The 1,153,433-nt window shown below is 42.2% G+C and overlaps 13 protein-coding genes, 5 long non-coding RNA genes, 1 other non-coding gene and 5 pseudogenes across 46 annotated transcripts; 10 read left to right on the top strand and 14 right to left on the bottom strand.

Annotated features, from left to right (window-relative positions):
* The first annotated feature begins 5,279 nt into the window (after nucleotides 1-5,279).
* Nucleotides 5,280-35,628, top strand: LOC133253972 (uncharacterized). 2 transcript variants are annotated; one of them, XR_009738519.1, is made up of 4 exons: nucleotides 5,281-9,186; nucleotides 28,706-29,183; nucleotides 31,677-31,774; nucleotides 32,081-35,628. It is a non-coding gene; the product is annotated as an uncharacterized LOC133253972 (long non-coding RNA). The 2 variants fall into 2 exon arrangements; XR_009738518.1 differs by having other exon boundaries at nucleotides 5,280-9,186; nucleotides 28,706-31,774.
* A 5,064-nt stretch (nucleotides 35,629-40,692) lies between these two features.
* On the bottom strand, nucleotides 40,693-49,591 carry LOC133253971 (uncharacterized). Its single transcript, XR_009738517.1, has 4 exons — nucleotides 49,328-49,591; nucleotides 47,294-47,505; nucleotides 45,696-45,819; nucleotides 40,693-41,572 (listed from the first exon to the last, which is right to left on the bottom strand). It is a non-coding gene; the product is annotated as an uncharacterized LOC133253971 (long non-coding RNA).
* A 6,584-nt stretch (nucleotides 49,592-56,175) lies between these two features.
* On the top strand, nucleotides 56,176-60,867 carry PNRC1 (proline rich nuclear receptor coactivator 1). Its single transcript, XM_061427835.1, has 2 exons — nucleotides 56,176-57,519; nucleotides 59,787-60,867. Exons 1-2 carry the CDS (start codon nucleotides 56,974-56,976, stop codon nucleotides 60,228-60,230), a joined length of 990 nt encoding a protein of 329 aa, XP_061283819.1. The 5' UTR covers nucleotides 56,176-56,973; the 3' UTR covers nucleotides 60,231-60,867.
* Nucleotides 60,868-69,631: 8,764 nt separating this feature from the next.
* On the bottom strand, nucleotides 69,632-92,195 carry SRSF12 (serine and arginine rich splicing factor 12). 6 transcript variants are annotated; one of them, XM_061427841.1, is made up of 6 exons: nucleotides 92,041-92,121; nucleotides 88,826-88,877; nucleotides 83,886-84,232; nucleotides 82,941-83,064; nucleotides 82,622-82,763; nucleotides 69,632-75,691 (listed from the first exon to the last, which is right to left on the bottom strand). In XM_061427841.1, the coding sequence occupies exons 5-6, from the start codon at nucleotides 82,750-82,752 to the stop codon at nucleotides 75,322-75,324; spliced, it is 501 nt and encodes a 166-aa protein (XP_061283825.1). In that variant the 5' UTR covers nucleotides 82,753-82,763; nucleotides 82,941-83,064; nucleotides 83,886-84,232; nucleotides 88,826-88,877; nucleotides 92,041-92,121; the 3' UTR covers nucleotides 69,632-75,321. The 6 variants fall into 6 exon arrangements, with proteins under 6 accessions (XP_061283825.1, XP_061283823.1, XP_061283827.1 ...); XM_061427839.1 differs by lacking the exon at nucleotides 92,041-92,121 and adding an exon at nucleotides 91,588-91,676; XM_061427843.1 differs by lacking the exon at nucleotides 92,041-92,121 and adding an exon at nucleotides 91,588-91,672 and having other exon boundaries at nucleotides 82,941-83,052.
* Nucleotides 92,196-120,103: 27,908 nt separating this feature from the next.
* Nucleotides 120,104-134,352, top strand: PM20D2 (peptidase M20 domain containing 2). Its single transcript, XM_061427834.1, has 7 exons — nucleotides 120,104-120,710; nucleotides 123,097-123,245; nucleotides 127,405-127,547; nucleotides 128,887-129,041; nucleotides 131,646-131,781; nucleotides 132,821-132,928; nucleotides 133,150-134,352. The coding sequence occupies exons 1-7, from the start codon at nucleotides 120,255-120,257 to the stop codon at nucleotides 133,287-133,289; spliced, it is 1,287 nt and encodes a 428-aa protein (XP_061283818.1). The 5' UTR covers nucleotides 120,104-120,254; the 3' UTR covers nucleotides 133,290-134,352.
* Nucleotides 134,353-135,399: 1,047 nt separating this feature from the next.
* On the top strand, nucleotides 135,400-149,677 carry LOC133253966 (uncharacterized). The gene is made up of 3 exons (XR_009738516.1): nucleotides 135,400-143,481; nucleotides 147,444-147,675; nucleotides 149,591-149,677. It is a non-coding gene; the product is annotated as an uncharacterized LOC133253966 (long non-coding RNA).
* Nucleotides 145,262-178,361, bottom strand: GABRR1 (gamma-aminobutyric acid type A receptor subunit rho1). Its single transcript, XM_061427833.1, has 9 exons — nucleotides 178,186-178,361; nucleotides 162,742-162,848; nucleotides 161,038-161,105; nucleotides 159,236-159,459; nucleotides 154,797-154,879; nucleotides 152,091-152,231; nucleotides 149,624-149,776; nucleotides 147,571-147,767; nucleotides 145,262-145,555 (listed from the first exon to the last, which is right to left on the bottom strand). Exons 1-9 carry the CDS (start codon nucleotides 178,287-178,289, stop codon nucleotides 145,262-145,264), a joined length of 1,371 nt encoding a protein of 456 aa, XP_061283817.1. The 5' UTR covers nucleotides 178,290-178,361.
* Nucleotides 178,362-199,122: 20,761 nt separating this feature from the next.
* On the top strand, nucleotides 199,123-199,215 carry LOC133254557 (U6 spliceosomal RNA; annotated as a pseudogene).
* Nucleotides 199,216-205,034: 5,819 nt separating this feature from the next.
* On the bottom strand, nucleotides 205,035-249,052 carry GABRR2 (gamma-aminobutyric acid type A receptor subunit rho2). The gene is made up of 9 exons (XM_061427832.1): nucleotides 246,884-249,052; nucleotides 237,786-237,892; nucleotides 218,387-218,454; nucleotides 216,508-216,731; nucleotides 215,361-215,443; nucleotides 215,042-215,182; nucleotides 212,781-212,933; nucleotides 211,513-211,709; nucleotides 205,035-207,825 (listed from the first exon to the last, which is right to left on the bottom strand). The coding sequence occupies exons 1-9, from the start codon at nucleotides 247,069-247,071 to the stop codon at nucleotides 207,514-207,516; spliced, it is 1,473 nt and encodes a 490-aa protein (XP_061283816.1). The 5' UTR covers nucleotides 247,072-249,052; the 3' UTR covers nucleotides 205,035-207,513.
* A 4,322-nt stretch (nucleotides 249,053-253,374) lies between these two features.
* UBE2J1 (ubiquitin conjugating enzyme E2 J1) lies at nucleotides 253,375-279,973 on the bottom strand. Its single transcript, XM_061427829.1, has 8 exons — nucleotides 279,722-279,973; nucleotides 270,723-270,796; nucleotides 268,704-268,835; nucleotides 266,422-266,506; nucleotides 266,040-266,145; nucleotides 263,596-263,725; nucleotides 262,240-262,359; nucleotides 253,375-256,258 (listed from the first exon to the last, which is right to left on the bottom strand). The coding sequence occupies exons 1-8, from the start codon at nucleotides 279,750-279,752 to the stop codon at nucleotides 255,980-255,982; spliced, it is 957 nt and encodes a 318-aa protein (XP_061283813.1). The 5' UTR covers nucleotides 279,753-279,973; the 3' UTR covers nucleotides 253,375-255,979.
* A 12,070-nt stretch (nucleotides 279,974-292,043) lies between these two features.
* Nucleotides 292,044-348,829, bottom strand: RRAGD (Ras related GTP binding D). Of its 2 annotated transcripts, XM_061427828.1 has the most exons (8): nucleotides 348,808-348,829; nucleotides 348,576-348,623; nucleotides 315,776-316,071; nucleotides 308,356-308,555; nucleotides 307,323-307,437; nucleotides 306,482-306,624; nucleotides 302,569-302,717; nucleotides 292,044-295,033 (listed from the first exon to the last, which is right to left on the bottom strand). In XM_061427828.1, the coding sequence occupies exons 1-8, from the start codon at nucleotides 348,812-348,814 to the stop codon at nucleotides 294,882-294,884; spliced, it is 1,110 nt and encodes a 369-aa protein (XP_061283812.1). In that variant the 5' UTR covers nucleotides 348,815-348,829; the 3' UTR covers nucleotides 292,044-294,881. The 2 variants fall into 2 exon arrangements, with proteins under 2 accessions (XP_061283812.1, XP_061283811.1); XM_061427827.1 differs by lacking the exons at nucleotides 348,576-348,623; nucleotides 348,808-348,829 and adding an exon at nucleotides 329,634-330,002.
* On the top strand, nucleotides 344,474-345,749 carry LOC133253960 (large ribosomal subunit protein eL21-like; annotated as a pseudogene).
* Nucleotides 348,830-349,589: 760 nt separating the features above from the next.
* On the top strand, nucleotides 349,590-532,090 carry ANKRD6 (ankyrin repeat domain 6). 9 transcript variants are annotated; one of them, XM_061427820.1, is made up of 16 exons: nucleotides 349,590-349,679; nucleotides 469,973-470,236; nucleotides 494,477-494,575; nucleotides 501,867-501,965; nucleotides 503,113-503,211; nucleotides 507,111-507,209; nucleotides 508,942-509,040; nucleotides 511,395-511,493; nucleotides 511,881-511,958; nucleotides 517,599-517,703; nucleotides 519,018-519,152; nucleotides 519,459-519,644; nucleotides 520,589-520,741; nucleotides 527,381-527,494; nucleotides 528,366-528,492; nucleotides 530,014-532,090. In XM_061427820.1, exons 2-16 carry the CDS (start codon nucleotides 470,117-470,119, stop codon nucleotides 530,589-530,591), a joined length of 2,190 nt encoding a protein of 729 aa, XP_061283804.1. In that variant the 5' UTR covers nucleotides 349,590-349,679; nucleotides 469,973-470,116; the 3' UTR covers nucleotides 530,592-532,090. The 9 variants fall into 9 exon arrangements, with proteins under 9 accessions (XP_061283804.1, XP_061283807.1, XP_061283803.1 ...); XM_061427819.1 differs by lacking the exon at nucleotides 349,590-349,679 and adding an exon at nucleotides 426,632-429,053; XM_061427823.1 differs by lacking the exons at nucleotides 349,590-349,679; nucleotides 517,599-517,703 and adding an exon at nucleotides 426,629-429,053.
* On the bottom strand, nucleotides 365,009-370,610 carry LOC133253964 (uncharacterized). Its single transcript, XR_009738515.1, has 3 exons — nucleotides 370,198-370,610; nucleotides 368,321-368,578; nucleotides 365,009-366,057 (listed from the first exon to the last, which is right to left on the bottom strand). It is a non-coding gene; the product is annotated as an uncharacterized LOC133253964 (long non-coding RNA).
* LOC133254504 (U6 spliceosomal RNA) lies at nucleotides 383,463-383,562 on the bottom strand (annotated as a pseudogene).
* LOC133254346 (calponin-3-like) lies at nucleotides 452,549-454,257 on the bottom strand (annotated as a pseudogene).
* Nucleotides 532,091-536,253: 4,163 nt separating the features above from the next.
* Nucleotides 536,254-538,555, bottom strand: LYRM2 (LYR motif containing 2). The gene is made up of 3 exons (XM_061427831.1): nucleotides 538,448-538,555; nucleotides 537,821-537,961; nucleotides 536,254-537,138 (listed from the first exon to the last, which is right to left on the bottom strand). The coding sequence occupies exons 1-3, from the start codon at nucleotides 538,490-538,492 to the stop codon at nucleotides 537,058-537,060; spliced, it is 267 nt and encodes an 88-aa protein (XP_061283815.1). The 5' UTR covers nucleotides 538,493-538,555; the 3' UTR covers nucleotides 536,254-537,057.
* Nucleotides 538,556-541,872: 3,317 nt separating this feature from the next.
* MDN1 (midasin AAA ATPase 1) lies at nucleotides 541,873-682,108 on the bottom strand. Its single transcript, XM_061427816.1, has 102 exons — nucleotides 681,783-682,108; nucleotides 673,890-674,116; nucleotides 665,521-665,745; nucleotides 665,054-665,161; nucleotides 664,782-664,974; nucleotides 661,433-661,675; nucleotides 661,068-661,199; nucleotides 658,181-658,284; nucleotides 656,595-656,709; nucleotides 653,519-653,712; nucleotides 652,240-652,321; nucleotides 649,136-649,231; nucleotides 647,344-647,456; nucleotides 645,756-645,904; nucleotides 645,051-645,111; nucleotides 638,729-638,940; nucleotides 638,084-638,187; nucleotides 636,309-636,453; nucleotides 635,707-635,803; nucleotides 634,366-634,479; nucleotides 632,372-632,519; nucleotides 631,976-632,086; nucleotides 629,553-629,704; nucleotides 628,815-628,993; nucleotides 628,154-628,362; nucleotides 627,828-627,974; nucleotides 626,991-627,132; nucleotides 625,546-625,680; nucleotides 625,325-625,463; nucleotides 624,934-625,072; nucleotides 624,506-624,636; nucleotides 621,757-621,901; nucleotides 619,870-619,999; nucleotides 618,623-618,841; nucleotides 617,795-617,992; nucleotides 616,085-616,293; nucleotides 615,311-615,433; nucleotides 613,316-613,513; nucleotides 612,224-612,331; nucleotides 611,659-611,847; nucleotides 609,173-609,262; nucleotides 608,814-609,077; nucleotides 608,431-608,692; nucleotides 605,073-605,232; nucleotides 604,267-604,383; nucleotides 603,254-603,462; nucleotides 602,148-602,296; nucleotides 601,580-601,791; nucleotides 600,986-601,206; nucleotides 600,046-600,159; nucleotides 598,381-598,513; nucleotides 597,004-597,119; nucleotides 596,115-596,248; nucleotides 593,230-593,387; nucleotides 592,899-593,019; nucleotides 592,333-592,543; nucleotides 591,749-591,980; nucleotides 591,352-591,478; nucleotides 590,239-590,409; nucleotides 588,440-588,654; nucleotides 587,668-588,055; nucleotides 586,561-586,670; nucleotides 585,248-585,953; nucleotides 583,913-584,074; nucleotides 583,193-583,463; nucleotides 582,181-582,416; nucleotides 581,525-581,620; nucleotides 580,773-580,867; nucleotides 580,391-580,512; nucleotides 579,673-579,819; nucleotides 578,721-578,830; nucleotides 578,057-578,130; nucleotides 577,385-577,583; nucleotides 575,892-576,051; nucleotides 573,675-573,821; nucleotides 573,041-573,167; nucleotides 572,259-572,364; nucleotides 571,603-571,718; nucleotides 570,245-570,700; nucleotides 569,783-570,009; nucleotides 568,669-568,824; nucleotides 568,339-568,508; nucleotides 567,484-567,645; nucleotides 564,314-564,451; nucleotides 561,669-561,810; nucleotides 560,188-560,360; nucleotides 559,502-559,654; nucleotides 558,624-558,771; nucleotides 555,864-556,189; nucleotides 555,466-555,633; nucleotides 554,199-554,300; nucleotides 553,109-553,310; nucleotides 551,846-552,016; nucleotides 550,635-550,798; nucleotides 549,848-549,937; nucleotides 548,640-548,755; nucleotides 547,668-547,842; nucleotides 546,470-546,543; nucleotides 546,266-546,380; nucleotides 545,174-545,237; nucleotides 544,088-544,230; nucleotides 541,873-543,311 (listed from the first exon to the last, which is right to left on the bottom strand). Exons 1-102 carry the CDS (start codon nucleotides 681,882-681,884, stop codon nucleotides 543,123-543,125), a joined length of 16,779 nt encoding a protein of 5,592 aa, XP_061283800.1. The 5' UTR covers nucleotides 681,885-682,108; the 3' UTR covers nucleotides 541,873-543,122.
* On the bottom strand, nucleotides 621,911-624,483 carry LOC133253961 (mitochondrial import inner membrane translocase subunit Tim9-like; annotated as a pseudogene).
* A 6,542-nt stretch (nucleotides 682,109-688,650) lies between the features above and the next one.
* CASP8AP2 (caspase 8 associated protein 2) lies at nucleotides 688,651-723,576 on the top strand. 5 transcript variants are annotated; one of them, XM_061427810.1, is made up of 11 exons: nucleotides 688,651-688,739; nucleotides 703,167-703,249; nucleotides 707,621-707,689; nucleotides 709,749-709,849; nucleotides 710,406-710,480; nucleotides 711,340-711,455; nucleotides 713,200-715,418; nucleotides 715,956-719,085; nucleotides 720,142-720,241; nucleotides 720,910-720,996; nucleotides 722,949-723,576. In XM_061427810.1, exons 2-10 carry the CDS (start codon nucleotides 703,195-703,197, stop codon nucleotides 720,964-720,966), a joined length of 5,922 nt encoding a protein of 1,973 aa, XP_061283794.1. In that variant the 5' UTR covers nucleotides 688,651-688,739; nucleotides 703,167-703,194; the 3' UTR covers nucleotides 720,967-720,996; nucleotides 722,949-723,576. The 5 variants fall into 5 exon arrangements, with proteins under 5 accessions (XP_061283794.1, XP_061283795.1, XP_061283798.1 ...); XM_061427811.1 differs by having other exon boundaries at nucleotides 688,652-688,739; nucleotides 720,910-720,962; XM_061427812.1 differs by lacking the exon at nucleotides 688,651-688,739 and adding an exon at nucleotides 688,746-689,003.
* On the bottom strand, nucleotides 709,430-709,493 carry LOC133254506 (U7 small nuclear RNA). The gene has a single exon (XR_009738687.1). It is a non-coding gene; the product is annotated as a U7 small nuclear RNA (small nuclear RNA).
* Nucleotides 723,577-723,659: 83 nt separating the features above from the next.
* On the top strand, nucleotides 723,660-733,703 carry GJA10 (gap junction protein alpha 10). The gene has a single exon (XM_061427815.1). The coding sequence runs from the start codon at nucleotides 732,160-732,162 to the stop codon at nucleotides 733,630-733,632; it is 1,473 nt and encodes a 490-aa protein (XP_061283799.1). The 5' UTR covers nucleotides 723,660-732,159; the 3' UTR covers nucleotides 733,633-733,703.
* A 6,115-nt stretch (nucleotides 733,704-739,818) lies between these two features.
* Nucleotides 739,819-1,138,459, bottom strand: BACH2 (BTB domain and CNC homolog 2). Of its 7 annotated transcripts, XM_061427805.1 has the most exons (8): nucleotides 1,138,369-1,138,459; nucleotides 1,042,931-1,043,043; nucleotides 910,232-910,380; nucleotides 900,886-901,046; nucleotides 836,360-836,614; nucleotides 771,367-772,965; nucleotides 758,987-759,193; nucleotides 739,819-751,409 (listed from the first exon to the last, which is right to left on the bottom strand). In XM_061427805.1, the coding sequence occupies exons 5-8, from the start codon at nucleotides 836,600-836,602 to the stop codon at nucleotides 750,924-750,926; spliced, it is 2,535 nt and encodes an 844-aa protein (XP_061283789.1). In that variant the 5' UTR covers nucleotides 836,603-836,614; nucleotides 900,886-901,046; nucleotides 910,232-910,380; nucleotides 1,042,931-1,043,043; nucleotides 1,138,369-1,138,459; the 3' UTR covers nucleotides 739,819-750,923. The 7 variants fall into 7 exon arrangements, with proteins under 7 accessions (XP_061283789.1, XP_061283788.1, XP_061283786.1 ...); XM_061427804.1 differs by lacking the exon at nucleotides 900,886-901,046; XM_061427802.1 differs by lacking the exons at nucleotides 900,886-901,046; nucleotides 910,232-910,380.
* LOC133253951 (uncharacterized) lies at nucleotides 962,352-992,070 on the top strand. Of its 3 annotated transcripts, none has more exons than XR_009738513.1 (5): nucleotides 962,352-962,423; nucleotides 974,328-985,506; nucleotides 986,124-987,350; nucleotides 989,522-989,671; nucleotides 991,161-992,000. It is a non-coding gene; the product is annotated as an uncharacterized LOC133253951 (long non-coding RNA). The 3 variants fall into 3 exon arrangements; XR_009738514.1 differs by lacking the exon at nucleotides 962,352-962,423 and having other exon boundaries at nucleotides 973,366-985,506; nucleotides 986,124-986,179; nucleotides 987,027-987,350; nucleotides 991,161-992,070; XR_009738512.1 differs by lacking the exon at nucleotides 962,352-962,423 and having other exon boundaries at nucleotides 973,366-985,506; nucleotides 991,161-992,070.
* Nucleotides 1,138,460-1,153,433: the final 14,974 nt, after the last annotated feature.

The raw sequence follows: 1,153,433 nt of genomic DNA, 5'->3' as shown, positions 1-1,153,433 counted from the left end.
TTTTTGGAACTATTTTATGTTTACAGAAAATTGAGCTGAAAATACAGAGTTCTCTCCCTCCCAACAGTTTCCTTATTATCGCCTTGCATTAGTATGGAAGAGTTATAAGAATCCTAAGCCTATTATTATGCCAGCAAATTTGGAAAACTCAGCAGTGGCCACAGGACTGGAAAAGGTCAGTTTTCATTCCAATCCCAAAGAAAGGCAACGCCCAAGAATGCTCAGACTACCACACAATTGCACTCATCTCACACGCTAGCAAAGTAATGCTTAAAATTCTCCAAGCCAGGTTTCAGCAACCGTTAAATTTCATGTGAACCGTGAAATTCCAGATGTTCAAGCTGGTTTTAGAAAAGGCACCTCTTTAGAAAAAGAGGAACCAGAGATCAAATTGCCAACATCCGCTGGATCATCAAAAAAGCAAGAGAGCTCCAGAAAAACATCTAGTTCTGCTTTTTTGACTATGCCTAAGACTTTGACTGTGTGGATCAGAACAAACTGTGGAAAATTCTTAAAGAGATGGGAATACCAGACCACCTGACCTGCCTCTTGAGAAATCTGTATGTAGGTTAGGAAGCAACAGTTAGAACTGGACATGGAACAACAGACTGGTTCCAAATCGGGAAAGGAGTACATCAGGCTGTATATTGTCACCCTGCTTATTTAACTTATATGGAGAGTACATCATGAGAAACACTGGGCTGGAAGAAGCACAAGCTGGAATCAAGATTGCCAGGAGAAATATCAATAACTTCAGATAGGCAGATGACACCACCCTTATGGCAGAAAGCGAAGAAGAACTAAAGAGCCTCTTGATGAAAGTTAAAGAGGAGAGTGAAAAAGTGGGCTTAAAGCTCAACATTCAGAAAACTAAGATCATGGCATCTGGTCCCATCACTTCATGGCAAATAGATGGGGAAACAGTGGAAACGGTGATAGACTTTTTTGGGGGGCTCCAGAATCACTGCAGACGGTGACTGCAGCCATGAAATTAAAAGATGTTTGCTCCTTGGAAGAAAAGTTATGGCCAACCTAGACAGCATATTAAAAAGCAGACACATTACTTTACCAAAAAAGGTCCATCTAGTCAAAGGTATGATTTTTCCATAGTCATGTATGGATGTGAGAGCTGGACCATAAAGAAAGCTGACCACCAAAGAATTGATGCTTTTGAACTGTGGTGTTGGAGAAGACTTTTGGGAGTCCCTTGGACTGCAAGGGGATCCAACCAGTCCATCCTAAATATTCATTGGAAGGACTGATGCTGAAGCTGAAACTCCAATATTTTGGCCACCTGATGTGAAAAACTGACTCAAATGAAAAGACCCTGATGCTGGGAAAGATTGAAGGCAGGAGGAGAAGGGGATGACAGAGGATGAGATGGTTGGATGGCATCACCGACTCGATGGACATGAGTTTGAGTAAACTCCAGGAGTTGGTGATGTACAGGGAGGCCTGGCATGCTCCAGTTTATGGGGTCGCAAAGAGCTGGACACGACTGAGTGACTGAACTGAACTGAACTGAGGCCTATTATTTCATATATAACAAACAGTATTAAAGATGTATATATTAGATCATTTCTCCTCATTAGTGAGAATTTGGATGTGTTTATGTTCCCCTGGTGGCTCAGAGGGTAAAGCATCTGCCTGCAATGTGGGAGACCTGGGTTCAATTCCTAGGTTGGGAAGATCCCCTGGAGAAGGAAATAGCAACCCACTCCAGTACCCTTGCCTGGAGAATCTCAAGGACAGAGGAGCCTGGTGGGGCTACAGTCCATGGGGTCGCACAGAGTCGGACACGACTGAGTGACTTCACTTTCACTTTCACTTTTCATGTTAAAACTACTGTAGAATTCCTGATAATTTCCCGGTGTCTGAAAATTGATGCCTATACCATATTTGGCCACTAGATGGAGCCGAACACTGGGAAATGCAGCCTCACCGTGTTTTGGTGGCCAAGAAAGTAGGTCAGTGAGTCAGGTTCTTTAATTCCACATGTAGGTGCCCTTTTCAAAGGGTGAATTTGGCCCCGGTTCACCAAACTCATATTAACACATATTAGCCTAACCATCGAGATGATTAATTAAGAGTAACTAGCAGAGCACCTGTGCCGGGCAGCTTATATAAGTATTTTTACTAGAAAATATGAAAAATTAAAAGGGAAAAAAATAACTGTCTTCTAAACATTACTGTCAAAGCATGAAGATTTTTAGAGATATAAATAACGATCTGCTTCTGTGTGCAGTAAAAAACTTACCTCTACTGTTTAATTATGCAGAACATTGTCTGCCTTTCCATCAGAGAATAATAAGCTTTCTCATGTGAACGGTGCCTTGCGCAAAATGTTTGGAGATTTTCTGATTTGAGTTAAACCTCAGGGTTCTGTGAGGCAGACATTTCATAGATGAGCAGACAAGCTCAGAGAGGTTCACTAACTTGTCCTAAATCTCACAGCCAAAAGCTAGAGAACCAGGCTGTGAAGTGGTGAGTGATGCTGGAACCACCAGCAGAGACAGAAACCTTTTTGTTCTTATCCATTCTCTGCCTCCCATGCCTATTAGAGCTGGAGGGAGAAAATCACCCTTAAAATCCTGATTTCTGTTTTTCCATTTGAAAAACGATGAGATGGTCCCTAAGTCAGTGTACCTTAAATTTAAATGTATTCAGTCTCTGGAGATCTTGTTAAAATGCAGATTCTGATACCATAGATATGAACTGGACCTGAGAGTGTTTCTAGCCAGCTCCCCCAGTGATAATCACACTGCTGACTGGAGGACCACGTTGTCCAATTTCGGGCAGCTAATAACTAATGTGTTGGCTTCCCAGGTGGCTCTAGTGGTAAAGAGCCTCCTTGCCAACACAGATATAAGATATAAGTAGATATAAGAGAAATGGGTTCGATCCATGGATTGGGAAGATCCCCTGGAGAAGGGAATGGCAGCCCACTTCAATATTCTAGCCTGGAGAATCCCATGGACAGAGGAGCCTGACGGGCTACAGTCCATAGGGTGGCAAAGAGTTGGACACAACTCTTTGTGTTGTGTTTGAAGTGACTTAGCAATGACTAACATCTGCAAGGGATGTGCCAACAGTAAGAAATGAGCAAGACATATATCTGCAATTTGGTAGCTATTTGAAAGGAACTCTATTGCCTGGTATTGATCTATATTTTATGTGTCTAGATTAGTTGGAGCCTAGCAGATCCTACTGAAGAAAGCAACTGTTATTCCAGTTATCAGCCAGAATTTCCTTATCATTTTTGGTTTTTATTGCTGATTGATAGCATACCTGGCATCTCAGATGGAGTCACCCCAGATTCCCTGCATGACATCTGATCTGAAGCCTGTGTTTTATATCTTTGCAATGCAAAACCGTAATCTCTACCTAATTACATGCTGGGACACAGGTAAACATCCTATTTCCTAAATAAATAACCTCAAGATTTTATACTCTCTCCATCCTGGAACATGCTTTAATCTCCACGTGCTAGGGGGTTAGTAAACCATAGCATGTACTTGAGACCCATTTGTCTAAGAGATTTTGCGTTTGTTCTATGCAGTGCTTTACGATTTATAAAAGCATTTTCACCTAACTCATTTGATCCTACAAAAATGTGGTGAATTAGATAGGGAAGTTACCATTTTCCCTATTGTGGAAGAAGAGACAAAGTCTCCAGAAAGATTGTGAGAGGCAGGAACACAGCCAGGGTCTCCTGACTAAACCCCAAGCGCCTTCCACTGCACGACATGGCTCTTCTACTCTACCTCATGTTCAATGTACGTGTGAATCTGTGACCAAGGAGTGAGTTGATGCTGTAGGTGAAAGAAAAGGAAATAAGACGGTGGGGTAAACTTGGCATCACTGTGTTAGAAGAAACTAGGATATAAGAGTAGAACGTTGAGGCAGGTAGATGGCTAGGAAAAAGCTGAAGCTTCTGGTGACCTATTTAAAAACTCCAGGCTTGATTTCTACAGACCCACAACTTTAAAGGTCAATGACTCTTTCTAGAATGAATATCTGAAATCAGACCCAGCAAAAGTCCACTCAAGCCTAATTCATTCATCCTATTCCAATGTCTACTGAATGCTGACTGCATGTGAGAAAATTTAGGAGATGCAAAGATGAAGACACATTCTTGGGCCATAAAAAGTTTCTTATTTAATGTGTCTGTTAGTCGCTCAGTCGTGTCCAACTCTACGTGACCCCATGGACTATAGCCAACCAGGCTCCTCTGTCCATGGAACTCACCAGGCAAGAACACTGGAGTTGGTTGCCATCTCCTTCTCCAGAGGATCTTCCTAACCCAGGGACTGAACCCAAGTCTCTCGCACTGCAGGTGGGTTCTTTACCATCTGAGCCATCAGGGAAGCTCAATAGAGGGGATTAATTATTTCAATTATTCATGGACTGACTCATTTCAAAATATGATGCTGCACCTTGCTACATGCCAAACACTATCCAAGGTGGAGAACAATGGCAATGAATAAGACAAACCCCTTGATGTTTTATTTTTCCATCTGAAAATGATGAGATGGTCCTTAAGGCAGTGCACCTTCAATTTAAATGCACTCAATTCCTGGAGATCTTGTTAAAAGGCAGTTTCTGATTTAATTGGTCTGGGGTGGGCCTGAGAGTCTGCATTTCTAACCAGTTCCCCTGGTGATGATCATGCTGCTGATTGGAGAACCACACTATTAAGTCTTCCCTGACCTCAAAGACTTCACTTGGCCAGTATTGTTGTTGTTGCTGTTGCTGTTGCTGTTCAGTCGCTCTGTCGTGGCCGACTCTTTGTGACCCCATGGACTGCAGCACGCCAGGCCTCCCTCTCCTTCACTATCTCCTGGAGTTTCCTCAGACCCATGTCCATCGAGTCGGTGATGCTATCCAACCATCTCATCCTCTGTCGTCCCCTTCTCCTCCTGCCCCCAATCTTTCCCAGCATCAGGGTCTTTTCCAGTGAGTCAGCTCTTTGCATCAGGTGGCCAAAGTTTTGGAGCTTCAGCTTCAGCATCAGTCCTTCCAATGAATATTCAGGGTTGATTTCCTGTAGGATAGACTGGTTGGATCTCTTTGCTGTTCAAGGGACTCTCAAGAGTCTTCTCCAACACCACAGTTAGACACATCAATTCTTGGGCACTCTGCCTTCTTTATGGTCCAACTCTCACATCCATATAGGATACCGAAAAAATCAGTATGATAAATGCCACAATGCAGGGTGACAGGGTCCCAAGTTTCCATAGAATCATAGAGAAGGGCATCTATTCCAATCTTGAAGAGTCAGGAGACGCTTTCAAAAGAGACATTTAAGCTGAGCCAAGCTGGAGTAGAGGGGAAAACATATGTACACAGTCCTAGAAGCAATGCTATATGATAGATACTTAATAGCCATCTCTCTAGGAGTAGGTGAGAAGGCCCGAATTTGTGGATTTTGCCAATTTCCTTGATATAAATACTCCCATGGCTGACTCGCAAACCAACAGGACATCACTGAACACATGATTGGGAGAAGATGCACACCAAACTCACAAGTGACCAAAAATCCCCTTCAGAGCATCACTGCCTAGAGGTTTTACCATGCTTCTAGGGAATTCCAAGCAGTCCTGTGGGGCAGGAACTCACTGTGGTGGGTGGGGAGAGCAGGCAGGGGAGAGGAGTGCAGGCAAAAAAGGGAGAGAAGCCTGGAAAGGACCACATGCCATTTTAAACAGTTTGAACTTCATCCGAAGGTAAATATGGAGCCACTGAACAGTTTTAAAAGGGAGTGACCTTGGTGAGAATAATACCTGTAGAGTGATGGAGCCTGACCACAGTGTTCTGGATGCAAATAAGAAGAGATGGAGCAGTCCTGGGAAGCGGAGGCATGGAGTCCAGACAGTATCTATACTTTCCTGCTAAGCAAACCAACCAAGGATGAAAGCAGAACTGTTGGGTAACTTGCAGCCCCAAATCCCTGATTCAGAGATTTTTTTTAACTTGAAAGAAAAAGTGATTGCCTTTAAAAGAATATGACAGGGAATTCCCTGGCAGTACAGTAGTTAGAACTCCATGCTTTCACCACTGAGTTAAATCCCTGGTTGGGGAACTAGGATTCCACAAGCCATTTGCTTGCTGAACTAAGATTCAACAAACAAATGAATACGGTAAAGAGCCAATAAAGAGAAGAGGGGACCGCTGATGGAGGAAGGTCTCTGAGAACAGGTAATAATGGGACCCCAAGTTCAGATGACCTAGTACAGGGTAGAGGAGTATAAGGACCATGAGATTAAGGACATGTGATTAATGCTAAAAAACAATCCAAAGTAGTGCTCGGAGGACTAGCCTCTCGTTCATTCTTCTCAATGCTGCCTCGCCAGCGCCTGGAACATGGTGAATGCTAGTTGCTCAGTCATGCCTGATTCTTTGCAGCTACATGGACTGTAGCCTGCCAGGCTCCTCTGTCCATGGAATTCTCCAGGCAAGATTACTGGAGTGGGTTGCCATTTCCTTCTCCAGGGGGAACATGGTAGATGCTCGGCAATTATTTGCCAAGTGAATTAATGCATGAACAGCTAAGAGGTACTACTGATGAGACCCACGCTTTGCGCCAGGTCTGTGAAAATGATGGTAATGTATATGCTCTTGAATTCTTACAACTGCTCTGAGAGGTGGATGATTCTCTCCACTTTACAGATGAGGAAAGAAAGGTGTAGAGAGATACAGACATGAAGGCGTTCAGGATACGCCACCCCAAAATATATTGCTTTGGTATGATGGTCATTTTGAGCTGAAGGAATTTGAGAAACAGTTCCTCTCTGAAAGGTTCTCTGACCTTCCCTTTTCTACCTAAAAAAAGAACAAAGTTTCCCAGGAGGAAGTTGCCCTCACTGTACCAGGAAGAGAACATCCTTGTCCCCAGAGATGGGGAGTCGATACTGAAATGTACAATCACTCTGTACAAACATACTGAAATAGCCCTTCTCTTCCACGAATTCCCCTCATGGGTCTCCTGGTCACTTCCCCACGACGCTCTGTTATCATTTTTGATAACAGAGCCCCAGCCCCTTTGTTATCATTTCTTTTCTAAAAGCTACAAAAGCTTCTTGCTGTGATCTCTTCTTTGGGTTGTCCTTCGCTTGTAAAATTTGATTAAAACGTGTACACTTTTCCCTCTATTACTATGTCTTATGTCAGTTTAATTCTTAGGCCCAGTTGTGGCCCCTAAGAGAATGGAGAATTTTTTCCTCCCCTACAGAAACTTGCCTGTAATCACACAGCTAATGAGTGGCAGATGTGTGATCTAATCCAGGTCAATCTGTTTAAAATTCCTGCTTTTCAACAATGATGATGATTTTAAATGTCTGGCTTTTACACATTCTCTCACGTTGCCATTTTACCGTATTCGCAAAGTACTGATGGCTGAACTCACCCCAGACCAACTGAACCAGAATCGCTGGATGTGAGACCCAGGTATCAGTATATTCTAAAAATATCTTCAGGTAATTCCAATGTGCAGAGAAAGTTGGAACCTACCTCATTAACTCATTTCCTAGTTTGAGGCTACAGATCTTTTCTAGATCTGCCATTTTATTTTGAAGGAAAATTTTTGCAAATACACCAAACAAAACATTTCACTTTATTTTCATCGAGTCAGTAAAGTACCAGGCCTACAGTAAGCATCCTGTCATTGGACAGTGTTCTCTAAAGCACTAATTTAATACCTTTATAGAGAAGTAGTAAATATTTGAAGTAAAAATTGAAAACACTTCAGAAAGAAAGAGGAAAACTTGTGCTACCTTACATCAGTAGAATAAGTATAAATAAGCTAATTACAGAGAGACAGAAGCTAGCACTTAAGCACGGAGCATGTGGCACCATAAATCCCAGCTCAACGCTCACTAATTTGTGAACTTCAGCAAGTTAACCTCTCTGTGCACCATTTCCCTCTCCTATACAGTGGAATTGCTGATAGTACCTACTTCCCGGGATTGTTAAGAGAAATGAAATGAGTTAATATGTGTAACCATGTGGAGCACGGGAGCATTTTGTGTCAGTCAGCGTTGTAATTGCCTATCTTTTCCTCCCAGAGTAAGAAAATTTTTGTCTGTTTTCTTCCCAGCCTGCTACATGCGGCCTTCCATCCATGCTTATTATTGTTATTTTAAAAATAAGATAATTATGTAAAATAACTGTCCAGCCTGTGTGTGAATGCCACTCAAAAATATTCACTGAATCTAAAACTAAAACTACAAAATTTACTCATAAAGCATGTTATGACATCATACTTTTGAGGAACTTGGTAAACCACTCTAAAATAAAGAAACTGATAGCTTCATTTAAAAAAATATGATTAGATAGTCAGGCCTTAAATTTTACATGTTATCATTCAAATAATATTGACCTTAGGTTAGAATAAAAATATGCAAAAATAAAAATGATTCAATATTAAAACTATAGAAGCACAGAGACTTTACCCTTTTTCTTAGCTTTGTTATTACATCATCATTTTATAGGCTACCTGTTTTTCCCTACCGATATTAACTTCTCAACAACAATTGAGAAGGAGAAAGAAAAGATAGGAAATATTCCAAATACTGAACTGCACTGAATAGTTTAATGTTGCCCTTTTAATAGCTGAAAATTTTTCGTGAAACAGCTCTGGCCACTCCACGACTTGTGAAACAAGTAATTTAGGAAGCTAGTGCTTTGTGAGCAATTCATAGCCCTTAAGGAAGTTGGAGCAATGAAATGTACACTGTGCCTATGAGTCATCCCTCAGATACTGGCATTTTTTTCAACAAGCCTCTGTAATGAGAAAAAAAATTATCATTTCACCCAAGCTTCTGAGGCCTGTTATCACTTTGTAGATTGAGTAACCCTTGGAGACAAGGCAATCTACTGGCCTGACAGCGTGGAAACAGCTTCCAGACCAATCAACTCCCTGGAAACTGTTATTGGACCAATCAACCACCTAGAAACAGTACCTGGACCAATCAGTGTTTTCTAAGGACTACTTCACCTAAAACCTGCCACTGCTGCCTTGCAAACCAAAGAAATAAAACTGTACCTAAATTATTTCTCTGCTGACCTCATGTGTCCTGGCCCCTTTGACAGCCTTTTTAACAGGCACCTGGAACTCTGCGCCCTTCAGTGGGATTTGTTCTGTACCGAATAATTTGTTTAGCCATGTCATATCCTTTGTGGAATAAGGTAAGGAATAAATACATTTAAGAATATATCATGTTGTACATTGTAGTGGTTTTGATGTTATTTTATGGGTGGTTTTTTTTGTTGTTGTTGTTCAAACTAGGTGGTTGTCAACCTTGGCTGCACCTTCCAATCACCTAAGGAGTTTTTAGAATCCTGATGCTCAGACCTCCCCCTACATCAGTTAAATCAGAATTTCTGTATCAGTATCTGTTAAAGTTTTGCAGATGATTCTCATGTGCATCTTAAATGGAAAACAACTGCTTAACTGGAGCTCAGCTAGATTAGAAGTTCTCCAAAGGCAAGACGATTTCTTATGTTTTGCTTTATTTCACCCCATGCAGCCTAGTGCAGTTTTTCTACCCAAACTAGGAAACTGGTTGATAGTAAAAACACAGGGAGTTATGGACAGGTATCTGGGATTTGAGGTAAGATCAGAATTATGTGATCCTCTGAGCACTGGAAGAAGTTTATAAGAGCTTGTTCTTCTGGGCTCAGATCTGTGTTTGAGGTCCAATTCTGTCACCACCCAACTCTCTGTCCTAAAGTAAGTTAATCATAAATAATAATAATAATAAAGTAAGTTAATCATAAAATTAGGAAATAAAAGTATCTATTTGAAAAGGTGTCATAAGGGTTATACTAGATAATGTAAGGAAAGCACTTAGCCTGACCTTTGGTACATGCTCCAGAAATATCAAACTAAGAATAAAAACAAAATGATTGCTATGACCCACTTGCAAGAGTAATCCTTCCTAAAAGATGATGCATGCCATTCATGGGTAAGTTGAGAAAATAACTGCAGGAACAGTGTTCTAAATGTATCTGCAGGCCTGTTATTTAACTAAACAGAAATGTAATCTGATCACCCCTCCTGTCACCTGAACATTTCAGGTGACATTATAGTAATGGAAGTGCCATTGCCTGCACAGACTATAAAAAGAGAAAACACTATAGAGATAGAAGAAAAGAAAGAAAAAAAGAGGGAGAGTTTATGGTGCGTGTCTAGCACTGTATGGGAGAAAGAACATACCTTCCATAGTGAAAGCAATTTTGACCCCAGCTCTGGGAGACTTTCCTGGATTATTAAAATAAAGTTAAGTGTGCAGTTACTCCAGCTACAGCTTGATTCTCTAGAATCAATGGGCCCTTTTGGAGGAATTCCCTGAAGAGTATCAGGCCTTATTTAATTACACAGCCTGATGAATGTGAGTGTGATAATCATAGAGAAGCCCCATCTTTTGTCCTCAAGAAACCCCTCTTAAAGTGTAGGAAAAGAAAAAATTTTCAAAACTTAATCACATTTACATGCTTCCCAGGTGGCGCTAGTGGTAAAGAATGCGCCTACCAATGCAGCAGATTTGAAACGTTAGTTCCATCCCTGGGTTGAGAAGATTCCTGGAGGAGGGCATGACAACCCACTCCAGTATTCTTGCCTGGAGAATCTCATGGACAGAGGAGCCTGGTGGGCTACAGTCCGTAGGGTAGCAGAGAGTCAAACACAACTGAAGCGACTTAGCACCCACAATCACATTTACATTCCAGCTTGTTAGGGCAGGAACTTCTCCTTTTGATTAACCTCTGTTAGTCACAATAATAATGCCACCTCCCATGTACATGAAGGATGTGATTCTTCCAGTATCTAAAAGAAGTCTTCAGCTATTGGCTTATGAGATTTCATTTTTGCAGAGATATAGCCTTTGCCCCTCCATCCAGCTAGGAGTTTCACAAATATATATCATTGGTCATGAGTGAAAGTGGAAATTTCTCCTGCTACTACGAATATACAGGGAGGGATTAAATTTGCTGTAAAAACAGAAGGCCATTTTTATGATATCATCCAGGAAGTAAAGCATTATTTAATGAATTAGAAACTATTTTCTAAACTATGCCCTTGTGTCTTCAATGTTATTGCAGCCCCTTAACAAGTTTTTCATAATAAATAATACTCATGTGGCTTGAGAAAGCTAATATAGCAGTACAGATGCATAATTTATTTCCCAAGACATGGATAACACAGGCTCAAAATTGTAATTTGTCACACATACATACTACGAATGTGATTATATACAATGACAGTTTTTTTCATACATTATCTAGTTCTTCCAGTCACATGTGTTATTAACATGATCGTCATTTTTCCCACTGGATTCCTTTGACACCTTTTTTGAAAACCAATCAACTGTAAAAATGTCAGTCTACTTCTGGATTCTATTCTGTTCCATTGATCTATTTACACCAACATCAATCTGTCTTGATGACTGTAACTTTTTAGTAATTCTTGAAATCAGGAAATTCTGACAATTTGACAAGTTTGACAAAGTTCTCATACTTTATCCTCTTTAAAGCTCATTTTCTCTGTCCTTTGAAATTTCACAAAAAATTTACAAATCAGCTTGTAAATTTCTTTTTAAATGACCCTGCCATGATTCTGATTTGGATGGTTTTTACTCTAGATTAGTTTATGAATGATTGACATCATGATAATATGAAGGCTTCTAATCATGAGCAGTTCCCAATTTCTACTCTATTTAGATTTTAATTTCTCTTATAATACTTGTATTTTTCAGTATAGATGTTTGCACATTTTTTTGTTAAATTTGTTCATTCTTAAGTATTTTGTTGTGCTGCTTTCATAAATAGTATTTCTTTTTAAATTTCACATATGGCCCGGTAGCATAAAAAGTATCTTGGTGAATATCTGATATGCACTTGTAAAGAATGTGTACTCTGCAATTTTTGGATCATCTAAATATGTCAGTTAGGTCAAGTTGGTAAGAATGCTGTTCAAATTTCGTATATCCTCACTGATATTTTTGTCTATTAATTCTATCACATACTGAAAGAGAAGTATTAAAACCTCCAAGTATGACGGCAGATCAATTTCTGTCTTGTCAATTTTTGCTTTTGTATACTTTGATGCTCTGCTGGTAAGTGATCACACAGTTTGATCTGTTATGTTTTCTTGATTGATTGACCTTTTATTGTTACAGTATCATTCTTGGTTCCTGAAAATACTCTTTGTCTTTAAATTTACTTCGCCTGATATGTGGAAATACAGAAATACTAGCTTTCTGATGCTTAGTGTTTGCATGCTATAGAGAAACAGCTTAAAAATTAAAGAGGTTAGAAATTAAAGAAGGTTAAAAATACAAATCTATGTATGTCTCTGTATTTAAGTGTATCTCCTATAAACAGAATATAGTTGGGCCCTGCTTTTTATCCAGGCTGACAATCTTTATCTTTTAATTGGAAAGTTCAGTCCTTCAAAGTTGATGTATTTATGTTATAGGTGGGGCTTCCCAGGTGGCAGTACTGGTAAAGAACCCGTCTTCCAATGCATGAGACATAAGAGACATGGATTTGATCCCTGGGTTGGGAAGATCCTCTGGAGGAGGGCATGGCAACCCACTCCAGTATTCTTGCCTGGAGAATGCCATGGACAGAGGAGCCTGGTGGGCTACAGTCCATAGGGTCACACAGAGCCAGACATGACTGAAGCATCTTAGCACATATGCATGCACACGTTATAGGCAGATTTCAGTCTCCTGTTTTGCTATTTGTTTTGAATTTGGTCTTCTTTTGGGTTGAGGTTTTTTGGTTTGGGTTTTGTATGTATGTGTGTGTGTGTTATTGTTGTTTATTTTTGTGTACTAGCTTATCCCCTCTATTGGCTTTTTAGCTTTTTGTTTTTTTGGCCGCATAGCTTGCATGATCTTAGCTCCCCAACCAGGGATCAAACCTGTACCCTTCACAGTGAAAGTACCAAGTCCTAACTACTGGACTGCCCAGGAATTCCCCTTTAGGTAATATTTTTAAAGTGATGACTAGAGATTACAATATACATCCTTAATTTATCAAAATCTATCTTGAATTGATACTATGCCACTTCATATATACTATAAAAGCCTTGAACAGTATATGATAATTTTTGGTAAAAGTTGTACCTTTTTTGAAACTTCAAATTTTCATATACATGTTTATCAACACCCATCAAATGGAATACTTAAGATGTTTGTATATAAAGAACCATGAACAAATATTAAACTCTAGAAAATGGTATGCATACTGAAGTGTCCAGGGATGAACTTGACTGATGTCTCTAACTGCTTTAATATGCATCAAAAAATTAGGTGGATTGATGGATGGTGAGAGGAATGGCTAGATGGATAGATATGTGACAAAGTAAAGCTAAGAAATATAGGCAGTTCTTTCCATTTTTCTCCTTGTTTGAAAACTTTTATAATGAAATGTTGGATTAAAAAGCCAATCTTCTAATATGGCATAAAAATTAAATTTTAATCTATTTTGCAACAACAATTAATTACATAATGAAACCTTAAAGGCAAAAGAATTATACATATAAAGTCTTCTGGTGATAGCCTTCCACACTAGCCCAGTGATTCCTTGACTTTAGTTTTATTTTTTAATTAAAAAATTTTAAATTGTATTTATTATTATTATAATTATTATTATTATTTGACCACACCATGTGGCTTGCAGAATCTTAGTTCCCTGACCAGGAATAGAAACCAGGCCCACGGCAGTGAAACCACTGAGTCCTAACCACTGGACAGCCAGGGAAGTCCCTCCTTGACCTATTAATTTCTGACCTAGCCTGAGTCCTAAATTCACCACACTGTTGCAAGGCTACAGAAGATCTCACACTTGCCTACCCTGCAGTCTCACATACAGCCCTCTTTTCACTCTGCACACCAAACACAGGAAACTTTCAGCTCCCAGAATGCCCTGGGGTTGATCTTGCCGAGGCCCCAAAGCCTCCATTCTGTTTCCTTGCCTGGATGCTGCCCACCCCTCCAACCCTCTCCTTGTTTTGGAAACGTCATGCTCACCGTTTGGATTTCAACACAAATGTCATTTCTGTTGAAATGAAGCAGAAGTAATCCCTCCTCTCCCAAAGTAGGTGGGGTTCCTGTTCTGGAGGAACTGAGGGAAAGCACCTCCCAGGGCCGGAATTTCTCTGAAGCCCTCAAGAATCACTGAATTTCCTTCTCAAAGAAGGCAGGCTGTGACCTTCGTAAGTTGTCCTTAGGCAAGGCATTCCCCTTCCTCATTATGTAGGAGTGTGTGTAACACCTAACAATTCCCGATTAAAAGCCTGTTTGGGTTTAAAAACCATGCTTGCTTGCTTTTCAGCCAGAGATCTGAAGCAGTGCCTTTATAACAGCAGTGACAAACCGGAGTGACCAGGAACAGAGAACCCGTGAAAACCGTGGCTTGCTTTCTACTGTGGGAGGCCCTGAGTTGCCTGTCTTGTTAGACAGAGCCAGACTTGATTCTGAAAAGAGAAGGGAAGCAGCTCCAAATTTAACAAAGCCCAGAGCAGCCTTCAGCTCCATAGCTCCCTGAGGTTCTCTTTGTAAAACCAACCCCATCCTTCCCTCCATGTTTTTGCATCAGCATCTAAGCTCCATGAAGGCAGAACCATCATCTGTCTTGCTCCCTGTGGTATACCTCAGCAGGTAGCGCAGAATAAGACTTTCTTAAATGCTAGGTGAAAAAAAAAAAAAACAAAAAAACAAGGAATCCCTGTCTCTCTTCTTCATTATAAAACCATTCTGTATCTTAATCATGGGCTTCCCGGATAGCTCAGCTGGTAAAGAATCTGCCTGCAGTGCAGGCGATCCCAGTTCAATTCCTGGGTTGGGAAGATCCCCTGAAGAAGCAATAGGCCACCCACTCCAGCATTCTCGGGCTTCCCTGGTGACTCAGATGGTCAAGAATCTGCCTACAATGCAGGAGACCTGAGTTCCAGCCCTGGGTTGAGAAAATCCCCTGGAGGAGGGCATGGCAAACCACTCCAGTAATCTTGCCTGGAGAATGCCATGGACAGAAGAGCCTAGTGGATGGACTACAGTGGCAAAGTAATGCTCAAAATTCTCCAAGCCAGGCTTCAATGGTATGTGAACTGAGACATTCCAGATGTTCAAGCTGGATTTAGAAAAGGCAAAGGAACCAGAGATCAAATTGCCAACATCTGCTAGATCATAGAAAAAGCAAGAGAGTTCCAGAAAAACATCTATTTCTGCTTTATTGACTATGCCAAAGCCTTTGACTGTGTGGATCACAACAAACTGTGTAAAATTCTTCAAGAGATGGGAATACTAGACCATCTTACCTGCCTCCTGAGAAACCTGTATGCAGGTCAAGAAGCAACAGTTAGAACCGGACATGGAACAATGGACTGGTTCCAAATTGGGAAAGGAGTATGTCAAGGCTGTATATTGTCACCCTGCTTATTATATGCAGAGCACATCATGTGAAATGCAAGGCTAGATGAAACGCAAGCTGGAATCAAGATTGCCAGGAGAAATATCAGTAACCTCAGATATACAGATGACACCACACTTATGGCAGAAAGTGAAGAGGAACTAAAAAGGCTCTTGATGAAAAAAAAGGAGAGTGAAAAGACTGGCTTAAAACTCAACATTCGAAAAACGAAGATCATGGCATCTGGCCCCATTACTTTATGGCAAATAGATGGGGAAACAATGGAAACAGTGAGAGACTATTTTCTTAGGCTCCAAAATCACCGCACGTGGTGACCGCAGCCGTGAAATTAAAAGATACTCTCTCCTTGGAAGAGAAGTTATGACCAACCAAGACAGCATATTAAAAGCAGAAATATTACTTTGCTGGCAAAGGTCTGTCTAGTCAAAGCTATGGTTTTTCCAATAATTATGTATAGATGTGAGAGTTGGACCATAAAGAAAGCTGAGTGCAGAATTGATGCTTTTGAACTGTGGTATTGGAGAAGACTCTTGAGAGTCCCCTGGACTGCAAGAAGATCAAACCAGTCAATCCTAAAGGAAAGTCCTTAATATTCACTGGAAGGACTGATACTGAAGCTGAAACTCCAATACTTTGGCCACCTGATGCGAAGAACTGACTCATTTGAAAAGACCCTGATGCTGGGAAAGACTGAAGGCAGGAGAAGGGGACAACAGAGGATGAGATGGTTGGATGGCATCACTGACTTGATGGACATGAGTTTGAGCAGGCTTTGGGAGTTGGTGATGGCCAGGGAAGTCTGGTGTACTGCAGTCCATGGGGTCACAAAGAGTCAGACACGACTGAGCGACTGTCATTACGTTATCTTAAGCCTGACTGCCACAGTATGCATTCTGTGCTGCATTCATTCATTCATTCTTTCCTTTAATCATTTATTCAACTGACATTTATACATCTGCTAAATATTGAGTGAGCAAGTATTACTATTACAGATTCCTTACCCTTAAGAAGCTCATACTCCATAAGAAGTCCAGAGACTAGCAAGGAAACCACCACCATCTCATGTGGCAGTGCCACATGCGGGCATGAAGGGGATAGACGACAGACAGGAGGGTAAAACAGCAATGAGGAACTCTCCCCTATCAAATTAGCAAACATAAAAATAAAAGAGTAATAGTCCGTCCCTCCTTGTTCCTTTCTAACAGAAGCCCCAGTTTTTCTTTGGGTGTTCCTGCCTCATACATGCAGTCAGGTGACTCAAGAGAAGCTGACTTTATCCCAGAATCCGAAGGCAGATTCCTAATAAACACAGTGGCCGTCCATTCAGTGGGTGGCCAGTAATTGGCTCAAGAACCCAGGCTTAAGGTTAGAGTTAGATTCCCCCAGCAACTATTCTATGTCCAGGGAAAAGCACATGATCTACAAGTGCTTTGAAGTTTGACCCAGTCAGACCTAAAAGTGGAATTTATTCCATCATCAGGGTAGCATTTCACCCCTTCACAAGCCAGGAAGAGGCTATCTCAGCTTTGATGTGAGGGGGCCCTGAGGACAATGTCAGCCCATGGCGGGAGTGTGGAGCAACTGCAGATAGGAGAGAACTACAGAAAAATAGAGTAGAAACTCAAATTATAGCCTGCCTGAAGCCTGCCCTACTTCTGTGGCTCTTGTTACAGCAGTGATTAGGATGCATTCCTTATTGTTCAGGACATTCTGAGATAGTTGTTAACTTGGATCCAAAAGTATTCTAACTGAAAAAGCAAAGGTATTGTGAAACTGTGTAATAATACAGGGAAGCGTTTACACTAATACTACCAGCGCCCCCACCAAAAGTAGACTACCCAGTGATGCACACATAGTGATTATGTATGCATCACATAATCGCTAATCATAAACTATCATATCACATAATCATAAAATAAGCAATATTTTAAAATCTACAAGTATAGTTATGAAAGTACTTAAAATAGGATAAAAATAGTTTTTTAAAAAATAACCATGATTGTATTTGGATAGGTGTTAGTCACTCAGTCGTGTCCGACTCTTTGAGACCCTATGGATTGTACCCCACCAGGCTCCTCTGTCCATGGGATTCTCCAGGCAAGAATACTGGCGTGGGTTGCCATGCCCTTCTCCAGAGGATCTTCCCAACCCAGGGATGGAACCCAGGTCTCCCGCATTGCAGGCGGATTCTTTACCATCTGAGCCACCAGGGATAGATGTACTATTGAGGAATAATTTTTAGCTCTCACAACTTTGTATAATAAATATATGTTACTGTTATGGTGAAAAATGTTTGAAGATTTAGTGGAAACATAAAGGAATGGATGCCTAATATCTGGAGTAGTCAGAGCAGGCTTTACAAGGAAGTAAGGCAAACTGATGCTGTCAGGAAAAGTAATTCACCAGAGGCAATTCTAGGTCACACTCACTTTTTTTGTTAGATTTGGGCAAAGAAATGAACTCTTACCAGCCTCATTTTATTTTTTTGGCGTCACAGCATGCAGGCTCTTAGTTCTCCATGCGTGCTAGGTTGATTCAATTGTGTTGGATTCTGTCACCCTATGGACTGTAGCCCACCAGGCTCCTCTGTCCATGGGAATTCTCCAGGCAAGAATACTGGAGTTGGCTGCCATGCCCTCCTCCAGGGGATGTTCCCAACCCAGGGATCGAACCCGCATCTCAAGTCTCCTGCATTGGCAGATGGATTCTTTACCACTATGGCCACCTGGAAAGCCCCCTTAGTTCTCTGACCAGGGATCAAACCTGCATTCCCTGCATTTGAAGCACAGAGTCTTAACCAATGGACTGCCAGGAAGTCCCTCAGGGTCCTCATTTTAAACTACGGATAATATGACCTACCTCACAGAGTTTTAGTTGGAGATGATGTTGATAATGACTAATGTTATGTCAGAGGCAGAGTCATGAATGTGCACAGCTGGTTCAGAAAGATTCGAATATTTTAGTATGTTTGGAACACAGGGACCGTGTCAGACCTGGAGCAGTAGCCAGTTTAAGAAGGGCCTTGTGTGTCCTTTGGGAGATAAAGCTTCCAGTAACCTGAAGCCCTATCCCATTTGGGAAAGTCAGATTCAGATGTCACTGGAAATTGTTCTAGGATTCCACCTGGGCCCACTGTGGTTGCTTAGGAATGTACTGAGCCTGCTACACACCATCTATATTACAACCTGAGAAAAGGCAGAAGTGCATATCCTCCCCAGGGCAGGGTGCTTCCTACCATGAGAAAGTTAATTCATAGTTTGCAGAAGGAGGCTGGCAGGAACACAGAAGAGCTATCAGCTTCTGAGACCAGCTGGCCATCCTGAAAGGGACTGGGATGGTCTCTCCTCAAAAAGGATGCTGGCCCAGTGGCCTCATCAGTATGCAAACGTGCTAAGTCACTTCAGTCATGCCAGACTCTTTGCAATCCCATGGACTGCAGCCCTCCAGGCTCCTCTATCCAGAGGATTCTCTAGGTTGGTTGCCATGCCCTCCTGCAGAGGATCTTATGTGTCCTGCATTGGCAGGCAGGTTCTTTACCACCAGTGCCACCTGGGAAGACCATGGCAGCATCATTTTAGGGTGTGTTTATGGGAACTTGAGGACAAGGAAAGCTTTGGCTTTCCTTTGGGGAGGATGCTGCCAAGTCTTGCTTTTTTTGTTGTTGTTGTTTTTATTTTTTTAATTGAAGTATAGTTGATTTACAATGTCATATTAGTTTCAGGCATATAGCACAGTGATTCATATAAATATATTCTTTTTCAGATTCTTTTCCCTTATATACTATTACAAAATATTGAGTAGAGTTCCCTTTACTATACAGTAGGTCCTTGTTGGTTATCTATTTTATATATGGCAGTGTGTATATGTTAATCCCAAACTCCTGCTTTATCTCTCCTCCCACCCAAGTTTTGTTAAGCACAACATTTACCAGATTGGAAATCATACCTTTTGCCTGTGGTATTTAGAGCATCTTTTCATCACCTCCATCACCCTTCCAGCAATCACGTTACTTGTCAAGGAATTTGCTTGTCTCCTGTAGGCCAGTGGTTCTTCCCTCTTGTGGAGTCACAGACCTTTTCAAGACTGTTACGAGGGCTATATATGCTCTCCCAAGGAACGGACATAGTCATGTCAGTTATCTGCACATCTTCCAAGGGTTCCTGGCCCCTTATCTGCTTAATATCTGTGGACCATGAGTTAAGGACCTTAGCAGCAGAGAATGGTGAGTCCTTGAAGGGTGTTATGAAAGGGAGTGGCCAATCACCCCAGCAGTGGGGTGAATCCAGAAATGGATTCAGAGGTGGAGGGAGTGAAGGCGGTGCTAGTGGTAAAGAACTCACCTGCCAGTGTAGGAGACATAAGAGATGTGGGTTCAGTCCCTAGTTGGGAAGATCCCCTGGAGGAGGACATGGCAACCCACTCCAGTATTCTTGCCCGGAGAATCCCATGGACAGAAGAGTCTGGCAGGCTACAGTCCACAGGGTCACAAAGAGTCTGACATGATTGAACTGACTTAGCCCTCACTCACAGAGTGAAGAGACCGAAGGCAGGAAAACCACTTATGAGGCCACCACAAAATTCCACAGGCCTGAACTAGAGCAAAGTCAACAGCAAAAGAGAGAAGATGGCAGCACGGTCTTTGTCATGAGATCTGTGGAGGCTGATGGAGCACTTGAGCGAGAGGATGGGTTAGGGGAATCCTGGACATGACAGGAGCGACTTAGCAGCAGCAGCAGCAGCAGCAGCATATACCTTCAGTCACCATGGCTGAAACTTTGTAATTCCAGGAGAGTCAGTTCTAAGCTGCTTAACGTTTAGGCCTTCTTATGCCCTTTCCCCACAAACACAGCAACCCAGATGTCCAATCTGGCAGAGGTTTATGATCTATAACACTTTTTTAAATATGAAAATAACAGAGTAAATTTACTGAAAGTTCTGGTCCTTTGGAAGTATACTCCATGATAAATCTCCTGTCTCAACTTTCTTTTCTTTTTTTCTATTTTAGAAGCTCAGTCGAGTCCTACTCTTTATAACCATGGACTATACAGTCCATGGAATTTTCCAGGCCAGAACACTGGAGCAGGTAGCCTTTGCCTTCTCCAGGGGATCTTCCCAACCCAGGGATCGAACCCAGGTCTCAACTTTAAACAATAAAAATACAAACAACTTCTCAGAAAGCATTATTCTATATTCTAACAGAACTCTATCTTTTGGATAATGTTAGTTGAAGTAGCCACCTAGAAACAATCAATTTTCAAAAGAACATAGAGTACTTCTCCAGAGATTTATTACTGATATGAATTTCCTTTTTTAACTTAATGACTCACCAGCAAAATCCTTTAGAATTGGAAGGCTCTGTACTTGGTGAGTGTGCCGATGTTAGTCCCTGATTTATACCCCTGAGTATAATTTGGAAGAAACTGCTGTGTAAATCTGAATACTGTAAACCTGTAAACCATGAGTCTTTTTTAATCTAGTTTCCCAATTAATAGTGGGTAACGCTTGAGAGTAGAATCATGAATGGAGTGGAAGAGAGGAATATGGAATCTTTGCTGTGCTAAACTTATATGTAAAAACTTCTACTGAACCTACATTCAGAGGATCAGTGGCAGATTCAGCACAAATAAAAGCAGAGAACCAGGCCCTGGGATGGGGCAGACTGAGGTGGTTGACCATGATTACAAGGACTGATGTCTTGAAGTTGGATAAATAATCCTTTGTTGTTGGTTAGTCACTCAGTCATGTCCAACTCTTTGAGACCCCATGGACTGTAGCCCACCAGGCTCCTCTGTCCATGGAATTTCCAAGGCAAGAAAACTGCAGCAGATTGCTTGTTCCTTCCCCAGGGTGGGGGATGGGGTGGTCAATAATCCTGAAATTATCAAAGGGAAGGAACACCAAAAAAAAAGTCATTCTTGTAAATGCATCACTACAAAATATGCTGAGTATCATGAAAGCCATGTGCATGGTACTCTGATAATGTCTAACTGGGGATTGACTTGGTCTAGGAAAGTTGGAGAAATTTTCTTTTCCTTTTTTGGAGGCATTTTCTCCAGATGACTCAGTTATCCGTTGCTACACAACTAGCTACCCCAAAATGTAATGACTAAAAGCAACCATCTTGAAGAAGAGGAGCCTTTTATTCTACTTGCTCATAACTTCCTGATTTGGGTGGAGCTAGTTCGTTGCCCTGCTGGTCTTTTCAGGGGTCACTCATGCAGCTGCATGCAGCTGGCACGTAGGCTGGGACACAGCTAGGGTTCTCAGGAGAAGCCTCTCCATTTGGTCTCTCCAGCAGGGGAATCAGACCTTTGTTATAATTGCCCAAGTCTTCCAAGAGCACAAAAGTAGAAGTTTCCAGCTTTTCTTAAGAGTTAGCCTCGGGACTGGCACAGCCCCATTTGGTGCTGAATTCTGTTGTTTACAGCAGTCACAGCACCAAGCCAGAGTCAAGGGGGAAGAGCCTACAAAAGGACATGAATATCAGAAGGTATAATTCATCAGGACCCACGTTGAAGCAAACTACCAGAATGACACCAGTCAGGGATCTGAAAGATGAGTAGGAGCTAAATGGGCAAAGAGGGTGGAAGACTGTTCCAGGCAGGGGCAATGGTACCTGCAAAGCAATTGCAGCAGAAGAGCAAAGGGGCTTCTAAGTGACTGAAAGAAAACCAGTGAAGCTGGAGTACAGAAAGCCAGGGGAGGAGGCTTACAGGCAGCAAAGGCCAAACCACACCGTGCTATTGTATATTTCTTAGCTATCTTCCATGTGCAAGTGGTAAAATTCCAAGAGAAACTGGCTTAAGCAAAAATAAAGAAATCAATAGAAAAAGAGAGGGGGAGAGAGAGAGAACTTATGAGTTCATGGTCCTGAAAATTTACTAGTTCATGGTCCTGAAAAGGCCAGGGCACAGTTCACTTCAAGTGTGGCTGTATCGGGACTTTCCTGGTGGTCCAGGGGCTGAGACTCCCCCTTCCCAATGCAGGGGGCCTGGATTAGATCCCTGGTCATGGAACTAGATCCCATATTCCACAACTAAGTCATGGTGCAGTCAAATAAATAAATTAGTTTTAATAAGTATGGCCATTATCTGTTGAGGCAATCTGAGAATGAGTTGGAAAAGAATTTCCAGACACAGAGCATTTCAGAAGGGAGCGAATTTATTAAGAACAAAGAGCAGAGATAAAGTGGGCACTGCAAGCACAGGCAGGCTGACCTCCTGACAGGCCAGGAAAAGTTGACACTTTTCATGGGTTAGTAGCCAATTTTTAGAACTTCAAGATGAAGGAAATTCCTGCTAGAAGGTTGGCGTTAGGTGGTTGGTTAGGGCACTATAGGATGACTACGGAGGTGGACATATTTGCCTAATATGGGTCAGGAAGCCTGCTTGTGATGACCAGGGGTCCTTTTGGCAAGGTTACAAAGGGGCTGTGTCAGCTTTTGAGGTGACCTTGGTTCTGGGTTCTGCTTTTGTGGGCTTGGTAAAGGCCTCACACAGCAGAATCCAGGGCTGAGATGATATGGCCGGGATTTGTCTACCTCCGTCTCTTAGCTCTGCCTTCCTCTTGGTTGCCTTTGCTCTCAGCTTCTGAAGCTCTAGTTTGACATCCTCCCAGATTAAATTCTATAGAAAAGAGAGCTCTTTTCTCTCTGATTAAATATTCAATGGTCCAGGATGGTATTGGAATCAGTTTGGGGCCCAATAGGAATCAGATGGCACACTCTAATTAGGATAATTTAGAAAGAATTCATTTATAAGAGGACCATCTCAGTGAGTACTGTGCTGGAGCTGGCTCATAACAGTTTATAAAAGCCACCTCTTAGCATTGCCTCCCAACTCTGTGTTCAGTGAGTTCACACTGGTAGCTTGAGATGGGCCATGACAGGAATATTTACACCAGAGCAAGTGGCAGGTGCTACAAGTTAAGTCTCTCCCACACCCCTCAGCCCCAGCTATCTACCAGCATATCACCAGCCTATTTTGAAAATGTGGGAGAGATATAGGGATCCTGCAAGGACCCAGGGCTAACAGCAGTAAAGTTCCAAAAGAGCAGGAGGAGAGGGAGGTTACCAGAATCCAAGAGAGAGGAGCTGTGACACCAGCAGTCTGAAGGGGTATCACAGGAAGGGAGCTGGAGAATAAATAGCCTAACCTTATTTTCTGCACCAAAGACTTAGTAATATTGTTTTATAGATTTTAGAAAGAAAAAACTTGAAATGGACTAATCAGTGTTCAATCAATTCATACTAATAGAATGTAGAGTATTTAGCTGCCAATTTATTTGCCTGATATAAAAAAGTACAGTGCATCCTTGCCTTGCTGGAAACTCCTGTGGCCTGACGGTTTAGGAGCCAATCCTGTTCTTGTCATGGACTTCCTCCTCCCATTGGTTTCAAATTCACTTCTACAGAGAACCTGAAGAACTGCCAATGATATGGGAATTTAGTATACAACAAAATGGTGTTTAAAACATTAGAGAGAAGATAAAGTGAAAGTGTCAGTCGCTCAGTCATGTCCGACTCTCTGTGACCCCATGAACTGTAGCCCGCCAGGCTCCTGTATCCATGGGATTCTCCAGGCAAGAATACTGCAGTGGGTTGCCGTTCCCTTCTCCAGGGAATCTTCCTGACCTGATCGAATGGGTCTCCGGCATTGCAGGCAAATTCTTTACCATCTGAGCCACCAGGGAAGAGAAAAGATAAAGTATTTAATAAATAGTATTGAGACAATTGTCTAGTCATTTGGAAAATAAAATCAGATCCCTACCTTATACTAAAATCATATGTTAAATGACCTCACAACAATCTGTACAATGATTCTCCCTTTTCTGTGGTCCTTATTCTCTCTATAGTTTCCTTTTGTGACTTTTTGCACCAGATAACTTTGTGTAAGTTATATTAAAAAGATTAAAATGTGTATGAGAATATAAATCATTCCCTTACGGTAAATAGCACTAAGGCCATTCATTCTATTCAATCCAAAAGTTTAGTTGATGAGGCTACTTATATGTGTAATTCAAAAGCATTTCAAAAGACATGAATCCAAATGGTAAGATTTTTCTTGTTTTACTTTTTAAATTCCACTCAAGGGCATTGTTTATTTTAACAGAGACAGGCGATTTACAAGTGTAAAATTGTAAAAAGCTGTATTTGGAAAACCTGAATTAACACAGACACCACAATCTAATGTATTCAGCAATGATTTGTGCCTCTTAGAGGTAGTTCAGGCCACTGCTGCCTGGCTTGACCCCTAATTCAGCTCTGTCTGCAGTATTTACATTTCTGGTAGGCACAGCCTTTCGGAGTAATGAATTCTATATTTTCATGTGTGTTATATAGAGAGGTATTTCCCTTTTATTTTTAGTGGAAGGATTTTCAAGCTTATGAAATGTTTCCTATTTCTTTTTTTTTTTTTCAGATTTGAGAAAGTAATCTGATTATTCTTTGTGAATTTAAGACTTTTAATTTTTTTTTCAAATAGAATCTTTTTTATTTTTACTACTATACCTACCTAATTCCTTCTACTTTGATCATCTTTAACATCCTTCTCTGGCTTTTTTCCTAGCTCTATCTTATACTAGAGAGACCAAAATCTTATGAAATATTTATCGTGTAAAATATTCCAGGACCAGGCACTCCTTTGATTATAGTCACCTCTCTTTTTCTACAACAATCCCCAGACCTGTTTTCAGTCATTTTTCTGACATATCTCACAGACCTGTGCTTGCCAGAGATAGAACCTTATTGGAGAGTTCACAACTTGTGCCTCCATTCTGGCGTGAACTGAATCCAGTCAAAACAAAAACACACTTGATACCATAACCTTTCCTTCATCAGATATTTATATGAGTTTAAGAATGTGCCAAGCACAGTGCTAGGCATGCAGACATGGTACTAGGGGGTGTTTTTAAAATATTAATAAGAAGCAAGAGCACCTTGACTTTTCCTTGGCAGACAAGCCCTTATTGAACTGGGTTTTGTCTCTGTCTATTCTTCATTTGGTACCTTCATTTGAATCCTGACTCCTCTGCTTGCCAGCTGAGATGATGGGCAAATTATTTTAAAATACTTTGTATTATTTTATATAGTAAAGGGACTTCACAGATGTTAAGTTAAGGATCTTGAGCTGGGTAAGTACCAAACTGTAGAGTTTGGTACCCAAGGCTTCACCCTCCTGAAATAAACACAATTTGAAGTAAGGATTTGTTCACATTCATCACAAAGAAGAAAAAAAAAATCATCAGACCCTAATAAACACACCTAATCAGCCTAATGGGGAAACATATGAATTTAAAATTATATATAGCTATAGATATGTAAATGTTATGGAATTCACTCCATCTCCTGTTAATGCTGTAGCAATTTAACACAGTCTTAGTGGCTTAATTCAACACCACTGTATTCTCTTACAGTTCTGGAGATCAGAAATCAGAAATGAGTCCTAAAGGTTAAAAATCAATGTGTGTGACAGGGCTGGTTCTTTCTGGAGGCTCTGGAGGAAAATCTGTTCCTCATTTCTCCCAGCTTTTCAAGGCTGCCAGCAACCTTTGGCTTACGGCTGCCTCACTGCAGTCTCTGCTCCCATCATCACACTGCCTTCTCATCTCTCTGACCATCCTGTCTTCCTCTTATAAGGCCCCTTGTGATTACTTCAGACCCATCTGGATAAACCAGGTTACTTACCCAGCTCAAGATCCTTAACATCTGTGAAGTCCCTTTACTATATAAAATAATATAAAGTATTTTAAAATAACTTGCCCAACATCTCAGCTGGCAAGCAGAGGAGTCAGGATCAAATGAAGGTGTCTGCCCAGAGCCTCTGCTCCAAAGCATGATGCTGTCAAAGAAATGAAAGAGAGGGCATTCCAGGACAAGAAAACATTAAAGGCCAAGAAGCCTGAAAGAGCACAGCACCTGCAAGTTGTAACTGGGGTGAGGATGTGAAGGGAAGAATGATGGAGAATAAAGATTATAAGGGAGACAGAGAGTCAAGGTGATGGGAGAGCGAGTGTGGAATATTTTCTCTGTCAATAGTGGCAAATCCTTAAAAGATTTTACAAAGGAAGATAACCTGATTTGATGCCTGTTTGAGAAAGATCACTGGTGGCAGCATTTTGGAAGAAAATTACAGAGGGGTGAATTTAGTAACAAAGTTATTCTAAAGATCCAGGTAAGAGCTGATGGGAGCCTACACTGAAGCCTGGGAGGATAGGAAGACTGATCAGAAGAGTCATGGAAGAGGTAGAATCAACTGGATTTTGCTGACAATATCCGTATGGGTGTGAGGGAGGTAAAGAGGGCAGATTTAAGCATGTCTCAAGATTCTGGCATGGCTACTGGTTGTCATTAAATTAAGAAGGAGCTTCCCAGGTGGTGCAGTGGTAAAGAATCCACCTGCCAGTTCAGGAGACACAAGAGACTGGGGTTCCATCCCTGGGTTGGGAAGATCCATTGGAGGAGGAAGTGGCAACCCTCCCCAGTATTCTTGCCTGGAGAATCCCATGGACAGAGGAGCCTGGCGGGCTATAGTCCTTGGGGTCACAAAGAGTTGGACAGGACTGAGCAACTGAGCACAAACTGAGAACAGTAGAAGTTTCACATATCAGATGGTATGAAAAGCCTTCTATTTTGATTAGTAAAAGTCATTGAGAGCTTTCTACTTTCTGAGAAACTGTACTCCTATGCTGCCAAGAGATTACCCTCCTCGGTGGTCTGCCAGTGACTCATGTCCAACAGCCCAATCACAGGGTCCCTACATCCTAGCCACCTGGTCTGATCTTACTACCACCACCTAACTAAACTGAAAACAGTGACGTCACCAAAGTAAACTGCCCACCAACCACAGCCTAGTCCAAACCTGCATGTTCTTGCTCTGTGACTAAGTAGACATTCCAAGAGGACTTCAGAAAAGAGTAAAAGGTTTTCTATCTCCCTGGGAGGGTTGAGGCTTACTGTGGGTATAAGATATATAGTGTCCATGAAATAGTGAGCAAAAGTACAAGGGAGCTTAAAATAAAGCACTGACTTGTGAAGTACATTCCATTCAGAGGAATGTGATATAATTTTTACTCTCCTAAAACAGTCAGGAAAGGTATTAATTTTTATTGAGCATCTAGTGCCAAACCACTACCTTGCGAAATATTGTCCCATTTTCCGAAGAAGGTAAAAGAACTTCCCTAAATCATACAGATGCTTAAAGGGGAAGAACCTGGGTGAGAACTTAGGAAAGACTGTCTTCGAGCTGGCACTCCAGGAAGGCTTGGGGAACAAGTGTGGGCAGATGAACGGGGCAGCAGATCAGGGAGAATCACGAGAGGAAAAGCAAAGAGGCAGGACTCGGCTCATTTTAATTATTCCCAAAAGGAGCCCTCCTGACTGGAGACTTTCAGTTCGCCTACCACTGCTTGGTGTTCTAAGCATTTCACCGTGGCGGTAAACATCAAATGTTGTTTCGTAACACAGGCATACGCCTGGAATATTCAGTGACAGCTCACTGCCATGAATAATTATTTCAAAATAACAGCTGTGAAGAGATCATGAGGCAGCGGCCCCTCCTCTGTACACTTGGGTATGAGCTACGGGCTTTCCAAGTCCACGGGAACCAGGCCAGACACTCATTCCAGTTATGGAGTTTTCATTGGTCACGTTCCAGATACGTTGTTTTATTGGTGAGAATGATGACTAGCTAGCAGGCTGATTTACATGCAAGTTCCTACTTGGCCTTTTTCCTGTCAGCAAAATCTACTAGTGTCTTCTAGTTAACTACGAGCTTCAGTATAAAAAATAATTATAGTCCAGGCAGCAAAATACATCCAAGGGACAAGCAAAGAAAGGTTAAGGAGAAGTCCAGCCCAGGGACAGCATGGTCTGGACGTTACCAGGAAGAGCAAGAGCAAGCTAGCCAAGAAGTGTTGCAAGGAAGGAATTTTCTGGAGCCTCACACAAACTTTGGTTATTATCCTGGGCGATGTTACAGTTTCACTGCTGGTTTGTATTAACTAGTACTAGAAACACATAGTAAGTGACCTAATTCTTTTCCAGTGGATTTTCCTTTTTTTAGGGCTATACCCTGGTTGGCTGCTTTATTTAACAATAAATCAACAGTCAGTATGACTTTGAGCTCAACCCTGAATTAAATTTTCAAATATGTTGTTATAATATTTAATAAATATGAATTCAGATTTTTAAGGTTTTTTAGGTGTAATTTTATATTTCATGAAATTTACCCATTTTAAGTATACAATTCAATAACTTTTAATATTTTTACAGAGTTGTGTGATCATCACCACATTAAGAATTCTTTGGGTTTTTTGGCCACCAGATGGCTTGTGGGTAAGATCCCTGACCAGGGCAGTGGAAACGCTATGTCCTAACCACTGGACCTCCCAGGTAACGCCCAAGAATTCGTTTTTGAGCTTATTTTTATTTGAATCTTTCAATAGATGATAATTTTCAAGAGTAAATGATAAGCCACAGAAAGGTCTGCCACCTAAGTTACTGACTAAACTTTTATCGAGTTTTCTTTGAGTGGCCAGAGGTCTCCTGCCCATCCTCTCAGATGCCTGTGTTTGAAGACAGCGTGTCCAGATAACGTGGTTTATTGTTCCGACTCGTCCTGTGGTTTCACTGTTACTTGATCTTCCCTGAAGTAAATGACCACTGAGAAGGGAGGGGACTAATGAGGCCTTCCAGTTGGCCTCATTATCACGCATGGCAACCAGTGACCAAACAGCTCTTGACGTCATCAGTAAGTGCTTTGAAATCAAGCATCTCAACAATTCTTGACAACAACTGTGCGAAGTGCCCTCGTGGATCAACAGTGTCACATATTTCTATTTTTGCTTTAACATTGATTTCAATTCCCTTCACCTGCCTACATCAATCACTATGACCTTGAAGTGTGGGACAAATCTCTTTCCAGTTTTCCCCTTTCCCACATGGACCTCTGTGACCTTGATTCTGGCTTTATTTCCTTTATGCTTAAAATGATAATCCATTTCCTTCTGTCAAAGGCATCTTCATTACTGTCTCCTTTTCCCCTCTCTTCACAAACTATTCCTACAGCACATACCAAAATTTTAGTTATGAACACCTTGTACTCTGAAATTGAACACTTGGTCTGTGGAGCTTCTGAATTCTAAGGTTCTATAGTCAGCTCTTCCAGGAGCTGCCTTCAAAATCATCTTAAGCAAACCACTCTCTGACCACTGCCTCCAGTCTTTGCAGCTCTGACTTCAGTAATTCTTTTTTTGTCTGGGATCCATAATCCATTAATCCTCAAACTATTCCACTGTCCATAACACTATCATGTCTGTTCTGAACTATCTTCCATCCATGATTCATTACTCCCTACACCTCTCCCTTCAGCAAACTTGCCTGGTAAAAGTCTAACCCATGGCAAAACCAACTGTCCATCAGCTCCACCTTTGCACCAATGCAGCTGAATGTGGCTGGAGGAGAACAACCAACCGTGTGGAGTGGTTCACGTTAAATTATGACCACTAACCTCAGGTGTCCCCTTAGTGCTACCTGGCAGCCCTATCCCATTGTCCCCCATCGTTCACTCTTCCACTCTCCAAGGCAGCTGTTTCACACCTTCCTTTCTCTCCTAAACCTCACATGGATGACCTTACCTCCCATTTCCTTAAGAAAAGAGAAGCAACCAGAAAAAAGCCTTCTAGGAGCTCCCATTATCACATCTGCCTTATCCTCTACTCTATCACATGTAGTCATAGATAAACTATCCAAGCTCCCTGTTCAATATCATTGCCTCCACTTGGGTGCTAGACCCACTATTCTCTAACCTACTCAAAGATATGGCTTCAGAAATTATTCCTCTCTCCCTTGCATACTCAAATTTTCCTCTCTACTAGATCATTCTCCTCAGTCTATGAATATGTCTTAAAATATCCTCATCTTAGCACACAACAGTATTTACCTCTCAGTTTCACTTTAATCCCCCTTCTGGTTGCTCAGATGGTAAAGAATCCACCTGCAGTGCAGGAGACCAGGGTTTGATCCCTGAATCGGGAAGATTCCCTGGAGAAGGGAATAGCAACCCACTCCAGTATTCTTGCCTGGAGAATTCCATGGACAGAGGAGCTTGACAGGCTATGGTCCATGGGGTCGCAAAGGGTCAGACACAACTGAGCAACTAACACTTTCACTTTACTGGCTGCTACCCTATCTATCTGCTTCCCTTTTAACAAAACTTGAAAATGTACATTGTCAGTGCATGCTGTCTCCAATCTGTCTCTTCCCATTCTCTTTGGAATCTCCTCTAATCATCTTTTCATTGTTTTTGTCATGATCGCCTGTGAGGTCCATGTTGTTAATTTCGACAGTCAAACCAGTGTTTCCACAGCTGATCTTCCTCTGCTCCCCAAAACACTTTCTTCCCTTGGCTTCGAAGATAGCACTCGCTCTTACTGCCACTCTGTCTCACTGGCTGGCCTGTCTTCTCTGCTAATTCCTCCTCTGTGGATGTAGTGTCTCAGGGCTGAGTACTCAGACACTCCTGTTCTCTTTCTGTACCCCCAGATGATCTTAAGCAGCTTGTAACTTTAAATACTATTAGTATGCTGCTGCTGCTGCTGTTAAATTGCTTCAGTCGTGTCCGACTCTGTGTGACCCCATAGACGGCAGCCCACTAGGCTCCTCTGTCCCTGGGATTCTCCAGGCAAGAACACTCGGGTGGGTTGCCATTTCCTTCTCCAATGCATGAAAGTGAAAAGTGAAAGGGAAGTCACTCAGTCATGCCCGACTCTTAGTGACCCCACAGACTGTAGCCTACCAGGCTCCTCTGTCCATGGGATTTTCCAGGCAAGAGTACTGGAGTGGGGTGCCATTGCATGCTGGTGACTCCTAAATATACATCTCCAGCCAGATCTCTCCTTTGACCTCCAGATTCATATTCAATTGCCTGCTTGAAAATTGCCAGTGTATGTTTCTCAGGCCTATTAAATGTATATATCCAAAACAGAATACCCAATTCCCAACCCCCCAGATGTGTGCCTCTTGTAGTTTTCTCCATCGCAGTGATTGGCTTATCAGTTGCTCAGTCCAAACATTTGGATTCACCTTGACCTCTCCCTTTCTCTCATGCTAAGACTGCACACTTAAGATTGGGACTTGAACTCACAACTTCTGGCTTAGGAGGAGACTTGAGCCCACAATCTCCCAGCAGAAATTGCACACCTGGTCTCAGGACTTAATGAAACTAATGTTCTTTATGTTTCAGTGCAGAAGGAATTCAGCAAAAGGCAAAGTGATAGGCGAGAAATTGATGTATTGAGAGAGAGTCACACTCCATAAACAGAGTGTGAGCCATCTTGGAAGGTGAGAGATCCCAAAATATGGCATGGTTAGTTTTTATGGGCTGTGTAATTTCATAGGCTAATGAGTGGGAGGATTATTCCAGTTATCTGGGGAAGGGGAGAGGATTTCCAGGAATTGGGCCACCGCCCCCTTTTTGGCCTTTTATGATTGGCTTCAAAACTGTCATGGCCCTTGTTGCTGAGTCATTTAGCTGATGTACTGCAATGAGCATATAATAAGAAGGCCCAAGTTCCACTGGAAATAAATCTTTCACCATCTTGGGTCTAGTAGGTTCTAACTAGTTTATGTCACATCTTTCACCCACAGCACAATGAAAGATCTGCATGATGCAGCAAAGATCCTGAATGCCACAACTAAGACTCAACACAGCCAAATAAATAAAGAAATTTTAAGTTAATAAATAAATAGATACAGAAGGTTTACTGGAAGACAAACACTTTGCATGCTCTTAGTTAATTTTGACTATCTAAATATAAACACACTACTAAAGTGTTGTGGCCTTTTCTTTAAAAAGACTGAATAGAAATCACAGAGGAAATGTCTCGTTTAATTTTCTGTACACGATCCTGAATATTTCACTTTTATTCATATTGAAATAATCAGTGCTGAAAATCTTTCTAGAAGGATTTATGCCTGATGGAAATCTAGACCTTCAATATTCACTTTAGAGGAAGAAGCACCTACTTAATAAGATTTTCAAATACGATGACCTTGTACGTTTTCTTCCTAAAAATTAAAAAAAATAAAATAAAACTAGAGTTTCCTTCAAAGATGCATTACCCAATCTAGCTTTGAACACGCCACCCAGTTTCAACGTGTGTACTGCTCTCTGTGGTTCTGTGGGTTTTACCCTGTTACTTAGTAACGCTGTGTTTTCTAGCAAATGTCCTGCCTCAGCCTCAGGGCCTCTTCCTGCCTTTTCTGAGAAGGAGGGCCCACCAGCCTCTATCAGATCTCTCCTCCCAAGCTCTCTTCTTCCGGGTTCAGAGATTGCGCATTATTTTTTAAAAACAGCTTCTCCCACACAGACCTGGTGGTTTCAGTCGTGGGAAACCACCCACAATGAGGGCAGACTTCCTGAGTCCAGCTTTGCACAGCTGCACTGTGTGGGGGGAGGGAGGGCATATCAGGTGCTCCAGCTTCTGATTCCAGCCCCACCAAGGCCCTCCAGCATGTCACATGTTCATCCAGGGCTTTAGTGTCCCCAAGTTAAACACAGGGGCCAGGAGCCCTGTCAAGCTCTCACTGTCCCTATTCCTCAGATGACATGGAGATGGGAAAATACAATGATGGATTCCTCTGAGCCTGTCAGAGGGAAACTGAGTGGATATTGAGGATCATGCGTTGATTTCTTTTGGCAAAGAAAGCTGTAAATGGTGAATAAAAGTTCATCTACTAGTGTACCGAGTTGTACTGAGGCAGTCTAGGGAAGAGAGATAGTACCTTAGAAAGGAGATTTTTCTTTCCGTAAAACCAAAGAATGGAAGTTTCGAACACTTCTCAGAAATGCTAGTAATAGATTTCTTGAGGGTCATTTTCAAAGCAGTTATATCTTTTAGGTTTGGGATTAGTGGGTAATTTCTATTTCCTCTTTTTTATCTTTTTATATATCCTCTGAATCTTTTACTAATATATATTAATTCTATAATCAAGATAGGTATTTTTTAAAAGAAAGAAGTAAATGGCTTTAACTGTGCAAATGGAGGACAGAAGAGAGAAAGAAACTGAAAAACTAATAATGATGAAACTGACGTCTACTGAATATCATTTGTTATCTACTGGATAGTAACGAGCTCACTTACTTCTCAATTCTGAATATGTAAAATTCCCACTTTACATATAAGAAAAACAAGGCAGAGAGGAGTCAAATAACTCTTCTAAAGTCACGGAGCTGGTAAATGCAGTCACTGGGGCTTCACCAAGATGGTCTAACATAAGGACCTCTGCTGTTTTATCACCATGCTCTGCAGCCTTCTAAATGGTCTAAAAATTAGGCATAACATTGTTTAACTTTAAAGGACAGGGTTTTTTGTTGCTGTTTTTTTCTTTTTTTTTTAGGACAGGTTTTTTGCTTCTTTTTATACAAACTACATTTTATTTAGGTTAATATTTCCTGAACACACATTAACAAAAGTTAAATGGTTTAAAATGGTCTGGGATTTAAAGTTTATCATGGATGGGGGAAGGAGGGATTGAGAGTTTGGGGCTAGCAGATACAAACTTACATAGAGAAGATAAACAACATGGTCTTACTGTGTAGCACAGGAACTGTATTAAATATCCTCTAATAAACCATAGTGGAAAAGAATATATATATATATATATATCTGAATCAGCAGAAATTAACACAGCACTGTATGTCAACTACATGCATGTATGCTTCAGTCGTGTCCAGCTCTTTGTGACCCTGTGGACTGTAGCCCACCAGGCTCCTCTGTCCATGCGGATTCTCCAGGCAAGAATACTGGAGTGGGGAACCATGCCCTCCTCCAGGGCATCTTCCCGACCGAGGAATTGAACCCGTGTCTCCTATGTCTCCTGCATTTCAGGCAGATCCTTTACCCACTGAGCCACCTGGGAAGCCCCAAGTCAATTATACTTCAATAAGATAAATTTTTAAAAAGAATGATAAATAAATAAGGGACTTCACTGGTGGTCAAGTAGCTGAGACTCCACCCTCCCAATGCAGAGCCAGGGTTTGATCCCTGGTCAGGGAACTAGATGCCACAGTTAAGAGTTCACAGGCTACAAACTAAATATGCCACAAGGAAGAAAGACAACCCCGTGTGCTGCAGCTAAGACCTGGTGCGGCCAAATGCCTTAGTGATATGCTGTGCTCAGTCGTGTCTGACACTTTTCCACCCCATGGACTGTAGCCCACCAGGCTCCTCTGTCCATGGAATTCTCCACACAAGAATACTGGAGTGGGTTGTCATTTCCTACTCCAGGGGATCTCCCCGACTCAGGGATCTAACCTGCGTCTCTTGTGTCTCCTACGTTAGCAGGCCAATTCTTTACCACTGGGCCACCAGCCTTAGAGGCCTAAGCAAACCCAAACTGGAACCTATAAATACCTCAAGGTTAAGAAAGCCAAACCTCAGGACTACCAGTCACAAACAGCCAAGCAAGCTTTCCCATATAAGGCAGGAGTGTAAGCTGTAGCCAATCAAATAATTTCCTTGCTTTGAATCTACCTTTTCTCTATAAGTCTTTCCCCTAGCTCTTATTGGTGGAAAGCACTACTAAATACTTCTATTTTGGTGCTGCCTGATTCCAATTGATTTCTGCTCCAATAAACTCTTAAAATCTTTAACACGTCTCAGTTTGTCTTTTAACAGCTGGTATCTGGATCATTTTGTGTAGGTACCTCAAAGAGATTTGGAAGATGACTCGAATGGTTTGGACGTTTGGGAAACATTAGGAGCTGCCAATCAGCTTTCAAAAAATTTTTGTACAGGGACTTCCCTGGTGGTCCAGTGGCTAAGACTCCACACTCCCAATGCAAGGGACCCAGGTTCGGTCCCTTGTCAGGGAAGTAGACCCCACATGCCACAGCTAAGAGTTCATATGCAGTACCTAAAGATGCCACACACTGGGCTTCCCTGGTAGTTCAATGGTAAAGAATCTGCCTACCAATGCCAATGCCGGAGACACCGGTTTGATCCCTGATCTGGGAAGACCCCACATGCCAAGGAGTATGTTGAGCCTGTGCTGTAGAACCCAAGAGCTGCAACAAGAGAAACCACTGAATGAGAAGCCCACACACTGCAGCTACAGAAAAGCCCAAGGAGCAACAAAGACCCAGCACAGCCAAAAATAAATAAAATTATATGAAATTTTTTTTTAAAAAAAGATCCCACATACCACAAATTATTAAAAAAATAACAAATTATTTTATGTGTGTGTGTGTATTTTTTGGCCCTGCCAGGCAGAGTTTCCCTACCAGTGACTGAACCCAGGCCATGGCAGGGAAAGCCCCAAATCTTAACCACTAGGCCATCGGGGAACTCCCCCCAAATAAAATTTTTTTTAAAGTACAATCTATCCATAGGTCAGAGGATGAGATGGTTGGATGGAATCACCGACTCAATGTACATGAGTCTGAGCAAGCTCCAGGAGTTGGTGATGGACAGGGAGGCCTAGTGTGCTGCAGTCCATGGGGTCACAAAGAGTCGGACACGACTGAGCAACTGAACTGATCCATAGGTCGAGATTCTATCTGCATAGCAAATGGTCAAGGAGAAACCACACAGCAAAGGGGGCCCTCATCACCATGATCTCATTTCATGTCCACAGTGTGGTCCCTGTTCTGCTCACAGCCAGGACTGGCTACTCCTTAGGGCTGCTAACTGTCAGTCTTCTTTCTCCTCTCATCCTCCACTTCCTGATTTTTCAATCTGCTCTGTTCCTATGGCTGGATTCATTCCACTTTGTGTGTGTGTGTATGTGTGTGTGTGCACACACTCATGTGAGTGCTCAGTTGTATCTGACTCTTTGCCAGTCCATGGACTGTGGCCCACCAGGCTCCTCTGTCCATGGAATTTTCCAGGCAGTAATACTGGAGTGGGCACCCATTTCCTACTCCAGGGTATCTACTCAATCCAGGGATTAAAGCCTTGTCTCTTGCATCTCCTGCATTGGCAGGCAGATTCCTTACCACTAATCACCTGGGAAGCTTCATACCACATTTCAGGACACCAGATCACAGAAGCAATTTCAGGGCTCAGAACTGAAGAAAGCCTCAGTCTCAGTAAACATTAGCCGGATGAATGAGTAATGACTATAGGTCTGGTCATTTCACCTAATATCCCAGGGTGGGGAAGGACACAGGACTGCAAGATATAATAAAGACTACCTATGCTAACCAATTAGGTTCTAATTGTAGGGGATGGGGGAGCTTAGAAGGGCAGCAGCATGGTTCACTGGAACCTGCAAGTCAAGTTCAGACTCTGACTTTACTCCGTCCATAGCTTGCAACTTTGATTTTTGTCCTTGAGCCTCAGTCAATAGGCCTATTTAAAATGCCTAGCTCAGGACCCAGGTAGCACAGTGGTAAAGAACCCACCTGCCAATTCAGGAGATGCAGGAGCCATGGGTTTTATCCCTGGGTCAGCAAGATCCCCTAGAGAAGGAAATGGCAACTCACTCCAGTATTCTTGCCTGGGAAATCCCATAGACAGAGGAGCCTGGCAGGCTGTAGTCCAAGGGATCGCAAAAGAGTTGGGCAGGACTGAGCAAACACACACAACTCAGGACTTCCTTGGAGGTCCAGTGGTTAAGACTGTGCTCTCAGCGCAGGGAGAACAGGTTTGATTCCTAGTCTGGGAACTAAGATCCCACATGCCACACAGCTCAGCCTTAAAAAAGGAAAATGCCTAAGTTTCAGGGATGCTATATTTGGGGCATGAGAAGTGTCTACTCAGGCTCTTCCTTGGGCCTTGCTTTTATTCTGACTCCATAGAGGAGACCCCAAGTTGATGGGTTATGAATTGGGCCACAAGTGAATGGGGCTCTCTTTCTTTCTTCTTTATCTTTTCTGAGGGTCAGCATAGAAGGAGACACCCTTCCCCCCTACCCCCCTCCACCCCCAACACACACACTCCTTGTTTTTCTCTTAACCCTCTCTTCTCTTTCTGGGTGTATGTTTCAGTAGTAGGAGGTCAGATCGATCTCAGCTGTTTCTTTCCAGGTGGCCGAAGTGGCAGAGAAGACGGAAAGCATTTCCTTCTGAAGAAAAGACCTATCCATCCTGTTGTCTTTTCTTCTGGCATCTCTTCGCTTCAATCTCCTGTCTCCCATGTGACCAACTGGTCATAACACTTGGGTTTAGGATTAAAAAAAGGAAGGGTCTGATTGAGTCATTATCACTGGAGTACCCTGCCCCAGGGTTTCACATACAAGCCCAGCAACAATAAATGGTTAATGCATTCAGATTGAAATTTGATGACAGGTCATCTCAGACATGCAAAGAAAATGTTGAAGATGGGGCTTCAAATTGCCAATGAAAGTATCTCAGTTTTCTAATGTGAGACAGTGTTATCCCAAGGTGACAACTCTCTGCCAAAGCTGTTTCTCTCACTTTTTTTCTGTTCCTCCTGGAGACAGTGTCTAGAGGGTGGTGCTTAGGTGACCTCATGGTGACGCTTCTCTGGATTGTTACCGTGTGTTGCAAGAATGCTTGTCTGGCCTTGTCCTTGAGCTGTCAATCCTAAAGTCTCCTCTTTTCGCTCTCCTCCTTCCCCCCCATTCCTGTGACTGTCAGGAACTTCTCTTGCGTCACATCTGCCTCCTTACCAAGGTGAAATCTGTAAACACCTACTTCCCAGAACCATAGTAGCAGAATGGCTCCTGGGGAAACATAATTTATGGAATAAAAAAAAACATACACATACACCCCACACACGCAATCTTTGTCATTTATCACTGTCTGTTGTCTGAATATCACCTTTGGAAATCATATAGAGAAAGAAACCTGGAATTTGGGATTATTCCCAAAATTCATAAGGTCAAGCTCTTACAAATAATTTCTAGTATTATCGTTATGTATACCAGGGGTTTCCCTGGTGGCTCAGAGGTTAAAGCGTCTGCCTCCAATGCGGGAGACCTGTTCGATCCCTGGGTCAGGAAGATCCCTTGGAGAAGGAAATGGCAACCCACTCCAGTATTCTTGCCTGGAGAATCCCATGAACGGAGGAGCTTGGTAGGCTACAGTCCACAGGGTCGCAAAGAGTTGGCCACGACTGAGTGACTTCACTTTCATCACTACGTATCACTTCATTTCCCATTATATTCTTTCATGTTCTCCCTATTACAGAACATTCAGGGATTTTCCGTTTTGCTTGCTACTGTAACTGCAACATCTGAAATAGCACATGGCCCCGGGTAGGTGCTCAATAAGTATTTGTTGAATGATTGAGTGGTCAGTCACATCCTCTGTGTTTGGATTTATCCATTTCCACTCTCGGGGCAATCCTCCTTCCCTTCTCTCCAGGTCCTTGCAGAGTGGTACACAGCCGCTTGCATGCTGGCCAGAGCAGTCACCAGCTTGGAGGTGGTAGTTGATAGTGGTCGGTCTTAGTGAGGTCCCTCAGGAAGAGCAAGAAGGAGCGCACGTGGGGGCCAAGAGTGGTCCTAGAGCAGCAGTTCTCAAACTTTTGAATCTCAGAACCTGTTTACACTTCAAAAAATTGTTGAGGACTCTAAGGAACTCTCTTTACATGGGCTATATCAATATTTCTTCTATTAAAATTAAAACAAAAATTTTAATATTTATTAGTTTATTGAAAATGAACAAAATATTACGTTAGCATAAATATTTTTAAAACAACGATATTTTCTTTTTTTAATTGAAGCATAATTGATTTACAATATCATGTTAGTATCAGGTATACAGGACAAGTGATTTATTTATATATTAATATATATATTCTTTTTCAGATTCTTTTCTCTTATAAATTACTACAAAATATTGACTATGTTTCCTTGTCCTATTCAATAGGTCCTTGTTGGTTATCTATTTTGTATATAGTAATGTGTATAAAGCATAGCTGTATTTTCCAAAACAAAAGTTACCAAGAGGAGTGACATTTACTTTTTTCCAAGTCTCTTGTGTCTGGTTTGATAAAGGCAGCTGAATTCTTATATCTGCTCCTCTGTTCAGTCAGTTCTTGGGGACTCTGGTGGTTTCTGACCTCATTCTGAAAACTGCTGTCCTAAAGAGACACTTGTGGGACATTCTTGGTGGTTCAGTGGTTAAGACTCAACTTCCACTGCATGGCACATGGGTTCAGTCCCAGGACAGAGAACTAAGATCCTGCATGCCTCGGGGCATGGGCAAAATAATAATAATAGTGATAGTAAAGTAGCTATTTAAACTTAATAAATAGACAGTTGCTGCAGCAATAATGACCCTCTCTGTCACAAAGCTCCTTGTTGTTGGTGGTCAGTCGCTAAGTCGTGTACGACTCTTTGTGACCCTGTGGACTATAGCTCACCAGACAGATCTGTCCATGGGATTCTCCTGGCAAGAATACTGGAGTGGGTTGCCATTTCCTTCTCCAGGGGATCTTCCCAGACCTGAGATCGAATCTGCGTCTCCTGTATGGACAGGCGGATTCTTTACCACTGAGCCACCTGGGAAGCCCCACAGAGTTCCAGCCCTCCAGAAACTCCAGATCCTGCTAGAAGAACAGAACTCCCATTTCTCACCTTCGCTGCCTCCCATTTCTCCACTTAACGATTGCCCAGTTCTTTAATCATATATGACAGCTGGCAGTCTGGAACAGGAAAGATAGATAAAACATACGTTTCTGAGGGAAGGTGCTGAGGGAAGAGGGGAGTGGACTAGCCATCCTAGGAAGTGGGTGAGGGAAAGAAAACACACTACCCATCTTAGCGAGACGAGGTTAGGAAGTGCAAGCACATTTATGAACAAAGATGACTCAGTGCCTGGGCTGAAAGAAGGAAACAAACAATAAAGCCCAACCTGCTGGGTGTGTGTGGAAAGAACTGGTTCTCAGAGGGGGAGGAGTTGGTGTTATAAATTAACAATAACGTAATTACATTTTTACAGCCTGGTTCCTATTTATTGGGGGAACTGATGGAAAGATAGCTGACAACCAAGTTGAGCTCTGAGATCAGTGAATTCTCAGCACATTGGCGTGGCCTTGCTACCACGGGTGGGAAGGCTTTAGGTAACGACGGTTTATAAACCATCCGCCTTGGGCCAGCACCACCACCTACACCTTCACTGTGTATCTTGCTTGTCTGCTTTACAGAGGGCAGGCACAGGCAGCAGCTGCCAGTGGTCCTAGCCAGCTCCCTGGGACCACCTGCCGCATGTGGTCCAGCTCTGCTTGGAAGGCTGTCTCCTTATGTGTGTATGCACATGCGCACGTGTGTGAGTGGTTGTGTGAGGATGCAACTAGAGGCAAGAGCCACACCCACATGGAAATAGAAGATGTTTGTGTCTAAGAACTTCTTAACCTATTAGCTCAGTGAATAAGTATAAGCAAGGATTGGGTTTTTTGTTTTTTAATATAACAACTTTACTGAGATAAATTTGAATGCCATAAAATTTACAGTTTTAAAGTTTACAATTCAGTGAATTTTAGAATATTTACAGAATTATGCAACCATCATCAATATCTAATTTTAAAACATTTTTATAAAAATAAAAACTGTTTCTTTTCCAAAAAGAAACCCCATACTCATTAGCAGTCACTCCCCATTCCTCATCCCCTCCAGCTCTTGTCAGCTACTAACCTTACTTCTGTTTTCTATACATTTTCTTTTACTGGACATTTCATATAAATGGAATCAAATCATACAGTTCTTGTGTCTGGCTTCCTTCACTGAACATGTTTTCAAGGTTCATCCATGCTACAGCATGTACCAGTATTTCTTTCCTTTTTATGGCCAAATAATACTCTATGGTTTGAATATACCACATCTTAGTGATCTGTTTATTATTCAACAGATACCCATTAATCGGCAAGCATTTGGGTTGTTGTGACTATTATAAATAAGGCTACTATGCATATTTATGCCACAGCTACTGAGCCACGAGACCCTAGAGAGCCTGTGCGCCGCAGTGAAAGATCCCGCTCGACACAATGAAGACCCCAAGAGCCGCAACTTAGACTGGACGCAGCCAAACATAAATAAATATTTTTTTTTTAAAGTCAATCTCATCCAAAAATATCCTCATGGAAACATCCAGAACAGTGTTTGACCACATACTGGAGAACTGTGGTCCAGCCACGTTAACACATACAGTTAATCATCGCATTTGGAAATCTAAAAATAAAAAATTAAAAATAAATTAAAAGTAGTGTTGCAGTGAAACATGAAAAAGTTTTCTTTTTCTCTTTGCCTTTTGTTCCTTCTTTGATTTAACTGTTCCTGATCTACAGTCTGCATTGATAACTAAAACTACATCACAGACCTATTGCCCTCTAACTCTGCATGAACCACATTATGTATCCATTATCTTTTAATTTTATGCTAGTCACATCCTGATGCTTAACTTTACAGCACTTTCTCTACAAACCACCCATTATAGTTTGTTTTTCCCTTGTTCTACAAATCGCAGTGCAATCCACAAAAAACAATGGGCCCTACTATTGAGACCAACTGTTAGACCCAAATGACTGGGCTACCTGATGCCAGCCTATTGAGTGTTTTGAAACAATGCAAAAAGAAAGAAGAATACAGTATCCTTACATCTTTCCTCTTTATTTCCAACCCCTGACTGCAAGCAAGCCCCAACTATAGGATCCCCTTGATTCCCCATGGAGGGGAGACACAATTCTTGAGGCATGAGCCTACTTTTCTCCTCTGCTGGCTTGAGGATTAAAGCCAACTTTAGATTTTCTCCAAACTCTGTCTCCATATTTTCTTTCCGGTGGGCAGAGGAAGCCAAGATTTTGGCAGCAACGATAGCTTCTAATTAGCCTCCTTGCCTTTCAACTTTGGATGTCTTGGCATTCTCTGACTCTGCCAAAATACACTCCCCAGCACATGACATAAATACTTTCCCACATTCTTGAGGTACCCACAACACCAGAGCTCTTCAGCAGGGCCCTGAGTGCCCCTCTCAGTATGACCTCCATCGAAATTCCCAGTTTCTCTGGATTATTTTCTTCCCCACCCATGCTTGCCCTGTGTACTATCATCTCTCTGCCTTTGCTTTAAGGTTGAAGTCCTGTTCAGTTCAAATCAGTCACTCAGTCGTGTCTGATTCTTTGCAACCCCATGGACTGCACCACACCAAGCTTCCCTGTTCATCAACAACTCCCGGAGCTTGCTCAAACTAATGTCCATCGAGTCGGTGATGCCATCCAACCATCTCACTCTCTGTCCCTTCTACTCCTGCCTTCAATCTTTCCCAGCATCTGGGTCTTTTCCAATGAGTCAGTTCTTAGCATCAGGTAGCCAAAGTATTGGAGCTTCAGCTTTAGCATCAGTCCATCCAATGAATACTCAGGGTTGATATCCTTTAGGATTGACCAGTTTGATCTCCTTGCAGTCCAAGGGATTCTCAGGAGTCTTCTCCAACACCACAGTTCAAAAGCATCAATTCTTCGGCACTCAGCTTTCTTTATAGTACAACTCTCTTATCCATAGATGATTACTGGGAAAACCATAGCTTTGACTAGACAGATCTTTGCCGGCAAAGTAATGTCTCTGCTTTTTAATATGCTCTCTAGGTTAGTCATAGCTTTTCTTCCAAGGAATAAGCGTCTTTTAATTTCATGGCTGCAGGCACATCTGCAGTGATTTTGGAGCCCAAGAAAATAAAGTCCATCATGGTTTCCATTTTTTCCCCATCTATTTGCCATGAAGTGATGGGGACCAGATGCCGTGATCTTCACTTTTTGAATGTTGAGTTTTAAGCTAGCTTTTTCACTCTCCTCTTTCACTTTCATTAAGAGGCTTTTTAGTTCCTCTTCACTTTCTGCCATAAGGGTGTGTCATCTGCATATCTGAAGTTATTGATATTTCTCCTGGCAATCTTGATTCTAGCTTATGCTTCATCCAGCCTGGCATTTCACATGATGTACTCTGCATATAATAAGCAGGGTGACAATATACAGCCTTGATGTACTCCTTTCCCGATTTGGAACCAGTCTGTTGTTCCATGTCCAGTTCTAACTGTTGCTTCTTGACCTGCATACAAATTTCTCAGGAGGCAGGTAAGGTGGTCTGGTATTCCCATCTCTTGAAGAAATTTTCACAGTTTGTTGTGATCTAGACAGTCAAAGGCTTTGGCGTAATAAATAAAGCAGAAGTAGATGTTTTTCTGGGATTCTGTTGCTTTTTCTATGATCCAACGGATGTTGGCAATTTGATCTCTGGTTCCTCTGCCTTTTCTAAATCTAGCTTGAACATCTGGAACCCCATGAACAGTATGAAAAGGCAAAAAGATATGACACAGAAAGATGAAGTCCTGTAGGTCTACTTTAAAAAAAAATCATGCTCTTTCTTTAAAAAGAAAAATAAGTGTGGTGTCATAAATCAAACTCCCTCTACCCACCCTTGCTTCCTGTCCACGCCTTCTCCTTTCTGGCAAACTTCTAATCTTCTTATGGTTCTTTTAGTGTCAACCTTCATATTTTAAAGTAAAACGCCAATAATGATATATTTGGGGGGCTTTTCTGGTGGCTCAGTTGCAAAAAATCTGCCTGCCAATGCAGGACACTCGAGTTTGATCCCTAGGTCAGGGAGATCCCCTAGAGAAGGAAATGGCAATCCTTTCCAGTATTTTTGCCGAGGAAATCTCATGGACAGAGGAACCTGGCAGGCTACAGTTCATGGGGTCACAAAAGAGTTGGACATAACTTAGTGACTAAACAACAACAATAATATATTTATTTTTTGGCTGAATATAAACTGATGACTTTCTACTATGATGAGGTTTTCACTCTGTTATCACCTAGATCCCATCAATACACATATACTTACACTTATGCGTTAAAAAAGAAAAAGAAAAAAACCCTGAATATTCATTGGAAGGAATGATGCTGAAGCTGAAGCTCCAATACTTTGGCCACCTGCTGAAAAGAGTCAACTCATTGGAAAAGATCCTGATGCTGGGAAAAATTGAAGGCAAATGGAGAAGAGGGTGGCAGAGCATGAGATAGATAGCATCACGGACTCAATGGACATGAATTTGAGCAAACTCTGGGAGATAGTGAAGGACAGGGAAGCCTAGTGTGTGAAGAGTCGGACGTGACCTGTCGAATGAACAACAACAAATACATGTGTACATATACTCTCCTTCCCCATCTTAATATGGTTAAATCTTAAGTTTGAATTCTATTAATATTTGTCATGTTATAAAACAAAAGTAGATTGAGTAAATCTAAAGTTCTAATTGGCTTTATTATTATTTTTAAAAGATTTTTTGATGATGCTAATTTTTAAAGTCTCGATTGAATTTGTTATAGTGTTGCTTCTGTTTTACGTTTTGGTGTTTTAGCCTGGAGGCATGTGGAATCTTAGCTCCCCAACCAGGGATGGAATCTGCAACCCCTGCATTGGAAGGGAGTTTCAGCTGGACTGCCAGCGAAGTCCCTGACTGGCTTTATTAAATGACTCCTGAGGTGCTCCAGAGGAGTTTGTGTAAAATGGAAAGTTTCTATAGCAGAAAGAGGGTGGGACAAGAAAATTACAAGAGTGGATTATTTCAAGAACATCACCCTCCCTGAGAGGAAGGCGGGGACAGGGTGGGGGTGGTGGAGATCTTAGGCGGATTACCTCACTAGTCCTACCAGGAAATTTCACACTCAATGGTTTTTAAACCTTCTGGGAGAGGTTAAAACTGCATTAGGTTAGGTATTAAGTCTTGGTGTGATTTACCACAGTGACTTCAGGGCTTGTTGTTTCTTTTTAACAGGTATTTGTATGTAACCAGTTTTACTATGAATATAGTCTCTTGCTTGGGCTTTTTCTCTTAATCATTGCCTTGCTCCTCCCTTGACTTTATTTTCCTTGTTTCATTTTCCATTTGTTGTTGCTGTTTGGGCACTAAGTCATGTCCAACTCTTTCTGGGACCCCATGGACTGTAGCCCACCAGGCTCCTCTGTCTATGGAATTCTCCAGGCAAGAATACTGGAGTGCATTGCCATTTGCTTCTCCAGGGGATCTTCCCAACCTGGGGATCGAACCTGAGTCTCCTGCACTGGCGGCGGATTCTTTACCACTGACCCACCAGGGAAGCCCATTTACCTAGCATTTATTAGTCCCCAAGCTCTCTGCCAAAAGTGTACCTCTCTTCTCAATTCCTTCAAACATACTGAGGACTCTATCAATTGCACCTTTTTCTTAGAACTCCTCCCCTCCCCCCAGCGCCATCCACCTTCCTGCTGCAGGCTGAGTGTCTTGCCTTCCAGGCCACAGTATTTGCCCTGAGCTCACCTCTCACCCTGATCCTGAAAATTCCTTCTACTCCTCTCTGGTGTGGGCTCTCATGTTTCCTAGTTTCCATGACTTCCTCTTTGTTGGTTTATTCTCTTCAATGAGCACCTCTTCTAGTAGCTTCCTGAAGAAAAAAATGCATGGGAGAAATTTCACAAGTCGTTCTGTATTTGAAGATCTTTTATTGTGCCTTTATGCTTGAATGATAGTTTGGGAGGTATCTTAGTTCAGGCTGCGGTAACAAAGTACTGTAGACAAGGACTTCCCTGTAGCTCAAATGGTAAAAAATCTGCCTGCAATGCAGGAAGCCTGGGTTCGATCCCTGGGTTAGGAAGATCCTCTGGAGAAAGGAATGGCAATCCGCTCCAGTATTCTTGTCTGGAGAATCCCACGGACAGAGGAGCCTGGTAAGCTACAGTCCATGGGGTTGTGAAAAGCTGGACAGGACTGACTAACAGGTGGTTATAAATAACAGAAGTTTCTTTCTAACAGTTCTGGAGGCAGGAAGTTTCATATCAGGGTGCCGGCCTCCATGGGTTCTAGGGAAAGCCCTCTTCTGAGTTATGAAAGTGAAGTGGCTCAGTCGTGTCCGACTCTTTGCGACCTCATGGACTGTAGCATCCGTCCATGGCTCCTCCATCCATGGGATTTTCAAGGCAAGAGTACTGTAGTGGGTTGCCATTTCGTATCCTTACCTGGTAGAGAGCAGAGAGAAGGAAGCAAACTGTTACAAGGGCACTAATCCCATTCATGAGAGCTCCAAGTACATGACTGTATCACCCCCCACCCCCAAAAGTCCCACCTCTTAATATCATCAGGCAGGGAAAAACAGGTCCTATACAAAATATTGAGATCAGAATAGTATCTGAAATATCACCTTGAAGCCAGAAGACAATGGAATGATGACTTCCATCCCTGGTCCTGGCAGATTCCGCATGCCAAGGAGCAGCCACACTACCGAAGCCCACGCTCTAGAATCCATGCTCTGCAACAAGAGGTGCCACCATGATGAGAAGCCTGCACAAAGCAACTGAATATCTCAACTAGAGAAAGCCCATGCACAATAACACAGACCCAGCACAACCAAAAATAATTTTTAAAATTTCTTCTAAGTTTTCTATGTCCTGCAAGTTCCTTTTATTCCCGCTTGTTTGTTTCTCTGGTGATCCTTGCCTGACTGCTTGCACTTTCGGATCAGGTCATGTCAGTCGCTCAGTCGTGTCCGACTCTTTGCGACCCCATGAATCGCAGCACGCCAGGCCTCCCTGTCCATCACCAACTCCCGGAGTTCACTCAGACTCATGTCCATCGAGTCAGTGATGCCATCCAGCCATCTCATCCTCTGTCATCCCCTTCTCCTCCTGCCCCCAATCCCTCCCAGCATCAGAGTCTTTTCCAATGAGTCAACTCTTCGCATAGGGTATAGCAAAAGAAGCGGACGGTAAACTCAGTGTACATGGCATGAATTACTGGCTAGTGAACATCTTTATGAGATGATCTGGCTGGGATATCTCTTAAAGAATCTTTGCTGTCAGTATTTAAGCTAATCACATATGCACTTGTATACATGCAGAATAACTGTAATATGCTTAACTTACCAATTTTGCCGAAAGATCACTCTCATCTCTCTCCTGAAATTCAAAAGGCTGATGACATCATTTTAGATTATAGCAATGAGTCATACTTGGCTGCAAGTCATAATCAATATCTCAGAGAAAACTTGGTAAAATATCAATATCACAGCTTCATTCTGAGTTTCTCTGTGCTTTTCTTTGGCTCTGCAATTCAAACATTGTTTTGGTCTTCCTCTCTGTGTTCATCAATGTAAACAGAAAAAAAAAAAGATATAACTCAGGGATGGTCAGTTTCATTTTCTTATACAAATCTTAAATTTCCAAGGATGGAATAAGGACACAGTAAAGATAACTCAGGCAATTCTGGTTTGGTTGCTTTGGACAAATCTTAAATCTTTTTGGATATGGTAAGGACATGGAAAATCTTCTTTCTTAGGAAAAATTAATAGAAAAATAATTGGCCAAACTTCATTTTTCTTTTCTGTGCTCTAGGGTTACAAACTACAAAAAAAAAAAAAAAAAAAAAACCTCTACACGATCCAACTTAGACCTGAAAATCAAGAGCATTTCTCTAAAACAAAGATTCATTTTGGAACCTTTTACCATCACATAGTTGAAAGAGGCTTTGAGTCTGAAATTCTATTTTATTATCTCACCCTAAGGGAATCAAGATTGCTGGGAGAAATATCAATAACCTCAGATATGCAGATGACACCACCCTTATGGCAGAAAGTGAAGAAGAACTAAAGAGCCTCTTGATGAAAGTGAAAGAGGAGAGTGAAAAAGTTGGCTTAAAGCTCAACATTCAGAAAACTAAGATCATGGCATCCGGTCCCATCACTTCATGGCAAATAGATGGGGAAACAGTGGAAACAGTGTCAGACTTTATTTTTCTGGGCTCCAAAATCACTGCAGATGGTGATTGCAGCCATAAAATTAAAAGACGCTTACTCCTTGGAAGGAAAGTTATGACCAACCTAGACAGCATATTCAAAAGCAGAGACATTACTTTGCCAACAAGGTCTGTCTAGTCAAGGCTATGGTTTTTCCAGTGGTCATGTATGGATGTGAGAGTTGGACTATAAAGAAAGCTGAGCACCAAAGAATTGATGCTTTTGAACTGTGGTGTTGGAGAAGACTCTTGAGAGTCCCTTGGCCTGCAAGGAGATCCAACCAGTCCATCCTAAAGGAGATCAGTCCTGGGTGTTCATTGGTAGGACTGATTTTGAAGCTGAAACTCCAATACTTTGGCCACCTGACGCGAAGAACTCACTCATTGGAAAAGACCCTGATACTAGGAAAGATTGAGGGCAGGAGGAGAAGGGGACGACAGAGGATGAGATGGTTGGATGGCATCACCAACTCAATGGACATGAGTTTGGGTGGACTCTGGGAGTTGGTGATGGACAGAGAGGCCTGGCGTGCTGTGGTTCACGGGGTCACAAAGAGTCGGACACGACTGAGTGGCTGAACTAACTGAACTGATCTCACCCTAAGTTCAAATACAGTAAAAATTGAGGCATTGCACTATTTCATAGAAATGAGATATGCAATTTTTTTCATGGAATTTTAGCTGACTAGGATAAGATTGAATTGACTGTTCAGGGACCTGAAAAATAAAGGCAATTTGACAGGGTGTATTTCTATTCATTTTCCTTAATTTATTTTAAGTTTTCTGGAAGTAGCTTAAGTATTTTCTGGAAATGTCAAATGAAATAAACAAAGATCACCAGCTTGATTTAAAAAGTGGATTTTCATGTTTTTACGAACAAAAGTAAGAACACTTTTTCTATAAGGGGTTCATAGGCAAATTAAAAAAAAAAAAACACCTTAATTATTTTGGGTTCTTTTGTTTATGAGAAACAAAACAAAAATTTTATTTCATTTGGCTTTAAAAGGAAGAACATAAAAAATAAAACCTTACTAAACCCAAACGATCATATTTTCTCCTCAAATTGCTCCTCTGGATTTTCACAGTCCTGTCAAGCTACTATTTCTCTCCAAATCAACCAGATTAGAAAGTCAGGGAGCATCCTGTCCACTCTCCCTTCTCCTTACCTCTCCTCTTCCTCATCCTCTCCACCATGTCTGGTCTCCGCACTCAGTCACCAGGTCTCAGGCTTTGATTTCCATGTCTACCTTTCCATTTCCTTTGAACTGTCTTAGTCCAAGTCCTCAGGTGCCTCACAGGTAAGTTATTGCCATTTGCCTCACTGCCTCCAATCTGTTTTTAGAGGAACGTCAAGCTTTTTTGCCTAAAGAGTCAGGGAAGTAAAGGAGTGAAATGCTCAGGATGAGAACAAGCAGGCCTTTATTTTTTTAATTTAATTTTTTTTAATTTTTTAATTCATCAACATGAATCAGACATAGGAGTACGTATGTCCCCTCCCTCTTGAGCCTTCCTCTCATCTCCCTCCCTAACCCACCCCTCTAGGTTGTTATAGAGCCCCTGTTTTGTTTTTTGTTTTTTTTTTGCTAAATTTATTTGTTTTAATTGGAGGATAATTACTTTACAATATTGTGATGGCTTCTGCCATACATTGACATGAATCAGCCATGAGTGCACACGTGTCCCCCGATCCTGAACTCCCCCCAACCTCCCTCCACACCTTATCCCCCTGGGCTGTCCCAGAGCATTGGCTTTGAGTGCCCTGCTTCATGCATCGAACTTGTACTGGTCATCTACTTTACATATGGTAATATACATGTTTCAATGCTATTCTCTCAAATCCTCCCACCCTCGCCTTCTCTCACATAGTCCAAAAGTCTGTTCTTTACATCTGTGTCTCTTTTGCTGCCTTGCATATAGGATTGTTGTTAATGTCTTTCTAAATTCCATATATGTGCATTAATATACTGTAATGGTGTTTCTCTTTCTGACTTACTTCACTCTGTATAATAGGCTCCAGTTTAATCTGCCTCATTAGAATGGAGTCAAACTCATTCCTTTTTATAGCTGAGTAATATTCCATTGTGTATATGTACCACACTTTCTTATCTGCCAATGGACATCTAAGTTGCTTCCATGTCCTAGCTATCGTAAACAATGCTGCAATAAACATTGGGGTACATGTGTCTCTTTCAATTCTGGTTTCCTTCGGTGTGTATGCCCAGCAGTGGGATTGCTGGGTCATATGGCAGTTCTATTTGCAGTTTTTTAAGGAATCCCCACACTGTTCTCCATAGTGGCTGTATCGATTTGTATTCCCATCAACAGTGTAAGAGGGTTCCCTTTTCTCCACATCCTCTCTAGCATTTATTGTTCGTAGACTTTTTGATGGTGGCCATTCTGACCAGCATGAGATGATACCACATTATGGTTTTGATTTGCATTTCTCTAATAATGATTGATGTTGAGCATCTTTTCATGTGTTTATTAGCCATATGTATGTCTTCTTTGAAGAAATGTCTGTTTAGTTCTTTGGCCCACTTTTTGATTGGGTAGTTTGTTTTTCTGGTATTGAGCTGCATGAGCTGCTTGTATAATTTGGAGATTAATTCTTAGTCAGTTGTTTCATTGCTATTATTTTCTCCCAGTATCAAAGTCAGGCAGCCTTTTTAAAGGGCAGCCTCTATTCGGCTCTAGCCAACTGTCGCTTCAGCAAGCATGATGGGACAATGTTGCTAGAAATCCAACTTTCTCAGAAAAATCAGAGATTTCCAGAGTTTCCATAAGTTCTCTCACTTTCCTTGAATTTCTGGAAATTATACATCCAAACAGAGGGATGTGTAGTGCCTGGAAAATAGGTTATGCAATATACTGGGTTGGCCGAGCCTATCAATTCTTGTCATGCCCATAGTTCCTAAACTGGTCCTAAATTGTTCCTTAGAAAGTGCCTCGCCATCCTGGCTCATCATTCTTGGCAGGAGTGGCCCAGAGGAGATCTGATCTAGTAAGAAAGTTCTGTTGAACCAGGATGATGGTGATGAATCATCCAATAGTCCAGTAAGAACCAATCCAAACTGGACCAATCAGCTTCCCTCTGGAATTTGAACTTCAGATAAATGGTGTGTTAACTGGCAGTGATAGTAGAGGAAGAAATATACAAAAGCACAGAGTAGTTAAATCATGGAGATGACAGAACATTAGACCAAGCAAACATCTTCTGTTTAGGAGTCACAAAATAAACCCAGTTATCTAGGGTTGCACTGGATGCTGAAGAAATTTTGAGTTTCTTCATTCCAGATCTTTTAGGCACTATACCGTAATTCCTCTTCTTCCCATGAGTTCTGGGTATAAAGGTTTCCTAGGATCCTATGAGGCCTGATATGTGGTCAGTCAGGAAGATCCCCTGGAGAAGGAAATGGCAACTCACTCCAGTACTCTTGCCTGGAAAATTCCATGGATGGAGGAGCCTGGTGGGCTACAGTCCATGGGGCCTCAGAGTTGGACCACGACTGAGTGACTTCACACTTTCTTATCTCTCTTATGACTGTGTTCATATCATTACAACAGATAATTCATTACTTTAGGTAATCTGAGTGAATTCTTGCAATGAAGAAACACAACAATGTATTCAGTGTTCTTTTTTTTTAAGAGGTAATTTTCTCAAACCTTGAAAAACTACAAAATGCTTGTCCTAACTGCTGCTTTTCGGTGATCCTCTACCTTTCTCTTCAAATTGTTTTGATGTTTAAAACTGTTCTGTAATACTCAAGAACACTGTTTACTAACAGAAAAATACATCAGTAAGTCTAATTAATGTAGAAAGTAAGAAAAACCACTAGACCATTCAGGTATGACCTAAATCAAATCCCTTATGATTATACAGTGGAAGTGAGAAATAGATTTAACGGACTAGATCTGATAGATAGAGTGCCTGATGAACTATGGACGGAGGTTCGTGACATTGTACAGGAGACAGGGATCAAGACCATCCCCAAGGAAAAGAAATGCAAACAAGCAAAATGGCTGTCTGGGGAGGCCTTACAAATAGCTGTGAAAAGAAGAGAAGCGAAAAGCAAAGGAGAAAAGGAAAAATATAAGCATCTGAATGCAGAGTTCCAAAGAATAGCAAGGAGAGATAAGAACGCCTTCCTCAGAGATCAATGCAAAGAAATATAGGAAAACAACAGAATGGGAAAGACTAGAGATCTCTTCAAGAAAATTAGAGATACCAAGGGAACATTTCATGCAAAGATGGGCTTGATAAAGGACCAAAATGGTATGGACCTAACAGAAGCAGAAGATATTAAGAAGAGGTGGCAAGAATACACAGAAGAACTGTACAAAAAAGATCTTCACAACCCAGATAATCACGATGGTGTGATCACTCACCTAGAGCCAGACATCCTAGAATATGAAGTCAAGTGGGCCTTAGAAAGCATCACTATGAACAAAGCTAGTGGAGGTGATGGAATTCCAGTTGAGCTCTTTCAAATCCTGGAAGATGATGCTGTGAAAGTGTTGCACTCAATATGCCAGCAAATTTGGAAAACTCAGCAATGGCCACAGGACTGGAAAAGGTCAGTTTTCATTCCAATCCCAAAGAAAAGCAATGCCAAAGAATGCTCAAACTACCACACAATTGCACTCATCTCACATGCTAGTAAAGTAGTGCTCAAAATTCTCCAAGCCAGGCTTTAGCAATACGTGAACTGTGAACTTCCAGATGTTCAAGCTGGTTTTAGAAAAGGCACAGGAACCAGAGATCAAATTGCCAACATCTGCTGGATCATCAAAAAAGCAAGAGAGTTCCAGAAAAACATCTATTTCTGCTTTATTGACTATGCCAAAGCCTTTGACTGTGTGGATCACAAAAAACTGTGGAAAATTCTTCAAGAGATGGGAATACCAGACCACCTGACCTGCCTCTTGAGAAACCTATATGCAGATCAGGAAGCAACAGTTAGAACTGGACATGGAACAACAGACTGGTTCCAAATAGGAAAAGGAGTATGTCAAGGCTGTATATTGTCACCCCGCTTATTTAACTTATATGCAGAGTACATCATGAGAAACGCTGGGCTGGAAGAAGCACAAGCTGGAATCAAGATTGCCAGGAGAAATATCAATAACCTCAGATATGCAGATGACACCCCCCTTATGGCAGATAGTGAAGAGGAACTAAAAAGCCCCTTGATGAAAGTGAAAGTGGAGAGTGAAAAAATTGGCTTAAAGCTCAACATTCAGAAAACAAAGATCATGACATCACTTCATGGGAAATAGATGGGGAAACAGTGGAAACAGTGTCAGACTTTATTTTTGGGGGCTCCAAAATCACTGCAAATGGTGACTGCAGCCATGAAATTAAAAGACGCTTACTCCTTGGAAGGAAAGTTATGACCAACCTAGATAGCATATTCAAAAGCAGAGACATTACTTTGCCAACAAAGGTCCATCTAGTCAAGGCTATGGTTTTTCCAGTGGTCATGTATGGATGCGAGAGTTGGACTATGAAGAGGGCTGAGCGCCGAAGGGTTTATGCTTTTGAACTGTGGTATTGGAGAAGACTCTTGAGAGTCCCTTGGACTGCAAGGAGATCCAACCAGTCCATTCTGAAGGAGATGAGCCCTGGGATTTCTTTGGAAGGAATGATGCTAAAGCTGAAACTCCAGTACTTTGGCCATCTCATGCGAAGAGTTGACTCATTGGAAAAGACTCTGATGCTGGTAGGGATTGGGGGCAGGAGGAGAAGGGGACGACGTAGGATGAGATGGCTGGATGGCACCACTGACTCAACGGACGTGAGTCTGAGTGAACTCCGGGAGTTGGTGATGGACAGGGAGGCCTGGCGTGCTGCGATTCATGGGGTCGCAAAGAGTCGGACACGACTGAGCGACTGAATTGAACTGAACTGAATTAATGTGCGAGTCTAAAAGTGTAAAAAATGTGCCAATATTCTAGAGTGCACAGGAAGGCTTGGGTGCTGCAGTCCATTGTGTCGAAAAGAGTCAGACAAGACAGAACAACAACACACCTCAGGACATGTGGCCCTGAGGCAAGTTACTTTATCTTTCAGTTCAGTTGCTCAGTCTTGTTCGACTCTTTTCAGCCCCATGAACTGCAGCATGCCAGGCTTCCCTGTTCATCAACAACTCCTGGAGCTTGCTCACACTCGTGTCCATCGAGTCCTTGATGCCCTCCAACTATCTCATCCTCTGTCGTCATCTCCTTTTCCTCCTGCCTTCAATCTTTCCCAGCATCAGGGTCTCTTTCAATGAGTCAGCATCTTTGCATCAGGTGGCCAAACTACTGGAGCTTCAGCTTCAGCATCAGTCCTTGCAATGAATATTCTGGACTGATTTCCTTTAGTATTGACTGGTTTGATCTCCTTGCAGTTCAAGGCACTCTCAAGAGTCTTCTCCAAAACCACAGTTCAAAAGCATCAACTCTTCAGCACTCACTTCATCTTTAGAGACTTTATGTATCACTTACATCTACATTACAAGTAGAATATCTTCTTTAAAGGAGTGAAGAAATAAATGATAATAGATGAAAAAGTGCTTTGAAAAAGTAGAAACTCTTACAAAAACAAAAGAACAATTAGCTCATTCTACAATCTTTGCCGGCTCTTTTCCACCAGCTCTTGCTAGGCTGTATTTTTTACTTGGATCTTAAACCCAACTTCAGTTTAGAGACCTGAGAACTTCAATTAAAGGCTCTCTAAGATCTTTGACAACAAAATCTTTTACAGGGATTCCCAGATGGCTCAGTGGTAAAGAATCCGCCTGCCAATGCAAGAGACATGGGTTCCACCCATGGATGGAAAAGATCCTTGGAGAAGGAAGTGGCAACCCACTCCAGTATTCTTGCCTAGAAAATCCCATGGACAGAGAAGCCTGATAGGCTACAGTCCATGAGGTCGCTGAAAGAGTTGGACACAATTTAGTGACTAAACAACAACAAGATCTTTTACAGGACTGGAAGTATATGATTCCTATTCATCCCATGATCATGAACACTTACTACGTAGTAAGTGTTGGAAGCACAAAAATGAGTAAAATCCAGCAAAAAAAAAAAAACAAAAAAACCCGTGAAATCCAGCAATGAAAAATGATGAAATGTAGCATTCACTAAGTTTATATAAAGTTTTTGGGAAGCAGCATTCTGGCTATTGCCTCTGTTCAACTCTGCTATCAATCACAAAATACTTCTCAAGCACACAAAGCTGAAGAATACTGGTTAAAGGGTGGTAAGATACAAAGAAGTTAAAAGATTATTGCGGTATTCTAATAACCTATAATCTAGTGTTGCAAGCAGTACGATGGTGTTAAAATTTTAGTCTTGCCTGACCTGGAGTTCAAATTCTGTTAACTTGCTTATTGTATGGCATTTGACAAGTACTTTTTGTCTTTCTAAGCCTGTTTTCAGGATTCCCTGATGGCTCAGAGGGTAAAGAGTCTGCCTGCAAGGCAAGAGACCTGAGTTCGATCCCTGGGTCGGGAAGATCCCTTGGCGAAAAAAAGGGAAACGCTTTCTAGTATTCTTCCCTGGATGGAGAAGACTGGTGGGCTACAGTCCCTAGGGTCGCAAACAGTCGGACACTGAGCGACTTCACTTTCACTTTCAAGCCTATGTTCTCTCCTGTAAACTAGCGATAAAATATAGTACCTATTCCTTAGAGTTCTTTCGAGGTTCAAACGAGATAATTTATGTAAAAAACAGGTCATGGTACAAAAGTACTAGATAAATAGCCACAATTCTTTGTGTGTGTGAGCGCAGTACGGGGAGATGACGAATTTCTATCAACACAGAGCAAGTAAAATGCAGTGTGTTGCAGAAATGTTTCACTTTCTCCCTTTGAGACACAGCTCTCCTCCTCTGCTTCCTTCTCAGTACCAAGCACTGTTTAGCGATCCAAAGTCCCACCGTATGGAAAGCGGTAACATTTCCATTGCGCAATTACGGATTATGGAGAACTTTTTATATATTAAGAAGTCAGTTTCATGGAGTCAACTCTCTTAATTTTTATTCCGATTACCATGGCTAATGAGCAGCGTTTCTCACTCAGGTTAATGAAAAAACGTGAGCCACACTTCATCAAATGTAATATAAATGTGGGCTGGTTTTCCGACTGTGAAGAATGAAACTCTTACAACGTACTCTGAAATCTTAAAATAATTTAAAAAAAAAACCACACAATAATAATGCTATTATGTTGGGCTTGAAATAAATACTTCCCCAAGGTCAGTGGCTGGGGAGTAGGCGTCAGTGGTCTTGAAGCTTTCCGATTCTTTCCCCTGGCTCCCGCCCCTAACCCCAACACCCAAATCAGCCTAGATCTGGCTATCTGATCAATGCCTTCAGGGCAAAGTGCAAGGATAAGTAAGGAGGAGTCAGGATGGGGGGGTGGGGCAGGTGGGGCTGAAACGGAACTTCATTGTTCGCGGGACCGACTCTTCCCGAAAGAACCCGTTGGCAGCGCCTGCGCAGTGCGCGCTCTTTGTGCCTGGCTGCAGCAGCGGGTTGTTTGTGTGTGTCTCTTCCAGGCGGTGGAGGCGGAGCCTGATGGGCGTGACCTGCTCTGTCGCATTCTTATTGGGCTTTCTCAGGAAGGTGGGCGGGCACAGGGCGGAGCTTCGGATAACAACACTCAGAGCGGAGGCTGAGGATATTTGTTGCTGCGCCGCCACCGCCCGAGCCATGGTCCGCGGTTCACTCCGGCTCTCTTAGCAGCAGCAGCCGCCACCGCCGCCGCCCTGTGATCTGTGGCCTCACTAGCTCCTTCTACTCCTGCAGAGCCACTTTTCCGCTTAGCGCTATGACCGTCGTTTCTGTCCCACAGCGGGAGCCGCTTGTTCTAGGCGGCCGCCTTGCGTCCATGGGCTTTTCCACCCGCGGTTACTTCGGCGCCCTCCCGATGGTTACCACTGCTCCGCCGCCTTTACCCCGGATCCCGGACCCCCGGGCGCTACCTCCCACTCTCTTCCTCCCTCACTTCTTAGGGGGAGACGGTCCCTGTCTGACCCCCCAGCCTCGCGCCCCGGCACCTCTTCCCAACTGCAGCCTCGCCGCGGCGGGGGGCACCCCTCGGGCGGCACCAAAGAAGCGACGAAAGAAGAAGGTGCGGACCAGCCCGTCGGGGCAGCTCCCCAGCCGCTTCCACCAGTACCAGCAGCACCGGCCGAGCCTGGAGGGCGGGCGGAGTCCCGCGACGGGCCTTGGCGGAGCGCAGCAAGTCCCGGACCAGGCCCAGGCCGCCGCCTGGGTCCCAGCTCCTACGACCGCCACCCGAACTGAGGAAGCGAGCCCTTTACTTGGCCCGCTGCCGCCTGCGGCGCCCGGCCAACCCTCGTTCAGAAGAGAGGTAAGGGCCGCGAGGGGGATGGAGGGGGAACCGTTGGCGTTCCAGCCTCTATACGGCCACAGCCGGGCCCCGAGGTTTGGGGCCCTGCGCCGAGGGGTCGGGGAGGGGGGCGGGGGCCGGGGCGAGGGGCGGCTGTTTACTCGGGAGGGAAGTTTCCGTGACGCCGGCTCCCTTCTTGCTGGGGGGAGGGGGGAAGGCCTGCGCTGGCACCGCTGATTGGCTCCGGGGAGCCGGCCAATGAGAGAAGCCGCTGCGCCCCAGCAACAGCCCGGATTTAGAAGGCTGGCGGCGTTCCAGGGGGTTTCGGCGTTCCGGGCGCGCGGGGGGCGGGGGAGGGAAGCAGCCCGCGGGAAGCTGACGTCAGCGCGCGCTACGTGCGGAGCGCTCCGGCGCCCATGAAGGAGGCGAGCGGCCGCCGATGGAGGGCCGGGTTGCGGGCCAGCCGGCGGCTTCCTTACCGCTGGTAGCGCCAAAACCGGTCGGGACGCGCTTACGGCCTCTCGCCTCCCTATGTGGGGTTCTCAGTGGGCTGCCAGCCGCTCGCTTACGTTGGCTTTTTGTTGAGTTGTGAGGTGCCTGGTGTGGGGCGCCGGTCCAACTGGGGCGCAGCTCCTTGCCGGGCCGACCTACTTAGCTGTACTTTTAAACTTCGGAAGTTGGCAGGAGCGACGGTAGAGTTGGGTTGTCTCTTTGAAGCGATAATTTTGTTTATCAGGTGAACGGAATTTACGGTTTAACCATCCCCACTATGTATCCTGTGCCAGGCTTCCTTAATGGAACGTGGTGTTGTGCCCAGAAGGATGAAATTTTCGAAAGAAAAGTTATCAGTTGACGTTATGATGCCCAGTTGCTGTTAAAGGACTAGGATAAAACTGATTAAAACTTAGATGGTATTAAGTCGCTAAGGTAACGTTTACATCGCAATAAGACATTTTCCCTTTAATTTCAAAGATTTTCGTAATAATGAAAATAAGCTACTGCCATTTGTTGAAAGAATGTTTAAGAGACTTGCAGCTTATCTAGCTGTGCCCTTGCAAAAATTAAATTTGTCCGCCATGAGTCCTAAAAATTTTGTATAGGTTCTTGTTTCAATTCCATGGGCTTCCCTGGTGGCTCAGACGGTAAAGAATCTGCCTGTAGTGCAAGAGACTCCGGTTCAGTCCTTGGGTCGGGAAGATCCCCCTGGAGAAGGGACTGGCAACTCACTCCAGTATTCTTGCCTGGGAAATCTCATGGACAGAGGAGCCTGTCCGGCTACAGGCCGTGGGGTCACAAAGAGTGGGACACGACTGAGCGTTTTACATTTCCATGGCTCTTCTGAAGCATTAGTGATAATGTAAAAACGAGTTTTTATACTTGTTTCTTAGTAAGATTACCTTTTCTAGAACTATATTCAAACCTGGGCGCTCTCTGTTGCAGTTACCACGTTTGACTTGGTTATGTTACCTTGTGCTCTGGCTTTCTATTTGTGTCCTTCACTACGGCATTACAAGGGTTGAAAGGACAGTGATCTAATAGATTATCTTGTCCTTTCCATCCTCTCATCGCTTCCAGTAAGGATCACTTGAGTTAGTAAAGTGATTAGAATTAAGGCAATAAAGTTCTTGAAGCAATTGTTAAAACAGAAAGTAGGGGGCAGGCAGAAATCGCCTTTACCATTATGTATAAAAGTGGAAAGGATGATAGAGTTTTTTTAGTATTTAAATTTCTGAAATTTTATTTTCAGAAGCTGGGAGATCATTTTTAATGTATATACTTAGTAACCACTGTCAAAACATTTCCTCACTCCTCACATTTTTATTCTTAAATATTTTATAAAGTACCGGTCTTAGGAGGTGTAGATAGTGTATCTGTTAACATAGTTTTTCTTTCTAATCTGCCAAAGCATTTGAAAATTTCTCTTGGAAAACTCCTACTGTAAAAACACTGACTTTTGTTAGGAAGAGGTTGGCATACTTGTTTGGAAGAGAGCTCATTATCTTCTTCCCGGAAAGATGAACTTGGTTACCTTGGGCCTTTTACCTTACGTTTTAGAATCAGGTCATACACTGCACTGATAACAGTGACTTAACTATTTTCCTGGTAAAATTAGATGTGTGCATATTTGGACATCAGTGCTTAAGTGCAGCAAGCACATTTAATCAAGGCAGTGAATGAAAGTCCAGAACTTTTTAAAAAAATAAATATTAGATATATGGTGAGGTTCATGACTGCTTTTTTTTATCATGAGACTGTATTCACTTTTATTATGTTCCTTGTCTTTGTAGGTTTTAAAATCAAAGATGGGAAAATCGGAGAAAATTGCCATTCCCCACGGCCAGCTTGTTCATGGTATACCCTTGTGTGAACAACCAAAGATAAACAGACAGAAAAACAAATATAACTTACCACTAACCAAGATCACCTCTGCAAAACGAAATGAAAATAACTTTTGGCAGGATTCTGTTTCATCTGATATAATTCAGAAGCAGGAAAAAAAGCCTTTTAAAAATACTGAGAATATTAAAAATAAGCATTTGAAGAAATCATCATTTCTAACTGAAGTGAGCCAAAAGGAGAATTATGCTGGGGCAAAGTTTAGTGATCCACCATCTCCTAGTGTTCTTCCAAAGCCTCCTAGTCACTGGATGGGAACCACCATCGAGAATTCCAACCAAAATAGGGAGTTGATGGCAGTACACTTAAAAACTCTCCTAAAAGTTCAGACTTAGATCTCAGTATGTATGTAAAACATAGTTTTTCCAAAATCCCTGGACTCCTTGAAAAGAAGTGGTACAGAAACGGAAAATTGCCTTGTAACATACAAGGGCAGAAGATGAGTTTAAAAAATTACAAACAGCTTGTATTATATTTTATATTTTGTAAATACTGTATACCATGTATTATGTGTATATTGTTCATATTTGAGAGGTACATTATAGTTTTGTTATGAAAGTATGTATTTTGCCCTGCCCAAATGGTAGGTGTTTTGTATATATACAGTGGAGAAATTTTAAGTGTGCTAAGGCACATATAAGACCGATTTATTTGCACAAGGTACTGAGATTTTTTTTCAAGAAACAGCTGTTGAATCTCAAGGTGAAGATCTCAATGTGAACAGTTTACTAATGCACTACTGAAGTTAAATCTGTGGCACAATCATTGTAAACATAGGGTTTGTCTATGTTTCTCTAAATTGATTTCTGCCTTCTAATCTGTAATTACTGGAAAACTTCTATCCCCATTTTTACCAAACTTAATTTCTGGTTTTTTGGTTTATATCCATTCAAATTTAAATTTTTAATGCCAACAAAATCGGTTGTAATCAAATTTTAAAACAATAATAATAATTTGGCCCCCCCCTTTTAAGTCTTGACTCTTTGTGTGTGATTGTTTTTCATGTTTGAATGTGTAACTAGGAGATGGATTTTAACTTTCCATTTCACTGGCTAAATGTTTATACTAATTGTATGTCCTCTTGAAATTTGCAGAGTCTAAAACACTACTACCTCTAAGGGGAGGAATTCCCCATCTTATGAATGGAAATGGTTGTGGGCAAAAGTGTAGCTGATTTAGTTTATAGCTTAGAATGTTTTTATTTCCCAACTGTTTTTGTAAAGTACCATTTGACTTACCACATTTACAATGAAGGAAAATGGCACTTGTTTGGTTTTCAAATTTTCAGTATACTGGTTTTCAAAATCAGTATATTGATACTAAATGGGATACTTGAATCAAAGCAAATATAACGTTAAAATAATAGATGGAGATTTTGGAATCTGAAGCTTGCTTGAAGTTATTGTAGCATATGTGTTTTTTACTTTAAAATTCAAACTTCTACTCAATAGTGTATAAGGTCTATTCCAATAAGAAATTCTAGAACATGATTTTCCCTTTTCATTATACAAAGCCAAGGTTATCTCATACAGTACAAAGGAAAAAGTGGTAATGAGTAACTGGTCAGTATTTAGACGTGTGAAAATGTAAAGTTGTTAAAAGGTTATATATGATTTTACAAAACAGTATAGATGAGAAAGGTGCTACCATCCTAAGGGGAGAAAATGAGACATGTTCTCAATTTCTTGGATCCTTTGGTTCACACAAGGGAGGACCTAACTTTAGAATCCTATTGACTCAATAAGCAGTGGCATGATGACTTCTTACTGCCACCACAAAATCTCTTAAGAATGTACAACTTGTAAACAACCCGTCCAGCCATTTTTCTTTGGCACTGATGCCTTGTTCTTATGAATTTAGAGAAAGTTACACTTAATTTACATACAGGTATATATAGCTAGATTTTTAAAAAGCATTTAGAGAAACTAAGATACAGGTGCACTTTCAACTTGTGAAGACTTTTTTTCTTTTAGCCAAGAGGAGTGTTAATACACTGGTAAAGAAGATGGCTAAATTTTTTAAGGGGTGATATAAGGAAATTATAAATAAATTTTATAGTTTGAAAAGTGGTTGAAACAGACTACAGATATATTTAGTGAGAAGGTGTTAACAAATTTAAGTCGAATAGTTTTGGTTTTGCAGTAAAAGTTATTTAGCAGTCTTAGCCCCTTCAGACTACTATAACAAAATACTAGAGATTGGGTAGCTTATAAACAAAATTTCTCAGTTCTGTAGGCTGGGAGGTCTTAAGATCAAGGCGTCAGCAGATTTGGTGTCTAGGGCTTCCCAGGGGACGGTAGTGGTAAAGAGTGTGCCTGCCAATGCAGGAGATGGAGATTCTAATCCCAGGGTCAGGAAGATCCCCTAGAGGAGGGCATGGCAACCCACTCCAGTATTCTTCCCTGGATAATCACATGGATAGAGGAGCCTGGTGAGCTACAGTCCATAGGGTTGCAAAGAATTGGGACAGGACTGGAGTGAGCACGTTAAGCATGCCCAAGAGCCCTCATAAAGTTTGTAGCAGGCGACCTTTAGCTGTGTACGCACATGGCACAGGGGTGGGGGTGCTTTCTGGGCTCCCTTTTATAAGGACATGAATCCTATTCATGAGGGTTCCTGCCCTCCTATCCTAATCACTTGCCAAGTCTCTACCTCCTAGTACTATGTTTCCCCTATTGGAGCTTGAAACATTTCCTCCCAATGTTCCTGTAATTTGTTTTGTGGGGGTATAAAGTAAACTACTAATTTTAACTAATGGCCTAGTTTAAAATTGCAAAGGGGTAAAATGTGTATGTGAGTGGAAAAAAATTGTTCTATTCAGTGGCACTTCCCCTATAAAACATATATGCAGTTTAGAATCTCATACTGAAATGTCTTTAGGTAAATTTGTACAATTTGATACTGAGTTTATTCAGCTCATACCACTGATGTGGTGACAACATAGAAAGCTGCTTTTATTTGCATTAATCTTGGTGCTAAGTAATTTGTGTCCCTGCAGAATGAGAAAGGGAAAAACAATAAAAGACCAAATTACAATATTAAAAGATTGATGGGAGCCATTCTTTTCAAACTTAAAGGTGGTTTTTAAGTTAAAATACAAACTTTAGTGTAGTTTACAAATTTGAAGATCTGAATGTATTATCAAGTAGTTTACATTTTACTCTTAACCAGCTTTCAGGTTTCTATACCCCGTTCCTTCACAAATTATAAAACTAGTACAATTGTGGGAAATGAATGGGATCCAGTTATGCTGTACTTAAAACCACTTGTATTTCTTTTGCCTAGTACGTGGTTTTTAAACTAGCTAAAAACCCATAGTATTTGTTCTGTCTTCACCTGCCTTCATTAAAAGCCCTGACTCAATTTTGGTGTTGAGAAGGAACAAAACCCAGGCCCGTCCCAGTGCTTCTGCCCCTCAGCACCAGGGCCCAGCATGGACCTGGTAAGGAGGGCACAGTGGATATCCACCCAAGACAGGGAAATGAGGATTATGAGGAACTATGAATGTAGTGGATAAACTAGACCCCTCTGATGCCTCAGCTCCCAGCATGTTCTCAAAAGCAGTTCAATGTCTGGGGAGGAACAGGGCTGTCATAGCTCAAAACCACCAACCTCTACCCTATTTATTCCTGGTTCCTCCAGAAGCAGTGCTGGGGAGAAACATGAATATTCATTGGTTTGAGATTACCAAAAAAATGCAAGGCAAGTGTTTTGTGGGGGAAGCTGGTTTTGTGATTGAGGCGGTGGGTTAATTTTGAGTTGAGTCCACAGGGTTGGAACTGGATACGACTGAGCGACTAACCCTTTCACTGAGCTCCTGTGGTAGCTCAGATGGTAAAGAATCTGCCTGCAGTGCAAGAGACCAGGGTTCAATCCCTGAGTTGGGAGGATCCCCTGGAGAAGATAATGGCAACCTATCCAGTATTCTTGCCTGGGAAATCCCATGGAGCTGTAGTCTGATGGGCTACAGTCCACGGGGTTGCAAAGAGTCGAATACGACAGCAACAGACACTTTCTCCATTAAGCAATCAGTTCTAGAAAGGAAGCTGCAAAGGAACTTCTACTTGATACTGGCATTTTTGTATGAGTCTTCATTGCTGCTTACACAAATGCAGATGTCTTCCTTACAGATGGGAAATTGATTTTAAGAGTTAAGCCCATAGTTAAAAATTCCCTCAATTGTTAAGTCACCAAGTTTAGCTTTTAAAAATAGTATGTTGTAAATATTGCCACTAATTGGCCTACATGAGTTCTGAAGTCTCCCAAATCTTGTCTATGATTCCATCAAATGGCTCATTTATGTGCATATGCACATTTCTTCATATAATAAAATTCCTAACAAACTAATATAGAGTCCTTGTCTTGGATAAAAACTTCAACCACTACTCTCCTTTGTTTGAAATAACCTGTTCTTTTGTGTCATTTTGAGCAGCATGTCTACAGAATGTGGGAGATTAAGTGTGAAGTTATGTTCAGGAGATAGCTAACCCTTGGACATCACAGGTTCAAACTGAGCAGGTCCACTTTATACACACGTATTTTTAAAATATTAACTACTACATGATCTGCAGTTGGCTGAATCCCAGGATGTGGAACCTTGGATATGGAGGAGTCACAGATAACAAGAGTCAGACTATAATTTATATGCATGCTTCTTTCAACTGCAAGGTGCACCTAACCTATGAATTGCTCAGGGGTCAACTGTACAAGGATAACTGGCAAAACGAAAAGAACATAGGTGGGTGAGAAAGAAATGGCCACCGTAACTAAAATACAAGCTGCCTTCCCTTCACCCTACACCCTACCGAATGTCTTTAGGAGGTAAAAACAAGTCAATGTTTTCCAACAGGTGGTTACTAACTCTAGTGAAAGAGTAGGGATCATCTCCTTGGTAACCAGACCCTCCGGGAAGGAGTATTGCATGGGGCCTTAAAATAGTATGACATGCAAAGAAAAGCTAAATAACTGTCAGAGGTAAAAGTTTTAGCAGTGTTACATGAAAAGATGTGGACTAGAGTCAGAAGATTCAGTCTTGAATGGTGTACTGGGGTAATAACATGAAGGGCTTTAAAGTCCATGTTTAATAAGAGTTTCAACTTTATAAGCAGGATAGTCATCAGAGGTTTATGAACAAGGTAGTAAGATTCTAAAACAAAACGTGAAAAGATGGAGTATAGTTTGGAAACGGAGATCTTGAGACACAAAAGCCGCCTGAGGATTCAGTACTTTTAAAAAAAAGCCTAAAGGACATTATTGGAGGTTATACAGAAGCATGGACTTATTTGGGAGATGTTCTGGACGTAGAATTCAGAATTGAGAAACTGAATGAAGCATAAGAAAAAGATTTAATTTAAAATTGAGCCATTAGGAAGATAAAGCCAGCAATTAAGGAACTCTGGAAGGGGCTGGAATTGTAAAGGAAGGTAATTTTGATTTGCATGTTCAACTTTGAGATGTGTGTAGGTTATCCAGGTGGAAATATACAGCAAGTAAGGTCAGGTCAGGCCAAGAGGCACAGCCGTGGTAACTGCACAAAAACCCTAATTACAACATGAATATGAAACAAGTATTGTCTTCCTGTATTTTCTTTTCCCCTCCTTAGGTTAGCACCTTTACCAGTACTCCTGACCTCATCCTTTCTGCCTCCTATAGACTCTAGACTTCATCTATGATAGTAAATGGTTTAAAGTATTTCCTCTGAAACAGTATTAAATGATGGTTACTACTGACCTGTAAAAGTCTGTTAGTAATGGTTCTAATACTAAATTCTCGATTAGAAACAGACAGCAGGGAGCCGGTTGCTGGAAAGGAGGAACAAAGTTTCTTTCCCTTTTCTGAATTTCAAACTGGGTAAAATTCATCTTTTATCATACTATAATTTTTTGTAAATCTTATCCGTTCTAATGACCGTCCAATTTTATTGCTGAATACGTTTTTCTTTATTGGAGGGTGGACACCCCGGACTCCCACGCCCTCTATGCAGCTGATACTTGCTTCAGGTTGAGCGGAGTCAAGCAAATGTACTTACACGTGGGTATGAAAGGCTGACAGTCTCATCATCTTCCTCTATTTAACATTTTGAAGGACGCTGCTGAATGAAAACATTACAAAATCACAAGCCCGCTCTTCTAGCCCTGAGCTAACGCCTCCAAGTTGGGTTTTTTTGTACTTTATTCCTCTCCTGAATCCATAAATCTTTCAAAAGTTTCCAAATGGGTAAACAGTATGTCTGTTACGAAATGAATTGTAAGCAAACACCATGTGTAATTCAGGAGCTCACTTGTTTTTGTATCTGAAAAGCAATTTGAGAGTACATTTTATAGATTGCTTTTTATAAACACTCATAAAAAATTAACCTTTGAAAGAAACTTTCTTGAAAATTTTAGGATTCTCTGAAGGTATGGATGGATGAAATTTTAAGAGTTAGGGATAATTTATTTTATGCTTGGATTAAACTTTTTCTTTAAATCTCTTGGATTAGATTGTTTTACTCTGACAGTTTTCAGATTACTTTTCATATCCTTTGCAATTTTCTTGGGAGTTCTAAATTGAATATGCTAAGAAGTATGAGTAATATTCCCAACACCCAAGAATTGTATTTGCCAAAACTAAGCTTGTGAATTACAATTTAAGATTTATAGGTGTTACATTTACTGAGGGTTCATTATCAAGGTCTTAGAATTCATTTTCTAAAGTAGATGTTGTTTTTTAGTCATTAAGTTGTGTTGGGACTCTGCGACCCCATGGACTGTAGCCCACCAGGTTTCTCTATCCATGGGATTTCTCAGGCAAGAATACTAGAGTGGATTGCCATTTCCTTCCCCAGGGGATCTTCCCAACCCAGGAATTGAATCCACATCTCCTGCTTGGCAAGCAGACTCTTTACCACTGAGCCACCAGATAAAGTGAAAGTGAAAGCAGGTCAGTCCGTGGAATTCTCTAGGCCAGAGTACTGGAGTGGGTAGACTTTCCCTTCTCCAGGGCATGTTCCCAACCCAGGGATCAAACCCAGGTCTCCCGCATTGCAGGCAGATTCTTTATCAGCTGAGCCACAAGGGAAGCCCCGTATCTACATGTGCTTTGTACTGACTTGTGTCTAAGTCTTTGTGACCCTTTGAACTGTAGCCTGCCAGGCTCCTCTGCCCACAGGATCCTTCAAGCTACTCCTAAATTATTACAGATAGTTCCTTTGTTCTAAGATTAGAAATTAACTTGATTAGTTGTCAAAGCCGAATTACAAACCAGTCTAGAATCTTGAGAAGATGGCAGGATGAACACATTCTGGTGACTTTTTGATTATTTCTGACATGGAAATGTTTGATTTAATTGAACTCAAATTGCCTTCTAACAGTAAGGTCTTTAAACAGGAAGATCTTTATTTCACTCTGCTTGGCCACATGGAACCAGAGGCCTTTGGCTCTTCCTATCAAAATCTTGGAAAGATATACAATTTGGGAGATCTTGCTATAAAATAATGGCTGTTAACAGTCCCTTTCAAAGTTGAAATTACCCTTAAAGTGACCAGACATTAAGGGCTCTCACATTAATAGAACAAAAGGATTATCAAAGGTTAGAGTTCCCTTTTCAGTCAGTGTTCCCAGGGTCCTAATCACTGTGCACTCGTCCAATCTCTTTAAATGTTTCTTCAGTTCAGTTCAGTCGCTCAGTCGTGTCCGACTCTTTGTGACCCCATGAATCACAGCACGCCAGGCCTCCCTGTCCATCACTGAGTTCACTCAGACTCATGTCCATCAAGTCAGTGATGCCATCCAGCCATCTCATCCTCTGTCATCCCCTTCTCCTCCTGCCCCCAATCCCTCCCAGCATCAGAGTCTTTTCCAATGAGTCAACTCTTTGCATGAGGTGGCCAAAGTACTGGAGTTTCAGCTTTAGCATCACTCCTTCCAAAGAAATCCCAGGGCTGATCTCCTTTAGAATGGACTGGTTGGATCTTCTTGCAGTCCAAGGGACTCTCAAGAGTCTTCTCCAACACCACACTTCAAAAGCATCAATTCTTCGGCGCTCAGCCTTCTTCACAGTCCAGCTCTCACATCCATACATGACCACAGGAAAAACCATAGCCTTGACTAGACGGACCTTTGTTGGCAAAGTAATGTCTCTGCTTTTCAATATGCTATCTAGGTTGGTCATAACTTTCCTTCCAAGGAGTGTCTTTTAACTTCATGGCTGCAGTCACCATGTGCAGTGATTTTGGAGCCCAAAAAAATAAAGTTGGGACCGGATGCCATTATCTTTGTTTTCTGAATGTTGAACTTTAAGCCAACTTTTTCACTCTCCACTTTACTTTCATCAAGAGGCTTTTTAAGTTAGGTTACTGTAAATCATGTGATCTTTGAAACCACACCCTGAATTTTAAAACTAAGAAAACAGGATTATGTTTATGAAAGATAATCAAGATTTTTTGATCACTCTTTTGCTAACTGGAAAAGCCTACTTAAGAACATTCCAATTTTCAAAAATTTACTAAATGTTAAAAATCAAAATAACTGAGGAAAAGATGTGATAAATCAAGCATAATTTACTGTTCAATTGTAGACTCTATGTAATTAATGAGTATATGGGTATTCATTGTAAGATTACCTCACTAAAGATTTCTACAACAAAATATTAACAGAATTAGGGAAAATGAAGGCTGCTTATACACATTAAAAATTATAATGAATATCCTAGTAGCTTCCCTCGTGGCTCAGTCAGGGAAGAATCTGCCTGCAACGCAGGAGACCTGGGTTTGATATCTGGTTGGAGAATATCCCCTGGAGAACAAAATGGCAATGCACTCCAGTATTCTTGCCTGGGAAATCCCATGGACAGAGGAGCCTGGCAGGCAGTTCATGGGTCCATTTAGCGATTAAACCACATTACTCCTGTATTATACACAAATTGAGTATTTGCCAACAATTCCAAAAATTCATTTACATTAAATATAAAGCACAAATAAGTCAATCTTTTGAGGCTGTAAACTGAATATTTTTTCTTTGCACTTTCAACTAGGCTGCTTATTTGGTCCTAACTTCTAAAATAACAGAACTCTAGTCAGTGACTGAAATACCAAAATCATTGTAAATTAAGAACTGAAAAATTAGAGAAATGATAATGTATTTAAGCACTGGCTTATTTGGGAAATGTGACAATTGTTATTTAATGTTAATGTTGAAATAAATGTTAAAGCTTGAAACTAAATTTAGAGGAGTAGGAGGAAGTAGGTGGAGACTATTGAGATTCTGAAGGGCATTTATCATAACTTCCCACGGTTTGAGAGGAAAGTTAAAGAATGATCCACAAGCAGTGTAAGGAAATACCTGTTTGTATGAGATGCCAAAAGGAGAAGAAAGGGGATGGCTAGAGGACTGGTTGAAGAAGGCAATGGCAACCCAGTCCGGTACTCTTGCCTGGAAAATCCCATGGATGGAGGAGCCTGGTGGGCTGCAGTTCATGGGGTCGCTAAGAGTCAGACACAACTGAATGACTTCACTTTCACTCTTCACTTTCATGCACTGGAGAAGGAAATGGAATCCCAGGGACGGGGGAGCCTGGTGGGCTGCTGTCTATGGGGTCGCACAGAGTTGGACATGACTGAAACGACTTAGCAGCAGCAGCAGCAAAGGGCTGGTTAGCACTGAGGTGACCAGGAAGTAGATGGACAAAGCAGCATGCAACTCTCTGGCTCCCACTCTTTAAAACCTCTGATGCTGAATTAACATCCGTGGAGCTAATGAAAAGTTAAAAGCATTTACATTTATTCTTCAAGTGTAGTTCCACTTTCCATGATAGATATTCATGTAAAACCACATTTTAGTCAAAAGTAGATAACAGGTGATGGACAGAAGTGTGGTCACCGAAACCTCTTTGAGTATTAGTTATACTTGACTACTGACAACCAGCTAAGAGCACCTTATACAAGTGCTTTTCATGAGATACCATGGAATAAAATTTTATTATCCATGTTTTTAAGTGGCATTAAAAAAAAACTCCACATAGATTATATGACAAAACTAGGGAATAAATTATAAAGTATAAAACAATAAATGGTTAGACTTAATATGCACATTAAAAATTATAATGAATATCTTAACAAAACTAGAGCCTGAGTATTTCTAATTCAGCTACATTGAACATTTTAAGGTTTACTGACAATGATGAATGTAAATGCTTTTCCTTAAGGTTCTTATGAAATTATGTTTCAGTGTTAAAATAAATTTAAGTAACACTCCTTCTCATTTTTAAAATGTAAAAATGCCCTGAAACATTCAATCAATTATACAGCTTACATCAGAGTACTTTTTCCTCAAGGTGTAAAGTATTACAACAAAGTGGATACTGCCTCACAAATTTAATAGGAATGGTTTTCAGTTTCACCTCACAAAAAAAGCATTAATTTTTTTTCTTACTACTGAAACAGGGTATCACTTGAGCCTGGAAGACTATTTTATATTGTGATTTCTGTTGAAATAAGTCAATTTAACAGCATTTTAAGACTACTTATCAGGAGTAAGCTAAGAAAACTACAATGTAGTTATTTCTTTAGGAAACAGCTGCTCATAGCAAAGAATCCTGGGTTTCCTCAATCTACATCTACATCCATTTCCAAAAAGCATATAGTTCTTAGGTATTTAGTTCATATAATATACTCCTGAATTCGGGAAGCTGTAACTTTGCTTCTTGTTTCAGTTATACTTTTCCTGAGAAACTACTCATCCTACACAAGCTGCAATACGTAAGATCAAACAGTAATAAATGTGTGGTCAAGTTATTCTCTCATTTGGAGACTGACCCTTTAAATTTTCTATCCACATTCTGAAAGAACCTGAAACCTGACACACCAGTAAGATATTCCTGATTTTAATTTATAACCTATTTAAATACTAGTTTATAAACTAAGTAGGCTTTAAGAGGTAGGTTTAATATGGTGTTTTAAATTGCATAATACATTTAAAAATGGTAACCATCAATCCCCTTGAGCATCTACTTCCACAAGTTGATACTTTTTCATATATTCAAAATTGTTGTATATTCCTAAAACAAAAAGCTTCAAGAAGAGTAATCATATAACCCTTTCCCCCAATATAATTAAAACATTATACCATGTTTTGTGGGGGGACTATTACTGGGGTATAGTAGCCTAGGTTTATTTTTAACTTCCCAATTTCTTCACGACTCCTTTATAGTCCATCCACCTTCTTTGTGGACTGTCCCAGCTCTACTGTGTTCCTGGGATGGGATCAGTGCATCAGGAACATTCTCTAAGTGTGGGGTGGGCCCCGGAGGCATTCAGGGAAGCCCAGTCAAGAATGAAGTGCTTAATCCCCTGAGGCTGTTTATGTGAGGCAATGGGGCCTGGTCTGGTATGCACAAGCTTGGTTAATTTGCTTGATTTAAGAGCATCTTGAACAAGATATAAATTTTGCAGAGGGCCTAAACTGACCTGGAAGACCAAAGCTGGAGCTAATGCTATGATCCTAAATATCCTATTTTCATCAAGGGAGTGATTCAGATGCTAAGTTCATAATCTTCACTTAATGCTTAAATGTTCTCTAATTGAATATATGAGTTTTGAGACTGGTATCTGGATGTATCACTGAACCACTGGTTTTTAAACTACTAGGAGTGACAGACTTGTTTTAAAATCTACAGGTGCTAGATCTGAAGCTTTGGTTTCATGATGCTGGATTAAGATCCTCTGCATAAGCAGCAATGCTATACAAGTACTCCAGATACTCTGCCACCCTGTTTGGAAAACAAATTTAATTTTTAACTCCAAGTAGGAAATTACAATTTTAATGTAGTTTAGAATCATGCTGCTACTGCTAAGTCGCTTCAGTCATGTCCGACTCTGTGCGACCCCATAGACAGCAGCCCACCAGGCTCCACTGTCCCTGGGATTCTCCAGGCAAGAACACTGGAGTGGGCTGCCATTTCCTTCTCCAATGCATGAAAGTGAAAAGTGAAGTCGCTCAGTTGTGTCCAACTCTTAGCGACCCCATGGACTGCAGCCTACCAGGCTCCTCCGTCCATGGGATTTTCCAGGCAAGAGTACTGGAGTGGGGTGCCATTGCCTTCTCCATAGAATTATGGGCTTCCCTGAAAAGCTCAGTTGGTAAAGAATGCACCTGCAGTGCAGGAGACCCTGGTTCCATTCCTGGGTTGGGAAGATTTCTGGAGAAGGGATAGGCTACCCACTCCAGTATTCTTGGGTTTCCCTTGTGGCTCAGCTGGTAAAGAATCCACCTGCAATGCAGGAGACCTGGATTTGATCCCTAGGTTGGGAAGATCCTCTGGAGAAGGGAAAGGCCACCCACTCCAGCATTCTGGCCTGGAGAATTCTAGGGTTGCAAATAGTTGGACATGACTAAGCAACTTTCACTTTTCTTTAGAAGAATTGTAAAAGTATTTCTAAATGTTTCTTCTTTTAAACTCTGATTTTGCCTCATGCAATGGGACTGGAATAAAGAGAGATACTTGTATTTATTTATAATAGAAGAGCATGTCTTAGAATAGTAGTATCTCAAGTTAATATATATGTATCTCAGATAACACATCAAGTCCTGAAATTAGTTAATATTGTACATTTAGAGATAACTAACCCAGTGGCACAAGATTAAATCCTATCCTGATAAAAAATTTTAGCATGTTCCCCCATTATCTGTCTGCAGCTATACAGCAATTAGGAGAAGGCAATGGCACCCCACTACAGTACTCTTGCCTAGAAAATCCCATGGATGGAGGAGCTTGGTAAGCTGCAGTCCATGGGTTCGCTAAGAGTTGGACACGACTGAGCTACTTCACTTCACTTTTCACTTTCCTGCATTGGAGAAGAAAATGGCAACCCACTCCCAGTGTTCTTGCCTGGAAAATCCCAGGGACGGCAGAGCCTGATGGGCTGCGGTCTATGGGGTCGCACAGAGTCGGACACGACTGAAGTGACTTAGCAGCAGCATACAGCAATTATGTGTATTATTTACAAGAGAAAGAAAACAAGCAATCAAAGTGGCCATCTTTACCTTCTCTGACATATCTGATCCTCTATGAATCCTGAAAAAATGGAGGTAGGAAGTGCCCCTATATTTAAACTGGGGAAGTACCTGAATAAATATACTATCTTTAAAGGAAATGATCACAGATAGGTGATACATTTGCTTTATTTAACAATCTTACCCTAAGTACCCTCTCTTATTTTTGGCCCAAGAAACAATTCTATAGCAGAACTGAATCCTAGAACAGATGAACCCAGAATACAATTTTCCAGGGTATCAGCATAATTGTTAATCAACTTCTACTCACAGAACCCAGTTTCACTGAAGCCTATAATTGTTTTTTTTTTTTTCCTAATTCTATTATCTCCTTTTCCTCTAAATATTATCTTAGTTTAGCATATATCTGTCAAAGACGTTCGTCTTCCAAAAAGACAAGCAAGCTGATCAGGGAGGGCAGTATGGAGCCCAGCCACCACCCAGCTACAAAGTCTGTTGTGTGACCTTGTTTGTGCATGTCATTTAACCTCTCTTCATCTCACTTACCTTATCTGCAGTGGTACTGCCCTCATAAAGTTTTTGTGATGAGTGAGTAATGTTAAACTTTACAGAGCATTGCCAAGCACATATTAAATAATCATAAAGTTTAAACTATTATCATTCCAGTTTTTCCATCAAACCAAACAGCATCCTCATAAGCAGTCTAGCAATTACAGTGGACAAACCAAATCAGAGTAAATCGAAGGATTAAGCATGTTCAGAAACACTGCCTTATTAACTTTTTACTGAAATGTGATTAAATGTAGACACTATAATCAATTCATAGTTAGTATCCACAATAACTACATATATGTGTACATAAACCAAAACATTTATTTAGAAAATACAAAAAATTACTGTTTGTCTTGCTCTTTCTTCAGACTATCCTTTCAATTTTCAATAGTGCCACATAATTTTATAACTAATTTTTATTACATCTGAACACCTCAAAGAGCTGTAGTTTTGAAATAAATTTTGCTATGATTAAAGAGAGAAAATCTATTCAGAAAGTACAGAATACACGAATTTACGGTACTTATCCAATTACCACCAGCATATAAATTATTTTGTAAAGTTATTTCTTACACACAGGATGTAAAATGCAAAAAAAAAAAAAAAAATGGAATTTGTATTCAAAACAAACAGAAGCAACACTGGCTCCTATATGCTAAAAATATAAAACAGATTTTTTTTTTAAGCATTCTAGATACAAATATTAACTGTATGGGCTGAGAACTTTTAATTTCAATATAATTCAACAAGGTACACAAGTAGAGCTCTATAAATATATCCCCTATAATAACCATATGCAAAATCATTTTATCACAAATACTACCAAACCCTCTGAAAAACATAAACTACAAACACATTTTTAAAGAAATTCTGTTTTAACAACTACAAAAGAATATCAATAAAGCTATTTGGCTTTAAAAAACGAAGGGCAGTGTAATGTAAATCCCGTACTGAGAAGATGTTTTCTGAAAATGCAGTCTTGAGTTTAATACAAGGTACTAAACATTTTCAAAAATAAACAAGACTTATTCTAATACCATTTAAAGTCTTGAACAAAAGCTCTAAAAAGAAACCACTAAGTAACAGATGAAAAGTAGGTATGCAGAATTAATGGTATAAAATGTGATTTTATATAAAATGTACCAATCTTCATATGTATAAGGCTTGATATGAATATTTTTGGACTATGAGTGTTGCACATCATTTTTATAGCAGTCTCAAACCATTCAAAATTCAGTATTTTTCAAATGTTTTGATATTTCTGACATGAATGAACATGATACAGGATACAACTTAGTATCAATTTATCTATACTGTTCCACTCAGGAACCTTTTTTAAGCCTAGGAAAGAGTATCTTTTGAATGCTTGATCTCTACATAAACTCTACTTTTAGAAATGTCAGTATTTTGTGATACAGAACTAATACCATCAGGAATTGCCCCAAGTTTAAAGAGAAAACACAAAGGAGACGTACAGTGTCAAACAGTCTTAAGTTTGCCTTATGCAATTATATAGTCATCATTACTTTTACATGAAAGTGCTTTAAAGTAAAAAATATTTTTTTTAATTACTGTTAATACTTAATATCCAAATCAAAGTTTCTAATTTAGTTCCACTTTATACATTTCCTCTAAAAAGTACTCTTCTGCCACAATGTAAGCAAAAAACGGTCCATAAAATGGGACATCACTCACATCATATTTGTGGTGTGGGTCCTTAGACCAAATCTTCATTAACCCAAGTGAGAGAGCCTTTATTTCTTATACATGCCCAAAGTAACTAATATCAACTCACATTTTCTGTAAGCCTTCAAGAATTTTTATTCAACATAATGAGAAGTTTAATAACCTATATTAACACTACAGAGCATTCTTCTGTTGCTGTTCACCAACTGTTTTTATGACGGTAACTCCTCGATCTGGAATGTGATCGAAAATGAGAGTGTTTCGCTGTTTGTGCTTTTGTTTCAGAATTGGTATACGCTTTGGGAGATTTACATGGGGATCTGGCTATGGAGTCAGAATGTCTTCCATGTGATCTTGATTTTGTTCCTGAGCTAGTCTGCTTCTGAGGTGAGCTTGACTGTGATTTTCCTATTGACTTGGACCTTTTCTGCAAGGACTTGGACCTTGACCGCTCTCTAGAACCAGAATTCCTTCTTGGAGTTCTTGACTGCCTTGCTGAGGTAGACCGCCTGGGTAGTGATTTGGAGCGAGATTTAGATTGGCTGTAAGAAAATCGCCTGTGTCGAGACCTGCAAACATCCATAACGTCAGAGTATATATTTCGTACAAAAATAGTTAATAGGTTAGGAAACAACACTTTCAGGAACTTATATACTTTACATAACATTAGTTGCGCTTTTGTTGGAGAAAAAAATTCTAATTTTATTATGAGTGCTTTTGGTTCAAAAATATGTACAAGTTTGTAATATTTGACCAAAAGATTTTGACTTTGCTGGGTATCTTTTATGAGTCAGTTCTGAAAAATATATTTTGCATATTTAGTCTGGGTTACATAATTCCTAAGAGGTAAGAAAATCTGAAAGGGGAAAAAAGATAAAAAGAAACTATCTAAGAATATTAAATAATGTTAATAAAAACAAAAACCTAGATGGAGGACTTCTGAATCTTGACATGACAGAGCAACTTGTTCTAGAACAATCTTCCCATTAAAAAAAAGCTATATTAAAAGGCTAGATTATATTCTTTGCAGCCAAAGACGGAGAAGCTCTATACAGTCAGCAAAAACAAGACTGGGAGCTGACTGTGGCTCAGATCATGAACTCCTTACTGTGAAATTCAGACTTAAATTGAAGAAAGTAGGGAAAACCACTAGACCATTCAGGTATGACCTAAATCAAATCTCTTATGATTATACAGTGGAAGTGAGAAATAGATTTAACGGACTAGATCTGATAGATAGAGTGCCTGATGAACCATGGACGGAGGCTCATGACATTGTACAGGAGACAGGGATCAAGACCATCCCCAAGGAAAAGAAATGCAAACAAGCAAAATGGCTGTCTGGGGAGGCCTTACAAATAGCTGTGAAAAGAAGAGAAGCGAAAAGCAAAGGAGAAAAGGAAAAATATAAGCATCTGAATGCAGAGTTCCAAAGAATAGCAAGGAGAGATAAGAACGCCTTCCTCAGAGATCAATGCAAAGAAATATAGGAAAACAACAGAATGGGAAAGTCTAGAGATCTCTTCAAGAAAATTAGAGATACCAAGGGAACATTTCATGCAAAGATAGACTCGGTAAAGGACAGAAACGGTATGGACCTAACAGAAGCAGAAGCTATTAAGAAGAGGTGGCAAGAATACACAGAAGAACTGTACAAAAAAGATCTTCACAACCCAGATAATCATGATGGTGTGATCACTGACCTAGAGCCAGACATCCTGGAATGTGAAGTCAAGTGGGCCTTAGAAAGCATCACTACGAATAAAGCTAGTGGAGGTGATGGAATTCCAGTTGAGCTCTTTCAAATCCTGGAAGATGATGCTGTGAAAGTGCTGCACCCAATACGCCAGCAAATTTGGAAAACTCAGCAGCGGCCACAGGACTGGAAAAGGTCAGTTTTCATTCCAATCCCAAAGAAAGGCAATGCCAAAGAATGCTCAAACTACCGCAAAATTGCACTCATCTCACATGCTAGTAAAGTAACGCTCAAAAGTCTCCAAGCCAGGCTTCAGAAGTACGTGAACCATGAACTTCCAGATGGTCAAACTGGTTTTAGAAAAGGCAGAGGAACCAGAGATCAAATTGCCAACATCTGCTGGATCATCGAAAAAGCAAGAGAGTTCCAGAAAAACATCTATTACTGCTTTATTGACTATGCGAAAGCCTTTGCCTGTGTGGATCACAATAAATTGTGGAAAATTCTTTTAAGAGATGGGAATACCAGACCACCTGATCTGCCTCTTGAGAAATCTATATGCAGGTCAGGAAGCAACAGTTAGAACTGGACATGGAACAACAAACTGGTTCCAAATAGGAAAAGGAGTACGTCAAGGCTGTATATTGTCACCCTGCTTATTTAACTTATAGGCAGAGTACATCATGAGAAACACTGGGCTGGAGGAAGCACAAACTGGAATCAAGATTGCCGGGAGAAATATCAATAACCTCAGATATGCAGATGACACCACCCTTATGGCAGAAAGTACAGAGGAACTCAAAAGCCTCTTAATGAAAGTGAAAGTGGAGAGTGAAAAAACTGGCTTAAAGCTCAACATTCAGAAAACTAAGATCATGGCATCTGGTCCCATCACTTCATGGAAATAGATGTGAAACAGTGTCAGACTTTATTTTTTTGGGCTCCAAAATCACTGCACATGGTGACTGCAGCCATGAAATTAAAAGATACTTACTCCTTGGAAGGAAAGTTATGACCAACCTAGATAGCATATTGAAAAGCAGAGACATTACTTTGCCAACAAAGGTCCGTCTAGTCAAGGCTATGGTTTTTCCTGTGGTCATGTATGGATGTGAGAGTTGGACTGTGAAGAAAGCTGAGCACCAAAGAATTGATGCTTTTGAACTGTGGTGTTGGAGAAGACTCTTGAGAGTCCCTTGGACTGCAAGGAGTTCCAACCAGTCTATTCTAGAGGAGATCAGCCCTGGGTGTTCTTTGGAAGGAATGATGCTAAAGCTGAAACTCCAGTACTTTGGCCACGTCATGCGAAGAGCTGACTCATTGGAAAAGACTCTGATGCTGGGAAGGATTGGGGGCAGGAGGAGAAGGGGATGACAGAGGATGAGATGGCCGGATGGCATCACCGACTCGATGGATGTGAGTCTGAGTGAACTCAGGGAGTTGGTAATGGACAGGGAGGCCTGGCGTGCTGAAATTCATGGGATTGCAAAGAGTCGGACACGACTGAGCGACTGAACTGAACTGAGACAACACTTATAAAACAACTGTTAAAAGGCATTGGAGAATAACCAACAAAAGCAGAACTTGAAGGGTTATAAGCCATAGCTCTTTTCCTGAGACCGTTTTCCAAAAGCCAGAATGGGAGAATTAAGCTCAACTAGAAAATAGCTACTGGACTAAGCTGAAGAGACAGAGCTTGGAATTCAGGGCCATCAAAATAGCTAAGACTTAACAGACAAAAATCCTAGAGATGAGGAAAATGCAGATAAACCACCTCACCCCACCCTAAACTCTGCCTATAAATTTTCCTTAAGTCATTGGCCACTATCTACTTTGCACATGTAAGACTCTAAGAGGTTAGCCAAAAACAGCAGCCGAAAGATTAAAGAACTGAGTGAACAATGCAAAGAAACAGAGGAAAACAACAAAATGGAAAAGACTAGAGATCTCTTCAAGAAAATCAGAGATACTAAGGGAACATTTCATGCAAAGATGGGTACAATAAAGGACAGAAATGGTATGGACCTAACAGAAGTAGAAGATATTAGGGAGAGGTGGCAAGAATACACAGAAAAACCATACAATAAAAGGTCTTAATGACCCGGATAACCACTATGGTGTGATCACTCACCTAGAGCCAGACATCCTAGAGTGTGAAGTCAAGTGTTCTTAGGAAGCATCGCTACAAATAAAGCTAATGGAGGTGATGGAATTCCAGCTGAGCTGGTTCAAATCCTAAAAGATGATGCTCTTAAAGTGCTGCACTCAGTAGGCCAGCAAATTTGGAAAACTCAGCAATGGCCACAGGACTGGAAAAGGTCAGTTTTCATCCCAATTCCAAAGAAGTGCAATGCCAAAGAATCTTCAAACTACCAAACAACTGAGCTCATTGCCCATGCTAGCAAGGTAATGCTCAAAATCCTTTAAGCCAGGGGTCTACAGTGCAACTTCCAGATGTACAGGCTGAATTTAGAAAAGGCAGAGGAACCAGAGATCGAATTGCCGACATCCACTGGATCATAGGAAAAGCAAGGGAATTTCAAAAAACATCTACTTCTGCTTCACTGACTATGCTAAAGCCTTTGACTGTGTAGATCACACAAATTGTGGAAAATTCAAGAGATGGGAATACCAAATCACCTTACCTGCCTCCTGAGAAAACCATATGCAGGTCAAGAAGCAACAATTAGAACAGGACATGGAACAATGGACTGGTTAAAAACTGGGAAAAGAGTACATCAAGGCTGTATATTGTCACTCTACTTATTTAATTCATATGCAGAGTACCTCATGCGAAATGCCAGGCTGGCTGAAGCACAAGCTAGAATCAAGATTGCCAGGAGAAATATCAATAACCTCAGATACGCAGATGACACCACCATAATGGCAGAAAGTGAACAGGAAAGAGCCTCTTGATGAAGATGAAAGAGGAGAGTAAAAAAGCTGGCTTAAAACTCAACAGTCAAAAAATGAAGATCATGGCATCCAGTCCCATCACTTCATGGCCAATAGTGGGGAAACAATGGCAACAGTGACAGACTTTATCTTCTTGGGCTCCAAAATCACCGCAGATGGTGACCACAGCCATGAAAATTAAAAGATACTTGCTCCTTGGAAGAAAAGCTATGACAAACCTAAACAACATATTAAAAAGCAGAGACATCACTTTGCTAACAAAGGTCTGTATACTCAAAGCTGTATGGTTTTCCAGTAGTCATGTAAAGATGTGAGAACTGGACCATAAAGAAGGCTGAGCCCCAAAGAATTGATGCTTTCCAACTGTGGTGCTGGAAAAGACTCCTGAAAGTCCCTTCGACGGCAAGGAGATCCAACCAGTCCATCCTAAAGGAAAACATTCTGAATATTCACTGGAAGGACTGATGCTGAAGCTCTGATACTCTGGCCACCTGATGCAAAGAGCTGGCTCACTGGAAAAGACCCTGATGCTGGCAAGGAGTGTGGGCAGGAAAAGGGTGTGACGGAGGATGAAATGCTTGGACGGCATCAACTCAACGGACATGAGTTTGAGCAAACTCCAGGAGACAGTGAAGGACAGGGAACCCTCTGTGTGCTGCAGTCCATGGGGTCTTGAAGAGTCTGACAGGACTGAGTGGCTGAACAACAAACAATGTAACTGCAAACAAAAACCACTGAGGTCACAGAGTTTAAGCAACAGTCTTAATCCTCTAGAACTATAACTAGAACAAAGTAGAACTATACTGTCTTATAAGAAAATGTGGTTCTTTCTATTCCTGATACTCCACAGTGACTGGGAACTGAGTCTTTTTTTGTTTATTTTTCTCCAGACAAGTAGTATACTTTACTGCCACTAGAAGGCAGAAAATGCTGTGAATATTCACTTCTCTAGATCAATCAGGAGAAAAGTTGGTTGATTAAGGCTCTAATGCATTTGGAAACAGCTTATATTTTTAATGAATCAGATGGACAATTTTCTCCTTTTCTTTTACTCTTTTTCACCAAGACCACTGGTTATCATTTAGTAAGTTAGGAAAGTACTGCTTTAGGTACAATATTATATCTAGTTTGATTTTTTGTATATAAACCATTAACTTATAGTAATGTGAAATGCTGAATATCATTCATACTACTCAAGTCCTTTGTGAAGTCAGAAGCAATACCAGTGGTATTGGTGTGACTTTGCTACACACATGGCATATAAAATTTCTTAATTTGTTCTCACCACATTTTAGGTTCTATAAATGTAACTTGTATTTGAGTATATTGGTGTCAAAATCTCAAATAATCAGTAGTAAAATGGCTTTCCTTTAGCCATGGAACAAAATGGATTATTCTCCACAGATTCATGGGAGGTTTATATTCTTACACTATCAGACCAAGTATGATAAAAAGAATCAAATTCCAGACCAAAACATAACTGTTCCTAAATATTTCTTCACCCACCTTGGTGATGGCTCAATCCTGACCTGGGTTCTCCTGGCTTATAAAAGGAACTCAAGGCTTCCTCTTACTTGCATGCCTCCCTAAGAATGTGCCAAAATCAAAACATTTGGTTCAAACCCAAGGAGAGGGACTGATCTGACATGTTAAGATTCTAGGGCTCTGAATCGGCCACATTTTCTAGTAATCAGGATTCTCAGATATTTCTCTCTTCCTGTCTTTTCTTTCCACTTGGTTGGAGGGACTGGAGCCAGGCCACTTTACAGTCTTGTTTTTAGAACTAGGTACTTGGGGTAAAGACTGTCTAGCTCAGGTACACACACCCTATGTTGGTGTGTCTTCCTTGTATAGGCTCCTGGGAGTTGAGGAACGGAGAGAGTGGAGTGAAAGTGAGCTGCTCTACAGATCAGCTCTGATTTGAGGTTATGTTGTCATTGGACAGCTTAGATATATGGCCCGGAGAGCCAACTCTTTCTTTTCTTATCACTAACTGCGCCATGTGGCATGTGGGAGCTTAGTTCCCTAACCAGGGATCAAACCCAAGATAAGTCCCCTGCAGTGGAAGCCCGAAGACTTAACCACTGGATTGTGAAGGAAGTCCCAGGAGAGTCAACTCCTTTTACTCATAGAAAGAGTGTAAATGCTGATCAATCTATACGAACAGAATTCACCTTAAAATTCCATATGCCTATAAAAAAACTACAGCATTAAAACTCAAGAGAAAAACAGTAAGTGGTAGAATTTAGGTATGCTAATACAATTTCAGTTATGACTAAAACAGCATCAAGTAATTTCCACTGCAATTTCCTATTATTCTAATAGAAACTAACTCCTAGCAGGAAAAATAGATAACTTGTAAATATCTTTTTCTTAAAAATCTAGTGCTTTTATATTTTCTTCCTACAATACTACCATACTTGGAATTTATTTTTGAAATAATTTGCTTTTTATAAATACATTGATTCACATTTTGGTCAACTTTCTTTCACAAATGATTATATTTTATTTCACATGAGTTTTTAATTATCAGGCCTCATATTCTTAATTTGGGGGTTCATTTAAAAATTTTTTATTTAAAATCCTCATTTTATTGTCTAGTATACAACTTTAAATTTTTGCTTTTTTCCTCAGTATATATTATCTTTCTATTAGAAAGGTTGAACTTAAGTCTGTCATAAAATGAACACACTGGAAGGTATCTAACAAACCCAAGTTAAAATAACAATACATTATAAATTGAGAGGAGCATATCCTTCTAAAAAAGTTGCTTCTTTATTTATATTAAATAAAATGATTCTGGTGTCCTATTTTTGAAAACTCTTTAAAATGTTTTCTGCAAACAGCAGAAAATTAAGTTTTCAATCCCCTTTTATTTTGTACTCACTCTTTAAGGCTATCCGACCGCCGCCTATTTCTTCCCCATGAGGAACTTCTACTTCGGGTTCTCCTTTGGCTAGGGCTTCTTGATCTCCTATGATCACTTGGAGAACAAGGGTGACGTTCTTTTGATTTCATCTGGCCTGGTGCTAGAATATGAAGTTCAAGATTTATAATTCATTACCTGAAAACCTCAATAAACAATCATTCAATAAATAAGCCACTCAAATAGTATTATATTCTGAAATAATTTTAAATTAAAAAATTTGTCATTGCTGAAACTCATCCTGCTAAAAAAGCAAGATCTGCTATTAAGTCACACTTACTTTTGCGATCACCTTGTGCAAACTGTATTTCAATCTGACGGCCACATACCCACTTTCTATTGAGGTTATAAAGCGCGTCTTCAGCATCACGAACATCTTCAAATATGACTAGCTGTTAAGGACACTTTGAACATCAGATATCAAAAATATTATTTTTTTTTAATAATTTACAGGTGGCATGAAATTATTAGGAAAAACAAGCTCAAGTTTTTAAGGTCATATCTCTAACATAATTGAAAAATCAGAAAAAATATCACTATCAAAACAAATGCCCCATTATGATTCTGAAGAGTGAGTCTGAAAATAAAAAGAACAGAAACAAATCTTTAACTGTATTTTTAATGTATATATTAAAAGTTGTAGAATGCATGTAATCTGAAACATGAGAATAAGTCCAACACTGGCTAGTATTATCAAATAAAACATTTAGGCAGGACTCACTCCCTTCTCTTAGGTAAAAGATTTACCAGGTTTTTCAGTATTTCAGGTAAAAATCAGTACACAGAAGCTTTCATTCTGAAATTAAAATTACTTTCATTAAAAGGCTTTTTAAATTAATTTAGGAGAAATTTACTTATAAACAAACGTGCACACATATAAGTGAGCTAAAACATATATTCAAAACCGATTTGGTCCTTTAAAAGTGATCATATTTGACTCTGAACCTACTGCTTTAAAATACCTTTATGTTTTTATTACTTTGGATATTATTATAAAAGAAATATATAAACAATCTGTTAACATCTATGAACAATCTGTTAACATCTGGAATTATATATCCCACGGAACTCCCTTATCTATGTAAATTATATAATAAACCTAACTAAAATGGAAACAAACTATATAAACCAACTAGCTGTATTTCAGGAGGTTGTCACTGGTTTAACTTTTTAAAAACAGAAAAAGCTCAAGTAATGCAATACAAAATGAGACTTAGGCAATTACCTCAGTGTCACTTGATCTTGAACCTTGACCTTTATTCTTTAGGGCTTGCAAGATGGACTTTATAAGAGACGCAGAACCAACAAAATCAGACTTGGCTTTGATCCTGGAACTCTGAGTAAATGTAGGAAAGCCGAAGTCTCAACCTGGTGTTGGCTTTGTCTTTTGCTTGGTAAAGACTTCCCCTCTTCCAGGTCTTTATATTTGTGTCCACCCTCCCTCTTTACTCCTTGATGCTTGAACTTTAGGTGCCTTTTGTCTCGCCTGCTCGGTTTATGCTTGGATTCTAGCTAACAGGTTGGTTCAAACTGAGGGGCGCTTGCCAGCTACTGTGGACTGCTTTAGATTTTCTGAGATAAAGAAATAAACACATTTAATTAGGCAATATTATTTCATAAAATATGCTCCTGAGTATGTGTGTGTATACATATATGTATATGCACATGTATGTAGTCTATGCACATGCACACAGTAAAATAAAGGATATTGAACATAAGCAAATCCTCTTGGGCGGCGGGTGTAGAAGTCAAGTGGAATGTAAACGTCTACTATAGGGCCATATCGACCAAACTCACGGCGCAAGTCCTCAGGCCTGAAGTATTTTAGAAATAAGGTAAAGAAATATGAATAGCTAGATTCAAATATTTTGCCTACAGAAATTCAGTTGAAACCTTCAGAAGAAAGTATATTTTCCAGACTAGAATTATCTAAAATTGTCTCTCATAGGAATCACCCAGGGTTTAGAAAAGAAAGAAAAAATAAAACGACAAATTCTCAGTTCTAAGTTTTGGAGATTCTGATTCAAGAGGTCTGGAAATTTGTATTTTTATAAGCACTCTAGGTGGCTTTTATGTTTATTCAGGCTGGGGATACTGATCCAGCACATTCACTATTTTTTTTTGCTTTTTTAAAACTGAAGTATAACTGATTTACAATACTGTGTTAGTTTCAAGTGTACAGCATGGTGATTTAGTTTTTATATTTTTTTTCACATTCCTTTTCAAATTCTTTTCTATTACAAAATATTGAGTACAGTTCCCTGTGCTATACAGTAGATCCTTGTTGGTTATTTATTTTATATAGAGCATATGCACTTTTGAAAGTTACTTCTATTACCAGACTTTTCAACTGTCAAAATACAGAGTACTATTAACTATTCATTAAGAACACATTTATTTGTCTCACTATAATTTCATATTTATGTTAAATGTTGTCAGATAGCAATAAGATTCTAAAGAAGTCCTAAAGTTATTTCTCAGCCTTTAAAAGAAAAATTGATGCTTTATTAGTAAACATAAAGCAAAAATAACTACCAGAGCCTCAAATCTGGCAAGTATTTTTGAGTCACTTACATGCTTTCTACTGTCATAGATATTAAAGAGGGGACACCAAGGAAACACATAGCATAGTATTTCTCTTCAGGATTTACAATTTAACTGAAGAGACAAAACACTTAGCATTAAAATCTGACATTTATAATGCATTTACATACCAGCCACTGTTCACCTTAAGAACACTTAATTCCCATAACATCTTTACAAATGTTGTTTACAGATGAGGGTAGAGACAGATAAAGTCACCTAACATCACTGAGTCAGCAAGAGACAGAGCTGGAAGCAAACTCCCACAATCTGACACTAGTCTGGCTTCCTAATGACTATATCCTACTGCCTCATGGAGCTCTTAGAGATTCAAAACCAGCTATGAGCATAAAACACAGCTTAGAGGAATTAAAGAGTATTTCAAAACATACTCCATAGAAAAAAGGGCCCAAAGATGAGTACAAAGCTTCTAACTTGGGCAACTGGAAGAAAGATGGTGTCCAAGATAAAAATTAGATAGCTGGAAAAGAGAGTTAGATTGAAGATTGAGGAGAGGCAAAAGAAGAAACTTTCACATTTAGAAATGCCAAATTTGAGGTGATGGTGGAACAGCCATAAAAGTTCTATTCTATGAGCAACTGAAAACTGGTTATACAAATTCAATTTTATTTTTTCTCAAGACTAGAAGTCAGTGATTAAAGCTAGAGATATTAATTTAAGAATTACATAAAGTTTCAACTAACACTGACCAAGTAGCCAATATTATGTTGATATCATGACAACTTCATTTTATTTTTATTCTTTTATTCACTATACCATGCTTAACTGCCTGCCTTTCCTGAGTGACTGTTAACTTTAGATTTAGAGGACAGTGACAATGTCTTTTTCTTTCACTTATTCATTCAACAAATACTTATTGAGTATGTACTATGGGCCAGGCTCTAGGAATATGATGGAGAACAAGAAAGACACAATTCCTGCTCCCATAAAACACAGACTAACAGAGCAAAAATTCTCAACCATTCCTGAATATTGGAATCATCTATAAAGGAGATGTCATAGAAGCAGGCATTCCAGCCTGATCCTTTAATCCCTGACCTAATTTGTGCTTCCCATGATGAGCCCCAGTTATGTTTAATTTTTTTAAGGGTTTCATAGGCAATTCTGAGGCTCAGGGTTGAGAATCACTTCTAAAGCAGATGTCTTCACTAATATATCTCAGTACCTAGCATAGTTGCTTGGCATATAGGAGGCCTCAGAATATACCTGCTGTATTAATGAGTGAAGGACACATTACTGTTACCATTTACCAGTCAAGGAGACTGAAAGTGAGAGCAGTTACCTTGCCCAAAGCTGCACACAGCCAGCGGCAAAGCTAGAATTCAAATGAGTACCTTCATAGGCAACCAATTCCATCAACCAAATGTGAGTGGCTGACAGAAAAGGATACTAGATATATAAAGGAGGCTAGAGCAATGTGTCATAGAGACTTAGAATCCCAGAAGTCTGAGGGAATGAACCTTCTCAAAAGAACTGGCTCTCATTCAGTCTCCACTCCATCTGTTAGCTGTTTTTTTTTTTCATTTATTTTCGTATTTCTGGTGTAATCTATCTTGATATTAAACACCCATGTATCCATCAACAAGATTTATTATGCCTTAATACTTACTATACTTGTAATTTTTAGTATTTTTTAAGAAGTAAGATATTGTTTCCTTCTCCCTTAGAGATAATCACTGGTGTTCATCATTCCTCTACATAACTTTGTATTTCTACTGCAAATCTACATAAATGGCATCAGATTACCTGTAAAATTTTGAACCTTGCCTTTTCCACCCTTGAGATTTCTCCATGGTGTTCTAGTTCACTCACTTTAACTCTGTATTGCTATTGTTATGGATAACCACAATTTTACACACACTTCTATGGGTGAGCATTTAATATGCTTCCTTTTTTTAACTGCAAATTGTACTGTAGCATAGTTTTCTGGGATATACCACTAGCCATGCAATTGATGGGTTGGAGAGTATACGTATCTTCAGCTTTACTACATGTTCTCAAAACAGCCAAATCAACTTTTACTCCTCAAGACATGCATCAGAATTCCTAAGAATCCAACTCCTCACTCCCTGCCTTCTGAAGGATATAAAGTGAATGGGTACCTCATTATTTGAATTTTAATTTCTGTAAACACCAGTTAGGTTCAACATCTTTACATGCTTATGGGTCATTTACTCTAGGGTCAGAATTTCTGGGCTAAAGAGGATATATATATTTAATTTCTATGAAACAGCCAAACAGTTCTGCAAAATGGTTAACATTTTATACTCCTACCAACAACATGTACGATTCAGTTCTGCCCATCTCTGTCAGCACTTTGTATTGTCAGTCTTTTGAATTTTAGCCATTCAAGAGGGTATTAAGTGGAATCTTGCTGCGGTTTCAATTTGCATTGCAATTTGCATTACAATTTTTGCATTTCAATTTGTACATTTGTGTTGTACAAATGATGCTGAGCACTTTTTCACATGCTAATTGGACATTCATATGTATTTCTCTTGAACATTTAGGAGTTTTTGTCCATTTTAAATAATAACATGTCTTTTCATTGTTGACTTATAAAAAAAGTTCATTACTATTCTTAGAAAAAGTCCTTTGTGAGATATATGCTTTCTGAATACTTTCTCCCAGTCCCTGGCTCACCTATTTACTTTCTTAATGAACAGAAATTTTAATTTTGGAGAAATCTGATTTTTCAGTATTCCCTTTTAAGGTAATGACTTTGTCTTATAAAAAATCTGCCTATCCCTAAATCATACAGATATTTTCCTTTGCTTTCTTCTAAAAGCTTTACCATTTTATCTTTTATATATCAATTAATGATCCAGTTCAAATTATGTAGGACAGAGGTCAAAGTACATTTTTTCCCTACATATATATCCAGTTGTTACAGCATCATCTGGTGTAAAGATTTTTTTCTAAAGGCTTTAGTTTAGTGCCTTTGTCAAAAATCAATTGACTCTATATGTGTGGATTATTTACGGACCTTCTTTCTGTTCTATTGATCTATTCGTCTATCCTTAGGCCAATAACAAACTATTTTGATTATTGTAACTTTTTAGTAAATCTTTAAGCCAGGGAATATAAGCCTTCCAGCTTCAGTGACCTTTTTAAAAATTATTTTGGCTATTCAGATCCTTTGCATATTAATATACTTTAGAATTAATTTGTTCCTATTTTTAAAAAGCATTTGATCAGGAATACCTTGAATCCATAATATAATCAATTGGGATGGAACTGATAACATAACAGTTCACCTTCCAATCTAAGAGCACACAGTATATTTATTAATTTATGTTGGTCTTTGATTGCTCTTGGCCATGTGTTGTTATCTTCAATGCAAAGGTTTTTACGTGGTTTTGCAAAACTTATTCCTAAGTACGTTTTTTGATACTAAGATAAAAGGAATTTTAAAAGTTTTTGTTGTTTGCTGTTAGTATATACAAATAGAATATTCACTAAATTTACTTCATATTCTGGTAACTTAAGGAAACTATCAGTTACTGTAGCTTTATGTAAACAAACATGTCACCTAAGAACAGGGACAGGTTTTACTTTTACCTTTATAATTTTTATGTCTTTATTTTTCTTGCCTTGTTGCATTGGTTAGGACCTGCAATAAAATGTTGAATAGTGGTTGTAAGAGTTGACATCCTTGTCTTGTTCTGATCTTAAGGAGAAAGCATTCAGTTTCATCATTAAGTATGTTGTTAGCTAAAGGTTTTTCATAGATGTCCATAACCTGAGGAAGTTCCCTTCTATTACTAGGTTGCTGAGCCTTCCTATCATGAATTCAGCTGGATTTTGTTTAATGCTTTTTTCTACATCACCACTTACACCAATATTAATGTAAGCCTCATACACACTATAACCAAAGAATGCTACTAAGTATGTCCAAGAGAAGTACTTGATCGGTGCTCCCCAACCTAACATGATGTTAAGCATCAAAACAGGAATGTTTTATTTGAGATTTGGGCATTGCTTTGTTTCACTAGAAAACTGTATCTGCCATTAAAAAAATTATACAAAAAGATTTAAAGTTAATATTCTTCCCAATCCACATCTTATTTCACCAGTGAAGAGAAACATAACACAAATTATAAAATTACAAAATGTATTTTTAAACCTTTCCTTAGTTCTTTTGCTGAATTTCATTTCTAACAAATTTTTTGCTAACCTGCATGTTATAATGGCTTGTGCTTTATTATATATATTAAACAGCTACTTTAAAGAAAATTTTTAAATAAAATTTGACTTTGTTATAAAACTAACAGAATTTGAAAACAGGATAAAGAAAACCACTCAAAGAGATTTCTTTCTAAGCTTATTTTCTATATGCGTGGATTATGTGTTTATATAGTTTTTCCCTTCATTTTATATAACTGAAAACATATTGTATATAATTTTATACCCCATTTAACATTTATCCCAATGATTTTCTTTATAAGCATAGCAAATGTTAAAAAATTAAAATGTGTCTAGGTATCATATTGCTAGTTAAACTCTATGCCACCTTGTACAAAAAAAACTATTAAGGTTACATGTGATGATTCTACTTTCGTAACACTAGTCAACAGCTGAGCAGTTTTAGTCAAGATTCTTAATCTCTCTAAAATCTCACATTTTCATCTGTTATATAAGGTTATTGAAAACTTGATAAAATAATATATGTAAAGTTTTTAGTACAGTGCCTGGTACACAATGAGTACTCAACAAATGTTAGGATTACTGTAATTTCACTACTTCAAACCTCCTAGATTTTGATTGCCCTCCCCACCCTTCACTGCCCAGTGGCAATGTTAAAAAGTTGTGGAAAAGATGGAAAAAGAAATAAATAGATCTCAATTATCATTCTTGATTATCTAGATCAGAGATCATGCATCACACATACATGTGTGTCTGTGTGTGTTATCTGGCCTGCACAATGTTTAAACATTTAACAAAAAGTGCTGAAACATGGAAATGCCAATATTTTATAGCTTTTCAAACTACAAAAATGGCAATTTCGTATAATTCAACTTAGATACTGCCAACAGTTTGAAACTGACAGTTTACACACACAAAATACAGGCTTTTGACTTCTTTTGAAAATTAAAACGATGTGGCCACAAGTCCAAATGCCTATACAGCCGTTATCAGCTAAAGCTTGGCAGCAGCCGCTGTCCCCTTGAGATGGCCCATGTTCTTTTCCATTTGCAACAGCCCACACCATTCTATGGGCTTTAACCTGACACCTTCACTCATTCATTCATATTACCTTGGTTGGCTTCTATGGTCATTAGAATTGGAAACCTTACATTTTTTTGTTGGCACTGCTGCTAAGTCACTTCAGTCGTGTCCTACTCTATGCGACCCCATAGACGGCAGCCCACCAGGCTCCCCTGTCCTGGGATTCTCCAGGCAAGAATACTGGAGTGGGTTGCCATTTCCTTCTGCAATGTGTGAAAGTGAAGTCGCTCAGTAGTGTCCAACGCTTAGCGACCCCATGGACTGCAGCCTACCAGGCTCCTCCGCCCATGGGATTTTCCAGGCAAGAGTACTGGAGTGGGGTGCACTGCAATCTTATTCAGTATACAAGTGGTTTGTTTAACCTTACCCAAATTATAAATTTCGCTTTCTATGTAATACACTGATAAACAAGTTGAGCGAAGACATGTAAACACAGGCATAAAGTATGTTAACTCACAGTCTATAGTTGTGACATACATATATATATATTATTAACAGAAATCAAGTTTCTAAAAGAGACTTAAAATTTACTTCTCAAAAGTAAATTATAATGATTACTCCTGATAGCGCTGGAGTCAAAGGCTCCAATATATTTCCAGCCGTGAAGCCCCAGGTAAGTCACTGACACTCTGAATTTCAGCTTTCCCTTATGGACCACAAGATAATCTTGCATAACTATAAAGACTGGGATGGGGAGGAGGGTTGTGGAGAAAATTAAGCAAGCCCAGTGAAACGAAAATGTCTACTAATCCCCCCCCCATCCCCTCTGGCTCCTATTGAGGGAGAAAGACACAGCTATAAGCAGTCAATGTTAGAAACTATGCAGACAGGATTCTCCAAAGGGGGGCGGGTGGGCTGAATGCAACAGAATCGAACAGGGAGTCTCTCCAAACCATTGAGTGTTTACATTGCACTCAAAACTTTAAAGAAAAACACATAAATCTCATTCACTGAAGTTATCCTTTGTATACAGTATAAAATTGTGCAACAAATAAAATTTAACCAGCGCCACCTGTAAGTAAACCAGACTACTGACTACAGGGAAAGGGAGTCGTAAGGCCCAAGGTACGCACTATTCCCTAACGCGTTCTCACCATCCCCAATTCCTTCCCATCTAGGTAGTGAGATGCGCGGCTTTATCCCTGCACAACGACAAAGGAGCGAGACGCTGGCATTAGCCCGAGGAACTCTCAGGGGCGGAGGCGGGGAGTGACCGTGGCTCCCAAACAGGGGCAGCAGGCGCTCCTCCTGTTCTCTCCGCGAGGAACAGGCACCGGCCAGCCGCCCAGGTGCGAGGGGCGGTCAAGGGCGGCGGGGCCCGGAGACGGGGCCGCGCCGGGGCGGAAGGCCGGGCGGGAGGGCGGAGGCGCGAGTCCCGCCCAGGCCCCGAGCAGCCCGAGGACTCCCGCCGGCCTCTGGAGATGCTCCTCCACGGCGAGCCCCGGGCCGGCTGGCGGGGAGGTGCGGGTTAGCCCCGCCGGGCTCTGCGTCGCGGCCGTTACCCGCCCCTCCCCCGCGCCCCAACCTGCGGACCCGCCGCCGCTCACCTGGTGGCGTCCGCGACGTTCCTGACGAACAGGGAGGTGTTGGGGGGCCTCGTGTAGCGAGACATGACCGCTTCCTCCGTTCCCTCGGGGGTTTGCCCGGCCGCCGGGCTCGCTCTGTCTCCCGCAGCCGCCGCCGCCGCCACAGCAGCTCCGCCGGCCCGCGGCGCGACCCCCTCGCCTCGGCCTCGGCCCCGCCAGCGCGCAGCCGCAGAGGCGGGCGCGGGGGGAGCGATGTGCAGCGCGAGTCTGTCCGTGCGGACCACGCGGGGGCGGGGCGGGGGGCGGGTTCGAGCGGCGTGTGGGGAGGGGGCGGCGCGGGGGTCCCGGGATTCGAGGGCCTCTTCGAAGGGGGCGGCGCAGGAGCCCCGGAGTGGAGGGCATCGGGAAAGAGGCAGCGCGGGAGTCCCGGGGGTTCGAAAGGGACTCTCAGAGGGGGCGCCTGGGGTCAGAGTGTAATAGGAGGGCGTGGACTAGAGCGGTCCTAGGGGCTGAAGCAGGTGAACCGGAGGTTAGAGAGCGTCCGGAGAAAAGATGTCGCAAGTCGGAGGTGGGCGGGGTGAAGGATGCCTTCAACCGCGCCACAGCCGGATGGTCACTGGGGCCTTCTTTATTGCATCCTCAGCCCCAGACCTTGGCAATGGTTCTGCCTCCTGCTCTTTGAATGCTGAGGCTGTTTAGACTTTCAAACTGTGAGGATTTTTTTTTTCTGTGTGTTTTGATTCTTCATCCATTATTCGTTTAGAGTACACCATTCAGCTGTGAGTACATTCATTCAGATGTTTATTGAGCACCTGCTATGCACCGAGAACTATTCTTGGTGTGGGACCCAGCAACAAACAAAAGAAGCCACATCCCTGCCCTCATAGAGCTTACATTCTTGAGCGAAGACCAGACAATAAAAAAATGAACAAGTGAATACGTGCTGTAGAAGAAAGCGATGAAAATGCAGAGGCAATTAAGCAAATTTAAATTATCCTCTCCCTGCCTCTCCAAAATGTCATAGCCACCCTTTCTTAGTAATACTCGTGCCTTCACATTTGCTACTGTGGTCAGAAAAACTTGTTACCAGGACTGAAACCAGGTGGCTTGTAATTATAGTAGCACCCCTTTTCATTCTCAGAAGTGGCTAATTTGGGAGGGTAAATAATATGGTCACCCTACCTAGCCCATGGCTGTCTCAAAGGCTGTGAGAGTTTCCCAAGGTCAGCAAATACTTCTGGAATAGTGGCCATTCGTTCAAAATGTGATTCCTTAGGGCACAGCAAGCTCAGGGCTAGCCTGGGAATCTAAGGGGTGGTAGTGGGATCACATTCTTTGAAGCTTACAACTTGGTAGAGGCGGCAGAATCTAATTATCACACTAATAAAGACAAGCCTATGCTAAGGGTAGGAAAACAGCTATATGCAGGACTTCCCTCGTGATCCAGTGGTTAAAAATCCATCTTGCAATGCAGGTGATAATGGTTCAATGCCTGGTGGGGGAACTAAGATCCCACATACTTTGGAGCAACTGAGCCTGAGGACCACAACCAGACAGTCCATGCACCACCACGAAAGATCCCACATGATGCAAGAAAGATTCTGTGTGCTGCAAGACCTGATGCTGTCAAATGAATAATTTTTTTTTTTTTCTTGAAAAGGAGCTACATGCTGCTGGAAGGGTACTTTACAGGGTTGGCAAACAAGGCTAGAGGATCACTGACCTTTACCCTGAAGAAGCCTTACAGGAATATTTGAAGAATGAAGAGGAGCAATCCATGCACTGGAACAGCATGTGCAAAGGCTTTGAGGCAATACAGGGAAATGAAAGGCAGCAAACAGGACCAGCCAGCTGGAGAAGAACAAGAAAATGAGGCTGGAGAGCAGGTTGAGTGTATGGTAGGAAAGTTGGATTTTCTCAGTTCAGTTCAGTTGCTCAGTCGTGTCCAACTCTTTGTGACTCATGGACTGCAGCACGCCAGACTTCCCTGTCCATCACCACTCCCGAAAGTTGCTCAAATGCGTGTCCATTGAGTTGGTGATGCCATCCAACCATCTCGTCCTCTGTCGTCCCCTTCTCCTCCCACCTTCAATCTTTCCCAGCATCAGGGTCTTTTCCAATGAGTCGGTTCTTTGCATCAGGTGGCCAAAGTATTGGAGTTTCAGCTTCAGCATCAGTCCTTCCAATATTCAGGACTGATTTCCTTTAGGATGGACTGGTTGGATCTCCTTGCAGTCCAAGGGACTCTCAAGAGTCTTCTCCAACACCACAGTTCAAAAGCATCAATTCTTCGGCACTCAAACTTTCTTTATAGTCCAACTCTCACATCCATACATGACTACTGGAAAACCCATACCTTTGATTAGATGGATCTTTGTTGGCAAAGTAACATCTCTGCTTTTTAATATGCTGTCTATAACTTTTTTTTGAAACAAATTACCACAAATTCAGTGGTTTAAAGGAACAGAATTGTATTCTCTCACGGTTTAGGAGGCCAGAAATCTGAAATCAAGGTGTTGGCAAGGCCACACTCTCTCCTAAGGCACTGGAGGAGCATCCTTCCCTGCTTCTTCTGGTTCCTAGTGCCTCCAATCTCTGCTTCCATCTTCATACAGCTTTCTCCTCTTTGTCTTATGAGCACACTTGTCATTGGATTTAGGGCCCACCCAGGTAATCCAGGATGATCTCATCTCAACATCCTTAACTTAATTGCAAAGACTCTTTTTCTAAATAAGATTAGGTTTTGAGCCTGTCTTTTCTGGGGCCACCATTCAACCCACTACACTGACCTTGCCGAGGAAAGAGATTTAGTAGGAAGTGAGAGTTATTAATAAACCTCTTCCTAGGGCTTCCCAGATGGTGCTAGTGGTTAAAGAACCTGCCTGCCAAGGCAGGAGATGTAAGAGATGTGGATTCGATCGGGAGGATCCCCTGAAGGAGGGCATGGCAACCTACTCCAGTATTCTTGCCTGGATAATCCCACAGACGAGGGAGCCTGCTAGGCCACAGTCCATATGGTCACAAAGAGTTGGACACAACTGAAGTGACCTAGCACACACACATGCACACTGACACATTGTGGGGTAAAAATTCACTAGACTATGTAAACCATGAACCTATTAGTTAAAAATATATGCATTGGTATGCTCATTTATAAACAGAGCTGTTTCTAGGTGGAGGCGTTACACTCTGATTTTCACTTTCTTTTCCTTACATTTGGTATTGTCGGGTTATTTTTAAAATGCTTTTTATAATTGGAAAAACCCTACAAATCTCTTTACAGTTTGAAAAAAGCTTTTATTGGCATATCTGAAAAGACCCAATGGATAGGTAATGGGTTTTTTCCTGTTCCTATTGATAGAAGCATTTGAGGAAAGGGACTTAAACTATGGAAGTTCAGTTACAAACTTGAACTTTAAAGCTAGCTGGAATTGATTTAAACTAAGTTATGGAAATGATAACTATGTCAGAGATGGATACGATAAGTAGCTTGACTGTAGTAATCATTTCACTATGCGTGTGTATATACCCATTTATCATGTTGTATGCTTTAAATGTGTACAGTTTTAATTTAAAATAATAAATAAGTTATGGAACCCTAATTGTTTATATGACATAAAAATGTATGTTCCTCCTATTTCCAAATTTGATTTGAGGCAATGAAGTGTAAAGAAGTGTGGGGAAACTGCTCTCTAGTTGGAAGTCTGGAAGAGGGCTGTTGTCAGGAAGGGACAACCAAAGAGCGTTACACAGAGGGTTAGGCTCCCCCAGCCTCTAACCAGGTCCTTAAACCAGTTCAGATGGTAATTGCTGCTCTGTGCTTTACCCTTCCCTTGGCATTTTTGGGTACTTACCAAAGCGAAAGTGAGAGTCACTCAGTCGTGTCCGACTCTTTTCGACCCCATGGACTATACAGTTCATGGAATTCTCCAGGCCAGAATACTGGAGTGGGTAACCTTTCCCTTCCCCAGGGGATCTTCCCAACCTGGGGATTGAACCCAGGTCTCCCGCACTGCAGGCAGATTCTTTACCAGCTGAGCCACAAGGGCAGATACTCTTACTTAAGGAAGCGAAGAAAAGGCTTAGGTCAAGACTAAATACTCTGCCTGTCACCAGGCTCACGGACATATTCATATTTACCCTAAGACTAGACTTTAGCTAGATGCATTTAGTGAAAGTATCGCTTTAATGAATCATTGCCTTATGGCATTAAATGGTACCCCTCAAGGCTTGGGAGAGTTAATGTTCTCTCTGAATTGCCAGAGAATTCCCAAGGGGTATACCACTGGCAAAATCTGATGACTGTTTAATAACTATAGCCCCTGTTGTATAGCAGAGTTATATGTATCATTCTTTGCAGCAATTACTACTTCCTTTCCATTTAATACAGTTTTAATGGGAATTCCCTGGCTGTCCAGTGGCTACCACTCTGTGCTTTCACTACCAGGGGTGCAGGTTCAGTCCCTGGTCAGAGAACTAAAATCCTGCAAGCCGAGGAGCGTGGCCAGTACATAATAATAATAATAATAATGCAGTTTCAAAATTACACTTTATATTCACCTAAAAGAGGTATTAATTATGCCATGTGATAGAAGTGTTAGCAAATGTTAATCATGTTGCCATACATAAATGTATCCAAAAAATGTTATACACCTTAAATGTAGGCAGTGTTATGTCAGTTCTAGCTCCGTAAAATAAATAAGTAATTAATAAATGCTGCCAACAAAGGTCTGTCTAGTCAAGGCTATGGTTTTTCCAGTGGTCATGTATGGACGTGAGAGTTGGACTGTGAAGAAAGCTGAGCGATGAAGAATTGATGCTTTTGAACTGTGGTGTTGGAGAAGACTCTTGACAGTCCCTTGGACTACAAGGAGATCCAACCAGTCCATTCTGAAGGAGATCAGCCCTGGGATTTCTTTGGAAGGAATGATGCTAAAGCTGAAACTCCAGTACTTTGGCCACCTCATGCAAAGAGTTGACTCATTGGAAAAGACTCTGATGCTGGGAAGGGTTGGGGGCAGGAGGAGAAGGGGACACCAGAGGATGAGATGGCTGGATGGCATCACTGACTTGATGGATGTGAGTCTAAGTGAACTCTGGGAGTTGGTGATGGACAGGGAGGCCTGGCGTGCTGCGATTCATGGAGTCGCAAAGAGTCGGACACAACTGAGCGACTGAACTGACTGACTGACAATCTAATGCTTCTTGTTTTTCCCTGTAAGAGAGACTTTGATTGGAAAATACTTTAGGAAAATTAGGTTATTTCTCATTTAAATAATATCATTACTTTACCTAGCTCACTTTTCAAAAGTAAATAAATGTTAAACTTTTTCATTGAAATCACAGTTCCATAGAGAATATAGCATGAAAAATTCAGAATCCTTTTTTAATTTGCTAAAACTTGTCGTAGTGGACAAATCTTTCAAATCGGCCATCTGTAAGTTATGTTTAAAATAAAAGCACTTACGATTTTATTTCTAATGTTTGAAACTTTACTCCTAAGCCCTGTCTCTGGGAAAATTGCTGATAACTCACTTGTCATTTAGCATTTAGGTGAAAGTGAAAGTTTAGTTGCCCTGTGACATGTGAGATCTTAGTTCCCTGATGAGGGGTGGAACCCACATCCCCTGCATTGGAAGGTGGATTCTTAACCACTGGACCACCAGGGAAGTCCTAAGGATAGCCCTATTTCTAATTACCATGGATAATCAAGAGATACCAAGGCTGGTTTATAAAAGCAAACAATGTATTTTTGTTTTTCACTCTGAACACACACACACACACACACACACACACACATATATATAAAATTGAAATAGAGCTGATGTACAATAGTATATTAGTTTCAGGAGTACCACATAGCAATTTGACATTTACATATATTATGAAGTGATCACCACAGTAAGTCTGGTGATCATCCATCCCCATACAAAGCTGTTACAGTATTATTAACCATATCCTTATACTGTATATTACACCCCTGTGGCTTATTTTATAACCGGAGGTTTATACCTCTTAACGTCCCTGTTTCATCCACCTTTCCACCACTTTCTCCTCTGGCAACTACCCATCCAGTTGTTCTCTGTATCTATGAGTCTGTTTTGTGCAATATGTATTTGTTATTCTACAGCAAACCTACAATGCCTGAGGCTGTATAATATCACTAACTTTTTTTCCAGTTCTTAAATGGGTCAAAATAGTCTCATTATCAAATCTGTAATTAAAGAGTCAAATCATGAAAAATTAGTATATTTTAATCAGTTTAATTAACTAGTTTTGTTTTTGACTATCATAGTGGAGAATTAGACGTAAATGAAAATTAAATTGTACTTGGATATGCATGAATGTGTTGAAATTTGGATGATGAAAAGTACTTTGGAGAAATAAATTCCACAGTAATGAAGTCAGTTGGTCTCATCTTATGCTGTGAACTAATTCTCCAACAGATGGTGCTAGCTTGCCTCTAGTGACAGCTATTCTGGTCTATCCTCCCTTAAAATGTACCATGACCTTGATGGTGTTGATGGTAGAAAGTGATGTGGTGATTTGAATAGAATGTCTTGTAAACATTCTTCTATTGCCCCTGAACTTTGGTTAATAAGACATCATTTCACACAATCCAATTGGAGAACATATCCTCTTATGAGGATTATGAACATTTCTTCCATGATAGTTCAGCTGGTAAAGAATCTGCCTGCAATGCAGGAGACCCTGGTTCAATTGCTGGGTTGGGAAGATCGCCTGGAGAAGGGATAGGCTACCCACTCCAGTATTCTTGGGCTTCCCTGGTGGCTCAGATGGTAAAAAATCCGCCTGCAATGCGGAACACCTGGATTCGATCCCTGGGTTGGGAGATCCCCTAGAGGAGGGCATGGCAACCCACTCCAGTATTCTTCCTTGGAGAAACTCCATGGACAGAGGAGCCTGGAGGGCTATAGTCCATGGGGTCGCAAAGAGTCGGACACGACTGAGTGACTAAGCACAGCATAGCTATAGGAAACCATTTTAAAGGTAGTTTATATGATAACAATGAGTATTATTTAACTTTTTCAGAAAAGTCAAATTAGAGAAGGCTTGTCTCTTTAACTATATATCCCCCCAAATTACACCAAATCTCAAAAATGTTGGAGGTGGGTGTTTCTTCCTAACTTAATTTGACAAATATCTAGTGATCTACTAAACATAGTACTAGGATGAAAATAGATGTTTCCTAATTCTGAAGGACTTAGTGCAATTTCTTGGCGTTAAGTCATTTTCACATATCCTATAAGAGTTTTGCCATAGTGATGCACTTTGTTACTATTATAAGCTATGTTTCTTTAAATTATCTTTTATTTTAAAAGAAAAATCTATTGTTGATATTAATTTTTTAAATTTCACAGACAAAAAGCAATCATCAGAAAATATCATGAAGTGGACTTATCTAGTGGTCCAGTGGTTAAGGCTCTGTGCTTCCAATGTAGGGGGCGCGGGTTCAATCCCTGGACAAGGAACAAAGAGCCCACATGCTGTGAGGTGAGGTCAGAAAGTAAAAAAAAAAAAAGAAAAGAAAATATTTTGAAGAAATATATAAACTTCAGCCAATTTAAGTAGGTATCTACATAATTTCAAGCCTGACACCTGCTCTCTCTTTTAAAAGGGAAATTAATCACTCAATAATAGATGTTAAAGCCATGCATGTGTGTGTGCCTGCTTAGTCACTCAGTCATGTCCGACTCTTTTTGACCCCATGGACTATAGCCTGCCACGCTCCTCAGTCCATGGGATTCTCCTGACAAGAATATTGGAGTGGGTTGCCATTCCCTTCTCTAGAGGATCTTCCCAACCCTGGGATCAAACCCAGGTCTCCAACCCAGGTCTCCTGCACTGCAGGCGGATTCTTTACCATCTGAGCCACCAGGGAAGCTAGTAACTAGCACAAAACTAAAACTTCATCCCTAAAGTATTAAAAGGGGAATAACTCTCACACTATGCAATTCAACATTTAATGTCATATCGGTGGAACACATAAAACAATTTACAGTACCACTGGTGGTAAGTGTTTTACCTTTGGGGGAACATTCTAGCTAGAGAAAGAGAGAGAGAGAGTGATGCATGTAAACAAATCATTATTATACAATTTCATTAGCACTACATACAGATATTTCAAAGTACTATGAAGGACACGATAGAAACAGATTAGTTTTCTATGGGGACCACAATTTATTTTAGATAAAACTGACGTTTGAGCTATTTATTGAAGGATAAATACAATTTTACTGAGGAATAGAGAAATCAGGGCATTTCAGGGAGATAAGCAAAGGGACAATGTGGTGGGAACAGTATGGTGTGCTGAACTACGGGGGAGGAAAGAATGAATGGTAAAGAGGTTGGAATGGAGATCAGGAGCCAAATTTTGAGAGGATCTGCACGTATATCATGCCAAGGAGCTTTGGCTTAATCCTTTGGGCAATGGAACTCCAGCACAAGTTTTTAAGCCGGGGATTAAGATCAGATCTGTGTTTTACAAGGCTGATTCTGACAGAAATGCGGAGGATGAATTGGAAGGAATAGTGAAGTAGAAACTGGCACAAACAGATCAGTTAAAAGGCTCTTACATGTGGTATGTTTTCTGTTAAAAAAAATATTTAAGTCAGACAGAGAAAGACAAATACTACAGGATCTCACTTACCTATGAAATCTAAAATAATGGAGCTCATAGATACAGAGAACAGACTGATGGCTGCCAAAGCCAGGGGGAAGGGGCTGAAGAAAATGAATGAAGGTGGTCAAAAGGTACAAATCTCCAATAGTGAGAAAATAAGTCCTGGGGGTAAAATGTGTGGCATGGTGACTAGAGTTCACAATACTGTATTATACATTTCAAAGTTGCTTAAAGTAAATTTTAAAAGTTGTCATCACAAGTAAAGAAAATTTTTTATCTGTGTGTGGTAATGCATGTTGATGACACTTTCTGTGGTAGTCATTTCACAATATCTACATACATCAAATCATTATGTTGTACACCTAAAACTAATACAATGTTACAAGTCAATTATACACAAATATGATAAGTCGCTTCAGTCATGTCTGACTCTTTGTGATCCCATGGACTGTGACCTGCCAGGCTCCTCTCCAGGAAAGAATTCTGGAGTGGGTTGCCATTTCCTTTCCCAATGTCAATTATACCTCAATTTAAATACTATTTCTTAGCTTTGTTCACTGAAAAGTCTTAGCACCCTGAAAGCATGGACTATAGTCTTTAAATATAATTTTTTTTCTCAAAGGAACCATGACTGTGAAAGAGTGGCTAATGTCAGGTCTGGGGAAAGAAATGTAGAAAATAAGTCTAGAATATTTTGTAAAATCAGAAGTAAAGAAGCTATCAAAGTCCTCTGGTGTCCTGTCAAAAGGATTCAAAAGGCAGTAAGAACTAAAGAGGGGACAATTTGAGTATCAATAAGTGCGATAAATTAAAGCATCATTTATTTGTAAGTGTGCAAGGTCCCACTCATACTAAAAAATAAGTCTGATTGATCACCTTTTGAACCTAACTTCTCTGTGTAAACTTATACCTCAAGGAAACCCAAATGGTTGATGAGAGAAGTTTTCTTTCAAAAAGTATTTCAGTCAGTAAAATAAAGAAGGAATGATAGAATTAAAGAAGGAACAATAGAATTAAAGTGAAATTTCTCAGTGTCCGACTCTGTGACCATGGACACAAAGCCCATGGAACCCACCCGGCTCCTCCATCCATGGGATTTTCCAGGCAAGAATACTAGAATGGGTTGCCATTTCCTTCTCCAGGGATAGAATTAAAATATCACAATTTTGCAACTTCTAGAGAAATAATGGATCTAGGCAATGACCATGAATGGCTGTTCAATTAACACAAAGAAACAACCAGTTATATGCCCTCTTGAAGGAAGTTCATATCAGTATACTCTTGCAAAAACATTGACGGATCCAGCCTATAGCTCAGCACTGCCTAACAGAACTTTATTTGATATTGGAAGTATTCTGTATCTGTACTGTCCAATACCAGAAGAAAGCAGTTAACAAGTTTCACTATGTGGGAATCTATAGGAGTAACTACCCAGTTTCTTTAACAAATAAATTGCAAACATTTTTTAAAAGGATGGAAGCTAATGTGAACTAGAGGATGTGGTGGCCTCTTATTTTGTGGTTGAGGACCCCTGGCACTCAATGAGGGGTTCTTGCTGTAGAGCTAGGGGGCTGCCTTGTTGATGTGAGGTCAGAGGCGGTGGAGTGAATGGGGAGCTAGAGGGGTGGGCTGATGATGTCCAATCATGTGTGTTTGTACAATGGCATTCAACTCAGAATGAAAGACATGGACCAACATGGATGAACCCCAAACACATGATGCTGAACAACAGAAGCCAGATACAAAACAATACGTTCTCGTGATGCCATTTATGCCAAGAGTTCAAATTAACATCTGTTGATAAAAATCAGAGACGACTGCCTTCAGGAAGCAGGGATTCCTGGAAGGGGGAATGAGGGAACTTTCTGAAGGTGATGAAACTGTCCTACATCCAGACTGGCATGTTGGTTATACAGGTGTATATATTTGTCAAAAGTCATCAAATTATATACATTTAAGATATGTATTCACAGAACATATATTTTACCTTAATAAAAAATAATGTTTCAGGACTTTTCCTGACTCTGAGTTCTACTGCTGGGGGCACAGGCTCAATCCCTAGTAGGGGGACTAAGATCCCACATGCCACATAGCATGGCTTGAAAAAAGAAAGGTAATGTTTTTTCTTTTTTTAATTAAGAAGAGAGGAGGGGGTCAGTGGACAGTAACTGTAAGAAACTAAAAACTTGATCCATCCATTCTTTGGGGCTTCCTTGGTGACTCGGTAGTAAAGACTCCTGCAATGCAGGAGACACAGGAGACGCAGGAGACGTAGGTTTGATCCCTGGGTCAAGAAGATTCCCTGGAAAAGGAAATGGCAACCCACTCCAGGATTCTTGCCTGGAGATTCCCATGGACAGCAAGCAAGGCAGGCTTCAGTCCATAGGGCTGCAAAGAGTCATATAAGACTGAAGTGACTTAGCACGCATCCATTCTCTGAACCAGCTCCACTGGTGGCTTGCTTGGGTTGCTAGTGCGGGATGTTGCCAGTGTAACTAGAGGGATCTCAGAAGTTTTCATGAGCTGGGTAGGGGTGTGGTTATTCTACAGGACTCTGTGGTGGGCTTCAGTCTCATGGGAGGGATTTAAGTCACTCTAGAGTTTGGCTTCAGGCATCCTTGGGAAGCTACAAGCAGTGGTGGTGGAGCCCTGGCTGGGTGAGGGGCACCCAGGCCCTGCCCTCTGCAGCCTCCAGCTGGAGTCTGAGATATGTGCACCAGTCATCAGCCTTTTGGTAGGTCTCATATGTGGCGCTAGTGGTAAAGAGCCTGACTGTCAATGCAGGAGACCTAAGAGATGCTGGCTCAGTCCTTGGGTTGGAAAGATCCGCTAGAGGAGGAAATGACAACCCACTTCAGTAGGCTTGCCTGGAAAATCCCATGGACAGAGGATCCTGGCAGGCTCTGGTCCATAGGGTTGCAAAGAGTTGGACACGACTGAAGCAACCTAGAATATTTGTTCAGACTTGTTGTCTAAAAGCTGACTTTATGTGAAACAGGAAATGCTGCTTTTACAAATGCTGGCTGAAAAATCACAAACTGGTAGCACTAATTTAAGAGACGTATCAACTCCTTGGCAAGGATGGCACTGTGCAAAGGGGGGATACAGCGACTGGGTCATCTCTGGAGGATAGAAGCCTAGAGAAAGAGTTATCAAAGATTCAAAGCCTAGCAGAATCAGAGGGAGTACAGACGAATACTAACTGTATCCTAAAGGAGGAAATAATAAAATAATACTTACCTAGTAAAAGTGAGAGATGAAGAGAGATCCAGATACTCAGGAAAAAAGGAGATGATGACTAAAGTTACAAGACTGATCCAGTCACTGAAACAGGAGCGAACACATCTCAGTAAACTTCAAACAACAGCTTCCTTGCTGTCCCTCCAAACTGTGGGCCTTGGTCTGAAAGCAGAGGCCTCCCGTGCTGCCAGGCCACATATACCCACCTCCCCTCCAGTATGACCTTGTCATTGCCCATGATGAAAGCAAACAGTTCCTGCAGAGACCTCCCATTCTTTCTCTTCTTCCTCTGGGAGGTGCTCATGGACAACCCCCCACCCCCACCTTCTTGGATTGGAGTTTCTTCTCAACCCTCAAGCCCTAAAAACAGAAGTGAATTCCTTTGAAGTTAATCCAAATTTCAAATGAACCAACGACTGGAACCAACATCAAGAAACTAGAGACTTTTACAAATTATGTCTCTTCAAAAGGAATTTTAATCTCATTCGTCAGCATTTTAAAAACTGATGCTACTTCCAGAACCATACTTGTGCTCTAATTAACAATAAATAGGGATTTCCTTGGTGGTCCAGTGACTAAGACTCAAGCTCCCAATGCAGACGGCCCAGGTTCAATCCCTGGTCAGGGAACTAGATCCTGCATGCCACAACTGAGACCCAGTACAAACAAATAAATAAATAAAATAAATATTTTAAAAAATCAATAGACCTTTAGTTCTCTGAATAGGGTTTTGTGAAATTATTTTTATATAAATTTTATAATTTTTTTACTTTTCACTATATATTATGTTTTCCTTAATTGTACGTGCAGTTTATCAATAGCATACAATTCCAAGAGGATTCTATAGTTCTTTAGAGAGTCCCAAGCAGGACTGAGGGCTTCCTTCATGGCTCACATGGTAAAGAATCCGCCTGCAATGCTGGAGACCAGGGTTCAATCCCTGGGTTGGGAAGATCCCCTGGAGGAGGGCATAGCAACCCACTCCAGGATTCTTCCCTGGAGAATCCCCATGGACAGAGGAGCCTGGGGTCCATGGGGTCACAAACAGTCAGACACGACTGAGCGACTAAGCACAGCACAAGTAGGATCAAGCCTGAGCTCTATAGGGTAGTAACCATTCAATAACATACATTTTATTGGCTCTCTCTCCTTGCCTGTATCACTCTGCTTTTTCCGGGATTAGCTTCCAAATAAGTTACATGCCCCTGAGAGTATGTCTCTGGTTCTGCTTTCAGACAAAACTAAGCTAAGACATTGGAATGTACAGCCAGCCACACCATATGTAACTAGGCCCTTCAGGCTGACTTTCCCTTGCCTTCTCCTACCAGAGTTGTGGACACCGCCATCAACAAATGAAGCTCAGTCACATCCTTCTGAACTTCGACTTCCCTGGTGGCTCAGGTGGTAAAGCGTCTGCCTATAATGCAGGAGACCTGGGTTCAATCCCTGGGTCGGGAAGATCTCCTGGAGAAGGAAATGGCAACTCACTCCAGTATTATTGCCTGGAAAATCCCATGGACAGAGAAGCCTGGTAGGCTACAGTCCATGGGGTCACAATGAGTCAGACACGATCGAGTGACTTTACTTCGCTTCATCTGAACTGCAGTCTCCACTGTCAGAGAGACAGCACGTAATGGGGACAATGTCATCCCCAGGCACTGGATGCCTCTGCTCTATGAATTCTCTAGACTCCTCCCATCCTGCCCCTTTTCAAATGTTCCTGAATGTATCAGTCACATTAAATCAATGAGATAGATGTAACTGCTCCTTCCTTAATCCATTGCTTCTCTGACACCACCCAGGAAATTATGGGAACCTTTGGTCTTGAGTGTCCCTAAGTTGTGCTGCCATGTCAACGGGTTGTCTGGTAGCAGTCTAGTAATTCATTTTCAGTAGAGAAGTCGCAAGCAGCTATGTCGGGTAATTTTAGGAGCTGAGAGCCTGGATTTCTGCACTTAAGCCAATCCTGATCTATGTCAGAGGCCATCTCATTAGAGCTGGGAGCACCCTATCAATCTTGTTGTGCACAATAAACAAGACAGAGCACACGATAGCACAGAATACCAGACATGAGCACTGTCTTTTTTTTAATCACCTGCAGTCTTTCAGGCTAACATATGCTTCCTTGAACTGAGAGCTTCAGAAATAGCATAAATCCCAGTTGCAGGCATCTCTGGGATTTACTGGAGAAGGAAATGGCAACCCACTCCAGTATTCTTGCCTGGAGAACTCCATGGACAGAGGAGCCTGGTGGGCTACAGTCTGTGGGGTTGCAAAGAGTTGGACACGACTGAGCGACTAACACATACACTGGGATTTTGATCCCAGGCCTTTAGAGTGCCAATAAGGTGATCTTGCAGAGACATCCTTAAACATCTAGTGTTTTTTTTTTTGCTCTCTGTTCTTATTTAAGAGAGAAACATCAGAATGGCTCAAAAGCTTGGCTAGGAGCTGTTAACTGATGGCTTCACTGTACAGTTTACTGTAGGCCTATACTCAGGCCTTACTTTGTAGATGTGCAAATATTAGCATCTGTAGGGTTTTTTCCCTTTGGGTTGTTTTTATGTTTGTTTGTATTGTTGTTGTATGTTTCAGAAGAGGGTGTAAACATGGCTGCTATTATTCTAGGAGTTGAGTAAGGGCAAGGGAATTAAGTTCTCACAATGCAGGATATAAAATTTAACTTTATCTCCTTGTTTTACTTTTTTGTCTTACTTTCCTAAAATATTCCTGAGGCTAGAGTTCTGGTTCAACTTTTCCAGTGAGAATACCTGTCTTCTGTTGGGGTGGGAAAGTTTTAGGTGCCCAGCTGTGCAATGTTAGGGCTGGCATATAGAGATCTAACTGCTTTGTATACAGACTTTCAACTAATCTTGTTTTTAATCCATGCCCCATTCAAAGTGACAGATACTCCAATTCTGCAGCCATTTTTGTCTTGCTTTTTGGCTTTTCTGATGCAGATGCTTTTTGTTGCTGTTGTTGCAGCATGTGGGATCTAGCTCCCTGACCAGGAATGGAACCTGGGCCCCCTGCATTGGCAGTATGGAGTCTTAACCACTGGACCACCAAGGAGGTCCCTGACTGCAGATGCTTAAATGTCAGCTTTCTCTGCTTTGTTAGGTCTCCATTTGTCCACCTGCTTGCCATTTTCCAAGTTGTATTCTAGCAGCAAATCGCCTATCTGAAAAGACGACACATCTCAACCTCCTTAGTATCTAGTTATGGTCACATTACTAAATTCTGACCAAAAGGGAAATGCTATGAAAAATATCTGGAATAGCCCCTTAATGGGATTTGATTTGGCTGTAGGGCACATCCTTTTATCTTTCTCTTCTTCCTGGAAGGTAAACATGATAGCTGAAACACCAGTAATTATTCTGAATTCACGAGAGAATCTTCAGGAAGGAAGCCACATGCTGAGGATGACAAAGCAGAAATATAGGAGCCTTGGTCCCTGGTGGCTGTAGAGTTACCCCAGACTAAAACCAGACTATGATACATTGATAATTGTGTACATGGCATTACTGAGCATGTTGCTGACAGGACAGAACTTCCTTTTTGACTGCTGCTGCTGCTGCTAAGTCGCTTCAGTCGTGTCCGACTCTGTGTGACCCCATAGACGGCAGCCCACCAGGCTCCCCCATCCCTGGGATTCTCCAGGCGAGAAGACTGGAGTGGGTTGCCATTTCCTTCTCCATCCTAGGAGAATATACATAGACTTCTCTCTCCTTAACAATTTACTATCTAGTGACTGGAAGAATTTCCAATAGACTGACTTTTACCTCCTTTCCTTTTAGTCTTTGTTTCTTCTCCACTAACCCACATATTAATACTTACTGGGCCATCAATTGTAGGAAAAAGTCACATTGCAACGTATCCTCTGGTTCTGTAACTTTACATGACAGGATCCCAGGTAAGCTGGCACAGAGGGCAGTAGGAATATTCCTGAAAGCCATTTCTATACCTGGATGGCTAGTAATACTTACCTCTACACAGAAAATACTGCATCACACATAATCATATTCCATGAAACTCAAACCAATGTGTGTGCAGTTCAACTTCCCATTAACTGGATCCCAAAATGCTTATGACCATTCCAACGTGACATGACTAAGGGGAAGTCTATCAGAGGGAACATAAGAATGGAAAGAAATAGTGGTCCTAACTGATTGTGATTGAAATATCTTTGGCAAATTCTACTCAAATATATGACCATATGAGGTCATTTTTAGGCCCTTAATGTGCTTGGAAGCAGTCTGTGTGAGTGAGGGACTCTGAAGCTTAAGCTCCATTAGCTTCATCGTATATTTGCGTCCCGATTGGACAGGTGGAATAACATTTATCAAACAGGAACACTTAGTTTACTTATGTTGTTGCAATCACAGTACCAGGAGAAACAACAGCCACTATGCCCAACATGTTCAGTTAAATGAGACGCAAGAACATCCTTTTATTCACAAACCAATCACTTCTCGTGATCTTAAACACTGGCTTCTGCATAAATTCCTCCCAAACTTCACTTCTGTTTCTCCCTCGTTTTGTGATGCAGGAATTTCACACTGTGAGGTCTCATCCTCTTTGTTGTATCTATTTCCAAATATCTTGCTGACTGAGACCCATTCTTAGCAAATGAGTCATGTTCACTTAAATCTGCTAATTCAGTACAATTTACTTCTAACTTATTAGTACACAAAGTAGTTTTCAAACACACATATCCACATGATGCTTTAATCCTTCATATAATCCTAACCAGATATATCATGCATACTGTTATACTGTACTCAGAAAAGTTTCAGGTTTTATACACATTAATTTTATACATTTCCTCAGAATATATTTTTCTTTTGACTGCAAGGAGATCCAACCAGTCCTTTCTAAAGGAGATCAGTCCTGGGTGTTCTTTGGAAGGAATGATGCTAAAGCTGAAACTCCAGTACTTTGGCCACCTCATGTGAAGAGCTGACTCATTGGAAAAGACTCTGATGCTGGGAGGGATTGGGGGCAGGAGGAGAAGGGGACGCCAGAGGATGAGATGGCTGGATGGCATCACCAACTCGATGGACATGAATTTGAGTGAACTCTGGGTGTTGGTGATGGACAGGGAGGCCTGGCGTGCTGCGATTCATGGGGTCGCAAAGAGTTGGACACGACTGAGCAACTGAACCGAACTGAACTGAACACTTCATTATGGGGGCTTCCCAGGTGACGCTAGTGGTAAAGAACCCGCTTGCCAATGCAGAAGACTAAGAGACGTGGGTTCAATCTTTGTGTCCGGAAGATCCCCTGGAGAAAAGCATGGCAACCCACTTCAGTATTCTTGCCTGGAGAATCCCATGGACAGAGGAGCCTGGTGGGCTATGGTCCATGGGGTCGCAAAGAGTCAGACGTGACTTGGTGACCGAACAACAACGACAACCACACTTCCTTATAAGTTAAAGAAAATGGCAGTGTAGCAATGGGGGTGGGCAGTTTCTCTGATATGAGCAGCAGAAGCTAAAAGTAGAATCCATTGTTACGGAACTTTTACCATGATAGTTTTCATAAGATGTTTCCCCGGGATTGTTCTGTAAAATTTAAGCTTTTTCAGCTTCCACAGGCTTGCTGTCTTATCAGAATCATAGGCTGCTTAAGCAGATACTCTGGATAGCAGTGTAATTTCCTTGCACACGAGGGTTTCAATTCTACCGAAAGTTTACTAATAACTGCTGTTTCAGATACCACATCAATCAAAGTTAACTAACAAACACTTGCTGAGATTCTATATTGATGTCAGTTCAGTTCAGTCACTCAGTCCTGTCCGACTCTTTGCAACCCCATGAATCGCAGCACGCCAGCCCTCCCTGTCCCTCACCAACTCCCAGAGTTCACTCAGACTCACGTGTAAAAATATACAATAAAGGTAATGGAAATACAGGTACTCCGATGTCAAAAAGGGACATAAGAGGCACTTTTCAGAAAGAATTTGGGAATTTGAAACCAGATTGTTGGTTATGATTTGCAGAGTTTATTTCACAGCATTAGCATCTGAAGATCAAATTATCTTGGATTAGCAGCTATGGTGGATCATCCTATTGTGCAACGCAGAAACTTGGGTTGAATTTGATCTTGTGTAAAATTCATGTAGCCATCAACTGAAAGAAGACAAATAGGCTGGTCATGGATTGGCAATTTTGGCCTTTTTACTCATTTAATTTAGCCTAGTTTGTTTTCTTCATCTTCACCTTCATTGTGTATTCCCTGGGCTAAAAATGGCATATTTATGTGTGTTTAATTGTACATATTGCAGACTTAATTTTAAAAATAAAACCATTTAGACGAGACTACAGCAGTGTAAACATTTCACAGCTGCAAAATGTTTCCTTACTACCCCTCTTTTTGTCGCTCTCTCCTTTATATACATTGCATTTTTCAATTTCCTTTCATAGTTTCTCTAGTATTGTAAAATTATATGGTATAGGGTCTTGTGTGTTAATGACAAGTATAAACCTTGAATATTTCTGTGTAATAACTTTGACTTTAGACCTTTTATTACCATTTCAAATATTAATTTTGGTTCACTTCTATTCAGTAGTATACACTGTTCTACAGTTAACTTTGCTCTGTGTTGAACTCTGGTATTGAATGTTATGGTCAAATCTGGGTTTTGAAGCTTTCAAACCAAGGTGATAGGTACATTATTACATGTCCTTATGATTGCAGATCACTAGTCAAGTGTTCCTGGAGAAAGAAACTGACTTCTTGGCAACAACAACACTTAGGTAAAATTATAAACTAATTTTAGACAAGAAAAAGAAAAACACAGAAGAGCATCAATTGCTGCTTTTTTTTTTTCCATACGGTCCAAGGATACAGAACTTTTATTAAACAGCGGATAGTGGGAGTGGGCCAACCTCGAGGGACAGACCAATTGCTGCCATTTGATATGAATTAGACAATGAATAAAATGTGTTTTTCTGAAATGATAAGTGACATTCTAGATTTTTAAAAACTGGCCAGCTATCATATTTCCCTGAAAAAAATTAAAATATTGAATGAAATCTCTCTTCTCTCATAAGTGAGCTTGAATGAACTTTTCTCCTAAGCCATATCAATTTATAACAAAGGAAGCTAGTTTCAGTGAAGTTAAATAGCTTATAATAACAATAATTAAATATGTGTTAACTGACATAAAATGCATTAGAGCAAATAGAGAGGTGAAAAGCACCTTTTGAAGAACATTTTAATCTGATTCATACTTATTACTTTAAAAAAACATGTAATTTCAAGGAATGATCTCTAGAAAGGAAATGAACATTTTCAATTCTAATGTTATCATAAAATACATTAACAGTTTTTAATTTTTCAAGGCCAATACACAGGAGGCCTTTATTAAAAATGTATCTAGTTTTGTTATGTGTTTACCATACATGTCTCTTTTTAGAAATACTTTTTATCATAGCCTATAATGAGAGATTACTCAAAACAAATCATCTGCTTTGCTGATATGTAGTTATCTAGAGCTGCTGATGTTTGGTAGCTGTTATGGACTGAATTGCACTTCCCCAAATTCATAGGTTGAAGTTCTGACTCCCAATGCGACTGTCTTTGAAGATAGGGCCTTTAGGGCATTAAGGTTAAATGAGGTCATAAGGATGGACTCCTAATCTAATAGGATCCGTGTCCTTAGAAGAGGCAAAGACACCAGATAGCTCTCTCTCTTTCTCATCTCCGCTCCCCACTCATCCTCCCCAGCATAGAAGGAAGGTCATTTGAGGACAAAATGAGCAAGTGGTTGTCTGCAACCCCAGGAAGAAAGTTCTCACCAAACACCAATCCTGACAGCAACCTGATCTTGGACTTCCAGCCTCCAGACAGTGAGTAAATAAACTTCTGTTGTTCAAGCTACCTAGGCTCTGGTATTTTGCTATGGCAGCCTGGGCAGACTAAGATAGTAGATAAAGGCACAATACAGATTTAAAAGGACTGTACATTAAATAAAATTCTGAGTCTGCATATTGGCAACATCTGATGTGATGCACAGGGTAGAGATAGCACCAGATTCGCCTTGGGGAGCATCAAAATACCACTTTTGAACAGAGGAGATGTTTCCAGTTAAAGCATTACAACATAAGTAATTTGACGGTGATGACGCATCTACTTCACTCAGCTGGTCACTAAATTACAGATTTTAACAGTATTTCAAGAATTGCATAAGAGATTGAGAATTTGCAGTTTCTATTGTTGATATTTCTATTGTAGAAATTTTATTATTTTCTCTAAAGCAATTCAGATGTTTGGACTTAGTAAATGGAGGAATTCAAAGCAAAGGCTTGATAGTCTTTTTTTTTTTTAATTGGCTTATTTGGCTGTGTTGGGTCTTAGTTGCAGCACACAGGATCTTTGTTGCATCATGCAGGATCTTTCATTGCGGCACTTGGGCTTAGTTGTTTTCTTTCTATTTTATTTATTCACTTATTTATTTATTTTGGCTATGCCACACAGCTTATGGGATCTTAGTTTCCTGATCAGGGATGAAACCCTGGCCCTCAGCACCAAAATCTTGGAGTCCTAACCACTGGACTACTAGAGAATTCCCATGATATATTACATTTAAAAATCATAAATAAGGAAAAGGACACTCAAAAAGAAGAGAGCAAAAGGGAGAGTGCAGATGAGAGGGAACTACAGAAGGTACTGGTAGATTGTGCTAGGTCTTTTTTTCCTCACCACCACGATCAACTCACAATAAAAAGCATGCTTACTAGTAAATTTGTGCTTTAAAAATGAAAATATTTTATTGAAGCAGGTAGGCAGAATGATTAAAGAATGAGGTCATAGGGGAGTATATTTACCCCAAAATGGGTTTTACCCAAAACTGAGTCTAATCTCCTCGTTTTACAGGTGAGAACCTGAATGACCCAAGCAGACACTGGTCAAGTGTCAAGGACTGAGATGAGATCCCTGTCTCTGGTTACATAAATATAGGCCACACAATTTAGACACGTGTTTTAAAAATGTGAACTCAATTATAATTTGTTACCATAACCACTAATATTTAAACGTTCTCAGCCATTAATTAACCTAAACTAGGACTTACCCCTAGAGTTGAGCAGACTCCCCTAAAACCTTTTAACTTGGAAATCATCATGCTATGTGAGGGGGGGAGGGCTATGAATATAATATTCAGGAAGGCTTTGTGGTTCTTACAGGCACCTCTTTCTCAACAGACCACTTGATTGAGGCATGAATGACATATCAAGAGCTATACATATTTAATGTATGCACCTTGATGATCTTGGATGTAAGTATATATCAGTGAAACCATCACCACAATCTATGCCGTAAACATATCCATCACCTCCAAAAGCTTCCTCCTGCCTTCATTATTATTAGTTTTTGTGATAAGGACACTTAATATAACATCTACTCTCTTAACCAATTCTTAAAACTTTTTTTTGGCTGCGAGGGGTCTTTGTTGTGGTTCGCAAGCTCTCTAGTTGTGATGTGTCAGCTTAGTTTCCCTGGCATGTGGGCTCTCAGTTCCCTGACCAGGGATCAAACCCGTGTCACCTGCATTGGAAGGCAGGTTCTTAATCACTGAAACACCAGGGAAATAAATTCTTAATTGTCAACACAGGCACTACACTGTCCAGTAGAGCTCTAGGAATTTTTCATCTTGTATAACTGAAACTCTGTACCCTTTGACCACTTCTCTTCAGGCATTGAGCCTTCTAGCTTGGCTCCAGTTTCAATTTAACCAAGTACCAGACGCTTATTTGTTTCATATTAACAAACAAAATATTTCAAATGTTAACTAGTAAAAAGACTTAACTTGGCTTTTCTGTCTTTTTAGGTCAGCCAGAAGTTTCACCAGTGTCTCTTCTTCCTTTACTTTGGTCTTACACTTTGTAGCAAAACAGAATACTGCTGCTGCTGCTAAGTCACTTCAGTCCTATCCAACTCTGTGCGACCCCATAGACGGCAGCCAACCAGGTTCCCCCATCCCTGGGATTGTCCAGGCAAGAACACTGGAGTGGGTTGCCATTTGCTTCTCCAATGCATGAAAGTTAAAAGTGAAGGTGAAGTCGCTCAGTTGTGTCTGGCTCTTAGCGATCCCATGGACTGCAGCCCAGCAGGCTCCTCCGTCCATGGGATTTTCCAGGCAAGAGTACTGGAGTGGGGTGCCATTGCCTTCTCTGAAAGCAAAACAGAATAGGGAGCACTTTATGCAGAAGACCTTAGAGAACATTGTAACTGCATTTTTCCTAATCAGTTTTATTGGATATTTCTCATTTGCTTCCTGTTTCATGTTCCATTTAATTCCTAGATGTTTATTTATTAAGTTTTAGACCACACATTTTAAAAGTCACTAATGGCTCTTCAGGAGATCCAACCAGTCCATTCTAAAGGAGATCAGCCCTGGGTGTTCTTTGGAAGGAATGATGCTAAAGCTGAAACTCCAGTACTTTGGCCACCTAATGCGAAGAGCTGACTCACTGGAAGAGACTCTGATGCTGGGAGGGATTGGGGGCAGTAGGAGAAGGGGACGACAGAGGATGAGATGGCTGGATGGCATCACTGACTCGATGGACGTGAGTCTCAGTGAACTCCGGGAGTTGGTGATGGACAGGGAAGCCTGGCGTGCTGCAATTCATTGGGTCACAAAGAGTCGGACATGACTGAGCGACTGAACTGAACTGAACTGAATGGCTCTTCATGATCACATCCTTTATAAATCTTCTTGAGTATTTTAAGCATCCCATGACCATTCATGTAATCCAGTCCTGCTAGCAACTCAAAATAAGTAGCACCAGGACTTTCCTGGTGGTCCAGAGGTTATGAATCTGCACTTCCTTAGCCAGGGAACTAAGATCCCACATGCTTCATGCTGCGGCCAAAAATAAACAAACAAGTAACACCAAAATGACTGAGAAGTTTGAGAGGTGAATCCTTAGTAAAGGTAATTATTAACGTGATATGTACATGATCAAGTTGTACACATTGCTTGAGAGAAGACCTTGAAGAGATGTCCTCTCTTGAAGGACCTTCTAGTACTGCATTGGGTCCAAGTTCTAAATGTTGTATCAACAAGGGTAGGGGAGCCATAAAATTTGTCTCCATTTACCTGAACCATAACCTTAGGGGAGAAATGCTCTCACAGCACAAGCTGGGCTGTGTCCACACAGTGTTGTAGTCCCCTAGCCCTAGGGAATCAGGCAGTAAAGACACCTTTCCTCTGAGAGAAGCTCACTATCCTCATTTCCAGGAATGGTTATGGTCAGCAAAGCAGCTAATCTCACTGCCAAGAGGGAGGGAAGTCAAAGGGAGCCTCAAGTAACTTAGTACCAGGACATTCCAGGCTTTAAAATAGCTGCCTTTACCTCATGGGTCATTTGAAGAAATCTATACAGAACTTGAAAACAAGTTGTACTAGAACCTTACCCAACAGAAGCAAGATCCTGCCAGACATCTTTGCTCATTCCATTTGTTTTTGTCTTCCAGAGTTTCTTCCTCAGTTTAACATTTTTCCTGCTTACTCACTCACTCCCTGGACGGTTTAATTCTCCTCTGGGTATAACCCAATATGCATAGTAGATACATGGATATGCAGTTTCCTTAGCTCCTCCTCTTTCCTTCCAGCCACTGCTAGGCTCTAGTATGGCGGCATCCATCTCCTTTGACACACATCCATCCACTGGCCCCTCACGTTCTCACTGTCCCTATCTGTTGAATGACTTTACCATCCACCTAGCCATTCCCACTAGAAACCTCAGTCATCTCGCCTCCTTTGCTCACTTCTCTTCCCCCAAAAGAATGCCTTTCAAACAGGCATCAAATCTGGCCACTACTGTCTGAAGAATGTTTTTAGAGTCCGGGGACTTTGCAGGAAGTTTTTAGCTTGTCTCAGCCCAAAGTCTCTGTTTCCATTTATCCTCCACATCATCATCAATTATTCTTCCAGAACAAAAATCTGATTTTATTTCTCTCCTGTTGAGTAACATCTGATAGTTACCCACTGTCTCCTTAACAGTACAGGACTTCTCTGGTGGTCCAGTGACTGAGACTCCATGCTCTCAGTATAGGGGGGCCGGGTTTCATCCCTGGTCAGGGAACTAGATCCCACATGCCATAACCAAGACCCAGTGCAGCCAAATAATATATAAAATAGATAAATGTTTTTTAAAAAAAAAAGTGTATACAACTCTGCTATGTCCCTTCACCCTCAATCAAAACTCATCTTTCTGCTAACCCGCTCTCTTGGTTCACTTATTATTGTTGTTGTTGTTCAGTTGTTCAGTCGTGTCTGATTCTTTGAGACCCCATGGACTGCAGCACGCCAGGCTTCCCTGCACATCACCAACTCCCGGAACTTGCTCAAACTTATGTCCATTGAGTCAGTGATGCCATCCAACCATATCATTCTCTGTTGCCCTCTTCTCCTTCTGCCCTCAAACTTTCCCAGCATCAGGGTATTTTCCAATGAGTCGACTCTTTGCATCAGGTGGCCAAAGGATTGGAGCTTCAGCTTCCACACCAGTCCTTCCAATGAATATTCAGGATTGATTTATTTTAGTATTGACTGGTTTGATCTCCTTGCGATCCAAGGGACTCTAAAGAGTCTTCTCTAGCACTACAGTTTGAAAGCATCAATTCTCTGGTTACTCAGCCTTATAGCCAGCTTTCCCAATATCTTAGCCCAGAAGTGGTTTCTTAATGTGCTATCTAATTTTTCACTCTATTTCTTTTTCTGGGTTCTCAACATATTTTTTTTCTTCTCATTTAGGTCATGCTTTGCAAGTCTATGTTGAGGGTTTTATTTTACTATTTTATTTTATTATAATCATAAGAATATAAACTTTATCCAAGTCTGATGTCTTGCCAGAAAGAGTTCTAAATCTGAAGTCCAGACTTGTACAATTTGGCTAGTGTTTCAGTCATGGACAATGTTGCTTTCCCAGAGTAAAGGAAATACTTGATCTATTCTTCCCACAAAAGCACTCATTTGTCATGAATTTTCTCTTCTAAAAGATATGGAATCTGGTGTCATGGAGGCTCATTTCCTGAGCAGAGAGAGAAGTACCTTGGACTTCAAAACCAATCCTTTAATGAGAACACTTTCTACCCAGCCATTCCCCAAAACAAAGGTCAAAATTAACAGTTTAATACTAAATTCTGGGTATTGTATTATTTTTGCACATATAGCACCTGGTAAAGGAAGGGAAGTACTCTATATTAAAAAAAAATATTTCTGGGAAAAAGAATTACAGGCTTCTTAGTGGCAGCACATAGACAGTTGTATGAACATTATGTGTATAAATGACTGTGATAGTGAGAACTACTGAGCTGACCTGATTCAAGAAGGCATATGTCCAACTCCATCAGCTTCCAGAAGCCATTCTTCCTGCCTCTCAACCCCCACAGGCAAAGGACTGAGAAGTCTGGGGAGAAGAATCGCACTGACACACACAGTATCTGTAGGTATTTATCATAGCTGAGTGGTTAATTGCTACCATTACTCCATTAGCCTACTAGATTCAAGAAGAAAAATCAACCAACAAACATTTATTGACAAGGAAAGGTTGTATCACCACCGTATCATGTTAGAAACACAGTGGGAAGGCAAAAGAAGTTTAAAGACTGGAGGGGAAGATACATATTCAACAAATTATTACAATTTATTAAATAAATTAATTTAAGAATACAATAAGTAAGAAATACAGGCTGCCAACAATAGAAACCCAACACATGAATGCATGCATGTGCATACACACAAAACAAAGCTTGAAATGAATCTACTTTTCTCTACCTCAAGTGACAGCTTTGTTAATTCACAAGTCATATAAATAGCAGCTTCTATATAGAATTTCTATGTACCCCTTTTCTGTTGTTGTTTATAGCTGCCTATAAAAGCAAGCAAACATGAGTGCTACTGATGTCAGCAGGCAGGGTTGCTGCAATAAATTTATTCAAAATGAGTAACTGTTATGGGTTCTGGTGACAATTGACAAGCTATAGATGAATTTAAGAATTTGGATAAGCAATAGAGCACAGAGGCTGAAAGTAGGCCCCTTGGAGCCAGACTGGCTTCTGTTCTATACTTATCTATACATATCTAGAAGATCCACTACTTACCAGCAGTGAAATCTCATACAGTGCATCTGTAAAGTGAAGATAAACAATCTCATTAGCAACCTCGGTTGTTATGAGAATTACATGAGTTAATACTTTGTAAAGCACTTAGCTCCTGTTACAGAGGAAGTGCTCTACAAATGTCACCTATTGCTTTTACTCAAACAAGGCCAGTTTTTCAGCCAGCTGAGCACAGTAATGCAGAATCACATAGACTCAAAGGAGATTACTGCAGGAGTGTATCTTGGTAACTTTATTAAGCATAGACAAGAGGGTCCAGGAATTTAATTCCACCTTTGTTGTCTCTAGAGCTGAGTTTTGGTTAGACTGAGAATGACAGTATTTTCTGATCTAGAATGTGACATTACTCTAGTATTTTAACATACTCTAGTATGTCAATACGTGTAGTAGGTAAAAGCAGCAGTTGATAGTCTTCATGTATATTAGCTTTCTTTAGATCAGAAATGCATTTTCAAAAAAAAAACACATTTGGGGGACTTCCCTGGTGGTCCAGTGGTTGAGACTTCCCCTTCCAATGAAGGGGGTGTGGGTTCAATCCCTGGTTGGGAAGCTAACATCCCACATAAAACAGATGCAATACTGTAGCAATTCAATGAAGGCTTTAAAAAAGATTCATACCAAAAATATTTTTAAAAATATATTTGTCTTATTACATGAATCTATTCTGTCTGATTTAACCTAATTGTGACAAATTAAGAATAGAGGTGATAGGGTATGAGATGCTGATGGAAGCTTTTACTATGTGGAACACCTTAGATTATAAATCTCTACCATGCTATTAATAGTTATATCATCAACAACAGTTTTTCAGACTTTGTGCTTCACTCTGGAGAATCTTGAATTTCTTCATTGGGTAATCTAAAACCGAGTTATAACGTGGACAGCAACCGCACACCCTATGTTACTTGAGTTCAGCCTCAAAATTGTAAATGAAAACAGAAAATATGTTCTCTGTCAAAGCTGTTACTATTAAAAAAAACATAGTCAAATCAACAAAGTAGAATGAGTATCAGATCAGATCAGTCGCTCAGTCGTGTCCGACTCTTTGCGACCCCATGAATCGCAGCATGCCAGGCCTCCCTGTCCATCACCAACTCCCGGAGTTCACTGAGACTCAAGTCCATCGAGTCAGTGATGCCATCCAGCCATCTCATCCTCTGTCATCTTTTAATTAACTTTGTTTTGCGCTTTAAAAAAAAAAACAAACACCTCATTTTAAATTCTTAATTCTAATTCTATTCCACTCAAATAGACTATAAAGGGAATACATAGATAGTGCTTACTGCGTTCCAGACGCTGTTCCAGTCATTAGTGAGTACTGATTCTAATGAGAAAGCCATATACAGTAGTTTCAGCTTTTCTATTACACAGTAATAACCTCAAGGAGAAGAAAGTGAGGGCAAACCGCAAAGTGAAGTTCGTAGTCTATAGACCGGTGTTCTTTGCAAACCATTTACATTGGCACCCAATTTTATGAACTAAAAACCTTGTATAAATTTGTATTACTATTCTAGAAACAGAGTGGCTTATTCCTATTTTAGAGAGAGCTGGTTTTTCAGGGAGACTATGTTCCACTTGACTCCCCTGGTTGGTTCAGCGATAAAGAATCCACCTGCACTGCAGCACGTGCTGGGGCTGAGGTGGGGGGAGGGGGGTTGTGTTTTAATCCCTGGGTTGGGAAGATCCCCTGGAGAAGGAAATGGCAACCCATTCCAGTATTCTTGCCCGAAAATCTCATGGACAGAGGAGCCTGGCGGGCTACAGTCGACGGGGTCGCAGTGTCGGACACGACTTATCGACTCTGAATATCAACAAACGTTCACTTGGTCTGCCTCTGATACCTATTAGCCAATGAAACCGTCCCCATTCTGCTACTGTGGGACAGAAGCAACGACGGGCAAGGAATAATATCCTTAGAGCATAGATCAATTGTCAGGACAGCCACGAGACCTGAGAAGAGCGGAGGAGGCGCCAGAACCGGGTTTTTCCCAGCGACCCCCGCCCGGACTGGGGGGCGGAGCACCTGCGGGCTGCAGGAGGGGCGGAGCACGTTTCGGGCGAGGCTCTGGAGGCGGGGCCGGGGGGACTCGGGGGCGGGTCTCCCGGGAGCTGTGGCGACGACCTCCGCGGACGCCCGGTGTGTACGCAGGCTCGGTGGGCCGCCGGGAGCGGCCAGCGTTCCACGGCGAGAACTGCTGACCGGTCACAGGCTGTAGGCACGATGAGACCCGGAGAGGAGCGGCCGGTGGAAGGGGGTGCCTGCGCCAGCGTCTCCGATCTGGAGCTGCTGAAGCTGCGCGCGGCGGAGTGCATCGACGCGGCGGCCGAGCGCCTGGGGGCCCTGAGCCGCGCCATCTGGAGCGAGCCCGAGCTGGCCTACGAGGAGCATCACGCCCACGGAGTGCTGACGCGCTTCTTCCAGAGCGAGACCCCGGCCGGGTCGTGGGCCGTGCAGCCGCACTACCAGCTGGCCACGGCCTTCCGCGCGGAGTGGGGGTCGCCGGGGGGCTGGGCGGCACCGCGCCCGCTGCACCTGGGCTTTCTATGCGAGTACGACGCGCTGCCCGGCATCGGGCACGCCTGCGGCCACAACCTGATCGCCGAGGTCGGGGCGGCGGCCGCCCTGGGCGTGAAGGGGGCCCTGGAGAGCCTCGCCGGACTGCCTCTGCCGGTGAAGGTGAGGTGGGACCCGGGAGTGGGGCTCTCTTTGCCTGCCCAGTCCGGGACCGACCGGAGAAGGGCGGCAGCTGGCGCTTCCCTTGCGCATCAGTCCCTTCCCACCCCGGGGCAGGTGTAAGAGACAGCGCTCGATGTCCTGGCCTTTGCTATAGTGGGCAGAATCCCTGGATCAAAATCAGTAGTTCATGAGTTGCAGACCTAGCGACATTTTACAGATTTTTGCTTTTTCTCTCCTGTATGTGAAGTGAAGTCAGTCAGTCGTGTTCGACTCTTTGTGACCCCACGGACTGTAGCCTACCAGGCTTCTCCGTCCATGGGATTTTCCAGGCAAGAGTACTGGAGTGGATTGCCATTTCATTCTCCAGGGGATCTTCCCTACCCAGGGATCGAACCCGGATCCCCCACATTGTGGGCAGATGCTTTTACCGTCTGAGCCAGGGAAGTTTCTCCTGTATAGTTGTAAACAATTGAGTTGACTTTCTCCCTTAGGAAAGAACCTTAGAACCAAGCCTGGTTTTCGTGATGGCTTATTTTTGGTAATGGGGCAATCGCAATTGGCTGACAAGCTTGTGCAAGCTCTAGAAGGAAGTAGTTATTGTAGGGAGACCTGCACACCCTCCTTGTTAGACTCCAAAAAAATTTTTTTTGTTTGTGGCAGTTCTAGAAGCTGTTGTGATTAGAATCATTGGAGTTTGGATAGGAAATGTTCAGCCAGTAGAACTACAAAACTTCTAGAAGTATACAGAAAATGGGAAGAGAGTGACCATTAAGAACATAGATGAGTTGATCCTTAAGTCTTAAAGTTTATTTCGTGATTTTAAGAAATTAACTCGAAATTAAACAGGGAAATGTTGTTTATGTTAGCCGTGCTGCTGCTGCTGCTGCTGCTGCTAAGTCGCTTCAGTCGTGTCCGACTCTGTGCGACCCCATAGACGGCAGCCCACCAGGTGGGCAAGTTTAATCTTGTGTTACTCTGTTTTTCCAAATTGTATATTCTTCATTCTGTGAGCTAAGATTCAGTCAGCACCATTCCGGTTAAGGGGAAGACTAGTGTTATATTTCATATTCTTTAGCCCATTTTTTTCCAGCGTCAGTAACCTTTCTCTTTTATTCCAACAGTTCCATCTTTTGTGGCTTTTTCTGTTTAGCTGCCTTCTCTTTTCTGCCTCTGATTGGGCCATTGTTTTTCATCTGGCTAGGATTTTGTTTTGTTTGGGGGAGGAGGTGTCCTTTGCTGTTGCATGAAACACTGGAGAGGTTTAGCTTTAACCAGGTTTATGAAAGGTTCAGAGAAGTCAGCAAGATTTAACCTGAAAAGTCATCAGATTTCTTGAGTCAAAAATTAAGAGTAAAAAGCAGCTTAATATAAGAGTTTGGATGCCTGGAAGTATACACACTTCTGATTTTGAATCTTAATACTCAGATTTAGAAGGTTATCTGTCTTACCTGAAAATGGAGTTTTATGTTGATTCTCTTTGCAAGCCAAGACTTTTTCCAGCTTGTTTCATTGTGTTCTTGTACGTGACCTTGAAAGTGTATTAGTTGTTTATAGATAATTTGTCTTTACTTTTAAAAATTGTTTGAAGAAGTTAAAGTTTAAATATCAAAGTAAAATGTTTATTCTGTAAAGTTCTCTTTTGTTTAATTAGGTGTTTGGTGACCAATAAATCTGCCTGGTTGAGCTGGTGGAATCGAATTAGTAAGTTTGTGTAACAGTTGGCCGTTTCTAACTGTGGTATTAAGATTTATTTAATATTTTTCATAAAGGATTAATGTGTTAAGACCTTTTAAAGAGGTAGTTTAGTAAAGAAACAAAGTTCAGGCCTGAAGGATATCTATCCCAGCTCTGCCTTAAGACTTGCTCTGTGACCTGGGGCAAGACACTTGACTCCGTGCCTCAAAACCACCTTTCTTAAAATGATGACAAGAATCTCTTACCTACCTCACAGGGTTGTTGTGAGGATAACTAGTAACTAAAAAGTTCCTTACAGTAAAGTGATTATGAATCATTATATACATATACTAAAAGATAATCAAATAAAAGCTTTAAGAAATAAGTCCTAAATAATTTTGAGGGACTTAGTATATAGTACTTATCTTTTTTCATCTTTGACATTAGTTATATAAAATTGTGTTAGAAGATTGGGAAAAATTTCCTGTAGAGGTTTTAGTACATACTCTGCAATAAATTGGTATAATAATGTCAACTGCAAGTTTGTGATTAATTTAGCACCATATATTTATGCCCAGTGCATAATTTAAGAGTCAGAGAACAAAATCTCTTTTCATAGTTTGATGTAGATTGTGAATATATATGCAAGGAAATCTGACTGACATTTCCTACTAGGAATTTTTGTCCCTCTGACACAGTTATTTCTTTCTAGGTAATTGTCCTGGGAACCCCTGCAGAGGAAGATGGTGGTGGCAAAATTGATTTAATTGAAGCCGGGGCTTTCAAAAATCTTGATGTTGTTTTTATGGCCCATCCATCTCAAGAGAATGCTGCTTATCTACCTGATGTTGCTGAACATGAGTGAGTAATCAAGTTGAAAGAAACTTCTTATTTATTTTGGTACCTGGGTGCATCATTGAAGTGGTTTAAATTTTTACATCAGAAGTTTCACCATAATAGTTAATGGTCCAGTTAGTAGTCTGGTTCCAAGGAGCCACTGCTCAGGTGCTTCAGGAAAACCCTACATTCTCTGCAGTATCTAGAGAGTAATAGAGGAACCAACCCAGCAGGGCTAGTGATAGTTCAGTGCTAAGGATAGTTCAGTTAACCTACCTCTCTGCATCCCCTGTTTTCAGAGGGTGAGTATTTTAACTGTCCTGGTGTCTTCGGCCTTATCACCAGAAATTGGTATTGTGACAGGAGGAAGAATCTTTCGTCTTTGGTTTCAAGGGTGATGTATAGTAGTACACCTCTGGAAAACTTTAGAGATTAGAAATCTCTGCCAATGCCTCTGGCTAGAAGGGGCCAGTGGCTGCAGGCAGGCTTCCCAGTCCATTAGCCTTCTAGGATTTAGGGTTAGGTAGGTTTATTGGCCTTGATCCTGAAGTCAGCCCTTTTGGCCTCAGGCCTTTTCTTAGTATCTGACTTCTTAGATTTTCATTGGCCATCTTCTAAGGTGGAAAGAGAACAAGAACAAAAATTTAAAAAAATTACTCATCTATTTATGCTAAAAATCTGTAACAATAAATAAAGCACTGTGTCCCTATTACTCACCTTCCCCACATCCTGTCCTTTTCTAGAGATGTATATTCTTCCAGAACTTTTAGGGTGTATTAATAGCCATAAAATAGGTACATGTATAAATTAAATTTTAAAGGAGGATTTCCCCAAAAAATATTCTTCTAAATATATTGTTGATCTTGCTCTTGCTTTTTAAATTAAACAATATGTCTTGAATATCATTCCACATCACTTTTAAAATACGTTTTTAAGCCTAAAATACTAACGCTAATACAAAACAAGCATTAGCATTTCTTTTCCTGTAGTTTATTGTACTTTAATTGTACATAGATTTGAATCCTAGAAAAAATAGTGCTAGAATCCTTTTCATAAAGGACATCCTTTTCTATTTTATAATATTTATCACCAGTTTTGTTAAAATTCCAGTTTCTGAGTGATGGTGATAAGATATATATTGAGGAAATAACAAGTATCCTAAAATTTTTAAAATGTATTTTACTTGAATGCTTTTACTTGTTTTGTTTTGTTAATTGAATGTTTGGAATCAGTAAGAATTGTCATGAGCCTTCTGAATCTACTCATTTAAAAAAAAAATCTAAGTGACTTTTTATTAATTTACACATGGGTACTATTATTCAGGCTTAAAAAGTATTATCAAAGCAAGTCATCTTTGTAAATAACTATTTAATATGTAATCCTTTCTATAAACCTTCAGTTCAGTTCAGTCACTCAGTCATGTCCAACTCTTTGCAACCCCATGGACTGCAGCACTCCAGGCCTTCCTGTCCATCACCAACTTCTGGAGTTTACTCAAACTCATGTCCATTGAGTCAACGATGCCATCCAGCCATCTCATCCTCTGTCGTCCCCTTCTCCTCCCGCCTTCAGTCTTTCCCAGCATCAGGGTCTTTTCAAATGAGTCAGTTCTTCGCATCAGGTGGCCAAAGTATTGGAGTTTCAGCTTCAGCATCAGTCCTTCCAATGAATATTCAGGACTGATCTCCTTTAGAATGGACTGGTTGGATCTCCTTGCAGTCCAAGGGACTCTTCAAGAGTCTTCTCTAACACCACAGTTCAAAAGCATCAATTCTTTGGTGCTCAGCTTTCTTTATAGTCCCAACTCTCACATCCACAAATGACTACTGGAAAAACCATAGCTTTGACTAGACGGACCTTTGTTGGCAAAGCAATGTCTCTTCTTTTTAATATGATGTCTAGGTTGGTCATAACTTTCCTTCTGAGGAGTAAGCATCTTTTAATTTCATGGCTGCAGTCACCATCTGCAGTGATTTTGGAGTCCAAAAAAATAAAGTCTGACACTGTTTCCCCGTCTATTTGCCATGAAGTGATGGGACCAGATGCCATGATCTTCGTTTTCTGAATGTTGAGCTTTAAGCCAACTTTTTCACTCTCCTCTTTCACTTTCATCAAGAGGCTCTTTAGTTTTTCGCTTTCTGCCAGAAGGGTGGTATCATCTGCATGTCTGAGGCTACTGATATTTCTTCCGGCAATCTTGATTCCAGCTTGTGCTTCATTCAGCCCAGCGTTTCTCATGATGTACTCTGCATATAAGTTAAAGAAGAGGGTGACAATATATAGCCTTGATATACTCCTTTCCCAATTTGGAACCAGCCTGTTGTTCCATGCCCAGTTGTGACTGTTGCTTCCTGACCTGCATACAGGTTTCTCAAGAGGCAGGTGAGGTGGTCTGGTATTCCCATCTCTTTCAGAATTTTCCACAGTTTATTGTGATCCACATAGTCAAAGGCTTTGGCATAGTCAATAAAGCAGAAGTAGATGTTTTTCTGAAACTCTCTTGCTTTTTCGATGATCCAGTGGATGTTGGCAATTTGATCTCTGGTTCCTCTGCCTTTTCTAAAACCAGCTTGAACATTTGGAAGTTCATGGTTCACGTATTGCTGAAGCCTGGGTTGGAGAATTTTGAGCATTACTTTACTAGCGTGTGAGATGAGTGCAATTGTGCAGTAGTTTGAGCATTCTTTGGCATTGCCTTTCTTTGGGATTGGAATGAAAACTGACCTTTTCCAGTCCTGTGGCCACTGCTGAGTTTTCCAAATTTGCTGGCATATTGAGTGCAGCATTTTCACAGCATCATCTTTTAGGATTTGAAATAGTTCAACTGGAATTCCATCACCTCCACTAGCTTTGTTCATAGTGATGCTTTCTAAGGCCCACTTGACTTCACATTCCAGAATATCTGGCTCTAGGTTGGTGATCACACCATTGTGATTATCTGGGTCATAAAGGTCTTTTTTGTATAGTTCTTCTGTGTATTCTTGCCACCTCTTCTTAATATCTTCTGCCTCTGTTAGGTCCATACCTTTTCTGTCCTTTATTATACCCATCTTTGCATGAAATGTTCCCTTGGTATCTCTAATTTTCTTGAAGAAATCTCTAGACTTTCCCATTCTGTTGTTTTCTTCTAGTTCTTTGCATTGATCACTGAGAAAGGCTTTCTTATCTCTCCTTGCTATTCTTTGGAATTCTGCATTCAAATGGATATATCTTTCCTTTTCCCCTTTGCCTTTTGCTTCTCTTCTATTCACAGCTATTTGTAAGGTCTCCTCAGACAACCGTTTTGCCTTTTTGCATTTCTTTTCCTTGGGAATGGTCTTGATCCCTGCCTCCTGTACAGTGTCACAAACCTCCGTCCATAGTTCTTCAGGCCCTCTGTCTGTCAGATCTAATCCCTTGAAATTTGTTTTTTATTGTATCTGAGTAGTTAGACTAGCATGAGAACTATTTGAAAGTGAGAAAACAGTGTATAAAATTTTAAGGCTTTAGTGCTACGGGTATTCTGGAGCATTAATAAAGTATTGATCAGGAACAGCTGACTTAAAGCAATAGTATTTATAAAATTGTGAGTTTAATCTGATTTTTAGAGGTTTTCTTAACCCATTTCAAATATTACATTCTGGGAAATCTCTGGTAGTCCACTGGTTAGAACTCTGTGCACTCACTGCTGAGGGCACAGAATTTGATCCCTCCTCAGAGAGCTAAAAATCCATAAGTGGGGTAGCTCTGAAAAAAAAAAAAAAGTAAAAATAAAAACCCACACACACAAAAAAGTGACCTCCTTTTTGTCTTTCCTTGACCTTTCCCCACCCCTAAGACAGAATTATCTGAGTTTCTGCAGACCTTTGATAGAGAACTGTCACAATACAGTATAGAAGACAGGAGCCATCTTTTTTGTAATACCAGCACTTAATACAGTATTGGATTATTTATTTAAGTTTAATGGTGTACAGATTTAATTTGAAGAGGAGTTTGAGCAAAATTCTTTTTTGGACTGCCTTCTTTGTGTTAGTTCCTGTTTTACATGTAAATTAGAACTAAAATATGTAAATTGATACATTATTGCTACAAATAATTTGCAAATAAAAATTCCAGCAGTGTGAATTAATTTTGAATAATGATTGGATTTTCTTTGTTTAGTGATATTGAAAAAAGTAATCCCTAATGATGTTTTATTTCCTAGTGTGACTGTGAAGTACTATGGTAAAGCGTCTCATGCTGCTGCTTATCCCTGGGAAGGGCTGAATGCATTAGATGCTGCTGTCCTCGCTTACAACAATCTGTCTGTGTTAAGACAGCAACTGAAACCAACCTGGAGAGTTCATGGTACAAATGTCAGATACTTTGGGTAATAGATGGTGCTTAATATATTTGAGTGCAATACAATTCTTTAATAGACTATTTGATGAAAAAAATTGGGGTTTAAAACAAATACATAAATTTTTTTAAATGTAAAAAATATTGGGGACATTTTATGTACTGTATGAATATTCAAAAATTTTTTTAACATTTTCAGAAATTCTTGGGGCAGGATAGTAGATGTTTGTTTACATGTGGTTAAGATTATTTGTACATAAATAGTATGGTCATTTTGAGTATTAGAACTGATGTTTTTATGTAAAGGATATATGTTCTTTCTGTTGGTATTTGAAAGTTAGAACTTGATTTCCCAGTTATCCTGTTTCTTGATAACAAAATTTCATTGTTTTCTCATTTTAAAAAAATTGATGGTTACTGGTTTTATATATTCAAGTGCTGTTAATCCTAAGTAAACGTATTACGCATAATTTAAAATTATGTGTAGCACTTTAATGTAAATACAGTAATAAAGTACTGTCTTGAAGTTGCAGATTTATTTTTTAGTTTCTTTCCTTATGCTTTGGGAAAGTATTCTACTTCAAATCTCTTCTTTACCCGATTTTGCTGTACTCTAAAATTAGTTCGTAACTGCACTTTTACCAATTTTCTACTTTAGTGTCTTTAAAAGGACCAAACATGAATATGTAAAAATACTTTTTAAAAAAAGCAGGTCATAAAATATTAGGCTTTGCTTATTTATTTTAGTTATTATTTTGAATGGATACATCTTCCTTCTCAGTGTAGTTCCAAATAAATGCATTTGTTTTGACAGCTGAGAGTATACTTTGTGATCTTTGATTTGTATTGGTTTCTTATTGACATAAAAATATTCTCAAATATTTCCCCAGAGCCAAACGCCATTTAAAGTGGGATTCCTAAGATATGAGGGTAATTATAGAACCTCATACCATTGGGGTTTTTCCTTATGTCAAAAGTTTAGCAAAATATACAACTGTGAGAAAGCCCACTGAAATAAAACTCCCTTTCAGAAGGCTAACAATACTTGTAAAAATTTCTGACAGTTTCTTTTTAGTCAAGAATCATAATTTATTAACATCATGTAAATTCCTCAGGCGAAAGTACATACAGACAGTTATTTTATTTTTCCTGTTAGCCAGTAAGTATCCCACAATGCATAGAAACTTGAATAACATCAAAATCTTGATTGGTGTATATGTGAAGGTAATAAGTTTAAACTATTTTTCTGTATATTTGTTTTGGCTGAAAAACTTTATGGTTGTATTTAAACTAAAGGAATGGTCTCCAAGCTCCAAGTTCAATTCCAGTAATTTGGTTCTTTTTATAGGTATAATAAAAAATGGTGGTGTAAAACCCAATATCATTCCCTCTTATTCTGAGTTAATCTATTACTTCCGTGCACCCTCAATGAAAGAACTTCCAGTTTTGACCAAAAAGGCAGAAGATTGCTTCAGAGCTGCAGCTTTGGCTACTGGGTGCACAGTAAGAACTTTTAAGAGTTAATCTAAGTTATAATCAGAAGTATATATGTGGGCTGGGACTGTCTATATTAAGTTACATTAGAACCTAATTTTGCCTTGCTTTCATTTGGCAGTGTCTTGAATACGCAAAAATCAGTTGATTTGAAAGTCTTTCATTCTTATTTATTTTACTCGGTGTTCGCACAGGGAAGACCACAGTTGTCTTATCACACAGGACTTAGAATAACTGGTATTGCTGAGCTAGAATCCCTGCCTTTCTGCAAGTTATATTTTTCCTTATTGGCAGTTATGCTTTTAGAATTGCTCTATATAGTTGCTATGAAGGCAACTTTATGGCAAAATCAGCCAAACCTATCTTTTGTTTTTATTCCTCCTGTCACAGTTACCACTTTTGATACCGTATTTTACACCTTTTTCTTTTGTGTGTCCCTTAACTCATTACTATAGTTACACATGATTTTGCTACTTTTGTCTTTTAACCTTCCTACTAGCTTTAAAGTGGTTGATCTACTACTTTTACCATGTATTTACCTTTGGCAATGAGATTTTTCCTTTTGTAATTTTCATATTTTCAATCATGGCCTTTTTTTTTTTTTTTTGCTTAAACAGTCCTTCAGACATTTCTTAGAAAGTTGGGGCTTTGTGATACTGAACTCTTAGCTTTTGCTTGTCTGTGAAACTTTTGATCTCTGCTTCAAATCTGAATGAAAGCTTTGTCAGGAGGGTATTCTTGGTTGTAGGTTTTCCCTTCCATCACTTTAAGTATATTGCGCTACTCCCTCTGGCCTGCAGAGTTTCTGCTGAAAAGTCAGCTGATAGTCTTATGGGAATTCCCTTGTAGGTAACTTGTTGCTCTTCTCTTTTGCTTTTTAATATTCTGTCTTCATCTTTAATTTTTGCTGTTTAATGACAGCATGGTCCTTTTCAGGTTGATCCTGTTTGGTATTCTCTGTGTTTCCTGGACTAGATGTCTGTTTACCAGATTAGAGAAGTTTTTAGCTATTGTGTCTTCAAGTATGTTCTCTGCTCCTCTCTCTCTCTTCTCCTTTTGGGATCCCTATAATACAAATGTTAATACTCTCGATGTTGTCCCAAAGGGTTCTTAAACTGTCTTCATTTTTAAAAATTCATTTTTCTTTTTTCTTTTCAGCTTGAGTGATTATCACTACTTTGTCTTCCACTTTGCTCATCTGTTACTCTGTATCATTTAATCTACTGTTGATTTCTTCTAGTGTATTTCTTATTTCAGTTACTGTATTGTTTAGCTCTGTGTAGTTCTTTTTTATATTTTCCAACTCTTTGTTTAAAACTTCTCTTTCTGTTCATCCATTCTTCTCCTGAGTTCTTTGAGCATATTTATGATTATTACTTTAAATATCTTATCAGATAGATTGCTCATCTCCTCTTATACTTAAATAGTCATTTAATAATTTTTATGTTTTGGCTGACTTATAGTATCTGTTGGGCTTCCCTGGTAGCTCAGCTCATAAAGAATCCACCTGCAATGTGGGAGACCTGGGTTCAATCCCTGGGTTGGGAAGATCCTCTGGAGAAGGGAACAGCTACCAACTCCAGTATTCTGGCCTGGAGAATTCCTTGGAGTCACAAAGAGTCAGACACAACTGTGTGACTTTGTTTAGATTTTCATTGTTTCTAACTTAGATGTTGCTAAGAGTAAAATAATTATTATCTCTGCCATTTTATAATTGGTTTTTGCTAATGTTATTGGAATTATCTTTAGTTTGTGGGAATATTGCCCATTTTTTATTTAATAAAATCTAAATCTGTAAATCCTCTTAACTGGGCACATGTAAACTGCTTCTGTATCTTAATGCACTGAAATTAATAAATGAGGACCATAGTCAACCCCTCCACACTGTGGATCTTCTGTCTTTCTCTTAAAGTACTTCATACCTTTCAGACCAGGTAGTGGTGTCAGTGTCAGTTTGTATACTACTGCTGCTGCTAAGTCGCTTCAGTCGTGCCCAACTCTGTGTGACCCCATAGACAGCAGCCCACCAGGCTCCGTCGTCCCTGGGATTCTCCAGGCAAGAACACTGGAGTGGGGTGCCATTGCCTTCTCCAATGCAGGAAAGTGAAAAGTGAAAGTGAAGTCGCTCAGTTGTGTCCAACTCTTAGCGATCCCATGGACTGCAGCCTACCAGGCTCCTCTGTCCATGGGGTTTTCCAGGCTGAAAATTAGTAAATCTTGATTTGTCTTTTAGGGGCTGTAGCCTAGAGCAGTGTTTCTTATGTGGCTTTGGGACCACCTGCATCAAAATTACTTGGGGGTGCTGGTTAAAGTGGAGATTCCTGGCTGCCCCCACTCCTGGTTTAGGTGACTGAAACTGAGACTACTGGTTGGTAGAACTAGGTGAGCTTGTGTGCTTTGGTGCGTGTAAAGCATAAAGGAGATAGGGTCCTAGGAACTCCCATTATAGAAAAATGTGTTTTTTTTTAAAGTAAAGATTTGAGAGAGTTTATATCCTGAAGGGGAGGCGCCTCCTTTTAAAACCTCTTTCTGTTAGAGAACCAGTGCTGATTTGAAAATTAGATCGTGAATTCAAATTTCTTAATTTTAAATTTGTGTTATAATTTTTATTAGGTGGAAATTAACGGTGGAGCACATGATTATTACAATGTTCTTCCCAATAAGAGTCTGTGGAAAGCTTATGTTGAAAATGGAAAAAAGCTGGGAATAGACTTCATTTCAGAAGATGCTATGTTCAGTGGCCCTTCAGGTAATTAAGTTCTTTCAGACATACCATGCTGTTTGAGGAAGGGAACTACCATCCAAGGTTAAATGGTTTTGCTTAACAACTTTGGAGGTTGGGGGAAGTATTGCTTATGCTTTTTAATGACACTTTTTTACAAACTTAGTGGTTAGGAGAAAGACATTAAAGAACTCTTCAGTGAATGTAGAATGTCATGTGAACAGATTTGCTTTTAGAAACAGCCAACCTACTCTTGGCTTTATATTCTAAGTGTTTCTAGTGTTTAAATTTGCTTAGTTCTAATTTTTAAGTAAGCTACTTAAAGGGGAAATCGAATTTTAATTCATTCTCAGTTATCAGTAAACAGGTTACTAAGGACTTGGCTATATGGGGACATTTTCAGTTTCTGAGAAATAACAAACAACTATTAGAATTTAAACATGCATAAGTATATCAGGTTATTTTAGGGTTTTTTTTGTGTGTGCTTTAAAGAGCATTATTGTTAACATGTTTACATGTTAGAAATGTATCTCCTAAAATATGGTAGATATTGATGATGTAGACTCAGGGGGACTTGGAGATAAAAACAGGGTGTTGATGTCATTCAACGAGATAAGAGTTCAAGGGAAAGAGCAGGCTGAAGTAGGGTGGGTTGGTATAAATTATTCATTTGTTAAATTTGAGGTCTTCATAGGACTTCTCAGGAAAGCTGTTCAATAGCCTATTCCAAAAGTTGTCTAGGTCGAGACTAGGTTGTTAATACATGAGAGGTGATTGAAGACATAGGTTTCAATGTTGAGGAGGTTGCCTGAGGACACAGAGGAAGGAGTAACCCAGAGATGAAGCCCTAGGGATCACCAGTGCTCAGGAAACAGGCGACAGAAGTGACTAGAGAGGGAGTCATAGAGAAAGCCAGTCAGTAGAGAGTGGAGTCATGGAAACCAAAAGGGTAGAGAATTTCTGGAAGGGAAGGAGTTATAAATCATGTCAGATGTATAGAGATTAAGGTACATGTGCTCTGTTGGACTAGCAATTAAAAATTCATGATTCGTCTTACCTTTCCAAGGATCTACCGATTTTGGAAATGTTTCTTTTGTGGTTCCCGGGATTCATCCATATTTTTACATTGGGTCTAATGCCTTGAATCATACAGAACAATATACTGAAGCTGCAGGTAAGTGTTGATGTTTTGACATGAGCTCTTTTTGTAGTAGTAGCTGCCCTTCTAACTGCTCAGTTTAGCCCGTTATCACTTCTTTACCGAACACCTCAGGAAATACTGTATTGTGGTGGTCAGTTGGAGAGGCCATTTAGATATTGAGAGCTAACCTGAAAACGAATAAATTAGGTGTAATACATATGAAATTACCTTTATTTAACTTCTCTCCTCTTTAGGATCACAAGAAGCTCAGTTCTACACTTTGAGAACAGCCAAAGCTCTGGCAATGACTGCATTGGATGTTATTTTTAAACCAGAGTTGCTGGAAAGAATCAGAGAGGACTTCAGATTGAAACTAGAAGAAGAAAAGTTTTAAATACAGTAGAATAAAGGAGGGTTTAGGAGCTACTTACAGATCATTCAGAAGAAGTGATAATTTTTTTCCTGTAATCTTTTTTAATGAGCGAGGAGGGCATGGCTTGTTTTTCAGTCTTAAAGGAGTCAAATTCCTCTTACCTGAAAAGTGAGGACATGATGTGGAAAAAACATATTACCTCATATCTACAGTGAAAATTTCGCAAATCTGTGTCTGATGAAATTGTGACCTTTCAGAGCTGGCATTTCATAAACAACCTGGATGACACATGGTTTATTGGTGATAATATTTTATAAAGCCATATGTTGTGTGAGTGTATTTTAAAAGATCCAAGAGATTTCAGGCTTTACATTCATAATGGGCACATGAAGAGATATTTTTGGTATTGGTTGGTAACACGTGTTCTATAAAGTTGTTTAAGAATTCCTGTTCTAAATTTAGGGAAGATTCATTTGGAATATCTGACTGTATCTGTTTCAGTCTAGAGACTCTTTTTCATTGATAATAAAGGTAGGCTTTTAATCAGAAATGCTGTGGGAAACAATTAGAAACTCAGCTACAAAGAATGAGCTTAAGTTACCATTTGAAAGAAAATGAAAATGTTCTTTTTTGTATATAACCTACTCTGAGAAGTGGCAATGAAGTGCTGTTTCTCATTCCGTATTATTGTAATAGGGAAAATGGTAGATGGATAGGATTAGACTCTTCCTGTAAGGTTTTTGCTTGGTGGCCCCATGTGTCCTAGAGGAATATGGTGAGAGGAGTGATGTCTGCTTATCTTGAATGTTAATATCATGGAACTGGTCCCCTTTACCTAGCAGCCCTATTCAGGCTTCTCCTCAGAAGCTAGCCTGTCCAGCCTGAGCAAACTCGGTAGTTTATTAAATTTAGGGAACAGAATTCTAAGCCCCCTTAAACCCCATGCTAACCCAGTATAAACTAAAAAGTATTATATTAGTTTTTCCTGGTGTGACTTTCTTTGTCATGATAAAAAAATGTGAAAAGTTTCCAGTAAAACAAATATATTAAGCTGTGAGTATAGTAAAGGTCCAGGAGTCTTTATTTTAAAGAGAGTCCTCAAATTTGAGTCATAAGCATTCCAAAAATGGAAGGGGGGAAGAGAGCAAAGTGAGCATTTGGTCTCAGCTGTAAGCAGGTCAATTTGTATGCTCTAACACTTTGGCTTCTCATTTGGAAAGTTAGATTTGATCCCTTATCCTTATAGTCTTTTAAACCTCTATTTCCTCTTCTATCTGAAGCTATTTAAAGATAAAAGAAAGGGGAATTTGAGAGGAGAGTTAGTATTTGAGAATTGCTTTCCTTCTGTATCTGCTGTCTGCAGACTGGCCTGATTTGGCAAGCAGCCTGATTGTTTATGGCTAGCATGCTGAAAATGAGCTGTTCTTTTTTTAAAGGGAGCAGGAAGAAACAGCATCAGAGAGCAAATTGTGTGACCTGCAACACCTAAAATATTTACTGTCTGCCCCAGTCCATCCTGTATAACATAAAAACTGGTTCTCTTTGACTTACATCATATAATCAGATCTTCTCCTAGAAGAAGACTTCAAGCCTCTGGATCGAAAACACTGAGAAAGGGATTTAGACAGCAGTGCCCATAATGTGTCAGTGGTTTGTCCTCACTGGGGGTTGTGGCTCTTTCGAAGTTTGCTTTCTTGAAGTATCCAGCCTTAAGGCCGTCTCCTGTGCAAGCCACTCTTCTTAACTCTTTGTATCGGCTTTTAGAACTTGATCCTCCTTGACATTCTTTGTCTGATTTTTAAAAATCAGAGTAGATCCCTGGATCCGGAAGATCCCCTGGAGAAGGGAATGGCTACCCACTTCAGTATTCTTGCCTGGAGGATTCCATTTCCCCCTAGATCTCACCTTCACATTTTATGTTAAGTTATTTAGTATAATTCAGACTTTATTCTTTATAATTAAGACTTTTAAAATCCCTCTTCATTTTTATTTACTAGTGAGTTAATAGCCATGTTACATTAAAGCATGTAAATAAATACGTAAATAGGAGGCCAACTTGGAGACTGGGGGAGAAGGGTCAACTCGGAGAGTACGGGAGTCCTTCACACTTACCCCAAGAAATAAATAAATAAATACGTAAATAAATGCTGAGTCAAAATCTCCCATCCAGAGGAATAAGTGTAGCTAATATTCGCTATGTAATTAGAATTTGGGAGACTACTTCCTTTGTGAAAGTATTAGTTGCTCAGTCGTGACAGACTCTTTGTGACACATGGACTATAGCCCACCAGGCTCCTCTGTCCATGGGATTTCCCAGGCAAGAATACTGGAGTGGGTTGCATTCCCTTCTCCAGAGGATCTTCCCAACCCAGGGATTAAAGCCAGGTCTCCCGCATTGCAGGCAGATTCGTTACCGTTTGAGTCACCAGGGAAACACTTCTTTGTAACGGTAGTTTTTCCTTTTGGAACTAAGGTCTTTCTTTATCCTCATACTTCAGTGGCGTGTTTGTAATGTGCTAAATTTTCATAAATGTTTATACTTAGCTTAAATTATCATTGTGTTGATTGGGCCTCACATTTTAGATTAAATCTCCAAAGATTATTTGGAGGATAAATGGAGAACCACTCAATTTCAGGAGAACAGTGTCACTTCTAGATAAAAAGGGTTATATATATATGTATATACATATACTCTGTATATGTAAATGATGAATAATTTTAGGAGGTTGACACATGAATAAGACTTTTTCAAAATTTGGTGTCTTGTTTTTCAGAAAGGGGGCAACTAACTTTTTCTCCCAGAATTAGTTTGAATAATGACACTTGACCATCTCTTAGATTCAGTGATTGTATGTTATTCCTCTGCTCAATTATGTATTCTTTGAAGCCATTGTCTTTTCAGTATGCTTAATTTCCTTTAGGTACATTAAAACCTGACTCATTTGAAAGATAAAACAGGCCAAGCTAAGTCAGTATAAAGTTTAAAAGAATTTGACTTTTAAAATATTGAATCAACTTCTGACCTAAACTAGAGACATAGGTGGACCTGCTTGAGTATCTTGGTTTATATAGAAAATTGTTTTTTTACATGCTTTTTTTTTTTAACTTTCACTATTCATAGGCTAAACTAAAAGCCTTTTCCTCAAATACCAACTTTTGGCTATTTTTGTTAAATTAATAGACCTAAAATGTATAATCCAGATTAATGGTTTACATTTAATAACAGATTGAACATGTGTTTTCTTTTGTGATTTAATTTTAAAAGCAGGCCTGACTGAATATGGGACCTGTATAAAACAATTATGTGGTACTACTCACTACTAGAGGGCTTCCCTGGTGGCTCAGACAGGAAAGCGTCTGCCTGCAATGCGGGAGACCCGTGTTCGATTCCTGGGTCGGGAAGATCCCCTGGAGAAGGAAATGGCAATCCACTCCAGTACTCTTGCCAGGAAAATCCCATGGATGGAGGAGCCTGATAGGCTACAGTCCATGGGGTCGCAAAGAGTCGGACATGACTGAGCGACTTCACTTTGACTCACTACCAAGTTGCTATATACTATAATAATGATTGAATGTAGCTAATATTTAGCTTGCCTCTTAAAATTCTCAGGTTCTATTAGTTTTTAAAACTACTCATATTTTATTAATTATTCAGGAATTTTTCCCTTTTAATTGCTTCTTCTGTAGCACTCATAAGGGCTGGGCCATTTAGGTTAAACTAGAACACTCTTGCCTGGAAAATCCCATGGACGGAGGAGCCTGGTGGGCTGCAGTCCATGGGGCCGCTAAGAGTTGGACATGACTGAGCAACTTCACTTTCACTGTTCACTTTCATGCATTGGAGAAGGAAATGGCAACCCACTCCAGTGTTCTTACCTGGAGAATCCCAGGGACGGGAGCCTGATGGGCTGCCGTCTATGAGGTCGCACAGAGTCGGACACGACTGAAGTGACTTAGCAGCAGCAGCAGCAGAACATTTTCATGGGTTTGTGAATACTTATATAAACTGGAACTGTTTTGGTTTCCCACAATCCTCCAAAGGACTGTTTATTTATTAGTGAGTTGTAGTGATCTTTTCAACAGTTGAGTTTGGTAAACATTTGTCCAGGAGAGCCTACTTCTAAGCACTGGGGGTAAGGTAAAGAGTGAAATATAGTTCATGCTCCCAAACACTTGTGGTTGGTGGTAACTTCTCGTAAGATTGGCTTCATTTAAGCAACACTGGGTTTGAGGGAACACCTGAAGGCTGCTGTCTTGGAAATTTTTGAGAAAGTGTTTCTGAAATATTTTAAAATACCTGAGTTATCTCAGTCTGTTTGAATAGAAGAAATTGATATGAAAAGTCTTCTTAAAGAATGATTATCTACAAACCTGTATAATATGTTCTTTTTAGAAAACCTTTCAGATAGTTTTTATTTTATACATTTCTTACTTTTTATCTGAAGTATCTCTGGTCTTCTGGAAAATGTCCTACATAGTACTAGCCTTCAAAAGATCAAAGTAAATTTTCATTGTAAAATAAGTCAATTGTCTTCCTGCTAGCCAGCAACTCTTTATAAGTGTGTAAAGTATGAAAAACTGCTTCTTTATTTTTGTTTATACTTCAGCAAGCCTTTTGCAAACAAATTATATAGTTAAGGATGATGCATTTGATATGTATGAAGTTAATATTTTCAAGTAAAATCAATCTCTACTACCATCAGATCATAGTCATTTAAAAAATATTTTAATGCATACATATATTAAAGTATGTATGAAAAAATGTATGATATTAATAAATGTATTTATCAAATAGCAGTTGTGGTTTTTTTCAACCTATATAGGGAGTTTTGAAAATGCATGACTATAAAGCACAATTACCCAAATACAGTGTGACATAATCTTTTTTAAAAATTTATTTTTTGGAGAGGATAATCTCTTTACAATGTTGTGTTGGTTTCTGCTGTATATATTATAGTCTCTTATTCAGTATTACAGATGTTGCTTTTATACTATAATGTCATGTTATGTATATGAGAATTTAAAAAGAACAATTATTTTTGTTTAAAAACGAGTGTTTTACTAGTCTCAGATGCTGAGAAATGCCAGGACAAGTTTTACATGATAAGACATAGGTACATAATTACAGTATTGAATTTTCTTAAAAAATGTTTTTCAACTTCAGTACAAAGTCATACTGTGTAATAAATGCAACAGAGCAGATTTTTAGATTCTTAATCAATGGCTAGAGAATAAGTGCCTCATATGAAAAAAATTACAAGTGTCCATGTTTTTTTTGGTTTGAACTGGCTTTCAAAATAGAGTCCAAATCTGTTCTTTTTTTCCCAATGATTAAAATGTAAAATGAGCTTTGATGAGTATAATGGCTCACAGCATCCAGTCGCTTTAAAAAATAAACCTCAGATATACGAAATAGAAAAGAATATCAAGTCAGGTTCTTCAATAGACAAAATTCTTGTTTAGCTCAAAAGACTAAGTAGCCATTGCCCCACTGAGCAAACAATGAATTGCCTTTGAGAGTTTGGACTTTTATCTATTAGTTGTGTTGCTAATGCCTGACACCTTTTTATTTGACCTGAGAGAATGGAAAGCAGTTCCAAAATTTCATGTTTTCCCACTTGAGCTTAATTTATTTAAGGAATAACCAAATCTAGATCCAAGCACTGTTACTGCCTGTGAATGATATAGATTCAGGATTAACCATCACTTCAAGCCTTGTCATCAGACCTGACTCCTTCCTCACAGGAGGATCATGTGTTGTGTATGAGAAGCTTAAAAGAGTTTGATACGAATCTAAGTACCCCTGAACTATAAGAATTCAAGTTTGCTTTTAGCTTGATAGGGGAGTAAGAGGCCACCTGTGAAAAAGTAGACTTGGGTGCAGTTGAAATCTTAGCAAAACTTTAAGCTGTTGTCTGTCCATTAATCTCTGAAAGTGGTGAGGGGCTACTCAGTTATTGTTCAGCCTAATGTTTCCTCAGAGATGGAGCGGTTACCCGCAGCAACTATTTGGTATACCTCCCATTGGCTTAGCTTTTAGCTTCTGCCCATCCATCCAAAGTCACAAAACCCACTCAGGTGGGTTGTGTGTTTTTAAGACAAGCTCTTTTGTAAAAAATATGTATGTAAGAAGAGCTTATAACAGAAAATCCCAGCCAGAAAGAGATTGCAGCCACAGCTGTTTCAGATGTTTATGATGGTGATCAGTCATGTCCGACTCCTTGTGATCCTATGGACTGTAGCCCACCATGCTCCTCTGTCCATGGGATTTCCCAGGCAAGAATACTGGAGTGGGTTCCCATGCCCTCCTCCAGGGGATCTTTCCAACCTGGAGACTGAACCCACATCTCATGTTTCCTGTAGTGGCAGGCAGGTTCTCTACTACTGGGTCCACCTGGGAAGCCCCTTATCTCTAGGAGTCTCTCCAATCAGATTTTAGCCCATGTTTCCCAGCTTCTGATGTTGCTATTACCCCACCTACCCTCTGCCATTTTCTAAGTTCTGGCGGCCTAAATACTACTTGTTTCATTGATCCAAGGTTGGAACAAAAGAATTTAGAAAATCAAGTGGAAATAATAACAAAATTTAGAAATTAACTCACAAAGCATAGATTTCTTATTCTAAGATAAGAACAATTTGACTAATCAAACTTGTCTTCTCTCCTCACCCCAATATGTCATAACTGTATTTATTATTACCTATTAATATATGGCTTTGATTTATCCATTCCCATTGCCAAAGAAATACATTTTTCTGCCTGTACAGAAGCATGTTCTTCATGTTCAATCAGTTTCTGATGTTTTGGTAATTTGCGGGGGTAGGTTGTTTAACACTGTGAAGTGTCCTTGTTCTGACCTCATTTGCAGACAGCTATTATTGAGTGCAGGGTAGGCTGAGTAGGAAAAAGCTTATTCTGACTCTTGTTTCTAATTCCTTTCACATCTCCTGAAGGGCCAGCTCACCCTCTTTTAGCTCAGTAGAAGGCCTATACAGACTGAAATGGGATTTTGATAAGGGTGGAGAGACACTTGAATTAGCTGTCCTGGGAATTAAGAATTGAGGTCATTTAGAGGATGATGACCTCTGGGATTTTAAGGTCAATGAATTTGGAGGTGACTGTCATGTGTGAGCAGAGAAGGACAATCTTCATAGTGAATAAAGCAAATCACACTAAAAAAAAGGAAAGGTAACTGCCGAGAAAGAGAAGCCGTCTGCAATCGTTACAGTACTCATCAGGCACAGCCATTTATTCACTTCATGTCTTTGTGATTCCTGTGGTCTTAAGCTAGTTTGAGTGGGTTCTGTTCCGTTGAATCACTAAGGTATAGTTTTGAACTTCCCTGGTTGGCTCAGATGGTAAAGAATCTGCCTGCAATACAAGAGACCTGGGTTTGATCCCCGAATTGGGAAGATCCCCATGAGAAGGGAATGGCTACCCCCACTCCAGTATTCTTGCCTGGAGAATTTCATGGACAGAGGACCCTGGCGGGCTATGGTGTCACATAGAGTCACAAAGAGTCGGACATAACTGAGTGACTAACATTAGCAAGGTATAGTTTAGTTCCATTTGTGATTTTTAAAGTCTTAAAAAGCTGAGAACTTGGAATTACACTACACACTATTTACTCAATATAATAATACTACTGATCTCAAATCAGCATCCATTCTATACATTCATTGTTAATATGAGGAAATTAAGTCTAGAGTGTGACAAGAATATTTCCCTAAGAGTATTCATCACAGTATTATTTTTTTATCCAGTGTTAAGGAAAAGATGCACACTCATAGTATGGAATGGTTTTAATGGCTGCAAACTATAGGGAGTTTTTAGTAGGAAAATGGTCATACTATGTCATGGAAAAAAGCCTGTATCAATTTGTATATAACATATGGTGGCAACTTTACAAAACTATGTAGAAAAAAAAGTAACACTAGTTGCCCCTGGCTAATAGGATTATGAATGGTTTTTTTTCTGCTTTTTACAACTTTACAAATTACCATCCCCTCCAAAACAAAAAAGGTAGAAAGAAAGGAAATATTCCTCCCACATAGAGTAAGCATGCAATACTGAGTTGCTTCATGTATAAATGCAGCTCTTACATAACTTTTTGTGAATGATACTAAAGGTATATGGTCACACAAACCTAGTTCAGTGCTTTGCTCACTTGAATGTAGGTAAGAATCACCTGGGGAACTTGTTAACATACAGATTCTAATTGGATGTGGGGTGAGGCTTGATGTTCTGCTTTCCTAACATGTTCCTAGGTAATGCCAGGGCTCTTCTGGGAATTACAAGTATTTGTCCCAATTATATATAGATAAAAATTAAACAATATTAAATTGAAAAGTTAAAGCATCCAATTATTTTGAGAGTGGTGATAATACTTAAGTGAATTAAATGGTTTTATTCTAACATTAATGTGTTTGTTGGATAATGTGCTTTCTTATTACTGCAAATACTGGAATTTCCCATACAAAGAAACTCAGTTGTAACACAGTTTTTTTAATAATCAGAATGAAATGTTCTTTTTCTGTATGCTTTATTTTGATTATTATGACTTACATTCACACACAGTTTTGGGCTCCATGGTCAAACCCACAAGTCCATTCCTACAGGGTGGAATGCAGGCTTAGACCTAGGTTTGTGAAGTTCTTCAGTGAATTGGAAATATAAAATAATTAAACAAACTGGTCCTTCACCACAGACGGTTTGAGGAGCACTGCTCTTGAACGTTGCATGCTACATACTAGGTGCTTAGAATTACTTGCTGAATGAATGAATGGATACAGAAAGTGCCACTATTAAAAAGGAATAAATAGAAAAGTGCAACTAATAAAAATTTTTTCCTCATATTAATGTTTATGTATTGTGAGTGCCAATTTATTTGTTCAGTATTCAGGTGATAACTGCCTTTTTTTTTTTTTCTTTAGCTGCACTGCATGGCATGCAGGATCTTAGTCTCCTCACCAGGGATTGAATCCATGCCCCTGCAGTGAGACGCAGTCTTAACCACTGGACCGGCGGGGAAGTCCTCATACCTGCCTGTTAACTAGACAATATTATTAACCAAATCTCTCTACTCTCCAGTCAAGCCAACAAGTTTATTAAGTACTATAGATGTCCACGTATAAAGGGTGGTTTTCTCCAAAATTATCAGAAAAGAGAGTTGCTTTGAATTTGGGTTTTTATGAAGTCAAATTACAGAGTTCTGTCTCAGTGTCATAGCTTTGAAAGCAAAGTACTGCCACCTCAATCAATGCTGTTAGATGCTTTGTAGAGGTCACCTGAGAATTGCTAGAAAAGGTAGCAAAGACATTGAGCATGAATTCAATAACTTATTCTTCATACCACTAGTATAGATATCAATGTGAACAAGCCTTTTAAAGATCACTCTAAAAAACAATACTGTATGTGATTATGTTGTAAAGATCAAGAGTAAATACTTATAATATGCACTGTTGTTGTTCAGCTGCTCAGTTGTGTCCGACTCTTTGTGCCCCCATGGACTGCAGCATGCCAGACTTCCCTGTCCTTCACTATCTCCTGGAGTTTGCTCAAACTCATGTCCACTGAGTCAGTGATGCCATCCAACCATCTCATCCTGTCGCCCCTGTCTCCTCCTGCCCTCAGATGCACTATCTATACTGTTATGAAGCTGAATAATTCCCTAATTGTGTCTTCCCAAAATTTGTATTTTGAAGTTCTCACCCCTGTGATTTCTTTGAAGATAGGGCCCTCAAAGAGGTAATTAAGGTTAAATGAGATCGCAAGGGCAGGGCTGAAATCCAATATGACTTGTGTCACGTAAAAGAAGAGACACCAAAGACGCATGTGCTCAAAGAGGCCAGACGAGGGCAGCAAGGAGGCGGCATCTGCCAGCCCAGGAGACAGGCCTCAGGAGAAAACAAACCTGCCAACCCCTTGACCTTGGACTTCCAGCCTCCAGAACTGAAAGAAAATGAATCTCTATTGTTTAAGCTGCCCAGTTTATGGTACTCCACTCTGGCAGCCTGAGCAGACTAATACAATACAGCATCCTATATGCTGGTTCAAATGGCAAAGCTCCCCAAACGCTGTGGATGGAAGTGCACATTATGTGTCCTGGAAACCTGCCCAGATAGTTCAAAGTGGTCCTGCTCCGAGGAAGAAGCAAGTGGCAAAGATGTTTGTGAAATTTGATTGGAATTGTTTCCTAAAATAAGCATGAAAAAGGTAATGTTCTAAAAATATTTTTAGTATTAAAAGTTTACATTTAACTATTTCATCTATATTGCTTTACATTTTTCTACTAGTTGCTATTAAAAAAAAAACAACAAAACTTTTTTTTATTTCAAGAAAATGGGAGATTGCCCTGTAATTAGACTTTCTGAAATTTTGGTTGTTTTTTTTTTTTTTTAAAGACCAAAGTATAGCCCTCATGAAGAAATAACGTGATATAGGGATCAAATTAGCTTTGGAGTGAAAATGACAAAATAAGGTATAGAGTTTATTTGAATTTCAAACAAATGCTTTATGCATAAATTTGATGGGAGTTGATCCTGTGGCTATATAGTATGAATAGCTATATGTTGTTTAAATAATACACCAAATTAGAACCCTCTCCTTTATCCCCTGCCCTGATATCAGTGGCCATTATTTTCTGGTTCACAGAAGATGCTGGTATTCACTGAGTATAAATGGAGATGTCCAGTGATGTGTAACCATTTCTTTTTCATTTTGGCATTCTCTTCTACATTCAGTAACCACGTATTTCTCATCCTAACAAGTTATAGGTAGTCCCAAATGATGCATTTCCTTGTCATGGTTATGCAGAAAAAGTCAGTCTAATCCCAGGCTCATCAGTGAAGATATCACATTACTAACTTCACTTTGAATTTGGACATGCTGCAAGGTAGAGATTCATGAAGCAGTGATTATTAAACAGGCAATGCTGCTGCTGCTGCTGCTAAGTCACTTCAATCGTGTCCAACTCTGTGCGATCCCAGAGAGAGCAGCCCACCAGTCTCCCCTGTTCATGGGATTTTCCAGGCAAGAGTACTGGAGTGGGGTGCCATTGCCTTCTCCAAACAGGGAATACTCACACACAGATTTTCTAGGCTAGTTACCTCTATGACAAAACTGACAAAATGCCTGCAAATAGTTTCTTCTTCAAAGTTTCCCTACCAGGGAAATACCTACCAAAATCAGAAACCACTGTACCACTCTAAAGAGCTTTTGTTGTGAAGAGGTGAATCCTTAGGAACCACAAGATGTAAATAAAGTAGGAATATTATTATTGCCTTGTAATGAAACCAACACAAAGAAATGCATATAAAATAGGTAAGAGGCTACAGACTGAAGCATAAGTTTTGGTCAAAGTGGGGATTTAGGTGCATGTAAATGAGTGGCTCAGCAGTAAAGAATCCGCCTGCCAATACAGGAGATGTGGGTTTGATACCTGGGTCAGGAAGATCCCCTGGAGACGGAAACAGCAACTCTTTCCAGTATTTTTGCCTGGTAAATCCCATGGACAGAGGAGCCTGCTGGGCTACACGGTCCATAGGATCGCAAAGAGTCGGACACGACTTAATGACTAAACAACAGCAACGAAAGAACTTCAGGTGCTTCCCAGATCCACCTGGTCCAGAGACTAGAGTGACGCTCACATAAAGGATATGGTTCGTATGAATAAGTATCTAGAGTCTAAAAGAGGTTGAACTACATGTGCCTACCCCATCCCAGTGTGCCTTTTCTCTTAGAAAAGCAGTTTGCTTTTCTAAGAGATCCCAGTAACAACTATCATCAGTTGCTATGGGTATCTCTATACCTGCAGTACCAAATATAATGCTGTGTATACAATAAGCGGTTAATACGTGTAAATTAAACCAGTAAGTGCTGGAAAAGGGTGGGTACTGGGAACTTTCTTTTCATCATAACCTTAAAGTATGTCTCATCATTCAATTATTTCTGTAGTACATACAGAAGAATGTGAAATGTATAGAATTACAGGCATTTATGAGAAAATCGACCAGTATATTAAATTGAATAAGATGTATGCAGCTGGAAAAATGATCCTTGAGTATTTATCGATGGCGTGGGTGTCAATCCTCATGCTCACATAGCTGCTCCTCTGGCTTTTCCTCTGCGGGGAGCTCCTCTCCGAGGCCAGCGTCAGCTGCACCATCATCCTGTCGGGCTTGTCTCCGTTCTCGGGGGTATAGTTGCCCAGGTCATTCACCTCCCCATCACTGTAGCTGCCGTCCAGGAGGACTGCGCGTGGCTGAGGCAACCCGCAGGTGCAGGGAAGCTGTGGACACAGCATACGCACGCTGGAATTCAAGCTCAGCCAACAAAGTTGCACAGAGGAGGGGATCGCCTTTTCCTACTTTCTTTCAAGGTGTGTGTGTTAGTTGCTCAGTCGTGTCCCATTCTTTGTGACCCCCCCTGGACTGTAGCCCACCAGGCCCCTCTGTCCATGGGATTCTGCAGATAAGAATACTGGAGTGGATTGCCATTCCCTTCTCCAGAGGATCTTTCTGACCCAGGGATCAAACCCTACTCTCCTGCACTGCAAGCAGATTCTTTATCATTTGAGCTACAGGGAAGTTCTTTCTTTTAAGGGGTTGTGGAAATAATGATGGTGGCACTGTAAACATTTTATCAATGAAAGAGCAGATAACCCATCAACTGTTAGGAAATACCAAGTCATATCGGAGGCCCACAAGAAGGGTCACGATCAGATCATTGCCATGTTCTCTGATATGACCCCTGAATGTCACCCCACTCCAGTACTCTTGCCTGGGAAATCCCATGGATGGAGGAGCCTGGTAGGCTACAGTCCATGGGGGTCGCAGAGAGTCGGACACGACTGAGCGACTTCACTTTCATTTTTTGTTTTCATGCATTGGAGAAGGAAGCGGCAACCCACTCCGGTATTCTTGCCTGGAGAGTCCCAGGGATGGTGGAGCCTGGTGGGCTGCCGTCTATGGGGTCGTGCAAGTCGGACACGACTGACGTGACTTAGCAGCAGCAGTAGCAGAAATGTTTGCAGTTATTATGTGTGTATGTGTGTGTGTGTGTATGAGAGGGGGAGAGAGAGAAAGAGAGAGAGATGGGATGGGAATTTGAAAAGTGTGGCATTGTGGGGATAGTTTCCTCTACAGAACCTGAGTTTTCTGGAGGAGATAATCATTGAACTGCAGACAGGAGAATGAAGGGGAAACCAGGTGGGAGGGAAGGTGATCTGGGAAGTGATGGAAGTTGTATGAGCTCACATATGAAGGAAATTTTCCTAGAATGGAGGATGTGCTTCCTTGGAAGCTTATATATATATAAGCTTTCAAGAGACAGACATATCTATCCATCTATCTATGTATAATACATATATATAATGTTTATTGCAGCATTTATTATAATGGCAAAAAATGGAAAAAAAACACTGCCCATCAATAGGGGAATAAATCATGTTATACTACATCCAAGACATTCTTTATTATGCAACTATTAAAAAGATTGTCTTGGAAAGAGACATTTCTGGAAGCTTCTTTTATGATTCCTCTAAATCATTTGTCCCACCATGTTGAATTGCCATTTACTTTTATCACTGAACTAGGAACACCACCAAGATTGAAGCAACCTGGCCTTAGTTAACTTGACTTAGCAGATCCTGGTCTATGTGTGGGTGCTCAGTTGTTCAGTCCTGCCTGACTCTTTGAGATCCCATGGACAGCAGCCCACTAGGCTCCTCTGTCCATGTAATTTTCCAGGTAAGAATACTAGAGTTGGTTGCCATTTCCAGGAAGCTAGTTTATGCTGCTGCTGCTGCTGCTAAGTCGCTTCAGTCGTGTCCCACTCTGTGCGACCCCATAGACAGCAGCCTACCAGGCTCCTCGGTCCCTGGGATTCTCCAGGTAAGAACACTGGAGTGGGTTGCCACCTCCTTCTCCAACGCATGAAAGTGAAAAGTGAAAGTGAAGTCACTCAGTCGTGTCCGACTTTACGGGACCCCAGGGACTGCAGCCTTCCAGGATCCTCCGTCCATGGGAGTTTCCAGTCAAGAGTACTGGAGTGGGTTGCCATTGCCTTCTCCGAGGCTAGTTTATGGTAGGTGCTAAATAAATGTTTGAATGAGTAAAAGAGGTAGCTCAGAGTAAATTTCACACCATTTAACTTATTCTCTTGTTTGCTCTTCACAGCTAACTGGTGAAATAGTGGAGGAGGGAGTGCCATTACCCTATTTTACAGAGGAAGTCGGACCTGCCCAAGGTCCATTGCTAGACCAGATCCTACCCTTGCAGACACTCCTGCTCATGGTAAAGTCACCTTCTCCTGTGGCTTCCGCTCCTTCCGCTCCTGCACGGTGGTCAGGTAGTTGACGGCTGCGTACTCCAGCACCGAGAGGAACACGAACACGAAGCTGACCCAGAGGTAGATGTCCACGGCCTTGATGTAGGACACGCGGGGCATGGAGGCGTTCACGCCCGTGATGATGGTGGACATGGTCAGCACCGTGGTGATCCCTGCAGACACAGAGAGAAAGGAGCAGGGGTTTGTCTTCCACCGAACCCACTGGATGTCTCCGTGCCTCTTCTTTCTCCCAGCTGCTCCTCTGGCCTAGAACGTCTCCCTCCCTGGCCCTCCAGCTGCTCAAGTTTCCAGTTTTAGCTTTTATAAAGTTTCTCCTATTCCTCTGCTCCCAGCTGTATCCCTGAATCTTTTTTTTTTTTTGCTCTGCTCAGTGTCATATCTTAGTTCCCAGACTAGGGATTGAACCTGAGCGCCCTGCAGTGAAAGCACGGAGCCTTAATGCAGTCAAAGTATGGCGTCTTAAGCGCCGACGGCCAGGGAGCCCCCTCCTTGTGTCTTCATCCTGGTTCCTTTATCACTTTGTTTTTCCGCAGAGAGCCCCTGACAGGTTAGCAGTAAGACAATTCTTTACATTCAGTTGCTTAAAACAAAGATTGCAGAGGAGTTCCCTGGTAGTCTAGTGGTTAGGATTCAATCCCTGGTGGGGAAATTGAGATTTCACAAGCCTTGCAAAATAGTCAAAAAATAAATGAATTAACTTTATTCATAAAATAAATATTTATAAACAAAATAAGAAGAAGACTGTATATACGAGCAGGTATGTATGTTTCTTGGAACTCCTTCTCCAAAAGAGGGGGGGAAAGTACACAAGTTGCATTTTAATCTATGTGTCCTTGTTGCTGGGGTAAAATCCTGTAGTCCTTGGCCTGTGTTGTCAGCTGCCAGGGCCTGCTGGGTCCTGGACCTGGCTGCCCACACTGCAATGTTGACTTAAGGACCCTGTCAATTTTACCAAGAATGATGTTAACCTCATTTATGGGAGACAGATTCTGAAACTAGAATATTTATTTATTCAGCACAGTAACTGTTCAAGCTACAGAACAACCGTTAAAGGCCAGGGCATCTGTCAGTGGGAATGTCCCTGAGATTTCAAATTAAGCTCAGAACATTTGCTTGGCAAACACCAAATCACAGCGGATTGGGGTCATCTTAAGAGCCAGCACCAATCCAGTTTCACTAAAACCTGGTGAGTCATTCTCTCCCTTGAAGCCCCAGGACCTCTGAGCCATGGTGGTTCGTGTGGAATGGGTGCAATATTTAAATCAGGGAAGAGAGTGGATGGCAAACAGCCATTGATAGTACAGTAGGGATTCTCAGACTTGAGTATGTATAAGAATTACTAGGGGAGGGACTTCTCTGGAAGTCCAGTGGTTGAGACTTCACCTTCCAATGCAGGGGTGTAGGTTCGAGTTCTGGTCAAGGAACTAGGATCCCACATGCCTCTCAGCCAAAAAAACCAAAACATAAAACAGAAGCAGTGTTATAACAAACTAAATAAAGACTTTAAAAATGATCCACATCGAAGGAAAAAAAAAAAAAAGGTTTACTGGGGGAGCTTGTTCAAAATGCAAATTCCTGGAACTCTCTCAGAGATTCTGATCCTATACATGTAGATAGACCCCAGGATTCTTCATTTTAAACAATTTCCCCCACAGAATCTATCACAAAGATCCCTTGGGCCACCTTTTGAAAAGCCCTGTTACAGAATGTGACTTTCTTATCCAGGTGAGCAGAGAAAGCACCGCAGACCAGGACAACCCACTCCAGGACTCAGCTCTAATAAGATTAAAGATGAACTGTTTGTGTGGACTCCCAGGAGGACCTATAAACAGCTTTGCTGCACAGATTCTTAATAGTGGCATTATACCTGTGAATAAATAACTTGATGTTTTTCTGAGTTATAATGCCCACCGGGATTCAGGACCCATTTGGAAAGAAGGGTTTTTAATCTGGAAGGAATTCCTTGTATTTTCAGATGTCTGGAATGTGCACTTGAGATGTTGCTTACCTAAAGGGACTCTGGCGGGCACGGCTCTGCGGTCGATCCAGAAGGACACCCAGGACAGCATGACCATCAGGGTGGCGGGAAAGTAGGTTTGGAGCAAGAAGAAGAAGATGTGGCGACGCAACGTGAAGTTGATGTACAGACGGTTGTACCAGCCTGCGGGACACAGGAAGAAGAAAGAATACACACCATAGCCACTCAGCTTCCCCATAGGACTGATTTGATTCAGAGAATCATAAATGCCTTAGACGCTTGCCTGTAAACTTACCCTACCTTTATAAAATGGAAGACAGAAAAACCATGGAACAGAATAATTATATGATAACCCACATCATACGGGTTAGTACATTTCAAGGAATCTTTGGCCCCCATCCTATACACAAAGGGAACCCCTCAGGAAGGCCATGTAAGACTTTTGTTACTCAAATATGGCACATGGCCCAGCAGCATCACCATCACTTGGGTGCTTGTTAGAAGCGCAGATTCTCAGACCCCGCCCTAGATCTACTGAATCATAACTTCCTTTTGGGAATTTCCTGATTGTCCAGTGGTTAGAACTTGGTGCTTTCACTGTGGTGGCCCAGGTTCAACCCCTGGTCAGGGAAATAAGATCCCACAAGCCCCGCACTGTGGTCAAAAAAAATAAAAAGAAACTTCTTTTAACACTCCTCTCCACATGATTCCTACATATGTTAAAGCTTTAGATGTGTGGATTTAACAACTCCCTCTGGATTTCTTTATGGGGGAAAAATATGTTTAAAGTAAAAATACCTTGCTCACTACAACAGTGCATTTAGGCTATGCTTTAGCTTCACCCTGGTGCTCTTTACAAGGAAAACTTGTATGGAGGAATTGAAGGGAACAGAGAATGGTAGAAGGAGAGGAAAAGGCAGGATAAACTTGACATGACAAGAACTGAAAATAAAATGGGGACTTGGCAGCATTAACTGGAAAACTGGCATCCCAGGACAATTTTAGTGCAACAGTTATATTTATAACAGCTCCAGAAAGTGATTGTGGAGGTGCTAGAGATTGAATATGTCCTTCTCAAATTCATGGGTTGAAACCTAATCCTCTAAGTGATGGTATTTGCAGGTGGGGCCTTTGGAAGGTGATTTCATTGTGAGTGGGATTGGTGCCCTTACACAATAGGCCTCAGAAAGTTCTCTTGCACCTTCTTTCATGTGAGGACACAGTGAGTCCTAGGAAGCAGGCTTTCATCAGACACTGAATATTTTAGACTCCAGGAAAGATGAGCCTGTCTGTGAGGCTCTGTGGGGGTTGTAAGTAGGGTGAGTTTCCTTGATCTTGACTTCCCAGCCTCCAGAACTGTGCAAAACAAGTTCCTGTTGTTTAGAAGCCACCCAGTCTGTGGCTTCCTGGTGGCTCAGTGGTAAAGAATCTGCCTGCCAATGTAGGAGATGCAGAAGACGCCGGTTCGCTACCTGCATTGGCAAGATCCCCTGGAGGAGGAAATGGTGATCCACTCTAGTATTCTTGATCCCATGGACAGAGGAGCCTGGTAGGCTACAAGTTTATGGGGTTGCAAAGACTCAGACACAACTGAGCACACACACACACACACACACACACACAGAATTATGGTAGTTTTTTATAGCAGCCTAAGCACACTCAGACAAGAGGGAATGTCAAAATGCTAAGAGTCAAAGGAATGAGGGTTCCCCGAAGGACCAAGACTGGTGGGTGAGGTATGCAAAAAATAAGAGACGTGATATCACCATATGTTGGAAATGAACAATGCCTTCTGTTACAGATCAAAGAGTGTAGTCAACCATGCAGTGTTTTGGCAACAGAAATTGCGGAAAGATAAGAGCAAAGTCATCTTGAAAGGCGATTAGTTGCAAGGGTTGGAGAGAGTGAAGCTCAGCTGTAACCTCAGCTGCCAGGAGGAAGGCCACAGCGCCTGTCCACAGGCAATGTGGTGGTGGAGGCGGGGGGCAGCGGTGGCAAGCTTGCCCAGACTTGGTCCAAAAAACAACAACGACATTGCCCGTGGGGTGTGTAGTTCCTGCACTGTGGCTCACAAGAGGGTCATGAGAGGAGCTGTGCAAACAGTATGGCAGCAGGGGATTGGTTAAGAGAGAAGCATTCAAAGGTGCTAAAGTCAAGAGAACATGAACGGAAAATAATAAACCTGAAATTGGACTATTTTTGCCTATTGGACAGGGGTCTCTGGGAGTCATATCAGGGTGAAATTTCTGCTGTTAAACTGTCAATGCAATTGTCTCAAATAGACCTACCTACTGTTGTAGTTCTTATTAAGATTTTCTAGATTATCACTTCTGATGCTGTGGTGGTATCAAAAAACCTCCCTCACCCCGTGCTCACCACCCTCTAGACCCGATCTGGAAATCTCATCTTTGGTTTCAAATCCTAGAGGCACAGGCTCTGCTCACTTGATAACCAATCCACACGCCTCCTGAGATCCAAGTAGCCCCCTCGCCTTCACCTGTGCTGCTGTAGAAGGCCAGCTTCGTGGTGGTGTGGAATTCCTGGATGAGGAACTGGGAGAGGGAGATCCGCTCATCTGTCTTTAAGGAGTCATTGCCTTTCTTCCAGTAGAGCATGAGGTCATCTTCCGTGTAGGCATCTGAAAAGACAAGATGGCATCAGACGCCAGGAAAGATGAGCCTGTCTGTGAGGCTCTGTGGGGGTTGTAACAAGATCAGCTGAATAAACAAACTGCAGTCCAACAAAGCAAAACAAAATCCAAAAAGACAAATCTAATTCTCCTCAGTCTTCCAGAATCATCAGGGCAAAGCTCTCAGGCCTAAATACTCATCCTGACTGCAAAAGTGTTCACCCTTCAAGTCAGCCTAAAAGCAGATGAAATTGCTATTTTTGTAGACCAGAAACTACAATTTGCTCTTAAAAAAAATTTTTTTTTTTTTCAGGTTAAATAGTGGCAACATTGCATATAGTTCAACTTTCTTAACCACAGGTAATCTAGCCCTTTCTTCTTTCAAAGGGTGATGATGCATCACTGATGGCAAATACCTTTACACACTCTCAGGTAATAGGGGCTGAATTCTAGCAAGAAAAGACCCACAAGGAGATTTGCAGCCAAACAAGGTCTTTCTGTGCAGGCCTCTCATTGCTCTGCGCAGGGTAGAATCAAGGGGATTTCCCTGAGGATCCCTCCCTCCGGTCCCATACTTTCCCACCCCACTTATTGTAGGTGAGCACACTGCTTACCCCAACCCAGCAGACCTACCTGCTGTTTGAGCAGAACTAGGAGTAAAACCTGAAGGGGCTGCTCCTGTGTCAACAGTTCTTTCTGGGGCTCCCCGAGGGTCTGTTTTATTCCTCTTTTATTCTACCTTTAACCTTAACGTGTCGACTTGGCCAGGCTATAGTAAGTACCCAGTGATTCAATCTGGCACTAATCTGGGTGCTGCTGTGGAGATGCTTGTTGCTGTGTTATCTACACCTAGCTCACTTGAAATAAAGATGACCCAGGATAACCTGGGTGGGTCTGATCCCATCAGTTGAAAGGCCTTAAGAGCGGACCTGAGGTTTCCTGGAGGAAGATAAAATTCCACATGTGGACAGCAGGGTGGGCTCCTGCCCACCAGGCCACAGTCACATAAGCCCGTCCTCTGCACTAGCCCGCTCCCTGTGTATGTCCTATGGCAGCAGTCCCCAACATTTTTGGCACCAGGGGCCAGTTTTGTGGAAGACGGTTTTCTCCCTGGACCAGGGTAGGGGGCATAGTTTAAAGCACATTTCATTTATTGTGCACTTTATTTCGATTATTGTTCCATCAGCTCCACCTCAGATCATTAGGCGTTAGATCCTGAAGGCTGGGGACCCCCGTCCTATGTTTCTGCTTCTCTGGTGAAAGCCTGACAGGTACCACTGCCTGGGTATCATAGGGAAAGCAAAATTCTGGAGCCAACGATTAGTCCCTCGCTGTTAAGCTCCATAAAGGAGATAACAGTAACCTTCTCACAGGGAGCTTGGGAGGATTAAAGGACAGAGCAGGCCGAAAGCTACGGTGCACGAGGCAGTCACTCCTTGGTCCTGGGATTTATTCTCCCTGACCCCACGTTGAGCGGCCCACAGAGCTGTCCCTCCTATGTGTGGAGTCCATGTCCCTGCGCTCCTCAGCCCTGGGTGATTGGAGCCAGGAGACTCCTGATCCACCACCACGGCCCTGGCAGGCTTACCAAGATGCCCCAGGTCAACGAAAGTCCTCACTGAGACTCTGACATGGGCTGGGACGTGTCAGTGGGTGTGTGCTGGTTTGAGACGAGTGTAGAAGGAGTCATGGTGGGGGTGGACCAGACTGTGACAGTCAGAGGAAACGTTTTGGCAGAGATTGGAGCACGGGGCAGGTGCATAGAGAGCTAGGGATGGCAGTCCTGGACACGGCCGCAGCCTTGGTCCTCCTATGGCTATTTAATTTTCCAGGGTTTCTGCATGTGTGTAAGTTTCCCAAGGCCCCTAGGTTATGCCTGAGTGTCTCAGCCACCACCTGCACTCACAGTGGCTGTGCCCTGGCGCAGTTGCTGCCCAACTTGTTTTCACCAGGAAATTCTTCAATGGAAACCTCACTCAGAAGAGCAATAAAAGAGATCCACAGGAGCTCTCTGGTGGACTGTGTGATGAATGCCATGCTGGGGGCTTGGAAGGAGACCCACGTTTGCTGAGCCCTCAGCTCCCCTTACCCAGGCACTTGCCCTGGGGAACTGGGAAACCTTCAGTTTCCACAGGACCGAGTTTATAACCACTGCCATGAGTATTAAAAGGGTCAATTATGGGAATAAAAGGTTTTCAGTGCCAAATTTGTTCCTGATTTTCAAACTTACCTGAGACATTGCTTCTATCTGAAAAGTCATCTCAAAATCATAGTCACCTGTGATGATCTAGAGGGGTGGTGGGATGGGGTGGGAGGTGGGAGGAAGGTTCAAGAGGGAGGGAACACACATATACCTATGGCTAATTCATGTTGATATATGGCATAAACCAACACGATATTGTAAAGCAATTATCCTCCAATTAAAAATAAATAAATTAATTAAAATTTATTAAGAGATTAAATTTCATGTAAAAAAAAAAAGAGAAACAAGATATTCTGCTCCTACTCCTGAGAGTCAGAGGCTCTAGGGTAACTTAAGGTCTGCGGGGGCTGTCTGAGCATAGGCTTACTCACAGCTCTCAATTTCAAGCGAGCACGTTTGTGTGTCCAGGGGAAACCGGCTGAAGTCCATGTTGCACATGGCGGTCACTGTAACCCTAGACACAAACAGATAAAATCCAATGTACAGAGGCTGCAAAATATAAGCGCAAAATGATAAAACAAAAAGAAAAGGCCTCTGCTTCCTCCCAATATAGAAGAATCTTGTAGTTCATAAGCAGTGTGCCAGGACCTAGAGAACCAAGTAGCTTATGTGTGATTTCCACAATGGAGAACTCTTGGGTGTTTATGTTTAACCCCAGGCTCACCATGGGGCCAACAATGACTCCACTAACCCCCATCGCATGCAAGCATTTTAGAGCAATGGTCTCCATAGATAAAACAATGTGGGGACTTCTTTTGTAGTCCAATGATTAAGATTTCGCCTTCCAGGGGAGGGGGTGTGCAGGTTCAATCTCTGGTCAGGGAGCGAAGATCCCACATGCCTTGTGGCCAGAAAACCAAAACATAAAACAGAAGCAGTAATGTAACAAATTCAATAAATGTTTTTTTTTAAAGAACCACTTCTGAAATTAAAAATAAATAAAAAATAAAACAATGTGAAACCACAACTCCTATGGCTTCTTAAAAGAAATCGTAAGAGTATATTGCTCTCCTGTTTCAGATTCATTCAAATTCTTCTTTTCTTGATTTTACTGACATTCACTATTTGTGTACAATGTTTTTACAATAATATTTATGAAGTATTTATGCCAGTTGCCAAATTAGGCATTCTATTTTTTTTTTTACAATGTTGATATTTCTATATTGATAATAACATCTACTAGTGGGCACAGGTGTTCTTAGTGGATAATTCCATAGAGATCATAAAAATGGAAAAACACTGGAAGATCTTATGCATCAACATGCAAGCACTTGCTAGCATCTAATGATTTTGCTTCGGAGTTTACACAGGAAAATTGGCTTTTGCGTCAAAGAATAAGCAAAGACAGATTGTTAGTCGTAGAAGATCTCCCACCCGGTGTGGAATTCCATGGCAGGGTATGATTAACAGTCATTAGCTTTGAACATTCTATGTTTCCTTCAGCCACAGAAAATTGGCTATGTATAAGTTATGAAAATTATCTGGATAATTCATGGCCAAAAAGAAAAAATCACTTTTAAATGGAAATTTCAAGGAAAAGAGCTTTTTTGAAACTCAGTTATCCAGATATTTGCCTTATTTTCCTCATTCCATTTGAGTGTTGTAGGGAGGGATCTTGTTTTGTTAGCAGCTGGATCATCTTATCTCCCCTGGGAATACTGATACACAGGATGTATTTTTGGGGGGGTGGTCAGGCCAGCCTCTGACTTGGACACCTAATGGGTGGGCTCCCATTTCTATGGGTGCATCACCAGCACAACCATACCTGATGGCATCACCAGCAAGAAAGAAACTAGGGGCTAAGCTTGGAGACACTTGTGGCAAACTTTGGGGACATCAGATGTCAAATGCAGGTAGGTTTTGCTATGAACGAAAGTATTAAATAGCTCTTCTCTCTGTTGTCAGTTGATACAGGAACAGGTTTTTTAGAATCACAGACATTATCAGACTTGTTCTGGCACCCTGACTTGATGCTTTTCTGCTTGTTTCCCACGCATTGAACAAGCCCAGCATGTGGTATAATCTCACCCATGTTCACTGTTGTTTCCCTCAAGTCCTTTTGAATTATTTCATCTAGAGCATCTTCCCTTGGAAGCTTGACCGGTCCTGAGATTTTCCTGCTTACCCCTCTCATGTAACAGGCAGTCAAAATCCTCAGAAGTAACCAAATATATCTCAGTTCAGAAACAAAGAATTTTGGTCCAAGGTATCGACACTTCAAACTTCATTCACATTGAGACTTCTGCTCCCCCTTCCCAGCTAAGGCACAGAGTTGGCATTTGAGTGGTCAGTGTCTGCCCATCTCTAATCACCTCCTACATGGGTAGAAGTGAGATAAGAGAGGGATGGTTCTCTGGTGAGGTGGTTTCAAGCTCTCTGGGACCACTATGTGGTTGAAGCTGAGACTTTTTCCCCAGGTCCTTCATTCCCTCTACTGGGCACCTCCATCCTCCAGCAGCATCTTCCACTCCATCTCTTGGCTCACCACTCTCCATGCCACACATGCTGAACTATTCCCAACAAGCCTGGGAGTGCGTACTGGCCCCATAAGAGCCAAAACTCCTCCTAGCTCTGCCCCTCAGTGGTGAGACAGCTCTTCTCTCACCCTCTAACTGCAGTGTCCCCCAACCATAAGCACACACGTGTCCTGTGCAGTCCAGCAAATGGCATGCCCACACCTCTCTCCCAAGAAAAATCTCTTCCTCCCAACAATCATTGACTCTCAAATCTTGAAACTGACTGGGAATTCAAGAACCATGGAATTGATTTTTCAATCTACCTAGTGTGATGGAGCATCTCATTTGTGAATTTCACTTGTTATTGTCTCTTGCTGCCTAGGAAACTTAACCATCCTGTTACCTGTCGCTCCCTGCCCACACCTCCTTGGTGTCCGTGCCTCTCTCTGCATCTAATCCTTTGGTTCCTGCAGGTCTCCCCCACTAGGCTGCAATCATGCTAAGCTCAGTGTTATTCATCTTTATGTACCCAGAGCTTAAGACAAGGCCTGACAGGGTTTTTATCTGTACAACTCTGGCAGCCAATCTTAATATAAACACATTCTGTTGAATGGCTCAAAGAGTATGGATGAGGTGGAGGGCAACGTATTAGTCCTGGTTTGTGTTAACCTGCTGTTGACAGAGGTGACAGTACCCAGCTCCTCCATGTTTTCCCCCAAATAAATCTCAGAGTGATAGCCCTCACTAACTTGGACCTCTTTATTTCTCTCTTAAACAAACCCATGATTTCATTTGCAATGAAAAATCAAATTATAGGTTTTTAGGCACCTGGAGGCTCACTGACAACTTTGACACTGAATAAACAGAGGTTTTCCACTTCCTCTTTTCTCTCTTCTGCCTCTGGTGTCACATCCAATCGTGCCAGACTCGACCTCCACCAGTTCATGAGACCTGCCTGCTAGACTATCAGAAATTTAAAAGCCACTTGTTAAACATAATTTTTTTTTTCTTTTGGCTTTGCTGCTCAGCATGTGGGATCAGGGATAGATTCCCCCTTGCATTGGAAACTCAGAGTCTTAATCATTGGACCACCAAGAAAGTCCCAAACATAGCCATTACTTAAAATTAATGTTATGTTAAGAACAGAAGTAAAACTCTGAGTCTGGTACCTAGCTGCTTAGATTCTAAGTCAGGATAAAGTAATAAAAGATTACTATAAATATTCTTTTGGGGCAAAAATTCAGCTTCAACATTCCCATCTCTGACTCTAAAGACACACTGCATCGGTATAGGCATTCCCTTCTTAGACACTGCTGTGTGGATTCAGCTTTACCAAAATAAAGTCTGTAAAACTGAAATGCACTCTCAGCACAGCACAGAAGGAGTAAATCTCAGCCAGTAGCTGAGGTGCTGCTCTGTAAAGGCCTGCAGCTCATCTCTACATGTCCTCCTGGGGGAGGCGGGCACCAGGATTTTCTCAAGGGGGCATACAGGGAAAGCCCCACTGCGATGTCTGTGCCTAAGGGAAGGTTATCCAGGTCACTGCTTAATGAGTAGTTAAAGATTTCTAAGGCTACTGCTCAGCACAGGGAATATAGCCAATATTTTATACTTAATGGAGTATAGTCTATACACATATTGAATCACTATGTCATACATCTGAAACTAATGTATATTATAAATCAACTGTACAGACAGAATAAATGAATGAAAGAAAGGAAGGAAGGAATAAAGAAAAAGAAGAAAAAAAACATTTCTAAGTCAGGTGAGCTCAATTATTTTATTCTTTATATTTTTGAAGTGATGCTCAAAATACCATTTAAAATCCTCAAGTGGCCCGGGGTCCCCATAGTCTCTCAAGGAGGACACTCTGGTGAGAAGGGATTAAAAAAAAAAAAGCCTAAACCGACCAGGTGAGGTAAACAACTTTTTTTAAAGCAAAATTCCAAAATGGGAATCAGAGAGGTCAAAGGAGGCAGGTCTTTGAGAAGAATTACATTATCTACTTTTCTGACTCCTACTAGAGAAATAAAACCTTCATTAAACATTGAAATTGAACTTGAACAGGGCCTAAATCATAAGCATCAGTAAGAGAAATTTCCCCGAATGTATTTTCAAGGAGAAATAATTCTTTAAAATGTTTACTCATGTGTAGAGTTAAGTTTTCCTGATGTTGAAAAGTCAGAGCCCCTGGAAAGTTAGAAGTTCACTGTTCAAAGCCAAAAGAAAAGCGCTGTGGTGGGAGCAATGATACTCATACTCTTGGTAGACAAATGAGTTGCACTTCCTCCCAGCTTCGGGGATAAGAGGACGCTGAGGGGAAGAGGCCCAGAAGGAGGTCGGGAAGGGCTCACCTGAGGCTGTACAGCACTTTGCCGTCGGGCTGGACCCGGAGCATCACGTTGTCTGTGGTGGTGTCGTGGATGAAGGAGCGCTTGGAGTGCACAAAAAACATGTCGGGGACCCAGATCTTCTTCACCAGCCGGCCGTCAAATGTCATGCTCAGGTTGTTGGTGCTCGGGAAGGACAGCCTCTCGTCCTTCCAGTAGTGCCTCAGGTAGAGGGTCATCGTGAAGTCCTGGGACCAAGGGTAGAGAGGAGGAGCCCACACACTGAACGGCCGGGTGATAGCAGGGCATCCTGCACCCCCGCCACCAGGCTGAGGAGTGAACTGAGCCCAAGGAGGCCTTGCTTCTAGTCTCTGCTGCTTCAGGAGGGAGGGAACCCTGCATGGGGGACTCAGCAGGAGGTTGTACAGAGGGGGCCTTGAATCCCATCCCACCCCACCCCTGGGCACTTGCCTCCACTTGCAGAAGGCTGCTCCTGCCGGTGCTGGGACCCCAGCCTGAGGGCAGCCTGCCCACACACAGGGCCAACTGCCAGCCTGAGTTCATGCCTCTGGAAGCAGCCCTCAGCCAGGGAGTGGGGCTGGGGATGGGTAAGGGGGATGGATAACCCGGCTCTCTGGCCCCTCAGTGGGGACAACCCTGAGGTGAGCTCTTTGCTGACTCCCAGAGAAGCCCAGAGGGACTGATTCTCACATAGATCTGATCTGATGACATGACCGTTTTTGCTTCCTTCCTTTTCCCTGTCTCACCTCTCCACCCTTTTCTTATATAGATACAGATAATCTTTTTTGACACCACCATCCCAGGTGGTGCTAGTGGTAAAGAACCTGCCTGCCAATACAGGTAAACCTAGGAGATGCAGGTTCGATTCCTAGGGTCAGGAAGATCCCCTGAAGGAGGGCAGGGCAACCCACTCCAGTTTTCTTGCCTGGAGAATCCCATAGACAGAAGAGCCTGACAGGTTGCAGTCCATAGGGTCACACAGAGCTGGACATGACTGAAATGACCTAGTGTGCACGCGCGCGCGCACACACACACACACACACACACACATATAGGCTGTGCCATGCAGCTTGCAGGATCTTCATTCCCCGACCAGGAATTGAACTCAGGCCCTCAATAGTTAAAAGTGTGGAGTCCTAAGCCCTGGACCATCAGAGAATTCCCCCCACTCTTTTCTTGTATTTCCTTGGTGTCTGTGTGTGTGCTCAGTCGCGTTTGACTCTTTGCAACCCCATTAACCAGAGCCCATCAGGCTCCTCTGTCCATGGAATTTTCTAGACGAGAATACTGGAGTGGGCTGCCATTAAACTACTTGTGCCAGAATGCTAGTCTCAGATCTGCTTCTCACCAGCTAAGACAAGTTTCTAAAAAGTCGTGTAAGTCAAAGAGTTGCAGAATGTTCTATTTGTTAATCAAAGCCCATTTAAAAAAGAAAAACAGAGGAAACTTGAGCTTTTTCTGCATTTTCACAGCCAGACACAGAGTCCACAGGAGCAGCTTGTGTCTGGCTCCTTGGATCCCGCTGTTTATGCTGGACAGCATTTGCCCAGAGAACACATCCTGGTGGCAAGAGCCTGGACACTGGGGTGGGGTCAGTCATGTCTGCCATGCGGCTCTGTCTCCTGCCAATGGGGCAGCTTTGAGTAAGTGTCTTGACCTCGCTGAGCCACCTGTAACATGAGTGTGGGAATTCCCAGTACCCAGGGCTTGTGAGCCAGGGGAATTGTGATGTGTGGCGTTCCTGGCCCAGCACAGGGCCCGGGGGGATCCCCCCCGCCCACAGCCTTGGCCGGAGAAGCGCTTACCATATCCACCTCTGAGATGCTGTCCAAGCTCTCCACCTGCACATCCACGCCGACAGGAATGGCTGGCCCTGGGGACGGGGCATGGCAAGAGCATTTACTCTTTTTATTTGAACTTTGACTACAAATGAGACAGGCATAAGGATTTCTCCTAGCACATTCAGATTTGAAGGTTTGGTGTCCTACATGCCAGGCTAAAGTCAAACCAGAGATAAAAGGCTGGCATCATGTCCTCGCTCCCTAGAATATTCCAGCTAAGGTTAAAAAAAAAAAATTCTTTTTTGGTCTGAATCGGTCAGGTGATTCTGAAATGAGGAAGTTAATGCAAAGCATTTGTCTTTGGTTACATATGCTCATCTAAAGGAAAGATGAGACCTGGGTCAAAGTTGGGTCCCATATAAAGAGTTACTCCTTAACATGAAGCCACACATTTAAAAATTTTTGTATTTACCTCCTGATTTTGCACCCTCTTTCATCTTGGAAGCCAGTGTCTCTGGCCAGGAGAAAGGCCCTGCTTGGTGAATTAGAACCAAGGTGATATTCAAAACATTTGCCAAGGTACTGATCTGCATCTTTGCTAGATGATGGAGTCGCCTCCATGGGGGATGTGGTACACTGGGTGGATATGAAAATACTATATTTGGGGGGCATTTCTAGGCCATAAAAACTTAATATTTATAAAAAGAAAGAATTATCAGGGAAGTAGATTGCTGCCTCTTTTCCTCCCTGCTTTCAGGTGTATAGGACAGGCATGGAACATCATCACAGAATATCATCATGGAACATCATCACGGAGTGAAAAGGTGAATTTGGGTCCAACAGCAACAGATTAGAGACTGAATAAAGACTCCCTTCTAGAACCTGTTTATCCTTTAGGCAAAAGTGACTGGAAGAAATAAAAGGCATGAGAATGATTTCTGAAATAAATATTTCTTCCCCAGGGGGAAAAAAAAACAAAACTCATAAGAGTGAAAACCCTACTTGACACTAATAAACCTGAAATCTGCCAGCTTCAAAGGGCTCTGGTACTAAATCATTATTTTCTAAACAATTTTAATTTAATTAAACTCACCAGACCACACTCTACCCTAGGATATGAGCCCAGAGTTCTGTCTGCCAGCTCCAGGATAAGAATAAATTTAGTCCAAGATTGGTATTTCACATTAAATTGATAATGCAGTCATGATTTTAGGGGTATGATTATTGTGCATTTTTAAACATATATTACAGTCATAACTTTCACATTTTATTTTAAAAATTATGTATTTCTAGGAGCTATGAAAGTGAGCATTTAAGAAAATTTCAAAAACTGCTTCCACAAATCAAGAAATAAATTTAAAAGACCCAATTAAAAAAAATTATTTCAGAGCATTTTTCAGGAGGCAACTTTGGACTGCAACTGTCCCTACAGCCAGCTACTAGCCTCCCTAATACTGAGACATCCTTGTTGGGAGCCGTGGCCTGAGGACAGCTGGGCTGGTCTGGTCACAAACCAGCAGCTGCCTCCCAAGAATGCGTTCAGCACAGCCCAAGGCAGGCTGGCCAGGGCAGGTGCTCAGATGATGTTGGGGGCTCAGGCCTTGTTCACAACCTAGGCAGACCTGACGGGTAGGGAGCAATGCTGAATGGTTCCCTGGTCTGATGCTGCCCACAGATAGACAGAAGGACCTGGAAAGAAGACAAGCCCCAAGAGTGCATGCCTCATACCTCCAAAGCCAGGCCTCATGCTGAAATCGTGGTCATCTATCCTCAGAAGCTGCTCTGATTTTGTTAGTGGCGATTTCGTAATATCAGGGCTTCGTTTAAGAACTGGGCTGCAGAGCGGGAGAAAACAGGTTGATCACATACCCTAATTAAGTCGGATGAAAACTATTTGCATTCAGACTTGATCTTGACAAGTTTGATGGGCTGTGGTATTTCTTCTTTAAAGCTACTGGAAATCCTCTCTTCCATTCCCGGGCTTTCTGGATCAATGAACCAACCCAGAAGGTCCAAGACAGGAGTTTAGGAATGTGAATGAGGAGCTTGCAAAATACCAATATCTAGGGGACTTCCCTGGTGGTTCACTGGTTAAGACTTCACCTTCCAGTGTAGGGGGTGCGGGTTCGCTCCCTGTTCAGGGAGCTAAGATCTTACATGCCTGTTGGCCAAAACCCATAAAACAGAAGCAATATTGTAACAAATTCAACAAAGACTTTAAAATAAATAAAATATTTTAAAACCCAATAACCAGGCCCCATCTCAGAGGTGCTGATCTGGGCAGAATGGAACCTGGACATTAATGTTTTTAAAAGCCTCCCAGATGATTTTAATGTGAAACCAAGAGCGAAAACTGCTGGTCCTGGGCTTACTAGTAAGTCTAAATTCACCCAAAGCTCCTCAGCTATTTGGGGCAGGTTGCAGCTGGAGGGGAGAGGCAGTGGGTGTGGGCTGAGCCTGTCTCCCTTGGACCCCTCTGGCCCATCCTACAGAGAGAGCGTGGACTTGCCCTTGGGTCAAATGCCAACCATTCTGGCTCCTTGGAGGCAGCTTCTTGTACTTCTGGTTCTGAATCGCATCTAGGGCCATTTTAATTCATATTCACTTTTTCTAAGTAGGTAATATATTTGCAGGGTTTGACAATTAGAAAGGAAATGCAGTGAAAAGTTGGCTTTCTACCTGTGCCTCCATTCATCCCATTCCCCCAACCACTGTTACTGCTCTCTCTCTGTTCTTCATTTGGCCATGGGGCTTGTAGGATCTTAGTTCCCTGACCAGGGTTCAACCCAGAGCCCCTGCTTTGCAAGCATGAGTCTTAACCACTGGACCACCAGGGAAGTCCCCCTTCTCCCTGGTACCTCTCTTATTGGTTTCTAGTCTATCTGTTCAGAGTATCTTGTAGGTACAAGTAAATACAAACATACATTCTTATATCCCATATTTTTCCAGTTTCATTGAGATATACTCAATACTTAACATTGTATTAGTTTTAGGTGTACAACATGATGATGTGATACATGTATATTTTGTGATAAAATTATTACCACAATGCATCTAGTTAACATCCCTCACCTCACATAGTTACACATTTTTTTTTTCTTGTGATGAGAAACTTTAGGAGCTACTCTTACAGTTTTCAAATATACAATATAGTAGTGTTAACTATAGTCACCACGCTGTACATTACCATCCTCAGCACTTATTTATGATATAACTGGAGGCTTGTACCTCTTGATCCCTTTCATCCATTTCGCCCACCCCACACCCCACACCTAGGGCGACCACCTATCTGTTCTCCATACCTACTAGTTTGTTTTTTTTTTTTAATTCCACGTAGAAGTGAAATGATACAGTATTTGTCATGTATGCTGTGGCAAATGGTCTCTTATTTTTACACATCAAGTAACATATAAACTTACACTTTTTCTTTCTTCCCTTATATATATATATATATAACTTGGATTTTTTTCCATATCAAAGTATTCCAAGCCTCATATTCTTTTTCACACTACATAGTGTTGCATTGCACAGATGTACCATCACTCACACGCTCAGTCCTCTATCGGTGGACACGTGAGTCGCTTCTAGTCTTTTGCTGTTACAATCAGTGCCACAAGGGCCTTTTACAGTCTTCACTTACCCCTCAGCAGCATCTCTGGAACTCACAGAAACAATCAACTGCCCTCCTAGCTCCTCCTCGTCCCAACAGCAGTGTGTGTGTGTGTCCTCCCGTGTACCATGCACACTCAAACACACACTCACACTTCTTTCAATGCACATGTCCCAAACTTTGGCCTACATCAGCATCTCTTGGAGGCCTGTTTCAAACCTAGGTTCCTGAACCTTGCCTTGCCCCAAAGTTTCTGATTTAGCAGGTCTGGGCTAAGGTCTAAGAATCTGTATTTGTTACAAGTTTCCAGATGCTGCTGCTGGTGGTGGTGGTCAGGAGATGGCACTTTATTTTAATGTTTTGGCCACGCCACCCAGCACGTGAGATATTAGATCCCTGACCAAGGATGGGACCCTGGTCCATGCATTGGAAGTGTGGAGTCTTAACCACTGGGTCGCCAGAGAAGTCCCTGGAGATGGCACTTGGAGAACCAGAGCTCTGGTGCATTCATCCTCAACACACAATTTCCTCCCTTGTAACTGGCTCAGTCCATCGTTAAGTGCTTGGCTATCTTCTTTCCTAAAGAAACTATCATTCTGGGCAGGGGTTGTGGGGTGTGGAGAATGTGTCTGGGAGACAGGAAAACAGAGCTCCAGCCTCCAGTGACCTGCCTGCTCCGTGCCTTTGGGCACCTTTCCCTGGGACTCGGTTTCCTCATCTTATTGCAGGTGAAGCTCTGTGACAGGACCAGGGCTGTGTGGAGCCAATAGGATCATGTGTGTGTGTGTACTTGCCTTTGGAACTTGAAGGGGGACCGCACATGGAAGGAGTCATTGTTGTTTCTCAGCCAGCAGGAAGTTTCCTCCTAAAGGAAGGAAATCCCTGGCAACAAAGGCTTCGCCCCAGGGAAGAATCTTAACTAATGGATCAGGGAGGAAGTACGCTGCTGCTGGAAGGGAGGGAGGAAGCCATTGCTGCCCACCTCCTCTCTCTCTCCTAATGGAGCCAGGAGCCCTCCTTCTGCTCCATGCCCCTCAGCCAGGAGTAGAGGCGTTGCTGCAAATCACTGTAGCTTAGGTGTGGAGAAGAGGTCCCTTACACTGGTGTGCGTGCACCTCTGGTCATTGAATGCCTTACTTGAGGACATCTTTGTGCACTCCGTCTTTGAGGCTTACTATGAAATTAAAACTAAAGGTATTCTAGAGAGTCCAGGTACTCAAATCAACAAAGTATCCTTCACCCTGTAGATTTGCTTCAAATCTAACTGGAATAAAATGTGAAAAAAAAAAAAAAACTACAAAACTGCAATGCATTATTTTAGCTTTTCAACGAGCAATTCCCATGACCCACAGAAGCAGGAATTGGAGGATTAATTATTCAGAAGGCCTGATTTCAAGAGGTCTGACCTAAACTATCTCCCCAACTGAAATTGATGGCATTTTTAACCTGGAACTGCCATGAAGCTGTCAGTATGGACAGCGACACATTGCCAGGTGAACCATTTCTCTTGGGCATCCTTGCACTTCAGCTTAGGGATTCAGCCAAAAGTGCACTGGCAGGAGATGAGAGAGCAGAGGGTAAGTCCTCCTTCTCTCTCAGCTTCAATGCCAGGGACTAGCCATGTCTGTGTTGCTCTGTAACCGCAGATAATCACAGTACTTCAATAAGCTCCAGTTACACAATTTACCTTTCAGGTCTGCAGGTAGGCATGGCTTCCTGTATTTCTTGTGCTTGGGGGTGGGGCATTCACTTGCCTGGTTGCTGCCCTGAACCCTGTGCACCGCTCTGCGAGCGGTCTCTTTATTCAATTATTGGTTAAGCCCTTTTGAGTGCAGTGCTGTTTTCTGCCAAGACCCGACTGATACCCAGGGATATCAGGGCTGATGCACAGGGATTATGTCATTCGAGACAAAGTGGAGCAGGGGCAGGTGTGCGCTCTGCAGGAGGTGGTCCCAGGGCTGCTTCTGCTGCTGCTGCTGCTGCTGCTGCTAAGTCGCTTCAGTCGTGTCCGACTTTGTGCGACCCCATAGACGGCAGCCCACCAGGCTCCTCCGTCCCTGGGATTCTCCAGGCAAGAACACTGGAGTGTTCTTCTCCAATGCATGAAAGCGAAAAGTGAGAGTGAAGTCTCTTAGTCGTGTCCTACTCTTAGCAACCCCATGGACTGCAGCCCACCAGGCTCCTCCGTCCATGGGATTTTCCAGGCAAGAGTACTGGAGTGGGGTGCCATTGCCTTCTCCAGGTTCCATGGCTGGGGAAGGGCAAAGACTGGAGGGAGAGCTACAGGTCATCACAGTGGATGGTCAGCAGGGGCAGGATGAGGCCACAGGCCACTGAGGGCAGAGTCCTCTTCATCTTTGGCATTTTGCACAGTGCCGAGTTCCTGTGGACTCTCAGTACATGTTAGTGAGTGAAGAATGGTATTAGTTCTTTGGATGGGTGCCAGAGAGAGCAATACAAGAGATGCAGGAAGAAAGAGGGGGTAGGAATAAAAATCAAGTTGGGCCCTAATCTTACTGTGGCTTTTGTTGTTTAGTCACTATGTCGTAAACCACCAGTCTCATCTGTCCATGGAATTCTCCAAGCAAGAATACTGGAGTAGGTTGCCATGCTCTCCTCCAAAGGATCTTCCCCACCCAGGGATCGAACCTGAGTCTCCTGAATTGGCAGGTGAATTCTTTACCACTGAGCCACCAGGGAAGCCCTACTGTGGCTTTGGGCCAGTCTAAAACAGAACTGGGCACCGACTAAAGGAAGGGCTGCCAAATTCTGAAATGTCACTATCTCTGCCATCATGAGGCTGAGATTCTAGCTTAGCAAAAAACTGATAATTAGGACATGTAAAATCTTACTCTTTTTCTGCCACACCATGCAACTTGTGGGATCTTAGTCCCTGCCCAGGGATTGAATCCCAGCCACGGCAGTGAAAGCACTGAGTCCCAACCACTGGACCACCAGGGAACTCCCCTAAAATCTTTTTTAAATTGTTGCTATTTAATATTTTAAAATAACTATTTTCTGTTCACATTCCTATGTTAACATTTTTTGGAAAATAGATTGAAGCCTAAAGGAAAGGATGAAAACCACTAAGAAATAACCTGTACCATCCTGAGTATATCCTTACAACCCTGAGAGAGGGGAAACACTGTAACTTGCTTTTAACTCAAGTTACATATATCTTCAAATACTTTTCATGTCACCAGCATCATTGTACCAGCCGAGGTATGAGTATTGACCTTGAAATGAAGTGTAACACGTAGCAAATAAAAGGATAACTAACACTGCCTGAGTACTTACTCTCTGCCAGTTACCAGGCTAACAATATCACATGTATTAACTGGGTTAGTCTTTATAACAACCCTGTGAGGTAGGCCTTGCCACTGTGCCCATTTCATATATGAGGAAGCTAAGACACAGATGGTTTGAATAACTTGTGAAAGTGAAGGAGCCAGGAGTCACACTCAGAGGCTCTGGCTCTAAGGATGGGAGGCAAGTTTGGCCACTGTATCTCACTGGGAGATCTGGCTCCCATTGCCTGGAATTTGGGTTCAATGTGGAAGGTCCAAGCTTACCTTTCCCCTCACAGAAGAGCCAGCATGGACCTTGCACAAAACTGGTGCCCACTCATTGATTAAACAAGGGCATTTATTGGGACTTCCCTGGCAGTCCAGTGGTTTAAATTCCATGCTTCCAATGCAGGGGAAGTGGGTTCAATCCTGGTTGGGGAAAAAAATGAGCGCATTTACTGATTAAGTCCCTAGGAACTTAAGAAGAAGGAATTGACATGTTCCAAGTTGGATACCTGGCTGTCTGAGGAGGCCTTACAAATAGCTGTGAAAAGAAGGGAAGTGAAAAGCAAAGGAGAAAAGGAAAGATATACCCATTTGAATACGGAGTTCCAAAGAATAGCAAGGAGAGATAAGAAAGCCTTCCTCAGTGATCAATGCAAAGAAATAGAGGAAAACAATAGAATGGGAAAGACTAGAGATCTCTTCAAGAAAATTAGAGATACCAAGGGAACATTTCATGCAAAGATGGGCTCAATAAAGGACAGAAATGGTATGGACCTAACAGAAGCAGAAGATATTAAGAAGAGGTGGCAAAAATACACAGAAGAACTGTACAAAAAAGATCTTCATGACTCAGATAATCACGATGGTGTGATCACTCACCTAGAGCCAGACATCCTGGAATCTGAAGAAAGTGGGCCTTAGGAAGCATCACTACGAACAAAGCTAGTGGGGGTGATGGAATTCCAGTTGAACTATTTCAAATCCTGAAAGATGATGCTGTGAAAGTGCTGCACTCAATATGCCAGCAAATTTGGAAAACTCAGCAGTGGCCACAGGACTGGAAAAGGTCAGTTTTCATTCCAATCCCAAAGAAAGACAATGCCAAAGAATGTTCAAACTACTGCACAATTGCACTCATCTTACACACTAGTAAAGTAACGCTCAAAATTCTCCAAGCCAGGCTTCAGCAATATGTGAACCGTGAACTTCCAGATGTTCAAGCTGGATTTAGAAAAGGCAAAGGAACAAGAGATCAAATTGCCAACATCTGCTGGATCATGGAAAAAGCAAGAGAGTTCCAGAAAAACATCTATTTCTTCTATATTGACTATGCCAAAGCCTTTGACTGTGTGGATCACAATAAAATGTGGAAAATTCTTCAAGAGATGGGAATACCAGACCACCTGACCTGCCTCTTGAGAAACCTGTATGCAGGTCAGGAAGCAACAGTTACAACTGGACATGGAACAACGACTGATTCCAAATAGGAAAAGGAGTACGTCAAGGCTGTATATTGTCACCTTGCTTATTTAACTTATATGCAGCGTACATCATGAGAAATGGTGGGCTAGAAGAAGCACAAGCTGGAATCAAGATTGCCAGGAGAAATATCAATAACCTCAGATCTGCAGATGACACCACCCTTATGGCAGAAAGTGAAGAAGAACTAAAGAGCCTTTTGATGAAAGTGAAAGAGGAGAGTGAAAAAGTTGGCTTAAAGCTCAACATTCAGAAAACGAAGATCATGGCATCTGGTCCCATCACTTCATGGCAAATAGATGGGGAAACAGTGACAGAGTTTATTTTTTGGGCTCCAAAATCACTGCAGATGGTGACTGCAGCCATGAAATTAAAAGAAGCTTACTCCTTGGAAGGAAAGTTATGACCAATGTAGATAGCATATTAAAAAGCAGAGACATCACTTTGTCAGCAAAGGTCCATCTAGTCAAGGCTATGGTTTTTCTAGTGATCATGTATGGACATGAGAGTTGGACTATAAAGAAAGCTGAGCGTGGAAGAATTGATGCTTTTAAACTGTGGTGTTGGAGAAGACTCTTGAGAGTCCCTTGGACTGCAAGGAGATCCAACCAGTCCATTCTAAAGGAGATCAGTCCTGGGTGTAAATTGGAAGGACTGATGTTGAAGTTGAAACTCCGGTACTTTGGCCACCTGATGCAAAGAGCTGACTCAGTTGAAAAGACCCTGATGCTGGGAAAGATTGAGGGCAGGAGGAGAAGGGGACGACAGAGGATGAGATGATTGGATGGCATCACTGACTCAATGGACATGAGTTTGAGGAAATTCCAGGAGTTGGTGATGGACAGGGAGGCCTGGCGTGCTGCGGTTCATGGGGTCACAAAGAGTCGGACACGACTGAGCGACTGAACTGAAGTGAACTGAATTTATGATAATACAGGATGACGTTTGAGACAGCTTCTTGAACTGAATGGAGGGTGTATGTTTCTTGAACATACATTTTTATTCTATCTTCTTGCTGCTGCTACTGCTGCTGCTAAGTCAGATTATGAAAACTTCTGGTCCGTGGTCTTTCTTCTTCATATTTCCTTGCCATAGTTCCCAGTCTGTTTGTCTAAAGATGATGTTTTCTCAAAACATTTCCCAGAGGTTAGATCAGGTCTGGGGGCCCATTAGGAGCAGGGTGCTGCCAGAAGGCTCATTTAACTAATAGCAGAGCATTCGATAAGTTATACTTCACTTTGTTCATTACTTCATCTTCAAGCCTGGCATGCTGAAGTCCATAGGGTCGGAAAGAGTTGGACACAACTGAGCGACTGAATAACAGCAACATTATAGCTCTGGTCCTAGAGGCAGACGGCAATGTGGAAATGGCCAGTTTACTGCCAGAGCCCCACAGAGGTGGTTTTGTGTTCCCCACAGACTCGTTGGCCTGGGGGTTGTGTGAATATGTGTGTGTGCATTTAATTTTTCTTTATTTTATTTATTTCTGCCATCATGTTATTTACACTGTCTTGAACAGCATTTCTTGAACTGCTAGGGAGACTGTGCATTTTTCCACATAATGAGTAAGGACTGTGTATTTTCCCTCAAGTATAACTTTCCTTGGATTCCTCACTAAATGGATTTTTGGGTAACTGATGATCTCTTTTTCAAACCACTGCCTCTAAGAATGTGTGATAGGTAAGTTAGGTGTCAACTTGGCTAGACTCTGGTACCAGTTTTTGGTTTAAATACCAGCCTAGACGTTGCTGTGAAGGTGTTCTTAAGATGTGACTAACATTTAAATCAGTAGCCTTTAAATAAAGCAGATTACCCTTCATAATGTGGGTAGGTCCCATCCAATCAGTTTAAGACCTTAGAAAAAAAGACTGAGGTCCTCTGAGGAAGAGGGAATTTGGTCTGCAGACTGCCTTCAGCTGAAACATCAGCTCCTGCTGGAATTTCCCCCTGCCTGCCTGACTGCCATGTAACTTTCAGACTTGGTTACCCACACAATCACATGAGCCAATTCTTTAAATAAATCCTCCTCCCACCCCAGCTCCCCTCATATGTGTGTGTGTGTGTGTGTGTACACGTATGTGCTTAGTCCCTCAGTTGTATCCAACTCTTTGTGACTCCATGGACTACAGCATGCCAGGCTCTTCTGTTCATGGGGATTCTCTAGGCAAGAATACTGGAGTGGGTTGCCATGCCCTCCTCCAGGGGATTTTTCCAACCCAGGGATTGAATCTAGGTCTCCTGTATTGCAGGCAGATTTTTTACCTTCTGAGCCACCAGGGAAGCCCCGTATATATACATATATAGGTATATATATATATATATATATATATATATATAAAATAAATATTGTACCATATATATGTATGTGTGTAATACCATAGAGAGACAGATAGGGAGATAGATATACAAACATACATTGTTGTTGTTGTTTAGTATCTAAGTTGTGTCTGACTCTTCCGGGACCACATGGACTCCCACCAGGCTCCTCTGTCCATGGGACTTCCCAGGCAAGAATACTGGAGTGGGTTGCCATTTCCTTCTGCAGAAGATCTTCCTGACCCAGGGATTGAATCTGCATCTGTTGCACTGGCAGGCAGATTCTTTATCACTGAGCCACCAGGGAAGCCCAGATATATACATGTTATGCACATGCTATTGGTTCTGTTTCTTGGGAGAACCCTGACTAATCGAGACAGTGAATATTCCATGATGCCTGAAGTCTGCACACCTGTGGGAGACCTGAGTTGCCTAGAACCGGAAGGCTGTGTCTGGCATAGGTGGGGTGTTTGTGCTGTCTCAGAGTCTTCTGATCCAGCCTTCTTGCCACCACGATGGACCCAGGTTCGATGGATCAGACTTGGCCTGCTGTGGCCCTTCCAGGGGGACAAGAGGACGCAGCAAGGGCATGTTTGTCCACCTGCTTCTCTGGTAAAATCTCAACCTTGAACATCCCCTTTTCTTGATCTTTCTGTTTCAGTTTCCTATAAAATGAGGGAATAACCCTAACCTTAGAGGATCACTATAAGGATTAAATAAGAAAATGTTAACATGAACATTGCTCTGGTTTTGACATATGAAAACATTTTCATATGGTTCAACCTGAATTTTACATCCATGAGTATAACTTCCCATTCTCCTCTTACGGTGGTCAGAGTTGGGCACAGGAAGTAGAGAAACGGGAGATGCAGAACTCTGAGGGTACATTGTGTGACCTGGCATGACTTCTGTACTTTTCTGCGCCTTTCTCTTCTCATCTTTAAAAGGGGGGCATTTCCAAGGTCTTTGAAATTCTGTAGAGGCAGGGGTGAGGTCCAATTTGCTCACTGTTTCTTCCAGTGCCTGGAGCAGAGTGTCATCAATACATATTTGTTGAATGAATGAATGAATGAGTGAAGTACAAGAAAAGGAAGGGTTAAGAGTCTCTCATTTATTCATGCCCAACATTTCTTGAATATCTGCTATTTATCAGATATTGTACTTGAACCTGGGGAGACAAGGATAAAGGTGTTAGCTGAGCCCTTGTTATAACTAAACTGTGCCCCGCCCATTCATATCGTCCCCTAATGCTCCATGTGACTGTATCTGGAGGCAGGGCCTTTAGGCAGGTATATAAGGTTAATTGAAACTGGTGTCCACTTAGGAAGAGGAAGAGACACCAAAGAGCCTCCCCATCACATTCCGTCTCCCCAGCGGTGAGCCCAGAGGAAAGATGCTGTGAGGACACAGCAGAAAGGCGGCATCTACAAGCCTGGAAGAGATCCCTTCCCAGAAACCAAAGTTGCTACCATCTTGATCATGGCCTTCTAGCCTCCAGGACTTGAGAAAACGAATGTCTGTTGTTTAAGCCACCCAACCTGTGGTGTTTTGTTATGGCAGCCTGGGCAGACAGCTCTCAGGGGGCTCATAGGCTGATAATACTGAATGATCAATTGTCTGAGATAGGATAGATGGGGGCCATGGAAGCTCGGAAAAAAGTCATCTGAGGCTTCAGATGCAGGGGTTGGGGAGGGCCAAGGAAGGTCCTCGAAAAAAGGTGACATCTATGCTAAATGTTGGAGGAGCAAAAAACAATGAGCCAGAGGAAGAGGGAAGAGATGGGTGTGGTGAGCCCTGGAGCAGCCCAGTGAAGGCTCAGGAAACTATCAGGATGAGCGGCGCTTTGTAACCAGACGAGAGTGAGAAGCACAAAGACTCAAAGTTCTAGCAAGCTCTCTGGAGAATGAAGGGATGCAATGAAGAGAGAACACTGCTAACTTAAAAGAAAAAATCACAGGATTTCCCTGGTGGTGCAGTAGTTAAGACTCCATACTCCCAGTGCAGGGGGCCCAGGTTCAATTACTGATCAGGGTATTAGGTCCTGAATGCCTCAACTAAGACCCAGCAAAGCCAAATTAAGAAAAAATATTTTTAAATAAAAATCTAATAAAAGAGGTGTAGGGCGATCAGAGAGACCCCGCCCATAACCCAGAGGTTTGTGCTTTGTCAGGACAGGTTCTGACAGCCAACAACCTCCTCCCTCCTGGCCTCTGCCCTTCATCACCTGAATCCGCTGCAAGCTCCCATCACTGTCTATCACTCTCAGCTTCTTCTAGTCTCAGTGGTCCAGTTGACAGCCAGGCTTCTTGTAAAAGTGAACCACATTCATTCCATTTTCTCCTCTCCTCAACACACCGCTGCCCATCTCCTCTCGCTGACATTGTTAACGGCTCTTCACCACTTAAGTGGAGCTTGCATCTTGGCCCTCTACCTGACTGATTTTGACCCTGGTGGGATCTGACCCACCAGGTTTTGCAATCCACATGGATTGCTCCCTTCTTCTGGAAACCTTTGACACCTCAACTGAACGCCTCTCTGGTCCGCAAGCCTCTTGTGGGGAGAGTGTGTACCTGACTTGGTCACTGATGAGGCACCCACTGCCCAGGGCGGTGTCTGCTCTGTGACACGCATCTGATAACTGTCCAGTAGATGCTCCCTTAGCCTCTTTGGCACCTCTCCATTCCAGTTCTACACCTGTTTCTCTGATCACCCATTTCCAGCTTCCTTCCCTGAATCCTCTAGTTGTGTCATGCGGGATCTTTTCTCGTGGTGAGCGAGCTCAGTTGCCCTGCAGCATGTGGGATCTTAGTTCCTCGACCAGAGATCGAACCCGTGTCCCCTGCATTGCAAGGCGAATTCCTGACCACTGGACCACCAGGGAGGTCCCCACGGAGTCCTCTTCATCTTCGTCTTGAATGTTGCTCATCACAGCTCTCTCTTTGTCCTGCTCTTATCTCATGCTGTCTTTGGGTCACTTCATCCATCACCACCGAAAAACTCTCTTTACAGCTACATCTCCAGACCCTAATTCTCTTTTGAGCCACAGACCTAGAGCCCTTCCTGTCAACTGGACAACCATCTTCTAGTAGCTTGTAAGCACACGCAGGTCCACATGCTTATACTGATCTCATCCTCTTTGCCCCCAAACCTGCTTCTCCTCCTGCTCTCCCTTCCCAGGCACTCCCCCATACCCAGTTACACCTTCAAGATACCTGCTAGACTCCCACCCAGTCTAATCCTGACAATTCTGCCTCCTGAAAGTTCTCATCCATCTTCCCCCATCCCTGTTCACTTCATCCCACTAGTACCATCCTAGCTCCGGCTCTCACCGTCTCTCATCTGGTCTGAAGCAGGGACTCTGGATGACTTTTTCTGTCTGCCTTGCAACTCCTTCTGCATCCTCCTGCCACCCTGCCACCAGTGTCATCTCCCCAAAATGGAAATCAGCTGAAACTCTTAGAACCTCTCTTTCCTGCAGTTTAAATTTGAGTTCTATAGCATTACAGACAAGAATGCTAATGGTACTTGCTTCTGATGGGATCAGTTTGTGCTTCCAGAGCTTGAGTAGGAATTTGTCCAGGTGCCTGTGGTGTAGATAGGCTAGATTTTCATTCTTCCAAGGAGGAGGGAGAGACCATAAGTATTCTAAAAACACTGCTCAATGCCCTGGCACTCTGATCTTTATCCAGCACGTTTCATGAAGGTGGATCCCATCTGGATATATCTCCCAAGAAGATGCTGAGAAAAACACATAAATTATTTGCCAGGGCAGAGACTAGAGTAAGCCCCAAGTGAGGCACAAAATGTAAGAAGGCCCTTACTCTTGGGTCGTGCAAGGCCCTATTCATTCATTCAGTCAGCTATTTATTTTTCAGTCGTGCTTTGCAGCTTGTGGGATCTTAGTTCCCTGACCAGGGATCAAACCCGAGCCCTTGGCAGTGGAAAGAGTAGTAACCATTGGACGCCAGGGAATTCCCAAGGGTCACTTTAGATTTTGCATCATTGGCACCTCACTAGCCTCACTCTCACCACATGCATGTGTTCACCTTGCTTCTTATGTTATTAGTATGAACTGTGAAAAGCAGCCTGGCTACAAATTACCAGCAGTTTACGAGTTCAGAGTCTGGCTAAAATTAAGTGAGCCCTTTAAAAACTTAGGCTGCATAAAAACAAAACATCTGGCTGGGTTCACCATTTTGGAAAGCAGTTCTGCCAGTTATACTGGAACTTTAAATGTTCTTTTGCCATTTGGTCTAATATACTTCCAGGAGTCTACCCTAATTAAATAATCATGCACATAAACAATGACCTTATATACAAAGATATCCAGACAGAATATTTATAATAACAAAGAGAAAGCAGTTAAATATTGTAAGCAGAGGAAGATACTTAAGCAGTTATAATTATTATGATGCTTTATAGTGTGTTCATTCCAATGATAACACTATATACTTCAAATAAGAAAATATGCAGATAAAATCACATTAAATACAATAAGGTTACAAAACCATATGCATAGAAAAACCCCAGTCTAGTTAATACTCAATAAATGCTTATTAAAAAAAAAACAGAAGAAAATACACAAAAATGTTAACAATGTTATTTCTAGGTTTTGGGGATTATGGGTGATTTTTGTGCATTCAAAAACATTTTTTTTCCTGTGGTTTTTAAAATAATGTGTCTTTCATAATAAAAATAAAAGTTCCTTTAAGTAATTTTTAAAAGAAAATTTATTTTGCTTTCAGGACTCACTTTGTCATTTTGTGTGTGTGTGTGTGTGCGTGTTCAGTCATGTCTCACTCTTTGTGACCCCATGGACTGTAGCCCACCAGACTCCTCTGTTCATGGGATTTTCCAGGCAAGAATACAGGAGTGGATTGCCATTTCCTTCTCCAGAGGATCTTCCTGACCCAGGGATCCACCCTGAGTCTTTGGATCTCCTGCATTGGCAGGCAGACTCTTTACCACTAGTGACTCACTGGTATTCCTAATAAGTCACCCCTCTAACTCTGGCTTGGGAGAGAGGCTGAAAAGTTTTTGGTGACAACCAATAGGATTTGTTGCTGCCATCTGTAATCCTCGAGAGCACATTTGGTTCAGATCATCTCTATGGTGGCACCGCTCCACAAATTCCACTGTTTGTCCCGCAGCCCCTGACTCTGACAGTGATGGGACACGTGTCGTGTGCACAGCAGTCCCTGTCTGTGTCCTGGGCTCACCACGACCAATGCATATTTCAACTCCTTAACTTTGATATGTTGCTAAAACTGCTTGAAACAAGGGTTGTGAGCCATAGCTGGCTGTTCAGAAGCCCAAGTGTGAAGGGCTCTCTCAAACCCAGAGTGGGTCACTCAGAAGTCAGACACCCAGCCCTCCCACTAGCCCCAGGCTCCAAGAAGCCGGATTTCCTTTCATATTCATCAATTTTGCTTTTTTAAAAAAAGTTTTTGGCCACACCTTGTGGCATGTTGGATCTTAGTGCTCTGACTGGGGATTGAACCTACACCCCCTGCACAGGAAGGAAGAAGGTTTAACCACTGGACCACCAAGAAAGTCCCATAGTAATTGATACTTATGACCTCTGCTCATCTTACAATCAGAGATGAAGAAAGCTAAAGCTCAATTTGAATTCAGGATAATAAAGAACCAAGAATCAAGAATGCCCTTCCTGCCTCCATCTCTCCATCAGTTAAGAGAGAGCTGGTTTTAGGGGTGGGGAGTGGGGTCTCCAAATATCCTATTTTATTGATGCGTATCAGGCAAACAGGTGTGCAGACATGCATTTCCATTACCAGCACTGTCACAGAGCCATCCTGGTGAAGCTGATGCTGAAGGATCAGTCTGTTTCTGTCTGAGCTCCTTCCGCAGACTGGCACAGCCAGGGCGGCACGTACCTTGCTGGCAACCATCAGCAGCTGGTCCTCAGGCTGGTCCACCCCGTACCCTCCCAGTTTACAGATGGGGACAATCTAACGATCCTCCGGGCCATATAGCTTGAAGAAAGCTGTTTTGTTCTCTTTTAAAAGATTGTAAAAGGGACCTACACATCTAGCAGAAATAATTAGAACTCACATAATCATTCTCACTAATTAGAGGTCCCATCAGTCATTTGAGAATTCCCAGATTTTCTCCAACCTAGGATGCAAACATCAAATAATTGCCCTTGTTATTTTTAACGTGCATATATGCTTTTTTTTTCCCCAGAATCTTTTCACCCACGACAATTCCTAAGAGACTGGAGAATATGCAATGATAGCACTGTACCAAATCTAAGCATCATTTAAAAAGAAAACATAATTCTAACATCGTAAAAAGAAGAGGGGAAGGAAGCAGGAGAACAAAGGGAAAAGGAGCAAGAAGGCAAAGGGCATCCCCAGGAAACACCACATACTGGAAACGATTCCACAATGAAACCAGAAGCTCGCTGCACACACCGTCTCCCCCTAAATCCTCTGTGCTGAAATGTCCACTCACCTGCCTTTCTTCGACATCTCCTGTATGTCTCTTTTTCGCCAGTGCACTCTGCTTTCAGTAGGCAAAACCCACACCCACCACAAAAAGAAAACGCCAACTTTCATATTCTGGACGGCCAACGTGGGTTTCCAAATCCAAATAGTTCTCTGAAGAAACAGCAAAAAAAAAAAAAAAAAAAAGGAAAAGGATGTTCTTTTTCTCTCTTAAGACATTATCGGTCTGTTCATTATTAGAAAGATGTTTATTCACGGAAAAAAAAAAATTCAACCCACAGTCTGTAATCTGGAGAGCAGGAGAAAGCAATTTCCACTAAACCTATAAATCCTCCTACGTCAGATGTCAGGGATTTTCTGCAGGGAGGTTGAAGTCCTGTGTCCCTGGCTGACAATTATTTTGGCTGGTCTAAATAAGTTCATCATCAGACCTGGTGAATTAGTTCAGAAAGGTCTGTATGAATTTCTGGTCCAACGAATAGAAGGAAGTAAGGAGGAACCAAGACAATTTCCAAATCCAGAACTGCCTGAGGTGCTGAACTGCTTCTTATGTCCCGAAATTGAGCTCCTCCCTGGATCTATTTTAAGCTTTTAGCCATTATTATTTGCTTCAGCTGAGGGCTGGATTTGGACAGTTCCCTGCCCCCACTCCTTTTTGTGGATGAATCTGTGGAAACTCAGGGCTCTGTAACTGGGTGGGTTGTCTATTTGGCTAACACTTCAGTAGGGCTTCCCTTGTGGTTCAGCAGGTAAAGAATCCACCTGCAATGCAGGAGACCTGGGTTCAATCCCTGGGTTGGGAAGATCCCCTGGAGAAGGGAACGGCTAACCACTCCAGTATTCTGGCCTGGAGAATTCCATGAACGGTACAGCCCATGGGGTCACAAAGAGTCAAACACGACTGAGTAACTTTCATTTCATTTCAGTAGAAGGCTAATCCTTGTCTGGTGGACCCTCCAGGAATCTTCTCATCCTCTACGGATGTGGTTTTTATTGTCTTTGTTTTGTTTGTTTGTTTTGCTTTGATGTGGAGGATAGTAAATGCTTTCTTTTTCTGAATTTTTTTCTGTATACTGGAGTCTGTTTGATCTACAGTGTTGTATTAGTTTCAGGTGTACAGCAAAGTCATTTAGTCATACATACACAATATCTGGGGAGAAGGCAATGGCACCCCACTCCAGTACTCTTGCCTAGCAAATCCCGTGAATGGAGGAGCCTGGTAGGCTGCAGTCGATGGGGTTGCTAAGAGTCGGACATGACTGAGCATCTTCACTTTCACTTTCATGCATTGGAGAAGGAAATGGCAACCCACTCCAGTGTTCTTGCCTGGAGAATCCCAGGGACGGGGGAGCCTGGTGGGCTGCAGTCTATGGGGTCTCACAGAGTCAGACACAACTGAAGCGACTTAGCAGCAGCAGCAGCAGCATACAATATCTGAACTTCCAAGGTGGCACAGTGGTAAAGAATCTGCCTGCCAATGCAGGAGGTGCAAGAGATGCCGGTTCCATCCCTCGGTCAGGAAGATGCCCTAGATCAGGAAACGGCAACCCCCTCCAGTATTCTTGGATGGAAAATTCCGTGGACAGAGGAGCCTGGCAGGTTACAATCCATGGGGTTGCAAAGAGTCAGACAAAACTGAGCACACACACATACATCTATCTATTCTTTTTCATATTCTTTTCCCATATAGATTATTATAGACTATTGAGTAGCGGTCCCTATCCTATACACTAAGGTCCTTATTGATTATCTATTTTATATGTAGTAGTGTGTATATGTTAATCCCAAACTCCTAATTTATCTCTCCCCACCTCACTACAAACAAAGCTAGTGGAGGTGATGGAATTCCAGTTGAACTATTTCAAATCCTAAAAGATGTTGCTGTGTAAGTGCTGCACTCTATATGCTGGCAAATTTGGAAAACTCAGCAGTGGCCACAGGACTGGAAAAGATCAGTTTTCATTCCAATCCCTAAGAAAGGCAATGCCGAAGAATGCTCAAACTACCACACAAATTGCATTCATCTCACACACTAGTAAAGTAATGCTCAAAATCCTCCAAGCCAGGCTTTAGCAATACGTAAACCGTGAACTTCCAAATGTTCAAGCTGGTTTTAGAAAGGGCAGAGGAACAAGAGATCAAATTGCCAACATCCACTGGATCATCGAAAAAGCAAGAGAGTCCCAGAAAAATATCTATTTCTGCTTTATTGATTATGCCAAAGCCTTTGACTGTGTGGATCACAATAAAATGTGGAAAATTCTGAAAGAGATGGGAATACCAGACCACCTCACCTGCCTCTTGAGAAACCTGTATGCAGGTCAGGAAGCAACAGTCACAACTGGGCATGGAACAACAGGCTGGTTCCAAATAGGAAAAGGAGTATGTCAAGGCTGTATATTATCACCCTGTTTATTTAACTTATATGCAGAGTACATCATGAGAAATACTGGGCTGGAGGAAGCACAAGCTGGAATCAAGATTGCCAGGAAAAATATCAATAACCTCAGATCTGCAGATGACACCACCCTTATGGCAGAAAGTGAAGAAGAACTAAAGAGCCTCTTGATGAAAGTGAAAGAGGAGAGTGAAAAAGTTGGCTTAAAGCTCAACATTCAGAAAACGAAGATCATGGCATCTGGTCCCATCACTTCATGGCAAATAGATGGGGAAACAGTGAAAACAGCAGCTGACTTTATTTTTTTGGACTCCAAAATCACTGTAGATGGTGACTGCAGCCATGAAATTAAAAGAAGCTTACTCCTTGGAAGAGAAGTTATGACCAACATAGACAGCATGTTAAAAAGCAGAGACATTACTTTGCCAACAAAGGTCCATCTAGTCAAGGCTATGTTTTTTCCAGTAGTCATGTATGGATGTGAGAGTTGGATTATAAAGAAAGCTGAGTGCCGAAGAATTGATGCTTTTGAACTGTGGTGTTGGAGAAGACTCTTGAGAGTCCCTTGGACTGAAAGGAGATCCAACCAGTCCATCCTAAAGGAAATCAGTCCTGAGCATTCATTGGAAAGCACTGATATTGAAGCTGAAACTCCAATACTTTGGCCACCTGATGCGGAGAGCTGACTCAGTTGAAAAGACCCTGATGCTGGGAAAGATTGAAGGCAGGAAGAGAAGGGGACGACAGAGAAAGAGATGGTTGGTTGGCATCACCAACTCAATGGACATGAGTTTGAGTAAACTCCTGGAGTTGGTGATGAACAGGGAAGCCTGGAGTGCTGCAGTCCATGGGGTCACAAAGAGTCAGACACGACTGAACTGAACCATGTCTTTCACTTTTGGTAACTAAGTTTGTTTGCTAAGTCTTTTAGTCAGTTTTTGCTTTGTAAATAAGTTCATTTGGATCATTTTTTTAGATATCACATGATATTTATCTTTCTCTGTCTGACTTCATGTAGTATGATAATGTCTAGGTCCATTTGTGTTGCTGCAAATGGCATCATTTCTTTCTTTTTTATGGCTGTGTGGTATTCCATTGTATGTATGTGCCACATCTTCACCCATTCACCCATCGATGAACATCTAATTGCTTCTATGTCTTGGCTGTTGTAAATGCTGCAATGAACATTTGGATGCACGTATCTTTTTGAAGTATGGTTTGCTCCAGATACATACCTAGGAATGGGATTGCTGGATTATATGGTAGCTCTATTTTCAGTTTTTTAAGGAACCTCCAAACTGTTCTCTATAGTAGCTGTAACAATTTACATTCCCACCAACAGTGGAAGAGTGTTGATTTTCTTTACGCTATTTTACAACCCTGTGAAAGGTAGATATTAACATGTAGAAAACTAATAGTAATACATATCTCTCCTGTCCATAGCTATGCAAATTATTCCTCTTGTCCACTAGAGAATATAAATCTCTGAAAAGCAAATCCTCATTTGAACCAGTTATAGCATGTTCCCTCACTAATTAATGAATTAAGCAAATTCTTTCACATGTGTTCATTTTATGGTTATGTGAGTCATAATTAAATCCTCTTGTGTAAATCAGAATAAAGCACTTTCAATAAATACATGTTGGAAACAGTTCAACACACAGAAAGAAAGGCAGAATATTTGATATCTCCAGAAGTCAATATAAGCCAAGCATCATTGGATACTTAGTTGATATGTGTGTGTGTGTGTGTGTGTGTGTGTGTGTGCATGTGCACACGTGCGCATCTGTGCTCAGTCATTCCGGACTCTTTGTGACCCCATGGACTTTAGCCCGCCAGGCTCCTCTGTCCATGGGATTTCCCAGGCAAGAATACTGAAGTGGGTTGCATTTCCTGATCCAGGGGATCTTCTCGACTCAGGGATTGAACCCAAGTTTCCTGTCTCTGGCATTGGCAGGTGGATTCTTTACCACTGAGCCACCTAGGAAGCCAATAGTGACTTGTTGAAGAACCAAAGTAGCAAAGAGGGATGATTCTGGGGTTGAGTATATTAAAAAGGTCTCCAGGCCAAGAAGGCATTGAGAAGGACATTAAATGGCTTTTTGATGCCCAGATTAGAAAATCTCTTTCTTTCTTGTTTGGAGAACCCTGGACTAGCTCCAGCAGCCAGAAGCCTGGACATAACCACAGAGAACAAATCTGGATGGCCTCACAAGGGCATTTCCTACCTTTTCTCAGTAGCTTTGTAGAGAGCTGGCTCAGCAGATCTGAGTTAGCGCAGTGGAAGCACAGGCTGATACCATGTGCTGAGCTTTCCCAACAGAGCCACTTCTTCCTTCACCAGGAAGCTCCCATGGCAGAGCTGGATGGCAGGAGCCCACCCTGGAGCCATTTAGCCCCAGTCAACCATGCCCAACACAACTCAGGGGGATCAGGAGAGCTCAGAAAACTGTGTGATCTTTGCTACTTTCCTGCTTGTAAGTACTCTTGATGGATGTTGTTTTGTCTTTTTCCATTAACACCACATGACTCCATTGCAGAGTATCTGTGCCCGTCTGCAGGACGTGGACATGGGAAGGAGTTGACAAGACATCTGAAGATAAATAAGACAGAAAAGTAAAAATTCAGAGGCAAATAACCTAGGCTGCTGGGGGTGTCTGCTGCATATGATGGCCTTTTTTGTCTTGCTGCCCTTTCTTGGTGTGTGGTCCTCAGATGCACAAAGTTGGGTGGCCGCTAATACTGTGGTCCTGGCCACTGAGAAAGGCAAGGAGAAGAAATGAAAGGCAAGCAATTTCACAAATGACACAAGAGCTGTAGTCATCACTTTTATTCACATTCCATTGGCAAAAACTTGGCCACATAGCCACTCCTAGCTGTGAGGAGTCAGAAATGTAGTCTCTAGCTGAGTCATCTTATGTTCAGCTAAAATTCCATCACTATGGGAAAAAAGGAGAGTAAATTTGGAATAACACTCAGCCATCTGCCAAACTCTCCAACTTTGCTTTCCATCTTAGGAATCAGGTAGCAGTGACTAGAATTGCAGCTTCTATTCCAATAAACCCCTTTTGTTAGGGTTTACTGGGTCCCTTTCCTCCTGGCCTGCTTTATAATATAGAGCTAAACTTTCAGGTCAGTCAGAGCATCCAGACTAAAGAGAAAGGGGACAAAAGTCAGTCAGACCATTCATCTGAGGCTTTTTGAAAGGCTGGTATTTATGATGAGCAGCTCAGTTACCACCCCAGTTCTGCATTGCTATTCTAATTCAGGTCAGAGTCCTTGATCCCTAGGTCCTTTAAAGCCCATCTGTAATGTGCGCTCTCTTTCTCATTTCCCTGTTGCCCCTTCCCTGTTGAACCACCAGTCCCACTAAAAACACTTAAATTACTTAATTCAAGTTATTTAATATGGCAACGACAATAGGCTGTCTGGAGACTGTACGTGCTAAGTTGCTTCAGTCGTGTCCAACTCTTTGCAACCCTATGGATTACAGTCTACCAGGCTCCTCTGTCCCTGGTATTCTCCAGGCAAGAATACTGGAGTGGGTTACCATTCCTTCCTCCAGGGGATCTTCCTGAGCAATGGATCAAACCTGCATCTCCCACATTGGCAGACAGGTTCTTTACCAGTAGTGATACCTGGGAAGCGCATTCAGAGACTACCCACCATCCATACAGAAATTTTCATCTCTAATGGGAAATCTAAATTAATAAGAAGCTTCAGGTACTTGAGTTAACTTTTTTTTTTTACAGTATAAGTCTTGTGATCTGAACAGATCTTATTGATATCCCTAAGATTTTAATCATCAGTGAGGCATATTAGTTTTGCTCATCACTTGGAACCTTAGCTGGTTCACCGTGGGTGTTCCATAAATATTTAGTATATGAATAAATGAACCTATTAAATGCCCAATGCTTTTATTTCTTAAGGAAGATAATGTATAAGTATATTTACATTTTTTATAAGTTTAATTTTGAAATATTCTAAAATACTGTTAACTATTTCAATGCTCATGTATTAATACATTTGGGAGAAATTTTTCAACAACAGTGTTTGACACAAAAATTATTCCTGACTAATATTGATACCATTTTTTAAACCCAATACTGTAACTGCCCCAATTCTCTCCCTTTGCAAGTTCACTCAAATCCAAACCACCCTATTTAGCGCTTCTCTTTAAAAAACCTCCCCTGATCATAGTAGCTCACTCTAAGCCCTTTTCTTCCGTATACTGATAGCACTTCTATATCTCTTAACTTTGGCATTTAATTGTTGTTGTTGTTCAGTCACCAAGTCATGTCCTGCTCTTCGTGACCCCATGGACTGCAGCATGCCAGGCCTTCCTGTCCCTCACCAGCTCCTAAAGTCTGCCCAAGTTCATGTCCATTGCATTGGTGATGCCATCCAACCATTTGGCCCTCTGTTGCCCTCTTCTCCTTCTGCCTTCTGTCTTTCCCAGCAGGCATTTAATTGTCTGCTGCCTAAAATGGTTGACTACTTGTTTTCCCATATACCGTATTAGTCTTCTTTCTCTAAGGAAGACTATATAAATGTCAGTACTGTATTTTAGTCATCTTTTAATCACATCAGCACTGAGCACAAGATTTTGTATACTGTTAGCTAAAAAATTACATCCCTTTTTTATTTTATCTTTTGGCTGTCCTGCACAGCCCACAGGATCTTAGTTCCCCAACCAGGGACTGAACCCAGGCCATGGCAGTGAAAGCACTAAGTCCTAAACACTGGACCACGAGGGAACTCCCCTCCTTTTTGGTTCTTTATTTCTCATGCCTGCGTGCATGCTAAGTTGCTTCAGTCATGTCCAACTCTGTGCAAAGCTATGGACTACAGCCTGCCAGTCTCCTCTGTTCATGGGATTCTCCAGGCAAGAATACTGGAGTGGGTTGCCATGCCCTTCTCTTATTTCTCATTATTATAGCCGAATAATAACTGTTTCATGAATGCTTAGATCATTTATCTGGTGCTTCTCTGAACAAGCCGTCAAACACTTGGCCAAAGTCCTTTGGATGCTGAGTCTAGGTCTCCTTCCTGTGAGGCAATCACTACTACTACTACTACTACTACTACCACTACTACTACTACTACTAGTACTACTACTACTACTACTACGTCACTTCAGTCGTGTCCGACTCCATGCAACCCCATAGACGGCAGTCCACCAGGCTCCCCCATCCCTGGGATTCTCCAGGCAAGAACACTGGAGTGGGTTGCCATTTCCTCCTCCAATGCAGGAAAATGAAAAGTGAAAGTGAAGTCCCTCAGTCCTCCTGCTTTGGCAAGTTCTTTCTACCACAAGCCATGAAAGACTTTTATAATCCTGTTTTTAGAAGCTATAAAGATTAACTAGCAATGAAAAATCGATAAGTAAAAACACATATATCATCTCCCACCCTTTGAAAAAGAGAACAAAGGAGGCAGCAGTAAAGATTTCTATTTTTTTAAATTACCATAGGACTTCCCTGGTGGTCCAGTGGTTAAGAATCTGTCTGCCGATGCAGGGGACTCGGGTTCAATCTTCAGTCCAGGAAGATTTCACATACTGTGGGGCAACTCAGCCCATGAGCCACAACTACTGAGCCCATGTGATGCAACTACTGTAGAGCACATGCCCTAGAGTCCATGTTCTGCAACAAGAGAAGCCATCGCAATGAGAAGCCCACACACCCCAATTAGAGAGTAGCCCCGTTCACCACAAGAGAAAGCCTGAGCATAGCAACGAAGACCCAGTGCAACCAAAAATAAATGAATAAAATTTTAAAAAATGACCATAATTTGCTATGTTAGTTAACTTTAATTTTTCCCGCCATCAGGGTAGAACTAGAAATGAATGGAGCACTTATGAAGTACGTGGTATTTTCAGCACAGTCGTGGACATCTTGGGTGACTTTGGACATGTTTTGACTTGCTGTGCTGCAATCTCTCACTTGGAGCGATAACCCTTCTAAGTTACAGATCCATCTAGGACTAAGAATAAATAACAAGTATCTTTAAAGTACTGGGTCAATTAAAAGAATAATACTTAACAACATTCTCAACAAGTGACCCAGGGAAAACCAATAGATAGTTTAAAATGAAGAGTAGTCCAAAGTAGTTACTCTTGGCCCCTATGTCAGCCCAGCTAGTGGGTGGCCTTGGGGAAACTGAAGGGAGTTCATTAATCCATATAAGCATGATATCTGCAAAAAATAAAAGATTGACACAAGCAGGTTTAAACAGAAATGTATCACCTCTCAAGACAAGAAGTCCAGGTGACAGGGTTGTTGGATTTAGTGATGCTACCAAAAACCTGGTTCTTTCCTTCCCTCCTCCTTTTTCCTTTGGCCATCGTACTCATGGTTACAATATGACTGCCAAAACAACAAGCTTCCACTTTCATTCCACATTCGTATCCAGTGGGAAAGAAGGAGGAAAAGCTTTCTTCCAGATCATAATAGATAAGCCCTGTACTTCAGTCTGACTGGACCAAGAAAGGTTCTAAGTCCACTCCTGGACCAGTTGCTTTTACCAGGTTAAAACATGCTCTGATTAGCTCAGACTAGACAGGAGCTCTTCTGGACTAGGAATGGGGAGATACTTGAGCAAAACCAAAGTTCTGATTCAGGAAGAAGGAAAACAGGATGACTGCTAGCTCAGCCACCAGTGGTGCCCATTGCTCACCAAAGGTGAAAGCATTCAGTTTGCAAAAGCCCAAGTGGCTCCTGCAATTAAAAAAAGTTCAAACCCATTTTGGAAGTGTTTGGAAGTGCAACTGAAAGCATAATGGCCTTCAGTAATGTCTTTTCTCCACAAAAATATTAAAACTGCGACTGCTGTTCAGTTGCTAAGTCAAGTCTGACTCTTTGCGACCCCAAGGACTATAGCCCACCAGACTCCTCTGTCCGTGGGATTTCCCAGGTAAGAATATTGGAGTAGGTTGCCATTTCCTCCTCCAGGTGACCTTCCTGATCCAATAATCGAACCTCATCTCCTGCAAGAAGACAGGCTCTTTGTGGTGTTAACCTTTGAATTACATTGCAGTTCCCAGGTGGCTCAGATGATAAAAAATCCGCCTGCAATGTGAAAGACCCAGGTTCGATCCCTGGGTGGGGAAGATCCTCTGGAGAAGGGAACGGCTACCCACTCCAGTATTCTGGCCTGGAGAGTTCCCTGGAGAAGTCCATGCGATCGAGCCGGACACGACTGCGCAACTTTCACTTCACTTGACTTCGCTCCAATAGGAGAGTCAGTGCAGCCCTGTCGCCCTCTACTGGAATCATAGCAAAATTGTTGAAGGCAACTTAATTCCTTCCCAAATCTGTTTTTAAAAACCACATTCTTCTAGGTTCGAGTATGCAAAAAATTTTATTATCTCACTTAACACGTTTCTAGGTTCAAGTATATAAAAAAGTCCCCTTGTTTTCTGTTGATGGACTTTGATATTCTTGTTCTGGCTCCAGGGGAGTCACTGTGGAGAAGAAAGGAAATACTGTGAGATCAATCTAGGTCTAAAGCTGCCTTAATCATATGGAGCCCCTCAGGGAGTCTGTTAGGATGGAAGAGTGGGTGAGGATATGGGGTCCCCTCAGCAGCCTTTGAAGGCAAAAGGACAAGGGGGCGGCAGAGGATGAGATGGTTGCATGGCATCACCAACTCAATGGACATGAACTTGAGCAGACTCGGGGAGACAGTGAAGGACAGGGAAGCCTGGTGTGCTACAGTCCATGGGGTCACAGACAGTCGGACACGACTAACCAACAGCAGCAGCAGCAGCCTTACGTGGTCTGAAAGCTGGATGTAAAGCACAAGGACTTTGTTGTCTCCAAAGCAGCTGGACTACTAAATAATTGTAGTTTGCAGTCAAATGGCCCTTTGGCATTTATAAAACATTTTTACAAGATTCACTGGGCCCCAAGAATGAACTTGGAGGCAGACTTAGGTTACTACTTTTGCTTCATCAGTGAGGAACCCAAGGCCTTAAGACATCATTTTCCCCAGGATATGTAGCTAATAAATAGGAAAATTTGTGCTTTCAGTCCCAGGGCCCATGCTTTTCTATTGACTCTATATCCTGCTTTCCCTTCCTGGCTGGTCTGTAAAATGATTTTGTTATCTTACTCAGTATGTTTCCCAAGGCAGTTTGATGACAACTCAGATCTTTTAGTTAATTAGTTCCAGATTTTTCCCTGCTAATTTGAGAAACTGATTCATTAGCATGAAATAAAGGGTTTTTCTGGCAATGGTTTAAAATGATTCTTTGAGTCAGAAACCACATTTGGACCTATTCAACTCTTGAAGAAAAGAAAGAATGTAATTTAATTGTATGACTAAATAAACAACAGGCTTAAACTGAGCTCATGAGTCAACGTCCAGCAGAAAAGGACAGTTGTGCAATTTAATATGTGACAATGCAATTTAATGTTCTAGGGGTAGACAATTTTTCCCTTCTTCCATTCTAGCTTCTTTGGCTGGTCTAATAATTAAATTGACATAAGACAGATTAATAAGAGAACAACCAAATTTAATTTTGTATATATAGGATTCCCATAAAAATTTGAGACCCAGAGTTAAATTGGGCAACTGAGACTTATATGCCATCCTCAGTCAAGCATTGGGTAGGGGTACTTCCCTGGCAGTACAGTGGATAAGACCCTGCATTTTCAAGGCAGGGGGCAGGGGTTTGATCCCTGGTCGGGGAACTAGGATCCCATATGCAGTGCAGCCAAAATAAAGAATTGGACCACTGGCCTGAGTCTTCCAAAGGGAGGAGGGTAATTCACAAGAAGATAAGAGGAGCTGGTATTTGATGGTTAAATGTTCATCCTTCCATGTAGATAGGTCCTTCAAATAAAATGTTGTCTCTACTAGGATCTCTTTTCCTGGACCAGGCCCCCTATCTAAGTTCTTTTAGGCAGTTAAGGGAAAGTAAAAGTCTTCCCTGAGTCTGCTGGGTCTTGATTGCCTTCAGTTCAAAACAATCCACATGCCAAAGTGGCCTATTTGGGGGCGACTTATTCGCCTTCCCTTCACTATTTAACTTTTTTCAGCATGTCACTTTCTTGGCTCATAAATTAATTTTGTTTGCATATAATTTAGTAAGATAAGCTAACAAATTCCATTTTTTCTCTGAATCTGTTAAAAAATCTTTTTAAACAGCAAGCCTCAGACTGTATTCGTCTCCATGTTTTCAGATGACATGGTTCTTTGCTTTAAGGAGAGAGAAGGTGCTGGAGATTGAGTCAGTGACATGGGATGTTTGTAGCCTGTGTCCACCTTCTGCCCTCTGAGAGTTGGGGTTAGGATTTCCTTGGGGGCCTCTGCAATCTCTCTCCTCCATGTCCTGCCTCCCCACCGAGAAAACACCCAGGACAGCTCAAATGTGAACATTACAGGTACATGGAAGGTTGTAGCCCTTCACTGGTGGTGGCTCAAATGTACAGAATCATGATTATTCCAGCTGGGAATATGTGTTGGGGCTCCCTGGGTTAACTTACCTCATTTAGCAACAGAACACAGCTCCAGATGGGTTATTTGGTTTTAGCTGCTTTTTCCAAGTGGCTATAAAGTCATAGGAGGTTCTGGTTTTATTAGTTGAATTTAGGTACAACTGGTAATTTCCTGTTTTTAGTCAATGCTGGAGAGAGAGCCAGCTAATCCCTGGTGATGTGGTCTTTGGATCCATGACTCCTGCTTTTAATTACTTTATGGGTTGCATGCTAAGTCACTCCTCTGTCCATGGGATTCTCCAGGCATTAACTCTGGAGTGGGTTGCCATTTCCTCCTCCAGGGGATCCTCCCAACCCAGGGATCGAACTTGCATCTCTTATGTCTCCTGCATTGGCAGGCAGGTTCTTTACCACTAGCGCCACCTGGGAAGCCAATCAATTGTTCTATAGCAAATGCTAAAGAGAGCAGCTGCAGGTGGTTTTCTCAGTTGTGTGTTCAGTTGTTTCAGAAGTTGCTGAGTGAAGTTTCATCCACCTTTAGGATGTCCACAGCTCACACTCTGAAACCTCAGTGTTAGGGAAGTGTAATTTTTAGACATAACTTTTTTGCTTAAAAACCATGTTTTACTTTCAGGTCAATTTATAGGCATTAGTCTGTTGATCCCTAGTAATTTTTTTTTAATTGAAGTATAGTTGATGTACAATGTCTCAAGTGTACAGCAAAGCAGTTCAAACAGACTGGTTCCAAATAGGAAAAGGAGTTCGTCAAGGCTGTATATTGTCACCCTGTTTATTTAACTTATATGCAGAGTACAACATGAGAAACGCTGGACTGGAAGAAACGCAAACTGGAATCAAGATTGCCGGGAGAAATATCAATAACCTCAGATATGCAGATGACACCACCCTTATGGCAGAAAGTGAAGAGGAACTCAAAAGCCTCTTGATGAAAGTGAAAGTGGAGAGTGAAAAAGTGGGCTTAAAGCTCAACATTCAGAAAACGAAGATCATGGCATCCGGTCCCACCACTCCATGGGAAATAGATGGGGAAACAGTGTCAGACTTTATTTTTCTGGGCTCCAAAATCACTACAGATGGTGACTGCAGCCATGAAATTAAAAGAGGCTTACTCCTTGGAAGGAAAGTTATGACCAACCTAGATAGCATATTAAAAAGCAGAAACATTACTTTGCCAACAAAGGTTCATCTAGTCAAGGCTATGGTTTTTCCTGTGGTCATGTATGAATGTGAGAGTTGGACTGTGAAGAAAGCTGAGCACCGAAGAATTGGTGCTTTTGAACTGTGGTGTTGGAGAAGACTCTTGAGAGTCCCTTGGACTGCAAGGAGATCCAACCAGTCCATTCTGAAGGAGATCAGCCCTGGGATTTCTTTGGAAGGAATGATGCTAAAGCTGAAACTCCAGTACTTTGGCCACGTCATGCGAAGAGTTGACTCATTGGAAAAGACTCTGATGCTGGGAGGGATTGGGGGCAGGAGGAGAAGGGGACGACAGAGGATGAGATGGCTGGATGGCATCACTGACTCGATGGACGTGAGTCTGAGTGAACTCCGGGAGTTGGTGATGGACAGGGAGGCCTGGCGTGCTGCGATTCATGGGGTCGCAAAGAGTTGGACACGACTGAGCGACTGATCTGATCTGATATGTATAACTTTTTCAGATTCTCCTCCATTATAGGTTATTACAAGATATTGAATATAGTTCCCTGTGCTAAACAAGTAGGTTCTTGCTGTTTATTTATCTTATATGTAGTAGTGTTTGTCTGTTAATTCCAAATTCCTCATTTATCCCTTCCCTCCAACTAGTAATTTTTAAATGCAAGTGAAAAGCTGGTCTGTCCAGCCCCACCCGTCCACACCCAGTCTTGCAAGCTTCTTCCCCAGCTCAGTTATTCACGGCCTCTCAGACAGAAGGAGGTGGCCACTGAGGTGCTGAAGGAGTCTGTTAAGAAGCAAGTCCAACTGCGCAGGCACTGAGGACAGAGACATTTAGTAAATGACCAAACGGCCTTGGGTGTAGGGATGCTCACTTCTTAGCATTCAGTGCCATGGGCATTTCCCACATCAGTTGGACACCATGCTGTGTCCTGGGAAAGGTGGGAGCTCCTGGGATCTGTTCCAGCAGGTTGGTGGTTTGGATTATTGTGAAATACAAAGTTTACACCAAGAATATGGCTGGCTCAGCTATGTCACAGCAAGCCTCTGGGACGACCATTAGCTTTTAGGCAAGCTTTCAGTTTCTGTTACATCTGTTAGATAACATGCCAAAGAATTTGAATATAGCAACCCTCCCACGAGGAAATAAAGGCTGAAGAGAGTTCCTGTAACGTGGGTGGCTAGGAGGAGGTATAATGACAACTTCTTAGAAAGACAGATGGCACAATAGTAACAGCTCAGATTAGAGCCAATTCTACCTGGGTTCAAATCCTAGAGATGCTATTTATAGCTGTGTGGCTTCTGGGTGGTAAACCTGCCCAGGCTTCAAGTTCTTCATCTGTAAAATGGAAATGATAGCAACGTGCTTATTTCTTGGGGAGGTAAATGATTTAACAAACAAAAAGTACATGACGTGTAAAATGTTCCACTCTAGTCTCTCAAGGGAAAACTGTGAATTTGTTACAGACACCACCCACCTTGCAATTAGAGCTTTAAGCTAACAATCTCCCATTTGCTTCTCACAACAGCCCTAGGAGGTTGGCTAGGTAGGAATTAATGCCTCTATTTTACACCTAAGGAAGCTAAGAGCCCAAGAAAGTTTTCTGCTGTAAAATGGAACGATGACTAGCCCATCAGGAGTGGCTCATCTCTAAATTGTAGACATGCATTTTCCAACCAAGCCTATTTCATTTGGTTGCAATAGATAAAAATCTTTTAAAACTACTTTTATTTGTTTATTTTTATTTTTGGCTTTGCTGGATCTTCATTGCTGTGCAGGCTTTGTCTAGTTAGAGCAAGCAGGGGCTACTCCCTGGTCGTGGTGTTCGGGCTTCTCATCGGGGCGGCTTCTCTTGTTGAGGAGCACGGGCTCTAGAACACAGGCTCAATAGTTGTGGCGAATGAGCTTAGTTGCTCCGCGGCACGTGGGATCTTCACCACTGAACCACCAGGGACGCCTGATAACAACTTGTTTAAACTGCACGAATTCTGCTTCATCCTACCAACGTCTACAAAGTCCTCACTCACCCCCTGTGTCCAACCAAAGCAAACTTCAAGTGTATGTTCGCCACCTCTGAGCTTTAGCCCAGGAACTTCTTTTTTTTTTTTTTTAAGACTTTTTGATGTGGACAGCCCCCTTTTTTTTGTCTTTATTGAATTCATTACAATGTTTGTTTTATGTTTTTTTTTGGCTGAGAGGCATGTGGAATCTTAGCTCCCCAAACAGGGATAGAACCTTCACACCCTGCATTCGAAGGTGAAGTGTTGCTGGCCAAAATCTTGGCTATCTCTGTCACTGAAGCGGAATTTAAAAACATGGAAATACAGTCTGGAGGAAATAGAAAAGTGGCTTTAGTTCTCAGCTGGTGGAGAGGGGAACACATGCCTCAGGAACTGTGCTCCCCTCCATGAGGAGTCTAGGGGCTTCTATTAGAAGAGGACTCACAGTCAGGAGTCTGTGATGAGGAACAAAGGTGTTAAGAACTTGATTTCTTCCTCTCGCATTGTTTCAAAGACAGTCATAGGCTGGTGTCAGTAACCCAGTAATTGATTCTGGCCGTTTGGTGGCTCTTCAGCCTTCTTTCTGATATGTAATTATAAGGGGAAGGGTGCTGTAAGGATAAGTACCAGACACAGGATGTATTTAGCATATGGTCAAAGGAAAATAGATGTGAAGTGTAGCTCCTACAGAGTTATGGGACAGAAAAGCAAACTTAGTTACAGACATGCAGAGTTAGAAGCAGTTAAAGTGAAAAAAACTAGGAATGTTCAGGCTTGCTCACTGTTCTATTTATCTTCTTTGTTCTCAGTAAAGGGAAAGGAAAAAAAAACACAACTCATTCCTCTTTTCTTCTTTCCTTTTCACTGCAACAGAAGTCGTAACCACTGAACTGCCAGGGAAGTCCCTAATCCAGGAACTTCTCAATGAACATGTTTCTGTGCGATGTCAGGCACACACTCTCACACACACCTAGTAGTTTCTTGTTTATGAGTTACAACGTCACTATTTATTTACCATCATTATTATAAGAAGCTTTATTTTTCCAAACCAGGAATAATCTAAATGTCTACCACATGAGAATGGAAGAAGAAATCATGGTTTATTCAAACAACAGGCTACTTCTCAGCAACAAATAGGAATGAACTACAGATACATGTAACGACATGAATTCATCTCAAAAATGCTATATTAAGTGAGAAAAGCCAGACACAGAAGGGAACCTACCTTATAATCCCATTTATATGAAGCTTTAGAAATGACAGAACAAATGTAATGGTGATAGAACTCAGAATATTGGATGTCAGGTCAGGGGAAGGTGAACACAAGGAATGATTAGAAATGTGGCAGGTAGGGGCTTTATAAGGTGTCAGAAATGTTCTGTCTCTTAATAGGAAGACAGGTTAAGCAGAATATACTTTAAAACTCATTGAACTGTATACTTAAAGTCTGTGCATTTTACTGCAAGTAAATCATATCTCAATAAAAGCTGTCAGCTGTAGGTGGTTATACAGTTATGATTAAAAGGGAAGTGACTTTCCTGGAGGTCCAGTGGTTAAGACTTCACCTTCCATTGCAAGAGGCGCAGGTTTGATCCCTGGCTGGGGAGCTAAGATCCCACATGCCTCCTGGCCAAAAAAACCAAAACAGAAAACAAAAGCAATATTATAACAAATTCAATAAAAGACTTTAAAAATGGTCAACATCATAAAAAATCTTTATGGTAAAAAAGGCAACTTTCCCAGAAATATAGATATGACTAGGCATATAATTGGGAAGGGTTAATTTTGAATTTATGCTGGATCTGCTTCTGTAACTTTAACCCTCATCTTGCCACTTTTGTTATTGTGGTGGTGGTTCAGTCGCTCAGTCGTGTCCGACTCTTTGTGACCCCATGGACTGTTAGGAGCCCGTTAGCTCCTCTGTCCATGGGATTTTCCAGGCAAGAATACTGGAGTGGGTTGCCATTTCCTTCTCCAGGGAGCTTCCCTACCCAGGGATCGAACCCTGGTCTCCTATATTGCAGGAAGTCTCCTGCACTGCAGGAGGATTCTTTACTGACTGAGCCACCAAGGCTTTGTTATTGCAGGTAAACTTAATGGCCTGCCTCAGGGAGATATAGCCTGAGCTGCCCACTTTTGAAGGATGGTAAGGAAGTGAAACTAACACATCCCCCTGCCCGAGGCTTGCCGTTCTAGGGTACCTTTGCAAGGATTAAATAGTCCTTTTACTTTGATTCCTCACCTCCCCACCCCCCATCTCTGATCCATAAAACAACCTGGCAACCAAGTCCCAACAAGATGATTATTTTGAGGCGCTACCCTGCCATCTTCTTGGTCAGCCGACTCCTGAATAAAGTCCCTTCCTCGTCCCAACACTTTGTCTTGGATTCTTTGGCCCATCTTGAGGCAAGCAGAGCGAGCCTGGACTCAGTAAAAAGCATGCCAACTATTTAGATGCCCATGTTCATGCAGACAAGATGGTTGAGTGGCATCACTGACTCAATGGACATGAGTTTGAGCAAACTCTGGGAGATGGTGAAGGACAGGGAAGCCTGGAGTGCTGCAGTCCATGGGGTTGCAAAGAGTCAGACACAACTGAGCAACTGAACAACAACACTTCATACAGACTATTGACTAACATTCGGTAGACAAGAGCAGCATAATGTGGTAGAAAATAAAAGATTCTTTTGTTCTTGGACGCTACAACATTAAGGTGAGCAGTATCTTGAATCAAGCAGTCCAGATTACTAACTCATTTAGGGACCCATTGTTAATTTACAACATTGTTTTTAAATGCAGTCTTTATTCTTTAGTGAAGAAAGCCACTCCAGAACAGTAAACTCCACCTATCCGATCTCACTCTGATATTCTTCTTGTTTTCCATACACATATATATCATATTTGCCTACTGACTTAATTTTTAAAAAATATTCAAACTGAGGAGAACCTCTCTTCTCCCCTGTGGTCACATTTACATCCCCTCAGCCAGCAAGATATCTCAAAACGAGGCACTATCGTTGTGGTGAGAATGGGGGTGACTGGTGCAAATCCTGCATGCGCCTGGGAAAACAAGTAAGGTGATGACTCACTACGGAGACCATGTCCTGCCCTCTTGAATGTGGTAATCAAACTTCCTCTCGAGGGTGGCGATTACAGGCCAGCTTGTCCTCTGGAGAGAGCAGCTCAGGGAGCAATCACCAAACAAGTGGGGCAGCTGGTGGGAGCGGAATCTTTGGGACTCCACAGTCTACCCCAAGGAGAATTGCCCTAGATTTCCTGACCCCACTACTTTCTCTCCTAATTGGCAGAGTTGGCGGGAAAGGGAGAACTCCTCTCTCCCCCAAAATAAACAACAATGGGCACTCACTGCTCGGGTCCTATTTCCAGGCTCAGAAACATTCCACGTCTCCCTGAGCTTAGTTGTAGCTGAAGCTCTAGACATCACCATAGTACATTAGAAAGACTCATTTCTCTCTAACCGTCTGCTTCACATTTGAGATATAACGGGAAGGAGTATGCGTGAGAGGCAGGGAGAGCGGATGCATCAGCCATACACGTGCTTAGAGAGGAGCTTCCCTATAGTTCTTCACTGGTGCTTCAGGAAGATCCCCGGAGGAGGGCATGGCAACCCACTCCAGTGTTCTTGCCTGAAGAATCCCATGGACAGAGGAGCCTGGCAGGCTACAGTCCATAGCGTCAGAGAGTCAGACACGGCTGAAGCCACTTAGCACAGCACAGCACATGGGAACAAGGGAGTGCGCTATTCGGTGGTATGGCAGGAACTGCTCTATCCTATACTCTGTGTTTTCCCTTTCTTTCAGCATTTCCTCTTCGTGGGTTAGGTATATGCCTATTCAGAATAAATATATTTCCCAGCATTCTTTGCAGGTAGATGTGGCCAAGGGACCAAGTTCTGTCCAGTGGGAAATGTGTGACAACCTCCTGGAACTTTCCTTGAAAGATTACAGGCACACTCCCTTTCCCCTTCATCCCCTTAAGCATCCTGCTTCTCCAGTGGCAGAAATGATGGCTGGTGGTCCAGCGGTTAAGATGCCATGCTTCCACTGCAGGGGGCATGGGTTTGATCCCTGGTCGGGAAACTAGGATCCCACATGTCATGTGGCAGGACTAGAAAAAATAATTTTAAAAAATTTGAAAAAACAATGATGGCTCAAGCTCCTGTCACTGTCTTGAACCATGAGGTCAAGGGCCACACTCTAGGGCTGTATGTGGTGAGCTAGAAAGTTTCCTGTCCCTGAGGTCTATATGGAGAGAGCTGATGTACTGTCTGGACTGCCTCTTCCAGACTGCTTTCTTCTGAAGCCCTTGTTCTTTCAGTGGTAACTGAGTCTAATGGAAACAGCAAGTCACTGAGAACAAATGCAACTGGGAAGGTATTCCATGACATGAAGAGAATTTTTTCAAAGGAGTTTTCCTGAGGCCAGAAACATACTCCATGATGCTCAACGAATAGCAAGATTCAGCGAAGAATCCTGAGAGCTGGGCCATCTCATTCCAGCTTCAGAGAGAACCCATGTAGTACCAGGATCGGGGTGTTCACAGGTATCCCAGGGCATCAGAGGGCTGAGAGGATGAATTCTGGAGCCAAAAGGACAAGCCTCAACCCAGGTCACATGTTGCCACCAGTTTTGCATAGTCTGATGGATACTAACTAATTTAGGGTATCTGGACAAGATACTTTTGTCCATATTAGGGTATTACTTTTTATTTAATAACTAGCCATCTGACATAAAGCCTGTTACTCAGGCTCTCTGGGTCTGTCTTTTTATCTGCAAAATGAAGGGTGGGACAGTTCCCTGGAAAGTTGGCCTCCCAACACTCCAGCTGGTCCATGACAGTTTTCATCTGTTCTTTTGATGAAAATGTCAGGGTAAAGAGCAGACTAGAAGGATTTTATATTCTGAGATCATGTCTTCCTACATTTTCAGTGTGAAAATTTTTGTTCTTGATTTAGAAATGATTGTGGGCTTTCTAGGTGGTAAAGAATCCACCTGCCAATGTAGGAGACACAGGTTCAATCCCTGGGTTGGGAAAATCCCTTGCAGGAGGAAATGGCAATTCATTCCAGTATTCTTGCCCGGAGAATCCCATGAACAGAAGAGCCTGGCAGGCTACGGTCCACAGAGTCGAAAAGAGTCAGACACAGCTGAACAACAGCACTAGAAATGATTGCAGTTATAGATGCAATTATAGATTGGTTTGTGGGTGTGGTTTCAAATATTTTCACTTGGCAAAATTAAAAGTTGGCTCGTCCTCTCCTTCTCCCCTCTCTTTTCCTTCTTCTTCCTCCTCATCCCCTTCCTTCTCCCCTTTGTCTATTTTTAAATTTTCTGAACTGAATACTTCAGACCCTCTAACTCATTCCTCCCATCCACACTAAGAGGCCAGAATTATCCTCTTTTTTTTTTTCAGGTACAGAGATTAAAACTCAGAGAGATTAATTAAATTACTCAAGGTCACATGACTGGCAAAATGCATTCACTTCATATCTAGCTTCCTGCCTCCATACTGAACATGAATAAGTGAAAGATAAAAAGAAAAGAAATTAGATAAAAAGATAAGGCATCTTTTTTTCTAATTACAAAACTATAATGCAGTACCTTTGAAGCAGTTTCTCTACAAACAGCAAAGTGTAAAAAAACATTTTGGCAAAAATCATACATGGGTCCTTACATGTAAAAGGTGCAACTATGAGGAAAATATCTTAGTTTGGGGACATCTTTACAATAATAGATGAAGTACAACTATCTCCTTCTTCTCCAACATTTCAATATAAAAGACGGTAGTCAAGGGTAACTGAAATTAAAATAAAAAATACAAAGCCTGAGATTTTGGAGAGAAGAAATTTCTGTATCTATACATAGCACAGTGTCTAGTGCGTAGTGAGCACTTATGAACGGTAGCTTTAGTGCTCACTTTGGCGCATATATACTAAAATCAGAACAATACAGAGGTTAGCATGGCCCCTGCTCAAGGACAACAAGAAAATTCATATTTTTTATGTATAGCTGAATTACTTTGCTGTACACTGCTGCTGCTGCTAAGTCGCTTCAGTTGTGTCCGACTCTGTGCAACTAATAAAACATTGTAAATCAATTATGCTTCAGTTTAAAAACTAGCTTTCATTCCTTCTTTCCATCAAAATTACTGAGCAAATAGCATGTGCCAACACTGTTATGTACCCTGGAATACAGCAGCTGAGAAGCTAGACAAAAGCCCTGCCCCTCGGAGCTGACACTGTAAGGCTTGTTACACCTGTGATTACATCCGCTGCTGCAGATTTCACTCACATACACTTTCTCTGCTCTCAAGAGGAAGGAGAGAGGTTCATGGCCACGCTCTGCAGCCTTCAAGGCCACGGCAGCCTGGACGTGGTGGGTAATTGGAAATACGGGGCCGCAGCTGCCAGCTTCCTACTGGGTGCAGAGGAGGGGTGCCCTCTGGGGAAAGGAAAGGTGACAGGAAGGAGGAACTAGGTAAAGGCAGGAGGTCAGAAGAGGTTGGCAACCAGAGGACCAGGACCTGGGTCTAAAATCTTCCTTCAAGCAGTTTGGGCAAATCCAATGTTGGAGCAGAAAACCAAAGCTCTACCTGGTAGTACCTGCCTGCCTGTTACTCTCACCTCTGGCCTCCATTCCACCCATGCCAGGAGGCCAGGTACCTTTTGGATTAAGGAATGTTGATAGGAGAAGATGTAAAATTCCCTTGGGCCCTTTGTGTCTCAGACCACACAGCTTTCTTGTGGGAAACCATAAAAGTGAAAAGGTTTGGGGGCCAGAAGTTCCAGTTCTGTTTCTGGCCTGTATCTTGCCATTTTCACCTCTTACCTCCTCTAAACCCTACTGCAGCATCTCACTCCCAGAGCAGACCCTGAAGCACACCCCACCCCTCCCCGAGAGAACCTCTTGGGTTCCAGGGAACACAGTTTGAAAACCATGCAAAACTCTCCCCCCAAAATCTATTTCAGACTTGGTACTAGCCTTTTAAAAAGAGTTCCTGTTATTAATAACAACCCACCAAAAAAAGTTGGGATTATAAGAAAATCATGAACTCTGGGGGTGGGGCTTGGGTACTGAGAGTTTCTCAACAGCTTGCCAGGTGACTAACCCAGGCCTGGGAAGCATGGATTAAGGAGAATAATCACAACATCAAGGAAATGCCTCAGTGTACAAATATATAACATGCTTTGGAAATATAGAAGAGTTAAAGATAAGTTATGCTTTGGAAAGGGAGAGGATGTAAGGGAAAGTCACAAAGGGGAGGCAATATCTGAGCTTGACTTTAAGTTATGAGGGAGGGGTCCCTAGGGCCTCCCTACTTAAGATGTGGTCTGCAGGCCAGCAGCACTGACATCTCCAGGCCACATGTTAGAAACACATAATCCTGGAACTTTCCTGGCAGTCCAGTGGCTAACAGTCTGCACTCCCAATGCAGGGGACCTGGTTCAGTTCCTAATTAGGGAACTAAGATCCCACCTGCCACAGCTAAGATGCAGCTCAGCCAAATAAATATTTCTTAAAAAGGATGAAAGAAACACATAAGCCAAGGTCCCCTCCCAAACCTACCAAATGAGAATCTGCATTTTAACAGGGTCTGCAGGTTATTAATAGGCACATTTAATGTGAGACACCTTGGGCTAAGGGGACTACACGGCACTCGCCATCATAAACCTGGTCAGTTTAGATTCAACATGGTGTACTACACCTGAAGTTGGTTTTTCAATTTATCTTTTAAAATAAATCCCAAACCTAATAGTCTCAGCGTTGACCCAAATGCCATTTCATGATGACATCTGCAGATCTGAAAGTGAGGACTGAATATTTTAATGAATCCACTGATGGAGAGTATGTTTATACTACAGGTGTGGACTGCCCTCAGATAGCTCTGGAGGTTGGACAGGCTGGGACATAGGTCCCTTCTGGCATGGGATTTAGCTGTCAGTGCAAATAGGCCAGTGTTCTCTCATGCTGGTGCACAGCCTTCCCCGTGGGTACCATTTTAACTTGCGTCACATTGCTTAGTGATCGGTGTGGGGTTAGGGGTAGAGGGTAGGGGATGTGTAGACTGCTCTGAATGGCTGCTGGTCCCACAGCTCAGCTTCTGGTCTCAAGGAGCTAAGCCCATGTCCTAGTTTAACTCTCAATTCCAACTGGCTGTTAGGATAACTCCAGGCAGACATGTTTCAGCACAACCCAGGCCAGTTTGGGTTTTGTTTTTCAGCCGCTTCTCTAAGCAAAGAAATAAATCACTTTTTGCCTGAAAATACTATGAGCAGTGCTGGGCTGGAAGAAGCACAAGCTGGAATCAAGATTGCCGGGAAAAGTATCAATAACCTCAGATATGCAGATAACACCACCCTTATGGCAGAAAGTGAAGAGGAACTAAAAAGCCTCTTGATGAAAGTGAAAGAGGAGAGGGAAAAAGTTGGCTTAAAGCTCAATATTCAGAAACAAAGATCATGGCATCTGGTCCCATCGTTTCATGGGAAATAGACGGGGAAACAGTGGAAACAGTGTCAGACTTTATCTTTTTGGGCTCCAAAATCACTGCAGATGGCGACTGCAGCCATGAAATTAAAAGACACTTACTCCTTGGAAGGAAAGTTATGACCAACCTAGATAGCATATTCAAAAGCAGAGACATTACTTTGCCAACAAAGTTTCGTCCAGTCAAGGCTATGGTTTTTCCTGTGGTCATGTATGGATGTGAGAGTTGGACTGTGAAGAAGGCTGAGCACCAAAGAATTGATGCTTTTGAACTGTGGTGTTGGAGAAGACTCTTGAGAGTCCCTTGGACTGCAAGGAGATCCAACCAGTCCATTCTGAAGGAGATCAGCCCTGGGATTTCTTTGGAAGGCATGATGCTAAAGCTGAAACTCCAGTACTTTGGCCACGTCATGTGAAGAGTTGACTCATTGGAAAAGACTCTGATGCTGGGAGGGATTGGGGGCAGGAGAAGAAGGGGATGACAGAGGATGAGATGTGTGGATGGCATCACCAACTCGATGGACATGAGTTTGAGTGAACTCCGGGAGTTGGTGATGGACAGGGAGGCCTGGCATGCTGCGATTCATGGGGTTGCAAAGAGTCGGACATGACTGAGCAACTGAACTGAACTGAACTTGAGCAATGAATTGTTTCATGCAAATCCACCTACCTGATGGGTTGAACACAATTATGGAAGATAGCACATTTCATTCGGTGTATAGAATGAAAATCCTTGAGACCCCCGTGAAGTTTTGTGAGAAATGAGTTAGGAGCCACACATCCAGCTCTCACTGCGGTGCTCTCGGAGCAGAGTGCACTCTGCACTCCTCCCTTTACACAGTGCAGTTGCCCTGCACAGAGGCATATGGGGTCCTAGTTTCCCTACCAGGGATCGAACCTACACTCGCCTGCAGTGGAAGTGCAGAGTCTTAAGCACTCAAGACTGCTGCTTCCCAAGCTGGGTCCACAGATCCAGTAACCAGGTTATACTTGGACCATTTCCACCAACTCCAGTAGAAGAGTTTGAAGACCCCAACTTTAAAACCACAACCTCATCCAGGCCAGTTATGCCATAGTATTCTTTTGAAGTCCTCCAAGAAAACAAGAGTCTAAAACCATCTCCTATTGTAAATAGCAGTTCTCTGAACATTTTTCCTTCTACCCACATAAACCTTTTGTACTTGAGAGACTGGTTCCTCTTCTTTGCCAAGGAAGGCCATCATCTATCTGCATGATTTTTAAAAAATATTTATTTATTTGCCTGTGCCAGGTCTTCACTGAGGCACATGGGATCTTTAGTTGTGGCATGTGGATCTTAGTTCCCTGACCAGGGAATGAACCCGTGCACCCTGCACTGGGAGTTCAGAGTCTTAACCACTGGAAACCGGGGAAGTCCCCTACGTGCATGATTGATCCCATCTAACCTCTGGCCTCCATCTCGCTTTGTTTGTTCACAGCCCTTACCCTTCTCAATTTTTATGTTATTATTTGCCCCCAGCCCTCCTCTCCCTAACTTGAGAGTATTCCTTCTTGCTGTATCTGTGACAGTGTTCAGTTTATTCATTTCTCTGATCAGCATTCCTCTTCCCACCTAAATAAGTACTCCCAAGCTTTTATCTCCAGACCTCTCTTCTGCTTTTCTTCTGAGGCGTTTTGTTCCCCTTGATAGAGCTTCCTTGAGCACATCTGGGAAGATAGTCCCAAATCTTTATTCCCTTCAGCCCTAGGCCAGCCTTGTTAAGTTTCTACTTCTCTGCTTGCTGCCAGACCAGACTCCTCACCTTCCACTGAACTAGCTTCTTCCTCTGGCTGCCTTGTCTAAGTCAATGTCAGCACACAGGCTGCACTTCTACACATCACGGAGCTTAACATGAACTTTCTCCACTATCATCACCATTATTTTCCTACTTCATTGGTTCCCTGAAACTCAGCAGCTTTCCATTTTTTTACTTCATGGTCTCCCTTCTGCAGAGGGAAGAACAAAATCAAAGTGGTTTTGAAGAGTCCTAACTTTCTAAACTTGCTTACAACCCAGAGCTCTGGTTTTCTTTGACATTCGTGGGCCCAGACAAGACCCATCCAATTTCTTCCCCAGGTTTATTTCAAGTGGAATGAACCTAGAAGGACCCTTGACACCAGGGTCCTGGAACTGCTAGGATGTGACCCCAAGACTTTTGTACATTTGGTGGAGTGTACTTGAGAGACTGGTTCCTCTTCTTTGCCAAGGAAGGCCATCATCTATCTGCACGATTTTTAAAAAATATTTGTTTATTTGCCTGTGCTAGATCTTCACTGAGGCACATGGGATCTTTAGTTGTGGCATGTGGATCTTAGTTCCCTGACCAGGGATTGAACCCGTGCACCCTGCATTGGGAGTTCAGAGTCTTAACCACTGGAAACCGGGGAAGTCCCCTACGTTCAGGGAAGTTCCCTGAACACACCCAAGCTTTCCTTCTGCCATGGTAATATTCCCTTCCCTCCTTTCCTGTTAGTTGAAATTATATCTAGCCATTGCTCAAAATTTACCATAAACAGCAAAATCTGTAATCTCTCCCTCCTTTGAACCATTTTGAACCATGCCTACTATGAGTGTGAACTTTTTTTATCTTTTGTCTTTCTTTTTTTTTGTCACTCTGCACAGCCCTGTGGGATCTTAGTTCCCTCACCAGGGATTGAACCTGGGCCTCAGCAGTGAAAGCATCAAGTACTAACCCCTGGACCTTCAGGGAATTCCCCAGTGTAAGTTTCTTAGTGGCTAAATGGAGTTTCCCATTCATTTCTTTATCTGCTACCACCCCAGGCACCACCCCATCTCCCACCTGGGCATAAGGCCTTGAAGACAAGTGTATGATAAATGTTGTCTCCTTGGTGTCCAAGAAGTATGTCTGATCATCATTTTTCGTATAATACCTGTTTCTTTTATTCCAGCATACACATGTTTTACAATTTAACATTGATGAAGTCGGGATTCATCCTATAATCATTGACTGCTATAATTTAATTAGCAGCATTTTTTCCTCTCAGTGGTACATAAGCTATGGGGACATCTTAGATTCAGTGAAATCAAGCATCATTCAAGCATCTCTGATAACAGCTGTGTTTACTCATCTGTCCTCTCTCTATGGTGAATCATTCTCTTCTCAACATTTCTTTAATTCCTGTTCTCCACTCCTATGGTTGTCTCCTCTTTACCTCATTTAAATTTCCACCTTTCTCACGTAGAGTCACATTATTACAATAAGACTGTGCTAAATCCGCAGGTGTCATTGGCTCATGACAAAATTCTGTTTACAATTCTGTTTGCTATAGAATGAATGCCAGTTCACCACATAAGCTAGTTAAAATACATCTTTATTTTTGTTAAGTGTGAACAGCCCACCATGGTATAGGAGCTTCCATTTATGAAGACAACGTGGTCAGAAGTCAAGCACTATTGAAATTAAATATGACAACTAGAGCAACAGGATGTATTTTTAATGACAATGTAATTATTATTCTTTGAGCAGCAGTGTGGCCTAGAGAGTCTCCAGAGAGTATAGGTTTCTAAACATTTCCAGATGCCCTGTACCATGCAATTTCCTTCTTTATGGACCTTCATTCTTCATTTGTTTACGAGGCTGGGAAAGCCACTGGTCTTGGGCCAGGCAACTACATGGAGGGGACGCTGTCCCCATCAGCATGGGTGTGTGAGGAGAGGTTGGGGGGGCCTGCCATGACTCCTAGTGTTGCAAAAATGGCGCATCTCTCACCTCTTCCGCAAACTGCTGCTGCTGCTGCTGCTAAGTCCCTTCAGTCGTGTCCGACTCTGTGCGACCCCAGAGATGGCAGCCCACGAGGCTCCTCCATCCATGGGATTCTCCAGGCAAGAGTACTGGAGTGGGGTGCCATTGCCTTCTCCGGCCCATAAACTAGGATCCAGCAAAAAAAGATGACTTGCCCCACAAACTCTACACTCTGCAATCCCAAACTATCCTGCCTCTCTCAAGCTTTTTGCTCAGGCCAATCCTTCCATCCACAGCAGCGCTAATAAGACTTTCTGTGACTGTGGAAATGTTTTATAACTCTGTACTATCCAATACAACAGCCACTGGCCACATATGGCTATTGAGTAGAGCACTTGAAATGTGGCTAGAGCCATGTGGCAAGAACTCAGGTTTTTTAACTTTAATTAACTTAAATTTAAATTCATGGCCAGTGGCTACCATACTGAAAACCCCATATCTAGCATGTACTTTCTACATGTGCGCTTGGCATGAACATTTCTTCTCCAGATCCCCAACCTTCAGGGAACAGCTCAGAAGCTGTTATCTCCACAAGATTCAGTCTTCCACTGGAAATTATTCCTTCCTCAGAGTTTCCATTACACATTGAACCATTTTTGTTGCGTGTAACATTTTTAATGATACATAATCATATATCACATCCTTGACCAGTCCTTTCTCTGAGGGCTGTGTGAAAATATAATTATGTCTTATTCTTCCTTTGGATCCCACTATGTCTAGTGTAGTGAAAAAAAATGAAAGTGTTAGACACTCTGTTGTGTCCAATTCTTTGAGACCCCATAGACTATAGCCCATCAGGCTCCTCTGTCCATGGAATTCTCCAGGCAAGAATACTAGAGTGGGTTGCCATTCCCTTCTCCAGGGGATCTTTCCAACCCAGGGATAAAACCCAGGTCTCCTGCATTGCAGGCAGATTCTTTACTATCTGAGCCACCAAGAAATCCCAATATCTAGGGATGTTTTTAAATGTCTGTTACATGAATCTTCTAATGACTGGAAGCAGAGTTATTCACATTAACAATGAGGAATTGACAAGGATTATTGTGTAGTACAGGATTACCTCGACAAAAGACAGATTTGGGCCTTGGCCTCCAGCTCTTGGGAGGTAACTTCTAGACCCCTGAACTGTCCTGCCTGATAGGAGGGTCTTTGTTCACCTGGGGGCCTACAGCCATGCCAGATGGTCTAGGCTAACAGTTTGATTTATGATGGGGTCTTGGGCTGAGGGTTATCAACTCAGCCTCTGGAGGAATGGGAGACTAAAAGGTCAACCTTTTAGTGGAGTCAACTGTATCCAGATGGCCATCCCCCCAAAAAAACTCTGTATCTTGATGAGTTTGGGCAGTGTATCCCTGGTAGGCAATATTCAGTACATATTGTCACATATTGCTGAGAAAAATAAGCGCTGGCACAGGGTGGGTATTTAATGAGTGGCTGAATGGATGGATGAAAGAATGATGTTCCTTAATACTGCAAAATCATAGGAGTTGCCAGACTCACTCAGGTCAAATCATTTCCTGTCTGGGATCTGAGTTTTCCTTTTTCTTCTTTCCTAGATAGGCACTTAATCCAGGTGTAGAGTTTACAGATTTTTTCGTTTTCATTTTGAATCCTCATTTCCTGTCTCCTATCAAGAAAGCCCCTAAGCTTGCCTTTCATTTTCCTCTTTCCTCTATAACAGAATCCTAGGCCTTATAAGGGTCTCAGAATATTTATCTGGAAGGCATTTGAGCCTTCATTCACACACAAGAACAGAAGAAGACAGTCCCAAAGAGGCAAGAAGTGGGACACAACACAGAAGGAATGATGAGCAAGCCCACGAGGTCTGGGGAAGGGCAGCTGGAGGGCTCCTGGGGTCCTCCAGGGGCCAGGATGCTGCTCAAGGTGGTCCAGGAGCTGCTCTCTGTCTGTGAGGAGACATGGTCAGCAGGTCCACGTGTGGGCAGCTGGCCAGACCCCATAGATGTCCATATCAGGCAGGACAGTCCAAGGGTCTAGAAGTTACCTTCACCAGGCACGGCCTCGGAGTCCCTAGGCAAACACTGACCAATAAATCAAGTTGAAAAATATGTAGGAAGCTGGGAATATCAACCGGGAGTATTTGTCGATGGCGTGGGTGTTCTGGAAGATGCGAAGACCCACCTGGCCCTTCAGAAGCCCCTTCTTCCTGGAGGAGCTGGATTCGTTGCTCAGGGCCAGGTGGACCACTGTTTTGTCTTGTCTTTCTTCTTCTGGCAGAATATGGCTTCTCGGGTACCCAGCTAGGCTGTTGGCCTCGGACTCACTGTAGCTTCCATCTAGCATCATGGTTCTCGAGTGAAGCATCCCACACATGCATGGGAACTGCAGGCAACAAACACAAGGGGAGATGTCAGGCACGTTTAGACCTGGAAGTGGTCCAGATGAAGGGGCCTGGCTGAGAGTATAGCCCACGGCTATTTGGAACCACAGAAAGCAGAACTAGCAACATCTCCAGAGATCACTTTGTCCAATGACTCTCTACCCTAGCTGCATATTAGAATCACCTTGGGAGTGCTTTAAACTGGGCACACCCAGGCTCCACTCTAGACTAATTGATTTAAGGCTCTCAGGTTATTCTACTAAGCAGAATCACTGATCTAGTCCAAAAGCCCTCAGTTGCAGAAGCAAAAACTAAGAACAAGAGAAGCTTTACAGCTCTCCTGGGATCAGACAGCTGGTGTCAGAATCAGGACTTTAAATCCATATAGTCTAGTTCCAACCTGGGGCCCCCACCTCTGTGTATAAATACAAAGATGATTAGGTAGGAGAATGTCCTTATTTTAAAGGGTTACATTTAAGGTTCAAGAATCATGGTGCCTGCCTGTTATGTATATTTATTGTTTTATTTTATTTTTTCTTGGATAATCCTCCAAGTATAATTGATTTACAAGGTATAGTTTCAGGTATAGAACAAAGTGATTCAGTTATATATATATAAGTATGCATATGCAGATAGATATATATGAGACCTTTTTCCGAGTCTTTTCCATTATAGGTTATAACAAGCTATTGAATACAGTTCCCTGTGCTATACAGTAGGTCTTTGTTTATCTGTTTTATATACAGTAGTATATATCTGTTCATCCCAAACTCTTAATTTATCCCATCCCCCACCAGCCCTTTGCCCTGTACTTTTAAATGGTTCAACTGTACTGACAAAAAAATATGTTTATATGAGAAAAAGCTCACACAAAAATGACAAAATGTCAGCAATGTTGGATGGAGGGACAGGGTGTATGGATGCACATTATCCTATTTTTTCAACCACTTCTGCAAGTATGAAAATGTTCATGAGAAATTATAAGGTGGAGGGAGGGAAATGGTTTTACTTAACTCCTCCTCACAATTTGAGTCAGCAAAGTTGGCATCCGTTAATGTTTGGCTCATGAGCCCATATTTGTTGAATGAAGGCTTTGCCATATTTTAAATGACTCTATACAGGAAAGTTTTCCTGTATAAAGTCCAAAAGTATTTAAATATAATCCAAAGGTATTTGATAATAATCTATGTACAGATTATTAAAAATGTAAACAAGGATTCACATACCGAAGTAAAAAGGATTTGTGTTTGATTGATGCTGGACAAAGATATGATGCTAGCCAACTGACCATGGGTTTATTCTCAGTCTGTTGGTTGTAATATGTTTCAAACTCTGCTCTCAGCCCTGGTGTGCCTTTTCCATCTGGCAAAGTAAAATAATAATATTCCACACCCTATCTCCTATTGTCATAGATCTTGAAATATACAGATGGATACCAAGAGGCATTAGGATACAAAAATAGATGAAAAAAATCAAAATTACTTGAAGTATTTTTACACTTGAAGAAATCTATAGTTTGGAGAGCTGTTTTTTTTAAAATCAGGCATGATTGTTTCATTATAATTTCTATGTCTTTTCCCATCAGCAACAATAATTAAGTAGCACACTAATACATTCCTAGAATAACATAAATTTTAAGGATAAGGGTTAATAAGAGGTCATCTATTCAATTCTTTGCATTTAGATATAATCACACCCAAACTTGGTAAAATTATGAGATATTTTTATATCACTGGGGACTTCTTTTTTTAAGACACAGGTCTTTACTCCTTTTCCTTGTTCTAAGCTGAAATTCTGTCTGCTAAAATAAACACAGACTTTTAAGATTTTGAGTTAGAATCAGGTGATGCTCAAGATAATGGAAAATCTCTATTTCCCACATCAGCTCATTTCTAAGAAAAATTAAGTGGCTCTTGGCACACTGGGCAGGTCTGGATAATCAGCCAAAGAATCTGATCATGTACAGTGGAGCAGACCCCGTGCCTCCATGCTTTGCCTTCCAGCTTCAACCCAAAGCAGCATAGAGCCCCCTCTTGAACCTGGGTGAATCTAGCAGGCTCTGGTTAGACTTGCCGTCTGCAGAGCAGAAGCCAGACTTCAGTGGGCATCAGAATTGCTCAGGAACTTGTCCGCAATGCCAATTCCAGGGTGCCAGCTCCAGAGAATCTGAATCCATAGCTATGGGGTATGCCTGGAATCTTCATCTTTAGTAGGCTGAGAAGGTGAATCCAGGCCCCTTTGGGAACCTCTGCTCCACTGGGGGCCATGTTAACAGTCGTGAATAGTGATTTCTCTGTGGAGCAGTGAGAGAGAGATTTCATGTCTCCCCACCTCTCCTCCAGCAACTATACCTTCTCAGCCTTTCAATCACATGTTAGACAACAGTGGAGAGCAAGCCCTTACTGCCCGGGTTTCTGTTCCCATAGACAGGGAACTAGACTTGGGGCCAATGGTCTGTCCACTGATGACTTCCTCTTTGCTCCTTAGATAGCATCGTATCATCACGGCCCAAGACCAGGCTCATCATATGGTAATGGGTTGATGATCTGCCTGAGAACATGTTATATGAGGTTAATAGATCGTAAGTCCATATTTGTTAGAGGAAGGCTTTGCTACTTTTTGAAAAGCTCTCCACAAGGAAAGCCTAACAGAGTATAAATCAAGTGCTTAAGTAGAATCAAAGCCATTTGATAATGATCAATGTACAGATTATTGAAAATGTGAACAAATACCCAAAATGCTGAAGCAGAAAAGTTATGAAGAGAACTTGAAATGTGTATCTTAAACATTCTAGCATATTTGAAGACACCCTGGAAATACTTAGCAGATATATTGTGGAATTGAAAGACTATTTTTGAAAATGCAACACATCCTCTTTGCCTAAAATTTAAAGCTTTCTTATGCAAAGGAGCTCCCAGACACCTAGACATGCATCAATGTAGGATTTTTCAGTCCCCTAATCTCTACATCTTTCAGATGAACATCGTTTTTTATTAGTGCAATGATTAGTAAGGATTTGGTAACAAGTTGGCATTTTATTTCTTAACATGATTAATAAGAGTCTGTGTGTGAACAGAAGAGACTTTCCCTCTCTGCCCACGTGCATTGCCCTGAATTCCCCATTTGCACTCCATCTCATGGTATACTTTAGTGTGGTGCAGTGCTGTGTAGATAGCACAGTATTTCCAATGAGCCTAAAGGCTAAAGTCTCAGGATCAATGGGCCAGAGAACTGATAAATATGAGTTTTTTATTCTAGAACTTTCCTCTTGTCTGCTCAAAGGCCATGGAGACATTTTCCCTAGACATGTTCAGGAATGATAGTGAGACTTTATGTGCATCTAGAACCATACAATTTCAAAGTAACTTTCCCATACATTATTGCAAGGGTGTTGTAACCCTTAACAGTAACCCTGGGAGGTAGGTGGGGGGATTCTGTTATACTTTTTTAAAACAGATGAGGAAACTGAGGCCCAAAAGAAGTGGCAGAGCTGAGATCAAGAACCCAAGTCTTTCTAGTTTTTGTCCAAAGACTAGCTACTTTCTGGGATCCGTTGTGATAGAAGCTAGAATATTCTGAAATGGATCCTCCTCCTTTTGCACAAACATCTCCCTTTTCTCCCCTCCCCGCTATTCTCATCCAACCAGCAGCATGGACTCCAACAAGGAAATGAATGAAACTTCTCTCGCCTTCTCCTGCAGCTTCCGCTCCTTCCGCTCCTGCACGGTGGTCAGGTAGTTGACAGCCGCATACTCCAGCACCGAGAGGAACACGAACACGAAGCTGACCCAGAGGTAGATGTCCACGGCCTTGATGTAGGACACGCGGGGCATGGAGGCATTCACGCCCGTGATGATGGTGGACATGGTCAGCACCGTGGTGATCCCTGCAATGTCCAGCTTTAGTTCAGCCTCTGTCAAGCGTGCATGGCTGCCCCATTTTACATTCTCTCTCTCTCATATCCAACCAGAAGTGCCCTTGGCAGGTTTCCACCTCATAGAGGTGTGAGGGTCTGCTCCAAAGCAGCCACCCCGTTCTCCTCCTGGGCCACTCCCTGCGTGTCCCCTTTTACTCTGAGCCCCTTGGAGCTGGGCGTCTCTGTGATGTGACTGCCAAGATCCAAGGTGCATCCCAGAGGATCTGCTCAGATGTACGATTTAAAACAGTCACTGTGAAAATCGACTATACTTCAATAAAAAATAATTTTTTTAATTTAATAAAAATTAACTAATTGAATTTAAATTTAAAACTAATTAATTTAATTTAATAAAAATTTAAAAGCAGGAGCTAAAGAACCCCTCTCAAGGAACCTTCCCAAACCTCAAGAAAAGAACACATCCGCCCTCCTCTGAGTCCAGAAAGCCTGTCACACCGGTTTCTTCCTCATTGTGCCTTGCTGGTCAAACCCTCTTGTGTCTCAGGGCCCAACCTGGTTTTGTCCAAATTGACAATGATGAGGTGCAAGTGCTGACTCTGACACTTAGGGGCTTCCAAGGCTAAGCCACAACTCCAGGGAATGCAGCCCCCCTCTCCTTCCAAGAAATCATGAAACATGGGTCCTGCTCCCAAACTCTGTCTAAACAAAGCCAACAAGCTAAGTTTTTGTATTTACATAGTAAGTTTGGGCATTTGTCGAATTGCCTCATTTATCAAAGTACTGAGCTCTGGCACTACCAGTGGTGGAAGTCCACATCCCAGAAAAGTGCTCTCTTTCTGAAATGATTTGAGCAGAGGTGGTGTGGTTTGAGCTTCCTGAGGTTTTCACCATGTGGTCTGGGAAACTGAGGGCAGTGTGGAATTGGAAAGCAAGAAGTAAGAGGAAAGTTCGCTCCTCTGACTTGGACAGACCATCACTTAAGAACTCTGAATGGTGGCTTTTACTTCTCTACATGGTGACTGGTTGAAAAAGAAAACAAAAACAAAAACCACCCTGCCACACCTTATCAAGTGCTTTTACCCAGTGAGACTCTGGCGGGCACAGCTCTGCGGTCGATCCAGAAGGACACCCAGGACAGCATGACCATCAGGGTGGCGGGAAAGTAGGTTTGGAGCAAGAAGAAGAAGATGTGGCGACGCAACGTGAAGTTGATGTACAGACGGTTGTACCAGCCTGTGGGACACAGGAAGAAGCCAGTGAGAGCCCATCACAGTGGCAAAAACAAACTCCTTTCCTGGGAGCCCTTCTTTCCCATCATCATATTCATCTTCAGCAGAAAGGTAAAAGTTCATGATTGGTTGCCTTAGTACAATAAGCTTCCTTTCTAAAATCTAATCCCTCTGAGCCTCAGTTTTCTGGTCTATAAACTGGGGAGAATATCAATATTATCTACACCATAGATTTGTTAGGTAGACAGTAGTTAATTCATATAGAACACTCAAAACAGCAGCACATAATGAAAAAGAAATTCTTTAAAATGGTTTTAGGGGCTTCCCTGGTTGCCCAGAGGTTAAGACTCCACACTTCCATTGCAGGGGGCACAAGTTCTATCCCTGGTTGATCCCACATGCTGCTTGGTGCAGCCAAAAAATAAATAATTTGTTTCAAAAAAAGGTTTTAGAAAAGAGTTTATTTAAACTTGCCAAGAAGAGATGAGAAAAGAAGATTGTGTGCCAAATACACATCAGAGCAGAAGAGAAGAGAGGGATGAAGGTGAGCACCACGGACATGAAAGGCTGTCCTGACACCCTTGGCTGGGGCTCACTCTTCTCCACTGTTGGATGTTGTGGACAGAAGGGTGGGGCTGGAGGCAGGCGAATGGGGAGATAGTGGCCACGCAGGAGCAGACAGTAGCACAAAATCTTCCCACACCTGGGCCTGAGCTTCTCAGCACTGGGACAGGAAACGTAAGGAAGTGAGAAGTCTTCTATGGTCCTGTGGCTACTGCAGAGCTGTATATTGTATAAAGGTACATTGAAGTCCTAACTTCCACCACCTGTGAATGTGACCTTACTGAGAAATCAGGTCTTTGTACATGTAATCAAAGTAAGGTGAGGTCCCTTTGAGTTAGGGTGGCCCATAACCCAATGACAGGGGTCCTTAGAGAAGAGGGAAGTTTAAACATAGATACACAAAAACACGGGATTCCCTGGTGGCTCAGATGGTAATGCTCTGCCTGCAATGCAGGAGACCTGGGTTCAGTCCCCAGGTTGGGAAGATCCCCCAGAGAAGGGAATGGCTACTCACGCCAGTATTCTTGCCTGGAGAATTCCATGGATAGAGGAGCCTGGTGGGCTACAGTCCACGGGGTTGCAAAGAGTCAGACATACCATGGACACACCAGAGACACAGGGAGCCACATAAAGATAAAGGCTGAGGTTGAAGTAATGCTATAACCACCAGGAGCTGATAGGAGGCAGGGAAGGATTCCTTCCCAGAGCCTTCAGGAGGAGCAGAGTGCTCAGGCTTCCAGCCTCAGCACTGGGAGTGAACACATTGTTTCAAGCATCCAGTTTGTGGTACTTTGTTAGGGTGCCCCTAGGCAATTATTTACAAGGGCTGATTGTGAGGTCAGAGAAGAGCTCACAAATGGACGCTCTCAAAACTTCAAATATGGACCCAGGGTCCAAGAAGAAGTCACACTATACATGAGAAATGAATCTATATCTCTGAATATAGGTTGTAAATACATTTCCTTGGAAAGCTATCCATCTATATCGTTAAGTCAGATGAATCAGTTTATAGAATTGTGTGTAAAACCTGACTTTTGTAATATTACACTTTTGTAATTTTTCTAAGGGCTTTCCAGGTAGCTCAGTGGTAGAGAATCCACCTGCCAAGATTAGAGACACCAGTTCTATCCCTGGGTTGGAACAATTGTCTGGAGAAGGAAATGTCAACCCATTCCAGTAGCCTTGCCTGGGAAATCCCATGGGCAGAGAAGGCAGGCAGGCTACAGTCCATGGGGTCTCAAAAGAGTCAGATATTACTTAGTGACTAAACAACAACAATTTTGTAAAATTACATAATTTTGTAAAATGACATAATTAATCAGGATGTCTGCAAGGATATTTGCTGAATTGTTCAGAGTGAGTGCCTCCAGCCATGGGATTTCAGAGGGCAGCAACTTTTAAATCCTCTGCATTTAAGTGCTATTTTTGTTTTGTTGCACTATGCATTATTAAAATAATAAAAAGAATTCTTCTCATCGGAAGGGGGCCAAAGAAGCATTCTAGTGTTTTCTTCCACATGTGAACCCAACTGCGGCAGAAGTTAGCTACCCGTGCTGCTGTAGAAGGCCAGTCTGGAAGTGGTGTGGAATTTCTGAATCAGAAACTGAGATAGGGAGATCTTTTCGTCCGTTTTCAGGGATTCGTCCCCATTCTTCCAATATAGCATCAGATCTTCATCTGTATATGCATCTTTGGGGAGAGGAAAAGAAGTTAATTTGACTCCTTGTCTTCTGAGGCAAGGTGGAGCAACAGGGCCTGGGAGTAAATAGGTCTTATCTCTGGCAGGCGGTACTCAGCCTCAGAGTTACTAAAATGGCACAGGGAGGGAAGAAGGCAAAGATCTGTCATTACGAATACAGATACTTACAGCTTTCCAGCTCCAAAGAACAGGTCTGAGAATCCAGGGGAAAGTGGCTGAAATCCATGTTGCACATGGCAGTGACCGTAATCCTAGAACCCAAATAAACGTGTTGGCTCATGCAGTGACCTACTGACTCGCTTGTCTACCCATAGTAAGGAGGACACAGACATGGCCAGGAGCAGCTGCCTCCTTCCAGAAGCTTGGGAAACCCAGGTCTCTAAGTTAACTTTTTGTTTTTTTGGAGCACCATGTGGCACACTGGACCTTATTTCCCCAACCAGGATCGAACCTGTGTCCCCTGCATTGGAGGCATTGAGTCTCAACCACTGAGTCCCTCTAAGTTAACTTTTAGAGTTTTATCTTCTGTAGATGGTGGTATTTGCTCTGCCCAGATGCCAGCTCCTGAGGGTGTTGGTTGTGAATGACCCACACTGGCACCTCCCCCGGGCAGTGTTCTTATCCAGAGAGCCACCTTCCCCAGAGATGCCCGGAGGTTATGCCTCCACAGCCCCCACTCAAGGTTATTAGCATCAAATTCTGGCAAACTGCACAGGCAGGCCAGGAAGGTGGGAGATAAGACTGTAATCACTCAAGTCAGCCCAGAAGGCATTCTATGGTAGCACCTATTGAGCAGTAGCTATTGCTGTTTTTCTAATGTTTATTATTAATAAACATTGATAATATATTTGATAGAATCATAGAATCATAGGCTGTCAGAGGTGGAGGGTGTAAAGAAGGTCATTGTCTCCTTCAATTCATTCAGGCTCAATTAGTTTCCTAACCCAAGCTTAAGATCCCCAGTGATGGGGAAGTTACCACCTACTATGGTGGCCATTTCATCTTTAGAGAGTTCTGTTATCAGAAGGTTCAGACCTTCCCATGTATTCCACAGACCCAACCACAGTGGCAAACTCTCCAGGGCCAAATGGACAGACCACACATTTTGTTAACAGAGGGTTGTTTTTTCTTTGTGGTGGTTTTTTAACCCGAAATTGAATAGCTAATTCATTCCACAAATACTGTTTCCTCACCTCCCATGAAAAGCACAGTGTAGCTCTGACGATACAGTGGTAAATCAGCCAAACTTTCCCTGGCGCTGTCCACACATATTAGAATAACGTTAGACAGAGACCATGACCCCGGGGACAGTTACCTCATGCTATACAGCACCTGCCCATCTGGGAACACTCTCAGCATGATGTTGTCTGTGGTGGTGTCATGGATGAACGACCTTTTGGAGTGAACAAAGAACACATCGGGGACCCAGATCTTCTTCACCAGCCGGCCGTCGAAGGTCATACTCTTGTTGCTGGCACTGGGGAAAGCCAGCCGCTCATCCTTCCAGTAATGCCGCAGGTACAAGGTCATGGTGAAGTCCTGTGGAGCAGGGGTAAGACCAGACAGAGATGCCTTACAAAACTCCCTTCCTGACCATCCCTTCCACCGCCATGATGGATGCCTCAGGCTCAGCCTCCAGGGTCTGGGTGACAGTCCACTGTCCTGCCGGACGACAGCCACTGCTGCCACAGGAAAGAGAAGGACTCATTCTCGTGCCTTGTGAGATTGGAGCCCAGGAGACTGCACAGCTCCTCCTTCAGGCTTTGCAAAGGGAAAATAGCAGCTGTGATGCCCTCTGGCTGGTGTGGAGCCAGCAGGCCAGGATTTCCCCAAAGCCCTGCATGCTCACCAATACCTGTGCACACACGGCTCCTTACCTATTGGCTAACCATTCAACTCAACTCAGTAGACACTTCCAGAAACCTGGACAGTCAAGTGTCCCATTTAGGAGGATTTCTTAGATTTGTAAGATCTTTGAAGGCAGAATTGTGTCCTGCACACCACTGAATCTCCAGACCCTAGTTTAGTGCCTGGAAGAGCAGAGAAGTGGATGCTCAATAAATATTTTCAGGATGGAAAAAATGAAGGGAATGAATGGATGAAGAGATAGGCAGCAGTGTAATTTCAGCCTGGAAACTTATTCTGTTAACAAGTGTTTCCATGGTTGTGTCTTAAACTAAGAGTGAAGCCCTTACACCGCAGCCAGAGCTAAGACACAAATGCAGATGAGCCTTCTGGGAGCAGGTGGAGGAAGGCTGGAAAGATGCCTGTGATGTTGGGCTCAGAGTGGATGCCCATTTCTGCTCTACCAGCTACACCCAGACCCCTCCTGCCTGTCCTGCAGGCCGGTCCCCTAGAGGTGAGCACCAACCAGCCCATCTCTTCAATCCTTCACTTCCCTCTTTTGTCTTTCTATTTGCAAACTCCCTATTTCTTCTGCCTCAGAGACCTCGGACAAGCTCTTGCTGTGCCCTCTCCACAGCTATCAGGTCTCAGCTGAAATGAGACTTCTTCAAAGGCTCTGGTGACCACCCAATCCTGCTGGACACCACCATAGAGTGAGAGGCGGGCACTGGTGATCAGAGACCTGCAGGACTTCCAGGTAAACACATACACCTTCTGTGCTCCTCCGAGTGTGGCTCATCTGACCACTCACATTAGGGGTGTGTTCAGAACAAGAAGTGCTGGCTGTCACTCCCAGAGACTGAATCTGCAAGTCTGGCGTGGGGCCTAGGATCTGCATTTAATCAACATCTCCTCCCAGGCTGGGGCTTCCCAGACAGCGCAAGTTGGGCAAGAACCTGCCTGCCAGTGTAGGAGAGGCAAGAGTCTGGGGTTCAATCCCTGGGTCGGGAAGATCCCCAGGAGAAGGAAATGGCAACCCACTCCAGTATTCCTGCCTAGAGAATTCCATGAGGAGTCTGATGGGCTACAGTCCAGAGGGCCATAAAGAATCAGACATGACTGAGCGACAGAGCACCCTACCAAGTTATTTTGACCCATGAAGCTAGAGAACCCCAGCTCTAGATTTCACTTCACCTGGGTCAACCTCCAAGTGCCAGTTTTATCCCCTCCAGCTGTGGCCCCGCCCCCAGGCACAGCCAGTACCAGTGTGGCCCCACCCACCGCAGGCTGCCGCAGGACAGCAGCCCTGGCATCCTGCACCAGAGCTGCCCACCAAGGGCCCCACGTACCATGTCCACCTCGGAGATGCTGTCCAGGCTCTCCACCTGCACGTCCACGCCCACGGGGATGGCAGGGCCTGCAGAGGGGCAAAGACAGCTGGTTAAGTTGCCTTCCACTGGGTGGGTATACAGCTCCAACTGCCTTCCATGGGGACCCTGAGTAGAGCAGCAATGAGGTTTTGAGCAGCAATGAATTCCATGAGGGTTTTCTTACCACTTCCTGATGTGTTGGGTGCCTAAGCTTTCTCCATGAAGGCTGGGACTGTGTCTACCTTAAGTGTCTTTCTTGGGTCACATGTGTGTGTGCTAAGTCTCTTCAGTCCTGCCCGACTCTTTGTGACTCCATGGACTGTAGCTGGCCAGGCTTCTCTGTCCATGGGATTCTTCAGGTGAGAATACTGGAGTGGGTTGCCATGCTCTGCTCCAGGCTATCTTCCTGATCCACGGATCAAAACCACATCTCTTAGGTCTCCTGCATTGGCACGCAGATTCCTCACCACTAGCACCACCTGGGAAGGCCAGGGTGGGTGTTAATCTATGCATGTATGAAGTGAGGTGGATTATGTATGTTATGCTTCTGTGAAACGATTTTTTTTTAGATTTTAATATCTGTTTAAATTTAATCTTAATATTTTAAACTATTTAGTATTTTAAAAACCTCTTAAATGAGAAAAACCAAAAACCTGTATCTGTCAGGCATATTAATGAATGCTGTTCCACTCACAGGTAAAAGATGTCTTTGAGAGCATCAGGTAGCATCTGGACAGGGCCTTCTGAGAGGAAGGCATTGTCTGGAGGCCAGCCTGCTGCATCTGGGGCCACTGGGCCCTGGCCAGTGGTTGCAGGACTGGGGCATGCTGACCCACAGTGGTCTGAGCTGGGAGAAACTTAGGGTGGCGGTGGGAGTCTGGGTCTCAGGGAATGGAGACTGGGAGGGCCAGGGACTTTAGCTGAGGGCAAGGAAGGAGGATCAGAGATCCTAACAGGATCTAGTGGGTCAGGACATTGGATGGACTCACTGATTTCCCCAAACCTCTCCCAGTAGGTTTGCTAATACTTGCAATCTTACCATAAGAGATTTGGGGTTTTTTGACTGAGCATGATAGAATGAGAGCATTTTAGTTATTACTGGTGGGATTTCATGGCTATTTTCTGTGTTCTTAAGCATGAACACAAACGAACACATACACACTGCTTTTTTTTGTCTGTCATACCACATGGCTTGTGGAATCCTAGTTCCCTAGCCAGGAATTGAACCCCGGCCCACAGCAGTGAAAGCATTGAGTCCTAACCACTGGACTGCCAGGAAATTCCCACTTTTTATTTTTGCTTTTCCCCTCCCAGATTAATTGGGTCATAAGCTGATCTTTTTATTTTCCTATGCTTTCAACTGATGGCTCAGGTCAGGGCCCATGAAAGATCACTGCTCTGACAGACAGTCTTTTCTTATTCCAGGCTCCAGGTAGAGTGGAATGGCCAGTGTGAGGCAGAGGCCCCCTCCTCAAGGCTAACTGCTGGTCTTTCTCTCCTGAGGGGACTGCAACATGAGGAAGGGTCTGCCGGCAGCCTGGCCGGGGTCCCCCCTCCCAGCACCTAGGCCCCTGTACCGGACCGTGTGCTCCCAGTATCACCGTGGGAAGCAGGGCTGTTTAATTCCTTGTCCTCTGGATCTCCTTTACCCCTGAGACATTAAAACAGCCCAGGGCCAGAGCTCTTCACCCTCCCTTGAGCCCTTATCCGCTTTCCCGTGCCCCCTTTCTATAGAGCACCACATAGCCTGTAATGCCCGGTTGTCCCAAAAGCCAAAGGGCAGAAATAGTAGAGCCAGCACCCTCTTGGGACCCACTTCCCTGTGCCCTGGTTTTCAGATAATGAGTACAGTGTTTGACCAGTGGCTGGACAATTTCCAGATAAAAAACGTCAGCTTGCTTGGTGCCTGCTACTGTGTCTCTCTGTCCCCAGGGCCTGCCTTGCCCTCTGTAGCTCCAGTCGTTCTTTGGAGAGAAAGTTGATAAAGCCTGGGAGGGTGAATTCAAGGCTATGAGGTGTTGCCCATCTGGGAGGGCAGGGCAGGTGTCAAGGATCCTGGGCTATTGGAAACCATCTGTGTTTTCAGGAGGCTCCAAAGCTACATTCAGGGCCTCGCACCCCCAAGCTTGAGTGGGACCAACAACTTGCCTTCCTTGGGCCCAGGGCAGTGAAGGTCACGTGGCCACTGACTGGCCCAGCAGCCCAAGGCTAACACTCCATCCCCGAGTTCTCCTGAGTGCTCCATTTTGTCACCCTTCCCAACCTGATTTTTGAGAAATTCTTCCAAATTACTGGCTTTTCTCCTTCTTCCGTGAACAATTTTATGTTTTTAGTAAGACTAAGCCCTATAAGAGTTAGAAAGAAAATAGTCTAGTGAAGTCAACTAGGCATTCATGTCTTGGCTCCAGAACACTGATGTGGGTTTTTCAGGTTTAAGAAGATTGAAGATCCGGCATTGGGCAACTAAAATCTGGCACAGCCAAATAAATAAATTTTTTTTTTTTAAACTAGGAATACGTATATAGAAATAAATTTAACAAAACATCTGAATGTCTTCTATAAAGAAAGCTATGAAGTACTGAGAGAAATGAAAGACCCAAGTAAAGGAAAAATAATTTTCCTGAGTTGGAAGAGTCAATATTATAAAGATATTAATTGTGTGTTTGTGTGTTTACTTTGCCAACAAAGGTCCATCTAGTCAAGGCTATGGTTTTTCCAGTGGTCATGTATGGATATGAGAGTTGGACTATAAAGAAAGGTGAATGCCTAAGAGTTGATGCTTTTGAACTGTGGTGTTGGAGAAGACTCTTGAGAATCCCTTGGATTGCAAGGAGATCCAACCAATCCATCCTAAAGGAGATCAGTCCTTCGTGTTCACTGGAAGGACTGATGTTGAAGCTGAAACTCCAATACTTTGGCCACCTGATGCAAAGAGCTGACTCATTTGAAATGAGTCCCTGATGGTGGGAAAGATTGAGGGCAGGAGGAGAAGGGGACAGCAGAGCATGAGATGGCTGGATGGCATCACCGAGTCAATGGACATGAGTTTGAGTGAACTCTGGGAGTTGGTGATGGACAGTGAGGCCTGGCGTGCTGCGGTTCATGGGGTCGCAAAGAGTCAGACACGACTGAGCAACTGAACTGAACTGTGTGTTAGTTGCTCAGCTATGTCTGACTCTGAGATCCCATGGACAGCAGCCCAGCAGGCTCCTCTGTCCATGGAATTTTCTAGGCAAGAATACTGGACTGGGTTGCCATTCCCTTCTCCAGGGAATCTTCCCAACTCAGGGATAAAACCTGGATCTCCCACACTGCAGGCAGATTCTTTACTGTCTGAGCCACCAGGGAAGCCCAAAGATATTAATTACTCCATATTAAACTATAGACTCAATGCAATTATAATAAAAATCCCATTTGGTTTTCTTGTGGAACTTGACGAAGAGATTATTAGGAAATTCAAAGTTCCAATAACAGTTCTTCTTGAAGGAAAAAAGGGTGGGAGGATTTGTTCTACCAGATATCAGGATTTGCTATAGAAATACAGTAATTCAGAAGTGAAGAACTAGGACCCCAGTGGTTAGAATTCTGGTCTTGCAATGCAGGGGCTTCAGGTTTGATCCCTGACGGGGGAACTAAGATCCCATGTGCCATGTGGTGCTGTCAAAAAATTTAAAAAAGAAAAAGTGAAGTACCGGTATAAAAATGGACAAATGAATAAATGGAACAGAGTGGAGACTCCAGAAACACACACACACTTACAGACACCTGACTTTAGATACCACTGCAGATCATTGGCAGAGAAGGCAATGGCACCCCACTCCAGTACTCTTGCCTGGAAAATCCCATGGATGGAGGAGCCTGGCAGGCTGCAGTCCATGGGGTCGCTAAGAGTTGGCCACGACTGAGTGACTTCACTTTCACTTTTCACTTTCATGTACTGGAGAAGGAAATGGTAATCCACTTCAGTGTTCTTGCCTGGAGAATCCCAGGGACGGGGCAGCCTGGTGGGCTGCCATCTATGGGGTCGCACAGAGTCGGACACGACTGAAGTGACTTAGCAGCAGCAGCAGATCATTGGAGAGGGAATAGTGTCTTCAATAACTAATGCTGCTGCTGCTGCTAAGTCACTTCAGTTGTGTCCGACTCTGTGCAACCCCATAGACAGCAGCCCACCAGGCTCCCCCATCCCTGGGATTCTCCAGGCAAGAACACTGGAGAGGGCAACTAATGCTGAGACAATGTATATGTGAAAATCATGCAACATGCAGAATAACTCCAAGTGGACTGTGGATTCAAAGGCAAGAGGCAAAACAACAAATGGCAGGATAGCAATGGTCTTCTTCATCCAGACACAAAAAGCACTACCCTTAAGAAAACTCATGGCAAAATGAATCCTTTGGTGTTAGAAGCCAGGACAGTGGTTGGCTACAGTGGAGAGAAAGAGACTTCTGGAGTTCTGGAAATTCTGTTTCTTGGTCAAGGTGCTGGTTTCAAGAATGTGTTCACTTTTTGATAATTTACTAAGCTGAACAGTTATGATTTGTCTACTTTTCTGTATACATGTTGTAGGTCAATGAAAAATTCTGATCAAAAAAATCAAGGACTCTTATTTATCAAAGACACCATGGAGAAAGTAAAAATAAGCTACTGAGTGGAAGATATTCACAGTACATGTGACTGGCAAAGGGCTCATACACAGAATATAAAAATAACTCCTAAGAGTTCCATTAAGAAAAAATCATATAATCCAGTACAAAAAGGGGCAAGAGATTTGAATAGGCATTTAACAAAAGAACAACCAATAGACATGAGAAAGTACACAGTTGCATTAATATTTCCCTTAGAACCACAATGAAATATTAATACTATCACCCAACAAATCAGGCTCATATGAAAGAGCAACTACACTAAGTGTTGATAAGGATACAGAGCAACAGGAGGAGGCTCATACATTGCCAGTGGTGGGTGCAAATTGGAATAATCACCTTAGAAGACATTATCCAGCAAAATGGAAACTATATAAACCTCATGACCTATCTACAGAATAGGAAAAATACATTATGGTATATTCTTAGAATGGAATGTCACATTTACATTCAACAACATGGATGAATACACTTTATGAAAATTTCAATGCGGGTTGCATGGCTTGCCTTTCCTCCATGGCCCTTCCTGTTCCTTGAGAGCTTCTTAGAAAGTCTGAGTTAATTTGAAGACTGAATTAAGTTGAGACTCTTTCTCATGTTGGTGGATATAATCAAGCATTTGGTTTGAAAACAGACCTGGCTTTTTTCATGGCGAGCACTGCCTCCTGTGCAGCAGTGAGTGCCATATGGCAGGCATTAACCATCCACCTGGGGTAGGGTAGTGCAGGCTGGACTAGATCAGGGCTCTCACTTCCACAAACCAGCATCAGCATCACCAGGCACTTGGAGATGCAATCCTTGGGTCCCATCCTGAGCCTCCTGCCCCAGAGACATCACAAGTCCTGGAATGATGCTGATCCATTGTCACTTTTGAGGACACTGGACAACTGACCTTTAATGAAACTCTAGGAGTGAGATTTTATAGTGTCCCATGTCCTGGTTACCATTTTCCTCTTGTTTTCAACTCTTCAACTGTGCTATCTCCACCAGCTGTCTCCACTTCCTGCTCATCCATGCCTTCCTTCCCCCACTGCACTTGCTGAGCTGAGGAGTCTTTTTCCCTAAGCCTTGCTTGGCTCCCTGACCTCTCTCCTATGATCACTCTCCTTAGTAGAAACCCCCTTCCTTTTCCATCTCTGTGACACAGCTCTTGCCTGGCCCCTTCTCTTCTCTGCAGACACTCAGCCCCTCCCACAGCCAACTCGCCTCTTAAAGCTGATGACTCTTGGTACTTCCCTGGCATCCAGTGGTTAAGAATCCATCTTCCAATGCAGAGGATATAGGTTCCATCCCTGGTTAGGGAACTAAGATCCCATATGCCACAGTGCAATTAAACCCACAACCTCTGGAGCCCGAGCACTACAATCAGAGAGCCCAAGTCCCACAGTAATGACCCAGCATAGCCAAGATTAAAAAAAATAAACACTGATGACTCTTTGTCCATCCTGATTCCCATCTCTGACCCAAACTCTGACACTGTTGTTGTTAAAGTCTGGAAGGAGTCTCCACTGGATATCAAACCAAGTTCTTAAATTTAACACCCTTCAGGTGCATAGTGACTTCATTGGTCACCAGGCACAGGTGAGGTCAGGGAGCAGAGGAGTGAGAGTGCCCAGAGGGGATTGTAGAAAAAAGGCTGTCTAAGGAAGAGGCTAGGAAAAGAAGGTTAATTTTAGGGGAAGGATGAAACAGTCCCCCTGCTGAATTTATGATTACCCTCTCTATCCAAAACGTTGTTCCCTTTCTTGTCCCACCCTTGTTCCCTTCAGGACAGAAGAATGTGAAAGAGAAGTAAAAACTGAAACTGAACAGGATCTTCTTGGGTATAATAGCCCCACTATGTGCCCAGTTTCCATTTTTGTAGAAAAAGACTTTATTCTCCTAGGCCTCCTTAGAGTTCTAAAGAGCAGACTCAAGAAGTTACTAATTAGGGAAGTGAAAGAATGAAGAAATGAAGGAAAAGAAGTCAAGCAAGAAAGGTAATGATAAACAATAGTTCATCAATAAAATAGAGCCCTGGGACTTCCCTGGTGGTCCAGTGGTTAGGCCCTGGGGCTTTAATTGCTAGGACCTGGGTTTGACCCCTGGTCAGGAAACTGGACGTCCTTGAGCTGTGCAGCATGGCCAAAATAAAGATAAATATCTTTATTTATACCTTTATTTATATATTTAAATATCTTAAATATCTTTGTGGATCACAACAAACTGTGGACAATTCTTAAAGAGATGGGAACACCAGACCACCTTACCTGGATACTGAGAAATCTATATGCAGGTCAAGAAGCAACACTTAGAACCTGACATGGAACAACAGACTGGTTCCAAACCAGGAAAGGAGTACATCAAGGCTGTATATTGCCACCCTGCTTATTTAACTTATATGCAGAATACATCATGCAAAATGCTGGGCTGGATGAAGCACAAGCTGGAATCAAGATTGCCGGGAGAAATATCAATAACCTCAGATATGCAGATGACACCGCCCTTACGGCAGAAAGCGAAGAACTAAAGAGCCTCTTGAGAGAGTGAAAGAGGAGAGTGAAAAAGTTGGCTTAAAGCTCAACATTCAGAAAACTAAGATCATGGCATCTGGTCCCATCACTTCATGGCAAATAGATGGGGAAACAGTGACAGAGTTTATTTTTTGGGCTCCAAAATCACTGCAGATGGTGACTTCAGCCGTGAAATTAAAAGATGCTTGCTCCTTGGAAGAAAAGCTATGACCAACATTGACAGCATTTTAAAAAGCAGAGACATTACTTTGCCAACAGAGGTCCATCTAGTCAAGGCTATGGTTTTTCCAGTAGTCATGTATGGATATAAGAGCTGGACCATAAAGAAAGCTGAGTGCCGAAGAATTGATGCTTTTGAATTGTGGTGTTGGAGAAGACTCTTGAGAATCCCTTGGACTGCAAAGAGATCCAACCTATCCATCCTAAAGGAAATCAGTCCTGACTATTCATTGGAAGGACTGATGCTGAAGCTGAAACTCCAATACTTTGGTCACCTGATGTGAAGAACTGACTCATTTGAAAAGACCCTGGTGCTGGGAAAGATTGAGGGCAGGAGGAGAAGGAGATGGTTGGATGGCATCACCGACTCAATGGACTTGACTTTGAGCAATCTCCGAGAGTTGGTGATGGACAGGGAAAACTGGTGTGCTGCTGTCCATGGATCACAAAGAGTCGGACAGGACTGAGCAATTGAACTGAACTGATCTTTTTAAAAAAGAGAGTCCTAGTTCCTCCTCACAGGATATATATAATTATCTGACCCATACGTTTGAGTTGTTCTACAGAAACTAAGGCCTCCACCCAAGTGGAGGATGGTGACTACATGCAGACTGGTTGGAACCTGAAGGCTGACTTTAAGATTCCCAAAGCATTTTCATGTTACCTCACTAAATACCAATCAGAAGAAAGTTCCACAAGCTGCAACCCTTACTCCAAATGGCTGCCTTTGAACACCCTTCCCTGAAAGCGAGCGGGGAAGGCAGGTCTTGGGAGCACAGGCTGCCTTTCACAACAGCCAGCATCAGTAAACTAGCTCCACTGTGAGTGGACTCAAGTTCAGTTTGGTAACAGCAGCAGTGTAAGCTAGGGTCTGTGCTCCAGAAGGTGAGGGCCAAGGACACTGCAGAGGAGTCAGAGGGGTCTCCGCTGAGGGAAGAAGGCTGCTGGAGCCCCAGAAGGCCGACTTCCTGCCCAGCTTTGGCTCGCCAACCTGTTCACCCTAACAGTGAAGCACAGACCACACCACCCTGTGGAGAACTGGCCAGGGAGGTCCAAGAAGTGTTCAGGGGAAGAGGCCACAGCTCCAAAAAGAGGCAGACCCTTGCTTTGAGCTGGCTCCATGGGCCTCAGCTCGACCAGCTGAGTGACATTTGGGGGCCTTGGTGGCCAGACTCCTGTGCCTTGGAAATCCAGGGCTTGAAACCCTCCTAGGAAGAAGGCCACAGAGTAAAGCAATCAGGAGGGTCTCCATTCACAGTCTGGGTGCCCCACACAGACGGCTCCTTAAATAGGGGCCAGGTGAAGATCATGTGTCTGAATTACTCTGGAAAGTCCCTAGGAAGGCATCACATTGGAAACACTCCACCTGGAGATGTGACTAGGAAGTAACCTTGTGAAGTGACACAGCAGTTGGGATATTATGATATTTAAGAAATATTTATTTGGTTTTCAGCCCCAGTTCCTGGCACAGAGCTCCTGAAACTCTTGTAGCTTCCTAAGTGATAGGAGTAAAAGGAGTATTCTTTTGTTGTTCATAACAAACCACACCTGAGTTTAAGCTAGAGTGGTGACTCTCGGTTAGCTCTCAGTTTCAGGATGGGGGCTGGTTATTAAGGAAACGACCAGGTGACTAGATGGTTGGAACTTTCAGCCCAACCCCCCAGCTTCTGGGGAAGGGAGGGCCTGGAGGTTGAGTTAACCAGCAGTGGGCAATGAGGTCATCAATCATGTCTATGCAATGGAACCTCCATAAAACCCCTAAACAGCCAGGTTCGGTGAGATTCCTGGTGAACACTTCAGGGAAGATGGTGTGCCCCAACTGCATGGGACAGAGGCCCCTGAGCTCAGGACCCTTCCAGTTCTCACCCTATGCCCTGCCTCATCCTCTGTCCCTCTGTATCTTTTATAATGATCTTTATAATAAAGTGGAGACTGTAAATAATGTGTTCCCTGACTCTACAAGCCATTCTAGCAAATTAGCAGGGGGTTGTGGGAACTCCAGTTTTGCAGCCAAGTCGGAGAGAGGTATAGATAACTGGAGACCCAATTCTTCTCATTGATGTCTGAAGTGGGTCTGATGATTGATGTCTCTGGGACTGAGCCCTTAACCTGTGGAGTCTGTGCTAACGCTTGTTGTTGTCATTGTTGTTTAGTCATCCAGTCGTATCCGACTCTTTTGCAACCCCATGGACTGCAGCCCACCAGGCTCCACTGTCCATGAAATTTCCAAGCAAGAATACTGGATGGGTTGCCATGCCCTTCTCCAGGGGATCTTCCCAACCTAGGGAGTGAACTTGCTTCTCCTGCAAGTCTCCTTCATGGCAGGGAGCTTCTTTACCTCTTGAGCCACTAGGGAAGCCCTAGGTAGTGTTAGAACCAAATTAAATTGTAGGACATGCAGCTGGTATCTACAGACAACAGAAGAATTGTTTGGAGCAGAAAACCCACACATTAGACTCAGAAGTTTCGTGAGTAGAACAGATCATAGTAGCAGTAATAGTAATAGTATGAGCCCTTGTTCTGGGAGAGGCCCTAAGGAATTGTGTGCTGTGTGCCTAGGAGGCTGGGCTGCACACTCCCCGGGGCAGGAGCCGCGTCTTTATCACATGTCAGCATCCAGTGCCTGATGCGTTGCCCACGCCACACTGTCCCCATGTCCCCATGCACAAGCTCTCTGCTGCATCAGTCCTTGTTCGGTGCTTCCTGTAGGACACCTGGGTTTCAACCTCACGACAACCTGCTGAGGCAGTTACTGGAATTACCTCCATCCTATAGGCAAGAACCTGAGGACTAGAGATGGAAGTCTGGGAATGGAAGTCCCAGCCAGTGGAGGCACAACCAGAAAGAAGCTGTACCAGAACCCCCTCTTTAATGAATGCATCTCGCTGACTGGAGCATTCTCAATCAAAAAAAACAGTTAATGTTTCTTGAGCACTTCTTATGTATCATTCACTTTGCTGAAAACTCCACACATAATCTTCACTGAGGTTGCTCTAAGGATTCAATAATTTGCCTTAGCCACACAGCTGTTAAAAGGCAGAGCTGGGGTCTGGACTAAGCAAGGCAGGGTGGCCCCAGTATAATGGTTTTACAAGATGTCTGTAAATCCTTCAACACTCCTCCTAACAAAAGTCTAATTCCTCTCCCCTTTGAATCTGATTGGACCTCTGTGATCAATTCAAAGACTAGAATGCCCCAGGACTAATAACGTTGTGAAACTTCCAGTTTCTGCTGGTTTCTCTTCAGCTGTCAGGTGGCCAAATTAGAGACCAGAGAGAGAGGGAATGATGAGAATGATGCCTTGATGCCCGAGGAGCCCAAGCTGTCCCCAGCCTAGCTTTGACATCTTTCCACCCTGGGCACCAGACATGAGAAGGAAGACACTTTTGAGATGACCCTGCAGAGGAGCAAAACTTGCCAGCCCACAATGTCTCTTTGCCATATGCCTTATTTTGAGCTGAAAACAATCAAAGCTGGAAAGACTCAGGAAGAAATTTTGACTTTCCACCTAACTGCCTTGGCTTTCCTGGTGGCTCAGATGGTAAAGAATCCACCTGTAATGCAGGAGACTCAGATTTGATCCCTGGGTCAGGAAGATCCCCTGGAGAAGGGACTGATTACCCACTTCAGTATTCTTGCCTGGAGAATTCGATGGACAAAGGAGCCTGGGAGGTTACAGTCTATGGGGCTGCAAAGAGCTGGACCGACTGAGTGACTAACACACACACACACACACACACACACATACAAACTGCCTTATATAATTTACACAGAGGGCCTGTTCCCACAATAGATCTTACTAAACTTGTTTGACTTTCTCTGGTGAATCAATCTCACGTCAACTTAATTCTTAGACCAGCCAGAAGAACCTAGAAGAGTAGAGGAGACTTTCCTCCTGGACAAGGCCACCCGCTGCCATCATCTGACTGCATTCCCTTGAGAACTGACCTGCTGAACACAACCTGATTTGTGAGCAGAAATAGCCTATGACCTAAAGGTCACAGCCAGGGTAGCTGGTTACATAGGAGTGAATAGCCAGATACCAGAATTCTACAGCCCATGTTCTTAACCACAATACTGTGAGCAAATTAATTAATTAATAAGTGAGTGAAAGAATGAGTCTGTGTGATGATATCAAAGAAGAAAAAGGTCTTATTGAAACAGGAGGGAAGCGGGCAGGGCACAGTCTTTAAAAGAATGACATAGCTGTTGAAGACCCGACAAAAATTGGTTAGAACCAACTAGGTCCAACAAGGCAGAAGATTCGACTTTCAGTGGGCCTGGAACCACACCATATGCTCACTGTAACACATTAGATAAATGACCCTCCCACCAGCGCCATGATAGTTCCAAGGCTGACCATAAAAGGCCAAAAAGTGGGTGGTGGCCCATTTCCTGGAAATGTCCACACCTTCTCCAAAACAGTTGGAATAATCCTGTCCTCTCACTCATTAGCCTATGAAATTACCCTGCCCATAAAATCTACCCACCCCATATTTCTGGGACTCTCACCTTCTGAGATGGCCTATGCTCTGTGAACTGTGTTCCTGCCATTACCACTCTCTCCTTTCGCGATGGATCATATTCTGTCTATGGCATGTGTCTCTAAATAAATCCACTTCTTACCCATCACTTTGTCTCTCACCGAATTCTTTCTGCAATGAGATATTGAGGACCTGAGATTCAGTCAGCCTTGAGAACAGGGCTGTGATTTCAATTTAAAGACAGTAGGTTCAGGTCCCAATCTGAGTTGGGCAGTTTCAATACAGTTCCAAATAGCCAAGAGATGTTTCATGTTAGAGGGAAGGCATCAACCTGGGGCTCTGGGCAGGGACGGGCCGTTGGATGAAGCAGGACGGCACAGGGGGCCACCGTGGAGTGATGCTCGTAGCAGACTCTGCAGGGATGTGAGGAACAGAGAGCCTTCTAAGACAGGAGAGGTGAGAGGTGAGGTAGTTCATGAGCTAGCTCACTTCCACCAGTGGAGCTGAGCTGGGGAGGCAGTTGGCCAGACCATGGAAGTTCTTGGGACTCAGAGGGGAGAGGCGGGGGCTGTACTTCATGCCATAGAAGATGGGATTCCCTGAAGTTTCTGAGGGAGCTGCGCCAGTAAGGGATGTTTCCAGGAGGTGAATTTGGTGACAAGGGGTAGTGTGAGGGCCATGGTGTGGGTATCAGCAGGGCATCCAGCCTTCTTATCATTATCATCCACTAAAGAGAAAATTTAATTGATTTCAGTTTATGAATTCATTTACACTTAAATGCCAAAGAATAAGATTTTGTCGGGGGGTGGAGCTTTGGAGGGCCACAACCATTGTAACGCCTAAGATTTTTCCATCCTGCAACAAGGGGCTGAGAAACGTGTGGTGTGAGAGAGTGGGGTGGGGAGGGAGGGGCAGATCTGAGAGACACTGTAATGCATGATTCAACTTGGTTGATCAGGACGGGGAAAAAGGGCAGGAGGGAGGGGGACAAAATCAGCAAGGACTCCAGAGCCCATTGCCTGAAGAGCCAGAGAAAGAGCTACAGAACATTGGCAGGTTCACTAAACGAAGGCCAGAAGCATGAGATTTGCAATTATCTCAAGGAAGCATGGGAGCCAATGTTTGCTGCCCTGTCTGCTACATTCAGCCCTTCATTGTTGGATATAGCACAAGAAGAGTTCTCCTGTGCTCTAGAAATGATATGGGGGAAGCGGGTTGTATTACAGGCCCAGCCCCTACCCCGACCTGCCCCTGATCACAGGCTGGGCCCCCCAACCCCTTCTTTCCAGGCTCACTCAATCTCAGCCCGTCCAGACATGGCCCCTCCAGATCAAGTCTTCACCCTACTCTGTGTGGGCAGCTGACCACTAAGGGCAGCGTCCACATGTACAAACCCGCCCCCCAGGCAGGAGCATAATCAGAGATCCAGATGCCACATGCTTGAATACCTGAAGGTTACAAGTTAAGCTAAGAAACTGGTAAATGGTATATATCCTGTCCTACTGCTTTGACCAATACACTTTCATGTCAACCCAGAAGGCCAACCCCAACCTTGGACTCAGGCTTCTGGGAGCTCTGGCTGGCCCAAGACGGGGCAGAGAGAATGGCCCAGCTCCAAGCGGCCCTATTTCCACCCACAGCAGTACCTGGCACGTGCCTATGGACACCGAGGTGCACCGCCTACACACACACACACACACACACACACACGCACGCTGCTTGCATTCCACTGCCATGCTCCTGTTATTCGTGAGCACCCTTCACCTTGGCCCCCTCTTCCTTTCTCCACCCACTGGGCTCAGCCCCCGTGCATCTTTCCTCATTGCGAGCATTGCCTCTTGAATGAAGGCATCTCTGATTCTCTCTCTGGACAGAACTGACCACGTAACTCCCCCTCCATCAGCAGAGATGCCCTCCATTGCTTCTGTAATACGTGACTGCACTGAGTCATTTCTGTTTCACCTGTAGACAGCTTCTTGGGATGTCACTTCTTTGGATGACACTCTGGCATGCCAGGATTGCCAAGCGAAGTGACTGAACCCATGTCTTGTCCAGGAAGGGTAGCTCCTTGGCCTTCCTCCTCCCGAACTCCTCGAGGCAGCCCTCCCCTGGTGCCCACAACCAGCCCTGTTGCACCCTCCCTACAGTTCCTCTGTCCTTCCAGGAGTTCTCCATAATTTGATGTCTTGATGTGAAGACTTCATTAACACTGGTCTCCTCAACCAGAGCATTAACATTCCAAGGACTGTGGCTGTACTGCTCACTGCTGGGTCCCCAAGTGCCACCGACCCTGCTTCATACAAATCAGCTCCAAAAAACACCATATTTGTCTTAAGAATGAAAATGAAAGTATTTTGGTTGGAGGACCTAACCTACTTTGTGTCCACTTGCCCACCATCCTGACAAACTCCTTGGGTTTAATTCAAAAGAATCCACGATGACATTACATCCCTCCTTTACCTCCCACTTTTACATACATGTGTGCATGCCAAGTCGCTTCAGTCGTGTCTGACTCTTTACAACCCTATGAACTGTAGCCCACCAGGCTTCCCTGTCCATGGGATTCTCCAGGCAAGAATACTGGAGTGGGTTGCCATGCCCTTCTCCCAGTGATCTTACCAACCCAGGGATTAAACCCATGTCTCTAGTCTCCTGCATTGGCAGGCAGATTCTTTACCACTGGCACCACCTGGGAAGTCCCCCACTTCTACAGTTTGGATTAAAAACCAGCACCATGTGGGACTTCTCTGGTGCATAACTGGGGTTAAGACCACACATCCACTGCAAGGCGTGTGTGTTCAATCCCTCATTGGAGAACTAAGTTCTCACATGCCACTTGGCAAAAAAAAATTTTTTTAAAGAATCAGCATTGTGCTGATGAAAAGGTGAAATGATGTAGTTGCTGTGTGAGAATGTGTGATGTGTGAGAAGCTGCTGATGTGAAAAAAGTATGAGAGTTCCTCCAAAAATTAAACACAGAACTACCATGCTGCTGCTACTGCTAAGTCGCTTCAGTCGTGTCCGACTCTGTGCGACCCCATAGACAGCAGCCCACCAGGCTCTCCCGTCCCTGGGATTCTCCAGGCAAGAACACTGGAGTGGGGTGCCATTTCCTTCTCCAATGCACAAAGTGAAAAGTGAAAGTGAAAGTGAAGTCGTGCCCGACTCTCAGCAACCCCATGGACTGCAGCCCACCAGGCTCCTCCGTCCATGGGATTTTCCAGGCAAGAGTACTGGAGTGGGGTGCCATTGCCTTCTCCGTCGCATGAGTATATTAACCCCCAAATTGAAAACAGGGTCTTGAACAGATGTTGTACACACATGTTCATGGAAGCTTTTTCCCCAATACCCAAAAGGAAGGAATAATCCAAATGTCCAATGACAGATACATGGGTAAACAAGATGTGATATATTCATACAATGGACTATTGTTTGGCCTTAAAAAAGAAAGGAATCCTGTCACATACTACCAAATGAATGAACCTTGAAGACAAGGCTGAGTGAATCAGCCAGTCACAAAAAGACAAGTACTATATAATTCCACTGACACGAGATGCCTAGAGCAGTCAAATTCAGAGACTGAAAGTAGAATGGTGGTCCTCAGGGACAGGGGGAAGCAGGGAGTAGAGAGTTACTGTTTAATGGAGCTTCGGTTTTGGAAGATGAAAAGCTCTAGACATGGATGCTGGTGATAGTTGGACAACAACATGAATGTGCTTTGGCCCCTGAACTATATGCTTCAAATGGTTGAGATGGTAAGTTACATGTTCTGTATGTTTTACACTCAATTTTTTAAAAATTAAAATTTAATTAAAAAAAATAAGCACATCACTTTTTCTAACAAATGGAAGGGAAACCCCAGGCAGGCCCCTGCAGGTTCTCCTAACCAGGACACACTACCGAACCAGGCAGCTGGGAGCTTAGACAAGATATTTTTGTTTCAACTGATCCCTGGGATTATTAGGAAGCTGCTAGATTTTTAATCTTTTCTTTTTCCAGACTGAAAAGGTCATCCAAGGGGTATCTAGTCTTAGGCAAATTCCTCTCTATCAGTTATTTTTAAATATCTGTCCACAAGGAAGCCCCTATTCGAGACACAAGTTAGAAAGAGAAGACAGGGATGGGAATATACAACCCATAATTGTTGAAGGACACCCTGTGGGTGTGGCCTGCTGAGTAAGTGGGGCTAAGTGCTAAGTGGGGGGTGTGTTAGGCTGGACCTGCATTAGGGCAATTTGGGCCCAGGCTTTGCTTTGGACTGGGGGCCTGGCACAGGGCTGCCCCCAAAGAAGGCAGGCTTACTATTACTTGCACAGAGTCACCTACGTGCTGTCTGTCAGCCTCCTTCCTCAGAGTAATATCCACCACCAGCCACACTCCTGCCCAGGAGTGAGGGGCTGGGTGGAGTCCCTCAGGAGCACCGGCAGAGACAGCTTCTGAGCTCTAAACCATCCACAGAGGCTCCAGGGACCATGGATTGTGACAGTCATTGGAACCCTGGGCAGTGGGAAGCCCCCTCCTGTGACAGCCCCACCCAGCCTGCTTGGTCAGGACCCGTCCAGCTGCAAAGCTATTTCTGAATTCATGTATGTGTGTCTCACTGTGAGTTCCCCTAGTCCTACTTCATCCAAGTAGGACCATCTAGACATCCAGGATAGCCCTGCAGGGAAGAAAAGGTGGCCCAAGGACCAGCTGCCCTGGGGGAGGGGGTTGGGAGCAAGGAGGAGCAGCTCCCACCCTTTGCCTTGGTGAGATTATGACAGCTGATGTGTAAGGGTCTTATCGCACCTGCTGGAGGTGACAACTCCTTCTCCAGCAGCTTTCCGTGAAATCAGGGCCTTTACCAGCTTCAGAGGCCTACTCAGGCAGAGGCAGGGGACTGTCCTGATCCTTCATACTCCAGGGGAGTCCAGCTGATGGGCCCAGCACTTGCAGGGATCAGAATACAGGAAGTCCAGTTTACTCCCCGAACATGGCTTGAGGAAGGAGCACCCTGACTGGGGCTGCAGCCTGTTGGATGATTCTCCTCAGAGCTGGGTTTTCTGAGAATGTGGCAGGACTTCTCTCGCTGGTCCTGAGAGCTAGCTCCTGGCTTTCTCCCAGAGGAGGAGGGTGGTTTTATGAGGCTTTCACTTTTGCATCTGACATCACAGAAGAAACCCAAGTTTTGCCCCCAGTTGTTCTGTGCTCATCACTTAACCCTCTGGAGCCCAGGCTTTTCTGCAAACTGAAGGTCCTGACCAGGTGACGGCTCAGGCTCCTGCCAGCAATGACAGCCTCCATGAGAAAGTTACAAGGTGTGATTCGGAAGGTCACTCACACCCAGACACACGCAGCTGCTCCACAGAACTGTGCTCTGCCGAAGGGCTATACTGTGACTTTTGAGGACCCTGGACCCCTGCCTTCATGGACCCTTCCACCAGATAAAACATTTTAAAAAGTATTGGTATAAAGATGAATATATTACTATTATATATTAATATTTTATTCTACCTAAAATTTTATTTTTTTCTTCTGATTTTAAAATAAAATCTTTGTAGAGGCCCCTAGCAGTATTGTTTGTGAGCTCTAAACCCTATACCTACTCTGCCTAACTGCCTAGCACTGGAGGACACGCAGGTCAAAGGAGGCAAGAAAGAGACCCACTCAGGAGGGTGGGTCAGCAGCTGTGTGACGTGGGCCAGGCACCTCACCTCTCCACACCTCACGTTCCTCACCTGGGCATAACAATATCTACTTCATAATTATGGTCTACTTCATGGAGTTGTGAGGACCGAAGTAAGATGATGTCTGTAAGTGCCCCGATTAGAATGGTGCCTGGCACAGAAGTCACCAGGAATTGTTCGTTGGCATTAATGCTATTGTTTGGCAACCTTGTCCCAGTCATCTGACCCTCTGCTTCTTAGCTCATCCTCTAGAATAGCGGTCCCCGGCCACCTTGGCACCAGATACTGCTTTCATAGGAGATAATTTTTCCACGGACAGGGGAGGTTTCTGGATGATTCAAACACATTACACTTATTGTGCACTTCATTTCTATTATTATGCCATCAGCTCCACCTCAGATCATCAGGCATTAGACCCTAGAGGTTGGGGACCCCTGCTCTAGAAGAGAAACAAAGAGGAGCTTTCTGCTTATAGGATACCATCTCGCTTGGACCTCCTGGAGCACATCCAGCTAATTTTAGAGCTGCTTACTCAGGAAAATGTTACTGAAGTTCATTAAATTCTCTGGTGGCATTACCCCTCAAGGGCAGCTGGATGCCTGGCTGAGCAGCTTTCTGTCCCAGCAGGAAGAGGCAGGGACTGTCATCGGTCGCCTGCTTTCTCCTTCTGCTTGGCAAGTGTCAGGGAACTGAGCGAGAGGCTTTGAAAATGCAAAGGCCCCTGGGATAGATTAACATGCTAATCCCCTAACAGTCACACAAGAGGGAGGCCTGACAGCTGGCTTTTTCTAAGGGGCTGTGAACCCATAGGTGCTGGGGGCTTTACATACATCATCTCGTTTAATCCTGACAGCCCCCACAGATGGAGGGATTACTTTCCCCACTTCACAAACCACAAGCAGAGGGTCGGTGGCTTGCTCACAAGTCACTCCTGCTCCTTCCTGCTGCCCCAAGAGGACGCTGGCACCTGAGAGAACTTCAAGAGCAAGATAAAGGGGAATAGAGACCAGCCTGCCAGGGTCTCTCTGGCCAGGGTGCATCAGCTGCCATGCTCTGGGCCTCAGTTTCCCCACCTGCACTAGGGGTGCCTGGGCCTGTGTCTCATGCATCCTGTGAGTCCCATCCTTCCCCCCTGCCTTGTCGGTGCAGATGGCTGGCCCCGTCTGGGCTCCTCTCTCCCCGTGGCCTTTTTCTCCAGTTCCTGAGAGGGGCAGCCACCATCCATGCCACCCCTGCTGGACCCCCCAGAGCAGGGAAACTCTTTTGGGGTCAAGTCTGCAAGGCGGCTTTGCAGGGGGTTAAATTGTTTTTTGGGTTTTCTTTTTTTAAGATCTTTTTTTTTTTTTTTTTGGCCACACTGTGCAGCATACGGGATCTTAGCTTCCCAACCAGGGACTGAGCCCACTCCCTCTGCACTGGGAGTGTGGAGTCTTAACCACTGGACCACCAGGGAAGTTCCTGCAAGGAGTTAAATGGTTGCAAGCAGGTGGCCCCCTCAGAAACCCAAATTCCCAGCCAGGCAAGGGGCAGCAGAGAACAGAGTCATTTTTCTGTGCAAAACTTCCTGCCTGCTCTTAATCTTTTAAGAAAGGCAAGTTGGCAGCAGCAGGGCTAGGCCTTTGAGAATGTAAACAGCTCCATCGTCTCCAACCCCTCTTCTCAACACTCACTTCCTTCCATCGCTTTGCTCCAGGGGATAATTAGTGAGTTGGGCTATGCTGACCGTGACTGGGAAACTCAAGGCCCCCCGGGAAGGAGGGCTGTGCCTGAGGGAACCCGATGGAACCGCAGCAGAAGGCAGTCCTGGAATCAGGCCCCAAAGGGCTGAAGGTGGGGGGGACACATCTTACCTCCAAAAGCGGGCCTCATGGTGAAATCATGATCATCCACTCTGAGAAGTGGCTGAGGTTTTCCATGTCGGATTTTGGTCATATCAGGGTTCTTCTTATACAGGTGACTGCAAAGACAGGCAAGAAATGTTTTCCATCCTCCCACCGAGGCATTGTGCGAGATGATTTGGGGAGATTACTTTCTGCAGGATCTACCTGTTAGACACTTTTCCCCCATCTTACTGTCTCTTTCTCCCCTGAAGGGAGGTTGAGAGATAAAGGATCCTTGCTCCCCCATCCCCGCTTGCCACCAGCACCCCAGGCCCTCACCAACAGGCTGACCTGACGACCTGGCCCTTCCAGAGGCTTCTAAAACAGATCCCTCCCAGACAGGACCCCATTCTACCTTGGCAAGCTCCTAATTTGTCTTGCCAAAAGTCATGATTGGATGACCAATGCTTGGGTTGAATGGTTTATGATGGTTTTTTTTTTTTTCTTTTGAATTATTTCTTTAGGAATTTCCCTGGTGGTCCAGTGGTTGACCTGGAGAGCAACTAAGCCCATGCACCACAACTATTAAAGCCCGTGTCCCAGAGGCAGTGCTCAACAACAAGAGAAACCACCCCAGCGAGGCTCAAGGGAGAGTACCACCTGCTTGCTGCAACTAGAGAAAGCATGCTTGCAGCGGCCAAGACCCAGTGCAGCCAAGAATTAATTAAATAAATTAATTAACTTACAGAAATTTCTTCGATGTTGTTATAATATTGGTTTTGTGATAAGTAAAATTCTGAGACAAATATGGTTAAAGTTTTAACAGGCTGGTTTGATCCTAGCCAGACCTGATGTTCCTCACATCAGTCCAGTTGGCAGCTGTCTACAGAAGCCACCCTGGCGCAGAGAGCTTCAACCCTTGGGAGAACAGACCGTTCACAGCCAGCGGGCATCGAGGCCACAGCTGGGCACAGAATTGCTCGAACCGTCCAGCCAGGTGGTGAGGGAGGCGGGTTGGAGTCCAGGACGGCAGACCCCGCTTCCCTGTCCTTCCTCTAACCCAGAGGACAAAGGAGTGATTCTCTCCTCACTCACACTCGTTCTTTCCATATCTTTTTCCCCACCACAACCACACATAATCCTAAAGCAGTCAAGTTCCAAATATTCCAAAGCAGTATTCTACTTACAGGATGATCACTAAACAGGAGACATAATAAGAGGAGAGGGAGAATAAAATGGAGAGGAAGGAAGGAAGGCAAGCAAGCAGGTTATTTGAATGTTCGGGTCTGATGGAATGTGAGTTTTAATTCTTTTTTTTTTTTTTTTAATGGCCATACTGTGAGGCTTACAGGGTTTCAAAGTTCCCCAATAGGGATGGAAAGTGGGCCCCAGCAGTGAAAACCCAGAATCCTCACCACTAGGCCACCAGGAAACTCCCTGAGATTTAATTATTGATGGAAGGAAATAACCTTATAAGAAATCAGTGTTACTATAATACTATCTGTAATGTATTAGTGAAGGGTTTTAGAAATCAAGGAAGAGACTCTGTTTTTCAATGTCTGTTGTTCATTTATATACACCCCTATTTACTCTCCGTGTTCTTATCACACTTCATTGACTTTTTAGAGAAACAAGCATATTTCCTGTTTAAATTCTGTAAGAGAAGAGTGACATATTCCCTGTCTCGGGGTCCTGTTCTTTGAGACATCTTCCTATGAAATCCTTAAATTTCATTCTCTCAGCTCTGCCCAGATGGTATTATTTGATGGGAGGTCAAGGGAATGGCAACCCCCTCCAGTATTCTTGTCTAGAATATCCCATGGACAGAAGAGCCTGGTGGGCTGCAGTTGATGGGGTCGCCAAGAGTCAGACACAATTGAAGCGACTTAGCATGCAGCACGCTTAAAAGAATTTGCACAGAGGGTCTGTTCCTGGAATAGAGCTGTCACCAGAGATGTCTGCAAAGAATAGAGAGTAGGGGTGGTGGAGAAACTCTGCAGGGCCTGGAGATCAGCATCCACCATGTCCCATTGCCTGCACAGCCTGGCACACCATTGCTTTACCAAACATTTCTTTTTCCGTCTTCATGAGAATTGCCTTCCTCCTGACTGAAGTCCTAAACCACTACCTCCAACATCCTCCTTCGTCTTTAGCTGAAGATGGTATTTAATGTGAGGGCTTGGCCATTTGGGAGAATTCCTCATTTTTCCTGTGTCTCTCCCATGGATACAGATTATTGAACTTTTGTTTGATCTTCTCCTGTTAAGTTCTCTCACATCAATTTGATTCCTACACTAGCCAGAAGAACCTAGCAGGTAGAGGAAAATGTCTTTGTCTGGACAATATGGACAGCCATCCTGCTCTCTTGTTGCACGATTCTTTGATTCCTGGACTAAAATTTATTTTCTCAGCACATTCCTATGGAGCATTTACTCTGTCCAAAGACTCCTCACTCCAGTCATGGGAGGACAGACACTCATTCCCCTCACAGAGTTGATAAATAGACAGTAAACAAATGGAGAGAGAAATAATATGACTTCAGAAATTAAGTGCCATAAAAATATAATAAAGCAGAGTAAGGAAGAAGAGAGAGATGGGTTGGGGTAGAGGGTGGTCAAGGAAGCCTTGTGAGCCCTGGAGAGAAGGTGAGCTGTGAGAGGAGCTGAAGAAAGTGCATCCTGAGAGAGGGACCAGCAAGTGCAAACATCCTGAGGTGAGTCTTGTGGGTGGAACAGTAAGAAGACCAGTGGGTGGAGAACGAGGAGGAGGAGAGCAGTACGAAAGGAGGTGGGAGACAAGGCCAGGGGCTAGGTCTGAGGCCCTCAGATATACGACACTGAGAGGGGAAACCCATGGCAGTTCTGAGCAGGGGAGTCACAAGGTCTGGATTAATACCTGAGAAGATCACTCAGGTAGAAGAGATGGTGGAAGGGCAGAGAAGCAGAAGGCTTTTGCTGAGACAACATGGTACCTGGGTTAGGGTGGTGAACAGTGAGGGTGTAGAGAACTGATCAGATTTGAGGGAGGCAGAAAGACCTTGCTGAGGGCTTGGGGATGGGGATGGGGGAAACAGAGAGGCAAGGATGGCCCAGGTTTATGACGAGCACCTGGGTGAATGGTGGAAACATTCGCTAAGATGATAAAAACTGGGGGAGTGGCATGTTTGTGGAGATGATGGAGCATCAGATTCTTAGGAGCCATCTTGATTTCCAGACGCCTGCGAGACACCAGGTAGAAAGTGCAACTAGGGCGGCGGCAACTCAGAAAGCAGGAGCAGTAGCAGTGTTTTCACTTCCTTTGGCCTTGTAGGTTCTGGAGGTCCCTGGGGGCTCAGCAGAGGTGCCTGGCCCTCCTTCTCCCTGAGCCCTTTGAACTCTGCCCTCAAACACCCTGGCCCAACTTCCTCCCCTTCTCCCCTTCTCACTGCTAATTCTCATTAGCATTCAAACTGAACCCTCCTTCTCCCTGAGCCCTTTGAACTCTGCCCTCAAACACCCTTGCCCAACTTCCTCCCCTTCTCCCCTTCTCACTGCTAATTCTCATCAGCATTCAAACTGAATTCTAGTCTCTCTCACCTTGAACCAAAACAAAGAAGATCTGTCCAGACCCCATAACCTCCTCATGCAAAATTCACTGGAAAGGGAAGGTGGCACTATGGTGGTAGTTATACTCTCCTTTGAATGTTTCTTTTTTTAAAAAATCATCTCTCCCTCCTCCTAATAAGTAAATAATTTTCCCAAAGAGCTGCAGCCACTTCCTCAGTCCCAGGTGCTTCTTCCCCACTTGGGTCTGAGCCGAGGCCCTACAGGTGCCCTTGCCGAAGGTCAGGGAGGACCAGCCTCTGCTGGAAACCTTGTCTTCCAGGACAGAGCGCTTGGCCCTCCTCCCACCTCCACTGCAGTTTTTTCCCCTCCTCAGCCCCTTCTTTTCATGCCAGTTTCCTCAGGGCCCTGTCTCAGCCACCTTCTCTCCCTTTCAACACTCTCTGTGTGTGAAGCAATGGCTTCAGCTGGCATTCACTTACTGATGATTCCGAGACCCATGTCCCTTGCCCCGGACCTTTGTATCCTACTAACTAGTTATTCCCAGCTGGGTATCCTATAGGCTTTTCAACTCAACATGTCCACAGTTTGAGAACTTCTAAGTACAAGGTGACCCAGCTGAAGTAAGGGTGGGCCATTATATGAAACTGGAGAAAGGGTAGGAGGGGTGAGGATGAAACGGACAGACTGAGGTTGCAGAGCTCAGCCAGGGAGAGCCTTGAAGATGCTGTGAAGAATTTTATCTCTAACCAAAGGCTGAAGGAAAACATGGAAGGGTGCTGGAGGAAGAAGCCTTGTCAAATTTGCTTTTGGACAAGGCGGCTGCAGCTGCACGCTCTGAGGAGAGGCCAGTGGTCTCTTCCTGTCCTTTAGCTGGAAGGTGGGACCTCAGTCAGTTCCCTAGCAGCTTGTGTGGTCACAGAGAGGTCATTTCAAGGACCTGCCGCCCTCCTGGGTCTCTTCCCCAAGAAGCTGAGCGGGACCAGGCATGGTTCCCTGCGCGGCAGCCCCTGGGAAGCTGTTCAGAAGCCTAAGCAAAGACATCCCAGGATGGTGGGAGGCAGAGCTCAGCCTGAGGGCTTAGCCCATCACGGACATTAAATTGTGAGGGCAGCCAGCTCGCTGCCCCCCCTGCCTCGCAGGGAGCAAATCCCTCCGGGTCAGCACAGTTTCTCTGGAGGGGCGGATTAGGGCAGCGGAAGTCCTCATATGCCAGCATGCTGGGGAGAGGGAGATTGACATCCCAGTGCAGTTCAGAGGAGCTGGAATATTTTTCTTAAAGGTCCAGTCATTTGAAAACTCAGGCTGCTGATACCCCAAGGCTTGGGCTGTTTGTGTGAGCTGGACGCCCTGCATCCATCCTTCACAATGGGTGCCCACCCTAGTTCAAATGCCCAAGCCCTCCCATTCCAGACTCCAGGGGCAGTATGTTGGGCCTCAGCTGCGAGGCTGGGAATCTTCACAGAACCTCAAATCCAGTGAAAGGGGGAGAGAAGAAAAATGTGTTCACTCCACCTTGAGAAGCAGGGCAAGTGCCATCGTTTTGAGGGTTATTTGCTGCAATCATAACAGCAGTCATAATGACCACACCCCCTTGAGTTACCCCTCCTTTCACAGGCCCCAAGCTGCGGTCACCCCCTCATTCTATTTGGAGAAATGAGGTTCAGAAAGATCAGGAAACATGGCCACACAACCAGCAAGCAGCAGAAGCAGGTCCCCAACCTGGTTTTCCCTGACTTCCCAACCCCACAGACCCCTGGGAAGGGGCAGGGTCACTGGGGAGAGAGAGAGAGAAGGGTCCAGCCTTGGAGCCATGATGCAAACAGAGAGGAGGGTGGTCAAGTGCAGGCGAAGCAAGGGGGCAGCAAATGGGAAGGAAAAATGAAAGGGGACCCCAGGCTTTGGGACCAGGAGAGGCCAGACAGTGTGATCAGGACAGAGCCCAAACTCCCAGGTCTTGTTGTATTTTCAGATCTCAAGAGAGAAGGGCCTCTCTTGGCAGGGAAGCAGTCATGTGCTCAGGGGGCCACCTTAGGCAGCAGGATGGGAAGAAGTTGGAATAAAGCTGGGAGGCTGAGAGGCCGGAAGAACAGAACAAAACAGAGAGCCAAGAGCAAACAGGCTCCCTTGGCAGTGAGTCAGTAAAAAGGGACACAAAGGGTCAGAAAACTGGAAGCAGTTTTGAAAAAGCTGCTGCTGGACAGAATAATTGTTTTGTGAGGGTGTGTTGGCTGGAGTGACACAGGGAAGGTTGACAGGTTGGAAGAGGTCCGTGTGTGTGACAGTATGTGTGAGTGTGACCATATGTGTTACATGTGAATGTATGACTGTATGTGAGACCAAGTGTGTGGGGTGTGTGTGTATGTGTGTCTGTGTGAATGGGACATCTAAGAGAAAGAGCTATTCCACAGAGATGAAATGCTCTACGACAGTAAGGAGAAAGGGTCAGGTCATTTTATTCCTATTTATCAGTATAGCTTAACTCTTGTGTCAATAATGAAAGTACTTTTTCGTCAAATATTTGGCTGAAATTTTTCACACACAGACGTAACTCTGTGATTGTCTGAGTGTGCACATGGCCTGGTGGATTGCAGAAAGGCCTGGAACCATATTTCCTGATACGACTTTTCTCTATTGTTTCTCCCGGTTTCTGCTCAATAATGATTTTATATTCTTTGAATGATGTATGTTCATCTTTTCACCCACATTACCACCTTATGGGATAGATTTCAAGAAGTTCTCATTCCTAAGGGTCAGATTTAATTCATCAATAAACAGTATGGAGTTTCCTCAAAAAATTAAAACTAGAATTACCATATGATCCAGCAGTTTCACTCTGGGTGGAAGAAACCAAAAACACTAATTTGAAAAGATACATGCACCCCAGTGTTCATAGCAGCATTGTTTACAACGGTCAAGATGTGGAAGCAACCTCAGTGTCCATAACAAATGAATAAAGAAGATGTGGTATATATTACAATGGAACAGTACTCAGTCATAAAAAGAAGAATGAAATTTTGCCATTGGCAACAACATGCATGGCAAAACGGCAGGGAGAAGTTGGAATAAAGGAGGATATTATGCTAAGTGAAATATTAATAAGAGAAAGACAAATACAAAATATAAAAAATAAAACAAACTAGTGAATATAACAAAAAAAATAGACTCACAGATATAGAGAATAAACTAGTGATTAGGAGTGGGGAGAGGGAAGGGGAAGGGATAAGAGAGGGGTAGGGGCATACGAGGTACAAACTACTATGTATAAAGTAAATAAGCTACAAGGGTATATTGTACAGCACAGAGAATATAGCCAATATTTTATAATAACTATAAATGGAGTATAACCTATAAAATTTTTGAATCTGTATGCTCTATACCTAAAACTAATATAATACTGAAAATCAACTATACTACAGTTTAAAAAAATTTTTTTAAATAAATTCAGTCTGTCCACAAGCTCAAGCAGGTGTCTGGGAATGAGACTGTGGGTCTTCTGAGGAGGGACAGAGATACTGTAATTGCCCAGGTTGCAGAGTGGAATCCCTGAGGGTCCCAGAGGGGCTCGTGCTGAACCCAGCACCACTGAAGAGAATAGACAGGTTCAGACGAAGCTTTCCTTCCAATCTGAATAAGTCAGGGTCCTAGGACCTGGTCCCGACAAGCCACTAGCAACTGCATGAGTTACTCAGGCTGACGTCTTGGCCTCTGTAAAATGAGGCAGTGTTTCCCCATGTGTTCTCTGCGGAATATGAAACCCACAAGATAGTCCAAAAAAAAGTGGTGTGTTTTTTTTTTGGATAACCTCTGTGTAATTTATCCCCCTCTTCAAATACACAGTGTCTATTTACATAGTAAAAGTACCTGTTTAAAATGGTCTAAACCAGGATTTCCCAAGCTTCTCTGACCCTGGAGCCTCTTTTTCATACACCTATTCACATTTACAGAATTAGAACTCAGGGGAATTGCTGGATCCAGTGACCTCTGAGGTTCCTGCAGTTCAACAGCCTTGGATCCTGAGGTTATGTGTTACCAGAATGAGCCCTCAAGAGTGCTGCTTCTTTTCCATCATCCTGGTCAATTTGTATCTGGTTGCTTTCTGACTGAGTGGTATTAGACTCCACAGAGTCTTCACGTCTCCCAGAGCAGCAGTCTCTAAAGTAGGGGCACACGTGGTGGGCTCAAGATAGTCCACTGGGTTGCAGGAAATAGAGACTGTAACTATTATTTACAATTAGTTTTTATCTGAAAACAAAGCTATCAAGCTTTAATATACATATTTATAATAGTACATGTATGCAATTTGTGCATACACACACACACACACACACATACATACTGGAAGTACAGTTTCAAAAAATTGTCACTGATAGTGGTATATGATTAGAAAGGGAAACTAGGGAATGCCCTAGTAGTCCAGTGTTTAGGACTCTGTGATCTCACTGCCAAGGGCCCAGGTTCAGTCCCTGGTTGGGAAACTAAAATCTGAAAGCTGATGTGATGAAAAACATTTTTTAAAAAGGAGACCACTGGCCTAGAAAATGTACCTCAAGATATTAGCTTATATTCATAATCACTAGTTCACACAGTGCCTAGTAGGGTGGAAAACAGGTGTGTAACACCTCACACATGATGTGGACATCTTAGCTGTTTGATCTTTCCTTTGTGCTGAACAGACCTAGAGTATCGTGCTTGGTGTATCAGTTCAAAACGCATATCAAGGAACTTGATATGTGCACATTCTGGGCCTAACCAGTTTTTCTTGGAATGTTTCCCTTACATCACAAAATTGCCTTCTCTGTTGTCCACACAAATATTTCTGTTAAGCTAGGAAAATCCCATGGACGGAGGAGCCTGGTAGGCTGCAGTCCACAGGGTCTCGAAGATTCCGGCACGACAGAGCGACTTCACTTTCACTTTTCACTTTCATGCATTGGAGAAGGAAATGGCAACCCACTCCAGTGTTCTTGCCTGGAGAATCCCAGGGACGGGGGAGCCTGTTGGGCTGCCCTCTATGCAGTCACACAGAGTCGGACACGACTGAAGCAACTTAGCAGCAGCAGCAGCAGCAAATTTCAAACACCTTTTCTAAGATTCAAAACAGTGAAATGATACCCGAAACCATTATAAAACTGTTACCAATCAAATAATTTAAGGAAAACAACTCTCAGTTACATGTTTTCTTCATAATTCAAACTAAATTCCTATATACCGTTCCCCTCAAAAAAAATTGTTGAGGTAATTACTTAGCAAGCCATTTATGGTCCCTACAGGATGTAATCCCGAGAATCAAAGCAGCACAGTCTGAGAAGTACAAAGATGCTTTACCCACTAAGTCTTCAGCTACCTGCCTTAAATCGGAATGCTTTGAAGGAACACAAACATCAGAATGAAAGGCCCAGCCTGGTCACTCACGCCTGGTGACACGATAGTGTATTTGAGCCCAGTGAGAGGCCCATCTCCCTCCGACTGGAAAGGAGATTCCAGGAGGACGGACGGCCTGACCCCCAGCCCTCCCGGAAGCTGTCCCACCGAGTGCAGCTGCCACCTGCAGTGACCTCCCTCCCATCCTGCCCGTGGCTTTACCTTGGCTTGGACGTTTCCAGCTGCCCTGTCCATCTCCTCTTCTTGGGCTTTCTGCTCTCCACAAGAACCACCAAGCAAAACAAAAACAAAATGAGTCTTGAAAAATAAGGCATCCTGTGAATGTCTGCTATGCTGCAAGCTGCCTTCCAGGGACCTGCAGCAGGGCAGATACCCCCAGGCTTAACCATTGAGTTGGTCTGCTGCTTCGAGCCGGTGCTGTGAGGAGGGCATGGCTGGCCTGGCTGAGTTTCCCGACCTAATATTGATACCGAGGCTTGTGCCAACCCACTTCCCACCCCTTTGGGCTGTCGTGACACCAACAGCAAGGCTTTGCCCTCCCTGCTACTTAGTGATTGGCTATTAGTAAGTTGGTTCTCCTGTGAAACTCAGCTTCCGCTGTGTCCTAGTAGAGCTTTGGTTAAAACTGTTACATAAAAAAAAAAAATTAAATCTCTTGAACATGCCAGCTTTTTGCTGAAATCATTAATCCATCTCGCTGGTGACATAAAACCAGTCTGTCACATGCACCAGGGAGCAGGTTGGATTCTGAGTGGATTTGCAGGAAGGACTTGTGGACACAGAGATGAGCGCCTGACTGCGCCCAGGAAATGCTGAGCAAACACGAGACTGACCTGTTTCCATAGACTTGCTTTATTCCTTGAGCTAAGAGCCTGGGCTTTGCCTGTGGACAAGGGTGCTTGTTTTTTTCCCCAAATACACATCCTTTTTTTTTTTTTTTCAATCTTATCAAAGCATAAAATGCATTTTGATTTTGAAAGAAAGCATAAACCCAAGGAGAACTGGTGATTATGTAAGTTCATCTTCCTAGCAGGAACACTAGACTAATGCTGATCTTTCATCCTAAAAGGTATAATGTCGCCATCAGTGAGGCTTGATCCCTATCCTGGAATATGGAATTACGAACATTAGAAGTGAAAAGATACACATGGTTGTTTCATCTACTCAACCAAAGAAAATGTTTAAAAACTACTTACTGGGGACTTTCCAGGTGATCTGGTGATTAAGACTCCAAGCTTTCTATTGTAGCAGAGCAAGTTTGATCCCTGATCAGGGAACTAAGATTCCACATGGAGCAAAAAAAACACCAAAAACTACTTATTGCTTGCTTGCTGCATCCTGGGAATGGACACGACAAGTGTGGCAGAGACATCCTTATAGGTGGGGATGGAGGCCAGAAGGAACAGTAGCTAAAAGTGAAACAGCATTAGGGTTTTCTTAGGAAAGAATCAAAAGCAGTTCTTTTGATCTCTTTAAGCAAAGTGGTAGGACATGATCCACTTTATTTTTTCAGGAACTTCTCACTGGTATCAGTTAGGTCAGAAAAATTGTCATAATAAAAGAGGATGAGGTCCTGCCCTAAGGGAGGGGAACAGGGAAGAACAGGGAAGAATGAGATAGTCAAGTTATCACCAAAGGGCAATGGTGACTGTTCAGAGTAGGAGGTGAAAGAATTCAATGAAAGCTAGGACTCTAGATTGGAGGCAGGTCTGGTGGGTCATAAGGCTTCCCCAGTGGCACTAGAATCCCAGGTGGTAAAGAATCTGCCTACCAATGCAGGAGATGCAAGAGGCACAGGTTCAATCCCTGGGTCAGGAAGATCCCCTGGAGGAGGGCATGGCAACCCACTCCAGTATTCTTTCCTGGAGAATCCCAGGGACAGAGGAGCCTGGCAGGCTATAGTCAGTGAGGTCGCAGATTCGGACACATCTGAGCACTGGTGAGTTCAGTTCAGTCGCTCAGTCATGTCCAACTCTTTGCGACCCCATGGACTGCAGCACGCCAGGCTTCACTGTCCATCACCAACTCCTGGAGCTCACTCAAACTCATGTCCATTGAGTCAGTGATGCCATCCAACCATCTCATCCTCTGTCATCTCCTTCTCCTCCTGTCTTCAATCTTTCCAAGCATCAGGGTCTTTTTCTAGTGAGTCAGTTCTTCACATCAGGTGGCCAAAGTATTGGAGTTTCAGGTTCAGCATCAGTCCTTCCAATGAATATTCAAGACTGATTTCCTTTAGGATGGACTGGTTGGATCTCAAGGGACTCTCAAGAGTCTTCTTCAACACCACAGTTCAAAAACATCAATTCTTTGGCGCTCAGCTTTCTTTATAGTCCAACTCTCACATCCATACATGACTATTGGAAAAATCATAGCTTTGACATTATCTGATGTTCCTGAGAGGTGGACAAGTTTGGAGGGGGGAGATAAATTTTAACTTGTGGAATATGAGGTGTCATGGGACCTCTGGATGCCCAGTAGGCAGCTGGAGTATGAGCCTGGCACTCAGGAAAAGGGTCTGGATTGAAGAAATAGATGTGGCACCATCAGTGTGATGGTGGTACTTTAACCATAGGAAAGGTGAGATTTTGTCAGGGAACAGAAGAGGTCGGAGCTCAAGCACAGAATCCTACAGCATCTACACTCTTAAAGGCTGGGTGGGCAGCCAGAACACAGGTAAAGAAGAACTAGCAGAGAGGTTGACTACGAAAACCAAAGGAATTTCAGGAGTGGGCCAGTTACCAGTCAGTGCTGGGAAGGAGTAAGAGCACAAAATAGGCTCCTGGATCTGGCAGCCCGAGCATTGTAGTTTCAGCTGTGAGATGGGGCAAGAAGCGAAATTGCAATGAATTAACTCAAAACCTGGGTGTGGGAGTAATTTAGTATAGGAACTGAAGCTTCAGCTTCAGCACCAGTCCTTCCAATGAATATTTAGGGTTGATTTCCTTTAGATTGACTGGTATGATCTCCTTACAGTTGGAGGGACTCTCAAGAGTCTTCTCCAACACCACAGTTCAAAAGCATCAATTCTTTGGCACTCAGCCTTCTTTATGGTCCAACTCTCACATCCATACATTGACTACTGGGAAAACCGTAGCTTTGACTATATGGACCTTTGTCAGCAAAGTGATGAATCTGTTTAAAAGTCCCATTCCTGCTAAAGATTTAGTGAGGAAGAGATGTGACCTACGAAAAGTTCTTTTCCATAAATTTTGTTCCAAAGATCTCTTTTCATTTCTGTCATTTGGAACAGGCCAATTAGGGGCTGACTGGCTGGGAGCCTAGAATCATGCATGGATGTTATTGGTCTTGAAGTATTTGTTTTGTTGCATTTCAGATGCAACTTATGTCTTACCAATTTTTTTTCTTTAAATTTTACTTTTAGTAGTTCAATTCCTGTGATTACAATAATAAAAATCAGTTAGAGATGTGTAACATTTTTTATAATTTTTTTTTTGAAATATCATTCACATACCATAAATTTACCCCTTTAAAATGGGGTTTTTAGTTTTGTGCAACTGTCACCAGCATCTAATTTTAGAACAGTTTCATCTCCTCGTCCAAAAGAAACTTCATGCACAGTAGCAGTCTCTCTTCATTCTCCATTAGAACAGTTTCATCTCCTCGTCCAAAAGAAACTTCATGCACAGTAGCAGTCTCTCTTCATTCTCCATTCCCTCCAGCCCCTGGCAATCACCAATCTACTTTTTGTATCCATGGATTTGCCTGTTTTGGGGTATTTCATATAAATGGAATCATGCAATATGTAGTCTTTTGCATCTGGCTTCACTCAGATGTTTTCATCATTCAGCCATATTAAAGCAGGTATCGATAGTATAACTTCATTCCCTTTTATTGTCAAATAACATTCCATTGTATAGCTACAACATGTCTTGCTTATTCATTCGTCAGTTGATGGACATTTGAGTTTCCAGTCTGGGGCTATTAACGATAATACTATGAGGACTTCCCCGTCAGTTGGGTGGTTAAGACTTCACCTTTTAATGCAGGGGATGAGCGTTTGATCCCTCAAGGAGTTAAGATCCCACATGCCTCTTCACCAAAAAACCAAAACATAAAGCAGGAGCAACATTGTAACAAATTCAAAAAAGACTTTAAAAATGGTCTACCAAAAAAAAAAATTAAAAAACATTTTTTGAACATTCAAAAGCTATGAACATTCATGTACAAATTGTGTGTATGCATTTTGTCTCGGACATATACCTGGGTGTATCGCTGGGTCATATAACTCCATGTTTAAATTTTGAGGAACTGGTCAGTGGTTTTTCAAAGTGGCTGCACCATTTTACATTCCCACCAGCAGTGCACCCTCTAGCCATCATAGTGGGTGTGAAGTGGCGTCTCACTGTAGTTTTGACGTGCATGTCCCTAATGTCTAATTAATGATTCAAGGATCTTCTTTGTGCAAATGGCTATTTAAATCCTTTGCCACTTTTTAACCAGGTGCTTATTTTTGAGTTATGAGTTCTTTAGATATTCTTGATACAAGTCTCTTACCAGACATACGATCTACATTTATTTTCTCCCATTTTGTGTTTTCACTTTATTAATGTTCTTTCAAACACAAAAGGTTTTGTATTTTGATCAAATATAACTTATCTTTTTCTTTGGTTGCTTATGCTTTTATCTTCTAGCTAGGAAACTGCACTCATGTAGACAGTGCATTTCCAAATGTGTTGAGCGCTCAAAGTGCAGTCAACCATTAAGTTCTTTTAATGATACCAGTTTTAATTTATAGACTGCCACGGCCTCAAAAATATTCTGTACAAAATATTGCACCATATTGCACAGACACTACTTGCTTTCCTCCACTCACATTTTTATAAGCAGAACCTCAGCTTTTAAAATTGTTCTTACTCTTTGATGCATGTTGCATACTTCCCTGATGGGATGGATGGTTCTGTAAATAAACGGACATGTAAACTTGCTACTGTATATCAACACCATTAATGGCCACTGTGAACCATTACAAAGAATGTGGCAACTTGCTTGTGCCTAAAAGGAGGAACCCGAACTAGAATGTGTGACTTTGCGGGGACCGCATAGGTTCGTTTAATTGACCTACAGCTAAACTGTGATGTGTTTGTGTCTATTCATTGCTTCCAGCATTTCAAGACACCCAGACACTACTACCAACATTTTCCTGTGCATTAACTTTTGCATGTGAAACCTAACAGTTACCGAACTTTGTAAATACGTGAATTTTTTAAATTTAGGTGGATGCATTTTTTTGTCTGTTTACTGCTCTTCTCAGCTTTATTCAATAAACTTGCATTTTGAAAAAAAAAACAAACCCATGGTCATGAAGATTTACATTATCTTCTAAGTTTTTGCTCTTACTTTAAGGTCTTAAGATTCATTTTGAATTAATTTTGCATGTGGTATGAGGCAGTGGATGTATAACTTTAACATTTTTTTATTTCTCAGGACCAAGGATTGTCCCCAGTGGCTCAAGATGAGGGGTGTGGAAAGTCCCCAGTAAGTTATATGCTGCCAAATTAGGCCAGAGTTAGGTAGGACTCTGGTCACACAGTCTTGTGTCCTACATTAACGGTTCAGGCCTATTTTAAGGACAATGTAACACGGGCCCTGAGCTTTTCTATTAAAATGGTACAAGAAATATTTCAGTATTATGCATATTCCTGAAATAATCAAATTTATAGTGATTATAAAGCTAGGCACATTAATACAACTCAAAAGACATACAAGTCCAAGTAGAGCATTAGAGAAGTTTCCAGCTGCAGTGTGCAGCAAGAATGGAGACTTGTACTACTGTTAATATATATAAAATAGATATCAAGAACCTAGTGTATTGCACAGGGGAACTCTACACAATACTCTGTAATAACTTACATGGGAAACGAATCTAAAAGAGTGGATATATGTATATGTACAACTGATTCACTTTGCTGTACGGTAGAAAGTGGTACACATTGTAAATCAACTATATTCCAATAAAAATTAATCAAAAAGAACAGAAACTTAAGAGATTACTGTGCTAGTTTAGAGATGATATGGCTCATTAGGGTAGTGGCAGTGAGCACAAAAAGTGGAAAAAGGCAAGAGAACATTTAAGGAGGTAGAGTGGACAGAACACCAAATGACACAAAGAATTCAAAATCAGGTACAAATAGTCACTGGTTTTATTCAGCAGCTCAAACTAGTTCTGAGGCATTTAAAGAGGCGTTTCAAACAGCTCTGGAGCAATTATAGCCTCCCACAAAGGCTGTAAGAATACACTTCTTTTTTTCAGTGAGCCGCATAGCTTCTGGGATGAGTTCCTCGACCAAGGATTGAACCGGGGCCCTCAGCAGTGAAAGCACACAGTCCTAACCACTGGACCGCCAGAAGATTCCCAAAGTACACATTTATGTACACATTATTTGTTTAAAGTTAGGTTCACTAAACATGTTCCCCTTTCATATACTTCTGTGTAAGTAATAAAACAATATAGTGCTTCAGTAGTACTGAATACTTCAGCCTATATTTCTGCACAGCTAAGCCCAATTGTGTGAGGTTTGCTTGTTTCTTGATTCTGCTCTATAAAAATGGGAGGACTCAAGGTACCAGGAAGTTTATTCATAGCCAGAAAATAACAAAAAGATTTCTTATTCTCCTGAAATAGGAAACTTTGTGTTTTCATAGTCAAAATAATACACAATTTGAAAGGATTTTGTTTTTTAAAAAGTAGTTGAGAATTTTGATGAAATTCATTTATTTCAGTAGAATTAAACTATAAGCAGCATGAAAATGTAAAGTGCTACATAAAAGTCCACAATACATAAAATTTAAAAGGTTTCATTGGTTTAAACAGTTACAGGCAAAACAGACATGTTTTTTTCAAGCATGCAAGCTATTTTAACTATCCCTGTATGTGCTGTGTTGGTCAAAAAAAAAAGTCATGAGTTACCTAAACCTTAGGATTTGGGAAAGGAGTCCTAAGCATTTATCTACCAGATCACATGTTTTTTCCTGGCCTTATGCTATAAATAAGGGATTGCAGCGGGGCTTTAAAAATAATGGTTTTCTGAAGAGGCCCTTTATCAGAGTGTTAAGAATGGCTCCAAAGACCAATTTTGTTCATTAACTCCACGATGGGGGTCAGATCGACAACTTAAGAATTTTTAAGTAGCAATGTGAGCTGAAAGGGAAGAAGCAAAAGATATGCCACTTTCAGATATGTGTATCAGGTGCTAAAAAAGGAAAAAAAAAAAAAGGGAGAAGCTGGCCTGGCAGTTGATGAGTCAGGGATGAGAGGCCAACTCAGGTAGAGGAGGAACTGTATGATGTGCCTTCTTCTTAATCAGTTTTAAGTGTACATGCACCCCATGGAAACATGCAACAATATCACACAGATTGAGGCTGGCTCAGAGGGAAAGCAGGGGAGATTGTTCCTAGCACACGATTTATCTCAGCATAGGCTGAGACATGGGGATGTTCTTCTTAGGTGATAACGTGACCTGGTGCTGCCCAGGTGAGTCAGTGTCCTCTTGCTAGGAGACCACTGAACCAATATCCCTAATATCTTACACTCCAGATCAAGACTTCAGAACATATTTTCTCAGGGCAATAAAGTTGTAAGATACTAACCTATAATTTTTCTGACATAGGAGGTCTTCATAAAGTCCTTAGGCTTTTAGAAAAACTTTACCAACTTCCGCTGTAGACAGAACAGTAACAATCTGTAAAGACCTTAAAAATGCTAATTTATTAAAATTTAAGAAAACTGTGCATTATATCATGGTATACAATATGTTCTTATTTTAGATACAAACATAAACTGGGCTATCAAATGAAAACAAATTGTCTAACAGTTCATAGAACCAAAGCTTTATGAGAGCAGGAATAAAAATGAAATTGGCCTTTAAAATCATTTTATAAATTGTTTCTATATTGCCCATAATAAACCACATAAGGACTTTATAAATATCACTCTCCAAAGTACTCAAGATACATTATGGACTAACTTTTGTCATCTTGCCTAAAACCTAAACACAATTTACAGCACTGAGTTGTAAAAAAAAACAACAATAACTTACAAATGCATTTTTAGAGCATAACCTATTTGAAAGTTGGGGACTGCCTGTATTTAAAAATTAAATCTTCATTAGCAGTACTCTCGAGAGTGCCCTCAATGCTGCTACTGAACATGCTGAAGGCAATGTTTTCCTGTGATTATGTTCTCACCAGGCATTATTTACGACGATAGTTTCAATTATCTACCAGAGTTTGTGGAGCTAGCTAGCACTAAGTTATATATTGATTTTTGCACTGAAAATGATCTCTTGGGCTTTGATTAGATGGGCAATTCTAAGTAGAGGTTTTTCTAATTTCTCTCACTGTTACATGGGCCCTGAGCTTTTCTATTAAAATGGTACATGAAATAGTTCAATATTATGCATATTCCTAAAATAATTAAATTTATAGTGATTATAAAGCTAGACATACAATACAACTCAAAAGACATACAAGTCCAAGTAGAGCAAACACTCAAATCTTAAGACCCTCCCATTTAACTTTTGGAAGAAAATCAAGCAACTTCCTGGCTTGGACCCTTCCTTCCTTAAATCAAAGATCTATGGAGGATTGTTTTCCTTCTTTTTTAAAAAAAATCTTGTGTGTGAACTGGAGAGAAGGGGATAACAGCATATCAAAGTGGTTACAGAGCATTATTTCCTCTTCAAATAACATCCAGTAATAAAGATGTAATCTCATTTCCTCAGAAATGTTTGACCAAAATAGCTACTTTCACCAAAGAATGTTTAGGACATAAAGTCCGTCATAGAATGGGCAATCCCAGTATCTCTCACATGAATATGTTTTAAGCAAGCTATTTGAGGGGTTTTATTTTTCCTTTTCAACTCTTATCCCTGTATCATTCTACATAAGTAGAAACAGAGTACTCAATAAATGGTATTGAGTAACTAGTAATACTCACTGGAACTTAAAATCCCATCTTTTATCCAAAAATTTCGAAGGGCTATACAGAAAGTATCACAAATTTACATAAAGAAAAGCTTGAGGCATGAAAAACAACAAATAAGTTATTTCCCTGTAGAGCAGATTGGATAGAGAGACAAGGGACTTTGACTTCCAGTCCCTTAAACTAAGCAGGACACTGAATGTCTAGAAATATTTATACTGAATTTATAAGGATCAAAAAAGGAATGAAGGGTAAATATAAAATAATTATTTTGTAAACAATTCTTAGATTATACCCAATGCAGAATGTTTAATGAAGCAGCTGGGTCACAGCTCTTAAGACACAAAACAATATTATAACTCAAAGTCAAATATGTACTCATTGGCCAGATATATTCGTCGGAATATAAGAGCTGCCAATGCCAAAGTCAAGATGACAATCAAGACAGCAGATCCGCCATGATCGGTGTGGTTGTCTCTTGGCTGCTGGCCCTGGGTGACATCCGGTGAAGTAGACGACCTTCTCTGACTCTGCTGCTGGGCCCGGCGCTGTCGAGGGCTCATGGAGGTACTCTTAGCTACGGGTTGGGCAGGCTGTTGAAGGGATGCTGCTGAGGGGTTCTGGGTTCCATACTACGAAATTTTAAGAAATTCAGTTTGCAACTGGCAAAGAAAACTTGTATACATACAGGCTATTCAACAGTACATGACATCACAGAGCAGTAAGGCAAAACTACCAGAATTCTCTGAATGCTGAGATGAGTAACTCCCGCTTCTGAATAAGCCAGCAACACAACTTATTCTGAGTGCTCGCAGGTGGAGGAGGAATTTACCAGCAACAAATAAGACAAGGACAGAGATTATCCACTTTCTCCACAGATGGCTTTGTACTCTCCTCCGGCTGCAACTCCAATAGTATCTGCTAGCATCTGAGTACTTCCCTTCTTTCAGGAGTCAAGGAGGAGAAGCAACCCGATTCCCACTTTCTACATAAAGATTTACCATATTCTAAATGGCAAAAAAGGACAACCCTCAATAGTGTTCTTCCTCCAATGTTATCTTACTACATCAATAATCATAGAACAGAGGAAATAATTTCAAACCATATGTTCTACATAGTAATATTGTTATAAAAGTTAGATGTGGTTTTCAAAACAGGTTTATCCTTTCTCACAATCCCCGTCAACTGAATTGAACACAAGTCCAGAACTCTTTACTGTGTGTTTGAACTGTGTTACTTTATGAGTGTAAAGCATGAACTATTGTCAAGAGTACCCTGGGTATGTGCTGAGAAAAATGTGGAGGTAGGTATGGGAGACTCAAGTGTATCCTCTACTTTGGCACAGGAGGTGCCCCCTAAAAAGCCCTGGGTGTCAACTGCTTTCTATCCTTTCAATGAATGCTTGGTCAAAGCAAAAACACCATGTGGTAACAAGTGATTCAAAGCCATAAATGTGGTTTATAGACAAGAATGGAGAACGAAATGGTAACCCACTCCAGTACTCTTGCCTGGAAAATTCCATGGATGGAGGAGCCTGGTAGGCTACAGTCCATGGGGTTGCAAAGAGTCAAACACGACTGAGCGACTTCATTTTCTTTCTTTCTTTTTTTTTTTTTTCATTTTCTTTCTTTCTATAGTTCCTTTTGGAGAAGGAAATGGCAACCCACTCCAGTGTTCTTGCCTAGAAAATCCCATGGATGGAGGGGCCTGGTGGGCTACAGCCTATGGGGTTGCAAAAAGTTGGACATGACTAAGCAACTAACACACACACACATACACAGACAAGAAAGCTCTACAAAATATGAATTTCATTTTGCTTATATAGATAACTTAACTCTACCTCTAATAACCAAAGTCTCTGTTGTATTGAAAACTTTATACTGATTATAATAGAGCCAACACACATTCTTTCAAATAAGTAAGAATGCATGTTTTATTCAGAATAACTTTTTAGACTGAGTAAATACAAAAGATTTTAAATACTTTTCATTATAGAAAATTGCATTATTTAGAAGAAAAAACAATCTAAAATATAATTCAAATACTTAAAAAAAAAAAATAGGTGAGAGAATAAGCTTTGTCCTGATAACAGCTATAAACAGTAGGGGAAAAAAGAAGACATTACACTTTAAGTCCGACATCACCCCAACATTAAAAGATGTAAATAATCTGAGTTTCTTAAAACTATCCTTTGGAAGCACTCAAACGTGGTGACCCATAACACAGAGGCAGAACATGGACTTCCCTACTCCAGGCTCAGGAGAAAGGTGCTCACGGAAGAGCAGGCACACGAAGACCGCGTTTTATGACGTCTTACACTGTCACACTGTGTCATGTAGCAGTTTAATACTAATGGAGTTGAACTGAGTTACAGTAACCAAGACAATAGCACCATTGCACTTGAAATCTCCCATTCTTCCCACTGTTCAGCCAAGAGGACAAAAGTGTCTGATGAGCAAAAGTACTCAAGGCTTATAGGGAAATGGGTTCTTAAAAATAAAAAGGAAGTTGGTAGAATCAATCCAGAAACTAGCATTAGACATTGACTCATCTTAAAGCTTTTATTTACAGGTGTTGTTTTTTTCCAGTAGTTTGAGTGGTGAACACAAGCCTGACCAGGACTAAAACAGGTAGTCTTATCATCACTAGGCTGCCTTCAGCACTTCACGGATGTGTGACCCTAAGCAAGTTATTTAACCGAAGACTCAGCTCCCTCTCTTTTTTTTTTTTTTTCAGCTCCCTCTCTTGTACAAGGGTAATATCCAGTTCAGTAGTTGTAAAGATTCAACAGGATAACAATATAAAGTGAGCAGGATACACAATTGCTTATTAAATGTTAGGCATTACTAATATTACTATCGATACATCCCTTTGAAGACTCCAGATTGAGGTTAACAAAAGAAAAGTCATGACTTTGTTTAGGACTAATTCTCACAATTTTATTAGTATGATTAACATATTTAGAACAAATCCCTCAAACAATGACTTTAGATGATATTTTAGTATGTGTACTTCATGGAAATATTTATGTAGATACACTGCTTTAAACAGGTTCCTAAATATCAGATTCCTTTTGGATGATACATTACTGACTAAAACTTAGTACTGTGATATTATGAAATTCTCCCTATTTTAAACAATCACATCTTGGTAAAACTGTATGACTTCAATGTTGTAGACCCAGAGGACTCTAGATTGGAGCTGAAGGACTAACTTCAGCTGGACTCAGTTTTGGTGGTTCTTACTGAACCGCAGATGCAGAATCAACTTGGACTTGGCCATTTTCAAAACACCATGGGTTTGGTGGCACAACATTTAAATCATTGCTGTTTGCCTAAACTTGTTCAAACACATATCACAGAATGTATACTTAAGTGATAATCGTTTCTATTTCCTTCATTAAGATGAAGTGATCATTTCTGGGAACATAAAAATATGTGATGTTTGTATCCAATTAAATTACATTTAAATATATATGTCACAATCACACATAAGTTTCTTGTAATACATATAAAATTTTCTATAGTTTAGCATCTATAAGGGAGTTTTGTGTTTGCTTCTTAATACAAAGTGGAATGGCTTATTCAGAACCTTAATCTGGTGAAGAAGGAAAAAACCTGATAGACGGGAAGAACGTAAGTCGACCATCAGTATTGTTCCCATTTCTACAGAGCTAAAAAATCTGCATCAAAAAGCAACAGATGGCCTGATGTTATCTGCTGTATTTAGACTGTGGGCAATCTCTCGCCCCTTCAAAGATAAAAAAACGTAGTTTATCTGGGATTTGATGTATAACATCTCAGTGAATTCATATTACACTGGCATGTAAAGCAGCTGCTGCTGCTGCTGCTGCTAAGTCACTTCAGTCGTGTCCGACTCTGTGCGACCCCATAGACGGCAGCCCACCAGGCTCCCCTGTCCCTGGGATTCTCCAGGCAAGAGTACTGGAGTGGGGTGCCATCGCCTTCTCTGATGTAAAGCAGCTACCCCCAGCCAAAATCAGGTTTCAATTACCTCCCTAGTGATCAAATTATATAATCACACTCTGAGATAATCTGTATGTAAATATAATTAAGAGATAAACTTGTAACTAAATGCAATTTATTGTTTTAACCAGAATTGGTATCAATTACCTACCTATACCTGTGAAGAAGAGTTCTGTGTTAGGTACTTTAAAATCAAAATGGGTGGTGATCACTTTGTAATGTATAGAAATACCAAATCACTACGTTGTGCACAGAACTAACATAGTCTTATAGGTAGATTAAACTTCAAAAACAAACTCAGAGAAAAAGAGATCAGATTTGTGGTTACCAGAGGGGTGGGCAAAACAGATGAAGGTAGTCAAAAGGTACAAACTTCCAGTTACATGATAAATAAGTCCTAAGGATGCAATGTATAATATGATTAATGCAATTAACATTGCTGTTACATATGAAAGTTGTTGAGAGTAAATCCTAAGAGTTTTCATCACAACAGAAAAAATTTTTTTTTCCATTCATTTTGTATCTATGAGCTACTAGATATTTGCTAAATTTATTGTGGTAATCATTTCATGATATATGCAAGTCAGATCATTATGCTGTACACCTGTAAATTTATACAGTGCTGTATGTCAATTACATTGCAATAAAACCAGAAGAAAAAATAAGGAAGAAATCAAAATAGAAAAGACTACTGTAATAACAAAAGTATTGTTTGTGCGATCTAATTTACTAAACTTTGTCATTTCTTTACCTGTATTCCTAGTATATTTTTAAAGTGCCAATCCTCAGATTCATTTATTCAACCAACAAATACGACCTACTATATACAAGGCACTATGCCAGGCACTAGGGATACAGTGCAGTGGAGAGGCTGATCCTCAAGGAACGTACATTCTGGGGAGTGAAATAGACAACAAATAATTGTAAAATAAATTACAACTGCAATAAGGATAACTGGAATATGCAACAGGGGACTTGACACAGATTTAAAACAGACTAAAGACATATTTAAATACATCACAAAGTATTAGCAGACTGTCTTTATAGGTGACTACTCTCCTCTCTGCAGTAGGATGGTTCTATTGTTTAAAAAAACTATTTATGACACAGAAAACAATTAGAATTCTAAAGGTGAAAAGTAATCTGAATATTTTTTTAAATATTTCAAGCTAAAATATATATTGACTAAAACTAATTCACTATATCCCTCTATAACATATAATTACATGGGCAACACATAAAAACAATTAATCTCTTAGCAACACACTTTCTTCTTATACCTCCTTTTCCAGTCCCCTCCAAGAATTTACTTTACAGCACCCTCTCTCCTGCTTTCTCCAACCTACGTTTTTCTACCCATCTCAGTCTCTTGAATGGGAGAGGACCACTCAGTCCCACTTTGTATTTGCCTAGGCAAATGTGTATTTGCCCAGCTTCTATTTCAATTTCCCTGACCCTTTAACATCCTCTCTAAACTGGGGAAGGGGGGAAAGATGTGTCTACTCAACCAAACAACCTGTTACCAAAAAGACAGTTCATCTCATATATAGAAAGGAAAGACAATGTTTTTCCCCTATAATCCCAATTACGTAGCAACAATCCAGTCACATTTTCTTAATTGGTCTCTCCAATGACCAAGACCCACTAATGTTTAGACAATAGGTCAGGGCACAACTAATAAGATGCACAGCACCCATGGAATCTTTCCTTCAGTGATTATTTATTAGACACTTACTATGTGCAAGGCAGCACTGTCCAACAGAACATTTTTTGAGATGACAATAATGTTCTGTATCTATGCTGTCCAAAACGGTAGCCACTGGCCACTTGGGGCTTTTGAATGCTTGAATTGTGGCCAGTGTGACTAAGGAACTGAATTTTTAATGTAGCTTAATTCTGAATAAGAGCAAGAAGTTTATTTGGGAAGTGATCCCAAGAAAGCGTGCGCATGAATGCTTAGTTGCTCAGTTGTGTCTGGCTCTTTGCAACTCTTTGGACTGTAGCCTGCCAAGCTCCTCTGTCCATGGATTTCTCCAGGCAAGAATACTGGAGTGGGTTGCCATTTCCTCCTTCAGGGGATCTCCTCAACCCAGGGATCAAACCAGAGTCTCTTGAGTCTCCTACACTGCAGGCAGACTCTTTACCCTCTGAGTTTTAATAAGGTAACTATAAATTCAGAGAGCCACATGCGGCTAGTGGCTATTCTACTGGACAGAGACAGTCTAAGGCAAATCTCTGACTCCAGGCCTTTGCGTCAGTGCCTTAAGACAGCTTAAGAAACCTGCCAAAGACAGAGCACCTATTGAGAAAGTGGCCAATGTATGTGTATCTAATTTTATTCAGAGTCTAGCACTATAGTGAAACTAACTTTTCAGAAAAGTCATATCAATAGAAGAAAGGTCCTATTTACAAACCTAAAATTGTTTTAGTCCAGCTCCATTTAACAAAAAAGATGAGTCAGAAAACATGAATAACTTGTTTAAGATACTATAATTCATTAGAGGGACAGCTTGTCTTGAATCTGTTAGGAGGACCAAAATATTCAGATAGTTCATCTAGAGATCTTCTCTTCCTACTGCAAATAATTATGATGGTACAGATATAGATGTAAAAGATAAGAGCCATACCGATGTACTTGCTGTAGCACCCTGGAATGTTGCAGGTATATCATCCTGTAAATCATTTAGTGAAAAAGAGTGGTTTAAGTCCGACTCAGCAATAGTCTTTCCAGATGAATTAACCTCTGCCTATAAAAAAAAAAAGATACACCCAAGAGCAGTGTCACAAGAGGAGATGTACAGAATAACCCACAACCTACTAAATTCTCTCTTGGATTTATTTTTAATTATTTATTTTAATTACTACTTTAATATCAACTATTTAGCAGGTAACCTCTGAACATGCATGGTGTCCAACACTGTGCTGGTAATTTAGGAGGAGGAATAGACAGCACCTGTTCTCAAGGAGCTGTTACTTGGTGAGGGACAAAACTAATACTCATGGTTCACGGTCCACTTCTAAAAGCTCTAAAAACTAAAGTTTTTTGTAATTTTTAGGCATAATCTGACATGTGAGGTTGTTAACAGTGTATGTATTTTCACATTAGTGTAAATATTCCCAGGTTTGCTGATGAGATATTAAATAGACTTGATTATCAGGAGCTACCCCAGATCCCACTGTGCATGTTAGTACAAGTTTAGTATTTTCTAAAATCTGAAATTCTGATGTACAAGAGACATTTGGCCCTAAGATTTTCAGAGAAGTAATGTTAAGTACAACGAGAATCCTCAGAAGGAAGAAAAAAACCAACATTTATTAAGCACCTCCTCTCTCAGGCACCACAATAGAACAGAAGGAAAAGTTTCTCCCAAGACCTGGACATGGAAGGGTGTAAGAATGTAGAAAGGTGAGACAAGGGAGGAGGCAGCGCTGCTTAATGCAGGCTGACGTTTTTGATGGAGCTAATTAAATTCCAGAAGTAATTAAATGTTTGCGCAAAACATACGCAGAGCAAAAGGATATGAGAGATACGTCAGAATATTAATAGCAGCTATTGCGTGGGGATGGGATTATGCATGATTGTTATTTTCCCCTTATTGCTTATCTATAGTTTCTATAATAATAGTTAAAATTTATTATGCACCAGACAGTTCTAAAGTGAGAATCAACTCAATCCTTATAAAAATCAAACAAGTACCATTATTTATTTACAGATGAGAAAAAGGTACAATATGAGCAATATGTCTCATGTCCTACTACTAATAAGCAGCAAAGCTGAGATTTGACCCCTGGTAGAGTATACCAGAGTCCAAGCTTTTAACTATTACTATGCTATAATACTGCTTCTGAAAATATATTAGTTTTACAATAAGGAAAATAATTTGTAAAGATCTCAGTACAATGGAACTGTACTGCTTTATCCAAAATTTGGCTAGGCAACAAAAGGGTTTCATAGTTAGAATTTATTTACAAATTTAGAATACCTTAAAACTGATTTGTCTAGCCAGTTCCTTGGCTTCTTGGTCAGCCTGGCTTGAATCGCTTCCAGATTTTAAAGGCAACAGGATATCCTTCATGGCAAAGCCACATCCCTCACAACAGAAATCTTGTGATCTGGTAGGAAGTAATTTTTTGATGGATATAAATCAGATACTCAAAAGTTGATCTATCTAAGATACTCAAATACTGAGTGATTAAATTTAAAAGAACATTGGACAACTCCATATCACATTCCTACAGGTAAATTAGATAATTTGGGCAATAATTATAGTTCAAACAAATACACAAGTTAGATTGGTTTTTTTAAAAAAAAAATCCATGTCAATTATTCCTCAACTTTAACTATCTGAAATTTTTAAAAAAAAATCAGGGTTTAGATTTCATTTTTTCCCAATATACTACCTCTTTAAAAGAAAAGTTTTAGATCTATAAGACAGCATACAAATTGCTTAACTACACTGTTCTTAAGTTCACACACAACAAGCCTATATTAAGTCTGTGTAAAAAGTCCATTATAAAGCTCAAATTGGGAATTCTCTGGCAGTCCAATGGTTAAGACAGTGTTTTCACTGCCATAGGTGTGGGTTTGATCTCTGGTCGGGGAATTAAGATCCCATATTCTTTTGGTGTGGCCAATAAAAAATTTAAAAAATTGAATACTATTTACAGATATTTCCAGGGGAAAAACCCAACAACTCTACTCATCTAAATAGCGGTACAATTTGAAAGATAAAAAACAATTCATGGAAAATCCAGACAATGAAATTCATCATTCATTATAACAAATAGAAACTCAAAATAAGTCTGTTAACTAGACTATTTCCTAATATTAATTTGATTTTCTATGCTTCCATTTTCTTTTTTTGTATGACTAGAAGTAAATCTGTATAATATACAGTTACATCACTAAACTTTTACAAAAACTATTTTGTCATACTTCTAGTTCAACATAATAAAACTCTTACATCTTGAGGAACATACTATTACATTATAAAGAACATACTATTTATAATTTCATGTAAACAAAACACATGTAAAAGCTGTACTAATTTAGTACTTACTGAGGAATATTTTTTGTTTCAGCAAAAGTAGCCTTGCTGTCCATATCCTTTTGAGAATCAGTTGTAGCCAAATTATTTATCTTAAAGTGTGTGCACTTTTTTTCCCCCTCTATTTTTTGGTCGTGCTGAGCAGCATGTGGGATCTTAGTTCCCTGACCAGGCAAAGAACCCTCGCCTCCTGCAGTGGAAGTGTGGCATCTTAACCAGGGGACTGCCAGCGATGACCCAAAATGTGTTCATTTTTTAACTGAGAAGTCAGATGAAGTTTAAGGGAGAAAATTTATTTTTAATACATTAGTTTATCCATAAGGACAGTATGCTACCATGGTTGAATGCAAAATCATGTTTTAGAAAGCCTATTATCACAGACTAAGAACCTAGACTATATACAGTGAGAAGTCTAAACAAAAAAAGCCTAACTTTTTTAAACTTTGTTGTACATGAAATGAGCTGGATACAAGAATCAATTTAGAAAGTCAACAAAGGAGATCAAAACAAATGCTATGTATTCAAAGTACATACTATAGTCTGTGAATAGTAGCTACAAGGTATATTCCGAACTTGGGAATAACGCTTAAAAGAAAAGTTGCTGATAAAACAGGGAGTCTATCAAATCTTCCTGAGGGATAGAACCCAGGGATCAAACCAGTGTCTCCTGCACTGCTGGCGGATTCTTTACCGCTGAGCCACCAGGGAAGCCATGCTAGGGTAAGATATACTATCATTTAATTAAACATAATAGATCTGAAGGGTGGTAGGCAGCAAAGTTCAGAACAGGACAATGGTCAAACTCAAGAATTGGTCTCCACACTACTCCAAGGAGAGGCTACTTTGAATCTACTGGGTTATACAGACAGAATGTACCTGAAAAAACCTAGAAGGCAAAACTGCTGGGAAACTACAATTTGATAAAGAAAATATTCTTTGCTTTATTCCAGATCACTTGTTGAGCACTCGCTATAAGACAGATGCTACAGATAAAAAGATGATAAAGTGGGTTTCCTCCCTGCCTTCAAAAAGGTTTTTAAAATTTTCATGGAAAGCAACATACGTATCATTACTCCGGCTCTTTTCTACCTGTAACACTGCTCACGTGGAGATAAATGACCAGTACTGTCTTCTAGAAGATACCATGCCCTGTAGGCTGGTATTACCAACTACTTTTTAAAGCTAGATAGCATGAAATAAATTCTTTAGAGTCTGATCACTCCTGGGGAAATTAATACAACTAAATTTCTAAGACAGCAAAACTAAGACTAGATCTGTAGCGCCAAGGTAGGTCACACAAAGAGAAAGAGCTTATCTGCTAACGGCCATTATCTAGAATGGTATTCACATTTTAACAAACAAGGAAAGGCAAAACTTACTTTTTGGCAAGGGCTCTTCTTTCCTCAGGTGTATAATCTAGAGAACCTATGGCTCCCTCTCCTTTTGTTGGCATAAACCCAATGATGGCTAATAAAGCTGTTCTTACTGAAATAAAAAGTAAACATCAATCTAAGTTGCTTTGCAAAAGGAACTCAGACTACTCTGAAAGAAAAAAAAGACTCAGAGTTTTACTAAAGAGACACAAGTAGGGGACTGTATTAAAATGATACAAAAATCCCAATAGCAAAAAGCATTTTTATTATTTATTCAATAATATAAAATTATTTATCCAAAACAGCTTCAATCTCGAGAGAGTATAATATCTTATTATTATGAATTGACTCAAGTTCTGCAAGACTTGTGTTCACTGTAAATACTCACTGCTCCATGAAGGCTGCCAAGTTTCAGGATGATGTCCTGAGATGCTCAAACAGATCTTCTTGCCTACTTCAAATCGTCCATTAGCCTAGGAATAAATAAGGAATTTAAAAAATTATGTATGTGTGTGTGTAATGTTTTATACTTTATAAGCATAAATATATTTTACATATAAATAACTTTTTAAAGATAATTTTTAGAGAATTTTTAAAGGATGGGATCTGTAAGGGGATACAGACTTTTGTCTTCTTATAGATACCCCACAAATATTTGTTAGATTCTGAATGAATAATAAAAGCTGTTTTTAGAAGCCGTCATAGCACATTTTGAAACTGAGTTCCACAACTGACATCTCAGTAACTGACATATAATGACGTCCTAGTATGGTGCTAGGCTCTGGGAAGGAGCTAAAAGAGAAGACATACAAAGGCTAGGGTAAAATCTAAGGACTGGCTGTCACCTAACTAGATCCTGGGGAGGAAGGCTCTGAGGCGGGAGTGCCTCTCAGAAGGACGATGCAATTCCATACAGGAACACAGAAGTGAAAGATGAGAATGATTTCAGTTTTGTCTTGGTGGAAGAGCTACTGATGTGTCCAGCAGGCAGGCAGAAATACAGACGTGCTGATGGCAGAAGAAGATAATGCATTTCTGACACTTGACTTTCACAGAGGTAATCAATGAAACCATTTCATAGAAATTAGAGAAAACAGTTATAGTCTGAACTTATAGAATATCCATACTTGGGAGAAGGAGAGGAAGAAGAGGCATGAAGTTAGAATACAAGTTCCAAGTAGGTAGAGTTTTGACTTACTCTCTGCTACACACACAGGGTATATGACACGAGTTTAATAAATATTTGTCAAATGAAAGCTGGAGAAGATTTTTCAAAAGAGAGGAAGTGAATCAGAAAGAGCAAATACTGAACATCAGCATACATGATGATATCATCGATGAATAGCTGTGGCGTCAAATACCCTCCACCAGTTTCACCACGTACCAGCTCTTCCTTCAGACCAGCTGGCTCTCCCTACCATCTAGCAACCGAAAGAAGAGACTCCTAACACAGTAGGGCCCCTCCAGGCCTCTTGCTCCAGACCTATTGCCAACATGACTAATTCTCAATATCACCTAATATTTATTAAGCAGCTTCCATATATCAGGAACCTGACAGTATGATTATATTCTTCATATACATTCCTTTTGACAACCGAGAAAAATGAATTTCAAAGAGATTATGTAACCTGCCCATGACATGACAGACACGGCACTGGCCAGAATTCAGGTCTATTGGCTCTAAAATGAATGCTCTTTCCACTATAAACAAACACCATAGGGAAAAACATTAATTTGGTAATGATGACAATTTTTTCTTTCACCATTTGCTACTCCATGTGTATCAGAAGTTTAACTTAGATGGAAAAGGATGAAGACCGAGAAGAGATGGTGTGATTTCTCAAGCTGCTCTCTTGAGACTGGCGTAGTAAGCATGTTTCAACAGAGTGCTATGTGTGGGAACCAGAATACAAGAGATGACATTATAGAGTTAGCATGTTTTGAAGGTTACAAAGAGAAAAAAAGGCTACAGCTTAAAGTCCTAGCAGAGACATGGGAAGGTTTTTGTTTCATTTTTGATTCTTTCAAGTTAGAGGATAATCAAACACACATAAATGAAAGGAAATGAAGGAAGGAAAGCTTTAACAATTAAGAGAGGAATTTACTGATGGAACAAGGTCCCAGGAAAGATAAGAGAAACCTGGATGTATAGCTTTCCTTTACATGGATATAAAATATGTGACGATGGAGAGAAATTCTAAGATATAAACAGTAATAACATAGCTAACATTTATTGAGGACTCTACATCAGTTCTTATTCTAAGAGCTGCATGTGAAGACGAGGAAACTGTTAAAAAAAAAAAAAAAGATGAGGAAAATGAAGGACAAAGCATAAAGTGAAAAGCTGAAGGAGATAATGGGATTAAGAAGTACAACAACAGTAACTACCCTCTACTGAGTACTTATCACGTGCCAGACACTGAGCACAGCACTTTGTGTCCATTAATTCACTGAACCCTAACAACCACACTATGGCAATGAGCTTCACAAGTACTTCTCAGATGCTTCAACTTCCTAGGAATTTTTTTCCAGAAAAAATATAGTCCAAGGTCTGGTCTCCAAAAGCAAAGTTATAATAATAACGATCTACTTTATTTCTTAATGAAAAGGAATATGCACACTACACTTTACAGCCGCCAGGAAGCATTCCAAAAAGCCGAGAATTCTTACCGTTAGGAGAATAATGCTTGGTGGTTTCATGGGATACTCTGGTGGCAGTACTATTCGTCCATGATAAACTCCTCCATCAAAATCAGAATCTGGGGGCCCTCTAACTGTGAAGTGCCATTCAAAAAGATTATCCTGAACAAAAACAATAAGCACCAAGCGATCAAGAACATCGAAAAGTTGGATTGTTTCTACCAGTGAGTATTAGAAACATTACTGGGTGAGAAAAATTAACATTTTATACTATTCTAACGCACAATGTCTCAAGTATAAAAGTTATAAGTAAAAGCTATTTAATCTAGCTTTCATGTCACATAAGAGCTAAAATATTTTTTTAATGCATTTTAAAACACAAGAGCACCGTTTTCGTTGCTGTTGTTTAGTCGCTAAGTCTTGTCCAACTCTTTTGCGACCCCATGGACTGTCCATGGGATTCTCCAGGCAAGAATACTGGAGTGGGGTGCCATTTCCTTCTCCAGGGGATCTTCCTGACTCAGGGATCAAACCCATGTCTTCTGTATTGGCAGGCGGATTCCTTGCCACTGAGCCACCAGGGAAGCCCCCCGAGCACCATTACATGTTCATAAATAAGATTATAGATTTACATAGTTCTTATTACATTAGCTCCATTTATTTTTTCTGAAAAATATCTTCTGGACCCTGAAGTTTTAATATGGACTAACTGCTTGACACATTCCAAAATTCTTCACTTGAATGTCTCCCGGGTTTACTGGAATTTCAATCTTCCTTTGTATGTTTCATTCAGTTTTTGCATTATTTTGGTGTGGTTTATTGTCAACTAAATTTCTCTGAAAGGAATATAAGGAAGAAAATCTCTGCTCTTGTATGTCTAAAAATATATTTATTTTGAGTTCATGCTTTATCATTTTTTGGATGTAGATTTACTTAATTAATTAAATTATTTTTATTAAAAATTTACTTTTATTAAATTATTATTTGATCTAAAAATATTATACACTTAATTAAACTGATAAATAACCCCTGAATCCCAATTAGTGAAAATTATTATTTATATAATCAAATAATTTACTATAAATTTGGATTATTTTAGCAAACTTTCCAAATTTATCCCTCATAGATGCTGAAAAGCTTATTAGTAAGTGGTCAGTTAACTCAGTCCATGGGGTCTCGAAGAGTCAGACACCAGACATGACTGAGCGACTTCACTTTCACTTTTCACTTTCATGCATTGGAAAAGGAAATGGCAACCCACTCCAGTGTTCTTGCCTGGAGAATCCCAGGGACGGGGAGCCTGGTGGGCTGCTGTCCGTGGGGTCGCACAGAGTTGGACACGACTGAAGTGACTTAGCAGCAGCAGCAGCAGTTAACTCATAGGCTGTTAACATTATATGTTAATATCATCGGTTACCAAGTACTTCATAGTTTGCAAAATACTTGCACGAACATTATTACATTTTAGTCTCACCATTACCATGAAAATGATACTGGGCACATTTAAATGCCCTCCTTTCACAGACTGGAAGACTGAGGAAGAGGTAGAGATGTTTGTACAAAAAGCCCAAACTAGCTGCAGAGACCCCTCAAGGGGCTACGTCTCCCAAATATAGAGTCTGGAGTTCTTTCCACTTTTCCTCCCTCATATCTAAACTAATTTAGTATCTGAGGCCCTCCCCATTTTCTTAGCTGAGCTGTGCATGGGGGATCTTAGCTCCCCAATCAGGGACTGAACTCCTGCCGTGGAAGATTGGAGTCTTAACCACTGGACCAACAGGAAAGTCCCTGAGACCCATTTTATAGAGACCGGAAATCTGCTTCTTCTAAAACATTTGATTCTGAATGGCTAACAGAAATACTCAGTGTATACCTTAAACTAACACAACATTGTAAATAACTGTACTTCAATTTTTAATGGTTTAAAAAAATACTCAGAAAATATAGGGAATAAAATATATCAATAAAGCATACCAAACACATTTATAATGATTCAATGCAGTGAAAAAATAATTTTAAGAAACTCAGAAGACAGAGATAGAAACTAACCTCTAAAGGCTGTGCATGGTAATGATCTGTGGGATCTTTCAATTCTGCTGCTTCTTTCATCAAACGTTTAACAGCTAAAACAAAATTCACAAGATAGAGACATTTCAAATAAACTTTTTCCATGTGATTAGCAGATTTACAGACCTAATGAATAAGTTCCTACTTCAACAAAAAACGTGCAGAGGACTTATTCAATACAGCATATGATTTAATTATGCGATAATAGTAATAATGGGGGAAGAAAAGGCAGCTAGGCACTAGAAGAGTTACATATTAAATTAAATATATAGGGAAGTTTCAAAGAGACACTATTTTTCTCTAGTAAGTACTTATATACACTCCTTATTAGGTAGCACTCAAATATTAACTCGTGTAATCCTCAAAACAGCTGAGATAGGTGCTGTTTTTATCCCCATTTTCCAGATGAAGAAACTGAGACATGGAGAGATTACACATGTCCAAGGTTACACAGCTGGTAGATGACAGAACTAGGATTTCAACACAGGCAGTCCAACTGTACCTCGTTAAAAGATCTCCATTGACAAGAAACATGGCCTCTGGCACTCATGCTCATGAACAGTAAACCCCCTAAAATCCTCAACCTCAGGACTTTCCACTCAGTATCTTCTTTGACTTAATGGCACTGTCCTGACGTCACCGAATCTCCATAGCCCTAAATGAATTCCTGTTTGAAATGATTTCTTTGCTAAATTAAAACCTCCAATCCACTGACCCCACAACTTTCTTAACGCCACCTACACCTATACTCACTTCTCTCTCTATCCATGCTCTTGGCTCTTAGACGTTCCCCTTTCATACTCCCCTAATAAATTCAATTCTAACTGAGCCAACCCAACCATCTTCTAATTTGGAGTCTATACCCAAACAGCTAAGCATTACTGAACAGGGTTTAAAAAGTCACAGAGACAGGCCCACTGATGCTATTATAGAGGTATTATTAACAACCTCGGCTGGGACATGGAGTGCCTCATCCAATGCCACACAATGTTCTATTTCTCCAGTAAACCCCACCCAACACCTTCCAACTAGTGCCCCAAGACTATTTCACACCTATTCACTCTCTTCTCTTCCACCTCTTTCAGTTAATGGCACAGACTTTATCCCCATGATAAACAACGTGAGCAGCCTACGACAGTTTAGAGTCCTATGTGTATCTGTACCCTCTTTCCTATCCTATTGATTCATAAAGGTCAATCCTTTGATCACAGCCCCCTCACCTCAAGCTTTAGATGCTAAAAAAGAAAGTCAGGATACTGGTGTAGGATACAGGATAGCAAAGCCAGAGAAACACCAGATAGCTGAAGGCTCTCTGAAACTCTGCTTGAGAACAAACTAACACAGTTTAACACGTGCTATGAGAGAGGTATGCACCAGGTGGGCACCTAACCTGAGAGCAGACAGAAGAGAAAAGGGGTCAGGTGCTGAGATCCGAAAGAAAGACAGTAGGAATTACCCAGCTAGGTATAATAAGCAAAGGAAACAAAAAAAGTAAATGTGCAGTGGCACAGATAGGCACGCTATGGGGAGAGGTTACCTGAGAAGCAACTCACACATAAACAACCAAACAGTTCCTTATGTATCAGGACTTTTGCATAAAATTTCATTTTAATCAAGGGTTCCTAAGCTGGAAAAAATATTCTTAAGTCACTATCCTATTCCGTAACTATTAATATTCTTTTCCATCTCCTACTCTGAACTAAGCCCTATAGGCAGAGAATTTGTTCATCTGATCAGTAAATATTCACTAAGCTCATACTAGATGCTATGTGTGCTAAGTTGCTTCAGTGGTGTCTGACTCTGCAGAGCAGATGCTATAGCTACAAGTAAACTACAGTTTCTGTTAACAAGGAGCTTATAGTCTGGGGGGGAGGAGTCAATGCAAATAATACAATAAATGTTTTATTAGAAACATGCACATATTGAGACCCAATTTCTCCCCACCCTCCACCCCCGAGTTCTAGTCACTCAGCTTTGTTCAGTTCTTTGCACATACTCTACCTTCTACTTCAGACCTTCCTTCCGCACCAGTTCCTCAGCCTGCAGCGCTGCTCCTCCTCCCATCCCCCACTTCATCGAGTCTGGCTCTCACTAAGGCAATGGCACCCCACTCCAGTACTCTTGCCTGGAAAATCCCATGGACGGAGGAGCCTGGTAGGCTGCAGTCCATGGGGTCGCTAAGAGTCGGATACGACTGGGTGACTTCACTTTCACTTTTCACTTTCATGCACTGGAGAAGGAAATGGCAACCCACTCCAGTGTTCTTGCCTGGAGAATCCCAGGGACAGCGGAGCCTGGTGGGCTGCCGTCTGTGGGGTCACACAGAGTGGGACACGACTGAAGTGACTTAGCAGCTTAGCAGCAGACCTTTAAGAAATTTACTCAGAAGGGTCTCCTTGATACCTTCCTTTGTCCACTCTCAGAGGAGTGACTAGAGATTCCTATCGGGACACATAAAAGTCCCTGAGGAGTCCTGGGAGGAGAGTGGACAATGCTCTCCGAGTTATTTCTAGTGGTCAATCAGGTTTGGAAACCACCGCTCTGGAGACGTTGAATCCCCTTGCGTTAAGTCCTAACAACACTCTATAATTTCTCTTTTATAAAGTTCACCTCTCACTGGTGATTAACACCTGTCTTTCGTGCTCAATAACAACATCTACTTCACTGAAGTCTCCTCAGGACTTAGCACACAGTAAACACTCATATATTAGCTGAAATGAATGTATCTTCCCCCAACAAAACTCTCTCCAAGGATCTGATTAAAAGCAGTGGTTTTCAGATTTATTTGATGAGATAAAATCCTTTGTTCAAAGAAAGGTTTAAGGAGAACCTCAATATGTAAAACAGATAACAGCAGGCTAGCATGGAAGGACCTCTAAGCTATCTACCCTCTTCCACCTATTTCTAAGAGGCCCAGAGAAAAAGAATTGAAAACCCTTGGTTTAGAGCCACGTAAAAATATAATTAAGTTAATATTATCAGATATAAATAAAGTCATGAAAGTTGTTTAACATGATTGGTTTAACATGATTGCTGTCAGCAATCAAAGATGCCAAGGAAACTGTTTTTTCTTTATTTCTCATCAGCTGGCTGCATAAACTGACGAGGTCAGATTTTATTCATTCCATAACCTTATCACATTTTTCTCTGCCTCTTCCTCACTCAGTTTATTAGGAGAGAAGAAAATAAACATCCAATGGATAGTATGAGAGATGTGTGGAAGGGTCGAAACTGCTGCAAGAAAGAATTTAAAGGAACAATCAATCATTGGCTCAACTGAAACAAGAGGGAAAGGGGCGGGGCACAACCTCTGGAAGAATGACATGGCCCAAGGCCCATCAGCAACTGAAACTGATTAGAACCAAATGGGTCCAAGATGGCAGACAAGTGGACTTCCACTAGACCTTGAGCCTCAGCGTATGTTTATGCTCTTCCTAACACTTCAGCAAGCTAAAGGACACACCAACAGGCACCGTGACAGTTCCAAGGCAGTTCCTCCACCAAAAAGTGGGCAGTGGCCCAATTCCAAAAAATCCCCGCCCCCTTCCCCCAAACAGCTATTACAGTCCTCCCACTCATTAGCCTATGGAATTACCCAGCCCATCAAAGCTAACCACATCATATTTCCAGGCACTTCTCACCTTCTGTGATGGCCTACACTCTGTCTGTAGTGTGCTTCTCTCTAAATCCACTTCTTACCTATCACTTTGTCTCTTACGGAATTCTTTCTGCGATGAGACATCAAGAACCTGAGCTTCATTACATGCGGAAACCAGATGTGTGATCCCAGTTGGAGGACTGTGGGTTCTGGCTGAGTTCAAATCCTGGCCAAGTGAGTTCAATTCTTAATATGAGGTGCATGGTTTCACTAAACAAGTTGATTTTATTAGTTCATGGGCCAACATGAGGACATACCATGTGAGAGCCAAAGCACATAGTCAAACAGAAGGTAAAACTATTCTAGTGTACTTATAATCTATTTTTCCGGAAACAACATATACTATGAACACTTTTGTGAAAAAGAACATGGACTCTGGAATTAGAGCTGCATTAAAATTGGCTCTGACATTTTGTAGCTCTAAATACTTGAAAAGTCTCCCAATCTCATTCTGCTGCAATGTTTATATCTGTCAAATGAAAGTCAGTAATTTCTTCACATAATTCTCCTTTCCTTTACACCCCTCCCTCTTCCCCAGGTCAGAAATGGACTGGGATTTAAGGTCCTTTGATGATTCTCTCTGGTTCAAATGCAGGCCTTAAGCATATGAAGTTGGCAACAATGGCATGGCTCCCTGCCCGCAAAAGACATGTCACTGCTATGGAATAGTCAAGATTCAAAGTACTGCCTGGAAACTAGGGCTGGAGCATAGTATGCTCCTGACACTCCATCTCTTGCTACCACATGGCTAGTGAGGAAACTTCCCATTCCAGCTCCTCTCTTAACTCTTTGCAAGGTTATAAATGGAACTCTCCAACCATGGTAAGATAAGATGTGATAGCAAAGGAAAGGAAGGTGGGGAGCACATGCATTCCTGCTTTCTTCTTTTCATGGAGGCCACATGACCACTCTGGATCCAATCTCTAGGTTCCAAGGGCCTCCCATTAGCATTCTTCACATGCTCAGCTGACTCACTGGACTTTGGAAACAAAGCTCCAGGAAAAGGGGATCATTTACTGGTCACTCACATGCATCTATATTCTCTTGGAAAATAAATATCTTGATATCATCAGTCTCCAAAGCATGGGTAAAATGCAGGAGACAGGCTTATCAAGGATGTGAAGCCAATGTTATGCTCCCCAAGAGCCTCTTCCTGCTCCCATAGTGAAGACACTTCAGCAAATATTTAAGGACTGATATTTCTGCCCACGAAGATCTTGCAAAGGTATATATTCGACAAACATTTAAAGAATATCTGAGTTATGGAGATAGAAGAATGACTAAAACTGTTTCTTGTCCTCAAAAAGCTCGTAGAGAAAGACATGAAAACAATTAAAACAGAAATACTGACCAAGGATGCACAATTATACGGACTACTTAGTATGCCTATGGAAGCTGGACAAGGCGGAACCTTAAAGAAGATTGAAGAATTAATAGGAATTTCACATGAATAAAAGGGAAGGCATTCCAAGCAGAGGTTCCAACAGGGACCAAGGCATATAGGTAAGAGCTGCTCCATCTGGAGAATCACTCAGGCAAAATGGGTAGATGGTGAAAATGCAAAGGAGCATAAGAGTGGTAGGGGATGAGGCTGGTGAGGAAGGCACGGATCAAATCACATTCAGCCCTCTGTGTTTAGTTGCTCAGTTGTGTCTGACTCTTTGTGACCCCATGGACTGTAGCGTCCTAGGCTCCTCTGTCCATGGGATTCCCCAGACAAGAATACTAGAGTGGGTTGCCTATCCCTTCTCCAGGGAAACTTCCTGACTCAGGAATAGAACAGGGGTCTCCTGCATTGCAGGCAGATTCTTTACCAGCTGAGCTACCAGGGAAGTCCATCTAGACCGAGCTAAACAGTCTACTTTGAACTTTATCCATAGCTACCAGGAAGCTATTAAAATTTTGTTAATTTGAGGGGGCTTCCCTAGTGGCTCAGCTGGTAAAGAATTCGCCTGTAATGCAGGAGCCCTGGGTTCAATCCCTGAGTTGGGAAGATCCCCCGAAGGGAACGGCTACCCACCCCAGTATTCTGCCCTGGAGGATTCCATGGACTCTACAACTGAGCAACTTTCACTTTCACCAGGAAGCTATTAAAATTTTGCCAATTTGAGGACTGACCTAATTTTTTATTTTGTTTCAACTGATCTGGTGATGATGGACAGTAATTGATTAGATACATGTGACTTTGTTCATTAGTGCCCACATGGAAATGCATGTATTTGTATGTGTTTCAGGGTAGGGAGTGGAGTAAAAAAGTAGACCAAGAAATCAAAGATGACTCCCATGGGTTCCTAGGTGGCGGTCAATTCCTGGGATAAGGAAAGAGGGGGAGGAAAGAAAACTAACTGGTTTTTGGTTTTTACACCTTGTAGAGATTTTTTTTTTTTTTGGTTTGTGGGAAATCTGGGTAAAGATGTTAAATCACCAGTAAGTTCTGTGTATCTATAGCCTAGGAGAAGGGTTTAAATCGGACATTAAAACTTGAGAATGATTAGCGTGAAGGGGCAGAAGGTATCCTGGGTATGGACAGAGTACGTGTGTGCTCGGTCACTTCAGTCATATCCAACTCTTTGTGACCCCATGGACTGTAACCCGCCAGGCTCCTCTGTCCACGAGATTCTCCAGGCAAGAATATTGGAGTGGGTTGCCACGCCCTCCTCCAGGGGAACTTCCTGACCTAGGGATGGAACCCGTGTCTCCTGTAGCTCCTGCACTGCAGGCAGATTCTTTACCACTGAGTTACCAGGGAAGCCCACAGATAGAGTAACTCCTATATTTCTGATGGAGGTAATCGGTGCCTTTGCACCAATTTCTTACATGCCAACCATCTGCTAACGAGCAGATTGGGCCCTTCTGAAGAAATCTGGCCACAGGAAGTTCTTTACACATTATGTCCCCTTACTTTGTACTCTGAGACCCTGATACTTAGACCAGAACAGACCCAAAAGAGAGAGCAGGGTGCCTGATCCAGAAGCACCTACTGACAGGGTAGTCAGAGGCTCAAGAGGTGTCCTCACATAGAGTTCTGCCCATTATCACAGGTCCATTCTAGAAAAATCATTAAAAATACATTGTTTCATCTATAAAATGAACAAATTTACTATCCATATGCTAACAAACTGGCCTTTAACCAGTTATTTGTATTGTCTTAATTGTTCCATCCATACCTCTAAGACAATTACACGTCAGATAGAAAAAGGGTTATAGCTCTTACATTGTGCAGCGTTTTTAACCACTTCCTTTCATGCATGCGTTACCTTAAAAAGTATTACAAGACAGAAAAAAACAAAGAAAACATTTTCACTATGCTTCCCGCACTTTCAGTAAGTTCCATATTTCGGCTAATTCACTTTTTCTATGAATACCAAATGATCTGTAGAATTAAAAAAAAAAAAGTTTAAAAAAAAAACCTCCTTTTTAGAACAACAGCACTACCTCTGAGGAAATGAAACTGAAAAGACGAAGCAATTTATTATACGGCTAGAAGCATGTCTACCAAAGAAAGCTCAACCAGTACCTTCCTTACAGTAGGTCATACAGTGTAGAAACAGAATAAAAATTCTGAAGAATTTTAAAAGCTTATCACAGTCTCGGGTACAATAACCTATCAAAATTCAGCAAAGTCCTCTGACAACAATCTCTTGGGACCCACCAACACTCCATTCCAAATTGCACTATTACTCATTTTCATTATTCTCTGGACATTCCACTAAATACCTCAGCTGTCTCAAGGAACTTGGTATCATGGGACCAGTCACCCTACGTTTTACCCACATATTGTTATTAAAATCTAGCACAATTTTCACATTCTAAACATTCCACCATCTAATCTTAAAATTAAGCTTTTCTTTCCTTCTTTCTCTTTCATCTCCCTTTATTCCCCCTGGCGTAGGAGATGGGTTGAGCATAGCAGGGGTGGTGAATCCACTGAAATTGAATCCTATAAACATATTTCTTCTAGAGTCCAAACCCTTCCGCGGATTTTTTTTTTTTAAGTCTATGGCTCCCCCAAACGTTATGACTGATTCTTGGTTACTGGAGAACGTTTCTTAGCCTGACAGAACTCAAGTTAACAAAGCTCTGTTCAATCAGTATCCTCAGGTTTTTCTTCAGTCTTTGTTACGTTTTTAAGTCATTAAAAAAATCCAAGATTCACAGTACTCTCTCCAACACCATGCTAATCTTGGTGATTCTTACTGAGAAGTTGCTTCTTCGGTAGAAAAAAAAAACCAATAAAGGTTGGCCAAACCATCACTAAACTAAAATCCTTTATTAGGATTATTTAGACCTAAAGTGTGGAGTTTCTCCCTCTGAACAAATTTATCAAGGTACAAATCCAATACCACTTATAGAATCCAAAGGTTTCAAGCCTATCTTAATCTGAGAGCTGCTTACTTGTCGTGCTTCTTTATTTTGTTGTTAAGTCGCTAAGTCGTTTCTGACTCTTTCGCGACCCCATGGACTGTAGCCCGCCAGGCTCCTCTGTCCACGGGATTCTCCAGGCAAGAATACTGGAGTGGGTTGCCATTTCCTCCTCCAGGGGATCTTCCGGACCAGAATCCCACCCGCGTCTCCTGCACTGGCAGGCAGATTCTTTATCGCTGAGCCATCAGGGAAGCCCGCTTCTTTATTATACACCAGAAAAGTATTTGAGGCTAGTGTTTGGCTGCTTCTGTGAATGAAGCAGGGGTATTAAAGACAGGAAGAGAAGTTTCTATGCCTGAACAGAGACATACATACATCATACCATACCAGTATGGCTAAAATCATGGTTAGTTCTAAAGTGCATGGCTCAACTAGTTTTCTTAGCTTTTTGGTTAACCGCTTTAGTCTAGAACATTTCCTTTATGTCTGTAATTCTATTTGCCCCCAAAGGCTGCAAACAGGACGTTTAAACGAAATCCTCAAATGAGAGTGAGTCAAACAGCCTATATATAAAAAGTCCGGTGGCGGCGACGGAAAAGAGCTAACGACCGTGTTCAAGGCGCAGGTAGGGCAAGGGGTTGATCTCTATTACTCACGGCTATCACCATTACACCTGTTCTCGGGGATAAGCTGATAACCCAGTTCTACGTGGCGAAAATGAGGGAAGGGCAGTCGGGGTGCGGAGGGGAGACCCCAGGTTTTGTGCCTGCCGGGCCGCCCGGCTCCGCGGCCTGCACCAGCCCGGCAGGCAGCGGGCTGGCGTAGAGCGCGGAACCGGGAGCGGAGCGGCGAGTGGCGGCCGACGCGAGGGGACCGTGGAGCGGGTCCCCGGGGTCCGGGGTCACTCCCCCATCGCGCTCACCGTGCGGCACCGCCCCCCGCCCACAGCCCCGCTCACCCGGACTCTTCAGGTTGTAGCGGGTCTCCATGGCGGGTGGCTGGCCCGGCTCCAGCCTCCCGGCCCGCCGCCGCCGTCACCGCCTCTCCGCGCCGCCGCCTCCCGCGACTCAACTCGGTTCGGGCCGACCGGGTCTGGCCGAGGAGCCGCCCCGCCCAGGCCTGGACTGCGGGCGGGGTGGGAGGGCGCGCGCTCCGCGGTGGCGCCGCCTCCTCCGCTGCTCCCCCGCCTCCCAGAGGGCCGGGCAGGCGCCGGCGCCGGCCGGGGTGTCGCTGAAGCCGGGGCTGGGCTGGAGGTCAGCCTCCTCGTCTGGCCGCGGGCCCAAAGCCGCCGCGGCCGCCCGGCCTGCGTCACCCTCCCTCGCCCAGGTTTTGTGAAGTTGTCCTGACGTGGCAGTCGCTTCGTGGCGGGGGCGCGGCTCGGCCACTGGTCACTTCCCCGGTCCCGCGAAGCGTACTCCCGGATCTGCAGGAGTGGGCGGCGCTCCGGTCTTATCCTTGCCCGGACCCACCCAGGCTCCCCAGGCGCTTGCGGGATTCCCCGCGGAAAGGCGCTGCCCGAAGCGCCCCGATCGTCCTCGCCGCGGGCGTATCTGGGCCCAGGTCCTTGAGACCGGTTCAGAGCCACCCCGGCCCGGCGCCCGTGTGGCCCGGCTACTGCCAAGTGCTTTGTTTTCAGATCGGTAGCTGTTTGGGGTGGAAACAGTTAAGCAGGAAAGGAGAAATCCAGAGATAAGAGAATGTGAAGGGTTTTTATAACATTTTTTACCCCCAGACAAACGTGCCTGGGTGCAAGGCATTTAGTTAAGCATTCGGGGAGATTTTTTAAAAAAATAATTGGGTTCGGAAGTATACATATATGAAAGGTATCCCCTCAAAGAACACATTTCAGGGTTCATTGTATAAGCTGACGTCACGAAAAAGACTTAAAAAGGGACAAGGATTTAGGAAAAGGGGGTGGATTGGGACGATGGAAAGGATGAAGAGGGAAGGAGAGAATTCCATGTGGAATGAAGAGGATTAAATCAGGTTGGGCAACTTTTATTTTGTTATATAAAAATAGAAAACTTTCTTTTTGAAAGGTAACAATATGCCACCCCAAAATATGTCTCTTTGGCATAAGGATTATCTTGAACTGGATATTTTTGAGAAAGAGCAGGCACAAGAGAATCTCTGAAAACAGAGTAGAATTTACCGTTTCCTGCTGCTGCTGCTGCTAAGTCACTTCAGTCGTGTCCGACTCTGTGTGACCCCATAGACGGCAGCCCACCAGGCTCCCCCGTCCCTGGGGGTCGCATAGAGTCGGACACGACTGAGCGACTGAATTGAACTGAAGGGAAATTCACGTATTTTAAAACACATTTTTTTTTGCTGTGCTGTGCTTAGTCGCTTAGTTGTGTCTTCTTGCGACCCCATGGACTCTTTGCAACCCCGTGGACTGTAGCCCCCCAGGCTCCTCTGTCCATAGGGATTTGCCAGGCAAGAATACCAGAGAGAGTTGCCATACCCTCCTCCAGGGGATCTTCCCAACCCAGGGATCTAATCCAGGTCTTCTGCATTGCAGGTGGATTCTTTATGGCCTGAGCCACTAGTGTCTGAGAAAGTTGATGGAGGGGGTACTAACAAATCTTCAAAACAACCTTTACCCGTTTCCCTGTGCCCTTTCATTACTGGCCTCCTTCAATCCCCCTACAGCTTTCTTCTGTCTTTAGCTGAAGATACTATTAATCTTTGGTAGTGACTCAGGGAGTTACTCAGCTTGTTTCTTCTTTTGTTCATTTGTTGCAAGGGGTTTCAGCCAAGAACTCATAAGGGAAAAGTTGTGCCTTTTCACTGGTGGTGACATGGGTTATTTATACCCATTTTACAGATGAAGACAATTGAGGTCTCAGAGAACTCAAGCTTAAATTCTTCGTGTTTTCAACTACATTAAAAGTTCTTATCTGTGGCCCCCCAAAATATTGCCTGCCATTTCAGTAAACAAAGGATATCTGCCTACCATCAGCTGTGGCAGTTGCCCGTTGAAGGTACACGCTGAAGGGAATTCAGGATAAAGTAAAACAGGATACTGGCCCTAGAGAGTGGACAGAATAATTTCAGAGTCCAGACTCTTGCATCTTCTCATAGGTAGAAAAGCACTAAAATCATTAACTTGAGATACCTATATTTTTGTGATTAACAGTAATCTTTTGATGTTCAACTACATGTTTTTTTATGTTTTCTGTTTGGTTGGTTTTTTCCCAGTAAGAACTCCTGTATATCCTGGCTCCTCTCTTACCAATTTGGAATGACTCCTCAGAGATACCTGAGAGGCAGCATCCTAGGCTAAAGTCCTCAGGCCACCAAATAAAACAGAATTCTCAACATTTAGAATGTGCATTTTTTTCCAGTTGACATATCTTTCTGACGTATTTTTTATCATATTGATAAAAAGAAGTTTTTTAGATTTTTATTAATTTCTTGATTTGAATACCTTGAAATCCAATTTACAGAGGTTCTTCAAGTTTCACTGACTTACATTCAAGGCTACTTATCTAGAAAGTGGAAGGACCCTGATTCAAGTCCAGGTCTTCTGACTCTGAAACTGGGATTGTTTTCACTGCAATAAAAAGGAATCAAGCTGTCTTTCTTGTCTTATATTCATGTAAAGCCTTTCTTCCCTGTCATCTGAAAAGAGGAACATGCTTCTTAGAACCTCAGAGGTATTCTTGAACTGCTGTCGACTGCAAGTTCATGTGCCTGACACAGTGAGGCCAAACAAACCAAAACGTCAGAGTTTGGAGCAGAGAACAGTTCATTGCAAGGGCCAAGCTAAGACAGTGAGTGGCTCCTGCTCAAAACATGAACTCCCAGATGATTTTCTGGTGAGTTTTAGGGCTCCCAAGCGTGTGACTTTCTTCTGATTGGTTGGTGATGAGGTAACAAGGTGGTGCACCAGGAATCTTGTGCTCAGCCTGAAGTTACCCTGCTTATTTGACTTATATGCAGAGTACATCATGAGAAACGCTGGGCTGGATGAAGCACAAGCTGGAATCAAGATTGCTGGGAGAAATATCAATAACCTCAGATATGTAGATGACACCACCCTTATGGCAGAAAGTGAAGAGGAACTAAAAAGCCTCTTGATGAAAGTGAAAGAGGAGAGTGAAAAAGTTGGCTTAGAACTCAACATTCAGAAAACTAAGATCATAGCATGTGTGGTTCCATCACTTCATGGCAAACAGATGGGGAAACAATGGAAAGAGTGAGAGACTGTATTTTGGGGGGCTCCAAAATCACTGCAGATGGTGACTGTAGCCATGAAATCAAAAGACGCTTCTTGGAAGAAAAGTTATGACCAACTTAGACAGCATATTAAAAAGCAGAGACGTTACTTTGCCAACAAAGATCCGTCTAGTCAAAGCTATGGTTTTTCCAGTAGTCATGTGTGGGTGTGAGAGTTGGACTATAAAGAAAGCTGAGCACCAAAGAATTGATGCTTTTGAACTGCGGTGTTGGAGAAGACTCTTGAGAGTCCCTTGGACAGCAAGGAGATCCAACCAGTCCATGCTAAAGGAAATCAGTCCTGAATATTCATTGGAAGGACTGATGCTGAAGCTGAAACTCCAATACTTTGGCCACCTGATGCAAAGAACTGACTCATTGGAAAAAGCCCCTGATGCTGGGAAAGATTGAGGGAGGGAGGAGAAGGGGACTACAGAAGATGAGATGGTTGGATGCCATCACTGACTCAGTGGACATGAATTTGAGGAAACTTCAGGAGTTGGTGATGGACAGGGAGGCCTGGCATGCTGCAGTCCATGGGGTAGTGAAGAATTGGACATGGCTGATGGATTGAACTAACTGACTGAAGTTACCATCCTCCACCTGAGTGGGGCGCCTTAGTTCCTATAGAAAGACTTAAAGATATATTGTTTTATATATCTCCTTTGAGGAGGAACTAGAACTCTGATTTCTGGCTGCACTATTATTTCTTGAGTGTTTTTCCTTTGTTTCTTCATTCCATCACTTCCCATATTAGTAACTGTTTGAATCTGCCCTTAGAATTTTTTTTCTTTTGACCACGCTGCTGGGCATGCGGGATCTTATTTCCCAGACCAGGGATGGAACCTGAGCCCCCTGCAGTGGAAGCACAGGGGTCCTAACCACTAGACCACCAGGGAATTCCTGAAATGTTTTTTTCCTGGTCATAAAAGTAATAACATGATTGTTGTTCAATATTGGAATATGAATAAAATATAACTCTCCTATAGTTCTCCTGTTCAGAAATGACCATGATTAACACTGTAGTTAACTTTAGCCTTTGTTTAGGAAGCATAGGTATAATACAGTTGAAATTCTATTATTTAATTTTTTATGCTAAAATTATCTGTCATCAGCTAACTGGATTACTTGTTTTGGAAACAGCAGTGCTATTATAACTTGTATAGTTAAAAAAGAAATGGCAGGCCCAAAATGAAGTCACTTGTGTTAAGCCCCCCATCAGCAAACCAATATTCAACACCCAACCTAATTGCAGTTACAACCTCCTCCAAGAATGCATTCTTAACTGGTCAGCCTGGAATTTTCTGGGCAGCACCAACGAGGTAACCTTCCACATAGTCCCCTGCCATACCAATAGGTAGGTTATCTAAAACTGAAACGATGCACTCGTTCCCCAGTTCTGCCTATTAAGGCTTTCCATTTTGTACAGCTCCTTGGAACTCCTTTCTGCTTCCTACTGCCCAATTCATGAATCATTCAATAAAGCCAATTAGATCTTTAAAATTTAACTTAGTTGAATTAAGAGTTTGAACTGACAAATTTTATGTCCGTGTCTTCCTAGTATATAATGCAAATTGAAAAAAATCTCAAAAAGCCATATATGGACTTTATTATAAACATTTTATTAATTACTTTGAATAGTTTGTGAGGTTTTCATTTCTCATTAAAAAAAAAAAGAACCTGCCATAGATTTTCCAAGTTTCTTCCCCCCAGGATTTCCCCTTTGTAGTGGTTAATATGGTACTAATTTGCTGGCTGGTATTAATGTTAGGAGATGTTGGTCGTTATCAGGGGCACTCGTTTAAACTCTGGTTACCTAAAAAAAAAGTCAGCCAGAAAGGAGTTCTTTGTTGCTTTCATGCCTCACCTTACTGCACTGCAGGCATAATAGTTTTGTTTTTGTCTACCATCTGGTGGCCATTTGAGGGATCCAGGAGAAAACGGCTTCTTTGTTTTTTCTTTCTTAATTTCTGCTATAGTCAAAATATGTCTTCCCTGCTCATTCTATGTGAACACTTTTCTAATATTATATCCCAGAAGAAAATATTCTGGAGAAGTATCTAGTGAATATACCTGAAGCCAGGGGAGTGCTTACAATACTAGTGCAGGAGATTCCATCCACCAGATGACTTGTACCACATTTCAAAAAGTTTTCCCTGGGACTTTCCTGAGGGTCCAGTGGCCAACACTCTGCATTCCCAGTGCAGGGGGCCTGGAACTAGATTTCGGATACCGCAACTAAATTTCCTGCATGTTGCATCTGAACATCCTGTGTCTTGCAACTAAGACCCGGTGCAGCCAAGTAAATATATAAAAAAAGTTTTCCCCATTATTAAGCAAAGAAACATTTTCTAATAGTTGTTTGCAACATTATTAAAATCATTTTTACTATGACTTTCTTAAAAATCATGTCTTTTCTTGAAAACCTAATTTGCTACTGTATCTTTGAATTTATCTGACATCCCCCCGCCCCGAACTACAGCTCCTGATATTAGGGATGAGGAAAAGCAAACCTGCTTAGTATTGTGCTTTTGCTTTATTTGCATGATTGCATTTCTTTTTTAAAAATAAAGGTGCTTTTAGAAATAGCAACAAAAATGACAATACTTTATTTTTTACGCCTTAGTTTTGATGAACTGATGAGTTTGACACAAGATCTTTCATTTGCTAAACTTGGCTCTACAGGAAACACCTGCAACTAAGATAAAACTGGTGTTCATGGGTGAGAGGTACTTCATGACGGCAGCTGGAGAGCCAGGCACAGCCGTGTTTCCTCCCTCGCACCTTGAGTCCTTTCCTAATAGCTCTTTGGGCCCTGTCCCTCTGCCACTCAGTCTATGCCTTTTTATCTTGTGTCCCCATATCCTGTTGCCCCCAATTTGGCATTCTCTGGACTCCTTTTAGCCACTTGCTGAGGGATAACACTTGGTCAGCTACAGATCAGTCAGAACAGCTGAGAACTCTGCTCTCTACATTCACAGAATTTTCAGTTCCTATTCATTAGGAAAATGCAAAATGACCAAAAAACCACCCCACTATCAAAACTTCAATACTTTTAAATAAAATTGTGTTTTACTTACCACTATAGCATCCACAAACTTTACAAAAAAATCATAGTCCATAGACGTGTGAAACATTCTATTGATGATGCTCAAGGCATACAGGAATTATGGAATTCACAGTAATTCTACAGCCACAGAACATTAGACAATATTAACGCCTTTAGAACAACCTTACCTGCTTCCAGGTAAAATTCTCTTCACAATTATAGGCAAATTTTGAATAATAACCAAGTCATCCACCTCTTTAAAAAAAAAAAAAGTGGTCCTGGACTTCCCTACAATGTATTCTTTCATCATAAAATAACCAAAAGGTATGGGTATCCCATACTTTGTCTGCCTTATCACATCTTGTGACAAAACATCTGGGCCAGTCTGACTTCCCCAGAAGCTGAAGTGGGCTTTAGGTGCAAATGTTCTTAAATGGAAATATACACCATATATGCCAGGATAGAAAGCAAACTTTCCCCAAAAATACCATTCTTCAGAAGAGAGTTGCCTTATATTTTGTCTTTGTCCTTTTTAAAAAAATATTCCAAGAAGACACTATCTCTTGAAAGGACCTCAAGCGATGAGACAAATTTCTTATATATTTTTATCAAATTTCTTATAAAGGCCACCTAGCGGAATCAGGGGAAAATGGTGAAGACATATTTATTAATTATTCCTGAGGTTATGACCTCAGAGAACAAGCACTGGAAATCATTAGTAGTAAGCTTCTTACAAAGGTATTAGAAATATAAGAATATCTATTTGTGGAGATTGTGAATATGCGAGGGAACAAAACACCTGTCCTTTGTTTAACAAATGGCTCCTGAGATGCAGTAAAATCTCCACTGACAGCAAAAGTGAAATCTTTCTGATCGACACAGCTGAAAGCCTGGATCAGATGAAAGGAAAATTAAAAAACTTCCTCAGAATTTCCCTACATTTGTTAAGATCTTAAAATTAAGAGAGAAGGAAAATATTTTAGGTTAGAAAGAAAATCCTCAGGTATCTTTGATCTTCTCAGTGGGTTTCTTCTAGCAGTGCTTACAAATGGCAGGCCATGACCCAAGAGTGGATTGTGAGATCTTTTTTTGTATAAAGGAAAGAGAAAAACACTAGAATGCCTTGGAAGTAGACAGGATAGTACTTAATGAGAAGTTTTTAAAAAGTAATATTTGCAAGTATGAGGGCATGATAGTTTGCAATGTGAAATTGTATTTATTGTGTCTCACAGTAAAAAGTTAAAAATGGATTTCATAAAAGGTTAACTCCTACAGTTCTGTCCTATGGCAGTTTTAAGCATCCCATTCAAACACTTCTTTGGGTATGAATTCACAAGGTCATTCTGCTTTTTAAAATACTTTCTTTTCAAGATTGAACACTGAGGACCAAACTCCATCTCAGCTTTAACTGTAAATCATTTATTGAAACTAAAAAGCATAATATTCTATAAAGACTGCTGAGGGTGCAGGTTCAATCCCTGGTTGGGGAGCTAAGATCTCACAAGCCACACAGTGCGGCCAAATAAATGAATAAAAAGCTCTGTATTAGCCTTATTTCCTACATCAGCGTTGCCTCACATCTTCCACTGTAACTCATATCAACATATTAGGAGGATATAAACATCACCTTGGCCAGCACTCACAGTTCCTGGTACAACAGATTGAAAAGCTCTGTATTATAAATGTTTTATTAAAATAAAAGTTTTAATAAATAAAAAAAATTTTATTAAAGTAAAAAATTAAAGTTTATCTGTAAGATAAACTCTTTATTAAATCTAATTTGGAAATCATATTGACTTTGCATGTGGATTAAGTTAGAAAAGTGTGAACATTGAAGTAACACAACACAGTTTTAAGATAATGTACCTCTTTTTTCAATTACAAGGAAAGGCACTACTTCAGTAAACATTTTTACTTTCACACTCTCTTTCTTATATTTACTGGGTTGGCTAAAGTTTGTTCAGGAACCTGAACAAAGTTTTTGGCCAACAGAATAGTTACAGTAGATTAATGATGTATTATGTTAATAATATATTAAGTATCACTATTGGTCTGATCTTAGAACAACTCAACTTCTCAGATGCTGATTATGGCCCTCCATGGTCTTTGCTGGAGAATGTAAGATTCGATACAACTGAGGTTGCAAATACTGATATCTGAAGGGCCTAAAACTGGTTTATTTTCTATTATTTTCAGATATCAAAATCCTTGCATCGTCAGTGTCTGTCTCTGAGCTATTTTACTAAGCACAAGGTCTGGCATGTAATAGATATCATATCAATTATTGTTGAATGAAAGAAAATTATATCTCAGAAAGTGACTGATAAAGGAATGAGCCACCAGAGCAGCTCTGTTGAGGGAGAAGGAACCAAGGCTGGAGAAGGGGTCTGGACTGGGCAGACAGGGTCTTGCAAATGTCATTGAGGAGTCTGACTGCTATTTGTAGTAGAAACCCACACAGGGTGTTAATGAGCAAGCGGTGAGGTGGTCTGAAGTGTGGTTAGGTGTCAGTCCAGGTCTGGTGTGGAGAATGGAGTGGATGGATGGCTGAGGCGGAGGGACACTGGGAGAGGATACTGAGATTCAAACATGAGGAGAAGGTGGTCTTGGCCAGGATAGTGGAGGGAGGTGGAGAGGAGAGATCCGGGAGACCTTTGTAAGACTGAGCTGAAGGGACTCGGGGATTGCCTGGACTGAGCCGGAGGCAAGAGTCAAGGCTGAGGTTCAAGCAGTGTGCTCGGTGGTCCCTCAAATCTCTCTTCAATAATTGGACAGAACAGACCCAGGGATGCCCTTTGCTCCAGCCTCCAACCTCTTCCAGTCGCAACCTTCGGAATTAGCCATTCAGTTACCCTGAGCCTCCAGGGCCTGCCAACACCATTTTCTGAGCTTAGTTCTTCATTACCAATTAGCTGTGAGCTCCCAGATTCATCAGAGTTGTTATACCAAGATGGAGGCCACCATCAGCCTCCTGGTCAACATGCCTTTGCAGGCCTCCCACACCTCCCTCTCTCTGGGCTATTTTGAATGGTGACGATGTGGCTCTGTGGGCGAGGGTCATTTTTCCACAAACTGTTCAAGAAGAGGTACCAAGTACCTCTTAAAAGGCAAAACAGGTACAATGGCTGGACCCTCTTCCGGGAGGTGCAAAAGCCTCCCCAGGATGAGGTCGGGTAAAACCCAGGAGCCTAGATAGCTACCATTCTCATGGAAAAGGAACTGCCTCAAGCCCTTTTGGGTCTGCATGCCCTGGGTTCTGCCCCCATTTCCGGATATGCAGGTGAAACTCATCAAGAAGATGGCAACCACGTGACTGACCTCCCCAGACTGGCTGGTCCCCAGGCTGGGCTGGTGAGCATCTCTTGGAAAGACTCACCCTCCAAGCAGAACTAGGAGCCTCGAGTCCATCTGACTTTGAGGAGGCCCTCTGGTGTTAGGGGTTCTTCCTGCAGCTATTTGACAGCTTTCTAACCACCCTGGAGCAATCTCCCAAGCCTCAGACCAAATGAAACAATAAAGCTTTTTGTGGGAAAAAAAAAAGAGACCCAAGTTTCTGGCAGGCAAGGGAGGAAGATGGTCACATCATCACAGGGAATCAAGATTTAGTAAAGAAAGAAGCCAGTTCATTTTGGACATGTTAGATTTGAGGTTCCTCTTATAGAAGAGTCCCACAAGGTTACGTTAGTGGCAATTTTAAATATAGGTCTGAAGGATTAGGGTTGAAATATATCTTTTAGAATTTTCATCCAGATCAGTGTTTTAAGTTGTTATACTACAAAATCAAGGTAAAGATTGAATACAGCTAAGATCAAAGGCTTATTCTCTCTTGATTTTCTTAGAGCTTGATATACTATTGCTTCTTAAAAAATCAACAGGCTTGTGGATTCCCTGGTGGTCCAGTGGTTAGACTTAGTGCTTTTATTAATGGGCCCAGGTTCAATCCCTGGTCAGGGATCCCACAAGCCTTGCACACAGCTCCCCCCACCGCAAAAAAAAGAAAAAAAAATCGAATGGCTATAAAAAGTATCTACATTTTCTGATATTTAAACGCTGTTAATATTATTTTTGGCATTAGAATTATTTAATGGATTAGGAAGAAAAAAAGCATCTTTGTTGAGCTTCTCCTTCAGGTGAAGCACACTAGAAGACTGTACCTATTGATTCTTGTATATATAAACGCCTCAGCATGTCAGTCTTCATAAGCCCATGCAGCAGAAACCTGAACTTCAAGTCCCTCTTTCTGTTCATGAAAGCAGGGAATTTTTTTTTTGGCCTCTTGGCATGTAAGTTTAATTAGTTGCTCAGTCATGCCCGACTCTTTGCGACCCCATGGACTGCAGCCCACTAGGCTCCTCGGTCCATGAGACTTTCCAGGAAAGGATACTGGAGTGGGTTGCCATTTCCTTCTCCAGAGGATCTTCCCAACCCAGGGATCGAACCCGGGTTTCCTGCACTGCAGGCAGATTCCTTACCGACTGAGCTACAAGGGAAGCCCTTAATTCCCCGACAAGGGATGGAAACTCTGCCCACTGCACCGGAAGCACAGAGTCCTAACCACTGGACCGTCAGGGAATTCCCCAAATGAGGGCATTTTAAGGGACATTTGGTGAGGTACTTAGAGCAGCAGTTGACAGAGTGGATTCCTAGGTCAGACTCCAGGCCTCGTGCCTTACTAGCAGTATCTTAACCAAGTCATTTCATCTCTTTGGCCCCAGTTGCCTCAACTGTAAAATAGAGTAACAGTACCCACTTCTTGGCTTTATGAGGGTAATTATGTAAAAGCACTTAAGAGCACTGCACGCCTATCGTGTGCACTCATTATCTACTCCTATTTCATAATGTTGTTAAGGACATTTTCTTTCCCCTATACTCAATATCACCACTGATTAAAAATCTTGGAAGTAGTTATTTCAGATTAGATTTTCCAATCAGAAACAGAATTTCATATATAACATCTTATGCTAGCCTATTCAGAGAACTCTGAGTGGACCTGTAAAGCGGAATCTTACTAAGAATCAAAACGTGGACTATTAGGTAAAGAATTTTTAGATGGCTGGGGATTAGGGCCAGAGCAGCAAGAATCAAAATCTTTAAGTTTACTGAATTAAGTTCTATGGCCAAAACAAGCACATCCCCATCAAAAGTATGGACAGATGAAAGTGAAGTCACTCAGTCATGTCTGGCTCTTTGCGACCCCAGGGACTGGAGCCTACCAGGCTCCTCCATCCATGGACTTTTCCAGGCAAGAGTACTGGAGTGGGTTGCCATTTCCTACTCCAGGCTATCTTCCCAACCCAGGGATGGAACCTATACCTAAATCTCCTGCATTGCAGGCAGACACTTTACCATCTGAGCCACCTGGGCAGCCCCATGGAGAGAGGAGTTTAAAAAAAAAAAAAAGTAAATCCAACTTAAATAGCGAAATGTATCCTCATTTCCCTAATACGAGAGCTGGTTAATTAGGACAAAGACATTTATCTAAAGAAACCAACAGGTCTGATGAAGCAGTGATATGCATGCACAGTATATACAACCTCACAAACGTGAAAGACCATGCTTCCTTTTCAGGAAAGAGACCATTCTGATCCCAGAAAGATTAGTTATGAATATGCCTGAAATACAATGAGATCCTTACCAAATCATGAGCACATCACACATGCTTTTAAACTGGCAGCTAATATTCTTGAAAGCAATGGTTTAACAATGGTTATAAATAACATACTGCTCAAATAAAACATAATACTGAGTATTATTGTTGTTGTTTAGTCACTAAGTCATGTCTGACTCTTTTGTAATGCTATGGACTGTAGCCAGCCAGGCTCTTCTGTCCATGGGATTTCCCAGGAAAGAATACTGGAGTGGATTGCCATTTCCTTCTCCAGGGGATCTTCCCGACCCAAGGATCAAACCCAAGTCTCCTGTGTTGGCAAGCGGATTCTTTACCACTGAGCCACCAGGGAAGCCCAATGAATATTATACTTGATTACAAATTACATCCAGTCTGCATGAATTGAATGTATACCATACTTTAATAATCAAGACAATTCAGCTGTTTTTCTTGAATATATTTCAAACAGAGTTCGCATATAACCCGTACATAACAATATTGCTGTGTTTTTATTTATTTTATATTTAAGGGTCCAAAATATATTATATTCACAAAATAGTACTGTCTGTGAATGTCAACCAGTTTTTAATGTCTAAACCATCAGAAATACGCCACTCTGAAAAAAAAAAAAAAAAGAAATATGCCACTCTGGCTATATATGCTAATCTATATTACTGAAACTAAACAAAGATGATAATTCAGAGTCTCACCCCCACATGTAATTTCTAATTGCCCTGAAAACCTCTAGGTCAAGTTCTCAACCTTTGAAAATGAGCAGAAATATTCCAGAGCAGTCACCGTAGCCATGTATTTGAGCTTCATATTTACACATTATTTTGTATACTTATATGTATTTATAGCCGTGGATTTGAGACGTGAAAGTGATCACACACAAGAAAGCTAAGTCCCATATCAAAAACAAGTGAAAAAGGAATTGAAGAGATTTTGTGATTCCAATAGCACAGAGTTCAGAAACTGAATGCTTAGACGTAACTCCTACATTTTCTTTAACTAAGAGGTCATCGCCATGCTGACGGCTTTGAGGCAGTAGTCTATATATCAGTGTCATTAATCAAAGAGTACTACCATGAACTTGGGTCTGATGCCATAGCATTAACTTTGCCTTTCCCTCAAAGAATCATTTGCTCTTGAAGTAGTAGGCATTTAAGGCACATTTTAACAAAACCCATCATATACCCAGCTTAAATGGAAGCTCCACCTAGTTACAATAATATATATACCTAAGTAACGTGTGATTTACCAGTTAGGCAAATGTCTCTATCTTGAGGATAAAGTTGTTTTAGAAAAGTGATTCTGTATTTGCGTATTTAGAAAGAAACACTGTGTAAAAAGTATTAAAGAATTAGATTTGTAAGAATAGCCTCCAGGTACCATGCTGGCAAAGGCCCAACAGGTTATAGGTTTGGAAATTAGGAAAAAAGACTTCCCTGGAGCCCTGGGATCCGACACAGTGCTTCTGAGCAGGAATCATGAGGAAGGGAGTTAGGGCACCTTCATGATTTTTACAAATTTCCTTCCAAAATGCACAGATCCTTGGGAGGGCTCAAGCCTTAAATCAGCTACCACCTTAAATTGCAGTTTCCAGCCTCAAAGGAATAGGACTTGGGAAGAATGGACGAGGAGAGGATAGAAAGAAGCCACGGACAGTCTCACGGAAAAGTTGCTTTAGGAACTATCCATTTTTGCTAGGATCAGCATTGCTATCCCTACGAGGCTCTGCTAAAAATATATACATATGAATATTTTCTAATACTCGCCAACATGCTTTAGGCACTGAGCCTTGGGATGGACCTAGAATTATCTACTTGGAATGGTTTGGGATGGGGGTAGATTTAGAATCTCTTCACTTGCTGTTGGTCTAATGTAAACATAAGAGGAAGAATTTCATAGAAACAGACACATAGCTAACTATAATGCCTCCTCTGGTCACCCTCGCCCACTGCCCTTCAGCAGTTTTCAGGACGGCTTTTTTAGCCATGCAGAGCATGCTGCTGGCGAGCTGAGCCCTAGTTCAGTCGTAAGGTGGGGATAAGCAGAGTCCATGAGGCACACTGTCACAGCTGAGGAGACTCAGAGGTGACAAAGATGCCCACCAGGATTCAGTTCTGTGGCAGAGAACTGAAATATTGCCTGTGGTTGTGGAGCAGTGTAAAAAAAAAGAAAGAAAGAAACTGGTCCTAAATAAACATTTGGATTCTTGCATGGCAAGAGGCCCATTCCACAGAGGCGAAAAATTGTATAGGATGTATTTTTAAATCTGCAATTGCCAGTCACCTCCATTTGGGAAACCACGTAGCTTCTGATATTACTTTAGCCTGGGTGGCAGGTACAGAAAAGCCTTCAGAAACCCTGCAATTCAGCGACATTTCAATTTCTCTCCAGTGATGGGCACCATTTTGGAAAGATGGTCCCAAAGGACAACAATAACACAACAGAAAGAAAGAACCTCTCTGTATAAAATGATTTTAGAGATGTCTGTTGAGGTAAAGAGTTTTATAAAAACTGTCAGGTAGGGAAGCACTCTCAGAGCTATAGAAATGTTTAGATAAGTTTGGTGCTAATATTATTCTATAAAACTTCTATTTATATCCATTATAAACAGGGGACAGGTCTTATTGCTCCTGGAGCTTGCCGCCCCAAGCTGTTCCTCCATGGAAAAATGATTTTTCTCAACAATTGGTAGCAAAGATTCTCATGCTTAAAAAAGTCATTGCTTATCCATCACTTTTTGATTAATTTCCATTTGCCCCATAGATACAGACTCAGTATGCATGTCCTAGACACCAAGGACAGAACAAAGCTTAGAAAAGTTGTTTTATCAAAGTTTAGTTTCATGAGAAAAAGAAAACATGAAAAAGTGCAAAATATATACAGTTCCTGGCAGTACGCACACAGGATTTTTTCTGACTACAGACCATAAAAGTTTACATTTGTGTAATGAAGTTACAGTAGATTTCACTTCATTGTTAATATACAAGTTTTTGCTTCAAAGTGCTTACTTTATTTAAAAAAGAGAAGATTAAAAGAAAGGGTGGCAGGATTTTTTTTTTTTTTACAACAAACGTATGTCATATGTCCCAATCTCCTTCTTCTTCTTGAGTTTTTTACAACAAATGTATGTCTTGTGTCCCAATCTCCTTCCTCCTCTTCCTTTAGTGCAACACATAGCAGCAGCTTCAATGAAACGTCTGATTTCAAAAGATGCTCCTGAAACCTCACCTACAGCAGCACCCTAGGCGTCCCGTTGGGGGTGGCTCCTTTTTTCTTCTGCAGCCGATTCTGAACCTTTCGCGATTTCACTACTTTCATTCTCACCTCAAAAACTTCATGGATGGCCTTCCGGAAGCAATGAAAATTATAGTCAATCAGCCCTGGAGAAGAAAACAAAAAAATATTTCTAAGTGCCACCTAGAAGCCTTTTCAAGTCAGCCATAGTGAGGAAATGCCAGTAGGGGGCGGTAGAGGAGAAAAACATAAGGTCCATAGACTTCCCAAGAAGGTCTGCAGCTGAGCTTCAGGAATTGCAGGTAAAGTCTTGTGAATATATATTTTTACAAAGGAAAGGTTCCAGAGTATATACCACATTTTCAAAAGTGTCTATGACCCCAAAGTTTTGAAGAAACAACTGAACTGCCCTTGTAAAAAATCTTTCAGAATTAAAAATTGTAAGAACAATTAAGATATACCTTCAGTGAAATATTTATTAGTATCTTTTCCCCAAAAGGCATTATTAAATTGACTCTGAATGGAGGCAGACCTTGACTTGGAGGTTAGCTTACATCTCCAGGTCACAGTACCCATCAATCAATATTTACTGAAAAGATATTCAGGAAATATTTAAGCTACTGTCATAAGCCCCAGGGAAAACAAAGTCCCTGATTTCAGAGGGGTTATCATCGGCTCAGGTCAACTCTGAGCTAAGAAATTCAACAATCAACGACACTCTCAGTGTTTCAATGTTAAGTAAATTTTAAACGGCGAATAGTAAGGGAGAATTTTCTTGCGTTTTCAGAAATTAATGATACAAAAATAGAATAAAATATAATCCAAGTCCTGAGCACATTTCAGATCATCAGCATTAATATGTAAAAGTATTGAGAGCAGTATTATTATATACCAGTTAGGATAAGGCAGTGGGTTCCCTTTACTACCTCTGAAAGTGGAAGTGATAGTCGCTCAGTTGTGTCTAACTCTTTGCAACCCGTGGACTGTAGCCCGCTAGGCTCCTCTGACCATGGGATTCTCCAGGCAAGAATACTGGAGTGGGTTGCCATTCCCCTTTTCCAGGGGTCTTCTTGACCCAGGGATCAGGAAGTTCAAAGTCTACTACCTTTAAACTTATTAAAATAACTAGCCCCCAGAATATTTCCATCCACTCAGGTGATGTTTCCAGAGCCCCCCCACCCCCACCCCACACACACAAAAATAAATAAATACATAAAAATGGGATTGGGATTCCAGCCAAGGCAAGGAATGCTTCAAAGCAGCCAGATAACTAACCACAAGTGCACTTAAGAAACACCATCTCAACTTCCAGGAGCAGGAAACCCTGAGTGGCGCCCTCTGCTGCTTCTGCAGTGACAGTGACCACAGTGCAACAAAACGAAGAGACCATTTCCTCAGGCAAAGACCGGTGAGAAAGAGCGGGAAAGAAATAAGTAAGCCCAGGTGTGGGCATTTCTTTTCTGCTGGAGGCTTTCTTTGGCACACAGACAGGTACTAGGGCTATGGGAATAAAAGCCTCTGAGGGTACCCCTCGTGACGGGGTATGCGAGCTGGTGGACAAAGTTGCCATCTTGCATATCCAATGGGGGTGATTCTCAGTTTTTTGCACACATAGCTTCTCCAAGATTCTCTCAGCAGAAGTGAGCATAAGGGAACTCCCTGGTGCACCAGCGGTTATGATCCTGCATGCCTCACGGTGTAGCCAAAGAAATAAAAGAAAAAAAATTAAAATAATAAAAAGCATTTTAAAAGTATTTTTTAAAAAAAGTGAGGATAAAGCTGCCACTGAAGATAGCGGTCAGGGGCAGCGGCCAAGAGGAGTTACCCCACGTCCAAGGTAAGGAGCAGCAGTTGTGCTTTGCTGGAGCGGCCATGAAGAGATACCCCACGTCCAAGGTAAGAGAAACCCAAGTAAGACGGTAGGTGCTGAGAGAGGGCATCAGAGGTCAGACAGACTGAAACCACAATCACAGACAACTAGCCAATCTGATCACATGGACCACAGCCTTGTCTAACTCAATGAAATTAACCCATGCCGTGTGGGGCCTCCCAAGACGGACAGGTCACGGTGGAGAGGTCTGACAGAATGTGGTCCACTGGAGAAGGGAATGGCAAATCACTTCAGTATTCTTGCCTTGAGAACCGCATGAACAGTATGAAAAGGCAAAAAGATAGGATACTGAAAGATGAACTCCCCAGGCCAGTAGGTGCCCAATATGCTACTGGAGATCAGTGGAGAAATAACTCCAGGAAGATGGAGTCAAAGCAAAAACAACACCCAGTTACGGATGGGACTGTTGATAGAAGCAAGATTCGATGCTGTAAAGAGCAATATTGCACAGGAACCTGGAATGTTAGGCCCATGAATCAAGGCAAATTGGAAATGGTTAAACAGGAGATGGCAAGAGTGAACATCGACATTCCAGGAATCAGTGAACTAAGATGGACTGGAATGGGTGCATTTAACTCAGATGACCATTATATCTACTATTGTGGGCAGGAATCCCTTAGAAGAAATGGAATAGTGATCACAGTCAACAAGAGTCCAAAATGGAGAACTTGGATGCAATCTCAAAAACGACAGAATGATCTCTGTTCGTTTCCAAGGCAAACCATTCCATATCACGGTAGTCCAAGTCTATGCCTCAACCAGTAATGCTGAAGAAGCTGAAGTTGAACGGTTCTATGAAGACCCACAAGACCTGCTAGAACTAACACCCCAAAAAGATGTCCTTTTCATTACAGGGGACTGGAATGCAAAAGTAGGAAGCCAAGAAATACCTGGTTGCTGCTGCTGCTAAGTGGCTTCAGTCGTGTCTGACTCTGTGCGACCCCATCGATGGCAGCCGACCAGGCTCCGCTGTCCCTGGGATTCTCCAGGCAAGAACACTGGAGTGGGTTGCCATTTCCTTCTCCAATGCATGAAAGTGAAAAGTGAAAGTGAAGTCGCTCAGTCATGTCTAACTCTTAACGACCACATGGACTGCAGCTCACCAGACTCCTCCGTCCATGGCATTTTCCAGGCAAGAGTACTGGAATGGGGTGCTATTGCCTTCTCCAAAGAAACACCTGGAGTAACAGGCAAATTTGGCCTTGGCATACAGAATGAAGCAAGGCAAAGGCTAACAGAGTTCTGCCAAGAGAACGAACTGGTCATAGCAAACACCCTCTTCCAACAACACAGGAGAAGACTCTACACATGGACATCACCAGATGGTCAACACTGAAATCAGATTGATTATATGCCTTGCAGGCAAAGATGGAGAAGCTCTATGTAGTCAGCAAAAACAAGACTGGAAGCGGACTGTGGCTCAGATCATGAACTCCTTATTGCCAAATTCAGACTTAAATTGAAGAAAGTGGGGAAAACCACTAAACCATTCACACATGACCTAAATCAAATCCCTTATGACTATACAATGGAAGTGAGAAATAGATTTAGATCTATAGACAGATCTTTAGATCTGATAGAGTGCCTGATGAACTATGGATGGAGGCTCATTACACTGTACAGGAGACACAGGGAGCAAGACCATCCCCAAGAAAAAGAAATACAAAACAGCAAAATGGATGTCTGGGGAGGCCTTATAAATAGCTGTGAAAAGAAGAGAAGTGCAAAGCAAAGGAGAAAAGGGTAGATATACCCATTTAAATGCAGCATTCCAAAGAATAGCATGGAGAGATAAGAAAGCCTTCTTCAGTGATCAATGCAAAGAAATAGAGGAAAACAGTAGAATGGGAAAGGCTAGAAATCTCTTCAAGAAAATTAGAGATACCAAGGGAACATTTCATGCAAAGATGGGCTCAATAAAGGACAGAAATGGTATGGACCTAACAGAAGTAGAAGATATTAAGAAGAGGTGGCAAGAATACACAGAAGAACTATACAAAAAAGATCTTCACAACTCAAATAATCACGAAGGTGTAATCACTCACACTCACCTAGAGCCGGACATCCTGGAATGTGAAGTCAGGTGGGCCTTAGGAAGCATCACTACGAACAAAGCTAGTGGAGGTGATGGAATTCCAGTTGAGCTATTTCAAATTCTAAAAGATGATGCTGTGAAAGTGCTGCACTCAATACGTCAGCAAATTTGGAAAACTCAGCAGTGGCCACAGGACTGGAAAAGGTCAGTTTTCATTCCAATCCCAAAGAAAGGCAATGCCAAAGAATGCTCAAACTACCGCACAATTGCACTCATCTCACACACTAGTAAAGTAATACTCAAAATTCTCCAAGCCAGGCTTCAGCAATACGTGAACCACGAACTTCCAGATGTTCAAGCTGGTTTTAGAAAAGGCACAGGAACCAGAGATCAAATTGCCAACATCCGCTGGATCATGGAAAAAGCAAGAGAATTCCAGAAAAACATCTATTTCTGCTTTACTGACTATACCAAAACCTTTGACTGTGTGTATCACAAAAACCTGTGGAAAATTCTGAAAGAGATGGGAATACCAGACCACCTCATCTGACTCTTGAGAAACCTATATACAGGTCAGGAAGCAACAGTTAGAACTGGACATGGAAAAACAGACTGGTTCCAAATAGGAAAAGGAGTACGTCAAGACTATATTGTCACCCTGCTTATTTAACTTGTATGTAGAGTACATCATGAGAAACGCTGAGCTGGATGAAGCACAAGCTGGAATCAAGACTGAAGGGAGAAATATCAATAACCTCAGATTTGCAGATGACACCACCCTTATAGCAGAAAGTGAAGAAGAACTAAAGAGCCTCTTGATGAAGGTGAAAGAGGAGAGTGAAAAAGTTGGCTTAAAGCTCAACATTCAGAAAACGAAGATATGGCATCTGGTCCCATCACTTTATGGCAAATAGATGGGGAAACAGTGGAAACAGTGTCAGATTTTATTTTTCTGGGCTCCAAAATCACTGCGGAAGGTGACTGCAGCCATGAAATTAAAAGATGCTTACTCCTTGGAAGGAAAGTTATGACCAACCTAGATAGTATATTAAAAAGCAGAAATATTACTTTGCCAACAAAGGTCCGTCTAGGCTATGGTTTTTCCTGTGGTCATATATGGATGTGAGAGTTGGACTATAAAGAAGCTGAGCACCAAAGAATTGATGCTTTTGAACTGTGGTGTTGGAGAAGACTCCTGAGAGTCCCTTGGACTGCAAGGAGATCCAACCAGTCCATCCTAAAGGAGATCAGTCCTGGGTGTTCATTGGAGGGACTGATGTTGAAGCTGAAACTCCAATACTTCGGCCACCTGATGCGGAGAGCTGACTCATTTGAAAAGACCTTGATGCTGGGAAAGATTGAGGGCAGGAGAAGGGGACAACAGAGGATGAGATGGTTGGATGGCATCACTGACACAATGGACATGGGTTTGGGTGGACTCCGGGAGTTGGTGATGGACAGGGAGGCCTGGCGTGCTGCGGTTCATGGGGTTGCAAAGAGTCAGACACGACTGAACGACTGAACTGAAACTGAGGATAGTTTTCCTCCCTCCCTTCTCTATTTCCCCACTTCCTCACTTTTATTTCTTGGAACCATTTTCCAAATAAAACATGAACTTCCAAAAAAGAAAGAAACATGGACCAAAGACATGATTTTATTTAGGAGAGTTTGAGTAAGATATGTGAGAGCCACCTCAAAACTCTACCTATGTGTGCAACTAACTGCCTTAGGCAGAAAGCTTAGCTAAAGGGCTTTGGCTCAGTGAGAACTCAACTCTAGGAAATTTCAGAGAGAGACTACTGATGATGCCTGACACCTGTCATCTGTGCACATTTAAAACATAACAGTAATCTTGCTGCATTTGGAGTTTTAAACGTGAAAAATTCACAACTGAGGTTTTTAAAGGAACTGTATACAACGAGTGCTGTTTATTTCACTCTTTCATAAAAGGCAGTTGAAAAATACAGGAACAGAGACATGAACAGAATAAGCACTATCTTCAGCACCATACAAAGTTAAGGGATGGTCCCATATCCTTCTATAGGTTCAGCGATTCTGCACATTAAAAGCATCCTGGAAATTTTTATAAAATGAACAAACTCCAGGCTCTTCTCCCAGGAACTTCATTCTAGTTGTTCGGTGGTGGGCCCAGATGGCTGTATTTTTTAACCACCTTCCTTTCCAAGAACCCCACTTCTGCTTTCCATCCTCCCCTTTCTGCCAGAGCAGTAAAAGATGATCCGAGAAAATGCAGATAGAAACCAACATAAGGACAGATCAATCAGTAAGTGTCGACTGTCAGCAACACTAACAGGACTCACTACTGAGATTAAGGCAGCAAAAACCGAGCGAACCACTTTCTGCATATGTAAAGCATCAAGCCTTTATAAAGCTAGGGTGATTGATTCATCGCATTTGCCTGGGACTTTTCAAGTTTCAGCCCTGAAGGTCCCTTTTCTCAGGAACCCCCCTCCCTGTCCCAGGCAAATGGAGATGGTTAGTCACCCTAAAAAGCAAACAAGTTTAATATGATGACAGTGAGAAACTTACCAATGATTATTTCCTTTTTGCTCATTATTTCTAAATTTTCTAAACAAAGCTACTACTTTTTAACAGAAAAGTAATATAAACCTTAATTATGCTTTTATGGTCTAAAGAATTAAGAAAATCTTCAGGGTACAAATAAGTGAAAACAAAAGGATAAAAAACTATATAGACAAAATGGCACCAGTTTTGTTGGAAGAAAGGAAGGAAAGGGGATAACAGAAGAAACGGTGACAGGAAGGGAGAAAAGGAGTAAGAAAACCAGAAATTTAACACGGGGTTCAGCTCTAAGATGGTGAAATTCAGTGATTTTATTTTGCTCTGTATACTTTAAGTTTTCAAAGCATTTTAAAATAATGAACATGTATTGCTTATAAGAAAAAAAGGCTATTGGGAATTTAGGGTAATGGTTTAGTCACCAAGTTGTGTCTGACTCTTGAAAGCCCATGGACTGCAGCCTGCCAGGCTCCTCTGTCCATGGGATTCTCCAGGCAAGAATACTGGAGTGGGTTGCCATTTCCTTTTCCATTTAGGGTAAATCATCTCCTGATTACTAGCAAAAATCCTTAACTACATCAGTAAGCTGATATTTCCCAGTGTAGATGGGGGGCAGGGAATATGAGTATCTTTAAAAGGTTAATTGCTTTTATTTCAAAATAAAACTCAATTTGGTCCTAAAAAATATTCGGTGACGTTATTAAGCATACTCGTATCTTCCCTTTTTTAGAATCACAATGCCACCCCTGTGTTTTAGGACTAAAGAATGGACAAGGGCTGAACAGAAGTTTAAAAAAGTCTAGCTTTAAGACTGTATGAGTTTCATCCTTTACATAGGGAGGACAAGTGGTCACAGTGTCTCTAAAACCTTCTAGAGGTGTGGACCAAGAGGGAGGCCTTGGCCCTCCCTGGGGTAAGGGACTCTGCAGCCAGGCAATAATACCCCAGCTAGCTTCGCTCCCAGAAAACCTACAGCCCCTCCCTGGGAGGGGGGTCTGGTTCCACTATCACCTCACGGCAGGGGCATCACTAGAGGGCAGGCTGATTCACGGATCCCAAAACCCCACTGATGGGGGCAGGAGCCAGGGGAGCCTGTGACTGAAGTCTGGAAGCCTCCAGAGGCGTGGCTACTGTCCACCCACATCAACAAGCAGGAAAGGCAGTATCCATCTGAACGGAAATGCTTCATTTAAATCACACACACACAAAATTACCTTTTCTTTCAAAGCTTTCCTCTCTGACAAAGCACACAAGAGCCAGGAACTTTGTCACCTCTTTTAAATAAAGAACTGTTGTATTATTCAGCTTTATAATGGCTGTTGATTCCTTGTCATAGGGGGTTCCTGCTCCATCTTCTTTGAGGCTAAATGGGAACAGAAACGAAAACATATTTGACCATTAAGAACTACAATTTGTAACCCAGCAACAAGACCAGATTATCACAAAGAATGATAATGGTACCGATAGGGAGTCTACACTTACAGTGCTTTTCAGCTAAATATCTCAGAAACACCCAATCACAAGAATGTACACAGTGTATGATGGTCAGTTTCCTACTGACACACCAAGTGGCTGACCTCTCCATGCACCTGAAGGACACAAGTGACAGATGGAGGTTAGTTCTCCTCTCTGTGGCCCATGAGGGCTTCCTGCTTTTCGTGACAGAATAACCTGGCTGTCCAAAGCACGGCCTGATGAAAGACCAAGAAGGGGTGAAGAACTTTTCCAAAATAAAGCAGCATGAAGAGGCAGCCAAGTGCTAGGCTAGATCCCTCATCTGGGGGAAAAAACGGCAATTAAAGAGAGAATTGGGACCACTGATAAAATTTAACAAAGGATTCTACAATAGAGTCATAAAGCCATGTTAAATAGGCTTAATTTGATATTAAACTATGGTCCTGTAAGAAAACGTCCTTGTTATTAAGAGACAGATGCTCAAGTATTAACAGCTATGGTCAAAGGATCATGATCTGTAACTTACTCCCAAACGATTCAGCAAAAACAAATGTGTATGTACAGTCATTCCTATGGAGCAGGCTTAGGGCCTGGGGTTGGCTCTAAGACTCCCCTCAGCAGATACCAAAATCCAAAGATGCTCAAGTTCCTTATGTATCTGCATATAACTTACACACGGGCATGCTAAGTTGCATCATTATGTATCTGCATATCACCTACACCTACATGCACTGCATGCATGCTAAATTGAGTCATTCATGTCCAACTTTCTGCAACCCTATGGACTGTAGCCTACCAGGCTCCTCTGTCCAAGGGAGTCTCCAGGCAAGAATACTGGAGTGGGTTGCCATGCCCTCTTCCAGAGAATCTTCCCGACCCAGGGATCAAACCTGTGTCTCTTGTGTCTAACTGCCCCGGTAGGTGGGTTCTTTACCTGTAGTGCCACCTGGAGAGCCCAAACCTACACACACTCTCCCATTTTTTACTTTCCTTTTGGCATGCGGGATCTTAGCTTCTTGACAAGGAATCGAACCGATGCCCTGTGCAGTGAAAGCCCAGAGTCTTAACTGCTGGACCATCAGGGAAGTCCCACTCCTCCTCCCCACCATATACTTTTAATTATCTCTAGATGACATAAAATGCCTAATACAATGTAAATATTATGGAAATAGTTGTCAGCGTGCGGCCAATTCAAGTTTTGCTTTTGGGAACTTTCTGGAATATTTTTCTGAATATTTTCAACCCACTGGTTGGTTGAATCTGTCAATGTGGAACTCACATGCAGGGCCAACTGTATTAGAAAAAGAGTGAGCAAATATGGCTGATAAAACTGGTGAATCCCAGAGAAGGGTATATCAGAGTTCACTGTACTATTCTTGCATATTTTCTATAGATTTGCAATTTTTTCAAAATAAAAAGATAAATAAATATTTAAGAAAAGGTGTGGCCTGCAAACACAAATTACTTAGGTTTGAATCCTAGCTCTCTTATTTTACTGTATAAATTTGGGCAAATTGAGTCACTTCTTTGAGCCTCGATTTCTTCGTTGTATATTAGCAGTGATTACTATAGTTTCCTAATGCAATGGAATAACATATACATAACACTAAGCATAGTGCTAAGAGCATATAAAATGTACGATGAATGTTAACTGCTATTATCATTATTGATATGACCTTTGTGATAAAAACTGGGCCCTTTGAAGACACTGATACATCCAGTCATGTATCTTTTGTTTATAGACAAAGGAGGATGTCATATACCTTTTCCTTATCTGAAACTGTGTTTTCAGAATCCCAGCTGAGATTCCTGAGCAGACCAGGTCACCTGCTTCTAGGGTCTCCAATTACAAGGCTGACCGCTTCCTGGGCTGCGGCATGCACCCTCAGCCACCCTCTACAGGTCACCTGGGCTGGCTCGTGGCCACTCTAGCAAACAGTCTCAAGAACCCCAGAACATATGCCCCATTTGTGACCCAGACCCATACTGGTTCTTACTGAACAGGGCAGGTTCCCAGGCACACTGCATTCCACCACAGGAAAACAATCTGCCAATAAAGCCCTGCTCCCTCCTCCGCCCAGCCCCTTCCTGGGGCTGTGTGTGTGTTTGAGCTGGATAAAAGTAACTCTGATTAACATTGTTTCCATGAACAACTTACCATTTATGTCTAATTACCATATGGCAAAATAATGATTATGCATATCATTAAGTATGTGCCAGATTAATTGTGCTACTCATTGTTATTTGATTATGACAGTCATCTAAACTATAATCAGGATACTTTCATCCTCTATGACTATTTCAAGGTCATCCACTTAACAGTTTAAAAACAAGAGAATATTGCAAGGCAGCAGTCTTGGGAAATAAGGTCTATTTCTAAAGCCAGATGGCAGTGTTTAATAACAATAATAATAATAATAATAAGGAGTTCCCTGGTGGTTCAGGGGTTAGGACTCCATGCTTCCACTGCAAGGGGCCCGGGTTCAATTCCTGGTCAGGCAACTGAGATCCTGCAATTCATGTGGCTCAGCCGAATAAATAAACTTAAAAAAAAAGTTTTAAATAAATTAATTAAAAAAATTGTAACAGCAGATACATTTGGGGTCCACCAGGGGAGACCTAATGATATTTCATCCTCACTACAGTCCTGAGAGGTATGGATCAGTTTCTCTGTTTCATAAGGGAAGGGACTGTGGGTGGGCATGTATGTATAACAGTTAACAGAAAGAGCCTGAACTGAATGGAAGGAAAAAGTGGTGAGACCAAGGCTCCCTAGAAGCTGGCAGAGAAAGCTGCATAAAGCAGGCCACAGCCAGTGAGTAAAGAGAAAGATGATGGGGTAAAATGCTTTACCCCATCAATGACTGTGAGATGATATTGTGAGATCCGATATAAAGAGGCAGCAACAACCTAATACCTTAATAAGACAGTTCACACCCACTCACTCTGTACAAAATCCTGAATTCAACAAATTTACTATTATGGGGAATTATTTCTGTGTCCAGTAACAAAATCAATTTTCCTCATTCCTTATTTTGTATTCTTTTATATGTACAAGTAGTTCAGTTTTCTAAGAAGGTTAAGACTGTAATACTAAGCAGGTAATGTTGTTTGCTTATAGTTCTCTGCTACCCACAGCAAAAGACAATCAAAAGTATATTGGAAAAAAAAAAATCCAGCCATTATTTCCTATTATAAAGAAGGTAACAGAACTATGGTTAATGTGAGATATTTATGTAGAAACCCAAGGATCCTAAAACTTTCCCCTCAAGTACACATGACATTATGATACGTGACAGATTTTTCAATAGAGGAAGTAGGAATCAGACGAGTTAAATACTAATTTCATTCCTTAATGATAGTGTGAGCTGGGGTTAGAAACTTCACCACTCTGAACCTCAGTTTTCCTATCTGTAAAATGGGAACAGTAATTCCCACCTCATGGAATAGTGAAGAATTCAATGGTATAGTATAGGAAATGAAATTATCAGCATAATGCCCAGGCATTTACTTAACAATTTTTTGTTATTATTATCACATACTAAACGGTGTATTTATAGATCTCAATCATTTCAAACAAAAGTATTAAGATCAAATAAGTAAATTCAAAATATCTCAAGGGTTACAAAAGAGAATTTGCTTGATGGTAGCCTTTTAGAATGTTCTACTTACCCATAAATACATGAAATATCAATGACCACATCGATCATGTCACAGCAGAGCTCGTACGTTTGCATATCCACAGGGGTACTATCTGTTGCAATATAAATCTTACTGACCACATCAAAGAGAAACGCCTTTTCAATTCCAGAATTCTGAAACAAAAAGGAGATGCTGCCTTAAAGGGATAGCTGGTTTTAGAGCATGACATGGTTACATAAAATGATATGACATCCTCAGTCTCAAATACAAACGAGCAAAAATTTCAGTTATTCCATTTTATTACAATTTAAACCTCACTATCATGAACATCTTTATAAAGGACTTACTTAAGAAATGAAAACTGGAATTATCACACACATTTTTACTAATTTTAAATTAAAAAGTAGATTTTAAAAGTCTAAACAAACAAACTCAAAATTGTGCAGTGAGAATCAATGTGAATACAACTAAAGGTCTGTGGTAATTCTACTTTGAGCTGGTAGTTTTTAGGACTCAGCCAGCCACCATATCATTTATTCACAGTGTTAAACAGATTTTTAAAAATTCAACATCATGTATCTTACAGCCAAAATCAACTTTTATGCCCTCTACCTCTGACAAGACTCTGTTAACAGTGAATGATTGCCTACAACTTCAATAAACATTCCGACTATACCAGTGAAGTATAGGAACTGTTTTGGGAGTTAAATTTTAACGGACCTAAAACAGTATGTAGGCACAATCTTCAAATGTAATATTTCAGAGACCTTGAAGTACTGTCAGACCAAGTAGAAATTAGATCGTTTTCACTCTTGCAGTGTTATTCTTAAATTCTGCGAATGACTCTAATGGGATAATATTATTTACTTACTGAGATAAAGATGTTTAGCAAATTCTCCAGGGTGGGAAGTTGTGGAATCAGTTTCTGAACCACTTTGCTAAAAGCTTCAAATATTGAATGGTCATATATGCTTGTCAGATAAAAGCTGAAAGGCGAAACAGTATTTTATCACTTTTTACCTTTGACTGAGGAATAGGCTGTTTATACTATGTCATAACACTAGTACCATGCCTTCTGGATTTACTACAGCTCTTATACACACATTCCAGCCCCTTCAGAAGTCAAAACCACCTAGGTAAAAAGTGAACAGAGAACTCCCTGGCGGTCCAGGGGTTAGGACTCTGTACTTTCGCTGCCAAGAGCCAGGGTTCAGTCCCTGCGTGGGGAGCTAAGTTCCCAGAAGCCATGCAGTGCGGCCAAAAAAAGAACATGTCTTAACAGGACATTTCTGTCCAACTCCCCCAAAGCAAGAACTGTGCCTAGTCTCTGCTGACTGCCTGGACCAGAAGGCTTAAAAATGCAGATGCATGTGCCTGTATCAGCTTCCTTACATTCTCCAAGAGAATGTGCACTAATTATCTTTATACACATCTCTCACGTTATAGCAGTTACATTATTGATACTCAAGTAGCTAATCTTTTCATTTTTCTAATTTGCCAAATGAATGATGCATACATACTACCCCACAAAAATTATAGAGAAGTGGCTTTCCTCTGTGAATATGTATTTCTATTCATTTTTTTAGAGGATTCCTTATGATTATAGATACTACCTATAATAGTAAACCTCAGCATCGATTAACTTCCTGGATGCAGTGTATGGGTTTTCTCTTCTGTGTTTTTCGTATGAGGAAGGCTTAGCTTTGATCTTTGGTCGAAAATAATTTTTATAACCCCAACACTTTTCTGAAAGATTGGAGTTAGCACACATGAAACTCACTTTTCCCAAATACTATCCTGATGTCTACAGCACCAAACAGGGTACACAGGTCAATGACTGTCGGTGCCAACTACTCATGATGACTTTGGGGCCCCAATGATCCCTGAGGCATTTCTGTTCTCACCTGAGATGAATTTTTTCTAGCCCAGCATCTGCAAGGTCATCATTTGCCCTCTGGTGAATGTCTCTCTGGGTTTCAATTTTGTGGTCATCTGACAGACCATCCACTTTGTGAATAAACACCTCAAAGTTGATGTCGGTGTTGACTTTGTAGGCCCTGGTCACTGTGAGGTGGAGCCTGGCCAAGGCCTCCATGTAATCGTCCTGGGAACAAAGCACACGCATGTCAGGGAGGCCTCTCTGGGCTTCTTGCCGAAGCCTTCTGGGCTGCCTTCCACGGTCTCCCACCTCGCCCCACCCCCAGCTTTACTGAGGTTTGATTGACAAACACTGCATGTATTTAAGGGCCACGACATGTTTTGATATACACACGGTCAATGGCTACTTTGGGGGCACACAGGCAGAGTTGAGTGGTTTTCCTCTGTAGAAACTCCTCAGAGATAGAACAGCCTACAAAGCCTAAAATAATGACCATCTGACCCTTTTTAAAAAGTCTGCTGACCCCTGGTCTACAGTAATGGCCCCAAATAACACAATGCTGTTTTTTTCTCCTTCTACAGATGATACCCAAAAAAACACAATGAAGGCCTGTGTGTATGCATCTCTCTGTTTAAGAAATCAAACAGGAGACATCAAAGCCCCGTGTTTCTACCCATCCTGCCAGCCGAGCCCATCACTCTACCCCACATTTTCCAGAGGTAACCAGTATCCTAACTTCTGCCTTTAGCATCACTCACCTCTTTATACATTACTATTAAGACATACCTATGTATCCTTAAACATACAAAGTTAATTTACATTATTTAAAAATTTACAACAATATCAACTTGCCTGTGGATTACAGTTCGCCTTCTTCGTGCCCATTATGTCAGTGAGATTCACCTTTGTTGAAGCACATAACTAATGCGTGATTCCTATGAACAGTTCTATAAAATTCCATTGTGGATGGTCACTTACTTGCCTGCTGATAGACATTCAGAATGTTTCCAGTTATGTGTTAGATCAGAAGATGACAATGTGGCCAGTCTCACACACAAATCTCTGTGCCTGTTTGTGAGTTTCTTAGGGCTTACCCTGAAGTCAGGCTTGTTGGGTCAGAGGATTGAGCACCTTGAACTTGACTAGATAACATGTAAGAACCCCTGCTCCTCCAGACTCTCACCAGCACCTAGGGTTATCAGATCTCTTCATTACTGCCAACCTGAGGGGTATGAATATGTCTCGGTTTTTTTTTTTCTTCCTGGTTTCATGGCTTACAGGATCAAGTTCCCCAATCAGGGATTAAACCTGTGACCCTGGCAATGGAAGCTCAGAGTCCTAACCACTGGACAACCAGGGAATTCCCCAATAGGTCTTGTTTTTACAGCAAAAAGGAAAGGGATCTTCAGAACAAAATTTAAAGGACTTTTCACCCCCTCATTCTGACTCCAAAACTGGACAAATGAAGAAAAGCCAATAAACAGGGGATGTTTTGGGGCATTCTTGTATTACCAAAACTAATTAATAAAAATATACCCCTCACTTCATGGGAAATAGATGGGGAAACAGTGGAAACAGTGTCAGACTTTATTTTGGGGGGCTCCAAAATCACTGCAGATGGTGATTGCAGCCATGAAATTAAAAGACGCTTACTCCTTGGAAGGAAAGTTATGACCAACCTAGATAGCATATTGAAAAGCAGAGACATTACTTTGCCAACAAAGGTCCATCTAGTCAAGGCTATGGTTTTTCCAGTAGTCATGTATGGATATGAGAGTTGGACTGTGAAGAAAGCTGAGCACGGAAGAATTGATGCTTTTGAACTGTGGTGTTGGAGAAGACTCTTGAGAGTCCCTTGGACTGCAAGGAGATCCAACCAGTCCATTCTAAAGGAGATCAGCCCTGGGTGTTCTTTGGAAGGACTGTTGCTAAAGCTGAAACTCCAATACTCTGGCCACCTCATGTGAAGAGTTGACTCATTGGAAAAGACTCTGACACTGGGAGGGATTGGGGGCAGGAGGAGAAGGGGACGACAGAGGATGAGATGGCTGGATGGCATCACTGACTCAACGGACGTGAGTTTGAGTGAACTATGGGAGTTGGTGATGGACAGGGAGGCCTGGCGTGCTGTGATTCATGAGGTAGCAAGGAGTTGGACACAACTGAGCGACTGAACTGAACTGAAGTGAACTGATGTATGTATATGTATGGCTGAGTCCCTTTGCTGTCCACCTGGAACTATCACAACATTGTTAATCGGCTATAATATAAAATAAAAAGTTAAAAAAAATAAAGTAGCTGTCCCATTCTGCATTCCTACCAGCAGTGTAGAAGTTTCTCCGTGTTTCCTTACATTTGGTATTACCAATTGGTTGGTTTGTTTTTGTCTTTTTCAATTTTGGCCATTCTGATTGGCATGGGATGGTATGTCATTGTAGTTTTGATTTGCATTTTCCTAATAACTAGTGATTTTGAGCATCTTTACACGTGCTCACCTGCTAACTGTATGTCTGGTTTGATATTTTGTCCATTAAAAAAAAAATGTATCCCCAGTCTTTAGATAAATCAAAATACTAAGATACTAACAGGAAACTATGAAGGGAGAAAAAGACCAGACAGTCATTTTCATCCTTCACACTCTAAAGAGTTGTTTAAAATGTAAAACAAACATTGGACGCTGTGGCATGGTTTAGTCACGTCTGACACTTGCGACCCCATGGACTGTAGCCCACCAGGCTCCTCTGTCCATGGGATTCTCCAGGCAAGAATACTGGAGTGGATTGCCATTTCCTCCTCCAGGGATTAGATGCTGGGCTAAGCATTTTGGAGAAATTCTAGTTTAATAATTTGGGGCACTTTCTTAATACAGTATCTCAAATAAAAAACAAAGTCATGATTGTACAATTCCACGTATAGAAATTCTAGATAAGGCAAACTATTCTATAGAGACAGAAAGCACATCATATCAGCCGAGGCTGGGACCTGGGCAGGGGGTACATCTGAGAAAGGATACAAAGGAAGCTTTGAGCGTGGTGGAAACATTCTTAAAGTTAGAAGGTGATTAGAAGGTGTATAGTGGTTGAACTGTGCACTTAAAATGAATGTAATTTGGGACTTTCCTGGTGGTCCAGTGGTTAAGAATCTGCCTTGCAGTGTAGGGAACGTGGGTTCAATCCCTGGTCAGGGAACTAAGATCCCACATGTGTTGGAGCAACTAAACCTGTGTGCTGCACCTACTGAGCGGCACGCTACAATTAGAGAGCCTGAGCGCTGCACACAATGCAAGATCCAATGTGCTGCAACTAAGACCTGATGCAGCCAAATAAATATTTGGTTAAAAAATGAGTGCAATTCACTGTATGGAAGTTACACTTCAACAAGTGTTATTGATTATGTCTTAACTGAAGAGATGAGTTAAGGGCATGTGTCTGTAAGCAGAAGCAGCCAAGGTCAAGAGTGTATCATGATCTCAAAAGATTAGAAATCATTCCTCTAACGTCTCTGCCAAGCACATGAAACGGTCTGATTACCAGCAAACTGATGAAGTGGTACAGATCTACAAGAGCTAAAAAATGACATGGCAAAGAAGGAAATATTTGATTACTAGAGCAGAGAGACAGTGAGTGATTTTTTCTCCTATTGTGCTTATTATCTTCAACAAAATTTAAAAAAGGAAAAACACATTGCCTGGCTTCTATTCTAAAATTAGATCTAGGAATTACAGGCAGGTCACAATCACAATCACCAACATGAGTTAAGCCAACACTCTAGTTTGGATCCTAAGCACCTGTGAAATTGCTCCCGGGGCAGGGTGGGGGTGCTTCCCGGTGGCTCAATGGTAAAGAATCCACCTGCCAGTGTGGGAGACAGAGGTTCAATCCCTGGTCTGGGAAGATCCCGCAGGCCACAGAGCAACTAAGCCAGTGCACCACAACTACTGAGGCTGCGCTCTAGAGCCCGCGTTCCACAACGAAAGAAGCCACTGAAATGAGGAGCCATCACACCGCAGCTAGAGAGTACCCCCACCCCAATCCCTGCAACTAGAGAAAAGCCCAAGCAGCAGTGAAGACACAACACAGCCAAATAATAAAATTATTAAAAAAAAAAAAAAAAAGAAATGGCTCCTGGTGTTGGGGGAGCGAGGGTGGCCCTGGAGACGTGCTACATTCTGTGGGCTGCCCGGGGCGGGCAGTGTCACTTGGGTAGTTCATGGGAAATCACTCTTGATGCCTTCATTCTCTTTTATTTTACAACATTATGTGAGGGACACATTTTTCTCCTTGGTGATATATTTATCTGGCAATCCTGTGATTGTGAGGAATTCACAAGCGAAAAATAAAACTAGGAGGTGTCAGACAAACAGAGTACTGCTTAGACTACTGCGGTGACCTTCAAGAGTTGCTGACACTGTCCTCAAGTTCGGTTCTGTTTAGTGTTTGCAATCACATCAAGTAGAGATTCCCATAAATGTGATTTTTTACAGTCTGCTTCCAACAGAAAAGTCTATTAGGCAGACTTGGAAACTGCTTCGTTAAAGAAGTTAAATACTCCTTAATTTTAGTAAATGACAACTTTTAACAATGCTTTTCCCTACCTTTTAAAAAGTGTAACTTAAAAAGATGTAAAAAGTGTAACTTAAAAAGTATTTCTTACTCTTATGCATTTCGTTGCCCTGTGGCCGGAACGAAACCCAATGGCCCAAACAAAACCCAACAAGCCAAGGAACAAAACAAAGAACACATTTACCAACCCCTATTGAAAGTCCACTTTTTATGCTCAGGTTAAATTAAAACCAAATTACAGCTGCAATTTAAAAAATAGACAAAAAAAAAATTAAAAATAGAAAATAAAAACTACCAAGTGTGGGAGGGAGAGGCATAAATTTGGAATTTGGGATTAACATATACACACTAGTGTGTCTAGCGTGTGTGCTCAGTCCTGTCCGATTCTTTGTGACTCCATGGACTGGGGCCCACCAGGCTCCTCCGTCCATGGGATTTCCCAGGCAAGAATACTGGAATGGGTTGCCATTTTCTACTCCAATCTTCCCAACTCAGGGATCGAACTGATGCCTCTTGCATCTCCAGCGCTGGCAGGCGCCATCTGGGAAGCCCAACATATACACACTACTGTATATAAAATAGATAACCAACGAGAACCTACTGTATAGCACAAGGAACTATACTCAAGATTTTATAACAACCTATAAGGAAAAGAATCTGAAAAAGAATATATACATATATACTCTTTAATATATATCACCAGAAACTAATATTGTAAATCAACTATACTTCAATCAAACAAACCAAAAAAAGGGAGATTACTGAGGCAATAAAAACACCCTAAACAATGAAAAAAACTGGCAAGTGTACCTATTTTATCACATTAAAGTTGTATTATCGACACCTGAGACAGAGTTGCACTGGCAATTCAAATTCCATAAATGTAAACTGTATGTATACAGAATCTGATATTGATGTTAAGCGCTTCCTGAGCCACAGTCCTGAAGTGACGAGTCAGGGCTGGAATCTACTTACTCTCAGGCAGGGCCACCAGTGCTGCCACCCAGCGCAGCAGCTGCAAGACCCAGGGAGAAAAGGGAGTTTAGAAGAGACAGAGGAGCCTGACAGCCCTGGAGCCTCCCCTCCCAATGAGTGGCTTGTTCACCGCCTGGCTGCTCCTCTTGGGCTTTAAGCTTCCTGACTTATGGTGCTGGCCAACCTGAGACAGGAAAGGGATACTGCCAAAACCACAGATGGGCCAGGAAACAGGTCAGGAAGAGCAGGACAGCCAGCAAAGTGTGGCTCCCAGCAGCACCTGGACCCAAAGCAGGTGCTAGAGGCGTGTATCTCTGGATGGGCCCACAGGAAGAGAGGCATGGCTGTCCATGGATCAGATACTGGAATGGACAGCTCCCTAGCCCACTACCCCACACACAAAGGAGAAAAAGAACTTCAAACCGTCTGGCCATGCGCCCGCAGCTCCACAAGTTCACCGTGCAGTCACTTGGAACTAAAAGGCTGAGTTGCAAATTTCATTATTATATTAAACAGGCACCTCGATCCATGAGTGAGTTTATGATGCTCTCAGGCATGAGTAGTCTTGTCTGTGAATAGTTCTGCAAGCATGGCCTCAGAACCATTATTACCGATGGTCATCATAGCCTTTCTTCCCCAACACGACTGGGCTCACAAGAGGCTCAGCCCCACCTGTCCATTTGCAGGTCTACAATTTCAGGCAAACATGAGACCTGAGCTTAGAGTTGGCTTAGGGCATTCCTGTAGGACTTGTTACCTTTTAATCCCCTATAGCTGCAAAAGAGAGCCCTCAGGAGGGCCTTCGGGCTGGCCCTCCGTTGGGGACACTTTCTAAGAGCAACCGCACGTGGAATAGTTTGAAAAACATCAATGTCGATGTCCAGTCTGCTACCTGTGCTCCTTCCTAAGACTGACCTGCCTGAGATGCATTTTCAGTCCTGCTGTCTCCCTCTCCTCCTGCCCTTATACCACCAGCCCCGTCCCCCACTTCACAAGAAAAAGGTCCAGGGTACCAAAGAGACCATTCAGAAGGCTGGTCTGAATACCAATAACATGAGTGACTTTCAAGCCTGGGTGATAAGGTTCTTCTCCAGCCAAGTGGCTCCCAATTCTTTGCTTTCAGCCACGTTAAAATGAAAATACAATCAGGATTGTCTACTGATAAACCACAAAAAATATTTTTTTGTGTGACAGAAAATCAGGTAACCTAGGGGATACAACTTGGAAGGAATTTAAATAACTGAGTGAATGCTAGAGCAAAAATCACCCCCTATCCACCTTATGTGAACAAGATTTTCAGTACAAACAGAAACCAAAAACAGAATTGATGCTAAACCCTTAGTCAAGCACAGATACACAGATGGAGTAAAAAAAAATACATGTATCTCAAATTTCACATTTTGTATTTAGTTACCTCTAAAATACACACTATCATGCTGCCTTAATGGTGTACTAGTATGAACTGCAATAGTTTGATTCAGAAGAAAAATGTTCACACTCAGAGAACTTATCTTCACAGGAAATAGTAAACACTTTGAAATGTAGATAATCATGTATTTTTGTTGCAGAGAACCTGTGATCTTTTAGAGATACCTGCCAAGAGTACCAGAGAGGGGACACGCAGCTGCTTTCATTGGCTACCACGGTGGTCCCCTCCCTCTGGGAGGTCCTCTTCAGGCTTGCTGAGAGCACACAGTTCCCAAACACTGCTTGTTGCTCAGGGTTGCGTGAAGGGAGACTGTTTTCCCCCTTTCCAAAGCCAGACAGCCACAATTGAGAAATGCTAGTCTGGCAGAAATGCCTATTCCTGATCCTAAAACCCAAACCCAAACAATCACAAAGGAACTTGTGTCAATTTAGGGGAAGAGGGGCATTGCAGTCCCACCAGACACGGAGATGGTGCCTTACCTGGGAGTCTATGACAAATATCAGTGCTCCTGTTCCTCGGAAGATCATCTCATAGTCAAAGGTAGGGTCGAAAAAGTCAATCTGTCCTGGGAAGTCCCAAATCTGAAAATTAACAAAGGAGCTGTTGGAAACGTCCTCCCGGCAGATCTTGTTCGTGCTCTCCAAGAACAGAGTTTCGTTGGGAGACATTTTATGAAAGACGACTTTCTGGATGGATGACTTGCCGCTCCTTCTTAGGCCCATGAGCAGGATCCTCGGCTTTACCTCCGTGCTGAAGGGGTCGCTAAAGTCCAGAACTGGGAAAACCACAAAAGAAGAAGGAAGGTGAGAGGCTGTCACAGTGGTTAGTGAGAGGAGTTTCACTTCCGCCTTACACATGATTTATGATCCACAGACAATGCTACCTTTTCAAATAAAGAAAGCGCAAACTCCATCACCCCCTCATCACCGGGCCAGCGTTTAGTAAGTGAAGAGCCCTGAAAAATGCTGCCTCACCATCTCTCACACCATCTCAGAGGGCCAGAAAACCTGGGCAATTCCCCATCACAAGCAGGAACTCTCGAGTGTGAAGACTAGAGGTTTCCTGGAACAGACTATACAGGGAAAGAATCCACCTTAGCATTCCAGAGTGAAGTCCTTCTTTGTCCAGATCATCAGTGTTCGCTAAAGAGATGCTTGTTTATTTGAATTATGCCTCAAAGAAACAATTTTGGACTTCATCAAAATTTAAAACCTTGTTGCTTCAGAGGACACATCAAAAAAATGAAGACAATCCACAGAGTGGGAGAAAACATTTGCAAATCATATATGTGATAAGGGTCTAGTATCCAGAATACATAAAGAACTCTTACAATTCAACAATAAAAAGATAATCCAATTTAAAAATGTGTAAAGGCAATTGCACCCCACTCCAGTACTCTTGCCTGGAAAATCCCATGGACGAAGGAGCCTGGTAGGCTGCAGTCCATGGAGTTGCTAAGAGTCGGACACGACTGAGCGACTTCACTTTCACTCTTCACTTTCATGCATTAGAGAAGGAAATGGCAACCCACTCCAGTGTTCTTGCCTGGAGAATCCCAGGGACGGGGGAGCCTGGTGGGCTGCCGTCTATGGGGTCTCACAGAGTTGGACACAACTGAAGCGACTTAGCAGCAGCAAAGGATTTAAATAGACATTTCTCCAAAGACACACATATGGCTAATGAAAAGATGCTCAATATCATTAGTCATAAAGGCAATGCATATGGAAAAAATGAGATGCCACATCACACCCCACTAGGATGGGTTAAAAAGCACTGACAATAACAAGTGTTAGTGAGAATGTCAAGAAATGGGAACTCTCATACACTGCTGGTGATAACATAAATGGTGTGCTTTGAAAAAATAGTTTGGTAGGTCCTCAAAAGCTTAAACATTGAGTCACCATATGACCCAGCAATTCTACTCCTAGAAGTAAAGAACTTACATATGTCCAAGCAAAAATCTGTACAGGAGTGTTCACAGAAGCACTAATCATAACAGCCAAAAAGTAGAAACAATCCAATGGCCATCAGCTGAAATATGAATTAACAAAATGTGGTATACCCATATAATGGAATATTATTCAGCCATTAAAAAGGAATGGAGTATTGATTTGTGCCACAACATGATGAATGTTGAAAACATTATGCTAAATGAAAGAAGATACAAAAGATCACAAATTGTTTGATTCTGTTTATATGAAAAGTCCACGACAGACAAATTCATAAAGACAGAAGGTACTTCGTGGTTGCCAGGGGCTGGAGGGCGGGGGAAACGGGAAGTGACCATTAATGGTTATGTGTTTTCTTTGGGGTGATGAAAACATTCTGGGATTAAATAGCAGTGATGTTTGCAGCCCTTTGTGAATATACTAAAACCATTGATCTATATACTTGAAAAGACAAATGTTATGGTATGTGAAGTATATTCCAACTTTAAAAAACAAAAAACAGCTCATGACTGACAAAAATAAAAAACCAAGTATGAAACCCAGTGAAACATCAAGAAAATAAACCAACATTTTAAGAAAAATGCAGAATATAGACAAAGATAGAAATGTGGCATTCATGAAACAAGGACAGTTCAGAAAAAGAGCAGTTATGGAAAAGGGTCTTAATGAATCTCAGAAATAGAAACATAATTGGCAGGAGGGGAGGATATATGAATTGAAAAGCAGAATAAGCAGATGAACACGGCATTAGTGACTGGAAAGTCAGCCTCTCAGAATACAGGACAAAGGGACAGAACAATGGAAAGTATGAAGTAAAGGTAAAAGCAACACCAAGAATAAAATTCCAAAGTCCCATTATTCTTCAAACAAGTTCCAACAAGAAAAATTACAGAATATGGGGGAAAGCAATACTGAACTAAATAGATAATCCTTTTCCAATTAAAATGAACATGCCCACAAAGTAAAAAGGAGAAATTTAAACAAAAACAACCCCACACCAAGAATAAGTATAGTAAAACTTCAAAACATCAAGAATAATAAAACTTAAAACTACGAAAAGAGGAAAACTATTACCTACAAAGGAATCATAAAGACATCAGACTTCTTAACAACATGAATGAAAGAAGAGAACAGGAGAGTATCCTATGTCAAGGATGGAAGGAAAATATCTTTCACCCCAGATTTATATACCCAGTCATAGTATGTCTCAAGTGTAGGAGAGCAACAAGTGTAGCAAGATGTTTTCCAGGAATTCCCTGGCAGTCCAGTAGTAAAGACCGTAAATTTCCACTGCTGGGAGGCCGAGGGTTCAATCCCTGATTTGGGAATTAAGATCCTGCAAGGCTCCTGGTACAGCCAAAAAAAAAAAAAAAAGACATTTTCAGACATTGAAGGACTCTGAAAGCTTACTGCCTACTTAATCTCTTTGAAAGAATTACTCAAGGATACACTCCTGAAAGAAAATACACTCAAATATGGTGAAATGCAATAAGCAATGGAAGACAAATTTTATTGAAACCTATTAATTTAAGATTAAGTATTGATTTTAAATTTTGGAATAAAAAATTGGAAACTAAAATTCCAGACAAGGCAGACATGGGAGATTGGTGAGAGAGAGGTAGACAAAAAACAGAATAGTATGGTTCTTGTTAGAAAAGCACAGTTGCGTATCAATTTTTTAAAACAGAAGAATAAGTTTCTCAAAATATAAAACAGGTGCATCACATTAAATTACATACAACCACAAAAATATTTCAGTGCTTATAAATGTCTTCATCTCTTCTCAGTTTATACTGCTGCATGTGGGTGCAGATTTTAACTTCTCTTCAGCAGGGTCTGCAAGACTCTATGTGGAATGATCACTGACAGCGCTGCCCTGCAGGTTGGCTCTCTTCCACCTGGGAGAACGTGGAGGGGATAGAGACCATTGTGGAAAGGGGAGGGAATGTGTATGAGTGTTTACAACATACACAGAGTGGCTGGGAAGTTAAATATACATATGGTTATAATATACACACACAGCTGGAAGTATTTCCTTTTCCCGGCCAAATTCAAGCATGGGCTGCCAACTATAAACAGCTGGGAAATGGTGAGTCAGATCAGCAAGAACACCATCAACTCTGTAGAGACCCCTCCACTGACCCCCATTCAGATGTATTTTATCATATTTAACTATTGTTGTTTAGTTGCTAAGTCGTGTCCAGCTCTTTGTGACCCTGAGGACTATAGCCCACCAGGCTCCTCTGTCCATGGGATTTCCCAGGCAAGAATACTGGAGTGGGTTGCCATTTCCTACTCCAGGGTAGGCTTCCGATGTGGCGCTAGTGGTAAAGAATCCACCCTGCCAATGCAGGAGACACATGAGACGGGTTCAATTCCTGGGTCAGGAAGACCCCCTGGAGGAGGAAATGGCAACCCACTCCAAGTATTCTTGCCTGGAAAATGCCATGGTCAAAGGAGCCAGGTGGGCTACAGTCCCTGGGGTCACAAAGAGCTGGACACGACTGAGCACACACACGCTGCAGAGGATCTTCCCCGCCCAGGGATCGAACCCAAGTCTCTGGCATTGGCAGGTGGATTCTTTCTCACTGAGCCACCCTGGAAGCCCATATTTAATTGGCATGTACAGTAATACACTGTGTGCCAGGGACCTTGCCAGACATGTCTACAAACTTTACCCACCCAATGAGGAAGAACAAGTCTGTTCTACCCCTGAGGAACTTGGGGCAATGAACCGGCCCAAGGTCACAGGACTGGTATGTACTAGCGCCCTCATCCAGGGCCTTAGCCGTCAATCAGCTGGCTTTCAACTAAAACTGCAATGAAGACACAAGACTAGAAAATACCAGAGTGTGTTATGCATGACAAGAGTAAATGCTGCTAGGGAAACTCTTAAATTTACTTATACGTAGGTGGGTGCTATTTCACAATATAAATGCATTTTTTTATTGTGAACCCATGATCAAAAAGTTTTGTATGCCACTGCTGTTGATCAGGGGAGGTTTCTTACATCAGAAAAGCCTGCTGACGAGACTACTCTGGTGGAGTAGTTAAGACTCCACATTTTCACTGTAGGGGGAACAAGTTTGATCCCTGCTCAGGGAACTAAGATCCTGCATGCTTCATGGCTCGGCCAAAAAAAGAAAAGCCTGCTGGCAAAAATTTTCCTTCTAATCCTCCCCCACTCTCTCAAATATCCCTGCTTCTGAAATCCTATGGGGTTTCTCAGAGGCTCTTGTTCTACTCTGGGACTGGTAGTCAGGAGCTCCCATCAGAAAAGGAAACACCCGTGGGTCTCCTGCAGAGGGCTGCCCTCCACCCATCACATTTCCCTGAGCTTCACCCACTTGCTCAAGTTTGATAAGAATCACCTGAGGAAAGTGATCCGTTAAAGAGAATGAAGGAGAGCTGCTTTGAAAAGAGCAATGAGAGGGTCATTAAGAATTTCTTTATGTATTTTAAGGAAAATCAGAAAGGAACTACAGAAAAAAATCTGGGACTAGAGCTGGGACCCCAGAAAGGGCTCTTTAAAAGTGTAGGTGGGGGTTTGCAGGAAGTTGCCAGAGTGAGGTGAAATTTACAAGAGGGCAGTTTGTTCCCCTTTCATAAAGGTTCCCTGAATGTCTGCCAAGTCTGACAGGGCTGAGCCAGGGCTGCAGACACAAAGAAAAACTTCATTTCTTAGTGATTAGAGAGGAAAATAGACAAGAAAAACTGACAGCTTTACAATGCACTGCTATCTAGGTGTTACGGGTTCAGAGAGAAGGCTCCCTGGAGAAATCACCTCTGAGTCTTCTAGGCGAGTTATAAAAGAGATGAATGAGGGAAAGGTCATGCCAGGAAGAAATCTGGCCTTCCTGGAGTTTAAGGAACAGAGTTTAAAGACAAGCCTGCCCACTCTCCAGAGGCCTCCCATAGAACTTAGAATAAAATCCAAATACCTTCTTTCCCTAAAAGGCCCTACCTAGGTGGGCTGCCCTCTCATCCCATTCCTGGTTCATCCTCCCTACCAGCTCCTCGTCCTGCAGGCACACTGGCCTTCTGCTTCACCTTTGGCCTCCACTCGATTGGCTTTCCCCAGGCCTCCCCTGGCTCTTCCTCCCACCCAGCCCAGGGGCAATTTCACCTTCTCTTGCCTCAATGGGCCCCATCACTTGCTAATATCCCTGTGTCTTCTTCATAGTACTTCACTATACAAAATTATCTTTTTCCTTTATGTTTGTCTTGATTTGTTTATCGTTTGTCTTACATATACACAGGCAAAAAACTTGGTAGCACGTGGTGTGAGCCCAATAAATACCGTTAAATAAGTTAGTTGATAGATTAACAGGCTAAGTTTTGAATGAAATGCAGGGAACTTTGGATTTTACTCTGAAAGCGATGAGGAAAATCACTAAGGATTTTTAAGTAGAGACCAACAGGATCAGGGGCTTCCCTGGTGACTCAGTCAGTAATAAGTCTGCCTGTAACACAGGAGACCCGGGTTCGTTCCTTGGGTCGGGAAGAGCCCCTGGAGAAGGAAATGGCAACCCACTCCAGCATCCTCGTCTGGAGAATCCCATGGACAGAGGAGCCTGGAAGACTACAGTCCACGCAGTCGAAGAATCAGACACAACTGAGCGGCAAACACACAAACCAACATGATCAGAAAGCGTGTTCCAGAGACTCACTCCACTTAAGGGGGTCAGTGTGGGGACTGTGAAGAATTCTAGAATAAGCCACTATGGCTTGAAAAAAAGATTATTTTGAGCTAAAGGCACCAGAGTTCTTGAAATCCCTTTTTTGTGTAAAGCAGATCCTCCTCCAAAGAACTCAATTGTCAAAAATCTCCTCCCCAGGAGCAACTCTCATCTTTTTTCGGAGACTGAGACAAAAAGAAGTTGGCTACACCCAAACAATGTCACCAAACCCCCTTCCCCCATCCCCTTTGAAGTCATTTTTCTCTCAGAAGTGTCCCTCTACGCCCTCCTCCTCCTCTCTTAAGATGGTATATAAGTCCCAAATTCTAACTGCCTCCTTGAGTTGAATTTTTTGTGAACTCGCATGCATCAGTATTTAACTAAACCTATTTTTCTCTTGTTCATATCTTTTAATTTGCAGGACTCCAATTCAGAACCTAAGAGTTTTTCCTCCCTGACAATAAGGAGGTTGTTCTAGAAACACAAATGAGATGAATTTGGAAATGGGCAGAAAGAATGGATCCACGAGAAGCTTAAATTCACTCAATAATACTCAGTGATCCTCTGAACACAGGGGACAAGGGAGAAAGAAATCCCTGGTTCCCAATCTGGAAGATCAAGTGAACAAGGGCCCACTTACCAACTTGTAAAGGCAAAGAGGCTGAACAGGGATCTGAAGTCGTTGAGTCCAGGGTGTCTCTTGGCCTATGGCTCAGATGAGGAAAAGACTGGGGCCTCAGAAGGCAATGCAACTATGAAGATGCAGGAAGGTTTGAAGTGGTAATGCAGGTTGCTGAGATGGTCTATGCTTTGTTGGCCCATTTTTCCCCTGATCTTGTTAGCTGAGGATGAGGGCACATTGGAGAGGTTTGAGCCTTGTTCACAGTGAAATGGCTCAAACCAACCTGTTCCAAACTCTTATCACTAAGGGTTACCATTTACGGACCACCTACAAAGCACACAGTGTCATCTCTAATCCTCAAATTGATAACACTCATCCTTTGTCAGATGTGAAAACTAAGCCCTCAGTGTTTACCATAATAAACACTCAATAGACATTCACTGGTTGGGATGATAAAAGTGATTGATGGGACTTCCCTGGTGGTCCAGTGCTTAAGACTCCATGCGTCCACTGGGGTCTTGTTGCAGAACTAAGATCTTGCATGCTGTGCAGTGCAGCCAAAGATATTTTTTTGAAAAGAAAAGAAAGTGAGCAGAATAACTGAAACTTTAAGAAGAAACTCCACATCTGACTTTGGCACAGCCAGTACTTAGGTATCAAGAGGGTGAATTTTATGACCAAGTAAAGCTTATCCACTGTGGTCAGGGGCACTGAACATACCTATCTTCCGCTGGGTCCTGATATGCAATTTCACAAACAGCAGATGGAGCTTTGTAACTAGACCACTGGGGATCCCAAGGAAACTCAGTCACCCAAGGGGTAGCATTATGAGGAGGAGTTATCTAACTGGGCCATTGTTAGCCTTTAATACCTTCAAGTTAATGACTTAACCCTGAAGTGGCAGAGCCCTGTCAAAAACTACAGAAGGGAGAAAGACAGATCAGGGACTTGGGGGCTGGGCTGCGTGGGAGGCCACATCTGACTGATCCTGTGGGCTGGGGATGTTCACAACAAAGAAGGGACCAGAAATCAGGAAAATGGGAACTGAGGTTCTGACAGGGTTGACCCTGACTTCCTGGGGAGGACAAAGCATTGTATGAAACGCATTTCCTAAATTCTGATGTCTCTGACAACTGCGAGCTATTATTATTAAGCAAAGTTCTCCAAGAGGTGACACCTTTAAACAGACCCAAAACTGGAAAATAAAACAAAGATTTAACAAAAGGATTAGGATAATGTGGTAGCAAATGGAATGGTTGAAAAAGTACTGTGTTAGTGCCAGAGTGGAGTGGAGTCAGTCGCTCAGTCGTGTCTGACTCCTTGTGACCCCATGGACTACAGCCGACCAGGCTCTTCTGTGCAAGGGATTCTCCGGAAAGAATACTGGAATAGGTTGTCATTCCTTTCTCCAGGGTATCTTCCCAAGCCAGAGATCGAACCTGGGTCTCCTGCATTGCAGGCAGATTCTTTACCCCTGAGCCATCAGGGAAGCCTGTTAGTGCCAGCTGCTGCTGCTGCTGCTGCTAAGTTGCTTCAGTCATGTCCGACTCTGTGCGACCTCATAGACGGCAGCCCACCAGGCTCCCCTGTCCCTGGGATTCTCCAGGCAAGAACACTGGAGTGGGTTGCCTTCTCCAATGCATGAAAGTGAAAACTCAAAGTGAAGTCGCTCAGTCGTGTCCTACTCTTAGCGACCTCATGGACTGCAGCCCACCAGGCTCCTCTGTCCATGGGATTTTCCAGGCAAGAGTACTGGAGTGGAATGCCATTGCCTTCTCCAGTTAGTGCCAGACTGGGGTTCAAGCTTGCCCACTTACTAGCTGTGTAAATGCCCATACATGTATCAGAGCCCATGAGCCTTTATCTCCTCTATCAGTTTCTGTTACAGTGTACACACGTACACACACACACACACACACACACACACCCCCATTGTTCTTTCTTTCTTTCTCCCCCAGCCCAAGCCTAGGTAAGGAGAGGGTCTTTTGTGGAATGTGACCAAGTGAGAGGCTCATTCACCCTTGAGGAAGTTAGAATGTCTTTGCTATTAGTATTCTGTGGGGTCCACAGGGGCTTAAGGTTCTACTGATATACACTTATGGTTTTATGAAGAGGCCTCGGGATTGTTTATATTTTGCATCTCGGGATTGTTTCTATTTTCATCATTATCTGTAGTCCTTTACATTTCTGATCAATGGAACTATTTACAATTCAAGACCCAGAAGTCCAGTAAGAAATTCCAACCCAAGTAGGAATTAAATATACCAATGGTATTATTAATAAGAGAATATTCAAAAAATGATGAAGATTTACTCTCTGATTAACTGACTACTTCTTAAGGAAAACTAAATGCAATCAGAATACATATTTTCAAAGGCAGAAAGGGTTTTGAAGGTGATTTTTATTTATATGTGAAGATCAAATCTTTCTCAAATCCTCTCACATCACACTGGCAGGTAACTAAAAAACATGATTCCATATACGAATATTTCCTTTACATATGTATTCAATAACATTTCTGGGAATTCCCTGGCGCTTCAGTGGTTAGGACTCTGTGCTTTCACTGCTGGGGCCCAGGTTCAATCCCTGGAGGGGGAACTAAGATCCCGAAAGCCATATGACATAGCCAAAAATAAGAAAACAAACAAAATATCTCTAATGTGTTCTGACCTACCCATGCTTCTGCAAGAAAGGAAAAGTATTCTTGTGAGCTTTTCTTTTTTCCCCCAAACTATCACTCTGAGAGTGATCAAGTTTATTTCACACACGGAGAAACAGCTGGAGTCTTCCCCAGAGGTCCTCAAGAGGAGAAAGGCCACCCGCAATCTGGGCGCTTTAGGCCAGAAGTGAAAAACCCCTATTTGTCTTGCATGTCACAGCAGAACCAGGGAAAGCCACTGTCACAGGAGAGCTTTAAAGCCTTCTTTGAGAATTTAAAAGTTGCCTTTTTTAAAATTTCTTAAAAAAAAAAAAAAAAAAATTTTTTTTGTAGCACCTTGTGGCATGTCGAATCTTAGTTCCCCAACCAGGGATCAAACCCATATCCCCAGCGCTGGAAGCATGGAGTCTTAACTTCTGGACTGTCAGCAAGTCCCAAGAGTTGCCTTTAAAAAAAAAAAAAAAAGGTAAGGAATACATGAATAAAAGAGGTAGAGAAGAAGAAAGAAAAATGAGCAGGGCAGAAGTGACTGTGGAAGTGAAATTATGGGATGGGAGCTGTGAGACTGAATAAAGCTGAGTGAACTCCGAGAACCCGCACCCCAGACAGAAAAAGATAATCCTTCAAACTCTGAGCCACATCCCTTATCCAGAACTCGCTGTTACTGCATCTTTTTCCCCTAGACTACCCCATATCTGTTTTAATATTAAAATGGGAGAGATTTCTGGTAAAAGTAGAGGATCAAGATTCTATGACACCAGGAATCACTGAGACATGTTCACAACTATCTGATATAAAAATACACTATGTGTATTTGAATAAGCTCTGGGCCTAAGGTGTGACCTTGGTCACATCATTTTCAATTATTTGAGGCTTTCATCTCTTCCAACACTTATATATCTCTGTATTTTCAGAACCAGAAGAGATTAGCTATAGCCAGGATTGTAGTCAACCCAAGTCAATACGGACAAGAGAAGCGACTTACATTTCCATGAACCTGACCCTCTCCTAAATCTCGCTCAGTTCTAGCCTTGTGGCTGCAAAAAAGTCCCGTGGCATCTCTGAGCCATGGATTCAGGATCAGAAGAACAATTCTACTTACTCTCAAGAAACAATGAGAAGAGATAACTCACTAATAATTTTAAATATTATTTTAAGGAAAAAAAAGCTGACTAATGATTAGTAGAATTGCCAGATTCACCACTTTTATACCCATCAGGGAAGTATCACCTGCTGACCCTGGATTTTTGTGTCTCCTGTAAGCACCTAAACGGTCACTTCCTCAGACCCTGAGAGAGTACATGGGCTGCTATGGAAACAAGACCACACTTAGCTGCACTGTGGGTGAGCAGTCGTCTTAGCCAAATTTTCCTTAAAAATTGGGAGAGACTTCAAGAAAGAATAACTTCACTTTTGGATTAAAAACGATCACTTAATTGCTTTCCTTATTATTATAGTTTTTAAAGCACTGTAATTTCCTTAAGACTTAAAAGTCCATTTGTGTCTAAAAATAAATAAAAAAAATAACCATTATTTTTGGTGCAATTGTTTTTAATGGTTTAATTATTGCTTCCTCTCTAGAGTTTTTTTTATCTGGAGCATGGGGGTTGAAGGTGAGACTCATCTTATCTCTAATTAACGACCCTGAAAGGCCGGAGTTGGGGGGGGGGCGTGCGGGGAGGGTTCAGAAGCGGCCAAATCAATCCTAAACAGAACTAAAGTACCTCAGAACACTCCTGCTATTCATGAATAAAATGTGGAGTGTAAGCCAAAGCAGTTTAGTTTAAGGCTCACCTTAGCCGCACTAACATTTTTAAACTTAGCATAATGTAGTAAAATGTATGAGGCAACTCGGTTTAAAAATAAGATGGAGGGTTTCTTGTAAGACCACGGGCAAATAAAAATCACACGACCCACCTTCAATCACATTCTTTTGCATAGCAAAGCTGGTCAGACCTGCATCCCACACACCAGGGCAGAGTTCTGAACCTCACGGAAAAATCCCACGTCACTGTGAAGCTCAGGCACCGAACCAAGCCCATTAGGAAGGTTTGGAATTCATTAGAGAAATGCTTTGTTCATGGTTCAAAGTGCACCATATTCATCTTTTCTCAGAGAAAATAAGTCCTCCTCTCCAACCCCCACTTTCCACTACTGGAGTTTGTAAATGTAAAATCTACCCCAAATACCAAATAACACAGGGTTATAAGGCAACACAGGGCCCAGGGCTCATTAGAAATCGGAATGACCATCTGGTGGCACCTTGATGCCTCAAGAAAGGAAGACCACAGGAGCAGAAGTCAGGACTCCCAGCCTCCACCCCCATCCTGACTCCCAGGGACCGTATCAGCTGGCATGACAGTTGTCAGGGACAGTCCTTGCTAGAACTGCTGACTGAAAAAGCAAATGTTCTGATAGAGATTCTGCATTCAGGCCTAAACTCTCAAATCAAGCCAGCAACACTTGGAAAGAACAGGAGCCCAAGATAATGGAGGAAATCTTCAGAGAACAAACCATGGCCACAGCAGAATCAGGTGGAGAGAGGCCAGGCTTCATTCAAGAATGTGTGCTCCTCTCACCACACAAATATACTCTGTGCTTTTATAGCAAGATTCCAGTTTGATCCCAAGAACTCACAAGGGAAGATTCTGATACAGAAGCATCAGTTACAGGTGGGTTTACCTTGGGTTAGGAGCAGTGGGGCGCATCCTTCATCTGGCTCTGGGGTAGCCCTTCCTTCAGGAAATTCCTTCCCCTCAGCTAAAGTGTTAATTTCACTTCAAGTCCCCAAATCAAAAATGCAAAGTGCCTCTTTAAAGAACTGCAAGAAAAACAAACAGGCCCCAAGCATTTCCTGGATCCCAGTCTCTGGCCCCCAGGACAATATCAAATTACACGGTTTTTCTTCCCCAATATAGTCTCTTTTCTTTTCCTTTTTTTCAGAGGATCACAATTGCACCCTATTGTGTGTCCACCCTTTCAAAAACCTTGCAAATACATTCCCATTCCGAATCTCTCAGGAGCCTCCTAAGAATCTAGGGGAGGAGCTGACAAATGCAATTTGAATAATAATGAAGCGACTGAACAATTTAATTACCAAAAGTAGCCCTAGAGACTCCAACAAAAGGGTGAAAAGCCTTTATCTACAAAAATGTGGCCACCTGCTAGACTGTGCGACCAATTATGGGGAATGCAGAAGAGAGAGGTGCACAGGTGTGCACACGAGTTTAAGCAATTGAAGAATTAGCACAAAACCTCTCTAGGGACTGGCACCCTGAAAGAGTGGCTTGGAAAGCTCCTTTATCATCAGGCTCAAGACTTAACTTTCTCCCCCTTTCTGATTCATTGAAAGTAGCACCTACAGTTAAGTAAAATACTGAAAACTGCCCTCCCACCCCCAAGAGAAAGGCTTTGTTTATGGAGAATTTTAAAAAGTTCAATGAATTTTCAAAAAAGGTTCTTCAAAATCAAGTCAAGAAAGTACTGTTTAATCCCTCCTACAATTTCTTTAAAGTGAACATTCTAAGTTCTTTCTTTAGGAAGCTGACAATTTCACCTAGATGTTGCGTTTACCAGCTTTATTCTACTGACCTTTCCAAATGACCTTACAATAAAGGACTTTTTCCTCGCTTTGGAGGGAAACAAAAAAGATGAATCTTTCTGGAATCCTAAAAGGCTCTCAACTTCCTTAGGCTTTAAGAATTAAATGCAGGAAGCCCCCACAGGCTGGCCAATTGCTAAATCCCGCTTTTTGAAAAGGAAACAAGAGTTTGCTTCTAAGTGGCCCTGTATTCCCCCGCCCCGCGCTCACTCCAGGGCAGGCGCTGCCATGCCCAGGTGGTGACACCTAGCAGAGATAAGGTGTCCTAACAACCGTATTTGCCTGGATCTCCAGATACCTGCGGCCACTCGGTGACCCCCTTATCACCTGGGCGCATCCCCTAGCTGCTCCACCGGTGCCGCAACGCCGGCCCCTGGACCCCTCCCGCGGCGACACGGGGCAAGACTGACACCCGCAGCTGCCGACGACCTGCCAGTCACGCTGCCGCCGACTGCCTTTTTTAGCCATGACATCTGACCCAGGCTTCGATAGCAGCATTCAGGGAGAGGTCCCAGGCGCGCCGGTCGGTCCCTCCCCTCCCCAACCCCCAGACCCTACGGAGAGCTCGGAACTGCCCGAGAGCGCGCGTTCAGTCCAAACGCCTCCTCTTTGCCTTCTCCACCGATCCCGGTCCCCCCGCCGCTGCCTGCACCCGGGCTCCCCCATTTTGCAGCTCGCGACAGCTCCTCCGGCGCCCCTCCCGACCCCAACCCCGAAACTCCGCTCTCCTGGATCCCCTCCAAGTCCGCGGCCCGCGCGCCCGGCTCGGCGGGGGTGCCGGCCGAGGTCCTCCCGGCGGGGGGCCGAGCCGGGGACCCGACGCTCACCTCCCTCCTCCGCCCCGCTGTCCGGCTCGGCGTCCGAGGAGTCGGGCCCGTCTCCGTAGTCCGCTAGCCCCACCAGCTCATCCTCCTCTTCGTCGTCTTCCTCCTCCTCCGGCTGCGGCTTCCCCAGCACCTGGCTCATCGCGCCCACGGCCGGCCGTCCCGGGGACAACGGGGGTCCCTGGTGGTGGGGGTTCGGCCAAACCTCCTGGCCTGCGGTTCGCAACCTATTTCTAAATTGAGGTTTTGTCCCGAGGTCCGTGGGCGGGGGCGGGGACCGCGCTTCCCCCCGCGGCGGTCGGCGTCCAGGTCTGGGTCCCGCGGTTCCCAGCGCGCCCGGAGCCCCCTGCCCCGCCCCGCCTCGCCCCGCCCGCTCTCCCGCCCGCCGGCGGAGGAGTCAGCCGGAGCGCGGCAGTTCCTCCCCCGAGGAGGGAGAGAGAGACTGCGTGACCCAAGTCACCTGACACACAGTCACACACTCACACACACACACACACACTCACACACATACATACCCCGCACAGGCGCGAGCGCGCTTTCCCGGGTGCAGGCACCGATCGTTGGGGCGCTGGGCCGAGGCCGCGCGCATACACTCAAGGGGGAGCAAGGCGGCGCGGGGCCCTCCACCCGCCCAGAAGCGCGCGCGCACACACACACACGCCGGGTACTCGGGGCCCCGGGACCCGGCGCAGTCACCCACCGCGGCTGCGCGCCCGGGGCCCCCAAGCGCCCCTCCTGCACGTGGTCCACGCACAGGCAGGGGAGCCGGCGGCCCGCACAGCCGGAGGACCTCTCCCCGCCCACCTCGACACACACACACCCCACCTTGGGCGGCCTTCTCCAGTTTCCACTCCTGGGCGAGGGTTCCAGTCCCAAGCGGGCTCCCCCCGCCCAACGCTGCTGCGCCCGAGACACCTCTCAGAGCCGCATGCCTAGAACACCCCGCGGATGCTGAAGCGCCCCAAGAAGAAAACTCGGGAGAAATGCACCGCAGAGGAGGCGCTGTCTCCATGGCAATTGCCTTTTAGTGCGCATTTGCGGTTCAAAGTGCTTCCCGCTGAGAAAACGTACCTACTGTAGTCACTAAGCAGGCCTAGCCAGCTATAAACATTTCTGAAAAAATAACATGCCTCGTGGCTGACTAGCCTGAATAATTCCTCTGCAGCGTTTGGGGGAAGGTCTCAGGTGTATGATACATTAAGAGGCTATTCATAGCCACCTCCTCCTATTTCATTGTTGCATAGGGTGTAATCCCAAATCCCAAAATAAAATGTTTCAAGGTTTTTTTTTGACGGGGGAGAGAGAAGGGGTTAAGTGGCGAGGGGAGACAATTCTCGCATAGCAGCAGTGTGGGGGTAAGACTAAAACCTGCATTCCTCCGCAAGCTTTTCACCACAGGACAAACTGTACCCCCCCCCCCCCCCCCCCCCGCTTTCTGGATACTGCAAAAAATCACGTGGATGAACTTCCTTCTGTCAAGCACAACGAGAAGGAAACCAGCTGGCCAGCAGGGTGACCCAGATCCCACAGGTGCCAGCAGTTCAGCAGGTGGTGTGAGAGAGAAGAGGAGGAAGAGAAGCTGAGGCTGGAGGCTCTGAGGGCCTCAGGGTGCTGCCTCTGTAGGGAATTGGATGGAGAACCTACTCTGTGCTAGGGACCCGGGCTCAGGGGTGAGGGTGGGGGCCTCCATACAGGCTCAGCACAGTGTTCCTGCCCTGGAAGAAATCCCAGTCTAGCAATTCAAGGCTCCTGTCCTGGATTTTGTAGTAACTATAGGTGGATGTGGTTACACCTTCTAGGAGGTGGCTGCTTCTAACTGGGAAAGGTCCTGGGATTTTCCAGGTGGAGGCAGTGTAACATGTACGGCTGTTTCAGTCAAAGTCCTTCCCAGGGGAAAAATAGATGGCACAGGCAAATATTTTAATTTAAAAAGCTTTTTAAATTAAAAGGGACAATTTACTGGGATGTGGACAGAGTTTAGGAATCCACACAGGGATTAGTAACAGTGAGAAGAGATTATCACCCCTAAACTAGTAGATGTAAAAGAAGAGTCCTGGACAAGGGACACCAAACAGGAGCTATAGCTGATGAGGAAGCAGCCCCTGCCGGAGCCACATCAAGTTAAGGGGACAGCAATGGGAAGGAGTCAGAGAAGGCAATGACAGCCCACTCCAGTATTCTTGCCTAGAGAATCCCTTGGACAGAGGAGCCTGGTGGGCTGCTGTCCATGGGGTCACACAGAGTCGGACACGACTGAAGCGACTCAGCATGCCTGAATGCATTGGAGAAGGAAATGGCAACCCACTCCAGTATTCTTGCCTAGAGAATCCCAGGGACAGAGGAGGCTGGTGGGCTGCCGTCTATGGGATTGCACAGAGTCGGACACGACAGAAGCGACTTAGCAGCAATGGGAAGGAGTACCCTGACCTCTCTCCTGTCCCATTACTCCAGTCTCCTCCAAGAGCTTTCCATTGGCCAAAGCCAACTGGATATCAGAGGGCTGGAGAGCCTGGAACCTAGTCCGGGACACAGAGATAGGGTAGGGAGGGCATAGAGTAGGTTCCAGTGGTGGGGTGAGGGCAAGAAGTACACCCAGCACAAGCAGGTTCTATTTGGTCTTATCAGAGAAAATTATTTAGGGCCAATTTTCCTAGTCTATTTTCATCCACTCTGTTTAATTCACATCTTCCTCTGTATCTGGGAGGAAGGCTCTTACAGACTGGGTTTAAGACTTCCAGTTATCCCAGAACAAATCACCAGCCAGAGGAACTCTTGAGCTGGCCTGATTCAAACTGCAGAAGGCTCTACAAGTCCAGAAGCCAGCCCAAGGTCAGTCCAGACAGGTAGGACATCCTTTGGGCTGGTTGCTGAGTGTGTGTGCCCTGGGGACCCAGGGGTTCAGGGGGGACAATTCCTAAGCCAAAAGCCCTTCTTTGCCTGAGACCAAGAAAAAGCCAGATACCTGAGGGTCCTCTCCCTTCCCTCAAGGGAGAGATCCTGCAAGGGGGTTTACAGAACACCATCAGTAGATTGGAGCACTATTCTCAACAGAACATTTGAGAATTAGAACTTTCTTGAGAAAACAAAAAAATCTATCAAAAAAATCAAAAGTCAAATTCTCAGTTATGCTCCACCCAAAGGTAGATAAGAGTCATATAAAGGTTTCAGTTCAGTTCAGTTCAGTCTCTCAGTCGTGTCCGACTCTTTGCAACCCCATGAATCGCAGCACGCCAGGCCTCCCTGTCCATCACCAACTCCCGGGGTTTATGCAAACTCATGTCCATATATAAAGGTTTAAGAGATTCAAATTCACTGTCCTGGAATTTCCCTGGTGGTCCAGTGGTTAAGAATCTGCCTGCCAATGTGGGGGGTGCAGGTTCAATCCCTGGTCCGGGAAGATCCCACATGCCTCGGAGCAACTAAACCCGTTTGCCACAACTACTGAGCCCTCATGCCTATTGGCAGAGTAGCCCCTGCTCCCTGAAACTAGAGAAAGCCTGCATGCAGCAACAAAGACCCGGCACAGCCAAAAATAAATAAACAAACAAATTCACTGTTGCTTCAGAAATGTACTATTGACAAAGTTTGAGCAAACAGAACAGGAAAAATCCTTATTGCTTTTCTTATTTCAATACTGTCAGCTTTCAAATAAGAAACAGGTTGAGGAAAGAGTAACATGGAAACTCATATTACCATATGTAAAATAGCTAGCAAATGGGAATTTGCTGTATGACTCAGGAAACTCAAACAAGGGCTCTGTATCAACCTAGAGGGGTGGGATGGGGAAGGAGATGGGAGGGAGGTTCAAAAGGGAGGTGATAGTGTATACCTATGGCTGATTCATGTTGAGGTTTGACAGAAAACAGCAAAATTCTGAAAAGCAATTATTCTTCAATAAAAAAATTAATTAAAAAAAGAAATAGGTTGAAAAATATCTTAGAAGTTTTTAAATTGTAAAAGTGTGTATGGTTTCTTTCAGAATTTAAATAAAAATGGAAGGATATTGGGACTTCCCTGGCAGTCAAGTTGAGCTTCCGAACTTCCAATGCAGAGAGGGGTGCAGGTTTGATCACTGGTCAGGGAATAAGATCCCACATGCTGCACAGCACCACCAAAACATTTTTTTTTCTTTTAATGAAAGACACTAAACACTGAAAGCCTTTGAGACACTCTGTGTGGGATCTCCTCAGTGAATAGGCTACTGCCTTCATCACTCTGGCCTGAAGCTCAGGCTCTGTGCTGTCTTCCCAGGAGAGCGTTCTCAGGAATGTGTGGATTTGTCTCTGAAGGTACTCATAGTTTTTGCTGCTGTATGTAACCATGGCAGGTTGCCATATACTTGATACGTACTTAATAAATGTTTATGAAATGAATAGAAGAAAAGAAGGGAGGAAGTTACACAATAGTCTCTGCACAGACCTGGTGTGTTTTTGAGAGAAGTTTCAGGAAGAAGCAGAAGTCACATTTTTCTACTTAATCTGAGCTCTGGGAAATGCCACAGTGAGGTAAAATATGAACTATGCGCTACAAGGGTGCAATTAGGCTGAGCGCGAGTGCATCATGCAAGAGATGATGCCCTCAGGTCTTCATCCCTTCAGGACTGCCTGAAGATGTGAAGGAATTATAGTATAATGATTATTAAATGCTTATTCTATTTTTTCTAGGGCTTTCCAGGTGGCACCAGTGGTAAAGAACGCGCCTGCCAATGCAGGAGACCCAAGAGACGTGGGTTTGATCCCTGGGATGGGAAGATCCCCTGGAAGAGGAAACGGCAGCCCACTCCAGTGTTCTTGGCTGGAGAATCCCATGGACAGAGGAGCCTGGTGGGCTACAGTCCATAGGGTTGCAGAGAGTAGGACATGACTGAAGCAACTTAGCACACATTTTTGCTAATCTTTTCTAAAAAACTCTTTAACTTTATAGCATCATGAAAGAGGAGCTTTGTCTTTTGCCAAAATTTTCCAACTAATATTTATTATTTTCCATGAATAAGAGGCACTCTTCCAAAATAATATGACCTTCAAAATATTCCCATTAAGTAATATTATTGTTCTTAACTTACAGATAAGAAAAATTTTCCCAAGGTACCACATGAAGTAGATGGTGATACTATTTTGGAATGCAGCAGGCCACTAGATCTTATTCCTATTTAACAACCTAAAGCTAAAGTCAGTTACATTATGGCCCGAAACTGAAAAGTAGAAAGGGGAAGAGCTGGCTCCCAGTCTTCTAGGTAAAGAAGCAACACACACAGACACTCAAGAATAAGTCTGTCGTTTCAGGCCATTAATTTACAGGATTCACTGAAAGGAAGGGAAAAAAGAAAAATTGAAAAGCTTCATTAGTAAATTACTTGTCATAATAAAATTGTTGACCATCATCAGACCTTTTACTAGGAACACCAATAGCAAATGATTTTGTTCCCTATCTGGTTTATATGCTGAGTTAAAGCATAACATCTAAATGTTATTTTTGTTTAAAATTTGAATTTTAAAGGCCAGAAGTTTGTGCCCTTATTTTAGTGAATTATTTTGCTGTTACCAGTTAGATGCCTTGTGACAAGGAATATAAGAGCTATTTAAAAGAGACCTGTACAATTTAGGCAGAATAATTGCAGTCCTGCATGCAGCCTGCATCTTAGGGTATTCTGAGGCATCTGATGGCATTGCGCCTGGTTCCTGAGGTTTGCATGTTGAAAGCCTTTCAGGCTTTCTTTTAAAATAGGTATTTAAAGGCATTAATTCTCTCTTGAAGCAAACAAAGGAAAGACCCATCTCCAGAATCTTGCTGGACTTCTGCTTATCTATGAAAGCCAAAATTTTCAAGAGGGCACCTCAGAGTCTCTGGTTCTCCAAAGACAGCTGATTCTCTGATGCAATTGTTATAAATCATTAAATCATTTCCACTGAGGCAAACCATTATTTTTTATTATATTTTATAAAGTATATTATAAAATTATATTTTATTAAAGTAATGTTTTGAAATTATATGAACATGCACATGGTAAACAGTCAAAGAGCATAAAAGAATATCCAGGGAAATGTTAGTCTCTCCTTCCACCCCACCCAGTCTCTTGGCTTCCCTCCACAGAGAGAAACACACTGCTTTAATGTGCAAACATATTTGTAGCCATTATAGAGATTTCTACATGATAACTTCATCTCTTTTAATAGTCTACAAATATTTTTTTAATGAACATAAAGACAATTATACTTTTAGGGCTGTACTTTGAAGGAGGTAAACAGAGAGAGGCAAGAGAGGATCTGGGGATGAAAGAAGCAGCCTGATTTAGATGGGATCACCAGAGAAGACTTTTCAAAGATGGTGACTTCCCTGGTGGTCCAGCGGCTAAGACTCTGAGTTCCCAATGCAGGGAGTCCAGGTTTGATCTTTGGTCAGGGAACTAGATCCCATGTACCACACTAAGAATTTCCTACATGCAACATCAAAGATACCATGTGTGGCTAATAAGACCAGGCAGAGCCAAATAAATAAAAATAAACTAAAAAAAAAGAAGCTGACATTTGAGTTATCATGAAAAAGAGACAGAGAGCAAAGTGAAAGTCAGAGTGGAGCGTGTTCCCCTGGAAGGTATCTCCACGGTTGGAAAAACCAAGAAGTGAAAGTGTTTGGTATTGGAGGGACAAAATGTCAATGTGATGAGAGAGGAGGAGGGTGGTAGGCTGAGAAACAGGTAGTCTTTTCCACCAGGATAAAGAGTTTAGATTTTATTCCAAATGCCACGGAAGCACTGAAGAGTTTTCAGAAGGGAGGTGAAATGCCTGGTTTACATTTCCAAACGTTCACGCTGGTAGATTGTTTCCAAAGATGGCCACATCATCGTTTTGTCCCACATACCCTCTGCAAATGTGACTTTGCCATTCCTCCCGCCTGTTTTCCCTCCTTTGAAATGTTGGCAGGCTCTGTGGCTTGCTTTAACCAATAGAATGCAGCAAAAGTGTCAGTGACACTGTGTGACATCTGAGATTGGGTCATAAAGGACCACGTTACTTCTTTTTTTCACTTGCTTGGTGCCTTGAGCCACTTTGAAAAGAAGCCCAGGCTAGCTTCCTGGAGAGGCCCATGACAGACAGGCCCTGAAAGATGCCAGAGCACAGGAGTAAAGAGACCCAGCATTCCAGCCATCCGTCTGAGGGGCCAGGCATGTGGGTGACACCCTCTTAGATCCTCTAGCCCCAGTTGCAGCCACATGAGCAAGTTCAGCTCACTCTGCATGAAACACAGAGTTGTTACTCTGGCTGAACCATGCCAGGCAACCCACATAATCATGAGCAAATATTGATAAAAATAGTTGGTTTTTTAAAGCTATTAATACATGGGTTGGTTTGTTACACAGCAGCCAATAACTGATGTACATATTCTGGCTGATGTGGGAAAAATGGATTGTAGATTTCAGGATGGAAACATAAATAACAGATCACTTTAGCAGTTCATAAATGAAGTGAATAGAGAAGTGGAAAATGAGAGAAGTGGATAAATTTTATATAAATTTTGGAGGTAAAATAGATCAGAATTTATTGAAAGCTTAATTAACATGAATGTTCAGTGAAATGATTACCACCAGATATTTGATTTGAGTAACTAGATGTATGGTAATGCCATTTATTAAAAAATTAAGACCCAGATAGGAGCAGGATTGAGGGATGGGAGGTGAATGAAGTCCCTTGATTTCTAACATTCTAGTTACCATATATTGCCACAGGGAAAGCTACCTTAATCTTGTAATTAATTTTGGCCATTTTTTAGATGTTTATAATGTTGTCTTTGGTATAAATCATGAATTTTTCCAACTACAAGCCATGAATGAACTAAAGATGACATTTGTAAAAGTTCCAAACTAGTGAGACAGAATGGCTACGTATCAACTTCCATAAAAAGTTAACTTTCTATTCATTTGGACTTTTAAGGACAAGCTTCTAACATCAGTGGTGCCACAACATGAGAGCAGAAAGCTCTGGACAGTAGAGTCAGCCAAACAGAGGTTCTAACAGCTCTGTGTTTGTAGATCAGTTTGGATTTGACAACCCCTGCCTTGGCTGGGACAGTTACCCTAACTGCAATGGTACACACAGTCAAATTCTCCAAGACAAATTAGAAAATTTGTTTAAAATTTTATTTTAAACAAAAATTAAAATTTATTTATTTAAATTAATTACATTTTAATTAAATTAAATTAATTTATTAAAATTAATTTGTTTAAATTTTAAAATTTATTTAAAATCCTCAAGAATGAAGGAGTCTCCAGGATGGTAGAGTAGGAAGACCCTGAGCTCACCTCCTCTCAGTTCATTCACTCAGTTGTGTCCAACCCTTTGCGACCCCATGAACCGCAGCACACCAGGCCTCCCTATCCATCACCAACTGCCGGAGTCTACCCAAATCCATGTCCATTGAGTTGGTGATGCCTTCTAACCATCTCATCCTCTGTCGTCTCCTTCTCCTCCTGCCCTCAATCTTTCCCAGCATCAGGGTCTTTTCAAATGAGTCAGCTCTTCACATCAGGTGGCCAAAGTATTGGAGTTTCAGCTTCAACATCAGTCCTTCCAATGAACACCCAGGACTCATCTCCTTTAGGATGGACTGGTTGGATCTCCTTGCAGTCCAAGGGACTCTCAGGAGTCTTCTCCAACACCACAGTTCAAAAGCATCAATTTTTCCACACTCAGCTTTCTTTATAGTCCAACTCTCACATCCATACATGACCACTGGAAAAACCATAGATGGACCTTTGTAAACAAAGTAATGTCTCTGCTTTTTAATATGCTGTCTAGGTTGGTCATAACTTTTCTTCCAAGGAGTAAGCATCTTTTCATTTAATGGCTGCAATCACCCTATGCAGTGATTTTGGGGCCCCAAAAAATAAAGTCAGCCACTGTTTCCCCATCTATTTGCCATGAAGTGATGGGACCAGATGCCATGATCTTCGTTTTCTGAATGTTGAGCTTTAAGCCAACTTTTTCACTCTCCTCTTTCACTTTCATCAAGAGGCTCTTTAGTTCTTCTTCACTTTCTACCATAAGGGTGGTGTCATCTGCATATCTGAGGTTATTGATATTTTTCCCAGCAATCTTGATTCCAGCTTGTGCTTCCTCCAGCCCAGCATTTCTCATGATGTACTCTGCATCTAAGTTAAATAAGCAGGGTGACAATATACAGCCTTGATATACTCCTTTTCCTATTTGGAACCAGTCTATTGTTCCATGTCCAGTTCTAACTGTTGCTTCCTGACCTGCATACAGGTTTCTCAAGACGCAGGTCAGGTGGTCTGGTATTCCCATCTCTTTCTGAATTTTCCACAGTTTATTGTGATCCACACAGTCAAAGGCTTTGGCATAGTCAATAAAGCAGAAATAGATGTTTTTCTGGAACTCTCTTGCTTTTTCGATGATCCAATGGATGTTGGCAATTTGATCTCTGGTTCCTCTGTCTTTTCTAAAACCAGCTTGAACATCTGGAAGTTCATGGTTCACGTATTGCTGAAGCCTGGCTTGGAGAATTTTGAGCATTACTTTACTAGCGTGTGAGATGAGTGCAATTGTGCGGTAGTTTGAGCATTCTTTGGCATTACCTTTCTTTGGGATTGGAATGAAAACTGACCTTTCCACTCACTGCTGAGTTTTCCAAATTTGCTGGCATATTGAGTGCAGCACTTTCACAGCATCATCTTTCAGGATTTGAAATAGCTCAATTGGAATTCCATCACCTCCACTAGCTTTGTTTACAGTGATGCTTCCTGAGGCCCATTTGACTTCATATTCCAGAATGTCCGGCTCTAGGTGAGTGTGAGTGATCACACCATTGTGTTTATTTGGGTTGTGATCTTTTTTGTACAGTTCTGTGTATTCTTGCCACCTCTTCTTAATATCTTTTGCTTCTGTTAGGTCCACACCATTTCGGTCCTTTATCAAGCCCATCTTTGCATGAAATGTTCCCTTGGTATCTCTCATTTTCTTGAAGAGATCTCTAGACTTTCCCATTCTGTTTTCCTCTATTTCTTTGCATTGATCGCTGAGGAAGGCTTTCTTGTCTCTCCTTGCTGTTCTTTGGAACTCTGCATTCAAATGGGTATAGCTTTCCTTTTCTCCTTTGCTTTGTGCTTCTCTTCTTTTTACAGCTATTTGTAAGGCCTCCTCCTCTGAAGGACACACCAAAATTACAACTATTCACAGAGACAATGTTGATGAGAAAGACCAGAACCTGCCAGAAAAGACCTTCCATAAGACAGAAAGAAGGAATCACAAGACAGGTAGGAGGGGTAGAGTTGCAGTACAGTGGAGACCCATGCTCTTGGGTGAGCAACCCATAAACGGGAGAGCAATTACAACTGCAAAGGTTCTCTTCAAGGGAAGAGGGAACTGAGCCCCACATCAGTCTCCCCAGCCTGAGAGTCCTGCACGGGAAAGATGAGGCCCCAGAAAATGTGGCTTTGAAGGCCAGTGGTGTTTACTTTTGGAAGACCCAGAGGGCTCTGGAAAATACAGACTCCACTCTTATAGGGCACACATAAAGTTTCACCTGCTCTGGGACCCAGTGCAGAAGCAGTAATCTGAAAGGAGCCCGGGTCAGACCCACTTGCCAGTCTTGGAGAGTCTCCCAGAGAGGCAGGAGGAAACTAGAACTCATTCTGGGAACACAGACACTGGTCGCAGCCATTTTGGGGTGCTCATTCTACCATGTGGATGTTAGTGCTGGCAAGAAATTTTGGACTCCTCCCTCTAGTTTATTAGCCTCAGAACTCTACCCGTCCCCCCTCATTAGCCTGAGGCACCAGTACTGGGATGTTACGCCCAGCAACTGCCTGGGGCTGTGTCCCTGCCCACCAGCAGTCAGGCTGCCTTAAGAGCCCCTGAACCCACAGCTTCCCAGGACATGGTCCTGTCCAACAGAGGACCCAGGTCCTGGCCCCATACACCAGTCACAGGAGCTCAACCTGGACTCTCAGGGCCCTGCAGCCAGAGACTCCCAGACCTGGCTCCACTCACTGGTAGGCGGACAAAGACCCAGGAACACCAGAGTCCTGCAGCCTGCCATGGCAGGACCTGGTCAACCCACCAGCAGTCCAATACTAGCTCTGGGACCCCTGAGCCCTGTAGCTAGAGACCCCAGGACCTGGATTGGCTTGCTGTAGTGAGAACCAGTCCTGGGATTTCCTAGACCCCAACCCCATCCACCAGAGTGTGGACATAAGGCCTAGGACCACAGTCCCACGGCCTGCCTCCTCAGGACATGGCCAACACACCAGCCCTAGGACACCTGGACTCCAGACTCTAGCCTTGCCCACCAGCAGGCCAACTCCAGCTCTGGGACACCTTGGGTCCCAATCCAGGGTCCTGGGATCCAGGGCCATCTCCTGTGGGCTGACAGAAGCTTTGGGACCTCCCAGGGCTCCACAGCCAGAGCATCTGGGAGCTAGTGCTACCCACCCAGGAGCTGGCACTAGCCCTGGGCCCTGGGCCCACTCACCATCAGGTTAGTATCAGCTCTGAGATACCCGACTCCTTAGCCAGCCACTCCAGGATTCAGCCCTACTTAACCAGTGGCCAGCACCAGCTTTGGGACGTGTTAGCACCCGTGTCAGGAACTGGCCCCTCCCACCAGCACTAAATTTGGGGATACTAGCCCCACAACCACCCATCCCAGAATCCAACTTTGCCATCTGTGTGCCTGCGTTAGCTCCAAGACTTACTGGGGTTCTCCAGCCAGTTCACGAGCCAGACCCTATATAAGGCAGGGCCTGACCATCAAGCAGACTGGAAGCCAGCCATGCCTACCAGGCCGCCCCTAGTAATCAGCCCACCACAAAAGGGGGAATCCCTAGACCATGTAGCCTGGTGGCCAGAGGGGAGTGCACTACTTGGACACATAAGAAATCCCCTAAAAAGGCCAATTCTCCAAGGTCAGGAAACAAAACCAACCTAGAAGGTACGTATAAGTAAACCCAGCAAATTAGGCAGAATGAGGCAATAGAAAACATGTTCTAAATGAAGGAACAAGTTAAAACCCCAGAAGGAGAACATAAGTGAAGTGGAGATAGGCGATCTACCTGAGAAAGAGTTCAAGGTAATGGTGTTAAAGATTATCAAAGAACTCGAGAGGAGAACGGATGGACAGAGTGAGAAGTCAGATTTTAACAAAGAGTTAGAAAATAAAAGAGAAGCACCAGAGATGAAAAATATAATAACTGAAATGAAAAATACATTAGAAGGGAGACTTCCCTGGCAGTCTAGTGGTTAAGATACCCAGCTTCCACTGCAGGGGGGCTGGGTTCAGTCCCTGATCGGGGAACTAAGATCCCACATGCTATGAGGAGAGGCCAGAAAAAAAAAAAAAATTAGAAGGAATCAGTAGTAGTATAGATAACACAGAGGAACATGTCACTGAGCTGGAAGATAGAGTAATAGAAATCATTGAAGCTGAGCAAAAAAAAAAAAAAAAAAAGGATAAAAAGAAATGAAGACAGTTCAAGAGACTTCTGGGACAACTTCTGGGACAACATCAATGTTACTACTCCCATTATAGGGGTCCCAGAAGGAGGAGAGAGAAAGATAAAAGGGAGAGAGCATATTTGAATAAAAAGAGCAAAAAACTTCCCTAACCTGGGACAGGAAATAGATATTCAAGTCTGGGAATTAGAGAGTCCCAAACAGAATCAATCCAAAGACAAATATTGTATAACATCACTTATATGTGGAATCCAAAAAATAAAACAAATGAATGAATATAACAAACCAGAAACAGACTCACAGATACAGAGAACAAACTAGTGGTTACTGGGGCGAGGAATGGGGGAGGGGCAAGATGGAGTACGGGATTAAGAGGTACAAACTATTAATACTACATATAAAATAAATAAATTACAAGGATATATTATACAGCACAGGGAACAGAGCGAATGAATATTTTGTAATAACTTTACATGGTGTATAAACTATAAAAATTTTGAATCACTATGTTGTACACCTATTGGTGAATTCAGAAGTTATGTCAAATTCAGAGGATCCCAGGAAAGGTGTCTCAGGATATTTCAAGAGATAAAGCTTCATTCGAAAGGGAACTTGGGTTTTACTTCTCTCTGTCCTCACCTTTCTTTCTGCATGAAAACTGGCTTTCTGTGCTTCTCCCACCAGATGGCAGGAGATGGCTGCCTCACCTTGGAGGCCCAGTGACAGTGGGCTCAGGTTCTGGATCTAGACTATCCAGGTTCAAATCCTGGCTCCAACACTAATCAGCTGTGTGACTTGGATCAAGAAATTTAACCTCTCTGTGCCTTGATTTCCTCATCTCTCAACTGTTGTTAATGTTATATACCTCAATAGGATTGTGCTTAGTCGCTCAATCATGTCCGACTTTTTGCGACCCCATGGACTGTAGCCCCCCAGGCTCCTCTGTCCATGGGGATTCTCCAAGCAAAAATACTAGAGTGGGCTGCCATGCCCTCCTCCAGAGGATCTTTCCAACCCAGGGATCGAACCTAGGTCTCCCGCATTGCAGGCGGATTCTTTACTGTCTGAGCTACCAGGGAAGCCTTGCCTTTAAAAGTGAGCACTATATAAGTTTTAACTATTATCTTTGATTCCTAGGCAAGAAAATCTGGTTGGGGGACTTCCTGGCAGTCTAGTGGGTAAGACTCTGCCTTCCAATGCAGGGGTATGGGTTTGATCCCTGGTCAGGGAACTAAGGTCCTATATGCAGTGAGGTGTGCCCAGAATTCAATGGGAATTTGCTGTATGGGTCAGGAAACTCAAACAGGGGCTCTGTATCAACCTAGAGGGGTGGGATGGGGAAGGAGATGGGAGGGAGGTTCAAAAGGAAGGGGATATATGTATATCTATGGCTGATTCATGTTGAGGTTTGACAGAAAACAGCAAAATTCTGTAAAGCAATTATCCTTCAATAAAAAATAAATTAATTAAGACAAACAAAAAAAAGAGGCACTTGACTGTCAAAGTTTTATAAGTTGGGAAATTGATTACATGATTTACCCATGGTCACACACTCATTTTTCTACTGCGTAGTTGATCTTTATGATAATGATTAACAGAATCTCCTTATACATATATATAAAAAAATCTTACTGAGTTTGGGCCAGTGGTCCACTCCTAATGACCCAATCCTACTTCACACAGTCCTATATACTGCTACTCCTTCAGGGCACATATCTCAGCTCTAATTGAGCATTTGATTGAGGACTGTATTTACCACTAGACCTCAGGACCACTGCTTGTGCTCACTGTTTTGTTCTCAGCGCCTAACACAGCAGTCAGAATCTCTACGTACACCATTTACGTTGTATTTTCTGTGCACTATGGTAGCCCGATGGTGGTCCAGTTTCAACAAATATGCTGAGTGAACGGTCCAAGCCATTAGGGTGGAGGGTGTAGCTAGTGGCTGCAAAGGCTACCTTCATGAGTGGGGAGGCAGTTCTGAGCAAAAGGAGATAAGCTCAACAGAAACTTCCAAATAGACCTACTATTTGCTTCACGTGGCCAGGCACAGGGAATACAAAGTCAAACAAATGTCAGGCAGAGATTGTGGGTGGCATCATCCCCTGTCACTCTGTCCTTTAGTTTGATATCCCTAAGTGTTCTTTTTTTTTTAATTTTATTTTATTTTTAAACTTTACAATATTGTATTAGTTTTGCCAAATCCTAAGTGTTCTTGAGGATCAACACAGCCACTGAAGGAAGCCCAGGTACAGAGGCTGAATCATGATTGTTTACCCTGGGTATGATAATCACCCCCTCATTTCTGGGATCCAGTTGTGATCAATGACATGTAAGGAGAAATAAATTTAAGGGGCAGCTAAGAAGAGTTTGTTCCCAAATTAAAACACAATGGGAAGCGCTGTCCCTTTTTCCTGGTTAGATGTCAAGCCAAAAACAAAAGCCAGTAATGAGGTGGTACAGTAGCATAATAAAGAATCTAGGCCCAGATATTTTATTATGTAAGTTTTTACATGTTTAAACTGCTCTAGATAAGCATGCTCTTTCTTGCAGCCAAACACTTTTTAACTGATAAACACAGTCCCTTTACCTTCATAACTGAAAGTGAGCGAGAGAGACAAATCAGATAATCAGTAGCTTAAGATCAGAAACTCAGAAGGATGCCCACTACCAACACTCTTCTTCCACAGGGTACTGTAAGTGTTTAATTGCCTCATAAGATAGGAAAAAAGACAACAGGATTGTGACACTAAAAGCATGTACTATCCATAAAAGAAAAAATACAAAATTAAAAACTTTTTCTCAGCAAAGAGTCTGTTAAGAGAACGAGTGGAGTAAAATATTCATAAACCACATATCTGACATGGGACTTAATGTCTAGAATATGTAAAGAATTTTCAAAACTCAACAGTAAAAAAAAAATTCCAATTAGGAAATAGGCAAAAGACATGAAGACATGTTTCACCAAAGGTGTGGCAGATAAGCACATGAAAAGATGTGCAGACTTTCAGCTTCCAGTATTGACCAAAATGAGCAATCCAAAGGGAAAGAGACAAGGCATCTTTTTGTATACCTTTTAGAAGACGGAAGTCATTCCTCTGGCCACATCCATGTGAATCTACAAGAAAGGTGATGTTGTAGACATCAAGGGAATGAACCTTGTTCAAAAAGGGAATGCCCCACAAAGGTTCCCAATGGCAAGACTGGAACAGTCATGCTGAGTGTTACCCAGCATGCTGTTGGCATTATTGTAAATAAACAGGTTAATGGCAAGATTCTTGCCGACAGAATTAATGTATGTATTGAACATATTATGCAACCCATGAGTTGAGATAGCTTCTTGAAGTATGTGAAGGAAAATGATCAGAAAAAGAAGGAAGCCAAAGAAAAGGGTATTTAGGTTCCACTGAAGTTTCAGCCTGCTCCACCCAGAGAGGCATACTTTGTGGGAAGCAATGGAAAGGAACCTGAGCTGCTGGAACCCATTTGCTATGAATTCAAAACTCAGGGTCTATTTGCAAACATAAGATGAATAAAGAAGATGTGGTACATAGATACAACAGAATATTACTCAGCCACAGAAAGGAATGAAATTGGGTCATTTGTAGAGATATGGATAGACCTAGAGTCTGTCATTAGCAGAGTGAAGTAAGTCACAAAAACAGATATCGTATATTAACACATATATATGAAATCTAGAAAAATGGTTCACATGAACCTACTTGCAGAGCATGAATAGAAACACAGACATAGCAACACAGGTGGGGAAGGGGAGGGTGGGACGAGCTAGGAGAGTGGCACTGACATATACTCACTACCCTGCATAAAACAGATGGATAGTGGGGAGCTGCTGCATAACACAAGACGCTCAGCTCAGGGCTCTGTGATGACCTAGAGGGGTGGGAGGGAGGCTCGAGAGGGAGGGCATATATGTGTACACAGAGCTGATTCACTTCGTTGTACAGCAGAAAGTAACACAACACTGTAAAGCAATTATATTCCAATTCAAAAAAAACATAGGTTTTTCAGGGTGGATGTGACCAGCATAGGGATAGGAAAATGTAACAAAACAGAGCACCTAAAACTGACCCATAGATATTTGGAAACCATTATAAGATAGCTCTGGCACTGCGAATGAGAGGAGAAATTGAATTTCAGATGGAATGTGAAAAGCAAAACTTTATAACTTTCAGAAGAAAATATGGGAAAATGTTTTTATATCCTTGGAGCCAAGAAGGATTTCTCAAAACCCATAAATTAGGGCAAAAGACATGAGAAATTAACAAAAGAGAAAACAAGAAGAGTTAGCAAACATTAAAGATGAACAATTATACCTATAATTGGAGAAATGCAAATCACAGTATTTGATACAAATTTGTATTTGAAATACAAATCACAATAAGAAATCATTTCACACCCACAGGAAAAACAAGCACTGGCAGAGATGTAGAGCCAGGGGACTTTCATACATCACTGCAGGAATTAAAATTGGTACAACTGATTCAGAAAACCATTGGCATTACCTAGTCTGTAAATTTGAACATACTCGTACCTTAAGACCCAACCATTCCACTTCCAAATATGTATCTTAAAAACTCTTGCACACATACCTCAGAAGAAATATTTAGGAATGTTCATAGCAACACTGTGCAAAAGCAAAAACTGGGACAATGTCCAACACACTGTCTGAAAGTAACCTGGGCAAAGAAACTATGATATCTTCTCTCAATGAAATACCACATAACAGAGGAACTGAATAGTTGAATCTCAGAAACAGAATGCTAAGTGAAAAAAAGCAAGCTGAACCAGAATGGTGAAGAATGATTCCACTTAGAAAAAAGTTCAAAAACAGGCAAAACTGAACAGTGTAGTATTTAGGGCTACATATATTTGTGGTAAGAGAATTATTAACACAGAATTATGGATGGCCGTTTCCTTTGGAAGACAAAGAGGGTATGATTGTAGAGGGGGCATGTATGAATTTTCTTGAGTGGGAAGCCTTAGCAAGGGCAGTTTCAGGAATGGAAGGCAGAATGGTGGTCTGAAGGACCAATTGCAGCTAGTGATACAAAAGAAATCTAGTGTGGTCAGCTCGTTAAAGAAATGTTGCTGGTAATAGGAGCCAATTAGTTGGTTAGACGGCAATGGCACCCTACTCCAGTACTCTTGCCTGGAAAATCCCATGGGCGGAGGAGCCTGGTAGGCTGCAGTCCATGGGGTCGCCAAGAGTCAGACACGACTGAGTGACTTCACTTTCACTTTTCACTTTCATGCACTGGAGAAGGAAATGGCAACCCACTCCAGTGTTCTTGCCTGGAGAATCCCAGGGACGGGGGAGCCTGGGGGGCTGCCGTCTCTGGGGTCGCACAGAGTCAGACACGACTGAAGCGACTTAGCAGCAGCAGCAGCAGTTGGTTAGATGGCATCACTGACTCAATAGATTTGAACTACAGCAAACTCCAGGAGATGGTGGAGAACAGGGAAGCCTGGCGTGCAGCAGTCCATGAGTTTGCAAAGAGTGGTACATGACTTAGCAACTGAACAAGAACAATACTCTAACAAAGTAGTGAAAGCTATCATTGGTAGAGCCAGATTTTTCCTCAGGAAGCAGGAGAAGGTAGTGAGGTGGATGTGTGAGGTTGGCTGTGATGGAACTGGACAGAGGGGCAGAACAAAGTTGTAGGCTGCCAGCCTTCCTCACACACAGGGAGCTTTAGGATTCTCCTTTCATGAGATGCCCAAAGACCGTGTGTCCACTTGGAAATAAGCAAGCATGATCTCCAAACAGCTCACCCACTGTCTGCTTTGGCTCTCATGAGGCCCCTCTGCCAGGAATTCCCATTAATTAGGTGAACTCCAGGAGTTGGTGATGGACAGGGAGGCCTGGCGTGCTGCGATTCATGGGATCGAAAAGAGTCAGACACGACTGAGCGACTGAACTGAACTGAACTGAAGGTCTGGGAAGAACTGCAGACCAGTCAGCTCCCAGGAGCATTCGAATGTCTTACAGACTGGATTCTGTTCCTTTCAGCAAGATTAATGTGTGATTGCTCTGACTGCCCACGAATGCAACTTCAAACTCCATCTCATCTCCACTCTGTGGTGATCTCATAAAAGCCTCCTGGAGGAATGGAGCACTCTGTATCTCTGGATGTTTATTCAATGGACTAGCTTGGAAAAGCCTTTAATCTGGAAAAGTGTAAGAAAGAAACAGTCACACTGAAAGGTAACGGGTACTTTGACCTTGGGGGATCACCTAGCCCTCACTGGTGACCTACCTGGAGAGAAATTCAGAGCTGATGGGCAAGGAAAAGAAATGTATTCTTCTAATAGCTCGTGATGGGGAATGACAGGGATGGGGACAAATCTGAAGAAGGCCAAAGGACTTCAGAAGAGAGATTTCACATCCTGCCGAGTAAAATTCTAGTTATGACTTTGGGATTGGGGAAGTTCAGAAGTTGGAAGAAAATCAGTCACTTACTCTTCCCTGGTGTGCAGTACTGCTTAGATTCATTCTGATTGATGTTTCCTGAAGGACAGAGGGAGACACATATCTTAAGAAAACATAGGAGATCATCACGTTTCTTTTCCCCAGGTCTATTTCAGAGGGAATACGAAAAAAATTCCGGTTAAAATTAAGCTCAGGTAAGCCGGAAACTCCATTCTGGGGTTTCACCTCCCTCTCCATCTCCCTGTGTTCAGAGAGTAGATACCTGTCATGCTTCTTCAAAAGGTTGAATGAGATCCTTCCTACTCATTCATAGATTCATTCAACAATAATTTATTGAGCGCTCGCTGTGTTCAGGGAACTCTTCTAGACACGGAAGAAGTAACTGAAAAATAGACAAAAAACAGACCGAGTTAGTGTGTAAAGCGTGATTTGAATATAGGAGGCTGGACCGTTCAATGCTTCCTATTTCATTAAAAGATGCTTCCGAGAAGCTACTAACCGACAAGCTGTTTGGAATAAAGGCTTCCTTTCTTCTCTTCAGCTTTCTAATGAATCTGGATCTTTCATCATTGTTGTCTAGCTTCCGTTGAGACATCTCAGCTAAGTGAACTACGAATACATTGAAATACACACTTGGCCACAGGTTGAAGGATGGTTTCTCCTCCCGAATTCCCTCTCCCTCCTAACAAACCTGGCAACCTGTGCTCCGAAAACCTCACCCAATTGCATGCCCTGGCTCCTCTCCCTTTTGATAAGGAGGCCTCTCGGCAGGCGCCGAAGGCGCGGCGGCCGGGCAGGGAGCTGGCTGCAGAGCGAGGCCAGCGGGAGGGCTGGGGGGCCCCACCTCGCCCCGGGCCGCCGCCGCGCCCGAACCGGCCGCTGCGGGGCGCTGCGGCCCCAGCCTCCGAGCGCGGGCGGGCGGGGCGGAGGGCCGAGCGGGCGGCGGGCGAGGCGGTTCGGCCACAGGTAACCTGCGGAGCGGCGAGCGCAGCCCGGCGAGCGTCGGCAGGAGGCGGCGGCGCTGGGCGGCGCCGAGGCCCAGGGGCCGCCGGAGCCAGCGAAAACCCGTGCCCACCGAATCCCCTCGCCTCCCACCCTGTCGTCAGCATCGGACCCTGCGGCGCGGAGAGAAAGGTACTGTGTGACCTCGCCGGGTCCTTTCCAGACCTCTCTTTCTCCAGGGGCTGGCGCCCCCTCCTCCCGGTGTGTGTGTGGGGGGCTCTGATCCGGGGAGGACGATGTCGCGGATGGGGGCTCCCCCAGATTGCTGTCTGTTTGGGGGAGAGTCCCAGACCCAGCGCGATGCCGCCTTTCTTGCGGCCTCCCGGGAAGCCGTCGCCTGAGGTTGGGAGGGGGGAGTCCTCCCCTGGGCACCTCCCTTGTCGCTTTCCTTCATTTGCTTCCCTAGAATATAGAACTTGGGGGAGGGGGCAGAGAACTTTCTTGCCTTTGCACGTCCCCTTCCTCTTGCTCCAGTGAGCTGAAAGAGTTTGTAGAAAGTGGTGGTGGTGGTCGGGGTGTGTGTTTGAGGGGAACAGGGGTCCCCAGGTATTCCGGACGCGGAGACCCGGCAGTCTTGGGGCGTAAAAGGAGGGTCTCCTCTGGTCGCCAGCGGCCCCCGCCGTCCCCGGGCCTGCGGTCGGCTTCGGAGTGACTGGACTTGGCTGGGACGTGCCTGCAGCCTGGTCCCTTCCCTCACCCCTTCGAGGACCGCAAAGGGGCGCAGGCGCCGGACCGTGGGGACTATTCTGCCCGGGGGAGCTCCGTTCTGGCATTAAGCTCTGTAAAGAGTTAGCAAGTGGCATGTCCCAGAGCTCGAGGAAGCGAGCACGTTGTTTGGTCTGAATTGAGACATCAGTTCACCGACACTTGTCTTGGAAATTTCGGTGTGGTGCTTCCGGTAGATTTGAGGAGGGGGAGGGGAAGTGGCGTCTATTGCTTGTTACCAGAGAGGAGCTTCAATTTCCTAAAGCGGGTCAAGCATGTTTTCCCTAAAGCGTGGTGAGATGGTGCAAGCGGTCGTGGAAGAAGTTCCCTTTGGGGTTATGAGACTAAGTCTTGATGCGTCTTGTTAGGTTGTGTGACTTTGGAAAATTCACTTTTTTAAGCCTCGGGTAAACTGGGTGTATTTGTACATAACCTGGTAGTACTGTTATAGAAATTAAATGTAAGTGAAAAGCTTGGCATAGAGCTCTTGAACGTTGGGCATCCTTTCTGTGAGCCTGTGGATGAAGATAGTCATTTCACGTTTAGGTAACATCTACTAGGCCAGTGTTAGTGGGAAGAACTTGGGCAATGAATACAAACACACCTGGGTCCATGGTGGTCCCACAGTGTACTGCTGGTCTCTGGGGGAAGGGGGTCCCATCCTTAAAATAGCAATAGCAGCCTTGGTTCTCCTGGTGTCCTACCTTCTGACTACACTTGTTTATCTTCCATCATCCTTAGCAGCTGCTTAATATATTGTAAATGTAGAATTTTTAAAAAAATTAAAGATCCTAATTAGAATTTTCTGCACTCTAGGTCATAAATGAGGAGGGGAGAGAGGAAGAAGGTGGAAAGGAATAAGAGCCCAGGAAAACAACTGATGGCACATTGGGAGATATAAACCAAAGGTGATAACAAAATGCCAGTTTGTTAACTCCTGGTTCAGTGGTGGCACCAAAAATTAACCTTCGCTTCTCACTCAGACCCATGAGCCTCTCCAGAGCCCCTCCAGATAAGTACATAATCCAAGTAAAAGCAGACAGTTTGCTTAGAGACAACTCTGCTTAGAGACAAGGCACACATCCAGCTCCCAGGGCACGCACATGCTGAAATTCTGGGGCTGCCACTCTGAACTATAGCGTGCATTCAGAAAGCAACAAACGGAGAAGTACAAATTAAAAAATAAGAACAGAAGACACACCCAGATAGCTGAAGAACCAGAGCATCCTTAGAAACTTGCAGCCCTAAGCACTCCTCCCCATGGCATTCCACTTCTCTTTTATCTCCCAGAGGAACCACTAGTCTGGCTTTTGTGTTTATTTCCCCATTGCTTTTCACACTGAGTATCTGATATGAGAAACTCTGTGGAAGGCAAGTTTCTAAATAACCATTTTCACGGGAACCTGGAGCCTGTAGAACTTAAAAGCAGGATATTGAGAGTAAGATGCAAACCACAAAAAAGCTGAAAGTATCAAAGTGCTGGGGTGAGCAGTCTCTCTGTCACGCTTTGCCCCCGGTTTTGTTGGCAAGGCCTCGCGGGTGTGTTCTGTCTGTATAGGGGAGGCCCAGTCTCTTCAAACATAGCTTGGAGGCTATAATTTTGAAAGCTTTGCTTGAGTCTCTAAGAATTGGAAAAACAGTAATTTGCATGCATGTGTTTTAGAAGTCTTTAAAAAAAATACCAATTAACCAGAGGACATTGTATTGGGATTTGAAGGATTAAGCCAACTGAGAGTGACCTTTAAAAACGGTTTTAACCTAAATTCTTCTTTTTCTGGTTGTGATGTTTGTGTTCGGGACTTTTAAGTTATTTCTTTGGGTTGACTCACAGCTCTCCTCCGTGAATCGTACACATTCAGTCACTTCTTGGGTAATCAGAGATTCCTAAACTTGGTTTATGGTGCCTTTTGTATCTGAGTAATTTTTTCACAGTGCCCCTAGTTTTCGGTAGCTAGTAAGTAGTTAGGTTGAAATAACGTAATACGTATTTATATCCTAACAACATAGAAGCTGTTTGAAGGAAAATGACACACATAAACTAAGAGAAAAAAATTCGTATCATTCTTAAATAACCAGTTTCAAATGGGATGTGTGTGTGTGTGCGCGCGTGGGATCTGATTGGATCCCACTCTCATTTCCTGTCCCACATTAATTTTTCTGCAGCACTCGCTTTTTATCACAGCAACCACTGAAAACCCACGCTTTGCAGAGATACAATGTCATTGGTGGGAATGTGATAGGATCTGATTTGGAAACTGTGAACTCCACCAGCCTGTAGGTGCAACGTCCAGCGTGTTGAGTACGCTGTTTCCCTTGAAATTTTCAGAAATCCTGAGTTGTCCCTGTGAATTTGCTACAGCACTCCCAGTGCCTTGGTGAACAGTTGAGGAATTGTTGGGCTAAGATAAAACCTGCTTCCCAGGAGAGACCAGTTAACTAAGGAAGGTGTCTGCCTGAAAAAGCCCCAGGTTAAGCTTCTGTGTGGGTTTCCCAGGTGGCTCAGTGGGTAAAGAATCTGCCTGCACTGTAGGAGATGCCGACAGACTTGGGTTCGATCCCTGGGTCAGGAAGGTCCCCTAGAGGAGGGCATGGTGACCTAATCCAGTATTCTTGGCTGGAGAATCAGAAGAGCGACCTAGCACACATGATAGCTTCTGTGTGCAGTGGGCTGCATCTTGGTTTTCTCCTATATGAAATAGAGTTGGCTCATAATACTCTTTGAGAGAATTAAACTAGATAATATACATAAAACCACCTTTTAAAGACCTGGAATACAATGGAGTCTCAAGAAATAATAGCTGTTTTAATGGTTGTTATTATGTATGTGAGTGCTAAGTTGCTTCAGGGGTGTCTGACTCTTGCGACCCTATGGATTGTAGACCACGAGGCTCCTCTGTCCATGTGATTCTCCAGGCAAGAATACTGGAGTGGGTTACCATGTCCTCCCCCAGGGGATCTTTCCGACCCAGGGAACCCACGTCTCTTATGTCTCCTGCATTGGAAGGCGAGTTCTTTATCACTAGTGCCACCTGGGAAGCCTGGTTGTTGTTATAAATAGTACCAAATCAGTGTCCAGTGATGGGTATAAGTCATTGCTCATATTTAAGAACAGTGGGTGCTCGAAATCTCTGTTAGCAAATAAACTATGAAGTAACTAGTTTACATTATAGGATGATTTATTGTTTTTTCAAACAGAAAATTCTGGTTTACTATTGTGATGATCTTTGATTTTATTTAGACCATCTTTGGAATACTCATTTTCAGTGACCACCATGAGCCCTGGTTTGGACTGAGCCTGTATTAGTGCACTGATGGAGGAGCCTGGTAGGCTGCAGTCCATGGGGTCGCTAAGAGTCAGACGTGACTGAGCGGCTTCACTTTCACTTTTCACTTTCATGCATTGGAGCAGGAAATGGCAACCCACTCCAGTGTTCTTGCCTGGAGAATCCCAGGGACGGGGAGCATGGTGGGCTTCCGTCTATGGGGTTGCACAGTCGGACACGACTGAAGCGACTTAGCAGCAAAGGGGGTGTGATTGTCTTATGTCTTGGGAAGTTTGAACATAGGTGATAGGCTGGGAAATGTTTCAATTAGGATTTAATTTCTGTGTATACTTTTAGCACAGAGAGGCAGATAATCTTTTCAGATGATGTACATATATATATTTTCATTGTGTTTGTTTATTTTTGGCTGTGCTGGGTCTTCCTTGCTGCTCACAGGGCTTTTCTTGTGGCAAGCTGGGCTACTCTCTAGTTGCGGTGCACAGCTTCCTTACTGCAGTGGCTTTTCTTGTTTCTGAGCACGGGCTCTAGGGCTCTTGGCTTCAGTAGTTAGTTACAGCATTTGGGCTCCATATTGCGGCTCTCGGGCTCTAGAGCACAGGTTCAATAGTTCTGGCACACCGGATTAGTTGCAGGTGGGATCTTGCAGGTGGGATTAGGCAGGTGGGATCTTCCTGGATTACGGATTCGAACCCGTGTCTCCTTCATTAGCAGGCTGATTCTTTACCACTGAGCCACCAGGGAAGCCCAGATGATATGGTTTTTATTAAATTGCAGAGCATCCCATGATAATGCCTATCAAAAAGAGATACTCTTCCAAGGAAAGGCTGACTTGGATAATGATATCACAGATGGCTGTCATAGTTCCTTTTAAGAAACAGAACTTTCTTCCCTTGTCCTTTCCTTGTCCAGATCCCAAGTCTAAGCTACTGCTGCTAAGTCACTTCAGTCGTGTCGGACTCTGTGCGACCCCATAGACGGTGGTCCACCATGCTCCCCCGTCCCTGGGATTCTCCAGGCAAGAATACTGGAGTGGGTTGCCATTTCCTCCTCCAATGCTTGAAAGTGAAAAGTGAAAGTGAAGTCGCTCAGTCGTGTCCGACCCGTAGCGACCCCATGGACTGCACCCTACCAGGCTCCTCCGTCCATGGGATTTTCCAGGCAAGAGTACTGGAGTGGGGTGCCATTGCCTTCTCCCAGTCTAAGCTAGGACCGGGTGATATTTTAACAACTTTGAAGAATACGCTCAAAAATACATTCATCATAGTGATGTTTCCTTAGCGTAGTTGTAGATTATTATTGTTGCGTTCTTCAGTCATTTATCATTGGGAAGCCTGTACAGAAGCATAGGTGATACTTCCAAATTGACCTTAAATTTTTTTTTTCTGTTTGTTTTGGTTTATCATGTTGAGGGTTTTTTCCCCCTCTATAAAATTTGGGTATATTTGTGTGTGTGGGAAACTATTTGATTCTTCTGAACTGATTGTTCTGTTTTTCCATTTCATGCCTATCTATAGATTATCAGCATTATTTTTCTTTAACATATTGCTCCCTTTTTAAAAAAATAACAATTTCATGTCTTACCTTGGTTAGGCGGATTATATTTAATACTGAACATCTTTTTAAAAAAATGTTTATGGCTGACTTAACAATGTTATATTAGTTTCAGGTATACAACATAGTGATTCATGATTTTTATAGACAATACTCAGTGTCTTATGGCTTTAGGGTGTAAAGTAGAAAACTACATTGTAGATATTGAAATGTGGATTCGAATGAATTGCTTTCTTCCTTTTGTCTGCAACTCTTATTTAAAAGAAAATTGAGCCAAGGAGCAACTAAGCTCGTGTGCCACAACTAGGGAAAGCAACAGGCAGCAACGAAGATCTTCACAAACAAAAATAAATAAAATTATTAAAAAAAAAAAAAAAGAAAATTGAGAGTCAGAAAGTTTGAGCATCAGTTTAACTGTTAGAATCTGATATTCACCACAAAGTACTTTATGAAATGCTTTACTTTTTTTAAAAGGTTGTTATCCATTCATGGTGATGGTGATTTAGTTGCTAAGTCATGTCCAACTCTTGCAACCCCATGGACTGTAGCCCACCAGGCTCCTCTGTCCATGGGATTTTCCAAGCAACAATACTGGAGTGGGTTGCCATTTCCTTCTCCAGGGGCTCTCCCCGACTCAGCAATCAATCCGGGTCTCCTGCACTGCAGGCAGATTCTTTACTGACTGAGCTACCAGGGAAGCTCAATCCATTACAGTTATTTTAATTATTATATAGTTATTATGTTGGCCGTATTTCCCCTGTTATATAATACATTCTCGGAGCTTATGTTTTACCTCATAGTTTGTACCTCTGTCCCCTACCTCTGTACTGCCCCTCCCTTCCCCACTTGCCTGTCCCCACTGGTAGCCACTAGTTTGTTCTCTGTATCTGTGAGTCTGCTTCCTTTTTGTTTGTTTCAGTCACTAGTTTGTTGTATTTTTTAGATTCCACATCTAAGAGATTATCATTCAGTATTTGTCTTTCTCTACCTGACTTATTTCACTTAGCATAACGTCCTCCATGTTCATCCATGTTGCTGCAAATGGCAAAATTCCATCTTTCTTATGACCAAATAATATGCCATTGTGTAATGTGTGTATGTGTGTTGCACATCTTCTTTGTCCATTCATCTGTTTATGGACACTTAGGTTGCTTCTGTATCTTGACAGCAGTTGTAAATAAGGCTGCTATGAGCATTGGGGTACATGTGTCTTTTTGAATTAGTTTTTTGTGTCTTTCAGATAAATACCCAGGAGTAGAATTGCCGAGTCACATCATAGTTCTATTGTTAGCTTTTTGGGAAACCTCCATACTGTTTTCCATACTGACTGTACCAATTTATATTCCTGTACCAATTTATAACCCAGTGTACAAGGGTTCCCTTTCCTCTACATCCTTGCCAACGTTTGTTATTTGTGTTCTTTTTGATGATCGCCATTCTGACAGGCATGAGATGATATCTCATTGTGGTTTGGATTTGCATTTCCCTGATGATTACAATGTTCAGCATCTTTTCATGTGTCTGTTGACCATCTGGGAAATCTTAATATCTTCATATACAATTAGGAATGCATATGTAAGGATGAAAAGATTTAATTTAAATTTGGGAGTTTATTGATAGCTAAATGGACTTAATTTCAGTGATTTGTTGTTTTCAGTTCAGGAATGGAGATTATGGGAAATATTTCTGTCCATGATAGTAAAAAACATTAAAATACATAAATTTATATTAAAAAATTGAATTTAATGGAGATACCAGCAAATAGCAACCAAAAATGGAAAAGTAGTCCAAAGTAAACTAGTATTAATAACTAAACAAGAATCAGCAAGGTTTTTTTGTTGTTGATTTTTGGTAAAGGACATATGCTTTGAGTAATGTTTATAAAAGGAATAAATACAAAAGAATAAGGTCAATTTTCCTTACAGATATTAGGTAGATAAGAGGTGAAAATAGAACTTAGTTCTCTCTTGGTTTTCCACATCAACTCTAGGAATCCTGCTCTCTATCATCTTGTTGAGTTGGGTGGAGGGGCATGTCCGGGGCCTTGGGGAGGATGGAAGGACATCAGGGAACATGGTGTGGTCCAGGCTGCCAGCTCACTCTGGAGCTCTAGACAGTTTCTGAGAGCCTCAGTTTTCTCTTCCCTGAGGGGACTAGACCAAAATATTGCTTTAAAAAATGTATGGTTCTGTGAAATTATCCATATTCACAGGGTAAAATCAACATTCTTTTTCTTCCACACTTCTGAAGGTAGATGCCGTGGAGTCAACCTGATGATCTGTGGACCAGAGAGAACTAATGAGATTGTTAACTTGACGTAACCTGAGGACTCCCTTTTATTATGAGCTCCAGTCGCTTACTGTGTTAAGTCCTTTCAGACTGTTCATGCCTGTATGAACACTCGGGAATATAAATCCAAAATACCATTCTATGTTAAAACCTGATTCCAAGGTCAGAAAATTTATACTCTTATTACTGTAAATTAGAGTTTTCAGTTTTTAAAAATGTCAGCGTTTTATTCTAACTCTGGGCAAGTCCCACAGAAATCTGATATACAGGGAAATTGCCTCCAGGTGACAAGTTTGGTAAGTATTGGGTTTTTCCCCCCTTTGCATCTTTACAGGAATTTTAGACTTCTTAAAATGAACATATATTCAGTTTATGATCATAAAAATAAATATATCAGGTATTCATAAAAAGCTGTAAAATCATACAAGAAAATTCAGTGTTAATCATATGTATTAAAAAAAAAACTCTGTTCCCATAGTGGAACTATTAGATATTTTAGTAACTAAAATATTTGTTTAATAGGAGGTAAAAATGTAATAACATGAGATGGGCCTATTTTATCATGGTTAAATGGTAGTGATTTGAATTTATTATTGAGGATAAAAATAAACCAAATCATGAACAATTTGACTTGGAAAATTTCAGTTCAGATTTTTCACAAAGCTAAATTTTTTCTCTTTCTTTGTCAGGATAACATGTCTCATGCCAGTCTTTAAAGTTACTTTTTAGCTAGAAAATACCAAGTGAACAGTGAGTCCCAGCATGAAATTCAGGATTTGACCCAGTTTAGGTACAATGCTGAAATGCATTGTGTACTATTTTGTATTATGCCATAGATAGTCTAAAATATTCAAGTACCACAGAGCAGACTGCTTGAACCCACATATCTGGATGCATTTGACTATCCTAGTTATGCCCTATGTTTGCAGTTTTGGTTAACCTTTGATTAAGAGGCATGCACTTCAGAGCTGATCTTACTGGGTAAGATGCCTGGTTCTGGCACCTATTGGTTGTAAAATTTTTGACAGTTTACTTAACTGTCCAACTGCCTCGGTTTCCTAATCTGTAAAGTGGAGGTTTGATACAGTTTTGTACTCTGACTATGGTGATAGTTACATGAATCTGTGAATGTGATAACATTCACAGAACCACACACACACATGCACACACACACACATACCCTGAGCTCGTGGGAAAAGTGAAATCCAAGTAAGTTCTGTAGTTAATGGTGTTATACCAATGCCCATTTCCTTGTTTTGATAATTGTACTCTGGTTATGTAAGACCGTTGGAGAAGGAAATGGCAACCCACTCTAGTATTCTTGCCTGGAAAATCCCATGGACGGAGTGTGGCGGGCTTACAGTCCACAGAGTTGCGAAGAGTCAGACACGACTGAGCGACTTCACTATGTAAGACATTACTGTTGGGAGATAGGGTACATGGGCACTCTCTGTACTATTTTTTATGGTGATGTACATGACATGAAACTCACCATTTCAGTAGTATTTTAAATACGCAGTTCAGTGGCATCAGTTTCAATCTCAGTGTTGTGTAACCATCACCACCATCGGTCTGTAGAGACTTTCATCATCCTGAACTGAAACCGGGTACCCACTTAACAATAACTCCCCAATCTCATCTCCCCCAGACACCTGGTAACCACTGTTCTACTTTCTTTCTCTGTCAATTTGACTACTCTAGATGCATTATATAAGTAGAATCATACAGTGTTTTTTCTTTTGTGTGTGGCTTATTTTACTTACTGTCATGTCTTTGAGGTTCATGTACTATTTTTTTTTTGCAACTTATGTGAGAAAGTAATATTGTTTCAAAATAAGGTTTTTTCTTCTATTTTCTTTTTTGTGGCTATGCCACCCAGCATGCAGGATCTTAGTTCCCTGACCAGGGATGGAACCGGTGCCTGTTGCTGTGGAAACACAGAGTCCTAACCTTGGACCACCAGAGAATTCTCTCAAAATAAAGTTTAAAAAAGAAAATAAGAAACAAATATCCCATTGATGGTGCCCCACTGCTGTACCACACCAAAGCATAGAGGTTAGGGACAGTGCAGGATGGCCAGGAAACCCAGAGAGTGACATTACCTCTCTTTCTTTCCTCCTCCTTATCCCCAGTCATAGGAGAAGAGATGAAGTAATAGCTGTGTTCTCTCTTGCATAGCGAAGAGTCTGCATTATTTATTAGTAGATTGCTGTATCAACCTGAGGAGAAGCTTTTAAATCTCCCACTATAATAGGGATTCCTGGGCTTCCCTGATGGCTCAGCAGTAACGTATCTACTTGCCAATACAGGAGACCAGGGTTCAATCCCTGGGTCGGGAAGATTCCCTGGAGAAGGAAATGGCAACTCATTCCAGTTGCCTGGAGAATTCCATGGAGAGAGGGGCCTGGCAGGTAAGAGTCCAGAGGCTACAAAGAGTTGAACATGACTTAGAGACTAAACAACAACAACAAACTAGGGATTCTTAACCTGAGGTTCAGGACCGATGGACTGCAAAGGCTCTGACAGCTTCTAGAATTTAGGTGTGAGTACTTAATGCTCATTTGTATATATGAAAGGGGAAACATTCCATAACTTTCGTTATATTCTCAAATGATTCCCTAACCCCAAAATAGTAAGCACTACAAGAAAATATAATTTAAATAGAATTTATAGAGCTCTTCCCACCCTATAACAAGCTTTTTCACTTGGGTGTCTTAGCCCCTTTCAGTTTTCTGGTGTTATCTTTCCCCTTACCAGGCTCCAGAGGCTTTCTTTCTGTTCAAACCTGGGAGAAGCCTAAATAGTTCTTTTCCCTGAGTCTCCAGCCATTCTCTCCTGTGTCCTACAAACTCCAGGATCCTCAAGTGGCCCCAGAGTAAACCATCTTCAAGTCTCCAGTGGGCAGAAGTGGAACTGAGTGGGACTGAGTGGGATTCAGACTCTCTGGAGAAATTGTCATTGTTCAGTTGCTAAGTCATGTCTGACTCTTTGCGACCTCATGAATGACAGCACACCAGAGGAGCCTGGTGGGCTGCCGTCTATGGGGTCGCACAGAGTCGGACACAACTGAAGTGACTTAGCAGCAGCAGCAGGCTTCGCTGTCCTTCACTGTCTCCCAGAATTTGCTCAAACTCATGTCCATTGAGTCAGTGATGCTGGAAAAATAGGAAGAAAATAATACTTGAGGTACACAGCTATGGAAAACTCAGGAAGTGGTTCTGAATGACTGATGTTCAGTAGATTCTGCCCTGGGGCATGCAAATTTAATTTTCAGATTGTTTTCTGGTTTACACTACACTTTGTGTTACAAATGTATTATAAACGTATCATACAATACATTCTACCTTGTGGAGTATCCAGTGGTTTAGGTGAACTGTTGCAATCCTGGCGTGCTGCGATTCATGGGGTCGCAACACGACTGAGCGACTGAACTGAACTGAACTGAATTGTTATAAAAGATGTTAGGTATCAGAATTTATTTAATAAAGAGAACTCCCCAGTCATTCAGACTGGTTTTTAACTCATATAAATGGATTGCACAAATGGGAAAAACTGTAACTTGCAAGTTTTTCTTATACATGTGATTCTCTAATCTTTGCATTCATCTTAGAAATCCTTCAATAAATCGTGACTTGACTCATTTATTCAACTCAAGTATATTCTGTTAGAGTAGGCTAACTCCTGTAACAAATGTTTCCAAATCTCAGTGGCTTAAGCCAGTAAAAGTTTACTTCCATCTAACCTGAAGTCCAAATAGGTTATTCCTGGTTCGGCAGCTCTCCTGGTTAGCTCTTCTTCAAGTGATTCGCAGATAAAGGGTCCTTCCATCTTGTTATACCGTCATGAACAAGGTGATTTCCAGTTCACTACAGGGGTGAAGAGAGGGTGGGAAAGTCATACCAGAATAACTCCCTCCACCAGCAAGTAAAAACATTACTTCTACTCACATTCCATTGGCCAGAACCAGCTCAAATCCCCACCTCAATTTATGGAGGCTGGGAAATATATGTGCCTTGGTGGACAGCTGCTTCTGAGCAATAGTGATATACTTTAAAAGGGGAACAGAGCTCGTTGATGGCTAAGTAGCCATCTTTTATATTAACATGCTAGTCTTTAACTGGTCAGTTCAGTGTAACTGCTTCATATGATTTATTTCTCACTTTCCAAACAGCTATATATAAAGTGTTATGTTTTTGTAGTGTAAGGTGTGGGTAAGACCTTCCTACAGGAAACAATTTTGTCATAATTCTTGAGTAAATAGAAATAGGATTAAACCATTTAGTTTCATACATTTATTAGGGAATGAAGTGTATTTTGTTTATTCAGAGTCATCCAACTCCCTAGAGAATTGCACATTTGAGAAAGATGGAACAGAGGAAGATTAGCCAAGAACAAGAATATGCATGTCTCATTGGGTTCACGAATTTTCTTGTAATAATTTACTTCCAGCTGCTGGCAATAGGCAAGTATGAAAATTTTCCTCTTCAAAAAAAAGCAGTCTTCACCATGTGATATATTACACAGTCATAAATTAAGTGCAGCTTTTACTTATTTGCTATTTGTTGTTGTTGTTTAGTCACTAAGTCATGTCTGATTCTTTGGAACCCCCTGGACTGCACACCAGGCTTCTCTGTCCTCCACTATACCCTGGAGTTTGCTCAAATTCATCTCCACTGAGTTGGTTGAGTTCATCTCATCCTCTTGCCTTCAGTCTTTCCTAGCATCAGGGTCTTTTCCAGTGAGTCAGCTCTTCGCATCAGGTAGCCAAAGGATCAGTCCTTCCAATGAATATTCAGGGTTGATTTTCTTTAGGATTAATTGGTTTGATCTTCCAGTCTAAGGGACTCTCAAGAGTCTTCTCCAGCACCACAGTTTGAAAACATCAATTCTTCAGCACTCAGCTTTGTTTATGGCCCAACTCTCACATCCATACATGACTAGTAGTAAGTGGAAAAAACATAGTTTTGATTATACAGACCTTTGTCAGCAAAGTGATGTCTTTGCTTTTTAATATGCTAAGTTTGTCATAGCTTTCCTTCCAAGGAGCAAGTGTCTTTTAATTTCATGACTGTAGTTACTGTCCGCAGTGATTTTGAAGCCCAAGAAAATAAAATCTGTCCCTGCTTCCACGTTTCCCCCTTCTATTTGCCATGAAGTGATGGGACCAGATGCCATGATCTTAGTTTTTTGAATGTTGAGTTTTAAGCAGCTTTTTCATTCTCCTCTTTCACCCTCATTAAGAGTCTCTTTAGTTCCTCTTCACTTTCTGCCATGAGAGTGGTATCATTTGCATATCTGAGGTTGTTGATATTTCTCCCAGCAGTCTTGATTCCAGCCTGTGATTCATCCAGCCTGGCATTTGGCTTGATGTAAATAAGCAGCGTGACAATATAATGGAAACTAAAGTTGTAAGATTTGGCCGTATTTATTTACTTGAAACTATTTTGTGCCTTGGAGGGTGCCATTTGACTATATCCAGCATCTGAAAGCTAGAAATGGAGCATATTGAGGGATTAATAAAATATCATGTGAAAGACCCCAGTACCTACTTGGAGTCATAGAGAAAGTGGTCCACAACTTAGTAGTTACACCAACTATACGGGCATATGGGCATATCTTGTTTCATTGCTCTTTGCTTTATTGTGCTTCACATATACTGCATTTTTTTTTACAAATTGAAGGTGTGTGGCAACCCTGTATTGAGCAAGTTCATTGACACCATTTTTCCAGTGGCATTTGCTCACTTTGTGTCTCTATGTCACATGTTGGTAATTCTTACAATATTTCAAATTTTTTCATTATTATGATGATGTGTGGTCAGTGGTCTTTGATGTTACTATTGCAAAAAGATCATGACTCATTGAAGACTCAGATGATGATAAGCATTTTTTGGCAATAAAATATTTTAAACTTTTTAAATAAATAGTTAAAATTAACATATGTATATTTTTAAGTCATAATGCTGCTGCTGCTGCTGCTAAGTTGCTTCAGTCGTGTCCGACTCTGTGTGACCCCATAGACGGCAGCCCACTAGGCTCCTCTGTCCCTGGGATTCTCCAGGCAAGAGTACTGGAGTGGGTTGCCATTGCCTAATGCTATAGCACACTAAATAGACTACAGAGTAGTATAAACATAACTTTTATGTATACTAAGAAGCCAAAAGACTGTTGTGACTTGCTTTATTGCATATTTAGTTTATTGAGTGGTCTGGAACCAAATCCACAGTGTCTTTGAGGTCTGCCTGTAGTAACGTTTCATTTATCTGTTTGTAGTTGGGATTGGGCTGTTTTACTTAAGGAAGCGGTGCCAATAAGTAATATTTACCACCTTTTAGGTCCTAATTTTTTTGCATAATTTTCTTTTTTAAATTATGAAAGTATGGGACTTCCTTGGTGGTCCAGAGACTCAGACTCCACTCTCCCAATGCAGGGGGCTGGGATTCGATGCCTGCTCAGGGAACTAGATCCCACATGACAAAACTAAGACCCAGTGCAGTTAAATACATAAATAAAACTAAAAGAATTAAATTATGATAGTATGATAATACATTTACGGGCGACTTGGAAAATACAGAACAAAGTAACATATAGTTCCACTATATATTACAATTATTTTTTAAGTAGATAAAGATTTTTAGTTGGAGTTTCAATATCAAACTCTCAAAAATTAGTAGGATGAATAGACAGAAAAGTAGAAGGATATAGTAGACCTAGAAGCACCACAAACCAATTCAACATAATTAAGATTTATATAATTTTTACACAACAGTAGGATACAAATTCTATTCAAGTTCCCATAGACTATAAACCAGGAGACACTGGAACATATCCAGGGCATAAAACAAGGTGCAAAAATTTCATGATCTAAAGGTATTGAAATCATACAGAGTCTGTTCTCTTAGCACTGTGAAATTTTGTTAGAAATCAGTATCAAGAGATATTTGAAAATAACCCACATATTTTCAAATATAATGTGGCATTTACCCAAAGAGATTTTTGACTTAGCCATTGAAAGCCTCAATAAAGTTAAAAGACTGAAAAAATAGAGGGTGATTGCAGAGAAGAAAGCATTTAAATGAGGAATTAATATCAACCTAATTTTAAAAAAATTATATTTTATGGTGCCATGTTGGAATTAAAGATGTACTAAACCAAAGGACGGAGAAAGCAATGGCACCCCACTCCAGTACTCTTGCTTGGAAAATCCCATGGACGGAGGAGCCTGTTAGGCTGCAATCCATGGGGTCGCTAAGAGTCGGACACGACTGAGCGACTTCACTTTCACTTTTCACTTTCATGCATTGGAGAAGGAAATGGCAGCCCACTCCAGTGTTCTTACCTGGAGAATCCCAGGGATGGAGGAGCCTGGTGGGCTGCCGTCTATGGGGTCACACAGAGTCGGACATGACTGAAGCGACTTAGCAGTAGCAGCAGCAGACCAAAGGTCAGCAAACTATAGCCATGGGCCAAGTCTAGCCTACTCCCTGTTTTGTAAAATTTTTTAGAACATAGCCATATCCCTTGATTTCCATCCCGTCTGTGGCTGCTTCACACTATACTGGCAGAGTTGAGTAATTGTCGTAGAGACCGCATGACCCACAACATGTAATGTATTTATTTACTATCCCTTTACAATAAGTTTGCTAACCCTTTCACTAGACTTAAATTAGTATAATTTGGGGGACTTCCTTGGTGGTCCACTGGCTAAGACCTTGAACTCCCAATGCGTGGGGACTTGGTTCCATCCCTGGTCGGGGAAATAGATCCCACATGCTTCTATTAAGATTTCCTATGTCACCACTAAAGATAGCTAGAAGATCGTGCATGCCACAACTAAGACCCAAGCAGCCAAATAAATAAATAAGTAAAAATAAAATACTTTAAAAATCAGTATAACTTGGTTTGAGGTGACTCTGCTTCTATGGGCTTTCCTGGTGGCTCAGACTGTGAAGAATCTTCCTGCAATGCAGGAGACCTGGGTTCAATCCCTGGGTTGGGAAGATCCCCTGGAGAAGGGAATCCTAGTTAGGATTTACTTAATCTCTGGCCCACAGTTTACCATCATAGTGGGGATAATAAAACCTACCTATCTGGAATCTCAAGTAGATTTTAAGTGATCTCACGTAAGTGACTCAATTGATCTTCTAGTTACCAATCTGCTAGTCTGTCTTCCAGTCTTTAGATCAGTCCGTTTTCAGCTCACCATGCGTAAGAATCATCTGGGAACTCTATTACAGTTCAATGATGTCCACCCTGATTCTTCGGGGTCCTGATTCAGCAGATCCAGGGAGATGCATGCGTAACAAGCACCCCAGATTTTGATGGAGGACCTTAAGTAACTCAGACCCTTGTGGCAACTTGTCTTTGGGTCCCTAAAAATAGTTTCTCTGGTAGCTCCAAATATGCTTCTTGACTTACCCCAGAACTGAAGCCTTGCCTGCTAGATAGGAGAGCTTGGAACCGAGAGGGGAATGCCCAGTGGCATTAGTCATCAGCATTCTGAACACGTGCAGAGAGACCCGGCCGTGGGCTTATCATAGAAATCAAATCATTCACTGCCTGACCGCACCTATACAGCCATCTGGTGCCTTGCTTCCAAATAGAAATAATGATAGGGACGTTGGCACTGGGGCTTCAGAAAAAGTGACTGGTTTACATTGGAGCTCCGTATGCCTCTTGATGCTAAAAGGGAACAAATTAAGGCTAAAATTAGCATTAAATCCCTGGGTTAGCTCTTTTTAAAATCAAAATAAAAGTAGCAGAAGAAGTTAGCATGAGAGGAAGAACCTAAGTGCAGGTGTTTTATAGGTGCTTTAGGAACGGATGCTTATTTAATTATTTATAATTTCCTTAATCTCCAGAATGTATTGTCCTAGGTTACCTGATACTTAATGAACGGCTTGCTCACTGAAGCCTTTGTTTTCCTCCATTTGCTGTTCAAAAACTTAGTACAGTAAAGAGCTGTAAAGCCAGTCATGAATAATAGCAAAATCCCCTGGTACCTGTTGGGTTTTTATACCATATGGGAAAAAGTGAGGACCCCCCCCCTCAAAAAAACCTCCAAAAACAAAAACCAGAAAAATAAAAACTTGAGGACTCAAAGAACCTCGCACTATCAATATTTAATATGAGTAGAGCTGTGTTGCTATTCAAAAGCAGTTTTAAAACTGAGGGTCAGGTGCCTTGAAACATTTTTCATCTTTGCTCCCTGCTGAAATAAATCCTGGATGGTTGATTGGATGTAAGCCAGGGTATTTTGTACTTTGAAATATAAGAAAAGTAAACACTTTATCATCCAATGAGGGACTTGCAGCTAATTAGATACCTTCCTGTTGGGAGAAATCTTGGGAAACTTCGCTCAAAAACATATGCTAATAAGGATTTAAAGAATCCTGTGTAAGATTATCAAAGGTTCCTTTCAATAATGAGTTCCCTTAGACTTGGGATATTTACTATATGATCAGAATTACTAATCATTCAAAATATACCCTCTTTAAGGGAGCCTAGAACGTAGGAATACCATAGAGGAATAAGATTCTCAAAAGGTTGCTAAGTAAATAGCCACCTTCTATTTTTATTAAAATGATAATGTTAGATCATTCCTTTTCTTCCCTACAAAATATGCAACAGGTTTAATTTCTCTCTCCATACCAGAATTTCTTTCCTTCCTATTACTAAGCTCTTGAGAAAAGGCCATTTTGAAAAAAAAAATAAGGCTTCCGTCTTTAAAAATTGATTATTCTGATATACCAAAAGCTAACTGTCTTGATGCTTAGTGCATTTCTGTCTTTTTAAATCCAGAATTCACAAATTTAAATTCTTCCCTTGGTATTTAATGACTCATAAACACTAACACTGTGGTTATAACTGACTGGCTGTGTTAAAAGTGACCATGCTTTTGTGCATCTAAAAATAGAACATGAAATACTCTACCAGATTTTGCCCCAGGATGTCTGTGCACTTTCTTATTACGCCTCTCTCTCCCCCTGCCTTTGGAATTCCCTTAATGTCAGAGACATTAACTTTGAGGGTAAGCAGGTAAATCTTAAGAGACTTGGAGTATTTGCTCTGAATTTACTAGCCAGCTAAACTGGATGGAGGTTGATATCTCAGTTATATAAGGCATACTTTTTGTTATGCACAAATAAAAGTTGTGCATACAGTGGAGAGAAAACATATTCCCCAAATCAGTAAGCTGATAAAAGCCATGATGGATTTTGCATGAAAAAAGAAATGTCAGGGGCTGTTAGGGTATTTAAATGAGGGGAAAAATTCTGTGTTATAGTAATCAATCTAAAAGGAAAGATGAAAAAGAATGGATGCTTGTACAGGTATAACTGAATGTGCTCTACACCTGTAACTAACACATCATTGTTAATCAACTATACTCCAATATAAAATAAAAATTTTTGTTTAATTAAAAAAAAATGAAAGGAATGGCCAAGTATTGATTATAACCTAACCAGATACCATGGCCTTCCCTGGTGGCTTATTGGTAAAGAACCTGCCTGCCAATGCAGGAGACACAGGTTCAATCCTTGGGTTGGGAAGATCCCCTAGAGAAGGAAATGGTAACCCACTCCAGTATTCTTGCCTGAGAAGTCCTATGGATACAGGAGCCTGGTGGGCTATGGTTCATGGGGTTGCAAAAGAGTCGGATACGACTTAGTGACTAAGCAACAACCAGACACCATAAATCCACAGCAGCACTGTCTCAGCCCCACAGAATAAATGGCACTCATTAAGTTTGAGTGTATTGTTGCCCTAGGTTTAGGGAGGCCAAACTGTTTTACTGATCTCTGCAAAGCCTAATCTCCACCTAAACAATAATTCAGGAAGAAAAATTTTAAAGTCAATGACTTTCCGCCTTCTTACGTATTTGTCTTTTTCTTTCTGATTAGCATTAGGTAATGTATCTTAAAGCCCCAGGCCTCCACATTCATACCTGGCTGAATGACCTCTCCTGGGAATGGACAGTACAGATGCACTTCAGGAGAAGTCTGCTTCGTGGGAGACTGGCAGGCTTTAAAGAGAAGAGTGCGACCTGGCTGCCAGGACGCTTAGGTTCCAGTTTCACGTCTGACCAAAGCCTTTGTGCCTTCTGCCAAGTCACCTTCTTACTTCTGTGGCTTTTCTTTTCTTTTAGAAAGGTGACCAATGGCCCAGTGCTTCAGATGGGTCCTCATTCACTAGTCCCCTGCCCCTATGGGTTTGAGTCACAAAAACATTTTTCACCTTAATAAATTATTATCAGCCAAATACCTTTATAACAGCCACTCTAGTCAGGAAATCAAACTTTGCCAGTCACTCCAGAAGCCCCTCCTTGGGCTGCATCTCAATCATAACTCCCTCTCTCCCTCCAAATTAACTACAGGACACCCTTGCCTGAGCTGTGGTGCTATAAAGGAAATAGAGCATGCTGAAACCCTGATCCCTAGTGTTATTTGTTCAGTCGTGTCTGACTCTTTGCAATCCCATGGACTATAGCCCTCCACGCTCCTCTGTCCATGGGATTCTCCAGGCAAGAATACTGGAGTGGGTTGCCATTTCCTTCTCCAGGGGATCTTCCTAACCCAGGGATCAAAGCTGGGTTTCCTCCATTGTAGGCAGATTCTTTACCATCTGAGCCACCAAGGAAACCCTGATAGGCTATCTTAATAATCAGTGGGGAAAATTTCTATTTTAGTAGGACCTTTAAATGTTTGGCCAAAACATTAAAAACTATTTTACTGTCTGTTACAATTGTATAGGGAAATTTAAAAATACCAAAATTTGGTACACTGTAATTTAAAACATTAGCAACATTGAATATTAGACTTTTATTTTCTTTGTAAAATCTTATCAAAAGTAGTTTGGTTTGCCTTTTCCCATACTATAACTTATGGTACAGAACAGGCAACTTTTCAGAATTTTTTTTATTGATGTATAGTTTATTTACAATGTTGTGTTAATTTCTCTGACAGCAAAGGAACTCAGTTATACATGCAAACATATACAGACTCCTCTGTCCATGGGATTCTCCAGGCAAGAATACTGGAGTGGGTAGCCATTCCCTTCTCCAGGGGATCTTTCCAACCCAGGGATCAAACCCAGGCCTCCTGCGTTGCAGGCAGATTCTTTACTGTCTGAGCTACCGGGAAGTCCAATGCTGCCGCTGCTGCTGCTAAGTCACTTCAGTCGTGTCTGACTCTGTGCGACCCCATAGACGGCAGCCCACTAGGCTCCGTCTTCCCTGGGATTCTCCAGGCAAGAGCACTGGAGTGGGTTGCCATTTCCTTCTTCAATGCATGAAAGTGAAAAGTGAAAGTGAAGTCGCTCAGTCGTGTCTGACTCTTAGCAACCCCATGGACTGCAGCCTACCAGGCTCCTCAGTCCATGGGATTTTCCAGGCAAGAGTGCTGGAGTGGGGTGCCATTGCCTTTTCCGGGGAAGCCCTATATACACATGTATATATGTGTATACATTCTTTGTCATACTCTTTCCCATTATGGCTTATCACAGGATATTGAACATAGTTCCCTGTGCTCTGCAGTAGGATCTTGTTTATCCATCCTCTGTATATTAGTTTGCATCTACAACAAGCATCTTTTCTATGCCTTGATTAACTTTCATGCTCCTGTCGAAGTTTGGATCAGTTTCTAATATTTTATCGTTTGCGCTTTCAGTGTCGTGAAGTGTTTGCAGGAGTTCCGTTCATGCGAAGTTTTTGCACCGTCATTTCTTCATCCTTTCATCTCCACACTTGCTTAATTTATGGTGATCAGAAGCCAGTTCCTCTGGCTTCACACCTGGAGTCTTCAGGTGGTAGCTGTGTCAACTTACCCTGGTCAGCCATTTATTTTGTGACTCTGTCCTATTCCATTCAAATTTCACTTCCGATGTTACCACTTTTCATTTCTTGGCTTCACTTTCTTCTTTGTTGGCTGATTCCCTCTTTTAATAGTTCATTTTGGTAAGCTATTAGGTGGAGTTTTCACTGGGAGACAAGGAGACAACACTGTTACATGGTTTGTTGTCTGTGTGAACTGAGTAACAAATGACCAGTGACCAATCAGGCAGACTTGGAAAGATGTGATGCGGTTGGTCACTAATTGTGATGCACTTCTGTTAATTACATAGTGATTTGTAGACCGGAGAGCTGTTAGTGAAATTGGTACCTCATGCAGTTTCTCAAAGTTAATATATGGTGGTAAGTGAGATTGGAACTGTGTTGTTAGAGGACTGGTATAATTTAATCTGTGGGGCCTGAAATAGTGAATGTTAGAATGTATAGGCAGCCTACACGTGTAAAGTGTAGGCTGCCTGGATTATTTGTTATAGTAATCACTTCCTTGTGTTTTTTTGTACCTCTGTTATCCAAGTGTACATCTTTAGGTACTGTGATTTAGTATTGTTCCTTAAAATGCTTTTGTTATGTTCTCTAAGTCTTTTTTTCTTTTTAATCCATGGGTTTCTCCTCTGGGGGCCTTCCCTGTTGGTTCAGACGGTAAAGACTGCCCACAATGTGGGAGACCTAGGTTCGATCCCTGGGTCTGGAAGATCCCTGGAGAAGGGAATGGCAACCCACTCAGTATTCTTGCCTGGAGAATTCCATGGACAGAGGAACCTGGTGGGCTATAGTCCAGGGGGTTGCAAAAGAGTCAGACGTGGCTGAGCGACGAACACTTTCAGTTTCCCCTCTGTATTAGTTTGTCAGGGCTGCCATAACAACCAAAGGCTGAGTAGCTTAAACAACAGAAATTTCTTTTCTCACAGTTCTAGAGGCTGGATGTCTCAGATCAAGGTGTTTGCAGATCTGGTGTCCCCTGAGGCCTCTCTCCTTGGCTTGCAGATGGCTGCCTTCTTGCTGTGTCTTCACATATTTTTTTTTTCTGTCCATGTGAACTCCTGGTGTTTCTTTGTCTTCTTATAAGGACACCAGTCCTGTTGGTGTCCTACCTAATGGTGTCCTATTAGGGCCTGCCTCCATGGCCTTGTTTTAAGTTAATTACCTTGTTAAAGGCCGTGTCTCCAATTGCAGCCACCTCCTTAGTATGGGGAGTTAGAGCTTCATGTGAATTTTGTGGGGAACACAATTCAGCCCATCACATATGCTACTCCTTTCTTTTCTTTACTGCTATCTATCAGAATCTTTACTACTTATCTTATGGGCTTCTTGACTGCTGGTTACATAAATCATGAACCATAATCACATACATTTTTCATCAAGAGTCAAGATCACTCATGAAGGACAGCACTGAAGATTAGGCCTAGGTTACATTCTAGTTACTAAGGCTCTATAACAAATCACCCTAAAACCTGGCAGATTAAAACAGCAATAATTATTGATTGTCTCTCAAAGTCTGTCAGTCAGGAATTAGAGAGTGACTCAGCCGAGAAGTTCTGACTCTGGTCTCTCAGTAAGACTGCAGACAGATGTAGCTGGGGCTATCGTCATCTGAGAATTTGGGGCAAGGAGGATCTACTTTAAGATGCTCGCTCACTTGGCTGGCATGTTGGGGATGGCGTGTTGGTGGGAGCCCTCAGTTCTTGCTGTGTGGCTGCTTGAATGTCCTCACAGCGTGGAAGCTGATGTCCCCCTGAGTGAGTAATCCAAGGGATCTAGACAGAAGCTGCAGTGGATTGTCATCTTCACCATGTTCTATGGGTCGCATGGATCCAGTCTTGATTCATTGTTGAAGAGGATTCCACAAGGGCATGGATATAGGAGCTATGGATCTTGGGGACTGGCTGCCATAAGTTGGATAAATGTCATCTTTTTGGGAAACCTGTTTGCAAATCAGTACCTTTCAAATGCTTGCATATCTTACAAGGCATGTCATCAAAGTTAAACATTACTAAATGTCTACTTTGTGCTTAATGAGTTAATATTTTTAAGAGTTTTCAAGATAACATTTTATTCTCAGTTTTTATGTTTGTCTAAAACCATTATCCAAATACATCTATTAGTAGATTTTTCTTCAACTTGAGATACTGGTTTTTAAAAAAAATTTTTTTTAAACTTTTTAATATTTTGGCCACCATGTGTGGCCTGTGGGATCTTAGATCTCTGACTAGGGGGAGCCCTGGCCCCCTATATTGGCAGCATGGACCACTTGGAAAGTCCCCTGAGATACTTATCTTAATTGATGAATCCTAAACTCTAAAATGTGGGAGTTTCAAATATCACATAAGCCTTTATGTGAAGTAGGATATTTTACTAGAAATGACAGAAGAGCATGTGCTAAGAAGCAGGAAGACTATAAAGAAGAAGCAGCAAGTTGAACATGGGTGAAGATGAGTAGTGTGGAGAGTGTATCAGTTGATAGGAGAGAATAAAATTGGTGTGAGATGAAATGACTTATAAAAGGTTATAAATTTGTGCTACAGTTTTTATTATGTGCTGTTTGTAGAACAATATATAGTTATATATATATACTAAGTGATTTTGTGGTATGAAGTATGAGATTCATGCCTTTATTAAATCAACTTATGTCCAGATATAAAGCAAATGCTAATGCTTTAAAATTTACAAATGGCTGAGGAAAGAAGAGAAGTGAAAGGCAAAGGAGAAAGGGAAAGATATGCTCAACTGAATGCAGAGTTCCAGAGAAGAGCAAGGAGAGATAAGAAAGCCTTCTTAAGTGAACAATGCAAAGAAATAGAGGAAAACAACAGAATGGTAAAGACTAGAGATCTCTTCAAGAAAATTAGAGATACCAAGGGAACATTTCATGCAAGGATGGGCACAATAAAGGACAGAAACGCTAAGGACCTAAAAGAAGCAGAAGAAATTAAGAAGAGGTGGCAAGAATACATAGGAGAACGATACAGAAAAGGTCTTAATGACCAGATAACCATGATGGTGTGGTCACTCACCCATAGACGGACATCCTGGAGTGTGAAGTCAAGTGGGCTTTAGGAAGCATCACAACAAACGAAGCAAGTGGAAGTGATGGAATTGCAGCTGAGCTATTTAAAATCTTAAAAGATAATACTGTTAAAGTGCTTACTCAAGAAAACTCAGCATTGGCCACAGGACTGGAAAAGATCAGTTTTCATTCCAGTCCCAAAGGAAAAAGGGCAGTGCCAAAGAATGTTTAAACTACCATACAGTTGCACTTATTTTGCATGCTAGTAAGGTTATGCTCAAAATCCTTCAAGCTAGGCTTCAGCAGTACATGAACCAAGATCCAACATTTGTTGGATCATAGAGAAAGTAAGGGAATTCCAGAAAACATCTGCTTCATTGGCTACTCGAAAGCCTTTGACTGTGTGGATCACAACAAACTGTGGAAAATTCTTAAAGAGACAGGTGTACCAGACCACCTTACCTGTCTCCTGAGAAACCTGTATGCAGGTCAAGAAGCAACAGTTACAACCATACATTCTTTTATTGTTGAGTAATATTCCATTGTATAAATACCACATAGGATTAAAATTTTTTTAATAACCCATATTCACTCGTAATTCAGTATGTGTTAAATAAAGATGTTTTGGGTTCATTCATAAAGAAAAATTAAGAACATTGTTAAAATATGATAATAGTCTAAGCACCTTAAGGTGTTATAGTTTGACTCTCTTACAGGACTTCACACAGCTGCAGAAATGAGAGCAGTATCCAGTATAGACTCTTGTGAGTACAGTATTAGAAATGATGTTATTGAATCTTTATACCCCTGGAAGTTTGTCTGATAAATTGAGTAGTTGTCACACTGAGTTCCATACAATTAATATCATAAAAATAAAACTAAGAACTAATATATGTGTATTCCACCTCACTCTACAGGCTCATTAGAAGTGATTGGTTGCTAGTTTCAAAAATACAGTGAAAGAAGTTTGCAGTGTTTGTGTTCATTTGGGATCAGGCTGTTTTGCAGAATCAAGGTTATTGAAATTTATCTGTGGCAGAGATGGGTGAATAATGAACAGTTCTTTCTAGACATGTAATACAAGCTCCCTGTTGGCTTATGTCTGTCTGCCTTAGTAACAAAGATGTCTCTGTGCTACGAGGTAAAGACCTGGAGTGAACTGACTGCCCGGTAAAGGCTAAAAGCACTTGTAGGCTATAGAACCACAGAGACTCATTATGATGACTAAACTGCTTATGAAATACCAGTACTCTGAAGTCCTGATTGGAGTGGGCTCCACACGTCTGTCTTTCCTATTTCATATGCAGCATTTTGATTTAGAGATAGAATAAGGTCTGTGGAATCGAACAAAAAAAGGTAGTCTTTGGGCAATTCCTACAACAGACTCTTCCGTTTGCTCTTTTGTTATTTGAACCTTTTAATTATTTGTAGAGATATTTTAAAACACAGAAAAGTACACAGGCACTCAATGTATTGACCACCAAGATGAGTTTTTAGTTTTCAGTATCTTGCTTCACAAAATATAAACATAAGGTCTTTCAACTTTGGGGAAACAGGACTAGAAAAGTGAAGAACATCGATCCCTTCCAAGACTAGCTTTTATTTATAGCTGTAGCTTCTAACTTTATTTTAGTGCTTTATAAACTCACCAAATCCCACTACTTAACATTAGCAATAAATTGCACCTTGTTTACTTCTAACCTTTACTTGAAGCTTTTAGTGTAATTGATTGGACACCTGCTTTTGCACATCTTCAAATGGTTATAAGTTATATATCAAATCCATTCCAGAGGGGTGTGGAAGAAGAGAAAAGGAAATGGATCTTATTGTCTTTTTAAAATGATCTTTTCTTCTCTATCTGGGCTTGCCTGGTGGTTCAGCTGGTAAAGAATCTGCCTGCAATGCAGGAAACCTGGGTTTGATCCCTGGGTTGGGAAGATCCCCTGGAGAAGGGAATGGCTACCCACTCCAGTAGTCTGGTCTGGAGAATCCCATGGACTACAGTCCATGGGGTTGCAAAGAATCAGACACAACTGAGAGACTTTCACTTCACTTTCTTCTCCAGCTAATGAATCTGGATAATTTTGAAACGTCAACCACTTGATGTAATTGGTTTTTCCTATTCGTTGTGCAGAGTGCTTGTCCCATTCAATACAGAGACTCATGCCCTTCACTTCTGGGAAATTTTCTTCCATCATTTCTTTGATAATTCACCTTTCTTCTTAATCTGTTTTCTTTTTTTAAAACTTCTGATATGGAAAAGACCTATTGAATTGAGACTCTTTTTGCTAAATTCTTCTGTCTCTATTTCTGTCTCTGTCTTTTGGTTGTATTTCTTGGTAGATTTTTAAACCTTACTTTCATTCCTTCTATTGAATTAAAAAAATTTTTTTGTCAATAATAGTTTTATTTCCAAGAAATCTCTTACGTTCTTTAATTATTTTTTCATTTTAGCTTCTTCTATAATTCTTTAATCTCTGAGGATACTAATTCAGGTTGTTTTTTTTTTATATACATTTAGTGGCAATTTGGAGAAGGCAATGGCACCCCGCTCCATTACTCTTGCCTGGAAACTCCCATGGATGGAGGAGCCTGGTAGGCTGCAGTCCATGGAGTCGCTAAGAGTCAGACACGACTGAGTGACTTCACTTTCAGTTTTCACTTTCATGCATTGGAGAAGGAAATGGCAACCCACTCCAGTGTTCCTGCCTGGAGAATCCCAGGGACGGGGGAGCCTGGTGGGCTGCCGTCTCTGGGGTCGCACAGAGTTGGACACGACTGAAGTGACTTAGCAGCAGCAGCAGCAGCAGTGGCAATTTGTATACATTATGTGGCAAAACCATCATAAAGGCAAAAGAAACAAAACACAATGTTTAAATAGTGCTTACACTTTAGGGATATGCTTGGAGTGGAACATAAAGAATATTGTCATTGGTTGTGTCCTGTTTTTAAAATTAGGAAATGAGTTTTATTATGATCTTTATTCCTTATATATATTAAATATATTACATAATCTTTTATATGTGTCAAATATTTCATAAAAAATGAGAAAATTTGAAGGAAACTCCTTGTATCCCATCTTGTGAGAGTAGATGTTTGACAGTGTTCTGTACCTGGAGTTGGGGCATTGACTCTTTGTAATCATGACCCACCCTTTAAGCTCAACATGCAATTGAGAAATGACAGGGCTAAATGAATCAGCATAAACAGGATAAAGTAAAGTGTAAAGTGAAGTGGCTCAGTTGTGTCCGACTCTTTGCGACCCCATGGACTGTAGCCCACCAGGCTCCTCCGCCCATGGGATTTTCCAGGCACGAATTCTGGAGTGGGTTGCCATTTCCTTCTCCAGGGGATCTTCCCAACCCAGGGATTGACCCTGGGTCTCCCACTACAGGTAGACTCCTTACCATCTGAGCCACCAGTGAAACAAAGTGGTTACGCATAATTCCTTTGGATACGTTCTTGGCAGGATACTCCCTGAAGTCACAAATTCTTGCAGACACCATCTAGTCTTCCCTGTGGTGTGTAAAAGATACCTCCACCAGCTCCTGACTACGTGCTGGTCTTAAATTTCATTCTTTGTCTTCTCCACGGTGCCTCAGGCACTTTTGCAGCACCTTTACTGTCATCACTTCTATATCTCTGTAAGCCATTTTGGGTCAAAACCGTTTAACTGGACATGAAATAAAGGCAGAAAGAAACCTTAGCGGAGTAAAAGCGGCTGGTAGAGAAAGCCGAGTAGTGCGCTCACTGCCCATTGATGAGAGCTTGTGGGCGGGGCCTGGCCAGGACCTGTGCGTCTTCCCTCTGCCCTCACCTCAGTCCCGGAAAGATTCCCCTGAGTGCTTCTGTGGATGTGCTTAGGTTTTAGTACTAAAATCGTTGAGACAGAGGTCATCATGAATCAGAGCGAATGCGGCACCGCTAACCACATACAACTGTATGTAGTCTTTCAGTTTCTCCCCAATTTGGGTTTGTGTCCACTCCAGTACCAAGTGGTTCTAAGTCCCAAACCTCAACAAGTGTCCCCCTCTGTAAACACCGAGCTGAGGCTTCTTCCCCTCCCCCTATACAGCGGTCACTGCTTTTCCCCTGGCTTTCCGACTTCCATACCTGTGGAAATCTCTCCTTTGCTTTTGGCCACTCCGTGTTCTATTCCTGGCCTTCCAGTTGGTGCTCCTGGTAGAGAACCCACCTGTGATGCAGGAGATGTAAGAGAGGCGAGTTCAATCCCAGGGTCAGAAAGATCCCCTGGAGGAGGGCGTGGCAACCCACTCCAGTATTCTTGCCCGGAGACTCCCTTGGACAGAGGAGCCTGGTGGACTACAGTCCATAGGGTCGCAGAGAGTTGGACTCAACTGAAGTGACTCAGCACACACCCATGATCTGTTCTTTAATGTGTCTTATCTTTATTCTCTTTCTCTCCTGTTAGTGGGGTCTTTGTTGGGAGAGGAGATAGGGGAGGTGTTTCATAAGCTTTCTTTTTTTCTGCCAAGAAATGTAAAAAATGATTATGTTTTTCTTTTCTTTTTTTAATTGAAGTATAGTTGTTTTACAATATTACATTAGCTTTAGGTGTATGATATTGTGATTCAGTAAGCTTTCTTCAATCAGAAACCAGTATTAACATTATAAGGCATTTTGTCTACCTCCACCTCTTTTTTCTTTTTTTCTTTTTTTTCTTTAGCTTCGTTGTGGTATTGTACTTTATTTTTTTGGTAAGATGTTTAAAGTGTACACCATGATGATTTGATATACATAGACACTGTGAAAGGATTACCATATCCATCACCTTACATGCTAACTTTTTTGTGTGTGAGAATGTTTAAGTCCTATTACTCAGTGAATATACATGTTATCAACCATAGTCACCATGTACATTATTTGATCCACAGACTTTATTCACCTTATAACTGAAAGTTTGTACCGTTTTACTGACCTCTCCTTATTGCTTTCACTCTCTACCTCCTGGCAACCTCTTCTTCTAGGAGTTTGGCTATTTATCTATTTATTTATAATTTAAAAAGTTTTAAGATTCCATGCATAAGTGAGATCACACAGTATTTGTGTTTCTCTTTCTGACTCATTTCACTTAGCATAATGCCCTCCAGGTTCATTAATGCTGCAAATAACAAGATTTCCTCCTTTTTCAAGGCTGAAATTTATTCCACTGTGTGTTGTGTGTATTTTCTTTAACGATTTATCCATTAATGGACACTTAGGTTGCTCGCATACTTTGGCTATGGTGAAAATGCTGCAGTGAGTATGGGAGTACAAATATCTTTTGGAGATACTGATTTCGTTTCTTTCAGATATATACACAGAAGTGGTATTGCTGGATCGTATGATAGTTCTATTTTTATTTTTTTGAGGCACCTCTGTACAGTTTTGCATAGTGACTGTTGCTGTTTACATTCCCACCAATAATGTGCAGGGGTTCCTTTTTCTCTGCATCCTTGCCAACACTTTTTATCTCTTGCCCTTTTAAAAAAATATTCTTTTCTTTCATTTATGATTTATTTTTGGCTTTGCTGGGTCTTCATCGCTGTCCATGGGTTTTTTCCAGTTGCAGTGCGCAGGGGTTTCTCTTGTTGCAGAGCGTGGGTTCTAGGCAGGAGGGCTCAGTAGTGTTGGCGCCCGGGCTTAGTTGCCCCGAGGCATGTCACATCTTCTGCTACCGGGGATCAGACTGGTGTCCCTTGCATTGCAAGGCAGATTTTTAACCACTGGACCACCAGGGAAGCCTCTAGCTTTGTTCTTTTTGCTCAAGATTGCTTTTGTTATTTGAGGTCTTTGGGGTTTCATAGAAATTGTTTTTGGATAAATCTTTATAATTGAAGGAGCTCATATTAACTAGTCTCATTCCTTGGTAAGGCAATCTTTTTTAGGTTCCCTTTGGCAAAACAAATGTTTGATAATATGTATCTACATACTGGAGATATGCTGCTGCTGCTAAGTCTCTTCAGTCGCGTCCGACTCTGTGCAACCCCATAGATGGCAGCCCACCAGGCTCCCCCGTCCCTGGGATTCTCCAGGCAAGAACACTGGAGTGGGTTGCCATTTCCTTCTCCAATGCATGAAAGTGGAAAGTGAAAATGAAGTCGCTTAGCAACCCCATGGACTGCAGCCTACCAGGCTTCTCCATCCATGGGATTTTCCAGGCAAGAGTACTGGAGATATGGGTCAATCTAATTTATATTAGGTGTCAAATCATAGTCCTCTAGTAATAGTGGCTTATCTTTAATAAGCTTTGGGATAGCAGAATAAAATACTCCTTTATGAACTGTAACTGAGGAGAACCATTATTGATCCCTGAAGTTGAAAAGCTGTCATTGTTCTTTAGTAAGATAATTTCATCACTAGTGGTGATATTTTATCTAGTAGTCCAAATTCCTACTTTCATTGGCAGAACTTCACTTCTTTGTAACCTGACCGAGTGTCTAATTTAGAACAACAGATGGCTGGAGCTTGCTTTATATTGATCAGTGATATTTTTTCTTCTGACCCACAGAAAACTTTTCTTTAGTTCTTTGCAACTTGATCATCCGTGCACTCTTACAGAAATCTCAGTGTGTCCTAAATGGCTCAGAATATTATCTACAAGCACTTACATCTGTCAGGCTTTTGTTTGGAGGCCAGAGCAGGAATGTCACATAATACACAGGAAATAGTCCTCTAATCTTGCCTATTCACACGTAATGCACCATAGTTTGTCATGTGTCTTTTGTGTTTTAATTAAAAAAATTTTTTTTCCTATGTTTTGACCGTGGAATGCAGCCCTTGGATCTTAGTTCCCTGATGAGGGATCAAACCTGTGCCCTCTGCAGTGGAAATATAGTGTCTTACCACTGGCCCACCAGGGACGTCTGAGTCTTGCATTTTAACAACACCTTTCTGAGAACTGACATTGCTTCAATCTAAATGACTTTGTAACTTCCTTAGGGGAAAATTAGTATACATTTTTGTTTATGAGGGAAATGAAAAATACTTTATTTTATGCTGGATTGTGAGTTAATACATCTAGGGTAGACTGTTACTAGCCAGAGCCAGGACCAAACTCTGGTTCAGCTTGCTTGTTACTCTGGAGTCAATGTTGGAGAGACAAAGGTGGTGAAAAAAGAGGCTTTCTTTAGGAAGCCAGCACCTGGGGAGATGATGGACTTGCATTCCCCCTAATCACCTCCCAGTTGTCAGTTAGGGGTCAAAAGGTTTTAAAGCAGAATTTTGGGGGGCTCACTGACAGTGAGGGTGCCAAATACGTGCAGAACAGCGTAGTCAACAACGACGATCATCTCTAAACTGGTCATGCGTAGTCGAATCAGCGTCACTGTGATTATTTTAAGCACAGTTAATCTTCATCCCTAGGGTTGATGTGTTCCTGTTTCCTTGAGGCCTATTCTTGGAATTGTGCAAGCCACAGACTCAGTACTGCTCAAGACAGAGCAACATATGTCATGGCTACAGTCTGGTCATCCCATGGTTAGTGTTTTCCCTCTGGTGGCAGTTATAGTATCTGCAAAGCAACTGAGGAATGTGCCTCAGACACTGTTATCTATGTCCTTCAGGGAGGAACTGAAGATTCTGTGACTCTCTTATCTTAATTATTAACTTCTTAATCCTGCTCTTTCGCGACTCAGGGAGGCCTAGGAGACTACAGCTTTTCTATAAATGAGAGACAGGGGATTCAGAAGGGCTTTTGTATATGGGAAGGCCTCCCTGCCCCCACTGCAAAGTCCTACTCTGTTATAAGACCTCTAGGAGTTATTTTTGGGGGACCCAGGAGACCTGGGGGACTCCCAAGTGGTTCAGTGGAAAAGAATCTGCCTGCCAGTGCAGGAGATGCAAGAGATGCATGTTTGATCCCTGGGTTGGGAAGAAGATCCCCTGGAGAAGGAAATGGCAACCCACTCCAGTATTCTTGCCTGGAGAATCCCAGGGACAGAAGAGCCTGGTGGGCTACACACACACACACACACACACACACACACACACGTGTGCGCACATACACAGCATTCTCAAAATCTCAAACTTTGGTACCACTTTTCTGTTCCCTTCCCAGACCATGACAGTTCCTTGAAAATTTCTTTCCTATTCCTAAAAGCCAAGGTGTTTGTGTGTGTGTGTGTGTGTTAAGGGTAGGGAGAATGGTGATAGAGGAGTAAATACTGTAGATGACTTTTCAGATAATCTTGAGTGAAAACCTGAAGGAAAAAGGGACAACCTGGTGAGACAGGACAGAACATCTAGCCTCACCACCTGTCTCCCAATATGCTCTGAAAATTCTGGCCCACAAAGATATCCTCTTTCCTTAAGAATTGGTAGTGCATGTAATTATAGATTATCTGACATTTTACTTGAATTTACTTTTTAAAGGTGTGTCATTGCAAAGTGGTTAAGAGATCCTAGTCTGGAGCTAGGGCAATTTAGGACAAATCCTGGTTTTATGAGGTACTAGCTGTGTGACCTTAGACAAGTGATGTAACCTCTGTGTGCCTCAGTTTCCTCATATGCAAATTGAGGATAATAATAATATCTACTTTACTGTTTTGTTATGGGTAAATTACTTAGCCAGCAACACTAATACCTATTCATTGGAAAAGTAGATAGTGGGACTTCCCTGGTGGTCCAGTGGTTAGGACTCCACGCTTTCGCTGCCAAGGGCCCAGGTTTAATCCCTGATCGGGGAACTAAGGTCCAACAAACCAGGCTGCACAGACAAAAAAAGAAAAAAGAAAAGTAGATAGGGTAAAAATTAGCAGAAAAAGAGATAAACGTCTCCAATGCTTCCACCTATAGGTAGCCACTATTACTGTGTTGGTACATACCCTCATATTTTTTTTGTAGACAACATTAAGATCATACTTTCAATGTTATTTGTAACTTTTCCCCTAAATAATGTATCATGAGCATTTGCCCACACTTTTTAACATCATTATATCTAGAAGAGAACTACGCTGAAGCTTTAGGTGGCTTCCAGATTGTCACTTTTACATGAAATGCTTTGGTAAATATTTTTGTACGTTAATCTCACTCTTTTTTAATTTGGCTGTGCCGTGCAGCTTTCGGGATCTCAGTTCTCTGACCAGAGAGTGAATCTGGGCTCATGGCAATGAAAGCCTGGAATACCAACTGTTAGGCTAACCAGGGAACTCCCTCATCTCACTATTTTCCTTGAAGAGAAATGAAATTGCTGATTCAAAAGGCATTTGTTTTTATTTTTAAGGCTTTGACACATATTGCCAGATTGCCCTCCAGAAACGTTCGCTAGGGATGTGTGAGAGTTTGTTTTCTTGTCCCCTTGTCATTAGGGACTATTCTAAATTTGCTTTTTGGCTGCACTGTGGCATGTGAGATCTTAGTTCCTTGACCAGGGATCAAATACATGCTCCAGGCAGTGGAAACTTGAAGTCCTAACCACTGGACCACCAGAATTAATTCCCTCTTAATTTTTTATTTTAGATTCAATTTTATAGGTAAGAATTATATCTTCATTGTTTGATTATGAAGAAAACTGAACATTTGTATATGTTTTTAGCTCTTGTTTTATTTTTCTTCTCTGTGTATGTGAAATGCCTTTGTATTCCTTGTCCATTCTTTTTTTGGGGAAAGTATTCACTTTCTTGTAAAGTTTCAATTTGTAAGAGATCTTTATGTTAAAAAGCTATTGATTGCCTTTATTAAAATATTTTTCTCCCAAGAGGTAAAGTTTCAACAACTTTATTAATCAATTTGATACTCTAAGGTTAGTCAATTAAGCTTCATCCATGAGGTCTCTAAAAGAAAAACTATAATCACTTGATATTTATATTATCATATACAAGGTATATTATTTATAAACACAGTTGGGAAGTCTTTTTATTTTTCCCTTCTGAATATACCAGACACTTGCTGGTGAGTTGATTTGGAGTTTGCTTTGTGAGTGAAATTACTTCATTCATTCTTATTAGGTATTGTGAATCCTGTTTTGTGCTTTATCTGTGATATCTTTTTTTTTTTTTTAATTGAAGTATGTACTTGATTTACAATGTTATGTGTTAGTTTCTGGTGTACAGCCCAATGATTCAGATATATATATATACACACACACACATATACACATACATATATATTCTTTTTCACATTTATTTCCATTATGATTTATTACAGGATATTCAATATACTTCCATTTGTTATATAGTAAGACCTTGTTGTTTATCTCTTTTATATCTATAGTAGCTTGTATTTGCTAATCCCCCCCAAAATATGCACTGCTTAAGAATTTGCTTATCATCCTTGCGTGGGAGTCATGCTAATCTCTGTTTCATTCCAATTTTAGTTATATGTGCTGTGGAAGCAAGCATTATACTTGTGATACCTTAATGGATTCCCCAACTATGACCAGATGCTGTCTTGGTATTTTAAACTCTTAGAGTCAGCCACAGTGCTTATGCCCTGTGTTTATCAAAGAACTTGATGTGTGGATAAATCAAAAGCTGAGATGGAAGGCCCACAGATTTTTGTGATTCTAGAGCTGAGGTTGTAATGCTTAGTGTACAAATAACCAAGTAACTTGAAAGGTGGATTCTTAGATTGGAACAGTTGCCAAAGATGAATGGGTAAGCAAGAGCTCTCTCTATGTAGGGCAGATCATTGCTGCTCAGGCCTCCTGTAGGTATAACTTCTGAAAGCTCATTGAAGGACTCATCCCTGTAGAGCTTTCTGAGGCTTGAGCGGGAAGTATATATTTTTGCGAAACCTGGAAATTCCCTTAGAGTACAGTTTGAAACTTTACTCATACCTTCAAACATGTTTTGGAGTTTAAAATAGCTGTAAAAATTCCTGTTGCCCCGATAGAGTTCCCAAGGCAGTGTGTCTCCTTCCATATTCTTTACTTCCTAAGCTCTCCCCTTACCACCACCAGCCCCCCACCCCGCCCCAACCAGCCATCTGAGGAGACATCGCTGATGGCAGAAAAGCCTTCTGAAAACCCCTAGGTGACTCATGCCATGTGTGTATGGCTTTAGGATTGACAGATGATTTTTTTAAATAGTTTACCCTTTCACTCTCGGGAGATTTTTGAAGTTCTGATCAGGGAGTCTAAAAATTCACATTTTACCTAACTGATGGTGAGGAGAGTGCCTATCTTACCTGTCTGGATTTTTTTTTTTTCAGTCAAAGTTTAATGAAATATTCTGTATTACCTATAATCTTTTATTTAAAAATGAGAATAGACTATGAGGAAATGTATAAAATCTGTTTAAATCAGCAGAGCAAAAATCATGTTTGTACCAATGTTATTTATAAATATTGAGATGTTATTTATTTAAGCGTGATAAATATATTCTATTTTGATGGTTGAATGTGAAGCTTGCTTAGAATTAAATTTTTTATTTTATTTTTTTCTGAGTGGCTATGACTTTTTCTGAAAGAGATGGGAATACCAGACCACCTGATCTGCCTCTTGAGAAATTTGTATGCAGGTCAGGAAGCAACAGTTAGAACTGGACATGGAACAACAGACTGGTTCCAAATAGGAAAAGGAGTTCGTCAAGACTGTATATTGTCACCCTGTTTATTTAACTTATATGCAGAGTACATCATGAGAAACGCTGGACTGGAAGAAACACAAGCTGGAATCAAGATTGCCGGGAGAAATATCAATAACCTCAGATATGCAGATGACACCACCCTTATGGCAGAAAGTGAAGAGGAACTCAAAAGCCTCTTGATGAAAGTGAAAGTGGAGAGTACAAAAGTTGGCTTAAAGCTCAACATTCAGAAAACGAAGATTATGGCATCCGGTCCCATCACTTCATGGGAAATAGATGGGGAAACAGTGGAAACAGTGTCAGACTTTATTTTTTGGGCTCCAAAATCACTGCAGATGGTGATTGCAGCCATGAAATTAAAAGACGCTTACTCCTTGGAAGGAAAGTTATGACCAACCTAGATAGCATATTCAAAAGCAGAGACATTACTTTGCCAACAAAGGTTCGTCCAGTCAAGGCTATGGTTTTTCCTATGGTCATGTATGGATGTGAGAGTTGGACTGTGAAGCAGGCTGAGCACCGAAGAATTGATGCTTTTGAAGTGTGGTGTTGGAGAAGACTCTTGAGAGTCCCTGGGACTGCAAGGAGATCCAACCAGTCCATTCTGAAGGAGATCAGCCCTGGGATTTCTTTGGAAGGAATGATGCTAAAGCTGAAACTCCAGTACTCTGGCCACCTCATGCGAAGAGTTGACTCATTGGAAAAGACTCTGATGCTGGGAGGGATTGGGGGCAAGAGGAGAAGGGGACGATAGAGGATGAGATGGCTGGATGGCATCACTGACTCGATGGACGTGAGTCTGAGTGAACTCCAGGAGTTGGTGATGGACAGGGAGGCCTGGCGTGTTGCGATTCATGGGGTCGCAAAGAGTCGGACATAACTGAGCGACTGATCTGATCTGATGACTTTTTACAGCCAACCTAAGGGGTTTTATAATGTTTCTCTGGTCACTTAAGCTGTATTTAGAATTTTTAGTAGTACTTTCTGAAAATTTCCAAGGCATAGCATAAAAATTTGTGTTACAGACGTGTTTCTTCTTGATTCTTCCTCCCTTGGTCTCACCGTTCCCCACCTCCATCCCTTCAATTCCTCCACACACATACCCCCGACACCTCCCAGTTCTGGGTCAGTTTATTTTTCCCCTCACGTGTAGTGATTATTGTAAATTCAGCTCTAAGGCCATCTCTCAGGTTTCAGATTTCCTTTAGGAGAACTGTGCCCTATTCCTGCCTCACTTTCTTATATCCAGCACAAAAGTAAGTTACAGAAATAGAGGAAACATCTGTTTATAAAATGTGATATTTGAGTAAAATTCTAAATGCAAAATGGTTAACGGCAGAGCTTCATAGAATCAGGTCAGCCTTGTCTTGATTGGGTTTCCCGTGGTTTTTAATGCTACATGGGTCATACTGTGTGTAGACGCCTTCTGCCATGCTTTTCATGTCACTCTCTACTTCTGTTGCCACCATTTTAATTCACAACATTAGCTCACATCTCTGGCCCGTTAACTTTTTCACTGGGTTTTCCCTGCCTCTGTGGTCAAGTTCCTTCAATCTGCAAATCCCACCAGCAGTGGCTGGATTTATATGTCTGGACATTGTTAGGAGTGGGGTCACTGTGCTGTCTAGAATACCCCCAGCATTATGGTCCCGACTCTCAGCCTCTGCAAGCCTCTTTACTGTGAGTGCCACATTAATTTTCTAGTCTTATTACCTGCTGCTCCTTGACCCCCAGATTCTACCCTGTTGATCTGACAAGCCTGACAGTCCCTGAGCGGGTATTGCTTTTCCTCCCACCTGTCTCTGTGCTGAGAAATCTGACCCACCTTGGAAGTGGCACCATCTTCTCCTGCATTACTTTCCAGATCCCTGCCGTTGGCAGCGTTCCTCTGCTTTAGTCAGCTCTGGTGTCACTCATTGGGAATTATTTTTACGTTTGTAGGCTCTTAGCTGCCTTGCCGGAGGGTAGGAACCAGCTCATCCCCTGGACACACTCAACCTGCTTGGTCTGCGGCGCTCAGTCTTTCATCCCCTTCTGGTTATTTCCCCGTCACCATTCTCATTTCTCCTGCTGTAAAATAACAACTGCTGCAAATTCTCCTTTTACCCAAATTTTCTCCCAGTACAGCCATCTCTTTCTCTAATTGCCATCATGATTTTATTTTAATGGAAGAGACTGGCTTTGTTGATTTTTCTGATAAAGTTTATTGGAGAAAAATACAAATAATACAGAATTTGAAGAGGGTAAAAATCATCCAAAATGCCATCACCCAGAGATAAATTGCTTTTTACTAAACATCCTGTCCCATTTCACACATAAACACACACACTCTTGTGTGTGATACACAATTTTATATCAGTGAAATCACAGTGGACATACTGTCCAGTGAGCTCCTTAAAAAAATTCAGTATTTTGGGGACATCTTTCCATGTCAGTTCATGTTAATCCTCATCATTTCTATAAGCAGTTCACACGTAGTCCATTGGATAAAAAATTATTTACCACCTTTTGATGAGGATACCCATTCTTTCCTCATTTCTCATTCGTATTGCTAATACTGTAGTTATATTGGTTAGGGGTCTCCAGAAAACCAATCAATCCTAAGGGAAATAAACCCTGAATATTCACTGGAAGGACTGATGTTGAAGCTGAAGCTACAGTACTTTGGGCATTTGATGCGAAGAATCGACTCATTGGAAAAGACCCTGATGCTGAGAAAGATTGAAGGCAGGAGAGGGATAACAGAAGATGAAATGGTTGGATGACATCATCAACTCAATGGACATGAATTTGAGCAAACTCTGGGAGATGATGAAGTACAGGGAAACCTGGCGTGCTGCGGTTTTCGCAAAGAGTTGCGAAGAGTCACACGTGACTGAGTGACTGAACAACTCCAGAGAAACAGAACCAGGGGATACACGTGTGGAAACATTTTTATAAAGAATTGGCTCATGTGATTATAGAGGCTGAGAAATCCCAAGAAATCTCCTGGAAAGCCTGAGAACCAGCAGGCAGGCAGGCAGGCCTCAGGCAGAGAGAGTAGGTTTTCTCTTGCTCATCCTTTTATTCTATCAGAACTCATAAGGATTGGATGAAACATTAGGGAGGACCATCTACTTTACCCAGTCTACTGATTCAAATGGCAGTCATATTCAGAAACATCCTTATGACACCCAGAAATATGTTTAACCAAATAGCTGGGTACCCAGTGGCCCAGTTAAGCTGGGACAGAAAATTAACCATTCTAGTAGTTAATATCTTTATATAGCTATTCTTAAACTCACCCCTCTCTTCCCAGTATCCCTTTAAAAAATATATTGTTTATTTATTTGACGGCACCAGGCCTTAGTCGTGGCATGCAGGGTCTTTTAGTTGCAGTACGTGGGATCTAGTTCCCTGACCAGAGGTTGAATTTGGGCCCCTGAGTTGGGACTGCAGAGTCTTAGCCACTGGACCACCAGCGAAGTCCCCCCATTATCTCTTTAGGATAAATTCCTGCATGTGAAATTCATGGGTCAAATGTGTGTGTATTCTAGATGATTTTATTGCCCATCAGAAAGGTAAAGTTTTCAGTGGCTTTTCCACTGCCTTCACCAACGTGAATATTGCCAAATCATCCTAATCTTTGTCAACTTTATGCTTTAAAAATCTCTCTCTTTTTTTTTTTTTTTGCATTTCTTTCAAGAGTAAGATTGAATATTATTTTGTAAGTTAATGTTTGCATGTGTTTGTGTTTTCTTTCAATTAGACTGACTGCTGTATACTGGACTCTTTTAGGGTCCTAAATCCAAATAATTCCAGTCTTTAATGGAGCTTTTGATTTTGTGTGTGTGTGGAACTGCCTAATCAGATCCTCTGTCCATTTTACTATTTGAGTGTTTTGTCTTTATTCATTGATAAGAACTTTTCAAAAATTATGATGCTACCACATTTTAAACTGTGGTGCTGGAGAAGGCTCTTGGAGAGTCCCCTGGACAGCCAGGACATCAAACCAGTCAATCCTAAAGGAAATCAACTCTGAATATTCATTGGAAGGACTGATGCTGAAGGTAGTTCAATAGTTTGGACACCTGAGGTGAAGAGCCTACTCATTGGAAAAGGCCTTGATGCTGAGAAAGATTGAGGGCAGGAAGAGAAGCAGGCAGAAGAGAATGAGATGGTTAGGTAGCACCACTGACTCAGTAAACATGACTCTGAGCAAACTCCAGGAGATAGTGAAGGACAGGGAAGCCTGGTGTGCCGCACGCAGTCCATGGGGTCTCAAAGAGTCTGATTCAACTTAGTGACTAAACAACATTAGTATATATTATCACAGTTTTAAATTTTTGGCTTTTCAGTTTTAATAAAGAAGAATGGAGCTGGAGGAATGAAGCTTCCTGACTTCAGGTTATACTACAAAGCTACAGTCATCAAGACAGTATAGTACTGGCATAAAAACAGAAATATAGACCAATGGAACAAGATAGAAAGCCCAGAAATAAACCCATGCACCTATGGGTACTTTATTTTTTGCAAAGGAGGCAAGAATATACAATGGGGCAAAGACAGCCTCTTCAATAAATGGTGCTGGGAAAACTGGACAGCTACATGTAAAAGAATGAAATCAGAACACTTCCTAACACCATACACAAAGATAAACTCAAAATGGATTAAAGACCTAAATGTAAGACCAGAAACTATAAAACTCTTAGAGGAAAACACAGGGAGAACGCTCGATGACATAAACCAAAGCAAGATCCTCTATGACCCACCTCCTAGAGTAACGGAAATAGAACAAAAGGAAACGAGTGGGACCCGATTGAACTTAAAAGCTTTTGCACAGCAAAGGAAACTATAAGCCAAGTGAAAAGACAGCCCTCAGAATGGGAGAAAATAATAGCAAATGAAACAACTGACAAAGGATTAATTTCCAAAATATGTAAGCAGCTCATACAGCTCAATACCAGAAAAACAAACAACCCAATCAAAAAGTGAGGAAAAAGCCTGGATGGACATTTCTCCAAAGAAGACATACAGATGGCTAGCGGACACATGAAAAGATGCTCAACATTGCTCATTATTAGAGAAATGCAAGTCAAAGCTACAATGAGCTGTCACCTCACACTGGTCAGAATGGCCCTCATCAAAAAGTCTACAAACAATAAATGCTGGAGAGGGTGTGGAGAAAGGGAACACTCTTGCACTGTTGGTGGGAATGTAAATTGATACAGCCGCTATGGAAGACGGTATGGAGTGTCCTTAAAAAACTAGGAATAGAACCACTGTATGGCCCAGCAATCCCACTCCTAGGCATATACCCTGAGGAATCCAAAATTGAAAGAGACACATGTATCCCATTGTTCATTGCAGCACTATTTGCAATAGCTAGAACATTGAAGCAACAGAGATTTCCATTGACAGATGAATGGATGAAGAAGTTGTGGTATATATCCACAATGGAATATTCAGTTCAGTTCAGTTCAGTTGCTCAGTCGTGTCTGACTCTTTGCAACCCCATGAATCGCAGCACGCCAGGCCTCCCTGTCCATCACCAACTCCTGGAGTTTACCCAAACTCATGTCCATTGAGTCGGTGATGCCATCCAGCCATCTCATCCTCTGTCATCCCCTTCTCCTCCTGACCCCAATCCTTCCCAGCATCAGGGTGTTTTCCCATGACTCAGCTCTTCGCATGAGGTGGCCAAAGTACTGGAGTTTCAGCTCCAGCATCAGTCCTTCCAGTGAATACCCAGGACTGATCTTTAGGATGGACTGGTTGGATCTCCTTGCAATCCAAGGGACTCTCAAGAGTCTTCTCCAACACCACAGTCTATAGGCATCAATTCTTCGGCACTCAGCTTTCTTCACAGTCCAACTCTCACATCCATACCTGACCACTGGAAAAACCATTTACTTGGCCATAAAAAGAACAGGTGGATGAATCTAGATCCTATTATACAGAGTGAAGTGAGTCAGAAAGAGAAAGAGAAATACCATATTTTAACACATATATACGGAATCTAGAAAAATGGTACTGAAGAATTTATTTAGAGGGCAACAGTGGAGAAACAGACATAGAGAATAGACTTATGGACATGGGGAGAGGGTGAGATGTATGGAAAGAGTAACATGGAAAACTTACATTACTGTATGTAAAATAGGTAGCCAACAGGAAATTGCTGTATGGGTCAGGAAACTCAAATAGGGGCTCTGTATCAACCTAGAGGGTTGGGGTTGGGAGGGAGATAGGAAGAAGTTTCAAAAGGGAGGGGATATATGTATACCTATGGCTGATTCATGTTGAGGTTTGACAGAAAACAGCCAGATTCTGTAAAGCAATTATCTTTCAATAAAAAATAAATTAATTAAAAAAAATTGAGGGGCTTTTATGATTAATATGAAAAGGCCTTTGTACTCCTAAAATTGTAAAAATATTAATCCATAGTTTCTTCTGGTATTTTTATGGTTTTCTTTTTTTAATTATCATTTATTTTTTATACTTAAAATGGACATGAGTTTGGGTAGGCTCCGGGAGTTGGTGTTGGACAGGGAGGCCTGGCATGCTGTGGTTTGTGGGGTCTCAAAGAGTAGGACACGACTGAACTACTGAACTGAACTGATATTATAGATATTGTAACATCTATAATTTTGCTTTCATTTTTGTAATTTCTTTCCTCTTTTTCTTTGGCTGCACTGCACTGGCATGTGGGATCTTAGTTCCCCAAACAGGAATTGAACCCATGCCCCCTGCAGTGAAAGCATGGTGCCCTAACTAACAGATTGCCAGATAATTCCCTATTTTTATACCTTCTAATAGGTAGTGACCTCTTTGTTTTCAGTGGCTGTTTAATTCATTGGGTACTGCTAAACACATATATGGATTGCATTATTTCTTCTTTATTAGCTGAACTGTAAAGAGAAACTTTATCTCATTTACTATTCGGTTCACTATTTTGATTACTCGTTTACTATTTGGTACAGTTCAAAATAGGACAGGTAGAATAAATCTTAATTCTTTATCAGTTAGATTTTATAGGAGCTTTCTCATGATAAAACTAGTGTAATCTTAGTCTACTGCACAGAACACAGTGCCTATTGGAATAGCTTCTTGAAATACCTTTCTTTTAAGTAACGGTGTAGAGATTTGTACAAGATCCTACAGATAGTGGATTAGGTTAAGAGGTTGTGTAGTTCCATCTCCTGTGTTTTCCTAAACGAGAAGTAACCATTTCTGCTTGCAGTCCATCCTTCCTCCCTCCCTTCCATCTCCAAACACATAAATATAAATGCCTGTATGTATTATATATGGACATGCTTATCACTTCAAGTTCCAGTCCCATAAGGTCAAACTCTAGGTGACTGTGATTGGCCCAGAGTTAGTGAATCTACGGTACATGCCTGCTGGGTGAAGGAGCCCCTTGGAGGAGCAGGAACAGCTAGTTATTGGAGGTCGCTGTGCTTCTTGGATATTCGCTTGTCTCTGGCAATAGTCCTGCTTCACGGTGGACCTGCCAAAAATTTGTTGGGTGCTTTCCTATCAGTCCCTCTCTGGATAGCCTGTGCCAGGAGTGTGAATACAGCACCTGGGGATTCAGGTGGAAAACCTCAGGGTGACAGGTGCTGACACGCCTGGCTCCAGATTAGAAGGGGACGATCTTGCTGCCACCATCTCAGCATCTCACCAAATCTCCCCATCTCTCAGCATCTGGGCTATGACTGGCTTCCTCTACAAGGCAGGACAAATCACACTGTTTCTTGCTGCTAGCACACTGCCCCCCAACACCCCATCTCCCGAAACAACCAAAGTCATTCACTCTCCTGCTCCCATGACTGCTGATTGCTCAGGGCAACGTGTAATGTCTGTGTAATGGCTCTGTGAGGAGGATTCAGGTTCCCGGGTACCTGGGCTCACACCTGGCCAGGAAAAGCCCCAGAGGCAGAGAGGCCACTGCCTGCTTCCTGACCTCTCACCTGCCCCCATGGTCACTGGCCTGTCGTCATGCCTTGCTTCTACTTCCTTTGTGGTTAATAGAGATTCTTTAAATCAGACATTGTTGATTTTTATATTCCTGATCAGGCATCTCACGTTTTGAATTCAGGCACACTGTAAGTTTTTGCTCCCTTGCCTTTGGTTTTTGTTTTTATGTAATCACTGCTGTAGGTCTAGAGAATTGACTAAAACTTGTTTTTCTTCAAAGGTGTCATTTCTTGGTTTTTCTTTTCTTATAAAATCTTGTCTTTATTCTTATCCTTCTAGGGTTGCCTAATCGTAAGTCTCACCAGAGAATGTCTGTGTCCCTGATGCATAGTGTTGATTTTAAGAGAAGTAACATTATTTTGTAAAGTAACATCTCACATTACTAGTGCGAATGGTTTTTTAAAAAATTTGTTTTCTAAGCAACTGTCAATCCAGTTAATGGTGGGACTTGAGGCTTAAAAACTGACATCTTATAGGGAATTCCCCGGAGGTCCAGTGGTTAAGACTTGGGCTTTCACTGCTGTGGACCCGGGTTTAATCCTTGGTTGGGGAACTAATATCGCACAAGTCACAGCAGTGCGGCCAAAAAAAACAACAAAAAAAATTGACAACGGGTAATGCTGTGTATGAAGGGGATACAGGAGGTAATGCTTATCTGCCAGACTTCCCCAGATGGCCCCATGAAATACTATACAACTCACCCAGCTTCCTTTTATCTTTTGCTTCTCACCTCTAAAGCTGTCATTAGCTTGAGGTAGAGAAAAAAATGTTCAGAATGTGCAGTGATCCACAAATAGATATGATCAGTGTTCATAAAGATGCTTTCATTGACAAACTATAAGTATCAATAACTTGTAAAATTTTTTCTCTTCTCTTTTAATCTGAAAATTGCCCACTACATTGTTAATTGAATATAGTCTAGAAACAAGCCTAATTCATTAATTTCATTTTGGCTTGAAATTATTTGTATTTTTACTCTGCCTCCTTTATAGCCTACACTGAAGAGATATAATTTAACTTACATTCTTGATCTGATCAGAATATTTGTACTTTATACAAATATCAGATCAAATATTTCTTGATCTGATCAGAGTATTTGTACTCCCTACCACTGAGGGAGTCAATGTAAAATGAGAAATTTGTCTTACTTATAAATTGTCAGAAGGCAACAATCTCAAGACTCATGATGTAAATATGAACAGATGGATGGAAACACACTTATTTAGGAGACAAACTCTAGGAGCCCAAACCTAAGATCTGGACATTTCCTGTTTAAGCAAAAATAAGAAAAAATGAGAGCATATATGGCTCCCATTCTATGACTGTTTTCAAATAAGAGTTGCTGTACTTTAAATTCTGTTTGTGAAGCTGGGAGCTAAGAAGAAAACAATCTAAAACGTGCATGTTTCAACTAAATCTGTATCTTAGCATCTGTACTGGCATGCATATGATTGGAACATGTAGAGTTGAATCAACACCCTTGTTTCTGGTTGGTTGCCAGAAATAAAGACATCAAAGGAAATAGTAAACCAGGCAGTGAATCAAAGCTGCATGAGCTTTCCATTTAGTAGTTATTGTAAGTCTCTCAACTGCTTTCTGATTGAAACTGTACTTCCTATAGCCCCCTGTGAGAAAGGGCCACCCTAGGTAGACCAGTTGTTCATTCTTATTAACCTTTACTTTGTACATATGTAGAGTTGTTTCCCAGATATATGGAAATTCACAAAGGGAGTGAAACGTTAATGGGTTTAACAAATACTGCCAAATTGTCCTTTGGAAAGGGTGTATCCATGTGCACTTCCACCAAGTGAAGGTGAAACCAAGCACTGAGTTGTAACAAATACTGTGGGTTGTTTGTTGGGAGCCAGACTAGACTGAAGTTTACCAGTCATCTTCTAGTCAAGAAGTTGATTCTTGGAATGGCTGGAAGCTATTTCAGACAGTGTAAAAAGATTTACAGATATTCTTAGAAAAAACATTTTCTAAGAATACTTAGAATACATTTTCATAAATACTTTAAAATGAAAATATATAACTATATCGAATCTTTAAAAATAACACATAATCCTACTTTCAGTAGATACTCATTTTTGCAAATTACTGTCGGCATATGGATGTATTTTACTGGTTATAATTTGTATAATTTACTGTTACAATTTTTTTTCCCACAGAACTGTCTCATAAGCTGTTTCCTGTTTCTGTATGTTCATAATGGTCATTTAAAAGCTAAATTTTGTCATTGTACCATAATGTGCTAATTCAGCTCTTAATATTGAATATTTAATATACAACCGAATACTTAAACTGCATGTTCTTAATTTAGATGTATTGACTTGTTCTGATTATGAGAGTAATATAATTCATTATTTAAAAATTTGGAAAACACACAAAAATTAGGAAGAAATACCCAAAACTCTTTCTATAACTTCTGTTAATGAACACTGTGAGCATTATATATTTTTACTCTTTTCTTCCCTAATATTTTATTTTGCAGTTTGAGAATATACTATTTGTATAAAACATGTTCATTTTTACATATTTCTAAACTCAGGTTTTTTTGGCTGTACCATGTAGTATCTGGAATCTTAGTTCCCTGACCAGGAATCGGCCCCATGCCCTCTGCAGTGGAAGCGCAGATTCTTAACCACTGGACTGCCAGGGAAGTCCTTAAATCTTTAAAAATACCATTTTTCTGTTTTAAAAAAAGTGGAAGGTGCTTTTTTTCCCTGACTATAACAGTAATTTGAAACTACTACAGAAAATTGAGAAACAATTCCAGGCATCCATAATATCACCCTGAGGCATATACCATTAATATTTTGGTTTATTACCGTCACATTTTATTTCTTTAAAGAAAATTTGAGAACTTCTACCATTAGTGGTTAATGTGGGGATGATCATGGACTCTAAAATAAAACCCAAGTTAAGAACTCTTACTCTATACATGAATATACCCCTTTTAAAATTAAACATTATAAAACAGGCATTTAAAAATTGTTCTGAACTCTCATAAATCTACACATTTGCTGATTGTTATGGGTTGAATTGTGTCCCCCTAAAATGCACTGTGAAAGTCCTAACTCCCTTTATCTCAGGTTGTCAGTTTATTTGTAGATAAGGTCTCTATTAAGGAAGTCATTGGTGTGGGTCCTAGTCCAGCCCGACTGGTATCTTTATGAAAAGAGGAAATTCGGAGACAGACTGAGATGGAGATGTTATCCATTCACAGGACAAGAAGAGAGACCTGGAGTGGATCCTTCCCTCACAGCTCTCAAAAGGCATCAACTCTGCTGACACTTTTATTTCAGACTTGTGACCTCCAGAATCGGGAGACAATAAATTGTGACTTGTTTAGGTCACCAGGTTTGTGGTATTTGGTTATGGCAGCCCTCAAAGGCAAATGCCCTGATTACATATGTAATCTTACATAATATAGACGTTTGGATGCTGGTTTACTGTGCTGGGTTGGGAGTACTAAACCAACAAAGTCAAGCTCCCTGACTTTGAGGTGCTTAGACTGGCACATAGGAATTGAACCCTGGGGTCATGCTGTGGTGGGCAGTGCTCAGGGCATCATGGGAGCCCAGAGCTGGCCCAGGGGTGAGGGCAGATTTCCCAGGAGAAGTACCACTTGAGCTGAGTTTGGAAGAACCACTGGGAGCTTACTTAATGTTTCTATTGTTGAACATTAGGGTGTTTTTACTTTCCTGTGTTTTTCAATTATTTCTTTAGGATAGATTCACAGCAATGCATTATTGAATTGCATAACATCCCAATGTGAAACTTGAAACGTCATTTTCAGGGCAGTATAATATTCTAGTAAGTGGACGTTTCCATGTTTATTGAATCATCCTCTTTTGTTGGATAAGACTCTCCCTGATGCTGTTTCCAGTTTTGCTATTATAAATAATGCTGTCAGGAACATCTTTCTGCAGAAAGCTTTCCCCACAATTAGAAGTATTTCCTTAGTGATAGAATCCTAGAAATAGAATTACAGTATCAAAAAAGTCAAATTATTTTTCAGAAATACTGATTTACATTCCCATTAGTAATCAAGTAAAAATTTATGAGCATATCCATTTTAATTTATTATCATCTTTTATACCCTTTGGGGGCTTCCCTCATAGCTCAGTTGGTAAAGAATCTGCCTGCAATGCGGAAACCTGGGTTCGATCCCTGGGTTGGGAAGATCCCCTGGAAAAGGGAAAGGCTACCTGTTCCAGTATTCTGGCCTGGAAAATTCCATGGACTATATAGGCCAGAGTGTGTTAAAACAATTCAGTACTTACCTCTTTTGAAGACTGAACCTTTCCTAGGAAGCAAAGTGAGATTTGTGTTATTTGGGATGGAAGACCCCCTCCTCTTCAGATTCTTTCCTCCCCCTGAGAAAAACCTGCTTAAAGGGCATTGCACCATCACAAACCTGCCCACAGAATTTCTGTGCTGGTTTCTCACCAGCAGATGTGTGCATTGGCCTCTGCTTATCCTCTCTTAGGTCAGTGCTTACCTGAAATCTAATTGTCCCAAAAGATCAGCCTTCCAAGTGGGCTATTTCTGTTCTATTCTGAGGTTTTTTCAAAAAGACTCTTGTCCTCTGCATTCTCTTAGACCCTAAATGTTGGCAGAGTATCTACTGTCATAGAGTAAACAAAAACCTCACCATCGTGGTGACATGCTAGACCTATGTGGGCGTGAAGGAACCATAGAGGAGTGACGGGGTTCTCAGTGAGAGAAGAGTTTGCTGACAAGCTTTGTATTGTTGCTTCATTTTAAAAGTGAGGTGAGAGACCTCCCTGGTGGTCCAGTGGCTAAGACTCCCTGCTTCTAATGCAAGGGGCCCCGGTTCAATCCCTGGTCAGGGAACTAGACTCCACATGCCCCAACTAAGAGTTTGAATGTCACACACAACTAAAACGTGGTGCAGCCAAATAAATAAAGAAGTTTTTTCTTTTTTTTTAAAAAGAGAGCATTGAAGGTAAAATTTGCTCTTTAAAAAAAAGTGAGTGTGAGTATATTTTATTCACTCAACTAGATAGTGAATATCAAGGAGCGAGGACTCACCTTAATTAGTTTTGTGTTCTCTGCCCCAAAGATTGCCCTGCATAATTAATTGATGCTGAATAATCATTGATATAATTTTAAAAAATGTTCCACTAGTTACTTAAAAAACTTTACTCTTGAAGTCAGGGGAAAAAAAAACAAAGTCATGCATAGTTTAAACACTACAGAAGCACATATGTGGAAAGTATAAATCTCTTATATTCCTATCCCATGAAGATGAACAACCATGGTCTGCAATTTAGGATGTTTCTCCGAATTTTTTTCCTAGCATTTAAAAAAAATATAATGATACTTAACCTAAGTAACAATAAATGAAATACAGAGTGAACAAAAACAAGATTCCCCCCATCCTGTTCTCAATGACAAAGCAAAACATAAAAATACGGATTGATCGCGTCCATGTTGGTGGTCAGGTAGGAAAATGGCACACCCGTAGGGCAGGGGAGGGAGAGTAAATCTATTTGGAGGGTAATTTGTCAGTAATTACCAAAATTTTATCCATGCATATCTTGTGCATTTTCTCTGTTGACTTTGGAAAAGGGAGAATGTTGAGAGCTGTTTTATAATAGTGTTCTTAGGTGATGTACCAGTGTATTGGTGGTGGTGGTGGTGGTGGTGGTGTGTGCGTGCTCAGCCACGTCTGACTCTTGGTAAGCCCACGGACTGTAGCCCGCCAGGCTCCTCTGTCCACGGAATTTTCCAGGCAAGAGCACTGGAGCGGGTTGCCATTTCCTACTCCAGGGGTTCTTCCCTATCCAGGGATCCAGCCCACATCTCTCGCGTCTCCTGCATTGGCAGGTATGTTCTTTACCACTGTGTCACCTGGGAAGCCCGATGGTTGTGGTGGTGGTGGTTAGGTGTCTACTGGGTGAGGAGGCTTGAAGTCTCTTCTGAGTCTGCTTGGTACCCAGAACAGTGCTGGGGGCAGTGTGGGTCACAGCAGTTCTCTTATTCTTTCCCAATGTAGATGGAGAGAGAAGCTTTCCTGGGGAGGAGATTTTTAAGGGGGAAACAGTCCCCCTTAAGAAGGTCCCCTCAGTCCCTGCGGACACTTTCTGAAGGCGTTCCCTAGAACTCCCTCCTTTCCTTTGCTTCTCAGTCCTAAATTAGCAGAGAGATCCTGCCCTATGAAATATTCATAAGATTCAACTGACCGTAAAACACTTTGTAAATTTAAGTGCTGTAAGTGACCCAGATTATATCAGCAACTTTTTGAGAAATGGGAAGAGGAAGGAGAAGGAAGGTAAGGGAATGGATCCAGGGAGCCAACCTTGCCATTCACAGACCGTGATAAATGGGTCACGGATCTGCACTTTTGTAATTTCAGAAATGACTAAGGCTTGGACTGTTTTTGAGCATCACAAGAGTGGCTTCGTCTCAAGATAAATCAGTCTTGATACATTACACAGATTATGCCACTTTTTAAATCCATATATATTGTTTTCATAGTCATCCTGTTTCCAGCTCGAAAGATCCTGAGAACCCATAGGTAGTCAGGGTGATCTTTTCACGTCAGAGGCTAAGTAAGGAAGTCCCTGAAGGCAGCTGGCCTGGAAGGAGTTTCTGCCATCACCTCTCTTGGGGAGAGGGGGCATGGGGTAGGTCTAGGAGTCTTGCAGGACAGCAGCCTTGGGTCTGACTCTTGGTGGGGTGGCGGGGCAGAGGCAGTGTTTTTCACTGTTAGACAGCTCTCCTCAGCATATGCAGATGCTGGCTCCGTCCAGCCGTCCACCCTTTGTTCTGCTGGCTGGAGCCCCCGGAACAAATCTGCTCTCTGTGTGCTTCCTGCCCCGTGATGGCCGCTCCCCGCCCCCACCCTGTCTAAATCACATCTTCCTCGCAGGACAGGATTCCTAGGATTTCTGCCCTCCTGGTTACCCACTCTTCTCTGTCTTATACTACGTGGACCTGCTAGTCTTCCCCACCACCTCCTCGTCCTTAGGGCTGTGTTTTTATAACAAATCCTGACACTGTTAAGTTTGTTCAGTTTCTTGTTTCTCCATATCACTCCATTGTCTCATATTGACTTATAAGTAAACTAAAACCCCAGAGCAGTTGCTTTTTGAGTCTGAGTGAAAGACGAAAACTTCTATTTCTCTGAACTTTTTTTTTTTCCTTTCAGCTCATTTTTTTTTTCCCTAAGCCAGACAGACTTCTTTTGGAATTCTGATTCTGTCGGTCTTATCTAAAGCATTCATCTCTCCCAGCGTGGTGTCCGCGGATAATTTGAAAAGCCTGTGATGTATTTACCTAGGCTCAGGACTCTGAAGAGGGTGACAAATCCTTCATGACGAGTTTGCCAGATGCCTGCTGGCAGCCAGCAGCTTCCAGGCTCCGTGGAGAGAGAGAAGGACCAAACCCACGGCCTGAGTGCCGAGGGGCCGGGTCGGGGGAGCTTTGGTTTGACTATTGACATGTAAATGGTCTGAGGGGCCCGAGGCGATCATTCCAGACTCTCGAGCCATCCTTCCAACCACACAAAGCCCAGCCCTGGATGGCTGCAGGCTGTGCCCTGTGAGGCACCCGGCATCCTGGCTGCAGAGGTAAGTCCCAAATCAGCTCTGCTGTAAAACTTCTGTGTGGGACGGTGACTGTGGACTGGAAATTTCCCCAGGTACATGCAGTGAGAGTGGTCTCTTTGGATGTCGGTCGACAGAGGCTCAATGAAGGTTTTTGAAATAAAAAAGAATACTACTAAGTGATGATTAATTGGATTTGGTTTAAGAAAAAAAATCACATTTGCCCACATGCATGTGCATATACAAAATCTGATGGTAGATGCTAGTTTCAAAGTACTTTTTGAATTTTACCTGAGATTTCTGTAGCATTGTTTCTGGCATCATGTTTCTATAGTCCCTCGGACACAGCCCTCTTCTTTCTCTCTCTTGTCTTAAAGTCCTTTCCAGCTCAACCTCCCTTCTTGTTCTTAAAGTAATGGTAAATTGTGTGATTCATACAAGGAATGTCATTATGTGCTTTACAAGTTAGAGAAGTGAAAGAAAAGTTATACACTAAATTTATGAATAACCTCTACTAAAGAATGGAGGTGCTGAAGTTTGTGCTTTTTCCCCCCTCTCTCTCTAAAACTAAAGTGGAAGAATTTATGTAGCTATAGTGTCCTAAATTTAACATGTGAATTATAAAAGTTATATATGCCAAAACTAGCTCTATGGGGATTAAGTCATCAGCCACAACAGGCGCTGACCTTTAACACCCCCTGAAAGGAGTTCAGGACAGAGATCAGGAGTGAGGCACTCTGTGCTCTGGGGAAAGCTAGCAGCACAGGACTTCATATAGTTAGATATTTTCAGGAGAAAATGTTATGAACCCAACTTGGTGCATCTTCTCATACCTGGAAAAGCACTAAAATTGTTAACGGAGACAAGTGCTGCTTGTGACGTAATAGCGACCTTCTACGGAGATGTGTGCTGGATTGTGTGACCCCCCTCTGTCTCATCGTATATGCTGTGACCCGCCCCTACGCCTCTTCAGAGCAGTTCCTCACAGCTGCCTGAGAGACTGTCTCCTGGGCTATCCTCCTCAGAAAGTCCCCAAATACAACTGCACTCAGAGCTCTTATGTTGTCCATTTTTTCAGTTAACATTGTCATGCTTTGGACTGATTTTGTTACAAGTCCTTTAAGAACTAGCAAGAAATTATTTAAAATATAAGTTGAGATGTCATATTCAGAATGAGTGCTAGTTTGAGTTAGAGTATCTTGATTTTTAAAAAAAATCTCAAGGGAATTCCCTAGAGGTGCCTTGGTTAGGACTCTGGGCTTCCACTGCAGGGAGCACGGGTTCCATCCATCCTTCGTCAGGGAACTAAGACCCTGAGTGCCCTGGGGCCCCCTCCAAAAAAAATCTCCAACTAAAAGGTATTATTTGGTAAAAGCTATCCCATGTAGAACTCAGTTCCCTGACTGATTGAAGAGATGGTGCTTTAAGAAAAACATTTTGTTAACAAAATGCAAATGTTTCCAGACCTCTCTCTCTTCCTCTGGTACAGATATTCTTGGCAATATGAGTTCTGCGTACAGTGCATCCCATAGCCTTGAATATTGGTTGTTAGTTCAGACACTTCTTGGTCCTATCAGAGTAATTATGATGATAGAATTATGCTCCCATACCAGAATACCCATAATGAGACTGAAAAAACAGCTCAGGCAGTCAAGCTTAGATCCAGAAGCCATAAATCCTATCAGTGAAGTGTGAAGTTTGTTCTTAATTTTGAAGGATCTCATGCTCTAAGGAGCAGAATTAGGTACAATGGAAAGAACGCAAAACTGTTATGAGACGTCTAGCTACTCAGGTGGCCTGGGCAAATGACGGACTTCCCTGCCTCAGGGATGGACCAGGTCAGTGGTTCTGGACCAAGGTTGGCACGTCCTTACAGGGGCCCTCGGGAATGTTGAGGGGGAACATTTCAAGTTGTCGCAGTGTATGGAGGCAGTAATGATTGAGGACCCCGGATACTAAAATCCTGAAATGCCACCTGGTCCAGGGAAGAATTGGTCCACTCCAGATGCCAGTGGCGTCCATGTTGACGGACACTGAACCCAGCGGTCGTCTCTGAGGTTCTTTCATGTCTGTTTCTCTCAAGTTCACAGGCAGAGCATCGAAAGCATCTAGAATGATGCCCTATTATTACACTTAGCGTCTGTATCCCATGTGTGTGTACGTGCATGCTAAGTCACTTCAGTTGTGTCCGACTCTTTGCAACCCCATGGACTGTAGCTCTCCAGGCTCCTCTGTCCGTGGTATTCTCCAGGCAAGAATACTGGAATGGGTTGCCATTCCCTTCACCAAGGGGTCTTCCCAATCCAGGGATCGAACCTGTGTCTCCCATGTCTCCTGTATTGCAGGCGGATTCTTTACCGCTGAGCCACCAGGGAAGCCCCTGTATCTCACATTTGGTGTCAAATGCTGTGTTGTTGGGAGTGAGGACAGATCCAGTCGTGCTGGGTCAGGATGCTCAAAACATGGCAGCTTGGATTCAGAGCTTCGTTGCTGGGGCTTTCCCTGCTCTTAGCTCTACCAAGACTGTTCAAATGCAGGTACAGATCTGGCCTGGGTGCTGTGGTTGGCTTTGGATCGTCTTTCATGCCCTCCTGTCCTCAAAGGGAAGAAGACTGTTCATTGTGACCACAGGCCTGGCCTCCAGGGCCTGGGCAGCTGTTTCAGCCCACTGCCCTGCTTCTGGGCACTATCCCCTCTGTTGGGAAGGGGGTTATCGTGGGGACACGTGGGGACCTGCGGGCGCGCAGGTCCACCCGCCTGTTGTCACAGGCCAGACTGGAGGCCCTGATGACGCAGAACAGGATTCGGGCTGGAGTAAAGATTCCTAGGGAGTATGAATTCTTAGATAGTTTAGTGTGATTAAATTTTTATTTGACAGTCAAGTGCTATTAAATCAAAGTCCCACAAGAAAGCTCTCAGGCTTATCTTTGTGTAGAAAGCAATAGAAGGGTGAGTGACTAATCCTCACCAGAAGTTGGCTGTGATGTTGTATATATATGCCATCTTACGAACTAACTTGTAAGATTACCTGGAACGTGTTTTTTAAGTGATGTGTTGTTAAAAAAATTCAAGTATATAAAAATACCAGTAGTTAACTTTGATATATATCCTGCTTGTCTTTACAGTTTTACAAAGTTAGGGTTACAGTATGTGATATTTTGTAACTTTCCTTGTTCATGTCACACTATCTCATGAAAATGAGATATTTCTATGCTTCTATTGCAGTTATATTACATCATTTTACATGACTTCTAATGATCCATTGAGAGGACAGGGCAGAGACCCTAGAGTCAGACTCTGGGTGCATACCTCAACCTTGCCTCTTATCAGCTGGGCAAGTTATTTAACTGCTGTGTGTCTCCCCCTAGTCTGCTGTAAAATGGGGAGAACAATCATACCCGCTCGACTGGTCTGCTTTGAGAATTAAATGAGGAGACAGATGTTGAGTGCTTAGAATAGACCCTTGCATAAAGTAAACACTTACTATAAGGCATCATCTCCTCATTCCATGACTGAACCATCTCTACTGACCCCTTTCCTGATATTCTTGCAATTAAATCCTTTCTGACCTCTAGAGGTACTACTTTTGGGTCAGTTTCTGAAAGTGGGATTTCTGGGTCAGAGAGCAAACCACAGTTAGAGGCTTTGGATATGTATTGCTGAATTTTCATCCTTTCTCAGAATTCACACCTACCAGCTTTTTTCAGCTAAATTTAAAAAAACATTCAGCTTGGCTTCCTTCTCATATCCTGTGTGTTCTGGGACCTTCCCCTTCCAATATTGGGGAATATAAACTCATGTAATATTGCTCTAGGGCAAGTATAATTAAGGAAATGAATTAGCCACAAAATGACTTCCATAAAGCATGCCATAATCAAATAAAAAACAAGGCAGTTCACCTCCATTTGGTATTTCCTGTGCTCTGACTTCTCCATTGATCAAGAATTGTTTATGTGTGGGAGAAAGTAATATGAAATGCGTAAGTGTAGTCCTCGAGCTGTTTTCCCCTCCAGCCAAATTTAACTTCTAGACATACTGGAAGGAAAAAAAAAATTAACCTTCAGCAACATGATAGGAGACGTACATGAAATTAGCCATATAACTTGTAAAACATTAGATTGGTCCCTTTGTTCTGTGTTAATATGAAAATTACTCACGTTATTGCATTCACTTTTACATTTACCGTGACAAAACTGTTGTAAGTTGGTGTATACAGAGATGGGATCCATAGTGTTTGCTCCCGGACCTGGAAGTGAGAGCTGTGGCCCGGGTTCCTTGTTCAGCAGGCCTGTCTTTACCAGTCGCTCCATGATAGCTTAGTTCTCCTACCCATTGTCTTGGTCAGGTGGTTGAGACCCCACTGCCCAGCATGACCTGGCCTGGCCTTTGCACGTATCATTGCTAGATAAAGCCTGCTTTTGTGTTCTCAGCAGTCCAGCCACCTGCATTAGATGATAAACACGAATGCAAACATGAACGTTTAAACCATATGACCCAACACAATTATGAGGAAGATGTTTGGTTGATTCCGAATATATTCAGTTTGGAATCTCATTAATGTTACCAAATGCAAGTTTGTGTGCCTGATGCACAGTGAGGCCAAACAAATTGAAGCGGACTTTGGAGCAGAGTGAGTTTTATTGCAGGGCCAAGCAAGGGAGCTGGGTGTGTGTGAGGCTGGAAAGGCCTCGTGCTCAGAATACCCTGAGCTCCCCGAAAAGCTTCAGCAAAGCAATTTTAAAACCCAGGTGAGGGACGAGGGGATCTCAGGGCATGCGGCCCACTCTTGCACAGTTCTCTGACTGAATGACGCTGGGGTAACTGGGTGGTTTATGTTATCCTTAGGCTTCCATGGGTCTGGGGTCTCATTGTCATCAGGTAGTTAATTTCTTCCATTTGGTGGGGGTTTTAGCATCTGTAAAACAACTCTGGAAGTGTGTGCATCAGATACCATTACCTGGGCACTTCAGAGATGAGCTATAGCAGAGGATATGGGGGAAGGGTCTGTCCCAGGAAGACCCCACAGAGTCCTGTACAGTTATATTAGGAACACAAAATGTGAAAATTCTCATCAAGAATTCCAGATCTCTGAAAATATATCTTAGGACCCCAGAACTATGCTCAAGAAAGGTTGACTCGGTTTGCAGACACTGTCCAAGGTATTTTTGATAATTATTGGCATTCCCAAAAGAAATGTGGGTTATATTTTTATTATTTCTTTGAACAGAACACTTGATTTACCTTTGTGCAAAGATAGTGGCTTTCAGACTTTTTGACTGTGACCCGTTAGAAGAAATACATTTTGCATAGTGACGTACTGTGTACATATCCATTTAAACACAGGCAAGGAAACAGTTGTTTCCCAAAATACATGCACCGCACTCTGATATTTCTAGTTCTGTTTTATTCTTTAAAATGGTGTTTATGATGGTACTGATGAACGTATTTCCAGATCTGCAGTGGAGATGCAGACATAGAGAACAGATTTGTGGACGCAGTGTGGGAAGGACAGGGTGGGACGGATGGAGAGCATAGCCTGGAAACATATATATTACCATGTGTATAGCAGATAGCCAGTGGGGGTTTGCAGTATAACACAGGGAGCTCAACCCTGTGCTCTGTGACAACCTAGCGGGGTGGGATGGAGTGGGGCTTGGGAGGGAGGTTCAAGAGGGAGTGGACATATGTGTACCTCTGACTGATTCATGTTGATGTATGCAGAAACCAACACAATATTGTACAGCAATTCTCCTCCGACCAAAATTTTTTTAAAAAGTGGTGCTTATGACGCGCTAACTTACTTGCATGACCCACAAATGAGTCTGCAGGGCCTCTAGTTTGGAAGTCCTGTTCCAGGACTTTATCACGGGCCTTTATCACAGGAAGCCTGTTGCCTTCCTCTAGGTGCTGAGCCCCGGGCATCAGCCCTGGTCATATCTCAGGGCCACAGGGCTGACCCGGCAGTGGAGATGGAGCCCCATGTGCTGGCCGCCTGGGCACTTGACCAGCTTCGCTCCTGAAGGCATTCATCCTTCCCTGGACTGACTGCGGCAGCTGACAGCTCCATCTGAGTGGGAAGGTTTAAACAAAGACAATAATTCAATTTGAGTGCCCCTGAATCACATCTTTGTCTCTGCTCTTGACAGAACAGAAGGAAGTTGTTCATTATTAAGGATGCCAGCTGCCCGTGGGTTGATGTATCTGTAGCCAGGCTGGCTCACTGTCAAGTCGAGAAGGTAAAGAGCTAGTTCCCCAGTAGGTGTGTTTCAAAGGAGTACAGAAAGGATTTCCCTAAACATGTCTCCTCATTCCCTTGTGCCTAAAATTTTACATTTAGAAGTTCATCCTTTTTGATTTTCCAGCTCAACATAAAAATATCCTCAAGGAAAGAGAATACCTTAAGATTGCATCAGATAACATTTGGTGAGGATTTGGACAGCCACTGAGAGTTGGGGGACGAGGGCGCTACAGCAGGAGGCAGGGAGCCTAGAGGACTGTGGTCAGAATGGAGGGGCTTCAGGCTTTTGGAAGTTTCTGTATCTAATGATAATTTGAAAGCTGGAAGCATGGTGCTCTTTAAAAATGTTTTTATGAGAATTTTATGAAGACCTCATGGCTTGGAGCAGCTTCAGCAGGGCTTAGAGATGAGGGAACTGATCCAGATGATGACGGATGTGGGATGAGGGCACCCTGCAAAAGTGACCAGAGCTCTTAGGACCACTTGCCACTCAAGCATTATGTGGCCCAAATAACACGATAACCCACTGAACTCAATGGGTTTGTATTTTTGTTTAACAGATTGTCTGCAGACGACGTGACTTAAGTATGCCATCCGAGGTTCCCATTTTATTTTGTCCAATGCCTTCCAAACACCTTGCACACATTTAGCCCTTTTTCCTTAATTGTAGCTTTCTGCTTGGTCAGATTACCACAATTTGATTGCATGCCAGTTTGCTTTTCCAGTTGTTGGTTATGATGGAATTTAGAGATAGAAAAAGACTCTAGTGATCACCTGGGTCGATGTTTTTCAGGCTGTGGTTATCAACCCATTCCCTGGTCATTAAATCGGTCTCATGGGAGTTACTGACAGACCCTGTGGGTTGAATGGGTGAGACTGCTGTAAATATTTATCTTTCCCACCAGGCATTGTGCAACACATGGGTACCCCGCTGATGAGTAGCAATATACACAACCCATTTCTTGGGATACAGATACATGCTTTGTCTTGTTTGACAAATACGTTTATCAAATTAAGCACCTGTTGTTTTTAGGTATGTTGGGGAGGGGCCGGGGGTACAAAGGTGAGGAAGATGTGGACCCTGCCTTCGAGATGCTCAGGTGGGAAGACAGGCATAAAAGGTTACCGTGACACAGTGTGGTGGCTGCCCTGGTGGGAACGTGAAACTCCCTCCTCCTTCCCTCAGGGAGCACCTGCCCCGGGGAGGCTGCACTGTGGAAAAGCAGCAGTGAACACAGTGAGAAGAAGCTGCAGGTACGCCTGTGAGAAGGACAGGCGAACCACCCTCAGCTTTAGAAAACGAGACCAGGAAAGGCTCCTAGTGAGCAGTGACAGCTCAGCTTGGTCAGCGCAGTGGGTTGAATGCTGGCCCCCGAATCTCCATCCGTGGCCTAATCTCTGGAGGAGGTGAAGAAGGGATCCTTCCCGGAGCTTCCCGAGGAGGGACTGGCCTGCCCACACCTGGGGTTTGGAGTCTGGCCTCCAGACCCTTGAGGGAATAAATGACTGCTGTTTTAAGTCACCAAGTTTGTTGCAGTCTGATATGGCAGCCCTAGTAAACATAGGCAGGAACCACAGAAGTGGGGGGGTGTACTGGAGGGAGAACAGGGGCGGGAGAGAAGGGGTCCATCTGGCCAGAGCAGAAATTTTGTGAAAAGGAGTAACAGGAGATAGGGCTGCAGAGCTGGTGTTGGACTCCTGGCCTTTGTGGTGGTCTGAATACTGCTTTGTTTATAAAGGCTCATCTGATGATTCATTGTGTTGCCACTCAGGTAATGGCTCCTAACATTGAATGGCCCGGCAAAAAAACACAGGGTGAGGTTTGTTTATTCCTCTGGCGGCTACACTCTTGTGTGAACACGTGGAAAATGCCAGCAGTCACTGCACACTGGGGAGGGTGACACCCCGCCCCCCTCAGGGCCGCTTTTAGTCACTTGTCCCGTCTTATTCTTTCCTTTTTTCCCCCTCCCCTCATCGTATTCTTGAACTTGTATTTCTCACTGCCTTTTCCTAAAAAGTGATATTTTTATGGCATTTTATTTCCTGGAAATTGTCAGTTAATGCTGAGCTCATTCCTGTGATGTGTAGTGAAAGTGAAGTTGCTCAGTTGTGTCCGACTCCTTTGCGACCTCATGGACTGTAGCACCCCAGGCTCCTCAGTCCATGGGATCCTCCAGGCAAGAATACTGGAGTGGGTTGCCATTTCCTTCTCCAAGGGGATCTTCCCCACCCTGGGATCGAACTCAGGTCTCCCACGTTGCAGGCAGACTCTTTACCGTCTGAGCCACCTGGGAATCCCTGATATGTAGTGAGCATCTTTAAACCAGATAGATGAAGAAAATCATGTTCCTTATTGTGAAACTAGTCTATGCTCATTTCAGGGATGCTGAAGTTCAGGCTGTAGTACAGACCTCCTGCCTCATGCTCCTTCTTCTGGAACTGGGCCATTTGATGCCTTTTTGTTTTCTTTAGTGAGATAGAACTTAGGTGTGAGAACATTTTGGGGTCAGTTTAAATTTTATTTCTTGAGTTGAGAATAGCAGCTAAAGGTCTGGTGTCTCAGCTGTCTGTCTGACCCGCATGATATCTTCTTCTATCTTCGCTCCCCCATCAGCCAAATTTTACATACTCTTATGTTTTATGGCTTTAATGATGAATTTTTAATCACAAAAATAATTCAAGTTTATTATAAAAGTGTCCAATGTTAGGTTTGAATGTATTGCATGCATGCATGCGAGCTCAGTCACTCAGTCAAGTCTGTCTCTTTGTGACCCCATGGACTGTATAGCCTGACAGGATCCTCTTTCCATGGGATTCTCCAAGCAAGAATACTGGAGTGGGTTGCCATTTCCTCCTCCAGGGGATCTTCCTGACCCAGGGATTGAACCCGTGTCTCCAGCATCTCCTGCATTGCAGGTGGATTCTCTACCTCTGAGGCACCTGGGAAAGCCCTTGAATATATTGCTCCTCAGTATTTTAGCTGGCTGCAAAGCCCACTCCCCACTTGGCTATGGTTTGTACCCCCCGCCCTAAAACTCATGTGATGAAACCAAATGCCCAAATGTCTTTGGAGGTGGGGCCTTTGGGAGGTGATTAGGGTTTGAGATGGAGCCCTCGTGAATGGAGTTAGTTCCCTTATAAAAGAGGCCCAGAGAGCTCCCTAGTCCCTTCCATGTGAGGACACAATGAAGAGGCACCATCTGTGAAACAGAAAGCCAACTCTCAGCAAACACCAAATTGGCTGGCACCTGATCCTGGACTTCCCAGCCTCCAGAATTGAGAGAAATTGCTGTTCCTTAAAAGCTGCCCAGCCTGTGGTATTTTGTTAGAGCAGCCCACATGGACTAAGACATACTTCTCTCCCGGTATTAGTTTCCTGTGGCTTGTTGCAACAAATTCTCACAAACCGGGAGTAGAACAATAGAAATGTGTTTCCTCACAGCCCTGGAAGCCAGGGCTCCAGAATCCAGGTGTGGGAGGGGCAAGCCCCCTCCAGAGGCTCTCGCAGGTTCTGTTTTTGACTCTCCCAGCTAGCTGGGGTGCAGATATTTTTTGGCTTGAGGCCACATCACACCAGTCTTTGCTTCTGTCTTCACAAAACTGTTTCCTCTTGTGGTTGTCTGTGTCCCCAGATACCCTCTGCCTCTCACTTATAAGGATACATATGATTGCATTCAGGGCCCAAAAGGTAAATTCACTCTTTGGCCATGTGAGGTCATACTCGCAGGTCCCAGTCTTAGGGTGTGGATGTTATTTTTTGGGGGGTACCGTTCAACCCACTAACCGTTGTTAAAGGAAAGATTATTATGACACAGGTTAAAATAGTAAGAAAGACTTTATTCAGGAATGTTGTGATAGGTGTCGACTATTGCTGTAGGGGAGAGAGATTGAGCTCCACTGTGAATGTGACAAGAACAGATGGGGTTTTATAGCCAAGGAGGGGGTGGAGGGGAAGTTACTAAGAAGAGACATCAAGGGTAGGAGGAATTCTTGTTAACTAACAGAATTCTTACTGAAGGCCAGCCAGAGTGATCAACTATCACCCAAGGAATGATGGGGGAGGGGATAAAGAATTTGATCAGGTATTGAGGGTGATCGAATATTAAAGTGGGAAGTATTAAGGGTCCTAAACTGACTTGGCAGGATTCTTGCTAAAACTGGGCTATGCAGGCCGGACAAGGATGGGGACCACTGGGAGCTTGATTAGGAGAGAGGCTTTGTCACAGTTCTCTTAAGCAGTATTTTCCAGACTCAGAAAGACCATAAAAGGCAACCCAGATTCTCAACAACTGAGCTCGTGACCCTGGGGGAGCTTCACGCTGCAGCTGCCTAATTGGAAAAGTGGCTCCATGCAGGGTTCTCCTCTCTTGTTGTCTGCAATCAATCTCTCTTGCCTCTCCAGACCCCTTGGCATGTGGACCTGCTGCCTTCTGTAGCAGGATCAGTCTACAGGACCCTCTGCTCCCCCCCGCCCCATGCCAACCCTGCCCCACCCGGCCCCTCTGCCCACCCTGCACATTAGAAAGCAGCACCTGCCTCTCCCTGAATGTTATTGTTTGGATTCAACCCATGAGGGCTGATGTTAGGGAACTCATTGTGACATCAGAGAGAATTTTAGATAAATCACTGTGGGAAGAGGAAACTGATTGCTGCTTTAGGGCCCAGCGTGGAAACATTTGGCAGCTGATAAGAAGCCCCGCGGTCATTCTAAGGCCCTGCTTTGGCAGGAACCCCGTCTGTGGCTTGGGGGTGGGGCAGAGCGGGTCTGACTTCAAGCCTGGTATCCGTGGGGAGGAGGCTGTCTGGGGAGCTCTTCTATAGCAGGAGAGGAGGGCTCTGTCTTCAAAATGACCTCATCCCTCTGGGTAGGACCAGGGTGGAACCGCGTCCAGATCTGTTGTTGGACTCACATCTGGGCAGGTAGTTGCCGGCCTGTGTCCTGCCCTGGAGACAGGTAATAAATCATTAAAGGTATTTACAGGTAGTAAATAAATGTTGGCTCAATGACTCCCTAAATAGCTCCGCTTGTGCTCCGGGGACCAGGAGGCCCTGCTTCACCGTTATTTTCCAGGATTTCCACAGGCGCCTTTTTCTACTACAGGATGAGACAATAGTGGTGTTTTCTTGTCAAACTGAAACTCTCTTCTTGGGTTTTTCAGGAATTCAGTACCCTAATTATACTGCATTCGGCTCACGTTTATTGAACCCCAGCCCTGTCCTGCGGTTTGTCTAGGACACTTCTTTTCTTTTAATCTCATTTAACCTTTTATTGCCTTCGAGTTACAGGTGTTAGGTCCTTTTTTTTTTTGAATGAAGAAACAGGCTCAGGAAGGTTTTGACCTGCACAGGTTCTTAAGTCTAATGACAGTAGAGTCAGGACTGGAACCTGGGACTGGCGACTCCAACCAGTGTGCATGCTCAGGGTCCCCCCACTGCTAAGTCGCTTCAGTCGTGTCTGACTCTGTGCAACCCCATAGACGGAAGCCCACCAGGCTCCCCTGTCCCTGGGATTCTCCAGGCAAGAACACTGGAGTAGGTTGCCATTTCCTTCTCCAATGCATGAAAGTGAAAAGTGAAAGTGAAGTCGCTCAGTCATGTCCGACCCTCAGCAACCCCATGGATGGCAGCCTTCCAGGCTCCTCCGTCCATGGGATTTTCCAGGCAAGAGTCCTAGAGTGGGGTGCCATTGCCTTCTCCACAGGGCCCCCCCAAGGACCACCCCAAGGACCCCCATTAAAGATGGGACAGAGCCTGGAGCTGACTGGGGGCTGCCTTAGGTCTTCAGTATGTCATACTGAGCCTATTGAAAATGAAAATTCTGAAATTGTCCTTCTCCAGAGCTTCTCCAGTGGCTCAGTGGGTAAAGAATCCACCTGCCAATGCAGGAGACACAGGAGGCCCAGGTTCAATCCCTGGGTCAGGAAGATCCCCTGGAGGTAGAAATGGCAACCCACTCTGGTATTCTTTCCTGGAAAATCCTCATAGAGAGAGGAGCCTGGTGGGCTGCAGTCCACGAGGTTGCATAGAGTTGGACATGACTGAGCGACTAAGCACGCAAGGATGGTGAGATGCAGCGAGATAGGCATTCTTGTATGTTGCCGTTGATGGTATTGGAAGGTCTCAAGAACACTGAAGAGAGGGATTGTTAGCAAGTAGGTTTTTGTTATTGTTGTTTTTGGGTTTGTTTGTTTTTTCTAAGAACTTAGGAGTTTCGTTTCGGAAGACAATAGTTGAATGAATAACAGAAAGAATTGTGTGTAGGAAGGGGTGTGGGGTCATCTAGAGTCCTTGCTGCTGCTAAGTCGCTTCAGTCCTGTCCGACGCTGTGTGACCCCATAGACGGCAGCTCCCCCATCCTTGGGATTCTCCAGGCAAGAACAGGAGTGGGTTGCCATTTCCTTCTCCAGTACATGAAAGTGAAAAGTGAAAGTGAAGTCACTCAGTCGTGTCCGACTCTTAGCGACCCCATGGACTGCAGGCTCCCGGGCTCCTCCGCCCATGGGATTCTCCTGGCAAGAGTACTGGAGTGGGTTGCCATTGTCTTCTCCGTCACTTACTCTGTTTTGGTGTAAATTCTAATTTGTCAGAAGTGCTTTCTTTTACCAAAGAAAATGAAATTAATTTTCCTTACTAGGTGGGTTTAATCTGATGTAATTTTGAATGGATTAAATTCTCCTGAACGTTAAAACAAATAAAAAATTCCAAAAAACAAACAAAAATTGTTGCTGGCACAAGCTGATAATTTAGGATATTTAAAATTGAATTACAACCTTAAACCACATTTATTTTTTGCTTGTCTTTTATTCGGCATACTTTACTTTTTCTCGTTTCCTACTTTGTGACTTTCTAAACAGAGGATTTGAATCACCTCCTCCTTGTCTGATAAGTTCCTGCTCTGCAGAAACGCTGAACTCGATCATTCAGCTGCACCAAGCCAAGACTTTGTTTGCTATTTTTCTTTTTCTGTTTCTCATTTTTAGATTTGTACTAAGGCTACAAGAAATGGTATGTGTCACTAGATGCTGCTTTTCTATGACGTTAGTTCAGAACCACTGAAATCCTTGGAAAGTGTCCTTTTGTCAAAGTTGTCTTTTTTTTTTTTTTTTTTACCACTTCTGTAAGCCTTGTCTTCCTTAGTACTGACATGTAACAGTGGTCGCATGTCCCTTTCTCGCTCTTCCTATCTTTGGAGTTGTTTTTAAGATGCGTTTATTGGGTGTAACTTACATACCATAATGTATCCGTGTGCTGTGCAGCCGTCACTGCAGTGCGGCATTAGGACATTTTCCTCACTGCTCATAGTTCGTTTGTGTCCATATGCAGTCAGTCCTCACCCCCACCCCTAGCTACGGGCAATCATTGGTCTTCTTTCTGTCTCTCTGTATTTGCCATTTCTAAAAATTCCGTATAAAATCGTATAGTATGCATTTTTGTGTTTGGCTACTTTCATTCAGCTTTTCTTTTTTTGGCCATGCCCCATGGCATGTGGGATCTTAATTCTCTGACCAGGGATGGACCTGGATTGGAAGTGCAGAGTCTTAACCACTAGACTGCCGGGGTAGTCCCCCTTATTTCAGCTTTTTTTTTTTTTTTTAAGGTTCGTCCCTGAAGTACGTATTAGTATTTGTTCTAGAGCTATTGAAAAAAAAAAAAACCAATTTTCTATTGTTTTTAAAAAATCTATTTTCTAATGTGGCAATTTCAAAGTTAGACTGGTGTAGGTTACCCACGTGTGCCTAACTCCCATATTCAATAATTAGGGATTTAAGAGTCAGTCTTGTTTCATCTACTGCCCCCCTTCTTTGCCTTTCTCTCCCACACTCTTGGATTGTTTTGAAGCCATCCTAAATGTGCTGTTACTTTGTAAATAGTTTAATATATGCATTTGTATTTACCTCTTGCTTTTCTATAGTTAAGGAACTAATTATCTTTAGAAAAATGTGGGCACTTGGGTAAAGGAGAAGATGAAAGACCTAAATTTGTAGTTTAGCTAAAATATAACACTTCTGCTATGTTCACGGTGCTACATGTGGCAATCTACAGCGTGATGTATAAATCCTGTGTGCCTACCAGATCTGTAGTATATAATTACTTAATTCAGACATCAGTCTATAAGGATAACAGATTTCCCTTCCAACATTTTTAAGTGTGGGATTAACACATGCACACTACTATAAATAAAACAGATAATCACAGGGACCTACTATATATTGAACTATATTCAGTATCTTGCAAAGGAAATAAAACTGAAAAAGAATATGCATATATATGTATAACTGAATCACTTTGCTGTACACCTGAAACTAACACAACATTGTAAACCAACTATAGTTCAGTTTTTTAAAAAAGAAGTAATATAGGGGAACCCCAAGCACACGTTACCCAAGTTTGCCAGGGGTAACACCTGGTACAGAACCATTCCACAGTACAACAAGAATATTGACTCTGATACAAAGTACAAGACATCACCCTCTCCTTAAAATCTAGCAACCACTGATCTGTTCTCTGTGTCTGTAATTTTGTCATTTCAAGTATGCTGTACACATGGAATCATACAGTAGATGACATTTTGGTTACATTGGCATTTTTCACTCAGCATAATTCTCTGGGGATTTATCCAGGGTGAAAAAAAAGAGAAAGAGAAATGTATTACGGAGAATAATAAGTCTGTTGAAACCTGTTATGCAGAAAGGTAAAAGCAGATAATTTCAAATTTGCTAGTCAGAAATGGTGACCAAGGTGAAAATACTCTTTGGCCATAATTTCTGTTGATGAGGGGCCCAGTTGGCCGTGGATGAGATGGAGTTTTATTTAAACTGAAATAGTCAAGGAGAAGTAGACTCCTACAGAGCTTTGGTCCTGCATAGACATTCGTTGTTTACAGAATTACTGAGTATAAAATAAAGGCTAGCCTCTTTGTGGAATGTGCACACAATTAGATAAAGATTCCTGTGGCTGCCACTTGAGGCAGGCCATCCTGAAGCACATTCCCAGCCACCTTCTCCCTTGCCTTCCTCTGTGATGGAGACTGGAAATTTGAATGTTTAACCTTCCTAACCACTTTCTAGCTAGGGGTGGCCATGTGATGCCGATGAGATAGGGCCAATTTTGCTGAATAAAAATATATATGTAAAGTATAAAAAGCCTTTGATACTTTTGCCTTCTTTCTACCTGACACCTAGATGTGACACCCGGAGGCAGAGCAGCCATTTTGGCATCATGAGCTGATGTGAGGATTAAAGCCATCACACTGAGCTTGGCAAAGTATAAAAACAAAGGGAGCTTGGGTCCCTGAGTATATTATTGAACTGTTGCCCATCTTAGACTGCCTTCTTCAGGGCTGCTTCATATGGGGTGAAAATAAGCCCCTATGTCACAAAGCCTGGTTAGTCAGGTTATTACTATTACTGTTTTGTTGTTGTTGTTATTTGCAGCTAAATGCATTCTTCTTCAGTGATATTGGTGTATTTGTAGCTTTTTTGCCACCTCAGTGCACTCTCACACCTAAGGCCACTCTGGACCTGGGAAATTTTAAGCCAGGAAAGTCCTAGATAATATCTAGGCCAGCAGTTCTCAACCAGGGGGTGGAGGTCTCAGTATCTGTGGATGCCACTGGTATTTAGCAGCTAGAGGCCAGGGTACCAACAGCCTGGGTGGCGTGGAGCAGTCCCACAGCACAAATGTGCCTGTTCAAAATGCCAGAAATGCCTGGTGAGAAACACTGATGTCATCAACTTCCCTGACTAGCCTTAGTCAGGACTGATTAGAGCCAGCCCAGGACTCTGGAGACCCTGCTGCACTGATTTGAGCAACCTGGAGACGGCCCCTTCCCACCCATACCTCTCTTAAGTGTAGCCTGGCTTCCCTCTCACCTCTGTTACAGTGCCCTCCTTGATGCCTCAAGCCTCCAGCATCAAGGCTGCTTTCCAAGTCGGGGATTGATAGCCCTGCAAGCTAGGGAGTGAGGGGAAAAGCATGAAGTGCCCACTGAAACCCCTAACGACCCTGCAGAACCACACTCTGAAAAGTCTCTGAGGCATCTGGGCCTGGAGTTTGTTAGTTTCAGTGCATTTGTCTTCCAGGCAGTCCTACTATTAATAGTATCATGTGATACTTTTTGAAATAAGTAAAAAGAAAAAAAGTGCATTAAAGATGAATAGTAGCTGGAAGTGGAAGAGTCTTGGCTCTGGCACCAGGTGCATCTTCTTCCAAATGTTCTCACAGGTAATAGGGGTGATGGCGGAGCAGCCGTCTCCCAGGTCCTGGGTGGAGATGAAAGGGGATGTGGCCTGGGAAAGCACTTTGGGAATGGTAAACGGCTTTATATTCTCATTAGAACAATAATGCTTTTAATGGTTTTGGGCATTAATCATAGACAAGGTCATGTAACAGGACCGTGGGTCGCAGTTTAAGTTTCTGATTCTTGTTTTATTTTGATTTATTAGGTCCAAGGGAATTGATTTCAGGCCAGGGCAATGGGTTGAGTAAGTAATAAAGATAATAGGGACGCACTTAGCAAAGTCAGGACTGTGCCCAGCTTACTCATATTTTTTCCAGCACAGAAATGCACAGCTTTTACTGTATCTAAAAGACTTTGCTGGGAATGTGCTTCAAGATGAGGCTTGCACATGGGGCCATTTCTTAGGAGTTGATTTTTCCACATCCTAATTGCAGAACGCATTGTGATTAGAGTGCGTCTCCTATTTTTTTTTTTGGCCGCACCATGCAGCATGTAAAACTTCCCCAACCAGGCACTGAAGTCACACTCCCTGCATTGGAAACGCAGTCTTAACCACTGGGCCACAGGGGAAGTCCCAGAATGCTTTTTGCATAGTACAAAAATGCTGCTGCTGCTGCTGCTGCTGCTAAGTCGCTTCAGTCGTGTCTGACTCTGCGCGACCCCATAGACGGCAGCCCACCAGGCTCCCCCGACCCTGGGATTCTCCAGGCAAGAACACTGGAGTGGGTTGCCATTTTCTTCTCCAACATAAATGCTACCTGCAACATCAAGTTGTAGACTTGTCTAATCGAGATCTCTTAGAGAAGCACCAGTATGATTCCTATTTTCAGGGTTTCACCTTTGAAGAAGGGGCTTCCCTGGTGGCTCAGTAGGAAAGAATCCACCTGCAATTCAGGAGATGTGGGTTGATCCCTGGGTTGGGAAGATACCCTGGAGGATGGTACAGCAACCCACTCTAGTATTCTTGCCTGGAAAACTCCATGGACAGAGGAGCTTGGCAGGATCAGTCCAAAGGGTCGCAAAGAGTCTGAGATGACTGAAGCAACTTAGCTAGCACACATGCGCGCACACACACCCTTTAAGGAACACGTGCTTATAAAAACAGATGAAAACTTTCAGCAAAGCATCTCTCGGATCTGCTCTTCTTGGAGTCCTTGAGGCTTGATTAATATTTGCATTCAAAAGGGAAGGGCCTTCTTGGCAAATAGAGCACGAGCACCAATCCTTGTAGGGTCGATTGCTTAGAACTCCTTCAGCTTAAACATTCTCTGGAAACATTTCTTCGACTCCCAGCCTTGGGAACGCCCATCTTATTCAGAGCTTGGCCTGACACCCTTGTCTCTAACCTTCTGTCAACTGTGTATCCTGCAGCATCCTTGCATCAGAGCGAACTATTTCAGTGCCTTGAGGAGGGGTTTCAGTGGTGACATTGTCTGGGAAATCCTTGAAAAAGATGTTTCTCACACTGGAGTGAATGGGCGTTTGTGTGTTGCCTAATACTGAGTGCTATAGCGCAGGTTCTTCTTTTTCATTCTTTTTCATTGAAAGGGCATCATGGTGCTGAGTCTTTACTTTGAGACAGCTCTTCAAAGTAAAGAAAACAGAAAACAACAAAATTCTGTAAAGCAATTATCCTTCAATTAAAAAAAAAAAAGCAAATGGAGCATAGACTTGAACTATGTGCTGCGGGTAACCTTATGCCCCAGCCCACCCTGACCTGCCCCATTTCTCTCCTTCTTGAATTTAATGGGTCTGGTTTGCAGAATAGATTCTCAGGTGTTCACCTTCATTGGTTTTCGGCTGAAAGTTCTAGTTGGCTGCTGCTGTACATACGCAGTTAGCACCATTACTTAGTCCCTGCATTCTCATTAACGTTAAATTACGCTTGCCTTAAATTTTTAAAAATTCTGTTTCCTCACTGGTTATTGGATGTTAGTAATGTTTTCTCATGAGGTCTACCACATTTCCTCACAGCAATAATTAGAATCATTACGATAGCAGTCATAGCTGGGATTTACACTGCCTATTTACTTAAATTTTTATTTTTGTTTTCGTGTATATAGTCATTTTAAATAAAATAATATTCCAATAATTAACATAACCATAATAAGAATAATCTAACTGTAATTATCTCAGGCAGAATAACCATTTCAGCATCTCAATAGAGATATGAAAGGATATAAGCCCATATCCCTGTCTACCAGGCTGACAGCCTAGTCTTGTTTTTTGGAACTGTCTGGGCAATAAATAAATATTTTGAAAAAACAGCTATTAAAGCATATGCAGATCTGATCCTCGTGTTCCTTACCTGACAGGACCCTTTCGGAGCTTTTGGCTCTTGTCGAGAAAATATAGCAATTAAATCCCATTATGATAATAACTACAGAAATGTAGGCCTTACAATGTGGCAGGACTCTTCTAATCCTGTTATTTATTTTAATTCACTTAATTAAAAACACAGAGATCTCAATATGTGGTATGACTAGAAAGTCTGCCAATCTCTAGCTAACGGTCTGCCTCCTCAAAGAATTATTCCATTCAACACAGAGAGGGGTGCAACTGGGGTGGTTCTCACAGGACCGTGCCCATCCTTTGCTGCTGCTGCTCCAAGTTCACTCTACCCCAGACGGTAGCCCCTCCATTGCCCCCTCCCCAGCCTCCTGCTGATGCTGCAGGAACCCCTCCACTGGCTGCACCCTGCAGGCACCAGAGGGCTTGGCTTGGACCCATGCAGTCCTTGCAGCTAGAATCTGAAGTCATCTGCAGGAGCTCTCTTGCCGAGGTTAGGGACCAGACTATAACTACCATGCCTGTTGGGCCTCCCTGGTGACTCAGTGGTAAAGAATCTTCCTGCCAGTGCAGGAGACGTGCATTTGATCCCTGGGTCGGGAAGATCCCCTGGAGAAGGAAATGGCACCCCACTCCAGTATTCCCGCCTGGGAAATCCCATGGACAGAGGAGCCTGGTGGGCTATAGTCATTGGGGTTGCAAAGAGTCAGACACGACTGAGCGATTAAAGAACAACAATAATGGCGCCTGCCCAGCTGTTTGCATTAAATGAACATTGGTTGGTCTGATGCTTTTTAGCTGCTGGGGCTCTTAAGGCAGGACTGGAAGGAGGACAGGGAAAGGGGGTCCCACTGCCTCTAAGTCATGCTCTCTGCCTGCTTAGCAAGCAGTGTGGACAGGCCCAGGGTAGAGGAGAAGACAGAAAGTCAGTAGACTCACATCGGTGCAAGTGTTCATCTTAAGCCTGCTGCATCTCTAACAGCCCTGTGGAATTGTGGAAGCAGGGTTCTGGGTGCCCTGCATGGAATGTGGACTCCTGAGTCAGATGGAACCTGAATTTGGCCCCTAGCACTGCTCATCGCTACCTCTGCGGACAGGGACAAGCTAACCAGTCCCTTAGAGTGGTCATCTATTTGTTCAATTCAAAACAGTTCTTGCCCTTGTGGAGCTAGAGGAGGGTGAAACATGGTAAACAAATAATGCTAGGTGCTAAGGCTGCAGTCTTAAATAAGGTTGTCAGAGAAGGCATCACCGATAAGGTAACATTTGTGCCAACCCCTGTAGGGGTCGAGTGGGAGGGCCATGTACATTCTGTGTAGAGGGACAGCCATGCAGAGGTCCTATGGCAGGGGTACCTGGTGTTTTGAAAGAGTAGCAGCGAGGCCAGTGTGGCTGGAGTAGAATGAGCCAGGGGACTAATGGTTGTGATCAGAGAGGAAAGAGGAGGCCTTTGATACTGGAGGGCTCTGTAGACATGGTGCAGACCTGGGCTTCTGGGCCATATGGGAAGCCATGTTCGGGGATAGGGGTAGGGGGCTTGAACATGTAGGAGAGTAACACAATCTGGCCTAAGGTCTCCTTAGCTTGGCAGTTGTGATGAGCGATAGTCGGGGGGAGGGGAAGGGCTCGAACAGGAAGACCAGGCAAGAGGCTGTGCAGCCCACAGGTGAGACAGGATGGAGGCCTGGACCAGGATGTGGTAGGGGAATGAGGGGAAGTGGTCAGATTGTGGGTGTACTGAGTAATATCTGCCTGATGGAGCGGTTGTAGGGTTAAATGAGGTGCATACAGCTGCTGCTGGCATGCAGTGGGTCCTTGGTAAAGGCCAGCTGCTACTGTTGCTTGTTGTCTTGCTGGGCAGTCCTGACACACACACAGCAGTCAGGTCAGAGACTTGTCCATCTGGTCAGCTGTAGCAGTTGCTGGGACTGGCACTCACAATTGCTGGCTTTAGACCAAATAGAATGCCCCCTGCCTTTCCCTGCAGATCTAAATCACTGAAACCAGGGGAAGCACTCGATTAAACCACACAGGAAAGAATGCTGCTCTCATACCTGACGTGGTGTGAGCTTTGACGGTGAAGCTCCTGGTTTCCGCATCGTGTGTGTTCACAGGCAGTGTGATGGTTGATCGGCATGTCATGTCTACTTGAGTTTGGCCTTTTCGTTGGGTTTTCCCGGGCATCCTCCACCTCCTGCAGGCAGTGGGCCTGACCCTCCTCCAGGACTCTGGTTCTCAGGTTGCCCTTCACCCGAGCGCCTAACGTGCTGTTTCAGCACTTGTCACCCATCCTGAAGTTGAAAGACTGAGCTTTGGAAAGTAAACGGAAGAGGGATAACTGCCTTCCCATTTTTTAATCATGGCAAAAGATACAGGATTTCCGTTATGAATAAGTAAGCATTTAGTGCAGGAAATGGAAACCACTCTCAGGACTTCACTCAGGAAGAGATGGGAATTAAGTGGTCACAGACTTACTGGAAGGGGCAGAGCCCGGAGGAGCCCTAGGCTGCACCCAGAGTGATTCCCAAAAGTTTGAATAATGGGCCGACCAGCGGACTCCCAGCTCAGAAGATGTTAACTGGGACTGTGGGTTCAGGAACCCACTCCCGGCCTGGGTTTCAGGGAGCAGGCAGCCCGAATGGGGAAGGGCTGGCCATCACCACAGAGAATGGTTCTGGAATGCGGCTGCAGAAAACCTCCCATCTCCCCACCTTGCTTGCCAGCCACTGCTGTACAGGGCAGGCCTCTACTTGGCTTCCTATTTTGCGCAGGTGCCTCCAGTTGGATCGCAGCCCAAACTCTAACTGCAGGTGTGGGGTCTGCAAAGTGTAGTTTTTGTTTTCTGCCCTCCAGCCAGGAGGAGGATGAGGTGAGGTCAAACACGCCGCCTCCCCGTCTCCGGTGACATCCCGCTTGCCTGCAGTGGGTATGGTGGGGCCCCTCCTTCCGGTTCTGTTAGGTTGGCCCGTGTTGAGAAGATACCACCCGCAGCATAAAACTCTACATTAAACACCAAATCCAACTGTCAATATTTTCCCAGCTTATCTTTGGTACAGTGCTGTGTACTTTATAATGGAGGAGCTCATATAATCAGTTACACTGTGGTGACCCTCTGATGTCTGTAAAATAAACAAAGTAGACCTGACAATCAGATTTTGGTTTATTTAAATTTGGAGAAAGTATGGAGCCTGAATTTGTTTATCACAAAATGCTTTTATGGTTCATGTCATTGCTTAAAAAGACTAGGCTAGTCACACCGTTTATCTAAAATGACGTGATCAACATTTGGTATGAACAGCACTTTTAGCAGACTGTTTTCATTATAAAAATATGCAGGAGTGAGTGTCCGGTCCAAGTAAAGGTTAACAAAAACACGAACTGACATCGACACTGCTCTGACCAGTCTGAGTGCTCTGGAGCCCTGAAATAGCCATTTCTTGCAGCTTTGTGTCGAGTCTGTTTTGTAAAAGTTAATCAAATTTCTCTAACCATTACCTGACAAAGTGGCAGAGAATTAAGCTGGCCTATTAGTTTGGGAGCTAAATCAGCCAGAATGAACATAAACCAGAGCCCAGATAGGATCGATGGCTGCTGGTGACCTCATCTGAAGGACAGGTTACTTTTGCTATAATAGTAAGTCCGAGCAGTCATGGGGCTTCCTCAGCAGTAAAGAATCCGCCTGCAATGCAGGAGATGCAGGAGACATGGGTTCGATCTCTGGGTTGGGAAGATCCCCCTGGAGTAGGGCATGGCAACCCTCTCCAGTATTCTTGCCAGAAAAATCTCGCGGACAGAGGAGCCTGGCGGGGCACAGTCCGTGCGCTCGCAAAAGAGTCAGACATGACTGAAGTGACTGAGCATGCATGCATCAGTTATGGGGTTCCTGAAGAGTGCCCTGGATGATACAACAGAAATTGGCAGATCAATGTCTCTCTGAAAATTGGAGGTTGGGGTAAAAAAAATCAGTAAAGTGCCACATATATATCTAATACTACTTTATGTACTAAATAGTTAGTTAAGTGTATAGGGGACTTCCCTGGTGGCCCAGTGGTTAAGACTCTGCTTCCAGTGCAGGGGAGCGGGTTCAGTCCCTTGCTGTGAAAGTGGGATCCCACATGCCACGAGGTCAAAAAGTAAAACAAAGTCAATAATAGTAAAAATATAAAATTAATAACATTTTAAAGATATCCGTTTCCAAAGTACACTGTATTCCTTGGTAACCCTTTTAAATCATTCTCTTCTGTCGTTCGGGAAACATTACTGCAGTTGTGTCATGGACTGATCAGCCGCCGTTTTTTTCCTGTGCAGCCTGCACTTTCCCCTCCAACATTTGATTATGAAAATTGTCCTGTGTACAACAAAGCTGAAAGAATTTTACAATGAACATCTGTATAGCCACCACCTAAATTCCACCATCAATATTTTATTAAAATTGCTTTATTCCCTACAGTTATAGATGCTTTACCATCTATAGTCAGGTAGTTATTGCTGCATAGCAAATTACTGCAAACTAAGGGCTCTTTTTGGCCAGTCCCCATGGCTTGTGGGAGAAGGCAATGGCACCCCACTCTAGGACTCTTGCCTGGAAAATCCCATGGACAGAGGAGCCTGGAAGGCTGTAGTCCATGGGGTCGCTGAGGGTCGGACATGACTGAGTGACTTCGCTTTGACTTTTCACTTTCATGCATTGGAGAAGGAAATGGCAACCCACTCCAGTGTTCTTGCCTGGAGAATCCCAGGGCCAGGGGAGCCTGGTGGGCTGCCATCTATGGGGTCGCACAGAGTCGGACACGACTGAAGCGACTTAGCAGCAGCAGCGTGGCTTGTGGGATTTAGTTCCCTGACCAGGGATTGAACCTATGCACCCTGAAGTGGAAGCACAGTCTTAACCACTGGATCACCAGAGAATTCCTGGAACTTATTTAAAACAATAAGCACTTAATATCTCACTTGGTCCTTATGAGTCAGAAATTGGGGAATGGCTTCTCTGAGTTGTTCTGGCTTGAGGTTCCCTGAGAAGCTGCAGTCTGGACATTGGCCAGGGGTTACAGTCATCTGCAACGTGACTGGTGCTCGACAGCTCACTTCCAAGAGGGCTCACTCACATAGCTGATGGCTTGAACCTTCAAAGATGGCACAAGGCAGTTTCAAATGGGTGCTGTTCAGACTGGTGGTTGCCAAGGGGCAGGGGATTAGGGGAGGGATCAAGTGAGAGATGGGGATTAGCAGACGTAAGCTTTTATATAGAGAATGGGTAAACAATAAGGTCCTACTGTATAGCACAAGGAACTATATTCAATATCCTGTAATAAACCCTAGTGGAAAAGAATATAAAAAGAATATATATATGTATGTATAATTGAATTACTTTGCTATCCAGCAGTAATTAATACAACATTGTAAATCAACTATGCTTCAATTAAAAAAAAACAATTATATGTAACAATCACAACTATATAACCTAATATAAAAAGTTACAATCGCAGGGAATTCCCTGATGGTCCAATGGTTAGGACTCCACACTTTCACTGCTGAAGATGCAAGTTCAATCCCTGGTCAGGGAACTAAGATCCCACAAGCCACACAGTGCAGCAAAAAAAAAAAAAAAAAAGTTATAGACACAAATGTACACCTAAGCTTGTCATTAAAAATGTGAAAACATTTTATATGGAAGTTTTATGCAAATTAAATATTTAGTATCTTTCCTTATTTTAAAGAATGGGTGCTGTTGACAGTAAGTAACTCAGAAATGATGGAGTGGGGCTGGAGGATTCAGGGAAAGCTTTGCCCTAAAGGTGAGACTTGCCTGATGTGGCATTCCAGCCAGGGCTGATGCTAACACCAGTGCAGAGCGAGAACTTCAGGTGGAGTGGGAAGCAGAACGAGACTCTGCTCCCAGACAGCGGAGCAGGAAGGGTTCCGAGGACTGGATTGCATCGGGGAAGGCAGCTTTAATGGCTCCTAACAGGAGGGGCCTCAGCTCCCCAGACTGAGATCTTTAGACGTGGTCATTAATGTTTGAAATATAGCAGCATCCCAAAACTACTTTTCCTAGGTACACAGACATTTTAATTCACACACTCAGTGTATTCCTTTGAGGTTGAAATATTGTAGATGGTTCTCTGCTCTTTAAAGCTTCTTTCTATTGAAAGTTTTTTTCCCCCCTCGAAGCACATCTTTCTAAATTTTTTAAAAAATTATTTCTTTGGCTGTGCTACTTCTTAGCTGCAGCATGGGATTGAGTTCCTTGACCAGGGATGGAACCTGGGCCCCCTGCATTGGGAGCACAGAGTCGTAACCACTGGACCACCAGGGAAGTCCCCCCTAATTTTTAAATGTGTATCCCTATTCCTGACCCCAGAACAGGGCCAGACTGGATAACAGGGAAGGATTCTCTGGGAATGCTTGGCTCCCTTAAACCAGGAGGATGATAGCTACTGCTCCTCTATCGCAGGTGAAGCCCCCACCCAGGACACTGGTGGGGAGGCAAAGACGAGGGGGGTGCCTCCTGAGTGCTGTGGGGAGTGGTTTGTGGAGGGTTTTGGGGCCCTCACCCAGAGGTGGAAGGAGAGCTCATCCTGCCCTGGGGGAGGTCAGCTGCCCTCTGAGTGACTGCCAACCCCCCTCTGCTTTCCTGGGAGGTGAGCCTCTTTCTTGAACATGCACCCAGGACCTGCCCCTCTCCTGGCAGCTTCCTGGTGGTCGGTGGGCGCAGTGGGAGCTCTTCCAGAGCAGTTGGAGTGGAGATATTGGCCTTCCTGAACCATGTAGAGAACATATCAGTGTCCTCTTGATTCAAATGGGAGGATCCTCCTTTATGGTTAAAGAATAAAGAGTACAGACAATGAAAAATACCTTATCAGATCAAGTCAGTGACCCATGAATCAAAGAATTCCAAGTCTTTAGTGCTGGAGAATGTTGACAATCACCCTGTACTGTACAGCCCCTCTTGTAAAGATAAGAAAGAAACCTGGAAGCCAAGGAATGGGAAAGCTGATTTGAAGCCTAGCCAAGTAGGTCCTGGGGCTCCTGGTTCTCCGCTCATAAAGGCCAGTGTTCATTTTGTACCCACTTTTGTGTGTGGCTTCTGTGCTGGTACTTCACACACTGTGTATTCATGAAGTATATTACCCCCAAAATAAAAGCATTGCCTTAAGAATTATTTTCCCAAAATAATAGTTACAAGTTGTGTAGTGTTTATGTAGTGCTTATGTGTAGTACTTACTTGCCAGGTTCTAAATTCCTTCCAGATAGGAATTCTTATTTAATCTTCTAACCATGCTGCTGCTGCTGCTAAGTCGCTTCAGTCATGTCTGACTGTGCAACCCCAAAGACGGCAGCCCACCAGGCTCCCCTTCCCTGGGATTCTCCAGGCAAGAACACTGGAGTGGGTTGCCATTTCCTTCTCCAATGCATGAAAGTGAAAAGTGAAAGTGAAGTCGCTCAGTCGTGTCCAACTCTTCGCAACTCTATGGACTGCAGCCTTCCAGGCTCCTCTGTCCATGGGATTTTCCAGGCAAGAGGACTGGAGTTGGGTGCCATTGCCTTCTCTGCTTCTAACCATCCTAGGAGGTAAATATGATTGTTGTTGCTGTTGTTGAGTCAGTAAGTTGTGTCCAACTCTTGCGACCCCATGAACTGTAGCCCGCCAGGCTCCTCTGTCCATGGGATTTCCCAGGCAAGAATACTGGAATGGGTTTTCATTTCCTTCTCTAGGGAACTGAGGAATCGAACCCACGTCTCCTGCATTGCCAGCTGATTCTCTACCACTGAGCCACCAGGGAAGCTGGTAAATACGGTTACTATCCCCATTTTCTGGATGAGAAAACTGAGGCACGAAGAGATCACGGTGACCTCTCCAAGATGAGGTGGCTATACAACCCATGCTGTTAACCCCACGTGGCCCCGATTCCCTATGCAAACATCAGTGCTGTTCACTGAATCTTCAAAGCTTTCTGTCTTACAGGCATGTGATAGGCTTGAGCGTCTCACCTCCTTGTGTCTTTGGGGCCATGTGACTGCTTGTGGCCACTGAGTTGTGAAAAGTATGTTGTGTCACTTCTGAGCTAGATCGTGTTATCACTATTGTATGATCCTCCAGATCTGTTTTTCTCTATGCCCTGGGGACTGATGGTTTCTCTGTGAGCCTGGGCAAGTCAGAGAGGAAACAGAGCCCCAGCCAACCCTGAGTGGACAGAGCTGGGGTGTGAAAGAAACTGAGATGCGGGGGCTGTTTGTCACTGAGTCCATCCTGACTGATGTAATCTCTGATGTGCCTAGTATTTCAAGGAGTACCTTAGTAATAGGCTTTCCTGGTGGCTCAGACAGTAAAGAATCTGCCTGCAATGTGGGAGACCTGGGTTCCACCCCTGGGTTGGAAAGATCACCTGGAGAAGGGCATGGCAACCCATTCTAGTATTCTTGCCTGGAGAATTCTCCAACCAAACAGAAATGATTCTTTGGATCATTTGATACTTTGTGTGTGGGTCACTGACTTTCTTAGAACGTTGGAGAAGAGGTTGGGCAAATGAACTCAAGCTGTGAGAATAAGAAAATGTGGTACCACTTCTCATTTTCCTGAAAGTCCTTCAGCTTCCCCCTGTCTAATCGGTTGCATAGCCCACCTGTCCAGTCTGTTGCGTAGCCACGTAAACATCAGGCAGTTACCTGCACAGATGCGTGAAGAGTGTGCTGTGTATGTTTGGCTGCAAATCTATCAGCATTACAACAAATAGCGAAGACTCAAAAAAATATCACAGCAGTTATCACAGCTATGAAAGATGAGACAGGTAGGGGTCCAAGGTCATATGAGAATGATCTTCTGTTGACAGTTCACTGATTCCTGGATTATTAGTGGTTTTTCTGAGCCACATGGGACCAGCTAAGAAGTATTGCCTTGGGATAATCCCTCGCAGTTTGGTGGTTAGGACTCAGTGCTTGAGAGCCTGGGTTCAATCCCTGGTTGGAGAACTAAGATACCACACGCCTCGAGGTGCAGCCAAAAAGTATTCCTCTAGACTTCAAATCCTAGGCTGCAGAGTGGAAGGGGTGAGCAAACCCAGCTCTTCTTGTTTCATGTGAATGAGACTGGGGCATGTTTTTAAAAGGTGGCCAGTTATATTAGCTTTGATTATGATAGTGTTGCTGTTTGTTTTGACCTAGGAGAGAACAGTAGGTATGTAGCTACAAGAAAAATTTGCAAAAAATAAGAGTTTGTCCTCCCACATTCTCTTCTTTAAGATGCGATTTCTTAAGTATCACAGTTACAGCATGCTGAGAAATACAGAGATTTTATTTAACGTTGCTCTGGTTTTCAGAACTTCATTTCTGAAAAAGTAAAGTATTCAAATTCAGTGTTTTTGGTGGGGGGCTGCATCGTGCAGCATGAGGGATCTTAGTTCCCTGACTAGGAATGAAACCGAGGCCCTTGGCAGTGAGAGCACAGCGTCCTAGCCACTGGACTGCCGTCGAATCCCCAGATTGAGTACTTTTTGAGCATCTACTATGTGCTTAGATGGGGCTCTAGTGGTCCTTGCCACCCTGGGGCTCACAATCCATCCCAGGAGACAGAAGTTAAACAAGTAATGACAAGTCTCCTCAGCGTCACAAAGAGAAACCCACAGCGGATTTCCCTGGACCTGCGGGTCAGGGAGGGTCTCCCTGGGAAAGTGACACCCAGAATCAGGCTTCAGAGATGAGTGACGATTAAACCAACGAAGGAGGGAGGGAGAGTTCCAGATGAGGGACGCGCCTGTTGCCAAGGCAGGACTTGAGAGTGTGGCAAGCCCCAAGAGGTGAGGCTGGGGTCAAGGGGCCAGTGCCTCCTGTTAAGAGTTGTAAGTTGATTCCTAAGGGCAGCCACCATGCTGTGAAAGGCCTTAAGAATAGAAATGACAGAATCAGATTTCTTGTTTTTAAAAGAGCACTCCGGCCTCAGTGAGAAGCAACCAGAGAAGGTGAAACAAGCCTGGTTGACAGGCTCTGGTACCAATCCAGGTGAGTGGCAAGAGACGGCGGGGGCCTGGGCCTGGGTAGTTGCTGTGGGGCTGGAGAGAATTGGATGGATCAAATCTAGGTACCTTTGTAAAAATAATGTGTTTTTTCCCTCATTACTTAAATATTTTTCTGATTACTTTTTGGCTGTGCTGGTTCTTCTTTGGTGTGTGGCCTTTTCTCTGGGTGAGGTCAGTGGGAGCTCCTCTGTAGTTGTGCACAGGCTTCTCGTGTGGTGGCCTCTCTTATTGCAGAGCAGGGGCTCTAGGGTGCTCAGGCTGAGTAGTTGAGTCTCCTGGGCTCTAGAGCACAGGCTCAGTAGTTGCGGTGCATGGGCTTGGTTGCTTCTCGGCATGAGGGATCTTCCCAGACCTGGGCTTTGAACCCGTGTCTCCTGCATTGACAGATTCTTTACCACTGAGCCACTGGAGAAGGAAGCCCTTAAATGTTTTTCTTACAAAAAGTCTTAAGAAAATGTATAAGCACAAAAAAGAAAATCACCTAATCCCATCTCCCAAGGAGCAGCGTTATTTCTTCAGTATAAACCCTTCCAACCTCTCTTCCAGGCATTTACAATACACATTAATTGTAAAAGCAAAATTTGTATATTAGGTATACATTGTTTTATAACCTATACTTAAAAAAAAAACAATGTAGTTATTTTTTAGGCATGCCCCCCTACTTGTGGAGTCTTAGTTCCCAGACCAGGGATTGAACTCAGGCCCTTGGCAGTGAGAGCACAGAGTTCTAACCACCGGACCTCCAGGGAATGCCCTAATCTATACTTTTAAAGTTCTTTGGACTGTGTTGGCAGTCGAAATGCCTTGGTGTGAGTTTGTACATTTCTCCAGAAAGAATCCTCTATCGGTGTATATAGATAAACTGAGTGCCTTTTTTTTTTCCCTTTTGAGCCTGGTATATAGTCCTTGTTTTGTTCAGTCGCTCAGTCATGTCTGACTGTTTGCGACCCCATGGACTGTAGCACGTCGGTGTTCCCTGTACTTCACTATCTCCCGGAGTTTGCTCAGACTCATATTCATCAAGTCGGTGATGCCATCCAAATGTCATCTTCTGTCACCCGCTTCTCCTCCTGCCCTCAGTCTTTCCCAGCATCAGGGTCTTTTCCAGTGAGTCAGCTTTTCATAGCAGGTGGCCAAAGTATTGGCGCTTGAGCTTCAACATTAGTGCTTCCAGTGAATATTCAGGGTTGATTTCCTTGGTCCTGAATCTTGTTAATTCCTGGCCTGAAAGAATCTGTACGCAACCATGGGAGAAGGGTCCCTGGGAGATGCTTTGTAGAAGCTGCAGTTCCCGGAACTCTGGTGTAGGGCAGGCAGCCACCATTCAGGTTTTCCCTAGGCTGTCGCTGGGGCAAGGGAGGTGCTGATGGCACTCAGCTGCATCTCTGAATGGTCAGAGGGAAACGGCGTCAGATACTGAGAACGAGCTGCCAAACAGCTTCCTGCAGAGTGAGCTGAGGCCAGCACCTCTGCTGAAGGGGAAAGTAAGAAATGAAATACTGAAAATAGCACAGTGTTATCTATCAAATCTGTCTCAATTAAAAAGAGAAATGAGATAATTTGGGGGTGTCTCCTTGAAGCAGTATGTGAGATGACCCTTCTTAATAGGTCATTAAATAAGCTGATATCCTTCCAAATCAGGAATTGTTTGTCATCCCTGTTCGGTTTGTCACTTTTACTTTGTCAGATACGTTTTTTGTCTCTGCCAAATCTGTAGAAGGAATTCTAGCTTCCTGGGTCAGCAGTATCCACCAGTGGTCTGGGAGATTTTTATAGGGCAGCCCCTGAAGATTGAGGGACTAACGTCTCTTGGTTCTAGGAGGATTTCTCCCTCCTTCTCTTCCAGGAGAGATTAGGAGGGAGAGTCTCATGACCTTGAGCTGCACTTATTTAGACTGCACCCTCCTGGTCTCAGTATCTGGCCCCAGCACTGCATAAGGAGGAAGGGGGTCACTTCTGGTGCCCCAAAGCCTGGTCCTGACCCTCCTGAGATGCAGCCTTCAGCACATCAGGGGGATCAAAGATGCAGGGATTGCTCCAGGTCACCAGAATCCCTAGGCAGCGAAGCTGGGATGACCTTCTGTGTCCAGGGTCTATCTTGGTCATATGGAGATGGCGGGTTTCCCCTTGAGAGCTGGAGCAGCCTCTTCAGCCTGTTGTTTTATTCTCCCACAATTAACCATGGTAATCTGTGCCCGGGCGCTGGAGGGTAGGCCTCAGGAGAGGATGATATTTAAGGAGCTGCAGCATCTTGGGCAGTCAGTCTTGCATTGGACAAGATTAACATCTTCCTTCCTTTTTGAAGCAAAATAGATAACGTGTAAGAAATGGACAGGAGTTTGAGCAAACTCTGGGAGATAGTGGACAGGGAAACCTGGCGTACGCGTGGGGTTGCAAAGAGTGGGACATGAACTTAGCGACTGAACAACAAATTATAAGAAATGATGAAATTCACATGTGGTGGTGATTATCACATTACCGAAAAGAGTTTTTTAACTTTTAGGTACACATGTGTCCCAGGTGACCTCTGTTTCTCTTTCCACACTCCCTGGGAATTCAGGCAGGAGGGAACGTGGTGGCAGCTTTGAGAGGCAGTTTGGTTTTTTGCATTCGTGAGCGGGTGTCTTCGTGGGATCAGCTGGGGAGGGTTGGCTCTTGGTAAATATAAAGAGGGAATTTGCCTTCAAAGATTGTCCTTCAGAGGATCTAAGGAGATGTTTCAAGAATGCTTTTTCTTTATTTTTTATTGAAATATAGTTGATTTACAGTGTTGTGTTAATTTCTGCTGTATGGCAAAGTGACTCAGTTACACACCGAGTCTCATATATATACATATGAGTGAAGTCGTTCAGTCGTGTCTGACTCTTTGCGACCCCATGGACTATAGCCCACTAGATTCCTCTGTCCATGGGATTTTCCAGGAAGGAATACTGGAGTAGGTTGCCATTTCCTTCTCCAGGAGATCTTCCTGACCCAAGGATTGAGCCTGGGTCTCCTGCATTGTAGGCAGACGCTTTACTGTCTGAACCACCAGGCAAGTCCTTATATATATATGTTCTTTTTTATATTCTTATCCTGGGTGGTTTCTCCCAGGATAATATTGAACACAGTTCCCTGGGCTATATAGTAGGACCTTGTTGTTTAAAGAAAGTTTTTTAAAAAATTATTTTATTTTTAAATTGGAGGATAATTGCTTTACAATATTTTGTTAGTTTCTGCCATATATCAACATGAATCAGCCGTAAGTATACATATGTCCCCTCCCTTATGATCCTCCCTCCCACCTTCCACCCCATCCCACCCTCTAGTTTGTCACAGAGCACTGGATTTGAGTTCCCTGCATCATACAGCAAATTTCCGCTGGCTATCTAATTTTACATATGGTTTTGTGCATGTTTCAGTGACAGCCTCTCAATCAGTCCCACCTTCTCTTCCCTCCCCTGTGTCCACAAGTCTCTTCTCTGTCTCTGCATCTCCATTACTGCCCTGCCAATAGGTTCATCAGCACCATCTTTCTAGATTCCATATATATGTGTTAGTATATGATATTTATCTTTCTCTTTCTGACTTACTTCACTCTGTGTAGTAGGCTCTAGGTCCAGCCATCTCATGAGAACTGAGTCAAATGCATTCCTTTTTGTGGCTGAGTAATATTCCATTGTGTATATGTACCATAGCTTCTTGATCAATTCCTCTGTTGATGGACATATAGGTTGCTTCCATGTCCTGGCTATTGTAAATAGTGCTGCTATGTATGTTGGGGTACCTGTGTCTTTTTCAACTACGGTTTTCTCAGGGTATATACTCAGTAGTGGGATTGCTGGGTCATAGGATAGTTTTATTCCCCTTTTTTTTTTTTTAAGGACTCTCCATATGTTCTCCATAGTGGTTGTGTCAGTTTGCATTCCCACCAACAGTGCAAGAACATTCCCTTTTCTCCACACCCTCTCTCTGCATTCTTTGTTTATAGATTTTTTTGTTGATGGCCATTCTGACCAGTATGAGGTGATATCTCCTTGTTTTGATTTGCATTTCTCTAATAATAAGTGATTTTGAACATCTTTTCATGTGCTTATTAGTCATCTGTGTGTCTTCTTTGGAGAAGTGTCTGTTTAGGTCTTCTCCTCTTTGATTATGTCGTTTGTTTTTCTGGTATTGAGCTGAATGAGCTGCTTGTATATTTTGGTGATTAATCCTTTGTCAGTAGTTTCATTTGCTGGAAGACTTTTTTTCTATTACTGGACCAACTTATGGTTGGAGGACTTCAGGGTCTTTCAGGGTATGGACTTACCACTTCCCACTTGGTGCTAGTGGTAAAGAATCTGCCTGCCACTGCAGGAGACGTAAGAGATACAGGCTTGATCCCTGTGTTGGGAAGATCCCCTGGAGGAGGGCTTGGCAATCCACTCCAGGATTCTTGCCTATAAAATTCCATGGACAGAGGTGCCTGGTGAGCTACAGACCATAGGATTGTAGAGAGTTGGACGTGACTGAGCGACTGAACACACATACACACACACATACTTAGGTATTTCATAAAAAGTGACAAAGGCAAGCACTGAACTTTTCAAAAGAGCTGAGACGTAGTGCTCTATGGCCACAAGGGGACTGTTCTTTTTTTATATTTATCATCCTGATAACTCATTCCTATCCTGCCCAGAGAAGAGTTTCCACTCCTTTCTGGATCTAGAATTCTCCCTTTTTACCGTAAGAGAAGCTGTGGAAAGTTTGATGTCACAGGGTCTGTGATATGCCAAAGTTGCCAGATCCACACCTCTCTCTGCGCAGGTTTCTCAGTGGCTGGAGCAGCTAGTATCATTTATTCATTCGACAACCACTTAGGACACTACCGTGTTTGGTGCTGAGCTTGTTGAAATAAATACATGAAAGTCACTACTCTTGAGGAGTTTACTGCGTGAATCAGTCTCTTGGGCTGGGTTGGTGTCTAATGTCAGATACTGGTTCTAATGCTACATGCTCTTACCTCTAGTGTCTGATAATGGTGCAGTCTGTTCGGCTATACAACACGTTTCTGTAATGAAATGAGCTCATATGCAATTTAAAAGAGAATAACATCAGTTCATATGCTTCTCACCCTATGGAAGAAGAGCCAGAGTAGCAGGTTAGAATTATAACCTTTATAATTCTCCAACCAGCAGGAAAGGGAAATGCCTTCAGCTGAACTTCTCATCCGTAGGAAGGAGCTCTTTCTGCTCTGCTTTAAGAAAATTAAAAATGGGTCCCTGTGCCCAGAGCTCCATTCCTAGAGACGTGGACCCCTAGCCTTGAGGGCTCCCAGCTGGCAGCAGGCTGTACGTCCTGCTATCTGGTCTGGCCTGGAAAACTAGCATCTCCATCCTGTCGGGTCTTTTTGTACCTTTAATATTTTCTGCAGTCACCTCTTGCTGCCACAGGCTGCTGGTTTGCTTCTGAGGTGCTAATTGTGTGTGTGTATGTGTGCATGCACACATGTGTGTGAGTGGTCTTGTTACCATTGATATTTTTAAAATTTAAGTATAGTTTACAGTGTTGTATTAGTCTCTGGTATACAGCAAAGTGATTCAGATATATATATATATATATGTGTGTGTGTTTGTGTGTGTGTGTATTCTCTTTCAGATTACTTTCCATTGTAGGTTATTACAAGATATTGAATACAGTTCCCTGTGCTATACAGTAGGTCCTTATTGTTTATCTATTTTATATACAGGAGTGTGTATCTGCTAATGCCAAACTCCTGATTGGTTACCGTAGGTTTTGTTAGTATATGTGCTGCTGAAGCAAGCCTGGTTACCATTGGTTTTGAATGATCTTTGAGTGGTCCGATCCATCCTGTGTTTCCCCAGTGCCCTGGTGCTGACTTCTGGAAGGCCTAGAGGGGTAAACATTCTTACACTGAAGTGGGGGTTCTGAGCCTCCTGTTCCCTCTGCTCAGCCTGGCCCAGCACCCTTCCATCTGTGAACCCTCAAGGAATAGAGCCCTGGAAGTCCTGTGCCTGGCTCTGTAGTGTGGCCGCAGCTGGAGACAGGGACTGGGGGGGGCCTGACCAGTTCTCAGTGTTTGAAGTCGGCAGGGGATTTTACAGTCCGTTTACCGTTTCCTGAATTGGGCACAGAGTGAGGCATGTAAACTATCTTAATACTGTTTGGAATCCCTTTTTGTGTGACCTGATTCTGAGGTGACCTTAAGTGAGTAATAAAACCCTTCAGTGGCAGCAGGGAGTTAAGGAGCCTAGTTCCTACTCAAAGAGACAGAGCATCAGTGGTCCTCACTTGGCACAGTGCCCAGACTGCATCAGGCCTTCCACTTACAGCATTCCAGCTTGGGGCCAGGCCAGCCCAGCAGGAAGGGCCCAGGTTGGAGTAATAAATAAAGGATGCAGGAAACTCGGTCAGGAGGACTTGCTTTGAAAATGTTCCCAAGATACATGTATAACCTGATGCTGAAAGTCAGACCTTATGCTGGGTGGAGAGGTTCCACCAGCAGCCGCACGAAGCTCTCCTGGTCCCTTCACTCCTCATGCTGTGCAATGGAAGACCATTTAGAAAGCAGAAAGGGTGCTTTGAGGAGCAAATCTATTTGTTCATCTTCTGCATTGGAACGTTAGGGGTTAAAAAGATGGTTGAGATTATTTGCCCCACACAGATCTAAAAATGCTGTCATGGGCATTCATAGGAAGCTTTGTTAACCTCAGTCAGTTTTAGGAGTCGTAAGCACGGGAGGCCTAATCTCTGTTGCTCTGTGACCCAGAGAGCTTGTCTGTGGAGACAAGAGGTGGCTCAGTGTGCCTGTGGCCATGCACCCCCTTGCCCCGACCAGTGGATGGAGAGGTGTGCTCCTGTCTGGGAATTCAGCCAACACTGTGATCTGTTCTTTCTCTTGGCTTCTGTTTTCACAGTTATGTCACTGTTAGATAGAGGAATCAATAGAATGGAAGACATGGGCAAATAAATATGTTCCAACTAGAAGAAGCAGTGAATCCATTGTACTAGCAAGTACTTTCCTTGAAGGAGAACCATAGGATGCTTTATCTCACTTTTCTAAGAGAAAAGACATTATTACCCAATCACATGGATGAAGACTGGTTGATATTTCTCAGATCCTTCTATTTCAGCATCTCCGAATCCTTATCCCAGTCCAAGCCTCTGCATCTGTGATGCTGCAGCAACTGTAGTCCCGTTGATAACCCTGGGCCCTACCGTTGCCCCATCCCTCTGCTCTTCATGCCGCACCATGCAGACCATTTCAATATTGCTGATTTGGCCGCGGGACTTCCTCTTAAATGCCTTCTCAGGGCTCACCATCGCCCCATACACCTTCCTTGCCTTTTCTTCCCGTCACTGGATCACTGGACCTTTGAGTGGCCTCCACCCGCAACACAACGTCATCCCTCCTTATTCCCTGTATTAGTCAGGTTCTCCAGAGAGACAGACCAATGGGATGTGTGTGTGTTAAGAGATTTATTATAAGGATTTTGCTGTTGTGATTATGGAGGCTCGCAAATTCAAAATTTGTAGACTGGGCCAGCAGGCTGGAGACCCAAGAGAGCTGATGTTTCAATTCCAGTCTGAAAGCAATCTGCTGGAGGATTCTCTTTTTGTTCTAGCCAGACCTTCAACTAGATGAAGTCCACCCACATTATGGAGGGGAATCTACTATACTCAAATCCCCTGACTAAATGCTAATCTCATCCCCAATCAGCCTTACAGAAACATCCTGAGTGTTTGACTAAATATCTGCGCACCCTGTGGTGCAGCAAGTTGACACATAAAATTCACTATCACACTTCTCTCTGCTTTTTGTCATCTGTCCACAGCTTATCTAATGTGCTACACTAATTCTAGACTCAGGGGCTTTGTGCAAGCTGCTTATTCCACCTGGAGTGCATCTGGAATTCCACTTCCTTAAGGGGGCCTTCCCTGATCTCCCAGGCTAGGTTCATTCCCTCAGCTATATATTGCTAGAGTACACTAAGTTTCCCTTTAATATCACACTTAGAATCACTTGCTCAGTGCCAACCTTTCCCACTAGACTTTAAGTTCCATGGAGGCAGGAAGCATTTCTGATTTGCTGTTACATGCCTTTTCAAAGGTCATCCAATGAATGAATGAATTAAAGTACTAATAGTTTACACTGTATTAAGCGTTTACAAGTTATGAGACTCTAACATACCCACATGCAACCCTGTGAAGTACATATGATTATCTTTACTTTTACAGAGGCCCATGGAATTTAGGGACTTGCCCAAAGTCATGTCACTAGTCATATAGAATCTGGGCTTCAAATAGAATAATAATAAATGTACTTGCTAGTGCTTACAGCACTTAATAAGGGTCAGGTAATGTGCTATGTATTTGACAACTTGGAGAAGGCAATGGCACCCCACTCCAGTACTCTTGCCTGCAAAATCCCATGGATGGAGGAGCCTGGCAGGCTGCAGTCCATGGGGTCTCGAAGAGTCAGACACGACTGAGCAACTTCACTCTCACTTTCCACTTTCCTGCATTGGAGAAGGAAATGGCAACACACTCCAGTGTTCTTGCTTGGAGAATCCCAGGGACAGCGGAGCCTGGTGGGCTGCCATCCCTGGGGTCCCACAGAGTCAGACACGACTGAAGCGACTTAGCAGCAGCAGCAGCAGCCCGATGTGGTAAGGAGCCCATACATGCTCCACAGTGTTCCCTCCTCTTGGATTCACTCTCGAGGACCTGCTTCCATATATCCTAGGAACCCAGAATCTGGAATTTGTGGGGAGGCTGGTCCCTCTTAACCCTAGAGTCTTCTCTAGATCATCTTCAGTTGTCTTTTCCTCTGCCCCAGTAAACAGGGGCAAGTTAGCAAGTCTGCTGGCCAAGCTGACATCCAGTTGAGGAACAGTTCTGCTCTGCCCTTCTTGAAGGTATTTCTAGTCTGTCCAAGAACCCCCTCGCCAGCAACCACCGTGAATGCATGTGGGTGGAGAAAAGCTTCTCTTCATGATCACCATACTCTCCCCAAAGCAGCTCTCTCCCTGTCTGCCACTTCTGTACACCTAGTGGGATTGTGGGGTAAGCCAGATACTCTGAGTGACCTGGGCAAGGTGAGTCTAGGGATGTCACATAGTACCTGGTGCCAATAAGTAGTAAGGTTTGGTTTTCTGAAATCCAATATATATTAACGCATGTATTTTTTGAGTCTGTGTGTCTCCTCAAGATGACTTGAAAATACATTTACACCCCCAGGATATGGGGGGATTGTTAGCTAGATGTCTATTTCGTTATGTTAAATTACAGACTGATGTCCTAGGAGTCTGAATCCCTTGGAGGATGGGGCAGGTCTTTTTTTTTTTCCTGTGTCAAGTTGCAGTATTAATAATGCAACCACGTATGGCTCGGCTATAGAAGAGTTTAATTTTCAAAGACAATTAGATACTTTTATGGCTGACTTGAAGCATTTGTCCCCAACCACTGAATTGGTATCGTGTTGCCTCCCTAACGGGTTCTTGCTGACAGTCAAAGGAGAGATAAGTCGGGGGAGGTACAAAGCTTTTCAACTAATTTATGACCCTCTTAGGTGTCAAGCCTGTAATTACTCTGTGACTGTTGCCTTTGCCGAAAGGAAAAAACAGTTCATTGAAAACCTGTTTTATGGAGAAGTCATTTTCTGAACTTGAAAGATTTGTCCCTCCAGAGCAGTGAGTGAGGAGGAATGAAGATTTTGGCCTAATCTTTTTCCTAACCAGTGAGTTTGTAAAGCACTTTTTGATGAATAGGAATTTGTTTAACAGAATCTTTAGATCCTTTTTTTTTGATCATACCAAGTGACAGGCAAGATCTTAGTTCCCCCACCAGGGATCGAACCTATGCCCCCTGCAGTGGAAGCATGGAGTCTTAACCACTGGACTGCCAGGTTAGTCCCTTATTTTTACATTCTTGACTAGACATATCACAGACAACTCATTCATTCATTCATTCAGCAAATATCTGTAAGTGTTACTGTGCTCAGCGACTGTGGCAGGCTTGGGGATAAAGTGATGAACATGGGAGAGACCCGGAGGATGGGAGAAGCCCCAGCCCTCTTGGAGCTCCCATGGGATGGGGGTGACTGGAGACAGACAATATGCAAGTAAGTAAATTAATGAAAATGATCTTGCATGGTGTTGACTGTTGTAGAAAATAGAACTCGGTCATGTGATACAGTGTGTGCACTTGGGGGAGGGGGTAGCTAGTCCATTCTGAATCACCCAAAACATTGTAGACTTAGGGACCTGCTGCCTGAGGAAGGTTCGTCATTCCCGTCCCTGCTATCAGCATGATTGCAAAGTGGGGCTGCCTACCTGGCAGGTGGAAAAGGATACCTTTGTGAGAGCCTGGCAGACTTTTAGTGGGACTCTCTTTGGATTCCTCTTTCAGCTAAATAGAGCACAGAGCTTCTTTAGGGAAAAGAGAAGAAGGTATTGCAAGTTTTAAACAAGAGTAAGGTTCCCCAATCGCTGCCTCAATCAAGTTCATTAAAACTGAATGTATATTTAAAACTTCCTTATGATTAACTGTGTTATAATGTAAGTAGTAATACTTGAATGTCTCCACTATGTTGAAAGGCATCTTGATTTAGGAGAAAGGGAGTCATGTACCCTCTAAACCTTTGGCTTTCATTAAGTGTAAGTAGTAAATCTCAAATGCCTGTGGTATAAATAAGGTAACATTTCTAAGAATTAGCCACTCTAGGAAATAAATATTTGGCTTGAAAAGCTCTACTACTGTATACTGTTTGCATGTTTCCCCAGCTGCTGTGTTTTGATAGCTGGGGCAATAAGATTAAAACAGACACGAGTTAAAAACACACACATACACACATGGAAAGATCAGTGCGAAGATCTGAGTTTGTGCTTTTGGTTTCACTGATAAATACAGAACGTGATGTGCATATGGTGTCTGGCTGCATTCCTCCCCTGTGCCAGGTCCTAGCGTACCCAGGACCCTTCAGCAGGATGCTGTACAGAGAACCCCTGGCAGTAGTGACCAGTATGATTTAGGACCTTGTTCTGTGTGGAGAGCAAATTTAAGTAAAAAAATGCATGTATTCTGAAGGAATGCCATATATTTGGCCTAATGTGAAAAGATGATGCCTTCTTTTTTAAAATATTTATCTATTTATTTGGCTGCATTGGGTCTTAGTGGCAGGATTCTTCATTGTGGCACTCAGGCTCAGCTGCTCTGCAGCATGGGGGAGATTACTTCCCCGACCAGGGATCGAACCTGAGTCCCCTGCATTGCAAGGTGGATTCTTAACCACTGGACCACCAGGAAAGTCTCAGTGGATACCATCATGAAGCTAGTTAGGCAGCACCCAGCAGTTGAGAACAGTTGCCCTAGAATTTGGCAAGCAGGTCACATCCTGACCCGACCTCTGGCTAGCTGTGCAATCTGGTTAAGTGGCCTGACCTCTTTTTGGTTTATTTCCTCACCTATGGAAGGTGGGTATTCACAGGGCCAACCCCCGTGCTGTCCAGAGGTCTTAAGTGAAGACCTTATCATGATGCGTGGTCCAGGGTTAAAAGGTTCGGCACTGTTACCTCTCTTATCATTCCTACCATCATATTTACTGGATTCCACCTGGTATCCAGATGGGGCTGCTTTTGCCCTTTGGTGTTTGCTCCGCTGCTGTGTCTCTGTAAAGCAGCTTAAAAGCTACATCTCCAGAAATGGAGGTGTTCCTTGGAGGAGGGTTATGTACTGCTGTGAACTTGGCCTCTAAGTGATTCTGCTCCCAAGTCTCAGAGCAGTAGAATGCACTCTTGGTGAAATGCTGCCCGACAGTCCTCTCTGTGGCCCTGATGTGCAGAGAAAGACACGTCTGGGAATTTTTAAAGGAATGTTGCTGATCCAGTAGGAGTTGTTGCAAAGGCTAACTAGAATGTATGTGCATTTATATACACACACACACACACACACACACACACACACATAATTGTATTGTAGGGCTTCCCTGTGGCTCAAACAGTAAAGAATCTGCCTGCAGTACAGAAGACCTGGATTCAATACCTGGGTTGGGAAGATCCCATGGAGGAAGAAATGGTTACCCACTCCAATGCTCTTGCCTGGAGAATCCCATGGACAGAGGCGCCTGGTGGGCTACGGTCCTTGGGGTCACAAAGAGTTAGACATGACTGAACAACTAACACTTCCACTTTCATAACTGTATTATATTTATAAAGTTAAAAAATATATTTTAGTATATATATATATATATATTTAATGGCATCAGAATTGATTAAGTAAAATTAATGACCTTATGTTATGTAGGGAGAACCTTGGAAAGTAAGCCAGTAGGCCGGTGAGCTTTCTCTGTTTTTCTCTAGTCCATACTGCAAAGCTGGGTAAGATGGGCACGTTTTTTCCGTTTGTTCCATCTGAAAATGTGTGTGATGGATGCAAAGAGATATTTGTTCATTGCCACATTATTTGTGACAAAAATAAAAAAAGAATTGTAAACAGCCTAAATGATTATCAATAAAGGAAAGTCTAAATAAACTAGTATTCCACAGAATCCTATTACAGCAGTTTTTAAAAAAAAAAAAATCAAGTTGCAAAGAATTAATATAATAATTATTAAAATGCACACACACACAGCTGTATACTATTGAGAGAATATGTGTTTGTGCTTGTGTGTTTGTGTGTGTATACATGCCCACAGAAATAATTTGAAAGGGATGACATCAAACTGGGAATATAGTTTCCTACAGGAAGGAAATTGGGATGAAGAGAAGGTGAAATTCAAGGGGAATTTTTCTTTCACTGTCATATTTGAATTTTAATGTACAATGAGAAATTACATATGTATTACTTGTATGGTTAAATTTAAAATAATTTCTAAAATAGATGTGAGGACAACTATCTTAGTTCAGGCTGCTATAATGAAAACCATAGACTGAGTGGCTTAAGTAGCAAACATTTCTTTCTCACAGTTCTGGAGGCCAGGAGGTCCAAGGTCAAAATGCTGGGTGATTCTGGTTTTGGCAAGGACTCTCTTCCTAGCTTGTGGACAGCCACCCCTTTGCTGTATCCTCAGATGGCAGGGAGAGAGGGGACTCTGGTCTCCTCTTCTTAGAAGAGTACTAATCCCATTATGGGGCCCCACCCTCATGACCTCATCTAAACCTAACTACCTCCCTAAGCAGCTTCCCAATTCCATCCCACTGGGGATTAGGCTTCAATACACGAATTTGGGGAGATACAAGTACAGTGAATAACACCAATCTGCAAAGCTTTTGAAAGCTCCATTGCAGAATGTAAAGCCAGGTACTTGTGAAGATACCACTTTGTATTCTCACTCCAGGACCCTGGTATTTTTCAGATATAACAGCCAGTGATATTTCTTCAACCAAAATTCATGTTCCATTTAGATTCTAAGTGTTAGGATGACTAAACAAAATGAACAGTGTACCCATAGTTAGACTTTGGTCTGCAAAGGACTGCTTTTCTAGTGGTCTTTTGTCATAGACAAATGGCTCTCACTAACTACATAAAGAGTATCTACTTTTTGCAAAGCACTGTGAAGGCAAATAAGGGAAGAATAAGAGTAGAATATTACTCCTTAGCTGTAGAATTTTTCTGTGTCACTGTTTGGATGAACAGTGACACCTGAAATTATTTAAGATAATCAGTATAAGTAATTCAGTGTTAAATCACTTCGCAACATATTCTTCTTAAGGCAGAAATTAGCTGAAGGTACTCCTAATTATAGCCCGTTAATTTCAATTTCAGAAACTGGTGTCATTTTTTTTTTCCCCCTTTCTATTTGTCTAACAAAGTTCTATTTCCAGTCATTAAGAAGAAGGTAACTCTGTGGGAAGAGTAGGGATTTCATTTGCCCAAATGAGTAACTTTTAACTACTCAATTTCAAGTTGCCAAATGTCTATTTGTTCTTGGGTTTTTGTGGTATTTTATATTCAGCTTGCCTGATGTTGGGCAGAATTTAGGTCACTAAATACCATGGAAATGCAAGGAATGTCAGACATGACAAAAAGCTGTTGTAGTTCCTTAATGTGCATGCTTGCTAAGTTGCTCAGTCGTGTCCAACTCTTTGCGACCTCATGGACTTCAGCCAGGCTCCTCTGTCCCTGGGATTCTGCAGGCAAGAATACTGGAGTGGGTTGCCATGCCTTCCTCAGGGGATCTTCCCACCCAAGGATCAAACCTTCATTTCTTGCATCTCCTGCACTGACAGGCAGATTCTTATACCATACCACCACCTGGGAAGCCCATAAATGTTCCTTCATACCGTCTTCTAAGGCAAATATTCTACTTTTTATTTCACCTTTTTAGACTGCCAACTATTATGTCAGGGACAGAGTACTATTTTGTTTTACAGATGTAAGAAAAATAGCATCTGTAGATCTTCCTGTTCTAGAGATGGTGTCCTGAGTCTTCCTAGGGAGCCATTGTGAGGGTTCTGTTAGTGTCTAAGTTTATCTCTATGTACTTTACAGCTGGAGGCTGGGGAAATACCCACAGATGCTTGTGTGGACCTGCTCGACTCCCTGTGAAACAGATGTGGTCACAACTCCATTTGTCACTGGGACTCTGTAAGCCTCCACTCCAACTGGAGAACTACCGTTTAGGTCCCACAGGTTCAGGGTCAACTCAGACCCAGTACAACACAAAAGATTTGGCATCCACTTTGCCCAGTGCCAAAGATCCTTGTAAGCAGTTACAGATCTTTGTAGCAGGACCGGTGAATTCTTTATCATATGAACTCTCTGGCCGGTTCCTCTCCAAGGAGACCTAGCCTCTTCTCTTCCAGTGGCCTGTGAACCTGTGGATTATAGCAGCTGATGTCAGTCTTCTGTTCTCCAGCTCACTCTCTCTCAGTTTTTAATTTTGATGTCATTTGTTTTTGTTTACTTTTTCTTTTTAAATTTTATTTATTTGTCTGTGCCAGATCATGGTTGTGGCATGTAGGATCTTTAGTGGGATCCAGTTCTCTGCTCGGGGATTGAACCTAGGCCCCCTGCATTGGGAGCATGGTGTCTTAGCTACTGGGCCACCAGGGAAGTCCCTCCAGCTCACTGTTGATTTTTTTTTATACAAGTCAAATAACGCCCCTAGTCAGTCCACCCATCTTGCCTGCAGCTGATCTGTCATGGCCACAGGTTCCTAATGATCAAAGCACTCCGTTTGTTACTCTGGCCTTGCTTTGGATTATGGTGTTTACATTCATCTAGCCTCTGATGCTTAGTTGTCACCACTTGGCCTCTGGTCTTTTGGAATCCTGTCATCCTCCAAAAGAGCCCAATACCAGGGAGCATCTCCCATGTCCACTCCAGCCAATGGAGACCAGAACCATTGGACATCTCACCAGTGCTCTTACCCTTTAGAGAAGGGAGCAACCTCTTGGTTTTTCTAGAATCATGGTCAGCTGTGTGTGCTGTGTGCTAAGTCACTTTCAGATCAGATCAGATCAGATCAGTCGCTCAGTTATGTCCGACTCTTTGCAACCCCATGAATCGCAGCACGCCAGGCCTCCCTGTCCATCACCAACTCCCGGAGTTCACTCAGACTCACGTCCATCGAGTCAGTGATGCCATCCAGCCATCTCATCCTCTGTTGTCCCCTTCTCCTCCTGCCCCCAATCCCTCCCAGCATCAGAGTCTTTTCCAATGAGTCAACTCTTCGCATGAGGTGGCCGAAGTACTGGAGTTTCAGCTTTAGCATCATTCCTTCCAAAGAAATCCCAGGGCTGATCTCCTTCAGAATGGACTGGTTGGATCTCCTTGCAGTCCCAGGGACTCTCAAGAGTCTTCTCCAACACCACAGTTCAAAAGCATCAATTCTTCGGCGCTCAGCCTTCTTCACAGTCCAACTCTCACATCCATACGTGACCACAGGAAAAACCATAGCCTTGACTAGACGAACCTTTGTTGGCAAAGTAATGTCTCTGCTTTTGAATATGCAATCTAGGTTGGTCATAACTTTCCTTCCAAGGAGTAAGTGTCTTTTAATTTCATGGCTGCAGTCACCATCTGTAGTGATTTTGGAGCCCAGAAAAATAAAGTCAGACACTGTTTCCACTGTTTCCCCATCTATTTCCCATGAAGTGTCCAACTCTTTGCAACCCTATGGACTGGAGCCCTCCAGGCTCCTCTGTGCATGGGATTGTCCAGGCAAGGATACTGGAGTGGGTTTCCATGCCTTCTTCCAGGAGATCTTCCTGACTCAGGGATTGAACCCATGTCTCTTATGTTTCCTGCATTGGCAGGTAGGTTCTTTACCACCAGTGCCTCCTGGGAAGTCCCCATAGTCAGATAGTGGGCTGTTCTTTATTTTCTTGTGGTAAGTCCAGTCTTAACCCTTCAACCTTCAAACCTTCAACTCATCTCTCAATATCATGCCAAGGCAGTTCCAGAATCTCCATTTAATTCACGGTAGGCCTTCCTTGTGCCTAGGCTTCCAGGAACCATCCCAACATTTGAGGACCAGGTGTCTGTGCCAGGATACTAAGCCACCAGTTACAGGAGAGTGTTTCTTGGTTGATAAGGTCTCTTCAGTCCAGCCTGACACTCACCGCATCAACCCTTCCTTACCCACACGTTCTCCATCCCATCTGTACATAACAGTGGAACCTGAGAGTCCTTTAGTACAAAGCTGTTTCCTGCAGGAGCAGGGACTGTCTCTAGGAAATTTCCCTGCAGGCTGTGCTGAGACCTGGCCCTAATTATCAGCAGGGGTGGAAGGATTTTGAGGAAGGGGAGCATCACCTTATGAGGCAGCTGACTCAGGTGAGCTCTTTGCAGGTCTCCAGGCAAGAAGGGGCAGCTCTCTTCCCCAAAGAAGGAGCTGCTTTGCTGGTCAGAAAGTTCAAGGGTATTTGGGAGTTCAGGATTGTGGGGCTTGTGCACTAGTGTCCCTGTGGCAAATCTCAGGGCCACTCCATACGGGTAAACTCCCCACACCTCTAGGAGTCCCACCCTTGGGTGCCAGAGAAACTCCATCCCAGCTGGGTACTATGTAATTCTCCTGGTCGGTAGTTCTGGTTGTAGCTAATAAGGCAGAGGTGAGAGAATTGTGAAGTAGTGCACAAAATGTGTCCAGAACAAGCATTTTCCACAGGACTTTATTGACAAGGTGAGGTCAGAGAAATACTTCATTTAAACCCAGAACTTCCTGTGTGACAGATACATTCACAGCAGTCACAGAAGGTCAGGTATCTTCAAGTGTCTCCAACCCCCAAAGATGGATTAAGTCTTGAAGAAAGCAGTATTGAAATAGAGTCACACATGGTTGTTTAGTCATATAGCTGCAATAATAATAGTGGTTATTGAAAGCTGGCATCTGTATGCATTCTAGATTATCGTTGTTGAGTCCTAAGTTGTGTCCAACTCTTTCAAGACCCTATGGACTGTAGCCCACGAGGCTCCTCTGTCCATAGGATTTCCTAGGCAAAAATATTGGAGTGGGTTGCCCTCATGCATGATAGATATATGCCTTATCTCATTTCTCTAAAATAGTGTTTTTATACATGATCTTATTTAATTTTCAAAAATTTTATCAAGTTGATAATATATCCTGTTTACAGAAGTAGCTGATACTCAGAGAAGTAACTTCTCTACAGTAAAATAACCAGTAAGGGATGGATCTAAATTTATCTGGCTCTAAAATGTTAACCAGCTGATTTTTTTATTGGAGTAAGTTGCAACCAACTGATTTTTAACAGCTCTGTTGATACCCAACAAAACCCTGAAATTTTAGAATATACCAGTCAGAATTTTTTATACATATGTAGATAATTTCTGAAAAAGGAACAGTACAACAAACCAAAGATGTTCTAAAACATAATTTTTTAAAAAGTTGAAAGCAATGTGATGATTTTTAAAAATTGCAATAAGCTACATTTAGGGGAAAAAAATAAGAGAAAAAAAGACAATAGAGGGAAGCTCTTGTTCCATAGGATCTTCTCACTGTGACTGGCATTCACCAAGATGGCCCCAGGACCATGGAGAAGGGTCCTGCTGTAGGCAGTCTTTGCAGCCCTTGGTAATTACAGGATAAATTTGAAACTACCATCCTGGAATATTGCTGTTAAGAAAACTTCTGATTTATGGAGTACTACTGGCATTGTTGAGAATGATAATTTAAAAAGATCCTATTACAACTTGTTGTTTGGGGGATTACATAGAATGTGTTTCAGTAACAAGGTGAGGCAGGCATAGGGGACAGTGGTTGATCTGGCAAGAGTTGGCTGTTGGACAGTAGAAACCATCATTATTACACTAGCTTCTGCCACCTCCGATAGGAGCAGCTTGCTCAGCAGTTTGAGAGGTATGGTGATGGGATCTGCTTTTTCTTGGGTCCACAGCCCTGGTGGTAACATCCTTGCTTTAACTTGAGGAAGAAGGGGGAGGGTGGGAAGGCATTCAGCATGCTTTCTTGGGGGAATGGAAGGAAGAGGGGGCAGTTTGTCCAGCTGATCCTCAGCCAACAAGCACTCCCAGCTGTAGCTCCTGGATAGACAGCTCATCCTCACGGACCTTGGAGAGAGCTCTTCCCACCCCGGTTCTCTGCTCATTGACATTTCTTCCTTTATGGGAGGTTTTCCCCCTTTGACTGAATAGCAGCCTCACCAGTTTAACTCCTTATGTAATATAGAGAAAATTGTACCCTTTAGTGGATAAAAGGGTCTGAGAGATGTCGCTGAAGAGTATATCCCAGGGATGTCGAAAGTATGTTTGTGAAGAGCTAGTGTCTGCTATTTCTGTCACTTTATCATCAACACTAGTTTACTAGGCATTTTCTTTTTTCTTTTACTTATGTGTTTATTGACGTATAGTTGGTATACAGTGTTGTGTTATTTTCAGGTATACAGCAAATTCAGTTATATACAAATACACACATACTCTTTTTCAGATATTTTTCCCCTTTATAGGTTATTACAAAATATTGAGTATAGTTCTGTGTGCTATCTGCTGCTGCTGCTGCTAAATCACTTCAGTCGTGTCCGACTCTGTGTGACCCCATAGACGGCAGCCCATCAGGCTCCCCCGTCCCTGGGATTCTCCAGGCAAGAACACTGGAGTGGGTTGCCATTTCCTTTTCCGATGCATGAAAGTGAAAAGTGAAAGTGAAATCGCTTAGTTGTGTCCGACTCTTAGCGACCCCATGGACTGCAGCCTACCAGGCTCCTCTGTCCATGGGATTTTCCAGGCAAGAGTACTGGAGTGGGGTGCCATTGCCTTCTCTGCTGTGTGCTATCAGTAGATTCTTATTGATTATCTATTTCGTATACAGTAGTGTGTAAATGTTGGGGCTTCCTTGGTAGCTCAGCTGGTAAAGAATCCACCTGCAATGCGGGCAACCTGGATTCGATCCCTGGGTCAGAAAGATCCCCTGGAGGAGGGCATGGCAACGCACTCCAGTATTCTTGCCTGGAGAATCCCAATGGACGAAAGAGCCTGGCGGGCTACAGTCAATGGGATTGCAAAGAGTCAGACACGATTGAGCGACTAAGCCCAGCACAGTGTGTATATGTTAATCCCAGACTCCTAATTTATCCTCCCCACCTTTCCCTTTTGGTAACCATAACTTTGTTTTCTGTCTGTGAGTCTGTTTCTGATTTGTAAATAAGTTGATTTGTATCATTTTTTTTTAAAGATTCTGCATTTAAGTGATATGATATCATAGATACTTGTTTTTTTCTGTCCTACTTCACTCAGTATGACAATCTCTAGGTCCATGCATGTTGCTGGAAATGGCATTGTTTTGGCTTTTTATTTAATGACTGAGTAATATTCCATTGTATATATATGTACCACACATCTTTATGTATTCATCCATCAATGAACATTTAGGTTACTTTCATGTCTTGGCTATTGTGAATAATGCTTCAGTGAATATTAGGGTACGTATATCTTTTTCAATTATGTTTTTCTCCAGATATATGCCAGGAATGGGATTGCAGGATCATATGGTAGCTCTATTTTCAGTTTCTTGAAGAACCTCTCTACTGTTCTCCATGCTGGCTATACCAGTTTGCCTTCCCCCCAACAATGTAGAAGGGCTCCCTTTTCTCCACACCCTCTCCACCATTTATTATTTGTAGACTTTTTGATGATGACCATTCTGACTGGTGGGTCTTCCCTGGTGGCTCAGATGGTAAAGAATCTGCCTGCAATGCAGGAGAGACCTGGGTTCGATCACTGGGTTGGGATGATCCCCTGGAGAAGGGAATGGCAACCCACTCCAGTATTCTGGCCTGGAGAATCCCATGGACAGAGGAGCCTGGCGGGCTACAGTCCATGAGGTTGCAAAGAGTCGGACCCAACTGAGCGACCCAACATTCACACACATACGTTCTGACTGGTATGAGGTGATACCTCATTGTAGTTTTGATTTGAATCTCTCTAATAATTAGCCATGTTGACCATCTTGTCATGTGCCTTTTGGCCATCTGCATTCTTCTTTGGAGAAATATCTATTTAGGTCTTCTGCCCATTTTTGATTGGGGTGTTTGTTTTTTTTTCATATTGAGCTATATGAGCTGTTTCTGTATTTTGGAGCTTAATCCCTTGTCAGTTGGATCATTTGCAAATATTTTCTCCCATTTTGTAAGTTGTCTTTTCATTTTGTTTATGGTTTCCTTTTGCTATGCAAAAGCTTTTAAGCTTAATTAGATCTCATTTGTTTGTTTTTGTTTCCATTACTGTAGGAGACAGATCCAAAGAGATATTGCTGCAGTTTATGTCAGAGAAGGCCCTATTGTTCATTCTCTGTGTGTCGTCACTGTACCAGACTTTTAGCACCTTGTTTTCTGAAGGTTATGCTATTTTTTAATTGATGTGTAGTTAATGTACAATATTATCTGTTACAGAAGTACAGTATAGTGATTTTATCATTTTTAAAGGTTGTACTCCATTTATAATTATTGTAAAATACTGGCTCTGTTCCTTGTGCCATAGAATATATCCTTGTTGCTTATCTATTTAATATATAGTAGCCCTGAAGAAGGGAATTGTTACCCACTTCAGTGTTCCTGCCTGGAAAATTCCATGGACAGAGGAGCCTGGTGGGCTACAGACCATGGAGTTGCAGAGAATTGGACACAACTGAATGACTAACATTTTTTTTTCCATTTACTTAACTTAATGTTTTCAAAGTTCATCTATGTTATATCAGGTGTCCGTGGTTCATTCCTTTTTTTGCCTGAACAGCATTTCATCGTATGGTTATGTACCGCATTTGGTTTGTCCACTCACCAGCTGATTGACATTTGACTTGTTTCCACTTTTGGTGATGAATGATGCTCACGTGGTCCCTGTATGACTTCACTGGGCTTTTACTTGAAAACTTGTCTTCTTCTCACAATATGAAATAAAATACAGTAGTTTCTGAGGCAGTGTTTAGAAGACTTCATAATATGGAGAGGCAGGCTCTCTGAGGGGACTTGTCCTTTGGAGCTTTGTTACTATTTTGCTGACCTTGTCCAGTGGAAAGCAGTGTTGTTTGTGAAACACTGAGTCTCAGCGTGTGGCTGGAGAGCAGGTGGTTTACATGGTAATCATCGTTATGTTTCCATTTCCCTTTCATCTCCCATCACTGGAATACATTCAAGTGCTTTTAAAGTCTAATTTGAGAAAAACAAGTCATGAGCTAAATGAGATGCCGTTCTCAGGGTCCTCTGTTTTCCATCATTTAGGCATTTGCTGTGGGCCCAGTGGATGGATGGGCTTCCCAGGTGGCACTAGTGGTAAAGAAACTGCCCACTAATGTAGGAGACATGAGACATGGATTCAATCCCTGGGTCGGGAAGATCCCCTGGAGGAGGGCATGGCAACCCATTCCAATACTCTTGCTTGGGAAAATCAAGGAGACTGGTGGGCTACAGTCCATGGGGTCGTAAAAGAGTCAAGACACGACTGAAGCAACTTGGCATGCAAGCACGCAGTGGGTGGGTAGTTTGTTTCTCTGTGGACGGGGCAAGGCTGCTGTTGGCCTAAACAGGAGGGCTGCACTGTGTTGGGTCAGCCTCCTCTGCTGGCCATTTTGCAATTACTGGTACTCCGGCAGTGATTGTTCTTTCTCAACATAGTTATTAAAAAAAATAGCAAAAACGAATTAGGGTTAAAGGTTTATTCTTTTTGCATGACTTGTTGACGCCATGGACTGCTTCTCAGTGGTGATAGAAACCCCGCACCCAGCAGTCCTGCCTCTGGGACTCACATAGACCAAGAAGGTACATTGAACGTGAGAAAGATGCATAGAATCATCTGTTACAGTGGAGCATACGTTTGTATACATAGGACCCAACAATTCCACTCTAGGTAAACACGTCTATTTGTGAAGTCTCCTGAAGAGATGAGTGTAAGAATGTGTATAGCAGCACTGTTTTCAATACACAAAACACAGAACTACGCAAAAGCTCATCAGTAGAAGAATGGATACATGAACGGTGGAATATTCATTCACATGGTGGAATATAATATATGTCAGTGAGAATGAAAGGAGTATAACTACAAGCAGCAATGTAGAAGAAGCTCACAAATGTAGAGTGAAAGAAGCCAGGCAAAAAAGAATACGTGAGCAGAATATGAGGTTCAAAAATAGACAGAACTAAACTTCACATTAAAATTCAGAACAGTGGTTACCCTTGGGGTGGGGGGTGGTTAGTGGTCAGAAACAGCATGAGTAGGGCTCTGGGAGGCTTTGCTAATTTATTTTCTTGACTAAGCTGCTATTCACACAGGTCTGTTCTGTCCCCCCCGCCCCCCACACATACACACGGATCAGGACTTTATTTAAAAATGAGTAAACAATACTGTAGAATCATTGATATGTAAATTTCTAAAGTCCCACATCTTAAATTTAGTTGGCAAAGACCAGTTAGTTAGTGGCTCAGTGGTAAAGAACCCACCTACCAATGCAGGAGACACAGGAGACCTGAATTCAATCCCTGGGTCAGGAACATCCCGTGGAGAAGGAAATGGCAACCCAGTCCAGTATTCTTGCTTGGAAAATCCCATAGATAGAGGAGCCTGGTGGGCTGCAGTCCACGGGGTTGCAGAGTCAGACACGACTGAGTGTGCACAGACAACTTAGCCTACAGTTAGCTATAGGCGTGAGTTTAGTCTTCCATGTGGAAACCAGATACTGAAGTGTAAAGAAAAAAGCTTCCTATTGTTTGAAAATACCGGTTTAAGTAGAGGACTGTAAAAATGTGTAGATGTTTAATAAAAGAATTGACTGTACAGGAGTACTCCCCTTTCACATTATTCCTTTTCACTTCATATGCGAGTTATTGGTTATGCTGTAGGATTTAACTGTCACAATACTAAAAGGCAACTATTTAGGGAAGAGGCAGAAAAAGGAATGCACGTAAGGCAATATTTCCGTTAGGTACAATGAACATAATAGTGTTTTCGGACGGCAAGATAAAAATTACTCAAGGCTAGCTTGTTTCTCATTGAATAAAAGCAATAGGCTAAACACAGAGCTCCTCTGTGAATCTAATAATCAGTGCCTTGCTCACCACATTGGTAATCTCTGGGGTCATCATCTTAGTACTCACTACGAATATTCATCCGGGTATTCTGCCTGATAATCGCTGTCACTGATTTCCGACTCATCGGTTCCTGTTCCTTGGCTTCCATTGTGAATGACAGGTTCTGTGGGAGCAGCACGTACTCTTGCTGCCCAAATCCATACACTCATTCCTTTCTGGGAAGCGACTTTGTTGGTACCTACATGTAGAAAAATTGTGGAGTTGCCCACGGGTTGTAATGTTAGCTTCTAGATATCCCTTTGGGTACCCAGTGCTAACATTCCTGCCTGCCTGGCTCCTTTGTTGGTGCCCGTTTGCAGACTAATTGTGGTCTGATCCAAAGGTTTGTCAGTTTGCATTTAGGGATCACAAAGATGCCTCCTCGTCTTACAGGCTGTCTTCCCTACTTGCCTGGCCCATTTGTTGTCTCCCATCTACAAACCGGTTACACTTTGGCCAGCTTTTAATTTTCCTTCATCAGAACATCTTGTTTTTCTGCGTACTTAGCTCCAATGTAAATGGTTGTATGGAATCCGTTTGTTTTGGTCATACCTTCTAGGGCCATGAGCATCGTCTGAACCTGGGTGGTGTTTCCATTCTCTGAGAGATCATTTGCTTGAAATATGTCATGTGGCCTCATGCTGTAAGTTTGATGGCTTTAATCAAGTTGCAGTATTCTCCAACTGAGGGCAGTTTAATGAGGACTCATTGACCTTCCCTGAGTCTGGCTGTAGCTTGCTCATGAGTTCACAGAGGATTATGCCATCTTTTAAGTCCAGCTGGAAGCTGGTGCCAGTGCTCGTGCCCGCCACCTCTTCTGTCCAATAGCGAAGGTCTTCTTCTGCCCGTTGATCACACCTGGAAGCAGTCCTGTTCTTGACCTCGGCCTAGAGCCCATAGCAACGGTGCTTGTTGATCTTGATGATTCGGGCGACAGGAAGAGGCTGAGTTCGGGTCTGGGGGTTTCTCGCTCTCGGCTTCCCTGCTTCTGGTCCTGAGGAGTGGCTGCAGCGCAAGGTGCTCAGAGCTCGCTCCTCTGGCTGGCGAAGGAGTCGCTGGGACTTGGGCGGTAGGATGCGGGCTGTGCCTTGGCTACTCAGTTGAACAAGGTCCTGCAGAGCCCCCTGGTTGGCTCTGGAGTCTCACACAAACTAGGTCTGTTCTGTTTTTGAAAGTTCAACATGCTGTACACCTAAGATTTGTACACTTTTTTGGTAAATTATACATTTTAAAATATAGAATGTAATATATGCATGCGTGCATGCTAAGTCATTTCAGTCCAGTCCAACTCTTTGTGACCCTATGAATAGTAGCTCTTCAGATTCCTCTGTCCATGGGATTCTCCAGGCAAGAATACTGGAGTGGGTTGCCATGCCCTCCTCCAGGGGATCGTCCCTACCCAAGGATCAAACTCACATTTCTTACATCTCCTGCATTGGCAGACAGGTTCTTTACCACTAGTGCCACCTGGAAAGCCCATAAAGTGTAAGGTGTGTGTATATGATTACATATGGATATATTCATATACATAATTGTTACCAGGTTTCCTCCACCTCTAGTTTTCATTCTAAAATAAAATGTTCTAGGGACCTCCCCAGAGGTTCAGTGGTTAAGACTCCTCAGTTCCAACGTATGGGGCACAGGTTCAATTCCTGGTTCAATCCCAAATGCCATGTGGAACACCAGAAAATAAAACATTGTGAAACATGATACAGACTATGGAAGTGTGATAAGCACATCCAATCAGAAGGAATCCCTGCATTCATTCAACAAATTCTGATGAGCAGAGACTGGGCCGGGTGGATGGCTCCTAGCTTGGGAAGGAGTGGGAGGTGGGCGGGACTGGGCAGCGCCCCCACATCCCCAGCAGTGGCTGCCTCCTCACGGGGTGCTCACTGTCTCCTCACGCTGTCCCTGCTCCTTTGTTCCTCCCTCCCACCTCCCCACCTTTACCCTTCTTTTTCCCTCTATTGCCTTTCCCCCACCGTGCTCCTTGTTTTGACTTTGGATATGAACGATCATTGAAGAGGCCATCTGCCTGAAATTGGAGACTGCGCAGTACTAGCCTCACCCAGGTTTTGGGAGAACCCCTGGAGAAGGGCTGTTAGGACAGGAACTGTTACTCCGGAGAGCGTCTGTGGATTCTCTCCAGGTACTGGGTTCCAGGCCCCAGAGCAAGGAAGAGCCAAGCCCGAGACTGAAAGCTCCACCACCAAGCGTAGTGAGGCCAGACTCAGGCTTTGCTGAAGAGAGAGCCCGGTCTCATGCTCTTAGAGACCGTCAGAAGGGGGAGGGCCCAGGCTTCACCCAGACCCTGACACAGAGGGGCTCACAGCGTGTCATTCCTCAGGTCACCTATCTCCTGAAGACTGCTGAGGCTCGGCTAATTAAATATAGTTCCATTATGGAAATAATCTGGCAATAATAATGAGAAAATCCTGCGAGACGTAACTATTTTAAGATTGTTTTAAACTCTTGGAAATGAATATCTCTGTGGCCAGTTCTTGGCATATAATAAGCAAGTCAAGGTCACTGTTGTTCCCGCTGCCTTCACCGTAGGAACCTCTTCTCCTTGTAAAGAGGAGACACAATTTAAAATTTGAATAATGCACCATGACTGATGATGATGACAATGTGGTATGTTTATCATGGGCTGCAGTTATGGGTGAGGGACTTTCGTGGAGCAGACTTGCTCATGGTTCATTTGTGGCTAAAACTTAACAGTATGAACAGTCACCAATTTGAGAGACATTCTCAGCTGGGAGATAACCAGAAATAACCAGGCCGAGGGAGAGGTTGGCGTGAGGGAAGCTGACTTCCAGCGGGACCTTCCTGGGTAGCCCACCTCTTCCTCAGTGGTCCTCACCTCCCTGGGGGTCAGAGTCCCCAGGTGGGATGTGTCTTCTTGAGCCGTGGACTGTGCATATGCATGTGTGTGATCATCGGTGTGTGAGGATGCGAGGACAGGGAGAGAGCTGCAGAGCCTCCCAGGCACTGGCTCCACTTAAAGTCCTGATTCCCCTCATCTACGGAGAGGGACACTTGCTCCCAGCAAAGCTCTGTGCCCAAGCCAAATGCTGCATCATGCTGTGTACTGAGCAAGGCTATGGGATCTCCCTGGGGCAGCCCCTGGGAACTCTAAGGAAAGGTGAAGGCGTAAGAGATGCAGGAAGGACTCTAATTAGAAAGGTCATCCTCCAATAGACTTCATACATGCACACAAGCACAGCTGCCTGAGTGCTTACTCTGTGTAAGTACTGTGCTAAGTGCTTGCCATCCGTGCCTACAGCAAGCCCTTCTAGCTGCCCCTTGAAGTCAGTTGTTGCTATTGTTTAGTTGCTAAGTAGTGTCGACTGTTTTGCAACCCCATGAACTGTAGCCTGCCAGGCTCTTCTGTCCATGGGATTTTTCAGGCAAGAATACCAGAGTGGGTTGCTATTTCCTCCTGCAGGGGACTTTCTCAGTCCAGGGATCCAACCTGCGTCTCTTGCATTGGCAGGCATATTCTTTACCACTGAGCCAACTGGGAAGCCCATGAAGTCAGCAGCTACCATTTTTTCCCCCATCTTTCAGTCCAGGACATTAAAGCCCAAGGAAGTTCTATAACTTTCCCAGAGTCATGTAGTTTGCTCTGTGGGTGGAGGGTTTCAATAGACCCTCTTCTCCTCCTGCTTCTTCCCAGTCCTGCACCCACCAGGAGGAATCAGAAGGAAATGGAGGTGAGGGGGCCAGGTGTGGAGTTTCTGCCGGCAGTGGTGTGTATGCTGTAGCGGCCTTTCCAGACCAGTGCTGATGGGCAGTGTTACCATCAAATCACATCTAACCATGACATGCTGCTGAGAGCTGCACCTTTTAAGAAGAGTTTTGGACATTAGTATATATAAAGAAGAAAACCAACAAGGATCTACTGTATAGCACAGGGAACTATACTCAATATTTCTTTTTTTGTGTGTGTATATATATATATTCAATATCTTGTGTTTGTGTGTGTGTACAACTGAATCACTGCGCTGTGCACCTGAAACTCACTCTACGTTGTAAATCAACTATACTTCAATGAAAAAGTAAGTAAAGATAAAAAGTTATTGGAGAAAGCTGTGTGGGTTAAAGGTGATGGGGTTGGGGAGGATGCCATGCATCATAGCATCTGGAGTTTCTAGGATCAGATGGACATTATGGTCAGAAATTCTTCAGTGGGGGTCTTCTCTGGCTGTCTAGTGGCTAAGACTTCATGCTCCCAATGCAGGAGGCCTGAGTTTGATCCTTTGTTGGGGAACTAGATCCCACCTGCTGCAACTAATACCCAGCTCAGTCAAATAAATGTTTTTTTTTTTTTTTTAATGAAATACTTCATTGGCAGTGTCATTGCCTACACCGGGACCCCTGCAATGAAAATCAGGTTTAGCCAAGATAAAAGCAACCATTTCTGGAGATTCACTTAGCGGACATTGATAGACAAGATCAATCTGCGTGTGGTTGGTGGAGTTTAAATGGTTTCTCCCTAAAGAGTCATGGTCTTGAGAGAAGGCCTATGTCCTCCAAGGAATACAGTAGAAGAAATCCGCTGGAATTACACATTACAGTGGTAAATCACAGTTGGTGTTTACTGCTGAGTAGATGACACTCCTGTTAATCCCAGATTTCCCTTTGCCTTATTTGGGGTTGTGTTTGCCGGGTTACATTTGGACACTTCATTCCTAGCTAGTGGAGCAGCTTCGTGTTTTGTTTTTTTTGTGTGCAAAATTGGAAACTGACAGCCCGACGTGGCTTTCTCTCTGTGTCTCCTGTAGGGAGGCTGCGAGGATGCAGCCTGAGTCGGCTGCTGGCTAGAGCAACCCCAGTGAGGGCGGCTCTCCATCCTCGTGGGTGAGCCATTGCTTCCTGGCATCCCAGTGTCTCCTTCCTGAAAGGGTGGGTGAAGGGTGCTTTATAGGACTATGTCATCAGTAGAACACCCTTAGCCCCTGGAACCTCATTGTCCCTCACACAGCAGTGAGGGACCCCTTGGCTACAGTATCATTTATACATGTTGAAGTGACATAATGGAGTCCTGGCTTTTGGCCAAGAAGGTATGGATGTGTGTGAGTGACTTTAAAAAAAGAATCACAGCCTGTGATGTTGATTGACCCAGACAGGCCATTGGTAAAGAGTTACTAAGCATCCATTATGTATAAGGCATTTGTACTCATTTCCTACGGCCACTGTAACAAATCACCACAAACTAACTGGCTTCCGACAACAGAATTTATTCTCCCACGTTCTGAAAGCCTGAAGTCTGAAATCAAGGCAAAATCTTCTGAGAAGGACACCTAGAATCAGGTTTGAAGGATAAGGAGGAGTTTGGGAAAGATCTAAAGGTCATTCTAAGCAAAAAGAACAGGGTGGTGCTTTCAAGGTGACCTGAGCACCCTTGTGGCCAAGCGAGGGTACAGGATGGGTGGGTGGATGGGTCAGAAGAAGAGGTGGTGCAGACGGGCTGAGACCAGACTACGCATGGGTTTGTGTATCCCTGAACTTGGTGCTGGGGGACTGTGAGTCACTGAGGATTGTAGCAGAGGAAAAACATGATCACATTGTGCTGTGCAAAGAACATTCTGACACCAGTGATCACATACACTGTGTCAGGGGAGGGAATTGAGGCAGGGAGACCAACATGGCAGAACAGCTTCCACCTGCAAACTTTAGCCCTACAAACTCCAAGCCCCCTGGATGGTTTGTTTACATGAAACTATCTTTGTTGAGAGGAGAGGTCCGCAGACAAGGCAAAATAATTGGCACCAAAGGCCCAGACCCTAACCACCCAGCAGATCCCCACCACCCAGCAGACCCCGTCCCCACCACCCAGCAGACCCCACCACCCAGCAGACCCCCAATACCTAGCAGATCCCCACCACCCAGCAGACCCCCACCACCCAGCAGACCCCACCACCCAGCAGACCCCCAATACCTAGCAGACCCCCACCACCCAGCAGACCCCCACCACTCAGCAGACCCCACCACTCAGCAAACCCCCACCACCCAGAAGACCCCTGCCCAGCAAACCCCACCACCCAGCAGACCCCCACCTAGCAGACCCCACCACTCAGCAGACCCCACCACCCAGCAGACCCCTGCTAGGCAGATAGGCACGGTGTCCATGGCTCCTCCCGCATTGCAGCTTAGCTGTCTGTACTCCGACTTTGCCATCTTGAAACAACTGGAGGAGAAGCCTGAATTTCTCATGACTCCTTTTCTTCTAAAACTAATACATGAGAAAGGGGAACTTACCTGAAGTTGGCTCAGTGGTCTCTAAGAGGAGAGAGAATTTAACCACTGTTGGCTCAGTGGCTGTCTTTCCTGAGAGTCAAGCTTAAGTAATCCTACCAACTCTCTGGTCAGGTTGGGCTGATCTCAACAAAGTCATCTTTTATCCAAGATACATTTCAGGCCAATATATATTCACTCTGTGAATCCTGAACATTAGTCTGGCTTTGGCTTCTAACCAGTTCCTAGGCAAAAACTCATCTACAGAGGCAGATTCTATTAGGCAAGCAAAAACTTACATCACCTCTTTCATCCCAACTTCTCAGTTTAGAAGAATTTCAGAAAATACCTTCAGCATCCAGCTGGAGACCACTGTGACAGTTCAGGTGAGAAATGATAACCACCTGAGTGAAGGCCGGGGCAGTGCAGCTAGAGAAGAAAGAACAAGTCAAGAACAGTTAAGCAATAACCATACAGCCATGCTTAATATTTACTGAGCACTTTGTACGTGCCAGCCTATGGGATAGCCTATGTATTATCTCATTCAACCTTTGCAACAACCCAATCAGTTAGGGATTATTATTCTCTCTGTTTTATACACAAGGAAGTGGGCTTAGAATCAAGTAGGTAATTTGCCCATTTTAAGTGCAAAACTGGGATTTGAGCCCAGGAAATCCGACTTCAAAGCTTGCATTTTATTTTTTTAAAAAGTTTTGTCTGTGTATTTATGGCTGCATCAGGTTTATGTTGCAGCATGCAGTACCTGGGCTTAGCTGCCCTGCGGCATGTGGGGTCTTAGTTCCCTGACCAGGGATCTAACCCACCTCCACTGTATTGCAAAGTGGATTCTTAACTACTGGACCACCAGAGAAGTCCCCAGAATTTGCATTTTAAATCTCTGTCTTACTGTCTCAAACCAGGAGGATTTGGTAAATTGTTGTATGTCGGGATGGGGAAAGAAGAATTAAGAGGAAAGGGAGGGTGGTTCCAGATGAGGGAAACAGGCAGACAGATGGAAAACGGGGCCCCTCACCAAAAAGGGGACGCAGGGAAAGGAATGGGTTTGGACAGAAGAATGGTGATTTGGCTGTTAGCATGTTGATGGGGAACATCTGAGTAAGATGTCTGGGTGTTTGGTAAATGGTTGGGTGTTTTAAAAAAAAGGGAGCTTTAGAGAGTGATTGAGGCTAAAGAAGATTTGGAGCAATCCGTTTCTAGGCAGCAGAGGAGCGTGTGGGCAGCAGGTGTGGGGGATATGTCGGTACTGAGATCTTCTAGAGAGGAAAATGAGCAGAGAAGATAATACGGGATAGAATCTCAGGACCTGCAACACTTACGGGACCAGTGAAAGAAGAGCCCTTGGATGAGGAAATAGTCCACGGAGCATGAGGGGAGAGCAGGCCACGGAAGCCAGAGGAGGAGGAAGTGTGATGAAGGAGAGGTGGTAGCAGTGTCTAATGCAGCAGAGAAATCGTGTAACGTGAGAACTGAAGGTTACCCTTGTGCTTGGCAGCTAGTCAATGTAAAATCAGCTGTTACAATGCAGATTATTGCAGCCACTTTGGAAGGCACTACAGCAGTTTCTGGGCTTCCCAGGTGGCACTAGTGGTAAAGAACCCGCCTGCCAATACGGGAGACTTTAGAGACACAGGTTCAGTCTCTGGGTTGAGAAGATCCCTTGGAGGAAGGCACGTATTTTTGCCTGGAGAATCCCATGGACAGAGGAGCCTGGAGGGCTCCAGTCCATAGGGTCACACAGAGTCGGACATGACTAAAGCAACTTAGCATGCAGCACATCAGCTTCTTAAAAAACTACACACTGTCCTTCCGTATGATTCAGCAATTGTATTCCTTGGTATTTACCCAAATGAGATGAAGACTTATGTACACACAAAAATATGCATGTAGAGTTTTTAAATTGAAATATAGCTGACATATGTATCAGTATTGTGTTAGTTTTAGGTGAACTACACAGTGATTTGACTTTTACATACCTTATGAAATGATCAGCACAATAAATCTAGTAACCATCTATCCCCATACAAAACTATTACAATATTATCGATGGTATTCCTTATCCTGTATATTACATCCCTGTGGCTTATTTATCCTTGGATGTTTATAGCAGCTTTATCCATCATTGTGAAAACTTGAAAGCAACCAAGATGTCTTGTAGTAGGTGAATAGTTAAACTCTGGTACATCCATACTATCGAATATTATTCAGCACTTAAAGAGTTATCAAGCCATGAAAAGACAGGGAGGAACCTTCAATGCACATTACTAAGTGAAAAGAGCCAGCCTTGGAAGGTGACATATTGTATGATTCCAACTCTATGACATTCTGGAAAAAACAACACTTTAGAGACAGTAGAAGGATCAGTGGCTGTCAAGGGCTGTGGGGGAGGGAGGGATGAATGGTGGAGCACTAATCCAGTGAAGCTCTTATGTGTGATACTGTCATGGTGGGTATATGTTATTATACATTTGTGCAGACCCAAGGACCTGTACAGCACAGAGTGAACGCTATACAAACATGGGCTTTAGTTAATGAGTCAATATTGACTCATCAGTTATAACAGTACCACACTAATACAAGATGTTAATAATAGGGGGCACTATGGTGAGTTCGAGGGCCAGAGTGTGGGTTAAGAGCTATAAGGAACCTCTTTATACTCTCTGTTCAGTTTTTCTATAAACCTAAAACTGCTCTAAAAAGTAAAGTGTATTAAGTAAAATTGAAAGAAAGAAGTGCAAAAGGAATTTAAAAAAAGCAAAGGAAAGAAGAGAAGGCTGTATACATACTTGAAAGTGTAGCATGAACCCGTAATTATGACTAATCCAATCTTGTGTGTTTGAGTTCCAAGCTGTGTACAAATCTGACCAGTCTCTCTTCTTACCAACATCTAGGGTTCCCATCACATATGCAAGTTATAGTCCAGTGTCTTTGGCATGATGTGAAAATTTTTCCACAGCCTGACTTTGCAGTGTCATCTGTGGTCTTTGCCTATGTGTTATAAGCTCCAGCTGCAGCATCTCTCTTTTTATGTATATATATTTTTATTTTTATTTTGGCTGCACCAGGTCTTAGTTGCAGCAGGTGGGGCCTCCAGTCTTTGATGTTTGCAGCATGTGTGATTTAGTTCCTTGACCAGGGATTGAACCCAGGCCCCCTGCATTGGGAGCGTGGAGTCTTAGCCACTGGACCACTGGGGAAGTCCTGAAGCAAGTCTCTTTGCTCCTCTTTGCTACACTTTCGGACGACTCTGCCTTCGTTCTTGGCTGTTTCCTCTGCTCATGCCCTCGCCCACTTCTCTCCCTAACAAAATCCTCTAGTCCTCCAAGACCCAGCTCAACTATGACCTTCTCTGTAAGAACATTCCTGACCTCCTTTCACCCCAGCACACCAAGAAGGAAAGCTCTTGCTGAGTTCCCGTAGTTCTTTGTGACTATCTCTTCAGTGAATGCTTCATACACCACAGAATCAACAACCACAGCATCGGGGATGGTTTAGCAAGAAAACGGGGGGTAGAAAGAAGCCAGATCAAAGCAAGTTGGAATGGGTAAGAGCTGTCATATGGATATATGACAGCTGGACTACTCTCTGAGGTTGGTTTTATTGTCATTTGGTATTTGTTGTGTAGGGTTACCTTTAGCATTTGTGGGCTTTACCCAACAGAGGTTGAGGACAGTGAGAAGAAAATTCTGGGGGTGGCTATGGTGCCGTCCAGTGCTGACACACCTGTCACTTGAGATTGGTAATTCCTAGGGTCCCAGGAGCTGCTGTCCTCTATTTTGAGGAGGAAGAGAGAGGGAAGAAGGAATCCACCCCCCAGTTGTTATCTCTTGGAGGTTTTGCAGCCATACCCTGCTTCATCTTTGGGGAAAGGAAAAAGTCAACCCCCTGAAAAACAAAATACTAGTTGACTTAGTTGGCACCTCCTCTATTTCTTGTGGGATGCACAGACTCCTGAAGACCAAGTAATGCTTAGAAAAAGCAATTGATTATTAGCTTTTCTAGCATCTATTGAACAGACATTAAAGGCTAACTATGTTCTGGGAACTGTGTAGGCACTGGAGAAACAAGATAAACAAAATAGGGTTTCTGCCTTCAAGGAATTCAGTGTAACCAGGAAGACCAACCTTGAGTCCACGCCAGCAAATGACAGAGTGAGGTGAGCTCAGGTCTTAGTCACTAGGGCCGCCATTACAAGGGACTGTAGACCGGGTGGCTTCCCTGGCAAGAATTCATTTCTTGGTAGTTCTGAAGGCTGGAAGCCCCTGATCAAAGTCTAGCAGAGTTTGGTTCTGATAAGGATCTTCCTGGCTTGCAGATGACTGCTTTTTTTGCTGTCCTTCCATGGCGTTTCCTATGAGCATGGCTTGGAAGCCGGGGTGCAGGTATGAAAAGAGAGAGGCAGGGAAGAGAGTGAACATGGAGACTCTTTGGTGTCTCTCCTTAGAAGGACACTCATCCTATCAGATCAGGGCCCTACCCTTAGAACCTCATTTTACCTTGCTTATGCTTGTGTTCAGTCTGTAAGTCATTTCTGACTCTTTGTGACCCCATGGACTATAGTCCACCAGGCTCCTCTGCTCATGGGATTTTCCAGGCAAGAAAGCTGGAGTGGGTTACCATTGCCTCCTCCAGGGGAATCTTTCCTGACCCAGGGATTGAACTCCTGTCTCCTGTGTCTCCTGCATTGGCAGGAGGATTCTTTAGCACTGAGCCAGCTCGGAAGTCCTGTTTTATCTTAATTTCTAAATACAGTCACACTAAGGGCTTCAGTACATGAATTTGGGGGTGACACAAGTCAGCCCATAGCAGGGCTTACAGAAAACTGTAGGAGAACAGATCAGTGAGTGATCATCTTGTCGCAGGGGAGACGGAGAAGCAGAAGGCTCGCAAGTGGATGGCACTGCATCTGGATTGTGGGGCATTTGCTATGTGATGTGAGTACCCAGCCCCAACTTGGCAGCTCTGGTGATCTAGCAGTACCAGACAACCAAAAAGTAATTATCGTTGCCCTATGTAAAAAGGAGAGGTTTCTACATCACAAGCCTCCTATCAGTCCCATCTTTATTCAGTGGTGTATCCTTGTACCGCCGGTAGTATTTTGACATTTGCCAGCAGCTTTTCTTGATGGTGGGGTATGTCATAGGTTTCCTGAATAGTATCCAGATGTCACTCAAGTTTCACTGCAACAACCTCTCTATGTCTCCTGAGGAGGTGATTATTTGAAAAATCCAGTAAATGTTAGATTCAGAAGAGAGTAGTTACTGTACGTGAGATATTCTCAGGAAATCACCATACCTGTTCCTTAGCCGTGATGGGCTTGCTCAAAACTTGCCTGTCTGTCCCTGCCTTTTGCAGACAGCACGTGTGAACACCAGGCTCGTGAGCAACCAGTGTTGTCCTGTCCTCGTCAACAGTGTTGTGTTGAGGGTCCCTGACTCTGGAGTCGGTTTCTCAGAAGGAAGTGTCCCAGGGCCTCTGAGCAGATGAACCACTCCTTGCTTTATACTTCTGTTGCATTCAGTGTACGGTTCTCAGCTGGCATCTGGCCTTTTGGGCCATGATCAAGGCTGATCGGGGCCAGATGATGGGTTTCTTCAAAGTAGGGAACGTGTCGCATGCATCTGTGTTCTAAGCTCATTGGTCCTCCAGTAGCGGTTGCAGTAACCCAGCAGTGATCACTTTTGGCTAAACTAGTATAAAGGTCTTGCATTAAAAATAGGAATGTCATTCTACAGGCATTTGGTCTCCCCAGGGAATTCATTCTTGCTGCAGCACACCAGCTGCGGTTGCTAGCTATTTTCCTGCCCTTGGTATAAGCCGAACACTGGCCAAAGCAGAATCAGCCCCCTGCCCATAGGAGCTGCTGCCCTCAGGGAAATGGGGGCAGGGTTTTGGGCAGAAAGGGTATTCAGAGGGTTCCTGTTGATAGTCATTTCCCCATCTCCAGGACCAACAATTCTGGCTTTAGGAATGAGGGGAAAAAATAGTAATATTAGCACAGGTCAAACTCAAACCCCTCTTCCTTTCTGTGATTACTCAAGTTGGGAAGTTGGTTTTCTGCTGCTTCAACAAGTGGTCTGGAAGATGCACCTGCGATGTAGAGGGCCATTGACAGCCCTTGAAAGAGCTCCCTGCCTTCTCCCTTCCCCTTTTCCTGCAGAGACTCTGTTCAGAGGAGGATTTCTGAGACAAACTATCAGTTCACAAACACTAGGAACAGTTTCTCAACCAGCCCCTAGTCTCCTGTGCTGCTGCGGTCCCTGTGTTGGAACCCTCTGCCTAAAGGGCTGGGTTGGGAGAGTCTCTGGGTCTCTGCTGTTCCCACAAAGCGAACATCTCCCTAATTGCTGTCCTAAAGACAGTTCCTTACAGATTTCAACTCTTCTCGTATCCCCCCTCCTTTACAACCTGTGCATTCATCTCTGTTTTACTGCTGAAAGAATGCAGATTTCGTTTCTCTGTCGTCTGAACATCATTGACAAGCATTCCACCCATCTGTGAATTATTCCCTGACTCTGATCAGAGCAGTGTTACAGGTCCTCTGCCGGCAGGAGGGAGCAGTCCAACAAAATCTGAAGACCCAGGACTTTGAGAAGCTGTGCCGGGCAGACTAGGAAGCCACAAAACATTGCGAGCTGGATGGATGTCCTAGTATGCTTTTCCATGTGATCTGGCCGGTGTTGGCTGAGGAAGCTCAAGGGGAAAAGGCAGTGAGCATTGTAACGTAAATCACTGCGGACCCTTGGGCGTGACAGTGCTAGGAAGCTAATGATCTCCAAGAAAGAACTGACCGTGATTTTTCCAGCAACAGATCACGATGCAGAACGGGGAGGACAGACCCCCAGATGTGAGTACAATCTCTCCTCAACACAGGGTTTGGACCAGTAGAAGCACAGAGAGTTATCTTAACTGATGGTGCTCCCTAACCAGAGTGCCTGCGGACCATCTCTGGGTGGGCTGTGCGTAATGCCTGGCTGGGACTTTTGTGTGCAGATTTCTTCTAAAATATTTTTTGCCTTGTTAGGAGACTGAATGCAGTGGCTTTGAGATATCGGTACCAGGGGACCTTGTTATAAATCTTCAAGAAAACCCCATAGACCTTTTGCTATAAAAAGAAAACGGATCACATCACAGACCAAGCAGCCGTGTGGCCCCCTGGCATTTGATGAGAGACAAAAGCAGTGACGAATTGGAAAGCAATAGAAAATGGGGCAGTGGGCCGGGAGGAAGGAGAGAATCTTAGGGAGCTAAATTCCTTTCTCAATTCATGATGCTTATTGCATATTTATGATCATGCATTTATTTCCTTTCTGCTTAAAGAACTGGCGGCTTATTTGCATTTAAGGTTTTTCTCCTGTGAAAAACGCTGTGAAAGTGACAAAGAGGGATGTGATTGATAGACTTGGGGCAGAAATTCCTCATGCCAGCAATGGGAAGTGTCTTGGATAATAGCTGGGAGCGAAAGCTCACGTTTAATGAGGGAATGGGGCTCTGCAGCCTGGGTACCCAACAGGTTGGCAGTAACTCTTTGATTGCAGACTGCTCACCATCCCTCTCTATTCCTCTGCCCTTCCTACTCACTACTGGGGGTCCAACATCCTCCTTACCCCTCTTGCCAGCCCAGTCCCTTCTGCCTGGTCTGATTTGTCAGTTCAGAGGTATCAGAGGAAAGGAGAGTATCCCCTCACTGCAGAAGCATGGGGATCATTGTTCTGGAAGAGAGGTCGGGATGCCGAAGATGTTGGGCAATGACCATGAGAGAGGTGGAGAGGAAAATGAGCCCAGGGTGGAAGTCGCAAAGGAAGCCACTTTGATCCCTCCCTCCGCCCCGCTCTGCTGTGTGTCAGTGAAAATGCAGCTGAATGCTGGAGGTCCTTTCAGTGAGGCGATTACTGGATTTAAATTGAGTATGAACTTGAGATCCCCAAGGTATGTGGGTGCATCCCTATGGGATACAGGGACTATGCTAACAGCACAGTAGAAACCAGGAATCTGGAATTCTGTTCCTGCTTTTGCAGGCAGTTTTCTGTGCCCCTCTGGTGGTGGTGGTGGGGGGATGCAAAATCCCACGAGAGACCTGTCCTAGAGGCACCCTCAGCCTTAGGCAGGCTGTGCATTGGCTGTGGTGGAGGGGGTGGATTGGGGTGGGGCATTTCATTCTTAAGTAGATGCCATTGAAATTTTTTTTCTTGTAATAAATGACATTTCTACTTGGCCAACATTTTCTCAGAAATGTAGTGTCTCTCCCTATTTTTAAAAAAAAAAAGGAATAATAATGTGTGCTGGATTTGTAAAGCGCTGTTTACCAAAGGTAATCACGGGCTATCTCAGTAGCTTGCAACCATGGCAATCAGTGTACCTCAGCTTTTGTCTCAGTGTCTGCCAGGCAGAATTTATTGCATGGGACAGAAGAGAGGGAGGGAGTGACTGTTAGCACAGACAGGCCCGCTGACCCGTGCTTCCGTTGCTGGGGAGACCGGACAGCACTGCTGGTCCGCAGCTCGTAACCTCAGCTGATGGCCTGCAAGGAGATATTTATCCACAGGAGTTATTAGCTGCGGAGTGAAGTGGTGAAATTGTAGCCATGATGATAATATTTGTATGAACTGGGAATTGTACTCGAGACTCATGAATGGTCGTCACAGGAAAGGTTTGGGAAGGTGGGGGTGGCCTTGTAGGTCGTGTGCACAGAAATAACAAGTGAGTCAATGAAGAAGAATGTGGTTGTGGAAGCAAGAGCATTTAGGAAGCCAGGGCTAATTTTCTGCATTTTCATGCCATTGGGTCCTGGAGTGCTTCCGCAGGGTTGGGGCAGACAGAGCAGAAGCTCCATGTAATTGGTGTGAAGATAGCACGCTTTACCTGAATACAGAGAGACAGCATACAGTATCCTGTGTTGACAAAAGCCACTAAAAGCACTCCCAGACAGGGCGACATTCTGGGAAACATAAAGCCCAAGCTTCAGTCTTTCAGGGCGACCCTGGGAATTTCCAAAGGCTTTTCCAACTCCATTTCTGTTTTTCATCTCAACTTTATTCTTTCATTGGCTTATTCATTCAACAAAGATTTCAGGTTTATCCCAGAGATTTCTGACCGTGGCGGAGGGAAGGGGTCTCCTGCTTGTTCCTTCTCCAGGTTTGTTGCACTTCTGATGAGCCTGGTGAGCAGAACAGCATGGGTTTGTGAGGGTTCCTTCTGCCTTTTTCCATGCTTTTTTTTTTTTTTTTTTTTGATGCCTTGCTTCGTGGCTTGTGGGATCTTAGTTCCTAGACCAGGAATTGAACCCAAGCCCTTGAAAGTGAAAGCATAGAGTCCTGCAAGGGAACTCCCTTTCCTTGCTATTCTTTACCCACACTCTGGACAACAGATGGATGATGGAAATTTGGTTATTTGCAAACTGAGCAGGGGCTTCCTGGGTGGCGCTTGTGGTAAAGAACCTGCTTGCCAATGCAGGAGATATGAGCGATTCAGGTTCGATCCTTGGATTAGGAAGATCCCCTGGAGGAGAGCATGGCAACTCACTCCAGTATTCTTGCCTGGAGAATCCCCATGGACAGAGGAACCTGGCAGGCTATAGTCCATAGGGTTGTAAAGAGCTGGACACGACTGGAGTGACTTAGCACAGCACAGCACAAGCTGAGCAGGGATAAGAATAACCTTTCTGAAGTTGTACTAGTCGCACTTGACCAATGATTTCACATAATAAAATACTGTCTTTAGTACCCACAGTCCTGTTGTTCTCCCAGCCGCCTGGAGTGGTTGGTGACATGGCCCCACCTGGATGTCAAGGTGAAGGAGAATCAGAGCCAATTCCTTACTCTTTTGAGAGTGAGAGGAGCGTGGGGTTTGCCTGGAAACCCCTGTAAAGAATGTCTGTACCTTCTGGGTCTTCAAAATTAGAATGTGTGGTAGGGCCATATGCTACAGTATTTTCTTTCCATAGCCCATGTTGGTATTTTTAATAAGTACATTTGAAGACAAAAAGAGGCCCATACTTTCTGCTGTCCTGGTAGGAATGGGTCACAGAGTCTTAAGCATTCCTTTGGCCCCCAAAACCTTCACCTTTGGCATAACACCAGTGGTTTTGGTTTGCTCTAATAGTGGCCCAGGGCTCCCAGGAGGAGTCAGTGTTTAAAATCCTGTTCATTTGGCATTTGGTGGAAAGATGGGTTTCAGTTTACCGCTAGTACTACCCCCAGATCAGTGCTCTGAGTGCACAAACCTGTGGGTGGTTTGTGTTGGCAGAACCCCTCCCTAGAGTAACTGTGCATGCTAAGTCACTTCAGTTGTGTCTGACTCTTTGTGACCCCATGGATTGTAGCCCACCAGGCTTCTCTGTCCATGGGATTCTCCAGGCAAGAATAGTGGAGTGGGTTGCCATACTGTCCTCCAGGGGATCGTCCCAGCCCAGGGATCGAACCTGAACCTCTTATGTCTCCTGCATTGGCAAACAGATTCTTTACCACTAGCACCCCCTGGGAAGCCCCAGTAGTGACTGTAGCATCTGTTTATTGCAGCAGTTATTGGCCAGGGGATGGCCCGGGCCTGCTCCCAGCTCTCCAACTGTTCCAGAACTCAGGAACTTGCACTCTGAACAGTGAGAAAAGGATGGAATGGCAGGAAATGCTGGGAGAAAAGTCCATGGATATAATCCTGCCCTCAGGGTCTCTGTGGGCTGTGGTCCATGGGCACCCAACCAGGCCAGGGGAATAGGCATGTTGGCCTTGGTGACCCCACAGAGCACAGTCCAGAGGGCCCTTTGTGGTCACACTCAGTGTAGTTACCTTCAGAGGGTGAGCCTGGAAACCAGGCTACATTCAGGGGATTTCATTGGGTCTCTGAGGCCCTCTGTTATCTGCAGAGCGGACCTTGCAGTCCTAGCCCCAGTGGTCAGGAGGTGGTTGGGGTGGGGGTGGGGGATAGGGTGGGGCGGCTCAGCACCCTCTTTGCCTTCCACTTCCAAGTTGAGGGTCGGCTCTGCAGAGGGTGCTTCCTGAGTGTCCTGTCTCCCTCAGTTCCCCTCCCCAGCAGCGAGCAATCCACAGATCCCCTAAAACCAGGGCGGAGAGATGTGGCCTGTCCCAGGTGCTGAGTGGCGCTGATGGCAGCTTTGTTCTGTAACCCCCAGGTCCCGAAGATGGCATAGTGGCAAAGTCACCTTCCGACGATCAGAGCGTCTTTACCCGAGGGTGCCTGCCTGGGCCCGTGATGTCGTGTTGAGCCGAAGGAACTTGTCTACCACTTCCCCGAAAACGTCTTTCTCTCCTAATTCATGAGCCAGCAGGATGCGGTCGCCGCACTTTCAGAACGCCTGCTCATAGCTGCGTACAAAGGCCAGACGGAGAATGTGGTTCAGCTCATCAACAAGGGCGCCAAGGTAGCAGTTACCAAGGTAACGGGAGAGTAAACGCTTAGCTATTCCCTGGGGAAAAGCCCATGTCTTAACCATGGTCCGTAAAACTGTTGTGTTTGGTTCACAGTCTTCAAAGAACTGGCTTTCCCACCCCCACCCCCAGTGATGGAGATTTGGGGAGAAAGAAGAAGGATTAAAAATGCTTTCATTGCTGTCTTTCAAATGGAGTCACTTGTAATTAGCATTTGGCCCTCTTAAAATCACAGTGGTTCGTGGGGTCGCAGAGTCAGGGGCAACAGTGGCTGTGCACACACAGCACAGAATCACAGAGTGGCTTTTTCTCACTTCTTTAGCCAAATAGACAAGAGATCTCTCTGGAGAAGTTGGGGCACAAAAACTGACTGGGTAGAGTGTTTACATGGGAATGACATTCAGCCTCTTGGAGAGGTTTGTGGACGGCTCCGCCACTCCAACCTGCAGAACCTTGTTGCTCTCGTCTGAACAATCTTGGGCTTGGACCAGGTGACCCTCAACCTCTTTGGACTGATTTCACTCAGGTCAGTGAGATGTGTAGCAAGCTTTGGAGGGCACTCCTGACTCCTCACCAACAGATGACACACAGGACCAGGGGCAGCTTTGTAGCAAAACTGCTGCTGCTGCTAAGTCGCTTCAGTCGTGTCTGACTCTGTGCAACCCCATAGATGGCAGCCCACCAGGCTCCCCTATCCCTGGGATTCTCCAGGCAAGAACACTGGAGTGGGTTGCCATTTCCTTCTCCAATGCATGAAAGTGAAAAGTGAAAGTGAAGTCACTCAGTCGTGTCCGACTCTTTGTGACCCCATGGACTGCAGCCTACCAGGCTCCTCTGTCCATGGGATTTTCCAGGCAAGAGTACTGGAGTGGGATGCCATCGCCTTCTCTGACTGAGGTCAGGCCAATTCTGCCTAGTAAGGTGACAGGTGCAAATCCATGGATGACATAATACTGATGGCAAAACTTAGTATTGCTCCGACCACTGTATAGGACCTCTTAGAAGAGATTCTCTTTGCACCCCCACTTTAGAGATGAGGAAACTGAGGCATAGAAAGATTGTAGTAACTTCAAGGCCCAGGGGCCCCCACCTGCTGATTGGCAGAACTACAACTTGGACCCCGTAATGGCTCCAAAGCAACCCTCCCCGCCACCCACCCTCCCCTCCCCTGGCTCCAGACCATCACCCAGAGGGAGCTCTGGAGAGAGGTGGAGTTTCGTCTTTCAAACAGTAATGTCTGTTAACCTCTGACCTCCTGTGGCAAAGATTAGCCAGCTCACATTTTCAGTTACTCCTGTGCAGTCTCCGTATTTCATGCTTCTGACGTGTGCTTTTTCCAGCACCACCAGGCAGTTAACTCAGTTAACTCAGTTCTGATGGTGTCTCTCTGAAGAGAGCATCAGATCTCACGGGCTGAGGACTCAGTCCCACAAAACACCCCACCCCTCACGCCAGCCCCTGACACCAGCTGCAAGGCCAGGTTGTCTTCTGTGCTTCTGACTGACTGGCTAGAAATCAGAGGCTTCCATGACCCTCCTTGGGTTGAATTAATTTACTTAAGCAGCTCACAGAAATCAGGAAAACATTTTACTTACTAGATTACCAGATTTTTATAAAAAGATACAACCCAGGAACAACCAGATGAAAGAGATGCAGAGGGCAAGGTGTGGGGAGAGGGTGCTGGGCTTCCTCCCCCTTTAAGCGCACCATCCTTTCAGCACCTCTGTGTGTCCACCAACCCAGGAGTTCCCTGAACTCTGTCCTTTAGGTTTTATGGAGGCTTTATTACATAGATGTTGTTGACTAAATCATTGGCATTGGTGATTGACCACTGCCAGCCTCTTCGCCTTCCTGGAGGTCAGTTCAGTCACTCAGTCATGTCTGACTCTTTGCGACCCCATGGACTGCAGCACGCCAGGCTTCCCTGTCCATCACCAACTCCCGGAGCTTATTCAAATTCATGTCCATCGAGTCGGTGATGCTGTCCAACCATCTTATCCTCTGTTGTCCCCTTTTCCTCCTGCCTTCAATCTTTCCCAGCATCAGGGTCTTTTCCAATGAGTCAGTTCTTTGCATCAGGTGGCCAAAGTATTGGAGTTTCAGCTTCAGCATCAGTCCTTCCAATTTCCTTTAGCATGGACTGGTTGGATCTCCTTGCAGTCCAAGGGACTCTCAAGAGTCTTCTCCAACACCACAGTTAAAAATCATCAGTTCTTCAGTGCCCAGCTTTCTTTACAGTCCAGCTCTCACATCCATACACGACTACTGGAAAAACCATAGCCTTGACTAGACGGACCTTTGTTGGCAAAGTAATGTCTCTCCTTTTTAATATGCTGTCTAGGTTGGTCATAGCATTTCTTCCAAGGAGCAAGCGTCTTTTAATTTCATGGCTGCAGTCACCATCTGCAGTGATTTTGGAGCCCAAGAAAATAAAGTCTGTCACTGTTTCCATTGTTTCCCCATCTGTTTGCCATGAAGTGATGGGACCAGATGCCATGATCTTAGTTTTCTGAATGCTAAGTTTTAAGCCAGCTTTTTCACTCTACTCTTTCACTTTCATCAAGAGGCTCTTTAGTTCTTTGCTTTCTGCCATAAGCGTGGTATCATCTGCGTATCTGAGGTTATTGATATTTCTCCCGGAAATCTTAATTCCAACTTGTACTTCATCCAGCCCAGCAGTTCTCATGATGTACTCTCATGATGTACTTATAAGTTAAATAAGCAGGGTGACAATATACAGCCTTGAGATACTTCTTTCCCAATTTTGAACCAGTCTGTTGTTCATGTCCAGTTCTAACTGTTGCTTCTTGACCAGCATAAGGATTTCTCAGGAGGCAGGTAAGGTGATCTGGTATTCCCATCTCTTGAAGAATTTTCCGCAGTTTGTTGTGATCCACACAGTCAAACGCTTTGGTGTAGTCAATAAAGCAGAAGTAGATGTTTCTCTGGAAGTCTTTTGCTTTTTCAGTGATCCAACAGATGTTGGCAATTTGATCTCTGAAGGTCAGGAAAGTGCAACTGAAAGTTCCAACCTCCAATCACAGTTGGTTCCTCTGGCAACCCATCCTTAGGGCTTTCCATCACTCAGTGCTCAGTTGTGTCTGACTCTTGGTGACCCTGTGGACTGTAGTCACCAGGCTCTTCTGTCCCTAGGATTTTCCAGGCAAAATACTGGAGTGGGTTGCCATTTCCTACTCCAGAGGATCTTCCCAACTCAGGGATCAAAGCTGCGTCTCTTACGTCTCCTGCATTGGCAGGCCGATTCTTCACCACTGCCCCACCTGGGAAGCCCAGAGCTTTTCATAAGTTATCGTGTTAACATAAATTCAGGTGTGGTTCAGAGGGATTTATTATGAATAGAACACTCATTTCACATTTATGGCCCTGGAGCTATTTCAGGAACTGACAGAAGACCAACTATAAGGACAAGAGATGCTCCCATTGCTCTCATTACTCAGGAAATTGCAAGGAGCTGTAAGGAGCTATAAGCCAAGAGTGGAGACTAAGAGCAAATATATACTTCTTATGATAAGTCACAATCACAACGCTGGTCTAGAGAGAGAAAATCTTTGGCTACTGAAAGGTCTCCCATTGGCCTAGCAGCACTCTGACCTAGGTGGTGACAAGATTGTGGAATCCAGGGTGAACCTTCACTCAGGCCCCAGCATGGTCACCCCACAGCTCTTCAGGCCCCAGGCAGTCACACATGGGAGAAAGTGCAAGAACTCTGTAGTTAAGGCACATGTGCACACATTTTAACTTTGCTATGTTTGCTAATTCTGCAAGTTGCTTACCTTCTTCGAGCCTCAATTTTCTTATCTGTAAAATGGGTATAAAAATACCAGCTTTTCAGAAGTATTGTAATAGTAACTTATTAAAGCTGTTAACACATAGTCTGCAATTTCTTTTTTAAAAATTAAAAAGTTTTTTTTGTTTATTTGGCTGTGCCAGGTCTTAGTTGTGGCATTTGGGATCTTTAGTTGTGGCACATGGGATCACGTTCCCTGACCAGGGATGGAACCCAGACCCGTTAACCGGGAGCTCAGAGGCTTAGCCACTGAACCACCAGGGAAGTCCCTGCAAATTCTCTTTTCTGAACAGACTTCTTTTGCTCTTTAAAAAACAGCTTTATGGAAGTATAACTTGCATGCTAAAAAATTTACCCATTATAAGTGTGAGATTCAATAATTTTAATGTATTTGCAGAGTTGTGCAACCATCACCGTGTTCTAGGGTTTTTAAATTCTTATTTATTTTTGGCTGTGCTGGGTCTTCACCGCTTCGCTTGGGCTTTTTCTAGCTGCGGTGAGTCTGGCTGCTCTCTAGTTGTGGTGCTGTCCCTCCCGGCCCCACCTCCCTGGGGTTCACTGCAGAGTGGATGGGCAGAAAACAGCAGGTGGCAACATGGAGGGGCACAATATGGAGGAAAAGGAAGAAAGTGAGGGAGCAAGGGAAGCGAACTAGAGACCCTCTGCAAACTTCATAATACCATGTGTATCTAATTCATATAAAATGTTACATTTGCATATAAGTTTATGCACAAAGAACTTAGGAAAGAGTTGCATTTATATTGACCGTTACAGCCATTGATAAATGAAAAAGGCAAGTATCAAAGTAGTAAGTGATAGGTATAGTCCGATACATTTTGGTTAAAACACAAATCCACTGCTCCCTGGAAACATGTTTGTGTTTGTGTGAGCATGGAGGAAAACTGGGGGGGAACACAAGACTCTGTTAATACTGGTTCCCTGGCAGACAAGAGGATTAGCTTCGCTTCTAAAGATGTTTCCATTGTATTATTCTGCTTATTAAAACAAGCATATATCACTTTAGTAATTTGTGAAACATGAAATCAAGTTTAGAAATATGTGTTGAGTGCCTGTGCCTGCACTGGACCAGTGCTGTATATTTAGCACCTCATTGAAATCCTCACAGCTCAGAAAGCCTGTGCCCTTATCTGTGTGATACTTATAAGGAAAGAGGGGTATTGAGCAGGAAGATACTCTAGCAATTAAATTACTTCCCTGGTGGCTCAGACATAAAAAATCTGCCTGCAGTGCAGGAGCCCAGTGTTCAATCCCAGATTGGGAAGATCCCCTGGAGGAGGGCATGGAAACCCACTCCAGTATTCTTGCCTGGAGAATTCCATGGACAGAGGAGCCTGGCGGGCTATAGTCCATGGGGTTGCAAAGGGTCGGACTCAACTGAGCAGAGAAATCAACCAGCCTGGGCAGGAACCAATCCGTCCGGCTCTGAGGCCCATACTTAGGACAGCACCTGAGCTGTTCCTTCAACACCAGCCCAGGGACCCCTCCCAGCTGCTTCTCCCCATCAGGGCACACAGGGAAAGAGGCCATCGTGTGGCAGGGACTTTTGCCATTGGGACTTCTCTTTCCCCATCCCCAGTACCACACTTATGCCATTGCCAGGGTTTTTAAGCAGCTTCAGAAATTCCTGGCCAAGGAAATGTAGTGCAGAGGGTGTGAGCACAGACTTAGGAGCCAGACTCGCCTGGGATCAAATGTGAGCATACTTACTAGCTCTGTAATCTTGATCCCTTTCTGATTCATATCGTCACCATTAAAATGAGGATAAAGTAATACCGGCTACCTCATGTGGTTGTTTCAACAGTAACTGAATTAATATATGCAAGGGACTTAGAACGGCACTTGGCATGTGGCACGAGTTGAATGTGGTCATTGTTATGAGGTGGTCCTGATGATGCAACAGCCAGCATCTTATGGTCTGAGAGTCAGGGTCTGAGCACCAGGCAGAGAGTCTTGAGCAGAGGACACAGGCTGATCAATGTCCTCATGTGAAAAATGAGGCTAACCCCCACCTTGTGGGGTTGCTATGAGGATTAAATGAGATGACAGCTGTGGAGTGCAGTGTCCAGCATTGAATGAAGAGAGAACTCTGCTTCTGTCTTGCCTGTCTGCGTGCAGTGATGACTTGCCAGGTCTCTACAATTGGCAAGAGCCAATTCCTTAAAGTAAACATCCCCCCATCCAACCTGCTGAATTGATGAACATATTGGGGAATGCTATTCAACAACAGGAAGGACAGCAGAGGAAAGAGCATGAATGACTCTCAAAGCCATATGCATTTGAAGCCAGACACAAAAGGCCGCATGCAATGTGATTCCCTTTGTATAGCTTTCCTGTTGTTGTTCAGTCGCTAAGTCATATCCAACTCTTTGTGACCCCCTGGAGTGCAACATGCCAGGCTCCCCGTCCTTCACTATCTCGCAGAGTTTGTTCAAACTCATGTCTATTGAGTCAGTGATGCTGTTTATCTAATTCTGTCTAACATGCTATCTAACCATTGACTTTACCATCTTTATCTAACATGCTATGTAACCATTGACTTTTTCAGTTCAGTTCAGTCGCTTAGTTGTGTCCAACTCTTGTGACCCCATGGACTGTAGCATACCAGGCTTCCCTGTCCATCACCAACTCCCAGAGCTTGTTCAAACTCATGTCTATGGAGTCTGTGATGCCATCTAACTATCTCATCCTCTGTTATCCCCTTCTCCTCTTGCCTTCAATCTTTCCCAGCATCAGGGTCTTTTCTAATGAGTTGGCTCTTCGCATCAGGTGAACAAAGTATTGGAGCTTCGGGTTCAGCATCAGTCCTTCCAATGAATAATCAGGGCTGATTTCCTTAAGGATTGACTGGTTTGATCTCCTTGCTGTCCAAGGGACTCTCAAGAGTATTCTCCAACACCACAGTTATAAGGCATCAATTCTTTGATGCTCACCTTTCTTTATGATCCAGCTCTCACATCCATACATGACTTCTGGAAAAACCATAGCTTTGACTAGATGGATCTTTGTCAGTAAAGTAATGTCTCTGCTTTTATTTTTATTTTTTTTAAATGTCTCTGCTTTTAAATCTGCTGTCTAAGTTGGTCATAGCTTTTCTTCCAAGGAGCAAGCGTCTTTTAATTTCATGGCTACAATCACCATCTGCAGTGATTTTGGAGCCCAAGAAAATAAAAGTCTGTCACCATTTCCATTGTTTCCCCATGTATTCGCCATGAAGTGATGGAACTAGATGCCATGATCTTCATTTTTTTGAATGTTGAGTTTTAAGCTAGTTTTTTCACTCTTCTCTTTCACTTTTATCAAGGGGCTCTTTAGTTCCTCTTCACTTTCTGTCATAAGGGTGGCGTCATCTGCATATGTGAGGTTATTGCTATTTCTCCCTGAAGAATCAAAACTGTAGGAACAGAAAATAGATGAGTGATTGCTAGGGACCAGGGATGGTGGAAAGAGATGACTGGGGAAAAAAAAAAGCGAGTGGGAATTTTGGGAAGGAAATGAAATTCTCTAAATTGCTTGCACGAGTGATTTTGTATGATTCTATACATTGATCTAAACACATCAAACTGAATACCTAAAAAGGATGAATTTTATTGAATGTTAATTATGCCTTGATTTTTTTTAATAGTTGTTCTAAATATAATCATTATTATGTAAGGAAATAAACTTAAAAGGGTTTAATATCATTTGTTTGAGAGGGGGAAATTTCCCCATACCCTCCCCCCTAAATTTTTTGGTTTGGTCTAATAATTAAATTGACACAAGACAGAGTAACAGGAGAAAAAAAAATAACTTAATTCACACACGCAGAGGTGTCATAGAAATGGGACACCCCTACCCACCTGCCCCAAAGTGACCAAAGCAGTTTGTTTATGTGTCATTTTTAGACAAAGAAACAATTATCTGTGAAAGTTTAACAAAACAAAGGGGCTTGTGTTTGGGGTAGCAGACTCATGAAAAAACTTGCTTATACTAAAGCATCCTTAGCCTAGAATTCTCTTGCTCTGTTGGTAAGGATGCTTTTTGTCCTCCCAGTTTATAGGGAGGATTCCTCATGTAGATTTATTTCCTGCTTGCAGAGGGAAAGAGCAGGGGTCAGCGTGTCTTTTAACAGTATTTTTCCCCACCGGCCGTTTCTCAAGTAGCTTTAATTCAAAATAATCAATGTTCATTGAGGCATACTTTGGGCAGCCTGTTCTGGGCCTCGGCACATTCATAGGTTTGTGGCTTCTGTGGAGGTTTCACATCAGGGCTCCCATTACTAGTGAACAACTACGCTCCAATAAATATAAACTTTAAACTTTTAAAAAGAGAGCTGCAAGGGGTTTGAGTTTAGTAACTTTCCCAAGCATGAGACTTGATCATGTCTGCAGAAATTAAGTTGTGCAGGGCTGGTAAATACTTTCTGACAGCCTGTCCCAAGAAAAGGCTCGAGCTGATGGATGATATATGTTCACAGCCTTAAGAAATGCAGCCGGAACAGTGAAAACCAAGGATCTTTTGTGTTGTTTGTTCATTTGCTTTGGTTTTGAATCTGTGGGAGTGTGTTTAATATTGGACTTACTGGAATGAGGGCCTGTTGGTCTGTGGTCCTTTCCTAAAAGCCGCCAGTCCCCAAGAGGCAGGCAATGGGAGAAGCAGACGCTTACAAGGTCCTCGGTTAGGTGAAAGGGTCCACTTGAGAGAATGTGTTGTCTGTCATAGGCTTCTTCCAGAAGACTCCAAACGCCTGTTTTAAAAGATAGAGAAAAAAATTTTTTTTAATTTTTTGGCTGAGCTGCACAGCATGTGGGGTCTTAGTTCCCTGACCAGGGATTGAACTCTGACCCCCTGCTGTAGAAGATTGAAGTCTTAGCTACTGAACTTCCAGGGAATTCCCTAAAAAATTAAATATTTTGAACATCCATGTGAGACGCAGAGTCTCAGGCTGCCTGGGGAGGGAACCCTGGATGCCGGCTGTGAGCGGAGGGTGAGGAAGGGGAGGAGACTGTGGAGACCCCCACTGGTCTCCCATCAGCCACCCCTCACTTTTCTCCCTGACTCCCGGGAGGTTGTCGTTAGACACAACCCACAACAAATGCATCCACATGGCTCTAAATCAGAAGGTGTGAAATGTTGATAAGTCTTTCTCCTACACTGTCTCCGAACCTCTCAGTGTCTCCGGTTCGGAAGGCAACCCGTGTTATCTTTCTTACATTTTTTTTCCCTGAGATATTTCATGTGTAGATGGATGTATGTAGATACGTGTAGATGGATGTATCTCTATGTGTATCCCCATGAATTGTTTCTAGACAAATGGCAGGATACTATATATATATCCTCCTTCCCTTTTTCTTTTTTTTTTAATATTAGTTTATTATTTGGCTGTGCTGGGTCTTCGTGGTGGCACGCAGTAGCTTTGATCTTCATTGCAGCGTGCAGGTTCTTTTAGTTGTGGCATGCAGGATCTAGTTCCCTGACCAGGGATCAAACCTGGGCACTCTGCATTGGGAGCCCAGAGTCTAAGCCACTGGACCACCAGGGAAGTCCCTCCCTTTGCTTTCTTCAGTGAACTGTAATTGGCTTCACCTATCCCCCGTCCACGGGCATTTAAATTATGTTAATTGTCTGTTCTTGGAAATTACTCTGCAGCAGCTGACCTTGTCCTGAGGTCTTCTTGAACAGCGTGGTTCTGTCTGTGGGACGGCTTTCTCTAAGCGGCACCAATGAGGCAAGGGCATGTGTGCCCTTGTCGTTTTCACAGCCGGAGCAGAATTGCTCTGTATGGAGCTTGTGCTGGTGTCCACTCTCTCAGCGCACCGCAAGCTCTGGCCTTTAAGTGTGCTGTGACCAGTGCTATACCAGCCCCTCCCTCTGCCCTCTCCTTCGGGCCCTTCTTCTGGATTTATCCTGCCTCTATCACATCCTCACCAGGAGCTTTCTGCAGTGGCTGTATTTGGCTTTTGAACCTCTCCCCTTTGGCTTGGGGTTTAAAGAATTTTCTCCTTTCCACCTGCTCTGGGTTGTGTCTAACGACAACCTCCCGGGAGTCAGGGAGAAAAGTGAGGGGTGGCTGATGGGAGACCAATGGGGGTCTCCACAGTCTCCTCCCCTTCCTCACCCTCCTCTCACAGCCGGCATCCCAGGGTTCCCTCCCCAGGCGGCCTGAGACTCTGTGTCTCACACCCAGGAGCCAGTGTGTTCTCACCTCCCTAGTGAGGCTGAGCCTGCGCAGGGCTGATGTAGCCCAGTCCTTCTCTTGGATCCACACACTCTATGGAGGCCCTATGGGTGTACACTTACATGTCAGGTCAAACAGAAAATGCTTTTTGTTCTACAATAGCTAGAAGCATCGCGCTGTGGGAGGAACATCTCAACTGGAAAGCTCAGGCCTTTGTTCTTTATTGTTAGAAATCAAGGAAACTTGACATGTGGTAGTAATTCTGAGCAACTGTTACAAAATGAACACATGTTCAGATTTTATTTAACTAATCCATTAGTGAGAGAACCAGTAAGATGTTGCAACTGGTTCAAAAGAGAATGCAAAGAATTATAAATATGAAGGTCTCAGGAAAGCGGAAATAAATTTGCTTATTAGATATAAAATTGGCTGGGATACACTGAATCTGCTAGACATGACTTATTGGCATCACCCTCAGGATTCTAAGACTTACAAAGTTGTGAAATAGCTCAAAGACAAGGAAGATAACCAGGAGATGACCTGGGATAGCGCTGTGCCTGAGACAGGACTTCTAGTCATCTCTCTCTTTTTTATTCATTTTATATTTTAATTTTAAAATATTTTCATTTCAAAAATTATAGCTGCTGCTGCTGCTTGCTAAGTCACTTCAGTCGTGTCTGACTCTGTGTGACCCCATAGACGGCAGCCCACCAGGCTCCCCCGTCCCTGGGATTTTCCAGGCAAGAACACTGGAGTGGGTTGCCATTTCCTTCTCCAATGCATGAAAGTGAAAAGTGAAAGTGAAGTCACTCAGTTGTGTCCTACCCTCAGCGATTCCATGGACTGCAGCCTACCAGGCTCCTCCATCCATGGGATTTTCCAGGCAGGAGTACTGGAGTGGGGTGCCATTGCCTTCTCTGAAAATTATAGCAAAATATGCATAACACAATATTTACTACTTTAACTATGTGTAAGTATTCCATTCAGTGGAATTAAGTGGTTCACATTTTTGTGCAGCCATCAGCCCCGTCTGTTTCCAAAATTCGTCTTCCCAGATGGAAGCTTGGTACCTGTTAAACACTTCCTCCCCATTACCCCTTACCCTGGTCGCTTGCAACCACAGCTCCACACTCTGTCTGTGTGATTCTGTCAACTGTTTAAGAATCTCCCAATTTTTTTTTACGAAGAGTAGAGGCAGTGAATCATATTCACCATCTCTGTGACCCTGGCCAAGTAATTAGTAGCCTCCTTGAACCTTGGTTTCTTGTCTGTAGCATCAGCCTAACCCCTGCCTCGGGGATTTGTTGTGCAGATCCATCAAGATAATCCATGCAGAGTGCTTGTACAGTGTAACAGGGATGTCAGACAAGCTCAGGGGATGGTAGTTATTTTGATCGTAATTACTGTTTCTTCACTGGGGTCCCCAGAGGCACAGGAGTTCTCATAGGTAGGTCAACAGTTCCCAGTATTGACCACATGTGTGATCACCTGGAGACCTTTAAAAAATACCGATGCCTGGTTTCTGATTGAATTGGAATGGGGTGTGGCTGGGTTTGTTTCAGAGCCCCAGGTAAACGAGTCGCTCACTGCTCCAGGCCTTCCTCCCCAGGCTCAGGAGGGGAGCCCCTCATGAGTGGTGGGGCAACGCTCTGTACTGAGCTGTGGGCGAGTCAGTGGTAGATGCCTGGGATCCACCACGCTCTTTGTGGAACTCCACAAAATAGTGGTATTCTCAATGCTGTACTATAGGCTAGAAACAAGTTTACCTGCCGGAGGTACAGTGTGTAGGGAGGCAAGTGCGTGCTGTGAATGGTATGGCTTGCCTGGGAGACACGCCTGGCAAGTTACTGGGTCAGGACCAGGAAAGTCTGGCTGAGTGTTAACTTCTGATGGTGCAGGTGTTAATTAGGCAGGCAGCCTGGGGACTCGTGTTTCTAGCAAAGGTACGGGGTGTTCCCCAGAGATACTCTTCGGAGGAAGGAGAGGACAAGGTAAGAGTGGGTGTCGTGGGTCACACTGAAGTCCCTGCCTGGGCCTGAGAGGAGACGAGCTGTAATTGAGAGGAGTAAGCCTCGAAACTCAGGGATAGATCTGCAGCACTGACTCAGGCGTCTCAGGAGAGGCAGTTGAGGCAGCTTTGGAAGGGAGCTCGGGGAGGGCCTGATTCTCTTGGCCGCTCTTTCAGCCTCTGGGGAAGTTTCGGGAGTGGTGCTGTTCTGCTGCCTTCTTGCTGTGTCTGCAGTGTGTTCAGCGCCGGTAAAGGTTGGGCCACTTTCCCAGCTCTGGGCCAGCTTGGTGGATGCGGTGGCCCAGAGACCCACTCCACACTGGGGTGTTCATACAGCTGGTCATCTGCATCCCCCAGCCCTGGGTCTGTCTGCACTGAGAATGGAAGCCTCGAGCTGTACAGCAGACTGTTTTACAGTCTAGATTAATGTGCTGGTAATACTCCTAAAGCCATGTCTTTGATAGATGCTCATCACCTAGAAGAGAGATTGCAGTGTCATGGCACAGTCAGGTGTCAGCATTTGTAAATCCTCCCCGTATCTTTCCTGAACAAAATGCTTTGGAGGATCACTGGTTTTCAGACCAGGAATCAGCCTGTCGTATGACTTCCGAAGTGTCATCACCTAATCCATGCTCTGGGTTTGTTGCAAAATGAGGAAGCCGGAGAGCAAAGGGGCTTGTGAAGCTGCTGAGTTGCCCTCTTGGGCGTCTGCTCAGATGCCAGTGCAGACGGTCTGTTGGTGGATCCTCTATTAGAGTTCTTCTTTCTCTTCTTACTCTTTAAGCTGTAATGACTTCAGTTTCAGAAAATAGATGAAGCCAGTAACTTGTCTAGAGACTGAAAATTCCTGCTCAGCAGGCCTCTTGGTTTGTTTCCAGTGAAAGTTGGCTGTTGCATGTTTAAGTTGTTATAAACCAAGGATATAAACCAAGATGGGTGAGGAGGAGGCAACTGTGCCTGGTCTTCTTTCAGCTGGTGTTTCCAACAAATAGAGCAATGTATAAAGAATTATGCAGCATGAAGAAGTGAAATTTATTCCAAGTACACAAAGCTGATTCTACATCAGTCAACGTAATCCTACCATTTCAATAGGTGTCTTAGTCAGCTATAACATGATACGATAGACTGAGTGGCTTAAACACCAAAAATTTATTTTTCACAGTTCTTACAGCTGTAAAGTCCAAGATAAAGGTGCTGGCAGGTTTGGTTCCTCCTGAGGGTCCTCTTCCTGGCTTACCGACTTTTTTGCTGTGGAATATTATTCAACGTTTAAAAGGAATGGAATTCTGATACATGTTACGACATGAATGAACCTTGAAAATGTTATGTTAAGTGAAATAAGCGAAGTGAAAGGCAAATGAGAAAAGGAAAGATATACCTATCTAAATGCAGAGTTGCAGAGAATAGCAAGGAGACATAAGAAAGCCTTTTCAAGTGAACAATGCAAAGAAATAGAGGAAAATAATAGAATAGGAAAGACTAGAGATTTCCTCAAGAAAATTAGAGATACCAAGGGAACATTTCATGAAAAGATGGGCACAATAAAGGACAGAAACAGTATGGACCTAACAGAAGCAGAATATATTAAGAAGAGGTGGCAAGAATACACAGAAGAATTATACAAAAAAGATCTTAATGACCTGGATAACCACGATGGTGTGATCACTTACCTAGAGCCTCACATCCTCGAGTGTGAAGTCAAGTGGGCCTTAGGAAGCATCACTATAAACAAAACTAGTGGAGGTGATGGAATTCCGGTTGAGCTGTTTCAAATTCTAAAAGATGATGTTGTTAAAGTGCTGCACTCAATATGCCAACAAATTTGGAAAACTCAGCTTTGGCCACAGGACTGGAAAAGGTCAGTTTTCATTCGAATCCCAAAGAAGGGCAGTGCCAAAGAATGTTCAAACTACCACACAATTGCACTCATTTCACATGCTTGCAGGGCTTTCCTTGTAGCTCAACTGGTAAAGAATCCACCTGTGATGCAGGAGATGCCAGTTCGATTCCTGGATTGGGAAGATCCTGTGGAGAAGGGATAGGCTAACCACTCCAATATTCTTGGCCTTCTATAGTGGTTCAGATGGTAAAGAATCTGCCTGCAATGCAGGAGACCTTGGTTTGATCCCTCGGGTGGGAAGATCCCCTAGAGGAGGGCATGGCAACCCACTGCAGTATTCTTGCCTGGAGAATCCCCATAGACAGAGGAGCCTGGCAGGCTACAGTTCATGGGGTCACAAAGAGTCAGACATTACTTAGCAACTAAGCACAGCACAGCACATGCTAGCAAAAGTAATGCTCAAAATCCCACAAGCCAGTCTTCAACAGTACATGAACTGTGAACTTCCAGATGTACAATCTGAATTTAGAAAAGGCAGAGAAAACAGAAACCAAATGGCCAACATCCATTGGATCATAAAAAAAGCTAGAGAATTCCACAAAAAAACATCTGTTTCTGCTTCACTGACTATGCTAAAGCCTTTGGCTTTGTGGATTACAACAAACTGTGGAAAATTCTTCAAGAGATGGGAATACCAGACCACCTTATCTGCCTCCTGAGAAAACTATATGCAGGTCAAAAAGCAACAGTTAGAACTGGACATGGAACAACAGACTGGCTCAAAATTGGGAAAGGAGTATGTCAAGGCTATAAATTGTCACCTGGCTTATTTAACCTATATGCAGAGTACTTCATGGGAAATGCTGGGCTGGATGAAGCACAAGGTAGAATCAAGATTGCTGGGAGAAATAACAATAACCTTAGATATGCAGATGACACCACCCTCATGGCAGAAAGTGAAGAGGAACTAAAGAGCCTCTTGATGAATGTGAAAGAGGAGAGTGAAAAAGCTGGCTTAAAACTCAACATTCAAACAAAGATCATGGCATCTGGTCCCATCACTTCATGGCAGATAGATGAGGAAACAGTGGAAACAGTGACAGACTTTATTTTCTTGGGCTCCAAAATCACTGTGGATGGTGACTGCAGCCATGAAATTAAAAGACACTTGCTCTTTGGAAGAAAAGCAATGAGAAATCTAGACAGTATATTAAAAAGCAGAGACATTACTTTGCTGACAAAGGTCCATCTAGTCAAAGCTATTGTTTTTCCAGTAGTCATGTGTGGATGTGATAGGTGAATAAAAAGGCTGAATGCTGAAGAATTGATGCCTTATTACTGTGGTGTTGGAGAAGACTCTTGAGAATCCCTTGGGTAGCAAGGAGATCAAATCAGTCAATCCTAAGGGAAATCAACCCTGAATATTTACTGGAAGAACTGATGCTGAAGCTCCAATACTTTGGCCACCTGATGCAAAGAGCTGACTCATTGGAAAAGACCCTGATGCTGGGAAAGATTGAAGGCAGGAGGAGAAGGGGACAACAGAAGATGAAATGGTTGAATGGCATCATCGACTCAATGGATGTAACTTGGAGCAAACTTTGGGAGATAGTGAAGGACAGGGAAGCCTGGCGTGATGCAGTCCAAAGGGGTTGCAAAGAGGCAGACACAATTGATCGACTGAAGAAGAACAAAATGAAATAAGAGAGACACAAAAGGACAAATATTGTATAACTCCACTTATATAAGGCGCCTTGAATAGTTGATTTTGTAGAGTTGAGAAGTAGGGTAGAGAGGGAATTCCCTGTTGTCCAGTTGTTAGGACTCTGTGCTTTCACTGCCAAGGGCCCGAGTTTTGGGGGAACTAAAATCCCACAAGTTCGCTGTTCGGCCAAAAAAAGAAAAAAGAAAAGTAGGATAGAGGTTAGCGAGAGGGGAGTTATTGTTTAATGCATACAGAGTTTCTGTTTGGGATAATTAAAAGTTACAGAATTGAATAATGGTGATAGTTGTACAACATTGTAAGTATATGTAATGCTGCTGAATTAAAAACTAAAAAACTGGTTTGAATAGTAAATTTTATTATGTATATTTTACCATAATAATTTTTAGAAAATTCACTCAAGAAGCAGCAGAAAACATAAATAGTTGAATTATCATAGAAAAGATTAAAAATGTGATTAAACCTTTGACAAGTACTAGGGTCAAATGATTTCACAGCCTTGTTCTATATTTTAACAACAGCAATAACAAAAACAGTTCCAATGTTATTTAAAGTATTGTAAAGCATAGCTCAAAATGGAAAGCTGGGTTTTTATGTTATGAAACCAGTGCAACCTTAATACCAAAGCCAGGTAAATATAAATGAGAGTGAAAGAAATAATACAAGAACAATTGAACAATCTCAATTATGAATTAGAAGCAAAAATTCTTAATAGTCCTACTTAATAGAATATAGCACATATCAGAATAGCACAGTGTGACCAAGTGGAGTTTGATCCAGGAATGCAAGGATGGTTCCTTAATTCATTACACTAATATATTAAAAGGAAAACAAACAAACATATGAGTATATTAACAATTGCTGAAAAGCCGATGATGCCAATAAAAATCAGGAAATAAGAGAGAACAGTTCTCATCTCCAGCCTTAGTTCTTCAGGCACTGGACTGCCACGCTTTCCTCTGTCGGCCTGTCAGCCCACTGAAAATGTAGTCTAAGTAGCTGCCGGTGAGGAGCATGGAGGCCATTAACTGATCCCTTCTGACTTGGGAAACTGATGGACTATAGGAATCAATGGGATTCTTAACAGCCAATTAAGCCGCTTGAATTATTTTGGTCCTTCTTCTGGTGGACCTTTCTAGAAACAAGCCCAAGCCTGGCAGTTTGTGCATCACCTCAAAAAGAATAATCTTCTTAGTTAAGCCATTTTATTGGAGTAATTGATTCCTGATCATATGCATTTTTAATCATCTGTTCCAATTATTTATGATTATTAGTCCCTCCCCAAAGTAAGACTTAGAGAAGCATTATGAAGCTTTTTGGCATAGGAAACTGACGGTTTTAAAAGAGAAGACTGTAGTGACTGCCCTGGTGGCCCAGTGGCTACGACTCCACATTGCCAGTGCAGAGTTCCCTGTTTCGATCCTGCATGCCACAAGTAAAAACTCCGTGTGCTGCAACTGAGACCCAGTGCAACCAGATGAATAATTATTTTTAAAACTAATGAAAAAATAAAAGGAAGGCCTGTTCTTTCAGAGGACAGTTATCCCTGCCCATGTGCGATTGGACTGTTGATCCCCGGGGCAGGAATCTTACTTCTGTCCCCTGCTATATTTTGTCTTATTAAAATTAGCCTGTCCTTTCAATTTGCCGTTATGTTGGATCCTGATTTTTCTCATCCAAGGACTTTATTCCCTTGCTGCATCTTGTCACCTACAGTCTGATTAAAATGCAATGTGTCACTCATCCAAGTAGACAGGTAGATGAAACACGTTTCCAAAATGGAAAGTTCCGAAGGCTTTTTAAACTGTATGTTTTTTAATGAAAAGATTATTCTCTTTTTTTTTGTCCATGGCACTTTTTTTTGGTCTATTTTCTCCCAGAATGTCTTTATAACTTTGTTTTTATTGAATCATAAGCCTGAGAAGGACTTTGAAGTTTTGGACCCAAATCTACATCACTCCAAACAGTTGGAGCTCTGGAAATGCTGTTTATGATAAGGGGACCCTGGGGCCACCTAAGAAAGTTGGTGGGGAATCTTCTATAATTTAAAACCTAAGTGAGGGACTTCCCTGGTAGTCCAGTGGTTAAGGCTATGTGCTTCCAATGAAGGGGCTCAGGTTCAATCCCTGGTCAGAGAACTAACATCCCACATGCTGTGCTGTGCAACCGGGGGTGGGGGGAGGACAGAAAAAGCCCAAACAGTTAAACAATCCAATTAAAAAAAAAAACAAACCTAAATGGCTGGGCCAAATGGCCAGGATTCTAGCTATTATTTGTTCTGCCACAAGTAACATTTTAGCTCTTGAAAATCACTGACCATCTACAAGCCTTACTGCTGCTGCTGCTGCTGCTAAGTCGCTTCAGTCGTGTCTGACTCCGTGCAACCCCATAGATGGCAGCTCACCAGGCTCCACCCACCCTGGGATTCTCCAGGCAAGAACACTGGAGTGGGTTGCCAGTTCCTTCTCCAATGCATGAAAGTGAAAAGTCAAAGTGAAGTCGCTCAGTCGTGTCTGACTCTTAGTGACCTCATGGACTGCAGCCTACAAGGCTCCTCCGTCCACGGGATTTTCCAGGCAAGAGTACTGGAGTGGGTTGCCATTGCCTTCTCCAACAAGCCTTATTACCTTCATCCAAATTAAACTCTCAGAGACTCTTTTCAATCTGAATATTATATTGTTTCTAAAATATGTGCCACTCTTACTTCACCAGCGTTACCACTTTCTTGCATCCCATCTCTGTCTTTCCTATTTTCTGTTCCTTCCTTTAAAGCTTCAGGTAATACAGACAGACTTTATTTGCCTCAAAAAAGACTGCATGACTCTGACCTATTACATTTCTCATGATCTGAAGAAAGGAAGTGTTGTCACTTTGACATTATTACACTGATTTAGGTTATACCTAAATGCTTCTTGTCAAACTGTTTCCCCCCATGTGGGTCGTGTCTCTGCAACGGCCCTGCTTGTAACAATCCCCGGTTAAGAATGTTCAGTTGTTTTATTTCTTTGAGCTCATGAGCCTCAATTACTTTAGCTTCCCTTTGCCCCATGGGTCTGTTGTGATCTTGAGCAAAAGTGTATCATTCAACAAAGTATTCCGAGAATGGCTAAGCTCCTTCTCACTTCTTGGGTCCACCCTCTTAGACCAGGTGGCCGCCTTGAGGAGTCGGGGCTCAGCATCCATGGAGCAGGTGTTCGTGGGACAAGTGTTGTTTGTGTGAAAGGCCGGCCCTTTAGTAAGGAGGATCAAAGATACCTAAGCAGGAGAGAGGAGCTGTGAACCAACCTCCAGGTCTTGGCTGGAGTAATGAGTGACCAGGGTTGTGACCCAGCACTCCCAGGCACCATGGAGTCTGTGTGAAGAGAGAGTCTTTTTTTCCCCTGCAATTTAATTTTATTTATTTTTTAAACTGGAATATAATGGCTTTACAATGTTGTATTAGTTAAAGCTTTCCAGGTAGCTGCCAAGGCAGGAGACATAAGAGATGCGGGTTTGATCGCTGGGTGTGGAAGGTCCCCTGAAGAGTGCATGGCAATCCACTCTAGTATTCTTGCCTGGAGAATCCCATGAACAGAGGAACCATGGGGTCGAAAAAAGTCAGACGTGACTGAAGCTGCTTAGCGTGCACATTGTGTTAGTTTCTGCTGTACAATGAAGTGAGCCAGCCATATGTATACATACATCCCCTCTCTCTTGGACCTCCCTCCCCCCCCACCCCCCGCCTCGAGGTCATCACAAAGCACCAAGCTGAGCTCCCTGTGCTCTCTAGCAGCTTCCCACTAGCTGTGTAAAATAGCTCTCCCACCTCTAGCTGGGAGTTAGGCTCTTCCAAATGAGCAGGAGAGACTTTTCGTTCAGAGCGCTCTTTATGATACCTGTGAGTATAATTTATGGGTCACCTGCTGGATCGCGAGTCACTCTGATGTTCCTGTGCAGCAATTCTGCTAGAAATCGGGACCCACAGGGCTCAACCTGCCAGAAGAAAGCAGCACCCAGACCCACGTTGTTGACAGTGAGGCCACTTTTTCTGTGGTTGTTGCCTGGCAACGGCTCTAGGCCCTTTGCTGTTCACTTCCCTGAAAGCGAGTGGCTCCAAGCCTCTGCCCTTCCCTGGTCGGATCAGGGAGATGTGCTGCCTTGCAGGGTCCTGCAGCCCCTACCCCACTGGTCTCATGGCCAGTCCTGACCCCAGGGCAGGTTGGAGAACCTGCACAGCTAAAGCCTTCAAGGAGGGATTTGTAATCTCCGAGTGCACATTTGCTACATGGAACTTCAAAAACACCCACGCTGAGACCCCACCCTAGCTTGATGGAATCTGGGGGTAAAAATTTGAGATTTTAAAAATCTTCTCAGGTGAATCTATGGTGCAACAGTGTTGAAAACCCATCATTTATGTTATAGCTCAAAAAATGTGGTCCTAATGCTAGCAGCATCTGCTTCTCCTGGGAGCTTGTTGTTGTTTGTTGTTCAGTTACTGAGTTGTGTCCAACTCTTTGTGACCCCATGGACTGCTTCCCTGTCCTTCACTATCTCCCGGAGTTTGCTCAAACTCATGCCCATTGATTTGGTGATGCCATCCAACCATCTCATCCTCTGTCACCCACTTCTCCTCCTGCCCTCAATCTTTCCCGGCATCAGGGTCTTTTTCCAGTGAGTCGGCTCTTTGCATCAGGTAGCCAAAGTATTGGAGCTTCAGCTTCAGCATCAGTCCTTCCAATGAATATTCAGGGTTGATTTCCTTTTGGATTGACGGGTTTGACGTCCTTGCTGTCTCAAGAGTCTTGTCCAGCACCACAGTTCAAAAGCATCAGTTCTTTGGTGTTCAACCTTCTTTTGGTGGCTCATATGGTAAGGAATCAGCCTGCAATGCAGGACACCCACGTTCTATCCCTGGGTCAGGAAGATCCCCTGGAGAAGGGAATGGCAGCCCACTCCAGTATTCTTGCCTGGAGAATCCCATGAATAGAGGAGACTGGCGGGCTACCGTCCATGGGGTCGCAAAAGAGTCAGATATGACCGAGCGACTAACACTTTGACTTTTTCACTTTCAGCCTTCTTTACGGTCCAGTTCTAACATCCATACATGACTACTAGAAAAACTATAGCTTTGACTAGACGGACCTTTGTCAGCAAAGTCATGTCTGCTTTTTAATATGCTGTCTAGGCTGGCCATAGCTTTCCTTCCAAGGAGCAAGTGTCTTTTAATTTCATGGCTGCAGTTACCATCTGCAGTGATTTTGAAACCCAAGAAAATAAAATCTGCCACTGTTGCCACTTTTTCCCCATCTATTTGCCATGAAGTGATGGGACCGGATGCCATGGTCTTCTTTTTTTGAATGTTGAGTTTTAAGCTAGCTTTTTCACTCTCCTCTTTCACCCTCATCAAGAGGCCCTTTAGTTACAGGAGCTTGTTAGAAATACAAATTGTCAGTCTCCACCCCAGACCTACAAAATCAGAAACCCTTTAATGGGGCCCAGATAGCTGTCTTTAACAAGCCTCTGCTGTCCTATGAAGTTTGAAGACCACTGGTTTAAGGCATAATATTAATGCACAAGCAAGCTAGTTTCATGTGACTTGTGAATGTAACCACAAAAGCACCAATAGAAAAGATGCAGTGGAAAAGTAAGGATAAAAGTGACAAATCATTGTATGGGGTGGGAGAATCGTGGATGATTTGCTTTTGTTTTCCAGATTTTTAGTGAAGTCATTATCTATTTTTATTTTATTTTTTCTTCATTGTGGCACACAGGCTTTCTCTCGTTGTGTGAGCAGGGGCTACTCTCGAGTTGCAGTGCCAGGCTTCTCATTGTGGTGCAGTTCTGCCCACGGGGAGATCACGACCTAGTTGGAAGTTCAGTCAGAACAGGATTGGTGGTTTCCTGGGGGGAGCTGAAGTGCTGTGGGCATGGAGAAGGCAGCTGGGGCCATTTCTTCTTGGGGAACAGGAGAAGGGTGTTCCCAGTAAAGAAGGTCCTTCCAGAGAGACATGGAGACTGGAGACCTTTGACTGTTTTTCAAAAATGGCCATGGATGAGATCTAGCTGGTGGGAAGCTCAACCCTCCAGCGAGGGCCCACTTGGTTACGTAGGACACCTGAGATCCAGCTCTTTACCCATGTCTATGCCATTCACAAGATCTCACCAAGGCAAAGGTGAGGAGGGGCAGCAGTTGGGGGTCTTTGGGGGTGAGGGCTGAGACAGAGGGAAGGAAACCTGTGATAGATGCTGGGTGTTGCCTCGCTTATCCTATCTCAGTGGTTAGTGGAGACTGTTCCCATTTCAGATGAGTAAACGGGCTTAGGATAGTGGCCAACACAAAATCAACCAGGTGTTACTAGTCAGAGTTGGGATTTGAACCATGCTCGTTGAGCTCCAGCACCTCTGGCCTTTCCTTTTTTTGGAGAGGGCACTCTGCTGACCTTGAATGAGGAAGGTGCCTCTAGTCCAGGGCCATTCTGTTAACACCTTATAGTTTCTAAAGCACCCTCCAGACGTGATCTGGTTTTAAACCGCATCCATGTTTCCTTCTCTGGCCTTCTGATTATTCGTGTTCATTTGGACAATCCCTTTTGCCTCCTTGGGCTTCAGCGTCCACGCAGTAATCCCTGGTTGCTGACAAGGATGTTCCTCAGGGCTCCCCTGACCTGACTCCCATTGACCCCTCAGCCTGTGGCCTCCTTCCCAGCCTCTCTCAGGGCAGCTCCTCTGGTCATGGTCTGCACTTTCCAGATGCTCAGAAACACTGTATCCTGCCATTTTGTCAGTCTTCCTCACCGCACACATCTTTCTCCTTATAATTGCGATGGGCTTCCCTTTGCTCAGAATGCCCCAGAAACTTTTGAAGGTCTCTGATCGGATGTCCTGGACAAGGACACGTGGTAGGAGGAGCCTGGGGCCAGGCCAGGGAGGGGAACCAGGCTATTTGGCTTCATCTGATCAGCTGTGGACAGTTCGTCGGAGGAATCAAGGTTAACCAGCCCGCATAGAACATAATCGCCAGCTGAGGAAGGTCACGCCTTCATCTTATCTCCAATGCTGCCTTTTTATGAAGGCTTTTTATAGCCTGTTTTCTTGGGAGAAACTTTTTTCTTAATTAAGAATTCTAATTTTAACGTGAGCTCTGACCTCTTTCTTTCCAGAATCATTCTAATGCTTTGATTGCATTTCACAGGTTGAAATTAAAATCCTTTATTGTCTACTATCTCTGTTTTCCTGCAAGGCTAGTTACCCTTGGCAAACTGGCCCTTGTCGAGAACACAAATGTGTTTATCCTGCTAGAATATCAATAAAGGGCTTTGGGACGCTCTGTCGAGATGCAAAAAAGGACTCAGGCCATATGAAACCCTTATTCTTCCAGGAGTGTTTCTGTATAGGTGGGGTCTGTGGTTAAATGCTGTTTGGAAACATTTCTTCACAGTGAACCTGAGGGAGAAAGCAAAGGGAGCATAATGTCTCTTTTAGAAGTTGGAGAATTTGGAGCTTGGCAAGGTCAGTTTTTGAGATAGGAATTGATTTACTCTGAAGAGTGCTGTTCTGGGTGTGAGCCTCCGTGTCATAGCTCAGGAGCCCCTGGCAGGGGACAGTCATCTCTATGACCCACCAGCAGGGCTGAGAAGCCACCCACTCAGGTGCACAGGAGCACACGTGTTCTGTCACCCACTGGAAACAGCCTGGAACTCACCAGTGACAGAATGAGTAATGTGACAATATTTTTTAAAATAAAAAATAGAATGTCAGATCCCCAAAATTGCTAAATGACATTGTTTAGTTTAATACCATTTATGTAAGGTTTGAAGACAAGCAAAACAATTTTTATCTATTGTGCATGGTTACAAACATATAGTAATGTATAGTAACACGCAAAGGAACGATAAATTCCAAATTGATTGGTTACCTAGGGGGTGAGGGGAAATGAGATATGGGAGGGATTCACAAGGAACAGCTATGGTTTCTTTAGTTTTTTCTTAAAGTGCTTGGTGAAAGTGAAGGTGTTAGTTGCTCAGTTGCATCTGACTCTTTGCCACCCCATGGACTGCAGCCCACCAGGCTCCTCTGTCCATAGAATTTCCCAGGCAAGAATACGGAAGTGGGTTGCCATTTCCTTTTCCAAGGGATCTTCCCAACCCAGGGATTGAACCCGGGTCCGGTTTCTTTAGTTTTCTCTTAAAGTTAATGGTGGCTATGTGCATTTTCAAATATTATTCATATTTTTGAATGGTTGAAGTACTTTGTAATTTAAAATTTTTTAAATTTGTTTTACAAAGGAGAGAATCTGTTTTAATGGTTTGTCTAGCAGTTTCAATTTTGAGGAATTACTAGCCAGACATCTCTGGGGCTAAGTAGCTTGACACTTTGATGCTCTTCCATCTCTTACCCCATCAGATACACTGTGGCCACGTCACCAACCCTGACTGTCACACCAGTGGGGAAATCAGAGAAGACGTGAAAGCCCTCACCTTTCTACTTGCCTGTTGGATGAATAGGAGTAGAAATTATGCACTAAAGGAAATCTTCACATTTTGAACATATCTTGTTCATAACTCATAATGCCAATAGCCAAGGTTACCTGAGACAAACATGAATTCTGAGTAAATCTAAGCATCGCTTGCCAAAAGGCGGGGGAGGAACACCGCTGTGCAAACCTTGCTCTTGTGACGCCTCGTTCTGAAATCAATGTTTGCTCTGCATTAACAGCATGGCCGGACGCCCCTGCATCTTGCTGCCAATAAGGGCCATCTTTCTGTGGTCCAGATCTTGCTGAAGGCTGGCTGTGACCTCGATGTCCAGGATGATGTGAGTAGAAGCCATCATTCTGTTGGGGGATGGCTGTCAACCGGGCTTGTCTGCATAGAATCCCACAACGTGTAACTAGCTGTGAGGTGGGGGAGGGACAGTAGTTGTTGCTCTCCAGCACTTTTTAGCTCCACCTTGGTGGGAAGAACTTCCTCTTGAAGCCCTACTCTGGGACCCATTCTCAGTAGCAAGTGTGGTTTGGTTTTCCCATCATAGTTCCTATCGAGTATTATTATTTCCTATCTATTATTATTCAAGTGCAGGGCCTCGAAGGGTGTTTCGCCTGTTTCCTTGTCTCAGTATGAAGGAGCACACTACACACGTACACACGCATGCACGCACACACAGATTTGGGCAAGTCTTGCTGGAAATGTGTCATTGATCAAACTTACCACTGGAGAAAAAGATGAAGCTTAAAAACTTAAATTTTTGTCTTTTCTTGCCTTGATTTCTCATAGTATACATTTAGTTTAAAAGGACCTATTTAAAGAAAAAAACAGAACATTGATCTTGTGTAATCTGAGAAAAACGACGCCTCCAGAAAGATTCACTCTGGTGCTCTGCCATGATTGAGAGTCATTTTCTGAGTTTCTTCAGTCCGACTACCTAGAAAGAGATTCTGCTTGGCTCTTTTGGGTTCAGAAATCCATTCCTGAGTAAATCAGCAGTGGCTGGCATGGAGTCATGTAGTGTAGGGGAGCCCTGTTGGGTTTTGGGGCAGGCTAGATTCTCTAAGAAGGGGATGTGGGAAAGATTATGTAAATTGCTCTCCAGTGGGCTATTAGGAAAATGTCCTAATGAGAATCTGATTGGAAACTCTTTTTGAAAAGTTTCTAACTCTGACTGTGATTTGTACAGTAGAACTCGAAGAGGTAAGAATTTTATGAGGAACATAGACTCTTGGAGACTTTGTACTCATAAACTCCTTTCAGATTCACCTTTAATCACTGTGCTTACCGAATGTTATCAAAGTTCAGACCCTCTGTTGGGCTAGAGTGTGGGTCACCAAAGTGTAATGTCTGAAAACTTGGCAAACACACAAGTTGAGAAGGACAGCATTCACAAAGCAATAACTAAATGTGTCATATCCATGGGCAGGAGGCTGTCAGTGTCATTCAGAAATTTCTGGTTATATTTGGAACCTGTTGAGTCATCAAGGATGTTATTTTCAAAAGATGCTGATCTAGCTTTAAGCTGTTGATTTCTACCCCAGGTCACAATACACTTTTTTCTTTCCCAGCACTGTAGCCATCATAACATACCTGATTATATCTTAGCCTTACATGATAGGAGCAAAAATACAGGAAGAGGGAAGAGATTCTGACCACAGGAAAGGCAGGGCATTGAATTGTTGGTGCAAATATATTGGGCAGCATCTGTTCTTCTCTGCATAATTAAAGCCCTTGCTGCCTTGGTGGCAAGGCTGCAGTAATACCAGGGTGCTAACCCATCACGACCCAGCACTCCTGTCTCAGGTCCTGAGCTCCAGGTATCATGTGTTCTCCTGCAGAAAGAGCCATGCAGACTTTCCAGAACTGCTGCTGTTTATATCAGGCAAGATAGGAAGTAAACTAGTCAGAAGCTCTTACAGGGTAGCCAAAGGGGTACGTACATGTCAGCAGAAGGAAAGCCAGCTCTACTGTTAGAGGGGTACTCTTTATTTATTGAAGTTAGTAATATATTTTGCATCTTTCCCATGCCATAGACAATGCATATATTGTTTTTCTCAGTTTAAAACAAAAGTGCACACACAACAACGAAACAGTGTAAAACAGCTGGACGTGGAGGTTTCTTGACTCTCACTAGCTCTGAAGTAATGCATTTGTCAGAATATGGTTCATGTGTGTCTTCTATATATTTACTCTGCTTGTTGATCAGCCTTGAAACCCATGCAGGAATTCAAGGAAGAAAACTCCTTACGGATGGTCTTTAAAGAAGCTGGGAATGGGAATCCCCTGGTGGTCCAGTGGTGAGGACTCAGGGCTTTCACTGCCATGGCCCAGGTTCAGTCTCTGATCAGGGAACTAAGATCCTGCAAGCCGTGAGGCATGAGCGAAAAATAATAAAGAAAATAAAGAAGCTGGGAGATTAAGTATTGGGGAAAAAAATTTCAGAAGTTACCTGTCTTGGGTGATGGGTAACAATAGAGAATGTTAATGTTTTGAAGAATTTACTCCTAACTTCATGTTCTACAGATACTGTGCTTTGTATCATGGTAAAGACTGAGAATTAGTTGAAGAATGACCTCCAGTGCCCTGGAGTGGGATTATTATGAATTTGAACCTGTGGAAACCAGTTCTTTAGAATATGGAACTCCAGGAGCAAATTCCCTCTTGCTTCCTGCCAACCCTGTCAACGCTCATTGGAGCACTAACGCCATCTCTGATTGGTCAATGAGCAATCACACAGCCCCCACCTCAGAAATAGTCCAGGACCCCGTGGCCACGGGAAAAGGCACGAAGGAAGAGAAAAATAAGAAAAACCAGAGAAGACAGGCTAGGAAGAACCCCAGAAGATCAGAGAGAGAAAAAGAGGTCAGCAGTTGTTTCATGCACCTACCCTGTCTTGAGCTTCCTTGCAGTATGGCTGCCTGTGCCACCTGGGAGGGATTACTCCTGAAGAGGGGCAGGGGCCGCCCCTGCATGAAGGGGGTTTCTTCTATGAGCTTGGCTTTGGAATCTGCCAACACTGGGCTCACTTTTTTTCACAATGTAGGAGAGGACCAAGTTTTAGACCTCAGTGGTTGCAAACCTTTTAAAATCTCTACGTAAGACACACTAATGTCCTAGAAAAACGGAGAGCTGGCAGTTCATGCACTTTGCAGACAAGTCCCTTTGCAGTCACTCTGGAACATGATGTGCATGTTCCAAATCAAAGTGCCAAACTACAAGTTTGCTGGGTTTTTAAGTTCCAGCTTCAGTGTTTTTCTTCTGCTGCTTTGTAGTTAATCATTCAACAAATACTTCTCAGGTGCTATACTTGCCAAGGCACTGGGCTAAAGTACTTAGCTTGATGATGCCATCAACAGGCAGCCCCATCCCCCAGAAGCACCTAATTGTTTTAAAGACCTGTTTAAGGTTAATTGACTTGACAGGTTATAAACAGCATGGGGCAAGTGCAAAAAGCCTTGACAATTTGAATTCTGCCTCAACTGTGGGTACATTTGTGCTGTCTCCTCAGTCGTGTCCAACTCTTAGCGACCCTATGGACTGTAGCCCACCAGGCTCCTCTGTCCATGGGATTCGCCAAGCAAGAATACTGGAGTGGGTTGCCATTCCCTTCAGGGTCCTTCCCAACCCAGGCATCGAACCTGCATTTCTTATATCTCCTGCATTGGCAGATGGGTTCTTTACCACTCTTGCCACCTGGGAGGCCCCTGTCCCAACTGTGCTGCCCTGAATCAGCTGGTTATTCTAAGCTAGGCACTGAACTGCACTGGACCTTGGCTTTTTAATCAATAAAATGAGAGAATTAGATGCCACAGTGCTTGGAGTGTAGTAGAGAGTCAGTAAATATTCACTGAATAGATAATGAATAAATGCTGTTGAAGGTGCCAAACTTCTCCCAGCTTTTTTTTTTTTCTCCAGAATTTCATGGTTGATCTTTAAATCATAGAGAAATAAAGATTATGTCTAAGTTGCTGCTTAGGTCTGTCAATAAGTATGTATAGAGGCACATTTTGTTTCAGTATTTGAAAAGTATACTTACTTCCTTTTAATTTATTTTTTAACTTTTTTATTTTGTATTGGGGTTTAGCCAATTAACAATGTGGTAGTTTCAGGTGAAGAGTGAAGGGACTCAGCCATAGATACACATGTATCCATTCTCCCCCAAACTCCCCTCCCTTCCAGGCTGCCACATGACATTGAGCTGAGTTCCCTGTGCTACACAGTAGGTCCTTGTTGGTTATCCATTTAAAATAGAGCAGTGTGTACATGTCCATCCCAGCTCCCTAACTATCCCTTCCTCCCGTCCTTCCCCCGCTGGCAACCACAAGTTCATTCCCTAGGTCTGTGAGTCTCTTTCTGTTGTGTAGAAAGTATACTTTTGAAATAATACTTTTATTTCCAAAGGAAGTTTTAGTTTTATAGGAGGAGGAATTGATTCGCCGGTCACTGACCCTGTTGCAGTAAAGGGTCTTAGCTGTTCATTTATGTCACGTTCTGGGGAAGAGTAGGTCCGAGACAGCCCGAGGTGGCCCTTGACTGACGTATTCCTGTCTCTCAGGGTGGCTGGTTTTTATGTGCCAGAGAAACCCAGAACCACCCCACCTCATGTGAGCCAAGCTCATGGTCCCTCTTGAGGGCCTTGCAGGGTGGGGAGTGGCTGGCTCTGGCCCTCACTGTCCTGTATATCCGACGGATGAGACAAGGACCCGGGCTCTGAGCATGTCTTTGACTGAGAAGCGTGAAGATGGAGGGGCGGCCGTGTCCTGGAGATGGGCAGGCCTGGGAGAAGGGGCCCGCCGGAGACACCTGTGCCAGGCACACGAGGACCACGGGGCTCCCACCGCAGCCTCGCCCGGGCCACCAGGTCTCCCGAGTCCTGTTCATCCATCTGGAAATCTACTGTTAAGGGCCGAACTAGAATTGAGATTTAACTTCCTATGTTGAGTTAGAGTTTCACAAAGGAAAATTATCCCCACAGAAGCAAGTACAGGAGATTCATGCTAAAAGCAAGTAATAAATCACAGTGGTGTTCTGGCTTCAAAGTTGCCTCAGCTCATGATTTAGTGGCAGCCCATGAAGCACAGTAAAACATTTGATCTGAAGCCAGGCCGCCAACACGACCCACGCTTTATGAACAACAAAATGGTTACGTTTGGTTACGTAAAAGGGTTGTTCTAATTGGGCCAAGGAGTGCAGGTTAGTGCACCCGCAGTGTGTAGGAATGGTTAAAGGCCTCTAGCAACTAGAAATCTGACCAAGTCGGAGTTTACTCTGAAGAAGGGGGCTGCAGCCTCACCTTTGTGGCTGAGAACAGGGCACCTCCTTTCTCATCAGGTCAATAACAATAAATTACACTTGAGGTCCATTTTGGGAAAACCCATCATGACGCTGATAGGGAAACACGCAGTCTTGAAGATTCTTACAGAAGTTTTCAAAAATTGAGACTGGGGCTTTCCCGGTGGCTCAGTGGTAAAGAATCTACCTGCCAGTGTACAGGAGACACAGATTCGATCCCTGGTCCAGGAAGATCCCACATGCCATGGAGCAAATAAGCCTGTGCTCTGGAGCCCGGGAGTTGCAGCTACTGAAGCCTGCACGCCACAACTAGAGAAAAGCCCTCGCAACAGCAAAGACTCGGCACTGCCCCCAAATTAATTAATTAAAAAAAAAAATGAGACTGGGCAGTTTTTCATGATTATCTGTTTGGGCCTTAAGTACACCTCATCTGGAAACACTTCCTAAGTTGTCTGAGGAAGATATGTAATGGCTTTGCCCACAGCCTCTAACCACTGATCCAGTGGCCGTATTCTTTTGACGACATGGCACATAGAAAGGGTCCTCTTTGAGTAAGTGGTCTTGGACAGGTGAGTGAGAAGAAAAGCAAGGCTAAGCCTACTTTGTAATGGGAATCACAGCATAGGATGCTGAGGGGAGGGCTGATGACAGAAGGCTCGGACAGTGGATGGAATCATGGTAATGATTACCTCTACCCTCCTGACCTAACTAGGAAGAAAGCTCTTAGATTCTACAGAATGAAGAGAAAGAAAAGCTTCTGAGACGTGGACAGTCCCATCCCGTTCCTGGTATATCAATACGGCTTAGACATTTAATAAATAGCCATTTTTTGATGCTAGAAATTATACATGTAAAAAATTGAAAAGAATTAAAAAGTTTAAAGAGGAAAATAAATATTTCCCCTCATGAATTTTTAAAGGAAGTGTTTTTTTTTTTTAATTTTAAGAATGTGAATTTGGTTTTTAAGTAGGAGTAAGTGCTTTTTATTGTGATGAACTATACATAACATAAAATTGACCATTTTAACCATTTTTAAGGGCACAGTTCTTTGGCATTAAGTACGTTCGCATTGTTATGCAAACATCACCATGGTCTCTCTCCAGAACTTTTTTTTCAGATTAAGTGCTTTTAAAGTGCATTGTCATTTGTTACAGATCCCAGGGATATAAGTAGAATCAGTATTTGATGAAGGCTATTTATAGGTAGCAGTGCAGCCCTCTTTAAAAAGCCTCCGTGTTCTAGTTGGTCTCTCCTCTCTTGGGCTAAGAAGCAGGAGTGCCCTGGGGCATGTCCTTTGCCCCTCCTAGGTTCCACCAGAAAATTGTTCATGCAAAACTCTTGCCACCCAGATCATAGACCCCAAGAAGGGAAGGGAGGGACCTTGCCTGCTTTCACAGAGGAAGAACTTGAAGTCCAGCGAGGTGACAGGTGTCCCCCAAGGCTTGCACAGCACACATCTCCTGACACCCTTGCCCCACTCCCCTTGCGTCCCACCAGGAATTTTCCACACCATTCACCCATCTCCCCGTTCAAGCTTATACCCCAGGCTGGACTTGATTTCCTGAGTGCCTGTCAGAGATAACATGTATTCTTGGAGACTTCAGGACTATCTCTTGCTACGGACTTCACTGTCTTACCTCTAGGATATTAGTCCTCTCAACTGCAGTTAGGGGGAGTCAGCTTCCCTTTGGCACCCTGACAAAGAAAGAGAAGGCCAGCCATCCCAGGAATCTGATCACAGAGAAAGGGGTCAGATGCAGCCCCAACAGTGAAGATGCTGTCATGGGATGTTGGAAGAGCCTTAGAGATGTGCAGTGACAGCCTGAGTCCCTGAGTCCCTCCTCAGATGTCCTGGCGTATCCCCCTGTGTTGTTTGCTCTAGGCCAGGGCCAATCAAGGAGTCCACCCACTTGTGGGTCCTGAGTGCTGCTGAGTGACAGAGTAGGCTAGTGAGTCCTCTGACGCTGGGGTACGAGAGGACTCAGCAGAGAGTAAAGATTCCAGGCATTGCTGGTTACCTTGCACAGCCCACAGTCTGACTTTCAGACCCGCTCGTCACAGTTGTGACAGTCCCGTTGCCATCCCCTGGGGTGGCGGGTAAGAGCCTGACCCTCATCCAGAGGTCAGCTGTGGCCCAGGGTTGCTCTGCGGTAGGCTGAAGGTTACCACTGAGTTTGTGAACATAGCTGTTCTTGCCGGCATGCACCGTCTGTTGACTAGGTCACTGAGTCCAGCTGGCCCTCGGTGACTGAATGGTGAAGCAGGGGAGCAAGTGGTGGGGGGCTGGCGAGTGCTGACCGCCGTCCCTGCCTTCCCACTGCCTGCAGGGGGACCAGACTGCCTTGCACCGGGCCACGGTGGTGGGGAACACCGAGGTCATTGCGGCGCTCATCCAGGAGGGCTGTGCTCTGGACCGACAGGACAAGGTGAGCAGGGAAGGGGGGCACGCGTCAGCCTGAGAACGCGCTCTGGGGATTTCCTATTGCGTGAGACATTGTCATTCCTGAGTCTTATCGCTCATGATTCAACATGAGGAAATCAGCCCGGAGTTCCTCTGAAAGAGTATTTGATCTCCCAGCAAACTAAACGTTTACAAAAGCCCTTCCCTCTTTTCTGTGGCAGCAGTGAACAACCGCAGAAATATAAACGGTGAATAAGACAAGTCCAGAAGTAATGAGCTGTGGAGGCCTGGATGGGGGACTCCACATCCAGAGAGTCTGAGTGGAAGCCCCCAGACTGTGTTTCTTTGGAAAGAAAAAAAAGATAATGGTCTGAAACAGCTGGGAGGGCATTGCTGCCTCTTCTCTGTGCTTCCCTTTCCCTCACCCTAGGTCCCACCCCACTCAATTCACTGTGCTTGATGTTTCTTTTTTTAATAGTAAGTTAAGCAAACACAAGATCTGTGGAATTGGTTGATTTTTATTTAAAAGTCACCTATGGAGGACACCTGTTTACCGTATTTACAGAACACTGCCCTTTTTTTTTTTTTTGCCATATTTACAAATCACTGTCCTTGGTGCCTGCTCATTTGTTTGGGGCCCTGAGGCTTCTGGATTAACCTTCGAGAGATCAGATTTGGAGAAAGAAAAAAGCTGTGGAATCCACTTGTCCACCTGTGGGCCCCTGGAGCTTCTGAAGCCAGACTCGCCATCTGCCTGATCTTTGCAGGGTTCTTTCTGGGGCCAGGAGTGGAGCAGGGCAGCCCCTGGGGCAGTGTAGGTGGGTGGGGGAGAGACACCACGCCTCCCAGTGCGGCTTTCTGTTCAGCATGAGCGGTGCGTGGGAGCCTTTCTCAGCACCCCAGTTCCCAGAGAGACTTAAGCCCTAATGCCTTAAGTCACCCACTGTGCATCATAAAGCTAGAGTGCGTCCGGAGTGGTACCATTGTTAGGTACCATTCTGGGAGAATGAATAAACTGCCACTCCGATCACTCCTTGGGTTCTGTGGTTTAGGTGAGAAACCCCAGCCAAGAGAGGCCCCTGTGTGGGCCTTAAAATAACCTGTGCTGTGCTGATGGTGAGCAGATGGATCAGGCTTGGGTGATGGGGCTTTCTCTCCTGTGTGTCCCCCAGGACGGGAACACGGCCCTGCACGAAGCATCCTGGCACGGTTTCAGCCAGTCGGCCAAGCTGCTCGTTAAAGCTGGAGCCAACGTGCTTGCCAAGAACAAGGTGAGGCCCGGCAGGTGTGAGACCCCCTTGGTCACAATGAAGACAGCCCAGCCTGCCTTCTTTAAGGGATCTTCCTCTTGCCGAGCAGAACTAGGGCTCTGGGCCTTGGATCCTGGTGCATCTGAAAGCTTGGAGCTGGAGTGCTCCCATGAGGGCTGCAGTTCTCCCTGCTTTCCCGTAGGTCCATGAGACTGTGGTCATGGGAGCCAGCCCCGTCCTGAGGGGGCAGAAAAGGACCACAGCATCTCCTCTCCCTTGCTGTCCTCTGTCACCCTCCACTTCCCTCCCTGTTTTTCCCTGCTATGTCCCTGGATCAGCCCCAAAGCCTCACAACGGACTGACTGATCTGTCTTGTCCCTTACGCATCCTGCTCCTCTCCTCAGGAACTTTCCAGAAAGCTCCTCACCTGTCGCTGTCTTGGGCTTCCCCAGAGCAGCCTCAGCCTCTGTTGTCGTCTCTCTGGGTGACTTTGGCGTGTGCCTCCCGGGCTTGCAGGGTGGGCCCACCATTTCTTCCCTCACCGCCTCCCTTAGGGTTATCCGGTTTCTTTTCTGCCCATTGACCCTCAGGGTGGGGACCTGCCCGTCGGGTGGCTGGGTTTCTCCAGCTCCCGGGACTGCACACAGCTCTGTGCTGTGCTGACTGGTGAGATGTTTTCCCGTGGTTCCCTCGTGGGTCGAGGGCTTCCGGGAAGCAGCCGGCCCTGCATTGTGGCATTTCCAGTAAAAGCCTGGCTCACTGCCTAGAGGACTGGTGGTTCTCCATTTCTTCCAGGTGGGATATAGTCTAGAACAGGAGTTGGTAAGTTTATACCAACTCGAAGTAGGTGGTTCCCAGTTAACGGATGGGGGGCCTCACCTGAGTCTTATAAGACATGTGATTTGTTTGTGACATAATTAGGGCTGTGAATTATCCCAGCTGGATCCACTTCACCACACTGCCACCTGTCCCCTGAAGGGCCCACCCCCAAATTGTGTAGGGAGCCACGAGTTCTCTCTCTAGATAGAGCCACACCGGTGAGGTGTCGTCCCAGGAGAGGGACTTACATGCTCACCAGCCTCAAACTCTAGGAAGCCTCTAGAAGGTCCTTCTCTTTTTTTCTTTTTCCCCCACAAATAAAATTATAAGATTATAAAGTCTACAATGTCATGATTTGATAGCTCCCAAGGGTTAATGAACACATTGATCACCCCCATTTATTTACCTTTTTGTGTCTGTGTGAGAGAACATTTAAGTTCTACAATTAGCAAATTTCAATTATACAAGACAGTGTTATCAGCTGTAGTCTGTAGACTACAGACACAGCTGTAGAACCACACGTTATCAGCTGTAGTCCCCATGTTACATGTTAGATTCACAGACCTTGTTCATCTTACAGCTGGAAGTTTACACTCTTTTACCAACCTCTCTTTATCCCCCTGCACCTCTCACTCCAGCTTCTGGCAGCCACTTTTCTACTCTCTGTTTCTACAAGTCCATCTTTTTCTTCCCCCCCAGACTTCACATAGAAGTGAGATGCTAGAGTATTTGTCTTTCTGTCTAACTTATTTCACTTGGTGTATCACCCTCTAGGTTCATCCATATTGTTGCAAGTGACAGGATTTCTTTCTTTTTAAAGGTTGGATAATATTCCATCGCATAAGAAAGGTCCTTACTCAGCCAAGTACAGCAGCCCCTGTCTAGAAATCAGTACTCATTACTCAGGGTGGGAAAATGCCTGCTATGTATACAGCAGGTCAGCTTTTTAAATTTCAGGTTTGACATTGCAGCCTTTTGTGTCCACTTTCATTTTACACATTGGTTTGGAGTACCTTCCATGTTATTACATGTATGATTAGTGCATTCCTTTTGATCACTGAGTAATGCTCCACTGTGTGGATATACCATAATCTGTATTCTAACCCATGTATTTTCATTTTCTTCCTCCAAATGCTTTTCAGCATGATCGATATTTTCTTATTGACAAAAGTAAATTTTATTTGTACAGCTATCAGATTTCTTTTCAACATATATTTAACATATATTTTTTTCAACATATATTTAAGTGACTCCCAGGATGCCAACAGCTTTGAGGAAACCTTCTCTAAGTGTACTGAGAGTTACACTAAGCTGAGCCCTGAGCCCTGCCAGGGAATGGAGTGTTTAAAATGTGGGCAGACCCTTTGTTTTGGAGGACGAAGCTAGCAGTGCTTCTCTGTCTGGCTGCACTTTAAAATCTCCTGGAAGGTTTTAAAAAAGCAGGGGGGAGAAGAGGGGAGAAAACCAAACCCACACGATGACAGGCCTGGGGTGACCAGCTGTCCTGGTTTTGCCTAGAGTTAGGGAAGGGAATGGCACCCCACTCCAGTACTCTTGCCTGGAAAATCTCATGGATGGAGAAGCCTGGTAGGCTGCAGTCCATGGGGTCACTAAGAGTCGGACATGACTGAGCGACTTCACTTTCACTTTTCACTTTCATGCAATGGAGAAGGAAATGGCAACCCACTCCAGTGTTCTTGCCTGGAGAATCCCAGGGACGGGGGAGCCTGGTAGGCTGCCATCCATGGGGTCACACAGAGTCGGACACAACTGATGTGACTTAGCAGCAGGGAAGGGATGCATCCCAGAATGCAGACCTTTCAGCACCTACACATGAACAGCCTGGCCCCACCCCCTGGGGCAGGGACATTGCGTTGCATCCGTGCACTGGTCTGTTGAAAGGGTCCCCCAGTTGAGTCCAGCCTGCACCTGAGGCTTGATAACCAACAAACTCACTCAACTCTCAGGCTCAGAACTCACCAAGTTCCTGGAGGTAGCAGTGAGGAAAGAAAGACCCTGCCCAGGTTGGTTAGAGCTAAGGTCGTGAGAAGGATGGTAAGTGGCCCTGCAGCACACAGCTTTCCTCTATTTTTAAAAACCCATTCTTCTTTTCAAAGGTAAGGAATATAAACCATCCTTGAGTCTGGGCAGACAGTGCCGTATGATCCAAAGAGGAGTTAACTGGGCCAGGGAAAAGCCATAAACAGGCTGACAGCTCTGAGCCCACAACTGCAGGCCTGACCCAGCTTTTACGCTCAGCAGAACAAACACAGAGCTTATGTGTTTAATCTTCTGAATCCTTGCACCGAATCATGTTGCCTGCTTTTCTTGTCACTTTCCTAGGGGTTATCAGCAGCCTTGCAGGCCTTATTCCCCTAGTTTCAGAAAGTTCTCTTCTTGTCAATGAAGTCTTTCTGCAAGATTGCTGTGTATGTGATCCTGACCTTTGGTTGCCATTTGACCTTGAAGGTAGACTCCCAAAAGCAAGAGGGTCTCTATCTGTGGGAAGTGATAGATGCGGTTGTATTGCATGTTGTGTGGGTACCTTGCCCAGAGTTTAAATTTTGATATTTCAAGGAAAACCCAAGATTTGGAAGAGGCTTGCAAATTAAATCTGTTACTGTAGCCTGCTGGAATTGGCCTGTTTTACCTCCATTGGTAGGCTGTCCACAGTTGTTCTGTGTTCCTCTTATAACTAAAAGGAACAGCCTTGTGCGTGTGCCCGGCACTCTGCCATGAAGAAGATGGTCTCCTCAGCACTCCGAATCAACCCTTATTGTCTCAGCACATAGGGGTCATGCTCCACTTTACAGGTGAGGAATTCACAGTGGTGCTTATTAAGAGCATTCCCCAGTAGTTTGCAAGCAGTAAGTGGCAGAGCCAGGGCTCGGAACCAAGGTTTTATGACCCATGTGACTCTTCTGCTGGTATGGATTCCCAGTTACATGTTCTTGCTTCTGAAGCACCCCAGCTGGGTCCACCGAGCAGAAAGCAGAGAGCGTAAACAGTGACTCTCCTGTAAGTCTTGGCCCCCTGCAAGTGTGCCCGGTCTGCTGAAGGTGTTGCTAACATGTGCCCCCCTCTGTTTGCCTCTCTCCCAGGCGGGGAACACGGCTCTGCACCTGGCCTGCCAGAACAGCCATGCCCAGAGCACCCGTGTCCTTCTGCTGGGCGGCTCCCGCGCCGACCTCAAAAATAACGTGGGTGAACAAAAATAGCATCTCTTGCACTCTCTTCCGTTGCCTGTATTATGAAAGCATACTAGAGTATTCATGTGTAGAAAACGAAAATTTGTTAATAAAAGGGGTTTGGGGACTATCAAGAAAGTATTCATTTGTTGCTAATTCCTAAAGGATCCTTTTGCAGCAGTCCCCAGTCTTTTAGGCTCAAGCGACAGGTTTCATGGAAGACAATCTTTTCACGGATGGGGGCAGGGTTGGGGGATGGTTTGGGGATGATTCAAGTGCATTAGATTTATTATGCACTTTAATGCCACCGCTGATCTGACAAGAGGTACCAGTCCGTGGCCCAGAGGTTGGGGACCTCTGCATTAGGGGAATGAGAAGAGAAATCAACACTCGGAAACACTGATTTTTCTCCCATGCTCGCCCCTTGCTCCTCAGCCTCTCAGTCTGTTTTATCATTTTGTACAGCAGGTGTCTAGCAAGCGGGTCTAAGAATGAGTAATTGTTTTCAGGAAGCCTCCGCCCACACAGTGTTGCACTCTTAGTAAATACCGGCTGATGCTGTACTGGCGAGGCTGTCTGATGCTCCATGCCCAGCATCTACAAATCTGTCCCTGAGGCATCCTTGGGATGAACTGATGATCAGTAGTTCTTGGACGTTCCTGACCTGAAAGGTCCCACGGGCATACCCCTTCCCTCCACAGACACTGCATTTCCTTCATGAAGCCTGTGCCACGTGGCAAGAGAATCTGAGGCTTCTCTCAAAAATGACTTTGGCTGGACGCCTTCCCTGGTGGTCCAGTGGTTAGGACTCTGTGCTTCCACTGCAGGAGGCACGGATTTGACCCCTGGTTGGGGAACCAAGTCCTACAGGCTGTGCACAGTGGCCAAAAAAAAAAAAAGGACTTTTAGCTGGGGTTTCCTGACTGGGGGCAGCCTTTTATCTAAAGTGGTCCTGAGAATGCTCTGAGCTTCAGCTTTGAGCTTGGTTCCCTCTTAGTCCAGAGGAGAAGGTTGTGCTGAAGTGTCACCATCTCTAGACAGAACTAGAGCTCAAATGAGAAGTCAGGGGAGCGCCGCAAAACGTCACAATATTGTCTCCAGTTCTCTTGTTTTCTCTCTGGGAGCAGTTTGGCCTGGGACCACCAAGGAAGACCCTGCTCCTGAATTTTTCTGAATGTCCTTTTTTATGCCCAGTGATTGCTTCCTCACCAGCTCCCTAGACTGCATTGCTCCCCATGGGATCCTGGGGTACTGCTAGAATGGGATGCACTTGAATTTTTTTAGAGCGCGTAATCTTAAAATCCAGCAACTCATCCCACTTTCTTAGTCCATTCAGCCACGATGGATCTGTGATGGGGAAAGTCTCATTTCCAAAGCAATGCTATCAATCTTAGGCAGTGTAATCCAGAGCCTTTGGGTTGTAGGAGAGGCAGGGGTCAGTGGAGTCTTAGGAAGTGCCTGCTAGGCAGAGCCTCTCTTAGTTTTGGCGAAGGTCTCTTGGGCAGCAGGCATCCAGGACCTGAAACCTGAGACAGTCTGCGTGGTGGGAAAGAGAGCTGCACACAGGAAAGGGCTGCAAGTCGTGGAGTGAGCACCTATGATAAAGGAGATGCTTGTCATTCAGGCCATTGCCCTGTGAGGAATATATGCTAGTCTGCTAGCTTTTAAATGATAGTTTTCTTTTAATTTTTGTTTTGTTTTGTAACCGCTCAGACCGTGCTTAGAGTTTGATTTCTGTCCGCAGGCAGGCGACACCTGTTTGCACGTTGCCGCACGCTATAATCACTTGTCCATCATTAAGCTCCTCCTCAGTGCTTTCTGTTCTGTCCATGAAAAGAACCAGGTCAGTGCATGTGTTCTCCCCGTGGTTCTCAGGCAGGTGCACTAGCGCCAGCGGGGACAGAGGTTGCTGGGAGGTGGTGCCGGCTCCCGGTATGGGACTTGGCCAGTGCTGGCCTTCGAAGGAACCACAGATTCCCTGTGGCCCTGGTTTATCTGGCGTTCTGGAGAAAGCGTGCTCTGTCATTCCAGTGCGTATCACCACATTTGTGTAGTGAACATTTTTGGAAATCCTGGGGGTGGGTTTTGTTGTTAGTATGGTTTTTAAAAATGAAACCCACAAGGAAGAGTGGCTTGGTAAGTAAGCAGGGGCTTTCGGCGTCATGATTTCTGTTCCTTGCACCGCCACCTTTATGTGAGCTGAGCTGATGGCGTCTCTTGTTTCTGTAAAGCTCGGTGCGTGGGCAGTGTCTACACTGTGCAGTGGGGTTCTGAAATACAGCTGTGGTTATTACAGTGTTCTGTGGAAATGTGATTTTTCAATAGTCATTTGGATTTTTAAAAGTTGTCTTGTTATTTATTGAAACCTATGCCTAACTGATGCATTGTTTGGCTTTTCTGAGTTTGGGTGCATAAGTCTGAAATTTAAAAAATTAGATCATGATTCAGATTTAAAATACCCTATAATGGTGATTACTGACCCTGGCTGCATATTGGGATCAAAAGGGAATTTAAATATACCATTCCTGAATCCCACCCCAACGTAAATGACCAGAACGTCTGGGGCTGAGGTCCAGGATAACAGTATTTTTTTAAAGCTCCTGGTCTAAGTGAGGGCTTCCCTGGTGACTGTCAGTAAAGAATCTGCCTGCAGTGCAGGAGGTTTCTTGCAATATAGGAGACCAGGGTTCAATCCCTGGGTCAGGAAGTTCCCCCAGAGAAGGAAATGGCAACTGACTCCAGTGTTCTTGCCTGGAAAATCCCATGCCTGAGTGTGCAGACAGGATGGAGAACCACTGACCTAATAGCTGAAGTCTGTCATTCTATAGTCTCCCCATGGACTCTAGCTTGTCAGATTACCCCCAACACAACCCTCACCAGCTGGTGCTTCTCAACCTGGGAGGCGCATTTCAATCACCTGGGAGCTTTGAAAAATCAGCCCTATCCATGCTCCAGGCCACTTAAGTCAATGTCTGGGTGGGACTCTGGCGTCAGTAGTTTATAAAGCTTCCCAGCTGATTCCAGTGAGCAGCGGAGACTGGAAACCACAGCTCCAGAACTTCCCCTAACATACAACTAGGTGACTCAGGAATGAAATGAACACTTTCCCTGTCTACTCACCAGGGAAGGAGGCCTGAGAACGGCTGGATTTTCATACTTGATCACCTGCCAGGAATGAATGAATGAGTGATTTCACTTCTGTATGCATCTAACTTATTTATGTCATCTGGTTTGGGAATTAAAACCAACATTTGCATTTGGAATTAGCCCACCAAGCTGCATCTGTTCATATCCTTCTTTGATTGTCTGAAATGTTTTTTGTAAAAAATAAATTATTGGCTAAATTTGGTAAGGAGTTGAAAACAGCTGGTGTTAAATGAGCGCTATCTTCAGTGACTCCACCCAAACAGAAAACTCCCTGGCCTGTAGGATGATCCCAGTGGCCCTTTCACATCCCTAAGGGTGGCTGCAGGGTTGGGCTATTACTCTGGGGCCTGTAGAAGTAGCTACCTTAGAAGCTCCTGCTTATTCTAGCTCAGAAACCAAGGGGTTCTCTGCCCATCCCCTGCCAGGGCAGACAGACAGGGTCCAGAGCTACCTTTTAAGTAAAAATTTTAAAAACTATGAGTTAAAAGGAATATTTAAAATACGTGGCTGAGATCCTGCCTCTGTGTAAGGTCAGGGCCTACCATTCCCAACATCCCAGGCCCAGCATTGCTTTGTCCCCCTGCACTTAATCCTGTCCTATCATTTCTGGCATCCCACTCAGAAAGGAATGTGGTATTTGTGTGTAGTTCATTCAGTTCCCAAGATCTCTTTTAAAAAAGAACCACATTTAAACAACAAGATCCTACTCTATAGCACAGGAAACTATATTCAATATCCTGTGATAAACCATAATAGAAAAGGACATAAAAATGTATATAACATTACATTCTTATATGGTAGAAATTAATACATTATAAATCAATTATACTTCAGTAAAATAATTTTAAAAATAAAGTATGAGTTAAAAGAAATATTTTAAAGAAATAATAAAAAGAACCACATAACGCTTTAGCCAAGGGCCACTTGTCAGTCTAAGGCAAATTTTAGTTTAACTTTGAAAAGCCACCACCAAGTCATGGGATAAAAAGCTGGAGGGCTGTGGGCCACGATCCCATGGGGTTTAGCAGGCTTTCTTCTGATGGATTCCAGGCTGGAGACACGGCACTTCATATTGCTGCTGCCCTAAATCACAAGAAGGTGGTTAAAATCTTGCTGGAAGCTGGAGCAGATGGGACCATCGTCAATAATGTAAGTGGAGTTGCAGCCACGGTTTCTAAAGCCGTTCCCACTCCTTTCAGGGTCAGGGTGTGTTGTGGCCACCTCACCTCCTGTAAACTCAGAGCACACAGCCTCGCCCAGCCTCGCTCTGGAAGAGCTGCAGCGTGCCGACCCCACGACCTCTGAGGCCCGAGGGGGTGGGCTCGAGGGGACCCCTACTCTCAGCAGCCCCGTGGGTTACAAACCCCGAGGGCCCATCTTCAGACAGTTCAGTGAGCACGTCCTGACATGAAAAGGGTCAGGGGTGTCTAAGTAAACTGGCAAGTAGATGTTGCCGAAAGTGACTGTCCCGGCTGGCTTATGCGTGTCCCCGGCTGGAGTCCTGTACTCACTGGTCTTCCCTGTGCCTTTCCTTAGGCAGGCCGGACTCCGCTGGAGACTGCCCGCTACCACAATAATCCGGAAGTTGCTCTCCTCCTCACTAAAGCGCCCCAGGTAGGATCTGCTGCATTTTCCCTTGTATTGATTATGTGGGGGCTGCAGAGTTGTTGGGATTCCTTGGGTTGCTATCTACTGAAGCCAGATCAAACCACCTTAGGGACTGATGGGTTTCCTGAGCAGGTAGTAGACACATAGGAATCCACATGAGCCTCCAGGAAACTGGAACCAGAGACTTCAGGCCCAGCAGGCTGTTTTCATACACGGCATCGTTTCCTCTTTGTGGCTGGATCATTGTCACAACCAGTTTCCTGGATCATAATTGCCCAGCCAGGGAAGAGTACCAGTTTAAAATGTAGGAGAGACTTCCCTGGCGTTCCAGTGGTTAAGACTCTGTGCTTCCAGTGCAGGACATGTGGGTTTGATCCTTGGTAGGGAAACAAAGGTCCAATAAGGTGTGCAGTGCAGCCAAAAAATGAAAACAATAAAACATCATAGGAGAAGGTCGGTCGTGATTGGGAGCTTGGGTCAGATGCCCAAAACATGTGGGACAGAGGTGCTTTAGGGAGATGGTCGTGTCTGTTTGACCACGTGGTTACAAGGGGATTTCCCAGAGAAAGGTGGGAATGGGCATCTGTCTGGGCAGCCGTATCTGTCTACTAGAGGCAGTTGGGTACAGTACAGTTGTACTCCTTTTAATTAAGTATTGCATGATGTATGGATGTGAGAGTTGGACTGTGAAGAAAGCCAAGCGCTGAAGAATTGATGCTTTTGAACTGTGGTGTTGGAGAAGACTCTTGAGAGTCCCTTGGACTGCAAGGAGATCCAAACAGTCCATTCTGATCAGCCCTGAGATTTCTTTGGAAGGAATGATGCTAAGGCTGAAACTCCAGTACTTGGGCCAACTCATGCAAAGAGGTGACTCATTGGAAAAGACTCTGATGCTGGGAGGGATTGGGGGCAAGAGGATAAGAGGACGACAGAGGATGAGATGGCTGGATGGCATCACTGACTCGATGGACGTGAGTCTGAGTGAACTCTGGGAGTTGGTGATGGACAGGGAGGCCTGGCGTGCTGCAATTTATGGGTTCGCAAAGTCAGACACGACGGAGCGACTGAACTGAACTGATGGTATATTGGCCATCATTCAATTTTAATAGATGACTGATATTTAAAGTTGAAATGATCTAAGTCTGAAATTTAATCATGATAATTTATAAGCTATTTATGATTTCAGCACCCTGAAATAGCTTTGTTTATATTACCTTCCACAGATACATAATGTTTATATAGCTGTGCCTACTATGTATATCCACCTTTGTATTCTCCTCTTTATCCTATCTATGATAGGAAACTGTTCTGCAGTCTTCACAATTATTTATCATAATGGAAGCATAATATTCTTTTCTGGTTGCTAACCAGTATTAAACCATTTCCTTAATGTTAGACATTTTGGTTACTTCCCAGTTGGAGCTACTCTGTTCCTTTACATCAAACAGTGATTGGTTTTCCACCTTTTTCTGGCTAATGCTGCAAGAAGGCAAAGTCTTGAGGAGCCAAAGGGACAGCCTGGACCCCAGGTGTTGCCCAGGCCCAGCCAACCTCGGGTTCTGGGTGGCCTTGATTCCATCTATGTGTTAAAAACACACCTGATGTAACTAGCAGTTTCTGGAAGTAGTTAAGATTTTATCTCTTACAGAATCGATCACCCTCTTGCCCATGGAGTAAGTCCTTTTCAGTGGGCTCTGGAGATCCACAGAGCCCCTGAAAGGTGTGAGTTGGATGATCCTTCAGAAAAAGGCTCCATCTTTGTCTAGCTGTTTGCAAACAAATTCTCAGCATAATCACCTCCAGAATCCTGATAGAAAAATGCTAGCCTCTCCTGGATCAAAAAGGACAGGGTGCTGTATAAGTGTCAGAATCCATCACAGTTACCTGGCGCTTCAGAGTCTTGGCAGTTTAATGGACAGCCAGCCCTGTGCTCAGTCATATGAAGACGGTCAAGTCTTGTGGGGTGGAGGATCCCCCTGGCATGCAAGGACTGATGTGCCTTTAACCTGCCTGTCATTTATCTTCTAGAGCCCAGGGATCTGGATTCCCAGGGATAAAGCTCACTTGTGAACTATTTTCCTGTGTGGGTTCTCCTTTAGCCTTTACCATTTAAAAAACATGGCTTGGGACGTCCCTGGTGATCCAGTGGCTAAGACCCCACGCTCTCATTGCAGGGGGCCCGGGTTTGATCCCTGGTCAGGAAACTAGATCCCACATGTCACAACTAAGACCCAGTGCATCCAAATAAATAAATGTTGTTTAAAAAAAGGCTTAGGGAGGGGGGTTCAGGATGGGGAACACATGTGCACCCGTGGCTGATTCAAGTCAATGAATACAATACAAAACCAATACAATATTGTAAAGTAAAATTAATTAATTAATTTAAAAAAAATTGAAAAAGGCTTAAGCAAGATTTTCCACACCCATACTGAATAACAAATAAATAGAATATTTTTTAAAGTTTTTTCTTTTCTTTTTTTTACATAATTGTATGTACTAACCCTTATTTTTCAATGCATAGTAAAAGCTTTGGAATATGCATAAAATTGTATGCATACTATTTTGTTGATCTGTAGTTACAGAAATGGCCTCAGTGTTTGTCTTGACTGAAATGAGAAATTCCCTTGTCCTAGTACCTTAGTTGATCATGGATTTTGATGGTTCACAGCAGTACTAAAAGGGTATTTCCTTCTGAAACTTTAAGATTAATATTCCCTGATTTCTGTGAGGTGGAGAATACGGATGATCCGGGTGGATGGTATAGTTCTCTGAGAAAGGCTGTGAGCCATGCAGAGTTGTCACTGGCTAATAATGTGGTCAGTGGAGGGAATTTTTCTGATTATTTTGTGTTTGGTGAACTGAATGTTACTTCTCATTTTTGGTTGATGTGGTTCACAGGTGCTTTGGAAAGTGACTTTTAGGCTGATTCTGGAGCTTTGTCCTGTTGTAAGTGTCCGTAAAGCAGATGAGCACTAGTTGCTTCTTTTCATCTGACTCAACTTCCTACTGAGTCTAAATTTAGCTTAGGACACTGGTTCTCAGACCTTTTCTGTCTAAAGACCCTTTAACTTTTCTTCAATGTTCAGTCAGTTCAGTTCAGTCGCTCATTCGTGTTGGACTCTTTGCGACCCCATGAATTGCAGCACGCCAGGCCTCCCTGTCCATCACCAACTCCCAGAGTTCACTCAAACTCATGTCTATCCAGTCGGTGATGCCATCCAGCCATCTCATCCTCTGTCGTCCCCTTCTCCTCCTGCCGCCAATCCCTCCCAGCATCAGAGTCTTTTCCAATGAGTCAACTCTTCGCATGAGGTGGCCAAAGTACTGGAGTTTCAGCCTTAGCATCAGTCCTTCTAATGAACACTCAGGACTGATCTCCTTTAGAATGGACTGGTTGGATCTCCTTGTAGTCCTAGGGACTCTCAAGAGCCTTCTCCAACACCACATTTCAAAAGCATCAATTCTTTGGCGCTCAGCTTTTTTCACAAACTCTCACATCCATACATGACCACTGGAAAAACCATAGCCTTGAATAGACGGACCTTTGTTGGCAAAGTAATGTCTCTGGTTTTCAGTATGCTAGCTAGGTTGGTCATAACTTTCCTTCCAAGGAGTAAGCATCTTTTAATTTCATGGCTGCAGTCACCATCTGCAGTGATTTTGGAGCCCCCAAAAAATAAAGTCTGATACTGTTTCCACTGTTTCCCCATCTATTTCCCATGAAGTGATGGGACCAGATGCCATGATCTTCGTTTTCTGAATGTCGAGCTTTAAGCCAACTTTTCACTCTTCTCTTTCACTTTCATGGGCTTTTGAGTTCCTCTTCACTTTCTGCCACAAGGGTGGTGTCATCTGCATATCTGAGGTTATTGATATTTCTCCCGGCAGTCTTGATTCTAGCTTGTGCTTCTTCCAGCCCAACGTTTCTCATGATGTACTCTGCATCTAAGTTATATAAGCAGGGTGACAATATACAGCCTTGACGTACTCCTTTTCCTATTTGGAACCAGTCTGTTGTTCCATGTCCAATTCTAACTGTTGCTTCAATGTTATGGAGGCCCATAATGAACTTTATGTACGTGAGTTTATATCTATCAGTAGTTACCAATTGAAAATAAAGTTGAGAAATATTAAATACTTTATCATTTGAAAGTAAATCCATTTTGTAATAACATAAATAGCATCATTTTGCAAAAGAATACTTTTCAAAACAAAAATTGAGTGTAGAATTGTTGAACATTTTTTGCACATCTTCTTACTGTCTTACTTAGATCAGAATTCTGCCATCTTTTATTTCTGCATGCAGTCTATTGTAGTATCACTTACATAGCTTCTGGCAAACACAACAGTACACTCATGAGAGAATGAACATGAAAAATGCCAATGTTGTTGTAACATTATGTAAATAATCTTAACCTCATGGACACAGGGGCCCCTGGACACTTTTAGACCTGCTGGCTCTCAGGGGATGAGAATATAATTTAAAAATTCTGTTCATCTGCAGGCATATATTTTCCATTTAGGTGGTACCCACTGCCTGTTGAGGGTGTTGGTTTTTTGTTTTTTTGGTCCTATAATGTGTCACTTGAATTTAATGAACACAAGAAGAAAGTGTGACCTTGAGATGAAAATCACTAGGCTGAATTTCAGAGAACACTTGTCTATCTATAAGACAATAAAATACTGTTTTATTGCAGAAAGAGTGTGACCATGAAAGTGCTTCCGACTTCTGGACCTCCTTTGGTTTTTTAAAGGGAGTGAACCCTGGAACTAGGAGTAGGGAGTCTGGAGGAGAAGGGTGTGGGGCCGAGCCAGAGACTGAGGTTTCCGCCAGCTCAAAGATCTGTGTAACATGTTTGCTTAGAAGCCTTCCTGCCGACTAAGCGACTCGGAGGCCCCCAGGCAGGTGGGAGACACCTGACAGTGGCCGATGGACCAGGTGTGCCTGCTACCTACTTTGTCTTGGTTAATACCAGCAGCTCCCTGTTCTCATGTTAGAGAGGCCAGAGCACAGAAAGGTCAAATAACTTGCTTGAAGATCTCCAGCTTGCTGCTAGGCTTCAGTCTGCAGGGCCCCACATGTACTTGCTTGTGTCCCATCCATATCTCTGCACTCGAAGGGGCTGACCAAAGGCTTCTTCTGGGGGAAGAGACTCCAGCCCCGTGGCTGGTACCATGGCTCACAGGTGCATCTCAGTTATATTTGAATGAAAGTTCTATTTGAATATGACTTGGATACAATTCGGCCAAGAAGGAAGTCTGATGGGCTAGGTCACGCCCTGTATCCCAAGACAGACTGTGCCTGGCATAGGGCTGCCGCGTCGCACAGCTCCAGGGGACGCCGTTCCTGTCCTGGACTATGTGAGTGGTGCTCCCTGGAGCTGAGCAGCGCACAGCCTGCTCACACCTACATGGCGGCCCTGGCCCAGCACCACGTGCCTGTTAGTGTTATTGTAGACCGTGAACTCCTCAAGGTCAGGATGACGTCCTTGCATCTCTGGGACCCTGAGCGCCCAGCACAGGGTGTAGGGGACATAGCAGGTGGTCCAGAGGCACTTGCTCGATGTGGTCTCCCCGGCTCGGCCGGAAGCTCTCGTCAGGTCCGCGCACACCAGTAGTTGTAACGATGCCTCTTGCCTCCTTCAGGTCTTGCGCTTCAGTCGTGGGCGAAGCCTGAGGAAAAAGAGAGAGAGGCTCAAGGAAGAGAGGAGAGCTCAGTCTGTGCCGAGAGATGAGGTGGCACAAAGCAAGGTGGGGGGCGGCCCTCCCGCCCGCCTGCGGGTGGAAAACTGTCTCCCTGCCTCCTCTGGGCCCGCCTCGGTCTCTCCTTCCTGCTGGGTCCTTCAGAGCTTGTCTTTCCTTCCGGCCTCTTGTCTTCCACTCTCCCAAGATTTCGGGCTGTGGGCTCGCATGCCACTGGCCTTTTCCAACACCCCGTGTATTTGCAAGCCCTGAGCATCTGTGGCCTCGCCACTTCCACGTGGACAGCACTGCCTCTGACAGCACACCCTCCATCATGGAGAGCAGTGGTTTGCAAAATGTGGATCCACTTGTCACCTGGAACCTTGTTAGACATGCAAATTTGGGGGCCTCACCCCAGACCCACTGGATCAGAAACTCTGAGGTGGGGCCCAGCAATCTGTGGTTGAACAAGCTCTCCAGGTGATTTCAATCTGGACTAAAATTGGAGGACCACTGGTATAGCTTGCTGCCTCTCTTTCCTCCTAGGGAATAAACCAAGGCAGTGCTAGCCCACATGGCTCCTCGTGCAAATTAGATAAAAGATGCCTCCTGAACAGATCAGCCCAGCACAGGGCACTTACGGTGAAAAGAGCCGGAGCTGGACTTCAGCTCCCCCTGCCTCACTCGTGCCCTCGGCTTTGTGCCTTTGTGCAGTGAACAGCTTGCACAACTGTACTTGGCAGCTCTGGAATGAACCGTGCCTTTCAGCTCCCCCAGAGGGAAGAAGACTAGGATTTAGAGACAATTTTGGGGACATAAAATTTTATACCAAGTACTTGTTTTTCTGTCCATTTGAGAATCTTATCAATTTCCAGGGTTAAGGCCTTGTAACTTTCATTACATTCCTGTGTATGAATTCTACATGTTAACTTGTAAACATTCTCAAAAGGACTAGAAATGGTAATTTTTTTTTCCCTTTCATTTCAAAGGGTTCTCATTCTCCTCTATGAATTGTGAGGGTTCAAGTTCAAAGAATGAGTGGGATTGTCTTTTTGTTGAAATGTATAAGATAAAAAAAACCTCTAATGCTGAAGTGTTTCATGTCTGCTAGCTTCCTGAAGTTCTAAAACACAGAATGAGACCCAAGGTGATATCTACTTTGGCACCTAATAAATAAAAAGACAAATATTCGACTCCCCAGGAAAAGCACAGGTGTTCAGTTAGAATCATAAGCAGTGTTCCCTGTGTCTGAAATTTGTCATTTTTTTAACGATTCCCAGGGGTCCTTTAAGTGGATGGAGTCTGGGAAATGTTATGCCATGATGGAATAAGGCTGAGGGGTCCAGTAGAGGAGGTGTCTGGGTCTTTTTTCCCCCTCTGTAGGGAAGTGTCTCGGCAGGAGACACCCATAGCAGTGAACAGGCTGCGCCCAGGAAAGAAGAGGCCAGAGAAGATGTCCTGTCTGCCTCCCCAGAGCCCAGAGCAAAGGACAGCAGACAGAGAAAGTCAAGACCCAAGGTCAGGAGGCACGTGAGAGCTGCCGAGAGGGCTGGGAGGTGGGCTGGCGGAGGGCCCTGGAATAGCGTCATGCCCAGCAGTTAAAAAGCCACTTCACTTGGCTTGCTTGCTGCTTTGGGGCCAGAGCGCAGAAATTGGCCCTGGCCAGCTGCAGACACAAGGTTAGCGTGTGACAGCTCTCTTGGTACGTGGTCCCTAGAGTAGAACGCTGCCAGAGAGCGTGGTGGGCCAGGTGGGAGCCGCTGGCTGGGTGTCAGGCTCACACATGTCGCGTGCTCACAGCGGCGGTGTCCTCCTCTCCCACAGGTGTCAGCGTTTTCTGACCCCACCCCTCCAGCAGACCAGCAGCCCGGACAGCAGAAGAACGTGCATGCTCACAGTCACCCTAAAAAGAGGCCCAGGCATCGCTGCTCACCCCCGCCCCCTCCGCACGAGTTCAGAGCATACCAGCTCTACACGCTGTACCGGGGCAAGGACGGCAAAGTGATGCAGGTACCTGCTGGGCCCTGTCAGGACAGGACCAAGGGCTGCAAGCAAGGAGTCTGTGTAACCCTGTTGCTGGAGGCTAATATCCACTGTAGGCAGTGACTGCAGAAGGTAGGAGCTTTGATGATAAGCCAGCTGGCCCTCTCCACCTAAATAGTACAGTACCCTCCTGCTGCTTAGGCCTGGTGAGCCAAGGGATGTTACAAGGCTTTCTACACTCACCTTGTTCAGTCGCTAAGTCATGTCTGACTCTGTGACCTCATGGACTGCAGCACACCAGGCCTCTCTGTCCCTGATTGTCTCTGGGAGCTTGCCCAAGTTCATGTCCATTGAATCGGTGATGCCATCCAACCATCTCATCCTGTGTTACACTCTTCTCCTTTGCCTTCAATCTTTCCCAGCATCAGGATCTTTTCCAATGAATCAACTCTTCACATCAGGTGGTCAAAGTATTGGAGCTTCAGCTTTGGTCCTTCCAATGAGTATTCAGGGTTCATTTCCTTTAGGATTGACTGGTTTGATCTCCTTGCAGTCCAAGGGACTCTCAAGAGTTTTCTCCAGCACCATCCTTAGGTGACCAGATAATCTTGAGACCAGAGAAAGGATAAAAGCAGCTTGAAGGAATTCCTTGGCAGTCCAGTGGGTAGGACTTGTTACTTTCATTGCCAGGGGCCTGGATTTGATCCCTTATCTGGGAACTAAGATCTTTCAGGCTGCGTGGAGTGCACACACACACACACAAAGCCAACTGAGGACTGAAACTGTATGTTACCCTCTGTGAATCTTCTTAGCATTTACCAGCCCTATCAGCTTGGCTTGTTAGATAGTCCAGAGCTACCACAGAGGTGAGTCTCCTCCATCACATGTGTCTCCCAGATGTACTGACCAACACAGGATGGGTACCAAGGAATAAACGAGTTGAATTGATTCCTTTCTGGCTTTCCTCTTAGGCGCCAATAAATGGCTGTCGGTGTGAACCCCTGATCAACAAGCTGGAGAATCAGCTGGAAGCAACTGTGGAGGAGATCAAAGCAGAGCTAGTGTCGGTTCAGGATAAGATGAACGTGAAGCTGGGGCACATGGAGAATAAGACCCAGCACCAAGTAAGTGGTCACCATTCTCATGATGCAGTGTTCTGGCAGAAAATGAAATCAGAGACCTCAGCACGCCTTTCTGTCCTGCAAACTCTACCCTGAGCATGTCAGGCAGGCTGTCAGAGAAGAGGCCTGTGATTTCTTTAAAGCCATTGTGATTTCTTTCTTTTTAAAAAAAAAGAATTTTATTGGAGTATAGTTGCTTTACAATATTGTGTTGGTTTCTGCTGTAGAGCAAAGTGACTCAGCCATACATACACATATATCCCCTCTTTTTGGATTTCCCTCCCGTTTAGGTCACCACAGAGCACTGAGTAGAGTTCCCTGTGCTGCACTCACCTGTTTTATATTACATAGTAGTGTAGGTAGGAGGCTTAGTTGCTCAGTTGTGTCCAGTTCTTGTGACCCCATGGATTGTAGCCCACCAGGCTCCTCTGTCCACGGGACTCTCTAGCAAGAATTCTGGAGTGGGTTGCCATTTCCTTCTCCATATATAGTAGTGTATATATATGTAAATGCCCATCTCAATTCATCCTATCTTCTCTTCCTCCCTTGGTATCCCTGTTTGTTCTCTGTGTCTCTATTCCTGCCCTGCAAATAGGTTCATCTGTACCGTTTTTCTAGGTTCCATATATATGCATTAAAATAGAGAATATTTTTCTTTTTTCTGACTCATTTTGCATGACAGTCTCTAGGTCCATCCATGTCTCTGCAAATGGTACAATTTCATTCTTTTTTATGGTTGAGTAATATTTCATTGTATATATGTACCACATCTTCTTTATCCATTCCTCTGTTGATGGACATTCAGGTTGCTTTAATGTCCTGGCTGTTGTAAATAGTGCTGCAGTGAACATTGGAGTGTGCATGTCTTTTGGAATTATGGTTTTCTCCAGGTATATGCACAGGAGTGGGGTTGCTGGGTCATATGGAAGATCTTCTGGCAATTTTTCAAGATTGCCGGGAGAAATATCAATAACTTCAGATATGCAGATGACACCACCCTTATAGCAGAAAGCGAAGAAGAACTAAAAAGCCTCTTGATGAAAGTGAAAGAGGAGAGTGAAAAAGTTGGCTTAAAACTCAACATACAGAAAACTAAGATCATGGCATCTGGTTCTAATCACTTCATGGGAAATAGATAGGAAAGCAGTGGAAACAGTGACAGACTTTATTTTGGGGGGCTCCAAATCACTGCAGATGGTGACTTCAGCCATGAAATTAAAAGACGCTTGCTCCTTGGAAGAAAAGTTATGACTAACTTAGACAGCTTCTTAAAATAGAAGCACTTTTCCAACAAAGGTCCGTCTAGTCAAAGCTATGGTTTTTCTAGTAGTCATGTATGAATGTGAGAGTTGGACTATAAAGAAAGCTGGGCACCAAAGAATTGATGCTTTTGAACTGCTGTGTTGGAGTAGACTCTTGAGAGTCCCTTGGACAGCAAGGAGATCCAACCAGTCCATCCTAAAGGAAATCAGTCCTGAATATTCATTGAAAGGGCTGATGCTGAAACTGAAACTCTAATACTTTGGCCACCTGATGCAAAGAACTGATTCATTAGAAAAGACCCTGATGCTGGGAAAGATTGAAGGCGGGAGGAAAAGGGGATGACAGAGAATGAGATGGTTGGATGGCATCACCAACTCAATGGACATGAGTTTGAGTAAGCTCCAGGAGTTGTCAATGGACATGGAAGCCTGGCGTGCTGCAGTCCATAGGGTTGCAAAGAGTCGGACATGCCTGAGCGACTGAACTGAACTGAACTGAACTGATGATAGGTCTAGTTTTAGTTTTGTAAGGAACCTCTATGCTATTCTCCAGAGTGGATACTTCAGTTCACATTCCCATCAGCAGTGTAGGAGGGCTCCCTTTTCTCCACACCCTCTCCAGTGTTTATTGTTTGTAGATTTTTGATGTTGGCCATTCTGACTAGTGTGAAGTGATACCTCAATGTAGTTTTGATTTGCATTTCTCTAATTTTTGGTTGTGTTGACCATCTTTTCATGTGCCTCCTGGCCACCTGCATGTCTTCTTTGCAGAAATGTCTGTTTAGGTCTTCTGCCCATTGTGATCACTTTATGTGATTTCTTGAAAGCCACTGACTTAAAAATTTTAAGAGCATGTTTAAATTATAAAACATATAGAATACATATGATTATATGTGATTATAAAATAATATATACAATTATGGAGCATTTTTAAAACACAGGAAAACTAGGAAGGGAAAATAAATCACCTGTGAACCTACTATGATGAAAAAGCACTATTAATATTTGGGTTTATTTCCTCCAGCCCTTTTATGTCTGTGTCTTTTGACTCACTCCCCTTTCCCATTGTACACTAAGGTAATATAATCATGTCTACCTTTTTTTATTTTTCCAACTTTATTTTGAAAGTGGTCGTACGCACAGAAGAGTTGAAATGATAGCTTCCTGAGTGTTTGCTGACCCATTACCTTTAAGTACTCCAGAGCACATCGACTAAGAATGAGGATCTCGTCCTTCCTTACACAATACCATCTTCACATCTGAGAACACTAGCACTAATTGTGTAATATGCGGTCCACATTCGGATTTTCTCAGTTCTCCTAAAATATGTGTGTTTTATAGCTGGTTTTTGTTTTTAATCCCAACCTAGGATCCAGTGACTACTTTGTGCTTGTGTACTATATGTTAGGTCTCTGTGGTCTCTTTTCATCTAAAACAGCCCTGGTTTCTTCTTGTGGCTCTTGTTTTTTCCCCACAATAACTTTTTAACAGAGTCCAAGCCATTTGTTTAATAGAATGTTTTATAGTCTGGATTTTTCTGACAGTTTCTTCATGGTATTTTTAGTTTGTTCCTCTATCCCTGTATGCCTGTGAAGTGAAAGTTAGGTCTAGAGCAGTAATCCTCGAAGTGTTGTCCCCAAACCAGCAGCATCAGCATCATCTGCGGACTTGTCAGGGAAAATATGCAAATTCTTGGGCCTCCTCCCAAATCTCCTGAATTTAACTGTAAATAAAACTCCAGGGGCAGAGTCTTAGCGACCTGTATTTTAACAGAATCTCCAGGTGATACTGGTAAAAACAAGTTTGAGAACCATTAATCTAGATGCTTATTTAGGTTCAGGTTAAATATTTTTGGCAAGAATATTTCATAGTTAATTGTGTAAGCTTCAAATTACATCACATCAGAAGAGACACGTCAGGATGTCTCATTATTACTGACGCTAAGTTTGATTGCTTGGCTAAGCTGGTAACCACTGTTTCTTCCCACTGTAAAGGTGTGTTTTCCCTTTGTAATTAATAGATATGTGATGGATATAGGTTTTTAAATATAAAAAAGCTTTTAAAAGCCTACAAAGTAACACATGTTCATTGGGGAAAACACCTCACATGCAGAACTATTATTGTAGTGACCCTGCCCAGAAATCCTCCCATTACTGTGTATTTTCCTGTAGGTTTTTTTTTTTCTTTTATAGATATAACCTTACTAATTTTCACTTTTAAACAAAAAATGGAACTATACTGTGCTTTTTTTTGCAGTTTACTTTTTAAGTTGGTAAAAAGAGCTAGAGTGTGCTTTTTAATGGTGGTAGACCTGTAAAGTTACAGTGTGCTTTTTAATACTGATGTACAATTTCTATGCGAGGAAATATAATTTTACGTCCTGCTTTTTTCACTTAATTTTAATTTTTTAATATTTTATTTTTGACTGTGCTAGGCCTTCGTGGCTGCTCAGGGTTTTCTCTAGTTGCAGTGAGCAGGGGCTTCTCTCTGGTTCAGTGCTCGGGCGTCTCACTGTCATGCCGTCTCTTGTTGTGGAGCACGGGCTCTAGGGCATTGGCTCAACAGTTACAGCTTGCAGGCCTAGTTGCTCCACAGCATTTGCAATCCTCCTGGACCAGGGATCAAACCTGTGTCTCTTGCATTGGCAGGAGACTGAGCCACAAGGGAAGCCGTTTCGCTTAATTTTGTTTCTTGAACAGTTTCCCATAGCCTTGGCTTCATAATATTCCAGCATGTCAATACCACATAATTTGTTTAACCATACCTTTTGTTAGACTAAAGTTGCTTATAATTTTTCACTCTATTAAATAAATGCTGTGAACATTTATGTACAGAAACTTGATTGCTTCTGAGGTTATATGCTTAGAATTAGGATAATGGGATCCAAAGTTAAGAATATGTTTAAGGCTCTTGATAAGTGTTGGCAAGCTACTTAATTGAAAGGTTGTACCAATTTATATCCTACAAGCAGGATCTGAGTTTCTGTTTCAAACCTTTGCTATCATTGAATTTTTTTTTTTAAGCTTTCACCAAATTAACTAAGGACATTTGACTTTAATTTGTATGTCCCTGTCTGTTGGTGAAATTGAGTATTTTTAAGGTTTGTGGGTTATTTGCATTTCATAAAAAGCCTATTTAAAAAATATCTGGGCCATAATAGATTAGTTAAACTGTTTTGTAAATAAAACCTCACTTTAGCTAGCCCAAGCACAGAGGGGGAGAAGGCAATGGCAACCCACTCCAGTGTTCTTGCCTGGAGAATCCCAGGGACAGCAGAGCCTGGTGGGCTGCCGTCTATGGGGTCGCACAGAGTCGGATACGACTGAGGCGACTTAGCAGCAGCAGCAAGCACAGAGGGGAATGTGTTAGGTGAATGTTGAGATGTCTCACGGACCTCTGTTTGGTTCAAAGAAGGTGACAGACTGGGGTGTAGAACCTTAGTCCTAATTCTGGGTCTCAGGGGACTGACTTTAGTGCAGTATGAGTCAGGAACACGTGCCTGGACCATCAACTGTGCCCCAGGAACACAGCTGTGTGTCAGCCTGGGTACTGTCCAGTCTAGGCAGGGGGTGGAGGTGGGAGAGCAGGCTGGTCCTAGGAAACAGGAGGAGAGCAGGTCCCAGGAGGCTGAGGCATGAGGAGCCCAAGCAGAAGGAGCTCACTGCATCTCCAGGGCTGCTGCTCCTCTTTTATTTACAAACATCTGAGCGTGGAACGTCAGTATGTCCCCAACAGGAGAGGCGCCCGCTGCCAAGCCCTCCGTGTCTGGCTCCCACTCACAGCGGTTCCTTTCTCTTCTGTGGACCTTGTCGTGCAGTGGGAGTTTGTCCTGCTGGGTGTTAGAGCCCCACAGGCAGTGTCCTGCTTAGGGACTGGAGGAGCAGAGAAGGGCACATGATTGCAAGGTGACAGTCACTTGTTCCTCCTGAGAGAGTCAATTCCTAGGCAGGTTGATAAGAAGTCTGGTGTCCCCAAGAAGGAGAAAGGGGCCTGGGGTTCTCGAGGAGGAGATAGGGGTCTGGAATTCTCAAGGAGGAAGAAAAGACAAACATCTTTTTTTCCCTCTACATTCCTTAGTCTTAGTCACATAAAACGTTGTTTTTCTTTAAGCCTGGACCTGATGATTACACACCTCAGTTTAAACTCTGTACCAGGGATTATATAACAACAATGTATCCTGCTTGTGGACAGTTTTCTCCTTCCGGAAAACCTTCTGACTAGTCCTGATATTTTAGAATGTATATTATGGAGTGGGTCTGGTAGGATCTTTTCTATTGCTAAGTTCTAATCCTGTTATCCTAAAATGTAAATTGTGGGAGTGGGCCTGGTAAAATTTTCACAAACTTAAGATATTCTTTTGATTTATTGTAAATAACTCCTTTGCTCACACGAGCAAGGGGTCACTCTCTGTCCCCCTTCTGATGCCTACGTCAGAAGCTTTCTCTGTCTCTTTTCATACTTAAATAAAACTCTTGCTACACGAAAGCTCTTGAGTGATCAAGCCTGGTCCCTGGTCCCGAAGCTAAATCTTCTTCTTCAGAAATCACGAATCTGACATTGTTCACCATAAGCTATCACTCCCTGAAGTGATCTCTTTTGAACTCCGTCCACTCCCTTCTTCACAGGTGCTGTGACTACTTTCAGTGAAGGATCTGTTCACTGGGAATGCTGGAGGAAAGCTCTGACTGTTCAGCTGTTTTCATTTCTTCTCGGGCAGCCACTAACATTTAAAAAGGGGAAGGGGGTTTAAAAAAAACATTTTTAAAACGGGAGTTGGACCTAGAGGAATGGGATGGGAAGGGAGGTGGGAGGGGACATGGGTAAACCTTTGGCTGATCCATGCTGATGTTTGGTAGAAACCAACACAATATTGTAAATAAATAAATAAATAAAATTTTAAAAAATTTAAAAAATATTTTTTTATTTCTTTAAATTTAAATTCTTTAAAAAATTATTAAAAAAATGTTTTTTTAAAAAAGGAATTGGGATAGCTCTATACTCCTTGAAATAGTTTTTCCTTGTAATTATAGTCTTGGAAATAATTTTCAAAGGCCCGTACAAATTTTCTTTTACTGACATGGAATATATTGGCTCAAATTGTATATTTACCATGTATTTATAGTCTCTGGACCCACTCAGGATTTTAAATGAGAAAAAGAAAGCAGCATTGGCTTACACAGAAACATACTCAGGAATTCTGAAAACTTAGAGTTCCATGAGGGCCACACGAAAAGAATAGGGTGAGGAGTGGGATGTGCTTGCCTTCTGTCTGGCCCCTGCTTGGTACCCCTAAGCCCCTTACTCATCTCAGGAGTGAAGACATCAGGGCCCATCCTTAGATCATCTCAGTCACAACATCCCCTTTGCCCATTGAATCTAGATGCGGGTTCTGGACAAGCTGATGGTGGAGCGACTCTCAGCAGAGAGGACGGAGTGCCTGAACCGCCTGCAGCAGCACTCGGACTCGGAGAAGCACGAGGGAGAGAAACGGCAGGTGAAAACCAGCATCTGTCTGTTCTGTCCACACTTCTCCCTGAGGCAAGGGACTCAGACCTATCACTGAAAATCCCCAGATCCTCTAAAAGTGTTTGCATGACAGAGCGTGTCATTTTTATAACCTGAAGGTAGGAAAGAGCCTGGAGTTCGATTCCTGTTTGTGGCTGAATATGCTGGTAGGAGGCGGAGGCTGAGCAGTTTGTAGAAGGTGCTGGGGAAAAGGTGGGCTCCGCCCAGGGTCAGTGCTATGTACTGTGCTTCTGCTGGGCTGTGACTCTGTTGTCGCACAAAACTTGGTTCCTGCCCTCAGAATGTGTGGACCACCCAGGACGGCAGACACGAAATGAGTTCCTGTGAGTGTGAGTTTGTGCCCCTAAGCAGCCAGACATGCTTTAGGTGTTTGTATGTGCTGTGTGCTCGGTCATGTCTGACTCTGCGACCCCATGGACTAGCCCGCCAAACTCCTCTGTCCATGGGATTTTCCAGGCAAGAATCCTGGAGTGGGTTGCCCTTTCCTCCTCCAGGGTATCTTCCCAACCCAGGGATGGAGCCTGAGTCTCTTGGGTCTCCTACATTGGCAGGCATATTCTTTACCGCTGCACCACCTGGGTGTTTGCTTTTAAGATGCCTCTAAGTCACTTAATGAAGATAATAGTTAGCTATCAGCTTGAGTGCTAGGTGAATCCCAGGCTTTGGGGGGCCCACAGAGAAGGCTGTGTGGCCTGTGGGAGGCAGGTAGCCCACAACTTTGGGACTTCTCTAGATAATAGCCTATCATAATTGAAAAGTCCATTCTTGAGGCTTTAGTTCATAAGCTGTGTATCAAAGTCTCCTGATGATTTGTGGACTAACTTGTGGGATTTTTTTAGATGTCCTTGGTGGATGAATTAAAAACCTGGTGCATGTTAAAGATTCAGAATCTGGAGCTGAAGCTTTCTGGAGATTCTAGGGCCTCCAGGACTAAATCCACACCGTCCACTTGCGAGTCCTCCACAGGTAACCAGCATGCAGAGAGAGCCCCTCCATCCAAAGGTGATGAAACCCCAGGTCGAGCTCTCTTCTTACATCTGAAGACAGCCCGTGTGATAGGGCTGCATGAAACACCAGATTGTAGCGTGAACTCTGTAGGGGCCAGGACCATGCTGTTGCTATTTAATAATAAAGTACTCTTATTTAAGTGTTCAAAACTTTGTTGAATGAAGGAATAAAAGAATCGCTGATCAGTGATAGCAGTGCAGTACTAATAGTGTGAAAGTAGACACCCAAAGATTAAGGTGAGGAGGGGACCTGTCTGTTTGGCAGGGCACTCGCCCTCGCACCTCTTTCCCTTTCTCGTCCTTGATCAGCCTTCCACCTTTGGCCTGCTCTGCATGGGTGCTAAGTTGCTTTGGTCATGTTCAACTCTTTTCGACCCTGTGAACTGTAGCCTGCCAGGCTTCTCTGTCCAGGGGATTCTCCAGGCAAGAATACTGGAGTGGGTTGCCATGCCCTCCTCCAGGGGATCTTCCCAACCCATATTGAACCCACATCTCTTTACATCTCCTGTACAGCCTCGTTAAACCACAGATCATGTATCGAAGCTGCCCCAGGTGCTGGATAAGAGATGGTTTTAGCAGAGTACCACTAGGTTAGCTCAGTGGTTATACTCACTGATGATCATTTGAGGATATGCACAGCCTTAGTAATTAGACCTTCATGGGGGATTTTGATGTGTTGTGTATTTCATATTACCATGGACCATTTCTGTATCTTTGTGCCTTAATGGTGGGGAAAATCCTGGGCAAGTTTTTCATGCTGGGACTAGTTATGGAACTTGTCACAGAGCTCTGGGTAGGGGGATTAGGACCACCTCTCCACATTGGGTCAAGGAACTTGCAACTGGGGCTCTGGTGTGGGAAAGGCCCAGAAATTAGAGACTTACTCTCATCAGTAAGGGTGCTTACTCTCATCAGTAAGTGCCCAGCTCTGCTTTAGGACATACAGTGAGATGTAGCATCCTTAACTATCAGGAAGTGGTACCCAGAGCCCTCTCATGTAGACTGTTGTTGTTCTTTAGTCACCTAGTCATGTCTGACTCTTTGTGACCCCACGGACTGTAGCCCACCAGGCTCCTCTGTCCATGGGATTTCCCAGATGAGAATACTGGAGTGGGTTGCCTTTTCCTTCTTCAGGGGATCTTCCTGACCCAAGAATGAACTGGTGTCTCTTGCATTGGCAGGAAGATTCTTTACCACTCAGCCACTTGGGAATTCGTGTAGATTGAGACAGGCTATAGGAAAGGCCAGCAACATTTTGGCTTAGATGCCATGAGTGGGTCTAACATAGTACCCCTGAAAGCCCTGACAAGCCAACATCATAATCCAGGGAGAAGCGGAAGGAAAGGACGGGAGAAGCTGCACAGGAGGGTGGTGATTGAGAGGATGGTGGCTTACAGGATTCCCAAGACTCTCAAATGCCAGCCCAAGTGACTGTATGAACACAGATTCACTCTGACTCTTGTTTTCCTTCCAAAACCAGGTGTGGATCAGTCAGTGGTGACTGCAGGCCCAGTAGCAGCCTCGGACAGTTCCCCCCAGGTGGTCAGGCCCAAGGAAAAGGCCCTCAGCTCCACCGCCACCCACAGACTCCAGCAGCAGGAGCTGTCTTCCTCGGACTGTACGGGCTCCCGACTGAGGAACGTCAAGGTCCAGACAGCCTCGCTCCCCTTGAAAGAGACAGCCAGATGCGATCCACAGGCTGGGCCTTGTGTTGACAGAGGCACCCAGACCAAAAAGTCCGGGAAAAGTGGGCAGACGAGGCACCGAGGCCAGCAGCCAGCAGTCAGCACTGCCGGTGGGCAGCCGCCGCCTCCAGCAGCAGGCGGCGAGCAGACCGCCCCTCACGTTCGAGACACCTCCCAAGCGCTGGAGCTCACCCAGTATTTCTTTGAGGCTGTTTCCACCCAGATGGAAAAGTGGTATGAAAGGAAGATTGAAGAAGCACGAAGCCAAGCCAGTCAGAAAGCCCAGCAAGACAAGGCCACGCTGGAGGAACACATTAAAAGTTTAGAGGAGGAACTTGCTAAACTAAGGACTAAGGTACAGAAGGAAAACTAGGGCCCGCAGTGAAAGACAGGGGAGCCTGGTGCACTGCAGTCCATGGAGCTGCGAAGAGTCGGGCACGACCGAGCGATGGAACAAATGAAAAAACAAATGGCCTGAGAAAGGATCCTTGAGGATCTCCTGTCCTGCAGCTGCAGAAGGGCGATGTCCAAGGTGTCGGTTATTGTGCACATAGCAGAACTTGCCTTTAAAAAAAACAAAACACTAATTTCTAAAATGTGCCAGACACACGTTTCCTACACCCTGAAGTTATGAAGACTTCAACAATTAGACTGAAACCAGGGGAAGTGTGCTTGGTTTCAGGTTTCACTATAGACTCAAAACCTCAGCCCAAGTTCATCTGAAGTTCAAAAGCTCAAATTAAAGAGCCATGCTAAGAAACTGAAGGATGTATAAGCCTAAACCCTAATGTTCCCGATATGAAATAATGTAAATGAAAAGCAAGAAAAAATATTCATCCCTGTGAACTCGAATCAAGCAGTCCTTCATAGCAACACAGCTGCTGTGCCTGGACAGAGTGTCTCTCTGAAGGGCTGTAATAGACACGCTGAGGAATGTCAAGATCCAGACAGCCTCGCTCCCGCAAGTTCATAATTCTCAAGATGCTGACATTTTAACCAGGGGAAAACTCATCAAACAAATTTTGAGGAGAAGGATTTTCATGATGTCACAAGATCCAGTATATCTTAAAATGTTTTGAAAAGTCAGAGTGTATTTAAATAACGTGTTAATTGGCATAATAGCACTGAAAATGTTTGTTAATAGTGAACTCAGAAAGGTTCAGATCATTCGATCATGGTGTTTGTATCTTTCAGCCAAAATATAGAAATACTACAATCAATCATAGTGATTTTCAAGTGGATTAATGGAAAAAAATTCCCATAACAGTTACCTGAAATTTTTATAATCTAATTCCCAGCCAAATTATCTTAGAGCACCTTCCTGAATTTGAGCTTATTGGTCTACATTTTATAAAGACAGTATTTCATTTTGAATTGAGTTCTGTCATTGAGGAACCTCAAAAGCTTCCCACTGCTTTGTAGTGACTATGTCAAGGTAAATAATTCAATAAATTGACTTAGATTCTCCAACATCATGGAGCCCTAGATTTTTACTCTGCTCTGTGGGGTGTACAAAGTTGAAAAGTAACAGTATATTCAAACTTTGAATTATCTTTCAAGCTTCTTGTCCTTTGGAATGTGGCATTGTATTCATCTCCTCAAAATTCCATATGTGCATAGAAACTTCAATTCTATTTCTATAAACACAGGAACCAAGTACTGTTGTCTGTAATTTTGAATAAAGTTTTGCTCATTGAGCCAAAGAGAAAAATGTGACTTCTTAACATGGGAACACCCAGAGAAACAAAGTATGCATTTAGTCCCTGTGTACTCTGCCCCTCAAGCTCAATTGTTTTGGGTTTGTTTTTTTTAAATGCAGTCAATGGATCTAGGCGTTCCTAATAAATGTAGATGTATGTCATCGTTCTGAAACCTGGACAAGGAATTAATTTGGTGTTCTTTCAAGTTTATCATCAGGTCTGTGAGCTCATCTTGTTCCTCTACTACTTGGTGGGGAGACGACTTCTCCCGAGACTCTTGTTAGATGGAGAACTGTAGGGCGCTTTGCTCTCTCTGTTTCCCTGTTTGTTCCCAGTGCAGCATCACAGGACTGTAGGGCCACGTGGTACCTTGAGTTTTCTAAATCTGTTCCCAATGAGGTATCAGTAAACCTTTTCAGAATCCTTCCTCAGGAAACATCAGTCTATTGAGAGCTGCCTGATACTGAAATCCTGAGACGATCAGTAAGTCGTGTTCCAAGTAGAAGTTATTCTCACCCATTCAGAGATCTGTTACCTTGTGGGGTACCCCTGTTGAGAAACGCTGAAACCATTTTAATGCTTTGGTGGTATTTTGATTATATAACTCCTGTCCATCAGAAGCAGGCAGCTTACTGTGAACGGAAAATTCCATCAGAGTCAGGGAAGAGACCAGGGAGAAACATGAAAGGTCAAGTGCACCTAGTAGGGCAGATTGTGTGGATCTTATTTTCCACAGAAGGGAAAGCCAGTGGGGGCCAGGAAACCGAACAGGGTCAGCCGGCTTCTAACTCAGAGATCACAGCGGCTCAAGACAAATGCAGGAGTGTTTTCAACGACTGTTTGGTCTGTTTCTGTGCCTTGGCATTGTCAAAAACTCAACCAAGGCTCCCACGCGTGTTTTTTTTCCCTTGTGCTATTGGCTGAAATGAACAAATGCCACAATAGTGCTTTTCCTAAGGAGCAGAACTGTTAACAACTTATGACCAGTCATGTAGGTTGTGTCTCAAACTGAGGCTGGAATTTTCAATAGCTGTGGGAAAAATGATGTAAAATACAGAAAAGATGTACCATACTGCAGTATTTAATTGTTAGTGCATTATTGCATTGAGGGTAGTAAATATCTGTGATAAATTGAATATTCTAATTTTACTTGAGACTTTGGGAGCCCAAAATGAAGGGGTGTTTTCATGTTTATACCTTCTTTTTTTCAGTCAAGAGTTGATTCAGTCAAAAGTTGAAGCTTGAGAGGTATGTTATATTCTGTTTAATATTTTTATCACCTTGAACTTATCTCTCTTCCAAGCATTAAATATGGTTTTCAACATTATGGCAAATATCCCGTATTTAAAGAATGAAAGTGAGAATACTTTGTTCAGCCTACATTTTCATTTGTGTGGTTGACCAAATTTTATGGTTCCTGAAGGAGTGCTTTCACCTAGGCACACTTCACCTTGATTTTAAAAGAATGTAATTTAGACTAAATACACTTGCTTTTAAAGGAGAGATCAGGTATACTGCATGAAAACGTAAAAAAATTTTTAAGCCTGCTGTAACATGAAAAGATTTTTCAGTGCAAGCTTAAACAAAATGCTTTCTTTAAACTGTTGACCTTTTGGAAAATACTGAACAAATGAGAAGGGGACAAAACCTCATTGTGTGCAGGCTAAGATAATGTATTTTTTTTTTTACTAACAAACTGTTTCTAAAAGCTAAATTTCCTATGATATAAAAGCCAATCAATTAAGACTTAAAGGACAAATCAGTTTAAAAAAAAAAAAGCCTAATGGCCTTTTAAATATGTTTTACCAATGAGAAATTTATGAAGAGTATTTTTTCAGCCGTCATTTTAAGGAAAAATATTCTTTTCGTGTACCACTTAGCCAAATGTGACTAAATGTGAACACACTGACTTAAATCCATGACACACAGAAGCAAGACACTGTTCAGCAAAACACTTTTTTTAATAAACAAAATGGACTGGGTAAAAGTGACTTACTCTTCTCAGGAAACAGAAGTAGTAAATTTCATTTAATCCTTAAGGTATTTCTCAAAAGTCTGATTCAAGGAAGGAAACAGCCTGAGGTGGTTCCCAGTTTGGCACGGAATGACAGCTAGCTTTTGATCCTGTTCGGGCCTTACTCTACATAATCCTTATTTTTTTTTTTCAGTGTAGATGTAAGCTGCTTCCTTTTGGTTGTTTTAGTTGAATTTTTCTTACTTTTCTATAAAAGATAATTGAGTTATTTAAGTTTGGCTCTCCGCTGCTCAGCTTAAGTGGAGGAGAGGCGTGATTGCAGTAATACAAATTCCAGGAAATAGGATGTCTTGCCTTCCTCGAACACTGGAAAGTCATCTGTCCCAGCAGACACATCTGCAGCAAGGCCTGTGCCATGCAGTTCAGACTGATAGCACACTGAAATGGGGGAAATGACATAGGAGCAGTCAGAAATATAAATAATAGCCTTAGCCACTTTTCATGTGCTAGAAAGCTTTTGTATTTAAAAAACTTCTAATATAAAAAGACTGATTTATTGTAGTGGTGATGGGTGGTGTAGTCACTAAGTCGTGTCCGACTCTTGCAAACCCATGGACTGTAGCAGACCAGGCTCCTCTGTTCATGGGATTTTCCAGGCAAGAATACTGGAGTGGATTGCCGTTTCTTTCTCCACAGGATCTTCCCAACCCAGGAAACAAACCCAGGTATCCTGCATTGTAGGCAGATTCTTTACCGACTGAGCTATGGGGGAAGCCCTTACTGTAGTTGCTACACATAATGGAACGTTCAAACCTTAAACTTTGGGAACAAAACATTCAAACAATAGTATAGTATCGCTGACTCAACGGGCAGTTACTTGAGCAAACTCCAGGAAACAGTGGACAGAGGAGCAGAGGAGCCTGACGTGATGCAGTCCATGGAGCTGAAAGAGTCAGACGTGACTTAGTGACTGAACAACTAGTTTACAGGGAACACCCAGAAAGTTCATTTGCCTAATCCAAAATAGTGATAAAGCTGATGAATTAAATGTTTCACCAGCAGTTCTCTTTTGGCCAGTTTCGTAGTTCATGACCAAGGTTTGATGTGTGAGAAGAAATTGCTAAATAAATCTTCCTTTAGGCTAAACAACAGACTTATAATTTAGAGGAGATAAAGCTGTAAGTGAACACATAAAGTCAAACTGTTCATTAGAAATGAAGGGAAAAGCTTATCCCTGAGAATGATCTTAGCTTTGCAAAGATGCAAATTCAACTTTTCATGTGTTTTATCTACTTAAAACCAAGTCAGGTTTTCTTGGGGAGCCTGTGGTATTTTGATTCTTGCAAATACAAACCACAAATGCTCTAACATCTTCCACATGCACCACTGCTAGGATGAACATCAAAGTCACTGACTGCCACACTTCACAAAGGATGGTTTTTAGCTTCAAGATTTTAGATTAACTAGAGACAGCCTGTATTTGCGTATGTATGTCAATCATGCCACACAGAAAAGGGTAAATATTTCTTTTTTTTTGGGGGGGGGGTAAATATTTCTAAGTTTGTTCTTTGTTCAGAAACTGTTAACAAATGCTTTTCCTTTTGTTCATCAGATGGCTGGCCTAAAGTACATCTAGATAAAAACTGGCTCAGGCAAGCATTTAAAATGTCCACATTCCCCTGTGGAAGAGTATTCAGAATTGTTTTTTCTTGTGGCCTCTGAAGCTGTGGGAGGCGAATGTGGGCCTTGGGATGCAGGTTACTGATACACCACCACAGGTTCACACAGCTTTATCATCCTGCAAAAGTTCTACATCTTTCAGGTGCTGCTCAGATTCTTGGCTTAACTTTTTAGATCTGTTCTGTAGATGAACTGCCAATCCCAGCCTCTTCCGTGAGCTTTCACGTTCACTGAATTAAACATGTGGTTTCTTTCAAGGGTCCTGAAGTCAACTTTATATCCAGTGTATTTTTTAGACTGGTTTTTCCTGTTACCAGGGCAGAATCTAATGCACTGAGAAGCTTCCTGAATGATTTATTTTACTTTCTACATGGCTGTTAAGGTAACTGTATTTGTTTCATCCAGAAACTGCCTCTTCTTTTTGAAGGGTTCATTAAGTTTCTTTCTCCTCTTTCCAACAAAGTTCTAGATTCCCTGTGGTGATCTCTTCAGAGAGTCCTCTGAGTATCAGATATGATACGTCTGAATGACATGCCTCAACAAACCCTGAGGGATAACACGGAAAGACATTCCAAGGAAGCTCCAGACTGTCTCTGAGGTCAGTACACCTCTAGCCCTACACCTTACAGTTTTTAAAAACAGCTTTACTGACTTACACAAAAAAAATTGGGAGGAGGGGGTGGTGGTGGAATGGCTTTATTGAGAGATAATTTGCATACAGGTAAAATGTACAATTCAATAGATTTTAGTATATTGAGTTGTGCATTCATATAAATGGAATTAGACAATATGTAATCTTTTGTGACTGGCCTCTTAATAATGTTTTCAAGATTCATTCAGGTGTAGCATGAATCAATACTTCATTCCTTTTCGTTTGCTAAATAATATTTTATTGTATGGGTATACCACATTTTACTTAGTCCATAATCAGTTGATAGGCATTTGGATTGTCTACTTTGTGGCTCTTATGAATAATGCCGTTTTACCCTTTGGGCAACTGGACAGTCTGTTTCCAAAGTGGCTGCACAATTTTATAGTCCCACCAGCCATGTATAAGGTTCCAATTTCTCCGTCCTCACAAACATTTGCAGTTACCTCCCTTTTTAATTACAGTCATCCTAGTAGATGTGAATAGCATCTCTTGGTGGTTTTGATTTGCATTTCCCAGATGACTGATTAATGGCATTGAACATCTTTTTATGTGCTATCTGTTGTACTATCTGTTGTATTTTTGCTTCTTACAAAATACTGCTGACACATCCAAAAACATTTTCAAAATACCGGGTGTGTTTTTCCGTGCTAAGACAATTGCTCTGATGCACTTTTCCTGGCTCTCTCTCTGATATGCTATGCTCCATGTTCTGATATTTTGCTCAAGGGTTCTACATATAAACAGTTTCACTTGGCTTTGGGCTGCCCATAATTGAGCCTAAGCTCAACTATACACATGGAGACTTTGAAAAACTTTCAGAACAATGCTGTAGTTAAGATCTGGCCAAAGCAAGTGTTTTTTCTAACTCTTTGAGCTGCATATTGCCTTGAGTAATCATCATCCGGATTGTATCCTGTAGAAGAAAGTGAAATCTGGTCAGTTTTAATTGGTAGAACAAGGTACAGCTCTACCATTTCATCTGTTAAAATTAAGAATTAACACTGAGAACTGGAACTGCTGTACTTTAGGAAAGCCCAGAATTAACAATCAGGGGTATACAATTGTCTGACATGCTTTCATATATCCCAAACATACTTCCCAGACTACCATGCTGTAATATTTATCTTTGTGTGTGTGTGCATACAGGTATTTGGTTTAACAGAAAAGTTGGGTGATGCCACTGTAGAGTGTAGATAGAACAAACACTGTAAAATTAAAATACCAGTTAAGTGAAAAATCAGTGACATTGAGAGCAATGATCAAGATAGATCATTTCAGTGACATATTCCAAGACAGCTACTAATTTATTAAAAAAGCTCACTAATCAAGCATCCCAGGTGGCACTAGTGGTAAAGAACCTGGCTGCCAACGCAGGAGACCTAAGAGATGCGGGTTTGACCCCTGGGTTGGGAAGATCCCCTGGAGGAGGGAGGGCATGGCAACCTACACCAGTGTTCTTGCCTGTAGAATCCCATGGACAGAGGAGCCTGGCGGTACTTCAGTAGATATTCCAAGATATCGTATAAACTTAAAAAAAAAAAACGAATCAGTACAAAAGGGTCTGGGTCTTCCCTCACTAGCGATCTTGGTCTCACCTCTTCCGTGGCACTTTTGTTTCTTTTGAATTCTTCTCTTGCCCAGTCCTTCAGGTATTTGCGATCAGAATCATTTGGAACTTGCCGAATTGCCTGCAAAATCCTTCTGTAGAGGAGGAGAACTTGCTGCCTTCTCATGAACTGTACAGGAGAGAAGAAATAGCAATTACAGCTGCACAATTGTCAGTTCAGTGGGTTCTTTTCTCTTTGGTCCTCAATTTTGAAAAGAGGAAAGAAAACCATTTTTCCCCCTAAGAAAACGGCAAGAAATTTACTTGGACTGTTTACTCATTTGTCAAATACAGGATCCCTTAAAGAGTACAAGCGACAGAGGAGTCTTTATAGTGTGTCACCAGGCACTGAGGTACCCACCCGGGCTAGAGATCCGGACCTCAGCCAGCCTCTCCCCTCTGCGACCGGAGAGCAGCCCCGCCCCGAAGCGCCTTCCGTCCTCCTGGGCGCGAAGCCCCGCCCCCCAGCCTGAGCCAATCAGAGTGCGGCGCGCATAGGGGCCTCCTCTTCAGTCGTCCCTCAGACCCACTCTATAGGATGGGTGGAGGAAGCGGTAGAGAATCGAGCTCAGACCCAGAAAAGCTGCCCTAAGAGGCCCGCGAGAACAGCTGGTACCTGCTTGAGCGTTAGTGTTGCTGGGGGCAAGCGGGAAGTGGCCATGTCGTCCTGACGGCGCGGTTCGCCAAAGCCTCGGCGCGCAGGAGCGGAAGTTGGGGGGGGGGGTGGTGACGGGGCGGGGCGAACTCGGTTTCCTCGGAGACGGCCTGCAGCGTGTGCGCCCCCTGAAGAACCAGGCAGTCTATTGGTCGGAACTAAAGCCCGAGACAGTTTCTCCTTGTCTTAGCCTGTTTTCTTATCAGAGAAATGGGATAACAGTTCCTGCGTACTAGATTGTTGTGAAAATGAAATAATGGTGAGGCAGTTAGCACAGTTCTCGACACGTGTTTGTTCTATTAAATGAAAGTTAAGGGTTTTGATGGTGAAGAAAACTATTCCTTTTGAGATTTAGTGTATATAGCTAAAATTACTAAAATTGTAAATGTTAATTTCTGAGTTTGTGTTCTGCTCTTCTCGTTTTTGCCCTGCTCTTTTCTATTGCGTTTTTCCTGGTGCTGTAGTCTTCACGATCGTCATGAGTTACAAGGTTTTAGGTGGTTGTCCCATTGCAGTTTTGAGAACTTTGTATCACTAGTAACGAGGAAACGAATATCCCTACACCTTAAGCTTTTATTTCCCTATACTTGTTTTTATTCTTCCTCGACTGAAGCGACTTAGCAGCAGCAGTACACTCTGTAGGCTCTTGGCGTGTATTAACTGTAAGAGGTTAGGGAATCCCTCCTACTTACGAATTAAAATACGGCCTTAAATCTTCATAACGGTTCGTTCCCTGAGCATCTCCACTTGATTTGCTTGCTTGGAATCCTTCCCCTAGTTGTGTACTTCAGTGTGTGTGTGAATCCTTTCTCTAGTTGTGTACTTCACTGTGTGTGTATCCTTCTCCTAGTTGTGTACTTCTGTGTGTGTGTGAATCCTTTCTCTAGTTGTGTACTTCACTGTGTGTGTATCTTTCTCCTAGTTGTGTACTTCTGTGTGTGTGTGTGTGTGTGTGTGTGTGTGTGTACCCGCCTGTTTTTTCTCATCTCTAAACTGAACTGATAGCATCTGCCAGATGCTATCAGTAGTATTGTATGTAGTGCACTGAGAACAGAACCTAGCACATGTAAGCACCCTAATGGCTATTACCAGGCATTGTGTGAATGATGTTGATGCCATAACCCACCCTTTTTCAATCCCATGGGCTGTGGGCCACCAGGCTCCTCTGCCCATGTCGTTTCCCCCGCAAGAATACTGGGGTGGGTTGCCATTTGCTCCAGGGGATCTTCTTGACCCAGGGATCAAACCCGAGTCTCCTGCATGCAGGCAAAGCCTGAAAACTTGTCTAATTAGCAATTCATTTTTTTCCCCTTTTAACTATTGGTGAAATATCCCTTGTCACTTTCAGTTACACTTATTTTGTCAATTGTTATGACTTTGGTCCCTTTATGATGACCTAGACTTTTAATTTTATATGCAGTTTGCCATATTTAAAAAAATTTGATTCTTTTTTTAATAGAGCTTTTAAGTCTCTCTACATTGCATTTTCTTATTTTGATTATTTTCATCTTCTCCCTTTGTTAAAAATTTTTCATTGTTCATGTTTAAAATATTTACTCCACCTAGAATTTTGTTTTATAGCATATTGGGGATATAAGTTCTTTTCCAGTTGTGAACTATAGTTTCAGCACCATTTATTAACCATTCATTCATCTTCCTGTGGAGAAGGCAATGGTACCCCACTCCAGTACTCTTGCCTGGAGAATCCCATGGACGGAGGAGCCTGGTGGGCTGCAGTCCATGGGGTCACTAAGAGTTGGACATGACTGAGTGACTTCCCTTTCACTTTTCACTTTCATGCATTGGAGAAGGAAATGGCAACCCACTCCAGTGTTCTTGCCTGGAGAATCCCAGGGACGGAAGAGCCTGGTGGGCTGCCGTCTGTGGGGTCACAGAGAGTCAGACACGACTGAAGCGACTTAGCAGCAGCAGCATCTTCCTGGGCTTTGTGATGGTCTTGGTAAATTCTTTTAGGGTCTGAATAACCCTTACAGCTATTTCATCCAGGTTTTTGTTGTGTTTTCACTAAGCAGTAATACTATCCTGTAGTATCTTGGAAGTGTCTATTTGTCTATGACCTTTAGAAATGTTTTGTCATTTTCCTTTAAATTATCTTAGAATCTTAATCTATAAAGTAACGTGAGAACAGACATTTTTATACTATTTCTTCTTTTCATCCAGAAACATCCCCTTATGCCAGACACTGGTAATGCTCTCCTGAGTCATATATGCCTTCTGTTCTCAGAATCACTCTTAGGGTAGGAAGACATAAGTCTAAGGTAGTATTATAGATGCTGTCAAGGCTCCTACCATGGGAGCACATTCTTCTTCCAGGCCTTATCTGAGCTAAGTGTTCATCAGAAAGGCAAAGTGGGTAAGAGAATTCCAAAGAACACATGGAACATTGGCAGATTCTAGGGCTCCTGTGGTTTGCTGTGAGCAGATCAAATAGTGTGGTGAGGATGCTGGGAGAGAAGACAAGGGAGCTAGGCCAGGAAACAACAAATAGTACCTTCTTCACAGGAATTCAGAAAGATCTCCAAGGATGCTTTATGATGGAGTAAAGCTGGCACGGTGATTAGTAGTTTGAGCTACATTTTAAAAGAGATCCAGCTGCAGTACAGTACAGAGGACAGCAAAAGGAAGGGGCAGAATAAGATAAATGTCTAGAAGTGAGACCTGACAAGATTTGGGGTTTGGATGGAGATGGGAGAGCAAAGTGAGGCAGACGGAAAGGCTGAGTTCCACGTGAGAGACTGAGCGAGCAAGCATCCACAGTAGCTGCTTCTCAGTGACTCAGGCATGTCACGCTTCCCAATCAACCCCCTCAGTTCCTGTGTCTGCTGCTGTGCTTCCTAACCTTTTCCCATCACAGCACAAACTGGAAATGACACTCCTCAGTAACCTGCTTACTCAAATTCTTCTTGATAGCTATTCTAGGGCCAAGGGAATCACTCATGTTGGTATACCAACTGGGATGCTCCAGCTTAGCTGGTCTTGTCAATTAAAGGGAGATATGATGGACTGCATCACAGTCATAATGTGGGTTGTTACCTCCCTGCAGGAAGGTTAAACTTCCGGCCCCACAGAGGCCTTTGGCTCATGATACATCGCTTCCACTCAGAACGCATCTTGGAGTAGCACCCTTACAAGCCACTGTGTGCGTCCACCATCCTGCCCTTCTTCTGCCCTGAGGCCAGCATGCTGAGGCTCACCCACCACAGACGTGAACACAAGAAACAGACCCTGGGGCTGTTTGAGGGAAGCCACTGAGTTGCAGGGTCACGACACACAGCATCAACTAGTGACAGCTGCCTGATCCAGCAGTCAAGACCCCTCGCACACCTTTTACACTCTTGTCATATTCCATTAAGAATGGTCATAAGTGACATCAACCGTGGTATACTTTTTAATACTTTTCAGAATACAAGCTGCATAGCTTTTTAGAATTAAAAAAAAAATGATATAACTTCAGGTACATGCTTTAGGACACTTGGTTAAACAACAACAAGCAATCTGTGTCTTTGAGGACCACCTCAGAAGGGTGGCACACTTCACAGTGTAACTGTAACACACATGGAGATGGACAATTACATCCTGGCATGTTGTCTACAAAAGGACATTTGGACAGGCAGAACTTAAATAGAACACAGCACAGTTTCAAGTATTCAAGCACTGCTTTTTGGCCAAGTAAATAAAAAACTGCTGAAAAACCGCTGGTGGATTTCTGACTGGGAAAAGAGGTTTGGCTGCTCAGTTCTTCTGACATAGCACTTCTTTTCCAGGATGAGCCTGGCTCAGTTCAGCTTGAAAGCAATGTGAGGAATGACTCTTCCTCTTAACTGTTAAGAAAAAATGAACTAAAGAAATAAATTACTACAACAACAGGAACTGTGGCATTGAGAGAATGGAATAAACAAAGGGAAAATCATCTTTCCATCATTGCATAGTCTCCCAAAGCAGCAAAGGTGAAGGAGCACAGGGAAAAGCCCCTTCCTTCGTACACGACCCGAGGGTCATTCTCTGAGGATCTGGGCTCCCATAATGTCTGGTTGCTTTATGAGAACACACGCAGCATGAGGTTCCTCCCCTTGGAGAGAAGGTAGTTCCTTTCACAAGAAGCATGGTAAGAAAATACACTGACTCTCTAAAAATAAACTGGAGCTGTCTCAGCCATTTGACGGCTTTTGGGTACACACTGCGGACTTAGCAAGGCTAAGCCATAGGGCAGGGTCAAAAGGGAGACTCCCTTTATTCAGTCCTTTGTCCAGAGGTCTGGCACAGTCCCATGTTCCCGGCAGCATCTCCTCGACGTGGTGTCCAGGGTCACTGTGAGGGGAAAAGGCAGCTGGGCCCAAGGGTAGGGTTCCTTCTGCTGCTGTTCCTTCACTGCCCCAGGTTTGTTATAAGAACCGGAGCCCAGGCACAGCAGGGAGCATAAAGGCCCTGAAATCGAAACTTACGTTGCGATAATTTTTTGTAGCTATTGGGTGAATGTTTATAAATCAGGTCTAAGATAAAATACCATTTTCAAGCTAGGAGTTCAGAAACAGTTCTCCAGAAGGGAGCTCCTGGCAAGCAGTGTGACATTCTGAGCGCAGTTACAAGTCTCACTTGGGACTGTGTTCCTCCTGCTCTATGCGTGGTCAGAGGCCGTCACCAGCTCAAACCACTGCCTGAGAGCATCGCTGAGCGTCTCGGGAAGTGCGTTCACGTCGCGGAGAATTATGTAAAATGGGAATGGGAACTCTTCCATGTAAGATCGGATTTCAGGCATTTCTCCAGGCCCTTTAAATATCGGTACCTTAATGTCCAAGATAGAATCCTGGCAACAGAAAACATTTTGAAGAGAAAAATTAAATCAGCTCTTTTATGATCTCTTTTGCAGACAATAGGTTCCTGCATATAAAAGTAGCTCTTATTAAGGAAGAGGCAGATCTCTTTCTGAGTATCCTTTCCAGGCGAATGGACACCGAAAGGGAGGCAAAGGGGTAGATGAGCAAACCTGATTGCCCTATGATGGTGTTTCCTATTCTATACTTGGAATAATTCACGTTAAGTCTTCAACTTGCTATTTAGGCCTTAATGTGACCTGGAGAGATGGGACTTCCCCTGGAACAGAACTTCTTGTGGATACCTTTCATGTAGCCACCGATGCTTGCTCCTTTGAGGAGGGCACTGCTGAGATACAAGTACCTAGGAAGGGCTGGCTATGTTTCCAGCGGATAAGGCCTGTTACAAAGGCTGCAATGCCTGTGGTGATGCTGTGCAGAGGGAGATGACCCTCCAGAGAACCAGTCATCACAGTGAGTGGTTCAGAGGATGGTCCTCTAGTATGTATGGCTTTCGAGTTGTTACCTACAACCTCTCTGTGTTTGTCCTTTGCTGCAGAGTGGGAATAACCATGCCTACATCACCGAGTCATTGTGCAATTATATGAGAACGTAACTATAAGATGCCTCAAACAGCGCCCTTCAGGATGCCACGATTGTTAGAGGAGTTCTCGGTATAATGGTGAGATGCAGGCCATTTTTCAGATAGAACAGCTTGGAGGGAATTCTCACTTTATCTCCAGAAAAGTGGCTGTTAGTAGTCACTCACCCGTGAACTGGGATTGTCCAACACAACAAAAATAACAAAGATGTTAGCGTTCCGGGCGGCCTGAACTGCTGCTAGGACTCTGTCTTTGCCCTCAAGGAAAAGGCCGCGTCCATCCGAGACCACCAGGAGGAGCTGGGCGATTTCTGGAGAGGAACACATAGCAGGAGGGGAAAACTCAAACAAGGCGAGAACTACCATGGTAAGACAGATTAGGCAGGCTTTCTCTGAACTAGTAAAACCAAACAGTTCTGAAGCTGATGAATTCTGGCACAAAGAGGGTCTCCAATTAGATCTATTACTTTGAATGTGTGAGGCAGAGACAAGGCTGTGCAAACAGTTCTGTCAACAAAACAATTTCCCTATAGTGTTTTGGGGATATGTCACATTTAGATCAACTTTGTTGTAGAACAACATATGAGAATGAAAACACATGTTTATGGATATAAAGTATACAAAGAGCAGTCCTGAGCAGACCACTAGAAGAAAGGACCCAAATCAGAAAGGTGGAACTGTATCTTTCAGATTTCTGTCAATTTCCTGTACCTAAATTCTATGTTTTTTTTTCCCTTCAAATTGACTCATTTAAACAAAACTTAAATAGACTAGACCTCTAAAATGAAGAGTGAATAAAAATGTTTAAAAATTTTTAGCACATTATATTTTCAGTGAAAATTAGCAAGTGTTGAGAGGCGTGAATGACCTGCTTCAACAGGTACAATCAGAATGGAGGATTTAGGAAAGGGTTAGAACTGGTGTGCTGCAAAAGCCCCAGTCAATCACGGATGGATCACCTGGTTTCTAAATTACACTGTCCTCTGCTTTCCTTTGTTACTAAAATATTACAGAATACTCTTTACATTTAATTCCACATACCTTGCTCCTTCCTTTCACAAATGAACTCAAATCTACCAAATAAAAAATTGCATGAATGTTTAATACCTCCCATCATCCCCTGTTCATGTCTTTTCCTATTGAGCATACACTTGCAAACATGGTGATAGGTACACTGAAGTGAGACAAGCAATTTGCAAATAATACAGGAGCAGAAAAGTGTTTTGTTAACAAAGACCAAAGAACACAGCTTACCTGGACTGACGTTTTGCGAGAGTTGCTGAGCGGCTGCAAACATGTTGGCTACAGACTCTAGAAACTAAACCAAAACCAGAAATAGACAATTAGAAAACTATTTAACTCTTTGCATTGTCACAGAGACTGAAATTACATCTGGCCCTTAAGTGATCATCTCAGATCTATAGGAACCAAACTGTCCCTTCCAGTCACCCGCAAAGGACTGACAAGCCTTGCCCCTGGCATTTGCCTTGGGTGCTGGCATTTCAAGCCTAGACCTGTATCCCTGGCATATACCCCACTAGCGTTCTACTAGAAACCCCAAAGAGGGGAAAAAAAAACACTTAACTCTGGGGGATAGGAAGTCAATAACTCCCCAAATGAACCAAAGAGCTGTCTCTCAAGAAAGGAAAATAACTGAGCAAAAAAGGGCAAAAACCCCCTCACAACATGTGCATAAGGAAGGAAGTTAAATTAAGACAGGAATCAGGAGAGAATTCCTATCCCACACTGTTCTGAACTCATGCCACCCTGAGCAAGTCACTAGCTTTATTTCACATCACTTCTCTAGGCTAAATGGTGGAGAGAAATTGGCCTTGACCCACTTGATAAGCGTACTGGGAGGTGGTTCATTTTCCTAAAATGCTCCGAACTGCTCAAAAAAAGTAGGGAGCCAAAAACTCAATGATGCAAAGTGAAATGATCTTTGAGTAACAGAAAAAGAGGTCACATGGTATTTAATAATGGAAGCCAAAGGAGATTCTATTCCAGTGGTACACAATCTGAGGTTTAGGACTATTCTCTATTGTAAATTTTACCATATTAGGGAGGAGAGAGTCCTAAAAATTATGTTTTTCCTATATCAGAAAAGGGCTTCCCTTGTGGCTCAGCTGGTAAAGAGACTGCCAGCAATGCTGGAGACCTAGGTTCGATCCCTGGGTTGGGAAGATTCCCCTGGAGAAAGGAAAGGCTACCCGCTCCAGTATTCTGGCCTAGAGAATTCCACGGACTGCATAGCCCATGGGGGTGCAAAGAGCTGGACAAGGCTGAGCGACTTACACTTTCATACCGGAAAATAACTTCAGAAGACATGTGATCTCATCAACTTACCTGAGCAATCTTGGTTTTCTTTTGCTGGAATTTGCAGAGCCGCAGAATCTGGGACCCTGAGTAGTCACTAAACTGTTCGTGGAATGGATGTAATAGCTTTACAGACTCTCCAAAACTTGGAGGAGAAAAACCAAACAATGGGAATTACTTTTTGTCATGGCAAAAAAGGTTGGGTTTCCCAAAGGGATTAAAAGGCACCTTTACCTGCATACTGCAATCTGACCAACTTCCAGAAGGGTTAGAGCATTTCCAATCACAGCCAAAGACTCAAAGGCAAGCTGTAAAACAGAAAATGGAGGGTTGAAGGCATCAGGGTATTCTTGACACCAATGCCTTTCAACTCTTTATACAACGAGTCCCACAGGAAACGCTATTTCTTTGGTATGGCACACAGGGGAACACCATCAATATGGCTGTTCACCAACTCAGAGGCCTTGGTAGTCTTCGGCCCTGACTAATGCCACAGGCACCAAACCCAGTATCTGTTATAGTAGTAGGAAAGGTCTGCTTTAGCATTACCCAATATAAGTGATCTCCAGAAACTTGGTCCATAAATTATGGTTTCCCCCTGCTTTTTTGACTACATAATCTCTCATGGATAAAAGATTTTATTAGCCTATTTATTCTAATCTATGCATACATGATGGTATAGTTTTAGAATTTAAATTCAACTGGAAAGAAGATATTTATAGCAACTAACACCTACTGAACATGTATCAAGTACCTGGCACTGAACCGAGTGCTCTATATATGTTATTTCATTTAGTCTTCATAACAACTATGAGTTTGAGTTAAGTATTGTTATAATCCTTTTTTAAGAAGTAAAATTACCTGCCCAAAGTCATGTACTAAGTGGGGAGTTGAGACTTGAACCCAGGTTTAGATGGTATGCTTTTGTTTCCCAGCAAAGTGTATGTATAGACTTTAGGTTCTGCGGAACCTCCCACCACTCTCCATGTCCATGACGGTGGGTGGGGTTGTAAGGAACTCTACCCAGGCTCCTAAGCCCTGTTAATACTGACAAAACACTAACTCTACACAGACTTAAAGAAATGTATACTGAAGACTTTTTCTTAGAAAAATCAGAGATATTCAGATTCTAAACTGTGCATGGCCTCAAACAGTACAGTGCATCATGTTTTGTGGAAAATAAACATTGTCGGACTGACTTACCCTGCAGCTAGACAGCTGCACAGCAAGGCTAAGAAATACAACAATCTAAAAGATCTACAGTCTAAGAGACCACAATCTTAGGGACATCCTGAAATTGCTTTCGAACTGTTTAACGTTTAGGTCTTCTCAAATATGGTATCACATTCTCAGAACTAACTGGTATTCCAAAGTGCTTTCTGTCCAGATACGTTCAGGTGGCCCCAACCGTCACTGCACCGCTACTCCTTACCTGTTTGGTGTGGTTGTCCACCATGCTGGAAGAGTCATCGATAGCCAGACAGATTTGATACTGCCGTTTGCTAGGCTTGGTTCTTCGAAGCCAAATCTTGTCTTTCCGAAACTGGCTGGCAATGTATGGAATGACCTTCCGCATGTTCAGTCGCTTCCCAGTTCGATAGTCCCCTCTATTAAATTTAACCAAACAGAACAAAGATTAGAGCTAAAAGCACAGTAACAGTACCTGACAGCCAATTACACCAAATAACCAGTATCCTGGCACAATGAAGTATTACTGTCGACTGAGACTGCCTGGATCTTCTTGATCAGCAGCAAACAGATATGTATGTGGCAATAATGATTAGGTCCTTTTAGAAAATGTAAAACACTTTTTAAAAAAGGAAAAAAAAAGTTTGCATTAACTGTTAAGTGTTGGAGTCTCTTTTCTGTTCTAAAACTCTGATTTTGGGCACCCCTTTGGACTTTCCTGGTGGCTCAGATGGTAAAGCGTCTGTCTACAATGAGGGAGACCTGGGTTTGAGCCCTGGGTTGGGAAGATCCCCTGGAGAAGGAAATGGCAATCCACTCCAGTACTACTGCCTGGGAAATCCTATAGACAGAGGAGCCTGGTAGGCTATAGTCTATGGGGTCGCAAAGAGTCGGACACGACTTAGTGACTTCACTTTCACTTTGGAAAGATCTAGGTGAGTGATGCGTGCAGCAAGTGAGTGACCCAACATGTAGAGGGTGAGCAGCACACACCCCCAAGGTTCAGCTAGTCTCCTCATCCCATTAACTAGTCACAGAAGCTTCTCTGTAGAGACAACAACATGGCAACAAGGTAAGGACGCCACACTGGTGCCTGTGCAGCAGGAATGGCCACCTAGACGCCAGCACCACAGCTGGTCGGTCCTAGGCTCAGCAGAAAAGGCGATGCTGGCATCTCCTCAGGGTGCCACGAGTGCCCCCAGTGCAGAAGACTTACTTCAGCTTGGCGGCCTGGGTTGGCTCCAGTATAAGACGAAGCTGTTCACACAGCTGTTGTGACAGAGGCGCAGTTAAGACCAGGTAACTCTGCCACATCTCCGCTGCGGCCTTCTCCTGTGACGACAATATGCAAGGTGCCTTTAGAATGTCAGAGCCAGGCAAGGTCATTACAGCAAGACGAGGGCTTGAAGCAAAGCAGAAGAAAACAACTTGCTTCTCTTGGCAAGCTGATTCACTTCGTTTAAAATGTCTCCTCTTCCACCAAAGCCACTAATTCACAGTTCCAATGAGAAAGAATGAAATTTCAATAAGGCAGTAAAAGATTGGAATTCATGACCAGATCAGTGCCTTATTCACATCTCCTATGAGGGGTACATAATGTGTACCCTTCACATGGAGAGGGAGCTGTGATGGTTAAGTTTGGTGTCAGGAGATCCAGCCACTTAAATCATGGGTTCTCAGGGTCTCGTTTCAAAAGCAAAAGTGACAAGGGCAAATCTCTCAAGTAACACCCTTAACAGTGTGCTTATTTCCTGGGTACAAAGCTCCATTTTTTTTTTAGGTCAATTATGGCACAGCAATCATTACATACATGTGATGAGAATGATGATAACAGATATATTTGTGTATACATATATACAATAAATTTAGGATGCAAGCTCACTAAAAAGGAAACTTTTGGTTAATCTACACTTCCACTTTACGTCAGCTGGCAGTGTTCCTGGTGGTCTATTCAGAGAGTGACATAGTATTAGACTTTTGTCCCACGTCTCAACCACTGTCACCTCCATTACTTCCATTACAGAGTGAGGAATGGAAGTTAAAAAATGAAACATCAGTTTTTGTTTTAATTAAGTTGTACATCTAGTGGCAAAGCAGGCTTTAAAATTATATTCTCCATATACTGGACTTCCCTGGTGGCTTAGATGGTAAAGCGTCTGTCTACAATGCAGGAGACCTGGGTTCAATCCCTGGGTCAGGAAGATCCCCTGGAGAAGGAAATGGCAATCCACTCCAGTACTACTGCCTGGAAAATCCCATGGACAGAGGAGCCTGGTAGGCTACAGTCCATGGGGTTGCAAAGAGTTGGACACGACTGAGCGACTTCACTTTCCTTTCCTTTACCAAGGTAACTGGAGTTAAGAACCTATTAGGTTTGCTGCATCTTAGAAAGTCAAGATATTCAGTAAAAGACCAGTGACTTACTTCTTCTGGGTTTCCAGATTCATGTGGCTGCCATGTTTCCAGCTGTCTCTCCAGCTCCTGTCTTAGCTCATTGACATCTTTTAAGAAGGGCTAAGAGGGAAAAGTCACAAATAGAGGAGACCCAGGTTGGAATCACTAATTTATTATCCTTAGTTGCCTTCTTCCCTGCAGTATGAACTCCCACAGAGATGCAAAACTTGAGCAAATTTAATGGCACAAAAGATGCCAGACAACTATTCTTCTCCTTCCCATTTTTTTGAGGGTAAGATGGAAAAAGGAAATTCTGAACATTAATAAATCCCAAAGTACCTAGGAAGGTATCAATAACAGAAATGTTCTTTGATTAATCTAGACTACCATTAGGTCAAACAGTTTGGGAAAACTCAGTTAATTGGCTCTTCCTAAATGAAAGCATTAAGTCAAAGATGCTTACTGCTTAACCAACATAAACTTAACTGAACTGCAGGCTCCCAACACAAGGCTGGTGAATGTTGAGAAGAAGGCCAGGCCCCCCACCGTGGCCAGGTAAGGACAGAGACCTCCCACAGCGACTCTAGGATTGGCTGTTCGAAGTGTGTTACCTGCTCAGAGAGGTGCTCACACACCTGCCCAGTGTGTTACTTGACACACTCAGAAGTGTGTCATACCAACAGTACTCCTTGAAAGATCGATATGATATGAAGCCCCCAAACAACCAGATGCTTATAAAGTTTTTAAGAATTAAAAGTAACTTATAATTCCATATTGTCAACTTATTAAAGTGGTGATCTGTTAAAAGTTTTAGGACCTGGAAAATCGTGTCCACAAGTAACTGATGGGCTGTGTGAATGGTGGAATCTCGGCTTCTCTCTGGTTTCTCATTCTCTGTCTCCTCGTGTGATGGGTCTGTCCTGGGGTGTTGGTCTTCCTCTGTTTTAACAGTTTGGGTCTCCATCTCCATCTCTTCAGAGCCTGTTCTCACAAGGACCGAGTTTTACTTACCATAACATCAGAATGAAGACTGAGCCTTCAGTCACATGTCAATCTTACAGTCACTCAGACCTCCCAGCACATTAACGTGTCAGCTCCCTGTGTTCTTTCTCTCTGAGACAGTCATTGCCAATTCGCACTCCCTTAACTCCCCTCTCTCTCCACCCTGTTGTGTTCTGGGGAGGGGAAAGTAGGGGAAACTGTTTAACCCTGACAAGCCTTGTAGAACTGTGTGATCCATTAAACTGTGTGCATGCAGAACACTGATAAAAATAAAAATTAAAATCACGGTTCCATCTTAAAGATGAGGAAGCTGTGGCAAAGACAAATAATTTGCCTCCACCTATAAATTAAGTAAGACAAAGTCTGGATTTGAATCAAGGAAGAGCTAATCACAGAGCTATGTCTTTACTGTCCCATAATGGCAGTCTGTGATTCTAACGCCCCTGAGAAGAAGCAAGAAGAAGAAGCAGTTGTTGAATTTAGCAGGTTATTTTGAATTTGCATTTATTTCATTGCTGATGTTCTCTTTCCATGTGTGTTGAATACATTAAAAAAAAATGAACTGCCTTGTAATAGCACTTGGGGTCGGTTATGAAATGGAATAGTTATAAAATGTAAGAAGTTAGTGTTACTTTCTCACATGCATTTCCCTAGTTCTTTAAACATTTTATTGCATTTTATGCTAACATTGCATATTTTATAATTAAAAATACTGTTTCTCTAGTAATCAAGAATCTCTTCTGGTTACAACTGGAGTATGTGCACTGTTCTGTTTTCTTCTACATATTTAAGAAAGACTGCCAGGATTTTGTCTGGAACTTGGGCTTCTCCGTGAATGTCAGTGACCTGTAACACCACTCCCCCACCTTTCTACTCCCAAAGGAAGTATGTACAGGGGAGTTACTATGGACACATGAGTATCTAAGTCATGGGTTAGGACGTAAAAAGAACAGACCAGGCAAGACAACAGCACAAGAATCGAGGAGCTTAGGTGGGAAGGGGGAGTTCACCACAGAACTCACTCACCTGGCTGGGCCGTGCTCCCCGACTTGACCTCCTCTGGCTTCAGCGGCTCTGTGTCTACCGCTCTGAGCTCCTCCTGCTCCTCCGGGTCCACAGAGCTATCCTCTACCTCCTCCTCTTCGTGAGCCTTGCTGGAGTCCTTTGCAGACTGCTGCTGCTCTGTGCTGGCCACATCTGCCAACAAAGTGCATACACATAGAAAGCTTAGCTCTTTGCAGAACAGAGTCATTGACAGTGGGTGTGCTTTTGGTCAGAGATTCTACCACTGACTAGTTACGTGGCCTGGACACCGGACACAGTACTTGGCTTGTGAGCTGCTGACCTAAGTGTCTTATTTCCCTGCTTTCCCTAGAAACTGTAAGGGTATGGTGTAACCGTACATGTGACCACAGAACAGGATGTTCAGCTGCTGGGTTTTTATTGCTATGATCAGAGACTGAACCAGAATAAACGTGCTGAGTGCATGACTCAGAGCAGCTAATGGAATTATCCTCATTGCCAAGTCATGGGTGGAGAAACTGTAGTGATGAAGTATAACAGTGGAGGGTAGGGGGCACAGAAAGACAACGTGGGTATCCCAGCATCGTGACCCTGGACAAGTCCTTAAACCTCTTTGGCCTCAGGATGCTGATGATAAAATGGAGGCATCCTAGCTCGAGATTACTAGAGGAATCAGGCTGCAAAGCTCAGAACAGTGCTAGGCACAACATAAAAGCCCCATGTATGGCAGTCATCGTCGGTTCTGCTTCATTTTTCTTAAAGGTGGGGACAGGAAGAGAAGAGAGTAATCCACAGGAGAGCAGTCTTTTCTGTGTCATATTATCAATACCAGCTTACGTTAGGAACGAAACAGTGAAAAGTCACCGAGAGAGCTCGGAGGGGAGACTGAGTGATGACTGACTTCCTATACTGAGATCTTGTTTTCTTTGTCACTTACGCTCTAAACCACTGCAGAGTGACAGTGAAGAAACGTCTGCTACTCAGACCCCTGAGACCAGTGCTGGGTTTGGATAGCCAACCGTCACCAATAATATTTAAAAGGCTTCACTAGACCCAGAACCCTGAGCACTGAAACCCACTTGGCTACAGATACCTTTATTTCAAAACCAAATTGTATATCTGAACAGTTCTTATTAAAAGGAAACTCGTTTGAGAGGTCATTTCCCCTGCCTCTTAAGATGACTTTGTAACAACACCTGGCAGACACACAGTCAGCATAGGCGCTCACAGAGCTTGACGAGCGAGGGAGGGCCCCCAGCTCTGTACCGTAGGTCTGTGCATCGTAGGGCTCGCTGCCCTGTTTGATGTGCTCAAATGCTTCCGCGTCCTCTGCCTGGGCCTGGGGCTGGGACGGGTCCTGTTCGGCATGGCTCTCGGTGTCCATGGTCCTCAGCCTCTTATGCACACGCTCACTGTGATCACCCAGGGAGCGTTCGTTGTCGGCCTGCCCAGGTTTCCGCTTAAAACTCTGTGGGAAATATGAGGAAATTCATGAGAACTTTGTAATACAAAAAGAATAAAAATAACGTTTATCCTCAGGGGGCTGATTAAATTAGGTACAGCCATACAAGAGTGGAATTCAATGCAGCTGTTGATAGGAAGATCTCTACACATACAGAGCAATCTCTATGATATACTTTTATATCTGAAATAAAGGCAAAGAGGCAAAGAGACACTCTCTCACACACAGGTGCACACGCACAAACATCCATTCATATGCTACATATGCAGTAAATCTCTTAGAAGACAAGACTGGTAGTACCAATATGCTCTGAGGACAGCCCCTTGGGTGGCTTGAGCACAGGGATAAAACGGAAGCTTTCTAGGGCATTGGTTTCTATAGACTGATTTTGTGTCACGTGCATAAATAGCACCCCATTTTTAAAATCTTGTATTTAAAACAGAAAATAGGGAATTTGCCAGCATTACAGCAGTTCGAACTCAGCACTTTTATTGCTGGGGCCCAGGTTTAATCCCTGGTCAGGGAACTAAGATCCCACATGCTACGCGGTGCAGCTAAATAAAACAGGATCAGAATAGGATAGGACAGAACTGAATAGAATTAAAGAAACCAGACACAGAAGAGAATGGACAGTGAACAGAGTGCTACCGGTTAGTAGCTTGGCAACACCACCTGGTTCTTAGGCTCTAGAACAAGAGCATCACGGGATCAGGATATGCGTTTGTCTGTCCCCAGCAAGAAAAAGGGAAGAAGCCCAGTAGTCCTGGTCTGCTAACCAAGGATGCCATCATGGTGGGACAGCAAATGCTGGGAATTTTTTTTTTTAACCAGTGTATCTGGAGCATTATCTTACACGCAGCCTTCACCTAAGTTTAGTTGAAGAGCGAGAGAGACCTGTGTGTTCTTCCTGGTGTGTTTCTGGGAGGCCATCCGCGCCATGAAGCTTGATTCGTGGCCTTCTGCCTGGTTTGCATCCGCAGCTCCACTGCCGTGTTCCTGTGAAATCCAAGCCACAGAGAGTGAGGGGCAGGAAGCGGAATAAGCACTTGGTTACAGACTGTGCTGCGTACAATTCCCCTCAGTCACGTGCAGTCAGCCCTCTGAATCTGCGGACACAGAGGGCCCACTGCAATACACCAGTTTACATAAGGGACTTGAGCGGCCATGGATTTGGGTATCCGTGGGGGTCTTGGAATCAATCCCTGTTGGAGCCCAGGGGATGACTGTGACCACACCTGCTTGTCTGCTCTGGAGCTCACCCGTTACTAACGTCTGGCCTGTGGGCAGAAACAGAAGCACCTAGACCTGTCTGGTACCCTCTTGGGGGACTTTGTTGTCTACAGGAGGTAATGGCTCACTCTGAAAGCAGGACAGACCTCGATCAGAAATGAGGCTTCATCATCAACCAGCCGGGTACCCTTGAGACTGTCATTTAACTTTATGGAGGTTTATTTAACTCAGATACAAAATGAAGAACATAGAAAGAACAATACCATTTATTTTATAGGGCCACTGTGAAGATCTACCAGAGTAATGAAATGCTCAGCACCTCATGAACGGGTGCTGAGAAAATGGGTTAGAAGGGTAAGAGAGGTATAAACAGTTGTAATTACTGCTGAGAAAATGGGGGTTCAGAGACCAAGGGAGTCGTCCAGAGACGCCACTGAGCAGCAGGCCCCTTGACTTTCAGGGCTCCCTCCAGACTACCAATGCCCCAACTGCCGCTACAAAAGACACATCACCCCACATCAAGGAATGAAGAAGTGTTTTGCTTTTCAAATTAAAATGTTTGGCAGCCTGGTGAACAGTAAGGAAAAAGGATGCACTGTTAGACCCATATCACTGCATGAAACCTCAAGTCAACCCTTCTTTGCTTAGGAGCTTCGAAAACAGAATTGAACCTGATTCTCCCACAGAGGACTACACTCTAGTAATTTTTCTCATTAAGCATATCACTTAAATACAGTGTGTAAAAATATTCTGGGGTTTGTTCCATATAAATATAGGTGTACGACCATTTTCTTAAAGAATGGGAGCTGGAGTTTTAGATGTCAACAACAAAAAAACATTACACAGCAATCACTGCTGCTGAACAGAACGTGGTTTCACACAGGAAGAGGAGGCCCTCCCAAGAGGCGGCTGGTGGAGACGAGGCCCTCACCTCCCTGCCCTGCTCCTTCTCGGGCGCGGCCCCAGCCAGCTCCATGGCCCGCTCGCTCTGCACGCTCTCCAAGCCTGTCTGCCCACAGGACTTGTGCTCTTTCCTCTCCGTGGGCTCTGGCACTGGCTCCTCCATGTCAGAGCTCTCCCCTTCTTCTTTTTCCTGCGTCTGCAAGGAAATCAAATAGCATTAAATGCTCTGAGGGGAGAAGATGAAGTGAGGGTCCCTCTCCTCACCGAGAGGAGCCTGCAGGGAGGGGATCAGTCACAAACCGAAAACTGCTTGGCGCTGTCACCTGCCTCATGGGAAAGCATCCTAAGACAGAGTCCAGCGAGAAGATGGTACTCTTCTCATCATCATCACTTTGAATAGAGGACAAGGCAGATCTGCCGTGATACCTGAGGCTGGAGACCTTGGTCAACAGGTGTGTCCTTTTCTGGGCTTTCCTCACTGGTGTCTTTGTCCTTGTCCTCCGAGGACAGCGGAGCCTCCTCTGTGTCCTCTTCAGGGTGCTCGGCAGCATCCTGGTCTCCGTCGTCAGCTCCGGTATCCATCTCTTCCTCGCCCTCCTCCCCCTTGTCATCTTCACTGTGGCCTCCCTCAGGCTGGGGTTGAGCCTGACCTTCATCCTGATCAGCCTCAGTCTCTTCATTTATGTCCTCAGCTTCATGACCTGCTTCTTCAGTATCCTTTGGTTGTTCTTTAATTTCCAAAGGATTCTCTTCTGGACAGATTAAACAAAAGAAAGAATGCAGAATTTAAAAACTAAACAATATGATTTTTTAAGATGAGATATAGTTACACAAGCATCTTTTTATTATTCTCAAACCAGAAGTTGGCAAACCATGGTCCGTGGCCCAAATCTGGCCATCTACATATTTCTGCAAGTAGTTATACTGGAACACCGCTGCATCCAATTGTTCACCGATGTGAACAATATACTTCATCTGTTTTGTATTACCTATGGCTGACTTCACACTACAAGAGCAGAACTGAGGATCTGCGACTCTGTTGCAGCTTACGACTGGCAAAGACTGATGTGTTTATTATCTGACCAACCCTTCACAGAAGAATTTAGCTACATCTGCTCTTCACTATACTTATATATTGCATACAACTGTTTGGATATCCATTAAAAATCCAAAAAGCCACCACAACAATAGGAATATTTTAGAACAGACAGGAAATGCTAGTCTAATTTTCAGTTATCATTAGGAATAACTAATGGACATCATTCCTTACCATACACAGAAAATACAACATATATTCAAATGGGAACAATCCTGTTTGAAAAGTTTTGTTTAAAAGAGCTTTTCTGTAATTTGGATACTTCAGAAATCAATTACTTTGTTAGTAGATAATTCTTTAAAATAATTTATTCTTCAGACTCAGAAAAACTAGTGGTTATCACTGTGCGGAGGGGAGGGGTAACACAGGAGCAGGAGGTGTTAGGTACAGACTGGTGATGTAAGATAGGCTCAAGGATGTATTATACAACACAGGGAACATAGCCAGTATTTTGCAGTAACTGTAAATGGAAAAGAACTGTATAAAGATAACTTGTTCACAGTAATTGCTTCTTAGTTTATATACATAGTAGCTTAAAATGAGCCTGGATATTTTTCTAGGGCAAAATAGCTTATTCAATTCTCAGTGAACTTTAATTTTATGCTTGCTTGACTATTGAATTTAAGGTTGAAATAAGCTTCCAGTATTATAAGGTAATGAAAAGTGCCTTAGAAGCAACAGCTTATACTATGCTTAAAAAGGAGAACTAGAAATTCACTGGGTGAAGAATGTTCTAAGCACAGGTTATCAAATACCTTAAATGTGAAAAAAGCATTTTACGTTTATGAGAGCCATATACTCACCTCCTGGATTTAAGAGATGTTAATATTTTGCCAACAAGTGTATCATATCTGTCACTTGTATTTAAGGAATAAAATAGTTCTGGACACAACTATCAGGGTTCTGGATGCCTCTGCTCTTCCTCCTTCCTCAGAGCTCATAACCTGAAGTTACCGTAAATTATTTCTGTGTTGATGCATCCATAAACAATATATAGTACTATTTCTTCTAGCAAATTTTCACATAAATAGTACCTCTCATTTATTCTTTTGTAATTTGCTCTTTTTGTTCTAATATGGTGTTTTTAATAGCTTTCTAAACATGTAACTGCCTCACTAAGAAGCTGAGTGAGGCTGTTGCTACCTTCCTGTCTGGTGACCCATCATGACAGGGTCTCCGTCACAGCAGCATCACCTACACCACCTCCTGACACCAGGAAGCACTCCCCAAGGGAGTCACACTCAGAGGGAACAGTGGGGGACAGACGCACTGGGTTCCTGTTGTGCCAAGTGAGTTCTCTTGGGATTATTCAATTTCACTTCCCATTATGATTTCATATTTCAGCCTAAACACACAATATAAGCACAATAATCAATAACTTTCCTAGGAGGCAATTCCCTGGCAGTCCAGTGGTTAGGACTTGGCGCTTTCACTGCAGCTGCCCAGGTTCAATTCCTGGCCAGGGAACTAAGATCAGCAAGCTGCATGGTACAGTCAAAAATAAATAATTAAAACAAACAAAACTTTCACCAGAAAGCTAGTAACCGGGCTCTGCAACAGGCCTGACTCTACCTGGACTGCACAGTGTTTATACCAGTCCATGAGAGAGGGCCCAGTTCACTGCAGCTGCCCAGGTTCAATTCCTAGCCAGGGAACTAAGATCAGCAAGCTGCATGGTACAGTCAAAAATAATTAATTAAAAACAAACAAAACTTTCACCAGAAAGCTAGTAACCGGGCTCTGCAAGAGGCCTGACTCTACCTGGACTGCACAGTGTTTATACCAGTCCACGAGAGGGGCCCACGGTGAACCAGGAAGGAGGTAGAACCGCGTGTGACAGCACCACCTGGACACAGAGGCAGAGAAATACGGGACGGGAGATGACTGGAGTGACGAAGACCTGCTGGCTACAGGCTTCAGGTCTACTTGGAGGAGAAACGCAACAAAGAAAAAGCAAGTGATCTTATCAAGCTGGAATTACACTGATCAGACATGATAATGAGCTGGCCATGAGGCTGGCCTGAAAAGGAATCGGTTATTGCTCATTTGCAGTGACTTTCAACAGGCCCTTTATGTTTTAAAAGACACACCTTCTCCATCTTCATGGTCAGTGTCCCCATCACCATCCTTGTCTTCACTGTCTAAGTTCAAGTCATCTGGAAGGTCCAAGGCCTCAGGTTCGGGCAGCTTTTCCTCATTGCCATGGTAAGGATCCACCTCGTTCTCATCATATTCCCTCTTTGGGCAACAGAGATCAGGAAAAATAAAAGTAAACTTTTAAAAAGAATAACATTCACACATAACTAGCTCTAAACTCAGCTGACTCTTGAACAACACAGGTTTGAATGGTGCAGGTCCACTTATTCAGACCACTTATGTGGATTTTTTTCAATAAATATGTGCTATGGTACCACAGAGACTTGTGGCTGTTAAGGACCTGAGGCTGCAGAGTCCATGGGTGCAGAGGGCCAACTATAAAGTTACACACAGATTTCCAGCCTTGCAGGTGGTCAGTGCCCCCAAGGGTCAACTGTCCTTATGCTGAGAGAATACAATGTCTCTGGTCTAAAATTACCAGCACACATTAGAATTTTACCAATATTTTTACAGTTTTCATGTTGGAATGTCATGTTTCATTTTTTGTGCACATTCTCCATAGATAGGAGGTGCTGTGTTACCTATTTCAAAGAGGACATGGAAGTTTATGGAAGAAATATACAAAAGGACTGTGGGTTTTAGTTTCTGAACTATACCAGGAGTCCCAACAGAACAAAGCTCATCTCATCGGTAACCAGTGGTTAGATATTTTATGTTCAGTTAAGAGGCTCTATGACACATTCCTTTATGAGGCAGTGGGAAAACAAATGATAAGTAGGAAAAAATACGTCCTGAGACACCCTGGGAGCTGTGCATTGCAGTGGCCTTGGCCTTGAGTGAGAAGAGCAGGTGGGTTTTGAATCCTCATTACCTCATCTATTTGTTCATTAATTTTGTCTTGGCCTCGTCCATCATCATCAGCTTCTGCTTCTTCCTTTTCCTCCTTCTTATCTTGCCGGGTTTTCTCTCTGTTTGACTTGCCAGCATCTAAGTTGTCATCTTTAGCTACAAGCTCAGAATCTTCCTAAATATCAGAGGAAGAAAAAACACATCATCATCACTCTCAATCTAAAACACTGCTTTCACTTTACTGTCTAACGCGGCTCCCAGACATGTGCTGGGCCAATCCCATGGAACCATCCAGCTGACGGGGCACACCTATCATCCTGGAGGGAACAGGCTGGACAGCCCAGGTGGCAGCAGTGACAGCAGGGCAGGGAGGGGTGTCTGAGCTGTGGGATGCATCACACCCAGCCCTGGGGTCCCCTAAGCTCAGGGCTGGGCAAGTGTGGTGACCACTGGCAGAATGAGATATAGCATCTATAACGAGTGCTCCAATTTCCCTCCTCCGTAACACAAGGGATGCCTCAGGTCAGGCTACTCTTTGAGCCATGAATATAATCAAAAATCTAGACAGCAGGAAAAAAACAGAAAAATAGAGACGGAAGAAAAACCAAGACATAAAAGAAAGAGCAATGAACGACAGGGAGTGGTAGTGGGTAGGATGACTGCCCCTCTCATCGTGGGGACAAAGTGATGGGGGAATCTTCTTCTTACCTCATCCATTCCTGGTCCTGTTTCTTCAGTCTTACTGTCTTCCTCCTCATCTTCTTCATCGTCATCATCACCCCAAAGCCGCTCATCTAGTTTGTCAGCTTCCTCACCATTCAGATCGCCCATCTGTTTATCTAGGTCTCCAGTCTCACTATCTGATTTTTCATCATCCTCTTCTGAAAGGGAAGGCACTCAGCTCAGTTCGGCAGATCCCCAGACTAATCTGTTCCTGTGTGTGTGGGAGAGGCAGGGACCCGGCCAGGATCCTACTTGGGATGTGCTGCAATTCTACAGAACGCCCTACAGGCAGATGCTTTTAGGTGTCCTGAAGCACTCCTACTGTGTCTGCAGACTAGAAGAAAGGAGGTCTGGGATGTGTGATGGTAAAGGACTGTAAGGAGGGTGGTAGAACAGCTGTCAGGATGTCTCATTCTGGTGCTGGGAGAGTTCATTATGGGTCCCAGCAACCTCACTGGGTTTTGGTTTCTTACCTGGGAAATGATCAAGGGTGGTCTACAATACCTCCAAGGTTCTTCCCCATCTCCAACCTGTTCTCTGCCAATGATTCTGTCTAACATCTCAAATCATGTGTCTCGATCAATTAACCAGAATTTTCTATCCTTGCTCAAATAACCAGACTTTTCTTTCCTTTGTCTTTGATCAAGGTCTGCTTTGACAAAGGTTATACTCTTACATTTACTTAGGCATGCATACCTTCTTCTACTCTGAGGTTAGCTATCATTTCTGTAAGGTATTCACTTAAAATAACACACTGTATTTCAAATTAAGCTTTGGATAGAAATTTAGGGCAACAGTTGAATTATGGTAATAACATGACAGATGATAATGTGCTGTAAGAAATTATTATTAAAAAAAAAAAGAAATCATTATCAAGTAATTTTCAATGACATGTAATACTCATAAGTTAAATGAAAAAAGCAGACTGTAGAAACATTCATGGTCTCTCTGTGTGTGTGTGAATATATATGCAATAAATGGAAATACTCCAAAATTAAGTGATCTGGGTGACAGGTACAATGGTATTGATTTGGTTTCTGCATTTTTATTCCAAATCATCTACAACAAATGTCTACTGATTTTGCAATTAGAAAAAAATACATATATATTAAAAAAAAAAAAAAGCCTCTCTAGAACAATTCAACGTGAGCTGCGAGCCAAGCTCGGTGAGGGTGCATCTCCTCGCTCTCCCTAGAGGACACCACAGGTCACTCATCTGGCACATGGAGCAGCCGGAACATCAGAGGCAGTGTCTCAGTGTACTCAGAGCAGAATCTCCACAAGGAACTAGAGACTCCTGACACACTCGCATACGTACAGCATATGCTGATGCTTCCACCGCAGTCATGCAGAGTAACCAACTTGCTCCAAGAGTATATACTAGGCTACTTATTGGGAACATGTGGTTTCCTGGAGAAAACAGCCACTTTTCAAAAGCAAGAATGAAATGGCAGATAATCTCAAACCTTGTTCTTCTAGTTCCCCATCATGCATTTTCCCATCAAAGTCTTCTGACATCTCAATGGCATTATCCTCGCCCTTAATGTCTGATTTTGAGTCAGGATCTTCTTTATCCTTTTCTTGACCCTTCTGAAATGTATCTTCTGCCTAAATAAAAAAGCATTAAATAACATAAATGAACATACTGTTACTAATGTTTATTCAGCTCTAAATAGAATATAAATATATAAGTGCCAAGGTCAATGGTATAAAATTTTCTCTGGGGAGAGAAAAAAGAACCAACAGAGAAAATGCACATGATTTGTGACTTGCTTTAATATTTCTGTTAACTAATTTCTAGTTATTTTGCATTCGTTGTTAGAGAATATAGATTTTTATTGAGGTTTCTTTCATGTGAACTTTTTTTAAAATCCAGACATATTTAAAAAGTTTATGTATTCTGTATGTAGGATAAAAAAAAATTTCACTTACTATACTGCATATAAATTTAGTATCTATCTTGTCACTTTGATCTCTCATAGACATTACCCAACTGTGATGTAGATTTCCCCCTCTACTACTTTCTTTTTTATCTTTTTATTTGAAGTACAGTTGATTTACAATGTTATGTTAGGTTCAGATGTATTGCAAAGTGATTCAGATACATTCACACTTCCTCAGATCATTTTCTATTATAAGTTATTACAAGGTATTTAATACAGTTACCTGTGTTATACAGTAGGTCCTTGCTGCTTCTCTGTTTTATATATAGTAGTGTGTATCTGTTAATCCCAAACTCTTAATTTATCCCTCCCCCAGTAAATGCAATTTTCTTCACTTTTCCTTAGACTACATATTCCTACACAATCTATATTATATCTTGGGGAAAAGATTCAGATTGCTATCTCTTCCATTATGGTTGAATTTTAAAAGTCCTTTTTAAGATACAAAAGTAATACAATCTCATATAAAAATTTCTAAGCCAAACAGAAAGAGTATGTTTCCCTGGCACCCCCATCCTCCAAAATTACCAAAGAAGTTACCACTAGTGATGTTCTAGCACATCATTTTATCTATAAGTACACCAACAGACACTTAGAAATATAATATATACAGTATGTATCAATACCTGCCTCCAGCATTTTTTTAAACAAGAAAGGGATCATTCTTTACAAACTGTTGTGGAATCTGTTTTTTCAAAGTTAAAAAAATATGTCCTAGATATATTTCCATGTTGATACTTAAAAACTTATCTCATTATGTTTATTTATAGTATTGCTCTGCATAAATAGTATCATTTAAAAATAATTCCTTCCTGATGAATATATGGATTCTTTCACAATTTTCACCAGTGTAAATAATGCTGTAATAAACATTTTAATATAAATACACTCCTTTGTACACATATTTATCTTGGGGTCTTATGAGATTTCTGTGAGAAAACATGGAATTCCTAGATCAAAGAACACAAAGAGTTTAAAATTTATTAGACACTGCCAAATTCTTCTGAAAGTTTTTTTATCCCACTTAATAATGTTTTTTTGCAGTGGATTTGTACTTTTCTATTAGGTTTCTTTTACTTTATTTTTTTCCTCATTAACAAAGTACTGGGTGCTAATGCTAATTAAGTTAAATTTGAGAAATACAGAAAGGCCAATACACACACACAGACACAGACACACACACTGTACATTAGAGCTCAACCACATAAATGCGAGCATTATTCTTTTGGTTTCTTTATATCTTTCCAATTTTCCCTTCAAAGGAAGAGAGGAAGTCTGGATCGGTTTGTTCCTCTATTTTTAATAGGTATGACCATACCTTAAATAGAAATTTGTGGACTAATTTACATTTAGAATAGAGATGATAAAATGAAATTCCACTACTTGTTCTTTCTTCAAGTCACAGTTGATTAATCTAATGACTAAATGACAAAAAGAATATTTAAAAAAAAATCCAAATCAGATTGAATTTTAAAAAGTAATACACGAATCTTAGTCCAAAGCATCTAAATATTTCAAAAGCATTCTTGATTCCAACTAAAAAAGGATATAGATATTTAAAATCTGAACATGTCAAAGACATACAACAATAAAACCTATTAATAATAAACACTGGCACTATTGTTTAATGTAGTCATTACTTAAAATAGCCAAACTCTTGGTCCTTAAATGAACTACTACCAAAAGTGTTCTCTAGAAAATCAGCAAAAATGTTCCCATTTAAAATAAAAAATTTTAAAACTATTTCCTTCCCAAATTGTAGGTACAACCAATGACTGAGCTACAAAATATCCTTTCTATTCCCTGGAGAAGGAAATGGCAACCCACTCCAGTATTCTTGCCTGGAAAAGTCCATGGACAGAGGAGCCTGGCAGGCTGCAGTCCATGGGGTTACATGACTGAGCATGTGTGCATGAGGGTGGAGGGTCATGGGTTGGTAGCAATAAACTGGTAGAACTAAAAAAAAAAAATATATATATATCCTTTCTATTGTCTTCAAGCTTTTAATTTATAGCCATTCCCTAAACTCCAGTATTCTTAAGGTACCTAAATCAGTCTGAAAACCATTAACCTAATAGCAAAAACATTTATATGTGTAATTTAAATACTGGAAAAGGAGTGTATGCTTCTGCATCCAATTTACATATTTCATGGCCATGAAAACATACCTGTTCTTCATTTTCTATCTGATCACTCACATCCTTCATGCCCTCGCCTTCTCCAATCCCTCCTCCCTCGTAGTCATGGAATTCAGTCGCCCCTTCTCCCGCTGAATCTTCCATAAACTCTTTGGGCAGGCAAAATCCCTTGAAAATAAAGAGTGAACGTTACATACAAATGCAATAAAGAAGTGATTCCCAGTTCAGCTACAGGAAAAAATACCCTACATAAATGATAAATTCTTATCTAGCTCAGTATTTTATATCTGGTGGAAGGACAGGAGACTTTTTGACATTCTTTTCTTCTTTGGTGCTAAGTTATTATGCCGTTTCAAAGCTTGACGTCAGATATATACGAGGTTTTGACTGTGAAAGCCTCTGGTATGTAGTAATCTGTCATTCTGCTAATAGAAAAATTTGAATGAGGTATATACTAGGATGGTGTTTAAGGATCAAATCACCAGGGGTGGGGAGGGAGAGTAAACCCTCTTGGTGTCTAAATCCCAAAAGGGTTTTGTCCTTCTTTATCTACTTCCCAAATTAGTAAGCCAGAGAGGAAAGAGAGAAGACATGTACCCTTGAGGTACAGCAACTTGAAAGCAGATGCTGTAAGTGAGAGATTTCATTTTCTTTCATTAAGGAAAATTTTCTGTGATGTTCCTCAAATCAAGTCACAGTGCGTGCGTGTGTGTGTGGCTAAGTTGCTTCAGTCCTGTCTGACTCTTTGCAGTCTGACTCTTTGCAATCCTAAGGACCACAGCCCACCAGGCTCCTCTGTCCATGGGATTCTCCAGGCACGAATACTGGAGTAGGTTGCTATGCCCTCCTCCAGGGGATTTTCCCAACCCAGGGATCGAACCTGAGTCTCTTACATCTACCTGCAGTGGCAGGCAGGTTCTTTACCACTAGCATTTTTAAGAACCGCTAGTTCTTTACCGCTGGGAAGTAATTATAATGCCAAAAAAATTTTAAAAAAGCACCCCCGCCCTTGTGGTAACCTGACACTCTCAGCCTGGGCTGTCTGCTGCCAAGGCACCTGGCAACCCTATGGCATGGGGTCTAGAGATATAGCGACACTTGTGAAGAGTTAACAAAACTCTATTTCATGTCAGAAGGTAGCCTAAAAATAAGTATCAAATACTAGTGTGTGGGATGAAATTGACTAGAAAAAGAAATAGAAGAAAATAATGGCTCTCAATCAGAAATTCTACCAGAGAAAAGTATAAGCTATCAAGATATTTGTCAATCTGAGGATGAGAATGTCCTATGAATAAGCTGACAACAAGACCAAGATCCAAGACCAACAAACACTGACTGTGACTGAGTTACACAGAAACAGCTTTCTATGGATTAAGTGCTTTACTCACAACCTAGATCTATTATCTTAGCACTGTATCTAATCTATTTTCAAGTTCTCTCAGCACTCCTCAGAGAGAACAGGAATACACAGAGACTTAAAAAATTAAGGGAAAGGCAAACTCACTTTCAGGACATGTATTCTTAGAAAGGTGACTGAAAAATACATTTTTGTTAAAATAGTGAGGTAAATGGCTACGTACTCCAGTATTCTTGCCTGGAGAATCCTATGGAGAGAGGAGCCTGGTGGGCTAGTCCATGGGATCACACAGCATCAGACAAAACTGAGCACCTAACACTTTCTCACACTATTTTAAAGAAATATGTTTAGACGCATGCAGAGTAAGTCATAAAAGGCGGGAGATTCAGATGTCCTTCCGCAGGGCACATTACTGCTGCAGCTGAGACAGACGCTAAGCTCGCAGCACTCTGCTTTTATCAGAACCACTTCTACCCTCACAACCCCGTCCGTAAACACACACAGGTCTGACAGGCCAGTCATTCTAGAACCTGTCAGACAACAGCAATGGTCAAGTGGACAATCATAGCCAACCCAAGTCTCGGGGCACCCTCAGCATACTGTCCTGCCCGTCTTCTGTATGCAGTGTTCCCTCCAGAAGTGATGGGATGTGAGACTGGCTCAGTGCCCATCAGAGAGAGGGGGCAGATCTCAATAAAGGTACACACTTATCCTCTAGACACAAGGGCTTGCCTCCCCATTTTTTTTTTAATCCCTTTGTATTATTTTAGATACTCAAAACTAAGAACTTGTGACTGTTTACAAGAAGCCTAAACCTCACCTTCAGTTTGTAAATTCCTATCTTCTTTAAGTGCATCTCACCTGTACCATATTTAGATTCAGGAAAGATCTTAAAAATATTAGGGATATTAAAAGAAAAAAAACAACAACTATATACTTAGTTGAAGGTGGTTCTCACAAAAATGCAAGTCTCATTTTACACATAAGGAAACTGAGGCTAAGTGACTCACTCACTCTGAATCTTGGAACCAGATACCCCTGTGACTGGCCTTACCATGCCATGCTGAGTCTGTTAGATCTGTCTGCTGCTCCTGAATTCCAAGGGTAGGGTCTACAGTCTCTACAGTATCGATGCTTTTCACAGCACTGGGATCATGGCTGAATGAAGGAATGACTTCCCTATTAAAGATGCCCACCTCGCTTAACCTTAAGAACCCCATTACCATTTCATGAATAAATATAAATGACTTACAACTTAATAGCATTAAAGTGAAGTTGCTCAGTTGTTGACTCTTTGCAACCCTATGGACTGTAGCCTGCCAGGCTCCTCTGTCCATGGGATTTTCCAGGCAAGAATACTGGAGTGGGTTGCCATTTTCTTCTCTAGGGGATCTTCCTGACCCAGAGATCAAACTCAGATCTCCCACACTGCAGGCAGACTCTTTACCCTCTGAGCCACCAGGGCTTAATAGCATCAAGGATTCATTTACCCTACAGGTCTAGCTCAGGGTTATCAGAAGACTTCAAATTGGAGACAGAGAGAAAAGGGTATGAACAGAAAGCAACAGCCTTTAGGCGGACTCTGTAGTCTAGGGAACTCCCCCTGTGAGGGACCTGATTTTACTAGAAACTAAAGTAGGGACCTGATTTTACTAGAAACTAAACCAAGACTTTAGTAGAAACAAGCTTAGTAAAAGGGGAATAAACAAAGCCATAAGAAATTCACAGGGAGGGCAAATCACCTCCTGCTATTTGTGAAGGTCCAGAATAAAAGCCCATCAAACCAAACACTGATGGGTATGGAATATTTGGGTACCTGCTGCTCCATGTAAACAGTCCTTACCTTCTGGGCAAGCTCTGTAAAGATCTGGGCAAGCACAGAGAGCAGCTTTGCAGTGCTACGGTGAGTCGCCAAAGACATGGTCAGGAAGAAGAGGACGAGGTCAGAGTACCTGGACAGCACGGGCACCAGGCGCACCAACAAGCAGCAGGACTGGGTGAAGAACTGGGGCAAAACAGATCGAAAGGCCTGCTCACACCAGGTTACTCTGGGTAACCAGGCATTTTAATTACACACAGGTACACCACGCGTGCTCACTGGGATTTCCTCCTCGTTCACACAAACTCTCACAACACTACACTTCAAATTCTTAGTGACTTAAGTCACTTGTTAACATTTAGTTAATAAGGTTGTTTAGCAAAAAGTATGTTTATAAACAAATTCTGCTGGGATTCAAAGTTCGCACTGGAAGCAATGCAACAGAATAACACGCAGGTTCTATAAAGTAAGTTGTTTCTCTGGACTTAGGGAGATGACAATGTCATCCTCTCCTGGCTTACTGAAGGGAAAGGGGGTTTGCATGATACGGCCAGTAATCCTTAGTTATGGTGGTAACATCCACCATTAACATCAAACACCCAGGAGTATGTGACTAGGATATGAAAGAATTCTAGGTACGTCAATCCTAGGTACTCTAGACTGCCATCATTTTTGCACTGACAATTGTAATCCTTAGCAAGCAAGTGCTAAGTTTTCCAAAGTCTGTCAGTGAGGTCTACACGCACAAAGAGATCAAATTCTTAGTGATTCTGCCAAGGAGGCCTGCTTTGGGAACACTATGTGGAGTGAGGTGAAACCCCGTCTGCTTCTGCTCAGCCCATGTGGACAGTGAGAAGCTCGTAAGGATCCGCTGGTTACCGTGTGCTTGGCTGCTGTACCATCCTCGCCGGATGATTTCAGCCTCTCCACCAGCTCAGAGACAGCAGAAATGATTCTCTGCACATGCAACGTGCTCACGTCGGCCCAGAAGTCCTCCTCCAGGAGTTTTGTGAGGTGTCCTAACTGCAGGCTCTCGAAGCCTGCAGTCTCTTTCATTCACAGAAAAGAACAACATGGTGAATAACAGAATAAACTCTCCTCCTCTCCATTCATCCAATAATTATTCCAACATTTATCCTGATATTTAAAACAGATCATCAAATGAAAAAATCAAGTAAGAAACTAGTATTTTCCTGGTTCTAGACATACCATCTTCTTCTTGGGGTCTTGCCTGGTCAGTGCTCTCCTCTGTTTTTTTACTGTTTCTTTCTGCTAAATTCTGAATGGCACAAAGGATGGCCCGGATGGCGGTTTCCGTTTGCTCTGAAAAATCCTCTACAAACCCTTCATCCAGCATTTGGTTTCCTAGTAAAATAACATGGTGCAGAACAAATTTTTAAAACTCAATCATTGGTTTCAGTGCCTCTGGAAATTACTAACAATCCTCATTTGTTATTTTAACAAACAGCCACCAGCTAAGCACCTGCTAAGGCTGAGTCACTGTCAAGCTGTGCTGGGTATAAAGAATGAGACACATCCCTGGCATAGATAAACCTACAAGGTCATTTCCTTGTATTAAAACAATTTTGCTGAAAGAATGCCAAAAATATGAAAACAGTTAAGATGGAGTGTATAAATACCAACTTAATCCAAATAGGAACTGTCAGCTTTCCAGCCGAAGAGAGAACTTTCTGGAATAGCCAGTGAGCCTCTCCCTACTCATGTGCTATAAAGTAAGTAATGTGATGGCAACCCAGAGGCAAGGTGCTCAAACAAAAGTTAAGAGCTATGTGCTTGGGCTTCCCGGGTGGCTCAGTGGTGAAGAGTCTGCCTGCCAATGCAGGAGACATGGGTTCAATCCCTGGTCCAGGAAGATCCCACATGCTATGGAGCAACTAAGTCCGTGCTCCACAACTACTGAGCCTGTGCTCTAGAGCCTAGCCCCAGCTACTGAGCCCATGTGCCACAACTACTGAAGTCCACCTGCCCTAGAGCATGTGCTCCCATCAAGAGAAGTCACCACAGTGAGAAGCCCACACATGGCAATGAAGAGCAGCGCCCACTCACTGCAACTAGAGAAAAGCCTGCGCAGATGGAAGACCCAACACAACCAAAGATAAATTATATATATATATATATATATATAAATATACACACACATACATAAAAGAGCTATGGGCTCCAACCACACTTTCTAGCCTTAGAACCCTGAACAGATACACCTAGAACAAAACAATGTTTCTTTAGGACAATGTGGACTTAAATCTATAAGACAGCGTTCCTACACTGGGCTTTTACTCCCTTACTGAAAAGCAGTCCTCACCTTCTTGGCTGCCTGGGGTGAGCAGATGTGTCTTCCAGGTAGTGAAGTCATCTGTGGCTTTATTGATCTCTCTTCTTACATATTCCATGCTCTCAACTAAAGCCATTTGTGGGTCTGTTTGCTCACCCTCAACCCCTGGAAGAATGAACAAGGACTCTAGGCCTTGCAAATGAGCTGACACCTTGGATAGGCAACTCAGCCCAGAAGAGCAAACTTCAAAATCTTTCCTGCAACAACAAAAATGCCACAATGTTGGAAGCAAGGCGCTGCCACCCATCCACACCCACCGTTCCCTCCCTCCAACCACTAAAACTCAGGGTATCTAGAGACTTACAGCTGGACATACACCACAAAGCACTATGCAGGTCATTGGAACACTGAGGACTGAAGCACAACCCTTTCCTTCCCTCACTAAACCGTGACCATGCGCCCACACAGAGGCAGAGCAGAGAGCACACTCACCAAGAATGAAAGAGAGCCTCGCAAGACTGCTGCCTAATTCTGTCGACATCAGCTTTCACGGTTTTAACAGTTTTCAGCATCTCTGTTAATCTCGCAGTTGACTGTTGCCAACGTGGGTCCTGTTTCCGCATCAGGCAACCAGAGGGCAGCTGCGTTTCTGGAGCTGGGGACGGGAAGGTCAGGTCTGATGGGATCAGGTCCCGCGCTGCTCGGGAAAGCAGCCCCTGGAGGCGCTCCGGGTCTTCCAGGTAGGGGGCGTGTCCAGGAGCAGGCCCAACATCCGGGCAGCACTGGAGGAGCCAGGAGAGCTGCTCTAGCAGGACTTGGGTCTGCATAGCCAGGTGCTGTAGCCTCTCTGTCCACTGCTGCACCCCATCCTGAGGAGGGAAGGCCACGGGGTAGACGGGCGGCCCTGTCAGCCTGCCGTCCATCTCTTGCACACAACTGAGGAGGTTCCTGCGCAGAGAAACAAACCCAGGGGAAAAACACATGGCACCTTCAACTGTGTCACCGAGCCGTCTGTTAACAGTAAATTCACTGATTTCTGGATGAAGTATGGGCTCTTCCACATAATCAAGAAGAGATGCTCCCCCAGAGGAGTAAAAGGTCTGATCATATGCCTTCCAAAGTACTTAAACACAGCCTTTGGTGTTTAAACACACCCTTCAGAGTAGCAGAATGGGAACTCACTGCTTATTGTCTGCCACTGACAGGCCTCTCATACCTAACACAGTCACAGCAACACAGTGACTTCAGCCACTATTTTCTAAAATAAAAAATCTAGTAAATGTTGTATACTTTGCTATATAAACTCTTGTGAGCAGGGACAAAATAGCTGAAGTGACTACAGTCTAGAATATGATCTCTCAGCCAAGGATCCACTCAGCAGGTGATGACAGGCTTCCTAGCCGTCATCTTTTTAAATATTTATTTCCATTGGGGAGCATCTGTGTATAGTTCAGCAAACTGCAACTCTGTGATCCAAAAAGCCTAACAAACTCAAGTCGATTTACATCTGATCTGTGCCAAGACTGGGATGCCCCAATGCCGTGAATGCAACTCTGTCCCTTAGCCCACATGGACTGCCAACCACGAACTCCCTCACTCCAGACGAGGTGTGGTTTAGCTGTGACCATTTTTCCCGTCTGACTCCGCCTTCAACTCATCCCCCGGAGGTGCTGCCAACACCAGGGGGCAGAAGTGTTACCATCAAAAGTAAGGGGCCGAGCCAAGGCAACCCCATCTGCCTCTTTGGGCCTCAGACCTCACATTACAACTGGGAGCAGCTCATGCAGCAACTGTGAGCCGCACACAATTCTCCCTGATTCATTCCGAGAAACGCGGCCAGTCAGCAATACCTGAGGAGGATCCACTGCTCAGTCAGCACAGTCAGGGAGCGCCGCTGTCGGATGAGCACCTTCATCAGATGCGCCGAGAACCCTTTACACCGCTCCACGTGGCCCGCGCCCACCTCCTGGCAGGGAGAGAGGAGAGTGTGCTGAGGGGCAGCATGGTGCAGACGCCACTGTTCCTGCACTCCTGGAGGAGCCCTGTAGGGGGCAAGCTGGGTGTGCTGCCCTCTAGAGGCCACACATCCATCCACCTCTGGGAGCAGGGCTTCTCCAAGTATGCTTCCACAGACCACGGATGTTCCATGAGCAGGAACTAGTTTAACACCAAAACTGGGTATCAGTGATGTTTTCTCAATTTACCAGGGGGTGGGGGGACTGGGGTGGGGAATCTGAGGGTGGCATTCTCAATTTGAAGTTTTTCTTCCATAATTTTTCTTAAGGATTTGGACCTGCTAACAAACGGTGAGTAACAGAACTTGTTATCAAATGCTTTCTGGTTAAGCACAAAATTACATTGATTACATTACATTCTCAGGTTGATAACTGCAAAAAGCTCAGTCACCTCCAGTGATGGGCTGTGATCATGTGACCAGGTCTGAGGACGCTGCCCTGGATGAACAGGAGTCCCCAGGTCCTGCAATCCCAAGGCTCTATCATCCTACCTTGGCTGGAGCCGCCAGGACCGCAATAAGCCTGACGTGTCGTGCAAGAGAGCGATAGAAGTACTTCTGGCAGCCCTCCCATGAAGACGAGATTTCTGTAAGCAACCTGGAGAAGAAATCAACATGACGTAATTAATTAAAACCGTTATCTCCACCCCAGATCCTGAGGAGTCAGAGACTGGTCCATTCAGCCACAACCAGAAACCAAGAGTCTGATCAGATTTACTTCTGTGAGGACCCATTGAATCAAGTACTCATCAGTCCTTTACACAAAGGATGTGACAGTAACATGAGACCTTAGAAGAGGTTTGTGTATATGGCACACTTAAAAATGTGACCATTCTCTTACAGATTTTCACCTGTACCTTCAAATCAAGTGAGCAGACCTCAGGAAAAATCAAAGGGCCAAAAAAATAATGGGAGAGATGAACACGAGGAGGAAAGAGAAATGAAAAGAAGAAAATCAACAGTTACTAACACTTGCTTTAAATGCTCAAAGTGGTCCCTTGTCTTCCTCACCTCACCAGACTCCCAACAGAGCCCAACCTTCCAATGTTTTACATTCATTCCTTACCTTTTAAAAGGGCAGAAGGAGAGGGAAGTTTTTTAAAAAAGAAAATTAACACTTACTAGGTGCTCACCACCTGCCAGTCCTGAGCCGGCACTTTTTAAAATGTTATCCTAATGGCAACACTGGGCCAGAAGTACTGCTACCCCTACTCTGGCAAATGAGGCCATGGAGGCTTAGCTGCCGTGCTCCATTTATAATTAAAAACACTAACCTAGAATCAGCCCCCTGAGTGCTGCTGACTATAGACAATGCGCTCTGGAGATCCAACGGGTGAAGATGGAGCATTTCTTGAGGGTTTTTTGTACGGGCCCAGGAAAGACCTTTGCGATATGACAAACCTAGGAAATAAACAGCATGTTTTTAAATAAAGAAACTCTGAAGAGAATGGATTAGCAATGCCACCGCTAATCAAAGTCATGTCCTGGGGAACAGCATCGCCCAGGACTCTCAGGCCCTGCCCCACACTGAGTGAAACAGAATCCGCTTCTGCACTTCAGCAAGATTCCCCAGGTAGTTCATATACGAGTTACTTCGAGAAGCACTGCTCTCTATGCAACGCTGGAAGGGTATGTGCGGTACAACAACTGGCGATGAAAATAAAACGCATGGTTTCTGAGAAACCTCATTGCAAAACTGTGAAACTCTCTGGGAGTCACAAATGGTTCATCACAGGATTTTCGTATGTGCAACTGCAACTCTCCGAATGGCATTTCCAAACCTTGCTTCCCACCTTATGTTTCGCACTATCTCAACTGTCTCTACAAAGCTTCCCCGAATCAGCCGTGTTATTTTGCTTCCTAAAAGCAGATGAGTATACTCCACTGAGTTTTCAGTGAAAACTGTACCAGTTTTTGTCAGGTGTTTAAAGAGGTCTGCTAAAGCTCGCTGCTTCTGCATGAGAATGTGCTTGGCTTCCGACCGCTGCTTCTCCATCTCTGCGGAGGGATCCACCTTTAAGCTCTGAAGCTCACTCATAAAGGAGATTACGTCGCCTGCAGGGAAGACAAGGAAGAAACATGGAAATCCCCAGGAATTCTTAATATACTCAGATTACCCAAGACCAAGGACATTTTGGAAACAAACACCAAGTGTCATTCATCTTTATATCTAACAGCCCTCAGCACTGGTAAATTCTCAATAACAACTGATGACACGCATGACAAGAGAAAAATCGGAAACAATCTATCTTGACAACAAACAACCCAAATAAAAGTAGCTAATCTTTTTATCCAGGGGTTTTATAATCAGTCAAGCAAAAAACACTTATTGACCATGGATCATGTGCCATGATTTACACTAGGAACTTTAAAACACTTGAATAAACTTCCCATAACTACAATATGAACTGAGCTTCTATGCTGTACCATGTGCTTCGAAAACATTCTTTTAACCTGTACAGCTCCAGAACTTCTCTGTAGCCACTCTAAGAGGCTCGGAAAGTCTAGCCATTTTCCAAAGGCCATTCAGCTACAGAGCAGACTTGAAGCCAGGACTTGAACCCTGGCTGAACTGACTCCAATGCCCAGATTCTTTCTCTGCCTTCCTGAGTAGCCACAGGAACCGAGAACACGAAGGTGCTGCCAATCTGCCACGGGTAGTGTCATGTCCTGCCAAGTCCATGCCGAAGTCCTAATCTCCCAGGACCTCAGAATACGACTGTGTTTAGAGATGGGGCCTTTAAGGAGCCCATGAAGCCTTGTATGTGGACTCTAATCTAATATGGCTGGCAACCTTAATAGAGGAGACAGGGACACAGAAAAGGCATCTACAAGGAGAGAGCCTCAGAAAAAAACCAACCCTGCTGACATTCTAATCTTGGACTTTCAGTCTCCAGAACTGTGAGAAAATCAATTTCTATTATTTAAACCAACTAAGACATGGCACAGCTGCCCCTTGAACAACATGGGTTTGAACTGTGTGGGTCCACTTACATGCGAGTTTTTTTTTTTTTCAATAGTAAATACCTCAGGGCTTACGCGAGCCCGAGTTGAATGAATTTGCGGATGTGGAACCATGGACACAGATGACCGACTCTAAGTGACACCTGGATTTCCCAGCTTGTGAAGGGGCGATGCCCCCAGAGGTCAGCTGTACTTTGCTAAGGCAGCCTGAGCAGGTGAACACAGGCGGTCTGGCCCGTCAGGTGAGAGCCCACACACTGCACACAGCCAACACAGCCGGCAGGAGAGGTCGCTGTGCGTCTCCCAAAGGGCGCACCTGGGATCTGTAGGCCATTCACCCCCATCATTAGGCACAGGCAGGCAGGTTATCTTGAAAAATGGATATTAGGCTATTACTCTAACAAGTTGGTTTTTACTTTATTTATCTGGCTGTGCCAGGTCTTAATTGCAGTATGTGGGATCTAGTTCCCTGATCAGGGATCGAATCTGGGTCCCCTGCATTGGGAGCACAGAGCCTTAAACACTGGACTGCCAGGCAAGTCCCACTAACAAGTTTTTTTTTTCTTTTTAAATATATTCCTGAGGTCAGACTGCAGCCTTACTGGAGAAGGACCAGCTTGACTGTGACCCCACACTCGCTGGGGCTGGGTAGAGGTGGAGGAAGTGGTGAAAGGCTGCCAAGGGCCCAAACAGTCTATTAAGTTCTGGATCCCCTTAAGTTGCTGATACACTGCAGAGTAAGAACAACCAGGGAGACAAGATTGCTATGGCTCTCCGAAGTGCAAGGAAAAAGAAAGGGACTGTGGATGAACTTTTCTTCTCCTTTAACTCAAGAGAGACAACATTCTGAGAGGTGGTGACGGCATCCAGACTCTAGGAAACCCTTAACTCACGTCCCTGACCAGGAAGAGCCGATGTGGACAAGGCTGCTGTACAGAATGGCTAACACCGCTCTGGTCTGCACGAGAGGAGGACAAGACAAAAACCATGATGACCATGTGTGGGGTCTCAGCTGACTGTGTCTGGGTTTTGGCTGGTTTGTAACCCACTTGCTTCTTCAATTACCTGCTCTACACTACTAGGACACAATTAATCCCAGCCTTCCTGGGCCACCGGGGATACTTCAGAAAGCAAGCCTCCTCAGTCTGGGCATGCACCCACCAGTGAACTGGTCGAGGCCCTCCACGAGGCAGGGCAGGGGGCTTCCCTGGATGAGCGTTAGGCACATCTTCCTCATGCGTTTCAGGAGTTTCGGCAAGCGACGCAGAAGGGCCCCCTCCAAGGGGAGAGGGGCGCCCAGACACTGCTCTGGAACAGCACCCTGTGAGATAGAGCACAACAGTCATAATACATCCCCACACGGGTGCTGAATTAAATGTCATGCCCTCCACATACCCGGCTCAGCAACAGGAAGCTCCCCTTGCCCCATCTCTGAAGTCTCACAAGAATAAATAAAACATTACCAAAGGTAAAACAGCACGTGCCTCAGGTGCTTAGCAGAGTATGGAGCTGGTGTGCGAGGTCCCCGTCAGGGAAGCCCCTGACCCCACTGCTCCCAGCGCTGCCTTCTGCGCTTGTCATGAGAGGCCATCCTGCTCCTTGAAGGCAGGACTGGGCAGCGTAACTGCTGCCTCTGAGATAATGTGCAACGCTATGCTTCGCAGACACACAGGCAGGGCTAACCTGACACCAAATCCTACTTCAGCCACTGTCTCCCATCACCCTCTAATTCCTGACACTTCAAATACCAGGATCCAGATACTAGGGAAGGCAGCAGATGAAAGGAAACTAGGCAAAGGGAAAAGCTTTTGTCTGTCGGGGCCACGGTTTTACTACTTTTTTTTCCTGAGGAATCCTGAAATTCTTAACTCAATAACAAAAAAATTTGATTAGCATTATGAGTGGTGAGGTGATGAATACAATCAAAAGAAGATAGATTTGGCAGCCATATCATTTGTATGCAGCCATATCATAGCTGGACGCTCAATTTCTACTAGCTTTCTGAACTATTAAAATATTTAACACAGCTTGAAGAATTGCACTGCTAACTCTCTAGACCCAGTGTGGAAAGCACAACATGATGGCAAAAGCCATCACAAGTGCTCCCCACACCCAGTGACTCTGCAACAGGGACACCCTCCTGTCACAGACCTGCTCACTCGAGGTCTTGATAACTGTTTCCATTTTCAGGAATTTGGTAAGCCAGTTCTTAAGTCTCGGTACTTGAAACTGGCCGTGATGGCAGTTCACAGATTTCCACACCATGGTCATCAGCAACCACTTTAAGCAGCACGTCACTACACACAGTCACTTCTGGTGTGTGCAGCAGCCTCGTCACGTGGGATCCCAAAGGCAGCTTCCATGCCCTATTCCTAAGCTGATGCTTTAAATCTTTGCTTACGGGTAAGTGAACTGTTCACAGATAAGTACATCGGTTTTGTACACAAGCCCATGTTAAGCTTCCAGCGTGAGGATTAACACTTTTTGCCTTACTAGGCAGCAGGGTCAGAAAGACAAACACCACACCGCTAGCCCAAAGAGGAAGATTTCAAAGGCATTCCCTCACCTAGCTCTGAAGGCATGTCTCCCACAGAAAGCACAGACCCCGTCCGACCAGCTCAGGAAGAAGCAAACACCATCCTGCGAGCTAATACCTGCACAGCTGCTGGCCGGGCTAACAGGGTCTCCCTCAGTACCCTGTTCAGTCTCTGAATGGGGGACTCCTCACTCGCGGCGGCACCTGTCGGCCTTGGCAAAGAGTCCGGCTGCTCCTCCTCATCCCCCTCCGCCAGGGATGACCGGCAGGGTTCGCTCAGGACAGCTTCAAATTTCTTCATGAATTTAAAGAGGGTTCTGGCCCCCAGGTAATGGGAGATAAGGGCAGGGAAAAGTAAAAATGGAAAAGTGAGGAAATATGTAAACGACATAATGCATACACAGGCAACTTAATAACTTGTACCTCTGGTATACAACGAGTGTCCTAGAAATTCATAACCTTTTGGGTTTTTTTAAAGGAAAAAGCATGGCAGGTATTCTAATCTCAACTGAAGCCAGGAATGGTGGGATCACTTGGCTGAAGGTGAGCGGGTGGCAGAGGACTCGACCTTCAGCAGCACACAGACCACTCTGCCTCCAGACACATCAGTTCCTCCAGCAGTGAGACTGCTTTGGGTGGGAGGGGTCGTGCTGTGCAGCCAGAACAGTCTAGTGTTTTTTTTAGCAGGTTTAAGGTAGCACAAGTCAGGCCTTTGTAACAATGTAGTCATGCTGTCTATCATTCAAAAATTCTGAGTTTTGGCCACTCCCTGTTTTAAAAGATGAATTACCTGTGTGTCTTTTCCACAGACTGCTTAATAGACCAGAAGCTGACATCATTCCACTTGGATATCTTAACAAATTCCTGTAAGATAAATGAAGCTCAAGGAAGGGCTTTACAAAGGTGGTGTCATTCTGTTTCTTTCTAGATCACCCGTGTGATGACCAGAGCTCTCTTCATCCCTAACACAGGACAGTATGTCAGTGAACAAGTAAGACAAGTCTAATAAAGGGATGTGTGTTTGTCTCAAAGGGATGGAAAAAAGTGCTGCTACAATCAGTATGTCACTGTGTACTCCAGCATAAACCGGCCTTGGTTCCACAACCACTGAAAGTATCAAATATAGGATCACAGCCCATAGACCGACACCAGGTGGCGCTCCTCTGAGGTGGAAGAGGGAGCCACCCACCGGCTGTGACTGGGGAGGGGGCCCTAACAGTCCTCCTAGGCGCCTCTGATGGCTGCTACTCCATGGAACCCTCACACATGTGGCCAGGGCACCAAAGGAGCCAATGCCACAAAACGCAAAACCTGCCATCCTGCTTGGCTGCTGCTATGCTCCCTTCTGTTCCTCAGAGCCCCTGTTTCACTGTTAATCGGATTAAAAACAGAACTGAAAAAGAATTTGCTGCTTTTGTTCTCCCAAGAGTGATTATGACTGCTGTTCATCTTACTTTAAGCTCTTTTTCCAGCGGGGAACGAAGTTCCACAATTTTGGCCTGGACCCGGTTGAAGAATTGCTTGTAATAATGGTACAAGTTCCACAGAACACTGCAAAGTGCATCTGGAAGAAAGGAAAAGGAAATGAAAACACCACACGTGCTGCTGGCTTCTCCCTCGGGGCTGCACACTCCCTCGTTACTCTCTGGGCCACGACATCACAGCACAGCACCCATAGATTACATAACAGCTCGTCGGGGAGCCAGGCTTAGCGGTTCCCAGAGATGCAGGCTGCCAGCACTACCCTATTTTTTTCATTTCAGTCTGCAGTGGATATTTTCTCCAGTCGCACTTTTGTTCTTAACGAAGGCATACTCAGATGTTCTACCAAACTCACAATTTCCAACTCTTTCTCAGAATCTTACTGTAAAGTCAGCAGAAACTAAGCCTGTTTTAAAAGATGGCATATTAAGAGCTCACCTTGACTACTCATTCACGTAAATCTATACCTTACGGTGACACTTTTATCTAAACTGCTGTGGTCAGGGATGGTAACTGACAGCAGAAGTTTTATGTGCAGTTGCTTGATATGTGGCAGTGCTCTCCTGAGATCAAAGAACCTAATTATAGCCTGGATCAAGCAGAAGCTTAGCGGGACATATGCACCGTCTAGACAGACAGACGTGCTGCCTCAACATGCCAGCTTCTAGGATCTGCATCTGTTGATTTACCGCTGCCACAGTTCACTAGCCAGGGATTCAATTATAACCAGTCTGCACTTGATTTCAGTGTTTTTCTCTTTATCTCACCTGAATCACATTATAGTAAAAGACAACTGAAAGTGTCTTGTTTAAAACCTGGTATGCAATAAGACACCTGTCTCGAGAATTCAAAGCCTAATCATTTTAACAGCACAGGGTAAAATTAAAGAAAAAAATTTTTTTACACATGTATGTATATCCTTACCTTTTCCTTCGACTTGTGGCATCAGCAAGACATGACAATGGAAAACCAGTAACATCTGAAGTCGTATGTGGAACTCCCCCAGTGAGGATCCTTCAATAAATGCTTGTAATGTGCTGACCAGCAACATCAGGGTCATCTGTTTGTCATCTTTAGAGATTCAAAGAGGAAAACACACGTGTGTCTGCAACCATCACTCCGTGTCATATTGCACACAGTCTACTATGAGATCCCCGAGGGACACCAGTTAACGTGACGTTTGGAGTGAGGACCACAGCTACATTTCAAGCTGGTTTAAAAATGGCAGCTGTACTAGCAGTATATGTGAAATGCACACATGGCAAACGAGGAATTATGAGGCCCTTGTTCTAAGCATGAGATGAAACCCTTTTAACTCAAGCGTTGTAACTACTACCTACCAAGACAGGAACTTCCTCTGACTTGTCTCATGGACACAGAGAATAAGGAAATCTTATCTTATGACTAGCTCTCTGGACTCTGGATAAGTCACTTTAGCCTCTCTGACTGTCATCATTATTCTCAGTAAAAAAAGAACTACCCAGCTTTTTCGGTTGACCTCAGGAACACCGGCTGTCACTTAACAAGTCCTGTGTGAAAGCAGTGGGTGGAGGACAAGGGAGCAGTAAATCCCAGGCTCTGCAGCACTTCATGCTTAGCCTGGACCCTCTACATAAGCAGGGAATTCATGGTCAGGTGTTACCTTCCTGTTCCTCTGTTTGTTCCTGCATGTGCTTCTCCAGCATCTGGTAGATGGAGAACCAATGCTTGGTGGATTTCTCAGTGTGGCGCTTCATGGTATTATCCAAACTCATGGACCAACAGCTGAAATGTGGGAGGAGAGACCAAGGAGGCATGTAAGGAAACCCATTCAAATATGTGAAACCTTGGAGGCAGGAGCTAAATATTCACAATTCTCTCCTCCTAAATGAAGATGGAGAAGCTGCCAGTCTGCTGCCTCAGAATGCATGCTGTTGTCTGGTCTCCAGCTGACACATGACATCAACTCTGAAGGAACAACCCATCCAAAGACCATGTCCCTACAATGTAAGTTCAGGAGGGGGAGTGACAAATGAATCACTCACTTCAGTTCCAGTTTACGCCAACGGATGATCAACTGACTGACCAAATCAAGATGTTTCCGCAGAGACAGGGCTCGACTTGCATTCTCCTCCCAATCCTGACAAGACACAGAAGAAATTCACTACAGCCATTATTCAGTCCCTTGATCACCTCCTCCCTCAGGAACATCCTTAACTTTTCTTAAGCAAAGACCACTGGGACCTTAAACAACCTCTATACTGATGTACCAGGTGGCGCTAGTGGTAAAGAACCCACCTGCCAATGCAGGAGACATAAGAGACATGGGTTTGATCCCTGGATCAGGAAGATCCCTTGGAGGAGGAGATGGCAGCCCACTCCAGTAGCCTTGCCTGGGAAATTCCATGGACAGAGGAGCCTGGTGGGCTTCAGTCCACAGGGTCACAAAGAGTCAGACATGACTGAAGCAACTGAGCATGCATGCATGCACCAATACATAACCATCCTGCTTATCCAGCCTGGAGATCTTTCTGGTTACCTGATGAACCTCCAGCTGAGCAAATAGCACAGGATTTGGAGACCTGAGTCTGAATCTCTGTATTGTTAGTCACGTGACCCCCCTTGAAGTCCAGAGCCCTAATCTGAAAATCAGGGGAGCACCAGCCACTTCAGAGGCTATGAGAGGACTGAGGGGGTGAAGATGCAGACACCCAGCCAGTCTGAAGGCCAACTGGAATAAAAAGAGAATCTCTTCAGTTGATGACAAACTAAAATGAGGACTAGAGAATCCTCTTACCTGTGCCTTTGCCAGAAGGATCTCTAAGCCATTCAGGAACTTTGAGATGGGGCTGGAAAGTGGGAAACTACAGATTCGGTCCATTACAACCAGCAGCTGCAGGGGGGAGAGAAAAAGATCTGGGCATGCTCACAGGGCTATCAATTGCCCACAGTCAGAGGGTACTGAAGACGGGCCTATTTCACGCAAAGGCCCTGCTTCACAAGCACCCATGAATGCTGTGGGTAAAACTCCAGGGCTGCGGATCCTGCCCAAGATAAACACTTTCTCTGCTGTATTACTCTGGAAGTGAGACTGAGTTTGATAAGGTAATTGCTATTATTACTGTTATAAGTTATTACAGAATTAGCTGAAGATCACAGAGCAAGGGTCTGAGTTAAAACTACTAAGCTTAAAAGAGCCAGACCCTTGTTTACATAAGGATGTGTCTGAATAAAGAGCAATGCAGCAGCATTTCATATGTGGATGGCAAACCCTGAGCAACAGATAGAGTAAGTGGAACCTCAAACACCATTCACAAGCAGCATTACAAACGTGAATATTCATCCTACAGGAAACAGTGCCTCCTCGAAACGTGTTCTGTAAAACCTGTGTCACCACTGTGCAAGTCAACGCACCTGGGACAGTGAGAAGCGGCCTCCCCACCACCGCCCTACCTGCTCAAGCGCTGGGTGCTCCGGCCAATCCTGCAGCAGCCGGTGAACAGCCTCTGAGAAGCCTTGAAGCACGGGCTGGCAGTGCCGAGCTTCTGGAATGTTGGGGTGATGGTAGAAGTCATAGGGCCCGTCAGGCTTCACCATCAGGTCTGAGGTCACTTCCCCAAAGAGAGTGTTATGGGACAGGGTGCAGGCCAAAAGCTGGCTGCCCAAGAGCTGGTCATTCAGCTCAACTCCTGTGAAGTTATTAACAAGATCACAGTAAAGTTGGTGTCAAGTTACAAAGATGTTAGAAACATACTCAGAAACAAAGAATGACTGGGACTGAATGAAGCAGACATTGCAATGCCATTCACCCCCAAAGCAACACAAGCCCAGGAGACTGTGACTCTAATTATAAATGGTTGTCACCAAAACCTGCCAAGTTTCAGGATACACAGATACTGCCTCCACATAATCAAAGAGGGTGCAGTCTGGTTTGAAGGATTCAAATTCCCAGTTTTGGGGGCTCTTCGTGGCAGAAATGAAAGATTCCTTCCTACTTAAACCATGGTGTTTTGTTTTCATGAGATATAGAGGCAGAATGAAAGCTTCCTTCCTACTTGCATGGAGCAAATCATGAGGTTATGTAGGAAACTGCATCAAACCATACCCTGTGAAATTAATTTCTGAGTTCCCAGGCTACTCCCAGCAATACATGATTTCATTAGAAAAGCACCAAAGCTGTTAGAGGGAAATTAGAAATAACATGGAGAAACAAGACCATTAAAACTAATGGCATATCCTTACTTTCTTAATCCCTTTAACCAAAGTATTCAAAGGATGAGAAACCATGGTATGGCAGAATTTTACATTGATTTTGGAATTAGCTTTAAGTCCCTTAAGTTAAGGAAACGCCATCAATTCGAACTTAGCAAAAACAGGGACGTAGCAGTTTTAATTGTTCCAGAAGCAGCAATCACATCGACTCATTCTGATTTCCCAAGAGCTAAAGAGAAGTAAACCACCATACCCATCAGGGGGTAGAAGTGTGTCACGAGAGATGCCCCTGTCTGGTAGCAGGACAGAAACAGGCTGAGGTAGTGCTCTGTCCCGTGGGGTGGCGGACTCTGCTGGTACCAGAGGGACCGGGCGAAGCCGAGGCACAGCTGCTGGTGGATGCGCATCACAGCCTGCATGGAGCTCTGTGACAGGACGGCGGGGCCAGGGGTGGCCTCCTCCTCTTGCCCACCTGAAGGTCCCTTCTCCTCTAATGTGGGTTCTACGAAAATATCTGCAAAGTCCTGTAAATAACATTAGAGCAATTGAACTTGTGAAAATCAAAATCCAGTTCTGATCAGACTAAAAGCAATGGGGAGGAATGGAGTGTGAATGATCAAGAAGATGAAGTAGCAAATTATGTGCATTAAGAAGTTATTTTAAAAATTACAAAATCATTCAAAGGGAATGTAACAGCACCTAACAAAGTGTTGCAGTCAGTTATAGAGTAAATCCTAAGAGTTTTCATCACAAGGAAAAAAATTTTCTTTTATATCTATATGAGTGATGGGTGTTCACTATACTTATTGTGGTAATCGTTGCATGGCAGATAGAAGTCAGATCCTTATGCTGAGCACCTTACACTCAAACAGTGCTGTGTGTTAATTATATCTCAGTAAAACTGGAAGGGGGAAAAAAAAACCCCAGCCATTCACAGGTGAGGTGTGTGGCACCAGGGGAGCACACTGCCCACCTTCTCGTGCAGTGGGAACTGGCTCCTGAAGGCCCGCTCTTCCTCTTCCTCCTCGCTCAGGGCTGTCCTGGGGGTCCTGCCCCGGTACCTGTACAGGCTGCTTTCCTGCTCCGCCTTCTCCTGGGCTATACGTTCCTGCTCGTCCCACTCATTGATGATTTCCTGAAAAATCACACATTCCAGCAGAAGCTTATTTGCCTTTGCTCAGGCACTTATAGTAAACAAAGGCAGGATTTGTTATCTCTTTATTTCCCATGAAAACAAAACACCAGGGTTCAAAACCAGATAAATGACAACGTCCAAGAAACTAAATTCCATGTAGCAGAGAGTAAATGGGCTTTGTTTTCAAACCATGTATCTGTAGCAAAATGATTTTCCTAAATTCTCCCTTGCTGTATTGTTACAATTTTGCAGGTGTGAAAATCTGCAGGACTGGGGACCTGCTGTGAGGCGTGGGTGGTGCTCTGTATTAGGGGTCAGCAAAGTGGGCATGTGATGCAGACTGCACTTGGCCAGCACCTCAGGGAGATGGATGCCCCATGGGTTCGGAAAAGAGAAAATAAACTGGGGACTGGGTGTTCTTGGGGAACCAATCAGGCAAAATGGCCATACCTTACCAGACATTTCCTAAATCCCCTACCACCTCTAAAGCCCTTTAAGTATTGAGGAGGGCTGAGGACATGAGCATCCTCCGTTCAAGAAGACAGTTTGTATCAGAAGCCTAAGCAAGCAGTTAACCATTGTCTCAGTAATTCTGCTTTCTCGAAATTTTACCCAAAGATCTTGCTTTAAGACTTTTCTTAGAATGGCACTGGTTTGGGTTTTTTTTTCTCTTCTAAATTAGCAAAAAGACTTTACATACAAATGTAAATATTTAGTGATAGGAATAAACCAATGTGCTAATAGTTCATATGGTTCACATGGCTTTAAGTGGCAGAATCTAACACTTTAGCTTATACTTATTCTTTTAACTGTCTACAATGAGAACAAATTGCTTTTGTTGGTAAGGGAGAAAAGCAGAAGTTATTTTCTTAATGTTAATAAAAGTTGATATCATTACATGGCAAAACCCATTGTAAACAAAGTCAACACCAACAAACTAGGACAGACCATTTGCAATGTGCATCAGGCACAAAGGACTGACGTCACTAATAATTTTTTTTGATCTCTTAAAAACAAAAAAGGCCCCGAAACCTGACAATTAAATGTGAAAAAGCAAGAAACAGCTACTTGATCCCCACTCCCTAACCACACGATCTCATCTACATTGGGCACGGCAAGTGTCCTCCAGGCACGCTGCTTGTGTCCCTGGCGCCCTGCTGGAGGTGGGCTCACCTGACATGCATGTCTGAAGAGCTGCAGGGCCCGCTGGTCCAGCTCTCCCTTGCATAGCACGTGGGAGCGCAGGTATAGGAGGGCGTTCAGCAGCAGCTGTTCTCGGCTTGTGCAGGGGCTCTGGCCCTTCTCTTCCAGCTCCCGTCCTCCCGAGCGCTTGAGTATCAGCTTGCTGAGGCCACGCAGCACCTCCTCCGACTTCACAGAGCACAGAGCGTCTGCGTGGGCATAGTAGGTAGGGAAGGCAGGGCCCACCGATGGGAAAGCCAGCAGGGATGTGGCCAGGGCCCCCAGCCTGTCTGCGCCAGCCAGGCCACCCTGGAGCGAGGCATGGACCTCGCCCGCCACCAGCCGCATGCCGTGCTGCAGCTGCAGTATGGAGGCCTGCAGCGGGGCCGTGGCGTCTGGGTACAGGGCAAACTCCTCGGCCAGCCGCCTCCGGAACTGATGGTGCGACTGCTGCCAGGAGGCCTCCTCCTTCAAAAGGTTCTGGGCCACCTGGGCGGCCCGAGGTCCATCCGAGCGCAGGGCCTGCAGGAGCCGCGTGAGCAGATCCTGAACGGTGGTGGCCTGGGCAATGCTACTGACGTAGTGGTGGATTTCCTGCACCAGGGCCTCATATGTAGGCAGCGGGGGCCGGCAGGCCTGCTTCTTGGACAGGCTGCAGATTAAGTTCTCCAGCTGATCAATTCTCTGGCGAAGCAACCTAAAGGCAAATCAACACCATATGCAAATTCCATTAAAAGCAAAATAACAAATCTAGACTGAGCTCTTGGGAAATAGAAGGAAGGCATTTCAGCTTCTGAGGCATACAATGATGAAATACTGACAATTACAATGAGAATGGATTATACATCTACAGCATTTACCGTGTGTAACCCATGTTGTCAAGCACTCTGGATGTGCATCTCATTGAAGCAGGCGCTATCATCCTGCTTTTACAGACAGGGCACTGCAGTGTAAGGCACTGAGTGGTCTACCCAAGGTCTAAAGCTGGTGGAACTCAGATCCCACTAAATAGTACTTCCTAAGGTAACAGATCCCCTGGTGCCCGTCATCGCACCCAACTCCTTCCACACTGAGAGCAAGTTCTGCTTTCAACCCTCCTGGCTCCAGATAAGTCCTCCCACTCCTTTCACAGAGTATATTTTTCCTGATTATAACTGGGGCTTTGGGATCTACTTGCTAATAGAGCTCACGTATGTAGAGCATAGCTTCAGGTTAACACTGTAATGACACTGCAAAATGTCTTTTTAAAAGAAGATTCTAGCTGATAATCTCAAGTTCAAATAATCATCACTCTACAGTGTTACCTGATGTGAGGGTGAGAATGACTGAGGATGACTTCATCTTCCAGGTCTCTTCCAGTCTGCAGCTGGAATGAGAGGTTCCGGGTCTTCCACTCACACTGCAGCTGGTGTAACTAGCAGAAAAGGAGAGACTGGTCTGCTGCGCCCAGCTAGGACCAGGCCTGAGACACACAGCCCTGAGGGAGGGTCGCTCCCTGGATGGAAGGAACCTGGGTTCCTGAATGACACAACAGTTGTGGGGTGGGTTCTGCTCCACTAATCTGGACCACTCACCTCAGAGCTGTCAGGTGAAAAGAAACTATCTCACTGATGCCAATGAACTACTGAATCTCTGCTACTGCAGCCTGCCCTTCACCCCAACTAATTTGATTTTCCTTCCTCAAAATATAGGTCCACTATATCACCATTTAACATACTAAGTTCCTGAGCTTGGTTGGGAGTTCAAATAGCAAGAAGTACATCACCCTATCTGAATCTACCTAACTCTTGAGTTTTGGATAACAAACACCAACAGTTCAAAACCTAAGGTCTACTCATTGTTGTTTAGTCACCAAGTTGTGTCAGGTTTTTTGTGACCCCGTGGACTGTAGGCCGCCAGGCTCCTCTGTCCATGAGGATCCTCCAGGCAAGAACACTGGAGTGGGTTGCCATGCCCTTCTCCGAGGGATCTTCTTAATTCAGGGATCGAACCCACGTTTCCTGTGTCTCCTGCACTGGTAGACAGATCCTTTACCAATGAGCCACCTGGGATGCCCTTAAGGAATACTATACCCTGTCTAAATAAGTTACTCAAATCCAAGTACCCAAAACTTAATCTAGGTAGAGGGATCCAGATGGTGAGGGATACTATGAGTGTCTAGGACAGCCTATCTGTCAGTGGCATGTAACCAGCATGGTGGTTATATAACCCCTTGTGGTGCCTGATCCTACTCGGAGGAACCCACAGACAGGACAACACAGTCTTTAGAGCACACTCCTGGAATGTCGTAGGGTAGCTTATGCACATCACCCCCCTGTGCTCTGAGAATCCAGAAGGGAGTAAAAGGAGTAATACACTAAGCAAAGCCAGCCCGTCAGGATGCAGCCCACACTCCAACCCTCCTTCCATACCTCTTCCTTGGCGTACTTGAGCTTGTACTCCCTCTTCACAGCGGGGTCAAAGCGCACCTGGGGAAGCCAGGTCTGGATCTGGAGCAGGCCCAGGCTCACCCACAGGCTCCCACGGCGGGCTGGCTCGGGCAGGTCACCCTTGCCTTCCACCTCCCCGAACAAGTGGCGCAGAGAGGTAAGCAGGAGACACAGCAGCTCCTTGGGCAGCGCCTCTTGCCTGGCCAGGTCCCCAAGAGTCTCGCCCACGTGCTGGAAGGCCTGGCTATCCCTGAGCAGCAGCTGCCTGCAGTTGTGCACATGCTCTTGCTGCCGGGGCTCGGGGAGCAACTCCGCCAGGCCGGCCAGATGCCGGCACAGCACCAGGCCCTGGAGCTGGGCATCAGTGCGTCTGCAGGGACAAGGGAGCACTTACTGGGGTCTGCACTGCAGTCACAGGCATTTCTTTCTTACACTAGCATTCGTTCTTCCAGAAAACAGCAAGGCAGACTACACTGCTCTCCAGACTACACCTGGAGATGAATTTCTATTCTCGATCTGGTATGGTTTTCTAGGCACCACCCTCTTGGTAACAATACACTGAGAGCTGGCAGAGGGGCTGGCCAGCTCATAGCAGTCTCTGTCATGGACTGAAAACCTGCTCATTCAGCCAAAAAACACCTTTCCTCAACCCACCGGAAATAGCCACTACCCAAACAAGCTCTGACCGAGGTCCCCATGACACACCCTGGAGGAAAAATGGGAGCTGTACCGTCTACCCAGGCAGAGGGAATACCTGAACTCTGCCACCACCGGGACAGCCATGTTGGTCCAGAGCATCGAGCTGACATCCCGGAGCTGCTGGCACCTCTCGACCCACTCCCCCAGGGTGACGTGCGAGGACGACAGGATGGGGAGGCCGCTCACATCCCAGGGACTTGCTCTACAGCTGCTGGTCACGATCTCAATGCAGCATTTGGAGAACACGGCTCTACTGAGACTGCCGGGACCCTGAGGGAGGGAGAGGAGTCAAGTTAACTTTTAGAAATTAACTAACGGGGTTTCAACAAGCAGCACTGGGGCACCTCAGGTTGTCAGGAACAGGTAACCATCATCCTGAGACAGGACCAGACTGGCAGAGTGGAGTCGGGTGCAGTGGGCCCTTCAAGGACTCCATTCTCTATGAACGAAGAGCAGGGGTTGCTTTTGTCAAGCAGGAGAAAATCCCTCACACCTAGGCATCAGGAAGACCACTTGTGCGGCAGGACTGAGGGCACACTGCAGGAAGGTGAGACTTGGAGGCAGGGGAAAGTGTTGGAAGACAAACAGATGAGCCAGAGGGACAAGCCTCTGCTTCCTGGACTGTTAACCTGGGACACAGGAATAGTGTCCACGACAACAGGTTAGGGGTGAGATCCACAGGAAAGCAAACCTCGACTGCATGCAACTCTTGGTGATCCGTAAGGTTTAACACTAAAGGCTTTGATATATCTTATACTAAAGGAATCAATTTTGATATAGGAATGGAACAGAGCTGAGTCCTACACCCATGAAAACTTGTGAGAATAAACTGCTGTGTCAAAAGTGGTGAAACTAGTGTTGTTAATACTGCTTTTGGATATATTTGTTTGTAGAAGATAAAAAATGTACATCCCTACCTCACAAAAGAAGATATTCTGATGAGACTGACATACACATAAATATGAACAAATGTTTTTAACTCTGGGTAGTGAAGAAAGACTTATTTAAAAGCATATCAAAGCCAGAAAGTAGAAAGTGGCTGGTGTATTTGAAAACTATAAAACGTGTGTGATATAAGAAAACATCTTCAAACCTGCAAGACAATAGAACACTAGAAATACATTTCCAACCATGTTAGGTGAAGGTTTAATATGCATAATATATAATGAGATCTTCATTAATAAAATGACGTTTAATGATCCTTTTTAAAGAAAATGGGCAATAAACATGACTGGAAAATTCAGAGAAAGAAATAAAAACAAACAATATACATATGTAAAGATGCTCTATCTCGATAAAAATCAAAGGAATACAAATTAAAACAAGTTCTAAAGTGAACGACTGGTAATAATTCAAAGTATTAATGATACCAAGTGGAGCAAAGATATGGAAACACAGGATATGAGAAGTGATCCCTACTTCATGTCTTCCCTCTTCACCATCTCCTAGCAGGAAGAGTGAAAAACAAAACCTACTTCCCTAGATGTTCTGATAACATACATAAATCTCTTTAAATGTGCAGACACTGTGGCCAAGGGTTAAATCCCAAGCCTTATCACAATCCATGGAAATAGCAGATAAGTAGACAAAAGCTTATACAAGGGTAGCTGATGCAGGGGTGCTTGCTATAGGAAGCAAGAGGATAGGCAAGAAATCTCAATGCTTATCAATAAGAAAGTGATAAAATGCTTTGCAGCACAGCAGTACAGTGGAATATCTTAAAAAGAATAAGCTGGGTGACACGTGCAAATTTTCACGACATACTATGTGAACCAAGGAAGTAGCCTTGCTTTTGATTAGACATGAGAAATTTTTTCTACTGTCAAACATTTTTATAATTTTCTGCCAACAAACCTTTAATGTGGGGTCCAGAAGAGATCTGGGTGTCTCCCTCTGCTGTTCACCAGGCAGAGGGTTCCACGTCAGCCAGTACTCTGGATGTGTGGTCACGGTGCTGCTCCAGAAGGACGTAAATGTGGAATTAAATAACTCGGACCACAAAGAGATCCTTTCTTCAGCAGTCATCTAGAGATAAAGAATTAACCAGATAAGAGAGTATTCGAGAAAGATTCTATAAATCCAGTTATGAGGTCTCTGTCTTGTAACATCATCCAGAACATGGATTTAAAGATTATTAATCCTAGTGTTTCTGATTTTCTGCCACTGCAGTCATCATAGTCACATTATTTAACCTATTTATACTTGGATAAAACACGAGATCTGATTTTGTAAGAGTGCATGCTGCTGCTGCTAAGTCACTTCAGTTGTGTCCAACTCTGTGCGACCCAGAGACGGCCTCTTACCAGGATCCTCTGTCCCTGGGATTCTCCAGGCAAGAACACTGGAGTGGGTTGCCATTTCCTTCTCCAATGCATGAAAGTGAAAAGTGAAAGTGAAGTTGCTCAGTCATGTCCAACTCTTAGCGACCCCATGGACTGCAGCCTACCAGGCTCCTCCATCCATGAGATTTTCCAGGCAAGAGTACTGGAGTGGGGTGCCATTGCCTTCTCCAAAGAGTGCATGTGAAAATGTAATTAAAATAATCACATAATTATGTATCAAAATAAATAAATAAAACATTATCCAGAAAAATTTAAGGTTGTACTAATGAAGTAATAGTAACTACAATTTACCACTCTTCATATTCAACAAGTTACTCTCTATGGAAGAGTAAAAAACACTGATAATACATTTTTGAGCAAATAAAATAAAAATTAGCAAATATTTTCGCCTTATTTAACTGGAAACCAAATGGAATGAAACTGTGATAAGAGCAGGAAAATGTCTAGACTATTATTGCAAAAAACATTCAAAGTTCTCCCCTTTGAAACTTAATTCAGAAAAGATTAGTTTTACAACATGCAATTTTTAAGATTATTCTGCAATGTTCTGCAACCAGTGTGCCACAGAAAATCTAATCAGTTCACAGCGCAAAGGAGGCTTTTTGATTTTGACTTTGATTTTTACCTCTGGATGGTGCACTAAGGACCAAAAGTCTCGAAGCTCTTGAGGAGCAACTGGTGTGTGCTTAAGACAAAATGTGATGTGACGGCTTATCTCCTCATCTATCTGAGGCTGCTGGTGTTTGCTTGACCTGCTCAAGAAATAGAGAGGGGGAGAGAGTGAGCTGTGGGCTTTCCATGCACTGTTAGAAAACTGCCATGCAAAGGGAGATGGAACACACACAAAATAGGCAAAGAATCAAGAATTTCTGGCTTTCCAAAGTGGCAAATGACCTCCCTCTGCTTCAGCAACTACTCCCCCTCAAGACATGGCTGTGCTTTGTTTTTAATGTAGGATACACAGAATAACCTTCCAAGAAAATAAGCTGCCCCAAAGGAAAAAAACCTGAAGGATGGCTCACCTTCTCAGACAAGCCTGTGTCATAAAATCAGCTGTGACTTTATACTGCCAAAGCACAGCCAGGTATTCCATCACAGGCCACAGCTGAACACTCCTGGTGAGCTGGATTAAGGTGCTAAAATCTGGCTGCAACAGGAAGGAAGCTTCACTGTGCTTCTTCTCCAGAAAACCAAGTGAAATTCCTCTGGCTTTTAGTTCTAAATGCTGAGCATTCACAAGATTCTTCAATGCATCTGGACAAAAAGATACACAGCAGTCAGTGGCCAGGCTCAGACTCCCAACAGCCAGTTATGTGACTATAAGCTTGAGTTCAACTTCACCTGAGCTTGAGTTTCTCATGTGTTAAATAATGCTATTAATACCTGCACAATTCCAATGACAGAATTAAATAATGTATGTAAAGTTTAACCTTATGCCTGACACTTATTTAGTGGTCACTACAGTATTCGGGGTTGGGTGGGTGGGGGGGAATAGAAGGAGAATATCTAAGGGAGAACTTTTTAAAACTTACAAAGAAAAAGAAAAAAACAACAACTTATTGGCTGCAGAGGACATGCTTAGAACCACTGTCAGCTAGCCACACACCTGAATCGACATCTTCCAGAACATTAGCTCGGAGGACCAACCCCCAGGCCTGGAGGAGACTCTTCTTTAATGTCCCTTCAGATGCAACCACTTGGAGCCGACTAATGTCTTCCTGCCATCCACTCTCCCCAAGAGCAGGCATCCACTCTCTGATGGTAAGAGCTTTGTTAAAGACCTTCAGTTGTGAAAAACACTCTACGACCAGCTCGTCCTGAAACAATAAAACCCAGGAGAGCCTATTACAGAGGAGAAAAGTGGTTTTCTTTAGAAGCCTATTCATGTCTGAAAAAGTTTTTATGTTTCCTCGATGCTTCTACAAACATAAAGTTGGTTTACTCCTATTGCTCTAAGGATATTTTACGGTAATAAACTTAGAAGTCTGTTCAACCTTAAAAGTCTCAAGACTAAGTAAAACAATAACACTTAACAAATCAGTAAATAGTGCTCATTGAACATTCAAAAATTTGCAGGCAGGGCTGAGTCTAGTTGAATGGCAGTGCCCACATTCCAAGAGAGCTTCAGAAGAGGTCAAACCTTTGTATTTACTACATGGTTCCAGACTGTACCTTAAATGGGAAGGGTCGTCCCAGGAACTTCTGCAACTTCTTTACACCTGCAAATCCACCAGTTGGGCTCTCCAAGCAATTCTGAATATGTTCTGAAACGGTCTGAACCTCTCTGTAGTATCTTTAGCAGAGGAGATAAAGGGGCAGAAGGGAGGTGAGGAAAGGGGGAAGTGCTGGATATTAAGGGGCACTGTATATACTTTATACTAGATTTACATTCACTGACAAGTCAAGGAGGGAGCAAACCAAAGTAGAGTAAGAACAAACACATTTCCTTTCCAAACATCAATCCTGTAGATACTGACGCTGTTTCTCTAAATACGAGTCTTACTTGTCTTCATGGTTCATCAGGAGTTGGGGGATCCGACAGACCAAATGTTTTAAAACCCAGTGCCAGTGAAGGGCGAGCAAGGCCAGGCCCGAGGCATCTACTTTTACTGTGTCGGCCACAGTCCAAAACCGGTCACGCCACCGCACAGAACCCAAGATCTAAAAACAAAGCAAATCAAGACTGCTCACAAACATCTCACAGTAAAGGACACAAAACACAGACGCCAATCGTTCACCAATACACAACGTATACATGTTAAAGATCTAGCATTTGACTGGAATATTTTTAGGGATATTAAGGCAGTCAGGCACTGTGGTTTCAATTTACATCTCCTTGATAACTAATGATATAGAAAATTTTCCAAGTTCTCAGTGGGCATTTCATTATCTTCTGAGAAGCATCTATTCAAATTCTCTTGCTCCTTTTTAAAACTGGGCTATTACTTTGGTTTAAACAATTTATATACAAGTTATAAACAGTGTCTCCTAGTGTTTTCATTTTCTTAAAGCTGTCTATTAAGAAACAATTTTAATTTTGGCAAAATTGAATTCATCAATTTTTCTTTTATGAAGAATGCCCTGAAATCTTTGCCTCAAGCTGTGAATATTTTCTATGTTTTCTTTTAGAGGTTTATTAACTTTAGCTTTTAGACATAGCTCTATAATCCATTTTGATGTTAACTTTTCTGACATAAGGCAGGGGTAAAGGCTCATATTTATAATACCTATATCTAGTTTTTTCATCACCATTTGTTAAAGAGCAGTTTCCCTCATTAAATTAATTCACCATATATTAACATTTGAGGGTCTATTTCTGAATTCTCTTTTATTTCATTAGTCTATGTCTATATGACAATAACTACTGTTTTCATTAATGTAGTGTTGTAATGTAAAAATCAGGTACTCTGAGTTTCCAACACTGCTGTTCTTCTAATTATGTATTTTTATGGCAAAGTAGCAATGGCACCCCACTCCAGTACTCTTGCCTGGAAAATCTCATGGACTGAGGGGCCTGGTAGGCTGCAGTCCATGGGGTCGCTAGGAGTCGGACACGACTGAGCGACTTCATTTTCACTTTTCACTTTCATGCATTGGAGAAGGAAATGGCAACCCACTCCAGTGTTCTTGCCTGGAGAATCCCAGGGACGGGGGAGCCTGGTGGGCTGCCATCTATGGGGTCGCATAGAGTCGGACACGACTGAAGCGACTTAGCAGCAGCAGCAGCAGCCTCCAGATTAGTGATAATCTTTCAGGTTCTATGATGTCAAAGCTATTTTCATAATAATATCATATTATTTGTCCTCTTTACTATGGTGACATCTGCATTGATGGTACTAAAAAAAAGGGCAGGGGCTGGGGAGGCAGACAAACTGTGATTGGGTGTCTGGCAAACAGCATGTAGAAAATGAATGAAGTCAATCTATCAATTCAAGGAAAGCAAGATTGCCGAAAATAAAACTCAAAACTTTTAAGCAAAGCTCAGAACTCTGAAAAACCAAGAGCTTGACAAATTTCTAATACTCAAAGATTTTCTGATGAAGTCTGTGGTAATTTTTCAAGAGTACGACTTAATTTATATTGGAAAATGAAATGTGTCAACATTTGGAACATCTGATAACTCACTTAAGAATACTTTCCAAATTACCAATGCACAAGCTGCAAATATACAAGGGCAACATGCAAGGATAAAGTCCATCCAAAGTGTATGCCAGGCCGTGAATTTTAACACATGACAAGATCACTATACTTTTTCAAATTCCACATAATAAGTAACCTTTACAAAACTATCACTTGTCAAGCTGTGGTATAGGATCAAAGGACATTCACAATTACATGGGAATGTTTATTAAACTAGCCTTCACTTTCTAAGCTCTTAACAACATGAAATAGAGGTCAGCTTCTCTTCACGAACTTCAACCCATACAACATAGAGAGCAAATCAGGGACAGGTGTTGAGAAACCGGCTTTCATTCTGTTAAGCCAGACATGAAGAGAGTTGCAGAAATGTAACACAGTTCTGTTTTGGAAAATGGTTGGTTTTTTCATTAAAAATGTTATTCATGTTAACATGAATTTGTTCCTGGGTTTTTAAACAGACTAACACATAATTTTTTACATTTCTCAGATTTATTTCCTAATACAGTAAATATACATGTAACCACATAAGCAAAAGTTCTTTGAGATTTGGGGATGGGGGGGCGGGTCTTGAGACTAAAAAGTTTAAGACCTACAATTCTAATTTATCACAATTACTGGAATAATCTGCATTCAATCCCAGTTTAGTCCACATGTGACAATCATGTCTAAGAAGGTTTAAGTGAACTAAAATATAACTGTTAAAATTATGATTTTTAGCAACAAGTGGATGGACAAACAAGTTATAGTATGTATACATTCAATGGACTATTGGCAATAAAAAGGAAAGAACTGAGACACAAAACAATATGGATGTGTTGCAAGATGATTTTAAATGAAAGTGGACAGATAAAAACAATATAAAATGCCAGATGTAGAAATATAAAAGCTATAGAAAATGCTGCAATAACAGAAAGCAGATCAATGGGTACCTGCTAGAGGTGGAGGGCAGAAAAAAAGGAAAACAGAAGACGAAAGCTTTGAGGGTGATGGATGGGTTCACTGTCATGATTGTAGTAATGGCGTCACATGTATACACAGGTCAAAACATAAATTTGTACACTTTAAACATGTGCGATTTATTATCTCAATCACACCCTTATATAGCTTTAAAATATGTGTATCTATTTAAAATTCACAAGAACAATTTCTCAAATAATATTGGACATATGACTATACTGTAGTTGTTCCCCTCAAAATCTTTATGCCAAGAAATATGTCGCTTAAAAGAAAAACAGGTATCTCTCTCACCTCGTTAACACCGGCATCAGACACCATGCCCTGAGAGGACTGGACCCAGAGCCCGATTAACGCATCACAAAGTTCAAAGAAAGCAGCAAGGTTGACCACGATTTCATGGGGCAGGCTATGATAGCTCTCTGGATCTTAGAGTTGGCATAAATAAGAACATTCGATCAGTTTTAATTCTGTGGACATTTTCAAAATTAACAGCACTCTAGAACTTAACATTATCCTCAGTCAAGGTCAAAGTTGAAAGCAAATCTTTGCCTATTAAGTTAGCAAGTTAGGCATGTATACGTAGAGATGTTCATGTCTCAATTTTTTTAAAAAAAGGATTTGTTTAAATACAAAACAAATTCTAAGATATTACATATATGACCAGATGGATAGATAACAGGAAGATATGAGAAGATATAAACGAATCTCTTCTATTAACAGTGGCTACTGCAAGAGTAAATTTTTTCCATTTTTATGCTTCTACAGTTTGAATATTTTCCAAGAAATACCATTATCTTTTCAATTGGGAAAAAAAAAAAAAAGGAAGGCGGAAGAAAAGAACCCATAACCAAATGTTTATGAGCTCTTACTTTTGAGCCAAGAGACCAGGTCTCAAGCTCGGGCTCTGCTACTTGCTAGAGATGTGACCCAGAGCATCTCTGTGCTTCCCCTTCCTCACTCAAGAGACTCACCTCATGGTGGCCAAAAAAATAAATAAATAAATGAGATCAAGGACATGAAAAAAGCACTTAGTCAAAAATACCGAGTAAAGGAAGATGTCAAAATCAGGCCACCAAATCAAAAGGAATCAGTAGCATGGCAGCACCTGAGGAACCCCTCACCATCAGGAGCATCATGCAGCCCAATGTGTAACTGAAGAAGGTAAAGGCAACATCCTTACCTTTATGGAATTCAAAGGACAATCTCAAAACACTGTTTCTTAACTTTTTGCCACCAATAGAAACCAAATTTGCTTCAGTAAAAATCCGCTTTTCCCGGTCGAAATATATGATGGTCCTGAAATGAGATTCCACAATTAACACACAGTGATCAGTTCATAATACTTACCATAGCCTCTACCTGCTGAATCCTAAGAACCCTTGGAACATCAATTTCCCTCAGTGTGTCACTCCCCTCAGGCCTCTGCAAATTCTGGATTAGAGATGGGCAGTGACAAAGATGACTAAGCTGGCGGGCCCACTGTGTTGCTCTGCCATGATCTGACAAACTGCACTGTGGACTCCTGACACTGGCCATCATAGGGAATTCCCTGGCAGTTCAGTGGCTGGGACTCGGTGCTTTCACTGCTACGACCCACGTTCAATCCCTGGTCAGCGAACTAAGATTTCGAAAGCCTCTCAGTGCAGCAACCCCCCACCCAAAAAAACCCCAAACCAGCCATCATACAATTAATCTGCAATGTTAGAAGTTACCCGGGGAGGAGGATGAGGGAGTTTCTGGGGGGAAGGGACAAGGGGTCCTCTGAGGTATTACTACATATCACATGAGTGAGTTCACTTTGTGAAAATTCACCAAAACAATATATAGTCATCATTAGTGGCACTTTTCTGTAAAGCATGATATACCTCAGTTACAAAATTATTTCTCTAAATCTCTTACACTGATGGACAATTAAAAAGCATTACTGGTCATTACATTAAACAGTGAGGAATGACTTATGAAACAATTATGTAAATTTATACTATATGTGACTATGTACGTAGACCTTCACCATTTGATGGGACAGACGGTTGAGGAAAGAACTTGTGAAAATGCAGGAAGCTATTGGAAATCACACAGAAAAGAGTGGAAACACAGCTATCCTGTGATAAAAGATTAACCATAAAACAAATCCCACTACTGATACTTCCCACTGTATCTATTAATAAGCACCCTGTAGAACCTGCCGATTCAAAGGCACTAGGACATCACGGTCAGAATGACTTTTCGCTGTGCGTAGAGCTTGAAGGAGAGGTGGTAATAAAGGCAACCACGTCAGACGCTCAGCACTCCTCAGATTCAGAAAAGTAAATACACATTAACTGTATTCCTAGGCGATGTGGGTTCGATCCCTGAGTTGGGAATATCCCCTGGAAAAAAGAAATTGCAACCCACTCCAGTATTCCTGCCTGGGAAAATTACATGGACAGAGGAGCCTGGTGGCCTACAGTCCATGGGGTCACAAAAGAGTCAAGCATGACTTAGCCATTAAACAACAATTTGTGAAGTCACAAGGTACAGTGAGGCAAACAGTGCCCACAATAGTAGCTTCACCTACTTGTTTGCAACAGACTCTAAAAGGGCAAAGAGCTGCTCAGGCTGGTCTGTCTGTGGGTCAAAGTCCATCGCATTTCTGATGATGTCCATGGCCTGCATGTTCCATCGGGGATCCAGAGGGATCACGGATTCATCTGGTTTAAGGAACAAAAGAAAAGGTAGAATTCTGGAGTTAAACTCCCTGTCTGGCAAATTTCACTGTTTTACTTTGATCACACAGAGTCTTGCTGGGGAGGAGAAACGGAAATGGTTCAATCCATGACAGTTCCAAAACCAATGCATTCACTTGCTCAGGTCCCATTACTGGTTGGAAAAGAATTCATGGACTCAGTTACCCAATCTTTTGCCATTAACCATAAGAAAACTAACTTCCATGGCAGAAAATGAATGAACACACCTCAGTAATTTGCCTTTAATAAGAAAAACAACTCAAGATTATTTTGCTTAAAACCCATTTCTTTATAATCACAGGATATGCTGCTGCCACCTCTGCTCCTTTGGCTCAAACTTGGTATCAAAATCTCTCTGTACAGCAGCAGCCATCAGACTCTGACCTGTTCCAGAGGTGGAGATTCTAGTGGAAGGAGGCATGACAAAACGATGGGAATGTTAATTTGAGGGTGGCTGGGTGGCTCAATGGAGTACTTCAAGCTCCAAAGGCGTCCACAATACAGCAGAGTAACAAATGCCTACTGTGAATAGCAAGGTACAGTGGGGGACCTATATCCCCAAATCTAGCAAGGCTACATGATCCAGAGCTACTCAGCTGAAAAGGAAAAGGAAGATGAGCCAATCAGTGGGCAAGCCAAGGCTGCTGCGAAGGGAATCGACCACTCTACTCTAGAACTATGTTCCCAGACCAAAGTTCCTTCATGAATGGAAAGCCATAATTCAGTTCAGCCAAAATCTGACTCTGACATTAGTTTTCTCTATCATTTGATTTCTGCCCAACCATCTACCCCACTACCTTCAGTGTACACAAGGTAGTCATATGTATATGTAAGATTATAATTATATAAACATAAGGCTTAGCACAAAAGCATCATGCACACTTTTTTTCTAAACCAAATGGGTAATAGCATGTTTTAATAAATGTCAGATGAAAACTGAGAAATTCTGAATACCTCATTTGATTAGTTTGGATGACTATTCCTTTTATCATTGTGTTTTGTTTTGTAACTTTGAATTTAAGACTTTATAACTTCATCATTAAGGTTTTCTGAAGAAACTGAATGTGTACTATTTTACCTTCATCTCAAAAGAGATCACAGTTTAAAACCCTTTCTGTTAACAGTACTTACTAATACATCACAGACTACTGTAAGTTGAAGGGGCCCCAGAAGAATGAATTTGATTCCCTTATTTTTTCAAACAAAGGCAGCTGAGTATGAATGATGGACCCAGAATCAAGAAGCCTGTTTGTGGCCAAGTTGGGACCGGAGCCTAGACTTCCAACTCCTGTGTTCTTCCCACTACACTGTGTCATCATCCTTTATCAGAAACTGGAGAATCAAGACACAGTTTTGAAAAAAGCAGCAGAATATGCATCTGGATACTCTGAGTCTTCTTTTAAAAACTGTTACAAGTGGGAGCTCTGACAGATCTTTTTCCCAAGAACTCAATGGACAAGATTGCTGAGAGCTAGAAATCAAGGCAGGTGCAGTACCTGTTACATTTGGTTGTAATATTTTGATGACATTACTGACCCCAGATGAGAGAGAATTTGAGTAAAAATTCCTAAGAGCTGCAGCACTGGCTTCCAAATGAATCTTTATCGACTCTGTGGAGGAAGGAGAAGCAGATGTTAGTTATCCTCTAGAGTAGTGCCGTCCATTCGAGCTTTCTGTTCTACAGCTGCTGTCACAGTGGCCACGTCACAGGTTGTCTTTTAGTAGCTACCCGTGTCTAGCAGCTATCACACAGGAGGAAGCAGATGAGAATATGTATCCAATTTCCCTCTACACATATTTAGACATCACATGTACCACCCAATAATACACACATACACTGGCTTATCTATAAATTCTCCTAGAGTAGAAAAACTCAAATAAACTCAATTACTTTAGTCAACAAGTTCTACCCACAAATTCTTGTACTTTAAAACCTTTAAAGCTACTTAGAATGAAAAACGTACAAAGAAATTAAGAATGATCATTTAGACCACTTTCCCGAACGAAGTAAGATTAGAATCTCATGTACTTTTATGGGAAGTAAATTTACCAAAAGCAACCCTTTTCCAGAAAGAATGCATGTGCAACAGAGTAAGTACTGGAAAAAAAAAAAAAAAAAGGCAGGCTGTTCAAAAACTTAAAAGTAACATAATACAGTATATTTTCCTTCTGGATTTGATAGAAGGCTGGACAGATCCTGAAATGCTGAGGTTTACATGGGGAAAAGTTTCTCTTAGGGAAAACCCAGGGTAGATGTGTACCTTAATGTTTTAACAATTAAATAAACAATAATGCTAAGTCATAAACATCCTGCTAGGAGCTTCCCCAGATGTAATTTTAACTGTGTAGTTGAAGAGAAAAACAACTGCTGAGTTATGAAAGCAGGGTATGCGTACATAAATTCTCTCATCACACAAATTAAGTTTCTTTACTCACCAAGCCCCTGTGGCATATTCTTGGCTAAATGATAAAGCCATTTAACTCTGAGCATCCAGTCTTGATTGGTTGCTCTTTCTATGAGCAATTTAACAGCCACAGCTAGAGCATCTGGTTCATCAAGCCAATAAGTATCCACTTCAACTGAAGTGAACTTTAAGTTCTCCGGGTGGGAGGACTGCATAATTTTCTCTAAGTCTGCCAAAGTAAGAGGCTGAATCCTGAAATTCATTACAATAGACAAAGTTAGTATTAGGGTTAAATCTTCATTTCATATTTCAAAGAACCAAGACAAGTAACTTTATAATTAATCTATCAAAGAGTTAACAAGGAATATATAAGTTCCCTCCAAAGAGGGAAAATCAAAACATGTACTTATAATAAATAATAAATAGGGAGCAATATCACAACAAACAATGAAACTAGGTGGAAAATGATGATGTAACATTATGGTCAAATATACTGGGTCGTGACCATGACCATCTAAAAAAAGAGAGAGGGAGAAAGAGAGGGAAGGAGGAAAACAGGAAGGAAGGGAGGGAGGGAGGGAGGAAAAGTCAAGAGAGACACACACAAGCTTAAGGCTCCGCTAACCTTGCCCAGTTGCTTGTTTTCATGCTCAGCCTGTTGAGACAATACGCTAAGATCTGCCCGTCGCCTCGGACTTTAGAGAGGTGAGAATCTTCTGTAGTGAAGACAGCCGAGGGCAGAGAATCTGGCCACAGCCCCAAGGCAAGAAGGGAGCTGCCCCAGGTTTCGTGTGCTTGCAGCGAAGAAACATGTTTCTCTAGGAGAGCCTGCATGAGCTGGTGGGAGACAGAAACACATGGTGTACGGTCCCCAAGATACAGTGCTCTTATCGAAAACTAGTGGAGTAATTAATGATTAGCAGTCTTCTAGGCTCCCTGTGAGCCTCTCAACAGTCAAGACACATTTCTCAATACACAACATGACAAAATTTCACTTTTTCTGCTGAGAGGCAAGTTTCAAGGCATATTTAATCACATTTACGCTATTTTCCAGAAAAGTGCCTGGATACCCGATCTGTTACAGTATAACTGCAGGTGAGCTCTCTAAGGCCATTAAAGTTGCTGCCAGCAGAGCATCCTCCTACCTCCTATAGTGTTGTACTGCAGAAAACTGTGTCAGACACCTCACATACCTGCTGGTTTGCTGGGGAAGCCTGGGAGCGGACATATGCTTCCCAGCACGCTTTAGAAAATGCGCTGTCTAAGCTCAGGCCTCGCTGCAGATACTGCACGATGAGTGAGGCTGTCTGAATGAGGTTCGACACCGAGGACGCTGGAGAAGCTGTAAAGAAGAAACGGTGCCATCCGTAAGCAACAGATTCTACAAAGTCTCCAGAGAAAATGGACAAATTTCATCTTTACATCAAACTTCCACCCGGGCACTTATCTCAGAAAGCCTTCCAAGTGGACTCCAGGGGGCTCACTAGTGAACTCAGTGAACCTGCGAGAACATTCATTCACATTCGTTCCCTGCTAGCCTGCCTCCCCCACTCCCTCTCAGGGAGCAGCAGCACGTTGTGAGGAAGTGACCGATGACTTGAACATGATAAAGCCTGGCCATATACACCCTCGACCTAAAGCTGATGAACATGGCACCAAAAAGCACCAGGGGCTTTGAAATCCAACTCAGTTGTCATTATTAACTGTGTGGCTTTCCCAAATTACTCAACCTCTCAGTCTCATCTGTAAAATGGAAACATAGCTTGCAGAACTAATATGAGGCTTAAATAAGCAGCCAACATTGTACCTAACACAGAGTAGTTTACTTAATAAATAACATTTCATTATGTTTCATTGTTATTATTACTGCCCTTTCTTGTATCTTTGGACATTTAGAAGAAGTAATATCTGTTTTAAACAATTCCAAGTTCCCTCTTTATTCAGCCTTCAAGAGATTCAATGATGACCGTGAAAGATTTTCAGGACAACCTTCACCAATCTCAGTGTCACAAGTAATATTCTTCCAAGTGTGGGCCTCTGACTGCATGCCTCAGAATTCCCTGAGAAGCTTCTTGATATGGTGATTCCTGGGGCTCACCCAGACCAGCGGAACCCAATCTCTTGGCGGGCAGGGGCAGAAGAAGAGTAGCCAGTACATCTGTATTATTAATAGGCTTTCTAGGTCATTTCCATCTCTATGTACACTATATGCAAGAACTCCTAGACTAGCAGTCAAGTGGAACGACATGAACTTCCAGAGGAATAAACCCTGCAGAGGACTGGAAGTCAAGCACCTTACCTACAACAGCACTTCGGGTCTCTGAGTGCAAAGCCAAAAGGGTGTCACACACGCTGTCCCCCACCAACCCAAGGCTGTGCAGTAGCACTTTCAGATCTAGGTCATCTGGGATGCTCCCGTCCCCGTCTCCTGAAATGTAGATTTCAAGTCCACGATTCCTCATAGCTCGGGATATTTCTCCATGAACAGGATCCATTGAGAGAAAAAGTCTAGTAGTACAAGCAATTCAAAGGGGGAAAAAGACGTCAAAATCTCAGTGCAACCAACAGTGTAGCTCTGCAACACCTGGCAAGGGCAAAGCATATGTGGCTCATCATCAGGAGCTGGACACTGCTGGCTCAACTCACAGATGCTGTCTTCATCTGCATTCTATCCTCTAGTTCCAAGTGCATCAATACAGCAAGTCAGTTTCTCTAAGGAACTAAGGGTTGTGTATCCACCTTGAGTGCTGAGGGCTGTAAAATTCTTACTCTCAGATATTTCCCAAATAAGTCAGTGCTAATTCATCATTCTAACTCATGTACAGAGAGAACAAAAAAGAGGAGTGTGTTCTCCAGAAACACTTAGCTTCATAATAGTCGGTGTCCATCAACTTCTGCATCTAGCCATCTGATAGCTCACCCTTACCCCCAGAACTCAACAGCTGATTCCTGCTGTTCCCTCCTTGTACCAAACCTGCTTCTTTGCCAGTTTTCCCCTTTTTCAATGAATAGCACCCCATTTACCTCATTACTCAAGCCAGAACCTTAGGTGCTATCATTGCTTCCTCCTCTTCTTAACCCACAAGCCCATCAGCAAGTCCCACTGATCTGACTGCCCTAGTGTAAGCCATCATTTTTTGCATGAACTACTGCAAAATGCTTTTAATGGGTCTCCCTGCTTCCACCCTTCACCACCAACCCTAGGCAGGGACCTCATCTTTCTGCTGACTGAGTGTATAAATATAATATGTAAGGAGGCCCTAATGCATGGCCACCTCTGATATCCAGGTTGAGACTTTGAGGCAGGAATACCTGAAATTGGGATGTGGTGTTACGGTGGGAGTGGATCCATCGATCATTCCTCTCTCACTAACAGTGAGGACACCTCCAGGTTCCAACAAAGCATTCAAACGATCCAGCACCGATGGACTGCACAGAGAGAACCCGAATGGTGGACAGGCCTGAGTGCCACACTGACCACTGCCCTGGCTCAGGCCTCTCACTCCTCCTGACCCACCCCCCACCCCCAGACAGAATTAAGATCTCTTAGCTGATTAATACCCTTTTCCACTCCCTGAAGGCACACAGCCTAGAGAGTCATAAACGTAACTGCATTTTAATTGAGGACATTCTGAAAGTGTTCAGAATGTAGAGAAGCCCGTCATCTGCCCTGCACTGCATTCACTGTGTAGGCACAGCAGCTTCACGCTTGTCCTTTTCCTTACTTTAGAATCAAGTGGTACAATTAGAATGCACATTTACTAAACGTCTGCTCTGTTATCAGAGCCTCCATTATAAAAATCTGTACTTTAGAATGACCCTAACAAAAGGAAGTTTTCTAAGGTTAAATGAAAACGTGTAACTCAAAGGAAGTTTTCGAAAAAATAATCCAACTTCAGTTCAGCCCAAAACTATCTGCTAGAACGAAAATCTTGCAGCTAATGACCAACTACCATTGTTCACCACAAGGGGAAGTCTACAGAATATAGCAGAGGATGTGCTTATAGTTAAGAAAACAGTGGATTAAAAACAGTAAAGCTTCCACCTGGGTTTCTACTTTGACAAGCATATCCCAAACTTTAGTCAGACCCACTCATGATTGAACAGAAGGTCCTTACTTGCAGAAGTTAACATTGTCCATCAAAAGCCAATCTCCAGACTTCAGGGCCTGAACCAACATGCTGTCAACCCATTCGAACGTGCCACGGCTGTGGCCACTGGCTGACTGCATAAGCTTCACCCCAAAGCTTCGGAACTCCTCCACGAGTTTGGCAAACTCTGAAATGTCACAGTCATAGCACTTAATTTCAAACCAGGGCAATCAAAAGCAAACAAAATAAAAAACGAAGAGCTTATTAAAAGAAGGCTGGAAATGTATGGCTCAGTTCTTAAAAGTTTCATAATAAGGTAAACGTTTGAAGAAGAAAATTAGGTTTGGGGATAGAAAATACTTCTTAAGGGCTTTCTGAATGAATGGCTAGGAAAGAGTTGACTAAAGGGTGATGGAGAAGGTAAATAATCTTTACCTGTTTTAATTTCTCAAATGGCAGAAGGATAAAGCCTCCTACTTATTAATGCATTTATACCATATAAAAGTGCTATAAGTTCGCACAATGTAATTAATGTCATCAAACCAGGCTTCCTTTATAATTACCATGTCATATATAGTAACAACTGGTATTTATTTACTCTACAGTTTATATAGCCCTTTCCTGGAAATTTTTCAATTGGTCTTCCTTATTAGAAATTGATTCCAACCCTTTTTCGTATCACAAGGTAATATATTTCTGCTTCTAGCCATGAAGGATTAACAAGATTTAGACTTAACCTCACAGTGTCAACAACTAGAAACCTGGTAAACTATATGAATCACAACTACTTTCAGACACTGGAAAACAGACAGCCCAGAACTGTGACACCTAAGGGAAGGAGGCCCTATAATAGACTGGCTTTCGGCCTGAACGTAATTTCTAGATTGCAAAGCAGGGAGAGGAAACTCAAACAGGTACTGAGATCTCACTGACTTGAGGACACAAACTGAAACTCAGGGAGATGGAGGCAACCTGAATGAGAGGCAGGATACTCAAAAGGAAAAAGTTATTCAAAAGGCTTCAGAAATTCAGAAAGAGGTCCCTGGGCCTTTGGCTCAATAATAATCTCCACGTGCAAGGGAAGGCTTAAATTCCATGTGTAAAAAATTCCAAGGAAAGAACTATTACTGGGGAGCTGTGAACTGAACAACTCCCAGAGTTCACACAGGGCTGAATAACACTCCAGTTCCCACCAATCAAAGCGAAGAGACCCCATGGAACAACTGGACCTTCAGAAGAGATTACACAGGGCCATGCCTCAAAAGAGGGGTTAATTTGACTTGGCATGCATACACAGGTTAAGAGTTTAGGGACTCTTAACTTCTAGGTGGGACTTCTAGGTGGCACTAGCGAAAAAGAACATGTCTGCATATAAGAGGTGCAGGTTTGATCCCTGGGTCAGGAAGATACCCTGAAGAAGGAAATGGCAACCCACTCCAGTATTCTTGCCTGGAAAATCCCAAGGACAGAGGAGCCTGCTGGGCTACAGTCCAAGGGGTTGCAGAGTCAGACATGACTTAGCTAATTTGACTCTTCTTAGCACAAAGAGTCAACGGTGATTTAGCACATAAAGGAGACTCTGGCCCTGACCTTAAACAGCTTAATAGCAAGCTTGAAAAGATAAAAATGATCCAAAATCAACTCAACAGCCTTACCTGCAACTCAAAGAAACCCTCAGAACACCAAAACACAGCACTCAGAAACTTGAATAAAAATGTCTAGAATCTAATAAACATGACTAGACATATCTTCTGGCTTTTTAAAGTTACTAAGTGCTGCATTCTGATGTTAATAAAGCTATTATAAAATATTCAATATATATAAAGATTTTAAGGTAAAATATGAAACACCTAGAATATATTTTAAAAGTCATACGTGTTTATCACAGAAACATTAAAATATAAATAGTTTAAAAAAGAAGCTATTTTCAATCAAAAATAAAATAGTAGTAGACAAGTTTTACAGCCAGCCTTTTAGACTCTATTGATATCCCTAGGAAATTACTCATTATGAAAATAAATCCTAAATAAAAAGCAGTATTGAGAATGGGCTGTGAGAACTTACCCTAGATATTTAAATTTTAACTGACTTACAGAAGAAATATATACACACCAGATTTCAGGTTTTGAAGTCAGAGAGGCTTGGAACCAAAACCGAGTCTAAACACATCATAAGACGACGACACTGGGCAGGTTACCTCTATGAGCATTTATTTCCCCATGTATAAAATGGAGTTATCTTTCCTTGTAATGTGGTGTTGTGAGGGTTAAAAGTAAATATATTTTATACAGTGTCCAATTCTCGATACGAATTCAATGGTGAGTTTACAATCTCTAACAGTTAAAAAATATAAAGTGATATGGGGGTGGGTCTAGTCACTAAGTCGTATCCGACCCTTGCGACCTTGTAGACTGTATCCTGTCAGGCTCCTCTGTCCATGAGATTCTGCAGGCAAGAATACTGGAGTGGGTTGCCATTTCCTTCTCCAGGGGTATCTTCCCAATCTAGAGACTGAACCCTGGTCTCCTGCACTGCAGGCAGATTCTTACTGACTGAGCTACCAAGGAAGCTATAAAATAGTAATATATGACTTCATTAAATATATCTAATAATTAATTTGAATGAATGAGTAAAGAATTTCAAATTCAAATGGTGAGTTTGAATTGGAACATGATAGATCAAATCAGTAATGAAATCACTGTCTTAACTAAGAAAGTAAACGATTTGACCCAGAGCCACGGATACAATGTTGACGCAGCTAAAAGAAGGGGGTAATTTCTTCATCCCTAGGGAATCCACTATTCCTATGGAATAACTAAGGATTCCTTAGGAATAACCCATTATGAGCAGATTTTGGAAATAAAGGATGGCAATCTTAGTGACAAGCTTCAACTTTTAATCAATTCTCCCCTACCAGCCAAAAAGCTGCACAAGATGGGAGATGAATGCTTCCAGATCAACTGAGGAATTTCTTCCACCTTCTATACAAAATGAACAAACACATCCAAGCTATTAATTTAGACTTCTATTCTTCAGTTTAAAAATACTCAATTTTTTTGGAAATTATTAATAAGTTTAAAAAACAGGCCAAGAAAAAATAAAACCAGATTTGCATGCAAGTCACTGTGGCTGATTACTCACAAAATAAGTCAAACTCAGTAATCAATTTCTTTCCTTTGCTTAGGACCACCAATTCTGAATAGTTTACATCAGCTTCACTTTACTTTCTAGGAAACTTTCTAGTTCCAAAACTTGATTGTTAATAATCTAATCATCAAATTCATTTTTAAAAGTTGTGGGCATTGCACGTACAAATGTATTACCTGTGGATGGACATTCTATGGGCAATGCCAAGTGACTGATACACACCCCCAAAGAGACATACCTGCCTTGGAGTAGGAGTTGATTTTGTTGTTGAGTCTCTGCATAAGCAGTAACACTGCTTCCAGCTTGTTGACAATCTCCATCGTGACACATTTACCACCTTCCCCAAGACACCTGGGCTTATACGTCAGAAGGAAATGACTCCAGGCTCGCAGCACTACTTCTGCGTCGTCAGCACTGACAAGGAGGCTGTCTCTTACCAGGGCCCTGACTGTGCCCTCCACCTTCTCAAGGAGCTGCCTCCACGGCCGGATAAGATCAACCTGCAATTTCCAGAGCACGTGAATGCAGCATAGCCAATGGCCACTGCTTCCGTAGCAACCCCAACACAGAAGACTGCACCGTTTAGTGCCCTGCCTAAAAATACAGGGGCAGATCAGTTACCTGCTCAAATCCACCCAGAAGCTCCGTAGTGTCCATTGCACTGTTCACGGCCATGATCTTCAAAGTGTGACCAGTAAGGTGTGCCAGGAGCTGAACCAAGCTGGTCTTGCCCACTGAGGCTGGCCCCACGAGGATGACCATCCAGCTCATTTGTACACACTTCATAACTGACTCCAGTGACTGTAAAGACTGGTGCAGGAGCGACAGGGGACGGCAGGTCGGTGGAGGAACGTAGCTGCCACGGGAAAGCACTGAGTAGCCCAGCTGAAAAAGACAGCCCAGCGAGATTTCACAAGTGTGCCTGGAGTGGGAGCCGAAGCCAGAGAGGACTGTGGAAGAGCATTAGCCGTTTGCCTCACCTGAACATCATAGGGAGTGATGTGCAATAGCCTGGTTCCCATGTATGGGTTGGAATTTGAATTAAACACATCCTTGAACACAGCAATGACCTAAAGGAAGATGATGATAAAATCAAAACGCAAATCATTACATCAAATTCTGGGCCAAACCTTCTAGAATAAACACTAGTAAATAGGAACAGCAATATGAAAATCACAAAATTGTGAGTTATTACCCTTTTGAATTTTCCTATTAAAGATTGTATTTATTTAACTCTTCAGAAGGAAATAAATGGAAGGTCAAGAAAAGAGCAATAACCTCAAATTATGAGATTCCAGAGAGAATATACCATAAATTAAAACAGAGCTATGGAAACTATAGCAGATCTCAAGATAAAATATTAATTTGCTTTCAAGAAGGTAGAAGACAGAAGCATGAAGTTTATGGAGAACAATGACCATCATTTCCTGATACCTGCCATGTGCCAAACATTATATTAGGTGCTTTAATAGATTACTTCTGATCCAAATACCCTCTCAAAATATTTCTATTTCCATTTTATGGATATGGCAATTATATTCACACAAGTTATGTGATTTGCTCGTAGATGGTAACTGAATTTAAATCTAAGCCTGTCTGACTGGAAAAGCATTGTTATCCCTCTAAATATTTATGCAGAAAAGCATTATTTCTGTATTTACATTTATTTGTCCCTTCCTTAGCAGCAAGACGGTTAAAAACTTTTTGCTAATAGTATTCTTTCTTGCATTTCTTTCAAAAATCTAAGAGGAGATGAGGATGTATAAAAATCACTAATCTAGTCCACAGCAACAGCAAAGATTCCTGCCACCCAAAGTATTTACGATAAGTAGTGCATTCGAACAAAATAGCAATACTCATACTAATCAATGTACACTGGAGTGAAAATAAAAACAATAAAGACAAAGACAAAATGAGTGTCAAACACTAAGAGCCAAAAAGCACCACAGAAGAAAATGCTCCCTCCTGGGTCTGGGTGATTTTTGACCTTATATTTCACTCTTAAGCATACCACCTCCTCTCTCTGATGGTATACCAGAGTTAAAAATTACAAATTACTTTTATAACCTTTCTCCTTCTACTATTTTTCTTAAGTTTTCTTTTCCTCTCAGAAAACATTTGGTCAACTAAAACAACTGAATTGAAGGAGTGGTAGAAACCTTCCACACCTTACAGTAACTCATCATCTGACCAACATCAATTACTCAACACTGGCCAGTCTGGCCACAGTTAACATACTAGAGTAAGTTGATAAAGAAATTAAAATACCAACTGATGATAGGTGAATTATATAAAGCTGCATTAATTAAAAAAAAATGAACTGAATAATTTGTTCTGGTATAAAGACTGAAAGCCACTCACATGTTACACATGAGTTGTTAATGGTGGGCTGGATTCTGGATACCACATAAACAAGGATCTGTGCTCTCAGCAGCACAACCAAAGTGTCTGAGAGCCACATGTGCCATGGACAGCCACATGTTCACATTTCTGTTTCTAACTCACATGAATTTGTACTACTTTGTTACTTTGCTTGTGAGCAACTGTGATATAGTAGAAGAAATAGCAAGCAAAGTGGAAAGGTCTGGGCTGGCGAGCTGCCTCTGCCACTCAAAACACAGACTCCATGACTGAGCCTTGGATCCTTGTCTGTAAGAGGTCATGACAGCATCTCCTAACTGCAGCTGTTGTGAAATTTTCCATGAACTGCATTTTAAATACCACAAAGCAAAATGCATCCATTATTACAGTTTACTAAGCGAGGAATTCTGGTGTTATTTTCTACTTCAGTTCAGTTCAGTCGCTAAGTTGTGTCCGACTCTTTGCAACCCCATGCATCGAGTACGCCAGGCCTCCCTGTCCATCACCAACTCCCGGAGTTCACTCAGATTCACGTCCATCGAGTCAGTGATTCCATCCAGCCATCTCATCCTCTGTCGTCCCCTTCTCCTCCTGACCCCAATCCCTCCCAGCATCAGAATCTTTTCCAATGAATCAACTCTTCGCATGAGGTGGCCAAAGCACTGGAGTGAAGGGGTATTTTTTACTTTTATTTAGATACAGAATATCCTCCCTTTTATCTATTTATACTTTCTAGATTAAGTATTTTGCAATTTGACATTTATTTAAAGGTAGAAAACCCTCCTCTTCTACTTGTTATCACCTCTCTCCTCCTGCTTCTCATCTTTGTGCCTGGAACCCAGGTGATGGGGACCAAGCCTTTATTATTGCAGGGTGATACTGTTTAAGAAGGTAAGCGATCATGGCAATGTAGATAGGTAAGCAAACTGTGTCCTCTAAAGCAAACTACACTATGACACTCTGAGACAGATTAAGTTTTTGTTTCTGCCCTTAATTTCTAAATTTCCAAGCTGTGTTACTGAGTTTGGTACTGTTGATGCAAATACAGCCTTTCTCTCCCTCAGGGAGAAATCAAAGAAATACAAAGAGCAAGCATGAAACTCACCTTTTCTTTATCTTCCTTGGTTCTCATTCTCTCACCATAGACCAAAAACACATGCTGACCAGGATCGTAACACCCAGGGGACTGGTCAACGAGCATCAATTGACACCAGCGGAAAAGGTCGCGGAGGTTGAATTCCCAGGGTCCTCCTATTTGCCCCCATTTCTTTTCAACAGTCACTTCATGATCAATCTGAAAAGAAAACACCCTTACTGGGAAGCACCTCCCACTGCTCGGGACTGTGTTAAGTACTATCAACATAGTACAAGTGCACACATAATCTGAAACACATTAACAGGCTGGATTCAGCTGTCTCCTCCCGACTCAGGCTTCTCCATGCCAGGAATACCCTGTAAGCATTATAAAATGATACATGCAACAAACCTGAATTACTGTAACTCTCAAATGAGTAGCTTGCCTTCCACTAGGAACCACTAGGAACTTTTCGAGTTCTATATGATTTATCTCAGTTGCAGAGACTGGTAATGAGGTAGTATTCCATATTGAGAAAACGATGATTCAAATAAGCCAGAAATATAAAGAACAATTAATGCAAATAGGTACTTACTTGGTTGTTGAAAGCAACCATTTTTTTAACAATATTTTTGTCAATGGCTGGAAACAGAGTACTGGCAATGAACTCCATGTCAATTACTGTAAGGGGATCCACAAAGACCTATAAAATCCAAAAATAATATGAAAAAAAACACCATCATTTCTCTTTACCAAACATGACTGCCATGACCTAAGTAGTATTTTTATTTAATACCAAAGGAACAATGCCTTAGAAATATATATATCTCATTTACAGACATTTCTTTTCTTGCATTCTCAGGATATGGAATCATATAAAATCTTTGAAATACAGAGCAGAAGGTTTTCTTGTTAGCTTCATTCTAATGGTTTGGAGAAAGATACCTGCAATTAATATTTTAAGAATATTTGTAATTTTAATCTATTATGTAAAATTCTCTCAAATATCTGGATGGTAAGTATACAACATTCATTTTTAAATCTGATCAACTTCTCAACAGTTTTGAAATTTTTCATATACACTTCTTAAAAGATACTTAGTAAAGTCTTAATTACCAAGAAAGGAACATTAAAGAAAGCTAACATCTAGAGGCATTTCCAAGCCACTACTTTGAAAAAAGATGTTAAAATAAGTAAGTGTATGTACACACACACACACACACACACACACACACACACACTGCTGTGGCGATAAAAACAGATACAACTATCAGTGGTGATTGACTTTGGTATGGAGAAATTGGATTTTTTACTCTTCATGGTAGTTTTTTGTACTTTTCTGAGATTAATGCACTATTTTCATTATAAAATAATTTTTTAATGTTCTAACAGACACTTAAAAAGATTGGCCTTAGTCCCTGAGCACAGTAATAGAATCCTCCAGATGGTGGTGATCTTACTTTCCTCCATCTGATAACACACCAGGTCCTCTTAAACCTAAGATAAAGGACTCATACCAGGAGAGAAAAGATGACAGCAATCAGTCACACTAACAGCCATCACATCCAGACATGAAATCGAGAAGCAGACTATTACACTGAGCCTGTCTCATCCTCCTAGTGGGCACCCTCATAGCTATTATTACCCCTGGGACCACCTTTGGTTTTTGGGCAACAGTAAATCTTACCTGAGTGAATCTATTTAGGAAAGACCTGGGCAAGCCCTTCCTTCCGCCTCCTTGTCTAAAAGGATTTTGACAGCCAAAAATCTTGGTTTTCTCATGCTGCACTTGAAAGCTCATTCCTAACTCAGGAACATAGATTTCTCCTCGGTGGTCAAAACAAGCATTGAGTCCTTCCAAGACTGACTGAGAAGCCAAGTTAAGCTATTTGGAGAAAAAAGTGCATATTTATTTTATATGCTATTCAGCTAAAACAAAAAACATAGGAATAATACACATGAAAAGTAGTCTTATCTTCAACAGGGATAGGGACAGAGTTCAAACAACATTGGTAACACTGTGTTTGTTAAGCTGAAATGACATGTATTCAGTCTACTATTAATATTTCATCTATATGTTAAGAGAAATTTGGGGTGTTTAAAATAGCAATAATTTTTAAGTAAACTGAATAGTCAGACTAAATTCTTTAAAAGCAGTTAAATTAGTCTCAAAAATTAGGCTGTATCTGTTACCTGCTCCTATATTGGCCTGCTTTATAAATTATAGCTTACCAATACAAAGATATCTCATGCTTAAATATCTGGGAATTTTTAAAAGAAGCTAGCTAGCTCTTTACATACTTAAATAAGTAAACATCCTTTCTTGATCAAGTAAATCTGAATAAAATCTCCAAACAGTTTTCAAAGTCATGATATAAACCACATAATGTGGATCTAATGATGCCAACAGTTTTGTGAATAACAAGTATGAGGATTTGTGTGTGTCCCAGAAATGAGAAGAGCTGAACGGAGCTAAACTCAGCTGAATTAGAGCTCAGGGATGTGAAGTATTGGTGGTTTTTAGATAACATGGAAAACCTCAACTGTGAAATGTGAATCAATAAAATGCAAATGGGCCAAGAATCAGATTATATTAGAATTTCAAGTGCCACATTTACACAAGCACTCAAAGCACAAACTCTGCTATATACCCCCATACGAGTCAAGTTCTAAAAGCTGCTCTTACATAATGACTTCAAGTCCAGGTTGTCTGGCAGTCCCTACATGCATTTCCACAAAATATGATTCGGTCAACAGTCTCAAGCTTTGAAACTAGGCATTCTTTTTTTTTTTTTTTTTTCTGGTTAATGATTATCCTATCACCTATCTTTCACCAAAAATTCAGCGGGGGGTGGGGGGTGAGGGTGGGAGGGAAGGGTGGGGAGACGGGCAAAATCTGTCCCTCTCTTTAATCTCTTCTCAAGATGAGTAGGAAGCAGCTCAGCAGAAAAGGAATCCCATGGCAGTCCTGTCACTGCAGACTCAACGGGGTACAAATCTAGGGAACCTATTGGGGCCTGTGTCAGAAGTGATCTATGATACTTTCGTCACTTATTATCATTTAACCTGCACCACTGCTTGCTCGCCCTTTCCTGAACACACCAAAGTACTCAGTTCTTTGGGCCACCATCTTAAATTTTAGTGCATCACATCTCCATTCTCTCTCTAGCTGCCTGTCGGTTATGGAGACCCAGCACTTACGTGGCTCACGATGTGCTCTAGTCTTCTGGTCACTAATCTACCCCCGACCTGCAGGTATAACACTGACTGCTTTCTCCCCAGAGTTCTGTGTGGGTCTTCCTACTATAACCTTCCCCAGCCTTTCGGCTGAAATGAAGTGGTCTGGCATTATTTGTAAACTATGTTTATCTCTGAAAATAAATAGAAACATAGCAAGCCTACCACAGACTAGAGAATAAAACTAGTGAAGAGGCAATGTTTTTCTGGAGGCTAGTTCACAAAAGTAGGAGAGTCTGTAGGTGATACGCAGGGGGGCTTCTGTATGTGCTTTTCTGACTTTCCTTATTCGTAAAAGAAACCACAGAGGATTCTTTTCATTGGAGAATTTGTCTTTACTAGCCAACAAGGTGATCTGATGCAAAATGCCATCAAGTTATGCAAACTCTGCCCTGCTCCTCACATGTCTGATCCTATCTGGTGGCCTGATGGGCTGTCCTCTCACCTCATCCAACACAACCCAATGGCCTGCCTTCAGGGCTGCCAGCAAGGGGCCATCACGCCAGGCAAACTCTCCTCCCTTGCCACCCTCAACAGGTAGATCAGCTCCAAACAGGTCTGTGATGTCCTATGAGAAGAAAAAGAAGTGAGGGAAAGCCAATATTATATAAAAAGTTAACTAGATCCCAAGACCCCAAATCTAAAATGATACTTAGACCTCATGCCACTTCTTATTCTTATACCCAATGGAGAACTAATCAATTTCAAACCAGGAGCCCCGGAGCACCTTCTCATCACAGCACTCTAAGAATCTATCAACTAGAGTCCTAGATAACAGTTTTCAACTTTGGCTGTGCTTGAAAACAAACTGGTGAGCTTAAAAAACACCAAAACAATGCCTAGGCTCTGCTCCCAGACCCCATCCCAGAAGATTCTAATTTGTCATCTCTGTCCCCTAGTTTCATAAGATTGTTTAAAGGTCATTTTATCTGTAATTAATTTCTTTAGAAAGGACAAAGACAAACAGGTTATATTACAATAAATACCAAAGTGGGTGATTCTATCTCAAAACAGAGTAAAGCATCTAGAGAGACTAATACTACAGGTGTCATCTATTAATGAACACGGAGGGAGAATGAGGTTTGCTGAGATCTTCATCACCATGAAATATCTGGGGCTCTGATAACTTCATAATTATTTCTGACTAGGAAACACTATAATAGATAAAGATATTACTCCCTATACTTATCCCCATCAGCTGCAGCATGATGAAGCTTACCGTCTGCTCTGACAAGTTGATTCGGACAAGTGTGTTGCCTGAAGCCCTGGCTAAGGCTCCCACCAAGCTCGTCTTGCCCACACCAGGGGAGCCCTCCAGTAGGATGGGTTTGTTCAGTTTTGTAGCTCTTAAGAGCCTCTGGGCATTCATAGCTGTGGTGCCTGCACTGAGTGCATAGTCGGCAATATCATTCCTATGCAAGACAGGGCCTGAAGTGGAGAAAAGTCGCATGTAAGCTGGACATCACACGAAAGTTGATATATATATATATATAAAACTATATAATATATATATTATACATATAATATATGTTTATATATATAACTGGAGATTAGAAAAATCCACCAAGTAGACTGTCAGTCAGTGAAGTACTGTCTGTGGTGAAAATGCTTAACCTTATTTCAATATATTTCCTCACTTCTGGGTTCATAAAGTGCTTTCCAGCAACAACCAGCAGCACACTTTTTTCATCTGTGATGACCACACTTACGTCTACACACAGGTTGGAACTGCAAGCATGCATCTTTGCATATTTCCTTTCACAACCTATACCTGGAATCACTACGCCGTGTGCTTGTACAATTTACCCTGTACTTATATTTTCCTAAAACTCAAGCAGAAGCTAGGCATACAGACCAGATGGTTCCACATAAACAATTTCATTCAAGGTTTTAAGCCACCAGATAATTCAGGATGCATCTTGTAGCTGAAGTGCAGGACTAATACCAGTCTAAAAGGGCTTAAGATTTATGCACTATGTCTTCTGAAAGAAGTTTCAGACTGGTACATCAGTTTGGAGTGGAGCTAGAAAAACATTTTCTCAGCTATGAAAGCGGAAGCAAGGACTATCTAAGTCCCAAGCCACAAGCACTCAGCTCCTACATGAGAGAACTGAATACTACTACGATGGCTTCGGGAAGGGATCTAACAGCTAGATCACAAGGGCCACATCAGAGATGAAAACAGTACCACTGATGAGGGAGAGGGAAAGGGGCAATGCTCTTCAGCCAGGAAGCTGGGCTGGTTTAGTTCGTCACTGAACCCCCACAATTCTGTGTATTTCTGGAGCCCAACAATTATTAACACAGAGAGGAAGGAGGGACAAGAAATAAATGACTCTGCTAGAGAAGCAATAATCCAAAAAGTCATGAGTACCCTGGAAAGATATCTAATATAACTACTTCACTTAAATATTTGACAGAGGCAACCTAATAAGAGCAAGGATTATAACTTAAATCCACTTGCATTTCCCACTTAACCACTCATTTACTCATCCATCTCTCATTTTCTGAATGTCTATGACTGTTAGGCTACATGACAGACACCAGGGACAGGAAGGTGAGTGACATAATGCCTGCCCTCAAGGGTACACAAAACTGTTTTGGTAAAAGGTAATAAAGTTCTATGGCTGAAACATTATGGGCTGAATCACCACTTTAGGAAAGGTCTTATTTTGAGCACTAATACAAGAATAAGTGCATTTTATGGGACAATTTATTCATATATCAAAGACTATATTATCTATTTTTGCATGCCAGTTATATATATTTTAACCACCCACACAACAATGATTATACCAAGTCAGATTCTAACTCAGTTATCTAGTTCCAAAGTAACCATGAGTATGAGACACTAAAATTAAAAATCACAATAAAAGTCAACTATCTAGGAACCACAAGAGAATCTTCATTTATTTAAGATCATTCTTACCCCTTGGTATAAAAAATGGATGAATTCCCCACAGGTTATCTATCCCAGTGAATTCTTTGTCTTTGAGTCTGTCGTAAATCTTCAATTCGTTTTTCTGACTTTCTGTAAGTCGGCCTATCTTGGAAAGTTTCTTGATTAGGAATTTCAGACATTCTCTGCGAGCCAAGAGAGCCGTACCAAACCCAGAGGAAGTTACCCCTAGAAGAAAGAGGATCAGTCCATCAAATGATAGCAGGGTACCAAGTTTCACAACCATGCAGCCGGATTCTAGGTGAACTATAATAGCCAATGTAAGCAGCACTAAGAAGTGTGACTCCCTGCTCCCCCAAAACCATCAGATCATCAGTTCAACAGCAGCTTATTCAGTAAGCACTCCAGTAACGCCATGATAAATTAGCCTGGAGAAAAGAGCAACCAATGTGGTACTACTTTTAGTCATGTGGGCTTGTATTTGTAATTTTCATGGCTGAAAAAAGACTTCAATATTACATTTAATGAACTATAGTAAACTTAAAACTACAGGATTCTGGCCGATTAACTCTAAATGACTGTGTTAAGAAATACCATGTTAAATTCTTCAAGAGCATTACCAGCAGTCTTCAATCAGAATCACTATTTCGTGCTTACTAAATCCCTGGTCTGTAAGCAGTGAAAAGTTTTCTCCATTCTTTTATAACAATCGCCTCTCAAAAAGAGTAAAATGAGAATCACTGTGAGTCTTGGAAATGTTAACATACATCTGTACACAGCCCCTGGGTCAGAGGTCTGGGCCTGCTCCATCTCATGGTGCCCTCTGGCCTAACCCCTTGTTCTCAGCAGCCCACATACCTGAGCCGATTCCATCTATGTACACTAGGCACGCAGCGTGGACAAAAGACGTCACCGTGGAGATGGTCTCCTGTCTTTTCAAAGCAGCTTCCTCCCCCATCGTGTTCATGAAGTTGACCCAGGACAGGATATCTCGGATACTGACCACACATCTTCGACCAAACTCCTGGTGGGTCAGCCAGTCAATGAAATCCAGCATCACCTCAGCTATGTCAGCCCCTAAGACACAAGGAAGCATAGAGGTTTGCTATTTACGAAGACTCCAGAACGGGGCTTTGCAACCTGGGGCCCACAGACGGTCTTTTTCTAAGAACACGAGGTCCACAGCTGTAATCGCATTTCCATAGGGTTCAATGAACAGCATTCTACTCCTACCCCAAAACAAACAAAAAACCAGAAAGAAAACTTGAGAATTTAAGTCTTTAAGAAGGTTCCCTGAAAACTGCTCCAAAAAATAAAGTATTCATAAACCTCAGTCTCAAAGAAGCAGATATCCTTTCATGTTCTTTAAGAAAGAGGGGAAAGTGACCCAGACACTACTTGGATTAGGGCTTGTATTACGGCTCAGACCAGAAATAGGTACTAAATTTAATCTGTTTGATGCCAAGAATATGGCTACATCAAGGCAATCAAGGCTCAATTAAGAGAGAGAGGAAAAAAAGATGTTTTGGCTCTCACTGAATATTCTAAGAATTGTTAAACCTAGATTATAAGTATATGGTAGCTTTTAAAATACTATTCATGTTTGAAATTTTTCATAATAAAAAAGTTTTAAAGTGAAATAATAAGTTAGCTGACAACTACTGAAGAAACACAGTTGAAAATTCTACAACATTTTCTAAAGGTGGTAATCACTAAAATTCAAACCACATTTTCTTGGGAATTACATGTGGTTCAGTGATTGATCCCTGGTTGGGGAACTAGGATCCCACAAGCCACATGGCATAGCCAAGTAAAAAAACCTGTATTTCCCTTATCTTTAGCCAACGAATATTATATATTTTATAATAACAAATCTTATATAAAGATAGCCAACAGGTGAAACCATCAGAAAACTAAACTTTAGTAACCCTGGTGAAGGAGCAATACTTTAGTAGAAGGTACCAGGCTAGTATTTTCCTTAGATCTGTTCGTTCCCATTTTTCCTTAGAACATACCATATACACATACTACTAATGTCCTACTCCCCTCCTTCCAACACACAACTTCTCTGCCCCACTACACCCCACACACCTGAATACTCTCACCTTTATGATCTGTTCTACCCAGAGATAACCCTGGATGAAGATTACGGCTGATGATCTGAATTAAATCTTCACGCCTTGTGCTTTGAGGGCACCATATTTCCGTAAAGCGGTTTCTTAAGGCAGGAGATAGCTACAAAGAACACAAATTCTAGTGTGAATATCTGCGAGAAAAGTTAGAAAACAAATCTTTTGAATGCTGGCTGCAAATCTGTCAAATACCCAGAGCTTCTTTTCTTACCTCTTCTACTATCTATCATTTATTACTTATTGTCCTGGCTCCTAACACATGTCATCTCATTAATCTCCACCACACTCCCTAAACTCATATTCCCATCATTTTCTTTATAATCATGGTAGAGAACTTCAAGGTCTCATGGAGTCCGTGCTCCAAGGAGGATTCCAGCCCCAGTTGATGACTCCCAAATCCCAACCCCTTCCCCAAAGCAGAGGCCCTTCCCTTTACTTTCCCTTCAGCTACTTTAACCAGTGGCTTAGAAAAAGTAAATGCTATCCTCCCATAGGGGAGAGCTGTCTGAAGTAGAGGGAGAAAACTTGGATATGGCTCAAAGGGAGTGAAAAAGTAAAGAGCTGAATATTTACTGCCTATATGACAATAAACAGTCTAGTCCTCCAGTCTCAAGAGCCTTTGCCTCAGTGTGGATTCTCTCACCCTTCCCCTAAGTCAGGTAACCCCCATTCACAACAGTGCACCAGTGATTTCCTTTTACTGGGCAACTGGATCAACACCATACTTTAGTCTACCCAGCCGAGCACAGCAGGACCACATGCTGCTCAGCACCACCCTGGCTCAGCCAGGCCCCAATTCCAGGATCCCAACTCTGTCTGAAGCAAGGCATGCAAACCAAAAGGCAGCTTTCCCTTCGGTAAAAGTTGGCAATCTCTGTCCAAAAAAACTCAAGCAAACCTGCCAGGCAAGTTAACACACACAACTTTGAAATCAGATCTTTCTGTGTTATTTCCACTTGCCAAGAAGCCTATTTTCGTATTTTGTTTGAAACTGTGACGTATTTTATTTCTTCTTAGTACATTTCTCGAAGCACAGCGATCATCTTTGTTCTCATACTACTGAGGAAAAATAGGCCTGAAATACCAATTTCACATTCCAGGGGCCCATCAAGTTACCAAGAATCTTAATAGCTTTTACTCCTGATCAATCTCTTTCTTCTCGCCATCCCGACCAACAATCAGCCCACCCCTCCCTCCTAACCCGAACAGACCAGGGTCCCAAACACAATGCAGACTTCTCACTGAAAGGCTTCACGAGCCTGAGAGCCATGGGGTTCGGGGTGCTCCAAGTGAACTGGACCCTCACACCACTTTCTTAACAGAAGACACTGCCCTCACCCTCTGCTTTACCAACAGTTTGAGGGTGACCCACACAACACCTGAGACGACTGATATGTTCCACCTGCAAAACCAGGACAGGATCCTGGCTGCCACTGCTTTCGTGTCACTTTAAAATTACTCATATCATCACCCCTGTGTTCAGCAGAGTAGACTGTAGGAGCAGAACATGAGAATAAACTTCAGTTTCAATTCTTCTCATCCATAATCCTAGCATAATAACTTCCACACACAGCTCCCATGAGAATCTGTTACAATAACACATGTACAAAGCCAGGCAAAGTGATTGAAACAATGAAATTTCACACACATACAAAAAGGGAAATGTCAAGTAAGGAAATGTTTTATCTGTTAGAATTACTTTTCAACCTTATAATGACTCTGAAATATCTTTCTGGATTTTTTTTATTCAGTTCCTACGCAACATATAATTCTAGATGAATTTTTACATACTATATTTATGGGTGCCAGAGAGCTGAGGTCAAAAGACAGAAAAAAATTATGTTTTAACAACAGTTTTACCTCTTTTTTTCCAAAGTCGCCCCCAGGGTTCATGGTTGCCAAGATACGGAATTTCTTCCCAGCTGTCAACAGCTCTACCTCATTCTCCTTGTCCTCAAGGTTGCCTTTTTCAGCTAATAACAGAGTCTTTTCCACTTCAAGGACACTGGAAGAAAAATTCGAGAATGTAAGATTAGAAAAGGCTTCTGTATTCTCTTTTGTGGTCACAGAGTTGTTAAAAAGGAAAATAAAATCATCTCTGCTGCGTTTTCACTTTAGTTAATGGTCTCCTATGACAAACTTCAAAATATTTTTTGCTAGTTATCCTAATTCCTGTGTCATGGAACAACAGTTCTGATCAAAAGAAAAAGAATTCCTTTTTCTACTTTAAGCCCTATTAAGACAATTGGTTTAAAAATGGGTGACTTGAATGCAAATATTCATGGCAGCATTATTCATAAGTGCAGGAAACAACCCAATACCACCAAGAGGTGAGTGAAAAAAAAAAATCCAGTATTATCAACATCAGATCAGATCATATCAGTCGCTCAGTCGTGTCCAACTCTTTGCGAACCCATGAATCGCAGCACGCCAGGCCTCCCTGTCCATCACCAACTCCCGCAGTTCACTCAGACTCACGTCCATCGAGTCAGTGATGCCATCCAGCCATCTCATCCTCTGTCGTCCCCTTCTCCTCCTGCCCCCAATCCCTCCCAGCATCAGAGTCTTTTCCAATGAGTCAACTCTTCACATCAGGTGGTCAAAGTACTGGAGTTTGAGCTTTAGCATCATTCCTTCCAAAGAAATCCCAGGGCTGATCTCCTTCAGAATGGACTGGTTGGATCTCCTTGCAGTCCAAGGGACTCTCAACAGTCTTCTCCAACACCACAGTTCAAAAGCATCAATTCTTTCGGCGCTCAGCCTTCTTCACAGTCCAACTCTCACATCCATACATGACCACAGGAAAAACCATAGCCTTGACTAGACGGACCTTTGTTGGCAAAGTAATGTCTCTGCTTTTGAATATGCTATCTAGGTTGGTCATAACTTTCCTTCCAAGGAGTAAGCGTCTTTTAATTTCACGGCTGCAGTCACCATCTGTAGTGATTTTGGAGCCCAGAAAAATAAAGTCTGACACTGTTTCCACTGTTTCCCCATCTATTTCCCATGAAGTGATGGGACCGGATGCCATGATCTTCGTTTAAAAAGGAGCACACTAATGATGTAGGCTACACCCATGGATGGACCTCCAAACACTGATGCAAAGTGACAGAAGAGATGACTTATATGAAATGTCTTGAAAAGACAAATCTATACAGACAGGAAGCAGATTAGCAGTTTCCTGGAGCATGAGGGAGGATCAAATATAAACTGTAAATGCAAAGTAGGGGTCCTACTGGGATGATGGAAGTATAAACCGGATTGTGGTGGTGGCAAAACTCAGTAAATTTACTAAAACTTATTGAATTATACATTCAAAACAGGTACATGTCATGACGTGTACATTGTATCTCAATCAGGAAAAACAGTTAATCATCAAGATCCACACTGATCTGAGGTCCTTTCGTCTAGTTATTCTGCTATGTCCATTTATCCTACTTTTAGTAATACATTTTTTTCTATCTCATGATTGAACATGTACTTTAAATAAACAATGCTTTATTTTTCTAAACATGCGACCAATGTGCTGAGTCTTAAGGTCTCAATGACTGTTGTATCTTACTATTTTCACTGCACAACAAGACCTTCTGTTTTGGTAATTCCTGGTCCACAGCAATTTTGTTTACTGGTGCTTTGTATCTGCCAAAGAGTCATGACAGATGGTTGGTTCCCACAGTGGCTACTGCTTTCAGGGGATTTTAGGTGAACCACCCTCACTTCCAGTGCAATCGCTGCTGGCACTCGATCATCAGGGGTCCATCCATCAGGACTCCACGTGGTGCCCAAGATGTCCTGCCTTGGTTGCCAGGGCCTCATTCTACCGGACAGGATATTCCTGAAATCTCATGCATATTTTTCTTGTCATTTAAAAAATTTCTGGAAGCCATGTTCCAAACAGGTGAGTTCACTTCAGGTTTTACTTTTCTTGTCCTGCCTAAAGTCTTTAACAGTCCAAAAAGCAGGTTTCTGTAAGTTTATTCAAGGCTTTAAGAAAATCCTTAAACTGCCTTATCTGATCAGATTTTGGTATTTGTGCAGCCATATTCTTTGGGAATGTTCATTTGTCACCTTTTCTGATGCATGAGTTTCCTTTCTCTTCTGGAAAATCAGCAGTCCAACCTTTGCTTAAATGTTCCAGAGAGGCCTGATTTCTTACTTAAGCACAGGCTCTCACATCCAATACCAATATGAGGCTGGGGGCTGTGCAGCCAGCCAGGTCTGAATGGAGGGTAAGGGTCCTGTCCTGGGGTACTGAAAGGCCTTACAGGAATAACACCTAGGATTTTGATTCTATTTCTTTAAGAAAAAAAAAAAAAAATCAATGGCCATGTAATAATTTGCCTTAAAAAAAGGTTCTAACTTGGGCTCGTTTGTTTTAGCCCTAGCATCCCATAGTCCCATCTTTCTGATTATTAACACCTAAACAGAAGAACTAGGTCTCTTAAAGAAGAAACTGAGTGCTAAAGCCTAAAAGAGCAATTGCTCACCATCGTTTTCAAACATTTTCAACAGACCTATGAAGAACATTACCATGCAAAAGGATTAGTATCTGTAAAACCCAGACCAGCAAAAGCATCAAACACAGGGCAAACCTCTTACACGTGTGTACCTGTTGAGTCTTTCCAGGACAGAGTCATCAGCCAGGGAGATCTCATCTAAGAGGAAAAAGCCATCCTCCTTCATGGCCAGAACCAAAGGCCCATCATGCCACTCAAAGAGTCTTGAAGTGTCAATTTCTTCCTACAATTTGGAAAAGCAGCAGGTTAAAGAGTCAGTAGCTCCACAAGACAATACACACGTAGCCAGCACGTGTCCTCTAGTGAAAGGGTCCTTCTGCAGAAAATACAGGTCAAGGAACAGAACTTGTGTAACAAGGTGCTCATGGAGCCCCTACGTAGACCAGTGAAAATATGAAGATAAGATATCAAATCGGGAATCAAACACCCCACCATGAACAAAACCCCTCAGCTGACTCCTGCACAGAGCCACCGTCAGTTCTTTAGATGAACGAAACATCATCACTTGCTCTGGACACACCTTGTCATTTGGCTTCTGTCTCACTGGCCGCAGCCCCCCCAGGAAGTCTGAGGTCTCCATGTGCAAGTGGCAGTTGACTGAGTACAATTTCTGATTTGCCAAGGCTGCAAACACCTGACAGACAGTAGTTTTCCCACACCTGTGAGAGACACAAACCAGATTAGCAAGGAGCGTGAATTTCAAATACACCTCCACAAACACCCCAAGCAGCAAGAGAAAGGAGCCCTGGGGAGAGCCTCAGCAAAGCCACAGAGACTGCTGGTCAACACAGGGCCTCTGCCCTCTGCCTCAGAGAGCCCTTCCCCCAAACACCAGCACCCTACCGAGTCTCTCATCCAGAAGGGCAAGTGCTGTATGAACTCTATGGAACAGAACCCTGTCTCGACTTTACCCTGTGTCTCCAACCAGCAGCACTGGTTCACCGAATTGCAATGCTCTTCCCACCAGCATCGCCAGTCGCCGCATGCCCTCGGTCCACACGATGTGGCTGAACTTAGATTCCAAGGTGGATATCGGAGTAGACAATTTACCTATCAAAGGCAGAGTACACGTTTAGGTTCCAATACGAGTACAACTCAATTCATTTTCCTTGGGATATGATGGCCTACTCACTCAGCAATTTTAGGACATTTTCTTTGGAGAAGAGCGATTGAGGACATAATTTTTTCTTGAAATGTTTCTCAAGGACTTCTTGAATCACAACCACCTCCTCCTGCTTCCTGACTCGGCCTGCCAGAAGCATAAAACCTTGGGGAAAAAAAGGAAACGTCTAGTGTTAATACCAAGGAATGCTGAGAGTATGGAGCATTAGCTGCTGTGAAGAGGAAACCTGAAGACCTACTTTGGAAAACAAAGAGACCCTACTACAACTAACTGTTCACTCCATCAACATGATCGCTAGGTAAATCTAACACAAATGAACTTGTGGGCAATAAAAGACATTCAGGAATGTTGAGAGCAGCTTTGTTTCTAACAGCTAAAAAGTAGAAATGACCTGCATGTCTATCAACAAGAGAATGGATAAACATATGATATCTCCACACACTGGGTTACAACACAGTAATAATTTAAAAGGAATGAAGTTCTGATACACAAAACAGCATGGTTGAACCTCACATGAGGTTGAGTGAAAATTCGCCAGACACAAGAGCACACACTGCATGATACTGTTTAGACGAAGCAGAAGCTCAGGCAGAATCTATCACTGGTGACAGACGTCAGAGGAGTGGTTACCTCCAGGAGTTAAGACTGGCAGGAGCCATGAAGGAATCCTCCGAGGAAGTATTACCAGAAATATCCTAAATCTTAGCTGAGGTGGTGATTTACATATGTATATCCACATATATAAAAATACACTGAGCTTTACATAAAATAATATAGCACCTCCCCCATTTTACTGTTATATTTTGTTATACCTCGATGGGGAAAAAAAAGAATGTTCCTTCCTCTATTCTTTACCAGTTAAGAAGAGCAAATGCAACTCCCATGGGTTAGTTTTATTTCTTCTCCATGCTTATTAATCACCCTATTAATGACTCACCAAGACCTCTCAAATCAGAAGATTCTGAAAGGCTTTCATGGAGAGGAGCATACAAATTCTTCCAATTGATTATATCAAAATGACCAAATCTGAGTCTCAGATGACATGACCGCCTTCTCTTAGAACTCTGGTATCATCTAATCTGTCAGTATTCTGCAAGTTTCTAAGGCATAAGCAGGATTCTGCACGGTCACCACACTGCAGGTAAGTGGTGCACAAAGAACCACCAACCTCCTGCCTAAACTCCTAATGGCACCATGTCCATACCCAGACTCCCACAGGCGGCTACATGAAGGTACGAGCGAGAAAACCTTAGCAACCAAAATGTAACAGAACAGAGGCCTTGCAGAAACAGGATGCTAATAACAGCAGTCTAGACTTGAGGGACAAAGGCTCTGTTCCTGCAATGCCCAGTAAAATGTATATACTGACCACAATTTGAGCAAGATTTGCTTTAACAACATAGCTTGTGATTCACCCTAAGTTAACAGTCGGAGAGCATGTGCTGAGAGCATACCATCGTTGGCTAAGTGCTGCAGCCAGTCATACTCCTTCTCCGTCTGCTCAGCCAATCTGTATCGCTCAGCCCACCGAAACAGATCACGGAGGGTGATGAAGCCTTGCTTTCCAGCAAACACTGAAGAACCTCTGCGATAGGACTGTTAGAGCACCAAAACAAATGAAAAAGGGTGATGACAAGCACAAAGTACAGAATTGCTAACAAATTTAGGCTCCCAAAGGAAAAGATTCATCACATAGGAAAAGATTACAAAAAAATAATACAAGTAGTGGCAAACATGCAGGAAAAGTAATCCTAGAGTGTAGGACCACAGGAGGAAGAGTGGCAGTTATTAGCTTTTTAGGGAGTGATTCAAAAATGTTTAATTCTGACAAAACCCACTTTTAACCCCCCCAAAATAAATGGGATATCCTTAAAAAAAGAAAAAGAAAAAAAACCTGTAGCTTTGTAGAGTTCACAAGAAAAGTCACACAACAAGGATGGATCTCTTTAGTTAGGTCCATTCAAGGATTATTTTATTCATTTAAAAAATGAAAACTTTGTCAGTGCCAAATTCCAACCTTAGTAAATGTTTCAATATTATCCACAAGTAGGGAATGTCATCATACACAATTATCAGAAAAATTTTAACGTTATTAAATTGCCAAATTATAAAACAAAACCAAAAAAAAAGAATATTAATGGAATGCATGTTAAAGATAAGATCCTTACTCTGAGAAAAAATAATAAAAGGATGGACGGACTGCTGTTTCTACCCTAAGAGGCCTCAGATTCTATTTACCAAATCTGACCAACACAGTCCATTTGTCACTAAGTGATGGAGAGGTGGAGTACCTGAAGGTCCAGCATGACTTTCACCAACTTGCTGCAGTAGGATGGTGGCAAGCTACACCGCTTATGCAAGATTGTCTCCAACTCAGAACTAGGCAGTTCATCAAAGTGCAATTCCACAAACCGATTCCTGAAGGCTCTAGACAGCACCTGGGAAATGTGCAGAGAACGACATGATAAAGAGGGCCTTTGCATCTAATTTCCAAAGTGGAGGCTCTGTTATTCACTATAAAAAGAAAAATCCTTCAAAAGAGGTAAAAACACAGTCTTACCAAGAAGACTTACACGATGTGGTGACAAACAGGAGAAAAGGGGCAAGTGCTACACACCTTTCTGCCTCCGTAGAGTCCCGGGGGATTCTGGGTAGCAAAGAGCATGAAGCGAGGATGTGCTTTGACAACTTCTTGTGTTTCTGTTATGAGCAATTCACGGTTATCATCCAGCAGTCTGTTCAGTGCCTCTAACACATCGGTGGGGGCCAAATTTAACTCATCTAAAATAATCCAATAGCCCTTCCTCATAGCATCAATAAGAACACCTTAGGGGAAACAAATAATGAGAATCAGTGCATAAATTGGTCCAAAGTGTTATATGCTATGCTATGCTATGCTATGCTAAGTCACTTCAGTCGTGTCCGACTCTGTGTGACCCCATAGACGGTAGCCTACCAGGCTCCCCGTCCCTGGGATTCTTCAGGCAAGATTATGGTTAAATTTCAAAGCAAATTACTCTCTGTAGCTAGTCATGTCCCCAAATCATTTGTGGTGTTAAATATCAAGGAAACATACACTCTTCAAAACTGAGCCCTAGTCCTGTCTACAGTTGACAAGATGAGTGTGGCCCAACGGAAGCATCAGCCCTAACCATCACCACTTATCTGTCATAGAGCCCAGGGAGGAAGAAAAAACAGCCGTTAGGGCATCCATGTGCCTCAACTGAAAAGGTTAAAGACTGCTTGAGGAAATCCATGGAACAGAATAATAATCCTACCTTCTTTAAACACAAGCTTCCCTGAGGAGTCAGATGTGTAACAACCGATATACTCCTGAATATCCGTGTGCTCGTGGTTGTTAATACGCACGCAATGGTTACCAGTAGCTGCGGCCAGCCACCGGATCAGGCTTGTTTTACCCACTGATGTCTCTCCCTGAATCAGCACCGGATAGGTTCTTTAAAAGATCAACCAGTAAAGCAATTTAGAAAAAGACAAAAACCAGAATTAAATCATGTAGCATTTAAAAAAAAATGACTAAAACATTTAATATCCTAAGAGGACGTTTTTATACACCCATGCACTATGGAATATTTCTTAAGCCCTGAGCAGTTTCTATGTAAAAACAGCTACTGAGAAACTACTGAAGAAAGTAATTCCAGCCCCTCTTGCACTAGTAAGAACCTGTAAGTGGGACTAGCTACTACTCGCTTAACAAATAATAGGTGATGAGTATCCATCAGCAAAATACTAAAAGGCAATCTTTTTTTTTTTTTTAAAGGCAATCTTAATAATGGCGAAAATTATCTGCACAGGTACCGCTCCCACCAAATGGTACAACTAGAAATGGTGTTTTGTGCCAGGTGAAAAGTGGCATGACTGACTTTAGAAAGTAATTATTCACTCAGCGAATGAGTAACAGGAAAGCTCTTTGAACGTTAAGGAAGCAGGACTAGCCTTTGAGCAAATACTATCCTGGTAAGACATCAGAGCAGTGAGAGGAAAGATCCACACACCCTGCAGAGACCACTCGGACTATGTCTCTCAGGTTCAGCTTGACAGAAGACGTGAGGATGTATGTCTCGTCTATTGTAGGCTCCTTGTCTCCCACCGAAATCCAGTAGCCTTCCACCTGGATAAGCCTACCTCCTTTCGGTTCTGGAATAGGCTGAAAGACACAAGGGTCAGAGAAATAAACCACAGTCCCACGACAGCTATGGTATTCTCTCAGAGAGGGGTGTAAGAGTGGGAAGTTGAACTGTCACCAAGGATGCTGCCTTTTTCTGGATGCTTTCAACATTAAAATCCACAGATGAACATGAAAATAAAATTACTTTGAGGGATGAGAACAAAATGGTGACATGTACTGGTCTTAAAATTCAGGTAGGGGTAGGTAGATTTGGGGGGAACTTAAAATAATTTCTCAGATAGTTTATGACTCAGTTCTCTTCTCTCATCTACCAAAATTCTCACTCTAATCAAGTATTTTGGTCAAAAATATGTGTTTCATATAAACCACATTCCTCAAACAAGGCCAGTGTTGTATTGCAGTGGGGGGGGTGGGGGGGTTACACCACTAAATTCTGGATCCCCTGGAAGACATTAAATATAAAAGCAACCCCCCAGAGAAACTAATTTGTTAAGAATAATATTGTAGTAAAGGCACAATCTTTTGAAGATGTGGTGGAAGTTAAGCTGATTTATACAAAACGACCCTTTCTGATCTATAAGAATGGCAAAGTGGTGGTCACAAATACAGCTACAGAAAAGTGCTCTTTTAGCCTCCTGACTTGAAGCCATAATTGTAGGCACTGCTTTTAAGGACTCCTCAGTCAGGCAGAAGGGCAGCAAGAAAAAAGAACTTAAGCCTCCATCATGTGTAACCATGAGGAACACATACAAAAAATAAGTGCAGGGGAATTGTATTGCAATAACCAAAGCAAGCTTAAGTCTTTTCTCAATGTTTTCACAGTTTACCCAAAGTATATATTCATGTGTTACTTGTATAATTTTTCAAAAGGAAAAAACATTGAGTCCAAGTACTCCCAAGTCCCAATGGCCCTTTCTTCCTAAAGTGAGAGCAACTGACATGTGAACAAGACATTTCGTGAGCCAGTTTCTATCAGCCTCCTTCAGTCCCATGCATTCTGTAATTACCTTTGTCAAACTGAAATGGTAATCGTGTGTAACAGAAAAACAAAAAGGAAAGGAGGGAAAAAAAGTCCAACCACTGATCAAAAGAGAGGTGTGCAAATAAATTATGGTATAAGCTTCTGATGAAATGCTAAGTGACAATCAGAAAGCATGTCACTCACAGTGATTTCTGGTACAGACATAAAAATACATCTAGGATATAGTTAGACTAAGAAGGAAGCTACAGAACATTCTTATGAGATGGTCTCCGTTATAACACTTATAATGTTATGAATGGGTATATACAGGCATACCCTATATCAGGCATACCCTAAAGATTTTCCAGGTTGAATTCCAGACCATGGCAATAAAGTCAATATTGCAATAAAGACAGTCACACAAAATTTTGGTTTCTCAGTGCATATGAAAGTTATGTTTATGCTGTACTACAATCTAGTAAGCATGCAATAATGTGTCTAAAAAAATGTACATACCTAAATTTAAGAATGCTCTATTGAGAAAAAATGCTCACCATCAACTGACAACATAGGGTTGCCACAAACCTTCAATCTGTAAAAACTGCAGTATCTGGGACGTACATTAAAGCAAAATGCAATACAGTGAAGTATGCCCGTATTAGAATTTACCTTGCTAAAGCTACACACACACACAAATATCAGAATTTGATATATAAAAGTTATTTTAATATATATATATATACACACACACACACACATATATGATTTAGAAGGAAAGGACAATCTATAGGGCTTAAATTTCCAAAGAGTAGGATTACCATGACTTTTCACCACCTAAGGTACTATCTTAAATACTAAGATACTATCTAATGTTTAGATTTTGTGGGATAAACTGATTGCTTTTATAAATAGAAAGAAGTTTTGAAAAAAAAAAAAAAACAACAACAAACCCAAACAGCTAACAATCTGATATTTCTGCCTTTCATTTATGTTACATCAAAAATCAAAAAAGAGGACTTTCCTAGTGGTACAGTGTATAGGAATCCACCTGCCAAGGCAGGAGACACAGGTTCAATCCCTGGTCTTGGAGGATCCCACCTGCTGTGGAGCAACTAAGTCCACACACCGCAACTACTGGGTCTGTGCTCTAGAGCCCACGCGCCCAGAGCCTGTGCTCCAAAACAAGAGAAGCCTCTGCAATGAGTCTGTGCACTGCAACCAAGAGTAGCCCCTACTCACCGCAACTAGAGAAAGCCTGCACACAGCAACAAAGACACCGGCGAAGCCAAATACACAAAAGTTTAGAAAAAGATTAAAAAAGAACCTACCTGCTTCAGCAGACTTTTTATGTTGCCAGAGACAATGTGTTGACAAATGAGCTTCTGAACCACTGGGTGTGAGGCCCTGTCAAGTTGTGTTAAGAAACCCAAACAAAAGCCCTAGAAAAAAACACAAATATACACGACAGTAGTTATCCTTCTGTAATAAGAGGCCAACTTATTCCAAGAACACAATTCAACCTCTCGAGCGGTGTTGGTGCACAGAACAACTTTTAAACGTGTTACAACGGTAGAAAAAGGAGGATGGTTAGGTGAGAGTTCTGGGATGAAACATTCTGGGCTAGTCTGACTGAAGCACACAGAGCAGGCACCTGCATCCCCATGCCTCCCTCCCCAGGGCATGCCCACCCCCCAAGCTCCCCGCCACACAGACTGTACACAGACCTCATAGAGTGACCGCTGTATGTTGCCACATGGATTGGAAGCTGCAAATCGCAGGGCCCTACATAGAGTCCGAAGGCTGTAGTGAGGTCTGTGGCCAGTCCCGTCCACCAATTTTGTTCCAGACTCTTTCCTCACAGCAGTGTAGAAGCTAAAAAGAGGAAGCAGTTCAGATTTATTTCAGTAACCAATAAGTGTTATTATTTTGCTGTTGTTCCTGTTTCTTCTACAGAAGGGTCAAGAGTCATTTTTATAGATTAAGTGGCCAAGCTTACATAAAACTTGCCATCAAAAATTATAAAATGAAGATGGATCAGTTTCTTTCAGGATGGAAAGAGGAGAGATGAGAAATCTCTGACTCTTAAGGAAAAGACAGGGAGATTTAAGAGGTACTTATCAAGAATCTTTTGAATCCTAACACAGGGTTCCAGAGTTGGCTTTAATATGAGAGTCAAGTGAAATCTCTGTATAAACTCCAGTGGTGATGGCCAAGCACACGGAGAACAAAAGTCATGGTGTATTTTAAAGTCTATAGATATGGCTATAACCAACAATGACAAAGTCATAAAAAGACTGATATTCGGTGACCATGTCTATCTTCATTACCACATACTTTAGAAGTTCAGAAGATGACAAGATGGAAGAAATTTCAGATGGAAACATCAAATGCAAACCTCAAAAATTCATGATAATTCATAAGCAGATACCACAAAATCAACTGTAACCAAGTGTGTGTCAGAGATAAAACTCAGGTTCTTGCCCAAATGGGATCTGGCTTGCCTCCTTTCAATCTAGCTATCCTTTCTTTTGTAGAAAGAATCTACATTCCAGAGTGAGTTTTTATATACAGAACATGCACCTCTTGTACTACCAGCACTTATAAGAGCCACACTGCTTTATCCCCAGCTTTCTGAACATTTGTACTATTCTTGGCTAACGAAAAGTGCTCAGATTTTAAAATGTGGTGTGACAAACCATTCCAAAGCCCTTTGACAAATGTCTCCTTGACTAACCTATTTAAAACATGGTTCCACATCTTATTTTCTAACTGACATTTTATGTGTTATTTTTCTTCACTTATCACAACCAAAAATAACAGTACATCTCTCTTTATTTATTGGTTATCTTCACCTGCAGAATTAAAGCTCCATGAAAAGAACAAAGATTCTGTTTTATTTACAGCTGTACTCCTAGCACCTAAGCCACTCAATAACTATTCTTACTAAAAAAAAAAAAAAAAAAAAAGGAATAAAGCACAAAAAGCAAAGTAAAACACTAACATGATCTAACTTCAAAACCTTAACGTAATGTATGTTTCATTTTAGAGGTCACAGAGAAAATTAAGTGACATGCCCCAGATGACAGAATTAGTTTGACACAGCCAGCACTAGAATCCAGGGTGTCTGATACAAAGATTATACCCTCTCCAAATGGCATGCAAAAAAGAGGAAAGAGACTCAAATTAAAAGTACCAAGCCATACCACCACTCTATAGATCATTCAGCTAAGCCCTATTAATTCCAAATCAGACCCAATCAATTATATCAAGCTTTCCCCCCTTCTATGGCTAACATGCAAACTGCACAAAGGATTTCACCAAGGCAAATCAAAATACTATTTATATCTCCTCAAAGAATTTGAATCCTCCAAGGACTCAAACTCTCAGCTGTGAATACAGAAGTAATTAGGAGAGTATTATCTGTTACATATTTCCATAGGCAGTGATTTATAAGCTCTGTATGTAGTATGTTGGCCAAAAAATTTGAGTTTTTCTCTACCATCTTACAGAAAAACCCAAATGAACTTTTTGGCCAACTCAATAGCTCCCTTAGGAAAATCCAAGGGAGTCCATAGTTTCCAGCTTTAAAAATAAAGTCTAAATAATCCTTCCATCAGTCTTCTCTTGTTAGAAGCAAAAGAAGAAAATTTATATGCATGAGACACATATTTTTCTGTTTAGAGGAAAAGTTTATAAAGAGAAACCAGAGAGAACGCACGTTATGATTCCTTGTACTGTATTCTTATTCACACTCAAGCCTTTCAGATAATCCACAATAAGAATCTGTAAGTCTTCTTTACTTTCTAATTCTTCTACATAAAGTTCTGTGAACCTGTAAGACAATTATTCCATTATTGCCATATTGAGGAAGTTAATACATCTATCTTAACAAACAAAAACACAAGACAAAAGTTATGTCAACTCATTTTACCCACTTGTAATATGAATTATGAAAGCCTTTCAACTTGGGATACAGATTGATCATAACAAAACAGAAAATAACGTAACTGTTACCCAAAATCTACACTATAACTACTACTACTGTGAGACAAAAATCAGACAGCCCTTGCAAAAACAGTTACAAAAATAAGGCTTATTCTTCCTCATTCTCGGGCTTCCCAGGTGGCACAGTGATAAAAGAATCTGCCTGCCAATGCAGGAGACACAGGAGACGCAAGTTTGATCCCTGTGTTGGGAAGATCCCCTGGAGTAGGAAATGGCAACCCCACTCTAGTATTCTTGCCTGGGAAATTCCATGGGCAGAGGAACCTGGCGGGCTACAGTCCATGGGGTTGCAAAAGAGTTGGACACGACTGAGTGACTGAACACACATCCTTAATCTCAGAATGTGTTCTTGATCACAACTACATGTAACAAAAAGTACATACAACAACAACAAGTCCCCTCAACGTCAAAAATTAACAGTTGTAGCAAAGGAAAATACAACTCATGGTTGATAAAATTTGCCCAGGTTTTTATTATATTATTACTATTTTATTATTTTATAACGTGGGAAGAGATTTAATAAAGTTTTAACACTATTTTAAAACTCAGATTCAACAGAAGGTTACCAACAACAAGCTCATGTATCTTTTCCCAGTGCTACACACAAATCTTTCCCCTGTTACTCAATGTTTAATGATGAAAACTGAAACTTAATGTCCTTTTACAAATCATTAGCCTGATCCAAAAGGACTCATCCTAAGATGCACGTTATATGAGATACTGTTATTTCCTTATATGAAGGTTTTCTAATAGCCAAAGGGCTATTTGAAGAAGGAAAGATTTTTGTTTTCAACAATATCCATGAGTCATCAAATGGATTAACATTAAATGTCAAATTAACAACCCAAAGGAAAAAATTCCCTAGTGTTCTGGAGTTTTCTGTATTCCTACCACCTATACAAAGAAAAACATGACAAATAAGAAGATTCTTCTATCAGCAGTCAAGAAATTTCAAGCATTGTTATGAGGGTTGATTATGTTACTACTACCAATCAATAAATCAAGAGAACTTAATTTTAAAACTGTCTACAGGTACCAGGCCATGTCCCCTTACCTGTTTCTTATTCCTGGTGGGAGATTTCTTTTGCCTACATCAGTTGCTGGATTCATACATGCAAATAAACGGAAGTCGGGGTGACGAACCAGTGGTTCTGTTAAAAGAAAACTATAACTTCTCAATAACTTGTAACAGTAAGTGATGGGGGAAGACTAACTCCACTGAGCCCCGGGTGAATCACTCTGTCTCAAGGCTCAGCAAGGGTGGTACTACTGGCTGCTCAACCATCTCTGCCTTTGATGAAACCCCACTGAAATCAGTTTCCAGATCTATGTACACAACCTAATTTTAAGCTGCCATTCCACCATCTCTTATGGTGTGGCTGTCCATGCTATTTATGTTTCATCACCTACTCACCAGTGTGTATTTTGTCATTGAGTGAGCATGCTTTATTACCCACTATCCAAATGCTTTGACAAATTATTTTATTTTTTTCATTCCTGTAACACTTAACAGTAAGACTCTGCATAAAATTACTATCTACAGAATAAATAAATCACACTGAGAGGCCCATGCAATCTGCCTAACTGAAAGAACACTACTTTAAAGAGGTCAAAAGGCCTCGCGTCAAGTCCAGCACCAGGAGGATCAAGAGCTACCTGTGTCTCCTCGATCCAGCAACACCAGGGAGCCAGAGGAGCCTTCAAGTAAACCACTCAGACATTCTAAAGTTTCTGGAGCAGCCAGGTTAATCTCATCCAACAAAATCCACTCTCCTCTCTTCACGGCCTGAGCTAATGTACCCTAGAAGATGAAATTAAATGTCAGGGACCCATTTCAGATGCAGACATACTCACCAACAGCAGTTATGAGAGCAGGGTTAGAGCAGAGGCAGGGGCAAACTGCTCCTGCCTGATGAGCTTATGCCTTGATGCCAATGGTGCCAACTGGCTGCCAGAGCGAAGGTCAAGCTAACTTTTTTCAAATGTCCAAAAAGGTCAAAGAAATATCTTTGACCCTAAGAGTAAGACGCAATAAACTAGACCACTGCATTATATGGGTGGTGAGGTAAATAAAAACCTACAATGTATTCAGATGTTTAAAAGCATCCAAATGGCTACTAAAAGCAACCCAAATAAACACAGGGTGAGGCTATAAGTAAGTACACCAAGAAAAGATAAATGACCAAGAGTGTGCAGTACTTATAATAGAACCTTCACAGTTTCTGAAGAATGTCAAAATGAACCTCTCCTGATTTTATCTCTTGAAGTTCTATTTTCAAAAGCACTGAAAAATAAACCTTATAATCCATTCAACTGACATATCAGAAACTGAACTGTTTTAGTGTTATTTAAGTGCTTTATACTTTTGCTTTCACAGTGATCCTAATAAAGAATCTTCTGTAAGTTAAAAAAAAAAAAAAAAAACAGACCAAATGTACGGAACTTCAGTGTGATGCCAAGTCATGAAATAGGTATAAACCCTATTTTGACAGCACTTGATAATTTCATTGGTTATTTTAGAAACAATTATAATAAGATGAAGTGCTGATGTCTAAATTCTCCACAACAGATATATGGTTGAGGGACCTCTCTCTCATTAAGACATCATCTCAAGTAAGATTCTTGCATCACCCTTAGGGTGAGAGGTCTGAAGACTATCGCGATTTTCTTTAATAAAAATATAAAAAAAACTTTAAGTCACAAATATTCAATTACACTGATCCTGCAAGGTCACAGGACAGAAAATAGTACAACTACTCATGCACTGAAATCAAAAATGTAGCCCCACTTGAATGGATCCAAATCCACCTCCCACCCACAAATACAAACACAGCTACAAAACAATAAAAATTCACGAATTATCCTCAACTGCATCTTACAAAATAATAACGACAGTGCTCATGAACACTACAATTTTGGGCTTCCCTGGGGGCTCTGTGGAGAAGAGTCTGCCTGCCAATGCAGGAGACACGGGTTTGATCCCTGACCCGGGAAGATCCCACATGCCACAGAGCAACTAAGCCCTTGCACTGTAAGTACTGAGCCTGCGCTCTAGAGCCTGGGAGCCACAGCAACCAAGGCCTTGCAGCTATAGCTTGTGCCCCACACTAAGAGAGGCACCGCAATGTGGAGCCCGAGCACTGCAACTAGAGAGGAGCCCCCATCACTGTGACTCGAGAAAAGCCCGGGCAGCAGTGAAGGTCCAGCACAGCCAAAATTAATTAAAATCTTAAATTATATAAAAAAGACTTTATCACATCTACAAAAAGACATTTAACCCCCTCTCAAAGAATTCTTTCATTAAGTGTTTACTGTTCTAAACAACAAGCCCTAAAATGTCAACATGAAGAGAAGACAGAACAGTAGCCTCTTTAACCGGCATTTTGCATCAAATCAACATTCCCTTAACCTAAACAATCAAAGCAAAATACCTCTACAAATGCAAACAATAGGGCATTCTCAGTCATTTTCATCTGTTGTTGGGCATGGTTGAGTCTAAGACCAAATGCTTCCCACTTCTCTTTTAGTAGTGACCCTAGAGAAGAATAAAGACAAGAATAAAAAATATATTTTGCGTCATAATATATATAACTTAAAACACCACATAATTAACAAAACACACACAAAAACCACATCTTAGACATGTAAAAAATTAAGTCTAAATGCTTACACAATTCCAACCATATGCAGCCACTGTACTAGCCACTTCATTTATATGCATATGCATTAGAGAACTCATTTATTCTCACTATTCCCACTTTATAGATGAGAAAGTAGAGACTAAGCCACCAAAAGCCCCATTTACTGTGGAATCCAGTTTTCTGGAAATAACCTCTTCTAAGCATATGTGACTTACTGACCACTAAGTGGTACTTGTACATCAACACCACCAACCACTGACTTTTATAGAAATCTTGCTGAATCCCAGGAGCAACAATACTTTAGAATTAGTCATGTCAGCCCTAAGTCTCAGCAATCCCTAATTCGTTTTGCATCATTCTGCCCCAAACTCCTCCTAATTCTGCTTGCTAGACTCCAGCCATGACCTCCCACCGGCAGCCTGGGCTGCCACCTACCAGGCTCACTCTCTGCCCCAGCCTTGTTGACAGCCGACTTGTGCACATGCTGCATTAGCTTCAGGAGATCTTGCCACCGTTTCTGCCTGTAACACGTCTGAATGTGTCCCAAGAACGTAAAGTTCTGCTTCTTCGAAAATGTCTGAACAAAGAGTTCTTCAAATGCCTCCCGTAAAGGCAGCCAAATAAGCTTATGGTCCACTGGCTTGTAACTGAAACAAAAGGCAGATATGTGATTCACAAACTTCTGAAGCTAACAGAAACCAGGAGGCATACCTAAGAAAACAGGAATAGGTGTAAGATTTCTTCTACATCAAAATCAGAAACAATAGCAAAATACTTAAAATCTATGTTAAAGTTTTAAATTATGATCTATTTTTTCCCCATGTTGTTTGAAGGGTCTATGCTAAAGGTAATCATTAGATAACCAAATTATGAAGAAATCTGAAATTCTAAACTGGGTAGTGAGAGGCATGTCATTTATTCTACTAACACATTTAAATAATCATCATGTATATTTAATGATAAACCATATTTTATTAAGAGTGACCAAAATGTTTTTGAGATATTTTAGGAAAAAATATAACATCCGAAATTGATTTACTTAAGCATCTTGTACTTACTTTAACATCATGCCTTGTCAATGGTGGGGTGGAGGAAGAGACTGCTCCCAAAGATATTAAAAATTGGGGGAAAGGGACAGTAAAAAAAAAAAATTTTTTTAGATGTTGCAATGGTTTGTGACCCTCCAAGGCTTAACTATTTATTTCTGAGTATTAAGATTCTCTTTTATTTCTTAGCATTTTATTTTTCAGGTTGGGGAATTAGGGAATTAATTCATTTAAATTAAAATTTAATTTACTACTGGGGGTGGGGAGAGGTTAATAAGAGTCAAGAAACACTGCTCTGGCTAGATTTAAGATAAGTTGCCCAAGCAGCACTAATCATTCTGGAAGATTAGACAAGATCAAGCGTACAACTTTCTTCAGCCTAGGATATTAAATACTACAATTCAAGGATGATAACCTCAATTTTATTTCCAAGAAATATAATTTGAGAACCGAAACAGTATCAAAATGTTTCGAAACAAGCAAGTACAATTGGAGAATCATGGATACTATTTACTCACTGGCCTGAGGAGGAACAACGAGACAAGCGAAACCCAGTGCCCTGAAACTGAGCATCTACATGGAAGAGTCCGATTTCAGAGAAAGTATGACAACTTTACAAACTTAACTTCGCTTCCCAGCAAGCACTGACTCATTAATTAGTAAAAACATTCCTTTACTCCATTCATTCCACTGAGATTTACTGAGCACCTCTAGGGTTCGGCACTGAGTAAACAAGACCCACCAGCTCTTGCCCCTCAGGAGCTTACAATCTAACCAAAAAGACAGTAGAGGAAGATACCTACTGGTATAAAATATCCAGTAGAAACTGGTATGCCAGTAGATAAAATGAAAGCAAAGGGGGTGAAAGAAGAATTTTAGTACTTTAGCTGTGATGGTCAGAGGAAGCTGTGTTAAAGATAGGAATTTGAAGGCAATCAAACAAAAAAGGGTTTGGCTAAATAAATACCCCTGGGTGGCAGGGTAGGTGACAGAGGAAACAGAAACACGGAGGGGAGTGTGGTTGGCAAGGCAGCAGAGCTGAAGGAAGGATAGGGAGAAGTGTCCTGGAGAGGTGGTGAAGGGTTTGTAGTATATTCCACATGGACTGAAGTCAGGGAGGAAGACAGTGATGTAATCTGATCACACTATCACAGAATCACATCCATCTACCAAATGGAAGAGAGGCTGGAGGAGAAGGAAAGATGAAAGCCCTACACTGGACTAGGCAGAGGACGATGAGCCAGAATGTCAGCAGCGGAATGTTGAGAAATTAAGCAAAATACAAATGTTTTTTAAATAAAATAGCTAGTCTTAAAGATGAGGGAATAAATGGGATCCAAAGCTAACTGAGGCAGCAGAGTAATGATTAAGAAGGTAGATGCTCAGGCAGACTGCTGGGTTCAAGTCACAGACTAGCCATTACTTTGAACAAGGCACTTAATCCTTGTGAGCCTCAGGTCCCTTGTGTATAAATGGGAATAATGAACAGGTTGTTAAGATGGCTGAGTGAGTAAACAGGTAAAAACTCAAAAGAGTGCCTGGCACAGGGATGCCATTGAAGAGCAACCTGTTACTACAACTAGTAACTAGCTCAGTGAACTGAATTCATGAAAGAAATGGCTTTATATTTCACATTAGTCTGGGCTCCTTAAGAAAAAAGCTTGTTCATTTAAAACTGAAGGCATATTGGCTGGTTAAGTTAATAAATGCTTCAAATGATGGCGAAAATGAACATACATATATATAGCTTGCTGAAAATAAAAATAAAAATTAACTAAAACACTCAATGGAAACCAACCTGTCACAGGGCGAACTGATGAATCAAACTATGAACTGAGACTAGAGTTTCCAAGCTATCTTTTGAAAGGACGCCTCAGGAGCAACCTGAAGGCCAAGAGAAGGAGGTCTAGACCACCTGGTCCTCGTGGACAGTCACTCAGGGTCTACCTGCTGCATACATGATACATGGAGACCACAAACAAGATTCACTTGAAAATGACCAGAACAAAAGAAAATGACACTCCAAAATGACCATACGTGAAAGAACACCAAGTGCAAAAGAAACATGAAACAGCACGTGATGAGCAACTAAGAAGCAAACCCTTCACCTCATTCGGGATCCGGATGCTGAGTCTGAGAACAGGCACTTGTGCCCTGCTGTCTCCCGTGCTGTTTCCTTCATGGATGATGCTTACTTGAGGGGCTTAGAGGAGAATGCAGGTTGGCCGTTTTATTTCTATTTCTGTAAGATCTTTAATTTTCCTCTCATTTCTCCTTTCCATCATTGTTGACTTCTCCAAGGACCCCTCCCCGTCTCTCTATACCTGTTTCTCCTTCAGAGGCTGCCCCTCCCAACTCCATTTCCAGAACTGTGAACCTGTGTTCTGTGTTTTGCCATTTAGTGCAGATTTTCATTTTCTGGAATGGTTTTATCTGCTTCATCTAAGTCCTCTGTATCATCCACTCTTTTCTACAGTCTCATAGGCTCTCTCCAGCCCAATGCTGTTGGAATTTGGTTTACTGCTCTACTCCCAGGTAACCTGTAGGTCTCTGTGCTATTTACCAGAATCTACTTTAATCAGAATGACAAAAATGAGTTAAAAGTGAGGGGAAAGATATACCACACTAACAGTAATCAAAAAAGTAAGTAGGTACATATGCAAACAAAACTCACAGGCAATCTGCAGGAATGCAGCTCAAGTGCCTGATGGCCTTGAAGGCCTTATTCTTACAATATGTATTTATCCTTAATTACAACTTCTCAAAAAACCAGTCAAAAGGATCCAGATTTGCAAGTCAGACTAATTAGGACTATAAATTTCTTTTCTCTTTCACCATAGTATTTGGTAAATGCAAAATATGTTTAATAAACAAATTATTAATACAAAACATAAAACCAGTTTCATAGTTAGATAAAACTAACCACACCTTTCCAAAATAGAACTATGAAGCTTTCTATACCCCTTCTCCCTACCCACTCCTTTGTCTTCCATACCCTTGCCTTTTAATAAAATCATTTTTGCTTCAAATTGTATACACAAAGACTCTTAAGCAGTCATTCATACATCTAAGATATATATTAAAAGATGTGATTTACACACCACTTGCAGTTATACAAAAGGACAGAAAACAAGGCATACTTACAGCCATACAAAAACTGAATTGTATCTAACTTTTCTTTTGATTACTGATGCTAACTTACTAACAAGTTAGCACCAAAAATAAAATTCCAGTTACCACATTCTAATTTTAGCCTTTTGTATTATCAATTACATCAGGGCACAATGTGTATTCCCTACATTTAAAACTACTTGCATTAAAAAAAAAAAAAGGAATTAAAGAAGAAAACACTATTTGCAATGGCTGATATAACACTACAAAGTCTTAAATGAGACCGATACAGCCTATGTTTAATTAGTACAAGAACAATGCCATCTGTGTTAGCTATACTTAACTGCAGGGCATTACAGAATACAGAGTAGAAACAGACAGTAGTACAGACATACTTGGAGAAGGAAATGGCAACCCACTCCAGTATTCTTGCCTGGAAAATCTCATGGACAGAGGAGCCTGGCGGGTGACAGTCCAGGGGGTTGCTAAGAGTTGGACACGACTGAGCAACTAAACAACAACGACAGACATACTAGTTAAATAACAAACTCCATTTATTACTAAGAACACACTGTAAGTACCACAACGAGGGATAGGAGAGACTGTCAATTAACTGAACAGAAGAAATATAAAGCAAAGTAGAAAAGACCACTGAGGAAAAACAGAGTAAAAGAAGAACTGGGGTAAGAGAGGTTAAGTCTCAGCTGACAGATTTTAAGACAGTATAGAAATTTAAAATATAACATCAAGGTACGTGTAGAGCAGAATTTAAGGGTCCACAGGGTAAGAAAATGAAAAGCACAAAAGGAAGCAGGATTCCACACTGGCACTCCACCCAGAGCAGGAAGGGATAGAGACTGGTAAAAGCAAAAGTAAAAATAATGCTACAGTGTAAGGTGTCCTTAAAAAAAAATGAGTAAATAAAGAGCTTCTCGTAGACATCATAAAGAGAAAAAAGAACAATAACTTCTATTGTTCTATGCTTTTCAAGATTCATGCAAGCAACTGTTTAGAATTAATGGGACAGATCCTAGTATCATTCAACATAAGGTATGCCAATAGCATCTATCAGTTTTACAGCCTTCAGCACACATTAAAATTGTTCAAAAACTAACATATTCAAAAGCATCAAAAGGAAGAAGGGCGTTTAGTTGACCACAGTGATGTTCCATTTAACCAAGTGGAGGCTACTTAACCTTTCAAAGATAAACAAATTGCAGGAGAGTCTTGCTTGAAGGCAGCATAACTCAAGAACATACTCCAGATAAATATTACTTAACTGCATTCAGTTCAGTTCAGTTGCTCAGTAGTGTCCAACTCTTTGCGACCCCACGGACTACAGCACACCAGGCTTCCCTGTCCATCACCAACTCCCGGAACTTGCTTAAACTCATGTCCATAGAATCAGTGATGCCATCCAACCATCTCATCCTCTGTCGTCCCCTTCTCCTCCCGCCTTCAATCTTTCCCAGCATCAGGGTCTTCCCAAATAAGTCAGTTCTTCGCATCAGGTAGACAATGTTTTGGAATTTCAGCTTCAGCCTCAGCCCTTCCAATGAATATTCAGGACTGATTTCCTTTAGGATGGACTGGTTGGATCTCCTTGCTCTTCAAGGGACTCCCAAGAGTCTTCTCCAATATCACAGTTCAAAAGCATCAATTCTTTGGCACTCAGCTTTCTTAAAGTCCAACTCTCACATCCATACATGTCTACTGGAAAAACCACAGCTTTGACTAGACAATCTCTATCAATCTCTGCTTATTGATATGCTGTCATATGGTCAAAACTTTTCTTCCAAGGAGCAAGCTTTTTAATTTCATGGCTGCTGTCACCATCTGCAGTGATTTTGGAGCCCAAAAAATAAAGTCTGTCACTGTTTCCATTGTTTCCCATCTATTTGCCATGAAGGGATGGGACCTGATGCCATGATCTTAGCTTTCTGAATGCTGAGTTTTAAGCCAACTTTTTCACTCTCTTTTCACTTTCATCAAGAGGCTCTTTAGTTGTTCATTTTCTGCCATAAGGGTGGGGTCATCTGCATATCTGAGGTTATTGATATTTCTCCCAGCAATCTTGATTCCAGCTTGTGCTTCATCCAGCCCAGCATTTCGCATGATGTACCCTGCATATAGGTTAAATAAGCAGGGTGACAGTATGCAGCCTTGACGTACTTCTTTCCCGACTTGGAACCAGTTTGTTGTTTCATGTCCAGTTCTAACTGTTACTTCTTGACCTGTATACAGATTTCTCAGGAGGCAGGTCAGGTGCTCTGGTATTCCCATCTCTTTAAAAATTTTCGATAGTTTGTTGTGATACACAGTTGACTGCATACTCACCTTTACATTCCAGCCCCCACCCCACACCCTCAGCAGGATCTGTGAGAGCAAGAACCTCAAGAATTCTTTAAAATGAAAAGAAACATCTACATACCCCAAGAGTCCCTTAATAAACCCTAATAAATATCCTGCTGGGGTAGGCACAGGGGGCAAGTTGTTGAACATTCTTCCAAGGTTAGTATTGAGCTTAATAGGAAAGAAGTGTTTCTTACCTCAAGTAGTGAACACAAAACAACAAGAAAAAGGTTTAAAACCATACTTACCCTCCCAGCAAATCTGCAGTGTCACTTTGCTGATTCATATTGACAACTCTCAAACGGTGGCCTTTAAGAAAAAAAGGGTATAAAGAGTTATTCTGAAAATGTAAAGACTGACAATACCCACTGTGATCCGATGTGCGGACATGGGTATGGGCAAATCTTTTAATGTGCACTTCCTCTGACCCCTCATTTTATTTTTAGAATCTTGACTGTTCAAAATTTTAACCTAACCCAGAGAGAATGAAAGAGTCACTGCTCTAGCATCAGGTAACTGAAAACAACAACAACAAAATCCTTCAGTAAGTCAATGTCTATGAATTAGAACTAAATAAATATCTAGTGTGAAATATTAATTTAGACATGAGAACAGGAATGAGGCAGTTCTGTTTTTAAAGATGGCCAATGTGCTTAACTAAACACAATACAGGGAAGGATCCCATTTGTTTCAAAACAAAACCAAAGCACTATGTATGTGCAGGCCATAGATTAGAACTGAAAAAAATTAATACCAACATGTTAATAGTTATTTCCAGGGGGAGAGATTACATTGTTTCCAAGGAAAAAGATTCCAGTGCTTATCTCCAGGGGAAACAGAGCTGTGGCACTTTTTAAGTTCCAATATTCTTTGGACTCTAGTTTTTAAAAAGGCAGTCGTATGAAATGAAATGCCTATCGTCTAGGACAGACTGCATCCCCTCCAGGAGTTACCTGTAATGTGAGCCAAATACTGGACTGTGGAGGTTTTGCCTGTTCCAGTTTCTCCCACCAGCAACACAGGCTCCCCTTTGCTGACACATACTGCGAGCTGTTCGATAAGAACAGAGGATGGCCTCGTAGCAGCAAAGGTGAACTTTTCCCTGGGGAGGTGAAAGTACGTAAGCAGTTGGAGAGACAAGCTGCAAGCTTCTCTTAACGTTGTTCTGAGGAATCAGACTCGATAAACAAGACAACTCAAGAAAGGACTGTCTTCACATTGTATGGGATAGCTCACAACATAAGAATCGCAGAATTCATTCTATAAACATGGAGCATTTACATACCTAGTACTTCACTAGGCTCTAGAAATTCAAAACACCGACAAGATAAAACCTCTGTACTACCTATGTCATCTTGGGCAAATCACTTAACCTCTCTTAGCCTTGGTTTCCTAACCTGTACAATCTGGACAACAACACTTACTAGTTGCAGTAAGTCCTCCACAAATTCATGTCCACCCGGTAGCTGTGAATGTGACCTTATTTGGGAAAAAGGTCTTTACAGGAATAAGATAAAAATCATACTGTATTGGACTTAAGGGCTGGTCTTAAATCCAATGGCCCGTGTTCTCATACAGAAAGAGAAATTTACAGACACAAAAAAGACACACAGGGAAGAAGGCCATAAGACAATGGAGTCAGATACTGAACTGAAGCAGCTACAAGGTAAGGAACACCAAGGACTAGTGCCCGCCATCAGAAGCCAGGAAGAGGCAAGAGCCTCCAGAGGGAACGTGGCCCTGCCAGCACCTGGACTTCAGCCTTCCAGACTCCAGAACTGAGAAGAAATGTTTATGGCAAACCATCAAGTTTATGGCCCTAGTGGTACAGAACCCACATGTCAAAGCAGGAGACACAAGAGACCCAGGTTTGGTCCCTGGGTCGGGAAGATTCCCTGGAGTAGGAAATGGCAACCTACTCCAGTATTCTTGCCTGGAGAACCCCATGGATAAAGGAGCCTGGCAGGCTATAGTCCATGGGGTTGAAAAGAGTCGGACATGACTAAAGCGACTTAGCATGCATGGATACATGAATCAAGTTTATGGTTAATTTGTGAGGTGAGTCCTAGGGCGCTAATAAACACATTAATTCATAGGATTACTATAGTCACATGCAAAAACATGCAAAACAGCACTTAGCACAATGTTAGGAATACAGCAAATATTTAGTAAATGGTTAACTAGGTATCAAAAACTTATACAATTCCAGCCTTCAAGGAATTAACAGACTAATTTAGGACCAAGCCTGCCTTCCAAGTGATGCTTACTTCACTGAATAAATAAATTACAATGAATAAAATCAAAGATACATCTTTGCTGGTCCCAAATCTCTAAGCACCCTCATCACCACCCTCCAGCTCCTAATATCCAGTTTCACAGGACACATTTTAGGAAATCACTGCTCCTTACCAGTCTAGCACACTGGAGAGATCACAGTTCAGACATGGGTTTTACTCAGAGAAAAGGGTCAGGACCAAATGCTCCTTGCGCCAAGTTCCCAATGACCCCACAGTGCTCAGCTCAGCTTGGAACCCTGATTACCTCTGTATGTGGACAGCCTCGCTTTGTTTTCGGAGAAGCCGCACTCGACCCACTTGCACATCAAGCTCGTTGATCACAATTTCTGGTTTGTAAAGTTGACAGAAGAATTCCACCTATGGGAGGGGAAAAGATTTACCTGAGTAAAATTCTGCATACTCTTCAAACACTTAAATCATGAGGCTTACTGTGCCACCTCTAGAAGCACTTTCGGCTTCCTATATAGGCAAGTTAGCGTTTAATTTTATTTTAAAATATTTTCCAAGTTTCTGTTTTTAAAAACATTGATTATGAATGTTCCCTAACACTACAATTTATTGATTCAAATAAGCCTCTATCTACCTACATAAAGTGAACAGTCAAGAAAAGCTATACTCCTAAAAGACACTTCTAAAAAAATCAAAGTAATTTTTCTTCAGCTATGTTTTCTGCACAACAAACTGTGGAAAATTCTTCAAGAGATGGGACTACCAGACCACCTGACCTGCCTCCTGAGAAATCTGTATGCAGGTCAAGAAGCAACAGTTAAAACTGGACATGGAACAACAGACTGGTTCCAAATTGGGAGAGGAGTATGTCAAGGCTGCATATTGTCACCCTATTTATTTAACTTACATACAGAGTACATCTTGCGAAATGCTGGGCTGGATGAAGCACAAGCTGAAATCAAGATTGCTGGGAGAAGTATCAATAACCTCGGATATGCAGATGACAGCACCTTTATGGCAGAAAGCGAAGAACTAAAGAGCCTCTTGATGAAAGTGAAAAGAGGAGAGTGAAAAAGTTGGCTTAAAACACAACATTAAAAAAACTAAGGTCATGGCATCCAGCCAAATCACTTCATGGCAAACAGATGCAAACAATGGAAACAGTGACAGACTTTATTTTGGGGGGATCTAAAATGATTGCAGATGGTGACTGCAGGCATGAAATTAAAAACACTTGCTCCTTGGAAGAAAAGGTATTATCAACCTAGACAGCATATTAATAAGCAGAGACATTACTTTGCCAACAAAGGTCTGTCTAGTCAAAGCTATGGTTTTTCCAGTAGTCACATATGGGTGTGAGAGTTGGACTCGAAAGAAAGCTGAGCACCGAAGAAATGATGCTTCTGAACTGTGGTGTTGGACAAGACTCTTGAGAGTCCCTTGAACAGCAAGGAGATCCAACCAGTCTATCCTAAAGGCAATCAGTCTTGAACATTCATTGGAAGGACTGAGGCTGAAGCTGAAACTCCAATACTTTGGCCACCTGATGCGAAGAACTGACTCACTAGAAACGACCCTGATGCTGGGAAGATTGAAGGTGGAAGGAGAAGGGGATGACAGAGGATGAGATGATTGGATGGCATCACTGACTTGATGGATGAGTTTGAGCAAGCTCTAGGAGTTGGTGATGGAGAGGGAAGCCTGGTGTGCTGCAGCCCATGGGGTCACAAAGAGTCGGACACGACTAAGCGACCAAACTTAACTGAAGCTTTAAAAATGCGAAGGCTTATTAAAATATTTGCTAAGACACCGTTCCAGTCCTGAATCCAGAACATACATAATAACATGCTCCTTAAACACTGGAAAATAAGGCGCACATGTGAGAAAGAATACAAGGCAGCTCACTTTAAGAATGTGGACCACAGGGAGAACTACTTATCCAAGAGACAGTGAGTTTTATGTCCATGAGAGGCAGCAATGAAACGTCCAACTTTGCAAAAGCTTTTCTAGGTAAGGGCCAGAGACCAGCAAGTAAGCTAAATAACCCAACTTCCTTCCAAGAGGGAAGTAGAAATAGCACTACATACCTTTTTCTTGGAAATGTTCAATTTGCTTCCAATGACTTCTGCCATTTTCAGTTTGCTCGTCTGCTTAGAAAGCATTGCTGTGAAACAGTCCAGAGCCTATTAAAATAACCAAGGCAAATAGCAATTGACTTCTTAAATAATACATTAATGACAGAGCACTGCAGTCCAGGCCACAAAAGGAAGGAATATAAAATCTAGCAGGAACATTTCTGCAAGAAAGACTAAAAGGAGAGTACAAATAAGGTACCAACCCTAGACTTAAAGATGTTACCACAACAGAGACAAGACTCCAAAAATGTTAAGGCTTTATTATCAAAATATTGGTTAATTAGGAAAACACACACATGCAGCCCTGAGTTTGCAAATGTAAAATTCAGGCAAAAATAGCAATTAGCATTAATCCCTGGTTAGTAGTGTAGATTCTATAGTGGAAAATGATTCTCAGACAGTGGAGATAACACCAAAAGATTACTTCTGAGCTGTAAAGGGAAATTCTTGGTGTGCAATCAAGGAATACTGTCATTGCCCTAACACAGTACTTAGCCACTACTGAGAAGCCAAGATACATGTCTTCTGCTGTAATAAGAATTTATCTGCTGTTTGTCCCTAATTCCTACACAGCCTTTCAAAAATTCTGAATCACCAGGACTAAGGAGTGTCTTCTGTTATTCACTAGAGTCCTCATGGGCCCTACTGGGTTTATTATACTAAGCAAGGTAACTCCAGATGAGCCCTTACTTAGTTTATCAGAGGAAATGGCCAGGCCAGAAAGACCAAGCACGAACAGGAGAATTGAAACTTCCATCCCCAACACTTGGAGAAGGTGGAGGGGCTGGTGGACAACACGATGTATGATGAAGGTGGCACTCCCTGCCTCCAAAGATGTGCCTGTGTTCAGACTCCTGAAGTCTTGCCCTATGCGTCTCTTTGACTGTTCCTGAACAATATTTTTAATAATAAAACTGTAGCCTTTACAGTAAGTACAGAGCTTCCAAAGAATTCTATGAGACAATCACTGTACCTGAGAAGTTTGTAGGAACCCCTGAATTTACAGCTGATTGGTCCTAAGTGTGGGTGGGCCTCCAATACTTGCGGCTGGAGTCCAAAGTGGGGTGGTCTTGTGGAGGACTGAGTCCCTGAACCTGTGTGGTCTACACTAACTCCAGGTAGTCAGTATCAGAACTGGACTGAATTGCAAGACACCACTTGGTGTCAAAACAGAGAAGCAGCAACCAGATAAAGCCAAAAGGTGAAACGTTCTGTAAAACAACTGGCCTGATCTCTTCAACAAGGTAGTATGGGGTTTTTATGAGGGGCTGGCGGGCATGGCTCTAATACAGTAAAAGAGTTCTTAATTCCATACGCATAGACAAAGATGTACAAGGAGATATACCAATGTATTAATAGTACAGGGGAATCTCTGAATGGGAGAATATTTTTTACCGTTTTCCCATATTTTCTCATTTTTACTTCTATATTAAAAAAATGTTGTTGTTGTTGTTTAGTCGCTAAGTAGTGTCCAATTCTTTTGTGACCTCATGGACTAAAGCCCAGCAGGCTCCTCTGTCCATGGGATTTCCCAGGCAAGAATACTAGAATGGACTGCTACTTCCTCCTCCAGGGAATCTTCCCGCCCCAGGATCGAACCCGTGTCTCCTGCACTGGCACGCAGATTCTTGACCACTGAGCCACCAGGGAAGCCCATATTAATAAAATACTTGTACACAAATGTTCACAGCAGCATTATTCACAACAGGTGAAAACAACCCAAATATCCATTAACGTATGAGTGAATAAACAAAATGTGGTATATCAATACAATGAAATGTTACTCAGCCATAACGAGAATGAAGTACTGACTCATGCTACAACATGGATTAACCAAGAGAATATGCTGAGTGAAAGAAGATAAAAGGGTCACCTAAAGTATGATTTCATTTATATGAAATGTCCAAAATAAGCAAATCTATAGACAGGAGGTAGATTAGTGATTGTCAGAGGCTGCAGAGAGAAGAAAAATAGGCATGATTGTTGATGGTTACAAGGTTTCTTTTTGAGGTGATGAAAATGTTCTAGAATTACTTAGTGGTGATGTGGCATAATTCTGTAAATACACTAAAATACACTCAATTGTACACCTTAAAAGAGTGAATTTTATGGGTTCACACACACACACACACACTATAACATTCTAAAATAGAGACTAAAGAAGATCCTCCCCTTGCCAGTTTTATTTTAAAAGTACAAAACAAGATTATCTGTAGGAAGATGAAAAATGTAGGAGGATGGAAAGGAAATTTCACTGGACAGGAAGGAGATTAAAGGACTGATACACAGCACTTCAGGGTCTGGCTTGATTAAGTGTGTGCTCTGAATCAGGGTTCTTTCTACTCAAAGCAACTTCACCAGAGACACTGCTCACCAAAACAGGTCACTATCCTTTCCTCAATCCTAGCTGACAGACACGGTAACACTTTATAGTCAAAACAGGTCAATGTTTGAAGAGCCCAAAGATCTTCAGGCAGTACCACTTTTATTCTTAACCAGGTGGAAATACATCTCTGTTCTTATTGAATATGGCAGAGCTGTAATTCAACAGCGCTTCCCTCTTGCACAACACACTTTCCCCCCAGCCCAGCATACAAGAACAGACTTTAACCCACATACATTTCTCTGGACTAAAGTTAAAAAGGCCCTGCTGGGGCAAGTGGTGGGATCAGACAAATACAAATCTGTCAAACAGACTAAGAAATTATACATAGAAATTAATACTAAACATCTTAGAAACTCTTTTTGTTTTACAATAGTATTACCACCTGGGAGATTTTTCCCTTTCATTTAAGCTTTAATTTCAGCTTCTGTTTTACTCTATTTCAAACTAGACTTATTTGAAATTAGGGGTAACCCATTTCAAGAGCCACAAAACATTTATCATGCTCACTTAGCTCTAAGACAACTTTAGTTCAGTTTTAACTAGCTAAGGATATACACAGTACCTACACCATAGAAAAACTTTCTGATAATAGTCAAGAGACAGAAAATAACAGTGGAAATTAGCAGCCTTGCAGAGCACAGAGAAAACAAGCAGGAAGACTATATCTTACCTCTTGAAAAATATTTAACGATGCTGATGAAGACAGACTGTCAAAGCTGTGGGCAATCCTATTACACCAATTAAGTAGATCCCTTTAAAAAAAAAAAAAAAAGGTAAATAAAAAAACACAGGTCAAAGATACCAAAGGTATCAGAGTTTACTTAGGTCTTGGAACGTCTCACCACAAAGACTCTCCCTTTTTCTGGCAACTGAATATAAACAGTGTTAAGTCAGGAAAAAGTATAAGTGGATCCTTTTCTTACCTCTATCAGGAAGCAACCTATAATTCATTTCTCCCCCATCCATACCAGACAAGGTAGCAAGAGATAGGAGCAATTAACTCTCAGAGCAAACTTAAGGGGAGCTGCCCATTCCCAATTCTCACTTCTCAAAGAGCAAGTCAACCACTGCAAATGTAGCTCAAAGGAAGAAAGAGAATTTACTATATACAGCAAAATCCAAAAATCTTATTTAGGACCCCATTTGTCCCAAAAGGACATCCAGTGAAAAAACTATGTCAGTAGTTTTCCAACTTTTTCCACTATTTCCAACTTTTAGAGTTATTTGTTAAACCAATTATAATTCCTAGGGATGCATAATAAGTATAATTAACACTGCTGTATGTTATACATGGGAGAAGGCTATGGCAACCCACTCCAGTGTTCTTGCCTGGAAAATCCCATGGACGGAGGAACCTGGCAGGCTGCAGTCCATGGGGTTGCTAGGAGGTGGACACGACTAAGAGACTTCACTTTCATGCATTGGAGAAGGAAATGGCAACCTACTCCAGTGTTCTTGCCTGGAGAATCCCAGGGACGGGGGAGCCTGGTGAGCTGCCGTCTCTGGGGTCGCACAGAGTTGGACAGGACTGAAGCGACTTAGCAGCAGCAGCAGAATGTTATATGTGAAAAGTTGTTACATTATCACAAGAAAAAAATTGTTTTTTTTACTATTTAACTTAGTATCTGTGAGATGATGGAGGTTCACTCAACTTGTAGTCATTATTTCATATGCATGTAATCATTATCCTATATGCCATAAACTTATACAGAGCTGTCAGTTACAGCTCAATAAAACTGTAAGAAGAAGAAAAAAGTTATTTTTTAAAGCTAACATAATATTATCTTCATAAGCCTTCCCATACAGTAACTATAGATCTCAAACAGATCAGAGACTGAGAACGTCTAATTTCAAAATCAGACTTCTTGTAACCATTCAGTTTGAGCTGCTATGAACTTCTAAGAGAAGCAATTTTTAAAATAGCAACCCAAAAGCGTTTAGCCCAATACCTGAGAGACAATTCTCTTCCCTCAAGGCTTAGTCTCTTGTTTTCTTGTCTTGCTTCTGGAACCTCCCCTGGTGCCTGTTCCCCTCCAACAGAACTTTCACTCAGACAGTGATGCTTCTCTCCAATAAGCTGGAAATAAATATCAAGCAGGTGATCGGTTGCTGCTGATAAGCTGGGATATCTATTTTGAAGAACCTGAGAGAGGAGGAAAAAAAGCAAAAAAAAAAAAAAAAATTAGCAGCAGACAAAGTGATTTTTAAAAGCACACCAAGAATGAATTTCTCTAGGAGATCTGTCATCTTGAGCAAGTGTAAAAACTTCCACCTTCACCCATTACCTCCAACCCCTCAAAGACTATGACGTCCTCCTGCCCAGAACTGTTATCTGGCAACCTCACGACCTATCACACAGCTTTGGGTACAGAAGCTCGATGGGATAGACGTCTCAAACATGGGCATCCAAAGCCCATGCACTTCAAGTACTACGTACTCCAATTATTTTAAAGACAATTGTAGTACCATCATTAAGTCATTTCTCAGCCAAAAGCAGAAATGAAACAGTTTAGTGGGAAAGGAAACAAAAGTTGTTTTTAAAAGCAGAACACAGCAAAAGGAGCTAGTGTTAAAGTCCTGATAAAAAGTAGTTTTTATCAGACAGAAGAATTTAGAAAGCAAAAGATCTAGTCCAATTCACTTCAATAACTATTAAGAATTTTGTGCAGTATTGATACTTGGTGGCCATAATATTATAATATTTATGATATGGATTTGTTAAGTCTACTTGAGAAGAAAAATATCACATATGTATTAGAAATATTAGCTAATATATTTAAATTAGCTTAAGAAGTATACCATGATTCCAACTTATATTAATATATGAAATATCAACATATTTTATATATATTAAAGAGGTAAAGTCCACATATTTACAAAGATGAACTAAAATCTTTTAATAGTGTCACGAAGTATTAGAGGTCACAGATTTTAATTTCTTCATACCTTTTTGTTAAATTGGAAGATTTTACAAATTTTAATATTTCAAATGTATTAAAAATTAAGTAAAGATAGAAGTGAATAATAAAATCAACAAATTCATTTTATTTGCTATACATGTGGATCTTTCAAAGAGAGAATAAACACGTTCTGTGTATAGAAGGAACATTTTCAAAACTGACCATATTTATGGACTGTGGCTACCATAAACAAAATACATACTTCCATCACCCATAAAACAAAAAAAAAGTTCCCTTGTAATCACACCCTTCCCCACCACCCCTGTCCCTGGAATCTTGAACCTGATTCCAATCAGTACAGTTTAGCTTTCAAACTTCTCATGTACATGGAATCATCCAGGATGTAGCACGTAGTTTGGTTTCTCTTACTCAGCATCGTGTTTTTGAAATTCACCCAAACATCACTGTATGTATCAGCAGTTCATTCTATTTTATTGCTGAGGAGTAATTCCATCATATGAACATGTATACTTATGATCATGGTGGGGGGAAAAAAGCTATTTTTACTTGAAAAAAACTTAGGTTTAACACTTTAGTAGGGCTCGGTTATTTGGGGAAAAAGTTCTGAATAGTGATTTATATGTACCAACCAATTAGTCATTTTCTACCTCAGACAAAAAATATCTTTTGTTATTACCATAAATGTCAAAATGTAAACAGAATATCACATGATAAACTAATCTGACATAATATGCTTATCAGTATTTAAATGTTTGAAAACAAAATATTTAAAGAACTACAACAGCAAAAAAAAAAAAAAGAGGGGTATTATGTCAGAGCAATACAACAAACACATGGATTGTGAGGCATGGACTGGATGCCGGGGACACCAAAGCTGAGTAAGTTACTGGAGGAGCTTACAGTTGAGAGCAGCAAGAGAGGGAGAGAAAGATGTATAGACACACAAGTACACAACTGAGAACTACAGTGAGATAAGAAACTCACAAGGCTACAGAGACACAAAAATCACACCATCAAGGCCAGGGTTCTTAGAAATTATATGAAGGCCGATCCAGTAATTTGTGCCCTCTGAAAACCCCTCTGTTAATAAATACTTAAACGCTAATAATAGATAAAATATTTGAAAGGGCTGTCTCGTGCCACTTATTTATGTAAAAATTTACACCAAGAAAGAGGAAAGTGACCCTGCCATGCCTGAATGTTCACTGACAACACTTTATTTGCTACTGTCCAAAGTGAAGTTCTGGGAGACAGAAAGCTGCCCAAGTGAGAAGGCAAATGCAGAGGAGAGAGGTTGGCAGCGTAGAGTGAGGCACACCGCTTAGGGGTTACAGAGAACCAGTGATATTACAAAGTGAACTGATGTATAAAGCCTTTAAACTAAGTCATCTCAGTTTCCATTAAGGTCCAGATGGAAATGCACATGCAGTTGTTTAGTGTGAAAGATACTAGTTACAATCAACTTAGTAAAAATAAAAAGATCCTTTGAGGACAACTGGGGAAATTCTAATGTGGTCTGAGAATGAAGTGCTACTGAGGAATAATAATTCATTTTATTGGCTATAATACTGATATTGTGGTTACATATGGAAATGCCCTTAAAGATGCATCAAAGTATTTAAGGGTGAAATTCTGCGAGGTTTGCTTTCAAATATATTAGCAAATAAAAAGTACTAGATGAAGTTAATATAGTAAAATGTTAGCACATTAACTGTTAAATTTAGAGTAGTGAGTATTTTCATGACTCACTGGGCTATTTCTCTTCTCTACATGTAAGTCTGAAACTTTTAAAACAGGAATTCTCTGGCGGCTCAGTGGTAAAGAATCTGCCTGCCACATGGGTTTGATCCCTGGGTTGGGAAGATCCCTTGAAAAAGAAAATGGCAACCCACTCCATGATTCTTGCCTGGGATATCCCATGGACGTAGAAGAGACTAGTGGCTACATTCCATGGGGTTGCAAAAAGCTGAACACGACTTAGCAACTAAACAACAACAGAGCTGATTCAATTCTTTGTATAGTAGAAACTAACACAACACTGAAACTTGTAATATAAATGAAAAGTAAAAAAGAGAAGCACTGATACTTTCAAGTAATTGCATACCTCATTTAGTTCTGCCTTATCCATATTATCCAGGTGAATTTTGGTCCAGTATTTGTCTAGCAGAGTAGCATGACTATTTAGCGGTCGATACCAATTTCCTCCACAGCTCAACAGTCTGTATTACAAAATGAAAAGCAGAGTCACACAAATTTCTAAGTTTTAATCTTGAATTATGCCCCTGGTTATCCTTTGCTATACACTGTGTCACATCTGAAAAAAACTCACAATTCCTTCTGGTGTCAAGACACTATTATGCTAGGCTTACAGGGAGGATGACGATAAAATGCTGCCACTGACTCAGCTTTGACTATTTTCCTAAGGAGAGTAATAGGGCTTTAACCAAGTTATTTTCAAATTACTGCAAACATTCCTATTAGGCATTTTGATCTTAAAAACATGTTTCTTTTCATTAAGATGTAACTTCAGGAAAAAGAAAACAAACCAAGACCCATAGCACTAAAAATAAGTTCACTGCTTATTTACCAAAAGCTACAGTACCTAAAACTATTTAAAATACCTAGAAGGGAAGGAATATTCATTGAACACATATTCTGGGCAAGCCACAGGCTTACATTTAAGCCATTAATTTTATCCTCATAACAACTGCCCTGAGGGAACAGTGATCTTTTCCTCTAACTGCAAGCAAGAACCATAAGGAAGAGAAAGAAAAATGTCTCTTGCTCACTCAACTATGACTACAAATGGCAAAACCAAGAAACGAACTGAAGTTGGTGTGACATCCTTGTGTGATGTCTCAGGACTTTCCAGGAAAGAACTTCATTATCACTGTGAATAAAAACAGGTTCTACTAAAACTATCAGGGTCTAGCAAGGTGCTCCTTGAAGACAGTTAGAGCAGCTCTGCATTCCGTCTGGGAGTGAATGTTCACAGAGGTGCAGTAAACACTAACATAATCACTATACACAGTGTAGCACTGGTTTCCCTCTCGGGCATTTTAATATCTTGGAGAAATGAACAGGTAGTCAGGTAGGAGGAAATAAGCCACTGCCTTCACGTTATTTTAAAATGTAGATAAGGACATAAACATAAGTTTCTTTAGGTTTTATTCCTTTGTTGACGCTTATCTTCAATTTATTTATTTAAACTGCTTGACGTCTACATAGCTTCATTTGCGTCAGCGCCACCATCATGGTTGGGCACTCCACCATGTGACAGGTCTTTAGTGCAAGTCATTTCACCTAAACTTTACAACTTACACCAAGTTGTAAAGCAGGCATTATTGGTTCCATCAGAATCAGCCAAGCAAGGTACATACAGATACAAAGAGTCAGTGTCAGGATTCAAACCCAGGGCTATCTGACAACTGTCATTTCTGATTATGTTTGAAAATATGAAAACAAGCTTTTTTTAAGACTGGTTACTTATTTCTAAGTGAAAAAAACAAAACTTTTATTTTCTAAATTAATTATCTCCATGAAAAACAGTCAGGAATGAGAAGGCTGGATCTGTTCCAACTTTAAAGGCCCAGAGAACTCTATTCCTGGACTTGTGTACTCAGCACTCTAGCATGTGGACTCATGAGCAAGAGGCTCCATCGTGGAGACAAAAGGGTTAATAGGACATACCTCCTGGTTGCAAAGAACTGAAATCCAGGAGCCACCTTCACACAGTCACCTCGGCCAGGAATCAAGAGCTCTCCATTCTCCAAGAGAGGGATCAGCACAGAAACCTAAATCACAAAATTCCAGGGACAAAGCTATAAAGACAGAAGTAGCAAAAAAACCCCACAAAACCAGCCCTCTAACCAAATGACAAACGCATACTTAAAGGAAACCCTACTTCTCACGGCATAAACTGGGGTCACAGCAGGTGGGAATATTGGAGTCAACTACACTCCAGCAGAGCGACTTACTTGTTCAACATTCACTGGGTGCCTACTAACCAGAATCAAGCAAGACACTAGAACTCCAGACACGACTGAGGCATTACAGCCTAGCGTCTGATGGGAGGTAGCTGGCAAACTACCGCACAGCCTAACTGGTGTGACCCCAAGCGATGAACAAAACACCGTGTGAAGACAGACTGTCGATGAGTGTGGAGCAGATTAGAAGCAAGGCAGTGAAGCCACCCTAGAGGTAATGCCATTCACTGAGTCTTAAAGTTGAACAGAAATTAGTCCGGTTTGGTGGGAAAGGAATGGCACAATTACCCTAGGCAAAAATATTAAAATGAATAAAAACATACATGCCTACGAGTGCAGCCTGAGAAGATTCTGTGATGGTTAGGGCAGAATGTGCACGTGAAGTAGTGAAAAAATACTAGGCTTACGAGACAGAGGATAAAAGCCCTTCCGTGCTGAGCTAAGAAGCTGGAACTTTTTCATGACAGTGGTTGAGAGGATTTTATTCAGGAGAAAGAAACTTTATTTTACATTTTAGAAAATGAACTGTACAACAATATGGAAGATAAACTGAAAGAAAGCCAGCCTGGATGGAAAGAAGTGAAAAAACATACCAGTCAGGTAACAAAGGCAAGATGGCAAGATAGATTAGATAGAGACAAAAACAAGAAGCCCTGTGCTAAGGCAGCATGCCAGAGGGGAACAGAATAAGAGATAAGGAAAAAGCACTAAGCAGAATCAGACTGAGTGAGTGGGAGACGAGAGGAAGGAGAGAGCCAAGTTCTGGCTTGGCTATTACGTGGCAGGAAAGGTTGTTCTGTGAAAACAGCAGACAAGGTCCATTTTGAACATCCTAAACCTGTACCCACTAAGGAATCTAAGTAGAGATTTTCTGAGAAAAGTATGGACTAGACATATGGATGTAAGGGATGGGAGTTTAAGGACGAAGTTTTGAAAAACAAAGAACAAAGAGGGTTCTAAAATATCAACATAATTTTATTAAGCATCATTAATTCATACATGGCTAGGAGTAGAAAGGGAAAGTAATAGAGGGGCAACTCCAAGGTAACAATGAAACTTGAAACAAAAGACAACAATCCTGAATGAGATCTATAAAAGCTACCTTGAAATAGTAATGGGTTCACTACTAGCTGAGTTCTGGAAATAACAAAATAATAATCAAGGGGAAGGCGTATTTTTGAGTAAACACAACTTTACTATAATGGTAAGTTTAAACATAATCAACTGAATAAACATACCCTCTGGAATCAAATGTAGTAACAAAAGGGGAATGGAACACAAAATGGAACTCAAAGAATTTTCTGCTGTACTAGACATGACCCAAGAAATGACAAGTAAGAATAAGACAGAAAGCAACAGTTTGGTCTTGAATCTGGACTTGGTCATCAAAGAATGTACTTAGCAATGGGACAGGGACAGACGCCTATGCTTCATCATGACCTGAATGGAAAATCCCTTATGTTCATCTAACTTTTTTGGCTCAAATTCTATGATTCATAATCCTAATGACTTCTCAGGTATCCTGAGGTCTAAAAAAATTTGTCCAGGAAAGAGAGCATTAGAAAGGGCTAAGACTCAACAAATACTTTTAAGTTGGCCTTGTAATTTATAATTCAGTTCATTGTAAAGTCTCCTTGGTAGGAGTCATCCCTGGCTCTGGGCTTATCAAGAAAACTTAGTTCCAGCCCTATAAAACTTAGCATTAAAATCTTAGAACACAGTGGTAACACTAGGCCAATAACCCCATTACATCTTTACCTCAGACTCTAAAATATGCATGTGTCATAAGACACATATATTTATAGCCACCCTTTCCCCTTCATATCTCCCTAAACCCAAAGACCTTCCCCACCTCTCCTCCTCCCTCCTGCCTGTCTCCTCTTTCTCTAATCCAAGAGGGTAAGGTCCATATAGAGGTAGCTTTAAGGTTCACGTTAAAGAAAACTAAAACCAATCTTGGGAAAATCTGCCCACTGAAAGATTTTTTCATTTTGCAATACATTTTAGGGTGGCAGTTGGGTGGTGGTGGGGGGGATGTCATCGTTCACAGAATAGAGAAGAAACATGGACTGCCTCCATAGCTAAATTTCATACACATAGAAAAGTGATCTTTTTAAAAAGTCAGAAATACACATCCAGTTTATTTTCCTTAATTGAACAAAGACAAGCAGGCACTTATAACATCATCTCTTCCTTCCTGTGTCCTCAGCTCACTGCTCTACAGACGCCATGGCTGGGGAGTGGGCTTCAAAGTTCTCAATGTATCTGTAACATGCATAAGATGTTTCCCACCGAGCCTATTCTTAGAAAGCCTGTGATACTGATCACGTTTTCAACTAAAGGAGGAAAAAAAATATACTGCAAAACTGATCACACATTCAGCTATTAAAGGAAACACTACAAGAAGAATTTTACTGATTTTCTATCAAACAAGAGATCAGCCTGGTAATCCAAGAACTCAAATAGATTAGGTGGATAATCAACATACCATCTCTAATGAAATAACCTGTGTTGTTTAAATAAGGCCCCAGCATCACTATTAACACAATCTGAAGACGAGAAATTAGCGAGTTACTGTGGAGGTGACGTACCACATCCAAGGGCGCGTAGTCAATGTCCTCCAGGAGGATCCAGTGTCCCTTGGTGGCTGCCTGTGTCAAGGTCCCAGGCTGCCACACAAACTCCCCTGGGACGTCTGTGCAGCGATACATTCCCAACAGCATCTGCAGAAAGAAGATGAAGGACTTACTGAAACCACACCTGAAGTGCCAGTGCCACATCCTAAGATTAGTTCCATTAAACTTCTACAGGGTTATAATGGGCACCTGAGGTTTTACAGCACGATCCCCTCTGTTAGGAGGAATACCAGTTAATTACAGTTTCTTAGCAAAAACAATATTTTAAAGCAAATATTCAAAGTATGTTCACCCACCCAAATCTGCCATTTCTTAGTTACCTTACTGTCAGTCTGATCTCCAAGTTGGACTTTGAGAAGTTGAGAGGGCTTCCTTCTACCTGTCATTGCAGCTAAATGTTCAACTAAGGAAGTTTTGCCACATCCAATTGGTCCTTCTAACAACACAGCATTCTGAGAAGCCACTGCCATAGCCAGGGTCTGAAGATTTTTGCACACTGAGTCGACCAGCACGTAAGACCTAAAGGTCAGCTCCTGTTCACGAGAAGAACTCCTACTACTCGCCTAAGGAGACAAGTGAGAAAAGGCACATCAAGAAGAGTCTTTCTACCAAAGGGCACAGGTTAATTTCTACAACAACTGACTTCTACATAAACCTCTGCCAATAAATTAGTAGTACAGGATCTACAATAACAACTATGTATCAAAAGTAAGGATCCGGCTTTTTCCCTTTCCTGTCTCTCATCCTAGGGAGAGGGGTGGAAACTTACTAACAAATATAAGAAAACCTCCCCCAAAGTTTAAGAAAGCAAAAAGTTGATACATAGTGAATGGGAGCAAATCTCATTTGTCATGACTGGATTTTCATTTTTCTTCCTCTTACCATATTCTAGGATTTCATGTCTAAAATCAAGAATGCACACAATACACTTATTAGACAATCATGGAAGTAAAGACACTAATTTTTTTCCAGGTACAATAAAGAATAACAGCGATTTATTTCTTTTTAATTTTATTGAAGTATAGTTGATTAACAATGTTGTGTTAATTTAGCTATACATCAAAGTGATTCAACTATATATATACATTCTTTTATTCTCTTTTCCATTATGGTTAATCACAGAATACTGAATAAAGTTCCCAGTACTATATATCCACTATATAGCCTGCATAACAGAAATACACACACATACACTAAACTACAGGCATACCTCAAAGATTTTGCAGGTTGAATTCCAAACCACAGCAATAAAACAAATATCATAATAAACCAAGTCACACAAAACTCAGTTTCCTAGTGCATATAAACGTTATGTTTACACTAAACTCTAGTCCATTAGGTGTGCAATAGTTTTATGTCTAAAACACAATGAACATACCTTCATTTAAAAAAACATTTTATTGCTAAGAATGCTAACCATCATCTGAGACTTCACTGAATCGAAATCTTTGCAACAGTAGCAAAGATCATCAGTCACAGATCACCATAACACATATAATAGTAATTAAACAGTTTTAAATATTGCAAGAATTACCAAAATGTGACAGAGAAACATTAAGTGAGCAAATGCTATTGGGAAAATGGCACCAAGAGACTTGCTCAAGCCACAATCCTTCAGTTTGTAAAAAACAAAACAAACAAAAAACCATGCAACATTCATGAGAGCAATAAAGCAAGGCATGCCTATTTAAGGATATTTTTATATTATGATAATAATTATATATTGTTATATATAATACATTATAATAAATTATAATAATTTAATTAATATTTATTAAGAAATAACGTGGTATCTGGGAGTTGCTTCAAAAAAATACGGTGTGAGGAGTGTTCAGAAATATAAATGCAACATAACTGACCATGAATTCATAATTACTGAAGCTGAATGATATGTGAATTTATTATGCTACTATTTCTACTCTGGAATATGTTTAACATTTTCCATAACAAAAAGTAAAATAATCATCATAATCATAACACACCCAATATGTTTAATGGGTAATATCAGTTTTATAAAATGAAAAGTTCTGGAGCTTGTTTGTGCAACAATGTAAATATACTCCACAATACTGAGGAGTACACTTAAAAATTTAAAAGATGGTGAAGATTACATTCATTTTACCACAACTTTTAAAAAACTTAATAATAATCTACCTACTAACACAGAAAAAAGGATCTCTTGGAAGAGTGCAATGATTATGAACTTTTAAGAAATGGTAACTTCTCAAACAGAGCTTCTCCCCTAAAGATATGTGAGGACAAAATGAGATTCGGGGCTGGAAGCTGCTGAACTTTTTGCGGAGCTGTTACTCTCAGCAACTAGCAGGCTGGGCTGTAGCTCCAGGCTGTACTTCCGCCCCAGTGCTCTGCCACTGCCATCCACCATCAAGCCCACCCCAACCCGAATCCTTCCCTGTGTTAAAGTGCTAATGCTCCAAACCTAACCTATGTTGTTGTTGTTTGTTGTTCACTCACTAAGTCACATCCTGACTCTGCGACTCCATGGACTGCAGCACACCAGGCCTCCCTGTCCTTCACTATCTCCTGGAGTTTGCACAAACTCCTGTTCACTGAGTCAGTGATGCCATCCAACCATCTCATCCCCTGTCTACATTAGGAGAGTGGTTAAAGAGGGGTGGGGAAGTCTTCCTGACCACAGGGAAATACCAGGGGCTTCGGAAATACTGCTGTCTCAGTGCTGGCAACAGATATATCTAGTTTATGAATTATCATGCAGCTGTACACTCAAGATGTGCACTTTTTCTATTTTATACTAATCCTTTTCATTGTACTTCCCAGGTACAAATTGATGGTCAAGCAATGACCCAGAACTTGTTCCAGGGAGAAAACCACGTAGATCTGATGAACTGACTAAAGACTGCTGGGGAAAAACAGAGTGGCCTTTCCAAAGTATCGTATGGAGCCACTTTCTTGGAAAGGTCATTTACTATGGCAGGGGACAAGTTCACTGCAGATGCAGGCCTCCCACACCAGAGGCAGAGAATATTCTGACAGAAAGAGGCTGCTGGCAATAATACCTGGGCCAAGCCCTATCTCTGCCAAAGGGCAGCCCAAGGGCCCTGGGCAAGCCACTCTGCCTTGTGCTAAGAAGCTTCATTGGTGTCTGACTCTTTGCCACCCTATGGACCATAGCCCACCAGGTTCCTTTGTCCATTGGAATTCTCCATGCAAGAAAACTAGAGTGAGTTGCCATACACTTCTCCAGGGGCTCTTCCCCACCCAAGGATCAAACCCACGTCTTAAGTCTCATGCATTGGCAGGTGGGTTCTTTACCACTATCGCCACCTGAGAAGCCCCATTCTGCCTTAGTTTTACATAAATATGGCATTATGGTGTGTGCCACTCAACTTCAAACAGCTGCTGAAGCAAGTAAACAAGTCATATATGGAGGAGTTTTGCTCAAGTTAAGAGCCTGATGTACAGGCATCATCATGATTTCTAATTCCACACTAAACAGGGAAAATGGGACTATCAGAGAGGAGGGTCCTGGGTGAATTCTCTACTCTCTCCCTGAATACTTCTCTAAGTGGAACAGTAATTTGGCAAACTCAATTTTGCTCACACATAAAACCCAAAGCCCAGCCAAGGAAAAATACACACTCAGTGTTTAGGTGGAAGAGGGCAAACCTACCACTGATGTCAACGTACCCGCTCTTCGGGGGCTGGCGGTTGCCCAGGCAACACCACACCACAGACAGCAGTGACCCCGGAGGAGAGGTCTGCCGAAACAAGGTGTCCTGTTGAGTACTGCAGCTCCTTGTCCTTCCGCCAAAGGGGTGTGTCTGGATTGGCCAATACCAAGGCCTTCTCCAAGTCCTGCAGCTGGGCCTCCTCAAGTAACCTGAGGGAACGAGGAGCTCATCAATGGCTCTAATGCCTAGTAAAGCCACGCTGACATCTCTAGGAATGCTCTTGCTTACCTTAACCTGAAATGGATCAGTTCTTCACTATTAAAAATCTTCTTAAGGAATGATAACTTGTGCTCTTCATTCATACAGGTGACCAAAGCAAGACAATTGGCTGTGTACCTGGAGAAAACCAAAGTATATAAACTCAGGATCTGCAGCGGAGTCTAAAGAATAAAGAAAATTTACTAGCCAAATGAACACCCAAAAAGGAAATCTTATGGAATTTAACACAGGGAAGGGTAGAAATCACAAATTGGGCACAGTGAATTCACTTGATGGAACATAAGAACAATGGAATTCCACTCATATCATCTGATTTCCCTCTGAAATGACACATGAAAGGGAGCAAAAACCCCAAAGGCACCAGAACAAAAACAACGTTATTTAAATGGTTTCCTTCTCCTCCTCACGCACACAACTCCAGGGTCCTGCAACTGTCCCTATACTAGAAGAACAGGAACAGTCCACCAGCTACGTACCAGCGGACCAAGGTGTCGTGGCTCCTGAGGAGTGGGACACATACACTCCAGTCCCAGAGGTCCCGGAACACAGACTGCTCTTGCTGCAGAAACTTGTAAGCTGCCTCCATTAAGTCCCGAAGTTTCATCCGCCTGCGCCCATACCGGACTGGATTTGCATCTGAACTCTCTAAAAAGAGCCTCTGAAAGACTGGAGATGTGTCCTTGAAATATCTCAGGGCAAACCTTCAGAAAGAAAGAGTTTTTAATTGGTTGGTAAGAATATGATAGCATATATATATATATATATATATCCATTTTTTAATGGAATAAAACGACAGAATGTCATGGTAACTCTCAAGAGTTTACAAGCCAAAAAGAGATGAATGCTTAACGCCACCTAGTCCTAAGATTGTATTCTGCTTGAGTTCAGGAACCAGAATTGCAGCATGAGATATCTGACAGGAAACCAAAACCACAAGAACTTATCACAAGTGTTTACTACTGAAAATACACTCATTTTCAACAAGTATTTATTGACTTCTCACTATGAGTCAGACACTGTTTCAGACACCGTGTTAAGTCCTGGAGGTACAAAACCAAGCAGATACCTCCCCTGAGGGAGCTTGCTATCTAGGAAGGAAGGGAGTCACAGAAACAAAGTGAAGCACGAAGAACATGAATTCAACTGAACCTGAGAAAGTCAACAAGAGATGCTTTGGTTGCATCTTAAAAGATGAAGAGGAGATCTTCATGAAACACAAAGGAAGTAAGACTGGAAAAGAGGGACCAAAAGCTACAGGACATACAGAAAATAACAACAGCGATAGTAAGTCCTTCTATATAAGTAATTACTTTTAATGTAACTAGTTTACTCCCAGTCAAAAGACACAGATTGAATGGATTTTAAAAAAAAACAGCATCAGACAATATGCTATGTACAAGAAACCCACTCTGGATCTAAGGCTACACATATGTTGAAAGTGAGGAGATGAAAAAAAAAAAAAAAAAACCTATGCAAATGGTAATCCAAAGGGAGCAGGAATGACTATATTGATATCAGTCAAACAGGCTTTAAATATATGGAATAATACGAAAGAAAATCAATAAGGAAACAGAGAACTTGAACAATACTACAGAGCGAAGGGATCTAACAGGCACGTACAGAATACTCTATCCAACAACAGAAGAATATATATTCTTCTCACATGCACATGGAACATTCTCCAGAATACAGCACATGTAAGGACCCAAAACAACTCTCAGAAGACTTCAAAGTACTGAAATGACACACAATACCTTTTGTATAATTATCCAAATTACAATGGAATGAAACTAGAAAGCAAGAGCAGAAAGAAAACTGGAAAATCCTCAAATACATGGAAATTAAACAACACACTCTTAGACAACTGATGGATCAAATAAGTTACAAGGAAAATTAGAGAGGACTTTGAAAGAAATGAAAAGAAAAATACAACACACCAAAACCTATGGAATACAACAAAAGCAATGCTGAGAGCAAACTTTATAGCTACAAATATGTATACTTAAAAAGATCTTAAGCTAACAACCTAACTTTATACCTCAAATAACAAAAAAAAAAAGAATAAACCCAAAGCTAACAAAAGGAAATAATAAAGACTAAAAGCAGAGACGGAAACTAGAAAAGCAACAGGGAAAAATAATCAACAAAACTAACAATTGGTTTTTGAACAGATCAAGAAAAGTGATAAACTCTGAGGTTAACTAAGAAAAAAATAAAAGATTCAAAAAACAACAATCAGGGGACTTCTCTGGAGGTCCAGTGGTTAGGACTCCATGCTCCCAATGCAGGGAGCACGGGTTCCATCCTTGGTTGGGGAACTAAGATCTCACAAACAAAAAAAAACTCACACAAAAAAACAACAATCAGAAATGAAAGAGGGGACATTATGGATGCCACAAAAATAAAACAGATTACAAGGAATACAGTGAGGGAATTTCCTGGAGATTGGACTCTGCGCTTCCACTGCAGGGGGCATGGGTTTCATCACTGGTCAGGGAACTAAGATCCTGCATCCCACGCAGTGTGGCCAGAAAATAAAGATTCAGTTGTGGCTTGGAAGGGAGCCATGGCAGGAGTGTGTGAAGGGGCAGCGGTGTGGGGGGGCCCGCAGGGGAGGGGGAAAGGTGGGCTGGTGTCAGCAGCACATGTGGAACCAACAAGCAGCAGCAAATATGTAGGCAGATAAGCAGTAACCAAGTCATCAACCTGATCCACGAGGCCTTTGAGGATAAGGGGACATGAACAGAGTGGACTGGCAACGGCCATAAGCCTGTGCGGCAAGTGAAGGAAGAGACTGTGGTTCACTGGAAGCATGCAAAAAGAGTCCTGGTTGATATTCCCTGCTGAACTTAGTTGACTACAGTACCCTTTTCTCTAGAGACCCATAATTTTTAGAGAGTGCTCTAAAATTCTGATCTAACCAATGGTGGATGGACCAATAAAGCACACTTAGCCAGAGAATAACAAAATCAGTTCTTCCCTAGAGAAAATTCGAGAATATGGAGAATGATCTCTTTCCAAGGATAAGACTAAGAGTCGTAAAGTCTAAAATGCAACAAGGAACACCATTCCTGTTAAATATCTAATCTTGGATGAGTCACTTACTTGGGCAACTCGTCACACTCTTTCACGCATCTAGAGGGAAGACCTGGAGTTCAGTTCTGGCCCCGACATTTAGAACAACTTAGTTCACTCAGCTAACCCCTCTGAAGATCTGAAATGGAACTAACAGAGCCTGAATAGGTCACAGTACAAAGATCAAAAAGATAATGCTTATCTACTTACTTTAACATCCATACTAAAATACCACCATTCAGTTCCAAAATCCACACTCCTAATTCCCACAGCAGATCCACAAAATTTTCATGCTCAAGGATGTTCCGGAGAAGGCAATGGCACCCCACTCCAGTACTCTTGCCTGGAAAATCCCACGGACGGAGGAGCCTGGTAGGCTATAGTCTATGGCGTCGCACAGAGTCGGACACGACTGAAGGGACTTAGCAGCAGCAGCAGCAGCAAGGATGTTCAATGTCTTATTATACATCAAAAATTCAGAAAACAACCTAATTGCCCAACAAAGGGATAAGAAGTGATAAAATACTACACAACTTTTTTAACAGTTTTATTTACTGAGGCAAAGATAGCCATATGTGATTAAATTTAAAAACAAGATTCAGGTTAAAAATTATAGTATGTATTTTTATTAGAATTAGTATGTAAACAAATGTTTTTAAATTATATTAAAATTGTATTTTAAAAATATGTGCACAAATGTTCTAAAATTTGCTGTTGTAACGGTTTCATCTATCTGCAAATATATAAAAACCCAGTGAATTGTACACTTTTGTGGTATATAAACTACATCTCAATAAAGCAATATTTCAAATATATGCACATAAAAATCGATGTGCACACTCTCAGATGGGTGTAACTATAAGAAAAAGAAAAGGGATTTGGGAGAAAAAAATACCAAATTAATAATACCAAATTATCTCTGAACAGCAGAATTTCAGGGTGGAGAGAACCTTTTGTTTTTTACAATTTTATATTGAGTGTTACTTGAATATAGTGCTTCTGTAATCAAAAGATCATATTCTCTCTCTCAGAAGAATGCTACCAGAATTCTCAGAGGGAGAAAGGAAATTTAAAACTAAGTATGTGTTACCTTTCCAGCACTCCTGAACACAGTTTTGAAGCAGAGGTGTATAAAAGCATAACTACTTTTGGTTTCTCCTTCAGTTCTATGCAAGCCTGATTTCAGCATGACCGTCCATACAGCACTGTACACATGAAGCATGCTCTCCCACAGCATTCTATCTGCTAGTGTTCACAAAAGACCATTACTAGGCCCACCCATTGTTGCTCTTTCCAATCAAAGACAGAGCACTGATGTGGAGCTACATGTCCAGGACAAACTGACAGCAAATGAGAAACTGAAGCCAAGAAATTAACCTAGTGCAACCCAAATCAACTTGGGTGATTATCACATCCTTGGGGGATGTGATCCAAGACCCCGGGTGGATGCCTGTAACCATGGACAGTGCTGAACTCCGTACACACGGTTTTTTCCTATACATACATTCTTATGATAATGTTTAATTTATAAATCAGCCACAGGATATCCAAATTGTCAGCATCACTACTCTCCTGCTTTGGGGCCATTATTAAGTAAAATAAAGGTTACCTGAACACAAGCACTTCAACACCACGGCCCACGTGGCTACTAAGTGACAAGTGGGTGGGCAGCAAATATAGCATGGATACGCTAGAAAAAGAGATGCTTCACGCTCCAGGCAAGACAGTACAAGACTCCATCACACTACTCAGAACAGCATGCAACTTACAACCTATCAACTGTCTCCGGAATTTCTCACTTAATTTTTTTGGATATGGTTGACTTCAGGCAACTGAAACCATGGGAAATGAAACCACTGATAACAAAACCACAGATAAAGGAGGAATGCTGTATTCTTTTCCTCCTGGGAATATAAATATAATCATTAGCTGTAACATGCTGTTCAGATCAAGTTCTATATAAATCAGTCAACAAATACATGAATGAGGATGAGTGGGCAGCACCACAAAGTAGGAAAAACGAGCGTGGGCTCTGGAGGCAGCCAAACCCAGGACTGAATTCCAGCTCTGCCACTTTTTAGTAAGGGGACTTAGGGTAAGTTATTTAGGAGTGGTTGTTCTTCATCACTAATGAAAGACAGCTTTCACAAGAGTTGCAAGCCATGGCTGAAAGGACGATGTGTTAAAAGGACTTGCAAGAATGAGGGAGCGGGGAAAAACAAGAAAGGGGGAGAGCAAACAAACAAAAAGCAAAGGACTAAAAGATGCAAAATATAAGAGTAAGGTACAATCAGAACTTAAGAATAAGGTTACACTCCTGAAAGAACACTAAGGGGGAAAAAAAATCAACACATAATGTGTACACTGGGGGCTTCCCTGGTGGCTCCTTGGTAACGAATACACCTGTCAATGCAGGATACACAGGTTTGATCTCTGAGTCAGAAAGATCTCCTGGAGAAGGAAATGGTAACCCGCTCCAGTATTCTATCTGGGAAAATCCTATGGACAGAGGAGCCGGGGGTCCCAAAAGAGTCAAACACAACTAAGTGACTAAGCAACAACAATGTAGTACTTTAGCCATCTGGAGCCATTTACAAAGTGACAGCTGAAGAAATCTGGGAACACAGGAACCAAGCCAGGAACAGGACTAGACGATTTTTTAAAATTAGAACTTTGAAACCAAAACTAGTATATCAGAATAGAGAAAGCATCGACAGACCAAGAGTCTTCTCAGAGTACTGACAAAGAATCTGCCAAAGAGTAAAAAACGCACTGAAGCACTGAAGATGCAGAAACGGTAATGAATAACAACAACAAAGTGGTAATTATGTGAGGTAATGGCTGTATTAACTGTTACTGTAGTAAATATCTTGCAATATGTATCTCAAATCGCCACAGTGTACACCTTCAATTTATACAAAAATGTTTTATGTCAATTATATCTCAATAAAGCTGAGGGGGAGGAGGGATCAGTAATGCATGCTGCTAAGTCACTTCAGTCGTGTCCGACTCTGTGCGACCCCATAGACAGAAGCCCACCAGGCTCCCCTGTCCTGGGATTCTCCAGGCAAGAACACTGGAGTGGGTTGCCATTTCCTTCTCCAATGTGTGAAAGTGAAAAGTGAAAGGGAAGTCGCTCAGTCGTGTCCGACTCTTAGCAACCCCATGGACTGCAGCCTTCCAGGCTCCTCCATCCATGGGATTTTCCAGGCAAGAGTACTGGAGTGGGGTACCATTGCCTTCTCCGAGTAATGCATAAGCAAGGGAATAAAAAGAAAGACCTTGTTACTACTGAGATACCTGATGGAAACTCCAAATAGGTAGGCACCCTGGCCTCAGAAAGAGGTGTGATCTGGAAAATGAATGTCATTACAATAAGAGGAAGCCTGACTGGGTTCCTCCCCTCCAGTCTCTCTCATAGATTTTCATCCCCATCCCATCTCTCATCTCTTCATTCTTCCCTCCTTACTCTTCCTCCACAATTTGACAGTAGGAAACACTATTTCCAAGAGGATAACACACTCATTTTTCTTAATTTAATGACTTCTTGCTCCCCTTAAGTAGTTGGCTCACACCTCTATTAACATATTGCAGCCTGTTGTTTCCAAGTACAGCAACTCATAATGTGTGACTTGCTCACTCCCACCATGTGACCCAGAGCTCAAAGGGAGGACTCCTATATTTATCTACTGAATGAATGACTGCATCCTATCTAGAAATATTAGGTATAATCCTAATACATTAGGTAATTTCCTCCAGAGGAAATTTAGAGCACAAGTGAAACTAATCAGCTATGTTTTTTTAAACTAAAAATCAAAATCCCATTCCACATCATGACCTATAGTTCACTGTATGTCCTTCCTGACTCTTCATTCACACACATTTACACATGGTGCTTTCGTTTTTCTTTTTTTGCTTATCTTTAAGTTACTCTAACACGGGCACGTTATATAATTTTTGGAACAAGGTGGGAGCATAAATAAAACCTACTGCCTTGGCAAAATGAAAAGAAAAAGTAATGGTGCCTCACATTCATTTAATAAGAACATAAAATTGAAGCTGATGGGAAACCAGATGTAGCTACTCTATCATTTTAGTGATTCTCAAACACAATCTGAAAACACTCTACCACTAAGGCTCAAGAGAAGTGGGAGTTCAGTTACTCACAGGTCAACCCTACAGGGTAAGCAGAGAACAGTCAGCACATCTTGTGAAACAGGACCACAGTCAAGTACACCTATGTGATGAAAGCAGCCAGTGAGGCCACACTCTGGATCCTCAATCAACCCAGAGAATAGGTTCCTGACACCATGTATGATGGTGATTTTTAACTCTGCTCTGTATGTTTTAGTTCCCTCAAACAACTAGGCCCATTTTTTTCCTCCTCTTTTAGAAAAGCTTACACAAATCACGGTTCCCTCAAGTCTTCATTTCTTATTCCCTCATCAAAGGATCAGACTAGAGATCATACTTGCAGGAAAGCCATACTTACAGCAAACTTATTATGTTGATGAAGACTAATAAGAAGGGATGCTCTACTGAGTGAAGTCAGATACAAGAAAAACAATGTCACATGATATTGCTTATGTGTAGAATCTTAAAAAAAAAAAAAATGGTACCGACGAACCTATTTATAAAACAGAATTTGAGTCACAGATATAGAGAACTTATGATTACCAAGGGGAAAAGGAGGTTGGGGGGATAAATTGGGAGACTGATATTAACGTATATACAACACTATATTTAAAACAGATAATAAAAACATACTTTACAGCACAGGGAAGTCTTTGATATTCTGTAATGATCTATATGGGAATGGAGTCTGGAAGAGAATGGATATATGCATGTACATGGCTGGTTCAGGCTTCCCTTGTGACTCAGCTGATATAGAACCTGCCTGCAACATGGGAGACCTGGGTTAGGAAGATCCCCTGGAGAAGGGAATGGCTACCCACTCCAGTATTCTGGCCTGGAAAATCCCAAGGACTCCATGGAATCGCAAAGAGTCGGACACAACTGAGCGACTTTCACTCACACTCACTTAGTTGCCTCTTGTGACTATTCCACACAAACCTATCAATTTGAGAAAACCAGGTGCAGCGGCATGTGTCTATAGAACCAGCTAGTTGGAAGCTGAGGAAGGAAGATGGCTTGAGCGAGGAGTTCTGGGCTGTGAGACACTCTGCCCACTGGGCGTCTACACTAAGTCTGGCTCACTGGGATGACCCCAAGGGAACAAGAGACCACCAGACTGCCTAAGGAAGGGTGAACCAGCCCGAGCTGGACAGACAGGAAGTGAAATGAGAAATGCATTAGAATCCAGTTCTAACACAACTTCTTATCACACTTTGGATGTGAACAGATTTATAGAAAGTGGGAAGAGACATGAGAGATCTTGTAACCCATCCCCTACAGCTGCTCCAGCAAGAATCTCACACATCTGAAGTGGATGCTGTAAGAGCCTCAGCTAAAACTCATTTAAATCCATCTTATATGCCTTTCTTGCCAGATGACAGAATCCTTGAGGGCAGGGGAGATATCCTGGTCATATTCTCCAGACCTATCTTGATGACCAAGACTTCAAACCTAGTAAATGGTCACTGAATTGAGCTGGATAAATGGCTTCTTCTGTGACTATTTTTATAAAACACTCCTTTATCCCCTTTCTATATTTCCCCTCCTCATCTCAGCTCAGACCCCTCCTTACTTCCAGCAGAGTGTGGGGTCTACCATCTCAAGGAGAAACATGAAGAATAAAACCGTTACTCACGGGAGGACGTCAGGATGGTTACCAATGAGTTTGCTCATTGACACACAGAGCCGTTCGTGTAAATCATGGTTGACTTGGCCTCCGGCTTTAATGGCTTCAGCATTCCTTTCCAACAAATCCAAAAGGAGAGGGCGCAGCTGCCGGCTAATCAGCACAGTACAGTCCTTATCCAGAAGTAACTGTGCTAAGGTAGTCAAGATACACTGGCGATCTTGAGGTGTCCACACCTGAGAAAGGCAAAACAAATTCATTTGTGACTGCTACAGAACAGAGTCCTAGCTTATATTCAATTTCCAGACTTCATAACTGAGTTTATTTTACAAAACATAGTGGGGTTTCTTTGCAACAGGACTAGTGAATCAAATGTAAACAGAAAGTGAAAGTCGCTCAGTTGTGTCTGATTCTTTGCCAACCCATGGACTACACAAATCCATGGAATTCTCCAGGCCAGAATACTGGAGTGGATAGCCTTTCCCTTCTCCAGGAGATCTTCCCCACCCAGGGATCGAACCCAGGTCTCTCACATTGTAAGTGGACGCTTTACCAGCTGAGCCACAAGGAAAGCCCCAATCAAACGTAAAGGCTGTAACAAATACGTTTCAGCCCACTGGGGTTTGAGGTAAAAGGACTGACATCAGGATTCCATGTAAAATGATCGATAGCTTCAGCTTCCTTAAAAAAGAATCAGTTGCAGAGTCATAACAGATCTGTTGCAGAGTCATAATAGTTTCCAGGGAATCCAGTGCTTCCCCCAACTCCTTTGTCTGAAAGGAAAACAGTAGTTAAATGACGAAAAAGTACAGTTAGTATGCAAAACTGCCAACTCTCTTGAGGAAAGAATAGATATAAGACATCAATTCCTGGAAATGAATGAAGATACATCCCCATGAAGACATCAGACTTTAATAAACAAGACGGGTCTAAAGCAGACAGGCACACTTTGATATACAAGATGAAATAAACCACAAAGTTCTAGTGTTTGGGACCAGAATGTCCATGAACATAAAAAGGAAACTGAAAAGTATGAAAAATGTCTCATATTGCTAGTGTGTAAGCAGTTCTGCACAACCCTTGCCAGGCAATGTGACCGTGGGTTTAAATTACCTGAGGGGCATACCCTCTGACCCACCAAGCCCAATGCTATGAATTTACAGCCTAAAGAGTTTGATACTAAATGGTTACCTATAAGACTACAGCTGGAACACAACCTAAATACCATATTCAAAAATACTGTAACTTTTTCCAAAGTTTCAAAGCTGTTCTTGTGTGTAGTATTAATATCTTATTCCATTTTACTTCTTACTAGTTTTTACTGTATGAATGTACCACAACTTGTTTATCCATTCGCATGTTGATAGATACCTGCACTGTTTGCACCTATCTTCAATAAAGCTACCATGAACATTCACGTACAAAAGATTTATGGACATGTTTTCATGACTTTTATTTTCTGGCCATGACATGTGGCAAGAAGGATCTTAGTCCCCAATCAGGGATTGAACCTTGGCCCTCAGCAGTGAAAACAGAGTCCTAACCACTGAAACACCAGGGAATTGTCTAAATTGTGATTTTTAATTTTAAAAAAAATTTAAGAAATTTCTTGGGCTTCCCTGGTGGCTCAAACGGTAAAGAACGTGCCTGCAATGCAGGCGACCTGGGTTCAATCCCTGGGTCAGGAAGATCCCTTGGAGAAGGGAAAGGCAACCCACTCCACTATTCTTGCCTGGAGAACCTGGTGATCAGAGGAGCCTGGTGGGCTACAGTCCATGGGGTCACAAAGAGTCAGACACTCAATGTTTAACAGAAGTTGTTTTCCAAAGGAGTTGTAACATTTCACATCCCCACCAGCAATGTCTGAGTGCTTCAGCTGCTATATAAATTCACAAATACACAGTACTATTAGTCTTAATTTTAGCCATTCTAGTGGAGGTGGAGTGGTATATGGTATAAAGTGTCTAACAGCCACTCATTTATCTTCTGTGATGTAATTTGTTCAAATCTTTTACCCATTTTTAAATGGGGTTGTTCCTGTATTAACCATGATGGTTTCTGTAGATCCTCTACATCAGCTTGAGGAAGTTCTGTTCTATTCGTACTTTGTTTTTCTCCTGAATGAGCTTGTTAATTGGCATTCCTCCAACGCCCTTATCATCTAAATTGTCTAATATATTGGCATAACATTTTTCATAGTAGTCACTTATCTTTCTATTCTTTTTAAAATCTGTAATGGTGGCCTTTTTCCATTCCTAATAATTTGGATTCTTCACTTTTATTCTTGGTCAATCTTTTCAAAGAATCAACTTCTGGTTTCAATAGTTTCCTATACAGTTTATCCATTTTCTATTTCATTCATTCCCGCTGTTAGCTTTATTATTCTCTTCCCTCTAATTATTTTGGATGTAATTTCCTCTTTTTTTAGTATTTCACAAGGTGGAAGCTTAAGAAATATCACTAATTTCAAACCATGTTTTTCTTTTATTCATATATTTCACATGTTATGAATTTCCTTCTAATTGTAGCTACAATCACAAATTGTTTAAATTATAATACAGTTCAAAATTTTTGATTCTCCCAGAGATTTCTTCTCTGATCATAAGTTTCTTTAAATTTTCTTACTTAATTTCTAACATTTAGGGATTTTTCCTTATTTAACATATTATTTAACTTATATGCAGAGTACATCATTTGAAATGCCAGGCTGGATGAAGCACAAGCTGGAATCAAGACTGCCAGGAGAAACATCAATAACCTCAGATACGCAGATGACACCACCCTTATGGCAGAAAGCAAAGAAGAACTAAAGAGCCTCTTGATGAAAGTGAAAGAGGAGAGTGAAAAAGTTGGCTTAAAACTCAACATTCAGAAAATTAAGATCATGGCATCTGGTCCCATCACTTCATGGCAAATAGATGGGAAACAATGGGAACAGAGACTTTATTTTGGGGGCTCCAAAATCACTGCAGATGGTGACTGCAGCCATGAAATTAAAAGAAGCTTGCTCCTTGGAAGAAAAGCTATGACCAACCTAGACAGCATTTTAAAAAGCAGAGATATTACTTTGCCAACAAAGGTCCGTCTAGTCAAAGCTATGGTTTTTCCAGTGGTCATGTATGGATGTGAGAGTTGGACTGTGAAGAAAGCTGAGTGCCAAAGAAGTGATGCTTTTGAACTGTGGTGTTGGAGAAGACTCTTGAGAGTCCCTCTGACTGCAAGGAGATCCAACCGGTCCATCCTAAAGGAAATTAGTCCTGAATACTCACTGGAAGGACTGATGCTGAAGCTCCAACACTTGGCCACCTGATGTGATGAACTGACTCACTGGAAAAGACCTTGATGCTGGGAAAGACTGAAGGCAGGGGGAGGGGGGACGACAGTGGATCCGGATCACCGACTCAATAAGACATGAGTTTGAGCAAACTCTGGGAGTTGGTGATGGACAGGGAAACCTTCCAGGCTGCGGTCCATGGGGTCGGGCAAAGAGTCGGACATAACTGAGCGACTGGACTGAACTGAAAGATTTTTCCCAGCATTATTTTGAGGGTTTCCCCCGCTAATTTCATCTCATTGAGATAACTGAATAAGCCTTTTATAATTTCAATTCTTCTAAATTTTTTGAGGTTTATTTAATGGCCCATCTTATGATCTATCTTGGTAAATGTTTCAGATGTGTAGAGCATATATTCTGGAATTATTGGGCACAGTATCCTATAATGCCAATTAGGTCAGGTTTGTTGATAGTGCTCAGGTCTTCTGTATCCTTACTAATTTTCTGTATTTGTACTATCAAGTACTGAGGTTACAGTATTAAAATTCTCCAATTATAACTGTGATTGTCTATTTTTCCTTTTCTATCACTTTCTGATTCATGTATTTTATTATTAGATCCATGCATATTTAGGTTTCTTTCTTAATTCTGAAATACTGACATTCAGGGCTGGATATGTTCCTTGCTGTGAAGGCTACCTTTTGTATTAAAAGACGTTTAGCAGCATCCCTGGTCTCTACACTCTACATGCCAAAAATATCCCCATCACAAGTTGTGAAAAATTTTAAAACGTCTCTAGATTTGCCCCAGAGAGTAAAATCCCCTGAGCTGAGAGTCATCAGGCACGGGGGGGGGTAAAAAAAAACACTTCAAAAAAGAAAATGGAAATAAGACTAACAGAAAATCAAGTTTCTTTTAAAAATTAAAAAAAAATCATATGCTATCTTAGAAAGATTAGATTTTGATTCTGGAAATAATGGAAAGCTTTTAGACAGAATAGTTCCATCTATGGGGTCACACAGAGTCGGACACGACTGAAGCGACTTAGCAGCAGCAGCAGCAGTGATAGATTCAGATTTGTCTTATTAATGATAACTTATATTAAGAGGCCAGAATAGGATGGGAGATAATAGCTAAAAGGAATAGGGGCTTCTTTTTGAAGTAATAAAAATGTTCAAAAATGGACTGTGATGACAGTTGCACATACCTGTGAACAGAGCAAAAGCCACTGAACTGTATACTTAAGTGGATGAATTATATGGCATATGAATTATCTCTCAAAGCTGTCTTAAAAAGTTCTAATTCTAGCTCACATATATTGATTACTTTCTACCGGCCAGGCACTGTGGTAAGCTCCTTAAATGCATCATCTAGATTTCACAATCTTATTTATAGCAATAACAACAGCAACCACTTTTATAGACAACACTTACTGTACCCTAGGCACCTAACTCTCATAGCAACCCATGAAGTAGGTAACATTATCCCCATTTTACAGATAAGGAAACTGAAAAATAAAAAAAAGGGATAAGGTCATAAAGCAGATAGTAGAACCAGGAATCACATCACAGGCTCCAGAATCTCTGCTTTTAACTACTCTGTAACTATTTAGCAACTATCACACATAATATGTATCAAGAAGCTGAGACCTAGGAGAGTTGAGCAACTTGTGGAAGGCCCCCAAAACAATGGTAACACACTCCAGTATTCTTGCCTGGGATATCCCATGGAGAGAGGAGTCTGGTGGGCTACCATCATCCATGGGGTCGCAAAAGGGCCAGACACAACTTAGTGAGTAAACAACAATAAGGAAAGAGAAGAGAAGGACTTCCTTGATGGTCCAGTGGTCGAGTCTGTGCTTTCACTGCAAAGGGAGTGGGTTCAATCCCTGGTAGGGAAACTAAGATCCCGCATGCCACATGCATTGCCAAAACACAAAACCAAAAAAGGAATCTGATCTGCACCCATCCTTCAGTCCCACTACCCACACATGCTCTCAAGCACTCTGCTCTTCCTCAACATAGACAGTGATCAAGGACATAAGATGTGATTCTGTGATTTACAGTAAAAGAAAAAAAAAGAAAAAACATAGTCTTTAAAACCCCACACCTGTCCAAGTACCTAAAACTCTGGGAATTTCCTGTGATGAGAGAAATATGCTACAGTAACGCAGTGACTTTCAGAAAGCAGCTAAACTGAGAGCCAATCACGTGATTAGAGGATTAGACCTTTCATTCCCATGCCTTGACCTCTGAGGAGGGCAGAGGGGCTAGAAATTAAGAGCTGAATCACCAATGGCCAAATATTTAGTCAATTGTGCCCGTGAAGGAAGCTTTCATAAAACCCCCAAAGAATGTGGTTCGGAGAGCTTCAGGGACGACTGTCCTGAAAAGTGAAATATTTCTCCAAGTTTTGTGAGCTGCTCTAGCAAATTAATCAAACCCAAGAAAGAATTTATTGGAACCCCCAATTTATAGGCCAGCTGGTCAGAAGAGCAGGTAAGGGTGGGAGAAGTCTTTTAGGGTTAAGCCTTTACTCTGAAGGAACTGACACTTTCCACAGATAAACAGCATCAGAATTGAGTTAAATTATAGGACACCAGATGGTATCTGAGAATTGCTCGGTAATGCGAGAAAGAAAACCCACGTGCTGGAATTAAGAGTCAGAACTGTAGGATGCTAGTAGTAGTAAGGATGAAGAGAAAGACACAGATTCAATACCAAGAAAGGAAAATCAGGAGGACTTGGCTATATGTGACAGAAAAGGAGCAAAAAGAGTTGAGGACACTCAGTCTTCTCTAACAAGGGACTGGACAGAGAGACGGGGGTGTCACCAGCTGAGATGAAGAACAAAGGAAGCACATCCTAAAAATTTATTTCAGATCCCAAACTCCATGAGAAGTAAGGTTTCAAAATCTTTGCTGGGAGTTCCCTGGTGGTCTAGTGGTTAGGACCCCATGCTTTCACTGTCCAGGGCCCAGGTTCAATTTCTGGCAGGGGGAACTAAAATCATGAGGTTCAGTGGTGGGAAAAAAAGGTCTTTGCTCTCCAGTAAAAATCACTATTTTCCCAAATAGGAGAAAAATAGATAACAACACAATCAACTCTTCTCTGAGTGAAAGGCTTGAAATCATTACTGAAAATAGAAAGGAGCAAACCTGAAAGACATTTCTCAGATTGGATAGAATCTGAGACAGAGGAGAGACAAATGGAAAGTACAGGTGGTCGGAATCTTCTTAATTCAATTGAGCTTTCTAGTAGCTTTCAAGTCCCTCAACATTACTATATACAGTCTCAGAATCCACCTGAGTGGTTCCCACACTTCAAAATCTCAGATTCTCTTTTTTTAAAAAGGCTATGAACCATTTCCTCATTTTACTCCCAATACATAAGCACTAATTTTCTATCCAATTACTGTGAAGAACCATAAACAAACCTCCTGCTGTCAGTGGTCCAGGATCCCCAGCTTCAGAACCTCTGCTCTAAATGCAAGCCCACTTACAGAAAAATACTTCTAGCCATAATACATAGTTCAGGAGCCTGTCACCACAAACTCAGCTCATATAAATTGATTTTTTCATTAGTCCAGCCCATCAAAATTCAGTTTTCTTTCCAGACCTCCGTTAATGTTAATGATCCCTTCCTTGGGGGAAATCACAGGCCAGATAACCCCAAGCATATCTTCCACTACTGCCTCCCCTTTGCTATACACGTTCAATTTGTCATCAAACAGACATGCCTCTCCTGTTAGCTCAGGGCCTCTCCAGACTCGAAAAACTGCTGTTGCTTCCTTAGCAATAGGATATATATGTTCCAGACACCGGACTTAGGGGAAAAAAAATTTATTTCCCCCGACTCTCAAGCTCACAGGTGTGGTGGGGAAGCATAAAATAGAAAGTTAAAACGACAGGTGAAAAAATGCGTGATAAGGATCCTCAACTCAGCGAGATATCTGGTCAACGAGAGAAGGCTCTTAAAAGGCCAGAGCACCCATTTTTCAGAAAACTAATTCATAATTCCTATGGCTTACGAATTATGCCCTAGCTCTCGCTTGGCCCATCAGTTGTATTCTGTGTTTATGAACGTCTCCAAAAATAGACACGAAATACCTTGGGGGTCTGAGACGATAACGAATTTATCTGTATCCGCAAAGTGCCACACTGTGTCTTACTCCCAGCGGGAATACAATCAATACTTGTCAGTGGGCAGGAAAGTCAGAACAAGGCAGAAAGGAAACATCCACCCAAGCTAAGAGAGGGGGCTGAACTTGTCGGCACGCTTAAATAATACAAATGTCAAAAGGGCAAACATGCAACCTCAACTACCAAAAAAACCCCCCAAAACACGTTTTTCTCTGAAGGTCACGTTTGGCGCACGCAGCCAGGGTGCTGCAAGGAAATAAATCGGTGGAGAGAAGGGAAGACTCTCCCATAGAATAAATAACAAAAGGCTCCTTCCAGGCCCCTCAAATGAGCGCGGACGCCTCCGCCACTGGCCAGCCTTGGGGAGGGGGCCAGAGTGACAAGACACCGCTCTCCAGTCCCCTGCGTCTTCCCGCAGGGCCATGGGGCACGCGCCAGGCGGTTGGTGGGGACGGCCCAACTCTTTCCCTCCCTCTCCTTCTCTTACCTGCTTGACCAAGAACCTGCCCAGCTCGCTACGACTCTTCTCGTTCTTGGCAGCGATTAACCGCAGCGGCGCGGCCGCCACATCCAGCAAGAGGTGCTCCATGATCACGGGTCCTCCGTCCCGGGCGGCCACAGGCGCTCCTTGCTTCGCGCTAAGAACCCCCGAGCCGCTGAGGTCCCCGCGCCGGAACTGCCACTAACTACGTCTCCAGTGAAAGCGGCCACCGCCGCTTCACCAGTACCTAGAGAGCGGCAGCAGCACACGTGGGGGGAGCACGCGGCGCTCTGCATCATCAGTCCGCGACCGCACCGACCAGCGATCGCGGCCCCGCCTCCTCGGCACCGGAAACGCGGGGCGTCAGTATCTATATACTTCCGGCATAGACGTCACCAGAAATAGCTTTTGCTGGTGGAGGATAACGGTTACAATGATGGTAGATCCGGCGACAAAGAGTGGCGTGACAGCAATTCAGGAGAAGCTAGGGGGCCCCTAGGGCCGTGTGCCTACTATCCTCAGCCCGCCATGCCTCCTTCTGCCTCATCAGGCAAAAAGATCAGCTAGGAATGAAAAGCAGATTTACCCCCTCTAACCCATCAACTCCCCTTTTAGACGGTTGGCCTGTGGAAATTCACGCCCAAGTGTAACAAGCATAGATAGCCCTCGCAGCAGTCTTATTATAAATATTGGATATAAGTGTTAAGATGGGTGATGAAAGAAACTTTCACAATTTGAGATACAGAAAAGTCATTTGAGGTTATACATGCGTTAAGGTGAATTTTATGTTAAGGAAAATAGCCTCTTTGTGGCCTATCAAACATAAATTTTATATGTGCTCTAATTATTAAAGAGGAGCACACTGACAAGTAAAGAATGTCCATGTTAAAAATAAAGATTAAATGCCTTTCTTTCTGGGAGGCTAATGTTGGTCCTACTTTGATGATGATTTCCTTTTCCAGACTTCCTTTTCCAGTGTGTGTGTGTGTGTCTGTGTGTGTGTGTCTGTGTGTCTGTGTGTGTTTTAAACCTTGAAGAAATGTAGTGTGTATGTTTTATACCTTGAAGAAATGTAATGTCTGTGTGTTTTAAAGCTTGAAGAAATGTGTGTGTGTGCGTGTGTGTGTTTTAAACCTTGAAGAACTGTAACCATGTCTTATTTAATGTTCTTTGTATTGACAAGATATAAAATTGTGCTGGAACCCATGCTTCTCTGGAGCAGCTTCACAGAGTAATCTGGGAAGCTGGCTTCTGGGCTAGTCCTTAGTTTGACTGAAATAAAACTTGTTTCTATTCTTATTATAGATTATTGATTATTTTCATTGACATGGGAATGAAATAAAGTATGCTATATAGGACACTGAATATTCTGAAGGCACTGTGAAGAGTGGAGTAGAAGAGTACATAAAACTAAAAGTGTATTAATGTCAAATTCATTGATGAACAAGCCAAAATAATGACAAAGTCAGACCAGTGGTTGCTTTTGGGGGTATTGACTAAGAAGGGCCTAAGGGAACTTCCTAGGGTGATGGAAATATTTCAATATCTTCCCCTGTGTGGTGGTTACTCTGATAGATACAAAAACCATAATTTATTTGCGTTTTTCTTTAAAATTGAGGATATATGTCAAAGTACTGTGTTCCAAGGTCTTCTCAGGTGGCTCAATGGTAAAGAATAGCCTGCCAACGCAGGAGGTGGGGTTCTGATCCCTCGGTTTGGAAGGTCCCATGGAGGATGAAGTGGCAACCCACTCCAGTATTCTTGTGGAGAATCCCATGGACAAAGGAGCTTGGCAGGGTACAGTCCATTAGGTCACAAAGAGTTGGACATGACTGAGTGACTGGACATGAATGCACTGTATTCCAAGTTTCCCTGGATTTCCTGTTCTGGGTGGATATATGACTTTGAAATGCAGATAAGTTTACCATATTCGTAGACCTTTGATTTTAAGTTGAAAAGACAGAGACATTGACCAATGTTAAAAGTATTACAATGTTTGAAAGAACTTGAGGTTTCACTATATGTTTAGGTACTTATGTAATACCGAAGAATCTTTTGTATTCTATTACTGCTGCTGCTGCTGCTGCTGCTAAGTTGCTTCAGTCGTGTCCGACTCTGTGCAACCCCATAGATGGCAGCCTACCAGGCTCCCCCATCCCTGGGATTCTCCAGGCAAGAACACTGGAGTGGGTTGCCATTTCCTTCTCCAATGCATGAAAATGAAAAGTGAAAGTGAAGTCACTCAGTCGTGTCCGACTCTTCGAGACCCCATGGACTGCAGCCTACCAGGTTCCTCTGTCCATGGGATTTTCCAGGCAAGAGTACTGGAGTGGGGTGCCATTAGTTAATCATAAAAGAGATGTTACCTATAAGTTTAAATTATACATAATGGTCCATCTCTGGGAACCCTGCTTCCAGGTAATGAGTATTAAGCTAAGATACTGTTGTTTAGCTCATAGGAAACATCTTGACCACACCTACTTTTGAATGACTATAGAGAGGAAGAAATGAACACATCCCCTACAGAGGCTGATGGGAACCAGGAAGTGTTTGACTTTACTCCCTCCCCTTTTAGTATAAAAGGAGCCTGAATTCTAACTCAGGCAAGATGGTTCTTTGGGGCATGAGTTCACCATCTTCTCTGTTTGCTGGCTTTCCAAATTAAGTTGTTATGCCTTGCTCCAATAACTGGTCTCTTGATTATTGGCCTGTCATGTGGCATAGTAGTATGAGCTTAAACTCAGTAACCCTTAGGAATGTTTTACTTGTCAGTTTTGTGTTTGTCCTACAAGTATGAAGCATTTAAAAAACAGATGAAATGAATTACATTTATAAATGGAGTTTAAAATACTGAAAGGAATTTAACTATACGCTTTAAATAGGAGCAATTTCTAATTTAAATTCATCAAAGTCTTTCTCTGGCCTTCCATTCTCATATTTCACGTAACAACTTTAATAAAACTCTGCAGTTTTGTTCTGTTATTGCCATAATTGTTCCAGTAGTCTAATTCTTTGTAACAAATTATTACCTTAAATTATACTGACTTAAAACACCAACTATTTTATGTGTGTGTGTGCTAAGTCACTTCAGTCGTGTCCGACTCTTTGCAGCCCTACGGACTGTAGCCTGCCAGACTCCTCTGTCCATGGGATTCTCCAAGCAAGAATACTCCAAGCACGCCCTCCTTCAGCAGATCTTCCCAAGCGAAGGACTGAACTCATGTCTCCTGCATAGGAAGGCAGGTTTTTTACCAATGACTAGCTCCACCAATACTTTATAATAGGGAGGTTCAGGAATTTGAGCAGGGCTCTGCTGGCAATTCTTGTCTTCCATGGGCTATTGACTGAGGGCATTCAGTTGTATTGAGCTAGTCAATGGCCTAATCTGGTAGGTCCAATATAAGTTCACTCACACATCTTGTATCCTGGCAGGGATGGCTGGAAGGCTGAGCTCAGCTGGAACTTTAAGCTGGAATGCTTACATGACCATTTGAGGTTGAGGAGAGAGAGATCTCCAAGAAGCCTGGATAGAAACTGCAAGGTCTTAGAAGTCCTAAAACATCCCTGTCCTTGCATCGTATGGTCAAGCAAGTCACTAAAGCCAGCCCAGATTCAAGGCACTGGAAATTAGACTTCATTTCTCAATGGAGGAGTGGCAAATAATTTCCAGTCATCTCTATTTACCACAACTGATGCACTTTTTGAGATTTCTAACAGAATTTTCCAGAGCACTTTCATTTGAATTATTTGAGTAACCGAATTTTTATAATGCTAACACTGGAAATGTTAACCCTAGTCTCTTACCCACATTCAGGATACTGAGTATCTTGCACTTGTTCCTTTGGATAGATTCCCCCTCCTCTCCTTCTTCATCATCCTCTCTGCCCTTAGGTGCTGACCTGTTCAGATTACAAGGAGTTTGAGTCTTAGGTGTGTTCATAACATATTGCAATAGAGGTATCATTGCTTCCAAACCATTTAAGGAACAGAAATAAGGAATATGTATTTTAAAAAACCATGAGCTCATGCTGACATTTCCAATTCATGTAAAATAGTGTAAGTTTTCACCCCTAATGTTTTTGATTTTAATCTTGGATCTCTTTTCTCTTTCAATAAATATCTTAATTCCTAAAAAATATTAAAATATTACATATTTCTTTATTCCACAAGATACAAAAATAGTTTCAAAATTACAACATTAATACTAACAATAAAACTACTGCATGAGTTATAAGATTTCTTTGCAGTTCTTTTTGTCCTTAGAAGTATATCCCACTCATGATATACAGTCAGAGCTCTGTAGTCATATGTCACTTGAAATAATTGTTTTGTCTATGTGGTTATATTTCTCTTGTTTACACAGTTTCATTATTTAGATTTATTTTCCATTTAAATGTTTTTTCTTCCTGATTTAAATCAATCTTTTAATATATGAAACTCTTCTATAGTTTAAAAGTAAAAGTTTATAAAAAGGCAAACCTAACACTTTAAATAGGTAAAGTATATGGTATGTGAATTATATCTCAATGAAACTGTAATTTTAAAAAAGGAAGAAAAATCATGCATATTTCCATACATATATTTTGCTTATTTTTGCATAGCAACACTTGAAGGATTAATTAGAACCTAATAAAAAAAAGGTACCATACGGTACCTGAAGCCATCATTTAATATTTTTATGTGGAAATAATTTTTTATTTAAGTAAAAATACTTAAATGGGGGCTTCCGGTTCCATATGGTACTTTTTTTATTAGGTTCTAATGTATCCTTCAAGTGTTGCTGTATGAAAACAAGTAAAATATATGTATATTCTTTTTCTAATTCTTTCATTGTACTTTTATCCCCCTTAACACTGTATCTCCTAGTTACGTAAACATCTTCTTCAGAAATTGCTTTTACTTTAGCAAGATTTGCAATTGTGAGTTCAGACTCCATAAAAGATGTAACTATTTTACACTACTCCATTTCCCTAAGAAAAATATTGATTTCTTCAGTTGGCTTCTGTAAGTTTACCAAATCTGCAATGAGGTCTTTTGATGCAAACTTTTGAAGCAAACATTTTTACAGGTAGTTCCCACCTCCCAACCCCGCCTTCCTTGCCAGGGCTTGCAGAATCTTAGTTGCAAGATCTTCTTTCCCTCTCTGACCAGGGAATAAACTCAAGCCATAGCAGTGAAAGCACAGAGTTGTAGTCACTGGACCACCAGGGAATTCCCCAAGCAAATATTTTTAAACCGAATACTACTTTCTGTTCAATGTAAAGTATTTAAGAGAGTACCAGTAACAATGAGAGACTTTGTAAGGCTTAAATTATAAGGTTATTCTTTTCTGGAAGATAACTTTGCTGGAAACCTTTATTTTTGAGGCACATATGCTGTGTTCTCCGGAGAAGGTAATGGCAACCCACTCTAGTACTCTTGCCTGGAAAATCGCATGGACTGAGGAGCCTGGTGGGTTGCAGTCCATGGGGTCGCGACTGAGCGACTTCACTTTCACTTTTCACTTTCACGCATTGGAGAAGGAAATGGCAACCTACTCCAGTGTTCTTGCCTGGAGAATCCCAGGGAGGGCGGAGCCTGATGGGTTGCCGTCTATGGGGTCGCACAGAGTCCAACACGACTGAAGTGACTTAGCAGCAGCAGCATGCTGTGTTCTCAATAATTTTTTTTTTTGATGACTGCCATCAAGTACTCATGCTGAAAACCAGTATTCAATCAGTTGCTATGTTTTATCACTTTCATCTCCTAAATTGTCTAAAATCAATTCCCTAGGCTACCTGCCATCTGCCTCATTTTTTCTGGATCACTGCAACAGCATCTCAAAATCCTCCTTCTCAAGGCCAACAGAGCTTACTGAATGTAAATCAGATCACCAGCACCCCAAGCTTAAAAACCTTCGGTGGCCCGCCCATCTTTAAAAGTAAATTCCAAGCTCTTCGACAAGTTCTATGGGGCTTCAAGGTCTGACCCAGGCCTCTCTCTCCAGCCTCACCTCACCCTTTATGCTCCAGCAACGACGTGTGCCTTATGATTGCACACCCTCTACCCTCCCAGTTTCCACTACCTGGAAAGGTACCTGGCTAACTTCTCTTCAGAAGCGACGGTGGTTGGGGGAGAATCTAGGAAACCAGTATTCTTCCAAAACATATTCATCCAAATGAGAACTTTCTGAAAAACTTTATTCGCAAGGTGTTAAAATGGAAAAACAGGAGGAAAGGACTCGGGATCAAGATCATCTCTCTAGATGAAGTAGCAGCGGAAGCTGGCTTTATTTCCCCACCGGTCAATGGCGCAGGGCCAGCCTCTGGGGGTTAGATCCTACAGGTGCCTCTGATGCCCGCAAGTTCTAAGAGATAATTCTGGTAGCCTGACTCTAAAAAGCACTCCTCTCTCTCCCATCCCACTTGACTGGTATCCCCTCGATACCAACTCCCCGGGGTAAACTGCTTATCCTTCAGTCAGGTATCTGAGGGCAGTGCACAACAGGGCTTACTCGTCGTCATCACTTCAGCGCCCAGCACCTGTTTAGCACGCGGTTGGCAATCAGTCGAATTAATTGAACAAACTAAATAAATTCGTCGAATTAACAGAACAAAGAACTAAGTAAATGACAGTGCCTTCTCAGCGACTATTTCCCCCTTTCGTTAAAGAGCTCCCAGACCCCGCCCTACCTCAGCCAAGGTTCTGCCCCTTCCATACGGAAGCCCCGCCCCTTCTCCCCGCCAGGGCAGACCCCGCCCCTTTGCCTCAAACGCGATTTGGCGCCAACCTTGTTTTTTTTAATCCCTCCCAAAGGCGGGAACTATTAATGTGCGCCGAGGACGTGCTTTGCGTCCGATCCGATTGGCCGTGGACGCTTAGTCCCGCCTCCGGGTGCTAATAGCGAGCTGGCATTGGTGGAGATGCCAGGGAGACCAGAGTGTCCAGAGAGGATCCCAAGCTGCTTTGGGCCAGGCGGGGCGGGTAAGTTCTTGTAGGGGTCCGGTCTGCGCGGAGCTTCTGGGAAGAGTTTGCATGGCGCGGAAGTCCCTTTAGCGGAGGCCCACTGCGTCCGGAGAGCCAGGGAGTTGAAGGGAGCAGCGGAATCGGTGGGGGTTGGCGTGCGTCTAATGTCCGGGGCCCCCAGGAAGCCGCGTTCCTCGGAAGCAGCTTCTGGGTTTTCACTCCAGATCCCTCTGTGGTCCTTCGAGAGAATTCGGGAAGGGGCGGGGGCGAGGACTAGCGCAGGTAGGAATTTCGACCCTTCCTGCCCCTCCCCTCCAAAACCTATCTTTCCTTGAAATTGTCTTTTCGACCATTCTTCCTTCCCCTCCCCCCTACCAAAACCTATCTCTCCTTGCAATGTACTCGTTCAGATGTGATTCTCTGGAGGAATGGGTCTTTTCCTGTGTCTGGTGATCATTGGATGTAGTTTGTTTCGGCCACTGTTACACCCAGAGAAGTTGTTTACCTTAATCTCTACAGGTATGAGAATCTTTTCCTAACACAGAGTAGACCCTAAATCAGATGTGAATGTATAATTCGTAGAGTCTCAAGATTTGCGCTTCAGACATCAACTTGCTATTGATTCTGATTCTTCCCTTTTCTTTCCCATTCTTTACAGCTCCAGCTCCAAACCTTGTCTGTCTTGAAGGCTCCTCCCCCATCTCACTCAGGGCTCTTTTGATTGGAGGGGGGACAGAGGCCTTCAGGGGAAGAATCCCCCTACCCCAATTAGTTATAGCGTTTCTTGCCATTTTGCAAAAGATCACCCATTAAAAACTTTTTTTATATATTTTTCTCTCTAATGAATATTCTTTTTGTCATCTGGCTTTAGAGACAGCTGAGTTCTAATCCCAGGTCTCCCTTTATCAGCTGTTGGACCTTGAGGCAAGTTTCTCTTATCTATTTCTGCATCTGTAAATTGGGAAAAAGAATAGTCTGTACCTCATAGGACGATGCTTCCTAGGGCCCACTTGACTTTGCGCTCCAGGATGTCTGGCACTAGTTGCGGTATGCAGGATCTTTAGCTGCAGTATGTGACTTCTTCGTTGTGGCATGTGGGATCCAGTTCCCTGACCAGGGATTGAACCCAAGCCTCCTGCATTGGAAGCATGGAGTCTGAGCCACCGGATCACCTGGGAAGTCCCGAAACATCCTTATCTTTTACATCTCCCTAGCTATTTTCCTTCGGAGAAGGCAATGGCACCCCACTCCAGCACTCTTGCCTGGAAAATCCCATGGACAGAGGAGCCTGGTAGGCTGCAGTCTATGGGGTCGCGAAGAGTCGGACAGGACTGAGCGACTTCACTTTCTCTTTTCACTTGCATGCATTGGAGAAGGAAATGGCAACCCACTCCGTGTTCTTGCCTGGAGAATTCCAGGGACGGGGGAGCCTGGTGAGCTGCCGTCTATGGGGTCGCACAGAGTCGGACTCGACTGAAGCGACTTAGCAGCAGCAGCAGCAATAATGTATTTAAGAGCATTTAGGTCAGTGGCTGGCACATAGGGTACAGTATGTGGTGTTTGTTACTCTTTTCCCCTTACATCATTTTAGGGATCTTGCTGTATTAGATTAAGCCTTTGCTGTGAACCTAAAAATACCCTTTCCCTCTCCCCTGACTCTTTGTCTACATATATGTTTGTTTTTCTCTACAAATGTTTATTCCCTTGATTTTTTTTTTCTTAAAGGAAACCTCCTTCAGACTGTCTCTTGAAGACATCCTATCACAAAAGGCTAGGTGATCCTTCTCTCATCTGCTTTGCCTTCACATCTGAATTCATTGGGATTGTTCCTCAAAAGATTATGAGTGAGCTTGCAACGCTTTTCTTTCATCATCATGGTTCTCAACTTTAAAAAGTTTGCTTCTACACTTTGGTGCAACTCTCCTATCAGAAACAATTCTCTTTGTATATTGAGACACTCATTTGGAGAAAGATGAGAGCAAATGTGAAAAATCCTTCTTCCCAAGAGATACTGATACGTAATTCCTCGTCTTCTGTTTCCTGTCTTCCTTTTCAAGAGAATCACTGGTCTTTGTAACTTCAAGGGTGATCTCAGCTAGGGTAGTTATGTCTTTTTAATTGATGAAGTATAGTTGCTTTACAATGTTGTGTTAGTTTCTGGTATACAGCAAAGTGATTCAGTTTTATACATTCTTTTACTCTATATATTCTTTATCATGTTATTTTTCATTATGGTTCATTACAGGATACTGAATATAGCTTGCTGTGCTATAGGACCTTATGGTTTATCTATTTCATATGTAGTAGTTTGTATCTGCTAACCCAAACTCCTCATTTATCCCTTCCCCCCACTCCTTTTCCCCTTTGATAACTATAAACTTGTTTTCTGTGTCTGTGAATCTTTCTGTTTTGTGAATAAGTTAATCTGTGTCATATTTTAGATTCTACATGTAAATGATCTCATATGGTATTTGTCTTACTGTTTCTGACTTCACTCAATATAACAATCTTTTGGGCTAGCCATGGTGCTGAAGATAGCAATATTTCATTCTTTTTTATGGCTGAGTAGTATTCCATTGTGTATATATACCACATCTTTTTTATCCACTCACTTGTCAATGGACATTTGGATAGTTTCTAATCTTGGCTATTGTTCAGTTCAGTTCAGCTCAGTTGTGTCCGACTCTTTGTGACCCCATGAACTGCAGCATGCCAGGCTTCCCTATCCACCAACTGTGACTTGGGTTGAGTCTACCCAAAAACCCATGTCCGTTGAGTTGGTGATGTCATCCAACCATCTCATCCTCTGTCATCCCCTTCTCTTGCTGCCCTCAATCTTTCCCAGCATCAGGGTCTTTTCAAATGAGTCAGCTCTTTGCATCAGGTGGCCAAAGTATTGGAGTTTCAGCTTCAACGTCAGTCCTTCCAGTGAACACCCAGGACTGATCTCCTTTAGGATGAACTGGTTGGATCTCCTTGCAGTCCAAGGGACTCTCAAGAGTCTTCTCCAACACCACAGTTCAAAAGCATCAATTCTTCGGCGCTCAGCTTTCTTTATAGTCCAACTCTCAAATCCATACATGACTACTGGAAAAACCATAGCCTTGACTAGACAGACCTTTGTTGACAAAGTAATGTCTCTGCTTTTTAATATGCTGTCTAGGTTGGTCATAACTTTCTTTCCAAGTGGTAAGCGTCTTTTAATTTCATGGCTGCAGTCAGCATCTGCAGTGATTTTGGAGCCCCCCAAAATAAAGTCAGCTACTGTTTGCAGTGTTTCCCCATCTATTTGCTATGAAGTGATGGGTCCGGATGCCATGATCTTAGTTTTCTGAATGTTGAGCTTTAAGCCAACTTTTTCACTCTCTCTCACTTTCATCAAGAGGCTCCTTAGTTCTTCACTTTCTGCCATAATGGTGGTGTCATCTGCATATCTGAGGTTATTGATATTTCTCCCGGCAATCTTGATTCCATCTTGTGCTTCCTCCAGCCCAGCGTTTCTAAATAGTAGCAATTAGGTCTTGTCTTCTGTGCTATATACTTTTTAGACATCTTGTCCTGAATGTCCTACAGATAATTCAACATGTCTTCTTTGGTTCTCCATTTCAGTTGAAAGCATGACTACCTTGTTACGGAAGCTAGGAACTGAAGAGTTGTCTTTTGCAAATTGGGATTTTGATTATTTCAGCAAGTATTTTTTTTATTACCTACCAACCTGTCAGGCTCTATGTTGAGAGCTGGGGGTACAATGGTAAACAGAACAGACCAGGGCCTGGTCTTGGTGAAGCGTATAGTCTAGTGGATGAGACAGATATTTCTCTAGCAGTCCCACAAAAATGTAATCATAAACTGAAGAGAGGCCATGTAGAGAAAGGACACAGTGTTATAAAAATATTTAACAGATGGTTAAATTTAACAGGGTCTTCCCTGTTGATTTTGACAGTGAAGATCTGCCTGCAATGCAGGAGACCCAGGTTCGATCCCTGGGGTGGGTTGAGTCGTGTCTGACTCTTTGCCACCTCGTGGAGTGTAGGCTGTCAGGAGTCTTCCTGCATCTCTTGCATTGCAGGTGGATTCTTTACTGCTGAGCCACTGGGAAAGCCCTTAAGTCACAGTATCAAGAGGAATTGAGTGAAGCACAGTGAGAAAAGAGTACTCCCTACTGAGGCCCTGTGGTGGTAGGAACAGACTGTGTTCTGGGAGCTGAAGGAAGGCCCTTATGATCAGAGCACAGACTCCTGGAGAATGGGGGAGAATGATGCAGACTAACACTGCAGCTTCCCCAGTGGCTCAGTGGTAAAGAATCCGCCTGCAGTGCAGGAGACCCTGGTTCGGTCTCTGGGTCAGAATGATGTCCTGGAGAAGGGAATAGCAACCTACTCCAGTATTCTTGCCTGGGGAATCCTATGGACAGGGGAGCCTGGCAGGCTGCAGTCCATAGGGTCGCATAGAGTCAGACATGGCTGAAGCGACTGGGCACACAGCACACAACACTGAGAGGAGGGCAGAGGCTGGCTCACTCAGGGCTTTGTAAGCAGAACTGTGACAAATTTGTTTTCTAACCAGGATCAGCTGGAAGCACTGAAGAGTTTTAAACGGAGGGAACATGATCATATTTGCATTTTGAAAAGACAGCTCAGGCTGTGGTTTTGAAATGGGCGATATTGGGTACTTGAATAGGTGCTTGCGTGCTAAGTTGCTTCAGTCGTGTTTGACTCAGTGCGACTCTGTGGACTGTAGCCCTCCAGGCTCTTCTGTCCATGGGACTCTCCAGGCAAGAATACTGGCGTGGATTGCCATTTCCTACTCCAGGGGATCTTCCTGACCCAGGGATTGAACCTACATCTCTTATGTCTCCTGCAATGGCAGGTGGGGATCTTTACCACTAGCTCCGTCTGGGAAGCCTGATACTTGAATACATTTTTCCTTAAATCTTTTTGATTCTGGCACTGAAATCTCTGAGGTCTGCTTCTAATCTTTATTTCCACTGTTAATAACTTAGTCACCCCTCATTGTCTACTGTATGTTATAATAGCCTTTGCTATCTGCCTTGCTACTAATATTTTCAATACTCTTCTTGCTAGAGTTGAATGTCTGAAATGCAGATTTTTTCTTTGAAATTCAGATTTGATCATTATATTTCTTGGCCTTAAAAGCTTTTAGTGGTTCCCTCACTCTATGGTTGAAGAAGTCCAAGTATTTCACCAGACTTTCTAAAACCTCAGTTCTCACATTCTATTCTGGGGCTTGCTTGTGAACTTATTGATAGATGTTGTCAGGAAGTGTGTTTGCACGCAGGAGTCCAGTTTCACTGAACCTTGGGATTTTGGAAATCTTGGGGTAGTGAATGAGAGGGTCAGAAGTGGAGGTGCCAGTGTCTGTGTTGACTTTATTCAGTAGGTGTTGGGAAGTAATACGAAGTTTTTGAGCAGGAAATGAGATGAACAGGATTGCTTTGGAAGAACTAACTCAACAATTGTGGGTAGCATGTGTTTGGAGAGTGAAGATAACTAGGTAGCTATAGTGGAGGCTGAAACAAATTTCTTCAGCAAGAACAAAGAAAAAGGGAGAAGCATCAGTAGGGATGGTACTCAAAGAAACAGTGATATCAGGAGGTGACAGATGTTGATGGAAAGATTTTTTTTTTGGTTTTGTTTTGGACTTGGTGAGCTTGGACTTATAGGAATGTATCTATTAACTTTAGCATCTTATTGCTGACTCCTGGTTTGTATTTTAGTACAGACAGTTCCTAGTTTTCAGGCACTGAAGGAGCAGCAGAGGAGTCTGATTTGGTATCCCTGTTTTTTGTAGCTGCTCTTGCTCTCCATCTCAACTTCTTTGCGTTTGCCCATCAGATGTTGAATCCAGACTTTGCTTTGCAGTTGTAGAAAAGAAGACTGATGTCCAGGAGCTTGTCACCTTAGAAGAGTATTCAGATAATTTTTACAACGGCCCATAGCATTTAGAACTAGTTATGTGTTATTAAATTGTAACTACAGCTCTGTGAAGTCTTCCCTGTGAGCTTTTCATGATGAATAAGATAAGTAGTCTTTTGAGTGAGAGCCAGTGAATAAACCATGAGCTTTAGTTAACGGATATAGATATATTTTGGTTAAGGGTCTTTTGGTTGATTTCCTTGTTTATTCAGCACACCTTTATTTTCATATTTGTATATTAAGTGCTGAGAATATAGATTTTTAAAACTTGATCTCTGCTTTCAGGTTGCTCATGTTCTCTCTAACTGCTATCCAGTACAGCAACCTCTAGCCACATATGGCCATTTAACTTTTTTTTTTTTTTCTTGGCCATGCTATACAGCTTGAGGGATCTTAGTTCCCCAACTAGGGATTGAGCCCCTGTGCCCCCAGTGATGGAAGTGTGGAGTCCTAACCACTGGACCACCAGGGAACCCCCTCTTTAACTCTTAAGTTAATTAAAACAAGCTACAATTTAAACATCAGTCTCAGTGTGTTAGGCCAAGTAATGGATTCACCAATATGTCCATGTTCTAATCTTAGGAACCTATGAATATGTTGCCTTACGTGGCAAAAGAAAGTTTTCAGGGAATTCTCTGGTCCAGGTTAATGGAGAAGAGTGTTAGAATCCAAGGTATGGATATTATGTGTGCTTATTGCTCCTTTGCTGGTGGAGCAAAGAAATATCAATACATGTGTGTCTACTAACTCATGTATATACATGCACCTATAATTATGTCTAATCATCTGTATCTATGTTGAGTTAAATGTATGTTCTTACTGATGTCTTCAGCTATCATCTATTACCACAGGGGTCATTTTTAGTATGTTCTCTTGCTTTTCTGTAACCTTTTGCTTCAGTAGCAAGAAACCTGGCTCTCACTACCACCCACTGATTAAATCATTCAATTCCAATATACATATATAACAGATCGGAACTGTTACTTTGTACCCTAGTGGGAAGCAACTTCATCAACTAGAAGACAGTGCTTATACTAATTGAGATTTTAATGCTATACCATCTTCCATTTGGGGGGATAAATCTTACTTGTCCTTAGTGTACTTTTGTTTTTGTTTTTTGTTTAATGTCTTGCTGGATGCAGTTGGCTAATACTTTTAAAAGACTGTTTCTATGTTCATAAGAAAGATGGACCTAAAGTTTTCCTGTCTTGTAATTTTCCTGTTTTGTCCTGTCTTTGCCCAGTTTTGATGTCTAGACTGTACTAACCTTACAAATCTTGTCTCTCAGCCTTTCCCCCCCATTTGTTGTCTGGAATAGATTTTATCTCTTCTTTGAAGGTATGATAGAATTACAAGTTTCTTTATGAGTAGATTATTGTATTGAACTATTTAATCATTATTTAATCATCCCAGATTAACTACTGTATTGAATTATTTTAAAATGTGTTCATATTTTCGGTTTCTTCTTTAGTCAGTTTTGACAAGTTACGTTTTTCTAAAAAGCCATCCGTTTGATTGAACTTTGAAATACATTTTGTTAATAACTTAATCTCTGCTGTGTGTGAGACTGTTGTGCATGTGTGCTCAGTCGCTCAGTTGTGGCCAACTCTTTGGGACCCCATGGACTGTAGCCCGCCAGGCTCCTCTGTCCATGGGATTTTCCTGGCAGGGATACTGGAGTGAGTTGCCATTAGGGGATCTTCCTGACCCAGGGATCGAACCTGAGTCTCCTGCAGCTCCTACATTGGCAGGCATGTTCTTTACTGCTTAACCACTGGGGAAGCCCTTGTGAGGCCATACTCCTTTTCTATTCCTAATGTTTGTTCTTTCTTTTTCTTTATTAGTTTTGCTAGGTATATGTCTATTTGATTTGTCCTTTTAAAGAGCTATCATTTATTTTTATTCATCTTTAGAGCGTTGTTTCTTTTCATTAATTTATGTTTTTTATGTGTTTCTTTCAGTTTACTTTGTTCTTTTTGTTGAGTTGGATGACCTAATTAATATTTTGTATTCTTTTCCTAAAAATTTATTTCATGCTATAACTTTTCCTCTAAAAGTATTTTTGTTGTATCCCACAAATGTTTTGTAGTATATACATTGTTAGTTCTGTGTATTTCCCGATTTCCATTAATATTTGTTCTTTGCCCTATGTTTGTGGTTTTTGAAAGTAATTGGGAAATTTGAAAATGCACTGTTAATTTCAAACTTTATTAATAAAAGCATGTCTGAAATTTGTTGAAACTCACTGTTACAATATGTTGTCCATTTTTATAAATGTTCTTGGAAGTAATACAAGTGTAGTAATTTAGTGTAGGTAATATAAAAATCATCAGATCAAATCTGTCAATTTTGTGTTCAGAGCTGTATCTTTAAATCTCTTTTAACTGCTTGATTAGCAGAGTGTGTTAAAACCTCTGTTGTGATTGCCTACAAGTATCAGACAAAAGCCACATGGTAGCTTTGAAAGAGAAAGTGTATTAGAAAGAATTGTTAACAGCAAGTTGGAATAACTGGGAATTGGTTAGTAAAGAGTTAAAGATAACCATAAGAAAGAAGGAGTAGCAGATACAGGATCAGCCACTACCTTTAGGGTTGAGATAGATCATCCAGAGAAGACCCATCTCCCCATCATTGGAAAGAGTGTGGCCCAGGCTAATTGAATGGTGGAGAAATTGCTAAGTGCCTTGCTGGTGACAGTACTTTGGACTTAGCAAAGGAGCTGCATAGGGAAGCCCCTAGATGCTATTGGGTGCTGTGGGATCCAGGACTTGGAGAAGCTGCCCTCTCCATAAGCCTAGCAGGAGAAAGCTATGTCCTGCAGGAGTCCATTGTAATAGCAGCCTTATGTATAGGAGGCAAGCATGTAGAAAAATTGTGCCCTTGCAGAAACCTAGTGCTGGAGAAGCTGTGTACTGTAAGTATTGAATGCTGGGGAATGCTGGCTCTGCAGGAACCTGGCCAGCTAGACACACTGAAAGTAGGAAGAGAAACCCCCTTCCTTTCCAGGGTCCCTTCAGCACTCTCTACTGACAAAACTGTACATAGGGCTAGTTAGCAAAGGAGAAATATTTTCAGGGCCTACCTCCATTATCACACAAGGGTAGATAGGGAATAAAGAGGCATCATAATTCCCACAGTTCCTTTAACTTTATGTGTATATACATATATATAAATAATTCTCAGAGACAATTTTGAAGATCTCTTAGTGCTACATCTATTGTGACTAATAAATGAGCAATCACTTTTCTCTTAAATTTTAAAAGTAATTTAAATGTATATATATTATTTGGTGGTAGGGGCCTAGAAAGTAAGGTTTGCAGACGGTGATCCCATAAACAATTGGAGGAAAAAAGTTTAAGACAGGTGAGGGGCAAAAACTCAGGATTTTTTGGATCTCTTGTATTTGCCAATTTTAAATAACCAAGACAAGCAGAATCTTTTTTTTTCTTTTTAAAGTAATAACTACCAATAGTAAAAACTGAAACTGTGAAATGTTATGCAGTGAAGGCTTTGATCTGTTTGATCTGTTTAACCAGGTCATCAGATTAATTGGTCACCATTTTGTGGGGAAAAAAGCCATTGAGTGATGCTCCCTTCAGTTTGCAGCTAGTAGTAGGTTACTGCCAGGAAACCTGTGAGTTTCTTCTCCATCAGTTGTGTGCTGCTTTACCAAGAGTTAGTTGTGTTACTTGCCAAATGTGATTATGCCATTTTTGTGTTTTGTAATTATTGCGCAGGGTATAACAGAGTTGATTAAACATATACGTATACTTTGATTTTATCTAAAGGCATAATATATAAATTATATCTCTTGTGGTAGAATCATGACCTTTCCTTTGAGTATACATCCAGTGATTAGAGCTCTGACTTCCTTGCACACCAAGAAGATGTTGCTTGGGATTTCCAGGACTGTTTTCATTTGAGTAACAAGTTCTATACTTCTGAGTCCACCTGAGTACAGACTAGATTTTCTTTTCTAGTATTTTGGATTATGTCACCCTCACTTGACTTGACAGCAATTGTAAGTGTCTTGCTTCTCACCTTTTAGACTTTCTAGAACATTCAGTCTAGTTTTCCCTGGTAAATAGCTGAATAGTAATCCCACTCCAGTATTCTTGCCTGGGAAGTTCCATGGACAGAGGAGGCTGTTAGGTTATAGTCCATGGGGTCGAAAAGAGTCAGACATGACTTAGTGACTAAAATAACAACAATCATACTTTTACTTAGAAAAATAAGGAGATAAACATAATTGGATTTGAAAATAGATGCACCTGGTTGTTGGTAGGTTATCTCAGTTGATGAGAGCAGAGGTATGCAGGCACAGGTACCCTTAATAACCCCAAATAGCCATAGTGGCCATAGTTCATTGACTGTGGGCAACATTCATATACCTTACAGGCAGAATGGAGAGTGTCAGATCAGTTCAGTTCAGTTCAGTCACTCAGTTGTGTCCGACTCTTTGCGACCCCATGAATTGCAGCACGCCAGACCTCCTTGTCCATCACCAACTCCTGGAGTTCACTGAGACTCACGTCCATCGAGTCAGTGATGCCATCCAGCCATCTCATCCTCTGTCGTCCCCTTCTCCTCCTGCCCCCAATCCCTCCCAGCATCAGAGTCTTTTCCAATGAGTCAACTCTTTGCATGAGGTGGCCAAAGTCCTGGAGTTTCAGCTTTAGCATCATTCCTTCCAAAGAAATCCCAGGGCTGATCTCCTTTAGGATGGACTGGTTGGATCTCCTTGCAGTCCAAGGGACTCTCAAGAGTCTTCTCCAACACCACAGTTCAAAAGCATCAATTCTTCGGCGCTCAGCCTTCTTCACAGTCCAACTCTCACATCCATACATGACCACAGGAAAAACCATAGCCTTGACTAGACGGACCTTTGTTGGCAAAGTAGTGTCTCTGCTTTTGAATATGCTGTCTAGTTTGGTCATAGGAGTAATCGTCTTTTAATTTCATGGCTGCAGTCACCATCTGCAGTGATTTTGGAGCCCAAAAAAATAAAGTCTGACACTGTTTCCCCATCTGTTTCCCATGAAGTGATGGGACCAGATGCCATGATCTTAGTTTTCTGAATGTTGAGTTTTAAGCCAACTTTTTCACTCTCATCTTTCACCTTCATCAAGAGGCTTTTTAGTTCCTTTTCATTTTCTGCCATAAGGGTGGTGTCATCTGCATATCTGAGGTTGTTGATATTTCTCCCATCAGTCTTGATTCCAGCCCAGCGTTTCTCATGATGTTCTCTGCATCTAAGTTAAATAAGCAGGGTGACAATATACAGCCTTGATGTACTCCTTTCCCAGTTTGGAACCAGTCTGTTGTTCCATGTCCAATTCTAACTGTTGCTTCCTGACCTACATACAAATTTCTCAAGAGGCAGGTCAGGTCATCTGGTATTCCCATCTCTTTCAGAAGTTTCCACAGTTTATTGTGATCCACACAGTCAAAGGCTTTGGCATAGTCAATAAAGCAGAAATAGATGTTTTTCTGGAACTCCCTTGCTTTTTCAGTGATCCAGTGGATGTTGGCAATTTGATCTCTGGTTCCTCTGCCTTTTCTAAAACCAGCTTGAATATCTGGAAGTTCACGGTTCATGTACTGTTGAAGCCTGGCTTGGAGAATTTTGAGCATTACTTTACTAGCGTGTGAGATGAGTGCAATTGTGTGGTAGTTTGAGCATTCTTTGGCATTGCCCTTCTTTGGGATTGAAATGAAAACTGACCTTTTCCAGTCCTGTGGCCACTGCTGAGTTTTCCAAGTTTGCTGGCATATTGAGTGCAGCACTTTCACAGCATCATCTTTCAGGATTTGAACTAGCTCATCTGGAATGCCATCACCTCCACTAACTTTGTTCGTACTGATGCTTTCCAAGGCCCACTTGACTTCACATTCCAGGATGTCTGGCTCTAGGTCACTGATCACACCATCGTGATTATCTGGGTTGGGAAGATCTTTTTTGTACAGTTCTTCTGTGTATTCTTGCCACCTCTTCTTAATATCTTCTGCTTCTGTTAGGTCCATACCATTTCTGTCCTTTATTGAGCCCATCTTTGCATGAAGTGTTCCCTTGGTATCTCTAATTTTCTTGAAGAGATCTCTAGTCTTTCCCATTCTGTTGTTTTCCTCTATTTCTTTGCATTGATCGCTGAGGAAGGTTTTCTTATCTCTTCTTGCTATTCTTTGGAACTCTGCATTCAGATGCTTATATCTTTCCTTTTCTCCTTTGCTTTTCGCTTCTCTTCTTTTCACAGCTATTTGTAAGGCCTCCCCAGATAGCCATTTTGCTTTTTGCATTTCTTTTCCATGGTGATGGTCTTGATCCCTGGCTCCTGTACAATGTCATGAACCTCCATCCATAGTTCATCAGGCACTCTATCAGATCTAGTCGCTTAAATCTATTTCTCACTTCCACTGTATAATCATAAGGGATTTGATTTAGGTAATACCTGAATGGTGTAGTGGTTTTCCCTACTTTCTTCAATTTCAGTCTGAATTTGGCAATAAGGAGTTGATGATCTGAGCCACAGTCAGCTCCTGGTCTTGTTTTTGTTGACTGTATAGAGCTTTCCCATCTTTGGCTGCAAAGAATATAATCAATCTGGTGATGTCCATGTGTAGAGTCTTCTCTTGTGTTGTTGGAAGAGGGTGTTTGTTATGACCAGTGCATTTTCTTGGCAAAACTCTATTAGTCTTTGCCCTACTTCATTCTGTATTCCAAGGCCAAATTTGCCTGTTACTCCAGGTGTTTCTTGACTTCCTACTTTTGCATTCCAGTCCCCTATAATGAAAAAGACATCTTTTTTGGGTGTTAATTCTAAAAGGTCTTGTAGGTCTTCGTAAAACCGTTCAACTTCAGCTTCTTCAGCGTTACTGGTTGGGGCGTAGACTTGGATTACTGTGATATTGAATGGTTTGCCTTAGAAACAAACAGAGATCATTTTGAGATTGCATCCAAGTACTGCATTTCGAACTCTTTTGTTGACCATGATGGCTACTTCATTTCTTCTGAGGGATTCCTGCCCTCAGTAGTAGATACAATGGTCATCTGAGTTAAATTCATCCATTCCAGTCCATTTTAGTTCGCTGATTCCTAGAATGTCGACGTTCACTCTTGCCATCTCTTGTTTGACCACTTCCAATTTGCCTTGATTCATGGACCTGACATCCCAGGTTCCTACGCAATATTGCTCTTTACAGCATCGGACCTTGCTTCTATCACCAGTCACATCCACAACTGGATATTGTTTTTTCTTTGGCTCCATCCCTTCATTCTTTCTGGAGTTATTTCTCCACTGATCTCCAGTAGCATATTGGGCACCTACTGACCTGGGGAGTTCCTCTTTCGTATCCTATCATTTTGCCTTTTCATACTGTTCATGGGGTTCTCAAGGCAAGAATATTGAAGTGGTTTGCCATTCCCTTCTCCAGTGGACCACATTCTGTCAGACCTCTCCACCATGACCCGCCCGTCTTGGATAGCCCCACGGGCATTGCTTAGTTTCATTGAGTTAGACAAGGCTGTGGTCCTAGTGTGATTAGATTGACTAGTTTTCTGTGAGTCAGATAAGTTAGTGAATGTCAGATAAGTCAAGATGTTTTTAAACTGCTTTGGATTCTTATGTTGCTTCCAGTCTCGTGCTATATCGAATATTCCTGTATATACATATTTGTAATCATGTGCTTGATATATCTATAGAGCAAATTACTAGACATGAAATTGTTTAAATTGCATTTAAAAACTTGATAGCTGTTTCCAGATTACCTCCTTAGAGTTTGTACCAGCATATGCTCTATGTATGAGAGTATATATGAGCATTGTTTAGTTGCTAAGTGATATCTGATTCTTTTGCAACCCCATGAACTGTAGCCTGCCAGGCTCCTCTGTCCATGGGATTTCCCAGGCAAGAATCTAGGAGTGGGTTGCCATTTCCTTCTCCAGGGAATCTTCCCTACTCAGTTATCAAACCCACGTCTCCTGTTTTGGCAAGCAGACTCTACCACAGAGCCACCTGGGAAGCCCATGAGAGCATATATGTCATTTTCCCCACACCTTTACCAGTCTAGTGTGGTATCAAGCTCTTTGCAGTTTGCCCATCTTACTCCCTTGTTGGTGAAAACATGTATGTCTAGAGCCTCATGTATTTCTAAGATTACCCCCATGTTTGATGATTTGTTAAGAGGACCCACAGAACTCACCACATGTTTGCACTTACTTAGTGTGATAGTTGGCTTATTTTAGTATAAAAGTTAATTTATATTTTTGTGTACTTTATAAAATTGGCATTGTTTACTTTGTGATATGGGTTAATCATATCAGCAAATTTAAGATTTTTTGTTTTATAGTTTTAGCTTTTAGAAAATGCCAGACATTAAAAAAAAAAACAGCAGAGTGAACTCTGTCATTGTGTCCAAATTTGAAAGTTATCTTTTAACTTAAAGCTAAGTTTAGTCTCTGAATTGTGAGGTTGATTTTAACGGTGGAGAATATTTTTATTTAATACCTTAGATGGCGACTATCAAAAAGAAATAGGATCATGGCAGCAGATGATGACAATGGTGATGGAACAAGTTTATTTGATGTCTTTTCTGGTAAGAGCTCATTTTAAATGTCTTTCTAAATTTATTTAATTATAAAGTCATATATTTATTCTCATTGATAACACTGTCATTATCAACTTTTTCTCCTCACATGTAAATGAATACAATGAAGTGCTTGGCAAATAGAAAGTGCTTAGTAAGTGAGAACTTTCTTATTTTATACTTTCAGGCCTCTTAAATATAATAAAATTAACAACTTTGCCAGTATAAGCAGTAATGATTTTTTATTGTCATATTAAAAAATATAAGGGAAAAAATATAAGTAAAAAAGCTGGCTTAAAACTCAACACTCAAAAATGAAGATCATGGAATCCAGTTCCATCACTTCATGCAAACAGATGGAGAAAAAATGGAAATAGTGACAGATTATTTTGGGGGGCCAAAATCACTGTGGATAGTAACCATTAAATTAAAAGACACTTGTTTCTTGGAAGAAAAGCTATGACAAATCTAGACGTGTGTACGTGTTAAGTTGCTTCAGTTGTATTCAACTTTTTGCACCACCATGGACTGTAGCCCACCAGGCTCCTCTGTCCATGGGATTCTCCAAACAAGAATACTGGAGTGGGTTGCCATTTCCTCCTCCCAGTATTCTTCCCGACCCAGGGATCGTACCCACATAGCTCCTGGTTGTCCTGTGTTGCAGGCGGATTCTTTACCATTAAGCCACCTGGGAAGCCTGACAAACCTAGACAGTATATTAAAAAGCAGAGACATCACTTTGCCGACCAAGGTCCATCTAGTCAAAGCTATGGTTTTTCCAGTAGTCATGTACAGATGTGAAAGTTGGACCATAAAGAAGGCTGAGTGCTGAAGAATTGATGCTTTCAAACTGTGGTGCTTTAGAATACTCTTGAGAGGCCCTTGGACAACAAGGAGATCAAACTAGTCAATCCCACAGAAAGTCAACCCTGAATATTCTTTGGAAGGACTTGATCCTGAAGTGCCAATACTTTGGTCACCTGATGCAAAGAGCCAACTCATTGGAAAAGACCCTGATGCTGGGAAAGATTAAGGGCAGGAGGAGAAGTGGGCGGCAGGATGAGATGGTTGGAATGGCATTATCGACTCAATGGATATGAGTTTGAGCAAACTCTGGGAAACTGAAGGACAGGGAGGCCTGGTGTGCTGCAGTCCATGGGGTCACAGAGAGTCGGGCATGACTGAGTGACTGAACAGTGAACAAGGGGAATTCCCTGGTGGTCCAATGGTTAGGACTTGGTGCTTTCACTGATAAGGTGTATGTGTATGTGTTTATATATATATCCACACACACACATATACCATATATATACTTCTATATATATATATATATATATATGTGTGTGTGTGTGTGTGTGTGTGTATATATGATAGATACTTGTTACTCTTGAAATTGATATTTCCAGTAAATGGAGTGGTACTTGCTTATTGTTGTTTTGGGAAGAATTAATAGTCACAAATAGATTATTAGTTTGAAAGAGATAGCCAAGACCTAATAGTAAAATAAGCTCATAAAATGGAAATATTTTTAGTAATATACAGATTTTAAACTTCCAAATCCTGACATAACATTTTAGTTCTTTGGTCTTAATTATGCTATGACAATCTCATTAAATTTTTTGAGGATATAGTTGTATATTTATTGATCAGAATTATGAGGCTATAGAATGAAAAGGGCACTTGTAAAACATGTCTAGTAGAATTCCATTTTTGCTTGATGGTGATTTAGTCACTAAATCATGTCTGACTCTTGGACCCCATGAACTGTAGCCTGCCAAACTCCTCTGTCCATCAGATTCTCCGGGCAAAGAATACTGGAGTGGTTTGCCAGTTCCTTCTCCAGGGGATCTTCCTGCCACAGGGATCGACCCCAGGTCTAATTCCAGGCAGATTCTTTGCTAACTGAACTATGAGGAAAAATATGTTTAAAAAAATAATATGCATAGACATGAATAGATTCACATGGAATATGGCCGTCATAACCACTCTGGATAGCATTATTTGTTTTTTGGTGTCATTTAATTATTTTTGCTGATGTTTTTTCAAATTGTTATGCTGCTATATATTTGTCTTACAATATTTTTTCTTTGAAAAATTCTAAACCAATTAAAAAATGGAAAGTATAATATAATGACCACCTTTACTTTTGATTTAATTCATAAGTATCACAACTGTAACTCTTATTTTGAAGGACAAAACTATTTTGTTATTCTCATTTGCTGGAAATAGCTGTTTTCATTTCTGTATATTGCTCTCTCAAGTTTTTGTCCACATGCATACATTGTTTGATAGTCAGATACACAGTGTACATTTTTATTTTTACTAGTTAACAATTTCACAAACATTTTTATTCCTATAACATTTTTGTACTTGTCTTCTATTATATCTGTAGTTTCAGACTTATAGAAAAGTTGCAAGAATAAGAACATGAAAGGAGCCTTTTACCTATGCCTGTGGCTTTAACACTGTGCACATACTTTTTAATTTATACACATACATACACACAGTTTTTTCCCTGACCTATTTGATAACCAGTTGTATACATTATGGTACCTTACATCCAAATACTTCAGTGTATATTTCACGAGCAAAAGTTGGTTTTCTTACATAAAGACAGCATAATCATCAATTTCAGTAAATTTAACACTAATTCTATAATTTTATTTAGTCTGCCATCCTTATACCAGTTTTATCAGTTACTACAATAATGTCCTTTATTGCTGTGATTGGATTTAGACCTATCATTTTAAAAGTTTAGTTTGTCTCATCAGTTTTTTTCCTTTCTGATTTTCTTGCCTTTTTCAAGTATTTGAATGTATTTTAGAATTTCATTCTGATTTACAAATTAGCTTTTTGGTTATACCTTTCTGCAGTGGTTTTTATAATTGGTTGCTCAAGGGACTGCAATATACATCTTTAACATTTTATAGTCTAGTTATTAAAAGGTGAGAATCTTTATGTAAGATGTAGAGTCTTGTACATATAGTTGCATTTGACCTCTTCCATCCCTTTTTGTTAAAAATGTCTCGAACCCCATGGTACAGTGCTGTAATTTTTATTTTAGCCTGTTGTATGTATCTTAAATAAACTAAGAGGAGTTAAACCAATTAAGATGAAATATTAGTCTTTTGTATTTACTCAGTTATTTACCGTTTTTGTCCTTCTAGTATTCTCTAGTATCCTTCTAGCATCACTTTCCTCCCCGTTGTCTCTTTTCTTCTGGGACTCCAGGTATATAGTATGTAAGAACTCGGGATATTCTATAGGTTAGTAAGTGATCTTTTTAAAAATATTTTTTCCTCTAGTCTTGCAATTGGATAATTTATTGATCTGTCTTCAAGCTCACCGCCTCTTCTGTTGAATCTTTTTACCTTAGGTATTGTAGTTTCAGTTTTAGAATTTTCATTTGGTTTTGGAGTTGTTTTTATTTGTCTACCAAGATTTCCTTTGATAAATTTTGAATTGCGTTTAGGACATTGTAAATGTTTGAGATATATGATTCTGTTATATTCCTCTGAAAAGTGCTAGTGTTTTGATTTTAGCAGGCATTTATCTCAACTGAACTTGATCTTCTGTCTTCCCTGTGGTGAACAGTAGCTGAAATTTCTGTTTAGCTACAGAGATTTTTTAGGTTTTAGCTGGACTCCTGGGAGTTTTAACCTTTACTTGTGTTATTCAGATTTGGGCACAATTTGGGGAGTCCTCTGTGGCTCTTTGGATTTCCTCTTTCTAGTTGCTGTTATCACCCCCAAAATTTTTTCTCTAGTTCTTCAAGCTATTAGGACTAGAAGTGTCCATTTGAGTTTCTCTGCCTGCTGTGGCTCCAACTAGGGCTTATCTTTGCACAAAAACTTGTTAAACAAAAAAAAAAGGGGGGGTAGGAATTCATTGCTTTTTGCAGGGGTCATCTCCTCTCCAGTTTTTGCCTGCTTTGGATTGCTCTTTAGTTCTTCAGATAGCTTTTTTTTTTTTTAATTTAGCTACAGTTTGCATATAATATTACAGTAATTTCAGATGTACAATATAATAATTCCATATTTGTATATATTGTGAAATGATTGCACAGTAAATCCAGTGATAGAGCATTAACTAAAGTTAGCTTTTAGTATTTTGTTTAGAGTTTTTATTTTTGCAGGAAGATTGTTCTGATACTGGATTGGGAATCTTCTGACTAGTATGGTTTTGAAAGTGAGTTTTTAAGTCTGTATCTATGTACTAAGATGTGCATGTTTATAAGGACGTACAAAAGCTTCTAAACAGTTTTCTTTTTTGGCACAAGACTGATACTCCTTTTCTGGTCCTTCAGAGTAGAAATGGAAAAACTTCACTAAGTACACAGAGTCAGTTTTAACTAGTCTTTGATTTTTTTTTTTTTCCCAGCTTCTCCTCTTAAAAATAATGATGAAGGTTCTTTGGACATATATGCTGGGTTGGACAGTGCTGGTTCTGGTATGTAAATTCTGTAACAAACTACTGTCTCATTTTGTTTGGTCAGTCTGTTGGAAGTGTTTATTTTGTTGTTACCAATTCCTGGCATAACTCATAGCTTCTCAACAGTTTGCCTTTTCTTTGAAGTGATTGTACTCAGGTAACTATTTTTCACCCAAATCTTTATTGGTGAAAAAATTAGCCCTTAGGTTTGTTTTTCATCTGGGTGTCAGATTTAATCAGACCTTATAGAAGAGTATTTTGTACCATTGAAAATAAAGCTGGTAGTGGTGACTACATATATTACCTTACACACTGTTACAGGCTACGTGATATAAGAACTCTTTTGAAAAGGGTAGGTACTATATATATTTTCAAATGAATCAGTATGAGTATAATATGCAGAGTCTAATGACCTGTCTAATTGAGAAAACTTCTGCAATCAAATTTTTCAAAGCTTCAAACAAATATGATCTTTACGTCTGATTTGTTGACAAATTTGTTTTAGGTAAAGTGGTTTTCCAGTTCTAATCTGAAATTAGTATAGATTTAGATGAAATACAAAAGATGGAGAAATGTATAGCTCTTTGGGTAGAGGTAGACACTATATCAAAACGCTTAACATGTATATTTTTCTTTTTTTACCCTAGTTTTATTGAGATATAATTGACTTATAATATTAAGTAGGTTTAAAAATGTATAGTATGTTATTTTATCAACACATAAATATTGTTCACTTAAATATTGTGAAATGGTTACCACCATAGCATTAGCTAACACCTGTATAGCATCACATGATTACCATCTCTTTAAGATTACTCTCAGCAATTTTTGATTATATAAAATAGTGTTATTAACTATAATCACTATGCTGTACATGATATCCCCGGAACTTAATAATCTTATAGCTGGATGATAGTTTGTACTTGTCCACAAACTTGAAAGAGTTTGATCAATATCTCTTTTTCCCCACCCCTAGCCCTTGGTAACCATTTTTAGTCTCTTTTTCCATACATTTCAGTTTTTAATTTTTTTTTTTTTTTTGGCCCCTCTGCCGGGCTTATGGGATTTTAATTCTCCCGTCAGGAGTGGAACCCGTGCCCCCTGCATTGAAAGCATGTAGTCTTAACTTGTGGACTGCCAGGCAGTTCCCTTTATTGAAATATACTTGACTTACATTGTTTTGTTAGTTTCAGGTATACAGTAAAGTGATTCAGTTAGATAGATAGAGATATATTCTTTTTTTGTCTTCTTTTCCATTATAGGTTATTATAAGATATTAAGTATGGTTGCAGATTTTAAATTCAAGTTTTTAATTCGAGTTGATTTCTGTGTGTGCTATATAAATATAAGGGTCTACTTTCTTTCTTTTGCTTGTGGCTGTCCAGTTTTCCCAGCACCATCTATTGAAGGGACTATCCTTTCCCCATTGTATATTCTTGGCTCCTTTGTCATAAGCTGGGACCGTATACGTGTGCCTGCCTGCGAAGCCACTTCAGTCGTGTCTAACTCTTTGCAACCGTATGGACTGTGGTCTGCCAGGCTCTTCTGTCCATGGGATTCTCCAGGCAAGAATACTGGAGTGGGTTGCCATGTTCTTCTCTAATGGATCTTCCTGACCCAGGATCAAACCCAGGTCTCCTGTGTTGCAGGCAGATTCTTTACCACCTAGCCACCTGTGACTGTACATGCCTGCCTTTATTTCTGGGCTTCTATTCCGTTCCACTGATCTCTGTATCTGTTTTTTTTTTTTTCCCCCATGGGGGTATTTTCTGGTGTGGACCAGAAAACCTGCTAGACAAATTGTAAAAGAGCTGTAGCACTTATGTGTTTGTTCTTATTCCTATAAAAATATACTTTTGATTACTACAGTGTTGTATTATAGTTTGAAATCAGGAAGTGTAATGCCTCCTTCCTTCATCTTCTTTCTCAAGATTGCTGTGGTTATTTGCAGTCTTGTGGTTCCATACATATTTTAGGATTGTTTTTCCCATTTCTTAGAAAAATGCCAGAGTTTTTATAGGATTTTATCAAATCTGGAAATACTTATTTTAATGGAAGGGTTTCTTCTTTGTTTTAGACAGTGCATCCAAATCCTCTGTACCATCCAGGAATTGTTTGGATTTATATGAAGAAATCCTGACTGAAGAAGGAACTGCAAAGGAGGCAACATATAATGATGTATGGATTACCAGAATTATGAACAACGGTTATTTTGTGCTTTGATATCTCCTGAAATGCAGGCATTGGCTAACTTCTGAATAGGCATTCTATGTTTGAGAAGTAGCTCTTAGACTAAAAGAACATTTACATCAGTTTCTGCCTTCCAATCTGCTTTGAAACAGTGTCTTCTGAATGTTTGGCTAAATGTAGTTATAATTTTGCTTAATTAAATTTAAGTATCTATGTAAAATCTCAACAGGTAAATCAGTGTGATAAAACATTTTGTCTTTTTATGATTTGTACTACATTATAAATTGTCCCAAGACTTCATGCAGGCAAATTTCTTTCTACCTTATTTGAATTTAAAGTTTGGAGACTGAATGTGAAACTAAAGAAAGTAACATTATTGGCAGGCCTAACTTAAAAACCAGTAATCTAACTAAATACCTGTTAATAGAAATAGACCTCATTTACTCTATTTTGTGAGTTGATTTACAAAATTTTAAATATTTTGAAATGTCATTTAAGTTAAAAAAAAATTTTAAATGATGCTTAATCTTCTTGTATTTTACAGTTGCAGGCAGAATATGGAAAATGTCAGCTGCAAATGAAAGAGCTGATGAAAAAGTTTAAAGAAATACAGACACAGGTAGAATTATAATGAATATTTTATTTTTGCCTTATTAGCCTTTAAAATAAAAATTTAGTAAAATTCTTTGTTAGAAATTAAAATGCTAAAGGATTGACAGATTATAAGGAAACTTTTTTTCAAAGTATTATGTGAAATATCAAATCTGGCCAAATATGCATTATTTCCAGTGTCAATGAAACTGATAAAACTGCTTGATTTGTTCAATGATATTGTCCAATGATTAAATAACTGTTGCTAGACTAGTTAATAGTTAAAGAATAGAAAATTTTGATTGTATAGGTGGTTTAAAAGAATGGCTTGAGGAGCCAAGATTAGAATGACTGATGGGGGAAAATGGTGGTACCCTCACAGTTTTTGCCAGAGTGACTTTTTTTGTTATGCTGCAGAATCAGGAATGTCCTGTTCTGATTTTTATGTTTTGATAGTTGTTTCTTTTTCTTTTCCCTTTCTCCCAAAGAGCCAGTCAGTCCTCAATTCATTCTTTGTTCACCTAAGAATTAGTATATTATTTCAACTTAAACTTCCAGTTATTAAATATAACACAAATTTTATAATTTCCAAAATAATGACCCAGGCAGAACTTTTTTTCTGTTTATTTATTGGTTTTTCATTTTGATTCCTCTTTTAAATTGTTTCATTTTAAATAGCCTTTCTTTGGTGCCAGTTTCTTCTCTGAATCTCAAACTCCCCATTTGTATAATGAGCATCACTGTACTCCTCCTATGACTATGATAATTTCATAAAATAAAATAAGTCATGCCTAGCATGTAGTTAGCATTCAGTAATCAATAGCTATTATAAACAGTGGTTTATTCCATAGATACATACTTTACTAAATATATTTTATGATGTTTAGAATTTTAGCTTAAAAAATGAAAACCAGTCCCTTAAGAAAAATATCTCAGCACTTATCAAAACAGCCAGAGTGGAAATAAACCGCAAGGATGAAGAAATAAATAATCTTCACCAAAGGTATGATTGAGGGATGTGGATATGTTTGTAAATTACATGAATATTGCTATGTGGAATATTTTTAACTTTGAAAAGATAATGAAAATCATGCATTTTGTTAAATTTTTAAGGTTTCACTGAGAGGAGATAATATTCTAATAATATATTTATTGTCATAATGATTTCTGTATGATTAGTAATAGAATATTGCCACATACCTCTCTGAATGTATCCAGTTTTATAATATACTGGGATCTTGTTCTGATATTCTTTGATCCTGAGAAGATGATGGTGTATGTCATGGGTTCCAGAAGGGGCCCACCAAATTACTAAAATACAAGGAGGATGTCTGTGTTATACATTCTGTCATAGACAACTCTTAAAATATCTCTCAATTATATATTCTTTTTCCTCTGAAATAGATTTTCTACTTAATTTCTCTCTCTCTGTCTCTCACTTTTTTTTTTTTTTGTTTGGGGCAGTATTTGGCTTCAGAGAATTGCATCTCTTCTCCTTGATAGTCCAAACCTCCAAAACAGTTATCGAAATTTGCTATCTCTGTTTCTCCACCTCCCATTTCTACTCACTCTCGAACCCAGTCCACTCTGACCTTTTCCTCCTGTGACTACCACTAAATTCATCATCTAGTTTTGACTTCTCATTTTAACTTGTCTTTACACACAATTTGACATAGTTGACCCTTTTTTCTTGAAATAGTTTCTCCCTTTGGGTTTCATGATCCTTAGTTTTCTTCCTAACTTGAGACTTATTTTTCTGGTGAAGTTGGTTTTCTTCAAAGCTATATCTTTACTTTCCTTTCTCTTTCAGTATTTTCTTTTGATGTAATCTTACTTGTACTAGTCAGTTCCATTTATATGTAGATAACTACTTTACATCTGTACAAAATTTTCAAAATTACCTCATCCAAAACTGAATTCAAGATTGAACCCATTCCATTGTTCCTTGCTTAGTGGATTCCCCAACATTTATTCAGCTGGTGCAAGCTAGAGAGACTGAAGGATAGAATGACCATTTAATTTATTGCCCAAATCAGGATACTTTTGAGAGTAGAAGGAAGTGCTGTTAGTAATTACACTGATATTACTTGGCAAACTGGGACTTGCAGGCACCCTGCCTTGGAGTCATCAGTGACACTTAGCTCTTTGTCATCCTTCAGATCCAATTCATTACCATGTCCTGTTGATTTTTATGTCTGTATTCTCTCAACTCATTCATTTCTCTCCTATTTCTACTGTCACTGCTACCCATCACCTCTCAGCTAAACTGGCAGTGGTCTCTGTGCTCAAAACTGTTTATCACCTCTTGCTCCTTCCAGCCTCTGGTTTCTCACTTCTTAATATTAAAGCCACAGGATACTTTGTAAAGGACAACTTAGGTCATCTATCACAGAACTACCCCATCCCACCTCTTCTCCTCTTTTTTCCTGCCACTCTTCCTTCCCTCCCTTCTTTTCTTTCTCCTGTAGTGAAGGAAATCTGAATGACATTGGCAAGTGCTGGGAGAGAACTGAGAGGTCCTTCAGGCTTTATTTGAGCAAAATAAATGAAAGAGAGTTCCTTATTTTAAAAACTTATCCATTACATTGGAAACTGGTAAATTCTTATACTTTTTCTTTTTTACAAAGTAAAATTAGTTTTGCCGGTATGTGGACCCCCAATTTTAAAGTGTATCACATGTGATTAAACCTTGGATTATTAAAAAGGAATTAACCTTGTTTTTGGTGTCTATTTCTATTTCTCAATAGACTGTCAGAGTTTCCACATTTTCGGAATAATCATAAAACTTCAAGGACATCAGATCTAGTTAAAACAAAAGATCTTAAATCCAGATCTCCCCATTTGGATGACTCTTCAAAGACTGATCACAGAGTGAAAAGTGATGTTTCTAAAGATGTACATTACAGCACTTCACTGCCAAACCATGAAAAGGAAGGAAAATCACACTGTGAAAAAAAGAGCACTTTGCATTTGCCTACATCTGTTGAAAAACACTCCACCAATGGCATTTGGTCACGTTTCCATTATCAGGTTGGTGAGAGCAATTCAAATGAGGATCATAGAAGAGGAAGGAAAGATAGTCGACATAGCCAGTACAACCGGGGGACTGACAGAATACGAAAAGACTTGAGCACTAGCTATGGTGATGGTGAACCGAGGAACACAGAGGCCAGTCAAAGGCTACAAGGACATCCTGAGAAATATGGTAAAGGTGAACCAAAGGCTGAAAGCAAAACTGCAAAGTTGAAAAGTAACACGGATTTAGATTATAAAAATGAACGCATCAGCTCTTCTTGGGAGAAAGAAAGCTCTAGAGACAAGTCACACACTCGACTAGAATCTCAAAGTGACAAAAAACTCGAAAGACAAAGTGAAAGATCACAAAATGTAAATAGAAGAGAACTTAAATCACAAGACAAAGAAGAAAGAAAAGTTGATCAGAAGTCAAAATCAGTAGGGAAAGGCCAGGATCATTGGAGAAGATCTGAACGAGCGGTGCTTCCGCATTCCAAAAATGAACCATCAAAGTCTTTACACAATTCAAATAAATACCATCTAGAGGAGAGAAGAGGCTGGGAAGATTGTAAAAGAGACAGGGCTGTAAGTAATCATAGTTTTCAAGAAGGAAGATGTCCCTCTTCTCTTTTAGCCAGTAGAACTCACAAACACATTGATTCCACAGAAGTTGATTCTGTGCACCAGCGGGAAAATGCACCTTTCAGAGCAGAAAGGCACAGAACTGAAGAAAAGAGGAAAAGGGAACGAGAGAACAAAGAAGAAAATAAGCATATCAGAAATGAAGAAAGAGTACCTCCAGGACATTTGCAGAAGACTAACAAAGAAACTAAGAAAACCACTGCAGACTTAAAGAGACAGAATGAGCCAAAAAATGATAAAGGAGAAGTCTCTAACAATGATGTTTCTGAAGGAGCAAATAATAAGGAGCCAGCAGTTAAAGCTGAGAGTGCCCTAAATGAACCACAAAACAAAGACTTAAAGTTGAGCTTTATGGAAAAATTGAACTTAACTCTTTCTCCTGCTAAAAAGCAGCCTGTTTCTCAGGATCATCAGCATACAATAACGGATCCTCCCCAATCCTGTGACATATGTGATTCTGAGTCGTTGGTGCAGGCTAAGACTGTGACATGTGTTCCCTCTGTCAGTGACCATATCACAGAGGAAACCAAATCTGAGTTATTGGAACCAAAGGATGCTCTTACAGCAGCATTTCAACCCAGGACCAGTATTTCAGAACGGAAAGTAGAAGAAAATAGTTTGTCTGTTGCATCTGTGGAGAATACTGTGCCTTGTGACACACCCATATGTGGCACAGAGACTTCCTTCTCAGCACCTGTGGAAATGGAACCATCAGAATCTTCGTTATCTTCATCCACAGAAATGAAACAGATTGTTAATGGTGCCAGGGCAGCAGTTCCTGTGAAAATAGACATAGTACAGACAAATGTTTCTCAGAACGTTGGCTTGGAATTGGATAGCAAAAGAAACAGTGACTTAAATTCTTGTAGTATTTCTGAAGAGGCAGAAATGAAGGAGGCTTTTTCAACAAATGTGACCAAATCCAGTGAAAGCATTTTGCAGCCTTCAGTTGAAGAAACTGACATTCTGCCAGCCGTCCTTTCAGAAGGTGGTACACCAAAACTTGAGCCTTCTCTTGTAGACCCACCACTGGTTGAGAATAAGTCTTGTCATTTGGATCCTTGCTTACCTAGAGAGACTCCAGAATCTTCACTTCAGCAGACTGAGTTAATGGATGACACAGTGGAAGTTGGTGAAACAAACTCAGTATATCATGATGATGAGAACTCAGTTCTGAGCATTGACTTTAATCAACTGAGACCTATTCCAGAAGCCATCAGTCCTCTGAATAGTCCAGTGAGACCTGTAGCAAAAGTTCTTAGACTGGAAAGTGCATCTCAAGTTCCATTATATAATAATAATCATAAAGGTAATACTTTATATTATCTTCTATAATTTATCTTTATGTGAGAATGTAAAAATACACCAGCAAGATGAATTAATGCTTTTTATTTGATAATATAACTAGTGTTTAGACCTCTATTGTTAACTAGTAATGTACATTGAGCCTTTAGTCTAGATTTAGGTAATGCTTATTTATACAAAAAAGAGAATGGTGGGACAGATTGTTTCAAATATTCTTTGCCTGTTTTCAGATACTTCTTATTTAAAAACCATCATCAAATGGCATAGAGTAGGTGATGCTGCTAACATCAAGAAATGAACAGTTGGTTTTGCTGGTTACCCAAATGATCAAACTGCACTATCATTATCAGGCACCTTCTCAGACCAGTAAAGATGAATCATATGATAAGTGTTAGACATTAACATTCTTCTTTTTTTTAAAAAAAGCTATTAAAATAACAAATTGCCTCAACATTTAATTTTTTGTTATATTTAACGTGGAAATGTTAAATGACAAACACTGATTGGTCATGTGGCAATACTATACTTTTCTCTTTCACAGATGTGTTTCTACCAAATTCAGCTCATTCTACCTCCATGAGTCAGTCTGATCTCAACAAGGAAAATCAAAAGCCAATATGCAAATCTGACAAATTTGCAGAAGCAGACTCCCATAAGAATTCATCTTTAGATGAATTAGAAGAAGGAGAAATTATAAGTGACAATGAAAAACCTGAACCACAAAGAAGTTTTGACAAAAGTGCCAAACCAAGAGCTTCTACAGAAGTGCAGAACACAAAAACTAGCCCAGAAAGTAGGGAAAGCTCTGTGCGTTTGGATAAAGACAATAGGAAGATATCCTCTATGAAAATGCATCAGACCAAAAGCAGATGGAACAGAAGACGAAGTGAATCTAGCAGATCTTCAAAAACAGAGAAGAAAGAGACGTCAATGAGCACTTCCAGCCTGGAAAAAATAGTTCCAATCATTGTCACACCCTCTTCTGTCCGAGAGATTATGCACATGTTACGAATGATAAGAAAACATGTAAGGAAAAATTATATGAAATTCAAGGTAAAATTTTCATTAATACAATTTCATAGAATTATTGAGTCAGCAATTTTGAGTTTTACATCACTAATTAAATACCTGGACTTGTCCAAAATATCTAAGTCAGTGACTACTTTACAGAAGAATCTCTGTGATGTTATAGAATCCAAACTCAAGCAAGTTAAAAAGAATGGCATCGTGGATCGTTTATTTGAACAGCAGCTGCCAGATATGAAAAAAAAATTGTGGAAATTTGTAGATGAACAGCTCGATTATTTGTTTACAAAACTTAAGAAAATCTTTGTAAAGTTTTGTGACTCCATGAATGTTGGCAGTGATAGTGACGAAGGAAAGCTTGAAAAGAAAAGTAAAGAGAAAGCACGATCTTCACACTGTCAGAAGGGGAATATAAACAACTTGGGCAAAGAAATGTTGAAAGAGAAATCCCCCAAATCAGAAGATTATGGTTCTTCTAAGTATTCAGTAGGTTGTAAAAAATCTGAGGAAAAACATCAAGAGCAAAAGAATTCCAATAGTAACACAATAAAGCATGACATTAAAAAGACTGCTAACACTTCCTTTGATAATATGAAGAATCCTCAATCTGAAGCGCATTCCTTGGAACCAAACTGCCTGAGCACCCCAAAGCCAGGAAAAATTGAAGGTAGCGCCACAGAGGATGCCCAGACATCCCAGCTTGTGCCTTTGAAGCCAGAACGCAGTTTTGAGATTCTTACTGAACAGCAGGCGTCTAGCCTTACATTTAATTTAGTGAGTGATGCACAGATGGGAGAGATATTTAAAAGTTTGTTGCAAGGTTCTGATCTTTTGGACAACAGTGTTAACTGTAATGAAAAAAGTGAGTGGGAGTTAAAGACACCAGAGAAACAGCTGCTAGAGAGTCTCAAATGTGAATCTATACCAGCTTGTACAACTGAAGAGCTCGTTTCAGGGGTAGTTTCTCCCTGCCCTAAGATAATCAGTGATGACAACTGGTCCTTACTGTCATCTGAGAAAGGTCCATCTCTGTCTTCAGGGCTTTCATTGCCAGTTCATCCGGATGTGTTGGATGAAAATTGTATGTTCGAAGTGTCCACTAACATAGCTTTAAGTAAAGATAATGTATGTGGTTCAGAAAAGAGCAAGCCCTACATTTCTTCCATACTTCTTGAGGATCTAGCCGTCTCTTTAACAGTACCATCGCCTCTGAAGTCAGATGGCCATCTCAGTTTTTTAAAGCCAGAAGCTTTGTCTAATTCAACGCCTGAAGAAGTTATTAGTGCCCATTTTAGTGAGGATGCCTTACTGGAGGAAGAGGACGCATCTGAACAGGATATTCATTTAGCCCTGGAGTCTGATAATTCAAGCAGTAAATCAAGTTGTTCTTCATCATGGACAAGCCGGCCTGTTGCTCCAGGCTTTCAGTACCACCCTAACCTCCCCATGCACGCTGTCATAATGGAAAAGTCCAACGATCACTTCATCGTGAAAATTCGGCGTGCGGCACCATCTACCTCCCCTACTCTTGTACAGAATACAGTGGCTGATGAATATCTGCCGAGAGTGGAAAAGGAAGCTGATGAAGCAGTGGAGGAAGAATATATTTCATGTCAGAACAGAGTTTTTAAATCTGTGGAGGAACTGAAAAATTCCAGTAAGAACGTTGATGGCAGATTAGTTCATGAGGAACAAGACTGTGTGATACAAACAGAAGTTCCTGACATATATGAATTTCTTAAAGATGCTTCAGGTAAAGTGAGTCAAAGTACCGAAGAGGCTGAAGAATGTTTGAAGTTGCATCAAGTATGGGAACCAAAAGTGCCTGAAAGCATTGAAGAATTGCCTCCAGTGGAAGAAATTCCACATTCTGTTGAGGATCATCTTCCAAGCACATGTATAGACCTCACAAAAGATCCAGTCACCGAGACCAAAAAGTTGGGGGAATTAGTAAAAGTAACAGTTTTAAATATTGATCAGTTGGGATGTTCTGGAAGTAGTGTGGATCAAAATGCTCCAGTATTAGACAATATGCAGCCTGAAACTGTTGATACTTTTATTGACTTGACACAAGATGTTTCAAGTGACAGTAAAAATGAAGGTAACCATCCTGCTATAGTTGTTGAAGACTTGGGGTGTCCAGTGATATGTGTCGATGAAGATAACTCGAAGGAAGAAAATGTGCAGGTGGCGAACAGGCCTTTGGAATGCGTCATTGAGGAGGCCTGTATCGATCTAACCTTGGAAGCTTCCAGTTTGGATGAAGTGAAAAAGGATGATTTAAACTCAGAGTCAGCATTGAATTCCAACAGTTCAGAGTTGCCTGGGATGTTGGATAACCCTCACAAAAAGAGAAGAAATCTTTCTGATCTAAATCCTTCTTCTCAGAAAAAACAGAGAAAGGAAACAGACTTAACCAGTAGGGAAAAGACCAAAAAAATTACCCAAGACTCTGGTGAGAATGGTAATGCTCATCGAAGGAAAGCCAGTAAGAAAAAGGCCCCTTCAGTGACTAAAGACCCCTCATCTTTAAAGGAAAGCCCAGGGACTAAGGATGCGTCAGCAGCGTCTGCCACTTCTTTTACAAGCCTTTCTGCAAAGAATGTTATTAAAAAGAAGGGAGAAATTATAGTTTCGTGGACAAGGTAAGAATCTTAAGAGACTATTAAATCACCGGGAAATTTTGAGACACCAGAAATCTATCATGTCATAGTTTTATCCCAACTTAAAATACGTAAAGGGATCACTTCAAAAATGGCCAAAGTTGGTAGAAAATACACTCTAGGATACAGCCCAGCTGTACTGTAGAACAGTCTAGAGCAGTGGTTGTTGACCAGGGATGTGTACTGGCATGATGGACAGAACTTTTCACTATGTTTACCTCACTTTTTCAATGGAAAAAAGAAATCTTTCACTCATAAGGGACCTAGTGTACACAAATTTTCTTTAGAAAGGAGGAATGACAGGTGGTGAATAGGACAAAAAGTGTGAGTAATTTGAGTTTTCCCCTGAAATTAGAAGTTTCAAAAAAAAGTTTTATAAGTTTTGTTGTATTTTAATGTGAACTTAAAAATGCAGATGTAAAGACCGCATTTCAGATGTAAAGGCAACCACAGTTGTGAATCATTAAGCTAGAGGAACATGATCTCCAGGCTGGCTAGAGTGTATAATGATACTGAATTTTCTTGAAATTGGGATCAGTTTTAATACCTCAGTCCTCCATGCTTTCATTTCAGGTAACCTGTAGATGGTAAAATCTCAGAGATTGTAATAACAAACATTGGTTCAGACCATGTAGAAAAAGCAAAGCTCTAGGGATCAGAAGATCTGAATTCTATATTACTTTTTGGTTCTTCTCACCTATTAAGTCTGTGATCACGTTTGGGCCCTAACTTTATTAGTACTATTTACACACTACAGGTAGAATTTTAAGGAAATCTTTCATTCTTATTGTTAGAAAATACATTAGTGTATTTGTTTTAGAAAATTTGGAAAATATGTATGAACTCAAAGATTAAAATCATCTATAATCTTATCTCTCAGATAACCATTGTCCATTATTTGAGTATATACACTTTTCCTTTTTTGATGAGTTTTAACAAAAATGCCAATTCTTATTAGTAGATATTAAGAAAGTGGACTTTTTTTTACCTTTCTGTTCTAACTTACAGAAACTAATTAAACATTTTTTCCCCCTTCAGAAATGATGACCGGGAAATTTTATTGGAATGTCAGAAAAAAGGGCCATCATTGAAAACATTTACTCATTTAGCTGCTAAGTTGAATAAAAATCCATATCAGGTAACTACCCAAATTTTACATCTCTATTGTTTCACAGATGGTACTATTCTAAATACTTGGATTTTATTTTTAATGTGTTTAAAATAAATATATATTTATTAGCTAATGTCTTTAAAAGTATTGCTCTTTGGAGAATTCCCTCGTCATCCAGTAGATAGGACTCTGTACTTTCATTACCAAGGGTGTGGATTCAGTCCTGGTTGGGGAACCAAGGTCCTGCAAGCTGCACAGTGGGGCCAAAAAAAAAAAAGTATGGTTCTTCATGTTCTTCAGGTAGAACTGTTAAAAGCTTGGTGAATGTGGAAGAAATTTGAAACAATCCTAATTCTTTTTTCTGTCATTTTACCATTTACTTATTTGATCTCAAGCAATTTTGTAGTGATACTTTCTTGCTTAAGAAAGTTTAATATTGAAAAGTTAAATAGCAGTTACCTTTATTATGAAGATACTTTGTTTTTCGAAACATTACTTTACCATTATTATTAAAGGTAGCTTTCTCTGTCTTTAAATGTTTTCTTTTTTTTTTCCACAAATCAGAAGGCTGACTTTATTTTTTTTATTTTTAAAAAAATTTATTTATTTTAGATGTTTTATGAAAATATTCATCAAAGATACAAAAATATATTATCTCAATATTTACAATTAACCCTCATTTTAAAATTTTTCAGGTCTCAGAAAGATTCCAGCAGCTAATGAAGCTCTTTGAAAAGTCCAAATGCAGGTAGTTAATGGTTACACTGTAGGAGGCTAGTAAAGTAAGTGTTTGACACAGTACCTATTCGGTTAATGGCCTGTTAGTCACTGAAGATGTGAGTGGTGGGTGACAGACATCCAGTTGAGCTCATGCTTCAGTCACAGGTTGGAGGATGATTGCTCATAAAGTCTTCTAAGTCACCTATCTTAGAAGGTGGGACGTGCTCAGTGAAGCCTGCTGCAGTTAGATTAGGATAGCCTCTCTCCTCCACCTTCTGTATGCTCATGAGTCTAAGGCGGGGGCAAATCCATTTGATGATTGATAAATTTTTATAGATAAAGAAAAGAAAACATTCTTGAGGGAATTCCCTGGAGGCCCAGGGGTTAAGACTCTGTGCTTCCACTTCAGGGGGCCTCAGTTCGATCCCTGGTCGGACAAATAAGATCCTGTGTGCCATATGGTGCAGCCAAAAGAAAAGAAAACATTCTTGAATAGCAGTGTATTTCATAGCCAGTGAAGTCTGTGCAGTCACTGTAATTTAACATTTTTCTCATTTTTAATTGAGTGCTAAAATACTTTAAATACAAAACATACATTTAAAAACATGAAATCCATTGTCATCTGAAGAGGTGACACAATTTACCACATTAAATTATTAATATGTACACAGACATGTTTCTTTAAGCCATTCTTGTACAGATTTATTAAGGCAATACGTATCAGATTTTTTTCTTTAAGGCCTAGGCCAGTTGCCTAACTATTTTGGATTTTTCTGTAAGGAAAATTGTAAAGATATTTAACAAATCACTATTTTTCAGTTGATTTGTAGTCATAGTTATTTGAATCCAAAACACCCAACTTTATAGGTAAATCTTAATAAAAACCATATTTGGACATTGATCTCATTGTGAGGATTCTGAATATTTTTGAGTTATAAAAATCTGTTCTTAAACTTAGTATGAATTACTATCTTTTAGATAATCTGTTAATTTCAGTATCCTCTTAGAGCAACTAGTTTGTTAATGAAATCTTCAAAAGATACTTAGTAGTTTATGTGAAGTTAAAATTCTATATATGTAATTCAGAATGTAAAATTGAATACTGGGGAATTTGAAGAAAAAACGTATTCTAAAGAACCTTAAAAAAATAGTTTGATGCGAAAATTGCCTGATTATTTTTCAGATTCATTATAAATAAATTTAAATTTTTTCACTACCTTTAGGAAATTAAACTGTGGTTTTATCTGAACATTGTTATAAAATGTCACTTCCATTCTCTTTTTGAAGATAATGTCCATTCATGAAACAATTAAATTGTATCTGGAAGTGATGTTTATTAGTTTGAAATTTCCAAATTCCATTGCAAATGTACAATTTTTTCATGGATTTGATACTTGACATTTTATTTGCTTGCATGATAGCACAAATAGTATGTTATTTCATTACTAGTTTGTTTCTTTGCTGATTTTTTTTCTTCAAGTACTATCAGTTCAGTTCAGTCGATCAGTCGTGTCCCACTCTTTGTGACCCCATGAATGGCAGGACACCAGGTCTCCCTGTCCATCACCAACTCCCGGAGTTCACTCAGACTCACAAGTACTATAGTCTCATTAAATTCTTGTCAAAAGGAGAGTGTAATGATAAAGTTACCAACCTGATTCTGTAAAAAGCTAGTTCTTTAACCACCAGTATTATCTAGGGCTTCCCTGGTGGCTCAGATGGTTAAGAATCTGGTTGCAACAAGGGAGACCCAGGTTCAATCCCTGGATTAGAAAGATCCCCTGGAGAAGGTCATGGAAACCCACTCCAATATTCTTGCCTGGAGAATCCCATGAACAGAGGATTCTAGCAGGCTAGAGTTCATGGGGTTGCAAAGAGTCTGACATGACTAAGTGACTAACACACACACACACGCACACATTGTCTAAGTAGAAGTCACTTGAAAGAACAGCACTTTATGAAATGATCATATCAGAAAACAGAATCATAACTTTAGCATTTTCTTATATTACAGATAAGTTGCTGAGTTTCTTGGAGTCTTAATTGATAGTGCATACTACACAAAAGCTTGGAATTCTTCATGTTTTTAATGGAGCAGGAGAGGGCAGTTTTATGACATATTTGATTACCAGATAATAATCTGCATTTGTTATTACTTGCTGACTCTTAACTTCAGGCCAACATGGTCAACTTGTTCCTGTCATCAATGTGACTGCTCACCTGTTACTGGTCAGAATATTTATTTCTAAGCAGGTTACAACTTACTATTAAGGTAAAAGCAACAATGAAACAGTACTGAAATCTTAGTTTTGATATTTCAAAGAAATGACTTTCTTTTCTAGATTTTTAAAAATAGTTTTGTAGCATTTTAAACTTAACGATTAGTTTGTTTCATCCATTTTTATTTGCTTTTGTAATTGCCTGTCCTCATTTTGTTAAATTGTAAAATAATTTAAATAGTGTATCTGTAAATATGTATAATTATAATGATGTAAAATACTTTGTGTGTATATGTGTGGGTGTATACACACACATGAATGGCTGTGCCTAGCCAAGGATTTTTTTATTTGTATAAAACTTTTTGTATAAAGTTTGCTTTCATTACCAGTAATGTATAAATAAAACCATGTAAAGTTCTGTTATATTCTGATTAGAATGTTTCTTTTATTGTGTATTAGAATGTTTTATTGTGTTTAGATAGTAATTAAAATGGAAAAAAGATAAAATGCCCAGGGTCCTTTGGGGCTATTTTGAAGTGGTTCTTGGTGGAGGCGTGGCTGGCTAAATGTGCTGGAGTAGATTCATTGGAGCAAACCAGTTGCTTTTGCCTGCTTTGTCACAGCAGGTACTGGTACAGTGAACAGTGCCCCAGGGGTCCTCACAGACAAAATCAGGGCAGTGCAAAAGTTCCTTTTGGGTGAAGATCTGGGAAAAGCAGGTAAGGATTGCCTAACTATGCATTATTTATCCATCCCTCTCTCTTCATACTGATGGTACTGGTAGGTTACAGTCTAGGCTTGGGGCTCTGAAGTTACTGAGGAAATTGCCATTTCTCCCAGTTTCTGCATGGGAAGGAAGCCCTGATCTAAACAATTACTTGGTAGATAACAAACTGAAATAATGAACTGGGGTTGTATAGTTCTGGGCCTGTCTGCCATAAAGCTTGTCTTTTCCCCTTTCTTTCAGTCCTCAGCCTAGCCAAGCCCTCAGCTGGCCCTTAGCCCTTCTTCAGTGCATACTGTCACTCAGAACCCTTACTACCGGGTAAATGGGTTCACAAGCCAAAGTAAAGAAGCAACTAAGAGATACCACTGAATCACAAGAAAACAAACTGGATTACATAAGACCATAAAGATCTAAGATAAAGCCAATAAACACTAAAAGGAAAAAAAGATTTTGGCAGTGTGGTGTAAGAAATAACCAAGTAGAAATATAAAAAACATTTAAAATAAAGGTAAAATGGAATGAAAATAGAGTGGATACAGATGCATCTCTACAAACAAAGCTAGTGGAGGTGATGGAATTTCAGTTGAGCTATTTCAAATCCTCTGAAAGAGCTGTACTCAATATGCCAGCAAATTTGAAAAACTCAGCAGTGGCCAGAGGACTGGAAAAGGTCAGTTTTCATTCCAATCCCAAAGAAAGGCAATGCCAAAGAATGTTCAAACTACTGCACAATTGTACTCATCTCACATGCTACCAAAGTAATGCTCAAAATTCTCCAAGCCAAGTTGCAACAGTATGTGAACCGTGAACTTTCAGATGTTCAAGCTGGATTTAGGAAAGGCAGAGGAACCAGAGATCAAATTGCCAACATCCGATGGATCATTGGAAAACCAAGAGAGTTCCAGAAAAAGATCTACTTCTGCTTTATTGACTATGCCAAAGCCTTTGAGTGTGTGGATCACAACAAACTGGAAAATTCTTCAAGAGATGGGAATACCAGACCACCTGACCTGCCTCCTGAGAAATCTGTATGTGGGTCAAGAGGCAGCAGAACTGGACATGAAACAACAGACTGGTTCCAAATCAGGAAAGGAGTACATCAAGGCTGTATACAGTTGTCCTGCTTATTTAACTTGTATGCAGAGTACATCATGTGAAATGCCGGGCTGGATGAAGCACAAGCTGGAATCAAGATTGCTGGGAGAAATATCAATAACCTCAGATACGCAGATGATACCACCCTTATGGCAGAAAGCAAAGAAGAACTAAAGAGCCTTTTGATGAAAATGAAAGAGGAGAGTGAAGAAGTTGGCTTAAAACTCAACATTCAGAAAACTAAGATCATGGCATCTGGTCCCATCACTTCATGGGAAATAGATGGGGAAACAGTGGAAACAGTGAGAGACTTTATTTTCTTGGGCTCCAAAATCATTGCAAATGGTGACTGCAGCCACGAAATTAAAAGACTTGCTCCTTGGAAGAAAAGCTATGACAAGCCTAGACAGCATATTAAAAAGCAGAAACATTGCTTTGCCAACAAAGGTCTGTCTAGTCAAAGCTATGGTTTTTCCAGTAGCCATGTATGGACATGAGAGTTGGTCTATAAAGAAAGTGGAGTGCCGAAGAATTGATGCTTTTAAACTGTGGTGTTGGAGAAGACTCTTGAGAGTCCCTTGGACAACAAGGGGATCAAATCACTAGATCCTAAAGGAAATCAGTCCTGAATACTCATTGGAAGGACTGATGCTGAAGCTGAAACTCCAATACTCTGGCCACCTGATGTGAAGAACTGACTCATTTGAAGAGACCCTGATGCTGGGATCATGGCAGGTGGTCCCATCACTTCATGGGAAATAGATGGGGAAACAGTGGAAACAGTGTCAGACTTTATTTTTGGGGGGCTCCAAAATCACGGCAGATGGTGACTGCAGCCATGAAATTAAAAGATGCTTACTCCTTGGAAGAAAAGTTATGACCAACCTAGATAGCATATTGAAAAGCAGAGACATTACTTTGCCAACAAAAGTCTGTCTAGTCAAGGCTATGGTTTTTCCATTGGTCATATATGGATGTGAGAGTTGGACTGTGAAGAAAGCTGAGTGCCGGAGAATTGATGCTTTTGAACTGTGGTGTTGGAAAAGACTCTTGAGAGTCCCTTGGACTGCAAGGAGATCCAACCAGTCCATTCTGAAGGAGATCAGCTCTGGGATTTCTTTGGAAGGAATGATGCTAAAGCTGAAACCAGTACTTTGGCCACCTCATGCGAAGAGTTGACTCATTGGAAAAGACTCTGATGCTGGGAGGGATTGGGGGCAGAAGGAGAAGGGAGATGGCTGGATGGCATCACTGACTCGATGGATGTGAGTCTGAGTGAACTGCGGGAGTTGGTGATGGACAGGGAGGCCTGGCGTCTGCGATTCATGGGGTCGCAGAGTCGGACACGACTGAGTGATTGAACTGAACTGAACTGATGCTGGGAAAGATTGAAGGTGGGAGGAGAAGGGGATGACTGAGGATGAGATGGTTGGATGGCATCACCGAGTTGATGGACATGAGTTTGAGCAGACTCTGGGAGTTGGTGATGGACTGGGAAGCCTGGCGTGCTGCAGTCCATGGGGTTGCAGAGTCAGACACAACTGATCGACTGAACTGATGATACGAATCTAGAAGTGGGATGAAGGACATAAGTAGATGTCCCAGCATTCAAGTAACACACAAGGTCAGAAGAAGAAAAGTTAAAGATTGAGACACCATAGGGTGCCCAATGGCAAAAAGTACCCCATATCTAGACACGTACTGAAATTAGGAATATTAAAGATAATAAGAAAAATCTAAAGACTTTTAGATAGTAGATCATTGTGCGAAGAACAGGAATCATACTGACCTTACTCTTTTGAAGGGCAATGCTTGCTGTAAGAAAACTATTTTTAAAGTATTAGAGCTAAAAAAAATTTTTTTTTTCTCTAAACCTCTTATAGTTTTCTTTATTCGGATTAGACATTTCATTTATAGCAGTTGTTAATTTATATTGTTATTCACATGTGAAAGTTCAGTAAGATTTATCACTCAAAGATCCACATTGTAAACATTTTTGAAGAGAGTACTCCATAAAAAAAAAAAGAAGCGCAGAAAATGTTTCAAGAGCTAGGGGTTGAGTGAATTACCTGATATCTTGGTGATGTGTGTCTAGGCAGACCTCAGGGATATTGCAGGTTTGGTTCCAAACCACTGCAATAAAGCAAGTCATGAGTCTTAAGGGGATCTCGCTTCTGCCCACAGGAGTTTATATCACCAGGTGTGAACAAAATGACATTGTGATTACTGGAGACCATTGAGAGCACAAAGGCGGAGGCTATGAACCTGTGCCTCTTTCTCTACCCTGAGATGTTTATTCTCGCTAACCTTTCTGTTCCCTTCTGTTTCATACCTGAGTGTGTTTTAAACCTACTAATGACTCCACAGATTCAGCAAAACTTTTGGTGTAAAAGTAGGACTTTTAGAAAAATAAACAAAACCAAACTTGTCTTCTATGACAGTGAATCCTCAGCCTCTGGTATGCTAATTTTTGCTGAACCCTCGGGTGAGTTTTGATGAAGCTCAACCCAGTGGTGCTCCTGTGTTTCCCACAGCTGTGCAGTGCCAACATTACTGACCTCATCAGGACATTTCAGTTACTTCTTGAGGTTTGTAGAGTTATTTGTTCTGTGCCTGTCTTAAAGATAATTCACTTAGTTGCTCAAAGTCTTAAAGAGTAAAGATTAGATTGATTCATATGCTGAAGACTTTTTAAAAAATCAGATGTATGGTTGCATTTATTTATTTATTTTTTCTTTCTAGCTTGAACATTTATTTTTTTGAGTAGGTAACACATTTAGAGAATTCTGTGTAAAAGTATTCATCTCACCTCTTCCTCATCATGTTACCTTCCCTTGAGGCACCTAATGTTAGGTCTTATTTTATATACCCTTATAAACATATGAATTTAGTATTTGGATTCTGGTAAAATGCATTTAAGGTTTTAAATTCATTACTGTGCAGGTGAACTTTAGGAGTAAATGTCAAGGGCTTTCTTGGACAATATACCCAAAACTATGCAAATACACATATTAATACATTGTGTGATTTCACCTCTAGTTAATTCTGTCAGTTTGTACTTGAGGCTAGTGTGCCAGGGTAGTGGAAATTTAACCTCCCCACCTCAACCTGTCTACCTGTCATTATCATCCTTTCTTTAAATATATGGGCAGATGATACTTAGGAATGATTTTATGTACTTTCTATATATTATATGGAAAAGACCAGGCTTAGAAGTTTGCCTCAGAGCTGTGACTTGAAGCCATTCTTGTGTTCTAGTGACACCACTGCTCTCAACTCCTCTAAGGTGACAGTAAGATTATGTACTCGAGATGTGACGAACGAAAGATTCTGCAGGGCTGGGAGTTAGAAGATCTGGTCTCTGTTTGCCTTGGGCAAATCATTTGACCTCGCTGAATTCAAACACTTTATAAAACTTTGAGATGGGTTTCTAAGGTTTTCAGATTTTCTACTGGAAAAAATAAATTTTTTCCTGAGCTGCCTGTTTCAGCCTAATAGAATATTGCTAGAACACATAATCTACAGACAGGCACAGCCCCCTCTTGGTGGTCTGAAAATGTTTAATTTCCTTTTGAGCTCTTTCTCCTTTCAGCCTGACATGATTTGCAAGAACACTTGGGGTTTGATTGTCACTCTATTATTACTTGTTCCCATTTGGTGAGGCCAGACTTGCCCCAGGCAGCTCTTGATGAAATTGGACATGACCCATTGATCTGTGACATCGATTCACAGAGCAATCAATTGACTGAAAGAAATGCACTGAAATTCAAATCACTGTAATCACCCACAAATGAAAAAGGAAAATTCTCATTTGTTTCACTTTTCATTTCCAAATATGGTACACTAGGAGGGGCTCCAGCCTCATGCCAATTAGGAAAAAACAAGAAAATTTGAAAGCACCAAAGGACATCTTGACCTCAGGGGAGGACTAGGTTAGACTCCATTGATCAAAATTACTGAGCTTATTCTGAACTGGTCCCCACAGCCAGCAGGTCAGAGCCTTTATATCTGCAACCAGCAGCAGTTCCACTAATTAGCCACACATGGTCCAACTTGAAGGTTCTTGTAGCCCAGTCATTTTTTTATCTACTCCTAAGGTAAGTGGTAAATATATAGCATCTCTTTTGTTTGTGAGAAATACAGGAAATTCCTGTGGGGATACAAAGGTAGTATTTGAAGTAAAACTCAGAAAAGGAGCACCAGCTTCTTTATATTTTATTTGATAATGAAAGAAAATTCAAGATTATTACTTGGACCTGAGGAAACAAATATTTGTCTAAAGGATCTCACTCTTGCATGCTAATATGCATGATTGCTTTTATGTTTCATGTATTTCCTATTTCCAGTTTTCTTGCTATTTAAAAATTATAATTTCTATATTTTAAAGAGATAGTGGCAAGAAGAACATTAAATAGTTTAGGATTTCTAAATCGAGAATAAGTTGATAAAATGAGTTAGCTTTTTCACTTTCAGGTTTTTATATAAAATAGAAGCTCTAGACTTTTTTTTAAGTGCTAAAGGAGTTAGTTTTTAATAAAGAATAATGGCCAGATATTATTAAAGGAATAATTATGGGAAAGGACTGAAACTCTTTATGAGAGGATAGAACTTAGTAAATTATTGTTTCAGTTAGTGAGGCAATAGTACAAAATTTTATAATCTAACTTTTATTTGCAAGTGGTAGATATGACTACATTTTGAATTTTTGAATTTTGAACAAGTGATGAAGTAAAATACTGGAGAAGGAAGTGGCAACCCACTCCAGGGTTCTTGCCTGGAGAATCCCAGGGATGGGGGAGCCTAGTGGGCTGCCGTCTATGGGGTTACACAGAGTCGGACACGACTGAAGCAACTTAACAGCGGCAGCGTGGAGTAAAATAGAAAAGACTCATTAATACCTCTGCTAGATTCTGACAGGTACCTACTGCTTTTAAATTTTATTTTAAAAGGTGTTTATGCATATGTATGTACATACAGGTATGCATTTATATAAATGTGTGTACTAGTGGAGAATCAGTCGTGCTTCCTTAGAAGCGTGTCCTTTATCTTTTTGCCTCTGCCTTCACGCTCTTCCTTCCACCCTCATGTTCTCCTACAGACCTCCAGTAACCTATATGAACTTCCTCATGTGTGCCTTCTGGGTCTTCTCTCCACACTTAGTCACATATATATACATCTCATATACATATATGTACATATATATGTTTATAGGACTTTATTCAGTGAGCTACAGATGAGTGAATTTGGAAAGAATTGACATCTTTATAAATGTTTAGTTTTCTAATCCCTGAGCATGATCTATCCCCCCATTAAATTGATTTAAATAGTGGTATTTGATATTGTCAACTGTTCTTTCCTTGAAACTCTGTCCTGCTTTGGTTTCAGTGACTTCACCCTTATAGTTTTCCCCCTCTTTCTCATTGGCCGTTTCTCATTTTCATTTGTAGACTTTTTTTTACCATGCTGTTTCTCAGGGTTCTGCCATTGGCTTATTTTTCCTTTTTGTCCCTAGGTGATCTCAACCTATTCAATAATTATTTACAAATGCTTATTTATCTGTGGTTTGCATCTTTTGTTGTTATTCTCTAGACCCAAATACCTTCTGGACATCTCCACTTTTGCTATTCAGTTTTGTTGGGTAAAATCTAATTTTTTCCCTAGTTATAATTTCTGGTATTGATGTACTTAAAAAGCCTCCTTCTATTTCAACATTATAGGACATTCTCTTTAATTTTACTTCAATACTTCTATGGTTTAATTGTTTTACATTTAATACTTTATTCCATCTGGAATTTACTTTTGTGTTTGGAGATAAGTAGGGGAAATATAACAATTCTGTGGGTTTTTTTCCTCTTATATTTTTTATTTGATATTCATAACTTTTTCACTGTCCATTTTATATGTTACTGGGAATTCCTGGTGACTAAGTACTGTGAAGCCTGAATGAAGTATGTATTTATTGTTCATTGTTGAATTCCTTGCTATCTAGCACAATGCCTATATGATAAATTATAGTACACATTATTGAATAAATGAATTGTGGAAGGAGAGGATTGTTTCATTATTAGTTTAACTTAACACTTACCTGTTTTTCCTCTGTTTCTTTCATATCTGGAAGTCATCCACATTAGAAACCTGTAAACCCTCAAGTATTTTAACCTCATTGAACCTTGAAAGATGTCTTGTTTTTTTCAAGGTGAACCCAATGACCCATTCATGTCAGCTATGCTTTGATTCTTTCACAGCTCCCAAGCTTGCTAGCATAGCAGTTATATTCACTTTTCTTCTAAGTAAGCAGAGCTTCCATGAAAATCTTCTGTTCAGATATGGCTTTGTAGATCTAATCATATGTCATTGCTGGTACTGCTTCTGAGCCTGCTTAATCTTTACTGCTACCCTGTGCCAGTTCCTGAGGGTTTATTTGGCTGAGTTCTATTCTCTCTACTTGTATTTTCAGTCTTGCAGTAGGAGCCATCGATAATATATAATGAGGATCTACTTGGTTTTAATGTTGATGATTTTTCCAGTGATAGAGTCAAGGAGCTGAGTTTTTAAAAAGAAAAGACAATTCAGTTCACTCTTATTTATTGATGCCTTCATATGTCAAGATCAAAATGAAATAGAAAGCATCTCTGTCTGTAAAAAGAGTAGCTTTTCAGAAACGAGAACATAGGACAACTATCACAAAGCTCATTTTAGGCACGGTACCAAGTGAGTAATACAAGCACTAGTGTTGTATGAATTCAGACATGGGAAAATCCCTCTGACTTGAGATGGCTGGGGAAGACTTCCTAAAGAAGTTGAGACTTCTTTAAGACCCTGTAGGATGTATGGTAAATATGGCATCTCATATGTTAGAAAAATAAGCAAAATTATGGAATAGAATGTACTGTACAAATATAATGGCCAATGAGTATACTAGAATGACAGTCAACTTTGTGTAGGAGAGAAGAGGATAGGAAGGAATTGGGTTGGACTGGGGAGGGTCTTTAGTATTTTTTCCAAAACCTATTCCTTAGAAATATTTCAGCAAGCATGAACCATAAGTATTAGGGCTGGAAAATCCTTCATAGTTTTATTGACATGAAGAGAGGACCTGCTGTATTGATCGTGTTTTTATATATTATACCTGGATTCTATTAATCTTAGTGTTTTCTGTATGTTTCAGACATTAGTCTCTTACCATGGGGGATTGGAATTTATTGGGTGGCATCTTAGAGGACGTTCACTCCCACTCAACCATGGTGGGGAAAATCTGGCTGACCATCCTCTTCATTTTCCGAATGCTGATACTTGGTGTGGCTGCTGAAGATGTCTGGGATGATGAACAGTCAGCATTTGCCTGCAACACCCAGCAGCCAGGTTGCAACACTGTGTGTTATGATACTGCTTTCCCTATCTCCTTGATCAGGTTCTGGGTTTTACAGATCATTTTTGTGTCTTCTCCCTCTCTAGTATATATGGGCCATGCACTGTATAGACTCAGGGCCTTTGAAAAGGAAAGGCAGAGGAAGAAGTCACAGCTTAGAGCCCAGATGGAGAATCCAGAGCTTGAATTGGAGGATCAGCAAAGGATGGATAGAGAACTGAGGAAATTAGAGGAGCAGAAGAGGATCCAAAAAGTCCCATTGAAAGGATGTCTGCTGCGTACTTATGTCTTACATGTCTTGACCAGATCTGTGCTGGAAGTAGGGTTCATGGTAGGCCAATATATTCTCTATGGGTTTCAAATGCACCCTCTTTACAAATGTACTCAACCTCCTTGCCCCAATGCAGTGGATTGCTTTGTGTCCAGGCCCACAGAGAAGACCATTTTCATGCTCTTTATGCATAGCATTGCAGCCATCTCTTTGTTTCTCAACATACTGGAAATATTTCATCTGGGCATCAGGAAAATCATGAGGGCACTTTATGACAAATCCAGCAGTGAGGGCATTGAGGATGAAAGGAGACTTCCGTTCCATTTGAAAAAATATTCAGTGACCCAGGAGTGTATGACTTGCTCTCCCTTCCCTGAAAAAATCTCCCTACTTCAAGCCAACAATCAACAGCAAGTAATCCGAGTCAATGTGCCGAATTCTAAAACCACGTGGCATATCCCACAGGCCAGGCAACTTGATGTAGACCCTTGCTATAGTAAAAAAGACTGGGCTGAGAAGAATCAGCACAACGGACAGCTCCATGTCCACAGCCCATGTCCCTGGGACGACAGTGCTAGAATTCAGCACCCAGGACAGCAGCCAGACCATTCTTTATTTGGCTTGCAGAATATAAGACCTCACTCCTGGCTAGGTACAAAGATGGCTCCTAGGCATTGTCCATCACATACAACAGGACCCTGGGAGCAGTCCCAGGACCTACAACCCTCAGGGGAACCTCTTGCAGACTTGCACAGTCACTGCAGACACAGCGATGGCAGCATGACAGACAGCAGGGTCCAAGAGGCAAGAGACAGATCTTACCCTGGCAGTCGCAAGGCCAGTTTCCTGTCCAGACTGTTTTCTGAAAAGGGACAGCTGTACAGTGACTCAGGAAGCTCCACTTCTCGAAATAGCTCTTGCCAGGGCTTTCCACACCGGGAAAACAGCCCCTCACTTCTGCCTTCAGCCCCTGGGCGAAGAACATCCATGGTAAGTAAGGTCAGACAATCTGACTGATCATGGAAATTTCATAAGAGGTGTCCCCCCTCTGGACTCTTCTTAGCCTTCTCTTCCTTTCTTAGCCTTCTTATCCCTTCTTAGCCTTCTCTTCCCTCCTTCTTTGTGTGTATATGTGTGTGTTGAGAGAGAGAGCGAGGTTAATTTATGGAGTGTTAAATTCATTCAGTACATTCAGTTAAGCTCAATTCATAAAATAAGCTTATTGAAAACTTTCTATCAATTAGTCTTATAAGTGCTGGTATATAAATGAATCACCATCTCTGCCATCAGAGCTCTCTGAGCCTGGATGGGAAATTAGGTAAACATATAAATGGTCAAGTGTAAGTGTGCATGTTAGAGGGTATAGTGGACAAAAGGGGGAGAGGTCAGTTCTTTACAGACAGGTCAGGAAAAGCTTTATAGTTGAAATTACTTTTGAACTGAGTCTTGAGAGATATGAGTTTCTCTAGACCTGGGAGGACTGGGGTACATGGAAGAAGGCTATCTCAGTACAAGGAGAACATGGACAAAAGCTGAGAGGTGTGATAAAGCAGAGCTGTCTGGGGGCCATGTGTGTCTGGAGCACAGGGTAGTAAGGAAAACTTCAGAGATAAAGAAGACTGGAGAAGAGGGCATGGAAGCTTTGCAGGGAGGCAATGGAGAACCCATAGTGCTAGATAATGTATAACAGAGGAGTGCTTGGAATGGAGTTGCACTTTATAACATAATATGGAAAATATAAATCAGAGGAGGGATCATTTGTAACCTTGAGTTGCCCTTGTCTCACTAAGGAAGGAGGGTGTACTCCACTGTTTTAATAATTCTGGCATTTAAAAGTCATATACAAACATTTGTGACATATTCCACAAAGACTAAAATCAATATTGTATTGATTTTAATTCTGTTCTCTGAAAAGCCACAATGGAATAAACATTCCCTGGCTATCATAGGGCACAATGGATATTTACTGTGGATTCTTCTTGATTCTGGAAAAAAGAGTGACTCATGTTTTACCCACTGCTTGCTTCTAAGAACTTTATTTTTCCCATTAAAAAGAAAAATCCCCCATGTTAATAGGGGAATTTCTCAGCTGATTTGCTTTGTTGAGCCCACACACTTGCTTTTTCCTTTGTTTCATTCTTTGTGTTAATAATAATTGAATCCCTCTACCCCAGTTTCATATCTTCTATGAATTTAGAGATATTTTCTTACTGCACTAATGCCATACCTTGAGAAGGAATCATCCTACCTAGACTTTCTCCCAAAATGCTTTTTCTTTTCAAATTTATACTCATTTCTGGAGGTTGATTATATTTAGGATCATTGTACGGGTGCTTGGAACCCTATGCCAAACTATGGGAGGGTTTTCCACTCTGGCTTGAGTTAGTCATCTGGAGCTTAAAAAAAATCTCCAGCCCAGGACCCATCCAATTCCAATTAAACCAGAAGCTCTGGAGATGGGATGCAGGATCAGTGTTTTTAAAACTCCCTTGGTGATTGCAATATGCCACCAGGGTTGAGATTCACCATCTTAGAGTAATCTTGCCAGTGACCCCTGCTTCTTATCTGCATTTGTGAAGTCAGTATGACAATTTTCATCATTTTCTGTCTCTTGTACCTCCTTCCATGTGAGAGAAGCCTTTGTATTGGCAGAGAACTGAGGGAAGAACGGCAGTGTTTAGTTGAGGCAGATTTCTTCATCTCAGATTATATTTTGGGAGAGACAGGCCATGCTGCAGAACTTGGAGAAAAGACGATGAGGGTGACAGGCCCTCTTTCTATTTTCATCTTCCCCTTTCTTCTTTGTTATGTTTCTAGGAATTATAAATAATGCCTGTGGTCACAGAGCTTTCCTACTAATGGTCACTTTCCCCCAAGCCTCTTTCAGAGTTGACAGGCCACTGCACTCCCCAGATGGTAGGGAGACTTGGAGATTGAGGTCACAGCTGTCAACTCCAGAGCACTGTGGCTGACACATCATACTTACTGCAAACAGAGGGAGCTTGCATGAGAAATTAGAGCAGTTGGGACTTACCCAGTGGCCAGTGGTTAAGACTTCACCTTCCAGTGCAGGGCAGGGGTTCGATCTCTGTGGGGTGAAAATTCGGTCCCACATGCCTCATGGTGCGGCCAAAAAAAGGAAAGACATTAGTGCATCAAGCAAAGGATTGTTGGCATCCATTTTCAATATATGGACTATAAACAGTTTTTTACACTGTATTAGGTCCCAGAGAACTGAATTTTTCAGGGTCAGTCAGATGCATTCTGATTGTAGCAGTTGGTGTTTCAGAATAAAATGAGTTCAAGTAGAGACCCCAGTTTCTTTGCCACACATTCCCCTTGCAGAGAACTGTCCTGCAAAAGAAATCCACTCTATTTTAAAAGGTCAGGAAAACCACCTGCAAGAGCCATGATTTATACTCCAAGACATTTTCCTTGACATCACCACTGAAATCTCGCAGTTTCTTCAAGTCTAAGCCTGTTAGTTATTGATTAAGTTTCTATCAAGTTTGATTCTTTAAGGATGGAATTCATTAGGCATGGAGAGCAGACTTTTAGTCCTTTTAGCCTGGCCCAGTGAGCATGGGGAGGAAGGCTGGTTGAGTTTTAGGAACCCAGGCTCCCCTCTGTAATGGAGAGGGTATGGAATGGCATTCATCAATGAATGCCTTCACTTGTCAGAGGTGCTGTAAAGTAGTCATTCTCATGCCCAATTCTACTTTAAATCTGCAGGGAAGCTTTGAAAAATGGTGTAATAAGAACCTCTGCAGAAAGAGCCTGAGTACCAGTATTTTTAAAGTTCTGCCTTCCCTGGTGGCTCAGAGGTTAAAGCGTCTGCCTCCAATGCGGGAGTCCCTGAGTCAGGAAGATCCCCTGGAGAAGGAAATGGTAGCCCACTCCAGTATTCTTGCCTGGAGAATCCCATGGATGGAAAAGCCTTGTAGGCTACAGTCCATGGGGTTGCAAAGAGTCGGACACAACTGAGCGACTTCACCTTCACCTTCTCCAGTGATTCCAATATGAACTACCACTGTAGAGTAGGAAGATTTTGGCATTAGGAAGAAGATTGCCCTGTGAACACCTCTGATCTTTTGTGATGTTAAAGTGACGATAAAGAGCACTCTCCTGTAGCTCCACAGTGCTGAGGACCTTTGTACTTCCTAATCCCTCTGCCTGTGTTGCCCCACCTACCCAAGGACCTCAGTGTGACTGATGGTGTGAGCTGTGTGCTAAGGTCCCAGGGAGCACTCTTGGGGCGTGATCATGGAGGGGAGAATTAGAGATGATGAGGTTGAAATGGGCAAGAGCTGATATGTCAGGCTTTATAGGCCATGGAAAGGAATTAGAGCTGGATGGCACAGGAATGGTGGTGGTCTGATACATATATATATTTAATTAATTTACTTATTTTTGGCTGCACTAGGTCTTTGTTGCTGTGTGTGGGCTCTCTCTAGTTGTAGAGAGTGGGGGCTGCTCTCAAGTTGTGGTGTGCAGGCTTCTCGTTGCAGTGGTTTCTCTTGTTGCAGAGCATGGGCTCTTGGGTACGTGGGCTTCAGTAGTTGTGGCACGTGGCCTTTGTTGCTGCAGGGCTTATGGGATCTTAGTTCCCAGACCAGGGACTGAACTCATGTCCCCTGCATTGGCAGGTGAATTCTTAACCACTAGACTACCATGGAAGCCCATGATACATATATTTTTAAAATCACTGTTTCTGATGAGCCTATTGTAGAGATGCTGTAGTCTGAATGTTTGTCTCTCCCAGATTCATATGTTGAAACCTTATCCCCCAGTGCAATGGTGTTTGAAAGTGGGACATTTGGGAGGTGATTAGATCATAAGAATGGAACCCTTTCGAATGGGATTAGAGCCCTTTTAAAGAGGGCATCAGTTAGTTCCCTAGCCCACCCACCATGTGAGGGTACAATGAAAAGATGACCATCTATGAGCCAGGAAGAAGGCTCACACCAGACGCTGAATCTGCCAGTGCCTTTGTCTTAGAATCCCGAGTCTCCAGAAATATGAGCAATACATTTCTATTCTTCTTTTGTTTTTAAATATTTATCTATTTTTGGCTGCATTAGGCACTCAGGATCTTCCATTATGCACTTGGGCATTCCAGTTGTGGCCTGCAGGCTCCGTAGTTGCTGCATGTGAGCTTTGTTGCCCCGAGGAAGGTGGGATCTTAGTTGCCCAACCAGAGATCAAATTAATGTTCCCTGCACTGGAAGGTGGATTATTAATCACTGGACTGCCAGAGAAGTCCCTACGTTTCTCCCCAGTTTAGGGTATTTTTTTTAATAGCAGCCCAAATGGCCCAAGACAGGGGATAAGAGTGCAGTCAAGAGACCAGCTCGGAGGCTTGTATAGTGCTAAGGTAAGAGGGGAGTGTGACTCACTCCAGGGGTACTACTATTATTGGTTTGAAAGAAGAGTCTTTTTTCTTAGTTTTCAAATTAAAGTTATACATGTTCATTGAAAAACATTCAATCAGTATAAAAGGACACCGAGTAAAATGTGAATCTGACTATATGAGGGTTCATCTCTCACTCTCACCTGGACTCAATTCCCATTTCCCTCCACCAAAGGCCATCTCTGTGAACAGCACAGGCTGTGTTCCCCTACCTCCCTCACTGCATTCATAATCTGTCTTAGAGTACAAATATATGTCCACATATATTTGTTATATGTTTTCAAAAATATAAATGTGATCCTGCTGTAGAGATGTCTCTGCCATTTGCTTTTGATTAATTAATGAGATGTCTTGGGAACTCTTCATTTCAGTACCCATGGAGATGCCTCAGTTGGATATGCTTCATGCTTTTCCATGAGATAGGTGAACCATAAGATACTTAATGACGACTTAGCCATTCTAACTTTTTTCTACTGCAAACAATGTTGCAATGAATGTTTCATACATACTTTGATAGGTACCTGCTGCTGCTAAGTCACTTCAGTCGTGTCTGACTCTGTGCGACCCCATAGATGGCAGCCCACCAGGCTCTGCTGTCACTGGGACTCTCCAGGCAAGAACCTTGGAGTGGGTTGCCATTTCCTTCTCCAATCCATGAAAGTGAAAAGTGAAAGTGAAGTCACTCAGTTGTGTCAGACTCTTCGCGACCCCATGGGCTGCAGCCTAACCAGGCTCCTCCGCCTATGGGATTTGCCAGGCAAGAGTACTGGAGTGGGGTGCCATCGCCTTCTCTGTGATAGGTACCTAGAAGTGGAATTATTGGTTTTAACAGGCATGCATATTTTACATTTTGATAGATGCTGCCAATTTTTGCTCAGGAAGGACTATGCCAATTTATCCTCTTTCCAGCACATTAGCACTTTTTATCCACACTCAGACATTATCTATCTCCACACTCAGTCATTATCTATCCCCACCCTCAGTCTGATAAATTAGAAATGTTTCCCTTTGTTTTACTTTAAATTTCCATGATCACTAGTAAAGTTGTTCCTATGTTTATTAGCCATCTGTATTTCTATCATGAATTATCCTTGTCTATTTTTCTGTTGAGATATTTGTTTTTCCTGTGGTTTCTAGGAGCTCTTTTATGGTATTATATTAATGCCTTGTCAATATACACATTGTAAGATTTTCTCCCAGTCTGCTTATTTCTTATCGTTGTGTATGGTGTCTTTAAACTTTTAATATTGTACTAAATCTAAAATCTCTGTGACTTCTAGGTTCTTTGCCTCATTTGAGAAGGTCTTTTTTTGACACAGCATTATCAACATGGGTAATTAGATGGATGTTTGGAGGGCTGATTGTTATAATTTATTGAACTTTTTACTAGAGAAGTTTTCTATAATATATCAGTTGCCAAAGAATCTAAAGAAGAGGGAGAAAGTCTCCCATTTTATGGAGTCCCTGATTCTGGTCTAGACACTGACATGGGTTTCCTCATTGTGACCCTGTGATTATTTCCATTTTAGAATATGGAAGTAGATGACTTGTCCAAGTCATGCAATTAGGATGTGGTAAACCACAGTCTTTGGGACACAGCAGGAACATAAATGAATATTTATTGAATGAGTGAATGAGCTGGAATTTTACCCTAAACTTGTCTGACCCAACCCAAGTTCCTTTTCCCATTGCTGCTTCTTGCTCTCCCTGTGAAAGTGATAGTCATTCAGTTATATCCAACTCTTTGTGAGCCATGGACTGTAGCCCTCCAGGCTCCTCTGTCCATGGAATTCTCCAGGCAAGAATACTGGAGTGGGTAGCCATTCCCTTCTCCAGGGGATCTTCCCGACCCAGGGATCAAACCCAGGTCTCCTGCATTACAGTCAGCCTAAGTGTAGTATATTTTTAGGATCGATTATTACAAAATGAATCATCTACATTTGGATCCATGTTCCCATTCCACATTATTGCAAAGTCAGGCACTCTGGTTAGTTGTGGAGGGGACAAAGATGGAGATTAGGAAAAGGTTGGCCTTTTAGTTTTAGACCTGGATTCTGGACCCAACAAGCACAACTGGAAGAAGAGGAGGAGATGGCAGGTGGGATTCAGATCTTATGCTGCAACGCTGTCTGGGAACAGAACCTCTTACCTGGACATTCTTCTCTGGGTGATGTGGGGAGGGGACTATCTTCTGTAGAGGGTTTTGTTTGGATTTAGGATATTTGTGACACACACAGAGTCTTGGGTGGGTGGGCAGGACTAGCTTTTACTAGCCCTTCTGAGTCTGTTTTGTTCGTTTTGTTTCAGAACATGCTTCTAGAACTTTCATCTATTATGAAAAAATAATCCATGCCTGGGATCAGAAAAAATGAACCCAGGAGAGAGCTGGCATCTGCGAAATAAAAGTTGTATGTCTGTGAGCTCAAACTGCAGGAGAAACTCAGAACCATCCCCTCCGGAACCCCTGGTCAGGCAGTGGCTGTGCATCAGAAGCTCCCAGCTGGGCCCCCTGACCTCTGGGGTCAGCCTCTCGCTGCCCTACTTGGCCACACTTCCTGAAGCTGATCTGATGCTCTGCGTACACCAGGGAGGCACTGTATTCCATCAGAGAAAATCTAGGGGCCAGAGCTGCCACCTGAAGGGAGGAGAAGTGGGATGTACTACCCTCCCGGCCAGCAGCCGACTCCGCAGCAGCAGCAGTTTGGACCCTTGAACATGGGTCCAGAGCAGCCTGGGAGCTCTGCCCGCAGCCTGGGCTCAGCATACTTCCTGTCTGTACACAGGAGGTGGGAGGGGAGATTCTTGTTTTCTTCCTCTCATCACCTTGGCATTTCTTGGGGATGAAGCAGCTGCATCTTCATACCTACATGCTATGACATAAAATATGGATGACAACGCTGGTGAACACTGGCATTGCATGACTTTATCGTTCTGTTGGACTCATACATCATCAGTGGTGATGCCATGACTGTGGGCCAACAGGTGCTGGTGGGATCTCATTACTGACCTCCAGAGGAGAGACTGGAGTTGGCACCGCTTCCTCCTGCACCCCACCCTCCCAGGGGCCCCGAGCCATCCAGCAGAAAGCACTGAACACTTCTTATAGAGCATGCTGTGATTCCACTAACTCTCCAATCTGTGAGGCTGGTTGGTTGAGTTCTGAGAATCATAAAGGTGGGGTGAATTCCCAAGGCAGGAGACACTTAGCTCCTCCATCCTCCGTCTCATGGCCAGACTCTCCTATCTCTGGCCACACACCTTCTAACAAAGGTTTCAGGTTATCAGGAGAATCAATTCGTTCCAAAGGCACAAAATCCGCACTCCTTAGCCTGCACATGGAGCCTTCATGGGCTGGCTCCTGCCTCACGTTCATTCCCTCCCTCCTGGTATCTCCTGTACTCTCTGAGTAAAGCAGATTGCCCTCCCAGTGTGACAGAGCAGCCCCCAATCTGTTGAGAGCCTGCACAGAATAGAAAGGTTGAGGAAGGATAAATTTGCTGTCTCGAGCTGGAATGTCAGTCTTCTCCCTTGGACTGGGACTTACATCATTGACTCTGCAGTTCTCAAAACTATACCACCAGCTTCCCTGGGCCTCCAGCTAACAAAAGATGTAGATTGTGAAATTTCTTAGCCTCCATAATTGTATGCATCAATACCAACAAATCATCCAGTCGATCAATCAATCAACCTGTATCTGTCTCTCTAATAAAATCTCCTATTGGTTCTGTCTCTCTGGAGAACACTATCCTGGATAACTGCCTGGGGTGTTGCAGAAGGGAGCGCAGCACTGGTAGGGGCTGGTCTATGCTTTTAGCCCAAATGGCTCCTGAGTCTTCTGTGTTCTGAGTTGGCAGAGGAGGAAATGAGGTGTGGAAATGTGAGTCAGTGTTAGGTCTTTTCTGCAGGGAGTTGGTAAAAGAGCGTGTGAAGACCAGGAGGATTAAAATGATGCCAGGGCCAAGCCCAGTTAGGTACCATTTTCAGGGGCATTCCATATTCCAGGTGCCTAAGTCACATTATCTATAACCTATGAAAGTGAAGTCGCTCAGTCGTGTCAGACTCTTTGCAACCCCATGGACTGTAGCCTACTAGGCTCCTCCGTCCATGGGATTTTCCAGGCAAGAATACTGGAGTGGGTTGCCACTTCCTTCTCCAAACCTATACAACAGCGGTGTAAAGTTGTTGTTTGTCCCCATTTTATAGATCAGAGAAAGCTCAGAGAGATCAAGTAACCTGCCCCATAGCTAAATTCTGGCTGAAGTCCCTGCTTTACAGCTGGAATTCAAACCCAGATCTTGTTGCTCTAAGGCCCATACTCCCCGCACTCTCTCTCTTGCCCATAACCATCAGCAGCCCCTGCACAATGCTTTATTGACACATCTGTTTCCTCGACGAGCCTGTGAGGACTTTAAGTGTAAGGCTGTGCATTTTAAATTTTGGATGGCCAGTATGTAGCCCAGTGGTGGTTGAGCGAACGTATGTTTATGTATAGATGCCAAAGACCAGACACTACCCATCGCTTCCAACTCCCCAGTCTGTTCCTTATTCCCTGGTGTCCTGTCCTTTCTTGTCAACACATTAATTATGAGAGACTCAGAAGCCTACATGGCACTGTTCTCCACCTCTCCTGCACCGCCCCCCCTTTTTTGTAATTTAAATTTTCTTCACTCTCCAAAGCCTTTATAGGGTCATGAACTGTACTACACAAATAGAGATTAAAAAAAAAATAAAACGACACAGCGTAAATGTAATGCTTCCAGTAAATGCTGCTGTATCTCTGACGGTTTCCAGCCATTGCTTTAGGATGAAAGTCAGTGCCTCAGGGGTACACTTATCTTCAAGGGGAGAGAGTGAAAACTAGCCACGAAGAAACAGTCCTGCCTCTTTCTGGTTGAGCAGACCTTCAGCAGCAAGTGGATGTCCAGATATGTAGGAGCAGGGGTGGGGAAGGGGACAGAAGGGATGATGCTCTTGATTCAAATGAAAGGAAAGACACTTTCATAGTGGGATGTGGGAAGTGCAGCTTTCTCCATCTCTCTGGACCTTGATTCCCTGATACCAGGAAGTATGATATTTATTTATGCCAGGAAAACAGAGGTGCTCAGTGCAGAGAATTGGAAGCCCATTCCACTCTGGACACCATCACAAGCTTATGGGAGACATGGAGTACGGTCATGGTAATGCATCCTAACTGAGGGGCTGGGGTGATGAGCTGCAGAAGAGTGAAAAGTTCTAGAACTATTTCCAAGAACAGCTCAGTTTTTTCCAAACAACATGCACTAGACCTGCTGACAGGGAGAAGGCAGACTGAGACTCCTCATTGTGCTCTAGAAGTAGATTCTATTCACACCTAAGGTGCACATTCAAAGTAGGGGAGAGAGGGACTTCCCTGATGGTCTAGTGGCTAGGACTCCATGTTCCCAATGCAGGAGGCTGGAGTTCGACCCCTGGTCAGAAAAGTAGATCCCACATATCACAATTAAAAAAAATGACCCTGTATGTCACAACTAGAAGGGTCCTTCTTGCCACAAGAACAGATGCAGCCAGATTAATTAATTAAAAAAAAATAAAGTAGGAAAGAGAATGACTGCTGCCCATCTGGGGCTGGGTGGTGTTTGAATGCTTCCCTTCTGCAGGATGTAAGAGCCTCAGTGGTCATTCCCTGCCACAAGCACTAAAGTCAGGTGGAAAGTGCAAATAACCGTTGGTTCTAAACGAACAGGTTTTCCTACAGAGAATTTTGGAATCATGACCCACCCTTTCCCCAGAATGGACGGAATAACTTCATGCCTTCAGGCAAAGGACTCTCTTCTTAACCTCTAACACCTGATGCAAAGAACAGACTCAATTGAAAAGACCCTGATGCTGGAAAAGATTGAAGGCAGGAAGAGAAGGGGACAACAGAGGATGACATGGTTGGATGGCAGCACTGACTCAATGGACATGAGTTTGAGTAAACTCCAGGAGTTGGTGATGGACAGGGAGGCCTGTCGTGCTGCAGTCCATGGGATCACAGAGTTGGACACGACTGAGCGGCTGAACTGAACTAACACCTGAGATGTTTGGACCATGGTGATTTCACAACAGAGAATATTTGCTAATCCTGTTAGATGCTCCCTGAAGCTCTGCCTCAGTGGGGAGCCCATGGAGGGAGTGGAGTTTAGCAGTTGGTAATTTGTTTTCCCACCTGGCTAATGGAGTTGGGCACTTCCAGAAGCTCAGATCCCAGCAGCTCAGCTATCTCCTGCTATCACATGACTCCATCCTCACTGCCAGACCACTCATGAGTCCAGCGTACTCACGTCATCTGGGCTGCCCGCCATTCAGTATCTCGTTTTCCCTTTACAGCAAAATTCAGACTCAAAGTGATCAAATATTCTTTTCTGGCTTAGCTGTATTTCTGCCCTAACCAATTCTAAACTCTCTGCCCTGCAATTTACTGTATCTGGCATTGGTTTTTCCTTTTCCCCATTTGCATTCATTTAGCTTTTTCACTTAAACCTATTATTATGAGATATAGATTCACATGCCTTAGTAAGAAGCAATATTCTTCATCCAGCTTCCCCCAAAGGTGACTTTCTGCATAATGATAGCACAATATCAAAACCAGGAAACTGGGTTTAGTGCCTTTTGTCTACTCTCAAAGGCATTAAGGATTTTTTAAATTGAGAGTTGAAGAACTGCATTTAGCATTATCACACTTTTAAGATTTCTTATCAGATTAATCAGGTAGCAGGTAAGGGTCCAAACAAGGGAGAGGCATGGCCTCTCTCGAAGGAAACCGTTCCGAAGGCCTCTGGCTCTATAATCTCCAACACAGGGATCAGAGAAAATCAGTTTACAATGCATAATGATATGTCTTTATTTCATCAACAGAAATGGTGTCTAGACAAAATTCAGTTAACACTAGCAATTCAATTGAGTGAATTTTTTTTTTTGCACAATAGTGTATTTACAATGAGTAAATGAAGTTTCCATTCATTAGTTCATAACAATGCTTTTTTTCTTCCCCCAAAAAAGGTAAAAATTCTTAGTTACAGAGAATAAGCATCAACAGCCATTTCATTTTTACAATAAAAACCACAAGAAAAAACCACAATCACTTAGGAAATAAAAAGACAAGCCTAAGAACTAGTACAACAAAATGATGCATTGAATTAAGTTACATTAATCGCATAGAATTTGTGTAAAAAGTATGTAGAAAAACACCTGATGTAACCTGTTACAGTCGTTGACCAGTTATGAGAGGTACAGAGGGTTATACAGGTAGATATGTGTGAAAACTGTCCGTATTGTTCGACCTGGGGAGGAAGAGGAGAGGGGCAGTAGCCCCTTGCATACACTGAGAAAACCCTGTTTTGAAAATGGCCTCTGGAGTTTGTAAGGCATAGATTGGAGGTGCACTTGCATTAGACTGGTTCTGGAACAAATTCTCACAGGCCCATAGGACCTCACAAGCAAAGGTGGCACTTGTCTTGAACGGCTCACCGTGTCTGACCAGTGCCCGAAGCTCCTGAACGCCCGTGGAAGCGTCTGAATCTCTCACTAGAAGTGGCAGGTCTTTTACGCCGGGGCGTGAATGGGCCTCTCAGCGTTCACACATGCACACTGCACTGTTAGGACTCCCGTGGAGGTCACCCCTCTGCCTCCAGGCATGTTTTGGTAGAAGACTTAGCATCAAACTGTAGGAAGAAAACCTCTCTTTGTCCAAATCCCTTCACTCTTTCCTGTCCCCACAGGAGCGTCCGGTGCTGCAGTTGAGTCTACCTGAAATGCATACTCTGGGTGCACTTCTGTATCTAAGGAGGCCACTGTGTTATCTGAGGTCAGTCCACTGGAATGGAAAGGAAAGTCAAAGTTGGTTGTCCTTTGCTGGAGAGTGAAACGCACACACCGTGTCGAAACAGGAAACCAGAGCTATGAAGGTGGGCCTCTGCAACCGAGTGGGTTTTCTTCACAACATGGCAGCATCCTTGTCATATGACAATGAAAATGCACTGATACTCATTTGCTATAAATACTATCTCCAAGGTGGAGTTTAGGAAAATACTATACACTTACTTTTCTTTGCAAGAAATGTTTTTGCACCGTCAGTCGAATAATTTATCCTCCATCTGCCACAATAGGTTTTTTTCTATGTACAAAGACTGCTTGCACGCACTATTTGTGTACAAATATATTTTATTCTGCAGCATCCGTCTTCGATGCTTGGGTCAGGAGATAGCTTGGGCAGTATTCGGCACACACAGCTTACACACAGAATGCCTCCAGGCACACACAATGCGTGCATGAATTCCAATTCCACAAAGGCTTCCCACTGAGCACTGACTTGCCAGTAATGGAACCCACAGCAAAATCCTCAATTTGGGGAAGAAAGACTAACTCATGATCCAGTGAATAGCTTTATTCTTTAAAAAAAAAAAAAAATTGTGTTTCTTTGCCTGTTTATAGTGATTTGAGGACAAAACTTCATTCTTTTTGTCCTCTTGATCAGCAACTCCTCCAACAAATGTTAAGTTCTACTGGTGCAGTTTGAAGTCATTTATTAAGTGGCTCCTAGTTGAAAACGGTTATAATGTACAGAGCTAGGGAGAAGGCAATGGCACCCCGCTCCAGTACTCTTGCCTAGAAAATCCCATGGACGGAGGAGCCTGGTAGGCTACAGTCCATGGGGTCGCTAAGAGTCGGACACGACTGAGTGGCTTCACTTTCACTTTTCACTTTCATGCACTGGAGGAGGAAATGGCAACCCACTCCAGTGTTCTTGCCTGGAGAATCCCAGGGACAGCGGGGCCTGGTGGGCTGCCGTCTATGGGGTCGCACAGAGTCGGACATGACTGAAGCGACTTAGCAGTAGCAGTAGCAGCAGGGAACCAATAGGGAGTCTAAAGAGCTTTGCAGGTTTTTACTCCTTTTGAAAGGATTATGCTACATAATCTAGCACATGGATCAGCTTGAAGGGGCAAGTGGGTTCTTCAAAGCTGTATATTTTCGCACCTTTGTCTGTTCATTTCTTCTTCTTTATTGGCAATCATAAAGCATTTAGAGAGAAAGTATAGGTTTAGACCTCTTGATAATAGCACTGGACTTCAGTGTGCCCACCTGGTTTTTAGAAGTCCCCTCATGCGAATTCTGTTGCTGGTCCCTGCCTTCCTTTTCAAGGAGAAGTGGCAGCTGACATACTAATCATCAGCCTTTTTTTTTTTTTTTTTACTTCCTTGGGAAAGCAACACAAGGATTAAATCCAAAATCATAGTGCATCTTTAAAGCAGCATACCTTTAGAAATACAGTTAATAAATTACTTGTACACTATACAAAATACCCTTCTCTACGGCAGCATCACCTCTGATGCCTGAGTCATTAGTAAGGGAACCCAGAAGAGGAGAAGCAGGTGGCCTAGTCACTTTTCCAGCTTTTTTTGTTTGTTTGTTTGTTTTTGCCATGGTTTTGTTCCAGAATCAGTATGTCATGAAGTTATTTTATTCAAGGCACCCCCAGATAACGCAGAGAAACAGACATATACAGCAAAGCATGCACCTGCCCAAGCCGGACCAATCTGAACGAAGTGAGGTTGTCTGGAGACACAAGCAGGAAAAAGGCAGATCCGAGGGGAGGACTAGTTTCAGGCAGATGTTAAGTAGCCACAGGATCACCTCCATTGTCCCTGCTGCAGCAGCCCATGCCTACCCCGGCCACTTGGAGACACAATTTCCTGTCATAAGGACCCTCCTGAACATTTCATGGCTGGAATATAAATGCCAGAGTTCCTTATATCTGTAAGGATAGAACCTTAATGGTACAACTAGATGTCACCATTCCACACAAACACTATTCCTTGCTGTTAACTTGCTTTTCTCGTTCATAAAAGACTCGGGTTTCACTAATGGATCCCAAGAAAAGGAGACAGGCTGGTTTTAAAACTCCACTTGAGGCAACCTGGACCCTGGTCCCCAGCTAGTCCTCCCTTTGAATCAACCTGGAAATAATCTTGACAAGCACATGGTTCAGACCAGTAAGAGACACAGACATGTCATGTCAACAACTGAAAAAAGCCAGTCGCTGTTCCTGGTGGACAGTGAACCAAATTCCAACAACTTGTTCAAATCTCCAAGAAATCGAAAGACGGTTTCTCCAGCAGTGTTTTTAACTGGTTCCCATGGCAGGCATGGCAAGGGTGTGGTTAGGGAAGAGGAAGACATTTGAGGCAGGAGCTGGCCAGAGGAGGCCATGGGCTGAGTTTGGGGGAGAGAAATATAGGAACCCCCTCCCCAGCTGGAAGCCAGCAGCGCAGGACAAAGGAAAGGGGGGCGTTCAAAACGGGGTCAAGATGACCAGGTGCACATGAGTGGGTACCAGGGTCATTCACAGCAATGAGCCAGTTTGGACCTGGTTATGATATGAGCAGAAAACATTCCTTTTTTAAAAGAAGAGGAGGTCACTTAAAAAAGGCAACAAGAGAGTTAAAAAACCAAAAAAAAAAAAAAAACAACAAACCTTTTAGCCAACTCTTCCACCAGAACACACACCTATGATGGATCACGGCTTTCACACTGAGTTTAAACTGGAGCTGTCCCCAGTTTTCCCCAAAGGCAAACCTCAGAGAAGCACAGAACTAGGCCAAGAAATTCCAACAGCCACAACAGAAACCGCAGCTTCGACTCAGCAGGAGCAAAACGTATCTTAGACAAGTGCACACACACACACACACACACACACACGAGAAAAAACAAAAACCCAGAGGCAGGTTCTAAAAGTGGAACTATTTTCAAAGAAAAGCCTTTTTTTTTGTTTTTTTAAACCCTACCGCATGAACCAACAAATTTCTGGCATTCATACATATTTAAACATTTAGCACTAATATTTGTACAGAAAAAAGTTAATAATACTAAAACATGTTACTATGATTTCACTTTTCGCCTACGTCATATACTAATTTCCCCTTTCACATGCAGCTTTAATATCGTCCAAACAATGGCACAAATGAAGAAACAAAACCATCTAGTCCCCACAGCCCACCACCCCACCCCCACATTAAACTGTTCGGGACTCCTCCCCGCAGCCAAGCTGGAGGACCCACAGAAGAGGGGGTGCTGACCTCTCCCCCAACACAGGCTTCAAGGGGTCTGCACCCCTTCCTGTAAACGCAGCCAGGGGCCCACATGCCCCCTGAGCCAAGGGAAGCCACTCTCTGTGGGTTGCAAGCCAACTGGTTTTGCAGCAAAAGAAGGAAATCATCATCAGGAGAGAGTAGGGAGGTGCGTGGTGGGGGTAAGGGGCAGGGAGGGCTCCTGGAAGCATCGTGTCCAAAGCCTCAGATGAAATCTGCCTTCAGACCAAGAAAATTGGTGGGAAAACCTCAGGATGCAACTTAAAGCATTTGGAGAAAGAAGGGACAAAGAAATACTTTTGTCTGCGCCAGGAACAGACATCAGGCTACAACTGTCCTGCTCTCTCCTACTTGGGCGGGGCCAGCGGCATTAACCCCAGGACAGCCGCAGAAAGGTGGGACCCCCAGGGCGATGACTCAAACCCCCTCAGGTGAGTCCCAGGGGAGGCAGGTCCGGGGCAGGGTGGCCAAGCAGCCAAGTCCTTTGAAGGAGAAGTTCCTACTTGTCCTATACATCCAGAGCAGGCAGAGGCCTGGGGCAGTGTTGAAATGAATGGGACTTACTCCCTGTCTAAGAAACCAGTTCTAACTTGGTATCTAGGAGCCAAAGCCTGCTGAGTTCCGGTATAACATGACGATTCCCGCTGTTTCAATGCACTTTCCAGTGAGATGTCCAAACTCTTTCCCCACTTAGAAATCTGAACATCAACTCTGAACTCTCTGCATTTTAACTTTGCTTAGGAAAAGGTGGGGAGGAGGTGAGATATAAAAATATTCAAGCAGATTATTGTCTACATCCTAGGATGAATTCATTATTTGGCAAGATTGTTTTTCTTACATAATTATCACCTGAGTGCTTTTTTTTTTTTTTAATTAGCTGTTTTACTTTTTGAAGTAAGAGCAAAGAATATACAGTTTACTTGAGTTATACTGAAGTGACAACTTCATTTAAGAAAATAGGTTTGACCCAAAACTCAGTGCAAGTGGCAAAGTTGACCTTGACTGTACAGTATCCGCAAAAAAAAAAAAAAAAAAAAAAACCTATGATACTCAACTGGCACCGTCTGACAGTGCCCAAATCAAACTAAACCAACAAAAAAATAAAAGGTCTGAAATAAAATGTCAAAGAAAGCTTCCAACACTGAATTCTGTCCATAAATAAGCACAACTTCAACTGTGAAGCAAGAAAAACGACCAGGTTAACAGTTACAAACCGGTTCTAGCATCAGAGACAAAAGAAGAGGAATGTTGGAACCTGTTTATAAACGAGAAACCAAGTTTCCAGTTTTAGGATGAGAAAATTGAGGCATGCAGGACTTTTGCATATGGAGAGAGATAATATATTTCATATATATTATATATATAATATGTACAGTCTAGCTATAAAACTTTGATGTGTATAGAAGCTGTCTTCCATGAAAAAAGTTGAACATTCAGAAGAAATTCCTGAGATAGGGTTTGTGACATGGGCCACTGAGAAAAGAAATCCGTGGTTGGGTCCTAGAGGTGTTATAATCTATCCCTGTAAAGACTGAAATGAACCCACAGACAGACAGCGTTGCCACTGTCGTCTTTCCTTGCCTGAACAAGGGGTAGCACCATTGTGAAGGTAACTATATGTTGCTCCTGCTTGAAGGGAGGAGAGAATACTAAGAAACAGTATTGCTGCTAAGACCGCTGTAGTGTGCACCAGATTCCTTCTCGGTTCTTCCAGACGACAGACGAACAGCACCGCAGCCTGACCCAAGGACACCTGTGTGGGAGAGGGCTGAGAACTCGGGGGCAGGCCGTCACTGGGTGTAATCTTTCCTGGGTTGTTCATCCGTTGTACACTTATCAGTCATTTCCTGGCAGAAGTCCACGGTCACCGTTTGGCTCCTGGGTTCCAGGGGAGGCCCTCTCTCAGAGAAGGTCCCTGGGTCAGTGCCTTCCAGCCTCCGAGCAGAAGTACAGTTCTCTGAGGCGTTGCTGGGGGCCCAGGGAGGGCCGGGGGCCGCTGCCCCCTGCTCCAAGCAGCAGGGTGCACTTTCCCCCACCGCGCACTGAGGGGCAGCAAGGTTCTGCTCCACGCTCAGGGGCGTGGGGTTAATACTGGGGGCTGTGGGAAGACCCACGGGTCTGAGGACAGGGCAGTACCGATGCAGGGCCTGGATCTGCTCGGGGCTCTGGATGTCTCGGCAGACTTCCTGGGAGAGGCAAGAGAAGTTGTCCAGCAGTTCTCCCATGCATGCTTTCAGCTGATTCCTCTCTGACAACAGCTTCTCTTTCTCACACACCTGGATAAGACAGGAAAAAGAGGCATACTGAAAAGCAGAGACATTATTTTGTCAACAAAGGTCGGTCTAGCCAAGGCTATGGTTTTTTCAGTGGTCATGTATGGATGTGAGAGTTGGACTGTGAAGAAGGCTGAGAGCCGAAGAACTGATGCTTTTGAACTGTGGTGTTGGAGAAGACTCTTGAGAGTCCCTTGGACTGCAAGGAGATCCAACCAGTCCATTCTGAAGGAGATCAGCCCTGGGATTTCTTTGAAAGGAATGATGCTAAAGCTGAAACTCCAGGACTTTGGCCACCTTATTCGAAGAGTTGACTCATTGGAAAAGACTCTGATGCTGGGAGGGATTGGGGGCAGGAGGAGAAGGGGATGACAGAGGATGAGATGGCTGGATGGCATCACTGACTCGATGGACGTGAGTCTCAGTGAACTCCAGGAGTTGGTGAGGGACAGGGAGGCCTGGCGTGCTGCAATTCATGGGTTCGCAAAGAGTCGGACATGACTGAGCGACTGAACTGAACTGAACTGATCCAGCCTGAATGGGAGGAGCTGATACCCTGTGTTCTGTGGGGGGTTCCTACTTCAGTTTTTTGCATCCTACATTAGAGTGTAACTCAAGAATGACTGGGGCTTCCCCAGTGCCTCAGAGATAAAGAATCTGCCTGCAATGCACGAGCCACAGGAAACATAGGTTCAAACCCTATGTCAGGAAGATCCCCTGGAGGAGGGCATTGCAACTCACTCTAGTATTCTTGCCTGGACAATCCCATGGACAGAGGAGCCTCGTGGGCTATAATCCATGGGGTCGCAAAGAGTTGGACATGACTGAAGCAACTTGGCACGCATGCATTCATGAATGACTAGGTCAGAATCTAGAAACTTAAAAGTTCCCTATCCATATTTTTGCCATATCTTCCATCTGAGCAGCCCACTGAGATGTGCCAGCATCCATGACACCTTCCCTGTGGCAGTTCTTCATCCTTTTCTGAGGCTTAGCTAAAAAAGTGAAAGTTGCTCAGTCTTGTCCGACTCTTTGCGACCCCATGGACTATATATAGTCCATGGAATTCTCCAGGCCAGAATACTGGAGTGGGTAGCTGTTCCCTTCTCCAGGGGATCTTCCCAGCCCAGGGATTGAACCCAGGTCTCCCCCATTGCAGGTAGATTCTTCATCAGCTGAGCCACCAGGGAAGCCGTGGCCAAGCAACCAGCAAAGTCTCCACCCACCAGAAAACTGTAGACAATCAAGGTTCCAGTTTCCTGGTATTTGGGGTTTGAAGAGAATCAATTGGAAACTCTCAGTTTCCAACGTTATAGTTGAAAATCTCCCCCAGATACATTAGGGTTTGATTTCTGAAGGTCAAAAATAACTGACCAATTCCAACTATAAGACATTCTGTAAAAAGGCAAAACTATAGAGACACAAAAAGATCAGTATCTGCCAGGGGTTGGGGTTGGGGAGGGAGGTAAGAATAACTGAAACACAAAGGATTTTTAGGGCATGCAACACGTCACTGTCATAGCAAATACATATCATTATACATTTGTCCAAACCCACAGAACATACAACATCAAGAGTGACCCCTAAGGCAAATTATGGACTTTGAGTGATTACAATTTATCAATACAGACTCACCACTCTGAGAAGACTGTGAGTGAGCAGAGGGAAGGAGCAGGTGGGAACTCTTATTTTCCCTTTAATTTTTCTATGAACCTAAAACTTCTCTAAAAAAGCAAGTCTATTAAAAAAAACACATCAAAATTGCAAAAAAAAACTCAACTACTGAAGTTTCTTATGGTTCACCCTATATCAGCACGCTCTTGGCCTTTGCAGCAGACCGACTGAACACAACGAGTCCTCCTATGATGGCTGAGGACTGTGTAGTGAGTCTCAAGTACCCAGTCTCTCTGGACATGGAAAGTGCCCACAGAGGTGCTAAGACAGGCTTAGTGTACTAGCCCAGGGTTCTGAGATGTTCTCCTCAGAGAAGATGCCATATAGACTCTAGTGTAACTAAAATTCATCACCCTATCAGAGAGATAAATGTGGCCATAACTATCTGTGTCAAGACAGAACATAAGGAATCTCCCTGAGACACAATTGCAGTGAAATGGATGGAGAGACGGGACATTTGAAGGGGTGTGAAGTGAGTCCTGACCCTTTGCAAGGGTACGCTGAGGGCTGAGGAGTGGATGAGAGAGGATGGGAAAGAGAGAGAGAAGAGGGAAGAGGGAAGAGAGAGAGCCAGAGATTGAGAGAGAGCGAGAGGAGAGTGAGGCAAACATATGACCACGGGGTCTCCTACATGGGAGCTGCACGTGCTGAAACACGAATGCAATCTGGCAGGCAGTGTGGGCACGTGTGTCGGAGACAGAGATTTACACGGGGAAAGGGCACCTGCTAAAATATTTATAAATTTATCAAGAAAACATGTTTTAAAGATGAAAAATAAACAGATGTACAAGTGCAACTTGAGAGAGACATACATTTTGCGAAATACATTTTGCGAGTTTGCAAAAGCAGAGTGAGTGCCATGCGGGAGACCAGTGGGAGTGAGTGGGCGGGACCAGCCTGTGGACACCACCCCCCAGCGAGCTGGTGGAAGTGGAGGTACGGAATAAAACACATCCGGAGGGCCCCCAAGGAAAGGATATCTTACACCAGTAGCTGTGCAACTTGGACCTCCTTCCCTGGACCTGCAACTCAGCAAACTGAGAGGGAACACCATCCCTGGGAAGGATCTCGGTCTCAATTCTGCCACATCTTCTTGGCCAAGTCACCTACCCCTCAATGCCCACCGACCTGCAACATGTCCTGGGCCACTTTCTAGAAGGAAGAAAATGAAATGCTGCCTGTGGCAGTGTTTTGGCTCTCTGCAGGAAAGGCCGTATAAATCCAGGCCTCGGTTAACAGCAGGATGCTTTAAGTCACAGGTGTACTGTGGATGAGCATGTGACACTCACATTCCATGGGGAAGGTAGCACATTATTCAAGGGATTTCCAAAAGGCAAGGGGAGAACTAGGAGATGCCCTCTGGTTTCAGCTGAGCAATATCAGCACAGAGCTCTAAGTTTCTGCCCGGTGTGTGGCTTAGACTTTTTAAATTTGTTCAGTATGACATAAGTACACAGAGAAGAGATCTAATTACAAAAAATCAGGCATTTCTCAAATATGGGTGATTAGATTTATTCCTGTACCTGGAAAAGAGCGCAGGGCCAGAATTACCATAGGCATATACTTAAGGTTCGATGGCTTATCCCCAGCAGGCCTAGCCTTGCCTGAGCACCTAGCTAAGCCAAGCAGGCTTCCAGAAGACCCATACTCACCAGCAGCAGTATCTGGCTTCCTGATGTCAGCTTAAATTAAACATTTTTTGTTGCTGTTGTTACATGTGTGTGCTTGGTCGCTCAGTTGTGTCCAATTCTTTGGGACCCCATGGATTGTAGCCCTCCAGGCTCCTCTGCCCATGGGATTCTCCAGGCAAGAATACTGGAGTGGGTTGCCATGCCCTCCTCCAGGGGATCGTTCTGGCCCAGGAACTGAATCTGCATTTCAGACATTTCCTGCATTGGCTGGAGGGTTCTTTACCACTAGCGCCACCTGGGAAGCCTCGTCGTTGTTGTTGTTAGAACAACATTAAAGAAAAACTTGAAAAGAGAAGGAATTTTCAATCCCAGGACTCAGTCACAATTTCCAGTACATTTTAGGGCAACAGACATTTCCTGAGAGGCTTCAGTGGGCCTGCACTGGAGACTCAGAGATCGTCAAGACTGTCCTTGTCATGAGGAATCTACAGTCTAGGGCCGGGATTGAGGAGACAGACAGATACACAGATAATGCAAGACTAATGTGATAAGTACAAAGTCAGATGTCAGAAAGGGCTCCGAGGACAGAGACTCAGCCTCACCAAAGACTCAGGAAAGGGGTTTCTAGGAGGAGACAGTAACCTGACTTTTAAGGAACAAAAGACACAGATAAGAAAACAGTCGAGGACTGTCCCAGGTAGAGGAGACACAGCCGAGGCAGGAACACAGAGGTACAGACAGCAGGAGATGGGGCTGGGGGAAGTGCACCGAGTTTGACTTTCTTGGGGGTCCAGTTCCAGGAAGGGACTGGAAGGTGACACTAGAGGGGTAGACTGAGTCACAGACAGCACAGTGCATCTTGTTGAGGAACCTGGCCTTTATCGTGTAGGTGACGGGAGCTGCTGAACATGTGTAAATCTTCCCTGCTTGGTGGGTGTTAATTAGATTAAAAAGAAAACAAAACACGATGTCCAGGACTATCTTGAGAACCAGTAACATTAAAAATTTTTTCTTTAATTTTTTAATTGCTTTACAATCCTGTGTTAGTTTCTGCTGCATAGCAACGTGAATCAGCTATACCTATACATATATCCCCTCCCTTTAGCCTCATTCCCATCCCCCACTCCCATCTTACCCCTGTAGGTTGTCACAGAGCACTGAGCTGAGCCCCCTGTGCTGTACAGCAGCCTCCCACTAGCTGTCTATTTCATACATGGTAGTGGAGATATGTAAGTGCTACTCTCTTGGTTCACCCCACCCTCTCCTTCCCCCACTGTCTCCACAAGTCCAGACAAGTAACATTTATTCAAAGTTTCTCAAGTGGGTCTTAGGAAGCATCACTACAAACAAAGCTAGTGGAGGTGATGGAATTCCAGTTGAGCTCTTTCAAATCCTGGAAGATGATGCTATGAAAGTGCTGCATTCAATATGCCAGCTAATCTGGAAAACTCAGCAGTGGCCACAGGACCAGAAAAGGTCAGTTTTCATTCCAATCCCAAAGAAAGGCAATGCCAAAGAATGTTCAAACTACCACACAATTGCACTCATCTCACACGCTAGCAAAGTAATGTTCAAATTTCTCCAAGCCAGGCTTCAACAGTACATGAATTGTGAACTTCCAGATGTCCAAGCTGGATTTAGAAAAGGCAGAGGAACCAGAGATCAAATTGCCAACATCCATTGGATCACCAAAAAAGCAAGAGAGTTCCAGAAAAACATCTAGTTCTGCTTTATTGACTATGCCAAAGTCTTTGTGTGGATCATAACAAACTGTGGAAAATTCTTCAAGAGATGGGAATACCAGATCACCTGACCTGCCTCCTGAGAAATCTGTATGCAGGTCAAGAAGCAACAGTGAGAACTGGATATGGAACAACCGACTGGTTCCAAACTGGGAAAGGAGTACGTCAAGGCTGTATATTGTCACCCTGCTTATTTAACTTACATGCAGAGTACATCACGAGAAATGCTGGACTAGATGAAGCACAAGCTGGAATCAAGATTGCTGGGAGAAATATCAATAACCTCAGATATGCAGATGATACCACATTTATGGCAGAAAGTGAAGAACCAAAGAGCCTCTTGAGGAAAGTGGAAGAGGGGAGTGAAAAAGTTGGCTTAAAACTCAACATTCAGAAAACTAAGATTATGGCATCTGGTCCCATCACTTCATGGCAAATAGATGGGGAAACAATGGAAACTGAGAGACTTTATTTTTTGGGCTCCAAAATCACTGCAGATGGTGACTGCAGCCATGAAATTAAAAGACGCTTAATCCTTGCAAGAAAAGTTATGACCAACCTAGACAGCATATTAAAAAGCAGAGACATTACTTTGCCAACAAAGGTCTGTCTAGTCAAAGCTATTTTTTTTCCAGCAGTCATGTATGGATGTGAGAGCTAGACCATAAAGAAAGCCGAGTGCTGAAGAATTGATGCTTTTGAACTGTGGTGTTGGAGAAGACTCTTGAGAGTCTCTTGGACTGCAAGGAGATCCAGCCAGTCCATCCTAAAGGAGATCAGTCCTGGGTGTTCATTGGAAGGACTGATGCTAAAGCTGAAACTCCAATACTTTGACCACCTGATGCGAAGAACTGATTCATTTGAAAAGACTCTGATGCTGGGAAAGATTGAAGGAGGGAGGAGAAGGGAATGACAGAGGATGAGATGGCTGGATGGCATCACCAACTCGATGGACATTAGTTTGAATAAGCTCCAGGAGTTGGTGATGGCCAGGGAAGCCTGGCATACTGCAGTCCATGGGGTCTCGAAGAATCGGACACGCCTGAGTGACTGAACTGAACTGAACCTGAACTCTCAAATGTCTTATCATGCTCTTAGGTTCTCATTAGGACATTGGCTTACCATGAGGCAAAGGACTGTCATGTATAGCCTGAGGACCCAAACTCAGGTCTTGACCACAGTACGTGGCCTCCCTCTTCTTCAGGCTGCCACAGACATGGGACCTGGGATGAATTTCTAGGATTGGGCCAGCAATGAATGAGCCGAATGAGGCTGTACTTCAAGGGTACAGTCAGGAACCAGAGGCCACTTGGATTCACTTCCTGTAGCTTAAGGTTGCTGATCCAGAAGGGAATGCAGACTACTGAGTGAGGGGGAGGCTTGAAAGATCAAACAATAGTCCCAGAGACAAAAGACTCCCAGGCACAGGAAGAGGTGACAACCACTCTGAGGCAGAAGTGCAGAATTCAGGACCCCAGGGCTGCTGAAGGGCTTCAGGAGATCAGGTGGCTGAGCGGCCCCTGGTGGCAGGCTGGCGTCCTGCCCCTAACCTACACCTCTGTGGGAGGCAGGAGAAAGTGCAACAACAAGATCTGGGATCAGACAACCAGACTTGCTTTCAAGCTCCATCACCTGGTGGGGAGTTACCAAACCTCTCTGCACTCTGGTTTCCTTCTCTGTGAATGGAGATAAAGTAGTACTTAAATCATAGGGCTGATGTGAGGATTACATGTGACATCTACAGAAAGAGACCAAAATAATACCTGGTCCACATATGCAGCAATAAATGTTAGCTCTAGACTCACGTTGAATGGAAAATAAGAAGAATTACCTCTACGGGAGGGAAGGAATGGTAGTTTCAGATTAGCAGAGGCAAGCTATTATACACAGGATGGATGAACAACGAGGTCCTAGGATATGGCACAGGGAATTACATTCAGTATCCTATGACAAACCATAATGGAAAAGAATATGAAAAAGTATATGCATATAACTGAGTCACCTTGCTGTACAAAGGAAACTAACACAACACTGTGAATCAATTAGACTTCAAAAAAAAAAAAGAATCACCTCTATACGAATGTGAAAGTGAAAGTCGCTCAGTGTTGTCCGACTCTTTGCGACCCCATGCACTATACAGTCCATGGCATTCTCCAGGCCAAAATATTGGAGTGGGTAGCCTCTCCCTTCTGCAGGTGATGTTCCCAACACAGGGATCAAATGCATTGCAGGAAGATTCTTTACCAGCTGAGCCACCGGGGAAGGTTGGTGGTTTGAGCACACCCAGGGACGACTGCCCCTGTGATCTATACAAATGGCTAAGATATAAAATACTGACACACAATCACACAGCCGCATAGACACACATATGTTACAGATGTAAAGCTATTATTTTTTAAGAACTCCTTTAAAAATCAATGCGAATGTCCCTGAATGGTGGCCCTTCTCTCTGCCTGTCTGGCCTTTGCTACTGAAAGTCTGCATCAGTCTTGGTCATTCCAGGTTGCTGACAGCAAAGGGCGAGCCAACTCACCAGTTTGCGGATTTCACATTCTAAGTTCTGAATACAGTCCAGCTTCCTCTTGCGGCAGCGCTGGGCGGCGATACGGTTTTTGCTGCGCCGGCGGACATCGTGAATGAACTCTAACTGCTCCGATGTCAGCTTGTGCATCTTGATCATCATCTGGAAGTCATTCCTCGGAAGGTCTGTGATTTGATCGACAGGAAATGGAAGTTTGACCTGCAACCAAGAGTAACAGAACATGATTATGGCAGCTGGATTTTATAGTTTTCATTCTGGAGAGTGGAACATCAAAAAATGGTAAAATCTCCTTTTTAATGATGACCAAGTACTATGAAAACAACTGAAGCAAGCAGTGATGATTCTTTCCTGTTTCAAATATAAATAAGATGAAATATTCAGACAAACACAATGTGAACACACACATATTATGATGTGGTTATCATTCCTGAGCTCTTAGAAGCAAACAGCATGGAAACAATGGAAAATGTATACACTGTCATGGCCACAGCGCTTTCGTAAGCAGGGCTCTACAATTAGTTGAAACCAACTCCCATTGAGCCTCAACTCAGTGAAGTAACAATTTATAGACAGACATCATCTGAGGAATCATCTAAAACACTTGAATTAAGAGAGCCCTGTACACCTTGGAGATGCTGGAAAGACGAAACAGTCGGTGTGATTTGTAGTTGCAGCAGCGTAAGGGAGACAGATATAGGGAGAGACCCTGGCGAGGCTACATCATTGAGATCTAGGAGTTAGAACTGGCTTTTAGTCCTTCCTGCCAGACTTGAGACTTCAGGCTGGTCACCATACTTTTCTGAGCCCCAGTTTCCTCATCTGCAAAATGGGGCATGCTTTTTAGCTGCACAGTGCTATTATATACCCATGAGGCACTATGGATTTTTGGAAAATAAAATGGCCCATGCTCTCACATTTTCTTTTACAATGTGATGCTGACCTTCCTCTGTCAAAAGGTGGAATGCATGTTCCTGCCTTTTGACCAAAACAATGAAATGGGAGTAATCCATGTAACTTCTGAGGTGACATCATAAGACCTGTACAGTATCTTCTTAGGCCTCTTAGATCAGGGCCAACCTAGGCCGTGGACCAGCACCTCCTGACAGACCAGCGGCAGCATTTGATCAGAAATAAAAGGCACAATAAATGCAATGCGCTTGAATCATCCAGAAACCATCTTCCCCACAATCAGTCTGAGGAAAAATTATCTTCCACAAAATCAGTCCCTGGTGCCAAAAAGGTTGGGGACCGCTATCTAAGACTGTGCTCTCTTTAGGACACATTGTGGAGAGGCCCAGGTAGAGAGGAACTGAGGTCTCCAGCCAACAGCCAGCATCACCTCATCAGTCCCATGAATGAGCCACCTTGGATGAGGATCCTCCAGGCCCAGGCAAACCTCCAGAGGTTGCCTCCTGCCAACATCTGACTTAAACCCCACGAGATATTCTGAGCCAGGCATGCTCAGATGGGCCACTTCTGAATTCCAGACCCACAGAAACAATGAGAAATGTTAAATGATTGTTTGAAGCTACAAAGTTTTGGGGTGATTTGTTGCATGGGTGTGTGCTAAGTCTCTTTAGCTGTGTCCGACTCTTTGACCCTATAGACCATAGACCACCAGGCTTCTCTGTCCACAGGATTCTCCTGGCAAGAATACTGGAGAGGGTTGCCAAGCTCTCCTCCAGGGGTTCTTCCCCACCCAGGGACAGAAGCTACATCTCTTACATCTCCTGCGTTGGCAGGGAGGTTCTTTACCACTAGTGCCACCTGGGAAGCCCTGGGATGATTTGTTATGCAGCAACAAATAATTGATGCAGATACTGTTTTCAGCAAGAGTCTCACTTTCAAATTCTTGTAAATCAAGGAAAAGGTGAGCATCCTCCAAAGAATCCTTCTTTAGCATTTAGCAGAGAACCAACATTCTCTCGAGCTTCCTCTGCACCAAGATAGAGAACACAGACCTGCACCTTCCAGTAGTCTGCCACTGCCCCCTTCAGGACTCCCTATGAGGCAGAGACTTCAGGAGTCAGCTCTGGTCCCGTCCAGAAGCTTCTGGAAGTGGAAGGTTGAGTGTTGCTTGGCCAAGACACAGTGTTTCCCAGCTCAGGGGCTGAGCGCCTGCTTAACACGAGCATCTGCTTTGGGTACACCAGCAGATGGAGCTATAAACCTAAACTTCGTTCAGGCACTAGCCCAGCGCTGTCCAATGCAAACAACGTGAGCTGCCAGTGGGATTGTTACGCCTTCTCGTAGCCACGTTAAAGGAAGTGAAAAGAAACAGGTGACACTAATTTTAATAATATACCAAATAGAACCTAATGTAGCTAAAATATTATCAACAGTAATCAGCATAAAATTAATAAGACATTTCACTTTTGGGGGGATACCACATTTTCAAAACCCGAGGTGCATTTTATACTTGGGTGTGCCTCACCATTCAGACTAGCCTCATTTCCAGTGCTCAGTAGCCACATGCGGCGTGTGCCTCCTGTACTGGGCAGCATAGCTTTAGCAGACAGAACAAGTCGACTCGAGTGAACTTGGATAACCAGAGGAACAGACAGGCCATTCTGGGTTTAACTGATCAAAATCCTTTTGGTGAAGAAATAGCCCTTAGTTAGTATTCAGAACCTACAGGGTTATGTCTGGGTCGTTCAGGGGAGTGAGAGGAAGATCTTTAATCCTGAGCTCAGGCTTTTGCTTTGGTTGCATCAGAGGCAGGCAGCCCCTGAGTGAGTCTGGACCCTGGCATTTGTGGTTACTTAATCCCCTGGCACAAAGGCAATCCTAGTAAATGATCATTTGCCTTCCTGCGTCTGGGTGCGACGGCTCAGTCAGGTTTCTTCATAGCTCTAAGCCTGTGAGACGTGGCATTTGCTGAAGGCTCCTGATGGGTGCTCTGATTGAACTTCCATAGGGCAACCTCTGTCCCATGACAGCTGTCCAATGCTGGCTCAGGAGGGCAGAAATCACCACAGTGCGCATAACAGCACAGTCGGCTCAGCCCTGCTCCAGCCGCTAATGACGGGCGGTCAGCACAAACAGCTCCTTGTTATGGGCCCGGCAAAGGGCTTTGTCCACAGGCCGTGTTTGCACAGGGCTTATTATGATACGAAAGAATGTTTGATTTCTCTTTTATATGCCTTGGATAACAAACAGACTCAGATCCTGGACAGTACCTACACAACACAGAGGTCTGTCTGTTGGGCACAGGGATGTCCCCACACCAGGCAGCAGGCATGTTTTCACAGCAGGCATGACAATGCTTTGGGCCTCACGGCGTCTCCCCCTCTGCTGACAACAAAGCGATTCTGCTGATGCTCTACATTTTCAGACAGAATATATACCTATGGCTCAGGCCACAGGGAAAGTCACAAGGCCTTCTATACCAAGGGCTACTGTATTTAACATTCTCTAGACAGCCTGTATAAAAAATAAACCACTATGGTAACAGCACCGAGGTTGACAGGAAAGAGGAAAAATCAACAATGCTGGTTTCAAAGTCCTTGAAGCAAAAGGCCATATAACTTTTCAGCAGAGCTGTTGCAACTCAAGCTGCTTTGCAGAGGTTGAAGGAAAATTGTCCACTATAGACTCTTCCATGTGAAAAAAATCCCCCCAGCCCCAACTACTCTGGTCTCTTTCTAAAGTGTGCTGCGACCCCCTCAAGCAAGGGAGGGATTACCCCAACTACCAAAGGGAAGCCCCTGACGTCGTTCTTGGAAAGGTGTGGCAGAAACCTTACCACAGCTATTTGCCAATTTCAGGGTAGGAAGTTCTAAACTGACGGGCATCTTCCCTGGAGATAAATGTCAGCCACAGACCCACTGAGGAGCTGGGAAAACGTTCCTTTCCCAGGCTGGAAGGCACCCACCTATTCCTCAAATGGGCTCAAAAGTCAGCTAAAGTGACTTGGCCTTGGACACTGAGAAGGCTGAGGCCCTCCTGCCTTTCTTTCGGCAAACTTTTCCAACTCAAATAGACCCAGTAGGGCTTCACATCTTATTTACTGTCCCTCCACCCACTGATTCCTTCAGGATTTCACTTCTCAGAGGTGACATAGTTTTCATTCCCCAGACCCTCATAAATAGTGAGGTGACAGGATGCAAAGTCCAGCGAACCAGCAGCATCACCTGTTAAGCGGCCAGCCTGCAGCTACATTCAGTGATCAGTCATGCATGAGGCTCAGCACAGAGGCACAGAAAGCTGACCAGGCTGTTTAGAAGGGTGAGGGCCCAAGGGGTCCAGGAAGCCCATGGTCTCTTTAGACAGGTGGTGCCCCAGCTTTGGATCTCAGTGGAGACTCACTCTCAGTGTCAGGAGCATCTTGGCTTGTCTCATCCTCTAAGGACCACGGTGGAGGATGTTTTCACCCGGGACTCACTCTGGGCTGGGTCAGTATTAACCAGAGGAGGGGATTTCACTCCTGGGGGCTCCAGCTCTGGAGCCAATGGTGAAATGAGTGGCCCCTGCGATGCAGATAACCTCTGGCCCCAAGGGCTGACAAAAAGTGGGAAGAGGCTCTGACATTTGGACAGTGAATGAAGCTTAAATATTCCTCCTCAGGGGCCTGACCACGGGATGCTGCCAGCTAGACCCCAGGGGCTGGCGCTTCTTTCTCACCAGACAGAAATCAGCTGTTCCCTTTCTCTCTCCTGCCAACACCTACCCTGGTTCTACCGCCCAAACAACATCCCCTCTCTTCCAGTGAAACAAAATATCATTTAAGCATTGTATGAGAAATATAACTTCTAGCAGCAAATTCAAAGAAAAAAGAATTCCCACTCCCAAACATCAACGCTCCTGGGTTTCCCTGTGACCTTGGCCTCCTGGCACGCTTGTCATAGGCTGGTGATCAGCCGGTACTCTGGCTACCTCACCTTGCCATGCCTCTCAATACACATCTCACTTGCCTGATGTCTTTGGTGTGCTGGATGGACAGCCTCCTGAGAGGCAGGACAGAGATGCAAATGTTGCAGAAAAAAAGGCGAAAAGAAGCACCTCTTTCACCTAGAGATTCTAACTAGAAGCACCAGCCCCGGGGGTCAAGCTTCAATCCTATCTCTTTTCTTCGTTTCACAATTAGATGCTGAGCAGAAGCTGCAGGAATTGGATCCTCTTAGCAGTACCCTGGGAGAAGGCAATGGCACCCCACTCCAGTACTCTTGCCTGGAAAATCCCATGGATGGAGGAGCCTGGTAGGCTACAGTCCATGGGGTCGCTAGGAGTCGGGCACGACTGAGCGACTTCACTTTCACTTTTCACTTTCCTGCATTGGAGAAGGAAATGGCAACCCACTCCAATGTTCTTGCCTGGAGAATTCCAGGGACGGCGGAGCCTGGTGGGCTGCCGTCTATGGGGTCGCACAGAGTCAGACATGACTGATGCGACTTAGCAGCAGCAGCAGCAGTACCCTGAGGATCTTAACAGCACAGTCACTTCTCCAAAACCTGTAACATTTATGCTCTTTAAAAAAAAATGTTCTAGCTGTGCTGAGCGGCATGTGAGATATAGTTCTCTGACCAGGGGTCAAACCCACACCCCCTGCATTGGAAGCCCAGAGTCTTAACCACTGAACCTTCAGGCAAGTCCCTAACACAAATGCTCTCGAAAGCCCCTCAGATCCCTGTGAGCTGTCTGGGGATCTGCTGCCCTGTGGGCTGACGATTCCAGTCCTCTTTGAATGGGGATAGCCGGCTTTGAGCCGGGCAGATGCCAAAGACAAAACCTCCTCTGCCAAAGACAAGCTTCTCACACAACTGTCCTTCTAACCTCTGATCTCACGGTCCAGTTTCTGGAACAAACACAGGACATCTAGAATTTGGCTGTGATGCTACAATTACTGAGCTGTGTGATCCCAGGCAAGTCTTTTCCTGCTCTGTACTGAAGCTCTTTGAGGATCTGGGAGTCAGAGGGATTCAACATCGGTCCTACTTAGCTTACAGGGTTGCCATGAAGAAAAAAAATTGGATAACAGATGGAGAAAGTGCTCTGAAAAGTTGGAACTGCCTTATAATTATGAAGTGTTACTAACGGGAGTAGTAGTTGTAGCAGTAGCATTAGTGTTTCAGTTTGTCCACCATCTTTCTTTGTCACAAAGTTTCTTCTTTTGGTCATACGGCATGCTTTGGAGTTCCAGATGCTAAGAGTCTTTCTAGCCAAAACGAAAACATTGTTTTCATTTGAAATATGGCTGACTTCCATGCTGCCCAGAATGGTTTTCGTTTTATTAAGCAGACCGACTACAGTTACTTTTTAAAAGATTTCTGATTCAACAAGCCACAAAAACGACTGTAAAATCTTTATATCCAACATATGTCTGGAAGTCAACATCTGGGTGGAAGAGTTAAGAGTCAGACATGGCTCTTTGATAACATTTCAGTGTTTGTTCTGGCCCTTACTTCTCCCTGCCCTCACACATCCACAAGGATACACGTACATGCAGCATCCTAGTATGCTTTTACCACTCTTGATATGAAACGTGTTAATAAAATAAATCCAACTAATCAATGCCTTTGATTATGCAAATAAACTGTCTTCCTGCTGCTTCTTTATTAAAATCTACAGTTAATGCTTGCGGTACAAAACTATTCACTAAGACTCTTACTACTTGGCACATGCTTGTGACTTTTCAATAATTTTCAAATTCTAAAAGCAAACCTGTAAACCACAATGAGGTACTATACCACTAGAACGACTATATAAAAAAAGGACAATAACAAATGTTGATGAGGGTGCAGAGAAACTGGATTCCTCATACAAGGCTGGTGGGAATATAAAATGGCTCAGTTACCTTGGAAAACAGCCCAGTAGTTCCTCAAAAGGCTAAACTTAGAGTTATCATATGATTTAGCTATTCCACTCCTTGGTATATGAGAAGAATTGAAAATATATGTCTACAAAAAACCTGAACACAAATACTCTTCATGGCATGATCAATAATAGCCCCCAAATGGGAATAACCTAGCATCCCTCAACCAATGAATGGATCAACAAAATTAGTGTATCTACATAGCGGAATATTATTCAGCAATAAAAAGAAGTGAAGAACAAATACATGATAATGTGCCAGGTGGATACAGTGATAGCAAGAAGGAACCTTGAAAACATGCTAAGTGATGAAGCGAGATACAAAAGGCCACGTGGCTAGATTCTACTGAAATGAAACATCTGGAATGGGCAAATCTACTGGAGACAAAGGTATATTAGTAATTTCTTGGAGTGATGCAGAGAAGGCAATGGCAACCCACTCCGGGACTCTTGCCTGGAAAATCCCATGGACGGAGGAGCCTGGTATGCTGCAGTCCATGGGGTCGAGAAGAGTTGGACACAACTGAGTGACTTCACTTTCACTTTTCACTTTCATGCATTGGGGAAGGAAATGGCAACCCACTCCAGTGTTCTTGCCTGGAGAATCCTAGGGACAGGGGAGCCTGGTGGGCTGCCGTCTATGGGGTCACACAGAGTCGGACCCGACTGAAGCGACTTAGCAGCAGCAGCAGCAGCACCAGCTTGGGGTAAGGGAAGAGGGGAATGAGAAGTGATTGCTACTGGATATTGTATTTCTTTTTTTGAGGTGATGAAAATATTCTGGGATTAGACACTGTAATGGTCCTACAACTTTATGAATCATTAAAAACCACTGAATTGTTCACATTAACAGAGTGAATTTTATGGTATATCAATTGTATTTCAGTCAAAACAAAAACCTGTGTGATATATGTACACAGAAATCAAACATTATAGGAATACACAGAAATCTTTCCCTATATTCCCTCTCTCCCTGCCTCCCATTTCATCTTATTATCTATACTGCTCTTATTGTTTATAATATATTTAGAAAGTAAACTAGGACCATGTTATGTATACTGTTTGTTACTTTTTCCACTTAATATGACCTATTCATTTTTTCATAATTGGAAGTAAGAAAAAAAATTCCCACGTTGACTTTTTAGGTATGAAGCCATGAAGTCATGAAGAAACATACTGATCACTTGATTATATAAAATTTAAACTTTTTTAAATGGAAAAAGATACTATAGAAATAGACTAGGAGAAATAAAAATTTTAAAAAATAACAAAGAATTCAAGAAACTTAATGATAAAGGTCATGGTTCTGAAATGACTTGACAATTATCAAACATAATCTGTAATTATTTTTCAAGATTTGTGCTTGTGTTCAATTGCTCAGTCATGTCCAACTCTTTGCAACCTTATGGACTGTAGCCCAGCAGGCTCCTCTGTCCGTGGGATTTTCAAGGCAAGAATACTGAAGTAGGTTGCCATTTCCTTCTCCAGGGCATCTTCCTACCCAGGAATCGAACCTGCTGCTGCTGCTAAGTCACTTCAGTCGTGTCTGACTCTGTGCAACCCCAGAGACGGCAGCCTACCAGGCTCCTCTGTCCCTGGGATTGAACCTGAGTCTCCTGCATATCTCCATATATATGAACAATTTTTATTTCATGATAAACAAAGACCAAAAATTTAGTTTAAAAAAACAGACTAGGAGAAGATATAGGCAACATGTACAAGAAAGGATTAATATTCTTAAATTAAGGATTCTGTAAACTCATTAAAGTCAAACACCACGCACACATACACAAATGGACAAATGGCAAGTCCAAGAAAAAAGAGAATACAAATGATGAATACATGTAAGAAAAATATCAACTGCATTAGAAGTCATCATGTCTTGTCTATCGGATTGGCAAATGTAAAAGGACTGGTGACCACTACTACTGGCAAGAACAGGAGGCAATGGACACGCTCGTAAGTTTTGCTGGAGGCTGTGTGAATTGCTACAACCTTTTGAGAAAGTAAATAGGTAGTATTAACAAATGAGTATAACCTTTAACCCACTTATGGAACTTTAACTCACAAAAATAAAAGCACCATCACTAAATAAATATGTTCACAAGAATGTTTATTGCAGCAATGTTTTTAAGAGGGAAATACAGGAAATGGAAATGTCTGTTGATAGGTGATCACTGAGTCAGCTGTGATGTATAGGAACCGAGGATATTAAAGAAGCTTGTGTTAACCCTACACAATTGACCTAGAGGCATGTACACAGCAGACAGCTCTGTGCAAAAAGCAAGCTGCTTAGTAATTAAATGTGTGTTGTGTTGTGCTTAGTTACTCAGTCGTGTCCAGCTCTTTGCAACCTCATGGATTGTAGCCCACCAGGTTCCTCTAAAGACTATTAAAGTAAAACCCAAACCCATAGACATGTGAATATATTTATATATTATTGTAGGCAAAGAGAAAGCCTGATAAATTTGGTACATTATGGGCTTGGTATGTTCTGCTTGGTTATTTTTAAAAAGGAACTTCAAAAAGATGGTTGTTGATAAAGGACAATATTGTGCTTATTTAAACTTTTCCCAAAGCTGGGGAATACTTAGGATGAGAAGTCAATGTTGATGAGATGGGAGGGTAAAGAGAGTATAACCAGAAATCAGAATATTCTGTTCACTTGGAAAAGAAGTCACCTGGAACCTTACATGAGAGCAGACCAGGGCAGAATCAGCCCAAGAGATACTGGCTTCTGAATCATTTATGATTCACTTTGTGAAGAGCTTACCTTCAGTGTTATTGCTGGAGACCACACTTCCACTGGGGTCAAAAAAACTCCCCAAAGCAAATAATTAGCTCAAAGAGGAAGAGTCATGCTCAGTCCCTGAGACAGTTCTTAGAAAACCTAATCTCTTCTACTTTAGGAAAATGAAAAGGTCAAACTGGGAAAACTTTAACTTTACTATAACAATTCTACCCAAAATGTACTACTGAGAGGGGCTAAATGTGACTCCTGAAATGGCACAGAAATTTGGAAAATTTCTTTTGAGACTGTTTAGCAATGTAAAGAATAGATTCATTTTTTTTAAGTGAAAATAAAAATATTTTTGAAAATAGTGTATATTTTTTGAGGGGAGACTAGTCCTGTTCATGACTACTGTGTAGGCTGAATAATTCCCCCATTTCACTGATTCATGTAAAACTGAAAAGTTCTAGGGACTTCTCTGATGGTCCAGTGGTCAGGAATCCACCTTCTGATGCAGGGAAATTGGGTTCAATTCCTGGTTGGCGAATCAAATCCCACATGCCTCGGGGCAGCTGAGCCTATGCGCCCCAACCAGAGAGAAGTTCGTCCACTGCAATGATGAAGATCCCACATGCCACATCTAAGACTCAGTGAAGACAAAACAACACAAACCCTGCAAAGTTCTAAGGCAGACAAGTGATAAAGCCTCAACACAGGAAAGATGCCTGTGCCCTTGTTGGTGGCATTCAGTTTCAAGAATTGACTTCAAGTTCTCTTTTGGGATGTAAGAGAGATAAAAGGAGATTTTTCTGAAACGGACAGGTCCTTGGACATATGCAGCTGTCATGCACACACATCCTTTTTAGTTAATGGTGGGGTTCCTCTTAAGAGAGAGACAAAAAGAAAGAAAGACTGAGAGACATTTGTCTTTTTCACGAGATATGTATCCTTAGAGAAATCATTATGCTAATGGACTCAGTGACCGGGCTTCTGAATCAGGAACGCTTATGAATAATTTCAGGGGGAAAAAAAGAAAACCTCCTAAAAGTTGTGATCAGAGAGAAAGAAATGAGTGAAGAGAGAGAACACAAACTTTAACTGTTCTCACCAAACCTCCACCTTCTCAGGTGGCGGACCCAGATGTGACTCTGGCTTGGGACACTGAGCCCAACCCTCCATTCCAAACCCTAGGAGATACAGTGTACTCAGTTTCCCACTCAAATTTCCTTTTTATTGTCTCTTAGCTAAACTAAATCCTTTCAGTATATTTCTTTTTCCATTTCTGCTAGGTAGTAACGGAGGGGTGGGGACCAGGCTAGGTAGAAAGCGAGGAAGTGACCACAGGGCATGTCTATAGTTGGTACAGGGAGCTTTGGAAGCTGTTTGCAAAACATGCCCAATCGAAACCCTTTGTGTGCTTCTTGCCAACCTCACAGAGGGCTGAATAAACTGCACGTGGCTCTGTGAAAAGCCAGCTCACCCCGTGTGGCATTTCTGCTGTCTGGTTGGGTTAACGTCCCTGCTTTACTAGAGGCTAATATCCAGGGAGCGCAGACGTGGATGAAGTGCACTGGCCTAATGAGAATCACGCTTCATTTCCGCCTGTGTTTTTCGGAGATGCAGTTCTCAGGAGGGGCTTGGCACTAGGCTTGCTCTGAGACACAGGTGGCAGGTCTCACGTGGGATCCCTGGCAGTCACTACCAGATCGTGACACAGACACCCTCAGCTCTTTCTGGGGGCTTCTCGTGTTACAAGGGAAGGGGGATCACCTGCGGTGTCCATTCTTTTCTTTCCTTGGCCACATGAGTCTCGCTCACGATGTGGCTGGCGTTGCACCTGCTTCCTCTCCCAGCAGTGGGAAGATATGGATGGAGCCTTTGGGAATTTTTACCTAGAAAGCACTTCACTTTTAGTGTGGACAAAAACTGCTACTCAACCCCACTGCTCCTTAAAATGACTCTCACCGTTTGTGGGGCCCTTGGGCAATGACCCATGATACGGTTAGGTGCGACCGACAAAGGTGCTTCCTCAGTGATACTGGGGCCAGGATGGATGGTGAGCTGTCCATCACCTGTATTCACAATGGACAAGGGATGACTCCAGGGTCCCTGTTGACAAGGAAACTTAAAGGTGCTGGGAAAGCACGGGCTTACTGTGAATCTCTCCAGTTTCAATCAGTCAATTCTGAAAGCAATTTTATACTTTTCTTCTCACTGAAGAAGCGAGGGGCAAGGATGTCGGTGACAGGTATGGCATTCTTTCAAAGCAGACAGGGCAGGGGGGATCTGGAGTACCTGCACACTCTTTCAGGCATCAGACTTTTTTCCCACTAAGCTCTTTGCCTCTGCTTTTTGAGGACTGAAATCTCGATCAAATTTCAAGTGCTGTCTGGGGCAAACTGGTTAATTCTGAATCACCTCGAAGGATTCTGCCTCTGTGGATGAGGGGGATGGGGCGGGTGTGTGGTTTAGTCACTCGTTTGTGTCTGACTGTGACACCACGGGCTGTGACTGTGGCCTGCCAAGCTCCTCTGCCCATGGGATTTCCCATGGCAAGAATACTGGAGTGGGTTGCCATTTCCTTCTCCAGGCGGTATCTTCACCACACAGGGTTCGAACCCAGGTCTCTTGAACTGCAGGCGGTCTCCTGCATTGCAGGCAGATTCTTTACCGACTGAGCCACCAGGGGAGGATGGGGGAGGCGGTCCCTTAACTGTATAGCTTAAATCTTGGCAAACAAGAACAATCTGGCAGTGGTGGGGGGTTCAGGGAGAGTCCAGATAAAGGACTGAGGGTGGATCACATGCTTGAATTTATGCGGGTTCCCTACCTCCTGGCCCCTGTCCTGCACAGGACACGACTCACTGTCTGCTTCCGAGAACGATCCGGATTCGTCGCTGGAGTTGGTTCCGTAAGACTGCTCACATTTAATCTGGGGTCGGACTTGGTTGTACATTCCGTCTCCCATCAGGCCTGGTTCCTGATGTTCTGTGGCAAGGAATCTGGCTCCCTGGGAACAGGGCGAGGAGGAGAACTCGCAGAGAGGGAGGCTGCAGGGCGAGCCCCCACTCCCATCCTCCGCGTAGGAGTAGGAGGAGCACGAGCTGGAAGTCCTTGTCCTGGTCTCCAACGGGGGCGAGCGAGGGCACACTTTGATTGGCACCGGGCAGCTAGTGTTGGGCCGCATCCTTCCTGGCAAGTGGTCCGCCATCAGCCCACCGTGAGGGTAGGCCTGTGAGCTGGGGAGGGACTGGCCAGCCCCCACCCACAGGCCCTTTGGCACCGGCTCGGAGAGGTCTTTGTCCAGAGCGCTTACCCCAGAATACGAGTGCACCGCGGTGCTCACTTGGTCACAGGCGCTGGAGGAGAAGATGACGCTTCTCCGGTCCAGCTCTCCTTCCTGTTTACAGAGAGCCTCCAAGCCAGGCCCCTTGAGGGGCGACCCCATGGTGAAGCTGGACGTGTCCTTCTGGCCCATGTGGGGCTGTCCGTAATTCCCCGGGAAAGGGGCGTAGTCAGTTTTAAGGTCACCCTGAGTGATCCCCTTGTCAAAAGGGCACGCTGAACTCCTGGCAAAGTGCTGCTGAGAGGTCCCGGGCAAGCCGGACGACTCCACACTTTTTGTTATGCTGAACAGAGACCTTAAGCAGGACGGGGAGGGCGCGCCCCTGGACCTCTCCAGGCAGGCGGCCCCGGCAGGGGGCGCGGGGACGGGAGCGGGGGCGGGGCTGGGCTGTTTCCGGTCCATTTCCACGTCGCCCGCTCGGTCTTTGACGTCAGGCTCATCTCCGGACAGGCAGAGCGTGATGCTCTCTTCTTCGTTCTCTTCGCTGGGCGGCTCGCTTTTAATCTGCCCCACGGCAAGCCCCGGTTTGAGGCTGGTGCCAGAGTGATCTTCACTGAATGTGCTTGCAAAACCTGAGGTACTGTGTGATGATGCGTTATAGACATTCTTGGTACATGCAAGCTGGTATTTCTTGTATCTGGGGTACTGCGTTAACGCGTCCTTGGCCGAGCTCTCCTTGGTGTCCGCGGGCACGTCGGACTCGGGCAACAAAACTTCTTCCTTCTCTGCCACTGGGATGGTGGTGGCCTCAAAGCTGATGGGATCTGGAAGCATCTGGTCCCTAGGGCAAGCCATCTTGGCCGTATCCGAATCCATGGTCTCCTCCTCTTCGTCCTCCTCCTCTCCCGCGCTGTCCTCGGGGTCCTCGTGCGGGCGCTGGCACGCAGCATCCTTCCGGCACACGAAGAGGCCATCCTCGCTGTTCAGGAGCTGGGTCTGCAGGAAGCTGAAGCAGGAGTCCTCCAGGTTGTGCATGCGCAGGAACTCGGCACAGCGGATGACCTCGCGGATGTTTTCTCTGCTGAGTAACAGCTTGGCGGTGTAGGCGAACTGCAACAGTGGCCCAAACCCCCTGGCCGTGACCTGCAAAACAAACAGGGAAATCGCCAACCGTTACCGTCAGCACTGCTATTGTCCCGAATCTCTCAACTGAAGCAAGATAACCAGACAGCGCTAATGTCCCAGGATAAAGACTGCAAAGGAGCAGTTAATCTCGTCCTGGGTCAGCAATGATTCGGCTCCCAATAATTAGGGCCTGTCTCGTGCACGCCACTGCTCTACTCATCACGATACACAGAACTGAAAATCACCAGGGTCAAGTGGCTAAACAAGATGACAACGGGTTCAGTGTTTACACTAATGAAATATCCTGGCAAAAATGCACGGTAACAATGGGACGCCTATTAATTTCCCTCCCCATCCATCCTGTTGAGAGCCATTGTACATCAGGAGTGCTGTGATGCTTCTTACAGCTCGCTCGAGCCAAAGAAAGCGTTATAATTTTCTTGTCAACTGCAAAACCGGCAATATGGCCCTGTTAAAAACCGGAAAGTCCACGGGGCTTTGAAAATAGTTTTTTGCTCACTTACAAAGTTAAAAAGAGACATTAAAAGCAACTCCTATTTTTTTGCTCACTCATCATGATTTCTAGTTGAGATTCGCCAGCCATCATGTCATATCCCATCTTAACAATGGTACCAGAGAAGACAGTCCTTAGCAGTGTTCTCAACAAGAAATTAACTCTTGGCCCATAAAACGGGGTTGCGGGGGAGGCGGCGCGGAGGGTGTTACAAAACTAAACAAACTGGCTGTCATTCAAATGGTTGAAGCTGCTGAATGGCACGGGACATGGGCAATTCTTTCCCTAATTATAAGCAGCAGCCCTGCCACACAGCTGTCTTCTTTCCTGGTAAACCTTCAGGGGCTGAGCCTACTGTCCTGTGCTGCTCATCCATTTCATTTTACACAGATTGGGAATGTGCTATTTATGCACAGCGTGTGTACATGGGCATGCGTGCATGCACACAAACACGCAGAATGACTTAGTTAGAAATATGTTGCCTAAGGCCAGTTGTTTTTTCAGATGGAAATGGATGAAACCTCCTGGTGGTCAGGGCAGGCTTCCTTGTGTGTGTCTGTTCAGTCGCTCAGTTGTGTCCGACTCTTTGCCCTTACCCTATACACAAACCCATGCATCCTCTAAGTTCTTGCAAGCACTGCTGACCCCACAAGGAAGGGAAGGGAGGCACATTCATGAATCACATGTACAAAACAAATGTAAGCAGTGGTCATGGGGTCCTTGCTGGAAGCTATAGTAGCAGTGATTAAAAAAATCTCTGCTAGGGGAATAAATGTGGAGCAAGATAAACCAGCAGGCTTGGTAGATGACTGCCACAGGAACAGAATTCAGCACAGCACACAGAGCCCAGACTCTTGTGAGGACCTGAAACTGTTGTTCAAAATTCAGCTCAGACATCGCTCCTCTGGGAGCCCTCTGCAGACCTCCTAGAGATCGAATGACAGCATCCTCTCAGTCCCCATGGCCGGAGTGAGGAAATACTCGGTTTTCCCCAAGGCAGCACTGATTTTATAGCATTGCACCTTGTCTTTTTAAAATTTATTTGGCTACACCAGGTCTTAGTTGTGGCATATGGGCTCTTTAGTTTCAGCATGTGGGATCACATGCATGATCCCATGGGATCCCATGCATCCCTCTGCACCAGGAGCTCGGAGTCTCAGTCATGGACCACCAGGGAAGTCCCTATATCACTGCATTCTAAGGGAATGCCTAGTAAGGTAAATTTCTTAGATACAGAGATGACTGGAATTTTAATTGTTAATATTTTTTAAATACTTTCAATAAAAACCTACCACAAAAACACATGACTGCAAGACCCATATTATAGTTCTACAAAGGCAATCACTGCCATCTCCCTTTTATTGCACTTAATTGTGTCTTTCTACCAGTGGACAACAAAGTTTCTTCAGATCAGGGGCTTTTTCATTTCTGTTTGTGACCCTGAATCTAACTAGGGCCTCTAAATATCTGATAAAAGCTGGTATATTACTGAACATGTCAGAAGTTCAACTGAGCCCCTAACAGAAAACTACAGTGTCGAGAAAGTGACAACAGTTTGTTTGGTAAGTTTGGTCTTAGGTTACTTTTGGAGAAAGGCATTGTGTCAACCAACAAACTACACGAATTAACTCATCAACAGTGGGCAGGGGTGCTTATTTGCTGTGTCCCCTAGTACCTGTGGGCTTCCCTGTGGCTCAGCTGGTAAAGAATTCGCCTGCAAAGTGGGAGACCTGGGTTCGATCCTTGGGTTGGGAAGATCCCTTGGAGAAGGGAAAGGCTACCTACTCCAGTATTCTGCCTTGGAGAATTCTGTGGACTGTATAGTCCATGGTATCACAAAGAGTCGGACACGACTGAGTGACTTTGACTCACTCACTCACCCCTAGTGCCCACATTGAAATGGAGCACATCTGACCACGTTTGTTCTAAGTTGACATGGCAACAGATTCAGCAGATGTCTGTTTTATGTACTTTTCTCCCAGGAACCTTTAAAAGGGGGTGTAAGATAAGGAAGTGCATATTGATAAGTAACTAAAGAAGGTTGCCGAGAATGTCACAGGACCCATTTTTTCATTGTAACGTGGCTCCACCACAAAGAGAAAGTGGCAGAATCAAGACAGATTTGATTCCTTCATCAGGAAGCATCCTCTGCTCCCCCCCCAAGGCAATCTGCCAGTTGCAGAGTAGATAATACACATCTTGAGTTTTGGCAGATGCACTCATTATATGGGAAATCTGGGAAACTCATCTCAATGCTATTTATTTATTTTTTCATACAACGCTCCTTACGCTCTCATCCCCATTTTTTTTTTTTAATCTTGATGTGGTCTCGGTAAGCCACACCACTGCCCGCATTATGACTGCGTTAAAGAAAATTCCTAAAAAAGCTAAGAGACATCCATGGGTATCACTAGATAAGTCCTGGGAGCCACCACCTGCCTCAGGGCAGCAAGGAGCTGCAGGAAGCTCTCCACTTAGGGCCAGGCTGTTGCTTAAATGTAGGAGTGGGGCCAAGGATACCAATAAGCACAGTCTCCACATCCCAAATCAGTTCACCAATCCTTTTGGGTTCAGGAGACATGACGAGCTTGGAATGATGGTCACATGCTCACAAACAAGTCAAGAATAAAAACAGAGTTGTAAACTGTCATTCAAGCCCAGGTCGGAGGAAATGGTGTCCTCACCATGAAATCTTAAGCAACCATAATTAGCTCTTCCCTCCCATGAGGTTAAATCATGTTTTGTTACATTCAATTCTGCTACATTTTGTTCAGCTTGTGTGTGCAGGGTTTTGTCTAGTGAATCAATTATTATTCACCAAGCTCCTGTTACTGCCTAGCACCATTCTAGCTGGTTTTCCTAACGTACTGCAAGGCAGGCAGGATTGCCATGCTTTTTGTAGCCAAGGAAACTGAGAAGCAAGGAGATGAAGGAATGCGTCCAAGGTCATCATAGAGCTCGTAAGTGGAGAGCTGGGATTCCAACCAGTGCTATGAGGAATGGTTAAGTCTAAGACTCAGCACTGTCCTTAATAAACTCATGATTTAGCTTTGAAGAAGAGATATATGAACAATAAGTTAATTTTAAGTAACCATGTTAACACTGAGAGGGCTGAGCGTCCAGTGGCTAAGATTCTCAGCTTCCCAATGCAGGGGGCCTGGATTCAATCCCTGGTCAGGGAACTAGTTTCCACATGCTACAACTTAAGAGTTCGCATGCTGCAACTAAAGATCCAGCATGCCGCAACTGACCCAGTGTAGCCAAACACAAAGACAAAAAACCAAAAAAAAAAAAAAGAATGGAAGCGCTGTCACAAGATGACATGATGAGTTGTCAGCTGAGAAATCCTGACCAGCTCAGAAGAGGAGATGGTCCCTTGAACACGTGTAAGCAGGACACCTGGAGTCACTGAACTGCCTCCACCGGGGTCGGATCTGGGTTTCCCAGGTGGTGCTAGAGGTAAAGAACCCTCCTGCCAATTCGGGAGGCATAAGAGACCTGGGTTCCATACCTGGGTCAGGAAGATGCCCTGGAGCAGGGTATAGCAACCCACTCCAGGATTCTTGCCTGGAGAATCCCATGGACAGAGGAGCCTAGTGGGCTGTAGTCCATAGGGTCACACAGAGTTGGACATGACAGAAGCAACTTTGCATGCATACATGCATCTGATCTGGGTCAAGCGTTGCTTTGATACAATGGGTACCTTCTGAACTGCACCACCCATCCCTCCCAGGAACCCATCTCTGTTTTAACAGGCAGAGGCTTTCTCAGTATTGGTTTATCCCCCATCTTGAGTAGCTTGCACTGTCTTTCCACTTTCAGGAATCATTTCACCTCACATTGTCCTCAGAAAACAAATATCCAGGTACCGACGACAAATATCCAGGTACCAATGTGAAGCTGGATGTTTATGAAACTGGGCCACAAGCCTGCACTTTTATTTACATTCTGTTTGTAACAAATAAGGCTCTGATAATGGGGAAAATAAGATGGGGAGTAGGAGGTGGAGAATCACACACAAAACTAATGACCCATAAAAATGTTATTTAAAAAGGTAATGATCACCAAGTTACAATGGAATGAAGTAACGAGAAATAGCAAGCCAGTCCCAGCTCACTGGTGTTAATGGAGCTGCACTCCACTGCTCTAAGGGAAGCAGACACATCTAGCCTCAAAATTACTGTCAGGAATGGTCTAAAGGAATGACGAACAAGCGCAAAATACAGTATCAGGGGCACCTGGGATAGCAGTCTCGCATTACGAAAGTAATATTTAGGTTGGATCATTTTTTAAAATTTTCTTTTTCTTTTTATTGGTCGTGCCTCAAGGCATGTGGGATCCTAGTTCCCCATCCAGGGCTGGAACCCATGTTGCTTTCAGTGGAAGTGCAGAGTGTTTACCACTGGACTGCCAGGGAAGTCCCCCTTGGCTGTTGGATCATTTTGAAGAGTATTTTCTTCATCATGTAGTGTGCAATATGCATTGTGCTACAGATGAGACTGGCTCACACACTGGGCACAATGGAGTGTGCCCTGTGGGACCAAGGTCCATGAGAGGTCAGCAAATAACCTCACCTTGCTCTCTGGTTGCTCCCAAGGAGGCTGTGACCTCAGTCAACAGCACACACAAGGCAAGTGGCACTGACCTTTGGGTTCTGGGTCTGAAAGAAACAAGGTCGGACCACCTGACTTGTGCCCTGTGGTGTGCATCCATGTGCCATTCATGGGTTGGAAATGTAACCCACTGAAGCTATGAGCCTCCACCCCTTGTTCCCCCAGGGTTCTGATGTACGATCTCTGCTGGAGAAGAAAGAAAGATGAAGTGATGAAAACGTAGGGAGCAGAGGGCACGCTTAGGGGCTGTTAGCAGGACTGGGGAGTTTATTCTCTGAGAATGTGCCCCGTGTGCTGCTAGACAGAGCTGGTGAAAGGAAACTTCTCAACAATTTCATTGCTCTGGACTATTATAGGGATCAGGCAGTTGGGCTGCAGGCATAAATTGAAAATAGGGTTTGGGAATGTTTATGAGACATGACCAGCATTCCATACTCGAGCCATGTGATAAAGGTCTCCTCTGATGGTTCTTTCAGTTTTCTTTTTAATTTTTAAAGTTTAAAAAAAAAATTCTGGCTGCACTCTACAGCATGTGTGATCTTAGTTCCCCAATGAGGGATCAAACTCTCACCCCCTGCATTGGAAGGCAGAGGCCCAACCACTGGACCACCAAGGATGTCCCTCCTCAGCTGCTGCTGGCAGTATACATTCATGGTTGCAGCACTGAGCCCATCTGCCCAAGATTGATCAGATGGTCAGGAGATCTGGGGTCTGCACCCCAGGAGAGGGGTGGCACGTGCCCAGGGTTCCATAATCCCAGCCTCACCAAACATGGACTCTTTTATTTTCAGCAACATTACATCCCAGTGAAGCTAGATCTCTCCTCCACTCCCGGAACGGGGAAGAGAAGGTAGCAAAGCTTTGCCAATCGGTTTTTGAAAACACTGACTTGGGTTGTATTTGCACAGCAAGGCACTTGTCAAATAAAGAGAACAACACTGATGACAACTCACTCCTCCTTTCCACCCCCGCACCACACTGCATCCCATTCTGCAGGCTGAAGACTGATTTAGAGATGAAGCATTGCTTCTAATCTTAATTTTCTAAAATTAATATCCATATTATCACATGTGTCTCCAAAAGCAGCATGCTATACAAGCATACTACATTCAGGATGTGTTTGTTAAATTAACCTCACTATTTCAACAGAACTTCTGCTTATTTTAATATTAATTTTAGTTAACGATAGAGCCAGAGAAATCAATGTTTCCATGCCTAAAGTAACAATACAAAAACTAAAGCAAGTTGATTTATATCTACAAGTATATAATTTCATATGGTGGGTTTTTTTAAAAATCTATTAGTGAATGTAGTTTACAAGCATGAAATTAAGCGTCTTTTCTCTCCTGTCAGGCTTGAACTGGGGTTTCCAGGCACAATATAAAGTTCCTCTCCTGTTTGTAAATCTGTCCCTGAGACTCTATTTGATCATTTAACCATTGACTGTTTTTTGTCTACTCATTCATTCATTCATTCACTGACCACAGAGTGGGCACTGACTATGCACTGTATGACATCTGAGGGTACCAGCTGTCTTTCATCCAAATCCCAGTTCTACAATGTACCAGGTAACCTGAACTGCTTACTTAATTGTTATATGCTTCAGTTTCTCCAACTGTAAGACAACAGTGCCTGCCTTGTAGTAAAACCTATGGAACAGCTTCTAGCATTGAGTAACAGCAATTATTATTGCTGTTATTACAAAAATGATAATATATAGTCTCCTTCTCCAAAAAGCTAACATTTCACTGACCAGAGACAGATGTTCAGTACAAATGTCTAGAATGTAATGTAAGTATGTAACAAGTATTTGCAGCTTGCTAAGGCAGGACCAAGCTAGGGGGAGTAATCGCTAAGGGTGTCTGCATAGCCTTCCTAGAAGAGATGACCTTTTGAATGCTGAGCTGAAGTTCATCACAATAAGAAAGGCCTGGCTCATTCTTCAAATGCCATTTTCTCAGTCAGGCCTTTCTTGGGCCTCTAATCACACCTGTCCTTCCAGCCCAGGACTGGCTATCAGACTTGCAGGGCTGAGCGCAAAGTGGAAGCGTGGTCTTATTGTTTGGAGGTTGAGAACTTCAAGATGATGGATGACATGGTGGGACTTCCTTGGAGGTTCAGTGGTTAAGACTCCACACTCCCAATGCAGGGGGCCTGGGTTTGATCCCTGGTCAGGGACCTAGATTCAGCATGTCACAACTTTCATGCCACAACTAAAGATCCCACATGTGGCAATGAAGATTCCACACATGGCAGTGAAGAGCCTGCATCATACAGCTAAGATCCAAATTAAAAAAAATCTGAAAAGGTGATGACAAGGTCCTTCTGAGATGGGGCCCTAGGCAATGACATAGGTCAGAAGCCCGTGTCTGGCCCTATAAACACACACTTGCTGTCTATGCCCGGTTGTTGAAATGGTGATCTCAGAGGGGTGATGTCATCTGAGGGCAGAGCCAGTGAAATCCATCTGAACTGGGATCAGCAGTGTAGGTCAAGTGACTCTCGGGATTATGGGTATCTTGGACTGAAATACAGTCAGCCCATGAAGAAACTTTTTGATTGGTGAAAAAAGAAAAGAAGATCATGTAGGTTAAGTGGACAGAGCCCTGCTTGAGTCTCCATGATAGAGTCATGATCCCACACTTGAGTCAGTTCACAGATTCAGATTCCCTAAAACGAATTCCCAGGAACTCTCGAGGAAGAATCCTATAATCATCCATGCTGCTGCTATGATTTCTTCTGCAAGGGTCTGCAGAAATGTATTGAATACATCTTGTAGTTTTCCTAAATAATGAACTAATACAAACTTTTAATTTCAAAAACTTCAACAAAAAATTATTCAGAAACTATCTATATCAGAACCAAATCTATCTATATATCCATCCCTACCTACCTATGAAAAGAACTAGTTGTACTACTTGGACCATTTTTAAAGTCTTTATTGAATTTATTATAATATTGCTTCTGTTTTACGTTTTTGGTTTTTTTGGCCATGAGGCATGTGGGATCTTGGCTTCCTGATCAGGGATCAAACCTTCAGGGAAGTCCCAGTAGTATTACTTCAATACAAACGTAACAGGACCATCTCCATAGTTCTGACCAAACTACTAACTTTGACTTCTATCACTTAATTTTAGTCTGATATTATAAACTCATATGCTGATTATTTCCTATTGTCTTTCAGACTCACATCCACTCTTGTTTTGCTTTTTCCTTACTTGTATTGAGAAGCAATTGACATACATCCCTGTATAAGTTTCAGGTGTACAGTGTGATGGTTGGATGGACATATACTGTGAAATTATGACCACAGTAGGTTCAGCTAACATCTTCTCGTGCTTCCCTGGTGGCTAAGATGGTAACGAATCTGCCTCCATTGCAGGAGACCTGGGTTTAATCCTTGGGTGAGGAAGAGCCCCTGGAGAAAGGGATGGCTATCCACTCCAGTATTCTTGTCTGGAGAATTCCGTGGACAGAGGAGTCCGGTAGGCTGCTGTCCATGGGTCACAAAGAGTCGGACATGACCAAGCAACTAACACATCATTTTCTCATATAAGACCCAATAAAAAGAAAAAAAAATTCTCCTTATGATGAGAATTTCTAGGATTTACTCTCTTAGCAACTCTCCTATGTATCACAATCATGCCCATTCTCTTTATGTTTCCTTCTCTAATGCTGAAGCTAGATTAGTTTTTAAACTTTTTCTTTAAGGTTTGTTTTTAAACCAGGCTCCTTCGTCAGGTGACTTTTTCTGCCCATAGTGGGCACTGGTGGGAGATGAGAGGTAGGAGGAAGGCAGTTGCGGTTCCTGTTCATTCTCGTTTTCTTTCCTTCCCTGGTGGGGTGTCTGGAAGGGGTGGGCTCCTCCCTGATGCAGCCCCTCCTCCTGCTCAGAGGCCACTTTTATCCCTCCAGCCCTGGGAGTGGGAGCCGCGACCTGCTGTCATTAATCACTGGCTTGAGTCTCCTTCCACTTCCTGTTCTTTCAGTTTTCCAACACCTGTTTAACCAATTCCCTGTCTTACACCCCCTCTGTTTGAAACACCTGGCATGGTTTCTGTTTCCCTGACTCAATCCTCATCCATTTTACAGACAAGGAAGCCAAATGAGGTGAAGCCCAGAAAGGTGAAGGGATTTTCCCCAAAGTCACATGGCTGGTCAGCCAGGGCTTCAATAAAGCCTTCTGAATGCAGAGTTCAACTCTCCTGCTGCTTTCATTAAAAAAAATTTTTTTTTAAATATTATACTGGAGTATAGTTAACAATATTGTGAGAGTTTCAGGTGGACAGCAAAGGGACTCAGCTATACGTATATATGTATCCATTCTCCCCCAAAGTCTCCTCCCAGTCAGGCTGCACATAATACTGAGTAGAGTTCCGTGTGCTATACAGTTGGTCCCTGTTGGTTATCCATTTTAAATATCTTCCTGCTCCTTTCACACTGGCTGTTGTTTCTCTGAAGTGAACCAGAAAAGAAATGACATTTCACAGGGACACACAGGATTGTAGGTTTTATTACATTCTCTAAAACAGTCCCAACCAGTCCATCCTGAAGGAAATCAGCCCTGGGATTTCTTTGGAAGGAATGATGCTAAAGCTGAAACTCCAGGACTTTGGCCACCTCATGCGAAGAGTTGACTCATTGGAAAAGACCCTGATGCTGGGAGGGATTGGGGGCAGGAGGAGAAGGGGACGACAGAGGATGAGATGGCTGGATGGCATCACTGACTCGATGGACGTGAGTCTGAGTGAACTCCAGGAGTTGGTGATGGACAGGGAGGCCTGGCATGCTGCGATTCATGGGGTCGCAGAGTCGGACACGACTGAGCAACTGAACTGAACTGAACTGAAAACAGTCACTTTTCTATAGCTCTATCCAAAGGAGTCTGGCCAACTGGATGTGGTGCTTCCCCAGTAGGAAGAAGGGTGAATCTCACATCTGGTTCTATCGTCATTTATATTATTCGGATTCAGTGCCTAGATTTCTCCTGAAGAAGGACACTAACTGCTAAGTCCCTTCCTTGCCTGATGAAACCTGGTAAATCAAGGGAGTTCTTCTATCACATAGGAATTTGATAAACCAGCAAGCTCAGCTCAGCTTCAGTTCTTGGCATCTGGAAGGCATCAGAGCAGAAATGCCTTTCTGGTGGGGGGCCATGTTATCCCAAAGCTTTGTTCCAGATGGGAAAGGCAGCCTGGTAAGGCTCATGTCTAGGGGGCATGTCACGTGACCCCTGCCTGTGTCCATTGACTCCAAATTATCTTGGGGCTACCTAACAGTTGAAACTGCCCCTGAGGTATCTGGGTGAAGAGAACAGAGAAGGAAATGCAAACATTCATCATCGTCTTTCCTGGAAACAGGCAACACTTTGGCCCTGCAGAACCTTCACTTCACCTGGGTGGTTTTACCTCCTCATCTCACTTCTTCACGTGTGGCCTTAATTATTTTCTCCTGCAGTTACCCGATAGTTATGTTTCCCAGCTAAATGATGGGCAAGAGTCACAGGTGATTCAAATAGAAGGCACTGTATTCATATTTACTCTAAAAGCATACAATGAAAACAGAAAGTCTCTCTTCTGAAAGATTATATAATGAAGCTCAGGGAGTAATTCTTAAAAATTCAATTTCAGTATAACTGTAGATCTTAAAATAGGTATAAAATAGTAGTAACTTTTTACATTTTTCAGTGTAAAATGAAAGTGAAAAGCATCCTACTCACTGGTAAACAAGTAGTAAAACCTGCATTGAGGTTTACAGTTTCATTTGAAAAACCACCTCCAACAGAAAATTATTTTTTAGGAGATTTAAAAAATTACCTAATTTCCATTTGAATGACCCCCTCCCCTCTTTCAGGAAACCAATGATTTTCACAGACTAGAATTTTCTTGAGTCAAGGTTTGGTTTTACCTCCTAGACCCCTCTAGTCATTTCGAACCAACCATCAACCATTTGATGTTCAACCAGATAACACAAAACAGTTTTTAAAGCTTCTAGTCTTGAGAAGTTCAGTTTCTCATCAGAGCCTTCTAATGGTTCTTCCTGCGCTCAGTCTTGTCCAACTCTGCGACCCCATGACTGTAGCCTGCCAGGCTCCTCTGTCCATGAAATTTTCCAGGCATGAATGCTGGGGCAGGTTGCCATTTCCTACAGGGGGGTCTTCCAGATCTAGGGACTGAATCTGCATCTCTTGAGTCTCCTGCATTGGCAGGCACATTCCTTACCACTAGCGCCACCTGGGCTCTTCCTATTAAGCCAAAATTCCCATCCCTGAGCGACTTCACTTTCACTTTTCACTTTCATGCATTGGAGGAGGAAATGGCAACCCACTCCAGTGTTGCCTGGAGAATCCCAGGGACGGTGGAGCCTGGTGGGCTGCCGTCTATGGGGTCACACAGAGTCAGACACGACTGAAACGACTTAGCAGCAGCAACCCATCTCTGAAACCTAACCAGTTACCAGCCCCTCTCCCCACCTCACTGCCCTCCTCTGAAACATCTTGAGCTTGACTACATCTCCAGCAAGATACCTGGACTGAGTAGATGCTCCAGTCACTAGAACAGAGGACAGAACTATCACCTCCTTCCATCTAGAGTCTATTTTGTATGAATGCGAAGGTTTATTTCACTGCCACTTATTACTTATGCTGCTACCAATTACCATTTCTGAGCTGTTGCTGCTTTTTTTTTTCCCTTAGCATTTGCTACCGATAAGCCACATGTCCATCGTAATCGTACAAGACTGGTTTCTTAACCCGAGTGTACACCCGTGTCAATTTTAAGAAACTGTTCTTATTATATAAATTGTTCTCCAGGAAAACTTTTTAAGATTCACTTTCTTCCTTTTTAAAAAACCTGTAGTGCCATATCTTCACCTCCAGATTTCCAATGTTTTCCTGGGCTCCACAGTTTCTCAAAGATTTTGACCTTAACAAGTTGTGCCATCATTATGACTATGTCTTGCCTGTTCTTTGGGAGACTTCATCCAGACTGGGAGCTTAGGTGTTTTCTTCTACCTGGGGTTTCCATTTCTTTCTCCAAGTTTTTCCTCAGTTTTCCATCTACTGAACATTCTCTATGACATACAATATAAAGGTAATTCAGGGCTCTCTGTCATCCTCAATACTAATGGTCAGCCCCAAGGAGTAGCTGTTGGTCTCCTTATCTTTTTGCTCCACACAGGACAATACATTTCTTTTATCTCTCCCTCTTTGAAAGGTTTCCACTCATTTTGAGCTTGGGTTTTCTTGATACTGTTTTTGCAGGTCCTGTATACCTTTTCACGGGCTTCCCAGGTGGCGCTAGTGGTAAAGAACCCATATGCCAATGCAGGAGATTTAAGAGAGATGTGTTCAATCCCTGGATTAGAAAGATCCCCTGGAAGAGGAAACGGCAACCAACTCCAGTATTCCTGCCTGGAGAATCCCATGGACAGAGGAGCCCAGCAGGCTACAGTCCATAGGGTCACAAAGAGTTGGACACAACTGAAGTGACTTGGCACGCACACCTATTCATAGTTGTTCATATTTTCCTACCATTCAAAAAAAATCTGAGCAAAACAGAGAACTGCTGGCACAATTACCATCCTTTGTATAAAAAAATAAAAAAGGTCCTCATCTGAACTTTGTTTTGGACATTCATAGCCGTCCTGAGTCATCTTTCCCTGCATAGGCGTAATTTCTACATTTCTCTGATTTTAAAAAAGAATTTCAAAAGGTCGTGAACCCCAAACCAGAAAACTTCTAAAGGAAAACAAGGCAGAAATTTCATGACACCGGATTTGGCAATAATTTCCTGGATATGACACCACCACAGGCAACAGAAGCAAACAGAGGCAAATGGGACTACATCAAATTTAAAAACTTTTGTGCATGAAAAGACACACCAGAAGGACATCTCTGGTGGTCCAGTGGTTAAGAGAATGCCTTGCAATGCGTGGGACGTGGGTTTGATCCCTGGTTGGGGAACTAAGATCCCACGTGCTACAGAACAACTCAGCCCCTATGCTACAACTAGAGAGTCTGTGCAACGCAACCAAAGAGCTCACATGATTCAGTGAAACTCCTACAGGCTGCCACTAAGACCCGACGCGGCCAAATCATACATGATCTTAAAAAGACACAACAGAGTGAAAATGCAACTTATGGAGTGAGAGAAGAGATTTGTGAATCGTATATTTAGTAAGGGGTTAATATCAATAATATAAGGAACTCCTATAACTCAACATCAAAAATCAAATAATTTGGTTTTTTTCAAAAGGCAAAGGACTTGAATAGGTATTTTTCCAAAGGAGACAGACCAATTGCCAACAAGCATATGAAAGATGCTCAGGGTCACTGATCATGAAAGAAATGCAAGTCAAAACCATATAAGAGATCACCTCTGACACATTAGGATAGCTGCTATCAAAAAAGGACTATTTTTAAAGTAAGATGTTTACTGGACATTAGTATAGGACACTTAAAAATGGTTAAAATATTAAATTCATGTTGTGCTTTTTTAAATCAAAATAAAAACAGGTCTTAAAATAATTATGTGCTATGCAAAATCTCCTCTTTGTCATGTTCTCTAAAATGATATGGTTTCTTCTAAGGATTCTCTTGTGTATACTCTTGTCAGTTCCTTTTAGTTAGTCAGTGTTAGGACCAAAGTAGCAATTCTAGTCTTGAACTGTCTATCCTCTAAAGGTGAAACCACCAATAGGGCAAATCAATAACTGCTCAGGTATTCTGTTAGTTGAAGAGAATTCTGAGAGCTACTTATATAGTTGAAGTTCTGTATCATGCGTCTCCTTTGCCCTAATTTTGTAAATGGGAATTGAAACCTGGAGTCCGTAATTGCTCTGACTATATAATCTGTAAGGAGTTCCTCCTACACTGTCAATTTCGTTTCTCTCTTATTTCCTCCTAGTTCTCCTTAGAAGGCTCCTGCCCTCGGGTTTCTCAACTTGCTTACAGTTTCTGGATACATTCTGCTGCTCTGCTTTTCTGCCCAGCTGGTCACACTTTTCATTTGAATAAAGAATTTCTTCTCATGGCCATATCTCCATGTCATGCCCTTTTGCTCGCGCAGTTTACTTGAGCTATCTAAGAAATTCTATTTATCACTCTGGCAATAATCTCCAGCTCAATTTCTTAATTACTCCTGCTTCACCCAAATAAGCATTGCTTCTGTCTTCCACTTTTCCTTGGTTTATCAAGTGATTCACCAAATACTCTGCACTTTCCTATCAATGTCAAACCCACTTGCAATAATCAGTGTCATGAGATTAGCAGGATATTTGTCCCTCTCCCCACCCCCCTACATTCAGTTTAAAGCATGAACCTTATGCACTGGAGGTCCTCAATAACTACTCGCTGGACTGAATTGAACTAACCCTAGTAATGCTGCAAGCAGACAACTTGAGTCCTCCTTTCACATGACAATCCATCACACAGTTGAAGACATCTGTCACGCTTGGTTAAAGTGAAGTTGCTCAGTCGTGTCTGACTCTTTGCGACCCCATGGACTGTAGCCTATCAGGCTCCTCCATCCATGGGATTTTCCAGGCAAGAGTGCTGGAGTGGACTGCCATTTCCTTCTCCAGGGGATCTTCCCGACCCAGGAATCGAACCTCGGTCTCCCGCATTGCAGGCAGACGCTTTACCGTCTGAGCCACCAGGGAAGCTCATGCCTGGTTAGGGAATTTTTATTTTTTTCTTTTAAGAACTGAAGTCATATTCTCCATCTGAAATAAAAACTGAAGAACCGACAGATCACACGTCTTTTATGGAAAATGTCATTTTCTTCTTGACCTCTGGAAGAAAGTGGGTTTACATTCCACTAACACCCCGATCACCGTGAGGGCTCGGTGCCACCAAGGGAGAATCACTGTCTTTGGTGGGGAAAATAGTCTAACCCTGACAACCTGGACAAGTACTGCCAATCTTTCATTTGCAAAATAGGAATAAATAAATAGGGGCATGCTGAATAAATTCAGATAATACATCTAAAAGGCTTTTGAGACAAACACTAAAAATTCTAAAAAGATGTGTATCATCTTTTCAAACAGAGCTTTTCCATTTGCAATGGAAGTGGGTGTTACTGTGGCTTACGGAAGGAACAAAGCTACAGATTTTGCCTTACAAGCATGGTTTAGATGACAGCAGTGACAGTATTTCCACTGTCTTTAGTTTCCTCCATTTAAGTCCTTTACTATCCACCTTAAAACAGAAGCCAAGACATGCTGACTGGGTTATCCAAGGCTGTACAGTAAGCCAGGGTAAACGCATATATGGGAACCAGACGTTTTGCCAAAGAGACCGTGTATTCCTGATTTCTCCTCCCTCCTCCTGTTTCCACAACGGGCTCTGCCAATGGGGAAGAGTCAATGCTGATGCGATGCAGGCGCCATCTGTGCTCTGTGAGGACTTAAACAGCGGCCATCAACCTTCCGTGTGTGAGCCGGACCATGGCTGCCCTGGAGTTAAAGGACTAGCAGATGGAACACACAGCTCTGCAGTAATCAAGGTTGCAGAAATCAGTATGACACAATACTCCTAGATCGGCGCATGAAGTCAAACTGATGTCACTCAGCTACTCCCCCTCCTCTAGTTCTCACCTTATCTCTATGTGATTCTCATCATCAAAGGAGGGAATGAAGAGGGAGTCCAACCATCAGTGTGGCCAAGGCTGCCATTTTTGCCTGGATCTACTGGGCTCTTGCCCTGCAGCCTTCAACAGCCTCCTGTGGGAACTAGGGCACCAGGCTTGCAAATGACATCAACTGTACGGGTGTAAGCCTCCTATGAGAGGGGCAGTATGTCCAGGATAGAGACCATGGAGCATGAAGGCAGGGGCCTCTTCTGACTTTTTTTTTTGGCCATTGCACTTGGCATGAGGGATCTTAATTCCCCAACCAGGGATGGAACCTGTGCCCCGCATTCAGTATGCAGAGTCTTAACCACTGCACCACCAGGGGGAGTCCCCTAGGGGCCTATTTTGGACAGTAGAGTCATCTCTGGTAGCACTGCTGCTGAAGCAGGTGAGGCAGAAATTTCCACCAATGACTGGCAGGCTGTGTCCAGTTTCTGCGGGGCTGAAACACACTTTTCATGCTAACTCAGGGGATGGTGAGAAAAGGAAATAAGCCACAGGTGCATCCAGAATGCCCCTTGGAGGCTGTTCTGGGCCACCTACTTTGAATGTGGCTTGGAACTGTAATGAAAGACCTCTTTATTTAGAGCTCCTAACCAGGGAGACGACTTTTTCTACTCTAAAGGAAGATACCTCTTGAATCCTGAAAACAAACTTATGGTTTCTGAGAGACACCAAATCTCAAGAATAACAGCTGTTTGGGGTGAATCAATGTATTTCAGAATATACCTTTAAGGATGTGAGTTCAGGCACCTACAATACTTGGTTGGGGGTGTTCCAGTATTTTGATGGAATTTTAGTCATCAAAGCTGGAAATCAGACTACAATGGAAAACAAGCCCTCCAGTTTCCTTGCTCTATGAGAGCAGGAAATATTTGGCTCCTGGGAGTGAGGATCCTAGAGCTCATCCACAGTGGATGATCAGCGGCCTTCCAGTTCAGCAGAGTTTTGAAAACCTCAGCCATGCTAGCAGGTGTCTGGATGGCCCCATCATTTCTTTAACAAGTGTAGGAGGCCAGGGCTTAAGAACCTCTGGGTAGGGTCATCTTTGTGGTAAAAATTCTGAGACTCAAAGCAAAACGGAAAACTAATATCACTTCTCCTGTCCTCTCTGCTGATACCACCTCTCCCTCTCCTGCACCTTGATGATCTTTCTGGATCCTCCATTCCAGGGAGGCCGAAGAGTCTTTCGGTAAATGTTCCTGACATGGACCGTGTTTCCAGTAGCGATGACCTGCTTTAGAGAGCAAACTGTATGCTCTTCCATTTGACCTTCCGGATTCCCCCCAAACAACTCCCCTTTCAATCTCATCTCCAGTTATCCTCTTGAGCCTGACCACCAGCCTTTCTCTGGCCTTCTAGCATTTGCTCAAGCTGTGCTCACTGCCTGGGTCCATTCTTCACTTTGCTTTACTGATGCCAATTGTACCTGTGAAATCTATGGAGGACAGGGGGCAGGGTGTCCTTCAGTATGGAATGCAAGGCCAGGGCAAACCGCTGTGAAGGAGGTGGCAATTAAATTGGATGCCCACCCCCTCACACACACTCTGGACAAGAGCTGCTGCCCACAGACCCCCAGCTCTGGCATACAATCACATGAGTACCTGAGTGCTGTTTTACATTGCTATCTGAATGTTATGCCTTTAAACATTTTTTAAATTTTATTAATAATGTGCTAATTTTTGCTCTACATAAAAGTGATTCAATTATACATGTGTATATACATATTATTTTTCATATTATTTTCCATTCTGGTTTATCACAGGATACTGAATATAGTTTCCTTTGCTATACAGTAGGACCTTGCTGTTTATCCATTCTATATATAATAGTCTGCATCTGCTAATCCCAAACTCCCAGTCCTTCTTTCTCTGGCCTCCCTCTCCCTTGGCAACTACGAGTCTGTCCTCTCTGTCTGTGAATCTGCTTCTGTTTCATAAATAAGTTCATCTGTGTCATATTTTAGATTCCACACGTAAGTGCTATCATATGGTATTTGTCTTTCTTTTTCTGACTTGCTTCACTTAGTATGATAATTTTTAGGTCCATCCAAATTGCTGCAAGTGTCATGCTTGTCTCGATGAGAAATTCCCGAAGGTCTGTTTTTATGGGTCATCTACATGTATTCTAAAAAACCCTCAAAAACATCTGCACTGTAAAGAAGAGTTTGTTGTTTCTTTTCAGAAGCCAATAATATCACACATTTTAAAGGAATTCACAAAAGGCCACATTTTCACCTCAGTTAGATGATACAGTATTCACAAAAGGTTAAATGATAGGAAATTAGCAGGTCACAGAGTACTACTGGGGTCATGAGGATTTTTGTAGACATCCTAGGTATCTCGTATCAACAATAATTAATCCAAAAATATTTACTTGAGCATCTGCTGTGTTGGGTGCTGAAGTAAACAGAAGCAAAACAGACAGTCTTACCCTGGAGGAACTCATGATGTATTATCCATAGTTGGGAAGTATAATTATATGTTAAACTATACATTGTTGAGACTCCTGGAATGACAGAAAGTGCAAGAAGAAGGATGGGTCTGATGGGCTGTGTGATAGCACTGAGCTTCAAAGAGAGCAGGCTGGAGAACAGAAGAGCACACAACCCACACCCTCAGAATACTGTGATCGTGACCACAGCAGACGTCAGAAATAGCCTCATGGCCATCTAGAAAAAAAAACTTCCATAAGCATCTTGTATTTAACACCTTTGTCTGCCAGAGAGAAACCAGGGCCCTCCACCCCATCTGCATGAAACTTCAACTGGCCCTCATAAAAGGGATGCCAAGGTAGAAACAGAAACGATCTGTCAAGAAAGGCTGATGGTGCATAGAAAGCCACAGAGCACAACAGATGGGGCTTCGGGGGGCACCTGTATACCATCGCTGTAGGAACTGCAGGAGCTGGAAGCTCGTTTGAATGAGGAGGCTGGGAGAGTTACATGGACGAGCAAAACTGTTTCTTTCTTAGGATGCTAAGTGAGAATCAGGATTTTACATCTGGGGGATGGGAGGGAGCCTCTAGATCAACTTGAGAAAAAGCAAAGTCAAAATCCTCTTTTACCTACTAAAGTAGGAAAAACGACATAGTGGGGAAGATATTTCAGAAAGTCAAACAGGAAAAAAAAAGAATATAAGAGATAAAATGACGAAATGTCTAAGAAGCAATTGCCATAGAAGAAGCCAAAGAAGCCAAAGCAGCTGGGCAGGGTCAGAGTCCACAGGCAGCCCCAGGGGACACTGCGTGCACGGAGGCCCTGTGAAGTCCATCCCTCTGGAGGGTGTGTTGTCCTGCCAGCTCTGGGGTGGGGATTTTAATTGCCCTGTTCCCAGCTGTGCCCCTGGAGCCAAGCACTGCCCCGGCCAGCTGTACAGACCGTTCGACATCCTTGCTCTTAGTGGGAAGAGAATCCAGTTAGCTCCTCACCACGGTCACAGAGCAGACACCAAACACTTCCTCTGGCATGTGGAAGGAATGGAACGTCAAAGGGGGTTTTTATTCCACCTGACCAGATAATTAGGTAATTAGCACCGTTAACGCGCAGGGCACAGAACGTGTATATGTGTATCTCTAGGGAGGCACATTTTTCAAAAATGTACCATCAAATGCTTTTTATGACACTTTTTTTTTTTTTCCCCTGGACAAGCATTTCATTTCTCAAAAAGGATGCTGGGCACGTTTCCTGTCCATGCCAGTATGACCCCTTTTCACTTCATCAACCTGGACCGCAAACAATGAAGATGCTGTTTCTGATCCCCCAGGATCTTACAACAAACCCTGCGGTGCTGGCTGGCTCCTTTCTCCCCTCCAGGCACCCCCCCCCCACCCTGGTTGGGGGACACATTTCAGGAACACTGTCTTGCTGAAAAATTAAAAAGACCAGGAGAGGGAGCACAAGGACACAAGAGGTATATAGATCTGGGCCTCAGGGCAAGTCAGAGACAGAGAATGAGGCGAGGAGAAGCCAGTTGCCTCAGCAAATAGATGTGGAATCTGAATGGTGTACTTCTCAGGGAGGAAAGAAAGGGAATTTGGGATCTGTTATTTGTTCACCACACCGGAAACATTTTCAGCCGATCATAATGAAAGAAAACCTAAAAGGCCACTTCATTTGTTCTTCGTTCATTCTGGATGATGACGTTATCAACTGCTATTATCTGTTGTTGTGGGGTCCACCACTAAGTCTGTACGTGCACAGGGACGATTCATTCTGATTAGGCTTCTCTCCTGCATGCTGAATTTCCTTCAGCTCTGAGAGGAAGAGTGAAATAAATAAGAGACTTAATGCACTTTACTTGTATAGTGTTAATAACACTTTGGGCTTTCCTGGTGGCTCAGTCGGTAAACAGTCTGCCTGCAATGTGGGAGACCTGGGTTCAATCTCTGGGTTGGGAAGATCCCCTGGAGAAGGAAATGGCAACCCACTCCAGTATTCTTGCCTGGAGAAATCCATGGACAGAGGAGCCATGGCCAGTGGGCTATACAGTCCATGGAGTCGCAAAAGAGTTGGACACGACTGAATGATTAACACTTCCCTTTCACTTTTCAATAACACGGTAGAGCCGGTACCTTCCCCGGGTCATGTTAGTTCACCTTCTCCACTTAGTGACATGGGAGCACCTGCGTCAGCCTGGCGAGGGTTCCGCCCCACCTGGAGACCAGTGGGTCCCAGTTCCACCGCAGTCCTTAGTCTGAGGAGATGTCTGAGCTGAGGAGTGTGATACTTGGGACAAGATAATAAGATCAGGTGTTCTCCCTCTGGGGCTTTACGCTGTGGGATTCTGGCTGGTGACCACCTTGGCAACGTAGGGCACAGATCCCTTGTTCCTTTACCTAAGGCATACTGCCCACCTCCCATGGTTCCACAGAGTCTCAGGTGTTGGGGGGATAAAACAGTGAATAAGGAAGGAAGGGTCCTGGTCTGAGAGATTCTAGGGGGATGGGGCAGAGACAGGTCAGCAGCCTGATAATAAATAAGAGCTGGAATGGAGAGGAGAGCCTTTATGCTCTACCAGCATACCTAGGGGCTGGTAGAAGGGCGTCTGGTTCTGAGGAAGTGACACCCAGGCTGAAGCCTGGGTGAGGATCAGCTGGGTATAGGAAGGGAACTGGTGGATCCTGCAAAGACACAGGAGAGAACCCAGTGCACCATGAGGGGTGGCAGGAATACAGCTATGGTGGGATGCTGGGGTGTGGGGGTGTGGACAAATGAGGGGGACCATGAGGAGGTAGAGCTGGCGATGAGTGAGGACCCAAATCAAGACTGAGAATGATTAAAAGAGGGTCACAGTGCTTCTAACTCACTCACCAAAGCCATAATCTGGACCACATCAGTGACAGTAAGGTTCCACTCGGAAGATGCTTGAGACACATATCACATTTTTCCTGTGTGACGATTCCAGCAGGAATTAAGGTTCGCAGGAGTCACCAAGGTAGTTTAGGATTCAGAGTCATAAATTATTAGGGAGCATGTGGCTCAGAATTCTGTAGCCTAGAGCTTTCTTTAAGGGAAGACAGCCATTGATATTTTAGCTACTGCATGATGTAGGATTTTTTTAAAAACAGCCCAGCCAACTTGCCCAATCAATCATTCTGGTCTGGCAATGAGAAGGAGCTGAAAGTTCTTACAGAACTTAAATTAAAAAATTTAAATAAAGATGAATGGCAGAGAGACAGACTAGTATAACATGAGCTGGTGTGTTGAAAATAGCAATGGTCACAGATGGGGAAAAGGCAACCTTCCTCTTGGCCATTGAGTCTGGTGGTAACTGGGGAGCAGCTGACCAGCTCTGTGGTGATGGTCCCTATAACTTCTTCCATCATCACCTGAACGGACTTCAGACTGCAAAGTGAACTTTCTGACTCTGACCCTTCTGCCTCCCTCTTATAAGCACTCTTGTGATCACCCTGAACCCAACTGGATAATCCAGGAAAATCTCTGCATCTCAAGATCCTTAATCCTACCTGCAAAGTCCTTTTTGCCATGTAAGGTAGTGTATTCACAGCTCTGGGGGATTAAGATGTAGCCATCTTTGTGGGGGGTATTACTCTGCAGACCACACTGGGTTATTATAAAAATCTATACAGCTGTTGTCTTAGCTGTGTTTTATGGCTTCAGTGCTTCAAAACTGAGGCTGCAAAGGCAGGTCCTTATGTAAGCCAAGGTGACCTACATATTCAGATCTTTTTGTGATTAAGTGGTGTGAATTGAGTCATCAATGGGTAAAGTGAAGAAAAAGTATGAAAATTTCAGAGCTCGGGCATTTTCTCTTTGTTATCACTGTATGTTTAAATTTTTTTCAGCATCCTTTTCATTACATTTTTGTGTAAAGACAAACTTGCAGTGCTGCATTCATGGTAATTTCTATGTGGCACAGGGAAACCTTGAACAAGGGCTGGAGGGACTTGCTGTCTCCATGTCTACAGCTGACTGGATTGTGACCCCAGGGCTTATTTTCCCAACAGTTAAAAGCCCAGCATGTGCATCTTAAATGAAGATTACTATTGTCATCACTGAGACCAGGGGTTAAGAACTCGGGTTCTGGAGTCAGGTTGCCGGGGCTTATATTCTGGTTCCTTAATTTAGGAGTCGATCTTTATGTAAGTTAGTTTCTCTTGCCTCAGTTTCCTCATTTGGCTTCTGGGGATAATAATAATAGCAATCTCATAGCATCAATGAGTTAAACACATATTGTGTATGAAGCAGTGCTTGGCACATAGTGAATGCTCACTAAGGGTTATTTTTAATCATCATCATCAACAGTATATTAGACACAAGGGATGTACCAAAGAGAAAATATAGCCCTTTTCCTTAGCGCTGGGTCAGATGATTTTTAAGACCACGTTTTTATGATTTCCAATATATCATAGAAGAAAAACACTCCTTTGACTTTCTCACTTCCCGTGGATTGTGCTGTGCTAGCAAGATCCTTTAATATTTCTCCTTGCTGCCAATTAAATGCACCGAGTCAAAATTGATATGTAAAAAATTACTGTCCCATGATCACCTGGTGGCCTTGCTAATAAATCTTAGCTTAATGAAGCATATGTATCTTTTCAGAAGAACAGGACACAACCCAAACTAGGGGGATATGGGCTCCAGCTTAAAGTGCCTTTAAAAAGCTCACTGCATAACTGTATACCCATAAATGCAAATGCTATAATTTTTTTGACTCAAAGATAATTTTCAAAAAGCAAGAACATAGAGTGGAATCTAAAAGAAATACAAATGAACTTATTTCTAAAACAGAAAGAGACTCACAAACATAGAAAATAAACTAATGGTACCAAAGGGGAAAGGGGCGGGGGAAGAATAAATTAGAAAGTTGGGATTAACAGATACACACTACTACATATAAAGCAGATAACTAACAAGGACCTGCAGTATAGCATAGGAAACTATACTCAATATTTTATAATAAACTATAAGGGACAAGAATCTAAAAAAGAATATATCTCTCTCTATAAATATATATATGAATCACTGTGCTGGATATCTGAAACTAACACAATATTGTAAATCAAGTATATGTCAATAAAAAAAAAGAGCTCAAAGCTAAAAAAATGTACATATACATCTATACTCATGGTAGCTTTTAAAGCAGTCTACAAGGTCCAATGAGTCAGTTTTGAGAGTAGGCCTTCAAATAGCTCTCTTCCACTTGAAATCTGAAGTGTGGAAAGTGGAGTGGATGTATGTTTTACAGAAAGAGTTGGCAATAAAAAATAGAGGACACTTATAGCTGAAGCAAGCCAGGAGGAATTTATATAGTGAGTTTTAAATCACACTCAAAACTGGCTTGTGTTATCCACTGAAAAAAAAAATCCCATTGATTTTAGGTTTCCTGAAGATGTTTTCTGGGTGAGGCAGACCCTAGACCAGGCAAAGTTTCAGATGCAGACTTCTCTGTTTTCAAAAGGATTTGGAGAGGCAGAAATGTTGCTAATAGAATACAGGAATGAAAATGAACAATACATTTCATGGTATTGTGCTTCGCAGGTAGCACTGTGGTAAAGAATCTACCTGCCAATGCAGGAGATGCAAGAGATGCAGGTTCGATCCCTGGTTGGGAAGATCCTCTGGAGAAAGAAATGACAACTCACTCCAGTATTCTTGCCTGGAAAATCCCATGAACAGAGGAGTCTGGAGGGCATCAGTTCATGGGGTTGCAAAAAGTCAGACATGACTAAGCACACTTTGGTATTAAAACAGGCTGATTTAATTCTATCATAGTGGCTGGAATTTTTCCATCTTGTTATTAACTCTTTAGAGAGACTTGAACTTAGTTTTTTCTTTTTCTCTTTTCCCCTTTTCTTTCTTCTATTCAAATACTTCTATATATAATCTTCACATCCTAATACAAAACACAGTGTCCCATTAAAAGAAAGCCAGCCCTGTATGTCCACTGAACTTCTTCTTTTGTTCTTCTGATACTAAAATCTTTACATTGCTCAAATTATTTTCATATTCACTGGGCACACTATAGGTACTCAATAAAGTTCCTTGGCCCCTATCTGTTAACATATTTCTTCCTTTAGTCTGTTTTTTTTGGCCACATGGCATGGGGGATCTTAGTTCCCTGAACACGGATTGAACCCATGCCCCTTGCAATGGAAGCACAGAATCTTAACCACTGGACCACCAGGGAATTTCCTCTTCCTTTAGTCTTTGGTTTACAAACCACTTGCTATATCACTGGCTCCAAGAGCCTCCCCTTCAGACTCTCCATCATTTATTGGGAAGTTTAACCCAAACTGAGATAACTCTCATAAGACATCTTGGAGGCAAAAAGGTTCAGAAAAAACACAACGTCCCACTTATCAAAAATAAAGTGCTTTTTTTCTCATTTCAGCTCTGGCAGCAGAAGGGAAATATCAGCCTTCAGAGGTCCTCATGAAATATCTGTCAAGATACGTGAAATGTTTTTTTTTTTTTTTTCATTTGGGTGGCTTGTTTCATAATACAGTTGATGTGTTTCATGAGAAAAATAAAAAGGTCAATTCAACTGATCAAACATGGTTTTGGTGACAGACACACATACATATAAATGCTCACGCTCTCCCAGTTATAACAGCACTGAATCTAATTTAGAGTCACAAGATTTAGGACATTAAGAGTTAATATTTAAACCCCACCCTTAATTCATTCTGTCATGCCTGAGTATCACTCTTCCCATAGCAAGCAAGATCACCCACTGTTCGGAGGCCACTAGACAGAGAATGAAATCAGCTATAACATCACTGTGCCACAATGGAGGGAATTGGGGATGAGCCTGGAGAACAAGCTTCCGTGCTCTTTGTATGTGAGAGCGGGAAGCAGGACAGGAGGGAAAGAAAGGAAGACAAAATAAAAAGAGTAAAAAATAAAAAAGCTGGCACTGTAGCTGCAGGCAAGCTTCTGCTTGCCTTCCATCTATTTCAACCAAGGGCATCTTTAAGGCTGGGCGCAGGCACCTATCCTCGTTATAGCAACACATGCTATTAGCAGCCTAAACTCCCAAACGAACTTGAAAGAGTAGACGAATCACAGTGATCAGAACTGATGGAACGCGCCCTTCTTATCCTTTCTCCTGTAACTATGCATGTGGGCAGGAAAAAGGGGGCTTCTCTTACTCAGCTGAAGTGCCCCTTTGTTTGCTTATTTTAGGAATGGTTTGAATTACCGCTCTTTCAACAACATTATGGGTCACAAACCCACTAAAATGAAACAATCACGCTGTACTTCTTTATCATGAATCACTGCTTTAATTTTTAACCCAACTCAGCAGGAAATCATGTGTTTACCCCATGCAACTTTCATTTGATCATGGAATTACTAAAATCTCTGTTACCTAACAGAATACCATGGGACTATTTGAGAGCAATGACAAATTTAAGGAGGGAACTGCCACCCCACCCCTTTCTCTGACAGCTGCTTGGTTCTGGGGTAGTAAAATCACACATAAAATAGCAAAAAGCAAATTTACTAATTTGCCTTCTACATTTACTACTTCACCAGGAGGAGCTCTGCTCTCTATAAATTCTTTTTTCTAAGGCTTCCTCATCAGATGCCTAGGTTCTGCCAGTAAGTAATACTCTTAAATTGTCATCCGCTTATAAACTTTTTAAAATGTTATTTTTAATTTTTGCAATGTGGGAGAATGTATCATGCAGTGAGGAATGACTCGCTTGATGTTACCTGGTAGTATGTACACTGAATGTCCTTTGTCCTGTCTAAAGTACATTTTCAATGAGAAGAATGACATTACAAAATAGTTCTTCTTGGCTGTATTCAGAAAATAGCTACATATATTCATTATTAGGACTCTTCAATTTTATTGAAAAATACCCATTTGAACCCAAAACATGTGCAGAAGGTTAGCTATTATCTTAATCCTAAATTCTGCTATTATATTTCCATCACAGATGTTCTGCGCTGATAGAAAAGTCGGAGCTATTTGGATTTGACAGCTTGGATTAATAACTACCCATCTCGAATCATTAATGATGCTGGTTCCAGTTCAGTGATTGAAATGGGTAAAAAAAATTTTTCATCTTATTCTTTCCTTATGAAAGAGCTGTTGGCTTGGCAATGCATTTCTTTCTGGAAAAAAAAAAGTCCTTTTGAAGGGGAGAATACTAAGAACGGTGTAGGAAGTGCTAGAGAAGAATAGAAATTCATTTTAAAGCAGTGTACCATGTACAAATGCTGTCTTACAAATAGGATTATTTAATTTAAACCTTAGATCTGTCAAGCTTCATTACTTCAAATGGAGCCTGTCGTTTCTTGAGTTCATTATATACTGAGATTATATGACAATTTATGTTAGGTTCAGTCATTGCTGAGATCCAAGGCAGTTAAAAAAAAAATTACACAGCAGTGTCAGTAAATAGAGCAAAGTCATTGCAGTGTTGGGAAAGGCAAAAAGTCATCTTGCTAAATGAGGATCCAAGCTGTCCTGTACTGAGACTGCTTCTAATAAATAAAAGGCCTCTGGGAAAAGTGCTGAGCGCATGCTGGATCTATTTTCAGCTTGCATCAGCAGCTGCTGCCCCTGGGATCACATCTTTACGCATACTCTACACCATATGTAATCACTCCAGCGCTGCAACCAGTAAGATAATGAAAGAGCATGGCATAAATCTATACTCGAGTAGAATGCTAAATGAGAAAAATAATACAAAAAGGGGGGAAATAAACCACATTTTCAAGTCATTAGGAAGAAAGACTTTGACATATGAAGTGTTGCAACCATTAATAGCACTTATCATATAGAGTGGAGACAAAGAGACAAATTAATCAAACTGACAGAACTGGGACGTTTTATGCTAATGCAGGCTCCTGGGTTTTAGTCTGTGTTCCTCTGCGTCTGGAAAACTGATACCATTACAGGGCAGGAAATTGTATGAATAACATGCAACAGATCATAAAAATTCACACACCAACTGCAGAAACACTGCCAAAAAGCTCAGTAAAAACAAGGATGACGACCTCCACAGAGGAACTACCAGCAAGTCACGAATGCAAATATGTCCAGGAATGTCTCCCATTCATGCACTGTAATTAACTCTAGGCTTCTCGCTCATAATTATAGTGATGAAACCGAAGCCTGAAGAGTGAACTCTGCCGCTACCCAGGAGAGGCTGTTTGCCATCAGCTGGAGTGACTGCAGCTCCAAAGTAAATTTACTGGCCAGGTTGGGTTAGTCTTTAAAAAACAACAACAACAACAACAAAATAAACATGAAGGGAGGAGGGAAAGTCATAAACTGCTAATGCAAAGAAAAGATAAGCCAACATTTTCGCGTATATTTGTGCGAGTGATAGGAAGAAAGGGAATCTGATACTGAAAACATTTTTCATACAGTACACACTGTCCCTGACTTATAAACAGCCCTTACTTTATGAATAAGCTGGACTTGAAAGTGAATGGTAGGCAACCCCTCAGGAAGGCTCAGCAGAGACATTGCCCTTTGTCTTCCAACTGTAAACTCCTAGGGTGGCTGGTGCGGTAGGTCTACTGGCTCATTCATACAGATCCACAGAGATAGTAAATGACTGCCACGCTAATAAGATCTCTATCCCTTCCCAGAGGAAGCTCCTGTATCCTTAGCACTGAGTCCTTTAGCTGCAACTCCAAATAATTTTCCCATAAAAAAATTAACAATACCAATAGAAGTTAGGCGTGGCTAAAAAAATGCATCAGAACTAGAATCCAATGAGATCATCTTTGCTGGCATTCAGGACTCTGGTTCTCAACAATTCTGTTCCAATCCTTCCTCTCATTCTCACTTAATATACACTACATATTTTCCTGCCTCTGGAACTTTCCTAAAGGAGACCCATCATGATGTTAACCAAATGGCTACCATGTGAGTATTGTCCTAGATGGTCGATTTGCAGATTAAAAATAGCATCGCCACTACCATCACCACTCAGAAATCTTGCACAAAGATCTTACTGTTCAAATGAGGAGACAGACAAGCAATAATTCAATTACAATGCAACGTACAAACCGCAGTGACAGAAGTATAGAAAGGTGTGACGCACATATAATGGAGGGACACTGGACTCCAAGGGCCTTTTCCCACCTATGGAAATATCTACTCTTTCTTTGCAGTGTTACAGCCCTTCACTTATTCCTAGATGATAGAAATAAATTCTTTCTCTCTTTGCATGATGATAAACATCTGTCCACTGAATAAATTTTAAAAAATGAAAGGCAACACAGATAGAAGGGTATCCTGTTTCCAGGATAGAAGACTCTCAGTGGTTCAAACAACTAATTTCTTTAACAAGAGATTAAAAAAAAATTTTTTTTGGCCACACTTCACAGCATGTGGGACCTTAGTTGAACAGGGATCAAACCTGTGCCCCCTACATTGGAAGGTAGTGTCTTAACCACAGGACCATCAGGGAAGTTCCACCAAACAACTCATTTCTCAACAAACTCCTAGAACACAATTTATCTCAGCTGCCTATCCTAAGCCTGTGTTCCTTAGCTACCGGGCCACCAAAAAATGGAACCTGCATCTGTGTCGACCAACGCACGAAATGATGGGAATGTTTCAAGTAGTGTCAATGTGAAGGTTCTTCTTACAGTCATGTCACTTGCATACTAGGAAAAAAAGATCTGTTTCAGGGGAGGACTCCTGGCTTGGTAAAATGAAAAGTGAAAAACACAACCTGGTTTTACTTATGAAGTTGGCAGTAAGTTTGGCTATACGCAGTAACGTACAGAAAAATACTTTATAAGCACCCTTTTCCGAGGCTGGTCTATGATTCTAATGAGAATCATCGGGTAAGGCTGTTCACAGTGACAGGTCTGGGAACACAGCTACACCACTGGGGCTAACCCTTCTTAGCAGGGACCATGCCTGAGTGGACACCCTCCAGAGGGAGCAGAAAGCTCAGGTGTGGGTTTTCCTGAATGCCTTTCAGCCCTGAGGATACCTGTGGAGGACCCAGAGCTTCGGTAGGAAGATCACCTAACAGTGCAACTGAGGAACCCTGCTGGCCTCCACCCAAAGATGCTGAGTCTTCTGCTGCTTTCTCTTTTTTATGAAGTCTGTATAACTTTTATTTCTTAACATTACAAGATTTTAAAATATATTATTTTTCATTCTGTGTTATATTTTGCATAATTTTAGCATATTTACCATTTTACCCTTTTGTTAATACAATCAGGTATACTGTGGGCTGGCTATACAGAACTATCAATTTTCAGTATTTTTACCAATGACAGGGGGTAGAACGGCCTTATTCTTTATGGTGTTAAGCATAAGGAGATGTTTGAATTAGAACTAAAGTTTAAAGATGACAAATTCTGACTAGGCTCAGTAGATGGTACTATTTGGGGAAGAAAAAAAAGATATACCCTGAATGCAAAATAGAAAATAATTATTCAAGTTTATATACGACAGAAGTGTTAGCTGCTCAGTCGTGTTTGACTCTTTGCAACCCTGTAGACTGTAGTCCTCCAGGCTCCTCTGTCCATGCAATTCTCCAGCAAGAATACTGGAGTGGGTAGGCATTCCTTTCTTTAGAGAATCTTCTTGATGTAGGGATTGAACCCATGTATCCTGCACTGCAGGCGGATTCTTTACTATCTGAGCCACCAGGTAAGTGCACGTATATGATGAAAGCCAGTAAGATTTATAGTGATTCCTGTTTTAAATATTCTTCTTCACTGAGAACATGTTCTCTTTCTAATCGTATTTAAAGACAGGAATCACTATAAATACATGATGAAAGCCAATAAGACTTACAGTGATTCCTGTCTTTAAATACAATTAGAAAGAGAACATTTTCTCAATGAGGAAGAATATTGGGGAATACGATGGTGAATCTGAAAACTGATGTTTAGATTCCCTGAATTGATGAGCATTTTATTTAAATTGTTTATTATTACAGCCTCTTATTATTTCACATAAGTACATTAAACTCTGAGAAATAAAATGACAAAAAGATGAGAAAGGAGGGTCATATTCAAGAAAGTCTTTGAAGAAGTGGGATGATGTACTACAAGAAAATTATTCTAGTGACAACATCATAATTATTTTCAATAGGAATTCTTTTCATAATATTGCAACTGGGGCATAGCACTGAGAACCAAATGGACACATGGACCAAATCTTGAGCCTTTCTTGTAAGTAGCTGTTACTTACAGAAAGCATGTGATTTGATCCACCTCGGTCAGTGGGAAATGATTTGACAGGGTTAGACAGAGCTCTGTGTCCATAGATGGCGAGTACAAATGGAATGATAATAACTCTTGATACAATCGTGAAAAGTAAAGAAAGGCAGACGGGGCAGGGCTCGGAGGGAAAGTGGTGGTTCTGTGGGACTCAGCTGGCTGGAGATGTTTTTTTCTTTTTGGTTCTGCTGGATCTTAGTTGTAGCGCTCAGGATCTACTCAGGCCCCCAATTGGGAGCCACTGGACCACCAGGGAGGTCCCTTCCTTTTTATTTGTTTTGTTTTTGAGATGTTTCTTAACAGAAGGTTACAGGTACTGCTGAAGTTATAAGTTTGGGAGAATCAGTTCATGCAGAGAAGAGTCTAAATTCTTTGCTAGGACTGAGGCCAAAGACAGAGGATGAACGTATATGGTAGGGAAGATGAGGGAAGGGTATGAAGGGCTGCACTGGGAAGTGGGAGGTGGTCCTGGCCAAGTGGGGAGGGGAGGTGGCCACTGGATCAGGCACTTTCTGGCAATAAGCACTACTGAATCATAAGCTACTGGAAGGAGGCTGTGGTATCAACTTTCCAGAGGTTTTTTTTTTTTTTAATATAAGAGATATACAACTCTTTTTTTCTTTTTGGATGGTTTAGGTCCTTTTTTGAATATAGATATCTTGAATTTGGTGACTTCTTATTTTTGTTTTTCTGAAAGGCACATTGCAGGATTGTATTTTAATATAATTGTACCTTTCAGACATATATTCAGCTATGGGTCCAGTGCATGTGAATTGTAACAAATATCTGAGGGACATCCCTGGCAGTCCAGTGGCTAAGGCTCTGCCTCTAATGCAGGGGTCCCATGTTTGATCCCTGGTCAGGGAATTAGAGCCCGCATGCTACAACAAAGATCAAAGATCCTGAGTGTGGCAACTAAGAGCTGGCACACCCAAATAAGTAAATAAAGAAATGAATAAATAAATAATATTAAACATCTGAATGGAAATTTATGGATTATATTGTCATTATATATTTTTATGCCACTTTTTCCTCCAACAACTTGAGAAGTGAAATGTGATGGTTTCTATTCTCATTTTAGATGTATAAAATGGGGCAGAGAGTTTGAGCAACTTGCCCAGGTTTGCTCAGATCACATGTGACCTCCCCCACCTCTACAGCCATTCTAACAAACCAGCTCTAACACATTTTCTTTTTCTCATTCCTCCTAAAATCTGTCCCATTTTGATTACCACCCCTTACATATTTCAAGAAACAGTGTGGGTGTTGTGCATTGTAAGAGCCAGAAATGAAGACCAAGAAGGCAGAGACCACAGTACAGACCCTAGCTTTCAATGTTCCCATCACATGGCTGATGTTCATTCATGATAAGACTCCACCTGCACATGCTGGGAGCTTCAGTTTAAACCTTTGGGAAATATCTTCAATGTCTATGGGAACTTGCCATCTTCCTCCTCCTGCTTTAAGTGGGGGCCAAATTTTCCATGAAGTCTATTCGTTTGAATAGCACATAATCCTTCCTTTTAGGGTTTCTTTTTATTGGTTCATCCATCAAATATTTATTAGCCTCTACTTTGTGCCAGACACTGTGCTGGGCTCAAGGAACAGAACAGCAGATAAGGCAGGCATGATGCTTGAAACTTGTCCTGCACTGTTTAATTTGGTGGCCACTAGTCATGTTCCAAATAGGAAAAGGAGTACGTCAAGGCTGTACATCGTCACCCTGCTTATTTAACTTATATGCAGAGTACATCATGAGAAATGCTGGGCTGGAAGAAGCACAAGCTGGAATCGAGATTGCCGGGAGAAATATCAATAACCTCAGATATGCAGATGACACCATCCTTATGGTAGAAAGTGAAGAGGAACTCAAAAGCCTCTTGATGAAAGTGAAAGGTGAAAAAGTTGGCTTAAAGCTCAACATTCAGAAAACGAAGATCATGGCATCTGGTCCCATCACTTCATGGGAAATAGATGGGGAAAAAGTGGAAACAGTGTCAGACTTTATTTTTTTGGGCTCCAAAATCACTGCAGATGGTGACTGCAGCCATGACATTAAAAGACGCTTACTCCTTGGAAGGAAAGTTATGACCAACCTAGATAGCATATTGAAAAGCAGGGACATTACTTTGCCAACAAAGGTCCATCTAGTTAAGGCTATGGTTTTTCCAGTGGTCATGTATGGATGTGAGAGTTGGACTGTGAAGAAAGCTGAGCGCCGAAGAATTGATGGTTTTGAACTGTGGCGTTGGAGAAGACTCTTGAGAGTCCCTTGGACTGCAAGGAGATCCAGCCAGTCCATTCTAAAGGAGGTCAGTCCTGTGTGTTCTTTGGAAGGAATGATACTAAAGCTGAAACTCCAGTAATTTGGCCACCTCATGCGAAGAGTTGACTCATTGGAAAAGACTGATGCTGGGAGGGATTGGGGGCAGGAGGAGAAGGGGACGACAGAGAATGAGATGGCTGGATGGCATCACCGACTTGATGGATGTGAGTTTGAGTGAACTCCGGGAATTGGTGATGGACAGGGAGGCTTGGCGTGCTGCAATTCATGGGGTCACAAAGAGTTGGACATGACTGAGCGACTGAACTGAATTAAGTCATGTGTGACTGTTTACATTAAAATTAATTAAAATGAAATAAAATTAAAAATTCAGTTTTTCAGTCCCTCTAGCCACATTTCAAGTGCTTGATAGCCCCATGTGAGTAGTAGCTACCATATGTACCATATGTAGACAGTGGGCAGAAGAACATTTCCACCACCACAGAAAATGCTATTGGACAACACCGATCTCGAACAAGTAACAAAATAAACAAGTAAGTTGACGAATGTATCACTGAAAACTAGGACACAATTTGAGGTCTTTTTCTGTTTTCTTTTGGTCTTTAAAAGTCATCTCTTTCTTTTCCAACAAACACACCTAATTTCATGCCCTCATGACTTCCTGCTTAGGCCACTGCAACAACCTGGCCATTGTACCTCTCTCTCTCAATCCTTCCTTTGTACCACTGCCTGATTCATCTTCTTAATGACAGTTTGTCAACCTGCTTCCTGCAGAATAAAGTCCAAGCCCTTCAAGCACGGTATTCAAGGTGCTTTATATTTGGGCTTAAATGATCTGTCTTGCCTTGTTTCTTGCCATGTCCTCTCCCTATTCTACATGATAACAACAGAAAATGGGGTTATTGACATCAAATGCATCACTCTCCATATTATGTCATTCTTGGGAAGCTGTATTTAAGTTATGAGGATGTCCACGACAGCCAGACGTTCTTTAGAACTTCACTGAGTTGAAATATGAGAAGAAAAGGAGAGAGGGAGGCAGAGGTGTAGTTCCTCAGAACTCAGACAGGATAAGTGTAAGTTACCTATGTGAGTTCTGAAGAAATTCTCAGCTCAGAGCAGTCGTCAGGGAGAGGGTCGTTTTCTACCCTCACCAAGAGGAAGGTAAAGAAACAGGAGAGGAAGTAGTATAGACACTTAGGGATCCACGCAGGAGTGCTAGGATGTTTTGCAAGAAATATACAAATCACATGACCAAAACACACACACACAAAGTATTTTCATCTAAATGTTCGTTATACAAAAACCTTACATTTTCTTACGTGTATGTGTGTGTGTGTGCGTGCGCGCATGCTCAGGCGTGTCCAACTCTTTGTAACCCTTTGGATTGTAACCTGGCAGTTTCCTCTGTCCATGAGATTTTTTCAGGCAAGAATACTGGAGTGGGTTGCCATTTCCCTTTCCACGGGATCTTCCCGATCCAGGGATTAAACCCGCATCCTCGGCACTGCGAGTGGATTTTTTACCTGTTGAGCCATCGGGGAAGCACATATTTCCTTATATTTTATATAAAACTTATAAAAATATACATGACCTGTGTTCCCAATAAGTTGCCACTGTGGCTTTCTTTGGGGGCAGGACTGCACAAAACAAACAGGACTAGTAGACAAAATGTACTGAATTATGGAGTGCCTCCCAAACTACGTATGACCCACTGTCACAATTTTTAATATCTTCTCTACCACAATTCATTTTGCTTAAAAATTAAATGTAGTTTAGAACAAAACTCATTCTAAGCAATACTATCTGTGAAATCGCAGGTCTAACATGTGAGTTGCACTAATCGAATTTGAAAACAAATTCTTCACATATCACTTGAAATCATTTCACTTTCAAGCTGTGCTACAAATATTCATAGGATGGGAAATCCTGGGATCAGGAGGTGAATAATTATTCTAAGTGCTAAGGTGGGAGATACTGGACACAGCCTCTTTCCAGTCTGGGACACCAGGCAAGGGTGTGCCACTGCCCTGTGGTTGGGGGTGGTTCTGACCGCTCTGAAGAGTGAAGTGGTAAAAAATGGCAAAGACATGAAGCATTACTCAGATCAGTGGACCTCCCTGGTGGTCTAGTGGTTAGAAATCAGTGTGCCAATGTGGGGAATGGGTTCAATCCCTGGTCTGGGAAGATTCCACATGCCTGTGACCCATAACTACTGAGCCTGCGCTGTGCAACAAGAGATGCCACTGTGAGGAGGAGCCCACACATTGCAATAAAGAGTAGTCCCTGCTTGCTGAAACTAGAGAAAGCCCTCCTGGAGCAAAGAAGACCCAGTGAAGCCAAAAATAAGTAAATCAATACATAAAAATAGATCACTGATCAGAAATATCGGTGTCCTTTCTGGGACTGGTGAGAACAAATGAGTAAACACTGACAGGAAGCACAGAACTTTCCAAATGTCGACTGTAGTTTTCTCAATCCCTTGTAGTGCAAGAGTCATGTGGGAGCCTCACTGCCCTCCAGGGACTCCTGGGTTTGGGTTTGTAGGTGGCCTCAGGGGACCCTGGTGGCAGCTTCCAACTTCTGTGGTGATAGGCCATCTCCTCTGTGTCGAGTCCAAAACTCCTGATGCTGTGGTGGAGAGGCTGCAGCTCATTAAGGGCGGGACGCTGACCTTCTCATACCAAGGATGCTCAGAGCTGATTGTGTCGCTAAGAGTGACCCAGGGCAGCCTCTGGGGCCACCACCTGAGACCATCTGGACTCACTGGTTCGCACCGACACCCAGCTGGGGGATGCCTCCACAGCTTCTGTCAGAGGCTCAGTTTTCCTGCACAAAAGGAAGAGAAGCCTGCCTCCCCAAAGGACGGGCATTTCATGTAACTCTTCTGCCATGTTTCTCTCACCTCTCCAGTGGGGCTGAGCTCATAGAAAACTGGTGTTAAAGCACTTCAGCGAGAAGCCAGGGATTTGAAAGCCCCTTCTAACAGCTGTTAATGGTTGTCGATGAGCGGCAGACACCAGGGCTGGCGGGAAGAGAGCCAAAAATAACTCCACAGCAGTGTTTTTCAGGATTCAGTCATTTCTGTTGCTGGAAAGGAGGGGCACGAGGAACTGAAGCAACAGCTCTAGGAAAACAGTGAAGGCGCTGGAAGGACGAGGGCCCTGGGCTGCTGGTTGCATGGCCCAGTCCTGTTACCACAGGACTTCCAAAACCTTTCTCATAAACCTGCTATCTGAGAAAGACTCATACAGGAAAGTGGAAAGACAGGAAGGGAGACTGACGTTGGAGGTGAACTGAACTCAGGCCCCCGGCATGTAGGGGGTGGGCTCCATGTGCTTGGGCTCTGCACTAGGGGAGCTTTGTCACGATGGCTCTTTTTGGTATGTGTTTGTGTTTTTTTTTAATTTTGTTTTCAAAAAGTTTATTTTATTGAAGTATAGCTGATTTACAATGTTGTATTAATTTCTGCAGTACAGCAAAGTGGTTCAATTATATACATTTTGTTCACATTCTTTTCCATTATGGTTCATGACAAGATACTGGATAGAGTTCCCTGTGCTATATAGTAGGACATTGTTGTTTATCCGTTAATTACATTAATGAACACATGAATTAACTCCCAATTCATCCCTCTTGGCAACCACAAGTCTCTTCTCTATGTCCATGACTCTGTTTTAAAATGACAAGTTCATGAATGTCATATTCTAGAATCTACGTGTAAGTGATATCATATGGTATTTGTCTTTTCTCGGACTTACTTTACTTAGTATAATAATCTCCAGGTCCATCGATGTTGCTGCAAATGGCATTATTTCATCTTTTTACGGCTGAGTGGTATTCCATTGTACACATATGCCTCATCTGCTTTATCCATTCATCTGTCGATGCTTCCGTGTTTTGGCTATTGCAGATAGTGCTGCTATGAACAGATGAATGCATGTATCTTTCTGAATTATAGTTTTGTCAGGATATATGCCCAGGAGTGGGATTGGTGGATCACATGGAAACTCTATTTTTAGTTTTTTTAAGGAACTTCTGTATTGTTTTCCATGGTGGCTATACCAATTTATATTCCCACCAACAATGGAGGAGAGTTCCCTTTTCTCCACTTTGGTGTGTGTTTTTAATTTGCATTTCATTCTGTGGGATTTACAAGCCCATTCCATGGTCGAGGAACTGGTTTAGGCATCTTATCCTAAGGAGCCCTTCCCACTAACTCCTAGACTTGCCTGATTGGATTGCCTTCTACCGTCTTTCTGTTCAACCTGTTTTCTCTCTAACAGAGATGTATAACGCCATGGGCTTCAGGAACTCAAAGTTTTTGTTTTCTTGTTTTTCCTAATAACCAGCCTCCATTTCTGTTTTAAAATCATATCCTAACTTTTTTTTTGATGGGCTACAGATATGTTTATTATATATTTATATATAAAGGTAAATATGTATATTACTTTGAAATATTTCAAATGCACAGAACAGCTGAAAGAATGGTACACTGATTATCTGTTAACAACTTGCAATACCTTCTCTTTCTCTCTCCCTGTCTACTTATATATGTATATGCACATTCTTTCCTTTTGCTAACCCTACTGAAAGCAGGCTACCAATACCATGATGTTGTATCTCCTATTTCATTCATCATGCCTCTTCCAAGAATAAGAGTGTTCTCTTTCACAACACCATTACCACACCTAATAAAATCATCATTAATTCAATTACACTTTTCACAAACATCTAAATTATCCTAAAAGTTTTTCTTGTTGTTCTTTTTTTCTGACCCCAATTCACTCATGGCCTCGATTGCTGTCTGTTTTCAGTTCCCCTCAGTCTAGAGCACTGTTCCCCTGTCTTTCCATCATATAAAACCCTTTGAACAGTCCAGCTCAGCCTTCTAACAGAAAGCCCGAAATTCTGGATTAATCTGTTTCTTTGTAATTAAATTCAGGTTAGACATTTAAGGCAAGAATACTTCATAGATGATGTATGTACCTCCTATGACATTGTGTCAGGAGGCACAGAATATGAGGCAATCACATTATTAGCAAAGTTTGGCTTGACTAGTAAGTGCCTTTATTTAAAGGTGCATTTTCAATTTAATGTGGTCTGATATTTTGAAATGCAGATGTATGTTTATTGATATGGAGTGATATTCATGCTCTGTTAATTAAAAATAGAAAATTATGAACTGCAAAGTTCTCAATTTTGTTAAAAGTGCCCACACACACACACAGAGAAAGGTCTCAGTTCAGTTCAGTCGCTCAATCGTGTCCGACTCTTTGCGACCCCATGAATCGCAGCACACCAGGCCTCCCTGTCCATCACCAACTCCCGGAGTTCACTCAAACTCACATCCATCAAGTCAGTGATGCCATCCAGCCATCTCATCCTCTGTCATTCCCTTCTCCTCCTGCCCCCAATCCCTCCCAGCATCAGAGTCTTTTCCAATGAGTCAACTCTTTGCATGAGGTGGCCAAAGTACTGGAGTTTCAGCTTTAGCATCAGTCCTTCCAATGAACACCCAGGACTGATCTCCTTTAGAATGGACTGGTTGGATCTCCTTGCAGTCCAAGGGACTCTCAGAAGTCTTCTCCAACACCACAGTTCAAAAGCATCAATTCTTTGGCGCTCAGCCTTCTTCACAGTCCAAATCTCACATCCCATATCCTAATTTTTATCAGCCATTTCCCCAAGAATTACAGTGACTTCTGTTTTTGTTTTCTTTTCATTTTTATAATGTATATACACAAGGGAGGATTTTTTTCCCTGACATTTTTCCCTATCACTCAATCCAGATGTTCACAAGGCACTTTTAAATCTTCCCACTCGCTTGCTGAAAATTCTGGTGCTCATAGTGAGTAAAACTAAGTTTTGGAATTCTATCTGAATAGTATCCTTGACCATCACCCACTCAAAATGTAGACAGGAAAGTGGCAGATCAGTCAAGCTTCATTAGGGCCAAGTCATGCCAACATAACCTCGTCTCTGGTTTTGCTGGGATCATGCTCAGAGAATGCAGCAGAAATAGCACCTCAGGATTTCAGTATGGTGGCTGACATATATCTTAGGTCACTCTCTCAATAATATAAAAAAATGGGGTCTGGAAGATAGTACAATTAAGCGATCACTGGCTAGGTGACAGAAGAGTGTCAACTTCAACCTAAGGGAAACCATCTGGTGATAAGACCTAGCCTTCTGCCCACTCTGTCATGCTTAACTTCAATCTCTGACTTGGAAAGATTTGGGTGATAAGCTGGTAAGATATTCTAGGAATCAGATCAAGACCCTAAAAGATGACCATGGGCTGGTATTATGGAGTAAATGTATAAGGATGCAATTTATCAAAAATAGATGTCAATTCCTATACTGGACTTTAAAAAGTCAACTTTGCACAATAATATAAACCAACTATTTTTTAAAAAATGTTAACTCCGTAAAAAAAGGATGGGAGAGTGCTGGCTTAATGAGGTGTGTCAGGACTGTGACCCAGTTGCCAGGAAACTTAATACAACCAGAGCTACATCAAGAGATGTATTGCAGAGATGGGGTTATAGTTGCCCTCAATTCTCTACTGTTCAGATCACATTGAGACTTTCACATTTAAGTCCTTGTGCTGTATGTTAAGAAAGACCAGACCACTATATTCTTCTACTTCTCTGTATATTCATTCTGTTGACTTTTGAAAGTTTGATATTGAAACTACAACTAAAAATCTTAATTTATCTACTTAAAAAACTGTAATATATAGTGGATTTCCCAGTCTCCTATAAATGTCATACTTTCATAATTTTAAAAACTTTTTTTTTTTTTTTAAAGAACAGGCCAGACCAACAAGCATCATGATGAACACTGAATCCATGTCCCTGGTGGCCATGGAACCAGGGATGTTCAACCTAGAGAAAGGGAGACAACAAGAGTTGTCTTCAGAGAGCTACTGAGCGATCGTGGAAAGATGAAGTGAGATTTGTTCTCTTCCATTCCCAAGGGCATAAATAGGGCCACAGATAAAAATTAAAGGGAAGTAGACTTCTGCTAAAAATGAAAAAAATTTTCTAGTAATCACAGTTGTACAAAATAGGAGGGGCTCTCAAGCAGTGGTGTGATCCCTATTGCTAAAAGTGTTCCAGCAGAGGCTAGAGAGGTACCTACGTCACTGTCATAAAAGGATTCCAAATCGGATAAGAGATTGGACTAAGTGCCTTCTGACATGCCTCATCTTTTAACTTTCAATCCTTGATACTCCTCACCTTCTACCACAATAATGGAAAGGAGTTAAGGTTCTTAGTGCTCCTTAAACACTGACAAGCAACAAAGTTCTCGCAAAAACTGACAAGCAACAACGACAAGCTGGGTAGTATTTTCATTTACTCTGGATACCACTGGCAAAACATACGGACTTGTGAGTTAGCAAAACAAACAGAGCTTTCTTAAACTTCCCCAAGTCTTCTATAAGCCTGTGAATGACACATCCTTCAAGCTACTTTAGTTTGGAATTCTGACCTAGTCCAACCAGTCTGCTGAGATCGTGAACAATTTGCAGAGAACACAGGGAGCTTTGATAGAATGTAATGAAAGGAAGTATTAAAAAAAATAAAGGAGTCAGTGATTTCCTAAGTATGTAAATTTTCAAAGACCTTCGTATCTACTCAACAAAAATTCAACTGTACAGTTGCAGAACCTGGAAATTAAATAAATGCAGACTCAGCGGTCTGAGTTTCAAGACATTTACACAGGCATTATTTCCAGGCATGACTTCCCTTGTTGAACAAGTAAGCCCTTTCTATTTAGGCCTGTCAGGGAAGCAAATGAGTCTGTCACACGGAACTACAGTTTTGTTTGAATGGATAGCGGCACGCCCCATCTTGTATTTTTTCAGGGCTTGACATAATAACAGCCATTAGAAAATATCATAAAAGCTGTACACACTATGCCATTCTGTACATGTTAAAATGTCAAGAGAAAATAGCCCAAAGCTTTTCCTCTTCAGTAATCTCTTGGATAGGTTTTAGGACTGAACCAGACAATCTCAACATCTTTTCTGATGAGTGGAAAAGAAACCAGAATAAATGACTACAGGTATTGATAGAAGAGATGGGAGACATAAGGCAATGAAATAAGTGAGAAGAGGTGAGGGATATACTCTAAAACATGGCAACATGTACTGTGATTTACTCGTGGTTGATATTCAACAAACATCTGTAATCTATCAAGAATCGTCACAACTTGGGAGAGAACATACTTCTGTGCCAGCAACCTAAGGCCAAGGGAAAAGAGATGCTTCTGCAACGAAGGGGGCATCTGGAGGTCCTGGAGGTCACTGTTCCAGCTCCTGTTTAGACATTCATTTCCTGTTCTGATGATTAGAACCTCACTAATGCAAATTCTTGCATGGGTCTCTCAGGTCTGTGATCTTTTTTTAATCTAATTAGTGATTCTAATGCAAATTCTGGACACAAAGTTGAGGTGAACAATTGAACTGGGCCTCAGGTTGTGAAGTTGGCACTGGAAGGACCTTCCCTTGACACTGGCCTCTGATGACAGATGGCGTTGTTGGTTCAGAAGCTGCCATTCCAGTTTTATAAGAAGTTAACAAGGAAGAAAGCCTTCAATGGGAAGATGATCATGCCCTTTCAGAAATATCCTTTTTTAACTCAAAGCAAGTTACAATTACAAACAATATCATATATTAATATTTTGTTTCCAAAAATAATTCAAGTGAATTCTAAAATCCAAAAATAATCTACTACAGACTGAGGAGCCAATGGAGGTCAGACTGCTTAGGACTCAGGGAATTATCCAATTCAACAACGGATTGGAAAAAGGGGCCCAAGTGTGTAGGAAGCACGAAGGAAGGTGAATTGCAGGAACTTCTGAACCAAAAGACAACTGCATTTTAAGTAAGTAAGAACAGTATGAACTAGATAGAAATTTGCCAAGTGGAGTGGAACTAGACTACTAACTAATATTAAACCCAGCAGAGGACTGACCAGTGGATGTGCTGGGTAACTCAGGGGTGATTTTGATGTCTTTTTTCTTATGATGTAATGATAATAACATCTGGAAGACCCACACATGTGTACAAAATGCTGTAGTGCTTACACTTACACACACAAACACACAATATACATGCATCCAGAAAGATGAAGAAACACCTACAGTTATAACATAAAAGCCTTACCCCTTGGACGCTGCTTGTGTGCTCTGTCTGAAGGCATTCCACTTTTTAGAACTTGAATGTTTTTCCTTTTGGGGAAGTAATGCTGTTAATGTGGCTTTTAAAAAGTTGTGGTTAAAAAAAAAAAGCCTAACATAAAATCTACCATCTGAATCAATTTCAGGGGCATAGTTCAGCCTATATTCACACTGCTGTAAAACAAAGCTCCAGAAGATTTTCACCTTAAAAATCTGAAATTCTGTAACCATTAAACCACTCCCTTTGACCTCTTAGGACCCAGCCTCTGGTACCCACCAGGCTATTTCCATTTCTATGAATCTGAGTACTTTAGATACCTCATTTAAGTGGAATTATGCACTATTTGTCTTTTTGTGGCTGGCTTTTTTTGATTGATAATGGCTTTTAAATAAATGAGGGAGGTGGGAAGGGAAGCAATGAAAGAGAGGCAGAGGGTGAACTCATCCTGGATTCTATTTCTGGCATTGGCTAGAAAGGGAGGTCCCTGGAGTGTTGTCTTGGGCTGGACATGTTACAGCTACTTAGAGAGGGTCCTCCCAGCAGAGTGGGTTCAAGGCCCATCATATCCATCAATAAACCTCTTTTGAAGGTCCTGTCAGAGTCCTGCTTTCAAGAACACTCTCTGAAGTCCACAAGATCTCAACGATTCTTCAAGAATTCCCATGAAAAGTTCTCAGCATCTTTCTGGGGGAGGAAGAATCTGAATCCATAAAGCCTCATTATTTTAAGTGTAGCCTCTGTCGGAATCTTGGAAGGAGCGCAGAAGAGGCCACGGAATGTGAATGAATAGACTCTGAGCTGCCAGAGCCTGCTCTTGAGGAACGAAATATGCTCAGAATGTGTGTCCCTTGTGGATGCAGGCGGAGGGCACAGAAGGAAGGAAAGTTTGGGTTCAAAACTGAAAGGCAGTCTGTGAAATCCAGTCACATGTCAAAGGGGTCACTGGCAAAAAATGTCTGGGAACCACTGTGACACTCTGGCTGAACCTTGCAGGGCCACCCCCACCAACACCGCCTCACATGTCACTATGAACAGAGCCACATCTTCAGCACAAAATCCCCCTTTCCCAACAAAACCTCCCCCCAGCGTCCAGAACACAGGAGCATCTCCACACGGGAGCTAGACTCCGAGAGGCAAGTAACAGTGAAGACTGGGAGTTCACCTTTCATTTGAGTGGATGGAACACAAATGACCAATAGGTTAATTTGTAAATGAAAAAACAATTCTATGAGAAGATTTATCCAAGGCAACCTCAATTATCCTTGCACAAGCCTGTGGTGAAATTCTCAGTAGATCTTCAATCTTTTGCCTTTCCCTCTGCCTCACTGCTGATGGCCCCCAGGTCCTGCCTTTCACCCATCCTACTCCTCATGTCCTCTTTCAAACCTGCTCCTCAGGCAGTTTTTCTTTCCCACCTCAGTTCAGGGCAACTCCTATCCTTCCGGTTCTTAGGGCCAAAACCTCAGTCATCTTGAATACTTTTCTTTCTCTCATATCCCACTTCCAATCAGCTAGTGGGAAGTCCTGGCAGTTTCACCTTCAAAACAGAGTCGGATTCCAAGCCTTTGCATTCCTCCCCTGCTACCACCCACCTACAAACTACCTCTCACTTGAATTATTCATTTTGTTTATTTTTTTATTTGGTCACACTGTGTGGCACACGGGATCTTAGTTCCCCAACCAGGGATCGAACCCATGCCCCCTGCACTGGGAGCATGGAGTCTTAACCACTGGAACACCAGGGAAGTCCCTCGCTTGACTTATTGAAGCAATAATTAGTTCTTTAGCTGGTATCCCTACCAATGCTTTCTTGGTATCCCTACTTCTTCTTTTGCCCCTCTGTAGCCTATCCTCAACCCAGCATCCAGAGCCATCCTTTAGAAAGACAGGCTGGATGACGTTACTTTCCTATCTGCTGCTGCTGCCGCTAAGTGGCTTCAGTCCTGTCCGACTCTGTGCGACCCCATAGATGGCAGCCCACCAGGCTCCTCTGTCCCTGGGATTCTCCAGGCAAGAACACTGGAGTGGGCTGCCATTTCCTTCTCCACTGTCCTATCTAGAACCTTCCAAAGGATCCCATTTCACTGAGTAAAAGCCAAAGTCACTAATATGGATCATCATGCCCTCCATGTGCTATCTCCTCTCAACAGGCCAGCTCAGACTTTGTCTCTGTTAAGTCACCTGTTGGTGAGCCCTTTCTGAACTGTCATATCTAGAATTTCAGCTAGCCACCTAAATGTCCATGGACAGATGAACAGATAAAGAAGATGTGGTACATATACATAATGGAATGTTACTCAGCCGTTAAAAAGAATGAAATAATGCCATTAGTAGCATTATTGCAATTATCATACTAAGTGAGGTAAGTCAGATAAAGATAAATATTACATGATATCGCTTATATGTGGAATCTAAAAAACCCGATACAAATGAATTTATTTAGAAAACAGAAATAAATTCACAAACATAGAAACAAACCTATGGTTACAAAATGGGAAAGGGGTGGGGAGAGATAAATAGGGACCTGAGACTTAACAAATACATACTGCTATATATAAAATAGATAAGGTCTTAATGTACATCACAGTGAACTCTATTCAGTATCTTACAAAAACCTATAATGAAAAAAGAATCTGAGAGAATGTACATGTACATATATATATACATAAATAATATGTATACATGGGGCTTATATATATACGTATGAATGAATCATTTCAAAAACTTTTTAAAAAGCTGCAATGCCAAAATGAAAGAAAACAAAATTTCAACTCCTGTCCTCACTAACTACTAGGCTCCTGGCTTTATTTTCCCCTGTAATGTTGATCGCCAACTTACGTATTCTTGCTTCTTATCTGTTGCCCCTAATGGGAACGTAAGCTCTGGGAAGGCAGAGGGTGCTCTGTTCCCTGCTACAGCGGGTGCACAGAAGAGCAGACACGGCTGGCGCTCAGTGCAAATCTGGTCAATGAACGAATGGCGCCCTCTGGTCACTCGGGTCTTAGTGCCAAAGTCTCCTCCTTGGAGAATCCTTCCATGTCCACCCTATCTAATGTCACTTCTCCTTCTGTCTAGCACATCAGCTCATTTTATTTTGTTTTTAGCACTCATCACAATCTAAAGTTACCTGTTTTCTTATTTGTCTTTTGCATTAAAATGTAGGCCCATGAGAGCCCAACTTATTTTGTCCTGTTCACGGCTACATTTCCAGCACTTAGAACAGAGCTTGGCACAGAGTAGATGCTCAGTAAATGCTTCTACTGAATGGAGCACCTTTATGACAAAATCGATCCAAATCCATTATTTTTTCCCCCATTTTTTTAATCCACAAAATTAAATGCACGTCCATATACCTTTCATTTCAGCTCACCAACAGTTTTAAGTTTTGCTAAATTTGCGTGCTCTCCTTGATTGAACTGTGCCTGAAGCTGTTTAATACCTCTGGTGTTTTAAGCAAAAGAAAAAGTATGATCTCTTCTCTATATCTTTATTATCTATCTATACACATACATACACCCACATCCCACCACATAACCATTCAAACCTTTCCAAAACCATTCAAAAGTATATCATGACATTTCATTCTTAGAAACTTTAGCACGTATCTCCTGAGAACAAGAATATTCTACAAAACCAAAATACCAATTTCCTACCCAAGAAAAGTCATGTTGGCAGTGTTATAAATCACACTATACTGTCTACATTCAGAGTCTCTAAATTGCTCCAAGGATGTCCTTCATAGATTTTTTTTTCCCAGTTTGGGAGCCTACTAAGATCACTTACTGAATTTGGTCCCACTTAATTTTCTTTGACTCCATCATTTTGTCTTTAATGGTAGTGACACTTTTGAAAAGTTCAGGCCAGCTGTCTTGAAGAATGTCTCACAGAGGATGTCCAGCCATAAAACTATGTTCCAAAGTTAATCTAATTTATTCTTTTATTGTGTGGTTAGTTAACCAACTTAATATACAGAGTTCATTTTTTCTATTTATTTTAAATTTTAGAGTTTGCTGTTTTTCATCTTTTTTTTGGCCACACTGTGAGGCTTATGGGATCTTAGTTCCCTGACCAGGGATTGAACCCAGGCCCTCGGAGGTGAAAGTGTGAAGTCTTAACCACTGAATCACTGAGGAATTCCCTACTTTTCATCTTTCTGATTAAATTTTAATTTCTTGATTGCATAAAACATTTAAATGGTTCAAAAGTCAATACCAAATAAAAAGATACATTTAGAAAAGCCACTTGCATCTTAAATTCTTTCACTCTGTTTTAGCCCACTTTCCAGAGGTCACCTTTTCATAGTTTTTGTTTATCTTTTCCATTTCTTTTATATTTTATATATGTATGCATTATAAAGACATATCCATATTTCCCCTTGTTTCTTAATCAAAAAGAAGCATACCATATCTAGTGTATGTATGCTTCTGCATCTTGCTTTTGCCTTCTAAAATATATCATGGGAATTATTTCATATCAGCACACGCAGACCTTTTTTTCTTCTATATAGCTGCATAGTATGCAGTTGCATGGTTGTACATACATGGATAATCCTGCATACATGCTGTTTTGTTACTCATAAAAACCTATTTTTTAAAAGCTGAAGGATAATTGCTTTACAGTATTGTGTTGATTTCTACCAAACATCATCATGATAAACCCATTCTTTTTTAGTGGGTCTTTATGGACTGAATTGTGTCTCCTCAAATTCATATGCTTAAATCCTCATCACCAGATAATCATATTTAGAGACAGGTCCTTTCAGGAGGTAATTAAAGATTAAATGGGCCGCAAGGGTGAGGCCTTGAGCTAACAGAACTGGCGTCCTTACATGAAGAGGAAGGGACACCAGTGTTTTCTTTGTGCACAGAGGGAAGTCCATGTGAGAACACAGTGAGAAGGTGGCCATCTGCAAACCAAGGAGGCTTTAGGGTAAACCAAACCTGCAGACACCTCAGTCTTGGACTTCTAGCCTCCAGAACTGTAAGAAAATAAATCTGTTGCTTACGCCACCCATTCTGTGGTATTTTTGTTATGGCAGTCTGAGCAGACTAATACCCAGATACTAGAAGAGTTAAAGAGCTATAGATTTCCCAGGAAAACAAGCTAAAGATTGATTTCAGAGAAAAATCACTTTTTAAAAAAAAGACATTTCTGGAGGCTCCTGGGGAGGAAGTAAGGAAGAATCAGCATTCCACTGACCACAGAGTAGGAAGCAGTTTGCATGAAGTTGTTTTAAACACCAGTGTGAGCCTTACAGGTGCAGGCCCACTGGAGCATCACTTTCTATTTTGGCTCACTCCTGAAATCTCAGTCACACACATGTCAGTTGTCTTCTTGCAGACTTCGGGCATGAAGGAGGGAAACCATCTCATTATTGCAGGGCCCTCGGGGGTTCAGGCTTTCAAGGATCCGGGGATGGCCTTATGGTGTCTTCTTTGAACAAAGCCCGGCTGAGGATGGAAGTAGCTTCTTTTACTTTTGGTTTGTTTATTTATGTGCTTGCTCTAGGTCTCTGTTGTTGCAGTGGACTTTTTCTAGTAGTACGCGGGCTTCTCATTGTGGTGGCTTCTCTTGGTGTGGAGCACAGACTTTAGGTGTGGGCTTCAGCAGTTGCAGCATATGGGCTCAGTAGTTACGGCTTGCAGACTCTAGAGCACAGGCTCAGTAGTTATGGCGCACGGGCTTAGTTACTCCTCAGCACGTGGAATCTTCACAGACCAGGGATCGAACCCATGTCCCAGCCTTGGCAGGCAGGTTCTTATCCTTCAAAGTTGCACAAGATTTGACTAGACAGTGAGAATTTCCTTCTCTATCTGGAGATGCAGAAGGTCAGAGTCTTGGAAAACATCTGCGCTATTTTCACTGAAAATAACACTAGTAATTTCCAGAGGAGTAACTCTAGAGAATATACAGGAAGGAAGAGCATCTGTAAGTTTCAATGATCACACTAAATTGAAATATGAAAAAAGGCCTTAAACTTTTAATAAGAAGGAACTAGAAGAAATCTATTCCCTTTACCGCTTTGGGGGTTAATTTTCATTTCACCAATGAGACTGTGAGTGCAAGTGTGGTTTGGTCCAAGTTAAGGACTCTAGTCTCTTAGTCAGGAGCATGGAGGGCCCTGAGCTGGAAGGAAGGGACCAGGAGCACTGGTGCTTCTAGAAAGAAACCTGATGGGGTCACAGAACTTGTGAAATCACACATTAATACTATACTGCAGAGTTGTACATTTTCCAGCATTATGCTCCACACTCCACTTGATCTTCATTCCCTCCTTCCTTTCTATCCACTGAACTGTTCAAATAACCTTTTTATTATCGCAGAAATGTAACAATGTATGCTGTAGGAAATTGGAAATTCAGAGAAGCAAAACAAAACCCATCATGTTCCCACCATTCACAGGTCACCACTCTTAACACTTTAGCACATGTACTTTGTCTCCTTTATACACACACACACACACACACACTCTTACAGTTTATATTTTTTAACCAAACTAAGATCACACTGGGCCTATTGTTTCTCAGTCTGCCTTTTCCAATTATTACCAACTTTCCATTTCAGGGAAATTTCCTCTAATATCCAGACCACATTTGAATTTCTACAATTTCCCCCCAAAGGTTCTCTATAACTGGTTTATCCAAATGAGTAACCACTCCAGGACCATATTCTGCATCTGGTTTTTAAATCCCTTAACTCTTGTTTAATTTAGCATAGTCCCACTTTTATGACACTGACTCATTGAAGAAATCAGGTCATTTGTCCTGCAGAATGTCCCACCTTCTAGATTTGCCCCATTGCTCCCTCAGGCTGTTGTTATGCTTGTTTTTCTAATCATTGGTTTTCCTCTAACCGGAAATTATATCTCAAGGTTTTATGAGGTCAAGTTGCACACAGAACACATCATTGGGAAGGGTGTGTATTTCATGGATATCATCAGAAGACATCTAACACCAAGGTGACTCACTAAGAGTGATGCTCAGACTGATTCCTGCCTGGGTTTGTGTGTAGACAGTGTGTGTGTTGTTACTTTGTATCTTGTTGTGTTGCTTAGCTACTGTACTAATGTCCGCCAAACATTCATCATAATGGCTTTAACCATAAGTGAACACCTTTTCTGAATTTGTTCCTAACACTTTAAAATACGTGGCACTGGATTACAAACGCCCTTGAGGTATTTCTAGAGGCTCTGTCCTCCAGAAATTCAGTACAGTAAGTCCCCTACATACAAAATTTCAAGTGTGAACTTTCAAAGATGTGAATATACGTCTGGTTCCAGCAAGGAACCAGAATCTGTGCCATCAACATCAGACGTGAGTGATACTGCAGCTTGCCTTCCATCTCCTATTGCTGACGATCCTTCAGCTCTACCATCTCCCACCTTCTCTCTCTCCTCCCATCAGTAACTCTTCTTGCCTGTTCACTTGACACCAGTCCCTGTATGCTAGCTGATGTACTGTATTCCTGTACTTCTCAAGGTCCTGTACTGTAAAATTAGAAACATTTTCTTTATTTTTTGTGTTTGTTTTTTATGTACAAACTATGTGTGTGAAAAGCATTATAAACCTATTACAGTACAGTACTATATAGCCGATTGTGTTATTTGGGTACCCAGGCTAACTTTGTTGGACTTACAAACAAGTTGGACTTATGAACACACTCTCAAACAGAACTCATTCGTATGTATCTTCTTGTAGGTCCCTGCATCCATCTGTGCTATGTAAGGTGTGATGATCACAATATCCCCTGGGAGGCACACTCCCTAAAAGGTCATTTAGGGAGCTCCTCCATAGGTACCTGCAGTCCAATAAACTGTTGAGGCTTAACTATTTGGCAAATAAACGAAGATAAACTTAAAATCAGTCACTAAGAAGACTGTTCTTAGTGGAGGAACCAGCAATGAGAGTTTCAGTGTAGGAGTTCAGTCTTAGCCCTTGCCCTTTTTTCTCTTCTCTTTTCTCAGCTGCTGCTGCTGTTCAGTTGCTCAGTTGTGTCCGACTCTTTTCGACCCCATGAACTATAGCCCTCCAGTCTACTCTGTCCATGGGATTCTCCAGGTAAGAATACTGGAGCAGGTAGAATACTGGAGTGGGTTGCCATTTCCTTCTTCAGGGGATCTTCCTGAACCAGGGATTGAACTTGAGTCTCCTGCTTGGCAGGCAGATTCTTTACTGCTAAGCCACCAGGGAAGCCATCTCTTTTCTCAGAGGGGTCAGCAATTCCCAGTTGTCTCAGCCATGCCCTGTGGGCCTGTGTTCCTCATATCCGTATCATCAGCTGTGCACTCTTGGTGCCTTGTGAACATATGAAGTGCCATAGACAGACACGAAGGCTGGACAGCTTCTCTCTCCACTGATGAATCCCATGCTCGGTTTTCGGGACCTCTCAGCTCACCACCAGGCACAAACCATTGTCAGTTCATGTTGGGACCAGGTGAGCCTCCTGACTGTGCCCTTTGTCTGGAGTAGTTTATGAACCCATCCATCCAACATTCCACTGCTAGACAGCTATTCCTTAAATTTCTTTTTATCATGTTCCATTTGGGCTCACTTGTTGGCTCACAACTATTGGCTACTCAATCAAGATTAAATTCTTTGTCTAAACTTTATTCTTTCATAGAAGGCCCCATGGAATCTGACCCTATTTTGAATTACTTCTCCAAACCTACCCTTTGTGCTAATCAGAGATGACTCCTCAAGGCCCTGTTACTGCCTCTTTTGGGACCTTTGTAGCATCAGCATCCTTTCCTGAAGGATTTCTCTCTTCTCATTCCCTGAGAAAGTCTGATCAATTCTGTGAGAGCTGGTTTTAGGAGATGGAAGGAAAATGCTATCCCACCATCCCATCGGAACCTCAGCAGCAAAAACAACGGCTAACACGTGGCCTGGCATCTACAACAAATGTTTTTGAATTGTTCACACCTTCTGATTTCTATGGTTTGCCTTGATTATTCAATTATTAATATACTGTAAGCTCTTTGGAGGAGATGGTCTTATTTGATATTTCCAAGTTAAGGCCCCCAAGTCCATTCCTCTTTTTCTATGAAGTACTGTCCTTAAGCCATCTTAAAGGCTTAAAGGACCCATTTGTCCTTTAAACACACACACACATCTCTGGAGGTGATTCTGTGTTTGCTTCTACCCTACCCCAGTGTCCAGCATCTTGCACTATTATAAAAATTTCCTTGAAAAGAGCTGAGATCCTCTACATGTAGCCAGGATACTATTTCTTCTGCTGGCGAGTAAGAACATCTGGTCAACGTCTACCGAAATAGCCTCAAACAGGAGGCAAGGAGAGACTGTTGAACAGAAAAGGAAAGGTCATCTCATCTCGCCCCATGAATATCCTACAAATCTGAAGGATTTAAGTCACCTGCCACCCAAATCCCCAGAGTTACAAAAGGTGTGCTTCAAACATCTTCTCTTAGAACCCTGCATATTTTTTAACCTGAATCTTGGAAGTCCAGATTTTTAATCTTCCCACCTTCCTAGTTGTAGGGTACCACTTAATTCCTGGGACACAACAGCTCTGCTTGGCAGAAAGAATATTCTCACATAGTCTAGGGTATTCCTTGGGAGGAAGAATGACAGCGAATGCGACGATGTCTCACGTGGCACAAGACTCTTATCATTACAGAGCGAGACCCTTGAGGATCCTCTCTCTCAGCAGACATTTTCCTGGTCTTTTAGGAACTTCCCCGTTTTCCCCACCCTTCTCTTTTAGTAAGTAATAAACTAAGAGTAGTAGATACGTTGTGAGAAGTCAGAGGGTAAGTAACTCCATCTGAACCTGTGCCATTCTGCACAGCTTGGCACTCGTGTATGCGGCCGCACTCTCCGAGACCTGCTCTATTTTCCCTATTTCTGGTCACTGATGCTACCTCTGCAAATAGCATCATCCCTATACTACTTCTAGGAATAATAACCTGTCATTCGGTTTTGCATCTGGAGAAATAAAAAAAATAAACAAACCAAGAGAACAAAAATGGAGACTCAGAAATAAAGAATCGGGAAAAAATGAGTAGCGATGACATTTATTTAATACTCTTCTCTATACAGCAGAAGACAAAATGATATCATTACTTCAACAAGCTGGAGGCCTGTAATTGTGACCTCGTATCCTTCCTTTGATTTCCTTCTAAACTCAGGAATCTTTTGCTGGCTAAATCCCAGCCTTTTTTTTTTTTTTTCCCCATCCCCGGGCCAACTTTTTGGCTTGCTTGGGAACAGCTGCCAGTTCTCTGTGCTGCCAATCAGTCAAGAAACGTGCTCACATTGAGAGCCTGGCTCCATCCCACCCAGGGTGCTGAACGCTCTCACTTTTTCACACACAGCCTTTGCCAGGCTGCACACAGAAGTCCAGCTCAGACAGGAAAGCTCACTGCATCATCAGTGAGCTCGGAAGAGGTGCCAATGTCAGTGAGAGAGACTGTCAACATACTTGAGGAGTCGATGGCACAATGAAAGATTTTACTATTCGTACCAAGTAAATGAAAAAAAGAACACTTCTGAAGTATCAGGAAACCAAAAGTGCCATTGTTTACTTGCTCCCTGAAAGCAAAACCAATCTACTCCTTTGTCTGGTCTGTGATTTGGTTAAGAACCCAAACAAACAAGAAAAGAAACAGAAAGGTATTTACTGATGAATGCCAACAACTATTTTGCTGTCTTTGTGTTTCTAAGAACAGCCTTTTCTACTGAAAACCACACACCACTACAACGCCTGGATATGCTCCCTTTTATTCAGGAATTTTCTGAATCAATTTCCTGGTTGACAACTCGTCCAACCAAGATTCCAGGTGTTCTCACCATAAGAAGGGTTCCTTTCCAAAGTTGTCTGCTTGTATAGAACACCTCCAGAAATGTCACGGACACTCTGACAATAGAGCCGAAACCTGAAGACGTGTGGGGACATTCCAAGTTTCTGAATGGAATGTGAATCCATTAAAATGATTAGGTAATTTTACTGATATCCTCCCATTTGTGCCAAGTGGTAGAGCTGCCAAAGAAAAGACAAAATCAAAACCGATTCTTGGATTCCAACTCTGAGTATTTTGGTGTGGAAACTGTATTTTCTTGTAACTCATTTAAAAAACACACCATGCTTTCACTGTTTAATTGCAATCTCAGTTTTCAGGAAGCAACGAGAAATGAGATCTATAATCAATGTTTCTCTCCTGTTCGGCTTTCAGTCTAAATGGTCCTGCGCTTTTATTGGCAAAGGAGGGCAGGTAATAACAGTGAACAAGAAACCTATTCTAAGAAGCACTGGCTCAAGTGAAGTACCACTACACCATGAGTGACTCAACCCTGTACTCAAGAGTGATTACTCTACATCGATAAAGCCATGCTAATTGGACAATGGCTTGCTGCCAGCTCGTGTTGGCATGACGTAAAATACCCCTGGCTGACGGCTATTATGTCTATCACACCTTTTTTTTTTTTGAGGGTAAGCTGGATGGGAAGTGGAAATAATTTTGAAAAAACCGTCCCAAGTGCTATTTAACTTATCATGAATTAAAAGTTTAATTAAGTATCCTGTTAAAGGCCTGGGTTCTATGATTAAATATGAGAAAAATAATACTTCTGATTCCTGATCAAGTGAAGAACTTTATAGCTCTGAACTCTTGTCTTTAAAGCTAATACTAATTTTAATTGAAATAGCTAAGAGATTCCATAACAGGGCAAAGAAAGAAATGTACCGGATGTTTAATTCATATAAAGAGAAGAGTTTTAAAATGAATAGATACACTGGAAACTACTTCTACAAAATTTAATTCAAACAACTTTACTGTCAAAGGTTTTATAAATGGACCTATTTTAAAATGTTGATGACCGTTTTCATCCTACATTATACAGGAGGAAATAGGTATAGTCAAAGAAAGTCTTAAAACTGGCTTTGAAATCAGGTCACTTAAAAATAATTCTTAGACAGGTCTTAGTTTTTTGTCTACTTAACTCCTTCTACTATGCCAAAAGAGGAACACATCTCTGCTTAAAGTTCTTTAAATAGGACTTACTGGCCTCAGGATTTAGAAAATGTAAGAGGTTTGGAAATAGCTTATCTATTTCAGTTTTAAAATTAGCTATTGCTGTGGCTATTTTCACCCCAGATTTCCTTCCCTCTGTGGCAGTGCCACTAAGCAGCCTTCAGAGATGGAATCACAATAGTATTAGCACCCCATTTTCTGCCTTTGCTTTTATTGTACCCCCATCGGAGATGGAGGCCCAGATTTCAGGGCTGGAAGTCACCTCTGTGTAACTATAAATATGTTCTGCCTTCAGGCAGTTCAAAATTATCAGCATGATTCTAGGACTTGAAAACTTCTTACTTGCCAGCAAGTAGTTACCTGGGATATTTTGACTTATTATTTATTCGCTTTTTTTTTCATCTGCTGCCAAGTCTCACTAATGCAACTTGGAAAATTGCACCACAGCTTTTAATGAGGACCCTGAGGTAAGAGTCATTTCATCAGAGAAGGTTGTGCTTTCCTTCTAGGGGAATAATAACATCTACTGTCTATATAGCACCATCCTTCCAAGAAGTTTAACTTATCACATTTCATTAATCTGAAGAGCAGACTTGAAAGGCAAACTGTTGCCCAGTATTGTTATTCCCTGCGTATGCAGGGAGTAACATGGATATTGAGGTCATTAAATGAAAATAATTTTTTTCAAGATACTTCTGAAATGGTTATAGAGTAGTGATCATGTACATTTTCTACAAGCTGTCTGTGTTCTAGGTTATCAAATAGCCCAGGGGTTCTACAGCTCTTGAGCTGTCATCTGTGAACTCTCGTAAGACCATCTCCAAAAGGTCAGGGAGGATTTACAAAGAGAAGAGAAGTGGGCTCACATCTCTTCTGAAGCCGAATGATTCTCTCCTTTCCAGACCAATCTGCCTCCCATCTCCCTGGTCTTTCCCTACCTCTCAATCCAAACATCTTGCCTCTCTTTCTGACTTACAGGATTTTTTTTCCTCTCCCTCTGGTAGGAACCTAGAAAAATTCAAAGACCATCAACTTGTCGCGTAGGCTAGGTAGCCAGGGATCATCCAGTTCAACTCCATTATTTTTGAAGGATGAACCTTGCTAAGTTGAGTATTCCCACTTGCTCAGGAGATCCTACCCCCTTTCAAGTCCTCAAGAGCAACTCTTTTAGGGACTAGTCTTGTGTCTCCCATATCAGCAAGTTTTCTCTCTCTTTTGGAACTTTCCCATCCACCCAAGTATGAGTCAGGATGAGCTCTGCTGTGCAAACACACACACACTAAGTCTTAATGCCTTAACATACAAGTTAATTCCTCATTCATGTCACAGTCCAATTTGAGTCAGATGGCTCTCCTCCAACAGTGACTCAAGAATCTAGGTTGTGGAAAAAAAAAAAAAAGAATCTAGGTTGTGGTTCCACCATCTAGGAGTTCTCTGACACCAGTTCAATGGATACAAAAGAACATGAAGAGCTCAGGCTTACTCTTAACTGCCTCAGGCTAGAAGTGACATGTGACTTCCTCTCACCTTTTACTGGCTGGATCTAGTTACCCAGCACACCTGACGGTGAATGTGGTCTTCCTGTGTGTGCAGGAAAGAGAGGAAAATTGGATATGAGTGAGTATTGATAATCTTTATCTTCAGGGGCAAGTGTGCTGGAATTTCTCCCTACTGAAAACAAAAGCCCAAAGAAAACCTCTTGTGACTCTATTTCCCTCCAGTTTCTGGCTCACCTCTCTACTTGTTTTAAATCAAAGGCTTAAAAAAAAACATAGCCTACATGAGCTTCTTCAAATACTTTTCTTCTTCTCTCTAGAACAGAACCCAACTGGTTTTTGTTTCTATTGCTTTCCCAAGCGCTCAACGAAATCATGAACGGCTTCCAAATTACTGGATGGTCAATTTTCAGCCTTCACCTTAGCTCACTATCAACTTCATCTGACATAGTTGATCACTCTCTCCACCTTGAAATACTTTCATTACCTGGCTTCTGACACACTACACTTTTTTTTTTTTTTTGCTTTTCTATTTCAATAGCTGCTCTTTCTTGGTTTACCCTATCGCCTCCTCTTTTTCTCTCTGACCTCTTAGTTCTGGAAAGACTCAAGAATCAATCCTAAGACCACTCTCTTTTTTTTTTTTCCTATCTATACTTACTCATTTGGCATTTGTATGTGGTCTTGGGACTTTCAATATCCCCAATACTCTGGTATTAAAATTCTATCTCCGGGCTAGATTTCGCCCATGAATCTCAGTCATGTATAACCTTATTGTGTAGCAGACAACTGTGGAAAGGGCTTCCCTGGTGGCTCAGATGGTAAAGAATCTGCCTGCAATGCAAGAGATCGGGTTAGATCCTTGGGTAGGGAAGATCCTGTGAATAAGGAAATGGCAACCCACTCCAGTATTCTTGCCTGGAGAATCCCATGGACAGAGGAGTCTGGCGGGCTACAGTCCATGAGGTCTCAAAGAGTAGGACATGTGTATGTCCTTGCTGTGTAGCAGACAACTCTACCTAGATGTTAATAAGCTTCTCAGACCTAATATGTACAAAACAGAACTCCTAATCCTGCCCCCACACCATCTGAAACCTATTTCCTTCAGGCTTTCACCAATCTCAGGTAATGGCAACTTCATCCTCCCAACTACCCAAACCTTGGAGTTATCCTTAACTCTTTCTCTTTCAGCTTGTATTTAATCTACAGAATAATCCCATAAGCTCTACCTTCAAAATATTACCAGAGGGACTTCCCTGGTGGTCCAGTGGTTAGGACCCCATGCTTCTACTGCATGGGACCGAGGTTTGATCCCTGGTCAGAGACAGAAGATCCCTCAAGCTGCGCAGCCAAACAAACAGATGTTTGCAAACTTAAAAAAAAAATATTACCGGAATCTAATACTGATCACCACTCCACTGCTATCGCCCTGGCCGGGGCTTTCATGTCAGGCCTGGTTTGCTGCCTCAGCATCTTCAATGCTTTCCTTGCTATGCCCTTGTCCTCTTTCAATTCATCCTCACCCAGCAGTCAAAGTTATCTTTTCCTGTGAAACCCTCCACTGGCCTCCCAGCTCATTCCAAGGACAGGTAATGCGCCCTGCTTGTCCCTGATTCTTCTCTGCTGCGCCACCTTCCACGTACCCTTTGTTCATGTTGCTGCTGCTGCTGCTAAGTCGCTTCAGTCATGTCTGACCCTGTGCAACCCCAGAGACGGCAGCCCACCAGGCTCCCCCATCCCTGAGATTCTCCAGGCAAAAACACTGCAGTGGGTTGCCATTTCCTTCTCCAAAGCATGAAAGTGAACAGTAAAAGTGAAGTTGCTCAGTCGTGTCCGACTCTTAGCGACCCCATGGACTGCAGCCTTACCAGGCTCCTCCGCCCATGGGGTTTTCCAGGCAAGAGTACTGGAGTGGGGTGCCATTGTGTTGCTGCTGTGTGTCAAACAGGCCAGGCCGTTCTAGCCCCAGGGCCTCTTCCTTGCCATTCCTCCCACCTGGATCACTCTTCCTCCACAGGTCAGCACGGCTGTCTCCCTCACCTTTTTCAGGCGTTTATACAAAAATCACCCCCCAGGGACTTCCCTGGTGGTCCAGTGGTTAAGAATCCACCTTCCAAGGCAGTAGACACAGGTTCGATTTCTGGTCAGAGAAGGTCCCACATGCCTCGCAGTGACTAAGCCCAGGGCGCCACAACTGAGAGAGAAGTGTTAGCATCGCAGCTAAGATCCCATGTGCTCCCACAAACTGCAACTAAGACCCAATGCGGCCAAATATAAAATAAATAAATACGTTTTAAAAAAGTCATCCTTCCATCAGGCCTTTCCTGACCACCCTATTTAGAATGGCAATATCTGAACCCTGATGATCCTTAACCCCCTTCCCTGTTTTACTTTCCTCAGTGGCATCTAACAAAGTCCATGTTGCATTTATTTATTTTCTCTCTCCTTCTCCCTTACTGGAATATCAGCTCTGTTGTGTTTACTAGGTTCATCCAGCACCTAGAACGCTGTCTCCTGGTACAGCCTTTGATTTACATCTATAGGATGAATGAATAAATGAATGAATGAGTGAGGAAACAGAAGCTCACGGAGGTTGACTGACCTGCTCAAGACCCCATGTGCAGTTAGTGCCAACGTCCTGATTGTGGTTTTCCCAGCCCCTCATGGTTGATGCTCCTCAGTTCCTAAAACTGGCCTACTCTACCTGAGAGGTTTGTCTAGGCGATAGATGAGGGGATGCCAAAGGGCTGGCTCTGTGCTTCGGGGTGGGGGAGCGCTTTGCGTTTCTTGGTCAGGCCACGTTCTAGAGACCTCCCCCACCCCCGCAAGAATCACTCTCGGGCTCAGAACGCTGTGGGCATCCTATGCTCATCCAGCACGGAGCACTTTCTGTAGTATGACATCCTGAAAGCACTGTCCAAAGATAATCATGCCTGTCTTATTGCTTCTTTAAAAAACTGGGCCTAAGCCATTCCAGGAACATTAAGGGCTTTCATTACTGCTAAAAACTTTCAGACAAGACGATTCCATCATTTCCCTGCTGGCTTCTGGGCCCAGCAGCACTACACAGGGACATTCTTTCCTGCACCCTGTGGTGGAGACTTCATAACAAATGCCATTTTTTCCAGAACCCTTTTGGGTCAGTTTTCCCTATTGTTTAGCACTATCAAAACAAGATCTGTCACAAAACATTGGGAGGGAGAGAGAGAGTGAAAGATACAGGAAAAGCAAAAGATAGAGACAGTGAGTGAGCAGAAGTCTGAAATATATTGACACTTATGAAAACCTAAGGTCCGCCTGAAGGGGCCATACGTACGTCCATCTACCCTACAGCCATTCCCTGGGTGAACCTTCCCCTTCTCTGGAGAGAGAGAACCTGGGAAACAAGCCCAGAGAAAGGTACCAGAGCCTTGGCAATAACCTCTCTCCATCCTGTTTGTTTGTTTATCGATGGCAAATGAGAACTGGATATATTTAAGGTATACAATGTGATGTTTTGATATATGTGTACACTGTGAAATGATTACCACTAAAAACAAATGAACGAATCTGTCACCTCCCATAGCTATCTTTTATTTTTGGGTGTGTGGTGAGAACTCTTGAGATCTACTCTCTTGGTTAATTTTAAGCATACCATATACTATTATTAGCTACAGCCACCATGCTTTACATTAGGTCTCTAGAACTTATTCATCTTATAACCGAAAGTTTGTACCCTTTGATCACTATCTCTCCTTTGGCCCTGCCCCTCAGCTTCTGGTAACCACCGTTTTATTCTGTTACTATGAGTTTGACTTTTTTCCTTAGATGCCACAAATAAGTGAGAATATGCAATATTTGTCTTTCTCGGTATGGCTTATTTCACTTAATATAATGTCCTCCATGTTTATCCATGTTGCCACAAACATTTGTTTTTTAAGGCTAGATAATATTCTCTTATGTGTATGTATGTGTGTATTTACATACAGGCCTCATCTTCTTTATCCATCATCTGTTGACAGACACTTAGGTTGCTTCCAGATTTTGGCTGCTGTGAATCATGCTGCAGTGAACATGGGAGTGCATATAGCTCTTTGAGATAGTGATTTCATTTCCTTTGGATATAGACTCAGAAGTGGGACTGCTGGATTGCATGGTAGTTCTACTATTTTTAACTTTTTGAGGCACCTCCATACTATTTTCCACAATGGCTCTACTAATTTACATTCCCACGACAGTGCACAAAGGTTTCCCTTTCTCCACATCCTTGCCAACATAGCAAGAACGGCCTAGCCATGCTTGGCCCATCAACCACTTTCTCTTCATCTCTTAACTCGAAATACGCTTACTATTATACATCAGATGATCTGTTTCGTTGTTGAATGAAAGCACTAAGGACAACGCCTTATCCCCTAGTCTTTGCTAACTAGGGGATGCTAACACACATTCCTGGATGTGCTTTGCAATGAGGAGCCAACACTCAAGTCACACAAATCCTAGGGGCTATCTGTCATTCCATTTTAGGGGAGGAAAAAAAAAGGAAGACAATTTCTTGACTCTTTGACTTCCAGGAGGCCCCTTTCAGTTGAGAGACTACACTGGTCCTGTGGTGGGCTCAACTCTGCAGGTAATGGTGCTGCCCGTCAAGGGTCAGGGTTTGGGGCTAGAATTGCGCAAGTGGACAGCAGCTGCAGGCCGGAGCCGGGTCTGGCCTAAGCCGACTAAGCAGGGCAGTGGGAGGGGTAGCAGTTTGTATCTGGAGATTTCCTAGCCAAAGATGGAGCTTTTGGATTTGGCCATGCAGGTCCATGAGGAGCTCAGTGGCTGGCCGGCCGAGAGCACAGAAGTGAGCTGAGTGAGAACAAGGCTGGGACAAGGGCCAGAAGGTGATCTGACCATGATGGATTATGATGAAGATTTCCAAGGAGCTAATGAAATGCTTTTTCTTACATCATAGGAACCAAATGCCAGTGAGTTCCAGGCAGCTACTTTTCAAGGTAGTGTTTGTGATGTTTATTCACCACTTAATTCAAATTCTATGAAGTCATTCACTGAGCTAAGTAGGACAATGATCTTTGAGACTGCAAGGACCTTGCAGTGTCCACACAGCAAGGAGAGAAAACAATGCCCGGTGCTTGGGGCCACAGGAGGGGCTCTGAGCAGAGGGACAGGCTTTGGAAGGGGGTATCAGAAAAAAATTGCAGACCCATAAAGGAAAATGCCATGGGGGTTTGCTCGCATGCCCATCAGCGAGATGCTTAGAGCTGGGTTACTGACAACATGAATTCACATATCATAGGAAGGGAAAAAAAAAAAAACGTTTAGTTATATCTGAAGGTTTCAGGCGCATAAATAACCAGAACGTTTTAATGATTTGGAAATGCAGATGACACAGGGGCAGAAATCATTTCACATGACTAGAAAGAAGAAAATCAGCATTTAGCAGATTCTCACTTAACTGGAACACAAACAACCGAAAAGTTCCAACAGCAGATTTTTGTGTGACATCTCTACAGTGTGCCTGACTACAGTGCCCAGTGCCAAGGAAATAAGTGATCATCAGGGATTTGATCTAAAAAGAAACTTTTAGGTTAGGATTTACTGCCTTGGCATTGTATTATGATACATAATTTAAGGACTTCAGAATTTTAGGGGTTTTTACAGGTAAGAACCGGGGCTCAGAGAGGTTAAGGGACTAGACGAGGATTACAGAGCTTACTGGGATAGGGGGAGGCCAGGGCTTATAAGGGACAGGGTCCAGGGAGTTTTAAGATATGGTCAGCAGTCATAGAAGAGAGACTAAATTATGTAAAATATGGTTTTCATTTGTAAATATATTTTAAAATCTAACTTTTTAAAAGCAGTGAAAAACATAAATTAGGTGGTTCTCAAACAGATACAGATAGTAAATTAACTGTAAACTCCACCCCCTCCCCAAAACTGTTCTGGATAAGTGGGATTCTTGTTAGATATTTTCAGAGAATTCTAGAGCGAAAGTAAATTCAAAAGGCATTCTTGACACCCGCCCCTCTAGAGACGAAAAAAGAGTCTTACATTTGATGAAGTCCTACCAGTTTAAATGGAGACTTTTATATTTATCCTATCACCTCATGATGGATTAAGTAGCTGCCCATTAACACAGACGAGGACAGTCCAGCTCAGGATCACTAGTCACCAGGCAGCCGCCTCTCCTCGGCCTTGACTTGGCACATAAACGTCCCTCCCGACCCCAGCCCCGATTACAGGGCCTTCAGCTGATTGGCTCTTTGGCATCTGGTACTGGCACCTTTTTAGTTATCCTCTTGCCAGGGGTGTGAGTAACGGAGCCTTTCACATGGGCACATAACAAAGAATATTCATGTGAAACTGCTACGTCACCCTCACTCTGCCAGCTGGCCGCTCTCCTGCTTTGCAGACATTGCTTAACAGGGGACTGGATCTGGTGATCCCTCTGACTCCCTATTTTGTTTTTTTTGGGGGGGGTATAGAGCGACTTTTAAAAGTTGAAGAACAGTTGATTTAAATTGTTTCAGGTGTATAACAAAGTGTTTCAGGTTTATATATAGGAATATATATGTACCTATATTCTTTATCAGATTCTTTTCCATTATAAGTTATTATAAAATATTGAATCTAGCTCCCTGTGCAAATAATGTTGTCTTAAAGTCTATTTTGACTAGTATCAATAAGCTCCCCTAGCTTCCTTGCTGTTTATCTATTTTATATTTTGTATATAGTAGTGTGTATGTTTGTTTCTTAGGTTGAACTTGAATGTCCTTCTGCAGAGCAGGTGCTTGCTTCACCATTGCCTACTTCTTATATAATGAAAGTCATTCAGTCGTGTCCGACTCTTTGTAACCCTAGTCCATGGAATTCTCCAGGCCAGAATACTGGAGTGGGTAGCTGTTGCCTTCAACAGGGCATCTTCCCAACCCAGGGATCAAACCCAGGTCTCCCACATTGCAGGCAGATTCTTTACTGTCTGAGCCACAAGGGAAGCCCACTTTTTATATACAACCTGCTTTATTCATTTATATGATTTCTAGGCCTCTGGAGGCACTGGATTTATGACCTCTGGGACTTAAAGCTAGTTCTACCCATCATTCCCTCAGAGTGACTGGGTCCTTGGTGTCTCCTAGGAGTGATGTGAAGAGCTGCTCTGTGGATCACGGCACAACTCTGGGGCTCTCTTTGTGCAGACTATGGATGTGAGTTGTGCAGTGCACAGCCTGTGCAACTGTCAGTGGCCCTAGTGTTGGTGGTGCATAGGAAACGATTCTGGCCTGAACACAAAGCCTAAGGCTGCTCAGTGTTACTCTTAGTCCCACAAAAATGAAGAGGAGTCAGGATGATGGAAGAAGAGAAACAGCATATGCAGGTCAAAGGGGTGACCAATTTAATGGTCTGTCAGCATGAAGCCCATCTTTTGAGTGCCGGCAGCTCAAACTAGTCAATTGAGTATCATCTCTGGACAGAGCAAGTACATCTACTAGTGTCCCCAAGGTACAGAAGTGACTGGACTCCCCAAAGTAATTAAGAAACCTGAGTAGGGTATTTTCAACAATGGTGAGAAAAGCAGTTTACACTTCTTAGAATCTTACTATATTAACTGTGAAAACGACGGCTTGCTTTTACTTTGCCCCCTGGGCAAGGAAGCTGCTGTGAATGCTTTCATTCTTTTACTCTCAAGGGAAGTCGAGTGTTCCTTCAACCATTTGAAAGAGAAAATCATAGCAACAGTCCCAGTGATTCAGATCCCACATCTAGGATTGTACTAAACTTTGGTCAAACGACTCAAAACCCGAAGAGTAAGTGAACTAGAAACTATGAGAGGCTGCGAGCCACAGGTGAGGTTCAGATTCATGCTTCCGAGACTTGAAATGCATCAAATAGAAACCGGCTCAGCCACAAACCGAACATGTGGGTAACTTGATCATCAACCCGCGAGCGGGGATGTGACACTGCGCCCACCTTCCAGGTCCACCTCCCAGTCAACAGGCCTCTATTAGCAACCACACGAACAAACCAAAGTACTGTACCTCCTCGGGCAAGCTGACCACCAAATCATTTTTCGTCTGTCCGACCAGCGCCTGCCAGAAGTATTCACTGCATGCAGCCAGCACAGCTCGGTGGGCCCGGAACTCCTTCCTTTCCACGATCAGGGTCACGTCACAGAGAATATCCTTTTTGCGCTGGTCATTGAGGCCCAGGAGGATGTTGGCGCAGTGGACTGTGGACTCATACACATACATGGGGGAGTCAGGCTTCTCATCCACAGACATGCCGTTCACACCCTGAAAGAGAGCAAGCCAGCTTGGGTCATCGCGGCTCCACGAGTCAGAGAGACGGTGAGAAAGCATGCTGACCTCCTGTGAACCACTACCCTGATGGAGCCAGGCTAAAAGGCGCAGAACTGCCTGTTAGCATCTTAGACTCAGCTCCGTGAACTCATAAAACATCTGGAAAGTTGTGTTCTATGGCTGACTTTTCTCCTTTCCCCTTACTGCGTCTTTTTAAACCTCAATGGAAACAAAGCCAGGTCTTTTAATGGAACACCCCAAACACTCAAAACACATACCCACTTTAAAACTTGGTAGTTTTGATTTTGTTCGTGGACTGAAAGGGAACTTTCACACATGCTCAGTCCCAGTGCAAGTATTAACTGAGCTTTGTGTTAAGAGGAAATGAATCATTCAGAAGTATTGGCAATGCTGCCTTGATGAAGCACGTGTTTAAGTTTCTGGGCTGAAATTTGGCCAAGACGCCAAGCGGTTAAACATCTAATCACAATGCGTAATTTAACATGGGAACTAAACGGACTGTGTATGATGGAGTGGATGTAGCCACTTATCTATTGCAATTGGCCTCCACCACTTCAGACAAAGCACAGCTACCATAATGCTACTACTGTCATGAAAGGCTCTTGAAAAGAAGTGGAAGTGTGCTATCATTACTCCAGCAGACTGGATGTGCACTCTCTTCAAGGAAATACAGTATATCACATTAGCAGTCAAAAAAAAGATATATTCAACAGTGAAGATTACTTTTACAAAGGGGTTCTTTGCTTTAAAAAGTGTCCACTGACAAATTAAAAAAATCTAATTAATTTACCTAACAGTCGGGCTAGTGGTAAAGAACCCACCAGCCAATGCAGGAGACATAAGAGATGTAGGTTTGATCCCTGGGGTCAGGAAGATCCCCTAGAGTAGGAAATGGCAACTCACTCCAGTATTCCTGCCTGGAAAATCCCATGGACAGCAGAGCCTGGCAGGCTACAGTCCATGGGATCATAAGAGTCAGACATGACTGAAGTGACTTAGCATGCAACAGTTTTCCAGTAATGTTTACACTAGTATGAATTTCAATAGGGAGTCTTACTTTCTTTTTGGCTTTATTCGTATTTATTTCATTAAAAAAAATTTAAACAATTTTTTGGCGGTATTGCCTGGCATTCGGGATCTTAGTTCCTTGACCAGGGATTGAACCCATGTCCTCTGCAGTGGAAGCATGGAGTCTTAACTACAAGACTGCCAGAGAAGGCAGAAGGCCTTCTTATTTATTTTTTAAAGAGTTTTAACACATCATAAAATTGCATAGTCTAGAGCATGCAATCTTGACATATTCTGGAAGATACTCACAACTGTGAAACAATACTAAGTCACTTCAGTTGTGTCCAACTCTTTGCGACCCTATGGACTGTAGCCCGCCAGGCTCCTCTGTCCATGGGATTCTCCAGGCAAGAATATTGGAGTGGGTTGCCATTTCCTTCTCCAGGGGATCTTCCCAACCCAGGGATGGAACCTGGGTCTCTTATGTCTCCTGCACTGGCAGGTGGGTTCCTTACCACTAGTGTCACCTGGGAAGTCCAAAAATGTATTCTCCAAAAATAGCAGTCCCTTGGTATCCACTGGAATTGACTCCAAGACTGCCCGCAAATACCAAAATCCATGGGTTTTGAAACCATAATCGCAATCAATACACAACATATTCTTCACCACCAAGTCTCTTTACATCCCTTAATAATCTCTCCCTACTCCTCCATTCACCTACTGATGGATATTTGGGTATTTCCAGCTTTGGGTTGTTATAAATAAAGCTCCTCTGGATTAGTGTATAAATCTCTGTATGAATGTAAGCTTTCATTTCTCTCATGTAAACACCTAGAGATAGAATTGATGGATCATTTGGTATATGTAAGTCTAACTTATAAAGAAACAGCCCCTGTTTTCTAAAGCGGCTATGCCATTTTACATTTTCAATGGCAATGGATGAGCGTTCACTTCTTTTCCATCCTTGCCACCATGTGGTATGTTCAGCCTTTCTAAGTTTGGTAGTTATAATAGGTGCACTGTGGCATCTCTCAGTGATTTCAGTTTGCTTTTCTCCAGTGACTGAAGATATTGAGAATCTTTCATGTGCTTATTTGTCATCTATCCATTGTCTCAGTAGAGCATTTGATCTCAGAGTCGTGGGTTCATGTCCCACGTTGAGTGATGTGTTGGGGCTTCCCTGGTGGCTCAGATGGTACTGCTTGCAGTGCAGGAGACCTGAGTTTGATCCCTGAGTCAGTAAGATCCTCTTGAGAAGGAAATAGCAGCCACTCCAGTACTCGTGTCTGGAGAATCCCATGGACAGAGGAGCCTGGTAGGCTTATAGTCCATGAGGTGGCAAAGAGTCGGGTACGACCAAGTGACTAACACTTTCACTTTCATACCTTTTCTCTGGAGAGATTCTTTGCCCATTTTATACTGGGTTGTTTCCTTATTACTGAGTTTTGAACATTCTTTATAAAAGTTCTTAATAAAACTCTATCAGGTATGTGATTTGCAAATGTTTTCTCCAAGTCTGTAGCTTGTCGTTTTATTCTCTTATCAATGTCTTTCAAAAAGCAGAAAGTCTTCATTTGATGAAGTCCAGTGGGCAATTTTTTCTTTAATGGAGCATGCTTTTGGTGTCATATCTAAAAACCCTTTGCACAAACCAAGGTCACATCTTTTGTCAGATTTACAACTAGATATTAATATTTTTAATACAATTAGCAATGGTTTTGTTTTTAACTTACATTTCTGATTTTTCATTGTGAGTATATAGATATATAAATTATTTTTGCATATTCATGTTGTATCCTGCAGCTTTGTATAAGTTGCTTATCAGTTCCCATAGACTTTTCAGGGCCTGGAGTTTTAATTATAAATTCAATTTAAAACCTATTGTCAAATTTATTGGCATAAAGTTACACATGCTGCTGCTGCTGCTGCTAAGTCACTTCAGTCGTGTTCGACTCTGTGTGACCCCATAGACGGCAGCCCACCAGGCTCCCCCGTCCCTGGGATTCTCCAGGCAAGAACACTGAAGTGGGTTGCCATTTCCTTCTCCAATGCATGAAAGTGAAAAGTGAATGTGAAGTCGCTCAGTCATGTCCAACTCTTAGCGACCCTATGGACTGCAGCCTACCAGGCTCCTCCGTCCATGGGCTTTTCCAGGCAAGAGTCCTGGAGTGGGGTGCCATTGCCTTCTCTGAAAGTTACACATAATACTTCCTTATTTTCCTTTAATATCAGTAAAATCTGTACCAATGGCACCTCTCACCCTCTAGATACTAGAAATTTGTGTTATTTTTTTTTCCTGATCACTTTGGCTCAAGGTTTATCAATTTTATTGATATTCTCAAAGAACAAGCTTTTGCTTAAGTTGATTACTTTCTGTTTTCTATGATACTGAATTCTGCTCTCATTATTATATCCTTTCTTGTGCTTACTTTGGGTTTAATTCGCTCTTCTTTACCAGTCTCCTAAGGTGGAAGTTGAATTCATTGATCTGAGATCTTTCATCTTTTCTAATGAAAGCTATACATTTCACTCTAGATACTTTAGCAGCACCTCACAAATTTTGAAATGTTGAGCTTTATTTTCATTCAGTTCAAAATACTTTCTAATTTTCATTTTGATTTCTTCCTTGATGCATATATTATTTGGAAATACATCAACAGTGAGTTCCCTACATACAAAAGAGTTCCATTTCAAGAGCGTGTTCATAAGTCCAATTTGTTCTTAAGTTCAACAAAGTTAGCCAAGGTACACAACTAACACAGTCGGTTATAGGGTACTGCACTGCAATAGATTTATAATCCTTTCCACACAAATAACACATAAAACACAAACAAACAAAAAAGCCTGCTGGGAGAGAAGGAACCAGAAACCCAGCCTCTGCTCACACAGGTTTCAAGTGAGGAAGATCTGATAGGCTAGACCATGGTATCCTGGACGAAATGGAGGGAACAAGACCCCTGAAGAGAAGTTACTGTTAGGAAATGGAGAATTCAAACCTAGAGGGACATTTTAGCATAATATGTGGAGCTGATGCCACCAGCTCCTCTAGTCCTGTGTATCTTAGCCCAGAGGTTTGTTCTAGGAGCCATGGCTGAGCAAGAGGATATAAACTAAACAAATATGCTACCTGGGAACCCAATGTGGAGTTCCACTGAGGTCTGAGTGGGGCTGACTGCTATATGGCGGGATTGGACACGGGTTCACCTACCAGGCAGGAACAGTCATCAATAGTGATGAAGTACAGGCAGCACGTGGATTCTCAGATTCTAGTTCATGTGTAAGATGGTCTCTTCCTGCAGATGACATACTATACATAGAAAACCCTAAAGATGCCACCAGAAAACTACCAGAATTCATCAATTAATACAGTAAAGTTACAGGATACAAAATTAATATACAGAAACCTGTTGCATTTCTGTACACTAACAACGAAAAATCAGAACAAGAAATTAAGGAAACAATCTCATTTACTATTGCATCAAAAATAAAAAAATATCTAGGAATAAACCTACCCAAGGAGGTGAAAGACCTGTAGTGGGAAAACTGTAAGATACTGATGGAGGATTTCTCTGGTGGTCCAGGGGCTAACTCCACGCTCCCAATGCAGGGGGCCTGGCTTAGATCCCTGACCAGGGAGCTACCTCTCACATGTTGCAGCTAAGAGTTCGCATGCCTCAACTAACGATTCAGTACAGCCAAATAGATAAATAAACTAAGTATTTTTTAAAAGATACTGACGGAAGAAACAGAAGATGACAGAAACAGCTGGAAAGATATACTGTGTTCTAGGACTGGAATAATTAATACTGTTAAAATGACCATACTACCCAAGGCAATCTACAGATTCAATGCAATTCCTATAAAATACCAAGGGGATTTTTCACAGATCTAAAGTATAATTTAAAAAATTTTATGAAAACACTAAAGACTATGACTTACTGCAACAATCTTGAGAAAGGACACAACTGGAGGCATCATGCTCCCTAGTATCAGACTATAGTAAAAGCTAAAGTAATCAAAACAGTATGATCTTGGCACAAAAACAGACACATAGATCAATGGAACAGTATAAAGAGCTCAGAAATAAACTCACACATTTATGGCCAATTAATCTATGATAAAGGAGGCAAGAATATACAATGGAGAAAAGACAGTCTCTTCATTCAGTAACTGGTGCTGGGGAAACTAGAAAGAATGATATTAAAATGTCACTCTTTATAAAATTAATGTCACATCATATATAAAAATAAAATGGATTAAGGACACAAATTTAAGAACATAAAAATCCTAGAAGAATACACAAGCAGAACACTCTTTGATATAAATTATAGCAATAGTTTTTGGATCTGTCTCATAAAGCAAAGGAAATAAAAACAAAAATAAACAAATGGGATCTAATTAGACTTGAATGTTTTTGCACAGCAAAGGAAACCATAAAAAAACAAAACAAAAAGACAACCTACAGAATAGGAGAAAATATATGCAAATGATGTGACTGCCAAGGGGTTAATATCCAAAATATATAAAAATCTCACACAACTCAATATCAAACAACAACAAGCAAATAACCCAATCAAAAAATCAGCAGATCTAAATACACATTTCTCCAAAGAAGACATATTAATGGCCAAAAATCACAGGAAAAGATGTTCAACATCACTAATTATTAGAGAAATGCAAATCAAAACAACAATGAGGTATCACCTCACAACAGTCAGAAAGTCCATCAACAAAAAATCTACAAATAATATGTGTACCTATGGTTGATTCATGTTGATGTATCAGAAACCAACACAACATTGTAAAGCAATTATTCTCCAATTAAAAATAAATTTTAAAAACAAACACATGCATACACACACAAGAGTCTACAAATAATAAATGCTGCACAGGGTGTGGAGAAAAGGCAACCCTTCTACACTATTGGTGAGAATGTAAATTGGTGCAGCTACTATGGAAAACAGTATGGAAGTTCCCTGAAGAACTAAAAAGAGAAGTACCATATGATCCAGCAATCCTACTCCTGGGCATATACCTGGAGAAAACGCTCATTTGAAAAGATACATGCACTCCAATGTTCATAGCAGCACTACTTACAATAGCCAAGACATGGAAGCAACCTAAGAGTCAATCAACAGATGAATAGAGAAGATAAAGAAAGGATATATATGTGGGTGAAGTGAAGTGAAAGTCACTCAGTCATTTCTGACTCTTTGTGACCCCATGGACCATACAGTCCATGGAATTCTCCAGGCCAGAATATATACACACACACACACACACACACACACACATATATATACACACACATATATATATATGTATGTATATACATATGCAGACACACAATGGAATACTATTCAGACATAAAAAGAATGAAAAGTTTCCATTTGCAGTAACACAGATGGGATTGGAGGATATTGTGCTAAGTGAAATAAGTCAGACAGAGAAAGACAAATAAATACTGTATTGATATCACTTGTATGTGGAATCTAAAAAAAAAAAAAACCAACATACTAGTGACTATAACAAAAAAGAAAAAACATCTATCATTCCCATGAAGCTGTTGCTAGACTCTAATATGTCTGAGGATTTTCTTGACTTTATTACATTATTCCTGGATAATCCTTCCAATGCCATGCCAAGCCCACTCTGTGCCTCTTGGTTTTTACATCCCTACCAGAGCTTATCATACCCCTCCCTGTTGGCCCCTCTTCAAGCATAATGGAACACGCTGTTTCTCTTCTTCTTTTAGAAATCAGTCAGCCTTTCCCATGCTCCAGTTACCATCGGTGCTCTTCTAGGAATTCTGTCTAATTTGTCTGTTTTGGACTGACCAATGCCAACCAGAAACCTGGTTCTCCTATCAATGCATTATGGTCTATTTTCTTTTTTTACCTGCCATACTAATGTAAAAACACATTTTTTCCCCCTAATGCAGCAAATCCTGAAATCTGTAGCAGGACCCATGGGATCTAAGAATGAAGTACTTTGTAGTGAGTAACAGCCCAGAATAGCATATAGGAATCTGACAGCCAGTCTTTACACTAAGCATTAGACAATGTGTTAAAGTGTGCAGACATTAGCTGAAATCAGATTGTAAGGAAGCTTTCCAAAGGTTCTGATTTGGGTTTTGGCTGGATCTCATTCTTCTTTTTGTAGGCCAAAAAACCCCCCAGCTGCACAAGTACACACACATATACCCCAATCATCTTATCATATGGTTTGGCAGTAAGAGATAATTAGTATAATTTTATCAGAGTATGCTCATCCTCTCAAAAAGCTACACAGACCACAACTCTTATCATTCAAAGATGAAGTGTTAATGAATACAGACTCACTTGTTAACTCCCTCGTTCACTCTTCACTCACTATTGGGTCATATTCAGAAATTAAAACGTCTAACACTTAGTTCTGAAGGTAAAAGTCTACATCGAAAAGCCAAGAAAAGAAAAAGAACTACAATGGGAAACCTGAAAAGGTGCAATTCACAAAAAAGTGGACCGTTGAGTTTTTCAGATAATGTGTCATGTTTACAATGTTTCATAAGAGAAGACATGAATACGCCTTGCAGGTAATGAAAAAGACCAAATTACAAACCATTTCACTTGAAATTCCAACCACACTTCTCCTAGAAACAGTGCATTAAGTAAACACTTCTGTGAATCAAACACTAAATTATTTAGTATTTGCTGAGTAAATTTCTGCTCTTATGAAGCATTCTTTAAAAGTCACTTACTACAGAACTGTAAGGGTTAGTTTATATAAAAGAAAGTTATCAAGTCTATAGAAGTTTTAGAGTGCACTGTGCCATTAAAATTACGAAGTTATTACTTTGGGATTGGAAACACTTTTCAATCGCATCAGGACTCAAACTTCTTACTTAAAGTGGAAAGCAATTCAATTTTGGCATTTTCTAATGGAAAACTGCAGTGCCTGTCACTTAATGTCTCTAATGCCTTTAGATAGCTAAATTGAGGGCCTGACATGGAGCACTAAAACGTTCCATGTTCTTTATTTACTCAAACACTCCATCTGCGTGTGTACTAGTTAGTGGCTAGGGAACTGAAATTTAAGGCCGTTATTAGGAGGAAGCACTTAGAATTATATCATCAAATCCTTAATAGCTCTGAATGGTTCTCCTACTTCAACATAAACTTCCATTTTCCTTGACCTTTCAGGAGGAAGTTCAATTTACTGATACAGTTTGTGACAATGGTTTTTACTGTGCAGTTGAAAAAAATTAGGAACCATCATAACAGGCCCCAATTTCAAGGGTAATTTTAGCTGTTGATGTTGTTGTTTTACTTCTTATGCTAACAGAGGCAAATAAAAAAGAATCGAAACTTTCAAACTATCAGGTAACATAATATTAGTGACAATGACTAGCATTTCCATTTTCAAGAGTAAACTGGAGGCCTTCCTTGGCAGTCCAGAGGTTAAGACTGCACTTTCACTGCAGGGAGTGTGGGTACCATCGCTGGCCCGGGAACTAAGATCTCGCATGCTGAGTGGTGTGGCCAAACACAAACAAAAACTAAAGTACATTCATGCTATGGCTTCATTAAAAAAAAAAAAAGTAAACTATTTGTAGAGGCACAGTATGATACAGAGGCTGAGCTAGAAGAAATACTAGAATGTTGGCAGCAGGTAGTATGTAATCATTTAAAGGCAATAAAGAATTAAAGATTTACTATATATCCACAATACTGGAAAGAATTAGACAATTAGATAAATAAAGTGTTTGTGAAGATATAAAGCCACAGGGACTCACACACTGACCATTGGTTCAGATTCTTTGGGAAACACTTTGGCATTATCTAATGAAGATTGTCATTCAGTAATTCTGTTCTCAGACTACACAAAGTGATGCTTCTGCATGTCTGTAGCAGAACTCTGGACAAGAGTGGTCAGAGCAGGGCTGTTCAGCTTCTGACTGGAAACAACGCAATGTCAGCTGGTGGCAGAATGAATAGACACACTGAGGTATATGCATATATTGTTTTAATGGAAGAATATAGAGTAAATTAGAGTCATATGCAAAATGGACAAATCTCACAGACCTAATTACTGAGCTAGAAAAGCAAGGCACAAAGTAACAACATGGTTGGATTCCATGGACATCAAGTTCAAAAACAGACAAAACTTCAGTATCTATGGATACACACATAGGTGGTGAAATTACAAAGAGGACTCAGGACTTGCCTGGTGGGCCAGTGGTTAAGACTCCACGCTCTCAATTCAGGGAGCACTGGTTCAATCCCTGGTCTGGGAACTAAGATCCCACATGCAATGTAACAGGGCCAAAAAATAAAAACAGAAAAAAGAAAAAGACACAGAAGGGAAAGACTTATTGGAAAGTGGTACTGGGAAGGTCTCAGGGGTGCTGTCACAAAGTTTTATTTCGACATCAGTGATAGGCAGATATTTGTTTGCTTGTTATTGAATTACACATTTGCTTATGCACTTTTCTTTTTCTACATTGTATTTTATCAGTAAAAAATCCTATGATTGTGTCCTCAGACACTCAGTTGTATCCAACTCTTTGAAACTCCATGGAATGGAGCCCACCAGGCTCCTCTGTCCATGGAATTTTGGGATGGGTTGCCATTTTCTACTCCAGGGGATCTTCCTGACCCAGGGATCTAACCAGCATCTTTTGCATTGCAGGCAGACTCTTCACCACTGAGCCCTCTCGTTCTAAATGGAAGATTTTAGGAACGAGTTTACAGCTCAAGTTCCCTGCCTCAGGTTCAGTGACTTAACTACAAAGGTCCTGGGGTGGACTTTGGGTTTTAAAGAAAAATACATACCCACATCTTCAGTTCAGTTCAGTCGCTCAGTCGTGTCCAACTCCTTGCGACCCCATGAATCACAGGTACGCCAGGCCTCCCTGTCCATCACCAACTCCCGGAGTTCACTCAAACTCATGTCCATCGAGTCGGTGACGCCATCCAGCCATCTCATCCTCTGTCGTCCCCTTCTCCTCCTGCCCTCAAATCCCTCCCACATCTTACAACCTACAATTTAAGGTCTGAAGGGACCTTAAAGGCAATCAAATCTAGCTGGACATTTTAAATAAGAATCTTCAAAATTGGGCAGAATACAGGGACAAGGTCCTTCAGGAGGTGGTGAGACATCTGAGAACAGGCTTATTTCCAAACAAGCCTCTTTTCAGAGATCTCATGTTTCATCTTCTCTCTGTGAAAACCCAATCACTTCAATGCACTTCCACTTCCTTATCTATAAAATGAGGAAATGGACTAGGTGACCTGCAAGGTATTTCTAGTTTTAATTTCAATGGTTCTGTGAAAGTATAGAAAGTTTAAGAAAAACTTGAAATGTGAGCTTTTCTAAGTACAGTCTTGAAAAATCTTTTTTTTTTTTTTTGAAGTTAGAGATGCTCAAAATAACATAGCTGATTGAAATGGAGAAATATCACCACAAAACTTTTGGGAAAGATGAACAAGAAAGGAAGACTTTCCCCCAAAACAATCTTAACTTTTTCTCCTTAAAAAAAGTCAACCAACCCAAAGGCAGGATGAATCAAGGGCCAATTTGTTCATATCAATGGGATGCAGTGCCCACTGGGACTGAACAATGGTTCCACACCTTGCTCTCTTCTCATCCCGCTCCCCTCAAAGAGGGTTGTGGTGTGCAGGATGGATTCTCAGAAACTGTAGCTTTTGAATCAAGTTGGGTGTCCATCAGCTCCTCCTATCAGAATCCCCACCCAGTGATGTCAGGTGACACAACAGTGATGTCAGGCTGTTCGGGAGCCAGGAAGAGGTTATGATTTGGATTTAGCAATCACATAGGACATATACTGTCATTTCTAAAAGCAGATGAAGGAATCACATGGTTTGAAATTAATGGGGGAAAGGGATTCCATGCCAGACTGTTCAAGATACACAATTCTGTCATACAGAGTCAAGTAAGTCAGAAGGAAAAAAACAAATATCATACAATAACATATATATGTGCAATCTAGAAAAGCGGTACTGATGAACCTATTTTCAGGGCAGGAATGGAGACACAGACACAGAGAATGGACACATGGACCCAAAGGGGTAAGGCAAGTAGAGAGTGGGACAAATTGAGAAAGTAGCCCTGACATATTCTCCAGGCAAGAATACTGGAGTGGGTGCCATTCCCTTTTCCAGGGGATCTTTCCGACCCAGGGATCAAACCACGTCTCCTGCACTGCAGGCAGATTATTTACCTTCTGAGCCACCAGGGAAACCCACTATATACACTATCATGTGTAAAACAGATAGCTAGTGGAAGCCGCTGTATAGCATTGGGAGCTGAGTTTGATGCTCTGTGATAACCTAGAGGGGTGGGATGTGGGGGCTTGCAGGGAGGCTTAAAGAGGGAATGGATATATGTATATATATGGCTGATTCACACTGTTGTACAACAGAAACTAATACAACACTGTAAAGCAATTATATTCCAAATTAAAACATGATAAACAATTATCGTCAGTAGGGTTTGGGTGATGGTGGGGTGGGGGTAAGGGAGGAGCGTGGGCAGGGAGGAAGTGTGGAATTAGGAATGGAGAGACTGGAAATATGCGACTCTGCCATCATCTCCTCTGCTCGTCTTTTCTATATTTTGATGTCTGCTTTTGGTTCTTTTGTGGCCAGCTCCCAGCTAAGGGTATAGCTGAAGCCCTCATTTATTCCGCTGGGGTAGATCCATTCCTACCCGTGGCTATCTTGTCACTTCCAGTTTGTCTCCATTCCTACTTCTTTGTATCCGTGTTCTCCATTTATATTCATTTCTCATACATCAATCTCTGCTTCCTATTAGCATTTGCTTCTTGCACATTAGAAGTTAGAGGACAGAAAGAAGTCATTTCCCGTCTCCCATTTTTCTCTATCAGGGCATCTGTGTGAATTGTTCTCTCCCGGTGTTCCCTTCCAGCCAGAGAAATATGACCCTAGAGCCTCACGCTGCTAATGTGAGAAGAAATTATGAACAGTGATTAGGAGGCTAAATGAGGGTGGTAGAACCTATTTACTTCATTAAGGTTCCTTCAGGGAAAAAGCAAGAATGGGAAACTGAGAGATAAGGGTTAATACTCAAAGAATAAAAGATCCATTTGACTCAGAGCAATCTTCAGTCTGCCTGGATTCTATCAGACGCCCTTCTCCATGGGGAAATCATTACAGAGAAATGACATGCAAAGTGCACCATAAAGCATCTGAGTCAAACCAGAGAGAGGATGACTCAACGGATCATTTTACGTTTTAATAGAAGGTGCTGCAGATTTGTACCCAGTGCACAGTTCGACACAGGGCGTGTATCCCCCCCCACTTCTAAAACTTCTCCATCGGGTAGGAGGGGAGTTCCCAGAACTTGACATAAATTATTCTGTCTTAGAGAAGCACCAAGTCAAAACTCACAACAGAGAATCAAAGACTAAGAAAAGACAACTGATAGTCAAATGCAGAAACAAAGGGAGCCTGCGATTCTGTCTAATTCCAACTTTAGCATTACTGTCAGATCTCAGACTGTCAAAAAACTGAACTCAGTAATTAGTGGACTTCAAATCTGATTAAGGGGGTGGCAGAAAGAAAAGGGAAAGAGAGGGAGGGAAGGAAAGAAGGGAGGAGGAAGGAGAGAGAGAGAGGGGGCAGAAAAGGAAAAAAGAATATTTAAGTGTCATCATTTAAAAATTTTGCTCCTTGAATTCATTTCAATAGATAACTGTGTCATTCATTTCAGAAATTTACTCACCAGGTCGTGACAACGCTGGGCTTGGTTATCGATGTGAAGAAACCATGTTAATAAAGCCATTGTTTCCTGGGCTAGTTTTCTGGGCTAGTTACTGCTTGTAGGTGCTAAAACGTGTAAGTTGCCAAAGGTAAAATCATCTGATCAGGAAGGACAGTGTTAGCTAGAGAAGGAATCATCAAACCTTACTCTTTCTCGGGGCAGGGAGTGGGGGCAGGCTCACCTCCAGATGCACTTTTGACAGAAAGGTCTGCCTGTACATAAAGAACATCTACAGTTATGTGGCTGTTCATCCCTGTGATCTCTAGCAATGGCTGTTCCGCTTCCTGAGAGGGTATGCTATTTACAGGTGGGAAAGAAAACAGAACTGAGTTTCTGTGGCTTGGCAGAAAGAGAGCTTTCACAGAAAAGGTTCTGAATAAGAGGAAACTTGCTTCTTTCATGCACTTGGGTCTTTTGGACAATGTGATTCTGTTCTGAAATATTGTCGATTTTGCAGAGATGCAGGCTGGCATGGATGAATTTCAGGTTGCAAGATGATTCAGCTGGTAACTAAAAACAAAACTCGGCACCCATGGCAGCAGCGCCCAATCAAGGCATCAAGGCACAGGAGTCATCTGGTTTGAGGGTCCTTTTGGGAGACGCTTTGGAAATGGTCCGTGGATTTTCCACTGAAGCCCGGGCACCCTCACTCCTGTTTTTCCATTTCAAAATGATTAAAACCATGAAGCTAAGACCATTGCTTGGCAGTCTGTTAAATCCCACATCAGGTAATAAAAGCACTTGGACCATCTGTCACCAAGAAGGAGATCAAACGGAGCTGGAATATGAACACACAGGTGAAACGCTCTCCTGGGAGGATGCGGGAATGGCAGGAGGTCAGTGAAGAGAGACAGGGGAACGGATGCGCTCGGAGCCTTCTAAGTGCCTGTCCTGTCCTTGCAGCTTCTCAGCGTGATGAGAAAGATATGCCTCAGATACAGCAGAGTCTGTTAGGAAGAGATTTTGTTCTGACTCACTCATTGTAAAAAGTCAGATTTGCACTGCCACGGTGGAGAAAATACCCTCTCTCCAGATGGAAAGGAAGAGGTATGACCAGACGGTACCAGAGAAGCATCCAGAAGTGTTTAGAAGTACCAGGCAGGAAGAGACTATTCAGTACTTTCTTTCCCTTCCTTTTTGTTTTGGGTTCTGGGTAAGTTCTCTCTCTCTCTCTCTCTTTAAAATAGAAGTATAGTTGATGTACGATATTATATAAATTATGGATGTACAATACAGTGATTCATGATTTTTAGAGGTTATACTTCATTCATAGTTATTATAAAATATTGGCGATATTCCCTGTGTTGTACAATATATCTTGGTAGCTTATTTTATACCTAGTAGCTTGGATCACTTACTTCGCTATTCCTATTGCCCCTTCCTTCCCTACTGGTAACCACTAGAGCTTGTTCTCTGTATCTGTGAGCCTGCTTCTTTTTTGTTATAGTCACTGCTGCTGCTGCTAAGTTGCTTCAGTTGTGTCCGACTCTGTGCGACCCCATAGACGGCAGCCCACCAGGATCCCCTGTCCCTGGGATTCTCCAGGCAAGAAAACTGGAGTGGGTTGCCAGTTCCTTCTCCAATGCATGAAAGTGAAAAGTGAAAGTGAAGTCGCTCAGTCGTGTCCGATTCTTAGCGACCGCATGGACTGCAGCCCACCAGGCTGTTGTATTTTTTAGATTCTATGTATAAATGATAGCAGACAGTATTTTTCTGTCTCAGTGCTTTCTTGATTCTACAGTGTACCTGATTCCTATTTCTCCTTCCAACTCTAGACAGAGGGCCCTCCATTTGAGTTTCTGCTCTCCCACCTCTCGGCTTTGGGACACTGGGTACATTAATTAATGTACCCAATCAGACTCTGTAATCCTTGGCTTTTCCATCTGCAAAATGACTATGTGAAGATTAAATGAGATGAAGCAATAAGATATTTGAGCTTCCCTGGTGGCTCAGACAGTAAAGAATCCACCTGCAATGCAGGAGACCCAGGTTTGATTCCTGGTTTGGGAAGATCCCCTGCAGAAGGAAATGGCAACCCACTCCAGTATTCTTGCCTGGACAATTCCATGGACAGAGAAGCCTGGCAGGCTATAGTCCACGGAGTCACAAAGAGATGGACACTACTCAGCAACTGACTATAAGGAGCTATTCAACTAGTTCAATAAGATATTTAAGATGGTCTTTGTTTTACAGTAAACACTCCACAAATGGAAACTATGGTTATGAAAGGAAAATGAATTTCTTTGTACATTATAAAAAATCTGTAGTTCTGCACAGAATGAGAGTTTCTTATATTGAGGCAAACACAAACTGTATGAAGAGTGAGGTATGTCTTTGTTTGCTAGATTCTCCTGCTTAATTAAACCTGAGGAAAGCCCAATTTGCCTGATTTCCATCCATGGCCTGTGAGAAAATGATGCAATAATGTGTGGGATCTGGTGTTTTCTGGCAACTTTGACCATGATGTCACTGCAGCCTTCTCTCTCTAACATCCATAATGACCGTGAATTGGGCAGCAGACTTGAGAGCTTTCTGAGAAGCAGAAAGTACTCTGTTAGCATCAGGAACAATCCTCACCACCATTTGACTAATTCTACACATGATTACGGTGGTACACATGATTATATTATTAATATCAAGAGTGTCTGCTCTGCTGGGCACTTAACCCTGATATATTTCTCCCTCATGCCAAGAGAAGGCATCTGGCAGATGGGGGGAGGCTTGTACTGATTGTCATTTAACAAAGTTTCCAAAAGATTCCATCCCATCAATGCTTGTTCGAAGGATGAGCTTTGAACAGTCCACCTTCTACGACAGGCTTTCCCAGTTTTCTCTCTTTGAAACCTTTTGCATGTTTCATACAAATCCGAACCCTCCTGAATCTTCAGAGACAGTGGGTGTAGAAGTGGCCAGCCAGGCTCTGGAGCCAGTCTGCCGGCATCTGCATACCGACCAGAAGCTTTCTGTGAGGATCCCTCATCTGTAATCCAGTTGTCATGAGGAGCAAGCAAGCTAAAGGACAAACAAAGTGCTTGGAGCAATTCCTGGAGTATACAGTAAGCACGCACTAAGTGCTGTATCAGCAGGGTTAATAGAAGCAGGACAGTGCAATGGCCGAGGACAGCCAGCCTGCCTGCTTGGAATCCTGATTCTGCCACTCATTTCTGGCCCAACCTCCACCAGCACCTAACTTTTTTGTGCCTCATTCTTCTGATTTATACAAAAAGGGTATGATAAAGAACACCTACCCTGTAGGCTCATGAGGATGAAAACATTCCACGTGTGTCTGTTCATTAATTCACTCATTCAGTATGCAGTATGTGGCCAATAAAATTAGCTCTTCTCTCTCAACATGCCAACTGTTTCCAACCACTTTTCATTCCCAGACTGACGACAGCTTATCCTATTTTTTTTTTTTTCATTTTTTTCTCTGGTATTAAGCTACATGGGCTGATTATATATTTTGCAGATTAATTCTTTGTCAGTTGGTTTGTTTGCTATTATTTTCTCCCATGCTGAGGGTTGTCTTATCACCTTTCTTATGGTTTCCTTCATTGTGCGAAAGCTTTTAAGTTTAATTAGGTCCCATTTGGTTATTTTTGCTTTTATTTCCATTACTCTAGGACATGGGTCATAGAGGATCTTGCTCTGATTTATGTGAGAGAGTGTTCTGCCTATATTTTCATCTAAGAGTTTTAAGTTTCTGGTCTTACATTTAGGTCTTTAATCCATTTTGAGTTTGTTTTCATGTATGGTGTTAGGAAAATATACAAGACGCTCATGCAGCTCAATACCAGAAAAATAAACAACCCAGTCAAAAAGTGGGCAGAAGACCTAAACAGACATTTCTCCAAAGAAGACATACAGATGGCTAACAAACATATGAAAAGATGCTCAACATCACTCATTATTGGTGGTTGAGTCACTAAGTCATGTTCAACTCTTGCAACCCCATGGACTGTAGCCTGTCAGGATCCTCTGTCCATGGGATTCTCCAGGCAAGAATACTGGACTGGGTTGCCATTTCCTTCTGCGAGGGATCTTCCTGACCCAGGAATCGAATCCAGGTCTCCTGCATTGCAGGCAGATTCTTTACCAACTGAGCTATAATGCAAACCAAAACAATAAGGTGTCATCTCACACTGGTTAGAATGGCCATCATCAAAAAGCCTACAAACAATAAGTGCTGGAGAGGGTATGGAGAAGAGAGAACCTTCTTACACTGTTGGTGTGGATACAAATTGATTCACCCACTATGGAAAACAGTATGGAGATTCCTTAAAAAAAAAACTAGGAATAAACTGCCATATGACCCAGAAATCCCACTACTGGGCATATACCCGGAGGAAACCATAATTGAAAAGACACACTGTACCCTAATGTTCACTGCAGCGCTATTTCCAGTAGCTAGGACATGGAAGCAACCTAGACGTCCATTGACAGATGAGTGGATAGGGAAGGAAGTTATGTTACATATATACAGTGGAGAATTGCTCAACTATACAGAGAAATGCATTCGAGTCAGTTCTAATCAGGTGGATGAACCCAGAGCCTATTACACAGAGTGAAGTAAATCAGAAAGAGAAAGAAAAACATTGTATATTAACACACATATAAGGAATCTAGAAAGATAGCACTGACAATCCTATCTGCAGGGCAGCACAGGAGACACGGACAAAAAGAACAGACTTTTGGACACAGTGGGGGAATGGGAGGGTGCGATGATTGGAGAGGACAGCACTGAAACATATATGTTACCATTTGTAAAACAGACAACCAGTGGAGGTTTGATGTAAGACTCAGGGAACCCAAAGCCAGTGCTCTGTGACAACCTAGAGGGCTGGGATGGGGAGGAGGTGAGAAAGGAGTTCAAGAGGGAAAGGACATATGTATACCTGTGGCCGACTCATGTTGATGTATGGCAAAAACCACCACAATATTGTTAAGTAATTATCTCCTAATTAAAAATTTAAAAATGTAACAAGAAAGGAAATGGAGAAAAATGAACAGTTTTTTAAACCGAAGAATAATTAATTTACAATGTTCAGATGTACAGCAAAGTGATTCAGACATACATATATGTATCAGTCTGTTCAGTCACTCAATCATGTCTGACTTTTTGCAACCCCATGGACTGCAGCATGCCAAGCTTCCCTGTCCATCACCAATTCCCAGAGCTTACTCAAACTCATGTCCATCAAGTTGGTGATGCCATCCAGCCATCTCATCCTCTGCCGTCGCCTTTTCCTCCTGCCTTCAATCCTTCCTAGCATCAGGGGCTTTTCCAATGAGTTAGTTCTTTGCATCAGGTGGCCAAAGTGTTGGAGTTTCAGCTTCAGCATCAGTCCTTCTAATGAGTAGTCAGGACTGATTTCCTTTAGGATGGACTGGTTTGATCTCCTTGCAGTCCAAGGGACTCTCAAGAGTCTTCTCCAACTTCTCCATAGTTCAAAAGCATCAATTCCTCACCGCTCAGCTTTCTTTATGGTCCAATCTTACATCCACACATGACTACTGGGAAAACCATAGCTTTGACTAGACAGACCTTTGTTGGCAAAGTATTGCCCCTGCTTTTTAATGTGCTGTCTAGGTTGGTCATAACTTTTCTTCCAAGGAGCAAGCGTCTTTTAATTTCATGGCTGCAGTCACCCTCTGCAATGATTTTGGAGCCGAAAAAATAAAGTCTCTCAATTTCCATTGTTTCCCCATCTATTTGCCATGAAGTGATGGGACCAGATGCCATGATCTTAGTTTTCTGAAGTTGGTTTTAAGCCATCTTTTTCACTCTCCTCTTTCACTTTCATCAAGAGGCTTTTGAGTTCCTCTTCACTTTCTGCCATCAGGGTGGTGTCATCTGCATATCTGAGGTTATTGATATTTCTCCCGGCAATCTTGATTCCAGCTTGTGCTTCTTCCAGCCCAGTGTTTCTCATGATGTACTCTGCATATAAGTTAAATAAGCAGGGTGACAATATACAGCCTTGATGTACTCCTTTTCCTATTTGGAACCAGTCTGTTGTTCCATGTCCAGTTCTAACTGTTGCTTCCTAACCTGCATATAGGTTTCTCAAGAGTCAGGTCAGGTGGTCTGGTATTCCCATCTCTTTCAGAATTTTCCACAGTTTCTTGTGATCCACACAGTCAAAGGCTTTGGCATAGTCAATAAAGCAGAAATAGATGTTTTTTTTCTGTAACTCTCTTGCTTTTTTGATGATTCAGCAGATGTTGACAATTTGATCTCTGGTTCCTCTGCCTTTTCTAAAACCAGCTTGAACATCTGGAAGTTCATGGTTCACATATTGCTGAAGCCTGGCTTTGAGAATTTTAAGCATTACTTTACTAGTGTGTGAGATGAGTGCAATTGTGCAGTAGTTTGAGCATTCTTTGGCATTGCCTTTCTTTGGGATTGGAATGAAAACTGACCTTTTCCAGTCCTGTGGCCACTGCTGAGTTTTCCAAATTTGCTGGCATATTGAGTGTAGCACTTTCACAGCATCATCTTTCAGGATTTGAAATAGCTCAGCTGGAATTCCATTACCTCATATATGTAAACCTATTCTTTTTCTGATTCTTTTCCACTATAGATGATTCATTCGTGACATTGTATAGGAGGCAGTGATCAAGACCATCCCCAAGAAAAAGAAATGCACAAAGGCCAAGCGGTTGTCTGAGGAGGCCTTACAAATAGCTGTGAAAAGAAGAAAAGTAAAATGAGAAGGCAAAGTGAAGGCAAAAGTGAAAGGCAAAGGAGAAGAGGAAAGATATACTTGATGCAGAGTTCCAAAGAAAGAATACCAATGAGAGATAAGAAAGCCTTCCTCAGTGATCAATGAAAAGAAATAGAGGAAAACAATAGAACGGGAAAGACTAGGGATCTCTTCAAGAAAATTAGAGATACCAAGGGAACATTTCATGCAAAGATGGGCACAATAAAGGACAGAAATGGTATGGACTTAACAAAAGCAGAAGATATTAAGAAGAGGTGACAAGAATACACAGAAAAACTATCCAAAAAAGATCTTCATGACCCAGATAACCATGATGGTGTGATCACTCACCGAGAGTCAGTCATCTTGGAAAGCAAAGTCAAATGGGCCTTAAGAAGCATCACTACGAACAAAGCTAGTGGACGTGATGGAATTCCAGTTGAGCTATTTCAAATCATAAAAGATGATGCTGTGAAAGTGTTGCACTCAACATGCCAGCAAATTTGGAAAACTCAGCAGTGGCCACAGGACTGGAAAAGGTCAGTTTTCATTCCAATCCCAAAGAAAGGCAATGCCAAAGAATGCTCAAACTACCGCACAATTGCATTCATCTCACATGCTAATAAAGTAATGCTCAAAATTCTCCAAGCCAAGCTTCAGCAGTATGTGAACTGTGAACTTCCAGATGTTCAAGCTGGATTTAGAAAAGGCAGAGGAACCAGAGATTAAATTGCCAACATCCGTTGGATCATCGAAAAAGCGAGAGTTCTGGAAAAACATCTATTTCTGCTTTATTGACTATGCCAAAGCCTTTGACTATGTGGATCACAACAAACTGTGAAAAGTTCTTCAAGAGATGGGAATACCAGATAACCTGACCTGCCTCCTGAGAAATCTGTATGCAGGTCAAGAAGCAACAGTGAGAACTGGACATGGAACAACAGACTGGTTCCAAATTGGGAAAGGAGTACATCAAGGCTGTATATTGTCACCTTGCTTATTTAACTTATATGCAGAGTACATCATGTGAAATGCTGGACTGGATGAAGCACAAGCTGGAATAAAGATTTCCGTGAGAAATACCAATAACCTCAGACATGCAGATGACACCACGTTGATGGCAGAAAGCGAAGAAGAACTAAAGAGCCTCTTGATGGAAGTGAACAAGGACAGTGAAAAAATGGCTTAAAACTCAACTTCAGAAAACTAAGATCTTGGCATCTGGTCCCATCACTTCATGGCAAATAGATGGGAAAACAATGGAAACTGAGAGACTTTATTTTTGGGGCTCCAAAATCACTGCAGAGGGTGACTGCAGCCATGAAATTAAAAGACGCTTGCTCCTTGGAAGAAAAGTTATGACCAACCTAGACAGCACATTAAAAAGCAGGGGCAATACTTTGCTGACAAAGGTCTGTCCAGTCAAAGTTGTGGTTTTTCCAGTAGTCATGTATGGCTGTAAGAGTTGGACCATAAAGAAAGCTGAGCACCGAAGAATTGATGCTTCTGAACTATGGAGAAGTTGGAGAAGACTCTTAAGAGTCCCTTGGACTGCAAGGAGATCCAATCAGTGCATCCTAAAGGAAATCAGTCCTGAATATTCATTGGAAGGACTGATGCTGAAGCTGAAACTCCAACACTTTGGCCACCTGATGCAAAGAACTGACTCACTGGAAAAGACCCTGATTCTGGGAAAGATTGAGGGCAGGAGGAGAAGGGGAAGACAGAGGATGAGATGGTTAGGTGGTATCACTGAGTCAATGGACATGAGTTTGAGTAAGCTCTGGGAGTTGGTGATGGATAGGGAAGCCTACCGTGCTGCAGTCCATGGGGTCGCAAAGAGTTGGACACTACTGAGGGACTGAACTGAACTGAAGTGAATACAGTACTTCCCTGGTGGCTCAGTGGTAAAGAATCCACCTGCCAATGCAGGAGACACAGGTTCGATCTCTCTGTTAGGAGGATTCCACATGCCACTGAGCAGGTAAGCCTGTGAGCCACAATTATTGAGCTTGTGTTCTACAGCCCAGGAGCCACAACTACTGAGCCCGCATGCTGCAACTATTGAAGCTCACGTGACTTAGAGACAGTGCCCTGCAACAAGAGAAGCCACCACGATGAGAAGCTGCAGCACTACAACCAGAGAACAGCCCCCATTCACTGCTACTAGAGAAAAGCCCACGCAGCAACGAAGACCCAGAACAGCCACAAAAACAGAAAGATACTGAATACAGTTCCCTGTGCAATACAGTAGGTCCTTGTTGTTTCTCTTACATACAGTAGGGTGTATCTCCCTGGTCCTTTTTGCACATCAGCATCTCCTACTTCCAATCCTGCCTACATAACTTAGACTCGCCTAGCTGCCATCCTATCTCTTGGAATTACAAGAGTTCGTTCATTGTGTGGTTTTAGGGTAACTGGAGTGGGGTGGGAACCTGCATTTTAACCCCCAGGGCAGCTCATCCAAGGCAGCCCTACAAACAAGGAAGGGTCCCCTGCCAGTTCCTAGAGTTGGAGGATGGGGACAGCTCATGTAAGTTCTCATTTCCTTATATACGAAAGGAGGATAAACTGGCCTCCCATGAGGCTGTTTGGAGATGTGAATGTGTTGGCTCACTCCCTGATGTCCTTCAAGTCTCTGCCCAGATGTCATGTTCTCAGGAAGGCCTCCCTGACCACCTCCTCAAAGCCCACCCCTGGCCTGCTGCCTGCCTCTCCACCCTCCGGCCCCACTTGGTGCTGCTTTTGTTTTTGGAGAGGTTTCCTTCAAAGCTGCTTCTTCTCACATCTTCCTATGCTCTCTGGAGCTGTCTGCCTTCTCTGGGCCACCAGGCTGCCTTGCCTGTCTATTTATCCACAGAAAACTCTGTCCCTTCTGAATAATGTGAATGTTAGAGGAAACTAATGCCATTACCACCAAGGTACACACCTTGATGAGAACGGGAAGGTAAAAAAACGACAGGGGACAAACGGAGAGAGTAGCATGGAAACATACACACACACCACCATATGTAAAACAGATCGCCAGTGGGAATTTGCTGTATGCCTCCGGGAACTTAAACTGGAGTTCTGTGACAACCTAGAGAGGTGGGAGGGAGGGGACATATGCAAACCAGTGGCTGATTCATGTTGATGTATGGCATAAACCAACACAATACTGTAAATCAATTATCCTTCAATTAAAAATACATCTTTTAAAAAAGCTATAGGAAAAGCCTAGGTTGACACAGTAAAGGAAAAGCTAACATTTGCAGATTTTCTCAGTGGAAGGGACTTAACTGTGTTTTATTTCCAAGCTTTCTGGACCCAGCTATTCACTAACAGTGCAACATATTCTTTTTTCTTTTTAATTTGTCTTTAATCGGAGGACTATTGCTTTACAATTTGTGTTGGCCTCTGTCATACAACAACGTGAATCCATCATAAGCATACATATATCCCCTCCCTCCTGAACCTCTCTTCCCACTCCTCACCCTCCCCACCCCTCCAGGTGTTACAGAGTACGGCAGTGAGCTTCCTGTGTGTGTGTGTGTGTGTGTTGTGTTGCTGGGTCTCTTTGACCATGTCTGACTCTATGCGACCCCATGGGCTGTATGTAGTCTGCCAGGCTCCTCTGTCCACGTGATTCCCCAGGCAAGAATACTGGAGTGGGTTGCCATGCCCTGCTGCAGGGGATCTTCCCGACCCAGGGATCAAACCCACATCTCTAATGTCTCCTTCTTTGGCAGGCGGGTTCATCCCTGAAATACAGTCTTTGTCCACTGGATCTGTACAAGGTGGATCCCCACAGAGCATAATTTAGCTCTTCTAGGACACGACTGAAGCGACTTAGCAGCAGCAGCAGCCTGGTAAAAGCATGATGGCTCTCGATTTCTCTTCCTAAGTTCACAGCCTCTAATCTCAAACTGTCAAACAGACGACCAATGATGCCCTCCCTTTCAGCAGCATGTAGTCTGCCAAACCCTCAAGAGAAGATGGGGTGCACAGGACTCTCAACTGCATCCCCAGGACTATGTTTTGAGAGTATGACTGAGCTCAGCAGGCTCACCTCCTGGGTACTGGCTGCTCTGGGATCATGCATAGCTCTGGAGGGCCTGGAATTGAGAGAAGACGGTAAGAGGAAGGTTTCTGATACTCACTCCAGCATCAGACAAAGGCCACTGAGCAACTTGCTCCCAGATGCTACAGGAATGCGCCTTAGTGCCACTCACGGTGGTCTGATGACAAACTCCTCTTTAATAATTTATTATTTGGAGTTGTAAGACACTGGAGTCAAGGCAACCAATGTAAAAATAAACCACTCATAATCTTCTGGGCAAGTAGAGGTGTATTTGCCCAGCAATTCCCAAGAACAGTCCCCGGTGGATAGTTTTCTGACCAGCTTAGAAAAGAACTGATTGAAAAATGCACATGCATTGTAAAGTTTCCTATCACAGTGCCTTCAAAATTCTTTGGAAAGGAAACAGATGTTCACCTATTCTTTTTTAAACTTGTAGGTTTCTAAAGAAGACCCTTGAAAACCAGAAAAAAGTATTACTTCTTTAAAAAAAAAAGTCAAATAAAATGGCACAGCAGAAGTTCACATAAAATGCCTGACAATGTTTCTTTTCAACAGAACTCAGGCTGAGTGAAAGACATTCTTGGATTCTGAACCTTGGCTGGTTACCTAGGTTGCAATGGATACCAAAAAAGACTCACACCAGGATTTCTTCGTTAGAATGCCAGTCAACGAAAAGTTCATAATCCTTTCAGATTTTAAATTCTCTGTGTCTGTGCAGAGGAAAACCATTTAGCAGTTTGGACAACTGGAAAAGAAGATTACACCAGACTTTGTCTATAAAGATGTGGGTTATACTCTTTAAAGGCAGAGGGAAATGGCTTTTCAGACTGTAGCAGTGTTATTCTGCTTTTAAAACTGTGGTTATATGGAGATTGCTGGTTGCTTAATTAGAATGGAAACTGATACACAGAAAAGCATACCAACTGAATCTAGAGTATTAAGCCTGATAGTCACAATCAACATCTGATTACTTAAAATTGACCAGATTTGAAATCTATTAAGATTTCTTAATTATTAATATGTGCTCACAGTTATTACTTTATTTTAAAGAAACACTGAAAAGCTTAATGATTTAATATAACAATTTCAAAAGTTTTCTCATCAGATTGGACTGGACTATATGATCTTTACAGAATGATCATTACTTAGTTAATGAACTCAGCATGCTGAACATTTTCCAGCCACCTGAAACTCCCAAGTACTGTGTGAATTTTTGGCCAATTAATTATCAATTACAACATCATAAAACATTAGCACAAAAATAGGAATAATGAAATTTAATTATACATTATTCTTCAGAGTTGCTGCAAATGCTATACAAGACTGATTCTGATTAATAATTCATTCAGCAATAAAGTATCAAGAAAGATACTTATGCAGTGCCACAATCCTCACACTGATTTCTATAATTACAGATTACAGCAGTGGCAATTTAAAAGGTTAGAGAGCTGTGGTAATTTGCTATGTCATCCTCAGCTATATTAATGTCTCTGAGCACCAAAGATAATTGAAAATATAATAATGGACCAAATCAGATGGCTTGCCCATGGTCTCGTCATCAAAAACATCTCCAACCTGAGTATATTAGTAAAGTCAAGTCCTTGATAATTAGCCTCTTTCATTATTAAGTAGTCCCACTACTCATTTGGTTTACAGTGAAGTGAAGGGAGAAAATATGTAGCTATATGGGCCAGAATACGCAAACACAGAAACAGAAGCTATGGAAAAGATACAACACGGAGACAACTACAATCGGTATATAATTTACATCTGGCATGACTATGTCTGTATAATTACTCCTCAGGTAGTTAGACCTGCCAAAGAATCCACATGATGAAAGCTGAGTCTCTGTCTTTGGTAATATAGTTGAGTAAGTAGCACATGAAGAGATTCAAAGTTTATCAAATTATCCTCTCTGGGTTGTTTCTGTATTGTGACACACCAAATCGTTCTTTCCTTGGAGTTCTATTATACCCTGAGAATGGAAATAGACACATCCCAATAGGCATATTTACTCTGTTTTGCTTTCAGTGCTTGGGGGAAATACCTGGCTAGTAATTGATAGTCTCTTTCCATAATCAGTATTTAAATGAAATTTTCACCTAGGGAGAAGCCCAAGTGAAACAAAACATACAGATCTACACATAGAAAAATCACTTTCTTCTCTGCTTTCACTGATATTTTTGGAAGAGATGTAAGACATCATGGCTTTCCTCTCTTGAATGTCTTAAATATTCAACTAACTTCAAGTCTGACTAATATGGAGGAGCAGATGGAATATTCACTGGGACTAAAATCTTTAGCATTATTTAAAATGAGCTCCTAGCAGAGTATGTGTCTTGTTGGGAAAGGGAGTTATTCCTTCTAGAGTATGCCAGGGTCTGGATTCAAGATTTCATTACAGCTGATTGCCCAAAAGATAATACAGGATGACACAGTTAAAAAAAAACTAAGCAAAGTTTCATTCCAGTACTAGAAGGGATTTGTAGATCACTTGTTTGAATTTTCTCCTTTTACAACAGTGGAAATCTAGGCTCAAAGTAATCTACTCAAGATCATAGAACTATGCAGCAACAGAAACAGGAGAACCTAAGTATTTCTGACTCCTAGGTTTCTACTATTAATATACTGTATTGGAAAAAATTAAGGAGAAAGGGGTCATGGGGAAGAATATGGAGAGAATGTTTTGTTCCAAAATTAGGCCCTTTTCTTGATATTTAATTTCCACAGGGGTGATAAGTATAAAATTAGGGATGGGTAGAAGAGGAGTCTAAAAGTGTAAAGAATTTTACATTGAACACCTACATACCCATATCTAGATGCTGCAATAAGCATTTTATTATGCTTATTACATTATAATAAGCATCGATATCCATTCCTCTATTCATCTGTCAATCCATATGAGTGCACATCAAAGTATAAATTGCCAACATTGGCGCACTTTCCCCTAAATACTTTAACAGACATATCACTTGCTAGAGTTCAAAATTTGTTTATAGTTTTTCTCTTCTGAGGTATAATTTACATTCAATGAAATGTACAAATCATTTCATACTGAGTTTTGATAAATGTAAATAACTGTAATCTGAACCTTATCAAGCTACAGAATATAATCATCACCACAGAAAGATTCCCCATCCCCGTTAATCCCCCCACACCTGCCTAAGGCAACCACTATTCTAATGTTTTTCTAGCATAGACAAATTTTATCTGTCCTCAAATGGTTGAATTTTGAATGATTAAAAGCCTCCTTCAACAGTTAAGCAGCTTAATGTTGTTTTGTTTTCCTCCCTTTGGCTAACCAACACTTTTTGAACACACACTAGAAACCAGTGACAACCAAATAATCATTTCATTAATCTAGGAAAATAACTTCAATGGTGGTGAGAATTGCAGGATTAATTATATCTCAAGGGTGATCTGGATGTACAACCAAAAGGGAAGCCACACACCACACTCTGGGTTTGTTACTCATTTGGAAACTGGTTGACTCTTCGATAGAAAAATAAAACGCGTACCCATAGAAAAATGAGGGCTCTATAGGATCCTTGGAGTAAATATGAAAAATGAGGAGGCCTTTAAAAAATGCCCCACTCCAGATCGGCATTATTGCTCAGGGATGAAGATGGATGTTCACTGTGTGGCAAGCTGTAATCTGTTAGGGTTCAGCCCTTAGTTCTACAGAACGTACAACCAAGGAGGAGGTTACCAAAGGACCCCTCAAAGCTCCTTGTTTATTTTCTTTTCACCTGTCAGTGGGTAGTGGGCAGACTAGGCCTTTTTTTTTTTTTTTTTCCTCCAGCAGCTGAATGATTCCCAAGGACAGACACCCTTAGCAGACAAAGAACTGGGTTACTTGTTTACCAAAGAGCTCAACAGTGGTACACTTCACAAATCAGTCACTGAAATGGTATTATAACGGACTTGTAAAGAAACTCCAACATTCTTTAACAATTCTCCATTAACCCTTGTTATAAATTGATTGTATTCAACAACAAAAACTTGATACCCTAATCTCCAATACCTCAGAATGGGACTTTATTTGGAAATAGGATCACTGCAGATATAAATGTTTAAGGTGAAGTCACACTGGGGTGGGGTTTCCCCAGTGGTTCAGTGGTAACAGTCCACCTGTAATGTAGGAGATGCAGAGACACGATTTTGATCCCTGGATCAGGAAGGTTCCCTGGAGGAGGAAATGGCACCCCACTCCAGTAATCTTGCCTGGAAAATCCCATGGACAGAGGAGCCTGGTGGGCTACAGTCCCTGGGGTCACAAGAGTCAGACATGACTGAACGACTAAACACCACCACCACCACCACACTGGGGTATGGTGGTGTTTTTATAAAAGGAATTCTGAAAAGGCAGACGAGAACAGCATGTGGGATGGAGGCAGAGATTACAGTCATGCATCTTCCAGCCAAGGAATGTCAAGGATTGCTGGGCACCAACGAGAAGCTAGGAGGAGGCAAAGACAGATATTCTTCTACAAGTTTCAGAGGGAACCTCACTCTTTTACTCAAAAATATCTTTTGAGCTTCACCCCATACCAACATATGAACATTTCCTCATCCTTGCTTTTTGGTTACAACCAAAATTCAACTATGAGAATACAGTATAATGTATATAACCAATTCTCTATTCATAGCCATTTGACTTGTTATTATAAACAAGGTTGCAATGTGTAACCTTGTAATTTTGCACATCCATATATTTTTCCCTAAGCCTGATGGGAAGATAAGCATTAACATGATATAACCTTTTGCAGTTGTGATATTGCCAAATTGTTCTCCATTTAGACTGTACCCATTTAAATTCCTACCAGCAATGTGCAAGAGTACCTTTTTATCCAGTCTTGCTAATAGATAGTGTTATCAAACTGTAGGGAAAAAATCTGTCTCTTTGGTAGGTAAATAACATCTCATTGTAGCTTTAAAATTTTAAAATATATTCACTTTAAAGCTTAAAAATATTTTAAAGTTTAAAAATATATTCATTTTAGTATACTTAATACATTTATGAGCAGCTAATCATATGTCCTCAGAAGTAAATTCCCTGTTAAACTTATTTTTTTCAGTTGCATTGATGGTCTTTTTTCTTGGTGTCTTGTAGAGGCCCTTTATATAGTAGAGAAATCTGCCTTTTCTCTTACAATGACTTGCAAAATATTTTTCCTAGTTTGTCACTTGCTTTTGTATGCAGTGGTGCTTGCCCTTCAAAAATTTTTCATTGTAATATAATTGGATTAATTTTATGGCTTTCTTTTTAAGGCTTTTAGCATGTATATGATAAATTAAAAAGCTTTTCCCAATTGTGGATATAAACAATTACCCCCTAAACTCTCATAGTATTTTTAGGGTTTTTAAATTAAATCTGATTTTATTTTGGCTGTGCTGGGTGTTCACTGCTGTGCAGGGCTTTTTCTAGCTGTGGTGAGGGGGGCTACTCTCTGGTTGCAGTGTGCAGGCTTCTCACTGCGGTGGCTGTTCTTGTTTTGGAGCATGGGCTCTAGGGCACCTGGGCTTCAGTAGTTGTGATTCCCAGGCTCGAGAGCACAGGCTCAATAGTTGTGGCTCACAGGCTTAGTTGCTCTGTAGCAAGTGGGATCTTCCTGGACCAGGGATCGAACCTGTGTTTCCTGCATTGGCTACCCACTCCAGTATTTTTCTTGGGCTTCCCTTGTGGCTCAGCTGGCAAAGAATCCTCCTGCAATGTGGGAGATCTGGGTTCAGTCCCTGGGTTGGGAAGATCCCCTGGAGAAAGGAAAGGCTACCCACTCCAGTATTCTGGCCTAGAGAATTCCTGGACTATACCTATAAGGTTGCAAAGAATGGACACGACTGAGGGACTTTCACGTTCATAAAATACTAGCTATCAACAAACTTCATTTTTTTAAACTTATTATTTTGTATTGGGGTATAGTCCATTAGGGCTTGCCAGGTGGTGCAGTGGTAAAGAATCCGCCTGCAATGCAGGAGATTTAAGAGACTTGGGTTTGATCCCTGGCTGTGGAAGATCCCCTGGATGAGGAAATGGCAACTCACACCAGTATTCTTGCCTGGAAACTTCCATGGACAGAGGAGCCTGGCAGGCTATAGTCCATGGGGCTGCAAAGAGTAGGACAACACTGAGAGAGCAGAAGGGAGCAAAGCACTAGCCGACTAACAATGTTACAATAGTTTCAGGTGATGGTGAAAAGACTCAGCCACAGGTGTACATGTATCCATTCTCCTCCAAACTCCCCTCCCATTCAGGCTGCCAGGTAACTGAGCAGAGTTCCATGTGCTATCCAGTAGGTCTTTGCTGGTTATCCATTTTAAACATAGCAGTGTCTACCTGTCCATCCCATACTCCCCAACTATCCCTTCCCCCGATCCTCCGCCACTCCACCCCTGGCAGCCATAAGCTTGTTCTCAAAATCTGTGAGTCTGTTTCTGTTTTCAACAAACTTCATTTTTTCCAGACAGCTATTATTGTCATTGCAGCACCATTTATTGAATGCTCCAGTTTAACTGTACTGATCTGAGACACCTTTTTTAATGTAACCTAAATTTTCAAATGTATTTGAGATTATTCCTGGACTCCATACTCCACCATGGACCTATCTAATTAACATCCTAACTCAAATGTATAAATATATTTGTAATATATTTTGATATCTAAAAAGCATTTTTTTCTCATTTTTTAAAAATTCTAGACTATTTCTAATTAAAAACATTTTTTCCCATATGAACTTCGGCATCAGCCTGTGTGGTTACAAACAACTCTGTTGTTATTTTTATTAGGATTGTGTTAAATCTCTGATGTTGAGATTTTCCTTATAAGAACATGAATTTTCTTTTCACTTATTTATATCTTTTTTTCCTCTGCATCTCAGGGGAATGAAAAAATTTCATTTATTTATAAGAATAAAGATTTATATCTTACAGATTCTTTGTGAAACTCAATACCTGTGTTTATATGCATAATGTATTTCTGTGTATATTTACATTTATTTTTGGATTTTTCTTTTTTTGCTGTTGTAAGATCTTTTTTATCATTATGTCATCTAGCTAGCTGTTGATCTTGTACATGAAGAATGTTCATTTTTCACATAATAAATACTCAGCCACCTTTACTGAGTTCTGTTATTGTTTACAATTTTTCAGCTGATTCATAGAAACAAGCACCCAATCCAAGTACACAATCGTATCACCTGCAAATTACAAACACAGTTTGACTTCTCCCTTCTGACTTTTTATGCTTTTAATTTCTTTCTCTAGTACTGCATGAGTTTGAGCAAGCTCCGGGAGTTGGTGATGGACTGGAAAGCCTGGTGTGCTGCAGTTCATGGGGTGACAGAGTCGGACACGACTAAGTGACTGGACTGAACTGAGTATTGCATGGGCTATGGTACATTTAAAATAATGTATAATGTTAAGCAGCTTTGTGTTCATTCTTTCTGACATAACATGGATTCTAGAACTTCCCTCTCAAGCATGATGCTCAATTTTAGGTGTAATACCTATACTTGATCATGTTAAGGTGATACCATCATTTCCTATTTTATAAAGTGCCTTTTAAATGAAAAATGGATTTTGAATTACATCAATATCTTTGCAGCATCTATGAAGATGATCCAATGAGCTTTCATAAAGATCTATTCATATGATTAATTGGAGACTGGGACTGAAATAAATTATTGCCTGCTGAAAGCTCATGGTACAAACTCCTCTCATACAACTCTCCCATCAGTTGAATCAGTTGGTCATATTCAAGATCTTGGTCCTATCACAGCTCCATGCTGTTGTATGTTAAGTTTCCATACATCACCTGCCCTTCTCACTCTTCTCTGCCAAACACCTGCTCATCCTTCAAGAATAATCTCAGATGTCAGTTCCGCTGGTTACTTCCCGACTCCTGCGGGCACAGCTGAGGGATTCTTGCACCAGCTTCCCCAGCTCCCTAGTCATATCACTATCACAGAATTACTTCTGTGTCTGTCTGCCACCCAGGGTAAGTCCCTCAAGGGCAGAAACCATGCTTTGTTTCTTTTTCCTTTCCTGCAGCATAATGTCTGAAGCAGAGTTGGCTACTCAATACGTGTTTTCACTCGCTCAGTCAATACTGAATGTACACCCCCCGTGTACAGCACATGACGTCATGTGTTGTCCTAAGTGCCTGAGGACACAGTCGTGAACCCAGCAAAGCTGTGCTATCAAGGAACTTACATTCTACTAGGGTAGATGGCAATATATCAATATAAACACATGAATAAATTCCTGATCAAATGCACTACAGAGAAAAAAAATAAGGCAGGGCGAGAGAACTGAAGGCTGAGAACGGAGGTCCTGCTTTAGACAGTGTGGTCACAGAGGGTCTCACTGAAGCAGATTCCAAATGAAGTGACAGGGTAAACGATCCAGGTATCGAGAGAAGAGCCTGCCCGGCAGAGTTAACAGCTACCTAGAGCCTGGAAGGTGTGCCCAGAAGGTTGCCGAGGTAGTCACAGCAGTGAAAAGCATGCTTTTGGGGTAGGAGTCTGGATTTTATTCTAAGTGCTATGAGAAGCCAAAGCAGGCAAGTGACAGAATCTGATTTCTATTTTTTTCCTTTTTGACCACACCATTAGGCATGCAGGACCTTAGTTCTCAACCAGGGGTCGAACCCATGCCCCCAACAGTGGAAGCTCAGAGTCCCAACTCCTGCACCGCCAGGGAAGTCTTGATTTCTATTTTTAAAAGATGAGTTTGGCTTCTCTGTGAAAAGTGGGTTGTTGTGGGGTCAGACTGGAAGCATGTCAGGGGACTCTTGCAGCAGCCAAGGTGAGCAAGAATGATGGATTAGACTAGGGAGGGAATGGGAGAAGCAGTGACAAGTGTTTGGACCTGGCATATATTTGGAAGGTAGATGGGACTTGCTAGTGGATTGATGTGGGATGTGAGAGGAGTTAAGGATGCTTTCAAGGATTTCGGCTTACGTGACCAAAGGAATGGAGGTGTCATGCACTGAAATGGGAAACCTCAAGGGAGGATCAGGTGTCGGGGCAGGAGTTGAGGGGAGAACAACGGTTGGTTTTGGAAATGCTAAGCATGGGGATAGCACTGTTTGACAGCCCTATGGAGATATTATATAAGCAGCTGAACACATAACTTGAGATTCAGGGCAAAGCTGATTCTAGAGATATAAATTTGAGAGGTATTAGGGTGGAGATAGTATTTAAAAGCTATAGTACTGGATGAGATCATCCAGGGAGTAAACTCGCGTGGGCTGAATGAATGAATAAGCAAGTTTGTGTGCAGGAACATGTTAACAGGGTCATATAACCTGACCCTACAGAAACTGGACAAAGAAATAATACACAGAGAGATGAGAGTACACAGGTGAAATTTTCTCCCTGTCTAGGTGACCAATTCAGATTTTTTCATTGCACTGTCAAGGAAATACAGCCTGTAGCCCAAGTTATTTGGGAACAAAGTGGATCACAGAGATCTCTGGAATAAGTTTCCATTGCTCAGCAGGTGGATAATATGTGTCAACCCTCTTCAAGCTGCTTGGGAACTCAGCACCCTGTCATAGCATGAAGTACAGGCTGGAATCAATAGGAGTGAAGTTCTAGAAAGAAAAGATATTAACAGGTATACACACTGTATTTCCAATTAGAAAGGGGAGAAAAGATAACAAATCCAACATCTATAGACATCTTTCCTGGAGAAGGAAATGGCAACCCACTCCAGGATTCTTGCCTGGAGAATCCCATGGACAGAGCAGTCTGGTAGGCTACAGTCCATGGGGTCGCAAGGAGTCGGACACGACTGAGAGACTTCACTTCACTTCATAGACATCTTTCATGTGCAACATGTCTCTAGTGAAAAAATAGGCAGAGACAATCTTTCGCAATGAAGATAAAATAATCTTTGCCATAAACCCAGGACAAATTTTGCAGAATTTGAGATAGTAAAGCTGTATTTCTCAGAAATCAAAAGCAGGTCAGTGGGTCCACCAAATTCTTTTGGTTACTTCAAATATATTACCCTAAACCAATAGCTTCTCAGCTCATAGGAATATAATCACATTGAAAAATATGAAAACAGATGGCATTACAAGAGATATTCACAGTGAACATTTCTAAAGAGCAAAGTAGAAAAAGCACCAGACTTTTCTGGTTGGCCCTTTGAGTGATATTAACAGAGAAGGTACAGTGGAGGAGGCTGCTGGAGAGTAGAATCAACAGGTTTTTTTGAATACTTTCTCCACTGACCTAGAGAGATACCCCTGTGAAAAAGATCAACTTTGTACATATTCAGAAACAGACTGATTAGAAATATTAGAATCTTACCAATTAGGACTACAGGTGAGTTTAGGCATGATTAATAATGGCAGTCAAGGGAATTCGGGTATCAGGTGACTATGCCTTTTAATATTAACATGAAAATATGACCCTGATAATTAGCATCTCCAAGCAAAGACGGTCTGTGCTGTCACCTATATACTGACTGCCTGGGGGCAGCCCTACATCAAAGACACTAATTTTTCTTTTTTTTACATTTTAGAAATTGAAGTATAGTTGATTTACATTGTGTTAGTTTCAGGTGCGCAGCATAGTGATCCCTGGCACCCCACTCCAGTGTTCTTGCCTGAAAAATCCCATGGACAGAGGAGCCTGGCAGGCTACAGTCCATGGGGTCACAAAGAGTCAGACACAGCTGAGTGACTAAGCACACACACAGAGATTAAGTTATATGTGTGTGTGTATGTGTGTGTGTGTGTGTGTGTGTGTGTGTGTGGTTTCCCCAGCGGCTCAGCAGGTAAAGAAGTCGCCTGCAATGAAGGAAACATGGGAGACCCAGGTTCAATCCCTGGGTTAGGAAGATCCCCTGGAGAAGGGCATGGCAACCCACTCCAGTATTGTTGCCTGGAGAATCTCCAGGAACAGAGGAGCCTGGTGGGCTACAGTCCATGGGTTCACAGAGTTGGACACGATTGAGCTTGTTGTTCATCTGTTTTACATGTAGTGTGTATCTGTTAATCCCATACTCCTAGTCTATCCCTCCTCCCCTCTCTTTCCCCTGTGGAAACCATAGGTTTGTTTTCTATGTCTGTGAGTCTGTTTTGTAAGTAGTTTCAACTGTATTGTTTTTTTTTTTTAGATTCCACATATAAGTGATACCATGCACTATTTGTCTTTCTCTGTTTGACTTACTTCATTTAGTATAATATTCTCTAGGTCCTTCCAGCAGCCCTACATTTTTATGGCGTGGTGCCTCTACTTCAGAAGCTAGAGACTCTTCAAACTCTGGCACAATCTTAACAGATACTGAAGACCAAAAAAAAAAAAAAAGTTAATACAAACTCTATAATGAATCAAATAAAGTCCCAAGATAAGCAGATACTATGAAGAGCAGAAATGTATATGAAACACATTAGAGTAGTGACTCTCCATGGCAGGCATGCCCTGGGAGTGGGAGACACATGTCTGAAAGAGGCTTCCTGAGCTATGTTCATCTTCTGTCACAAACTACAGACACTGAGTTGCTGGTGGGGATGTACACAAGAAGAGTGAGTCATCCCTCAAGGGAATTTGGGTTAAAAAAACTCAAGAAAACAACGTATCAGAAGATCCCTTTGAACACTTTGCAAATATTTCACCTGTTGTGTTTCAGGGATGATTAGCTGAGACTGGTTTTTACACCACAATTATAAGAATGAAGGGAAGGGTGACCTCAAGATCAATCAAGTCATTAGCAGAGGCCAAGCCTAGGCCTTGACAAACTGGTCTTGTTGTTTGTACGAATCATTATCCTTTGGGTGCTTTGAGGAAGTTACCGGGGCTGGGGTAGTGGGAAGGGCCTGCGGTGTAGTCAGACAGGTGCCTCTCCCATGGCTGGTGAGAATCCAGAGTCAGCCTGAACCGTATTGGCACATTCATGGTCCACCCAAGGAAAGACCGAGGCTAGCAAAGGCTCTTCTGGACAGGTCCACTCTTCCTTCCCTCTGTCTCCTGTATTCTTCTGTGGTCAGAACCCCTTACTTGGCATTCCATTTTCACAAATCACTTCTTCATTCCCTTCTATTCTTCTCATCGTCCAGTTTCCTTGGTAAAGCTGAGCACCTTTGTGTGCTCAGAACTTAAACTGGTTTTCAGAAAATTGGGACTGACTTACAATCTCTTCTGACGGTCCTAGGAGTTTAGTCATATTCTGAGGGTGAATTAATTTAATAAATAATTATGGATTTTCAGATAAGTGGAAGAAAAAGGCCCTGCCAGTCCCTACTATAGCCACACCACTAGCCCCTGCAGGCGAAGTGGCCCTGAATTCTCACAAGCAGCCTTTAAAATAAAAAGAACTCAGGTAGAACATTGGTGCTCTACTTTATTTTTTTAAAGTTATAACTCTCAGTGCTAGCAAACACAATCTTAGGGAATTGACTGTCAAAGGTTCCATATTGGTGTCTAAAGAGCTGGTCTAGGAGCTCCCTTGAAAGACTCTTGGTGAGTCTCTCCTTGGTATTAAAGATCACACATAAAACCTGTAGCGAGCATAGCATCTGTCTAGACAACAGAAGACGGCGCATATTCCATGTTCACTGCTGACTTCTCCGTGACCCCTAAAAATTGAGTCCTAGTTTCTCTGTGGCATAATCTATGAAGTAAAGATAAAATAGCTGAGATCAGGTTAGGCTTAAGTCTTCCTGCTGCCATGTATGTCATCACATGTTACTGTACCCTTGTTCCAGACAGAAAGCAGGGCAAAGGAGAGATCTTTGGTATGCAGGTAACATGGGAACTCCACGCTCATCTGCTACAGTTTCTATGAAAGCTCATGAACCTGGGGGCCAAGAACAGAAGAAGCACAACGGTTTCTTGGGAATTAAAATTTGAGGTAAACATTTCTAAAATGTACAAGGAAGTTAATTTTGAAAATTTGCTGCTCATTTGTTATAACTTCAGAGTTTCAATTTTAATTATTAAAAAAATTCCCTCTAACAAACACACTTTCTGAATGACTACTGCTTCATCACTGGCAGGCAGTTCTTAAAACCCTGGCCCTCTGAGTGATTCTTATGAGTATGTCTTAATGTGTATCCATTGAGCTGCTGTTTTTCACCTGAGAGGAAGTTGATGGATACAACTTCAATTTTTGACTCCAAGTCTTATCACATCTTTTGATTTAAAATAGTTCTTGTTGATCTTCCAATGCTTCTATAAAAAGTGGTAAATAAAACAGCTTTCAGGGTTCTTGTGAGGACTGAATTAATACATGTAAAATGCAGAACTCATAGATTCCTTCTGCTATTATCCACAGAACCAAGAGTAAAAGCAAAATAGCTATTTACAGCTATGAGGCCATCTGAGTGAGAAATGGTGAGAATGCCCCCAACTCCCTGTGCCCCATCTCAATGGGACTCAGTCATTCCTCAGACATCTACTGAGTGCACAGGTGTCAAATACCATTTTAGGTTTTGGAGACACAGTTATTATATTGAACATGACAGACAAGGTTGCTACATTCTCAGGCCTTATATTCCAGTCGGGGGAGACAGATACTAAACACAGAAACAAATAAACAGTTCAATAGTTCAATAGTGATAAATAACCTTACCACTATTAAGTAGTGATAAGTGCTCTGATAAAAGCAAAATACAGTGCTATGTTAGGGAGTCACTAAGGCAATGGCACCCCACTCCAGGACTCTTGCCTGGAAAATCCCATGGATGGAGGAGCCTGGTAGGCTGCAGTCCACGGGGTTGCTGAGGGTTGGACATGACTGAGCGACTTCACATTCACTTTTCACTTTCATGCATTGGAGAAGGAAATGGCAACCCACTCCAGTGTTCTTGCCTGGAGAATCCCAGGGACGGGGCATCCTGGTGGGCTGCCGTCTATGGGGTCGCACAGAGTCAGACACAACTGAAGTGACTCAGCAGCAGCAGGGGCTAAATAGACGAGGGTTCTCTGAGGTCATGACATTTAAACTGAGGTCTGAATGATATGAAGGAGCCAGCCACATGAAGGTCTATGGCAGCTGATCCCACATGGTCTGTGGACCCCCTGGGGATCCTGAGCCCCTTTAAGAAAATCAATGAAGTCACTACTATTCTCATTATAATACTAAGATGCCATTTGTTTTTTTTCACAGGTTGACATCTGCATTGATGGTGCAAATCTAACGGCGGGTAAAACTGCTGGTGCCATAGCATGACACAGGCACTGGACTCCACTGTGGTAGTTCTTCACCACCAGACACGCACGGGAAAACAATGCTAGTTTCACTGAAGAATGCACTTGATCAAGTAGTAAGAATTATTATTTGTATTAAATTTACATCAAATTTCAACATCTGAGCAATATCATTTTAACATTCTGTATAAAAAGAACTTCTGTTGTGCACTGAGGTGTGACTGCTATGTCAAGGAAAAATATTTGTGGGACTGTATGAGTTGCAAGTTGAACGACAACTTTGATGGAACAACATTTTTACTTGACAGAGTGCCTTATGAACTACAGTTATTCAGATTTAGATATCTAGCAGGTATTTTCTTGAGAATGAAAAAGGTAAGCTGTTACTTCAAGGAAAACAACTGGCAGAATTTGCTGCCAAGGAGAAAATTCAAGCTTCTATAAATCAGAAGTTTTGAAAATGTGTATCTGCTACTGTGAGCTTGCTAGCTTCTCAAACTTTAATACTTTTCTTTTGATATGGTGGTAATTTTAACATGTGAATTTTGGGGACATTGTAAAATGAAATGTGTCACCATTCTGAAGATCTGTATGACTCAGTAAACCACTATTTTCCAAAGAGCCAATCATGGACTTAAGAAATCATGCTTTGGTAATAGATCCATTCAGTATGCAAAGCAGACCAACGCATTTTAACACAAAAGAATATGAAAAGTTCATTGATATGGTTTTAGATTCAGCATGGCAACCAACCTTTAGGAAGTTACCATTTGTCAACTTTTGATGTCGTATCAAAAAAGAGTATCCACAACTGTTTGAAAAGACTCTTAAAATATACTTTATCCTTTTCCAACTATACATCTGTGTGAGGTGGAATTTTCTTAATCTAATTTAACCAAACCATCATATAACAGCAGACTGAACACTGAAACAGATATTAGAATCCAACTATCTTATATGAGTGTCTTCTAATATACCAGACATTTAAGAGATTTGAAAAAGTATAAAACAATGCCATTCTTCTCACTATTCTTTTTGTCTTAAAAGATTTAGTTTTTTTCATAAACACATGCTATTTACATTAACACGTAGTGGGCTTATTATTGTTATTTTAAACTTATCTAATAAATACTTTAAGCAATGTTAATAAGGTAAATATAGATGGAAAAACTCAAATAAACAAAAGCTCTTTGGGATTCTCAGTAATTTTTAAGAGTATAAAGGTGACTATAGAGCACAGGGAAATTCACTCAATATCCATAATGACCTATATGGGAAAAGAATCTAAAGAAGAGTTGTATACGTATACAAACAACTAATTTACCTTGCTGTACCACAGAAAATAACACAATACTATAAATAAGCTATATTTCAATAAAAAAATTTTTTTGAGAAGAGTATAAAGGGGTCTTAAGACCAAAAACCTGATAACCACTGGTCTTGGAAATCTTGCACAAATTTGGTTAGATTTATTCTTGGGTACTTAGATATTTTGTTGTTATTGTAAACCACAACTTTTAAAAGTTATTTTTCTGTATTCTTAGTATATTAAAATGCAACCAATGTTTGTATATTGATCTTATATCCAGCCACTTTGCCAAACTTTGCCATTATTTTTTGCATATCAGTTTTCCCATTACATTAGTCCAGTGGTTAGTAAATTATGAGGCAGAGGCCAAAACTGTGCCACCAGTTTCTGTAAATAAAATTTAATTGAAATAGAACCACACATCCTCATTTACATATTTGTAATTGTTTTCACACTACAATGCAGAGTTGAGTGACAGAGATTGTACTGCCAAGAGTAAAAAATATTTACTATCTGCCCTTTTACAAAACTCTATGCTGTGAACTCCATTCAAAGAAGCAGTTCTGGCTCTCTTGATTCCTTAAATGGTATTTTTATTTTCAATTTAATTTCTGTTCCCATCTTTATTCATCCTCCCTTGTTTTCTTCATCTTTTTTCTACCTTCTCAAAATTCACTTTTTACTTTTCACTTTTTTTTCTTTTCTGGTTAAAGCACTTGAGGCTATAAATTTTCCTCTAAGTTCAAGTATCACTGCATCCCACAAGTTTTGATATGTAATATTTTCATTATCATTCAATTCTAAGTATTTTAAAATTTCCATTATGATATCTTTGATCAATGAGTTATTTAGAAATGCTTTAAAATTTCCAAATATAGGGGGGATTTTGTGGGGGGTTATCTTTTAGTTACTAACTTCTAACTTGATTGTATTATGATCAGAGAATGTGATCATTATTATAGTGATTCTTGGAAATTTGATGAGACTTGTTTTGTGGCTTAGTATGAGGTTAATTTTTATAACTCTTCTTTGTGAAGAATAAATGTATTGTAAATGTTTGGTGCAAAGTCCTTATGTCCATGAGTCAAACTGTTTAATTGTGCTGTCTAAATTTTCCATCTTTACTCATTATTTATCATCTGCTTCACTGAGCAGTAACTTAGAGAAACATAAAAAATTTCTTTACAATTTTGTTAACTTTTGTTTTTTATACTTTGAGGCTATTTTAGAAATGTTATACATTTTGCAATAAATTAAAACTTTTATCAATATGTAGTACTCTCTTTACCTTAATAATGTTGTCCTTTTTTTCTTTCACTTTTTAAAAATTGATGTATAGCTGATTCACAATACTGTGCTGATTTCTGGTATACAGCAAAGCAATTCAGTTATACATATATATATACATAGTCTTTTTTATTAAAGATTACTACAAGATATTGAATAAAGTTCCATATGCAAATATTGTTGTCTTAAAGTCTATTTTGACTGGTATCATTAAAGCTACTCTAGCTTTCTTTTGAGTATCATTTGCTGAAATATATTTTTCCATCTTTTTAGTTTGTCCTTCCATATCAGGGGTATGTTTTGCAACACTGTAGAGCTGAACTATTATTTTATAAAATCTTAATTTGACTCTGTCTTTTAGCCAGAAAATTTACATATATTGTGACAGCTGATATGCTTTTGATTTCTATTTGCCCTACTTTTTCTGTGTTTCATTCAGTTTTTATCCTTGCTTAAAAACTGCCTTTGAAACTATATACCACTTCTATTCTTTTATTTTTATTTAATTGTTTAGGCTATGCCTTGAGCTTCCCTGGTGGTTCAGACGGTAAAGAATCTGCCTGCAATGCGGGAGAGCCAGGTTTGATTCCTGGGTTGGGACGATTCCCTGGAGAAGGGAATGGCAACCTACTCCAGTATTCTTGCTTGGAGAATCCTATGGACAGAGGAACCTGGTGGGCTACAGTCCATGTGGTTGCAGAGTCGGACATGACTGAACGACTAACACATTCAGGCTATGATTTGTGGCATGCGGGATCTTATTTTTAGTCTTTTAATAGTTACCCTTGAAATTGAAAATTAATATTGTAATCTCCTTCAGAATATAATGCTTGTATATTGCTGTGATAGCTCCTTCTTGTAAATGTGAAGTTTTACCCAGCATTTTAGTTTATCTTTTCTCCTATATTAGACAGTATTATTATTATTATTTCAAACCAACAATATTTGTTTAGAGTTACAGGTCCGTCTAGTCAAGGCTATGGTTTTTCCAGTGGTCATGTATGGATGTGAGAGTTGGACTGTGAAGAAGGCTGAGCACCGAAGAATTGATGCTTTTGAACTGTGGTGTTGGAGAAGACTCTTGAGAGTCTCTTGGCCTGCAAGGAGATCCAACTGGTCCATTCCAAAGGAGATAAGTCCTGGGATTTCTTTGGAAGGACTGATGCTAAAGCTGAAACTCCAATACTTTGGCCACCTCATGTGAAGAGTTGACTCATTGGAAGAGACTCTGATGCTGGGAGGGATTGGGGGCAGGAGGAAAAGAGGACGACAGAGGATGAGATGGCTGGACAGCATCACTGACTCGATGGACCCGAGTCTGAGTGAACTCCGGGAGTTGGTGATGGACAGGGAGGCCTGGCGTGCTGCAATTCACGGGGTCGCAAAGAGTTGGACCCAACTGAGTGACTGAACTGAACCTACATGTTTACCAATTTCTTTGCTAAGCATTTCTTCTTGCATCTTGGACTTTTCTTTTGCTATCCATGTCCTTCTTTCTGAAGTATATCCTTGAAATTCCTTCACTGTAAGTCTGCTACCAGTAAACTCTTATAGGTTTTCCTCTTATGAAAACAGTATCTCCACTTTTGTTTCTGAAAGTTATTTTTGCTGAGTACACAATTTTAGATTTAACGTTATTTTCCTCTCAGACTTTGAAAATATTATCTCACTGTCTTCGATTTCAATTGTTGCTGTTGAGAAGTCTGCTGTCTAAGTATTGTTCTTTGGTGGGTATGAACTGTGTTTTCCCTATGGCTCCTTTTCAGAGTAAAATTCTGTCTTCATTGATCCTGTCTTACTAAATTGTAAAAGGTTACGTATGCCTTTTTATTTGTCTTCTTAGTATACACTGCTTTCTGTATCTGTGGATTCTCATCTTTTTTGGAGAATTCTTAGCCATGAATTCATCACTGTTTCATCCCCATGTTGCATATTCTTTCTCTTTGTGACTCTGAATTGGCTTTGTTAGTCCCTTTGATTCTTCTCTCCATACTGTTTAACTTCCCTTCCTTATATTTCCATCTCTTCATCTATTTGTGCTCTATTGTATGAAATGAAACTACTTGAGTTCTAGTTTGCAGTTCATGAATTTATCCACTACAAAAATAAGCATATCCACTTATTTTTTTGTTAGTGAATTTTTTTTTTCATTTCTAAAAGTTCTCTTTGTTTCTTTTTCAAAAGCGTCTGGCAATTTTGATAGTCCATTGTTGTTTGCTAACTTTTGTATTCTATCTTTACTTAAAAAATTAAAATATATAGAGGTAATCTTTTTGTTTTTTTAATCTGATAATTAAACATCCAAAGTCCTTGGTGGGGAAGGGGTAATCAAAATATTATCTGTTTTTTGTGCTAATTTTCACTCTGGTGGTTTGTTTCCTTGTTTGACAATCTTTGTTTGAGAATTTATAAGATCTTAATGGGCTTCCTATGTGGCGCTAGTGGTAAAGAATCCACCTGCCAATGCAGGAGATGTAAGACATGGGGGTTCCATCCCTGGGTTGCCCTGGAGGAGGAAATGTTGCCCCACTCCAGAATACTTGCTGAGAGAATCCCATGGACAAAGGAGACTGGCTGGCTATAGTCCATGGGGTCACAAAGAGTCAGACACGTCTAAACATCTGAACACATACAAGATCTTAATGTGTGAAAAAACTGGAAGTCTAAATTCTGTTTTGGATATGTTAAGTTTGCAATGGTTATCAAACATCCAAGTGGATATGTCAGGTATACCACTGAACATATGAATCTGATAATCAAGGGAGGAATCAGAACTGGAGATATAAGCTGGGGAGTTAGTACCATGAAGTTCTGGAAGCAGATAAAATATCAAATGAGACTGCAGAGAGAAAAGATGAGGCTCAGAGCTGTGCCCTAGGATACCAATGCAGACACTGAATAGAGAAGACAGCAGTAGCAATTGAGAAGGAAAAAATCCAGGAGAAGGTACTCTCATGAAGGCCCAAAGAATAGTGAATTTTAGGAAGAAGGGAGTGTTTGTACTGGATACTGTTGAGAGGCTGAGAAAAATGAGGCAACAAAGAGATCATTGGTGGCTTTGATATGAACAGTTGTGGTGGAGTAGTAGGATTAGATGAGGTAGTAGAAATAATACCTATAGGCAAGAAGCTCAAGACATTTTATGTGAAAGGGACTAGTAAAATAAAGTAGAAGCTAGAGGAGGGTTTGGCAGAAGAGAGTTTTTTTCCCCCCATTGGGTGACATTAAAGATTTAACATGTCCATAGGAAAGACTGAGTACAAGGGACAAACTAATCATCCAGAAAAGAAAGGGGATATTTTTCAGGAGCAACATTCTTGAAAAGCCCAAATGCCCAAAAGTCTTTCAATATGTGACATGGAATATGTCTGTGACATGCAACATGAGTCATACACATGACCTGCAGGACAGAAAGTTTAGTCCTTATATACATTGTACAAGGACTTGGGGACTATAATCTTAACCATGAGGGGATGCTACATCCTAGCTTAAAGTTTACCCATGTTTCAGTAGTAGAAGCGATAGGGCAATATCTGATAATCATTACCCAAAAGCTATTTGGGGTAGTTATGAAAATAGGAGAGTAACTCAATTTTTCAGTTCAGTTCAGTCGCTCAGTCGTGTCCGACTCTTTGCGACCCCATGAATCGCAGCATGCCAGGCCTCCCTGTCCATCACCAACTCCCGGAGTTCACTCAGACTCACGTCCATCGAGTCAGTGATGCCATCCAGCCATCTCATCCTCTGTCGTCCCCTTCTCCTCCTGCCCCCAATCCCTCCCAGCATCAGAGTCTTTTCCAATGAGTCAACTCTTCGCATGAGGTGGCCAAAGTACTGGAGTTTCAGCTTTAGCATCACTCAATTATTAGCTCAAATCAAATTTAATTTGATCCCTTATCCACTTTAGGCAAGTAAATCCTAAAGGTCTTAGGATGCACATCTCCTTCACTATGGTATCCCTTGGAAACCACATGTAGAGCTTTGTCACCATGTAATGTGTCCAACACAAACTGAAGTCCATTTCATCTTTTGGTCATAAGGGTATATAGTTGAACTGTTACATTCTTCACCAAAAAAAACCAAAAAACAAAAACAAAAACACACAAAACACCAAAAAACAAACTTCTTAAGTATTTGAAGATAGAAATTAAATTCACTATTTCTTCTCCAAACCAAACAATCCCTTTCTCTTAATTTTCTTACTCAGAGCTTATTTTGTATCATTTGGCTAAGTCTTTCTGACTTCTTTTGCTCTCTCCAACTGCTTTTTTTTTAAGTGCAGTGACAAGAAATCAACAAGCTATTCAAAGTCTGAGTAATCCTGAGAACAGTGGGGGGATTTCAACACATCTCCCTTGGACGGATGAAAGGCTGAATTGACTGCCAAGATGTGAACACTCTCCAGTTGCTGCTAATCTGGGGAGACACTTCAATTTGCGTTTTTCTTATTTCACCTAGTTGTCCAAATAAAATGAAAATGCAACCAGACATATATAGGAAAGAGATTTAATGTCCCTATTCTGGAAAATCAGTTTGATATCTTTGTAAGTCAAAATCTGCACATACCAATTCCTTCCAAAGTGTCACCAATACCTAAACTTACTAACAAAAACTGCTTTGTCTCTTAATGTATATTCCAGCAAGTGCCTGTGAAAATCCAAAAGGAGGTAGTCAGATGAAGTAATTAATTAAGAGAAGTGTTGCGTTTGGAAAGCCTTCTACTAGTTTGAGGTTAATGGATGGTTGAGAAATGGGGTGTGTGTGAGAGAGATTCTGTCTGCTAATTACTACCCAAGAAAACCCAAGCATCCAACAATCATTCTAATTTTTGCTAAGCAGCATGAAATATCACATCCCATTACATTATGTTATGTCAAGTAACAGGATGTTCCTGGGGTAACATGACAAAACAATACAGCTGGGAAAAACAAACTGAAAGGCCAACCGATGTGCATGTAATTTGAAAAGAAAGAAAATGGTACATGTTGATAATCAGACCTAGAGCTGACTTAAGGGTTTTGATATCCACAGGTGATTTTAGGAAGGGAGCTATGACTCAGCCATAAGACTTCGCTTCCTCATTTACGGGGTTTGTTTTACTTTGTGTATGCATTGCAGCCTCTTTGAACTTCAACTTTTTCTTCTGTTAAATAAGAATACGTCTACCCACCTTACCTCTCTTATATAACTTTTGTGAGATTCTCATGCCCAGCACATTTAGGTGTTTTATAAATATCTAATTTGATACTTGTATCTATCTGAATTGGATTTACTATTCTGTATTTTACTGACTCTAAGATTTTCCTATATAATAATATTTTAAAAATTAGGATATACCTTAAAATTGATAGCTTGTTATAGTCTTTCTATTTTTAAATTGAAGTGTAGTTGACATACAATATTATGTCAGTTTCACGTGTACAACACAGGGATCCAACAAATACATTACGAAATGGTTACCACAGTAATCTGTCACCATACAACATTATTACAGTATCATTGACTATACTCCTTATGTGATATAAAATATCCTTGTGACTTATTTTATAACTAGAAGCTCATATCTCTTAATTCCACCCACCAATTCTTGCCCAGCCTCCCCGACCACCTGTTTGCGCTTTGTATCAAGTCTGTCTCTGCTTTGATTTGCATCTCTGGTGTTTTACATTCACATATAAGTGAAATCACATGGCACTGATCGTCCTCTGACTTATTTCATTCAGCATCATACTCTCTCTAGGTTCATCCATGTTGTCACAAATGGCACTATTTCATTCTTTTTTTTTATGGTTGAGTAATCTCAAGTGTGTGTGTGTGTGTCTTTTTCCATTCACCTATTGATGCACATTCAGATTGCTTCCACACCTTGACTACTGTGAATAATGCTGCAGTGAAGGTTCAGTTCAGTTCAGTCGTTCAGTCGTACCCAACTGTTTGCAACCCCAGGGACTGCAGCACGCCAGGCTTCTCTGTCCATCACCAACTCCAAGAGCTTACTCAAACTCATGTCCATCGAGTCATTAATGCCATCCAACCATCTCATCCTCTGTCATCTTCTTCTCCTCCTGCCTTCAATCTTTCCCATCATCAGGGTCTTTTCCAGTAAGTCAGTTCTTCGCATCGGGTGGCCTAAGTATTGGAGTTTCAGCTTTAGCATCAGTCCTTCCAATGAATATTCAAGACTGATTTCCTTTAGGATTGACTGGTTGGATCTCCTTGCAGTCCAAGGGACTCTCAAGAGTCTTCTCCCACACCAAAGTTCAAAAGCATCAATGCAATGAAGGTTGGGGTGCACATATCATTTTGAACTAGTATTTTGCCTTCTTCAAGTAAATACCGAAAAGTACAGTTGCTAGATTGTATGGTAGTTTTATTTTTATTTTTTCGAGGAATCTCTATCCTGTGTTCCATAGTGATTGCACCAATTTACACTCCCACCAGCAGTGTGCAGTGTTCCCTTTTCTCCACATTTTTGCCAACACTTGTTATTTGTCTTTTTGATGATAGCTATTCTGACAGGTATAAAGTGGTATCTCATTGTAGTTTTGACCTGCACTTCCCTAGTATTTTTTTCTTTCTTAGTGGTACACAAAATATTGTATTTAAATCAATGGCCTCTTAGAAATGTGGCAAATAAAGTGCTAGAAATGGTAAAATGTCAGTTATTCATTTATTCATAAAATAAGCTTTCACTGAAAATCTCCCTTGTGAAAGGCATTCAGAAAGAAATGCAAATCCATTAAGACTCAATGCCTGATCTCCAGGAGGATGCAAAGCATGAGGTGGATGAGGCAGGATCAAATGCCAAACAGCATGTGACATATGCCATCTGAGTTACACTCCAAACTTGGCACCCTGTGAGTGCAGCAGAGGAACTTCCAATAGGAGCAATCAGGGAGACAGCATGGAGGAGGTGACAGATGAGAAGCATCTCAAAAGACACATTTGGGAATGGGCATCCAGATGCACAGTGTGCATTCTGAGAATGGCGAGGAATCTAGACAGGAGGAATTTAAGGACTGTGTTGAGTGGGGGTGTGTTCCAATAAAAACTTACTTGAAAAAAACAGGTGGCTGGCCTGTGGGCTGTAGTCTGCCTCCTCTATCCCAGGTCATTTAGGCAGGGGAAGTAATAACACAGCCGGACACACGATTCTGGACTGCAGGGGTGGGGAGGGCAGGTGAGAAGGCAACATGAAGGACCCAGAAAGTCAGACCTGGGAGTTTCAACCAAATGTTACCGGAGCAAAGGGCTAAGTCGATATTTATGAAGATGAGTTTGGTGGCAGAGGGTAAGGTGGATTTCAGGCATGTTTAGTTAGGACGACTTAGGAAACCGAGGAGTGAGAAAGCAGGCTAGTCCAGGAGGCAGCGAGATGAGTTGAGCCTAAGGAATGAAGGGATCTACCAAAGCTAGGTAAGTATAAGGGTGGTAGTTAAACCACGGCACTTTGGGGCTTGAAAGACTATCTGCAAGGAGGTTAGTTTAGGGGCCACCTCAACAGAGGAGGTGGTCTGCCAGGTGTGCCAATTGGGTGACCAAGAGAGGGTCCAGAAGAGTGGCAAGGGTGTGGAGCTGTGGAACCACAGGCTAACAGGGACACATTAAACGGTCTGCTGTGCCCAAAGGGCAAGGGTGGGGTGTGAATGTGTACGTGTGTGTGCCCCAGCTGCATGTCCACCTCCACAGCTCTGAGCCCCTGGCTGCCTCTCTTGGACACGTCACACAGATTCCTCCATCCACCTTCACTTGCCAGGTTTCCCACGCAAGTGGTCTTCCTCCTCTTAGCTCTGGGTTTATTGGTTCATTCGGTAAACACGCACTGAACCCAGGCAACGTGGAAAAAGCCTAGGAACTCAGATGTGAAGATGGAGTGCCCGGAGATAAAACAAGAGAAATTTCCAGTGGCCAGACATGCAAGAGATTATGAGAGGTTACGGGTGGTGGTGAAGAGTTTTGAATGTATGGGTTCACATTCATATTTAGAAAGACCACTTCTTTGTGGACAACAGAGGTCAGGAGAGGGGAGGTGGCTGCAGAGAAGATGGTCACTGGGTGAGGATTGAGGGGCTGGACTGCAGACAGGCCTGCATCTGAGCTACTGAAAGCAGAGTTGACTCCTTGGATAGAGAGCATGGAAGGGAAGCATGACCCATGGGCTTGTCAAGTAGGTGGAAATGAAGGGATTACTCTTGCAAAAGGGAATGGGAGGGTGAAATAATGCATTTCCATCTGGACAGAGCACACATGACATCCAGCAGGCTGTTCTCTATGAAGCACTGGAGAGAAGTGGGCCTGCAGACAGAATACAGTCAAGTCCTTGGTGAAATTCAGGTAGCTATGGAACACCGACCTTTAAGAGGGAAGAGAGAGGGAGAGCGATGGCAAGGGAAACTGGACTGGGAAGGATGCTAGAAAAAACAATTACAAACCAGCAATGTCTGTGCTTACATGGCCATTGACTTTGACCCTGGAAGTCTGACTTGAACTCTCATTCTATGTACAAATTTTAGCACAGATTGCATTTGGAGATTATCATGAGCCTCTACCACCCAGGAAACCTGGTAATTTAGGACAAAGGTTAGTAAAACAAATGGACAGAACAAGAAATAAAAACCAGTAATTCTTTGAGACTTCTTGTTTCAAGGTAATAACAACAATAATAACAAATAAATAAGTTTTTGCATAGGTTGTCATTACTTTTCCATACTCTACAATAATGTTTGTCTTCCTAGTTAGATGATGGGGTTCTTAGGGGCAAAGACTATACCTTATTCATCATTTGAGCCCCCAGAATCTACCATAGGACTTGACATAGTTGACTATTCATTCACTTGGGCCATATTTATTGAAAGTGTTAGTTGCTCAGTCATGTCCAACTCTTTGCGACCGTATGGACTGTAGCCCACCAGGCTCCTCTGTCTACGGAATTCTCCAGGTAAGAATATTGGATTGGGTTGCCATTCCCTTCACCAGGGGATCTTCCTGACTGAAGAATCAAACACAGGTCTCCTGCATTTATTAAGCACCTACTACATGACAAAGAAACTTATAGTCCCTGGAGACACGTCAAAGAACTTGACAAATATTTCTGCACTAACAGAGCTTATGAATTTTAGTAAAGGATGGGAAAATCTAGTAATAAAATAAGTATAATGTTTGAATCACTGTACAGTATAGCTTGCTGGGTAAAAGGAGTTTCTGTTATCTAATTAAACCTGACAAAAGGGAAACCTGATTATACATGGAAACAGGCCCCCTAGCAGCCACTTTTCCTGTTGCAAAGAGTTTCTGGAAATCTCTCTGCTTTCGGTTCATACTTCAAGCGTAAACAAAATGACTTTCCTTATTTTGACTCTGTTCTAGAACTCCTCCTGAAGTCAGCGTTTGTTTGTTTTCTTTTCCCCAGAGTTAAAAAAAAAATACTGGAAAGGCCCAAAATGCCATATACACATATAGAATAAATTTACTGAGTTTTGTTTCAAATGGGGGCATTGATTTTCAGATTGAAATTTTGTATGAGATCATACAGAATATATTTGCTCAGGCAGCCATTCCCTAGGACCTACCTACTAATTGTAAGTTCACATCACTAAATATAGTGGTGATGAATCAGAAAGTCCCTGTCCTCAGGATCTTGTGATATAAGAGGGATAAGACAAACACGATATTATATGGTAGGACAGCACTAAGGATGCTTCAATGTGTCCTTCTTTTTCTCCTTATTCTGCTTAAAAGGCTAGTTTACCTCTCCCACATATACCCTTACTCCCAGCTTGACCTATCAAATAGATTGGCACCTGATGACAGAGGATGAGATGGTTGGCTGGCATCACTGACTCAATGGACATGAGTTTGAGCAAACTCGAAGTTGGTGAAGGACAGGAAAGGACAGGGAAGCCTAGTGTGCCTCAGTCCATGAGGCTGCAGAGTCAGATACAACCGAGGGGCTGCATAACAACAACAACCTACCACCGATGCCACGGTCGTTTGTGTATGTTGTACATCCTCTGCCTGACCGTGAACTCTGAGGGTGGGCGGTGAAAACAGAAACAAAGTGGTGTGGAAACCCAGGGCAGCGGCAAGTTAGAGCTCAAACATCTTTGCATTGGTTTATGAAAAAAACATCACCTGCATACTTGTGAATCACACAAAAGTCCTGAGAACTTTCTGGGAAAAAAAGGAGAAAAATGACTTCTATTTTAGGGCCCCACAAGCTTCATCTCTGAAATGGAATTTGGCAGTTGACAAACTCGCAGACAGCAAATGACCTCAGGTGTTATGCTACGATTTTAGAAAGACAGAAATGTAGTGTGAAAAATCAAGCCGACATTTTGCATTTCGCAATAAAATTCTTTACATATTTAGCACCTGCGTTTTCAAAGCGCTTTTGTATAAATCTCTTCTCGCATGACTGTCGGGACAACCCAGGGGTGCGCACAGGCAGCGGGCCTCCTCCCACCCCTCCCGTGGAGATGCTGAGGTGTGGGGGAACGGGCGCCTCATTTGGCAGCTGCTGAGTCACAGGCTGAGCCAAGAGGTAAGAGCAACCCTCCTCTCACCAGGTCAATGGGCCCAGAGAAACTCTGCAGGTAAAAGGTGCTTGGGTGTGGTGGGGGAGAAGCAAACTGTTCTTTGCTTTCCTTAAAAGGGAAAGAATTCAGTTTTCTGATATAAAAGCCAGAAATGACTGGAGGGCTAAAGCCGCAGTCTTCTTTTTTATTTTTGAAGCTGCAGTCTTCTGTTAAGTAAAAAGCAACATCACTTAGTGGGAGAAAAATCAGGAGGAATGCGTATTCTGGGGGATGTACTCGGAGAATGCACAGTTTCCATTTTGACTTCTATAAAAATGAGGATAATTAGCATCACTTCCCTGGAAACTTTATTCAAATTTCCATATGCAGCGATGTTTCCCTGGGTTCTCATTGCAATCATTAAACTGCACTTAGCACGTGTACCGATTTACATGCCTGGCACTACATACAATACAATTTCCTTTCTTCCTTTGAGGATTTTCCTTCTCTTTCCCTCCATTATACAACTTTCACAGTCACTCCTGCGTTTACTGAATTAGATCTATCAAGAGGACTGCAGGAATACTGAAATACAGATGAAAAGACCCACTATCCCACCTGCTGAAACAGCAGGGGAAGGCGGAAGGCAGGAATCCAATCACCTGCCTCATGTCTGCCCAGGATGTTATGCTGGGTCTTAGACAAGGACCTGTTTCCTGGATACTTAGTGGATGAATGGTTAAATGGACAGATGGATGGATAGATGGATAGATGGATGGATAGATGGATAAGATGCCTGAATCTGGCAGGGACTCAATTTCTGATTCAGTAAAATGGTTGAAACTTTACCTTGGCTGCCTTTTGACTTTTCTGTTCCATCAACCCCCTTTCCACAGGACAGAGTGGGACCAAGAGGATGCAAGTGACATTCTGGGGCTATTTATTTAGCAATTTGCTCTGTCTGGGTTAATATACAGGTTAGGTTCACTGTGAAGGACACTTTCCCAAGTCCAGAGATACTCAGCTACCCTGTGTCTGGCAAGTGAGTGACTGCAAGCCTAAGGGATGGGATAAGGGGAAAACACTAAAGAAAAAAAAGTTCAAGCAAATTCAGAAGAAAATGAAAAAGGTCCCCCCCACCCAAGCTACCTAAAACCTCGTTTTGAACAAAAATATGATTGAAAATAGTATTTTCAAATTCGTGTGCATCAAAACGATCCTACCTAGAATGCACAGAGGGAAGTTAGCCAGAGAAAAGAAGAGGATTAGGAAGAGAAGGAAATAGAGGAGGAAGAAGAAAGGAGAAGGTGAGAAGGTGACTCGGTGGTGAGATGACAAGGCAACAGGAGGTGGGCAAGCCTCAGGCCAGGTCTCTGCAGAAGGTCAAACAGCACCTGTTGGGGATGTGAGCAGCAGATGTGTGTGAGAAAGGACGTCCTCTCCCAGTCTCTCCAGGTCCAGAGAGTAGAGCGAGGCTGAAAACACTGAACACCTGCACTGTGCTGGGGACTTTTATATGGGCCATTTTATTTTTATATGTGACATTTTATTTGGTTGTCCAGCTCTCAGCAACCCTGCAAGGAAGGCCATTCTGTCCCTTGTACCTGTGACAACCCTGAGCTTGGATGTCATCAGTGGTGGAGCAAGCACTCACTGATGGACAGCACACTGCTGTCCACCAGAGACTCTTTTACCTTGTTGAAGCCTCAGGTAACTTTGTGAAGCAAATACTTATTATTTCCATTTTGCTTGGCAAGAAAAGGCAGCTTCCAAACTTTGATGGAGTCACTGACACAGTCGCAGCTAGCAAGAGGCCAGGATGCGTGGGAACTGAGATGCGATCCAAGGTTCCTTCTGTTTCACTGGACAGACTCCCAGAGGAAGAAGCCAGCTCCCTTCCCCCGACACCATCCCTACCTTCAGCCTGTAACTTGTGGGCAGATGAAGGCTGAGACCAGACCAGCCAGGTACCGTGTGGAGGTTGGGGCTGATGTCCCTGAGTGTGACTGTGCATGGAATGGGAATTCTGAGCTTGCAAAATAAAATTACGGTTATCTGGTTTGTGCTGTCATGCAGTGCTGTAATCTTGCCTATTAGGTTGTTTAGTCGCTCAGTCCTGTCCAACTCTTTGCAACCTCATGGACTGTAGCCCGCCAGGCTCCTCTGTCCATTGGATTTCCCAGGCAAGAATATTGGAGTGGGTTGCCATTTCCTCCTCCAGGGGATCTTCCCATGCAGGGACCAAACCCATGTGTCTCCCACATCTCCTGCACTGCAGGCAGATTCTTTACCACTAAGCCACAGTGGAGGCCCTAATCTTGTCTATTGTTGTTCTTGTTGTTCAGTTGCCCAGTTGTGTCTGACTCTTTTCGACTCCACACCAGGCCTCTCTGTCCCTCACCAACTCCTGGAGTTTGCCCAAGCTCATGTTCATTGCCTCTTGTCTGTTAACAGGTCCAAAAAGTGAAGTGAAGTCACTCAGTCGTGTCCGACTCTGTGCGACCCCATACTGCTACTGCCAAGTCACTTCAGTCGTGTCCGACTCTGTGCGACCCCATAGACGGCAGCCCACCAGGCTCCCCCGTCCCTGGGATTCTCCAGGCAAGAGCACTGGAGTGGATTGCCATTTCCTTCTCCAATGCATGAAAGTGAACAGTGAAAGTGAAGTCACTCAGTCGTGTCCGACTCCTAGTGACCCCATGGACGGCAGGCTACCAGGCTCCTCTGTCCATGGGATTTGCCAGGCAAGAGTACTGGAGTGGGTTATAACGATTTTTATTCTAGTAACAGGAGGTGGAAAAGGGGTTCATTGTTCCAAATGGAGCCACTGATTTCACTGTGGGGTAGTGCTAGTTCCAATAAATGTTTGTTCTGAGTCTAAATCACTTTCTCTATAGCTTACACCTTTTGGTTCTGCTTTTTCTGGAATAATCAAGTCTTTTGTGCATCTAAATACAGCTATTGTGTGTCTCCTTCTTTTTCTCTTCTCCAAGCTAACTCTGTTTAGTTCCTTCACACACTCTCTGATGGCTTTTCCAATCCTGATCCCTGTTCATGGAGTCTCTGTCCTTCATCAAATGTATTGTCAGAAAAGTGGTGCCTCAAGTATAAGAAGGCAGCCAAGGGGTCCTTCAGGGCCATGAGCTGGACCATGGTGTCTGACAGAACAGCACAGGGGTGCTGGTCTTCACCTGTTTATGAGCCGATCTGGTTTCTCTTCAGTGCCTCGAGGCAGCAGAGTTTGGAATAACGCATTTCAGGATGCCAAATTCTCGTTTCTAAGGTTATAATTTACAAACTCTTATGGAGGCAGTTTTCTCAGGTTGGAGGGCAGTCAGGCTCGGTGTGTCATCACACACACCTGCTGTTTCTGTCCACTTATCCCTTCTCTGCCTTCAGCCCCTCGCTGAGTCCAACCTCCTCCTCTGTAGGGAGTGCACAGTATCTCAAGGCTTCCCTGTCACCTCTGACAGGTGAACAAAGAGGGACACTCTTCATAAATCCATGATGCTATGAAAGCATAGAAGAGGGAACAGAACCTTCAGTAAAAGAACCCTAAACATCCTACCAGAAAGTCCCAAACAACCCTGAAAAGTGAGAATAAAACTACCACAAGCTGACAGAGGGGAACAGCATTATTTCCAACCCACATTTGTCCTTCTAAAAAAAAGCCAACCAACTACAGAAAAAAAAAAAAAACCCTGAAATGTAGGAAATCTAACATCGTTAACATATTTCCTGTCCTCACATAGCTTATAAAAAATGTTTCTGAGCTTTTCCCTGGCTCATTTACAGTGATGAGAGGGAGCAAAAAGGAAATGCAACAGATGGGACTACCACCCTCTCACCCAGCAATTTATCACCACTCGAGGTAGGTTGGGCGAGTCTTTCAGTTGCACCAAGAGCTTACTCCTGCCCAGGAACAATGAAGATAAGTGAGGCTCCTTAAAAAAAGCTGTGGGTTATAAGCCATGTTTACTCCTCTCTATTTTTGTTGTTTCTAAAAGAGATTACCCCGGCTTCCCTCCAACCATCCCCAAACTGACTTCACGAGGATGTAATCTGGTAGATTTAGAGCTGACAGGTGGTACATGCATAATTAAAGATGACCTAACACAGAATGCTCTCATTCCTGGCATATTATCAGACACTTAAGCAAAGCAATTATCAGTAGGCAATCTTTTCTGTCAACAGAGATAGAGATGAAACATTTCTTCAATTAAGAGGATTCTGCAAGGATGCTGTATATATATCCATCTGCAAATACTTGAAAATCTTTGGAGCACCTCTGGCCAGTTAAATTGTGTGTTTTTTTCTCCTCTCTGAGTTTTCCTGGAATGTAACTTTTTTTTTCTTTATTGAAGTAGGAAGGTCACATTTTAAGCATCAGAATCATCAAGATAGGAATAATTCAGGGGCATCATTAGAGATCCTGATCTAAGCTGACAAGGAAATCTCTGCATTTCTCTGTCAGCATCCTGTTAGGGTTTACAAATACACCAAACCTTCCTTAAAAGTGCAAGGCAAAAAAAAAAAGGGGGGGATAAGGTTCAGATAAAAGTAATTAAAAATTTTTCTTTAAAGCAGAATAATTCCCTCCCCATGTTCCACCAATGTCCAAAGGCTTTTATTCAAAATTCATTTTTTAAAACATTTTTAATTGGAGGATAATTGCCTTACAACATTGTGTTGGTCTCTGCTGTATGATGCAAACCAGCCATAAGTATATATATGCGGCTCTTTCTTGAACCTCCCTCCCACCCACCCCTCTAGATTGTCACAGAGCACCAGGCTGGGGTCCTTGTGTTATACAGCAGCTTCCCACTAGCTATCTATTTCACACATGGTAGTGTATATATTTCAATGCTCCTCTCTCAATTCGTCCCAAACCTGCCTTCACCCGCCGTGTCCATAAGTCCATTCTTTACGTCTGTGTCTCTATTCTCGTCCATAGAGGGGTCCCAGAAGAAGAAGAGAAAAACAAAAAGTATATCGGTGTTAGAGAATTTAAGAGAATTATTGTCAAGCAAACTTCATCTTGAATCTAAGCGATTTAAGGATTTTTTTTTGTTGAAGAAATAAATACTCTTCAAAGGAAGAAAGGTCTTGACCACATGATGGATTTCCCATTTCAGGCCAAAGAGGGAAGAGGCACTATACTCCCTAGTAGAGTACTATACTTTTTATAAATTACAGTGCATGTACTTTCTATAAATGAATGCATTTTAGCTTTCCTCGGAACAGAAATTGCTTTAATGTTATAGTGAGACAAGTGATTTTCTTTTCTCTTTTAAAAGGTGCTTTATACGTTAATGGGTTTTTTGAAGCCTGTGTAAAAACTGGCTTCCCTGAGACAGAGAACTTCACAACGTTTGTGGGGCATATTCTGCCACATTTCACAAGAGGTCTTATTGTTTAAATTCTTATATCCTTATGTCATCTGTGAACAAACGGCCTTATTGTTCATTTGAACATGTCTTCATAGGATCTCTGGTGGTAGGGCTGGTGTTGTTGTTTGCATTTTTTTCCTCATCAAGTCAGAACAAAAGTCTCTTTTTCTGCAGCACTGGGAACTAGGGAACGTGGAGTGTGTGGCAGCTGTTGTCAGTTGGAAACACCATAACGATCCTGTTAAGTGAAGTGCTAACATTAATGGGCTGACTTCTGACAAGGAAATCAAGATCTCTGGAAAAGTTTCTTCGACACAGCAGACTTCAAGGTAATGCAAGATAGATGTACTTCATAGAACAATTAAGACTCATCCAGTAGGGGACTTCCCTGGTGGTCCAGTGGTTAAGAATCCACTTTCCAGTGTAGGGGATGTGGGTTCAGTTCCTGATTGGGGAACTAGGATCCCACATGCTGTGGGTCAGCCAAGCCTGGGCGTCCTAACTATGGAGCCCATGCACTCTGGAGCCCAAGTGCCACACCTAGAGAGAAGCCTGTGTGCCGCAACGAAGACCCAATACAGCCAGAGATAAATACATAATAATAAAGAATCATCCAAGCTCCCCTGGTGGCTCAGTGGTAAAGAATCTGCCCGCCAATGCAGGAGACGGGTTCAATCCCTGATCCAGAATACCCCACATACCTCAGAGCAACTGAGCCTATGCGCCACAGGTATCAAATCTGTGCTCTAGAGTCCAGGAGTTGCAAGTATGGAAGCCCACATGCCCTAGAGCCTGTGCTTTGCAAGAAGAGAAGCCATTGCAATGAGAAGCCTGTATACAGCAACTGGAGAATAGCTCCCTGGCTGCAACTAGAGTAAAGCCCTTGCAGCAATGAAGCCCTAGCACAGCAAAAATAAATTAATTAATTAAAAAAAACCATAAGTAAACTTAGAGGTGGGCCTTTTGGATAACAGACCCAATTCCTTCCAAGATGTGTTTTCCTTGGGAGATGCTCCATTCAGAATATTAGCGGAAAGATACCAGTAGTCTTTGGGGAAAACATAATCAAGGGGAGAGGTGATGACGATGGCAAGATCATTCATGGGAGATACAGCAGGACCCAAAGCTCAAGTTCATTATATTTCTCAGAACTAAGAATAGCTTCTGAATGAGGATTCACAATTCTCCACAGACCTATTTCTCCTAAGGAGCTCCCCCTGTCCCTTTCCAATTTTAATGTAAAAAAAAAAGAGAGAGAGAGACTATAACCAGACATGGATAAGTAGGCAGGAACAAAGGAACCTCTACAGATTGGAGGAGCATCTAAACCAGCCATGTTTTAGGTACTGTTAAACACCTTCCATCAGAATTCAATTCAGAAAAACTCAAAAAATGTACTTTGATAGCATGCTGCATCAAAGGCTGGGACAAAGAAACACGTCATATGTGTATTATTGGGGCCAACAACGAAACACATGGCATCTCCCAAACGATGGCATGAATGAAAAGAAAACAGAAGACCTAAGGTACACACTACTGTCAAAATGGACATAATACAAAGGCAGAAAAATTCTAGGGAATTTATTTAGGGAGAGACTCTCATTTCTCACATAGTCCCAGCCTTTTTGTGTCACTTAAGTAAACGAAGCAACGTCTGTAAGCATAGTCCTTGTGTGCTGAGGATGACACATGATGCTAAGACATTCTATACCATGCCTTTATACTCAATGATTACTTTAGAATCATCAACTAACAAAATTTAAAAAAACATCATTAAAGTGGTGGTACCTTACATAAAACAGAAATATCAACCATCTTTTCATGAACCAAGCTTTCTCCTGCTGCTGCTGCTGTTGCTGCTGCTAAGCCGCTTCAGTCGTGTCCGACTCCGTGCAACCCCATAGACGGCAGCCCACTAGGCTCCCCAGTCCCTGGGATTCCCCAGGCAAGAACACTGGAATGGGTCGCCATTTCCTTCTCCAATGCATGAAAGTGAAAAGTGGAAAGTGAAATCACTCAGTCGTGTTCGACTCTTCAGGACTCCATGGACTGCAGACTACCAGGCTCCTCCGTCCATGGGATTTTCCAGGCAAGAGTACTGGAGTGGGTTGCCATTGCCTTCTCCTATCTACCCTCAAAACTAGTTTTCCAAGTATCTTGGTTTTACTAATTTTATGCTTGGATGAACAAAATAAGATTGCAACGATGGCTACAAAATAAAGACTAAATTGTGATACCCTGATATTGATGGAGTATTATTTTAGAAAGAATAAAAGTCAAACTCAAGGAATTATTTTCATTGCTATCTGCATTTTCTGTTTCACAAAGGTTGCTTAAAATTTGCTGTTTGGAAGCCTTTTAGAGACATTTCTGTAGTATACCATGCATTCTCCTTGTTAACAGACTATCAGAGATGCTTATCAGGTTTACTTCACTAAAGACAAAGTGTTACATGGATTTAAGAAAGTCAGTTGGCAAAACTAATACAATTATGTAAAGTTTAAAAATAAAATAAAATTTAAATAAAAAAATAAAAAAATATTGAAATTTAAAAAAAAAAAGAAGAAAGTCAGAATGGATGTAGTTTTACATCTCTATCCACTCAGAGAGGACATCTGCTTTCTGATTAAGAGGCAACCGTGTAACTCCAGAGCGCTTGGTCTGGCTTTTTTAAGAACTGGCACTGGAGGTCAAAGTGGACAAAGTCCCCAGAACACCTCCAACATGACAAAGAAGGCAGCCATATAATTGATGCTCTTATGTTCTTCTCCTAATATTTTTCCCCAAAAGTGAAGCCTCACTTCACTGCAGGGGAATAAAAGAAAATAGAAGAAGTGAAAAAAGGTTTTTTTTTTTTTTTTTTTGCCACAAACTGCACTTGAGGAATCAACTGTTCTTCACTTGGAATTCTTTCACGAAATGAAATGTTAGGCGCAGGTACAATTTGTTGCCCTCAGGGATAGAAGGTGATGAGGGGAAAGATATGTTGGAAGAGGATGAAAGAAATGCATGTTTCTATGAAGCCAGGGGAGGGGGAAAATAAAGCAATATTACAGACAGAATGGTTACATCCCCCTAATGTATTGGGTTGGCCAAAAACTCCATTCGGTCCCCATAAGCTGTTATCAAAAAACCTGGATGAACATTTTGGCCAACCCAATATTTTTGGATCAGCCCCAAAACAAGATAAGACAAGGGCTAGATCATAGATGAACATGTAGTATCACCAACTACAAATGACAAGAAAGAGAATCAAGCACTAACCAGTTTATACAAATTAACTTGCATTTACTCCCTTGTGGTCAATTGAAACCTATACCCCAGGAGACACGACTGCTTTCACATGTACCCATTTGTAACCTCTGAAAACTAATTAACAAAGGACACAGAATCTCCAGGTATAATGGAAACCGGTGACGTCCACCCCTGCAGCCAGCTCTGTAATATCTTCCGCAGGGTGCTGACAGCCTTCTCTTCCCTCCTCTCATTCCAGCACAATGCCTTCAGGTCTGAGTAATGTAATTTACTGGAATGGAATTCCCTTGATACCCTGTGCAGCACTTGGTGACAGTATCATTTATACTCCACAGTGTCGTGGCCTGACACTGATCCATTGGCCCTCGTGCCTCATTCGCAGCAGAGTGAGCAATTTCACCTTCCACTGTGCCCTTCTGGGGTGCGCATGGACAAATTTACTCCATTCAGCCCTAATTACAAACCTTGGTTGAAATGCTCTCATTAGATTTCTATTTCTCACTCCAAATGTCAATCCGATTGAAAATGCCGATTTTCCTGAGGATTCATCCATTAGCAATAAACTAAAGCATTCCATGACTGAGTGCATTAAACCAACAACATGGATATGCACTTAAAATACATCATTAGAGCAAATCTCCATTGCAAATGCTTTACATTATTCAACCAAAGGAATAATGAGCCCAGCCTGGCCAGTACCCTCAAATTGCACATGAAGGATAGGTTAAAACTGGCTGTTATGAAGGAAGAAGCAGGCGGTATATCAACGAGATGAATTTCAGAATCTCATCCCTTAAGAAGGTGTGGGAGGAAATCAGACCCAGAGCCTAATTTATCACCTCCTTTTGCCTACCATTTTTATAGAAACTTCGGTCTGTGGCAAAGTACAATAAGACAGGCAAAGATAATGGGGAGTGTGTGTGTTCATGGAGGGGAGGGAAGCTGTATCTGTGATGCTAGGAACTTGTTAGTCTTCTAGAATGATTTGCTCTGCCTGAAAAGCATTTTTCCATTTCACTCAACAGAAAAAAAAAAAGTGGAAAAAGCAGCAATGTCTGGATGCACTGAAAGAATCTGGGTACCATCCTTCCTTTTTAAAAAAAGTTTATTTATTTTTAAGTGCACGATAATTGCTTTACAGTATTGTGTTGGTTTCTGTCAAGTATCAACATAAATCAGCCATAGGTATTCATATGTCCTCTCCCTCTTGAACCTCTTTCCCACCTCCCTCCCCCATCCCATCCCTCTAGGCTGTTACAGAGCCCCAGGTTGAGTTCCGAGTCATAAGGCAAATTCTCATTGGTTATCTATTTTACGTATGGTAATGCATGTTTCCCTGTTACTCTCTCCATATATTCCACCCTATCCTTCCACTGGCAACCTCCCCCCTACCCTGCCCCCCCGCTCCTGCCCCACCAGATTCATAAGTCTGTTCCGTGGGTACCATTCTAATGAAAGAGAGGTTTTGCCTGTTTAGTCAACCTGAGAAATGTCTCCAGCTCACTGGACTGATAGGGTCCCTAACATGAAAAATCCAGAAAATCCAGTGATGATGCTAACATATATACTACAAATCAAAGGTTGTACCCATGACTGAAGTGGTAGGACAGATCATGAAAAGGAAAATTTGGAGAGAAGAATTTTTAAAACTAGCAAAATACATCAAGTGATGAAATCAAGCCATCACTGCTTTATACCTGTACCGTGTTTTAATTCCTTAGCTCCTTAGTCTCATTTATCACTTCTTGTCAGGTCCCTGGTGAGGGCAAGTCAGGGTGCAGTCATAATGTCTTTTTTTTAACTTGATAAATGAAGAAACTGAATCCCAGGAAGGTCATGGAGGAAGCTGAAGAATCTGATGTATGTAACTCTTTACATGTAATACTAAAGGTTAACCAAAAAGGTTAAGTGATACCTACAATGATGACCTGATTATGAAATACACAATATATTTACTTAATGAAAAACTTTGGTGGGCAGAAAAAGACTCCTAGAAGGCTAGATATACATTACATTCAAGAGAAAATAATTTGCAAAAAATACTAAAAAGAAGCAACAGGAGTTCTTTTCTGCTTGTCAGCATCTGGTTATCTACAGGATTGATCAGTAACCAGAATGACAACAGATGTGATATTTTCTATAGGGAATTCTACCACCATGGAAGCTAATTGCTCCTCAAGTTTTGCCCATTCCCAACTGAAATACTTAAAACCTTCCTTGATTACAACATTAGCACTCTCTCTTTCATGATGTACATCAGCAGGTATTACAGTGAATGTGCACAGATGTCAGAACTGAAATATTCACGCTGAAATAAATTGAGTGGGAAGGCAAAAATAACTGATTATGCTCAACACAGTGCTCACCTTAAGATGAAAGAGAGGCTTTCATGGTGCTAATTTAATGGCAAAATAAAAAACCGAGACCCCAAAAGCGACAGTAGTAGCCTATGAAGAACCAAATTATTTGTAAATGACCTGTAGCCTTCTGATTGAGAAACAGTGAACAAGAGGATGATCTTGTGTCCATTTAATTCCAAAATGTGTAGTCCAAGCAGAATAGGGAACCGCCAAATGCCCTGAAATTCTCCACCACATTTGTATGATGCAACAGCATGAATAAGCATCACCACCATCCTTTTACTGAGTGCTGGCTCTGTGCTTCAAGTATGTTATCTCGTTCACTCCCCACCACCACCCTCTGAGGTAGGCACTCCCCCTGTTTCAGTTTTTAATTAAAGACATCCAGGCCTAGGAGAGGTTCAATGAAGAGATCAAGGTCAACAGGTAGCTAAGTGAAGATCTGATGCTGATTAGTCCTCTTGTTTCCCAAAGTTCTGGTCTCACATTAACCATCCCTCCTCACCATCTGCTGAGCCTGGAGACAACGAGTGGGGAATATGATTTGTAGTCTTCAGTTTCCAGAGGCTTCTGGAATGACTGCCCTCTTGACTCATCCTATTTCCCAAGTGACATCAAACTGAAAGGCTTCAGCAGACACTCTCTTCACTTGCAGACACCCTCATTCTTTGGAAATGCCACAGCCACTCAGCCAGTAGCACGGGGACAGCACCATGGCTGGGATCACGGAGTTGCAAATTTCCCTGTGAAGGCTGACACCACTTCTTTCTGTCTGGTATTTCCTGTAGCCACAGACAGACACGTTACCCCTTACTGTGGTTGCAGGAGACCTGGCTGGCAGATGAAGGGGAGTTTTCACTTGGTTAACTGCCCTCCGACATCTGTGCATAGAGCAGGTCGGTGCCCATCCCTGGTCCCCTCTCCCCAGCACCCTGTCCCTACACAATCAAAAAAGTCCTCCAATCTCTCTGCACCACCACTAAGGAATCCTCCTGTTGCTGTTCTCTGGGTCTACAAGATACAACTTTCTAACATTGAGCCAAAGAGATGGATGTTGTTAAATGGCATTTCAAACAAGGCAATTACTTCTCAAAAAATGATTCAAGGATCCTGTCACTATTTCTTGCAACCTTCTGCCGACACAATTTGCTTATGTGTGAGTTGTGTCTTTCTTTCTTCAGGAGGGGAAAATGCTGATCAACTATCATAGGTAGACACACAGTGCCCAAATGTGGCCAACTTTTTGCTGCTTAAACAGAGAGACACATTTATTCCTCCCAACGCACCACTTACCAGACAGATGCAAAGATGCGGGCAAGCCAGTCATCAGAATTAACAGAGTGATTGTGCTTGCATTACATATTCTGATTTGTATGAATCTTATTTTTAGCCATGCACAAAAGGGCAATAAATGGAAAATCTTATTCTAACCGCTACTTTTTCTGGGCCACCCACACTGCTCCACCTACCGCACAAGTCCACAAATGTGAAAAAAGAAAAAAGAAAAAAAAAAACCCAACCCAGGGTTCGTCCTAACAAGGGATGCAAAGTGGCTAAAATATGTGACATTTTTTCCAGTTAGTGTTTGTACTTTCATTCTTTTTCTGTATCAGGACTTTCAGGGAAAACAACGTTGACTTATCTCTGGGCATTTTCAAAGACTCCACGGTGGCAGGGCGGACGGTGCTTTGGCAAGCGTGATCCGCCAGGCACCGCCACCACCCTGTCACCTGCCGCCTGGCAACCAGCTTCCAGCAAAGAAACATACCCCCAAAAGGGTTCTGTAAATTCAGGCAGATGATACCTACAACATCTTGTTTTGCAATAAGGACAGTGTTTTAAAAGTTCCTCAAATGAACAAAGGGACATCAGAAATGTAAACGTTTCTAGAATGGAGCAGGCTGTCAGGAATGATCTTGCCAAAGTTATAGCAATAGTTCCTATCCTAAATCTGCTCTTGGGGTGCTGAGGGCCAGCACTCACTGGGACATAGCATCTCCTTGCCATCTCCCTTCCCTTCTGTGCATTTTTGTCTCTGTCTGCTCCATCCACTCACCCACCAAACCCTCAGCTCACCAAGCATGAACTCTCGCTGCCGAGCAGAGCTGCTGATGTTGAAAAAACCCACCTTGAGAACAATAAGAAAAAAAAAAAAATTGAGGAAGAGGATGTTTCTGGGGGCATAGAGAGGATAGAGATGAGAGTCTATTTTTGATCACCATCTCTTTAGACTTTTCATGAAAAGTTAAGTTATTAAAGTCCCAGGGTACCAATCTGAATGCTTGATCCCCTGAACCCTCCGCAAAGCACAGAAGCAAACACACGCAGATAGGGATTAATATTTAAAAGTCAGTTCCACCAAATAATGAAGACACGAAAAGAGTCAACACTGAGAAAGGCATCTTTACCTGTGCACTTGCTCATTATCCAGAAACTAGAGGAAATGTTGTCATCCCCGGTAGCTACTCGCGCCCTGCAGAGCTCACACCTTCTTCCCAGAGCAGTGCTGATGAGATGGATCAGAAAATCTTTGAGGGGTTAGAGTCCACTAGCATCAGATCTCTGACTGCTGTTGTAAAAACACGGGTAATTAAGTGTTACGAAAAAGTGGGTCATCCACGACTGAGGTACAACCACACCTCCCCACACTAGACTCCAAATGACTGTGCTGTGACAGGGTGGGAGGGGTCTGAACGCAGCGAAAGCAAAACTTTCATGTGGTGAGCAGTGTTTTAGTTTTCACTAGTTTAGGTTAGAGAAAGTTAATCTCAATGTCAACTGCAAACCAACTAAAAGTTTTTGAAGTTTGACGACAAATGCTGGCTGTTCGTGTCACGGGAAATTTCAGAGACAGTGTCACAAACAGTCCGAGGGACAGTCTCAGGTTTCTGAGACATGCCTGTCGCTGATGAGCGAACGCCGTGACTCAGGGAAGTGAGGAGGTCAAATCGAAACCGAAGGTAGGGAACTGAGTGCTCAGTATCCACACAAGCATCTCCTTCTCCAAGGAAGGATCAAGGCACTGCAGACCACTTCCCACACTGGTACCCGACTCAGGCGTTCCACACAATTTACCAAAGCATCTTTCGACTGTCGTCAGAAGAAGGCATCTTTCGACTACTGTCGGAAGGAAGCAGAATATACACTGAGCTCGGCACATTTGTTCATCTGTCATGCAAGAGCCATAGCACAGAAATTTTAATTCAAGTCAGCACACTGTATCCCTATTATATACTAGGACACAAAGGATGTGAAGGGAAGCAGAGGAAAGAACCTAGAAAAAACCGCTATTAAGAACCTAAGGCTTATACAGACGATGATGAGACCTCATTACACACAATGTCTAATATGGATCATTTAAAAATTTTATTTTTTATTTTTTAGCTGTGCTGCGTGGCATGTAGGATCTTAATTCCTCGACCAGGGATTAAATCTGACCTCCTCCCACCCCTACTCCACCACACTGGAAATACAGTCTTAAACCATTGGATCGGCTGCCAGGGAAGTCCCCAGATAACTTTTGAAACATAAAATCTCTTCCAGCAGCTGTTTACTATACATTTAATATTCCATTGACATTAATGTTTGTGGATGACATTCCTACAGCTTTCCTCAGGCGATTCCTTTAACAATCCCCTTCATTTTAATCTGGGTTGTGTCTCAGTGTTCAAAGCCCTTCCTAAATTTGGCTAAGAGTCAGGATTCATCCTGATCCAAAGTTGACGTCTCTCCAAAGGGAAGCACACAGATACTCAGCACAACCCACACCACAGACTGAACACCACACCAGAGGAATCTGAAGAGATGCTTCTCTGAAGAGGGATACCATAAAGAAGACTGAGCACTGAAGGATTGATGCTTTCGAACTGTGGTGCTGGAGAAGACTCTTTGAGTGTCCTTTGGACAGCAAGGAGATCAAACCACTCAATCCTAAAGGAAATCCACCCTGAGTACTCATTGGAAGGACTGATGCTGAAGCTGAAGCTACAATCCTTTGGTCACCTGATGCAAAGAGCTGATTCACTGGAAAAGACTCTGATGCTGGGAAAGATTGAGAGCAGGAGGACAAAGGGGTGACAGAGGATGAGATGGTTGGATGGCATCAGTGACTCAATGGACATGAGTCTAAGCAAACTCCAGGAGATAGTGAAGGACAGGGAAGCCTGGTGTGCTGCACTCCATGGGGTCGCAAAGAGTTGGACACGACTTAGTGACTGAACAACAATGACAAATGATGCAAAGGAAAACTCTCTGGTTCATAGCACAGAAAGGGCTATATTTGAATATAAAATTAGAATTTTATTGGAGTCCATATTGTTTGGAATATGGTTGGGGAATAGGGGTGGGGAATCTGGCCCATCAACCTTTCCCCCTTCTGCCAAATTGTCTAATAGTGTATCAATTACAAAATTTTACCTATCTATAACACAACCAATTGACCTAACACTAAAACCATCTGGGACCACATTAAATCTTTCTTTTATCATTCCCAAGGCTCAACTAGGATATTGTAGGGTCACTCAAAAATCTTATTTACTGACGGAATCCAGAAATGGAAAAAAGAAGTTAGTAACAGTTTCCACTTGATAAAGACACTGGTGAGTCTACAGAGGTATCTGTTCTTGTAAGAGTTGAATGTAATTTGAAGGGAGAAAAATAAGCAATTAGGAGATCACTGTCCTATAAAATGATAACAAAGTTATCATTTCTGAATTCCACCAATTTGTGGGATGTCAGCAGTCCAGAGTACTGCTTGTCAATTTGGAATTGGTTGACAAAAGGAAAGAAGTCTGGAAAAACACAGAAAAGTAGGAGTTAACAGGTAGGTTGCATTTGGGTAGCTGGATTAAAAGTGACTTATTTTCTTTATTCTATTCTGCTATTTTATAAATTTTGTATCATAAGCATGTATTACTGTCATAATTGGGAAAGTAAAGCTAATTATATTTTGGTAAAAGGAAACAATTCATTAGTTTCTGATTCTGTTTTTTCTAGTCACTAAGAACACTTAATACATGGGATCTTTATAGTAACCTGGGCTGGTGACAAAGCAGACATAAAATACAGGGAAAATCTGCTAGAAACAAGAGATTATATTTTCTAGTTAAGCATGACAAGGACTCTAAGAATACTGCTACTCTACAGAGCTTTGCAAACAGTGTCCTTCCTCACTGTGACCATGGTCTGGGCATGCTCCAACTGCCCCAGAGCTCCATAGGCCAGGGACCTCACAGTGGTCAGTTTAATGTGTGTGTCTTTGGAAGAGGGTAGCTATCCCTTGGGTTAAATCATGGCTCACAGAGCAATGGGCACATCCAAAAGAGAGCACACAAACTATTTCTAAAAAGCAACAGATTGGAAATGATGAGAAAAAATTGACAAACTATTTGTACTACAGCTGACGTCAGTTGGTGAGCAGCTCTGTCATTTGCATGGCTGAGTCGAGAACTCACAGTGAACACCTTTTGGAATTTGGACACGTCTATTACCACGCTGGTTACATCACCACTACCTGTACCATCAGCGTATATGCAGAGAATGCAAATTAATCTTGGTGGTGCCTTGAACAGAACATGACTGTGAGACAGTATGTTACAAAGAATCACATACATTCTTAAAAAAAACAGAATTGGCTTCAAAACTATGCCAATGTTTCCCCAATGAAAATAAGAGCTAAATATACATGTTCATGAAGTTATTTTATATAACATTCTTATCATTAACATCACAACTTTTAGAGAGCCTCCAACTAGAATAAACAGAATAAGCATAAAAATAATTATCTGAGATTAAACTCTGGTACTGGAAAGGTGGTAATAGCCAAAACTTGCATGGTTTCTCAAGAAAAAAATGAATGGTATATTTTTCTATTCTAAGTCCAATTAAGACATGAAAATAGGTACAATAAGATCTAAGTTAACTACACTATTTGAAAACAAGAAGATCTTTTTTGATTTGTTTCAATTTTCTGGGGAATTGACAGCTAGAAAACGCTTTCTGTTCAAAATCTTTCCAAAGCAGTTTCTTTTTCTACTTATAAAGGATCTAACCATTCTCAGTGAATCAGCAGGTCAGTGTTACCAGCTACAAATATCCTCCAGGGTGTATTTCTAACTTTATTAAACCAAAACTACCTTGTTTTCTGAATCTCTATCACTGAAAAAGGGAAGTGGGACTTGTGCGGTAGGGTGGGTGTGGGGTGTGAGAAGGGGTGGGGGTGGAGTGGCGGTGGGAAGTACCAAGGCTAGTTAATTGAGGGTTCTGGTTAGTTGGGTTCCAGGTAGCTGAGCCATCACTAAATATGAATTCAGTGCCTGTATCCAGGTACATCTGATTCTTGGGGCCGTAAGAGTTGATCAGTAGAGCCCCCCAAAGCTGGTCTTTGTTGGTTTTTCTCTAGCTCATGTCTTATCCTCTGGGGATTGTTGTAGGCAATCTGTGTCAGGGTGTCTGTCTAAAAATCATGGTGTCTGAACTCCTGGGGTGAACTTGTTTTGATTAGAATCTATATCCATGTTGTTTCAACTCAAGCTTAGGGTGCCGGTATCTACATGTGATGTCAAAGATGAAGAACCACTTACTTCTCCTCTCTTAAGACTTGCTCCCCTGAATTTTCTTTTCCATAAAAACATTTCATTCCAACTGTTTGATATCTTAGCAGCTCCCTAAGCAACTGACTCCAAAACTTTTGTTGCTATGCCCTGTTCTCAAAAAGCATGGAGAGTATTTCTAAGCAGGTTTGGAATGTCTGGGTTGGAAATGAAGGACTGATTTATATCCACTGTACTTTGATGATTTTACTTCAATTCTTTTTTGGTTATACTTTTTCCTTGAGCCAAACACATACATACACATTTATGTATGTATATACGTTTATAATTCACACACATGCATTTATTATTATTATCTTTTTGAAAGTTGTTCAGTCGTATCTGACTCTTTGTGACCCCATGGACTGTAGCCCACCAGGTTCCTCTGTCCATGGAATTCTCCAGGCCAGAATACTGGAATGGGTAGCCATTCCTTTCTCCAGGGGATATTCCCAACCCAGGGATCAAACCCAGGTCTCCCGCATTGTAGGCAGATTCTTAACCATGTGAGCCACCACGGAGGCCCATACACATGCATGCTCATAGGTATAAATGATTCTGATATCTTAAGGAGGATGTGGGATAACTCAGAAGTTTTTGAGCTCTTTGAAACTATGGATCCTTATGTACTGCTCTTTAGGAATTACAACCCCTAGTCAAACCTCAAGGGCAGGAACTGAAAAGAGTAAAGTAAAATAGTAAAGGAAAGGAGGCCTGAGGAAAACACGGCTACCTAGGCCCCAAGAGAACTCACTGATGGTTCTCCAAGGCTGGTTTTCTAGAAACACAGAATAAAAAGCAAAATCCACCTCCTTTCCCCAAATTAGGGCCCAAATGGACTAACTCAGTGGGTTCAATCCTTCTTATTCCTCACCGGCCTCCATGTTACTTCTACAGCTGTTCTGTGAGGTATGGGTGCAGTAATATCCAATATTACAGAGATTTGCTGATGGGGTATAAGCTACACTTCACTGGGAGAATGTCAAACAGGCATTAGAGTGAGAAGCCCTGTTGCCAGAGATCTATTTGCTACTAATTTTCTTTCCAAGTTTCCACTTTCTACTAGGCTTCACTCTGGGGCAAGTCCTGGTCCCGTCTTCAGGTCTGCCTCCAGTGCTAAGACCTGTCAACTGCCTCCACTATTCATGCATTCTGGGGTGTGGTACCCAGACTGATTAATCAAGTCATAATTCACATGAACTGCAGCAGTCCCACGACTGGAGCACAGGGGTGTGCACGTCCTCTCCATCCCAGGAAAGCAGCTTTCCTGCATGCATACAGGAGAGTTTAGTAGAGAGGACGGTTATCGATGACAAATTTCCCTAGTGGTTTTGGACCAATTTGTCCTTGTCCCAATAGAAAACCCATTCCTGAGACTGAAGTCTAATATTCTGCAGGGCCCTTACCTCTGCCCAAAGGGTGTCCAGGAAGTGCTGGGGCTGAGGGAGTTGTGAGGGATATGGACACTTATGCTTCCTCCTCCTACTCAAACTACGGCATTCCCGTCAAGCATTACTTAGTGTTCTTCCTGGTATTCTCAGAAGGAAAGTAAATTCTGGTATTCAGGGTATTTTTGTGTGTGTGTGGTAAGATATACACAACATAACATTTATGACTTAAATCATTTTTTAAGAGTATAGGTCAGTGGCATTAAGTTGTTGTTCTAGTTGCTAAGTCACATCTGACTGTTTGCGACCCCATGGACTGTAGCCTGCCAGACTCCCCTGTCCATGGGATTGTCCAGGCAGGAATACTGGAGCAGGTTGCCATTTCCTTCTGCAAGGGATCTTCCCAACCCAGGGATCAAACTCACAGCTTCTATGTCTCCTGCATTGGCAAGCAGGTTCTTCACCACCGAGCCACCTGGGAAGCCATTCACATTACTGTGCAGCCATGACCACCATCCATCTCCAGAAATTTTTCATCTTCCCAAAGTGAAACTCTGTACCCATTAACATTAACTTCTCTCTCCCCTTTATTCCCAGGCCCTGGAAATCAGCCTTCTATACTTTCAATGGTTTAGACTAGTCTAGGTACATCACATAAGTGGGATCATACAGTATCTGTCATTTTGTGTCTTGCTTATTCCACTTGGTACCTTCATGTTTCATCCACGTTGGAGCATGTGTCAGAATTTCATATTTTTAAGACTAAATAATATTCTCTTGTATACATATTCCACATTTTCTTCATTCATGGTTGAATGAGTTGCTTCCACCTTTGGACTATTGGGAATACTGATGTATGAACATGGATGCACAAGTATCTGTTCAAGGCTCTGTTTTCACTACTTTTAAGTGTATACCCAGAAGTGGAATTGCAGAATCATACGGTCATTCTAGGCTTCCCAGGGGGCATAGTGGTAAGAATCCACCTGCCAATGTAGGAGATGCAGGAGACATGGGTTCAGTCCCTGGGTTGGGAGGATCCCCTGGAGGAGGAAATGGCAACCCACTCCAGTATTCTTGCCTGGAGAACTCCATGGGCAGAGGAGCCTGGTGGGCTACAGTCCACAGGGTTGCAAAGAGTTGGGTACAACCGAAGCGACAGCACACACACATGGTCATTCTACGTTTAATTTTCTGAGGAATCATCATACTGTTTAGTGTTAAGTTTTTTATATTAATAAATGTTTCAGTGCAGTTTTAGGTTGACGGCAAAACTGAAAGGAAAGCACCATGGGGTCCCATATACTCCTTGTCCCCAAATGCACAATATTTATTTTTCAAATTTTATTTTTTAACCCAGGCCCATGGCAGTGAAAGTGCCAAGTCCTAAACATTGGACCACCAGGGAATTGCCAAGACATTATTATTTTTAAAATTTACTTATTGGCCACACCACACGGCATGTGGGATTTCATTTCCCTGACCAGGGATTGAACCCATGTCCCTTGCCTTGAAAGTGCGGAGTCTTAATCACTGGACCACCAGGGGAATCCCCATGGCTTTCACAGAGATGCTCTAGGCACTTGGTGTGTTGAACGCTTCACCCAAGGCTGCAGGGAGGGAGCCAGGAAGGGGGCACCAGGGCCAGCAGGAGTTTTCTGTTCCAAGTCACCCAAGGTGTCACAGCAGCATTCTACCTGCCCTGGCTTGTCTTGCAGTTATTAAACTGACTGACACCAAAGGTCATCCACCAGGGAAACCTGAAGTGTAGACGTGGACACTCACAGGTGCCAGCACAGGAAAGCAGGAGGGAGATGAAGGAACATTTGATCCAACCCATTTCTTTTACTTCATGGTGAAGACACTTCATAAACTGAAACTTCCCAGAATGCTTTGCAGAATAACCAATTAGTGCTTGACAGAGATGTTATCATTTGTAAGGGTAGAGTGATAATAGGTAATTACCTCGCTCACAACTCTGTCAGCCCGATTACCAGCCCTGTTACCCTCTGGGCAGCTCCCAGAAGACAATTCTGAATTAATTCCTTCTAGAACTCTTTCATCACCTCTTGCTCTTTTGGTCTTATTTTTCTGATTTTGTGATTTTTATTTTAAAAGCATGCACTTAAATCTATCTCCAGGATTTGGGGTTCTGTTAACATCTAGGTAGCAGGTAATGCTCCTTCATTACGTATCTGCTTGGGAATTGCTTTATTAAAAGTGACTATTCCCAAGCAACTGCACATATTCATCTTGCACAGGGACCCTCAAATTTTACAGGTGGCCTTGGCTACTTCTTTCTATGTGATTCTTGGCAGCCCTTCCTTTCTTCCTTCTTTCTTTCCTTCCATTATTTTAACCCTTTCTGATAATCAGTTTTTTTGTCTGTAAAATGAAAGCAATGCCAAATCACGCCAACCATTCTGGTCCTGTTCAATCACTTTATTTAAAAAAAGTGACTACTCTCAGTTTTAAAAAGTTTTGCTTTTTTTTTAAAAGTGTTCTCCATTTCAGAGAGTTTCAATAAAAGAACTGTAAGCCCTAATTGCTGCTTTGAATGATAACATTAACCATATCAAGTAAAATGTTATAAATCACCTCACCATGCTTATCCACAGATTCAAAATGCCCATAAAATTTCTCAAACATTTCCTAGACAGCATCACTCAGACTATTTTCACATTCACATTGACTCAATGAAACAAAAAACAACATGTTGTTAGAACTTGTACACTGAAAGCTTAGAAACATACAAAATTCATACAGGTTCATAGGTACACGTGTACATTAGCACGTGCGTTCCCATATACCCAAGTGCACAGTTGTTGAGTCAAACTCTTCTACTTTATTCTATGAACATGGACTAAATTGTTCTTGTCTTCCGCAGAGAGGTGACTGGCTTGTCCCAAAGCTAACACAGTAACATGCTTATCTTAAAAATATGTCAGTCCTGAGAACATAAAAGCCCACAAAACACTGGTTTTGCTGGCTTAGACTTTTGATTAGAAGTTCACCTTCCTTTTGCAAATCAAGTCATTTAAGAGTATGAGGGGAAGGATCATACTGGGATGATTCACTCTGAAAGGAAACAATATATTTTCTAGCCCAGGAGAAAAAGGATTTTCCCTTTGGAGTGTGTCTCAAAGCATGATGAGGACCCATGGGAAAAGATGGTAGCTGTCACTATAGCCTGTTAACAGCACTGTCAATCACCCTTGTTGAAAGGCAAGGGCAGAGACAGCCTGGTACTTGTGCCCTGGAGTTGAGCTGGCACAGAATAATGGCATCTACTTGGATGGACTTTCAAAGGTGACAGTGTCGAGAAGACCCTTAAAGTCTCTTTTCTGAGAGTTGAGTTCATGTATTAAGTACAGCATTAATATCTTCATTTTAGTTTCATACACGTTTCTACCTTTATCATTCCTCCTTTCAGTCACACTTGAGTTACAGCAGTGATTCTCAAAGTGGGGTCCCTGGACCAGCCTCATCAGGATCACCTGGAAATTTGTTAGTAAAGTAAATCCTCAGAGGCCCCTAGATCTCCTGAATCCAGTAACTTGGGCATGAGCTTCAGCAGGCTGGACTTTCATAAGCCTTCCAGGCGATTCTGAAGCATGATAATGGGTAAGATCCACCGAGTTAGGGAACCACCTGTAGGCAGAGTCTAACCCCTGTGCCCTTCCTCAATAATAATTCTCAAGACACTTTGTTATTATCATCTCAGAAAATTCTTAGCCTTGTTTGGTTGGAGGAAAGAAACCTTAGTCAAAACTTACATGTAATTTTTCCAAGTCCTGTGCTGGCTTCGAGTCTTAGGATGCAGGGAACTGGGCGAAGGGAGAGAAGAGAAGGCTACAGCAATCCATTCAGACATGGACCCCAAAACCTTGTGGGGCCACCTTGTGACAGGTCAGCGAGCATCCACCTGATTGGGGAGGAAGACTGTCCATTAGCATAGGGAACGTTGCATGTTAACGTTGTCCCCTCTCTCCTGCAAACCTGCTACTCCCCATCCTCCGATTTCATGACCTCTAACTTCCTGTGCCTCAGGACCAGTCCAGCTAAATAGAACAGGATAAAATAATCCAGGTATCAATGCTAGGGCTCACCACAGTAAAACACATCCCTCACTGGGTGCTCTTCTGAACCCCAAAGCAGCTTGGACATATCCAGACAGCTATCTCTCTATTTCATCTCCTGGTTTTCTTTCAACAAATCAGAACACTTTGGTTCAAAAGACACACCTGGCTATATTAACAAGAAGATACAGGAAACAATGGAGAAGGAAATGGCAGGCCACTCCAGTATTCTTCCGTGGGAAATCCTGTGAACAGAAGAGCCTGGCGGGCTACAGTCCATGGGGTCACAAAGAGTCGGACACGACTTAGCGACTAAACAACAACAAAAAGAGTTGTGATAAATTTGAAGCAAGTGATAAATTTGAGGATTCCAACTGAAATGAGATGATCTTCTGATACTTCAAATATGTTTTCTTAGAAAATAATAGTCCTTATTTTTTCCTGAGGATAAATTAATACATGCTTATTATAGAACATCTGAAAAATTTATGGAAAAGAATCAAGAAAAAATAAACATCAATTGCAACCTTGACACTGATAAATCATTCATGATATTTTGTTGTACAGGCTCATGACACCTTAAATGAAACTCCTGGGCCAGATACACTTCAGAGTTCAGAACTGCTTGGTGTTAAAGAGTATTATGATGCTAAACTACCATTTGTTGTATGATGCCCCATCAGAATCTGAAGCAGCACCCCGTAATCACACACATTAGAATCTCTGCAGCAAAATAGATGCATATTCTTATTTGGTCAGAAAAAATAGAGCTTCACATTAATTCAGGTCAGATTTTTCTACCAAACAAGTCACCAAGAGACCTTTGTGATGTTTGAACCAAATGCATTCAGTACTGGAGACTAGGGATTGTGGACTGGTATTCTTTTCAGATACACAAAAATAGAGCATAGTTTCTCCTTTTTGAGTCAATATTATATGAATGTAAACATTTCCTCAAGTTATTAAAAATTCTTCAGAAACATGCTTTTCAATGTCTGTGTAGAAAAGTGTTTTATTTCATTATTTCTCTCATTTGGGGAATGACATATTGTTTTCTTTTCTTCTGTTATTGCAGATGACACTTTGACAGATGTATCTGAATATCAAATCACCTGAATGTATTTTCCTAGGTAGATTCCTACAAAAAGAATTGTGGGGTCAAGTAGAGTGAGCTTTGAGGGTCCTGGTGACTGTTCAGAAAAACTGTACTAATTTACACTCCTGCCACAGCATGAGTTTTGGTTAATTTGTTTAGTTACCCACTTTATTGAAGGCACAGGAGAAACGCACTTGCCCATCACATACCTTAACAAAGTTCTAATCAGGGACAACCACGTTTAGATTGCATTTTTTTCTTACACAGATGATAATGAGCAGCTCATTGTTTTTCACATAATAAAGCGGGAAATGGGAATAAGGTGAGTTTACCATCAGGTGGCCCTCATTAGATGGGACTGAGTTGGATCTGGACAAGGGAGGAATTGCCCCTCTTCCGTGGAGGGAGTATGGACGTCATCGACATCATCGTGAAAAAAAACACAATCATTTTCCTTTGTGCACTGATTAATTCTGTTTCTGGAAGACCAGAGCCTTGCATTTCCCTTGCATTGGGTATTTTCCTATTTCTTGGACATTAGACTGCTCTTCAGAATGGTCATCAGGGAGCAGAAAGAGACGTGAAGACAAAATTAAATCAGACAAGCCAATAATCATGGCTAACCCTCCCAAGTGTTCACGATGTGTCAACTCTAGTGCCAAGTGCCTTACATGCTTTATCTCATGTAAAGCTGACTGCACTGTACAGAACCTGGTGGTGGTGAAGTTCGAAAGCATGTGCTTGCTCATCAATCCCCCTTCTCCCCTAGTTAGTCTGGAGGAATTAAATGTTTGCAATTTCAAAGATCTCTTCGAGCCTAACATCTTGAATGACTCCAAGATAATCCAAAGACTCAATGACTTCTAGTCAAGCCATAAATCCAAATGTTACCCTTAGATGTTTTTCTGTCGGCACCGCCAGTACTATCTGTAGGAAGCAGTGAAAATAGTATAAAATCCAAGAAGAGTCCAAATAATTGTAAACACATCGAAGGTCTTATATGGACAGGCGGGAGGCTGTATTTCAGTACAGTTGAGAGCCGAGAGTCTGTTCACACAGAGAAAAACAAAGACACACGTATACTTTAAAAAACCACCAAACCTACAAATATATTCTTCCCAAATGAGACTACAAGTTTAGTAATGCTAAATCAGGGTTCACAACTCCAAGTTCCTCTCCATTTACAGCCTTTTCTAATAAATTTTCTTTCTCTCTACCCTTTATGTATTTAACCTTGAGGGATAATTGATGTGTGTGTGTGTGCTCAGTTGCTCAGCCATGTCTGACTCTTTGCAACCCCATCGACTATATAGTCTGCCAGGCTCCTCTGTTCATGGAATTTTCTAGGCAAGAATACTGGAGTGAGTTGCCATTTACTACTACAATTGATATAGAGACAGACATAGTTTTCATACACTGATAAAAGAAAATGGAAGAGATATTATGTTACATGGAATGAAGTAACCCCACTCTTGCCCTCATCTAGAAACTCAGTTTCTGCACAGTTTAGTATACACAATATAATGGCTGCAGTTCATAGAAAAAGAGGGGGGTATAAATTTAATTTTATTTTAGGAGTGAGTTAAATTATCTCCTCAACAATCTTCTCAAAAACTAAGGGGTGCTTCCATTGAATCTATCAAAAGACCCAACATGTATCAAGAAGTGGACCATTTCCTCCACTGCAGCTTTTCTTTATACTTAAAATAGCATTCTCCTGATAATTAGGTGTCAAGTGGGTAGAAGGACGTCTAAGTGATTTTTCTTTGCCACAATAGGGTATACGATTAATTTTCTAAGTATACCAGGCCTATAGGATGAGAAAAATAAGGTGATAATAAAAGATTGAAGGCAAGAGAAGAAGGGGATGACAGAGGATAAGGTGGTTGGATGGCATCACCAACTCAATGGACATGAGTTTCAGCAAGCTCCAGGAGCTGGTGATGGACAGGGAAGCCTGGTTTGCTGCAGTCCATGGGGTTGCAAAGAATTAGACATGATTGAACTGAACTGAGAGGAGATGACCACTCACCCTCAAAGAACATACTTTGTTTTTTCCAAAGGGCCTAATAACTTGGGAGGAGGAGAGAATTAAAAAAAATAAGCCACCCCTAGTAACAGACATTGACATTGACATTGAAGTCACTCAGTTGTGTCAGACTCTTTGCGACCCCATGGACTGTAGCCTACCAGGCTCCTCCGTCCATGGAATTTTCCAGGCAAGAGTACTGGAGTGGGTTGCCATTTCCTTCTCCAGGAGATCTTCCTGACCCAGGGATCGAACCAGGGTCTCCCACATTGTAGGCAGATGCTAATGCATCTGAGCCACAAGCTCTTTAGCTACTCAAACTGCACAACCGCATTTTTAAAGCTAATTACAAATTTGGATTCTCTCATTTAAAGAATGTACTTCAAAGCAGCCCACTTCTATTTTAATGCTGAACCAAAGTCTGTAAAAAAAAAACCAAAAAACAAAAAACCCCATTGCTTGAATAAAATTACACTTTCAATGTCAGTAAATCTTGAACTGCAAAATACCACAAGCTTAAAACTAGTAATGCCATGTGGTTCTGTTATCTTACATTTACGAGAGAGTTTATAGTCTCCTAAGCCCTACGAGACTTAGAGGGTTGCGACTCAGAGCAGCTTTGCTATCAAGGGCAGGTCATTCATCGTCTCTGAGCCCAGTGCCTTTCCAGGCTCCTGTGAAGATCGAATGAGATGGCAGACAACAGAGTTTTCGCAAACTCCTAACACATACATAAAATGCTGGGTATCCCTGTCCTTTTTACTAGCAACTTTGCAAGGCATAAAGATACTAATCCCCATTTCACAGTTAAGGAAACTGACAACAGCAAAAACAAAACAAATGAACAACAACAACAACAAAACCCCAAACAAAACAAAACTGAGTTAGAGTTTTATCTTAGAAATGGCCACAAATCCGCTGAGTAACTCTCTGGACGTGATTTCCTCAGTAAAATGAGGGAGTTGAATAAGATGCTTTTAAAACTCTTCTTGAGACTAATGGTTCTGTGATCAGGGACTTGGCCATGGTAGGGATGGGGCACTCTTAACAATGACTCTTAGGAAGCAGTCTCCCCTGGAGGTCAAGGTCAACAGGTAACAGTCTGCAGTACTGGGATGGGGTGGTAAGCAGCCTCTCACCCCTGGGGACGGGACGGGCATTAATTCATTTTGCTGGATTAAGGGGAGGCTGGGGACATCCTAGGTGAACAGCCAGGCCCTCGGGGCATAGCAAGGAGGTCCTGGAAGAGCTTAAAACAGTTGCTCTTTAGTAACTGGTAAAATATTTCACTATTCTAACAACTAGTATAGCCAAATATGTGTAGACCCCTGGGAATGTCAGTCTGGTGAACAGCCCTACTGTTGCTGGACTATTAGTTTCAAAGAGATGGCACCTTTGTGGGCCACCCACCTTTCCTGACTGAGTTCCTACAGTATTGGAGGAGAGATCTAAAAGGGTTACTTTTTGTAGTGTGAGTGAACATCACGGTTACATGGGAATCTCACTTCAGAAGGGCTGGAGCCACTAACTTTGGCTTCTACTACCAACCAGTCCATTCTAAAGGAGATCAGTCCTGGGTGTTCTTTGGAAGGACTGATGCTAAAGCTGAAACTCCAGTACTTTGGCCACCTCATGGGAAGAGTTGACTCATTGGAAAAGTCTCTGATACTGGGAGGGATTGGCAGCAGGAGGAGAAGGGGACGACAGAGGATGAGATGACTGGATAGCATCACCGATTCGATGGATGTGAGTTTGAGTGAATTCCAGGAGTTGGTGATGGACAGGGACGCCTGGCGTGCTGCAATTCATGGGGTCTCAAAGAGTTGGACACGACTGAGCGACTGAACTGAACTGCACTGAACTGAATGATACGCTACCAGGGCTATCTAACACAGCTTTCTGTGAAGAGGAAAATATTCAGTATCTGTGGTGTCCAAGGAGAAGGCAATGGCACCCCACTCCAGTACTCTTGCCTGGAAAATCCCATGGACGGAGGAGCCTGGTGGGCTGCAGTCCATGGGGTCGCTAAGAGTTGGACACGACTGAGCGACTTCACTTTCACTTTCCACTTTCATGCATTGGAGAAGGAAATGGCAACCCACTCCAATGTTCTTGCCTGGAGAATCCCATGGACGGAGAAGCCTGGTGGGCTGCAGTCCATGGGGTCGCACAGAGTCGGACACGACTGAAGCGACTTAGCAGCAGCAGCAGGTGTCTAAAATGGTGGCCATCAGCCATACGTGGCTATGGAGAACTTAAAAGTTCTTAAAGTTCTTTAAGAACTCCACAGAGTTTAAAAGTTCATAGTGATTCAGAAGAACTAAATTTTAAATTTTAATCAATTTAAATTGATTTACATTTAAATAGGCACACCTGGTCACTGGGTACCTTATTAAACAGTGCGGCTCCAGGCTGCCTCATGTACTAGCTTTCTAGGCAGTATTTTGGACCCCAGAAGCTCACAGGACAATACATAATCATCTCTTCAACAAGCATTTACTGACCTCCTCCTGGGTACCATTTAGGTGTCTTGAAACAATGGTGAATGAGATCACCAGGGACATTTCCTGCTCTCGTGGTGTTTCTCAGCTAGATTGATGTCCAAAGACCTCACAAAATCTTGACGTGGTTCACCAGACTGCTCTTAGGAAAAGGTGGGTGAGGAGATATGGTAATGCTACACTAAGCGTGAAAGCACTGCTTTTTCGTTTCTTCATATTTACTGTTAGAGAAGCTGGGGGAAAGTTTTAAAAAGGGATATCTAAATGGTTACTGTTCACTCACTTACAAGTAAAGTCACATATCCCAGAGAAGGGAAATTATCTGTAAGAAATTCCCTCTTGCACAAACTTAAATTTACTTAGAATAAAAAGTCAGTGGGACCTGCATTCTTCAGCTAAGAAAAAGTAAATGGTTATTTAATTACAGCAATAGTCATAAAAAAGTACAAGCAGGTCTCCAGCTGCAAGCAGTGGGCAAGGGAACATTTATTCCAATTAGCTGTAAAATGATCAGGTTTTCTAGAAGGTACTTCTTGTGTAAGTAAGGCTGATTGCATTCTTTTACTCTACAACTCCACTCTTAGCTAAAATTTTCACAGTGGCTTGAATGAGATTTGATGAGCAAAGCTCTCTTTGCTTTCCCCCAGGCAACTCCAGGTGGAAATATTTTTATCTACATCCCAAATCTAATACCAGCTACATTATTTCTAAGAAACATAAAAGTGGTTTGGTTTAATGATTTTCCAATTTCCAATATTGCTTCCTGTGTCCAGTTGTCAATTTTCTCCTATCTTGATCACCTCTTCCTACCTTACTGGGATTCAGATTGATAATAAGAAAACATGACAAAATATTCAAGAACTGTTTTCTGCTCTTATTTGAACAAGAATCCAGGTCTGCCAAAATTTAAGAGGACAGAGATATTATGCTCTGGGATACAGTGTTTTTAAGCTAATTATCTCCATTGTATTTATATTATTTCACTTGAGGAGAGTCACCAAGCTAAATAACGTGATTTTGCTTAGCATCACAATGGGATTGTACCTAGATGATATCATTGAGTCAATCTGACTTTCAGGAGCTTCAAAATGCCACTCTGGTTCTTCTGCGCGAAGTTGCAGTATTGGTTTTTAAGGTTAATAAAAAATGTCCATCTATACAGACACACACACACTCTATCACTCCTTCCCTCTGAATTGAATAGAAAGAGAAATTACAGTGGTCAGAAAACAAGATGAGAGTTCAAAACTTAATTCTAAAATTACAAATTCCATTTTGAGACTACCATCTGCTGGAAAAGGTTAAATCTCAAATGTTCTGCTGGTCCCATGCTGTATAAAAATATTACCAGAAATTTGGTGACAGCTTTAGCAATAAACGTGCTAACTTGTGAGTGGCCCTGGAGTCCTTATTCATATTCAGAAATACTAAAGAGAGTAGTCACATACTATTTTATGACCAGAAGGGCTTTGAAAAGAAAGGGGTCCATCGACATTTTTTTTTAAGAAACTACAGAGGTGAGTTTTTTTTTTTGAAAATACATTTCAAACAGAATTTCAACAGTCACTTGTATGAGGCAGAAGACCTTTGAATCATAGGTCTTGTGGCTTTTGTGTTTTGTTCTATTGGCATGGGAAGGTGATATGAAGAAATGTGCTTTTTTTTTTCCTGCAACAGAGAAAGAACTGGGGAGCAGCCACTTCAGACAGGATGGAGAAAATTAATTAAGAGAAAACATTTCTGAAAGTTTCCACTTACACATTTCAGATGCCAAGTTACTCTAGTTGGAGAACCCCAGCTAGAAAATTCACTTCTTTGATACTCAAGGTTTTACCTTCCCAAAATATAGTGGAGCGCTTGTTCAGATTTGCACCCCTAAAAGGACAGTGCAGTCAGAACAACTTGCCATTGAAAATTCTGAAAAGAAGTAGCTAAAAAGAAACAAGTGCTGAAAATACACAATCTGATACACAAGAAGCTAAAAAAAAACAAGTGTTAAAAACATATAATCTGAACAAAGGGGAGGGGGCGAAGGGATAAATTAAGAGTCTTAACATGTACACACCACTGTATATAAAATAGATAACCAACAAGGATTTATTGATAGCACAAGGAACTGTATTCAGTATCTTGTAATAACCTATAAAAGAATCTGAGAAGAATAGACCTGAATCACTTTGCTGTATACCTGAAAAAAAAATCAACTATACTTCAGTATAAAAGAAAATACCCAATCCAAAATATACCGGGGGTTTCTATAGCTTTAGAATATAAATACTGGCCTCTACTTATGCATAGTAATAATCATACTTTTTAATGATTCAAAACTTCCACATTCTAGGAACTGTGTTAGGAATATTATGAGTATTATTAGCCTACTGAGTGAATGAGAGAACCATGGCTCAGAGAGGCAACGAGCCTTGCCCAGGGTCATACTGGAGGAGATAAGAGGGGATGACATGTAATCTGTATCCATGCCAGTTTGACTCCAAAGCTCACCCCTTTCCTCTGCAACACTGCTATCCACTACACTCTGGGGAAACTATATTCCTCTCCCCAAAGCAAACAGGTCCACTTTTCCACATGCTACCAGTAAACTGTCAAAGTAAAGTGACAAAATTACAGGTCCTTCAGCCATTTAGATATTTTTGCAAAAAGCCGATTAGCTTTTTAGCACTAAAATGGTTATATTTCATGAAGTATACTAGAATTAAAAATTCTTTTCATATTGCAGTTTCTTAAAATACTATCAGGCTTCTTATTTTAAAATGACCCAGATTATTCTCTCCAGGTGAATTTTTCTTAATTTAAATTTATTTATTTTAATTGGAGGCTAATTACTTTACAATATTGTATTGGTTTTGCCATACATCAGCATGAATCCGCCACAGGTATACACGTGTTCCCCATCCTGAACCCCCCTCCCACCTCCCTCCCTGTACCATCCCTCTGGGTCATCCCAGTGCACCAGCCCCAAGCATCCTGTATCATGCATCAAACGTGGACTGGTGATTCATTTCTTATATGATATTATACATGTTTCAATGCCATTCTCCCAAATCATCTCACCCTCTCCCTCTCCCACAGAGTCCAAAAGACTGTTCTATACATCTGTGTCTCTTTTGCTGTCTCGCATACAGTGTTATCCTTACCATCTTTCTAAATGGACACCTATCCTCTATCATAAGACGTGGCAGTGAAGGTATGTACGCACAGTATCTTCCTCTGGGTCCTGATCTTTGAAGAATATCATGACCTTGATAATGCCCACATAGAAAAACACCCAAAGCAGATTCTGAAGTGGCATTTAGGGCTCGTGTACCATATTTTCCATCCTTAGGTCAAAGACATCCAGGAAATCAGGCAGTCAGTGACTAAACTCTCTGCAGGAGTAGAGACGGGCATGTGTGTTGACTGGGGCTGCCAGTCAAGTTAGTAAAGGGCACACCAGAAAAAAGTTGAAGGAAAAGACAGGTGGAAAATAACCTTTTGGGTAGCAAGGAGGGGAGGGCAGCACTTCATTCAACAAAACCTTTCATACGCATGAGGTCTCCTGTAATATATTTTTCATTATTCTCCTAGTCTTGAAACCAGAACTGTGAGAATGCTGGTTACTAGGTGAAAGGCAACTTTTGTTGTTTCTCTCAAATCAACACTGTTGTTGTTTAGTCGCTAAGTCATGTCTAACTCTTTTGCGACCCCCATGGACTATAGCCTGCCAGGCTTCTCCGCCCATGGAATTCTCCAGGCAAGAATACTGGAGTGGGTTACTATTTCCTTCTCCAGGGTTCCCAAACCGGGGATCTAGCTACTGCTTCCTTCTTGGCAGATAGCTTCTTTAGGACTGAGCCACCTGGGAAGTTCATACTAGTTGTATCCACTTACAAAAATTTTACACAACCTAGAACACTGCAACCTTCCACACCTCCTCTGTAAAAGGACACACCTCCTCTGTAAAAGGACAAGTAAAACAGTATTTCTTGCAAAGACAGGCATTAACTAATGCACTGCATTTGTTAATGCAGGGGAGCTTTCTCCTCCACCTCAGTCTACTCTTAAGGGTTCAAAAGTGTCGGCACAACATCTCTTAGCTACTCAGCATTTAGTTCAACTTCACAATATACTTAGCAAGATATCTCTTTTTTCTGCCTTCCTTGGTTTAATGACCTCAAATGTACCAACATCCTGTCTTACCTAATCCCCTAACAAGTTCTATCAAATGCCAGGACAGAAGCAGACAGCACTGCAGGCAGTGAGATCATTCGCTAAGAATTCATTTTTATTCCAAAAATTAGGAGCGCCAGACCATTTCACACACTCTATCACACAGCCAGAAAGTGAGCCTGGCACTTTAAGAGAAACACTTAGGCTGATTTTTTAAAATCTTTCGTGCATCACAGCCCTTTAAAAACCTAATAACTCTCTCCTCATAAAAAGATGCACAAATAAATGCCAAACCTTTCCATGTAACAGGAGGGGTTCAAAGGCCCTTGGAAACCTAAGAATCCACAGACCCCAGGTTAAAAACCCCTGCTGTAAATGAGCTTCAACAACAATTCCCTTTGTGCGTGGGTCTCTGTATTGGATCCTGGTCGCTGGAGCATCCCAGGTGACTTCCTCTGGTGTCACTCTAGTCTCAATGAAAAATGACCTTTCTTGTTTTGGCTTCAGGAACACCCCTACCAGGCTTCTGGTCAGTTACCACGAACACAGCCGCGCCTCTCCCAAGCCAGCCAGCTGCTCTGGGAACACTCAACTTCTCCCGTCTCTCCTACACTTGCCTTACCCTGGATGGTCTTGGGGTCTGCTCTTGGATTTGCTGTCATAGATCCTGCTCTCCCCTCTCCATCCTGTCTCTTTCCTTCTTGGTCCTTTTGAACTCTTATAATAAAAAAAAAATTCATCTTCTTTCTTTACCATAAAAGTAACAATCTTGATTTTTGTATTTAACTTATTAGTTTTTCCTCTAAAAGCACCCTTCTCCCTTCTATCCCTCTGCCCCGTGGGATTAACCTGTCCATGGATCAAAGCAACAGGGTCTGCAGTCTCTGCCCAGTTGGGACAGGGTTTCTCCTGTGGAAACAGGAGGTACAATGGGAAGATGGTAAGCCTGAAGACAGACACATGGGGGTCTAATCCCAGTGTACTAAGTTGATAGACTAAGGCCAACTATTTTATTTTTTATTATTTTTAACATATTTTTCCATGTGGACCATTAAAAAATTTTAGTTTATATTTAATTGGAAGATAATTGCTTTACAATGTTGTGTTGGTTTCTGCTGTATAACAACATGAATCAGCCATAAGTATACATACATCCTCTCCCTCTTAAACCTTTTTCCCACCTCCCTCCCTATCCCACCCCTCTAGGTTATCACAGAGCACCGGCTTTGGGTTCCCTGTGTCATACAGCAAATTCCCACTAGCTGTCTACTTTACCTATGGTAATGTATATGTTTCCATGCTATTCTCCCAAATCATCCCACCTGGAAGGTGAAATCTTAATCACTGCACCATCAGGGAAGTCCCCAGCCAACTATTTTGAAGGAAAGCTCAATTTCCTAATACGAAAAAATAGGGATGATAATACCAACCTATAGGTTTTTTCCTTTTTTTTTTTTAAGGGTGATTGAATGAGCTGATAAGCATAGTTCCTGAGACACAGAATGCTGTGCTGTGCTCAGTCATGTCCAGCTCTTCTCGAACCCATGGACTGTAGCACACCAGGCTCCACTGTCTGTGGAATTTTCCAGGGAAGAATACTGGAGTGGGTTGCCATTTTCTTCTCTAGGGGATTTTCCTGACCCAGTGATTGAACCCATGCCTCTTGTGTCTCCTGTATTGGCAGGTGGATTCTTTGCCACTGCGCCACCTGGGAGACACAGAAGGTGCCTAGTATATAGTGGTTCCCATGTTCCCCCTCTAACTCGTCATTAATGGGACTCAGCATACACTCTACACTTTAGAAGCAATGCTTGATGCTGTTTATTGTGCAGTCAGGACCACTTACATTTGCAGTCTTAAGTATCTTTTTAAACTTAATTGAGATCTAGTTCACATACCATAAAATTCATACTTTTGAAGTGTACAGTTCAATGGCTTTTAGTTTATTCCTGGAGATGTGCATGCCGCTGCCTACTATCTAATTTCAGAACATTTTCATCACCCTAAAAAGAGATCCCATACCCATTAACAATCACTCCACATTTCTTCCTTCCTGCATCCCCTTCCCACTCCCAGCCCTTGGCACTAATCTAACTCCTGTCTCTATGCATTTGCCTATTCATATAAATGAAACATTTAATATAAATGGAACCATACACTATGTGGCCTTTCCTACCTGGATTTACTTAGTATACTGTTTTCAAGCTTCATCCATGTTGTAATATGTATTATTAGTCCATTCCTTTTTATGGCTAAATAATAATCCATTGTGTGTATGAATCACATTCTGTTGATTCATTTATTAGATGATGGACCTTTGGTTTGTTTCCACTTTTTGGCCATCATGAATGATGCTGCTATGAGCACTTAAGTAGAGCTGGATATATGTAGACATATGGTTTTCAATTCTTTAGGAAATATACCTGGAAGTGTAAATACTGGGTGTGATGACTAATTTATTTTTAACTTGGCTATGTCATGGTACCCATACATTTGGCCAAGAATGTCAAAATATTGCTGTGAAGGTAATTTTTAGATGAGACTAACATTTATATCAGTAGATTTGAGTAAAGGTAGATTACACTAGATAAAATGGGTGAAATCAGTTGAAGGCCTTAAGAAAAAGACTGACCTCTCCCAAGGAAGAGGAAATTCTGACAGCTTCAGACATGAAGTGCAAATCAGCTCCAGCCTGAGTCTTTAACCTAGGTGGCCTAGCCTGCAGATTTTGGACTTAACAGTTTTCATGACTATGGTAGACAATGCCTTAAAATAAATCTCACTCTTTCTGCATATATGACACATCTTAAGCATTTCATTTGGTAACTGTATTTAACACTTTGCTGTTGTTCAGTCACTAAGTCGTGTCCAACTGTTTGCAATCTCATGAACTCCAGCACGCCAGGCTTCTCTGTCCTTCACTATCTCCAGAAATTTACTCAAACTCATGTCCATTTTGAGGAACTGTCAAACTGTCTTCCAAAACAGCTGTACAATCCCATCAGCAATGTAAGAAGTGTTCCACATTCTTACCAACACTTATTATTACTATTTTCTTTTAATCTTCAGCCATCCTAGTGGGCTAAAGTGATTATTTCATTGTGGTTTTGAGTTGTATTTTCCTAATGACTAACAGGGCTTCCCAGGTGGCACTAGTGGTAAAGAATACACCTGCCAATGCAGGAGATGCAAGAGACACGGTTTGATCCCTGGGTAGGGAAGACCCCCTGGGGGAGGAAATGGCAACCCACTCAGGCATTCTTGCCTGAAAAATTTAATGGACAGAGGAACTTGATGGGCTACAGTCCACGGGGTCTCAAAGAATCGGACATGACTGAGCAACTGAGCATGCCTCAATGACACATGATGCTGAGCATCTTTTCATGCACTTACTGGCCATTTGTATGTCTTTTTTGGAGAAATGTCTATTTTAATTTCTTGCTCCTTACTTAATTGGATTATTTGTCTTTCGACTGTTAACTAGTAAGAATTCTTTATATATTCTGCACACAAATTCTTGATCAGATGTATGTTTTGCAAATATCCTCTCCCATTCTGGGGGTTTCTTTTCATTTTCTTAATGGTTTCCTTTCAAGCATAGAAGAATTTTATGAAATTACATTTATCCATTTTTTGTTGTTATTGTTATCTTGTACTTGGTCATGTCTAAGAAACTGTTGCCTAATCCAAGGTCACAAAGATTTATTCCTATGTTTTCTTCTAAGAGTTTTATAGTTTTAACTCTTACATTTATGATCCAATTTGAGTTCTTGTATGTAGTATAACATAGGAGTTCAAGTTTATTCTTTTGCATGTGAATATCAGTTATTCTAGAACCATTTGTTGAAAATACTATTCCTTCTTATCTAATAGTGCTGGCATCTTTGTTGAAAAACTTTGACCACAAACCTGAGAATTTATTTCTAGACTATTGATTGTATACCACTGTCCATCCTATGACTATGCTGTTTTGATTACTGTAGCTATGTAGTATGTTTTGAAATCAGAAACTGAGTTCTTCAATTTTGTTCTTTTCATGTGGACCATTAAAAATTTTTAGTTTATATTTAATTGGAGGATAATTGCTTTACAACGTTGTGTTGGTTTCTGCTGTATAACAACATGAATCAGCCATAAGTATACATACATCCCCTCCCTCTTAAACCTCTTTCCCACCTCCCTCCCCATCCCACCCCTCTAGGTTATTGCAGAGCACTGGCTTCTTTTTCATATTCTTATATATATAAAATCATTTTGCTGTACACCAGAAACTAATACAACACTGCAACTCAGCAATACTTCAATTTTTAAAAATTAGCCTGTCAATTTCTGCAAAAAGCTAGCTGAACTTTTGATAGGGATTGTGTTGACTATATATGTTTATCAGTTTGGTGGTATTCCCATCTTAACAACAGCAAATCTTCTGCTCCATGAATAGTGGATGTCTTCCACTTATTTAGGTCTTCTTAATTGCCTTCTATAGTGTTCTATAGCTTTCAGTGTATAAATCTTGCATTTATTTTGTTAAATTTATTCCTGAGCGTTTCATTCTTTTTGATATTGTTGTAAAGAGAGTTATTTTATTTTCAGAGCATTCCACAGCTAGTTTATAGAAATAACACTGATTTTTGTACATTGACCTTTTTATCCTATAACCTTTTATCCCACAATCCTAAGCTTGGTTGTTAATTATAATCATTGTGTGCGTGTGTGTTTTGGTGTGTATGTGGATTGGAGTCTTAAGTATTCTAAAAGAGCATAGGTAGATGTTAGCACACAAACCGAGCACTGAAATTGCAGTGCAAATACCAAGAGCCCACACCAGCAGTCCCTCCTCCCTGGGTGATACTCCTGTTTGGGGGCCATAGTCTTAGTGGCATTCCTACTCTTGCTGACAATCATGCGATGATCTGCACTGCAGGGACTGCTGGATCATGGTGAAACATGAACCTATGTCCACAGAAGTGACGCTAGAAAGACAAATCCTCAGCCTGTCCCCTTAGGTCTGTCTGTTCAAGTGGGCATCATTAGGTAAAAACACCACAGAGTCTGACATCACCATCCCCAGAGCGAAAGAATTTAAAGTTTCACTTGTGTACGAAACCACATCCTAAAGGAGTTTTGAATGAACCTTTACGAAAGAACCTTCCTGTTAGGCTAGACTTCTTACAGGTTTTCACAGAGACATGTTTACCTACAGCTTTCCACTTTAGGATAGCCTCCCAACGTACATTACCTTGAGGGACAGTGGTGATTGTTTTCCCAAAAAACGCTAAACCTGACACAAGTTCTAATTTTATTCTTTATTAGACCATATTTTGTTTCAGGTTTAAAAACTTATTTTCAGCCATCCAGCAGTCAGAGACCTACTTTGCATATTGATCCATGAGTCACTGATTGAAGCATGCACTTGCCCAGAATACCCATGCATGTGAAAGGATCAAAATATCACCCTTTGATTGATTCAGAAAGTTACTTCCTACCACTATGCAGTCTGGACTTTCTGTGCTGCGTCTGACTAACTGGGGAGGTGTAGGAGCTGCGAGCCAGGAGTCACTGGGCAGAAGACCTGGTCCCTGTTCTGGGAACCAAGATTCCGGGGAGTGAAAACCCCAGCTCTCCATGGCAAAGTATATCCACATGACTCTCATGTGAGCATCATACAGGTATCGAAGTCATCTTTTGAAGGGATCCTGTCATTTCGGTTTGACAAAAATCGAGAAACATTTTAGAAAGAAAATCGGATTTGTGTGTCAATGAAGAATATTCCTGAAAAGAAACTCTTGTTATGAAACTGAAATCTGGAGACCGCGGTGGTGCTAAGTTGAGTCATCAGTTCCCTTTACACCCTAATAATTGAGGCACTTTGATCACAATGACTGCTCTGGGTGATGCTTTTGTGTTTGCTTTTTTAAGTACTTCCCTGTGTAAACAGGTTGTCTTACGATCATCTCGCAAACATGTTTACATTTGGGGGATCACGGGGAACATCTGTTAGAAACAGATTTCACGCTTTTCTGTCAACTTAGGGAAATTTGAATCATATTTCTTGGTAATATAAAAAAGCTCTTGGAAAGTTAGATGAAGTTCTATGGGAAGGGGGTGTGATGAGTTATTTTGATTGCTCTTCGTACTCTTTGTATATGTACTTAGAAATTTGTCCTGAAAACATCCATTTGAAGTACCAGAAACAGGCATGAATTGTTATTCCAGTTTTGTAGATGCAGACAGAGGAATGGAGAGGGTGAGTGGCTTGGTCAGTGACTGAGAATGTGGCCAAACTGAGAAGCACACAACCCACAGGACTTTTAATTTACAATCTTCGGGTATCAAGGGTCTTGCAATTTTATTTCCACAAAGTGTTCGAATTTCTTGCAATTTTATTAAGAAGGTCTCTTATTCTATAGAGGGCAAGAGGAGGGGCTGGGTGATGAACTGTAAACAAGGGCAGTTTTTTAAAAAGTCTTTTTTAAACTGAAGTATAGTTAATTTACAGTGTTGTGTTAATTTCTGCTGTACAGCAAAGTGATTCAGTTATCCATGAAGTGAAGTGAAGTGTTAGTCATTCAGTTGTGTCTGACTCTTTGCGACTCCGTGGACTAGAGCCCGCCAGGCTCCTCTGTCCCTGGGATTTCCCAGCAAGAATACTAAAGTGGGTTGCCTTGCCCTTCGCCAGGGGATTTCCCCGACCCAGGGATGGAACCCAAATCTCCTGCTTTGCAGGCAGATTCCTTACCATCTGGGCCACCAGGGAAGCCCACATGGAATTCTCCAGGCCAGAAAACTGGAGTGGGTAGCCTTTCCTTTCTTCAGGGGATCGTCCCAACCCAGGGATTAAACCCAAGTCTCCCACATTGCAGGCGGATTCTTTACCAGCTGAGCCACAAGGGAAGCCCAAGAACACTGGAGTGGGTAGCCTATCCCTTCTCCAGTGGATCTTCCTGACCCAGGAATTGAACCAGGGTCTCCTGCACTGCAGGAGGATTCTTTACCAACTGAGTTATCAGGGAAGCCTATATATATATATATATATATATATATATATATATATATATACACACACACACATATGCATATGTATATTCTTTTCCATTATGATTTATCATAAGATATTGAATATAGTTCCCTGTGCTGTAGAGTAGGACCTTGTTGCTTATCCATTTTCTATATACAGTAGTTTGCATCTGTTAATCCCAAACTTCCGCCTCATCCCTCCCCACCCCATTCCCCGTCTGCAACCACGAGTCCGTTCTCTATGTCTGTGAGTCTGCTAACAAGAGCGGTTTTCAAATCTGGGTCCCGAGTTAGAAATGCAGGTGTGAGCATCAAGGAGAGGATGCAGAGGAGAACAAGAACAAAGCTTGAGGGAGAAGCTGGACCCACAAACTTGAGGCAAAATGCTTTCCTGAAACCTCAGAACTGAGCCTGTCACTGCGCGTGCCATGCCCAGAAGCACTGGGCACCTCCTGGAGATGCACCCACTCACTCTGACCCTGGGAGTCTAGGCAGCAGCCGCCTCCATGTGCAGGGAAGTAATCGCCACCATGAGGGAACAGAGACACAGCAGGGTCCACAGAGCTTTCCCATGGGCAGCACAACCCCAAATCCAGGCCAAGAAACCCTTACCCTTGACCCTACCTCAAACTCATGACCCTCCCTGCTATTCAGTGCCTCAGAGTTTCCCATCCAAGTGAGCTTCTAGCATCAGTGCAGGAGTTTCCCCCAGTCCATGCTCTTCATTTTTATTTTATTTTTAAAAAGATATATATTTTTGATGTGGACCATTTTTTAAGTCTTTATTAAATTTGTCACAGTATTATTTCTGCTTTATGTTTTTGTGGCCATGAGGCATGTGGGATCTTTGCTCCTGGGCCAGGGATTGAACCTGCACCTCTTGCATTGGAAGGTGAAGTCTTAACCACTGGACTGTCAGGGAAGTCTCTCCATCCTCTTTAGAGTGGGCTACTCCACCTGTATGGTGACCAAAACAGCCAAGTGGCAACTGTTTAAGGAAATGCAGATATACCTTGGCTGAGTGGGTTGGGGGGGCGGTCCCTATGCATGCATCCAGGCCCCTGTAAGTAGGATGCAGTCAGGGGATGGGAGGACAAGGGGCAACAGTGAAGAAGCAGGCTGTGCACCAGCTCTCCCTGAACCACCACGTTCCAGATGGGAACTCCGAGGAGACTGTGAATTCTAAACTCAAAGCTGGCCTCTGAAAGGCCATTGTGTCATGGTAAAGGATAGTACACATTTCATACACCCAGTCTATTTATTAGCTTGATTTAGAACATTCTAATATTTAAATGTATGGCACGTGAGTTTCAATTGTGCCCTTGCCCCAAGCTGCACACAGGTTAGGGCCAGGTCAGATGGGCACCAGGGGATCACACACCCTGATGTTGCAGACACTGACCGAAGCTGAGGTGGCTGCAAGGGGCTTTCAGAATATCAAGGTGCTTATTCAACAAAGGTTTCTTTCACTGTTGTTTTGGAGAGATCATGCAGAGAGTGGGTAGCTAAATGTTTTCCCATCTAGCTTCTCTGCAGCCAAATACATCAGGATCTTGCTATGGGCTAACTGAGAAAAATCTTCATTAAAAAAAAAATCACCCAATTCTTTCATCTCTTGTGGTTTCTTTCTTCATACATACTTTGTAACATATTCACCAGCAGCTAGTTTAACAACTTGATGGTACCAGCGGGAACCAACCCAACAGCAGTTAAGACACATCAAGGAAGGACCAAGCGTAGTCGGGAAGAGACAAATACCAATGAACGTTAGGGTGAACGGTGAGAAGCAATTAAGTAGCTGCACATCAAATGCATAAATATGATTCATTTTTAAAGGCCCATACATGTTACACCCACTTTCAGGAGTTTCCCAAAGTAATTTAAAACTATTTGATGTTGTTTCCTGTTTTTCAGTCCTTTTATCTGTTGATGGGGGTGGTAATTCTACTGTTACCAACTGAACAAGAAGAAAAGTGAAGGATGGGGCAAGTTTCCAGTTTTAATCACCAACATCTGTTTTTAAAAGTTCTCATTTTTAGATTTTAAATTCCCAAATTTGGGGCTCAAAGCTTCAAAATCCTGAAGGTTTATCCTCTATAACAGTAACAATGGATCGCACCAATATTTTTGCGTGGAGTTAATGAACTCCACCAACTTTGGGCTTTATGCTCTCTCCAGAGCTCCCTGCTAAAGCACCCCATCTTCAGAAGAGGGAAAAGAAAGCAGGGTGGCAGCTCATTGTGCTCAATCTGTAGTTAATGATTTCTCTTTGCTTCCCTGAGATAAGGACTGACCAGAAAAAGACCTTTTCATATTTTGCAGCCAAAGTTTCAAAAACACTAAAATATTTCATAGATATTTATTTCATCAAATTATCCTCATGCACCAACAGCAGCATGGGAGAAGTGGCCACTTCTTCTTACTTTGCCTGCATAGCTCATTGTTTTAATCCAGTAGATGGTTCAGTTCAGTTCAGTTCAGTCACTCAGTCGTGTCCGACTCTTTGGGACTCCATGAACCACAGCACTCCAGGCCTCCCTGTCCATCACCAACTCCCAGAGTTCACCCAAACTCATGTCCATCGAGTCGGTGATGCCATCCAGCCATCTCATCCTCTGTCGTCTCCTTCTCCTTCTGTCCCCAATCCCTCCCAGCATCAGGGTCTTTTCCAATAAGTCAACTCTTCACATGAGGTGGCCAAAGTACTGGAGTTTCAGCCTCAGCATCAGTCCTTCCAATGAACACCCAGGACTGATCTCCTTTAGGATGGACTGGTTGGCTCTACTTGCAGCCCAAGGGACTCGCAAGAGTCATCTCCAACACCACAGTTCAAAACCATCAATTCTTTGGCGCTCAGCTTTCTTCACAGTCCAACTCTCACATCCATACATGACCACTGGAAAAACCATGGCCTTGACTAGACGGACCTTTGTTGGCAAAGTAATATCTCTGCTTTTGAATATGCTATCTAGGTTGGTCATAATCCTCCTTCCAAGGAGTGAGAGTCTTTTAATTTCGTGGCTGCAATCACCATCTGCAGTGATTTTGGAGCCCCCAAAAAATTAAGTCTGACACTGTTTCCACTGTTTCCCATCTATACGCCATGAAGTGATGGGAACAGATGTCATGATCTTAGTTTTCTGAATGTTGAGCTTTAAGCCAACTTTTTCACTCTCCTCTTTCACTTTCATCAAGAGGCTTTTTAGTTTCTCTTCACTTTCTGTCATAAGGGTGGTGTCATCTGCTTATCTGAGGTTATTGATATTTCTCCCGGCAATCTTGATTCCAGCTTGTGTTTCTTCCAGCCCAGCGTTTCTCATGATGTACTCTGCATATAAGTTAAATAAACAGGGTGACAAAATACAGCCTTGACGAACTCCTTTTCCTATTTGGAACCAGTCTGTTGTTCCATGTCCAGTTCTAACTCTTGCTTCCTGACCTGCATATAGGTTTCTCAAGAGGCAGGTCAGACGGTCTGGTATTCCCATCTCTTTCAGAATTTTCCACAGTTTCTTGTGATCCACACAGTCAAGGCTTTGGCATAGTCAACAAAGCAGAACTCTGGAACTCTCTTGCTTTTTCGATGATCCAGCGAATGTTGGCAATTTGATCTCTAGTTCCTCTGCCTTTCCTGAAACCAGCTTGAACATCTAGAAGTTTACAGTTCATGTATTGCTGAAGCCTGGCTTGGAGAATTTTGAGCATTAGATGGTTAATGAAAAGCAAACCTACATGCTCCATGAAATAAACACCCATCAACACCATTACAAGGTGAGAGGCATTTTAAGGGCTAGATGGTACAATCCACCATTAAAGGTTTGACCACCAAGTGGTTGATTCTGATTAAATTCCTCCAGTGAGAAGAAAGGTACTATTTCCAAAACAGTCAATTCCATTTTGGGGAATTATATGCACAACATCACTGCATCTATCATTAGAGTTCTCTCTCAGGCAAATCTGCCTCCCTATAACCTAAAAATACTGGTCTGCCCTCCAGGGTCACTGGAGCAAGGATAACACCCATACACATGTTAGGGAACAGTCATGGCTCCATCTTTCTATTTTATCTCAAGTCTTTTCTCCAAGTAATTGTTTTCAGTTTCTTCTAATGTCACTTGGGACATGGTTTCAAATTTTCTGTCATTGTCTCAAGCCATTGTCTTTCGAAATAAAAAAAAAGCTCTCCATTAAAAAACAATCATTTAAAGCTAATACCACACAATAGCCAACAATACATTTGCCAATATATCCATCAAAATGTGATCTCAAATTCAGCATCATTTTAACTGTGATGAGCAAACAGAACTATCTACCCTCTTCTTAGTCCTACAGTGCAAACCACGATTTCCTTAACATTTTGGGCAGCTCCTTCCCATCACTGATGGATTGAGCTTGTGGAAAATAAGTCTTATGAGGATTTTTCATATATTGCTATTGCCTTCTACTTCCTGCATTTTCTATTTGTGAAGCTGATTTCTTTATTTCGATACAACCATAGGTCTTGACACTGATTTCTATTATTAAATGTCAACTCTCTCAGCTTGAATTACTTGATGTTGTTGTTTTTTAATTCTTTCCTTCTGTTTATCCCCTCAGTAACAAAAGAACACATGAAAGAGAACTGTGCTCAAGAGATTTTTTGGTAATTCTTAAATTGTACTAGGCTTACAAAGCAGAGGGCAGTCAAGATGAAAACTAACTCAATACAAAATGACCTTTAGGAACTGGCTCCCGTGTATGCTGCACTGAAATCTGCTTGGTCAATTCGGAGAGGAAACTCAGAATAAATATTTACCATGTTTATTTATTTCTCCTACTGAGAACTATCTAAGACAAGAGGATGTTTAGTGATGGAAGAGATTTCAAGATTTCTGCTTTGCGCTGTGTCCTGCCCATGCGGCATGAGGATAGATACAGGTCCCAGCTTCATAATGAAACCAGACACAGTTCACTTCCTTTTTTTTTGAAACCACCCCCTCACCTGGGGGATGTTTTGAGATGACACAGAGTTAGTCATGTGTCACTAACCTGAGATAATGAAGGGAATGATTGGTGCTCATTACCATTGACGGGGTGAGTGTGTGTGTGTGTGCGTGTGTGCTCAGTCGTGTCTGACTCTTTGCGACCTCATGGATGGTAGCCCACAAGGCTCCTCTGTCCCTGGAAATTTCCAGGCAAGAATACTAGAATGAGTTACCATTCCCTTCCCCAACCATTGACAATAATAATATTTAAAATATCCTTCTGGGAAGATGGACAGCATTTGCCTGGGATAGAATATAGCCCTGACTAAGCTGACCTGCTTCAGCTGCTGATCCCTACAATACCAAAAGGAGACATTTCAACTCCAGAGCTGCTTTCTCTTATAACTGGCCTAAGAAGGAAAGGTCAAGAAGTGGACTCAGGCTTACACCTTCATGGCTTATTTACTGACTATGAACTACCAAGAAATCACCAACACTCTTTGTCCAATTCCCCTTGCTGCTGGCTTTTGGGAGGCAGTCTGATTACTGAACATCAGGAAAGAGGAAGCCAGTGTAACATACAACCTGGTTATCAGCTGGGCTCTTCCCTTCCCACAACCTATAGGAGGAGACCCAAAGACTGGGACCAATGATGGAGAATGTCTGCCATCTTTCCGGACAAGTGGGAAAAATCCCAAACAAATGTAGAATCTAGACCCTTCTTTTCGTAGGGTCTCCCAAGAAATATCGTCAGTCTTGGCTGTTCTCTACTGTCAACCTCTTTGTTGCAGACACAGAGGTGACGAGCCCCATCCTTGGGCATCCGGTCGGCTCCTCCTCCTCCTACCAGGAATCAATGCCTATTCTTGAGCTCTGGATCCTACACCCATGCTCCCACTTAAGGAATTTGTCCCTGAATTTACCCTTCCTCTTCCTGTGACATCAAGGTCTCTCCGGGACCACTGGCATCCCAGCACATTTACTATCTCCCATCTTCAAATCCTTTGTTGGTTCCATAACTTCACCAGGTACCATTCCCTTTCTCTGCCCCCATTTCAAAGGAAAGAAAATCCTCAAAAGAGTTGTTTAGACTTGCTAGTGTTGTTGTCTCACTTCTCATTCCATCCTTAGCCTGTGTTAAGTAGGTTTTGTGTTACTTCAAATAAACTGCTTTTATCAAAGTCCCGAAGAATTCAATCTTCTCAGTTTCACGCTTCATCTTCTTTTTTCCTCTTCTGTGATGTCTCAGTACCACCTGACTCAGTGGCCCAGCTCCACCATGAAACAACTTCTTCCTGTGGCTTCAGTAGCATCACATTGTCCTGATTACTCACCTGGCTTTCTCACTTCACCTGTGACCACCCCCCTACCCCAGAGCCTTGGCTGACTCCCCTTCAAAATGTTAGTGTGGTCCAAGGCTTCAACCATGGACTTCTCTTCTCCAACTACACTCACTCCCAGGTCTATGACTTCTATTACCCATATGCTGAAGGCTTCGAAATCTCTTTTTCTTGCCCTGACTTCCTCTCTGATTTCCATTTCCAATTATGCACTCAGCACCTGAACCTTTTTATCCAACTTGCATGTCTAACATTACATGGTTGAAACAGAATTCCTGTTACCACTTTCCCTACCATCTCTCTCCTGCTTGACACCTTTCCTTTGGACTTCACATTGGCTTTCAGAATAGAACCCAGGGATCTTACTCAGGCTTACAAAGCCCTGCCTAGTTCTCTCTCTTCATTCTTACTCATCCTCCTTTTCTTCCCCCTTTCCCAGTCACTTCAGTCTGCAGGCCGCTCCACTATCCACTTTCTGTCTGTTTCAGTGCTTGTACCTTCTTTTGCCTTGGCCTGAAAGGCCCTTTCCTTAGCCTGGTGAGGTCCTTCTTCCCTACATCAGGCATTACCTGACCTTCCTCTACACACTTCCCTATAACTGTCCTCCTCCTGAACATATTGCTACATTTTATTACCTGTATAGCTCTCATAACTCTCTGAAATTACCTTGGGGATGGTTTATAGTCTGTATTCCTGAAACAATGGGAATCTCCACTAGAGCAGCAATCTTGTTTCCTGTGCTATGCTGTATTCCTACCATCTTGGACAGTATCTGGAATATAGCAGGTGATTAACATTTGCTGACTGGATGCAAGCATGTATTTAACAATGGGTGGTATGATATCCTGCAGGAAAGACCTCTGCATGCTGCAAAATAATCATGTGCAAGTAAGGTGACAGAGTGGTGGTGGTTTAGCTGCTCAGTTGTGTCCAACTCTTATGACTGCATGGACTGTAGCCTGCCGGACTCCTCTGCCCATGTAATTTCCCAGGCAAGAATACTGAAGTGAGTAGCCATTCCCTTCTCCAGAGAGAAATAATGTGCTACAACTTGTCCAGACTCTGTCTTCTCAAGACATCATTGCTCTATGAACGTCTGTCATCTTGACTCCATTTCAGCAGATGAAACAAGAGTCCAAGCTTTCCTTGTCTCTCACCATTCCCCAACCTGGTCTCCTTGCTGCCAATCTCCTTCTTCTCCAGGTCATTTCTACAACGTAGGGAGTCATCTTTCAACATGGAAAACTCGCCATGTCACTTCCCTGCTTCCCACTGATTTTAGGATGAAGCTCAATTACAGCTTCTAAGGTAGCTCAGGATGCTGCTCCCTTCAAAGTCTCTTCTTTCGCTACTGCTCCTCCCCTGCTCTACTCCTCAGCTGCCCTGAAATTCAGTTCTTTGACTGCACCAGCCACTGTAACCTCAGGATTCACAGTCATTCATTCCCCTCTCCCTGACCGGGCTAACTCATCCTTCAGGTGTCAGATTGGAGAGTTCCTCTGGGAACTTTTTCAGACCCCCTCCCTGATCTGGGTTAGGTTTGCTTCTTTTGTAACTGACAGCGTCCCACACTTCTGCAGTCACGGCCTTTGTTATTCCCCAGATGATCACTCACTTAAATGCCTCCATTCCTTTTTAAGCTCCTTGATGGTAAGGACTATGCTCTCCTGTTCATCTCTGAGCCTGAGCTAGAGGTACTCAAGAATGATTATGGTATTAATGAACAAATGGACTAATGTGGAATCCCACCAAAGACAAAAGAGATAATTCTAGAGGGTATGTATGTGGTTAGCTTTAGTTTTTCTCTTTTCTGTAATCTCTTTGATTGTTCCTAATTCTTGCACTTCATTTTCAACAGTCTTTTTTCTTTTTATTTTTTTATTCAAGGATAATTGCTTTACAGAATTTTGTTGTTTTCTGTCAAACCTCAACATGAATCAGCCATGAAAGTGAAAGTGAAAGTCATGTCCAACTCTTTGCAACCCCATGGACTATACAGTCCATGGAATTCTCCAGGCCAGAATACTGGAGTGAGTAGCCTTTCCCTTCTCCAGGGGATCTTCCAAACCCAGGGATCGAACCCAGGTCTCCTGCATAGCAAGCGGATTCTTTACCAGCTGAGCCACAAGGGAAGACCAAGTATACTGGAGTGGGTAGCCCATCCCTTCTCCAGGGGATCTTCCTGACCCAGGAATCAAACCGGGGTCTCCTGCATTGCAGGTGGATTCTTTACCAATTCAGCTATAAGGGAAGCCCCTATATCCATAGGTATACATAATATCCCCTCCCTTTTGAACCTCCCTCCCGTCTCCCTCCCCAGCCCACCCCTCTAGGTTGATACGGAACCCCTGTTTGAGTTTCCTGAGCCATACGGCAAATTCCCGCTGGCTATCTATTTCACACATGGTAATGTCAGTTTCTGCGTTACTCTTTCCATACATCTCACCCTCTCCTCCCCTCTCCCCATGTCTATAAGTCTATTCTCTATGTCTGTTTCTCCATTACTGCCCTGTAAATAAGTTCTCCAGTAGCATTCTTCTAGATTCTGTATATATGTATTAGAATACGATATTTATCTTTCTGACTCACTTCACTCTGCATAATAGGTTCTAGGTTCATCCACCTCATCAGAACAGACTCAAATGTGTTCCTTTTTATGGCTGAGTAATATTCCATTGTGTATATGTACCACAACTTCTTTATCCACTCATTGGTCGATGAACATCTAGGTTGTTTCCATGTTCTAGCTATTGTAAACAGTGCTGCAATGAACAATGGGATACATGTGTCTTTTTCAATTTTGGTGTCCTCCTGGAATATACCTAGGAGTGGGATTGCTGGGTCATATGGTGGTTTTATTCCTAGTTTTTTAAGGAATCGCCATACCGTCTTCCATAGTGGCTGTATCAATTTACATTCCCACCAACAGTGCGAGAGTATTCCCTTTTCTCCTCACCCTCTCCAGCATTTATTGTTTGTAGACTTTTGGATGATGGCCATTATGATTGCTGTGAGGTGATATCTCATTTAGTTTTGATTTGCAGTTCTCTAATAATGAGCGATGCTGGGCATCTTTTCATGTATTTGTTAGCCATCTGTATGTCTTCTTTGGGAAAATGTCTGTTTAGGTCTTTTTCCCACTTTTTGAATGGGTTGTTTGTTTCTCTGGGATTGAGCTGTATGAGCTGCTCGCATATTTTGGAAATTAATCCTTTGTCAGTTGTTTCATTTGTTATTATTTTCTCCCATTCTGAGGGTTGTCTTTTCACCTTGCTTATAGTTTCCTTTGCTGAGAAAAACTTTTAAGTTTAATCAGGTCCCATTTGTTTACTTTTGTTTTTATTTCCATTACTCTAGGAGGTGGGTCATAGAGGATCTTGCTTTGATTCATGTCATCGAGTGTTCTGCTTATGTTTTCCTCTAAGAGTTTTACAGTTTCTGGTCTTACACTTAGGTCTTTAATCCATTTTGAGTTTATCTTTGTGTATGGGGTTAGAAAGTGCTCTAATTTCTTTCTTTTACATGCAGCTTTCCAGTTTTCCCAGCACCATTTATTGAAGAGGCTGTCTTTGCCCCATTGTATATTCTTGCCTCCTTTGTAAAAAATAAGGTACCCATAGGTGCATGCGTTTATTTCTGGGCTTTCTATCTTGTTCCATTGGTCTATATTTCTGTTTTTGTGCCAGTATCATACTGTCTTGATGACTGTAGCTTTGTAGTGTAATCTGAAGTCAGGAAGGTTGATTCCTCCATCTCCATTCTTCTTTCTCAAGACTGCTTTGGCTTTTCGGGGTCTTTTGTGTTTCCATATGAATTGTGAAATTTTTCTGTGAAAAAATGCCATTGGTAATTTGATAGAGATTGCATTGAATCTGTAGATTGCATTTGGTAGTATAGTCATTTTCACAATATTGATTCTTCCTACCCTCGAACATGGAATATCTCTCCATCTGCTTATGTCATCTTTTATTTCTTTCATTAGTGTCATAACTTTCTGTGTACAGTTCTTTTGTCTCCTTAGGTAAGTTTATTCCTAGATATTTAATTCTTTTTGTTGCAATGATGAATGAGATTGATTCCTTAATTTCTCTTTCTGATTTTTCATTGTTAGTATACAGAAATGCAAGTGATTTCTGTATATTGATTTTGTATCCTGCAACTTTGCTAAATTCACTGATTAGCTCTAGTAATTTTCTGATACAATCTTTAGGGTTTTCTATGTACAGTATCATGTCATCTGCAAACAGTGAGAGCTTTACTTCTTCTTTTCTGATCTGGATTTCCTTGATTTCTTTCTCGTCTCTGATTGCTGTAGCTAGGACTTTCAAAACTGTGTTGAATAATAGTGGTGAAAGTGGACACTCTTGTCTTATTCCTGATCTTAGGGGGAATGCTTTCAGTTCTTCACCACTGAGAATAATGCTTGCTGCAGGTTTATCATATATGGCCTTTACTATGTTTGTTGTAAGTTTGTTTCTGAGTTTACTGAGTTAAAGTTTACTCAACTTTACTGAGTTTGTTTGTTGACCTATCTAATATAGACCTGTCTTAGAGTAAGTGACTTCCCTGGTGGCTCAAACGATAACGTGTCTGTCTACAGTGCAGAAGACCCAGGGTCGATCCCTGGGTAGGGAAGATCCCCTGGAGAAGGAAATGGCAGCCCATTCCAGTACTATTGCCTGGAAAATCCCATGGACAGAGGAGCCTGGTAGGCTACAGTCCATGGGGTTGCAGAGAGTCGGACACGACTGAACGACTCCACTTTATGTTGAGGTAGGTTCCTTCTATGCCCATTTTTTGAAGAGTTTTAATCATAAGTGGGTGCTGAATTTTGTCAAAGGCTTTTTCTGCATCTATTGAGGTTATCATATAATTTTTATCTTTCAATTTGTTAATATGGTGTATCACATTGATTGATTTGTATATATTGAGGAATCCTTGCATTCCTGGAATAAACCCAACTTGATCATGGTCTGTGAGCTTTTTGATGTGTTGCTGAATTCTGTTTGTTAAAATTCTGTTGAGGATTTTTGCATCTATGTTCATCAGTGATATTGGCCTGTAGTTTTGTTCTCTTGTGTTGTCTTTGTCTGATTTTGCTATCAGGGAGATGGTGGCTTGTACAATGAGTTTGGAAATGTTCCTTCCTTTGCAGGTTTTTGAAAGAGTTTTAGAAGGACAGGCTCTTCTCTAAATGTTTGATAGAATTCTCCTGTGAAGCCATCTGGTCCTGGGCTTTTGTTTTTTGGGAGATTTTTTTTTTTTGGGGGGGGGCAGGATTTTTTTTTTTTAAACTTTACATAATTGTATTAGTTTTGCCAAATATCAAAATGAATCCGCCACAGGTATACATGTATACCTGGGAGATTTTTTTATCACAGCTTCAATTTCAGTGCTTGTACTTGGGTTGTTCATAATTTCTATTTCTTCCTGGTTCAATCTTGGAAGGTTGAACTTTTCTAGAATCTGTCCATTTCTTCCAGGTTATCCATTTTATTGCCATATAGTTGTTCATAATAGTCTCTTATAATCCTTTGTATTTCTCCATTGTCTGTTGTAACCTCCCCTTTTTCATTTCTAATTTTGTTGATTTGATTTTTCTCTCTTTTGTCTTGATGAGTCTGGCTAAAGTCTTGTCAATTTTGTTTATCTTCTCAAAGAACCAGCTTTTAGTTTTATTAATTTTTACTACTGTTTCTTTCATTTCTTTTTCATTTCTTTCTGCTTGGATCTTTATAATTTCTTTTTGAGTTTTTTTTTGTTCTTCTTTTTTTTCAGTTGTTTTAGGTATAAAGTTAGGTTGTCTATTTGCTTGATGTTTTTCTTGTTTCTTGAGGTAGGACTGTATTGCTGTAAACATCACTCTTAGAATTGCTTTTGCTGCATCCCATAGGTTTTGAGTTGTCATGTTTTCATTGTCATTTGTTTCTAGAAAGTTTTGATTTCCCTTTTGATTTCTTCAGTAACCTGTTGATTATTTAGAAACGTGTTGTTTAATCTCCATGTGTTTGTGTTTCTTACAGTTTATTTCCTGTATTTGATATCTAGTCTCATAGCATTGTGGTTGGAAAAGATGCTTGATATGGTTTCAATTTTCTTAAATTTACTGAGGTTTGATTTGTGACTCAAGATGTGGTCTATCCTGGAGAATGTTCCACGTGCACTTGAGAAGGTGTATTCTTCTGCATTTGGATGGAATGTCCTGAAGGTATCAGTGAGATCCGTCTCATCTAATGTATCATTTAAACTTGTGTTTCCTTATTAATTTTATGTTTTGATGATCTGTCCATTGGTGTGAGTGGGGTGTTAAAGTCTCCTACTATTATTGTGTTACTGCCAATTTCTCCTTTTATGTCTGTTAGTGTTTGTCTTATGTATCGAGGTGTTCCTATGCCAGGTACATAGATATTTACAATTGTTATGTCTTCCTCTCGGATCGATCCCTTGATCATTACATAGTGTCCTTCCTTATCTCTTGTAATCTTCTTTATTTTAAGGTCTATTTTGTCTGATATGAGGATTGCTACTCCAGCTTTCTTTTGCTTCCCATTTCCATGGAATATATTTTTCCATCGTCTCACTTTCAGTCTATACGTGTCTTGAGATCTGAAGTGGGTTTCTTGTAGACAGCATATATATGGGTCTTGTTTTTGTATCCATTCAGCCAGTCTGTGTGTTTTGGTTGGAGCATTTAATCCATTCACATTTAAAGTAATTATTGATATATATGTTCCTGTTGCCATTTTCTTAATTGTTTGGGGTTGATTTTGTAGATCTTTTTACTTCTCTTGTATTTCTTGACTATATAAGTCCCTTTAACATTTATTGTAAAGCTGGTTTGGTGGTACTGAATTCTCTTAACTTTTGCTTATCTGAAGTTTTTTGTTTCTCCATCAATTTTGAATGAGATCCTTGCCAGGTACAGTAATCTTGGTTGTAGATTTTCTCCCTTTCAGTGCTTTAAATATATCCTGCCATTCCCTTCTTGCCTGCAGAGTTTCTGATGAAAAATCAGCTGTTAATTGCATGGGGTTTCCCTTATATGTTACTTGTTGCCTCTCCCTTGCTGCTTTTAATATTCTTTCTTTGTGTTTAATTTTTGTTGTGGGCTTCCCTCGTGGCTCAGATGGTAAAGCGTATGCCTATAATGTGGGAGACTCGGGTTCGATCCCTGGGTCAGGAAGATCTCCTGGAGAAGGAAATGGCAACCTACTCCAGTACTCTTGCCTGGAAAATTCCATGGACGGAGGAGCCTGGTAGGCTACAGTCCATGGGGTCGCAAAGAGTTGGACACGACTGAGTGACTTCAATGTCAATGTCGATCTTTGTTAGTTTGATTAGTATGTGTCTTGGTGTGTTTCTCTTTGGGTTTATCCTGTATGGGGCTCTTTGTGCCTTTTGGACTTGATTGACTATTTCCTTTTCCATGTTGGGGAAATTTTCAACTATAATGTATTCAAAAATTTTCTCATACCCTTTGTTTTTTCTTTTTCTTCTGGGACCCCTATAATTTGAACGTTGGTACATCTGATATTGTCCCAGAGGTCTCTGAGACTATCCTCAGTTCTTTTCATTCTTTTTTACTTTATTCTGCTCTTCGTAAATTATTTCCACCATTTTATCTTCCAGCTCACTGATTCCGTTCATCTGCTTCAGATATTCTGCTATTGATTCATGGAACCTCACTCCAGTACTCTTGCCTGGAAAATCCCATGGATGGAGGAGCCTGGTAGGCTGCAGTCCATGGGGTCGCTAAGAGTCGGACACGACTGAGCGACTTCACTTTCACTTTTCACTTTCATGCATTGGAGAAGGAAATGGCAACCCACTCCAGTGTTCTTTCCTGGAGAATCCCAGGGACGGCAGAGCCTGGTGGGCTGCCGTCTATGGGGTCACACAGAGTTGGACACGACTGAAGTGACTTAGCAGTAGCAGCAGAGTATTTTTAATTTCAGTAATTGTGTTGTTTGTCTTTGTATGGTTATTCTTTAATTCTTTCTAGGTCTTTATTATTTGATTCTTGAATTTTCTCCCTTTTGTTTTCAAGGTTTTTGATCATCTTTACTCTCAACATCCTGACTTCTTTTTCAGGTAGTTTGCCTATTTCCTCTTCATTTATTTGGACTTCTATGTTTCTAGTTTGTTCCTTCATTTGTGTAGTATTTCTCTGCCTTTTCATTATTTATTTATTTTTTTACTTATTGTGTTTGAGGTCTCCTTTTCCTAGGTTTCAAGGCTGAATTCTTTCTTCATTTTGGTTTCTGCCCTCCTAAGGTTGGTCCAGCGGTCTGTGTAAGCTTCGTATAGGGTACAATGCCCTACTGTATTTTTGTTTGTTTTGAGTTTTTGTTTGTTTGTTTTTCCTCTGATGGGCAGGCTGAGTGTCGTGGTAATCCTGTCTGCTGATGATTGGGTTTGTATTCTTGTTTTGTTTGTTGCTTAGATGAGGCATCCTGCACAGGGTGCTACTGGTGGTTGGGTGCTGCCGGATCTTGTATTCAAATGGTTTCCTTTGAGTGAGTTCTCACTACTTGATACTTTCTAGGCTTAGTTCTTTGGTAGTCTAGGGTCTTGGAGTCAGTGCTCCCACTCCAAAGGCTCAGGGCTTGATCTCAAATGGATCTTCCATGCCACTATTAACCAGTTTAGGAAGATGATATATAGTTTCCAGGGCACCGCCATGGCCTCCTCAGCCTCCATAGCAATTTCCCCTGGCAATCCTACTTGGCCTGCTGGCCGCCAGGCTGAAGCCCCATTTTCAACATTCTTGCTTTTAGCTTTCTAGTCTTTACATGTATTTTTAACCAACATACATCTCTCTAGGGGCTTCACTGGTGGCTCAGTGCAGGAGACATGGGTAATGATCTCTCATCTGGGAAGATCCCCCAGGTGCTAAGCCTGTGCAGCTCAACTTCTGAGCCCACGTGCTGCAACTACTGAGGCCTAGGCAGCCTGTGGCCTGTGGCCCACAGGAGAAACCACTGAGATGAGAAGCCCTTGCCCCACAACTGGAGAACAGCCCCTGTTCTCCACAACTAGAGAAAAGCCCACCCAGCAATGAAGATCCAGCGCAGCCGTAAATAAAAAAGTAAAATTATAAAACAAACAAACGTACATTTCTCTGTTATTTTGTGTTTTTCATACCAAGCAGCAGTACACAATGGCTCTTTCTCTAAGTTTAGGCCCTTTCAGTCTTTTTCACCTCCACTTGCTCCTAGTTCAATTTTGTGTTTACCAGCATCTACAGTTGTACATTAAAGTACTCTGTCGTGTTTGTTACTGACTATAATAGTTTTCTTTTATGATTCATTATAGTTTCATTTATTATACAGCTATAATTAAGGATAGTTAAGTCTAACCGACAATGTAAAGTTCCTTAGAGCATTTAAAATTCAAGCTAATAAGCCTTCAAGTATTTTTGAAGACATTCTGTGGACATTTTCCAGGAGTGTAATGCTAACCAAGAAGTCTGAAGCAGCAGCATCTATTATTTAAAGAGAAGAGGGGCAGTATTTTCACACAGCTGACTTTTCTTTGCTACTGACCATTCTTTTCTGTTCTGTGGAGAACACAGACAAGATGAAAGGGTCATGACATTCCATGAGTAAATAACTCATGTAAGTACCTGAATTATAAGTTAGGAAAAATTATTTTCCAATGATTAAAACAGCCTTCTAGGAGCCTGTGTTATTGTATCCAAATTCTTATTCCTCTGGAAGATCCAGCCACACAGCTGATAAGTTTTGATAATTTCATTGAATCTGATTTGCCTTTTATTAATATCAGTGATCAGTACATAAGAGCTGTCACTGAACTGCTAATGTTAACATATTCTCATTAATTCTAAAGATATGCATTTGATTAATCTGTCATGGAAAGACCAACATTCACTCTTAAGAAAAGCTGACATTAAGCCAAGAAGGTCACAGTAAGTATCTAAAGGAAAAGTGGACCAAACAAAGGATGACTTGTTCTTCTTTGCAGGTAGCCAAACAGGTAGCAGCATAGGAGTCATTGAGAGTATGGGCTCCAGGGTCTAACCAGACCTGGGTTTGGTTCCAAGCTTTACAATTTACTGCCTATCAAGTAACCAGAGAAAGTTACTTAATTCCTCTAAATCTAATATTATAAAATGGCAATAGTGGTACTTAACAAATAGGATTTTTATGAAGATTAAAGGAAATAATACATAGAATTTAAAATTTGAGCCTAGTCCCAGGTACATAGCAAATGTTCACAACATTTTATCTAAATAAACTATTTTCTTTTATCTTTAAATGGCAACCCAATCCAGTATTCTTGCCTGGAAAACCCCATGGACAGAGGAGTCTGGCTGGTTTCAGGCTATGTGGTCACAAGCATTGCACATGATTTAAAGACTACAACACCACCAATTACGCTTTGTACAAACATGTGACATGACATCCTTTAAGATGTAAAATGTTAGTTACATGTAAGGCTTTATGTGATACCTGTAAGTCTCTATGTGAACACGACATTTTGGAACTGTTATCTACATGTTGTAGAAACTGTTTGGAACTGCTATGCACAGATAGCTAAGTCTAGTGATGGTGATTAAATCATAGTCATTCCAGGGTCTCCTGTGGGCCCAGTGCTTACTTGCTTTACTTCATTACTTTAGTTTCATTCAATAACTAAAATATGAAGAACTGATGAAAAGCCTACAAAGATCGATTCACACATACCAAAAATAAACTTACATACATTAATACAATGTCCAAAATTTATTATTTAAAATATGGCACACATCATAGACAAATGCTCAACAAATCACTGGATTTGTGATGTAAGTTCACTGAGCTATCAATTTAAACTAAAAGCCTGAAATTTAAACATACAGAAGAGATGAGCAGCTGTAGAAACAACTTTCTGAAAATATATAATATTATCTACCAGCTGGAAAACCAACTATTTATGGAAAATATTCACAATTGGACATTACTCAATAACTGCAAAAGTTGCTAGAAAGATATAATTAGCATTTACTAATGGGTTAAAATGTTTTAAATAACAAATATTTAGAAGAGAATGGCAAGCCATTCCAGTATTCTTGCCTGGAGAATCCCATGGACAGGGGGGCCTGGTGGGCTACAGTCCACAGGGTTGCAAAGAGTCCAACATGACTGAGTGACTGACACTTTCAGTAGTTTTTAGCTACTGTCAAAAACAACCTTTTAAAGTATGATATTCATTCACCTTGAAAAGAAAATACTAACTTGGACATTTCTAGATAATCATGAAGCCTCAGTTAAAACCTCCCAGATATGTGTGAAAACATATATAACTTGCCTGTTACTGAGACAATATGTCGGTTAAAATTGGGAGTGGCTTACCTTGCTTTATATTATTTGTCACAGTCTGTCTATGACTTGATACATGGGTCCTGCTCAGGTCTCAGGAACATTAAGAACCCAGAAAAGCCAGCACAGCACTAGATCCCAATGTAATAAAAAGACACAGGGTGAAGAGTCAGAAGACCTTGCTCGAAGCACAAGTCGATCTTTTGCTAACTGGGTGACCTGTGTCATTCATTCATTCATTCATTCACCCACCTACTCCAGATACTGCTGATACCAATGGGCAAAACAGATATGCCCCTTGGAGAGAGCTCACTCAATAAGGCTTACTAAACACCCTAAAAATAGGGAGGACCATGACGATGGTGAAGAATTTAAATCAGGCATCACAATGGAAAATTCATGATGATTACCATCTTCATGGAACAGACAGCCTTTAGTTCTGTTTTTTTGTTTGTTTGTTTGTTTTTTGGTCCACAAAACAGGAACAGAAATACTGCTTTCTCTACCTCAGGAAGCATCAAGCTCTCTGAGCACTTATTAGGTTGTACACATCTGAAATTAAAAGAAAAACACTACCTTATCAGAATAAACCATTTGGCAAACTAATTCTCTTTAAGTTCAAGGTTCTCAGAACAAAGCTTGCCTATTTCACAATATCTCACTGATATATTTACTGGCCCTTCAAAAGAAGCCAAATATTTGCGTAACTATAAACCTTCTTCAAATATCTTGAGTCTTGGTATGGATCTTAATATTCCTAAGTGGGTCCCTGTGTTTGGCAGAGAACTCTTCAAACCATTTTAAGACTGCTTGCTTTTTGAATAGGTTTTAACTTATGAGTTTCTTGGAGTAAGTCAGAATAGATCCAGTAGAAAGTCTCTTGACAGATGGTCCTTAATTGACCGGATGAATAAATTGGCCTTCTCCATCTTCTCTGTAAAATACACTGACTGACATGGTGGTCAAACGAAGGCTGGAGGTTGCCTTCTGGCATTCTAGAGCACTCAGTTCCTTCCTGGGAACTTTATGCTTAAACTGCTAAAGCCACTGTTCTTGTACTGTATAATAATTATGCAATATATATGTATAGGAATATTACATATATGTAATTTGGGGGCTTCTCTGGTGGCTCAGCAATAGAAAATCTGCCAGCCAATGCAGGAGACTAGCATTCGATCCCTGGGTCTAGAAGATCTCCTGAAGGAGGAAATGGCAACACACTCCAGCATTCTTGCCTGGGAAATCTCATGGACAGAAGAGCCTGGTGGGCTATATATAGTCCACAGGGGTCGCAAAACAGTTGGACGCAACTTAGTGACTGAAACAGCAACAATATATACGTTTAAAAATCATGTTGGCTAATGAAAGATGAGTGTGAAAATTCAAAGCTATTTTTCCAAAAGTTTAGTGAAATCAAATGAAAGAAGCAAGTTGCTGAAAGAAATTTGCTATTGAATTATATATATATAATATAACTGGAAGACTGGAGAAATAAAAATTTACAATGATTTTGCACTCAGACTGTGTGGCAAGTGTCTAAAAATTCTTCCACCTTAGTACTTCCCTGGTGGCACAGTGGATAAGAATCTGCCTGCCAATGCAGAGGACACAAGTTTGATTCCTGGTCTGGGAAGATTCCACATGCCATGCAGCAACTAAGCCCGCACAGCACAACCACTGAGCCTGAGTTCTAGAGCCCGCAAGCTGCAGCTACTGAGGCCCATGTGCCCAGGGCCTGTGCGCTGCAACAAGAGAAATCACGACAACGAGAAGTCTACACACGGCAAGGAAGACCCAGCGAAGCCAAAAATAATTTTTTTTTAAAGTTCTTCCACTTTAAAGAGACTAAACATGAAAATCTTGTGCTTACATATGTGGAAGGCGACACAGAATTCCAATCAGTGGACACAAACTCCGAGAAAAGGCCTTGGGCTTACATCAGATTGGCAAATAACTGTTCACGTGCATCTTTAAGTTAAACACATTATTTAAGTCATGCAGTATCTTTTTCTTTCTTCTTTTTAGTGATTCACCCAGATTTTCAACTAATAAGAAAACACGTGATCCCAATCAGGTTAGGATGATAACTGTACAAACAGTCCCAGGAATCTCAAGGAATATGGAGTTTCTTCTTTTTGCTCTTTCTGATTTCTTTTTTATTGTCTAACATTTTATCAATGGTAATTCTTTGCTTATTTAATTAAAAACACTCTCTTTCATGTAAAACATGTATATATGTGAATTTCAGGTATCCTGAAGAAAAGAGAAAAGAAGGTCAAATAAATTCACTCATGTGTTATTTATTTAGCTAGTAATTTTAATTCTGGCTTTTGCATCTCTGTTTCTGGCATGAGGACACCTACTTATTTGTAAAATTGGTTTCACTGGGGTTCAATGAACATGAACCTCCCAGTAACAGAGCTGGATCTTTCATATGTAAAGGCTGATTCTGGGGCAGCAGAACCCTCCCATGTGTGCATAAGGTTTCCTTTTACTAATCTGCTTCTCCTCCTGTATATTTTGGGAAATGACACAAGTCCACATCTCTGTCTGGGTCTTAAAGGGACTGTGACTCAAAGCACTTCACTGGGGATGCCCAGGGGCTGTGCATGACCGGACACTGGCAAAGCAGTTTTGAGAAACCTCCTCCTCAACTGAGAAATCCACTGTGAGAAACCTGTAGCTTGTACTGAACAAAAAAATTAAGTCAGTGAAACATCAGAAAGGCAAGTCTGTGTCAGTCTCAGTATCAAACACAGGTCACCCTTCTTTACCAGAATAATAACAACAACCAAAAAGAGGTTTACAGGAAAGGACCACTTGAAAGCAGTAAGATGGGTGTACGGTTAGTCTCATTTTAGCCTTTGCTTTTACCTTTCTCTCTGTGAGTGGGGGTGGGGAAAACTGGCCCAGTTCAAAGTCCAGGTCAACAGCCAACAGACTTATGGTTATTCCTCAGTAAACATATCTTTGACTTCCACATCCCTGGATTAATGCTGGATGGCATTTCCACCACAGTGCAGGCAAGCAGTGTGGATATGCTCAGAGACTGTTGGGTGCACCTGGCTTTCCCAGGCCCTTTGACGGCTGGGAGATTCCTGGACAAGAAAAGGACCCACCAGGACATGGCCCTGAGCTCTCTAGGCAGCTGAATCGCTAGTGTAGACACTGCCAATGGTAACCGTTCAGTTTTTTTCATGGAAGAACTTCCTACAGCTCTACCTGTAAAAGGGAAGTTCAACCTCAGAGAAAAACAAAATGGTAAATCCTGAATCTTCTGCTTAATTTCAAAACTGTTGTTGAACCACTTAAAAGATGTCATGGGTGGAACTGTGGCCCCTGCAAGAAGAGAGGCTTATGTCCTAACTCCTGGAACTGTTCACATGAATGTGACCTTCTTTGGAAAAAGGGACTTTGCAGATACAATTAAGTTGAGGATCTCAAGCCAAAATCCTCCCAGATTAATCAGGCGAGCCCTAAATCCAAGACAAGTGTCCTTACAAGACACAAGAGAAGACACAGAGGAGAAGGCCACGTGAAGATGGAGGCCAAGGTTGGAGGCATGCAGTCACTTGCCTTGCAGCCTCCAGAGCCTCCCCAGCAGCTGGACAAGGAAAGGAAGGAATCTCCTCTGAGGCCTTGATTTCAGACTTCCAACCTTCACAACTGTGAGAGAACACAGTTCTGTTGAGTGAAGCAACCCAGTTTGTGATAGTTTGTTATAGGAAAGTAATATGTTGGGCTTCCCAGGTGGCGCCAGTGGTAAAGAATCCTCCTGCTGATGGAGGAAAGTAATATATTAACAGAAGGCTGGTAGGAAAGCCTATCAGGAGACTGGTGGGAAAATGTCAAGCAACAGCTCCTGGAAAATAGAGAAGTCTACGTGTCAATATCAAAAGCATGATTCTGAAGACTGAAGTGAGCAGGACAGAGGGTGGAAACCTCTTCTAAATGCATGCCTGAGCCCCAAATCTGATGTTTAAGAATCTGATGCCTGGATCAGTGGCCAAATATGGTCTGTGTCAGAATCACCTGGCAAACTTTTAAAAATGCTGATTTCTCCACTTGAAGATGGTTGAATCTGAATTTCTGGGGTCAGATTTGAGATACCGTGTTTTTGAAAAGTCTTCCATGTGATTCTGATAACCTAGCTTTTGTAAGAATAACTGGCCTAGATGCTCTGCCCCTCCCTTAAATGTTTGAGAGGTAAATTTGAAGCCAACTTTTAAAAAATAGACATGTTTTTAATGTTGCTGTTGTTCAGTCGCTAAGTCATGTCTGACTCTTTGTGACCCCATGAACTGCAGCACACCAGGCTTCCCTGTCCTTCACCATCTCCCAGAGTTTGCTCAAACTCATGTCCACTGAGTCAGTGATGCCATCCAACCATCTCATCCTTTGTCGCCCCCTTCTCCTCCTGCCCTCAATCTTACCCAGTATCAGGTCTTTTCCAATGAGTTGGCTCTTCGCATCAAGTAGCCAAAGTATTGGAGCCTCAGCTTCAGCATTAGTCCTTTCAATAAATATTCAGGGTTAATTTCCTTTAGGATTGACTGGTTGATCTCCTTGCCATCCAAAAGACTCTCAAGAGTCTTCTGCAGCACCATAGTTTGAAAGCATCAACTCTTCAGTACTCAGCCTTCTTTATGGTCCAACTCTCACATCCATACATGACACTGGAAAGATCATCAGTTCAGTTGCTCAGTCATGTCCAAGTCTTTGCGACACCATGAACTGCAGCTCACCGGGCTTCCCTATCCATCATCAATTCCCAGAGTTTGCTCAAACTCATGTCCATCGAGTTGGTGATGCCGTCCAATCATAGCTTTGACTATACAGATCTTTGCTGACGAACTGATATTTCTGTTTTTTAATACACTGTCCAGGCTTGCCATAGCTTTTCTTCCAAGGAGCAAGCATCTTTTAATGTTTTTAATAAGCCAGTTTTTAAGAATCCATTCTATTGTGTATGGAAAGCTGATAGAGATGCATTATAAAGCATTAAACAATACAGTAAAGCACAAAGATGAAAGTAAAAATCACCCAGATTCACTATCTTCCACACATTTATCCCCAGCATTTACTGGCACACAGATGTATGTGTACAGTTTAATGTCACGACTCCAAGTGTGGTCCACAGGCCAGCAGCAAAGAGTGGGGGAACTGTACGTTTTGACAGTGGCTCAGAATCTCAGTTCCCAGCCCAATCTTTCTCAATTGGAACCTGCATTTGTGTATAAGTATTTGAGAAGTGCTGATTTCACATAACTGACAACATACTATGTCAAAGAATATACTTGTTCTTTAACTTGCTTTCTTCACACATCAACATGTTATAAACATCTGTCCTCAATGATCATATAACACAGCTAAATGATCTTTGTTAATGGATATGTGATATTCCTTTATGTACCAGAATTTATTTAATCTGTCCCATTTTTATGATTTCTATTTTCACATTTTTTTTCATACAACTGCAAACACTCTTGATACAGGAATCCTTGAGAATACAGCTTTCTGTCTTGCCAATATTATTTTTGGGCAAATCCCGAGAAGTATGTTTGATAAATCAAATGAAGGGCACACTTACTGTTTGGATATATAATGCCGGATGCCTTCACCAAATACTGCCCCAGTGCACAGAGTGTATACACCAGCCACACAGGGGTTATCACAATAATTTTAATCTCTGCTTAAATTAATCATGATACTTAAACATGACAGTTCACTGATATCTTCCTGCATTTTTCTAAAAATGATAAAAAATGGAATATCTTTTCATACAGTTATTGGCCATCTGTATCACTCTCTTTGTGAACTGTCCAGAGTAGTTTTGGTTGTTTAAAATAGCAGTTAGAGAAGAATCTGCAGAATTATAGAGTTTTGAAATACTCTCTAATCACAATGAAAAGACAAGAAGAAGAAAAAGAAGGAAGGGAGCAGAGAACATGCCATAAAAAGGATAATCAAAAGATTAGTTTGTGTGTTTATTTATAGACACTGGTTACAGCAATCCAGTGATTAGGCAAATTAATGCAGCTGTGTACGATCACAGTTCTGGGATCAGCCCCCACATCCTTTTCAAACGACGCCACCTGTCACTTAAGTATTTTGCATTTGCCTTTTATGTTACATACATTTCATGATGATTCCCATTTAAAAGGCATCATTAGTTAACCCTTTGGAGTCTGGCATGATATGGTTTCCCTACTAGTATCTCTCTTAGAGTCAGGAACAATGAGCAAACCTCCCCCTGGGCAGGCAGGAGAAACAGCGTTTGCCTCTGAAAAAGAACACTCCTCTCCAAATGGTCACTTTTTAGGAAAGAGAACAGCTGTACCCACATCACTGGGTGTAAAACTATTCCCAGCTTGGCACCAGCTGAAGAAAATGGGGGTCAGAGGTGGTGGATGGGCTGGACACAAGCAGGGCATACAGATAGGGCTTCATTCCATAGGACATGTGCTGCCCTCATGTTCCCTGCCTGCTCTGTCACAGAGGCATCCTCCACAGCCTCACACCTTGTACACAGACCCTCTAGCCCTAACAAATGGCAGGGGTCTTCTCACAGGGCCCCTGGAAATCTCCTTCAATCTGCAGATGATGCCAAATGAGGGTCAGACATCATGCACTGGCTGGAAGCGAGCTGAACATGCAGACCAGGCCTTGTCCTGCAGATTTTCAACTCAGTACACCAAGGCCGCACTCCAATCTGAGATGAAAACCCAACTCCCCCTCCATTGCCATCCTCTGCTGGCCACAGCTCTGCTTATAGACTGAACGGTGACAAACCAGCCACCTTCATTTACTGAGCATTTTTCATCAACAGTAACAGCAGTGTGCCAGGCACTGGGGAGGGGGTTGGCGAGGAGAGAAAGTGTTCAGACCCCACTCTGCGGGATGTGAACAGCCTGACGGAGGTCTTAGTCACCACATTTCAGGAAGTGAAAGCGAGAGGGTCCCACTATAGAGCCTGAATAAAGGAATTTTCAGATAAAAAGCTAAGCCTGACCTTCTACAGCAGGTCCTGTGTAAACATATGAAGCATACAAGCCTTCAGAACTATGCAGCCTAAAATAGATTTCAATAGCCACTAGAATGGGAGTGTTGTGCACAATAGATTCTTCCAGGTTTTAAAGGGACAGGGAACTCTGGAACACAGCTCCAAAATGTGGGTCAGAGCAAGGAAGCTCACTGTTGTAACTGGAAGATACTCCTCACACTCCTGTCAGAGTGCAGCAGGGAGGGGGCCCAGGGGCTGCCCGATGCAGACTGGAATATTTGGACAAGGGATGCAAAGAGCAGAAAAAACGAAGGCCTTTAAACAAAGAGAAAAAGAGTATAGTGAACATTTCATACGTATAAGTATATATACATATATACGTGTGTGTGCATGCGTGTGTCTAGGCTTCCCTATGGCTTAGAGGTAAAGAATCTGCCTGCAATTCAGGAAATGTAGATGTTTGTTGGATCCTTGGATCGGGAAGATCCCCTGGAGGAGGAAATGGCAACCTGCTCCAGTATTCTTGCCTGGAGAATCCCATGGACAGAGAAGCCTAGTGGGCTATAGTCTAAAGGGTCACAGAGTCTGACACGACTGAGCAACTGAGCATGCATGTGTGTGTGCGTGTGTAAACAATGATCTAAGTGAAGGGAGTGGCTATTCTATCTCTGTGAATAAGGTTCAAAAAGAATATTTAACTTCACAGTAATACAGTGTAAAAACTGTGAAAGATCTCTGTCAATCAGTGTTGGGCACATGTATTGTTGAGTCTTTTTGTCCTGCTTTTAAACGGTGATACCTTCTTGAATAATTTAAGAGCGAAAGTGATGTGGACCATTCAGTCTAGAACCAGTTCTAAAACAGTAAGAGGTGGCCAGATGCCTGCTTTAGGAGAAACAGTGGGTTTGCCTTTGAAAAGGAACACCTCTCTCCCAATGTTCACTCTTGAGGAAAGAGAAGAGTTGTATGCACTTCCCTGGGTGCAGAACAGGTTCCTGGCTCAGAAACAGCTAAAAAAAATGGGGGTCAGATGTCGTGCACTGGCTGGACGTGATCAGAACATGCCGATCAGGCCTCGTCCTGTGGATTCTCGACTCAATACAACCAAGACCGTCCTCCAGTCTGAGGATCTGACAACCCAGTGGTCAAAAAAGACAGAATCACAACATGAGCGTGGAGGCCAATTTTTGCTCCTCCAACCCCAGTCAACCTGACTGGCCGGGGAAGAGGCGTCCTCTATTCTCTTCCCCGCTTACAGGGTGGGGGTGGGGACGGGGACAGCGAGTTGCTGACAACAACTCCCGCACAAAGAGTTGTTCACACCGCAAAAGTGTTTACTGCTCACAAGTGCCGCTCAAAATTAATTCACAGCGGCAAGACTGAGAAGAAAGCTTTGACAGACTGTCTTATGTGTTGACACAGTTATAAGTTGTTAGATAAAAAAAGCAACACACTTTCCCTCTTTTCCAGCCCATACAACATCCAAAGTTGCTTCCAAGAGAAAACAGGAGCTGTGTCTGAGAGGCTGAATGCCACCCTGCAGGTGAGGACGGCCCGTTCTGGGGGTGATGGCTTGGGGTGCGAGAGGAAGGTGGGCCCTGGTTTTGAGGGGATGCGGGGGTGCTGAGCCTCTCACGCAGCCTCAGTGACAACTGGTCACAGTGGTGGTTCTCCCTTCCAGAGCCCCTCCCTGTAGCGCCAGCCTTGGTGCCAGGGTACCTCCTCAGGTTTCACAAGGCACAAATAATTGATTCACCATGCTGTGTTACATTCAGGTGTACACAAAGTGATTCAGTTACACACACACACATGCATATATATCTTTTCTTATTCAGATTCTTTCCATTATAGGTTATGGCAAAATACTGAATGCAGTTCCCTGGGCTATACAGTAGGTCCTTGTTGGTTCTCCAATTTCTATACAGTAGAGTGTATATGTTACTCACAAAGTCCTAATTTCTCCATACTCCTCCTTCCCCTTTAGGGAATTTCAGTGGCATAGTGGTAAAGAACCTGCCTGCAATGCAGGAGAGCCAGGTTTCCTTCCCCTTTGGTAACCATAAGATTAAAACAACACTCTGTTACTTATTAGGACTTCAGGGAGGCTGGGGAGATACCATTCGCTGGCTCACAGATGATTTACATTAAAGTCAGAAAGAATGCAGTGTGATTCAATGATCTTCAGCCACTTGAGATAATTAGAGTGAAAAAAGAAGCCAGGTGGGACAGCAAATATTTGGCCTTCTCTCCTGATGTTTTACAGACTCTGGCTGGCTCAGCGCTGTGCTGTGTGGTCAAGATGTTGTGTTTGAAGGGTTTTTTTTGGTTGGGCAGAGTGCCGATCAGGCCTCTGTGTGAGGAGTCAGGTGCCTTGGAAAATGAAGACTACTACAATTGGTCCTCTGGATCTTCAGGTTCGCCACCCAGAATCAACCAAACACACATTGAACATATTTGGGGAAAAAATTCCAGAAAGTTCCACAAAGCACAAAACTTAAATTTGCTATGTGCTGGCAGCTATTTGCATAGCATTGACACTGTATTGGATACTATAAGTAGTCTAGAGATTATTTAAAATATACAGGAGAATGTACATAGGTTAGATGCAGATAATATGCCATTTTCTATAAGGGACTCGAGCATCTGTGAATTTTGGTAACTGAGGGAATCCTGGAACCAAGCCCCCATGGATACTGGGGGACAATGGTAACTGTGCTTCCTGGGATCACAAATTGCTTTTTATGTCAAAACTAAGCAAGGCAAGAGCTGTCTTTAGGTAGGCTACATTTATGTATTAATATCTGTTGAAAATAAAGTTTGTATGGAGCTGACCCAAAGGAAAACTGTGAATGGGGAGTATTCTCTGATTCCCCAGGGATGTTTTTCACACAAGCCCCCCACCCCCATCTTTACTGCCCCAGCCACAGTCCAGAGGTCCCCAGAGAGCTCCTCCAATTTTGTTACTCACCCCCTCCTTGGCCCATCCTTTTCCCTCCCTCTCATTCTTCATCATCATGAAACTCCCCTTAGGTTTGGTATCAGGAAGAAGGCAGAGGAAAGAGTCATTTTAGTAAAGAAATGACTGGTGGGATAAAGTAGTCATCCCCCTAAGTCTTGGGGGTTTCTTAGACTATACCTTGAGTTGGTGGTATTCCTGTTGGAAGATGAGATGCACATAGAAGTCTTAAAACACAGAGGAGAGAAGGGTTCTCAGAGTGCCTGGAAATCTAGGATAAAGTGGTCTGTTTAACCTGAATAGTCCAGCCCAGTATGCTATGCTAAGTCACTTTAGTCGTGTCCGACTCTGTGTGACCCCATAGATGGTAGCCTACCAGGCTCCCCCATCCCTGGGATTCTCCAGGCAAGAACACTGGAGTGGGTTGCCATTTCCTTCTCCAATGCATGGAAGTGAAAAGTGAAAGTGAAGTCGCTCAGTCGTGTCCGACTCCTAGCGACCCCGTGGACTGCAGCCCACCAGGCTCCTCCGTCCATGGGACCCTCCAGGCAAGAGTACTGGAGTGGGGTGCCACTGCCCTCTCCGTTCAAGTGTTTAAATCTGTAGCCATCAAGAGGCTGGCTTGATGGTGAAAGTCACGCATTAGAAGAACTGGTCCTACCAATGATGGTGATGCTGACCCAGCACTAACACCACCAAAGCATTTCGTCTCTGCTGGGCATTGTGCTGTGTGCTTTTATGTATGTAGACTCATCCAATGAGGGCACATCTAGTTTTATTATACTTTGCTTTATTATACTTGGCAGATATTGTCTTTTTTTTACAAATATGATGTTGGTGGCAACCCCGTGTTGTCAGATGATGGCTGGCATTTTTCAGAAGCAAAGTAGTTTTTAATTAAGGTGTGTTCAAAGTTTTATTAGACACAATGCTATTGCACATTTAACAGGCTACAGTATAGTGTGAACATAACTTATATGTACTGGGAAAAAAAAAAAACAACTGTGTGACTTCCTTTATTGCACTATTCCCTTTGTTGCAGTGGTCTGGAACCAAAGCCATAATATCTCTGAGGTCCACCTCCAAAACCTTGAGAGCCTGTGGTTCTGTTATTCTCATTTCCCAAGGTGGATACTGAGGCTCCAAGAGATTAGGTAACTTGCTTAAAGCTACAACAGCTAATAAAAAGTGACAGGATTGGAACTGAGAACAACTGAGTCTGGAACCAGTATCCTTCCATCATCTTCAGTGGTTTCACCCCAGTATGCTGCTGCTGCTGCTAAGTTGCTTCAGTCGTGTCCGACTCTGTGCAACCCCATAGACGGCAGCCCACCAGGCTCCCCGTCCCTAGGATTCTCCAGGCAAGAACACTGGAGTGGGTTGCCATTTCCTTCTCCAATGCATGAAAGTGAAAAGTGAAAGTGAAGTTGCTCAGTCATGTCTGACTCTTTGTGACCCCATGGACTGCAGCCCACCAGGCTCCTCCATCCATGGGATTTTCCAGGCAAGAGTACTGGAGTGGGGTGCCATTGCCTTCTCCGTCACCCCAGTGTAAACCAGTGTAAATTGTGAACAACCAGCTCCAGTCAGCACCCTGATTTACCATGATCGAACACCCAGAAGCCATATCCTGGATACAAAAGCTCTTCTCATGTGAATGGGGAGGAGTAAGGACATAGAATTTGAATGCAGACAGGTCTGGTTAGGATCCTGACCCCCACCTGGTTAGTTCTTTGACCTGAAGTTAATCTCTGAACTTCCATTTTCTCATCTGTAGAGTTCATCTGATACTTCCTGGTTCACAGAGTTGTTTGTGAGTATTCAATAAGGAACATAAAAAATGTTTTCAGACACACAGGTTGCTTAGATGTTATTATTACTGCAGTCTTTCGGTGGGAAAGACTGGTGGTAACCCACTCCGGTATTCTTGCCTGGATAATCCCATGGACGGAGAAGCCTGGTAGGCTACAGTCCAGGGGGTCGCAAAGAGTCAGACACGACTGAGCAACTTCACTTTCACTTTTACCACTGCTTCCGGACTTCCCCAGGACTCAGTGGTAAAGAATCTGCCTGCAACACAGGAGATGCAGAAGATTCTAGATCGATCCCTGAGGCAGGAAGATCCCCTGGAGGAGAGCATGACAACCCACTCCAGTATTCTTGCCTGCAGAATCCCACGGACAGAGGAGTCTGGCGGGCTATAGCCCATAGAGTCACAAAGAGTCAAACATGACTGAAGCAACTGAGCACGCGTGCACGCAGAAAACTAACCTTCACATAGGTACCAACTAGCCCACCCTGGGAAAATCCAAGAGAAGATTCTCAGAATGACCACTGGGGAGAAGAGAGAAGCAACCAGCTGATTATACTGGCATTTACCAGTAATGACTTCCCTGGTGGCTCAGACAGTAAAGCGCCTGCCTATGGTGCGGGAGACCCAGGTTCAATCCCTGGGTCAGGAAGATCCTCTAGAGAAGGAAATGGCAACCCACTCTAGTACTCTTGCCTCGAAAATCGCATGGATGGAGGAACGTAGAAGGCTACAGTCCATCGGGTCACGAAGAGTCGGACATGACTGAGCGACTTCACTTTCTTTCTTTACCAGTAATAAGGAAGTTTGACCCCAAAAGCCAACACGTGAAGATGGATTCTGTGATACGTGGATGACGGACATGAATGTTCAGTGAATTCAGAGGAGGTGATCCTTTCCACACTCACAGGCTGCCTGGAGACCTTCGTGTCAGCTGCTGAACTAGATGAGTTTATGAGGCATCATTTTCTTATTGGTGATGACACTTATGCCTGGTACACTGCAGACTGGATCCAAAAAAGAGGGTCACCTTTGGGCAGTCAACTCCTCATTTTGTAACAATTCCAAAATGCAGTAGCTTCTCCCAAAGTAGTTGAAAAAGACACCGACCTGCTGAGACCCAGGGGCAGCCAACAGGATTCTAAACTTTCTGCTTCTAACGGCCTAAATTTCAGCAAACACTTCTGAACGGATAGGTGAGCTCCAGAAGCACAGTCCGCAGTGATTCATCGAACCCTTTATTATGGACAGTCTGCATCCTTTTCCTCCCCATGAACTCACCCTTCAAACCACCACATTTGTGGCCATTTGGGGAGGGATGAACTAATGTTTAAAGCATTATGTCACTGTAAACAAACAATCACATATAGGGTGACTCTGTGGAAAATACATCATTTCACTTTTGTGGTGCTGGTTCCACTACAAGAACAGGGAATCCAAATGATGAGGTCAGTGGGCTAGCTGCCACACTCAAGACAGTGCCAAGTCCACATGCACAGAGCAAGTTGCCTTCACTCACAACTGAGAAATGATGCTCATCACTGTAATGCCAGCCAGTGAAAGGGACGCCTTTCCTAAACTAAACGGAAACAGAGCTTCAGAGACTGCTTCTCCTTGGCATTACTTTCATGCCAGGATATCAGGAGGAATGTTACCCTTGTTGATGATGGACACGGCCACATCCAGGCCTAATGGCCACTAGGCACATTGCTGGCTACTAAAAAGTAAATGAAAACATGCTACTATGACTTAGCAGAAAGAATGGTTACGATAGAGTGGTAAGTGGTTAAGAGAGGAAGTTATCTCAATTCTAGACATCTCACCTGGTTGAAGAAGATAAACTATACTCCTCTCCAAATGGCTATGAGTTCCAGCTACAAACAATGGGTGAACAGGTATGTATATTGTAACGTGGGTCAACCTGACTTAGTCTTCATCTATTTTTCCCTAAGGTAGAATATTATTCTTCTAGTGGGGTCACAGCCCCTACAGGGTTTTTAGCAAATCTAATGGAAGCACCAGAACAAGACTGCCTTATAAATAACAGCCACACATCTCACTTTCCTATGCTTTCATTCATGCTTCTACCTCCCATGCTTTCAGGAATCCAGACTCAGAACCCTGGGTCTTCTCTGATTTCTCTCTCTTGTTCCATCCTGACTCCATCAATATTCACCAAATTCCCACTGACTACTCCCTTAATATGCGCCTTTCACTTCTACTTCTACTCCTACCATTACCATTTTTGTGCAGGGTCCTTCCCACTCCTCTGGTCTGTCCAGGCATGGCCACACCTTCACAAAAACTTCCTGATGGGTCTTGAGCCTCTGGCTTCTGCCCCCACAAGTTGTCTGGGCCACCACCTCCACGTTATCACAATGGCCTTTTCCAGGGGCAACTCAAAACTCAGTTTGTATCCGTGGCCCTCAACAATGTGGTAACCAAGCTGTCCCTCCAATACTGTTTTGCACTTTTGCTCTACATTAACCTTATTTGACTTTTCACTTTCATGCGCTGGAGAAGGAAATGGCAACCCACTGCAGTGTTCTTGCCTGGAGAATCCCAGGGATGGGGGAGCCTGGTGGGCTGCCGTCTATGGGGTTGCACAGAGTTGGACACAACTGAAGCGACTTAGCAGCAGCAACCTTATCCCCTGCTCACATTCAAGCCCATTTTAATCTGGCTGCCCACCAAGGTTCAGGTAAGGCATGCTTCCTCCAGGAAGGCAGCTCTGGCCTCTCTAGGAGGACGTGCAACCCTGATCAGTCACTTGGTGATAAGAGGTATTCCTCCTGGTGACCTCTTTTATAATGTTTACTGCTTTAATGCTATTCCAATGCAAATCCATTAATTTCTTCTCTCCTCAGCTGAATTTCTCATGGCTCCCAGAAGACTATGTTTTCTCTTTCTTTGTATCATCTCTGCCTACCCTTTCCCTTGTCCTCCTCCTCCTCCTCCATAATCCATGGAGCCACTTCAATAAATAAAGACTTCTTTTTATTTATGTCCTTAGGAGAACTCAGGAAGGGAATCTAAATGAAATGCAAAAGTAAACTCAGCAGAGACATCACCGGCTCCCTCAGGGTAGATGACACAATGGAATTCAGTGAACTCAGAATTCAGTACTTCTGCTGTCAGCAAATCTTCAACACTGCCAAACACCCTTACCAATGTTAAGTCTAGTAATAACTATGGACTTGAGTTATAATTCAGTATGCAAGGGAGGGAGAGGAGGAAATAAAAGAATTCCCCTACAGAAATGCATTTTTCCCTAAACATTTTAAACACATGCCTTCACCTTTAATCAGCTTTTATTTAGATATATATTGCATATTGGGGCTTCCCTGGTAGCTCAGTTGGTAAAGAATCCACCTGCAATATAGGAGACCCTGGTTCGATTCCTGAGTCAGGAAGATCCCCTGGAGAAGGCTTAGGCTACCCATTCCCATATTCTTGGGCTTTCTTAGTGGCTCAGATGGTCAAGAATCTGCCTGCAATGTGGGAGACCTGGGTTAATTCCCTGGATTGGGAAGATCCTCTGGAGGAGGACATGCAACCCACTCCAGTATTCTTGTCTGGAGAATCCCCATGGACAGAGGAGCCTGGCGGGCTACAGTCCACGGGGTCACAAAGAGTCGGACACGACTGAGCAACTAAGCATAGCAGAGCACGTTTCATATTGTACAATATTTTTTCTGATGATGCCCTTCATTGACCTGTTTGGGGATAGTATCAACCTGGGCATGGAAAGAAATGAGGGTAGTTCTTTTGTTACAAAACGATGGACAGGGAGGAGTCCTTCCTGGTGGATGGGTTTCAACGAGGCAGGTGTTAACCCAGAATGAATGGTGGAGCTGGGCTCACAGTCCAGGTCAGGGCTCTGAGGTAACATTTTGCTGGGAGAGCAATAATTATGAAGCAGGATAGGCAGTGCATGGAGAATAATCTGAGTGAAAACCATCTCCAGAATGCTGGCCTCCAAAGTGAAACTTTCTATGTTACAGAACCCAGATCTTCTTAATTGAAGGGAAGCGTTGGGGGTGGGGGTGGAGGAGCTTGTTAGATGAGTTTATGTCTAAACTGAAAGCTGTGTGCTCTGGCTGAATAGAAGTCTTGTGCAAAGAACTGGTATTTGCTTCGGTCAAGGCCTTTGAGGGAGTGAGAAAGAGCTGGGTCAGTTCCTCCCTATCAGCTTAGTTAGGAGGGCTAGCTGGAGATCTGGGGCCTTGGGTTTCTAGAAATGAATTATTGGGATATACGACAGATACAGACAAGGAGTAGATGGTATGCAATGTGGAATAAATAGGTCCTGAGACTGACACATGTACAATCACTTCAACAGCACCCTTACTTCTGAATCATTTGTCTCCTCCCGCAATGGGGTGATGCCCTTGGAATACCATCATCTCTCAGGCAGCATGCTGTGACCAGATTTTTGCAAAAATGAGACTGAAATTAAGGAATGAAAGCTATGGAGGCAGCCCTGCTTTTCTTCAATATAGTTTTCTTATTGCACAAACATTTTCTGTATTGTTGCTGTCATTGTCCTCCAATCCAACATAGCCAACCAAAACAGTACTTCTGCCTTGCTCATCATCAACACAGTGAAGCTCTGTTCTCTTCTCATTCCCTCTACCCACTCACCCATCTCTCTCTCACATCAGATCTTGAAAATCTGCACTACGAGTTCAGAAAATGACGCTGCTTCTGCACCCATGACCCCAGGCTACCATTTTTCTCCAAGTTTTACTGAATGTTTAATGTTGATCAGAATTCTGGTCACAAACAACCTTGAAATGTTACGATCAAGATTACTGAGAAGCCTTATCTTCTCTTGCTTCCCTGTCTTGCAATCCTCCTCCTGTTGATTCCCTCACTTACCAAACATTTATGTACTGACTTGGGTCTCATGGCCAGTGGGGCACTGATGATACAGAGTCTCCATGACAGGCTCCCACCAATTGCCTTGGACCTGTGGCCCCCTCCACTGGGGTTTCTTGTCTTGGCTACAGCCAGCTGATCATCCCTACTTTTCATCCTCGCTGCTGATTGCTTTTCAGTGCTCTGTCTCTTCTCTTTTCTCTCTCATCACTTCCCCTAAGCTTCCTGAATTTCTCTAAGACTAGTTACTCATCCAAAGATATCACCCAGAAAGAGGGCACCCCTTTCCTGTCTGTGATCAGCCAGTCTTGCAAACACAGTCCCAAGCTGTAACCCTCACATCATTCTGCTGTTGCTATTGCTTAGGCTGTATTTCTTCACCTCCAGAGGTACCTATCTTACTTTATTATGCTTTTTTTAACAACACTTTCAGGATCAGTTCTACTACAGACAAACAGGACTAGTAAAAGAGGCACTGTTACATGAACGTGGCCCTGGGAGAGGCACCTCGCTTTGGAGTTGGAGAGATCCAGTTTCAAATCCTGATAAACTGCAGTGCATACATGATCAGTCACTTCAGTTGTGTCCGGCTCTTTGTGACCCCATGGACTGCAGCCCACCAAACTCCTCTGTCTATGGAATTCTCCAGGCAAGAATATTGGAATGGGTTGCCATGCCCTCCTCCAGGGGATCTTCCTGACTCAGGAATTGAATTCACGTCTCCTGTGTCTCCTGCATTGCTGGCAGATTCTTTACTGCTGAGCCGCCAAAGAAGCCCAATCAACTGCAGTAGGAGATGAAAAGCCTTTGGTGAGTCATTTAACTCTCCGTGGCCTCCACTGCCATATCTGCAAAGTGGGTTTGGCAATTCTTAGCTCAAATGTTTGTTTTGATCAGGGTTCAATATATAAAAAGCCTTACACATAGAAGGCACCCTGAAAGTCAATGTTCCTTCACTGACGTACCCCTTTGCACCCCCCTATACAGGTGATACAGATGATGGCTATGGTAAATGGGAAAGAGAGGGGACATGGCTGGCAAAGTAAAGCTGATAGCAATGAACAGAATAACTGCAGATGGCACTTCATACTACCAGGACTGTTCTCTTATAAAAATCTAAAGATTAAGAAGGTTTTTAAAAAAATAACTAAATTACTTCCACAGAAGCAGCAAAAAGCAGAAGAAAGAGGTTGCCAGGACAAAGTGAGCAAAAAAATCATGTTGCAACATGAGCAACAAAATGAGTACTAAGTCATGTTATTTAAGCGTCCCACAAAGAAACAGGATATAAGGAAACAAGTGTGTGAGAAAGACTTGGCCTTATGCACAGAGCTGACACATATGCAAAAACCTAGACCAGATTCCCATTTTAAACAGGAACTTGCAGACTAACTGGACCCTTCCTGAAAGTGAGGCAGTTCTTGTGTACCAAGTCATCCTGTGACCCCAGCACCATGACACACACACAATGCCTGCTTGAGTGAAGCCACAAGGAGAGCAACATGCCACAGACACACAGAGGACCAGGCTGGTCTGACCTCCATGTGCCGATTCAAACCCAAGACACAATATCCTCTAAGGAATTTGCACACTAACATTTTATTAAACTCCTCCTCGGCTGCGAGGCAAGTGAAGTGAACCACACAGGGGTGGTGCACGCCTCACAAGGTAGACTAGCGCTCTCTCTCTCTGCAAATACCCGAGGAGAGAGTTCAGACGTTCCTGCTGGAGTGAAGAAAAGCACCTGTGTTTCAGCGAAACAGGATGGCTTTCCACCGTCTAAAGATGCCATCAATCTATCAGCTTAAAATTCAAAGGAACATATTCCAAGAAAATTGAAAATCAGGCTGGGGCCAGGAGAACAGAATCCACACCATTTCTTGACTCCTTCCCAGAAAGACAATGGGAACCAAACTGGACACTTGTCACTTTATCCTCCCCATTTTTCTTACTTGTCGAACTTTTGAAAAGATCTTCTACATAGTTCTCTCTCTGGACGAACAGATTTTTTAGTCCAGTTTACGGCTAAACACTACTCCATGAGGTCATTTTTTCTATGATTTGTTGGACATTTTTATGTGGCTTTTACTGAGAACAGCTGAAAGTGAATTATCTTGGAGAAGCCTCTGGGATTCTATAATTCTCCAGTGCTCTTTCCCATCAGGATGATATATTCCAAGACAATTCTCAACCAGGAAGGACCTGATGCCCAGACTTCTAATGAGCTTCGGCTGTTGTCTCACAGAGCCAGGTGGGGTGGGACAGTGGGAAGGACCAGGTGGTCGAGGCTTAAATCTACTCTTAAGTGATGGGGACAAAGGATCCCACCTTGCTGGGAGGAGATTATAAAACGTAAGAGGTGGGGGCTTCCCTGGTGGTCCAGTGGTTGAGACTTTGCCTTCCAAAGCAGAGGATGTCGGTTTGATCCCTGGTTGGGGCGCTAAGATCCTACATGCCTTACGGCCAAAAAACCAAAACACAGAACAGAAGCAATATTGTAACAAAGTCAATAAAGATTTTTAAAAATGGTCCATATTAAAAAAAAATCTTTAAAAAAAGTGTAAGAGGTGATGATGTCTTCTGAGATTCTCCGAGTCTGATAGTCTAGGATGTTACAACGTCTGCTCTAACTTTCCATATACAGATGCCATGAAGCTCAGGACACACATTCTCAGAACCAAAGGCTTGCTCTAGATTTAATCAGAGACAAGAGGGAGAAACACAGACATGAACTGAACAAAGTCAGTTTAAATGATCAGGGACACACAGACAAGGATAATAATGGGTAGAAAAAAAGGATCTGCTTAAGCCTTTCTTTGAAAAACCCTTGAAAAATCACGCCATCGCTTGGAGACTACATGCCAATACGAATAATTCAGGTGAATTCTTTAAGTGCACCAGAAGACACTTCCTAGGAGCTAGAATATACTAATTAATCAAAGAAAGCATGATTTCTCAGCTCACCCCTTCAGCTCCACCAACCCCTTGCCAATAAGTAATCACCCTCAACAGAGCTATCAGGAAGCGAAACACACACTGAAGTAGGACATAGTAGACACAGTGCCTGTAACCCACTTCAATGACGGTATTAATTCATGTACCACATGATCTAGAAATAAGAAAGCAAGGGTGGGAAGACTGGTGGGGTGAAGTTCATCCTGCTGACTTTGAGTAGGAGGTGCCAGGATAGGAGCAGGTTTGCATTTTTGAAAGAACACTCAGTAGGTTTCGTCAGCTTCCCCTGCACACACACTTAACAAGATGCACAAACAGGATATGCCTACTCGGCTTCCTTGTTTGCTTTTAAGGTGACTTCACTGAAAAAGAGGCATCAAAGGATGTTCTTGCTACGTCACCAGATTTTTAAAAGTCTTGTTTACAGTGCTACTGTACAACTGTGACTGAAATCTTGAATTTTCTCATCTTTGTTCCTTTCTCCATGCTTTCATATTTTTCTATCTTCTTTTGTTTATTCCTTGCCATGATTCTCATGATTCAGCTTTTTAAAAAAAAAAATGATTTTTTTTTAATGTGGACCATTTTTAAAGTCTTTACTGAACTTATTACAATATTGCTTCTGTTTTATGTTTTGTTTGTTTGTTGGCCATAAGTCATGTGGGATCTCAGCTCCCTGACCAGGGATGGAACCCTAATCCCCTGCATTGGGAGGCAAAGTCCTAAGTATTAGACCACCAGGGAAGTCCTGATTCAACTTTGTAATAGTAATGTTTTGTGTAAAATGTTGTGTGTCTTGAACTGTTGGGTGAAAGAGCTGGGTAAACCTAGAAAATACTCACAGATAATGTTAATAAGAAAAGTGAGGGTGGAGGTAGACAAATGCAGCCTACAGCTGGTTCCCAGTCAGAGTGGCAGGTCCCATGAAGTTGCAGGCTCACGACTTGGGGCTGTCAGTTTCAGCAAACTGCTTCCTCATAGTCCAGGAGGCTGACATCCCTCCTATTTTCTGATAGAGCTGTGCTCTGGTGAGTTCTGCATATGGACCACTCTCGCTTCTCTTCTTGGGGAAAAGAGGAGGAAGGGAGGGGGCATTCAACAAACCAACCAGACTCAAACAGCACATGTAAATGAACACAGGAAATATGATTATGTAAACCAGTGTTCTGAGGCTGTCCTTATTTGCCATATGAACAATACCCATTGTACTTCTACATGGTTGGGGGGTCCCTATATCTGTTAAGGAATCCCTTTTAGTTAATAAGATAAGAAAAAGAAAATTAATATAGGAAAGAGAATAGGAAGACAGATGGTCATAAAATTGATAAGATCCTTGTTTTAGATAGAATTATGCCAGACTCTCGGTAAAAGAGACCCTCCAAAATAGGGGTTTAAATAGCAGAGAAGTTTATTTTGCTTTCATAGAAAAGAAATCAGGGTCAGGAAGGACCATATGGAGGTTTTTCTTTCATCAGGAACCATGCTCTTTCCTTTCCATCAGTCCTTCCATGTGGTCCTCCTCCTCCTCTAAGTCCAAAATGGTGCTGGTATTCCAGCCATCACACTTATGCTCCAAGGAATAAGATGGAGAAAGGGGTGGAGAAGGGTGTGACCTATCTTTTTTAAGACTTCCTAGAACTTCTTACATATCATTGGACATAACCAAGCCACATGGTCAAGGAAGCTGGGGAACACAGCTTTTGGCCTGTAGCAATGTGGCTTTCAGGTAACTGGAGAAGGAAAAGGAAGCTCTTTGATGGCCAACTAGCAATCTCTCTCCGATATAATGAAGGCTTTGCAAGCTTCCTTATTTTCTGAGGCTGTATAATATAAAGATCAGCAGCATATGCAAATGGAAACAAAAAGAGCCCTATTATGGTAAAGTGCAATAATAGTATTCTTCTGAGTTTAAGAAAAGTCATATAGGTCCTCGATCTCATAGGACTCAGTGATGTTTTCTAATGATTTAATGTCATTCACAGGAAAGGGGTAATATATCACATGGTGTTGCAGAGACATCTCACTGAGCCCAGTGGTAGCAAATATTTTCAATCAATAGCTTTGGACAACAAAATTGACATGAAATCCTCTAACCTGTATTTAATACTAATCCAGTGGCCTGAGGTGTGAAGAAGGAAGGAGGGAGACAGAACAAACATTTTGGACAGCAAAAAAATGATTTCATAAAAGAGCTACTAAGAATTAATTAAGACATTGTCACAAGGGGACAATAATTAAATGGTTTCCTAAAATATAATTAAAGTATTACTGGTTGGTACAACCTAGCAATTGATATTAAATATCTTAAAATTTTGTAAGGCTCAAACCCAACAATTTCATTTCTAGAAATTTAGCTTCAGAAAAATAGCCATGGATATATTTAAGAGACCTATATATGTCGATATTCATCAAGATTATTTATTCCAGTAAATAAGTGGGAAAAAAAAACCCTTCCACATCTAACAAGAGGGGATTGGTTGAGAAATGCTGATCCAGCCATTCTAATGTAACCATTAGAAAGCAGGTGGTTAATAAGATTAAGTCATGGAAAACAGTCATAATTGAAGGAATCTTCTCGACCTAGGGATTGAACCTGGGTCTATTGCATTGCAGGCAGATTTTTTACTGTCTTGAGCCACCAGGAAAGCCCTACCATATAAAGCATAAAAGGGAATTACAAAACAAAATGTGTATTGTGATCCTATTTTTTGTTTAAAAATCAAAGAACATATATTACCACATATACCTAAATATAAGGTAGCCTCAAATAAAAGATCTTCCATTTTATCAATGAGAATACAAAAACAGTAAAGAAAAGTTTTGTTAACTCAAGTTTATAAACTTTTAGGAATGTGATAAAAATATAATATTTACTTCATATTTATATTACAAGTTGCATCCATATAGAATAATTGATTGGTTTGTAAAATTTTTTGAAATCATATTTTATGTAAAAGTGTTGTGCAAGTGTTATACACTCATCTTCAATGTCTTCATTATTGGTAGAATTCCTTTCTAATCATCTGATACTTCTCACTGTCAGTGATAGACTCTTTGACTTAGTAGGTGATGCTGTCTCTGAAAATTTGATCCTGAGTGAGAAATACACATTTGCATCCGATTAAGAAAACTGGTATTATTATTTGATCTGTATGTGATCTTCACTGCTCTTAAAAGTGCTCATTTAAAGACTTGTTCTTGATGGCATCCAACCCAGCCTGTGAAGTCACATTTTCAGGTAGGAGGTTCATGCTTTCATCACTTACTTTTAGAGCAATTCAACCACTTGACTTCTACAAAGACCTAAACCTTGCACTGATAGGGGTGATTTCAGGATAATAAGTCTTTGTCCAGACAGTACCCTGTTGCTCAAAATACAATTATTAAGAGAATGCTCATTGTATGAGAGACTTTGTAGGAACCTGAAGATAAGACAATACCCACTTTTAAGATGGATAATATCTGGCTAAACAAAACCCCCTTTTTGCCTTATATTAGATGTAGTTCATGTACATATACAGAAAAAAAAAACAGAATGACAATTTCTATAAACTCTTTAGTGGCTACTGCTGTGTAAGAAGATTATTCTGAGAGAGTTACACTTCCTTCTGTTTGCTTCTCTTTATTCTAAAGTTTCTTCAATGAACTAGAATGAATATCATCATCAGAGAAATAGTGTTAAGAACAAAAGGGAACAACTGACAAAGAATTAATCCCCAAAATATATAAGCAGCTCATACAGCTCAATACCAGAAAAATGAACAACCTAATCAAAAAGTGGGCAAAGGAACCAAACAGGCATTTCTCCAAAGAAGATATACAGATGACTAATAAACACATGAAAAGATGCTCAACATCATTCATCATTCAGTTCAGTTCAGTTCAGTCGCTCAGTCGTGTCAGACTCTTTTCGACCCCATGAATCGCAGCACGCCAGGCCTCCCTGTCCATCACAAACTCCCAGAGTTCACCCAGACTCACGTCCATCGAGTCAGTGATGCCATCCAGCCATCTCATCCTCTGTCATCCCCTTCTCCTCCTGCCCCCAATCCCTCCCAGCATCAGAGTCTTTTCCAAAGAGTCAACTCTTCGCATGAGGTGGCCAATGTACTGGAGTTTCAGCTTTAGCATCATTCCCTCCAAAGAAATCCCAGGGCTGATCTCCTTCAGAATGGACTGGTTGGATCTCCTTGCAGTCCAAGGGACTCTCAAGAGTCTTCTCCAACACCACAGTTCAAAAGTATCAATTCTTCAGCGCTAAGCCTTCTTCACAGTCCAACTCTCACATCCATACATGACTACTGGAAAAACCATAGCCTTGACTAGATGGACCTTTGTTGGCAAAGTAATGTCTCTGCTTTTCAATATGCTATCTAGGTTGGTCATAACTTTCCTTCCAAGGAGTAAGCGTCTTTTAATTTCATGGCTGCAGTTACCATCTGCAGTGATTTTGGAGTCCCAAAAAATAAAGTCTGACACTGTTTCCACTGTTTCCCCATCTATTTGCCATGAAGTGATGGGACCGGATGCCATGATCTTCATTTTCTGAATGTTGAGCTTTAGGCCAACTTTTTCACTCTCCACTTTCACTTTCATCAAGAGGCTTTTTAGTTCCTCTTCACTTTCTGCCATAAGGGTGGTGTCATCTGCTTATCTGAAGTTATTGCTATTTCTCCCAGCAATCTTGATTCCAGCTTGTGTTTCTTCCAGTCCAGTGTTTCTCATGATGTACTCTGCATATAAGTTAAATAAGCAGGGTGACAATATACAACCTTGATGTACTCCTTTTCCTATTTGGAACCAGTCTGTTGTTCCATGTCCAGTTCTAACTGTTGCTTCCTGACCTGCATACAGATTTCTCAAGAGGCAGATCAGGTGGTCTGTTATTCCCATCTCTTTCAGAATTTTCCACAGTTTCTTGTGATCCACACAGTCAAAGGCTTTGGCATAGTCAATAAAGCAGAAATAGATGTTTTTCTGGAACTCTCTTGCTTTTTCCATGATCCAGCAGATGTTGGCAATTTAATCTCTGGTTCCTCTGCCTTTTCTAAAACCAGCTTGAACATCAGGAAGTTCACAGTTCACGTATTGCTGAAGCCTGGCTTGGAGAATTTTGAGCATTACTTTACTAGCATGTGAGATGAGCGCAATTGTGCAGTAGTTTGAGCATTCTTTGGCATTGCCTTTCTTTGGGATTGGAATGAAAACTGACCTTTTCCAGTCCTGTGGCCATTGCTGAGTTTTCCAAATTTGCTGGCGTATTGAGTGCAGCACTTTCACAGCATCATCTTTCAGGATTTGAAATAGCTCAACTGGAATTCCATCACCTCCACTAGCTTTGTTCGTAGTGATGCTTTCTAAGGCCCACTTGACTTCACATTCCAGGATGTCTGGCTCTAGGTGAGTGATCACACCATCGTGATAATCTGGGTCGTGAAGATCTTTTTTGTACAGTTCTTCTGTGTATTCTTGCCATCTCTTCTTAATATCTCTGCTTCTGTTAGGTCCATACCATTTCTGTCCTTTATCGAGCCCATCTCTGCATGAAATGTTCCCTTGGTATCTCTAATTTTCTTGAAGAGATCTCTAGTCTTTCCCATTCTGTTGTTTTCCTCTATTTCTTTGCATTGATGGCTGAGGAAGGCTTTCTTATCTCTTCTTGCTAGTCTTTGGAACTCTGCATTCAGATGCTTATATCTTTCCTTTTCTCCTTTGCTTTTCGCTTCTCTTCTTTTCACAGCTATTTGTAAGGCCTCCCCAGATAGCCATTTTGCTTTGTTGCATTTCTTTTCCATGGGGATGGTCTTGATCCCTGTCTCCTGTACAATGTCATGAACCTCATTCCATAGTTCATCAGGCACTCTATCTATCAGACCTAGGCCCTTAAATCTATTTCTCACTTCTACTGTATAATCATAAGGGATTTGATTTAGGTCATACCTGAATGGTCTAGTGGTTTTCCCTACTTTCTTCAATTTAAGTCTGAATTTGGCAATAAGGAGTTCATGATCTGAGCCACAGTCAGCTCCTGGTCTTGTTTTTGTTGACTGTATAGAGTTTCTCCATTTTTGGCTGCAAAGAACATAATCAATCTGATTTCGGTGTTGACCATCTGGTGATGTCAATGTGTAGAGTCTTCTTTTGTGTTGTTGGAAGAGGGTGTTTGCTATGACCAGTGCATTTTCTTGGCAAAACTCTATTAGTCTTTGCCCTGCTTCATTCTGTATTCCAAGGCCAAATTTGTCTGTTACTCCAGGTGTTTCTTGACTTCCTACTTTTGCATTCCAGTCACTCATCATTAGAGAAATGCAACTAAAAACCACAATGAGGTATCATCTCACACTGGTCAGAATGGCCATCATCAAAAAGTCTACAAACAATAAATGCTGGAGAGGATGTGGAAAAAGGGAGGCCTCTTACACTGTCGGTGGGAATGCAAACTGTTATAACCACTACGGAGAACAGTGTGGCAATTCCTTAAAAAACTGGGAATAGAACTGCCATCAGTTCAGTTCAGTTCAGTCGCTCAGTCGTGTCTGACTCTTTGTGACCCCATGAATCGCAGCACGCCAGGCCTCCCTGTCCATCACCAACTCCCAGAGTTTACCCAAACTCATGTCCATTGAGTCGGTGATGCCATTCAGCCATCTCATCCTCTGTTGTCCTCTTCTCCTCCTCCCAGCATCAGGGTCTTTTCCAATGAGTCAACTCTCCGCATGAGGTAGCCAAAGTATTGGAGTTTCAGCTTCAGCATCAGTCCTTCCAATGAACACCCAGGACTGATTTCCTTTAGGATGGACTGGTTGGATCTCCTTGCAGTCCAAGGGACTCTCAAGAGTCTTCTCCAACACCACAGTTCAAAAGCATCATACGACCTAGCAATTCCACTGCTGGGCATACACACCAAGGAAACCAGAATTGAAAGAGACACATGTACCCCAATGTTCACTGCAGCACTGTTTATAACAGCTAGGACATGGAAGCAACTTAGATGTCCATTGGCAGACAAATTGATAAGGAAGTTGTGGTACATTTACACAATGGAATGTTACTCAGCTATAAAAAGGAATGCCATTTGACTCAGTTCTAATGAGGTGGGTGAAACTGGAGCCTATTATACAGAGTGAAGTAAGTCAGAAGGAGAAACACAAATACTGTATACTAACACATAAATATGGAATTTAGAAAGATGGTAACAAGGAAAAGATGGTAACATATTTTGCTATGCAAGGTAGCAAAAGAGACAGATATAAAGAACGGACATTTGGACTCTGTGGAAGAAGGTGAGGGTGGGATGATTTGAGAGAATAACATTGAAATATGTATATTACCATATGTAAAACAGATGACCCATGCAAATTCAATGCATGAAGCAGGGCATTCAAAGTCGTTGCTCTGGGACAAGCCAGTGGGATGGGGGTGGGTGGGAGGTGGGGTTCAGGATGGGGGGACACATATCCACCCATGGCTGATTCATGTTGATGTATGGCAAAAACTATCACAATATTATAAGTAATTATCCTCCAATTAAAATTAATTAGTTTTTTTAAAAAGAAAAAAAAAAGAATAAAAAGGAACAAGTGGAGAGAGTAGCCCTGAAACATACACATTACCATATGTAAAACAGATAGCCAGTGGAAAGCTCTTATATGACACAGGGGGCTCAAACTTGTGCTCTGTGACAATCCAGATGGGGTGGGAGGTGGGAGGGAGGTTCAAGAGGGAGGGGACATATGTATACTTATGGCTAATTCATGTTGAAGTATGGCAGAAACCAACACAATATTGTAAGGCAATTACCCTCCAATTAACCGACAAACAACTAATCTCAAAAATATACAAGCAACTCCTACAGCTCAACTCCAGAAAAATAAACGACCCAATCAAAAAATGGGCCAAAGAACTAAATAGACATTTCTCCAAAAAAGACATACAGATGGCTAACAAACACATGAAAAGATGCTCAACATCACTCATTATCAGAGAAATGCAAATCAAAACCACTATGAGGTACCATTTCACACCAGTCAGAATGGCTGCGATCCAAAAGTCTACAAATAATAAATGCTGGAGAGGGTGTGGAGAAAAGGGAACCCTCTTACACTGTTGGTGGGAATGCAAACTAGTACAGCCACTATGGAGAACAGTGTGGAGATTCCTTAAAAAACTGGAAATAGAACTGCCTTATGATCCAGCCACCCCACTGCTGGGCATACACACTGAGGAAACCAGAAGGGAAAGAGACACGTGTACCCCAATGTTCATCGCAGCACTGTTTATAATAGCCAAGACGTGGAAGCAACCTAGATGTCCATCAGCAGATGAATGGATAAGAAAGCTGTGGTACATATACACAATGGAGTATTACTCAGCCATTAAAAAGAATACATTTGAATCAGTTCTAATGAGGTGGATGAAACTGGAGCCTATTATACAGAGTGAAGTAAGCCAGAAGGAAAAACATAAATACAGTATACTAACGCATATATATGGAATTTAGAAAGATGGTAACAATAACCCGGTGTACGAGACAGCAAAAGAGACACTGATGTATAGAACAGTCTTATGGACTCTGTGGGAGAGGGAGAGGGTGGGAAGATGTGGGAGAATGGCAATGAAACATGTAGAGTGTCATGTAGGAAACGAGTTGCCAGTCCAGTTTCGATGCATGATGCTGGATGCTTGGGGCTGGTGCACTGGGACGAACCAGAGGGATGGTATGGGGAGGGAGGAGGGAGGAGGGTTCGGGATGGGGAACACATGTATACCTGTGGCGGATTCATTTTGATAATTGGCAAAACTAATACAATTATGTAAAGTTTAAAAATAAAATAAAATTGGAAGAATAAAAAAAAAAAAAATAAAAAAAAATAAAAACAAACTAATTAATAAAAAAAGAAAGAAAAGGGAGCGAAGTAGAGACATTTTGTAAGTAACACTTGGGGCATGAACAAAGGCAGGCTGAATCAACCAAAGGGTGTGATTTCAGTTCAAAAATAATTCCCTGTTGGCTTGAAATTGGCCACTCATCTAGTCGCAAGTTAGTTAAAATGTAGATGTATTTTCTAGAAAAGTAACTCATTCATCTACTGCCCCTTCTCTGCCTCCCTTCACAGCAGACTTTCATTGATCAGGTTCGTTTCTGTGCCTGGACAGAGTCCTAAGAGAACCAAGTCAGGGACAGGTCACTGGAGTGTGGAGAGAGACAATCAAAAGATCAGGTACTGGACATCCCAGCTCTCCTCAGTTCAATTTAGTTCAGTCAACTCAGTCGTGTCTGACTCTTTGCGACCCCATGGACTGCAGCATGCCAGGCTTCCCTATCCATCACCAACTCCCTGAGCTTGCTCAAACTCATGTCCATCAAGTTGATGATGCCATCCAACTATCTCATCCTCTGTCTTCCCCTTTTCCTCCTGCCTTCAATCTTTCCCAGAATTAGGGTATTTTCCAATGAGTCATTTCTTGGCATCAGGTGGCCAAAGCATTGGAGTTTCAGCTTCAGCATCAGTCTTTCCAATGAATATTCAGGACTGATTTCCTTTAGGATGGACTGGTTTGATCTCCTTGCAGTCCAAGGGACTCTCAAGAGTCTTCTCCAACAACACAGTTCAAAAGCATTAATTCTTTGGTGTTCAGCTTTCTTCATGGTCCAACTCTCACATCCATATATGACTACTGGAAAAACCATAACTTTGACTAGATGGACCTTTGTTGGCAAAGTAATTGACTGTCTCTGCTTTTTAATATGCTGTCTAGGTTGGTCATAGCTTTTCTTCCAAGGAGCAAGCCCCTCAAAATCTCCACAGCCAGGAAGCCAGGACTGAGGACTGAGATGGTTTGATGAAGACTAACAATAATGGATCATACCTAAAGACAGTGTAGCCTGCAGTGAGGTATCCAGAACTGCAGTCTGCCTGCAGGTTCAAACCCCACCTCTGCCCATTACGAGGTGAGCTACCTTGGGAAAGTTACTTACCCTCTCTGTGCCTTGGTTTCCTCATCTGTGGGATAAGAATGGTAACCCTTGCTACTTTACAAAGTTACTGTGAGGCCTAAGTAAGCACAGGAAAAGCCTTGGTCTGAGTTCAATAAATGTTGGTTATTTTTTATGCTGAGCCACATTCAGTGCTGAGACCACCAGCCTCTCAGTTAATTCTCACAGCAGGTGCCAGGTACATACAACTGCACCCACTGTACAGATGCAATCATTAAGGCTCTGGGGGATAAAGTGACTTGCAGGAGTTTGTTCAGCTAGTCAATGGGTGGATGGGAGTCCCTTAAAAGCTGTAATCCCCCTCAACTCCTCTATGATACAGAATGGGCCCCCTGCTGCTGCTGCTGCTGCTGCTAAGTCGCTTCAGTCGTGTCTGACTCTGTGCGACCCTATAGACAGCAGCCCACCAGGCTCCCCCGTCCCTGGGATTCTCCAGGCAAGAACACTGGAGTGGGTTGCTATTTCCTTCTCCAATGCATGAAAGTGAAAAGTGAAAGTGAAGTCACTCAGTCGTGTCAGACTCTTAGTTACTCCATGGACTGCAGCCTACCAGGCTCCTCCGTCCATGGGATTTTCCAGGCAAGACTACTGCAGTGGGGTGCCATTGCCTTCTCTGAATGGGCCTGCAGTTCCTCCCAAATTTGTTTCCCTCTTTTCACACAGGCTGCCTGGTTGGACCCCTCCTCAACCTTCCCTCGGTCTTCCTCTCCTAGTTTCTTCCTACTTAAGAGAATATCCTGTGCAGGGCAAGGGGGCCAGGGCAGGGCTTCTAAACCTCAAACTGATATAACTTCACTGCTCAAAAACCACCCGTCTCCCTGCCCTGCTGACCAACGGGAAAATGACCAAACCCTTCAAACTGACTCCCATTTCTAGAATCATCTCTCCAACTCTGCCATCTGGGACACCCTGCTGCTCCTATGAGGTCCCCCCGCCCCACACTTTCTGTCCCAGGCTCCTTCTTTCATTTTTGTTCACATTCTGTCCAGAATGTGCTTCTCCTGCTGGACAGTGTTTTCCACAGCTTTTTCAGAATAGCTCAAATGTCACCCCCTAAAGGCCCTGACTGAGGGCTCACTCCACTGGCTGGTCAATAAGCACTTATGAAGAGCCTATTAGGTGTTAGGTTGTTAGGCACTCTGAATAGGTTGTGAATGAAACCTCTCTCTCCACCCAGCTCAGTGCTCCTGATCTCATCCCTAATCATGTCCATGTCTCTGCCAGCACCCTATGTGCATGCTCAGTCACTTCAGTTCAGTTCAGTTCAGTTCAGTCGCTCAGTCGTGTCCGACTCTTTGCAACCCCATGAATCGCAGCACGCCAGGCCTCCCTGTCCATCACCAACTCCAGGAGTTCACTCAGACTCACGTCCATCGAGTCAGTGATGCCATCCAGCCATCTCATCCTCTGTCGTCCTCTTCTCCTCCTGCCCCCAATCCCTCCCAGCATCAGAGTCTTTTCCAATGAGTCAACTCTTTGCATGAGGTGGCCAATGTACTGGAGTTTCAGCTTTAGCATCATTCCTTCCAAAGAAATCCCAGGGCTGATCTCCTTCAGAATGGACTGGTTGGATCTCCTTGCAGTCTAAGGGACTCTCAAAAGTCTTCTCCAACACCACAGTTCAAAAGCATCAATTCTTCAGCTCTAAGCCTTCTTCACAGTCCAACTCTCACATCCATATATGACCACAGGAAAAACCATAGCCTTAACTAGATGGACCTTTGTTGGCAAGCCATGTCCAACTCTGTGTCACCCTGTGGGCTCCTCTGTCCATGTGATTCTCCAGGCAAGAATACTGGAGTGGACTGCCATGCCCTTCTCCAAGGGATCTTCCCCACCCAGGGATCAAACCCTTTTCTCTTAGGTCTCCCACATTGGAAGGTGGGTTCTTTATCACTAGCGCCACCTGGGAAGCCTTTTGGGCTCTTACTATGCCATTAACATAAACTTTATAGGGCTCTTTCCTTGGTTACAATATGAGCCTGGAGAAAGGGACCATGTCTCACCTAGCTTTATATTTCTTGTGTCTGGTACAGAACTCACGCATTTAGCACTTAATAAATATTTGATGGATGAATAATGTCCTGAAAAATCTCCATGCTAGACCCTACTCCCTGATAACAAATTTGTGGGCAATCCCATCTAGAAACTTGGAGCTGATTCAGCTAAAGATACTATTTTCCCCTTCATTTAAGAAAATGGGTACCTATGGTTTGCCTTTGGGGCAAACCTCATTAGTCACTTGTGAACAACACAAAGAAAAGGCTTATTTATTTAACTCTGGATTCTTGGGACTTTGCACAGTGTGAGGTATTCAGTAGGCACTCAATAAATGTTTTCTGGAGGAATGGAAGGAAGAAGGAGGGGAGGGAGAAAAGAAGGCCAGGAGGGAGGGAGGAACGAGCAAGAAAGGGGAGAAAAATGAAAGTCTGGTGTCAAGAGCAAAGTGCAGGTACGACGCTTATCCCTGGGGTAAAGGAGGCCCAGACAGCTGTCAGCAGACAGGGCCCAAAAGAGGACAGCGGGGCCTGGCCAGGAAAGGGACACTGCAGCCAGGCCTGCTGCACCTGAGGGAGGTTTATGCCGCAGGTTAGGGAAAGCACCTCCAGGAACACCGCTGTTCTGGGATGACACGCCTGAGGTATTGAAACACTGACTGGGTGAGTAAGCCCGATTGAGAACAGCAATAAAACCAATTTCTTACAAATACTCGAGAAGCACCCATAAAGAAATCGGTAATCCCTCCTGACACACTCCATTGGGTGAGTTGAGTCTCCCATTCACCTACCATGCAGGTGAGCAAACACAGATTTTGTAAAGGAAATAGAAACAAACTCATGTTGAAACTTCCCAGAGTGCCACTACCATCCTTGATGACAAACCACTTCTGCTGGTAAGCAACCAGGATTTTTACCGACCGGACACCTGAGGATGGAAGAAGCAACGCAGCTGAGACCGCAGACCGAATCGCCGATCAAAATGGATGTACCTCCCAGAAAGCAGGACCTTTCTTCTCTCCTCCTGCGACCCCCTGGCCTCACCCACTCCCACTGTGAGATTACAGGGGATATTCAAGGTGCAGAGCCAACGGAAGAAGAAATGAAGTTAGACAATGTTTGTGGGAGTGAGGAGACCATGCTACCTGACACACAGTGGGTCTTCTTTAAATGTCTCTAAAAAAAAAACCAACAAAGGAAAGAACAGCTCAACTCATCCATACTTGGCATTTCTCAAATTACTCATAAGAGCACTTTAAAGAAATTCCAGAAAGACAGAGAGTATGCAACCCCTGTCAAAATAGTATTAAGTGCTGAAATGCAGACAAAGACAGGCAATTAACTGCTACCAGCTTAGATGAAAATGTCTGCAATCTTGTTTAAGTGCTTGGGTGATAGGAAGCACTTGGAGATAAACTTGGGAAGATATGCGGGGTAAGGAGGAAAGGGGTTTACAAAACCAGTATGCAGTATGCAGTCAGGTTTTTACAAAATTGGTTCACACGGAAAACTTTTTAAGTGCGAAACACTTAAAATACAATCCAAGCTCCCTCAGGATGATGGAAAAATGCTTGATAAGGTTTCCTGAAGGTCCCTAGAGGATCTCTTACTGCAAGTATATCCTTTCAAAAGTGCAGAGAGTGACATTCTCCTAAATATGACTGATGTGCCAGGACTTAAAATCAAATTCATATTGAAATATATGAGTTCATCATTTAAGTCTCCCTCTGACTAATTTGAATCATTTGACCCACTCAATAGCAAGGAATGATAACCCCATGAAAAAAGAGTATCATCTTCTAAAAGGACATGAATGGATTTGCATATAGAGGGAAAACACCTAGGTTTAAGCAAGAAGATGGGGTGTGTGTAGAAGGCAGCTCAAAAGAAACTGGGAAACTGACGAAGTCCTTGAGTAACTAGCTGAGCCATTTCATGACCTTCTCTCTTTGACTTCCAACAAATTTTCAACTATGGAATTTCAATCATGGAATTAGGAACAAATGAAACTTAAGTAAGAGTCTGACATTCAAACTTCGCTTTAAAAATTTTACATCAAGTTCTACGTATATCATATTGCTTACACGTGGAATCTGATTCTTTAAAAATACTAGGAATAAAACTACCATATGACCCAGCAATCCCACTACCGGGCAATATACACCGAGAAAATCATAACTGAAAAAGACACATGTACCCCATTGTTCATTGCAGCACTATTTACAACAGCTAGAACATGGAAGCAAGCCAGATGTCCACTGACAGATGAATGGGTAAGGGAGCTGTGGTACATATATATATATGCAATATTGCTCAGCCATAAAAAGGAATACATTTGAGTCAGTTCTAATGAGGTGGATGAATCTGGAGCTTATAATATAGAGTGACAGAGAAGGCAATTGCACCCCACTCCAGCACTCTTGCCTGGAAAATACCATGGACAGAGGAGCCTGGTGGGCCGCAGTCCATGGGGTCGCTAAGAGTCGGACACGACTGAGCGACTTCACTTTCACTTTTCACTTTCATGCACTGGAGAAGGAAATGGCAACCCACTCCAGTACTCTTGCCTGGAGAATCCCAGGGACGGGGGAGCCTGGTGGGCTGCCGTCTATGGGGTCGCACAGAGTCAGACTGAAGCGACTTAGCAGCATATAGAGTGAAGTACATCAGAAAGAGAAAAACAAATCTTGTATATTAACACACATACATGGAATCTCGAAAGATGGTACTGATGAATCTATCTGGAGGGCAGCAATGGAGATGCAGATTAAAGAACAGACTTACCGGCATGAGGGGCAAGAAAGAGAGCGTGGGACAAATGGAGAGAGTACCTTATGGAAACATATATACTACTATATGTAAAACAGACAGCCAGTGGGGATTTGCTGTATGACTCAAGGAGCTCAAACCAGGGCTCTGTGACAACCTAGAGAGGTGAGATGGGCTGGGAGTGGGACAGAGGTTCAAGAGGGAGAGGACATATGTATACTTATGGCTGATTCATGTTGAGGGACGGCCGAAACCAACACAATATTGTACAGCAATTATCCCTCAATTAAAAATAAATTAATTAAAATGCTAAAAATTAAAAAGAAATAAATATTAAAAATTAAAGAAGTACAAAAAAATTTTAAATGGTACAAACAAACTTATTTACAAAACAGAAATAAAATCACAGATGTAGTAAACAAATACAGTTTCAGGGTAGTTGGGAGGACTTAAATTGGGAGATTGGGATTGACATATACACACTATTATATACAAAACAGGTAACTAATAAGGATCTACTGTGTAGCACAGGGAACACTTCTTAATACTCTGTAATGACCTATATGGGAAAAAAGTCTAAAAGAGAGTAGAGACATTATTTATATATATATATGATTCACTTTTCTGTACAGCAGAAATCAACACACAATTTTTAAATCATCTATACTCTAATAAGAATTTTTTTAAAAACCTGAAAAAAATTATACATATAGATTTATGGGCACAGAAGGAGAATCCCCAAAAGTTGAAAACATGAAGGATTTTTTAAAAAGATACATTTAGGGGTACTGAATTTGGGGTTCTATGCTAGAAGCAATATTCTCCTATTACTATGTGTGGCCAAAGACAATTTCACAGAAACACAGAAGTGATGCTCCAGCAAACATTGTGTTCAACTCTAAGTCATGGTGTGCTGACACAGTCATCACTCTGTGTGTGTGTGTGTGTGTGTGTGTGTGTGTGTGTGTGTGTGTGCGCTCATTGGGGGGGTGATGGTGGTAATCCTTGTATTCCAGTGGAATCTCCCCTTAAAGACTGAAGCTGATGATTTTACGCTGAGGCACTGATTCTGTCGTTTACAGTATGTAAAGTCTTCTAGATAAAATGTACAGCTGGAAGCGTCTAAAATGGCTGTAATCATGCCATGATCCAAAGCTGATGGGCAACCTTTCAAAGCCTTGTTCTAAATGAGATGGCCAGCCATGGCCAGTTGAGACAACTGGTCTCAACACAGAAAGAAATGCACAGCTGAAAATTTTAGTAAATGAATTAGTTCAACCTGAATAAACAACTACCTTAAAATCTCCAGGTAAGCCATTTTTGAATTGTTGTTTTTTCAAGCACCCAGGAAGGATATTAGTTGAGATTTACTAAAAGACGAGGTAGTGTTTAAATAATGTGAATCAGAGTGAACAATAAGGAATGAAGTATGAAACAGGCTCAAAAAAGTTGTTTGGGAATGAAGATATAAAATTTCAGAATTCAGAGCCAATGACAGTCGAAAAAATAAAAAGACCTCCAGTAGCTACCAAAAGATATTTCAAAGAGAACACACCGTAGCTTGTCAGTCTCACATTTCTACTGCTACTTAAAAAAAGGAAAAGAAAATGACAAAAAAAGATTTTTTCCCGAAATGGTAGAATATAGCAGAAATAGTAAATACCAAACCCAGAAAAAAGAGGAAGTTAGCAGAAATGGGTGGCTTGCTATATGTGATATTAAAAATTGCCATAATGAGAATGGGGCAGTAATAAAAATAAATTATTTCCTTTTTTGCAAAGTATGTGAGGGTAGGAAATTGACACAAACTGCCAGAGAAATGAGGAAGCACTTTTTTCATACCGCGCTCAGAAGGCTCTTTCATAACTTATCCCTTCCTCAGAAGCCCTTTTTCTCCACGTCCCTGCTCTCTGCTCTTCAGCTGTCCTCTCCCCAAGCTCCTCAATTAAATTATCTCACGTTTTTTCTCTGATCTGCTGTTCACAGCTTGTCACATCACTCCAGCATAAGCCTTCCCACCACAAGCCGCTGAAACAGGACACTAAGAACACCGCTACGTCTCCCCAGCTGCTCCCCGCTGTCCTGGACTCCAGGCAGGAGGTGGATGGGGTCTTTCTCTAAGTACAAGCCTGACCCCCAGACTCTTCCTCTAAGGAACCTGTGTATTCACATCCTTGAAAAGGATGGAATGTGGTCTGATCAACCTGCTGAAGCCACAATCTATGTCCCAGAGAAATCCATCAGGAAACAAACAAAACAAAACTGCTTATCCTTATCCAGCTAGAGAAAAGGTAGTCTTCTCCTGAGCCCTTGGAACCGCAAATTGTGTAGTTACCACAAGCGCTCAGCTTTTTCTCTTTGGCCATGCTTTGAATCTGTAAGACATCTTTCACAGAATATTTCACACAATTTTTATAGAATATTCAACCTAGACTGGCATGAATTATCCAGAATGGTAATACAAAGAACCCACATGCCAAATTAAAGCAGTAAATCAAAAAGGCAATATGAGAGAAAAGAAAAAATATTGTTGCAGAATGAGATGAGATGAAAGAAAAAGACTCCGATGAGATTCTCCAGTTTGATGAGACAGAGGTGCAGAAAGGCTTTTCCCAGAGGGTCGACACTTCAAAGGAACAGTGTGTTGATTTAAAGGTGGCAATTTAGAGGAGGCAGAGGAAGCTAGTGGGTGATAAATAAGAATCCCACTCAAGCCAAGGAGACGTCCTATTCAAGGAGAGCTTAAAAACATAGGAGACCTGAGTAGGAAAAAGCGTGATTTTTCTTTCTCTCTTCCTCTCATTTTTCCCCCAAGTAGGACTACTGGTTCCATCAGGAATCAGTCCAAGCCTTATGAGCCCTGATGGGAGGAGAAAACAGATCCATTCAGCAGGCTAACTTGACAATGTGGTACTATAACCCTTAAAAATGTGCATACTTTTTGATCTGGTAATTCCATTTCAAGGATACGTGAAAAATTGTATGTGTGAGGATGCTATTTGCTGCTTTTTCTATAATGTTCTGCCTTGTTCACACCAGTGGAAAAAAGGAGAAACAACCTCAATGTCCGGTAATAAATCAGAATACATTCAAACGTGGCATTCTAGACAGGCATGTGAAGTGATGGGGTAGAGGAATGTTTAGTGATGCAGAAAAAATATTCAAGAAATGATGACATTTAGGAAGGATGTTACCAAAAAGTGGAAATGATTAGATTTTTGTCTTACACACACACACACACACACACACACACACACACACACAAGATTATAAGATACAACCAGGATGCATACAGGAGTTTTCAGAGTTGGTAAAATCAAGAATGCTTTAATTCCTTCCTTCCTTGCTTCTTCCTAAAAATATATTTTTAAAAAATGTTGTGGGTTTTGATAAAGAGAAAAATCAACAAATGTTTTTTAAAAAGCAACAAAATCAGATGATGGTCTTGTGTACAGAAACCTATCAAATGCTAGAGCCATAGGGCTTTCAGTTCCCCTCGTCACTCTCTTCATTTGGTAGACGGGGAACCAAGGTGTACAGGACAGGTAGGCTCTGACCTTGGGAACATTAGAAGTCACCACAATAGAGGGAGGGAAGGCTGTTCAAAGTTGCTCTGCAAGGCCAAGTACGCGGGAGGGATGTGCGTGTGTGATCTGGGAGTCAGGGTTTAACAGAATTGAGAGTCCCACGTAACACTGGGTTTTGGAACAATAATGGATGAGAACTTAAGAAAATTAGGAGACTAGAGGTACAGTAAGGCACATGGAATGAACATTTCTTCCAGCACTTCCACATAAAAGGCTCCTGTCAACTCATGTAATCTTCTAAGTAGCTCTGAAAATACCAGCACCCCCATTTTACAGATAAGAACACTGAAGTTAAAAGAACTAGCACTGGGCATGGATCTAGCAATCAACAGCTATGATCTTCTCTCTGGATAGACTAAAAATCCTTCCTCTTGCTACTGTGCTACACATCTGCCTCCTTTATCTCCTGAGAGAAAGACCCTGATTCATACAGGTTACTTAACAGCAGAGGCACCTGGAGTTTCAAAGGCATCATAAATCTCAATGGTGAGTCAGTGATGTGGGGGCAGCTGGCTGCAAGCCCTGCACAAACTCCCCATCCAGAGAGATATTCCTGGAACTGGAAAGGCCAGCACTGCCCAAGCAGGGCAAGGGGATGAAGAGAAGGAAAGGAGTGCTATTTAAAAAGTCTTATTTTTGGATCTATAGGCACACAAATGTCTTTTTATCCTACCCTTACAAATACCAAGAAATCTGTGCACCTTTCCTTCTAATACATCCCTCGGAGTTCCAATTAGTGCTGTCCTTGAACTACCGGGAGTCCTCAGCTGTAACCTTACATAATAAGAGTGCTATCCTGGCTATTACTGGTAGGCAAACATAATAGCAGGTAGTGCGACACCTCCTCTCTTTTGGCCTGGGAAAGGGACAGTCGACAGTCCAGATCCCATTTAACTGGAGGTCTTAACCACCTATTAGCTACTTGTAGAAACCACGACACGATTGCTCTCCATCAAGTCTCAAGTAGTTTTCTCGTTGCAGGGTTACTGGAAATATTCTCCTCCTCCCTTCCTTTCTTAACTGCTCTGATCACCTCATCAGAGTCTGATTAGGATCACAGCCCACTCTGTGGTTATCTCTGACTACAGTGATCAGCAGCAACCGAGCCTACCGGCTTCCTTACAAGTAAGTCCCAGCAGTTTAACAGGCGTTTGTGAATACAAGAATCAACTCTCACTTTGAGATTACTATTAGTTTGTTTAGTACTTTCAGATTTAGGTGATACTTCTAAACGCAGACACTCATCACATATGACTTATTCAAGTTTCAACTGAATGAAGTTAAAAATTCAGTTTAAAATGACACTTCTTGGAAGGAAAGCTATGACAAACCTAGACAGCGTATTAAAAAGCAGAGATATCACTTTGCTGACAAAAGTCCATATAGTCAAAGGTATGATCTTTCCAACTGTTATGTATGGATGTGAGAGTTGGACCATAGAATGGTCAGGGCTAAAGAATTGATGCTTTTGAACTGTGGGGTTGGATAAAAGAAGCTTGAGAGTCCCTTGGACTGCAAGGAGATCAAACCAGTCAATCCTAAAAGCAATCAATCCTGAATATTCATTGGAAGCACTGATGCTGAAGCTGAAGCTCCAATACTTTGGCCACCTGATGCGAAGAGCTTACTCATTGGAAAAGACCCTGATGCTGGGAAAGATTAAAGGCAAAAGGAGAAGAGAGCAGCAGAGGATGAAAATGGTTGGATAGCATCACTGATTCAATGGACATGAACTTGGGCAAACTCCAGAAGATAGTGAGGGACAGGGAGGCCTGGTGTGCTATAGTCCATGGGGTCACAAAGAGTCAGACATGACTTAGCGACTAAATAACAACAACAAAAATTCAATTCCTCAGTCACTCTAATCACAGTTCATGTGCTCAGAACAGCCATACATGGTTAGTGGTTCTTGTACTGGACAGCACAAATAGAAAATATTTTCACAACAGCAGAAAGTTCTATGGGATGATGCTGCCATATGGCAATGGGCAAACAAATGCAGAAACACTTGCTAAACTCCTGTCAGTACTGTTCTAAATTTTTTAAATATATTTGAAATTTTTGAAATAAATACTCATTTCATTCTCAGTATGACTTTATGAGTGATGTAGGGCTTGGAGTTGTTCCTGTTTCACAGATGAGGAAACTGAGGCACAGAGTGATTAAATAATCTGATTCCTCTCTCTGTCACTATCTCCAAACCCACATTGCCTCCACAATGTCTCTCATAGCCACGCCAGGGTTTGTCATCACAAACACTATTCTTATTAAGGCTCTTATTGGACAATTGCTGAACCTTCCTAATTGATCTCCTTGTTTCAGTGATCTTTCTCTTCATTAGGAGGAGCAAGTAATTAATCATTATTTTGTAACAGATAAACCCTCCATGGAGCCTCACAGTCTAATGCATGCATGCGTGCTAAGTCACTGCAGTTGTGTCTGACTCTGCGACTCTATGGACTGTAGCCTGCCCAAGCTCCTTTGTCCATGGGGATTCTCCAGGCAAGAATACTGGAGTGGACTGCCATATCCTCTTCCAGGGGATCTTCCTGGCCCAGGGATTGAATCTTCATCTCCTGCATTGACAGGTGGGTTCTTTGCCACTGCCCAGTGCCATTTGGGAAGCCCCAGAGTCTAATGAATTAAGGTCAAATGCTTCAAAGCACTTTTCAAAGTTGCCTACAACACGGTCCCAGTTTTTCTTTCTAGTCTTATCCTCATGCAGGATTTAATACTTACCAGTAACTAGGGCCACTGCATGAGTTCAGTTCTCCTGAGATGCAGACACTAACATGGGATTATATGTGCAAGAAGTTTCTCGGGCAGGGAAGCAGGGAAAGCTCAGAAAACCTGCAGATCGAGATGTGTGGTACGTGTGAAGGAGAGCAGGAGGGAGGGGGACTAGGTGGAAAGCATCTGAAGAGAGCAGCATGGTTCCAAGAAAGGTTTAGCCATGCCAGTGGCGAGTGCTCGAGCCAAAGCGGCTCCACGGAGGAAGCCTGTGTCCTGCCTAGTAGCCCAAGGAAGCATGGTCAAGGGGCCAAAGCATGGCGTGTCCAGAGGGGCCACAGCTGGGGATGTCAGTTGGCGGTGCTCCCTAAAGCAAGCAGGAGGGCAGAGTGGACATTTTCGTGGCCACCAAATTTACTGTATAATTCACCATATTACTGGTAAATGATAAAATAACTTTTTTTCTTTTTAACAGAAGGATCATTGCTTCACAATGTGTTGGTTTCTGCCACACAACAATACAAATCAGCTGTAAGTGTATATATATCCCCTCCCTCTTAAGCCTTTCTCTCACCCTTTCATTCTACCCCTCTCTTAAGAGTGAAAGAGAGTGCTATTAATAATTACACTGGGACAACGTGTGGACCAACGACCATCTAAGGCAAACTGGAATTTATGGTCATCCCATCACAACTTAGGTATCAGAGAATCTATCAATCAGCCCAGACTTTCCACTTCTGGGCATTCCCTCAGTCTAGAATTGCTTTACAGCCCAAACTGTGACTATACCAGACTTCTCTGGTGGCTCAGACATAAAAGAATCTGCCTGCAATGCGGGAGACCTGGGTTTAATCCCTGGGTCAGAAAGACCCCCCTGAAGAAGAGAATGGCAACCCACTCCAATATTCTTGCCTGGAAAATTCCATGGACAGAGGAGCCTGGCGGGCTACAGTCCATGGGGTCACAAAGAGTTGGACATCACTGAGTGACTAACACTTTTGCAGAAATCTTAGACTATCTGTTAAAACTGACTTCCAATATCACCTTCTGAATGCCATCTTTTCCTCCTTGGAAACACTTCAAGTGTACCTTTCTTGAAATACTGATACTCTCCTGTTATATATTTGAATGAATTTTGAATTATCTTATTCTTGCCATCAGATAGTAAGTTCCCTAAGGGCAGGGGCAATGTTTGTTTTTCAGTTTTGCCTTCTGTCTGATGACTAGCACAATGTCACCATAGCACAGACACCAACAGCAGCTCCTACAGAAGACTGTATTTTTCACTCTACAGAGCCCTCCTATGGCTTTTCTGTCTTAAACAAATGCTTGTATCATCTTGTATTTTTTAAATGCAATGTTTTCTACGTCTTTACAGCTCAGAGAATTCAACTATCAGCCAAGCTTGGTGAATGAATTCTTTTACCATTTGCTAATTACTTTGTCCTTTTTCTGCTGAAAGCCTACACTGAATTACTTCAACTTCGCCTCCAAAGGAGACTAACAAATTGCTGAATATAATTTGCACTTGAAACAATAAAGCTATTAATGGCATTTGGGCAAGAACACCCATTATTTTCTTCGCAGCAATAAATCAGCATTTCATCTGTTATAAATTGCTTGGTCAGCGTCAAATGGCTTCAGAATAAATCTCTTGCTCCTTTGTGCCTCTGCTGTCTATGATAAAGGAAGGAGGCAGAAGGTAAGCCGGTGTTCTGCATTCCCGGGCACATCATTTTCATGCTCCATGACTCTGTAATTTATTTCTAGTGATAAACCTCTTGTAGTCCTACACTGACTGATGCTTACACATGCCCAAATATACATGGAAAGACACAGGGATCTCTTCAACATTAACACTGAAATGAAGGGGTTACCAACCGGAGGGCTCAAGGACAATGTAGAGTAGAATTTTGATTCTTACTATAGATTTTAGTAATGCGGCAGCTGTAAATATAATAGAAATGCTGTAAGATTGTTCTTGTTTAGCTGCTAAGTTGTGTCCGACTTTTTGTGAACCCCATGAACTGTAGCCCACTAGGTTCCTCTGTCCATAGGGGATTTCCCAGGCAAGAATACTGCAGTGGGTTGCCATTTTCTTCTCCAGGGGATCTTTCCAACTCAGGGATCAAGCTCATGTCTCCTGCATTGACAGGTGGATTCTTTACTACTGAGCCACCAGTGAAGCCTGTTCTAATCAGCAGACTTTTTTCGGGCATGCCTCAAGATATGGTTGTAAATATCACAGGTTCATGGGGTCGCAAAAAGTCAGACACGACTGAGCGACTGAACTGAACTGAACTGATCACAGGTTCATTAGATAGAACAAGAGTTATCCTCTTAAGGTTGGGTTATTCTATCCTCACATTCTGAGGAATATGCCTAAGTTCTACTTAAAAAAAAAAAATCCCTTGCCTTGAAATCATCTCAATTCCACAATTTATCCTTGTCTGGTACATCTGAATATAACACAATATCACAAAGTAGGTGCCTAATAAATATTTAAGTGAATGAATTAATAGATAAATGTGTTTCATTTAGTCTAAGTCACATTAGTTAACGTATTACTCATTCATCAAAATTAAACACTACTATGTCATCTACATTTATTATGAGGTGGTCTCTCTTCTCTATTTTAAAATTAACTGATATTTGGGAGTTATGCTTGCTGTCAGTTACAGTATTAACATTTTAAATACACGGAGGATTTTATGAACATTATTATGAATAATGGTCATTAGTTGCTTTTAATATCCTAGGCAGAGTGAGAGAAAGTATACTTAAGCTACAGCATGAGAGATTTAAGTTAGATAAGAAAGAGTGTTCTGGCATCTGACCCAATTAAACAGTGGAGTAGATTAATGAGAGAAGTTATGAAATCTTCTTTCTTGAAAATCTTAAAAATAAGATGGAATCCCATCAATATACATCTATGTCCCTATTTAGAGACAAAAGAACTGGTTCCAATCTTTTTTTTGAAAGACAGGTATATTTACTAGGTGTATATCTAGAATAGTATAATTTTCCAGAGTATAGGCATTTCACATAAGATATTGGTATCAATTCATAACCAAAGATATGAATCATATTCCAAAGAAGTGACTTCCAGTTCTAGAGTCTCATATGTTATATGGCTTTGGGCCATTTCACCTCTAAGCTAAAGATTCTTTTCTAATTAAATAGGAATACTAAAAGAATAAGAACATGCAATTCCACTCCCTTGTCTCTTCTGCAATACCGACTTTGGGCCACAACGTGTTTTTGTCAACAGCCCAACTCCTTACTCAGAGATACCAGTGCAAACTCAGTATTTCAGGTGAATCCTGACTAAGACCCATTCATGGAGAGTTGAGAAGGATAAAGAGTGAAGAAGCAGAAGAGCCTCATGATATAAAAAAGGCCAATTTTTAGGAGAAGGACAGTTAATAGTGTCCTTGAAAACATAAGAAGTGGAAATAATCTTGAAGTAATTTGGAAACTAACCATTTCCTTTTATTTTTATGTACTTTTATTTGTTTATGGCTGTGCTGGGTCTTTGCTGCTGCTCGGACTTTTCTCTAGTTTTAGAGTGGGGGGTACTCTCTAGTTGCAATGCGCAGGCTTCTCATTGAGGAGGCTTCTCTTGTTGAGCACAGAGTCTAGACTGCTCAGGTTTCAGGAGTAGCGGTTCCCAGGCTCCAGAGCTCAATAGTTTGTGGTGCATGGGCTTAGTTGCTCTGTGGTATGTGGGATGTTCCCAGACCAGGGATAGAATCCATGTCTCCTGCATTGGCAGGAGGATTCTTTACCATTGAGCCCCCGGGGAAGTCCTTGTCATGAGGAAACTGAGGCTTAGAGAAAGTATGCGACGTTCTTGGGGTCACTGTTTTTTAGGAGGTGACAGAAGGGCACTGCACAACTCAGAATATGAATGGCAGATTCAGACCTGGCCATGAGCCAGGGTGGCCACCCAGTCCCTCTGGAGGACCCACTCTCTAAAGGCTGTAGCCTCGCTTCCACGGATCATCATACCCTCCGAATCTGGTGAGTGACAGGGAGCAACTTCCCTTCCAGGCAAGGGATGGAAAGACATGGGCCAACCCTCAGGGCACACTCACTCTGATGGCCTGAGCTCCAGCTGACCTTGTGAAGAGCACTGTCCTACTCAGTACCGATCAGAGGCAAAACCAAGTGCAACCGGGACATGGTCCCTGCCCCAGAGCAATGATGGGAGGAGCCATGAGGAATGATGGGAGGAGCCATGTGACAGCCCCTCCCAAGGCTCAGCTGCTGCAGGGAGAAAACAAAGACTGTGGTGCAGCAAGGAGAGGCCAAACAAGGGAGAGGGTGCACACACACACTCCAGACCTTGAAGAAGGCTCATCTTTGCTTCAGGTCACACAGCAAATGGGCAGAAGGATCCCTGCCCAAGGAGACCATACATACAGTATACATACAGTATCATACATACATATTCCAGGCAGGGTGGTCTGTGATCTGTAACTTGTATGGATATAATAAGCTCCATGCCTAAGACACAACAACCCCAAACCACCACCACCAAAACACAAAACACGTGTTTAAAGGGGAGAACTATCCACAACTTGAGCGTTTTTTTCCTGCGTGGCTGAACCAGGAGCGGGTTGCAAATCCCATCATCGTTACAGGCTGGAAAGCCAACCAGGGAAGCCTTCTTAGAACACTGAAGGGAAACGCTGTGGACAAGCCTCTTGGTCTTGGAGGAAAGATGGCTTGCTAGGTTTAACTGTAAACACATGGAAGTAGGTGTCAGTGATACCCTCTACTAGAAGACTATACAAAAAAAACCCTGTTTTTGGAAAAGGACACTGAACTAAGAGAACCTGAGAATGCCAGACAAGGGCCAGTTCAGAATCCCATACTTTCTCAAGCATTTAGCGACCAGATTTTTAGTCTTCAGTTGAATGACTTTCATTTCAGACATTTAATTTATGCAGACAATTCACTTGCAATATTAAACTACTACAACATTCTGTAAAAACGACAACAACAAAGACTAAAAACACAGGAGACCTGCTTTGACGACCTACCTTAAAACGTCAACCTTGTCGTATCCCCAAACTGACACTCCTCTTACCCTGCTCTACTTTTTCCTTTTCTTTAATAGCAATTATTTTCTCCACACAGGCTTCCCCTGTGGCTCAGCGGTAAAGAATCTGCCTGACAATACAGGCTGTGCAAGAGACACGGGTTCAATCCCTGGGTCGGCAATATCCCTTGGAGGAGGAAATGGCAACCCATTCCAATATTCTTGCCTGGGAAATCCCATGTAAAGGGGAGCCTGGGGAGCTACAGTCTATGAGGTCGCAAAGAGTTGGACACGACTGAGCCACTGAGCACGCATGGACACGCATAATCTCCAAACATATTAGAACTTGCTTATTTGTTTACTGCTTATTTTCTGTTTTCATCCAGTAGAATATACACTCCAAGAGGGCAGGAATGTTCACATCTGTTTTATTCACATCCTATCCACATCCCGTTTTATTCACAGGAATGTTCACATCTGTTTTATTCACATCTGGATGTGGAAGCGTGTGTGGCACATAGTAGGTGTGCAAAAATGCCAGCTGACTGAATCAGAACAAGACACAGATCAACGATCAATACTGCAAAAAGCCCTTTTTTCAGATAACAAGATGAGGAAGTTGCCTCATCACTACCTATGAGGAATATATATATTTTTCAATATAAATCACCAAGGTTAAAAATGAAATCAAATTCAGAGGTCAGCAGGTGCATTCTGCTATCAGACGAAGCAGCTGACTCATGCTAAAGGTTCCAGCTTTAACTAACTAACTAAGCCCCGTTGTACGTGAAGCCATGCTGATGACCAGCTCTGCACACCTCTGGGGGTCAAGAGGGAAACAGGTAGGTACCAGGCAGTGTGAAAAGGTACTTCACAAGGGCTTGTCTTTATATCCCTATAATATGAATACTGTGTACAGCACCTCCCCAGGCACAAAAAACACTTTTACTGTATACCTCGCTCTTCTCCTAACTGCCTTTTGGAATAGTTAGGATTATTTTCTGAATCTTGGAGCATGTTACTTGCCCATGGTGGTGGGCCAAAGCAGATCATTCCTATTTTGGTTTAAGAAAGCAAGTACAATTGGTAGATGCCAGGGGCTGGGGGATGGAGAGGGTGGGGAGGGGGAATGGGGAGTGTGTGTTTAATGGGGACAGAGTTTCAGTTTAGGAAGGTGAAAAATATGGGAGATGAATGATGGTGAGAGTTGTACAACTGAATGTACTTAGTGCCACTGAACTGCACAGTTAAATATGGTTAAAATAGTGTGTTTTATATCATGTGACTTTTACTACAATAAAAACATTAAAAAGAATCAGTAATAAATTCATGCAATACTTTAAAAAAGAAAGCAGTGTGTGTGTGGGGGTGGGGGTGGGGTGCTCAGTTGTGTCTGACTCTTTGTGGCCCCATGAATTGTAGTCTGCCAGGCTCCTCTGCCCACCAGGCATGGAATTTTCAAGGATCATTTAAAGCTCTGCCTTACCACCACAAACAAAAATGCCAAGAAACAGACAGAACTCCTCTCTTGTGTAGAAACATTCTGTAACAATGGAGAAGTGTGTGTGTCTGTGTGTCTCTGTGTGTGTGTGTTGGGGGAGGGGAGTTAAAATACAACTTGCCAAACTCCAGAAAAGACACAGTATGTACAGAATGGGTAGGACTTGAAAGTTTCGTCCCCACACAAAGAGATACTGTGCAGTATCCAGCGTGAAGAGCTGGCACAGGAACTGAGGAGAGCAACGGCCAAAGGGAATGAACCAGCTCAGCGTCTGAAAACACCTACAGGTTCTATCAAACCTGCCTGCACCCTTCAAGAGCTTCAAGGGTCACAAACAGGAAACTGCTAGGTATGACTTAACCTTAGTCTCCACCTCCCTAGAGAAGAACTTGCCCCAAAGAGCAATGAACAAAGTGTGGAGTCAAAGGGTGAGAGGTGAAGAAGACTGAGTTCAAGTTCAGGGTATGGGGCATTTAGTGGAAGGAAACCCTTTTCTAAACACAGAGGAGTTACTTGGGGTTCAAGCCTTCCCAGGTGGCACTAGTGGTAAAGAATCCACCTGCCAGTGCAGGAGATGCAAGAGATGCAGGTTGATCCCTGGTTGGGGAAATCCCCTGAAGAAGGGAATGGCAACCCACTCCAGTATTCTTGCCTGGACAGAAAATCCCATAGACAGAAGAACCTGGTGGGCTACAGTCCATGGGATTGCAAAGAGTCAGACGTGACTGAGCGACTGAGCACAACAACAACATCACTGGTTGTCAATATTGGTTGACATCTGCACTATAGAAGCCCCACACTTTATGTGTTGGGAAATGAAGAGAAAACTGAATTACAAAGAGACTTGGGAAGATGTGAGATTAAGCTGATCATTATTGGTGGGTTCATTCACTCATGACATTCTATATCAGGATATTTTCAGATACAGAAAAATATCTGAATTGACCTAAGTAAATAAGAGGACCTTCTATCTCATACAACAGAGTTGCCTGGATACAGTGGAGATGGTTTATTTAGCAGCTCACCAACATGATCAAGGACCTAGGTTCTTTCCATCTTTCTGTCTACAGTAGGTCCCCTACATACAAACAAGCGTCATTCCAAGAGTGTGTCCAAAGTCCAGTTTGTTCCTGAGTCCAACCAAGTTAGCCTACGTAACCACTAACAAAACTGGCTACATAATACTGTACTGTGATAGGTTTATAATACTTTTCACACAAATAATACATACAAAACAAACACAAAAAATTAAAGAAAATATTTTTAATCTTATGATACAGTACCTTGAAAAGTACAGTAGTACCAGCTACATCACTGTTGCTTTTATGCTTGCTTCCAGACATCCTGGACTTGAAATAAAGACACTGGACTACCGTACTCTATATAGTAATGTACACTAAAGTACATATCTTTGAAAGTTCATAACTTGAAGGTTCATACAAAGGAGACTCAGTATATTTAGATTTGCTTAGATTAACCCCAAATTCCCCTGGGGATGGACTGGGTCTGGGGCCTGCTTCCTAAGAGCAGCTGGAGGAGAGTAAAGATTTCACCCAGATCTGTGCTAGCAAGAAAGAGGTCAATGGCCATTGGGTGGGTCCCCAGAGATGTAAGCAGATGGTCACTCAACAGCAGTCGCTAAGTGCCTACTGTGTGTCCACTCCTGTGCTGGTCCTGGAATCATGGTGACAAAGAATGGTCTCTCTGTAGGAGCTTAGAGATAATGGCAGAGACAGAAATTAATGAAATAACCATACAGATAAAGATAAAGCTACAACTATGATAAATGCTCTGCTGAAAAGGTCCATGCTATTCTAACAGGGCACCTAGATTAGATGAGGGCGAGCGGAAGCCTCCCTGAAGAAGGGACACTGAGGTTTGGGGATAGGGGATGGAGAAACCTTTCAGACAGAGGGGCCATATGGAGTGGCCAAGTGGAAGGATGGACTATGACACATTCAGAAACCATCCCCCAGATGGAGAACAGACTGAGAGGGCGAACCCAGAGCAAGATGAAGCTGAGGAGGTAAGGGAGGAGCCAGACCATCTGAGTCGTATACAACATAAGAAAATATGAACACATACATTTTTTAAACTAAAAATCATAGACCTTTTTTGTTCACATCAAGTTTGAAATAAAACAGGGCTCTAAAATGTCTTGGTGCATGGCTGCTTTGAGAATATTAAATGGCCATTCCTTATCTTTTCACAGTGAATATTTCTAGTTGCTTAGTGTAGCCCCAAAGGAGAAAGCCAGATGGAGAGGGTGAGAGGACAGACAAGGCCTGGGCTGACCTGAAGCCTGGGTTGAAAGGTGAAGCCACACAGTTGTAACTAATTTTTTTTTTCCATTTTGTTGATTTATTTTTGGCTACATCGCAAGGTATGTGGGATTTTAGTTCCCTGACCAGGGATCAAACCCATGCCTTCTGCAGTGGAAGTGCAGATTCTACCACTGGTGGTGTGGTTTAGTCCCTAAATCACGTCCAACTTTTGTAACCCTGTGGACTGTAGCCTGCCAGGCTCCTCTGTCCATGGGATTTCCCAGGCAGGAATACTGGTGTGAGTTGCCATTTCCTCCTCTGGGGGATCTTCCTGACTCAGGAATAGAACCGGTTTCTCCTGCATTGCGGGCAGATTCTTTACCACTGGGAAGTCCTGGTTGTAACTGATTGAGAACAGAAGGAAATAAAGAGGCCAAGACAGGAAAAGGACGTAGAGTAAGACTGTGGCCTTGAGACCAGGCTGCATGGGACCAGGGGCCTGAGTAGGGGTTCATGGTGTGCAGTAACGAGATGGGTGGTGATCTGAGGATGCGGGAAGACCCAGAGCACTGTGAATGGAGGGAGCCTGCTAAGGGGCAATCTTACCTCCATCCTGCACTTTCAGTGAAGAGTCTAGCTTTGACTCTCTTTCCATATCCTAGAGAGGTAACAGCAGTGAGACGCGTAACTCAGTTTACCTCTGTGCCTTTTGGGGGCATGCTGGCTTACTTAGCAAGAGATCATGCAAAAATTATTCAAGATAAAGTGGCAGAGAGTCCTCCTTCAGCAAATGAAAATACACCTAAGGAATAAACAACACTACCACTTCCTCATGGGGCTGAAAAATATTATCTCTTACTTTGGTTTCTTATCACTATAAAGTAACTCATAATCTCTCAATAGCTGAGTATAAATGGTCTAATTAACCATCTTCTGCCCTTCAGATATTTCAGAATTTCCATGGTGACTAACCATGCATTTCTTCCACCACATTGATGAGCATGTAGCTAAATGGGCTATCATCCTCCCAAGCAGACATTTAAAGTGTGACAAAGGCATCTCAGAGAAACTTGGTCCTTTTGAAATGAGATAACTAATTACCCAGTGAAAAGGCAGTCTTTTCCCCACTGGGAAATCAATGATGTGGTTTGGTAGAATGAAAGGCAAGGACTATGGCAAATCAGGTCTGCAAAAACAGTAAACAAAACAAGCCAGGGAACAATTAGCACATGTGGAAAAGGCAAAAACAGCACCAGCCACACAGCTGATCTGATTTGAAGAAAACGAAATCTGTGTTTCAGCAAGAAAGGAGAAAGAGTGAAAATACACAGAAGGGTTAAAAAAGGAAACAAAACACCCTAAAAGCAAAGTAAGACAACTAAAAGCAAACTAAAATTCATACATACAGACCTCAAAGACTTAACAAATTACTTTGTCTGAATTGTCCTATAAAATTAGGAAATGGTTGTTATACAGGTATTTTATTACTCAAGAAAACAGCCGCATCTCTTCCAGAATCCCCAGCTGTTAACAAACACAAAGCATTGAGCCATGGAGATGGTCCCCTTCTCAGAAAAGGAACATAACCTTCAGATGTAGCTGGTAACTGAGAACCCAGAGATACAGTGGCAACACACAGGAAAGGAAGTGGATGATGAAAGTAAATTTAATTTAATGTACATCATAATGTACAGAACTGGGAAGGGAGAGAAGTGGGGATAGACCCCCAAAATATTGTGCCTACTTGGCTCCTTTTTAGTTTTGTCAAGTTGCATATCTCTGTGTGACTCTTACTCTAAGAAGCATGAAAAATTGACAATAAAACCTTGTCTGAATGGAACACTGGCCTCTGGTTAAGTGTCAAGCACAAAAAGAATCATCATTTTTATTTCAACAAGCTTTCAAACAAAGGGTGCATGCTCTTGACATCTGCTGAGGAGCTACAATTTCCTCTTCTTCAAAACTCAAAGCGTCTCTAAATTAAACATAAGCTTGTTTCTGGTATCTGCAAAATATATATGGATAAAATTCAAAGTTTTAGAAAGGAGTTGCCATAGAAACACACAACTCTCTAAAAGAGCAATCCGTTGTGTCTTAAGGGGACCCGTCATCATAGAGATTTATTCAGTGTCTGTGTGTGCGAGTGAGGCTGCAGACAATGCATGAAGGACAGCCAGCATACACACACTGGACAAACACACAAATGAAATCAGTACTTTAAGGAAGGGGCCATGAGCCCCTTTGTGTGTGTGTGTGTGTGTGTGTGTGTGTGTGTGTGTACCGTGGGTGGAATCATGTGAGCTGAACCCTCTCGTGTAGCTGAAATGCAGCCATCATAAAAAGATTTATTCAAAACACAATTCTGCAACAATCTGGGCACTGCACATAGTTCTGGACTGTTTTCTGTGACTTCTTTTCAAATGTAGCTGTAAGTACTAGAAGTAGCACTTACAAAAATAGCTTTATTTTTACTAGCAGAGTAGACTCAAGCTAAAAATAAACCACATGGGAATTTGGTACTGCAAGCTTTTCAAAAGCATAGTGTCAGGATACTAAGACAAACACCACCTCTTCACTAGAAACTTCTGTGCAGCATTCCAAAAAAGTCACCTATTTTTTAGCCAGAGTACAGTTCTTCAGACTTGGTTTTTCTTGAGACAAAGGAACCCCAAGGAGGAAACAAATAAGATGGAGTCCTGAATCAAACCAGTTACTGGGCCTTAGGAAAGGATTTCTCATCTCAGGCTTTCCCCAGAAGAGGTCAAATTATCACACAGCTTTTTGACAAGTGGATGACCCTAACTGGGAGGAAGCAAGAGAGATATTTTGAGAGTCTGTGATCCCAAAACTTCTGTAATGAAAGTCTGGGATTCAAAAAAGTTAAAGCCATCTGAGTGAGCCATGATTTGTCTGAAAATGTGATCTTTTCTGCAGCTGTGTTCATCTATGGTTGGTACTAATGATTCTCAAATCATACGAACAACCATAACGATACCTCTAATGAAACACAAACGTTCCATAAACATTAAATATTTAATCTGTTAGGTAAATACAGCTACTGTTAACCAAATCTGACAAATGGGAGAATTGATACCACCACTCATATTTGCCCCAAATCACAGATGACTAACTTCTGAATTCATCTAAATAAATATAAACATTAAAGTACACATGTGGTTATTTACATGTGTGAATAAACAAAGTATCATGATTAGGCATAGTTACACAACTGATTAAAAAGTCATTCAAGGGCTGACTCAAAAACCAATCAAGTTACATGTAGGTAATATGGTCCTAGTATCATCAGCTGACATTATTCAGAGAAAAAGAAAAGAAAAAGCAGAATGTTTAAAATCTCACCTTTCCATTACTAAGTGTAACAGACAAATATCCCATCATGGTTAGTGGACCACAAGGCAACGGTACCAGCTAGCATCTGGCTGTCAGTTATAGCTCTGAAAACGTGGAGCATCTGGCCAGAAGAATGTACTCTACTTGGATTTCACAGTAGGAGTACTCTGACTTTTAATACTCAGACAAACCAGAAGCTCCTTTCAGGAAGCTTATCGGAGGTCAGGCACTCTGCTCTAAAAGATTTCCCGAATTTCTATAGCACTTCTTCATTTATATTCAGCCACCAGCTTTCTTGAAAGCTTCCCAATTCAATCACAAACTTCTTAGGAGCAGGAGCCATATTTGTGTGGCTCATCTCTGGGGCCCAGAATTGGTGGAGCTCCAGAAATCTTGGCTGATGAATGAATCAGTGTGAAGGGCTGGATTTACAGCAGTTATTAATGCTCTTATCTATCAGATAATTTATGAATTTGGTAAATATCTGATAAAAATGATGTGGAGTTTAATGAAATAATGTTCCTGGTTATATTCAAAAACTCAGAAATGAGAGATAAGTCCTTTAACACAGATTTTCATTTCCTCTGGACAATAAAGCAAAGAATGATCATGATATTCTATACTTAAAACCTGGAGGGTTAAGAAACTACCTGAAAGAAACTGATCTGGGCGTGACAGATGAGAGTTACACAATTACAGTACACTAGTATACTCTTGGACATGTGTCTCTTAAGTCTGTACACATGTCCAGTGCTCTGGAAGCAGACTGGCAATTCATTTTTTGGTATTTTTAATTTAAAAAAGAGAACCATGTTGGTCACATAAAAATAACTGATATAGCCTTCAAATTCTCCTGAACTCCTGAAAATCTTATTTCTCCTAACCGTACCAGTCACAAAGGCAGAAAGTCACCTCTCAACACAATCGGCTTCCTACTAAAGCTGACACATACACACACACCAGACTTTGGGAGAGATAGCCAGTGAGGATTTAAAAGGAAATACTGCGTGGCTCTGGAGTCCCATGGAGGCTTCCAACAGCTCAGATAATCTCCATCTATGCAGAGGGAAAGGGCCTCCATGTTGCAATTGTTTGATGAACATACCATAGCAGGCTTCTTACTTCTTCTGATACAAGTGAAAATAGGTATGTATTGAAGGCATCAGGTAAAGGCAATGAAGTGATAAGGATTTATAATACAGATTTTAATTTTTCTGTACCAAAATTTCAGCTTTAAGTAAGATCATCCTACTTAACTACCATCTTATCACACTAATTTTTACTTCAATTTGATAAGAGTAAAGTGTGAATGCCTAAAAGAATCCACTCATCTTTTTAGAGTCAGCTATCTAAGCATGAATTTTTCAAACAGCCTTAATATAGAATGTTGTTTTAATAGGAGTATTTATAAAATTATCAAATTGAATTGTGTAAACATTTTCTAAATCAAGATCAAAGGTGGATAATGTTTTAATTTTTAAAAAGGTAATACACATGACCATCATGAAAATTACAAAAATCTTAGCCTTTCATGAGGTTCAGGAATGAGTCTTCCTATACAGCTTACTGCTGCTGCTGCTGCTAAGTCGCTTCAGTCGTGTCCGACTCTGCGCAACCCCATAGACGGCAGCCCACCAGGCTCCCCTGTCCCTGGGATTCTCCAGGCAAGAACACTGGAGTGGGTTGCCATTTCCTTCTCCAATGCATGAAAGTGAAAAGTGAAAGTGAAGTCGCTCAGTCGTGTTTGACTCTTCGCGACCCCATGGACTGCAGCCTACCAGGCTCCTCCGTCCATAGGATTATCCAGGCAAGAGTACTGGAGTGGGGTGCCATTGCCCTCACAGCTTAGTTTCCCAGAAAGCTGAAGGGCTCCAGTTTACTTAAAACAGAAATATTTCCAAAATGTATCACATTTTTTTGTGTGTGTCTCCATGATAGAGCCTGCATACATAATATACATTTTTCCTTGGTAACTTACAATCGAAATACTAGCTCATTTGTCTAAACTGAATGTAGTTCAAAACGTGATACACACATGGCTGTAGGTGAGACTATATGCGCTTTGGTCCATGGAACACGAAGGACTTCATTTGACCGTCAAAATAGTTTGAAATCTATCCCCTCAAAAAAATAAATTCCTGATGTCAGTGTCTGTTTTGGTCATTTGCCTCTGCCCCAGAGTTAGGGTGAAAGCTGTGCAGTGTGGTATGACTTGTCTAGTTTTGAAAAACTAGATAGTGAATCTAAAGCTAAAGAAGTTTCTTGATCTCTAAGTGGGTATCTGCCTGGACGTTGCTCTAAGCTACCTCTGACTTTAGCTGGAACTTCAGTCTGCTGAGGATCCCAAAAGCTCTTGGCCAGAATGCACTTACTCAGCTTTTCACTGGCACTAAGTTTATTTAACTGTTGGGGAGGAGGAACACCCTTGACCGAATCACAATCTTACGGTTAGGAGCTCTCCAATGCGTCACTTCTTTTTTTTTCTTTTCCCACTTCATTTATTTTTATAATTGAAGGATAATTACTTTACAGAATTTAGTTGTTTTCTGTCAAACATCAACAAGAATCAGCCATAGGACCTCTTTAACTGAGGTTTTCTTTTTTTGCTATTTCTTTAATTGGAATAAAATTGTTTTACAATGTTGTTAGTTTCTACTGTACAACATCATGTAATACATCAGCCTTATGCATTCATACACTCCCTCCCTCTTAAGCCTCTCGCCCACCCTCCCATTCTACCCCTCTAGGTCATCACAGAGCATCAAGCTGAACTCCCTGTGCTACCCAGCAGCTTCCCACTATCTATTTTACACATGATAGCATAAATATATCAATGCTACCCTCTTAATTGAGGTATTCTTATAAACCGTTGGTAGAAAGAAATAGGCACCATCTCTCTGAAAGGGCAATTTGGTTTTCCCTTTCTCTTTCTGGATATCAAAAGCATGAGAAAGTACATATTGTTTGATCTAGTAAATTGCTTCCTAGGAATCCGGCCTAAGGAAATCAATGGATATGTAAACAAAGAAAATGTACAAAGGGGATGACCACACCATATCATAAAAGTAAAGTTCTGCTTAACTTCTAAATTACAAGTTTGATAAAATAATGGAGTCAAATGACAGAAAGCCATTATGCCATTAAATTTTGAAAATAATGACACAGACCCATATTTATTGAAATACAAAGATTTTCACTAGATACTGTTAAATGAAAAAAAGTTTAAAGAATATGTACAGTGTACCTAGGGAAACATCTGGAAAGAAATATATTAGAGGCTCCCAAATGATTATGGAAGCTCTCAGAGTCTTGATAATTTTTTAACAGTGCCTCCAGGCTCCAACAGATATTCAACAATGCTGTTTGTTCAGTAGCTAGTCTAAACAACTTAGTAAGTATTTATGTCCTAATAACTTAATAGTTATTTGGAAAAAATAACCCACATAAATTAAAAGTACTGTTCTTTCTTAAATAGCCTCCTATTATCAACAGAATGGGAACACCTGTTGGACAAGCAAAACTTGAGATTCTTTGTGGACAAGTAAAACTTGAGATTCAATGTGGACGCCACTGTCTGCGTTTCCTGTTTCATGCTTGTTTTCACATGGTGCTCACTTTGTCATTAAAAAACTCAGCAATCTCTGAAAACGCTCTTTTGCAAAGATATGATGTCATCAGAAGAAACGTGGTACAATCTTATGTTGAAACCATGAACAACCTCAAAACAGTGTTGAACAGATGGGTGTCCCTTGAGAATGGAAAATAACCTGGGGCACCCTCCTGAATTTACTGTGCTGTCCCAGCACACCATGGCACACAGCTTGGTAACTGCACACCCCTAACAGTATTAATTGGCAGCTGATTTCTCTTGGGTATGTCTCTTGGGTAGAGTCACTCGGTCATGTCTGACTCTTTGCAACTCCATGGACTATACTGTCCATGGAATTCTCCAGGCCAGAATATCGGAGTAGGTAGCCTTTCCCTTCTCCAGGGGATCTTCCCAACCCAGCAATCGAACCCAGGTCGCCCGCATTGCAGGCAGATTCTTTACCAGCTGAGCCATCAGGAAGCCCTCTCTTGGGTATGGATGATTTGAAAAAAAAAAAAAAAAAGATTTTCTGACTCCTTCCCAATAAACACTTGTGACTTTTTACAATGAGAAAAACCATTAAACTGATTTACATATTTTTCAGAAGTTTTTTTTCCCCTTTAGCTTTTACAACAAACATTGATTTCTTACTGTTCTAAAGGCTGAGAAGTACAAGATCAAGGCCCCAGCCAATTAGGCGTCTGGTGAGGACTTCTTTCTGGTTCATAGATTTCTCTTTTCTTCCATGAAAGGTATTTTTTGGTTCTTAAAAGATAGATACTCTGCTCCCCTGAATTTTTTACTCTTAGAAAAGTTTCAGCATAAACAATAAAAAATAGAAAGTCTCATTAAGTGTCCATTGATGGGTGAACAGTATATTGGTACATATACACAATGGAATATTACTCGACCATAAAAAAGGATGAAATAATGCCATTTGCAGCAAACATGGACAGGCTCAGAGATTATCATACTAAGTGAAGTGAGTCAGAAAAAGACAAATACCATATAATATCACTTATACATGGAACCTAAAATATGACATAAATGAACTTACATATGAACCAGAAACAGACTCACAGGCACAGAAAAAAAAAAAATTGTGGTTAAGGGGAGAGGTGGGAGAGGGATAACTTAGGAGTTTACGATTAGCAGATACACACTACTGTACATAAAATAAACAACCAAGTCCTACTGTATCACAGAGAACTATATTCAATATCCTGTAATATATCATAATGGAAAAGGACATGAAAGACTGAGTGTGTGTGTGTGTATATATATATACACACACACACACAGCTGAATCACTTTGCTGTACACTAGAAAGTAATGCAATACTGCAAATCAACTACTTCAATAAATAAAAAATTGCAAGTCTCAGATGCTGCCTTAATGATAGAAAGCTCACTCCTGAATAACCTTCTGCAATAACTCTTCCTATTCTGAACCCTTACTTGATAACTTGCACAGATAGGGTGGATGAAGTCACCGGTGTCAGGACAGTAACCCAGACATTCGCCCTACTTCCTGCAGGTAGCCACTACAATTGTGCGACAATAGACTCTCTGTCCCTCAGCTGATGTGCATGTAACAGAGCATGGTCATGCTCTCGTGGGAACTGAACTGCAAATGGTCCTCTGCTCTTGGTCTGCGGTGCTTTAGTCTCCGGATTAACGGTGCTCCTTTTAAAACTGTGCCTGCTGTTTTTCACCCTGGTGTCCACCACCGCTGTCTTCAAAGGTCTCCACTGCTCTCTTTGTTCCCTTTTGGTTACTTCTGCCCTGTTTGTCAGTTTTCACACTAAAGAAATGAATGGCCTTTTATAACTTCACCAATTGGGGCTTTCAAAACCAACCAGAGTGAGTTAAGTGCAGTAGATATTTAGCCTCCTTTGGTATTTAGCTGTTGGTGAGTTTTTTGTTTTATCCCTTGTGGGGGTTGATGCGTAGAAAGGATCATTTTCCAGTTTAAAGCTATTTTTAAAACCTGAGAATTTTAAAAGTTTTGGTGTTGAAGTTTTCCTGTGGTTAATATTTTCTAATCATTTCCTTTCTTACTCCAGAAGTGGCCAAGGAACTATTAAACAACAACTTATTTTCCAATCTAGGAACATCTACAAATGTATACATCATTTTCAACTTAACATTCACAAAGTTAAGTTAGAATTAATAATGCTGCAGTAGTACAGTGTTTAGCTTCTTGCATAATTGTTTTTTAAATTGGAGCATAGTTGCTTTACAATGGTGTATGTGTTTCTGCTGTACAGCAAAATGAATCAGCTATATGTTTACACGTATCCCCTCTCTTCCGGATTTCCTTCCCATTAAGGTCATCACAGAGCACTGAGTAGAGCTGCTCTATACAGGATGTTGTCACTAGTTATCTATTTTATACGCAGTATCAGTAGTGTATATGTGTCAATCCCAACCTCCCAATTCACCCCATCCCCCCTCTGCCCCTTAGTGTCTGTACATTTGGTCTCTATGTCTGTATCTCTATTTCTGCTTTGCAAATAAGATCACCTATATCATTTTTCTAGATTCCACATACATGCATTAATATACAATATTTGTTTTTCTTTAATTGCAATGGCCCCTGCTGATCTTAAATATATTCTTTTAAAAATGAAGAAGAATAGTAACATCTCCCAGTCCTCTTTTACCGGCTTAATCATTCCCTACAGCATTTATCACCTTTTACCATACTACAGTTGAGCTTTGAACAACAAAGGTTTGAATTGTGTGGGACCACTTACATACAGATTTTTCCCAATAAATATAGTATGCGTTTCCACTTTACAAATCGTTGAATTAACTAATGTGGGGAAAAGTTTGTGTGCAATAAGCAATCACAGTATGAGGAATCAAAAGAACTAGGGTTTGAGTTCTGATTCTATCAAAACTGTTTGTTTCCTGCCTTTGAGTTAGTCATTTATCAGTTCCTTTGCTTTTGAGGCGGAGATGGCAGTACACAGATTTTCAACTGTGGGGGAGGCAGGCTTGGTGCCCCTAACACCTAAGTTGTTCAGGGTTCAACTACATATACTTCACCTATTTATCTTGTTAATCGTCTGTCTCCTCCAGCTGGAATGTAAGCTCAACAGAGGCCGGCTTTTTGTCTATTTTAATCACTGATGTACTCCCAGCACCTAAAACCGCCCACCAAAACACAGAAGCTCAACGAGTATTTGCTGAAAGGGAAGTGAACAAATGACTGATTCTTAAATCTTTTATAATTCTATTTCAGCAGGAATTTTAAAAAATGAACATTAATGTTTATGCAAACCAACTACTACTTTTTCGAAAGTAGAAATCAAAGTCAGTCTGATTTCAGTAAAATTCATAGATTACAGGATCTAATTAATTTAATATTTCTCCCCTTCTGGGAAACATTTCAACTTTCAAATTAAGAGGACTTCTGATTGTCAACTTTGGCAAATTTATGTAAAACACCTAAAAATACTGGTATAAGCATTAAAAACACTTTAAAAATTTGTGGCTAAACTGCAAGAAAGTGTTAAAGGTTGGCAATAACAAGGAGACTAGAAGCCAGGAAGGTAAGTAATCCATGAGGTGGCATGTACCCTGGAGTCATAAATTAATCCCAGGGCTCTATGGGATAGGAGACAAGCCAAAGGCACACCAAGGGTGTAGGGGTTGCAGCCCGTCCCCCTGAAATGTGAGCTCCTTTGTGGGTAAGTTTAAAAAACATCTCCCCAGGACCAGAAGAAAGAAAAGATAAGCATTCATGATGGCAGAGTCAGGGACAAAAAGAGAAAGTTTCTTCAGAAAATTCCAAGCCCACTCTTGCACTGTTTGGGATCAGAAATTACATATACTCTCCCAAATACAAACATTTAGGATAAAAAAGCCGTAAAATGGCAGTGCCCCCAAACATACACCAGAAGCAAATTCAAGGCCTGTAGAATAATGAACTAAATCCACATTTCAAAGAGTCTTCATACAGAGAGTTCCAAGTAACTGAATTCAGAATAAAAAATCTCAAAACACAAAAAGAAAAAGTAGTCTGCCTGCAATGCAGGAGACTCAGGTTCGTTTTGGGGGTTGGGAAGCTTCCCTGGATAAGGAAATGGCAACCCACTCCAGTATTCTTGCCTGGAGAATCCAATGGACAGAGGAGCCTGCCGGGCTACAGTCTACGGGGTCACAAGAGTCGGACACGGCTGAGCGACTAAGCACGTGCACACCACGGACAGGAAGAGAAAACAAACTGTGCATCAAACTCTGGGAGGATGGAGGTCTGTGCATTTCAGATACAGAATGTAAAAAAGATACGTTTAATGTGTTTAGAGAAAGAAAACAGTATCTTAAAATACGAAAAAGAGTAAGATATCAAAAATTACTAAGCAGAGTTGAGCAAGAGCCAAAAGCAACTTCTAGAAATGAAAATAATTACAAATAGAGATTCAGTGGGTGAGTTCAATACCAAATTAGATATAGCTGAAGAGGGAAATGGTGATTTGGTAGACAGATATAAAGAAATTACACATAATCTTGTAGCAAGATGAAAAGAAGATGCAAAGATGTTATGGTGGGGGGAGTATGGAGGAAAAATGAGGGGAAAGACAGACTTAGAAGTGATTATACTTGAGATTTTCTGGAACTATCAATCATCAAATTCAGGAAGCCAAATGAATTCCAAGGATGCTAAATAGAAAGAAATCTTAACCCAGATAAAGCCTTGAAAAACTGCAGAACACCATTATCAAAACACATCTTCAGGACAGCCCAAGGACAAAGCGGATTATCTACAAGTAAGTGATAACTAGATTGATATTTGATTTCTCAGGAGAAGAGGAATCTGGAGAAAATATATTTAAAACATTGAGAGAAAATAATATTAGACATGGAACTGTATACTCAGCAAAACTACCTTTTACAAATAAAAGCAAATAAAGGCATTTTCAGTCAAAAATAAGAAAGTTTATTAAAAAAAATTATAGGAACTTCTAACAAACATAGTTCAGAAAAAACAAAGTGATCTGAGATGAAAGGGAATGGTAAGCAAAGAAAACAGTAGATGTATGTCTAAATTTATGGAAACATAGGCAATATAAAACAAATGCTGACTAAATACAAATTGTAATAATGCCTAATATAAAAAATAAGATGAAACTGAAAACTGAGCAACAATGGCATGTTAGGTTGGAAAAGAATGATCAGAATTAAAGAGTTTTAAGATTCCTAAACTGCCTGGGAGAAGAGGGAAGACACTATATAGAGTAAGACATCATTAAGTTAATAGAATACTGACATCTCTAGGGTAAACACTGAAAGAGAATAGCATGTACAAACTCGTAGGAGAAAAAACTTGGAAGTACAAAAACAAAGCAAAACTCATTCAATTCAGACAAAGGTAATAAAAAAATAAAGCACAGAAAAAGCAGGACAAATAGAAAGCAAAAATGAGATGATTGAAATGAATTTAAATTCACTTCATTATTACGCTTTGTTTGACTGAAAATACAAATGCAATCAATGCAATGTCATAAACAAAAAAATTGATCATATTTTTTTTTGTTAAAGACAGACTGTCTGATTGAATTAAAAAACAGAAACCATGTCCACCCAAACACCTGGTAAATGTTCATAGCAGCTTTAGTCATAATTGCTCCAAGCTGAAACCAACCCAAATGTCCATCAACTGGTAAACAGTTAAACAAATGGTGATATATCCATACAACAGAATGATACTCCAAGATGAAAATGAATGAAATACTGATACACATTGCAACATGGATGAATCTCCAAAGCTTTATGCTCAATGGAAGAAGTCAAACACCATAAAACCTACATACTGCATGATCCTATTTATGTGACATTCTAGAGAAGACCGTAGTAGAGTGATTAAAAAAAACACATCAGTGGTTTCTTGGGGCTAGACGAGAGGGAAAGAAACTGACTGCAAAAAGGGCATGAGGAACTTTCTGGTGTGATGGAAATGATCTTTATCTTTATTGTGGTGTTGGTTACATGCCTTACACGCTGATCAAAATTCACCAAATTGTACACTTTAAATGTTTGAGTCTTACTGTATATAAATTATACCTTACTCCAGTATTCTTGCCTGGGAAATTCCATGGACGGGGAGCCTGGTGGGCTGCAGCCCTTGGGGTCACAAAGAGTCGGACACAATTGAGAGACTAACAAACACAGTTAATTAAGAAAGACAAAATCTAGTTACGTGATTTACAAAAGACGAATCTAAAACATTTTGTATCCTTGAAAAAGGAAGTTGGAGAAAGATATTTGCACACAATTGCCCCAAAATCTGGTTTAACTAAACTGAACCCATACAAAATTAATATTAGACAAAGAGATGAAAAGGTTCATGACATAGTAGTAAAAACATTTAATCCACCAGAGAAACACATGCCTAACAATATCTTCAAAATGTATAACAACAAAATTCACATAACCTCAAGGGGAAAGTGACCATGGGACAATCTTATTCATAAACATAAATGCAAAAAAATTAACAATTCAAATACATTAATTTATAAAGAAAAATAACATACCTAAGTCTGAGTTAGCCCCATAATACAGGGTTACTTCAATATCAATCAGTGTTATTCATCACATTAGCAGATTAAAGAAGAAAAAGTATATGCTCATCTCAAAAGATGCAGAAAAAACATTCAATAAAATACAAAAACCATTCATGATTAAAACTCTGAGTAAACAAGGAATACAAGGAAACTTCCTCAGCTGAGTAAAGGGTGTCACAAAATAATCCTGCATCATTTCAGTTCAGTTCAGTTCAATTCAGGGGTAAAACTTTAAATCATTGACTGTAAAGTCAACGAAAAGTTAAAGTTTGCTATTTATTATCACTCTGTTCAACTCTGGAGATTCTAGCCAGCTCAATAAAACAAGAAAAGGGAATTAACACTATACAAATCAGAAAGAAAAAAAAATCAAAGCTATTATTTCTTATAGATGATATAATAATCTAAATAGAAAAGCCTAAAGAATCTACAAATTATTTTTATTAATGAGGAGGCCAATAATGTTACTATACACATGATAAAACGCAGAGCCCTTCAACACTGAAATGGCTAAGTAGATTGTATTATAGTAAGTACAATAAAATATGATAAACAATGAAAGTGAATGAACTAAAGAAGTTACACACATCTATACAGATGAATCTCAGAACATACCGTTTTGGCAGGAGTAAGTCACAAAATAACCAGCAAGATTCTATTTACATAAAGATTAAAATAATATAGTACATTGTTTAGAGACACATACTTATGTGGTAAAACTAAAGAAAAGCAGGAGGGTGATTAATTCCAAATCCAGGAAAGTAACTGGGGAGGGCAGAATATAACAGGAGAAAGGTACATATGGATTCCGATAGTAGTAATAATATTCTTAGATAAGTAGTATAAATGTGGATGTCTCCATTTTATTCTTTAAAATGTGCAGATATGCTATGCTTTCTCTTCTCTATGTGTTGTTTACTTCCTAATTCAAAGAAATAAATGAACCCAAGTGAACTTGCTCCGAGAGTGCATTTTAAAGTACTGTAGGGACTTCTCTGGTAGTCCAGAGGTAAGACTGTGCTTCCAGAGTGGGAAGTGTAAGTTCAATCCCTGCTTGGGGAACTAAGATCCCATACACAGAGGGGGTTGGACCCCCCCAAAAATGTACTGTAATATTATTTCAAGTGGGAAAACACAGTCATTAAGGAAGCTGTTTTTCTATATCTAAGTTTTATAATTAATATTTATTATTTTTAAATTCATTTATGGGGAAGTTGATAGTCCTCACTCACATGATGATTTTCTAAATGCACCAAAGTCATAAGAAACTCTTTTGATTGTTTTTTTCTTTCTAGACTGGCTATTTATTTTCTTGGCTATTTTATTTATAAATAAATAAAAATTTATTTATTTTTGAGGTACAATTGACATGTAACATTATATCAGTTTCAGGTATACAATGTAATGATTTTATATTTATATAGATATTGCAACATGATCACCATTGTCTTGATAGATTTTAAAGGTACATAGCAAAATCTCTGTGTTTTCATAACTGCCTGCATAAGACAGAAGAAAAACAATAAATAACCACATGCTAAGGAAAGAACATTCACTACTAAGAAATGCCAAAAAGACTTGAATTCTTATATTAAAACAACTTTCACTGGAAAAGATCTGATTATTTCTTTTAAAGAATTCTTTGAAAGAGTTTTGTTCAAATCAAAATAATAGGAGATCCATGTCAAAAAGAGTTGAAAATATTTTCCTTTTTCATACAATGTTTTTAAATTGCCAATATAATTAAAATGATATTGATGATCCAGCCATCTGGATAACCCACACAAAATATTTCAAATGGTACTCATTACCAACCCTTCCAAATCAGTCTTAGGTGACAGGGTCCAGTCACCAAGCCAGAACCAAAGCCTCAGTATTTTCCAACAGCCTGTGTAATTTCCCCTCCTGCAATTCATCCCCCATCTTCCCTCTGAACAATCTTTACAGAACATAAACATCACCATGTATTTCCTAGCTTTAAAGTCTTTCAGTGCTGACCCATCCCTACACAGAACAGCCTCCAAGCCATTCAGAATACGGTCCCCTTTCTATTGTCCTTTCTGGCTGGTCTGTGCATATACTTTAGATCACAGCATTCCAATATGGTAAGAGTAGTGTTAATTTAACATGCTGATATTAAAATATTGTTTTATGGGTCCATACATTAGCCTACTATACGCTCTTCTCTCCTTCTTGAAAAATATTTGCCTGCCTCAAAATTATTATTCATCTTCAAACTATTTTATATAGGACTGATTAAACAACAGGGTCTAATTGTATACCACATTGTATATCTTCAGTTTCTTGTGATAAACCATGAAAAGAATATGAAAAAGAATATATATACGTATAACTGAGTCACTCTGCTGTATGGCAGAAACTAAGCACAACATTTTATATCAACTATACTTGAATAAAATTAAAAAAATTATTATCCATCTTCAGAAAATCTGTGAAACAGCTCCGTTCTGAAGGTTTCCCAAACCGCTCCAGTCTGCACTCCTCATGAACCTTGTTGCTATCATTCCATTGAACACTTGCTGCTTTTTAAACCTATTTTCCCAACTATACTGCAAACTACTTGAATGCATGAATGATATCTTTTTTTTTTACATCTCCAGTGTGTAGCACAGCACAACCCACAAAAGTTATCGTTTATTTGTATAACAGGTCTTTACTCAGCTTTTTACACATTATCACATTGAACTCCCATGATGACTCAATGAATTCTGTTATTAGCCCCCTTTTTCCAAACAAGGAAACTGAGATTTAGGGGTTAACATCCCCTGGAGACCCTCCAGTTAGTAGGTGCTGGCCTTCTGATGAGAACTTGGGGCTCTGGGACTCCACTGCTTAGGTCAGCATCTCACACCTGTGGTGAGATGTCGTGCACACACAAGCGATGCAGGTCCTGTGAACTCTCACCCACCTTCACCCTGCGAAACTGGTGGAGCACACTGGAGGAGGTGTCAGGACTTCTGGTTCTGCCACTTGTCAACTGTGACTCAGGGCTGTCCCCGGCTGTCTCTGGGCCGCCCTCTCCTCCTTAGGGAGGATTCCACACATAACAGATTCCACATCACAGCTTCACTCTTTTGACCCTCTAAAGCGGGTAAGAAAGGCTTATGGATCAAAAATCTGGGTACTCTGAGTTATTGGCCTTGAAACATCGCTTCCTTTACTGAAAAACCGTTGATGAAGAAAGGATGTCAGAAGCCACTTTTGGGCAGGGTTAGTCATGCATTGGAGAAGGAAATGGCAACCCACTCCAGTGTTCTTGCCAGGAGAATCCCAGGGATGGGGGAGCCTGGTGGGCTGCCGTCTATAGGGTTGCACAGAGTCGGACACAACCGAAGTGACTGTCCACTTAGGTTCTCAGCTCAGAGCAGGCACCTGGACCCTCACTTTCCCCCAAGGGCTGCAGACCAGAGAAGAGCAGCACAGCAGCACGTCAAAGAGTCAGTCACAGACACACTTTCTGTAACCACTCTCCACAGAGGAAAAAACGAACAACTTTGCGTTTAGGTAATGCACAGGGTGTGACAGCAACCAAACCTCCACCCTCCTTCCTGGGGAAATGCAAAGCTAGCTGTGGCCTTTTCACAGACCTCACAGAGGATGAAATGTCAGCTGTGACTGAATTTTCTGGCTTCATCCCACTTACCTCACCACCTTACTATTATCCACAATGACATTTTGGATATTAACACGCTACATCTAAACATCAGCCCTCGCTCAGACATCACATTACAAACAGCTGAATTCTACAGCTGTTTCTGCTGGAAACAGAAAGATTCTTAACATTTTCAAAGGGAAAAAAGTCTGTTTGTTCACAGATGTCTCCCCAGCCACATCTATGGGGGCCTGTCCACTAGTTAGAGCGAGTAAATGCTAACTATACTTGCCACTCCTATATACACACACCACTGGTTTTAAGTAACCACTCCTTCCCATCTCCCAAAAAACGACAGCTAAAAAACCAATGTTCGCTTGGAGGAAGAGAAACTAAAATTCTTTTTGCTGTTCCTCTCAATCAAACCCTTGAAGGAACAAAAGTTTTCACTGTGGTTTACACACTTGTCACTCAAAAAAGTGGTACCTAGAAACGCCATGAGCCTTCCTATAATTTCACTTCTACTTAGGGAGCTGTGCTTGCTCTGGGCACAAAATGCTGAGCAGCCGAATGGCATTTTGGCAATGGTGTAGATGAAAATTGTTTAAAAAAATATATCCCACCCCTTGTATGTTTGGGAGACACGGCCAGTGTCTAACAAATTCCTGATTAGTAGGGTCAGTCTAGTTCCATGAGGACTACCCATGCACACGTGTGTGCTGAGCCCTTGCTGTGAGTTTCATGCCAGGAGAAAAACAGCCTTCGGCGGAAGGTGTACTCTCCCTCATTTTACAGGTGAGGAAACTAAATGCTACATGAACTGCCCCAGACCACACAGTCAGGAAATTTGCCAAACTGGAATTTGAACAGTCAATAAGACCCAGAATATGTAACACAGAAGTTTTTTTGGAACCAAGGAAACAATATTCATTCTTTCACAACCCTTGGCATGCACTCTGTGTGTTTCAACTTTAAAAAAAATCAGAGGAAACGGATCACTGATGAAATGTAAACCACTGAACCTTAATTAAGATTCCAATGATCAACAAACTCAAACTTTATTAAGTTTATTAACTGTAATTAAGACATTACAAATGTAAAAAAACAAATATGGCTCTTACAAGAGGCTGGGGGTGCAAATATTTAGGAAAATAACTGCATTTCAACTACTGCCCTCTCCTGGTGGCATAAACAAAGGTGTATGACCTTTTCTTAATTCAATCAATTTAGAAACTTTTCATCTAATTGATCTATCAAAACCAAACACGCAGGTAAAGAAAAGACTGTACAGGGCTTCCTTAGGATAAGATTTGGCTCGAGACAGAAATCAAGTACTCGCCACCTGAATTAATTATGAGAAACCATTTAGCTTCTCAGTGCCTCTATTTTTCCATCAGTAAAATGGGGATAATAATATCTCCTCTGCCTACCTCAAAGGTCACGTTTTTGAATGTTCTTTTCAAACAATCTAAAATCAAGGACATTTTTTTATTAATCAACTAAAGCCATTCACAGAAATACCATTAAAATGAAAATTTCAATGGACTGGGACTTCCCTGGCAGTCCAGTTGCTAAAACCTCTCCTTCCAATGCAGGGGGTGTGGGTCTAACTCCTGGCCAGGGAGCTAAGATCTCAGTGCTTTGTGGCCATAAAAGCCAAAACATAAAATAGAAGCAATATTGTAACAAATTCAATAAGAGATGTTAAAAAGGATCCACATCAAAACAATCCTAAAAAAAAATTACAGTGGACCCTTGAATACATTGGGTGTTAGGGCTGACAAGACTTCAGGCAGCTGGAAAATCCAAATTTAACTTACAGTTGGTCCTCTGTATTCAGGGTTCCCTCATATCTGTATCTGTGGATTCAACCAAACATGGATTGTATAATACTGTAGTATTTACAATTGAAAAAAAAATCTGAGCGTAAGTGGACCCACATGGTTCAAACCCCATGCCATTCAAGGGCTGACTGTACACCCATTCTTCAATGCTGCAGTCCCATTCCTGGGCAACAATGCCATGGTAATAACAAAACTTCTTTGCAAGGTTATGTACAGAGATGTTTATGATTTCAGTGTTGACAACAGCAAAGGGCGGGGCAGGACCAAGGTAAATATCCATCAGTAGAGTGACGGTGGAATAAATTATAATAACTACACTATAGAGTATTATGCAACCACTAAAAGAGTGACTAGAATTTTATCAGTTGAATGAAGAGATGTCGACGTGGCTTTTTCAGAAAAAGCGGGATGTAAGAAAATGTAACGTGGAGTCCCCAAAGTCTTAGTGTAGTGCTTTTAAACTTTAATAATTTCAGTAGTATAAATGCTACTTACTTACCAAAATAACATGAAAGGTTGAACACTGAACATTTTACAATACATTTTAAAATTCTTACTAAAATTCAATTTAACAAAAGCTGCTGCACACAAAAAATGAAGAGCAAATTTTAAAATTCAAAATTGACAAAGTAAAATAAATGCAAATAATTAAATGTTCCAATGTTTCTTTTGTAAGTGTGTAGCAATTATAGTGTTAGTTGGTCAGTTGTGTCTGACTCTTGTAACCCCACAGGACTGTAGCCGGCCAGGCTCCTCTGTTCATGGAATTCTTCAGGCAAGAATACTGGAGTGGACAGTCATTCCCTTCTCCAGGGGCTCTTTCTGACCCACGGATCACATGCAGGTCTCCCACAATGCAGGCAAATTCTTTACCATTTGAGCCACCAGGAAAACCCATAGCAATTATAAATAATCCTAAAGTTATTAACTTAAAACTGCACTAATGCTTTGAGAATACTCCATATGATACGTTTTCGCTTCTGTGACAACTCTCACCCCTGCTTCCACAAGTGTAGTGGTGTGTGTTTGTATGATTGTGTATTTATATAAATGATTATGTTAATATGAGAAAATACAGATGGCTACCTGGACAGTTAAAGTGGGTGAAGGGGGAATAAGGAAGTGAGTGACCTAGTTCAAAAAGGAAAACTTCAAAAATGGGAAACTAAAAAGTGTACGTGCTATTACCACACTCATGCCCTAAAAGATGGAGAAGGCAATGGCACCCCACTCCAGTACTTTTGCCTGGAAAATCCCATGGACGGAGGAGCCTGGGAGGCTGCAGTCCATGGGGTCGCTAGGAGTCAGACACGACTGAAGCGACTTAGCAGCAGCAGCAGCAGCACTAATAGAAAATCACTTGCAGTATATAGACACACAAGAGGTGTTTTTTTTCTTTTTTTTTTTTAAGAAAGGAAAGAAACTTGCCCCAAATCCCACACTAAGTAAACAGCAGAAGAGCCAAGAATTGTACCTAAGCCTCTCAGGCTGTGAGGCGTGGGCTCTGAACCACTCTGTGGCCCGCACAACTAGCAAGGTGACTACACTCTGGTCCACCAGGGCTGGGCATCACACTGGCAAGTGCACCAGCCCTGCGACGGGCTGCTTCAAGAGAGGGAGCCAGCCCACTGCTGCGATCTGTTCTCACTGCAGAGCTCTTTTCAGAACCACCAACTGCCCTCTGAAGCTCTCCTTTCCAGGCTGGAACACTAAACCCAGTTGACGGTGTAGCCAGAGCTCAGCCTTTTGTGGTTGATTACGAGGGCTACCCTCTATCCCACAGACATCATTTTAATCACCACTGCTACAAAATCCTTATTGATTGGTTCATCTCTGAATCAAAGACACCTTCCCTCCTACCCAAATAAACTAAAAGTGGAAACATCTTCACAATCTCTAAATAAGCAACAAGGCTTCCTTCTTCCAGGCCTGTGCTCCTTTATCTGGAATCCCCTTCCTCTTTCTCTCTACCTGGGAAACTCCTCCGCATTCTTTAAGATGTAGCTCAAATGTCATCTTCTCCATCAAGGTTTTCCTACCTCTTCCAAGTGGAAGTGCTTCACCCTCCACATGCCCACACCACTGAGGACAGGTGTACCCCAGCAGTTCTCACCTAGCCTTTGATGATGGGTTTAGGTGCTGATTTTTCCAGGAGATGACCAAGAGTGTGATGTCTTATTTATCTCCGTGCCATTTCTCACCCTCACCTTGCCCCAGTGGCAAGCATGGTGCTTGGTGTATCATAGGCCTTCAATAAAATATCAGTTTCATGGAACTGTGAAGCTGAGATCTTATGAATTCACAAGATGAATTAGTAAGAGGGTCCATCACGCAGGCAAATCAACCTGTGGTCTTCTGTGAACATAGCTAAGAATTCCTTGCCTTTAGATAATCTCTAACTACATCTCTACCAGGAAACATGCTAAAACTCAGACAGGTGTTGCTTCCTTCCTGCCTCTTCCTATCTCAGCAACCGCAGGGCAAGCTACCACCCTTTCAAATGTTGGTTTTAGGTGTGAAATCACATTCGGAGCATGGTGTGTGTATGCACATGTATGTATTCACATATGGAATGCTCGTCACTAATTCAGACCTTCCTTTACTTCCGAGGGGTGAGATCATGTAGAGAAATAATAATGGCTGATGTTTGTATTAACACTTGGAATGTATTTACTTTCAGAGACATTATCTGTTCTGTGGTATGGCGCAAAGAGCAAATCAATCGACGTGATGTGTGTTTATACTGACGCTGACTGTGCAGCAGAACATCCTTTGTTGAGTTTATGCCTTGATTACATGTCCACGCCTGAAAATGCTGACTGATTGTAGGTCCCTGCTGTGAGAAGCAAGGTCTGCAAAATCAGAATGTACTTGATAACACGTATATCCCTTACTGTCTACCATAAATAGATTCAAGCAAGCCAAAAAGTTTGAACAAAAACTTGCCATTCTTGTATAACAGTGATTCCTTCAATAATAGTGCAATAATAGTGATCAGTATCCCAATTAAGAAAATGGTCACCTATTTATTCCTACTGCCCTCAATGAAAGCAGGAAATGCATTTGGCAAACCATCATCTGTCCTCCTTAGATTTCACAAGAATAAGTTCAAACAGATGAAGTAGAGGTACTACAGTAACTCCTTCTACAGTGCAATTCAACTGGACCAACTCCTGCTGCTCTTGAGCCGCCTCTAATCAAGGATATTTGGCTCAGTTCTGTTAGCTGTCAAGGTTTAATAAGCCAAGCTAGTTAATGAGTGACGGCTAGATTCCATTCCAAGACTTCACATCATCCATGAAGCAATTAAGGACGTACCTCCTGGCCTCCCCCTAGGAGTTCCAAAGGTGCCTCAGTCTACTGAAAGACTAAACTCAGCACAGTTTGAGGGGGAAACAAATAAGTCACATGTAACCCCTGAGAGGGAGCAGAGGATGCCTTCTCCCAGTGTCTGTATTAGGACAGAAATCTCACCAATTTATTTTTTGTCTGCATAACTCGTGGAGCTATTTTTTCTCTTTTTGCCTGTCTCTCTGAAATTATAAAAGGCTCTTATGAGTTGTTTATATGAAACCAAGTACCCTGACCCACAGGCAAGGTATTCCTGGAACTGCTGAAATAGCAAGCTAGATAATGATATCATTTTAGAAAGTGCCAAGCAAGAAAGCTCTGATTAACTGCTGAAACATGCTCAGTGGAGGTATTTGTAAACAGAATGAATGTCACTTTAACTTCTTTTCTCTATCTAGGCTCCCCCGTTTCCTGGTATGTCGTTATTGTGAATATTTCCTCTTCAGATCCCTGCATATACAGAAGGTTATTTGATGGAAAGGAGTACCAAGGCTTTCTTTGGAGGAAAAAAGTGTGGAGTTCATGGAAAGATTTTGAACTTCATCCAATACAAGGCAATCTTTCTACTTTGCATAATGTCCTTTCATCTGCCCTTCGCATTCCCTTTCTATCACTGAGCCCCACAAAGTTTTCTTTTCTGATGCTTATTCTCCAAGAGAAACCGACAAGGCATGGAGAAGAGCAGGGTTCTTGGGGGGAGGCAGGAGGACCACAGGGAGTGTTCAGAAAGGGGTGGCTTCAGGACACGACGCAATACTTCCTAACATAAGAGGTGAGCCCAGCACAGGGGGTGCATCTGTTCTCCACAAGGCAGGGACCATCTCCTTCACTCTTCTTAAATCCCCTTAGACTCCCCTTGCTCCCAAGGTACTTCAAGAAACATCATCTTAAGCTTGAAGGTATATGAATTCAAGCAGTTGTTTATGGCAGGGGTCCCCAGCCTTCAGGATCTAATGCCTGATGATCTGAGGTGGAGCTGATGTAATAATAATAGAAACAAAATGCACAATACATGTAATGTACTTGAATCATCCCCAAACCACCACACGCCACCCCCACCACCCCGCCCCAGTCCATGGAAAAACTGTCTTCCATAAAACCAGTCCCTGGTGCCAAAAAGGTTGGGGACCACTGGTTTATGGTATGGCTGAGGAGGTGGTAAGCAGAGAGTTGATGATTTTTACAAGTAAACTCCAAGCCTGTTACAATGCTTGGGCCAAGATCCCTCTTTCCTTTAGCGTGCATGAATATAAGCACTCAAGAGTTTGTGAGCGCATTTGCTCTGTGGTCAGCGGCACTTTAGGGTGAGCTCTTTAGAGGAGTTCAGAGTACCCAGTTCGCTACCAGAAGCTGAACATCAGCCGGTATGAATGGTATGCAGCCAGGCAGTTTTCCAAACCCCACGCTGTGACTACATATCAGGAAGGCTGGTATAAACAAATGTGCATGTGTGCATGGAGGCTGATAAGTCAACAAGGAAAGACAGACACGGAACAGCAACCCAGCCCGAGGAAACATGCAGAGTCGGCTGAGATTCCACTTAAGGTGAACAATGGCTGTTTCGGAAACAGGTCTGGATGGGCTGGTTGAACAGTCAGAATGATCCTTTGACTTTTTAATCCACTAAATGACTGTTTCAGATGTCCAGAAGCTGCATTCTCAGCTTTTTAAAAATTAATCTAATAGTATAACACCAAAGTGAATTTTAAAAAATATATAATATGAAAACATGCAAAGATATATCAAGTGAAAATAGCCCAAAGCAAAACTGCATATATAGATCTCAATTTTATAAAATATATAGATATATTTTTAAAGAGATATTAAAAATGTCCCCATGAGATACCGCTGGGTAGTTTTCTCTGGGTGACGGAATTACATGTTACTGTGTTTTTTCTTTATATTTTATTTTCCAATTTTTCTAAAAGGAACCTGTTTTAGCTTTGTAATTAAGAAAAATACAACTTCTCTAATGTAAAAAACAAACAAACCCATTATCCTATGGATGAACTGATACCCATGCATGAGTTACCTGAGTTGAGGGAGGCTATCAAAGCATGAAATAGAAAAGTTTATAAAATGTTAACACAAATTTGTCTAAATTTCTACACACATTAGTATCTACGGTTTTACATTTAAACTCCCAGACAGCAAAGGCTGTGCCTAATTCTGTGCAAAGTTTTGCTCAGTGAAAAATGTAGCAGAACATAATTTTTATGATGATTATGCAAATGCACCTGGTTTTTGTTCACTCTGCGAGCAGCCTGGAAAATTCCTCACTGTTATATAGATGCCCAGACAGGGACACAGAATAAGAACACATCCTTTCTCCTGTCTTAAAATCCTTGTTAAAAACCACTTTTACATGCAGCATGTACTTTCATAGAGAAGACTGGTGCTCTACCATCTTTAAAGTGAAAAAAGAAATGGTACTGGAGTTTTCTCTGTTCCAGCCCACTTCAGTGTTACATAATGGAGTAATCCTAAGCATTAGCTTAGAGTATGATTTCCATATTAATTCAACTACTGGACTCACCACTGACTCAGCCTCTGGAATTAATAGAAAAGAGAGACACAAAAGAGTTTTTCCACTTAAAAAACAAAACCAAACCCAAACAGCCTTAAGTCAAACCACTCATGTAACTCTGGAGCCAAAATCAATAGGGCAGCTTCCATTCACAGGGTTTGCTAGGCCCCCTCAGAGTGCTTGCTGGCCAGTGATTCTCCCCCACCTCCCCCCACCCCACCCCACTCCACCCCAGTATGAGCATGGTTACTGTAACATTTGAAGTCACTCTCAGGATGTATCTCGCTGTCTACAAACAGTAGCTTTTTATTTTATTTATTTTTTTAGTGCAATAGCCCACAAGAAGACAGGTGATTGTCAGTCTGTGGAGCTGATATTCTTACTAGAAATTTAAAACACAATATACCAAATTTGGTGCAAATAAGTCAGTTCTTTTCAAGGCTATCATGAAAGAGACACAAATGTGAAATTCCAGGCACTTATTGAATTGAAATAGAGATGTCGCTTTTGAGAACACTGCCATTCCCCTAACCTCACACCCATCACAAGGGCTAACATTGACTGAGTGCTCAGCAGATGCTGAGCATTAAGTGTTTATGGGCACGATCTAACATAATCCTCCGAGGCGGCCAGGGAGTTAGTTGTTTTCATCAGTATTTTAGAAATGATAGGTTTAGAAGAGGTCAGGGAGATTGCCCAAGGTCTCCAGGCTCCTCTGTGGCAGAGCTGGGATCTGAACACAGGTCTGAGGATACCCAGGCTGAAAACTCTTAACCATGAAGGCCATGTTGACTTTAGGGAGCCAATCAAGTGTGAAATCAAGTAACAGGTAGATACAATTACGCCACTTTTCAGTCTGTTGCACACACATGGTCATACATGGTCTTTCCCTATAGTAAGCATGATGTCCAAAAAAAAAAAAAAAAAAAAGATGACAAACTCTGCCAGCAAAAACCTCCAGAGGGAAAAAACTAAGGTCACTTTCTAAAGTAATAACTCAAGTCTCTTACTGAAAACACGGCCATGCTGAGGCTTGGGTGTGGTCACCTGAGAGATCTGGAGGAAATCTAGAGGCAAAATTTACCGAATTTTCTATTGCACAATAGACTCTGTCTGTGGAAAGCACCCCCCTAAACGGAAGTATCTGTCAAAGTAAAAATAAACCCAGTTAACAGCATCTGAAAAATATACTGTGAGTGGGATTCATATTTCTCTCATTTGCTATAGTCCATGCATATTCTTAGTTTTTTGGTCCTGTCAAAAAGAAACAAAACACATAAGTTTTCAACATAAGTTTTCAACCCAATCTCCAAAGTTCTGACTAATACCCATTTTGCAGGAGTGAAGCAGAGGAGGCCTCTTCTGGTGGGGGGGTTAACTCCCATCAACTCATGGGTCACCAGGAGGCCAGGGCCACTGAGGACTCAGCTTTGCACGAAGGAGAAATCGTTTGCATCTGTTCGCACTGGGATGACTCGTTCCTCCCAAAGTCATAAGAGCCAAGCTGACCGATAACTTGGAATGCTTACTTATCAATTTACAAAGAGACATAGAATTTCCCAGAAGAGCATAATACTGGGGCCAGAGGATTATTATTTTTTAAATTAAAACATTTACTGAAAGCCTACCATGGGCCAAGATCTGTCCAAGGCCCTTTCACATGAGTGGTCTCATTTCACTCTCACAACAAACCTTTGAAATATCTTTTGTGTACATGTTGGAGCCAAGGAGGTTGTGGCCTGGAGAGGCTCAGGGCCTCAGCTGATGTCACAAAGAGCAGCAGCAGAGTCAGTCTCCAATACTGGAGCCAGGGGTCTCACTGTTGGGAAAGTGTGAAGTTCAGAACAGGGTGGCGATAAGAGTCAGGTCATCCTGTGTCGATGATTTTTAAAGCTCTAGACTTAAAACATATTGGCCACACATAGCTGCCAGTTTGTCTGTAATAACCAGTTTTCAGGCTCCCCAACTCTTGTTGGTGGCTGACACAAAGAACAGCAGCTAGCTGTTTCCTTCTGATGTGAATGTGTTATAATTCCTAAAACGTTGTTTAATTAACATTATCTACATTTTTTTTTTTTTGGCTTTGTGGCTTTTTAGTTTCTTCTAGAATAGTTCCCCCTTTTAAAAAAAATAAATTTTTTGGCCATGCCACACAGAATGCAGGATCTCAGTTCCCTGACCAGGGATCAGACCTGTTCCCCCTGCAGTGGAAGAGCAAAGTCTTAACCACTGGACCACCAGGGAAGTCCCAGTTCTTCCTTATTATTGTTTTTACTGACATGGGCTTTTGAAGCAGTCAAAAACATTTATCTTTATACTTTCCCACAAAACTGATTTCCTTGTTTTCCTGCAGTGGTTATTTAACATCCTTCTCAACCCCCTGTATTTCCTTTAAAGTGGAATGAAGTCTAGAGGCTTGATTACACGTTTGGTGAGAATATCTCCCAGGTGATACCTTCATACTCTTATCATCTCAAGAAACATTTGGTGTCAGGTTATTCACCCCATGTAGTGCTGTTTGTTCACTTGTCTAAGTATCTACATTTATTTTTATTGAAAGGATATCAAAAAGTGGGTAGACAAACCATGGGTTGATCTGAGTGTGGATTACCTTCTGGGAATTTCACACATAGCTAATCTCAGTCATTTTTCTGTTGATGTCTGAAAGTTTCAGTTTCAAGTGATGATATTTTCTGCCACTGTTCCTTGAAATTCAAATTTTGAGGCTGTTCATTGTTTGGTACCTGGGCACTAATTTATTTATATCTATCAAAAATACATAAATATACATGGTATAAAACCATGTGCCATACTGTGTGCTCACTCATGACTAAAAGAGACACACATAATTTGTAAAAAACCTATCCTAAGAAACTATGTCAAAGAATACAGGTGATAATATTTTATATTGTTTTCTGTTCCTGCTGAAAATTTTTATGATTGCTTCATACTACCAATCCACCTCAAACAACTCTGAAGTGATTATCATCATGAAAGTTTCACGTTAAATACCTATAATAAGGACTCGTGGTCCTAACAATGAAAAAATAATGCAGAAGGAGGCCCTCTGAGTATGTTTTCAGCATTAGAAAATAAATTAAATCAGTTTCCAAAGCCTAGCTCTGAACATTTGGCTTGCTCTGGACTTTGAATTGTGGACTTGGCCTAGACAATAAATCTTAGGAATGATTGTTCATAGCAACTTTGAAGACAAATAATATTATTGTGGCCTATATGTATTATTCTCTTTGTATAAAGTTTCCAAAGAAAATAGCCAAGATGCTTAAACTTTAAACCAAAGTTGACAGTCAATGGTTGTAAAACACACACATAGACATTTATATTAAGGACTCAAAAGCCAATTTTTTAAAATCCACCAACAGGAAGAAAAAAAAAAAGGAATACAATTTTTGTCGAGAAGTAATAACGTAGATTAACATCCATGATTTTTTGGAAAAGCAGATCTAAGTAGTCAAGAAATAATGTTTTTGTCTGTTTTAATCATATCGGGACTCTCTGGAGAATAGTGTGTTGTTTCAATACAGTGAATTGCATGAGTCACATTAAAGAGCAGACTTCCATTAGCTTCAAACTGCACAGCTGGCCAGGGAATGCTGCTTAATTTTTTTTCTTCCCTACCCAAAGTGGGAGGTGCCAGAGTGCTCTTCGGATTCTCTCATGTGTTTATCTGCTGAGCAATAAGGCTCCTGCTTCAGGCTGGCTGATCTGCTGAGCCATGAACCGTATGAGAAGGCTCTCTGGCAAGATGGCATGCATACCACACTGTAGGAACCACAGTCAGAGAAATGAGGCCGGAGCACGGCTGGACACCCCCACACCTCTGGGCCTCTGCCTCCTCACTGCTGGGAACCAATCTTTTAACTCTGAACATCCTTAAAACTCTTCAAGTGTCTGAGATTCCAAGTAAGTTACGTGCTAATACAAATGATTCTTTAAACACCCACTGCAGATAACTACAAGAAATGCTCAGGTTTAAAAAAAAAAATGCTCATTGATCATCAAAAAGTGACTCACTTCAAACTAATAGGCTATTTCTGCTCTTCTGCTAATAACAGAATTTTGTCACCCTCCACACACATTTACTGATCATTTACTGTACACAGAACACTCATCCTAGAGAAGAGAGAAGCACTTGCCTATAATAAAAGCACTGCAGGTTTTCCTTTCCAGGTCACACTTCAGAAAGGAGACAGAATGAATTCATTTTCTCCTCTATTTCGCCCAGGACAGCCTGTGCTTCAGATAATTTATAGAAAACTAGAATGCTAGAGGCCCTACAGAGTTCCAAGATCATCTGGCTTCTTGATTTCTTCGTGTGCTAAAGCCCAGGAGAATCTGATATAATAACCTATGAACCACTCTCTTCAGAAGAATGCATATGCACATCAAATACTGGACTCAATTCCTATATTTTACAGACAACCCCTGAAGTCAAGCTAGGCTAAAACATCAGGCGAACAACTCCTAATGTATTCCCATGGCTCTATCCCATACATGCAGATCCCAAATTTCAAAAAAGGATGTGACTTGGCCAGAGTCACATAGCAGAGACTGTGAAGGGAGCAAATGGAATGACATGGAAAATGATGCAGGTACCCTTCCAAACTCTAAATCATCCTGCTCATCAAAAGTCGGGCTTATCATGTTGCTAGAAAAGGTGAAATGTTTTCAGAGGAATATACCTTTCTTTTATCTCAGGGTTCTAGCTGACCTTCTCACTGGAAATAGTGAGGTTTTCTTTATCTTGCCCTCAGGGCAGGCCTACCTATGGTTCAAGGTTGCCTTTTCTATGTTTGTCTCAGCCAATCAATAAGACCTTCGTAGTTCAGTTCAGTTCAGTCGCTCAATTGTGTCCGACTCTTTGCGACCCCATGAATCGCAGCACACCAGGCCTCCCTGTCCATCACCAATTTCCGGAGTTCACTCAAACTCACCTCCATCGAGTCAGTGATGCCATCCAGCCATCTCATCCTCTGTTGTCCCCTTCTCCTCCTGCCCCCAATCCCTCCCAGCATCAGGGTCTTTTCCAATGAGTCATCTCTTCGCACCAGGTGGCCAAAGTATTGGAGTTTCAGCTTCAGCATCAGCCCTTCCAATGAACACCCAGGACCAATCTCCTTTAGGATGGACTGGTTGGATCTCCTTGCAGTCCAAGGGACTCTCAAGAGTCTTTTCCAACACCACAGTTCAAAAGCATCAATTCTTCCGCGCTCAGCTTTCTTAACAGTGCAACTCTCACATCCATACATGACCAATGGAAAAACTATAGCCTTGACTAGACGATCTTTGTTGACAAAGTAATATCTCTGCTTTTCAATATGCTATCTAGGTTGGTCATAACTTTCCTTCCAAGGAGTAAGCGTCTTTTAATTTCATGGCTGCAATCACCATCTGCAGTGATTTTGGAGTCCAAAAGAATAAAGTCTGACACTGTTTCCCCATCTATTTCCCATAAAGTGATGGGACCAGATGCCATGATCTTAGTTTTCTGAATGTTGAGCTTTAAGCCAACTTTTTCACTCTCCACTTTCACTTTCATCAAGAGGCTTTTGAGTTCCTCTTCACTTTCTGCCATAAGGGTGGTATCATCCGCATATCTGAGGTTATTGATATTCCTCCTGGCAATCTTGATTTTAGCTTGTGCTTCCTCCAGCCCAGGGTTTCTCATGATGTACTCTGCATATAAGTTAAATAAGCAGTGTGACAATATACAGCCTTGACGTACTCCTTTTCCTATTTGGAACCAGTCTGTTGTTCCATGTCTAGTTCTAACTGTTGCTTCCTGACCTGCATACAGATTTCTCAGGAGGCAGGTCAGGTGGTCTGGTATTCCCATCTCTTTCAGAATTTTCCACAGTTTCTTGTGATCCACACAGTCAAAGGCTTTGGCATAGTCAATAAAGCAGAAATAGGTGTTTTTCTGGAACTCTCTTGCTTTTTCTATAACCTGGGCGCATTTATAAAGGTGAGCAAGTGTGAGAGTATGAATTAGAAACCAGTTTTAAGGAAATTAACATGAGTTCTAAAGAACTCTAAGTTAGTCTCATGTTGTTGTTTAGTCACTAAATAGTGTCCAACTCTTTTGTGAAGCCATGGACTGTAGCCCGTCAGGCTGCTCTGTCCATGGGATTCCCAGACAAGAATACTGGACTGGGTTGCCATTTCCTTCTCCAGGGGATCTTCTCCACTCAGGGATCAAATTCATGTCTCCTGCATTAGCAGGGGGTTTCTTTACCACTGAGCCACCAGGGAAGCCCAAGTTAGTTACACACTGGATATTTAAGAGGTTTTCTGAATCTGAGGCTGTTCCTTTATTTAGAAAGTGGTAGTCTACTTAAGTGTTAGCAAGAAAAAGTTCTACAGTTGCTTTAACGATGAGATGAAACTGATTTCCAGCCACTATCTTAATTTGTTCATTTGCAAAAGACTTGTTCTTTCAAGAACTAAAACATTCATCCTGGGATGCTGCATTTACTCTTAGTTTAGCAAATCCACACAATACAGTTCAAATACTCTATGAGGCAATGTGACAGAATGAAAATGTGCCTGGGTTTTGGAATCAATAAAACCCAAATTCAAAGACCGGATCTGCTATGTCTAGACAGGTGGTACTGATTTAACAGTTAAATTATTAATCAAATATCTACAAAGGATAAACGTCATCCTAGATTCTAATCCAAAATCTGAATTCATGACATCTAAGTGAATGACGACTTAGTTCATTCTTTCTTCTGGTTTCTCTTTCTACTGGACTTTGTGATATTGGTGGCTTTTGAACTGGGCATTAAAGAGTTGCCCTCAGTGTACAAAACTGGATATATTGGGTAGAGGAAGCTTAAAGGCAGAGACAATATTGTGCTGACGTACAGACATACAGATCAGCAAATGATACATCAGTTCATGCTGAAAATGACTCAAATATTTGTGTTAATTTATTTTGCCATATTATAAACTATAACCACTGAAAGTTAAAAGGCTATTGTTCAAATGACTATCTTTCTAAAGTATCACTGTCAGGTTTTTTGACCAAAAGGAAATCTATAGTACCACTGATGGATTTTAAATCATTAGAGAACATCAGTGTTTTAAAGTAACAAAACAATAAAACAACAAGAGAAAGTTTTCTTGACATGGGATTTCATGATGAAAATCTTAAATATTATGGTTCAATATTCATGTGTTTTCACACTACCTACCAAGTTTTCAAACTGTACCTACTTATCCTTTTCAAATTACTATTTCTATCTTTTTCAGGTGAAATTTCTTACAAATTACTTTGAGAAGCCAAAAATTCACAGTGGAAATTTCTTCCCAAGTCCTTCTTTAGATAAACCTACTCAACAGGCAAATCTAAATAATTTTTAGCAGTTCTAAATGTAGAGGATTCATGACTTCTTACTGTAATTGCAAAGGAACATACAAAGCAATTACTTAGTCACTGACAAAACCCACTTTCAACTTTTGAAATAATGACTAATCTGATAGGAAAGACAGGACTTTTATAATTAAATACTAAAGTCTAGCCATTTGAGATAAGTACAGCAGGTTATATAATTGTCCTCTGCACTCACAATATCCTTTTCTCCCTCTTGGATGCAGAACATTTTTCAGTAATAATAGCACATGTAACAAAAAAAAAGTCACTGTACCATAAGAAACCATTCTAACCACAAGTTATACTTCTGGCGAAGAGTAAAACCTCATTATTTTGGAGTTTACTAGTCTCATAAGAGGAAAAGGTATCCATTAATAGTGTAAATAAAATCCCCTTGAGAATATATTAGATTCTTAAGAAAACAAAATAGTAAGCAAGCTGAGGCACCCTTTTACACCTAAATACTTGGAGTGTTCACTGAAAAGTGTTCTGAGCTGTGCTAGAATGGGCTTCTCAAATGTGGATATGATCTCCTTCTGTGCCCACGGATGGGCTGGCTCTCAGGAACAGTGGAAGATCCAGGACATACATGACACTTTTTCCTAGAAAGATGGGTGGCTCTTGTGCGCATGCCTTTGCCTGGAACCACTTAGCACAGTCACTATTCAGCCAGGGACTACATTCCCCAGGTCCTTTGCACTCAGGAGGAAACATGTGACTAGTTCTTACCAGTGGAATATGAAGGGAAAATGTGGACTCCCTTCAGGGCTATGGGGATTAAGGAGTGTTCCTTCTTCATGCTCTCTCTCCCTTCCACCAGCTACACGCAGACAATCATAAGCCTCAAAGATGGGATTATGGGTTGAATCCTCTCTTCCCCACCAAATTCATGAAGTCCTAACCCCCAGTCTCTCAGAAAATAACCTTATTTAGAAATAGGATAATTACAGATGTGATTAGTTAAGATAAAGTCACATTGAAAGAAGGTGGGCCCGGACCTAGAATGACTGGTGTCTTTATAAAAAGGGGAAATTTGGACAGACAGGAACAGAAGGAAGATGACATGAAGGGTCACAGGGAGAAGACAGCCATCTACAAGCCAAGGAGAGACGCCTGGCACAGATCCTTCTCTCATAGCCTCAGAAGAAACCAACCCTGCCGACACTTTGATCTTCGATTCCTAGCCTCCAGAACTGTGAGGCAATACATTACTTTTATTTAAGGCCTCCAGGCTGTGGTACCGTCTTAACAGCAACCTAGAAACCCAGTAGAGAAGGCAAGCCCAGAACAAGGAAGGAGGCTGAATTCAGGATTCCTGAATAACTGCTGAGTAAAAAGCACTTTACCTATCAGAAATACCTACAGTGGGTCAAAATTTAGCAAGAAAGAAAACTTTAATTGTGCCAAACCACTGAATATTGGGGGTTTAGTTGTAATAATAGCTAAATTATCTATTAATAATATTAAGATTTAATTAAGTATTAATAATTTAACTGGAAAGTAATTTTTTAAAGTTCTTTTACATAAAAAAACCAAAGAACACAGAGAACAATGTAACATCCCTGTAAACTTTTAGGATAAAAGGGAACTTCAAAGAAAATATGAGTTTACAGGAAGATACTTGGGGGTAATTCCCCCAAACCCTCCCCAGGGTACAAATGTACTCTCTTCTGCCAGTAGAAACAGAAGTTCCTCAAGAATTTTAAGTAAGCCACAATGTAAACCTTTAAATTATGCTATAATTTGTTTAAAACAATTATTTTGCAAATTCAGAGAAACATTTCTCCCAAGTAGCCCAAGTGTGTTAAATCCTACTTGGGTACTAAGAACAGGAATACTGCAAAATGAAGTCTCAGTTTTTTTCCAAAGTTCTTTATTAATATTATTTTTAGTTAATCTGAAGAGATGTCACCATGTAACACCTTCTTCCCTCAACTGTAGACCAAAAAATGTACTTCCTTTGTGGTAGGGTAACTAACATGGAATCAATACACTGTTTTCCTTTTATTATTATTTTTTTTTTCCCTTGCATGAAAAAGTGAAAGGCCAGATATCCTTGCTAAGACATAGAGTTGTAATTCAAAATACCTCAAAAGCTGAGCTGGCAGCTGGGTTCTCCTGTTTATAGAAAAGCTAGGACGATTCAGCCTGAGCTCAGAGCTCAATTTAGATCATAGCATCTGGATTTTAAACACACGTGAGATGTGGCCACAGGTTTCCAGGTCCTGAACTGATCCAAGATGGAGACTGGAGACCACTCACCAGAAGGATGCCAAATGGAGAAAGTTGCCCGAGGGAGAGAGGAGACTCAAAGATGTTTGAAAGATCTGGCCACAGGCAGCCTGCTCCAAATTGCCAAGCACATTGGTATTTCTTTAAAAAAAAAATAATTTGTATTTATTTATTTATTGGCTGTGCAGCATGTGGGAATCTTAGTTCCCTGAACAGGGATTGAACCTGTGCCCTCTGCAGTGGCGTATGACGTTATAACCCGTTGGACAACCAAGGAAGTCCCACGCATCAGCATTTCCTGCAGCGGGCAGGTGCTGGGGAGGCCAAGGGTAAGATGGCCAGAGGATGACATTAAACAGTCCAGTCCCCTTGTCACCTTTGTCACGGTCAGAAAACACCCCTCACCAATGACTCCTTTCCGGAAGTAGTCATTGTTCAGATTTAACTATGGGAATCTGGCAGTAAAAGGAAAAACCATAGAGAGCACACAGTGCCTACTAAGATTCAATTTTACTTTGTTTTGAAGAGAAAAACTGGGATAATGGAAGAGGTGAATTTTTTTAGTTTTTTTATTTTATTGAAGTATAGTTAATTTGCAATGATGTATTAGTTTCAAGTACACAGCAAAGTGATTCAGTTATATATACACACACACACATATATATGTTCTTTTTCAGATTCTTTTTCATTACAGTCATTAAAAGATCTTAAGTATAGTTCCCTGTGCTGTACAGTAGGTCCTGCTGTTTACCTATTTTATATACTCGAGGTGGGTGTATATGTTCATCACAAACTCCTGATTCACAAGAGGGAAATTTTTCAATGATCTTTTTATTCCTGACGAGAAGAAATCATAGCCTCAGTCACTGTCATATAAACTACACACTGAAATCTAAGAGAAGAGGGAAAAAACAGTAGCAAAAAAATCTTCCTTGCCCAATTTTATCTCCATCAGAATTCACCTTGCTTCTTCCTTCATTTTCCTTGAGTGTAATCTACCCAGAAATGTTGGTGATGCTGCAGCGATGGATTTTATGTGCAAGAAAAATAAAAAATCCTTCCCCTACTGCTTCTCCTCACCTTCCCGCTCCAAGGTCTCTCTTCCTCTCTCCCCTTCTTGTCTCTTTGTTGTGAATGTCAAGGCTGTCAGTGTCACAGCCTGACATGATTAGTGTTTCTGACACGACACCAAGAAGCAGACGGGGAGCAAGGAGAGCGGCCGAGGATGCGCAGCCATGTATAGAAGTCAAAGGGAAAAAAGCCCAACCTCCTTCCTCTGAGGCTCCCTGATTACAGAGCAGCTTATAAATCACCCTGGATTCTTCTCATTTATCCAATTAGTCTGTTTTTCTACTCCTGGGCAGATTCCAAAGGTGTGGATCTATTCTGTGCGATCAAAGTCAGGGCTCTAATAACAGATAAGACAGAATTCGTGATTCAGCAGGTTCTCGGCTATGAAGGGTAACCATCACCACAGTCTGGAAGGATAGCACTAGTCCATTTCGAGTATCGATTCGCTGCACTTTGTCACTCTAATGATGTTATCTCATTAAAAGAGATAAACGCCCTACTGTTCTTCCAAAAGCATCTGCTTCCTACTCTCCTCTCTTTTTCAACAGCATGGCTCTCTCAGCACATTAAAATCAAATTGAAATCCAATGCAGGGCTTGGTGACAGACCTGCTTACGGAGGCTTCTTTTTAATTGCTTTTTTCTACTCTCGACCCCCAAGCTGCTCTCTCCATCCACTGGTCACCCATAGAAACAAGAAATACAAAGAGAAACAGATGCAGAAAGTAATCATAATAGGAAGCATTTTATTGAGTGCCTGTTCCATGGAGCCTCCGCCCTGCCAACGTTTCATATCTCCTACTTTGACCTTATGAGGTAAGTAGAACAACCCCCAGTGTGTAAATGAAGAAGTGGAGTCTGATGTTAAGGTCCTTGCCCACGATTACACAGGTAGTGAGAGGCTTGACCACATGTGAACAAGGGTGCATCCAATACACATCCTCTTTTTCTAATCCCCATCTAATCTCATTCGTGGAACAAAGAAGTAAATATGATTGCAACTTGATTAGAATAGATGGGAAAAATGTAAGAGAAGGTGGCAATTATTCTTCAGCCTGCTCGCACCCAGGAACACAATGCCATAGGCAGTGCAATGGTTTTGTTTCAACAGATTTCCTATTAAATAAAAAAGGTAGCAATTTTCCATAATGAGTGTTTTATACATTATTCCTTTGTGTATCAGGCCTCTAAAGTACACATTATTAAAGTCTATTAAAGTCTGTATTTAGCAGCATTACTAATGTGTCTTTGGGGAAATTATTACAATGAAACGGCATCAGTCTTTCACAAAATTTCAATTGTTTAATATTCCTCTTCTGATCTTCAATACACATGTCTATTTTTAGCCATAATCAGACCTCACCCGAAATGCCATAATCCCATCCTGGAGCTGTCACAACATACAGTTTATGAGTAGAATTTAAGAAATAACAAGAAATGTAGATATTGCTAATTTCACCCATCTTTTTTTTATTGTTTTTTTCTCATAACTCATTGCAGTTTTCCTACTGTTCTAATTAACAGGTGCTCCTTGATCACTGACATGTGATGACACCTTACCTCTGTGGCTTGTGCTGGCTAACTTAATTAATTGCTCACGTTTATATATAATTGAGACTAGCCTCTCAAGATAATGCCCCTTTATTAACGTCTAAGGGTGTAAAAAATTATAAAACTATTTCATTAAAAAAAATCAAATTAACCAGAAGAATATATAAACTGTGATTAATCAAATCTAAATGTTTGCATTTAAACCTAAATATTGTCATTTATGAGCAATGAGAAATACATGTCTTCTGAGCATTAACTGAGGAGTTTCTACAAATTATGTAGTTTTACCTACTCAGAATAGGTACCTCTCCTCTAGCTAGTACATGTATCGATTTTATCACACAGTAGGAGGTTTTTAAAACATAAAGCTGAGGACGTACATACATTCAAAAGCACAGTGCTCTCTGAAAACATCTTACAGAAGACAATAATGCTAGGCTTATTTTTATGGAGATAAAAGATAAGAAGAAGCGGGGAAAACATCAAACAACTCCACATTATAAGGCCTCCATAGCACAAAAAGGGAGGGATAAAAAGCAATTCAAAGTATTAGGTACTCAAATTAATAAGCTGGGGTTGAAAGCAAACTCTCTGTTATGTATTTCCCCTCCTACACGGCAACTGCACTGGTGGAGATGTGTTCACAAAATCAGGCAAAGCAAGTGGATTATTAATATTCTAACAACAAGACACAGATCAACTGAGTAGTCATGTTTCCAATCACCAATTAACTAAATAGGATGTAACTTAATTGTCTCCATTAAAGCCGGGAGAAAAGGGGCAGAGCCGAGGGCTTAAGAGGATGTCAGGGCATTCCTCCGCACGATGCCCAGGGCCAGGATCCACTGACCTCTTTGTTACCAGGGACCCAGTCACCACCAGGATCAAAGAAAGAGCTCACTGCACACATCACATGTCCAAAGGACCCGGCTAATGATGCAACAGGCTGGTATGGGCTTAGTTCCACACGGTGCTGCTGAATAAGACTCCCGCGGTTCAGTCAACATTCAATTACAGCTCGACATGAAGGCCGGTAGGGCAGTTAAGAAAAAAAAAAAAAAAAACTAAGCAAAACCTGTTGTAATCAAGAAAATCCTAGGCACATCTCTCTAAACCCTCAAGAAATAAGGATGGTAAGATTCCCAAACTGATGCTCACAATGTGTGTGAACTGCCACTAAAAACAACCAAGAGGAGACCAAGTATCCTCTTTCCTCCAAGTGAGAACAGTTCTATGGTCAGTAGCTGCAGCCAAGGGCTTTCCTGGTGGCTCAGACAGTAAGGAATCCGCTTGCAACACAGGAGACGCGGATTCGATCCCTGGGTCGGGAAGATTCCCTGGAGAAGGAAATGGCAACCCACTCCAGTATTCTTCCCCGCGAAATTTCATGGACAGAGGACCAGAGTTCATGGGGTCGCAAAAGAGTCAGACATGACTTAGTGACTAAACAACAGCAGCTGTGCCCACATTTCAATGAGCCTGTATCATGATTCACAGCTCAGTCTCTTAGACTTGAAATTAGATTACAGCCATGTCAAAACATATTCCTTTTGCTGCTCTGGGTCTGGGATGGTCTTAAACCAAGAGTCCAGTCTGAAGCATTAATATCCCTCCTCCCTGTCTGGACTCCCCCTCATCTTTTCTGATATGACGAGGAGCTGGTAAGTGAGGCTACTGAAGCCTGCCCCTCGAGTCAAGACACTGCCAAGCCACCAGTAACACTGCAGTGGGGACCTTGGTCTCAGAGTTCCCATATAGCATCTTTCCTTTGAAGCCACATTCTCTGTATAGAAAGGTTCAAAATTTTAACTTACACCCCAGACCATAAAGATACACGCTCAGGGGAGTAGGCACAGACCACTGCCCCAACATGTGCTGCTCTGAGAGGCAGAGGTGAGCCCCACGCCTGAGGCTGAACTGTGTTCCTGGTGAAGCAGAGAGGAGCAGGAGCCTTGGTACTAAAAAGGAAGCACTGATGTTGCTTCCCCAGTAGTGAGGATTGTCTAGGGGAGAATTCCACATCATTCAGGAAGCAACTCTCAAATAGTGGGTCTGTTTTACATATGTTTTAAAAGACGCTTACTCCTTGGAAGGAAAGTTATGACCAACATAGACAGCATATTCAAAAGCAGAGACATTACTTTGCCAACAAAGGTCCGTCTAGTCAAGGCTATGGTTTTTCCTGTGGTCATGTATGGATGTGAGAGTTGGACTGTGAAGAAGGCTGAGCACCGAAGAATTGATGCTTTTGAACTGTGGTGTTGGAGAAGACTCTTGAGAGTCCCTTGGACTGCAAGGAGATCCAACCAGTCCATTCTGAAGGAGATCAGCCCTGGGATTTCTTTGGAAGGAATGACGCTAAAGCTGAAACTCCAGTACTTTGGCCACCTCATGCGAAGAGTTGACTCCTTGGAAAAGACTCTGATGCTGGGAGGGATTGGGGGCAGGAGGAGAAGGGGACGACAGAGGATGAGATGGCTGGATGGCATCGCTGACTCAAATGGACGTGAGTCTGAGTGAACTCCGGGATTTGGTGATGGCCTGGCGTGCTGCGATTCATGGGGTCGCAAAGAGTCGGACACGACTGAGCAACTGATCTGATATGATCTGACAAACACAAGTTCTAGACATGCACACATTTTAAAGACAGATAAGCATAAACATACTCAGTTAATTCCAAGTTTGTCTCCTCCCTACTTCATGCCAAGCTGACCATCCACTAGGTTATGTTTTTTATTTTATTAATTTTTATTGGAGTATTATGGGCTTTCCTGGTGGCTCAGATGGTAAAGAATCTGTCTGCAATGTGGGATACCTGGGTTTGATCCCTGGGTTGGGAAGATCTTCTGGAGAAGGGAATGGCAACCTACTCAGTATTCTTGCCTGGAGAAATCTGTGGACAGAGGAGCCTGGTGGGCTACAGTCCATGGGGCCGCAAAGAGTTGAACACAACTGAGCGACTAACCCTTTCACACATAGCTGCTTTACAATGTTGTTAGTTTCTACTGTACAACAAAGTGAATCCACCATATGTATACATATAACCGCTCTTTTTTGGATTTTCTTCCCACTTAGGTCACCCCAGAACACTGATTATAGAGTTCCCTGTGCTATACAGTAGGTTCTTATTAGTTATCTATTTTATACATAGTATCGATAGTACATATATGTCAATCCCAATATATGTTCATCTCAATCTCCCATTCATCTCACCCCCCATTTCTTGATGTCCATACATTTGTTCTCTATGTCTGTGTCTCTATTTCTGCTTTGCAAATAGGCTCATCTGTACAGGTTATGTTTATTTTAAATATGCACTCCTATACCTCTCAGAAGGAAATTATATTCCTGTTTTCATCCTAAAAATTCAGACTTGCCCAGTGCAGTACAAAGGCAAGAGACTGGAGGTCTAATTTCACCATTTCCATATACCTCACATTCAGCAGAAGTCAATTTACATGTCACCCTTGTGCTAACAAAGTTTCAAGCAGCTTCACAAATTCTACAAAGTAAAGTTTTAAAAATAAAGAACAAGGACGATGTTTCTTTAAAGATGCAGAAGGTGAGAACAGATGTGCTACAATGTCCAGGGCCCTCCTGGACCAGGGGCCAGGGACCATCTTCTTCTTGGAGTAACTACTGCCAAATACAGGACACAGGCACAGACTAGATTCCTGAGGATATGCTTAAAAATGATTGCAGGCCCTAAAGAGCCTTTGTTCAGGCCAGTTATTTCTGTCAAAGTGGGGCTTCCTGGTAGCTCAGATGGTAAAGAATCTGACTGCAAAGCAAGAGGTTCGATCCCTGGGTTGGGAAGATTCCCTAGAGTAGGAAATGGCAACGCACCCAGTATTCTTGCCTGGAGGGTTCCTTGGACAGAGGAACCTGGTGGACTACAGTCCATGGTGTCACAAAGAGTTGGACACGACTGAGCGACTCACACACTTTACCATATTAAAAATTAAAATGGAGACATTCTTGGAACAGGAAAACACAAGCAAACATACCAACAGCCATCAGGGGGATGACATCATAGCATGTCATAGAGCCTCTCAAATTGTACTGTATACTTGAGAGACAGTGGAAAGGGCAAAAAATGTCTCAGTATTATTATGAAAATAGTTTTGACCTTGCAGGTGGCCCGTAAGTGGGCACCCTAGGGGTCCCCAAACCACAGCTTGAAAACCATTGGTCGAAACTTGGCACTTTAGCAGTACCTTGAATAAGAGGATGTAATGAATAAGAGGATGTAATAGCCACTGAATTCAAAAGACAGTATCTTTCCTAGAGCATTTCTCAATATACTACTGCCTCTAAAACGTTGGTACGTTAAAATACTCCTTCCTGGTAATATGTCAAATAGAATGACTTCCACATTCAGATGTGTGGAATATTTCCACCCACTTGTACCTCAAATGCAAAACAACTAAAAATGTATTTATTGTAAAATGCCTGCTTTTTCTGATTGTAAATCATACATATAAATATTAATTGCAAGAAAGTTGAAAATAAAAAAAAATTTTTTTTTTAGTATAACTTGTTCTTTTTTTTTTTTTTTCTATTTTATTTTTAAACTTTACATAATTGTATTAGTTTTGCCAAATATCAAAATGAATCCGCCACAGGTATACATGTGTTCCCCATCCCGAACCCTCCTCCCTCCTCCCTCCCCATACCATCCCTCTGGGCCATCCCAGTTTTTTTTAAACAACAGACGTTGATTTTTGCACAGTTATGGAGACTGAAAGTCTTTGATCAAAATCCAGTAGGATTGGCTCCCAGTGAGAACTTTCCTCCTGGCTTGTAGATGGTCACTTCTCACTATGTCATCCTCATCTGGCCTTTCTTCACCGTGTTCGGGGCAGGGGTTAGTGGAGAGAGCTCTCAGGTGTCTCTTCTCACAGAAAAATATTTTCTCAAATAAGAAACATGCATACCTTATACCTCTCCTCGGGAAAAACACTGCCAGAATTCTGGGCAAAATCTTCATAGTCTGTTTTGCATTTTTTTTTTTTAATGTGGACCATTTTTTTTTTAAAGTCTTTACTGAATATTGCTTCTGTTTTATGTTTTGGTGTTTTGGCATTGAGGCATGTGGGATCTTAGCTTGAACTCACACCCCTTGCCCTGGAAGGTGAAGCCTTAACCATTGGACCACCAGGGAAGTCCACCACAAAGTCTTCTTCATCATTTATATTTTTAATATTCAGTGAAGTCTCTACCTTAAAGATAATTGCACGCCTTATTTCAAAATACTATTTTTAGTAGGAAACAATTCATATTGCTTAAGAAAATTTAGAACATATAAGCAAAAAGAAGACAATGCTCTTAGTACTTTGCTGTGTATCTGCAATCTTCTTGCTGTGGGCAGAAGTGAATCTTTAAAAAAAAAATAATGATCAAACTGTATATATTGTTATGTATTAATAACTTGCCTTCTTCACAATTTATTGGGAACATCTTTTTATATCATTAAATATTCTACCATCTCTCATCATTTTTACTGTCTGGATATACCATGGTTATTATTTTTTAAAAGTTACTATGATAATATATAATGAAAATCTTAGCTAAATTTTTACACACATCTATGACAATTTTCATTGAGTTCTAGAAATGGAATTTCTGAGTTAAAAGGTACGTGTATTTTGGAGGCTTTGATACACACGAAGTCCCCTTGAGAAACACGCTCTTTCATTAACTGTGGATGAGAGAGGGCTCTCAGTTCTATCTATACCTTTGATGAGTAACTGTTATAAATCCTCCTCGATTGTATAGGTAGAAATAAAATCTCATGAATTGTATAGGTAGAAAATACCATCTCATCATTTTAATTTGTCTTACTTTGATAACTTCTGGGATTGGGTATTTTCTTGTAAATTATTTGTTGATCACATTTCTTCCTTTATTGACTTTATCTTTCTGTTCTTTGCCCATTTTCTATTAGAGGAATCACTTATCTTCCTAATGCTCAAGAGTTTTTCATAAGTTAGCTAACCGTCTGACACATGTTATATATGTGTTGTATATGTTGCCCGGCTAGTCTCCTGTGTGTTAGGATAGTTCAGAATGTCTTCTGTGGAAAAACATCTTTAGGTTTTATATAAATACGTTTTCTTCCTCTATCATTTCTGTCACTAGATATTAATAAGGCCCTCCTTATTCCAAGATGATTGAAGCTGTTTTTGTATTTTTTTTCTGAGTCATTGGTTTTTGAAGGGTGTGATGTTTCTCCAAAGTCTGCCAGGAAGGGAATTTGGCCATTTGCCTTCAGAAAAACAACAGTGGAGACTCATAAAATAAAGACTGGTCACTGGGTAAAACCACCCAGCGTGTCCTAGAAAGGGGAGGAGAGAGATCTTACACGTTTACTATTCACCAATCCCTTATCCTGCGTCTAGCAGCTCTATTAACTTGCTTTTCAGGTGGAAGAAGTTTCAAATGGAGAAAGTTTGAACATCAGGTGCATGTTTATTAAACTCTGGAGTGAGACAACTCCTCATGTTGGCCAGAACGGAGGTTTTGGACAGTCAAGACCTTTGTTTTGTTCCCTGGTGAATAGCAAGCGTGGTCATGGTACGCAGTGTGTACATGATGACTGTGCTGGAGGATGAAGGACCTGATGTTGTAATGTGTCTCCTAGGTGTTTCATGGGAAGATCCAAGGGTGTGAGTCCTGCACTTCACTGCTTCCTATTAAGGAGTGGCAAAGTAAGAAAAACTCTAAATGAAGGCAGAAATGAAATTTTCAGGGTTACTTTTCTATCAACTGTAGAGATACTGATTTGTGTGTAAAGGTGAAACTGCCTCAAATTTAGCACAGTAGGATATGGTGCTGAAGACTGGAAAATATTCAGAGAAAAAATTATGTTGGGCAGAGTAAGCAAAATAGTGGCATCCACCCAACAAGAGAGATAAGAGATACCACCTTCCTCCATCTGATGCCATAGCGTGTGTCTAAGGCAGTAACAATCAGAGTTAGCCTTATCTGAATAAGGAAGAAACAGTTCTAAGAAGATTCATTTTCACTGTGGGGGTAGAGCGAGGAGCATTCTGGGCAATAACAGAAAAATCAATTATTTTTCAATCAGATGGAGTGTCCTCATAAATTCAAGGCACAGAACATCATGTGACGTGCCTTCATGAGAATGATGACCGTGAGAGAAAGAGTTTAGGATCATAATTCCAAGCTTGCTTCTAGGAAGAGAGCTCTTTGAAAAGCAGAACTTTGTTCCTGTAAGTGTGGTTCTGTTACATAGTGGCATGTCCTAAAGGCACACCACTCTGCCTGGTTTACATCCACAAAATCCCATTCGGTCCAACCTCTCATTTGGCTACGATTTTCTAAGTTACATGCCAAAATCCTCTCTTGACAGCATGACAACACATACAAAAACACATAGAAATATAAATTATAGATAAAAAATATAAACACAAAACAATAATCCTTCTGGTTAGCAAAATTTATAATAGTAAAATATAATATATATTTATACATATTAACAAGAGGATAACCAAGAAAGTAGAAAGGGTAAAGACGCTGGACAAATTTAAAGTGAAATCCTAATTATAAAGTTTTTGATCAACACAAAAGATTGGAAAGTCAGCTCTTGCAAAAAGCTCCAAGGAGAATATGAAAGTTGGAAACATAGTCTGCAAGTCTGCCTAAGCCCAGGGAGCATGAGAACCCTGGGGAAATGTTTACATACACAATTTCCTTAAGTGTGAGGCTACAGCGCAAAGCCCAGAAATGTACAAGCATTAAACTCTGTTTACAAGACTGAAAAGGTGAAGAGCCGTGAGGGTATCCACCCTGTATCAACCTGACACAGCCCATGTACACCAGCCTTCGGCAATGGCCCTAAGTTCACAATGAACATTGTGGTGGCTGGGAATACCCCCTGTTTTCTGCCAGCACTAAGCTACTTACCGGTGCGCTGGCTACCTGAGGGCCAGAAATGCACCGCTTCCAGGTAGGTGCATTCCAGACCCAGGCACACAGAGAAGTTCCAGAGTGTGAGGAATGAAGGCACTACCTGGCTGCCAGTGGTTCACTATCAGATTATCCCTGTTAGATTAGTTAGACAAACTGCCAATTCTTGATGCTGTGCAGCCATTCCTGTTTTCTAGAGGGGTCTGTCTCCAACTGACCCAAAAGGGAGCTGTCAGTGCCTAACTGTGATCAGAATTGCTGTGGTGTTTCAGAGGAGCAGCCCTGGACCCTAGGATTCCCAGCTCCCCTCCCCACTCTGTCCAGACATGTCCCTAGGTAAAGTGTCGCGAAGCGAGCTGCGGTTTGGGAAGGAAGGACAGTGATTACTGTGTATGTCCAAGGAAGTGGAAAATGTACAACTCAGATGTTTCCAAGTTTCTAGGAACAGTTCTACTTAGAAAATCAGTCATACCCTCAAAAATATTTCCAGTGTTCTAACTTATATATCCTAACTGATGAGGTGACTGTCTAGTTTTATTTGTGCCAAGGTCTGTTTCCTCCCCAGGGGGTGACCTATTTTTTTGTCTTATGCCAAGAAAATTATAAGAAAAATGCTGACCGATGAAGGTTACACATCATGCTTAATCACCACTTTGACTTGCAATAACATAAAATAAAACATTCACTGGGTCATTCAGGCAAGAACATAACCTCCCAAGCAGCCGACACACCCACCGAGACTTCTGAAATTTCCGAGTCTGGTTCCCAGCTGTGTGTCAAGAGCCAAACCATGACATCAGGTCTTGCGTCGCCCCGGAGAAACTCAGGGCAGGGCTGTCACAGCAGACTGTGCTTGCCAATCTGAGATTTCCCAAGAGTTGTCTTAGTTTTTCACTACATCAAACTGTCAATGATAGAAGCCAAGGTCTGCAATGACCACCATGATGAATCTCCTTCCCTCCCCCACTTCCAATCTTGACCTTGGGGAAGAATACCTGCCCATCTTCCAGGATTCCAAAGCCCACTCCTCAAAGACTGTCAGGGGGCATTATGTGAAATAAGTCAGAGAAAGACAAATATTGTATGATTTCACTTGTATGTGGAATCTAAAAAAATACAACAAAAACAAATATAACAAAAAAGAAAGGGACTCATAAATATAGAGAACTAATAAATTAGTGGCTACCAGTAGGGAGAAGGAAGGGGGAGGGGCCATACAGGGGTAGGGGAGTAAGAGATATGAACTATTAGGTATAAAATAAGCTACAAGGATAGATTACACAATGCGGGGAATATAGCCAGTATTTTATAATAACTATAAATGGAGCATAACCTTTAAAAGTTGTGAATCACTATACTGTACACCTGTCACTCGTATAATATTGTCCAGCAACTACTGTTGCTGTTGCTCAGTCGTGTCCCACTCTGTGACCCCATGAACTGCAGCGCTCCAGGCTTTCCTGTCCTTCACTATCTGAGTTTTCTCACTCAATGTCCATTGAGTCAGTGATGCCATCCAACTATCCCAGCAACTATACTTCAATTAAAAAAACATATGGATTAAAAAAAAGGTTAAAGCATTGAACCCAAAGTGGGGAAAGGTCAGCAAAGTTTTCTTTCTCTTTGGCTTGGCTCAGTCAAATGAAAATCTCTCAAAAAAAAAAAAAAAAATGCATTGGGACTTCCCTGATGGTCCAGTGGTTAAGACTGTGCTTCTAGGGAAGGGGTCAGGGAACTAAAATTCCACATGCTTCACAACGTGGCCAAAAAAACCCCCAAAACAATGGCTTACTTTTTTCTGGTCTCTTCTGATGGGGTAAAGCAACCATGCCCATAAAAAGGCCAAACAATGGCCATGAGAAAAACTGCCCCTGGAAAAGGGATCTTAGCAAAAGAACCTCAACAAGTTACATGGGCTTTCTAAAGTTTAGGAGTCCCATAGTAGGTTTTTAAGACCAAATCACCTAAAAGCGCTGTCCAACTCCATCACAACCCATGGTTACCTCTTGTTGCAGTCTCTGGAACTGTCTCTCCCCTGTTTTAAATCCTTCAGGGGCTCTCAGAATGCAATCCGTCCCTCCTTCTCTGGGCTCCTGTCTGCCATCTTCCACCAGGGCAGGTGTTCTCAAGCAGGCCTTTTTTGTTCCCTAAAGGGACACTGGCCAATGTGTCGGGACATTTTTCATTGTCACACTGAAGTGGAGGAAGATCTAACACCTCCAACACAGAAGACAGCCTCACCCGACAAAGGACTTCCTGATCCAAACATCAGTAGTGTCAGGGTTGAGAAATCCTACTCCAGCCATACAAACTCTATTGTTCTCTAAGCATGGCAGATTTTCTCATAAGCTTCTGCACCTCTACACAGGCAGTTTCCTTTACCTGGAATGCCCTGCCATACTTCTGTGCCCAAGAAATGACCGTGTAGCATACAGAATCCAACTCGAGACGTCACCATCTATACGCTCCTTTCCAGATTCCTCAAACAGAGATGTTTCTTCTGTGCTTCTCCAGCTTCTGGTACCCACCTCACACCGGTCACAGGGCCCCTAAATTGTCTGTCACCTGCTAAAGGCAGGACCTCAGCCCCATTCATCATTTTTCCCCCAAGTGCCCATCTGGAAATCAATCACTGCATGCTGAGTAATCAATCAAGGAATAAATGCAAATGTTGCCAGGCCATGCCAAGTCACTTCAGTCATGTCTGACTCTGTGCGACCCCATGGACTGTAGCCTGCCAGGCTCCTCTGTCCATAGGATTCTCCAGGCAAGAATACTGGAGTGGGATACCATGCCCTCCTCCCGGGGGTCTTCCGAACCCAGGGATCGAACTCATGTCTCTTAAGTCTCCTGCACTGGCAGGTGGGTTCTTTACCACTGGCGCCACCTGCACCTAAGGCTTGCTGGCAACAATATCTGAGGGACAACAGTGTCCCCAACACCAAAAACAACAACAGCAAAAAACTAATCAAATGCTTATAGTGTAGATAGGGGCTGTATTAAACACTGGGACACATATCAACTCATTTCATCCTTAAAACAACCCTGCGAGTTACATACCATTATCACCAGCATTTTACAGATGGGGAAATTGAGGCACAGAGCCATTAAGCCACTTTCCCAAGGTCCTCAAAGCTAGCTGATATTTAAACCCAGACAGCTTGGCCCTAGAGCCTCAGTCTTCCAATATCCATGCCAAGACAATTATACTAACAACTGACAGTCCAGCTGCTCAGAGGCCTCCGAGAAACACAGTTGACACCTCTAGAACAGTACACCAGCAGCAGCCTGTGACCCTGCCTGTCAACGCTGCTTGCCAACCTCCATAATACTTCTGGCAGGAGACACAACCTCCTCACATCACAGAACGACATGACGTACCCAGGGAAATCCATGGTAGCATAAAGAAGACACAAAGGATCAGTCCCCAAAGTGCCTCTTACCTTGTTCATGCTGTAGGGACTGCAGCAAGGAATCAGACATGTCACAATGCGAGGCAGCTCTTAAAGATTCTCCTTGCTCCTGTTGACCTCACTTCCTGAAGCAGACAGCTGCACTGCAATCACAAAGAAAAGATCTTTCAGAGCAGTCCTGTGTCCAGGGGAACTTTTTGCCATGATGGCAAGGCTCCACGCCTCTTCCATTCAATATGGTACCCACTAGCCATATGTTGCTACTGAGTACTTGTTGCTACTGAGTACTTGAATTATGGCCAGTGCAACTGAGGGCTGAATTTTAAATTCTGTGTAATTTTAATTAAAGCTCAATGTAAATAACCATGTGTGGTCAGTGATTACCATAATGGACGGTGCAGGTCTAGAGAGTCTACTCAAAGAGTCTTGAGGCTGCAGACACTGGGCACACCAATGTCCAAGGAAAAGTTGGATATCACATGCTCTGAGTGACTGTGGATGCACAGGGAGAAGAACACTCATTCATTCAATGACTATTTTTTGAGTACGTACTATGCACTGAGTACTGAGGATACAGTGACCAGTAAACCAGAGAGGTCAGTTATATAAGGGCTTCTAGTACAGCCTCTAGTCTCCTTGGGAAGGGAAAGACTCTAGTATATGAGCAGCAAATGTGCCAAATCTCAATACCATGCAGTCCACAAGGAATAAAAGAACAGACTAGTTGAGACTTCCCTGGTGGCCCAGTAGTTAACATTCTGCACTTTCACTGAAGGGGGCATGGGTTCGATCCCTGGTCAAGGAACTAAGATCTCACATGCTGCATGATGTGGTAAAAAAGAAAAAACAAACAACAGACTAACCAATCAACAAACAGACCAGCATTTGCTGGAGCCTGACTGTACCACTGTCAGGACTTAATAGCTAGAGCCTTCCATGGAGCTTTTTGAGAGGCAGTGTACCAGAAGGAGTTCTACTTTCCATGGGCCAAATGAAGCAGATGACCCAACATCCCCTCAAATGGGAAATAGGGTCCATGTTTTTATCCACATTGTTGGTTCTTTAGGTAGGTTTTTCGATTCATTTGAATTACATTTTAGAACACAATGGTCCTTGTTCAGTTCCAGGATTCTTAATTTGTCAAATATTAAGGAAAAATAAAGAAAGAAAATACATTCAACCACTTAATTGGATCGGTAGCCTTTTCCTTTGAAAGATGTTTCTGGGAGGATTTGAAAGGAGAACAAAACATCGTAAGGTGCCTTATAATCACCTTATTTCTGTATGTTTTCAGGTTGCAGCTAGGAAGGATTTATGTATCTGAATCTTTCCATAAAGCCTGGAATTCGAGGTTCAAGCAGAACTGCAGTGTCTTAAAAATATATTATTTTTAATTATAACAACAGTGTACAAAATATTCAAGAGGAAAAGGGAGACGTACACAGAATCCCACTGGCCCAGCATCACCTTTAGTTTTTAGCAGACAGCCTTCGTCTATTGGAGAACAACATCAGGCATGTCTGCTGACTGAGTCGAAGGCACTTAAGTCCAAGGCTGTATTCTCCATTTTAACATCTTTCACTAAGGAAGTGATTTTGCAATATATGTTTTCAAAAGATAAACCCTTACTCCACGCAGATTATCATTTTGCAAACACAATGTTATTATAAATCAGAAGACAGGGAGAGGAGACTGCCGATCACTCCTTGGCTATTTGAGACACATAAATTCCAAAGAAAATATTACATTCAGTCATAGCAATAACATATTTTAACAATGATGTACAACATGGAGAGACCCTGGAATTCTGCCTCTGTAGCCTAAATACATCCAAAAACACCCTCATCTGTACATGAGACCTGGGTAATCACTGCTTCAAAGCCAAGAAAATTCAATATCTAATTCTAACCAAGCTTAAAAGTGACTGAAAGAAAATTCTGCATGTAATTTATACTCTCTGAATTTCTAGAAGCAGATGTTAATGAATTTCAGGGTTTTAAAGGAGAAATCTAGACATGTTATTTCCTTTTTGACATATGTACTTGATCCATTTAAAAACTATGGCCCAACAATTAACTGGGAAGTTTGTTCAAAAACCTGGCAGAGATGACTGATGTCACAATTCCATTCAAAGGGACACACTGGTATCAACACAGGAAAGGTGGGCACAAGAAGATAATAACAAACAGACAAGGATTCTTGAGCATAATTTCCCCAAGGAAACCCCACCCAGTTCCAATCATCCCCCTATCCCCATGCCCTGAGAACTTGCTTACATAGCTTGCAGTAAACTAATTTTGGATCCTCTCCTGTCCGCCACGCCTGCCAAGTGTTCTTGTATCGTTTTCATGTATGTCGGTTCTACAACAAAGTCAGAATAAAAACTCTCCAAGGGAAATATTAATCACCTAGAAAATTCTTAATAAATACCATGAACAGATTTTTTTTTTCTTTGCTCTCACTCATAGGGCCGAGAGTGATGTCATGACTCTTAATGGAAGGCCTTAAAAACAATGTTGATAATCGTTGCAAATGGCTTTCAGGATTTTCTTAGAAGAAGAAAATCTTTCCAGGTCCAGGATCACAAATCTTTTTTTAGATTTGTGATCTAAAGATGTGATACTGTTAAGAATACCTTACACAGTGCTCAAAACTGTACAATGCATTTTTATATTCTTTAGTACTGGGATCAATTTGAGTGGTAGTTTTCCTAATTAGGAAATTGGATGCAGAGAGGAAAAAGAATTCTTCTTAGTAATGCTGTAGTAGGCAGTAGACCCTGTGCTGGAAGTGACTTCAAGACACTATAGAATTAAAATAAGTTCAAAGGCCACAAATAAAAGAACCTCCCGAAATAAAACATACACACACACTGAAAGATCACAATTAACACAAATAACCTCAGCCAACAAATGACAGAATTAGAAATTGGATCAGTCTGCTTCTGGACAGCATCAGAAAAGACTAGCCTTATTCTATCAAGTTATTTCAATCTCCTTTGAAATACAGAGAACCTGGTTGTTTTATAGCCAACTCAATTTATGAAGAAGCTTAGAAAAATCCACAGCTTAAAAAAATAAGACTGACTCAAGTATAAAGCATTCAGGGAAAAGATATCAGAGTTACCCTAGTAGAATTAAGGGAGTGTTTCTTTTTTAATTCTATTTTTCAGTGTTTCTTTTTAATTGTTCAAGAAGCTGAGGCCTTTCAAGGGCAGCAGAAGAAATGCCATCCCAACATGTGACTTCCACTCAGTCACTCCTAACAGGATTGGTTCAACCAGCAAAACAAAGCCCATTGTCAACCTTAGGCGTTTAAAAGCTTAGTTGAACTGTAATTCATCTTTCTAGGTGGGTTAAGAAGTGTGGGTGAGCAGGAAGGTAGAGACAGGGCACATGTGAGAAGACGAGAGCAAAGAGAATGAAAAGCAAAGGTGAAGGCTACGAAAAAGGAGAAAAGCAAAGGGCAAGTAAGCAAAAGAGCCTTGGGGACAGGTTCAGTGATATGGCCGACCCCCTCACCAGCCAGTCCTGAGGCTCCTGGGGACAGCGCCACATCCTAGGGCTTCTCCAGGATGATACACTCTCAGGGCTCGGGTGTCAGCAAGTGGGAGTCGGAGTAAAGTGAAGACCGGGCCTACCTGTTTCACCACTATTTATTTACCATCAATCTCCACCTACCACAGAGAAGAGTATGTTAAACTGGATCACTGATAATGGTGTAGAGAGGCATAGTGAGAGTAGAAGCAAACTTTATTCTCTTCTCCTTACTCTAAAGAGAAGCTTAAACATGTCAAATGGCTCTGTGTGTGTGTGTTGCACCATTTCTTAGCCCTTGAAAATGCAACAAATACTTATTACCAATAATCAATGATTCTGGTGGCTCAGACAGTAAAGAATTTGCCTGCAAGGCGGGAGATCCAGGCTTGGTCCCTGGGTCAGGAAGATCCCTTGGAGAAGGGAAAGGTTACCCACTCCAGTATTCTTGCCTGGAAAATTCCATAGACAGAGGAGCCTGGTAGACTACAGTCCGTGGGGTCGCAGAGTTGGACACAACTGAGTGACTTAACACCTTCAGTGGCATTAAATACCAATAAAAAATCAATGGAATATGATGAGCTGGGTTTTTCTTCCCACTCCAACTCCTCAATTTCTACCAAGATGCTCATTTTAGAAGCCTTTTCTGATATAACTCAAAGCTGGGGAGTTTTGGCACTCCCTACAGGAAACATGCCAAGAGGAGCCAGTGGTTCATGCCTCACGTTGTCCAAGTTCCCACTGACTTTTACATACAACACAGCCTGAGGTCAGCCTGTGAATCAAGGCCCCCAGTCCCTCCCCTTCCACTGCTGAATCCAGTAGCCTGAGCAAAGGGCCAAAGCATGAGGACCCAAGAGCTTGTGGAAAAGGAATAAGGGAATAAAAAGATGAATGGGCGCTTGGAGAGAAAGGGAGAGCAAGCAAGGTGGTGAGAGTCTAGAAGAAATTCTCTGAATCTAGGACTTAGGAGCGTCAGAAATGACGTTAACAGATGAGAGAAATATCCCTAATATCCTCCACCTTAGGGGAGTAAATTTCATGCGTTGGGGTAATTAACACACCTGAAGCAAAGTCTGGACAACCTTCAAGTAGAATCCTTGTGCAAGACTGGAAAATGTAAAACTATTTTATTGCAGACACTCCAATCACTCCCTTCCACAATAAGGGGTTTTGGTGCTGGGATTAAAAGATCCAAAGGTGAAACAGTAAACAGACCCGTCCTCTACCCTAAACACACATACACTCTCCAAGTGGCTGTCTCCGTCCATTCTTCCTGAAAAGACAGCAACGTTTCCTGAGAAATATCTTGAAGGTCTTTCTCCAGCCTCATGGTTACATCAGACACGTGGCTCTGACTCTGCAAGACTTCTGTGTTTTTGCCATCCCTAGCTTTAGGCAGCAAACATGCCATAATCTGATTCTGCCCCAAGAGAGAGGACAATGTTGGCCACCCTGCCTTGATCCCCTGTGCCCTGCCCTCATGGCATGCCACAGGAAACACACCACCCAAGTCATCTGGCTACCAAGCATCATCAGGAGCCTTCTTATCCAAGGGTAGGCTAGGCAATTTGAAAATTAATATTCTGAAATACTAACTAGCATATGAGTTATATAGTTCAACAGGAAATTGATAAGGAAGAAATGAAAGGAATATAAAGGAAAAGAGACACTCCTGGTAACACAAAAAAAACTTCCCTGAGAGCCAGATGAGGAGTAGCAAGCAGCATGCCAGCGAACAGTGCCAAGGGGTAGAGTGTCTGCTGCTTTCAGATGAATACTTCTGGCACATATGCTAGGGGTTCCCTGTAGTCTAATCCTAAATCAGGATATCCAAGTTCAGGGCTAACACTCTATAAAAGATCAATTTAAGTAATTTAGGAATATCTTAATTAAAGGCACAATACAGAAAAGCTCCCAAGAGGGTGTCTGGATCAGCCTACTTCTAGTCTGGGTGGGGCTATTTAATCCAGAGGACACAAATTCAGATGCCTAAGGGATAGACTCTTGAGACTCCCTTGGACAGCAAGGAGATCAAACCAGTCAATACTAATGGAAATCAACCATAAATATTCATTGGAAGGACTGATGCTGAAAGTCCAATACTTTGGCCACTTGATGAGAAGAACCCACTCAGTGGAAAAGACCCTGATGCTCAGAAAGAGGAGGGCAGGAGGAGAAGGGGGTTACAGAGGATGAAACAGTTGGATGGCATCATTGATTCAATGGCCATGAGTCTGAGCCAACTCTGGGAGATGGTGAAGGACAGGGAAGCCTGGCGTGCTGCAGTCCATGGGGTCACAAAAAGTCAGACACGACGGAACGACTGAACAACAATAAAGGGGTCAAGAAAGAATGAGATGAGGGAACAGTCAGGCCAGAGGAGAAGACAATGAGGAGCAGGTGGCCTGGACAATCTGCCAAGTGTCGCTCCAGGAAGGCAGGAAAAAGGGACATTAGGCACATGGCACCAGAACTTCTGATATTCAAGAAAGACAAAAACAGTGAGAGATTACATGAAATCACATGCCTTTTCAATGTTGGCAGTTTATATTAATACTTTGGAAATACCGAACGGGTTGGATTTGGTGGGTCAGGTTGTGTCTATTATCGTAGACCTTTCATGTTGGTTGGGGGATTCTTTGTTCCTTTAAATCTCCAAGGCTGATGGCTCCAGCCTGTCTCCTGATCCCCCAGGGTTGCACCGCTGAGGCTTCCCTGGGCACAGGGAGCCCAGTGGGAAGAGTGGGCAAGGAAGGGCTCAGGAACCATGTCAGTCTGCATATCAACTCTGCCTCTTGGCACTAACCTTCTCTGTGTCTCTCTATTCCTTCACCCGTAAAATTTGAGGAAATTCTTTATACCTCCTAAAACTGTTCTGACAATTAAATGGAGTAACATGAAGAAAGCACAGGATGCATGATGTTAAATAAGATGAGGCTCTTCACCTCTTCCTGTTTCCCACCACCATGCAGCATCATCTCATTATGCTTGCAATTGTACGGAGGTGTTTACCTCTCAATTACCCTACTGGATTACAAGTATTTCAAGGGAAGAGATTTTGTCTGTTTTATGCCCAAATAACCAGCATCTATCCCACCGCCCTATATACAGTAGGCACTCAATATATGCAAATTTTAATGATGTTATAGACTGAAAGTTTGTGTGTCCACCCCCCCCCCCTCAAATGCATAGGTTGCCTAATCCCTGATATTTGGGTGGAGTCCCCATTATGGGATTAGTGCCATTATAAGAAGAGATGCCAGAGAGCTCAAATGGGTGCATGCCTTCTTTGTCCCCCTCTCCTCACCACCTGAGGACACAGCAGGAAGTCAACTGTCTGTCAGAGAGCCCTCGCTAGGAATCAAATGGGCTGGCACCTTGATCTTGGGACTCAGCAGCCTCCAAAACTTGAGACATAAACTGCTGCTTAGCCTCTCAGGCTATGGTATTCTGTTATAGCAGGCTAAACTGTTGTTGGCAAGCATTTAGGAAGATCTTCCTTAAATCTAGCTCCAACAGAGCCTTCTTCCTCTCAATTTATGTTCTTTTGATCCTTTAATGTCAAAATCTATATCTACTCCTGACTTGGCTAGAATATAGTGAGGCTAAATGAAAAAACACCTTCAAATTTAAGAATGAAATCCTGAAGAGTTTTCTCTTGAGAAGTACGTTTAGGTCAACAGGGTACTATCTGGGTACTCTTTGTATGCCTCAGAAGAAAAAAATGAAATGTAAGAGATTTCATCATCCTACTAATAACTAGAGTCATGCCTTAATTTTAGCATCCTCAACTCATGTTCGCCAACAGTGCATATCACTGCCTGCTGTGGACTTGGTGGCTGGCCAGAGTTTGAGGCAATCCCCAGTCCACTTGTCCAGTTCAGATTGAGAAGGCTGACCTGTATTCATCTAGGACAAAAGTTTACTAACCATGACTGACTGATTCAGGTTTCTTTGATTTTGTTCTGAAAGAATCCTAGTGACCTTCCAACAATCTCAGCTTCCCTCTCCTTTGGGGCGTTTGCTGAACAATTCATACAAACACATTTCCTGTGATTTGGTGAGAAGGGAAAATAACTCAACAGAAAGCCTAGTCGGTGGATGATTTCAGAATGACCCACTGAAAAGGAAGCAAAGACAAGGAAATCACTCTGAAAGTATCTCTTTCCAGAAGCTCAAGGGGAGCAGGTATCTTTCCAACAAAAGGTTTTCAACTGAGGAATTGAAATATTCTCAACAATACCTTGAGGATAAGGCATAGTGAGAAACGACCGTCTTATTGGGGGCAAGTGTTTACAAGTGAAACTCATCTGTTTAGCCAGCCAAACTGAGTGTGATGCCTTGTTCGTCTTCAGAAGAAAGCTCAATTTGGCATGACCGGCACCTGTTGAAAGCAATCTCAAGGATTCACTGTTGATTTCTGCTTTCCTGACACTCAAATTCTGTCCTCTGAACACCAGCTTCTCCACAGTGTGGCTTGTTCTTCATGAGGGCACCCTGTGTCCTAATGTTTGCTTCTCCCAGGGTGCTGGGGCATTCAATGCTCTTGAATGAGTTCAGTGTCATCAGAATGAATGACGTTCTCATACCTCGCAGATAGCGCACCTGGGGACCCCCAGAGTCATTCAAACATCAGAACACTGGGTGCCCATCTCCCCACACCTGTGCCCCCAACTCTCACCTGGAGAGCCCCACACAGACTCTGGGGGGAATGCATCTTGCTGCTTTGGGTCAGCAATTCCTGTGTGAGTGTAAACACCCACTGCAGCTCCTAGAACCTATGGCCCAGTCGGTGGTATTAATGTTTTCCCATCTGGGAACTTCCCTTTCCTGCCTTCGAACTTGTGCTCGTGCTTAATCACTCAGTCGTGTCCAGTTCTTTGCAACCCTGTGGACTGTAGCCCGCCAGGCTCCTCTGTCCATTGAATTCTTCAGGCAGGAATACTCCAGTGGGTTGCCATTTCCCTCTCCAGGGGATCTTTCTGACTCAGGGATCAAACCTGGATCTTCTGCACTGCAGGTGGATTTGAGCTCACGAGGCACTTATTATTTCCAATTTCCAACATACCTAAGGATTTAGGGGTAGGTAGAGTGGGGCTGGGTGTTAGAAGGGGGCCAGGCTGCATGACCTCAGGATTCTACTCTGCCAGAAATGCCTATCTGGGTTTCCCTAACCTCAATTCTGTCATATCCAGTGGCTATTTGGCTGTACTTCAGGACAGAGCCAGAAATACGTTCTTTGTAGCTGATGCTGTATTGTTATGACTCACAGCCTGACTTTTCCTCATAGCAGAGCCATGCTGGGCGAGGAAGAGCTTAAGGATTAGGTCAAACATTGAGAACTGTGCTCCCAGTCAGCATCAGCAGCACAGGAAACTACCCCGAGAGAGCAGTCACCTCCCAGTGCTCTTTACACCCGGCTAAGTCTGTCCTGGGTCTGAGGAAAGGAATGTGCCTGGTGTTAACTTTCCAACGATCCAGAACTGGGTGACCACACGCTGACGTTTTGGTAGCATGAGAGGCAAACAGGACTAGGAAGGAGACCAGGACGCAACCAGCTCCCCACATCACAACTGTGGTCTGGAGAGGGGCCGAGTTCTCCCACAGCAGCCAAGAGAACAGCCACAGAAAACGGCTCCAGCCGCCGACCTGGAGGCCTCGTCCCGGGGGATCCTCTGATCTCATTACAGCAGTCGACACTAGTCCTCACAAAACAAACAGAGGAAATTTATGCCTGCCTTCGCCTGGGGAGAGCTCCGCATTCCTCACTTAACGAGAGTTCCAGCTTCAGAGACCACAGCCACGGGCTGGGGAGGATGTCTGCTTTGCTCCAAAGAAAGAACTGAGGTCCTGCCTCTTCCCCTCATTCTGGGGCTGGACAGGAAGGAGGTGAGCCTGGAGAGAGCCCCTGAACTGATGAAGTTCCCTTTCTTCTTCTGTCAACCCCACCCTGCCAGGCACAGTCAGTGGAGCCACTGGCTCTTGAACGGCCCTGGGAAAGTGCAGCCTTGAAGGGTTCCACCTGCTAAGGCCAGAAGCCCAAGAGAGAGGCTGTCTCGTGGAACAAAACTCGACATCGTTTGGTGGGAACATTTTTTCCCTAAAATACCCTTGACCGAACTTTGGAAAACTTTATCTAATCTGGGGTTTCCACTTTTAGAATAAATGGAAAGAGGAAAAAATTATTTTACACCCTTTAATTTCATCTCAGACGTAACTGAATGCTTGGTTCAGGAGGAAGAGGGTAAACAAATTAAGGACAGACTGGTGGTTTTGAACTGCAAGTGCATGGAGACATTTTTGGTTGTCACGATTGGGGTAGGGTGCTACTGTCATCTAGCAGGTAGAGACTAAGGATGCTGGTAAATATCCTACCAGGCACAAAACACCCCCCATAATAAGACTTGTCGGCTCTAAAATGTCAAGAGTGGGATAACCAACAAGGATCTACTGTATAGCACAGGGAATTCTGCTCAATGTTATCTGGCAGCCTGGATGGGAGGGAGGTTTGGGGGGAAAATGGATATATGTATATGGATGGTTGAGTCCCTTCACTGTTCACATGAAACTATCACAACACTGTTGATACCCCAATACAAAATTAAAAGTTCAAAAGGGAAAAAAACATGTCAACAGGGATGGAATTGAGAAATTCTGATACAGAGGCAACACTCGAGGATGTGGGTAGGTTTAAAAGAGTGCCAATTCTTAATCACATTCCAATAATGTTGAGAGCATGCAGTCAAAATGTGCACAAGTAACTGTGAAGAAGGCTGAGCACCGAAGAATTGATGCTTTTGAACTGTGGTGTTGGAGAAGACTCTTGAGAGTCCCTTGGACGTCAAGGAGATCCAACCAGTCCATTCTAAAGGAGATCAGCCCTGGGTGTTCTTCAGAAGGACTGATGCTGAAGCTGCAACTCCAGTACTTTGGCCACCTCATGTGAAGAGTTGACTCATTGGAAAAGACTCTGATGCTGGGAGGGATTGGGGGCAGGGGAAGAAGGGGACGACAGAGGATGAGATGGCTGGATGGCATCACCGACTCAATGGACATGGGTTTGGGTGAACTCCGGGAGTTGGTGATGGACAGGGAGGCCTGGTGTGCTGCGATTCATGGGGTCACAAAGAGTCGGACACGACTGAGCGACTGAACTGAACCACCACAAAAATTCACCAGTTCTTTCTTCAAGTAAAATAAATGAAAACTACCTTGTAACTATGCAGAGTCAGATCATTAAGAGCTGAATGGAAAAGAGTGGGGCAGCTTGAATTTGAGACGACATGATCAGCGTCAACATGAGTGCTGTGTTTATTTCAGGTGAAGGTGTGATCTCTGTGCTTACCATCATGATTCAGTGGTAAGCCCCAAGAGAAGGGTTAGGGTAAGGGATTGCTGAGCTCGCCTCCATGATTACTGAAACCATACATGTAACCTGAGTAGATGTAGGGCTTGGGGAAAAAAATGGCAAAATACTTCAACTTTCACAATACCAGCAAAAATATGAGGAACCGTGGTAATGTTGACCTACATTCTAGGAAGGTTAAAAAAATAGCTGCATGGTAGGACACTAAATAAATGCAGAATTGCAGAAAGGTATCATAATGAAAATAATCGTCGTGCTTATTTTTAAATTCTCCCATTTCTAATTTTCTGTACCTGTTTCAAAACACCCCCTTTCCTCTACATTGCGTACTTTCATTGCATCTGACTTAAGAATGTACGTTTCCATAACCCAGTCATCATTCTCTCACGAACTCTTTCATTCCCACGAAAGAAGGAAAAATCCCTTTTTAAACACAGCACATGCATGTAAGCAAATCAGAAGGAGCAAAAAAAATTCATGAATGAGCAGGAGACAGTTTCTTAATGGAATGTTTTAAGGGCCTGTGGTATAAACAGTAAACAAAACTGATTCACTAAATGTTAATACTGTTGACCATGATGTAAGAGTTGGGCTTTCTTTTTTTTTTCATGTTCCTGAGGCAAGAGGGAAATGAATACCTTAGTAGGGAAAAAGTGATATCTTCCTTGGCATTTCAAAACCATTGCTCAATGCCTCTTGAGCAAGGGAAGCCACCGTAATGACTTTATTTTACCTACCGCAATTATGGGGCACCTCGGAGTACTTCTCCACCATAACCCACTTTCCTCGCTCCACTCCAGCCCTGCTAAATCATCTCTGGAAACCATTAACCGAGACTCCCATTCCAATTTTCCTTTCCTCCCTCCCCTGCTGCCTCAGTCATGCTGGAACCAGGACAAAGCCAACTTGTATTACATCACAGAGCAAACTCCTTTTTCTGTAAACCATCTCCTTGGTAGTTTACCGCTACTGGAACCCAAGGCTGTCAACAGTGTGGTCTTTGTTTGGTGGGTGTTGCTTGAAAAATTAAGCCAGAAAAAAAAAACGAAGTTTCCCCTACACCTCTTTCCTCGTGTAAATACAGGCCAGTGGTTGGAGGCACCTCTGCAGCCTGGCTCCACCCGCAGTGTAAACGAGACATTACCTTATACACAAATGAATCTACGCATTCCTCATCTAGCTGCCTCCCCGCACATTCCTCTGCTCCCTGCTCACACCCCGGCCTTCCCCTCCTCTTTCCTCTACCCCCACCCTTTTTTTTTTTTTTTCAATTTCCATTGCCTCACTGTGTTTTTGTGTAAATGATCTCACATGACTCAACAAATCCATCTGCCTGAAGCAGGCCAAGTCTGGAGCCCTCCCAGGAGGGAGGAGAAGAATTGCTTTGTGGAAAGGACCTGGAGCGCTGCCCTTTCTCTGGCTCGAATTACCCGCCTGTCAGGCCTGACGGATTTGGCTAAAAATAAAAGGAAGCGGGCCGTGAAAAGCAGATGAATGGGCTCAGCAGTTCCTTAGATAACACGGGCCTGCTGTGGCCCAAAGCGCCCCAAACAGAAACTTCAAATGTGGGGCTTGCGAAGGCCAGGGATGGGGTGTCCAGGTCAAAGTAGGGGGACAGGAATGGGGTTAGATTTTTGCCCGAGGACTTGTGTGTGTGTGTGAGAAAGAGACAGAGAGAGAGATATACTCATACAAAAAGGTCCTCAGAAAAACAGTAGAGTTTGGTGGTGTGAAGGCTTGGCTGATTAAAAAAAAAAGGGGGGAAAGAAAAGAAAAAAAATATTGTTTCCACTACAAAATTACCCTTCTTCCCACCTCCCAACACCAGACATTTTAAGCCTCCCTATGATGTCACTTCTATATCCTGAGCCAGCACAGAGCTCAAAGTCTTTCTTGTGAGTGGATGCCCAGCGCCCGCCCGCAGTGGGTATTAAGCACTTAGGTTGGCAATGTAATGACACACTGTAACAATCTGTAATATGAAGCAGTCAGCAAAGCCCTGGCGCGAGGAGCTGCTTCTCCCGACCATTAACCATATGTTTGGCTCCCCAGCTAGCGGAGCAGAGCACGGTTCCAGCTCACCATCTGGTTTCTATCCACACAAGCAACTGCAAAGCACAGACCATCTCCCTCTGGAGCTGTGTTTCTTTTTCTCTCTTTTCCGTTCTGCCCTTCCCCTTTCCGCCTCCCAGCTCCTTCGGTTCCCTCGGCTAAAGAATTCTCTGCCATTCATCACGTGCAAAGAAAACTTTACCTGGCGGCAGCGGCCGAGCCATTAAGAATGCACAGCTGTATTGAAAACACGCCAGAGGACCGGTTCCCGTCCTCGTCCGCCCCACGCGGTCCCTACCCTTCCTCACTCCTATTGAGTGCTGACACTTGATCCAGGATGTTAAAAATAGGTACATTCTTGACAGATCCAGGGATGGCTGTGGTGCCCTTCACACTCACTCCATATTCTGAGCTTTTAAACACCACACACACACACCTCGCCCCCCGCCCCGCCACGAGTTTGCTTCTGCATTCAATTCGCATGACATCAGTCTCACCAAGATGACACACCAGCTACAAATAACCAAGTCAAGGAAAGGACTCTGTTTCTTTCTCTGTCCTCAAGGATTCAATCCCAAGTGTGTATTTTTCTTTCTTTCTTCTTTCCCTACAGAGCCTAAACTGAAAGAGATCCCACCTCAGAAGAATAAGAGCCCACAGCCTTTTTCAACAAACTGATAATTTGCAAAACTTATGCTTATTGACATTGGCATTTTCATTGAACACAATCATACAGGGGACAGACTATCGGAATTCAGGCACTTTTCTTGCAACGTCTCCCAGGTATTTATCTCAGATTTTCTCCTTTACATGATTTCAGGAAGTTTATAACTGTTTTTCTTTTTTTTTTAATTTAAGAAGAGACAGTGGTAAGCAGAAATTAGATAATTTCGCCCCCATCCCCACTAGAATTATATGTGTAATACCAGCCCATTTTACTGAATTAGGAACTGAAAGTTAATTCTTTCCCACACGTTAAAAAAATTAAAAGGCTGGTTTCTCACATACCAAGAAGAAAAGGAAGAGTATCATTAAAAAGTGATTAAGCAGAATGTCAGATTTTATCAACGTGGCAGCACTATGGAGGTTCAGGCAGGGGAACACTGTTTATTCAGGCTAACAAGGGTGTCAGGAGGCCACTACCTGAGCAGACATCTTACACCCACTGGCCTTGTCAATCCTCGTTTCGTGATTTGAAATAGGCCTTTTGTTTACTATTTCTACCAATAAGGGGCATTAAAATTCTGCTGCCCATAGGTTTTAGAAAATGATAAAAAAGGAACTTTCAATTTCAGAAGCCTTAAGAAACTGTCCATAGAAGATGGGTTCAATTAAATGCTGTTTTTAACCCCCAAACCATAGTACACACTTAAGATGAATTACCATCATCACAAAATCACTAATAAAAAGGAAGAAAAATGATCAGTTCACAACTTCAACATTTTCATAGTTTACCTCTGCACCACAGAATCAATGTATTACAAAGTATTGGACTGGCCAAATAATTTGTTTGGGAAGTTATAAGAAAACCCAAATGAACTTTTTGGCCAAGTAAATACTTAGGATTTTTGTAACTGATGCTCCCAGCCCAATTCTACCAGGATCCCTGTCAGGGCTGGGGGAGGAGGGGGACCTAGGCATCAGAATTTCTGAAAGCTTCCCAGCTGTAAGGTATTGGGCAGCCAGAGTTGAAAAGTCTTGCTCTGTGTGAACTTGCACCTCATTAAAATTAAAATGAAACCTTTGGAATGGCAATATAAATGAAATTTGGGATTAGAATAGTAGCTTTCAAACTCGCTTAGAAGTGAAATCTTCAGTCAAGCCAAATCTTATATGAAATCTCTCTAAATGAAATAGTAAGTGGTTATTTGTATGTCTATACAATATCCATGGATTTCATAAATTCAAATGTATAATTTTTTAAATCGCTGTAAGTCAACCAGTAAGAACAAAGAGGCCATTTCATTAAACATCAAAGTCTGAAACTGATCAACTGAGCTCTCCACCTCTGCAACCAAGTGTTTGCATGGCTAATGGTTCAGATGATCAAGGCTGGATGCATGTGAAAACAGCAGTGTGTGCAGTAGGGTGAAATTAATTCATAAATTAATTTAATAAATGTCAATTAAATGTCTAGTACACACCAGGTACTGCCCTCAGGAGGTCACTGGAGGAATAAATTGCAGCCTTCTCCCTGAAGAAGCCTAGTTAAGGAGACACGTAATGGCACCACAGCAAGACCATCACAGTAATGGAGGTACCAAAGCTTGCTATGGGGAAACGTGGCTAATTCTGTCTAGGGAGACGGGGCATAACCTCAGCAGCGTGGGACAATTAAGTCCTAAGAATCTGAGTAGGAATTTCACAGCTAACAAAGAAAGAGAAGGACAGCTCAGAATGAAGGAACAGAATGTGGAAAAAAAAAATACCAAAAAACCAACAACCACCACCCATAATTATAAATAGGTTTGGTGAGTTCTGGGGGTTGTGAGAAATTCTGAGGAGGGGAAGAAGGACTGGGATTTGAGACTGAAAAGGGAACTGAGGCTAAGTTATTAGAAACTTCAAATGTCATGATACAGTTGAGACCAGCACTGAGCAACAGAAACCTAAGGTGAACCACTCATGTAACTTCAAATTTTCTAGTAGTCATGTTAAAAAAGTAAAAAGAAACAAGGAATTAATTTTAATGATATGTTATTTAACCCAATAGATCTAAAATATTACCATTTTGACATGTATTCAATATAAAAATTATTGAGATATTACCTTTTTATACTCTTAGTTTTTAAATTTTCTATTAGAGTTGATCTACAATGTCATATTAATTTTGCTGCACAGCGAAGTGATTCAGTTTTACATATATATTCTTTTTTTTTTTAATATTCTTTTCCATTATGGTTTATCACAGGATATTGATTATAGCTCCCAGTGCTATACAGTAGGACCTTTTTGCTTATCTACTAACCCCACATTCCCAATCCATCTCTCCCCAATTCCTCCTCTCCCATGGAAACCACAAGTCTGTTCTCTATGTCTGTGAATGTTTCTGTTTTATAGATAAATTCATTTGTGTTAGATTTCAGATTCCACATCTATATCATATGTTATCTATCTTTCTGACTTACTTCACTTAGTACGATTGTCTCTAGTTTCTAGTCATATCCTAAGTCTTTTTAGAATAGGGCATGGTTTTATACCTGTGACACATCTTAACTTAGACTGCCCACATTTTAAGAGCTTAAGAGCCATGTGCAGCCAGTGGACACTGTGCTGAACAGCTCGGGCTTCCATCTGACCACGCAGGCAGTGAAGGCCAATGGATCTGCTGGGATATGAAGGCCAATGGACTTTCTGGGATATGTCTTACAAGGAGATAAGTGCAGCGACAATGTGGGGAAGCAGAGGGAAGACTGGGTCTTGGAGAGGCTGGGAAGCTACTTCCAGAGTCCAGGCCAGGGAAGAGGAGAAGGATGACACTGGAAACTAGGACAGTCGACCTGGCATGGCAGTGGGATGGCATGGAAGGGTCCGAGTCAAAACACTTTCTAGGCAGAATTCAGAAAAATTATATAACTGGCCACTTACCCACCCAGAAATCTACACTCTGAGGAGACTCCCTAGCCCTGCCTGGCATGTAACTGACCACACTGTATTTATCTAACAGGAAGAATTCACTTGTTCAATTTATGACCTTGCTGGAATCTGAAAAACATGGGTACAGACATGGTATAGACTTATCGACAACTCTGTTATAACAGGCTCAAATATAAGCCAAGACAGCAGAAAACACTCAATTTCAAGGTTAATTTGACAGTCTGATTTAATGTGTCTATGGTCTCAACGTGTTAAAATTTGGCATGTAAGTAATACATTTAAGTGTGCATGTTTTTAAATTATGGTTATAAAAAATGCTCAAAATATATTAAAAATAAAATGCAAATGAAATAAATGCTTGCACACCCCCTTAAGTATCTCCAGGGAACTTCTGCAGACCAGAGTCTGAAGACTGTTAGTTCGGGGCCTTCAAGATCAAAAAGTAAATCTAAGAGCAATACTCTGCCCCTACTCCGTAAGGATCATCAGATCATTCCCATACTGCAGCTGGGAGGAGATACCATTCCTCATTATTCTAAAAAAGAGTAGGGAAGCTGAAAAACCAAACTGCAGAAAATGCATTAAGATTCTCCAGTAAATTAGAATTTAAAAGGCTATGACTCAAATCTGAGACACATCATTCACTTATCAACCTTGTTCATTCACTAATTCACCCAACAGTATTTACTGAGCACCCATCATATGTCAGGCACTGTCCTGAGACTTGGGATACATCCATGAAGAAAACAGACAAAATCCCCTACCTTCATGGAATTTAGAGTCTACTGGTAAACACAAACAAGAAATGTAATAAACGACTTTTGTTATAAGGTGGTGCATGTGTACTAAATCGCTTCAGTCATGTTGGACTCTGTGATCCCATGGACTGTAGTCTGCCAGGCTCCTCCGTCCACAGGATTCTCCAGGCAAGAATATAAGGTGGTAGGAGCAATAAAAAATTGACTGGGGTCAGAGGAATTGGAAATGGGATGGAAGAGGAAGGCTGCAATTCTAAATAGATGCTCAGGGTGATGAGAAGATGAAAATGGATCAAGAGCTCACATAAATCACAGGCAGGACATCAGCAGTGTGTTTGTGTGTGTGTTGGGGGTGAGAGTGTATGAGTGTGCGTTACAAGAACAAAAGTTTGCTTTTATCTGAACATGAAATGAAGTTTGGATAAGGCCTTCATTCATTTGATTTGCCATCTAGAACTTCCCTTAGCCTCCCATTTCTCTCAATCAGCGCGGTGAAAAAACATCGTTTGTGGAAAATATTTTAAAACTACAGCACCTTCTATGAAGCGAAAGGCCCTCCCTAGACGCCTGCTAAGCAGAAAGTGTCTGCCACTGTCAGGAATACACTCTACATACCCTCTAGTCTGCATGATCCCCTAGCCATGTCCCACCCACACACAGACCCCAGCCGACCAGCTCAGCAAATGTGCACCAGCTCACACTCTGTAAAACAATGGGGTCTTTCAGGCCTTACAATCTTGTGAAGAAACAGGCTGAAACGTCATGGGAAAAATTAGGAAATACAGGAGGAAAACAGCTCACAAAGTGAAGGGTGGAACCACGGCTCACAAGTTCTAAGTCCTGAACAAAGAGAAACAACCGTGACAGCCCCCGCCTGTGCTGACCCTTCCTTTTCAAAAGAGAGGCATCCCTAAGTCCCCTTTCTCTTCTCGGGGATTACGGCAGCAAGACGTAGACAAGACATCAGAATGAGGAATTTTTCAACCTCAAGAAGCAGAGTTAATTTCAAAAGCTTTACCCTCAAGAAAACCAATCCAAATGACCAGTCTTGTTCAGTGATCCATAGCACCAATGTGATAACAGTCCAACTGGACTTCAACCACCACACAAAGGAAAACAGAAACTCCTTCCACTATACCATATATTTTTTAGCTCTTCCAAAGTATTCTTCCTATGAAATCTCATACGACTAGCCCCACCTTGGCAAGCCTTTCTCATCACCTGCCACACCCAGTTTACACCTTTCCCAACTGCCTAGCAGGATTCTCTGTCTCCCAGCCTCTGCCAAAATCTGTTCCACTTGCAAATTACCTGTCTCCTGTGTGTGTGTTAGTCACTCAGTCATGTTCCACTCTTTTGCGACCCCATGGACTGTAGCCTGCTAGGCTCCTCTGTCCATGGGATTCTCCAGGCAAGAATGCTGGAGTGGGGAGTCATTCCCTTCTCTAGGAGATTCCTGACCCTGGGATCGAACCCAGGTCTCCTGCATTGCAGGCAGATTCTTTACCGTCTGAGCTACCAGGGAAGCCCTACCTGTCTCCTCTTACCCACCAAACAACATCTCTATTGCCTTAAAAAAAAAATCTCAGTTTGAGACCCAGCACCTACTGCAAAATGGATTTCCAGATTAATCAAGTACATTTGCAAACCTGTGAACAAATGCACCTTTCTGATTTAATACTTCTTTATTTAATCCAACTGTATTTTCCAATGGATAAGTTAAATCAAACTTTTCTAAACTCCCTAAGGAGAAAATTTGCACCGTATTTCTGTCTGTAGGATTTTATCAACTGTTAAGCACTGTAGGCATGTCAGTTGTCTCCCATGATGGTCAAACTGTTTTGAGGAAAGACTCAGAAGTGGTTTATTATTATAAAGCACTATGTGGAAAAGGTGTTTATTTTACTCTTGGAAGAAAAAAGCAATGTATATGAAAATCATAAAAATGTTTTAAAATGTAAAACAATTTCAAAAGAAATTATATCTCATAAATAAAGGAGTCCAGGGATTTCCCTGGTAGTCCAATGGCTAAAACTCCATGCTCCCAATGGAGCCCAGCTTCCACCCCTGGTCGGGGAACAAGATCTGGAGTGCCACAACTAAGACCCAGCACAGCCAACTAAGTAAATAAATATTTTTTTAAAGAAAGAAAAAAAGAAAATAAGAGAGTCCAGTGAGGCTGAGAACCTTACAAAGATACCTCACAGACATGTCACCAGTATTACTCCAAGCGTAGAAGAACCACCTCTGGAGAGAAACCATCATTTGACAGTGAGGCAGAATTTGGAGTCAGCTAGTGAACTGAGCAGAATTAAATGTAAATTATTGTAGGCTAAAAAGTAAAAGAGACACTGTCAGAGGTAAAAAGTAAGCTCACCAAGTGAGGCCGCAGAGGTGATTCTATAGTCTACACCCTTGTGAACTTACAGACCAAGTTCTTAAACCACTGGTTCCAACTGCTGCACATCAAAATCACTTTGGAGAGCTTTTTAAAAGCTCACTGCCCAGGTCACATTCCATGCTAATAAAATCAGAATGTGTGGGGTAAGAGCTGGGCATCCATGGTGTTTGAAGATCCCAGGTCATTCCAATGTGCATCAAGGTTTTGGATCCACAGTCCCAGTCTCTCCTGGCAGAGCACAACAACTGACATTAAAGAAGGCAATGGCTACAGTCCAAAGTTGGGCTTCCGAGGTGGTGCTAGTGGTAAAGAATCCATCTGCCAATGTAGGAGACTCAGGAAATGTGAGTTTGATCTCTGGATAGGGAAGATCCCCTGGAGGAGGAAATGGTAACCCACTCCAGTATTCTTGCCTGGAAAATCCATGGACAGAGGAGCCTGGTTGGCTACAGCCGATGGGGTCGCAAAGAGTTGGACATGACTGAGCATGAGCAAAAATTACAAACAGCCAAGGGTAGCTGCCTCTATTAAGTGGGAAATCAGTCCCTTGTTTCATCTTCTTTGATTTTCATATTGTGGTCCATGACATAGGTTTTTTTTTTTTTTTTGGTAGTTGTTTTGTTTGTTTTTTGGCCACGCTGCACAATTTGAGGGATCTTAGCTCCTGGATCAGGTATCGAACAACCCATACTGCCCATAGTGAAAGGACAGAGTGCTAACCACTGGACCACCAGGAAGAGTCCCAGTCACATATAAGAGTCCCTCAATGAATCTGAGGCTTTGAGATTTAGACTAGGAAAGGGAAACTAGGCATGATGGTAGATACAGGCCCTGAGAGAAACAGTAATAATTGGAATGTTGCTCATTGCATGATCAAGTGACCTGGCTTCAGAGTTAGCAGCCTGGATGCAAGGTCTCGGCCCAATCACCAGTTAGATGTGGGGCTGCCCACAATTACCCAAAGGACCCAAGTGGTCCACCTGGGGCAGGGGTTCTTAGCTTGAGGTGCTTATCAGCTTACCCACATGTAGGCTGCAACCCCAGATCCTGAGAGGTCTGGAATGGGGTCCAGGGATCCATAGAATTTTTTTTTTAAGATTTTTTTTTTTTATGTGGCCCATCTTAAAATCTTTATTGAATTTGTTACAATATTGTTTCTGTTCTATGTTTTGGCTTTTTGGCCATGAGGCATGTGGATCTCAACTCCCCGACCAGGGGTTGAACCTGCATCTCCTGCATTGGAAGGCAAAGTCTTAACCACTGGACCACCAGGGAAGTCCCAGGGATCCTCAGATTTTAAGAGCTTTCCAGGTGACTGTTTTGTCATATGGATGTGGAGAACCACAGCACAGTGATTATGAGAAAGGACTCTGAGGCCATACCACATGGGTTTAAATCCCTGCTCCACCTGTTACTGGTTTGGGTTTGGTTTCATTAACTGTAAAAACGAAGCTAACGGATGACACCACTTCTGTCGAGAAGCTTAACTGATTGAGCTTACTGGATTATTGTTAAGGATCTGTCATGATAGCTGGTAAACAGCAAATGCTCAATTTTACATTATCACATACATACACATATGTTTATTTGTCACAGGATTAAATGGCATATGAATATAAGGTGCTTAGCATTATCTCCACTTAGAAGTGCTCAGTAAATATTAGCTAGGCTGATGCTGACAATAGCGATGGTTGGAAAAACTTACTGGAACTGGCTATCTTCTGTTTGGGATTTCATCTTCTCCTCATGGCATGGCAACCTTTGCTTCAGAAATAAAACCTAAAATATATGAGGGTGGGGAGGAACCTTTCTGCTCTCTCTTCATTATCTGGAGGCCCACTAACCGGGGAGGGTACTTCTGCTGCAAAGACATGATAGGAATGTGGGTTTAATGGCAAAGAAGAAAAATGTGGCGAATCGCTCCTCCCCAGTGATGATGAGCAGCAGAACTCAACAGCCGGAGGAAACGCCAGCGCCTCATTTCCTAGGGGGAGCCCAGAGTGGAAACAAGTTGTGTCCAAGGTCACAACTTTGTGTCAGAACCAGGATCTGACTTCAGCACAGAGCCCTTCAGTTGCCAGGTGGCTGCCATGGAGCATCCTTGGTGACAAGCATGTCTGGGAGGCCGCCTGTCAGAGGGGAGACGTGGTACCTGAGGCCAAGGCCCACGTGAGGGGTGAGGAATGTGGTGCCCTGTTTCCCCACCGCTTCCTTCCTCACTCTGACCAATTCCCTTCCCTGATCCAAATTCCACACCCTACAGGCCATTTCCGGCTGAGATGGAGGATATGCAACACTAGAAAGCAGCTGTGCTTTGCTCCACGGCCAAACTGTTTTCTCGGGGATGTTCGGTTCCAATTTTATAACATGAGACAATTAAAAAAAAGTTTTAATTTCCCAATGTTTCATTGGCACAGAACTGTTCAGTGGTACACATATATTAAGGAATACTTGCATAGTTCTTATCCACTGAGCAAGGACAGGAAATCCTGTCTTCCAGCTGCTGAGTCTCAGACCACTCCATCTGAATATTCTTGCTGACAAATGTGACCTTGTCTCAGTTCTGCAGAATTTAAATATTCCCTCAAAGTCATTTCTGCTTGATCTTAGCAACGTGACCAAATCGCAAATTCAAATACCACTTATTAAAAGTACAACATTCACGTCCAGTAACCAGTCCCTCCTCCAATTCCAATCCAGTGACCCTGGGCTGGAACCTAATCTAAAAGATTACAAAGCAACATCCTGATGAGTTGTCATGGCAACCCCTAGATGTCAGATACCCCATGTCCCAGGGCTGTAAATTCTCATTTTTAGTCTACTCATATCCTACTACTTCATGTATAACAACCAACTACAATGCAATTTGATATGTCAGCTGCTAAGCATAATAAGAGATGCCACTTACTATTATAGCCAATAATAAAAGATTTCTAGTTTCTTCTGTTTTCAAAGATACTGCAAATCACTATGTATTCTAAGTCCATTGGACTGGTCCTCAAAGAGAGGCTATTTAGCCAGAATTCCTCCATTTTTACTTAATTAGTCAATATTTAAGAGTGCCTTGGAGATGAAAAGAACTCTGGTGAAAGCTTGGCATTATTATTTTCTGAACAGAAGGAAATGCACTGATCTTCAAACTTTCAATAGACACAGTATATTTGATCCAAAAGAGAAAACCCACACACACACACACACACACACACACAAACCCTGACTGTGATCCAAGCCTTTCAAGGGCAGAAAGCTACAACAAGGGTGCCTTGCAAGACCTTCAATTCTTTACAAAAAGGAGGAGAGAGATTCGTATTATTGAAATCTAGATAATGTAACATCTTGTTTTAATCGGCAGTTTTGTTATGGGTTGAACTGTTGAAATCCTAAGCCCCAGTAAGTCAGAATGTGACTGTATTTGAAGACAGAGCCTTTAAAGAGGTATTTAAGGTTAAATGAGGTCACCAGGGTGGGTCCTAATTCAATCTGACTGGTGTTCTTATAAGAAGAGGAGATTAGGACACAGACACAGGCAGAGGGAAGACCATGTGATCTTCGGCCATCTACAAGCCAAGGAGAGAGGCCCTGAGAAGAAATCCACTCTGCTGACATTTTGATCTAGGACTTCCAGCCTAGACATAGAAAGAGAAATTTCTGGTGTTTTAGCTGCACAGCCTGTGGTGCTTTGTTATGGCAGCCCCAGCAGATGAACACAAGTTTCCACCTTTTCTGCTCTATGTCAGTTCTCCAAGAGTAGCTTTATCTCGGGCACAATGGGGTCAAACTTTCCCCTGCAGGTCTGTCTTCACCTGGAGCCCAGATGGGGTTCGCTGAGTTCACACACTGGCAGACTGAGTTCTAAGACAGTCGGGAAAGATCCCCCTTGAAATTCCCATTAGCTAAAAAAGCATTAAAACCTCCTCTATAAGTAGCCAAGCTGACTGCTAGAGCTGTTTGCTTGTTTTTATTTTCTTTGCTTATCATTGAGCATTCTGCTGATGAGAAAAGAAATGTCCAGGAGAGGAACAACAGGCCCACAGGGAAAGTGACAGAAAGGCATAGATGATACACAAACCAGATTATCAGTCTTGAAGTAAGCCAGAAGTAGACATAAGATACATCACACTGCATGGGCGTTTAATCCTAAAAATAAATAGAATGCAGAGAGGTGTATAGGTGTCTGCGTGCCAACAACTTTGAACCAACACTAACCACTACCTGTGTGGAGGTGCAAATTCTTTTTCTGTTAAAATTCTGTAAGACCTTTTCTCCTTTTGGGTTTTGAAAGTCAATTTCTACTTCATGTTTCTTTCTATTTTCATAACAGCTGCCAGAAAGTTCAAAACCACACTTTCCGCATGTCTCTAGCAAATCCATAAATGATCTTGTGATTTTTTTATTATTATTAATTCCTAGGCTCATTTTCCAGCTTTTTGTTATTGGCTCTAATGGGGTGTATTTTGGAGACAAATGCCTAAGCTGCTTCAGTCATGACTGACTCTTTGTGACCCTATGGACTGTAGCCCATCAGGCTGCTCTTCCATAGAATTTTCTGGGCAAGAATACTGGAGTGGGGTGCCATGCCCTCCTCCAGGGGAATCTTCCTGACCCAGAGATCAAACTCATCTCTTATGTCTCCTGCATTGGAAGGCAGGTTCTTTACCACTAGTGATATCTCAGAAGCCCCAGATGTTACCTTTTTATAATAATATGGGGTATTATTAACTAGATAGCCTTCATTAAGCCTCAAATATTTACAGGTGCTTCTCTTCCAGAGCCTCTTATGGATCCGTAGATGGGAGATTTCATGCTCAAACAAAAATCTGCTTCAGTTCAGAGAGAAGCTAAACAACATCAATTTCTCATACTTATTTTAATCACAATATGAATTTGTAAGGTAAAACACAGAAGAGAGCTTTGCTAGGAAGCTGGGACCATGATGAAATGAGAAGCCAGCCTTTTGCATTCAGTTGCTTGCACTCAGGATGTTGGCCGGCACCCAGAAGACACATAAATTCCTTGAGGTAAAGGATTTACTGAACTACTGGACCCTTCCTTTCTTCCATGTGGGTGTCACCATGGCAGATGCACAGTGAAGCCGGTCCTTGGGAACAGTCTTCAGCCTGCTTGCATGGACCTTGTCTGCCTGCGTCTGCCACTGCACACAGGCCTCCAGGCCAGCTCCACTTCCAGTAATACCTACTCAGCTATTTACAGTGCTGCCTTGGCATTACATAGGTCTGGGTTTGTATTTACTGCCTGTGTGATCCCAGACAAAATATTAAACACTCTGAGTCTCAGGTGCCTCATCTGAAAATTGGGATAGTATAGAAAGTCCCTACTGGGGCTTACGTAAGGATTAAATTAAATTACACACATAGGTCCTAAGTAACATATCTGGCACACTCGAAAACATTAACTATTATCATCCTTTTTAAATTAATTTTTATTAAAGTATAATTGATTTACAATGTTCTATTACTACTGTACAGCAAAGTGAATCAGCTATACATAGACATATATTCACTCTTTTGGAGGTTCTCTACCCATATAGAGTCATTGCTGCTGCTGCTGTTGCTTAGTCGCTAAGCTGTGTCCGACTCTTTGAGACTCCATGGACTGTAGACCATCAGGTTCCTCTGTCCATGGAATTCCCCAGGCAAGAACACTGGTGTGGGTTGCCATTTCCTTCTCCAGGGGATCTTTCCGACCTGGGGACTGAACCCAAGTTTCCTTTATTGGCAAGTGATTCTTTACCACTCAGCCATAGGGAAGTCCATATAGGTCATTCAGTTCAGTTCAGTTCAGTTGCTCAGTCGTGTCCGATTCTTTGCGACCCCATGAATCGCAGCACGCCAGGCCTCCCTGTCCATCACCAACTCCCGGAGTTCACTCAGACTCATGTCCATCGAGTCAGTGATGCCATCCAGCCATCTCATCCTCTGTCGTCTCCTTCTCCTGCCCCCAATCCCTCCCAGCATCAGAGTCTTTTCCAATGAGTCAACTCTTTAATGAGGTGGCCGAAGTACTGGAGTTTCAGCTTTAGCATTATTCTTTCAAAGAAATCCCAGGACTGCTCTCCTTTAGAATGGACTGGTTGGATCTCCTTGCAGTCCAAGGGACTCTCAAGAGTCTTCTCCAACACCACAGTTCAAAAGCATCAATTCTTCGGCGCTCAGCCTTCTTCACAGTCCAACTTCACATCCATACATGACCACTGGAAAAACCATAGCCTTGACTAGACGGACCTTAGTTGGCAAAGTAATGTCTCTGCTTTTGAATATGCTATCTGGGTTGGTCATAATTTTTCTTTAAACAAAATTCCCTGCAACATACCATAGGTTCTTATTAGTTATCTATTTTACATATAGTACTGTCTATCTATTATCATCATTTTTTAAAGAATGATTGTTATTCAGTATAACCTCATCATCTTTATGGGCTTCCCTGATGGCTCAGATGGTAAAGAATGCACCTGCAATGCAGGAGACCTGTGTTCGATCCTTGGGTTGGGAAGATCCCCTGGAGAAGGGAATGGCAAACCACTCCAATATTCTTGCTTGGAGAATCTGCATGGACAGAGGAGGCTGGTGGGTTATAGTCCATGGGGTCACAAGGAGTTGGACATGACCGAGTAACTAAGAATAGTACAACACACAATCTTTACTTTCTTGATGTATAGTCTATGTATTGTGCCCATCTTTGCATGAAATGTTCCCTTGGTATCTCTAATTTCTAGGGAACATTTCATGCAAAGATAGGCACAATAAAGGACAGAAATGGTATGGACCTAACAGAAGCAGAATATATTAAGAAGAGGTGGCAAGAATACACATAAGAACTATACAAAAAAGATCATGATCCCAGATAACCGCAGTGGTGTGATCACTTACCTAGAGCCAGACATCCTGGAATGCAAAGTCAAGTGAGCCTTAGGAAGCATCACTATGAACAAAGCTAATGGAGGTGATGGAATTCCAGTTGAGCTATTTCAAATCCTTAAAGATGATGCTATGAAAGTGATGCACTCAATATGCCAGCAAATTTGGAAAACTCAGCAGTGGCCACAGGATTGGAAAAGCTCAGTTTTCATTCCAATCCCAAAGAAAGGCAATGCCAAAGAATGTTCAAACTACAACACAACTGCACTCATCTCAGTTTAGTTCAGTCACTCAGTCGTCTCTAACTCTTTGAGACCCTATGGACTGCAGCATTCCAGGCTTCCTGGTCCAACTCCTGGAGCTTGCTCAAACTCATGTCCATTGAGTCAGTGATGCCACCCAACCATCTCATTCTCTGTCTTCCCACTCTCCTCCCACCTTCAATCTTTCCTAGCATCAGGGTCTTTTCTAATGAGTTCTTCACATCAGGTGGCCAAAGTACTGGAGTTTCAGCTTCAGCATCATTCCCTCCAAAGAAATCCCAGGGCTGATCTCCTTCAGAATAGACTGGTTGGATCTCCTTGGAGTCCAAGGGACTCTCAAGAGTCTTCTCCAACACCACAGTTCAAAAGCCTCAATTCTTTGGCACTCAGCTTTCTTTATAGTCCAACTCTCACATCCATACATGACTACTGGAAGAACCATAGCTTCAATGAGACATAACCATAGCTTTGACTAAACCATAACTTTTGACTGGCACTCATCTCACACACTAGCAAAGTAATGCTCAAAATTCTCCAAGCCAGGCTTCAACAGTATAGGAACCGTAACTTCCAGATGTTTAAGGTGGATTTAGAAAAGGCAGAGGAACCAGAGTTCAATTTGCCAACATCCATTAGATCACTGTAAAAGCAAGAGAGTTCTAGAAAAACATCTACTTCTGCTTTATTGACTATGCCAAAGCCTTTGACTGTGTGGATCATAAAAAACTCTGGAAAATTCTTAAAGAGATGGGAATACCAGACCACCTGACCTGCCTCCTGAGAAACCTGTATGCAGGTCAAGAAGCAACAGTTAGAACTGGACATGGTACAACAGACTGGTGCCAAATAGGAAAAGGAGTACGCCAAGGCTATATATTGTCACCCTGCTTATTTAACTTATATGCAGAGTACATCATGTGAAATGCTGGGCTGGATGAAGCACAAGCTGGAATCAAGATTGCCGGGAGAAATATCAATAACCTCAGATACACAGATGCCACCACCCTTATGGCACAAAGCGAAGAAGAACTAAAGAGCCTCTTGATGAAAGTGAAAGAGAAGAGTGAAAAAGTTAGCTTAAAGTTGGCTTCAACATTCAGAAAGCTAAGGTCATGGCATCCAGTCCCATCACTTCATGGCAAATAGATGGGGAAAAAATGGAAACAGTGAGAGACTTTATTTATTTATTATTTTGGCTCCAAAATCCCTGCAGATGGTGACTCTAGCCATGAAATTATAAGACGCTTGCTCCTTGGAAGTAAAGTTATAACCAACTTAGACAGCATATTAAAAAGCAGAGACATTATTTTGCCAACAAAGGTCCATCTAGTCAAAGCTATGGTTTTTCCAGTAGTCATGTATGGATGTGAGAGTTGGACTATAAAGAAAGCTGAGCTCTGAAGAATTGATGCTTTTGAACTGTGGTGTTAGAGAACTCTTGAGAGTCCCTTGGACTGCAAGGAGATCCAACCTGTCCATCCTAAAGGAAATCAGTAATGAATATTCATTGGAAGGACTGATGCTGAAGCTTAAATTCCAATACTTTGGCCACATGATGTGAAGAACTTACTCATTGGAAAAGACCCTGATGCTGAGAAAGACTGAAGGCGGGAGGAGAAGGGGATGACAGAGGATGAGATGGTTGGATGGCATCACCAACTCAATGGACATGAGTTTGAGCAAGCTCTGGGAATTGGTGATGGACAGGGAAGCCTGGCATGCTGCAGTCCACCAGAACGGGTCAGACATGACTGAGCGACTGAACTGAACTGACAGTCTATGTATAATATTATAAGTTACAGGTGTACGATACAGTGATCTACAATTTTTAAAGGTTATACTCCATTGGTAGTTATTATAAAATATCTGCCCTAGTCCCTGTGCTGTATATTACATTTTCATAGCTTATTTATTTTATGCATAGTAGTTTGTACCTCTTAATCTCTTACCCCCATCTTGCCCCTCGCCTCTTTCCTCTCCCCACTGGAAACCACTAGTTTGTTCTCTTTATCAGTGAGTCTGCTTTTTTTTTTTTAATTGTATTCAGTAGTTTGTTGTTTTTCTGTAGATTCCACATATAAGAGATATCATACAGTATTTGTCTTTCTCTGACTCATTTCACTTAGCGTAACGCCCTCCGAGCCCATCACCTCATGTTCTTGAAATCTCCCAAGTCCCTGAACAGGCTCTCTCTCAGGATTATTTAATTTCTGTGTGATGAGAGGGAGAACCAGCCCCCAGTCCTGTGGACCAGTCAGGAGGCACCACACCTGAATCGAAAGAGTGAGGTCTGGTTTGGAATTATATCTCACTTCACGGGTTGTATTTACATGTTCAGAGGGTGAGTGTTTAGAGAACCAGATTGAGCATGAACTTGTGAGTCTGAAGAGCCAGTCTTCTTGGGGGTTTGCTGGCCAAGCAGCAGAGTGAGAACACTCCCCCAGCTCCTTATCACCGCCTTCATCAGAGACGCCGCTGCCCACGGCAGGGTCTTCTGGGCTGTGCGGATCAGGGAGCAGGCGAGGTAGTTACATTTCCTGGAAATACAGGCAGCAGTTTCCTGTGGCTTCCTCTGTTTTTGATGTAGAGCTGAGCACACGTAAAACACTAAACACATCAAGGATCAGAGCGTCAGTCAGAGGTGGTGCAAACACTGAAAAATACTGTCGTTTCCTCATAAACACACTGAGAAGTGCAAAGTACAGTACATCTTCCAAAGATGTCCCTGCTAAGAATCTCTACAGTAGGGCTGTGAGGCGACAGGAAGGTCACAAGCTACCCTTCCACGCCTGTACTTTTATATCTATGACCTGATGCTCGAGTTGATGAACATTCTCATGAACCGAGACCCAAGTGAGCAAGAACCAAATTTCCATGAAGGCCAATGTTTTGCATAAACCTTCGCCTGAAAAAGCTCTGGTCTGGTCACAGGGCTTCAGTAAAGATTTCTCTAGAAGTTGAGGCCTGGTCAGAAAAAAATTCACTCTCTGAAGTGGAAAGTAGTAAAATGATTAGATGAACTTCACTGTTCACATAACTATCCTAAAAGCCAGTTCAGGATTCAATAAAGCAATGCACACTGCATTTGGGAAACAGCCAGGCTCACAGGAGGTGACCACTATGTGTCCTTCAAGCTTAAAGCGGAGAAAAAGGTATCTTGGCCAAGATTTGCAGCAACATAGAAGGACCTAGGGACTATCACACTGAGTGAAATAAGTCAGCCAGAGAAGGAGAAATATCGTATGATGCCCCTTATATGTGGAACCAGGTATAGGTGAACTTAATCACAAAACAGAAAGAGACTCACAGACTTAGAGAACAAACTTATGGTTGCCAGGGTGGATGGGATAGTTAGGGAGGCTGGGATGGACAGGTATACACTGCTATATTTAAAATGGATAATCAACAAGGACCTACTGTACAGCACAGGGAATTCTGCTCAATGTTATGTGCAGCCAGGATGGAAGGGGAGTTTGGGGGAGAATATACATGATTATGTATGGCTGAGTCCCTTCACCATTCACCTGAAATTCTCACAACATTGTTAATCAGCTATACCCCAATACAGAATAAAATGTTTGTTTGTTTGTTTGTTTTAAAGCTATCTTGACTAAGGCTATGAGAACTTGCTGAAGATGGGGGGTGGAAGAACAATGGGCAAATGCACAGATTCATACAATTTAGAGCAACACAGAATGGTTGGTCCTGGAGGCAGGGGGCCTACTTTCCAAATTTCACCTTTGCCGTTCCCCAGCTGAGTGACCCTGGCCAAGCTACTTAACCTCTCTCAGCTTCCAATTCCTCGTGTGATTTTTCTGTTTGTCCATCACTGGCTCCTCTTCCTTTGTGAAGAACTGCCCTTCCACACCCACTGGAAGACCTAACATCACAGCCAATCACATGACACAAAGACAGCTTAGTTCCAAGACACAGTTAAAGCTTTTTCACTCAAGTTAGTCTGCAGCTCACAACCAGGAACACCTTGGTTATACAGCTCATTTGCAAGAGTTGCTATGAGAATTAAATGAAGTACGTAAAGTACAAGAAAGACTGGCTGCATCCTTACAAAGGTTGGTCAGCATAGGGGCTGGAGTCTTGACCACATGGGTTCAAATCCCAGCTCCCTTCACAAGGTCTGTTTAGATAAATCACTTGACATCTTTGTCTCAGTGTCCCAGTCTATAAAAATGGAGATAACGATAGTAACTGCATCATAAGGTTTTAAGGATTGAGTCAACTTAGATAAAGCCTTTAGAACAGTGCCTGACATGCAGCAGTAAACATTCCATAAATATTGGAATGGTGGCTAAGTGGTGTCCAACTCTTCTGTAACCCCATGGACTGTAGCCCGCCAGGGTCCTCTTTCCATGGGATTTCCCAGGCAAGAATACTAGAGTGGGTTGCCATTTCCTTTTCCAGGGCATCTTCCCAACCCAGGGATTGAGCCTAAGTCTCTTACATTGGCAGGTGGTTTCTTTCACCACTGAGCCACCAGGGAAGCCCTCCATAAATATTAGCTATCAGGATTAAAAAGAGTGACTCTGACAGCTATTAAAAACTGTATAAAAGTCACTGATCTAGACTTACTTAACTTTAATAAGAAAAGAATCATTCTTCTAGATAATCCAGCTTGATGGAAAATCCCTTAAGGACAATTAGAGAGAGCTCAGTTCCTCATATTAGAACTTAGCCAGATCTAACATTTGGTCCCCTGAGTGAACTTACTGACGAAGAGGATATGGCCTGAGCAAATGACCCCCATCAGTTGTACTGCCTGATGGCCCTCTTTCTCACTGTCAAGACATCTCAGTTATGAATTCATCTGTCATCAATTTAATTATGAGTCAATTCTTGCATATCACACCTCTCTAAAACCAATAAAAACTGATTTTGGTCCTTTATCCCACAGGGCTATGTCCTTAGGGTGATCACCCTTATTAACCAGCAAGCCTCACTCTTGTTGAAATCTGTTTTAACTGCAACTCAAGCCTATTTTAAGTACTAATTAAAAGGAGCTTCTCCATTTCTGCTTTGTGTGTGATATAATCACTAATTTATTTATTCATTCATTCATACAATAAACTTATATTGAGCCCTAACTTGTGCTGGGCTAGGTTCTGGATAAAACACAGCAAGAAACTTAAGAGACTAGAGAGGAAAGTAAGTAAATCAACCGAACACTAGAAAACGGTGCTAGGATAGAGGTGTACCAGAGGTGTGAGGAGAGCTCAGGTCTGCAGAGCGGGACTCAGAAGAGATCCACACAAACCCATGCACTCAGCACAAGGCGTTTGGGACGGCAAAGGTTTGTCCAGGGCACAGCAGGGGTGAAGGAGGAAAAAGATGCTGACTGGAAAGGTATGTAGGTCTTAAGACACCCTGGAATATCAAGTCCCCTGGGAAGAAAATGTGCTCTTCTAAGTAACAGAAGTCTTTGAAAGATTGTAAGAAAGTCATGACAAGACTCAGTTCTGCTTTTAGAAAGGTCACTCTGCTGGGCAGTATGGAAGATGAATGAAGGGACCATACTATGAAAACTGGGAGGCGTAGAGAGGTTACTGTGTTTACCTAGAAAAGAAGTGGGAAAGCTTAAAAACAGGGAGAATAAAAGATGAAGCAAAAGAGAAAGATTCTGGGATTCCAGAAAACGGGAGAACCTGGATTCTGTGAAGTTATGCTTGCTTCTTCAGCTCACTAGACACTGTGGGCCTGTCACTGTTTGGTTATTTCAAGAAGGCACATGAGAAGATACTCTGCTGCTGCTGCTGCTAAGTCGCTTCAGTTGTGTCCGACTCTGCGCAACCCCATAGATGGCAGCCCACCAGGCTCCCCTGCCTCTGGGATTCTCCAGGCAAGAACACTGGAGTGGGTTGCCATTTCCTCCTCCAGTGCATGAAAGTGAAAAGTGAAAGTGAAGTTTCTCAGTTGTGTCGACTCTTAGTCACCCCATGGACTGCAGCCTACCAGGCTCCTCCGTCCATGGGATTTTCCAGGCAAGAGTACTGGAGTAGGGTGCCACTGCCTTCTCCAGAGAAGATGCTCACCATTTCTAATTATTAGAGAAATGCAAATCAAAACTACAATGAGGCATCACCTCACACCAGTCAGGACGGTCATCATTAAAAGCTTAAAATAATAAATGCTGGAGAGGGTATGGAGAAAAGCGAACACTCCTACACTGTTGGTGGGAATGTAAATTGGTGCAGCCACTATGGAGAACAGTATAGAAATTCCTCAGAAAACTAAAACTACAGCTATCATATGATCCAGCAATCCCACTCTTTGACATATACCCAGAGAAAAGTCTATACATGTACCCCAATGTTCATTGCAGCACCATTTTAACAGCCAGGACATGGAAAGAACCTAAATGTCCATCAACAGAGGAATGGATGAAGAAGGTGTGGTGCATATATACAATGGAGTATTACTCAGCCATAAAAAGAATGAAATAGTGCCATTTGGAGCAACATGGATGCAACTAGAGATGATCATACTAAGTGAAGTAAGTCAGACAGAGAAGACAAAATATCATATGATATCATTTATATGTGGAATCTAAAAAATTACACAAATGAACTTATTTACAAAATAGAAACAGACTCACAGATATGGAAAACAAGCTTAGGGTTATCACAAGGGAAAGGGAGGGATAAATCAGGAGTTTGGGATTAACAGGTAGCCCATCAGGCTCCTCTATCCATGGAACAATGCCTCCTCTATCCAGGCAAGAATACTAGAGTGAGTTGCCATGCCCTTCTCCAGGGGATCTTCCTGACCCAGGGATTGAACCTGCATTTCCTGCACTGCAGGCGGATACTTCACCACCTGAGCCACCAGTGAAGTCCAGATACACACTACTATATATAAAACAGATAAAAAGGGCTTACTGTATAGCACAGAGAACTACATTCAATATCTCGTAATAACTTATAATGGGGAAAGAATCTGTAAAAGTATATATAAACTGAATCATTTTCCTATATACAAGAAACTAACAGAACACACTGTAGATCAATTATACTTCAATTAAAAATAAATTGAAGACTACATGTGTTTACAGTACAGCAATGGGATGTGTGAAACTGCAAAACCATTCCCTATGACCCAGGAGTAGCAACACCCTTATCTGAGAAGTCTAGAACTTGAAAGTAAAAACAAAGGACCTTAACGTAAACACTCATTCCTCCTCAGCAAGGAATCAAACATTATCATGAGCAACCATGTCTAACAAGCTCGGGGACATCCTGGCTTCTCCATCATCCCTGTGAACTGAGTGAGATTCCCCTCCTGTCAGGCCCAGGGTAGTTTCGTTTCCTTAGTAACTATTTCTTGCCACTTTACTTCCAAAATGGTTTCCCTTTGAATTCAACTAGATAAATGTCATGAGCCCAGCCATAAGCATAATATTCTCAGTGAGCACACATTTTACATCACAAGATGACCACCTGATCACATCTGTTTGTTTTGTGATGCCCAGGCCTTGAGAAAAAGGTGGGGAATTCTCAAAACAAATCAACAGTACATTTTATCTTAAATATAAAATGTGATGGAATTCCTTGGGTGCCTTGTAGTCAGCTTTGCTGAGTGACCCTGTTGGGAAATACTGAGATTTTCAAAGAAATAAACTATGACTTCCACAAACCACCTTTGACCAGGAAGAAGGGACACAAAGAGGGTTAATTAAATCCAGGTCAGAACTCCATTAAATGAAGCCTCATGGCTTGGTGGGTCTTGTAGAGACAGTCAAATGAAGCTTAATTTTAAAGGGACATAGGTCATTCCAGAAATCAACAAGTGCTGAATCTGAAAGTTCCACCTATAAGTACTAGAAAATACTGAGGAAGCCAGAAACATTTCTCTCTTAGAAATCAGTACTTACCTGGTTCTATTAGTTTAACTAAACTTATAAAACAATGGACTTTTGCTTTAGTCAAAAATATTTATGCATAAGGATGTAGTCATATTCTATATGAATCTAAGGGAATTTTGCAATAGTCTCATATCCTCATTGAAAAATACATGCATATTTATATCTTTCTCTCTCATTCTCTCTATCTAGTCAGTGTTAGGAAAGTAAAATTAATGAACTCCCCAAAACTCTCAGAGAAAAATTACGGAAAGACACATACTGGCTAGACATATTTCAACAGTAGTTACCATAGAAACGAGTCGGTAGGTATCAGTTTTGGAGTTGTGCCTTTTGATAAAATATTAAATTTCTGAGAGTATTTGCACAGCCATACAACAGCACAACAGCTGGTGTCCACCTGAAATTATACATTTAAAAAATTATTTATACTAGTTCTCCTTTTGGGTTACTAGTACCCATGAAGAAAAATACATTCTTCATAAGCTGATTCTAAAACATCTTTTTCTGCCTTTGCACTGTTTCACCTTGTTTCATACTGAAGTGAGAGTGGTAAAGGCATAAAGAGAGGACTCTAAGGGAACCAGTGTGGTCTTGCTTGGGAGAGGCTCTTGAAGGCTGCTAACTAGACAATAACTCTGCTAAATTGCTTTTTAAAATACACTGCTACTGCTGCTGCTAAGTCACTTCAGCCATGTCCGACTCTGTGTGACCCCATAGACGGCAGCCCACCAGGCTCCCCCATCCCTGAGATTCTCCAGGCAAGAACACTGGAGTGGGTTGCCATTTCCTTCTCCAATGCATGAAAGTGAAAAGTGAAAGTGAAGTCCCTCAGTCATGTCCGACCCTCAGCGACCCCATGGACTGCAGCCTTCCAGGCTCCTCTGTCCATGGGATTTTCCAGGCAAGAGTACTGGAGTGGGGTGTCATTGCCTTCTCCTTAAAATACACTGCTAAGTTGCTTCAGTCGTGTCTGACTCTGTGCGATCCCATAGATGGCAGCCTACCAGGCTCCCCCATCCCTGGGATTCTCCAGGCAAGAACACTGGAGTGGGTTGCCATTTCTTTCTCCAATGCGTGAAAGTGAAAGTGAAGTCGCTCAGTCCTGTCTGACTCTTAGCGACCCCATGGACTGCAGCCTACCAGGCTGCTCCGTCCATGGGATTTGCCAGGCAAGAGTACTGGAGTAGGGTACCATTGCCTTCTCCACTACCATGTATAAAATAAATAGCTAGTAAGAAGTTGCTATATAACACAGGGAGCCCAGCCTGGTACTGTGATGACCTAGAGGGGTGTGATGGATGGAGACGTGGAAGGCTGAGAGGGAGCCTTATATAAAATAAGAGTGGGGTTCGATCCCTGGGTAGGGAATATCCCCTGGAGAAGGAAATGTCCACCTACTCCAGTATTCTTGCCTGAAGATCCCATGGACAGAGGAGCTTTATGATTGAGTCACATTGGTGTATGGCAGAAACCAACACAACATTGTAAAGTAATTTTCCTATTAAAAAATAACTTTAAAAATATCCTTGTAGTTTATTTATTTTAAATATAGGAGTCTGTACCTCATAATACCCTACCTTATTTCGCCCACTCCCACTTACCACTCCCCACCTGGTAACCACTAGCTTTTCCTCTACATCTGTGAGTTTGCTAAATTGCTTTTAATTAAACATACTTATATATCCTTTTTCCATGGCAAGATGACTCTTTTTCACTGTGTGAGAAACAATGACCTAATGCCTCCCTGATGGACTAAGAGTTGTAATTTTGCCATACGCGGGGCTCATCAGATGTCTCTTTTTCACTTGTATTTAATAATGTACTTCCCGTGAGCTGCAGGACCCTGAAAGCACACATTGGCACTCCTCATTTTGAAAATAAAGAAAAATTATACGTTTTAATACAAAGATAAGAATTGCAAAGCTAAACAATCACTAACTCAGCTGTCTTTAATAAGGAACAGCACGTTAGTGGCTGCACTAAATTTTTCCAACTCAAAGCCAGTGACCGGGGTGTTTGCTGATTAATGCTATAATATCTGGCTTATAACCAACAGACAACCCAGTATGTATGAGATATGCCAGGAACAGCCTAACAATCTCTTGACCTGGAATCTAACATGTTCATGAGCCACAGACCCAGGAATCTTTGAAATTGGGGTTGGTGGATTTAGTTCTGTTAGGAGGGAACATTCTGGCATGAAGCCAAGAACCTCAGTCCCCTTCAAACAATGAATTCAGCAACAATCCTGACTTCCAGACAGAAGTAAATCACATTAACAGCTGAGAAGAGGCTATGAACTTTCTGTTTGAAGGTCAACTAGAAAAGAAAACAAGTGAAAGATCAACTGAAAATGTCATGGGTGAGCCTGAACCAGGCAGGTGTCAGCTCTGGAATTCCAGGAAGGTCCCGGCGAGACAGTAAAGAGATACAGCTACTCTATAAAACATTACGATTCTCTTTTTGCTTCCAAAACTATGTACATATGGATGTACATATTTCAGTAATCTCTGGCAATAAGCACACATTTATGTCAACTACTAAGATGTAAATCTTACTATATGACTAAGAGATGGACCTTATCTTCCATATGACTGAGAGATGATGGTTGTTATCTCCAGTGGGATCAAAGGTCATGCTTGTTTTTCTATCATAAATATATAAATAAACAAGCACATACGTACATATATATTCTGACTATTTCTAAAACATCACCATATAAACATTAGTGAAATAGTGGGATGATTAGAATAACAAATATATGAATCAATCCCAGAACAAACCTCTACTACTATTGCAGACATGCTAAGGACAATAAAGAACTGAAAATTAATCTTACAGGTCACAGGTAAGTTGTAACCTTAAAGAGTTCTGTTTGTACTAGTTATGTACTAGGTCAAAAGAAATTTAATTCAAAACATTTTGGATTGTAAATGAAAAATACTGTGTTTTTATAAATAATTTTATTAAACATTAAAAAGTTTAACATAGGCTAATCCCTTTGAAAGTGTATTTTGCCTCATAATAAAGGTAAAGTAGGTTGTAATGTAATTCTAAGATCAATGAGGGAAGTTTTATGTTTCAAGGAGGAGAACTGTATTCAAAAGTTTAATTTATATGATTTTGAAACATAATTTCTGTGATGATGAATTTCTCAAACATTTCAGAAATCCTGTGCTTTGGTCGAGGATGAAATCCATAATACTGAGTCAAGACTTGTAAAACTCTCTGCTACTGTCTGCTTTACAAAATTCCTATGTTAAGAAAAAAGAACACAAAGAAAAGTGTTATTTCTCATCCCCCACTATAACAGAAACTTACCAGAATCACAAATTAAATAAGAGGAGATATAGTTCAAAATTCTTAAATAAGAGGAGACACAGTTCAAAATTCTTGAATATTTATCACAAAATTAGAAAGCAAATTGACTTTTAAAACCATGGTCGCCACAAAATCAACTATTAGTCCCCAGCATGTAGACAACTAGCTCTGTGGAGTAGCTGGAATAAACACTGACTACCACAATAGCTCTACCCTTACTGGGACCAGGGCTTCCCTAGAGACTCAAATGGTAAAGAATCCACTTGCAATGCCGGAGACCTGGGTTCAATCCCTGGGTCAGGAAGATTCCCTGGAGAAGGGAATGGCAATCCAACTCCAGTACTCCTGCCTGGAGAATTCCAGGGATAGAGGAGCCGGCAGGCTATAGTCCACAGGGTCACAAAGAGTGGGACACGACTGAATGACTTTCACTTTTTCCAGGGACCAAGTCTCTGTCTCCCACATCACAAACATTTGCAGGCTACAGAAAACACCCAAATGTTACTATTGCTCCAGCCAAGCAAACTTAAAAAGTTAAAGCTGCTAATTCCTACTAAAATAATTTAATGCTATTCCCACAGTCAAATAGATACCACATTTTAATTCTATCACTCTTCTCTCTGAGGCCAGAAATTAACAGTTGACTAAATGCACATATGATTCTCATATAATACAAAATACAATAATACATACACATAAGTGATAATCATATGTCACTTAATAATGTATTATAAGGGCTTAGATAACACTTAACAGCAGCTGCTGGTTTGTGGGGTGGGAGTATCTACCCAGCTAGAACCAACTGGGTCCTGCTATCTGATCACTCCCATGGCACCTGGGCTGAGACCAGCGTCTTCCAATGGCCCCGCTTCTCCTCCACTCCCACGGCAGGTGGGGGGCAGGGTGGGACAGTCATATACCTTCATGTTCCTCCAGAGGTCATTACAGTCAGATCGCACGTGTACAGACCCTCCCTCCTCCAGGGGTCTCCTTTCCTCAGCTACAAAATGTGAGTTTTAAAAGAGACAGTGTAAAAATACAGTGGCATAATGCTAAAAGCACAATAAGCTACCACCCCACAAGTTCTGTCTGCTTTCGATGTGCTGTGCCTAGTAGCTCAGTCCTGTCCAAGTGTTTGCAACCCCATGGACTGTATGTGGTCTGCCAGGCTCCTCTATCCATGGGATTCTCCAGGCAAGAATACTGGAGTGGGTCACCATGCCCTCCTCCAGGGGAATTTTCTCAACCCAGGGATTGAACCCAGGTCTCTCGCATTGCAAGTGGATTCTTTACCGTCTGAGCCACCAGGGAAACCCCTACCGAAGGTGGAATTCAGCTAAAGATAGAAAAGAGGGCTGGGGTGTGGGCAGGAAGAAGGGAACCTGTCAGCCACATGGTGGATAGCCTTTCTGCTCCTCCCCCACAACCTGACATGTTTGCCACAGGGAACTATACAAAAACAATAAAACTACCTTTTACTTTGTTAACTGCCCATTCATTACTAGCTAATGAGATAAAATGTGAGCTAAGTGAAAAGAAGTTTTTTAAAATAACCAGAGGTATGAGGTAGGGGCAGATTCCATAACAAAAGTTACATCCAGGGTCATGTTGCTTTTCCCTGTTGGGATACTATTCTGTTACAGTTGACTACAGTCTTTTTCTTTTTTTGGAGCATAGTTGCCTTACAACGTTGTGTTAGTTTTTACCGTACAGCAAAGTGAACCAGCCACATGTATACATACATCCCCTCTTTTTTTTTGAACCGCCTTCCCATTTACGTCACCACATAACATTGAGTTCCCTGAGCTATACACTAGGTTCTCATTATTATCTATTTTATATATAGTTGGGTATATACATTAATCCCAATTTTTAAAAGTTACTTTTAAGATATTTTTATTAGTGGACTTTTTTAGGGCAGATTTAGGTTTATAGAAAAATTATACAGCAGAGAGGTCCTCTCCCTCCCAGTGTCTCCTGTTATTAACATCCTACTTTAGTATGGCGCCACTGTTACAGTTAATGAATCCATATTAATTTGGTATTACTAACCCCAATCCACAGTTTACATTAGGTTTCACTCTTCACGTTACATCATTCTCTGGGTTTGAAAAATGCTCAATGTCATCTAGCCGCCATTACGATGTCCTACAAAATAATGTCACTGCCTGGAAAATCCACTGTGCATCACCTATTCAGCCTGCCTCTGCTTCCCCCAAGGCTCTGGCAACCACTGCTCTTTAATGTCTCTAGTTTGGCCTTTCTTGTAGTTGGAATCATTCAGTATATGCCCTTTTCAGATTGACTTTTTCCATTAAAAATATGCATTGAAGGTTCCTCCATGTCTTGCTTTGTTGTTCTGTCACTCAGTCATGACTGACTCTTTTCGACTCCATGGTCTGCAGAACGCCAGACGTCCCTGTCCATCACCAACTCCTGGAGTCTACCCAAACCCATGTCCATCGAGTCGGTGATGCCATCCAACCATCTCATCCTCTGTCGTCCCCTTCTCCTCTTGCCTTCTATCTTCTCCAGCATCAGGGTCTTTTCCAATGAGTCAGCTTTTGCATCAGGTGGCCAAAGTATAGGAGCTTCAGCTCCAGCATCAGCCCCACCAATGAATGTCTTGCTAGCCCATTTCTTTTTAATGCCAAATAATATTCCACTGCATGGATGTACCACAGTTTACCCATTCATCTTCTGAAACACACCTTGGTGACCTCCGGTTTGGGGCAATTATGAATAAAGCTTCTATAAACATTCGTGTACAGGATTTGTATAGACTAAAGTTTCCCACTCATTTGTGTAAATGTCTATAATCACAACTGCTGAACTGCATAAGTCTATGATGAGCTCTGTAAGAAACTGCCACACTGTCTTCCACAGTGGCTGTACCAGTCTACCATCTATAATGTTTAAAAATCCATCTACCGAAGTGCACCTTATTTTATCAACACAATGTGACTAGAAAACACTACTAGTATATTCTCTATGATCTAAGTGAGGGAGAGTTAACTTTCAGAGCTAGACCAAACTTGTAAGACTTATAAGGACCCTAGCTGATGTCTTTGAGCAAATATACCAGACTTTTACAGCCTCAAAAAATGTAACTACTCATGAAGACCATCTTTAAAATCCCTTATAGTTATTACACCTTATACAACTCTTAAGAGGGAAATTATGATTTCTGTGATATCAATAATTCCATTTGACTTTTAATTTGTTTTGGTATCATTTCAATAAAACTTTAACAAACTGCAGTTTAGACTTTGGAGAAAATGTTAAAAGATCAAGACATTGAAAATCACTTGGATTGTTGAGCTGCTGTTTTTGATGCTATTTTGGTTTTAGGTCATGAAATTTTTATCCTGATAACAAAAGAAAACATTATATTTTCACTGAGGACATTTTCTGAATAGTATTATGGCCTTAATACAATATTTATCCCTTATTTCTAAGGGAGTAATTGTTGCATCCTCTTTCCCATGAACTTTACAGTTTGGTACCACTGGGGAAGAACTCTGTGAACTTAGCAAAAATAAGGATTTGCCCCCAAAATGAAAAATTCTTTTCTCAGCATTTAAATACTTTCGTTTTTTATTAACAGATTTACTACTGAAATAGTTCCTTCCCCCTCCCAAAAAACACCTCTGGAAATCACCTACCTGTAACAGATAAAATTTTTGATTAAATCATTGATTAAAATAACAGAATTGAGGAATAATAAATCTCAGTTGTAGGACATTTAAAAAGAAATACTGTTTTATTACTTTCATGTAAATATAATAAGAGCAAACATTTAGATATTTACTGGGCACTAGGTGCTACTCTAGGGTCTTCACATATATTCTTTCAATTAGCCTTCAAAATAACCCCGTGAGATAATTTTATTATCATTTCCATTTACGGAATCAAAAATTGACACTCAGGAAAGTCAAGCAGGGTGCTGCTATGACTTCTCCAACCTCCCTCTTAGGAACTGCAGTCCCACCCAGGAGCCCCTGGCTAATGACTGAGTCCAAGATTCTTGTGGACACTGCTTGCTACATGGACAGAAGAGTATCAGTGGTTTCTGGGGTCTCCCATGTGTGTCTACTGCCCAGCCATAAGAACCCTCCTCTCCCCCTACACTCAGGCACATACAGATGTGTGCTCTGGGCTGACACTCACAGATGCTGTCATGCCCTAGGAAGCATGGTCTGGTACGGTATCTGACACATCCCATGTTCACCTGCTGGACTTGACCCCTCCATAGCAGCTGTTCTATCTCCCCTGAAAGTGAAAGTGAAAATCGCTCAGTCATGTCCGACTCTTTGCGACCCCATGGACTTAGTCCATGGAATTCTCCAGGCCAGAATACTGGAGTGGGTAGCCTTTCCCTTCTCCAGGGGATCTTCCCAACCCAAGGATCAAACTCAGGTCTCCCACACTGCAGGCGGATTCTTTACCAGCTGAGCCACAAGGGAAGCCCAAGACTATCTCTCCTGAGCCCCTACCTACTCTCCCAGGTTCTTTCAGCTCCAGCTAATCACCTTAATCTGCTGAAATTAACCAAGCAACAACCATGAAGGATAAACAACGCTAATATAACTTTTGCTTTGAAAACAGACTACTGATTTTAATCAACTACTAAAAACAATTGTTGAAGGATAGCAAACTCTTCCTTTCAATGCAATTCATTTTTATTAATAAAAATAAGTGGACATTTCTATGTAGCTGAAAGTAACTTGTTCTCTTAAGTAGGTAAGTGTATCTTTTCAAGTTCATTAACATTCACTAGTTTAGCTCCATTCTTACACAGATGAACTTCAGACTGAACTATGGGGGGGCTAGAAATAATTTGAATCTGAAATAAGCCTGAATTTTAAAAATTTTTAGTATTTTAGATTTGAAAATAAAAATTTGAAGGAGGTAGAAACAGAGTTGATAAAAACCTCTGAAGGTCTACTCTCCAGGAAACTGTTTCTAAGATCTTCAGGCCTAGATCTTCATTCCATGACAGGAGGCTGGCAGTGACAGAATAACAAGGCACGAAGAAGCAGAATGGGTGACAGCTCAAGAAGCTATCAAGAGAAGAGGAGTGGGAAGGAAGTGACAGAAGTTAAACTCGAGTGATAAATTGGTAGGTTGAGTCTGAGTGATGACTGCTGGAACAGAATGAACAGAGGGTCCTAACTTGAACTAGAACAGTGAGAGCTAAGAATCACGAGCTTACAGTTATTCTAAAATGTACATAAAGCTAGGGCACCTTGACTATACCTTCTTGCCCTTTAAACAGGGACTTCCCTGGTGGTCTAGGGTTAAGACTTCGCTCTCCAGTGTAGAGAGTGGGGGTTCCATCCCTGCCTGGTCGGGAAGCTAAGATCCCACATGCCTCATGGCCAAAAAATCAAAACATAAAATAGAAGCAATACTGGAACAAACTCAATAAAGACTTTAAAAATGGTCCACATTAAAAAGACTTTTTAAAATAAATAACTGGCACAAAACAGGTACAAAGCAAATTATTGTTCTTTTGTAAGTGCAGTGTGTACAGTGGAGATGATCAATTTCCAAAAGTTATAATAAAATATCTGTTTCAAATAGAATTATCCCACTTTTATTATTGTTATCCACTAAAACCAAGTTTCTCCAGCTAAACTGAAAACCATAGTTTCATCCTTCAACAACTGCTCAGAATTGCTTAAAACAGGTTCCAACAAGTTTCCAGGCAAAAAAGAAAATCAGTTATGTGGGCCTCCTTCAACCCCTTCCTCTTGGCTATCGGATGCAGGGCAGTGAATTAACTAATATACATTTGCCCAAAGCAAAATAACACATTCTCCTAATTCATTTACTTATTCTTTGCAGAGTTACCCCCAATTCAAGAAAAATAGGTACTTAATTAAAATTCAGATTTAGAAAAGATAAACTAGATGATATAAATGGATTTACTGAAGGAATCATTTGAAGATGACCAAATCTATTACAGTACAATCTGATTCATAAAATCATATTTCATAACCAACTTTTCTAAGAACACAGATACTCCAGGGTATCTCAAACACCAATGTGGTCATTATGCTGAATTTGATCAGGAAAATGAAGATTTGCACTGCAATTGTTAGATACTGCATGGTGAAGTTTTCAAAAGAAACCTAATGTTAAAGTTGTATGAAAGTTTCCTTTTAATACACATGAAAAGAATATTTGTCAATTTAGGATACCCATTTAAGAGTAAAGTTTTTGATATTACAAATGAGAAATGTCAGATTCAAATCAAATATCAATTACAAATCAAATGTCAGATACTATAAAAATGCTTTTACTTTTTTTTTACTTTGCAATAAAGATTGAAGACCAAATATAAATGGTCAACTTGCATACTACTACTATAACAAGAACATGGATACAGTTTAAAAGAGACTTTTTAAAAAGTCTCATTTATTGGGGATGGTTACAGCACATGAGGGGAAGGCAATGGCACCCCACTCCAGTAGTCTTGCCTGGAAAATTCCACGGACAGAGAAGCCTGGTAGGCTGCAGTCCATGGGGTCGCTAAGAGTCAGACATGACTGAGTGACTTCACTTTCACTTTTCACTTTCATGCATTGGAGAAGGAAATGGCAACCCACTCCAGTGTTCTTGCCTGGAGAATCCCAGGGACAGGGGAGCCTGGTGGGCTGCCGTCTCTGGGGTCGCACAGAATCGGACACGACTGAAGTGACTTCTTGCCTGGAGAATCCCAGGGACAGGGGAGCCTGGTGGGCTGCCGTCTCTGGGGTCACATAGAATCGGACACGACTGAAGCAACTTAGTAGTAGTAGTAGTAGTAGTACAGCACATGAGGCATGAATTTGGGCAAGAATTAATTTATTAAGGGCCATCAAACAGCAATGTTAATATCATCTGTGCATTAAGGTAACCAAAATTATCCTTTTCTGACCTTAGAGGAATTTTTCGTTTCTTTAAAGTATAGCTTCTATCTTCTTTTTCATTCTGAGATCTTTCTAGTCACCATTGCCTACCTTCTGCTTAGGGCTTCCCTCGTAGCTCAGTGGATAAAGAATCTGCCTGCAATGCAGGAGACCTGGGTTCAATCCTGGGTCAGGAAGATTCCCCTAGAAAAGGAAATGGAAACACACTCCAGTATTCTTGCCTGGAGAATCCCATGAACAGAGGGGCCTGGTGGGCCACAGCCCATGGAGTTGCAAGAGTCGGATACAACTTATCGACTAAATCACCACCACCACCTTCTGCTTCAAAGTGGGCTAACTGGATGTTACAAAGATCAGACAGCTGTTGTCTGTGATGGGGCTTTTTGTCGAATGGGAGGGAAAACCATCAAATAAACAAATCCAGATGTAAATGAGTAATTAAAATTCTAATAAAGGCTAAGAAAGATAGGAGGAGGGAAAGTATAAACAACTGATGGGGGTGCTTCTTAAGGGTGGGAATCAGGGAAGGCTTATTGGAGGAAGTATTAAGATGAGACTGAAGGATGAGCCAGAGTTAGAAAAATGAAAAGCTGGTGGGGTGGCACTTTCAGGAGAAGGAGCAGCCATGAGGAAGACCAGTGGTCTCTGGTCAGAGAGGTACATAAGAGGTCAATGAAGGGAAAACACCCTGATGTGACTGGCATGTCCTGTGGGGGCCAGGTCAGCAGAACTGCACAGATGTGGAGGCTGGACTCTCTGGGTGGCGGGGAGCTGTGGGAGGGCAGGCTAGGGGTAGGATGCACTGACTGCTTCACGAGTAGTATCCTGTCCTCAAGAGTCCAGACCAGGGAACTGCCTTTGATTCAGTTTCTGTCTGTCTTTAGGTGCGGAATCAAGGGGGAATCGAAACAACAGGCAAGATTTTAGAGACTCTCCTGCTATCAGAGAATTCAGATACAAAAATAGGAACCATTTAGAGAAACAATGGAGACCTCTCAGAATTTTATGATCTCTGTTTCAGAGGTAAGCTCTGTCTTGTGGCCTGGGAAAGAATGACGAGGTAAGATCATTTTCCTGTGTCACTTTTCAGAAAACAGGTCAGAATCACAATGGAAATGACTCAAGATGCCACCTTTTGGAAGATGGGTGACTGTCTCTGCCATGGGAACAGAGTGTGAATGTGCTCAGTTGCTTAGTCATGTCCAACTCTTTGCAACCCCATGGACTGTAGCCCACCAGGCTCCTCTGTCCACGGGATTTTCCAGATAAGAATAGTGAAGTATGTAGCCATTTCCTCCTCCAGGGCATCTTCCCAACCCAGGAATTGAACCCTGGTCTCCTGTACTGGCAGGTGGATTCTTACAGCTGATCCACTTGGGAAGCTCACAGAAACAGTGAGGGTTTGTCAACTGTCAGCTGAAAGGAAAGATGTACATTTGCTCCTGGTTACATACAGGCACTGTGTTGGGATGGGACCCCCAAAAAATCTGGGCAGGTGATATGACTTCCCATCATCTTCCTCCTGGGACTGCAAAGTCTGTGGCAGTGCAGGTCCCCTCTCCCTGGGAAAATGCAGTGAACCACTGTGTAAGGCACATTTTGTGCCCACTTTCTAAGATCCATCCTTCAATACAAAATAAAATGTTCACTGGAACATTTTGTTGTTGTTGTTTAGTTGCTAAGTCGTGCCCAACTGTTGGGACCCTACAAAAGACTGTAGCCCGCTAGGCTTCTCTGTCCGTGGGATTTCCCAAGCAAGAATCCTGGAATGGGGTGCCATTCCCTTCTCCATGGATCTTCCCAACCCAGGGATCAAACCTGTGTCTCCTGCATTGGCAGGTAGATTCTTTTACCACTGAGCCACCTGGCAAGCCCTTGGAAGTTTTTAATATGTTATAAAAACAAAATATAAGGTTGTGCAATAAAAAGTAACACTGTTTTCACCCAGAAGGAAATAAACTCTATCAACAAAAAACATTTTTCCCAGCAGAGTAGATAATTTAAACGCAAACTCTGCAGATGAAGACTATAATTTATTCCATAGGTGGCAGGTTCTAGGTGACAGACATGTTCTTCCTTCTTTTCTTCCCACCCACAGAGTTTGGGCCATTTCTAGACAATGTTCAGCTGACATGCTTTCAAAAGATGTAAAAAGAGGTGATGCACACTCTCAGTGGAAAGGGAGTGTTTCACCAGTTTTGGTAAATAACTGATCGAGACCTAAACTTTGGATTTCTAAAAGAAAGAACAAGATGATTCACAAATGCCTAAGGAAAAAGTAGGTCTGGCAGCCAGTTCTGAATGAAAGTAAAAAAAGAAAAAAGTTTTCACTTAAAAGTGAATCTTGGTCAAATTTTAGACAAATCATTTAATTAAATCCTCTTTTCTTTTGCCATGTCTCCATTCAGTACACTTTGCTTTTCCAGTTTAAGAAAAGCTGACCTACCCAAATCAGAATTTATAAATAGTTAAGAAGTAGTTATTTGTTGTTAAAAATTATTTCCTTGTGAAAGGAGTCAGTTTTCCATATGTATTAAAGATCACTTATAAAAATGGGTTTATTGTTTAAGAGAGAATTTTTCAAAAACACATCTAGTATATTGAATGAAGCCTCACTGTTCCCTGTCCCTCCTTCCCTCTCTCCTTCTATCCATCCATTCATTCACTAATTAGGCAAATGTTAATTGAGCCCCTGCTCTGGGCCAGGCATGGGGATTCAGCACTTGGAAGACAATAGTGAACAGAATAACCTAAACGCCTACCCTGATGGAGCCTGAATTCTCATGCTACATCCACAGAGCTATAGAACTGATTGTGAAGGAAAATGAACTTTCAAAAAAATACTAAACATTTCAGTTTTTCAAGATGAAAAAGTTCTAGAGATCCTTTACACAACAATGCAAACACAGTTAACACTACTGAATTACACACTTAAAGAACGATTAAGAGGGTCCATTTGATATTGTGTGCTTTTTACCACAATGGAAAAACTAAAACAAATTCTCAAAAGGTCAAAAATACATGTAGTCAGTGTTAAAAATCTAAGATCATGGTATCTGGTCCCATCACTTCATGTCAAATAGATGGGGAAAAAGTGGAAGCAGTGAGAGATTTTCTTTTCTTTTCTTTTTTAAAGCTTTAAATTCCTTTAATAATCTGAAGTATTTATTAAATTCTAAACTATGTAACAAAAAAATAATTTCACATAAAAACAAAAAAATGACCAAAGGTGAAAGAAAACCTCAACTAGGAAGTAAAGCCTGCGGGAACATCATAAAATGTGTGGTCGTCAAGATTTGCAGGTTTATTAGCTATTCTTTGTACAGTTCTTCTGTGTATTCTTGCTACTTCTTCTTAATATCTTCTGCTTCTGTTAGGCCCATACCATTTCTATCCTTTATTGAGCCCATCTTTGCATGAAGTGTTCCCTTGGTACCTCTAATTTTCTTGAAGAGCTTTCTAGTCTTTCCCATTCTATTGTTTTCCTCTCTTTCTTTGCATTGATCACTGAGGAATGCTTTCTTACATCTCTCTGCTGCTCTTTGGAACTCTGTATCCAAATGGGTATATCTTTCCTTTTCTCCTTTGCCAGGCAAAGGAGATTTTATTTTCTTGGACTCCAAAATCACTGTGGACACTGACTGCAGCCATGAAATTAAAAGACGCTTGTTCCTTAGATGGAAAGCTATCACAAACTTAGACATCATATTAAAAAGCAGAGACATCACTTTGCCAACAAAGGTCCATATAGTCTAAGGTATGGTTTTTCCTGTAGTCATGTATGGATCTGAGAGTTGGACCATAAAGAGGGCTAAGTGCCGAAGAACTGATGCTTTCAAATTGTGGTGCTGGAGAAGACTCTTGAAAGTCCCTTGGACAGCAAGGAGATCAAATCAGTTAATCCTAAAGGAAATCAACCCTGAACATTCATTGGGAGGACTGATGCTGAAGCTGAAGGCCCAATACTTTGGCACCTGATGCGAAGGGCTGATTCACTGGAAAAGACCCTGATGCCGGGAAAGATTGAAGGCAAAAGGAGAAGAGGCTGGCAGAGGATGATGGACACGAACCTGGGCAAACTCTGGGAGATAGTGAAGGGCAGGGAAGCCCTTCTACAGCATTCTACAGTCCATGGGGTCACAAAGAGTCAGACGTGATTTACTGACTGAATGACAAAGACAACAGTATTTACTGAGCACTTACTATATATCAGGTTCTGATGTCATCTCACTTAATCCTCACAATAACCTTAGGAAGCAGGCCCTGTTATTATCCCCATTTTACAGATGGATACACTGACAGGGAAAGCAACTTATCCAACGTCATGTATCCAATGATGCAATCCTCAGATGCAATCCAACTTGTCTCCTAACAAGTTAAACTGTTTCCTTATATACACAAAATTTTGAAAATAAGCGATACTATTTTCAATAGGACCTACAGTTAATAGCAGGAAAAGAGTAGTAATCATACTACGATAGTAAAAATAGCTATAGTCACATCTATTTTCATTCTTCAACTTGGTTTTTCAACTCTTGATGATTTCTAGCCCAACTTACTGCCCTTCTGATGGTTATTTTACCTGAAAACCTATGTGCTGGACAAACTGCTTGTGACCATTTGTCTCTAAGCCATAATATGCTTTTCCTACTAATGGAAAAAAAAATCACACAGGATGGTTTCTTTTAAAACAGACAATACTGAAACCATAAATATTTTTAGCCCTTTGTACTTTTCATCCAGCAGCTTGGCTGAGAATAATATAGAAACACTTAAAAATAGCCCTTCAGTACTCTGAAAACCATCAACTAGTTTAGCACATACCCAGCACCTGCTTGACTTAATCAACATGATTTTGCTAGTCGAATAAAAAAAGAAAATCCTTTCAGTTTCAGAATTTTGCTCCCTTAAAAACCAAATGTGTCACCAGGGCACTTGGTGTGAGGTTGCCCCCTCTCTTTCTAACTTAGAAGGTGACACCTGGATCAAGTCATGGGTAACTAATGAAGATGCGACTTTCCCCTTCTTGCAACACACCTCACAGCAGTGAGAAAAAGCTCCCCAGGCAAGAGCCTTCGTAACAATTGTTAGGATTTTAATGGCGAGTTATTTTGTTCTACAGTTTATAGGTGTTGTTCAGGTTAACCTGAGGACACAGAGAATAAATCAGCTGCTACAGAAAGGTAACGTTATGTGACAGGAGATATGCCCTCTGACCTGTTTTTCCAGTACGATCCATAGATTTCAGGACAAGAAACAAGGAAGAAAGGGGGATGGAGGGAAGAAAGAAAGGCAATAATTTATTTAGACTCTACTCTGTTCAAATGCTTCGTGCTTAGAATCAAATTTCCAACTTGTAAGAATTTGGTGTAAGAAGCATTATGTTGTAACAGAGCAGGAGTAGCTGGCCTAAACAAACATCACCACCACAGGACTTTAAAGCCCACATAATGTAAAGCACTGATTTTCAGATTGCCAGTTATGCTTATTTAATAACATAAAGATTAATACAGCTTGGTGCCAGACAGCCTTTTCCCTGCAGCCAAACCAGATGAAGATTTTATAACATCACCTTCCATAATCAAAATTCCTTGGAACATGAGGTCTCTGGCCCAAACCAAAGAGAGGTAGTTAAAAAACATCATATATATATATATATTTTAAGTGGAGGCAGAGCTTTAGAGTGAATACATAATTGTATTGTCTAAAGGGGACATTTTCAAGAGTGAAAGGGGATGTTGTCAATTAATCCAGAACACAGGTGTGAACTGGGACAGTCCTGGGCAAACCACAAGTATCCCACATCCCACACCTATGAGCCCAAGGGGAAAGTCATAACCAGGCTTCGGCGTAAACCATTTTGTTTCCTCTGACACTTTTAGGTCTCCTAAAATGTATGAGACCATGCTAATAAAATCTAAATTTTCTACTTAGCTTTTTAAAAAACATCTCTCTTTCCTTAAGAGTAAAATTTGGAACGACTAGAAAGCATGCCTTCTTCCTGCTTTATCATTCAAATTCCCTAGGCACAGACAATAAAACTCTATCTAAAGCAAAAGTCAATGGATATATCACCCTGGACAGAGGATGACTTGTTTTTTGCCAATTTGGCTCATTTCACCAATCGCTGATGAATCACAAAGATCCAGAAGACCTATTGGTTTGAAAATAGAACACCAGGGATGCCAGAAACAAGATTTTTAAAGTTCCTATAAGATCAGAAATGAGCCCAAATGAATACAGTCAAGTTGATGGAGGCTCCAATGTGAAGTTCTGCCTAGTTGATCCATAGAGGTGGCAGCTTCCTGATTCAACAGAGGCAGTGTGACCAGGCTGCCAAAATGTCCCTTTGGCCACATGAATAAAGACACTGTTCTCAGACCAGAGAAGTCCAAGTCTCATCATACTTGGCTCTAGTCAAACTACTCATGGAGAATGGCTTTAAATTTTTCTCACTACATTTTAAGGCACCTTCTCATAAACCGAAGACTGAAGAGGAGGAAAGATCAGAATGATGAATGAACTCCATCTGAGGAATATTAAAGAGAATGGACTGATGCTGGAGCTGAAACTCCAATACTTTGGCCCCAATGTGAAGAACCGACTCAGTAGAAAAGACCCTGATGCTAAGAAAGATAGAAGGCAGGAGGACAAGGGGATAACAGAGGATGAGATGGCTGGATACCATCACTGACTCAATGGACATGAGTTTGAACAAGCTCCAGGAGTTGGTGATGGACAGGGAAGCCTGGCGTGTTGCAGTCCATGGGATCGCAAAGAATTGAACACGACTGAGTGTCTCTGAACTGAACTGACCGAAAGAGAATTTAGCATGAAAATCTTGGAAAAAGAAGACTTACAGAGGTTATGGTGTTGTCTTTATTCAAATAACTGAAGATCTGCCATGAGAACTGTTAGCTTTATTTGCAACATAGAAATTAGGATCCCTTATTTGTAATTTGAGGTTGGTAAATGCAAAACTATAACATTTAGAATGGTAAACAACAAGGTCCTATGTATAGCACTGGGATCTATGTCCAGTCCCCTGGGATAAATCATAATGGAAAAGGATATATATACGTGTAAAACTAGTCACTCTGCTGTACACCTGAAACTAACACAACACTGTAAATCAAATACATTCCAATATGAGATAAAAATTTATTTTAAAAAAGAGGGGAAAAAAAAAGAAATGAGGATCCCTTAAAGGACGCATCTGCATCCGATGGTGCTGAACCTGAAGACACTGAACTTCCTGTCCACTTGCACAAATGGTAATTACATGGGGGAGAATGCCACACTCTTCATGAATCAACACCAAGCACTAGCGTGGGCTGCACTAATAGATTTTCTTCATCATGGATTGCAGAATTCTTCTCTTCTAGCCAATCTAATGAAAGAAAGGGCAACCCAAGCCAAAATAACAATTTTTAATACATCTCATGGACAAGTCCAAGTGTACTGGAAAGAGGAAACACAGCAGTAGCTACACCATATATTTCATATTTGACCTAAATTGGCCACACAGAAGCCTCAGTCACCCTAAAGGACTTCTGTGGTCCAACACAATATATACACAGAATTAAATGAAAACATCATTGCGGAACAATTTTTTAAAAGCTATCACTGCACAAGTTGCTTTCAACATACAAATAATTCTTATTCCAAAAGACCATTTGTACATAGTAATGGGATGTATATTTAATTCTTTCTTACTTTTTGGCATCCTGAAAAAAATTGCTTTCAAAATATCTATATCCACGTATAAAAATTTAAATGCAGGCACTTTAGCAACAAATCACAATCAGATAAAAATGCTTAACGTAAGAGACCCTAGAGCCAGGAACAAAACCCAAAAGATAAGACATATTAGAGAAATACAGAGAGAGAAGCAAATCAATAGACTATAATCTCAATATTGAGCACAGAGCTTGGCAGATAGTTGGTAAATGCTCTCTACAGAAAGGCTCAATTAAGTAGAGTATAACTGATTCGAGAAAAAATAACTGTGTGTCTTCCTAGATCTTTTCAAAACTACTTGACACTATTTGCCAAACATTAATAAATCAATATATTAAATTACGCTAATAAAATAAGTGGTGATAAAATAACCTGCTGTGTGTAAGGCCTGGGTCACCCAATGGGGTGACACCCTGCAAACTTAGTCAACAAGGGGGGATTTCAGGCCAGATTTTAATTGCCTGCTCTCCATCTTTGAATTTGCAATATGGTTGGCTATAAGGGAAAAAAAAAAAAGACTTATAGCCACAAAAGGGTACATCACTTATACTGTCTGTATCTTAAAGTATGTACCTTATATTTAAAACTGTTTTTTTTTCCCTTGGACTTTAATCCTACAACAAACCAACTGCAACTGCAAAAGCAATAAAATCCAGTACCAAAAAAACCCAACATGCTGGGGATTTACAGCAAAGGACCAGCAGCTTGACATATTCTAGCTGTATAAAGAGGTCTTCTGTCAACTCATTATCTTCTGCTTACAAGTATTTGACTACATTTTAAAAGGCCTGAGGAGCTTTAATGTTTCAAACTCTAAACTATCTTCCTAGACCCAATGCAGCCAGTACATAAATATATTTTAAAATAAAAGAAAGTGAAAAGTCCCCCATTTATCCAAAGGTAACCATTGTAAACAACTTGTTCTCCTTCCAGAAATTTATTTTGCATTTGCCTCTAAACCCACACACAGGTGTACATACAGTTTTTTAAATAAAAACATTAATAATCTTCCATTTACATTTTTTCTCCAAACATTTTAACATGGACCTCTTTCTAAGGTAATCTTCCCTTCAAAGAAAATTTTAAAATCTGGGTGTTATTGCATGACCTTACTAATTAACAGTTTTTTAGAATCACCATAACTTATTGAAGTTTTGCAAAAAAATTTAAAGTGAGATGCAAATTATGTAGAATAAATTGCACAGATCTTAAGTAAAAAAAGAAAAAACCTATCCAACTGAGCATTCATATACCTTAGATTCCCTACAGCCAACCAAAATCTTTATTTGCCTCCATGAACTTTCCAAAGTAAGTCAAGATTGTTAAAAAATACTTGGTTCCCAATCAATTGACTGACTTTCTCAACAACAGATGGGTGGGAATTGCCTTCACAAAATTCAGAACCATAATATGACCCCTTGTATAGCCCCTGTATATAATAGAAACAGAATCCCTAGCATTGTTAGAGAGGCACGAAATTACTATACACCATTCCCTCTCTTCTAACACACTATTTGAGATGTTTGGGTTTTTTTTTTTTTAATACTTTATATTCTTCAAGTGATGTGTGGCCACACAAGGCTGATGTTCCCAACTCAACCTCATTATCTGTCTGCTGTTGCCTCTCCAGTATCAGCCTGATTTATTCATTTCCATTCAACAATTATTTATTAAAATTTTACTTTGCGCAAGACACAGTGCTAGGGGTAGGGGGTACTACAAATGCACACCCAGCATCCATGAGTTTTCAGTCTAGTGGATCAAAGGCTCATATACAAGTGTCTACTTGCCAAAGCATCCAACTGGCAGTTGAATGATGAAACCAAGACCCAAGAGAGGCCAAGGAGAAAAGTAGGGCTCAGCTGTGGTAAATGGGGAGAAACAGTGGAAGAGGCGGAGAAGGCAATGGCAACCGACTCCAGTACTCTTGCCTGGAAAATCCCATGGACACAGGAGCCTGGGGGGCTGCAGTTCATGGGGCCACTAAGAGTCGGACATGACTGAGCGACTTCACTTTCACTTTTCACTTTCCTGCATTGGAGAAGGAACTGGCAACCCACTCCAGTGTTCTTGTCTGGAGAATCCCAGGGACAGGGGAGCCTAGTGGGCTGCCGTCTATGGGGTCGCACAGAGTCGGACATGACTGAAGCAACTTAGCAGCAGCAGCAGCAGCAGTGGAAGAGGTGTCACGTGACTTGGCCCTGAGAAGGCAGGATGTCTAGGATTCCGACTAGCAAAGATTAAAGGGAAGGGAAAAGAGGTGGAGAAGAGAGAAAACTTCTAAAGGGAAAACACAATAAACAAAATTTTCAAAAGCAAAACAAGCAAAGGAGTACTACATACACCAGAAAAGCAGGTAAGGGAGAATGCCGGCCAGAAGCAAGGTTCATGCAGTCACACTGGAGAAGGACTCAGGATACATGTTTCACCTGAAGGATCAATAAGACTCTGAAAAATGATCTTCCTCTCCCTGTAAGTTATACTCTCTGACTGAGGACTCAGCCTCAGAAGGGACCAGCATGAAGCAAGAAGGACGAGGAAGATCCTGGCCAGCTGTCCAGGTCTCAGACCACAAACAGGAACCCACAGAGGGACGAATGTTGTGACCAGGACTTTCTCCCAATCAATCCAAAAAGTACTGAGACTTTGCAAACACATTTACCAATGGAAACTTGCTTCACGATTCCTTTAAAAGCTGCTCAGTTTTGAAATAAGAGAACCTCTAAACACTGAATTAGGTCATCTACCAGCTTTCTCTGTTTTTCCACAGGTCACTGAATGTTAAAGTTGCTAGGAAAAAAAAATCATGTAATTGTGGGATGTGGTATATATCTGAGCTTCACAGCATCAGGTCCCCTTACTCAGCTGGTCCTCCTGTTTCCTGCTGCTGCTGCTGCTAAGTCACTTCAGTCGTGTCCAACTCTGTGTGACCCCATAGACGGCAGCCCACCAGGCTCCCCTGTCCCTGGGATACTTCACGAAAGAACACTGGAGTGGGTTGCCAGTTCCTTCTCCAATGCATGAAAGTGAAAAGTGAAAGTGAAGTCGCTCAGTCAGGCCCGACTGTTAGTGACCCCATGGACTGCAGCCCACCAGGCTCCTCCATCCATGGGATTTTCCAGGCAAGAGTACTGGAGTGGGGTGCCATCGCCTTCTCCTCCTGTTTCCTAGAGGGGCTGTTTTATGAAATATTATATTTCCTGGCACACAGCCAGGTCATGTCACATTTCTCAGCCTCCCATGCAGTTAGTTGGTGACATGTGACTGAGATCTAGCAATGAAATGTGAGCAAAAGTGATGATGCTAATTTACAGGCCTGGTCCATAAAAATCTCCTATGTGTGATCCTCTTATGTTCTTTCCTCCTTTCTTGATGTGATGTAAAATTCCCAGTAATTGTGGAAGCCATGCATTGGAAATGGAGAAACTACAAAATAAAAGTAATCTGGATTTCTGAAGGACAACCAGGAGGAATGCCACTTATTAACACCCATTATGCCACTTATTAACACCCATTATGGACTGTGAGATTTGGGAGGTTATCTTTACAAGCAGCGAACTTTATCTTAACAATACCCAAATTCTGAGCATGCTTTTGCCTTAGTTAGGGTCTACTGAGAAGTAGGAACCAAGACAGCATTAGAAACACAGAAGATCTGCTGGGGGGAGGGAGCAAGAGAAGGTGAGAGGTCCTTCGGACCGCAATGTGGACAGTGAGAGGGAAGGGAGGAGGGATGAACAGGAAGTCTCAGACTGCAGCACAGTTCCAAGAAAGATCTGGTTAAGCGAATGTGAGTTCTTAAGCCAACATGGCCCACTGAAAAAATCTTGCATCCCAAAGGAATGAGGCTACAATGGGAACCTTCATGTCTTTGATGAGGAGGAGCCCAGGGGCTCAGGGTGGTCCTAGAGTCAATGCATAGGTGGCCCCAGAGGGGCACCAAGTGGGCAGTCAGCCACTTTATGCTCCAGATGCAGATATAAACATCTCATGGTCATGTACACCACATTCCTCAAACTTTCAAATTTCAAGTCTTACCTTCCCTTTCCTCCCTCCACTTACCCAAATGCACACGTACCTTTCCTCCTCTGCTCCTGTCTTTTAAGAAGAGTTGTTCCTTCTGTAGTCCAAAGCTAATCTCTCCATATGTTCCAGCTAATATGTCCTCAGATCTTCTTAGAGATATCATTCCATTAATTGTCTCTTTCCTCTTTCTCTTTTCTGGATTCTATCTACTCTAGTATGTGAACATGCTTAAGATTTTCAAACTTAAAAACTAAGTTAAAAAAAAATTTTATTGAAGTATAGTTGGTTTATAATGTTCCAGGTATACAGCAAAGTGCTTCAGTCATATATATATACACCTATTCTTTTTCAGTGTGCTCAGTAGTTCAGTCATGTCCGACCACTTTGCGATCCCATGGACTATAGCCCGCCAGGCTCCCCTGTCCATGGGATTTTCCAGGCAAGAATACCAGAGTGGGGTGTCATTTCCTTCTCCAGGGGATCTTCCTCACCCAGAGATTGAACCAGGGTCTCTTGCATCTCCTGCACTGGCAGGTGGATTCTTTACTATTCAGTTCAGTTCAGTTCAGTCGCTCAGTCATGTCCGACTCTTTGTGACCACATGAATCGCAGCACACCAGGCCTCCCTGTCCATCACCAACTCCCAGAGTTCACCCAGACTCACGTCCATCAAGTCAGTGATGCCATCCAGCCATCTCATCCTCTGTCGTCACCTTCTCCTCCTGCCCCCAATCCCTCCCAGCATCACAGTCTTTTCCAATGAGTCAACTCTTCCCATGAGGTGGCCAAAGTACTGGAGTTTCAGCTTCAGCATCATTCCTTCCAAAGAAATCCCAGGGCTGATCTCCTTCAGAATGGACTGGTTGGATCTCCTTGCAGTCCAAGGGACTCTCAAGAGTCTTTTCCAACACCACAGTTCAAAAGCATCAATTCTTCGGCGCTCAGCCCTCTTCACAGTCCAACTCTCACATCCATACATGACTACAGGAAAAACCATAGCCTTGACCAGACGGACCACCTTTTTCAGATTATCTGTTAATCCCAAATTTATCCCTCCCCCACTTTCCCTTTTGGGAACTATGCATTTGTTTTCTGTGTCTGTGAGACTACTTTTGTTTTGTAAATAAGTTCACTTGCATCATTTTTTAAATTAACTATTTATTTACGTTTTGTTGCTGAGTCTTTGCTGCAGTAGAAGGGCTTCTCATTGTGGTGGCTTCTGCTGCTGCAGAACACAGGCTCTAGGGTACATGGGATTCAGTAGTTGTGGCAATGGCTTAGTTGCCGTGTAGCACGTGGGATCTTTTCAGATCAGGGATCGAACCCATGTCCCCTGCATCAGCAGGCAGATTCTCAACCACTGGACCACAGGGAAGTCCCCATTTGTATCATATTTTTTAGGTTCCACATATAAGTAGTATCATATGATCTTTCTCTCTTTCTGATTTACCCCACTTACTATGATAATCTCTTAAATCCATCCATGTTGTTGCAAATAGCATTATTTCATTCTTTTTATGCCTAAATAATATTCTACTGTATACATACATACATCATATCTTCTTTATCCACTCATCTGTCAGTGGACACTTAGGCTGCTTCCATGTCTTGGTTTAGAAACTAAGATCTAAAAATGCTCATTGACCCTCTTTCTTTCCTTCCCTTCCCATCTCATCTTCTTGCAAGAGTGGTAAGAATGCACTATTTATTTCTTATGTTGTACTACACCACAACTTCTCTCACTAGGATCACACAAACCTACAAGTTGAAATATCCTGGAATCCTTGCCAACCTCTCTGAAATGCTTAACACTATTGTTAACTCCTTCCTTCTAGACACTCCTGCCTTGGGTTCTAGGACATGTTATCTTTAAGTTTTCCTCCTCTGGCAAACCATTCTTTCTAAGGCTTCTTTTTATTGGCCTCCTCCTGAAATATCCACTTCCCAGGGCTTCTATCATTGGTTCTCTCTGTTCTGTCTCTCACATTAATCTCAACCCTACCCCGGTCTCATGACTTAACCGAACACCCCTACACTGATGACATCTCCCATGCAGTCACTGAAACCTGGGAGTTGTCCTCAGTTAGTTCCTCTCTCTCCAGGCTGTGCTGTGCTTGGTTGCTCAGTCATATCCAACTCTTTGCCACCCCATGGACTATAGCCCGCCAGGTTCCTCTGTCTATAGGATTCTCCAGGCAAGAATACTGGAGTGGGTTGCCATGCCCTCCTCCAGGGGATCTTCCCAACCCAGGGATCAAACCCAGGTCGCCTGCATTGCAGGGGGATTCTTTACTGTCTGAGCCACCAGGGAGGCCCAAGAATACTGGAGTGGGTAGCCTATCCCTTCTCCAGGTGATCTTCCTGACCCAGGAATTGAACCGGGGTCTCCTGCATTGCAGGCAGATTCTTTACCAGCTGAGCTACCAGGGAAGCTGACTCTTGGCACCATCAGCTCCTAATCCCCATCCCCACCCCCACTGTTTCCTCAGTCTTCGCATGGACTACTATAGGAACATAGGAACTGATCCTAGAACCTCTGAATCCATTCCCATAGTCACATCTCCACATAGTTGTAAGGCTGTATTTCTAAAGCACAAATGTGATCAAGAAAATTCTTCACTGAAATTTCAGAAGTGGTTCCTCACTGTCTACAGGACAAAGGTCCATCTCTTTAGAATAGTACATAAGATCCTGAACAGTTAGGCTCCCATTTATGTTTGAGCCTGATCTTCCTCCATGTTGCCAAGCTCTAGTCATACTGAACTATCTGAAATTCACAGAAGGTGGTATGTGTTCTATGAGTCTAAAACTTTATACAAACCTTTTGCCTTGAATGCTCCTTCCACTGCCCTTGTCCAACTGAAGTAATGTACTACACGTTCTTTCAATACTCAGTGTGGGATTCATTTGTTCACAGATGTCTTTACTGATTAGCCCAACCCCTTCTCATCCTCACACCCCCATTCAAGTGGCCCATTCAATTGGCTCTTATACAATTAGTACTGGTTCATGGCACCTATCGTGTGATTTCAGGATGGCAATGTTATCCTGTTCCTTTTTGAACGGCATTGACACAAAGTAGGCACTTAATGAATGCTTACTGATAGAAAGAATGAATGATGAGCAAATGCAATCCTCCTTCTTAAGCTGGGCCTGATAAAATTTAAAACAAAATTCTCAGAGTGGCCCAAAATCATGACAACACTGATCAACATTATAGGCACGCACTGGTGGCCAAGTTCAAGTAGCGCCATCTTTAATTTACATGTGAAAAGTGAGCACTTGGCATTAGAGGAGAAAGACTCAAATATTCTACATAAGATCACTGTAAAGATAGCTCAAGGGCTTTTATCCCAAGGGACATGCATTCATTCTCAGTAATTGTATAAACCAGGGTTCACGTTTCACACGGGACTTTCTCACACAAATTGGAAACAGAAGACAGTTAAATGAGGCAAAGAAAAGCGTGGCTTTGAAACACAAGGAACCACACGTGCGTTTTGCATTAAACGCTGTTGTAATTTGCTCACAGAACGTAGTACAGAAATTATCCTAAAAGTTATAGCTTGTAAATTTGATATGTAAATAGGCATTTAAAATTAGAAATCTCCATGGCCACTGAATACTAAAAGAGTAAAAAGAAAACGGGAATGAAAGATAAAACACACAGTTTCAAACTCTCTGGGATATAGCTCCCTCCTGCCTGATCACTGGGAGGCCAGTTAGCACATTCAGCGTACTAGGTAAACACAAGGGTTTACGGAAAATGGACCTTTTTATGAAAAATCATGGGTCAAACAACTCTGTGACATATCTGCTGTTAAAGGAAACACATTTTTTTCTCCTACCTGACACGATGATGCATGGTGTACTTACCCACAGAGATAACTGAACACGGTTCCCATCCCAAAGCTTAGTGAATACCTTTTTTAAACTTGGAAAAATAAATCCCCAAACATAGTTCTTGTAACATATTAAATCCTGCCAAAGATGGATGTTTTCAGGGACACAGTCCAAAGAAAGCTTTTCATTTATTTAATGGTCTCTGAGCTAATGGTATCAAGAAAATGTGTACTTTTGTTCTAAAATACACAAATCACTGATGCTTATATAATATATAGCAACCACTTGACTTAGTTACTGCTGTTCAGCTTTAAAAGAGTAGCGTTTTACCTGGAACTGAAACCTGAGACTGAAATTCTGCAAAAAGTCTGGGATGACATCAAACTTAGTATTTTGCCAAGCTGCTGCTGCTGCTGCTAAGTCACTTCATTCGTGTCCGACTCTGTTCGACCCCATAGACGGTAGCTCACCAGGCTCCCCCGTTCCTGGGATTCTCCAGGCAAGAACACTGGAGTGGGTTGCCATTTCCTTCTCCAATGCAGGAAAGTGAAAAGTGAAAGTGAAGTCGCTCAGTCGTGTCCAACTCTTAGCGACCCCATGGACTGCAGCCTACCAGGCTCCTCTGTCCATGAGATTTTCCAGGCAAGAGTACTGGAGTGGTGTGCCATTGCCTTCTCCATTTGCCAAGCTAGTAAAATGATTTCTCAAAACAGCATGCTGGTATATTAGCTTTTAGACAAACCTAAATGAAATGTCAGGAAAGGACTACCATGTTTCCTCCTCTTGTCCATTAATAACCATCATGGACTATAATAACTGACGGTCCCATGTTGTCAATCCAACAGATTATTGGCACCAACAAATCCCCTTAGAAATTTGCTCATAACCACCAAAGTCCAAATAGATGTGACCTCTCAAGTTTTAGATTGATGATACTAAAGAAATGCATTTGTAGGCTGAAAAGCTTATGGTGGTAGTGGTTCAGCTGCTAAGTCATGTTTGACTGTTGCAACCCCATGGACTGTGGCCTGCCAGGCTCATCTGTCCATGGGATTTCCCAGGCAAGAATACTGCAGTGGGTTGCCATGCCCTCCTCCAGGGGATCTTCCCAACCCAGGGATCAAACCCAGATCTCCTGCATTGGCAGAAGGATTCTTCACCACTAAGCCACCAGGGAAGCCCTTGAAAAGCTTTTAATTCAGGCTAAAATGCTCCAGAGTACCAGGAGAAACTCTTTAAATAAATACTCAGGGAAAATCTGCATCTATGGGTGACTCAGTGGTACATACAAAATTTATCCGTGAGCAAACCAAACAGAAATTTGAATAATCTCCCTCTATTTCTCCTCTTTACACTTTTCAAATTCAATCTCAGCATTGTTCAATCTCTGCCCTTTTTACTCTTTGCCCTTTGTCTGAAGTTTTCAACTGAGTTACTTGACAATACTGTTGTAGTTATGGAGGGAAATGTTATTATTCTTCAGAGATGATGCTGAAGTGTTTAGGGTTAAAATGTCACAAGGTCTACGACTTACTTTCAAATGAAACTTTAAAAAATATGACCCCCTTTCCCCAGTAGTGGTGGTAGTTTAGTTGCGAAGTCATGTCCAACACTTGCAACCCCATAGATTGTAGCCTGCCAGGCTCCTCTGTCCATAGGATTCTCCAGGCAAGAATACTGGAGTGTGTTGCCATTTCCTTCTCCAAGGGATCTTCCCAACTCAGGAATTGAACCTGGGTCTCCTGCATTGCAGGTAGATTCTTTACCAACTGAGCTATGAAAGAAGTCCCTTTCCCCAGTACATATACACAAAGACACAATAGCAAATGTTAACGGTCAGTGAGCATAAACTTAAGAGGAGAGGAAGTGTTCCTTATACTATTCTTTCATCTCTCCTCTAGGTGTGAATTTTTCAAAAGAAAGAGGAAAAAAGTTTTAAAAAATTACTTTTCTTAATGAATACCAGTTTTTCATATTGTAAATCCATTTTCTAGCACCACAAACCTAAAGTTTGGGGGACCTTGTGCTAAAGAGATGTCAGAAACAACAGAAGACACCTTTAACTGTCTTCTATGAGCACAACTTCGGTTCAGTTTGCACGTGTTGGAGGGGACTGATTGTGACACCTAGGACGGAGGTGGAGGGCTGGATGAATGCACCCCTAATCCAGGCACTTCCCTCCGGAAGTCTCCAGAAAGCTGGGGCCTCAGGGTCTCCTGGTCTCTACCTCCCAGGGAGCTCCTGGTTACTCATCCTGCCTCCAGGATCTACCTGTGGCTCCTGGGATATGGCTGGGAGTTCACTGAGGGTTTGGGGCTCAATCCAAAGCCCACACACATGGGACAAATTTGCCAAATACACTACTGTGTAGTGTATTAGAGCTCCTAATTTTAAAAGATAAGTGTTATAAATATTCTTAAACGCTTTCAAAATTTCAGCTGAGTCTAAAATGCTTCTTTAGATATTTATGTGCAAATCTTACATGAGCAATTTACTATTCTAATCAGTACAGATCTGGTCAGAGAAACAAAAGATTGGAACTAAAAACATACTTCATATCTGACAAAACGTGAACAGTCTTTCTCGTTCAATTATACTGGCATAGATGGAAAAAAGGCGCTTTTTTTTTGGCCTCACTGAGCAGCTTATTGGATCTTAGTTCCCTGACCAAGGATCCAACCCAAGCCCTGGGAAGTGAAACCGGGGAGCCCTAACCTCTGGGCCACCAGGGAAGTCCCAAGAAACATTGCCTCACAACAGGCATGTTGGAAAGACTGCCTTCATCCTCACAGAGTATGCTTTCGAGAGGGAACATGGTAGAAGACAGTTTCTTCTCTCTGCAGCTATTTTTCTTTTCCAAAATCACTTTCCATTTGTCCTAAGTCAAGGTTTCTAAATAATGACACCCAAACTGTACTCAAAACAGGGCACTAAATGCCTGTTTCCAAAGGTCAGACAGAAGTGTCAGCTTCTAGAGAACTGATTTCACACTCTGCATATGATCTTTTTTTGGGGGGTAGGTTGCAACAACATGTTACAAACATAACTTTCTCTAATGTTTGTGCTAATATGATGCTAAACTTCTAACTCACACACTGAGATCTTGGCTACTGTCCATCTCTCCTGAACATGGTTGTCTTTTAATTAGCCAAATATGTCTGTAATAATAAATATAAAGCTTCATAAGAACTCAATAAGCCCAGGTGAAATCTTTACCACCTAAAGCGTTTAGATTGCTTATAATCAACTAGATGGTGTTTTCTCAATGAGAAATACAGATTGCAAGGTAAGGTATCTTTCGATCTGTTTACACTGAGTGTTTACTTACATGGCAGCCATGGTGCTAGAACATGCATATGTGCTCATGTTGTTCTTAGTACAACACTGTGAGGTACGTAATGTTACAGGCATGGGACAGCAGAGAACAGGGAGGCTCTGAGAAGGGGAAATGAATAGGCATCAGGCATGACCACATGGCACTGTATGTAACAGTGCTCATTCTACATGATCTCACCTAACTCTCTCTACAACCCTAGCACGTATCAGTAACCCCATTTTACAGAGGAGAAAACTGGGAGGAACATAGCCAAGATTGCTAAGCTGGGAACTAAACCCCCTTTTGCATCATGAGCACAATCCCTCTCTCTGGTCACCAGATTCCTCAAGCTTAAAGCCAGAAACCGGAGGCAGAGGTCATGGCCATGGAGGGGACTGCCACAAATATTACCTCCTGGTCACTGTACCCACTGAGGCTACAGAGACCCATTGCCTGGAGGAGGGGAAATATACAGCCATGCCCGAGGGTTGAAAGTAAGTTTCTTTTTAAATCCAGAGGATGTGATCCACTGGGTGGCTTTATATTCTGGTTTAACCCAGGGCTTAAAGCCTCATGAAAACAACCTGCCAATCTGACTCCAAGGCTGACTCAGCCTTCCAGAGACTCTATAAATGACCGATCACTGAGAGAAGGGAAAGCTCTAGAAGACCCACTGGAAGGTTCTTCTCAGCTGCCTTCCTGCTTGTCCCTCATACTTCCCTCTGTATGACTAACTCGGGGTCTAAATTTACATGTATAATTATTCACAACAGCCAAAGGTGGAAACTACCCAAATGTCTATCAGCTGATGAATGGATAAACAAATTGTGGTATATTTGTGGCATACAATGGAATATTATCCAGTCATAAGGACTGAAATACTGATACATGCTACAGTGTGGATGAACCTCAAAAACATTATGCTAAATTAAAGACGCCAGACCCCCTCAAAGTCACATATCATACGTAGGATCCCATTTATATGAAGCATCCAGAAAAGGTAAATCCATAGAAGCAGGAAGCAGATTAGTGGCTTCCAGGGGATGAAAAATGAGGGTATTGGGAGTGACTTTTTAATGGGTAGGCGGATTCCTCTGGGGTGATGAAAATGTTTTGGAACTAGACTGAGGTGATGGCTACACACTAAATTGTATACTTTAAGAGGGTTAATTTCATGTTATGTAAATTCACTTCAATTAAAAAAAACACACATACGCGAATGCACACTCCTTGGGCAGTCTTGAATAACAATGTACAGTACGCCAAGCCATAAAGATGCCCCACCCTGGGCTCTTTTTACATTACACACAAATAGACAGAGACGGATTTCCTGTAAGTAAGCTGATCTTGAAGAAAAAAATGTTAGAGCAAGAAAATGAGAACTAAGCCAACTCAACAAAACAAGATTCAACACTGTATTTTTTTCATCTTTGTATCTCCTCTATCCCACGAAACCAAACATAAACCCCAATCACCGAGTACACCACACACAGAAAAACTGGTACTTACAAAGACCAGTAAAATGAAATCTGTCGTGGGCTGTCCCCGCACTGTCCCAAACTTAAAAGAAAAATCCAACAGGCCCTTAAACATACAAAAAGAGGCACAATCTCGCTGATAATCAAGAGTATTCAAAAGAAAACAACTACAGAATCACTCTTCACCCACCAGAGTGGGGAACCTGGAAGATTCCAGCTCTCTAGCTGCAGTGAGGTAACCAGGTATTTCATATTTTCCTGGTGAGACTCTCCATTGATGCAACTTTTTTGGAATGTCATCTGGCATCATCTCTGACTCAGCTCTTAGGAATCTATCCTTCAAAGTGGGTAAGTGAGAATATGCGCACAAGAATTTTAACTGTGGTGTTTTGTGGAATGGTAACAACCTAGGATGCCCCCGAATGCCATCAACTGAGGAATATTTAAAGAAACTATGGCGCAACTAGTGCACCTCTGGGGTCGCAAAGAGTCAGACACGACTGAGCGACTGAACCGAACTGATGGTGCACTGATAACCATGAGGGACATTCATATATTAATAAAGAGCCATCAGATTTATGATTATTGGTAAGGAAAAATGTTGTGACACAATAGTAAGTAAAAAATAAGTGGCAGAGTATTATTCATGATTTTATCTTTACAAAGAAAAAATTATATATGTATGCACATATATATATTTTTGTATATATGTATGCATACATTCAGAGCAAGGAAAATAAACAATCTGAGAACTGAGAAGAAAGGCAATAAACTTTTCAATATTTACCTTTATATCATTTGAAACATTTTAACAATCATGTAATTGTCCTGCAACTATATTTTTACATAGAAAAACTTTAAACAGGATTCTTTTCTCTGCACTTGACTTTAATGAGTGAAAAATACAAATGTGAGAAATATGGATATGACAGTCCCATCAAAACCTACTTTGAGGGTATGACCTGAAGTTGAGGGATTCAGTTTTTAGCTCCTAAGCTGTCTGTATTCCATCCCATTCCAGTGGGACTTAAAGTGGGATCTATGTAGACCAGCCCCAAAGCCAGAAACAGGGAGGAGAGTTTAGAGACTTTTTAGCAGTTTTCCAGAGTTAATTTTATGTCTGTTGAATGTAATAATTTTTTAAAATCTTATGATTTTAGATGTTTTTAATTTCATTTTTCTAGTAATTCATTTTTATTGTATTTTATAAAATCATCCATCCATGATTCAAACAAAATGGTTAATGAAGCACAGTTCTTCAATGTTCATAATGATAAAGCACAATAATATATTTAGGAGCTTTAACAATGAAAGATTAAATTGTATTAAACATATTAGGACTATGCTAATATAATCAAACACTTATGAAAAGATACCAAATTGATTTGCTGAAAACTTTCGGGTGATCAGAACAGATTTCTAACCTAAGTAAATGATTAAGCAGTTTCTCTCATTAAAAACAATGAACTCTAGATTATATTTATATTATATTTATAATATATATATATTTATATATATTTTTATATATATTATATTTATATATATATTATATATATATTATATTTATATAAACATATTTCAGTTTTTCTTACTGAAAACTAGGAGAACTGGAGAATAAATGAAACCCCAGACAACTCCAAAAACCAACTACCAAGAGTTCAATCAAAGACAATTATAAACTTTTGCCAAAAACTGTGGATAAGAAACAAAGTTGACCTGACTTTCATTTTTCTCCCCTCTCATGCTTCTGAGTCAAGATGCTAATGATGACAGAGACAGGCAGTAAGAAGGAGAAGCGAGGGGCCGGCAGGGGTGGGCGGTGGGGTCTGACTTTCCAGAGCTGACTCTTTGAAGTTTCACTTACCAGTAATCTACGCTAGGGGTGGGGGAGGGGTGGGAGAGAAAGCGTTTACATGCTCCTAAGTCTGAGTTTTCCACACGGAGACATATTTTCTAACAGCAGAATGCATCAAGTTGTAGTTACCAAGAAAAACTGGCTGGAAAAAGAAAGAACCAAATAGGCTTCCAGCCAAAAGCTAAAATAACAAAACCACAATCACTTGTAAATACAAATTTATTCTCTCCTCCCTAAAAAAATTTATACTAATGCTAGAGTGAGGTGCATTTCCAAACTTGGCAGTGTAAATAAAAATAACTGTGAATGCCACGGTGGTGGATGAAATGCTTTAAAATTCACAGCTGTAGTGCTGAAACTGGGAAATCCTGGACTGTCACCAAAGGGGACGCAGCCACTGGAAGACGTATGACACAGTTTGGGATCTTGAGGATATCTGAGAAGTTAGGAAAAACAATTGGGTTATTTTCATATCAGTTGAAGTTTATATGATAAGGGAGCCCTAAAATGAAAAGAAACCCTGAGTATGGCAGTGTTATGACACTATCTGGATTCCTTGTAGCAAACAGCATCATCAAAAGAGACTGAAAAATAGATGAGTCTATGGCCCTGGGAAGTGGGGCAGGCAGTGGGCAGCTGGATGATCTTCTAAAGCATGGTTCCCAAGGAAGAGTCTTCTGCCTCAATTGCTCTGCTTTAAGGGTGTATCAAATTGGCACCCAAATGATGACTTCAGTGGGCAGTGACCAATTAAACACCTCCACCATCAGAACTCTTATGCTATGTGAACGAATGAATTGGAACACCAAATTTATTAGGTGTTCGGAAAGACGGATTAGGCCAGACTGACCAAGGTGACAAAAAGCAGTCTCAAGCAGCCCCGAGCTATTTACAAAGCTCCCACTCTGCAGTGATGCTAAAGTAACCTGTAAATTTAGCTCTTAAAGGAGGGCTGCTGAAGACCTCCAAAGTCCTTAGCCCAGCTGGATTTCTCCTCCCCTGGGTTTCCACCAAGCCTACTGCACAGAGTGTAGGTGGCCTTCCCCTTTGTCAAACTATTTGGCCCCTTTTCACTCTTTGTCCCCTTGACCTCTCTGCAACAGCTAACATTGCTCAGCAACTTTTAAAATTTTCTCTTGTTATTATCCTCTCTCCCCTAGCTTAGCTGCTTCCCCTGTGTCTTCCTTGACTGCTGCTCCTCTCCTTCCTCTACCAAACTGAGGGTACTTCCCAAAGCCCTGGGTTTCTCATGCTGAGAAATCATCTGTTTCCAGGGATATCAATTCTCTCCTTGTGCAGAAGCCCCGCTTCATCACTCTCCCCTCCCTTGGACTCCTCTCCCTGATTTTCAACTCCCCTCCAGTGAACCACTTGTCTAGCATGTAGTGCCTCTACTGCATGTTTAACCCTTTCAAAAGGCTTCATTTCTTCCCCTTGTGCGATTGCCTCATTCAAAAGAGACTCTCTCTTGATCTCATTCGTTTCTTCAACAGCAGAAATGCCACCCAGTCTCCAAGTTGTACAGCCTTCTTTACGTCTTCAGTTCAAATCATTCCAGGCCTGCTGATTCGTTAAAGCTCCCCTCTGTCTCTTGCTACACACTTGCGCCAACCAGATCCTGTTTGACTCAGAGGAAATGCTGCTTCTTTTCTTCCCAAATCAACCATCACAATACAGTCACTGTGATCTCCCAATCACCACCCCTGCCATCTTGATCTTTCCATCACTGTCCCCAGCAATTCAAGAGACCGCCCCACCAGGAAGATAGAGGGGAAGGGATAGTTAGGGAGTCTGGGATGGGCATGTACACACTGCTGTATTTAAAATGGACAACCAGCAAAGACTTACAATATAGCACAGGGAACTCTGCTCGATATCATGTGGCAGCCTGGATGTAGGGGGGGCGGTGGCGGTGCTGGATACATTCTCCCTGGGGAGAATGCATACATGTATATGAAACTATCACAACATTGTTAACTGACTATACCCCAGTACAAAATTAAAAGTTTAAAAAAAAAAAAAAAACCTCCCCACCATCCACATATCCTAGTAACGAGGGGTACGTAGAGCAGAGCGTTCAGAGCTCAGGCTCTGAAGCCTGACAGCTGGGTTTTGAGTCCCAGTGCCACCACCATTATCCTTCAAAGAGTTGACAGCATCTGCCCTAGAGGGCTGCTGTGAGGGCAGGATTACTTCATTGATGTAGAGAAGCTGGAATAGTGCCTTGCACAGTGAGCACCCCTTTAGTGCTAGCTTCTCACGGCTCCCGTCTGAATGGCCCACACAGACATGTCCTCCTCCCTCTGGGATCATCCCTGCCCTCACTCAGCTTATACTGGATGGGAGACCCTTTCTCCTCCATGGCTGCTGGATACAAATGCTACCCATGGTTAGGGCTCAGGGCTAATTCCCACCCAGCCAGTGGGTCTTCTTCCATTACTCCGGCTGCACTTGTCGCCCTTGACTCTGAATTTCCATAATACTTTCTGGATGTCCCTAAATCAAGTTATTCTCTGAATGACCAAGTGTGAGAGGCAGCGCACACATTGCACAGAGCACTGGATCTGGAGCCAGAGGCCTGTCTCTTTCCTCTGGGCTCCGCTACACCGGTCCTGTGCCTCTGCGCCTCAGCTTCTTTCTTGAAAATGTTATTCTATTATCTCATTGATAAGGTTTTCTCAAAGGATGAAGAAGATCATCCCTTTGTCAGGTATATTAATAAACGCTGGTTTCCTGCCAGGGAGACTGTAAACCCCCCAAGGGCAGTTCACATTTCTCCCAGCTCCAAGGATGGTCTGTTGTTGTTCAGTTGCTAAGTCATGTCCAACTCTTTGCACCCCATGGACTGCAGCGTACTAGAACTGTCCATTATTTCCTGGAGTTTGCTCAGACTCGTGTCCCTTGAGTCAGTGATGCAACGCAGAAATTCAAAAGACATGTATGTGAAGGGCAGATGGAATAAATGAACCCCTTACAAGTCTAGTGATCCTCTGTCAATATTCTGAAATGGACTTTTCCATATCTGTGTTAAATAACCGACAGCTTCCAACATAAAATGCATTTTCGCATACTCGGTCTGCCAAGAACATAAAATGATTTTTACGTTTGCTCTAATGAGGGGTTTAAACGATCCACCTAACCTTTATCTGTTCTATGATACTAAAATCCTTTTTCAGGCCTCGTTTTTTTTTTTTAACAAGATACAGAAAATGCACAGCAAAAGAAGAAAGAGCAATGGCGACACAAAGTAATTGGAAAGATTTTTCATAGCTATTGATAAAAAGGGAATTTTGAACCACCACCTTAGTCATAAACCAGCGTCAGACGAATCTGAAGCGGCGAAAAATAAAGCGTGCAGGAGAGCACCGGGACCCGGGTTCAGGCAGCCGGTGAACAGAACTCGCAGGACGAACTGCCGGAAGTGGTGCTGTACCTTTATCACGGCCGCCCCCACCTGACCACCTGGAGCAGCCTCAGAGGAAGCAGACAACCCCCACACACTTTCCAGCTGCATCTCGGCAGCCACAAAGTACGCACACATCATCAGCCAACGTACAAAATTATATCAGAAGCATCAATGTGAAAAGGGGAAAATCTTCAACTCGTGATGAGTAACCTGTGTTATTTAGATTCGGTCACCAAGACCTAAAGCTAAGCTTAAGGGGAGACCCCTCTAAACACACCCACACAAGCCTGATAACTGGCTACCTGCGTGCAGGATCTCATCATCAGATATTCGAGGCTCTTGAAAAACTAAAGCTACAAACCCCTTGGCAGAGAGTGGGAGCCCACAGCGGTGAGGGGTATTCTGGGGGCGGGGGGTCTGTGGTTCTGCTCCCCCTGGTGTTCAATGATGAATGGAAAGATGTGACTGGATTCAAAAGCAGGGAGGACTGCTCTCCGCCTTAGAATTGGACTGGACAAAGAAAAGATCCAGGGCCCTGTGACCACCCGATATTGTCCTACCAATGAAAAGGCTGGATTTTATTGAATGAGTGTAATTCACATGTTTGGAGCAGTATTGTTAAGAGGTTCTTGGAGTGTTCAGAAATCCACATTAAGTGGAGAAAAAAGAGGGGAAAAAAAAATAAGAGCAACTGTTTACAAGTCATTTTTAAAACTTTGCTTTGTTCCACTTGGATAATTTTTTAATCACCATTTTAGGCAGTTACATTCAAAAGCACCTGCACTGCAAATCAGGAAAGAACACACCTGTTCTTCAAATATGACTTGAAAATAACTTGATTCCCCCATCATGCTCTCATTTGATCTTGATTTTGGAAAGTGAGAGGAAAAACTGAATAAGCTCAAATGCTGACCCACACCATGTAACCCTAAGGAAATCATCCGTGGACATTAAAAAAAACGTGACTTTTACACATATACCCATAGTCCCTCAAAGTACACACAGTAGTTGGAGGCTGGAGTAATCGCACTTCACGGACATAACAATAACCAGGAGGGATTTTCTACAAAATGCAAGAGATGTCCATCATAGCAACAGAGGAACGAAACTTTCAGTTCATAAGTGATATGCCCTAAGTTAATGTCCTTCGATCCACTCTAAAATAATTTTCATTTACCACCAATAACCACAACAATGTTCTTTGTCCACTGAGGCTACATTTCCATTTGCCTTGTAACCTGCCTAGGGCCACCCTGAGTCAGAGCACAGAAAAAAGACAGATTTCTTCCTCTGCACAGTCAATTTAAGTTCAACAACTCTGGTCAGTCTAAACATAAAACACCCATCTTTAAACGATCATCATTAGCGTTAAGAAGCTACAAAGACTGAAGTCTTCTGTTGGCAAATCCTAGAACTACCCTTCCTTTACACAGGATGCCTCTGGATAAATGTCTGCCTTCATTTTTTTTTTTTTCCCCTAAAAACAGGTTGGGGAATTTGTAATTGCCTTCTTTGCAAGAATGCAAATTTGATTGCCTGAAGATTCCCCTAAACAAAAGAGGGAGGGTTGGAGGAAAGTTCAATAAAGTTTTGAGAACTGTAGCTTTCATTATAGATTTTGGAATGTAATTTCCTACCGTTTACCTGCACCTCAAATTCCTCATCTCCCAATAAACATAATCCAGATACTTATTGCTCATTATACCCTAGTATAATGTCATCCTGGTAACAATCTCATCTTCATTATCCACTATTTATCTGCCAGAAATTATCTTGGAGGAAAAAAGTATAACTGTAAGAGAAACCTTAGTGATACAAATTCAGTCTTTTTGTATGCTGTGTGTGCTCAGTCGCTCAGCCGCATCCGACTCTGCAACCCCATGGACTGTAGCCCACCAGGCTCTTCTGTCCACGGAATTTTCCAGGGAAGAATACTGGAGTAGGTTGCCATTTCCCACTTCAAGGGATCTTCTCAAACCAGGGATCGAACCTGAATCTCTTGCACCTCCTGCAGTGGCAGGCGGATTCTTTACCACTGCGCCACCTGGTTACCCCTTTCCAATTCTATATAGATGAAAAAGTTTACTATTTTCATGCTTCCATCCAAAAATGTGTTAAAAGCAGAAAAATGATTACACCTTAGATCCTTTTGTAAAGGCTGCCTTGATATCTATTTTGATATAGTATTTGAGGATTAGAAGTCTGTAGTTTTTTACTACATATAATATAGATAAATAACAAGGTCCTACTGTACAGCACAGGGAACTACATTAAATATCCTGAAATGAACCATAATGGAAAAGAATATGAAAAAGAATATATATAAACAAATCACTCTGCTGTATACCAGAAATTAACACAACATTGTAAGTCAACTCTATTTCAGTTTTTTAAAAGTTTACAGCTTTTACTTTTCTTCTAAAGAGTATCATAAAGCCAAATTTTAGACTCATTTCCAAGACAATTTAATAATTTAGCTGCTTTTATACTTCTACTCCTGCATATATGCCCAACAGAAACGTACTGTGTGTTCACCCAAAGTGATATGTACTGGAATGTTCAATAGCAATGCCATTCAGGATGGCCAGAAAACTGAAAACCATACAAATAGACAAACAGTGGTATATTCATACAGCGGAATACTATACAGCACTGAGAATTAAAAAATCGACCATTATACGCAATGACATGAATGAATTTCACAGACATGAAACAGTGCATGCTACATGATTCCATGTGTATAAAGTTCAAAAACAGGCAAAGCAAACAGAATTACAGGTGTGCAATTCAGAGTGGCTCGGCATAGTAAAGCTGAGCTAGAGAGTTTAATTCAGATTCAAGACTTTATCATTAATTATGCAAGCCAGGCTTCTCTGCTTTCTGCTTCTATAAAATGGAGTCAACAGCAAAAATCAAATGACATAACAGTGCACTTTTAGCAAAAAAAAAAATGCTTATCACTGTTGCCTAAAATATTAAGTAATACTGTATTATTGAGAATTCTTTAAGTTACAAGATTGTATACAAATATAAGTATAAATGTAACTGGAAATACAGTATTACTAATTTTGCTATTTAAAGGACTTTCTAACAAAGATTTGCTGTTATTTAGTCGCTAAGTAGTGTCTGACTCTTTTGCAACCCCCATGGACTATAGCCTGCCACAATCCTCTGTCCATGAGATTCTCCAGGGAAGAATACTGGACTGTGTTGCTATTCCCTTCTCTAAGGAATCTACCTGATGTAGGGATTGAACCCACATCTCCAGCATTGCAGGCAGATTCTTTACAACCGGAGCACCTGGGAAACTCTAAAAAGATATGCAACATTTATTCTACTTATACCTTACAGTCCATCCTCGGACTCAGCTGACCTCTCTATTTTCTTGTGCTTTCCCATCTTTTCTCGCTTGTTTCCACTCAATCCCCTTCCTAACCCGCCATGCCCCTTTCCCTCTGCCCACTGGAATCTCACCCACTCTTGAGCACCCAATCAATGCACCCCTCCCTGCCATGGTGACATTTCTTTCCTTTTCCATTGAGTGCTTCCAAGTTCTTGGAAAAGAGTGTTGAATAGCTATTTCTCTCTTTCTATGATATAACAAGTCATATGCTCATATCTTGTCTCCTCAGTAGGCTGGATCTTTTCCTAAAAGAAGGGACCTGTGTGATATTTATTTTAATCCCCTTCAATACTCTGTACATTGCAGATATTAAAATGCTCGCTCTACCAATGCTCTTTTTGTGTGCTCAGGAAAGCAGGCACGTCTCAAAGTAGGGCAAAGGTGCAGACTGAGATTTCTTCTTTTGAGTAAGTGGATTCTGTCAGTGGTGTCTCATCTCTAAAACTCTCTGTGTTAAGCTCTGATATTTTTCTCTAAGAGCTCTCAATCACTCTACACTTTAGAATCTACACCAGCACTTTCCAACAGAAATAAAATGTGAGCCACATAGGTAACTTAAAATGTTCTAGTAGTCACATTGTAAAAAGTAAAAGGAAATAGATAAAATTTAAAACATTTTTATACATAGTATCATTTCAACAGGTAAACAGCATTCTTATTAAAGAGGTATTTTGTCTTTTTTGGTACTAAATCTTTAAAATCCAGGGTATATTTTATACTCATGGCACATTTTGACTTGGACCAGCCACATTTCAAGTGGTCAAAAGCCACATGCAGCTAAGTGGCGACCGTATTAAACAGCACAGACTAGACTGGAGTATGTGATTGCAAAGCATTCTGAAAAAATTCTAAGATCAGGTAAACTCTATATGGATATGCAGTACTTTTCTTCAACCTTGCTCTTAAAAACTGAAGTATATACTTCAGACATTTGTATCTTTAACAGCTATCAAGTTCACCATCGATCTCATGTCTACTCAATATTTAAAATGGTGATCAAACATTCTAAAGTTCAGAAAAGTATGATAATTATTAAAAATAAATTTATAAATTACAAATAATTTTGTACCTTGGACTGGCTTATTCATTTTATGTCTTACCAGAGCACTCAGCCCAGAGCTTTGAACACAGAAAGTTCTCAGTATATATTCATGATGAATGAATGAACAAATAAAGAAAACAAGCGAGCAAGCTTACAGAAAAAAGTCTAGCCTTCCACCTCCCAATTACTAATATGATAACCTGTGGTGACATCTATTCAAAATCATTTATGGATAAAGAAATCGAAACTTAAAGACTCACACTAAGATGGAATTTAGATTTTGTTTAAGTCAGTTCTAGAAAAGGAGGGGAAACCCTGCTAAATTAAAATGAAAACTGGATTATCATGCACTAAAGTTAATAAAATGCCTATAGTACCTTACATTTTACAAAGCCATTTGTCATATTTATCTTATCTAGATGCCATATATCACCAAATAATATCTAAGCCAAATATCAAAGTACAGTTTCTTTGTCCTACATGTTAAAAGAAAACAGATCTGGAAATATGTGCTTAAGCCAAGTAACTCATGGTTATATGGCCTTAAAAAAACACATCTTTTATTCATGAGAAGTTTTCCCTATTCATTTTTGCCATACAGTAAAGCATATTTTATATCTGATTGTAAGTCATTTAAGAACTTCTTTATTTTGGAATCTTAAGACTATCATGCTAAGTATTAGTTTTACTGTGGACATCAAAAGAATAAATGACTAATTACATAAAGGGAAAAGGATGAAATGAATCATGGGTTCCACTTGAACTTCATCAGTTAAAAGGATGAGTAGCAAATCTTTAAGGAAAATAAGAAATGAACTTAAATTAGTCATGGTCTTTTGAGGGGGAAAAAAGGTACAACTATTTTACTTGATCTCAGGTTTAGTATCTAAAAGATAAAGGGCACTGTGGAGAATCACTATAAATACTCAGACTTTGAAGGTTCCTATAAGGTCAAAACATGGAATATGCACAAGCAAAAAAAAAATACGAAACCAATGTGATATCTTTTTATCATTTAAATATCTCTTTTGCGCATTCTTAAGAGGTATTCAGAACCTTAATCCACTCTGCCAATTTTAAAGACTACAGAAGAAAAATTTGAATGAACTAACAATTTTAAAATAAGAATCTCATCCTATATATTAAAAAGGGAAAAATCACTATTATATTATATTGTAATTGTTATAAGCTGCCCCAAGACATAAGCAACATTACATTTACTTTAGGGGGAAAATGGGCAAAAAAATTTCAAACTAATTCAGCAACAAAAACTTGTTTGGCTTTATCTACATGTAACATACTCAGGCATTTATTTTTTACTTTTTAAAAATTGAGATATAACTGACATACAACATTGTATTTGTTTCAGGTGGACAACAGAGTGACTTGATATTTGTGTGTGCGTATACATACACACACACACACACACACACACACACACACACACATATATAGTGAAATGGGCTTCCCTGGAGGCTCAGTCGGTAAAGAATCACCTGCAGTGCAGGAGAACTGGGTTTGATCCCTGGGTTGGGAAGATCCCCTGGAGGAGGGCATGGCAACCCACTCCAGTGTTCTTGCCTAGAGGATCTCCATGGACAGAGAAGCCTGGTGGGCTACAGTCCATGGGGTCACACAGAGTGCGACATGACTAAGCACAGCACATACTGTGAAATAATCACCCAAGGAAGTCTGGTTAATACCCATCACCACACATACTTACAAATTTATTTTTTCTTATAAAATCTACTGTCTCAGTAACTTTGAAACATAACATACCTTATTATTAACTATAGTCAAGGTTCTAAAATCAATAATGTCACATATGAACTGGTAATTTTCAGTTGAACATATACTTTAAATAAAATCACTGAATCCTAAGAATTACAAAGAAGGATCTTAGAAATGTTTAGGCCAGTGCCTCTCAAAATCTAATGTGTAAATGAATCCCCAGGGAAATCCTGATAAAAATACAGATGATGATTCCATAGTTGTGAAGTGGGCCTGAGATTCTGCATTCTAACATGCTCTGGATGACGCTGATGCTGCTGGGCCTGGAACCACACGTCAGGTACCAAGATTAGTCAAGCCTAAAGGACAGCCAACAGCTTTTGTTTGGAAGTCTCCAGCCACCAGGAGCTGAAACCTGCCTCCACCAGCAGACACGGCAGGCATCTGACTTGTGGGACAACAAAGAAAGCTGATTTCCTCTTCTAATGACGGAAGACACCCTTTCTCTCCCTACATCTTCTCTTCGCCAAACTAAACATCCCCACTTCCTTGGCTATTCTTAGAAGTGGCCAGTTTCCAGATCCTTAAACATCTTGATCACAGAGGATGCTCCATCCATGGTCAGTATCTTCCTTAAAATAGTCCCCAGGAATGGGGCATGGTATTCTGTACATGGGACAACTAGGCCTGGGAATACTGAGCAAAATCACTGCATAGTCCTATCTAAATGGGACAGCTCACTAAACGTGGCTCTACGGAAATGTCACCTTCAGTAAGAAGCAAGGACCACACTACACTGGCAGCTCAAAGTCTTATAGGGAAGCAGGTACCAAGCAGGTGTGCAAATTCTGTACTTGAACAGGTTATTTTTGTTTTTTAACTCAAATGTAGGAATTTACATTTATGCCTACTAAATGTCACCTTGCTACTTTGGGTTTGGCATTTTCTTAGGTAATTTTAAAATAACATCAAATCAGAAATATTTTCAGAAAATAACAACTCACAAAATCTGTTAAAAAATGTATTATCTAATATGTAATAAGTATATACATTTGCAAAAAAATCCACATACAGTTAAAATAATTATTTTAAAAGAACATTCTTGGGACCATTATTCAGGCTAGAAAATAAAACATTTTGAGGACCCTGGAAGCCCCCAAAGAATTCCTTCCCTACTATGTCCTACTCCATCACCTCTAGAGGTAACCATTATACAGATTTTTTTTTTTTTGCTGGCAATCATTGCCTTAATTTTCTTTATAATTTTAACATCTATATGTCCCTAAGCAATCCACTTAGTTTTGCACGCTTTTGAACTTTATATAAATGGAATCATTCTATATGCATTCTTCAGTGTCTTGCTTTTCTCACTGGACATTTCTAAGGTTAACCCATATTGATGTATGCATTTTTGTTTAACAAACACTTACCTAGAATTTATTACATGCCAGTCACTCTCCTAATCATGTCACAAATATTAACTCATTTAATCTTCCTAACAACCCTATCAGGCAGACACTGTCATTTACCCCAATGTACAGGTAAGGAAACTGATGAACAGTGAGGTTAAGAAACTTGCCCAAGGTCACAAAGTAAGTGGGAGACCCAGATTTTGAACCCAGGCAGAATCCTTGCTCTTAAACACATCTCGCACACCCTCCTGTATGTGCTGTTATTGACTCTTTTTTTTTTTATCCCCACAGCCAAACAGTATCTCAATGGGTAAGTACAGCAAAATGAGTTAATTGAATACAATGTTGATGAGCATCTGGGTTGTTTCCAGTTTTTGCTCTTATTAGTCAATGTTTCTTTGAACATTCTTGTCAGTGTTTCCTTTTTTTAAAATTTATTTTTAATTGGAGAATAACTGTTTTACAATGTTGTATTGGTTTCTGCCATACAACAACAGGAATCTGCTATAAGAAGACATATATCCCCTCCCTCTTAAGCTGCCCTTCCACCACCAACACCCCCATCCCATCCCTCTAGGTTGTCACAGAGAATCAGGCTGAGCTCCTGAGTTACACTTCAACTTCCCATTAGCTATCTGTTTTACATATAATAATATATATATTTCAATGCTGCTGTCTCAATTTGTCCACCCTCTCCTTCTCCCCACCATGTCCAGAAGTCCGTTCTCTATATCTGAGTCTCTATTCCTGCCCTGCAATCAGGCTCATCAGTATCATTTTTCTAGATTCCCTGTATATGCATTAATATACGATATCTGTTTTCTCTTTCTGACTTACTTCACTCTGTATAACAAACTCTAGGTTCATCCACCTCAGTGCAACTAACTCAAATTCGTTCCTGTCTGTGGCTGAGTAATATTCCGATGCAGCCTTCTCAGGTGGGTGAGTGGTAAAGAACCCACCTGCTGAGCAGGAGACAAAGGTTTGATCTGGGTCGTGAAGATCCCTGGAGAAGGAAATGGCAACTCACTCCAGTATTCTTGCCTGGGAAATCCCTGGACAGAGGAGCCTGGCGGGCTAGAGTCCATGGGGTCACAGAGAGTCAGATGTGACTTACTGACTTTACAGCAACAACAAATATCCCATTGTACATATGTACCACAACTTCCTTATCCGTTTTGAAGCGCATGAGTAAGACTTTTTCCAAAATGTGTATCTAGGAGTAAGATTGCTGGACTGTACCTGGTTGAACTTGGTTCAGTAATAAACTGTTCTTTAACGTAATTGTTATCAAGTAAGGCGATGGCACCCTACTCCAGTACTTTTGCCTGGAAAATCCCATGGATGGAGGAGCCTCGTAGGCTGCAGTCCATGGGGTCGCTAAGAGTCAGATACGACTGAGCGACTTCACTTTCACTTTTCACTTTCATGCACTGGAGAAGGAAATGGCAACCCACTTCAGCGTTCTTGCCTGGAGAATCCCAGGGACGGGGGAGCCTGGTGGGCTGCCGTCTCTGGGGTTGCACAGAGTCGGACACAACTGAAGTGACTTAGTAGTAGTAGTAGTATACTCCTACTAACTACATACAAGGCCTTCCAAGCATGCACATCCTCACCAACACACGGTTATATCAGATATGTAAACGTTTGCCAATCCAGAGAGAGTATATGGTGTGTTACTGTAATTTTACTTAACATACATTATTCAACTAGCCATTTGGGTTTCTTTGGTGAAGTGCTTGTTCAAGTTTATGAATGTACAGTATCATTTTTCTACTGGGCTGTCTGGCTTCTTCTTACCAATTCATGCGTTCTTTACATATGCTGGAACAGTACCACAGATGTCCCACAAATATCACCGACCACCTTGGGCTTGTTTTCTTACTCCTCATGTTTTAATGAACTGAAGTTCTATTTACATTTTTTTCAAACAATTAAAGTGAAGGCCTCCTCATACATTTTAAACTTTTTGTACTATTACAGAAGAATTTTCTAGGTCTGCACTTAAAGAGTCCTTCATATCCCTTCATTAATTACATCTTAAGAAGGTCTTACTTGGGAATGGTCAAAGTATACTGACAATGACTGATACGGAACAATAAAACTGATGAACCTGACGTCTATAAGATCTCGAAGGATATCAGCTAGGTAATTAGGACCATTTCAGCAAATCCCGCGATCATTTTAAGGACGTAAGCAGATTCAACTCCTTCTGTTAAAGCCGTCCTGACGTCCAATCTTTGCCAGCTCTCTTTTCTTCCAACTCCAACCACACTTACCTCGACTATTCATCCTGGCCCTTGATCACATCCTGCTGTGTGCACTGTATTTCAAATGCTTCATGCTTATATATGTGATCTCCAGAAATACTAACTTCCCTACCGTCTGGGACCATGCTTTCTACTGGGTCCGTATTCCACGCACCATAACCTGGGCTTAACGGAGTTCCCTGCAAAGAGCAAGCCCCTTGACAAGTAATTCTCTATTTGCACAGTAAGTGAATTTAGGACAAATTAAGAGAACTTCAGAGCCAACAGATATAACACATACGTTAGGAAACTGTACAAAATAAAAACATAAGTTAGTTAGAGAGATATCTAACAAAAGTTGAGCGAGAAGAAAACACTGATGAAATATATATCTGAAATCGTAGCCTGGGAACAGATTGTAAGGAGCTTTAAAGGCTCTTCTGAGGACTCTGAGTGTTTTCTATGGACAGTGAGAAGCCACAGGTGATTCTTAAGAGACAGTAAGTTCATTTATTCAACAAATACATGCTTAATGAGCAGCCCTGTAGTGTCACTTTTCCAGGCCCCTGGACTTACAGTGACCAAAGGAGGCAAAGACCCCGAAGTCTGGAGCTGATTTCATAATGAGGGAGACAGATGGACAAGCAACCTCATATACAAGAGCGCAGAGGGTGATAAGAGCCTCAGAGAAAAGGAAGGAGAAGAGTGGGTGCCTGGAAAAGAGGGTGGTCCCCCCACTCCACAGGGTCAGGGAAGGTCTCTCTGGTGGGGCAAGAGACAGCTTAAGGTCGCAGAGGGAGCCTGGGTATCCCCGGGATCTCCTGCCAGTTCCCCGGGACCAGGCTCTGTGGGCATTTTAACAGCCAGAGGCAAGCCAATGATCCCCATCCTCTTTCACACCCTGAGTTCTGAGCCTCCTCCTCCCCTTAGTACTCCCCAACCACCCACCCCCTCCAGAGGCCCTTCTCACCCCATCAGGATTCTCCAACTCAAGACCGGTGGAAAAATCATCCCAACACCTTGTTCTCTTTGGCTGATGTGCCCAAGCTCAGGCCTACCTCCTCCTGAACACTTTGCCAGCAAAGGTCCGTCCAGTCAAAGCTATGGTTTTTCCAGTAGTCATGTATGGATGTGACAGTTGGACCATAAAGAAGGCTGAGGGCTGAAGAATTGATGCTTTCAAACTGTGGTGTTGGAGAAGACTCTTGAAGAGTCCCTTGGACTGCAGGGAGATCACACCAGTCAATCCTAAAGGAAATCAACCCTGAATAGTCACTGGAAGGACTGATGCAGAAGCTGAAGCTCCGATACTTTGGCCATCTGATGTGAAGATCTGACTCCCTGAAAAAGCCCCTGATGCTGGGAAAGACTGAGGGCAGGAGAAGCGGGTGGAGGAAGCCTGGCATGCTGCAGTCCACAGGGGTCACAGTGTCGGACACCTCTTAGGAACTAAACAACAACCTACTCCCTGGATTCTGAAGCCAGAGCCTCCCTTGGGTTTTTTCTGGAGCCTCAGAATCCAGCCTCCTCCCAGGATGTATTCTTAGACACAGGCGGGAAGCCAGTGTATGCTCCCCTTCCAATTCCCTTCTTGTCTGAATGACCCCTTCCAGAAACCAGCTCTGGGAAGAGATAGCAACAGAAGCACCCAGAGCCACTGTGGGGTCTCCACAAGCAAGAGACCAGGGTCAGGGAGGGGGCTGTGTTGGTGCACATGTGTCCACATATGTACACAGAGTGTGTGCATATGTGCACACATGCCTGGGTCTGTCTAGGAATGATGTGAGAAAGGGTGTATGCATGCAGGCAGGAGCAGAAAGAATCTACAAGAATAAAGGAGAAGAGGTGCGTGTTCACATAGAGAAAGAAATGTAAAGACTTGGCAAGAGGGAGGAAGAACAAGAGGCAAAGAAAGGAAATGCTAGCGGGGAGCAAGACACCAGGGTAAAGACAGTAAAGGGAGGCATAAGTATTAAAACTAAAAAATGCTGAGAAGATGGCATGGAAAAACAAGAGCCATCCAGGACGAACTGTGAGAGAGGCAAGACTGACACAAAATTTCAACTAGTAACATTCTCATTTTGTGCTTCTCTTTAAAGCCTTTAGTATTTCCCAGATCAAGGCTAACATAGCAGGTAAGGCACAAAGGCCACTGGCTGTAGTAACTAGGAAACCAGTGATGCAACATTTCTAAAGATGAAGTGTTCAGAAAGAAAAAAAGCTGTATAAAGGTAAATGTAGGTGCTGATTTCATAGTCTAGAAATTCAGTTGCTTTCACTACAGAATGCGAAAAGGAGAGGCCCTGGGGTAAGACCTCTGTGGTCTTACCGAGCTAAGATAGCGATCTCTGATGGTCTGGCCAAACTGCAGGCAAAACAAACCAAAACTGAACAGCAAAATAAGAAAGCGCCCACAAATAGATGCAAGCAGAGAGGCTGCAACTCACAAATGCACACCTAACCTCCCTGTGATGTTCAGGGTCTGCGGGTCTCAGCCCTTCAGCCCTGGAGACGGGGCAGCACCGTCCTTCCTGTCGTAACTGCTCCTTCTCACTCGGCCGTTTCCTCTGACTCGCATTTTCTGTTACCCTTCCTCTTGGATTCCTCTGACAATGACTCACAGGGCAATCAGCCAGTCAGCGGTCCCACAACCCTCCACAACAGACTCTGTGGAGAAGGCTGGCAGCTTGGTGGACCAGAGTCCGGACCGGTTTTTTCCTTTCTCTGTTCAGGGAGGATTTGCTTTTCAGCCACATTTCCCTCAAAACACAGCCCTGGGAGATGCTTACTGCACAGATTTCTAAACGATGAAATGATCTGAGTTTGGCGACGTGGTCATAACGAAACTAAAAACAGTAAGATGAAAAAACAATAGTGTGATCATCACACCTACAAAAAACAACTTTAAATTTGGGTGAAATCAAGAGATCAGAAAAAAAAAAAGCTCAAACTAATATTTTCCAACCTTTCACTAACAGCTAGGGCTAAAACCACATGTTTTGAAGGTCTTGCACTGTGTTATTATTAGAAGTCACAATTCTATTGATACTGATGAGTCATTTGTATCGGCGGAAACCAAGAACTTCCATCAACATCATGTTACACATAGTCACTGTGGCTTGGCTTTTTCTTTATTACTGGTCAAAGCTGCTTCAGAATGCTTATTGAAGCTAAAAAAAAAAATGGAGGCAAACTCCACAACCATGTGTAAAGCTTTCCTTTCTCTAACTGATCTCACTTTAATCATCTTTCTCAAGATAAGTTTAGGATGCTCTGATCAACTTGTATCTGCAAAAGGAAGTTTATTTATAAACCTCAAAAAAAGTAACATTTTCACTTTCCGATGAAAATAAGCAGAACTGAACTCCAAAAACAAACAGCGAAACCATTTCTGAAAACACATGCCAGGTTTAAAATGACCCAAGGTCAGGTTTGAGTTTTGTTTTTTTTTTTTTTAACCTTAATAACATGCAACAGATACAAACAAAATCTGTCATTACTTAAGGACTTGAACCACATAAAACCAAGTGGGGCTAGCTGCTGAACACCTCCTGCCCACTGCCCCAGTCCCGGCACACACACTTCACTGACACGGGGAGAAGTGGGTCAGGTCTGGGTTACACCAGGAAAACCTCAGTTAACTGTTCAGAAGAGTTCCCTCTGGTGCTAAGGAGGAAATAACAGCAGAGCCCCTTTCTCTTACTCTCATCCCCACTCCCCTCTCCCTATAAGGAGCACCAAAAAATTAAAAGGAAGTAAAAATCGATTTTCTTTGGGGGCTTCCCAGAAATACTGTGATGCTCACACAGTCACCAAGGTAGAAATATGCCCAATTTTCTACCCCGGGGAAACAAAAGCTGTGTCTGGTTGCTGGAGGGAGAAGGGAACCCAGCTCAGCAGCGACCACAGATCTGAAAATAGTCTCCCCGCAGCGAAATGGTCGAGGTGCTCTCCACGGCGGCGCTGGTGCTGTGGGCAGATCGCAGTGGGGCCAGCTGAGGGCTGTAACAGCTGCATGAGTCAGCACGCGCGGCTGGAAGGAAACTGCTGACATGCTAAATGGCTCTCGCAGACAGAAGGCGCACACACCTACCCGGCAAAAACAAAAACAAGGTACATGCAAATCGGCAAACAGGAACCTCTCTCCCCTCACAGCTCCTATTTGCCAAGGTTCAACCCCAAACAGACAGAGCAGAGATGCCGCTGCTCAAAAAGCAGTGCTGATAACTAATAATACTGAAGAGTGGTAATAAACAATTCACTCTCCGTGTTGTGATGTGGGGAACAGCTGCACTCAAATCTCATGAGCCAGTTCATTTTAACCAGTTTTTAACTGGATTTAACTGCTTTTCCTCCCTTCTGACAAAAATCAAAATAGTTGCCTGATCGACCACAAAAACTGGTAACAGACAAGCACAGTTCCTGTTTTTCAGAGGGGACTTACTTTCAAACCCACAATGTAGAGATGTTTAACACAAGTGGAAATTTAAAATTTATTGTTTGATGTGCTTAAACCTGTACACAAATTCGGATCCCATGAACATCCTGGTGTAATCACATCTCAGGCTGGCTCCTACATGACTTTTCACCTCCTTTCTCTCACTTAATACAGGACCCAAAACTCCAGAGGGAAACGGATTATTCGGAATCAGAACACATCGTCCCACACAGAAACACCATGATGTTCAGGATATTCCATGAAGGTTGTCTCAAATTTAAAATTCAAGTCAGAGGTTACATTTGTAGTTTTAAAAGAGAAAATAATACTATAACAATAGTTCCAAAGCCAATTAAAAACTAAAGAAAACATTATTGAGTGACTGAAGCACCTAATTAGAGGCAGTCTTCTAGGTGAGACTTTCGGACTTTGTCCAGTTTCACTCTCGTTCTCCAATATGACCTTTAGTGGTTAATTCCACTTTAAAATGCATGACACTCTCCTATTTTGCCATAACATTTCATCAGGAAAATCGTTTATCATCTGTGAGTTTCAAATTTTTGTTGCTGTTGTTCCAAAAAATTCACCAAGAGTTGGAACAGAAAAAAAGAAAAAGAAAGGAAGAAGAGCTACAGAGAGGGGGTACTAGAGAGAGGAGACCAGAAAGAAATGGCGTCAGAGACAGAGGAAGGCACAGAGGCAGTACTAAACAGAAGACAGAAGAAGAGTACGAATTAGGGAGAGGTCTCCCTACTAGACAGTGTACTCCAGAGAGCAGGGAGGGACTCTCCTTACCCAGCTACCCAAGAGATGAGACCCCCAGAGAATGAAAGATGAGTACAGGGCATTTCCACAGACTGACACTAGATGGCGCCATCAACTCAACATAGCATGGTTGCTGGGGGAGTCTGCATGGGGGAGGGGTAAAATGGAAGCCAGTTCAGACTCATCACGACTGGGTGTTCAAAGGCAACACGTCTATCTAAAAGCAGGAGGGTTGGGACTTCCCTGGTAGTCAGGTGGTTAAAGCTCGGTGCTCCCAACGCAGAGAGCACAAGTTCAATCCCTGGTCAGGGGACTAAGATCTCACATGCCAAGACAATAAAAATTTAAAAATTTTAAAAAGCATGATTTCCTTAAACAGTCAGCCTCTCCAAATGTCCAGTTGTCACCACTAGTCATGCTCATAGCATGGGGCATGTCACTTTTGAAATAGACTTATCAACTCAATTTTTAATCAATAGAAGTGTAGGGTGGGGAGGCAGATGGGTGAAATCCATTCTCTTTTTTTTTTTCTTTTAAAATTCAACATTTAAAGGTAATAGAGTATTTCAGGTTCACTGCTACTGACTGATTGACAAAAATTCCTAGTTACAGACCAAGTGGTTTTCCCCTGAACCTCCGTTTAAATGTCAAATAACACACCATCTTGCTACCCAGGTTTATGCAATCAGATCAAGTGTCTGGCAAGAGAAAGATGATGCTTTCTGACAAACGTACTATCACATTAAAAATCATCTGCTCTTCATATTTGTAATACTGTGGTTTATACATTCTAATCTGCTTGTCCATATTCTCTGTCTCCACGGTTGGATTTATATAGAGCCCTCTCTTTACTCAGAAATTTCCTACCGTCACCAGGTTACCAGTGTATGAGATTCTACTAGCCCCACTGCTAGGGTTTTTACTTCTTTTAGTTTATCTCCTATTAATAAGCTGATCCTTCAGAAAAAAGTAATACACTAGGTTGTTGCTGCTCAATCCCTGGGTTGGGAAGATCCCCTGGAGGAGGGCACGGCAACCCACTCCAGGATCCTTGCCTGAAGAATCCCATGGAGAGAGGAGCCTGGTAGGCTTCAGTCCATGGGGTCACAAAGAGTCAGACACGAGTCCACACCTAAACAACAACAAAAGACAAAAGTTTTCATAAAATCCTTTTATGAGATTGGTTTTGAAAGGGAAGAAGGGGACTGTTTAAGTGCACTGAGTGGCCTAAAGGGAGCAGAGGAGAGAGAGAAGTCAGGACAGAAAGTGGACACTGGGAGAACTAAGAGCAAGCCTTGCATGGCTTCTTTACAATGCTGTCAAGATCATCACCCTGATGCCAATCTTCTCAAGGAAATACATGAAAAGGGTTAACTCTAAGTAAGTCTACATTTTCCACTTGCTGAATGGGTAATAATATCTTTTATAGTTAATTTCATTTTTTTTCACAGTTTGACTCTTCAGGGCTCATTCATTTGCATAATATGGAAGCCTGAACCTCTATAGATGTTCTACAAATCAGTGCAAGTAATTCTCATACTAAATCAGCAGCTTTAATTTAAGCTCATCATTGTTTGCATAGAAATCTTTATGCACTCATCTGCTTGATTTTTTTAATCACTTAAAACCTCCAACAGTGACACACTAAGCATCTCCCCATTTAGCCATCTCCAAAATTTGAACTAAATACTGAAAAATAAGCACAGTACAGTCATATGCTTGATCATTTCCCAAATTGAGCTTCAAGCTTATGCTTAATGTTCCAGCAGCTCCAAGGATAATGCCACTTGACTAAAGATGACAACTTGGACATCCAGCCCAGGACACAGCTGAGTCAGCATTCTAAACAGTCACCCTGCAAACCCAGGGTAATCGGGGTCACTACCGAACCAACTGCCTAGCGGAGTCCTTTAAAATCATTCAAATCTCCTGTTGAGAGTTGCAACATGCTAATCTGGCAAGATAATCTCTTCCTGAAATTGACTAGAATGGAGCAAAGGTTACCTGTTTTTATCTGTTACTAGCAGCTAATATTTCTCATTAGGAACTCTGATGGAATTGGTTCTGAATGAAATTCTTCCTCCTCAGTAGAAAAAAAAAAAAAGAAAGCTATAAACAAATTCTTCACATAACAAGAGGGTAGGAGCGTGAGTTACAGAAAAACCCTGGGAACAGAGTCATAGGATTCATGTTCTGTGTCTAATTCTTCCTGTGTCTTGACATGTTATCACTTCCATCCTCTGAAACCTCAGACGGACACTGAGAACTGAGGAATGCAATTATCAGAAAGTGAGTTAGGTGAAAGAAGAAAGACAAAGGATGCATTCACTCAGGCTCACTGAGAAATTATTTTTCAATTTTATCTTTCAGATAGATGTCAATAAAATATCCAGTGGAGTGAGATGGCCTATATTTCCACTTCTGAGATGTGATGGAGAAGCAAAAAGGAAGAGAGGGTGCAGAACAACAGGTGGTTAAGAGAACAGGTTCCAGCATCAGACTCCTCGTGTCCAAACCCAGCTCAGCCACTCATTAGCCAAGTGACATCCATGCCTCAGTCTTTAATGATCACACCTGCCTCCAGGTGGTTATATGAATTAAATAGTTGATATGAAAAACACATATAAGGCTCCCAACACAGGTTAGCTATAATAGGAAAAAAAGAAAATAGAGGAGTTTTAGCACATAATAAGTCCATTTGTTTTAAACAGATGCTGTCTGCACTCCTAAATTGTGCTAAGAACAGTCTGTATAATCATCCTGGGTCTGCAGAGGCTGGAGACCTGTCCGGTCTGGGACAGACAGGGGCTTCTGATCAGCCGGACTCTCATTTTCACCCAAGCCCCTTGCCCCCAAGCCCACGCATATTAGACAACTGGGAGGGCATGCCTGAAGCTTCTAATCACTCAAATATTGTCAAAATGACCCTCAACATGCCCAAAATAAGAATGCTAACTTGCATTTTTTTTTTTTTCCAGTAGGGAAACAAACAATATTCTTGGCAATTAATTCTGTTTTTATCAGGTTCTAAAGACACAGGTAAATAAATCAATTCTGGACTCTGTATACAGAAACCATTATTGGCCAAAATGACTCAACACGTTATACCATGGTTTATGCAATATTCCAAAGGGCCACAGATAGGAGTGAATTAATAGGCTTGGGAGACTTGTTGTTGTTCAGTCGCTCAGTCATGTCCAACCCTTTTTGACCCTATGGACTGCAGCATACCAGGCTTCCCTGTCCTTTATTGTCTCCCGGAGCTTACTCAAACTCATGTCCATTGAATCGGTGATGCCATCCAACCCTCTCATCCTCTGTCATCCCCTTCTCCTCCTGCCCTCAATCTTCCACAGCATCAGGATCTTTTCCAATGAGTCAGCTCTTTGTTCTCATCAGGTGGCAAAAGATTGGAGTTTCAGCTTTAGCATCAGTACTTCTAATGAATATTCAGGACTGATTTCTTTTAAGATGGACTGGTTGGATCTCCTTGCAGTCCAAGGGACTCTCAAGAGTCTTCTCCAACCCCACAGTTCAAAAGCATCAATTCTTCAGCGCTCAGCCTTCTTTACAGTCTAGGGAGACTAGGGGGAAAACTAGCTAGTTTCAGACAGGTTCAGATGGCAGCTGACTCCATAATTCCTTGGGCAGGGCTGCCCCAACCTCCCAACAAGGTCACGTCCCTCCAGTACATCCTCCAGTGCATATAATACCTTTCCTTCTCAGAGTCTGCAGTAAGTCATCTGTGGCTATCTGATAAACGTCATCCTTCCTACTAGATGGGGTGCTTCACGAGGTCAGGGCCGAGATTGGGCTTGCTCCCCAAAAGCATCATGTTCACCTAGCACTACATCTGCCATGTTAGGGATACTCAATATCTGTTTAGTGAATGAATGAGCCACTTGCCTCTAAAGAATGCCATTTCTGGACACCTGGCCCATTTTATCCCATCCATGAGCTCCTGATAATTAGGAGAATACAGGATGGGAATAATATAAAACCTGCCTATAATGTGTAGATCCTGGGAGACTAAGCAAAGTCGCTGAGCAGCACCTTGGCTTTGTTTTTCTACGTATAAGAACAGGAATAACCACACTGGGCTCTCCCAGCTTTAAACTCCAAAGTCTAAGCCTTCTACGGGGTAGACACATGCAGCCTGAGGAAACCCCTGAAGCATCCACAGAAAGTGGCGAGGGAGAGACAAAAGGATGGACTGGAGTTTTGACAATGGACTTGGAAATGCAGATGCTTCCCTCTGCACTAAGCTGGAGTCTGTCCACATGCCAGCTGTAGTAGGCTCGGGAATAAATGAAGATAATCACGAGAAGTATGGGGAAACTGGAAATAGGAGGATGGCAATGCTTGGAAAAAGGGAAGATGAAAGCTGACACAGGCAGGAGAGGGAACCAGTAACCAGGCAGCCACGGGCAGGGGCATCAGTGCTGTCCTCCCGCCACCAGGAGTGGAACAAAGAGGTCAGGGAGGCAAATGACACATCTCAGAACCAAAGGCCAATTTATAATCAGGCTGAGGAACAAAAGAGAAGTTAACCAGGGTAATATGCTGGAGAAGTCGTGATTATGAGGTCACTGGGGAAGACTGAGAGACATTTTGGCTGTAATTCCAATGACGAGGATGAAGAAGTACGTGAAATGCTTTCAGATCAGGAAGATTTATTATTTTGGAAAAAAGTAGCTCAAGGAAAAACAAAGGCAACATTCCTGCCTGATTTTTGAAGTAGTGCCACTCGTAGGACTGAGTTCAATTTCCATATTCTTTAGAAAAGAAATGGTCCTTGAAAAGGACACACTGGTGCTTCTGAGACTTCCAGCTTTAGGGAAGCTGAGTAGCATGCTGATGGTGAGAGTAAGTTTCAGTCTTAGAGAAACTGACATTTGAAATTAACAAGAAAAAAACAAAAGATTGGGGGAAGTAAAAACCTTAAATTGACAAAGAAAGAACTACTTTTCTATTAGATATCATCACAGACCAAAAAAAAAAAAAAAACACAGATGAGTAGTAATTCTGGGCAATCTGAGTTTACAAAATGTTTAGTTCACAGCAGGTTTCAGTTTTGACTTGAACAATGTGTAAATATTTACATGAAATTTAAAAATGGGACAAGAATAGGTCATATGCTGTCACTGGCAATCCAGGAGGGATTTTCTATCATTCCAAAAGCCTTGGTGCTGCTTTCCCTAACACGGCTTCAGCTCTGCCGAAAGCTTCTTTTCTTCTCCAGAGTAATGCCAGTTTTTGCAACCAGCCCTGACTTCTGAACTATTTGTGCTTCTGATAGGGTCCTATGTCACTGGAACCTTCCTGACACGGAAAGGAGACAGGGAGGCAGATGCAGTGCTTGCTGTATGAATCACAGATGTTGACAGATTATGCTGCATCTTACGTTGTTCCCTATTCCTTGTACTCTAGGGTAGAGACTGGGTTCTCTGCATGCTATGACTCCCAACGCCATGCCCAGTCATTGACTCTGGGCTAGACTGTGTATACAGGACAGGGAAATAACCTTGAGACAGTCAGGGCAACACACACTGCCTTCTGATGAAATCCTTTCCAATAAGAACCTTCCTCTTCTGTAGAATGGGCACAATGCCTGCTTCTCAGGGTTGCCTTGAGGAGTCAAGGAAGGAAATGAGGAGTCAATGTTCAGGGAAAGGAGTCAGCACTGTTTCTGGCACATGGTGAACATTCAACAAATCACAGCTATTGTTTTAGTGGGTGCTGGCAAATGTCAAATTCTCCTGGAGGAGTCCTCAGGAGAGGACATTAAACAGCCATGTTACCCGATCTGGTCAATAACAATTAAACAGAGGGCAGGTGACCCAAAGAAATAGATTATTTACCTGCGGAGGATTATACGGTGCCTTTGGTATTAATTATATGGCCTTTCACGTTGTATTCTCTGTTAAAAAGAAAGCTATCAATCCCTGAGTGGGACTCAGTGTTGATTTCATTTGATTCCGTTTGGGGTTTTTTGCCTTTTTCAATTTTCCTGACCACAGTTAACCATTCACTTGGTGTAGACTCAAAAATCATCTACGATATGTCAGGCCTTTAGAAAATAGCCAAAGACAGAAATATGAAACAGTAAGATGTTCTAGTTCACTCGGTAGTGGGCAGCCAGACAGCCTACGGGCCAGCTCCGGCACTTACAATGTTTCTACCCGGTGTGAGCAAATATTTAGAAAGTAGGATATTCCACATCAAAACCCTGATATACAGCTTCCCTCGGAAAAATCAGACAGTGTGGAGACACAAAGCCGCTATTCCCACCCCTTCCTGCCTGATGACAAGTAGCTGAGATGGTGCAGTGGTTGCCTGCCACTCCATGCCATGCCCCCTCCTCTTCAAGATGGTGTGAAATGAAGATGAAGGGCCCCATGTTCCAGAATTATTAAGGATCTCAAGAAGAACAAGAGCAGAAGATTAAACCACGTGTGAGGTCCTTCTGAGAGGGGAGGGGGCCTGGGCAACAGTGCAGGTCACGTGCCCACCAAACTGGTCCTGCTCCCCACCCCTCAGCCAGACAGGAGGGTATTTATGTATCTGAGTATAAGCCAACATTTTCAAGAAGCCAGACACTGCACCCCCTGAAATCTGAGGGAGACAAAAAAGTAGGGCAGTGGAGCCCAGCCCCGCTGAGCTAGAGAGCCACTAGGATCTCTCTCTTCCCTTGTTAAGGCTGGATCCATCCCAGAGACACTAAGCATGAGTTAATCCAAGTAAAATTAAACTGCTCGCAACAATACAGATTGGCCTGGGCCCTTTTGTCGTGTCCCAGGAGCCTCAATCACAAATTCCGAGGAACAGTTCACAAGCACTAATGAGTAAGTCCTGTTGCTTGTGCAGACAGTGGGCTCAGAAGCGAAGGGCTGGCCTAGGAGAGATGTGAACCTGACCATCTGGCTCTCTGCGACTCACTTTGATCACTAAATGAATTGCAACAAATTGAGGAGCACATGGCTAGAGTTAATTGTCTCATCTGTAATCTGACCCTACTTTTAGGCAGTTATTATTACCCTCTATCAGGTGGGAACATTTCCCACCATCGCTGCAAAGTGCATTTTCCTGATGAACTGTAATGGATTATTAAATTCCATATCGGGATAACAATACTTTGCACTTCTGCAGTGCCTTTCATCCACGGATGTCAGAGCAGTTTACAAATAATTAAGCCCCTCACACTGCAGCCAGAGGTGAGTGACTGAAAGGGACTGGCCTGAAGAACTGAGTCAAAGGCATAAGTCAAAAGAAAGAAAATGAATGGCTTTCTCTCAGGCACTAGAAACGCTGAAAAGTTATGGGGGTGGGGGAGAGGGGGGTCCCTGACTCCCTCCCTTTCTTTCTGCCTTACCTCTTCTCCTTTATAGCAGATCTTCGCCTGCAACATACAAAGAACTGATAAGTAACTAACAGATGTGCATATAATTTAGCTATGAGCTCACAGACACATATATGAGGAGAATGCTCTTCCATGTAATCCTGGCATATACAACACGAACTGACATTTCAATCCACCTGCAGAACTGACAGATACCAGAATTAACACATTTATGATTACCAAATGGCAAACATAAAGCCTTCCAAAATCCAAAATGAAAATATTACTCGGCACAAATAAAGTATATTCTAACAAAACTTCTTTATTCCATGGTTGTGTTTTCCATTTCTGGGACGCTCATCTGAATGATATTCAAGTTTCAGGAACAGCAAATAGGATGGAAGTGGGCAATCATCGCATTTTTTTTTTTTTTTAAGCAGAACACTAGAAGGGAAAAACATTTCAGCCACTCAAAAGTTTTGTGGTGAAATTATAAACTCTTGAAAAACTGCATTTATAACGGAAATGCTGACAGACCTTTCACGAGAGCAGTTTGAATGCAACACTGTTATTTAGCCATCTCTCTTATAGACTGAAGGCTAATTCTAACAAGATGTCATTTTGACTCACATTTATTATTACCTGTAAGAATGAAAACCGCCGTTTACTCACAAGCTGCGAGCTGCCGGAGCACCAGGGTGGGGCAATCTCACATTGTAAGCGAGACGCCGCTGCCTTACCAAAATAGCCCCTCCACCAACCAAGTGGCAGCCTTTCCCCGCACAGCTTCTTTCATGTCAGCCAGAGCCTTCGCAGCTCAACATGCCTTTCCTACATGTTACATTTTAATGATCTGAGAAAACCGTTATCAGAGTTAACATCTCTAATTTTACTCTAAACAGACAAAAGCAAAATATCTCATTAGGCATCATCTCCGCCAAGGTTCCCACTAGGCAGGAAAGGATTTTTATCTAAAGTAATTACCCATTTTAGTTAAATACACTCAACAGATGAAATTTACACCGGGAGTGAGAGACTGCAGCACTAGACCGCGAAGGTGAAAGCCGAGGGACGCTACGTCCCCCCCCCCCCCCCCCGCCAGGCGGCCGAGAGTGCGCAGCTCAGCCCGGAGTTGGGCGCCCTCGTCCCTCCTGTTTCCCAGGGGTCACGGGTCATCGAGACGACGGTGACCAGACAGGCAAATTGCGAAGCGCTCCTTCTCCGGCCACAGACAAAAACCATCTGACGGCGGTGCGGGAACTTCCCCCCAAGTTATCAAACTCGCCTACATGCGAGACGGTGCTGCAGATACCTCGCGCTCCCACGACCCTGGAAGCCTGCGGTGCGCGGTCCCTTTCACACGCACACACCCGGCCCTGCCCACTTCCTCCCACGGTCCAAATTCTTGCAAATGCCCGGCCAAACCGAGGTCACCGAGGTGCTCACTCGAGTCCCTTCTCAAGGAGCGCCGCCCGCCTCCCTCTCCATGGGTGCTCGGCTCCTGAGCACTCACCGGGTGAGAGGAGAAAAACTGCGAGACCCTACAGGGCGCCTCGGCGAGGGGGCGGTGGAGCGGTGTCCCCTGGATAAACTCCTCTCCTAGGTGGAGCCCAAAAGGGGTTTGCAGACTGAAGTGCAGGCAGGGAGAAGAGGGGGTGTGTGTTGCACTTAGATTTCATGCAGAATCGTGGAAAAGGAAGGTGCAAGATTTTTCTGTCTGAAGGCACGAGCCTCTCGGCTCGACCTCCCCGGGATGCATGCCAATGACCCGGTCCTTGGCTAGCAGCGATAGTACCCAGCGCGCAGCCCGAGGTCTGCGCCAAGAGTCCCCGGGCTGCCTCTTCCCGGGACCCTAAACTTGGGCTTTGATACCCCGCCAGTCGCTGTAGTCTCAGCTACCCGGCGGCGACTGACAGCCGAGCGCAAAGCGGCGGCTGACAGCCGAGCGCAAAGCTTAGCGGAGCAGCCCCGGGCGCGGACGCCGAGGGCTAGAAGGAGGCCGCCCGGCCTGGCACCGCGATCGCGGGCTGGGGGCCCGAGCGCAGAGCCGTGGGTCTGACAGCTGCTCCGGTCGCGCGGACGCGCGCCTCCCTCCAGCCCGCCCTCCCCACGCCTGACTTATTACCCTCTGCTCCTCCTCCCCCTGCTGTTCCAAAACACCCGTCGACGCGAGCAAAATACAATGCCTCCTCGCCCGCCGTAAACAGCCGGGCGAGAGAGCGCACGGCCGCAGCCGTGCGTCCGCCCGATCAGCTCCCACCCCTTTCCCGTTCCTAGAAAATGCCATCAAAGCGGGCAGGGCGCTTGGCTGGCGGCTGCGTGCGCGCCCGGCAACCGCGGTTCCCTTCCCGCGCCGCTTCCTCACGCCTCCCCGCCAGTCCCGCGAGCCCGCTCCCCTCGCGCCCCTTCCCCAGCCAACTTGCCCCGCCGCGGGGGCCCGGGACCCGCGGGCCACGGACTCACCTCGCCAGAGAACTTTGCGTTCTTTTCCGTCTCCTCTTGCCCGCGTCCTCCCAGCCCGCAGCCCCCTCCCGGCAGTCGGCGGATCGGGGAGGGGTGGGGGTCACCGAAAGCTCACGGAGAGGAGGCACATCACATGGCAGCTCGTCCCCAGCCCCCCGAGAGTGGCGGGAAGGGGGAGGGGAAGGGTCGAGGGGAGGCCGGGGAGAAAGCGAGAGCCCGGCGGCCGCGGGAGTGGGCAGGCGGGGTGGCGAGGGCGGCGGTGGGCGCTGGCCTTAGCGCTGCTGCGACCGCAGCCCGGGCGTGCACCGTCGCCGCTGCCGCTGCTGCCGCTGCTGCTGCTGCTGCTGGCGAGGCGGCGGCTGCTCGGCGCTGTTTGCTCCGCGCCGCGCGGCTCGCGCTCTCCCCGGAACGCCCACACTCTCAATCGCTACATTGTTGACATTCGGCGCTGACGTCACCCGTTCCCCATTCACAATAACTTTACGGGAGCCGGGCAGCGCACCTCCCCGGCCGCTGGGGCGCCGTACGCCCGGCGACTAGCGTAAGCCGCTCCGCGAATGGCGCTCCAGGGGCTGGGGCGGAGGGACAGGGGGCGGGCGCGCGCTCGGCCTACTCGCGGGAGGGGGCGCGCCTCACGCCGCCGCCGCCGCTGCTCTCCCGGCTTTGTGCGGCCGCGCGGCCTGGAGAGCCCCCTGCTCCTGGCCCTCCTGGCCGCCTGGCTCGGTCCGGCCTGGCCGGCGACTCGCCCAGGGGCCTTGAAAGGCCAGGACTGGGGGCGAAAGGGGTGGTTGGAGAGGTGATGGCTGGTGTGTCACGTGGGGAGAGGGCAGAGCCGGGGCACTAGACCCTGGAAGGGGAGTGGGACCTTGAGACCTGGGTTTCCGGGCTTGCCTAGCGGTTTCCCAAGAAGGGGCAGGAAAAGATGCTCCGCGGGCCCCTCAAAGCTGACCGGTCCCCCTGTTGGGAGCAGACGGGGTGAAAGAGTAGCTTCTGACCTGACGTTGATACTGACTTTTGAATCCTTTCCAGGAGGGCCTCCGCCTGTCCCACCGAGGTGGCCTCTAAGTCCACACGCCAGGGTTTGAAAAGGGGCGCGTGCGATTACGAAGCTTACCCAAGAGCCTACCTCGCAGCTGAGGCCCCAGTCCTGCTGGGTTCCAGCCCCCTCCTCCGCCGCCCACTCGAGAGGCCGCCAGGGTGTTGCTGCTGCACTTGAAGGCCATCGCGCGGCTGCCCTGTCGGAAGAAAGCTTGATGGTGGTTAGGGTTTTACAGAAAGTAATTAGGACTTCGACTGAAGGAACATTTGCAATAAAAGGAGGTTGTGTTAGTATAGTGCTGGTGCCTGCAACTTTACGCCTGCCAGGGCCAAGAAATTCTGCCACGTTTCCCTGAACACCTATAACTTGGCCCCCTTGTGTACAGGCAGTATTCTGTATTATTACATGTGGTGCTGATTTTTAATGAAGATTATAAAACTTTGGCTCGCTCTACTGAGAGAAGGACCATAAATCGCCCCTGTAAAATGGGCACTGGCATATGCTGAGGAAGCAGCGAAGCGCTGCCCTGGGAGTCTTGTGATATCAGCCAAAGTGTTGCTCTGAACCACCTTCGTTTGAGGGCAGAGTTTTCAAAGGCCCCATTTTGAACGTCTGCGTGGAAAGCTAAGCAATGGCTGCAAGGAAGCGGAAGGGGCCAAGGTAATTTTTCTAGCAGCATTGCAGAGCCTCTTGGAATAGGTCAAGACCCACACTGGGTATTTTCCTTTGCTAGCATCTCTAGTTTTCTGATGAACAGCGGCCCCAGGGGTAGGAGCAGTCCTCAGTCCCCTGATTCGATGAATCTGGTGCTCCTTTTGACAAAACATCCTGGCTTCTGAGAGGTCCCTGCCTGACCTCACAGTCAGGATAGAATTTTGATGATCTGCCTTGGCGGGGCCATTTCTTATAGTCTTCTGAACAGTGATGTTTCTGCATTCCTCCTCCTTGTAAGCATGTGAGTGTCAATGTGATAACTTTGCTTTTTAGTAGAACCAAGCAATGTTTTCTCCCAAGTGCCAGGCTTGAGAAGATCGCTAGGAGGGTGGAGTAGATTAATTTGTTTTGAAAACAAATTGTGCCCACCCAGCTGTGAATGGAGTTGGGTGCATCGGAGTAGATTGTGGTGAGAGGGTGGGGGTTAGCATAGGTTGTGGTGAGAGGGTGGGGTTGGGGGGCGGTGGCTGGTGGAAGCTGATCTTGCCACCTTGTTTCTGGTCCGGGTTGGATATGGATACAAGAAAGGCTATTAGGTCATTCCAATTAGCCTATTTGCCAAAGACTCAGAAGGGGAGCTTTCTTAGTTTGAAATTCTCAAGTATGGGATGGGACAGCAATTAGAGGTGCAACTATTATAGGTTGTTTCATTTAGTCATTCAGGGAGGTGGAATTAGAAGGAATTGACCTCTAAGTCATGTCTGGGACTGCAACCATGGGCTTCTGTCAGTAAGACAAAATCTCTGCCCTGGAGGAGCTGGAAGTCTGGTAGGCAGTTAGTTATTTCATTTTCAAAGTCAGAAGTGGGTAATTTGAATTAAAGCCTGTAAAGCATATTCAGAATCACATAAAATTAAGATGGTAAATCAAAAACCGGACACTCTTTATCAGAACTGCTGCAGAGGTCAGGCGGCGGACGGCCTTAGCATACTTGTCATGGACATTTGTTGGCCATCCTCTGGGCTTGAAATGCTGCTCTGGGCACTAAGGCTTTTACAATGTGAAACAGATGCAGGTCCTTTCCTCTGTATATTCATGGCGGTAACTTGAGTAGAAGTCAATTTATTTCCCATGCCTACAACTTTCAACCTTTCCTGATATACTTTTCTTCTTACCTAATTAGATGTGTGTGCTGATCCAGAATAGGGGCTTCATCTGTGGTAGGTTTCTTAAAGGCAGGATATGATTTCCAGAGACAATAATTTGTACGATAGTACTGAAGTCAGTAAATTTTGTCCCCATAAATCTCCTTGATTTTATAAAATAAAATAGGAAAGATTAAAATATGCAGGAGACAAAAAGAGCAAAGGAAGATAGAAGAAAGAGGTGAGCGGTTCTCAAGTCTTTGATTTTCTCATTCTCCAGCACCCTCTTAAAGGATCTGAGGATGTTGAGAAGATATAATCATTTTGCTTAGGCAGAATTTGAAATGTTGTACCTTGAACAAGACATGGCAGGGCAAAGTTAAAATTAGATGAGAGAGAATGGAGTAAGATGTTTACAGGGAGAATATCAAAGACAAAAGGAGGCAAAACACTGGAGGAAATTTCTGTTAAATTTCTCTTAAGAAAGTTCTGAGTTCTACTCACTGAGCGAATTCCTTAGAATTATGACTGAGATTTATTATTTCAAAACCAGATGTTTTGAAGTATATATAAACCATAAAATCTCAGCCAGTACTGCACAAGTAACACCTGGAAGAACTGGTGAGATTTGAATAGTTTTGAGTGGTGTTTTGTTCAATAATTGTTAAGCCACCTCTTTGTGGCAGGCACTGTTCTATGAGCTGGCATGCAGAATTCATTCTAGTGATGAGATTGGGGTGGGGGAGAGAGACAGACAATGAACCAAATATATATTTATATATAAAAAATATACTACTTGACCATATATATATATATATATATATATCAGTCTGAGACATAAATGAGCAGAGAACAGAGCTATCTTGATGGAGAGCTTTCCACACATGGGGAAGAGCAGGTGCAAAGGTCTGAGGTGGGGTGGTCAGGGACAGCAAAGTGGCCACAGTGCCTGATGCAGAAGAGCAGGAAGCAGAGTGGCAGGAGACGATGCCAGAGAGCTAGCCAGGCTTTGAGTTTAGGTGAAATTTACAGGGGGTTCTGCAGAGAAAGGACCCTGTCTGGCCTTGACTCCTAAAAAATCATTTTGGTTGGCAAATGGAGGAGACAAGAGTGCAAACATGGAGAGCACTTAGGAGGCTATTGATATAGGCTAAGAGGGAGGTGATGGTAATTTGGACTGCAGTAATAGCTGTAAATGGAATCTAGATATATGTTCAAAGTAAACCAGATGCAACTGACTGATGATTCAGCTGTGGGATGTGAGAGAAATAAGGAGTCAAAGGAAATTCTAGACTTTGGCCTAAATAGCTGATTAACAGAAATTCCATTTTGTGAGATGGGAAAGGCTACAGAAGGAACAGGTAATAGGGGAGAGAGAAGTTCAAATGTTTGCATTTGGAGAAAGTAAATACACTTCAGGCTTCTCTGGTGGCTCAGTTGGTAAAGAATCCGCCTGCAATGCAGGAGACCCAAGTTTGATCCTTGGATCTGGAAGATCTGCTGGAAAAGAAATGGCAACCCACTCCAGAATTCTTACCTGGGAAATCCCACGGACAGAAGAGCCTGGCAGGCTACAGTCCATGGGGTTGCAAGAGTCTGACATGACTTAGCGACTAAACCATCAACCAACCAACCAACCACCAAACTTCAGACACCTGTTGACGTCTAAGTGAAAACATTGAGTAAACAATTAAACATGGGAGACTGAGACCTCAGAAGAGAGATCTAGACTCAAGTTGGAAATCTGTGTGTCATCAACACAGAAAATCTGGGAACGTGGGTGGAGAAGAGAAGAGCTCTGAGGATAAGCCCTGAAGCAGGGCAGCATTTAGAGATCAGAAGAGGGATAAAATAAAGATGTGGCCAAGGTGACTGAGAAACAGCAACAGTGAGAGTAGGGGAGAGGGCAGCGTAGCATCCTAGAAACTAAGTGAAAGTGGATATTTTGAGAAGCAGGGGCTAATCAGTTGTGCCAGTGCTTTGAGGGGTCTAATTGAAAGAGAACATGCCATTGACTTTTTTCTAAATTGAATATTTTATTTATTATTTGTTTGTTTCCGCTGTGCCACAGGGTATATGCAATCTTAGTCCCAACCAGGAGTGGAACTGTCGTTTCTTCATCAGAAGCTCAGAGTTTTAACCACTGGACCCCACCCAGGAAGTCCCCCCACTGATTTTTAATGATCTGAAGAGCGCTGGTGTCTTTGACAGCAGGGAGTGATATGGACTCACCCTGGCTGAAGTGAGTCTGGGAGATACTGGGAGGAGAGAAAGTAGAGGCAGTGGATGTGAACCACTCTCTAGAGGAGCTTTGCTGTGAAAGACAAAATGGAGACATGCGTAGAGGGTGATGGGAGAAATTAGACCTTGTTGGTAAGAATAATTCAGTCAAGAGGGGAAACTGTTGAAGTCAAGAAAGAGTGGACAACTTCTAGAGTGAAGTTCTTGAGTCAGGTAGGGTCAGTTCATCCCCCACAAGAACAAGGAAGGCAGCTCAGGTAGGGATGCTCAGGGAGGCTGGTCTGGAGTGGTGGGAGATGCCAGGAATCCTCGTCTGGGTGATTCTGTTTTCTTAGGAGATTGAGAAGTGAGGTCATCAGCTGGTGGTGGAGAAGGGAAGGGTGTAGGAGTTGGAGGAGAGAGGAAAAGTGGGCTAGTGCAGCACAAGGTAGCAGGACTACTGGGCAGCTCAGATGGACTTTGAGGGTCACTACTAGAGTCTTTCGGAGAAGGCACTGGCACCCCACTCCAGTACTCTTGCCTGGAAAATCCCATGGACAGAGGAGCCTGGAAGGCTGCAGTCCTTGGGGTCGCTAAGAGTCGGACACGACTGAGCGACTTCACTTTCACTTTTCCCTTTCATGCACAGGAGAAGGAAATGGCAACCCACTCCAGTGTTCTTGCCTGGAGAATCCCAGGGACGGGGGAGCCTGGTGGGCTGCCGTCTCTGGGGTCGCACAGAGTCGGACACGACTGAAGCGACTTAGCAGCAGCAGCAGCAGCACTCGAGTCTTTATGGAGATGACATTGCCAAGAAGACTTATTTCTCATCATATAAACTCTCATACAAGTTTTGAAAAATAATCAACGTATTCCAAACTAGAGAGTGTTGTAATTTTTCAGAGTAACTAGGACCATGCAGAAATTTTACTGCTAGCTATTGTTAAATTTAGCTGGCAGCCTTTTTGCTTTTTAACTACTCATTCGTCTTATTTATCACATCTTTATCTCCCTCAAAGTTCACCTTAGTTCCTAAGAAGGACTGGAAATGGTCCTTAGGAGAAAAAAACGTTCTTACATCATTATCCATGGTAACATAGCCCAAGATCTTCTATTACAATGAAGAATTGATACCACTATTATCTAAAAATTTAAGTGAAGTAAAATTCTTCTTCAGGCACAGTTGAATATCTGTTGTGCTGATGAGAGATGAAAAATTAGAAAACGCTAGATCCTATCCTTAGGACACTTAAATTTAGGTAGAAAGTCAAAGCTAACATAAATGAAACAGTGGACAAATGTAGTGACTTTATATTTAATTAATTTTATTAATTATTTCATGCATTACTTATATTAAGGTTTAACATTATTTACATAGAAATGATATTTATTAGCATTTATACTATTGAAAAAATTAAGAATATACAAAAAGATTTTTTGTATGATGGCAAAAAAGAAATGGAAAAATCTAAACGCCTACAGCAGAGGACTGGCTGAATTAGTGGTGGCTTATATATAAAAGTGAATATCACAGATTCATAAAAAATGACATTGAAAAAGTATGTATATTGGTGTTTTAGTGCTTTATTAGTACATTTTCTTTAAAAATTGCAAAGCAGTATGATCCCCAAAGTGGAAAAACTGTCTAAGTGGCCATAGAAAAAAAGTGTGGAAGGATATACAGCCAGCGTTAAAGTAGAGCTTATGAGTGGTTTTTCTTTTTGCTTAACTGTTTTTTTTTTCTCTAATATAAATGTATTACTTCTGCAATAAAGAAAGCCAATAAAAGTTATAAAATTCAAGATGTGTGTAATTAAATTCTAATAAGAACTTAAGTGTTGTAGGTGTTAAGAGGGAAAAAAAAATTTTTTTATGAGGGTTGAAACAGCCAGGAAGGTTTTCATTGAGAAGATGGAATTTGAGTTGAACATCAAGGCTGGGAAGGATTCAGAGAGGAGGAAAAGTGGCTGGACACTCAACACCAAAGTATCCCCAGAGGCTGGACTTTAGTCTGACCAAACCATCCATGTGTTGGAGTCTTAGGAAGGAGTTAAGACATTATGACATCAAGAAAAGTAGATCAGAAAGTTATGGGAGACACTGCCTGCTGTGACAGCCAACAAGGAGCCCTACTGCAGCGAGGAAGGGCCATTGTCATGGTGACAAGGTTTTTGAGAAATATGTTTCTCCTTCCTAGCCCCTCTCATTGGCCAAAATCTTGTATCTGTTAGAAAGCAATCACTTATCCGCCTGCCTTCACTTCTTTCATACATTCCCTGATTCCTTGATTCTGAAGGACAAGGAGATTTTGTCAAACATAGAGGTTGGAAGGTCATTCTCGGCAGGGAAATTGGGATACTGAAAGTTCAAGAATTGTAGGATGTTAAAAGTAACAGCCAGTAGCACAATATAAGACTAGAGAGGTGGATGTGGATCAAAAGCATGAAGATTTAATTTTATCCATAGGTCACAATGCCTCTTCAACTTTCCAGGGACATGCTTGTAAAATGGCAGAGATAGGATGCTAACAGCTAGGAATCCTGGAAAATGGCCCCAAATGCTCTTCTACAAGCATAGCATGTCTGTGAAATCTCCTGTTACATGTTAAAGAATTCAACTAAACTTCTGTTGCCTCTATGATGAACAAGAGTTGATTTTACTATAAACTCTTATTTAAATAATTTGGTGTCCATTAGGACTAAAATTTCTCCTCCCACACTCAAAATCTTTTATTAAAATCAATGCACTGTAGGAAAATGCTCTTTATCTGTGTCTTCAAAGATGCTTGGAGATACAGGAAAGCCTGGCTGGGTGGCTTTCAACGAGCAGTTGCCAGCTGTCAAAGGGGCATAATCAGTTTTGGTTTTAGAAAAGAATACAGCATAAGCAGCGTGAAGGGGCCAGAGGAGCTGGAGACAGTAGCAGAGATCCGGGAACAAGATGATAGGAGCCCAAACCAATGCATGGAATGGAACTTAGACCAAAAGGAAGGGGTCTACTGAAAGACATTCAGAGATATTCAAGATGTAAGGATCACCTGCTTGAGGGAATGGGGAGAGGGAGGAACAACCAGAGGGAAGAGCTGATCCTGGGATGTGGGAGGAGAGAAAAAGCACTCTGGTAAAATGAAGTGAAGAGGAATGAGGGCTGGGGCTAGAACTCTAAAAGCAGTGTTGAGGATGGGTTGGGCAGGAATGGAGCTATCTGGAGGGGAGATGGTCCAGAGATGGGCACATCAACAAAAGTAAGGAGGACTTTTCAAGGAGGGGTCTAGGAACAGCATCCCATGAAAAGGAAAAGTCTGGAGGGACAATAGGGGAGGTTCTAGACCCACTTCATGGGGAGGGGTAGAATGAATGGGAGATGTGGGTCCCTGGAGGGACTGAGAAAGACACGGAGGTAGGAAGAGAGACTGGTAGGAAGAAGAGACTGGAGATGAAAGGATGGAGTAAATACAGATGCACAGGATATGAAGGAGGAAATATAGCATGAATCCAGAACTCTGGGTGGGCAGGAGTAGCCATGGATGGACAGGAGAAACTCAGACACTTGTGCTCATCTTGAGCATTAAACATAATCTGGGGGACAGATGGGCGGTCATCAGATATCTACTCAGAAAAGTGGAACCTGAAAATGAACTGGATTATCATCAAAGAAAGGACAATGATAAAATTTTGAGAGTTAGGGATAAGTAAGAAAATGGGTTGAGAGCTGGATTTTTGTTTCCCACAGGAAGAGGGTGATGAGTTCAAAGCTCAAATAAGCAAACTAATAGTATTGGTAATAATAATGACAATGATAATAATAATATTGCTTTCCTTTCCCCTTTTTAAAATAAGTAACTCTAGCAATATTCTCTTGTCCCCCTCAGAGCTTGTTGCAATGCCTAGCTTTTTTTAAATGAGTAAGTAAAATTTCAATGTTTGTCTCTTCCTTTGCCCACCTCATAAAGATGTTTTTTGGTCAATAAATGGATTATTTTCACCAATCATCACATATTTGCTTAAGAAACTTGAAGAAGTTTGGTTGTAGACAGAAGTAATCTGACAATTTTCTAATGACTATGAAAAGAAAGCCTGGATGCTTTTATTCTAATACCAATGTGTTAATACTAATTCTACATCCCCCCCCCCCAGTCCAGCTTCTGAGTTTTTGAGGGGCACAGAGCTGAGTTCACTAATCCTATAGCAGTTTCCCCCAAAGAATCTAATAGGCTATACTTAGAGCTTTCAATCTGTTTTTAAAAAACAAACTTGTTTATGTGATATAATTACACAAGGGCATCCAACCTGAACGCTGGTGACAGCCACGCGCTGGTCACAGCCACGCGCTGGTCAGCGCAGCTGTCCTGCAACGTGCGTGCGTCAGGCACGGCGCCTGCGTGGATGACCGAGATCCGGGCCTCGTCTCTCTCGGTTTTGCGAGGTGTTTCCTACAGAAGTCTCCCTCGGCACCACACGCCCAGGTGCTCACCTCACTGCACTTCAGGGGGTAGGTGTGTGTGGAAACCTGGTGACTCGTGCCCAGACTTGAACGGGGCGTTGGGTGATCTTGCAGATGAATGAAAACACCGAGTCCCTGTGTTTGTTCCAGTTTCACTTCAGCACCTTCTGGATTTACAACTTTGCCCAGATTTGTCGTCATCGTCAGCCAGATCCTGTTGTTAGGTTCCCTCCATCCTTCATTTTTCTGAGGCTGGAAAGGGCGGTGTGAAGGTTGGTCTAGGATATGTTTCGGAATCGTGCTGGGCGGTGATCCAGAAAAGGGACCCAGATTCCCAGGTCTGATGAACAGTTCATGTGAACCTAAGCAGATGGTGAATCAGAGTGCTTATGTATTAATGTCTGTAACCTCCGGTGAGTTCGTTTCAGGATAGCCTACTTCACTCTGAAAAGAACAACAGGAAACACTATGAATTTCTTTTCTCCCAAACTTTCTTTTTTCAAATTCAGCGATAGACAACGTTGCTATTCCTTTCTGATCTCACTTGTGTTACCTACAGCCTCACCTGTGGGTTCCTTTCAATCATAAAGAATATCTTTGAAAAATATCTTACTTAGAAATAATTACAAACTTTTGGAAAAGGTGCAAGATTAATACATAGAACTCCCCTATCACCTCCAGCTCAGATATCCCGATTGTTAATATTTTGACACATTTGTGTGTTTTCTCTCTTTCTCCCCCTTTCTATCTATAGGTATCTGCATACACACTTATTATTGTTATTCTTTTTCTGAATATTTGAAAGCAAGTTTCAGCATCATGGGCTTCCCTTGTGGCTCAGCTGGTAAAGAATCTGCCTGCAATGTGGGAGACCTGTGTTTGATCCCTGGGTTGGGAAGATTCTCTGCAGGAGCCAATGGCTACCCATTCCAGTATTCTGGCCTGGAGAATTCCATGTACTGTACAGTCCACAGGGTCACAAAGAGTCGAACACGACTGAGTGACTTTCACTTCATTTCAGCATCATGCCCATCAACTCCTAAATGGGTGAGAGAATATTTTCAAAAGACAATGACTCTGTCATCCAAATCAGGAAGTCAGCATTGCTGTAACCCTGACAGCCAATCCAGAGACTCTATTCAGATTTCACCAACTGTCCCAACAACATCTTTTTCCTTTCTGGTCCAAGATCCAGTTCAGGATCACGGTTTTGTTTAGCTGTCACATCTCTTTGGTCTCCTTCCCTCTGGACCAGCTCTCTGTTGATGTCTCCTCACCCCTGCCCCCTACTGTCTCCAGGGAAAGGGCCAGGAAGGGGGACGGAAGCATGGCAATACTCCTTTTGACTGTTATTTGATTCAAAGCGTTGGTACTACATACACTGAGCAGTTCATTTAAGATTTTGCAATCTTTGTTTGTAAGCTATGTCTCAGTTTAAAAAGAAAAAGGTAGAAATAACCAGGTGGAAACAAATGTTTGTACTTAAATGATAATTAGTAAACCATCCCAAATGAGTGAAGCACCCTCACCTCACAAGGACTTCGCAATGCTTTTCTCATTGCTGCTTTCCTGCCCCAGCAAACTCCTACTCACCCAGCTCTGCACGTAGTGAAACTTCTCTCACCCACCCTCCCAGCCAGGTCAGGGCTGCCTTATGTGTACCTTGAACCCAGATCCTTTGCGGCATTCATTACACATACGTTCCACTCCTCTTTTAAAATTGTGGTAAAATGCATGTAACATAAAGCTTACCATCTTAACTATTTTAAAGTGTACTGTTCAGTTAAGTACATTCCCATTTCTGTGCAGCCATCACCACCATCCTTCTCCAGAACTCCTTTCGTCTTGCTAAAGGAAAGAAAACTCTGGAGACTTCCTTGGTGATACAGTGGTTAAGAGGTCAGCTTCCAATGCATGGGGTACAGGTTCCATCCCTGGTTGGGGAGCTGACACCCCACATGCCTCACGGCCAAGAAACCAAACCATGAAACAGAAGCAATGCTGTAATAAATTCAGTGAAGTCTTTAAAACCAGTCCACATCAAAACAATCTTTTAAAAAACGAAAACTCTTTACCCATCAACTCCCATTTCTTCCCTTCCTCAGCCCTTGGCAGTCACGCTTCTTGTTTTCTCTATGAATTTGACTACATTAGGTACCAGTTTTTCCACATCCTTGCCAATGCTTGTTATTTTTGTTTTTGTGATTTTGACAGTCGCCATCCTGAGGAGTATGAGGTGGTATCTCACTGTGGTTTTGATTTGCATTTCCCTCAGATTAGCGACCTTGAGCACTTCTTCATGTGCTTGTTGGTCATTTGTATGTCTTCTTCGGGGAAATGTCTGTTCAAGTTCTTTGCCAGTTTTTTGATCACGTTATTTAGTTTCTTGTTGAGTTGTAGGAGTTCTTTATATAGTCTGGGTGTTTACTCCTTATCAGATATATAAATTGCAAATATTCCCTCCTGTTCTATAGGTTGCTTTTTCACTCTTTTGATTGTCTTTTGATGCACAGAAGTTTTAAATTATCCATGTAGTCCAGTTTATCTACTTTTATTTGTGTTGCCTGTGCTTCTGGTGTCATAGCCAAGAAATGATTGCCAGTTTTCTTAATTTCCTTTTTGGATTGTTCATTTTCCTCTTTTCTGAGTGGAACACTTTGCTCAATTTTAATCTCTTTCTCTGTGCAGTAATCTTCAGGAGTGTAGAAACAGTGTCTGGTTTCACTCACAACTCCACCCCAGGTTCTTTGTATAGCAATAGTCACTGGGTACATGCTCAGTAGATACTAGTTCAACTTTTCTAATAATGTCAGGCTAGCTTAGTAGACTCATTGTCTGTTCTTATATGTGGATGAAGATTATGCTGAACCATTTATCTTGACTATCTTTTCAGCCCCCTACCCTGAAAAAAAAAAAACAACAACAACAAAGATTTACTTAGTGCTTACTATATGCTAAGCATCTTTGTGTTACTTTATTTGTTGCAACAAGCCAGTGAGGTGGGCATAGAGTCAGAATACACTTTGTTGAAAGTTTGGATTCTGGAGCCAGACTTCTCAAATTTGAATCTGGTTCTTCTCCTTGCAAGCTGTGTGACCTTGGACAAGTTACTTCTCTCTGTGCCTCAGATTTCTATAAAAGGGATTCTTAAAATGTGTAACCTTTGATTTGTCTTAAAGGATTAATTAAGATATATTAGTTGTTCAGCACATAGTAAATGCTTTGTAAATCTTAGCAATTATTATCTCAACTTGGCAATTGTGGGAGCCAAGATTTGAAGGGGAAAAGCTGCCCGTGATCACCCTGAAGCAATCTAGAATCCCTAAACACCTAAGCTCTGCACCAAAGTGCCTCCCATGTACATCATTCTCCTTACATTCAAGACCAGGCAGTGAGGAAACTCACAAACGCCTCACTGATAAAATGTTTGAAGAGCTTGTGAGAAATAGAAACTCCCAGGATGCCAGATCAGAGTGTGCAAGCATATGGTCCTTTCATTTTTCAAAATTCACTTGGAATTTCTGGGGAGACTCAGGGTGTCCCGAGGAGAAATCTGATTCCAAAGACTAGAAGTCTTCACTCGGCAGATCATGCTCTGTCTGTAGATCTCCAGTGCAGACAGCCAGCATGGCTCAGGTGGACCCATCACAGAGTGGGGAGGGCACAAGGGGAGGGTCAGGGGCCCCTCTGGCATTATCCCAGGCCAGAAGAGGCTGGAGTCTGGCTCATCTTCCCTGTGTGTGCAGACTCTGCTGTCAGCATAAGCACACCACCCTCATCTTTGCCTCTGTTTCCAGTGATTCCAGAGCTCTGAAAAAATGGAAGTGATCTTATCCTTCAGAAAAGACCAGGACACTAGTCCCAGACTTCCAAGTTCAGGGGAAGCAATGACCATTGCAATAGTCACAGTCATAGCAAGTTCACTAGTATCAATGGCTAATATTTATTGAGCACCCATTGTTTTTAGTGCTTTACCTACAATAGCTTATTTCTCCCTTAGGTGATTGGCACATCCCAGTTTTCCCAGGACCTTCTCAGTGTTTGCACTGGAAGTCCAGCATCCTAGGGAAGCCCTTCAGTCCTGAGCAAACCAGGAAAGTTGGTCACTCGGTTTTATCTTCACAACCACCTTGGGTAGTAGGAATCTTGGCACAGAGGAGTGGAGTGCTTTCCTTAAGAGGCACCCCTATCAAGTAACTGAGGCAGGATTTGAACTCATGAAGTCTGGCTCCAGAGCCTGTTCTAACTAATCCGCAACACAGCCCAAACCAGTAAAAGCAGCCTCTGCCAGTAAATGCTTGGGTTTGGTCCAGATACCAAATAGATGGCAAATAGTACTGGCAGCTCAAGGAGACATAGTAAATTGTGCAATATGAAATTTCCCAAAATTAAAAATGGAAACTCGCATTTTATTGCTGACAAAACGCCAAAGATTGCTTTCTAGACTCCCTGACTCTCAGATTGGGTTTATTCTGCTTTTGGTTGTGCCTTTTGTTTTGGTGAGAGTGAGCATGGGGACCAGATCTGTTATTGTCACCTGGTTGGGGGTGGGGGGGTGGGAAGGCGGAAGTCACTTTAAGGCGGGGGGAGGGAGCAAGGTGAGATTTTGGTTCCCTGTGACCGGCTTTCATCTCCTCCACTTCCTCCATCATCTTCGTGGAACATCACCCACTTAGTTGTCACCTTATTCCTAGTCTTCTTTTGCCAGATGGCAAAACCTCAGCTCTACTCCTCCTTAAGGTGAGTGTAGGGAGGTGACTCATTTACCTTATGTATTAGTCAAGAGTCTCCAGAGAAACAGAACTAACAGGATAGATAGATGGTAGATTTATTATAGAAATTGACTCACATGGTTGTGGAAGCAGAGAAGTCCCACAATCTGCCATCTTCAAGCTGGAAAACCAGGAAAGCTGGTGGAATTATTGACTTAGAGTCTAAAGACCCAAATTTCCCTGGTGGTGCTAGTGGTAAAGAACTTGCTTACCAATGCAGGAGATGCAAGAGACGCAGGTCTAGCTCTGGGTCAGAAAGATCCCCTGGAGAAGGGCATGGCAACCCACTCCAGTATTCTTGCCTGGGAAATCCTATGGACAGAGGAACCTGGCGGGCTGAGGTCGATGGGGTCACAAAGAGTTGGACATGACTGACGTGACTTCATATGCACACGCACAAAAGACCCAAGAATCAAGAGATCTGACGTCCAATGGCAAGAGAAGATGGATGTCCCAGCTCCTGGAGAAAGAGAAATTTTGCCTCTCCTCTGCCTTTTGTTCTGTTCAGACCCTAAGTGGATTAGATGGTGCCCGCCCACATTGGGGAGGATGAGCTTCTTTACTCAGTTTACTGATTCAATTGTTCACCTCTTACAGACACACCCAGAAATCATGTTTTACCAGCCACCTGGGCATCCCCGAGCCCAGTAAAGTTGACACATAAAATTAGCCATCACAGCTTCTGAGGCTCTGCCCTCTGCTGTGCTGGCTACCAGTTTAACCCTCAGTGAGGTTTCCCACCAGCATAGCCCACCAGCATAGCCCACGCAGGGCACAGACCAGCCCTGCCCT

The sequence above is a fragment of the Bos javanicus genome, chromosome 9, assembly GCF_032452875.1.
Source record: "Bos javanicus breed banteng chromosome 9, ARS-OSU_banteng_1.0, whole genome shotgun sequence".
NCBI classification, from domain to species: domain Eukaryota; kingdom Metazoa; phylum Chordata; class Mammalia; order Artiodactyla; family Bovidae; genus Bos; species Bos javanicus.
The sequence above is the reverse complement of the archived record's forward strand: the minus strand, read 5'-3'. Positions and strand labels throughout refer to the sequence as shown.

Excerpts from the sequence above, each read along its gene's own strand:
- PNRC1 (XM_061427835.1), top strand. The coding sequence starts at position 56,974 with ATGACCGTCGTTTCTGTCCCACAGCGGGAGCCGCTTGTTCTAGGCGGC. Across the intron at positions 57,520-59,786 it reads AACCCTCGTTCAGAAGAGAG|GTTTTAAAATCAAAGATGGG; the intron begins GTAAGGGCCGCG and ends TTGTCTTTGTAG.
- SRSF12 (XM_061427837.1), bottom strand. The coding sequence starts at position 92,105 with ATGTCTCGCTACACGAGGCCCCCCAACACCTCCCTGTTCGTCAGGAAC. Across the intron at positions 84,475-92,040 it reads AACGTCGCGGACGCCACCAG|GCCTGAGGACTTGCGCCGTG; the intron begins GTGAGCGGCGGC and ends AAAATACTTCAG. Across the intron at positions 83,045-84,369 it reads AGAGGATTTGCTTATGTTCA|ATTTGAAGATGTTCGTGATG; the intron begins ATATCCTTTATT and ends ACAGCTAGTCAT.
- PM20D2 (XM_061427834.1), top strand. The coding sequence starts at position 120,255 with ATGAGACCCGGAGAGGAGCGGCCGGTGGAAGGGGGTGCCTGCGCCAGC. Across the intron at positions 127,548-128,886 it reads ACCAACCTGGAGAGTTCATG|GTATAATAAAAAATGGTGGT; the intron begins GTACAAATGTCA and ends TTCTTTTTATAG. Across the intron at positions 132,929-133,149 it reads ACAATATACTGAAGCTGCAG|GATCACAAGAAGCTCAGTTC; the intron begins GTAAGTGTTGAT and ends TCTCCTCTTTAG.
- GABRR1 (XM_061427833.1), bottom strand. The coding sequence starts at position 178,289 with ATGAAAGTTGGCGTTTTCTTTTTGTGGTGGGTGTGGGTTTTGCCTACT. Across the intron at positions 161,106-162,741 it reads CATGAGGCCTGGCTTTGGAG|GGCCAGCCATTCCTGTCGGC; the intron begins GTATGAGGCATG and ends CCCCGTCCCCAG. Across the intron at positions 152,232-154,796 it reads CTCGCTTGAAATTGAGAGCT|ATGCCTACACGGAAGATGAC; the intron begins GTGAGTAAGCCT and ends TTGTCTTTTCAG.
- GABRR2 (XM_061427832.1), bottom strand. The coding sequence starts at position 247,071 with ATGGTTAAGCCTGGGGGTATCTGCCCTGCTGCAGGTCCCTGGAAGGCA. Across the intron at positions 215,183-215,360 it reads TTCTTTGGAGCTGGAAAGCT|ATGCATATACAGATGAAGAT; the intron begins GTAAGTATCTGT and ends CTCTCCCCAAAG. Across the intron at positions 212,934-215,041 it reads GGCCTTCTACAGCAGCACGG|GCTGGTACAACCGTCTGTAC; the intron begins GTAGCTAACTTC and ends TGTGTCCCACAG.
- UBE2J1 (XM_061427829.1), bottom strand. The coding sequence starts at position 279,752 with ATGGAGACCCGCTACAACCTGAAGAGTCCGG. Across the intron at positions 270,797-279,721 it reads CTACAACCTGAAGAGTCCGG|CTGTTAAACGTTTGATGAAA; the intron begins GTGAGCGGGGCT and ends ATTTTGTTTTAG. Across the intron at positions 266,507-268,703 it reads CAAGCATTATTCTCCTAACG|GCTAATGGACGATTTGAAGT; the intron begins GTAAGAATTCTC and ends ATTTATTCCTAG.
- RRAGD (XM_061427827.1), bottom strand. The coding sequence starts at position 329,772 with ATGAGCCAGGTGCTGGGGAAGCCGCAGCCGGAGGAGGAGGAAGACGAC. Across the intron at positions 316,072-329,633 it reads CAGCGGGGCGGAGGAGGGAG|TTCTGGACTTTAGCGACCCC; the intron begins GTGAGCGTCGGG and ends TGGTTTTCCCAG. Across the intron at positions 306,625-307,322 it reads TGCTAAACATCTTTATCTCA|AATTCTGGAATTGAAAAGGC; the intron begins GTAAGTAAATAA and ends TTTTTGTTTCAG.
- ANKRD6 (XM_061427817.1), top strand. The coding sequence starts at position 496,816 with ATGACCTCCAGTGCCCTGGAGTGGGATTATTATGAATTTGAACCTGTG. Across the intron at positions 497,110-501,866 it reads GATCAGAGAGAGAAAAAGAG|GGGGACCAGACTGCCTTGCA; the intron begins GTCAGCAGTTGT and ends CACTGCCTGCAG. Across the intron at positions 519,153-519,458 it reads AGAGAAAGTCAAGACCCAAG|GTGTCAGCGTTTTCTGACCC; the intron begins GTCAGGAGGCAC and ends CCTCTCCCACAG.
- LYRM2 (XM_061427831.1), bottom strand. The coding sequence starts at position 538,492 with ATGGCCACTTCCCGCTTGCCCCCAGCAACACTAACGCTCAAGCAG. Across the intron at positions 537,962-538,447 it reads CAACACTAACGCTCAAGCAG|TTCATGAGAAGGCAGCAAGT; the intron begins GTACCAGCTGTT and ends TCTCCTGTACAG. Across the intron at positions 537,139-537,820 it reads ACAAAAGTGCCACGGAAGAG|GATACAATCCGGATGATGAT; the intron begins GTGAGACCAAGA and ends TTTCTTCTACAG.
- MDN1 (XM_061427816.1), bottom strand. The coding sequence starts at position 681,884 with ATGGAGCACCTCTTGCTGGATGTGGCGGCCGCGCCGCTGCGGTTAATC. Across the intron at positions 661,676-664,781 it reads CGCCAGCCCCCGAAGAGCGG|GCGAGTAGTAGGAGTTCTTC; the intron begins GTACGTTGACAT and ends TTGTCTCCTTAG. Across the intron at positions 604,384-605,072 it reads GACAATGTTAACTTCTGCAA|TCCATCGGTGCTGGATCGTT; the intron begins GTAAGGACCTTC and ends CTCTCTGTGCAG.
- CASP8AP2 (XM_061427810.1), top strand. The coding sequence starts at position 703,195 with ATGGCAGCAGATGATGACAATGGTGATGGAACAAGTTTATTTGATGTC. Across the intron at positions 707,690-709,748 it reads GTTGGACAGTGCTGGTTCTG|ACAGTGCATCCAAATCCTCT; the intron begins GTATGTAAATTC and ends TCTTTGTTTTAG. Across the intron at positions 720,242-720,909 it reads TGAATAAAAATCCATATCAG|GTCTCAGAAAGATTCCAGCA; the intron begins GTAACTACCCAA and ends AAAATTTTTCAG.
- GJA10 (XM_061427815.1), top strand. The coding sequence starts at position 732,160 with ATGGGGGATTGGAATTTATTGGGTGGCATCTTAGAGGACGTTCACTCC.
- BACH2 (XM_061427802.1), bottom strand. Across the intron at positions 772,966-836,359 it reads TGGTCAGCTTGCCCGAGGAG|GTCACGGCCAGGGGGTTTGG; the intron begins GTACAGTACTTT and ends TTTGTTTTGCAG. Across the intron at positions 759,194-771,366 it reads TGCAGGACAGGGGCCAGGAG|GTCAAACTTCCATTTCCTGT; the intron begins GTAGGGAACCCG and ends TCTTGGTTGCAG.